At 41.4% G+C, this 901,924-nt stretch overlaps 2 protein-coding genes and 3 long non-coding RNA genes across 18 annotated transcripts; 1 reads left to right on the top strand and 4 right to left on the bottom strand.

Moving 5' to 3' along the window:
* The first annotated feature begins 24,752 nt into the window (after window positions 1–24,752).
* On the top strand, window positions 24,753–714,409 carry MID1 (midline 1). 7 transcript variants are annotated; one of them, XM_086386881.1, is made up of 13 exons: window positions 24,753–24,909; window positions 26,649–26,771; window positions 241,448–241,510; window positions 278,037–278,201; window positions 574,439–575,154; window positions 623,479–623,574; window positions 660,420–660,527; window positions 672,275–672,423; window positions 681,926–682,053; window positions 691,516–691,659; window positions 699,697–699,858; window positions 703,330–703,537; window positions 710,244–714,409. In XM_086386881.1, exons 5-13 carry the CDS (start codon window positions 574,495–574,497, stop codon window positions 710,590–710,592), a joined length of 2,004 nt encoding a protein of 667 aa, XP_086243007.1. In that variant the 5' UTR covers window positions 24,753–24,909; window positions 26,649–26,771; window positions 241,448–241,510; window positions 278,037–278,201; window positions 574,439–574,494; the 3' UTR covers window positions 710,593–714,409. The 7 variants fall into 7 exon arrangements, with proteins under 7 accessions (XP_086243007.1, XP_086243011.1, XP_086243013.1 ...); XM_086386885.1 differs by lacking the exons at window positions 24,753–24,909; window positions 26,649–26,771; window positions 241,448–241,510; window positions 278,037–278,201 and adding an exon at window positions 310,838–311,067 and having other exon boundaries at window positions 574,439–575,040; XM_086386880.1 differs by lacking the exons at window positions 24,753–24,909; window positions 26,649–26,771; window positions 241,448–241,510; window positions 278,037–278,201 and adding an exon at window positions 310,841–311,067.
* On the bottom strand, window positions 120,657–121,682 carry LOC147339748 (uncharacterized). Its single transcript, XM_086386889.1, has one exon. It carries the CDS (start codon window positions 121,380–121,382, stop codon window positions 120,792–120,794), a length of 591 nt encoding a protein of 196 aa, XP_086243015.1. The 5' UTR covers window positions 121,383–121,682; the 3' UTR covers window positions 120,657–120,791.
* Window positions 682,158–850,390, bottom strand: LOC147339746 (uncharacterized). 8 transcript variants are annotated; one of them, XR_015158553.1, is made up of 8 exons: window positions 778,541–778,683; window positions 775,677–775,798; window positions 775,006–775,102; window positions 704,152–704,262; window positions 703,835–703,974; window positions 699,676–699,837; window positions 699,282–699,387; window positions 697,958–699,185 (listed from the first exon to the last, which is right to left on the bottom strand). It is a non-coding gene; the product is annotated as an uncharacterized LOC147339746 (long non-coding RNA). The 8 variants fall into 8 exon arrangements; XR_015158551.1 differs by lacking the exon at window positions 775,677–775,798 and having other exon boundaries at window positions 778,541–778,686; XR_015158550.1 differs by lacking the exon at window positions 704,152–704,262 and having other exon boundaries at window positions 778,541–778,678.
* Window positions 850,391–891,757: 41,367 nt separating this feature from the next.
* LOC147339745 (uncharacterized) lies at window positions 891,758–892,438 on the bottom strand. Its single transcript, XR_015158546.1, has 2 exons — window positions 892,298–892,438; window positions 891,758–892,114 (listed from the first exon to the last, which is right to left on the bottom strand). It is a non-coding gene; the product is annotated as an uncharacterized LOC147339745 (long non-coding RNA).
* Window positions 892,439–895,449: 3,011 nt separating this feature from the next.
* LOC147339744 (uncharacterized) lies at window positions 895,450–896,133 on the bottom strand. The gene is made up of 2 exons (XR_015158545.1): window positions 895,993–896,133; window positions 895,450–895,806 (listed from the first exon to the last, which is right to left on the bottom strand). It is a non-coding gene; the product is annotated as an uncharacterized LOC147339744 (long non-coding RNA).
* Between the last annotated feature and the right edge of the window lie 5,791 nt (window positions 896,134–901,924).

The following is a 901,924-nucleotide window of genomic DNA, read 5'->3' as shown; positions in this document are numbered from 1 at the left end:
CTGTGTGGATTTGAAGGTCTGTATTTTCGCTTGCCTCTAACAGAAAGTATTTTTTTCCACCAGGAAGGCAGGCAACAAATCCGGGTAGTGTTAGATATATGTGGCACTGATAGCAATTACAGAGAAATGATGTTACATATGATTGTCATTTCTGTCTCAAAATACTACTATTCATCACTACTTTAAAATTAAAGTAAGTTTATCTTGTTATTTAAAATGTAAATAAAAAGCATATATCTTTCTATATCACCGTAGTGCACCTGTGAAGTCTCTTTCCAGGAATTGCCCAGTGCCTAAGAGAACTGCTTCAGGAAAAATCATATTCCCTCTGTGGGGATAGGCTGCAGTGCACCTAAGCCCAGGCCCCTTAGCCTCAAGGGGGACAACTGAGAAGGGCCATCGCAGCTTCAGAGCTGCTCCTAGGATGAGCTGAGGCTCCCACTCTGACTGCATTACAGTTCGATTTTTCCCTTTGCCTTGTCTTTCCGTCACTCTCAAAGTTGTTCATGAGGACATTTGTATGCACAAATTTTGTGGAATCTCAGCCTTTTAATAAGTGTAATTTTGCTTAGATTTGATGACAGAAAATGACTACCATTAAAAAGATTGTTTATTATACTCACAGATCCCAAGAGTCGGAGTACATATCACACCATGAGGCGCCACACATGGGGGCACTGGGCACACCACTAGGCAGGGATGGAGAGGGGAACTGTGGGTATGAGCCTTTATTATGGTTTCTGTAGGAAAGAGGGCTTCCCGGGTGGCACAGTGAGAAAGAATCCACCTGCCAGTGCAAGAAATGCAAGAGATACAGTTTCAATTTCTGGGTGGGGAAGATCCCCTGGAGGACGAAACAGCAATCAGCTCCAGTATTCTTGCCTGGGAAATCACAGGGACAGAGGAGCCAGCAAGGCAGGGCAAGCAGGCTGAAATTTAAATAATTTCAGCAGGCTCTGGAGCATAGGAGCTATCCCCAGTTGTTTGGTACCTGGCCCAGGAGTGATGAGGGCAGGTAGATAGTGGCCCAGAATATGAAAGCCCAGTAAGGGAGGTGACTGGGGGCTGTGGGCTTAGATCCTGAAGTCAGGGAACTGACCAGCCTCTAGCCACTGCCTCAAAACTGGATCAAGACAGCATTTTAAAAAACTATATTACTTTGGTGTATATTTCCTGGGCAACCTAGCCTTTAACCTACACAATCTTTTTTTTTTAACATGTTAATAACTATATTTCAATATAATAGGTTGATAACTAATAACTATATTTCAATATACAATCGACCTTTGAATAACATGGGCTTGAACTGCAGGTGTCTATTTACATGTGGGTTTTTTCTTTCCAATAAATACTAGAATCTGGGAGTGGTTGAATCATGGATATGGAAGGCTGACTATGGGACTTGAGCTTCTTTGCATTTGGGGATCTGTGGTGGGTTCTGGAACCACGCCCCCATGGATACTGAGGAGCAACTGTAATTGGCTTCTTTTGTAATTTGTTTTATGCACGTAAAAATACTATTTTGAGAAGATAACAAATTTCACCAGATTCCAAAGGGGCATGTTTCACAAAGAGGGCAAGAACCTTAGGTAATTGAAGAGACAGGCATGCAGACAAATAACCATATTTGAATCTCAGTATATGGATGTGCAGATTGTTCCTGGACTTTTGGAAGAAGTGACTATTGTGAGGTTGATGTGCAGCAAGTGGATAGAAAGGAAGGAGTAAGTAGAAGAATGCTTTATAGAGAAGGAGCTACTAATACTAATGCTGGGAGTTACAGGAAAAGCAGTAGGTGGGTGAGAAGACTGTGGCAGGACACCTTTGGCCTCAGTTTCCACTCTGAATTGTTTCTTTTTCTTTGTCCCTCCACTAACATGCTAACACAAACATGCACACACATACACATGTATCCCTCCACTCTACCAATAGTTATAAATCATTTTGGATAAATCTTGTTTAGTACTTACATTCAGTTCAGTTCAGTTGCTCAGTCGTGTCTGACTCTCTGCCCCCATGGACTGCAGCATGCCAGGCTTCCCTGTCCATCACCAACTCCCAGAGCTTGCTCAAACTCATGTCCATTGAGTCAGTGATGCCATCCAACCATCTACTCCTCTATCATACCCTTCTCCTGCCTTCAATCTTTCCAGCATCAGGGTCTTTTCCTATGAGTCAGCTCTTTGCATCAGGTGACCAAAATATTGGCGCTTCAGCTTCAGCATCAGTTCTTCCAATGAATATTCAGGACTGATTTCCCTTAGGACTTCAGTATTTACATTATTATGACTATAAAAATATTTGTAATGACTGCTGATGACAGTTTTTCTTGTACAAAATTTCCATTAGAATTTAATCCTTGTTTTTCCTTTTTCCCCTTTGTCTAGTTTTAAATGATTACCTGTCAGCATTCAAATATATCAACTACTCTGTATGTGGCTCAGACGGTAAAACGTCTGCCTACAATGCAGGAGACTGGAGTTCGATCCCTGGGTCGTGAAGATCCCCTGGAGAAGGAAATGGCAACCCACTCCAGTACTCTTGCCTGGAAAATCCCATGGATGGAGGATCCTGGTAGGCTACAGTCCATGGGGTCGCAAAGACTGAGTGACTTCACTTTCACTCTATATGTACGCTCAGTCGTGTCTGACTCATTGCCACTCCATGGACTGTAGCCAGCCAGGCTTCTCTGTCCATGGAATTTTCCAGGCAAGAATACTGAAGTGGACTGCCATTTGTTTCTCCAAGTAGCTACTGTATATGTTTTCTTTCCCCCAACCCCTTGAGTCCTCACTCTTGGATAAACACCTGACCTCTGCCACTGCCCAGTTCTAGACTGTTTGGAAATTATTTCTGCCTGTTGTCTTCCTGGACCTTGCTGTCAACCTTTTCCTGTCTTGATTTGGATCTCTGGTTCTTGGATGTTGTGTATTCTTCTTTGCATTGTTTTGGGAGCACATCAGTTTTAAGGTCTTGGAAATCTAAAATGTCTGTGTTTTACCCTTCCACTTGACTGGCAGCTTGGATATATAATTCTAGGTTTAGAAACATATCATTCCAAATTGTTAAGTAATTGCTTCATTATCTTCTAGTTTCCATTGTTGATATTGAGAAATCAGATGTCATTTCTTTTTTTCTTTTTTTTCTTTGATATTTTTAGGATCTTCTCTTCTTTATAGTGGTCTGAAAAGATATGCTGTTTGCTTTCACTGGCTTTGCACTTGATGGGCCCATTCATTCTGAATACTCATAGCCTTCATATTAGAGATCTTGTTACTGAAAGGAGTTTATGGTGGCTTTGGCTGCTCGCTGCTCAAAAGCCAATAAACAGGCCAGATTGGTGGAAAGGAAAGGTTGCTTTATTTTAGATGCTGGCAACTGAGGGGGAGGGTGGGGGACATCTGTCCAAAGGTTGATTCCCTCTCTATAAAAGTTGAGAGCTTTTATAGACAGATTTGGTGGTGGTGGGGGTTACATGCAGAGACAGCATCAGATCAGATCAGATCAGTCGCTCAGTCGTGTCCGACTCTGCGACCCCATGAATTACAGCACGCCAGGCCTCCCTATCCATCACCAATTCCTGGAGTTCACTCAGATTCATGTCCATCGAGTCAGTGATGCCATCCAGCCATCTCATCCTCTGTCGTCCCCTTCTCCTCTTGCCCCCAATCCCTCCCAGCATCAGAGTCTTTTCCAGTGAGTCAACTCTTCGCATGAGGTGGCCAAAGTACTGGAGTTTCAGCTTTAGCATCATTCCTTCCAAAGAAATCCCAGGGCTGATCTCCTTCAGAATGGACTAGTTGGGTCTTCTTGCAGTCCAAGGGACTCTCAAGAGTCTTCTCCAACAAAACAGTTCAAAAGCATTAATTCTTCGGCGCTCAGCCTTCTTCACAGTCCAACTCTCACATCCATACATGACCACAGGAAAATCCATAGCCTTGACTAGACGGACCGTTATTGGCAAAGTAATGTCTCTGCTTTTGAATATGCTATCTAGGTTGGTCATAACTTTCCTTCCAAGGAGTAAGCGTCTTTTAATTTCATGGCTGCAGTCACCATCTGTAGTGATTTTGGAGCCCCAAGAAAATAAAGTCTGACACTGTTTCCACTGTTTCCCCATCTATTTCCCATGAAGTGATGGGATCGGATGCCATGATCTTCATTTTCTGAATGCTGAGCTTTAAGCCAACTTTTTCACTCTCCACTTTCACTTTCATCAAGAGGCTTTTGAGTTCCTCTTCACTTTCTGCCATAATGGTGGTGTCATCTGCATATCTGAGGTTATTGATATTTCTCCTGGAAATCTTGATTCCAGCTTGTGTTTCTTCCAGTCCAGCGTTTCTCATGATGTACTCTGCATATAAGTTAAATAAACAGGGTGACAATATACAGCCTTGATGAACTCCTTTTCCTATTTGGAACCAGTCTGTTGTTCCATGTCCAGTTCTAACTGTTGCTTTCTGACCTGCATACAGATTTCTCAAGAGGCAGATCAGGTGGTCTGGTATTCCCATCTCTTTCAGAATTTTCCAGTTTATTGTGATCCACACAGTCAAAGGCTTTGGCATAGTCAATAAAGCAGAAATAGAGGTTTTTCTGGAACTCTCTTGCTTTTTCAATGATCCAGCTGATGTTGGCAATTTGATCTCTGGTTCCTCTGCCTTTTCTAAAACCAGCTTGAACATCTGGAAGTTCATGGTTCACGTATTGCTAAAGCCTGTCCTGGAGCATTTTGAGCATTACTTTACTAGTGTGTGAGATGAGTGCAATTGTGTGGTAGTTTGAGCATTCTTTACCATCTAAGCCACTGGCTATACTGGAAGACCAGAATCCCCACAGTGGGGAAGCTAAGCTTGAGTCTGGCACCTTAGACCACTCAGCCATCCTGATATCCTGTAACTCCCAATCTATACCACAATTCTCTGTTCTTCTCCAGAGTTCAGCATTTTCCTACAATTCTCCATCTCTTTCACAATTCTCCATGCTTTTCCACAATTCCCTTTGTCTCCTGCAATTCTTCTACTCATCCAAAGTTTTCTGTTCTTTCTAATAATTTCCTGGTTTCCTTCCAATTCTTTTCTTCTCCCCAACTTAACACTTTCTCTCATAATTTTCCATTCTTACAAAACTTCATTGTCTTTCCCAATTCTGTATCTCAGGGAATTCCCCCTTCTGTCCATAATTCTTTCTTCTTTTCTACCATTAATTATAATCTCACCTGTCATTCTCTGTTCTCTGTCAAAATTTTAGATCCCTTTCATAATTTCTTGGAAGACCTGAGGCCCATCTCCAGAGTTTCCCAGGGTCAGGCTTTTGGGAAGAGGGAACACAGAAAGTTTAGCCTATTCACGAATGGCGTGGCCAGAGTGTGGGAAGCAAGCATGGGCCAGCAATGAGGACTTGATGCAGAAGCTAGGGTCTCAGCAGGAGAGCACAGCTACCTTTGCATGGGATGTAGGTGTGGCCAAGCAGGAAACAGGGGTGTGTCAGGAGGACTGTGACCCAGATGAGGCACGTAAAGCCAGGCAGCAAGGAGGGTCATGGTCATGTGGGGGTGGGGAATGGGCATGGAAACATGCAAGGGTGTGGTGGAAGTGGTGGGAAGACTCCATCAGGGTAACAGTGGGAAAATTCATGGTTATGATGGATTGCAGGTGACCTGGGAGGTCATAGCTAGGAGGGAAGGACAGGGGGGTCAATTTCTTCTCTCATACAATACTTTATTGCAGTACATGACAAAAATATTTTGTAATTATATATTTTAAAGGATATTTATTTTACCTACCTATGGTTACCTACCTATTTTACCTACCTACCACTGGGATTCCCTGGTGGCTCAGAGGGTAAAGCGTCTGCCTGCAATGTGGGAGACCTGGGTTTGATCCCTGGGTCGGGAAGATCCCCTGGAGAAGGAAATGGCACCCCATTCCAGTACTCTTGCCTGGAAAATCCCATGGACAGAGGAGCCTGGCGGGCTGCAGTCCACGGGGTCACAAAGAGTCGGACACGAATGAGTGACTTCACTTTTCACTTTCACCTGCGGTGCACCTGTGGCTGATTCATGTCGATGTATGGCAAAAACCACCACAATATTGTAATTAGCCTCCAATTAAAATAAACAAATTGATTTTTAAAAAAAGAAATCAGAAAATATATTTTAAGGTTTCTATCCCTTATATTTAGGCCCGCCATGGAGGAAGTGCCGGTTTCCGTGGCGCTGGGTCTGTGGCGGCGGCTGAGGATTAGGAGGAGCAGGCCACGGAGGCTGTGCTGCCTCGGTACTGCTATAACCAGAGTTTGGTAGCAAAAGGATCTAATTATTGGGCCCTCTTGACATAGAAAGAGATGGGGGATTCTCGATCTGCTAACAGAACAGGACCTTTTCGGTAAGTGTTAAAATTTGAATATTGAAATGTCTATTATAACAATGTAGATACTGTATAACATTTATGGCCTACTATAAAGAGGGATATTTTCTTTGTGTAGAAATAACTTTGATTTTTTTTTCTGATTTTTAAAAATAGAAACTACTTAAAATTTTTCTAGTCATTTCTAGAGTGATCATCAGAGTGAATACCTAGCATGTCAAGTATTTTGTTTATTAGCATTTTAAAAATATTATCAAAAAATCCCCCAGTTTTTAAAAAATATTTTTTATCTTTTTTAGCAAAGTAATACGTTATATTAGTGCTACTCAAAATGTGTCACCCCAATGGGTCTAGTTTACACACTGTTATCAGTCTGTCCTGAGATGAGCTTGGACTAGAGGAAAAGTAAGGCATGGCTTCCTTCATCAGGAACCTCTTGCTATGAAAAATATATCATCTCCACTAAAATTGTGCTTAGTGACAGCAGATTTAAATTCTAGTACAAACTTCATATCTCAGCTTGGACCTGGAACTAGCAATTCCTGCCTGGCATTTGAATGGCTAGCACTGTCCTATTACTTACAGCCTAGATCCTGGTATGTAAATGAGCAGTCACTGAAGCAGCCAGTAAGCAAGCAGGGTGAAAGAGAAAATAAATCTTGAACAACATCACTCGTTCAACAGTATGTATAGAACATCTGTGATGCTTTGTGATGTACGCACATCTATGATATGCCAGGTCTTGTGTTAAGTGCTGAGAATACAAAGGTGAACACAGTGGACAAAGTCCTGACTCGTACGGAATTTACCTTCTAAGTAAACAAATAGATCAACCAGCCAATGAATGATCCAGTACATGAACAGATGATTTCAAAGCTGAGAGATACCATGAAGAAAATGAAACAGGTGGCGCTAGTGGTAAAGAATCCGCCTGCCAATACAGGAGACATAAGAGATGCAGGTTTGATCCCTGGGTCAGAAAGATCCCCTGGAGGAAGGCATGGCAACCCACTCCAGTATTCTTGCCTGGAGAATCCCATGGACAGTGGAGCCTGGCAGGCTACAGTCCATGGGGTCACAAAGAGTCAGACATGACTAAAGTGGTTTAGCACAGCACACAGTGTGACAGGAATTGAAGGGTGACGCTGCTACTCAAAGTGTTGTGGTCCATGAAGCAGAGATTTGCATCTCCTGGGAGCTTGTTAGAAATGTAGAATCACAGCTTCAATAGCATCCCCCCACCACTGAGTCCAAGTCTGCATTGTAGCAGGCTCCCCAGGAGATCAGCATGCACAGGACAGATTGAGATCCTGAATACAGCCTCAGCTATGGACATCAGGAAGACCCCTCTCTAAGTGGTTGGGGCGGGGAGGGCTATTTTACCGGAGACCTGAATGATGAGAAGGACCCAGCATATAAAGATCAGGACAAAAAGCAGTGCAGACAACGGTAACAGTAAAGGAGAGCGTCCTGTGATTGGAGTGAACAGCAGAAGGCCAGGGGGCCAGCCCGGGGTGAGTGAGGGCGGAACTAGGAGAGGACGAAGCTGCTGGAGCTCTCTGGGCGGGGGGTGTATTTTCTTCTAAGTGAGATATGAAGCTGGAGGAGGGTTTTACAAAGAATTACTCACCTGACAACAGGGAGAAGTTTGCTTTTCTCAACTTCACTCTTCACCGCTCTGCAGTAAGGTCCAGGGACCTTCCCTTGGCAGCGCTGCCCATGACCTTCACGGTCTTTGCTGGGGCCTGAATACACGAGGGCAAGTTGCTAAGACAGAGCTGGTGAGCATCCTTGTAGCTCAGGGCTGCACGGGTCTGCCTGGATTCACCGGGACTCGCCACATCTGTGCTCAGAGGGACCATGTCCACATCATGTCTGTCCCAGGGGCCAGGGCTGCCTCACACTCTCTGAGATCAGTGCCCGTTTTCATCAAAAGAATTTGTTGCCAGTAAAATTCAATTACTGGAGGTTATGATTCTGCTTAATATTTTAATACTATTGTAATAACTTCAGAGACTATATTATCGTTAATAAGTTCCAGGCCTTGTGTGTGTGTGTGTGTGTGTGTGTGTGTGTGTGTGTGTGTGTTTAGTTTTTATGAGACCAGGGTCTCTTAACATAAACCTCTAAAAAGTTAATTAATTCACTGATTATAGATAACCACCTTTTACCGTGGGTCACTCCCGACTTATCTGAATTCTACTTCCATGTGTCCATATGTACACAGGGCATCACTGTTTGAAAAAGTTTCTGTCATTTATAGCAGAACTTATTTAAGACTGAACTCTCCTTGGTACCTGCCTGGGAGGGCATTGACAGGCCTGCCATGGGACCAGTTCAAAAACCTGAAGGTTGTCCTCTGATGAATGCTGATGGGGAGATGCCCAGCCTTTTACTGTGTTTGGGACTCCATCATGTATGAGGTTTGATAGGAGGCAGGGCCTTGCTTCCATTTACAGCAGTGCTTCTCCAGTGGAGATGGGGTTTTATTGCCCTCATCCTATCCAGTTGGAAATGTCTGGAACCGTTTTTGGTTGTCACACTAGAGGTAGAGATTTGAGAGAGTCAATTCCTAGGCACATTGATAAGAAGTCTGGGGGTCCCCAAGGAGAGAGGTCTGGGGTTCTCGAGGAGCAGATAAGGGTCTGGAGTTCTCAAGGAGGAGGAAAGGACAAACTTTTTTTCCTCTACATTCCTTAGTTTTAGTCACATAAAACGTTTTTTTCTTTAAGCCTCAAACTGATGACTACATAATAAACAACTCAGTTTAAACTCTGTACTAGGGATTATATAACAATAATGTATCCTGCTTGAGGACAGTTTCTCCTTCCTGAAAACCTTCTGGCTAATCCTGATATTTTAGAATGTATATCATGGGAGTGGGTCTGGTAGGATCTTTCTATTGTTAAGTTCTAATCCTGTTATCCTAAAATGTAAATTGTGGGAGTGGGCCTGGTAAAATTTTTACAACCTTGAGACATTCTTTTGATTAATTGTAATAACCAATTAAAAAAATATGCAACTCCCTTGCTAACACCAGCAAGGGAGGTGTTCTCCAGCCCCCTTCTGATGTCCCTGTCAGAAGCGTTCTCTGTCCCTTTTCTTACCTTAATAAAACTCTGCTACACAAAAGCTCCTGAGTGATCAAGCCTGGTCCCTGGTCCTGAAGTTAAATCTTCTTGGAGATCACAAATCCAACACCATTTACTGTAAACTATCAGACTGCCATTGGCATCTAGTGGATCTAAGCCAAGGATGCTGCTAAACATCCTAAAATGTCCAGGACAGCTCTCGCAGCAAGGAATTATCCAGACCCGTGGCAATAGTGCCAAGGTTAAGAAACTTTGTTCTTGGCAAACCAAAGGCCGGAAACTTGCTGTCCTTGATACCTGGCAGCTAGAGCAGGGGCTCCTATCTCCTCAACTTGGGCAGTATACAATATAGATATACATGTACTTGTGCATGTATGTGTGTGTGCGTGTACACTCAGTACTGTAACTGCATTGGGACAATTTAACTTAATTCCTCTTCTTTCTACCCCAGTTATTCTTTTTTTAATTAAAAATGTTTTAAATTGAACTTTTTGATTAAAAATGAAGTACAGTAGATTTACGATGTTGTGTTAGTTTCAGGTGTACAGTAAAGTGATATATATATATATATATATATATAGTTTTCCAGAATCCTTTTCATTATAGGTTATTATAAGGTATTTTTTTTTTTTTTTTGGGGAATTGGAGTTGTTTTTTTTTTTCCCTAATTTTATTTTTAAACTTTACATAATTGTATTAGTTTTGCCAAATATCAAAATGAATCCGCCACAGGTATACATGTGTTCCCCATCCTGAACCCTCCTCCCTCCTCCCTCCCCATACCATCCCTCTGGGTCGTCCCAGTGCACCAGCCCCAAGCATCCAGTATCGTGCATCGAACCTGGACTGGCCACTCGTTTCTTACATGATATTTTACATGTTTTAATGCCATTCTCCCAAATCTTCCCACCCTCTCCCTCTCCCGCAGAGTCCATAAGACTGTTCTATACATCAGTGTCTCTTTTGCTGTCTCATACACCGGGTTATTGTTACCGTCTTTCTAAATTCCATATATATGCGTTAGTATACTGTATTTATGTTTTTCCTTCTGGCTTGCTTCACTCTGTATAATAGGCTCCAGTTTCATCCACCTCATTAGAACTGATTCAAATGTATTCTTTTTAATGGCTGAGTAATACTCCATTGTGTATATGTACCACAGCTTTCTTATCCATTCATCTGCTGAAGGACATCTAGGTTGCTTCCATGTCCTGGCTATTATAAACAGTGCTGCGATGAACATTGGGGTACACGTGTCTCTTTCCCTTCTGGTTTCCTCAGTGTGTATTATAAGGTATTGAGTATAGTTCCCAGTGCTATACAGTATATCCTTGTTGGTTATCTATTTTCACCCAATTATTCTGAAGCTGAAACGGTGGGAAAAGCTAGCGTTTAGTGGCAAACTTGTTATTATGATTATGTTACTGTGATGAAATTATTAAACCAGTTGCTGTCACATCACAAGTGGGCCATTACTGGTGATCAGATTTAACATGGTGGACTGGTCGTGATGGGTGAAATGCACATCGCTCTGGAGAGGAGCTTTGCAGAGCAATGTGACTTACCACCCACCTAGGCAGGAAACATCAGGATAGTCTTGCTTGGAGGAGTGGGAGATTTCATCCTTTCTTCCCTGTGGAAATAATTGGTATGGATCTAGTTTACTAATAATTGCGTGTATGTGTGTGCTCAGTCGCTCAGTCATGTCCAACTCTTTGTGACCCCATGGACTGTAGCCCTTTAGGCTCCTCTGTCCATGGGATTTTCCAAGCAAGTATACTGAAGTGGGTTGCCACTTCCTACTCCAGGTGATCTTCCTAATCTCAGAATCAAACCTGCATTTTGTGTGTCTCCTGCATTGACAGGTGGATTCTTTACCACTAGATAATAATCACCACAAAGAAAAATGGAGCAATAATCAGTTCAGTTCAGTTCACTTGCTCAGTCATGTCCAACTCTTTGCAACCCCATGGACTGCAGCACACCAGGCCTCCCTGTCCATCACCAACTCCCAGAGCTTACTCAAACTCACGTCCATTGAGTCAGTGATGCCATCCAACCATCTCATCCTCTGTCGTCCCCTTCTCTCCTGCCTTCAACTTTCCCAGCATCAGGATCTCTTCCAGTCAGTCAGTTCTTCACATCAGGTGGCTAAAGTATTGGAGCTTCATCTTCAGTATCAGTCCTTCCAATGAATATTCAGGACCAATTTCCTTTAGGATGGACTAGTTAGATCTCCTTGCAGTCCAAGGGACTCTCAAGAGTCTTCTCCAACACCACAGTTCAAAAGCATCAATTCTTTGGCACTCAGCTTTCTTTATAGTCCAACTGTCACATCCATACCTGACTACTGGAAAAACCAAAGCTTTGACTAGACAGGCTTTTGTTGGCAAAGTAATGTCTCTGCTTTTTAATATGTTGTCTAGGTTGGTCATAACTTTTCTTCCAAGGAGCAGGCATCTTTTAATTTCATGGCTGCAGTCACTATCTGCAGTGATTTTGAAGCCCCAAAAATAAAAAGTCTCTCACTGGTTCCATTGTTTCCTCATCTACTTGCCATGAAGTGATGGGTCCAGATGCCATGATCTTAGTTTTCTGAATGTTGAGTTTTAAACCAACTTTTTCACTCTCCTCTTTAACTTTCATCAGGAGGCTCTTTAGTTCTTCTTTGCTTTCTGCCATAAGGGTGGTATCATCTGCATATCTGAGGTTATTGATATTTCTCCTGGAAATCTTGGTTCCAGCTTGTGCTTCTTCCAGACGAGCATTTCTCATGGTGTACTCTGCATATAAGTTAAATAAACAGGGTGACAATATACAGCCTTGACGTATTCCTTTCCCCAGTTGGAACCAGTCTGCTGTTCCATGTCCAGTTCTAACTGTTGCTTCCTGACCTGCATATAGGTTTCTCAAGAGGCAGGTCAAGTGGTCTGGTATTCCCATCTCTTTCAGAATTTTCCACAGTTTGTTGTGATCTACACAGTCAAAGGCTTTGGCATAGTCAATAAAGCAGAAATAGATGTGTTTCTGGAACTCTCTTGCTTTTTCAATGATCCAGTGGATGTTGGCAATTTGATCTCTGGTTCCTGTGCCTTTTCTAAATCCAACTCGAACACCTAGAAGTTCACGGTTCATGTACTGTTGACGCCTGGCTTGGAGAATTTTGAGCATTACTTTGCTAGTGTGTAAGATGAGGGCAATTGTGCAGTAGTTTGAGCATTCTTTGGCATTGCCTTTCTTTTTGATTGGAATGAAAACTGACATTTTCCAGTCCTGTGGCCACTGTTGATTTTTCCAAATGTGCTGGCATATTGAGTGCAGCACTTTCACAGCATCACCATTTAGAATTTGAAATAGCTCAACTGGAGTGCCATCACCTCCACTAGCTTTGTTCATAGTGATGCTTCCTAAGGCCCACTTGACTTCACATTCCAGGAGCAATAATAGGGTTCTGTTAATGAAATTTCCTGCAGGTGTTGGATTTGCTGTCCATTTCTAAAGTATAAACTATAGCCAAGGACCATCTAACATAATTTTTCTTTTGAAGGGGAACAACAATATGGTAGGCTATGTCTGAAATTACCAATTTACTGTGTAAAGAGAAAGCTAAGCGTAAGAAGGTAAGATGAGAGGGAGTATCAGAAATGGCTGCTGATTTTGAGAAATATGTAGGTTTCAGGGCAAGATGAGTTCAGTGTTGGACACGCTGCCATTGTGATGACAATGGCTATGAGCAGTGAAATCTAAAAAGCAATTCGGAGTGTAGAACTGAAACTCAGGAAAGTAAGTGCTGGTTGCAAATAAAGAACTGTAAGTCATCTGGTGTGGTTGGCTGGTAAAACCACAAATGTGAATGGTGGTAGTCTTCAAGGCTTTTTTCTTTGCTATCATTCCATATTTACTAAAGAGCCTTCAGACTAGCTGAGCTTCCCTACTCAGAAGGGCATGCTTGGCTCAACCGCCTAGGCATATTCCTGCCTCTTCATCAGTTTTATTTGTTATTGTAAGCATTATGAATTAATAAATTGGAGAGAAGAAAAGTAAAAATGGAAGGAAAGTCAAGAAGGTAAGGTATAAGCAGCTATAGGAGAAGGACTGGGAAGGCTCTCTCAAGTGGTTTGGATTCACTGGAAAGTGGGGATAAGGAATTAAAGCCAGAGAAGACAAGTTGACAAACCAGTCTTCTACCACCACCACATCAGACACAGTTTTCCAAGAAATATGCTTCAGGGGATATTAAAATTCATGTTTTATCTCTTGAATCCTAGATACAGATGTTTGTGATATTATTTTATTGCATGGTCTCCTTATACAATAAAAACCAAAGATATGTTCATCGCAGCACTGTTTATAATAGCCAGGACATGGAAGCAACCTAGATGTCCATCAGCAGATGAATGGATAAGAAAGCAATGGTATGGGGAGGGAGGAGGGAGGAGGGTTCAGGATGGGGAACACATGTATACCTGTGGTGGATTCATTTTGATATTTGGCAAAACTAATACAATTATGTAAAGTTTAAAAATAAAATTAGGGAAAAAAAACAACTCCAATTCCCCCCAAAAAATACCTTATAATAACCTATAATGAAAAGGATTCTGGAAAACTATATATATATATATATATATATCACTTTACTGTACACCTGAAACTAACACAACATCGTAAATCTACTGTACTTCATTTTTAATCAAAAAGTTCAATTTAAAACATTTAAAGTGTTCCCTTTTGTTTTTATTTAACAGTTGTACACTCTTCCATTGTATAGATTAATATACTTTACGTAACCGGTCTCTTACTGGTGAACAACAAATTAGATTGTTTCTAATACTTTCCCATTACTAACAGTGCTGCATTGAGTAATATTGTATTTACACATTGTTTCTCACGTGTGAGCACACCTATGGAATAAACACCTAGAATCAAAATGACTGGGTCAAGAGGAAGTTGCTTTTATCTTTGATAGGTATTTCCAAATTATCACCAGTAGGTGGTTATACCAGTTGACCTGCCCCTCTTGGAATGCATGTGTTTCCCCACACCTTCATCAATACAATGTATTGCTCTCTTTGTTACTGATTTTGCAGAAATTATTTATATAGTAAAGAAATTAGCTCTTTTTCTAAAGTGTGAGTGTATTAGTCTGCTTGAGTTGCCAAACAGAATAATACAGACTGAAGGGCTTAAACAACAGAAACTTGTTTTGTTCCGGAGGTCAGAGCTTTAGATCAAGGTGCTATCAGGGTTGGTCTCTGGTTTGCTGGCTTGGAGACAGCTGCTATCTTGGCCTCTTCTCCATGCATGTGCAGAGAGGGAGCTCTCTGGTGTCTCTTCCTTTGAGGACACCAGTCCTTTTAGATTAGGGCTGTGCCCTTATGACCTAATTGACTTTGATTACCTCCCGGAAGACCCAAACACCAAATATAGTCATATTTGGGTTAGAGCTTTGACACGTGAATTTGGAGGGGAAATACACAATTCAGTTCACAATGATGAACTAGACATATTTTCTCAGTTGGTCATTTTTCTTTTGTTTTTGTTTGTGGTGAATTTTGCTTTGAGTAATTTTTGTGTACCTTAATTTCACAGCCTTTTCTTTTATGGTTTCTAGGTGTGGGGCATGGTTGGAAGTATTTTAAGTCCTAAATGAATTCTTCTGTTTTTTCAAGTTAAAAAAATTTCACCTGTTTACTTTTAAACCCTTAATACGTTTGAAATTTATTCTGGTGTAAGGAATGAAGTACAGCTCTAATCTCCCCTCTATCTTTTTCATTTACTCAATTGTCTCAGGGCTAGTTTTTCAATAAACCATCCCCCTATATCCCCCTACACACAGCGATTTGAGACATCATCGATCCCTGGGTCGGGAAGAACTGCAGGAAGAGAAAATGGCAACCTGCTTCAGTATTCTTGCCTGGGAATATCCCATGGACAGAGGAATTTGGCCAGCTATAGTCCATAGGGTTGCAAAGAGTTGGACATGACTGAGCAACAGAGCACGCATGCATGCTCATTATTAAGACACTAAATTCCCATGTGTATGTGGATCTATTTTGGGCTTTGTACTCTGAACCATTATGTCCACAAACACACCAATACTGTATTAGTTTAAGTATTGGGACCATCTGGCATCATTCTCCTCTCATTACTCTTTTTCAGAATTTTTCTTGATACTTTGCTTGTTTATATTTTTGAATGAAATTTGGAGTTGGCTGGTCAAGGTTGTTTGTTGTTGAAAATCTGGATGGTAATTTACTGGGATTATGTTAAGTTTCTATATTTAGGAAAACTAGAACTCTTTAGAAAAATGTGTCATCCTATACATGAACATACAGTACCTTTCCAAATGTTCAAGTCTTCTTTTGTGACCCTTACTACAATTTTAAAGTGTTTCTTAAAATCATTTAAAAATGTTGAGTTTATTACTTGTTATTTAAACTTTGTTTTTGTAATGACTGGGAGATCTTTTCCTCTTTTTATATCTTCAAATTTATTGTTGGTATATTTATGAAAGCTTTTGACTACATTTGCCTTATGTTTTGCAATGTTTTGAATTCACAGGTTGTTGTTAGTCTTACTTTTTGTTTATTATCTTTGATTTTCCAGATTTTCCAGGGATTCTGTCATATAATTTCAACTTATAATAATTTTACCTCCTTATTTCTAACTATAATGCCTGTAATTTTTTCTGATTATGTGGGTTAGGACTTTACAGCAAAATAAAAATATTAACTCAGGGAAGTGGCTATGGATATTCCTAATTTTGAAGGGGTGGGGGCAGTGTGTCTAGTGTTATTTATCCATTACCCATTGGGTTAACTTTTTAGATTGGCATATAGTTTTTTTTTTAAATAATGTTCATGAAATATCCAAGTAGCTGTGTTTTATTCTGAGTTTTAACGAATCAACGAAAGCTTTGGCAAATGGATTTCTGTACAAGATGATAGAAGGGTTGATTTTTTTCATCTGGGTCAATGTGAACTCAGTCAGCCCAGGTAGAAAGAGGAGTCCAGAGGCAGAGGTGACCATAGGAACATAGATCTCTGAGAAGCACCATGTAACTTAGGGAAACTTGATCTTCCCAGGACCTAGAGATTCAGGTGACTCAGATCTTGAGCCCTGGGGGGATAGGAAGGCCAGGCCTAGCTGATGAAGGCTTATACTTTGCTTAAGGGTGATACTATTAAATAAGTATCGCACAAAATATGAGTTGATAATAAAACATTCTATGGTCTTAAAGTTATATGTGTGTGTCTGTGTATCTATACAATTGCTTTTTTTTTTAATATTTTTAATTGGAGGATAATTGCTTTACAATGTTGTGTTGTGTTGGTTTCTGCCATACGTCAACATGAATCAGCCATCGGTATACACATGTCCCCTTCCTCTTGAGCCTTCCTCCCACCTCCCAAACCATCCCACCCCTCTAGGTTGTCACAGCGCACCGGTTTGAATTCCCTGAGTGATGTATAATTACCTTGGATTTTCTAGTTTAGATCAGTGCATCTCACACTTTACTGGGTGTACATATCCTTCAGAGAGGCTGTTAAAATGCAGGTGCTGATTCCATTAGTCTGGATGGGGTGTGAGAGTCTACGTTTGTATTTCTCACAAGCACCCAAGTGATGCCAGTGCTCCTGGTCCAAGGAACATACTTTGACAGTAAGACTTTCGATTCCCCTGTGTGTTGTCTTTGGAAAGAAGAACATAAATTGAAAGCCAGCATTTAGAAAAACTTGGATAGCCATTTAAGAGAATCACTTTATATCTCATGAATCTGATAACAAAGAACTTTGGGGTGCATTTTGTATGTTTGCATCTTGTTTCATCCCATTAGTACTGTTTTGGTTTTTGTTTTTAACCAAAATATTGGTTGGAAATTGATTAGAAATTAAAAAAAAAAAAACAAAAACTAGTCCTTCACTGTAGATAGTTCAAGAAGCATTACTTGAAAGTACCTCCTGGTGAGGGAAAATTGCTTAGGTCTCATCTCACATGGAAGCAGGACATTTGCCTAAAGTTTTGCATTACCCCCAATTAATTCAGCTTTATAATATATCTAGTAAGTAGATGAGATGAATATGACTATTCTACCATTTATTGATACAATCATTATATAATTAGCCCCTAGCTTTATCAAAATAAGTTCAAAAGTAATTATCTATGAAAATAATGTAGTTGATACATTTTTTTAAATTCCTTTATAATTTCTCATACTGGCCTTATACTCAATTCCATTACTTTTTGCAGGGTAGTAGCACTGAGCACTGGGCCCTCTGAGGTGAGAACAGATCAGGCGGCACTCATGTAGCTTGAGGATCCCCTCCAAGGTCTCGCCCGTCCAGATATATTTAACTCAGGTGAGTCTGCTATGGTGTTGGAAATTCTACCACCAAAAAGTGGCTACTAGAAAAAAAATGGGCTACTACTCCTCAGGAAACAGCATGAAATATATCTTTCATTGTATCACACAGATGCCAGAAATGATTGTATATTATACTGGTGGTTAAATGCTTAAGAGAAATTCCATTTCTGGGAACAGCTTTGAATTTTGTGTTGTTGTGCATTCATGTGCTTTGCTCTCTTCGAACACTTAGACAATGTAGGTAAGAATTGTGTGGTAGGAAAAGGGCTACATTGAAGAATGTTCTATCTGCTACTTTAAAGATTTCCTGAAAATTGTGTGTGTTGGGGGGGGCGTTGCATTGTTTTATTTTAACAGAGAACAGGTCAGTCTTTACCCCAAAGGACCACAAGAAAACACTGAAAAGCATCACTTTAAAGTATTAACTCTAAGAGATTACATTTGTGTAAAGTCAAATCACTGAAAAAACTTCAGAAGTTTGCTTAGGACATTCATTAAGAAAAAGTGGGTATTTAATTGGTGGGTGGTGCTTATTAGAGAGATAACTTGTTATTGTTTAGTTGCTAAGTCATATCCAACTCTTTGGCCACCCTGTGGACTGTAGCCCACCAGGCTTCTGTCCATGGGATTCTCCAAGCAAGAATACTGGAGTGGGTTGCCATTTCCTTCTCCAGAGGATCTTCCTGAACCAGGGATTGAACCCGCATCTCCTGCATTGGGAGGTGGATTCTTTACCATTGAGCCAGCAGGGGAGCCCAGAGAGATAGTAAGTCCTTGTAAAAGAATGCTTTACTCTCCCTTTCATTTCTTTCTTTATTATTTTCTCTTCTCCCTCACTCTCTCTCTTCCTTCTGTCTTTCCTCCTTCCTTCTGTCTTTCTCCCCCTGCTATTCCCCCTTCCCTTGCTTTTATTTTTATTTATTTTTTTTATTTTATTTTTTTAAATTTTATTTTATTTTTAAACTTTACATAATTGTAAGCACCTACTATGTACAGGGGGCTTCCGTGATGGCTCAGATGGTAAAGAATATGTGTGCAGGAGTGAAAGTGAAAGTTTCTCAGTCATGTCCGACTCTTTGCGACCCCATGGACTGTATAATCCATGGAATCCTCCAGGCCAGAATACTGGAGTGGGTAGCCTTTCTCTTCTCCAGGGGATCTTCCCAATCCACGGATCGAACCCTAGTCTTCCACATTGCAGATGAATTCTTTACCAGCTGAGCCACAAGGGAAGCCCAAGAATACTGGAGTGGGTAGCCGATCCCTTCACCAGCAGATCTTCCTGACCCAGGAATTGAACTGGGGTCCCCTGCATTGCAGGCGGATTCTTTACCAACTGAGCTATCAGGGAAGCCCAGTGACCTGGGTTCAATCCCTGGGTTGGGAAGATCCCCTGGAAAAGGGAATGGGAACCCACTGCAGTATTCTGGCCTGGAGAATTCCATGGACAGAGGAGCCTGGTGGGCTATAGTCCATGAGGTTGCAAAGAGTTGGACACAGCTGAGTGTAACACACACACACGTGCAAGATATTATGCTAGACATGAAAAAGGAAGAAATGATAGACTTTGGCACTAACAATGAGGCCCTTAGATCACCAGGATTCAGGATACTTGGGCAAAAGAGATTTGATGAAATTAATCCTATAAAGGTGAGGGAAGCAGGTGGCCAGAGGAGGAGAATGTTCTGGCCGGAAAGAAGTCAGGATCTGAGTAAAGGAAGCTGAAGGGCACACACTTCCACTCCGGATTTAGGAGTGGCAGGAATGCTTTATGTGTAGGGGGTCAGCACAAGGTCAGTATTATTTAAAGGACTATAAACCCGGCTTCTAATTTAAAAGCAGAGTGGGGGTGGGGTCTAGCAGGTGGTGAACCCAAAGAATTTACTGTGATTGGAAAAAATAAGCTGAAGTAATAACTCCACTGCTAGGGTAGGGAGGCAAGAACCTTCCCTTTTATGAGTTGAAAATAAGCCTCTTCAGTCTGGACTTGGTTTCTGAAATTCCACTTCCCCCTTTGCTCAAACATGAGGTGAAAAAAAACCACTTTATACCAGCCATCAAAAAGCATTGACTGTATTTGACATGAGGCTGTGAGCTTATGATGCCATAAAAATATTCTTCAGCTGTTCCATACATATACTTGCTCTCTATCTCAAAATAGTTTGTGTTTTTAGAATCCCACAGAGCCTACATTTTGTTCTTCAGAGAAAACATTCAGTGGCTATGGAGGGCAGAGTTCTCATCTCTAACCCACGCAGTCAAGGCTGACTAGGTCTCTAGGCTTCTTGATGCTACCTGCTCAAGGTCTTTTCAAAAGGTATTGGTTTGGTGCTGGTTATTTCCACCTTCTCTGAGAATGAAGCCTTAGAATAAAGACCATATTGAAAAAAATCTTGAAAGTCTCATTTGCTTTGAAAACCATGACAGCAGGTAGTACATCTTATCCATCTTCTCGCCTTGGTATGTCACAGAACACCTGGCACATACCTAATCTATAGATGGTTGGATGGAGGTAATCAGGAAAGAGAAACAAAGCCCACAGCACATGACCAAGTGGATGCAAAGTTATTCTTGCAGTGAAGAAACACTTTTTTCTCTTTTGTTTTCCACACAGTATCTTTCTAAACCTGTCTAAATGGATGAACGGGGGGATGGACTGATGGGTGGGTGGGTAAATGGATAAGGGGATGGGGTGATGGGTGGGTGGATGGGGGTAGATGGATTAAATGTGCCTACTGACCATGGAAAGACTCTTCAGGATCATTAAACTTCTCTATGCAATGACCCAGGGCAACTCTGTCACCTATTGCTGAGTTTCATCTGGTTGAGGTTTGAAATCACTAAAACTTTTTTATTCCTTTGATTCTGCTACTTCGTGTCTTAATTCATCTGCAACAGGTCTTGACAACCTGATAGTGATAATTTCTAGTTATTTGTATGGGTTTGAGGTTGGCTTTTTACAAAGTTTATGTGTATATATATATATATATATATAGTTCCAAAACCTTCATAGTTTTTGGCTTTAAATGTTTTCTCGCCTTCTCAGACAACGTTACAAAACATTTTATGGTGGAAAAGTTTACAAAGGGATAGCATGAGTTTAGAAATCATAATGACAGTGTTTTAATTGACTCAGAAAAGTGGAAACCCAAATCTGGATCCTCTCAATTAAAAAAAAACAAACTCATTTGGGTTAATCACTTTGATATTGGACTCTACAGCTGTGATAGGTAAGAATTTTTTCCTAAGGGCATCCTGATTGGTGAGATCTGTCGATTGCATGATTCTTATCAATTGCATGAATCTATGACCCTGTGAAACAGCAGCTATAAACTCGACATTACTAACACATATCCACACAAACATTTGAAAATCTGCAGTGTGAGATTTAAAAAAAAAAAAATTTGTTTTTAGATGACTTTGGAGGGAAAAGGCATAACCTAAGTTCTTTTGAGTAACTAACACAAAGATTTAAGAAATTGCCACTGGGGGGCGATGGAAGTTCAGAAACTGCCTGCTGGTCCCTGGGGCAACCCAGCACTTCAGCTGGTTTATTTATTCAAAGCTGGAATTTGGACCAGTGAACCACCAAGCTCAGGGAAATTCCTGGATGAGGAACACAGTCCTGGGAAAAACCTACCAAAGATGGAATTAGCACCTTGGCGGACTGCCTTTAACCTAAAGAGTTTTCCCTTCCTCTTGCGTTTTAAAAACTGACTTTAGTTCCTATCAGTTTGAAACAGAGGAAGCCAAGGTAAACTGCAAAGAAACAAGACAACGAAGAAGGGTACTTATTTATCATGACCTGCAAACACATGTAAGTGCCCAATATCACTGGCATTAAGGTAACTGCCAGTCACTTGGATCAGAATTTTGGCTGGTGTGGATGGGCCTCGGTCAGGAACTTTCCTGGGGGAGGAGGGAGGTTGTAGAGTTTATCTCCAGAAACGGAGTCATAGCTAACACTTCAGGCGACAGTTAAAGAATCTAGTGAGGCAGACTTTAGATGGGTTTAGAAACGTATCTTCTGGAAAACAAAGGAGAAAAACATGGGTCTTCACTGAAGGGGTAATTTTGCAGCCACTTGGTGGTGGACTGTGAGTTTTATTTCTTCTTCCTGGTTACCTCTGTGGTACGTGGGACCACTGGTAGGATTGGCATCCAATCCCAGCCCCAGACGTTAGCCTGACCACTCTGTCAAGCATTATCAATGTTGGGGGTCCAGCCACTCACCTATTTGGTCTTCTCTTCTTTCCCAAGATTGATACCATCAGTGTTACATGCTCATGGATTTTGTCCGGCTTCCACGCCAAGAAGGACCAAAGGTCAGGGAGAAATGGAATTTAAGAAAGCAAGTCCAGAATGCACTTTTGTGCATAAGAGAAGGCATACATACTGGGTTGGCTAAAAAGTTCATTCAGGTGTTATTGTTTAGTTGCTCAGTCCTGTCTGACTCTTTGTGACCCCATGGACTGCAGCACGCCAGGCTTTCCTGTCTTTCACCATCCTCCTGGAGCTTGCTCAAACTCATGTCTATCGAGTCAGTGATGCCATCCAACCATCTCATCCTCTGTTATCCCCTTCTCTTCCTGCCTTCTTCAATCTCTCCCAGCATCAGGGTCTTTTCTAATAAGTTGGCTCCTTGCATCAGGTGGCCAAATTATTGGAGCTTCAGCTTCAGCATCAGTCCTTCCAATAAATATTTAGGGTTAATTTCCTTTAGCATTGACTGGTTTGATCTCCTTGTTACAAAAACCCAAACAAACTTTTGGCCAACCCAATATACCCAAGAAACTGGGTTGCATCCCATGTCCCATAGGTTCTCCATTTCTAAAGCCCCTGAAGCTGGCAGAGGGAAGGCCTGGGAGTTCTAAGGCTGCAGCTGGGATTAGGACTCATGGATCCCAGTGCTCAGTGCCCTGCACCCTCTGAAAGTTGCAATGCATATTCCTGAGAATACTTAAAAGACTATCTGGAAGTGTGTTATATCAGTGAGGACATTTGGGGCTTTGAGTGAGAAGCCCAACTAGAATTAGTCAAACAGAAAAAAGAATTTATTGGTCTACATCCCTAGGAAGTCCAGGGCTGGGTAAGGCTTCAGGAAGGGCTGGATCTGGGGACTCTGCCTCCCTCTCTCAGCCTGGTGTCTTTCTGTGTGACAGCCTCTCTCAGAGCTTCTTTAACATCCTGGTTAATCAGCTCCTATCAGGTCACATACTTTCTTTTGGATTGATGACTATGTCGAGGGGTAGAACAGGGTAATATGATTTGCAGACAGCCTGGAGTGTTGCAATTGATTACAACCACATGCAATGGGAGACAGGATGTCCCTCAGAGCAAGTGATACTGGACAGACTAAAGCAGCAGGAATCTACATGCAAATGATCTGTCTGTATGGACAGGAAGATCAATAAGTCAAATAATAACAAGATCCATTTGCCAACAGTGTAATTAATCCCAATTGTAGTTTTGCCTCCTTAAATTCTACCATAGGCCTAATGAGAAGGCTCTGGATTCTTGAGTAAATAATTTGGGGAATGTCTCTACTAATTCAAAGAGGATCTAAGAACTGGTTTCTATTGACAAATGTCTCTATAAAAAGGAACCCGGGTTATAATCAATACAGTAAGGAAAACACCATGACTTCAATATCGGATGCTGAAAAGAAAAGGGAACATACTGTCTAATAATGAATAGGACCCACAATTGCATCTGGGACTAACAGTCCCGAGATTTTCCCTGGAAACCCCTTAAGGTCTCCGTAATTATTTGCAAGGCTCCCTTAATTCAAGTGATCTGCTTTCTATGGAAACCCTAATCATACAAAACACATGCAAAACTGAAACAAAAAATTTCAAGAAACTGAACGCCTACAATAACTCACAGCCAGCACTGATAGGGTGTGACTGGAAACAGCCGTGGCCTTTGGGGCCTGAGCAGCAAGAGTCTGCAAGGATGAGAGGGTTGTCGGAAGCCACAGTGCTGAGGGCTGATACCAACACACAGTTCCAAGGTCTAAGAGAAAAGCCCTAGGCCCTGCGGTGGGGTGGCCTGGAAGTCTTTTCCAGTCTTGTGAACCTTCTGTTCCCTTGATCGAGTTCTTCTCTTGAGCTCCGTGCCTGCAGGCTGTGACTCTGGAAGGCACTTCTGCTCCCAGTGAACTGGTGGGATTACCGATCTAAGGAGGCATTTTTCAGATGGCACCAACTATCACAGATTGGTCTAACCCAGGAGCTGGTGCACTTTTTCTTTAAAGGACAGGAAAGCTCACATTTGGGTCTTCAGGAGCCCTTAGTCTACTCAGCCAGCCTAGCGGGAAAGCAGCCCTGGGCAGATGAATGGGCATGATGGAGGTCCAATAAAAGCTTCTTGACTTAACAAAGATGACCTTTGAATTTGACCCGATGGCCAGAGTGAGCTGACCTCTAATCCAATTCGTTGTTCTTCCCGTCCTCTAAGAGTTAGCTCATCCCTGTCATCCGATGAATTCTTCTGTCCCTTGTAAGAGAGCACCCTTTTGTGGATGGAATTGAGTTTGGGGGGTACCCTTCCCTACCCGCTGGGCTTCCCTGGTGGCTCAGATGGTAAAGAATCTGCCGGCAGTGCTGGAGGACCCGTGTTTGATCCCTGGGTAAGGATGATCCCCTGGAGAAGGACGTGGCAACCCACTCCTGTATTCTTGCCTGGGAAATCCCATGGACAGAGGAGTCTGGTGGGCTACAGTCCATGGGGTCGCAAAGAGTCAGACATGACCGAGAGACTAACACACCTACACACCCGCCCCCTCCCTCCCCCACCCCAGCCAAATTCAATGGTGAAGTCCTAGGTTCAGCTGTGACTGCCTTTGGAGAAGGGTTTTTCCTTTTTTTTTTTTTGAGAAGGTAATTAAAGTTAAGTGAGGTCAGCTGAGGGAGGTGCTAATTTGCTAGTCCTGGTGTTCTTGGAAGAGGAAGAAGAAACCCAGCCCCTTCCTTCTCCACCAGAGAGGATGCAGCAAAAGTGGCCATCTGCCGCCAGGAAGAGAGTTTGTACCAGAAACCCACCCCGACGGCCCCTTGCTTTGAGACTTGCAGACTCCAGAACTGTGAGGAAACCAATTTCTGTTGTTTAAGCCCCCTAGCCCGTGATATTTTATAAGGGCAGCCCCAATAGCTTAATACAGGGACCCACAAATTAACTGTATGAATCAGCTTGTCTCCTGAAATTTCTTTCTTCCCGCCCTCCCTTCCTTCCTTCCTTCCTTTCTCTGGAAAAATTTTTACATCACTCAAATGGGGCTAAAAACATCTGCCCTGCCTATCTAACAGCTTTTTTTTTTTTTTTTCCTGAAGCTTAAATGAAATCGGAAACACAAGGTCCAGTATAGTCCAAGTGAATATATTAAAGTATTCGTTTAAGCTCTACCACCTGTATTTGCAAGTATAACGGGACCCCGAGGGTGAGGCCTTCCCCGCCCCCACCAAGCGAGGTTACTTGGTCAGTGGAGTGGTGGTATTTGCATTTATTGGCTTGTGTGCTTTTATTTTTTGAGAGGTAGAGGAGCTGCAAGGAGGCTTGGAGGAGAAAACATGGCTGAAAAGGGTTCTGCTTCTGTGAAGTGAAAGTATTAGTTGCTTAGCCATGCCAGGCTCCTCTGTCCATGGGATTTCTCAGGCAACAATACTGTAATGTGTTGCCTTTTCCTTCTCCAGGGGATCTTCTTTTCCCAGGGATCGAACCTGGGTCTCCTGCATTACAGACAGATTCTTTACCATCTGAGACACCTCTGGCTAGTCCATAGTGGTTTTCCTCTACTCTTTGATGCTGACCCTCTAGCTGGCACGTGTGTTCACAGGCAGAGGGGTACAGGAGTTGGGACTCAGAACTGGGAACATTTGAGTGAAGAAAGTAATGACAGCCTCTGAGCAATATCAGGGAGAAAAGCAGCAGGGTCCTGTGACAGGAGTTACAGGCCGGGGACTGGCTGTAGATGACAGAAGCCATCTTTATGGCTTCTGCATATTCCCTCTCATCTTCTCTCAACCCATCTCTGAGGTTTCAAGCTCCTAGTTTCTCATGAAAATGTTGGATCCAGATGCTTGTTTTTCCTTTGGTATCATCCATAATAGGGCTTCCCAGGTGGCTCAGTGGTAAAGAACCCACCTGCCAATGCAGGAAATGTGGGTTCGATTCCTGGGTGGGGAAGATCCCCTGGAGGAGGAAATGGCAACTCTCTCCAGTATTCTTGCCTGGAGAATCTCATGGACAGAGGAGCCTGGCCAGCTACCGTCCATGGGGTCACAAACAAGTCGGACACTGCTGAGCAACTAAGTGCACACACGCACACACACACACACATCATCCATCATGTATAGTTCACAATAATAGTGACTGTGGTTAACTGTGTAATTCTGACCTGTGTGCTACCATGCTAGGCATTTTTTTTTTTATAATAAACCTTTAAAATTAGAGTTGTTTTAGATCTACTGAAAAGTTGTAAAGGCATACAGAGTTCCCATAGCGGCACACTCAGTTTGTCCTATTCTTGTCTCCCATGAGTATAGTGCATTTGTCACAAGAAGTAAACCAATTTTGATACATTAATATTAACATTCACTCTTGATTTGAATTTTTTTTGTTTCCAAATAAGGCTTTCCTCTTCGTATTCCTTTTATTTATTTATTTGAATCTTTTGGCGGCACAGTGAGGCATGTGGGATCTTAGTTCCCCAACCAGGGATTGAACCCACCCCCCCGCATTGGAAGGTGAAGTCTTAACCACTGAAACTCCAGGGACATCCCAGAAGTTTGTTAGTTTTTATCTAATGTCCTTTTTCTGTTCCAGAGTGCCATCCAGGATGCCACGACAGTAGATCATCCTGTCCCCTGGAGCTTCCCTTGGCTGTGACGGTTGGTCGGGCTCTCCTTGCTTTTCAAGACCTTGACAGTTTGGAGGAGAACTGGTCAGGTATGTTGTAGAATGTCCCTCGACTGGAATATGTCTGCCCCACGCATTGTTTTTTACTCTCATGGCTAAGCTTCACTGTTGGTATGAATGACTCATTTCATCATCCCAGATGAAAACAGTCAGGCACAGAGAGGTCAAGGAACTTCACCAAAGTCACACAGCTAGCAAATGACAGAAGCAGTGATCAAACTTCAGGTTGACATGCCTTCATGCCATATACTGACTTGGCCTCCCCAGCTCCTAGCTGCTGAATTCTTGACATTGACATCATTCCCTTTAAAGCTATCAGGGTGACCTCTTTGGTGGCTGCTCTTGCATACAGGTTTACATAATTTACTGATAAATTTCATTAGGTGAGAGCTTTTCTCCAGTTGTTATTTGCTGAACTATTTGTGTCCCTTCAATGGCTGCTTTTTAGGGCAGTTGGTTAATCCAGAAAGGATGTCACTAGAAAATATTCAACAACCCATGTTTCTCAGCATGGTTCTCCAACTGCACACTTGGTGTCTACAGTGGTCACTTGGACCACTTGTTACACACGCACTACGCCGAGGTAGGATGTCCTTCTGGGCTGGTTGGCCCAGGATGTGGTGCTAGAAACCCAAATGGGACAGTCTGGGCAATCCTGGGTGGTTTGTCACCCTACCGCAGAGTTCTGGGACTCACTCAGGGCCAGAAATTCTGCTTTTAAACAAACTATGCAAGGAATTATTCTAAGTACAGAGAAGTCGGAGACCCAGTGCATTGGATATGGAAACGAATTGCTGGAATTGCCGGAGATGGATTTCTGGAGATAACTCAGAGGACCTCGATTTTCGTGTCTTTTGGTTTGTCTGATTCTGCCTGGAGTTGAGGTAGAATAATCTCATCCAGCCTCTGGCCCTGATAACACCCGTGGGGATGCTTTTGCCCTCCAGGTAAGAAATAGGCAGTACAGTTCTTCTCCAGTTCCACCTTTGAGTTGAGGAATGATGGAAGCTCTTAGAAGACATAAGGTCCTTAGGAGGTCATTATTTATCAGTTAGGATTAATGAATCTGTATTAACTTGGAGTGGTGGTTCTCAATCTTGGCAGCTCAATAGAATCACCAGCAAGCATTTAAAAATTCTAACGCCAGACCAATTTCACCAGAATCTCTGGGATTGAAACCCAGGCAGCAGTAGTTTTAGAGTTTGAGACCCGTGGATCCAAAGCAGTACTGTCCAGTAGAAATAATACCTGAGGCATTATATTCCAGTGGTCATATTTTTAAAAGTAAAAGAGAAGCACGTGAACTTTTTAACTCAACATATCTGAAATTGTATTTTAACCTCGAATCATTCTAGAAAACGTGACCCATGTTGCATACATTTTTTCATGCTAGGTCTTTGAAATCTGGTGTGTATTTTACATTTAGAGCACTTTCTCAATTCAGATACTAAGTTTTCATCAGAAATACTTGATCTGTATTTAGATTCATGTATCAGAGTTGTTCCCAACATATTTAGAAGTATTCCAGTAATGGAATAAAGTATTATATTTTAGATTTATATTTTAATAATTATAATAAGGCAGTTTCTCAGTCTCACCAATCACATGTCAGTTGAATAGACAAGTGGCTCATCACCGCTTGTACTGGGTAGCGTGGATCTAGGGCAGTCCTTCTCAGACTTGAATTTGTACATACAGACCACCAGGGAATCTGGTTAAAATCTTGGTATTGATTCACGAGATCTGGGGTGCAGTCTGAGACTCTGCATCTCTAACAAGCTCCCAGGTGGTGCTACTGATGTAGGGACCACACTTGGAGTAGGCAGGGACGAGAGTCGTCATGCAGGAGGGCTGCCTCAGCTGATTTCTTCACTTGCTTAGTGGTGGTATTCACCCATTTCAAAGGCTAGGAAATGTGTGTTGGTATGAATAAATCAGGATATGAAACAGACAGGTAGACAACACAACATAACACACATGAGTATGTATCTGAAGTGTGTGTGTGTATAAAATGTCTGATCATGTCTAGGCACATGAGTAAGCTCTGCAGATAGAACTGTTGAGTACTACGTGTGTTATTTATCTTCTTCACTTTCTTTCAAATTCAACTGGCTCTTCTTCGGTTCACTGGAAGGGAACAACAGCTGAGTGTTTAATCTTGATTTAAGTCCCTGTGTTCCCTTGTTTGCTTTTTTAAATGAGTGCAGTAGGTTTCTGCATTGTGTTTCAGTGTTTGAAGGTTTTTAAAAAGTATTTGATGACCCAGGCTCTCTGTGGTTTGTGTACAGTTCAGAGTAAATCCCAGTTCCTTTTGTTGCCCTTGTACTTCTCTGTGGAAATTGTGTGCCCCAGTACTTGTGTTTATTTTTATAGATGCTTTTTTATTCTTCTCTCGACATCACTATGGAAAGGTTATGTGTTGCTTCTGAAGTGTTGTTTCAAGACTTACAGAATTACTCAATTCAGTTGGTTCCTCTGAGCCAAAGCTGGTTTAACTCCTATGCCAAGTTCTAAAAAATGGATAAACAAACAAACAAAAAATTCGAAAAACAGAAACTAAAAATGATCTGAGTTTGCTTTTTGAGGATTTATAATTTGAAAAAGCCGTTTGTATATGAAAGGCAACCAAAATCATAGTGAAATTAGAGGAACTGGCTTTTTTTGTGTGAGCAAACACCATTATTTTCAGCAGTTACTGAATGAAATCAGACAAAAGAAGATACGGATGTAGCCATCAAAAACTTATGGGGAAAAAGCCAGAGAAAATAACCCACTAAAATTGAAGGAAATAAAATGAGGAATAATAATTGGGTATATCAAAGGAGGATGGAGAAGAAAAATTATTTTTACTTTAATCCCAACTTTAATTTTATTATCTACTATTGACCAGGTGAAGTGGGGAAATTCTTTTTCTTTGTGGAACAGATTCTTTATTCTATACACAGTTGTAGAGCCACCCAATTATAAGGGCTGGCATCATCCATGAAAATGGCTATTAGTTCAAAAGTTTAATTCACTGGGCTAGATTCTAGAGGATTCAAAAGTCCCAAGGGAGATCAAGGTGGAGCTGAATATTAAATTAATATTTTCTTTATTTTTGTTTTAACTGCATAGGTATCTCTGGGAGAAGTTAATATGCTACATTTTTTATTTCCTGTGCATCATATTGCATTTAATTACAGCTAATAGTAATAGTTAATATTCATTAACTGCTTAAAATATCAGGGCCTTATTAATTGCTTTTTTGCATTATTTTATTTAATTCTCATAACAACTTCATGACATAAGTACTATTGGTGTGTAATTTTTAAAGAGCTAAAAGCAGGAGTTTCACACAAATAGAGAATGAATGCCTGTGAAGAATTTATTCAGCTCATTAATGATGGGAACCCTAAGAGGGTTAAGATGATGCCATGGGCATTTTGAAGAATTCAATATTTATAGACAGTTTGAGGGGAAAATAGCGTGTTAGAATAATATTGCTAGGGTAGATTCAAAACTGGTTAAAATCCTACAGGGCAATAAAACCATAACCTTTGAGGTCGATGCATTAATATATGACTTCAGAGCATGTGAATTCTAATCAAATAAAAGAAAGTCAAACAGACATATGTCCCTAGATAATTAACTCTTCAGTAGGCAGGTCAGTGCTCCAGTAAGATTTTAAAAGGTCATGCCACAGCCCATTTCACCTCATTCAAAGTTGGTGATAATTTTCTTCAGAAAATTAAAACTATCCACGCTTTACTAATGGAGAAAATTGATGCTTACAGATGTTAAATAACATGATAAGGGAATCACAATAAGGGCAGAGCAAGACTGGAACTCGGATCCTTCTGACCCTTTAACCAACCCTTATACTAGTTGAAATCCATTTGACCTGTCTTCCATAATTCTTTGATTATTGTGTGTGTGCCCACGTGTGAGTGTCTATATGGGGGTACACACATGTGGGGAGGGAGGGTGGAAAGAATGAGAGAGGATTTGGAAACTGGTATTCTTAACTGGATATTGTGGGGGCTTTTATTGGCAAAGCTTATTCAGATGATATTAACCTTTTGACCTTAATTTCCTTTTTTTTTTTTTTTTTTAAGAAAAACCTCATTATCCCTTGCCCATTAAAACACCTGTCATTAAGGAGAAGATGTCTCTATCAGTTTCTTAGGGCCGGGGGTAGTGCTTGCACTGAACCATCACACACATTATCCTTGCCCTTGACCACCAGCACACATTTGAGAGCTTGCTGGCTAGGGGAGTTAGACTTTGAAGTCCTGAAATAGGCTTTTCCTTGGTACAAAGCAAAATGTGTTCATGCCGAATCTAAATCCACGAACCCCAGTCTGTAATCAACTCAGCTACCCAGCTTAGATCAAAGAGAGTTAATCCATGCCTTTTAGGGTAATTTGAATGAAGATACGCTCTCTAAAATCTAGTAGATTTCAGAGAAAGAGAGGGGAAGAAGGGAAGAGATGAAAAGAGAAAGAAAGAGATGATAGTAACTGAAGGTGAAGTTCAATTTTGTACCCATCTAGAAGACCAGAGCAGAGAAGGTGGTGGCACCCCACTCCAGTACTCCTACCTGGAAAATCCCATGGACAGAGGAGCCTGGTAGGCTGCAAGTCCATGGGGTCGCAAAGAATCGGACACGACTGAGCGACTTCACTTTCCCCTTTCATGCGTTGGAGAAGGAAATGGCAACCCACTCCAGTGTTCTTGCCTGGAAAATCCCAGGGACGGGGGAGCCTGGTGGGCTGCTATCTATGGGGTCGCAAAGAGTCGGACACGACTGAAGCGACTTAGCAGCAGCAGCAGCAGAAGACCAGAGACCAGATTTAAAGGTTAAAACATGGGGGTAGGAGGAGCATGTGGATTTAGAAACATGGCAGCCTGGATGGGCTTTGCTCCTTTCCTTGGCTCACCGAGTTCTAATCTCTTTGCCTCCCTTGAGCCAGGGAGTTGCCAAAAAGTGGGTCACTAGCGGGGGTGAGACTGTGGGCTCTGTTGGGGGGGGAGCCCAGGAGCTGGAGAAACCAAGGCTGGACTCATGCACAAGGCAAGGCAGGCACCTGATGATGGCGGGTGGGTGGCAGATTCTAGCTAAGAAGAAGAAGTGAAGTCACCCAGTCATGTCTGACTCTTTGCGACCCCATGGACTGTAACCTACCAGGCTCCTCCCTCCATGGGATTCTCCAGGCAAGAGTACTGGAGTGTGTTGCCATTTCCTTCTCCAGGGGATCTTCCCGACCCAGGGATCGAACCAGTGTCTCCCACATTCCAGGCAGACGCTTTAACCTCTGAGCCACCAGGGAAGCCCAAGATCCCAGCTGGATTTCCTTAATCTATGGTGATGCTACTTGAGTATTCTGGGTGTATGCCACTCCCTGTGAGTAATAAAAGAGACAGGTGTAAGAACTAAGAGTGGCCATGTGACCAGTTGTAGAAATGAGGGTTGTATTAAGGCATTTTTCTTCCTGTTTTGATAGGGATATATCTGTATATATCAATAAAATCCATCCTCCTTCCCACTGTTATGGAATAAGGAGTGAGTGAAACCCATATTTCAGTTTTTACATTGCCCAGTGAAGGTGTTAGTCACTCCATCATGTCTGACTCGTTGAGACCCCATGGATTGCTGCCCATCAGGCTCCTCTGTGCATGGGACTTCCCAGGCAAGAATATTGGAGTGGGTTGCCATTTCCTCCTTCAGGGGATCTGCCCAACCCAGAGATTGCACCCAGGGTCTCCTGCATTGCGGGCCAATTCTTGACCATCTGAGCCACCAGGGAAAGAGCTATTGTGATTAAACTAAAGGACAGTCATCAACTGTTTGTGGATAAAATAACAAACAGGACTTGGTGGCTCCACTTGTGGGGGATGCTTGGTGAGTTTGGGGCGGATAGGGAATCCCTGCAACAAGTAGGACAGAAGCACTGTGTTGTTTATTTCATTTGAAAGTTAAAAAGGGGTAATGGGAGACGGAGGGATGCTGCCTTGACCAAGGAGAGGAATGTGGTGGCCTAGCCATTGTCAAGTAGGTATGATTGCTGCTGCTGCTAAGTCACTTCAGTCGTGTCCGACTCTGTGTGACCCCATAGACATCAGCCCCCGCTAAAGATCGCTTCTACACTGCTGAAGAGCAGGTGGGCACAGCATCCCTTCCAATTCTCTTCCCTGTATGGTCTGGAGTTCAGATAAGTTGCTCAGTCGTGTCCGACTCTTTGCGACCCCATGAATCGCAGCATGCCAGGCCTCCCTGTCCATCACCAACTCCCGGAGTTCACTGAGACTCACGTCCATTGAGTCAGTGATGCCATCCAGCCATCTCATCCTCTGTCGTTCCCTTCTCCTCTTGCCCCCAATCCCTCCCAGTGTCAGAGTCTTTTCCAACAAGTCAACTCTTCACATGAGGTGGCCAAAGTACTGGAGTTTCTGCTTTAGCATCATTCCTTCCAAAGAAATCCCAAAGAAATCGCAAAGAAATCCTTCAGAATGGACTGGTGGGATCTCCTTGCAGTCCAAGGGACTCTCAAGAATCTTCTCCAACACCACAGTTCAAAAGCATAAATTCTTTGGCGCTCAGCCTTCTTCACAGTCCAACTCTCACATCCATACATGACCACAGGAAAAACCATAGCCTTGACTAGACGAACCTTTGTTGGCAAAGTAATGTCTCTGCTTTTGAATATGCTATCTAGGTTGGTCATAACTTTCCTTCCAAGGAGCAAGTGTCTTTTAATTTCATGGCTGCAGTCACCATCTGTAGTGATTTTGGAGCCCAGAAAAATAAAGTCTGACACTGTTTCCAGTGTTTCCCCATCTATTTCCCATGAAGTGATGGGACCGGATGCCATGATCTTCATTTTCTGAATGTTGAGCTTTAAGCCAACTTTTTCACTCTCCACTTTCACTTTCATCAAGAGGCTTTTGAGTTCCTCTTCACTTTCTGCCGTAAGGGTGGTGTCATCTGCATATCTGAGGTTATTGATATTTCTCCCGGCAATCTTGATTCCAGCTTGTGTTTCTTCCAGTCCAGCGTTTCTCATGATGTACTCTGCATATAAGTTAAATAAACATGGTGACAATATACAGTCTTGATGAACTCCTTTTCCTATTTGGAACCAGTCTGTTGTTCCATGTCCAGTTCTAACTGTTGCTTCCTGACCTGCATACAGATTTCTCAAGAGGCAGATCAGGTGGTCTGGTATTCCCATCTCCTTCAGAATTTTCCACAGTTTATTGTGATCCACACAGTCAAAGGCTTTGGCATAGTCAACAAAGCAGAAATAGATGTTTTTCTGGAACTCTCTTGCTTTTTCCATGATCCAGCTGATGTTGGCAATTTGATCTCTGGTTCCTCTGCCTTTTCTGAAAACAGCTTGAACATCAGGAAGTTCATGGTTCACATATTGCTGAAGCCTGGCTTGGAGAATTGTGAGATGAGTGCAATTGTGTGGTAGTTTGAGCATTCTTTGACATTGCCTTTTTTTGGGATTGGAATGAAAACTGACCTTTTCTAGTCCTGTGGCCACTGCTGAGTTTTCCAAACTTGCTGGCATATTGAGTGCAGCACTTTCACAGCATCATCTTTCAGGATTTGGAATAGCTCAACTGGAATTCTATCACCTCCACTAGCTTTGTTCATAGTGATGCTTTCTAAGGCCCACTTGACTTCACATTCCAGGATGTCTGGCTCTAGGTCAGTGATCGCACCATCATGATTATCTGGGTCGTGAAGATCTTTTTTGTACAGTTCTTCTGTGTATTCTTGCCATCTCTTCTTAATATCTTCTGCTTCTGTTAGGTCCGGAGTTAGAGTCTGCCAAAGAGAGTAACGTGAGCTTTGTTCAGATGAAAGAAATAGAAGTTATTATGATCAGGGGTGATTGCAGCTGCGTGTTGGGCAGGAAGATGACTCACAGTGGGTTTTTAGGGAGTGTTGGAGACCAAGATGCTTTGGTGGTGTAGACAGAGATAGTTGCTGGGGGGAGCCGGGGGTGTTCATAAATTCTTGGATATTGGAGGAGAGTTCTGTAGAGCTTTTGGTAACCACCCATATTACTGGGATGGGCTGGTGGATTCAAGTGTCTACTTTCCTGCATTTTGGTAGTGACTTTCTTTTTTTTTTTTTTCCATTTTGGTATCGGCCTGCTTGACTTCTAGATATTCCAAACCTGATATAAGCCCTAATACTTCTTTATTGCTGGGATGGTTAGAATGACTTGATTTTCTTGGTCGAATCTAAGCTTATGCAGATAATTTGAGAAGTGCATCTCTGATTTATTTAAGAAACATGCTATTGGAAGATGGTGAAGATTCACTGAAGAAACGTAGGTAGTGCTGAGCGTGGTTTAAAAGTACAGGGCATGAAAAGCAGTGTAATTTTCAATGGGACCTTAAGTTTGGCATCTTCAGTCTGTTTTGGAGAGACATCCACGTTTTATCTCAGGGGTCAGCAAACTCTGGCTTGTGAGCTAAATCCATCCTGTCATGTCACCTACCTTTGTAAAGTTTTATTGAAACACAGCTCTGCCTTTTTTTTTTTTTTTGACCATGACTGCTTTACCCATCTGGAGAAGGCAATGGCACCCCACTCCAGTACTCTTTCCTGGGAAATCCCACGGATGGAGGAGCCTGGTAGGCTGCAGTCCATGGGGTCGCTAAGAGTTGGACATGACTGAGCGACTTCACTTTCACTTTTCACTTTCATGCACTGGAGAAGGAGATGGCAACCCACTCCAGTGTTCTTTCCTGGAGAACCCCAGGGACGGGAGAGCCTGGTGGGCTGCTGTCTATGGGGTCGAACAGAGTTGGACACAACTGAAGCGACTCAGCAGCAGCTTTCCCCATCGTGATAGTTATCTGCAGCAAAGGTCCTGTGGCACACAGAACCAACAACATTTGCTCTTTGGCCCTTTACAGAAAGTTTGCTGACCCCTATATTCTTGAAATTCCAACTGTCTTCAAAAATGGAAGCTTCCTTTCTCTGTCATCAACTTGGTTCAGTTGCTGGGATTAGACTACATAAAAATACTCAATTTTATTTGACAGAGAGATGGAGAATGCCTATAAGACTCTTTCATCTGGCTCCAAGTACTCACTTACTAACACTTTGAACATGGCATTACAACGGGTTATTTTTTTAAATTAATTTTTATTTTAAACTTTTTAAAAATATTGGCATATGGTTGACAAATAATGTGATAGTTTCAGGTGACCAGCAAAGTGACTGAGTTATTTATATACACGTATCTATTCTTTTTCAAGTTCTTTTTTCATTTAGATTGCTATATAATGCTGAGTAGATTTCCCTGTGCTATACAGTAGGTCCTTGTTGATTATCCATTTTAAATGTAGCAGCATATACATGTCCATCCCAAACTCCTCCCTCTTCCCCTCATAAGTATCCTTCCTCACTTCCCCCCATTCCATTTTGTAAGTAAGTTCATTTGTATAATTTCTTTTTAGATTCACTGTATAAGGGATATTGTACAATATTTCTCTGTCTGACTTCACTTAGTATGATAATCTCTAGGTCCATCTGTGTTGCTGCAAATGGCATTATTTCATTCTTTTTTTGTGGCTGAGTAATACTCCATTGTATATATATACCTCATCTTCTATGGTTTCCCTGATAGTTCAGTTGGTAAAGAATCTGCCTGCAATGCAGGGGATGCCGGTTCGATTCCTAGGTCAGGAAGATCTGCTGGAGAAGGGATTGGCTACCCATTGCAGTATTCTTGGGCTTCTCTCGTGACTCTACTGGTAAAGAATCTGCCTGCAATGCAAGAGACCTGGATTTGATCCCTGGGTTGGGAAGATCCATAGGAGAAGGGAATGGCTACTGGCTCTAGTATTCTGGCCTGGAGAATTCCATGGACTGTATAGTCCATGGGGTCGCAAAGAGACACGACTGAGTGACTTTCACTTTCACTTCATCTCCTCTCTCCATTCCTTTGTTGATAGACTGCTTCAATGTCTTGGCTACTGTAAACAGTGCTGCAGTGAACATTGAGGTTCATGTGTCCTTTTGAACCATCAATGTGTCATTTTTAGTAAGCTGAATTCCTTAATTATTTTGGCTCCCTTTGCAGTGTGTCTCTCCCTGCATTGCTTAAGGTAGACAGATAGGCTTTTGCTGCCTTACTGGCTCCCAGAAATCTCATCAGCACAAGGAATTTTCTGAAGGATAGTTCCAGTCTCTAATTGGAATTGTGACTGTCACAAATGCAAGGAGGATTGCTCCCTTCTCTCATAATCTTCAAATAATAACAAGAAGGGTTGAGATGTAGAAGTGGAGTATTTCACATCTTAAAATTCAACATGTTAGGAGCAGTTGAAAAGGTTTGATACAGAAGGAAATGGCAACCCACTCCAGTATTCTTGCCTGGAGAATCCCATGGACAGAGGAGCCTGGCAGGCTATAGTCCATGGGGTCACAAGGAGTCAGACATGACTGAAATGACTAAGCATGCACATGATACATTATTGGAAATAGAGAGGAATAGTGATTAAAATGCTTTAAAAGCAAAACCCTCAGTGAGTCTGTTGAAATTATTCATTTTTTACTGACTGGTCTTGCTGATCCCGTCCCTTTATTAAATAACAAAATGAAGTTTCTTTTCTCTTCTTAAAAGTGTTGCTGTTAAAAAGAAACTTCTGGTTATTATAAACAGTGCTGCGATGAACATTGGGGTACACGTGTCTCTTTCCCTTCTGGTTTCCTCAGTGTGTATGCCCAGCAGTGGGATTGCTGGATCATAAGGCAGTTCTATTTCCAGTTTTTTAAGGAATCTCCACACTGTTCTCCATAGTGGCTGTACTAGTTTGCATTCCCACCAACAGTGTAAGAGAGTTCCCTTTTCTCCACACCCTCTCCAGCATTTATTGCTAGTAGACTTTTTGGATCACAGCCATTCTGACTGGCGTGAAATGGTACCTCATAGTGGTTTTGATTTGCATTTCTGTAATAATGAGTGATGTTGAGCATCTTTTCATGTGTTTATAATAGCCAGGACATGGAAGCAACCTGGATGCCCATCAGCAGATGAATGGATAAGAAAGCTGTGGTACATATACACAATGGAGTATTACTCAGCCATTAAAAAGAATACATTTGAATCAGTTCTAATGAGATGGATGAAACTGGAACCTATTATACAGAGTGAAGTAAGCCAGAAAGAAAAACACCACTACAATATACTAACGCATATATATGGAATTTAGAAAGATGGTAACAATAACCCTGTGTACGAGACAGCAAAAGAGACACTGATGTATAGATCAGTCTTATGGACTCTGTGGGAGAGGGAGAGGATGGGAAGATTTGGGAGAATGGCATTGAAACATATATATCATATATGAAACGAGTCGCCAGTCCAGGTTCGATGCACAATGCTGGATGCTTGGGGCTGGTGCACTGGGATGACCCAGAGGGAGGGTATGGGGAGGGAGGAGGGAGGAGGGCTCAGGTTGGGGAACACATGTATACCTGTGGTGGATTCATTTCGATATTTGGCAAAACTAATACAATATTGTAAAGTTTAAAAAAAATAAAAAAAAGAAACTTCTGGGGGCTTCCCTGGTGGTCCAGTGGTTAAGCATCCACCTGCCAATGCAGGGGACACGGGTTCGATCCCTGGGCTGGGAAGATTCCACATGCTGCTGGGCAACTAAGCCTGTGTACCACAGCTACTGAGCCTGAGCACCTAGAGCCTGTACTCTGCAACAAGAGAAGCCACCACAATGAGGAGTGCACACAGCAGCAAAAAGCCTATGCGCCACATGACAGACCAGCACAGCCAAAAATAAATAAATAATTGTTTTAAAAATAAAGAAACTCTGGAGAGGTATAGTTCAGTACACGTTACAGCCATGTTTTAACATTCAGAAAAGATTCTTTAACTTTTGTGATACTGCCTCTGCTGTAACCCATTGAGCCTGTAAATATGTAAGGTAATTAATCTATTGATAAATATAATCCATGTGCACATGTCTTTCATGAAGTCCAGCACATGCTCATTTAGTTCATTTAAGTGTGTGTGTGTGTGTGTGTATGTGTGTGTGTGTACTTAGTTCCTACTATAATGCAGGCTTTGCTTTAGTTCTGGGCTTGTGAGGACAGGAATCAAATAATGAGAGAAAGGAAAGTTCTGGAAACTTCTCTTGCACTCATCCTTTTATATTTTAGAGAAATAGCTCAGGGTTATACAAACCCTGTGTTTGTGGCTATGGAACTATCAGCTCTCACGTGGCTTAGTCGGGCAGCCCCCTCCACACTTACCCCTGGCATGTATCCTCTTCTCTGCCTTAGCTCTGCTCAGGGGAACTGCAAAAGCACAGAGGAAGATCACTTTGAATGGCTGTTTTTGTGAAGAGTCAACTCTAAAGTTTGTATTGGACCCAAGTTAAGATGGAGCAGCAGGAAGCCTCTTGCACTTGGCCTTCCAACTCCATAGTCTGATATTTATTCTTCTTGACAGGAAGATAGACTGCCAACTTTGTTTTTAATTATTTGAGTAAAATTACATACATCAGTCTCCCTTTTCTCACGCCTTCCTCTGAAATCCCATCTTCTGTGTAGCTGATGCTGATGAAATTGCCGGTTTTGGCTTTAGTGCTTCTGTCAGCCAAGGGAGATGAAGTGAGTTAATATCCACACCCTGACATGAAGCCAGGAACGTTTACCCCAGCTTATCCCTCGCTCCCTGCCTCCTTACCTGCCACCCTGTGGACGTACTGCATGTCGAGATCGCATCTAACCTGGCACCTGAATAAACACTTTCCAGTATGTTCTAATTCCCTACCTCCCCCCTCCCCCATTCATTCTTTTCTTTCTTTTTTTTTTTAACAAAATAGTTGAATCTTCTTTTTGTATTTTAGTGTAAACATGGAACAAATGTGTAACTCATCATAACGGACATCTGTTACATGAATAGTGGCGAGCTCGTATCTTCAAGATTAATCACTGTTTCTATTCATTTGGAGTTAGCAATCTGTGACTTCAAGTAACTCCCTGATGAAACAGAACACACATTCTTTTCGCAGATGTATAGAAAGAGGAATAAATCTGCAATTTGGCAAGTGCTCCAGGTGCAGGACACAGTGCATGCTTATAATAAGAAAATATAATAACTGTCTTAGACTAATACAGGGTAAGTCTGACAAAGAGGAATTTATATAGTCGAAACTTCTTGAAAGTGGCCTCACCTGCATAAGTGTTTTCTAAACTCTAGCCCTGGGGGCCTGGAGTTTCCTGACCAAGTTTTCTCCTGTTATTTGTCCTCCTTGGAGACTTGAAATTCCTCATCACTTAGAAGCAAGATAGAAATTTGGAGGCTCTGAGGCATAACGGAATTATCGTCTGTAGGAGCCAGGGTCTTACTGGCTACCCTTCTTTGTCAAGGGATGTTTTCAGAAAGAGTGCGTTTCTGTGTGCTAGGACTGTGTATCCAAGACATCTATCATACACGGCCCATTGAGTAATTGAGTCTGCATACGCTAATGATTCACAGTTGTATCCCCCTGCACATTGAGACAGACTCTTGCCCTGTAACCAGAATAAGGAGTCAACGGTGTCAAGTATTTGCTGAGTTCATTTATGCTATGAAATCATGCCAGCATTCATAACAAGGTCATTTATTCATTCAGTAATCATTTGTTGAGAACCTACTGTCCTGATCTTCGCACTGTTCTCATTTGGGGGATAAAGACATAACCTTTTTTCTTAAAAAAAGAATCATGTAATGCAGGAGACAGATATGTCTACACATGAGGCTGAATCTGTGGCAGATCCTTGAATGGGCATCTGTGCCATGGAATGGCACTCTCTCTCCATTGGCCTGTAGGCAGTGAGAATAAATTCAGCAGAAAACCAGAGGGTTGTTTGTCTGGGTCCTTGGTGAGCGTATTGGACATAGCATAGGGACAGAGTGGGAATGTTCTTGTCTTCCATAGGTTCCATTCTGCTTCTTTTCTGCTTCAAGAAGCAAACTTGGTGAGTAGAAGATAGAAGCTGGAAAATTATATAGCAGGGTCAAGGTTTGAGAGCAAGAGATGAGGGACAGCTTTGGCCACTTAACAGGTGTCATGATTGGATGGTAGGAGAAACATCAAATAATTCACCTCTGACTTCCTGCAGTTGACTATGTTGAGGACAAACAAGATTGTCTGAAACTGGTAGATTGAAAGTTGTCAAAAGTTGGTAGTTTCCTTAGGTTCAGTCTATTAGCTCTAACATTCATGTACCTGATACAAAAATCCCCCAAAACAAGAGAATGAAAAATATGTGTCAGTTCTGGCCTTTGCCCGTCCATTTCCCTCAGGGAAGACCACCGCTGGAATTCTTTGAGAAGGTAATCTTACATATTCAAGCGTTTCTGTAATGTTCCATGTTGTTAAAATGGGGCCCTTCCAGGGGCACTTGTGGCTGAGGAGCAATGACGAGGGACACCGCATTCCAAGAGCCCACCAGGCCCTTCATTCTGAGTAAGCCAAAGAAACCCGGAACAGAGGAGTCACTGACGTGGACGATGAGTCAGGAGGATAGAGGAGAAAGATACATTTGTGAGGGAGTGTTTTTTTTTTTGAGGAAGTAGCACCGAGAGTCCTACCGTTCCTAACCCCAAGAATGAAGGCAGGGGACTTCTCCCCCTAACCCCTGTCACAGCGAGGAGCACATGTCTGGGCCTCATGCTGAGACCCGTGAGGTCTGTTCTTGCATCCTAGGACCCCACAGGGCTGGAGCTGGTACCTGACTCAACTGCAGAAGCCCACATGGCTTATGGCGGATGGAGAGGGCTCCGTCTGGAGCAACTGTTGATCCATGTCGTCCGTAGAGCTCAGCCCCCGGGGGTACAGAGCCAGGCTCCAACTGTGGAACGTGTGCATCTTCTCTTGTCCGACTGGCTCCCGGATGGGGTCCAAAACTGTCAGCAGGCAGATGAGATTAGAAGAAAGGGGAGGAAGGAGAAGGGAGGGAGGGATGGAAGGAGGGGCACGGCCTGCCCTTCGATCACCGTGCATGTCTCTAAAATACGCCAGCCAGAGGTCACAGTACATAAGTACAACTTCTTAGTTGAGACACAGAATGGAGTGAAATTCTCAGATCTGGCGGAATCATAAAATGGATGGGAGGAGGTGAGAGTCATCAGTTCCTTGGCATTTGCTCTGGGGAGGATGTGGGTCCCCTGTATGGATCCTCCCCTCCCTCATGTCAAGGCTGCTTTTTGCCTGCTAGATCATGAGCTTGGGAACAGCTTCTCTTTCTCAGAGACTTCTGAATCTAGATGAAAGACGGTTCCAGAATTTTAACCCTGGGCCTTAATTGAAGAAATTAGTCCTGGGATATTTGAGCCTTGGGAGAAAAAGACATGCTAGTGTTGAAGTTTCTGTGGTTTATTTTGTTGCTGGAGATGAATGGTTGATTCCACTTTGAGGATGATTGCTCCTCAGTTGTGGCAAGAAAAATACCCACAGTAAACTTTTTGGTTATGCCAAAGGGAAGCTGTAACTGTGAGCCATGTGCATAATAATTCTTCATAGCAGGCTGGAGTTGAACCCTCACAGGAAGGGAACCTGAGACTGGTAATCAAGGATAAACTAGCGTTTCCTCTCTCTAAGTCCCAGGAGAGTTGGGGTATGGGGGAGACAACAGTCAAAACCCCTCCCAGGATGAGTGGGTAATGGGAGGTGGGCTCTACTCCATAACATGGTGGATACCAGGAGCTGCACTAGTTCCCATCTGATTTCCTAGTAGCCTCATGTAGTCAGTAAAATTTGATTAACTTCTAGAGCCTGGTCTTAGCCATGCTTTGTGAAATTAAAGGAGGGATAGGGTCCCTGTTGGGCTTCCCTGGTGGCTCAGCTGGTCAAGAATCCACCTGTACTGCGGGAGACCTGGGTTCAATCCCTGGATTGAGGAGATCCCCTGGAAAAGGGAAAGGCTGCCCACTCCAGTATTCTGGCCTGGAAAATTCCACGGACTGTTTAGTCCATGGGGTCACAAAGAGTCGGACATGACTGAGCGACTTTCACTTTAAAGTGAAAGTTGGGGGCAAAACTGTGAGAAGAGTTACTGTAACCTTCTGGGAAAGACTAGGAAATCGTCGGGCACTGAATTGCAGGACTGGCTGTAGGCCCCCAAGGGCACCAGGGTGAACTGAGGGATAGTTAACACACCATTAGGCATCTTGATTCATGGACCTGACATTTGAAGTTCCTATGCAATATTGTCCTTGAGAGTATCAGACTTTACTTTCACTACCAGACACATCCACAACTGGGCCTGCTTTCTGCTTTGGCTCAGCCTCTTCATTCCTTCTGGAACCATTTCTCCACTCTTCTCCAGTAGCATATTGGACACCTGCTAACCTGGGGGGTTTATCTTTCACTGTCTTTTCCTATTTTTTTCCATCTTTTTGTCTTTTCCTACTGTTCATGGGGTTCTCAAGGCAAGAATGCTGAAGTGGTTTGCCATTCCCTTCTCCAGAGATGCCTGAGCTCAAGAACATTCTGTCATGAGCGGGCATTTGAGCACTATTACAGGAAGGTGGCGCTAGTGGTAGAGAACCTGCTGCCCCTGCAGAGACATAAGAGGTGCAGGTTCCATCCCTGGGTCGGGAAGATCCCCTGGAAGAAGGCGTGGCAACCCACTCTAATATTCTTGCCTGAAGAATTCCATGGATAGAGGAGCCTGGTGGGCTACAGTCCATGGGGTCGCAGGACTTGGACATGACTGAGAGACTTAGCACAAGCATCAGATCAGTTCAGTCACTCAGTTGTGTCTGACTCTTTGTGACCCCATGAGCTGCAGCATGCCAGGCCTCCCTGTCCATCACCAATTCCCAGAGCCTACCCAAACTCATGTCCAAGCACAAGGATACGCAGGAACATTAAAGGAAATGTCACCATGAGGTACATCTGGACATCAGTATTGGAAGGACTTGAGTCATTTCTCTAATACTCCATCTTACCCAGCCACTGCTTGGGTGTCTGTAGTCATTCTTTGGTAACTGCATGGAGTTACTTAGTAGAAAATCCTTTCCCAATGAAGAGTGCGTTCAGGCTTCCTTACTTGCCTCTTTCTAGCTGTCTCTTATGTTCCTCACTTCTGCACTTGTCTCTTCAGTTAAGCATTCTTTGGTCGAGGAGCATGCTGTATGGTAGGAGCGTCACTTTGAAGTCATGAAAACTGTCAGCATCAACTTCACTTCTCATTGGCTGAATATTCTTGGACAAAGTATCTCATTTCCCCCAGCCTGTGTTTCTACAGTTAATACTTAGAAAGTGTGGATACTGAACTGTAGCCACTGTTTGCTCAGATGTTCATAGATTTGACCTAGTAGGAGCCTCTTTAAGGTGGTTCCACTGTCCCTTTGAAATGATTCTATTTGTCTTTGAAATCTTCCTTGATTTCTGGCACTACAAAAATCCTGGGTTCATCTTGTATCTTCCCTGCCACTGAACCAGATCTTGAATTGGCCATTTCTCCAAGAAACTCTGATCCATTTCAGAAGGGGGGATAAAATTAAAGGCCAGAACCTAAAGGTTTGGACATTATTTCTACTGGTCATTTTACTCATCAAAACCAGACAGTACATATTTTTTAAATGTATGACTTCATATTAATAATACATATTTCCAACTCAAATTAACAATACTAGTTTGCTGCTAAGTCACTTCAGTCATGTCCAACTCTGTGAGACCCCATAGATGGCAGCCCACTAGCCTCCCCCATCCCTGGGATTCTCCAGGCAAGAACACTGGAGTAGGTTGCCATTTCCTTCTCCAATGCATGAAAGTGAAAAGTGAAAGTGAAGTCGCTCAGTCGTGTCCGACTCTTAGCGACCCCATGGACTGTGGCCCACCAGGCTCCTCCATCCATGGGATTTTCCAGGCTAGAGTGCTGGAGTGGGGTGCCATTGCCTTCTCCAACTAGTTTGCTACTTTAATTTTATAATCATAACTGTATTCTCTTAAATGGAAAATCTTTTTGTTTTACTAATAGCATGCTACAAGAAAAATTCAAAATAACAACACAAATATTGCCACAAAAATAAAACAAACAATACAAAGAAGTACAAATATTACTACAAAAAATAAAAACAGAATGAACAGTACCCAGCACAGGAAGCTACTAATTGAAAAATACCAAAATCATGGGGTTGTGATGAGGATGTAATGATGTATGTCAGTTTCTGAGAATAACACTTTGGACAACAGTCAGTACCGGATAAATATTAGCCTTCTACCCTTGCTCTGCTAATTCCCTGTCTATTTCAAACTTTTTCTTAGGGATCTTTTTTTTCCCCAAACTTATTTATTTTTAATTGAAGGAAAATTGCTTCATAATATTGTGTTGCCCTGTGCCATACATCAACATGAGTCAGCCATAGATACACATGTCCCCTCCCTCTTTAACCTGCCCCCAACCCCCCACCCCTCTAGCTTGTTACAGAGTCCTGGGTTGAGTTCCCTGAGTCATGTAACTGTTGGATAAAGCCTAAATATAGCCTGGCATTTTGGCCTTCTGCAAACCTCCTATGTGCTTTCCCTAATGCCCAACTACTCTCTTGTATTCCTGCTGGAGTTCATTGAATTCTTTCAACATGGCATATGTACATCTGCATTTCAGTTTCCTTTCAGTGTTCCATTCCCCTTCTTCCTTCCCTTCCTTTCAAATGCATTGTATATTCTTGCCCTTTGTAATTGAAACAATCACTTGAACAGACATTACATTCTTACATGTTTATTTGAACCTCTTTGTCTTTTCTCATGTTAATGCCATACCCTTTTATGATAGTAACTTTATTACATGTTTTAAAACAATGTTTTTTAATTAATTTATTTTAATTGGAGGCTAAGTACTTTACAATATTGTAGTGGCTTTCGCCATACATTGACATGAATCAGCCACGGGTGTACATGTGTTCCCCATCCTGAAACCCCTTCTCACCTCCGTCCCCATCCCATCCCTCAGGGTCATCCCAGTACACCAGCCCTGAGCACCCTGTCTCATGCATCAAACCTGGACTGGCAATCTATTTCACATATGGTAACGTACATGTTTCAATGCTATTCTCTCACATCGTCCCACCCTCTCCTTCTCCCACAGAGTCCAAAAGACTGTTCTTTATCTCAGTGTCTCTTTGGCTGTCTCACATATAGGGTCATCATTACCATCTTTCTAAATTCCATATGTATGCATTAATATACTGTATTGGTGATTTTCTTTCTGACTTACTTCACTCTGTATAATAGGCTCTAGTTTCATCTACCTCATTAGAACTGATTCAAATGCATTCTTTTTAGTAGTTGAGTAATATTCCATTGTGTATGTACCACAGCTTTCTTATCCATTCGTCTGCTGATGGACATCTGGGTTGCTTCCATGTCCTGGCTCTTGTAAACAGTGCTGTGATGTTGAGCAAATCTATCTTCATTATTACATTTCAGAAATTTCTTGTAATTTTCATAAAACTTTATAACCATTTTCACCTGATTCTTCACCTCCATGCCAAAGAAAATAATCCCACAGTCCAAATGAAGTTCACTTGGATTCTTGGGGAAATAGCATTAAACCGATAGATTGACCTTTTTTATTCAGTCTTCCAGAAAAGGACCCTGGTATTTCCCTACCTTTTAGAAGATCTTATTTTAATAATTTTAATATAATTTTGTATATAAATATAAATAATGGAGTAATACTAATGATTTAGGAATAAGGAGATGCGGTTCTAGAACTTTTTTGAAAGCCCTTGTGACTAATATTTTGGAAAAGGTCTTTTCTCTGATATAGTTTGTTCTGTTTATTCTCTATGAACATTTCACTGCTATGTTAACATAGTCCCCTTTATGGTGGTATGGCCATCTTCTTTCAGTTGGAGATAGCATGGCAGAGTGAAAACTGCACAGGCTTTGGCGTTAGATCTGCATTTAAACGCAGCCTTAGTCAAGTTAGCCAACACCTCAGGGACTTGCTTTCTCATCTATTAAATGCAGATGAAAACATAGTCTCAAGGATAAAATTAGATACTGTGTGAAGTGACTAGTTAACTGTTTAATAAATGATAGTTATTAACATACGTATGCAGCAGTTTTACAGTTCTCAGCTTCTAAAAGAGTGAGCCAATGAAGGGATACAAGGAAATAGTTGCATAAATGAGATTTAAAAACTGCAGAAAGGAAATTCAGACTCTGGCCTTGAATTAAAATGAAATTTTAGTTTATTTTTAATGTTTATAGAAGTTTTCAAACTCGCAGCCCATTTACAGTCATTACAAAATATCGACTATATTGCCTGTGTTGTATAATACGTCTTTGTAGCGTATCTTTCACTGAGTAGTTTTTGCCTCCTACTTCTCCACCTCTCTGTTGCCCCTCCCCTTTCCCCCTGGTAACCACTCGTAATATGGATTTTTAATAAAGAATCCAACTCCTTGTAATACATTTAATTATTCAGTATTTTAAGTAAGCCCTCAAATTTATTATAGAACTGTCTAAACAATTCTTTATAACTCGTTCATACTTTGACCAAAACAGAATAGATTTTTCTCTAACAGATTCAGAGACAACTTATCCTTCTCAACATTAATTGTATTTTCTTCAATTCAATTAAATTATTTGTTACCAATTCACAGGAAATTCTGTTTGAAGAAAACACTTAAAATTTGAGGATATCGTTCATTGGAATGCCACAAAAGTAGAGCACAAATTAGAGAAACAGTTTCCAAACCAACGTCTGGGATTTTGTTTGGAATTATCCTCAAAACCCCAATCCTGGAGCTTAGCTGGTAATATCAAATGACTTGCCATGTCAATTATTCCTCCTATCCCCTCCTTGTACCTCTTTTCTGCCAAATAGCTTTTTCCCTCTATGGCATTATTCATTCAGCTAAACCTCTGTGAATGTGAAACGAACTGAAAACTCACATGGTGTCAGAAGTGGAAATAGCAGCTCATATTTTTGATTGTGTTATAATGAGATATGGACTATCCTTTGTCGGCCATTCCTGTTGCTTCCTCGGCCAGCAGTGCCTTCCCAGAGTTGGAAATGTGGCATATTTCAAGAAGCAGTTCTTTGTGCTAATATTTGGAAGGCAAGCTCCTTTGTGTGGTGTCCCACCCCACCCCATTACTGGTATGAAGCTACATATTTCAAAAATGTCTTGCTTATGAATACCAGGCAGAAAAAGCAACCATGTCAGCATTTAGAGAAGAAAGAAACATACTAAACTGGATGAAGAGCAGCATAAATGAAGTTTGGAAACCCCATTTGTTTTTCGAAAGGAGTTTCCTTTGTTCCTTTGCTCTCTTTTCCTTCCAGTCCTTATGGAGCTGTTCCAGGGCTGGGGGAGAAAAAGGAAAGAAGAGAAACGTTGGATAAAAAAATTCCATAATGTCACAGTATTCTTTTTCTATCTTTTTGTTTTTCTTTTCATGTGGAACAGAGACTAGTTTGTTATATTTTGCCTAATTTCCTTTTGAATTTGCATTTGTAGTGCTTGGCCACTGTGAAGACTTCTTTTTTATTTTTTAATATAAATTTATTTATTTTAATTGGAGGCTAATTACTTTACAATATTGTATTGGTTTTGCCATACATTGACGTGAATCTAAAAATTAATTAATTTTAATTGGAGGATAGTTACTTTACAATATTTTGATGGTTTTTGCCATACATCAATAATAAATCAGCCACAAGTATACATGTGTCCTCCCCATCCTGAACCCCCCTCTCACCTCCCTCCCCACCCTATCCCTCTAGGTTGTCCCAGAGCACCAGCTGTGGGTGTCCTGCTTCATCCTTCGAACTTGCACAGGTCATCTATTTTACCTATGGTAATGTACATGTTTCCATGTTATTCTCTCAAATCATCCCACCCTCGCCTTCTCTCACTCAGTCCAAAAGTCCGTTCTTTACATCTGTGTCTCATTTGCTGCCCTGAATGTAGGATTGTCAGTACCATCTTTCTAAATTCCATATATATACATTAATATATAGCATTTGTCTTTCTCTTTCTGACTTACTTCACTCTGTATAATAGGCTCCAGTTCATCTACCTCATTAGAACTGACTCAAATGTGTTCCTTTTTATAGCTGAGTAATATTCCATTGTGTATATGTACCACAACTTCCTTATCCATTCATCTATCAATGGACATCTAGGTTGCTTCCATGTCCTAGCTATTGTAAATAGTGCTGCAATGAACATTGGGGTACACGTGTCTCTTTCACTTCTGGTTTCCTCAGGATGTACACCCAGCAGTGGCATTTCTGGGTTGTATGGCAGTTCTCTTCCCAGTTTTTTAAGGATCTCCACACTGTTCCCCATAGTGGCTGTACCAGTTTGCATTCTCATCAGCAGTGTAAGAGGGTTCCCTTTTCTCCATGTCCTCTCCAGCGTTTATTGTTTGTAAACTTCTTGATGATGGCCATTCTGACTGATAAGATATGATACCTCATTGTAGTTTTGATTTGCATTTCTCTAATAATGAGTGGAGAAATGCAAGCTCCAGTACTTTGGCCACCTGATGCAAAGAGCCAACTCATAGGAAAATACATTGATGCTGGGAAAGACTAAAGGCAGAAGGAGAAGGGGACAACAGAGGATGAGATGGTTGGATGGCATCACTGACTGAATGGACGTGAGTTTGAGCAAACTCTGGGAGATGGTGAAGGACAGGGAGGCCTGGGGTGCTGCAGTCCATGGGGTCGCAAAGAGTTGGACACAACTGAGTGACTGAACAAATAATGACTGATGTTGAGTATCTTTTCATGTGTTTATTAGCCACCTGTATGTCTTCTCAAAATGGATTAAAGACCTAAATGTAAGACCAGAAACTACAAAATTCCTAGAGGAAAATATAGGCAGAATACTCTCTGACATAAATCACAGCCAAATCCTCTATAACCCACTCCCAGAGTAGTGGAAATAAAAACAAAAATAAACAAATGGGACCTAATTAAGCTTAAGAGCTTTTGCGCAACAAAGGAAACTATAAGCAAGGTGAAAAGAGAGCCTTCATGTGGGAGATAATAGCAAGTAAAATAACTGACAAAGAATTAATCTCCAAAATATGCAAGCAGCTCATGAAGCTCAATTGCAGAAAAACTCACAACCCAATGAAAAAGTGGGCAAAAGACCTAAACAGACATTTCTCCAAAGAAGACATACTGATGGCTAGTAAACGCAAAGATGTCTAAAGCAATGTAATCTCTTACTGATATTTGCCGATTGCAGTCTCTAGGGTCTTCCAGTTTACGCTCAATGTGCTTTCCCTTTCCTTACTCCACACAAGGAAACCTCTTCTTCCTTTCTTGCCTGTCCCAAAGACCATTGCATTTCTAAGATTTTCATCACACTTATTACTGATTTTGGAACGCTTCACAGTTTTGTTGTTCCCCTCTCCTATTGAAGTCTAAGAAATTCTACAATAAATAATACTTTTAATCTTATAGCTTGTCTCTTTGCAAACAGTTTTATTTTCTTTTTTGCTTCATTTAAAGTCATATTAAGAGCAGGATTACAGGCAAGTTAGTCAGGTTTGCCATGTGTGAGAAAGGAGGAACTGTTGGATTCAAAGTATAATTGTTCCCATGAATTTAAGGTCTAAAATTACCCATCTCGTTTTGCACATATTCCATTATTTTTTTTTAATTTTATTTTATTTTTAAACTTTACATAATTGTATTAGTTTTGCCAAATATCAAAATGAATCCACCACAGATATACATGTGTTCCCCATCCTGAACCCTCCTCCCTCCTCCCTCCCCATACCATCCCTCTGGGTCATCCCAGTGAACTAGCCCCAAGCATCCAGTATCGTGCATCGAACCTGGATTGGCAACTCGTTTCTTACATGATATTTTACATGTTTCAATGCCATTCTCCCCAATCTTTCCACCCTCTTCCTCTCCCACAAAGTCCATAGGACTGTTCTATACATCAGTGTCTCTTTTGCTGTCTCGTACACTGGGTTATTGTTACCATCTTTCTAAATTCCATATATATGCGTTAGTATACTGTATTGGTGTTTTTCCTTCTGGTTTACTTCACTCTGTATAATAGGCTCCAGTTTCATCCACCTCATTAGAACTGATTCAAATATATTCTTTTTAATGGCTGAGTAATACTCCATTGTGTATATGTACCACAGCTTTCTTATCCATTCATCTGCTGATGGACATTCAATGCAATCCCTATCAAGCTACCAACAGTATTCTTCACAGATCTAGAACAAATAATTTCACAGTTTGTATGGAAATACAAAAAACCTCAAATAGCCAAAGCGATCTTGAGAAAGAAGAATGGAACTGGAGGAATCAACCTACCTGACTTCAGGCTCTACTACAAAGCCACAGTTATCAAGACAGTATGGTACTGGCACAAAGAGAAATATAGATCAATGGAACAAAATAGAAAGCCCAGAGATAAATCCACGCACATATGGACACCTTATCTTTGACAAAGGAGGCAAGAATATACAATGGATTAAAGACAATCTCTTTAACAAGTGGTGCTGGGAAATCTGGTCAACCACTTGTAAAAGAGTGAAACTAGACCACTTTCTAACACCATACACAAAAATAAACTCAAAATGGATTAAAGATCTAAACGTAAGACCAGAAACTATAAAACTCCTAGAGGAGAACATAGGCAAAAAACTCTCAGACATACATCACAGCAGGATCCTATATTCCATTATTTTTTATCTTGCTATATTTATGTTGTCTGTTGGTAAATTTATGTGAAGACAGAAATACAAAATTACATGAAAAGATAAACACAAGGAAAGGGGTTCTCCTTCTCCTCCTCCCCTTCTTCTTTGCCACTGAGGATTTGTCAGTTTCCTTACTGAAGAGCGAAATGTGATATCAAGGCAGAATCCTTACTTGTCTTTACAAAAAAGGAGGGGTCTCCGGTTTCCTCCAGGAATGGATGGTGACTCTGAATGGAAGCACTCACTCTCCAGGTCAGAATGATTGCTTAAAATGGGAGAATTATTTTGCCTTTGGATCTTGGATCATTTCTCTTCTGCTTCGTAGTAAAAAATCATTTTTGAATGTCCACTTTCTCATTGTTTTGGACTCTTTTTTTCCTTTGTATCCTCTTCATCATGTTACCCAGTTCTCCTTAGCCCATTAACTAGAGGAGAGATGTATCTGGAAAAAATTGGGTTGGGATAGACCTTGTATCAAGCAGTGAATGGAAATTAAAAGATTGTCATGTTTATTCAAGCTATTACCAGCTCCTCAATAGCCTGCACACAAGCTCAATTAGGATAAGATTGGAATGATTGCCTGTAAACAGCAGAGTTATTTTTTTAAAGAAAGGTTTAGAACCCAAGTGGATTTGGAGATCAAACATTTTTCCTTTCTGACCATACACTGTTATGCTTGATCTAGGATTAGTTCAATTCCCAGTGACAGAAAGCCAATTCAAACAAGACAAATAAAAAAATAGAATACACTGATTTGTAAAACTAGGGAATAAAATAATTAGGTCTGACTTCGGGCATGGTGGGATCCAGAAAGTCAAACAATGTCAATGGGAGATATATGTGTCTTTCTGTCTGTATGTCTAATCTTTTTTTTTTTTTTTAATCTCAATGGTTTTCTGGTTTTTAAAATGTTTTGTGATAAAATACATATAAAATATACTGTCTTCACCATTTTAAAGTATGTTATTCAGTGGTATTACCTACCTTAACAATGTGTACAAACATCATCACTATTTGCTCCAAAAGCTTCTCCATCACCTTAAACAAGCTCTGTTATCCTGAAGCAGTAACTCCCTTTTCCCCTCACCTGTGGTAACCTCTAATATACTTTCTGTCTTCATAAAATTACCTATTGTAGATATTTCATATAAGTGAAAATATACAATATTTATCTCTTTGTATCTGGCTTATTTTACATAATGTAATGCTTTCCAGGTTCATCCATTTTATTGCAAGTATCAGTACCTTATTTCTTTTTATGGCTGAATAATATTCCATTGCATGATATACCATAGTTTGTTTATCAACTCATCTATTCATGGATAAGCATTTCCATCTTTTGGGTGTTTTGAATAATGCTAAACAAACATTGGTGTATAACTATCTGTTCCAGCCCCTGTCTTCAGTTCTTGTGGATCTATACCTAGGAGAGGAATTTCTGTCTAATCTTGATTCCTCTTTCTTCTTTGTTCATTTATCCACAGGCAGACAAAGACAGCTTATTCCTTCTCACGTTATTTAAAATCTCGAGTAAGCTTGAGATTTTCTCTCATTGCCCATGAGAAATTCTGGTTGTTTCTATTTTGGTCTCTATCTGTGATGGGTCATTCTACATAGAGAGAAGCTCCTTTGTGACTAACAACTCAGAGTGGGAGGGCAGTTCTCTGTAGAAAAGAGAGATTCTGTTTCTAGAAATAGGGGATGCTAGTGGGCAGAGGCGGAGAAGGCAATGGCACCCCACTCCAGTGTTCTTGCCTAGAGAATCCCAGGGACAGTGGAGCCTGGTGGGCTGCCGTCTATGGGGTCGCACAGAGTCGGACACGACTGAAGCGACTTAGCAGCAGCGGCAGCAGTGGGCAGAGGTAGAGGTAAATCTGTCCACTGTCATCTCATTCTAGCTGTGAGCAGGAAACTCATCTTGGCTGTTGATCAGGGATCCTTGGATGAGTGGAATAACTTAAGAATGACATAGTTGGAGTCTTGCCAAAATGAGGGAAAACAGAAACTGTCAGTGCTTCTGATCAGAATACTTATTGCGATCCCCTCTTGGGAGAGTGTTTTGATGTTATCTAGCAGGGGTGGAAGTGTGCAGACACTCTGACGTTCTGTCCTTGATGAAGTCCAATACAGCCTCTAGAAACATGAAGGAGACGCAGCATTGTTTGTAATTGTCTAAAATGGACAACACTTGAAGCTTTTATCAGCTGGCTAAATACATATTATAGTGTGTTTATAGAAGGGGAAGCTGATGCTGCCTTTAAAAATGACCTCGGTCTCTATGTATAGACAGGCTCAAAAGTATAACACTGAATGAAAAAAAAATCAAGTTTCAGTATCATATTGATAGCAGCTACACAGATATTGGGATTCCCTGGTGGCTCAGACGGTGAAGAATCTGTCTGCAATGCAGGAGACCTGGGTTTGATCCTTGGATCAGGAAGATCCCCTGGAGAAGAGAATGGCCACCCACTGCAGTATTCTTGCCTGGAGAATCCCATGGACAGAGGAGCCTGGTGGGCGATAATCCATGGGTTCATGAGTAACAGTTTCTTATAGATATTAGAAAACATATAACACTATATTCAGCATTGTTCTAGAATATATGTATATAAAATAAAAGGACAAAGCCCTGTATAGGGAAGACTCCCAACAAATTTGATAATGAGAGGTAAATAGGACAAGGGGAAAAATCAAGGGGATTTCAAGGTTTCTCTGTATTCCTTTTTTCACCCTAAAATTAGCTCTGTTAGATTGGAATTGACCCACACTGCTGTATATAAAATAGATAACTAATAAGAACTTACTGTATAGTGCATGGAACTCTACTCAGTACTCTGTAATGACCTATATGAGAAAAGAATCTAAAAAGAGTGGATATGTGTGTATGCATAACTGATTCACTGTTCTGCACAGCAGAAACTAACACAACATTGTAAACCAACTATACTCCTATTTTTATGCTTGGGGCTAGTGCACTGAGACGACCCAGAGGGATGGTATGGGGAGGGAGGATGGAGGAGGGTTCAGGATGGGGAACACATGTATACCTGTGGCGGATTCATTTTGATATTTGGCAAAACTAATACAATTATGTAAAGTTTTAAAATAAAATAAAATAAAAGAAAACTGAAAAAAAAAAAAGAATGTGAATACAGATAAAAAATAGCTCTGTTAAATTGACTAAAAGTCAGTTATTTCAGGCTGTTTGATACTGTATTTTCCCTTCAGTGTCCTATATCCATTTTTTCAGGCTTTTCACAATTAAAAAGTAGCACATAGTTAGAGTTCAAATGGAATACAAGTTTTTTCTTTCATCTTAAAATTATGGAATACATATGCAGAGAGAGAAAAGGATACTTGATTAGTTAGTAGATGAAATAGTGTATTTTTTTTTAACTTGGTGTTTTTTCAAGTAACCCTAAGAATAGGCTCTTGGCAGAATCTCCCTGCTGAGCTGTACTTCTTCACACCATTTTCTATCATTTATGCGTTAGAGAGCGTTTTGTCCTTAATCTTCCCTGTGCCGTGGTATTCCCCTAACTAGCAAAATGCCCAGTGTGTTTCCTATTAACCTCAAAATTCCTACCAGGATTTAGTCCTAGAGCCCTGAAATGCCTCCTATCATTTTAGCAAACAATCAGACTGCTCCCTGCACGTCAAAAGCTGGCAGAAATAAACTACCCAAATTGGTATTCCTGGGAGAAGAAAGTCCTGGGAGGTGAAGATAGATTGCAGAAATCCTATTCATACCAGGAGGGAAAAGTCATTAAATAATTGCGCATGAGGCAGTTGATGACAGCCTTGTCTCTTTTGCTTTTGTAAAAACACTAACAGAGATTTGCAACCTCTTGCCCGATTCTGAAGTGGTTAACATTTTATAACAGGAACCTTAACGGCCAGGAAAAGAATCTCAGAAAGAGCGTTGCTCGCTGGGCCCTGACATCACTCTATGGGAATGAGTATTGTCTTACACGATGGAATGTTCTCTATCCGTCCTCCGAGAGGGAATCTGGCTTGGTATGCAAATTAAAATATTGTTTGGAAAAATCTGTTGCCTCAAACGACAGAAAATTTTTTTTGTCTAATCCAGCTCTTTGGTCCTTTGTTGGCCACGCAGTTAACAGCAGGCTCAGCCCGGCAGTTCGTCTGGGCCACGCTCTTGCATTTTGTGACGGAGCACAGTCCTGGCTTTTTGTGATGGCAAAGAGGCAAAAAGCCCTACATTCTTGAGACCTAAAACAAAGGAAGGGATCATGGACTTGAAATACTTGTACGCCCTTAAAAGCGTTTAGAATTTGAGTGTGACTTTGTTCTCTCTGTTGGCAAGTCGGCGCGTGAGGTAGTGAGAAGCCGGCTTATTTGGATAGGTGGCCTTTCTCATCTCCCTTCAAGCTTCCTTGAAGGGGGTCTACCCCCAAATGAAGTCGTCTAGTCTCAAGTTCTGCAAGCTGGAAATAATTTGAAGTTATTCAGAAATGTCATACATTTCGCATGCTCTGCTCTCCATTGTTTGACTGGAGTTGAGCCTGAGTTCACAGGTGGGGATTCAAGGAGAGGCTAATGCTGTCGCTTGCAGGCATGACTCCTGCATCCCTCAGGCAGTGGTTCTCTGAGAGGAGTCCCGAACACCATCCTGAGCATCATTTGGGAGCTTGTTAGAACTATAGAGTCCACCTTAAACCTACTGGGAGCGAGACCCAGAGATCTGTGATGTAACACACTCAGGGCATGGCAACCCACTCCAGTACTCTTGCCTGGAGAATCCCTTGGAACAGAGGAGCCTGGCAGGCTACAGTCCATGGGGTCATGAAAAGTTGGACCTGACTGAAGCGACTTAGCAGCAGCAGCAGCCAGGTGACTCAGATACACACTCAAAGGTGAGAACCACTGCTTGAGGTAAATCTGTCTACTTGGATGGAGAGAAGCCCAACTCTGAGCCCTTTAGCTCTTCCCTTCCCCACTGTGGCTAAAATCAAACTGCCAAATTTGTCATCAGATTATTTACAGTGGAGTAATTTTAAGTTGCCATCATGTGCAAAGGACTTGAGACGTTACTGCTTTGAAATTGGCAAGAAGATGTCTTTCCTGAGAAAGTAAATGTCTCCTCCTTAGTTGTCAGAGGGAAATGGGAGTCTGGGGTTAGTGCCCTTACAAAAGGGGCCGGGGAGACCTGGCTCCCTCTTCCTTTCTGCCACATGAGGTAATAGTGTCCAGTTAGCACCCGTGTGGTGATCCCTTTGTGCATCAAGAGATAAACTTGAAATTAATATTAGGAAAGTCTTTTCTTGATGGTGTATCTCCTCTAATGACTTCTATTACTTAATTGTGTTGCTTTGTACAGGACTCTTTGAAGTGGAAGTCACTCAGTCATGTCCAACTCTTTGCAACCCATGGACTATATATTCCATGGAATTCTCCAGGCCAGAATACTGGAGTGGGTGAAAGTGAAAGTGAAATCGCTCAGTCGTGTCCGACTCTTTGTGACCCCATGGACGGTAGCCTACCAGGCTCCGCGGTCCATGGGATTTTCCAGGCAAGAATACTGGAGTGGACTGCCATTTCCTTCTCCAGGGGATCTTCCCAACCCAGGCATCGAACCCGGGTCTCCTGCATTGCAGACAGACGCTTTACCATCTGAGCCACTAGGCAGCCTTTCCCTTCTCCAGTGGATCTTCCTGACCCAGGAATTAAACCGAGGTCTCCTGCATTGCAGGCGGACAGAAACAGGCCTCTGCAGAAACCAATTTGGCATTTCAGACAGATACTGACATTTCTGGTTGCAGAATATACATATATTATGTACATAGGAATATCTAAATGCAAGGAATGGAGAACTATATGTTTTTCAGCTCCTACTTTTCCTGGTGTCTATCTTTTAAAAGGCTCAATATGGAAATAATGCCATAATTATTGATGGAAGTGATTGAGAACAAAAACTGACATTGACCAAGAACTTAGAATAAGTGAAGTGCTTACCATATGCTATCTTATTTAGTGTACCAAGCAGTTCTGAGAATAAGTCATTTGCCCCAATTTACAGATGAACAAACTGAATCTTTAGATACTTATTGTAGCAGTTCATCGGCTGTTCAGTGTGTGCGTGCATGTGTGCTCAGTCTGTCCAGGTGTTTGCAATCCCCTGGACTGTAGCCCACCAGGCCCCTCTGTCCATGGGATTATCCAGGCAAGAATACTAGAGTGTGTTGCCATTTCCTCCTCCAGGGGCTCTTCCTGACCCAGGGATGGAACCTGTGTCTCCAGCATCTCCTTCATTGGAAGGTGGATTCTTTACCAATGAGCCACCTGAGAAGCCTGGCTGTTCAGTGGTGGTTTCTTTATTATTCTTTTGTTAACAGAGGAATCCAGAATTATTGTGGGCAGCGGGTAGTTATGTGCTCAGGCACAGAGGGCTCAGTCTCAGGATATTAACTATGTTTGAACTTAAGTCAAACATTATTCTCTTCCCCAGTGATTCACTTGAAGGTAGCTATGTGACCTGGTTCTGGCCAATTAAATGTAAGGGGAAAATGTGGGAACTGCTGTGAAAACCTATCCTCCCTAATAAGGTAGAGACCTGCATATATAAAAGACCTCGTTCCTTCTTACTTGGACTGCTGTCTTATAAGGATGTGGTGTTTTGTTGGAGCTGCAGCAGCCATATTGCAACTATGAGGTAAAAGCCAGGGGAGAACTGTTAAAGTTTTCTTCCTTGGCAGTGTTCTGTTTCTGGGTTTCTGGTTGTGAGTGAACAAACCCTTGTTGTTTTAGTCACTTTTTGTTAGGCATCATGTTGCTGGCTACTTAAAGTATACATTCTAAGAACATATGTGTTTATCAGGTACCAAAATAGGGATTAAAACCCACATTTAACTGATGGTAAGCACCATCCTGGTGTGTTCTTTCTCTTACCACTTGCCTTCCTGCCTTTTAACAAAGATAAAGTTGGTCTGATACTAGCCTGCTAAATTTGAATTCCTAGGAAAATGACCAACAATGAGGGTATTTGAAAACATCCTATTAAATACAGTTTGTTCTAGACTACATTTTGACAAGTAATACTTTATCAGTATTTTTTCAGGTAGCCTGGTAAATTTTAGGTATGCATGTAATAAACACATTCTTCTGGTAAAAATTCAAATATTACACAAAGCCAAAATTGTCCACAGCTTACTCAATTCCACTTTCCTCTCTAGAAGTAATCATCCATCCCCTGTTCATAAGGTATTGTCCTGGATTATTTTCTATTTAGTTGGATTTTTACAGGCTCAGATTGAGATACTTTTTATTATGAGAGTCAAATTGCACTGTACTGCATATATTGTATCATGATTTGTTTTAACTTCACAACATGTCTTAGAGATTTTTTCCCACATTAGTTGATTAGGTGTTTTTTATTCTCATTACATGCAGCCCAGTGTTCTACAGTAGAAACATACCAAGATTTTATTTAGTCATCCCTTTGGCTAAAAATGGTACCTGACACAATAGCCACTTGATAAACATTTGTTAAGTAAACTTGTCTTTGAAATTATTTAGGGTGTTTCATAATTTTTCCTTGTTTCAAACAATTTTCTATTGAAATGTAAATTTTAGAGTCAATTTGCCTAGAAATATTCCTGTTAGGAGTATGTAATTTTATTTGTAAGAATTGATATTTCTATAATTTTTTCCATACTTTTTTTTTTTTTTGGTACCCATGTATTTCTGTCATACAGGTACCTTGGAGAGAAATTGATTCAAATGGGATATAAATTTGTAAGCTTAATAGTTACAGCCAAAATTCTTTTCAATGAAACTTCTATATTTTCTGTGCTATCACTAGTTTATGATGGTGACAGTAATGGTGATGATTATAATGATGCAGTAATAAGGGTGACGGTGGTGACTGTAGTGAGGGTGACAATGTTTGTGATTATACTATGCTGAAAATGAACCCAGGGCTTTTCTGTAATAGTTCAGTTTCACTCTGCTTATCCTCAGATATCCTATTACCTGCTATTTTATCACTCACTCTGAGTCTGGAGAGAAATCCTGATGCTTCAGCTAAAGCGATGTTAGGAAAACTAGGCTTGATTGATAATATACATTTTATAATTGCTAACAAAATATTGGGCCAGTGCTCAGTGAATGCTTGAGAATTGCAATGTTAAGTGATACAGACTTGCTTTTTAGGAATAAAGACTCCCACAACCTTGAACAAGTGTTATAATGTCCTAGGATGGCAGAGTTTTAGACTTTTAGAAGGGAAGGCAAGCAATGAAAATAAAATAGTTGACTGCTTATGTAAGTGCTTATATAGTTGTGTTGCTGAGTACCAGAAATCCTGGCTCAACTCCTCCAATCTGTTTCTTAATAAACCCCCAGATTTCTGTATTTAGGTAGATTCCTGAACCTTAGAGGCAGCACTTAACTGGATTCCTCCATTTACAATTTATTTATACATTTTTAAACTGGTTAAGCAAAATTTAGAACTCCTAAACTTTGTTCAACTATGATGGGCTCATCTTCTTTATTTATTTTTTTTAAATAATTGTGTTTGAGGTCTCCCTTTCCCAGGCTTCAAGGTTGAATTCTTTCTTCCTTTTGGTTTCTGCCCTCCTAAGGTTGGTCCAGTGGTTTGTGTAAGCTTTGTATAGGGTGAGACTTGTGCTGAGTTTTTATGTGTTTGTTTTTCCTCTGATGGGCAAGGCTGAATGAGCTGGTAATTATGTCTGCTGATGATTTGTTTTGTATTTTTGTTGTTTAGGTGAGGCATCCTGCACAGGGTGCTACTGGTAGTTGGGTGATGCCAGGTCTTGTATTCAGTTCAGTTCAGTCGCTCAGTCATGTCCGACTCTGCAACCCCATGAATCGCAGCATGCCAGGCCACCCTGTCCATCACCAACTCCCAGAGTTTACCAAAACTTATGTCTATTGAGTTGGTGATGCCATCCAACCATCTCAACCTCTGTCATCCCCTTCTCCTCCTGCTCTCAATCTTTCCCAGCATCAGGGTCTTTTCAAATTAGTCAGTTCCTTGCATCAGGTGGCCAAAGTATTGGAGTTTTTCAGCTTCAATATCATTCCTTCCAATGAACACTCAGGACTGATCTCCTTGCAGTCGAAAGGACTCTCAAGAGCCTTCTCCTACACCACAGTTCAGAAGCATCAATTCTTCAGCACTCAGCTTTCTTTATAGTCCAACTCTCACATCCATACATCACTACTGGAAAAACCAAAGTTTTGACTAAACAGACCTTTGTTGGCAAAGTAATGTCTCTGCTTTTTAATATGCTGTTTAGGTTGGTAATACCTTTTCTTTCAAGGAGTAAGCGTCTTTTAATTTCATGGCTGCAGTCACCATCTGCAGTGATTTTGGAGCCCCCCCAAAATAAAGTCTGACACTGTTTCCACTGTTTTCCCATTTGCCATGAAGTAATGGGACCAGATGCCATGATCTTCGTTTTCTGAATGTTGAGCTTTAAGCCAACTTTTCCAGTCTCCTCTTTCACTTTCATCAAGAGACTCTTTAGTTCTTCACTTTCTGCCATAAGGGTGGTGTCATCTGCATATCTGAGGTTATTGATATTTCTCCCGGCAGTCTTGATTCCAGCTCATGCTTCATCCAGCCCAGCGTTTCTCGTGATGTACTCTGCATATAAGTTAAATAAGCAGGGTGATGATATACAGCCTTGACGTACTCCTTTTCCCATTTGGAACCAGTCTGTTGTTCCATGTCCAGTTCTAACTGTTGCTTCCTGACCTGCATACAGGTTTCTCAAGAGGCAGGTCAGGTGGTCTGGTATTCCCATCTCTTTCAGAATTTTCCACAGTTTATTGTGATCCACACAGTCAAAGGCTTTGGCATAGTCAATAAAGCAGAAATAGATGTTTCACTGGAACTCTCTTGCCTTTTCAATGATCCAGTGGATGTTGGCAATTTGATCTATGGTTCCTCTACCTTTTCTAAAACCAGCTTGAACATCTGGAAGTTCATGGTTCACATATTGTTGAAGCCTGGCTTGGAGAATTTTGAGCATTACTTTACTAGCATGTGAGATGAGTGCAATTGTGTGGTAGTTTGCACATTCTTTGGCATTGCCTTTCTTTGGGATTGGAATGAAAACTGACCTTTTCCAGTCCTGTGGCCACTGCTGAGTTTTCCAAATGTGCTGGCATATTGAGTGCAGCACTTTCATAGTATCATCTTTGAGGATTTGAAATAGCTCAACTGGAATTCCATCACCTCCACTAGCTTTTTTCATAGTGATGCTTCCTAAGACCCACTTGACTTCGCATTCCAAGATGTCTGGCTCTAGGTGAGTGATCTCACCATTGTGGTTATCTGGGTCATGAAGATCTTTTTTGTACAGTTCTTCTGTGTATTTTTGCCACCTGTTATTAGTATCTTCTGCTTCTTTTAGGTCCATACCATTTCTGTCCTTTATTGAGCCCAATTTTGCATGAAATATTCCCTTGGTATCTCTAATTTTTTGAATAGATCTCTAGCCTTTCCCATTCTATTGTTTTCCTCTATTTTTTTGCACTGGCCACTGAAGAAGGCTTTCTTATCTCTCCTTGCTATTCCTGAAACACTGCATTCAAATGAGTATATCTTTCCCTTTCTCCTTTGCTTTTCACTTCTCTTCTTTTCACAGCCATTTGTAAGGCCTCCCCAGACAGCCGTTTTACTTTTTTGCATTTATTTTTCTTGGGGATGGTCTTGCTCCCTATCTCCTGTACAGTGTCACAAGACTCCATCCATAGTTCATCAGGTACTGTGTCTATCAGATTAGATTAGTCCCTTGAATCTATTTGTCACTTCCACTGTAAATTGTAAGGGATTTCATTAAGGCCATACCCGAATGTTCTAATGGTTTTCCCTACTTTCTTCAATTTAAGTCTGAATTTGGCAATAAGGAGTTCATGATCTCAGCCACAGTCAGCTCCCAGTCTTGTTTTTGCTGACTGTATAGAGCTTCTCCGTCTTTGGCTGCAAAGAATATAATCAATCTGATTTTGGCGTTGACCATCTGGTGATGTCCATGTGTAGAGTCTTGTCTTGTGTTGTTGAAGAGGGTGTTTGCTATGACCAGTGCATTCTCTTGGCAAAATTCTATTAGACTTTGCCCTGCTTCATTCCGTATTCTAAGGCCAAATTTGCCTGTTACTCCAGGTGTTTCTTGACTTCCTACTTTTGCATTCCAGTCCCCTATAATGAAAAGGATATCTTTTTTGGGTGTTAGTTCTAGAAAGTCTTGTGGGTCTTCATAGATCTGTTCAACTTCAGCTTCTTCAGCATTACTGGTCGGGGCATAGACTTGGAATCACCACTTGTATTCAAATGGTTTCTTTTGTGTGAGTTCTCACTATTTGATACTCCATAGAGTTATATGCAGAGTACATCATGAGAAACACTGGGCTGGAAGAAGCACAAGCTGGAATCAAGATTGCCGGGAGAAATATCAATAACCTTAGATATGCAGATAACACCACCCTTATGACAGAAAGTGAAGAGGAACTAAAAAGCCTCTTGATGAAAGTGAAAGAGGAGAGTGGAAAAGTTGGCTTAAAGCTCAACATTCAGAAAACGAAGATCATGGCATCTGGTCCCATCACTTTATGGGAAATAGATGGGGAAACACTGGAAAACAGTGTCAGACTTTATTTTTTTGGGCTCCAAAATCACTGCAGAATGTGATTGCAGCCATGAAATTAAAAGACGCTTACTCCTTGGAAGGAAAGTTATGACCAACCTAGATAGCATATTCAAAAGCAGAGACATTACTTTGCTAACTAAGGTCCGTCTAGTCAAGGCTATGGTTTTTCCTGTGGTCATGTATGGATGTGAGAGTTGGACTGTGAAGAAGGATGAGTGCCGAAGAATTGATGCCTTTGAACTGTGGTGTTGGAGAAGATTCTTGAGAGTCCCTTGGACTGCAAGGAGATCGAACCAGTCCATTCTAAAGGAGATCAGTCCTGGGTGTTCTTTGGAAGGACTGATGCTAAAGCTGAAACTCCAATACTTTGGCCACCTCATGTGAAGAGTTGACTCACTCGAAAAGACCCTGATGCTGGCAGGGATTAGGGGCAGGAGGAGAAGGGAATGATAGAGGATGAGATGGCTGGATGGCATCACCGACTCAATGGACATGAGTTTGGGTGAACTCCGGGAGTTGGTGATGGACAGGGAGGCCTGGCATGCTGCAATTCATGGGATCGCAGAGAGTCGGACACGACTTAGCAACTGAACTGAACTGAGAGTTAGTTCTCTGGTAGTCTAGGGTCTTGGAGTTAGTCCTCCCACTCCAAAGGCTCAGAACTTGATCTCTCTCCAAAGACCAGCCTAGGTCCAGTCTACCAAGAGGAATTTCACCCGAAGTGAAAGGGCCTTTACTTCAGTTCCAAAAGCCAGTGCACAAGAATACAATGGAGATCTCTGACTCAGCAGAAACCGCCGCACTGCCCCCAGCCTGAGCCACTAGCCCTTAGAACGTAAAGGGAAATGCTGAGAGCTTGGAGACTTGGAAGAGCTTGGAAACTAAAGCCTATTTTTTAAATTAATTAATTAATTTTAATTTCAGGATAACTACTTTACAATATTGTGATAGTTTTTGCCATACATCGACCCGAATCAGCCATGGTACACATGTGCCCCCCATCCTGAATCACCCTCCCACCTCTCTCCTCACCCCATCCCCTGGATTGTCCCAGAGCACCGGCTGTGGGTGCCCTGCTTCCTCCTTTGAACTTGCACAGGTCATCTGTTTTACATATGGTAATGTACATGTTTCAGTGTTATTTTCTCAAATCATCCCACTCTCGCCCTCTTCCACTGAGTCCAAAAGTCTGTTCTTTACATCTGTGTCTCTCTTGCTGACTTGCATATAGGATCATCGTTACTGTCTTTCTAAATTCAATGTATATGCATTAATATACAGTATGTGTGTTTCTCTTTCTGACTTCACTCTGTATAATAGGCTCCAGTTTCATCTACCTCATTAGAACTGACTCAGAGGGGTTCCTTTTTATAGCTGAGTAATGCTCCATTGTGTATATGTAGTACAACTTCCTTATCCACTTGTCTGCTGATGAATATTAGGTTGTTTCCATGTCCTAGCTACTGTAAATAGTGCTTCAGTGAACACTGGGGTACATGTGACTCTTTCACTTCTGATTTCCTCTGGATGTATGCCCAGCATTGGGATTGCTGGGTCGTATGGCAGTTCTCTTCCCAGTTTTTTAAGGAATCTCCACACTATTCTCCATAGTGGCTGTACCAGTTTGCATCCCCACCAACAGTGTAAGAGGGTTCCTTTTTTTCCATGCCCTCTCCAGCATTTATTGTTTGTAGACTTTTTGCTCATGGTCATTCTGACTTGTGTGAGATGATACCTCATTGTGGTTTTGATTTGCATTTTTCTAATAATGAGTGATATTGAGCATCTTTTCATGTGTTTATTAGCCATCTGTATGTCTTCTTTGGAGAAATGTATGTTTAGGTCTTTTTCCCACTTTTTGATTGGATTGTTCCTTTTTCTGGTATTGAACTGCATGAGCTGCTTATATATTTTGGAGATTAATTCTTTGTCAGTTGTTTCATTTGCTATTACTTTCTCCCATTCTGAAAGCTGTCTTTTCACCTTGCTTATAGTTTCCTTCGTTGTGTAAAAGCTTTTAAGTTTAATCAGGTCCCATTTGTTTGTTTTTGTTTTTGTTTCCATTACTCTGGGAGTGGGTCATAGAGGATCTGGTTGCGATTTACGTCAGAGAGTGTTCTGCCTGTTTTACTCTAAGAGTTTGATCTAGCAAAACTATGAGCAGATTGAAGACTTCTTTTGCTGTCACGTTGTGTATGTTGTTGTTCAGCCACTAAGTTGTGTCCTACTCTTTGCAAACCCATGGACTGCACCATGCCAGGCTTCCCTTTCCTTCACTATCTCCTGGAGTTTGCTCATGTCCATTGAGTCAGTGATGCCAGTTAACCATCTCATCCTCTGTGGCCCCCTTGTATGTTTTGGTTGTTTGTGGTTTATTTTTTCACAGAATATTCATGTGGTCAAGGACTAATGCCACTTATCCAATTAAACCTGATCAATTGCAATACGTCTTCTATGTCATTATGTTAAGCACTGGTTATTTTTTGTTTTGCATATAAAGTTTTCCCTAAATAATGAATCAAGTGCTTAAATGGTTGGGGACTTTATGAATATCCTGAATTATTTAGATTCAATGTCTCAAGTGTATTTTTCTTTAAAAAAGTTTCTGGAATTCTTGGGTAAAGATCACATCTTAAATATTTTTTGAATGATTCAAGAACTTGGATGCCAAATACCATGCTGTCATTATAATCTTACCATCTCTTAGAATGCTGTTGCCAAAAGGCCACTCTAGGGTAAAGTCTCTTTTCCTTTGTGTCCATCTGAGAAGCATCATTGTACCCAGCAGAGTCAATGGTGAAGGAAGCTGTTTTCCCCACTTGGTTATGGAAGCAGGCTCTGACCCATTCCAGGGAGGAACTTACTCACCTGCATCCCTATTTCTCTGTCAGTCAGGATGTATATCCTAACGGATGTGAGCTGAAGTCTTGGTGAAGCTCCTGCCTATGACCCATTGTCTGATCCTAGATGCTCCAGTACTCTTGCCTGGAAAATCCCATGGACGGAGGAGCCTGGTAGGCTGCAGTCCATGGGGTCGCTGGGAGTCGGACACGACTGAGCGACTTCACTTTCACTTTTCAGTTTCATGCATTGGAGAAGGAAATGGCAACCCACTCCAGTGTTCTTGCCTGGAAAATCCCAGGGACCGGGGAGCCTGGTGGGCTGCCATCTATGGGGTCGCACAGAGTCGGACACGACTGAAGCGACTTAGCAACAGCAGCAGATGCTTTTGGAAGGTCTGCCTACTCTGTGGAAGCTACTGATCAATGGGAGTCCTACAGATGGATGATGGGAGGACATGAGAAGAGATAGAATAATTTTGAGTTAATCTATGGAAACTAAAATGCCTTTCCAGGTTGTTTATTTTTAATTCCAAAAGCTAACCTTGGCCCACTGCTGGAACCCTAGCTTGCATGTTTAAACCTGAAGCAGTCAAAAGCTGAAGCCTGGACTGAGAATTCACACATGGAGAGAGACACCTTCCAGAAACTGAAGAGAAAGGAAAACTTTGGCCTTAAAATCAGTGTGGACTGTGGACCAGCAACACCCTAGAACCTAGGAACTTGTTAGACATTTAAAACTCTGGACTCCACTCCAGGCCTGCTCAATCAGCATCATAATTTTAACAATATTCCTTGATGTTTCCTATGTACAAACAAGTGTGGGGAGTGACATTTTAGGCAGTATTAAGACAAGCTGCTTGTTTTCTCACCTCCGTTCACCCTACTGCATAATACCACTTTCTGTCTCTCTAGGAGGAGTCATTTTGGAGCATGTCAGAGGAGCCTTACGGAAAAGTGTTTGCCTGTGTGGAGAAGTTAAGATCAGAAATGGCAATAACAAAATAAGCAGTAGAGCTCTAGCACGCCATACATTGATAAGCTCTGTGCAGTTAGAGTGGGAATCCCCAGTGTTTTAAGGGCTGACCCTGAGCAATTAAAGGCTCACACTGAGAGGTTATAGCAGTGACACATCAGCAGGTTTTGGATAACTCAGCATGAGATAACACTGGGTAGAAACAGATGAAAGGATAGAATCACTCATGAGGTGTGGGATTGTGCCCTTTTCTAGCAGGTCCCGTCATGTCTGCACCTGACTGTCAAAAGCTCTGAATAAGAGAAGTGCTGTGATTGTTTTACATTGACCTTGGGTGGCCTACAAGACCTGGCATTTAACTCTGATATTATGGACTCAGTTTGGAGCTGACTCATTCACATACTCTGAAAGAACAGTATTTAACCTTATACCTTTTAAAAGCGAGGTATAATTAAGCTCTAGTAAATTGCACAAATCTTCATTTCAACTAAATTTTGACAATGACATGTATTAACCATCCAAAGCCAAAAAAATAGAACATTTCTGTTATCCCAAAAAGCTCTCTTGTGCCCCTCACTGGCTAATTCAACTTGGGGTTTATCACCATGCATTATTTTTCTTGTTTTAGAACTTCATATAAATGGGTAGATTCATGGGTACTCTTATGCCTTGCTTTTATCACTCAGCATGTTTCTGAGAATCATCTATGTTTTTGATTGTACAGGTAAGTCAGGTTGCTGACTAGTATTGTACTGTGTGAACACACAAAACTTTACCTACATGTTGATGAACCCATAAGTAGTCTCCAATTTTGAGCTCATCAGTTACACTGCTTTGGTCATTTGTAAATAAATCTTTTTTTGGACATAAATTTTTATTCATCTTAGATTATGACCCAGGAGCAGAGTGTTGTTTCTTAGGACTGATGTGTGTTTGACTGTTAGAAATTGGGACAACCCAGAGGGATAGGGTGAGGAGAGAAGTAAGGGGGTTCAAGATGGGAGGGGGACACATGTATACCTGTGGCCGACTCATCCTGATGTATGGCAGAAACCATCGCAATTATGTAAAGTAATTATTCTCCAATTAAAATAAAGTAATTAATTTTAAAAAATGGCCAAACAGTTCTCCACAGTGGTTGTACTGTTTTAAACTCTGATGAGAAATGTACAAGAATTCTAGTTGCTCCATAACCTCACCAGTATTTGATGTCAGTCTTTTCAGTTTGGGTTTAAGGTCACATTTCCTTGGTAATTTGTAGATTCTTATTGTTCTTCTATTGCTGACTTAACAGGAATGTCATAGGTTAATTTCTCTCAACTGACAAGCCCCAGGCCTTTGGGACCTCAGAGCCCAGAGGGTCAAGGGTACACTTTAATCAGGTCTGGTTTTGGAGATGGGAGATGGCTGCCTTGCACTTGTTGTTCAGTTGCTCAGTTGTGTCTGACTCTTTGTGACCCCGTGGACTGTAGTCTGTCAGGCTCCTCTGTCCATGGGATCTCTCAGGCAAGAATACTGGAGAGGGTTGCCATTTCCTTGGGAAAGGCCCTATTCCTCCAGTGGGGAAATCCATTTTCTGTCCTGCCCCAACCTTTGGCACAATACTCCTGAGAACTTTGTGACACACCGTGGGAATGATTTGATGGCTCAGCATAGACTCACTCTGTGGCCGAACTCTTGGTGTTGTCCACGTGTCCGCCACACATGACCACTGAACTTTCACTGCAACTTGGCTCCTTTCTCCTTACGCTTTCCGTCTGAATTTCATCTCCATTTGTCATTCTGCTGTGAGTGAGAACACTTACGGCTCTCCTCTCACTTGGGACTAGCTCATTGTTTTCTAGAAATTTGTTCCTTTAGGGTTCTTTGCATCCCCTGCTCTTGAAAGGAGTTTATAAAAGTTTGATTTTTGTAGCTCATCAGGCCTATTGTGGTGGTTGGAGTAAGAATGATGCTCTGTTAGGACTTTGTACATTTTAGCCAGAATCAAAATTGTGTACTCCCCGCCCCACCCCCCACTCCATTCTTCTCTGTGATGTGCCAAAAATCTTCTCTGGATTAAAGCCTAAAGACTGACATTGCTTTAGAAATCACAAGCCAGGAGGCTCACAGTAACCCAGTGTGGAAACCCTGGAGCTAGTAGAAGAGCCAAACTATGTAACACTTTCATGTTAATATTTTAAAGATTAAAATAGCATCCATTAAACCATGATAGCTGTCACCCCCAAGCACATTACTAAACATCACTGGGTCAAATTTCCTTGTCTATAAAATGAGAATAAAAAGAGTACTTGTACCATGGTCTTGATGTAGACTTATAGAAATTATATATGTAAAGAGCTTAGAGGTGTGCTGCAAATGCCCGAGAAATGAAACCTTGGCTGTTATTAATATTAACATATTAGGACTAATGACAGTTAGTAGTTATAGCATTGGAAGTTTTGTTTTTAATCAAGGACTTGCTTCTTCTCGCCCTTTTGTATTGCAGTGTGTGCTGTGCTTAGTTGCTAAGTCATGTCCGACTCTCTGTGACCCATGGACTGTAGCCCTCCAGGCTCCTCTGTCCAGGGGATTTCCCAGGCAAGAATACTGGAGTGGGTTGCGATGTCCTCCTCCAGAGGATCTTCCTGACCCAGGGATCGAACCCAGGTCTCCTGCATTGCAGGTCTTTACCACTGAGCCACCTGGGAAGCCCTAATTAAATCTTCAAGCTTTCTCTAGGGATTACTAAGAGTTAACAGAGCCAGCCAACACTATAGTCAATATTCTAGTTCCATAAACAATGAGATCAGAAAATTCTGACTTAAAACTTTGTGCCTGTGGTAACAGTTAATATTCAGCAATATCTCTGGTTCTCCTGCCTTTGGGTGCGATTGTACCTTCGTGCCCCCTTGACATGAGGCAGGCAGGGCTGCATGACTTGCATTGACCAAAGAAATATGGCTGCAAATACATTGAGTCTTTAAGAGCTCATTTGTAACACCTCATGCTTTCTTCCTCTAGCTGTGGGGACCAGGGATGTTCCAAATGGTGGAGCTTCTGAGCAAAGGTGTTTTGGAGTAGAGTCATAGCTGGGCTATAATGAATATGTAGGATAAGCTGAACAAACCTCAACTTTAGATGCTGGAGAGTTTGGAGCTATTTGTTACACGCACATCACTAAGCCTATATTGACTGATGGATAGGGTACTTTTAGGATATGGTTCAGACTGTTTGCTTTGTTCTTATTAGGTAGGATTGCACCTGATGGAAGCACTGGCCAACAGAAAACTCCTGGATGCCAAAGTTTGGATGGAGGGGGAGCCAGAGGCACAGGTGCCAGAGAGTGAGTTGAAACCATATTAAGGCAAGGTGCCAAACATCAGGGTGTCCAAGTTTGTCCACAGATCAGGTGTGGGACTGGTGGAGAGAGGCAGGAAGTAGAACCAGAATATTTGGAGCTGAGAAGAGGCAGTGATGGAGCAGGAACTGAGAAAGAAATCCTGGAACCAGGTAAGAGGGTTTATCCATGGAGTCTCATTACCAGCAAAGGGAGAGCCAAGGCAGTCTCCTTGGGGACAGCTGTTGGGTGTGTGGTGACCTGGCTGAAGGTCACGGGGTCATGTCAGCAAGTCCTCGGGGTGCTTTCTCTTTGGATGTACCCATCTTCACACCAGCAGGATTCCTGGGTCTGAGGAACAGCAGAGAAAGTCCTGTTCTAGACACCTTTTGTGCTCATTCTTTTTCTTATGATGAGGCTCTCCAGCTCCAGATTTAAAGAGACATCTCTCTCTGATTAGCTGAAGAATCACACTCCCTTTGCCAGAGAGAACCACTTCTGGAACATCAGAACACATATCTTGGCTCCCTTTTAGGGCACCTTGTCATTTAAATCATACAGAATGTTACAAATACAGAGCTATCCATGTATGTTTCTAATTGGGTCAGCGATGTTAACGTTGCAGCAGTGTAAGCAGAGCATTTTAAAAAAAATTCCTTCAGTCCTTTTGGAATTCAGCTCATGGGCTTAACAGACATGTATTGACATAACTAACTTGTTCAACATGTCTTTCTGTAAGTTATAAGTGAGGGGAAAGTAAAGCTTTGCATTAAGCTAACAGATGAGATTTTTGTATTAGGGATAATATACTTGATACACACTAAGAGGATACATAACCCAAAGTGCAGTTTCATCATTTAAGGCAAAATGACCTCCTCCTGGGAACTGAGGATTATTTTACAGGAAATAGAAATAATAGGAAGACTTTCTGGGTACTGAGTAATAACCTAGGATGTGAAATAACTTGACATGTGCCAATGGCCATGTATAGTATCCTTTGGTAGAAGATGATCGTCAAGATTGTATGGCAAATGGGTTACCAGGGCTGGAGAATGGACAATTCCTGTTATGACACACCAGGGACCAAGCTTTTTAAAAGTGTGTTTCATTCTCTTGCTTCTTAATCAGCTAGAAAGGTAGAAAATGGTCTCATAAGTCTGTTTTTATCTGTGGCTATGAAGTGTATGCGGAGAAGGCAATGGCACCCCACTCCAGTACTCTTGCCTGGAAAATCCCATGGACGCAGGAGCCTGGTGGGCTGCAGTCCATGGGGTCACTAAGAGTCGGACACGACTGAAGTGACTTAGCAGCAGCATTAAGTGTATGACTTTTTTTAACATTATAGCTTATTATTGCTTTTATTTTGACAATTAACTTACTATGATAATAATATGCATTGACACACCAGCACATCCATCTATACAGAGTAGATGTTTAATAAATTCTTATTGAAATTCATTGTAGAAATACATTTATAAAGTCGGAAATCTCCTTTGCCAGAAAGCTGAGAACTCTTCTGTAAGAAAAAAATTCAGTGCAATAAGAAACATTTCAGTAGTTTGTAATATATGTGTGTATGATATGTATCATGTATATGCTATTCATACATATATAGGCACACACATACTTTATAGGAAACATTTCTAAAGAAATATTATCAAATGATCTTTAGGTGTTTAGAGGAAGATTTGTACAAGAAAGGTAGATTCAAAAAGAAAAGCTGCCTTAACTTACTTTATTGCTTCTTTGCTAAAGGTATTTATTCAGAACATCAGAAGTAAAGCTTTAAAGTCAAATGTCTGGAGAAATTTAAATATATGTGAATGCGTATGTTTAAATTGAAGAAGAATGTTGACAGAAATAAATCACTTTTAGAGAGAATTCCCAGGACCTGGTCCCTTTTAGGAAAGCTCTCCTGGTCCTTGTGCAAATACATGTTCCTTTAAAGTACTTGCCCACATAATTTATGGGTTTATGTCTGTATGCCTCTGTTTATTTTCGGTATAAAAATCCTTGCTTATAAAAAGGGTAGTTAAGTATGGTACTACATAACTGTGAGCCCTTTGCCTGACTTAAGAGTTTGGACTTAAGGAACATAAACTAAAGTCAGAGGTAATTCAATTAACATTCTGAACGCACAAAGGTATGCTCGCTTCTCAGCTTTAGGGCACAAAACAACCCCGTTAAATTATAGCAGTAATTACACCACACATGCACATTCTTTAAAATTTCATGAATCACAAGGCTGAGCTCTAATTTGAGATGTTTGTGTCTGTCTCTGGAGAATCAACTGAAATAGAAATCTTGAAGCCAAAGAGCTCAACTCCATGTCCAGATTCACAAAACAAAACCCATCACCTTCCAGTCTCAAGACACATTCCAGATTCTCCCAGTTTCCTTACCACTCATTCTAACTCATCACTAAACTCTGTGGATGATAGCTCTGAAATAGCTCTTGAATCTGCCTACTTCCGCCCATCTTCCTTGCCATCGTCCTGGTCCAGGATGCCATCTTCTCTCGTTCATATCCGCATCAGTGGTCTTCTGCCTGTTCTCTCTGCCCCCATTATTGTCTTCTCCAGTCTCCATTCCACTTTGCATACACCCAAACTTTTAATGAAATAAGATCACACCTGGAAGGCTGCTGCAAACCTCAGTCTACATGTCACTTCTCCAGGCCTTTTCCTGGGTTCAACTCCCTTGCACCACCCTCCTGAAACCCCTTGTAATTCCTATGTCATAACAAGTGTCACATAGGATTGTAACTCCCTGGGTACTTTTCTTTTTCAGTATATCATAAGTTCTGTGAGGGTAGGGACTCTGCTCGTCTTGTTAATCCCAGAACCCTTGGCTTCCAGCCTGGGGGTGAACTCTCAAAATTTGAAGGAATTTATCATAACTTTTTAATGTTAGGCCAGTTTAGAACCACAACATGTACCAACACTTTTTAATGTGCTGCTGCTGCTAAGTCGCATCAGTCATGTCTGACTCTGTGTGACCCCATAGACAGCAGCCCACCAGGCTCCCCCATCCCTGGGATTCTCCAGGCAAGAACACTGGAGTGGGTTGCCATTTCCTTCTCCAGTGCGTGAAAGTGAAGTTGCTCAGTCGTGTCTGACTCTTAGCGACCCCATGGATTGCAGCCTACCAGGCTCCTCCGTCCATGGGATTTTTCCAGGCAAGAGTACTGGAGTGGGGTGCCATTGCCTTCTATAATATCCTTCTAATACACTATTTTTCTCATGCTAGAACATTTATGGCTCTAAAGGAAAGTTCCCCAAGGTGTGGTGTATCCTAATAGCCCTTATTTTAATAAGAATAGTAAAATTTTATAAATTTTTTCTTGCACTAAAGTTACCAACTTAAATTCCTTCTTTTGACTTTGAGTGAAGTGCTAATCATGAGATTTTAAAGTGTTTTTATTTTAGGTATGCTTTTTGATATCTTACTGTGAAGTTATCTAGAACTATGGTATAAAATGTGATAGGGAAATCTGCCCCTGGAATGTGTGGAGTGGGGTGTGGCATTGATTTCCTTAACCGTGTTAATGTGTTAGATGACCTTTCATGTGTTTTTCTTATTTCTTCCTTTAACACCTTATTTATAGATTTTTTTTTTCCCCATGACCAAAAAAATCTGGTTTGGTTTAGGCTTAGAAGAATGTGATGCAAGAAGAAAAATTACATATGTCTTTCTGTATGTGTGTTTGTATGTATGCATATATGATGATTGATTAATGACTATTATTAGCCATAAGAAAAATGGAACATGTGGGAGTTCTTGGAAAAGTTCATTCACAGCTCTATTGTTAAGGAAAGGTCATTGTTAGTTCAAGTGCGTTCTTTTTTCCCCTAGCTTTATTGAGATATAATTGACATATAACATTGTGTAAGTTTAAGGTCAAATGAAATCTTGTCTTTATTGCAAATGTTTAAAAATGAGTACTATTGAACAGACTCAGTCTATTTTACGAAAATATTAGGAAATAAAAGCAATTCTCCTGGCAGAAGTCAAAACAAATATTTAATTACTGTTGTTATTCAGTTGCTAAGTCATCTCTGACTTTTTGCAACCCCATGGACAGCAGCACACCAGGCTCCAGTGTCCTCCACTATAGCCATTGATAAAACTGTCCTAAAATCCCACAAGAAATATAAACCTAAGCATATATGTATATACAGAAATAATTGTAAGTGGCATGGTAATAACCCAGGGTGAGGAGGAGAGGGAAAAGTAGGTAAGGGTATGGAAGAAAATAAGAAAGGTCCTGAGTTGATAGTTCTTGAAACTGAGTGATGAGTACATGGTGAGTTATTATATATTCTTCTGACTTCTGTATATGTTTGAAAGTTTCCATATACAAAGTTTTTACAGAGGAAAGAATTATGTAGAAGTAAAAACATCCTGAAGCTGATAAAGCTTAAGCCTGAGGACCACCACTGGATGGGTCCCTTCTAGAATGCTGGCAGGAGCCTCTGTCTTCAAATGGTCATATGTTTGTGTAAAATTTGTGAATGTAATATAATTTAACTAGAGTGGGCTAAAACTGCTGTCTCTTCCTATTTCAGAACCCCCTCTGTTATACTTCTCTTCATGGTGTCCAAGAGGTCATGGGCTTTGGGAGGACCTGCTAAGGGAAAGTTGAGTTGGGGATACAAATACAAAACTTTTGGTGTGTTTACTTGTGGATGAAAAATGCAGATATAAAATCCCAGCTGTGACTTTGACACCCCCATGGTTATTGGAATATATTTATTATAAGTCTCTTCTGTGTATATTACCACTAGTTGTGCTAGCGTAGGAATGGTTTCCGGGAAGACTCCAGTCTCTGTCCCTCTGATGACTCACTCTGTGTTATGACTTGAAGCATAGGACCACAGATTGTATTGGGGTATGAGTGTGCTCCACAGAATGTGGCAGAAAAGTGTGTAGATGGTGGGGAAAGAAATAAAGTTTGAAATGTATGAAGCCAGAAATCATTCTGTGGACATTTTTGCTAATCAACAGATGTGTAAAATTATACGCATTGGTTTTGGTTCTCATTGATACATAGTTAAACTGGAAATCCTCTCCAGTCAGAAATATACTCAGTGTTACAAACATAATTATAAATACATCCTATTTTTGCATTTTGATTGAAGTCAAGAGAAATATAATTTATCAAAATGTTGTGCCGATAGTGTACAGAACTCTACTACCAGAAGCATAAATTTGAGTTTCCTGAAGTTTGTTCAAGTTGAGTGTGTGTAGCTGCTTGAATATCCAGTCATTGGATCTTATCTAAAGCATTTTTCCCTGAAGAAGTGTGGGATCCTAAATTTAAAGAAACAGAAAACTGCCTCTGATGCAAGAAAATTACTTGCACGCATGCGCACACACACACACAGTGGATTGAACCAGCAATGAGTATTAGAGGTATTCAGACATTAGTAAGTGGATGAAAATGTTGCAGTATAGTGAGTACTCTTGTGAACTGAAAGATTTTTGGATGCCCCCTTCCAGAGTGACTTAAAATACATAATGCACTCCTTGAGGATAAAATTTAAAATAAAATGAAATCAGATGCGTTTCTAGGTTTGAAACCAGTTTCTTACAACTTCAAATTTGAGCCCTTTGTGAAGATGGTTTCAAAGATAACAATCTAAGTGTTTTTTTTTTTTTTTAAATAGTCCCTCCAGAGAACTGAAGCATAGCCAAATCCCTCAACATGGAAAATTCACTTAAAAGAGAAAAGCAAGTCTTCCTGTTTCACTTGGTTATTTTACCTTCCAAATATGGGATATAGGAATCTAGAAAGCAGGGTAACAGTGAGTTAATATTCATCGTGTTTTGTTTATCTTGGCTTTTAAAATACACATTTCTTATATTTCTAGCTTGTATAATTTCTAAATATACCCAAGCAGCCTTATAGCTTATCCAAGTTTTCACTTAAAAATGAAAATCTTAGTCCATTTTTCTCCAGGTTTCCTTCTCTTTTCCCAAACATTGTTCATCATTCTTTTCTAAGAGTTTGTTTACTCAGAGCATGCTGGCAGGGTAGTTTGTTTTTCAAACAAAATTTAAACACATTAACACACAATCAATGATGTGTATAATATGTATGGGTGAATGCAATTACATGATCCATTTATATCTTCCATAGCTAAATACAGAATGCCAGTTGTTTGTTGGTGTGTAAATGGTTATGCTTTTGATTAAATTACCTCCACTAGCTATGCTAATAATGGCACAGAAGTCTTTGCTTTTTCTTGAATTTTCTAGGATATTTTAATGTGTGGGGCTTCTCTGAGACAAGATTCCTCAAATATCCAGGAAACTTCTCACAAACGTATCTCTCATGACTACATTCAAATAAAGCTGGAATTAATGTGGTCAAAATTCTCCAAGCCAGGCTTCAGCAATATGTGAATCGTGAACTTCCAAATGTTCAAGCTGATTTTAGAAAAGGCAGAGGAACCAGAGATCAAATTGCCAACATCCACTGGATCATCAAAAAAGCAAGAGAGTTCCAGAAAAACATCTATTTCTGCTTTATTGACTATGCCAAAGCCTTTGACTGTGTGGATCACAATAAACTGTGGAGAATTCTGAAAGAGATGGGAATACCAGACCACCTGATCTGCCTCTTGAGAAATCTGTATTCAGGTCAGGAAGCAACAGTTAGAACTGGACATGGAACAACAGACTGGTTCCAAATAGGAAAAGGAGTATATCAAGGCTGTATATTGTCACCCTGCTTATTTAACTTATATGCAGAGTACATCATGAGAAACGCTGGGCTGGAAGAAGCACAAGCTGGAATCAGGATTGCCAGGAGAAATATCAATAACCTCAGATATGCAGATGACACCACCCTTATGGCAGAAAGTGAAGAAGAACTAAAAAGCCTCTTGATGAAAGTGAAAGTGGAGAGTGAAAAAGTTGGCTTAAAGCTCAACATTCAGAAAACGAAGATCATGGCATCCGGTCCTGTCACTTCATGGGAAATAGATGGGCAAACAGTGGAAACGGTGTCAGAATTTATTTTTGGGGGCTCCATAACCACTGCAGATGGTGATTGCAGCCATGAAATTAAAAGATGCTTACTCCTTGGAAGGAAAGTTATGACCAAACTAGACAGCAGATTAAAAAGCAGAGACATTACTTTGTCAACAAAGGTCCGTCTAGTCAAGGCTATGGTTTTTCCTGTGGTCATGTATGGATGTGATAGTTGGACTATAAAGAAAGCTGAGGGGAGGAGCCAAGATGGCGGAGGTGTAAGGATGGGGAGAACACTTTCTCCCCCACAAATTCATCAAAGGAGCATTTAAACACAGAGTAAATTCCACAAAACAACTTCTGAATGCCGGCAGAGGACATCAGGCACCCAGAAAAGCAACCCAAGTCTTCAAAAGGAGGTAGGAAAAAATATAAAAGACAAAAAAAAGAGACAAAAGAGGGAGGGACAGAGTTCCGTCCCGGGAAGGGAGTCTTAAAAAGAGAGAAGTTTCCAAACACCAGGAAACCTTCTCACTGCCGAATCTGTACCGAGCTTTGGAAGCACAAAGGGCAACATAACAGGGAGAAAAACAATTAAAACCCGCAGATTGTGAGCCCTACGGTAACTCCTCCAGCAGAGAAGCAGCGCAGACGCCTGCACACGCCATTAGCAAGCGGGGGCTGGGCAGGGAGGCGCAGCACGAGCTGCATCGCTTAGAGTAAGGACCTGGCCTGAATACCCTGAGCGCTGAGTGAAATAATTTGGGCTAGCAAACCGGACTGTGGGATATCTACCACGCGAAAAGCCAGCCCCTAACCTAAGACACTGCCAGGCCCGCACACGGAACAAAGGACTGAACAGAGATAGCCGGCTGCAGACCTTCCCCCTCTGGTGACAGGCAGCCAGAACTGGAAGGGAGCAATCGCAGCCCCAGAGAGACATTATCTATAAAACTGTAAGCAGGCTTCTTTGCTAACTAAAACTTCTTGAGGGTCTGGACGGTCAACATCTGCCTGAGAAGGTGTGCCAGTGCACACCTAGATAACCAAGCGACGGGGAGGCGATACGTCGCAGCAGTTGCGCTCGCCAAACACCTCGTCACCTGAGCTGCTTGGACCTGGGAAGGGCACAAAACGCAGGCCCAACCGAGTCTGTGCCTCTGAGGACTACCCGAGTGTCTGAACCTGAGTGGCTTGGAACTGGGAGGTGCAGGCAGCCCAGGGCCGGCCACGGATGGTTCCCAGCAGAGCAACCTAGAGCCTGAGCAGTGTGGGCAGGGAGGCTACACGCGCCGTGAGCGGGGGCAGACCCAGTGTGAATGAGGCACTTCGAGCACACGCCAGTGTCATTTGTTTGCAGCATCCGTCCCTCCCTCCCCACAGCACGACTGAACAAGTGAGCCTAAAAAAAAAAAAGTGTCCTCCACCATCCCCTTTGTGTCAGGGCAGAAACCAGACACTGAAGAGACCAGCAAACAGAAGAAGCTATAACAGAGGGAACCACCTTGGAAGCTACAGGCAATAGATTAAAACCCTGTGGTTACTACCGACTACATAGGAAGGGGTCTATAGATCTTGAGAAATATAAGTCGGACAAAGGAACTAACCAAAAATGAACTGAACCCACAATACTCACAACAAAACCAGAGAAAGTCCTAGATATATTTTTACTGTTTTTACGATCATTCGTCTTTCTTTTTTTTTTTTAATTTTTTAAAAAAATTTTAAGTCCTCTATTATTCCTTTAATTTTCACTTTTATAACCTATTACTTTGCAAAAAAAAAGACCCTATTTTTTTTTCTTCAGCAAACTTCATATATATATTTTTTATAATTTTTTGACCTTGTTTTTTTTTTTCTTCTTCTTCTTTTCTTTAACATTGTTTTGAAATTCCAAACTCTACTCTAGATTTTTAATTTTAGCTTTTTGGTATTTGTTATCAATTTTGTACCTATAGTTTTTCTTATAATTTCTGTGACTTTTTTTTTCTCTGTTTCTTTCTTTTCTTCTTTTATATAACATTGTATATCTGAAATTCCAAACTCTACTCTAGGTTTTTAATTTATGCTTTTTGGTATTTGATATCAATTTTGTACCTGTATTTTCTTTATAATTTTTGTGACTTTGTTTTTGTTTTGTTTTTTTTTCTCTCTCTCTTTCTTTTTCTTCTTCTTTTTTTTAACATTGTATTTTTGAAATTCCAAACTCTACTCTAGATTTTTAACTTTTGCTTTTTGGTATTAGTTATCAATTTTGTACCTATATTTTCTTTATAATTTTCGCGACCTTGTTTGTTTTTGTTTGTTCGTTTTTTTCTCTCTTTCTTTTCCTTTTTTTCTTTAACATCGTATTTTTGAAATTCCAACCTCTACTCTAGATTTTTAATTTTTGCTTTTATGTATTTGTTACCAATTTTGTACCTTTCGGAACCCAATCTTCAGCACCCATTTTTCACTAGGGAGTGAGATTACTGGCTTGACTGCTCTTTCTCCCTTTGGACTCTCCTTTTTCTCCACCAGGTCGCCTGTGTCTCCTCCCTAACCCCTCTCTACTCTACCCAACTGTGTGAACTTCTGTGTGTTCCAGACAGTGGAGAACACTTAGGGAACTGATTACTGGCTGGTTCTGTCTCCCTCCTTTTCATTCCCCCCTTTTATCCTTCTGGCCACCTCTGTCTCCTTCCTCCTAATTTGTATAACTCCGTGAACATCTCTGAGCAGTCCAGTTGTGGAGTGCACATAAGGAAGTGATTACTGGCTAGCCCACTCTCTCCACTATTGATTCCACCTCATCTCATTCGGGTCACCTCTAACTCCCTCCTCCCTCTTCTCTTCTCCATGTAACGCTGTGAACCTCTCTGGGTGACCCTCACGATAGAGAAACTTTTCATCTTTAACATAGATGTTTTATCAGTGGTGCTGTATAGAAGGAGAAGTTTTGAAACTACTGTAAAAATAAGACCAATAACTGGAAGTAGGAGACTTAAGTCCAAACCCTGACTCCAGGGAACTCCTGACTACAAGGAACATTAATTGACAGGAGCTCATCAAACGCCTCCATACCTACACTGAAACCAAGCACCACACAAGGGCCAACAAGTTCCAGGGCAAGACATACCAAGCAAATTCTCCAGCAACAAAGGAACACAGCACTGAGCTTCAAGATACAGGTTGCCCAAAGACACCCCAAAACCAAAGACATCTCATAACTCATTACTGGACACTTCATTGCACTCCAGAGAGAAGAAATACAGCTCCACCCACCAGAACACCGACACAAGCTTCCCTAACCAGGAAACCTTGACAAGCCACCTGTACAAACCCACACACAGCAAGGAAATGCCACAATAAAGAGAACTCCACAAACTGCCAGAATACAGAAAGGACACCCCAAAATCAGCAATTTAAACAAGATGAAGAGACAGAGGAATACCCAGCAGATAAAGAAACAGGATAAATGCCCACCAAACCAAACAAAAGAGGAAGAGATAGGGAATCTACCTGATAAAGAATTCCAAATAATTATAGTGAAATTGATCCAAAATCTTGAAATCAAAATGGAATCACAGATAAATAGCCTGGAGACAAGGATTGAGAAGATGCAAGAAAGGTTTAACAAGGACCTAGAAGAAATAAAAAAGTCAATATATAATGAATAATGCAATAAATGAAATTAGAAACAATCTGGAGGCAACAAATAGTAGAATAACAGAGGCAGAAGATAGGATTAGTGAATTAGAAGATAGAATAGTAGAAATAAATGAATCAAGATAAAAGAAAAATGAATTAAAAGAAATGAGAATCTCAGAGACCTCCAGGACAATATTAAACGCTACAACATTCGAATCATAGGGGTCCCAGAAGAAGAAAACAAAAAGAAAGACCATGAGAAAATACTCGAGGAGATAATAGTTGAAAACTTCCCTAAAATGGGGAAGGAAATAATCACCCAAGTCCAAGAAACCCAGGGAGTCCCAAACAGGATAAACCCAAGGCGGAACACCCCAAGACACATATTAATCAAATTAACAAATATCAAACACAATGAACAAATATTAAAAACAGCAAGGGAAAAACAACAAATAACACACAAAGGAATTCCCATAAGGATAACAGCTGATCTTTCAGTAGAAACTCTTCAAGCCAGGAGGGAATGGCAAGACATACTTAAAATGGTGAAAGAAAATAACCTACAGCCCAGATTATTGTACCCAGCAAGGATCTCATTCAAGTATGAAGGAGAAATCAAAAGCTTTTCAGATAAGCAAAAGCTGAGAGAATTCTGCACCACCAAACCAGCTCTCCAACAAATACTAAAGGATATTCTCTAGACAGGAAGCACAAAAACAGTGTATAAAATCAAACCCAAAACAATAAAGTAAATGGCAACGGGATCATACTTGTCAGTAATTACCTTAAACGTAAATGGGTTGAATGCCCCAGCCAAAAGACATAGACTGGCTGAATGGATACAAAAACAAGACCCCTACATACATTGTCTACAAGAGACCCACCTCAAAACAGGGGACACATACAGACTGAAAGTGAAGGGCTGGAAAAAGATTTTCCATGCAAATAGGGACCAAAAGAAAACAGGAGTAGCAATACTCATATCAGATAAAATAGACTTTAAAACAAAGGCTGTGAAAAGAGACAAAGATGGTCACTACATAATGATCAAAGGATCAATCCAAGAAGAAGATATAACAATTATAAATATATATGCACCCAACACGGGAGCACCGCAGTATGTAAGACAAATGCTAACAAGTATGAAAGGAGAAATTAACAATAACACAATAATAGTGGGAAACTTTAATACCCCACTCACACCTATGGATAGATCAACTAAACAGAAAATTAACAAGAAAACACAAACTTTAAATGATACAATAGACCAGTTAGACCTAATTGATATCTGTAGGACATTTCATCCCAAAACAATGAATTTCACCTTTTTCTCAAGCGCACATGGAACCTTCTCCAGGATAGATCACATCCTGGGCCATAAATCTAGCCTTGGTAAATTCAAAAAAATAGAAATCATTCCAAGCATCTTTTCTGATCACAATGCAGTAAGATTAGATCTCAATTACAGGAGAAAAACTATTAAAAATTCCAACATATGGAGGCTGAACAACACGCTGCTGAATAACCAACAAATCACAGAAGAAATCAAAAAAGAAATCAAAATTTGCATAGAAACGAATGAAAATGAAAACACAACAACCCAAAACCTGTGGGACACTGTAAAAGCAGTCCTAAGGGGAAAGTTCATAGTAATACAGGCATACCTCAAAAAACAAGAAAAAAGTCAAATAAATAACCTAACCCTACACCTAAAGCAACTAGAAAAGGAAGAAATGAAGAACCCCAGGGTTAGTAGAAGGAAAGAAATCTTAAAAATTAGAGCAGAAATAAATGCAAAGGAAACAAAAGAGACCATAGCAAAAATCAACAAAGCCAAAAGCTGGTTCTTTGAAAGGATAAATAAAATTGACAAACCATTAGCCAGACTCATCAAGAAACAAAGGGAGAAAAATCAAATCAATAAAATTAGAAACGAAAATGGAGAGATCACAACAGACAACACAGAAATACAAAGGATCATAAGAGACTACTATCAACAATTGATTATATGCCAATAAGATGGACAACATGGAAGAAATGGACAAATTCTTAGAGAAGTACAACTTTCCAAAACTGGACCAGGAAGAAATAGAAAATCTTAACAGACCCATCACAAGCACGGACATTGAAACTGTAATCAAAAATCTTCCAGCAAACAAAATCCCAGGTCCAGACAGCTTCACAGCTGAATTCTACCAAAAATTTAGAGAAGAGCTAACACCTATCCTGCTCAAACTCTTCCAGAAAATTGCAGAGGAAGGTAAACTTCCAAACTCATTCTATGAGGCCACCATCACCCTAATACCAAAACCTGACAAAGATCCCACAAAAAATAAAACTACAGGCCAATATCACTGATGAACATAGATGCAAAAATCTTTAACAAAATTCTAGCAATCAGAACCCAGTAATGCATTAAAAAGATCATACACCATGACCAAGTGGGCTTTATCCCAGGGATGCAAGGATTCTTCAATATCCACAAATCAATCAATGTAATACACCACATTAACAAATTGAAAAATAAAAACCATATGATTATCTCAATAGATGCAGAGAAGCCCTTTGACAAAATTCAACATCCATTTATGATAAAAACTCTCCAGAAAGCAGGAATAGAAGGAACATACCTCAACATAATAAAAGCTATCTATGACAAACCCACAGCAAACATTATCTTCAATGGTGAAAAATTGAAAGCGTTTCCTCTAAAGTCAGGAACAAGACAAGGGTGCCCACTTTCACCATTACTATTCAACATAGTTTTGGAAGTTTTGGCCACAGCAATCAGAGCAGAAAAAGAAATAAAAGGAATCCAAATTGGAAAAGAAGAAGTAAAACTCTCACTATTTGCAGATGACATGATCCTCTATATAGAAAACCCTAAAGACTCCACCAGAAAATTACTAGAACTAATCAATGACTATAGTAAAGTTGCAGGATATAAAATCAACACACAGAAATCCCTTGCATTCCTATACACTAATAATGAGAAAACAGAAAGAGAAATTAAGGAAACAATTCCATTCACCATTGCAACGGAAAGAATAAAATACTTAGGAATATATCTACCTAAAGAAACTAAAGACCTATATATAGAAAACTATAAAACACTGGTGAAAGAAATCAAAGAGGACACTAATAGATGGAGAAATATACCATGTTCATGGATTGGAAGAATCAATATAGTGAAAATGCGTATACTACCCAAAGCAATTTATAGATTCAGTGCAATCCCTATCAAGCTACCAATGGTATTCTTCACAGAGCTAGAACAAATAATTTCACAATTTGTATGGAAATACAAAAAACCTCGAATAGCCAAAGCTATCTTGAGAAAGAAGAATAGAACTGGAGGAATCAACCTACCTGACTTCAGGCTCTACTACAAAGCCACAGTTATCAAGACAGTATGGTACTGGCACAAAGACAGAAATATAGATCAATGGAATAAAATAGAAAGCCCAGAGATAAATCCATGCACATATGGACACCTTATCTTTGACAAAGGAGGCAAGAATATACAATGGATTAAGGACAATCTTTTTAACAAGTGGTGCAGGGAAATCTGGTCAACCACTTGTAAAAGAATGAAAGTAGAACACTTTCTAACACCATACACAAAAATAAACTCAAAATGGATTAAAGATCTAAACGTAAGACCAGAAACTATAAAACTCCTAGAGGAGAACATAGGCAAAACACTCTGACATACATCACAGCAGGATCCTCTATGACCCATCTCCCAGAATATTGGAAATAAAAGCAAAAATAAACAAATGGGACCTAATTAACCTTAAAAGCTTCTGCACATCAAAGGAAACTATTAGCAAGGTGAAAAGACAGCCTTCAGAATGGGAGAAAATAATAGCAAATGAAGCAACTGACAAACAACTAATCTCAAAAATATACAAGCAACTCCTACAGCTCAACTCCAGAAAAATAAATGACCCAATCAAAAAATGGGCCAAAGAACTAAATAGACATTTCTCCAAAGAAGACATACAGATGGCTAACAAACACATGAAAAGATGCTCAACATCACTCATTATCAGAGAAATGCAAATCAAAACCACTATGAGGTACCATTTCACGCCAGTCAGAATGGCTGCTATCCAAAAGTCTACAAGCAATAAATGCTGGAGAAGTGAATGTGGTAAGGTAATCAGTACTCTCTGTAGTGACAAGTAAGCCATAAATCTCTGTGGCATAACCCAAGCACAGTTGATCTGGTGCCGTGGAAGGCTGTATTACATTCACCCATTCAAGGGCCCAGGTTCCATACATTTTATGGCTCTCCTCTCCTCGGAGGCCTCAGAATTTTACAGGATTATTTTCAACCAAATGGTAGAACAAAGAGAGATTGCCTGGAGAACTGTTTTTAAGAACCTGACCTCATAGCTGATGGACATCACTTCCACCCACTCTGTGTAGGCCAGGATTCATTCATATGGCCTGGGGGCATCACAGAGGAGGCTAGGAAATCAATAACATGGAGTCTAGGTGGATAAGAAAATGGAGTCTGATGAGTTCATGGCATTGTCTCTCCCACCATTCAGGGTGACCTGCTCTGATTTCAAAGGTACCAGCAAGGTTCCCTAACTATTCTCCTGTGGGAAACTGATTCCTTGATTTAGCTTGCATCGAGGCTGAATGGAAAAAATAGATTTCTGTTAGGTGAGACTTGAAAATATTATCAGTCACTGAAGCTCCCGTGCAGAGGAGGCTTTGAAAGCAGATCTCATTTGAGGGTAGGTAGGAAAAATTCCCAGGGATATGGGGTACCATTTCGATCATGGGAATGAAATACTGCAGGGTGTGTGAGATGATTGATTCCTTTCCTGCTTACAGTGGTCTAACTGCTGACTGCCCAAGAAGGACAGTGTTAAAATCTGCTGGACCCCATCCTTTCTCATTGCCACCACTATTGTTGGTTCATTTCCTCTCCTGTAGTCTTAGTTGGGCTTTCCAGGAAATAAAGTCTGAGATGGAGATTTTCCTGCAAATAATTCATTGGTGAGTGCTGTCAAGGATAGAAGTAGGATAGAGAGAGGGAAGAGTTGAAATGGTCATGGGCTAGGAAGCTTTAGAGCTTTGAAAGTGTGTGAAAGTGTTCGTCGCCCAGTCATGTCCGACTCTTGGCGACCCCATGGACCATAGCCCGCCAGGCTTCTCTGTCCATGGAATTCTCCAGGCAAGAATACTGGAGTGGTTGCCATTCCCTTTTCCAGGGGATCTTCCCGACTCAGGGATTGAACCTGAGTCTCTTGCATTGCAGGCAGATTCTTTACCATCTGACCCACCAGGGAAGCCCTTAGAAGTTTGACAGGTCTTCAAAATTGTCCTGCCTTGAGACAAGGGGACCAGGATTTTATAATATACATCTCTCCATTTGGCAGTCATTGAATGCAAGCTGCACTCAGACAAGGAGTGTTAGCTAGGGTGAGGCCACTCTCTTTGGTAATGAATCATTCCTAGAGAGGAACTCAGCTGTGAGTCACCAGTATCCCATATGCCGGCAGTTGTGAGTCTGGGTAGCACACTACAGCATCTACTACACTAGTGAAATCTATCTCTAAGAAATAGATTTAGACCCAAAGTTCTATTTCAGAGATGATAATGCCTAGGCCTCTACCACTGCTTTTCTGTAAACCACTTCGCCCCACCAACTCAGAATACTTTATGAGAAGGAGTATGAAAAAAGAGCCCAAGAATGTGCTTTCAATGGCCATGGTTCTGATTGGCAAAGTGCTCTTGCTTTGCTCAAGCTGCCTTTCACATCCACCTCCTACTGGCGTGGGATGGCCTCCTCATGTTGACTAGCTTACAAAAGATATCCTCATTGAGGCACTCTCTACTTACCAGCATTCTAAGGGAATTCACACCCATCAGAAATCTTTTCTAGTAATTGTTATCTGACTTAGACATCTGCTACTCATTAGGTACTGTTTTACATTGCTTGCTATCCTTTCCTGTGTATATCTTTACCCCAAAAGGGAAGTAGTTGAGGGCAAAGGTTATGTTTTGTATTCCGTGAATCATTATCCATGTTTAGTAGAGTGCAAATCTCAAGTTATTTCATTAGCCTGACAAATATTTATTATGCACTTACTATGTTTAAGGCACTATGTTGGCAGCTAGGGGTAGTTAGGTAAGAATTGACACTCAAGAAGATGATTCTTGAGAGCAAGAGAGACAGACCTTTAGTTCCAATGCAAGTTGTACTGATAAAAATTTAAGGTGATATGGTGGGATCTAAACTGTCTGATGGGAAGAGTTGGTACAGGGGCTAGGGTTGAGGGCATGAATCAAGGAAGGCTTCAAAGTGATTAGCAACAATTAATGTGAGGGTATAAAGAACTCTGAAGCCAAGGTGTTTGATTCAAATGATGATTATTATGGTAGAAGGTTGAGAAGCAGGAACAGACAGAGCGTAAGACTTTATGGTAGTGGGCATTAATTTGTTGAACCATGGTTTTAGCCCAGGATTTCTCAACTGTGGTGCCATTGATATTTGGGGCTTCACAGTTCTTTGTTATGGGGGCTGTCCTGTGCTTGATAAGTTTTTAGCAGTATCCCTGGCTTCTACCCACCAGATACCCATAGTTCTCCTCAGATCTGACAATCAAAAAATTCTCCAGATACTGCCAAATTGTCTCCACTAGAAGTCCAAATCATTCCTAGCTGATTCCTAGCTGAACAACTTGGCTAGAAACTTTAGCAATAGGCAACACTTGCCATGATAGCAGCTTCTCCATGAGCAGTGGAGTGTGTGAGAGAAGTTAGGAGTGTTTAATGCTAATGGAAGTCCAGATGCTAACACTTTCCCTTGGGAATAATGCACTTGTGGTGGGTGTTGTACTATGTACTCGTGATGATCTTTCCACCTCACAAAATATCTCTAAAGTTGAAATCTGGTATATGGACCTTATTTTCCCCAAAGTTAATAGCTTGGCCTTCTCAAGTGTTTTTTATGGAATACATGGTCATGGAATAAAAAGATCAGAGTTAATAATCATTTGTTTATTATTTTTTGGAAACTTTGACCAGCAGGGAAGTATGAGGATTTTTAGAAATCACCAGGGTACAGTGAAAGTTGCCAATAAAAATGTAAAATAATACAGATGTTGTTATGAAGCAGAAACATGTTATGTTTTAAATAAATCAGTATTCTTAACTATTAGCAAGAGAACTTGAGGTTTTTTTTTTTTTTAAAGAACAATGGTATTATAATTTTATTATCTTTTTCCTACACATCTGGAATTTCGAAAAAAACTTTTTGAATAAAAAAACCCCATTAGATTATTTAAGTCACTCTTGAGTTTAATTGTACTTTTGAGAATATATGGAAAAGTTCTGCCTCCAATCTCTTCTCCTTTTACAGAATCTTCCTAGTATTTTAAAAGAATTTACCGATGAGTTACTGCCTGATATATATATAGGCAAAATTCAGGAATAGTCTACAAGTTTGCTTTTAAAGTCACACTTTTTTTTTCTTATATAACTATAAAATTTTCAAAAAGAGGCAAGTATGAAAAAGAAAACAAATATAATTTATAATATTCTTATTTAATTTTTGTAGCCTTTTTCTTGTTATATTTTAGAGGTTCCTTAATTCTAAAGTGCATAGAATCATAGTGAGAACTTGTTTAAAAAGCATGTTCTACATGTACTACAAAAGAAGGGAAAAGTGTGGGAATTATATTACACCTGGGAAACAGCATTTTACCAGGTTGATCCTGATTCAGATGGTCTATAAAAGCATTTGGAAAAACTGATATGGCATTCTTATGTTGCCATCATCTCTGTATTATACATTGACTAATTAGAGGAGGGAAGAAATTATGGATTTTTGCATTTGTTTTGTCTAAAGGAATCCTGGCCCTTGTAAACATTAATTCTGCAACAGTAAACATCTATTTAAAGACACAACATTCATTTCAGTGTTGCTGCAGCCTTTGGGTGATTTTCCCTGGATTGGTAATTGTTCAAAGTTTTTTTGCCTTTGTTATTTGTAACAGTTACATGACAAATGCATTTTAAGATTAATAATCTTTGGGTGGGAATGTAAATTTATATAGCCACTGTGGAGAGCAGTAGGGAGATTCCTTAAAAAAACTAGAAATAAAACTACCATATACCCTAACATATAACCGGAGAAGGCAATGGCACCCCACTCCAGTACTCTTGCCTGGAAAATCCCATGGACGGAGGAGCCTGGTAGGCTGCAGTCCATGAGGTTGCTAAGAGTCGGACATGACTGAGCGACTTCACTTTCACTTTTCACTTACATGCATTGGAGAAGGAAATGGCAACCCACTCCAGTGTTCTTGCCTTGAGAATCCCAGGGACGGGGGAGCCTAGTGGGCTGCCGTCTATGGGGTCACACAGAGTCAGATACAACTGAAGTGACTTAGAAGTATAATCTAACAATCCCACTGCTGGGCATATACCCTGAGGAAACCATAATTGAAAGAGACACATGTACCCCAATGTTTGTGGCAGCACTTTTTACAATAGCTAGGACATGGAAGCAACCTAGATGTCCATCGACAGATGAATGGGTATAGAAATTGTGGTACATATACACAATGGAATATTACTCAGCTATAAAAAAGAACACATTTCAGTCAGTCCTAAAGAGGTGGATGAATCTAGAGCCTATTATACAGAGTAAAGTGAGTCAGAAAGAGAAAGACAAATGTCATATATTAACACATATATATAGTATCTAGAAAGTTGGTACTGATGAACCTATTTGCCAGGCAGCAATGGAGGCTCAGACAGAGAGAACAGACTTGTGGGCATGGGGTAGTAGGGGAAGCAGAGGGTGGGACGAATGTGGAGAGTAGCATGGGAACATATAGGTTACCATGTGTAAAATATATAGCCAGCGGGAATTTGCTGTGTGACAGAGGGAGCTCAACCCAATGCTCTGTGACAACCTGCAGAGGTGGGATGGGGTGGGAAGCGGGAGGGATGTTCAAGGTGGGGGGGACATGTGTATACCTATGGCTGATTCATGTTGATGTATGGCAGAAACCAGCGCAACCTTCTAAAGCAATTATCCACCAACTAAAAATAGATAAAGAATCTTAAAAAAAGAAATTATTCAAGTTAAGCACTTTGAACAGTATTTGGCCCTCCATCATCATTATTGTCCCAGATAAAGGGAGGGAGGGTCAGGATGGAAAACACATGTACACCCGTGGCTGATTCATGTGAATGTATGGCAAAAACCACCACAATATTGTAAAGTAATTAGCCTCCAATTAAAATAAAAAATAAAAAAAAAAAGAAAAGAAAAGCTTAATAGACGTTTTCTTTCAGAAGGATTATTCATCTTCCTTTACTCTTTGACATGTGTTTATCTTCCCTTTGGCTGTTAACATTTATTCACCAATGAAAATATAGCACCTCTTACAAAAAATAGAATAATCTTTGAATAACTTGAAGACTTGTATTTCTCTTGATGTTAACTCTACTCAGGAGGTAATGGGGATGTGAAACACAGTGTCAGTGAGGAAGGGGAGGAGTGGCATAGACCTGGATGAATTTGGGAGGCAAAATCTGTAGTAGTTAACATCCGTTAAGCTTCAAGGGTGAATGAGAAAGGGATGTTCTGGGTGACCTCAAGTTCATGATCCTGGGCAGCTTGAGGAAGGCGGCAAAGAGGAGCTATGTTAAGGAATTTGGGGGTTTGGGGGCAGGGAATGTAAGAAGAGAAACATGATGCAAAGTTGCAGGGATCAGAGTCATCTGTTAGCAATGTGTACATGTTAGCGATGTGTACATGTTAGCGATGTGTACATGTTTAGTGATGTGTATAAGTAACTTAGGAATGTTGAATCATGCTTAAGAAGTTGATCAGTCTGAAAGAGAAAAATAGGAACTAAAGGACTAAATAGACTAACCGAAAGAGGGTAAATATTAAGAGGGCCAAAAACTAAGCTATGTGGTGTGTCTTTATTTAGAAACCTGAGGAGGAAAAAAGGAATAAAGACAGCTAAGGAATGGACAGAGAAGAAATAGGAACACCAGAAAAAAAAAAAAAAACCTGTTCTGGAATAAACACCTTGGGAAGAAGATGTGTCCAAAGCCAGAAGAATCAAAAGAAGGAAAAGGTTGAAACAAACCTGTTGAGCCTGGTGTCCAGAATTTCATTGGTGACCTTTGATAAAAGGTCATTCCTTAAGTAGATTTAAATGAAGTCAGGAACTTAAGACAATTTAAAATTCTTCATCATTAGGTTCCTTGTGTTTGTTGTTGATTTCTGCCTGCAGGGTACGTATTCACCTGCAGTCTTCCCTTGGTAACCCCTTCAGTGTGACCAGTTTAGTATTCTGATGCTCTTCTGTGACCCTTATTTGAAGCTCTGTGAATTAGGTGGGATGCTTTGGTGAAGTTAAATGGCTCAACTGGCAATTCACACCCAAGGCAGTTTATCTTCTCCCCAGTGACCTCTTTTTTTTTATTTTATTTTATTTTTAAACTTTACATAATTGTATTAGTTTTGCCAAATAGCAAAATGAATCCACCACAGGTATACATGTGTTCCCCATCCTGAACCCTCCTCCCTCCTCCCTCCCCATACCATCCCTCTGGGTCGTCCCAGTGCACTAGCCCCAAGCATCCAGTATCATGCATCAAACCTGGACTGGCATCTCGTTTCATACATGATATTTTACATGTTTCAATGCCATTCTCCCAAATCTTCCCACCCTCTCCCTCTCCCACAGAGTCCATAAGACTGTTCTATACATCAGTGTCTCTTTTGCTGTCTCGTACACTGGGTTATTGTTACCATCTTTCTAAATTCCATATATATGCATTAGTATACTGTATTGATGTTTTTCCTTCTGGCTTACTTCACTCTGTATAATAGGCTCCAGTTTCATCCACCTCATTAGAACTGATTCAAATGTATTCTTTTTAATGGCTGAGTAATACTCCATTGTGTATATGTACCCAGTGACCTCTTGATGTGCCAGGAAATGAGAAAATGAGAGGGGAGTTGAACTAATCATCTATAACCCTTTTATCTGAATCCATGGTGTAATACCTCTCCCTTTTGCTCACCTAACACTACCTCAAATTTCAAAACCACTCAGTTCAACCTACCGGATCCCTGAAACAGCTTTGTTGTTGTTCAGTCACTCAGTTGTGCCCGACTCTTCATGACCCCATGGACTACACACTTCCCTGTCCTTCACCGTCTCCCAGAGTTTGCTCAGACTCATGTCCATTGAGTAGGTGATGCCATCCAACCATCTTGTCCTCTGTCATTCCCTTCTGTTTCCCAACATCAGGGTCTTCTCCAATGAGTTGGCTCGTTGCATCAGGTGGCCACAGTGTTAGAGCTTCAGCTTTAGCATCAGTCCTTCCAATGAATTCCCTGGAATTCCCTGGTGGCTCAAACAGTAAAGAGCCTTCCTGCAGTTTGGGAGACCCAGGTTTGCTCCCGGGGTCGGGAAGATCCCCTGGAGAAGGAAATGATAACCCATCCCAGTATTCTTGCCTGGAAAATCCCATGGACAGGGGAGCCTGGCAGGGTACAGTCCATGGGGTCTCAAAGAGTTGGACATGACTGAGTGACTTCACTTCTTCACTTTTCTAGTGAATATTCAGGGTTGATTTCCTTTAGGATTGACTGGTTTTAAACAGCTAAACAAAATGATATAAAATGATATAATTCAGATATTTGGAAAAAGCACATGATGGGGTTGATGTGTACCTGCTTCCTTTCCTTTCAGTGAGTCCTGTCGCATTGTCTACTTCTCTACTGGCATGACTTCTAGCATGGCATAAGGCCATGAACCTTTACTTAATTTTGAAAAGCTAAGTCATTGGGAAGTTGCAAGTTGAATTTGAGCCCTGACTCCATTGCCAATAATATTTCCACCATACCATGCTACCTTGACATAATCTTTCAAGTTTTGCTTTAAGAATGGATAGTTAACATTTTCTTCCTGCTGCCTCCTATGGTACATAAATACAGTTAAGAAATAAAGCCAAGAAAATGCATATTAGCTAATTGATTATGTATGACCCAAATGCTTAGGAATGAAAAATTTAGCCTTATGCCCATTCATACAGCATATGCAGCTAAGAACAAGTCCTAGTTTCTTAATGTACCTTTTGATAAGCTAAAAAAGGACCATAATGAACTTATCTTCTATAACACATCTCTTATGTTTTAAATATTTTATATAATGTCAATTTGTGGCATTAAACTTCTACAGCCAGATTATGAGATCTGACAGATCCCTCTTTGTAAGGCGCAAGTTGAAAATGTCTAATTCAGAAGCATCATAAATTACTTATACATAAGTTAAAGTTTTTAAAGTCTCATTTTTGGATTGTCCTCATTTTCAGAGAAGGAATGAGTTTGGAGAGCAAGTTGTAAGTATAGTTTTATGAGCTATCAACTTATTTCTAGATATGGGGATGTGGAATACCCATAAAGCATGCTGGGGAGCTGTGTGTTCTTTCTGGATTGGAAGGTTGTAAGGCATGGGCTAGGGTCAGGTTGAAGACACCAAGTCTAGGGAAAAATGAGAGTTGGGTAAGGTATGGTAATGTGTCCAGGTAATGTGATCTGGCTGCTGGGTCAGAGTGGTAGTCACTGAGAGGACAAACATTCTGGTTGTAAATGAGTCCCCCAGAGAAGGCTCTCGGTTTATGGGAAATGGCACCCATCAATCACTCAAGGGACAGAGTTGGCGAGAGTTGGGAATGGGTAGGGATGGCAGGATAGTTCCAGGCCATCCCGGTGGAGAAACCAGAGGATAAAAATGATGGCTGTAATGGGAATTATGGGAATTAGGATGGCCAACAACTGGGTTACACTGTCTTCTCCTGGTGGTAGGATTTGGTACTCTGCGACTACATTGTCACAGAATCCCCACGGCATTGAGCCTACAGTGTTAACCCCAGCTACAAAAGGCTGAGAAAAAGAGAAGCTGACAACTTCAAGTCTGTTGGTCTTTGATCCTGTAGTTCCATGGCCACAAATACTTTTGTATGTGTTTGTGATTAGGTCTCCCAGAAGTCAGCAAGGCATTGTGGATATGAGCATAGACTGCCTGGGTTCAGTCGTGGGCCCTTAGACAAGTTATTTGACCTCTTTGTTGTTCAGTTTCCTCAACTTACACTTGAGGATGATAGCACCTACATCATTAGTTGTGAGGACTAAATGTGTTAATACTGGTAAAGTATTTGTAACCATGGCTGGCCTACAGTGAATTCTGTCATTATTGTGTTGTCAGAACTAAAAATAAAACTTCACCTGGGTTAGTTGGTCCATTTGTTTCAGCCTGTCTCCCAACTCATTCCTTCTCTGAAAATGAGGACAATCCAAAAATGAGACTTTAAAACTTTAAATAGGGGCATTGTTTAAAATGCAGGTTCTGGGATGTTATACCAGACTTAGTCAAATTTTTAAAGGTGATTCTAGGAATCTGTTTCTATTTCAATATATTTCTAACAAGTCTGCCAGGAAATTCTATTGATCAAAGTCAGATTTGGGAGTTAAATAGGCCATGTCTCTGGTTCACTTTATGTTTAAGGTCATTAGCAAATTATTTTTTGATTCACTTCTTAAGAAAGACCCTCAGTACATGGGACCAAAGCTTGCTTACTTAGTCCAAATCTTATTTCTTTGGTATAAGAAAGAAGATAAGCAAACTGAACTTTCTCCCTCATCCTACTCCAGGTGCAAATATATCACTTATGAATTTTAGAATCTAGTCTCAAGCAACATTTTGGCATGTCAGTTACTGAAATTAACCTGGACTTTGATTTGGAGTATAAGTGTTTTTCAGTTCAGTTCAGTCACTCAGTCATGTCCAACTCTTTGCAACCCCATGGACTGCATCACACCAGGCTTCCCTGTCCATCACCAACTCCTGGAGCTTGCTTAAATTCATGTCCATCGAGTTGGTGATACCATTCAACCATCTCATCCTCTGTTGTCCCCTTCTCCTCCAGCCTTCAGTCTTTCCCAGCATCAGGGTCTTTTCCAGTGAGTCACTTCTTTGCATCAGGTGGCCAAAGATAATATAATAATAAAGGAAATGTAGTTATTCTGTATGTTAGAAGTCTCTAAGCAGATTGCTTTTTGCAGTGTTGTGTTTTCTTTTAGGAATTAGGCAATTGCTAATTTTTCATGGGTACATTTGTGAAAAGTATAGTCATGATAGAAAATCAAATGATAGAGCCTCTACAAAGACTTGGCTAAATGTACGTGCAAGAGAGTAACATTGAATTTTTAGCAATAACATGGCATGTTCTTAGTTAAAAGAAAAACAAAAACCTGATCTGTTCTTCTATAAATGAGTTCAGTAGAGCAGTAAGATATAAGTAATTTACTTGGAAAGAAAACAGAAAATAATTTGCTTGTCCTGTTACATAAGTATTTGTAGGCCACCTTTATTTAGGCAAAGAAAAAGTCCTGATGTATCTATTTTTTTCCTGATCTTTAATAGATCATGTGCTAGTGGAAATAGAATTACACTGAGCTATTCTTTTTATTGTCTGGTTGCCCTTGTTAGCAGTATCATTTATTTTCAAGGTGACTGGCGCTGGTTAAGGGCTTATTCCATGACCTTGAAGCAAAGCAGAGTTAATTGATGTAGCGAAGGATTTGTTAGCACTTGTAGCTCAACCATGAAACCAGATGGGCAGGGTAACCTAACTGAGAAATTAACTGTATCTTTTCTTGCCTGTGGACTTTTCACACACAGACAAAGGAAGCATTTTTTCTTCTTCTTCTTTTTAATGTAGGAAGGCAGGTATGGCAAATTCTGTTTTGTCAAACTATAGTCCAAGACATGGTCCTCTAGAACCATGCCATAATCCTATCAAGAGGTATAATCAATTTCTCCTCCTCTGAGCCTGAATAGAATTTTGGATGGGTCGATAGATAGAATGTAGTGGAAGGGACACTGTGTGAGTTCTGAGGCTAGGTCATAAGTAGTGTTATGACTGTACCTGGCTCTCTCTCTTCAGGACAGTGATCCTTGAAACCCAGCCACCATGGTGTGATGATGTGTCAGCCACACGAGGACACCATGTGCTCATTCCTGACTTGGCAGCACCAGCCGGGACCTCTGCCCCCACTCTGCCCCAGCAGCCACCAGAAACGTTAGTGTCCTAGCCTCCAGATAATTCCATATCCCAGTCCTCAGCCTTTGAGCAGTCCCAAGTCGAGGGGTTCCCAGCAAAATAAGAGTTGTTATTGCTTAAGATGCAAAGTTTGGGGATAATTTGTTAATCGGGATGACAGCATTCTGGAACCTCAGGGCTTCCTCTCTGGAGGTGTGTAGGTTTTTGCTTCAGGGGACAGAGAAGAGGCCCTTGTTTTGAGAAGTCAGGGAGGACAAGATCAGGGCTCAAAGAGTTGAAGAAGTGAGGCAGCAGTCCAGCCCTGAAGGAGCAAAGTTCCCAGCTCTGTGGGCTTCCCAGGTGGTTAAGTGGTAAAGAATCTGCCTGCCAATTCAGGAAACTCAGCTTTGATCCCTGGGTCAGGAAGATCCCTTGGAGGAGGAAATGGCAGCCCACTCTAGTATTCTTGCCTGGAAAATCCCGTGGACAGAGAAGCCTGGCGGGCTACAGTCCATGGGGTTGCAAAAGAGTTGGACATGAGTGAGCAACTAAACAACAACAGTGTGGATAAGAGCTGGGAATTCTGAGAGCAGTGGATAAGGTGTCCCACTTCCAACTGGGCCTTACGGGAGTGGCAGAACCTCTGACAGAACTGGCAGTGTGGGAGCCTGTGGACCAAATACCGAGCTCAGTGATCTTGGAAGTAGTGGTAAAGGCTGTCATGATCTCTTAGGTGTGCGTGTAGGTGTAGTGGGCAGAGGGTGTCAGAAAAGCCAGCTGCCTTCAGATGTGAGAACCAGAGCAAAGAGAAATGGCAGAGATACAACCTAATACTGAAAGATGTCCTTGGAATTCTCTCTGATCCTGAGAAGTGGTAGGGACTCTCAGGATTTCTTTTTCAACATTTATTTATTTGGCTGCACCAGGTCTTAGTTGAGGCATGCAGAATATTTAGCTGCAGCATGTGGGATCTAGTTCCATGACCAGGGATCAAACCGGGACCCCCTGCATTGAGAGTGTGGAGTCTTAGCCACTGGACCATCCGGGAAGTCCATCAGAATTTATTCTGATGAAGGCTTTATACATATGTATATAAAAATTATTATTTGTTATAACGTCATTTGTCAACTGGCAAATTTGCAGGTTAATCCTTTTCTTACACTTGAAAGAATGGATTATCATATACCAAATATTTTTATGTATTTGATTTTGCTATTTTCACTCTATTAATTTATCTGTAACCACTAAAATGACTCCATTTTAGTAATTATGTACTTATATTTTTTTCCTGAAAGTCTCTTGACTCTCTCATGAGTGAATTCCTCCAGACAGGCTCTCAAATCATTTGGAGAGATTATCCTTGCAAACTCTGATTGTGATGGTCTTCTATGCAAATAGTTAAGAATGGCAGATTGAACACATACGTACTTTCATGGCTCTTCTTCCCAGAATTCCACTAAATGAGAGGAAAGGAATGTTAAAAAGAAGATATGAATAGACAAGGACAAAGAATGAGGAGACAATAGCGACAAAATCTTAGAGGCCAGTAGGAAGGTAGATGGGAGTTAAGTGACTTCCCAGACATGAGAAAGCTGAATCCTAAGCTGGAAGTTGGGAAAGGAGAGAAATGACCTAATGTCCATTGCAGAATCCTCCAAAGGAGCATTATTTGGCAGGTGGAAGAACTGGTTGAAAGACTGTTTAAGAATTTAGCCCCTCATATCTCCATTCCAAATTTCGGCAGCTGAGCAAACATCCCTCTCCTGTTCTGGCCAGAGACTTGAGGTTTATTCTGTAAAGGAGATAAACAGATGATCTTTGAATGAGGCAATATGAGGCACATGCTAAAACAGACCAAGTAGAAAGCATGGGGATTAAGATAAACCTTATATATGAGACTTGAGATCTCCAGCCTTCTCCCCTCCCATGGCTCAAGAGTTTTGGCAGCCAGACATGTACTTTCAATGCAGGAGGTCAGAAGTTTCTTCCCTGGAAATCTAAGTTGCAAAAGAAGTGAACAGAAGATACTCAAATCAGAGATCTTCCAAATATCACCAGAGAGACCAAAGCACCATTGACAACCATTGTCCCCAAGAGCTCCCAGTTGTCTTTTTAGTGCCTCATCCTTAAATATGACCAGATAGTCAAGGACTGCCAGTTACTTTAGTTACTTTTTAAAAAATAACTTGAAATACCAATAACAATGGAAAGAAAATATGCAAAATGATTTTTATTAATATCTTCAGAGAATATATAAATCTATGAAGCAAGAAGTGGATACTATAAAAAAATTTAGTGAACAGAAAATCTTAGACATTAAAAATATGGTAACACACACTGTTAGAAGACAAAATCAAGGGAACTGTCCAGAAAATAGGATAGAAAATACAGAAGAAAATAAGACAAAAATTTTAAAAAGATAGAGATCCATATAGGGCGTTCTAGAATAATTGCTGTTCTATGACTTGAGGACAGATATCAGAGAAAAAGAAATCATCAATAAAATAATTTTAAAAATTCCCCAGAATTAGAGAACTTGAATGTTCCAGTTGAAAGGGATGTCTAAATGTACAGAACAAAGGATGAAGCAGACCAAATCCAAGGCACATTATCAACAAGTTTCAGAAACCCAGGGACAGAAAATAGATTCTACAAATTCTCAGGAAGGAAAAAAATGTTTATACTAAGTATTAAGTATTTGAAGACATTAGAGTTACTACTAGCAACAGTGGAAGCAAAAAAGCAGTGTAGTAACACACAGTGAGAATTCTGAGGAAAAGCAACTTCAAACTGAAAATTCCACTGCCAGTGTCTGCAAAACAGAACTTAGCTTCCCAAGCAATCCTTTTCAGGAAGCTATTTGAGACATGCTTCTGCAAAATTAGGGAGTTAATCAAGAAAGAAGTCAAAGGCCAGGAAACAGGGACTCCAACCCAAGAGAAGGTCTAAGGAAATTCCCATGATAGTAATGGAACAGGTTCTTGGATGGCTTCCAGTTACTAGGTGTAGTAGTAGACAGAATTCTAAGACACGTCCTGTCCAGGATTTCCAGTCCCTGATAGACATGCTCTAAATAGTCCCCTCCCTTGTATCTAGGTATGACCTGTGACCCTAATGTCACTTTCATGATTAAGTTTTACGGTGAAGGTGAAGAGATTTTGCAGATGTAATTAAAGCCCCTAATCAGTTGATTTTAAGCTCCTCAAAATGGAGGTTATTTTTGGTGGGACTGACTGGATCAGGTGAGCCCATTCAGAGGGTACAGAGATCATCAAGTGAAGAAGTCAGATTTGAGGTAGCGGATTGACTCTGCTGTTGGCTTTAGAGAAGCAGACAGCCATTTTATGGAGAGGACCACATGTTAGGGATTGGTGGGTGGTCTGTAGAAACTGAGGGTCTGTTTTATAACCTTAAGGAAATGAATTCTGCCAAGAGCCACATGAGCTTGGACGAGAACTCTGCCTCAGATGAGAATGCATCCCTGACCACCTTCTTGATTTCAGCCCCCTAAGACTCTGAATAGAGAATCAGTTATGCCACGCCTGGACCCCTGACCTAGAAAAACGTTGTGGTAATGAATGAGTATTGTTTTAAGCTAGTAAACTTATGTCAGTAGATAAATAATGAGGGTAGAGTTAGAAGTGGATCCAGATTGGAGCAGCTCAGAACATTCTGGAGGGATTTATCCAGAGGCGTCAGTATGTCCTAATGTCTGGAAAGGTGTACACAGCTTGAGGATAATTAGATGTGCTGATATTAAGTACATACAGAACTAAGCAGTCAACCACAAGACCATTAATAACTTTAAGAAAAACAAAATGTTGCATGGGAAAGCAGTCATAGTATATAACATGACTCAGTTATAAATAGGATTTACAGAGACATAATAATCTAAAAAGCACATGACAGTCTAAGCAAAATCACAGGATGAATACTGTTGAGGAGGAAAAAGTTTTCCTCCATCCTCTTTGGGTTCCTGGCTGGGTCTGAAAATTGGACAAAAACAGGTTGACAGGAGAACAGCATACAAATTTATTTAGCATGAGTTTTATATGACACAAGAGCCTTCATAAGGAAATGACCCAAAGAAATGATTGAATGGTGAGTGTTTTTGTGCCAGGTTTGATGAAGAGTAGACAGTTGTGGAAAGATATGAGAGGACAAAGGGTATGAAATTGGTGTAGTGAAGTGAGGGAAACTGAACAAGACATTGATTCAGATTCCTGTCTTGGTCCCTTCGACTTTGGAGATAGGGATGCTCTTTTCAGTGGCACTAGGGGTCAAGAACCTGCCTGCCAGTGCAGGAGATGCAGGAGATCTGGATTGATCCCTGGGTCAGGAAGATCCCCTGAAGAAGGAAGCACAAACCCACTCTGGGATTCTTGCCTGGAGAATCCCATGGACAGAGGAGCCTGGCAGGCTACAGTCTATGGGGTCACAAAGAGTTGGATACGACTGAGTGACTAAGCACACTTGCACGCATGCGTTGGGAGGTTACCTCTCACAGGAGGGTTTTCTGACCTGTTCCAGGGCAAGGTCAGAAAATTCTTCGCACACGTGCCTTTCCTCAAATCCCTTCAGCTGGAAAATGCACTGTGATAAGGTGCCATGTTTGGGGGTAGCGTGTCCTGAGCCCTCTGAGTACTTTGAAGGGTTGGAGATGGGAGCTGTCTGCGGGTGGGAAGAGGTGGGCGGAGGAGAGGCAGGAACCAAAACCTTCGTCTTCCATAATAGATAATGACTAGAGTGAAAATATTCAGAAGTAGCAATACATGTGTCTATAGGAAGGAGAAAATTGGAGTTGAGAGACTTTTCAGTGAATCGGAGACCTTGTTAAAAACTTGTGGAGGTACCTGACTCTCCATGTGATTGTACAGATGGGACAAAAATGAAAGTGAATCTGAAAGAATTGAAAGTTCAGTAGATGAATTTTAAGGTACCCAAGATTGGTTCTTGAGATGACATTTTCATATAAGTGCACGTTCAAATTTGTCTCCCTTATGGGTTGTTGATAAATGAACAAGATTATAAGCAGTGAAATTCAATTAGCCTCTTCGATGTGTAAACAGATACCACAAAATAAAAGAATTTCTTTTTCTCCCAATTACATGCAGTGCCCTTGAAAAATGACCTTGAGGAAGCTAACCTGACAAAATAAACAAGAGCTGCCACTTCTCAATTTTTAGCCCATCATAGAGTGAAGGGGGTTGTATCTGTTTATCCATTTCTTCCTGAGAGTAGTTAAAATACCTGTGATATATTAACAAGCTCTGGTGAAAGATAGAACACTTCTTCAATGTCTGCCTTTTCGACAATCAGCTTCTTGTTTGAAACAGCAGTAACTCTAAATTCATTTATTTTCACTTTGTACTCTCCAATGGACATGAATTTGAGCAAACTCGGGGAGATAATGCAAGACAGGGAAGCCTGGTGTGCTGCAGTCCTTGGGGTCACAGAGTCAGACACAACTTAGCAACTGAACAACAGCAGTAACTATCCAGGAGCTGTGATTCAGCTAGATCAGGAAGGCCATGTGTTGTAGTTGTTCCTGTGTTTTCTAGTGAATAGTATTGACTAGCTGTGCATCAGCAGTGTGTACCTTTTACTGTTATACACAGTTTCTGTGCAAGTTTCTAAACTCTGTTACACAGCTATTGCTGTTTTCATCTGAAGGATATAGTGATGGCATGTAGGATTCTTGACTGGCTTAAATGAGGTAAGGGTGTGAGGACTTGTTAGCACAGTGACTCACACAAACTAAGCTTCACTGGTGGCTCAGACAGTAAAAGATTTGCTTGCAATGAGGGAGACCCGGGTTCAATCCCTGGGTTGGGAATATCCCCTAGAGAAAGGAAAGGCAACCCAATCCAGTATTCTTGCCTGGAGAATTCCATGGACAGAGGAGCTTGGCAGGCTACAGTCCATGGGTTACAAAGAGTCAGACATGAGTGACTTTCACTTTCACTTTTCACATAAAGTGAAGGTGAGAAATCAACAAGTGTTAGCTGTTGTTATCATTGTCTTTCAGGGGAACAGAATAGTTAGTAATAAGCATTTGTATTTGTGTTAAGTAAGTGGAAGAATGAAATTCTAACTCTAATCCAGTAGAGGCTGTTCAGTTCTGTAGATGGAAGTTTTGGCACCCACTCCAGGAGATAAACAGTGAATAGATCCATTTCTACCCTCTTTCTGAAACTAAATTAAACCTACAAAGCATGGTAATTCACATGTTACGGGAAAACTTTAAGCAACTTTTTGGCCAACCCAATACATTCATGAAAGATGGAACTTTGCAGACTTAGAATTTAGTAACAAATTTTGTTTAAAATCCTCATGCTCTTCAGGAAGCTGATAAGGAAATTATGTTTAGATATTGATTTCTAATTCTTAGCTGATATAAAATAATTATTTTATCTCATCTAGAAAACCACAGCACTCACTATCTGAGACCACTATTTGCATATGGAAAGCAAGAAGAAAGTGCTAAAGATTTATCCTTGTGAAAAATGTGACTCTTTAGTTATTAATTAAGGCTTTGTTCAGGAAAAGAGAGAGCAAAAATGGATATGAATGAGTTTCCAAGTTCAGCTTTTCTCATCAATTTTACCCATTTATTTCTTGCTCAAAAACAAAATTTAAAGCACAGATACAAGGGGTTTCATATTTCTGAAAAAAAAATAAAAAAAAATAAAAATTCACTTCAGAATGGTCATTTCTCAGGAAAGATTCCTAATATGAATGTAAAGAGTAAGAACCTACAAAGACATATTAATTTTTGTTCTGATTTATTCCTGTTGTTCCATTGCAATCCCATAAAGACACATGAATTAAGAACTTTTCAGTTAGGGACTGCTAAGTCGAAGATGTCTCTTGAATAGTTTCTTCCTTTAATAAGCCCATGGAGCCTAAATGCAGATATTGCTACCACAATATCTATGTGCACAGTTCAGTTTTTAGAACAGTTGTCAGGAAATTCCAAAAGTTCTCCAGCCCAATTAAGTGGGTGTTGTGGCCTGAATGTAATTTTTCTACTCCTCTCTCCCTTGTAAGCTTATACTTTCAGTGCAGTCCTGTTCATGTGGTAAAAACTGTGTCATAATTTACCCAGACTATATAATATGTCCGAATTCTCATTGTTCCTAAGATCCTTAACTAGGCATTTCCTGACTTTTGATTCTTCACCCTTTAAACACTTTTGCATTAATGCATTCCATACAGAATATCAGCTTGAGAGAATAGGAGGTAGGAGGATAAGTAGATTTATAAACGCATGGCGTCCACAAAAAACAGTTCAGTAAGACCACATTTGCTGTTAGAATAAATACGCTTTGTGGGGGCAGTCACCTGGTCCTTCTAAGCATAGTGAGAGGAAGAGAAAGACATCGTTATTTTGTATTTTGTACAAAAGCTAGACAAGACTTGCCTCATTTATCATAGAGCTACAAAATGGAAACTTTTCCTGTGTTCACTCACAACTCTAATTTTTCAAGAAAATGGTGCAGAGGTTTGAACAACTCCCACTTCTTCTGAGTGGTCAACATGAAACTCAAAGTTTTTAGAACTTAGAAAAAAATAGAAAAAATTTTCAACAAGATAAGAAAGAGTTTTATTTGGAGATTCAAACCATTAAATAATGGGGATCTTGAAGGGGATTGGCAATGAAGAGAGATCAGAGCTGTCCACAAACCACAGTTGAAATTAAGTAGTTCTGATGTGATGCAAAGATAAACTGATGTTACCATAATTAGTTAGTATCAAACATGAGTTTGAGCAGACTCCAGCAGATAGTGAAGGACAAGGAAGCCTGTTACCCAGCATGTCATGGTTAGCAGGTTCCCACTCTCTTGGGTGATCCCAGACTCCCAATTTTGTTCCATGAGACTTAGGAGACTGTCAGAAGTTCTGCTCAATTTCTCAGCTCCTCATTCCCTTCTCGTGGACTTGACAAATGTTCCAAAGGGAGAAAGAGCACCCAAAAGGCAAGATTACCTCTTTGCGACTCTCTCTCTAGTTCCTTGATTTTAAAATGGTTTTCTCCCTTGTTAGTTGCTGAATGCCATAAATCAGCTGTTTTAAATACTCTCACCACTACGATTCAACATAGTTTTGGAAGTTTTAGCCACAGCAATCAGAAAAGAAAAAGAAATAAAAGAAATCCAGATTGGAAAAGAAGTAAAACTCTCACTGTTTGCAGATGACATAATATTCTACATAGAAAACCCTAAAGACACCACCAGAAAATTACTAAAGCTAATCAATGAATATAGTAAAGTTGCAGGATATAAAATTAACACACAGAAATCCCTTGCATTCCTATACACTAAAAATGAGAAAACAGAAATTAAGGAAACAATTCCATTCACCATTGCAACAAAAAGAATAAAATACTTAGGAATAAATCTACCTAAAGAAACAAAAGACCTATATATAGAAAACTATAAAACACCAATGAAAGAAATCAAAGATGGCACAAATAGACGGGGAAATATACCATGTTCATGGCTCAGAAGAATCAATAGAGTGAAAATGAGTATACTACCTAAAGCAATCTTTAGATTCAAAACAATCCCTAACAAGCTACCAATGGTATTTTTCAGAGAACTAGAACAAATAATTTCACAGTGTGTATGGAAATATAAAAAACCTCGAATAGCCAAACCAGTCTTGAGAAAGAAGAATGGAACTGGAGGAATCAAATTGCCTGCCTTCAGACTATACTACAAAGCTACAGTTATCAAGACAGTATGGTACTGGCACAAAGACGGAAATATAAATCAATGGAACAAAATAGAAAGCACCTGTGGACACCTTATCTTTGACAAAGGAGGCAAAAATATACAAGCAGCTCATGCAGGTCAATACCAGAAACATAAACGACCCAATCAAAAAATGGGCCAAAGAACTAAACAGGCATTTCTCCACAGAAGATATACAGATGGCTAACAAACACATGAAAAGATGCTCAACATCATTCATGGTCACAGAAATGCAAATCAAAATCACAATGAGATACTATCTCACACTGGTCAGGATGCTGCTATCCAAAAATCTACAAGCAATAAATGCTGGAGAAAAGGGCACCCTCTTACACTGTTGGTGCGAATGCAAATTAGTACAGCCACTATGGAGAACAGTGTGGAGATTCCTTAAAAACTGGGACTAAAACTGCCATATAACCCAGCAATCCCACTGCTGGGCATACACACCGAGGAAACCAGAATTGAAAGAGACATGTGGACCCGAATGATCATCACTGCACTGTTTACAGTAGGCAGGACATGGAAGCAACCTAGATGTCCATCAGCAGATGAATGGACAAGAAAGCAGTGGTACATACACACTATGGAATATTACTCAGCCATTAAAAAGAATACACTTGAATCAGTTCTAATGAGGTGGATGAAACTGGAGCCGATTATACAGAGTGAAGTAAGTCAGAATGAAAAACACCGATACAGTATACTAACGCAGATATATGGCACTTAGAAAGATGGTAATGATAACCCTGTATGTGAGACCGCAAAAGAGACACAGACGTACAGAACAGTCTTTATTTTGGACTCTGTGGGAGAAGGCGAGGGTGGGATGCTCTGAGAGAATAGCGTTGAAACATGTATATTATCATATGTGAATCAGATCGCCAGTCCAGGTTCGATACATGAGACAGGGTGCTCGGGGCTGGTGCACTGGGATGACCCAGAGGAATGGGATGGGGAGGGAGGTGGAAGGAGGGGTTTAGGATGGGGAAGATGTGTACACCCGTGGCGGATTCATGTCAAGTATGGCAAAAAACCACTACAGCATTGTAAAGTAATTAGCCTCCAATGAAAATAAATAGATTTAAAAAAAAATAAACTACATTCCTTTGCTAAAAAGGGCCTAATCAATGCTGGCTTTGTGACCTCCAAAAACACCATTCTTTTCCTTCCTTTCTTCCCTCCTTCCTCCCCCCTCATTCTTTCCTTTTCTTTCTTATTAAAAAATTGTAAAAGTTTGCTTTCCATTTATACTTATTACAGAGTACTGGCTCTATTTGCCATGTTGTACAATACATCCTTGAGCTCCTCTTACACTTAACACAGTGTGCCTCCCACTCCCCCACCTCTGTATTGCCCCTCCCTCTTCCCCTCCCCGCTGGTAACCAGTAGATTGTTCTCTGTATCTGTGAGCCTCCGTTTTTGTTATATTCTCTACTTTGTGGTGTTTTTCAGATTCTATAAGTGATATCATACAGTATTTGTCTATCTCTGTCTGAGTTATTTTACTTCATAGTATACCTTCCGTGTTGCTGCAAATGTCAATATTCCATTCCTTTTATGGGGCAACTTCCTTCTATGCCTTTGTAGCAAATGGCACTGCCACCGCACACATGACACGGCTCCCCGGCTCAGTTTCCATCTCTGCACGCACGCAGAGAAACACCAAGTCCTCTTCCTCTTCTCCCATGGGAAGTATATCTTTGAAGCTGAGTCTGGAACCAGTTCTTCCCCCCCTACTTTCTGGCAAACTGGACCTTCTGGTCCCATCTCCAACCCCACAGGACCCATCTCTCTCCCTCTTCACACATTTATCCCTGCCCTGCCCTCCCTGCCCCCCACTCTCAGAGAACTCGGAGACAAACATACTTTCACATCAGGTTGATTTTATTTTCATTCTTAATGTATGGAGTTGGTATAATAGTCAACGTCTGTACTGTTGGCCAGTACTCAGCGGCAAGACCCCCAAAGATTTCTGAGGTCTCTAGCCATACCTTCAAGTCACTGGCTGCCCACCGGTCCCGCTGGAATGACAGGCGTCTCCACACTCTCTGGGACCTCCTCTGGTCCGTTCTGATTCAGCTCTTCATTCACCTTGGAACCCTGGCTACAGAGCTTTGAGCCTCCGATTTTTCTAAGGTTCCTCGTGGTGGGCGGTTTCTGAGAAGTTTTCTTGGTCAGCTTTGCCTGTAGGTGATTATTCACTCTCGCACTTGCCCTGGCCACCTGGAGAAAACAAGAGAGGGGTAGAGAATGGCATTGGTTTGGGGAAGAGGGTGAAGGTGGACAGGAACGACAGCTTCAGGAGAAGGGGTGTGGGCAGAGAAGGGTTATGTGCCAGGCAAGACCAGGGCAGGGGGTCTTATGGGATGGGGTCAGTGGGCAAGAGGAGTTTAGGTGGCTTCAGCTCACCTTGACATTTGTTTTGGGCCTCAATTGAGAGGAGGTCTTCATCCTTTTGCCCCGGGTAACAGGAGGCAGGTGTTTCCTAACTACTCTGGAGCCTTGGGGCTTCCCAGTCCGCTTAGTCATTTTGAGGCCTCCCAGTGGTCTGCTCCAGAGCCCCTGAGCACCGCTATATATACCCCTCCCCAGGGAGACACACCCTCATGCTTTATGAGGTCAGCAAGTCTCTTCCCCAGCCAATGGTGGCCCTGGGTGAGCCTTGACATCACAAAGTCCCATCCTGACACCTCTAGCGGAGGGTGGGGAGCAATTCAGATGTTTTGGTGGGAGAAATGGGGCATTTGTAATTCCCCTAAAGAGGCCTGCAAACTCCCTGCCATCCTCATCTCTTTTAGTCAACTCTGATGGGGTCACATGGCAGGGAGAGTGTGTCTCCTCCAAACCTTGTCTATTATATCTATTTATGACTGTAAAAGTGTAAGGGAATTAAAAAAAAAATCTGAAAAAGATACAGCTTAAGCAGCCCCAGTTAACATAAGTTTATTTTCTTTGTTCCATAGTCTCAAAATAACTGACAATTAAGAATGAATTTCATTTAAAACCTATTTTTCAAATTCAGCAAATACTTTGTGTTCAAATATAAGACGATTTTGTTCTTTTCAAGCTAAAAAAAGTTTGTTCCTTGCAGTGAATACTTGTTTCACTGATTTAGACATAAATAAAAGCACATCGTGCGTCTTCTGACAATTTTTGTGGTATCACCGTGTATTTAGAATCAACTGTTTGAATGTGGGGTGCCTATTAGTACATTCCCTCGGGGACTGCAGGCTGTGCAGGAAGTGATCTCAAGGTCTTGCAAACCATTAAGGATGCTCTGGGGAAGGGAGCAGTGGTAACCATGGCAGCCTGTGTTGGTGACAATTGTTGAACAGGGTCTTCTCTTAATGAACTCCCTCATAGAAGACAATGAATTGTTAAAAATAAGTGCTAAAACTGTGGCCGTGTGAATTTATATATATATATTTATATATACATACACATACACACATATGTGTATGTGTTTGGATATATATATATACCCACACACACACGCATGTGCATTTATATATATATATATATACACACACACACACGCATGTGCGTTTATATATATATATATATATATACACACACACAAACACATGTGTGTGTGCATTTGTATATATGTACACTGAAACTTTGTACCTTGGGAATAATATGTAAAATATTAAAACCTGACATATATGACAACCAACTTTTCAAACTTAAACCAACACAATTTGGTTTTGCAGAGGAAAAGTATTTAATTAGTGACATTATTTTAGAATACTGGAGTATGGAGATGATAATCAAAACAGAACCGGTGTTTACTTGGTTTTATTCTTGTAATAAAAGTCTTCGTTGGCAATGCCCCCCAGTATTGCCCGCACAGGATGTGTGCTATTCCCCCTGCCCCACCTGTGGAGCCCACAACTCCATTCTAAATTCCTTTGCTCTGAAGAAGACATACAGATAGCTAACGAACACATGAAAAGATGCTGAACGTCACTCATTATCAGAGAAATGCAAATCAAAACCACAATGAAGTACCGTCTCACGCCGGTCAGGATGGCTGCTGTCCAAACATCTACAAGCAATAAATGCAGAAGAGGGTGTGGAGAAAAGGGAACCCTCTTACACTGTTGGTGCAAATGCAAACTAGTACAGCCACTATGGAGAACAGTGTGGAGATTCCTTAAAAACTGGAACTAGAACTGCCATATGACCCAGCAATCCCACTGCTGGGCAGTGGGAAACCGGAATTGAAAGAGACATGTGTACCCGAATGATCATCCCAGCACTGTTTACAATAGGCAGGATATGGAAGCAACCTAGATGTCCATCAGCAGATGAATGGATAAGAAAGCAGTGGTACATATACACAGTGGAATATTACTCAGCCATGAAAAAGAATACACTTGAATCAGTTCTAATGAGGTGGATGAAACTGGAGCCGATTATACAGAGTGAAGTAAGTCAGAATGAAAAACACCAATACAGTATACTAACGCATATACATGGAATTTAGAAAGATGGTAATGCTAACCCTGTATGCGAGACCACAAAAGAGACACAGATGTACAGAACAGTCTTTTGGACTCTGTGGGAGAAGGCGAGGGTGGGATGATCTGAGAGAATAGCATTGAAACATGTATATTATCATATGTGAATCAGATCGCCAGTCCAGGTTTGATGCATGAGACAGGGTGCTCAGGGCTGGTGCACTGGGATGACCCAGAGGGATGGGATGGGGAGGGAGGTGGGAGCGAGGGTTCAGGATGGGGAAGACGTGTACACCCGTGGCGGATTCATGTCAAGTATGGCAAAAACCACTACAGCATTGTAAAGTAATTAGCCTCCAATGAACTCCAGAAAGCAGGAATAGAAGGAACATACCTCAACATAATAAAAGCTATATATGACAAACCCACAGCAAACATTATCCTCAATGGTGAAAAATTGAAAGCGTTTCCTCTAAAGTCAGGAACAAGACAAGGGTGCCCACTTTCACCATTACTATTCAACTTAGTTTTGGAAGTTTTGGCCACAGCAATCAGAGCAGAAAAAGAAATAAAAGGAATCCAAATTGGAAAAGAAGAAGTAAAACTCTCACTATTTGCAGATGACATGATCCTCTACATAGAAAACCCTAAAGATTCCACCAGAAAATTACTAGAAATAATCAATGACTATAGTAAAGTTGCAGGATATAAAATCAACACACAGAAATCCCTTGCATTCCTATACACTAATAATGAGAAAACAGAAAGAGAAATTAAGGAAACAATTCCATTCACCATTGCAACGGAAAGAATAAAATACTTAGGAATATATCTACCTAAAGAAACTAAAGACCTATATATAGAAAACTATAAAACACTGGTGAAAGAAATCAAAGAGGACACTAATAGATGGAGAAATATACCATGTTCATGGATTGGAAGAATCAATATAGTGAAAATGAGTATACTACCCAAAGCAATTTATAGATTCAACGCAATCCCTATCAAGCTACCAACAGTACTCTTCACAGAGCTAGAACAAATACTTTCACAATTTGTATGGAAATACAAAAAACCTCGAATAGCCAAAGCGATCTTGAGAAAGAAGAATAGAACTGGAGGAATCAACCTACCTGACTTCAGGCTCTACTACAAAGCCACAGTTATCAAGACAGTATGGTACTGGCACAAAGACAGAAATATAGATCAATGGAATAAAATAGAAAGCCCAGAGATAAATCCATGCACATATGGACACCTTATCTTTGACAAAGGAGGCAAGAATATACAATGGATTAAAGACAATCTCTTTAACAAGTGGTGCTGGGAAAACTGGTCAACCACTTGTAAAAGAATGAAAGTAGAACACTTTCTAACACCATACACAAAAATAAACTCAAAATGGATTAAAGATCTAAACGTAAGACCAGAAACTATAAAACTCCTAGAGGAGAACATAGGCAAAACACTCTGACATACATCACAGCAGGATCCTCTATGACCCACCTCCCAAAATATTGGAAATAAAATCAAAAATAAACAAATGGGACCTAATTAACCTTAAAAGCTTCTGCACATCAAAGGAAACTATTAGCAAGGTGAAAAGACAGCCTTCAGAATGGGAGAAAATAATAGCAAATGAAGCAACTGACAAACAACTAATCTCAAAAATATACAAGCAACTCCTACAGCTCAACTCCAGAAAAATAAACGACCCAATCAAAAAATGGGCCAAAGAACTAAATAGACATTTCTCCAAAGAAGACATACAGATGGCTAACAAACACATGAAAAGATGCTCAACATCACTCATTATCAGAGAAATGCAAATCAAAACCACTATGAGGTACCATTTCACACCAATCAGAATGGCTGCCATCCAAAAGTCTACAAATAATAAATGCTGGAGAGGGTGTGGAGAAAAGGGAACCCTCTTACACTGTTGGTGGGAATGCAAACTAGTACAGCCACTATGGAGAACAGTGTGGAGATTCCTTAAAAAACTGGAAATAGATCTGCCTTATGATCCAGCAATCCCACTGCTGGGCATACACACTGAGGAAACCAGAAGGGAAAGAGACACGTGTACCCCAATGTTCATCGCAGCACTGTTTATAATAGCCAGGACATGGAAGCAACCTAGATGTCCATCAGCAGATGAATGGATAAGAAAGCTGTGGTACATATACACAATGGAGTATTACTCAGCCATTAAAAAGAATACATTTGAATCCGTTCTAATGAGGTGGATGAAACTGGAGCCTATTATACAGAGTGAAGTAAGCCAGAAGGAAAAACATAAATACAGTATACTAACGCATATATATGGAATTTAGAAAGATGGTAACAATAACCCAGTGTACAAGACAGCAAAAGAGAACCTGATGTATAGAACAGTCTTATGGACTCTGTGGGAGAGGGAGAGGGTGGGAAGATTTGGGAGAATGACATTGAAACATGTAAAATATCATGTAAGAAACGAGTTGCCAGCCCAGGTTCGATGCACGATACTGGATGCTTGGGGCTAGTGCACTGGGACGACCCAGAGGGATGGTATGGGGAGGGAGGAGGGAGGAGGGTTCAGGATGGGGAACACATGTATACCTGTGGCAGATTCATTTTGATATTTGGCAAAACTAATACAATTATGTAAAGTTTAAAAATAAAATAAAATTTAAAAAAAAAAGAAAATAAATACATTAAAAAAAAATAAACTACATTCCTTTGCTAAAAAGGGCCTAATCAATGCTGGCTTTGTGACCTCCAAAAACACCATTCTTTTCCTTCCTTTCTTCCCTCCTTCCTCCCCCCTCATTCTTTCCTTTTCTTTCTTATTAAAAAATTGTAAAAGTTTGCTTTCCATTTATAGTTATTACAGAGTACTGGCTCTATTCGCCATGTTGTACAATACATCCTTGAGCTCCTCTTACACCTAACACGGTGAGCCTCCCACTCCCCCACCTCTGTATAGCCCTTCTCTCATCCCCTCCCTGCTGGTAACCAGTAGATTGTTCTCTGTATCTGTGAGCCTCCATTTTTGTTATATTCTCTACTTTGTGGTGTTTTTCAGATTCTATAAGTGATATCATACAGTATTTGTCTATCTCTGTCTAAGTTATTTTACTTCATAGTATACCTTCCGTGTTGCTGCAAATGTCAATATTCCATTCCTTTTATGGGGCAACTTCCTTCTATGCCTTTGTAGCAAATGGCACTGCCACCGCACACATGACACGGCTCCCCGGCTCAGTTTCCATCTCTGCACGCACGCAGAGAAACACCAAGTCCTCTTCCTCTTCTCCCATGGGAAGTATATCTTTGAAGCTGAGTCTGGAACCAGTTCTTCCCCCCCTACTTTCTGGCAAACTGGACCTTCTGGTCCCATCTCCAACCCCACAGGACCCATCTCTCTCCCTCTTCACACATTTATCCCTGCCCTGCCCTCCCTGCCCCCCACTCTCAGAGAACTCGGAGACAAACATACTTTCACATCAGGTTGATTTTATTTTCATTCTTAATGTATGGAGTTGGTATAATAGTCAACGTCTGTACTGTTGGCCAGTACTCAGCGGCAAGACCCCCAAAGATTTCTGAGGTCTCTAGCCATACCTTCAAGTCACTGGCTGCCCACCGGTCCCGCTGGAATGACAGGCGTCTCCACACTCTCTGGGACCTCCTCTGGTCCGTTCTGATTCAGCTCTTCATTCACCTTGGAACCCTGGCTACAGAGCTTTGAGCCTCCGATTTTTCTAAGGTTCCTCGTGGTGGGCGGTTTCTGAGAAGTTTTCTTGGTCAGCTTTGCCTGTAGGTGATTATTCACTCTCGCACTTGCCCTGGCCACCTGGAGAAAACAAGAGAGGGGTAGAGAATGGCATTGGTTTGGGGAAGAGGGTGAAGGTGGACAGGAACGACAGCTTCAGGAGAAGGGGTGTGGGCAGAGAAGGGTTATGTGCCAGGCAAGACCAGGGCAGGGGGTCTTATGGGATGGGGTCAATGGGCAAGAGGAGTTTAGGTGGCTTCAGCTCACCTTGACATTTGTTTTGGGCCTCAATTGAGAGGAGGTCTTCATCCTTTTGCCCCGGGTAACAGGAGGCAGGTGTTTCCTAACTACTCTGGAGCCTTGGGGCTTCCCAGTCCGCTTAGTCATTTTGAGGCCTCCCAGTGGTCTGCTCCAGAGCCCCTGAGCACCGCTATATATACCCCTCCCCAGGGAGACACACCCTCATGCTTTATGAGGTCAGCAAGTCTCTTCCCCAGCCAATGGTGGCCCTGGGTGAGCCTTGACATCACAAAGTCCCATCCTGACACCTCTAGCGGAGGGTGGGGAGCAATTCAGATGTTTTGGTGGGAGAAATGGGGCATTTGTAATTCCCCTAAAGAGGCCTGCAAACTCCCTGCCATCCTCATCTCTTTAAGTCAACTCTGATGGGGTCACATGGCAGGGAGAGTGTGTCTCCTCCAAACCTTGTCTATTATATCTATTTATGACTGTAAAAGTGTAAGGGAATTAAAAAAAAATCTGAAAAAGATACAGCTTAAGCAGCCCCAGTTAACATAAGTTTATTTTCTTTGTTCCATAGTCTCAAAATAACTGACAATTAAGAATGAATTTCATTTAAAACCTATTTTTCAAATTCAGCAAATACTTTGTGTTCAAATATAAGACGATTTTGTTCTTTTCAAGCTAAAAAAAGTTTGTTCCTTGCAGTGAATACTTGTTTCACTGATTTAGACGTAAATAAAAGCACATCGTGCGTCTTCTGACAATTTTTGTGGTATCACCGTGTATTTAGAATCAACTGTTTGAATGTGGGGTGCCTATTAGTACATTCCCTCGGGGACTTCAGGCTGTGCAGGAAGTGATCTCAAGGTCTTGCCAACCATTAAGAATGCTCTGGGGAAGGGAGCAGTGGTAACCATGGCAGCCTGTGTTGGTGACAGTTGTTGAACAGGGTCTTCTCTTAATGAACTCCCTCATAGAAGACAATGAATTGTTAAAAATAAGTGCTAAAACTGTGGCCATGTGAATTTATATATATATATATTTATATATACATACACATACACACATATGTGTATGTGTTTGGATATATATACACACACACACACACACACATGTGCGTTTATATATATTTATATACACAAACACATGTGTGTGTGCATTTGTATATATGTACACTGAAACTTTGTACCTTGGGAATAATATGTAAAATATTAAAACCTGACATATATGACAACCAACTTTTCAAACTTAAACCAACACAATTTGGTTTTGCAGAGGAAAAGTATTTAATTAGTGACATTATTTTAGAATACTGGAGTATGGAGATGGTAATAAAAACAGAACCAGCATTTACTTGGGTTTATTCTTGTAATAAAAGTCTTCATGGGCAATGCCCCCCAGTATTGCCTGCATGGTATGTGTGCTATTCCCCCTGCCCCATCTGTGGGAGCCCACTGCTCCATTCTAAATTCCTTTTCTGCAAAAAAAGACATACAGATGGCTAACAAACACATGAAAAGACGCTGAACATCACTCATTATCAGAGAAATGCAAATGAAAACCACAGTGATGTACCATCTCATGCCGGTCAGGATGGCTGCTATCCAAACATCTACAAGCAATAAATGTTGGAGAGGGAATGAAGAAAAGGGCACCCTCTTACAGTGTTGGTGTGAATTCAAACTAGTACAGCCACTATGGAGAACAGTGTGTAGATTCCTTAAAAAACTGGAACTAGAACTGCCATATGACCCAGCAATCCCACTGCTGGGCATACACACCAAGGAAACCAGAATTGAAAGTCACATGTACTCCATTGTTCATCACAGCACTGTTTACTGGATGAACTGTTTGGACATGGAAGCAACCTAGGTGTCTATTGGTAGATGAATGGATAAGAAAGCGGTGGTACATATACACAATGGAATATTACTCAGCCATTAGAAAGAATGCATTTGAATCAGTTCTAACGAGGTGAATGAAACTGGAGCCTATTATACAGAATCAAGTAAGTCAGAAAGTAAAACACCAATATAGTATAGTAATGCATATATATGGAATTTAGAAAGATGGTAATGATAACCCTGTATGCGAGACCACAAAAGAGACACAGATGTACAGAACAGTCTTTTGGACTCTGTGGGAGAAGGCGAGGGTGGGATGCTCTGAGCGAATAGCATTCAAACATGTATATTATCATATGTGAATCAGATCGCCAGTCCATGTTCGATGCATCAGACAGGGTGCTCGGTGCTGGTGCACTGGGATGACCTAGAGGGATGGGATCGGGAGGGAGGTGTGAGGGGGCTTCAGGATGGGGAACACATGTACACCTATGGCTGATTCTTGTCACTGTATGGCCAAAGCCACTACAATTATTGTAAAGTAACTAGCCTTCAATTAAAATAAATAAATAAAAAAATACCTTGTTGTTTTCCTTTGGTGGAGGGGTGGTTCCAGTAATCTAATCTGCTATTATTGGAATCCTTCACCTTTTAGATTCATTTATACATCATTCCTTTGTGATGTTATAAATTATCTCTGATACCCCTACCTTCTAGGCACAATTCATCGTGTCATCCCCTGTGCCAGCAAACTCCTAGGCATATATTTGTATACCCATATAATTACTTATTTAGGCATCTTTTTGTCCTAATAAACAATTCCTGGGTAAATGGCACCAATTATACCCAACCCATATTTATGTTCTCAGTGCCTAAGTTAATGTATATAGTAGGTGCATAATAAGTGTTTATTGGTGGAAATGGTTGGTATTTCATCTGAATTTCATGTCTATGTAAATTCATCTCAAAAATCACTTAATGGCTATCCTTCCACCACAGGAAAATAAAATAAGGGACAACAGAAGAAAGAGCAGAACTTATTTGTCTCTTTTAGAGTGATTCTGATATGAAAAAATTTTTCTCTTTTTGCTTTATGAAAGTATGATAACACATTTACAGGAGACTTGGAAAATACAGAACAAAGTTACATAAAGTTCCACTATGTTACAATTATTTTTTTAAGTAGATAAAGATTTTTAGTTGGAGTTTCAATATCAAACTCACAAAAATTAATAGAATGAATAGAAAAGTAGAAGGCTATAGTAGACCTGAAAAGCACCATGAAACAGTTCAACATAATTAAGATTTATACAGTTTTCACACAAGAGCAGGATACAAATTCTATTCAAGTTCCCATAGACTATAAACCAGGAGACACTGGAACATATCCAGGGACATAAAACAAGGTGCAAAATTTTCGTGGTCTAAAGATATTGAAATCATATGGAATCTGTTCTCATATCACCATGGAATTGTGTTAGAAATCAATATCAGAAGATGTTTGAAAATAACCCACCTATTTTCAAGGGTAATGTGACAGTTACCAAGAGAGATCTTTGACTTAGCTGTAGAAAGCCTCAGTAAAGTTAAAAGACTGAAAACCCATGGAGGGCAATTGCAGAGAAGAAAGCATTTGAATGAGAAATTAGTATCAAAGATGCTTTAAAAACCCCATGTATTTGGAAATTCAGTGTCCACTTTTTAAATGATGGGTGCTGATATGGACATTTTTAAAAGCAAGGGTAGTCTGCTTTTATCAAAGGAAGGATGGCGAAATAGGAAGAGAAGTATAGTAACCATCAAGGTTAAGAGAAAAATGCAGGAAGGAGTCCTGATCCACAGATTTGAGGGCTGATGTTCCAAATGCTAGCCTGTTGGCATCATTCACCCTCTTCATGTATGCCTCTGTCCCCCAGAAGAAAATCATAAGCTACCCAAATACCTGCCTCCAACAGTTTACATTTACCCAGTGTCTGGTAGAATGGAAGTTCAAAAGTTATTTGGATAATTGTCCTTGGAGGTATCCATCTCAGTGTTTAGGTTTTATACATGGATATTTGATCACTGAATTTTGTAGAAATACATAAGAGTACAGGAAAAAAGTGCCCTTTTGGCATAAAGTGTAGATGGGAATGAATTAAAGAAGTACTAATTTTTCCTCTCAGTGGGCATTCTTTGGTAAGTTAAGAAAAACTGCCTTGCTTACAATAGATTAATTATAACACATGGCATAAGCAGATGGAATTTGTGGATGGAAATTTATCACAATTTGTGTCTCAATTTATCAAATGGTGGGAGGAAGTTTATACCACAAACAGAATGTTGCCATGAAAAACCATTGCCAGATGTGATATTTTCTTTTTTCACCTATTAGACTATGAAAGCAAGTGGAAAAACATGAGTAAGGGTAAAAGAATGAGAATTTGTCTTTAAAATGAGAATTTTAAAGTTTGGAGGATTAATACCAATTGTACTGTTCTCTCTTATAAAGCATATAAAAGAAGACAGATACTTTATACCCATTTTTACCATTTCCTTCTTGTGTCCTCATTTTTTTCTCTATACCTTCCCTTATAAAGTCAAAGAAAATAGACATATGAACAGTTTCTCTGTGTGGTTTAAGGATGTCCCGTTCTTGGAACAGGAACACTATTCTACAGTGATGTTTCTAAGTTCAAATTTTATAGTAAAAGCAGCAGAAGCAAACTCTACCACCCAGATAGGATGTGTAAGGCATGAAAATCATGGTGTGACAGCCCTAAAATTGCTCTTAAAACAACAGGGGCAACAGGCTTCACTGTCACTTGTTTATTCAGCAAACTTTTTTAAAAACCCAAGGAAAGGTAATCTACAAGCATTAAACACACCAATCTGATAGTCTCTCCAGTAACCTGTGTAGTAGGTGATATTACCTTCTTGAAACTTTGAAAGACAAGGCTTCCAAGAAATGTAATGTCACACCCAAGGCAAGGAAATGAGAGAGGAGAACCAGAACACAAACTCCAGGATGTAGACTTCCAAAATCTCTGCTCTCTCCGCTTGACAACACTGTTTTGAGTCCTGAGGCAAGGCATGGGTGGGTCATGGTCGTGACATCTAGAAAGATGAATCCCTCCAACGTAATACAAAATAAAATAATGCCAAATGCTCAAATAAGTGCAGAAACTTCCCATGAAGTTTTTCATTTTCCCCAAAGGTGATATTGGGTCGGCCAAAAAGTTCATTCAGGTTCTCCCATACCATCTTACAGACAAACCCGAGTGACATTTTCAATATTGTGTTTAGTTACTATGGAAATAGCAGCAATCAAATATTTTCAAACAGCACCTCCCCACCTCTGTTTCTCCCCTCCACCTTGCTTTGGTATTGTCATAAAGTAAAGTGAAAGTGAAAGTTGCTCAGTTGTGTCCTACTCTTTGTAACCCCATGGACCATAGAGTCCATGGAATGCGGAATACTGGAGTGGGTAGCATTACCCATATGCACATGCTTTATTTTTCATTTTTGTAATGTAGTACTAAACTTCTCTTTGGGGCAGAGGTTCTCAAATAAGGTTAATGGACCATTAATCAGCCAACAGATGAATTAAGATATCAGTGAGACCCCTAATAGTGTGCAGAATGTTGTGTATATGGGCAGTTATGTTGGGTGAAGGCTAGAGCATCTCTTGTTATCCCCAAAAGATAAAGAGCCACTGCTCTAAAAAGTTGGAGATTCTGGGAATTCCTCAAAGCATGGAGAGGACACTGAACAACAAATAAAAAGATTGCTTTTTAAAAAGAAATGCTAGACATTTCACTTGTCTGCTTGGAAATTAAGAACAAGGATTATAAAATTCAGTAGCTACCAAAAGTAAAGATGATGTTTGCTAACTTATATACCCAGCAATGTTCTAAGCATATTACCTACTTTCACTTACTTCTCCCCAGTTGTTTTTTAAATGTCATATTTTTATTTAATTTTTGTCATAATATAGGTGATTTACGACATTGTGTTAGTTTCAGGTATACAGCATAGTGAATCGCACACACACATCTATTCTTTTTCAGATTCTTTTCCCATGCAGGTCATTACAGAGTATTGAGTGGAGTTCCCAGTGCTATATGGTTGTTGTTGTTGTTCCGTTACTAAGTTATCCTTCACTATTTCCTGGAGTTTGCTCAAACTTATGTCCATTCAATCAGTGATGCCATCCAACCATCTCATCCTCTGTCATCCCCTTCTCCTCCCGCCTTCAGTCTTTCCCAGCATCAGGATCTTTTCCAATGAGTTTGCTCTTTGCATCAGGTGGCCAAGTATTGGAGATTCAGCTTCAGCATCAGTCCTTCCAATGAATATTCAGCATTGATTTCCTTCAGGTAGGACTGGTTTGATCTTCTTGCAGTCCAAGGGACACTCAAGAGTCTTCTCCAGCACCACAGTTCAAAAGCATCAGTTCTTTGGCACTCAGCCTTCTTTATGGTCCAACTCTCACATCTATACATGACTACTGGAAAAACCATAGCTTTGACTATACAGACCTTTGTTGGCAGATATCTCTGCTTTTTAATATGCTGTCTAGGCTTGTCATAGCTTTTCTTCCAAGGAGTAAGTGTCTTTTAATGTTGTGGCTGCAGTCATTGCCCACAGTGATTTTGGAACCCAAGAAAATAAAACCTGTCACTGTTTCCACTTTTTCCCCATCTATTTGCCATAAAGTGATGGGACCAGATGCCATGATCATCATTTTAGGATGTTGAGTTTTAAGTCAGCTTTTTCACTCTCCTCTTTCACTTTCATCAAGAGGCTCTTTAGTTCTTCTTCACTTTTTGCCATAAGGGTGGTGTCATCTGAATATCTGAGCTTATTGATATTTCTCCCAGCAATGTTGATTCCAGCTTGTGATTCACCCAGCCTGATATTTCACATAATGTACTGTGCATATCTACTTCGGCTTTATTGACTATGCCAAAGCCTTTGACTGTGTGGATCACAACAAACTGTGGAAAATTCTTAAAGAGATGGGAATACCAGACCACCTGACTTGCCTCCTGAGATATCTGTATGCAAGTCAAGAAACAACAGTTAGAATTGGACATGGAACAACAGACTGGTTCCAAATGGGGAAAGGAGTACATCAAAGCTATATATTGTCACCCTGCTTATTTAACTCATATGCAGAGTACATCATGAGAAACGCTGGGCTGGGTGAAGCAAGAGCTGGAATCAAGATTGCCAGGAGAAATATCAATAACCTCAGAGATGCAGATGACACCACCCTTATGGCAAAAAGTGAAGAAGAACTAAAGAGCTTCTTGATGAGAGTGAAAAAGTTGGCTTAAAGCTCAACATTCAGAAAACTAAGATCATGGGATCTCGTCTCATCACTTCATGGCAAACAGATAGGGAAACAATGGAAACAGTGAGAGACTTTATTTTTGGGGTCTCCAAAATCACTGCAGATGGTGACTACAGCCATGAAATTAAAAGACGCTTACTCCTTGGAAGAAAAGTTATGACTAACCTAGACAGCATATTAAAAAGCAGAGACATTACTTGCCCACAAAGGTCTGTCTAGTCAAAGGTATGGTTTTTCCAGTAGTCATGCATGAATGTGAGAGTTGGACTATAAAGAAAGCTGAGCACTGATGAACTGATACTTTTTTTTTTTTGAAGGTTTCAAGTATACTTTATTTCTTCAAACATGCTATATTTTAATGGGTACATAGTACTTTTACTTGGAATTAATTATGAGTTGATTTTGAAACAATTCAGTATTAAATCAGCTGGGATGATTACTGTTCTCTCCATTCCTTTGGGGTGACTCTGCCAACAGGCGATGGGTTCCACTCTATTCCAATTTGTGTTGCCATATATACCCCTACAGCAACACAGAAAGTGGCTCCACTAGCTAATACAGCATTACCATATTTGTCATGGAAATCAGGTGCCCGCTTTTGATGGATCTGCTTTGCCACTGCTTGCTGAATGCTTTGAACTCTCAGATGACTTAGTGCGTTTTTGGCCAAGGGAAACATCCTGAGGTTGAACATAAAATGGCTGCAACTACAGCTGCTGGTCTCTAGCAATTTGGCGTCTAGTACCCTTGCCGAGTCCTGAAAAACAACCTGAACTGATACTTTTGAATTGTGGTGTTGGAGAAGACTTTTGAGAGTCCCTTGGACTGCAAGGAGATCCAACCAGTCAATCCTAAAGGAAATCAGTCCTGAATATTCATTGCAAGGACTGATGCTGAAGCTGAAACTCCAATACTTTGGCCACCTGATGTGAAGAACTAACTCATTGGAAAAGACCCTGATGCTAGGAAAGATTGAAGGTAAGAGGAGAAGGGGACGAAAGAGTATGAGATGGTTGGATGGCATCATTGACTCGATGGAAATGAGTTTGAGCAAGCTCCAGGAGTTGGTGATGGACAGGGAAGCCTGGCATGCTGCAGTCCATGGGGTCTCAAAGAGTCAGACATGACTGAGCAACTGAACTGATACATACACACAGACATATACACACACAGATAGAAGTATGTATATGTCAATCCCAATCTTATATTAACTTATTGTCACAGGAAACCAAATGAAGTTAGTGTTATCATCATTTCCATTTAAAGTGAAGATATTCTATAAATAAAAGTATATGATAATTCTATATTCCTATCATACATAATGGAGAAAAAGAGAGGAAGGGAAAGAGAAATAGAAGGAATAATAGAGCAAAGAAGGAATGGTGGGTGAAAAGGTGAGGAACAGGAATCTAGTAGTGAAGTATTGTAGAAAAAAAAGTCATAACTGCTAAGACCATAGTGAAAAACACAATTCTGGTATTTGCCAAAGTCATATACATTAACAGATTAATCATTTTAGAAGAAAAAAGAATATGTAAACGATTAGATTAAAAACATGTATAAACACTGTCAAATTTTATTAGAAATGTTTGAATTTCAGCGTAATATTTGGAAATACAGACATTTCTGAAATGTTGGCTTTTCTTCATTTGATGGAGAAAATCCTTATTCACACAGTGTTGAAACAGATGGAAAAAATAGTAGTTTTGTCGAACAAACATCCATCTTCCATTTGGTCTTTTGGATTTTAATTAATGGAGCCTCATAGTTCATACTGTATATTGCTGAAATTAAGCCAAGAACTATATGGAGACCCCAGATGAATGCTAGTCCATTCTTCCTTGCTAGCCAAGTCTACCATGAAATTGAACCTGACCTGTCATCATTGGAAAGTAAATTATCTCTATTGTACTGAAATGCTCTCAATAGGTTTAAAGTAGCCCTGTATACTACCTGCGATAATAAACATACTACTGTAGAAATTTTAACTGGATTCTTTCTCCTCCTTAACAAAAAATTGAGGAAAACAGTGAATGCATTTAGTGTAGGGAAGTTCACATGATTTCCCTATCAAAAAAAGTTCACTATGCAAAAGGGAGTGGATGACTTAGGCTCAGTGTCACATTTTTCATTTTATTTGTTCATCTTTAAAAATGTGGAGTGAAGAGTGGAGTTGAGTATTAAAATAGAATTTGTTGTCCTACCTTTTATTCTCGGTGATCAGGGTAGCCCTTGGATGTCTTTTTTGAGTATTTTCTAGTATATTTGCTATTCATTGAATTAAGCCTCCCCTCCCTCACTCTTATCACCTGCTTAGACTGTCTACAAGATTATGGGCCATGGTATTGTACAACTTGAGGGACTGGAGTGGGGATCTGCCATTCAGGTACTCTGTCAATCATCCCGTTTACAGAACTTACTGGTTCATAACAATTTCAGTTAAATGGCTATCAAAGATTGATGTTAAATCCCTTGAATTGGCTCCAAATGACCAGTTTCATATACATTTCAAACATAGAAAGGGGACTTGCTTGCTCATTGTTCTCTTTATGTCCACTTATAAAAATATGTACTCCCTACTTGCCTATTCATTTCATGGATGCAGGTTGTTGTCACAGTCAACACATGAAGCTGTCAGCAGGCCCATGGAGACCATTTGATGATGTCAAAGTAGAAGCAGAGTAACACTGATGCAAATCCCATGGCTATTAACAAATCTCATTTTAAATGACTTTTACAGTTGAGATCTCCTCTCTAGCCTCTTCCTCATGACCGTGTCTCCATTTGAAAGTCACATCATTTATAATATCACAGGATCCTGAATTCAAATTGCTTGTGTATTGCTAATCTTGGGAAGACTCATGCTAGTGTTCTAATTTCCCTTAGGCAGAGTAGAAAACCACAAACTATTTAAATGGTTTTTAGTGTTGGTTAGACAACTTGGTGAATTATAGTGCTATATTATTGAGTCAGAATTTAAAATCTTCCCTTGAATTGGAGGTGTTGAGCCAAAGAGAATTCAACCAATGGTATATCACTGAACTATTTGCAGATAAAGAGTATTTCAATTAAGATTTCTTCCACTTTTACTCCTATCAAGAAGAACATTTATTAAATGCTTCAGTTCAGTTCAGTCACTCAGTCGTGTCCAGCTCTTTGCGACCCCATGAATCGCAGCACGCCAGGCCTCCCTGTCCATCACCAATTCCCAGAGTTCACCCAAACTCATGTCTATCAAGTCAGTGATGCCATCCAGTCGTCTCATCCTCCTGCCCCCAATCTCTCCCAGCATCAGGGTCTTTTCCAATGAGTCAATTCTTCGCATGAGGAGGCCAAAGTATTGGAGTTTCAGCCTCAGCATCAGTCCTTCCAGTGAACACCCAGGACTGGTCTCCTTTAGGATGCACTGGTTGGATCTCCTTGCAGTCCAAGGGACTCTCAAGAGTCTTCTCCAACACCACAGTTCGAAAGCATCAATTCTTTGGCACTCAGCTTTCTTCACTGTCCAACTCTCATGTCCATACATGACCACAGGAAAAAGCATAGCCTTGACTAGACGGACCTTTTTTGGCAAAGTAATGTCTCTGCTTTTGAATATGCTGTCTAGGTTGGTTAAAACTTTCCTTCCAAGGAGTAAGCGTCTTTTAATTTCATGGCTACAATCACATTCTGCAGTGATTTTGGAGCCCCAAAAAATAAAGTCTGCCACTGTTTCCACTGTTTCCCCATCTATTTCCCATGAAGTGATGGGACCAGATGCCATGGTCTTTGTTTTCTGAATGGTGAGCTTTAAACCAACTTTTTCACTCTCCTCTTTCACTTTCATCAAGAGGCTTTTTAGTTCCTCTTCACTTTCTGCCATAAGGGTGGTGTCATTTGCATATCTGAGGTTATTGATATTTCTCCCGGCAATCTTGATTCCAGCTTGTGCTTCTTCCAGTCCAGCGTTTCTCATGATGTACTCTGCATATAAGTTAAATAAGCAGGGTGACAATACACAGTCTTGACGTACTCCTTTTCCTATTTGGAACCAGTCTATTGTTCCATGTGCAGTTCTAATTGTTGCTTCCTGACCTGCATGTAGGTTTCATGTGCCAGATATTGGTTGCGTGCTAAATAAGGAGAATAATAATGCAAAGAAGGATCAAGCACACCCATGACAATGATGGGTTTTATGGAATTTATGAGTTGAGGAAACACAAATACACAATTCCAAGACAGAGGTCACAGTATAGGTATGCTCCATGAGATTGAGAGCCCAGTGCCTGAGGGAATCTGCTGTGTCTTGGAAGGAGGATATGAATTCAGTCATCAAGAAGGAAGGATATAGTGGATGATTGTTGCCTAGAATCTTAAGAACACTCTTGTAATAATTGAGAAACTTCTGGCCTCCCAAAATGGAAGGCAAAAAACTCCTCCAGCGTCATTTGGAGCCAGACACTTGCCCATGACCTAGGTTTCTGCAGTCAAAGATGCCCATTGGAGATGCTGACATAGAAATCAGCAAACTAAACGTGTGGGATTTGCCTTCTGAAGAGAAAAGGAGAATTTTGGTGTGAGCTATGCAAGGATGGGAAAGCTGTGATGTTGGCCTCATTTGGAAGAGACTAGAGTGGTTGGGTATTGTCTTGGCTTTCATGTGAACAAACTGGTCCTTGTTTTTCTTAAAGATTCTGTACATTTCCTCATACCATTCAATATGTTGTGTGAGCTACTAATATCCCATAAGTAGAACAATTTTTTCCCCTATGAGGTATGTCTATCAGGTACCTGCATATCTTTCTTTCTCAAGTGCAGCTTTGCTCATCATGGGAATTGATCTAGGATGCAGCAGGGTGATCATCTACTGGATTCAAGATGGGCCCACAACTCCGTGGAGTTAATCCTCCCATGCAGCCTCGCATGAAAAGGAGAGTCAAGCCAGATTCCTGGAAATTTTCCCTTGGAAATTTAAATTAGGAATTGCAAAATGAAGGGTTGGATTTTTCCTTCCAGCTCTTCTATAGGAATGATCAAAAGCCTAAGGTAAAAAGTAGTGAGGTACAAGGAAGGCCATGAGCAGGACTCCCACAGTGGTGCAGTGCAGAACCTTGGCAATGAAACAGAGAGGCTGTGGTTAGGAAGATTCACAAGTCATGAGTTAGCTGAAGCTATGAGGTAATGAAAAGATAAATGAAGTAGGGGGAAAAGAATGAACTAATATTCACAGTGGCTGCAGGGAGGCCATCCACCCTGGGTTCAGATAGGAGAAGGTACATCGTATACAGATAATTTTAGGAGATGAATGCATGTGTGTATGTTCACTCACTCAGCTGTGTTCAACTCTTTGTGACCCCGTGGACTGTAGCCCAGCAGGCTTCTCTGTCCTTGGGATTTCCCAGACAAGAATACTGGACTGTGTTGCCATTTCCCTCTCTATAGGAGACTAACAAAACTGGCTAAAAGTTAGTCTTTTTTTCATTACTACCATGTACCTGTGATTGTAAATGTCAGTGATAAAATACCACTGACTCCCCTCCCTGCCACTTTGGTACACCATTGGTCAATGGTGGCAAGAGAAGGAAATAGAAATACAGAGTGAGACTCGACAAGAAAAGGACCACGTGGGTATGTTTGTGTGTGAGAAAGAGAGACAGACATAGAAGAAGAGAGAGACGGAAGTGGGCATAGTGGACAAATTGAGGGTTCCCAGGAGATCCAAAGAAATGACTGACCCTGGAATCCAAATTGGGAAGGGCACTTTATGAGTTTGTTTATTCTATTAGCTGATTACTATGTGCCTGATTCTCACCAGGTCCAGTGACTTTTCTGTCCCCAGATTTCTGCTTCGTTAAGGAAGGACTTAAGAAAGGAAGTGACAGCCTTCAAGCCTGACTCCTTGACTCTGCTTTCCTAGACTCCCTGTCACTAAAAGGCTTCCCTTGTGGCTCAGACAGTAAAGAATCTGCCTGCAATGCAGGAGACCCAGGTTTGATCCCTGGGTCAGGAAGATCCCCTGGAGAAGGAAATGGCAATCCACTTCAGTATTCTTGCCTAGAGAATTCCATGGACAGAGGAGCCTGGCAGGCTACAGTCCATGGGGTCACAAAAAGTTGTTCATGACTGAGCGACTACACTTTCACTTTCTATCAATAAAAAGGTCTGCAGTCTCTGGCCTCTGACAGTCCAGTCTCTGAAATGCATTTGATTTTCCTGAGTATTTTTCTGTCCTTTGTTACACAAAGGACATGCTGTTGTTCCCATGCCTTAGATTTGGTCTTGGCCTAGGTGAAACATTTCTTCTCAGATTCATGTTATACAAGCGTTCTGTTTGATAAAGAAGAAAAACATCAATTAAGGTTGGTTTGGGAAGGGGAGAAAATGGGGTGGATGAGAGAAGGAAAGAAGGAAGAGAAAACGGGGAATGGAAATAGGAACAAAAAGAAAAATTTTGAGAAGCTTGATACAAAAAAGTTAGGAAGTTCATTATGGCTGAAAGGCTGTGGGGAGAGGTCCTTAGGAAGTCTCTAAGATTTAAAAAATGATAATATCCAATTCTGGAGGATTGAAAAGGGTACTGTGCATTGCTGAAGGCAGTAAAAATGTGTATGGCTCTTTTGGCAAGTATCTAGAGTTTGGCAAGAGCCTTAAACATGTTGATATTGTTTGGCTCAATATTATACCTCTGTGAATGTAGTCTAAAAATATTTCTAAATTTTGAAATAAAATGTACAAATATTTATGTACAAAATTTTTTCTAAGTAGTGTTTGCATGTGTGAGTAATGAGCAAGAATCAATATGACTAACAGTAGACACATAATTAAATAGTTTTCACAATGAAGTAATTCTTGTCACTTGATTGAATTTTAGGTAGCTAATGAAAATGGTGATTTCGAAGACCATGTCACATAGAAAATACTACGTCAAACTGTTATAATAGCAAACTGCCAAAGGCTGTATGATTCCATTATGTTTATAAATGAAGAAAAAAGTATGATAAACATTCAGAACACATCTATATATTAATAGTGGTTGTGTTTGAATAGTGAGGTTGCAGGCTGTGTTTGTTTTTCCTTTTTAACAAAGCACTTTAAAAGAATTAAGGTATTATTTATACATTATAAAATTCACCCATTTTTGGTATACAGTATAATAAACTGTGATGTTCAGTCTATTATCACCATCCCAGTCAAGAAGTTCTCAGTGCCCTTTTATGGTGAATTCCCTCTACCCACCCCTAGCCCCAGACAACTGATCTTTCTGTCACTAAAATTTTGCACTTTCTTGTTTTTCATTTAAATGGGATCATATAGTATATAAGACAATAGTTTTTCTTTTTTTAATTGGAGGATAATTGCTTTACAGTATTGTGTTGGTTTCTGCCATACATCAGCATGAATCACCCACAGGTAGAAATATGTCCCCTCCCTTCTGAACCCACTTCCCATCTGCCACTGCATCCCACCCCTCTAGGTTGTCACAGCACTGGGTTGAGCTCCCTGTGTCACACAGCACATTCCCACTTGCTATCTGTTTTACATATGGTAGTGTATATGTTTGCGTACTATTCTCTGAGTTGGTCCCACCCTCTCCTTCCCCCGCTGTGTCCACAAGTCTGTTTTGTATGTCTGCGTCTCCATTGCCTCAAATAGGTTCATCAGCACCATTTTTCTAGATTCCATACACATGCATTAATATACAATATTTGTCTTTTTCTTTCTGACTTACTTCCCTCTATATAATAGGCTCTAGGTTCATCTACCTCATTAGGACTCAAATGCATTCTTTTTTTAGCTGAGTAATATTCCACTGTATATATGTACCACAATTTCTGTATCCTTTCATCTGTCAATGGACATCTAGATTGCTTCCACATCCCAGCTACTGTAAAAAGTGCTGAATGTTGGGGTACATGTGTCTCTTTCAATTATGGTTTTCTCAAGGTATATGTGTATGCCCAGTGGTGGGGTTGCTGGGTCATATCATAGTTTTAATGTTTTGATCTACTATTAGAATATTTCTTCAATGACCACATTAAAATATAATTTTTTAATCATGAAAAAATGATTTAGAAATCAGAATCTAAAACATACCGATTTCAACTTTTTCTACTAATGGCAAAGCAGGAAAGAAATGAAGAACTTTGATTACATGGGGTTGCAAAGAGTTGGACACGACTGAGCAACTTTCACTTGATTACTTAAGAGACAGTTAGAACAGACCTGCTTTATCAGGGAGCTTGTGAAATCTCTGACTTAGAAACTGTAATAGATTCATACTCACCAAGTGCTGGTGGAAAACTGACCTTCCTTCAAGGCTGACTGAGATGGAGTAGAAGATAACTTTTTTAAACCATTCTTTTTAATTGAAGTTAGTTAATTTTCAAGGCTGTTAGCTTCGGGTATACACCAAAGTGATTCACCCCAAAACTTTCCTTTTCAGGTTATTTTCCATTATAGGTTATTAAAAGATATTGAGTAGAGTTCCCTGTGTTACACAGTAGGCCCTTGTCATTTATATTATATATGATAATGTGTGAGCTCAGTGGTATCCAACTCTTTGTGGCCTCATGGACTGCAGTGTGCCAGGGTCCTCTGTCCATGGAATTCTCTAGGCAAGAATACTGGAGTGGCTTGCCATTTTCTCCTCCAGGGATCTTCAACCCAGGAATTGAACCTGTATATCTTTATTTCAAACTCCTAATTTATCTCTTTCCTGCACACCCTGCTTTCTGCTTTGGTAACTATAAGTTTGTTTTCTGTGTGAGTTTATTTCTGCTTTGTAAAGAAGTTCATTTGTATCTTTTTTTTTTTTTTTTTAGATTCTACATATAAGTAATATTGTAGGATGTTTGTCTTTGTCTGACTTACTTCACTTAATATGATAATCTCTGGGTCCATCTGTGTTGCTACAGATGGCATTATTTCATTGTTTTTTATGGCTGAATAATATTCCATTGTATGTATATACCACATCTTTCTTCAATTAAATTGAAGTATAGTTAACTTACAATGTTGCATAGGTTTCCAGTGTATAGCAAAGTTATTTAGATTGCTTCCATGTCTTTACTGTTGTAAATGGTGCTGCTACAAACATAGGGGGGAGCATGTATCTTTTTGAATTGTAGTTTTCTCTGGATATATGCCCAGAGGTGGGATTGCTGAAGCATATGGTAACTCTCTTTTTAGTTTTTTGAAGAATGTCCAAAGTGGCTGTACCATTTTACATTTCCACCAGCAGTGGAAAGAGAGTTCCTTTTTCTCCACACCCTCTCCAGCATTTATTATTTTACTTTTTTTTTTTTTTTGTCATTTTGACTGGTGTGAGAGGTGATGCCTCACTGTAGTTTAGATTGCTTTTCTCTAATAATTAGCAGTGTCGAGCATCTTTTCATATGTCTGTTGACCATCTTAATGTCTTCCTTGAAGAAATGTCTGTTTAGGTCTTCTGCCCAGTTTTTGATGGGGTTATTTCTTTGCTTGTATGTTGTATGAACTGTTTGTATATTTTGGAAGTTAGTCCTTTGTCAGTAGCATCATTTGCAAATATTTCCTCCCAGTCTGTAGGTTGTCTTTTGTTTATGGTTTCCTTCACTGTGAAAATGCTTTTGAGTTTAATTAGGTCCTATTTGTTAGTTTTGTTTTTATTTCCATTACTCTAGGAGACAGAACCAAAAAAATAGTGCTGTGATTTGTGTCAAAGAGTGTTCTGCTTATGTTTTCCTCTGGGAGTTTTACAGTATCTGATCTTGCATTTAAGTCTTTAATCTACTTAGAGTTTATTTTTCTGTATGTTGTTAGAGAATGTTACATGTAACTGTGCAGTTTTCCTGAAACCACTTATTGAAGAGACTGTCTTTTCTCTACTGTATTTTCTTGCCTCCTTTGTCATAGATTAATTGACCACAGGTGCATGGGTTTATTTCTTGGCATTTTATCCTGTTCCACTGAAATATGTGTCTGTTTTCATGCCAGATCGTACTGTTTTGATGACTGTAGCTTTGTAATATAGGCTTAAGTCAGAGAGCATGATTCCTCCAGCTCCATTCTTCTTTCTCAAGATTGTTTTTGCTATTTTGGGTCTTTTGTGTTTCCATACAAATTTTAATTTTTTCTTTCAGTTTTTTAAAAAAGTGCCATTGATAATTTGACAGGGATTACATTGAATCTATAGATTGCCTTGAGTATTTTAACAATATCGATTCTTGCAATCCAAGAACATGGTATATCTTTCCATCTGTTTGTGTCATCTTCAGTTGCGTTCATCAGCATCTTACAGTATTTAGGGTAAAGGTCTTTTGCCTCTGTAGGTAGGTTTGTTGCTAGGTATTTTATTCTTTTTGGTAATAATGATTATGATTAATTTCTGTTTCTAATATTGCATTGTTAATATATAGAAATGCAACAGATGGCTCATCAATGAATTCAGTAAAGCTGCTGAATACAAAATTAATATACAGAAGATAACATTTTACAGTTTATTTCTTTTTTTATTTTTTATTTTTCATTTTATTTTATTTTTAAACTTTACAATATTGTATTAGTTTTGCCCAACATCGAAATGAATCTGCCACAGGTATACCCGTGCTCCCCATCCTGAACTCTCCTCCCCCCTCCCTCCCCAGTTTTACAGTTTATTTCTAACCTGATAAGAGGATAATGGGAGGAAAAGAGAAAGAAGACACATCTCTCAGTAGAAAACTAAAGGAGGCACACTTTTTCATTCCTCTGTATTTTCAATGTACACTATTATAAATTGAACATTCTGGAACATTTAAAAAATGCAAAGTTTCTGTGATCACCTGCTGTGTTTCTTTCCTTTTAAGAAAATATTTCTGCACATTGGTTCTTCATATTAGGCCATATTGTTGTGAGGTGAGTGGTGCTAAGTTGAGTATCATTATGACCACCATGAACTCAAAAGTCCTTTTTAGTAAAATTGCAGTTTGATTAACTGTCATCCTGTGATTATCTACATGAGGATCTGTGCACTTTAGATCAGTATGAAGTATAGACATAAATATTCTAAATGTCCATCAACTGAAGAATGGATAAAGATGTGGTGTGGGTATATACACACACACACACAATAGAATATTACTCAGCCATTAAAAAAAAAACCCAAATAATGCCATTTACAGCAACATGAATGGATTAAGAGATTGTTATCAGTTCAGTTCAGTTCAGTTCAGTCGCTCAGTCGTGTCCAACTCTTTGCGACTCCATGAATCACAGCACGCCAGGCCTCCCTGTCCATCACCAACTCCCGGAGTTCACTCAGACTCATGTCCATTGAGTCAGTGATGCCATCCAGCCATCTCATCCTCTGTCATCCCCTTCTCCTCCTGCCCCCAATCCCTCCCAGCATCAGAGTCTTTTCCAATGAGTCAACTCTTCACATGAGGTGGCCAAAGTACTGGAGTTTCAGCTTTAGCATCATTCCCTCCAAAGAAATCCCAGGGCTGATCTCCTTCAGAATGGACTGGTTGGATCTCCTTGCAGTCCAAGGGACTCTCAAGAGTCTTCTCCAACACCACAGTTCAAAAGCATCAATTCTTCGGTGCTCAGCCTTCTTCACAGTCCAACTCTCACATCCATACATGACCACAGGAAAAACTATAGCCTTGACTAGACGGACCTTTGTTGGCAAAGTAATGTCTCTGCTTTTGAATATGCTATCTAGGTTGGTCATAACTTTCCTTCCAAGGAGTAAGCGTCTTTTAATTTCATGGCTGCAGTCACCATCTGCAGTGATTTTGGAGCCCAAAAAAATAAAGTCAGCCACTGTTTCCCCATCTATTTGTCATGAAGTGGTGGGACCGGATACCATGATCTTCATTTTCTGAATGTTGAGCTTTAAGCCAACTTTTTCACTCTCCACTTTCACTTTCATCAAGAGGCTTTTGAGTTCTTCTTCACTTTCTGCCATAAGGGTGATGTCATCTGCATATCTGAGGTTATTGATATTTCTCCCGGCAGTCTTGATTCCAGCTTGTGTTTCTTCCAGTCCAGCGTTTCTCATGATGTACTCTGCATATAAGTTAAATAAACAGGGTGACAATATACAGCCTTGACGAACTCCTTTTCGTATTTGGAACCAGTCTGTTGTTCCATGTGCAGTTCTAACTGTTGCTTCCTGACCTGCATACAGATTTCTCACTGAATGAAGTAAGTCAGATAGAGAAAGACCAATACCATGTGAGATTGTTGATATGTGGAACCTAAAGAAATGGTACAAATGAACCTAGTTACAAAACAGAAGTTGCATCACAGATATAGAAAACAAACTTTTGGTTATGGAGTGGGAGGGGAAGAGGAGGGGGGATAAATTGGGAAGTTGGGATTGACATATACACACTGATATATATATATATATATATATATATATATATATATATATATATATATAGAAGAGATAACTAATAAGAACCTACTAATAGCACAAAGAACTCTAGTCAGTATTCTATAGTGACCTATATGGGAATAATACCTTAAAAAGAGAGAGAGACTGTGTGTGTGTGTTAGTCATTCAGTGTGTCTGACTCTTTGCGACCCCATGGACTGTAGATGCCCAGGCTCCTCTGTCCGTGGGATTCTCCAGGTGAAAATACTGGAGTGGGTTGGGACATTGCCTTCTCCAGAGTATGTATATATATATATGTATAATTGAATCACTTTGTTGTACAGCAGAAACTAACACAACATTTTAAATCAGTTATACTCCAATAAAATTTAAAGTATTAAAGAAAAATGCTATATACACATATATGTTTATATGTATGTGTACATCCATATATTTGTGGCTAGAAATGTTAAAGATTTTTTACTTTTTAAGGAAAAGATAAAATTTTAAATGTTTTGTTGTTGTTCACTCTTTAATAACTTTATTTAAAACTGTTTCAATTGTAGTAAAATATACATAACAAAATATACCATTTAAATCATCTTAAATACACGGTTTTTAATACACACTGTAACTCCAATACTTTGGCCACCTGATGTGAAGAACTGACTCATTGGAAAAGACCCCTATGCTGGAAAAGATTGAAGACCGGAGAAGGGGACGACGGAGGATAAGACGGTTGGATGGCATCACTGACTCAATGGACATGAGTTTGACCAAGCTCTGGGAGTTGGCGATGGACAGGGAGGCCTGGCGTGCTGCAGTCCATGGGGTCTCAGAGAGTTGGACACGACTGAGCGACTAAACTGAACTGAAATACACTTAGTAGCATTAAATACATTCATACTGTTGTGCAACCATCACCCCATCCATCTCCAGAACTTTTTCTTTTTTGTGTAAAACTGAAATCATGTATCCATTACCCAGTAACTCTGTTTTCCCCTTTTCCTCCAGGCCCTGGCAACCACTTTGTCTCTATGACTCTGACAACTCTTAAGTACCTCTTATGAGTGATAGCATACAACATTTGTCTTTTTGTGTGTGGCTGATTTAACTAGCATAAAGTCTTCACAATTCATCCATGTTCGAGCATATGTCAGAATTTCCTTCTTTTTTAAGGCTGAGTTCCATTGTATGATTAGACTGTTTTGTGTATCCATTTATCTGTTGATAGTCACTTGATTGCTTCCACCTTTGAACTCTTGTGAATATGTTTCTTAATAATAGAACATTTCTGGTAGCATGCTTCATGGTGATACAGGCAGGGAAGCTGATCCTCTAAATAATACAAAGATGCCCAGGACTTCTTTTTCTATGTATCATGATGCTACATTGTTAGTTATTTTGTGACAATAGTACTGCATCTGGGAATCTGATTAGTTCATGGTATGCTACTTTATAGTCATATGTAATAATAAAGTGAGGGCTTCCCTGGTGGCTCAGATGGTAAAGTATCTGCTTGCAATGCAGGAGACCTGGGTTCGATCCCTGGTTTAGGAAGATCCCATGGAGAAGGGAATGGCAACCCACTGCAGACAAAGCAGCCTGGCAGACTACATACAGTCCATGGGGTCTCAAAGAGTCAGACCGGTGGAGCCCACTAACAGTTTAACTTTCTTTCATAATAATAAAGCAGAGCAATGCTCAACTTGACTTAAGGGCTCCATTGTGTTACACATTTGACAGGAATTTTCAATCTGGAGAGTTCTTAATTTCTGGGAAATTTATGTGTTATTTCTTGCATACTTTTCTACCTACAATAGTCTCTGTTCTCTCTTTCTGAAATTTCTATTAATTTGAAGTTTGGACTTAAACTTAGCTTCTAGTATTTTTACCTTTCTTTCTAGTTTCCCCAATTTTTGGTTTTACTTCTTGGGCAATGTTATCAACTTCAACTTTTAATCCTTCTCATATATTTAATGCCTATTATCAGGATTTTACTTTCTAAAGTCTATTTCTTTCTAATAATACCACCCAGTCTTTCCTTCCTGAGTGCCATACCTTTTCTTACCTCTTGGTTGATATTTTAATTTCTTAAAGTGTCCTCCCTGCCTCCCTATCTTTTCCTCAGTTCCTCTTTGGTATTGATCTCTGTTATTCATGCTAGAGGCTTTCTGGAAGGTCTATGGATAGTTGGTGTCCAGCTTGTAAAAAGGAGCTAATTGGTTGCTCTGGATTCCTGTGTGCCTTTTGGGAAAGGAGGGCCTTTTAGAGGAATGGGCTTCAATGTCGATCATTGGGAGGAGTTATTTTTTGAGGGTCCCCCACATCTCAGGGTCAGTGAGTTTTTTCTCTGAGACGAGTTTTCCCAGGGGGATGTTCCCCATCTCCTTCTTGGGAGATTTAATGCTGGTTGGAAATTTCTCACTCATCATTCAGTGGAATTCTAAGTAATGGCCCTACAGCATCCTTTCCCTGACCATCCTGAAGTCCAGACCACCTGCAACCCATCCCCTCCCAAAAATATATCTGTAATCTTTACCAAAATGAGTAGTTTCCAGATCACCTGGATTAGGGAAAAGATACATGTCTTTAAGCGCTTTTAAAAATGCAACTAATTGTACTGTTTTCTGCCTTCTCCGTAACCCAATTTTAAAGATAACTAGTGGCTCCAATTCCTGAATGATTCTGGCATCCTGTGGTATAAATTAGCTTGCTTTGAGGATTTCTCATTGCCATTGTCAATTCTATCTGTATTCCAGACTCCAAAATGTTGTGGGTATAGCCTTTCCCCCCATTTCTTTATTTTTGTGAGTTTTGGCCATTTTATAGCTCTGTAATCTTAGTGGAGTTTGGGGAGGGTGTAGAGGTAAATATGTATATCCAGGCTGATGTGTGATACTGGAATTTAGATGTGTGATTTTTTAATTCATAATGTATTTTTTTCTGTCATTTAAAGACTTATAGCTGTACCTTGATTGCATTCTTGCCCAGACCTTGTGTGGTTAATTTTGAAAGTTTTAATCATTTTAGTAGGTGTGTAATTGTATCTTGTGATTTGAATTTGTATTTCCTTAATGACTCATGATACTGAGTATCTTTTCAAGTGCGTGTGTTTTTTTTTCCTATATGTGTATCTTACTTTTTAAGTGTCTTCAAATCTGCACATTTTTATCTTGTTGGGCTGTTTGTTTTCTTATTATTGAGCTTTGAAAGTTCTTGGTGTATTCTGCATACAAGCCTTTGATCAGATAGATGACGTGCAATGATTTTCTCTAAGTCTGTGGATTGTCTTTGAGTTATGTCTCCTAAAAATAAGCACAGAACTACTTTTGTTGTATTACTCAGTTGGGGAATATCCTTTTAGAGTGGATTTGATTTGTTTGTATTTTTTGATTGTTGTGATATATAAGTTTATTTCTCTTATTTTTTCTTTTTTTTCCAATTTTTTCTCACTTTTTTGTTTGAGTTGTTTTCAATCTCTGTATATTTCTCTGCCCGTTGGAATTATTGCATTCTGTTAACTTTTTGTTAGCCTTAAAATGAAAAAAGCATATATGACTTCTGTGCCAGGTGGATTTCTTCTGGTCACCACATGTTATGCCTCTGGATTTGGAGCAAAGTCCACTCTGGCATATGGGGCTTTTTTTTTTTTTTTTTTAATATGGGACTCTTTTAAAGGGGGCTTTTATAGGGAAAACTGAAGCAAGGAACTGAAAGATGCAGTTCTCCCTTTGATCCACCATCCTGCAGAGAGCTGCCCTGGGCCCATGGTGCTGCTGAGCCTGTAGTATGTGCCTGTGCTTGGTAGTAGGAGTGTGCCTCTTCCTACAGGGCAACATGGAAGGCATCCTCAACAATCAGGGTGAGCACACAGGCTGCTTTCAGTTTTCTGTCTAGATTTTGGGTGTGTGCATGCGTGCTAAGTCACTTCAGTTGTGTCCAACTGAGTCTTTGTGACCCCATGGACTGTAGCCCGCCAGGCTCCTCTGTCCATGGGATTCTCCAGGCAAGATTACTGGAGTGGGTTGCCATGCCCTCCTCCAGGGGATCTTCCCGACTGAGATTTGGGGTGGCAGTTGATAGGAATTCTGAGGTTCCAGCTGTCCATTACTTCCTGTGGAGCCCAGTCCCAGCCTGCAGCCTGTCTGCAGCCCAGATGGGTTTCTGTGTTCTCATTCACTTGATGCTCACCACTGTGCCTCATGAGTCACTTTCTACAGTCAGCCTCTTTCCAAGCGATACAAGACCTTAGAACTCTGATTATTCTCTTCACCATATTCATGTTACTGTGATCTAGATTTTTAGTTCCAACTTATTGTTACTATACCAGTTAGTCAGAGTCATCGTAATGTTCAGAATTATCCTTTACAAGAAGAAATTGTTTACATTATCACATTTTCCTATTTGTTCCTTCTTGCCTCTCACGTGTCAATTTTCTTTCCTGAGTTACATCTGAACTTCGGCAGTCCTTTCATTAAAGGTCTGAGAATTGGAAATTCTCTCAATCTTGTTTGAGAAATACCTTTATTTTCCCACCACTTCAAATTATACTTTTTCTGTGTATAGAATTTTAGGTTGGGGGCTTCTGTGGCAGTCCAGAGGTTAAGACTTCATTCTTTCAATACAAGGCACATGGCTTCAATCCCTGGTTGGAAAACTAAGATCATATATGCCATGCAGTGTAGCAAAAGATAAAAAAAAATATAGGTTGACAGTTGTCCTCAACACATTGATGATGTTTTGCCATTATCTTTAACTTCTGTTGAGAAGTCTGCTTGAAGTCTAATTGTGTTTGTTTGGTTTTTATATGAAATCTATCTTTTCTCCCTAGCTGCTTCTAAAATTTTCTAGTAGTCTTTGGTGTTGTGTGGTTTCCTAATGATATTTCTATGAATTTATTTTTCTCCTCCTTAGGACTTACTGTGTGACTTTGAATAGATCATATAATTTCTTGGACTAGTATTCACATAACACAGGGCTCCTATAAATTCATTATCAGACCACCCCCATGCCAAAGCAGAACAGACCCCACTCTTAATAAGGCATATGCCCTCTTGTGACACTTTAGTATCACTTTACTCATTTACTTCTCTAGCTTGAAAGTCCTTCTCCCCCCCACCCAAACTTTTTTTGGAGAGGATTTCTCTCTCTTCTTTCCTTACATCTTCATTCCCTCCCTATCTTCCTTCCTTACTTTTTTCCCTTTAAAATTGGCTGTATACTAAAGTGTTTAAAATTTTATCCAGCATTTATATGCATTTATAGCATTACCATCACTTCATGACAAATAGATGGGGAAACAATGGAAACAGTGACAGACTTTATTTTCTTAGGCTCCAAAATCACTGCAGATGGTGACTGCAGCCATGGAATTAAAAGATGCTTGCTCCTTGGAAGAAAAGCTATGACCAACCTAGACAGCATATTAAAAGCAGAGACATTACTTTGCCAACAAAGGTCCATCTCATCAAGGCTGTGGTTTTTTCAGTAGTCATGTATGGATGTGAGAGTTGCACTATAAAGACAGCTGAGCACCAAAGAATTGATGCTTTTGAACTGTGGTGTTGGAGAAGATTCTTGAGGGTTCCTTGGACTGCAAGGAATCCAGTCCATCCTAAAGGAAATCCACCCTCCATATTTATTGGAAGGACTGATGCTGAAGCTGAAGCTCCAATACTTTGGCCACCTGATGATCGAGGAACTGATTCATTGGAAAAGACCCTGATGCTGGGAAAGACTGAAGGCAGGAGGAGAAGGGGGTGACAGAGGATGAGGTGGTTGGATGGCATCACTGACTCAATGGGCATTAGTTTGAGCAAGCTCTGGGAGTTGGTGATAGACAGGGAAACCTGGTGTGCTGCAGTCCATGGGGTTCAAAGAGTTGGACACGACTGAGCAACTGAACTGAAGTAATAGCAGCATCACCTCAGTGCTACTGTAGCTGGAAGTTTCCTGTATTTAAATCTTTAATTCTTCTGAAATTTACTTTGGAATATATTTAGCATTTTTCATGAGGATAAACTCTGTTTTTGTCACAGTACTGTTTAATGAATTTGCCTTCCTTTTACCACTAATCTATAATATGTAATAAATATCTAATAAATTCTTATGTATAAAATTTCAGTTCAGTTCAGTCGCTTAGTTGTGTCTGACTCTTTGTGACCCCATGGACTGCAGCACACCAGGCCTCCCTGTCCATCACCAACTCCCGGAATTTACTCAGACTCAAGTCCATTGACTCAGTGATGCCATCCAATCATCTCATCCTCTGTTGTCCCCTTCTCCCGCCCTCAATCTTTCCCAGCATCAGAGTCTTTTCCGATGAGTCAGTTCTCATCAGGTGGCCAAAGTATTGGAGTTTCAGTTTCAACATTGGTCCTTCCAATGAATGTTCAGGACTGATTTCCTTTACGATGGACTGGTTTGATCTCCTTGCAGTCCAAGGGATTCTCAAGAGTCTTCTCCAACACCACAGTTCAAAAGCATCAATTCTTCTGCGCTCAGCTTTCTTTATAGTCCAACTCTCACATCCATACATGACTACTGGAAAAACCATAGCTTTGACTAGACGGACCTTTGTTGGCAAAGTAATATCTCTGCTTTTTAATGTGCTGTCTAGGCTGGCCATAACTTTTCTTCCAAGGACTAAGCATCTTTTAATTTCATGGCTGCAATTCACCATCTGCAGTGATTTTGGAGCCCCCCAAAATAAAGTCTGACACTGTTTCCACTGTTTCCCCATCTATTTCCCATGAAGTGATGGGACCAGATTCCATGATCTTAGTTTTCTGAATGTTGAGTTTTAAGCCAAAGTTTTCTGAATGTTGAGTTTTAAGCCAACTTTTTACTCTCCTCTTTCACTTCATCAAGAGGCTCTTCAGTTCTTCACTTTCTGCCATAAGGGTGGTGTCATCTGCATATCTGAGGTTATTGATATTTCTCCTGGCAATCTTGATTCCAGCTCTTGCTTCATCCAGTCCAGCATTTTTGCATGATATACCCTGCATATAAGTTAAATAACGAAGGTGACAATACTTTGACTTACTCCTTTCCCCATTTGGAACCAGTCTGTTGTTCCGTGTCCAGTTTTAACTGTTGCTTCCTGACCTGCATACAAATTTGTCATGAGGCAGGTCAGGTTGTCTGGTATTCCCATCTCTTTAAGAATTTTCCAGAGTTTGTTGTATCAAATTTGCATACATGTATGTAATTTACTATTTGGTAGATCACACTTTCTCACACTTCAGTCTTTTTCTCTTTCAAAATTTTATTTTATGTAACACCCATTTAATCTTCTTGATATAAATTTGAATCACTTTTAAAAGACTTTTCAAATGGACTGATGAAACTGTAATTGAAATTAGATTAATATTACTGTTGGGGAAGAATTGACATCCTACTCATTAGTCTTTCCATCCAGGAAAATGGAATGCCTTTTCATGCTTTTGAATCTTACATCTTATAATAGATTTAACAATTTCTTTATGTTTCCTATTAATCCTAGATTAAATCTAGATTTTTTTTCTCATGTTATGACATTATATTATTACTGGAGGTATATAGAAAAATATTTAATATTTCTATTTTTTATTTTGAGGTACTTTATTATATTCTGATTTTTGTACCAGTACTAGCTTTGTTTTGTTCATTTTCTGCATAGGTAAGATCAGTCACAAAGTAAGAGTTTTCCCTTTCTATGGGAATAGCTGTAAACGTTCTTTTCTTTCATGTGTTAGTACACTGGCTACAACTTCTAGGACAATTTCAGGAAATGTGGTGATATTGGGCATTCTGAATTGCTCTTGATTTTCATGAGAATTCATTTGTGCTGACATTCAGTTGTGAGACAGTCTGTTTTCCTAATGGAGATGTTAATTGTTATCTTATGGAAGTACTCATATTTCTGGATTCTACAGTTTTTAAGAATTGGCAGCAAGTATTGAATTTAACAAAATATCCCTCTAATGTGTATTTGAAATAACATTTTTATCCTGTGACATATTTAAGTGATCAATCAAAATAATAAATTTCCTAATAGGAAATCTTAAATAAATCCCATGTTTTAGGTGTGTCATTCTAATAATACACAACAGTTGTTTTAATACACTGTCTTGATTTGCTTCTGTTTAATGTTGATTTTTGTTTATGAATTTAAGAATGATTTAGGCTCTAATTTTCTCTATAATCTTTTCTTGTTAGGCTTTTAATCAGCCTTTTGTTTACATATTATGGTCTGAAATTTTTCTGAGGCAGCAGTATTCTGTCTCTTGAAGATTTGATAGACCTCATCTGTAGGACTCTTTAGACATGGTAGATTTTGGGGGAGATAATTTTTGATAGCCATAAAAGACATTTTAAAATTAGTGTTACAACCAGAAGTTTTCTATTCTCATGTCAGCTTGGTGATTATACTTTGTTAGCAAATAACGCTTTATTAAGATTTTAAGCTGTTAGCATATTATATTTTAACAATATTTTTCTCCTTTTCACATTTTTGTGTTTGATACTTTTCAATATTTTTCACTAAAACTTAATTGAGAGCTTTCCCTTTATTATTTTCTTTATTTTTCAATTTCTCAGACATTTAGTTTCATAATTATGACTTCTATTTTCTAATTCATTAATTTTGCCTTTCATCTTTATAATTTCCTTTCTCTGAAGTTTACCTTGTTCTGTTCTTGATTGCATTGAGTCATGTAGTCACTCATCACATGTGGCTTCTTAAATTTTTAATTTTAATTTCAGTTAATATACCACTCTAGCTGTATTTTCCATACTCAGTAGCCACACATGACTAGTAGGTACCATGTTGGACAGCACAAGTATAGAATATTTCCATTGTCACAGAAAGTTCTATTACACAGTGTTGATCCGGACTGTTGTATTTTATAGTGAATTATACTTTTCATAAGTGCAGCATTGCTGGATTTATTATTTATTACACTCTGAGTAGTGCTTTCTAGTTTTGCTTTTAATGGCTTGGTACATATTAGCACATCCTTTTTATTTGTAAAGTTTCTACGTCATTTTGTTCTGTGTATCAAGTCTCTTGTAAATAATAGATAATTCTATTGCTTAAATATTTTTAAAACAAGTTTATGTTTATGTTAATATATTTGAGCTTCTAACATCAATTTACATGAAAAATATTTTTTCTGTTGTCCTTACCGGTTTCCATTTTTTGATGCATGTGTAGCATGTTAAGACCATCAGCTCATTTCAACATTTCAAGAATCAGTAGCTCTTAAATTCTTTGTACCTCAATGTCTTCATTTGTACAATTTGTAAAGTGGAGATAAAAACAGTACCCATTTCATAGGTACTATATTTACCCATTCGGAGGACCATATAAATAAATACCTTGAAAGTGCCTGGTATATCGTAAATATTCATAACTATAATTAGTTAATTCCTGACCTGTTTTCCTCTGGAAACACTGAATGTATTTTAATTATAATGCTATGCTATGCTGAGTCACTTCAGTCATGTCCGACTCTGTGCGACCCCATAGACGGCAGCCCACCAGGCTCCCCCGTCCCTGGGATTCTCCAGGCAAGAACACTGGAGTGTGTTGCCATTTCCTTCTCCAATGCATGAAAGTGAAAAGTGAAAGTGAAGTCGCTCAGTCGTGTCCGATCCTCAGCGACCCCATGGACTGCAGCCCTCCAGGCTCCTCCATCCATGGGATTTTCCAGGCAAGGGAGTTACCATTAAACTAAAAAATGAAGCTTGTATATCTCTAATTGTCAGTCTCACAAAGGAAATACAATTATTTGAATCCCGTGTAAGATGAGGTCATTAGCTTGCTTTTATTTTTCCTTCCCTGTGTATATGCAGTCCATGATTTTTGTTGGAGTTATCTGAGTTGTGGAGCCCTATTATTTAATATTGAAACTATTTTAACCCATACCTCTGCTTTCAAGAATGATGCATTATTTTGGATTCTCTAATATAAACATATGTATGTGACTCACCTTGGATCTAAATATTTTCACTGCTTACCAACAGACAAAAGGTCTTTCTTAAATTCTTTTTCCTTTACATATTTACAGTTGTTGGCCAAACAGTATCAACATTGTATAAATTTTGAATCTGCCTTTATTTCCTTAACAGTCTTTAAGAAGCAGAATCATCCCAAGAGTAAAAAATAAAGTTCAAATGATAGACAAAAAAAAATATGAAATATAACTGTCCAGCCTCTTCTGTTGAGTCACGTGGCTTGGATCATAGAGTTATGTATGTTTGGGTGTTTCCCATTTGGCTGTTTCAACATGGGTGTGTTACTCTTTACATGCTTTGCTTGGAAGCTGAAATTCGTCTCTTCTCTCTGCTAGGGTGAACTGGATCATCATATATGATTTCAGTTACCACGTGTACCTAGGTAACTTCTAAGTCTGCGTGTCCATTTCTGTATTCTCTTCCTTTTTCTAGTACAGTAACGCCCGGTTTTAATAGGTTATTTCCAAGGTCTCTTATCCAGAAGATGTGTATTTCTTTGCCTATAAATAATGGGATTAGATTAAATGATCTCAGAGATTTATTCCAGGAATAAAAGTCTATGATCTATAGCTGCCCTTCTTTTATTATTCTACCAACAGTGCTCTTTAACATTCTTTTAATCTCCTCCATCTGAATTTGTTCTTTTTTTCAATATTGGTCTGGAAGGCGGGCATTATTTCTCTAATAAATTTACTGGAGCATATTGCCTTTGTGAAACACTGAGCGTCTTTGATTCTCTCAAACCCACCCTGTTACAATTAGTAGCTCCAGGATCCAGATGGAACATAACTCGCAATCGTGTTCTCAGCATTCAACCTCTCACCAATTTTCTTCTTTCTTACTTATCCACAAAGGCTCTCAGTTCTCCAAGCCACCCGATAACTCACCTTTGGGTGCCACTCAGTAAGCAGAGTCGTAAGAGCTGACACCAGTGGGATGAAGGATCAGCCCAAGGCTTGGTGGCTTTCCCTCCATTTCTGTTTTCTCTGCCTTTTCAAGATTTTCAGGAGAACCCGACCACCAATCACTGGCACACTTCTTTCTTGGTTGATACTCACTATAGTCAGAGAGTTCAAACCATACCTCTCACCTCAGAAGAACTGGCACAGTTTTAGTCCAGTAGGTAAAGCGCATGTCACAGTACTGAGAACACCCAAGAGAAGGGCAAACCTCTCTAGGGGCTGGGAGGGTCACTTCAGTGCAAGGGTGATGACCACTGGGCCATGATCTCCAGAGATGATTTCTGGTTCCAGTGGACTTGTCTGGTCAGAACACCGCTTTTTCAATCTCTGCCAATCTCCCACCCCTTCTTGCCTCCCTTCCCTTCTCTCCCATTTGACAATAGTTTTTGTCTCTAATCTATACTGGAAACTTCACATTAGTAGTTTTTTAAGCTACTAATATTCCTCCCGCTACTACTGCTACCATTGCTATTAGACTGTTGCTGCTGCTGAGTCACTTCAGTCGTGTCCGACTCTGTGCAACCCCGTAGACGGCAGCCCACCAGGCTCCCCCGTCCCTGGGATTCTCCAGGCAAGAACACTGGAGTAGGTTGCCATTTCCTTCTCCAATGCATGAAAGTGAAAAGTGAAAGTGAAGTCGCTCAGTCGTGTCTGACTCTTCGAGACCCCATGAACGGCAGCCTACCAGGCTCCTCCGCCCATGGGATTTTCCAGGCAAGAGTACTGGAGTGGGGTGCCAGTACTGCTATTACTGGGCTTCCCTGGTAGCTCAGATAGTAAAGAATCCACCTGCCATTGCAAGAGACCCATGATCCAGGGGTTCGATCCCTTGGCTCAGGAAGATCCTCCAGAGAAGGAAATAACAACCCACTCCAGTATTTTTGTCTGGGAAATCCCATGGAGAGAGGAGCCTTGCGGGCTACAGTCCATGGGGTCTCAGAGATTCAAACACAGCTGAGCAACTTTCACTTTTCACTGCTGTTACTGTTAGGGTGACCATTCTTGTCATCACTACAGTTGTCATTCTTATCACTCTTACTCTATGCCATGAAATGGGTGAAACCTTGACATACATCATCTCATTTAATCTTTACAATGGCCCCTTTGGGTAATTTTCATTATTGTCTCTTCTTTCAAGTAGGATTAATCATCTTAGGGAGGTGAAGTAAGTTTCCTAGAGTGTCTGAACTTGTAAGTAGTGGAGCTGTGCCTTTGAACTGAGGTCTGGTGGATCACAGAGCCCACTCTCTTAACTGCTACCAGGCTCTGAGCTGGAAAATTCCTGCCTGGGAGCTGACACCCTCTCTTTCTGGAGAACTGTCAGATATTGCTAAGAAACTCCAACTTTTTTTTCTGCCCAGATATGATCTCAGAATCTTTCAGAAAGGGCCTATGCAGCCAGTAACGAAAATCCATCAGCTTTGGCACGTGAGCCAAATCTGAACCAATCCTGTTCGTGAACCGTGTAGTATGTGACACAAAATGGTGTCCCCCTCCTCCTCTGCTTTCCATTTCATGGTTCTCCTTTGGAACTGAGATGACAGGGAACTGAAAACAAAGCCCAGTCGCTTGGAAGACACAATGATGTAGAGCCAGCAGCAAACACTGAAGCTCTTGTCATGATGTACTCGTGTCCCTTCCCTTGAATGACATGTACTGATGACTGTTCCGCATACTTGAACAATGTAACTTTATTCATTGTGTAATAAAATAAAACAGTTTATTCTCTCTTTTTTATTATATTCTCCTTTAATATTTTTCCAGGGCAGGCAGCTCTGTGCTTCCTGCACCATTGATCACACCACCTCTCCTCACTGGAACCCATTCTCGTTATTTAGAGAATGGAATTTGCAGTACTTTGAGCTTTCTGTACCCAGAACACTTTGAAATCATGAAATATACATGTATGAGAAGCACCAGGAAGTTCAAGTTAGTTATAACTGACACAGTGAAGCAAAGTTAAACTAAAAATGCTTATCTTTATGACTGTACCCTTAGAAAAATGCCCACTTATTCTTTGTGTTGGTATAAGATATGTCAATTCAAGAAGAAGAGATGTCTTCCTGTTATGATGAAGCATTGCCAAAAAGAAAAGATCAATTATTCTCAAGACACATTTAGTAGAGCCTTCTTCCCACATACTAAATACTTATGTTTATGTGAGTTGTACATCTGTACAATGCAGCAATTGTTTCATCTTTCTCAGACTAATAGAGATGCTAGAAACATCTGGTAGTTGATAGTTAATTCATTTTTTCATTGCACCTTTTCATAGGAAGCAGGGAACGCAATTCAATATATCCCCTGAGAGAATCTTGCATTTATGACAGGTGTGTATTTCTTAACAAGTCGTTGTTTGACACCATTGCTTCTCCTTGGTCCAGCTGGAAGTACATTCATCTGGCAAAAAAAGAGAAGGGAGGAAAAGTGAAATCTGAAAGAAAGTTGGAGTTTCAGGTGGTGGTTTCATAAAGCATCCAGTTCACTCCAGTAATATTTATTCTGCTTATTTTGTGCAATTTCCTGCAACTGCCTTTTGCAAGTCTGTCACCGTGATGACTCTCTCTGTTTTGAACGTTCCTTAGGTGCATACTACTCATTTATTTGAGATGGTGAAATGAGGTTTCTTTTCAGCATGGGACTAGGAATTAATTCAACGTTAGGCTTTACCTGTGGGACAGATAGCCTCCTCCCAGCCCCGTCTGAGGCTCGGAAAGAGCAGGCGGATGTAAGATGAATCATTGTATCCTGGATTTCCTGACCCCTTCTGAGTATAACTCTTTGATCTCTAAAGACTTCTTTTTAGCTCCTTGTGACTTCACCGAAATTATCTTTGTCTTCCACAGGAGTGATGGTTAGTGAGGGTTATTTTTACTGAAAACTTCTCAGGTCTTGAAGTAGGAGGGTCAGGATGCTGCATTCTTGGTGGAGGGCCCAGTGTTTGGAATTCTTCCCTTGATCTGACTCGTGAATGTTAATTGTCCTGCCCTTGGGCCATGGCAACCGCAGCTGGCTGAGCCTGAAGAGCTGGTGCTACTTAGGGAGGGTTCAGGTCTCTCCAAGAAATGTGCATTAGTAGGCACATAGTGAATGTAGGGCCACCTTGATGACCAAAACTATGGCATCACCCCTACTGGCGTAGCTACTTCCTCAGTTGAAGGTTTGGATTGCCAGATAGCTATAGAATATTTATTATGAAAGCATCAGTGCTTAGTGCCATTTACGTCACTCTCACTTATCTCAAACTTCTCAGATTCCTAGGAACTGTTGAGAATCCAACCTTTTAGTTGGCTTAAATTACTCTTTCTTACATGTGCCTGTGTGCATGCGCACACACACATTATTTTCTCTCCTTTTCTCTCCCTCTCTGAAGAAAAGCTCTGCTGTTAAAAGAAACATTTGATTGATTTCCTTCTAATGGTCAATGTCATGCACAATAGGATGCTTACCCTCTGGCTCAGTAATTTCCCATTCAACTTCATTGAAAGAGACTTGGAATATGGACCACTTTTAATTGGTTCTTCAAGCTCAAAATATCTATGGTGCTCTGCATGTATGGCAAAAACCATCCCAATATTGTAAAGTAATTATTCTCCAATTAAAGTAAACAAATAAATTGAAAACATAAAAATACCTTGCAAATTGTAGAATGCCCAGCTCCTTTCATCCATTTCTCTCAGGAGATCCCGTAATAAGCTGACGATAATATTCCCACTGGACTTATGGGATCACTGGAGCAATGAGAGATTTAATCAGTTGACCAAGGTCAATGGTAATGAACAAAGTGGCCATGCCTCCAGGTTAAATTACCTGGCCAGTGCTGGTCCTATAATTTAACTGAGTGCAATAAATTATTTGGATTTCCTTGAAGCATCTCTTGTAAATTGGTAGAGCTAATCCAAATAAACAATCGGATTTGGACGGCAGTGGAAAGTAGGAAAGTTGCTGGAGCTGAGATGAGCTCAGTGCCCAGGCATCTGTATCCCCTCAAAGCCTTCTCCTGCTGATAAGTTCAGGAAGGCTCTTGCTCAGTCACACTCTCCCATTACCGGGCATGCCCTCCCTTATCCCTACCGCCACTTAAAGGCTATAAAGCAATGTGTTTTCGTGAGATACCCACTTAGAAACGGCTTTAATAATTGGTGTTTGTGCTGCCTCCAAGTCAGTCGTCTTTTCCCTGTCATTAGGGGTGGTCTGATGGCCTCAAGAATGCCACAAATGTGAAGAATGTACCAAAGTCTGGGGCTCTGATTTCAAGGCAATTTCACCTGAACCCCCACCCCCCGCCCACCACCTTCCTTTGTGACTGCAGTAAAGAGAACTTGAGTAATTAGGTTAATCTCTTTAGGAAAAATTTCTTTGGAGAGGTTGTGTGTCAGCAACACTGGGAAAGTCACTACAGACAGGTATTCTGATTCGTCTTGGCCATTCTGTCTTAAAAGTTTTCTTTGTCTTAGAAACCAAGGCAGTAGTTTGTGGAATGACCTAATAAGTGTTATATTTCTTCCATAGCAGGAAAGAGAGAAATTTCTTTTCCCAAGTATGGTCTTCTATTCCTCTTTTCTTTAAGTCTCAAGAGTGGTATTTAGTCTTTGAGAACATTATGCTTTGCATATGGTAAAGATTGCTAAAACCATTGGGGAAATTTACCAGGAAATTGGTGATTTTTTTTTCCTTCTTCCTTTTCTTCGTAGGACTAACAATGATCCTAACACTGTTTTCTGTGATCGAAGATTCCAGGCTTCCAGGATTCCACCAACATCTGTACAGACTGGCTTTGCTCTTCTTGGCTAGGTGATCGGCAGTGGAGCTTCATCTGAGGGAGATGTACCATAATTACCCAGAGAGCTCCTTGAGACTTAGATAGCTGTCTTCTACCCCCAGAGTTTAAGACTCACTGTGTCTTGGGTGAGTCCCAAGGATTTGTCCATCTAACAAGTTACCAAGGTGATGCTGATGTTGCTGGTCCCTGGACCAGTTTTTGAGAATCCCTGGAGAAGGAAGTAAGGGTATATAACACATGCCACAGAGCTAACATCTGGAAGCTTCTTTTCTTGTGCTAGGGTGACCTATGGACTTAGTATGTTGGAAGTGTCAGGACAACCTATGCTACTACCAGGAAGTGCTTAATTCTGTTGTCACCCTGTTTGAAAAATCGGCCAATGATATATTCATAAAATGTGCCTCTAGCTTCTAAAGAGAGATTCAAGATACCGTTATTTTTTTTAACTTTTATATTGGGGTATAGCTGATTAACAAACAATGTTGTGATAGTTTCAGGTGGACAGCAAAAGCGCCCAACCATACATACCCATGTATCCATCCTCCCCCAAACTCCCCTCCCGTCCAGGCTGCCACATATAATTGAGCAGAGTTCCCTGTACTGTACAGTTGGTCCTTCCTAAAGATATCATCATTTTGTTACTTTTTGTTCCAAATCCTGTCTCTAGAAGTGTTGTGTTGTGAGAAAAATTACTAGAAAACTCACCAGGAAAGGAGGTCTTAGTACCTTTTTCCCTGTGTCCCATGGCTTAAAAGTTTAGTTAACCAGGACAAGCCTCATTGTGTCTGGACTGAGCTCATGAGTAGCTGAATAGTTTACCTGTAAGTGCAGAGTAATCCTCATGACTATATGATATTATATGGAAAATAATCAACAGTTTTAAAAACTGACATCACCCCACCTATTGTTTTCATTTGACTTAACTGAGAGTTCCTACATGCCTTGAAAGGAAACCTGGGCTAATTAGTAGAGGTGGGACAAAGCACCTGGCCAAGAGGCCCAACTCTAATGACATTTGCAAGCCCAGCCACAGGCCTCAGGCACAGCATGCGGCGCTGGGGGAGAAAACAGTGCAGTAAGAAGCCAGTGCCCAGCAAGGATGAGAGGTTGAGCGTGCTGCCAAGGGTCATAATGACAATTTCCAGCAATGTCACAGATGCTTTGCAGAAGGAATAACCAGATGATAATAGGCCAGCTGTTGGAAGTGAAGTTAATGATAGTGTCTTCCTCTTTCAGATGGCCTCTTGGGAGAGGCTAATACGTATACATCACCCTGACAACTTAGTGATGAATCAGTAGTCTCCAAATGCACAAATGTCAAGCGTTATACAGCTTTAGGTAAAAACTAGTTTGTGGTATTTCATGGCAGGAAACAGTACAAAGCTATAACCTGGGAACAATAGGCTACCAAATTATTGATGGTGAAAATTAATTTCTTTTTTCATCTTCCAGCTCAGTGCTCTGTGTTGTTCAGTGAGATTCTTCATGTTGGGTTAAAGCACTGGAGGATGATCATAAAGCTTCTAGGCTCTGGATGCCTCCTACCATGAGGCACTTGCTATCCTCTTCTTTAGAAGACACCTAGAAAGGAAACCCTGGCCAACATTTGACCAGGGACATGAAAGATCTTTGTCTCCTGGCATTTCCAACCTCTGTTTCTCCAGGGCTGGTGTTTTCTCATTCTGTCACCCTCCCCTTGTTAACTGGAATCTCCACCCTGCTTTCTGTTCCCGTTCTGCCATGGCCCACACCAAAATCAGAGAATTGGAAGATCCCAAGTGATTCTAGTGTGACCTCTAAATGACCTCAGCTTTTTGGGTTCCCAGACTCAAGGAAATCCTGCCATTTCAGTTTTTGTTAATTGCTCAGACTAGGCTGGAGAACCCAGATGCATTCTGTAACTTACAGACACAACTTCCTCCAAGGCCCCAGGCACAAATAGAGAGCTAAAGATACTAAAAATTATATCCAACATATATCATTCACTTTGGCATTTTTCTAAGCCTTTTCTAAGTGGCAGAGTACAATTAAAATAGAAACCAATTTTCACGTCCTCAAAACATACAACTTTATAGGAGTGTATTTGAACCTGTTTAACACTTTATTTTTAGAAAGAAAAGGTCAAAATAAGAAATCAGGATTCAGGACAACTTTCTTAAGCAGGAGACTACTGAATTTGGCTTATTTTGCTAAATTTAAATGAAAAAGTATACTAGATCTAGAAAAAAATCTTTAAAAATGAGACTTGGTGATTTTCATTTTGAGATCATCTAGCAAATATTTATTGAGCTCCTACTGTATGCTTGGTGGTGAAGAAATAGCCCTGAACAAAAGAGATATTTGTCTTCCTGATGGTGTTTAAAGTCTAGTGGGAAAGACAAACACCAAAATTAAGGTAAAATCTGATGTGATTTACGTTGGTGGAAGATGGAAGGAGTATTCATTAGGGGACCTAAGCATGGTAGAAGTAAAGGTCTTCTAGAATATTTGGCATCATACTGAGATTGGAACGATTTGGAGGCTCAGCCTCAGCCTTCAAGCATTTCAAGTAGAAGCAACAGAATGTTTGAAAAATCAGAGGTGGGAAAGTGTATAGTGTACTCAAATAACTGAAAGATTGTCTAGTGCTCAATTTCATTTAGCTGATGAGGACATTCCAACCTGTGCTTAACCGCTCAGTTGTTTCCGACTCTTTGCAACCCTTTAGACTGTGGCTTACCATGGGATTTTTCAAGCAAGAATACTGGAGTGAGTTACCAATTCCTTGTCCAAGGGGTCTTCATGACCTAGGGATCTAACCCATGTCTCCTGTGTCTCTTGCACTGCAAGCAGATTCTTTACCCACTGAGCCACTGAGGAACATTCTCACCTAGAAGGGTGAAGAAGGTGTCCAAAGGAGCCAGGTATGGGATGCAGGTCACTTGACTCGAAGAGCTGGCATCTTGCCCAATACCCCATGGCCTTCTGTAGACTGAGTAGACCTTTGGGGAAGGGCTGCTGCAACTCGTATGACACCTTTGCATGAAGGATAAATAGAATTTCTTTCTAGACTTCTGTAATATAAAATTTTTGCTAGAAAAAGTCCTCTGTAAAATGGCAATAAATATTCGTATCTACAGTGTCTGCCATCTTAATGGTTCCCTCTAGATGTACAAGTGCATTATCACATTGGCCTCTAAGGATTCAGATCAATCCAACTTAAAAGGTAGTCATCTCTGAACCTTCTGTGAGGGAAGAGTCCATAACTATCTCCCTCCAGTGGCTTTTTAATGGTTTCTGATGGGCTGCCCAGAGTGGAACCACTGACCTTGACCTCCTCTTAGGCATTTGTGTTCTCTTATCTCCTGATTTATGACCCATTGCCTGCTGTGACCTTCCACATTCCTATCTGTTCTCCCACCTGCTTGCCTTCTGATTTTCTGATTTATTACTTTCTATGATCTGGTTCATTTTCTGCCTGAAATGAACATAACCATCAAATCACAGAATCAGATATTTAATTTTGAAATTTTCCTCCTTATTGGGTTTCTCTCCCTCTCCTATTTAGTCTCTCTCTCTCTATATATATATATTTTTTTTTTTATGGTTGACCATAAACCCTGTGGCTTTGTTAGGGAAGTTCACTGGAATCTCTTTTATAAAGGACAAGCTGGAGAAAAGAAGAAAAGCTGGACTCAGGTTAGAATAGATTTTCCCAATTGTGGTATGTGTTGTTGTTGTTCAGTCGCTGAGTTGTGTCTGCTCTTTGCGATCCTGTGGACTTCAGCATGCCAGGCTTCCCTGTCCTTCACTATCTCCCAGAGTTTACTCAAACTCATGTCCATTGAGATGCCATCCAACCATCTCATCCTTTGTTGCTCATGCTTGGGAAATACTAACCCTGCATCATGTTCACAGGTGTTCAACAAAGAGAGGGAAGAGTCATTAGTCAGATAATCTTGGGTAGCTGCTGGGTGGAAACAGGCAACTGTTTTTCTACACTGCAATCTTCAGAGTCATTATTATGCCAGTGTGATTATGCATATGCAAGAGTATGCAAAATTTGTAAGGTTTATTTATCTGTATAAGTAAGGAGATTCTTGTGTTCCATGGAATAGATCTTGGAGCTCTAACCAGGCCCTAGAAGGACTTGATTCAGAAGAAGGAGACCATAGTCCATTCCTTGATGTTCATAGAGGCATGGCAAAGTCAGGGCTCATTCTGGGCAGGCTGCACAATCCCAGGCAGTATTTACTGGCAAGAGACAGAGTGGCCAGGGAAGGCCAGAGGCAGTGTGCCACCCAGGGAAACAGAGATGGTCAAGTCTGATGATCACAGCTTCTCTTAGCTATTCAGAGCAGGGTTCCAGCTGCACTGAGAAACTGGAGTGCCCGGCTGGAAACAGGGGCTGGGGATTATGGACGGGGATAACTGTGGTGCTCCTAACAGCTACCTGAAGGCCTTGGCAGAATGGCCAAAAGCCCTAAATCAAGAGTCACACAGAGTTTTTTTCTGTCTCATGGAAACACTGAGATTCAGTGGCCCATGGCCATGTTGAAGCATAGACAATTATATATGTATACATATTTAAAAAAAAAAAAAACACAAATGTTAGCATATGTATATAATGTTCTAGAAGGAAATGGCAACCCTCTCCAGCATTCTTGCCTGGAAAATCCCATGGGCAGAGGAGCCTGGTGGGCTACAGTCCATGGGGTCACAAAAAGAGTCAGACAGGATGTAGTGACTGAGCACATGGTGTTCTGCACCTTCTGTTGTTGGTTTTTGTTTTTAAACTTGGCATTCTATCTGTGAAGTCATCCTATATAAAGCTGCTTCAGGTTTTAAATAGCAATACAGAATTCTATTGTATGGGTGTACTGTATTTACTTAGTCTTACATTGATGGACATGTATGTCATTTCCAATGCCAAAACGAATATTGAACATACATAATTTCACACGTGTGAGAGTCTCTCTGCAGGATAAACACTTAGGACTGGATAAACACTTAGCTGATGGAGAAAGAATTCACACTTTAATTCTAACAGGTATTTCCAAACTGCTTTCCATAGTTGTTCTGTCTCCCAGTCGTCTCCGACTCTTTGCAACCCCGTGGACTGCAGCTATGGTTTTTCCAGTGGTCATGTATGGATGTGAGAGTTGGACTATAAAGAAAGCTGAGTGCCAAAGAATTGATGCTCTTGAACTGTGGTTTTGGAGAAGACTCTTGAGAGTCCCTTGGACTGCAAGGTGATCCAACCAGTCCATCCTAAAGGAAATCAACCCTGAATATGCATTGGAAGGACTGATGCTAAAGCCGAAGCTCCAATACTTTGGCCACCTGATGCGAAGAACTGACCGACTGGAAAAAACCCTGATGCTGGGAAAGACTGAAGGCAGGAGGAGAAGAGGACAACAGAGGATGAGATGGTTGGATGGCATCACCGGCTGGATGGACATGCCTTTGAGCAAGCTCCGGGAGTTGGTGAAGGACAGGGAAGCCTGGTGTGCTGCAGTCCATGGGGTCGCAGAGTCAGACACAACTGAGTACACACACACGCCTAACACGGAAGCCATACTTTGGTGCCATTTATCATCCTGTATATGTAAAATGTGTATATAGAAGAGTTATACATTTATACATAAATATACATAGGAGAGTTAAGAGGAAAGTGAAATATTTCTTGTCTACAGTAAAGACGGAAATGGGTGTCGACTATAGATGTATTAGATAGAGAACTCCAACAGCTCTTTGCCCAGTGCCCCAGCATATAGGAAGCCCTCGATGGAAAGAGGTCTATTACTGGTTGGAGGACAGATTAATTGGGATTGGGCTAGCATGGGCTCGCCTCTGGGGGCCTTTAGTACCTACAAATGAATGGAGTTGGAGACTCTGGGGCTGACATTCAATACATGTTTATTGAATGAAATTGAAAAATCTAATTTTAAAAATGATTCTTAAAACCTGGGATCCTTTTTGCTAACCAGGCATGTATTTTAAATGGTGTAGTTTTACAATCTTGATTTAGGATTAACATCCTGTCAAAAAATAAAGACATAAAGAACAAGGAAAGGAGCTTCAGATAGAAATAGTGGAATGTAGGAGATTGAATGTGAAGGCCTTAGGTCTAATATTTTGCATTCCTCTAATATATCATAGAGAGCTAGGCTTTTATTTCCTCCTTAGCTCTGTATTTACACTGTATGTGTTCCAGGCAGTCTGATTCCAGAGGAGACTGTACCATGATTGTCTGGGCGAGGGAGGGCTCCTGGGGCTGCCTTTGTCTCCTAATGTGGTGCCAGGCAAGTCAAACCACCTTGGCTTCACTTTCCTTCCCCGTAAAGGGGAAAGCCTTGAACTTAAGAAAACATATTTTCTGAAATAGGGAAGTGAGGGTGCTGTGATCTCTAAGCATTGGTGAGACAACTGATAAGTTATAAGAAGAGTTACTCCACTTTCCTCACGCCTCATGGAGTTGGATGGGTGGGGGTCATGGGAAGTCTTCCTACAGCTTTGACTTCTTAGACCATTCCCATGTGAGCTGGAAAAATGGGTGAGTGTGGACATGGATGTCCAGCATGTTCCCAACGATGTAAAAAATACCCACAGAAAAGTACAAGACCAGAGCAACGGCACTGCAACCCTCAGGCAGGTGGTCCTCTCTGAGCAGTGGCATGAGTGACAGTCACCATGTTTCTTTTTTGTTGTTGTTAAAGATTCCAGCCTTGCTAAAAGGCGTGTTACTTTGTGATCAGAAAGTTGTTAAAGTACATGCATTTCTCTGAAAATAAGAAGGGAAGAGGGTGCCAGTGACCACCACCAGGGTTTATCTGACCACTCTGCCTCCACTGCTTGTGTGGTCCCTCCAGAGTGCTTGGGTTTCCCACGGATGGCCTCCCGTGTTCACAAGGTGACTTCCTGATGGTGTGGGAGTGCCTGCTGTCTCTCCCCTCCCCTCCTCTGGTCTCAGTGGGGAGGAATTTGCTTGCTTTTAATGACCCCAGAGGAACTACTTCCACTGCTGATATCTCTCAAGGGCGTGGCTGCTGCAGTTGCCACCAGTGGCCTCTGTCGAGAGTGTGTGTACTGGCCACCATGTCACCAGTATGGTCGTCAGAGTAAAGGAGCCCCTGCCGTCAATACCTCCTCCAACACCAGCTCCTCCTCCGCCATCACAGATTCTGTGATCCTTTGCCCTTTCATTAGCTCTCAGAAATCTTCCAGAAACAATTTTGGATTCTAGTGGATATATATTAGAGTTTCATTGGCCAGAGACTCAGGGTGACTCCACACTGAGCAAACAAGAAAGTCATTCTATTCTAGGACCTCTGGTGTGCTCAGAATGACCCTTTCTTTCAAAGCACACCCGTTGTCTTTGAAGCACACTTCTGTGGTGGACCCTTGGCTCTCTTAGGGTGAGGAATCTTCCCAAGGGCTTCTTGGGCTCTTTTGTGCCTAGAAGCCCTGGTAAGTTCACACTGCTGGATCTTCTTGAGTCACAAGGTGCAAAGAGAGATCGCTCCGGCTGCCGCCCAGGCCTTTGATTGCTGATGGAGGGAGCCCTCCATCCTCAAAAGGAGCTAGAGGAGAAAGAAAACAGAGGAGAGGGGAAACGGCACCAAGGGATGCTGGAAATGTCGGGTTGTGGAAAGAGGATCAGACCGTCCCCCTCCTCCCTCTGCCTCTGTGATTTTCATTCCGGAAATGATCCAGAGCCAGAAAAGGGGCGGGAAGTGCTCTTTGTTGAAGGCCTGTGGAAGGCCTGAGAAGTGCTTCATGGCCGACCTGTGCTTTAACCCTTGCAGATTCCTGGGCAGATGTTAGGACCCAGGAGCTGGCACTGGAGGAGGCATAAATGGCAGAGGCTACTTTATCCTGATAGCCACACTGACAGGGCGGCTACCACACACACTGAGACTGAGAAATGTGGAGTAACACACAGCTCTGAAGAGGCGGGCTCTGAATTGTGACCATGAAGTACCCACCTGGTTCTCTCCACCTGTGTCCTTGGCCATGTATTCTGGCTGCTTCTCCACCACCAAGCTGACCTTTGGGATGGGCTCTTTTTAGGTCAGGCTTTCTCAGCCTCGGCATGAAGGACATTTGAGGTCCCATAATTCTCGGCTGTTGGAAGGTCTCCTGTACATGATAAAATGTTTAGCAGCATCCCTGGCTACTACCCACCAGAAACGAACAGCATCCGTGCCACCCCCCAAGTTATGACAACCAAAAGTGCCTCTAGATGTTGTCCACGCTGTCGTGGTGGGTGCAGAACTGCCCCTGGTTGAGAACCACTCATTTTTACGGGGTTCCAACTGTAATACGTTTCTTCTTAAGTGACTCCTCTTTTCTGCTCATGTCTTTTAACACTTCTTCATTACTTGCTCTAGCCACATTTGCCATGATAATGGATGGCTCATTTCAGACAAGGGGATAGAGCCCTGTGTGCAAAGCAAATTAGGCTGAGTCAACCACCCAGGCTGCAGACAGAGCCTGGGTAAAAGCGGCGGCCCTGAGGGATGAGCCAGGTGGTGAAGGAGCAGGGGCCAGTGGGGTGGGGGTGGGGGTGGGGGCTCTGGGTAGGACAGGCTGATGCTCCACTGCTCTTCTTCTCACTTCCTTCCTCCTTGAGTGGGCAAGAAAGTGGGTAGGGCCTTGCCTATACCTCTTCCATTCCCGTCCTTAATAGATTTTGAATTTGGGCCTCCAATTGCTGGGTCTCTCCTGCCCTGTGTTTCCTGTCCCCTTCACCTTTTTACTGCCCTCTGCCCCTTCCTGGAGAGTTGGGGCATCCCAAGTAAAAGGGGGGCGATGCATCGGAATGAGCTGAGTTTTGTGTCTCAAAGGAAGCACCACATCCTTCACGTTGACTTCATTCCCTCCCAATGACACCAACTCTCTTCACTCAGCAAATTCCACAGCTGTACTTGCCAACTGTGATTAGACACATCACCGCACACATGGACACATGTGTGCTTTAACGCAAACACAGATAACGGTGCTTTTGCTCCCACTGAAATAGTATATTTTTGTTCCTCTACTCTATTGTCTTATCTAGACACCTCTTCATGTAGGACAGCTTCAAAAGTCACCTTACCTTTGATCATGTCTGCACCAAACTACAAATAGCACCCCCCTGTCTGTGTGGCTGTCTTTAAAGAACACTCGAGGAGGATGACTCAGTCCTGATGATTGGCTTTGGTGAAGGACAGATGGAAGGGCACTTGGGTACTCATGTGTGTTTAGTTGCTCAGCCATGTCCAACCCTTTGTGACCCCATGGGCTGTAGCACAGCAGGCTCCTCTGTTCATGGGATTTCCCAGACAAGAATACTGGAGTGGGTTGCCATTTCCTTCTCCAGGGGATCTTCCTGGACCAGGGATCAAACCTGGGTCTCCTGCATTGGCTGGTCCAAAGAATACGGATGCCCGGTGTTTCCACCCTGGGTCTTGGTGTCTTCTCATGTTGGATTGTGTCTGGGAGTCCCTGACATCATGGTGAGCGCTACAAGCCATTGTGTTATGGTGCTCTGTTAGGGCATCTTCATACTTCTGGTCCATAATTATTGGATGGAGAATTTTGCACACTCTGGGAGATCAAGTCCAGATCTTAATTTTCTGTTCTTGAAAAAATGCCTCTTGCTCACATCTTCTTCCCAGCATTACGGATTTTGTAGTCTCTTCTTTGTTGGCACTTGGAAGTTGACCTACATCCACGACTTGCCATTTCTTTTGACTGCACCCCTCTCTTGTCTTCCCTTTTTCCTATTGTCCTCAACTCTTCTTTGCCCGTACTTTTGTCCTCTCTGGTCAGCTTCTCCTAGTTAATAGTTTTCGCTCTGTAAAAATGTTTTGCATCTATGTTCCAGTTATAGATAACATTTGTTGCTGGTGAATTTGGACAGGATGTTGCATTAAGTATTATGAAAAGCCTAAATACAGACACGATTCTTGCCCTACCATTGAGAAAATTTGTAACTTGAATTATAATAGAAGACAAATTATAAAACTATATTTTAATCCATTAATTCCACAAAAATTGAATGAATTAAATATGTTTGAGGCATGTTGGGGGCATTGGATGCACAGTGGAAAATAAAGTAGACCCACCTTGCCTTCACACAGCTTATAATCTCAGATGTCATCAGAGATAAGATGCAACATCAATTTAATAATAGAGTTTTCAGTAGCAAAATCTGAGTTAAATGTTCATTGCAGTTGTAAGATACTCTTTGACTTTAGAAGCATTTTTATGTGAAAAATAGGTTTATATTCAGTTCGGTCTCCAGAAACTCTGAAATGAGGGTCTACATGTAAGTGATGAAGAAAATGCTTGCAGGTAATGAGTTTCTGGGGCTGGGCAAGCAGGCAGCCAGGGTAGAAGGCAAGCAGGGATATGATGTTGAGCAAAGTCTCATCCTCCTGATATGCCACAGGGTACCTCTAAGAGCAGCTACTATCTCACAGGTTGCCACCTCCTCTGGTGCCAGGAACTGAGCTGGTTTACATGCTCCTCTCTTATTGATCATGAGCTAAGCATCACCTACCAGGTGTGTCAGGATGCAGCTAAAGCTGCTCCCCTAGGCCAAGGGCTGTGCCATGGGCAGTCCCTGGAGGCCAAATTGTACCCACAGCAGGGGAGGTGGCCCAGAAGGAGTGGAAAGGACCTCAAGGGATCTGGAGGGAGCAATTTTCTACCATCATTTCCTCTCAGATCAAGGACCCATGGTGAGCAAGACCATTTGTAGGCATGTATGCCCAGAATCCACCTGCCACTGCAGGAGACTCAGGAGACATGGGTTCAATCCCTGGGTCAGGAAGATCCCATGGAGGAGGAAATGGCAACCCACTTCAGTATTCTTGCCTGGAAAATCCCATGGACAGAGGAGCCTGTGGGGGCAGCTACAGTCCATGGGGTTGCAAAGAGTTGGACATGACTGAGTGAGCAAAAAAAAAAATATATATATATATATATATTCTTTTCCAGATTTTTTTGATTATTGGTTATTACAATATATTGAGTAGAGTTCCTTGTGCTATACAGTAGATATGTATATTTTAAAAATCGATTTTATAAGTAAAATGTGAATGTTGAAAATGTAAGATAATTTGAGAAACAAACTTCCTTATACTTTTAACATCCACTTGCGAGTTGCCTTGAAGATTTAGTAATATACCACTTCAGCCTCTCTTCTTTTCAATTTGTGCCATTCAGGTTATAAGAATTGTACTTTTCAGGGGAGATTGGCCTAATATTCTTACTTATATTTATGGGCATTTCTAGTATCACTACCTATATTTATGGGCTCTATTCACCACCACCCCACCTTCTGGGCAGCTAGCTGTGTGCCATAGAAAGGGAACAGGCACATGGCATCTACTACCTCTTCCTCCAAGAAATTGCCTGGTGGCTCTACCTTTTTAAAAACAGTTTTTAACTTTGAGATAATTAGATTTCCAGGCAGCAGCAAAAATAATAGAGATTGCATGTGTCATGTACCTTCTTCCAGTGGTGATATCCTATGCAAATATACTACAGTGTCATAGTCATGAAATCGACACTGGTACAATCTGTGGGTATAGTACTGCTCTATCACATATGTAAATTTGGGTAACGATGACCACAGTGCAGATACACAAATGTTCCATGACCACAAGACTCGTTAATGCACTGCCCCTTAGAGTCACGCCCACTCCTCCTTACCATCTCTAACCTTTGGCAACCACTAAATTCTTCTCCATCTCTGTAACTTTTCTATTTTTATACCTTTATATAAATGGAATTGAAGACTACGTGGCCTTTTGAGATTAGCTTTTTCCTCACTTAGAGTAATTGTCTAAAGTGTGCCAAATTGTTGCATGTATCAAGATTTTGTTCCTTTTTGTTGCTGAGTGGTATTCCATGGTGTTGACATACCAATTAATTTGTCTGTTCATCAGTTGATGAATGTTTGGGCTGTTTCCTCTTTTTGACTATTACCAATAAAGCTGCCATGAATATTTGTGTATAGGTTTATATATAGATGGATTCCCTGGTGGCTCAGTGGTAAAGCATCTGCCTGCAAAACAGGAGACATGAGTTCAATCCCTGGGTCAGGAAGATCCCTGGAGGAGGACGTGACAACCCACTCCAGTATTCTTGCCTGGAGAATCCATGGACAGAGGAGCCTGGCGGGCTACAGTCTATGGGGTCACAAAGAGTCAGATATGCCATGTGTGCGCACACATTTCATTTTCCATGTGGACATGAATCTTCATTTCTCTGGAGTAGATGCCCAGGAGTCTGATTACTGGGTTGTGTATTAGTGTAGATAGGGATGTTTTAAAGCCAAAATGTGAGCACATTGGTTAATTTTTAGAAGATATGTTTTGTTTAGTTGAGATGTTGTGTCTGACTCTTTGCAATCCCATGGACTATATCCTGCCAGGCTCCTTTGTCCATGGGATTTGCCAGGCAAGAATAATGGAATGGGGTGCCATTCCCTTCTCCAGGAGGTCTTCCTGACTCAGGGATCAAACCCACATCTATTGCCTTGCAGGTAGATTCTTCGCCACTGAGCCACCAGGGAAGCCCCTTGAAAAGGTATGCTGCTGCTTCTGCTGCTAAGTCACTTCAGTCGTGTCTGACTCTGTGCGACACCAGAGACGGCAGCTCACCAGGCTCCCCCATCCCTGGGATTCTCCAGGCAAGAACACTGGAGTGGGTTTCCATTTCCTTCTCCAATGCATGAAAGTGAAAAGTGAAAGGGAAGTCGCTCAGTCGTGTCCGACTCCTAGCGACCCCATGGACTGCAGCCCACCAGGCTCCTCTGTCCATGGGATTTTCCAGGCAAGAGTACTGGAGTGGGTTGCCATTGCCTTCTCCCACATAGGAAAGTACAGTGTCCTTAATATCAGATCCATCATATTCCACTAAAATTTACTCTCTCTATGCAACTGATCCTTTCATTATAGCAAATCTGGGAACATGCTAAGTGTAGCCAGTATATATTATTTTCCTTTCAAGGAGTCCTATTTTAGTTTTCAATTTTCTCTCTTTCTCTCTGTTTTTTGACAAACATAATTTTCAGTACCTGTAACAACTGGTAGCCCTTCATGTTCAAAAGGCATTGCTAAGTTACAGCTATTGTCTTATATAGCTTTCACACTTTTAAATACTGTGGAAAGAAAACCTTCTGTCACATAAGCCTAAGAGTATCAGCTTCAGTGGGGCAGCCCTTACCCCCTCCCATCCAATGTTGAGAATCAGCTTGATGAAACAATTTCATGGTATTTGATTTAGTAAAGATTTCAGGCACTGTCCACTGGGCTTCTGGGATTCTCATCACAGTGGAAGTCCAGTGACTGAAGCATGAAGAAGAAAGATATTGCCGAATGTGTAGCAACCGCTGATGTAATTTGCAGTTCACTTCTTTTCAGCGAAATAACATAGAGTATTTGTGGCCAGCCTAAGTTTATTTGGAAGTCAGAATGTATTGAGAACCGAAAGAGAAAATGAAATAGAAGAGAGAACCTCATACATTAGTTGAGTGGCACTTTAGATGCAGGTATATTCAGGCTCCTAAAAGCATGTGTCGCAGCTCTGGATGTCTGCATTCTAGTGTTCAGTCCTTCCTAGACAGCTCTGTTGGCTTTGAGATGTATGATTTATGACTGGCTCTTATGAAGTATTTATAAAATTTCAATAGAGAAGATTCTGACCAGTGTCATGATTAAAGGACAAGGGTTTAAAGAAGTTGGCCAAGGTCAGAAAGGAACTTGATTCTGAAGTTGACATTAGCTATCTGGCGCTTGCTTTCATCTTTTCAGTCACAATTAGCTTGAGTGATCATGAGACTTAGTTTTCTCAGGGAAGTCCAGGTTACATGGCCCCAGTGCAAATATTAGGGTTGCCCAGGTGGCTTAGTGGTAAAGAATCTCCCTGCCAAGCAGGAGATGCAGGTTGGCAAGATTCCCTAGAGAAGGAAATGGCAACCCACTCCAGTATTCTTGCCTGGAAAATCCCATGGACAGAGGATCTTGGTGGGCTATTGTCCATGGGGTTGCAAAGAGTAGGACACAACTTAGCGACTAAACAACAATGCCAGTATTAACAGTGTCCTTTGTACTCTGAAAAATTTCCCAATTTCAAGACACATTCTGTGTCCACCCTACTGTTAGGTATGTTAAGTATGTATTTTCTTGATACATTAATTTAAAAGTTCATCTATTTTTCCTTTATGCAAGATAAATGAGTAATGAGCATTGTGTCCTTTAAGTCTTTACCCTGATTTAAAAACTTCAGTTTAATGACTGACATTTTCGTTTTGTTAATATTAGAATTTGACTTCTAGTTTTACACCCAAAGAAACCAGATGTATACATCCAGACAAGACTTTTATGCATTTTCTTTGCAGCATTATTGTAAGGGTCCCAAAATATTTTTAAACTCCACAAATATCCATTAACAAGGTCTGCGGTTTATTTCTATGATGGAATACTACATAGCAACAGCAACAACAGCAAAAAACTGACACATAAAACTATATGCATGAACTTAAGAAATATGTTATGTGGGGGAAAAGCTACAAAGAGTACATATTGTACAACTTAATTCTAAAAGAAACAGCCAATTTGCATTAACAGAAATCAGAATATTGCTTGCCTTGGGAGGTGGCATGTGGGTTTTAACTGTGTGAAGGTAAAGAAACCTGCTAGGGTAATGGAAATGTTTTATATCTTGATCTGGGAGGCAGTGACATGAATATTGTTTAGTTGCCAAGTCTTGTCCTACTCTATGCAACCCCATAGACTGCAGCACGCCAGGCCTCCCTGTCCCTCACCATCTCCCAGAGTCTGCTGAAGTTCATGTCCATTGAATCAGTGATGCCATCCAACCATCTCATCCTTTGTCACCCCCTTCTCCTTCTTCCTCCAGTGTTTGCCAGCATCAGGGTCTTTTCCAATGAATCGACTCTTTGCATCAGGTGGCCAAAGATTTGGAGCTTCAGCATCAGTCCTTCCAATGCGTATTCAGGGTTGATATCCTTTAGGATTGACCAGTTTGATTTCCTTACTGTCCAAGGGACTCTCAGGAGTCTTCTCCAGCACTACAGGTTAAAAGCATCAGCTCTTCAGCACTCAGCCTTCTTTATGGTCCAACTCTTACATCCGTATGTGGCTCCTGGAAAGACCTTAGCCTTGACTATACAGACCTTTGTTGGCACAGTGATGTCTTTGCTTTTTAATACGTGAATGTATACATATGTAAGGGCATCCCTGGTAGCTCAGCTGGTAAAGAATCCTCCTGCCATGCAGGAGACCCCGGTTCAATTCCTGGGTAGGGAAGATCTTCTGGAGAAGGGATAGGCTACCCACTCCAGTATTCATGGGCTTCCCTGGTGGCTCAGATGGTAAAGAATCTGCCTGCAATGTGGGAAACCTGTGTTTGATCCCTGGATTGAGAAGATCCCCTTGAGGAGGGCATGGCAACCCACTCCAGTATTCTGCCTGGAGAGTCCCCATGGAGAGAGGAGCCTGGCAGGCTACAGTCCATGGGGTCATAGAGAGTCGAACTGGACTGAGTGACTAAGCACAGCACAGCACATAGTGTGTAAGCATTCACAGAGCTTTACACTTCAGATTTGAGCGTTTTATTATATCACAATCTAGGAAAAGCCAGAAGAAAGGTAGAGAATAAATTAGGTAAGAATCACATCTATCAAACATTTCTATCAAATTCCTACAACATGGCTATCATCGGTATATTCAAAGAAGTAATCTAAGCTATGAATAAAATCTCCTATCTCTTTGTGATTAAACATGGGTGATTTGGCTCTTCCATCCCCTCCTTCATCATATCCCTATGCTTGAGTCCTGACCATCTCACCAACGTTCTGTGGTCTTGGGTGAACATACCGAGCAAATGAGAACCTTGTTGTGGCACAAAGTTGGGGCAGAGGCAAGGTGATGCTTGAAGTGTGGTGAGCAGGTCCAAACTACTGGCTAAGGAAGGGAGAAGAGGAGAGAGTGACTTGGAGGGTCCATGGGGTCACAAAGAGTTGGAAGTGCACCAATTGACTCTTACTGAAATTTGCTACAGAATAATATTATAATTACAAACAGGCAAGCTCTGTTTTCATGGCAACAAAAATACACTTGAAGGCAGAAGTGTGGTGGGAGTGAGGAAAGGCCTAGAGTTGATTAAAACAAGTTTCCTTTTTTTTCCCACCAAAACATTGAAAACGGCTTTGGAGCTAAAGAAGGTTCATAGTTGAAAGTACCAGTGAGTTCCTTTTTATCCCACGTTTCATCTTGGCTTTTGTGCCTCTTGTGTGTCAAGGTTTATATAGGTGCTGAGGGATTTAGACCAGTGGTTCTCAATCTGGGGTGATTTTACACCCCCAGCCCCCGTCAAGGGACATCTGGGACGTTTAAAGACATTTTTGGTTATCACAACTCATGGATAGGGTGCTACTGGCACCCAGTGGGTAGAAGCCAGGGCTGCTGGTAAGCTTCCTGTAATGCACAGGATGGCATTCAACATTAATGACTGATTCAGAGTTCACAGTGCTAGAGTTGAGAACCCCGGGTTTAGACTAAACCCTACATCTAGGGTGAAGGGTGAATGTGGAGTGTGTTAAGATCTAGAATCCCATTAAGGAACTAGTTCCTGAGGGATCTTTTCCTTTTACGATTTCTATGAGTTAAATGTAAATTGCTTTCAAAGGGCTTGGGTGGATCCCATTCTCACAGCGTTGCTCAGTGACTTTGTGGGAGCATTAAGACAAGTAAAACCTCAAGAACAAATTTGTTCATGTTATTTTGATTCAAGATACATTCCAGCAAGTTGAAATGGGGTCATAGTGGAGGAGCAAGTTAATACTAACTACACAGCAATAAAATATAATGTTCTCATGGAAAGTCCAGCAATAAATGAAAAGATCATTGAGTTTATCATCACAGAAACAGGGTACTAGTCCTGAACTGTTATGGATCCCTGAGTTTTTACTGTTGGATGGCTTGGAAAATCTTTGTAGATCTTGCTTTCCTCATCGACAAAAGGAAGAGGCCAAAGTAGATGATTTCAAAATCTCTCTTAACACCAGTATTCAATGATTTAAAAGAAATCAACGTATCTTCACTGGAAAAATTGATACCATTAGTTTTGGAATACCTCAGACAACAAAATGACTAAAGGAATATACAAATTGTTATTCAAGAAACACTTCTTTAAAAAAAGATTCCTTCATGCTTGTCACATAGACAAAGTTCCTTTGTCTCTATAACATCAAGATGTGTCTTTCAAACTTGTCATTTTACTGTTTAGCAAAATGTGTTCTAGGTATAGAAAAATAACTGTGCTGAGCTGTTTAACATTTGTTCCTAATGTTAACTGTTAAACTCTGCTTAAAAAAATAATTCTGCTCAGAAATTTGATCTGTCTGCCTTCCTTTTGTATTGCTTTTGGCTCTTCCAGAACTCAGAAATGTCAATTTGTTATTCAAGTTTGCCTTCACTAATCCTTCCAAAAGAATGTGAAAAGTCCCACAGTCTTTTATATTAGGAAATAACTATGATTAAAATGGATTAAGTCTGAGCTCCTTTCTCTTGCTCTGTACTGGTGTAAAGACTGTTATCACCACATTTATAAAAGCGATGGGGTTTTTCATACTAAACTATAATTTCATTGTATGAGCATTCAGTAGGGGCATTGATACAGTTAGGCCTGGCAACTTCTCACAAGCTCAGTGCCAAGATCCTGTGGTGTCCTTCTGAAATGTTGGACAAAGTGGTGGATGGGCACGGATTAGAGAGACAGAAGTGTGTGTCAAGTCAAAAGTCTTCAAGGGGGGCAGGCAGGGACTGGAGAGACAGACTGAGGGCTCTTGACTTGTAAACTTAGCAGGAGAGCATAGCATGGCGGGAGAATTCAGCTGCTTATGAATAGGAAGTAGACTTGTTTATGTGAATATCTTCTATGTAGCATCTACTTTTATCACCAGGGATAATAGAATGCTATCTCTTTACATGGAAGATGCTACAGGTTTTACATCAGAAGGATGGTGTTTTATTGGTGGCTCAGTGGTAAAGAATCCACCTGTTAATGCAGGAGACACACGTTCGATCCCAGAGTTGGAAAGATCCCCTGGAGAAGGGAATTGCAACCCACTCCAGTATTCTTGCCTGGGAAATTCAGTGAACAGAGGAGCCTGGTGGGCTACCATCCATGAGGTTGCAAAGAGTCAAACACGACTTAGCAACTAAACAACAGCAGAAACAGTTCCATAGAACATGCAGATCTATCCACACCCAGTTTCTGTAGACCTATTTAGGGTGAGACAGTGTGAGGTAAGGCAAAGCTAAGCAACCTACAGAGGTGGAAACACATGTGACATTGGACTTCAATTCTAGCCCCCAGGCTGGCATGTCAGTGACTTTAAAGAGACTGAATGCAGAGTGAATGCATGGTGATATTTATCAGATCTTTCTCAGCTAGATTCTATAACCCAGAGCCAAGAGAATGCTAGAACCAAATGCTCTCAAGGGTCTGGGCAAAAGTGTTCCCCTTTTATTTATTTATTTTTTAACGCCAAAACATTTTTATTGGCATATAGCTGATTAACAATGTTTTGGTAGTTCAAGGTGAACAGCAAAGGGACTAAGCCATACATATACATGTATCCATTCTCCCCCTGGAGAAGGGAATGGCAACCTACTCCAGTGTTCTTGCCTGGGGAATCCCATGAACAGAGGAGCCTGGTGGGCTTCAGTCCATGGGGTCACGAAGAGTCAGACACAGCTGAAGTGACTTAGCATGCATGCATGCATGCATTCTCCCTCAAATGCCTCTCCCATCCAAGGTGCCAAATAACATTGAGCAGAGTTCCCTGTGCTATACAATAGGTCTTTGTTGGTTATCTATTTTAAACATAGCAATATGTACATGACCTTCCCAAAGTCCCTAACTAACTGTCCCTTCCCCTAGCAACAATATGTTCATTTTCCAGGTCTGTGAGTTTGTTTTTGTTTTGTAAGTAAGGTTCATTTGTATCATTTCCTTTTGAATTCCACATATAAGGGTGTCATATGATATTTCTCCTTCCACGTCTGACTTGCTTCACTCAGTATGACACTGTCTGCTGCTACTCCTGCTAAGTCACTTCAGTCGTGTCCGACTCTGTGCGACCCCAGAGACGGCAGCTCACCAGACTCCCCCATCCCTGGGATTCTCCAGGCAAGAACACTGGAGTGGGTTGCCATTTCCTTCTCCAATGCAGGAAAGTGAAAAGTGAAAGTGAAGTCGCTCAGTCGTGTCTGACTCTTAGCGACCCCATGGACTGCAGCCCACCAGCCTCCTCCGTCCATGGGATTTTCCAGGCAAGAGGACTGGAGTGGGGTGCCATTGCCTTCTCCATGACACTCTCTAGGTCCATCTATGTTGCTGCAAATGGCATTATTTCACTCTTTTTAATGGCTGAGTAATATTCTATTGTATATATGTTCCACATCTTCTTTATCCATTCCTCTGTCAATGGACATTTAGGTTGCTTCCATGTCTTGGCTATTGTAAACAGTGCTACAGTGAAAATGTTCCCCTTTTAGAGACTGGATGAGCAGGCTTCCTCCCCAAAATCTGAAATCCATAGATGTTCCTAGTTGTGCTTTCCAAAAGGGAGTGATTCATGTCTGCTACTCAGCAGTGAACTTCCAGCTCTCAGCTGCCTTCCAAGGAGCCACAGAGATGCACCTCAAGGGCTGTGTGGGGTCACAAGAGCAGTTTCTCCATAAAGGAAGGGCTTATGAAGTCCAGAAGGATAACCAACTGTCCAGGATGAATAGCAGTTGAATATTTTTTTATGGTTTACTCAAAGAAAGAGTTATGATGTCAATCCACTTTGAATTCAAATGCGGAAATCAGACTTAAGCTTACTGTTGCAGCTGTTGTTAAGTTGCTAAGTCGTGTCCAACTCTGCGACCCCATGGACTGTAGCCTGCCAGGCTCCTCTGTCCATGGGATTTTCCAGGCAAGAATACTGGAATGGGTTGCCATTTCCTTCTCCATAAGCTCTCTATACCATTCAGAAAAAGCAGCTGAAAAATGAAAAACAAACAGAGGCCAATCAGTTTACTGATCATATGCCAGATACCAGTGTAACCAAAACCTTCTCCTTTCTGCATTTCCCTCACCCCAGTTGAATGATGGTTTACACTTAATCACCTTTTTCTTTAAGATATTTCATTAACTGGGCTTTACAACTGGGTAGAGATGAGCTTCCCTGTTAGCTCAGATGGTAAAGAATCTGCCTACAATGCAACAGACATGGGTTCAATCCCTGGGTCAGGAAGATCCCCTGGAGAAGGGAATAGCAACCCACTCCAGTATTCTTGCCTGGACAATTTCATGAACAGTAGAGCCTGGCAGGTCCAGGGGGTTGCAGAGAGTTGGACATGACTGAGCGACTAACACTTTCACTTTTTCATGAAAGGAACAAGGAGAAAAGAGTATGTTTTTGTGCTAGATTATTTCTTTTTTTTCAAGAAACAGTTTATACCTCACTTAAAAGGTCATCCATGATGAATGCCTCTTCACACATGATTGCTCCAGTTGTGAAAATTTTGTAAAATGATTTGCAGTTCTAATTATTTCAGAGGAGAATTTTTGGCACAGTAGTACTTTTGAGACAGCTTGGTGGTCATTTTATCTGTGTAACCACATTCTCCATTTTTCCTTGTCCCAAAAAGGCAAGAAAACAAACACATGAAATAAACATAAATTAAAAGGAACATCTGTTCCTGCTCCTTCAAAAATAATCTTCCTTGAAATCTTCCATAAAGTTCGTCTGTTCCCTGAATGCTTGTAGCTCATGATACACTAGTAAGAAAGTCATGAGCTTTCCTTAGTAATCTCTTGGTGCTCTTGTTTTGCAGCAGTCTGCCTAGCTTCCTTAGAACTATCTCCTTGTCTTTGTGACCCTCTGTCCTCCTGGTCTTCTCGTTGCTCTTATCACTAGATTTTTGCCCATCTTTCCCTTTCCTTAATGTGATCCTTTCCCACATCTCTTTCTTCCCTCCTACCTTCCTCCCCCTGTTCCCTTCCTCACTGCCCTTCCTCCTTTCTTCCTATATATTAAATGTTATCTATGTCTCAGGAATTGGGCTTCTCAGGTGGCTCAGTGGGTAAAGAATCCACTTGCAATGCCGGAGACACAGGTTCAAACCTTGGGCCGGGAAGATCCCCTGAAGGAAGGCGTGGCAGTCCTCTCCAGTGTTCTTGCCTGGAGAATCCCATGGACAGAGAAGCCTGGCAGCTACAGTCCATGGGGTCACAAAGAGTTGGTCATGACTGAAGATACTGAGCATGCGTGCATACACGCACGTCCCAGGAATACTGTCTGAATTCATGCCCCCAATCTGCTAGTCACTTGTCATACATGGCTTGCAATGGAGTGCATGTGATTGAGGAACTGAACTTTAAATTTTACTTTCTTTTAATGAATTTAAATTTAATAATGAAACTCAATTCAGTTATTGGGAAACTTTGAAGAAAGGAACTTCCTTCCCTTCTTTTTTTTTTCTCCCTTTTTTGATCTGCCTGTACCGACATGGCTTTCCTTGTTTTTCCTCAATGAAGAACCTCACATCTTTATTCATTACCGACCCATCCTTCAAGATTCATCTAGACCAGGATTTCTCAACATCAGCACTATTGATATTTGGAAGCCAGATAGTTCTCTGTTGTGGGGTGTCCTGTGCACTATAGGATGTTGAAGAGTACCTCTGACCTCTACCCACTATATTCCAGTAGCATCCCCACACACACAGTTGTGCCAACCAAAAAATATCTCCAAATGTGCCCCATGGAGCAGAATTGCATCTCGTTGAGAATCACTGGGATAGATATTGACCATCCATTGACCGCAGTGGATGGCAAGAAGTAGACATAGGCCTTAGAAGAGGAGAGATAGTTTTGAAAATAAGTAGGTTTTCCCTAGCAATGACATTAATTAGTAAGTTTTTCTCAACAGTGAGGTTAATTTAACTTTTCTAACAAATTAGAAAGGAAATTGATTTTTGCTTTTCCTCACATAAAGTAGTTAATTTTGGAAGGTTTTTGTTTTCATACAAAGTTTTTAGGTATAAAGAACTAAATGATAATAAAGAGAACTGGTGTCCTTGGAACTTTCATCTTAATTCTGTATCAAAGATCACTTATTTGACCATTTTTCCCCCATGTAAGAACAATGAACTCCTTTAACAAAACTCTGGAACGTACCCAATACCAAAGGGAAGAAATGTGTAGTTACAGGTTAGACAAAGTGCAGGCTTAACCTTTAGACATTTCAATTAGAGAAGGCAGACATTCTCCTTTAAGCCAGGTGTCTGTCTCTTCAGTGTCTATCAATTTAATGTTATCGGTTCTAACTAGGAATTAAATATACTGTGTTTATATGCTGGCATTTTAGTTTTTAGAGAAGACATTAGATTTAGGAGACAGAGGGCCTTGGGAGAACAAGCCTACCATTCAGGTTTTATAAGACTTGCTTCCCAGGGGATTTTTATCAAAATTGTGATTTTCAGTCTGAAATTAAGTGTGGTCACATAAAACAAAGAAGAGTACCATGAACTTTTGACTTGATAGTTATGCCCCTGGAAAGTTAACCTTATTTTCAGCTATTTTATGAAGTCTATTTGGATTTCCTTTAAATTTAAATCTTTGTCATAAGAAGATTAGCAGTATAGCATATATATGCATTAGTTTTCTATTGCTGCTGGAATGTATTACCACAAATATGGCAGCCTAAAACACCGCAAAATGTCACAGCTCTGTGAGTCAGAAGTCAAAGTTGGCATGGCTGCTGTCTTTGCTCAGGGGCTCACAAGATGGAAAGCAAGGTGTCAGCTACCTGTGCTGCCCTAAAGAGGCTTTGGGAAAGATCTGCTTTCAAGCTCACTCAGCTTGTTGGCCAGTTTGATTCCTTGTGGTTGTAGGACTGAGGTCCCTGTTCCTCGCTGGCTATTAGAGTACTGTCTGCTCCTAGCAGTTGTTTGCATTCTTTATTTTGCTTTCTCTGTGGCCCCCTCCAGAAACAGTGAGTCAAGTCTCACCTCCTTCATCATCTCTCTGACTGACTCCTCTGCCTTCCTCTCCTGCTTTTAAGGGCTTATATTATTCCTTTGTGCCCACTCAGATATTCTAGGAAAATCTCCCTACTTTAAGATCAGCTGACTCACAACCTTAATTCCATCTGAAAGGTCCTTTCACAGCAGTACCTAGATGAATGTTTGAGGAAGTAGTCAGCAGTTAGGTGGCTTGGACATTTTTGTTAATAGAATTTTGCCTACCACAGCATGCATGTGTGCAGGCAAAAGTCTTTCTCAACTTATTCCCCAGTCATAATGTTTTAACCTCTTCCCCCAAACAGGTAAGCACAATTACTAGCTTCTTGTTATCCTTCCAGAGTTTCTTTATGCATATAAGATATAAGTATATATACTCTACTATACTCCCTTTATTTATTATAATAATTATCCTTCTTTGTGTAGTGTTCTTTGGCTTGTTCTTTCAGGTATGACAGTATCATAGAGAACCTTCCATGTTGGTACGTAAAGAACTTTCTCATTCTTTAGAGTGTTGGACTGTATGGACATACCACATTTATTTAACCAGTTCAGTAGTACTGTACTTTAAAGTAGCTTCCCTTCTTTTGCTGCAACAGATGGTGTTGAAACAAATGCATCATTTCACATATGTGCTGATGTATCTATAGAATGAATTTCCAGAAAGGGAATCTGTAATTTTAATAGTTTTACCCAATTGCCCTCTATAATGAATGGGTCAGTTCATCATTGTTGCCCTAGCAATGCTTGAATGCTGCTTTCCTACAGCCTCAGCAGCTCAGAGTATTGTAAGATTTTTAGATGTTGCCCGATCCAATAGTTGAAAAATGGTGTTTCCTTTTTATATCTTCTGCAACATGGTATTTGAACTTTATGACCACAAACACTTTTGTCTCACAGTGTAATGCTTAAAAGTATAGATTTTTCTCTCGTGGAATATTATTCACCTGGGAAAAGGAACAAAGTTCAGATACATGCTACCACATGAATGAACCTTGAAAACATTATCCTAAATGAAGGAAGCCAATCACAAAAGGCCATATCTTGTATGTTTCCATTTATAAGAAAGGCACAGAAAAGATAAAAAAAAAAAAGTATGATAGTGGGCACCTAGAACTGGAGTGGGGAGGAGAGAAGTGACTACTATTGGGTTTTGGGTTTTAGAGGGATGAAAATGTTTTCAAATTAGATAGTGGTGATAGTTGCACATCTTTGCAAACATACTGCACACCCCTGAACTGTACTTTAAAAGGTTAAATTTGATGGCATATAAACTAGATTTTTTGAAAGACAGATAATTCTGGTCCTTACTGTTTGTGTGACATGGGCATATGAATTACTGAATCTATTTGAACCCCAAATGCCTCTCATCTGTAAAATGGAGGAGGGCTCCCACTAGTTTTCATAAATTGAGTTTTTAACCTATTTTTACACTGTCATTGAAATGGCTTACATATTTCATGTGTATGTAAATTCATTGATTGAAAATGTAATTTTTGAGAATGCTAATATATTTAATGTTTTTAAAATGTAAGTCTGTGGATTTTACATACACATGCAATTAATTTAAGACAAAAGTAAATAGCTGTATGAAAAAAATCTATATCTTTTCCACAAGGATTATATTTCTGCAAAAGCTTAGTTGTATATTTATTTGGCTAGAATAATGTTAGACATTTTAAAATAAGCAAGATTTCCCCCCACAAATGTTGACATCTTTAACATCTACATAAAGTCAGTTGTTTTTCTAAAATAGCTTTCTCCTTTTATGCTTCTTTCTCTTCATCCTTGGGCTTCAATTGGCAGCAAAAATTGTTTGAACTATTATGTGAGGTTTTTGAAACCTATAACAAGAATATATTAGTGTCAGCAGTAGAAGGCACATAATTTTGTTTTTAGCAAGGGCAGCCATATGATAAAGGTTATACATTGAAAATAATATTTTGTAGCCAACTTACGGAAACAGAGATGGAGAGATTCTTACCTGAAGGCAGATCCAGCTATTTGGGCTAAGGGTTCCTGTGATGATCAGCACATGGAATATTTCCATATCAATGAGCTTCTTTGACCATGTAATTCAATAAACAGTTAGTGCTTATTACATAAAACACAAAGTTCTTTAGGACTCATGGGCAGAGTGGCTCTGTTTTTCAAAACAAAATGAAGCACCATTTTATATTTATGAAGACATTGGTCTAGAATTTTTTAATCTGCATGATCTCATAGAATTCCTATTAATGTCACTATGTTTACCATTTTTCCTGTGTGTCTTTGAAAGGCTGAACAACTGAATATTACTTCCCACTTGAGAGCTTCTTTTCTTTCTTCTTTTTTCAATTTTTGGCTGTGTTGCATCTTCGTTGCTATGAGAGCTTTCTCTAGTTGTGGTAAGCAAGGGCTACTCTCTGGTTATGGTGCTTGGGATTCTCATTGCGGTGGCTTCTCTTGTTTTGGAGCATGGGCTCTAGCACATGATGGTTCAGTAGCTGCGGCTCATGGTCTTAGTTGCCCTGCAGCATGTGGGATCTTCCTTGCCCAGGGATTGAACTCATGTCCCCTTCATTGGCAGGTGGATTCTTAACCACTGGGCAACCAAGGGAGTCTGAGAACTCCTTGATTTTTAAGGCAAACAAGCAGTATCTGTTGTTTAGTCGCTAAGTCATGTCCAACTCTTTGCAACCCTGCAGACTGTAGCCTACCAGGCCCCTCTGTCCATGGGATTCTCCAGGCAAGAATACTGGAGTGGGCTGCCATTTCCTCCTCCAGGGCATCTTCCCGACCCAGGGATCAAACCTGAGTCTCCTACATTGGCAGGTGGATTTTTTTTTTTTTTTTTACTGCTGAGCTACCAGGGAAGCCCAAGCAAGTAATATAAGGGGAAGTAAAATAAGCTATGGATTTCTGGCTCTGGACATCTTTAGGGAAAAGCTAGGGAGTAATTTATCCCTGATGGCTTAGATGCTGCTTCCCTGCACACATGAGTGGAGCTAATGACTTCTCTGTATGTGTTCCAAGGACAGAAGCTAGAAAGAAGAGTGAAGTTGAGGAATATATGGGATGACATCAGATCGAGAGGGCCTGGAGAGGATGTGGATTGGAGAAGGAGAAAGGGTACTGATTTTGAGGCAGTGGGGAAGAAAAAGGAGTAGTTAGAGAAGCAAAGAAGCAAAGTTGAAAGGTTGTAGATGATCTTAACCTGAGAAACAGTAGGTTCACCTAACAGTGAAATGATAGGAAATGGGTTTTGGATCCCAGGCAGAGTAGAAATAGTTGTACCAATCCAGTGATTTATAAATGAACCCAGTTATTAACTAGTTTGAGATCTATTCCAGCATCATTTAGAAGCTGATTAGCCAAAATGAAAAGTCCATTGTTAGGATGGAAGTCAATCAAGGCCGGGTGTTTGCAAGGCACACATACAAGAAGGCCCCAAAAGAGGAATTATAGGGTAAATATAAGGGCAAAAGTGGAACTATTGATTATTGGCCTTCTCCCAACTGGGTTAAGAGGGCATTCAACTGTGTGAGTGGTGTATTAGTTTCCAGTCACTGTTGTAGCAAATCACCATACATTTAGGGAATTAAATTAAAAATTTACTCTCATAGAGTTCTGGAGGTCAGAAGTCCAAACTGAGTTTCACTGGGCTAAAACTTTGGTGTAGGGCTGGTTTCTTTGGAGGCTCCACAGGAGAGTCTGTTTCTTGCCCTTTCCAGCTTCTAGAGGGCACTGATATGACTTCACTTGTAGCCACATCACTCCAGTCTCTGATTCTATCCTCACATCACCTTGTCTGGCTTTGTTTCTCCCATCATCTTATATGGACCTTCATGGTTACATCGGGCCCTTTGGGGTTATCCAGTGTTCTCTATCTCAAGATCCTGAATTTAATTGCATCTGCAAGTTCCTTTTGCCATATAATGTAGCATATTGACAGATTCTGGATATTAGGTCATGGACACCTCCCAGGGCCTGTTTTTGACCACAGATGCTGATCCACTGGAAAAGCAGGGAGGGTCCAGAAGTTGACGTCCTGACAAGAAAGGAGCTGTGGGAGCAGTAAGGATTTGCTAGAGTTGAAAGTCTGGGAACTTGTGGCCTCTTAGAGGACTCTCACAGTTTGAGATTTTGGTAGCAATAAATTGTGAAGTGTAGTGTGATGTTTCCTTAGAGGGGAGGTGCCAAAGAAATAAGTTCTTAGTACCCTAAAGGACAAGGATCTGTGAGGTGTGGTGTCTGAAAGGGTGTCCATAGGGTTATTAAAGCCTTAAAGGATGATGAAAGAGAAAATTGGGATGGATGCTCAATGTCTTAAAGGACCTAGGAAAATGTCCCAGGATGTAAAAACATGAATGGCAAAGGGGAGATGCGTAAGCATATAGCAAAAGATGTAAAAACTAGAAATATAGCTGCACATTAAATCAGGAATCAAGAAGCTTCAGAGGAGAGCAGGGAGTGTTTCATCACCTCCTAGTCATTCTACCCCGACCCCCAAATCCTGGGAGGTGTGACAAGGGGCAGCCCATCTTCCTTTGGTCAGGAAGGGAAGTGGAACTTTAAGGTTAAGAGGCAGAAGAGGACAAGGGAAGGGGGAGAGAGATGAAAGGAAATGAAGTTGTAGAAAGATGTTACCAGTAGGCAGAGCTCCTCAGATGATAGAGTTGTGTTATCTTCTGGGGACTGGAACTAGGAGGGTCCTGAATGTTGAGAAGGAGTTTTCTGGAGATTGGAGTGGGAAGACATTTGTCCTTAGAGAGCTGAGTGCTGATACATGAGACAACTGTCAAGCTGTGGTGTTAGAGATGACTCTTGAGAATCCCTTGGATAGCAAGGAGATGAAACCAGTTAAACCTATAGGAAATCAACCCTGAATATTCATTGGGAAGACTGATGCTGAAGCTCCAATACTTCAGCCACCTGATGCGGAGAGCTGACTCATTGGAAAAGATCCTGATACTGGGAAAGATTGAAGGCAAAAGGAGAAGAGGGAGACAGAAGATGGGATAGTTGGATGGCATCACCAACTCAATGGACATGAGTTTGAGCAAACTCCAGGAAATGGTGAAGGACAGGGAAGCCTGGTGTGCTGCAGTCCATGGGGTCGCAAAGGGTCGGACATGACTGAGTGACTGAACAACCCTTTCTTCCAAGAGGAAGACACTGAAGCATTCTTTTGCCCAATATTCCTCATCACACAGATGTGTCTGAATAAAAAAAAATACCTATGTGCGGCATCTGGGCACTTAGAAAGCTTCTTCATAAATTCCCATTTCTTTGAACCCTTTACTCATGTTGTAGTTATTTATGTTGTTCTTTTACACATAGACCTAAGGGCTCAGAGGGACTCCAGGATCAGCCACAGTCCATGTGGCTAACAAATGGCAGAGTTGGGGTGGATCTCAGTTTTCCTAATCCAAGTCCAATGTCTCTTTTTCTTCTTCATCTGGAAAGGATAATGGCTTGACAAATACTGGTTCAGTTGAAGGGAGGGTGAGAAAAATAAGGTAAATTTATCAAACCACCAGATAATTTCACAATTGCTTCTCACCAAAAGAAAGAGTGGATTCAGAGAATTGTTTTAAATTTAGAAATAAATATGAAAATGATACTGCAGAATCTTAGAGGAAAAATTTATTGCCTCACAAACCACCCAGTGTTGCATTGACTTGTTGTTCATTTTGTGGTGAACTTAGAAAAAGTTGGCTTAAAAATTTTCCATGCGATGTGGACATCGTAGTTCTGGCTTCCAAAATGACTATCATTTTGGAATTTCAAACGACAGAAAAGCAAGATGAACTCCTAAGCAAAATGGAGCTGAGGACTAGGACTCACAAGTTCTTGAATGAGCAAAAGTGCAGAGTGATTGAGGTGTGTGTGTGTGTGTGTGTGTGTGTTTCTCCTGAAGGATTTAATTGGGGACTGAGAAATCACTGTTCTCCCCCATGTGTCCTGGTTATGAAGTCTTTGAGATTCTGTTGAGCCTGTTCATAGGCCATCTAAAAGAGAAATCAGATGGATAGAATGGAAATATAACACTCCTCCTTTCTAGAATTTTAACCTAGAAGCTGTGAATAATGAGTAAATGCATGATTTCTTTTAGCCAGATCTTGAGAGACTATCATTTAGCTAAGAGTTTAAACATTTTCCTAGTGTTTTTATTTCCAGTTTCTGGTGAAGATGTGAAAAAAAGGAAGGCAGGCAAAGAAGAGTTGAAAGAAGAGGGGATTTTACACACAAGTGAAATTTTTTTCCATAATTATCGTGAAAGAAAATTAAACATTGTCAGAGATTAGGGAAACAAATTCCTTCAGGTGACTTTTTTGGGGGCCTTTCAACAAAATATTTTACCTCAACTCAATTATTCTGCTGATGTTTATGTGAAGTACTCTGGAGGAATTTTAGATTTTATTTCTGCCAGTAATTTAATTATATGTCATAAGAGTTAGTTTATTTTAGCTCAACTAGTGATGAATACTTTCAGCTGAGGAATAAATCAGAGTTAAAAGATTGTGGGGTAGGGGGATTACTCATTTAGAACATTTTTAACTTTTTTCCTGTGTCAGACTTAGAAGATGTACCTCCAAAGGAGACCAAATGTAGTAAGCACCTGTAATGGATTTTAAGCATGGAGAAATATCACTCTGTGTTGTTGAAGGAAATTAGGAACCCAGTGGAAGGGTTGCAAATCATACTAATGTTGTATTTTCATGTTCCGATCGAAATTCTGCTTGACAAGCAACCAGAGATCATTACCAAACACTTTAAACCTGCAATTCTTCGTGAATGCATGAGTACTCTCTTTAATGGAAAAATGATGCATCAATTACCAAGAGACTGGCTTCCAGAAATGCATTTCCCAATTGCTAGAGGGATGAAATGGTATATATCATAGCAGACAGGTTGCTAGGAGGCAGAGACGGATATCAGGCTACACATTCCAAAAGGAATATGGAACTATCACATGGGGAATAAGTTTTCAGGCTCAGAAATAAGAGGACTACATAAAACACTGTCAGACACTCAACCCAACCTGAATGATTATGTTATTCCCCAGAAAAAGCAAAGAGCAAAAGGCTTTCTCAGTTCAGTAACTGCAATAACAGAAAGGACTGATGGAAACCAATTGGCTCTCTTTTCATTTTGTGAATACCCAAGCCAATGTCTGCCATCCTTCAGTCTTGCAGCATTGCCTCTTCCTCTTTATTCAGTCTGCCTTCCCCTCATCACCATCTGAGCTCCACAGTTACTCCGCCTTGGAGGTCCAACCTATTGACCTCCACTTCTACTTCCCCACAGCATAGTTATGGTTAGAAAAGCCCAGGTTCTCAGGGCCCCCTTTTTATGTCTTATGTGTAGCAACTTTGGCACTGTAAATATATGAAACCCTCGAGTGCCAGTTTCTTTTCTGAAAAGGAGGAAAACATTGACCTTAGAGGACTTTTGTGAGGAGAAGATGAGGTAGAGATACATAAACTGCTGATCGAGGCTGGCATGTTTGATTAATAATCTGTTAAAATTTTGAGTTCCATCAATCTTCTACCAGGAAGACTTAGCATCGTACTTCCACTCTTTTTTCACTCCCATTTATCTCTACATTCATGTTGAAGACATTCCCAACCTACTTGTCTGCCTGTTCCTCACCCTCCAGCACTTCATGGACCTCCATCTTCACCTCACCTCTGCTACCCAACTCGGCCACCTCCATCACTCACAGCTGTCCCATCTTCAAGATCTTCAACTCTGAATGACCACTTGCCTTCTTCTCCCTCTTCCCTGTGTTGCGTATACCACTGGTGTAAACTCAAGCCTCGGCATGGCACATCACAACATTGTTTCCATTGGTATTTTATAGAGAAGGCAGCTGTGGCAAAGGAAGACAGTTTGATGTGTCCAAGGTCTCATGGCCAGGAAGCAGTGGAATCAGGATCCCAAAACAGGTTCAATGTTGGCAGAAGCTGTGGTCTTCACCATTGCATTATGCTCCCTCCCAACATATTCTCCACTGTTCATTTGGAATCCCAGGCCCAGGGTTCCTTATCCAACTCCATCCCGGGTTTCCCTTTGCTCCAGTCTGCTCATGTAATAATCTTCATCAGGGTCTCATGATCCTCTTCAAAGACCTGAAAACCTCCAAGAGCATCAGTTCATCCAGGTGGTTGCTCCCTGCCTAATCTCTTGTGCCTTATTTCCCTCTCCTTCCCATCTCTCTTACCTGCCTCAGTGATACCTCTGAATTCTGTATCACTGGCCTCCAAAATTGCATTTCTGACAATCCGCTGCTCCTAAAATCCAACTGAACCCCACCACAGCCCAAGAGAAGCCATCTCTTTCCTCAGCATTGTTTATACAATGACCACACCATTTGTCCAATCACCCACTTTAAAGTCTCGGCTCTCTCTGCCCTCTGGCACTCAGTGGGTTTCCAAACAGATAGTCTATTTGTCATTGTCTCTCCCCTCAGCTTTTCCATCCCTGCTGCTTTGGCCTGAGTTCCTACAGTAATAAGCTCTCCATTTCCTCCTTGTCAGGGCCTCCCTGTTGATTCTACTCAACAGGGAGCACTGTCCCTACCCTCATCTGTTGTCTTCATTCTGCACCTCCTAGTCTTATAAAGTCCACAGTACTTAGAAAGTCAGATATTTCCAGCTTCCCCTCTTGGAAAGAGATGGAATGTGGTGTTTAGGGGACATGGAAGATGTGACAGGACCTACAATCAATTCACAGAGGTTGGTACTGAGTGTTGATCTAGGGGGCAGGTGGCCCTCGTGGCTTCAGAAAGAGCTCAGAAGTCAGAAGGGACTGTCTCAGTGAATAAGGGACAGAAAGAAAATTGAATCTCCACATACTTAGTGTTTATGTAACTGGAGACATAATTTTGGTAAATACGTATTTTGAATAGTAATTTGAAAACTGATCTTTAAAATAGATGAAAGAGGAAAACACACACATACAGTGGGGTCAGAGAAAATTATTTTGGTAGTTTTCACTCAGCAGCAAGTCAGCAGATAACCATTTCAAAGTGGCATGTGGATGTCCTTGTACTATGTATTTAACACAAAAATGTTGATTATGTATCTCTCTGGGTCAAATGCGGAGTGACTGATTTAGGAAAGCTCTAATACATGTACACAGTGAATCTACTTCATACAAAGAAATAAGTATGAAGTGAACTGGTAAATGGGAGATGCTAATATAATGGAAAATGCTAATTTATGACAAGGTAGACTATTATAATAATAGATTGGTCAAAAAGTTCATTCACATTTTCCCATGAGCTCTCATAGATGAACGAACATTTTGGCCAACCCAATACAATTGAAAAAAAAAAAAACAATAGAGAAGCAGAAAGTGAACTTGGTGATTCACTGCTCTTTGTTCTTTAGAGCTGGATTTAAGAGTCTGCTTTCCTTGAATGAGTTTTCTTATCTTGCCCAAGGCTGAATTCCTTAAGTGCTCGTCCCCTGGAGTCCTGTTTTGTAGGATGATGTGAATCTGTTTTTGTGGTACTGATCATAATACCTTTGGTTTTCTTGTCATCTTTACCATCTCAGCTTGTGCTGTACAATATGGTGGCCACTAGGTACACATGGCTATATAAAATTAATTAAAGTAAGTTTAAAATTCTGTCCCTAAGTTGCAAGAGCCACATTTCAAGTACTAATTGGCCAGAGTGGCTAATGGCCATGCAGATAGAGAACATTTTCATCATTGTAAAAGGTTCTAATGGGTAGTGCTGATAGCCTCTGATCCCCTTAAGAGATTGATACTGCCCTTTTTATTTCTGTATTCCCTAAACCTAACACCCAGTAGAAACTCAACATGCATTTGTGGAATGAGTAAGTACAGAAAGTTGAAACACTGAGCTGAGAGAATTAATAACTTATGTTATTTTGAAGACATGTATTCAAGTTTCTCTTGTTTGATTGCTCTGGTGAACGTTTGATTGTAAATTAGAAATGATGGATTAAAGACAACATTACCTCAATTGTGTGCATTCAGGTAGCCTCAGCTTCAAAAACATTGCTTTCCTCAAGTATGAATGGCTGTCATCTCTGGGTATATTACCATCCAACTGTGAAGTTCACTTGCAGAAATTTCTTAATAAAGCACATTTCTCTTCTAAACTCTGGAATGCCAGACTATTTGCTTTCCTTTTGAAGCATCAGATTACCAAATGTAGCCAGACAGCTACTTTGTGCTTTTTTGTATTTCAGGCAAAAAATGAGTTGAAAACTGATTTTAGAAGAGATGAGGGAGAAACACAACCAGGAAATAGCATCAGATAAACGGTTTCAGCAGCTTGGGTTCAGAATCAAGATACTCTCAATCAAGTTGACTTAAACCATAAGGAGAAGTATGAGGTGACAGAAAGAAATGTCCGTAAACAGAGCGGGTTCAGAGTGGTTGATTCTGTGACTTAATGATGTCCACAGGGATCCAGGTTCTGTATCTGTTTGCCAGAGTCATCTTTATGATTGGTTTAACTACACATAAGATGGCAGCTCTCCAGGTGGTGCTAGTGGTAAAGAACCCGCTTGCCAATGCAGGAGATGTAAGAGACTCGGGTTTGATTCCTGGGTCAGGAAGATCCCCTGGAGAAAGGAATGGTAACCCCCTCCAGTATTCTTGCCTGGAGAATGCCATGGACAGAGGAGCCTGGCAGGCTACAGTCGATAGGGTCACAAAGAGTCGAACATGACTAAAGTGACTTAACACGCATGCAAGACGACAGCTCAGGTGTCAGGCATTGTCTACAGACACAATAGTTTCTAGAGAAAGAGGAGAGACAGTCTGTCCTGTTGCCCTCTCAGGAGAATCAGAAAACTTTCTCAGAAGCCCCTACCTGACTTCTTAGCTCTCATTGGCCAGAGTAAAGTCACATGCCCGTTCTCTATCCACTCACTGATGAGAAGACTAATATATAACTCCTAAGTGAATCAAGTCCTTGGCTGGAGCTGAAAATAGGTTCAAACTTCCTAGCATGAAACATACCGTGGCACTTGAGTGAGGTATGTTTGAATGAAATAAGAATCCCTTAGCAAGGAAGGAAGGAAATGCATGTTGTATCTCTTAGCACAGAAGTCAACCAACAATTTCTGCTTCTAGACCATCCCAATATTTTACAATATATGTCAGAGAAATCTTCTAACCCTCAGTATACAAATAGGTAGTTTGATGGTCACCCCCAGGATATTTTGAAAAGTAAACTCACTGATGATACTGAGTATAAATCAATCTTATTTCAGCTAAATCCTGATTTCATAATTTAGCTAGTGTCTCATGTTCAGTGGAGAATAATGGGTTGTGGAGATTTAGGTTCATATTCAAGTTGCCAAGTTTAGGAGAATGGAGTGAACAAACCCCCAACCCAAATCTTCTACCTCTGAATGAAAACAAGGAATCATCACACTCTCTTTATCTCCCCTCATCTTCTGGGATGATGGGAAATTTATCAAAATTTAGGCTAGTGATTGTCAGTTGGTGATGAGATTGGCCAGGACCATGGCCATCACAACCTCTTGGGGGAGCTTCTTTGTATATCCCTTTTACCCTTCTACCCATCCCTTTTTCACATGTCCTTGTCTTTGACAGTGAGAATAAATTTTGATGAAATGTTTCTCTTTTCCTAATATTCTAGGTTTCTCAAATTTTTGTCCACACAAATTACAAAAAAACCCGAATCTGATAGTAGTCAAAGTTCTCAGGTTGTGAAATAAACATTTACTGAGCACATACTGTGTGTCACGCATGGCACTGGGTCACGCAGTACTCACCTAATCCATACAGACATTTTCCTTTGGAAATCTCATCCCTGGCTTACAATGCAGACACTCTAGCCTCAGATGGTTTGAGGGAACTGCCAGAAGTTCTCCTTCTAGTAAAGTAGAAGAGCTGGGACTCAAAATCACAGCTTTCTGCCCAAACGCAGCCTTCTTCCCAATAAATAAGTTATTCCAAGAGGGATGTTTAAGCTTGTGAAAGATGAAGCATGTTGTTGTTGTTTAGTTGCCAAGTCATGTCCAACTCTTTTGGGACCCCATGGACTGTAGCCCACCGGGCTCCTCTGTCCATGGGATTTCCCAGGTAAGAATACTGGAGTGGATTACCATTTCCTTTTTCAGGGGATCTTCCCAACCCAGGGATCGAACCCAGGTCTCCTGCATTGCAGGCGGATTCTTTACCAGCTGAGCCACAAGGAAAGCCTAAGTGTCTCCTGCATTGGCAAGAACCACCAGGGAAGCAAAATGAAGCATAGCAGGTCCAAAGTTGTAGTTTGAGAGTCCCAGAGAACTGGTAGAGGAACCACAGCAGCCAGTAAACGAAGAGCAGAGCCCAGCCTTGGGTTTGTTATTGATTCATGATTAGACCTTGGGTAGGATAGTTCACATCTCTAGGCCTCTCTTCCATAGAAAGGTTCTATTACATCAGGGGTTGGTACACCATGGCCCTTGGTCCAAATCTGGCCAATAACTTGTTTTTACAAATAAAGTTTTATTGGAACACAGCCACGCCCATTTGCTTACATATCATCTATGGCTGCTTTCACCATGCAACAGCAGGGTAGTTGTGACAGATACCATATGGCCAGCAGAGCCTCAAATATTTCCTGTCTGATCCTTTACACAAAATATTTGCTGACCTCGGTACTTAATCAGTGATCCTCAACTTTGGTGATGACTTAGAACATTTAAAAATTACAGTCATATATAGAACAGTCTTATGGACTCTGTGGGAGAGGGAGAGGGTGGGAAGATTTGGGAGAATGGCATTGAAACATGTAAAATATCATGTATGAAACGAGATGCCAGTCCAGGTTCGATGCACCATACTGGATGCTTGGGGCTAGTGCACTGGGACGACCCAGAGGGATGGTATGGGGAGGGAGGAGGGAGGAGGGTTCAGGATGTATACCTGTGGTGGATTCATTTTGATATTTGGCAAAACTAATACAATTATGTAAAGTTTAAAAATAAAATAAAATTAAAAAAAATAATAAAAATTACTCATGTGTGAATCCCACTCCCAGAAATTTTTTCTTTAATTGCTCTAGGGTGGGGCCCAGGCATTGCTCCATTGAAAAATAATCATTCCATTCAATTTAATGTATAGCCAGAAATTCTCCAAGTCTAACATTCTTTGAGTCCATGAAGATGTATACGTATGTTTAGAGTAAGTTCTTTGTTAAACTATTAAATGACCAATTCAAAATTTTTAACACTTTTAATTGAGATCTTCAAGACTGTGGCTTTCTACCACCACTTCCTAGCTAATAAGTAACTTTTCTGAGCCTCTGTCTCTTCATCTACAAAAAGTGGATAATCAATTTTTTCCCGCCTGCCTCAGTGATCCAATTGGACTGGAGTGTCTATATGTATCCGGACAACTGTGAAGTGTTAAATAAATGTAAATACTCATATTCTTGGAAATGTTTTCTGGGATCACTGGAATATACTTTAAAAATCTGGATATTGAGATTTTTTATTCTGAACTCTGGTAGGGAAATTTGGCCTAAATATGTATTTTCCGAATTTCATTCTACAATATTTCATGTTTTCAAGTCTCCAGATAGATGAACGGCATAGACCTCTTCTGTCTACAGTATTTGCAGTGTTCTTACATGAGCCCTTCCGTGTGTCCTCTGTAGTCTTCATTTATCCCCCCTTGTTACAGATCTTGGGGTCTTTTTAATCCCTCTCCATCTATTAGCTTCCTGAGCCTTCTTTCTGGCTGTGTGCCTCTGAATGCATGCCAGTGACTGTTTAAAGGTTTCCAATTTTTTGTCCATTTTTCCCCCATTTTCCCTTTAATAAAATGCCTGGACCTGTCTCTATTTTTCCAAGTGTGATCTCATCAACATCTTCTTGAAGGGGAGGGTTATCACTTCACAGTCGCAGAGTGAAGCCTGTGAGTGTAGCCTCAACCGTGATGTGGCCATTGGCACTGGTGGTACTCAGTCTTTCTTTTACTGTTCTTACCTTGGATCCACTTATTACCTGGTATCAGTATTTTTCTAGACCTACAAATTTTCACTCTAGTGTTTCTGGAAGTTTTTTGCCATTGAATTTTTCTGTTTGTCTGTTTTTTAGTTTATCTATTTTTAATTGGAGGATAATTGCTTTATAATATTGTGTTTGTTTGTGCCATACATCACCATGAATCAGTTATAGGTATACACATGTCCCCTCCCTCTGGAACCTCCCTCCCACCTTCCATCCCATCCCCATCCCACCCCTCTGGGTTGTCACAGCACACTGGGTTTGAGTTCCTGCATCATACAGCAAACTTCGCTGGCTGGCTGTTGTACATATGGTGATGTGTACATTTCATGCCACTCTCTCATTTCATCCCACCCTCCCCGTCCCCCACTGTGTCCACAAGTCTGATTATTTGGTTTTTTACTTTTAGCTAGTATTTTCCTCTTACTAATTGTGGTCTGTGTGTTCATGCTAAGTCACTTCAGTCATGTCTGACTCTTTGTGACCCTATGGACTGTAGCCTGCCAGGTTCCTCTGTCCATGTTCCCAGGTAAGAATACTGGAGTGGGTTGCCATTTCCTTCTCCAGTGGATCTTCCCAACCCATGGATCCAACCTGTCTCTTATGCTTCCTGCATTGGCAGGTGGGTTCTTTACCGCTAGGGCCACCTGGGAAGCCCCAGTTGTGATCTACAGTTAGGAAATTACAGGCCAAATCCAACAGATGCCAATTTTTGCATATAAAGTTTTGTTAAAACACAGCCATACCCGTTTGTTCACATACTGTGCGTGTTCACATACTGTGGCTTCCATACTGCCGAGTAGTTGAGGCAAAAACCATGTCCCACAAAGCCTAAAATATTTACACTCTGGCCCTTTACAGAAAAGTTGGCTGAATCCCTGCTTTAGATGAATGACTTGGACTTTTATCCCAAAGGAGGTAAAAGTTAATCACAAAGGGAAGGGAGTTAGCCATGATATATTTATGTATCTGTTCATTTTGTTCATTTTTATAATCAAGCCAGCTTACAATATATTGTCTTTTATGAGTTGATTGATTTATCACCAGCACCTGTCATGCAGGGCTCCTTACTCCAGGGAAGGAGAGGGAAGCAAGATCCTCTTCTCTTAGGGGTTCATGTGCTAGTGTGAGGACCCCAACAAACAAGCCAACCAGGACAAGCACTAAGGTCCCTGCAGATGGTGAGTGTAGGGAAGGAAGTAAGACCTCATAATCGGTTCAAAAGTCATGCACAGACTGATTCTGTAGTGGTCAGGAAAATGCTTCCTTGAGAATTGAACCTGAAAGCTGAATGAATGAAGAAGCCTCTGTATGAAAATCAGGGGAAAGAGCTTTGCAGACAGAGGGGATAGCAGGATCTTAGACCCCAAGAGTTCTTTAAGCAGAGTTGAGGGAAAGGAAGGGAGATAGAGCCAGAGGTGTCAGGGTACAGGAGTCTAGATTTTATACTAACTGCAATGGAACCCTTTGGAGGATGGCCAGCATGTGAGAGACATGCTTTGATTTACAATCCTGAGGGATCACCCTAACTTTCCTCTGAAGAATGGATTATAGGGAATCATGAGGGAAGGCAGGCATCCCAGTTATAAGCTACTAATAGTTTGTTGTTGTTGTTGCTCAGTCACATCCAACTGTTTGTGACCCCATGGACTGCAGCCTGCCAGGCTTCACTGTCCTTTGCTATTTCCCAGAGTTTGCTCAAACTCATGTCCATCAAATCAGTGATGCCATCCAACCATCTCATCCTCTATCACCCTCTTCTCTTTCTGCCCTCAATCTTTCCCAGCATCAGAGTCTTTTCCAATGAGTCAGCTCTTTGCATCAGGTGGCCAGAGTATTGGAGCTTTAGCTTCAGCATCAGGAAATTTAGTCAGATTTAATGCAGTCCAAACCTCTACTTGGGATGGGAGATCCAGTTTAACAAACTGGAAGGCAGAGGTGAATAAACTACCACCCATTCTCAATTGAGGAGTTCAGCCAAAGAGAAAACACACATACATGGTCCATTCTGCTAAAAAGAACCTAGTTACTTACTGCTCATTATTCATTTTTTGCCCTGGTCAACAGGAAGCTCAGAGTTACATCTGTTATTTACTTTCCTCAAATGTATGAGTGTACATCTTCTGTCTATATCCTTTCATGACCTCAGTTTCCTGTTTTTACTTGGAATTTATGTACTTAGGTAAGAACTGTCTCAAATCCTGCTTTGAAAGAATTCTCCAAGATCTAAAGTAATGATGGAGTCTCTAATTTCTCAGCTCGACTGGAACTTCTGAAAGCGGTTTTCCCTTTGTTCCCTTAGTTTCTCTTTGTTTTCCTTGCTGTATTCGCTTACACTGGTTGTGGAAAGAGGCCCTTTGAAGAGTTTATTATATAAGTGATGGACTGCCAATTGTAATTAACACCAAAGCACTCAAACAGTTGTTGCTAATTGTTCAAGGAGGCCATGGAACCTTCTCTTCACTTTTGAACTCAGTACACTTGGCAAAATTAACTCTTTTGTATATAACTCTCAATATAAAAAAGAAGTTCTAATTAGTTCCTTAGTGGAAAAGAAGTTTGACTGTGACAGATTTCTTCATGACCGTTAATGCTCTGAGCTACACAATGAACTAAGAGAAGAGTTCAGGGGGAAATGGCATGTTTAAACAACACTTTCTTTGATTGGTTAATGGAATGCTGGCCTCATGTAAGGGATACTTCTTTCTCAATAGAAGCACCATTCTGTTTGAAGTGCAGTCAGCTATTAGATGCTAAATGCAAGGCTGAAATGCAATATGTCTTTGTGTTGGATTTACAGTCTCAGGCTACACCAGAGAGGGGAAGAGTAAACAGCGCTCTATAAACTGGAGTCTGCCATCAGACTTGCTGGACCGGCCACAGCAACACTATTCATCAGTGTATGTGACATAACAGCGATGGCAGGTGCTTGCACAAGATTGCACTCTCAAGGCAGAATTTATTTCTTAAGATGCTCTGTTTCAGAGCTCACAATAGCACTCGGCATGGTAGCATCACTGAAGGGGTATTTGTTGAATCAGTAAAGTGAATGAGTTATTCTCTAAGGGTGGAGGGCATGTACCGAGATAACCAGGCTACAGACTAGAATCTGATGACTCCCTTACAGGAGTTGAAAGCATCAACCTAAGGTTGCACAGCAGGCTTGCAGAGTGGAGGAAGGGGTGCATGTGAACTGGGGCTTAGAGGCTGGGCAGGGTTTGGCAGGTTGAGGACCCTGGAAGGAGGCAGCCTGTGCTGGGCAGAAAGCATAGACAAGCATAGTGTATGCCCCATGATATGCTGTACGTTCCACTTGGCAAGACCCGCAAGTCCCGACAATTAGGGAGCATCCTTTCCTGGTAACACACCACTTTTCACCCACCGTTCATGTGTGTGCATGTACTCAGTTGTGTCCAACTCTTTGCCACCTCCTGGATTATAGCCCGCCAGGCTCCTCTGTCCATAGGATTTCCCAGGCAAGAATACTGGACTGGATTGCCATTTCCTCCTCCAAGGGATCTTCCCGACCCAAGAATCAAACCCACGTCTCCTGAGTCCCCTGCATTGTCAAGTAGATTCTTTACCACTGAGCCATGTGGGAAGCACCACCTGAGCTTAGGTATTAACAAAAAAAGTATCTCGCTGTTTTTTTTTTTTTTTTTTGTAGTATAAAGTAGCTGGTTTTAAGTAGAATATATTTAATTGTCATCCATAGTTGCTTCTTTATTAATGATCTATCAAGACAAACTTTCTTTTTCCACTGAATAAGGTCCTATGTAGCAGTCTTTAAAAAAATTTTTTTAATTGTGTTTGTATAACTATCTAAGGTCCATGGGGGAAAAACAAGGTCAGGGGAAGAGTGATTTGTTGACAAATAAATTATTGACTATGGGACGCTTAGCTAGTGGTTTACCGTCCACAGTGACCTCATCGGCATGCATAGGCTGTCACAAGCATCAAATAACATATTGGAAAACAGTTCAGCAGTTATAAAGGGCCATACACATGCAGTACTGGGTGGGGAGTTTGGAAATCTCTCTCTACGAGTTGGGAGCCTACTGCACAGTGTCAGCGAAAGAGAAAGAAGTCCAGAACTAAGGGTAGAAATCTGGAGAGGATCCAGTGAATGTGAGTGTCATTTCAGGAACAGCTTGATCCAATTCAATGGCTATTTAAATGAACAAAGTTCACAGAAGGAAGACGTGAAAATGGCTAAAGTCTTAAACATATGTGATTAGGCAGATGGTACTAGTACGTGCAAACACACACGTGTAAATGCACGCACATGTATACAGATATATTTGTGAGTACACACACACACATATTTTAAGGTGAGAATGGATTCCAGAGAATGTCCTTCATCTAATCATGCAGCAGGAAAAATCTTGTTCTCTGGCAGTTTTGCCGAAGTGTTTAGGGAAATACTGTGGTTGAACTTGACACCTCAGGGGAGATGGCCACCCTCCCTCAAGTGCCTTTTAGACAGTTGCATGAGATAGAAGGTGTGACTGAGGATGATTTCCTTAGCTGCGAGTGTCCAACTCTGAAGCAGAGTACTGAGCATGCCTTGAAGCCTCTTTTACTGGAGTTTTTAAATAGAGAGCTGATCTCTCACCTTAAGTGGTCACTTTTAGACTGGGGACAAACAGTTGCCTAGCGGTTGTTTCTGATGGCTGTATCTACTGATTCCCATGGTTGTCTGTGAAAGTCGGGATTGGCACTGCAGAGAGGAGGGAAGTAACATGAAAACCAAGGAGATTGCCCAAATTTGGTGATCTCTATATCACTGAGTCATTCTGCAGAGATTCACTGAGTGCACACATATGCCAGGACAACGTGGCCCCACTCTCAAGGTACTCAACCCAAAGGACAAACAGGATTGCTGCTACTTGTAATTCACAAACCCTAAATTACACAGTTGAACTTCTCTCTACTTTCTGCATTGCCCCTCATGTCTCAGCATCCCTGGAATCATTGCTGTCACCCCTAGGTGGGTGACAATGTGACTGTCACATAGGAGTACATTATCAAGGCTGAAATAGTCAAGCACTTGTGTGGTGGGTCCTGACATGTGCCAATAGAGCCACTTACTTAAAAATAGCTTCCCAGCAGCTATCTAGGAGGCCTGCCTGTCCTACTTAAGACTCCTGCCCTGGGATATAGTATTAGACCTTGAGAAGTTCCTTTTAGCTGGTGGCATTGGTTATTGTTGTTGTTTAGTTGTTAGGTCATGTCCAACTCTTTGTGACCCCATGGACTGTAGCCCACCAAGCTCCTTTGTCCATGGAATTTCCCAGGCAACAATACTGCATGGGTTGCCATTTCCTTTTCCAGGGGATCTTCCTGACCCAGGGATTGAACCCAAGTCTCCTGCATTGACAGGTGGGTTCTTTACCAATGAGCCACCAGGGAAGCCCGGTAACATTGGTAGTAGTTCTCAAAATGAGCTCTGTGGAACATTCTTCCTGGAGGACACTCAGTAGAAAAGGAAAAGTTCCACATTTAAATATACTACAAAACAACCTGTACTCCACAGACCCATCACCGTGAACATTCACAAAGAACATTAACATGGAAAGCTCTAGGCATAAAAGCTTTTCAGAAGTTTTGACTTCCCAAACTTTTGCCACAGGACCCTTCTTTTCATAGGACTCTTGTCAGCAGCCATAAGGCTCACACTTTGGGAAATGCTGGTTCCTCTGATTGGGTGGCATCTGCAAAAGTAGATATTTGAGCCTCAAGTAAATGGAACATCAGACAAGACAGTTAGAATGGAGGAGGGGGAGGAGAAGACTCTGGGCCATGCATTCTCCTGGTAGCCTTCTCCTGCAGCCTGGGCCTTGTCCACAGCGCTGGGCAGAACATTGACCTGCAGAAATGGAGCAAAGTCCCATTCAGAGCTGCAATTTTGCTCAAGGAATTTTTAAGAGACAAGGGTGAAGGATTCCAACTGCAAACATATATACATGTGGGTGTAAGAAACATAAACAGAAAAGAGCACTTACGGGTAACAAAAGTGCCAGCTGGGACTTGAGAACTGGGTGGTTTGTGTTTGCACAGTTTTTTTAGCCCAGAGTAGTTCATAGAGTACATAATCCATATGGTGTGTTTAAAATAGACCACATAGTTTGAAAATGGAGCTCCTGAGAAATTCACAGATAAAAATCTCCCGTTATTTTCATATGTAAAAGCTGGAATCATCTTGTAAAGATAATTCAGGATGAAATATTTCCATTTCCATTTGAACGCAGAATTATTTGGTTTTCATTGCAAAAAAGCTCCAGCCAGAGTCTCCTATTAAAGTCACATGCCTGACTCCAGGCATTTTTGAAGTGTCTGTTACAATGCTTCAGTATTTAGCTGGCAGGAAGAGATATAAAGGGAAGATAGGCAAAGAGAAGATCTGGAATGAAATGTTCTAATAATTAGTTCTACTGGGGAACAAGGAAAAGTGACCTGTAGTATTTTAAGTGTGGATGGTGCTTGACTACTCGGATTTATGATTAAAATCCCAAATTACTTTCAACTCTCTCTTTGCTTAACTTTATTCCTGAAAATCATTCAATGGGGGGAAAAAAAGCTTTCATAGATTAGATTAAATAGATGCTACATAAATGGAATAGGTAAGTACATAAAGAGATTTCATACATAAAATACAATATTATGAAGGTTTGTTGTCATTTTTTTGGACCCATTTTTCTTATCAGGTTTGCAATCTTTAAGGCTATAGTTGCATTATAAGCAACTTATTAAGTTGGAGCACAGAAAGGTACTTTTAGAGAAGCATTAAGTTAAGTATGATTGTGCTTAAAAATATAAAAAATGGTACTTGTAGCCCACAGCCGTCAACTTGTTGATCTCTCTTGCTTGGTGTAAGGACCAAACACAATTCTTTGCATTTATTCAGACATGGTATATCCGAAATATGTTTCATACTATTGAGTTTTCCAACTAAAAATTATGTCGAGTAAATTGGTGAGTAGGTAATTTCCTAAATTAATATATTGGCATATCATTTCTTATAGTTTATTTAGTGTGTTTTGGGGGTTAAAAAGTTGATATTCTGGGAGAAAAGGAATTGTCCATAAATTGCTATAACTCAAAAATCATTATGGCAGAAAAATTATTAATGGCATTTCTTGTGTGTGAATTATATATTACATTTATTGAACCTGTATAATTATAATTTTCAGTTCACTTTAAAGAATTGTGCTGTATGCCCAGTGGAAAGATTTTAATTTTAGATAAAACAATAAGAAATAACTTATTTAGGGACTTATATCAAGTTTATAGACTCACGGTGAACTAGATGACACAAATTGATACAGTTGTTCTAGAAAGTTTGAGTCTAAACAAGCAAATAAAAATTAGTCTATTGGGAAAATCCCAGAATACTCCAAGAGAGGACCAGAGCTTTCGTCCATGATTGGTGACTACCCAGCACTGTTAGTTAGAAGGCTTTGAAAAAGTCTTCTAAGCTCTGGAAGCTTCTCTTTCTTCATTTGTAGTAAGAGAGGTGTGGCTCCACTAGATCATTAGTCCTTCAATGATTCTGGTAACTAACAATGTTGTAGTTAGCCCCTAAAAGTAGAGAATACAATACATGTGGGATTTCCAATTTAAGATGTCCCCAGTGGTTACACAGTTATACCAAAACCTACACATATGCTTATACTTGAAATAAAGATTGATTTGAGCGTTTTGGATTAAAATGTTCCTAAATCATCATACACGACCTTCATTTATAGAAATTTGTGGATTTGAATACTATATCGGGTTGATAAATGTAGGTATCAGCAAACCATCCAGAAACTTGAACTGCAAACACATTCTGAATGCGTCAGTAAATCACTGGATACTTATTGTCAGCACCTACTATGTGCAGTGCACTTGGCTTCATTCTTTGGTATTCATCTCTGGAGTATCAGTTTGGTGCCAGATCTGTGTTTCAGGAAATTAGTTGCTACTGAACTTTGCTCTGAGAATTTCCAGAAGCTGGTTTAGTGCTACACGGGTGACTTACATAGGCATGAAATTGTCAAAGCTGTGTCTTCAATGAGATGCACCAGAAGTCTGAAAACCAAAATTCTGCTCATAAAATTTAAATCTATTTTAATTGGATATTTACTCCATAGTCCCATGGGATTATAAATGTTTTAAATGGAAATGAGAATGTTTCAAACTTGACACTCTTGGAATGTGAGGCAAGGTTATTCTTTGTTGTGAGGGTTGTCTTGTGCATTACCGGATGTTCAGAAGCATCCTTGGGCTCTCTACATTAGCTGCCAGGAGCACCCCCACACACACCTCCTCATTGAGGCCACCAAAGGTGTTTTCCACAGGTTGCCAAATGTCCTAGGGAAGGGGCGAGAACTGCCCCCAGTTGAAAACCACGGCTTTAGAGCAAGATAAGTTGACAATGGTATTACATCACAAATTTTGTTTTCTTGAAAATAGTGGCACAATTATACATTGGACAAGTACAATAGTTTGATGCTCATTGTACCTTGCTTGAAGTTTTTGATGCTCTCAGTACTTTCCTAAATTCCTCTGTTTGTGAATGGGATTCAGTGGAGTTACTTTACTGCCCTTTGAAAATCTTAGGCAACATGGAGCTAATTCATACACATGGAATAGAAGCTGGCCAGGGAATCAGGAGTTAGTTCATATATTAAAATGGATGAAGGGAGATGACTGTCAAAATTGCACAAAGAAGAACTTGTTCCTTTCCCTGGGAGTAGACTGAAGAACTTAATTTATATTGATGTTTTTTTTTTTTTTTCCCCAAAGAGTTGGAAGCAAGGAAAATAAAACCAGAATACAAGAACATTTTAAAATGAATAAATCAAGGCATTTCTTCCATTCTTATTTCAGTGGAGAATGTTCTCACCAGATGATAATAGATAGACTTATACGTCTCCTCGAAGGTCATAATGCTTTTGCCCACACAAAACGTTTTTTCTTGAGTGACTATTGTATATACAGTGCTGCTTTCACTCTTTTTTCCCCCCAACTTTTTTATAATCAGATTCAGATGAACAGTTTGTGCAAATATCAACAAAGGGAGAATCCCGAGGAGTTGATGTTTATGTATAATAAACAGAAAATATATAAAAAATACATATAAATGTATATTTATATAATATATACTGTATATAATATAGAATATTTTATATATTATGTGTGTGTGTGTGTATATATATATATATATATATATATATATATATATATATATATATATATTTGGGCTTCCCCGGTGGCTCAGATGGTAAAGAATCCACCTGCAATGTGGGAAACCTGGGTTCAATCTCTGGGTTGGGAAGATCCCCTGGAAGAGTGCATGGCAACCCACTCCAGTATTCTTGCCTGGAGAATCCCCATGGACAGAAGAGCCTGGTGGGCTACAGTCCATGGGATCCTAAAAAGTTGAACATGACTGAGTGACCAAGCACAGCACAGCAGAGCACAAATATTATATTTAAAGAATATGTATATATAAATCCAGTTTTTCCAGAAGCTGAGAGACCAGCCAGGGGACCACTGTAATAATCTAGAAGAGATTGGACCGGGTAATTTGGACCTAGGTGGTCAGGGTAGAGGTGATGAGAACAGGTGATACAATTTGCTGAAGAATCAAATGTGAGTATGGGACAGTCAAAGGTATCTCTAAGCTCTTTGGCCAAACCATAAAGATGGAGTTGTCATTAACTGATATTAAAAGACTAGGAGCAGGAATGGCAGCAAATGGCAGGTCAGGGAGAGTATTCAGAGTTCCAATTTGGATATATTACATGTCCAAACACAACAAGCTTGGAAAATGCTACTAATGAGCCCCAAATGAGGAGGACTGAGAATTGAGACTGGGCTTACTAATGTGGAAGTAACTAGTGACCTCTCAGTAGAACAACATTGGTGAGTGGTGGCTGCAAAGCTTAATCAGAAGAAATTCACAAAATGGGAATTCACGTGAGCAGGAAATTGGAAACCAGAAATAGTCATAACACTTGGAAGGACTCCTTATAAAGGGAAATCAGGAAATGGGCAGTATCTGGAGAAGGATTGAGGGATGGGAGAAATAACTACATGTTTTGAAGGTGATTTTAAAACTTTGACTTACTCCCCGTAAGTACTCAAAAGTTGCTGGCAGGGTTTACCATTGGAGGGTGAATACACTTGCAAACCAATCCATCACCCTCGTCTCCTATTATCACTTAGGGAAGAAACACGTTCAGTGAGCACAGTTGTAGAAATGCAAGATGACTGAGTAGCATTTGTATACTTCAAGTGTACATAGCACACACATGGAAACACACTCTGTTTACTGGCCCTGACTAAGAAGAGTGGAAACACAGTATTTTAATTGTATATCATGTTGCTTTCTGGGGCATTGTATCAGGTTTGGACAGACTTGTTGGTACTAGAAAATACTGCTGACTGAATATAGCTGACAATAGATTAGTATTTGCACTGCAGAATGAAGTGGTAGACAGTGTTTTCATTGTGGTTTTATTGGCTGATTGAAGGACCCACCATAGGAGAGTGTAGCTGTGAACGAAAAAGAAATTCTCCTTGAACTAATGCCTAAGCCTGATTAGAACACGGTCCTCAAATGAGAGAGTAGAGGATTGGAAAGAGCATGAGATTCAGCCTCGAAGCACAGCCTACTTGTTGTGTGTCTGGAAGGTTTTCAAATGGATAGCTTTTGCTGTGAGATAAAGAAATTGAAGTCACAAAGAATGTGTAGGAAAAGAGAAATCAGGCTCAATGTTCAGACAGTTCTTTAAAGGAGTTGTGTTATCAATGATAGGAAATAAAGAGCAGAGTAGCTGGAGGGGGATTGGAGTGCATTTTTTTTAAATAGAAGAGACAGTAGGATATTTATAAGTTCAGTTCACTTCAGTCGCTCAGTCGTGTCTGACTCTTTGCGACCCCATGAACTGCAGCACACCAGGCCTCCCTGTCCATCACCAACTCCCAAAATCTACCCAAACCCATGTCCATTGAGTCAGTGATGCCATCCAACCATCTCATCCTCTGTCATCCCCTTCTCCTCCTGCCTTCAATCTTTCCCAGCATCAGGGTCTTTGCAAGTGAGTCAGCTCTTCACATCAGGTGGCCGAAGTATTGGAGTTTCAGCTTCAGCATCAGTCCTTCCAATGAATATTCAGGAAAGATTTCCTTTCAGATGAACTGGTTGGATCTCCTTGCAGTCCAAGGGACTCTCAAGAGTGTTCTCTAACACCACAGTTCAAAAGCATCAATTCTTCAGTGCTCAGCTTTCTTTATAGTCCAACTCTTACATCCATACATGATCACTGGAAAAACCATAGCCTTGACTAGACGGACCTTTGTTGACAAAGTAATGTCTCTGCTTTTCAGTATGCTGTCTAGGTTGGTGATAACTTTCCTTCCAAGGAGTAAGCGTCTTAATTTCATGGCTGCAATCACCATCTGCAGTGATTTTGTAAAGATGAGTTTTAAAAGTAGCTTAAACTTTTATTCCTTTCCCCACTTATAATTTCTCAGAAACTACTATTAGGTGAATGAACTAGCAAAATAATATCCATCACCCTCACCCAATAGCACCATATTAGGAAGGCAACCATTGCACTCTTGTTGTTGAGTCCCTAAGTCGTGTCTGACTCTTTGCCACTCCATAGACTGTGGCCTGCCAGGCTCCTCTGTGCATGGGATCTCCCAGGCAAGAATACTGGAGTGGGCTGTCAGTTCCTCCTCCAGGGGATGTTCCACATTCAGGGACTGAACCTGTGTCTTTGGCATTGGTAGGCGGGTTCCTTACCACTGAGCCCCCTGGGAAAACCATTGCCCTTTTTACCTTCATTTGAAAGGTTAAAATCATCGACAGTTGTTTCTAAAATAAGAACACAGCTTTTCTAAACAATACACATTTCACAAATGTGAGTTTTCCCATGCTCATCCCTCAGATAAGAAGGGATACAACTGCTGTGTCCGTTTCTAGGACAGTGGCTGCGAGGAGGGCTCAACAATATGGGAGGTGACTGGAGTCATTGGATGACTGATTCATTTCAGAGGTTTGTATCACGGCCAACTGCATGGACATATTGTTGCTGAGTGCAGGGGGCTAGCTTTAGGGACATCCTCAACCCACTCCCATCTCTTTAAGAGGAAAAACACAAAGAGCAGGATGCATGGGGAGGCGACCCGCCAAACATCTGTGTTTAATTTTTCAGCAGCAGTGACCACCCAGGGGGCAGCGGCTTCTTCCCAGGGAAACTCAATTACACCAGCATGAGGTGCCTTAACTTCCTGGAGGAAAAATTATACCTTTGGTCAAGCAGAAAAATCTGTTTGGGAAAGAGCTTTCCCAAAGTGTTGTCCCTGCTTTGGTTCAAGAAGGAGTTTTAGAGGAAAACTTTCTGAACCCAGTAGTTTGCCCTCTCCTGTCATTTGAAGTTCTGGAGGAGGCAGGGGCGGTGAGAGGGGGGTTCATGACGGAACAGGTTAGCCTGTTGGGAGTTGCCAAGATGCTACGTTTTGTGCCCAGTCTGTGGAAGTCGTTATCGCTTGAGACCAGAGTATTCTAATTGGGTGTGTTTCCAGAAGAATTCAGAACTCCCTCCTTTAGGTCAGCGTTCCTCTCCATCAGCCAGAGAGATTTTGAAGACTTGCCTGCAAATGCTAATATGCTAATATGTGCTAGCCACATCCTTAAATGTTCCAAGAGAAGCCATGATGGATTGGGGTTGAGACCCAAGCCATGTTCATGGTACCTCAGGTGCCACTCACTAGCCCAGCAAGCCTGCCCTGTGCTCCGTGTCACCTTTATACCAAATTGGCTCCCCTTTCCATTGGCATCTGTGGTCTGTGGACAGTATTCCTTCTCTTTCGCGTGTGACAGTATGTTCTTCACTAGTTTTCACCCACGTATACATGATGAGATGTACCTTTATTAGGTCTAACAACACATGCGTGCTCAGTCATGTCCAACTCTTTTCAACCCCATGGACTGTAGCCTGCTAGGCTCCTCTGTTAATGGAATTTTCTAAGCAAGAGTACTGGAGTGGGTAGCTGTTTGCTACTCCACGGTTATTACATCTGATGCTGAGCCCGAATTTCTGTACATGATTTTGACTGAAGTTATTTGCTGGAGTGTGTCCTGTTTCATAGCATTTCCTCCTGTTAGACTCCAGCACCCAGAAGGCAGTGTCTTATTCTTACTCTATTTCCATCTTAACGAAATGGCAGCCTGCCCATTGCTCTGCCCTCACTGTTGCTTTAAGGGTAGAATTCAAGGGCCTTGGCCCTTTTGTCCTCAAGCCTATCATCATGCCTGGCATATACTGACAGCATTCTGGGCATATGTGTTGAATGAATAATGTAAGAATGAATGGGATGAACTGGTCAAGTCATTTAAAATTTGCCACATGGTCTCTCTCCATCAGTTCAGTTCAGTCGCTCAGTCATGTCTTACTCTTTGCGACCCCATGAACTGCAGCATGCCAGCCCTCCCTGACCATCACCAACTCCCAGAGTTTACTCAAACTCATGTCCACTGAGTCAGTGATGCCATCCAGCCATCTCGTCCTCTGTCGTCCCCTTCTCCTCCCACCTTCAATCTTTCCCAGCATCAGGGTCTTTTCCAATGAGTCAGTTCTTCGCATAAGGTGGCCAAAGTATTGGAGTTTCAGCTTCAGCATCAGTCCTTCCAATGAATATTCAGGACTGATTTCCTTTAGGATGGACTGGCTGGATCTCCTTACAGTCCAAAGGACTCTCAAGAGTCTTCTCCAACACCACAATTCAAAAGCATCAATTCTTCAGTGCTCAGCTTGCTTTATAGTCCAACTCTCACATCCATACATGACTACTGGAAAAACAGCTTTGACTAGATGGACCTTTGTTGGCAGCCTTTAGACTGTGGACTCTGACCCAACCTACCTGGGTTTAAATCATAGTTGCCTCCCTTATTGGACACTGTGACCACCCTCTGCTGTGAAAGTCACTCAGTCGTGTCTGACTCTGTGACCCCATGGAGTATACAGTCCATGGAATTCTCCAGGCCAGAATACTGGAATGGGTAGCCTTTCCCTTCTCCAGCTGCTATGAGGATTACTAGGAGTTAGTAAGCAGGAAGAACTCTGCCTGGTGTGCATTAAGACTAAGGATTCACCATTTTTATGTCTCTTTCCCCTCTGGCCCCAAATCTATGCTTGAATCAATCCACTCTCATGGCAGATGTTTGGGGGATGCCTGCCTGCCTCCTGGAACACGGTCATCCCACTTATTTACCATTTTCTACAACCTCCAGGTTTTTTCAACATATTTATTTGTTTGCTTGTTTGGCTACCGCAGGTCTTTAGTTGCAGCATGCAGGGTCTTTTTCACTTGTGGCATGTGGGATCTTCAGTTGCAGCATGTGAATTCTTGATTGCCATATGTGGGATCTAGTTCCCTGACCAGAGATCAAACCTGGGCCCCTGCATTTGGGAGCAAGGAGTCTTAGCCATTGGACAACCAGGGAAGTCCCTACAACCTCCAGTTTTAAAACTTTCACGGCATCCCCAGTCTGTGCAGGGTGCTGCAACCATGGGCTTGGGCACATACCTACCTGCCAGAACGCTTGTATTGTTTTGTGACTGGCTGTTGTCTATTCTTGCCACAAAAACATGAGCTCCTGATGGATGGGGGCATTCCTTTCCATTTGTGGATCCCTAATGGGACCTGTGGACAGACCTCCCCAAACGTCAGACTCTGAAGAGCGTCCGGACCAGAGTGACATTTCTGGGTAATGATACATCCCTGTGTTTGACTTAGTTTTTTAGGCATTAATGACTGAGCGACTTCACTTTCACTTTTCACTTTCATGCATTGGAGAAGGAAATGGCAACCCACTCCAGTGTTCTTGCCTGGAGAATCCCAGGGACGGGGGAGGCTGGTGGGCTGCCGTCTATGGGGTTGCACAGAGTTGGACACGACTGAAGCAACTTAGCAGCAGCAGCAGCAGCAACCAGATAAAATGGTAAAGCAGCTTTTCTCCAGGAGTAACTTGAAGATTCGAAGAACTGAAAGCTGAAAGATAATATGTGAATTACAAGGATGCAAAAGAATGTGAAAGCTGGCCAGGAACTTATCAAATTCCAAGTGCAGTAAATTAAATCAAACCAGAGGCTACTGAGAAAGAGACAGTTTTGAAACTGATCTGGTTTGGTGGGTGGGAAGAGGCAGCAACCCAGGCTGCACTGTGCTGGTGAATGTGTAGCAAACTTTTCAACCTTTCAAACCTCCTCCCAGGTTCAGGGTGATGGCATCATGGCCAGTTCATTATGAGAGCATCCTCAGAGCAGAAAAGAAACATGAAATATGTCCATCATTCATTGTTGTTGAGTTGCTATGTCATGTCTGACTCTGTGACTTCCATGGACTGCAGCACGCCAGGCTTCCCTGCCCTTCACCATCTCCTGGAGTTTGCTCAAACTTATGTCCATTGAATCAGTGATGCCATCCAACCGTTTCATCCTCTGTCACCCCCTTCTCCTCTTGCCTTCAATCTGTCCCAGCATCAGAGTCTTTTCCAATGAGTCGGCTCTTCACATCAGATGGCGAAAGTGTTGGAGCTTCAGCTTCAGCATCAGTCCTTTCAGTGAATATTCAGGGTTGATTTCCAGGCACAAAAGACCACATAGTGTATGACTCCATTTCTGTGAAATGTTCAAAATAGGTATTCCCATAGAGACACAAAGCAGATTAGCAGTTTCCAGGGGCTGAGGGAAGGGAGGAATGAGGAATGACTGCTACTGTATCTGGAATTTTTTGAGGGGATGAGGAAATGTTCTGGAATTTGATAGTAGTGATGGTTGTGCAACCTTGTGAATATACTAAAAAACACTGAACTGTACAGTTTAAAGGGATGAATTTTGTAGTGTGTGGTGTATCTTTAAAAAACTAGGTCCAATCCTTACCATTTTTGTGACATGGGCCTGTGAATTACTGAAACTGTTTGAACCTCAGATGTCGCTTGTCTGTCAAATGGAGGAGGGCTCCCACTAGGGATGTTGGGAGGATGGAAGTTGCTGATATTTGTGAACCCTTACTTATGGGCTGCCCTCAGTACATGGGAGGGCAGTGCCCTCTCACTCCCTGCCCAGATCCCAGAGAGGAGGACACTAAGGAACCAGTGTCCACAGGGGAGTCAGGAGCACCAAGGAAAAGGACTTCGTGAGAACTGCCCAGTCATCCCTCCAGGATTGGACTCTTCTTTTTTTTATGATCTGGTGGTGGTCTTGGTCAGCCATGTTGGATGTTATGGACTGAATGCCCCCCCAACCCCCACAAATTAATATGTCAAACCCTCACCCCTACTGTGATTGTATTTCAGATGGGAAATGATGAGCATTAGATGAGGTCTTGGGGGTGGGTCTTCATGATAGAAAAGTGCTCTTGAAAATGACCCAATCAAAAAATGGGCCAAAGATCTAAATAGACATTTCTCCAAAGAAGACATACAGATGGCTAACAAACACATGAAAAGATGCTCAACATCACTCATTATCAGAGAAATGCAAATCAAAACCATTATGAGATATCATTTCACACCAGTCAGAATGGCTGCGACCCAAAAGTCTACAAATAATAAATGCTGGAGAGGGTGTGGAGAAAGGGGAACCCTCTTACACTGTTGGTGGGAATGCAAACTAGTACAGCCACTATGGAGAACAGTGTGGAGATTCCTTAAAAAACTGGAAATAGAACTGCCTTATGATCCAGCAATCCCACTGCTGGGCATACACACTGAGGAAACCAGAAGGGAAAGAGACACGTGTACCCCAATGTTCATCGCAGCACTGTTTATAATAGCCAGGACATGGAAGCAACCTAGATGTTCATCAGCAGATGAATGGATAAGAAAGCTGTGGTACATATACACAATGGAGTATTACTCAGCCATTAAAAAGAATACATTTGAATCAGTTCTAATGAGGTGGATGAAACTGGAGCCTATTATACAGAGTGAAGTAAGCCAGAAGGAAAAACACCAATACAGTATACTAACGCATATATATGGAATTTAGAAAGATGGTAACGATAACCCTGTATATGAGACAGCAAAAGAGACACTGATGTATAGAACAGGCTTGTGGACTCTGTGGGAGAGGGAGAGGGTGGGAAGATTTGGGAGAATGGCATTGAAACATGTGAAGTATCATGTATGAAGCGAGATGCCAGTCCATGTTCAATGCACGATGCTGGATGCTTGGGGCTGGTGCACTGGGACGACCCAGAGGGATGGTGTGGGGAGGGAGGGGGGAGGAGGGTTCAGGATGGGGAACACATGTTTTAAAATTATTAAATTAAAAAAAATAATAAATAAAATAAAAAAAAAAAAAAGAAAAGTGCTCTTGAAACGAGAGACACCAGAGAGTTTGCTGTCTGCCATGTGGGGACCCAGCAAGATGAAAGCCAGGAAGAGAGGCTTCCTCAGGAATGGAATTCACAACACCTTGATGTTGCAATTGCCAGCGTCTGAAACTATGTGAAGTAGATCTCATAGTTGTTGAAACCCCACCACCCGAAGTTTATGATATTTTGTCATGGCATTCCAAGAAAACCAAGATGCTAAAATAGAATCAGGAATAGCTCTTTAGGGATATGATACACTCACTGAAGATCAAGCACATGAACCCATCTGCAGCAGTATCATAGATAAAAGGGTGTGCTTTTTTTTAAGTTATCATTTCTCTTTCCATTGTAGTTATGTGGTTGCCAAGCTTTCTAGAGGGTGAATAATTTACAAGAAAACTGTATTATATTTTTCTAAAATGGAAAGATTCACAACTGAAGCCTGTGTCCATGTGTGTACACTTAGTCATAGTCTGACTCTGTGAGCCCGTGGACTGTAGCCCGCCAGGCTCCTCTGTCCATGAGATTCTCCAGGCAAGAATACTGGAGTGGGTTGCCATTTCTTTCTCCAGGGGATCTTTCTGATTCTGGGATCGAACCCACATCTCTTATGTTTCCTGCATTGGCAGGCAAATTCTTCACCTCTAGTGCCACCTGGGAAGCCCCACTGAAGCCTGTGTGATACAATAATTTTCCTCAGTTAAATTAGGTTCACAGAGCAGTGAGATTAAAGTTCTGCTTGGCTAAGAGGGTTGAATTCTGACTGGTGAAGGCTCATTTTAGTCATCATTGTTTCTCTCCTCATTCCTGGAGGATTCCCATGTTTGCTGTCTTGGTGTTTCCATTCTTTAGGACTCAGAATGAGAAATGAGAATTCTGAGGACTTTGATAAGTCATTCTCTATTATGCTTTGTTGCTAAAATGGAACATCCAACATCCTTTATGCTCTTTAGTAATTATTATGGCTGTCAAAAATTGTTTAATAAGGAATTTTTGCTTTAGCATTATCTACAAAGAATTGTGGCATATAAGAAATATTTAAACACTGGGAAATGCTCAGAAGTGTTTTTGGGTAGTATCTGGATAAACTTATGTTCAGATGTGCTTATAAGATTAACAACGCTGTCCAGAGTTACACATGGAAATTGACAATTGAAGAACTTACTTTTGCTTCAAAAACTTTTGTTTGAATACCAATGATAGGATTTGTATAAAGTATACTATGCATAGAAAGTTATTGACATTTATCTTATCTGCAAAGAAAGTGAAAGGTGAAAGCGAAGTCACTCAGTCATGTCCTACTCTTTGCGACCACATAGACTGTAGCCTACCAGGCTCCTCTGTCCATGGGATTTTCCAGGCAATAGTACTGGAGTGGATTGCCATTTCCTTCTCCAGGGGATCTTCCCAACCCAGGGCTAGAACCCAGGTCTTCCGCATTGTAGACAGATGCTTTACTGTCTAAGCCACCAGGGAAGTCACACATGTATATCATGGCAACAGGAGCAAGCAAAGCTGACTGATAGATGGTGACCTCTTTTCTGGGCTCCTGTCCCAGTTCCAGAAACACTGACCTTGTTCTCTGACTCCATGCATCAGAGTTTCCTACTCTTTTGACTTGGTGTCAATGACTTCCATCAAACCAGTTATGTCTCTATATTGGCTATGCTAAGTTGCTTCAGTCATGTCTGGCTCTTTGCAGCCCTATAGACGATAGCCTGCAAGTCTCCTTTGTCCATGGGATTCTCCAGGCAAGAATTCTTGATTGGGTTGCCATTCCCTTCTCCAGGGGACCTCCGTGGCCCAGGAATCATTGAACCAGCATCTTTGTTCTGTCTTAATTCTTGGAGGAGAGTTATAACACCTTTTCTTATTTTCTCGATGTCTCAACTCTATTATTTTTTAATTTGGATTTGAGAAGCAAACCTGAGAAATGCCAGGAGGGAATTGACACATGAAAGTGCTACCTGTGATAAGCTGTGAGCAGGCTGGTGGAGGCTGGGTCCTGGACATTAAACAGAGTGCTGGCCAGAGTGAGGTCAGCTCCTAGGGTACAGACCTGACTTCAAGTGTTTGAACAAAGTCCAGTCTGGCAGGTGATGAAGGCTCGGAGCATGCACCTGGCTGGCCTGTGACTGTGGGGTGGATAACTGACCAAGGGCCCTAGGTTCTGCCCCCTTCTGTCCATCGTGGGACATGCACTGAAGCCCCTTCCCCAAAGACACGGTACTCCTTTGATGGGTGACTTTAGTTGAGGTGCCCTGACAGCTCTTCCTCAGGTTGAAGGGCAGACTCGGGGCTTGTGTCTTCTCCTCTTCTCTCCTTCACTGGAAGTCCCTGTACATCACAGTCTGCATGCTCTCCTGTCCTCCTCCACTTCCTCTCACGCAGTCCAGTTCAGTTCAGTCATTCAGTCGTGTCCGACTCTTTGCAACTCCATGGACTGCAGCATGCCAGGCCTCCCTGTCCATTACCAACTCCAGGAGGCTTGCCCCCTAATGAAATCCTTGGGCACTTCATCCTATCTCACAGCACTCGCTTCTCAGAGGATGTGAGCTAACACACAAGTAGATCATACTACCCAGCCATCGTCCCTACAGGAAACAGGGGTTAAGAGACCAAGTGGGGTCTCTGACAAGTAGAAGGGGCACATTGGCAGGCATTTCAGGAGCCAGAGGGGATATTCAGAAATATCAGGAGCAAGCAGGCAGGAGATTGCAGGAGGGTTCCTCCCAGAGCTGATGGGGGAGCAAGAGAATACAGTCCTCCACTGCTGTAAGGTTCCTAGAAATAATGAAGACAGTACATTCCTACGGATGCTGAAAGTGAAGTCAAAGTGTTAGTGATTCAGTCAGGTCCGACTCTTTGTGACCCTATGCACTGTAGCCCAACAGGCTTCTCTGTCCAAGTTGCAATTACTAAGATACAGACTGAGCCCCAGAGGTGAGTGGGAGGCCACAAGTGAGCCGATCATCCTGGGGACAAAACAGACATTCAGTTATAAGAACTCCAAGAGAGTATGAAGATATGTTCTGGATATTAAAAAGAGTTCCTTAAATCCTTCCAGCGAAGAGAGAGATTGGCTCTAGACACTAGCAAAGGACTGAATGTTCAGTTACGGAGGAGGATTTCTTTTAATATTTATTTGGCTGAGCCAGGTCTTAGTTGCATCATGTGGGATCTTTTAGTTGTGGCATGTAAGATCTTTATTTGCAGCATGTGAACTCTTGGTTGTGACATGTGGGATCTACGTCCCTGATTAGGAGTCAAACCTGGGCCCCCTGAATTGGGAGCATGGAGTCTTAGCCACTGGACCACCAAGGAAGTCTCTGGAGAAAGATTTCTGTAGGAATCCTGAGAGCTAAGCCCTAGGGAAGGATAGGGCTACGCAGGGTCCAGCGCAACAAGGTAAACACTCATGTGGCCTGAAGAATGGGGCCACCCATGGAGTTGACGCTGGCATAGTCACTTTACTGGCTGTTTTTGGGAGCTGGCCTGTGAGAGAACATAGACCAAAGAACAAATGCATTTTGCAATTGGAAGTATGTTGTTTGAACATTATCCAAGTCACATATTTTGGCTGATTGATATGGAGAAATATTTATAGAATTATTCATTCTTTCAAAAAAATTCGCTGGGCAGCTATGTGCAAGCAAATGTGGGAAGATGCTAGTTGTAAAGCTATTTATATGTATGCTGTAACATATCAATTATTTGCACCTAAAGAGTGTATTTGCTTAGTTCAAAAGTCCCAAGAAACCATGAAAAATTAAGTGCTGAAATAGCCCAGTGTAATCCGAGATCATTAGAATGTAATGAGGATATACAGTAAATGAGAGGCTTTTAAATGAATAACTTTATTCATTTTTATTGAGTATCCCTACAGATGAAATCAAAGATTTTAGCATATTTCTCCCAAGAAATATGGGTTATTGGCAGCATTAAATCTGAATTTGTTCTCCAAAGAAATCTGGAAGTCAATATTTCTGTAACTTTTACCACTGTCATGGATGATCAAATTTGACATAGCTATTTTGGAATCAGATCTTGTGAGAAATCAAAGTAGTCCAAAAACCAGGAGAAAATTAGAAGTAAAATCTAATTGAAATGCAAGCTGAAAATACAAGCCACGTTGTGAGAACCCACTTTTTAGATCCCTTACCTTCACTGTGATTGAACGTTGTCACTGGCAAGAGAAAGGAACGATGCAATTGAGTTCAGTCAGTGCACATATTTGCAGTCTAACATGTTTAAAAAAGTGCTAAGCTGCATGAAATGAATTAGAACTTTCTCTCACTGTTATTGCACCCTTATTAGTGAAGATCTGAAAATATTTTATAAGCTTTCAGAAAAGCTACTCCCCTAGTGTCAAGGCAAAAACTAATCTTGTTAATGGATTTCAGGCTGTCTCTATGGTCTTCTCCATACCAAGTAAAAACCACATGCCAACGTCATGTTCTGGCTTCAGTATAAAGCTACCCTTGGAACTGGGGATATATGTGGGTTATGACGATTGCCTTCAGTGTCTCAATGATATTACCAAATGTTATGCCCAAACCAATGGCCCAATGTTGTATTCTGAAAGGCGAGCCTGATTTACTGCTGTGTCTGAAACTTTTATTGGAACAGGATACTGTGTTTTCTTTCCAATGACTGCACAAGAACTATACGCTCCCTTAGAATTAGCCCAGGACACCTATAAAGCTACTTTCAAGTGTTTATAAAATTGGAATCAAAACATGAGATCATGAGGCTTTTGCTGCAAATATCATTATTTGTTTAAACGTCCTTTTCTGTCATATTACAATATCAGGAAACTGCTCTTTGTGTGTTGACTAATGGCACAGCTGAAATCAGGAATACCAGGCTCAAAGACTGCCTAGGGTAGATGTCTGTGTTGGTTTAACTTAATTGAAAGTTTGGGGAAAGGAAAAATAAAGTCCTCCAGTCCTTATCTCACATTGATTTACCATAGATTAGATTATGATTCAGTTTTTTTCTGTCAATATTTATTGGACACTTACCACATGCAGAGATAGAGTTACAGGACATTGAGAGCTAAGATATCCTTTCTCAGTGGGCTCCCACGGTTGACTGGGGAATAAAATACTCCAATTACTTTGAAACAAAGCATAAGATTAGAGACAAGTGTCACTAAGCAGGGGATAGCACAGCTGTCCGGCTGATTGCATAGAGATGACATCTTCCCCAAGCAGGTCCCATGGCTCAGCTGAGAGCCATGTACACTCAGCTCCAACAAGAAGGGCAGCAGGAAGTAGCTGATGACTCAGTGTCTCACACATCATTCTGTGCTTTTCATGCATAATATTCTTTCTGGAGAAGGCAATGGCACCCGACTCCAGTACTCTTGCCTGGAAAATCCCATGGACGGAGGAGCCTGGAGGGCTGCAGTCCATGGGGTCGCTGAGGGTCGGACACGACTGAGCGACTTCACTTTCACTTTTCACTTTCATGCATTGGAGAAGGAAATGGCAACCCACTCCAGTGTTCTTGCCTGGAGAATCCCAGGGACGGGGGAGCCTGGTGGGCTGCCATCTATGGGGTCGCACAGAGTCGGACATGACTGAAGTAACTTAGCAGCAGTAGCAGCATTCTTTCTGGAACATTCTCTCCTCAGCATCTCCTGCTTCTTTCCCAAGCCAACCGTATCTACTCACTTTGTTGTTGTTCAGTCACTCAGTCACGTCCAACACTTTGTGACCCCATGGACTGCAGCACACTAGGCTTCCCTGTCCTTCACTATCTCCTGGAGTTTGTTCAAACTCCATAAAGTCAGTGATGCCATCCAACCATCTTCACCCTCTGTCACCCCCTTTTCCTCCTGCCCTCAATCTTTCCCAGCATCAGGGTCTTTTCCAATGAGTTGGCTCTTTGCATCAGGTGGCCAAAGGATTGGAGCTTCAGCTTCAATATCAGTCCTTCCAATGAATATTCAGGGTTTATTTTCTTTAGGATTGACTGGTCTACTCACTTGACCTGTCTAATTCCGCTTCATTCCTAGTATTTTGAAATGACCATCAGTTCGTTTAGGAATCTCTCTTGGCCTCTTCCCAAAGGGACTCCATCCTCTGTGCTCCATAGCACCATGTATTATTTCTTCTTGTATCTCAGTATTTAAGCTTTAATCATTAGTGCTTGCTTAATTAGTTGACTCTCCTGATACAGGCATACCTCAGAGATATTGCAGGTTCGGTTCCAGACCACTGCAGTAAAGCACATATTGCAATAAAACAAATCATGAATTTTTTGTTTTCATGGTGCATATATGGTCTACATTATACCATAGTCTATTAAGTGTGCAATAGCATTATGTCTAAAAAAACAATGTACATACCTTCAAAAAATGCTTTATTGATGAAAAATTCTAACCATCTTCTGAGCCTTTAGTAAGTGGTAATCTTTTCACAATAATAACATCAAAGACCATTGCTACTCAAAGATCACCATAACAAATAAAATAATAATAAAAAAACTTGAAATATTACATGAATTTCTAAATGTGACACCGAGACATAAAGTGAGAAAATACTGTTGAAAAAATGGTGCCTATAGACTTGCATGATTCAGGGTTGTCACAAACCTTCAGCTTATTTATAAAAAAATAACCACTATCTGTGAAGTGCAATAAAGCAAAGTGTAATATTAATAAAATGAGATCTATCTGAGGAGACAGATTTAATCAGTTTTGCTCACCAGGACCTAGTACAAAGCCTACATATGATAAACACCCAATAAGTACTTAATTGAGTGAACAAATAACTTATGAATTCTTTAGAAAGCTTCCTGTCAAGGCTTTTATGAACAGTTGAGCAGGTTGTACACTGTACAATTCCCAGGGACACTATTCATTGCAATGACCATGAATGACTCTCCCTGGAGCTGAGCAGTGTGCAACCAGTACAGTCTTAGGTGATGGTCTTTCCATCTGCTATGTACTGCACCCCAATTTTTTCTTTGTTGAGTTAGTTGAAACATAGACTTTTAGTGTCTAATAAAAGCCAGAAATTGCATTTTTAACCTGCGTGTCCAATGAAACTCCATAAAAATTCCTTGGAACAACTGCACATGACTTACAAATCTAACATTTGCATGGCCCTTCACAGGGATTAAAGTCTTGGAATCTGGTACAACAGGAAATTGTCATTAAAGAAGGCATTCTGGTGGTGATGACAGGTTATGTTCAGACAAAGAAAGTTAAGACAGCCTTGAATGAATCAACATTCTTGCTCTTTGCCTGCTTTATCCTGTTAAGAAAGAGCAATCTGCATCATCTCCAAGGTTTAAAAAATAAAAAGGGAAGGAAGAAAGATGGGAAGGAGTAAGAAGGAAGAAAGGAAGGAAAAGAAAGAGGAAAAAAGGAATGCATTTGCAATAGTCTGGAATAGAAGAGAAACGGAACCCAGGATGAGATGGAAAAGTTAAAATTTTAATACTTATATGATTTTGGCTATGATGCTATCAAAGTCAACTACAATCTTAATGCTGATTTCTCTAGTTTTGCTCAAACACAGGGCAAGTGTACATCTCATTGGCCCAAGTCAATCAGCCAAAGGATGTTAAAGCCATTATTGCCACAGGATGAGTCAGGAGATGCTATTGATAATGTCACAAAGTTATTCCCCAACTAAGAGGCTCAGGAGTTTTTGTCATCTGATCAGCACAGCATCTTGGGGCATAATTTTTGTCAGCTGCTCTAAGCTTTAAATATTGCAGTCCCAGGAATGCTTTCCTATGATCCAAAGTTGTTGTTGCTAAGTTGCTAAGTCACTTCAGTCGTGTCCGACTCTGTGTGACTCCATAGACAGCAGCCCACCAGGCTCCCCCATCCCTGGGATTCTCCAGGCAACAACACTGGAGTGGGTTGCCATTTCCTTCTCCAACGCATGAAAGTGAAAAGTGAAAGGGAAGTCGCTCAGTTGTGTCCGACTCTTAGCGACCCAGTGGACTGCAGCCTACCAGGCTCCTCTGTCCATGGGATTTTCCAGGCAAGAGTACTGGAGTGGGGTGCCAACACCTTCTCCAATAATCCAAAGTTACTCCCTATGTAAAAAAAAGTGTGCAGTTCCCCCTAAGGATTGCTGATCCCCCTAGATTAATTAATAGCTTGTTAAGTATAATGGGACTTCCCTGGTAGCTCAGATGGTAAAGCATCTGCCTACAGTGCGGGAGACCAGGGTTCAATCCCTGGATCTGGAAGATCCCCTGGAGAAGGAAATGGCAACCCACTCCAGTATTCTTGCCTGGAAAATCAGGTGGAAGGAGGATCCTGGTAGGCTATAGTCCATGGGGTTGCAAAGAGTCTGACACCACTGAGTGTCTTCACTTTCTTTCTTTCTTTAAGTATAATACATGACTCATCTGTCCCCAAAGGATAGGACATACTGTCTTCTTGGTTGGCTTAAGATCTCTGAATACTTGTGGTGACATCAGAACCTTGTTTCCCTGTTAATTTCATTCAGATCTCACCAACTCCTGAGATCATTTTCCTCCTCAAGGATTCAAATTGTTATTTTTTGCTTTGGAAGATTCAAAAGCAAATCATGATGGGATTTTTTGACAATAATTAACTTGTTAAGATGCTGAAGTGGTTTGGTCAAAAACACAGACCTTCATGCCAAAGCAAGTTTATAAATCCTCCATCTCTTGGTCTATAGAATGCTTGTTCTCCTATACTGTCTTCTCTCTTGATATTCAAAAGCCATCTTGCATGTGTCTGCTTCCCTGAAGAAGGTATGTTCCTGACACCTTCAAGAGCCAAGTAATATTCCTCTCTTCAGATGAGACTGGAGCATCCATTTATTTTGTTTAGCAAGGCTATTATATGTTTAGCAGTGCTGGAGACCCACAGCTTAGTTTCTACTTCTCCTAATGTACCTATTTTTCTTATCTCCTAGTAGTGTCCTGGTCTTACATTTTCCATCAAGTATGACCCCGGAGAATAAGAACAACATTCTGTGCATCTTGACTCTTTAAGTGGTACCCAAGGCAGTGCCTCGCCCAAGCAGGCCTTCAAGTTCACATTTGTTGTGTTAAATTGCATCGTGTATTTGCTTGAGGGATGTGTAGACAAACAAATTGGGCTATGTTTGCCCTGAATTTCAGGGAGAATTCTAACTTATCAACAAAACAAAATTACTTGCCTCCTTGGCCATTTACCTTTGATTTTACATGTCTTCTGAATTTAGGTATCCCTAAAAGTTTAATCTTAGAGCAAGTTGTAGAGCAGCATTGTTCAATAGAATTGTCTAGCATGATAGGAGTGTTCTAATTTGCGCTGTTCGTTATGCTAGCCACATGTGGCTACCTCACAGTGGAAATGTGGCTTGTGCGCCTAAGGCACTGAATGTTAAATTTTATTTAATTTCAATTGATTTGAATTTAAATAGCTTCATGTGGCTACTGGCTTCCTTATTGGGCAAAGACGCTCTGGAATAAGTAGGTAGCCTTTGGCACTAAGGTGATGAAAGTTTTATTCTTCTTTTCTCTATTTTCTTCCTCTACATAGTGTCTGGCACATTGTTTTTGTCATTCTGTTAACATGAAGAATTTTCACTCTTTTTCCTTCCTTTCCTTTGCTCTCCTTGTTTGTTTTGGCTTTTCAATTTTTATTTTTATCCCATTTAAAGACTTATTTTCCTTCCTGTGTCTAAGGTCTGTCCCATTGCTCTTGTTGGTGGCCATCATGGATAAAACAGAATCTGATCCAAGATACAAGAATTTCCCCCTCCCTGAACTTGATAGGGTTTTAAGAATATATGACCTCCTTGGGTAAAGGAGTCAGCATATACTCACTGCAGGATCTGGATGATTTCTCTGTGGCTCTTCACTCTTCTCCTCCACCTGGAAGCTTTGATCTCACATCTTGAGGTCACGTATGGATCAGCCAAACATTTCAAGTGTCACTTCCTCTCCTCTTGGCCAAACCTGAGGCTTAACACCCTTGCTAATTCAACTCTCCCACAAAGCGAGTGGTCGCGCCAAGGTAGGTACAGATACAAGCCCATCTGATTAAAAAGCCAGCCAGGCAGTTTAAAATGTCAGACTGTTAAAATGTAGAACTAAATGAAGCAAGTAATCCAGTGATTTCCTAGCCAAGAGTGCCAGATGCACACACCTGGACCCCGTTTGTAGATGTTGACAGTGCTGCTCACTTGTAATCCTTTCCAGCTGAGTCCTCTGGTAATGGACTGTGTGGGGCGGTCTTTAGTTTAGATGGTTCACTTGAATGGCATCAAGAAGAAGGAGATCATATGGGTCTCGATTTGCAGGGATGTTTAATAGACACCATCTCCTCCTTCCAAATATGACTTAAGCGCTTTGCAGGGGAGGGGCATTTAAGGCAGTGGTTCTCAAACTTGAGTAGACCCTGGAGGGCTTGTTAAACACACATGTTGGACCCTTCCCCCAGAGTTTCTGATGAGGGGGAGGTGCCGAGCATTTGCATCTCTAACAAGTTCCCCAGGCATGCTGCTGGTCCAGGGACCACACTTTGAGAAACTCCCTCTTAAGGAATAGATAGCCACCATAAATCCTGAATTTTCCAGGGTGATTCCAATATATTGTCATTTTTCCTCTTTCCTGCTAAGCTGATTTTTTTTAACCCTTTGGCTTAATACGTGGACATTTGTCAGGTGTTTTATAAACACGCACATATAAATTAATTCATTTGACAAGCATTTACACTGTATGCCAGACAGTATCCTAGCTTTGGGGGCTGCCGATATGAACCAAACAGATTATCTCTTACAGAGATTGTGGCCGTGGGTGAGGGTAAAGTGCCCTGTAAAGTAAACAGGTAGATAGAGTAGTGATAAGATGCTGGGAGGGATGGGGCACCACAAACAAGTTCATTCAGCACCTGAAGGTGCGGATGTAAACTTGGGTGCTTGGTTGGTGGGGTGGTGGGGGTGTTCCTGGAGGAGGCAAGATTTAAGTTGGGATCTAGTGAATGATGAGTAATTAAGTGTGTATAAAAGATGAAGTGCGAGGAGGGGAAAGAGAAGGACAATATGGAAGGCTGGAGAGGAGCCACATCATGGTGCTCTGTAGGAAGGGAGAGAATGGCAGTGTGGCTGGAGCACAGAACTTGAGAAAGAGTGTATTACATGAGTAGGAGGAATAATCAGACTCAGGGTCACACAAGCCTTATCAGCAATGGTAAGGAATTTGCGTTCATATAGTCTCAAGCCAGACTTTCTGTCTGTCAGATCCCTCATCACCTTTTACATTTGGGGAAATACAGTCACCCAGAAAAGAAAGAAAAGCAAAGATGAATTTTATTTTTTGAAAATTGCATGATACATTTTGATCCAATAAGGACAACTGATGCTGCAATCAAAATGCAATTTTATTGATCTCCCATATCCACAATAGAACTTGGTTTGGAAGGGTGTGAATGTCCCCTGTTCCAGAATGAAAACTTTTCTCATCTTCCTCAGGTAACACACAACTCTTCCAATTAAAGAGAGTTGCAAACAGTCTTGTTTCACAAGTCAATGTCCAACCCAGGGTGGTAGTGAACCCCCTGAACTTGATTTCAAGGCAGCATTTCATCACTTCCCCAGGCTTGAAGCCTCCAGAGGAGAAAGGAGGCATTGGATTTCTTTTTCCTCATCTGCAAACCTCCAGCCGGTTGACCGGGATGGCTTCAAGGATCTGGCCATAGGGAGGAGTGGGAAAGGGAAGAGGAAATGAATGGAGTTGATCCCTTCTGAGCTGGCTTTGTCTTTCCCATGATTGATGGTTGTTTCAAGCAGGTTTTTTGTCAGGTGGGCCTTTTCTTTTTTAAAAAATGTTTGTATTTATTGATTTGGTTGCCCAAGGTCTTAGTTTTGTCATGCAGACTCTTTAGTTGTGGCAAGGGAGATCTAGTTCTCTGATGAGGGATCAAACCCATGCCCCTTGCATTGGGAACATAGAGTCTTATCCATGGACCACCAGGGAATCCCATGTGGGCCTTTTTGAGGGCTCCTTGGAGGATCTCTGCTTGAACCCTCTGACTTTGACTCCCTTGAGCTAGGCAGTGCTTCTCTCTTTTGCTTGGTTACCTGCATCATCTTCCACCACCCATGCTGGCAGATGCTCATGGTGTCTCACTACGTGCTCTTAGTCTAACTGATCTCCATGTACCTGAAATGAACATTCTGTGCCTTGTGCCAGCCTACAGCATCACCATTCAGTATCTCTGTTTTGGCTGCTAGGATCTCTCTGCAAAGCAGGGGGAGACCTGTTAGATCTGTAACAGCCACTGTTCTGAAATGTGAGGGAGGTGTTAATGTACCCAGGGATGATCCTGATAAGAGGGGCAGTGAGACTCAATAGACAACTAACTTTATTTCCATTTCATGTGATGTGACATTTCTGAGATCTCTTCTACTGGTTCTTTAGATGGTTTCATTGGACTTGGGTTCCAGTTTCCCACACTCTTTATTAAGTCAGTAACTCAGTCTTTTGTGGCTTTTTCTTCTTTTCTGTCATACCCTCCTTGTTCCCTCACTTCTATTGCAAATATCATCTTCCAAGTTAATTCCACTCAAGCCATCATCTCAGGCTCTGTTTTTAGGGAAACCCCAAAGTGAGATAACCTGATAATCCAGGTTATCATCTCTGTGATCCTTCTGGAGGAAGGCCAATCACATAAGACCACAAACCATACCCCTTTATTAAGTCCAAGAAAGAAACTGGTCCTAATGGATCGTGAAGATGAAGAGTACTAAGAAAAATGTGAGAAAGGAGAACACGGTATAGGGACTGAGAGATTTGATTGCACAGAAATCTGTATTGCTGTATTATTTTACAGTATTGGGAGAATTGTCATTCTTCAGTCACTTAGTCATGTCTGACTCTTGGTGATGATGACCCCCAGGACTACAGCACGCCAGGCTTCCCTGTCCTTCACTATCTCCCAGTTTGTTTAGACTCATGTCCATTGAGCCAGTGATGCCATCCAACCATCTCATCCTCTGCCACCCTCTTCTCCTCCTGCCCTTAATCTTCCCCAGCTTCAGGGCCTTTTCTAATGAGTTGGCTCTTCACATCAGGTGGCCAAAGTATTGGAGCCTCAGCTTCAGCATCAGTCCTTCCAGTGAGTATTCAGGGATGATTTCCTTTAGGATTGACTGGTTGAATTAACCACAGGTAAAAAAGACAATGAAGCAAAGAAGAATGAGACAGTTACTAGCACCAGAAAATAAAAGTTTACAAGAAAGTTAGTTTCATCATGGTAAACAATTGGCTTATATTTACCCAATAATACTGAATAACAAACATAGCAGAAAGTTATCATCTATCCTTATTTGGATGGTAAGTTGAGGTGAAGAGGATGTAAGAGAGAACTGCATAATTATATATCAAAATGGCTAATAAATGATGTCATGTTAAGTAACTGGTTCAGTTAGTAAATTAACAAAGATAATTTTGGATTTGGGAGCTCATTATTTTATATAAACTAGTTCATCCAGGTGTTTCCAAAGCATGTTTAATAGAAGTATAGATTTTTCCATCTAGATGACCCAGTACATTCCTGCTTTGGTATACAGTTTCTGCTCCCAGTACATGACACTGAGATCCCAAAGAGATTTTTTAAACAGCACATAATTAAACAGTTCTGTGGTCCAGAAATATAACAGAAGAGCAAAATGATAGGGAGAGGTGAAGCAAGAGACCATTTGGAATCTGAGTCTGATAGTAGGTTGTTGGACTTCTACAAAGTAAGAGCAACTAAAGTACTCTCGGATTCTCCATCTCCACTTGAGATGCACCAGGGTAGGCTTGTTACTGAAAGTTGGGGCTGAGATGGGACTTCCTTTTCCCTCATGAATGAAAGGAGGTTGAAACACTGGTTGCCACTCAGTGCCCAGGACCACGCTCACAGTTTGTTACCTGTGGGCCAAGCCTGTGGGAAACCTCAGGTGTAGTTGGTCAACTAAGATCTCAACCAACTCATCAAATGGCTTGGAACCCAGGTCTGTGATAACTTTATCCCACAATGCAAGGAACAGGGGCCCTAAATTGCATTTTAAACCTGGTTCTAGAATACGGGCTTCCCTGGTGACTCAGTGGTAAAGAATCTGCCTGCCAATGCAGGAGATGAAGAAGAGGCAGGTTCGATCCCTGGGTTGGCAAGATACCTTGGAGAAGAAAATGGCAACCCACTACAGTATTCTTGGCTGTAAAATTCCATGGACAGAGGAGCCTGGTGGGCTACATACAGTCTGCTGCTGCTGCTAAGTCACTTCAGTCATGTCCAACTTTGTGCGACCCCATAGACGGCAGCCCACCAGGCTCCCCCGTCCCTGGGAGTCTCCAGGCAAGAACACTGGAGTGGGTTGCTATTTCCTTCTCCAACGCATAAAAGTGAAAACTGAAAGTGAAGCCACTCAGTCATGTCCGACTCTTAGCGACCCCATGGACTGCAGCCTACCAGGCTCCTCTGTGCATGGGATTTTCCAGGCAAGAGTACTGGAATGGGGTGCCATTGCCTTCTCTTACATACAGTCTATGGGGTCACAAAAAGTCAGATGCAACTGAGCACTGGAATTGGTGTCTAGGGTCTGGAGAAAGAAACAACAATATTACTAGAAAGAGATGGATGACAATTGAAAGAGAGAGAGAAAGGGAAATAAAGCAAATCTTTCCTTTTCCAATGAGCTTAAAAACCAACATGCAAAAATAGGTGAAGAAATCTAATGCAAGGAGCATAGCCAAAAATATTGATAATTATCATTATTTATGTTCTTCCCACTTAAAATTAATTTCCAGAAGAGTTCTGACAAAGACTTTAAAATACATAGGTTTTGTTTCCAAGAAGATGCAGTAGATGTTCCCTATTTCTCCACATAGGTAGAACTAAAAACTCCAAACAAAACACATAAAACAAGCATAACAACACTTAAAAAGTTGGACAAAAGAAGGCAGACCCACTCAGGACCTTGGAACCTAAGGTTTCCTTTTTATATTATATACTCCAGACTGCTTGTGTGCATGCTGTCACTTCAGCTGTGTCCAATTCTTTGAGACCCCACAGACTGTAGCCCACCAGGCTCCTCCGGTCCATGGGATTCTCCAGGCAAGAATACTGGAGTCGGTTGCCATTTCATTCTCCAGGGGATCTTCCCGACCCAGGGATTGAACCCATGTCTCTATGTCTCCTGCATTGGCAGGCAGGTTCTTTACCACTAGCACCACCTGGGAAGCCCAGACTCCAGACTAGATACCTGGAAATGCTAAAAGGCACAGACAAAATAAAAGCTGTGAAAAGCCATCTCTCTCTAGCTAAAGGACCAGGAAAAGGAGAGACTGACAATATAAAGAACTTTTAGATACTAACTACTCTAGCCAAACATCACAGAAAATACTGGAAAGAAAAGACCACCCTCACCAGCAAAGGCCAGATGCAGACCTTAGATGTCCATCCTCTCCAGACTGTAACAGGGTACCTCAACCCTCCCTAACGATCAAAATGGTGTCAGAAGAGTGGGGAACTAAGATTAGAGGAAATGACTGGTACAATAGCTTAACTATATGTAAATTGGAGAAAGACAAGAGTCCTCAATTTGAAAGAATGCCCCCAGTACTAAGCAGGTTAAATGAAAATAAATCCACACCTAGACACATAGTAATGAAACTCCAGAACGTGGAGGGTAATATACAAAAGGCCTTAAGAGCTGCCAGAGACAGAAGACAGAGAATGGACTGTTGTCAGGTAGACTCCCAGGACATTTCTTCATAATTGGAAATAGATGCCAGAAGATAATGGAAGATTAATAGCCTCCAAGTGCTGATGGTAAATGTCAACCTAGGGTTTTATACTCAGTTAACTGTCATTCAAGAACAAAAGTAAAATAAAGACGTTTTCAGTTTCACAAAGACTTAAGTGAATTTACCCCCGTCAGAGACCCTCGCTACAGTACCTAGGAGTGAGGGGCTTCTGCATAAACAAATATAAACCCAGGAGAAAATATGGGGTACAAGAAAAACTTGGGGCATAAAAATCAATAAAATATGTAAATGGACATAACTCTGACAGCAAATAAGTTTATTTTTTGAAAGAGAAAAAAATTGTGAACAATAATAAGAGAGAGGGTGGAAGTTACTATGGAGCTTAAGGCAGTAAAGTACTTGCTTTGTCCTGATAAAAGGGTGGGACTAGCAAATAATCTTAAAGTTGTTAGAAAAATGTAGAATTGCTATGTATGCTAACATGAAGAGCCACTGAAGTAATATAAATGCAAACGGTATCTTTTTAAAAGAAGAACAGAAAAAGTTATTAATCTGACAGAAGTCAAAAAAAAGAAATATAGTAGCAGAGAATAAAGAACAAGTAAAAGATAACATACATTTTAACTTGTCAGTAAGAATAGATGCAAAAAGATTAATATATTAAACATGATAATCAGTTTGGATAAATAATAAAATGTATGTTGCTCACAAGAGAAACATAAAGTGATACAAAACATTTTAATATAAAGGGATTTAGCAAAACTATATTCAGGGAAATATCAGCTCTTTCCCATACACACATGTGCACACTAACAACAAAACAGAGATAACTAATGCATTTACAAAGTAAAATAGAATTTAAGAAAAATGTATAAATGGAGAAAAGATATTAAAAATGGAATGAGTAAGGACAAAGTAATTAATCTGATAAGGGTATTAAAGGGGTTTGCTCTTGGAGTTGATCATATCAAGAATCTCAAGGATTTCTGTACAATATAGCTACTTTATTTTTTAATTTTTTACAGGTGTACAGCATAACAATACTCCAGTTACAGTTTTTAGAAAATATTGGCAATATTCCCTGTGTTGTACAATATATCCTTGTAGCATATTTTATACATAATAGTTTATACCTCTTAATTGCCTATCCTAAATATTTTATTAACAAGTTAAAATAATTTTAAAAAGAAAAGAAACTGATATACAGACTAAGAAGCACAATATTTAAAAAGAGGTAGTACAATGAGTAATTTACAAAGAGTAAGAGCATGTTTTTTTCTATTTTACAGTTTCCTTGTTTTCAAAAGACACAATGATCAGGCTTAACAGTAAGGAAGCCGTCAGGTGTCTCAAGCTCTTATTCTCCGTTTTTATTATGTATAGAGAAATATGAACCTTTGAGAACTATTGTTTTTTTAAAAGCTCCAAATAAAATATTAGAAGATGTGAATATTAGAAACTGGAAAGATAATTGAAAGGTTGCTTACTATATAATTAATAAGGAAATAAATATTTATCTTATATAAATATTAAGGGTAAAAGTTAGTTTGGCCTGGGAGTTGAATATAGTATCAAGGATCACATTTTCAAGGATAAATTTTATTTTATTTTTTGAAACTTTTATATTGGATTATAGTATTGTTAATTGAGCGATTTACAATATTGTGATAGTTTCAGCTGAACAGCAAAGGGACTCAGCCATACGTATACATGTATCCATTCTCCCCCAAACTCCCCTCTCATCAAGGATAAATTTTAGATATGATATGGATATGGCAGGAAATTGACTCTGTGGGTATGGGTGATTATATTAATAACCCTCCTCCCCTTTTCTAAAATGAATGCTGAAACTCCAGTCATGTTTATGCTCACATCCCCAATCTATAGCTCTTTGTCTTGAAAATAACCAGAGGGAGTTGTTCTTGTTGAATTATTCGTCACAAAGTTTTTATAACTGGTCATTTTCATATCTAAACCTCACACATCTTGCATATTATTAGCCCTTACATTTTGTGCACGAATGATTGCTTTCTAAAGCTCTTGTCCCAAACACAGCATTAAAAACAGATTTTATCCATCTAAATGTCCCATAAATAGCAAGATGGTTGGGTAAATTGAGACAATGTCACCTGAATATCAAACCTAGTAATTATAAGACAGAGTTAGCAAATAGAGAACCATGTTGATAGAATAATATGGAGTGAAAGAATTTGGGACAGAATTCTCTACTCTCTGACTGTCAGTATGCAAAATGCACTGCTTATATTAAAAGAGAATAAAGAGCTACTGCATTTGGGCAGCAAGATTATAAATTATTTTCTCCTCTCCTCCAAAATTGTTCATATAACTATTACTTTTATAATTAAATTATGTTACTTTTTATAAGCCCAGGATAATTAAATTGTTACTTTTATAAGCCCAATATTGTTATATTTTAAAATAACTTAGAATGCTTTGAATAAGAGTGGGAAAAGACAAACTTTGAGAAGCTGAAAGATATATCAAAGAAAGGAGAATGGAAAGACCCTTAAAAAGGAGGTTCACAATAGCACATTCAGCAGTAAAAGGAGTGGGGGGTTTAGGCTAAGGAACAAATCAAATACCAGTGCCCAGAAGAAAAACAACACTCGAGAGTTAAGCACTTCAGATTTTTTATTAGCTCTTAGTAAATAAAGCAAGATTAAAGGAAAGCATTGGAGACAGCCAAGAGATCTTCACTCTTCAACCTCCTCTTGTCTTGGCACTAAGCACGAAGGAATTAAATAGAGACCATATGTTCTATTCTTTTACCTGGTCAGCAGCCTGGAGGGTTTTGAAGAAGAATAAAAGAAGGACAAGTTTCCAGAGCGTTCAGGTGCGCAGCTCAGCATGGGGAGCTGAACTTTGCTTTCCCTCTAAGTGGGCACTTAACGCGACCAAGGAAAGCCAGTGCTAGAACCGAAGAATGCACAGCTTGAAATCACACCAGGCGTGACACCCTGCCACGCTGGCTTGGCCTTTGTCTCTTTTCAAAGCACTTTATGCATTCCTTCCTTGGACTTAACCAAACCTCCATTTTGCTCCAGAATGTTTCTTTGAAAAAAATCAATCAAATGGATGAGCTTTTGGCCAAGCTGTTGAAGAAAAGAGAGACGCAAATTAACACTATCTGGTTAAAAGAGGAGACATCCCTAAAGATCCTCAGGACATCCAAAGGGAAATAAAGGCATCATTAGGAGCAACTTGATACTATTTAATAGCATATCTGATAACTTGAATGCTATGAAAAGGACTGTTCAAAAGTCATAAACCGAGCACTCAAACTCAACCATGAGGACATGGGTAATGTGAATAACCCTATACTAAATAATGAAATTAAATTTGTAGTGAAATATCTTCCAACAAAGGAAACTCTGGGTTCTGATAACTTCACTGGCAAATTTTAGAAACAATGAAGGAAGAAATAACACAATTTTATATAAACTCATCCTAAAAATAGAGGAAGATGAAACACATTCCTACTCAAATTATGAGTTTAGCATTACCCTGAAACCAAGACCAGGCCAAAACATTTAAAGGAGAGCAAATAACAGACAGACCAATTTCCCTCATGAGCATAAACATAGAAATCCCTAACAAAATATTAGCAAATAAAGTGCATGAAAAAGTCGGTTATGACCAAGTAAGACTTCTCTTAGGAATGCAAGATTGGTTCAGCATTCAAACATCAGTGAAATTCATCATGATCATCTCAATAGATGCAGAAAAATAATTGAACAAAATTCAGCATCTCTTCATCATGGGAAAAAAGTCCTCATTCAGTGTCACATGATATTTCTAAGTAATTGTTATGGTCACATCATTTTCATACTCAGAAAAGATTGTCTCCAAATTCTTTAGTTGACTACCAAGGTACTCTAAGTATTGGGGTGTGTGAGGTCCAGGCATTGTCCCTCTTCTGTCCCCTGGTGGCCTCCCCCAATACCAAAACTATAAATACCACGTATACACCAATGACTCTCTGAAGCAGATAGAGCAAACTGACATATTCAACACTCATCTCAAACTCCCCTAGCTTGCCTTCCAATACTAGAGAGCTTGTAAAGGTAAAATTGTATGTTTTTCTTGTAGCTAGAGAGGAAACATATGACTGAATGTCTGTGACTCAAATGCACAGAGGTGCAAGATTGGGGTGTAGTCATGCCTAGGAGAGGCAGGACCACCTTTCCTAATGGCTGAGGTGTCAGTGTCATCTGAAACAAGTCAGACAGACTTCCAGTGTCCAGTTCCTAACATCACAGTGACTTAGCAACAGTGATGTTTCCACTAGAACTTTCCCCTGATTTGGTTAGCCATTTGCCCTAGCTGCACTATTTCTGGCTGTATAACATCCAAATGTTGTTCTATCTCACCCTCAAATTCTTGGAGCTATGTAATATCCCTTTTCTGTTTAAACTGGCAAGTGTGAATTCTGTTGTCTGCAATTAAGAACTCTGTGCAGTACCACTCGCATGTTTTTATTTCTAGCCAAGCACCTAACTTTAGATTCATGATTCCAAATGGCCATTTGAAATCAATGCTTGGATATCTAACAAGTTCCTTAATGTTACCATGTCAGCAACTGAATTTTTGATATCTCCCCAAACTGGCTACTTCCCTAAGTTCCTCAACTCATTATTTTGTTCCGTGAAACCTGTTTTTTTTGTTCGTTTGTTTAAGTTACCTCTTACACCAAATTCATCTACAGTTCTGTTGGCTCAATTTTCACAATATATCTCTAATCTCACCACTTCTCATGGTCGCCATCCCTAACACCAGGATCTAATGTAATGAATTCCTAAATGATTTTCTTCCTTATTCCCTAGATCCATCATAGTCTGTTCCCTTCACAGCAGTAGAGGGATCCTGTAAGTCCTCTTTTATCCATATTGTATTGCTATACTCATCGTTGTATGCCATGTGATATCCACATAGTGAATTGTCTGACTCCCTAATCTGGTTGCTCTTAGATTACTGCTGAATTTAAGAGTAGGACATTCATAAGAACATTACTTTCAAAGGAGGAAAAATACATGAAGAATGATGACCTTAGTATATCAGAACATCCCTGGCTCATCTGAATACCATCTGTATTTAATGGAGAAATCATATTTTTAGACCCCCACACTCTGAACTTCAGAGACCTTTGGTTTCTATTTAATTTGTAATGATCACTTCATCTTTCAAAACCTTATTTATTTTTTATTTAAAATAGTTCTTTTGTTCCTTTGTTCCCCTTTTTACATTGCCGTCATTCTGCTGATGTACTTTATTGATCCATAGAAAGAATATAAAATAATTTTGTTACTGTCTCCATGGCTTCAGGGTTTTCCTTCTCCAGTCTTTCCAGCTCAGTGTCACATGATGATATTTCTTTTTTTTTTTTATTATTTTTTACTTTTTTTGTTTTAACTGGAGGTTAATTACTTTGCAATATTGTGGTGGTTCTGCCATACATTCACATGAATCAGCCATGGTTGTACATGTGTTCCCCATCCTGACCTGGCCTCCCCTCTCCCTCCCCATCCCATCTCTCAGGGTCATCCCAGTGCACCAGCCCCGAGAACCCTGCCTCATGCAACATGATGATATTTCTAAATGTGTTGGTCATATCATTTTCATACTCAAATAAGATTGTCTCCAAACTCTTTCGTTTGACTACCAAGGTACCCCACCATAATTGACCTGACCATCCATCCAGGCAACCAATTAGACATCTAAGGGAGGTGCTATATGGCTGATTCATGTGAATGTATGGCAAAAGCCACTACAATACTGTAAAGTAATTAGCCTCCAATTAAAATAAATTAACTTTTAAAAATAAAAAGAATAAAGTGATAAATTGGGTATAGTATCTGTAAACTGGGCAGTAGGAAATGAATGATACAAACCAAATGCCATGAAAGAGCTCTAAAGAGAGTAGAACCATCCTTTGGAGTGGCCACTGAGACCATACAGGTGCTATGGTTTGGGGATTTGGAGGCAAACAGGAAGGTCATGAGCCAGAACTGGATGTGAGTTCACAGAATGGGTCCTCACCTATATTGACTGTGGTTCAGGGCTCTTGCTAGGGAGATACTAGGAACAAGGTTACCCTGTGAGCTTCCTTAGCTAATCCAAAAACTCTGTGAAGCTAAGCATCATGCAAAGATCATGTCGAGTACCACCCTGTGTCTGGCACCACTTTTTATATAGTAGTTAACTGTGGAATGTGTCCATGAATGAAGAATTCAAAAGACAGAAGATAGATACTTGTCTTGGTGGTTATAAAATGGTGATTCTCAACAGGGGATGGCTTTTTGTCTCCCAAAGGACATTTTGCCGTTTCTGGAGTTATCTGTGGTTGTCATGACTCTGGCGGCGGGGTGATACCACCATCTATGAGTAGAGGCCGGGGCTACTGCCAACATCCTATGATGCACAGGACAGCCGCCACCACAAAGAATGGCCTCAAATGTTCATAGTGCCAAGGAGATTGAAAAACCCTGGTTATAAAGCATTACTACCTTTGTCTCTTTCATCTGGCAGTAAAAAAAAAAAAAAAATAGGGGAGGAGGGGACCACAATTCTAATAGGTAGAGTCAAGCAATGACTTTGCCAACATGTTTACTCTAAGGAATTTGATCAATAACATCATATTCCACTGGCTTTGGCAAATGGGTCCATTAAACTAATGAAAAACCTGGTGTTGTCCTTCCACTGGTGAAGGTCTAAAATGACATTCTAAGTTCCAAAAAGAGAACTTGGCAGAAACCAAATGTAATCATGACAAAGCACAGTGCCCTGGGGGAAACTTGCCCTGAGCAGAAACTTAGATCTTCAGGTTCTAATGGTGACTAATTGAATCCATGAGAAGCTGTGTGTGTATGAGTCTTGAGTCCCCTAGTGCTTAAAATGCTGTATCTTCTAGAGTTGCCTTGAAAACGAAACTAGACTTTTTTGAAGCTGGAAGTAATGCAATGGGCTAACTTTATGAAATTGAAAAGTGAACAAAAATGCTAATGTATACTTTTAAGCTACCATGAAAGGCAATATATGGACTGTTAACTGCACCATGTTTCAATGAAAGGGTGTATTCTCCATGAGGAAAACTTAACCTTGGTCCTCACGAAGGGGACGTTCCCCATGATGATGACAGTGTTGTTAAATATTCTGGCAATTGATGGAATACATTTCAGTGGAATACCCCTCCTTTCAGGGCTCTTTTGCATTTTCCAAGTTTTCTTTATGTCAACTTTGCTCCCAGAAAAGAAACCCTTATACCTTGGCTCAGATCACCCAACCAAGGCCAAACAAAAAAAATAAGAAACAAACCCAAACCCCCAGAACACTTTAAAAGGTTTGTTTTGGATACCAAAATCAAGAGTTACAGAGTGGATAGGAGTCTTCAAAACCTACACATTTTTCAGACACAGATTTAGAAGTCTACCTTTGTTCCTGCCACATAAAAGAAAAGCAAACCTTTGTTTAATGGTTAACAATTTTTGGCAGCTACTACCTTTTAAACTCCTCCAGGGCCAAGATGACTATCTACAGAGGTGAATTACAGATCACTTAGACAGGAGATTATGCCATGTTGACCCGCTCTGAAGTTTGATTTTAAGCAGCGATTATATTCTTATTGTGCAGGCTACATTTACTTGAGCCTTGTTATCTGAACCAAATGGTAATAGAGCTAGCAAATACATTTGTGCAAACGTTGAAAAGAGCTCAGGTGATGTAGGGAGCCATATAACACAGCATGACAGTTTGCAGTGAAGAAAAGTCTTATTCCCACCAGGAATTTAAACTGAGATATTAATTTAGAAATCAGAACATAACACACCAAGTTGCTTATCTTCAAATCTCCATATTAATATATGGATTTTTTTATGATTCGACTGTGAATTAAAGTGGAACTAATTCAAAATAAAGTCTTGTCTGTTTACTAACTGAAGTGAAAGTTGAAACTGACATGACTTAAAATGTTCTTATTTGGGTTTTATTCCAAAACAAAACCAAAATTTCATTTGCCTGAAGCCCCTGATGTAAAATATACACATCTCTTGGTAGGATTTTTAATTAATTTTCCAGTTATTTGAGGACCTACTATGACTAAGCTTGTATAGAACAATGCCAGGTGAGAGAAGCAAGTCTTCCTATCTCGTGGCCAAATAAAAAACCTTTTCCTGTGTCCCCATCACTGCATTTGTCCTTTGTCTCCTACTCTGAACTGGTAATGCCAACCCATGTATTCACTACCAACAGCATCAACTGGCTGCACTGTTTAACAGTAACAGGCATCTTTTAAATATTTTGATCTGAGATAAATGATCCACCAATTCTGTTTTCTTAATATCTGTCTCATAACCCCCAATTCCTGCTATGTAATAAAAATATAATTTGGAATACCAAACTATAACTTGGGTAAAATCTGAGCTAACTTCAAACTATTTCTGAAAATTGAGGGGAACCTCAATCATTTGGAGAAATAGGACCTCAGATTTTATTTTTTAGCTTCCTCTGAATGTTTTAATGAAATTAAATTTAAAAAAAAAATAAACTTTAAGAAGAATTCTGAGGCATTGGGAATATTTGAACATGGACTAAATATTAGAAAATGTTAAGGAATTGTTAAATTTTGTTTTGATTACACTTTGTTTTATTTGTAAAGGCATCCAAGGGATTCATATTGAGATGTTTAATAGTTACATGAAATAAAGTATGCAATTTTTTACAGAACCACAGGAAAAAACAAAAATAATTGGTTGTAGAGCTTGATGAAACAAATTGGCAAAATGTTGATAATCATTGACACTTGGGTAATCAGTTTATGCAGATTTATTATACTATTCTCTCTATATCTGTACAAGTATTTTTTTTTAAAGCTAGAGAAAAAAAACAGTAACAAGAAAACAAGTTACTTGCCAAATAAAAAACCCACCTAGGATGATTTAGAGCATCAAAACTATCAATGAGACACTACTAAACACTTATTAGAATGGTTAAAAACAAATTAAACAAAAAATCCGACAATATCAAATGTTGTCAAGGAAATGGAGCAACTAGAATTCATACTTTGCTGGTAGAAATGCAAAATGGTTGGATTTCCTTGAAAAGATTTTAGCCATTCCTTTTAAAGTTAAATATAGAATTACATGATACAGTAATCCACTCCTAGATTCTTACCCAAGAGAAATTAAGATTTATATTCACACAAAAACCTATGTTTTTGTGGTTTTATTCATAATTACCCCAAAGCTGCACTCAATATGCCAGCAAATTTGGAAAACTCAGCAGTGGCCACAGGACTAGAAAAGGTCAGTTTTCATTCCAATCCCAAAGAAAGGCAATGCCAAAGAATGCTCAAACTACCACACAATTGCTCTCATCTCACATGCTAGTAAAGTAATGCTCAAAATTCTCCAAGCCAGGCTTCAGCAATATGTGAACCGTGAACTTCCTGATGTTCAAGCAGGTTTTAGAAAAGGCAGAGGAACCAGAGATCAAATTGCCAACATCCACTGGATCATGGAAAAAGCAAGAGAGTTCCAGAAAAGCATCTATTTCTGCTTTATTGACTATGCCAAAGCCTTTGACTGTGTGGATCACAATAAACTGTGAAAAATTCTGAAAGAGATGGGAATACCAGACCACCTGATCTGCCTCTTGAGAAACCTGTATGCAGGTCAGGAAGCAACAGTTAGAAGTGGACATGGAACAACAGACTGGTTCCAAATAGAAAAAGGAGTATGTCAAGGCTGTATATTGTCACCCTGCTTATTTAACTTATATGCAGAGTACATCATGAGAAACGCTGGACTGGAAGAAACACAAGCTGGAATCAAGATTTCTGGGAGAAATATCAATAACCTCAGATATGCAGATGACACCACCCTTATGGCAGAAAGTGAAGAGGAACTCAAAAGCCTCTTGATGAAAGTGAAAGAGGAGAGTGAAAAAGTTGGCTTAAAGCTCAACATTCAGAAAACGGAGATCATGGCATCCGGTCCCATCACTTCATGGGAAATAGATGGGCAAACAGTGGAAACAGTGTCAGACTTTATTTTTCTGGGCTCCAAAATCACTGCAGATGGTGACTGCAGCCATGAAATTAAAAGACGCTTACTCCTTGGAAGGAAAGTTATGACCAACCTAGACAGCATATTCAAAAGCAGAGACAGTACTTTGCCAACAAAGGTTCGTCTGGTCAAGGCTATGGTTTTTCCTGTGGTCATGTATGGATGTGAGAGTTGGACTGTGAAGAAGGCTGAGTGCCGAAGAATTGATGCTTTTGAACTGTGGTGTTGGAGAAGACTCTTGAGAGTCCCTTGGACTGCAAGGAGATCCAACCAGTCCATTCTGAAGGAGATCAGCCCTGGGATTTCTTTGGAAGGAATGATGCTAAAGCTGAAACTCCAGTACTTTGGCCACCTCATGTGAAGAGCTGACTCATTGGAAAAGACTCTGATGCTGGGAGGGATTGGGGGCAGGAGGAGAAGGGGACGACAGAGGATGAGATGGCTGGATGGCATCACTGACTCGATGGATATGAGTCTCAGTGAACTCCAGAAGTTGGTGATGGATAGGGAGGCCTGGCGTGCTGCGATTCATGGGGTCGCAAAGTGTTGGACACGACTGAGCGACTGAACTGAACTGAGAAACAATCCAAATAACTTGCACCTGGTAAGTAAATCAATAGTGGTATCTTCATACAATGAAATACTATTCAGCAACAAAAGGAACAGACTACTGATGAATTTGCTCTCATTGGCACAGTCGTGGGTACCTTTCTGACTTGCTTTTCTTTGTTTCTAAGCTGACCATATGAAAGGAACATGGTCGCACAAAAACTTGTATCAGTGCATGAATGTTCACCACAGAATTACTCATAATCACCTGAACATAAGAACAACCCAAACGCCCATCCCATCAACTGATGAATAGATGGACAAAATGTGGTCTATCCATACCATGGGATATTCAGTTCAGTTCAGTCTCTCAGTTGTGTCTTACTCTTTGCAACCCCATGGACTACAGCACGCCAGGCCTCCCTTTCCATCACCAGCTCCCGGAGCTTACTCAAACTCATGTCCATTGAGTCGGTGATGCCATCCTACCATCTCATCCTCTGCTGTCCCCTTCCCCTCTTGCCTTCAATCTTTCCCAGCATCAGGGTCTTTTCCAGTGAGTCAGTTCTTCACATCAGGTGGCCAAAGTATTGGAGTTTCAGCTTCAGCATCTGTCCTTCCAATGAATAGTCAGGACTGATTTCCTTTCAGATGGACTGGTTGGATCTCCTTGCAGTCCAAGGGACTCTCAAGAGTCTTCTCCAACACCACAGTTCAAAAGCATCAATTCTTCAGCACTCACCATGTGATATTATTCATCTTTAAAGAGAAATGAAGTGATTCATTCTACAATGTCGATGAATCTCAAAAACATAATGCTAAGTGAAAGGAGTTAATCACAAAAGACCACAGGTTATATCATCCTGTTATATGATCCCATTTACTTGAAATCTCCAGAACCGGCAAACCCGTAGATACAGAAAGTAAGTGCATGATTGTCAGTGCTGGGAGAAGGAGGGAGGAGTGAATGACTGCTTAAAGAGTATAGAGTTTCTAATTGCAGTGATGAAAATGTTCCACGATTAGATAGTGGTGATGCATTGTTGTTTTTTTTAATATTTATTATTTATTTGGCTGCACCGGGTCTTAGTTGCAGCATGCAGGATCTTTATTTTTAATTGCTGCGTGCATAACTTTTAGTTACAACATGCAAACTCTTTGTTCTGGCATGTGGAATCTAGTTCCTTGATGAGGGATTGAACCTGAGCCCCCTGCATTGGGAGCACAGAGTCTTAGCCACTGGCCCACCAGGGAGGTTCTTCGATAGTGGTGATGACTGCACAACTCTGAATATACTAAAAACTACTGAATTGTTCACATTGAAATGATGAATTTTATGGTATGTGATTTATATCTCAATTTAAATTGAAAGACTAGAGCTTCACCAGTGTAAAAGAAGAAACACTTTCTTTTGATGCATATATTCTATAGATCAACTACCAACCAAGTTTTTGTCTTAGAGGTAACTTGTATTTGCAGCTGATCTCAGCCTTATGTGTTGATTTTATTGTTCTTCCTGTTAGAGTTCTGAGTGTAATTTGCTCTCACTTCAATGTACTGCCTTTAAGAATAGCAGTCACATACCACTTTCATAAAACAAAATTCTTGGTTATCTTTTATGAATACTAGTCAGTCTTAACGAACTTAGTATCCTGATGGATGGCATGTAGCAAGGATTTTACGTTCATTAATATTTCCTGAGGGCTTCCCTTGTGGCTCAGCTGGTAAAGAATCTGCCTGCAATGAGGGAGACCTGGGTTCGATCCCTGGTTTGGGAAGATCCCCTGGAGAAGGGAAAGGATACCCACTCCAGTATTCTGCCCTGGAGAATTCCGTGGACTCCTGAATGAATGATTCTGTTGGATGAGAACAAGCTCTGTTTAGTTTGAAGAGGTTACCAACTTCCTTTTCTCAGTTACTCAATTCTTTCAATAAAAGAATTTTACCTGAATGTTGCTCCAATTTGGACTAAGGAGCCTCCATTAGAACTGAAAACTTTTTCTTAAAACTCTGCCAGTTGCATGCAGCTCTCTGAGAATTCCTTCCAGCTACATATTCCGTCACTCTTTTGTTCATTAAAAGAAATGAATTCCAGAAACTCAGCTTTGTAAACAACTTTGCAGTAAAAAAAAAAAAAAAAAAAAAAACAAGTGTTCACATTCGATGAATGAAAACCATTTTAGACAGGAAATGGGCTTCAGGTTCTAAATTCAGTGCCTGTGTTCCAACCAGGAACGTGATTAGGGAAATATTGGAGTGGGGATTGGGAAGGGTTTTCTCTAAATAATAACTGATGACTTTTTGGTTCCTTAACAATTCAAAACACTTCCTTTTCTGTGGTTAAGGAGGGATTCCTATATCAGATATTCAAATAAAAATGAGAAGAATCCAACATTATCCTTTATTTGCTGGGATGAGGAAAGATTTTGCAATTGCTTTCGTCCACTGAATACCATTTTAGGCAGCTGATGTGGAATTATTAAAATAAGAAATTTAGGATCTGATCCTAAATATTTTTGCTTTCCTGCTATGTGATCTTGGAACTTTATAAAATGAGGATAATGTTGCCTAACTAGAAAAGTCATTGTGAAGTGTAATTGGCGATAAGTAAATACGTTGCACAGGGTCTGATAACCTCAGAGGTAATCAATTAAACTGAAATAGTTATTGAAATGCTCTGTTACGCACAGACCACATAGTAGTGCCTGAAAGACAAATGCTTAATATCCCAACCCTCACAGAGTTTACAGTCTAATGAGAAAACACTGCCAACTTCTTAGGCAATGGAAACATGACTTTTCTTTTTCTTGGTCTTCACTCATTTGTATGAATGTGCAGTGAAGTTTTGTATGGTCATTTTCAAGGCCACTAAAAGTAAACAGGAATGTTTTAAAATAAATATTGTTGGGATTGGGAAAGCAAAGAGTGAAAGTGAAGTTGCTCAGTTGTGTCCAACTCTTTGCAACCCCATGGACTGTAGCCTATCAGGCTCCTCTGTCCATGGGATTTTCCAGGCAAGAGTGCTGGAGTGGATTGCCATTTCCTTCTCTAGGGGATCTTCCCGACCCAGGAATCGAACCTGGGTCTCCCACATTGCAGGCAGACGCTTTACCGTCTGAGCCACCAGGGAAGCAAAGAATCCTGACTAACAAAACCAATAAGTGCTACTCTGAATATTCCATGGAAAGGTAAGCCAGGAACAGGAATAAATCACAGAGATTCTGTGCACTGGGTATTTCACCTAGTAGGAATGATGCCCCAGAAAATGATGCCCCAAAGGGGGAACCAACCCCCCCTCCCCGGCCTTTAGGAAAGTATATAGCAGTCCTGCCTTATCTTAGAAGTTTCCTTTGTAACTTTTGGACATGTTAATTTCATCAGCCCCCTCCTGCTTTATATAAATGTTGGATTGTAACTTACTGAGTTTCCTAAACTTAACCACAAGTTCTGAAACCATTGAAGAAGTCTGTCAGCATCTTTCATTTTTTTTTTTTTTTTCCTTTACAAAGAGAAATCTGGAAATTTACTTTCCTCTCATAGCCAGGGAATTAGAGTGGAAATTTTGATCTAGATCAAAGTATATTACTGGTCTGACTCAATTTTTATTAACCCAAACCTTGGAAGCTTAAGGTTGACATTAGGTTGTTTCTGAGTTCCTTCATCCTGATTCTCCTGCATGTCTAGGTAACCTACTCGATTCCTGTGCATTTCATGATTTTATGGAATTTCTCAATGTGTATTATAAATGATAGTGTTCAGCTCTACAGCCAAGGAAATGATTGTGGCTGTGATATTTCCTCTAAAATCTTGGAACATTCCAATAATTCTACACCTACATGAAAATATACATATTATTTTCCAAATCAAAGAATATACTGTTCAAACAATCTACTCAAATATTGAGCTGACCTTTTAAAGCAAATGATTCACATGAAGGCTTCTGATATATATACCATGAAAAGCCCCTGGGTATCTGGAAGTCAACAAAAAGAAACTGCAAAAGGGTCATTACTTGTGCTGGAAACCTTTCTCATCTCATGACTTACAGATTTGTAGAAATATTGCAATTTTAAATGCTCTATTGGTTCACATTATTGCTTACTTGAGGCAACTAAATATTTCTGTATCCCAAGACCAATATGATATAAACCCACTCCTTTTCTATTGGAAATTCCAAGTTTTTAAATCAAAACCTCAGAATGTAGTCCTAAAATTGCTTAGTGGTGAATATTTTTCAGTGAAGCCATATCTTACAACCACATCTGCTGAACCATAAGGTTTGTCAAGCTGTGGTCACCCTCCAACTGCCCTGTGGCCTAAGCTAATTTATGCCCAAAGGAATGCATGGGTTTAATGATCAGAATATTTACAGCCTTAAGACTCAGATGATTCTGTAATCTGTTTACTGTTTTGGGATGTAAAGCTTTTTTTTTTTTTTTTTTTTTTTCCACAAAGTAATAGCTAATTGCTGACAAGTTTCCTACAGTCTTCCATGATAGCTCAGTTGGTAAAGAATCCGCCCTCCATGCGGGAGACCTGGGTTCGATCCCTGTGTTGGGAAAATCCCCTGGAGAAGGGAAAGGCTACCCACTCCAGTATTCTGGCCTGGAGAACTCCATGGACTGTATAGTCCATGGGGTCGCAAAGAGTCGGACACGACTCAGCAACTTTCACTTCACTTCATTTCCTAGATGAAAAACAATTTGCTTAATATTTCAACTCCTGTGTTACAACAAAGTAGCTGAAGACATGGATCCAAATATATTTTACACCAATATTCATTATCAGATCAGATCAGATCAGATTAGTCGCTCAGTCGTGTCTGACTCTTTGCGACCCCAAATCGCAGCACGCCAGGCCTCCCTGTCCATCACCAACTCCCAGAGTTCACTCAGACTCATGTCCATCGAGTGGGTGATGCCATCCAGCCATCTCATCCTCTGTTGTCCCCTTCTCCTCCTGCCCCCAATCCCTCCCAGCATCAGAATCTTTTCCAATGAGTCAACTCTTCGCATGAGGTGGCCAAAGTACTGGAGTTTCAGCTTTAGCATCATTCCTTCCAAAGAAATCCCAGGGCTGATCTCCTTCAGAATGGACTGGTTGGATCTCCTTGCAGTCCAAGGGACTCTCAAGAGTCTTCTCCAATACCACAGTTCAAAAGCACCAATTCTTCGGCACTCAGCTTTCTTCACAGTCCAACTCTCACATCCATACATGACCACAGGAAAAACCATAGCCTTGACTAGACGGACCTTTGTTGGCAAAGTAATGTCTCTGCTTTTGAATATGCTGTCTAGGTTGGTCATAACTTTCCTTCCAAGGAGTAAGCGTCTTTTAATTTCATGGCTGCAGTCACCATCTGCAGTGATTTTGGAGCCCAGAAAAATAAAGTCTGACACTGTTTCCCCATCTATTTCCCATGAAGTGGTGGGACCAGATGCCATGATCTTCGTTTTCTGAATGTTGAGCTTTAAGCCAACTTTTTCACTCTCCACTTTCCCTTTCATCAAGAGGTTTATGAGTTCCTCTTCACTTTCTGCCATAAAAGTGGTGTCATCTGAATATCTGAGGTTATTGATATTTCTCCCAGAAATCTTGATTCCAGCTTGTGTTTCTTCCAGTCCAGCGTTTCTCATGATGTACTCTGCATATAAGTTAAATAAACAGGGTGACAATATACAGCCTTGACGTACTCCTTTTTCTATTTGGAACCAGTCTGTTGTTCCATGTCCACTTCTAACTGTTGCTTCCTGACCTGCATACAAATTTCTCAAGAGGCAGATCAGGTGTTCTGGTATTCCCATCTCTTTCAGAATTTTTCAGTTTATTGTGATCCACACAGTCAAAGGCTTTGGCATAGTCAATAAAGCAGAAATAGATCTTTTTCTGGAACTCTCTTGCTTTTTCCATGATCCAGTGGATGTTGGCAATTTGATCTCTGGTTCCTCTGCCTTTTCTAAAACCTGCTTGAACATCAGGAAGTTCACGGTTCACATATTGCTGAAGCCTGGCTTGGAGAATTTTGAGCATTACTTTACTAGCATGTGAGATGAGAGCAATTGTGTGGTAGTTTGAGCATTCTTTGGCATTGCCTTTCTTTGGGATTGGAATGAAAACTGACCTTTTCTAGTCCTGTGGCCACTGCTGAGTTTTCCAAATTTGCTGGCATATTGAGTGCAGCACTTTCACAGCATCATCTTTCAGGATTTGGAATAGCTCAACTGGAATTCCATCACCTCCACTAGCTTTGTTCGTAGTGATGCTTTCTAAGGCCCACTTGACTTCACATTCCAGGATGTCTGCCTCTAGGTCAGTGATCACACCATCGTGATTATCTGGGTCGTGAAGATCTTTTTTGTACAGTTCTTCTGTGTATTCTTGCCATCTCTTCTTAATATCTTCTGCTTCTGTTAGGTCCATACCATTTCTGTCCTTTATCGAGCCCATCTTTGCATGAAATGTTCCTTTGGTATCTCTTATTTTCTTGAAGAGATCTCTAGTCTTTCCCGTTCTGTTGTTTTCCTCTATTTCTTTGCATTGATCACTGAAGAAGGCTTTCTTATCTCTTCTTGCTATTCTTTGGAACTCTGCATTCAGATGGTTATATCTATCCTTTTCTCCTTTGCTTTTCGCTTCTCTTCTTTTCACAGCTCTTTGTAAGGCCTCTCCAGACAGCCATTTTGCTCTTTTGCATTTCTTTTCCATGGGGATGGTCTTGATCCCTGTCTCCCGTACAATGTCACAAACCTCATTCCATAGTTCATCAGGCACTCTATCTATCAGATCTAGGCCCTTAAATCTATTTTTCACTTCCACTGTATAATCATAAGGGATTTGATTTAGGTCATACCTGAATGGTCTAGTGGTTTTCCCTACTTTCTTCAATTTAAGTCTGAATTTAGCAATAAGGAGTTCATGGTCTGAGCCACAATCAGCTCCTGGTCTTGTTTTTGCTGACTGTATAGAGCTTCTCCATCTTTGGCTGCAAAGAATATAATCAATCTGATTTCAGTGTTGACCATCTGGTGATGTCCATGTATAGAGTCTTCTCTTGTGTTTTTGGAAGAGGGTGTTTGTTATGACCAGTGCATTTTCTTGGCAAAACGCTATTAGTCTTTGCCCTGCTTCATTCCGTATTCCAAGGCCAAATTTGCCTGTTACTCCAGGCGTTTCTTGACTTCCTACTTTTGCATTCCAGTCCCCTATAATGAAAAGGACAAATAAAATGTAAAATGGACAAACATCTTGATATTTTGCTAAAATTGGCTCTTTTACTTCAAATCAAATCTGCAAAGTATAATTGTTTTTGTTTATTTAGTCGCTAAGTCATGTCCAAGACTTTTGCAACCCCATGGACTATAGCCCTCTAGGCTCCTCTGTCCGTGGGATTTTTCAGGCAAGAATACTGGAGTGGGTTAAGATTTCCTTCTCCAGAGGATCTTCCCAACCCAGGGATTGAATGCACGTCTCCTACATTGCAGGCAGATTCTTTACCACTGAGCCATCAGGGAAGTGCAAAGTATGATACAGGCTCAAAGTTAAATTTCCAGAGAACTACTAAGATATTATGGAAACTGAAAATATTGGAAGGTATTTTTCTCTGTTCATCTCGCAGATGAGCAGCTTTGCATTTTTCCTGTCTTGCCTTAGGTTTGCATCCAAATAACTTTCAAAGCTGCTAAAATTATAAAGTAATATAAAATTAAGTTAGCAAAGAATTCTAAAATGTTTTTGATGCTACTTGAGAATAAATACACAGAAATATCTTCACAGGAATTCCAGTTATAGAGAAGGGATTTCAAAGATTCAAGAAAAGCCCAGAGGGTACAAGGAAAATAGAACTGACATCTCACTCCTAAAGGAGTTAGTTTAATGTTTTCTCTATATTCTAACTCTCCTAGAGCAAAATGATTTGAAGTTCTCGGGTTCATCCTCCTCTATTTAGCCACCATTATGTTCTAAAAGCTTGTATTTCAAAGGTATAATGTTTAAGGAGAACGTTAAACAAAACATCAGGCCAGAGATGAATCAAAGGCTGGAGAGAATGTTAGTGTTTCCTTTATTTCAACTTACTGAAATAATTTAAGGCAGGAACTTGGTTCAAATTACTCATATCATAAAATTTCAAGTTAAGAGGCTGTTTAATAATAATAGTGGCTTATATTCAATTTTGGTTCAAAATATCTTAAGAAACCTCAACATAAAGAAAGCACTTCTAAAATTTGACTTCCAAATAAAAGCATATTATGTATCTAATTTGGGTGGGAATGTATTATAAACATAAGTAATTTGGTTACATTTCAAGGTAATGCTCACTCCTTTATCTAGAAACAGAGCAATAACTAGAGTAACCCCAAGACCCCTTATTATCAAGAATCCCCCAAATTGCTTTGCCTTATTTGAAGTGACTGTAGTTATTTTGTTGGTTCTCTGCCACTTGAGGAGGTCTTTAAATGAAGACAAGACCAACCAAGAGGTACTTTGTATAGAGCCTAAAGGACATTTTGGCTCCAGTTATACTATTGGCTTTATTTGCTTCATAATTTGGAGAAGGCAATGGCACCCCACTCCAGTATTCCTGCCTGGAAAATCCCATGGACAGAGGAGCCTGGTAGGCTGCAGTCTATGGGGTCGCTGAGGGTTGGACACGACTGAGCGACCTTACTTTCACTTTTCACTTTCGTGCATTGGAGAAGGAAATGGCAACCCACTCCAGTGTTCTTGCCTGGAGAATCCTAGGGACGGGGGAGCCTGGTGGGCTGCTGTCTATGGGGTCGCACAGAGTCGGACACGACTGAAGCGACTTAGCAGCAGCAGCTTCATAATTGGCAAACTAAGATCCACAGGCCAAATTGACCCACTGCAGGACCAAGCCTACTGTGCCCATTTCTTTCCATGCTGTTCATAGCTGCATTCACACTGCAGCTGCAAAGCTGAGTTGTGGGACAGAGCCTTTTACAGCCTACAAACCCAGAATATTTATTCTCCTGCCCTTCACAGGGAACAATTCTGATGATACTAGGTTTTCTATTTTCCCATTCTGTCACACTTGCCTGGCTTCCTTGCTTTCACCCAGATTCCTCAGTTTCCAGTCCTAAGCCTCATGAGATCTTAGCCTCTGTTCTTTCTAGAATTTCTTCACTTGCCCTGCCACCTTTTCTCTGGACTCTCTTAGTAACAACTTGGTTTTTTACCAAGCATCCAATTGCCATGAGCTTATTTAACCTTTTCTGCATATATTCTCTGAACCCCAGAAATTCTCTTATTCCTGACTAGCATTAACACAGGCTTCCCAAGTGGCTCAGTGGTAAAGAATCTACCTGCCAATGCAAGAGGCACAGGTTCAATCCCTGGGTTGGGAAGATTCCCCTGGAGAAGGAAATTGCAACCCACTCCAGTATTCTTGCCTGGAGAATCCCATGGACAGAGGAGTCTGGCGGGCTACCATCCATGGGGTTACAAAAAAGGTCAGATATGACTTAGTGACTGAAAAACAACAAGCATTAACACTTTTTTCAGGTGGATACCTCCAGAAACACTCCTCCTCGCATCATCACCACTATGCTGCTGTCTCTACCCTAGCTCTGCATTTAGGGTTAAACTCTAGGATATTCCAGGTCTAATATGTGTGTTGCTAGTCTTTAGGGTAGAATCTCCCCAGGGAATGCAGGTGTAGCATCATGTTCTGAAGACCCAAACTGCTATGCATGCTGTCCTACTGGTCTACCTAAAATTGTGTAGCCTGTGTTTGCCCTTTAGTCTCTTGTCTTAAATGGGTGTAGGGAGGAAGGAAGCTATACTCTTCCTTATGGAAGAATTCTGGCTCAGATGGTAAAGAATCTGCCTGCAAAGCAGCAGACACAGGTTTGATCCCTGGGTTGGGAAGATCCCTTGGAGAATGGAATGGCAACCCACTCCAGTATTCTTGCCTGGAGGATTCCATGGACAGAGGAGCCTGGTGGGCTACAGTCCATGGGGTTACAAAGAGACAGACACACAACTTAACAGTATCTCTCCTAAGATATGTAGTAATCACAAAGGGAAGAATAGTTACAGTGGAGAATTCTGGCAGACACCACCTTAGCCAGGTGATCAAAGTTAACATCCCTAGTAATACCTGTGAACATCAGGCACCCCCAGATATGATACCCTGAGAAGCGCACATTGCTTCAATAGTATTCTTGCCCCAAATGCATAACCTCACAGAAGACATCACACAGACCCATACTGAGGGGCATTCTAACAAAAAGCAACCACTGTTCTTCAAAAGTGTCAAGATCTGGAAAACTTTCACATATCAGAAGAGACTAAGGACAAGTGACAGTTGAATGCAATGTAGAATCTTGGGTGGGATCCTAGAACAAAAGAAGGACATTAGTGGGAAAACTGGTGAAATCTGAATAAGTTCTACACTTTTACTAGTGTGTGTGTGCTTAGTCACTTCAGTCATGTTCAACTCTTTGCAATGCCCTGGACTGTAGGCTGCCATGGGATTCTCCAGGCAAGAATACTGGAGTGGGTTGCCACTTCGTTTTCCAAGGGATCTTCCTGACCCAGGGATCAAACCAGCGTCTCCTGCATTTGAAGGCTGATTCGTTACCACTAAGCCACCAGGGAAGCCCAGAGGGTGGGGATCCAAACAAATGGAACTATATTGGGCAACCACCTCACCAATCAGAAAACTGCATGGTGAAGTTTGAGGAGGTATTTCATGTCACAGACTAAAAGTCTAAGGAGCTATTTTACAAGACAGAAAATACTGGAAGGTAAAGTAAAGTTAGCACATGAAAATGAGCACAAGAACCTCTTCATTAAACCCTGTTGGGGCTCTTTGGACAAATTTCCCTGCTTCCACCTCTGACTATTTTCCAAAGATACTGTTTGTTTAGTTTTGGATATTACACTTGACATTCCTTCCTTCCTCATTCAGTGGATATTCAAGCTTTCCCCGTGTATAGCATGCCTCGCTGGTCAGAACCTTGTGGCCAATAGTAATGGATCCCATGGAAGAAGCCTGGGACTATATGTTGGAGGAGCTGCCTTATAATTCCATCTCTCGCTTTGTCAATGGATGAACCAGAAGTGTAGAGCCACAGTTCCCCTTAGAGAGCTGGTTCTATTTCTTAGACATTTAAAAATACAATTACCCAGCCAACCTTTGCAACTTCTGATTCAATAGGGTTTCTGTTAGGATTCTGGTGTTTTCAAAAAAATAAAGATTTGTAATGTGCAGTCAAGGTTGAGTTTCCCAGAGGTGCTTGTTCATACACCTCACCAGGGAAATATTTCAAAAACACATGAGCTGATAGAACCCAAGAATTGCTATTTATCCCAAGTTCCATGGGTGATCATTATCCTAAAGCTCAGGAAATACTGATCAAGAGAGGGAATTGGAATGTAGGCTTAAATAACTGTGAAAAGTATGATACACATGTAGACTTTTGCTATCTTTCATTGTATTCTCTGATGACATGGTTAGCATGATGCAATTCCAGAATCAGTGATGACCTTGACTGAAAATGGTACTAATATTCACTTGGATTTTCTGAGCTTATATAGGCAGGAGGCACCTTCCCAATCAGCAGATTTTATTACAATCACTTACTTGAATTTAACAAAAGGAAAAGAAATGGCTAGTCTGCCGAAAAATAATTTTTCATCCAGAGGATTAGTTCACTTAGTTCAGAAGAGAGATGAAAACCTCTGCTCATCTTGGAGCAAAAATGGGTTGAATGAGCTATAACAATGTATTTAATAAACAGTTAAACCCTGAAAACAATGATTAAATATCACCATCAACCCTGGGCTTAGATCACTGACATTTTATAACTACCGCTGCTTTCTATGCAGACTATCTGAGGAGAAAATTAACTGTGTTCTCAGGAAATTTTGACCCCACTTTTTAGGGTAAGATCCTCAGAGTTAAGGGATTCTCTCTAAAATAGCGTGTCCCAAAGTACCTATCACAGAGCATTAGTTCTGTCTAGGGATCATAGTTCTATGCAAGAGATAATGCCATAAAAAAGGAGTTGTGTAGACAAGTAATTTGGGGAAATGTGCAATTTTATATTCATCTCTTGGAGATCCATAGACACATTAGCATATTTAAGGCTCTGTTAAATCCTACATATCTGATTACCATTATTTAATCCAACATTTTAAATTAACTTTAATAGAGTCCTTTTTCTTATTTTTAATAGAGATGCCTATTTACATCTGGAGAATCTGCTCCTTGAAGAAATCTTGAGGAACATTATTCCAAGGTACTAATATTGTGTTGACATCTAGAGATTTGTTTATGGGATTTAATACTGATGACAAGAACAGACATTTTCTCTGTTGTAAGAAGATGAAATTAAAAAATAGGTACAGTGAAAAATGCATTTGTTTAATAACTGATGGAAATGACCACATAGAAAAAATGAAATGTTCTGTTTTATATGTCTGTTTATATTGTAAGACTTAGGGAATCAAATAAGTTGTGGATCATCTAAGTTCTAAATCAAATAACAGACATGTACTAAATACTACTGATTACTGTTTGTTAGTTGCTGTGGGCATGATAAAGTGATATGCGGCACAGATTATCTCTTTATAGATTTATAATAGATTTATTATATTACTAGTGAATGTCTATTGAGTCTCTAATATGTTCTGGGGTTCACTTTAGTGATTAACATATATTATTTCAGTCTCCACAATCGCCATATAAGGTAAGTACTGATATTATGCTCATGTTTCTTGAGGTCTGGATCTTTTCTCAGTCATACTGATACTTAGTAACAAGGCTGGTGTCTAACGCTTGAAGGTTTCACTCAGGAAACTCCAAGTGTGACTGGTACATGACCTCCAAACCACACCAGCCCATGTGCATCCTTGCTAGCTAGGCATCCGCAAGAAAGGATTGCTTGAGCTTGGAGGCTCATCTTAAAATTTCCCACTTGTTGTGGCCTTACTTTAAAATCTTAGCCTTGTTTGATTTAAAATACATGTTTTAAGATTTACATTTATATTTTATTTTAAGACGCAAATGACACACATGTACGTAGATAGTGTGTGTGGTTTGAGTGAATCTGCATACAGTACGTACAGTCAATATACATCCCATATGTCCCATAATATTCGCCTTAATGTTCCTAGCTCCTCAAGAAAGCTCCTATCCCTTGCTTTTGTAGGAACCAGTGTTTTGAGAAAAAGCATGACCACGTTCATTTTTGCCATCTTCTTTCAGTGACAGGCCACATGTAAAATTTCAGCCGTGTTTGGGCTCTGTGCACAGGCAGATTTCATAGTCTGTCATTATTTCCCAGTGACATGAAATCAAAGGTCTTTCCTTGTGTGTGTTGGCAGCTTTTGGTTCCCTGGTCATAATGAGGTACCGTAAGCATGAATAACCCTGCTGGGTTACCAGGAGTTTTTAGTCTAGCCTGCCAGATATTATTTCAGGTAAACCCTATCTGTTCATTTTCTCGTGGTTGAATTTGGTTTTCTCCCATCCCTTTGGGCTTCGATCTTTGGATATTTATTTATGCTTCTGTTGTTTTAGAACTTGGCTTTCTTGTTCCATGGGATCCTTTAAAAATATTAAGTCGACCATGTCGATGACAAAACACTCTCAATGAATTCTCTTCTCTCATTCGCCTTATTCCCTGCAGTTTCTCGGTGGGGGCCTAGGGCAAGGCTTGCTACTGACTGGGTGCCAAGCTGTTCACTGCATCACGTCTGTTGAATGTGCACATGGCAACAGCTCATGCACAGGGCCAGAGGTGTCCTTGGATGAGCGTCTTCCCTTCCAAATCCCTTCTAGGATGACTTTCCCATTTCCTGTCCTGCTGATTGCACCCTTGGAAGGGATTTGAAGTCTGGAGTGTCTTTGATGTTTTCTTCTGTCCATGCCAAAGCCTCCCCAGGAGATGACCGGCTCTCTGAAGCCTGTGCAAATGGGGTTTTAAGTCAGAGTGGCTGCCAAGCTGTTGTGTTTCTTTGCTGTCTCTTTGATGTCTATCTAGCATGGTGTCTTGTATGCCTCACCCAGTGCCTGGCATGTAACAAGTCCTCATTACCATTGGCTTGGTGTGGAAACTTGCATGGAAAATATTTCTGGAACTCCCCCTTACCCATCACAAGAGTATTTCCTTTTTCCCGTTCCACCTCTTTCTGTCTCCCCTCTACCACACAGACACATTTGCTAGATATGAAGAAATTTCCTTACACTGAAGTAAAAAAAAGACAAACCAAGAAGAGATAAGAACATGTTTCTTTAAATAACAGACTGCAGCATTGGGATAAATTTGTGTCATATGACTCATACACTGAGAACCAAGGCTTTCAAGGGTTCAGAGCTTCTGACAAGGCTTTGGGCACATCCAGTTATCCCAGTTTAAAAACATTCCTTTCTTGGTCTTTCTGAGGTGTGAAAAGCATATTTATGGAGGGGCTGACCCAAAAACGACATATTAAAAAAATGAGACAATCTGTTTCACTATTGACACATACATGAAAGTCTACTGACAACTTTCACTACATTCATTTTATTTTGTGCTTACTGGTTGGTTTCCAAATGAAATTTTTCATTCTGAAGAAACTACTGAAATAAAGCACAAGGGGTACATTTAAAGGATGCCATGTTACATTTCAAATTTGGATAAGACTTTGATATCATTAAAAATATATGCAAGTATATTTCTGTTCCCAGACTTTCAGTTATCAGAGTGTGCCAGTGTGACTCCCTGGAAGGGAGTGCAAAGGAGGATGTTGAGACATGGAGAGGCTAAGGGACTTGAGTCCAAGATACTCATTGAGTCATGTTTTCTTTCAAGATTTCCTTGAAGCATTCTCTTCTCTTTCCTCCTGACTGATGATTCCAGTTCTGCTCCTTCTGGAAATGTCTGACATTCGTCTTCCTTTTATATATGCATTTTAATTAGAGGGTAATTATTTTTTTACAAGATTGTGATGGTGTTTGCCATACATCAACATGAATAAGCCACAGGTATACATGTGTCTTCCTTTCCAACTTGAATTGTTCTACCTGGTTCGCATCATTCTTTTGTATTTGGTGCTTTCCCTCCAACAGTTCCAGCAGATGCTGCTCGTCTCTCCTTTCCACTTCTTTGAGTTTGATGTTGCCCCTATTGTCTATTACTTTTGTTGGCTCTTTATTAACTCTGGAATGGAGAGGAAGAGAGAAACAGGTAATCCAGATACCTAAACATGATATTGCCTGTGACTTCACAGCACTCCTTTTGCAATGAAACTTGAATGTGAGCTTTTGGACCTTCCAAACATGCAAACTTTACACACCAGAGTATTTAATCACTGAACTGAGGCATTGGGCACTTGGTCCAGGTTATGTCTCCTGAAATCTTCCCCCAAACCTAATTTTCTGAAGATGAGCTGCTTTGCATTCTCTGTTGCTTCTTGTAGCCCAAACTGTTCCAGTTGAAGATATGTGTTTTCACAGTTCAACTTGCCTTCCCAATTCAAGAGAGATTATCATTAGAAGTGTCAGCTTAGCATATCTGCCACTCTGTGCTTTCTCCTTCCAGGGAGGTTAGAGCTCAGAAAGTCCTGCCAAAATATTGTTCAGCACACAGAATGTGGTCTCTGGCAATAGCCTCTTTTCATGATTTTGCCCAATTGTGTTTTCAGAAGGAAATAATACACCGATACATAAATACGAAGATATAAAATATATAATACTTAAATTTATAAATTTTTATGTATTTTTTTAAAAAGAACATCCATGTCTCATTAGAGTGAAAGAAGAATTTGTGATAAAAATCATGGAAAACAAAGAGTTAAGGAAACCGTTGGAGTAAATGTCCAAACAACAAAAAGCATTACCCCAAATACACAATTTTTCAAATTCTTTGTAAGTATTTTCAGAAGTTTTATAGTGTGACATGCATTGTCTTGGATATTTTGGTATCTAAGAAATAAATATGAGAGATTATCTTTTGCTCACCAAAGCTTTACTGTTTCAAAATCTGAAACTGCATTGGACACCCACATAGCGTTCCCTGAAAAGTTGAATGAAAGCATATGCATGCCAACTAAGTTGGTCATAAGACATGGAGTTTTTTAAAAAGCTTCATTTTTTACTGAATGCTTAAATTTAGAAATATTTCATGAGAAATTGCTCAGAGCTTTCTTAGCAATATCTCCCAGTAAGCAAGACTTCTACTAATTTATCATCCTATCTTTGCCTAGAATATAATAATGGCAAATAGAGAGCAAGAGAAAGGAAAAAGATTAGGTAAACAGTAGGGCTATGATTCATTTTAGAAATATACTTCCATTCAACCATGGCTGAAGCTGATTACAAATACGAGATTAAGTTATAGTAGCCAGTCTTGAACCCCAAAAGGGATCATTCAGAAGATGGTCAGAATATAAACTGGAAGCCCCACCCAGCCTGCTTTACAGGTATTTGAGACCGCGGGATTAAATTGCTCCCACATCCTGAAGGCTTCTTCCTAGTATGGAATGTAACTGTAAACAATCAAGTTTCTTAGGCACAAATGTGCTAAGCTTAAACATTGTTTTCTATACCTTGCTTTTAGATTGTATTTCATTGTATGTTATAGCCCCAATGGACAGCCCCATCTACACCCACCTACATTTGCTAATTCTTCTGCTATGTTCCTTCTCCCAGGCCTCCTAAAACTCAGCTGTGTACCCAGAGTTGGAGGTCTCTTTCCATCTAGCTGTTGTGTAAACAGTCCATGGGTAGTAAGAAAAAGAACAACTTTTCCTTTGACTGGGCATGTTGAATGGCCGAGTTACATAGCCCATGACACTAACTCAAGAAATGTTGGAAAATGATGACACAGAAGACTCAATCTGAAGACAGTGATTCTGCTCTTGCACACGGTTGTCCTTGTTTTTCCTTGACGTGTAAGAATGGGGTAGAAGATGACAAGCATTGGAATTCAGGCAGTTTGCCTAATAGCCTTGTGTATATAGAATGTGAATTGTACATAATGTGTGAGCTGGAATGAGTGGATTTCAAGTGTGAGATTTAACAGAATGTAATGTATTTGGATGGCTTCCCCAGTTCTCTCTGCGGGAAGCCTGACCCTGCTGTCCTGTGTGGGTGTAAAGATACCCCATTAGCCATGGTTTCAAAAGGTAGGCTTTTCTGCTGCTTGGATAAGTCTGAAACTGAACATAGAAAGCCAGGAAGAAATTTGAGATTGCAAGTAAACCCTCAACTCGAGAAGCCCTTTGTTACAGACAGAAAGGGACATGTGCTCATTATTTTCATGTAGCTAAGAAATAGAAGTTCAGCTTAGGTTTATGTGTACTTTAACCTAAATTCCTATGACAACTCTGAACAAGTTAATTAAATTTGCCCAGGTGCTTCCATGTAGGTATATTTTTTTGTAGTTTTGTTTATCAGACTCCAGAAAAACAGCAACACTAGAAGGGGTATGTGCATTTGAGCTGATGGGTCATTAACATTTTTTGAATACTTACTATGTGCTAGACCAGTGCTTCTCAAAAAAAAATTCTAGATAAAATTGTAACAAGTCAAATCCAACAATACATAAAAAGATTAATACATCATGACCCTGTCATGTTAATCCCAGGAATGTAGGTTGGCATAAAATGTGAAAATCAGCCAATATAATTCACTATATTTATAAACTAAAAATAAAGAAAAAAAAAACTATGTGATAATATACATAGAAATAACATTTGTCAAAATCCAACATCCACTCCTGACAAAACCTCTCAACAAATAGGAACAGAAGGGAACTTCCACAATCTGATAAAGGACATCTATGAGAAAGCCATAGCTAATGTCATTCTTGTGGTGAAAGACTGAAATCCACCTCTCTAAAATAAAAAATAAGATCAGGATGTTCATTTTCCTTACCTGTATTTAACATTGTACTGGAAAGTCTAGCCAGAGAAATTAGTTAAGGAAAAGAACTAAAGAATAGACAGGGAAAAAGTTAAACTGTCTTATTTACAGATGATAGTTTATATAGAAAATATGATAGATCTATAAAAAAGCTGCTGGAGCTAGTGAGTTGGGAAAAGTTACAAGATTTAAGATCAATATACAAAAATAATTGTACTCCTCAACATTCAGAAAACGAAGATCACGGCATCTGGTCCCATCACTTCATGGGAAATAGATGGGGAAGCAGTGGAAACAGTGTCAGACTATTTTTTTGGGCTCCAAAATCACTGCAGATGGTGACTGCAGCCATGAAATTAAAAGACGCTCACTCCTTGGAAGGAAAGTTATGACCAACCTAGATAGCATATTCAAAAGCAGAGACATTACTTTGCCAACAAAGGTCCGTCTAGTCAAGGCTATGGTTTTTCCTGTGGTCATGTATGGATGTGAGAGTTGGACTGTGAAGAAGGCTGAGCACCGAAGAATTGATGCTTTTGAACTGTGGTGTTGGAGAAGACTCTTGAGAGTCCCTTGGACTGCAAGGAGATCCAACTAGTCCATTCTGAAGATCAGCCCTGGGATTTCTTTGGAAGGAATGCTGCTAAAGTTGAAACTCCAGTACTTTGGCCACCTGATGCGAAGAGTTGACTCATTGGAAAAGACTCTGATGCTGGGAGGGATTGGGGGCAGGAGGAGAAGGGGATGACAGAGGATGAGATGGCTGGATGGCATCACTGACTCGATGGACATGAGTCTGAGTGAACTCTGGGAGTTGGTGATGGACAGGGAGGCCTGGCGTGCTGCAATTCATGGGATCGCAAAGAGTTGGACACAACTGAGTGACTGAACTGAACTGATACTGGCATGGAAGGGCTTCCCTGGTGGCTCAGAGGTTAAAGTGTCTGCCTGCAATGCAGGAGACCTGGGTTCGATCCCTGGTTCAGGAAGATCCCCTGGAGAAGGAAATGGCACCCCACTCCAGTATTCTTGCCTGGAGAATCCCATGGATGGAGGAGCCTGGTGGGCTACAGTCCACGGGGTCGCAAAGAGTTGGACACGACTGAGCAACTTCACTTATACTGGCATGGAAGAGTAGGAAATTAAAGTAGAAATATCATTTACAATACCATAATAGTTTAATGCTTTAGAGATAAATTGGACAGAATATGTAAAAGACATGTACAGGTAAAACATTTTTGAGAGAAAATAAATGATTACCTACATAGTCTGTTTGTTCAAAGGCCAAAAGACTCAATATTGTTAAAATTTCACATCTCCCATAATTAATCAATAGATTTAATGCAATCCTGATCAAAATCCCAGTAGGACTTTTTTTAGCAGATATTGACAAACTGATTCTAAAATTCATATGGAAATACAAAGAAGCTAGGATACAACTAGCTTTTAAAAGTAGGAAAAAGGGATATTATTAAGCTCCTGTAATCAAGACAGTGTGGTATTGATATAAATATAGATAAGTAGAGTATTGGAATAGATTGGAGAAATTATTAATAGATGCACATATACATGCACAGCTGAATTCTAACAAGTGCAGAAACAATCCGGTAAAACAAGTGTGTGTGTGAGAGAGAGAGAGAGAGAGAGAGCGCGCACTCAGCCGTGTCCAACTGTTTGTGACTCCATGGATTCTAGCCCACCAGGCTCCTCTGTCCGTGGAATTTCCTAGGCATGAGTAATGGACAGGGTTGCCATTTCCTGCTCCAGGGGATCTTCCCCACCCATATCTCTGGTGTCTCCTGCATTGACTGGCACATGGATTCTATAACACTAGCACCACCTGGGAAGCATCATGCATTATATGCATAGTAGGGTTTGGGGAAAAAATGTCATTTTTTTTTGCCCTGGCCTGACAGTCACTTTTAGGAAGAGAGATAACAAACCGATTGAACTGTGGCAGGTGATATCCCAATAACATAGTTTGTAAAGGGGGAAGTTAACAAGCATTTAGGGGGCATAGCAAATGCTGAGTGCCACGTGGCGATCAAAGAAACAAGGCAAGACTAAGAATGTGAAAGATGTGGCAACAGATTGAAGCCTATGGAAGAAGAATTGATGGGAAATAATAAGATGGGGTGTAAGGAAAAGATTTTGAGGACAAGAATGCTAAAGATGCACTTATACATCATTTGATGTGTTACAGGGTAAATGCTGTCCTTGGCCTCCAACCTTCAGGAAAAAAACAAAAACAAAAACCTGCTAAACACAGAACCTTATGTCATTGCTACTTTGAGTGGCCTCTAGCATCAAGCAATAAGAAAAACTGTGTGTCAGTTCAGGTCATCTGAGAAGCCGCTACACAGATGGAGAAAATACCAATGAAAGATATGGGAGAGAGAGAGCAGGGATGGCTTTCCAGGTGCCTCAGTGGTAAAGAATCTGCCTGCCAAGCAGGAGACGAGGGTCTGATCCCTGGGTCAGGAAGGAAAGGCAACCCCTTCAGTACTCTTGCCTGGGAGAATCCCAGAGGAGCCTGGGGACTGTCTATGGGGTCGAAAGGAGTTGGATATGACTGAGAGATGAAACAGCAGCAGCAGAGCAGGAATAGGTAGGGAGAGCCTTTGATCCATGATGCATGTCTAATGCCTGTGAGGAGAAGGAAGGAACACTGGGACAGGAACCCTGTGGTCTATAACAGAGCTCTGAGACCATCATGCCCTAGATGCTGGGCAGTCCTTGAGCAAAGCTTTCCTATTAGAGAATCCACATCAGACAGGGGTTTGAATCTAGCCTCATTCTTTGGCCGGGAGTGGTCCCGAGGCAGTGTAGTCTTGGGAGAAATATCGCAGATCGGTAGGTACAGCCGCTGTCGGCTATCTGCTCACCATACACTTGGCCACAAATTGTCCTGAAGGGAGATCTGACTGGTGCAACCCCAACCTCAGAAGGGTCAGTGATGTGGCCCAAACACAACTAATTCGTCAGAAGAAGGAATTAGCATAAAAAACACGTAGGAGAGGTCCAAGCTCCACCTGCCCCTGTGAATCCCTGAAGAATCTCTACTACAATTGGGTTGGGGGTAGCAACAGATTTAATGAGAATCAAAAGGGAAAGCCTGGCTGGGCTGACATTACACCCTGGCTCCTCTTAGAGAATAAAAAAATCCAGCCAGGTTTCCTCCCTTGTCTGTGCATTTTGTCTAGCTCTCAACTCCAAAGTAGATGGAAAAGTTTTGAACCCAGATCTTTCCTACAAAATGGCCAATGGAGAAGGGCAGATAAAGAGAGGTGTCTAGTTGTTTGTAAAGTACTGAACATATACATGGTGACTGTAAATACCTCCCTTTCAGAAGTCTGTGCTTCACATCAGAGGCGTTTAGATATGGCCTTCGATCTTGTGCCTAGCTGAATGTGGATGTCAGTGGCAGACTCAGGTATAGCTTTTTAAAAAGTTGCCACCCAAATGTCAGCCACTGGTGGCTTTTTCCCAGAAAATGGGCATTCCATTATCTTGGTCTTGTTGTTGTTCAGTTGCTCAGTCACGTCTGCCTCTTTGTGACCCCCCTGGACTGCAGCACACCAGGCTTCCCTGTCCCTCACTGTCTCCCAGAGTTTGCTCAAACTCCTGTCCATTGAGTCGGTGGTGCCATCCAACCATCTCATCCTCTGTCGTCCCCTTCTCCTCCTGCCCTCAATCTTTCCCAGCATCAGGGTTTTTTCCAATGAGTCAGGTCTTTTCCAGTGGGTTGGCTCTTCGCATCAGGTGGCCAAAGTATTGGAGTTTCAGCTTCGTTATCAGTCCTTCCAATGAGAGAGAGTCCAGTGCTAATAACAATAAAAGAAGCTGCTTTCACAGTGGCTTTCTGAGCATAATATTGCCCTTCCACCCATACTGTAAATATCCCTCTTCCCCTCATGGCAAAACACAAAGTTGATGTACATCTTAGACTAGACATTTATCTTAGGGAAGGTAGTTTTTCTCTAATACAATTTGCTTCAGAATATAATGTGTTTATAACAATATCCTGATGACTGGAGACATTAAACTACAAAACACACTCCTTTTAAACTTATAAAACCTTTAATATTGTGGCTTTAGAATTTTTTCTTCCATTTAGACACTATGAGCATGTCCAGACATGGTGTCTGGGCACATGAAGGAGAGGTATATATTCCAATATCAAACCCAGAAGGGTACAGTTGTACCACTCAAGACAGGTTGACCAACCTGCTCTATGCTGACAAACATCAGTTTCCTAGGACTTTCCCAGGCACTGAAAGTTCTGTATTTCAGGAATCTCCCCTATTCTGGGTAAATGGTTTTAATACAATTGGTCACCTGCTTTTAACCTGAAACAAACAAAAGAGAAAGTGCTATCAGCAGAGCGGCTGTCTTTGGTTGGTAAATGACACCCCTGTTTACTTTCAAAAATGGGGAAAAACCAGGACCAGTTGGTGATGGACAGGGAAGCCTGGCGTGCTGCAGTCCATGGGGTCACAAAGAGTTGGACACGACTGAGTGACTGAACTGAACTATTGACATCTTTGATTGCTGTCACATTATTTCAAACATTTTAGAGTTACGTTGGTTTAGAGTGTCTAATGGATTTACCTATAGTTAGTGATGTATCAGAATGTATTCTTCTTAAATACTGAACACATAGAAAATAGTGCTTATTTTCCAAAAGCAGTGACGTGATGGAAGTAATTGTATTTTAGCAGTCTGCATATATATTTTTTGTTTGTCCTCTCTCTTGAGTTCACTTTTTTCCATTTTTAACTCCTTGGAGCTGCCCTAAATGAAGAAATCAAATTAGTAGTAAGCTGAACCATGCATGCAATGCTTTTCTTTTTTAACTTCACTCTCTGTGTGTGAACACACACACATATACAAGTATGTATATTTCATAGCACATCTTGCAAATCAATAAATCATAGGGCAGAAAAATGTAAAAAGTGGTTTATTCCTCAAAGCAAATTCAGTCCAACTGAATTACGATTTCAGTTCACATCATGACAAAGTCAACTGGGAATTTCCAGATGCAGAAGAGGTAAAAATGCCAACTTTATTAAAATATAAGCCAAAGCAAAATCACAGTTTAAAATTGAAACGGGATTGAGGAAAAGGCTGATTTTGTTTGGCATGTACTGTAAAATTCTAATTTCATGTAGGTTAAAGAAAACAAAACGCCCACCCTTATATACCTGTAGAAAGAAAGAAAAGCCCACACTAAGCTGATTGTTCATGGTTCTTAAATTTTTTATGTTAATAATAATTTAAATTGTTGATAACATTTTAACACTTGACTGATAATGGCATTGGGAGATTTCATGAACTACAATAAATAATTTTAGTAGAGATGATGAAAGGGGAGATACAGTTTGATCTTGGGAGACCAACTTGGACCTACCACGTATCTATGTGTATCATACAGATGAAGTCACAGAGGACCCACGTGTTTTAAAAAAGATTGGAAGTATGAAGACAACCTTCCTATAAGCCACAGAGAGTAAAATTTTTTCAGTGCTTTAAGTAGGACTTCTCTTAGAGGACCCACTTATCTGTTTATGACCTTCAGATGAAAGCAGAAGGTAGCCGCAGGTTCACAAAGATTGGAAGTATGCACACTCAAGAAAGCCAGTCTCCCCTGGAACTTCAGGTGTGATTTCCCTTAGAATAATGACCTAATATTTGAATGCAGGACATCTCACTTCAGAAAAACGTTATACTAAAACTAAAAATGTCTGACCAGTAAAAAAAAATCTCCCATTCATAAAATTGAAAGATAAATGGCAAATATGACAGATGAAGAGTTGATTTAATTAAGATACAGAATTTTTACAAGTCAATACCCAAAAGACATATATAGGTGAGTCACAGAAAAAAAAAAAAAGCTTTTAAACAACAGAAGTTGTTTTAAACTTCAGCCACAGCTAAGTGAATGTCTTTTAAAACCTCAAAAGAGTAAATATTAAAACCATGCCATGTATTAGGAGAAATGTGGAGAAACAGACACTTGTATTCCCTAGGTATGTCAGCTGGCAATCCCCTTTGGTACTGCGTAAATGAATAATAAAGAATGTGAGGAATGTTAGTCTGATATCCTGGAAATAAGATAATATGTGGGGCACCATGGCTTCAGTAAGTCTAGGTTCACTTTTCTCTCATAATTTGAAGTTTGGACTGCTGGTTTAGAGGGCTCTGGGTTGCCACTGTCTGCTGGAATTCTCTTGCCCTTCCCCTCATGGTGGCAAGCATTGGAACCATGTCTGCAATCAGGCCAGTAAAGATGAAGAGGAGGGAGGAAAGGAGGGGTGCTGGCATATCTGTCCCTTTATTAGGTAAATAAGACTGTGCCCAGGTAGGTCCCGGCAGACTTTGATTTATACCCTCCTGGCTAGGACTTTAATACATTGAAGAAGAAGGAAAGTTGGGAAAGTCTTAACTTAATGATAGTAGGAAGAAGATGGGAGGGGACAGTTGTTGGTTTGGACAATTAGCAGTGTCCGCTACACATTTGGAGAACAATATTCATCGAAATACACATGTCAACTAACAATATCGAGTGTTGGCGAGGATCTGAAGCAACTGGAACTCTCATACACCTCTATGAATATAAAACAGCACGATCACTTTGCAAAACCATTTGGCGCTTTCTTATAAAGGTAAACGTACACCTGGACCCATTCTACCTCTGGGTGTTTTTCCAACAGAAATGTGTACCTGTGCCCACAAAAGACATTTGAAAGACATTTCAAAGCAGCAGTATTCATAATAACTCCAAACTGGAAACAATGCTAATGTCTATCAGAGATGAATGAACGAACAAATTATAATATATCTATGCAATGGAATGCTGCTCAGCAAAGAAAACAAAGAACTATTACTACACAAAACAACATGAATAAATTTCAAAAATAGTATCCTGAGCAACAGAAGACAGGCACAAAAGGTTGCATGTTGTTTGATCCCATTTATATGAAGTTTTAGAACTGGCGAAACTATGGGGATAGAAAGCGGGTAAGCGCATGTCCGGAAGCAGAGGTTAAGGAAGGATTTTCTGCAAAGGGTTGTAAGGGAACTTTGGCAGTAATGGAAATTGTGTTAGCCACATTTTTAGACTCTGTAAACTTGATGCTTTAACATCTGCCTTGTATGGAGATATCAGACACACCTTGTTCTGAAAGCCCAATTTGAGTCATCTCAAGTCCAAACCAACCAATCCAGTGTTTCCAGTCCCCTCTCTAATAACCTATGAAAGCCATTGCTCCTCCCACTTACTTCCTGAGGAAACCACAGAGGAGGCTTGGGTCCACAGCATCTCTGTCTCTTCCCTGCTGACTTAGCTATGTCACCCTTGCTGATTCCCCAGCTCACCCAGGACACAGTGTGTACTCTCACTCTCAGGAACTGTGAGTGTCATAAACTATTCTTCTAATGGCAGTCATCTCTTGATCTGTTGGCCTTATCATTCCTCAATAATGGAAAAGCTTCCTGAAACAGAAAAGTTTTATACCTTAATTATCTTGGTGTAACATTTTATTTTTTTTTATTCTTTCATTCAAATTTTTTTAATTTTATTTTATTTTTAAACTTTACAAAATTGTATTAGTTTTGCCAAATATCAAAATGAATCTGCCACAGGTATACATGTGTTCCCCATCCTGAACCCTCCACCCTCCTCCCTCCCCATACCATCCCTCTGGGTCGTCCCAGTGCACTAGCCCCAAGCATCCAGTATCATGCATCGAACCTGGACTGGCAACTCATTTCATACATGATATTATACATGTTTCAATGCCATTCTCCCAAATCTTCCCACCCTCTCCCTCTCCCACAGAGTCCATAAGACTGATCTATACATCAGTGTCTCTTTTGCTGTCCCATACGCAGGGTTATTGTTACCATCTTTCTAAACTCCATATATATGCGTTAGTATACTGTATTGGTGTTTTTCTTTCTGGCTTACTTCACTCTGTATAATAGGCTCCAGTTTCATCCACCTCATTGGAACTGATTCAAATGTATTCTTTTTAATGGCTGAGTAATACTCCATTGTGTATATGTACCATACCTTTCTTATCCATTCATCTGCTGATGGACATATAGGTTGCTTCCATGTCCTGGCTATTATAAACAGTGCTGCGATGAACATTGGGGTACACGTGTCTCTTTCCCTTCTGGTTTCCTCAGTGTGTATGCCAAGCAGTGGGATTGCTGGATCATAAGGCAGATCTATTTCCAGTTTTTTAAGGAATCTCCACACTGTTCTCCATAGTGGCTGTACTAGTTTGCATTCCCACCAACAGTGTAAGAGGGTTCCCTTTTCTCCACACCCTCTCCAGCATTTATTACTTGTAGACTTTTGGATCGCAGCCATTCTGACTGCTGTGAAATGGTACCTCATAGTGGTTTTGATTTGCATTTCTCTGATAATGAGTGATGTTGAGCATCTTTTCATGTGTTTTTTAGCCATCTGTGTGTCTTTGGAGAAATGTCTATTTAGTTCTTTGGCCCATTTTTTGATTGGGTCATTTATTTTTCTAGAGTTGAGCTGTAGGAGTCCAAATTGGAAAAGAAGTAAAACTCTCATTATTTGCAGATGACATGATCCTCTACATAGAAAACCCGAAAGACTCCACCAGGTGTAACATTTTAAAAGGATGCATTTGATTGTATGTAAAGTTTGTTTAAAGCAAAAGAAAATTTACATACCCTTTATGTCAGTGACTCTGCTTCTAGGAGTGTATCCTTCATATCTACCTGCACATGTGGGCAAAGGTCAAACAAGATCTTCATGGCATTGTCTTCAATACCCTTCAGTTCAGTTCAGTTCAGTTCAGTGGCTCAGTCGTGTCCCACTCTTTGCGACCCCATGAATCGCAGCACACCAGGCCTCCCTGTCCATCACCAACTCCCGGAGTTCACTCAGACTCACGTCCATTGAGTGGGTGATGCCATCCAGCCATCTCATCCTCTCCCATCCCCTTCTCCTCCTGCCCCCAATCCCTCCCAGCATCAGAATCTTTTCCAATGAGTCAACTCTTCGCATCAGGTGGCCAAAGTACTGGAGTTTCAGCTTTAGCATCAGTCCTTCCAAAGAAATCCCAGGGCTGATCTCCTTCACAATGGACTAGTTGGATCTCCTTGCAGTCCAAGGGACTCTCAAGAGTCTTCTCCAACACCACAGTTCAAAAGCATCAATTCTTCAGCACTCAGCTTTCTTCACAGTCCAACTCTCACATCCATACATGACCACTGGAAAAACCATAGCCTTGACTAGATGGACCTTTGTTGGCAAAGTAATGTCTCTGTTTTTGAATATGCTATCTAGGTTGGTCATAACTTTCCTTCCAAGGAGTGAGTGTCTTTTAATTTCATGGCTGCAGTCACCATCTGCAGTGATTTTGGAGCCCATAAAAATAAAGTCTGACACTGTTTCCCCTGTTTCCCCATCTATTTCCCATGAAGTGATGGGACCAGATGCCATGATCTTTGTTTTCTGAATGTTGAGCTTTAGGCCAACTTTTTCACTCTCCTCTTTCACTTTCATCAAGAGGCTTTTGAGTTCCTCTTCACTTTCTGCCATAAGGGTAGTTTCATCTGCATATCTGAGGTTATTGATATTTCTCCCGGCAATCTTGATTCCAGCTTGTGCTTCTTCCAGCCCACCGTGTCTCATGATGTACTCTGCATATAAGTTAAATAAGCAGGGTGACAATATACAGCCTTGACGTACTCTTTTTCCTATTTGGAACCAGTCTGTTGTTCCATGTCCAGTTCTAACTGTTGCTTCCTGACCTGCATACAGGTTTCTCAAGAGGCAGATCAGGTGGTCTGGTATTCCCATTTCTTTCAGAATTTTCTGCAGTGTATTATGATCCACACAGTCAAAGGCTTTTGCATAGTCAATAAAGCAGAAATAGATGTTTTTCTGGAACTCTCTTGCTTTTTCCATGATCCAGTGGATGTTGGCAATTTGATCTCTGGTTCCTCTGCCTTTTCTAAAACCAGCTTGAACATCTAGAAGTTCATGGTTCACATATTGCTGAAGCCTGGCTTGGAGAATTTTGACCATTACTTTACTAGCATGTGAGATGAGTGCAATTGTGTGGTAGTTTGAGCATTCTTTGGCATTGCCTTTCTTTGGGATTGGAATGAAAACTGACCTTTTCTAGTCCTGTGGCCACTGCTGGGTTTTCCAAATTTGCTGGCATATTGAGTGCAGCACTTTCACAGCATCATCTTTCAAGATTTGAAATAGCCCAACTGGAATGCCATCACCTCCACTAGCTTTGTTCATAGTGATGTTTTCAATAGCCTTAGTCTGACATAAATGTTCCATCATCTGGGAATTGTCCACACAGCATAACCTGCACTACCAGAGCTTATATTCTACTGCATCTCAGGATTTTTAAATTAGACCTAACTACAGACCTCCTGCTTGGCCACTTGCAGCAAGTCAAGTCCTAAACGTACAATGAAAGATTTATCCATTAGAAAAAAAAATGGGTCAGTCTATGTGGATGGAAGAAAAACAGTGACCAAGATACAATTGATTAAAAAAAAAAAAAAAGCCAAGCTAAGAACAGTGTACACACTCTGCTCCCACTTTTTGTTGATAAATATGAGGAAGGCCAGGTTTTGTACATTGTTCAGTTCAGTTTAGTTCAGTCGCTCAGTCGTGTCTGACTCTTTGCAACCCCATGAACTGCAGCACACCAGGCCTCTCTGTCCATCACCAACTCCCGGAGTTTACCCAAACTCATGTCCATTGAGTTGGTGATGCCATCCAACCATCTCATCCTCTGTCGTCCCCATCTCCTCCCACCTTCAATCTTTCCCAGCATCAGGGTCTTTTCCAGTGAGTCAGTTCTTTGCATCAGATGGCCAAAGTATTGGAGCTTCAGCTTCAGCATCAGTCCTTCCAATGAACACTCAAGACTGATTTCCTTTAGGATGGACTGGTTGTACATTGTATGTATCATATATTATGTTTGTAATTCATAGAATGTGTAAGAGTAGCAAGAGTTGCTTCTAGAGAGGATGGGCTTCCCTTGTGTCTCAGCTGATAAAGAATCTGCCTGCAGTGCGGGAGACCTGGGTTCGATTCCTGGGTTGGGAAGATCCCCTAGAGAAGGGAAAGGCTGCCCACTCCAGTATTCTGGCCTGGAGAATTCCATGGACTATACAGTACATGGGATTGCAAAGAGTTGGAAATGACTGAGCAGCTTTCACTTTCACTTTCTAAAGAGGACTGGAAGCTAGGAACGTGGTCTGAAAATGAAATATAGTTGACCTTGCACATCCTTTAATAAGGCTTAATATTTCAACATTATGTAAGCATATTAATCTTTTAATGAAAAGTGGCTGGTTCTTTTATAAGCAAAATAAGAAAAAGTTAAAAATGAAAGCATTTAGAATTTAAGAAGCACATTTTTTTTAACTCCCCCCAAAGGCTGATACAAGAATGATTCTTCTTCCTATTGGATTGGCTACTATTTATAACTCAGTAAAGAATATAGCAATACCATGTGTCACTTTGGCCAAATATTTCAGTGGGGAATGGGGACCCAAACAATTTAGCATGAAACAAACGTGGGAAAATAGAAACCAGATTCCAACATGCTCCGGAGGTCCATAGTTCTCTCAACTGCTCCCTTAGAATAGAGTGCCTATTTCAATTATAGCTCACTTTATGCAAAATACACCGCATTTCCCCTAATACTGCCACCCCACACACCCACACACACTCATTCTCAAAACCACCTTGGGAAATATCACTCTTGTCCTTGCTTTAGAGAGCAGCAAGAGGAAACCCAAGACGATAGTGGTTTGCTGAAGTCATAATGAGGCATTGGAACTCTGAGTATGTTGTAGTCTCATCAGTTGATTTTAGGCAGTTGACTTCCATGTCAAGTCTATCTTTCAGAGAAAGAGCAGGAGAGAGAGAGAGATAGAATGTTAAATATAGAACAGACTGGTTTGTTATGGTTTGTGTCATAACTTCACATGTTAGTGGGAGGCTCAGAGGACAATTTTAAAAACTGTAAGTCCAATTCCTCCCTTCGTTGTCTCAAATAAGCATGAGGAAACTGATGAATATGGCATATGTGGTGAAAATGGTGCCAGGGGCCAAAGCAAAGGACTATAGGTGGGTCAAGCTTAAAATCCTGAAATGAAGTAACATACCAGTTGGGATAACACAGATTATGCTACGTTAACAACAACAACAAAAGAAAAAAAAAAGCCTCCAAAATCTTATGAAACACAGTGATGTTTATTTTGTTTTTTCAGAAATAAATTTTTTTCTTCCAGTGTTCAGTTCAGTTCAGTCAGTCACTCAGTCGTGTCCGACTCTTTGCGACCCCATGAAGTGCAGCACGCCAGGTCTCCCTGTCCATCACCAACTCCCGGAGTTCACCCAAACTCACATCCATCAAGTTGGTGATGCCATCCAGCCATCTCAGCCTCTGTCACCCCCTTCTCCTCCTGCCCCCAATCCCTCCCAGCATCAGAGTCTTTTCCAATGAGTCAACTCTTCGCATCAGGTGGCCAAAGTACTGGAGTTTCAGCTTTAGCATCATTCCTTCCAAAGAACACCCAGGACTGATCTCCTTCAGAATGGACTGGTTGGATCTCCTTGCAGTCCAAGGGACTCTCAAGAGTCTTCTCCAACACCACAGTTCAAAAGCATCAATTCTTCGGCGCTCAGCTTTCTTCACAGTCCAACTCTCACATCCATACATGACCACTGGAAAAACCATAGCCTTGACCAGACGGACCTTTGTTGGCAAAGTAATGTCTCTGCTTTTCAATATGCTATCTAGGTCGGTCATAACTTTCCTTCCAAGGAGTAAGCGTCTTTTAATTTCATGGCTGCAGTCACCATCTGCAGTGATTTTGGAGCCCAAAAAAATAAAGTCTGACACTGTTTCCCCATCTATTTCCCATGAAGTGGTGGGACCAGATGCCATGATCTTAGTTTTCTGAATGTTGAGCTTTAGGCCAACTTTTTCACTCTCCTCTTTCACTTTCATCAAGAGGCTTTTGAGTTCCTCTTCACTTTCTGCCATAAGGGTGGTGTCATCTGCATATCTGAGGTTATTGATATTTCTCCCGGCAATCTTGATTCCAGCTTGTGCTTCTTCCAGCCCAGCGTTTCTCATGATGTACTCTGCATAGAAGTTAAATAAGCAGGGGGACAATATACAGCCTTGACGGACTCTTCCAGTGTTATTAACATATCATTGCCATACAGCACTGTATAAGTTTTAAGGTATACAGCCTCATGATATGACCTGCATACATGATAAAACGATAACCACGATAAGTTTAGTGAATATCCATCTTCTCACATGGATACAAAATTAAAGAAATAGAAAAAAAATTTTCTTATGAGAACTCTTCAGATTTTCTCTCTAAATAACTTTTCTCTCTAAACATAAACACATATATAATGTATAGCAGTGTTAATTATATTTATTATGTTGTACATTACATCCCTATTGCTTATTTATCTTTTTTTCATTGATGTATATATTTTCATTATAATACTAGTTTCAGGTATATAACATATTGATTTAAAATTTTATAAGTTATATTCCATTTACAGTTATTTTAAAACATTGACCTTATTTCCCTGTATTGTACAATATATCCTTGTAGCTTACTTATTTGATACATAGTAGTCTGTGCTTCTTAGTCCCCTACCCCTATTGTTCCCCCATCCACTTCCCTCTCCCCACTCATGACACCAGTTTGATCTCTGTATATGTGAATCTATGTTTTGTTATATTCATTTTATTTGTTTTATTTTTTAGATTCTATATATAAGTGGTAACACAGTATTTGTCTTTCTCTGACTCATTTCATTGAGTTTAATCATCTCTAAGACCATCCTTGTTGCTGCAAATGGCATTATTTTCTTCTTTCTCGTGGCTGAGCAATATTCCATTGTATATATGTACCACATCTTCTTTTTCCATTCCTCTCTCGATGGGCATTTAGGTTGCTTCCATGTCCTGGCTATTGTAAACAGTGATGCAATGACCTTTAGGGGGCGTGTACCCTTTTGAATCACAGTTTTCTCCATATATATGCTCAGGAGTGGGATTGCTGGATCCTATGGTATAGCTCTTTGTTTAGTTTCTTAAGGAATCTCCATGCTGTTCTCCATAGTGGCTGTACCAATGTACATTCCCACGACCAGTGTAAGAGGGTTCTCTTTTCTCCACACGCTCTCCAGCATTTACTGTTTGTAGTCTTTTTGATGGTGGCCATTCTGACTGTGTGAAGTGACATCCCACTGTGGTTTTGATCCGCATTTCTCGTTGATCTGTGACGTTGAGCGTCTTTCTACGTGACTCTTGGCCACCTGTAGGTCTTCTTTGGAGAAATGTCTGTGTAGGTCTTCTACCCATCTTTTGTTTGGGTTGCTTTTTTTGTATTGAGCTACATGAGCTGTTTGTAAACTTTGGAGATTAATCCCTTGTCAGTCACATCTTCTGCAGATATTTTCTCCCATTCTGTGTGTTGTCTGTTCATTTTGTTTATGGTCTCCTTTGCTGCATAAAAGCTTTTAAATTTAATTAGGTCCCATTTCTTAATATGGGACCACCTAAGATGGGTGGGTCATGGTGGAGAGTTCTGACAAGACGTGGTCCACTGGAGAAAGAAATGACAAACCACTTCAGTATTCTTGCCTTGAGAACCCCATGAACAATATGAAAAGGCAAAAAGATAGTACACTGAAAGATGAACTCCCCAAGTGGGTAGGTGCCCAATATGCTACTGGAGATCAGTGGAGAAATAACTCCGAAAGAATGAAGAGACAGAGCCAAAGCAAAAACAACACCCAGTTGTGGATGTGACTGGTGATGAAAGCATGGTCGAATACTGTAAAGAGCAATACTGCATAGGAACCTAGAATGTTAGGTGTGTGAATCAAGGCAAATTGGAAGTGGTGAAACAGGAGATGGCAAGAGTGAACGTCGACATTTTAGCAATCAGCAACTAAAATGGACTGGAATGGGTGGATTTAACTCAGATGACCATTGTATCTACTACTGTGGGCAAGAATCCCTTAGAAGAAATGGAGTAGCCATCATAGTCAACAAAAGAGTCTGAAATACAGTACTTGGATGCAATCTTAAAAACAACAGAATGATCTCTGTTTGTTTCCAAGGCAAACCATTCAATATCACAGTAATCCAAGCCTATGCCCCAACCAGTAATGCTGAAGAAGGTGAAGTTGAACGGTTCTATAAAGACATACAAGACCTTCTAGAACTAACACACCAAAAAGATGTCCTTTTCTTTATAGGGGACTGGAATGCAAAAGTAGGAAGTCAAGAGATACCTGGAATAACAGGCAAATTTGGCCTTAGAGTACAAAATGAAGCAGGGCAAAGTCTAACAGAGTTTTTCCAAGAGAATGCATTGGTCATAGCAAACACCCTCTTCCAATAACACAAGACAAGACTCTACACATGGGCATGACCAGATGGTCAATACCGAAATCAGATTGATTATATTCTTTGCAGCCAAAGATGGAGAAGCTCTATACAGTCAGGAAAACCAAGACCACGAGCTGATTGTGGCTCAGATCATGAACTCATTTCAAAATTCAGACTTAAATTGAAGAAAGTAGGGAAAACAGACCATGAAGATATGACCTAAGTCAAATCCCTTGTGATTATACAGTGGAAGTGACAAATAGAGTCAAGGGATTAGATCTGATAGACAGAATGCCTGAAGAACTATGGACAGAGGTTCATGACATTGTACAGGAGGCAATGATCGAGACTGTCCCTATGAAAAAGGAAAACGGTTGTCTGAGGATGCCTTACAAATAGCTGAGAAAAGAAGAGGAAAAAAAGGCAAAGGAGAAAAGGAAAGATGTATCCATCTGAATGCAGAGTTCCAAAGAATAGCAAGGAGAGATAAGAAAGCCTTCTTCAGTGATCAATGCAAAGAAATAGAGGAAAGCAATAGAATGGGAAAGACTAGAGATCTCTTCAAGGAAATTAGAGATACCAAGGGAACATTTAGTGCAAAGATGAGCACAATAAAGGACAGAAATGGTATGGACCTAACAGAAGCAGAAGATATTAAGAAAATGTGGCAAGAATACACAGACGAACTATACAAAAAAGATCTTCATGACACAGATAATCAGGATGGTATGATCACTGACCTAGAGGCAGACATCCTGGAATGTGAAGTCAAGTGGGCCTTAGGAAGCATCACTGTGAACAAAGCTAGTGGAGGTGATGGAATTCCAGTTGAGCTATTTCAAATCCTTAAAAATTGATGCTATTAAAGTGTTGCACTCCATATGCCAGCAAATTTGGAAAACTCAGCAGTGGCCACAGGACTGGAAAAGGTCAGTTTTCATTCCAATCCCAAAGAAAGGCAATGCCAAAGAATGCTCAAACTACCACACAATCGCACTCATCTCACACACTAGCAAAGTAATACTCAAAATTCCCCAAGCCAGGCTTCAGTAATACATGAACTGTGAACTTCCAGATGTTCAAACTGCTTTTAGAAAAGGCAAAGGAACCAGAGATCAAATTGCCAACATCCATTGGATTATCAAAAAAGCAAGAGAGTTCAAAAAAAAACATCTACTTCTGCTTTATTGACTATTCCAAAGCCTTTAACTGTGTGGATCACAACAAACTGTGGGAAATTCTGAAAGAGATGGGAATACCAGACCACCTTACCTGCCTCCTAAGAAATCTGTATGTAGGTCAGGAAGCAAGAGTTAGAACTGGATGTGGAACAACAGAATGGTTCCAAATAGGAAAAGGAGTACATCAAGGCTGTATATTGTCACCCTGCTTATTTAACTTATATGCAGAGTACATCATGAGAAACTCTGGGCTGGGTGAAGCACAAGGTGGAATCAAGATTGCCAGGAGAAATATCAATAACCTTAGATATGCAGATGATACCACCCTTATGGCAGAAAGTGAAGAAGAACTAAAGAGCCTCTTGATGAAAGTGAAAGAGGAGAGTGAAAACGTTGGCTTAAAGCTCAACATTCAGAAAACAAAGATCATGGCATCTGGTCCCATCACTTCATGGCAAATAGATGGGAAAACAGTGGCAACAGTTAATGACTTTATTTTGGGGCTCCAAAATCACTGCAGATGGTGACTGCAGCCATGAAATTAAAAGATGCTTACTCCTTGGAAGAAAAGGTATGACCAATCTAGACAGTGTATTAAAAAGCAGAAACATTACTTTGCCAACAAAAGTCTGTCTAGTCAAAGCTATGGTTTTTCCAATAGTCATGTATGGATGTGAGAGTTGGACTGTGAAGAAAGCTGAGCTCTGAAGAATTGATGCTTTTGAACTGTAGTGTTGGAGAAGACTCTTGAGAGTCCCTTGGACTGCAAGAAGATCCAACCAGATAATCCTAAAGTAAATGAGTCCTGAATATTCATTGGAAGGACTGATCCTGAGACTCCAATACTTTGGCCAGTTGATGTGAAGAATTGACTCCATGGAAAAGACTCAGATGCTGGGAAAGATTGAAGGCAGGAAGAGAAAGGGACAACAGAGGATGAGGTGGTTGGATGAAATCACCGACTCAATGGACATGAGTTTGAACAAGCTCCGGAAGTTGGTGATGGTCAGGCTAGCCTGGCGTGCTGCAGTCCGTGGGGTCTCAGAGAGTTGGACACGACTGAGAGACTGAACTGAACTGATTTCTTAATATTTGTTTTTATTTCCATTACTCCAGGAGTTGGATTGAAAAGGATATTGTTATGATTTATGTCAAAGAGTGTTCTGCCTTTGTTCTCCTCTAAGAGTTTTATAGTATCCAGTCTTATATTTATATCTTTAATCCATTTCAGTTCATTTTTGTGTATGATGTTAAAGAATGTTCTAATTTCATTTTTTTTCACATGTAGATGTCCAGTTTCCCAAGCACCATGTACTGAAGAGACTGTCTTTTCTCCGTTGTATAGTCTTGCCCCCTTTGTTGTAGATGAAATGACTGTAGGTGCATGGATTTATTGTTGGGCCTTCTATCCTATTCTATTGATCTGTCTTTCTGTTTTGTGCCAAAACTATAGTCATTTGATGACTGTAGGTTCGTAGTATAATCTGAAGTCCAGAAACCTGATTACTCCAGCTCCACTTTTCTTTCTCAAGTTTGCTTTGACTATTCAGGTTCTTTTCTGTCTCTATACAAAGTAAAAAGAATTTTTTTTTGTTCTAGTTCTGTGAAACAAATGCCATTGGTAATTTTATAGGGATTGTATTGAATCTGTAGATTGCTTCAGGTAGTATAGTTATTTTGACAATATTGATTCTTCCAATCCAAGAACATGGTATGTCTTTCCGTCTGTGTCATCCCTGGTTTCTTTCATCAGCATCTTGTAGTTTTCAGAGTATAGGGCTTTTGCCTCCTTAGGTGGGTTTATTCCTAGGTATTTTAGTCTTTTTGATGTGATGATAAATAGAATTGTTTCTTTAACTTCTCTTTCTGGCCTTTCATTGTCAGTGTATAGAAATGAAACAGATTTTTGTCTATTAATTTTGTGTGCTGCAACTTTATCAAATTCATTTGTTGAGCTCTAGTAGTTTCCAGTAGAATCTTTAGGATTTTCTATGTATAGTGTCTATGTATAGTATAGTTTGAGCAAACTCTGGAAGACAGTGAAGGACAGGGAAGCCTGGCACGCTGCAGTCCTTGGGATCGCAAAGAAGCTGGCACAACTTAGTGACTAAACAACAACAATGTATAGTATCATATCATCTTGAATGTCAGTTTTACTTCTTCTTTTGCAGTTTGGATTTCCTTTCGTTTTCTTCTCTGATTGCCATGGCTAGGACTTCCAAAACTATGTTGAATAAAACTGGGAAGAGTAGACATCCTTATCTTGTCCTGATCTTAGGGGAAATGCGTTCAGCTTTTCACTACTGAGTTAGATGTTAGCTATAGGTTTGTCATATATGGCCTTTATTAGGTTCAGGTACGTTTCTCTCTATGCCCACTTTCTGGAGAGTTTTTTTTTTTTAATTTATTTTTAAATTGAAGGATAATTGCTTTACAGAATTTTGTTGTTTTCTGTCAAACTGCAACATAAATCATCCATAGGTATACACAGAGTGGAGAGGTGTTTTTTTTTTTTAATAATGAGTGAATTTTGAATTTTGTCAAAATCTTTTTCTGCATCTATTGTGATGATAGTATGGTTTTTATTCTTTGATGTGGTGTATCACACTGCTTTTCAGATATTGAAAAATCCTTGCATGCCTGAGATAAATCCCATGTGACCATGGTGGTGTGTGATCCTCTTAATGTATTGTTGGATTCAGATTGCTAATATTTTTTTGAAGATCTTTGCATCTATGTTCATCAATGATAATGGACTGTAATTTTTCTTTTTTGTGTGGTATCTAGTTCTGGTTTTGGCTTCAGGGTGATGGTGGCCTCATAGAATGAGTTTGGGGGTGTTCTTTCCTCTGCAGTTTTTTGGAATAGTTTCAGAAGGATAGGTATTAACTCTTCTCTAAATGTTTGATAGAATTCGCATGTGAAGCCATCTGGTCCTGGACTTTTGTTTGTTGGGAGCTTTTTAATCACAGTTTCAAATTTCAGTACTTGTGATTGGTCTGAGGTTTAATTTTTAATCACATATGATAAATAGCAGCTGTCTTTGAAGGGTGCTCCTCTATGTCATCTGACCTCTGGAAACCAGACTAATAGACTTACCAACATGTGGAATATCACCAGTCATGACAGCACTGGGAAGAGAATGTTGCAAGATCTCCCAATGGCAATAAAATTCCCCAGCTGGGAAATGACACAGGTCACTTCTTTCCACAGCATATTGGCTATTACTCGTCACTTGACTTTGAACAACTGGACATAGCTCCAGGGGAGAGGGGGTGCAGATACATGTGAACAAAAGGAATCTCTACCACCAGAATGAAAGCAAAGGCAGGCAAGAAGAGTGAGCTGGGATCTGAGGAAATGACAGCCCTTGTGATCACTCCACCTTCATCCTCCAGAACTTAAGAAAAAAAGTGGGTCTTGGACTAAGGTTTTGGTTAACAGAACAATCCTTATTGGTGAACTTTGAGATTCCTAGAGCATTCATACCAGACCCACAGGTTGACATTGTAGGCAAATATGTTAATTAGTATTGCATTTATACTTCATCCAACCACTGTAATAGTTTTGAAATGGTTTTTTTCCCCACTATATTAAACTTGTCACTCTTGGAAATGGCATCACCCTACATTCCCAGTACAAGTCTAGACTTCGTCAAAATTTTCTTCTCTATCTGCCCAAAGAAGTCCCTGGCTCCTAATGATCATTGATGAGATCATGGTTCTGGTATGGCATTTCTAAAATTACTGTTGTCACACACTCCTTGAACATCCTCATCTTTCAGCCTAAAGACTATAGCTATAGATATATGGGCATACATAGATATATCACTGGGTGTAGTTCTCTTACTAATATTTCTTTGCCTGGATGACTCATCTCTCTTGTGGCTTGACAGAGTATGAGAAAAGTGAATAGAACTCTATTTGGCTAATCAAGTAGAGAGTTTAGTGGTCATGAATGACAAAGAATATAGACAACACAGTCAGCTCAGGAAAGTTGCTTTAAAAAAAAGGCACAAAAACCAAAACCCAAATATAGCAACAAAAAATAACAGTAACAACATATCGTAGGAAAAGGGGAGAATCTGATTTCCAAGGTGGCTACCTTATACTACTTTAAATGTCTCATTTTCAACCAAAAACTATGAGACATGGAAATAAATAACAAAATATGGACCATCCACTAGGGAGAAAAAATAGGCGACAGGAGCTGTCCCTGTGAAAGCCGGATTTTGGCATTACTAGATGATGACTTTAAATCAGGAATTTTAAATATGCTCAAAGAACTGAAGGAAACCATATCTAAAGTGCTAAATAAGAGTATGAGAATATCTCACCAAATAGAGAATATTAACAAAGAGCTAGAATTTAGTTTTTTGGAGCTATATGGAAAATCTAGATTTGAAAAGTATAATAACTGAATGAAGAATTCACTAGAGGGGCTTAACAGCAAATTTGAACAGATAAAAGACACTAGGATGAAAATAAGAGGCACCAAATGTTCCCGTGTTCAATTCACAAATTCCCTGCAACTTAATAAGACTTGAGAGGCCCCAATAACTGCAGTCTCCTTACCGCTTCCCTCATGCTTTATAAGTAGAAGGCTGGGAATACATTGGAGAATTATCAGAAGACAGCTCTAAGTTTTAAATAAGGTGATGGAGAAGGTTCTAAAGAATCATTATTAGTGATGAAGGGATGTCATTTAATTCCAGAGTTGGCTGTTTGCCTGTGTGATGAACTTGCCAATTCCTTCTCTGGGACTTAGGAGCAGAGCAATCAATGGAGAGAGAGAGAACATGATAGAGACAAAGGAACACTTGCTCTGGGTGAAGCCAAGATATTTGGGTTTCCCATGAGTCAACAGACACAGAGAGAAGTACTTGGGCTTGAGCCATCATCTCATGCATGATGGCTGCCTGTTTAGCCAGGGGCCCCTGGCTGCAAGAGACTGCATGGCACACCATCAAATGCAGTGTTCGTAGTGAGTTCGAACTGAAGTACATGTTTCCTACATGAGAACTGTGTGGTGGGAAGATCCATCCCCAGAGGCTTCTGGAAAAATATATCCATGAGCCTCATGTCAGAGGGAGCATTTGTTTTCATGCATACACGAGGCTTCTGGGAAGAAGCAGGAAGAGTCAACAGAGAAGACTGCAGAGGCACCTCTTCTGGCAAGGACGTCTGCCCCAGGTACCACCACCCCTGTACCTTCTCCCTCGTCTCCGACACAGAACAGGAAGAAAGAACACAGAAGAGCACAGGATGAAAGAAGTGACCAAAGCTCCCTCCTGTCCTCAACACACTTCAGGCCAAGGCCTTTCTCTGGATCCCCAGCATGATAAGTTGAATATGAGACTGAAGTTTAAACTGGAATGGCCTGGGCATTTTCAAATATCAGAATGTGCAGGCAACTGAAGGGTCTGCTGGGGATATCTTTGAGGTAGGAAAAGGGAACTGGAACAGAGAATGTTTGAAAGGAATGGTTGGAACAGAAATGTTCTTCTCATGTTCTCTGAACTGGTTCCATGAAGGTATCGTGGAAATTTTTTACAGCAGGTGGATACGTAAGCCAACACAATTGTTGGTGTAATTCTTTTGGATCTTGAAAACATCCACTGTGTAACCATGACAAACTTTGAGTTTCTTCTCTTCTTTGTGCCTCAGGTCACTTATCTAGAAAGTGAACTGGTTTTACCAAATAATCTCTTAAGAAGTCCCTCTTTGCTCTCATTTTCTTTAGCACAGAAACCAATCATTGGATACCAATAAATAACCCCCATGTGGCACTTTACAAATAATCCAATTCATAGAAACACACCGCAAGTTGATAAGAGAGGTATTCTTGGTCTCTTTTAAGATGAGGAGGATCATGAGGCTTCGAGAGGCCTAATGACTTGCTTGAACTCCCCCAGCTGGTGAATGGCAGAGTGAGTACTGTGAATCCAGGCTACTAGCTGAAGAGTATATCTTCTCTCTGGTAATTCACACCATTTCATGCTTAGTCCAGTTCCTGCGTATGTCAACCACAGTGTCTTCCAAAATGCTATGTTTATCTCTTAATATCTCATGTATTTTGAGAGGATTATACTTGGGGCTTCCCAGGTGGCACTAATGGTAAAGAACCGGCCTGCCAATGCAGGAGACGTACATGGCCCAGGTTCGATCTCTGGGTTGGGAAGATCCCCTGGAGGAGAGCATGGCAACCTATTCCAGTATTCTTGCCTGAAAAACCACATGGACAGAGTAGCCTAGCAGGCTACAGTCCATGGGGTTGCAAAGAGTTAGACATGATTGAAGCAACTAAGCATACATACTTGTGAACAAGAAAGAACATTCTGCAAAAGTTGCTCAAGTACCAGAGCAGGTTACTGGTGGCAATGCAGGAGGCAATGCTCAAGTTGTCCCTCCTTGAGAGTCTGAAGACATGTATCTGGACTGGCCAGAAGAGGCAGTGGGTTATAGGGAAAGTGCATGTTTCTTTGGATTTTTAAATCCGCAAGCATCTACCATTATGTGAGACCAGCTCTTATTTATACAAAGGATCGCTTTCCAACCTTCTGTTCACTTAGAATTCTTGAAGCACTGCCTTACATTGTTTTATCATGTGGTCATGTGTTTTGGGTTACCCTCATCATAAACTGCAGCCGCAGGAAAGAACTGCATACCCAGTCTACTTGAAACTTAATAAAATCTTCCATATGGAAAGTAAATTAAACCATCCTATTGTTGCACATGTTTATTGTGATGACAAGAGAGGGGGGTGTTTGGTTTTCTGTATTTTTGGCTTAGGACATCAGGCTTTTGAAGGCCCCTGGGAAGCTGTTGTCTGTAGAGGAAATCCATTAGGACCTCAGTATTCAAAGATAGAAGAGACTGAGTAGGTCCCTATGGAGAAGACAGTCAAGGTCAAAGTGACTGAGAGGTCCTGGGCCCACTCTTTTCCTTCTCAGAGCTGATCATATCTAGGAGGTCTCCCTCTGAAGTGGCCACTTGGCCCAGATAATGGCTAGTTTGTCATTGACCCCCACAATGCTTAAAACTAGAAATAGTTTTCTTAAAATCAATCTGGAACTCACAGATTCCCTGAACCTGAAATCCAGGATCTACCTTCAGGGTAGATGTGGCAAGAAAGGGATAGAAGAGATTTTCCAAGGAACAAATAATCATGTCCAAATGTAGAATTTTCATGGATCATGCCAGCCACTTTCATAAGTTTCCAGTGCCTGGGATGAGCTCTCAAGTGGTATTTGTTTAGTAATTCAAGAGGCTTTGGCTCTATCTTCTTTCCCACAGTATGGGCGAGGGTCTTCTATGCAAGTCTGTTCCCTCACCCTCTGCCAGTGTGTGCACATACATACGTACCCACCATCACCAGCACCATCAAAGCTCAAATGCCTTGAGCATTGACCTCCTAGGAATCCTACCATGAAGTTATCTATCTCCTCAGAGACAGTGGACCCTGTGTCCAGAGCATACACACTCACACACACCATTATGTGCACAAGAAGCTTTTATGAATGGCCTTTCTGTAGTCTTACCCTTCAGAGTACAGGATGGTGGAGAAATAGATGAAAAGCAAGAATGAAATACACCATCACTGGCTCAGTCTTAGGTAACTCTACCCCGCTCATATTTCTGGGAGGAGTTCGTCAATGTTGCGGAAGTGGGTGCACGTGCATTACTGCAGAGGGACAAAGGGGATAGGAAAAGGGAATGAGAGAAAATTCCTCTGATAAGGCACTTAGTAGTTTGATACATGTGAACTGTCGGACATGGTAGGCCTGGCAGACCTTTGAATTTCTGCGGTCCTTTTTCTCCTGGGAATGCATTCTGTTGTACATGTTGAAGCCCCTGTATTCTAATCATGAAGAAATCCTTGAAGATTAATACTCGCTTTTTATCACAGGCCACCATTAGCACATTATGATTTTTATTCATGGCCAAAGAGGACTCAGTTACATGAGGTATTTAGTGCCTATACCTAAGGAAAAACAAAACTTCAGATTATTTCACCAATGCCATTAGAGAAAAATGCACACATAAATTAAAGATACATTTAATTCCTTTATTAATTGTTCGTACATCCTTAATTGCAGTTTTTATTTTCATGTTAGAATACAGGTGATTATAATGTTGTGTTAGTTTCAGGTGTACAGCAAAATGATTCATGTATACATATATCTATTCTTCTTCAGATTCTTTTCCCATGTAGGTTATTAGAGTATTGAGTAGAGTTCCCTGTGCTATACAGTAGGTCCTTGTTGATTATCTATTTTGTATATAGTAGTGTATATATGTTAATTCCAAGCTCCTATTTTATCCCTCCTCCATCTTTCCCCTTTGGTAACCAGAAGTTTATTTTTTAAGCCTGTGAGTCTATTTCTGCTTTGTAAATAAGTTCAGTTGTATCAGTTGTTTGCAGATTCCACATATAAGAAGTATAATGTGATATTTGTCTTTCTCTGTCTGACTTATTTCACTTAGTATGATAAGCCAATGGCATTATTTCATTCTTCTTATGGCTCAGCAATATTCCATTGTATATATGTACCACATCTTCTCTATCCCTTCCTCTGTTGATGGACATTTAGGTTGAATCCATGTCTTGGCTGTTGTAAATAGTGCTGCAATTAATGGGGGGGGTGCATGTATCTTTTCAAAGTATGGTTTTCTCTGGTGTCTGTAAAAATAATGAACAGAAATCTCAGTTAAATAGAGCTGGGAGGCCAGAAGGGGGCGCTCTCATGCCCTGTCACTATAGCAGAGCCCAGCAACAAGAAGAAAGACTGCTCTTCTTTCCTGGCAAGGGACTAGCGGATGAGAAGCCTGGACTCTGTTTACTCTGTCCCTCCCAACTCCTTTTCCGCTCTATAGAAGCATTCTCCTTCCTTTGCCATGTGGGAACGTGCAGGTGGCTCACCATGGTTGCAGTCCCAGAACTGCAATTCTCTGCTGATTCCAAATAAACTCATCTTTGCTAGAGAAATATCTGGCACTCTATTTGTTTTAGGTCACCATGCTTTTAGCTATATTTTGGATTTTATTGGCTTCTGACCAAAGAAAGTAACAACCTCTTTTATGAAATACTTTATCCAACGTTAAAATAAAGCAAGCATCAAAATGGGTCAAAGGTATTTAACAAAATCACAGAAAGTAGAAGGAAACCCTGGTTGGTGTCACTTTGGTACATGTGTGTGCAAAGGCACACACTCACATAAATCTTGTCACTGATCAGACCCTGTGTAGACTCATGAAACTCTATTTTTGAGGAAGAGAGTTGCGGACGAATCTTGGCCAATTTCCTTTATGAACCAAAGGCACAGGAATTAGAGCAGGGCCTCGGGGATCAGCTCAGATTCCCTGCAGCTTCTAGCTGGAACTGGAATGTTCCTTCCAAATCACTCGGGAATTGCTGCTCCACCCTGATTCTGCTGGATTATGTGATTCTTGGCACTTTGATTACACTCAAAACTTCACACCATCTTGAAAATTTGTTTCAGAGTTCAGAGCTGGGTTGTCCCATATATGGTTGCTGACAGTCGCTGACAAGGGCCATAAACTATCAAATAGTTTAGAACAATGATCAGAAAGCACATTTGACTATGCAAGTCTAGAAGTAAAAAGAAATGCACACAAAACCGAAATATATGTATATTAATTCATGTTGTATATGTGAATTAGGAATATTTTGAGGAACCACTGTGATGGTTCCATCCTATGAAGAGTCTGGGTAAGAGTTGCCTACAATGGGAGTGGTTGTCAATATATGTTTTATGTTAATTTCTTGACAATGTTAAATATTTTTGGCTGAGTTCTTTTTGGCTCTGAATAAAGAGTCATAATGTGGCTGGCAATGGCCTACTTGGAGGAGAAAAAGAGTTGTTTCTGACATTTTCTTATTATTAACTTGAAATTGCACTCATAGTTTTACTTCTCTCCATGGTTTCCTTAGAGAAAACTTTGAAAACCATTGATCCATCATGTGAGGTTTATTTTAGGTGGTGTTGTTCAGTTGCTCAGTCGTGTCCAACTCTGCGACCCTGTGAACTATAGCATGCCAAGCTTCCCTGTCTGTCACTATCTCCCAGAGTTGCTCAAACTCATGTCCATTGAGATAGTGATGTCATCCAACTATCTTATCCTCTGTCACCCCCTTCTCCTCCTCCCCTCAATGTTTCCCAGCATCAGAGTCTTTTTCCAATGAGTTGGCTCTTCACATCAGGTGGCCAGAGTTTTGGAGCTTCAGCTTCAGCATCAGTCCTTCCAATGAATATTCAGGGTTGATTTCCTTTAGGATGACTGGTTGGAACTCCTTGCTGTCCAAGGGACTCTCAACAGTCTTCTCCAGCACCACAGTTCAAAAGCATCAATTCTTCAGTGCTCGACCTTTATGGTCCAACTCTCACACCTGTATGTGGTTACTAGAAATGATTTATTCTAGTTAAAATTAGACAATAGCATTTCCAAATTCACTTAATTGGTTCTTCCAAAACACAATACTTTGAACTACTCCTGAGTGAGAGTGACTATATATCTTAGGGACCAAGTGTAGATAGGGTGCCATAGTAAAGAGTGAGCAAGGTAACCAACTGGAGTACAGGGTGGAAAGATGAAAACATCTACCCATATTTATTTTAAACCAGAAAATAAGAAAGAAATTAAAATTTGAAAATTTAATCTTTCCACCCTGTACTCCAGTTGGTTAACTTGCTCACTCTCAGTAGTATATATACCTCACTTTGGAGATGAAGAGAGGGGTCCTAGGGATCTGGACTCTTGAGAACCTACAGTGTGAATTGCTTCTCATCAAATGAGAGCTCAAATGTCCCCTCTCCAGAGATATCTTCCCTTAGAATTCCCTTCCCTCTGCCACAAACACAGCCCGACCCATCACTGTCACCATAGCTTTTACCCTTCTTAGAATTACACTGTTCCTGTGTTGGTTCACTTATCTGTTTGTATATTACTTCCCTGTCATCTTCCACTCAGATGTAGGCACCACGAAAGAAGGTGCCCTTTCTGCTTACACCACCCTTGTCCCTTAACCTGGCAATCAGTTAGCCTTTGGATCAATACAAATTTTGTCAGGTAGCCATTTACTGCACTGTTTTCCCTATAGTATGCTGCTGATACCTCCTCAGTGCTAAGGACAACCTGGCCTTCTTCACATCTGGCAATCACCTTCTCAGTTGCTCAAATGGATAATCACGTATGATGGTTGGCTTCTTCTTTGGGGCAAGAATTCCAAGCTGCTGCCACAGAAACCTAAAAATGTTTCTAGTTCCTATCTTGTAGAAAGCCAAACCCCAAACTACATATAAGTGAAAATTATATGTAGACTCAAAAATTGTGTTTCTCCTGTATTAATTTTGAAGATGAGAGGATACCAAGTATGAAATTGTTTCGTGGAGCTTTCCAATCACAAAATAACATCTGAAAGCTAAACAGTTATCATTATCACTACTGAAATCTTTATGTTTCCTAACTCAGGGAAAATGGTTTGTGATGACTGTGGAACGATTTCAAGCACTGTCTCTACAACAGTAATTTCACCTACATTATTAATTTCAAATTCAAAAATTAAAACCCTTTGAAGTGGTTGTTTTTATACTCTTTTAAGATGTAAAGACATCAGGCAACAGAATGTGTCTAGGGAATTTTTGTGGCTATAGAGAAAAACTAAAAACACTCATAAAATAGCTTTAATTTCCACTACTTTTCATTATTTATAACTGCAAAAGGAGAGGTTTCAAAATTTTTAAATAATTATTCAATAGGAGCTGTAGTAGACAGAGTAAAGGCCCCCAAGGATGTTCGCATCCTAACTTCTGGAGCCTATAGCTATGTTACCTTATGTGACAAAAGGGACTTACCAGATGTCATTTAGTTATGATCTTGAGATGGGGAGGTTATCCTGGATTATCCAGGTGAGTTCAGTATAATTAGAAGGATCCTATAAGTGAAAGAGGGAGACAGGAGAGGCAGAGAAGGAGATGTGAGAATGAGGCAGTATCACAGTGATATAATATGAGAAAGGTTTGGCCAGCCATTACTGGCTTTGAAGATGGAAAAGGGGGCCATGAGCCAAGGAATGCAGGCAGCCTCTCAAAGCTGGAAGAGACAAGGAAATGGATTCCCCCCAGAGCCTGCAGAAAGAACACAGCCCCACCGACACCTTGAATTTCATCCAGTGAGACCCATTTTGGACTTCTGATGTCCAGAACTGTAAAACAATAAGTTGGCTTTGTTTTAGGTCACTAAATTTGTGAAAATTTGTTACAGCAGCCATAGGAAAGTAGCACAGCAGTGTTTTTAGAAGACATGATTTTGTAAATTCACCAATTCCTCATGTAGCCTCTCACATTTAGTACGTGACACATTTTGATGGCTTCAACAAAATAGTTCAGTTAGAGCTTTTGAAATCTGAGCTTTGATCATATTAGAGAAACACTGTAAATGGTGAAAATGGGGTAATAATGCCAAGTCCTTGTGGGTGATTATTAATAACTCGAAGTTCACATGCAAAAAAACACTGACTTGACACAAAGTGATGGTTATATCATAAACTATTTGAATATTCAGTCCAAGCCTCCTATTTCTATGGAACTGAGCAAGTAAGGCTGTGGTCTGTAAGGAGTGTGTGCTCAACAGACACTAACAGATCAACACAAGACACACAGGTGTCTGGGAGGTGGTCTTTGGACCTACAGATCTTCCCCGGTCTTTCAGTCTGATACATGTCTGTCTGGAGCCTATTCTTATAATGGAACTTATGGTATCACATATCAGCTTTGTTTTTCAAGTGGAACTAGAAATAACTGCCTGGGGAATGTACCATTAGTTGGAACTGAAAAAAAAAATCATGATACTTGAAGAGTTTTAGCACTTGGGATGGACTATGATTTTCCATTAAGCAAGTCAAATGCTACTACCCAGTCGTCATGAGGAAAGTGCACTATAGCAAGATCCACAGGTCCAATGCTTTAAGAACATTCCATATGGAAACCATTGGCAATAACACATGCTGGCATATGGCAAATGACATGTGTACATATAAAAATAAAAACTAGAAACAGTGCAGGCTATTTTAATAATGAAATCATACTCTTCCCCACCATCACTTCTCCCACAAAATACAACCAAGAGACCCCCCCCCCCCGACCCCTCTGCCACCCGAACCCCCAGCAGGAATGTGAATTGGATGGTAATGGCTGTGCTCCATCACTGTACCAGTTATGGTCCCAATAGGATTCAGATGACACACTCAATCTTGCCAAAGCCTCCTTTTGGCCAAAGTCAAGCAAACTGCAGCTGGTTAGCAGTCCAGATGCTGCAGTCCATGGAGCTCTCTCTCTGGCAGAGAGAACTGGACAAAGAAAGGTGTGAGAATGGAATGGAGGCGAGAGAATGTCTAGCACAGATTTTTCAGTTCAGCAAATATTTTAATGAGCACTTACTGTGAGTTCTTCTCTGGGACATACATGTGGTAGAAGTGATCAAAGTAGTTTAATTTGCCTTAAAAACTCAGAGAGTGCCAGGGGACAAGCCAGTAAATGGCAATATGATGGCAATGATAACGTGATACAACAGAAACAGAGTATTATGGACACATTTATTTAAAGGAACAAGCTCGTACATATGGGATCAGAGACAGTTTCTAAAAGGAAGGCAAATCTAAGCCAAAACACGAAGAATTCATTGGTCATCACTAACTTTCAGTGAGGACTGTCCTAAGGGCTTCACGCATTGTAATACACTTAATCCTTCCAAGGACTCTCTGAGTGGGAACAGAAATTAACCATCCGTAGTAAAGAAGGATCTCTTTGGGGTGATGGAAATGTTCTAAAACTAGATGACAGGGAGAGTTGTACCACTTGGTGAACTTACTAAAAGTCATGTACACCAGAATGGGAGTGAGTTTTATAAAGTGGAAATTCTACTTCAGTAACTTTTGCAAAAGCCAGACCAAACAAGCTGGTGTGATTATGCAAGGAAGACAGGATGGCTTGAACCGAAGTAAGGGTAGTGGGGATAAAAAGTAGACAAGTGCTTGCGACTGGGAGTAGCCACTTGTGACTGGGAGAGATGATGGCAAATTTGGCACCTGACCTAGAGGTTTTGAGAAAGGAACTGTGGTTCTTTGCCTTCCTGGTGTTGGCTGTTAACTCTATTGGAAGAGAGTGATCTTCAGCTTTGGAAGGAAAGTTACCTAGCAGGCCTCGCCTTTAGATTGAGCAGTAGCTCTCTGCTGATAATAATGCATAGATTTCTTCCAGGTTTTCTGACATCAGAGGTGAGGCTTTAAGAATGAGCGCCATATTTTGGACTGAACTCTAAGGAGGCACTGAGAACAAGTGTACCAGAAGACCTTTTTAGATGACTGCCCTCATCTATGTCAATCAACTTGCCAAAACAAAGAGGAGGATATCTGGATTCTTGAGGTAATACCCCTTTCCACATGAATTATAGTGACATTTGGTATCCCTTGAGGAATTTTTGGGTTGTGAAGTCGCCTCCTGTAGCTCAAGAGCCAAGAAAATGTCAGTGATCCTTCTGCTTTCCCCTCGAGCCACAATAAAATCCAGGCTCTGATTAGTTGTTTGGGCGACACCTAGTCTTGTTTTGATGGAGTTTGGTTAAACAAGTAAGAAGATCCATTTTTCCCAGGCCCATGAAATGCATGTAGTGGTGAAAAAAAAAAATTGGGTTAGACTGTGTTTCCCCTGCCAGGACATAGAGTTCTCCGTGTAGTTCAATACTCCCTGAGGGATGGTCGAACCTTTCAGCATATGGTTAGTTAATCTCTCTTATGCTGGGTTATCAGTGGGTCAGCTGAAAGGTCAGAAGCCACGACAAGAACATGAGAAGTCTGAGCTTCAAGTTCTGAATTGTAGGATGACTTTTACAAACTTGGGATGGGGGTGAGCGATGTCTCAGTAAGGTAAGAAGAGGAATTGCTGTTCTGTTTTGGCAACTTTTCTCTGTGTTGCTGTTTCTCTTCCAAGAGATCGAAATTACCTGCATCTCTGAGAGAAAATTTGCTCAATGTATGTACATTTCTGGCAGCTGGTTGGCAGATGCAGCCAAGTCCTACCCCGCAGAATGCTCTCAGAGCAGCACTGATTTTAAGCCGAGACCTGGGACTCTTGATTTAAAGCAAAATATTTCTTCTGGTTAAAATATCTTGAGGGAGATGATCTGAACCAACAATATAAGCTAAGAACTGTGTGTGCATGTCTGCATGCTCAGTTGTATCTGATTCTTTAGAGATTCCATGGACTGTAGCCCGCCAGGCCCCTCTGTCCATGGGATTTCCCAGGCAAGAGTACTGAAGTGAGTAGCCCTTCCCCTCTCCAGGGGATCTTCTCAACCCAGGGATCAAACCCGGGTCTCCTGCATTGGCAGGCAGATTCTTTACCACTGAGCCACCTGGGAAGCCTCAAGAATTATGCACAGAGGGAGATAAATATATCCTGGCATATTCATGTCGTCTTAGTTGTGAGGCTTAACATGGGCAAGTTGGGGTGATGAGAAAGAAGCGTTTGCACCAACATTGATCAGTAATATATCCTCTTGGTATTAACACATGCTCTTCCCGTACCCTTGAGAATCATCCATGGGGCAACCAAGAAAATCCCTTATTTACAAAAGTTTTTCTTTTTAAGGTCTCCTTTGTATTGAAAACAAACTCAAGTCCTGCTTCCCTGTGAATAATAAAAACTGAGAGATCACATATTGAGGAACTAGGGCCTTGTCTTCTTTCTTCTCCTTTTAATGCCTGATACGTCTTCCAGTTGTGTTGTGTGCTTTGAGAATAACAAGACTTCTTTCAGCCTGGGTTCTTGGGAAGCTACTGAGCAAACTGAATTCTCTGCTGCCCAATGGAGTCCCGAGTAAAATGCCAAAGCTCAAATTGGATTACTGGACTATTATTAAGAGAAAAGATTGAAGGGGCTGACGGAAGAAAAGCTAGATTTCTCTTGCTGTGTTGAGGACCTTTCAACTTGGAATAACATGTCTTGGTTCTAAATAAATTTATTAGAGAATGACCAAGAGAGAATACGTATAGAATGCTATATTCTGGTTTTGAGAGGACTCTTGTCAACAACAGCACGGGCAAATCTGGACACAAAAACTTGAAAGAAATTCGAGTCACAGAGAAGAAACACTTAAGAGTGATGTGGAGAACTTTTAATATAAAGGCATAATAGTTTATATTTCTTTGTTTAAACTACACCTGCCCACTTACTTCATAATGCTTTTGTTTTGGGAAACTTGAGATTGACTTAGCTCACAGGGAACGTCCTTGAAAATATATTTTTGGTAGCAAATTCAGGAGTTAACTCCATTTGCTTCTTTGGATGAGAGAGGTTCTTCAGTTTATCTCTGGTCTGAAATAGGAAATGTTAGCATTTGTATCTGTTTCCCTTAAGCAATGAGGTATTTTTGGAAGCCCTAGTTCCCCTGAGGAAAAACAGTTCATTCTTCTAACACTGAAACTAAAATGTAAATGTTGCTACAAGTCTGATGGAGATCTTAATGAAACATTAGTAAAATCTCATCTAAGTGTCAGCAAAGGAGATTATTTGCTTTGGAGATTCTGTTTTAAAAAGAAAATACATGTAAACACTTATGCTCATTACATTTTCTTAATAGCTGTCAGTGTCAAGACAGTGAAATGTATCATCATGTTTCGTATCTGTTCTAAGTAATTTAAAAAGTAGCCGGTATAATAGTACATTCTTTTTTTTTAAGTAACTCTACTAGGTCCCAGGAGAGTTAGGTGAGAATTAAAGTTTAAACTTTAGGTATCCTGATGAGGAAAAAGAAAGTTCCATCCATATGGCCAGAATTTAAACTGGATGGATTGGAATGTAAATTGGTACAGTCACTATGGAAAACAATAAGGAGATTCCTCAAAAAATTAAAAATAGAACTACCATATGATCCAGCAACTGCACTTGTGGCTACATATCTAAAGGAAATGAAAATAGGTTATTGAAAAGATACCTCTACTCCCATGTTTATTACAATATTATTCACAATAACCAAGATACAAAAATAACCCAAGTGTCTGACAACAGATAAATGGATAAAGAAGATGTTTTTAATACACACACACACACAATGGAATGCTACTCAGCCATAAGAAAGAAGGATATTATGGCAATTTCAGCAAAATAGATGGACTTTGAAAGCATTATGCTTCGTGGGATAAGCCAGACAAAGAAAGAATAGTTGAGTCCCCCCAGGTGACATGTGATACTGAACGGAGACAATCTTGGTTCTCACAACTAGAGGAAAGGCCACTGGCATCCAGTGGGTAGAGACCAGCCATGTTGTCAAATATCCTCCAAGGCCTAGGACAGCCTCTCCTCTACCCATAAACAGTCCAGCCCCAAAGGATACTAGTGGTGAAGTTGAAAACCTCATTATACAACCATGACTGTGAGAGGCTTGTGACATGAGGTCAGTGTAATAGAATTTTAGAAATGTAACCAAATGCTGGTTAGAAAATTAAAAATTACATCAAGACTTCATTACTCCATGCTATGGAAGAATGCTCAAACTACCGCACAATTGCACTCATCTCACACGCTAGTAAAGTAATGCTCAAAATTCGCCAAGCCAGGCTTCAGCAATATGTGAACCGTGAACTTGCTGATGTTCAAGCTGGTTTTAGAAAAGGCAGAGGAACCAGAGATCAAATTGCCAACATCCACTGGATCATGGAAAAAGCAAGAGAGTTCCAGAAAAGCATCTATTTCTGCTTTACTGACTATGCCAAAGCCTTTGACTGTGTGGATCACAATAAACTGTGGAAAATTCTGAAAGAGATGGGAATACCAGACCACCTGATCTGCCTTTTGAGAAATCTGTATGCAGGTCAGGAAGCAACAGTTAGAACTGGACATGGAACAGCAGACTGGTTCCAAATAGGAAAAGGAGTACGTCAAGGCTGTATATTGTCACCCTGTTTATTTAACTTATATGCAGAGTACATCATGAGAAACACTGGACTGGAAGAAGCACAAGCTGGAATCAAGATTGCCGGGAGAAATATCAATAACCTCAGATATGCAGATGACACCACCCTTATGGCAGAAAGTGAAGAGGAACTCAAAAGCCTCTTGATGAAAGTGAAAGAGGAGAGTGAAAAAGTTGGCTTAAAGCTCAACATTCAGAAAACGAAGATCATGGCATCCGGTCCCATCACTTCATGGGAAATAGCTGGGGAAACAGTGGAAACAGTGTCAGACTTTATTTTTCTGGGCTCCAGAATCACTGTAGAGGGTGAATGCAGCCATGAAATTAGAAGGCGCTTACTCCTTGGAAGGAAAGTTATGACCAACCTAGATAGCATATTAAAAAGCAGAGACATTACTTTGCCAACAAAGGTTCGTTTAGTCAAGGCTATGGTTTTTCCTGTGGTCATGTATGGATGTGAGAGTTGGACTGTGAAGAAGGCTGAGCACCGAAGAATTGATGCTTTTGAACTGTGGTGTTGGAGAAGACTCTTGAGAGTCCCCTGGACTGCAAGGAGATCCAACCAGTGCATTCTGAAGGAGATCAGCCCTGGGATTTCTTTGGAAGGAATGCTGCTAAAGCTAAAACTCCAGTACTTTGGCCACCTCATGCGAAGAGTTGACTCATTGGAAAAGATCTGATGCTGGGAGGGATTGGGGGCAGGAGGAGAAGGGGACGACAGAGAATGAGATGGCTGGATGGCATCACTGACTCGATGGACGTGAGTCTGAGTGAACTCCGGGAGTTGGTGATGGACAGGGAGGCCTGGCGTGCTGTGATTCATGGGGTCGCAAAGAGTTGGACACGACTGAGCGACTGATCTGATCTGATGGAATGAATTAATGCATGTGTCCTCAGTTGCTCAGTCGTGTTTGATTTTTTGTAGCACACCAGGCTCCTCTGTCCGTGGGATTTCCCAGGCAAGAATACTGGAGTGGATTGCCATTCCTTTGCCAGGGGACCTTCCCAACCCAGGGAACAAACCCCTGTCTCCTGCATTGCAGGTGGATTCTTTACCATACGAGCCACTAGGGAAGCCCCATGGACTGTATTGTGTCCCCTCAAAATTCATATGTTGAAACCCTAATCCCTAATGTGATGACATTTGAAGGTGGGGCCTTTGGAAGGTAATTCGATTTAGATGAGGTCATGAGGGTGGGGCTCACTTGATTGGGTTAGTGCCCTAATAAGAAAAATCAGAGAACTTGGCTCTCTCTCCACCATATGAGCACACACTGAGAAGGCAGCCACCTGAAAACCAGGAAGAGAGGCCTCACCCAAACCCAACCATGCTGATATGCTGATCTTGGGCTTCCAGCCTCTAGAACTGTGAGGAAATAAATTTTTGTTAAGTTGCGCAGTCTATGGTACTTTGCTATGGCATCTTGTGTTTGCATAAAACACTCCTCAAATTGAAAAATATGCAACAGGGACCTAACCCATAATAGAACTGAATTCATTTCAATGAATGAATTCAATTACTCTCAGCCAAACCGCCATGTTTATCATCAGTTAACACTGTTTAAAAAAATTTTTATTGGAATACAGTCGATTTATAATGTTGTAATGTTGTATTAATTTCAGGTGTACAGCAAAGTGATTTAGTTATACATATGCGTATATCCACTCTTTGTTGAATTCTCTTCCCATATAGGTCATTACAGAGCATTGAGTAGAGTTCCCTGCGCTGGATCAGTTCAGTTCAGTTCAGTTCAGCCGCTCAGTCATGTCCGACTCTGTGACCCCATGAATCGCAGCATGCCAGGCCTCCCTGTCCATTACCAACTCCCAGACTTCACTCAGACTCACATCCATTGAGTCGGTGATGCCATTCAGCCATCTCATCCTCTGTCGTCCCCTTTTCCTCCTGACCCCAATCCCTCCCAACATCAGGGTATTTTCCAATGAGTCAACTCTTCGCATGGGGTGGCCAAAGTAATGGAGTTTCAGCTTCAGCATCATTCCTTCCAAAGAAATCCCAGGACTGATCTCCTTTAGAATGGACTGGTTGGATCTCCTTGCAGTCCAAGGGACTCTCAAGAGTCTTCTCCAACACCACAGTTCAAAAGCATCAATTCTTCGGTGCTCAGCCTTCTTCACAGTCCAACTCTCACCATCCATACATGACCACAGGAAAAACCATAGCCTTGACCAGACGGACTTTGTTGGCAAAGTAATGTCTCTGCTTTTGAATATGCTATCTAGGTTGGTCATAACTTTCCTTCCAAGGAATAAGCGTCTTTTAGTTTCATGACTGCAGTCACCATCTGCAGTAATTTTGGAGCCCAGAAAAATAAAGTCTGACACTGTTTCCACTGTTTCCCCATCTATTTCCCATGAAGTGATGGGACCGGATGCCATGATCTTCGTTTTCTGAATGTTGAGCTTTAGGCCAACTTTTTCACTCTCCTCTTTCACTTTCATCAAGAGACTTTTGAGTTCCTCTTCACTTTCTGCCATAAGGGTGGTGTCATCTGCATATCTGAGGTTATTGATATTTCTCCTGGCAGTCTTGATTCCAGCTTGTGCTTCTTCAAGCCCAGCATTTCTCATGATGTATTCTGCAGATAAGTTAAATAAGCATGGTGACAATATGCAGCCTTGACGTACTCCTTTTCCTATTTGGAACCAGTCTGCTGTTCCATGTCCAGTTCTAACTGTTGCTTCCTGACCTGCATGTAGGTTTCTCAAGAGGCAGGTCAGGTGGTCTGGTCTCTTTCAGAATTTTCCACAGTTTATTGTGATCCACACAGTCAAAGGCTTTGGCATAGTCAATAAAGCAGAAATAGATGTTTTTCTGGAACTCTCTTGCTTTTTCCATGATGCAGCAAATGTTGGCCATTTGATCTCTGGTTCCTCTGCCTTTTCTAAAACCAGCTTGAACATCAGGAAGTTCACGTGCTGAAGCCTGGCTTGGAGAATTTTGAGCATTACTTTACTAGCGTGTGAGATGAGTGCAGTTGTGTGGTAGTTTGAGCATTCTTTGGCATTGCCTTTCTTTGGGATTGGAATGAAAACGGACCTTTTCCAGTCCTGTGGCCACTGCTGAGTTTTCCAAATTTGCTGGCATATTGAGTGCAGCACTTTCACAGCATCATCTTTCAGGATTTGGAATCGCTCAACTGGAATTCTATCACCTCCACTAGCTTTGTTCATAGTGATGCTTTCTAAGGCCCACTTGACTTCACATTCCAGGATGTCTGCCTCTAGGTCAGTGATCACACCATTGTGATTATCTTGGTCGTGAAGATCTTTTTTGTTCAGTTCTTCTGTGTATTCTTGCCACCTCTTCTTAATATCTTCTGTTTCTGTTAGGTCCATACCATTTCTGTCCTTTATCGAGCCCATCCTTGCATGAAATGTTCCCTTGGTATCTCTAATTTTCTTGAAGAGATCTCTAGTCTTTCCCATTCTGTTGTTTTCCTCTAAGTCTTTGCATTGATTGCTGAGGAAGGCTTTCTTTTCTCTTCTTGCTATTCTTTGGAACTCTGCATTCAGATGCTTATATCTTTCCTTTTCTCCTTTGCTTTTTGATTCTCTTCTTTTCACAGCTCTTTGTAAGGCCTCCCCAGACAGCCATGTTGCTTTTTTGCATTTCTTTTCCATGGGGATGGTCTTGATCCCTGTGTCCTGTACAATGTCACGAACCTCCGTCCATAGTTCATCAGGCACTCTATCTATCTAGTCCCTTAAATTTATTTCTCACTTCCACTGTATAATCATAAGGGATTTGATTTAGGTCATAACTGTGCTGTATAGTAGGTGTTTATTAGTTATCTATTTTATATATAGTAGTGTGTATATGCAGGGAAGACAATGGCACCCCACTCCAGTACCCTTGCCTGGAAAATCCCGTGGTCAGAGGAGCCTGGTAGGCTGCAGTCCATGGGGTTGCGAAGAGTCAGACACGACTGAGCGACTTCACTTTCACTTTTCACTTTCATGCACTGGAGAAGGAAATGGCAACCCACTCCAGTTTCTTGCCTGGAGAATCCCAGGGATGGTGGACTTCCATCTATGGGGTCGCACAGAGTCGGACACGACTGAAGCGATTTAGCAGCAGCAGCAGCAGCAGCAGTGTGTATATGTCAGTCCCAGTCTCCCAATTTATCTCCCCCCCTGGTAACTAACTGTAAGCTTCTTTTCTACATCTGTGACTCTATTTCAGTTTTGTAAATAAGTTCATTTTTACCATTTTTTTAGATTCCACATATAATGATATCATATGATATTTGTCTTTCTCCGTCTGATTTAGTATGACAGTCTCTAGGTCCATCCATGTTGCTGCAAATGGTGTTTTGTGCTTGTTCATGTTTCAGTAATATTCTGTTGCATATATGTACCACATCGTCTTTGTCCACTCTTCTGCCAGTGGATGTTTAGGTTTCTTCCATGGTCTAGCTGTTATAAATAGTGCTGCTATGAACATTGGGTTACATGTATATTTTCAATGTAGTTTTCTCCAGACATACAATCCCAGGAGTGGGATTACTGGTTCATATGATAGTACTACTTTTAGGTTTTTAAGAATCTCCATACTGTTCTCCAAAATGGTTGTACCATTTTGCATTCCCACCAACAGGGTAGGAGGGTTCCCTTTAGTAACTTGACATTTGTCTTGTATGTGTGACAAATAGTATTGTCTGTTTTGTTTTACTCAGAAAAATCTATGACATATACTTTATAACCTTTAATTATCATTCAGGTTTAGTGTGATTCTCCTAACAGTCATTTGTTTATTTATTCATTCAGTAAATAGTAAGCAAGCATGTGTTGAATATCAACTAAGAGCATTCTTCACCTAAGCTATGAATATCTTTACCAAATAACTGTTTATAACTGATATAGGAGGTGATATTCCAAAGCTCAGGCTTCCCAGGTTGGGACTTAGCAACCAAACAACAAATTCCAAAGCTCTGTGTATGTGCAGGATAACATTAAAAACGTTATGTATTTTTAAACCCTCTATATCTTAAAAAAAAAAAAAAACTTAAGAATTGTACTTTAAAAAATTAGCATACACACTAATTCACAAATTCCGCAAGTTCTGAATTAGTTTATAAGATACCATGTGTTCAGTTTTCAATCTAGGTGTTTCAACTACAGCATTATAAAAAAATTCTAGAAATGGTTTTTAATATTCCATATTAAATATATATGTAAAATATATTTAATATGTTTTATAATCCATAGGACACTCCAGTTTTGGATGATCTCATAGCCTTTTCTATTGGCATGAGGTGGGAGATGCCTATTTCTGGCCCTTTGCAAAACACTTCAAATGCTGAAATAATTAGAAGTTACTCCTTAAGATTAACACTTGAACTTCAAGGAAGCCACCTTTTTATATAGAGGAAACTCAGGATAGACTTCCACCTCTGTCACTACCATTGGGGCATTGGCCAAATGAGCATCCCCTCCTTGGGGACTCTGTTTCATTATACACAGACACACATGCACTCACATACATAGTTTAAATTCTGTTCAATATACAGATATTCATACACATATGGTTTAAATTCTATTAAATACATATATGTATACACACATACATATAAATATGGTTTAAAGTCTATTCATTACACATATACACATAAATACATATATGATTGAAGTATTCCCTGCATATCTGTATGTGTGTATGTACATAGTCTATTCATTGTAAAATCTATTCATTATACATGCACACACAGAGTTAATAATGTCGCCTTTGAAATTAGATTTGCCTCCTCCTACATATTAGCTGTGTGGCAACTTCTCTGAAAGTCACTTTTCTTATCAGCACATGGCAATATAATACCAACACTTTATCTCAGAAGTTTAAATAAAACTGTACAAAACATGATATGCTGAGCACAAAGGCCTTATATAAATGACATTATCATAGGAGTTGCTATGATCATGATCATGATTATCACTGTCTAAAAACCTCAGTGGAAAATAAAGTATTTCCCAGTAGTTGCTTCCTCCAAGTACTGCATGATTGCAAATCAAGATCTTTGCAACTTAATGACTTCAGCGTTCTTTTTTTTAAAAAATGCAAGTCGTAGATCTTGACACAAGACAGGCTAGTACCTTAATGGCACAAGTTAGTATGTTAATGTAGAGATGACAGTGGGCCCGAGCCATCACTGAACCTTCACGTGGAAGCGAGCTTTCCACTTCATTGTGTCCAAAGTGTGTAGCCAACCTCTGCTTGGACCAGACTGGCATTATTTGCATTGTTGGTGGGACGGAAAACTGATACAGCCACCACGGAGAACAGTATGGAGATTCCTTAAAAAAAAAAAAAAAACTAGGAATAAAACTACCACATGACCCAACAATCCCACTACTGGGCATATACACAGAGGAAACTGATTGAAAAAGACGTGTGTACCCCAGTGTTCACTGCAGCACTATTTACAATAGCTAGGACAGGGAACCAACCAAGAAGCCCATCGACGAGTGAACAAGAAAGTTGTGGTACATATATACAATGGAATATTACTCAGCTATATAAAGGAATGCATTTTAGTTAGTTCTAATGAGGTGGATGAGCCTAGAGCCTATTGTACAGAGTGAAGTAAGTCAGAGAAAAACAAATATCGTGTATGAACACATATATATGGAATCTAGAAAGATGGTACTGATGAACCTATTTGCAGGGCAGCAGTGGAGGCTCAGACAGAGAGAACAGACTTGTGGACACGCTGAGGGGTGGAGAGAGTGGGACCAATTGAGAGAGGAGTATGCAAACATATACATTACCATATGTAAAATAGATAGCTAGTGGGAATTTGCTGTATGATGCATGGAGCTCATACAACCCAGTACTCTGTGACAACCAGAAATGGGGTGGGATATAGGAGGGAGGTTCATTACAGAGGGGACATTTGTATACCTATGGCTGATTCATGTTGATATATGGCAGAAACCAACACAGTATTGTCAAGCAATTATCCTCCAATTGAAAATACATAAATTTAAAAATTAATAAAAGAAGGTTGAGAAGAAATGGCCTCAGAATAAAGAACAATTCTTTATATTCAAAAAATAAACTCTGTCTGGGGAGACACAGAAGAATTCCATCTGGGAATCCAGGTTGATGGCAGGAGCTTCTAGCCATGTCATTTCAGGTTGGATGGGTGGAAGTATGTCAGCTCCAGGCAATCAGCCCCCTTAGAATCAGTGTCTGAGTCATAATTGGAGACCCCACTGTTGTCATACAGAATCCTTGAGAAAGGACTTCAAGATCCACAGATAGAGAACCAGTGTGTAGCATGATCCAGGCTAACCTGTAGTTTAGCAGGGAAGACACAGAGGGTGTGTGCCCCCATCACCACCCTTGTGACGTATTCTGTTACACATGTCCCTCTATACCCAGCATGTCACATTTGTCCTGCTACAGCTGTTTCAGTCAAGTAAGAAATTCAGCTGATGAAATGGACCAAGGACTTCCCACAACTGTTGGTTACTCACTCGCATTTGACTCCAGCACAGGTGGCCAATGACAGTAGAAAGGAAGTAGTTGTTTGAGGATCCACATTCCTTCACTCTAGTGGCTGCATCACTACTAGGGTCTCAGAGGCCTTTGCTGTGTTCTCAGCATCTGGCCAAGAGGTGAGTACAGAGAGAGGTTCAAGACCAATCAGGAGGCCTGAGGAGCCAGGCCGCTTGGCACAGGCCAGCTCCACTCCCTTGCCTCACTTCACTGCAAGAGCCTGAGAAATGTTTGGTTTTGTGCCCAGGATGGCTTGGCAAGCACGTGCCAGTGTTTCTGCCAGACTCTCATTTCCATATTTGAGGAAATGTGATGGAGCTTGAAATAGGATTAGTATTTAAAGTCAATCACATACATGGTGAAAAGGATTCTCTTATATTGTAACAGGGCAGATTTTACATTTTTTTGACAAGAAAGGGAAAATAATCAAAACTCATGAATTTCAGTGACCACCCCTACTTACCATGTTAGTTTATCCCCCTTTGTTCCTTCATCTCTCTGCCTCCCACTTAGGTGGCTACCCTGAGATATTGAGGTCAGCTCAGGGACAGCAAATAACTGAGCTGGCAGCAGAGAGAGGCCTGGGAGTATGATAATGATTGTTTCCAATGCCCAAACACTGTGCTAACCCATACCATTGGTTATGGAAAGGACACTACTGAGCCCGCAGTCTTGAATTGTTTCATGTCCACTTCCTGTCAAAGGCCCAGATGAAATCATTGTTTCCTTCTCATCTTTTATTCTCCTTGGCTAGTGTTTTTCCTCATTTGGTTGTACACATGAATCATTGGAATGCTATGGTGGAAAGACTCTAAGGAGAGGCCCCCACTACCACCCATCCACTGATCCCCTTCTGGTTTTCTCACTGTTGTGTGATCCCTTCCCTTGAGTGGATGCAGGACCTGTGACATGCTTCTAACCAATAGAATATGGGCAAGGTGATGGGCTGTCACTTCCACAATAACGTTACTAAGATTGTACCCTCTTTTGCTAGCAGACTCTCTCTTTGGCTGGCTTTGAGAAGGCAAACTGTCATGTTGGACAGGTCTATCCAAAAAGGAACTGAGGGTAGCCTCCAACCAGTGGCCAGCAAAGAATCCAGACCCTTAGTCAAACAGCTGTTAAATAACTGCATTTGGCCAACAATCTGTGTGAGCGTGGCAGCAGATCCTTCCACAGTCTAACTTTCAGATGAGGCTCTATCCCCAGCTGGTGAATCCATTACAGCCGTAGGGGACCCTGAAGTAGTGGAATCAGCTCAGGCATGACAAGAGTTCTGACCCACCAAAACTGGGAATTAATAAACTTGTGTTGTTTTAAGCTGCTAAATGCATAGTAATTTGTTGGCAAAGAAGACAACTAATATAGATACTTGTTTAAAAAAAATACAGAGTCCCAAGGCCTAGCCACAAAGTCCATTTAGCAGGACTGGAGAAAGACTTGGAAATCTGAATTTTTCATCATCGTCTCAGATTGTGATGTACCTGGTTTAATAACCACTCCAAATTCTCTAGTCTTGATTCTTATATCTAGTCAGCCTCACTAGAAAGTTATATATCTCAGCCTCATTATTTTTAATTCCAACAGAAGTGAGCAAAAAGGTATATTCTAATGATTTTTCTCTTAGTCCATTATAAAAACTATCTATATTCATTTTCTATTCCTGCTCTAACAAATTACCATAAGTTTAGTGGTTTGAAAAAAACCATAAATTTGTTATCTTATAGTTTTGTGGTTAGAAGTCTGAAAATGGATCTCACAAGCCTAAAATCAAGGTTTCAGCAGGGCTAATTCTTTCTGGAATTTTCTGAGGAGAATCTGTTCCTTTGCTTTTCCAGCTTTTAGAGGCTGCCTGCATTCTTTGGGTCCTGGATTCTTTCCAGCAATGTTGCCACTGAGACCTCTGCTGCCATCACCACATCTCCTTCTCTGACTATGCCCCTTCTACTTCTTTACTTCCCATATAAGGACTCTTGGATTACACTGGCTCCACCACAGTAATTTGAGAGAATTTCTCCATCGCAAGACCCATAACTTGATAATGTCTACAAAGTCCCTTTTGGCATGTAGGGTAACTTTCACAAGTCTAGGGATTAAATTATGAACATCTTTGGGGGGTGTTATTCTGTCTACCATAAGATCCATTGGATAAAATATCTATGTCTTGATGCTGGTGAAATGGTTGTCTCTTTCTATCACATGAACTATGTAATTTGTCTTGGTCCCCTTTCTTCCTTGGCTTCCAGGGGTTTAGAGCTAGTAATTGTGTTCAGTTGAAATAACTCTGCTGACTTGCTTTCTAATCCAGCTGCTTCCTTTTGTTCATTATTTTCTTCTGACTCTTTTATCCTTATTTTAACAGTTCTGTTTTGTCTTTGTCATTTATTATAAGTTGATTTTGAAACATTACTCAAATATACAAATCCCTGTATTTAGGCTTAACCCCTGGATCTCCTGATTGTTAATCTCTTATCCTCTAAGGCCATCAGCCACTGAAACATTTTCTCACTTGGTAGCTGGACTTTCTCTTATATTTTAGTCCACCTCGTCTTCTGTGCCCTTCCCACAGCCACCCCTGGCTCATGAAACCACTTACCAATCTAATTATCAATTTCCCCCAAGGGACTGTGGATAAATAGTTCACCTTCTACCCATTAGGTGGATTCTGCTAAGGCCTGTTAGGCTGTGATGAATGAACTAGTTCCTGAACCCTTGGTCAGTCTGCCCATGAAAGAAAGATATCCTGAACTGATCTCAAATACACTGGCCTCATTAAAGCACTTGAACAAATTGCCCTAGTAACTCCCATAATAGCCACACACCTCAGGGGGACCAATAACCTTATCCATATGTTACAAGAGGAAATATTGAGTCAAGGAAGGTGAAGCAATCTATAGATTCTACTTCTTTGGGAAAATTATCTTGGTTTGAGGGTTTTAGGTGACTTAGATGGATGAATCCCATTCCTGGTTTTCCATTTAATCAGTACACCCCAATTATTGTTAGAAGTAGTTTGACAAAATAATTTTGTTAGCCTAATTAAAATATAGATTTCAGATACCATAGTGTGGAATGGTTAGAAGAGCAGAGAATGTAGTGCAAACTTTAGAAACATGATAATTAAAAAGTCTGCTGAAATGTTTTAAAGTTAAGCATATATATTCAGCCTAACAAATTTCTATAAAATGAACACCTATATAGCCACTCTCTCCTTAAGCCCCAAATCTGTCCATGCCTCACAGACCAGATTAGACACCCTCAACAAAGACTTGCATATGCCTCTTTTTGTAATCTTTTTCTCATTGAATTTTAGAAACATATTACTAGTTGGACTCTTCTTATGACACATACATGTGTATTATGTGTGTATGTATGTGTGAATTCATATTATTCACACAGTGAATTCCTGAACCATCCTTTGATTTTCTGCAGCACTGAGTGTCACTGTTTAACTGTCGCTTGAATAGAGTTCATCAGAGAAGGAACAAGTGAATGAATGAGGGAGTGAGCGAATGAGACCATGGAGGTCATTACCTCAGGGGTTGAGTTAATGGTGGTCACCTATCCCAGAATGGAATAGTCAAATTCACCATGTTTTGGAAAGTAGACAAGGGTCAGTAAGCTGGGTCAGCCAGGGCAGCTCTGGACAAACAGTTCAGTCTTGACTTTAGGCTGAAACTGGTCTCCACTCTGTCCACCTCCTAGGATTATGTGGTCTGGGGGCCCATAAACAATGCTCAGGGTTAAAAGGGAGTCATATATTTCAAACACATCTTATTTCTTTTTAAAGAGGGATAGGATGGAAGAATTACTTTGAAGAGTAAGACATACACTGCTGCCACTTTAGTTACATTTATATTGTGTATAAATATATTTTACTCTTGTCATCAGACTTCACATGTACATTCTTGATTCAAGCACAGGAGAAATATTAATTTGGGTACTGCCTTCAAAGCTGTTGACCATGGAAACCAGTCTCCAGGGGCATTAAGCAAATGATTAGATGTTGATAATAAGGCACTTGCTCTTATTGATCTCATTTCATCCTCAGAGAAACCCTAAAAGGTGGAAATTGTTATCTTTCCCTTTGTACAGATGATGGAAACAAAGAGCCTCAAAGAGTTCTAATGGCATACCCAAGGTCATGTGTCTGCTTCCTAGTTGAATGTCTGTGTTCTACTCAGCTGTGGTGTAAAGGAGTCTGGCACATAATGGAAATGCAGAACGTGGGCTTTTGAGTCAAAGAAAATAATCCAGGTTATTCTCATTATGGTCTTGTTTATGATTAAAGTTTAGAATAAAGTGGTGATATACCAGTTGTGTATTCTTTAAAAATGTGCCGCAATTTATTTTAGATGATAATGATTGAGTACCTACTGTGTGCAGGCCACTGGGTTAGTGGTACATGGTACCCCGTAAACCTGTCTGTTCTTTTACATGGGAAACAGGATATTACTCTCTTTGCCTTCAGAAACCATATCTCTCTTTTTGTAAAATTTCTTTCCTCTGAATCACTTGGAGCTCTGGCTCTTGATATTTAAAGAAAAACTTTAAAAATAAAAAGTCCTATTTTCCCCCTCAAAAGCCTACTTTTATATGTCAAATGAGCTTTGTTCTTCAGATTATTATGATCTGCTATGAATTTACTAACTTGATTCAGCAAAACAATTGACTTCTGTGTTTTAAGCTATATCTGGATATTGTGGGCACAGAAAAAGTGTGTTGCCATCTGCTATGCAGAAGAGTAGTAGGTGGAAGGCATAGGGGATGGAATCCTTGGGGAATCCCAAAATATTATCTTGCATTTGTTACATAGTCTTCTAGTTTATTATAATAGGATTTCCCAGGTGGCGCAGTGGTAAAGAATCCACCTGCAATGCATGAGACCCAGGTTTCATCCCTGGAATAGGAAGATCTCCTGGAGAAGGAAATGACAACCCACTCCAGTATTCTTGCCTAGAGAATCCCACGGACAGAGGAGCCTGGCAGGCTTCAGTCCATGTGGTTGCAGAGTTTGACACAGTGCAAAGAAATCGAGGAAAACAACAGAATGGGAAAGACTAGAGATCTCATCAAGAAAATTAGAGATACCAAGGGAAAATGTAATGCAAAGATGGGCACAATAAAGGACAGAAATGGTATGGACCTAACAGAAGCAGAAGATATTAAGAAAATGTGGCGAGAACACACAGACGAACTATACAAAAAAGATCTTCACGACACAGATAATCAGGATGGTATGATCAGTCACCTAGAGCCAGACATCCTGGAATGTGAAGTCAAGGGGGCCTTAGGAAGCATCACTATGAACAAAGCTAGTGGAGGTGATGGAATTCCAGTTGAGCTATTTCAAATCCTGAAAGATGATGCTGTGAAAGTGCTGCACTCAATATGCCAGCAAATTTGGGAAACTGAGCAGTGGCCACAGGACTGGAAAAAGTCGGTTTTCATTCTAATCCCAAAGAAAGGCAATGCCAAAGAATGCTCAAACTACCACACAATTGCACTCATCTCACACGCTAGTAAAGTAATGCTCAAAATTCTCCAAGCCAGACTTCAGCAATACGTGAACTGTGAACTTCCAGATGTTCAAGCTGGTTTTAGAAAAGGCAGAGGAACCAGAGATCAAATTGCCAACATCCACTGGATCATGGAAAAAGCAAGAGAGTTCCAGAAAAACATCTATTTCTGCTTTATTGACTATGCAAAAGCCTTTGACTATGTGGATCACAATAAACTGTGGAAATTCTGAAAGAGATGAGAATACCAGACCACCTGACCTGCCTCTTGAGAAATCTGTATGCAGGTCAGGAAGCAACAGTTAGAACTGGACATAGAACAACAGACTGGTTCCAAATAGGAAAAGGAGTACGTCAAGGCTGTATATTGTCACCCTGCTTATTTAACTTCTATGCAGAGTACATCATGAGAAACGCTGGACTGGAAGAAGCACAAGCTGGAATCAAGATTGCCGGGAGAAATATCAATAACCTCAGATATGCAGATGACACCACCCTTATGGCAGAAAGTGAAGAGGAACTCAAAAGCCTCTTGATGAAAGTGAAAGAGGAGAGTGAAAAAGTTGGCTTAAAGCTCAACATTCAGAAAACGAAGATCATGGCATCCGGTCCCATCACTTCATGGGAAATAGATGGGGAAACAGTAGAAACAGTGTCAGACTTTATTTTGGGGGCTCCAAAATCACTGCAGATGGTGATTGCAGCCATGAAATTAAAAGATGCTTACTCCTTGGAAGGAAATTTATGACCAACCTAGATAGCATATTCAAAAGCAGAGACATTACTTTGCCAACAAAGGTCCGTCTAGTCAAGGCTATGGTTTTTCCAGTAGTCATGTATGGATGTGAGAGTTGGACTGTAAAGAAAGCTGAGTGCTGAAGAATTGATTCTTTTGAACTGTGGTGTTGGAGAAGACTCTTGAGAGTCCCTTGGACTGCAAGGAGATCCAACCAGTCCATTTTAAAGGAGATCAGTCCTGGGTGTTCATTGGAAGGACTGATGCTAAAGCTGAAACTGCAGTACTTTGGCCACCTTATGCGAAGAGTTGACTCATTGAAAAAGACTCTGATGCTGGGAGGGATTGAAGGCAGGAGGCGAAGGGGACAACAGAGGATGAGATGGCTGGATGGCATCACCAACTCAATGGACATGAGTTTGAGTGAACTCCGGGAGTTGTTGATGGACAGGGAGGTCTGGCGTGCTGCAATTCATGGGGTTGCAAAGAGTCAGACACAACTGAGCGACTGAACTGAACTGATCTGAGCACACATGCACTGTAATAGGTATATACTATGTATGATATGAGATAAATCCTACTAATCTTCCTTACCTTCTTTGTTGATCATGTCAGGTTGAAGCCTGTATGTTTTACTATAAAATTTGTTCATTCATTTCTTTTATAGGTATGTAGATACATAGAGACAGGGATACTTAGTGAGAGAGATTCTGTCCCCACCATCTGAGAATATTTGGCAATATCTGAACACATACTTGGCTGTCACAATGCATAGGACAGCCCCCTACATATACATGCACACAGAATTGTCTGATTAAAATGTCAATAGTGCTGAGAAGCTTAGTGGACTATAGTCCATGGGGTCACAAAGAGCCGGACACAACTGTGTGACTAAGCGTGTGTGCAGGCACACACCCACCTCCCCACACCCTTCTCCCCCCCCCACACACACACAGTGCTGAGAAACTTTGAGATAGATACATACAAAGATAGCTAGCTAGATAGGTGCATACGTAAGAAGAAAGCTAGATATATACTAAGTACCACGTGCTGGGCTCAGCAGAGAAAAACCAGAGCATCCCTTATTGACAGCAAATTTAATGTACAGCCATCATGTGTCTTCATCCTCAAAATCCAGCCCTGTTTTCATTATTGGGAAAAATGAAGTTTGGCCTCTCCCAGGATTTATTGCCTTTCTAATCAGCATTTTTTAGGAGTAAAACTACCAAAACATGCATTTCTAAGTGAAGTTAATTTTCTGTACAGAATACATAGTTCGTAGCACTGATAACAAATTCAGCAGACTTAATCAGATTCAGATTTGGTATGCTGTTTCAGGGGAAAAGGAAAACAAATATAAGTGGGTACTTTAGAGCTTTGGCTCTTGCTAAAAAGTTTATGTAATTTGCCGAATTAAATTTTAAATCCAAGCTTACAAGAACTTCACATTTATGATATAAAATTAATTCAAGATGAAATATGCAGTCCCCTGAGATATCTTCCCAGCTCTATCTCCCTCTTCTCCCACTTTCAGCATGGCTCCCCTTACCAAAATCTCAATCAGTTTCAAGATAGAGATTTCTTTCAAGTAGTATGTTTGTGGATTCTCCAGTCAATCTCAGTAAAAGATTTGGAGAGCTAGATGTGAGTATCCTATCCATGAAATACATATTTGGACCTGGTTTCCAGGTGGCGCAGTGGTAATGAATCTGCTTGCCAATGCAGGAATCACAAGAGATGCGAGTTCAGTCCCTGGGTTGGGAAAATTCCGTGGAGTAGGAAATGACCATGTGCTCTTGTATTCTTGCCTGGAAAATTCCATAGACAGGGGAGCCTGGCGGGCTACAGTCCATGGGGTCGCAAAGAGTTGGACAGGACTGAGTATACACACACACAGAGCACACACTAATTAAATGCTTTTGATTGGCTGTTAATAGCTCACATTTTAACCTAGTCAAGACTATCCTCACTTATAGGTGCTACTGTTTCAAGTCATTTTTAGAAAATACCATGCAAAGTGTAAGCAAGTGCACAGTGGTCTGCAGAAATTCTTATTGTGCATTAGTTCAGATGAACTGTGGGGTTAGATGGTCAGGGAAACCACTGTGAAACACTGGGGCGACTCTTCTAAAGAACCCCAAAGAGTTCATGCATGCAACTGTGAAAACATAATCTAACTTTAGGGGCTTTTTTTTACTCTCTTTTTTTCCATTTTTTTTTTTTGCTTCCACCAGGTCCATCTAGTCAAAGCTGCGGTTTTTCTAGTACTCATGTTGGGATGTAAGAGTTAGACTATATAGAAAGCTGAGCAGCAAAGAATTGATGCTTTTGAACTGTGGTGTTGGAGAAGACTCTTGAGAGTCCCTTGGACTGCAAGGAGATCCAGCCAGTGCATCCTAAAGGAAATCAGTCCTGAATATTCATTGGAAGGACAGATGTTGAAGCTGAAACTCCAATACTTTGGCCACCTGATGCAAAGAACCGACTCATTGGAAAAGACCCTGATGCTGGGAAAGATTGAAGGCAGGAAGAGAAAGGGATGGCAGAGGATGAGATAGTTGGATTGCATCACTGACATGATGGACATGAGTTTGAGTAGGCTTCAGGAGTTGGTGATGGACAGGGAGGCCTGACGTGCTGCAGTCCATGGGATCACAAAGAGTTGGACATGACTGAGTGACTGAACTGAATATATATTCTCAAATAGACCAAGAATAGATTGATTTCTAAATAGAAGTGCTTATTAGGACTAAATCAAAGGTCAATTCTAAATGTCTCTTTGGTGGCATTGGGACACTAGAGAGAGTGACATTCTCAGAGAGCAACTCTTTGGCAAATGACAGCTTTCAGTGTCAGAAATTTGGTGATCGGTGTCTCCAAGGTGAGTGAGTAAGTGAAACTTGCTCAGTTGTGTCTGACTCTTTGCAACCCCTTGGACTATACAGTCCATGGAATTCTCCAGGCCAGAATACTGGAGTGGGTAGCCTTTCCCTCCTCCAGGGGATCTTCCTGGAGGGAAGATCCCAAGGGTCTTCCCTCATAGCTCAGTTGATAAAGAATATGCCTGCAATTCAGGAGACCCAAGTTCAATTCCTGGGTCAGGAAGATACTCTGGAGAAGGAAATGGCTACCCACTCCAGTATTCTTGCCTGGAGAACCCTGTGGACAGAGAAGCCTGGTGGGCTACAATCCATGGAGTCACAAGAGTCGGACACAACTGAGCAACTAAACCACCACCACTCTTCAAGGTTCCTGAAAAACTCGGTAAACCAAAGTTATCTTGACACACCTGCAGAATCTTGAGAATCACATAGAAAAAAAGACCTAATATTTGAAAATAAAGGCAGAGAAATTTCTCCTTATGCTAACATGTTTCAAAACTGCATCAAATCTCTCAGTTCTTTAAAAGAATTATCCTTTTCTCTGTTCCCTATAGCTTAAGAGAATAGCGGGGAGCCGCATAAGAAAATAGAGCTCTTAACACATTCCTGGAGCCCACCTGTCTATTTCTTTGTCTGTTGCTCTTCACTTGTCCCCGCCCCTGGTTTCTGTCCTTCTTGGATGGATATTTTCTCCATCTTATTTTTCCTTCTCTGGTCACAGTGTAAAATGAATGTGCTCTGTTTTATTGTTCTTGTTTGGGTTTTGTTTGTTTGTTTTCTAATTTATTCATTGTATTTTTGGCTGTGCTGGGTCTTCATTGCTGTGGCAGGCTTTCTCTAGTTTCAGCGAGTGGGGGCTACTATCTAATCTTGGAGTGGGGACTCTTCATTTTCGGTGGCTTCTCTTGTTTCATCTCAAGGGTAATTGTGGCACACGGGCCTACTTGCCCCTCAGCATGTGGAATCTTTCTGGACAAGGGATCGAACCTATGTCCCTTGCATTGGCAGGCAGATTTTGAACCACTGGACCACCAGGGAAGTCCATGTTGTATTTTTTTTTTAGTAACTGAGGGAATAATTTTAGATTAACAAGTTTCAAAGTAAGTACAGAGTGATCCTCTATACCCTTTACCTGGTTTCCTCTAATGTCGATGTCTCACCTTACCATGGCACTTCTGTCAAAGTAAGAAAGCAACATCAGTACATTACAAACTACAGGCTTTATTTGGATTGTTCTAGTTTTTTCACAAGTGCCTTCTTTCTGTTCCAGGATCCCATCCAAAGCACTACATTGTATTTAGTCATCAGGTCTCTTTAGGCTCCCCTGGGCTGTGAGTTTCTTTGTCTTCGCTTTCCCCCCCCAAAATATTCCCTGTTTTGAGGAGTACTGATCAGATGTTTTACAGAATGTCACTCATTTTAGCTGCCACAGTCTGAATGTTTTTGTCTTCCTAGCATGCATATCCTAATCTCCAATGTGATGGTATAATTCTCATGATTGGAATTAGTGCCCTTATTGAAGAGGCCCCCACAGAGTTCCCCAGCCCCTTCTACCAGGTAAGGATACAAGAAGTCTCCAGCTCAGAAGAGGGTGGTCACACCCGGCCATGGTGGGAGCCTGATCTGGGACTTCTAGCCCACAGACCTGTGAAGAATAAATGTCTGTTGTTTATAAGCCACCCAGTCTGTGGTATCTTGTTAGAGCCGCCCAAATGGACTAAGACATTAGGTTTATCTCTTGTTTTTTCACGATTAGATTGGGGTGATGGGTTTGGGGAAAGATACCAAGGAGGTGAAGTGCCCTTTTCATCACATTGTAACATGTTATCAGCATCACTTATCACTGCTAATGCAGTCTAGTTGATTTCTAATGCCACAGAATGTCCATTGCTCTTAATGTAAAAACAAGAAAGTGCAATATTTTATATTTGCACTATAGCCTAACTTTTGAAACTCTTCCAACCTTTAATTAGGTTGCTGTTCTGTACCCCAGAATAGGAGTGTGTATGTGACACATAGTATGTAATCGGTATTCCTTGGTGACTGAATGAATATCTCTCTGTCTCCACCCTCATATATATAGGTCAGGGTCGCTGGGTGGGAAAAAGAGACATCTTAAGAAACCTAGATACTAACCAGTCTACAGTCCAACCACTCGTATTGATTGGGTTTTAAAGAATGAATTAAAAATAACTTTGGAAAACTGGGATACGTTTTCATCCTCCTAAAAGGATGTTGGAACTTTTCTTATGATTTATATATGTAACTGTAGTGTTGTAAGCAGTGCTAATGAAGTGGGAGGTAAGCATGTAGGAGTTCAGCGATGCAGACCTTGGGAAATGGGGAGGCACTTTAGAATTAGTATTGTCAAATTGCTTGTTTTCATTGCATTTGAGAATTTCCCTCCTTTGTGGTAAGTTGCCATCTCATTAAAAGGGAAACTCTCAACAACATCATCTCGAAACACCTGCCTCACCACATAGAAAGAGGCAGCCTTTTATGAGCACTAGCTTTCTTTTCTCTGTGGTTTTACCGAGTTTTGATGCTTTATCCAAATCAGTGGGTTTCTCGCTGCTGACAGACGCAGTTGCAGGTTGCAGAGTAAAGTGAACTGTTTAAAAGTTCAACTTGCTGAAGTTTTCAGACCACTCATTCCCTCCAAGCTAAGCTGAAAAGGCCAGAATGATCGCTCACCTTTGCTGGTGGCCCTGGGGGCACGGAGAATGTTGAACAGAGAAGCTAGGTTCTCTAGTGCCAAGACCTGTGCCTCCAGAAAAATGATCTGCCAACTGTGGGGAGGTGAGGTGGCAGGCTGATCCGAGGAACCACAAGTTTCTCGTATTTCCTAGTCTTTTCTGTATCGGCAGTTAATAATTTTAAACTGTCCTGGCATTTTGCAAGCAATTTAAAGGCTGCGAATCCTGAAGTGTGGGGTGTTTTGTGGGAGTGACGTGGGTGGGGAACTCTGTCATCCTAGTCTTCTGTTTTGAGAGTAAGCACTCTTGACTAAAGATAAAGTGCAAAACACCCTCTCTCCTTCATTGACCATGGGCCCCAAATTCAGACAATAGGTCTGTGGGGGAAGTAGTGAACAATTTTCTAGCCTTTGTTCCTCCTCGGTTTCAAAATATATTAAGAAAACCATGGGTGACACAGAGGGCTTTTATAGGGACCCAGATACCTAAAAATCACTTTCAAATTGAATTTCAAAAAATAAACTCCCCAGGACAATTCATACGCTCCAGCAAATTGGGTGTTTGGGTACTTGGACACTGAATTGCACAGGAAAGGTTTCTTAAGATAAGCATTTGTGTTTCAAATTTCCCCCACTTGGCTCTTTATGATAACAGCTTTCATAAATAGTATAGCAGTTGAAACATTTATTATTGGAACAGAAATGCAATTACATGCAGATGTTGTCCTGTGATTCATTGCTTTGTGCTCCACACATTTTCAAGCTGGAGGAAGAACAAGCAGGTCATCAAGTAAATGCTCTCGGCTGAGCTCCACTTACTTTCCTGACTTGAGTTATCTAATCTCTTTTGTGAGTGTTGCCACAATCTCGTCCTCTGTGGCCCCCTTGGCAGCGAGTTTCATTGTGCAATTACTCCAACTACCGTCAAGAATGTCTTTTCATCCAATATAAACGTTTTTTCCTTAATCCAAACCTGGTTCTTTCTCCAATATTCCTGTTCTGAGGCATATAAAAGGACCACCCCATTTATTTTTTTTTTTCAGTTTGTTATCATTTTTTCCTTTTGGCAACGTCAGAAAGTGATCCAAACTGTGAAGGTGATAACATAGGACAATTGAGATGGAACCACTGGAGGTGGGACAGGTGGAGATGTCCTTCCTGGTTGTCATTGGTCATGGATGGCCTCTTCCCGGAGGAAACCTTTGCATACATTCTGAGGGTTTAGGGGCCACTTTTCACTTTCATGCATTGGAGAAGGAAATGGCAACCCACTCCAGTGTTCTTGCCTGGAGAATCCCAGGGACAGGGGAGCCTGGTAGGCTGCCGTCTATGGGGTCGCACAGAGTTGGACACCACTGAAGTGACTTAGCAGCAGCAGCAGCAGTGAAGACACCAAGTGTATCCGTTTCCTATTATTGCAGTAACAAATTATCACCAGCCTGGGGCTTCCCTGGTGGCTCAGACAGGAAAGAATCTGCCTGCAACGTAGGAGACCCAGGTTCTATCCATGGATTGGGAAGATCTCCTGGAGAAGGGAATATCCACTCCCATATTCTTGCCTGGAGAATTCATGGACAGAGGAGCCTGGTGGGCTATAGTCCATGGGGTCACACAGCTGAGTTACTAACACACTTCAGTGGATTAAAACAACTCAAATTATTTTCATACAGTTCTTCAGGTCAGAAGTGCAACACAAGTCTCAGTAGACTAAAATCAAGGTGTCTCCAGGACTGTATTCCTTCTGGAAACTTTAGAGGAGAATCTGTTCCCAGCCTCTAGAGGCTGACCCCATTCATGGTCTCCTTCCTCCATTTTCCAAGCCACCAGTAGTTAGTCAAGTCTCTCACATGACATTATGCTTACACAGATTCTTCTGCCTCCCCCTTCCACATTTTAAAGACCTTGTGATTCCTTTGGACCCACCTGGATAATCTAGGCTGATCATCTTAAGGTCAGCGATTTAGGAACCTTCATTCCATCTGCAACCTTAACTCCTCCCCCTCATTTAACTTAATATATGTGCAGATTCGAGAGACTTGGATGTGGACATCTTTGGGAGGTCACTATTCTGCCTACCACACGAAGCAGAGCATTTCAGGCAGTGGAAGAACATGTGCAAAGGCCCTAAGGTCTGAACAAGATGGGTATGATGGGGGAAGAGAAGGAAGACCAACGTGGGTGGACATAATGCTCTGAGGTTAGTCTGGGGAAGGCTGGCAGAGGTCAGATTATGGAAAGCTCGGTGGGCCATGGTATGAAAACTAAACTGTGTTCTGGTCATAGGAGGAGACTGCTAGAGGTTTTGAGCAGGGAATGGCATGATCTGATATATATTTTTAAAAGATGGTTTGGGCTGCTCTGTGAAAATAAACTGTGGAGAGGCAAGGGCAGAAGTAGGGAGAACAATTGAGAAGCAAGTACAGGGAATTCCCTGGTGGTCCAGTGTTTAGAGCTAGGCAGTTTGACTGCTGTGGGCCTGGTTTCAATCCCCGGTCGAGGAATCAAAGGTCTCACCAATTAAAAAAAAAAAAAAGACAATTATAGTGATCTAGTTCAGAGGTTCTCAACAGGGGGCAGTTTTGTGCTGCCAGCCCCTAGAGAACATTTGGCAATGTCTGAAGAGATTTCCAGTTGTGACTTGTGGTTAAGGAGAGAGAGAGTACCACTGGGATCCAGTGGGAAGATGCCAGAGATGCTACTTAGCAGCCTACAGTGCCTAGGGCAGCCCCCAGCACAAGGAATGATCCTGACCTGTGGTGCGGAGGCTGAGAAACTGGAAGGGTTGGAGGCAACAGGAAAGACATGGTCAGAGCATGCGTGCTCAGTAGCTCAATCATGTCCAACTCTTTGCGACCCCATGGACTTTAGCCCGCCAGGCTCCTCTGTGCATAGAATTATCCTGGCAAGAATACTGGAGTGGGTTGCCATTTCCTTCTCCGGGGTTTGGACACACACTCACCCATTACTAGGCTTTAGCTTTCAGGGCTTTATCAAAGAAGGAAGAGGCTGGGGGTTGACTTCAAAGCAGACTAGATTGGAGAGGGAGGGGCTGTGTGGGGCACATGGGTGGGGGTGGGAAGGAGAGGTGATTTTCACAGTGCTGGGTTTCCCTCAGGCAGCCAAAAGGACACACTGCAGCACTTCCATTGCATCTTGTATCAGCTATCTTGTCCTAGATCCTATTATGCACTTGGTGTTTATCATAGTCTAGAATTATAAACCCAGGGAACCCAGGTCCTATTTTATTCTCCATCGTCACTAGCTTGGTGACATCAGACAACTGACTTAACCTCTCCTTGTCTCCATGTTCACCACTGGGCTTCCCAAGTGGCTCAGTGGTAAAGAATCTGCCTGCCAATACAGGAGACTCAGGTTTTATCCCTGGGTCAGGAAGATCTCCTGGAGAAGGAAATGGCAACCCACTCCAGTACTCTTGCCTGGAAAATCCCATGGACAAAGGAGCCTGGCAGGCATAATTTAGCTACTAAATAACAACTGAAAAAGACAACATCTGCTTTATCAACCTCATCTTGTTACAAAGAACTTGGGAAGAAAAATTAAAGCATGATATGTATATATTCTGAAAGTGAAAGTGGAGAGTGAGAAAGTTGGCTTAAAGCTCAACATTCAGAAAACGAACATCATGGCATCCGGTCCCATCACTTCATGGGAAATAGATGGGGAAACGTGAAACAGTGTCAGACTTTATTTTTGGGGGCTCCAAAATCACTGCAGATGGTGACTGCAGCCATGAAATTAAAAGATGCTTACTCCTTGGAAGGAAAGTTATGACCAACCTAGATACCATATTCAAAAGCAGAGACATTATTTTGCCAACAAAGGTCCGTCTAGTCAAGGCTATGGTGTTTCTAGTGGTCATGTATGGATGTGAGAGTTGGACTGTGAAGAAAGCTGAGTGCCAAAGAATTGATGCTTTTGAACTGTGGTGTTGGAGAAGACTCTTGAGAGTCCCTTGGACTGCAAGGAGATCCAACCCATCCATTCTGAAGGAGATCAGCCCTGGGATTTCTTTGGAAGGAATGCTGCTAAAGCTGAAACTCCAGTACTTTGGCCACCTCATGTGAAGAGTTGACTCATTGGAAAAGACTCTGATGCTGGGAGGGATTGGGGGCAGGAGGAGAAGGGGATGACAGAGGATGAGATGGCTGGATGGCATCACCGACTCAATAGACATGAGTTTGGGTGAACTCCGGGAGTTGGTGATGGACAGGGAGGCCTGGCGTGCTGCGATTCATGGGGTCGCAAAGAGTCGGACACGACTGAGTGACTGAACTGAACTGATGTATATATTCTGCTTTGCAAATTTTTGTTCCCTGAAATTTCATTATCATAATCCTTCTTTTCTAGGTTTCATTATATTTTTCACCATTAATATTTTTATACCTGAAAAACAATGTAACTGATAAATATTTAACACATTGAAAAGGCAAATTATATTTTAGATTTTATTTTTATGATATTTTCAAGGATCACATAGTCTAGTTCTTTCTGAATATAATAAGGAAACCAGTGGAATAACATTATTGGCTAATTTAATTTAATTTATCTCACCAATTTATTCACTAGCACCTGTGTGTAAAGGACTATTAAATGAACTAGGCCAAAATAGGGTTCCTCTTGCCTCTGGGCACATGCAGTAAATTCACTTTGCCATTCTGAGACAGTTCTCATAACGTAGAGACTAGGGGTCTGCAAAGTGTAGCCCAAGGTTGGCCACCCAGTTGTGTGAATAAAGTTTTATTGGAACACAGCCACACACATTCATTTCCATATTATGTGTGGCTGGTTTGGACCACAGTAGCTGAATAGAGTTAGCTGTAATAGAGAGGTGTACAGCTGGCAAAGTCAAAAATATTTACTATCTTGCCCTTCACAGAAAAAAAATTTGCCCACTCCTGACCTAAGGCACTTAAGTCTTTTGGAAATTTCAGCTTTTGCTTCTGAATTTGCTCTGTTTTCTTATTTCTAAAAATGTGAATCTCCAGTAAAGAAATATTTTAAGAACACCTATTTCCCTGTGTTTACATGGCTTACATCCCCATACCACAGGCTTTACAAGTAAAAGTGCTAAGCTACCAGTATATATTCAATTTATAGGCTAATAATGGCCCAATATAGTTTTTCTCCCATCCATTTTGTAGATCTTTCATTTCCATCCTTTATTTATCACTATTGAACCCAAGCTTCTTTCTTAACATTATTTTCCCCCATCTCTTCAAGGTCATTTTGAATTATAACACAGTCCTCTGAGGTGTTAGCTATCCAATTTGGCACCATCTGCAAATTAAATCAACTTGTCTTTTATTTCATCACTCAAACAACTGATGGAAATATTAAGAAGAGCCTGCCTCAGGACATCCTTTTAAAATGTCACTGTTTCCCTCAAGGTTCTGCCAGAACCATTGATAATCTGAATCCACTTTTAAGCTCCCATTCCTCTGACAATTGGATCTCGTCAGTGATGGCCAAACCTCAGATGCCAGTCATGATACCATAGTGGTCATGAGCATGGCCTACTTACTTAACGGACCCATTCCTCTAAGCGGATGGGTTTGCCATACCTGTTGTGTCTGCTCATCATGTATTCTGGTTTTCCTGTCTTGCTCTGAAATTAAGGAGGGCTGGAGGACTTGCTTTGGCCAGTGAAAGGTGAGCGGAAGTTTGCATCCTTTAGGGACTGAAGTTTTGAAAGGCAGTTCATGATTCACCAGGTCCGCGTTTCCTGTCTTGGCAACTGTGGAAGTACGTGTTGAAAGGAACCTTCATCAGGTTGGGCTCCTGAGTGACTGTGAATAGAGACCCCTCCCTAGAGATCTGCATAGATGTGCAGCACGAGTGAGAAACACACCGTTGTTGTTATAAGCAACTGAGACCTGGGGGTGGCTTGTTTCCAGAGCATAACCTCACCCATCTTGCCTGATAACAGCTCTTGAGCACCATAACATTTTTCTAGAAAGCTCCATTAAAGCTTGGGACCATTCTTTTCCTATGGATCCTTTTCTGTGTATATCCCTCGCAGAACCTTATCCACTGTGCATACCACTTAAATGTTTATTGCATAGAAGTTACTTAATAATAGATCAATAGATAACTGGCTAACATATTTAGGGAATCTTTTTTATGCTTTTGCATCCTGTTTTTATATATGTGCGTGTGCTCAGTTGTGTCTAACTCTTTACAACCCCATGAATTGTAGCCCACCAGGCTCCTCTGTCCATGGGATTTCCCAGCCAAGAGTACTGGTGTAGGTTGCCATTCCTTGCTCCAGGGGATCTCCCCGGATGAGGGATAGAACCCACAGCTCTTGCATCTCCTGCATTAGCAGGTGGATTCCTTACCACTAGCACCACCTGGGAAGCTGTATTATATATGAACTAATAATAAAAACAACTCCATGTACATCCAACTTCTTAAGCACCTTCAAGGTATTTTTCAATTGAATGCCCTGGTTCTCCTCTATTGTTTGATATAAGGATATAGTCATTATGATGGAGGTTTTACCTTCCCTAATATTTACTTTAAGTTAACTCAGCCCAGATTCACCACTTCTAATCATGGTAAGACCGGCCTCCGGCTACTGAGAGTAACCTGCACTCACTATAGTGAGAGAATGAGCTTGGGCATTTGCCTATTAATACTTCTATATTGGGGCTTCCCTAGAGGCTCAGATGGTAAAGAAACCACCTGCAGTGCAGGAGATGCAGGAGACGTGGGTTCGATTCCTGGGTTGGGAATATCCCCTGGAGGAGGGAAGGGCTACCTACCTACATCAGTATTCTTGTCTGGAGAATCCCATGGAAAGAGGAGTCTGGCAGGCTACAGTCCATGGGGTCACAGAGTCAGACACAACTGAGTGACTAACACTTTCCTTCTTTCACTTCTGTATTGATGTGGAGCTTTCAACGAAACATCCTTCTGTTAGGAGAAATTTAGGGAAACATTAGAGCTTCACATTCCATAATATTCATGTGCACAGGCTTTCTTTAAGATGTAGTTGGGACATGCCTCACTTGCTCCTGGTTGTATTCCTGGGACCTAGCAGAATGCCCAGACCATAGAAACATCAAAAAATACATGGAATGATTTGAATTTGATACTTTCCATCATCTTTGAGATAGGCAGCCCTTTTTATGTCTGTTTTGGAGGTGAGGCTCAGAAACATTACAAGTAATTTACCCAAGGTGACACCACGAAGAGATGGAACCAGAATGGGAGCATTCTGCTTCTCAGGCATTTGCTCTTTCTCAGATAGCATGGTGCACCCAGGCTTCAGTAGAAAGAGCAAATGTTCTGGAGTCTGATGGACCGAGATTTGAATTACAGCTCAGCTACTCATTAGTTATATGTCATTGGGGATTTCTCAAATCTATCCCCTGATGTTTTCTTTAAACCACAATGATATTTTCTCCCCTTCAAGTAGGTCTTGTATTTTATTTCATTTCCCATAAATGCTATTTGGGGGGCATGGTATAATGATTCAGCTGTATGTACTCTCTCATTGGGGTCCTCTATGGTTAGGTTGAATTCATGTTGCTTCCCTGACCCTGTCTTTCCCAAACCATTTCTTGAGGCATCCAAGATGGATTTAGCAGAGGGTTATATTCCCACTTTGAAATAGGCTACTTTCATATCCAAATTTCATTTTGACCTTTCAATTCAATAATTATAGCCTAAGATATTTTATGTTTAAAGCCCAAATGACTGTTTGCTTAGAATTGTAAGAACAAATTTGGAAGCCAGCTTAAGGCACTTAAAGGTTTAGCCTGCCCTGGAGAAAAAATGCATTCTTTGTCTTGCATCAACATGTTAATAAAGTCTAAAGTTCCTGCACAAACAGAACTTGCTTCAGTGGGAATTATAAGAACATAAAGGGCGCAGGATCATAAATGGACTATATTAGTGAAAGCCATTTACCTAGCATGGCACACAGAGTTTTATTTAAGATTAATGAAAACCCAATAAATAGAAAACACTAATATTCCTTCCAGTGGGGCAGTCAAGATGAGTCTTAACTTGATATCATAGAAATGTGTGTACTCTGAACAGAAAAACGTGTGCAATATTTGCAAAGTTATATTTTCATAATATTTTATAACCCAAATTTATATTCAATAAAAATGCACCTAATATCTCATTTTAGGATCATTCTGGAGTCAGGTAAAGGCAATCATTTTAGCAGTAAGTTATGACTTCATAAAAGTATTTTAATCAGTTGGTATGTTACCTTTAAATTCTCCGGACATATGATTCTTAAAAATGATATTTGAACATGGAAATCTGCCATTTGAATGTTTTTCTGTCTCTTCAAGTGGATTTTATTTTTGAAAATTCTATTGGAGGTAAATTCTAGAAGATCTGAGATTTTGGATCTGCCACAAAATGAGACTTTAGACCAGTCACTTATCACTGCATGTCAATTTTGTTATCTTGAATAGGAAATAATAACACACGCTTCTGGTAGAGATATAAAGAAAAATGGTATGGAAAAGTCTTTGCCTGGTGGAAAATGCCCCTGTGGTGTTTGTTTGTTTGTTTTGCAGTCTCCTGCTCTTAACAGAAACCCTTCATGATAGGTTTGTGTCGGTGCTGGCTTCAGTAGCCTGTAAACATTCATTCTCTCCTCTTCCCTGAGCAAAGACCAAAGACACAACACTGAGCTATTTTTGCTAAGATCCACACTACTCAAGGAGCAGTCAACCAGTGGATGAAATAGAAACAAATGATTCATTTTAAGATAAGCTTTATTTAGCAGGCAGTCTTCACCTCCAGCACTCAGATACTAAGTCTTGAGTCTGTTCTTCATAGTGAGACTTCAGTGGAATTGGTTAGACTTAAAAAGAATTATTACTTTTCTCTACAGGCCTGTGTAGAGAAGAAGAGCCAATTGTAGCCAAATGTAGAGGAGAAGAGCCAATTATTAGACAATGGATGTGTTACATACTTACATTTAAAAACTGTTTTGAGCCTAGAGTTAAACCTTCCACAGAGTACTTTTAAAGATACATTTTCTTATCTTCTTAAGTCTAAGAGGTTGTTTGTTTAAATTTTTTTCCATGTAATTATGCAAATTCACAAGTCTTAGATTTCTTTCCTGAAACCATCAAACACTTTAATATGTGGGCTCAGGAGGGTTATTTCAGGGAATAAATAGATATTATGTGTCATTTCACCCTTTAAAAAAAAGTGGCAATTACTGCACTGTAAAAGGAGTAAACTCTAAATGATCTTATTGTATTATCTACTAAAGGCCTGGAAAAGTTGAATAACTATTAGTTACTATGTTCCTATAAGGCATTAGGGGGTCTTACTTGATAGAGGTTTATTGGTATTCTCGTCCCATCATACGTTCTATTCACTTCTTTGAAAATAATTTCAAGAAAAGTTACCCTGGTTTTAAAAACATAAAAGACAACTGATAATATCCTATGCTTTGGTTTTTCTCCCTACAGTGCCTTTATATAATAGAAGGTCGGTCATAGCTCATGATATAAAACACTAGCTGTTGACTCACAGTTACACTAGAAGGGCCAATTTTACAGACTGCTGGAATAAAGATGATTTTAATTAAATTGCACAAATCCCTTTGTACTGCAACCAAAGCCTCCTCAGGCTGGCTGACGCTGAGCCACTCTGGCGTGTGTAGAGTTAACCAGGTTACCGGGCTTCCTAGTTAACTTCTTTCACCAGGAATGCAATTCGTGTTTACCTATATAAGGAAACCTGTTAGGCTGACCTGAGTTTGGCGGATTTTTGCGCTGACTGGGAGGCGTGTGAGCACACAGCCCAGAGACGGGGAGTGATTCCGAGCTGGACAGAGCAAGCTTCCTGATCGCACCAGCCATTCAGCTGATCCGAGGCAGGCTGCCTGGAGGACCTACAGGTTTGCCTCTTCCAGATCACAGTTGAGGAACAAAAACCCCGTCCTGGGAAAAATGGGGAAGCCGGTGAGTCTTACCGATCTCTCTCTCTATGCTGCTGCTCAGGGGCACGCCTCGCTGGTCTCACCCAGGAAGTGGAGGCAGAGGCGTCGCTCAGCCTCTCACCCCACAGCTCCTTCCTGAACAAACACCAGGCTTCGCGAATACCTCCAGACAACTTTTCCTGCCTGTTTTGTACCCCGAGAATCCACAGAGGCAGTGATTTTCGCACCTTAGAGTGTTTTGGTGGTTTGAGGAGGGGGTGGGGGGCGTTGGCTTTTTTTTTTAACTACACAGGAGTTTCTCTCCTACCACGATGAGCAAACTTTCTCATCTTTGTTGCACTCCGCAGAGTGGAAAGGAACCCTGGGGTGCTTCGCGAGAACGCCGAGCCCCTGAGGATGTCAATAGTAACTTTAAGTGGGGTTCCAAAAACTACAGGCGGAGTGATAGTCTGTAGAAGTGCAATTTGTCACAAAAAAGGCAGTCTGAAGGTATCATTTTTCATTCATGCGGCAGCAAAAATCCTTCCATCCTGCACATGTAATAAAGGACACCTTCTGAGACACTGAGAAAAGAAAGAAGCTGAGCTGAGCTCTTTGTTCTAGACAATGTAAAGCAGCCCACTCTTGCATTTTGACAAGTTAGCATATGTCTATTTATATATAAGGCAGGGACTGTGTAGAAAGGCTTTATGTCAAAGGCGTTGTGGTCGATTGAGTTAAAATTTGGCTCTATTCTATATGTGGACAAAAATTGAAGTCTGAATGTAATTAAACAGGGAAATGTGAAAGTGTTTAACAGACTTGCAGGGGAATTTTAGTAATACTGCAGAATGCTCAATTATAAGAGGCAACTGAGTGAGAAAGAAGAAAAAGCCGTTCCAGCTGAGTTCTGGGGCTTAGGTAAAACTTTTGAAAAGAAAGTTTATTTTAAAAAAATCTAGTATAACCATCCAAAATGATTTTGGAATGGGGTACAATTTTTTTTTTTTCTGGCAAGGTGATTTTCTTAATTCAGTGAGCTTGGATAATTGTTTTGAATGATTTGAGTTTTCATCTTGCAGAGAAATATTGTCATTTTCTGTCATGTACAGTGACTTAATCCTAAGGGTTTGGGGAGCAGGCAAGTGGCGCACAGACCCAATTTCCAATTTGTCATATAAAGAAATTAATTTCTTAAATTAATTTCAAGAAAAGTAACCAGCACAAACAAGCAGGTTTGAGCGAATGGCCACTTTTTTTAAAAATTGCAAGTCATAGTCCATTTAATAGTGAGATTTAATACAGGGATTGGCAACTGCTTATTCATAAAAACAAAAGCTATGGCCAGTTTTATTTAGAGCTCTCAACTTGCAAAAGCCTTACTATTTGCAGTAACACAGTTTAAATGAAACCTGCTCATCTCAATGAGAATGAAACCAAGAAAAACAGTGTGTGTATAAGACAGCAGATGTCTTAGTAAATAAATTTCATAACACAAGCAGCAGAACTGAGGAGCCTAATGCAAATGTTTTAAAGCTTGTTATCTCCTCACTGCTGCTCAGAAAAATAGGAGTCTTGATATTGTACTGCTTTCGATGGGAATCAGTAACCCAGGAGACACAAAACACTTTTAAAATATACAGTTAATAACAGATGTTTATACCTGGTTTTCTCACCCTGCTGAAGAGATGGCCCCCAGCCAAGTCGACTAGCACGTCCGCTGTTTTTTCTGTGAGTTGATATGTACACAGTTATTATACACTAATTACATCAACGGCCAAGGGAATATATAACTAGAAAGATAAATCTGTCTCCTGGGGTGGGGAGGGCTGGGGGTAAGCTTGGGTTTGGGGAATCTCATGTTTAGCGTTCTTCTTGCCAGTGGCTGATGAATTACTGTCAGTGACTGGGATCCCTGACTCCTGAATTTACTTACCTCTGGTTCCTGGGCAGCTCATTTGGGGGTAATAAGAGTGATTATTGTATTTAACGCTTTGGTATTCATAGCGTCCCAACAGGATTTCTTGTTGAAGATTAAAGTTATTTCAGGGTCCGAACTAATCCTCCAGTGAAAGGCAGGTAAGGTGCAGTGGTGCCGCATTAGTCGTTTTCCAGTCACTGGTGCTGTGTGTTTAGGTCTGTGAGGTGTTAGTAAGTGTCCTGGATAAGGAGACTGAAAAATCATGGGAGGGAAAAAGCAAGTAATGGAACCTTAATATCGTCCTTTGCTCATATATGTTGTGACACCCTAAAAAAGTGCAGCATATGAAGATGATTTGTTGCAAATGTACCTGATGTATCCTTTTTGGCCTGATCATCCTGAGAAACATTCTCTAAGGCAAAGCTTTGTGAAAGATGGGCCATGGAGTACTGGTAGATGATGAGCGAGTTGCAGACATGCCCAGAAGTTGATCCCCCTTGGCATCTGGGCCATCAAGCTGTGCCTGGGATGGGCATATCCCCCTGAGGGTTATCTGTGGACCACTTAGTTCCCTCAGCTTGCCCCAATGCGTTGTACAGATAGGATCAATTTCTGTGTAAAAGCTAGGAAACTGTCTTTGACAATCCAGGCCCAGAATACAGAGAGAGCCAGGGAAAGTTCAACTACTGTGTTAAAACCTGAGCCTCAAGGCTCAACACGGATGAAACATAACCTTATTCTTTTTTATCATCTTTCATGTTATCATGGGGAGGCCAAGGTCCTCTGTATGTCACTCAGTTTGCCCCCTTTGTTCTGTAACAAAGTTAAAGAAGTATTGGGGTGTGTGTTGCTGTCATTGTCATTGTTTTTCTAGTCTTAAAGATCCCCTAGAAAGCTGATGGCAAAAGGTTTCTCTTGGCTTCCTTTCTAATGTTTAATCATCATTTATTCTTTTTCTCAAACTGCTGTCACAGTTTGCTTGGCTCAAATTCTCCCGCCACCAGTGTGGCCTGGTCCAGAGGCAATGACACAAAAGAACCTGGTTTCCAAAGTTATTTATTAAATGTAAATTCTTTCCTTAGATACTATACCAAATTTGTACACATCATTCCTAACCCTGGTGAACTTTCTTTGGCTTTCTCTGCCTACCATTTGTCACCAATTACCTTTTCAAAAACATTTTGCATTATTAATTCCTGTTACATTCATTCAGCAAATATTTATTGAGTGCCTTATGAAGTCCTTTGCTAAGTACTCAAAAGGAAAAGCGGGTATATAGGACACAGATGAATTTAAACTCAGTGTTCATGCAATTGGTAGCATTTCTGCAAAGTGTAATCTCATTGCCTGAATGGTGTGCAGCATGTGAAGTACGATTTGCTGCAAACTTACTCGACCACTTACTTTTTGGCTGATCATCCTGAGGGACATTCTTGAAGTCAAAGCTTTCCAACTGGTGAGCAGAAAACAGGTTAACACACAGGTCACGATGTTCATGCTGTCAAGATGTTCACCAGATAATTTCCACGTCAGAACATGTCCAGTAGATGCCAACGAACTTGGTTACTTACAGAAGAAAGATGCCCCCTTGCTCCCCACAGAGCATCTCTAGATAACAGGGAGCTGGGTGATACCTTTTTCTGTTTTGCTAATGTATTTTTCAAGACCACATTTTCTTGGATTGTAAGGGGTTCCTAGGGCACCATGTTAAGAAGAGAGATTTTCAGAGTACTAGGTAACTTCAGAGTTTTATACTGGCTTTTACCCACTGGAAATTACTAATTGACTAGTGATGATTCTTAAGAAGCAGGCAACAGCATCTGCTGTTACTGCTAAGTTGTAGATGTAAGGCTTAGAATCAGGGATCATGAATTAATAACTGGTTTGCACCAGTAGGGGGTTTCTTTGGTGGCTCAGACGGTAAAGAATCCGTCTGCAATGCATGAGACACAGGTTCAATCCTTGGGTCGGGAATATCCCCAGGAGAAGGAAATGGCTACCCACTCCAGTATTCTTGCCTGGAAAACCCCATTGACAGAGGAGCCTGTTGGGCTACAGTTCATGGTGTCACAAAGAGTCTGACATGACTGAGCAACTAACCCACACTTTTTGCGTCAGTAGGATTTTGCAAATATCTCAGGCATTAGCAAAACCAATTTAAAATATATTTATATTTGAAGAAAGCTTGGCTGGTGAGGTAATAGACATGACTAGACTAGGACTTCTAGTTAAGTGTAAAAATACATTTCCATTTTTTAATTAATTGCTTGCAGTCACGTATAAGGAAATCTTCTGTGAGTGAATCTTTCAGAGAAATTGAGTTGCTTTATATATTAATGCTAAGGGTTCAGTTGATTTTATTTTTTATTTAAAAGGAAAATAAAAATGGATAGCAGCGCTTTGTGGAATGGAGCACTCTCCAGTGTGCGTGGTACTTACCTAATAGCTGGGTCTGCATAAAGATTGGCTCTGACTGCTCCCACTCTCTTGCAAGTTGCTCTTCACTTGTCTAAACTTGAGACGGAGATGAAATTAAGCAGAACCTCCTCAATTTGACAGTTTGAGTTTTAACACGTGACAGAATAGGAATTTTGGTCAAAGGGCCGGAGCCAGGAAATAACTGCATTATTTATAGGTATTGTTCTGCAGCAGAGGCCTTGGTTATTTAAACCCAATTTATCCACCCCCCACCCCAAGTATCTAATTGTGCAGTTATTTAGATCTGTACTGACACACTCATCATGTATTGCCTTGGGGACCGAAACTGTATATAAACTACTAGAGAACGGATAACGAGTTTACTTGAACTGATATACTTGGCTTAAAGCTAAAAAACAAAAGAATAGCAGTGTTTCCCAGGTTTATTCCAAGGTGGTGGATGGTGGGCTTGGCCAAGTCATCTTGAACTTCTCTGGGATTCAATTTCCTCATCCATCACTGGAGACATGAATACACAGTTCACTGGACAGTTATGAGTATTGACAGCACCTAGCACAGTGCTGGGCAGGAGGCCAGTCAATAAGTATTCGTTGGATGTGAAATGCATGGGAGTGGATGAGGCATTCTCAAGTAAACAATTAAGAGGTTGAAGAAGTAGAAAGCAACCATTGGTGTCCCCTGTGTACTTTTGCCCACTTGGTGATTTAAAACCTGCTTTTCAGTGAAGCGTGGTATACTTTCTAACGTCTCATACCAGGTCCTCTTTTCTTAGTGTCCCCTGTTTGTCCTTTATAGGTTTTGCATTTGAGACTCTTGTTATAACAGCTTCTTCTATAGCAATCTACGTTATCTCAAATGTAAGTCCCCCCCACCCCATTTTAAGGTGCTTTCCCCAAAGTAACACATTTTAGAAGCAAAACAAAAAATACTCATTTTGCACTCAGTAATTTGATAGCTTGCAAGCTTTCCAACAGCACTGGTAGGACGGACTGGACTAGTAAATTCATGGATAAAATTCACTCGTTTTGCGGACAGTAAGTAGAACATCTCCCTGGCTTTAGTTCATAACAGTGGTCTTCCAGGTGTCTTGATGTGTTAGGGTCTCTAAGGTATTTTGTCCCCAAGGTTATCCTCAGATCCCACCCTCTTTGTCCCACTCTCATTCATTACATCCTGCCCCAGTGGAATGTCACATTTAATCTTATATTGCTCCTATGATGTGGACAGGATGTGTCCTGTGGACTAATGTGCCCTGACAAGAGTTTGCTCCTGGCTAAGGCTAGTCGGGACCAAGTAGTGCTGTTTGATGGGGAAGCAGGGCAGCTGTATTAGTCAGCTCAGGCTGCTATGACAAAATAGCACAGACTGGGTGGTTGAATGGGCTTACCAGGTGGTGCTAGTGGTAAAGAACCTGCCTGCCAATGCAAGAGACATCAGAGACCACGTTGGATCCCTGGGTCAGGAAGATCTCCTGGAGGAGGGCATGGCAACCCACTCCAGTATTCTTGCCCGGAGAAGCCCATGACAGAGGAGCCTGGTGGGCTATAGCCCTTGGGATCGCAAGGAGTTGGACATAAGTGAAGTGACTTAGTATGCACACACAGGTGGTTAAGTATCAAGTGTTTATTTCTCAGAATTCTGGAGGTTGGGGAGTCCAAGATCGAAGTGTCGGCAAATTCAGTACCTGGTGAGAGCTCTCTATCCAGCTTGTAGATAGGTCTCTTCTCACTGTGTCCTCACTTGCCTGAGAGACAGCAATCTCTCCCTCTTTTTATAAAGGCACTAATCCCATCATGGCAGCCCCACCCTCATGACCTCATCTTACCCTAGTTACCTCCCCAAGGCCCCATCTCTGATATCATCACATTGAGAGTTAGGGTTTCAACATATGAACTTGGTGGTGGGGGCACAATTCAGTCCACAGAAATGGCTTTATCAAGACATAGATCAAGTGACTCTGTATTTCTGACTTATTTTCATTGATCTTGAGATATCATCTCTTGTAAGATACATCGTTAAGAAAGAAAAAAATCTTTTTAGATCATAAGAGTGTTTTCTTAGCATTGAAACATTTTATACTACATTTATGGAAAGAATTCTTTTAGACTCTGATGCTGGGAAAGATTGAAGGCAAACAGGAGACAGGGGTAGCAGAGGATGAGATGGTTAGATAGTATCACTGACTCAATGGACATGAATCTGAGCAAACTCCAGGAGATAGTGAAGGACAGGGGGGCCTGACCTGCTGCAATCTATGGGTCACAAAGAGTCAGACATGACTTAGGGATTGAACAATTACAAAACTGGCTTATTTCGACCAATTTTTTAAAAAGAAAATCATGTCTTCCTCCTGTGCATACATAAAATGAAAAATGTGGCAAGAAAACTGTTTAAGATTCCAGCTTTCCTAAATCACGTTTCAATCAGAATTGTCGTGCGTGCACTTTTCCACACCATGCTGTCATGCTCTGTGCCAGGAGACAGCATTTCTTTTTAGGGGGCATCTCTACTGTCTCTGACTCTCTACCAAAAGATAACAAGCAGAACTATATTTCTTCCTCTAATGATTCTACCTGGAATGCAGGTATACCCACCAAGTGACTACACTTGTGAGTGAGCTAATTCTTTAGCCCTTCTGACACACGTCCACGAGTGTGTTCAGAAGCAACACTCTTGGTGGCTTCCACTGATCTCCTGGATATCTGCCCAGACAACTTTCCTATAGTCCCACCTGAACCCAAAGAGGATCTCCCCCCGGCCTGGGGGAGCTCTTCCTCCTTTTCATTCCTTTGAGAAGCGTGTGACTTCTCTTCTCCGGATGTGGGGGGCTGATTTCACATAATGCCTAGAACTCAAAAGAAGTGAAAAAAATATGAACTTCTGTGACCAAGAAGGTTCATGGGTGGGCAATGACAGTTATATCAGGACCGCCTCCCAGGCAGCAAGAGTAAGATACCTCCCAGTGTCAGCCTGGTTAAACAGGAAAGCACTTACCCTGAGAACTCAGGAAATAGAGTGCATCTCTCCCACCCCACAGGGATGCCTAAAATCTCAGCGTTAGAGAATGATTTAATTGTCTTTTAAGGCATCAAGAGTGTTTTAGTAGAAATTAATGACTCTAGAGAGAGCAATGTGTAGTTGCTGTATTTACTGCTTTGGCATGCATTTCATTCCCATTAAGATGAAGAAAGAGCAAGAGCCTGTGAAGATGGGACAAGGAATGGGATGGGCATGAGGATACAGGAATGGAAAGAGAGCAGGAAAAGAGCAAAGAAGCAACTCAACTTTCATTCAACGAAATTTATCAAATCCTTGGTCTGAACCAGGCATCACCCTACATCCTGACACTAAAGTGCCTGCACTTAAGGACCTACCTACCCTTCTAGTGTAGGAGACAGGCATCGGCGACATATCAGGCCAACAAGTGTAAAAGTCTTACTAGAATAAAAGCTATAAAGTATAGTTATGTGTTCCCATGACATTGTACTGGAAGGATTCAGATAATCAAGGAAAGTCAAAGAAAGCTTCCCCGAGAAAAGGATGCTTCAACCGAGAGGTAGTAGGACAGGATGTGAGTCAGTATTTGGAGGGGTAGGAAATGGCCAGACTGTATCTGAGAGTTTTCAGCAGTCAGGAAGACTACATTGACAGTATCCTGGAGACTCAGTTGGGGAGCTTCAGAGTGAATGTGAGTGAGCCTAAGAAAGGGGTCCAGGGAAAGATGATGGCTCAAGGTACTAGTATCACGGAGGTGGAGAGAAAGCAAGGTGGATGGCTTTTAGTTGTATTTCAGAGGTGAAATAGATATGTATTGGTAATGAATGGGACAAGAGCAATGATGAGGGATTGGGAAGTGTCATGACAAACTCTCAGGAATCTGGTCCACAAAACTAGAGGAATAAGTGTTGTCATTAATGATGTAGAGAGCAGTGAAAGTTGACCTGATTTGAGGGTAGAGAGGAATCGTTTGTAGTCTGAAGAAGTAGAAAATAAGTCTAGCTCATCCATTTACTAGCGTTGTGATGCTAAGTTTCTCTGAACCTCAGTTCTTCCATCTTTAAAAATGAAGCCATAAACATTCACCTCACAGGGTTGCTGGGACAATCAACATAACTTCATACGTGGTTGAAGTTCCTTCCTACATAAGTTACTATGATCACTCCAGAACTGAGCAGCAGTGAAGCCTAGAGGCAGAGTGGCTATTTTCAAGAACTTTCTAGGAGGTGGGGTGGTGTGTAGGAGTTTTGACAGCTGAGATCTCAGGACTCTGTAAGTTTACCTTAGTGGAGTTTCTCCTTGTTGATAATGTACAGGGCAGCTATTAGCTTCATTTGTCTGGTGAATTCCTTCTATTTTGTTCCCACCCCCTCTCCTCCTCTCTCTCAGCCTGGATCAAGGGAACCCATAGAGGAAGAAGGTACATTGCTTTTCTCAGCTGAGATCCCTTATCGCTTGTAAGAGGACTAGAGGATTTAGGAAAATGTAACCCAAGAGTTTGCACTAACAGATGAGCACAGTCGATTAGCTTCACCCTCCCTGTAGGCTTCGGGGGAAGACTTTCCCATTCTGTTTTTCTAGCGTCAATTTAGCAAGGGCATTTTATACGACATATGTAATTCCTATGCCCTTGAGTGACCTCAGCACATTCCTTTCTGGCTTCCAAATAGCCCCTCATTAAAGGGAGCCATTAGGCAGTGAAAGCTGCAGCCGGTGGTTGAGGAACACACTGGAGTGGGCAGGTGAAGGGGCAGAGGGGGTTAAGCCCTCTGGAATCCAGGTGTTAACTTTCCTCTCTGCTGGTGTTTTGACCTTGCAGGATCCTAACTACTACCAAACATCTCCCCCTGTTGCCTGGCTCCACTTCTTTCCCTCTGTTCTTGCCACACTGTTGTCTTTTTATAACCATGTTTATCTCTCACTGAATTATCAGAGAGATTATTTCCCATCCAGACCCCATTCAGTTATTTTTCCTTGCAGGAAACACTTATTTCCATATAGAAAAATGGGTGGGAGAGGGTGGGAGGCATTTTATTTCATTGTTTCACTTGTTTGGGCTGGAAGAAGATGACACATTTGTATGAATTTCTGGATAACGAAATTAATTTACACATAGCTTTCCAGGTGGCAGTAGTGGTAAAGAATTCACCTGATAATTTAGGAGACACAAGAAACTCAGATTCGATCCCTGGGTCAGGTAAATCTCCTGGAGAAGGAACTGGCAACCCACTCCAGCATTCTTGCCTGGGAAATCCCATGGACAGAGGCACCCAATGGGCTCCAGTCCACAGGGTTGCAAAGAGTTGGACAGGACTGAGCACGCAAGGTCTTCGCACAGATAACTAAGTTGTTCTTGATTCTCCATCTGGATATTTGAGAGTTGACTGTATACACCCAGGCAGGGATTGGGATGTGCGGGAGGAATGGAGAAGGAAGTGGAGTGGAAGCTCTTATCTGAGTTAGAAGTCTTAGGCAGGTTTTTAAGAGCTTCCTCTTTCCACTACCTTCCCTGCCTTTATAATTTGTGTCTCTATGTGGTCTATTTGGATGCAAATGCACTTTAAGATATAAGAGCAATGTAAAAAGGCACTTCTAAATCCACACTGTGTCTCCCAGAGGGGCTGCCATTTCACTTCATAAAGACCCAGTTGGCTTTAGTTTTGCTGAGTTCAAGGCAGGGGCGTTCCATGGCAACTTCTAATTAGCATGTGCAGTAGTAGTGGCTCCGAGTCTGGATGTTTGAGGAGTCACAGTGCAGTAGCAGGAAGCCAGAGCTAGGCAGTGTCAGCGAGTTCACTTTGCCTGTGAATGTAGTTACCTGCCAGTAAATCATTTGCCAGTAGTTCAAAGATTAAGATGGAACCTGACAGAATGATCCAAAGAGAAGGTCGCAGTACAGAGAAAGCACATCAAACATTACAGTGAATGAAAAACAGTGAGAACTTCTGTTTCCAGGCCCCTAAATAAAATTCCTGCAAAGATAAAGATGTGAGCTTTGCACACCATCAGGCCTTCTGGTCTGTTTATCCTGCTGAGAAAGGCTGAAGTTGGGGAGGAGGAAGGTCTCCGCCAACAGATTGTAGGTCATAAATTAGTTAATAAAACCTGTCCTATGTTATCTCTGAAACAGTCTATTTTATATATCCTTGTCCATTTGATTTAGTTGTTTCCCTGCTTACTCCAGGCTGTATTTTGGTAGCATAAGTCAGTATGTGAGTTTTAGATTATCCAAAAGTTTATTTTTAAATGACCTGCCTTCTGTGGGGAAAATAACAGTAATGTGTGTGTGTGTGTGTATAATTTATTGCTATTGATTGGGAGTTTCACAGTTAACTTTAGATTTGATATGTATATACATATATATATATATGAAATATATATTTCACATATATAACACAATTTCACAATATGTAACACTAGTTATTCCAGTGAAACGTGAATATTGTTATATGCCAACATATATTTATTTTATCATAAAGTTAATTTTTATTATTGCTTTCAAGACCTATTCAGTCCTTGTATAGTTCCTGTAGAATATTTCCACATATTACCATTGGTACAGCCAGCTCTTGTTTTATGTATTATAGTCACTATGAGTGATAAAGCAACACTGTGGGTATCTATGTATGTATCTGTGTACCAGGGAAGCCCTGTATGTTTATTACACATATACAAGCTACATATATCCAAATGTATGTGTCCCTTTGAAAGTTTCTCCCTATTGAGAACAATAAATAGGCATTGTTGACTGATTTTTTTAAGTCAGATGAAATATATAAGAAAAGAAAATGTCACATTTTTTAAGACCAAGTATAATGATTTAGAAGTTACCAAAGAGGTCAGGGGTAAAAAGAAAACAAAAAATAGTAAAGAAAGCAAAGAAAAGCAGGAAATGAGAGAGGAAGGGAAGTCTCAAAGCAGCAAAAATCTACTCTCCCCTCACCAACCAAGCCTGCTCTCCATCTATAAACAAAAGCCTAGCAAACAAGCAGGTGAAGGACAAAGGGATCAGGAGAAAAAGGACTTCCCTGGTGGTCCAGTGATTAAGACTCTATGCTTCCAATACAAGGGGCATGGGTTTGATCCCTGGTCAGGGAACTAAGATCCCACATGCCGTGCAGCACAGTGGAGAAAGTGTGTTTTTTTTTTTTTTTAATCTAGTTAAAGAAAAGAGGCAAGCTAAAAATTGCTAGAAAATGCTGGGGACCAAAGAGAGAGAGAAAACAAGAAAGGGTGAGAATGAAACTTCAGGGTGAATGCTTGTAAAGCTAAAGTAAATGGGCAGAAAAAGCCAACTAAAGAAAGTAAGAAACAGGGAGGTAACATTAAAAGTCAAAAAATATGAAACGAGACAAAAATGGTCATGGTGCTTGAGCTGGTGGGGCTGAGAAGACATTGTTCTCTAGGTGTCTTGCTGGGAAAGAGGATAAGATGGCCCAGAAATGAAAGCAGGCAGGAGTGGAAGAAAGCAAGCATCAGGTGAAAGGGCCGCATGACAAGACAGTCAGCCAAGGGGTACGTCCCAGACACTGGCTGCAGAATAATGTCCTGGAGGGGTTCGTCTCCACTGCAACTGAGCCCTGGAGATGGCAGGACTTGTCTGTTGTTGTTTAGTCACTCAATCGTGTCTGACTCTTTGTGACCCCATGGACTGTGGCCCACCAGGCTCCTCTGTCCATGGGATTCTCCAGGCAAGAATACTGGAGTGGGTTGCCATGCCCTCCTCCAGGGGATCTTCCCAACCCAGGGATCAAACCCACATCTCCTGATGGACTGAGCCTGATGGGTTATAGTCCATGGGGTGTCAGACACAACTGAGTGACTAACCCTTTCACTTTCAGCAGGAATTCTGGCTTCTTAGCTGTGAGGTGCTTCAGTGGAGGCTGGCTATTTCTGATTTAGGAAATGATTATTCTAGGGCAGTGAACGATGATGGCCTAAAGAGTTAATCCTCCATGACACTCTTCTCCCTCCCATTCCCCTTCAGAAACAAAGTGTTCAATAAATATTAAGCCAGGTACTTCTGGCTCAGTAAATGACTCCTGGGAGTGTGAAAAGTGTCATATTCGAATCTATTTCCACCATCAAGCTTTACCCAAGTACCCGATGCTTGACTCTCTAACTGCCAGGCTTAGAGCCTACCCATGAAATTCCAAATCCAGTCTCTTGTGGGTTTGGACTCGCTCGTTTATTTTTACTGTGCTTCGCTCATAGTAACTTATGTTTGTAATTCAGCAACCTGAGGAATTGTTTTTATGGCACGTTTGGATCTTGCAGTCACTCACACGTTTCAAGGTCCATTGCAGGAAATGAGTTTGACACAGCATGTTAACAATGAATTATTCATTCTTACCTGCAGTGTTCAGAGCAGTCCGGGAAGGCTTCCCAGTTGTCGAGTCAAAGTTATGTAGCCGTAGTGCAAACTCCAGTGGGCAGTTGTGAGGATGGCAAACCTTACTTTGATACAATGCCACAGCACCTCCATTAGTGCCCTGGTTAAAATGCAAACATCTGGTTGCTTTTATGGCCCATGTGGTCCTTAAGATGGTCTATTTCTTGATGATGTCAGTCATTGGAATCAACTATTTTTAAAGACTGTTTTAGTGTTTCTCTGAAACGATCACTCCTTACATTTGTTTAATAGATCATGAGCCCTTCAGGTACACAAAAATTGTAGAGATCACATCTTCTACTCTCCTGACTATTTTCAAGGATGACATTGTGACTCAAGGACCCTGGGGTGCTGTGGAATGTGTTGTCTTCTGGGGTTGTGTGCACCGTAGATTTTCAATAGCATGTCATGTCAAAAGGAACCTCACGCTTCTATGTACTGAGTGTGGGGCAGCTAAGCTGCCGGTTTGTGCCCACCGACCATGGCTTTGTGGATTTGCCTAGTTAAGTTTGTTCTGTGAGTGTTTGCTATTTCCTCCCCTGCATACTTATTTTACCTGGCCATGTGCCAGGCAATCTACTTGCCCTCCATACTGTGCTCATGTCCAGTGCAGATAAGCTTCAGGCTGACAAGGACCGTTACCCAAATTCCAACGAACTACTGTATGCAGGGCCTTTTGGGGGAGGAATAATCTTATCTTTACTTTGAATGGCAAGTGAAGGTTTGAAGCCAATGGGACTGCTCAAGAAAATGAGAGTCATGAAACAAAGGCTCTACCAATGGGATAAGTAGAATCCATCACTTATGATTTCAGATTTGAAAAAAGATTGGCAAAAGGTACAACGAATAGTAAAATGGCTCTCCTTAACCCACTGATTGGAAAGGCTTGGGAGGACACATGTGAACATACTGGATCCTATAACTTGTATGTTACAGACTAGGCCAGCTAGATGAGAACTGTCAAAGCATTAAATACAATATGGCTCTTAATCATATCCTAGGATTGCATGGAGACAGGAACCGTCCATGGAATTCCCAAGAAAGAATATTAGAAGATGATAATTTAAGGATTATGAAAGTTCCTGAAATTTGCCGAAAGAATTAAGACAGGCCTAATTGGGAACTCCCAGGGACCAGACAGAGCAAATGAAATATTAGGTTGTAATGATTTCTCTCCATTTCACATCTATTTGTTTCTTATTCTCTCTGGGTTCCAAATACTGAATTTATGAAAGTGGAAGGGAAGAAATGAGTGTGCGCTAAAGGGAAGCAACTAGGGGTGGGGAAAAACAACCCCCTGCCTCATAACTGGGGAAACAGGAAGAATGAAGGAATTTGAGGCCGTTGCATGGAGTAAATGGAATAACTACAATGTAGTGTTGAAGAAAAAGAAGACAGTGTTCTATAAGTCACAAATGGAAGGACGTGAGAGGGGAAATTAATTACAATTTGAATTAATTTCATTTAATTAGTTGAAAAGACCAGATGAGTGGTCTTCAAACCTTTTCAATATTTCTGAGTATTCCTTTCCTCTCTCCCTCTCTTTCACACCCCCCACACACAGATGTGCACATGATGCAGATTATCCACAATAAATAAGCCAAAATGAAAGTAATACATATGTGTTATTTCCCATCTCAGCTAAGGAAGATACAGAAAAGAAGAACCTGCTTTGAAGAACATCACTAGCTGTTAATGCCCTGTTAGGAAGTGCACTATGGCACTGAGGTTAGGAAAACAAGCCTATGAGCCATGCAGATCTGCAGTAGAGTCTCTGTCATGCCACTTCCTAGCTGAACTGCCTACTCCCAACTCTTCATTCCTTGACCTTGGTTTCTTTTACCACCTGTTTGCCAGGGTCATTTGCCAAGAGTAAATTAGATGCATGAGCAGTGTTCTTCACAGAGTAAGTGTTCAGTCAACACTGGCTAGCATCATACCCGCTATATTCCTTGAGAGTGATGGCCTGATATTTGATAAACATGTGAACTATGGAACCGTCACTCTGAAAGACCGATCTTGCAAAACACACTGCCTCTAGGGAAGAGAATGCCCACTAACAAGCTTTTGACTTTGTTGGTTAGTACTGCTTTTACTTCAAAGCACTCAGAATTGTTTAGACTTCCTTCAGAGGTGCATGGGGTCGCAGAGAGTCAGACAGAACTTGGTGAATGAACAACAACAACGCAGAGGTTCATGGACTTAGGCAGGATCTAGAATCTCTCAGTTAATATAACTAATGAAAAGGATTAATAGTATGTTGAGACAGTGACCTGTCAGAGTTGAAGGTGAACATTTGTTTTTTCTATCACCCTATATATTCAGTTCACAATGAACAACTTTATTCCTTTAAATAATCTTTCTGAAACTAGATCAGCCTTAAGCTTTGCATGCAAAACATTACTCAATAAATTTGAATTAATGCTACTAATATATCCAGTTATTGCCAACAACTGTTGTAACATAAGTTGACTCAAAACAAGTTTTTAAGAGTTTTGCCTGGTGACCAATTTTTCTGTGAAATATTTTACCATATTAAAATCAAAATTAAAATTTGTTTGGAAGGTGTTATTTTACCCAGCCTAGTTTTGTATTCCCTCCTGGATCAGAAACAGATTAGCCCTTTAGAAATCTGTTAATATGTGTCCTGAAGACATACTTCAAGAGGGCAAAAACCTTATCCAACAACAAAATCCTATTCCTATAAATATGCAAAGATGGCAGCAATATTGAATGAAAGAAATGAATATGTGTAGCCATTTCCTTTTCCTATCATTCTCAAGGAAATGTTCTTTTGATGGGAAAGAAAACTGTGTTGAAGTGTTCCTAAGATTTTTTATAATTGTATATTTCCAAAGCACTTCACTGCTGAAGTCTACGTATCATAAACACTTAATTTCAGTTTTTCCTACTCTTAAATGACAAGGCATAGATGAATGATTTATTTGCTTGTTTTACTGAAAGGTAGATTACAAAACTTATATCCCTCTCTAGTGTTTTATAACAAAGAACACTGAGGAAAACACGTAGAATTTCCTGTCCTTCAAATGATCTGTATGAAAACTAAAGAGCTCAAATCTTCCTTGCTAAGTGATCTTAGATCCTCAAGTATAGATATTGTATTTTCCTTTACACATATCTTATCTTTCAAGAGTGCTTATGTGTCATAATACCTTTCTGTGGACATGTCAGTTGCTCTCAATCTTACAGAAAAACCGACAAAGCAGAACAACCCGAAAGCTCCACTTCAAAGAGCTTAAGACATCCCTACCTTAATGCCGGAATTTGGATCGCCTGGTAAGACTGCATTGTTTGACTTCTTAACGAGAAAAATTGGAAAAGCAAAAGCTGGGGCCTGCCTGCTTTATTGTTCCACGAGTGACCTTTCTGAAAGAAGGCACTTTTATCTCAGGGCACCTTTGTTTAAACACAAGTCACCCAAACATGCTTTCAGCTCCATTTTGTAGGTAATGATTTTTTTTAAACAGTTTTCAAGATGGCACCTATGAAATTCATTTTTCCCACATGCATGTGGAAATAATGTCCATTGTAAAATTATTTGGAGTCAATGGAGTAACACCAAAGATGTGATTTCATTGGTTGTTGATGTTTATTCTACAATTTCTTCCAATCCTTCATGTTCAGGAAAATGTGCTGGATACTTAAGGATAGTCAGAATGTTTTTAAGAATCCAGCATCTTCTACGGCCTTAAAGTGCACCCTTTAGTGGAGGATGATGCCACTATAATATAAAATACAAACCAGTCATTTGTCGAACAAACACTTATTAGGTACATATTTATTAGGCTTTGGAGACACACGTTTCCTGCCCTCAAGGAAATTACAGTTTGATAAAGAATTTTAAATAGGTGCTAAGTAGAAGCACAAAGAGAACATTTTCATTAGAAACATAACATACATATAGCATGTGTGAAGAAAGCTATGATCTGTTGAATGTCAGAAATAACAACTCAGGCTTACGCTGATGTCAATATTGACCTCATAAAGACTGTGTAATTGACAGAAAAGGACCGAAACTGTTGTGTTAGTGTTTTTTTTTAACCTATTTGCAAGCTATGGATTCCGTTTCCGTTGTCTCCTTGAAATGTAGTTTGGAAGTAGTCGTACCTGTGCTCAAGCTTTAGTGAGCTTCAGCATCTCCAGGCTAGAGCTGATGAAGAAGCACATGATTGGGCTCTTGCTGCAGCAGTTTTGGTTCTACTGGTCTTGGGTGGGACCTGGGGGTCTGCATTCCTAACAAGTGTGCAGGTGATGCTGCTGCTACTGGTCCAAAGACCCTATTTTGAATAGAACCAGTTTAAGATACAGACACACACTTGCAATGCCTCCTAGATCCTGAGAAGAGAGTGAAAAATGTAGGGAACCTGCACTTCTGTTCTTGGCCAGTGCAATGAAAATTGTCCCAACTTATATAGAAATGAAATGAATCCTTCTCTGGACCGTTCAGGACCTCAGAACCTGTCTGGTAAGACTTTGAAAATGTGAGTCGTCTGTTGTGTCTGACTCTTTGGTACCCTTTGAACTGTAGCCCACCAGGCTCCTATGTCCATGAGATTTTTCAGGCAAGAATACTGGAATGGGTTGCCATTTCATTTTCCAGGGATCGAATCTTCCCAACCCAGGGATCAAACGTGCGTCTCCTGCATTGCAGAAGGGTTCTTTACCTGCTAAGCCATCAGGGAAGCCCATAACCTCCGGGAGCCTGATGAAAAGGGTTTGTTTGCTGTGGCTACAGAGCATTCAAGTTTCCGGTTTTCACACACACACACTCAGGAGAATTATTAATCTTTCTTAGCATGTTGGCCCTTTGCTGTCCCTGATTACTTCCCCAATGCTTTGAGTCAATGTTACATTTTGAGTGGAGAGGCCATACAAGACCCCATTGAGTGAGGCTCTGGCAAGGACAGATGGTTGAATGGGAGCTCACAACATCCCCAAGAAAATCATGTCTTTTCCTTTGTAGTGAGAGATACCCATCTTTGGCCATTTCCATTTGTGATTGTACTGGTGCAGTGTGATAGGAAGAGAGCATTAAATGGTAAGATGGAAGTGATGTCTTGTCCTGGCTTAGGCTGCCCTGACCTTCTATAACTTGTGACCTTTTGGGGCCAGTTCAATTCTCTAGTCTTGAGTTCCTAGGTCTGTAAAATTAGAATGCGAGATGGCAGGGAATTTTTAAAGGACCTTTAACATGTCATCACTTATTACTGAGTATTTTTTAAATAATGTTGAAAAGCTTACTTTGAAATATGCTCAAGGGTTAGTTGTTCAGTTATGTCCGACTCTTTGTGACCCTAGGGACTGCAGCAGGCCAGGCTCCTCTGTCCATGGAATTCTCAAGGCAAGAATACTGGAGTGGGTTGCCATTTCCTTCTCCAAGGAATCTTCCTGACCCAGGGATCGAACCTGAATCTCCTGTGTCTCCTGCATTGCAGGAGGATTCTTTACCTTCTGAGCCATTGGGGAAGCCCATAATCTCTGGGAGCCTCCAGAGGATCTTCCCAACCCAGGGATTAAACCCAGATCTCCTGTATACAGACAGGTTCTTTACTGTTTGAGCCACCAGCTGTTTCTTAAACATGCTCAAAGAGAATTTTAAATAAGTAATAGCATGAAATTACCATATAGCTCAGAAATTGCACTCTTGGACATTTATCCCAGAGAAATGGAATGTTCAAATAAAAACCTATACACAAACATTCATAGAAACTTTATTCATGTTGGCCTAAACCTGTAGAGAACCCAAGTGTCCTTCAACAGGAAGAGAGTTAAAGAAACTATGGTACTTCTATACCAAGGAACACTATACAGCCATAAAAAGGAATGGATTACTGACATATTCAACAACCTGGATGAATCCCAGGGAATTATTATGAGTCAAATAAAAGCCAATCCCTAAAGGTTATATGCTGTATGATTCTATTTATATATGCTCTTTGAAGGACAAAATTTTAGAAATGAAGAGCAGATTAGTGATTGCCCAGCAGTTAGGGGTGGAAGGCAGGGAGGGAGGCAGATGTAGTTACAAAAGGGTAGCACAGGTAATCCTTGTGGCAATGGTACTATTCTGTATCTTGATCCTGGCAGCAAATATATATATCTTCACATGTGATAAAATTGTATAGAACTAAATACACACACACATATATTAATACAAGTAAAACTGGGGAAATCTGAGTAAGATCAGTAGATTATATAAATGTCAATATCCTCTTTGTAATATTATACTATTATTTTACAAACTATTACCATAAGGCAAATGGTACATGCAGTTTATTTGTGTTATTTCTTACAATTGCATGTGAATTTATATTTACATCAGTGAAAATATCAAGTAAAAAAATATTAAAAAAAATACAGTGCACTCAGTATTCTGTAATAACCTATAAGGAGAAAGAATCTAGAAAAGAGTGGGTATGTATATGTATAACTGATTCACTTTGCTACATACCTGAAACTAACACATGTAAACCAGCTATACTCCAATAAAATAAATAAATAAAATTATAAATCCCAACTTTGGATTTTTAAAAAGCCTAAAGAAATAGTTTTTTAAAAAGCCATACATAATGACATTTTTTTGTGATCCACTCTAGAAACCCAAAATTGGTGTTATTATGATGCAAAATGCCTAGTTACACTTAGTAGTTTTAACTATCTGGTTGTCAACAGATGTATTCTATTGGGTTGGTCAAAAAGTCATTCAGGTTTTCCATTAAGATACAATGGAAAAACTCAATGAACTTTTTGGCCAACCAATACTTCTGTAAACTTTCTAGAAGTAAACTATGGAAAGTACATGAAAAAATCAAGTATGATCCTCCAGCAGGTATTGGTAAATTATGGCCTGCAGGCTAAATCCAGGTCTCCACTTGTTTTTGTATGCCCCACAAGCTAAGAATGGCTTTGGCCTGTGTGCCTGCTCAGTTGCTTCAGTCATGTCCAACTCTTTGCAACCCTGTGGACTGTAGCCCACCAGGTTCCTCTGCCCATGGGATTCTCCAGGCAAGAATACTGAAGTGGGTTGCCATTTCCTTCTTCCTGACCCAGGGATCAAACCTGCACCTCTTGCATTGGCAGGCAGATTCTTTACCACAGAGCCGCCTAGGAAGCCCCCAGCCTACAATAGGACTCCACAAATGCCGCTTCCAGGATGGGAGGCCACCACTTGCTGTTTTCTGTCTGGGTTCTCCATCCATCCCCTCCTTCAGTCTAACCCCACAGTCTCCACAGAGGTCTTAGAGTCCTTATTCAAACATCACTCTGGCCCATTTTTGCAGCATTCTCCACAAGTGTCTATGGAGTGTCTTTTTTCAGAACTAGACCGTCTCCCTATTGCCCAGACCCCTCCACAAAGAGACCCAGTGTAAGCTCTAACACAATGGAATCTCAATCAAATCTATTTTTCAATTATAGGATGGAATATGTCTTCAGTGCTAAGGGAAACCTGCAGATTGATGATATCCCAGTAGGCTCAGCACTAGTCTCCAGGAATAGGCCAATTCAGATTTTTTAAAATGTTTCCAGGCCTTCAGGTTATTGAGACAACCTTCTCACTGCAATCGCACAGTCTGAAGGGAAGCATACAGGGAGACTGGCATCTCCAGTTGATCACAGGTGAGCATTCAATTTACAGTGCCCTTGCTTGTGATTAACTCTGCATTGGTTCAAGGGGACTCAGGCATACTTCCCACATGACTTCTCCTAGGGCAAATTAGGCTGGTGACTGAGAGGCCGGTATTTTTTGCCACACATACTGGAAAGGACATAAAATCCAGCCTCAGGTGTCCTCCCAACTCTGGTCCAGTCCAGTCAGAGGGGGACTGTAATGGCTTGACTTGCTAATGGAGACATGAATCCCTGATCATTCCTTTGACCTCTCATAGAGACACTCAGGGAGGAGAGTTTTTCTTTTTTTAATGTATTTATTTTAATATTTTTTGGCTGTGCTGGGTTTTCACTGCTGCACGGGCTTCTCTCTAGTTGCACTGAGTGGGGGCTACCCTCTAGTTGTGGTGCTCGGGCTTCTCATTGCGGTGGCCTCTCCTGTTGCAGAGCACGTTCAGCTACTGAGGACTTCAGGAATTGCAGCACCTGGGCTCAGGAGTTGTGGCTTGTGGGCTTAGTTGCTCCGCAGCATGTGGGATCCTCCCAGACCAGGGAGGAACTCATGTTCTCCTGCACTGGCAGGTAGATTCTTCACCACTGAGTCACCAGGGAAGCCCAGGGGGATTTTAGGATGCTGATGTTTATCTAGTTTCCAATCTAGGGGGAGATTGCCATGACTGGAAAAGAGGAGGTGATAAAAAAAGCTGAGGAATGATTTTTTTTTTTTTGAGACAAGTAATTTTGGAGTTGCCAATATTCTTGCTTCAGAGCTATAGTTGAAATTAATTTCTTTATGTCATTCCTCTTCCCCACGTGTCTTAAAGGTATGGCAACCTAACAACAAGCAAAATGCAACTACATGCATGTAATGAGCTAAAATACGTGTTTTCCATGTGGTCACTCAAGTTTAATTTCCTAACGATAAATGAGAATTATCTATCCCCACTGTAACCTGCCTCTCACCCCCCTTTTCTCTGTCAAAACTGTCTCTGCCTTTGTCTGACTTACTTCACTTAGTATGACAATCTCTAGGTCTATCCATGTTGGTGCAAGTGGCATTATTTCATTCTTTTAATGGCTCAGCAATATTCCATTATATATATATATATATATGTACCATGTCTTCTTTATACATTCCTCCACTGATGGACATTTAGGTGTCTTGGCTATTGTAAATAGTGCTGCTGTGAACATTGGGGTGCATGTATCTTTTCGAATTATGATTCTCTCTGTATATGTTCCCAGGAGTGGAATTGCAGGATCAAATGATAGCTCTATTTTTAGTTTTTTGAGGAATTTCTATACTGTTCTCTAAAGTAGCTACACCAATTTACATTCCCAGCAATAGTATAGGAGGATTCCTTTTTCTCCACACCCTTTCCAGCATTGATTATTTGTCAACTTTTGAATGATGGCCATTCTGATCAGTATGAGGTGATACCTCATTGTAGTTTTGATTTGCATTTGTCTCATTCCCTGGTGGCTCAGTTGGTAAAGAATCCACCCACAATGCAGGAGACCCAGAACCGATCCCTGTGTCAGGAAGATGCCCTGGAGAGGAACTGGCAACCCACTCCATTATCCTTGCCCAGAGAATCCCATGGACAGAGAAGCCTGCTAGGCCACAGTCCCTGGAGTTGCAAAGAGCTGAACATGACTAAGTGACTAACATTTTTGCTTTCATAATTAGTGATGTTGAGGATCTTTTCTTGTGCCTTTGGCCACCTTTATGTCTTCTTTGGAGAAATGTCTATTTAGTTTTTCTGCCCTCTTTTGATTGAGTTGTTTATTTGGTTTTATTAAGCTGTATGAGCTGTTTGTATACTTTGGAGATTAATCCCCTGTAGGTCACATCATTTGCAAATATTTTCTCCCATTCTGTGTATTGTCTTTTTGTTTTGTTTGTGGTTTCCTTTTCTGTGCAAAAGCTTTTACGTTTACCTAGGCCCCATTTGTTTATTTTTGTTTTTATTTTCATTACCTTAGGAGATGGATCCAAAAAGACATTGCCTGCTATTTATGTCAGTGTTCTGCCTATGTTTTCCTCTAAGACCTTTATAGTATCCGATTTTACATTTAGAACTGTAATCCATTTCAAGTTTATTTTTGTGTGTGGTGTTAGAGAATGTTCTAATTCCATTTGTTTAGTTTTTTTTTTTTTTTTAATTTGACTATGCCAATTACTAGTTGCAACATGTGGACTCTTTATTGCAGTATGTAGACTCTTAGTTGTAGCATGTGGGATGCATTCCCTGACCAGGGATTGAACCTGGGCCCCTTGCATTGGGAACATGGAGTCTTAACCACTGGACCACGATGGAAGTGCCTAATTTCATTCTTTCACATGTAGCTGTTCAGTTTTCCCAGCACCATTATTGAAGAGACTGTCTTTTCTCCATTGTATATTCTTGCCTCCTTTGTCAAAGATTAATTGACCATAGGTGTGTGGGTTTATTTCTGGGCTTTCTAGCCTATTCTATTGATCTGTATTTCTGTTTTTGTGCCAGTAACATACTGTTTTGATTACTGTAAACTTGTAATGTGGTTTGAAGTCAGGGAGCATGATCCCTGTAACTCCATTTTTCTTTCATGACATTGCTTTGGCTATTTGGAATCTCTTGTCTCTCCATACAAATTTAAAAACTTTTTGTTCTAATTCTGTGAAAAAAATGCCATGGGTAATTTGATACAGATTGCATTGAATGTGTAGATTGCCTTGAGTCATGTAGTCATTTTAACAATATCGATTCTTCTAATCTGAGAACATGGTATATCTTTCCAACTGTTTGTGTCATCTTTGATATCTTTCATCAGTATCTTATAGTTTTCTAAATAGGTCTTTTGCATCCTTAAATAGGTTTATTCCTGAGTATCTTATTTGTGTTTTTTTCTGAATGGCAGGAGACTAATATGAGTTTTTTACTTTAAAATTTGCCACATTACAATAACAAAAAAACCTTCTTACACACAAAATAGTAAAAAAAAAAATGGACATTTGACTATTGAAAAATATAAGGAGGCTGTAATTTTAAACAGCAGTTATTTCTGTAATAAGTTTAGCTTTATGAACAAATTTTTAAATTATCTACATTTTCTTCATTTCACTACTCTTCATATGAAACTTCATCATGGATCAGTCCTAGCCTGATCCTTCATGGTTTCAAATGTCAATAGCCCTGACAAGTGTCTTCTTTACAGTCTAACTTTGCCTACCCTCCCACCCATAATTCTCCCCACTCACATTCATGTACTCTGTGTGTCAAAATCACTGTCAATGAAAGTCTGTCTCCCTTTTTGGACTTGATTTGACTCCTTAATTAGCACAAGAATTGTACCCTTGTTTTGTAGCTTGTCAGTCTTCACACACACACAAAAAAAATGATTAACCTTTCAGCTCAATGCTGGAGAACATAGATTCTTAGCCAGACAGCCTCAGTTTGAATCCCAGCATCTCCACTTACCAGCTATATTAACTTGGACATGTTTATCAACTTCTCTGCTCTCAATTCCTCATCTGTAAAACTAGAATTAAGTGGGTTTAATGTGTTCATATTTATAAAGTGCTTACAACAGTCCTTGGCTCAGAGTAACCACTATAAAAATGATGGTTAAATAGAAGCAAAAATAGGTTAAATTATTTTCTTTACCTCATCAAAGACAGCACACCAAACTGGGCCCTGTTGTTTTTTAATGGACTGTGCCACTGGCCCTAGAAAAGGACCAATGTGGAAGGTATCTGGATGAATCAGTGAAAATGTATCTCAGATGCTAAAATAACAACTTGAAGCCATGCTGCCACAAAGGACTTCTTTTGTTAGTCAACCTGGTCAAAAGTGACCTCAGAATTCTCCTTTATGGTAACCATGGCTGCTGGCCATCTTGTCTCCACTCAGCTGCCTTTAGGAAAAGGATATCAACCCCTATAGGACAGTTTATCCCACTGATAAGGTGCCATAGGGAAGGATGCTAGAGAGAGAGGAAAAGTAAATACAGTAAATCCTAAAGATTCCATCAGAAAACTGTTTGAACTAATTCACTAAAGTTGCAGAATATCAAATTCACACACAAAATCAAGTTGTGATTCTATACACTAACAGCACACTATCTGAAAGAGAAATTAATGAAATCCCGTTTACAATAGCATCAAAAACAATAGAATACTTAGGAGTAAATTTAACCAAGTAGGTAAAAGACCTATGTGCCAAGAACTGTTAGACATGGATTAAAGGAATTGGAGAATACACGAATGGAAAGATATCTCCCATGTCCTTGGCCTGGAAGAATTAATATTGTTAAAATATTAACAGAGGGGATAGGTTGGGGAGTGGGGAGATGTTGGTCAAGGGTACAAACTTTCAGTTTCAAGATGATTAAGTTCTGAGGATCTAATGTACAATATGGTATACTTGAAATTTCCTAAGAGAGTAAGAGATCTTAAGAATTATCACCATGCACACATAGACCTGCAAAGAAGGTCGTGTGAGGTGAGGATGTGTTCATTAATGGCAGTAATCCTTTCACAATGTATACATATGGCAAATCACACTGTACACTTTAAATATATACAATTGTATTTGTCTAGTGTACCTCAGTAAAGCTGGGGGAGGGAAATCAAAGAGAAGCATAATAAATTTTAAAAAATAAAATGAAAAAAAAGGAGAATAAGGGCTGGAGGAGTGGAGAGTGAGGAGTAGTTACTTAATATACACAGAGTTTTGGTCAAGGAGGATGAAAAACTTAGGGAAATCAATAGTAGTGATGGTAATACAATGTTGTGAACATACTTAATGCCATTTTTACACTTAAAATGGTTTAAGTGGCAAAGTTTATGTTACGAATATTCTCCCACAATAATTTTTTTTTAAATATGGCTTCTCAAAGAGGGGTTTCTTAAAAATAGGCATCTTATATGCTGGCTTCATATAGATTGGCATAATGAAGAGGAATACCACCGAAGGGGCAACGTAGATGAGGGCATTGTAGATTGGCTGCATCATAGAGAGGTCCATCACAGATAAGGATATCATAAAAAGGGACATCATGGAAGGTCATTACAGAGATGGACCTCATAGGAGGGCATTTTGATGATTATCATATATAATTTCATCACAGAGAGGAACAACATAGGATCATCCTGGAGAAATCAATCAGACAGGAATACCTTAGAAGCTTTCATGTCAGCTTCTCTGGACATGAGACCAGAGATGATATTATTAATTTTTACTTTTTTTTTAACATCTGACACATACTTTGGCTTATAATAGGTACCTAATCTTGTTTGTGGGGTGCATATATGTATACCATCTCTGCCACACATAGCCTTTGAAAAATGTAGAACCTGTTCCCCAGTTCTTCTGCAGACTGAATTGGCCTAGTTCTTAGAAAAATTTCCAATGTACTGGATATTTCTGACTTTTCTCATTGTAAGAGCCCTCTGTATACCTATTTGTGATGGGCAGAATTTTTAGGATACCCCCCTCAAAAATGTCCGACCCTAGTCCCTGGAATCTGTGATGTTGTGAGATAACACTTCCATGTCTACATTATGTTATTCCCTATTAAAATAGGGAACTTATCTGTTGGGCATGATCTGGTCCCATGCGCTCTTAAAAGCAGAGAACATTTTCTGACTGGTGGCAAAGAGGAAGACAGAGATTCAAAGCATGAGAAAGGTTTGATGCACCATTTCTGTGTTTGAAGATGGAAGGACTCATGTGTAAAGATGGAAGACTAACCAATAGGAGCTGGGCAACCCTTCACTACCAGCCAACAAGGAAATGGTCCCTCAGTCCTACAACCACAAGGAACTAAATTTGGTCAACAATCTGAATGATCTTGAAAGTGAATTCTTTCCCAGAGCCTTCAGATAAGATTCCTACCTATACAACAGTTTAATTTCAGCCTTGTAAGACCCTGAGCATGGAACCCAGTAGAACCTGTCCAGATATTCAAGCCTCCAGAATTGTGAGGTAATAAAAAGTGTTGTTTTAATTCACTAAATTGATTGTAACTTGTTATGCAGCAGTAGAAAGCTAATATGTCATTTGTCACTGTCTATCTTTAAAAGTTCCTAGAATTGATTATTTTATTTTTTTTAATTTATTTATTTTAATTGGAGGCTAATTACTTTACAATATTGTAGTGGTTTCTGCCATATATTGACATGAATCAGCCATGTGTGTACATGTGTTCCCCATCCTGAACCCCCCTCCCACCTCCCTCCCCATCCCATCCCTCAGGGTCATCCCAGTACACCAGCCCTGAGCACCCTGTCTCATGCATTGAACCTGGACTGGTGATCTGATTCACATATGATAATATAGATGTTTCAATGCTATTCTCTCAAATCATCCCACCCTCTCCCTCTCTCACAGAGTCCAAAAGTCTGTTCTTTACATCTGTGTCTCTTTTGCTATCTCACATATAGGGTCATTATAACCATCTTTCTAAATTCTATCTATATGCATTAATATACTGTATTGGTGTTATTTTCTTTCTGATTTTTTGAAAATGAGAATTCTAACTAAATATTTTTCCTTCAGTTCTAAGTATGAAAAGAATCCCCTCTCCATCCCTCCCCCTGTGAGTTAAGAGAACTTTTTCTTTCCTTTTTCAGATCATTAATTACCAGTTAAATTACTTAAAAGAATATTGTCTGAATGAACTGCAGTAACATTTGTACTTACAAAAAAGGAGCAGCCATTTGCCTATTTCTTATTTGTTTCATATAAGAAGATATGGTTGATAATGTGAGAAACTTGAGTGCCGTGATAGAAACACATTTGGACAATTGGATTTCTAGATCTTTAGATTTGTAGATCTCTCTAGTTGAGAAGAGTGTAACTTGTTCATAAATTTAAAATATTTTGGCAGAAGAAACATCTGGTTTCCACTCATGCATGTAAAGAGCTGCCATCACTTCTGCCCTCTTAACAAGTAAAAGGCTGAACAAACTGGAAAATCAATGACGTCGCTCCATCAGAAAATGAAATCACAGGACAAAGTCCCATCCTCAAAACTGGAGAGAGAGACAGATATAGAAAATAAAGATCAGTTTCCCTAAAATGTAAGCCACTGGACCCAGTAGCTGGTAGTAACACATAAACTATAACTTCATTGAACTAGAACTTCAGTGAATAGTTGAGAGTATTGACTATCTTGAGAGTTAAAAACTACTGGAGACTCAATGTAACTGGGAGCCCCACACTTTTGTGTGTTTCAACTCTAGGATTCCCACTATATCTCATGGTGAAAATCAGAGAAAAATCCTATAGTGCTTGAACGGAAGAGGGGGAAAGAAACCATTTTGCAATACAACAATTTTGAAATGAACCCAGGAGAAAGGTAAGTATTTTAAAACAAAGTCAAAACATTCTTTACAACAAAAGCCTCACCAGCAAGGGAAAAAAAATTTACCAGAGCTTTAACTGACTTGAAAGATGGGAAATTACCCAATTTCAGCCCTCTTTAGCCTGCGTATCTTGCTTGAGGGTAAAACAAAAGCTAAGAAGCACTTGTTAGGGTCACATCCCATGGATACAGGTACACTGAAAAATTAAGAACTGATCATAGGATTAAAGACTGTTTCCCCCCCACCACCACCACCACACACACTGTATTAATAAAGCTCCTGGCTAATGACAGTAGATTACAAGTGAAGTAACTGATGTTCAGGCTGTAAAAAGGAGTTTTTAGGGAAACACAAAGACCACAGGAAGGGAAACAACATGAAACAAAACCAGAATACTTGAAGAAATTAAAGCCTCTGACACATACAGGTACAAAAGAGTAGAGCCTAATTCCTAGGCAGATCAACGTAAAGCCTATCTCAGTTCCTATTATTCAACACATCATGTCCAACTTTCAACAAAAAATTACAACCTAAAAGGCAAGAAAAACCACAATGTGAAGAGACAAAAGTAAGCATCAAAATCAAACTCAAGTATGGTAGAGACTTCAGAATGATCAGATCAGGAATTTAGAATAACTGTGATTGATATGCTAAAGGCTCTATTGGAAAAAAAATGGACAACATGCAAGATCATATGGGTATCATAAGCAGAGAAATGGAAACTCTAAGAAAGAATCAAAAGGAAATGATGGAAATCAAAAGTACTATAACAGAAATGAAGAATGTCTTTGATGAGCTCATAAGTAAACTGTCCATGGACAAGCAAGGAACAAGTGAACTGAAAGATATGCCAATAGAAACCTCCCAAAACTGAAATGCAAAGAGAAAAAAAGGAACGGAGTATCCAAAGACTGTGAGACAATTGTAAAAGATATAACATACACACGATGGGAATATCAGAAGAGAAGGAGAGAAAGGGGCAGAAAAAAAATAATTGACATAACAATGACTGAGAATTTTCCACAACTAATGACAGAAACTAAACCATGAATCCAAGCAGTTCATGAAACATAACTAGGATAAATACCAAAGAGTTTATACCTAGCCATATCGTATTCAAACCTCAGAAAACCAAAGACAAGGAGAAAATCTTTAAAATACAGTAACAGCTGCTTATGTGCCAAGCATAATATACACATTTTACTTATGTCATTTAATTTATATGGAAATCTCCATCTCAAAGACTTTATATTCATCCCCATTTACAGATGATAAACAGAATTAGGAGGTTAAGACTACTTGGTTAGAAAGTGAATTGACAAGAATTCAAACTCAGGCTGTGTTCTAAATACTAAGAAATAGTGCTGGTGGAGCATAAATTAGTATGATGAATACATGTTGACCTCAAAATGAAAAGTTATAAATTTCCACAAATTTTTGAATTTGAGTCTCAACTATTCATTTGTTAAAAGACAAAAGCTCCGAAAAAGATGAAAGCTTTCAATCCAAAGGACTGCTCCCTGTTGATGAAGCTCAGCCAAGCAGAGCTAGCTCAATCAGCCAGGATACCAAAATGATTCCTTAGGTGATGATTCAAGTCATCCACTAGTTTAAATCTCAGTGTAGATTGGAATTCTCTGGTGATTTCCAAAATTCCTGTCCTTCAGTATGTACTTGTTCTTTGTTCATTTATATTAATTTGTTACCTGTATGTGTTTGTTGATTTTTTTTCTCTGCCTAATGGTTGCACCCTTTCTGTTTTATACTTTTGACACAGGAGTTAAGCAAAGGTATTGGGTCCAGGAGGCAATGTGTTCACTGTATTGTTTTTAAGCCTATTTTGGGGGTATGATCTCATGGAGGAGTTCCTCTATCTGTCACTTTGAAAAGTAGCATCATTATCTTCCATGCATCTCAGACTGGTAGCTACATGTGCCAAGCCATTTGGTTTTATTTAGCCTTTCTGTGAGGCCCTTATATTAGGAATCTATTGCTCCTAGAGCAACTACCTCAGAACTTAGAGGTTTAAAATAATACACATTCTTTGTCTCACAGGTTTTGCTAGTCATGAATCCAGGCACACCTTAGTTGAGTCCTCTGCTCAGGATTTCACAAGGATGTGATCAAAGTTTCCACTGAAGCTGAAGTCTCATCTGGAGGCTCAGCTGGGGAAGAATATGCTTCCAAGCTGACTCATGTGGTTGTTGGCAGGATTCAGCTCCTTGAGGGTTATTAGACTGAGGGCTTTATTTCATTTTTGGCTGTTGCCCAGAGGCCACCTCCATTCCTTGTCATGTGGGCCTCTCCAACATGCCAGCTTGCTTCATCAAAGCCAGCTGGGGAGTCTGCCAACAAGATGGAGATCACAATCTTTTTCTGACCAATCATGGAAGTGGCTTCCCTCAATGTTGCCCTATACTATTAGATAGCAAAGAATTAAGGGAAGGTAAATACCAAGTCATGAATACCAGCAGGTCCAGACCATTGGAGACCATTTTAGACATGCTTACCATAGTACTTTGCTGGTTTGAAGGACAGTATAAGTAGGTGTCTATTGTGCCTGAGCAAAAAGACCTCTAGCTCCAGAGAAGAGTACAGATTTCAGCTCAGCTATTTCTACCAAGTCTGGACTTTAGAGTTTCTTACCTTCTTTAGATCTCAATTTCTCCTTTGGGAGATACAGAGATAAAAATACAGGATTTGCCTAACTGTTGTGAAAGTGTAGGAAAAGTGCTTGCGTCTCTCATGTGGGGTGTGTTCATGGCATGTTACTATCTCTTCACCCCCATCATGGCTCTAAATGAAACTTTAATCAGTCTGTTTTGTATTGCAACCCCACCCTAAACCTCCTGGAAGTCTATTGAATTTTCATGATTTTTGTGATTAACTCAGTAAATGAATGCTTTTTGGTAGTTATAGTTTCCAAGCATGATATTTTTATAAAATAACCCAAGAGAATTAATTGTGACCTTAAACTGTCATACGATTTTCTCTGCTGCCTTCATGTTGTGATCTACATACACAATCAACTTTATTTATGTAGTATTCATATCATTAATTTCCTTGATTTACAGCTATAAGATGGTCATTATGCATGATCACTTATTTTAGAAATTACATGAAGGTAACTTGTAAGCATTTAGACTCCTCTTAAGCTGAATCTATGATGCCAGTATGATCCCCAAGAAGCTACTGAATTAGTTGATGGGAGATCCAAAGAAAGGAAGGGTGTTTAATTGTAATTAATAAAAGCTCAAAAGGCCCCTAATCAGGAGTTAATCTGAGGGCCCAGCAATACGTGAACCGTGAACTTCCAGATGTTCAAGCTGGTTTTAGAAAAGGCAAGGGAACCAGAGATCAAATTGCCAACATCTGCTGGATCATCAAAAAAGCAAGAGAGTTCCAGAAAAACATCTATTTCTGCTTTATTGACTATGCCAAAGCCTTTGACTGTGTGGATCACAACAGACTGTGGAAAATTCTGAAAGAGATGGGAATACCAGACCACCTGACCTGCCTCTTGAGAAACCTATATGCACGTCAGGAAGCAACAGTTAGAACTGGACATGGAACAACAGACTGGTTCCAAATAGGAAAAGGAGTATGTCAAGGCTGTATATTGTTACCCTGCTTATTTAATTTATGTGCAGAGTACATCATGAAAGATGCTGGGCTGGAGGAAGCACAAGATGGAATCAAGATTGCCAGGAGAAATATCAATAACCTCAGATATGCAGATGACACCACCCTTATGGCAGAAAGTGAAGAAGAACTAAAGAGCCTCTTGATGAAAGTGAAAGAGGAGAGTGTAAAAGTTGGCTTAAGCTCAGCGTTCAGAAAACTAAGATCATGGTATCTGGTCCCATCACTTCATGGGAAATAGATGGGGAAACAGTGTCAGACTTTATGTTTTTGGGCTCCAAAATCACTGCAGATGGTGATTGCAGCCATGAAATTAAAAGACGCTTACCCCTTGGAAGGAAAGTTATGACCAACCTAGATAGCATATTCGAAAGCAGAGACATTACCTTGCCAACAAAGGTCCATCTAGTCAAGGCTATGGTTTTTCCAGTGATCATGTATGGATGTGAGAGTGGGACCGTGAAGAAAGCTGAGCGCCAAAAAATAGATGCTTTTGAACTGTGGAGTTGGAGAAGACTCTGGAAAGCCCCTTGCTTGGACTGCAAGGAGATCCAACCAGTCCATTCTAAAGGAGATCAGTCCTGGGTGTTCATTGGAAAGATGGATACTAAAGCTGAAACTCCAATACTTTGGCCATTTCACATGAAGAGTTGACTCATTGGAAAAGACCCTGATGCTGGGAGGGATTGGGGGAAGGAGGAGAAGGGAACGACAGAGGATGAGATGGCTGGATGACATCACCGACTCGATGGACATGAGTTTGAGTAAACTCCAGGAGTTGGTGATGGACAGGGAGGCCTGGCGTGCTGTGATTCATGGGGTTGCAAAGAGTCGGACATGACTGAGCTACTGGACTGAACTGAACTGAATCTGAGGGCACAGACCTTCCATACTCCCTACCCTCCATATTTGTGGAGAGCAACACTGTTCTCTGTTCTCGAGAAGAAAGCTGGGTACACACCCACCCTCTCTGATGAGCCACATTCTTTCCAGCTGATCAGCCTGGACATGGCCTAGTTTTGGTTTTGTTAATAAGAAAGGCAAGGTATTAAATAGATCACAGGATGCAAGCTATTCACAGAGGGCTTAAAGCGAAACCACAGTTAGACTGAAATGGACTATGTCAAGTATATTTCTCTTCAGTCAAATAAAAATGTAGGACTTGCACCATGAAAGTCATTAACCCATAGGAAAGCTAAGAAAAAGATTTTAAAATGATACAAATCTACTTTTCATCTCTCTGTAAACACCCTCCTAAAGAAATTATAGCATTCACACCAAATGTGCATCTGGTGCTAAATCAAAACTCATAAAATGTCATAGAAGAAAATCATGAAAGCAAAATCCATCAGGAGTGTGGCAATGCCATCGAAGTGTTACATTGGTCAGCTTCCTGTGTAACGTGAAATAAGCCGTGTATGACTGTCATCAGCTTTTAAAATGCACTTTTCCAATTAGGATAAATTATTCCTGGGCAAATAATACAGTTTATGAAAATCCCGAAGAAAAGCTTTGTCTAAATCCATGTCAGCTTTACACGAGAAGGCCCAGGAAGATTTATGGGAGATTCCGTGCTTAGTCTTCCTTCCCACCTAGTGCCTTTTAGTGAGCAAACTTACAGCCTCTTTCTTCCATGGGAAAAGCAGTGTGCAGAGGTTTGGTTGATGGCCTTTCCTGAGTAAAGGCAGATAAGAAGTTTTATGGGTAGCAAGATTTAGACTTGGAGGATTTACTCCTGGATTATAACCAAGACAAGGGAATGAGGCAGTTGGAACACATTTTCTTTAGGTTGTCTTTATAGATTGTTTGCTGATTAATGGCCTTTTCAAAATGTAAAATCTCATAAGTCTGATACCAGGGCTAGTTCTGTTCTTTCTGTTGTTAATCTAAATATATCGTCATTAAGAGAGGTTTGTTACTTTAGGAAAAGGCAGAGACAAACGACTTGTTTCTTCATTGGTTTCAAACTGAAGCCAGCTCTCTTCTTTCTCTTTAAAGAGCTCTTCGTACAAATATTATGATCTTTAAATGTCTGATTTGAAACCAGTCTGGAGATCCTTCCACCACTTGCAAATATTGCCAAATCTTAGAGGCATTCACAATCCTTGATGAAGGCAGAAAATTGTGCATTGAATTTCAGAGAGTCTTCCTCCAAGAGCAGTCATGGCCTTCTGGTATTTCAGTGAAATGCCAGGCAATGTCCATGACTCAAACACAGCAACAAATGATACAGGGGTCATGTGTGTACACATTCCAGATTGATAAGTTTAGCCCGTCCTAGATAGAAAATGTGTCAGCGTATGTTGAAAGGGGGAAATAATTAGAGAATATTTGCTGTTCTTTTTCTTCTAGTTTCTTATGTAGCGCCTCTTGAACAGTGGTTTTGCTGTCCAGGAAAGTTTTGGCAATACCCAGAGGCATCTTTGTTTTTCACAGCTGAGGGGTGAGTGCTACTGGCATTTAGTGAGTGGAGGCCAAAAGCACAGAACAGCTCTCTCTCCCACTGGCCTCTGCCCCTGAGAATTATCTGATCCAAAATGTCCATAGTGCCTAGGCTGAGAAACCTCACTCTAGAATCATGACTGAGTCCATGGAAAGTACTAATTGTGGGCAGATGGAGTGGGGGGTTATGTTTTCATTGGCTCAGTACATGTTTGAATTAAGAAAAGGTCAAAGGCTTGACATTTTTCACCTTCAAGTCTCTTAATGGATCAACTGTTATTTCAAAGATTAAAAAGGGAAAAAAGTAAGTGCTGAATGTATAATGAAGTCATGTCCCTTCTTGTTTCTTGATCTGCTTCCCAAGAGAAAAGAAAGAAATCACCCACAGACTGAAGTTTACCCTTCTTTTGTGTTTGAGTTAATTAAACAAAAGAATGAACGGCAGTCCCCATGTGGGGGAAGGTGGTATCCATGACTTCAGGCTTTCCCCCAGATGCGTAACTCTCTGGGTAGTGAGTTGGTTACTACAAGGTGTTGCTGCAAACTGTCATTTTACTCCATGATTTATAGGGTGTGTCACCTTCAGTCACTCAGTTCAAGTTCCTTAGCTGTGTGCGTGCTGACTGGCTCCTATGCAACGGGTGATCTTGCGTTGGGAGCAGCTGGTTTCCCTTAAATGCCCGTGTCTCTGTTTGCTACATTTCTATGACAATGTGTTCACACCAATATAATTATGACTGTATTAGCACTTGCCCTGTAAACCACATGATTCAGGGCTTTATGAGTATGTAATAAAAACTCTCTCCAGGCAGAAACTTGTCTCAGACATGGAACTTTGGGGTGGGGGCAGGCGTAAACGGCCGGTGTTGATTAGGCCCTTCTGAAGTCTGTGGTCATTAGAACACCCATTTATTGGTTAGCGCTCCACAGAGCCAAGACTGTGTGCTGTGAGATTTCAGTCTTTAATCATTTAGCTAAACATAGGGCCTTTGCCAGGTTTCATCTGCATCCATTAATTCTTTCAACAAGTAGTTGAGTGTCTCAAATGGGTAGGGGCAGATGATCCTTCAGTGAACAGCACCAAGTTCATGTTCTCATGGAGCTTACATTCTATGGAAGGGGAAGGAAAGGAGGAAGGAATTGAAGAACTGTCTCTCCTTGGGAACTGTAGGTGAGGACAGTGTCTGTGAGAGGTGATCTGAAGAAAGAGTCCGCCGTGGGAAGGGCATTCCTGGTGGAGGGACCAGCCAAGGCCAGCCTCTGGCTTGATGTGGAGGGCCCATAGGTTGATGCATGAAGGGCGAGAGTGGGATGCCACACAGATGCTACCCAAAGGAGCCAGGGTATATCTAGACCCTTCTAAGTCCGGGTGAAGAGCTTGAGTTCTTCAGCTAAAGTTGGAATAGGCTGGGGGGCGGGGGGCGGAAGGCAGAAGTGGGTATGAGATGACTACAGGTTAAAATAGATCCCTCTGGCAGTTATGGGCAGGAGAGGAAACAGGATGACCATTTGAGAGCCAACTGCTAAAATCCAGATGGCAGTATTGTGAACGGGTCTTCAGGGCCTCGTCTGCACCACCCTTGAGGGAAAGAGCACAGCTTAGGGCCATTCAGGAAGTGAGGTGCAGGCCAACACCTGCCTCCTGCTAGGGGCACCGTCCACTGAGATGATCTGCGAGATCAGGAGGGATGGGTGAAAAGACACGGCCTTTGACAATTGGTTTGCTCATCTATGAAATGGGATTTAGGAGGCACATCCTGCAGAACTGTGGAAAGGGTCAATAAAGGCTGACAAGCTCACAGCCAGTGCCCGTAATCAACTTATATCCTGGTAAATCTGTTGTTTGCTAATGTAAACAGATCACACAGCCATGACCACTTTCCAGGGAGGGGAGAGGGTAAAGTATTACCTTTAAATTGTTCCCAGGTTGTGGTAGAGGCCCGTTTGTGTTCGATCTGATGTATAGAGAACCATCCCAGTAACTGACATGATTAATTGATTTATTTGCTGTTTTTCCATGTCCACATACTCTTCACTCCTCTTTCCCTTTCTCTTGTGGTTTTGCATGCCTGCATGCTAAGTTGCTTCAGTCGGGTCCGACTCTGTGGCCCCATGGACTGTATCCTGCCAGGCTCCTCTGTCCATGGGATTCTCCAGGCAAGAATACTAGAGTGGGTAAACATTCCCTTCTCCAGGGGATCTTCCCAACCTAGGGATCGAACCTGGGTCTCCTGCACTGCAGACAGATTCTTTACCATCTGAGCCACCAGGAAAACTCGGCCGGGCTCTAGAGCACAGCCTCAGTAGTTGTGGCTCATGGGCGTAGTTGCTTCATGGCAAGTGGAATCTTCCTGGACCAGGGATCAAATCCATGTCTCCTGCATTGGCAGGCAGATTGTTCACCATTGAGCCACCAGGGAAGCCCCAGTTCATCCTTTTAAAGTGTCAAATTCAGTGAGTTTTGGGGTGCATTTACAGAGTTGTGCCACCCTCACAACTCTCTAGTTCAGAACATTTCCATCACCCCCAAAAGAAACCCTATGCCCACTAGCAGTCACTCCCCATTTCCTCCTCCCCAGCCCCTGGCAGCCACTAATTTGCTTTCTGTCTCTGGATTTGCCTCTTCTGGACATGTCATCTAAGTGGAATCATGCAATGCATGGCCTTTTGTGTCTGGTTTCTTTCACTGAGCATCATGTTTTCAAGGCTCATCCATGTTGCAGTTAGCTCCTATGTCTGAGCTGTATATTTATGTATATTTTTTAAAATAGAAGTTTTTTTGCACAGTGGTTATAGTTGGTAGGAAATTCTACTGATCAATTTTATTTTCTCACATGGCCAGCCAGAGTTTATTGATGTATTATCATTCCCTTAGTGCATCTTACAACTAGAACATTATCTCCTTTGTACCCCTGCAGTGTTTCCATCAGTGATTTCATCTTTGCCACTTAGTTTGGAGCTGTCTCCCTTGTTCCCAGTTCATTTTTTTTCTTTCCTTCTGTATACTCCAGTGCAGGGCTGATAAACTATTCCCCAGAGGCCAAATCTAGCTTGCCATCTCTTTTTGCTACTGATTGAAACAGAACCATGCCCGCTCATGTGCACCTTGTCAGTGGCTGTCTTCCTGTTATAGTGACCATGTTAAATTGTTGAAAGGGACCATATGGCTCACAAAACCTAAAATATTTACTAACTGACCTTTATCACAAAAGTTTGCCAACCCCAGTTATAAACATCTGATGGATGACAGAAGCTAAGTGTTTATTTGCTTCTAATCAGAATGATTTGTGACTCATGGTGGCCTCTCTGGACAGGGGCAAAGTGTTTTTCGCTCAGTCATGTCCAATTCTTTGCCACCCCGTAGTCTATAGCCCACCAGGCTCCTCTGTCCATGGAGTTCTCCAGGCAAGAACACTAGAGTGAGTTGCCATATCCTTCTCCAGAGGATCTTCCCAACCCAGGGATCAAACCCTGGTCTATTGCATTGACAGGTGGATTCTTTAGCACTGAGCCACCAGGAAAGCCCAGACAGAGCAACTCATTGACAAAAATCATGATGATGAAAAAATCATTTGTCGATGTCACTGTTTTCCTCTCAACAGGAGGGTAAAAACATATTCCTTCAATGAAAAAAGATGTTAGATTATTTCTAAATATTTCAAGGCAGAAAGAATGTTGGTGAATGTAACTGTTACCTTGGGGATTATAACTGTCATATTGTGATCACGCACACCCATATATACCACCCAGTGGTACACATATGTGTATCAAACTTGACAGCGGGTAAATTACTTAAGCCTTCCTCAACTCGGAAAATGCAGGAACTCTAGCTGAAGGCTTCTATGATTGCACCATTTGGGCTCCCATTATGATCAGAACCCACACATTTGGCGTCTTGTAAAACACAGGCAATTTTCATGTCATTGCATCTTCGCCTGCCAATGCAAACTGGACCCTTTTATCTGGGCTGAGACATTAGCCCAGAGTGACCTTTTGGCTTGGATGCAGCTTCCTTCCCTTCCTCCCTCAATTTGAGGAACAAAGAATTTATGGTCATGTTCAGTTCAGTTCAGTTCAGTTGCTCAGTCGTGTCCAACTCTTTGAGACCCCATGAATGGCAGCATGCCAGGCCTCCCTGTCCATAACCAACTCCCGGAGTTCACTCAAACTCACCTCCATTGAGTCAGTGATGCCATCCAGCCATCTCATCCTCTGTCGTCCCCTTCCCCTCCTGCAGGGAGCGAGCTCCGCCCCTGGCAAAGGTCATGAGGAAGGAGGCTTGGCATACGCAAAGGCGGGATCAAGCCTCAGGAGTCTCCCTGGAAATTCTCGAGCAATCTACCCCCAAAACCAGAGTCTGCCTACTTTCTGCTTTGTGCTTTCACCTACACCTCTGACTTTACAGGGGGCTGTCCCCCACTACCTCTCTGAAAAAAGTTAGCTTACAGCTCCAGTTAATAATTCCTGGGTGTGACAGTGTTTCAACCTACAAACTCCCTTGGAAGTCCTCTAGCCTGCCTGAATAGGTCTTTCTGGCCACATGTGATTGCTCAGAGCCTCCAAACTGTGAGAGGCATGAGATGTTCTAAACTATCTAAATACAGATTCCTTTGAGCAGTTAAAAGATTGATTAGAAATTGTATTGGTGAAGGGATTTTCACTTGTTGGGCCAATGTTTGCTGCTAAGTTTCCATATCCCTTACCTGCTGTGTCCCTGGCAGTGTATTGATTAATATAATTGGTGTAAGTAGTAGCTTTAATGTTTGTAACCTGGGACCCTTGAGTTAATTCTTTTTCTTGTTATAGCCCACCACACCTTTGCTCTGTAGGAATGCAACTTTATCTAATGCTTTTTGGAGGCTGGCGCCTGACTTTAGAATAATCACCTTTAGAGAAAAAGGCCTCCGGGCCAGAAGATGATGCAAATCACCTAAACTTTTGCATATGATAAGTTTGCAGGAAGAAAGCCTGGCTTACTGCATGACTCCACCCCTTCCCCCATTATCCTCTATGCATAACTTAAGGTATAAAAACGACTTTGGAAAATAAAGTGCGGGCCTTGTTCACCGAAACTTGGTCTCCCCATGTCGTTCTTTCTCTTACCTTCTGGCTGAATTATTCAGCCTCTTTTCTCCACTGAATTTCCTCACTGAGCTATCCTTATTTCAGCCTCTTTTCTCCACTGAATTTCCTCACTGAGCTATCCTCATTCTATTACTCTTTATATCCTTAATTAACGTTTAATTAAGCAGTTGTTTCCTGATCTTCGCCGACGCCGTCCCCGCTTCGAATGCCCTGGATCCACCGGGGCTGGACCCCGGCACCCTCAAGGAAATCCAGTTTTAACAGTTTGGAGTTAAAGTTCTTCTTCTGTATTTTCACACATATTTTATTTATTTTTTATATAACTAGAAATATATTTTTTATACTGTGGTATCTTTTTTCCAGTTATGCACATGTCTTGAAATATTTTTTGCCATTATGTTCTAATAAATAGTGGATTATTGACATTAAATATGTTATCTTGGACTACCAGCCTATTCTTCATCTAAATTCGTACCCACAATAAATAGAAAGTATTGCCTAGAAACCTGTATTCTTCCAAGCTTCTCAGAAAAGATTAAGAACATCAAATGTGTCATATGTGTATGCTTGGAGCTTGTTGAATTGTGTGCTTTTCCACCATGGCACAGTCAGACAATGTAAAAATTTTGAAAATACAACTTATAAGGGGGGTTGGCATTGATGTTAGTTGGTGAGTTTCCATAATTAAAGGCACACAGAAAACTGTCAATTGTATTTGACATTCAGGTTTTCAAATCTAATATGAATGCTGCCATTGCCCATTGTTGGAAAGTAACATACGTTTCCCATTCACTTTTGTGTGAGGGCATTGTGAAGTATAAGTTTTTTGCAGTGCTGTATTTGTGAGTCAGTGTGGGTATGCAATCCCTATAAAAATCTAATGAGGTTTATAACATTGATGGCAGAATATATTTAATTATTAACCACCTTATTGTTTGATTTGGTGTGGTTAATTTCATGTATTTTAATTTTATAGCTTTGTAAAAACAGGATCAAGTATAGAACTCTGAAATAAAGCAGAGTGAACTGTGTTTTCTCCTCACCTTTTCTATAAAAATAAAGATTACCTTTTTTTATTGGCAAAATATCGATCCATTCAGAAGTCTAATATCTTTCAGGAAACTGATAGGAAAACTGCTTTTATATCACAAAGAATATGCTTCTCCAATAGGAGTGGCTTTTTTTAAAAAAGCTAGAAGTCTGTTTTTAATCTCAAATTTAGTTAAGGAACAGTTCTGATGGAGGTAGAGGATTGCCAAGGGAAAATGCTTTCCTGCTGCTAAAGAAATGATGAAGCAGGCACTGTGTTTATTTTTATAACAATGTATTTTGATCCTGTGACAAATGTTTCACCATGACTTTAACATTTTTCCTATTCTAATCTAAATTGTATATGTTAACATTTTGATCTGTCCTGACTTCTAAGACCACTAGGATGCATTTTTGGTGTTGAAGACTTTTCTCTCTGGTTTCATGGAGGTTTAATTCAATTACATGGTTGATGAATGTCTCCCATTTGCAAACTATCTGGTCAGTGCCGTCGTGGGATAAAAGATGATGAGACCAACAGTCTTCCATCTGGGGGAGGACAAACCCATCCCTAAATAACTTGGGCACAAAGCAAGAGAGTAATAAGTTTTATAAGAGAGTCAGAGAAAGAAGAACAATGTAGAAAGAAAACAAGGAAGGAAATTAACTTAAATATGGAAGATCCTGGAGGTCTTCTTGGAAGAGGCGAAAATATTGAGAGATAGCTGAAATGTAATAGATTACTATGAGAGTGCTGGGTTTGGAAAGCAAATCTTCCTTTGTGGACTGGAAAGCTTAAAAATACAGCACAGAGGTGGCACTGTGGCTGTCCTTTTAAGGACAGAATATAGGGACTAGACCAATGCAGTCCAATATGACAACCACTGGCTACAAGTGGCTGTGTAGGTTTCAATGAAACAAAATAAAGTTAAAGATTCAGTTTCTCAATTGTACTAGCCACAGTTGAAGTGCTTTGTGGCCACCAGGAGCTACAGGGGGTTGAAGGCACAGTGGAATGATTGTTAATCAGTGTCTCTCAGACATTTGCCAGCACCTGGAGGGCTTGTTAAAACACAGGCTTCCAGGATCCACCACCAGAGAGTCGAGTTGGTAAGTCTGGGGTGGGACCCGAAATTCTGCTTTTCTAACCAGCTCCCAAGTGATGGGGACACTGCCAGTTCAGGGACCTTACTTGGTGTAACACTACTGTAAAACAGTGTTTCTCAATCAGTTTTAAATTGTCACTGTCTGGTCTATTGGTACATATGATTTTCAAGAGTAAAACTGAGCTACTCAAAAAAGAATATTAAAATACTTTTTAAATGTACAAACTTGAGAACTCGATTAGCAGATTCAACAGATACATAATTACATTTCCATGAATATAATCAGAACAAATATAGGAAAAAAGGAAAGAACATCTAGAGAGATTTCTCAGTGATTATTCTGTATTTGTCTGTGTCTCCTCAGGGTGAACCATACTGGTCCTTGTGGACCAAACTGTTACAGCTGGAATATCAGCTTGAGGATCCTATCCTTCATGCTGTTTGTAATAGCGATTCCTCCTGACTTGTAAGCAAGGAAATTATATCATCCAAATCACAGGCAGAGAACTGTGACAGTGGAGAGGTGTGGTGGGGAAAGGATGCAGACAATGCCAAGGCCTTGGCAGAATTTGGGCAGAAGGAACTATGGGCGGTGAACAGGAGGGGTCAGATGCCTAACACGTTGAGGTCATAGAATCAACGGGATTGGCCAGCTAATTGGCTGTGGGGTGTGAGGAGGAGGAGAGATGCAATGATGACTTTGTGGTTTCGATCCTGAGCAACTGGACCGGCAACAGTGGCACTCACCAAAACAGGAAACACAAAAGGCGCCACCGTCACTTTCCACCAAGAAGCCCGGTACAAACCCTTTTTGTTATCCCTCAGTTCAAATTGAAGCTTTATTCACCTCTGTGGTTTTTCTTTAGGATATTAGTGGGCTCTTGTTTCAGAGATGTACTTTATAGGTCATTATCACACGCATCAGAAAAGCATCCTGTTGGGTGAGCGACTCATAGGATGATTATCTGTGTGTGAAATGGCACAGATAATCAGTGTGCTAGGTAGATCCCCTGGAGAAGGAGATGGCAACCCACTCCAGTATTCTTGCCTGGGTAAGCCCATGGACAGAGGAGCCTATGAGCTACAATCCACCGGGTCGCAAATAGTCTGGGCACGACTGAGGAGGTTCGGCACTCTATTTCATTCGACATTATAGTGAACCTTCTCTGTGTCAAATCCAGCACCCATATAGCATTATCTTAAGCGGTCAACAAAATCCTTATTGAGAAGAAATCAGACCCAGGGTCGAGGAGGAGAAAACATGGAGTCAGAGGCCTGGGAACAAGGGACAGGAAGTTGGCTTCCTGGGAGTGGGGGCGGGGAAAGACATGAATCTCGGGGGCAGAGACTCAGCATTCATTTGCATAACCAGCATGCACTGCGCACAATATAGATTGAATTTACTATTTTAATTCATCGTAGATTTCTTTTAAATGCAATATTTCGATGAATGAACCCTCACGCACTTAAGTGAAAAGATCTGCCGCAAATTCTTGACCCAGAGTTACCCTTGATGCTGCTCACCCTAACTGACTTAAGAGTGCTCATTCCCAAGGTGGGTCTTTTGCGTTGGGCGTAGTAGACAGCTAGGTGGTAGGACATACGATTTGTGCCTTTCACAATTTTTGGAGGTTTTGTCAATTAGACAAAACCAATATGGTTGTATCCAAAAACAGACCTTACAAAATGGAAATTTTGGGGCAGGTTTTTTTGTGTTTTTTTTTCTTGGGCTTGTTATACTTGTCAGTTTTTTTTTGTGTTTGCCTATTGTGTTAGGGTTTGGGCTGTTCAGTTGATTCTCTTAGCAGTGTCTCATTATTTTCTAACTCCATGGCCTGCAGCCTTTCGGAATTCTTGGTGTTATCTAACCACCTGATTTTTCTGTAATTTTCTTTCTTCTCCAATTTTTAGTTCTTCCTAGTATCATGGTCTTTTCCTGTAAGTCAGTTTTTTTCATGTGGTGGTCAAAGTATTGGAATTTCAGTGTCAGCATCAGTTCTTCCAATGAATATTCAGAACTGCTGATTTCCTTTAGAATGGACTAGTTCGGTCTCCTTGCATTGGAGACTCTCGAGCGCCTTTTCCAAGACTACAGTCCATCAGCCTCAATTCTTTGGCTTTCAGCTCTCTTTACAGTGCAACTCTCACATCCATACATGAGTGCTGGAAAAACCATAACTTTGACTGGACAGACCTTTTTCGGCCAAGTAATATCTCTGCTTTTTAATAGGCTGTCTTGATTGGTGATAGCTTTTCTTCCAAGGAGCAAGTGTCTTTTAATTTCATGGCTGAAGTCACTGTCCTCAGTGATTTTAGAGCCCAAGAAAGTAAAGTCAGTCACTGTTTGCATCGTTTCCCCATCTATTTGCCATGAAGTGATGGGACCGGATGCCATGATCTTCCTTTTCTGAATTTTGAGTTTTAAGCCACGTTTTTCACTCTCCTCTTTCACTTTCATCAACAGGCTCTTTAGTTCTTCACTTTCTGCCATAAGGGTGGTGTCATCTGCATATCAGAGGTTATTGATGCTTCTCCCCGCAGTGTTGATGCCAGCTTGTGCTTCATCCAGCATGGTATTTCGCATGATGTACTCTGCATTCACGTTAGATAAGCAGGGTGACAATATGCAGCCTTGATGTACTCCTTTCCCGATTTGGAACCAGTCTGGGTTTCAATGTCTGGTTCTAACTGTTGCTTCATACAGCAACTCCATGTCTTGATATTCAGAAGAATGGATTGTTGTTTAATACATAAAAAATCAAATTTCCAGGAACACTGGATAACACTGAGCAAGCTTACTGGAATGTTACTAAGTATCCAAAAGTTCATCCTCAATGCCATGTACACATGGAGTTCTAGATAGAAACTATCTTAAACCCACAAAAGCAAATGGTGACATTCTCTTTGAATTTCACAAGAGTTATGAAATATTGGGGGATTTTAACAATAACAAATGAATGTCATATAATACACTAGAAAGGCTCTGGGAAATCCCCTCAGGTCACTAAAAGGAATTTGATGGTTTCCTTTCTTGTTCAATATCCATAACAAGTCTATCAGATTTAGACCTACAAATAGCAGCGTGGCCATCTTGAGAGTATTATTTTCAATGGATTTACACATCACAGGGATCCAGTTACGATATCACTGTCCTAGGTGTTTGGGCACATTTCCATGATGACAGGAAGGATATTTCATATTTATATATCGCTCTTACTCCTTACATTTGTCAGAAAGTGAAAAATGCATTGTTTATACTTTACATCACTGAAAACTCTTAGGTTTACAAACTAAAGGAGATTTGATATTTTTTAAAACCACATTTTTTTTCTGGTTCTTGCTCCTAGTGATAACCCCTTTCACCCCCTTGACATCACTGTGACCTTTCATTCCAGCTTTGCTATGAATTCCAAGAAGTCACGCCACAAGTAAAGAATTCAATAAAATCGAATTCTTCACTTTCCTGTTTGTTTCCTGTATTAGTTTTCTATTGATGCTGTACCAGATTACCACAGCTTAGTGGCTTAAAGCAATGAAAAAAGTCCAAAATGGTTCAGCTTTCCTGCCTTCCTCCTGAAGGTGCTGGGGTAGAATTTCTTTCATTGCCTTTTGTAGCTTCTAGTGGTCACCTGTATTTCTTCACTCAAGATCCCTTCCTACATCTTGAATGCCAGCAGCAAAGCATCTTCAACTTGATCAATGTCTCTCCCTTATGCTTCTATCATTGTATCTCTTTCTCTGCCTCTCCTCCTTCTCCTCTCCTCCACCCTCACTGCATACAAAGTAACATACTCATAGTTTCTAGAGAAGAGGACATGGACACCTTTGGGGACCATTAAAGTGAAGAGGAGCTAAAAAGCCTCTTGACGAAAGTGAAAGTGGAGAGTGGAAAAGTAGGCTTAAAGCTCAACATTCAGAAAACGAAGATCATGACATCCGGTCCCATCACTTCATGGGAAATAGATGGGGAAACACTGGAAACAGTGTCAGACTTTATTTTTCTGGGCTCCAAAATCACTACAGATGGTGACTGCAGCCATGAAATTAAAAGACACTCCTTGGAAGGAAAGTTATGACCAACCTAGATAGCATATTAAAAAGCAGAGACATTACTTTGCCAACAAAGGTTCGTCTAGTCAAGGCTATGGTTTTTCCTGTGGTCATGTATGGATGTGAGAGTTGGACTGTGAAGAAGGCTGAGTGCTGAAGAATTGATGCTTTTGAACTGTGGTTTTGGGGAAGACTCTTGAGAGTCCCTTGGACTGCAAGGAGATGCAACCAGTCCATTCTGAAGGAGATCAGCCCTGGGATTTCTTTGGAAGGAATGATGCTAAAGCTGAAACTCCAGTACTTTGGCCACCTCATGCGAAGAGTTGACTCATTGGAAAGGACTCTGATGCTGGGAGGGATTGGGGGCAAGAGGATAAGGGGACAACAGAGAATGAGATGGCTGGATGGCATCACTGACTCGATGGACGTGAGTCTGGGTGAACTCTGGGAGTTGGTGATGGACAGGGAGGCCTGGCAGGCTGCGATTCATGGGGTCGCAAAGAGTCGGACATGACTGAGTGACTGATCTGATCTGATCTGATCTGATTCTGCTAACCACACCCCCAACCCCATTCCTCTCTGGGTCTTGTACCTCAGTGACTGCTTCTCCAGCTGCTCAGCTAGTGATGTTAGAAACTTTCGAGGCATCTTCCACTCCTGTCTTGCATCCCTTACATGCAAAGTTTCCCAGGTCCCACATATTCTGCAGCTGAACCTCCTCATAAATATACAATCCATCCATCTTAATCATCTCTGCCTCTCTTCATGCCCTCTCTCTACTTTTTTACCCTGGATTCATGAAACACCATCCAAATTGCTTTCCTGCCTCCTGTCTTGTTCCTCTATTCAATCAAATATCAGCTCCTGTTTCCAGTCTTCCCAATCCCTGGTACCGTGCTCCTTCATGCTTCAGAGATTTTTTTCTATGTTCCCATCTGGCAGTGATGGCTTTCTCCTTTCTGCCCCTCCTAGACTTGGTCATGCTCCAAGGGCCTGCTCAGTCTTCAGCACCATGATGCTTGCTAATGCACTCAACAGGAATTGTTAGAAGGTGTGTTAGCCCAGCACTTCATAAATACGGTGGCACCTACCATGGTTTAGGGTAGTTCTCTGTTTATATGGCTTGTTCTGGCTATGTGATGTTTCATAAGGGGGAGACAAGGTGTTATGACTCTACTTTTCAGGGTGAGAGTCCAAATTCTCCCTCTTTCCCCATCCTTTCCAATCTCCTTTGTTTTTCCCCACCCCACCGCCAACTTGCCCTCCTTGCAGCTCTGTTAAGTTTAGATAATCTCCTCTCATATGCATGGTCAGTGGAAGCTTCTTGCAACCCCCAGTTAGATTTTCGGCTTCTTTCTCTGTGATTCCATTGCTTCTTATATGTGCCTCTCTTCACTTTAAACATAACCTCATTGCATGACAGTTGGCCATTACATATGTATTTCTTTCCTAGATTCTGGGGAGAAGGAATTACATACCTTTCATCTCTGTGACCCTAGTGCATGGCCACACAGTACATGGCACATTGTTATTGTTTAGTCACTAAATTGTGTCCAACTCTTTGTGGCCCCACGGACTGCAACATGCCAGAACTCTTTGCCCCCCACCATCTCCCAGTATTTGCCCAAGTTCGTGTCCATTGAATTGGTGATGCCATCCAACTAGCCATCCTCTGTCGCCCTCTTCTCCTGGCTTCAATCTTTCCCAGCACCAGGGTCTTTTCCAATGAGTTGACTCTTCACATTACATGTCCAAAGTATTGGAGCTTCAGCTTCAGTATCAGTCCTTCCAATGAGTATTCAGGGTTGAATACATGGCATGTAGTGACTGCTTAATGTAAATGTATTGAGTACATAATTAAAAATAAGTGAATGCACAGATATACCCATTGCCACCTTCTCTACCTGGAAAATAGAACTCATTTAACTGTTGGTGTCCCTGTTTAATTGTCTCCCAGGCTAAATAATATGGGGACTGCATCTAGTTTATTGTAACCTAACTTAACCATGTAGAGCATTCTAGGTGCTCAGTAATTGTGTAGGGTTGAACGGGATGCTCTTTTTTCATCCCTTTTGCAAGAACTTAATTCAGATAAAGTTAAACCAGAGTTTAATTCTGGCAAGAAGCCTGAAATTGAATATTCTGGCTGTCATGAATATTGTACTAGACATCACGCCATCTGTGCTCTGTCGGGATTCTGTAATGAACTTGTGCGGCATGGCCTGAGGTTCATCACTTCACCTTTTGAAACATCTCTGTCCTCATGTTGAAAACTTGCCTGCCTGTTCCTCACAGTATTGCCAAGATCAAACAGGATACTAGCAGGGCATCTTGAAAAAAGGCACAGACTGCTATTTGAGTGCAATTTATTGTTGGGATTCTGCTTTGGGGGAAAAAATGGTATTTTGCTTTGTCTTGATAGTTCACGCTCTTGGAAATCCTCCATCTTCATGCTGATGGAGAAGGAATAGAGGACAAGCCTTTATGCCTCTATATAACCTGGACAGTTACCGTGGGAATTGAATATCTTCCTTCTATGTGGCCCTTCGAACTCACAACTCTTCCAAAGATAGCAGGCTTCCTCCATCGTCTGCCTGTCATGAGGTGTTTGTATAGGAACTGGAGGTTTAAGAACCCTTGAAGCTGTTGCTGATTGTATGAGAAGAAATACCTCTCTTCCTGGGGGGTCACTTGTTTTTGAGCCAACCTGAATATACAGGTCTGCATGATTGGCTGCCATCCCCCACGATAAGGAATCCAGAGAATTGCCATCTTCAGGAAGGCCAAGGCCACCTTGCAGGATTCCCTGTGATATACTCCCTTGACTGGTTCAGTTCAGTTCAGTTCAGTTCAGTTCAGTCACTCAGTCGTGTATGAGTCTTTGCGACCCCATGAATTGCAGCACGCCAGACCTCCCTGTCCATCACCAACTCCCAGAGTTCACTCAAACTTATATCCATCGAGTTGGTGATGCCATCCAGCCATCTCATCCTCTGTCGTCCCCTTTTCCTCCTGCCCCCAATCCCTCCCAACATCAGAGTCCTTTCCAATGAGTCAACTTTTTGCATGAAGTGGCCAAAGTACTGGAGTTTCAGCTTCAGCATCATTCCTTCCAAGGAAATCCCAGGGCTGATCTCCTTCAGAATGGACTGGTTGGATCTCTTTGCAGTCCAAGGGACTCTCAAGAGTCTTCTCCAACACCACAGTTCAAAAGCATAAATTCTTCAGCGCTCAGCCTTCTTCGCAGTCCAACTCTCACATCCATACATGACTACTGGAAAAACTAGCCTTGACTAGATGGACCTTTGTTGGCAAAGTAATGTCTCTGCTTTTGAATATGCTATCTAGATTGGTCATAACTTTCCTTCCAAGGAGTAAGCGTCTTTTAATTTCATGGCTACATTCACCATCTGCAGTGATTTTGGAGCCCAGAAAAATAAAGTCTGACACTGTTTCCCCATGTATTTCCCATGAAGTGATGGGACCGGATGCCATGATCTTCATTTAATGAATGTTGAGCTTTAAGCCAACTTTTTCACTCTCCTCTTTCACTTTCATCAAGAGGCTCTTTAGTTCCTCTTCACTTGCTGCCATAAGGGTGGTGTCATCTGCATATCTGAGGTTATTGATATTTCTCCCGGCAATCTTGATTCCAGCTTGTGCTTCTTCCAGACCAGCATTTCTCATGATGTACTCTGCATAGAAGTTAAATAAGCAGGGTGACAATATACAGCCTTGACATACTCCTTTTCCTATTTGGAACCAGTCTGTTGTTCCATGTCCAGATCTAACTGTTGCTTCCTGACTTTCAAGAGGCAGGTAAGGTGGTCTGGTATTCCCATCTCTTGAAGAACTTTCCACAGTTTGTTGTGATCCACACAGTCAAAGGCTTTGGCATAGTCAATAAAGGAGAAATAGATGTTTATCTGGAACTTTTTTGCTTTTACAGTGATCTAATGGATATTGGCAATTTGATCTCTGGTTCCTCTGCTTTTTCTAAATCCAGTTTGAACATCTGGAAGTTCATGGTTCACGTATTGCTGAAGCCTGGCTTGGAGAATTTTGAGCATTACTTCACTAGCATGTGAGATGAGTGCAATTGTGTGGTAGTTTGAGCATTCTTGACTGGTAGAAGGACATTTATCCTGTCTCTGTCTGAGGCAGGGGCTTCCTTAGTGCTACGGTGCACGTGCTTAGTCGTGTCTGACTCTTGCAACCCCCATAGACTATAGCCCACCAGGCTCCTCTGTCCATGGGATTCTCCAGGCAAAGATACTGGAGTGGGTTGCCATTTCTTTCTCCAAGGGATCTTTCCGACCCAGGGATCAAACCTGGGTCTCCTGCATTGCGGGCAGATGCTTTATCGTCTGAGCCACCAAGGAATCCCTCTGTAATGCTGGAGTTATTCTGTTTTATACTGCTTAATGCTGTGCTTCCATCATGAGGTTGTCAGTGTTATATCTGAAAACTGATCATTCATGCATGACTCAGTGAGTCCTAGACCTGACTCCCTGACTCCTCGCCTCCCTTCCCCTTCCCTCTCCCATGCTAGACAGTGGCTCAAGCACATCTGAGTTGAGTGTTCTTTGGTGTCCAATGTAGGGGACTATCTTATGTGTGATATTTTTGACCCAAGTTCTCCCTCTTCCTCCTTTCTTTCCAATGTGCCTGGCTCTTCCCTTCCCAACTGGCCCTTCCTGCAGCTCAGTTACTTCTAGATCATCTGTTCTAATACGCATGCTCTGCAATCCCCATTGGCTGTCCTTCCTCACTCCCAGCTCCTGCGTGGTCATCTTTTCTTCTCTTTCTCTCTCCCTCCCCACCTTCCTGTCTCTGTCATCTTTTTCCTCTCTCCATCCTCATCTCCTGCCCCACTGCTCACTGTCATTCAAGACCTCTACAACAATCCCACTGCAGTTTGCTGCTTGCTAAGATTCAGAACATTCTAAAGCTGGAAGACAGTTTCAGGATCATCACAGCAGAGGAGTAGTCAGAACTATAGTGCTTTAGCAAAGAACGTAAAAGCTGTCGAGATTTGAAATGGACTTAGAAGTCATAAAGTGTCAAAGATACTGATCTCTAAAGCCATGAAAGTGCTTGGATGCCCCCTTTAGAATTTGCTGAAAACCTTTGACTGCCTCCATATTTCTCTCCTAGTCAAAGCTGCTTTTCCTGGAGTGCCAGAATTAAAGTTAAAGTCCCTTTTAAAAGTATTCCTCATGTATTTTGTGGAGATGGTGATGGCACCCCACTCCAGTACTCTTGCCTGGAAAATCCCATGGACGGAGGAGCCTGGTGGGCTGCAGTCCATGGGGTTGCGAAGAGTCGGACATGACTGAGCAACTTCACTTTGACTTTTCACTTTCATGCATTGGAGAAGGAAATGGCAACCCACTCCAGTGTTCTTGCCTGGAGAATCCCAGGGACGGGGGAGCCTGGTGGGCTGCCATCTCTGGGGTCGCACAGAGTCGGACACGACTGAAGCGACTTAGCAGCAGCAGCATGTATTTTGTCTGTTCTTTCACAATATTGTTTGGTTTATTTTCTCACAGAAAATCTATAAGGCTATTTTTGTTACCTGTATACTAGCTCTAAAAGAATTTTTATAAGAGTAAGTCAGAAATTCCTGAACAACTTTAGCTAAATTAGAATTTACATTTATGCTTCCAAGATGGCTCTTTCCAAGGACTGATACTTACTTAGACATATAGGTTCCAGTACGTGCATTATTAGTCACTGTTGGAATTCTGTGTCTTCATTATATCGGTGCTTCATGAAATATGGGTTCCCTGCTCCCAACAACCACTGTCAACACCTGCTATTGGCCTGCATGTGAGCTAGGCTTACTTACACCTTGCATCAACACTAAACTCTTCTTTTCAACTAATGTCTATAACCGTTTCTAGGAGTTTCTTTTGGTTTTTATGCCTTCACACCCTCTGTAGTCCCAAATGAGTCATTTTAAATCAGATGCTCAGATATCTGAAATAAATAAGACAAATGTTGGAGGGAAAAAAATGAGAAACCGAATAGACACATTTTCATGCTGTGAAGACTGACTTTGGAGGAAGAGTTAAGCCCCAGGGTGGCCATTTATCTGTGTCTTGTGCCTCAGTTTCTTTACCCATAAAAGTGGCTTGGGAAATATTAATAAGCAATGGATCCAGTTGTTCTTCTACAATAAGCAGAGAGAGAAAAATCATCTACCATAACTCAGTGTTAGCTTTCTTCTTCTGTGGCCTGAAAAGGTTAGTGTTAGTCTGAAAATCTAGAAGAAAAGTCCCCCAAGATATGTGTAGGATATTCTTTGATAGACTCATGCTCTCATTTCTGGATAAGCCATATTATAGTCTTTCCATGTGCTCTTATGGCTGTGTGTATGCTCAGTCATGTTCAACTCTTTGTAACCCCATGGTCTGTAACCCACCAGGGATTTTTCAGGCATGGGATTTCCCAGGCAAGAATGCTGGAGTGGGTAGCCATTTCCTTCTCCAGGGAATCTTCCCGACCCAGGGATAGAACCTGCGTCTCCTGCAATAGCAGGTAGATTCTTCCCACTGAGCCACCTGGGAAGCCCTCCTCTAATAGCTGAGATGGCCTTTCTCTTTTCTCGTTGCTGCTGACAGTGGCATTACCTTCCATCGTTGTCAGTGTGTCAGTATTGCTGTTTAGGCATCAGGGCTACTCACTTTTGTAAATTTGCTTTTCTCTCTCTCTCTCTTTTATACCATGCTAATTAACACCATATTTTTAAAGGTAACTCCCTTTAATTGTTTAGATAGAAAATTATAATACTGAATTTTATAATTTTGATTTAAAAAGCCTTAGTGATTGATAGCAGCAACTGCTAAACTATCAAAAATAATGGTTACGTTGTACATTATTGTCCTCCCTCTCACCCTGAATAAAGAAATATCTCCTAGGGCTGTACTGTGCTTTATAATGGCTATTAGCCACATGTGGCTTTTTAAATTCAAATGGATAAAAATGAAATAAAGGTAAAAATTCAGTTCTGTGGTCAGAGTGGCCACATGTCAAGTGCTCAGTAGCCATAAATAGCTTGTGGCTATCATATGGGACAGTGCAGGAAAAAAAATTCCGTCATCATAGAAAGTTCTAGACAATGATGTGCTAGGGTGTGGCTTTTGGCTTTCAGTGTAAGAGAGGTCAACAGTGACATCCTAATGGGCATTATTTCTATTCTTTAATTCTTTAAGGAAGTATGCATTCATTTTTATCTCTTTTGTTACCTCTTGAAATGTTCATATTATCTCTTTCTCATTAAAGTATAGAATCCTGTGTCCATGGATTTCCATTTACCGAGCTATCCTAATATTTCTGAAACAAATCATCCTGGATTTGGGATTATGTTTATTCTAAAGTATTACAAGATTCTATTTATTACTTTATTTTAATGTTTTATTTTGAAGTTCGTGAGTGACACACTAAAACTTTTATTAAGCCTATGAAGTTTTATAATTGAGACCATAATTATCTCCAAGAAAGAATTTGCTAAAATGCAGAATTGCTCCTCCGGAGACTTCAGAAGTATTCCCTCAGTAAGTCTATAATTTCTTAGCATTCTTTAGAATTCTGAGTTTGGGATGGGGAAGGTCACTTAAACACTAGATTTCTTCTCTTCTTAAAGAATTTACTAAGAGAAGTTGTCTCTTCCTTTTTCTTGAGGTTTTGAAGTTTTCTTCTCTTTATTGTTTGATTAGTATTAGCTTGTTTAGAGTGATGGTGAGTTCTCAGAATGCTGGATATATGCACCATTGTTGTTCTTGTTTAGTCACCCAGTCATGTCCAACCCTGCGACCCCATGGACTGCATGCAGCACACCAGGTATTTCAATATACCCAAATCCCCAGGAAAGTATAAGTAATGTAAACTTTTTTGTTATTTTAGATAGCTACCTGAAACTCAGATTTGAGTATGTAGATATCACTATCACTGATATATTTGTGATATTCATATTAATTAAGATATACTCTGTGCTTTAATTAGGCACTTCAGAAAATTAATGATTTTATCAGATTGTTTTCATCTCAGTTTTTAATTAACTTGGCATGATTTGTTCATTAATTAAGTTTTTACTAAAATGCCATCTGTAAATGCATTTTTCTTCTGTTTCAATAATTCAGCTTCAAATAAATGAGGGCAGGAGAGATGAAAATATTCATTTCAAAGTTTGGATAAATGGAATCTTGAAAGGTATTAGAGGTATTTGCTCTGGGCACAGGACAAGTATGTTCAGCAAGTCTGTGTCACTCCTCGTGCATACTAAGTTGCTTCAGTCATTCCAAGTCTTTGCGACCCCATGGACTGTAGCCCACCAGGCTTCTCTGTCCATAGGATTCTCCAGGCAAGAATACTGAAGTGGGTTGTCGTTTCCTCCGCCAGAGGATCTTCCCAACCCAGGGATCAAACCTGTGTCTCTTACGTCTCCTGTATTGCCAGGTGGGTTGTTTACCACCATGACAGATTTGTTTCATAGGCTACCTTAGACCAAAATGGGGCCATAGAAATGGGGAGAAAGAAGCAATATCATTGAGATGACGGGAGGTTTTCAATAAAACTGAGCAGACAACTAATACACAGCAAGCAATGCAACACAGCATGTAAAACAAGTTAAAATATAATCAGGGGGAAAAAATCTAGTACTTGAGTTCAAGAAAGTCCTAGTGCACAATGGTAGAATCAGGGTGATTGAAATTTATATCAGTTCTAGCAAAAAATAATTGACATTATCAGTTGACTTAAAGCTCTAATAAGAGGCAAGTATGACTTGGGAACTAAGCAGTGTACTCTGAGGCTGCATTAATAGAATCATAGCATTTAAAATGGAAAAATCATTAGAATTGCTGTTCTCTGCACTGGTCAGAACACAGTACATAAAGGAGAGGTATGAAATAGCTAGATTTAAAACATGCACACATATGCACACACACACTTGTGTAGGCACACACACAGTCCATTCACCAAAAAGCATATATATAAATGTCCTGATTTAGTACTAGGTGGCATGAGAACATTCCAAGGGGTATCTAACCAGCTTTTTCTAAAAAAATTCTAATTTATGTTTGGCTGTGCTGGGTCTTCACTGGTGTGCAGGCTTCTCATTGTGGCGGCTTCTCTTGCTGAGGAGCACCGCTCTAGGGCTCGCGAGCTTCAGTAGTTGTAGCACATAGGCTCAGTAGTCGTGGTTCCCAGGCTCTGGAGCACAGGCTCAGCAGTTGCGGTGCATGGACTTAGTTGTTCTGTGGCATGTGGGATTCTCCCGGACCAGGGATCGAACCCGTGTTTCCTGTGTTGGTGGGCAGACTCTTTACCACTGAGCCACCAGGGAAAGCCTAAACAACTTTAACATAACTATTCAACTGTAGCATCTGATGATGGGTTACATGTACATTTTCTGTACAGTCAGTAATTAATAAAGCATAATAAATGTACTCAGAAATTTATTATTTCATTAGCAATAATCAAAATATCAGAATCGGTTGCTTTTCAGTTTAAATTAAATTAATGTACTTTGGTTTTACAGTCATCTTTCAGCATGTTCAATTGTTTTAACCAGTTTATTTTTGTAATCGTTCATGTTGGATTCCGTATTTACAGTTAATGTATTTTGAAATTGAGCTACCATTCACTTAACTCTTTCCATGTTCCCTCCTGGATTACCATAAACACTTTCCACTCCTTTAATTGATTTTACCTCCCATATGAAATGTCAACTATTTAAAAAAAAAAAAAAATATATATATATATATATAGAAACTCCAGTACTTTGGCCACCTGATGCGAAGAGTTGACTCATTGGAAAAGACTCTGATGCTGGGAGGGATTGGGGGCAGGAGGAGAAGGGGACGACAGAGGATGAGATGGCTGGATGGCATCACTGACTCGATGGACGTGAGTCTGAGTGAACTCCAGGAGTTGGTGATGGACAGGGAGGCCTGGCGTGCTGCAATTCATGGGGTTGCAAAGAGTCAGACACAACTAAGCGGCTGAACTGAACTGATATATATAATCAAAGCATGTATTAGAATTGTTTTGGCAATTTATGAATATTTGCTTTTGGTCTAAATATCAGTACTTAATATGAATTAATCTTCAACTTCATTGTTAATTTTAAATACCGATCTATCTGATCTGCTTTTTAATTTGTGTTGAAAATTTTACTTATTAAAGTTTCATTTCTGTTTCATTTACAATTTAAAATTTTTTGAGTTGCTTGTTGTAATAGAAAGACTCATTAAAAATTAAGATTCATAGAAAGATTCATCAAAAATTAGATAAATTGCTTAAAATAGAAAAAATGGGGAGTGTCTTTTAAAAACATCCAGACTAAAATCAGAAGTAGCTGAAACAGTCTTTTTATATTAAAAATGCTTATTTTTGAATTAAAAATAGTTTTCCATATGGGAAGTTTACCTTATTTGTCTTTTGCCAGACTTTTTGCATTTTTAGAATTCTTATGTTACCCTTACTTAACTTAAATTTCAGATAATATGTATCAGTCACTAAAATCTAACATTCCACTTAAAACCATTAAAGTGATTAAACCTAAAATGGTTAGATTTGGTGTTTTGGGCTTCTTGGAAAATTAACTTTTGGCAAATTGACCTTGTGTGAAAGCTAAGAGAAATCCTAACTTAAGTTTATAAGATGTGAAAAGAATCTTTAAGGAAGATAGTTTTGAGCCATTTTCTACAATTTCCATTTAATGAAGATAGTTTGGAGCCATTTTCTACAATTTTCAGAGTGGATAAAAAGAAATGATTAATTATGATAAAATGAAGGCTTTAGACTAGCTGTGTAGGTTCATTTTCTCTCATAAGGAACATGAATATCAGGCACCTAATTGATCAAAGGGACATTTCTCCTGAGTTCTAAAACTAATTGGTTACCTACGTACACACCAGCCTTGGAGAAGTTTAATCAGAATCTCATTCAATTTTTTCGATCAGTGATCTTTGAATGAATAGAGGATCTTTTGCATACCTTCTTACCATGTTAAATGTACCCCCTGGTATATACGATAGACTCACCTTATGCATTACTTCCCCTGAGATTGGCCCAGTTTGGATTCCAAAGTAGACATGATCCCTGTCATTTGCCAGAACAAAGGGCTCAATAACATAGGATCCTTCTGAAAACAGCAAGCCAGCAAGTGGGCACCTCCTTTGTGCAGAGCAGGTCCTCAGAGGTGAATTACATTTAGAGAAAGAAAAGTAAAAATAGGATAGAATGTTTCACGAAGGGGGTCACTCTTAAGACCCTGCTCATAGCTCCAAACTCACTGTGTTTAGTGTGTTTGCCACGTTCATTCATTAGCCAGGGCGCTGTGTGAGGGAAGAGACAGGGTGGACCCTGACTGTTCTGTTGCCATAGTGATGACATTTGAGCTTCTTTGGAGTGGTGAATCTGATTAGTCAGGTCAGTGTTTTCCCTCATTTCACTTCTTTACATAGGGAAAGAAACTCTGAAAAAGACAGTTGCATGTGGATTTGTATTTGATTAAAGTGTAAATATTTTTCACGCCAGCTCATCTATGGATTGGTAAGACGATCCACAGCCCAGCTGTATCATATATCACTTTCCCCGGATGCCATGGTGAATGGCAATGTTAAGCCAGCAGGTAGAAACAAACAGCCTGCTTGGTGCTAGAGTAGCTAGACCTCAGTGACCTTTGCCACCTCCCAACCAGGCTTTCCTTCTGGAGCTTCAGTGAAAAAGAGTCAAAGTCTCTGTGTATTTGTGTTGATTGGGTGGCCAGCTCCTAGTTAATCTCTATTGAAAAGAACAGGAGTGGAAAAAGAAAATGAGGGCGTTAAACGTAGTCTTTGTTTGCTTAAAAATGTATGCGTTGATGGCCAAGCCAAATCCAAGGTATTCTAGGTTCTTGCATGCTTCACTGAAAGAAGGGATGAAAAGGGGTCCCAGTGCACATGGGAGTCTATCTCATAGAAGCCAGCCGAGTCATCTTTGGGTTTCAGAAGGCCTGTGACAGGGAGTCCCAGGACACCAGGAAACAGTGGGGAGGGAGCCTGCTTCTCCCTTTTTCCTATCAACTACCTTTGTTTGGTGGCCCTGATTAGATAACGCTTATTAGCAAACAGCCAGCAGACGGTGCTGTTTGGTTTAGCACTAAATTGAGAGCTTCCTGGTTTTTGTTTTCTTTTCTTAAGGCACTAAGATAAAGAGAGTTCCCCTTTTATTTTCAAGAGCCTGATCCTGTCATCAGGTCTGTCTAAATACCACTCCTTGCTGTTAGGAGGGGGTCCTCACAGGTCATCTCAATACATTTTCTAAGTTCAGAGTAAGAAAAAAGAAAATAAATTCATAGGCCTCTTTTATAGCCTTGGTATCATTTTCAAGTGATAAAAAAAGTCCAAGAAAAAGTAGATGCCAGCCTTCACTTCCCCCTCCTGCACGCAAACAGATGCCCCCCACCCATACCCATCACTGTCAGCTGTCCGAAGTGTGTTGTTGCATGGCACAACAACATTGTTTGTTTCATGGCACTTCATTGCTCAGCTGCTCACCGAGAAAAGAAACTCATTGAGGTTTATAGAAACTGATATATAAAAATTGCCAAGTATTATAAAATGAACCCTAACCAATTAACAGACGGGAAGGGTGTGTGGGTAACCCTGTTGGGAAGGTCCTCTATAGTTGGTGCCTGGAACTAGTCCTACCATGTCACCCCTGGGGGGGAGTGAGGAGGAGGGTGAGGCTCTGGATCTCTAAGGATCATTCCAGAACTAACATTTTTGAGCCACGGGCTTCCTTCATGGCTCAGTGGGTAAGGAATCTACCTGCAATGCGGGAGACACAGGTGACATGAGTTCAATCCCTGGTTGGGAAGATCCCTTGGAGAAGGAAATGGCAACCCACTCCAGTATTCTTGCCTGAAAAATCCCATGGACAGAAGAGGCTGGCAGCCTACAGTCAATGGGGCCGCAAAGAATCCAACATGACTGAATGACCAAGCATAACAGGGCTTCCCTCGTAGCTCAGGTGGTAAAGAATCTGCTTGCCATGCAGGAGACCCAGTTCGATTTCTGGGTAGGGTAGATCCCCTGGGGAAGGAATGGCAACCCACTCCAGTATTCTTGCCTGGGAAATCCCATGAACAGAGGAGCCTGGAGGGCTACAGTCCACAGGGTTGCAAGAGTCAGGCACGACCTAGGGACTAAACTACCAGCACTATTTTTATATTCTATTTAATGGTAATTGAGCTTCAAGAAAGGATTAACGTCATCACTACAGCCTTATCTGCTGCTGCTGCTAAGTCGCTTCAGTCATGTCCGACTCTGTGCAACCCCTTAGACGGCAGCCCACCACGCTCCCCCGTCCCTGGGATTCTCTAGGCAGGAACACTGGAGTGGGTTGCCATTTCCTTCTCCAATGCATGAAAGTGAAAAGTGAAAGTGAAGTCGCTCAGTCATGTCCTACTCTTAGCGACCTCATGGACTGCAGCCTACCAGGCTCCTCCGTCCATGGGATTTTCCAGGCAAGAGTACTGGAGTGGGGTGCCATTGCCTTCTCCAGAGGCCTTATCTGTCCAGGGGCTAAAAAAAATCCTTTCCAGTTTCCTGAAGGTAAACATACAGTTGGCTCCAGAAATCCTGTACTTTTGGAACCTGAAAAGTCACGAACCTTCCTGATACATCCCCTTTGCTCTAAAGGGACATTATTTCTTGATTGCTAAAAGACAAGTTGGGTTGTTATTAATGATTTTTGAAATGTCTAAGGCTGGCATTTTCTTTTTGTTTCTTTTGTTACAGGAAGGGCTGTTTCCGGTTTTGTAGGCTTTTAACTGGTAATTAGGTTGGAGGGAGGTTCAAGATGGAAGGGACATATGTATACCTGTGGCTGATTCATATTGATGTAGGGCAGAAACCAACACAACATTGTAATGCAATTAAAAAATAATTTTAAAATTAACTGATAAATTTATTAAAGTGACAAAAATCAAAATATCCCTCAAGCTCTAAGTTCATCTTGCAGATATTCTTTTTCTGCCTATAATTCAAATAACATTTTTGTATACAATAAGAGTAAATAGTTTTACGGAGGGTTTTGATTAGTGGTAAATTAATTGAACCTCAACTCAAACAATTGCTCTCATTTCTAAACTTAATTAGCTAAAATTCTTTATACATTTTAATCTACTTTTATGAGGTTAATATATTCTGTTTTCTGTTTAACCATTCAGTATCTATCTAGCCAGGCAAACTTACAACCCTAATAGGCAAAGTCTTTCTAAAAATCTCAAACCATTTTTGTAAATGTAATACATGCTATGCTATGCTATGCTAAGTCACTTCAGTCATGTCTGACTCTGTGTGACCCCATAGACGGTAGCCTACCAGGCTCCTCCGTCCCTGGGATTCTCCAGGCAAGAACACTGGAGTGGGTTGCCATTTCCTTCTCCAATGCATGAAAATGAAAAGTGAAAGTGAAGTCACTCAGTCGTGTCCAACTCTTAGCGACCCATGGACTGCAGCCTACCAGGCTTCTCTGTCCATGGGATTTTCCAGGCAAGAGTACTGGAGTGGGGTGCCATTGCCTTTTCATTCATTTATTCAATAAGCATATATATTTAAGTTCATTACCACTTGAACTTGAAATGTTTCAACTTATTACCTTTAAAATATTAAACTACTTATAATTTTATGATTTAAATGGTTCAGTGGTTGAGTTTGTTAAATTGCAGTATCCATACTTATTTAAAGAATGGAAAGTTCACCTTGAGAGTCCAATATTATTTACCAAACAATTAAATTCTGTTGTACTTTTCAATTTACAATCACAAGTCTGAGATCAATTTCACAATGAAAATTTGAATCAAAAGGCTGATACATTTAATCTCTTGACAAATATTTACTGAATAAGCAAATAGGTCCATTTTCTAAAATGCTCTTAAAAATTAAAAATGCTTTCAATCACATTCCCAGATTGTCATTACAAGTGCTAAATGTGTTCCTAAATTTAAAACAAAAGAATGAACCCTATTGTAGGGAAAGAGAAAATTAGCCAAGATGGCGTGATCAGGCTCTCCTGCCCCACAGCCTCTTGTTCTTGCCCCACGTTTTGTAAATAATGACTATGTAACAGCTGAGATCACTTATAGTACTGCGCATGTGCATCACGAGGTACTCACTTGGTCATGGGCTACTTTGTGCAATACGCCTATATGAGCTTCACCATGAAAGCCCTGGCTGCTGTTGCATTGGGGTTACATTGGAGCAACATCATGGTTATGTTACGTGAGGTTATGTTATGACTGCTGCTCCAGCTGCTGCATCATCAGGGAGAGAGGCTGTGTTATGGCTGCGTGCCAGCCATAGGCATTCCTACGGCTCCTCAAGTCTTCTTCCAACCTCTTAGCTCACATCTTGCCTACCCTGGGTTCAGCAAACAGTGTGGACAGTGTGAACAGCAAGACAATTGGTGTCATGAACAGGATCAGCAGTACACCTATAACATTCATCTATTAACTCAGTTGAGTTTCCATCATGGATTGACTGCGGTTGTTAACTTGGTGGCTTCTGGGTTAGAGGTTTGATGCAGGATGTAGGATATGAAGGCTGCAGTGATCCAGGCTGTACATCACACTGAGCCTCAACCAACATCCTTGTTTTAGAATCACCGTGTCAACCTGTGACCCTAAATCCTAAATCCATAACCCATTTCTTTTTTTATCACTCCTTTTTTAAATTGGAATATAGCTGATTTATATTGTTGTACCAGTCTCTGCTATACAGCAAAGTGACTCAGTTATACACATAAAGACATTCTTTTTTATATTCTAGTCCATCATAGTTTATCACAGGATACTGAGTATAGTTCCCTGTGCTCTATAGTAGGACCATTCGAAATGTAATAGTTTGCATCTACTAACTCCAAACTCCCAGTCAAGTGTCTCCCTATCCCCTCCCCATTCATTACCTATTTCTTTAATTTGACTTAGGTTGAAAGAAATTGGCTTTCTTTGTGTTGTCTTTCTGGCAAAAAGGCTTAAGATGTTTTAATTCTTCTGATCTGGCTCTAAAGATAATTTGAAGTTATTATTCCATCATATCCTGAGTTAGTCTTAATTCTTTCTTTGGTTCTTTTCCTGTATGGAAGGTTCCCACATGCCCACATCAGCTGGAGCCTTTGAGTTGCTGTCCCTAGAGACAGCTGATAGTCTGCAGTTGACCACAGTCCCCCAAAACACTGTCAAAGACCAGACAGGGTTTCTCAGCCTCAGCACTGCTGGCATTAAGTACCAGATCATTCTTTCTTGCGGGAGCTTCCCTGTGTCCTGTAGGATATGTACAATACAATACAATAGTACGTGTTCAGCCATGTTTGACTCTTTGTAACCCCATGGACTGTAGCCCACCAAGGCTCCTCGTGCATGGGATTTCCCAAGCAAGAATACTGGAGTGGGTTGCCATTTCCTCCTCCAGAGGATCTTCCCAACCCAGGGGTCGAACCTGCCTCTCTTGTTTCTCCTGCATTGGCAGGCAGATTCTTTACCAACTAGTTTTACCTAGGAAGCTTCCTAAATATCCTCTATCCACTAAATGCCAGTAGCATCCCCCTTCTCATTGTGACCACCAAAAATGTCTCTAGATATTACAAGATGTCCTCTTGTATGCAAAATCACTTCTCCTACACACACACACACACACACACACACATTGAGAACCACTAGCTCAGGTCAGTGGGCTATCTACCAAACACAATGGCAGAGAGATAAGACCATTTATGCCATGACTGTTGTTCTCTTGCTTATAACCTAACAGTGCCCTCAGATGGGCTCCCTGCCTGCCTCCCCTTGGGCATCTGAGTATCTATCTGCACCCTGCTTAGACTCTAAGGTAGGAAGGTCTGCTTTGGGGAATTGAGCACCATTTAGTGTGTGTGTGAGTGTGTATGTGTGAGTGTGTGTGTGTGTGTGTGTGTGTGTCTTTGTCTTTCAGACTTCATGACAGTAGATAGCAGGCTTCCTAGAGGAAAGGGTTCTGTGTCAGCTTTTAACTTTGTATTAACAATTGTTACTCAAATTCTGCTGTTGAAAACATCCATTTATTTTCATGTAGTATCAGGAAGTGAGCTTTTAGAAACGCTGAGGTTTCTACATATACTCATTGTCCAAACCAGGACTCCAGTTTCATGTGAATTTCTTGACTCTTTCTTCACATTAACAATGATGAACTGGATTTTTTTTCCCAAAGCCCACCTTGGCCACACTTTTGGTTAGGATAGTTTGAAATCCAAAATAATCAAAATCAGGACAGTCAAAGAAAATCCAAAGTCTTAAAAACTGAGAATACATACAGGCTCAAAGATGAAAGGGAATCTTTTGGCTTGATCTATCACACGGTACATGATAAATCATTTCTTTTCCAAGACCAGAGGAACCTGCATCTTGCCTCACAAAAGAGATACACCAGAGTCTAGCTTTATCTCAGAATACCACCCCTCTTTGAAATTAAAGGCAGATTAAATTACCCGATAAAATAAATGTCACACTGGGAGATTGCTGAAACCCATCTTAGTAAATTAAATGTTTTTAATGATGGAAACCTGGAAGAAATTCACCTTGAGCTAGTTTGCTGGGCAGCAAGCTTGATGTTCTCATGGAGGTCTTCATGAACCATTCACCAACATCTGCATGCCAAAGTCAGCTTGCACGTGAATATTTCCTTAGCATGTCAGGGCAGCTGTGTTCGTGTGAACTCTGTGCACTTGCATGCCTTTCTGTAATGTGTTTCTTATGGGCTGAGCGTGTTAGTTAGCCGGTTTTCACAAGGGTGAACCAGAACGTTTATTGGGTTGGTGTGAGTTGCTATCAACATGAGGAGGAGCCAAATAAACATAGTGTTGGAGTACGCCTTAATGATGAGTTTTCAGAAGCCAGGGGGAGAGTCCACATGACATGGGCAGTTGGGCAGGGGATATGTATTTCCTTTGAATGTTCCTGTTGTATGTTTGTATGTTCCTGTTGGCTCTTATTTGGGAAACAAAAAATGTATTGTCTAATACAGTGACCATTAAAACAGAACTGAGTAACATGCAAATAGATAGAAATACAGATATATTGGTGCTACAGAGATCCAGTGTTCATATGTATGAAAATAGCAGACTAGTTAGAATGAAATTAAATTAGATTTCTGGCAGAATTTAAACTCAAATTTCTGTCCTAAAAATGCTAGGGAACTTTGGACCATGTGGATACATAAATAAAGTGAAAATGAAAGTCACTCAGTCGTGTCTGACTACTCTTTATGACCCCATGGACTATATAGTCCATGGAATTCTCCAGGCCAAAATACTGGAATGGGTAGCCTTTACCTTCTCCAGGGGATCTTCCCAACCTAGGAGTTGAGCCCAGGTCTCCCTCATTGCAGGTGAATTCTTTACCAGCTGAGCCACAAGGGAAGCCCGGGAATACTGGAGTGGGTAGTCTATCCCTTCTCCAGTGGATCTTCCCCACCCAGGAATCGAACCAGGGTCTCCTGCATTGCAGGCAGATTCTTTACCCACTGAGCTATCAGGGAAGCCCAAAATAAATAAATCCCAACCTTATTATTGTCCTACACAGAACGTTTAAAAAATTCTAACATTTAAAGCAAGCCCAAGTGATATTTACATAGTGTGGATATTATATTAAAGAATATATTTGAACTTTATTGTGCCTCATTTTGCATTAATATCAGCATGACTTTTGTCTTATAATTTATTGTTTATAGTAACTGTTTGCAAACTATGGCCCAAGTGCTTTTGAATACAGGGTTTTATTAGAGCACATCCATACATATTTTTTACATATTGTCTGTGGTTGTTTTTGTGCTACAACGGGCACAGTTTAGTAGTTTCAACAGAGACCATATGGCTCACAAAGCCGAAAATATGTATTCTTTGGCCCTTTCTAGAAAAAGGTTGCTTGCTCCTCAGCAAATCATTTGACGATCCATTGCAAACTGAGATAACTTCTGTATCTATGACAGAAAGGAAGGCAAGCATTTTCTTGTTGTCATTGCTTTACACAGAGTGGGTCATGGGTTTAATTAGAAAACATATCAGTTATATCCAATACTTATTTGAAGGAGTTTATGGAAGAGAGGGGAGAGAAAAAAAGTTCGTTTTTTAAGGAGGACATTTAATGATCTGCCATACTTGATTTTCTTTCAAAGAACTTAATGTTTGAAAATTTGTCCATAACATGAAACTTGCGTCCAGAGCCATATAAATAGCTCAGTGGGACTTAGAACTTCTGATAAATCATCGTTTGGGGGCTCTGAGCAAAAAGAATGTTAGATTCTGTACTTGAATTTTTCATAAGACCTAAGGCAAGGTAAAGAGAGGAGTTTATGTAATTGAAACCAGAAGAAAATGAACAAAAAATTAAAAGAAAAAAATCACGGAATACAAATAATGACTCAAGTATAAATAGATGTTCTCTTATACATTGTACTGAATAAAAGTAACACCTAACATAAATTACATACTTTACCCATTAACTCCTACTCTTCAAGGTGTGCTGTGCTCAATCACTCAGTCGTGTCCAACTTTTTGTGATCCCATGGACTGTAGCCCACCAGGCTTCTCTGTCTATGGGATTTTCCAGGCAAGAATACTGGATTGGGGTGCCATTTCTCTACTCTGGGGGATCTTCCTGACCCAGCTATTGAACCTGCACCTCTTGCATCTCCTGCATTGGCAGGAGGATTCTTTACCAAGTGTGATAATTCTGGCTTTACAGCTGCACATAGTGAAGCTCTGAAAGACAAGGGAACTTTCCCTCTGAATAAATATCAAGCCATCTGACTCAAAAGTCAATCTGTTTCTATTAGGATTCTCTTAAGATTATACTGTGTAACATTGTATTGTTATATCACATTTAAAAATAAACTAATCAAACAGACCACTCCTGATTAATACCATAAACCAAACCTGTCTGATAGTGATTTAATGATATATCAGTCAGTTAATACCGCATAACAGAACATCCCCACATGTAGTGGGTTAGAACAGGTATGATTTATGATGTTTCTCAAGTCCACTCCAGTGTTCTTGCCTGGAGAACCCCAGGGACAAAGGAGCCTGGTAGGCTGCCGTCTATGGGGTTGCACAGAGTTGGACACGACTGAAGTGACTTAGCAGCAGCAGCAGCAAGTCTGCTGATCAGTCTTGGCTTACTCGTCTTGGCTTGGGGAGGACTCTGCTGCATTCTTCTCTTGGGACCAGCAGGCAAGCCCAGACATCTCATTTCCCTGGCAAAGGCAGAGTTGCAAGACAGTGGGTGGAAACACACAAGGCTTAGGACTGGCACTCTGTCACTTCTGCGTCCTTCCACAGGCTGAAACAAATCATATGGCTAGGTCAAGAGACAGAGAAGTATAGCCTGCCACCAGTGTGCCATGGCAGAGGGCTGGGATGCTGGGAGAAATGAAGGGTCAGGGCCAACCTTCCACTCACAAATTGATTAAAATTAAAAGGACTATTCCAAATGTTATCCATTTGAATTATCTGAAATCCAGGCCCAGAATTATGCTTGTTTTCCATTGTAATTACCCTGTAACCAAAGAGGTAGTGTTCTCTACCAAGACCTCATGACAGGAACATCTGAGGTGCACATGGAGAATTCTGGAAACAGCCTCACAGAGTTCCTTGGACCCTTTTCAACCACCCGAGTCCTATTTTATACCAAACTCTGCCCTGAGAGTAGCCAGCACTTCATTGTACTTGGTCAGAGAACACGACAGTGCTTGTTGGAGCACATTGGCCTTCCCTGGTGGCTCAGACAGTAAAGCGTCTGCCTACAATGTGGAAGACCCAGGTTCAATCCCTGGGTTGGGAAGATCTCCTGGAGAAGGAAATGGCAACCCACTCCAATATTCTAGCCTGGAAAATCCCATGGACAGAGAAGCCTGGTAGGTTACAGTCCATCGCAAAGAGTCAGACGTGACTGAGCGACTTCATGTTTACCAGTTACAGAAAGCAGCGACTTCTCCACCTATAGAAGATTTGCAAGTGCAGTGTGCGTGTGCGTGGATATGTACATGTGCACATGCGAGGGCAAAAAGGGAGCAGGCAGTGAAAGAACGGAATGCAGCTTCCATGTAGTTAGACTGTTGTGAAAATTTACTGAAAGTCCTAGGCTGCATTTGGTAAAAGGAATGACTTCCTTACTGTTAGTGGCTCTGAGTAATAGAGCTTGCTTGATGCCAGCCTTGTGATAAGATAACTTCCAGCCATTCTCAGGTACTTACACAGTCACTAATAGAAAATAAAACGATGGTGAAGCTTAGAAAATAATTTTCCAGGCAGGAAGTATTGATTGGTGGGAATATTCTATAGATTCTCCTGCCGGAAGAGCAGACAATTCTGGACTTTGCCCAATGATTACCCAAAGTTTAGAGCAACCTGGATTTTTCAAGATGAGTGCACTTTCCATTTTTGTTTTCATTTTATTTTTTGACAAGACAAAGACAACTTCATATTAACATTCTTCCCCCAACACACACACACCCAAATAATCTAGTAAAAAAAGCACATGAGATGTTTACGGGTACAGCATAAAAAGGAAATGTAAATTTTAAAATTTTCTTTGTTTTCTGAAGAAAATAAGAGGCCAAGAAAATAAGTCATTTTACAGTTTTGGAATGAAGTATGTAGTCTATAGTTAGCTTCTCTGATGGCTCAGTGGGTAAAGAATCCACCTACAATGCAGGAGACAAAGGAGACTCAAGTTTGATCCCTGGGTTGGGAAGATCCCCTAGAGGAGGGCATGGCAACCTGCTCCAGGATTCTTGCCTGGAGAATCCCATGTACAGAGGAGCCTGGTGGGCTACAGTCCAGGGAGTCACAAAGAGCTGGACACAACTGAGTGACTAAGCATGCATGTAGGTTATATTACATTCTTCTTGTATCTTTAGGGAGAGGAGCTCTTAACTAGGTAACACAGACCTAACTAGTCCTCCTCTCCCTAAAGATAGGAGAAAAGGAGAGTGAGCAGTGTTTACCATGACTATAGATGGTGCAGTCATAGATTAATGAAAAGAACTATGTGTACTTTTATTTCTCCTGAGTGGAACCCTTTACCTACCCTTGACTATCCAGGGCTCACATCACAGTCATGCCTGAGCCTTCATCTGTCATGGATGTGTTTGGTGGTTGACTTGATGCAAAGTGTTCAACTAAAAAATGGATTGGTTTGAAAAAGCAGTTCCTGGATGGCATGTAGACTGTGCCCTTGAGGCTGGGCATTCTGGAAGGGGAGACCTGTGCTAAGTGGGCACAGAAGTACTGTGAGATTACATTGGAGAGGACAGGAGTCCTCGGGGGTTGGCTGAGGGTCCAGCCAAGAGTCCCCTTAACCCTCCTCTTTTTTAAAATGGAAATATAATTGATTTACAGTATTTCAGGTATACAGCAAAGTGATTCACTTCTACATAAGCATATATTCTTTTTCAGATTCTTTTTCATTATCGGTTATTATAAAATATTGAGTAGAATTCCCCATGCTATAAGTAGGACCTTGTTGGTTATCCATTAATATTGTAGATACAACAGTGTGTATATGTTAATCCCAAAGTCCTAATTTGTTCCTTCCCACCCCCTTTCCCCTTTGGTGACCATAAATTTGTTTTCTATGTCTGCAAATCTGTTTCTGTTTTGTAAATAAGTTTCTTTGTATCATTTTTTTAAGATTCACACACAAACAATATTATATATTTGTCTGACTTCATTTAGGGTGATAATATCTGGGTCCATCCATGTTACTAAATGGCATTATTTCATCCCTTTTAATGGCTGAGTAATGTTCCATTGTATATGCACACCACATATTCTTTATCCTTTCATCTGCTGATGGACACTTAAGTTGTTTCCGTGTCTTGACTGTTGTGAATAGTCCTGCTATGAACACTGGGATGTGTGTATCTTTTCAAATTAGAGTTTTCGTCTTCTCCAGATGTATGCCCAGGAGTGGAATTGCTAGATCGTATGGTAGTTTTATGTTCAGTTTTTTGAGGAACCTCTATACTCTCCTCCATGGTGGCTGTACCAACTTACATTCCCACCAGCATTGCCATTGGGCTGCCTCTTGCCTAATATATCTGGCAGGTGAATTCACTTGCCTGGAATACTTAGTATGACTGTTTTTAAGTCACGCTTTACCAACCACCCTGGAGAAGGGAATGGTTTACCCACTCCAGTGGAGGATTCCTGGAGAATTCCATGGACAGAGGAGCCTAGTGGGCTATAGTTCATGGGGTTGCAAAGAGTCAGCAACACTGAGCAGCTAACACTTTCACTTTTACCAACCACAGGGACACTTCTTTTGCTAAAGAACCGAGTGCAGAGGTGGCCTGTGGAAGAGAGGTGGAAGAGAGGAGTTCAAAGTTGTGCACATGAAATGGGGGCAGAGAATCATGTATGTAGCAAGCAGCACGGTGATGTCAGTGACAGAAGTGACTAAGGAGAAACCAGGGATGGGGGCGGGAGAGGGGAGTGGAAGGCGAGGTGAAGGTGCTCTCTGAAGCAGGGAGACTACACAGGTTCCCCCAGGGTAATGGGTAAAGGAAGGTGGCTGCACAGATGGGCAGAAAGTGACTAAGGTGACCTTGCCCGTGGGCATCATTCACCGCAAGCTTTCCTTACCTCACATCGCGTTGGAAATCGTGTTGATGTATTTGTGTTTCCAGTCACCTCACACTGCAGGGGAAAGTTCTGAAAATCATTAATTCCAGTTGCCTCACAGCCTAAAAGCAGCACAAGCAAGTTGAGACTACCACCTCATTCTCCCTCCAGTATTCAACTAGAATGATGTACATATATGTTTCCCACGTCCCTTGAAAATGGAGTAGTTACTATCTGGGAGATTCTGTGAAGAAAACAAGCGTTTTACAGGATGAAAGATGCAAACTGGGGAACATCTGTAACCATTTGCCAGCCAGTGCAAAATTAATTAACCATGTACAGATTTTCAATAGTTCATTTCATCTGCTTGTTATGCAGATAGAATTTGTGATTTGCATTCTTTAAATTTTAGCAGCTTTTCCTAAAGCTTGAGAAAATGTTCACTCTATTTTAATTATGTGTGGAGGAGACTGACATGGTAAAAAAGTACTAGTAAAGATTGTTTTCAAGAAGACATACGGCCATTCAGAGACCTAACAAAACTCCTTGTCAGTGGCCTGCAGAATCACATGAGGGTTAATCAAGAGAATAAATAAACTAGTTTAGAACAAAGAAGCCTTGTATCTTGTCTTGATAGATAAACTGGTCTTCAATGCAAAATATAAAGTGAATTGTGAGAGAAGTTGATGTACATTAATATGGTTTAACACCATTACCAGGATTAATAAATTTTCAAGTTGCCCCCAGATCTATATTTAAATGACTATTATTTTTCTTTCTTGTACATAATAAGTTAGCCAAAACAGAAAACCTAATTTATAGATAACTACATGGTTCTGAATAGCAGGCTTGAGCATAACATTCATTTCTTTATTTGGATCGAGTTCCATTTTCTGCTGAAAAGTAAAATCCAACAATAAGCCTGTCCAGCTTAAACTCTGTAATATTTTAAAAAGGAAGAGTAATTAAAAGAACTTTAAAAAGTTCTTTTCTAGTGAGGTAGTTTCAGAAATACTTAATTTACCCCCAAAATGACATAAATATTCCCCACACTTCTTGGAACTGCATGCATCCACCTCAACAGTCATAGTAATTACTCATTTTGCTTTTATTATGGAGACAATTTTTTTAAGTCCCATGCCATCGATGTTGCATACAGAGATCATTTAAACCCATCTTTGGAAAAAAATTTTAAGGGTTGCTTGTCAACATTTTCCTCATGGCACTGCCAGTGCCAGATGCATATACCATATTTTATGTGGTCCCATAAAGGGGCATCATTTTCATCCATCAAGTCAGTAATCCGGCTTCAACCAACCTCAACTGCTATAGTGAGGGTCGTGAATCCAACTGTGACCTGTGCATCAGCAGCTTCAGCACACTGCGACACTTGTTAGACATACAGGTTCTCAGCCCCCCTGCCCCAAATAACTGAGTCAGGAATGCAGGAGGTGGAACCCCAGAAACTGCCTTGACAAGCCCACCATGCCGAGGTTTCTGGGTGCACGCCGGAGGCAGTCAAAATGTTATGAATGAGACTGAAAGGTCCAGGTATTCCAGGCAAAGAGGAGATTTTTCAGAGAGGAAGTGGTTTTTAAATGAGGTGAGGGACCTCCGGTTTCATAGGACAACACAGAGGTAGGCTGACCATGCCATGGGGGTTCCCTGGGAAGTTGCAGGCATCCTTTACAAGTGAATGGGACTCCCTTGTCATTTTCACTTCATCTCAGAGTCCCACTCTGCCATCCAGCCTTTCAGTGCACAGCAGGAAGGCTCACCATGGTTTGACGAGTTCTTTTTCTCTGTAGCGCTTGTGTTTTCTTCCTGGAGGATGCTCCATTCCCACCCCTGCATGCGGCATTGTGTTCGCATCCTTTCTTTCTCTATGCATTTGAGTGTGTGTATATCTATCTCCCCCTTCTGATCCATGCATAAATGACTGAACACGTAGCCTTGACCTGAGTTTGTGTGTGTGATTTCACATGATAGGAATGTCCGGGATCTCAGGCTCCTTGTCTGCGAAGGGAGGGAGTTGGGGGCTCCCAAAGGCCTTCACTGCAAGGCCGCAGAGCCCGGTATTTCCCTGTGTCTGTCTTTGTTCGCTATATGATTTAGCATTGTAATTAGGTACAGTCAATCTTAATACTCAGTTCACAGTATTCCTCCCAAAACTAAAAGCTCCTCGTGAAATTTCTCTGCTTTGCTTCACACATGCCATGTCTTGATTTTAAGTTTCACTACTCTTCTGTAGATGATAACATTATACTTACCATCAGATAATCTGAGAAACTTGTTTGAAAACACCTGCATAAATAAATAGCATGGATTTTTTTCCTTCCAAAGGAGATTAATTTATACAGACTACAGAAACCTTCTGTGTTGCAAATGGCTATTTGCTGTATGTTTTTAATTTTGCTTCTCCATACGAGACCGTATGTGTCCATGTGTGCATAAATATCGAAAGAGGATTATCTCCTGGGTATCTTACTCATTTCTTAAGGTGGTGTCAGGTCACCAAGAAAATTAGTGACAGATTCACATCATAGAGTGGAATTCGACTTATTACAAACTTTGGACAAAGTACACCTTCTTTGTCTGCTTCTTCATAGTAACTTTGGGTGTGCTGGCATGGGAAAGCATTTAGCAACAGAATAAAAACAAGCCATGTCCCCTTTTCACCATCTGTCCCAGCCTGATTTTTGTTCTTGAATTTCTCGACTTCAGTGGGCTATCTCTGCCATTCTGAAGTTTCTGGAACTTGGTTTCTTTGAAAACCGTGACGAGATGTACTCAAAACATGCTCCGAGGCGTCCACTGGTAAATTGCTGACATTCTTTCTTGCTGAACGCTCACTCGCTCCATATTTATTAGTTCATCTGAGATTCCACAACTGCCACCTGAGCTTTTATACAGGCAATAAGGACCCCTGGCTTGGGGGTTGGCGAGATTCTGATTTAGCCAGGGTCTCTCTCGTCTGCCTTGTACCAAATTGGAAAAGACTCTGATGCTGGGAAGGATTGGGGGCAGGAGGAGAAGGGGACGACGGAGGATGAGATGGCTGGATGGCATCACTGACTCGATAGACGTGAGTCTGAGTGAACTCCGGGAGTTGGTGATGGACAGGGAGGCCTGGCGTGCTGCAGTTCATGGGGTCGCAGAGAGTCGGATACGACTGTGTGACTGAACAGAACTGAACTGAAGAAACAGATAAATCTGTTCTTTTTCTCCTGCTCCCTATGAAATGACAAGTAACTCCCCTTGCTCCATGAAAGCATCATTTGACATTTAGTTTGTTGGTTTAAAATCTTTTTTTTCCATGTTTGTTGCCAGATTAGATACTATCTCCTATCAGCAGCTCTGGGGGGAAAGAATCTGTATACTGGACAATGGAAATGAGTCCATGTTCTTCATTTTTTTCTACTTTCCATTACTATTTCAGGGAAGGAAGGAGATTTTTGTTTTCTGCAATATTCTCTCAGTTCAGTTCAGTTCAGTTCAGTCACTCAGTCGTGTCCAACTCTTCGCGACCCCATGAACCAGAGCACAACAGGCCTCCCTGTCCAATATTCTCTAGGAATCCCTTATACTGCTCTGTAGCCTAATATCAGGCATATTTGGATTCATATTGCTTTTTGCTTATTTTTCCAAAGCATTTCTGTGTAAATCTTTAGTCTACAAACAAACATCAACCACAGTCCACTTTCTAACCAGATGGATAGGATTTACACAAGCATTTTCAGGCTTATCCCCTTATGTAAATGTCACTTTAGGATGGCTTTTTCAAACTTTTCCTACAAGTTCTCTGGCATTGCACTTTGGGTATGAGAAGCAGCCTAGTTAAAAATAAATTGTTCATCTTAGATTCAGACTTAAAAGAAAAAAAAATTAGGATAATGTAAAGCTCAACATTTTCATATGTTTGGGGCTAACTTTGTTGAATCTGGATACATAGAATACCATCAAAATAAGAGTTATGTTTGATGTATTCTACAACTGAATAATTCCAGTTTTTGAACAATGAGATTTCATTTGCGATGATACGAACTTTCCAAGGCAAATGTTCCCTAGATCTGAGACTCACTGTGGAGATTACGGGGCCTTTTGGTCCCACAGGTCAGGCTAATCTCATCTCCTCCTTCATAGAGTGCATCTCATGTGAGAAATCAGTACAAGATAGTGCAGGAAGGGTTTTATTCATCTCAGCTGCTCTCTGAGAATTATTTGTTTTCAAAGATAAAATTCCATAAAATTCAAATAGAAAAATTTCTCACTGAGAAAAGCTGGAATTTGAACTCAGTACTCTGGAAGACCTTCTGTGTATCTTATCTCTCATGATACCTTGTGTGGCAGCCTCAGGCTAGCAGTGACAACAAAATGATCTTGTCTCTTCTGTGCTAATCAGACAATTCAGTGTAAATAGATGTCAGAAAACTCACGTGACCCAGAAGTCTTGAGTTTAGTAATATCTCTCCTTAGGAATTTAGCACTCAGACAAATACTTCACTTGCCCTAAACAAAAATACCAAACTGCTCTGCTTCTTTCTTCCAAACTTTTGACAGCTTCACTGTCTCTTTCGAACATTCGCCATCTATTTACTCACTGTAAGCTAAGATTTTTCACAGATTTAAGGAGATTTGCAATAGTTCTGAAAAAGATTTGAATTTCTTACTTGGATGTTTGACAGCTCCTAAGAATATATTGTCCAGGTTATGGGGCTTCAGTAGCCTAAAGCTTCAAAGGACTTCACTTAGTCAAAATTGCCTAAATAGCCTCTCTTCATCTCTTCATAACTGTGGTTCTTAAAAGGAGATGTCTTAAAAATTATAACATTCTTTTTAGAATCCAGGTTTCTACCTACCAATAGATACACCCATATTTCCTAAATATGCGTATCTTTTGGTCACAATATAAAAATATTTTACAACTTAGAAAAAAAAATTCCCCAAAATTCATTTTCAAATTCCAAGCAGAGAAATATGTTTCAGACATGGGATTTTTTGGGAGTTTTTCAAACAAGACTATATTTTCCCAACACTTTTATCCTGTGAGATTTTAAGTGCCTTTCATTTGAAAGTTGTTTTTTTTTTTTTTTTTTTATTTAAGTATGTCCTGGATATGTCTAATGAATAGTCCTTGAAAACAGAGTCACCTTATTTATAAATTCAATTCTCTTTCCATTCATATGAGGAACTTTATCCTTCCTCAGGGCATATATTTAATAACCATTAATGAAATCTGAAATTATATATGAGCACTGAGACCCAAATTTGCTACTCATTTTTTTTTTTTCCAGTGGAAATTTCATAAGGGTTTTGGCATGGGAACACAGCAGATATTTAAGGCAGATGGAATAATACAGTTGGCCACAGTGGCTCCGATTGAATCATAACAGTTTATAATCAATAATTTGCTTACTAGGGAAGAGACTCTTTTCAGCCAAATGAACACAGAGCATACCGTTCACCCTCCTAGTTAGCAGACGACTGCCACCGTTCTGCAACCTTGTGACTCCCACTGATGTTACACAAGGAAGCTGGGGGCTCAGCGCTCATTTGTTCTGTCTTTTAAGATTTCTGTTTCCACCCGCCCCTTCCCACCACAGATCCTATTCCCATTTCCCGTTCATACCACAAAAGCCGTTGGAGCAAACAGAGGCAACACGGGCCAGATTCAACAGGCGTCTGCAAAAAAGGGCAGGACTTAGAGAGGAGAAGGGGCCATTCTAACTGTTTCTAGATTAAAAACTGCCAGATGAAAGGGCCCTTTCTGGGCAGACAGGAGCCTGGCCTTTGGAAGTAAAAATGCATGCATTTTTTGGAAGTATATATATATATATATATTTTTTTTTTTTTAATGTATTTCTTCCTTTATTTTTGGCATAGTGGGTCTTCGTAGCTGCACGCGGGCTTTCTCTAGTTTTGGCAGCAAGAACTACTCTTCATTGCAGTGCACAGGCTTCTCACTGCAGTGGCTTCTCTCGTTACAGAGCACAGGCTCTAGGGCCCATGGGCTCAGCACTTGTGGTTCCCAGGTTCTAGAGCACAGGCTCAGTAGTTGTGGCACCCGGGCTTAGTTGCTCCATGCAATGTGGGATCTTCCTGGACCAGGGATCGAAGCCATGTCTCCTGCATTGGCAGGCAGATTTCTTTGCCACTGAGCTACCAGGGAAGCCCTCAGATGAGTTTTGATTGGGCAGCTTAGAGTGAAGTCCTTGCAGAATTTCCTTTTGAAGAAAACAAAATGAAGAACTCAGTAATAGACTCTGAGAGGTGAGGCGAGCAAGAGAAAGGAAAAAAAAAAAAAACCCAAAAAAACAAAACAGGTCCTCATCTGATGGGCTATGCAACAAAACAATGTCCCCACTTGGGTGCCAGGTTCACTGCAGAGGATAGAGAAATCTGAATATGCAAGAGGCTGTGGAAGAAGAGGTCTAGGCTGTTGGCCTCCATCTGCTCTTGCAAGTTTCTGGGTGGAGGGACTGTTTGGGGAGCAGGTTGACAATGCTTTTTACTAGATACATCGCCTTGTATTTTCCCATTTAATCCTCTCCATCACCCTGTGACACATGCACGCATGCTAAGTCACTTCAGTAGTGTCCGACTCTCTGCAGCCCCATGAATTGTAGCTCACCAGGCTCCTCTGTCCATCAGGATTCTCCAGGCAAGAATACTGCAGCTGGATGCCATTTCCTTCCCCAGGGGATCTTCCTGACCCCAGGATCAAACCCACATCTCCTGCATTGGCAGACGGATTCTTTACCACTGAGCCACCAGGGAAGCTACCAGGAAAGTACTCCTTCCTTTGGCATTTTTAGGGAAGACTCTTTCCAAATCACTGCCTACGAGGCAAAGTCCTTTGTGAAAGAAGCCCCCATGTGGAAAGCTGGGTGTTTCTTCCAAAGCCTGGAGACAGGAGAGAGAGGACAAGGGCCAATTGTCAGTCAACGTCAGACCTGAAATTCTCTTATTTCAGGCGGTAAAGACCCTTGTTTGAAATGAGAAAGTTTTCTGAGAGAGATCCTGCACTGACCTTGGATCACTTTCGGCTGAAGTGGCAGCATCACCAGCAGATGTCACTGTGACACTAGTGACATAACCCTGTGCCCACTGCCCATTTGGAATCACTGGCATTTCCCCTCAACACATGTGTACTCACAAGTGGCCTTCTAAATACAGACTCCCACTTCATCAGCTGTCTTGCATAACTCTAGTCAAGCAAACAGCAAATGCAGGTCCATAATTTCAAGTCTTCGTGGTCAGTAAATCTGAAGATGGCCATGGATTTGAGAACGGTCCTGGGTTACCCAGCAACCAGATCGGACGCTGACGGCCATGAAGTTAGGACGGTGACTTAGAAGCAGTGGTCAGTAGTGTCTGGGCTTCCCTGGTGGCTCAGAGGTAAAGAACCTGCCTGCCAGTGCAGGAGATGCAAGAGGTGCAGATTTGATCCCTGGGTCAGGAAGATCTCCTGGTAACCCACTGCAGTATTCTTGCCTGGGAAATCCCATGGACAGAGGAGCCTGGCAGGTTGCAGTCCATGGGGTCACAAAGAGTCAGACACAAGTGAGTGACTAAACAACAGCAGCAACAACCAGGAGAATCACAAAGGTGCTTGCTAAAAGTGGACATTCCTAGGCACCTCCTCAGATCAGTAGAACCTGAATCTCTGATATGTGATCTGCAAATGTGTACTTGTGAATAGTCAGATGCTCAACCTGCTTCAGAAACCAAGGGGTAGAATACTGTTCTAGAAGAGTCCTTGACACAATAGCCAGTTTATTTCCAACCATCTCTTCAGTCATCTTGGTTTGACCATCCTTGTTCCAAACAGCACTGCTCTTCTTTCTTCAAGGTCAGTGTAAAGTGTCATGTTCCCTCAGATCCTCTGGTCCAAGTGTAGGCTCTGACTCAGTGGGTCTGAGGTGAGGCCCATGATTCCCTATTTCTACCAAGTTCCCAGGAGGTGCTAGCGCTGTGGGTCCAGGGACCACACTTAAACTTTTCTGATGATGATGTCTGCTCAGATGCTTTGGGCCTTCCTCTCCACAGACTGTCTGCAATTTATCAGTGTCCTGTGGAGACAGGGCTCTTCCAGGTCTAATCAAACATTGAGGAAGATCCCCTCTGATGGGAATTTCAGACAAAGTTGAAAAAGAGGATGGGGAAATGGTGAACTCTTAGTAGAGGCCTTTCTGGCAGTGAAGATACATGAAACATTCCCCATCCCATAGTGTGACTGTGCACGAGGATAGGGTCAGAACCTTCCTGAAATAGTCTGCTCTGCAGAAATGAAAAATATGCACGAGCCCAGAGATGACTGCAGAGGAGCAGTAGGAAGAAGCGACACTTGCAATTGCAGCAGCAAACACCTTCTGGCCCTTATGACAGTACCAGAGTGTTCCTCCCACCCCCCATGGGACCCACATGTCCGTCACAGATTTCTCTGGCACATTTACTTAGTGAAGGTGAACGTACCAGTGGTCATACCCCTGTTTGTCCGATAACCCACCATCTACTGCACACTGTGGATGAAACCATTTTTCTTCGGGGCGACATCGCATATGTGCAATGTGACCACCAGGGTGTGTATTGATAACCTCGAAATTGGCTTTACATCTCCCTAAACCTGGCTTTGTTTTCCATTCATTGATTTCATTATAGTGATGATAAGCTTCCACTAGCTTTGGAGGATGGATTAATTCATAGCAATAAATGACTCAAGTGAGAACAACCCATCATTATAGTCACTTCATATAAATAAAGAGTTGTCTTGCTGTAGAGGCATCAATAACCTATAAATCTGCACTCATCTATAACTCAGCCCTCCTTCTGAGTTGTTCAGGCTAGTGTATAAATCTTTGAGACTAGCCACATCGACCAGCATAATCTCAACTTGCTTGTTGTTTAATTTCAGACTTCACAGAGTGCACTGCATAAATCAAAGGTGTGTTTGCACATTTAGTTGTTTTCTGTCCCATGAGAGAGGGCTATAAATTGAACCCAGGCCTGGGACCATGCCACTCTGCCTTTGCTGGCTCTGTGTCTTGGCATCATGGCAGCTGACTCGATGGGTGGGAGCTGAAGAACAATGGGGCCGCTTGAAGGAGGGCCTTATGGACAGCACGCAGGGGAGAGGCCAGCCCAATGCGGAAAGCTGGAGCCATTTGTCAACAGAAATATATGATTCCCAGGGGCAGCAAGACTGGAAGTTCCTCATGATTTGGGCCACTAGCATCTCATGAACCATTGTCATCTCCAGCTCATTAAATGGATCCCAAAAGCTTGAAGAACTGATACATCTTAAAAAAAATTCCTCTTTTTTCCCTGAAAAATCAGGCCTAATGTCTGGAGCTTTGGGTTTTCAAAGGTATGATGGGAGGATTTTTTTCGAAGGTGTGTGCAGATCTTACATGCATAAGCATGTCTCCTCATAAAAGAAGTTTCACAAATTTGGGGCTCAAAGGAGAGACTACTTAATGGATTGCTTTGAAGTTCAGGCAAGAAGGAAGGGAATGCGAGGAAGCCTTCCATGAAGAAATGAGTTTAAAGCCTAGAGAAAAATTTTAATACATACACACACACAAATGATCCCTTTATTGTCTTACCATGCATAGCCTTTGCCTTAATTAGGAAAATTTATATAACAGGTCAGCCTTCCCCAGGTGGCAGTAGTGGTAAAGAATCTGCCTTTTCCTTTCTCAATTTTTTAAAATGTATTTATTTTATCATTTATAGTTGGCTGTGCTGAGTCTTTGCTGCAGCGAGCGAGGGCTACTCTCTAGCTGCGGCACATGGGCTGCTCATTGTGGTGGCTTCTCTTGTTGCGGAGAATAGGCTCCAGGACGTGCGGGCTTCAGTAGTTGTGGCCTGTGGGCTGAGTAGTTGTGGCTCATGGGCTTAGTTGCTCTGCAGCATGTGGGATCCTCCCAGACCAGGGATTGAACCCGTGTCTCCATCGTTGGCAGGTGGATTCTTTACCACTGAGCCATCAGGGAAGCCTCCTTTTCCGTCTTGATGAGGCTGATCAAGTCAGGCACATGGGTTGACTCCTGGAGTCCTGAGCAATGAACTCACAGGGCCCAGTTCTTTCAAAGACCTCTGGGCTACCACGTGAGCAAGTGGCAGAGTGGAAAGCAGTCTCACCCACCCGCATTACTAGTAGAAAATAGCACAAAGCTTACCTTTTCCCACAAGGCACCATCTCAGTAGGAGAGTGGCCTTAGGCTTTCATTTCCCTTTCCAGATCTTCTTACATTTTCCCTAACAAGACTGCCTTCCTTTTCATTCTCCCCACCGCACTGGCCCCTGCTGCGCTGACAGGCAGCGCTATCATGGCTGATGTTATCACAGCGCATACCCCCTCTGGCCATTATTAAGTGGCTGTCTGTGTTCAGTTGCATGTTTCTTAGCAACCACCCAACATCATGTCCCTCCTTTTATTTGCCTCTTCCTTCTCCAACCTAGGGGGCAAATGTAGTAAGAAATGAACCCCTGCGTTCTCAGATTTCTAAGCCATGGAAACCAGAAAACTGGCAATGATTGCATTTTCAGTCTCTCAGAATGATGACCAATTTCCTGGGCCGGGGGTTGGGGGACATGGGGAGGTGGGGGTACATTGGGGAGCAGAGTCCTATTCTTCCATATTGGCAATGGCCTCGCAGAGCCCACGTGATTTATAGCACATGTAAACTCATCTTAGGAAAATTTATTTAAACTGAGATTCTTCCCAAGATCGAACACATCTACTGCGTTGTTAGTCGCTAAAGTGCTAGACGTGCATTTAAGCCGAAACGTTTCAAACTGTGAAGACTGCTTTCTTACAAGTTTCTATCAGGACCAGCCAGTTCGCCTAGCCTATTCCCTTTCCTGTGGTGTGCTCTCAATATGGTTCTGTTTGAGGAGGAAGTTCCCAGGACAGATCCTTAATTTCTTGTAGCCAGCCAACTGCTTGTTCTTATTCCACAAACGTGGGAATAAATAACTCACCCCCCCTCCACCACCACCACCACCCCAGCCCTAAACACTGTTGCGAAGATCCTGGAACGTGCAACAAAGACTAGAATTTTTTCTCTCACAAAGCTTGAATCTTGGCTTTAATTTCTATTAATCTGGTTTTGTTTGCTTGCTTTTATTTTGCGCTTTTAATGTTCTGGTTCCTATTTCTCTTTGGCTTATGCCTTCTTCTTCCATCCTTTACTCTCACTGTTTTTTTTTTGTTCTCAGCTATAGTCATTCAGGTCATTTTGTCTCTACATGCATTTGGGAAACTGCAAAACAGTTTATCAGATGGTGTTCCCAGCACAGATCGTAAAAACGGTCACCCAGCCCTCAAATCAGCCTCTGAAACGCATCGTGTTCCTTCTAAGCCACAGTGGTATTCTTTTGTCTAGACGCAGTCTGTTCTCTAGAACAGATGACTGTAATTGAATATGTCAGCTTGCAGGGGAGACTTGCTTCTAATAAGCTTTTAATTCCAAGTAACAAAATTTTAGCAAAATGCAAAGACAGTTTGTTGTTGAAAGGAAGGCTTTGGGAGTGGATGTTTTTGGCTTGGCTCTGCTGAATTGTTGGGTAACCTTTCCTCTGAACATAATCTTGAAAGGACCAGAAAAGTCAAGTTCACCTCATTTGTTTGAATGCCCCCAGTAGGCTTATCTGTAGACCAAATATTCAAACACTCTTGGTTTTAGTTCATTCGATCGGCTGGAGTTAGCGCATTAGTCATAGAGACTGCCAAAGTCAACCAATTGTTCCACTGACTGGAGATTTGCAATGCCACAGGGCCACTTATGTTAGGATGGGGACTTGAAACTCTCATAGACTTGTGAAGAAAATGAGTCTAATTTTTCTACTGAGAATAATTTGTAATTATTTGAAGAAATCAAGAAGTCAGGGATAAAGTATCTTGCCCTCTGGATATTTAAACCACAAGCAATTTGTCTTTACCATTGAAAGTGTTTTTAAGGTACTCCCAAAGAAAAGTCTTAATATGGTATTGTAGAACATTCCCTTTCTTTGCTTTTTGAGAAAAGTAGATTTAGTTCAGTTGGTTGGTGGAAGGGCTAAATTTGCCCTTCCGCAGTAAGCCCACGGTGCCTTTGGCAGGTCTGTGCTCCACATGTGTAGAAGGGGTTCTTATGTTTAACATAGTGTGCTTTCATGAAGACCTTTCTGTGGGTCCTTCCCTTTCCTTCCCCCTTATTCCCTCTTCCCACTTTCTGGCCACAGCCTTGAATGACGTGTAAAATCACGTCAAATGCCAAAATTACTTTGGCATTAATCTCTGATCCCTATTAAAATGCATTTCTGGGAAAGGGGAGGTAAAATATGGTCAGCTTATATCAGTTTTGATAACTTTTAATGCCAGAGTTTAAGACTCTTATCTGAGATCAGTAATTGGTAACAAATACCGGAGGGAGGGAGAAACAAAGGCACTGGGCCACAGAGAGGTGGGGTGAGGTCTCTTAGGAGCGACAAGAACCAGAAAGGGGGAAAGGGAGCTAAGTTGTAAGACTGAGGTGTCAATATCAAATTCATCTTATTTTAAAATGTTGCCTAGCTTTGCTTATTCCTCCTGTTTTTTTTTAACCAAGAGTTTTATAGACCTATAACACACTTTTTTCTTTACCTTGAATATAGCTAGTTTTAGCCACTTCTTTCTTCAGACATTCCACCCAATTATAACCTTGAGTATCATTAATTTATAAACTAATTTCCCTAGAAAGACAAAGCATCTAAATTAAATGTTAGTCACTATTTTTCGTTTTAAATCCACTTTCTTCTTGAAATTTCATTTTACACAATCATTTCGCAAGTTGCTCATTTAGTAGAATGTCTCCCTGCCTGCAACAGTGGAATCAATCTTCCATTTGGCTTTATTCTATGGTGTTCCTACTGCAAGCTCAGCACATTAACAATTGTCTCCTTCCCCAGTGGACAAGTTTGGAACTACCTTTCTCTAGATTCTTAACAGCTGTAAAAAGAATAAAAATTATTTTCAAATACTGAAATCTTGTTTTTTTAATAAACTAAGACAAAAAGTCTTCCCTGGTGGCTCAGTGGTAATCCGCCTGCAATGCAGGAGACCTGAGTTCTATCCCTGGGGACGGAAGATCCCCTGGAGAAGGAAATGTCACCTCACTCCAGTATTCTTGCCTGGAACATCCCATGGACAGAGGAGCCTGGCAGGCTGTAGTCCTCAGGGTTGCAAAGAGTTGGACATGACTGAGCGACTAAGCAACAAGAAGACTAAAACAGAGTATTGGGAAGAAGAAAAGAAAAGAAAGCCTATCTTTGTCATTCCTACCTTGTTATCACTTGCATTGATTCAGGGTGCAGCTGAGAGCCCAAAGCTACTGTCTTGATCTGCATATCCTGTCTGCACACAGATTCCTAGCCTGTAGGTCTCTTGCCATCTCAAAACATTTCCAGAATAACTCCATACTTTAAGCCTCATAGTGTTGAAATTGGTAGTCTTATTTATTTCCTAAGTTTATCTTTTCTCTCCAAATTAAATAACAGTGTCATTGCAATCCTTTATCTTCTAACACCCTATTAGCAAAATCCTAGCTGGAAAAGTCCAAGGTTATCTTCTGGGCTTCAGAAATTTGGAGGCATTTAAGCAAAAATGATGTTGACAAGATACAGATACCCTTGGCAGGAACACAATGAACTGTTTTCTCCTTTTTTTTTGCACATTTCCTCTAAGTCAAGCTTCAGTTGCTAATAGGCTTGGTTCCACATCTCACATTTGATTTCTGATCACTGTGCACATTTCTCACCAATGATTAGAAAGCATCTCTATGGATTGCTTTGACTGAACTTTAAGATGAGTTACTTCTTGGGGAAGCTCTTAATCCGTTCTTTCAAAATGCCTAGTGCTCTTAGGGCAAGCCCACAAGCAGCATCCTAGATTGATGGGCAAGTCCACATTGAAGGAAAGAGTATAATCCACTTCTTGAGATAATAAAAATAGTAAGTACAGGTGGAGAAGTTTTTTACACTAAGACTTTACATAAATGAATGTATTTAATCCTCAAAACAGCTCAGTGAAAAGATTATTTTTAAACCTATTCTACCATTAGAGAAACTAAGGCTGTTAGAGGAAAGAAACTTGGTCTTGGACATACAACCAGTAATGACGGAACAGGGATTTGACTCCAGGACTCGGTAATTAATCACTGCTCTACAGTTCTTCTCATACTTACTCACCTTATTGATTTGTCTGTGCTGGGTCTTTTATATCTTTACTTGCATCATGTGAACTCTTAGTTGTGGCATGTGAGATTGAATTTCGAACCCAGACCCCCTGACTTGGGAGCACAGAGTCTTAGCCACTGGGCCACCCGGGAAGTCCCTGTACTACCCTTCTTTCTCGTTTCATTAACCTCCATAAATTGCCTGAGTATAAATAAAGACCATAAAGGTCAATTTGCTTCATGTCAGCCATGTGGCATTGTGAAAGACACCTCTGATTTGGTGAGAAGAGCATGGAGCTTGAACATTAAAAGCCCTGCTATTGGTCTCTGGCTGGGCCTTTACTTCCTGAATTACTGTTCCCTTATCTTGAAAATTCTGTGGATAATTCCTCCCTCATCACAAAGTAGGGAGGGCCCCATGTCCTGTGTAAAGTCTGATTTACACGTCTCTTGCATCTCCTGCATTGGCAGGTGGGTTCTTTACCACTCGACCACCTGGGAAGGAATACATGGATGTATTCCTCTGTAAAAAGTCCCTGAACTGTGCACTGAAGATCTTTGCCTTTTACTGCCTATACATTGTGTTTATTAGAAATTTCTTCTTCATGGGTAATATACATTGTTACTTCCCTGCTTTCCCCATTCATAAGAAAATTTCCAGAATATACATAGGACAGTCACGATTTTACAAAGTTAGATTGTTTTCAAAGGCTCCAGATAGAGCAATATCCTAAGATATTACAGCAATTGTTCTACCATGGTTTTACTAATGTTTCAGCAATGGCACCCTATTCCAGTACTCTTGCCTGGAAAATCCCATGGATGGAGGAGCCTGGTGGGCTGCAGTCCATGGGGTCGCTAAAGAGTCAGACACGACTGACTTCACTTTGACTTTTCACTTTCATGCATTGGAGAAGGAAATGGCAACCCACTCCAGTGTTCTTGCCTGGAGAATCCCAGGGACGGGGGAGCCTGGTGGGCTGCTGTCTATGGGGTTGCACAGAGTCGGACACAACTGAAGCGACTTAGCAGCAGCAGCAGCAGCAGATTCTATATATTTAAAAAAACAGCAGAATGCAATGATAATAATTGAATCCTCTGCTCTATGCTATTATGGGCCATAAGAGCATGGACGTATGCAGGCACAAGGTCACCTAAGGAAGAGCTAACAGCATGCCTTCTTTGCAGTTCACCTGCCCTCATTTATCTTTACCCCTCATGCCGTATGGCATCCCAGTTCTAAAAATAAGAAAGAAAAAAAAAAAGGTGATGGGTGGTGCAGTTCTAGAATGTCTTTAACTGGCATGCCAAAGACACAGAAGATTTCTTTTCAAGTGTGTAAGTGCTTGTGTAAGCATTTTCTAGATCAGCACATCTTCTTGTGTTGCGGTTCAGAGGCCTCTCTGACAAGAGGTCAGTGCCACGCATGGGCCATGAACATATTCAAAACAGATGCAACCTATTCTTCAAGGCCTAGCCTCTGGCTAATTCTTTCCTGACTTCTCTAGTACTGTGGCTGTATATGCTCAGAAAAGAGAATCTGCATTTAGGACGGGGTAGGGCAGGGCGAATATTGCTGCTGTGTATACTGAACTCCATGTTGAGATAAGTTGAATCAGGCTTCTCTTTCCCCATGGTCAGAGTCCTCTTTGCCCCAGCTATTGTTTCTCATCTTCATTCTCCATTCTCACTCTTCAGCTGCTTCACTGTCACATGCTTATCCTTCTGCTTACAACCTCAGCATTCCACTGCACCCACTGGCACTTCACCAAGACATGCTGGCACCATTCCAGAGTCTATAGCATGCCCTGATATTCTCTGAGAATATGTGATGGGAAGTCTAAAATTGTAGCTCCCTCATTTTTTGTTGTTGTTGTTGTTCCCAAGTTAGCTATGCTCATTTCATCTAAAGTCAAATAGCAGGTGTTTCACAGTACCCTGAGCCTCGATGGTACAGTTTTTCATTGGATTGAAGAGAAGTCCCTTAAGAGTACACAGGGGCCCATTTTTCTAGTCAATGCCAGAAAAGCCCTAGTTAGATGGAATCTTAGAGGTCATTTATTCTCACTTTCCACCCACCACTCCTCCAGGAAGGCAGTAATACAGCTCCTGGACAGGGAATCCATGCTACCCACACACAGGAACAGGATGTCTGCTTGTGCAACTCCATCTCCTCAGTGGCTCCTCCTCAATCGTATTTCTGTTCACTTGATCTTCACTCGACAATACATCCCTTCCTGTCACATACCAGGTGTTTGGATATTGGGAAAGCGAACATACTGCCTTTCCTCCTGACAAAATATTGCTTGAACCAAAAGAGATACTAGAATTAAAAGCAGGACAAAACACAATAAAACCCTGACACATGAGACAAAAGTTTAGGGAATGTTTTTGCATTTAGCAGAAAACTTCTGTACTGTGAGGGTGAATCCTAATGCATGCACGTGCTCTCAGTCGCTCAGTCATGTCTGACTCTTTGCGACCCCATGGACTGTAGCCCTCCAGTCTCCTCTGTTCATGGGATTTTCCAGGCAAGAATACAGGAGTGGGTTGTCATTTCCTTCTCCAGGGGCCCTTCCTGACCCAGGGCTCGAACCCTGGTCTCCCACGTTGCAGGCAGATTCTTTACCATCTGAGCCACCGTCACTTTTCAAAGTGTTATTTATAGTCTATGTGCAATTCAGATTGAACTGGGCATCTGTCTGTGTCTCAGCTAAACGTGGTAATTCCGGCTAAATGCCCACTGACTTCCCAGAGAAAGAAGGTTACAGAAAAAGTGTCCTGATACCAGAGCCTTTGTCATTTGCTTTTCAGATCTGGGTCTTCCTGGGCTGGGCTTCCTTCTGTTTACCAGCCGGAGATGGTATGACTGGTACAATCTGCCCATGACCTTGTGAAAGGCAGTAAGGACTGCTCTGGGTGATTCTACTTACAAAGACAGGTTCTGCTTCCCCCTGCAGCCCTCCTGGCTTTACTCTGTCATTTTCTGTCCTGTGTGAGCTCTTCTGAGCCGTAACCAGGGAGGGAAAAGATACTGCTTGTGTAACTCATCAGGTCAATGAGAAGGCTAAGCAATGCTCTCTCTATATTTGCACTGAGATCAGGACCACCCACTGATGACAGAGGAGACTTGACCGCAAGCTCCCTGGACTCAGCCCGCTGAGATTTTGCATTTCACAAGAGAACCAGCCCAAGGGGTGGATCACAGGGTTGTCCAACCGTGCAGCTGGGCCACCCCATACTGCTCCCAGCCACAGCCTTGTTTGGTGGCTCAGCTGCCTGCATGGTTCCCCTGTATGGTGAGGTCATTCCAAATGGCTGTTCTCTTGCTCTCTGTACATCCCCTGCTCCACCAGTCCCTGATTCACTCATATCACTACCCAGTCTTCTTAATTATGCATGCTAAACCGCTTCCATCATGTCAGACTCTGCGACCCCATGGACTGTAGCCCATCAGGATCCGCTGTCCATGGGATGCTCCAGCCAAGAACACTGGGGTGGGGTGCCATTTCCTCCTCCAGGGGAATCTTCCCAACTCGGGGATTGAATGCATGTCTCCTGCCTTGGCAAGCAGGTTCTTTACCACTAGCGCCTAATTAGTAAGTGCACACGTGCTTGCCCCCTACCCCAGCCACTGGTTTCCCTTGTAACCGATGAGCCACCCTGACATCAGTTCCCCCTACAAATGGCAGCCTCCTTCTCCCTGCTGCCCCCTCAGTAGTGAAGACTGCTGCTATGTCCTGCCCATCTACTGCACACAGACTCCAGGACCCTGCTTCACGTATTGAAGACCCCTGTCCAGTAGACCATCAACGCCTCTATTGCTGATTCTGGGCTCTTTCTTTGGTCTCAAGGCTGGCGGGTACAGGGCTTGCAGACCCTCGGGGTGCAGGTGTGGACCAACATCCCCCCTTGCACAGCCTCTCTCTGACCCTTTTCTCTCCCTGCCTGTATCTCTGTAAATCTGCATGTCTTCTCCCCTGTATCTTTCTATCTCCTTCTCCTTTAAGAGTGTCTTTGTCCATCCCTCCCTTTGTTTTAGTTTAGTCTCTCTGTAGTCTCCCTTGGCCCCTTTTCTATCCCGCCTCTCCTACATCCCTCCCCTCCGTTGTCTCCTCCAGCACTCCCCAGCCTCCCTCTCCTCCACCCCTCCCCCGCATTCCATCACTCCTGGCTCTTCCTCTTTTCATGCCCATCCTGCCCTTTTACTGCCTTTGTCCCTTTCTCCCATCTCTTCCCCCTTTCTTCCTGTCTCTTTCTTTCCCACTGTCTGGCTCATGCCTCGCATGGCCATCACGGTCACGCTACAGAGGGGTCATTCCTGAGACTGTGGGCTGGGACCTTCTGCACTATTTTTCTTCCGCTGGGAACAGCAACATCTTCTGTGAGGGGCTGGCCCAAAGGTACACACCAAACTGACTTCATTTGGGGCTGGCTGCAGGGTCCGTGCAGAGGGCAGATGTATGGAACCTAGGGAGAGGGTAGTTTCTAGCATCCACTGAACATCTCTAGCGAGGGCCTGGCCCAGTGTGTGCATTTGATGGGTTTGCTTGGTTTGGGAGAAACCAGTTTTTCGAGAATTCTGAGAAAATCTGTCAAGTTGCTCTTATCCTTCGGGCTTATGTTTGTTCTGAGCATATTTTTGATTGGATCAGAATCAGGTTTTCATAAGCTGTCTCCCACTTCTTTGTTGAGAATGAAAATCAGTATTCTTAGGCTCTTTATGCCCCAAATCTGGAAGGAAAATGCAGAGACTATTTTGAAATAAGAATGTGCTTACATATGTGTGTAAGAGGCTATATGTACGCACATATATATCCCATGTGAATATAATAACTATACATGTACTTCTTCAAAATGTATTTTACATGTATAAGCTGTATCTGAACAAAATCTGTACTGTACACATAGACCTTGTTGTTGTTCAGTTGCCAAGTCATGTCAACTCTTTGCGACCCCATGGACTGCAGCACACCAGTCTTCCCAGTCCTTCACTATCTCCCAGACTTTGCTCAAATTCATGTCCATTGAATCAGTGATGCCATCCAACCATCTCATCCTCTGTCATCCCCTTCTCCTCCTGCCTTCAATCTCTCCCAGCATCAGGGTCTTTTCAATGACTTGACTCTTTGCATCAGGTGGCCAAAGGATTGGAGCTTCAGCTTCAGCATCAGTCCTTCTAGTGAATATTCATGGTTGGTTTCCTTTAGGATTGACTGGTTTGATCTCCTTGCTGTCCAAGGTACTCTCAAGAGTCTTCTCCAGCACCACAATTTGAAAGCATCAATTCTTTGGCGCTTAGCCTGCTTTAAAGCCTGTGATTATATATAAACACCTGATTATACAAAAAGACTGTTTAGGTTGTTATCAGGAAGCATGGTTCGGAACAAAAAATGAGGAATTTGGGGGCTTCTGATTTTATTTAAAGATATTATGCCACTTCTTGGTTTAGGTTTAAATTAGGTTTAAGCACTTTTATTTAAAAAAAAAAAAGGTATCTTAAGTAGCTCTCACAAATAAGTATGAGAGGAACTGACTGAGCCTTAGCTTAAAGAATTCTTTGGTAGCGGGGGAAGAGAGACATAAAGAAAGGCAATGCCAAAGAATGCTCAAACTACCGCACAATTGTACTCATCTCACACGCTAGTAAAGTGATGCTCAAAATTCTCCAAGCCAGGCTTCAACAATACATGAACCGTGAGCTTCCAGATGTTCAAACTGAATTTCAAAAAAGCAGAGGAACCAGAAATCAAATTGCGAACATCCGTTGGATCATTGTAAAAGCCAAAAAGTTCCAGAAAAACATCTATTTCTCCTTTATTGACTATGCCAAAGCCTTTGACTGTGTGGATCACAACAAACTGTGGAAAGTTCTTCAAGAGATGGGAATACCAGACCACCTTACCTGCCTCCTGAAAGTCAGGAAGCAACAGTTAGAACTGGACATGGAACAACAGACTGGTTCCAAATAGGAAAAGGAGTACGTCAAGGCTGTATATTGTCACCCTGCTTATTTAACTTCTATGCAGAGTACATCATGAGAGATGCTGGGCTGGAGGAAGCACAAGCTGGAATCAAGATTGCTGGGAGAAATATCAATAACCTCAGATATGCAGATGACACCACCCTTATGGCAGAAAGTGAAGAAGAACTAAAGAGCCTCTTGATGAAAGTGAAAGACGAGAGTGAAAAGTTGGCTTAAAACTCAACATTCAGAAAACTAAGATCATGGTATCTGGTCCTATCACTTCATGGCAAATAGATGGGGAAACGATGGAAACAGTGTTGGACTTTATTTTTTGGGGCTCCAAAATCACTGCAGATGGTGACTGCAACCATGAAATTAAAAGACACTTACTCCTTGGAAGGAAAGTTATGACCAACCTAGATAGCATATTCAAAAGCAGAGACATTACTTTGCCAACAAAAGTCTGTCTCCTCAAGGCTATGGTTTTTCCAGTAGTCATGTATGGATGTGAGAGTTGGACTATAAAGAAAGCTGAGCGCCAAAGAATGGATGCTTTTGAACTGTGGTGTTGGAGAAGACTCTTGAGAGCCCCTTGGACTGCAAGGAGATCCAACCAGTCCATCCTAAAGGAGATCAGTACTGAATATTCATTGGAAGGACTGATGCTGAAGCTGAAACTCCAATACTTTGGCCACTTGATGCGAAGAACTGACTCATTTGAAAAGACTCTGATGCTGGGAGGGATTGGGGGCAGGAGGAGAAGGGGACGACAGAGGATGAGATGGCTGGATGGCATCACTGACTCGATGGACGTGAGTCTGAGTGAACTCCGGGAGTTGGTGATGGACAGGGAGGCCTGGTGTGCTGCAATTTATGGGGTCTCAAAGACTCGGACACGACTGAGTGACTGAACTGAACTGAACTGAACTGATATTGAATCTATAGGTCAATTAGAGGAGAATTGACATCTTAGCAATATTGAATCTTCTAAGCAATAATCATGATATATCTCTTTTTTTCTATCTTTTGAACTTTGTCTCATCTATAGTGTATAGTTTTCAACCCCCTCCATTTTATCCTGCTACAATTATACAAAATACGATTGATTCTATATTAATTTTACTTTCTATGACATTGTTCAATCTACTTATTAGCTTGAACAATTTTTTGTCAGTGCCTCAGAATTTTATTATATAAGCAATCATGCAATTTTTGAAAAAGGACAGATTTACTTCCTTTTAAAACTTTATCTTTTATTTACTATTCTCATTTTATTTCCCCAGCTATAGTAAGCCAGTGGCTTCCCAAGTGACATAATGGTAAAGAATTTGCCTACCAAGCAGAAGATGCGGGTTCGATCCCTGGGTCAGGAAGGTCTCCTGTAGAAGGAAATGGCAGTATTCTTCTATTCTTGCCTAGGAAATCCCATGGACAGAGGACCCTGGTGCGCTGCAGTCCACGGGGTCACAAGAGTCATACACGACTTAAAGACTAAAACACTACCATAGTATCCAGTGCACTGTTGAATATGAGTGCTTAAAGTAGACATTTTTGCCTTTTTCCAGATCTTGAGAGAAAGTGTTCAATCTTTTACAATAAAGTATTATGTGAACCGTAGGTTTTTCCATCGATGCTATTCATCAGGTTGACAAAATTGACTTTACTTTGTAATTTACAGAGTTTTATATCATTGAGTGGATGTTGAATTTTATAAAGCTCTTTGTCTGCCATGATTGAAATGATCACATGTTTTTTCTCCTTTCTCCTCTTAATGTGGTGAATTATGCTTGTTGATTGATTTCAAATGTTAAATTAACCTTGTGTTCCCGGTTGTCATGTGTTATGCTTTTTACATGTTGCTGGGCCTGATTTGCTAACACTTAGTTAAAGACAGTCATGTGTATCTTCAGGAAGGATGAAAGTGAAAGTGAACGTCACTCAGGCATGTCCCACTCTTTGCCACCCCATGGACTGTATGGTCCTTGGAATTCTCCAGGCCAGAACACTGGAGTGGGTAGTCTTTCCTTTCTCCAGGGGGTCTTCCCAATCCAGGAGTCGAACTGGGGTCTCCTTCAACGCAGGCAGATTCTTTACCTTCTGAGTTACCAGGGAAGACAAAATTGTTTATAATATTACCTTATTTCTTTGATGCCTGCAGAATGATACAGATGATTCCTGTTTTCTCTCTTTTTCCTTGATCAGTATTGCCAAGAGTTGTGAATTTTATTACTAAGGTAAACAACAACAATAACAATTACAAAGTTTGGCTTTGTTAAATAACTATTATTTATTAGCTATTTTATAATTAACTCTTTTTATGTTTACTTTTCATTCCTTCTGTTACTTTGTATTTAAGTTGTTGCTGTTTTGTTAACTACCTAGGGTGTAAACTTAGATCACTGATTTTACTCTCTATTTTAGGGTTTCATTTCAGATTTAGTCCTTTAAGTTTATTTTTAATTGGAGGATAATCGCTTTGCAACGTTGTGTTGGTTTCTACCTTATGACAGTGTTAATCAGCCACAAGCATACACATATCCATCCCTCTTGAGCCTCCTTCCCACCCCATCACTGATTTCAAATGTTTCTTCTTTTATAGACATTTAACTGTACAAATCGCCCTCTAAGCCATGTTTTAGCTTCATCTCACAAATTTTGATATATTGATATTTCTTTTCATTCAGTTCACATTACTTCCTAATTTTCCTTGTGATTTTTTTTTCTTTTACTTTCATAGATTATTTAGCAGTGTGATGTTTACTTTGTAAATATTTGGGACTTTTTTTTTAAGATCTGACCTTTTTCATCTCAGTTGTTTTAGCCATTACTTAAATAGAAGTATATACACTGTAGAACTATAAAACTCCTAGAGGAAAAACATAAGCAGAACATTCTTTGCCATAAGTTGCAGCAATATTTTTTTGAATCTGTCTCCTAGAATAATGGAAATACAAACAAAAATACACAAATGTAACTAATTAAACTTAAAAGCTTTTGCACAGCAAAGGGAACCATAAACAAAATGAAAAGACAACCTACGGACTAGGAGAAAATATTTGCAAACAATGCTACCAACAAAGGATTAATTTCCAAAATATACAAACAGTGCATACAGCTGAATATCAAACAGCCCAGTCACAAATGGGCAGAAGACCTATATAGACACTACTCCAAAGAAGATATACAGATGGCCAACAGACACATGACAAGTTACTCAATATTGCTAAGTATTAGAGAAATACAAATCAAAACTAGAATTTCCTCACACTGGTCAGAATGGCCATCATTAAAAACTCTACAAATACAAGTATACTCCAATTTAAAAAAAAAAAAAACTGTAGAAATAGTAAATACTGGAGAGGGTGTAGAGAGAAAGGTGCCCTTCTACACTGTTAGTGGGAGAGTAAATTGGAGCAGCCACTGAAGAGAACACTATGGAGATTCCTTACAAAGCTAACAATAGAGTTACATGTGATCCTGCAGTCCCACTCATGGGCATATATCTAGAAAAAAATCTGTCTCCAAAAGGCACATGCACCCCAATATTCAATGTAACACTAGTTACAACAGCCAAGACATAGAAGCAACCTAAACATCTATTGATAGATGGATGGATAAAGATATAAAAATAGATATATAAATAGATAAATAAATAGGTATTTAGATAGATGGTACTTAGATAAATAGATGCATGCATGTTGAGTTGTTCAGTTGTGTCTGACTCTTTGGTATGGAAAGTAGCCTGCCAGACTCCTCTGTCCACGGGATTCTCCAAGCAAGAATACTAGAGTGGGTTGCCATTCCCATTCTCCAGGGGATCTTCCTAACCCAAGGATTGAACACTTGGGTGGGTAGATGTATAACTGAATCACTTTGCTATATACCTAAAACTAACACAATGTTGTATTTAACTATATTCTTCAATTAAGTTCAGTTCAGTTCAGTTGCTCAGTCATGTCCGACTCTTTGCAACCCCATGAATCACAGCATGCCAGGCCTCCCTGTCTATCACCAACTCCCAGAGTTCACCCAAACCTATGTCCATCGAGTTGGTGATGCCATGCAATGATCTCATCCTCTGTTGTCCCCTTATCCTCCTGCCCTCAATCTTTCTGAGCATTAGGGTCTTTTTAAATGAGTCAGCTCTTCACATCAGGTGGCCAAAGTATTGGAGTTTCAGCTTCAACATCAGTCCTTCCAATGAACACCCAGGACTGATTTCCTTTAGAATGGACTGGTTGGATCTCCTTGCAGTCCAAGGGACTCTCAAGAGTCTTCTCCAACACCACAGTTCAAAAGCACCAATTCTTCGGTGCTCAGCTTTCTTTATAGTCCAACTCTCACATCCATACATGACTACTGGAAAAACCATAGCCTTGACTAGACGGACCTTTGTTGGCAAAGTAATATCTCTGCTTTTGAATATGCTATCTAGGTTGGTCATAACTTTCCTTCCAAGGAGTAAGTGTCTTTTTATTTCATGGCTGCAGTGATTTTGGAGCCCCAAAAAACAGTCAGCCACTGTTTCCACTGTTTCCCCATCTATTTGCCATGAAGTGATGGGACCAGATGCCATGATCTTAGTTTTCTGAATGTTGAGCTTTAAGCCAACTTTTTCACTCTCCTCTTTCACCTTCATGTTACATTTTGTTAAATGCAAAATGCAAGTTTTTAAAAAATTTTTAGAAACATGTAGATCCCCTAGGCTTCCCAGGTGGCACTAATAGTAAAGAATCCACCTGCCAATGCAGGAAACATGATAAGACTCGGGTTCAATCCCTGGGTTGGGAAGATCCCCTGGAGAAGGGAATGGCAACCCATTCCAGTATTCTTGCCTGCAGAATCCCACAGACAGAGGAGCCTGGGGTCTACAGTCCATGGGGTCTCAGAGTTGGACGGGACTGGAGCAACACAGCACACACACAGAGCCTCTAAAGTGCCATTTCTAGAAATAAAGGAATTCCTACTGTACAATCTATTGTGATTATTTTAAAGAATTCATGTCCAAGTTCTACAACATTTAGCATGCTTTGTGTTTTGTAGTAGATAGCTTGAACAGTTGATACAGGAAAAAATCCACTATTTTATCAATAATCCCAGATAACTTTTCACAAGCTGGATTAGGATGGCATCTGGAGGGGACTTCATTATTATAGCTCCCTTCACAACATTTTAAAGTCAAACACTTAATGATTAAGTAAAATTATCTGTTTTCCTTTTCACGAAGTCACACAGTGACATCTTTGGATGTACATAGCAGTGGCTTTAATTTTTTTTTTTTTTCAGTTTCTTTTCCTTTCATACTTATGACCCAAAGAAGAATAAACACTGGGGAGCCAAGAGTTGAAGAGTGTACCACTGACCCACCCAGGCAGTGGGTTTGGAATTTAATTTGGTCAGCCTCTAGTCTAGCCAGACAAACAGAAAGAAAGGTGATAGCCTGCCCGGTGCTTGTTGTTGTCAGAGGAAACGTGACCCCCTGCCTTTGAACGGGTCCCAGTGTGTGTGCAGGAGCCAGCCCCTGCGACACAGGAGAGCAGTCGGAGAGGACAGTGAGTGAGCATGGATGACAGAAGTGTGTGTGCCACTCATTCATTAGGGACTCACAAAGGGGCATAGAAATTCTGGGCTTTTGTGGGGATTGAGAGCTTCATATCAAATGTCTGTCGGGTAATTTAATTACATGGGCATGGTCGGAATGACACAGTGGCTACATTAATAAACTGAAGCATTAAAGAATAATAGCCCAGTTATTGCTGAATTATGGGAAACACGCTGCCTATTCATTCCTGATGATATTAGAAGGGAGAGGGAGGGGGCTTTCCACTTGGCGCTTCTAGATGTAGAAACAGTTTCTCGCCTTTCCTGACCTGGGGAAAACCTGGGACAGTGGAAGGTCCAAACTTGCAGCCCATGGCATAGATCTCGCTTTGTTTAAGAGGCTTAAAATATCATAAGTTAAGTCTGTTTTTATGGTGCTAAATAAAATGGACTTGAGCCAGACATAGGAACGAGCCAGCCCAGTGCAAACATCTCCAAATAGCCTTTCTGACACATCTCAGTCCGGATCTTTGTGGCTCGTTGTCCTGAGTCTCTTGTTAATAGAATCCATTTTATACAATCACAGGCTACCGGGTTGGCAACTTCAAAGAAGTAACCTATTATTTAATAGAAACTGAAGTAATTTTTCATCTTCCCTCATCCCTTCTGGCAGACTGTGAGAAAATGCCTTTTTCCCTCCTCTAGGAGCAGGGAAAAAAGGAACACACCTTTTATTTCATATCCTTTTTCAAAAAAAACGTTGCTCAAACGGTGCCAACACTGTTCCCAGAACTGTGATGTGAAAAGGAGATAAGAGATGAAAACGATGTGGTCCTTGCCACTGGTCACCTTCTCTCATTGCCCCCAGGAAGATTTCTCTTGTCACCTCTCACCGGCTGTATCTTGTGACCTGAGTTGCTCCCTCCCTGGGTTTAAACAAAAGAAAATGGTGACTAATTAGAAAGATCCAACTCTAAAATTCTTTGAGCCTAAAATTGTGAAAGTTTTATTTTGGAGAAAAAGTAAGCATTTTAATTGCACAGAAACCAACAACAGTATATGGAGTATGGTTCAAAAAAATTACTATTCAATCATACAAATGATGGGACGAAGGGAATGGCAGCCCACTTCAGTATTCTTGCCTGGAGAATCCCATGGACAGAGGAGCCTGGTGGGCTACAGTCCATGGGGTCGTGAAGAGTCAGACACGACTGAACAACTAACACTTTGACTTTCATACAAATGCTATATTGTGCTTTGGGGCTTTTAAGAAAATCTTGGGCAATTTGAATTTGAACAAGTCAAATGATACAAGTTGAGGCAGCAGATGGCTTCTTTTCCTCAGCTAAAGTAGAATGGTCTGCTGCCATGGCCACAGTAAAGAGTTCCCCTGGTAACACATTCGCAGGCAGCCCACTTCCCAGGGGAGGTGACACTGTTTACTGTCACAGAAGTCACCTCTGCACTGATTCCTTAGCTCAGTGGTTCTCAAGTTGCGCATGCGTAGGACTGAGATGGGGCCAGGAAGTCTCCTGCATTTCTCTGCATCTAACCCCTCTCCAGGCTGCAGCCACTGCAGGGACCACACTTTGAGAACCCCTGCTTCAGCCAGAACGATGATGTTCTTGAGTTAAAAAAAAAAAAAAGTTGCAAAATCCCCCTCTCCTCAAACAGAATGAAGACCGATTTTCATTTCATTTGGATGAATCCGTGGCTCTGATGAACTCACTCTTCGTAATTCAGAAGGCAGTGTTGAAGAAGACTAGCCCTGAAATACACCCAGTGAATCTTCACTGTGCCACGTCAACAGAGACAATACACACACGGAGGTTTGATTCTGGCCTGGTTCTTTACCTCAGCTCTTCTGAGCATTCCATGGGAATCCAGAAAGCAGTTCTGTGACATGGGCTGATTGTACCCCTTCCAAGTCCCACTGTGTCATGTTCTCTGAGCACGGGAAAGGAATCCAACCATTGCCTGCTGTTCCCACGTAGCCACAAGCTGCAGAAAGAGTTGAGTCAGCAGTTCCTGGCTCCCTGGCCCACGCTAACCACAGTTTGGCCACCAAAAATGTGGGTCAGGAGTTGCCAGAATGCCAAAGCATGGTGGTTATAAGGACCAGAATGCTCCAGTTGGAAACATGTGACACGGTTCTTAAAATGGGAAACGAGGGCAAAGGTAAACCTTGATATTCTTGGATATGCTTTGCTTCTGCCACCCATTGCTAAAAGCCAACTGCTGCTTACACGGTTTGCTTTTTCTCTCATAAATTCTGCCAGACGGTGGTTTCATTCAAGCAGGCTTGGCTGTTGAATTGGAGTCAAATGTAGCTTTAGTATTCCGCTCTTTTCTCAGAGAAAGAAACACTCAACTAAATTTGATGTTGTAAACTGAATACTTAATATCCCTGACCTTCCATCTTAACCTGAGTCATAAAACCTACCATGTTAAAAACGCCACTTTTCTGTCTCAATTTTCTCACAAAGTACAGGTAAATAATTTGATTTCAATGTTTATTGCTTCTCCTTCCTGGGGAATTAGATTGTTAGCTTCTTAAAATAATAAGAGCTCTCTCTTAATTGTATTCTACGGGGCAAGCCAAAATGATCAATTTTGTAAGAAATGACAAATGCTGTTTCATTGATAGCCAGAGAATCTCTGTTTCTGGTTCTGGTTTAAATATCTAGTGAGAAATCAAGCTTAGATAAGACAAGACTGGAAAAAAAATCTCAGAACATATAATTTATTGTATTGTACCCTTGCTTGCATAGCTTTATCCACAATCAGAGGCTTAAAAAGACATAGTGGAATTTTTTAAACTTCTACTTTGTTCCATTAGGAATTAAAGAGACTAAATTCTAGATATATAGAACAAATTAAGGGTAACTATGAAACAACAGGAAAGAAAAAAATGTTCGCAGGCTCTGCCAAGTTCACTGACTATATTATTTCTTTTGTGCAGTACATTATTTTTCTAAGGACATTGACCCAAAGCATGGCATGTGGTTATATCCATTAATGTATGAAGATTTTTAAACTTCACTTTTAATATTGAATATGGCCAAGATTTCTCAAGAGGCAGATCAGATGGTCTGGTATTCCCATCTCTTTCAGAATTTTCCACAGTTTATTGTGGTCCACACAGTCAAATTCTGAAAGAGATGGGAATACCAGACCACCTGACCTGCCTCTTGAGAAATCTGTATGCAGGTCAGGAAGCAACAGTTAGAACTGGACATGGAACAACACACTGGTTCCAAATAGGAAAGGGAGTACGTTAAGGCTGTGTATTGTCACCCTGCTTATTTAACTTATATGCAGAGTACATTATGAGAAACGCTGGGCTGGAAGAAGCACAAGCTGGAATCAAGACTGGCGGGAGAAATATCAATAACTTCAAATACACAGATGGCACCACCCTTATGGCAGAAAGTGAAGAAGAACTAAAGAGCCTCTTGATGAAAGTGAAAGAGGAGAGTGAAAAAGTTGTCTTAAAGCTCAACATTCAAAAAATGAAGATCATGGCATCTGGTCCCATCACTTCATGGCAAATAGATGAGAAAACTGGAAACAGTAGCTGACTTTATTTTTCTGGGCTCCAAAATCACTGCAGATGGTGATTGCAGCCATGAACTTAAAAGATGCTTACTCCTTGGAAGGAAAGTTATGACCAACCTAGACAGCATATTAAAAAGCAGAGACATTACTTTTCCAACAAAGGTCCATCTCGTCAAGGCTATGGTTTTTCCAGTAGTCATGTATGGATGAGAGAGTTGGACTATAAAGAAAGCTGAGAGCCAAAGAATTGATGCTTCTGAACTGTGGTGTTGGAGAAGACTCTTGAGAGTCCCTTGGACTGCAAGGAGATCCAACCAGTCCATCCTAAAGGAGATGGGTCCTGGGTGTTCATTGGAAGGACTGGTATTGAAGCTGAAACTCCAATACTTTGGGCACCTGGTGTGAAGACCTGACTCATTTGTAAAACCTGAATGCTGGGAAAGATTGAGGGCAGGAGGAGAAGGGGATGACAGAAGATGAGATGGTTGGATGGCATCACTGACTCAATGGAGATGAGTTTGAGTAAACTCGGGGAATTGGAGATGGACAGGGAGGCCTGGTGTGCTGTGGTCCATGGCGTCGCAAAAAGTCAGACACGACTGAGCAACTGAACTGAACTGATGGCCAAGATAACCTAAAAATAATTTTTTTTAATAGGTTATGTGCCGCTTTATCCCTCCATGCATAATTTTTATTGCCGATCTTAGAGAATACTCATGTATTCTTTTGTGCTGAGTTGTTTTAGTCGTGTCCAACTCTTTGTGACCCCATGGACTGTAGCCCTGGCAAGACACCTCTGTCCATGGGATTCTCCAGGCAAGAATACTGGAGTGGTTTGCCATGCCCTCCTCCAGGGGAGGCCTTCCCAACCCAGGAATTGAACTCACGTCTCCTGCATTGACAGGCAGATTCTTTACTGCTGAGCTACCAGGGAAGCCCTTGGCTTTCCTGATAACCAAATATCTTTTAAGCAGAGGGTTTGCTAGGAACACTCTTATGGCAGTTGAGAGAGATGCGATCTGGACCTCTGGGTACAACAAATTCTAGCTTTGGTGCCTCATTTTTTTTGTTGAGCTTCTCTGGGGCCCTGAAATGGACACAGTTGGCTTTCTAGATAGTAGGGAGATGATAATACTTAACCACCCTGAGGATATCTGAATTACGTACATGATACTACAGATTTTGAATTCACCTGCCATCTCCAATGAGGCTTGCTGAGAGGCACACACTTTGACCCCATCCTCCAATATTTAAAAATTCAAACTCTTTTTCTCTACTGAAGACCACACTTGATGAGTACAAAAACACCGAAATCCTATGCTTAAAACTCTAAAGTCAACTAAGGTGACTGAGAAAAAGGAACCAGTAAACCACAAAGTGGACCAGATGGTAAAAAAGGAAAAGTGCCTCTATTTATTTTGTTTTTCTATTTTCCTTCAGAGAAATAAGCACTAAAGAATCTGTTTGAAAGGCCCAACTCAAATGACACCCCATTCATGAGACATTTCAGGTTTTCCCAGCTGGAAATGATCTTGCCATCATCCTCTGAACTACAGGCCTCTTTTATTGAATTATTATATTCGGCTGCATTTTCTCATGGTCCTTGGACATGTCTCATCTCCTTTCTTAGATGGTAAGCTCATTCAACAAACAGCATGCTTTGGATATCACTGTGTTCCCCAGGAAGGCCAGCATCTTACTCTGACAGTGCTCAAAACTACAGGCCGAATAAGCTTATGTATGGGACACACTGCCCGATTTACAAAGCCCAGTGCAAAGTGAGGACATGGAGCCCTTTGTTTAAAAAGTATTAAGAATTTCCAGGTGGGGACAGTAGGGCATTCATCCAAACTGGGGCGCCTTCATAGCATGGAGCCCTATGCAGCTGCCCAGGTTGCACACTCATGAGGCCAGCCTCACAGGTGTTTAACTGAATGGATGAATCCATCCATCTCACTCACCAAAGCCATGGTTTTCAGTTGTCTAGTCATGGCTCAAGTTTTAAAGCAAACAGGAAGAAGAAGAAGAAAACAGCCAGACTAACCAGGAGATCGTGTGTTTTGATTCCTTGATGCAATTGTATTTTGTCTCTATTACTCCTTACTTCTGTTTAAGCCAGTATATGTGTGTGCTCATGCATGCTGCATACTCAGTCTCTCAGTCAGGTCCAACTCTTTGAAACCCCATGGACAATAGCCCACCAGGCTCCTCTGTCCTTGGAATTTTCCAGACAAGGATACTGGAGTTGGTTGCCATTTCCTACTCCAGGGGATCTTCCCGACCCAGGGATCGAACCCATGTCTTTTGTGTCTCCTGCATTGGCAGGCAGATTCTTTACCACTGTACCACCTGAGAAACTCATTTAAGCCAATGTTCCTCTAATATCTCAGAGGTTAGCTGCTGCTGCTGCTGCTAAGTCGCTTCAGTCGTGTCCGACTCTGTGCGACCCCATAGATGGCAGCCCACCAGGCTCCCCCGTCCCTGGGATTCTCCAGGCAAGAACACTGGAGTGGGTTGCCATTTCCTTCTCCAATGCATGAAAGTGAAAGTGAAGTCGCTCAGTCGTGTTCGACCCTCAGTGACCCCATGAACTGCAGCCTTCCAGGCTCCTCCATCCATGGGATTTTCCAGACAAGAGTACTGGAGTGGGGTGCCATTCAGAGGTTAGCAGACTTTATTAAAGATCACCAAGCAGCAGTATGCTCTTTACCAAAAGTTCAATTGGCATGAGGTTCATTTCAACAGTCTCCTTTTACTGTCCCTTATTTACTTTTGGCTATTTTAGGTTATGGGTAGTTTCAGTATTTTAACTGTGTACTCAGAACTGATAAATGAGGTAAGGAATCTACTCCTTGAATGAAACACCACTATTTTCCTTAACTTTCTCAAATGGCTTTTTAAAATCAATTTTTGGCCTTCCTCTGTATTTCTCAGAAGCCTGGGAATGCCATTGTGATGCGTGCTTTATGTAACAAGTTCTTTTGATGGTTTTTAGTAGGGGAATCATAGACGGTTGAATAAGGCTGAACCTCAGACCATCCCTTCCTTCTCTAGTGCAGCTTGTTTATGCAAGTCTGCGAGGGGAGCTCTACAAAAGCAAAATGGGAAAGCAAAGTCTGCCCTGGAAAAATTCAGCCGCTAGAAATGTGGTCTTGTCCAGATAGTGAGAAAATAATTGTCTCCAGGTTTGATGAAGGGTTTATAGCGCTAACATTTTAGGATGAAATACAGCTGGTTTCAAATTCCACTGTCAACTCAGAATCAAGCTAATTTCATGTGGTTTGGGGTTTTGCAACTACTTTTTTGCAGAGTACTTCTCAGGACTTTTTGTTCCAGAAACACTCTGGAGCCCTCCCCCACCCCCTAGCCCCCCAAAAATCACTTGAGCTCCGGTAGGAAACTTACTGGGCGGCATTACTGCATTTCTCCAGCAGAGGGCACCATTACACCTCCATCCATTCTTTATGTCCTCCACTTCAGCAACCCCCAAGCAGAGGTTCTTTAGATCCTCAATTTGGACACACAGTCTTTCTGATAAGGTTGGGGGAAGGGGTTACCATCAAGAAAAGGACAGTTATACTCTCCAGAAACAGCAGTTTCTGCATTTCTAATGGGGGCCCTCAGTGTCAGAGATTGCTGCAGGAATTTCTCCTCAGAAAAAACTCAATTCTAAGACGTGATTTAGGCTCAGTTTCTGACTGCCTAGCCTCCCTTTGTTCCTCTGCATTTTCTGAGCTGGATATCCAGTCATCTAAGGCGTTCCTTTTTTGCTTAAATAAGTAAATAAGTAATAAAAACTAGTGCATGCATGTTCAGTCGCTTCAGTCATGTCCGACTCTTTGCAACCCCATGGACTGTAGCCCGCCAGGCTCCTCTGTCCATGGGATACTCCAGGCAAGGATACTGGAGTGGGTTGCCGTGCCCTCCCCCAGGGGATCGTCCCAACCCAAGTAAATAAGTAATAAAAACTAGTATGATAAGATAAATTTCCGTTTTCCCCTGGAGGGCTGATATTCATTAACCCTGTAACTTAAATTACAGGATGTTTCTCAACCAGGGAAGGTGTTTTGCTGCTTTTGTGGTTGCTTTGGTTGGAGAGAACAATTGGCTAATTCTGTTTGTCTCAGATTTTTTCTACCCCTGTTGGAAGGCTTGTTTGTGTCCTCAGGAACTGTTTAAATATTTATCATCTCCAGTTGATTAATAATAAATCGGTGACCAGCAGAACCAAATATCTAGATCATATCATATATTCCTAAAGGAAATTTTGAGACTCCAAATTCACATTTGCTTTTATAATTTGCTATATATTTATAATAGCGGTATATACGGGATAAGCCAGTGGAGTGTATCCTTTTACATGGCAAAAGAAAATACTAGAACTGCAAAGGGCTTTTGAGAAATTTGCATCCCTTTGCTCCCAACTCTGGACAATCATCATCTATGATGTGATTTTTATGCAGCCAGGTGGCGCTAGTGGTAAAGCAACCGCCTGCCAACGCAGGGGACATAAGAGACAAGGGTTCGATCCCTGGGTGGAGAATATCCCCTGGAGGAGGGCATGGCAACCCACTCCACTTATTTTTGCCTGGAGAATCCCACGGATAGGGGAGCCTGGCGGGCTTCAGTCCATAGGGTGGCAAAGAGTTGCACAACTTAGCACACACATGCTTACCTTTAAAATTGTAACTGGCATAGGATAAAATGTTTTTCCTAACTGTACATTTACTTAGAGGTGTAAATATATGGCCAAAGAACCATGTGCATGGCAATTTGGAAATATTTCTATGCATAATCCCCAAAATAGCAAGTCTGTGTCTTACGAAAGGAAGTATTCCGATTTGAATGCAGATCTACTGATTTCACCTTAATTTTCAGAAAGATGTGCGTTTAGATTTAATCTCCTCTGTCCAAAAAAGCGATTCTTGATTTTTGCTAGCATCGTTTGCTAAAGATTTTGCCCCCACAACCGTTATATTCTAAGTTGAACTTTGGATGATGGAAAACTTGATCTTGTATTTTGGGCACAGAATGACCATGGAAATATTTGTTGATTGATTGATGTTGCTAAAACATTAGCAAAGAGGGCTGTATCTTTAGATCTGATAAGCCAGAAACTCAAAAAATATAGTTTATATGAATTCGTCTCCAAGTTTGAAACCTTTTACATCTGTTATTACTCAGGTCTGTGCATATGGCACTGGATTAATTACTCTTTATTTCACACTGTAGAAAACTGTCCTTTAGTTCTGATTATAGAGAAGTCTGTTCACATGTGGGTGTATGTGTGTGGGGGGGATATATATGTAGAGAGAGAGAGAAAGAGGGAGGGAGGGAGGGAGGGAGGGAGGGAAAATCCTATTTAACATAAGAAAACTTCAACATCTAACTTCATTTTTGAGTAAAAAGCTGACTTTCTAATGCATGGCATTTAAATTATTTTTTTAATTGCAATATGTACAGTATACAAAAGAGAATATTATATCTTGATTAGGTAAAATTAGAACAAGAAACACATTTGGAAATTGTCATATTTTCATGATAGAATTTTATTTCATGAAAGCTTGGCATTCTACATATTATTACTGATCAGTGTAGTAGCTTTTTTCCCGTTAGGTCTGACGTTGCTCCGTTATTTTCACAACTTGGCTGGCTCCTTAGATGTAAAATCTTTTCAAACCCTACCAGACATGGCTTCATTTTCATTCTCTTTTCATAATGTTTGGAGTATCATAAATGAGGCTGTTGGATGTGCTACCTGTGCCTGACTTTCATCTAGAAGCATGAGCTACAGTTCAGTCAGCAATCGCACTAAGGCAATTGGAACACAGATCGTGTTAGGCTGTTCCTGATTTGACATGCAAAGATAGATCGCTCGTGAATTATAAAGCGACTGGCGCCAGTTTGCCACAAGATCAGCAGCTCTCAAAGATGAGTCGGCGCTACTTCTTTTAGAGAGGAATTCCTCGTTTGGGCAGGAAGGCCCCATGATCTGTGTAGATTTCAGGTTTCACAGGCACCCCACTCACTTAGGGCTCCCCTGAAATTGAGGGTCTTCCATGCCTGCTCCTTCTCAGTTTTTACCTGGGCTCCACTTTGAACTGTATCCAGAAAGGCATGATTCTTCACTAGGCTGGGCTGCTGGCATGATAATGAGTGTTTCTGATTGTTTGGGTGCCCAAAGACCGGCACAAAAGAAGGCTTTCCATTCATCCTTTCATTGTATTTTTGTTTTCTTCTAAAGGTAATCTTTTGAAAATGTGAGCTGAAAGCATCTTGCTATGGAGTCTGTAAGAAGGAACTTTTGTCAGAGCATTAAGTTCTAGGTGTTTTAAGTATGGTGGTGTGCCTGGGAAGAAAGGATTAAACCAAGGCATGCTAGAATAGTAACCGGAAACTGGACATTTCCCCCTGTTTGCGTTCTGAATCCCATTGTCACAGGGCACAAAAATAGCAACATGAATGATGAGTCTTTTCAAAACTTGAAATTGAGATGAGTGCAGATGTGATAGGAAGTATTAGCTCTTCCCCTCTTTAATCATAAAAAGACTGAATGTGTCCAGGAACATCATCGGAAGTGGATCCCCCATTGCCCTCTGGCCTGAAACTTACTAAATGGCAAGACTTCACCTCTAAAGATCTTTGCCCTATCTCAGCTCGTGAGCTTTAAGTCTACATACCCATGAGATCACAGGCTGCCTTGGAAATGAGATTCTAAGTGAAAATTCCAATTCAGATTTTGTATTTTTAAATTACATTGTTGAGGTTAAGAGAATATCTTGATTTGTTCTCGAGTAGCACAAACTGAGATGGTCCTTAAAAATTGTTTCTCTTTGTTTTCTCTGTCTTGCCACCATTTTTTCCCCACTACAGTTGTTTTGAACTTGGTCATGTTATCAGCATCTCTTGGAAGATGTGGTCGATCACAGGAAGACACCATCAGTTTCAGATTCTGTAGGTCTGGCTAGGGCCTCAGAATTTTGCATCTGTAACAAGTTCTCAGGTGTTGTTGCTGTTCTGGGGAACACACTTGAAGAACCACTGAGCTATCATCTCATCCTAGTCTCTTGTTCTTTCAGGCCGTATGAAGATTTCAGGTGATCTGAAGGAATTATGTTCCATAGGAATCCTCCTTAACCTTCACCTTACAGTTAGAATGAGTTTACAAAGGAGAGCAGCCAAATCTTACGATTTTTTTCTAGAAACTAAAAATGTGTTCATTCGCTTCTTAAACAGAAAAGACACATTTCTCATTGTTCCTCTTCATAGCTTTCTTTCATGAGCATTCTTTCAGAAGAACTCAAACATTACTGAGGCACTAACTACCCCTCTGTAGAAGTTTCCTGATAGGAAAATGCAGGTTTCTATCTATAATCTTGGCTGTTGAATTTTGTTAAAATTGTATGTTGTGACAGCTGATGATGCTTGAAATAATTATTCAGATCCTTGAGTCAAACAAATTGAATGTGAAGTCCATTAAATCAGAATTTCTCAACCTTCACACTATTAACATTTAGGGCTGATAATTCTCTGGAGTGAGAGGTTTCCCTCAATTTTGCAGGATTGTTTGGCGACATCCCTGGTGTCTACCCTTTACCTGCCAATAGACCTCCATCCCAGCTATGACTCTGCAAAATGTTCCAAACATTTGCAACTGTCCCTTTCACAGTAAAATCACCCCTTGTGGAGAAGCACTAAATTAAATCATTAACAAAGTCACTGAAGTGTAGAACAAAAAATTAGCAGGTACTCTTCTAAGAACTTGTGCTAAGTCACTTTAGTTGTGTCCAACTCTTTGTGACCCCATGGACTGTAGCCCACCAGGCCCCTCTGTCCATGGGATTTTCCGGGCAAGAATACTGGAGTGGGGTGCCGTTTTCTCCTCCAGGGGATCTTCCCAACCCAGGGACTGAACTGGCGTCTCTTAGTTCTCCTGCGTTGGCAGGGGGGTTCTTTACCACTAGCTCCATCTGGGAAGCCGCCTTCTAAGAACATGCCACCATAACTCGCTGGAACTTCCCCTTCAACATTTGGCCAGTGCAAACCTTTGCACATGGCCTTTTGCATCTGGACCGTTTGCCTCATCAGTTCACTGATCCTAACATTTGTTCTTTCTTTCTCTCTCCAAGAAGGGAAATAGATGAAAAGACAAGAAAACCACAGTTTAAAAAACAGTGTAATTTTACTTTAGACCACTTGAAAGAGGCATGGTCAGAACTCCTAAACTCCTAATATTGTATTTGGGCTCGTATGGGTGGGAGTGTTTTAACCACGTCTCACGTCATGTACAGCTCGATGTGTTTCATTCATTTATGATTATTGGAGTGGTTTGTTGGCCTTTAGAAGTCATTGTAAAAGCCCAAACATCACAGGGGGTTGAAAGAAGTCCATGAATATCGGAAACTTGTCAGAACATTCTGGGCATAGAGGGAGCTCTGAAGTCCCTCTCACTGATTTAAAAGTTAATTAGGGGCTTTTTGGAGCTTCCCCAATGGCTCAGTGGTAAAGAATCCACCTGCAGTGCAGGAGACACAAGAGATGTGGGTTCAATCCCTGGGTCAGAAAGATCCCCTGGAGTAGGAAATGACAACCCACTCCAGTATTCTTGCCTGGACAATCCCATGGACAGAGGAGCCTGGAGAACTACAGTCCATGGGGTTGCAAAGAGGGACTTTTTACTTACAGCAATATAGAAAACTCTCATTAATTGACTGTCACTTTCCTTAACAAAAAGACTGTTGTTCGTCATGGCTTCTTGGAGCATCATGGGAACTAGCTCCTTAATATGAGAGAGAGTCTGGTGTAAGGGAGGAAGGGCATTGAGAGATGCCAAAGCATAAACCACATACTCTTGTCTCTCTACTGCCTTGGGCCAGGTATGGGGACTGGGGAAGTGGGAAAGAGACGCCACAGAATTGTCCCTGAGCAGGAGAAGAGGAGGAGCTACTTAAAGTGTGGCACAGTGAGCCCAGAGATGGGACATAACTGGTTTCTGTCTGCCACAGTTACGGTGACAGTATTTCCAGAGTAAAATCAAGGCACATGGTTTGACACAAGAATTTGTGCTACTTCCAGATGTGAAAAGTATCCGAGAAAGGGAGATTGGAAGTCGACGTGGTGGAATTTTCCATGATATTTATGTAGATTCCATAAGAGGGTTCCAAAAGCAGAGATCCTAGGGAACCATCACCTGTCCACACATGTTATCTAATGTGATCGGAGATTTGATGTCCAATGCCTGAAAGTTATAGGTAATGGATCAGTGTTTGTCAGAGGGAAGAACAGAAGGAAAGAGAGAAGGCAATTAGGAAATAGGCCCTGCTCTCCTCCAAAGGAGGGAATGAACTGGATGGAAACTCTTAAAACAAACTAATAACTCTCATATGGTTGGTGAGATTGCAGATAAATACAAGTTTTAAGGAAAGTGCTTCATCATCTGTATTAAAATATCCACCAAAAAATATCTTATTACCAGTCAATCCTAACTGTAGGAATTTATCCTAAGGAAAGATAAGTTGCTAACATGAATATAAAATTTGATGTTGATAACAATAATCCATATTAGAGTTGAAAGATTGTGCAGTCTAAAGGACCAATACGTGGTGAATTGGTTGAAATAATATATGGTATATACATATCCATTCATGGAATATTACATAGCAGTTATAAATGATAACATAGTATTTAAAGGGCAGATTACAGAGCGATATATATAGAATATGGAGAAGGAAATGGCACTCCACTCCAGTACTCTTGCCTGGAAAATCCCATGGACAGAGGAGCCTGGTGGGCTACAGTCCATGGGGCCGCAAAGAGTCAGACACAACTGAGCATGCACAGATCCACACACCAATATATAGAATAACCCCACCTAAAAGTATTTATATTATATTTTAAAATTTTAAAAGAAAAAAGAAGGATTCTAAGGATAATTCAGCATGCGCCCACCTCATCCATTTATACTGATCATTCAGTGGTTGACTGGTTAATATAGTGACAGCCTTTTCTCAAGAGTTCCTCAGCATTTGTCAGGTCATTTCACTATACACAGCTGTTGATTGTTGCCCAATAGTGTACTTAATAATTTATGTCACTTATTAGTTAAAATTATAAAAGATAATCTTATCACTCTAAAAAGAGAAAACTTGCCTGCTTCTTATTTTAGTGTAACTTCTGGGCAAAATTAAGACAGTGAACACAAGAAATTAGCTGTGCATTTTTTTTTTTGGTTTATTTGGCTGTGCCAGGTCTTAGTTGGGGCAAGTAGGATCTTTTGCTTTCAGCATGCGGGCTCTTAGTTGGGAGGTCCCTGGTTGTGCATTTCTATAGAGAAATTATGGATTGCCCCCAAATTCTAAAGTGCAGAGCAGAAAATCCTAGCCGCAATAGCAACCTCTACCTTTTATTGGCATACAGCTTTGGCTGTCTCTTGACCACCCCATTAAGGCATCCCACCTAAATTTCCTGCCCTAGGAATTCTCCCTTTGCCAGCAATGCGTCCCCACACCTGTAATAACAATTGACCATGAATGTTGGACCGCCAGGTAGCGTCCTTCCCCAGAGGACTCCAGACACATAATCTTTCCCCCTCGTTAGACCCATAAATTTGGGGTAGTTAAATTGAGCTGTCTCATTTAGAAGTGAAAAATCACTTTCAAAAAAGAAAAAGGGAAGAATCTGCAAGTTTGGCTTTGTTAAATAACTATTATTTATTAGCTATTTTATAATTGCTCCTCCAACCTTCTCCAGACTTGCTGACTTTTTCACTTCCTTTCCTGACGTTTGCCTTTGGAATCACAATCATCACTGCAGTTAAAGATGAGTCTCCTAAGTCAGAACAAAGTCAGAAAGTTTTACCTGGCTCTTATAACCTGTCACAAGAGGATTGCAGCTTCCCAACATGGCCTGCCATCCAAAAATATACAGAGTTCAGAAGAAAGGCCCCAGTGATAGTTAATAAATAGCACGTGAATTCTGTACCATGTAAGTGAATCCACTTGTATAAATTTGGACTCGAGTTTAAATTTCGGTGGGTGACAACTATGATGGTGGTCAGAATTTGCTAACTGCCTCTGGCCACCTTTACTCAAATCATTTTCCTCTACTTTCAGAAACTTGTCAACTCACCAAATTCTTTCTTAGACAAATGAGCCAGAAAGGGCAGAACTCGCCTAAGCCGCCTGCAGCCTGCTGTTCCATCTCTCCCAGATATTAAAAGACTCAGATCTGTGACATCAGCCATGCAGTGCATTGCACACACAGTACTTCTAACAGTGGAAAAGGAAAGATACCATCAACCAACAGCTTTTCTTCTATGACACCGATGACTGATCTATCTTTTTGGTTATTGCTCTCGCAACTTGATGCAATCTCTCAGTTGTTGGACAAGGTCGATTTTTTTTTGGCAATGTAAGTTTTTAGGTAAAAAACTTTTTGAGCACTCACGTTAAAGAGTGTTGGAGGTCAGAATATTGGACATTTTTAATTACCTCAAAATAATACCCTCTGAATTATTTTACTCCATTAAATCTTTCCCCATCCAATTTGTTTTATAGTTTTTCTTGGTGGGACACAGCTTACTTTTTATAAAAGATTTGTTCCCAGAAACCAAAATCTTAACACTGTTGGACCTTAAGAACCTGCCGGAAAAAAAAAAAAAAAAAAGAACCTGCCGTTTTGCCAGTCAGGGTGGTCAGATAGTGACCGTGTCATATTGTTCACTGTAAATATGTGAAAATCATTTTTGTTAAACAAAACATTTTTCTTGGGCCCCAGGGGGAAGCCACTAGTTAAATACGTTTTACAGTGACTGTTGGGGTAAAGGGTGTTGCTGTTGTTCAGTCACTCAGCCATGTCTGACTCTTTGTGACCCCATGGACTGCAGCATGCCAGGCTTCCCTGTCCTTCACTATCTTCCTGTTCGTTCAAACTCATGTCCATTGAGTCAATGATGCCATCCAACCATCTCATCCTCTGTCGCCCTCTTCTCCTCCTGCCCTCAATCTTTCCCAGCATCAGAGTCTTTTCCAAGGAGTCGGTTCTTCGAATCTGGTGGTCAAAGCATTGGAGCTTCAACTTCAGCATCAGTCCTTCAAATGAATATTCAAGACTGATTTCCTTTAGGATTGACTGGTTGGATCTCCTTGCAGTCCAAGGGACTCTCGAGAGTCTTCTCCAACACCACAGTTGAAAAGCATCAATTCTTTGGCACTCAGCTTTCTTTACAGTCCAATTCTCACATCTATACATGACTAGTGAGAAAAAAAAAAATAGCTTTGACTATACGGACCTTTATCAATAAAGTAATGTCTCTGCTTTTTTATATGCTGTCTAGGTTTGTCATAGTTTTTCTTCCAAGGAGCAAGCATCTTTTAATTTCATGGCTGCAGTCCCTGTCTGCAGTGATTTTGGAGCTCAAGAAAATAAAATCTGTCACTGTTTCCATATTTGCCATGAAGTGATGGGACTTGATGCCATGATCTTAGTTTTCCTTTGTAAATTGAATAATGCCAAGTGAATTTATCCCTCTGGTTCCATGTTCTCCATGCTTAAAGCACGGCATACCTGTTTTCTGGTGAACAGGTAAATGAGGAAAGGAAAAGCCAGTGTTGGTTCTCTGTTCACAGTGAGGCTTGTGGGTTCTCACTCCAAAATACCCCCAGGGTTGCTTAGGATATGTTGATCTCTTTAGTTGTACTTTCTTCTTGTTTCTGCCAGGAATTTCTATTTTCTGATAGGAATTAAGCAGCCTAAGGGCTTCCCAGGTGCCGCTACTGCTAAATAACTCGTTTGCCAATGCAGAAGATGTAAGAGAATCGGGTTCAATCCCTGGGTCAGGAAGATCCCGTGAGGAGGAAATGGCAAACCACTCCAATATTCTTGCCTGGAGAATACCATGGACACAGGAGCCTGGCGGCCAAAGACCATAGGGTTGCACAGTCAGACACAACTGAAGCGACAGCATCCATGAGGAGGAATTAACCAACGTGTGCTTTAGCTCGGAGACCTGAGACTTCTCTCTTTATCGCCCTTCTTCTCTCTGCCCTGCTAACCATCCCCCTCTGCTCCAAACTTCCATGAAGCCTGGAAGGAACTGATTTGTATCCTCATGCAGAATGCACCCTGACTACTTAAAAAGTAAGAATTATTTTGTTGTCATTTGATTAATTCTTTTTACCTTACGGGATTAAAAAAAAAAGACATGAATTATTTATTCATGTGTGAACCACCAGCCTACATTTCACTCCCCTAAAATAAAATTAGTTCCATAAACATTTTAAATAATGAATAAATGTTAATAGCTTGGTGTACAATGCCCAGACATTCATTTTTATGATTTGACTAAATCCAAGGAAAAAGAGAACCTAAGATATTCATCTGTATCAGTAAAATGACCAGATAATTTCTACTAACCATTTTCCCATTAGCTTATTTATGATTACATCTCTTTATTCAATAGTAAGCTCTTGACATTGAAAGATTCATTCACAGAGCGCTAGCAACACACTGCATTTATTTAAACCACACTTGACTAGTGGTATATAAATAATCTCCCCCAAACCATATTGATTTCCCAAAGGGAATATTAAATGCTAAATAACTTCACAGATTGGAAGCAGTCCTGTCTCTGCCTTCATTTTTGATATAATCAAAAATGATGACATTGTAGCTAGCTTTTCTTTTTAAATAATTCACACATTGAGTGCAAAAGAAAATATTGTAGCACCGCTCAGGGACTTGAACTTGTACTACATAGCACAGTCTCCTTTCTTTAATGAATGATAACAGATTGACCACATCAGGATGTCTGCCAGGGATTAAGAATGTGTCTATTCATAATGGGACTATAAATTAGCACAGTGTATTATTCTCTAGATATCAGATGCATACGAAGCACAAAGTCTTTGGGAAGAATGTAGCTTACACATCTTTTATTAGTCCTCACAGAATCTTTATAAAGTATATAATATTCTGATTTTATAAATCTGAAAATGAGACCACATATACTCTTGAACCATGAAAATGATTTTGACTATATTGGCAAAGTCTGGGTAGATGTTCATCAAACAGTTCTCCTTTCTGTCCTGGACACATAGTGGGACTCCATATCCTAGCCTCTCTTGTATTGGTATCTTGCAGTAGTTATGTACTTGAGTTCTTATGAATGGAATGTTCTAGACCAAGTCTATAAAAACCTCTGTCACCCTCCGCACACAATGGAAGACTGGGTCCCTGAGTCTCAGTGTAGAGAACCAAGTTTTCACTGTGTTGTTTTTGAATTGCAGAAGTTCACCTACCAGGGCCAATCCCACCAGTAACCTGAAAGTTCTGTGATAAACTTGGAAGTGTTAAACCTGGCAACCTTTGATTCTAGCTGCCCCCACAATTCAATTCTTTCCTTATCTGCTCAATTATAAAACTACAGTTAGCTCCAACTCTAGTAGGATTCATGTGTCTGTATATGCCTTCCCATTTTTGTTTTGTTGTTTTGTTTTTGTTTTTTTTTAATTTATTTATTTTAATTGGAGGCTAATTATTTTACAATATTGTATTTTGAAATACATTGGAAAATGCCTTCCCATTTTTGTGGGGAAATGTGAGGATTTATTTATGGTATACTCTGTTTCAGGTAAGCTGACTATGAAACATACTTCTATAGAGCAAACCCTGTGGCTTGTGGGTTTTAGTTCCCCAAACAAGGATTGAACCCAAGCCCCCGATAGTGAAAGTGTGGAGTCCTAACCATTGAACCACCGGGGAACTCCCTATAGAGCAAATCGTATTGACTTCTTTTTCCAAATTAGAAATAGTTCCACCAAGAAAACCTTCAATAGAGGAATGTGAAACTGTTTTGTGAGGTGGTTACATGGCAGACTCTACATTATGGCGGATGGCTGTTTTTTTTTTTTTCTTTTTATTGAAGTAGGGTTGATTTACATTGTGTTAGTTTCAGGTATACAGCTCAATGATTCAGGTATACAGCTCAGTGATTCATTTACATATAACTATTATTTTTTAATTTCTATTTATTCATTTTTGGCTGTACTGGGTCTTCACTGTTGCATGTAGGCTTTTCTCTAGTTTCGGAGCATGGTGTCTGGTCTCTAGTCGGAGTGCACAGGTTTCTCACTGTGGTGGCTTCTCTTGCTGTGGGGCACAGGCTCCAGGCACACAGGCTCAGTACTTATAGCGCCCAGGCTTAGTAGCTTTGTGGCATGTGGAATCTTCCCGGACCAGCAACTGAAGCTGTGTGCCCTGCATTGGCAGGTGGATTCTTAACCACTAGATGACCAGGGAAGTCCTACAGACCTATTTGCCTTCCAGTTCTTTTCCCTTATAGGTCATTTCAAAATATTGAGTATACTTCCCTGTTCTATGTAGTAGGTCCTAATTGTTTATTTTTTATATAGCAGTGTGTATTTGTTAATCCCAAACTCATGATTTATCACTCCCTCCCTTTCCCCTTTGATCACCATCTGTTTTTTATGTGTGTGGGTCTATTTCTGTTTTGTAAATAAGTTTGTTTGTATGTTTTTTTTAGAGTCTACATATAAGTGATATCATATGACAGTTGTCTTTCTCTGTCTGGCTTATTTCACTTGGTTTGATCATCTCCAGGTCCATCAATATGGCTACAAATGTTATTATTTCATTCTTTTTTATGGCTGAGTAATATTCCATTGTGTACTTATACCACATCTTCTTTATCAATTCATCTGCTGGTGGGCACTTGGGCTGCTTCCATGTCTTGGCCATTGTAAATAGTGCTGCAGTGTACATTGGGATGCATATATTTTTTCAAATTATGGTTTTCTCCAGGTATATGCCAAGGAGTTAGGATTACTAGATTATATGTTAGCTGTATTCTTAGGTTTTTTTTAAGGCACCGCCATACTGTTCTCCATAGTAGCTGCTCCTATTTACAATCCCAACACCAGTGTAGGAGGATTCCCTTTTCTCCACCTGCTCTCTGACTGGGCAGGGTGTGGGGGGAAGTTGTTTGTTTTTTAAAGAAAAACTGTGTCTTAGAAGAGCCTCTGGCTCAGTAGGAGTTTCCTAGTTCCTTAAGTACAAGACTCTTAATATTGACTTCACAGGAGCCGTGGTTCTTATTCGGGGCAATTTCCTCCCCCCAAAGAGCTATAGGAATGTATGGAAGCTTTTTTGACTGTCACAACCTGCCGTCTGATAGGTGGAGGCCAGGGGTGCTGCTCAACATCCGTTAGTGCACAGGACAGTCTCCATAGCAAAGAACTGTCCAGCCCCAAATGTCACCTAGGCTAGGTTGTGAGCTTCATGAGGGCAAGGGCCATGTCTATTTTATTCATCACTGCATCTTCAGCCATTCATAAAGTGCTTGAAACAAAGTACTTATTAAATTTGTTTGGTGACTTAATGGACTGAGCCCCTCCTGATTAGCAAAGTGGTAGTAGGTAAAGTAGAATGTAGAGTTGGAAACTTAGTCCTCCTGCTCAGTAAGTATGTGTTCTTGAGCAACTTTTTCTGCCTATTTAGGTCTCAGTTTCCTCATCTGTAAGCTGAGGATCATAATAGTACCCAGCTCATGGACCTGTTGTAAAGATTAAATGAAATGAGGCATGTACAATGCTCAGCACAGCAGCTGAGATGCCATTGATAAATATTAAATTTTATTAAGAGAAAGAAACCAGTGTTTTCTGTGTTTCTGTCATGTGCCAAGTACAGACTTAAGGATGTCCACCACCTCATTTAGGGACTTCCTCAGTGGCTAAGCAATAAAGAACCCACCTGCAAAGCAGAAGATGCAGCTTCAATCCTTGGGTCAGAAAGATCCCCTGGAGGAGGGCATGGCAACCCACTGTAGTGTTCTTGCCTGGAGAATCCCGTGGACAGAAGAGCCGGGTGGGCTGCAGTCTATAGGACATAAAGAGTTGGACACAACTGAAGCAACTGACCATGCACGCACCACCTCGTTTAATTTAATCTTGTCAACAGTATCTATGGAGTAGGACTTTTTATCTCACTGAAGAGGAAACTGGGTTTTAGGGATATCAAGCAGCCTGCCCAAGATGACAAAGCTACTCAAAGTGTGGGAATCTGAAGACCCCAAAGCCCAGGTTCATTATGTCACAATACACTGGCCTCTTTGTGAAACTCTTGACTCTAACTAACTTCTGTAAAATCGAAAGGTGTGAAAGTGATCCCTTTGGGCTTTACAACTTTCCTCTCATATGGTATTGACAATGTTTATTGAGCTCACTGACAATATCCCACCTTCTAGAGCTTTCAACTCACATATAATGAACTCTGGCCAATGCATTTAGCACGTTATAAAATCATTGATCCCATATTGTACCATTCCTTGAAAATCAAAGTTGCATATACTAGATTTACTGTAACTTTGTGCCTTCCCTGTTTTATCTCCTGGGTTCTAAGCTTCTTAAAATCATGCACTGGATTCTACTTCTTCTGTGGTAATGTGTCATCCAATGCTCCTAGCATGGACTGAGTACAGATTTCTCAGAACAAACCTACTGCCATGCTGCCAGGGAGAAATGATGTCTACTCACCTAGATATAGTTTTCACAGTTGCCTCGATTTTTAAGATGCAAAAAAGTCACCCCAGAGTGCTATAAAACTTACAATGGTTTCATGCTAACAGAGGGATTTAACAATGCCTCAAATTTCTTATTAAGGCTTATCCAGTATTCTTCTAATACTTAGCAAGATTTAGCAAGTTAACTTTAACAATGTTTTGAGAAGCAAAACAAAATCATAAAGGAAAGGAGGCTAGGTGATTATAATCTTTCTTTTTTTTCTTTCTTTCTTTCTCTCATTCTTTGAGTTTATTTATCAACTCATCTTCTTGTTCAGTAATGTGTGTCAGTACAATAGCATTTGGATTCTCTTATTACTTTTAATAATATCAATAATAATATCAATTTAATATCAAGCCATATCAGCTTGATAGAGCTTTGCTGCCCTCACAGAAGTGAATCACAATAACCTTTAGAAAGGTCTGGAGGCTCATAAAGATTACGGGCAAAGCTACTGGTAATGGGAGGGGTAGGAGGCCATTTTGAATATGGCGGTTCCCTTGAATGCCTCACCAACAGCCACCACACTCTGTAGCACTGCAGTAGTCCCTGGGCTCTCACTGAACTGTTTTTCTTTAGAAAAAATTCCTAGAAAAGCTTTGACCTGTTAAAGATATAATGTTTGTTGTTTAGTCACTAAGTCATATCCAACTCTTTGCAACCCCATGGACTGCAGCCCACCAGGCTCCTCTTCCATAGTATTTCCCAGGCAAGAGTACTGGAGTGGGTTGCCATTTCCTTCTCCAAATATAATAAGTGAAGTTTAGAGCTAAATGTCATAATTACATAGAAGAACTAAGTATAAACAGGGAAGACTTTGTAACTGCTTCAAAAATCAAGATGCCTGATAGAAAGCTTACTGTGTCTGTTGGACAAGACCCTGGAGAAGAAAGGGAATGGAATGAGTATTTGACTAGGCACTCATTTTAAAGCATTCATTTATATCTTTTCCTGTGAAACTAATACCATATGGTTTTGCTACAACAGGCAATAACTAGTCTCACAACACAAATTATATTACAAAAGCTCTCCAAAATATATTTAAGAGATGTTTTGGCAATAGATTTATTTTAGCAATTTATATTAGAATCAATCTCATTCCCATTTGACAGAACTTGGAGATGGAATAAAACTGGCATTGAGTCTTTATATATTGATCTTAAAAGAAAAATGAATGATTTTGGACCCCCCAAAGGGAAATAAAAAAATCATTCTGAACAAAATATTTTATTTTAAGCCATCCTCTTTTCTTTTCCCTCCTCTGAAGGCACCGATATTGTCTTTTACCATACTTATTTATAACACACTTAAATTTAACCATTGGTAGTGGTGAAAGCCAGCAGAATATAACTAACAAGTTGAATGCAAAATGGTGTTTTATCTTTGGGAAAAATCACTGAGAGAGTACGAACTGGGCATCAAAATCAAAATCCTATGCATTTATTCAGCAGATATTGATGAGAATGTTCTGTATGCTGGACTGCCCGTCTACATGCCAGGGATAGAGTCCTCAACACACAGAGAGAATAACATGGCTATCCTTGAAGAATTTATATCTCAAGGAGAGGAACAGTATCATTGGTGGCTAGACAATATGAAATACATATGTAAGCCCCATAAGGATTAAAAGGTGGTCAGTGCAATGAAGAAAATTACACAAGGGAGTGATGTGGGGGAGGCTGCAGTCTTAAATAAGAAGATCATGGGGGGCCTTGCAGAAAGGAGACAGTGGAGCAGAGGGAAGGAAACCTGGCAGAGGGAGTAGGCATATGGGGGCGGAGTGCTCCAAGTGTGGCTTGCTGACTTCATTAGATTGGGCAGGTTACATCTTCTTCCTGAATCTGTGTCTTCATCTTTAAAATGGGAACAAATTGTACTCAAAATTGTATTTCCTTTGCGTGGTCTAAACTGTGGAAAATTCTTGAAGGGATGGGAATACCAGACCACGTTACCTGCCTCCTGAGAAATCTCTATGCAGGTCAAGAAGCAACAGTTAGAACCAGACATGGAACAATGGACTGGTTCCAAATTGGGAAAGGAGTACGTTAAGGCTGTATATTATCACCCTGCTTATTTAACTTATATGCAGGTTACATCATGAGAAACACTGGGCTGGATGAAGCACAAGTTGGGATCAAGATTGCTGGGAGAAATATCAATAACCTCAGATATGCAGATGAAACTACCCTATGGCAGAAAGTGAAGAGAAACTAAAGAGCCTCTTGATGAAAGTGAAAGAGGAGAGTGAAAAGACTGGCTTAAAACTCAACATTCAAAAAACTAAGATCTTGGCATCTGGTCCCATCACTTCATGGCAAATAAGTAGGGACAGACTTTATTTTCTTGGGCTCCAAAATCACTGCAGATGGTGACTGCAGCCATAAAATTAAAAGACACTTGCTCCTTGGAAGAAAAGCTATGGCCAACCTAGAAAGCATATTAAAAAGCAGAGACATTACTTTGCCAACAAAGGTCCCTCTAGTCAGAGCTATGGTCTTTCCGTTAGTCATGTATGGATGTGAGAGTTGGACCATAAAGAAAGCTGAACACCGAAGAATTGATGGTTTTCAACTCTTGTGTTGGATAAGACTCTTGAGAGTCCCTTGGACTGCAAGGAGATCCAATCAGTCAATCCTAAAGGAAATCAGTCCTGAATATTCATTGGAAGGACTGATGAGGAAGCCAAAACTCCAATACTTTGGCCACCTGATGCAAACAACTGACTCATTGGAAAAGACCCTGATGCTGGGAAAGATTGAAGCGGGGAGGAGAAGGGGACGGCAGAGGATGAGATGGTTGGATGGCATCACCGACTCAAAGGACAAGTTTTAGCAAGCTGTGGGAGTTGGTGATGGACAGGAAAGCCTGGTGTGCTGCAGTCCATGGGGTTGCAGGGAGTTGGACACAACTGAGCATCTGAACTGAACTGAACTGAGTGGTCTGATGAAATAAGCAATGTAAAGCCTTTACATAATCTATAGCCCATATTATACATTCCTGTCACTGACATTATTGTGATAGTTATCAGGACCCCCACTCTACTGAGGTTGTTCCTTAGGACAGGGGTCCCCAACCCCTGGGATCTAATGCCTGACAATCTGAGGTGAAGCTGTTACAATAAAAGTAGAAATAAAGTACACAATAAATGTAATGTGCTTGAAAGTGAAAGTTGCTCAGTCGTGTCCAACTCTTTGCGACCCCATGGACAGTCCATGGAGTTCTCCAGGCCAGAATACTGGAGTGGGTAGCCTTTCCCTTCTCCAGGGGATCTTCCCAACCCAGGGATCAAATACAGGTCTTCCACATTGCAGATGGATACTTTACCAGCTGAACCACAAGGAAGTCCAAGAATACTGGAGTGGATAGCCTGTCCCGTCTCCAGCGGATCTTCTGGACCCAGGAATCGAACTGGAGTCTTCTGCATTGCAGGTGGATTCTTTACCAACTGAGCTATCAGGGAATCATCCCCAAACCATTCCCTGGTCCTCACATTAGTGGAAAAATTGTCTTCCACAAAACCGGTCCTAGGTGCCAAAAAAGTTGGAGACCACTGCCTTAGGATCTAGGGAAATTAGGCCAAACTCAGGATATAGCGCCCAAAGTTCACTTTCCCTGCTGCCCCCATACCTTCACATATCCAGACCTCTGTCTCCCAGTTACAAACCGCCAAGCCACCTAAGTTGAGGAGCTTCTAGAGTATTTTTCCAAGTCCTTGGGATCCTAGATCCCCACTGATTTGGTGGGAATCCCCAAGAGGGCCCTCTCTCCCTCAGGGTCATCAGTGTCTCCCCTTCAGTGGCATGAGAAGTGGTCCTGAGGTGCAGGATGGAGAGTGATTTGCTCATCACAGCTAGGGTAGGAAAAAGGCTTGAGCTATAGCTTGCCAGACAAATAAATACTTGGATGGAGAGAATACTGGAAGCAGTGATCGCCAGTCACGATTTGTTCCCTCACAGTCCTTCCCTTCCTTCCTCCCCTCCTTGCCTTCCTTCCCCTTCCCACCCTTTTGTGACCTCCCATGGTGTGTTAAGCTCTATCCTCAACTCTAAGCATGCATAGATGAATAAAACCATATTATCACAGCACTTTCCACAACTCCGTATGTAAGCACAGTCTAATGTGAGTGGTACCCAGAGGAGAGATGTTTCATATGTCCCAAGGAAGGAAAATGAGGTTGTGGGTGGGAAAGAGGAGCCGAAGTTCCAGAGAGGGCTGTATCAGACCTGAGTCTGAAAAGCAGGTTTCCCTAGAAACGAGGAGGAAAGTGAGTTTGGGAGGGGATGATTATAGCTTTCAAGGAAGAAGGGTCAGCCAAGGTTCAAAGGTAAAACACAGCCCGGTGTGTGTGTGTGTGTGTAGGTGTGTATGCACTGAAAGTGGCTAAGAGTTCCGTATAAGCAATTATCTCAATGCAAAGAAAGAGACATGGCATGTGTTTTCATGCTATTACTAATGGATATTTGAAAAGCCTCTGCAAATTATTCAGTCTTGGAATCTTAAAACAATATATACTTTGTTATTTGTTTTAAAATTGGTAACCTACCTATATTACACCTCATGTGAAGAGTTAACTCATTGGAAAATACCCTGATGCTGGGAGGGATTGGGGGCAAAAGAAGGGGACGACAGAGGATGAGATGGCTGGATGGCATCACCAACTCGATGGATGTGAGTCTGAGTGAACTCTGGGAGTTGGTGATGGACAGGGAGGCCTGGCGTGCTGTGATTCAAGGGGTTGCAAAGAGTCGGACACAACTGAGCGACTGAACTGAACTGAACTGAATAGAACACTCTGATCAAGATTTTAGCATGTAAAATAATATTTACTCTAATTCAGAAAAGATGTTATATGTGCTAGTTACTGAATAAAAACTCAAAGTCTGAAAAACCACCCGCTGTGTTTGTTTTCCCTTTACTCAGTTTTGGGTTGAAGAGTGGCTAGATCAAGAATGTAGGTTAATAGATAGCCAATGGAAAGTTGCTATGTGACTCAGGAACTCAAACCAGGGCTCTGTAACAACATAGAGGGATGGGATGAAGAGGGAGATAGGAGAGAGGTTCAAGAGGGAGGGGACATATGTGTACCTATGGCTGATTCATGTTAATGTCTGGCAGAAACCAACACAATACTGTAAAGCAATTAAATACTGTAAAGAAAAAGTATGTAGGTTAATAAACTAAGTCCAAATGTATCTGAAGTTTTGATGGATCTGAATGAAGATCTGAGTCTTCTGAGGTTTTGACCTGGGTTTTCATTTTGATGGGGGACCAAGGATATGTTTCTCAGCATTTCATAGCCCCTCTCTCTTCATTTTATATAAAATTGCTTATTGAAATATCATTTGCATACCATAAAATTTGCTTAGTTTAGGTGTATAATTCAATAAGTTTAGGAAATTGACAAAGTTGTGCAACCTTCGTCACAATCCAGCTTTTAGAACATTTCCATCACTTATGAAGATTCCATTTGCCCACTGCCAGTGACTCCTTGTTTCCAGCCCCTGGCAACCACTAACCTACTTTCTGTTTATATAGATTTGCCTTGTGTGGGCATTTCCAGTCAGTGGAATCATGCAATGTATTTTTTTGTTTCTGACTTCTTTCACTTTCCATAGTGTTTCAGTGTTCATCCATATTGTGATGTGTGTGTATATATATATATATCTCATAGTTTATTCCTTGTTATTACTGAATTATATTCCATTGCATAGATAGACCACATTTTATTTATCCATTCACAAGTTGGTGGACAGTTAGGTTGTTTCTACTTTTCGGTCTTATTTTTTTAAATGAGAAAATTGTATTGGAAGAGAGGATTCAAAGCACCTCTAAAATTCTTAGGCCATGTCTTGTTTTATTTTGTGAATTATCCATCACCTTTATTTTGTGTTGAAAGGTGTTAAACATCGCCTTCAGTGGCTGTAAGTCTTGACTCTCTATATAGTGAACTTATGACTATCTCCTTATGTTTTTCTGTTACTTAGTGAGACCATATATGGTGATATCTAAATATCACTTTTAATTGTGTGGATTTTGCAAACTGAACCATTTTAGTGTGAAATAGTAAAAATACTAAAAGGTTAAAAATAATTATGGTATGATTTTGGGTTAATTTTCCTTCTTAAATCCCAGCGTACTTTGTGCTTGCTCCAGGAATCCTACTGTAGTGACAAGATTCTAACTGAAATATATTTATTCTATTTAATTGTGTTGCCCATTGTATTAGTCAGTTCAGACTGCCATAACAGAATACTACAGGCTGGGTGACAGAAATGGCAGAAATTTATTTCTCGCATTTCTGGAAGTTGGGAGGTCCAAGATAATGGTGCTCACTGATGAGGTTTCTGATAAAGGCTGTCTTCCTGGCTTTCAAACTGCCACCTACTCATTATGTCCTCAGTGCGTGCACATGGAAACAGAGCAGGGTTTCTAGTGTCTCTTCTTATAAGGACACTAATCCTATTGGGTCAGGGCCCCACCCTTAGGACCTCATTAAACCTTAACAACTTCCATAAAGAGCCCATCTCCAAATAGTCATGGTAAGCATTAAAGCTTAAATATATGAATTTGGAGAACACAGACACATTCAGTTCATAACATTCATTAATTGTAGAAAAGAGTAAACTGTCCAATAGAATTTTTGATATCTATCAAAGAACATTCCTGGTGATTAAGTGAATGTCAGGAAAGAATTTGTATTGGTGCAAACCTGAGTTTGCTTTCAAAAAAAAAAGTGGTGTTTATTCAGCTTAGTCATGGATTCTGAACATGATGTGTACTTAAAGGCAAATAAGATACCTAAAATAAGTCCTATTGTACATGTGAGTTAAATTGTTCAAAAGAACTTTTCATATGGATTTTAAGTAATAAAATTATGCATCAAACTCAGTTTGAAGAAGACAGGTCTTTCTGAACAAATCCTCCCCAATTTTGAGAGACATGCTATAATAAACATTCTTTTCAGAAAAACAATTTCAACCTAGGATTTTTGACAGCTTCATTTTCAGTTTAGTCAGCTAGGATGAAAACTGAGCTGCCCAAAGAGAGTTGGCAAAATAGTTTACTTGTTATAATTAAAAAGGGGAAATTTCTAAACCACAGTTGTCTTCAGTGCTAATATGAACAACCAAATGTTATTTCCAGTAGGTTTTTTAAATTTCTTCGTGCTTGGCAAGTTGATACAGCTTTGTGCAGTTAGGAATCAGAAAGTTTTTCCTCAAGATAGGAATGTTCTTTGTGTTAAACACATCATGGTATAATTATCCTACACATTCACCGCATACATTCAACTGCTGAAACCCAAGTCCAATAATTTTCAATTTGAGCACTTAGCTTTACACTTTTAATAAAGAAAAGCCATAGCAACTGTGTATACTTCTGGCAGAATATTTCATGTAGGCAATGTTATTTATTTATACAATTGGAAAATGACTTGATTGCAACCATGTTGAAAATCTTTGCCAAGGTATGAGCTTTTCTTACATTGGATTTTTCTTTAGGGGAATAGGTAGCTTCATTTTATGATTTTATTTGGTTATGCTCAATGACACAATCTGGCTTCAGAGACATACTTGACAGATCTTGATACAGAAAAAAAAAAAAAACACAAATACAAGGATTTTGACTACAGATCCTTGCAATAAACAATCAATATCCATTGGAGCGCAATATTAAAGTTAGTGTATCACCTTGGTATTGGGCACACAAAAAAGTAAGTCATTGATAATTTCCAGATGTTTTACTTCTTTAAGCTGCTGCCGTATCTCCTCTACTTTCCCCTGGTTCTTCTTCTTTAAATGAAACAAGTTTAAATTCTGAGCTCCCCAGAGAAACTTTTCCAAATGCCCCCACATCCAATGTACCAATCATGACATGGCATCATTGTGTATTTGGGAAGAGACAATGGGGGCCACAAGGGAAGCTGGGGAGCTGGGGGAGGCCAGTGCACTATTCTGTCCACCTATGCATGCTAAAGGGGTATTCGGGCAGACTTTGGCCACTGCCTTTGTGTATATGTCAAAGTCTTACACTAAGACTAAGATGCCTTTTGAATGGTCTCACCATTTTGGCACGTCTCTGCGGGTCCTATTTACCAGTCTTCACATGCAGATGGAAGTAAAATCTGAAGTCTTTTCTGGCTAAGATGTAAGGACTAAGATGGGGATCACACTTCAGCACTAATGGGATTCACACTTTGTTAGAAAATAGCCCTGTTGCTCTAACCTTTGCTTGCATCAACAGCAGCTGCTTTAGAGTGAGTATTTGCTTTTCTTCTTGCCTGTGAGGTTATATTAATTTCTTTTTCCAGCTTGATGGTCTGCCTATTCTGGGTTTTACATTTAAAAGAAAAAAAAAAACCAGTTTCCAGCACTGCATTCTTAATGGTTTGTGTTCAGGCTTGCAAGCCACTCTGTAGTTGTCTAAAGAATGATGGTTTTTCTTTGTCTTCATAGTTTCAAAAAAGTTTTTTGTAGACAGAATTAAAAAACTGCTAAAGTCTACAAATTTAGCTTCCCCACTGATGTGGAAAAGAACATTTCCATTTCATATGTAGACTTCACATCTTCATAGAACAACAGTGACCTGGGTTTTTTTTTTTTTAATTACTTAGTAAAAAATATTGATTCTCCTTCAGTTCTGTCTATCCAAGGCGGATCTAGTTCTTTCCAGGGAATCTTCCTGACCCAGGGATCCGACCTGCATCTCTTCACGCCTCCTACGTTGGCAGGCGAGTTCTCTACCATTAGTGCCACCTGGGAAGCACTCTCCCTAAGATAGTCTTTCCCTAAGATATCTCAAAGCTGCCTCCTTCATTCTTTGCTCTACTATGTAAGATTTTGCCCCTTAATCCATTATTTGAAACCCCACTTTCCTAAATGTAAAGAACTTTTAAAAAGTTTTCTTTTGACCCCCAATTTCTATACTCATATTTCCCACAGTCCATGAGATATAAAATATATTTTAAAGGAAGAAAATTATAACAGGTGGTGTTTCAATACATCATGGGATAAATTCACCTTTCTACTACTTTACAATACAACTTGATTGAAGTATCAAGCTGGTCACTTTACCTTATCTGCATCCAAGAGTCTATCTAAAAACTGCATGCTGTTAAGTGACAAGATCTAGGCAGTTCTTTAACATACTCAAAGAGTAGATTTGTCATTGTTGTTGTTGTTTAGTTGCTGAGTTGTGTCTGACTCTTTTGCGACCCTATGGACTGTCGCCCGCCCGGCTCCTCTGTCCAGGGGATTTCCCAAGCAAGAACACTAGAGTGGGTTGCCATTCCTTCTCCAGGAGATCTTCCCGACCCAGGGATTGAACCTACGTCTCCTGCCCGCATCTCCTGCATTTTCAGGCAGATTCTTTACCGCTGCGTCACCTCGGTAGAAAGACTTAAATTAGAGATTCTGTGATGTCCAGAAATGTATTTTGCCTCACAAGAACAGGGTGTGCAGCACTAGAAAGTACAGTTCCTCAGAGGGTATGGGCAGAAGCAAGACACAGCTCTGGGAAAAGACCAGCCACACCTATCAAAGCAGGACTACAGACAGGTGATGGGTCACATGGGAGCCTCTGTGGCTGAGTCATAGGGGCAGAGATCCATGCTACAGACTCCAGATTGCAATGCAGCTGCTTCTCAAAAGGGCAACTTTTTTTTTTAGTTTTTTTTTTTTTAGAATATAATTGCTTTATAACATTGTGTTTCTGCTGTACAACAATGTGAATGAGCTATATGTATGCATTATCCCCTCCCTCTCGAGCCTCCTTCCCACCGCACTCCTAGGTTCTGACAGCAATGAGCTGAGTTCACCGTGTTGCCCAGCAGCTTCCCGCTAGCTATCTATTCATGCAGGGTAGTGTGCATATGTCAGTGCTACCCTCTCAGTTTGATCCACCCTCGCCTTCCCCGACTGTGTCCACAAGTCTATTCTCTGTCTGCATCCCTATTCCTGCTCTGCAAATAGGTTCTTCAGTACCATTTTTCTAGATTCCATATATATCTGTTAATATACAAATTTGTTTTTCTCTTTCTGACTTACTTCACTCTGTATAACAGACTCTTGGTCCATCCACATCTCTGCAAATGGCTCAGTTTCATTCCTTTTTAAAAGGGTAACTCTTTGTGGATTGTCTAGGGATTTAGTTGTTTAGTGATGATTAAAATTGGCAAGCCCAGATAGTGGAATAAAGGTGTTAGTAAAACGTGTTCTAGATAGGAGGTATCAGTCCCCCATATTTGTGGAATTGCAGTATGACCTGTCATTTTAATCTGCTCTACATCCATGCAGAAGGCCTCTTCCAGGTGCCAACATGGAGTCAGGGAGTGAAAAAACTTATTCTTCAACCCTCTTAGGTCCATTGACTGGGACCCTGCAAAATAAACTAATAATGGACAGATGAACAGGAGGAAAAAAAAGTTTATATGAGGGGCTCACAGAAACAAGGTGAAAACCCCAAAGAGTCTATCAGACCTAGATGACTTATATGCTACTTTAACAAAGTGCTATAATTTGCTAAGATGTGCTAAGACAATGGAAAAGGGTTTCAGGATTCTAGGGACAGTCATTGTGAGGAACACATGGAGGAAACTAACGGAGATGAGGATTATTTCAGTAAGATTTGTTTATGCAGATTTCACGACCATCACCTGTGATATGTTATCTCTTCTTCTTGGTACCGGGGAGTGGATGGGGTACCTCTTCCCAGAGGGAAATGTAAGCCCTGCCTTTTAGGCCAATAAGGAAGGTTAGAGAGCTTTTCCTGTATCTGCTATTTCTCAATTGCCATTGACTGAAAATAATCATTATGCCAAAGTAGTATATTTGGGGATGACATATTCAGATCCTCTTCAATGGTTATATGATTGTACAGGTGAATAACAGATGTACAGGGACATTGCAGATGTTGATACCCTCACTATAAATGGTACCCCTTACCCTTTCTAAGTCACTTTTAGTACCTCACTATTAAATGTGTGCATACTCTCTGCCAGAATTGTGTGCTTGTCAACATGTAGGTTGTGCAATTAATTGAGATCCATTTTTGAGAAATTATGATAAACCATTTTATTTCATTCAAGAGTGAACACAGATCAGTGTTATGAGACTACCTTGTGTGTCTATTTCCTTGGGATGGAGACAGGATGTCGACATGTGACCAACGTCTCCCCAGGAAATTGTCCCTCCAAACTGAGGCTAGAATTTCAACCTGTCCCACAGGGTCAGGGTTCAGTGGAAAACATGTTCTCTCCAACACTGTCCAATTTGTTAGAAAGATTTTAGAAACCCACACATCTAGGTTTGCATCACAGCACTTAGGGGTAAAAAAAAACAACAGGGAAAATGCACATTAATACTTTGAAGTCTGTTTCTCTATAAACACTGTATTTTAAGGGATTACACCAGTGCTTCTCAAAAGGAGTAGGAGGAGGAAGGTGGTTCTGACCTCCAGAGGACATCTGGCAAAGTCTGGAGACATTTTTGGTTGTTACAACCGGAATGTGGGGGATGCGACTGGTATCCGGTAAGCAGAGCCCAAGGATGCCATTCAATAGCCTATAATGCATAGGACACCCCACAACAGAGAATAATCCAGCTCCAAATGTCAGTAGTGCCATGACGGAGTAAACCTGCTTTCCGTCACCCTACAGCACAGGTCGGAACACACTCACCCCCAGCCCGTCTCCCAGCCATGGTTCCAAGAACAAACCACCACCACAGGACCCCTGCGGACACCACATCGGATATTTAGAAAGAGACCAAAGCCTTCAATCAATTCATAAGAGTCTTACATGCTTTTAAACAAACACACTGAATCATCAGTAAAGATATTTGCACTTTTTCTTTTTTATTAGACTCGAATTTCAAAGGGAATTTTTTATGGGGGGAAAAAAAAACTCATCAGTGATGGGTGATCTGGAGCAGTCCTGTATAAGGCATCTCTCTCACCCTATTTTGAAAGCTCCTGCGAACTGCGACATGGCGTCACCCCCCAATTCCCCAGCTCCAAGCTTCTGTAGGTTTCTTTCAGTGTTGCTGTGGATTTTGTCTGGGCTTGTAATTTGGGTTTAGGGAACGTCCCCTGAGGCATTCTGGGATCCAGTCCTTTGACTGTTGATCCTCGGTTGGATCATTAAAGAGCCATTAAGAGCTGGCTGTGGTGTCCCTTTGTAGAATAAAGTCAGCATTTCACCCGCTGAGAGTAGCCCCGTTAATCCATTGTTTCTATTTCTTGGAGGAAGTAGCAGATTTTTGTAACTGAAAAGCAAAACCACCTGGTAGATTTCTGAAGTGAATGGGGCCTCCAATCTCCCAATTCTTTTGAAAATGGGATAAATGGTACTGGGGAAAGAGGGCAGGGCAGGGGGCATCCCCCAGCCCTCTGCTTCTTGAAACAGGAGTTAGTAACAAATGTAAAGGTCAATGAGAATTGTTCTAGTAATGACTTCCCCCCAAAAAAGCTTCTTTGGAAAAAAACACTTGAATCAATTATGGGCAAAGGTCAGTCTCCTGTTCCAGGCCATGCAATTATTAGCCAGGCTATGGATGGTGGTGGTTTAATCACTAAGTCATGTCTGACTCTGCAACCCCATGGACTTTAGCCCAACCAGGGTGTAGTTGGGTGAAATAGCTGCTAGAGACCTTTTAGAGCTGGTGTTATTTTTCAATACATCAATTGTCCTAACAACAAATCCTAATCTGGCTTTCTAGGCCCTCCCTCGTCTAGAACAACACTGTCCAGTAGAAATAACATGCAAGTTGCCTGTGTAATTACAACTTTTCCTGCAGCAAATTTAAAAATAAAAGAAAAAACAGGTGAAATACAGTATACTACTATGTTTTATTGAATACAATAGAGCCAAGTTATTATCATTTCAACATGTTATCAGTGTTTCTAAAGTTATTAACAAGATTTTAAATAAAGACTTCATTTTTATTCAGAACAGTTTTAGGTTCACAGAAAAATTGAGAGTAAGATACAGAGATCTCATATATTCCCTGCCCCTCCAAAAATGCCCCGATTATCAACATCCCTCACCAGAGTGGTAAATTTATTATAATTGAGGAACCTATACTGATACGTCCATAGTTTACATTAGGGTTCACTGTTCTATACAAACATATAATGATAATATCATATGGAGTACTTTTGCTACCCTAAAAATCCTTTATTCACCCCTCCTCACCTCTCACCCCTGGCAACCACTGATCTTTCTACTATCTCCATCAGTTCAGTTTAGTTCAGTTGCTCAGTTGTGTCCGACTTTTTGCGACTCCATGGACTGTAGCATGCCAGGCCTCCCTGTCTATCACCAACTCCTGTAGTTTACTCAAACTCATGTCCTTTGAGTCTGTGATGCCATCCAACCATCTCATCCTCTGTCGTCCCCTTCTCCTCCCACCTTCACTCTTTCTCAGCATCAGGGTCTTTTCCAATGAGTCAGTTCTTCGCATCAGGTGGCCAAAGTATTGGAGTTTCAGCTTCAGCATCAGCCCTTCCAATGAATCAGGACTGATCTCCTTTAGGATGGACTGGTTGGATCTCCTTGCAGTCCAAGGGACTCTCAAGAGTCTTCTCCAACACCACAGTTCAGAAGCATCAATTCTTCGGTGCTCAGCTTTCTTTATAGTCCAACTCCCACATCCATACATGACCACTGGAAAAACCATAGCCTTGACTAGATGGACCTTTGTTGGCAAAGTAATGTCTCTGCTTTTTAATATGCTGTCTAGGTTGGTCATAACTTTCCTTCCAAGGAGTAAGCGTCTTTTATTTTTTTTTAATTTTTTAAAAATTAAATTAATTTATTTTAATTGGAGGTTAATTACTTTACAATATTGTATTGGTTTTGCCATACATCAACATGAATCTGCCACGGGTGTACATGTGCTCCCCATCCTGAACCCCCTCCCACCTCCATTCCCATACCATCCCTCTGGGTCATCCCAGTGCACCAGCCCCAAGCATCCTGTATCCTGCATCAAACCTGGACTGGCGATTCATTTCTTATATGATATTATACATGTTTCAATGCCATATTCTTTTTCATGCTAAGTTTTTGAACGCTGGTGTGTATTTTTACATCTTCAGCACATCTCAGTCAGACTCTACATTTCAACTGTCCAGTTAGCCACATGGAGCTGATGACTAGCATATTGGACAGCATAGTCTAGCCCCTGCCTATCTCTCAGACTCCCATCTATTTTTCCCACTTTCCCTTGTGAAATTCACATTCCAGCCTTGGTATATTTCTTTCTGTTGTCCAAGGGTTGTTCTCTCTTATTTCTTGGTTTTTGTAGCAAGTCGCTCCCTGAAACAATCTTCATCATCCCTCCTATGCTACTTTCAAATTCCTACTTACTCTTCACCAAAGTTGACTCTTTTCAGGGGGAAAGAACTATTGGGGAGGAAAAACTCTTCTTCTACTCTCTTATGGACTTCCCAGGTGGCTCTAGTGGTAAAGAACCCGCCTGCCAATGCAGGAGAAGAAAGAGATGCAGATTTGATCCCTGGGTCAGGAGGATCTCCTGGAGTAGGAAATGGCAACCCACTCCAGTATTCTTGCCTGGAAAATTCCATGGACAGAGGAGACTGGTGGGCTCCAGTCCATGAGGTCGCAAAACAGACACAACTGAGCCCTACCCTCTTAGGTTTGTGATTGGGAGGACTGAAAATTTAAACTGACAAAAGACAGCTTAGAAGGATAACAAATGGAGTGTATGTACATGTGCAGGGCACAGACACTGGAGATCTTGTTGATGAGCAATTCAAAGGAGTGCTTAAACTTGGAGTTATAGACCTAACTTAGTAGGGGAAATGGAGTAGGGAGTAAAGACATCTGTGGCAAGAACAAATAGGTCTCTTTTGGAAAGTCAAATGGGTTTTAAGGGTAACAAATGGGAAATTTTCAAAGTTTATGATAATGTTTGTTTCTGCAAGGTTGGGAAACTCCCCCAGAGAGGCGATTTATGGTAGGTTTACTCTTGGTCTGTCTCCTGGGAGTAGAAGCCACCCTGAAGAAAGAATTTATGGAAGTCTTCAATTCTCCTAAGTTTCTGTTTTTAGTCAAATAAGGGAAGTTCCAAGAAGACTTCTTTCTGTATCTGTTGAATCTCAAATGTCATCATCTTAAAATAATCTTTAGACCAACTTTGGAGTTCCAATGGGTGCTCACAGAACCATAGATGAGGTTGGGTTTTGTTACTCCATGCTCTAATGATACCTGTACCTCTCATTCCATAGTTCTCATTCACTGTATTATGTCCTCAAGTTGAGTGTTTTTCTTCCCAAATAAACCCTAATCTCCAAAAAAGCAGAAGCAACTCTGCATTTCCTATATGTTCATGTGAACTGACCCATCATCTAGGACAGTGGACTGGAATATAGTAGACACGATCAATATTTGTTGAATAAATCAACCAAGTATAAATATTCTTGGAGGAAAGGAAAATATCTTTTTCTTCTATGCTTCTAAGTTTTCCACTGGGGCCTCTAAACAGAAGACATATTGACAAGTGAAAAGCATACATATTTATTTAATAAAAGTTTGACATGACAAGCCTTCATAAAGAAATTAAAACCCAAAGAGTAGTTAAACCTGAGTGTTTTTATGCTAGGTTTAATGAAGAGCTGCAAATGCTATTTCATGATAAAAACCAATGGAGTAACGGTGTATGTTACCACATGGTTGATGCTTAAAAACAATTTCTGTAGTAAAATAAGCCATACACAGAAGACCACATATTGTATGACTTGACTTATAGGAAGTATCCAGAAAAGACAAATGCATAGTAACAGGAAGAAGTTGCCAGGGGCTATGGGGATAAACTATAAATAAGAACTGAGGTCTCTCTAGGGTGATGGAAATATTCTAAAACTGACTTTTGGTGATAGCTGCAGAACTTGATAAATTTACTTCAGACCATTTAAAATGGATGAATTTTATTATATGTAAACTGTGCTGTGCTTAAACTATACTTTAGTAAAGCTGTTAAAGATGTAAAAATAATAACATTTTTGAAAGACACGATGTAAAAGTGTATATATATCTAGTATGAACTCAACACTCGCTATCTATCATTCAACTATAAATATGTGTGGCAAATTATTAATGGTGGTTATCACTTCATCTTTTAAATTACAGATGATTTTTATTAGACTTGTTTAATATCCAAAAGTCCACATTTGAGCATTTACCACTTGAGGCAATTCACTTACAAATTGAAAACCAAAAACTCTTTAGATAATGGATGATTGACTCTGGATGAATAACGTCTTGCAAATGGGGATAAGGGTGGGAGGGGGTAGATGTGAGTGTGGTATGTGCATGCCTGCGATTCAAATGATTAATGATCTACTTCCAAAAAGGAGGATCAGAGACTCTAGCTTCCAGAGACAAGATGAACTGTGTTTATTCAGGATGTTAATGATTTTGTCGTTAAGTGTTGACAGTGGAACTCTTTTAGCTTCTAGAGAATCAGAGATGAGTTCATCCAAGCATTCTTTTAGAGGAGTGACCTATCAAGGGATGAAGTAAGAGCTGCAGCTTGGAAGTATTTGAGATTGCAGTTGGAGTCAAGTAAAGGGAAATGACCACAACTGAATGCAAATATGACAAGTCTTACTAAAAGCTAATGATTATTAAACCAGTTCATGTGTTCAGTTCAAACTATATTCTCCTTCTAGTGTCACACAAATGACTCTCCATTCTATCAGGATTGTTGGTAATCCAGCTTCATCCAACACCCCAAATTTGACACTTCCATGACACTATCATGGAAGAAAAGTTTATGACCAATCTAGAAAGCATATTAAAAAGCAGAGACATTACTTTGCCAACAAAAGTCCGTCTAGTCAAAGTTATGGTTTTTCCAGTAGTCATGTATGGATGTGAGAGTTGGACTATAAAGAAAGCTGAGTGCTGAAGAATTGATGCTTTTGAACTGTGGTGTCGGAGAAGATTCTTGAGAGTCCTATGGACTGCAAGGAGATCCAACCAGTCCATTCAAAAGGAAATCAGTCCTGAATATTTATTGGAAGGACTGATGCTGAAGCAGAAACTCCAGTATTTTGGCCATCTGATGCAAAGAACTGACTCATTGGAAAAGACCCTCACACTGGGAAAGATTGAAGGCAGGAGGAGAAGGGGATGACAGAGGATGAGATGGTTGGATGGCATCACCGACTCAATGGACATGAGTTTGAACAAGCTCTGGGAGTTGGTGATGGACAGGGAGGCCTGGTGTGCTACAGTCCATGAAGTTGTAAAGAGTCACACACGACTGAGCGATGGAACTGAACTGAGCTAATCATGGGCAGAGGAGCCTGGCGGGCTACAGTCCATAGGGGTCGGGGACATGATCAAAGTAACTTAGCACACACGCACTCATTGCTCTCTTACATTTGTTCTTGTATTGTGTGTAACATTTTAGTTAAACAGAGCTTTCAAGCTATTTGTTATATGGAAAGTTAGCAATTTTGCTTCTAAAAATAAGTTCTCTTTTCATATATTTTAAAAACATTAATGTTCATGAAAAAGGTCCTGATAGTTTATCATGGTGGCTTTCATGCACACCACAGTTTTTCTTTTTGATATCCTGGTCCCCATTGAACTGTAGCCTACTATTTCAATGATTAAAATGTGAATTTATTATTACTATTCTCCTGTGAAGTTGCTCAGTCATGTCCTACTCTTTGTGATCCCATGGACTGTAGCCTACCAGGCTCCTCCATCCATGGAATTTTCCAGGCAAGAGTACTGGAGTGGGTTGCTATTTCCTTCTCCAGGGGATCTTCCCAACCCAAGGACTGAACCCAGGTCTTCCACATTGCAGGCAGATGCTTTACCATCTGAGCCACCAGGGAAGCCTGTTACTATTCTCACCAATGACTAACTTGGAGACAAATTAGTGTAATGAGATATCTTATTTTTAACAATAATTGTATTTTATGTTCCTGGTACTTTTTTCTTATCACAAAAGAAAGTTACTATTTTTACATCCATTAAATACATTATATCAATTAAATGCTTACAGATACCCAAACAATCAGTTCTTTCAACAAGCAGAAAAAGGAAAAAGTGCTTGGCAGGGAGCATTTCTAATTAGCTTTCAATTATCTTGAAAAAAATAGGTCAACCTTTCTGACAATCAACTCAAGTTATTGTCCTCTGAGGTTCATTTTGAAATACCTTTTAATTTTTTATGAAATTCATTCAAAGACTATTATAAACTCACTGTCTTAAAAAAGTGAAGTTGTTAATCCCTTCACAGAAATATAACCAGTGTTTACATTTTGATGTAGCTTCTCTTAGAATGTTTTAATATAGAAACAAACATAAAACATAATTCATTTCTATACAACAATTTATTCAACCTATGTTTATTGAGTTTCAGCTATGTGCCAGTGTTATTTCTACTGGATGGCACCATATTGGCTATCCTAGCAACTCAACATTCACTCTCATTTGAATATCTTTCCATGTCAATAAAGTTTGATCTGCTGTATCATCTTAATCACTGAATAATTATGACAGATTATATTTTCCAAAATGATGACAGCAACCTTTCCATCACTCCCTTCACTTTCTGAACCTTGTCATGCCCCACCAAGAGGTAGAATCTCCATCCTTTATTCTGAACTTGGGTGAGGTTCTATAACTGCCTCAATCCACCAGATGTGACACCATATGATTTCCAAGAGAGATCATAAAAGAGGATATGTTTCTGCCAAACCCTCCATTGGGAAACTCACCCTTGGAATTCAGCCCACCAGGCTCCGTCCATGGGATTTCCCAGCCAAGAATATGGAATGGGTTGCCGTTTCCTTTTCCAGGGGGTCTTCCTGACCCAGGGAGCGAACCCACATCTCTTGCATCTCCTGCATTGTCAGGTGTATTCTTTACCATTGCACCACCACAAAGAGCTTAATATAAGTATTGCTTGTCTGTATATCTCTGAACATAATGGTATGTATAGCATTATTTGCTCAATATTATTTCTCAAAAATAGAGGTGCAAGTCAAATGATGTGCATATTTTGAGGGCTTTTGACACAATTTTGGGGCAGTTCACTTTTTACAGGCTCACAGATATGTATGATTTAGAAACAGTTAAAATAATTTGACAAAATCAGTTACTAGAAATTTGATAACTGAAAAGGAAAGATCATTGAGTATAGAAAAAAACCCTGATAGTTCTAACAGAAAGAAGTTCTGGCTTTTATATTAAAATAATACATTCAAATATTTAAAATAAGAAGAAAAGTGACTCTGCAAACATGAATTTGAGGGTCAGAGTCTCTTCCTCAATCTAAGTATTTGTCATATACTATCCTCAGATGGACCCCAAATAGACGTAGTATGTCATACTTCATAGTAAGATAAACTATGTTAGATGAATTTTAGCTACTAGAGCTTAAAAGATATCTCAAAGTTTAGAAGTTTCTAGAGCTCTCTGAAGACCAACTAATTCTAGTCTGAAGACCTTGTCCTGAGTAGGATTTTACCTCTGAGTCGGTATTGTCAGATGATCAGATGTAGTGACTTGACTGGTTGTAGAGAATATACAAGAGCTTAAGAGCTATCCTGTGACCATGGCTGGTAGAAGTATTAACTAGAAACGTTAAGTGGAGAAAAGTTTAAAGACGGTGTTGTCTTGTTGAGTGGTGAAAATTTTTAAATGTCCTGGCTGTTCTAATATCACTTGTCTTTACTGATTATCTGTGTATGTATCTGTGTATTACCTATCATCTTCTATTACAATTCAGGGCTATTATACCAGGGCTTCCCTGGTGGCTCAGAAGTTAAAGCGTCTGCCTCCAATGTGGGAGACCTGGGTTCGATCCCTGGGTCAGGAAGATCCCCTGGAGAAGGAAATGGTGACCCACTCCAGTATTCTTGCTGGGAGAATCCCATGGACAGAGGAGCCTGGTGGGCTCCAGTCCACGGGGTCCCAAAGAGTTGGACACGACTGAGCCACTTCACTTCACTTCTATTATAATTACATTAAAAATAAATCTTAGGTCAATATAGTAGTTTAGAGCTTACAGGGTGTCTCCATATTTGTTTCATTGTTTTATTTAATCTTCACAAAGGGGTCATCACTTTGTAGATGATGAAAATAATTCCAAGGAAGTTAAGTAACCAGAGACATCTAGGACTTGAACACAAGTATTCTGATCTCAGTTTAACATCTTTTAACGTAGAAACCAGGACATCAACCCCATCTTCCTAAGACTGTCACTTGCATTATTCTAAAAGTCATTTCATCACACAGAGTGGGGGGTCAGCAATTTTTTTCTGTAAAGGACCACATAGTAAACATTTTTGTCTTTGTGGGCAATTTTGTCCACTACTGCAAATACTCAGCTCTGCCGACATAGCAATGTAGGAAAGCAGCTGGGGACAATGTGCACTGAATGGGCATGGCTGCATTCTAGTAGCTCTTTATTTGCAAAAAGAGGAAGAGGGCCTTTGGAGTCCTTAGGCCATACAGACGGTCCCCGACTTAACAATTTTTCGACTTTATGATACTGCAGAAGTGATATAGATTCAGTAAAAACCGTACTTTGAACTTTGATCTTTTCCCCAGCAAGCAACATGTAGTCTGATCCTCTGTAGTGATGCTGGGTGGGACAGGACCCAGTCAGCCCCATGATCACAGGGGGAATGACTCTTACCCTTACAACCATTCTGGACCCAGACAACCATTCTGCTTTTTACTTTCAGAACATGCATGCATGCTCAGTTGCTCAGTCATGTCCAACTCTTTGTGACCCCATGGACTGTGGCCCGCCAGGCTCTTCTGTCCATGGGATTCTCCAGGCAAGAATACTGGAGTGGGTAGCCATTTCCTTCTCCAAGGAATCTTCCCGACCAAGGGGTTGATCCTGGGTCTCCAACATCTCCTGCGTTGGCAGGTGGAGTCTTTACCGCTGAGCCACCTGGGAAGCCCCACTTTCAGGACATTATTCAATAAATTACATGAGATATTTGATACTGTATTACAAATATAGGCTTGGGCTTCCCTCATTGCTCAGTTGGTAAAGAATCTGCCTGCATTGCAGGAGACCCTGGTTCCATTCCTGGGTCAGGAAAATTTGCTGGACAAGGGATAGGCTATCCACTTCAGTAGTCTTGGTCTTCCCTAGTGGCTTAGCTGTTAAAGAATCCACCTGTAATGCCGGAGACTTGGGTTTGTTCCCGGGGAAGGGAAAGGCTACCCACTCCAGTATTCTGGCTTGGAGAATTCCATGGGCTATATAGTCCATGGTGTCACAGTCAGACACAACTGAGCAACTTTCATTTCACTTTCACTTTCAGACTTGGTGTTAGATGATTTTGCCCAACTGTAAGCTTAATAAGAGTCCTGAGCACATTTAATGCAGCCTAGGCTAAGCTGTGATGTTTGGTAGGTTCAGTTCAGTTCAGTTCAGTTCATTCGCTCAGTCGTGTCCGACTCTTTGCAACCCCATGAATCGCAGCATGCCAGGCCTCCCTGTCCATCACCAACTCCCGGAGTTCACTCAAACTCATGTCCATCGAGTCGGTGATGCCATCCAGCCATCTCATCCTCTGTCGTCCCCTTCTCCTCCTGCCCCCAATCCCTCCCAGCATCAGAGTCTTTTCCAATGAGTCAACTCTTCGCATGAGGTGGCCAAAGTACTGGAGTTTCAGCTTTAGCATCATTCTATTAAATGCATTTTCTACTAATGATATTTTCAACTTATATTGGATTTATCAGGATGTAACCCCATCACAAGCCGAGGAGAATCTGTAGTTTGCCAACCCCAGACAGAAAAGGGTAAGTAAACACAGAAACACACAGGAAACTCATGTCCATTTCTGCCCTTTCCACCCCACTCAGTTCCTTTCCCTATGAAAATCTATTTTTACTGGATTCTGATTTATCCTTCCAGAGTTCCTTTTTTGGCAAATATAGGCACAGTTGTAGACTTTTAGTCCTCCCACTACCCCTTCCTTATTTCTTGCAGACTCAGGCCTCTCCAACACTTTGTTTTCATGATCTGGGCATTCATTGCATTAGTATCTAGAGATCTGACTTCCCTTTGGCAGTTGTTCACAGCTTTGCTATGCACATGCTCTGGAATAATCAATCTATTGCTGGACATGTGTGTGCTTTCCATTATTTTGCCTGAACGTTGTACTGGTGATTCTGTGGAATAGATGCCTAGAAGTAGTATGGCCAGATGGAAGGGTTCATGCATCCATAAATGTATTACTTATTGCCCAATCCCCTCCATGTTCGTGGTAGTATTTTGTACTTCCACCAGCAACCTTGGAGATTATCTGTTTCCCCCTGGCCTCCCCAGTGGTATGCATGTGTGCGTGCTGAGTCCCTTCAGTCGTGTCCAACTCTTTGTGACCCTATGGACTGTATGTAGCCTGCCAGGCTCCTCTGTTTATGGGATTCTCCAGGCAAGAATACTGAAGTGGGTTGCCATGCCCTCTTCCAGGGGATCTTCCTGACCCGGGGATCAAACCTGCATCTCTTACATCTCCTGAGTTGGCAGGCAGGTTCTTTACCAGTAGTGCCACCTAGAAAGTGCCCCCCCACCCCAGTGGTATACATGAGGTCAAACATTTGGATTTAGTCCAGTCTGTAGGCAAGAAGTGATGATCTTGATGTAGTTTTAATTTGCATTTCTTTTACTGCTAGTGAGAAAGAACATCTTTCCATTACATTTTAAAACCCATTATATGTCACCTCTGTTTCATAACCTTTTGGGAGGTAGGTTTTTCTCTTTTCAAAGTTTAGCCATTTGTTCAGCATAAAGGACAGAGGCCCTCTGTCCCAGTTCTTCCTGTCTTTTGACTTGTCTTATGCTTTATTTTGCCATGCAGAAGTTTTAAATTTTTTTTTAATAATTTTATTCATTTATTTGTGGCAGTGCTGGGTCTTCAGTGCTTGGTGTGGGCTTTTCCTCTAGTTGTGGTGAGTGAGGGCTGCCCTCTAGTTGCGGTGTGCAGGTTTCTCATTGCAGTGGCATCTCTTGTCTCTAGGGAGCACGTGCTTCAGTAGCTGCACCCCAGGCTCAGTAGTTGAGGCTCCCCAGCTCAAGGTCATAGGCTCAGTAGGTGTGGTGCACGGGCTTAGTTGCTCTGTGGCACGTGGGATCTTCCTGGATCAGGGATCAAACCTGTGTCTCCTGCACTGGCAGGGGTATTCTCTTTACCACTGAGCTATCAGGGAAGCCCAAGTTTTTTATCTTTATACAGAATGATCTACTGATTGTTCATAGATAGAGACATAAGCTAGAAAATGGGTATATGTAAAGATGATACAGATAAAGATATAGATGAGATAGATAAGGATATAATATAGATATCTTCTGGGTTTCTTTATTGTCCTTGATCCATACATCTGAAACTTAATTGGGTCAAAAGGATGGAGGTAATGAGAGTTGCAAAGATATTAGAACTTTTCTTCTCAAGTAAGTTTGTATTAGGTCAAATGAATTTACTGAATATTACTTTAAACGTTAAGACTAAGCATGTGTACTGGTTCAGGGAGCAACTGAAACATAGAATAGAGTGAATGGCCAAGGTTTGTTCAAAAGCATATATATCACTTGATATAGTGATATCTCACTATATATCTCAAGTGATATATCACTGATAGTCAGGAAAATCTTTTACAATCAAGAAAAATGTGACATTAAGGGTATTGCAGTTGAGTCTTCATATAGACACTTTAAATATCTTTGCAGTTGTTTACATATAATTTCATTGTAAATCTCTTAAAGCACATGTAACAGAAAGACATCAGTGTCATTGTGGAAGTGTTTAATACTGATAGGAAACATAAAACGTTACTTTTGAAGGGTTACTATTTTACTGTCAGGTAATAAACTTTTAGAAGATTAAATTCTGCACTTTGGTTTGGTTTTGTCTGAATTCTCTCCCCAGTCCCTTCATATCTCAGTCCTCCTTTCATTACCCCAACAAAGGGGAATCAGAAAATTGAAGTGAAGGACAGAGAAAGTTACAGCATTGCTTTGGAACCCGGGTTCATTTTTGCTATTGAGATGGCATTGTCACCAAGCAGAGGCAGTTTTCTATCAAGAAAGGAGAGGGGAGAGGAGAAGCTGGACGGGGGGCCTGGGGCAGGGGTTGCAGACAGACCCGTGATGTCACAGATTGCATTGTCTCCTGGGAAACTCATCCATCAAACCGTCACCTCTGATTCTGTGCAGGGTCACTACGGAAAGAGGCGGCCTGCCCCGGTTGGGGCATTCTGGAGTGTTAGTCTGTAGTAAAGCTGGTAGTGTGAAGCTGATTCATTTTGTTTCAAAGGCCCAAATGGCATGCTGCCGAGCAGAGGCACCGCACAGCGTCTCCTTAGAAATAATGACTCCTAGGCAAACAGCCCTCATTGCGAAATGTAGAACTGTGCCATCTGCTTGTCTCCTCTTTGATTTATTCGTTTCAGGCTTTTAAATGATACAGTCGAAAGGTAAGTCGTCTTTCTCAAAACTCGAGGGGAAAGGGAGGAATTCCAGATTGATTATAGCATCTCTGAAATGTCTGTAAGATATTCGTCTTCGTTTGGAAGGAGATTTGTGTTTGTAAGGTGTAAATATTGTTGTGAAGTACAAGGGTGAACCCAGTCCTTGGGAAGACGAGGTAAATTTAAGAGCTTACAAAAGATCATGCCTTACTTACTTAGCACCTGACTTTTCATTAATATTTTTGAAATATGACTTTGGGTCAACACAGTTATTTTTTGGATTTTGGCTAGCACATGTCGATCCATGTTTTCCTATTTGCTGTTCTGCCTTTTCTCGATGTTTTCAGTTGATTTTCAGTTTGGGGGCACATGAAAAGCAAACAGCTGCTGTACATCGTCAAGGGCTTTGAAAATGCTTGGGGCTTCCCTCGTGGCTCAGACAGTGAAGACTCAGCCTGCAGGTTGATCGAACACTGCAGGTTCGACCCCCAGGGAAGATCCCCTGGAGGAGGGCATGGCTACCCACTCCAGTATTCTTGCCTGGGAAATCCCATCGACAGAGGAGCCTGGTGGCCTACAGTCCACGGGGTTGAAAAGAGTCAGACGTGACTGAGCGACTGACATTTGCACTTGAAAGTGCTAGCTAGATTTGGATGGCTTCTAGCTGATTGCTACACACCTTGCTTCAAATTCTTCTGTTCTGGGAGGGAATTGAGAAGTCAGATGAAAAGTTTGGTGCTGAGCTGCCTCACCCATCCCTGAGCCTGGGGAGTGTACCAAAAGTGCAAATGCATATCCCCAACCTGGTCAGGGTTCAGTACTTGGTGTCCGGGTCCCTGGCCTCTCTGAGGATCCGCCTTGCAGGAATCCCGGGCAGCAAACACCCTCTTTCACCCCCTCCCCTCCCACTCCCCAGGAGAGGCGCTTCTGCAGAAGTCATTTGGTGTGTGTGCCGGTTTTCCTTGTGAGGGGATTAGAAACTAGCAGACTGCTTTGTGAGAAAGATCCTGGGAGGGCTGAGGAGAAACCAAACAGAGGGAAGGAAGACCTCAGCCGTCTTGGTCCCCTCAGTAAAGTGACTCTGAGAAACCCAGTTGCCTGGCCTAGAGAAGCTGGGGATGGTTTTCTTTCGTCTACCATCTACCGCAGGAGAAACTGGTAAGGTACTCTCTCTCTCTCTTTTTTTTTTTCTCCTACTGCTCCTAGGATGCTAGTCTAACTGCTTTATTAAAGTGGCTGTGTTGGAAGAAAGGGAAATTGGTTTGCGATGCTGGGGGATATCTCGCTGCATTGTGTCTGGCTAGTGTGTGAGAAAGACGCTGTTTCCTGCACAAAGGGCTGGTGGCCAGAGCATAATGCCAGTTTTCCCAAATTTGATTAGCATCAGTTTTGAGCAACTGATTTAAACAAAACACACACAGACCCTGGACTCCGTATCTTAATGTACCTATTTATAGGGTAATAATATTTTAAAGCATTGATATCAAAATTTGATTCATTTGAGGATACAACTGCATGGTGGTGGGAGAAAACTAGGCCTTCCTGGAAAATTCCAAAATTGTTAGTTTCCTATGAGGATGCCCCTTTCACCTGTTTTTCTGTAATGAGGACCGTGCAGACCCACACCACTGCTGATCAACCAGACACAGTAAGTTCTAGGCAGATAAAGGGAGAGTGGTCCCACTAAAATGAGGAAAATGGAATTTTGAGTCCGTTGTGAAGAATTTCCATTTCCAATTGTTCCTCAGCCAGTGTTCTAATCGGAAAGTGAAGAAACTGCCTCAGAATCAGAAAGAATAGGTACCAAGGCTTCGTCAGCATTTTCAAGTGATCGGCTGGCTTATGCAGCCTTATTTGGCGAACATTATTTCTTACTCCCTCATTCCATTCTGTTATTTTTAGAATTGATAAATATATTTATATATCCTTTTAGTATATCTTGGTAAACTTGAGGCTGAGTAGTTTAGAAGTAGATTACTTCAACTAGAGGCAGTTTTCCCCTCAAGCAACTACAGTCCTTCAAGTTGGTATAGGCTTGAAGAAGATATAAGTGACAGACCACTGTCACTTTCTGTGACAGACAAGTTTCTGTGACAGATTAAGTCCAGAAACCTGTTCCCCTCCCCCCCCCCCATAGCTGAGAACCAAATTCTTCCAAACCCTGCTGCCCCTCCCCCACCATTCAGTAGGGGACAGTCATCTTTGTTGTGGTTTTTTCTCCTGAGAAAGTTTGGGTGCTGCCTCATGGCAGTTTTTCTCCCATCTCATTAAAATAAAACTAAAAATTTGCAAACTAGGCAAAATTCTGCAAAATTGATGTTTAGTTTCTAAACTTCACATATACCAAATCCTAGGATGCTTCCAGTTGAATCTGTACAACATGAAAATGATACTCAAGTAAAATGATTCAACAGCAGCTAACTACCCAGTCCTGCAACTTTAACCTCAATTGAGATTGGGCCCCTAGAGTTTTTTCCCCTTAATTCTGTAGTCTTAAGATGACCTGGTTATTAGAATATTACAAAATTGAAAATGTGTGACATTTATTTCATTAACAGCAATCAGGTTTTTTTAAGTCTGTAACTATTTAAATAAAGTTTCTTCACATGAATATTAATATGAATGCCTGAAAAATACAGGCTCTTTCTTTAAAAGGAGCTAATTATTTGATTGAAATATACTTCACAAAAACAAAAAAAAACAAAACCATGAAAGTCAATTCCCTTTCAATTTCAGTTTTCATTCCTTTTCAACTGAAAATGCTAATTCAACCAAACAGTTTTGTCTTTGCCTAGGAATTATTTACGGAATGAAGGCAGTTAATTTGGGGGTCCTGGGTGTGAGATAACAGTTAATCAATTTATCTGTGGGCTGTGAGGATGCCTGGGAGGGTTTTAGGTTTGATCAATGTTATTTACTATTCTCTGCTGCATGCTCATTGCAGTTTCAAAGACTATTTAGCTTCATGATATTTGAGCCCGAGAGCATCAAGTATATTAGAATTGATTTTCTTTCCAGTTTGATCTTTTAAAATACTTTTGCTGGTCATTTTTCACTACCACCTTCTGCATTTTTCATTCATCTGGCCTATATTTATTGAGTGTCTGGTGTCACTAGTGTGACCCACATTTGCTGTGAGAGATAAAGACTGTGTTTTGCTGGGGCTCCCTGCAGAGGTGACCACGGCTAACAGGGAAGAGACTAACTTTCACTGTTCTAACAATTGTTTGCTTGTTCACATGCTTCAGTTGCAAATGTGGTTTCAGCAACCATAGAAAATTCTCCTTCTTCTGAATTATTGATACCTTAAAATATATGACTGGCTACTTAGAATCTGGGAGTTGAAGTAACCAATAGTTCTTTCACACTGAGCAAGAACCACTGTGTGTCCTTCTCATCTCTGGGTATTTGAAGAATTCAGAAGTCAAATTTCTCATGAATTAATCTGGCCTTGGTGTAGGTTGGGAAAATATGGACCAGAATATTTTTGCCAGCTTACCCTTTGCAGTTTATAAATGACTGTTCATTCTCATTTTTCATCTTGACTTACTCGCTTTTTTCCCCTCTCACATGGCTTTTGTTAAATGTTTTTGTTCAATGATGTCTCACAATAATGTACATAGTTTACAATAATATCAATAGGAAAAGGGCATCAAGGGAAAGAAAGGAAACTTTCTTGAATCTATCTTGTAGCAGACACTGCCCTGGAGACTTCACAAGCATGGTATCATTCAGTCTTCTCAACAGTGCTGCAAAATAGGTATTAGTATACCCATTTTAAATATGAAAATGCTGAGGCCTAAAAATTTAAGAATGAAATCATCTTGTGTGACTACTAACAGAGCAAACCCAGATCTGTTTCCTGCTCCACAAGGCACTTTTTAGCCACATCTATGTCACTTTCTTTTTCTGTGTTATAAAAATATATTTATTTATTTATTTGGCTGTGCCGGGTCTTAGTTGAAGCATGCAGGATCTTTAGTTGTGGCATGTAAACTCTTAGTTGTGGCATACAGAATCTAGTTTCCTGACGAGGGATCAAACTCGGGCCCCCAGCATTGGGAGCAAGGAGTCATAGCCACCACCAGGGAAGTCCCCATATTGCTTTCTTAACACCCATGTCTTTCTCCCCAAATCCTGGATCAATTGATCATTCCCTATAGCTTATCTTAATGCTTCCAGAGAATCTCCCTTGACAGTTACACCCTGTTTCCTGACCTCCTTTATGAGCTGACAACCAACCTATGTAAGTACAGATTCAACATGTGCTATATGTACTTATATGTAAAAACTGCTTTTGAAATGTCAAAGTAGAAACAACATATGAAACTGTAGAAGGCAGCATATTAGATTTTCCTTGCATAGGGGAAATGAGAAGTCAATTTGGTTTGGGTTTTGGCCATGCCTACCTTGGTTTTCACCATCTATCTAGTAGGGGCCCCAGTTTGCAAGCAAGCTGGTAAGTGTGTTCTCTGTTTGTATGAACACGTAGGTTTCCATCCCCACTGGGCCTCACTTTCAGCCTCCTGAAGAGAAGCTAAGGAAAGGACAGAGTTATAGAAACCTAGGAAATGCATTCCTTGCCCTCTTTGGAAGCAGTAAGTTGAGAGACAGGAAACAGTGGTGTGTTATGAATAAACGAAACTTCTAGATATAATGGTGCATTAATCTGGTGCATTCATAGTCTAGTCTTTGATTGACCTCAATACATTTATTTAGTCAGCACTATCTGTCCCACCGCTTTGTGTCTTGGTTTCCTATCACTGCTGGAACAAATGACCACAAATTTAGTGTCTTAAAACAACACAAATTAATATTCTTACAGTCCTGGAGGTCTGAAGCCTGCCGTGATCTAAAGCAAGGCTCCAACAGGGCTTCATTCCTTCTTAAATGATTCTTCTAGGGGATAATCTGAGTCTTGCTTTTCCTCACTTCTTGAGGTCACTGGCATTCCTTGGCTTGTGGCCTCACACCCCTCTGACCTGTATGTTTATCATCACATCTCCTTCTCTGACTTCGATTCCCTTGCCTCCTGGTTTCCCTTTTAAAAAGACCTTTGTGATTACATTGGACCCACCTGGCTCATCCAAGGCTATTTCCCATCCCAACAGCTTCAATCACATTTGCAGAGCCTCCTTGGCCATGTAACAGAATAGAGTCCCGGGTTTGGGGAATCAGAACACAGACAGCACTGGGGAGTCACTCTTCTGATTTCCCCACCCTTTTGAATATTTCTTTATAGCTACATGACGTTGACTTGTGTTCTTTCTTCAATATTTATTTTATTTATTAATTTGGCTGTGCCGAGTCTTAGTGGCAGCATGTGGGATCTTTAGCTGGGGCATGTGAACTCTTAGTTGCAGCATGTGGGATCTAGTTCCCTGACCAAGGATCAAACCTGGGCCCCTTGCTTTGGGAGGATGGAGTCTCAGCCAATGGACCATCAGGGAAGTCCCTATTCTGTGATCTTGTAGATCAGGGGGGGCCACAGAAGACTTTCATGTGGACAGGTGAGATAATCAGGTGTCCCTGTTAGGAAGCTTACGGAGAGAGTCCTGTGGAAATGGAGGCACAACTAAGATGCCACCTAGAATGCAGGAACAGAGGAGTTGAGAACATGAATTGTGGTAGAGTCTGTAGCAGAGGGGAGGGGGAAGAATTTCCGAGAGAAAAAGAGTGTTGACGGGATAGCTGAGAGGAAAGAGTCTGTGACTTGGATGACTTGGGTGGATGATGGTAAGCCACAGAGGATGGTGTTGCTGAGCAGAGGTGTGTGCACTGGGCTGGGCGCTGGGAGTACAATGATGGCTGGAAACACCTTTGCTCATGTAGCTGAAAGCCCTGTTAGGAAGATAGCAGTGGTAGTCATAACAAGAACTCATGTTTCCTGAATGCTTTATCTCATTCCAAGCATCTTACATTTACTCTCCATACCAACCCTCTTTGGTATCATTATCATCCCGTTTTTCAGATAAAGAAACTGACTCCTAGAGAGATTATTTGATCTGCCCAAGTGTGAGCAATTCGCAAGAGGAAAGAAGGAACTTGAAGCCAAATAGTCTGGCTTCAGGGCCCATGGTTTTAATTAGAACACTCCATGGCCTCACTTAACAACTAATGATGATTTTCTAGGCTGTTTACTATGAGAAGTCTCTGCAGATTTCCATGGCAGGGCCATAGGAATAGCGGTGACTGCTATGGAGGAGAACTCTGAATTTTTTGAGGTCGTTTCCTGTAGATGCCTGGCCATCAGGAGGATGTGATATGTGATCAAATAAAACATTGGTCTGGAGCGCTGAACTGGGCGTAAGGGCAAAATTAGAGAAAGATCTTGTTTCCTTGCTGTCTATGAATTGATATCCATGTGGAGAAAACCATATTGCGATCATAAAAAAACAATACATATCACAGACAAAGTGTTTCCAAAGTCCTCTAGATAAATCTGACATGAGGATATCTTCTTCTAAAAGGAAATGGGAAAGAACAAGGTGATGAGAAGGTCAATATGGTCCAGTGTAGGGGTGTTCTAAGCAGAGGTGAGTTGATGACTCCATGTGCTGTGCGCTTTCTGTCCATTCTTCCACTTAATTCTTACTACAGTCTGCCTGCCAATGCAGGGAACATAAGATAATGGGTTCGATCCCAGGGTCTGGAAGGTCCCCTGGAGGAAGGAATGGCAACCCACTCCAGTATTCTTGCCTGGGAAATCCCATGGACAGAGGAGCCTGTCGGGCTACAGTCCATGGGGTCTCACAGAATCAGATACGACTGAAACAACTTAGCACGCACGCACAGTGTTATACAATCATCTGTCTTATGGGTGGGGAAATTGAGGCAGAGGGCAGTTAAATTAAGGAACTTGCTTGAGGTCACGAAGTGATGATCAGTGGAGTAACATTTGAACCACACAGTCTCATTTCTCTCTCTGCTAGTGTGTAAAGCCTGCGGGTTCAGTATTCTTGTTGTTTAGTTGCTAAGTCATGTCCGAGTCTTTGCAACCCCATGGACTGCAGCACGCCAGGCTTCCCTGTCTCTCACTATCTCCCAGAGTTTGCTCAAATTCATGTCCACCGAGTCGGTGATGCCATCCAACCATCTCATCCTTTGTTGCCCCCTTCTCGTCTTGCCCACGATCTTTCCCAGCATCAGGGTCTTTTCTAATGAGTCAGTTCTTTGCCTCAAGTGGCCGAAGTACTGGAGCTTCAGCTTCAGCATCACTCCTTCCAGTGAATATTAGGCACATTTGGGGATCGATATTCTTATTTTTCAAAATAATCTGTAGCTTGCTTTAATGAAAGAGGATTTTGAAGCCCATTTGTTGAAAGGGTAATGCACTGCAAATGTATAATTGGCTTCAAAGTGAGAATTCTAAAGAATAGGAGATTTACCCAATAGTTTGCTAGCCAGTCACTGAGAGATTTACATTCAATGTGACATCTGTTCAGGCTTATACTCTGCTTATATGCATATTGGCAAAACACTCTCTATGAACCTTCCAAATTTTCTAACCCCGCGTTGACTTCTCCCAGCACTCCTGACAAGAAGGGGACCGAGTTAGAATGATCATCCCATAGTACCTGACCCTGCATTCAATGCTTAGAGTAGGTCACAATTAGTTTTAATAGTAAATAATACATAATTGCTGACAGGTGCCTTTGGGCTTTGGGATATAGCACTGAAAATAATGTTTCAGTGATATATTGCCTACAGGAAGATGTCATCATGCAAAGTTAATAGCACTGCTTAACAGTGAGAACTCAGTATCATATCAAAAGGGCAAGTTTGTTCAGATTTTTTTCATCCACCTTTAGGGAATCAAACATCTCCTGGTGTGTCTTATATTTTTGAGACTAATGAAAAAAGAAGCTAAAAATCCACAGTTGCAACCTAAATAAATACAGTTATCAGTATGCCAATAAGATCTGCAAAGCCTGAATTCTCATTGAAAAATTATTGTATTCAATGAATTTCCACTAAGAGTTCAGAGATCCTCAGGTTACACTAATTCTGAGATCCTCAGGTCACAGGGATTCCCTGGTGGCTCAGGTCGTAAAGAGTCTGCCTGCAATGTGGGAGATCCGGGTTCGATCCTTGGCTTGGAAAGATTCCCTGGAGAAGGAAGTGGCAACCCACTCCAGTATTCTTGCCTAGAAAATCCCATGGATGGAGGAGACTGGAAGGCTACAGTCCATGGGGTTGCAAAGAGTATGACACGACTGAGCGACTTCACTCTTCCCTGTCGTTCTGCACCTCAAAGATAAGTTAACGCTTTATTTTCACAAATTCAAATTAAAGGTGATCCACAAATGTAGATGCTTTTGAAATGTGGTGTTGGAGAAGACTCTTGAGAGTCCCTTGGACTGCAAGGAGATCCAACCAGTCCATTCTGAAGGAGATCAGCCCTGGGATTTCTTTGGAAGGAATGATGCTAAAGTTGAAACTCCAGTACTTTGGCCACCTCATGCGAAGAGTTGACTCATTGGAAAAGACTCTGATGCTGGGAGGGATTGGGGGCAGGAGAAGAAGGGGACAACAGAGGATGAGATGGCTGGATGGCATCACCGACTTGACGAACGTGAGTCTGAGTGAACTCCGGGAGTTGGTGATGGACAGGGAGGCCTGGCGTGCTGTGATTCATGGGGTAGCAAAGAGTCGGACACGACTGAGCGACTGAACTGAACTGAACAAATGTAATTTCCATATACTCATATAACTTCAAATATATAGAGGCTTAAAAAGGAACAAAATTGTGCCATTTGCAGAGACATGGATGGACCTAGAGACTGTAATACGAAATGAAGTAAGAGAAAAACAAATATCATATAATATTGTTTATTTGTGGACTCTAGTAAAATGGTACAGATGAACCTATTTGTGAAGCAGAAATAGAGACAGATGGAGAGAACAAATGTATGGACACCAAGAGAGAAAGGAGATTGGGATTGATATATATATACATGTAGTCAATATAAAACAGATAACTAAAGAGAACCTACTATATAGCACAGGGAACACTACCAAATGATCTTTGGTGACCTAAATGGGAACAAAACCCAAAAAAAGAGGGACTACATGTGTACATATAGCTGATTCACTCGGCTGTACAGAAGGAACTAATACAACATTGTAAAGCAGCTATATTTCAATAAAAATTTAAATATATATATATATATATGTAGAGGCTTGAAGCTACTGTAAACACGAGCTTCTTTATCAAATTTTATTTGATAATACCCATCCTCTTGCCACAGAACAGCAAGAACGAACATTCTAAAACTTCTTATAAGTGAAAGGAAATTATCGTCTTTGTTAATTATGTGAACTTTTCCTCATTAGTCATGCACTGTATGGACCCAAGAAAAGTGTGGGAAATAGACACATAATTGGGACATAATGGGCATTTAAGCCTTATATTTTCATAACAAAACTGTCCTAAATTAAAATAAAAATGTTATGCAAATGAGGTTTGTTTAGCTAAATGTGGGCAGAAGGGCTGTAAAGATATCAGAATGTATTAGAAGAACATGAATAATTTATTTTATGAGGTAAAGTCTAATAAAGATTTAATGATCACCCATATGCCTTTAAAATTATGGAAGAAAGAGCAATACAGTGGGCACACAGAACTCTTACAACTCTGTGTAAAATTCAGTTTATAACTGTTCCTCTGTGAGTTACTTTTTGGAAAGGATGGGCCACAGACTGATGTAATAAATAGTTGCAAAGAAGTTTCTATCCCCAGATACCCATCCAGTGAATTCTAGACCTAAGCTGTTTTTCTATAAAGCCATGAAATACACTCTCTTGCCTCAGAATTGGACTCACCATTTTCTGATTTATAAATTTAATGATTTCAATACCATAGAATAATTTCTGGGAAGAAAAACGATGTTAGGGGTTTCATTTCATTTCATTGTTGGCCTGTTGCTTTTAATTCCATCTGAATGCATGCTGCGGAGTAGTTGAGTGAAATCCATAGCGTCTTGGTTATTCTTCATGGATGAGTTCCAGTTCTTTTGGTGATAGAACTAAAAGCTCACAAGATGCTGTGTATCAGCAATGAAACAATTAGTCTTTGAGAAGCTTTGGGGAAATGACTCAAGCAGCGAATTAATCATTGTGATTCTGGTTTCCCTTCACAAATGCTAGGTCTCTGTAAGGAGTTCCCCACCCATGCTCATTCGTGGTGCTCTTATTAAAGGTGTAAAATTTCATAAACTTTGGGGAAAACATTATGAGTTCTCTGTCTGTGCAATACAACTGGTATTTTTTTTCCAGACGTGTATTTCCATAATTAAACATCCTAAAATACAAATCCCATTATTATTTGTTATGTCTAGTCAGTAATTAGACCTCAGCTGGTAGGGCAATTTCAGAACAGAGTTTGCCAATTTACATACTAATCCAGCAGAGTCTGGTGGGACATGACTAGCATAGATTCAGTCAACATCTTAATTAGCCCTAATCCCAGCATGCACTCTGAGGTGCCTAACCCCACCCCCACCCTTGTGAGTCTTGTTTGGCTCACTTGTTTCCTTCAACAAATTCCCACCCTTCAAAGATTTTTTTTCCAGTCCTCGTTTTCACAGATGAAATGGTTGTATCTCAAAGTGGTATGCCAGGGAAAGTATTTTGCTTCAAGGCTGAAAATGTGAGAAATTTGGTCAGACAAGCGATGAATATGCGATTGTACCCTAGAATGTGAGAATAGCGACCCTTCATCATCCCACCCTCAAATCCAGGTAGTAAGCCATCCCACACACAGGAGGGTCTTACCTCTTTTCTAAGACACCTGAGGATATTTGTTATTCCCATCCATAATCAGGAGCCCATTTCATTATTTGCTATTTCTCATGTCATGGAATTCCTTATACTTAACTGAGATTCTCCCACGCTGCCTGTTTAAGCCTCTTGCCTCTCTGTCCGTCCATCCATAGTGGAGATGGAGGGCAGGTGGCCACCGCCTGTGAAAAGTTCCTCCTGTGGCTGAGGACCAGAAGTCAGTTATCTCCTTAACCTTCTCTTCTCCAGAATTAATTTTTCCAGCTCCCTGACTCTTTGCTCTCAGATCCCTTTTCTTCACCGCTTTGATCTTCTTTGTGGCTTTCCTCTGAACTCTTGCCAAGTTCACCACACCCTCTTCAATGGTGGCACTCGGAACTAGACAGAGTACCTTTGAAATAGTTTGAATGGCCGCATTTTCTCAGGATGAGTAACTAATACTTCAGTGTATCTCCATGTTCACCTTACTTTGATAATCAGTGCTTGCCATTAGTTAGCTGTCTAGATTTGTTGATTCCTCTTCTGGTAAACATTTTATTGTTGTTGTTTTCTTTCTTTGTGTGTTATTCTATAACCTAGAGGGGATTTCTTCTCTGTGCTTTGTAATGTTATATTGCAGTTTATCAAAAGCACTTTGAGTTTGAATTTCAATTTGCAAAGCTATAACTCCTGTGGTGGTTTGAAGTCATTGGCAAACTCAAGTTGGGCATTATGCGTGCATACTTAGTCATGTCCAACTCTTTGCGATCCTATGGACTGTGGCCCGCCAGGCTCCTTTGTCCATGGGATTCTCCAGAGTGCTTGCTAATACCTTTGGCCCAAGGTTGCCTCCTTGGTTTTTTGCTCTCTGCTATCCTTCTCTCCTTTCTGACCTTTGTCCCAGGATGTACTCTTTCCCTATTTCACACTCCCTTTTCTCTCTTTCTTTTTACTCGTGCTTTATTCCTCTTCTCTTCCATTTTCACTCAGAACTTTGCAGTTCTCCCTCCTGGAGATGGTTCCCCAGCCAGAATGTTGGTTTGCTTGCCTATCACGTTTTGAGTGTCATGTGGGAGGTGGGGAACAGCAATGGAATGAGAGAAACATCCCACATGAGTTTCTCTTCCAGCTTTGTACTGGCTTTGCTGAAATCGAGCCACGAGGCTCACAGATAGATAGCAACACGTCAAAAGCATCAACTGATGGATCTTATAAGAATCAAGCTACAGACTTCCCTGGTGGTCCAGTGGCTAAGACTCTGTACTCCCAGTGCAGGGGCCCAGGTTCGATCCCTGGTCGAGGAACTAGATCCCACATGCTCCGACTAAGACTCAATGAAGCCAAATAAAAATAATAAATAAACATTTTTTTTAAAAAAGAGAATCAAGCTAAAGGAGAAAAAAATGGCCTGCTTCAGCCCCGTCTGCCCAGCAGTGCCAGCCAGGGGACGTCTGCATCTTCTGGGGCACACACCTTTGTGGCCACACAGAAAGAGCCAGTCAGAGCGTTGCCAGGTTTGTGCACAAAAGAACCAGTCTCCTTCACCTCCAGACTCTTACTTGATTTGTCAGGGGCCAAGCGTGTGTTTTAAATTCCAGAAGGTGTCCCAGCTTGCCTTAAAAACCAAGGTCTGTATTGATCCCTGTCTAGAAACTTAAGAATCCTTGAAATTATAAAAGTTTTATTCATGCATCTTTGGAGACTTTTTTTCATAGTTGTGTGTCTTTGTGCAGGAAGCAGGTGTGAGGGCTTTTGCCTGGATGTCTTTATAGCCAAAAATGTCTCTTGCTACTGAAAACTACAAAACCATAAAAACCATTCAGATATCTCCTAATCCTTCAGGACACGAAGGAACACATGCCTCCACATGGGGAGTTTCTGTTTGGTTGGTTGGTCTAGTTTGTTTTTATTTTTGTAGGGCTAATTGAATTGTGTGTGTGTGTGTGTGTGTGTGTGTTGTAGTCTCCAATTTTAATTGTCCCTGCCAAAATGTAATTCACACTCTAGAGGTAGAATTGATAAACACATCCTTCATTTCCTTGCTTCCCATTCTAATACCTGATCACTTTGCTGAAATCACGGTGAGACAAAGACACTCTGGCACCTTTCAACTGACCAGACTCAGTAGTGTGTGAAACCAGAAACATTGGAGTTTACTAATTATAGTGAAGACAGGAGCCCTCAGAGTGGTTGGGTCAGCTCAGGTTACAGAAAGGAATTATTGGTGGTATGAAAAATGATGCAGCCATTTTGGAGATATTCTGGCAGTTCCTCAAAAAGTTAAACATAAAGTTAACATGTGACACAGAAGTTCACTTCAAGGTATAGACCCAACAGGAATGAAAACATATGTCCACACAAAAACTTGAACATTAGGGGACGGAGGCTCAAGAGGGAGGTGATATATGTATAATCATGGCTGATTTGCATGATTGTATGGCCGAAACCACCATACCATTATAAAAGAATTTTCCTCCAGTTAAAAAAAAACCTTGTACATAAATGCTTATAACAGCATCATTCACAATAGGCAAAAGATGGAAAGAACCAAATGCCCATCAACCAGTGAAGGTATAAATACTTTATGTAGCATATCCATGGAATGGATTTTACTCAACAATCAAAAGGAATGGAGTACTGATACATGCTATACTATGCTAAGTTACACAGGATCACATATTGTATGTTTCTTTTTTTGAAATGTCCAGATTAGGTAAATCTGCATGTAAACAAGAAGTAGGTTAGTGGTTGTCAGGGGCTGGGAGTAGAGGGTGGGAGGAGTAGGGAGTGATGGCTAATGGCTACAAGGTTTCTTTCAAGGTGAGTGAGTCTGTTCTATAATTAAGTTGTTCTGATAGTTCTACAACCCTGTGGATATTCAAAATAAAACATTGACAGGTGCACATCAAATGAACTATGGTAGTTGAACTGTATATCAGTGCAGCTGTTAGGAAAAGAAAAGGAATCCAGTGTTCCCAGGTGAAGCACAAAATGCTTTTATTTGTTACAATTTATTGATAAAACGAGATATCTAACTCCTGTTATTTTTAAAATTAATTTCTTTATTTTAATTCGAGGCTAATTACTTTACAATATTGTAGTGGTTTTTGCCATACATTGACAAGAATCAGCCTATTAAATATTTTCTCCAAGTGGCACTGTTGGAGAGGTCAAACAAGACAATCTAACCATGGCTGTGGCTTTAGAGACTGTGCCTCAGAGTGAAGTACCTTGAGCAAGGATGTGGAATCTGTTTTTTTGTTGTTGTTGTTGTTAAAGTATAGTTTATTTACAATGTTGTGTTCAATTTTAGCAAGTAATTCAGTTTTATATATATGTCCTTTTTCATATTGGGCTTCCTTGGTATTTCAGCTGATAAAGAATCTGCCCGCAATGCGGGAGACCTGGGTTCAATCCCTGAGTTGGGAAGATCCTCTGGAGAAGGGAATGGCTACCTACTCCAGTATTCTGGCCTGGAGAATTCCATGGACTCTATAGTCCATGGGGTTGCAAAGAGTCGGACATGACTGAGTGACTTTCACTTTCACTTTTTTCATATTCTTTCCCTTTATGGTTTATCAAAGAATATTGAATATAGTTCCCTGTGCTGTACAGCTGGACCTCGTTGTTTGTCATTCTACATATGAAAGCTTGCATCTGCTAACCCCACACTGCCACTCCATGCCTGCCCTTCCCTCCCTCTCCCTTGGCAGCCACAAGTCTGTCCTCTACATCTGTGAGTCTGCTTCTGCTTCATAAATAGTTTTGTGTCATAGTTTAGATTTCACATATAAATGATCATCATATGATGTTTGTCTTTCTCTGTCTGACTTACTTTACTTAGTAATGATAATCCCTAGGTCCATCCATGTTGGCATTCTTTCATTCTTTTTTATGGCTGAGTATATGGAATCTGGGTTTTAATTTCTAATCTCACTTTAGCATGCCTAGTAAGAGTAAGCCAGAGGCTGGATATCTTTGGAAGTTGGCTGCCCACTTTCTCCATGAAAATAATGGTAACACCCTCTTGTAAGTTCACAGAATTATATAGGATAAAATGAGGTGTGGTACTGCCATGGTCCCTTAAAGAATGCCATGCATGTGTGCTTAGTCGTTCAGTTGTGTCTGACTCTTTCTGACCCGACCAGGCTCCTCTGTCCATGGAATTTTCCAGGCCAGAATACTGAAGTGGGTTGCCATTTCCTTCTCTAGGGGATCTTCCTGACCATGGGATCGAACCTGTGTCTTCTGCATTAGCAGGTAGAGTCTTTACCACTGAGCCATGAGGGAAGCCGTAAAGAATGCCATGGAAATGCAAAAACTTATTATATAACCAGCAGTATGCATTATATATATCAAATATATTTATGCTTAACATAGTAATATTTAGGTTGAATTAGGCAATTCCTATGATCCTCTTGATCCTGACATTGCAAGATTACACACCTTCCCAAATCTACACATACACACACACACAGAGTTATACCCAAGCAAAATACGAACAGATATTTACATTATGTACAATCTTGGTGTGTGCTGTTTCATATTCCTTTTATTAATCTCTGAACTTCCTCATGAAGTGGAGGAATGCAAAACTAGGATTTTAACTACCAAGTTTTTCAAAAGAGAACAAGAAATCTAAACAAAGTGAGACATTCAGTGACACAACTAGGTTTATGGGGATTGTAAATACTATTTTAATAACTGTTGGAAGGGCATCTGAAGCAGTAAAATTAAATAGATCTCTCATTTATATTGTTTACAGAATTCTTTTCTGAGTGAATTGAAAATGTGGAATAAATAGAATTTTTCTTGACAAAGTTAATTTATTGTCCAAAACCCCCTTGACTCCAGACGCCTACACAAGTGCTGGAAATAATATGTCAGATGGCTCTGTAGTTGTAATTATCTAAGGTCTACCGAGACAGCACGTTTTTTTACAAGTCGGAAAAATACATTTTTATTTGGCATCAAAAATAAATTTTTGCTCTAGTTTTTTTGTTTTGTCTTGTTTTTCGAAATAGTTTAAGACACAAGAGGTTGTCAAACTAGTACAGCGAATTCATATGCATCCTTCATGTGGTTTCCCCCACTGATAACATTCTTCATAAACGTGAGTAGCATTAAACCCTGGAAATAGACATTGGACAGAATACCATCAAAAATCAATTTTCATAGTGGTAAAATTTCCCTGAGAAATTGGGCTACAAATTATCACAGCTTGTCTCAAGTGTCACAGTTGAAACTGTTTTCATTGGATCAAGCTTTTATTGTTAAAGAGTGTGATTTGATTCTTCATGTAAAAAAATGTTGCCCTCAGTGTTTTTTTTTAATTACATGTTTTGAAACACCTATAATGGTGCATTTTAGCTTATATTTATATCAAAAAATACTAATAAGCTCCTTTTCAAAATATATGACTATTTTTAAACTCCATCTTGCTTTCAAACAACACTTAGATCATTAAATTAGATCTTCATTGTTTCCTCGGAGGTGGCAGGCATTATTAAAATGTATTCTGCATATTTTGTTTCTGTAATTATGTCTAATCAGTGTGAATTGATACTGTAGTAAAATACTTAATTAAAAACTCGTATTTGAGAGATACGAGGGGAACAAAAGAGAACTCTCCTACTTTGCTTCCAAGTGACAGAAATTGATAGAAAGTTGAAATATCAGACAAGATCAGCAGCCTGGAAAGTAAAATGTGTTAATAGGTAGAGAATGCAAAATTTCTATAGAAAGATCTTGGCCTTAAAATAAAAGCAAGGGCTTCATGATTGTGAATTCTTTTGCCCTTGCAGAATCAATTCTCAAAGATATGGAGATCTCATAAATGTCTCCAAAGACCAGTTTGCAGCACCCAGGGAGTGGGGCTTTTTGAAAGAAATGCCTTCCCAGGCTGTGAAAATACATGTGTCAGGGGGGAGAGACCCCTGCACAGGGGCTGCCAGGGGGCCCTTTCCTTTGTATCCTGATCATTTACATGACTTAAACACAACAATGTGCTCCACAGTCAATAAAACAGGACGCTTTGCCATAGCAACAGTTTCAGAATGTGACACAGCTTCGGTCCCGAGACAGAGAAAAGTACCCTAAAGAAACACTCCTTATGAATATGCTCAGAGATTTCTTTATCCCACCAGTACTTGTTTCAGATGCCACTGGGTGTAGGTTTTCTTTACACCGCCCATCTTTCCTCAGCTCTGGGAGAACGAGTTTTGTGTGTCGAAGTTGTGGACAAGACTGAGGGGTCAGAGGGCGGGAGTACTTACTTCGCTATGATGGAGATGGAATTCTTGAGTATCTTCACAGAAAACTTGATGCTATGGAGGAAACCACAGAAAAGTCAGGAATGTAATACACATCCCTAAGTCATTGTTGGTTTCTTTGAAGGTCTGTAATAAATGGCCCTTTTAGCCTTTGCACGTTTCTCTTTTTCTATCACGTATCAACATGTGCATATAATACTACACACTTTAGAAAATCATAAGGGAGAACTTCCCTGGGGGTCCAGTGGTTAAGAGTCCGTGCTTCCAATGCACAGGGTGGGGGTTCAATCCCTGGTCAAGGAACTAAGATCCCACATGCCGTATGGCACAGCCAAAAAAAATTTTTTTAATTTAAAAATAAACTTTGAAAAATCTTAAGGAAATAAACTCCATACTTAATGCTGTTGTCTAAAAGACATAGCACATGTGCTATCAAAGCTGTAATTAGGCTTCAAGTGTTTTCCCTTTCTTTCAAGCTCATTTTCTGGCATGATAAAATTTTCTTGTTAAGAAATTCCCTTCTCTTTTTAAAAAAAGCATTAGTACTTCCTCCAAGTTTGAGTCTAATGGAATTGTTTTGATAAAAACTTCCCTGAAGAAGGCAAATCAGAGATGAAGAACATAATTTTAATGATCTTTTTTTTTTTCAGTATGCAACATACATGGGTTTTACCTTTAGCAGAAAGACAGGTTGGTTGTTTATAAGTAGGAAATTCTTTACCTGGAGACATTTGTGCTTCTTCTAAAAGATACCCATGCCATGGCATCTGGGCCTTGTCCACATCTCTGTTTCCTTTCATTGATTTCTGAGAAGTAGCCAGCCCTGAACACTGGAGCTACTTAGAGTGAAAAATGAGGCCCTGAATCTGTGCACCTGACTCCATAGTAATCTATAAATTAGTTATGAGCTGGTAATAAAAAATCCTAAACATCTCTGCTTCTTGGGGAGCTGCAGACCCCAGGGGTCACCAGAGATTGAAAGATCAAACTGGACTCACCAGTGAAAATACAATTAATTATTTACACACATCAGCATTTGACAGTGGTATAATTTGAAGCAAGAGATCCTTTGTTTGCTACATTGCATCACTGACTGGTGCTCTGAAGACTGTAAGTTTAGGTACTCTGTTGTTCAGGCCAAAGGGAGATGAACACACAGAGAGCAAGTGATAAAGGTGAGCTATGAGGGTCAGACTTTATGCATGTATTGATGTCAAACAGAAAGTCATGTGGCTATCGCAGTGATACCTTTCAGGAGTATTGGAAATGCAAAGATTGTGTGTGGGTGCTGAGTGGAAGGGATGAGGGGTGTAAAAGCAATTATACGTCTCTTATCTCAGGCCAGTGAAGGCAAATTAATTTAACCAGAGCTGAGGAGAAGTCTCCATGGAGAGGGCCTTCCAAGGAAAATCCCACTGGAAACCCTTCAGGGACACCAGCGGGGAGTGATCCCAGTTCACGTCTCCTGGTTACTCTGCCATTCTTGAGAATGATTTCTTGAACACAGCAGGGCTGGCGAGTTTAATAGCAGAAACTTCTGGCTCAATAACATAGGCATTTTATGCGTTTAACTGTGCGTTTGAGAATAAAGCATGTCCTCAGTCAGGATTCCTCTAATATTTAGCCTCCTCCAGAGGCTGAGCAGGTTTGAGTCCTTTTGTGAACCTGGGGAAGAGGAATAATCATCTTCATTTTGCAGGTTGTCTGATTTCCGAATCTTTCTACAGTCAAGGGGCTAAAGTTTGAATGCTCTGAGTTTGGTGGGCTGCTGCTGAACAATGGGGAAATTTCATTAAGCTGAGCCGAGGCTAATTTTGAAGCGGTTCTAATACATTCTCTAAGAAGTAGAGAGATTTGATTCCCTACTCTCCCTTTCATGCTCAAAGGATCTCAGAATTCTTTTTTTTTTTTAATTTTATTTTTAAACTTTACATAATTGTAGCAGTGACAATAATACTGGCTGTGGGCAAAGGGAACCCTGTTCGGATGCTCAGCGTTGTCTCCTAAATGGCCGAAATTACTCTTTTTCTTAGCATCATTCTGAACTATCAAGAATCTTTCTGCTCTTTTAGAAGAATAGGTCAGAGATTTATATACAGGTCTTTCCTAAGTCAGTCCAGACACCTTGGTTGCTCACTGTTCCAAAAGATGAAGAGTTAACATGTTCAATATTTAATTCCTATATAGCAGTAAAGACTCATCATTTTCTGGACCACACAGAATCCTTGAACAAGTTTTGGATATAATCTCTGCTTTTGTACTAATTCCAAAATAAAAGTCAATGAAGTCTGAAGGCATTTGGCAAAAGAACTAACCAATTTAACTCTATGCTCAGAAAGTCAATGTTGCATAAATATTTGAACATAGTTATTGGAACACTCCTGGTTATCTGTTTTAAGTTGTACTTAGCTCTTAGACAAAGAAACATATCAGAGGATCATTCTCCCATAAAAATCTGCGAAGTAATGCTTGAATAGCTCCACATGAAAAGAAATTAAATTCCACCAGTTTATTGCCCTGTGGATATTGGGCAGAGTGACTAATGCCCATGTTATAGATGAAGTGGGTTATGACCCAACATTTCCCTTATATTCAGTCTTGTTTCAATTACTTGCCTATCAGGAAAATCTCCCAGACTCTTGGACATAGGGTGGATGGGACCTGTGGCAGATCTTATCCTGTTTACCATCCAAGTAGCTCATTCTGTTCATCATCACATTGTTAGCTTCTTTGCCCGCTAAATCGTTGCCATCATCTCCATAGATCCAACTCCTGTCCTTCAAGGCATCCAGTAGGTAGGTTACTGTCTTTGTTTGGGTTCTCCTGGATGTAGGTCTTGAAACAAAATTGCAAGTGCAAGTAATTTATTTGGAGGAGAGAGACAAAGAAGGAAAGGAAACCAATAAAGAATGTGTTACCAAGTCAGTTACCACTCTGAGCACCTGGAGCCTAATCATACTGGGGAACTCTAGGTTGTTTTTCAGTGGCTCAGTCGTGTCTGACTCTTTGCGACTGCATGGACTGCAGCATGCCAGGCTTCCCTGTCCTTTGCTCTCTCCCCAAGTTTACTCAAACTCATGTCCATTGAGACAGTGATGCCATCGAATCATCTCATCCTCTGTCATCCCCTTCTCCTCCTACCTTCAATCTGCCCCAGCATCAGGGTCTTTTCCAATGAGTCAGCTGTTTGCATCAGGTGGCCAAAATATTGGAGCTTCAGCTTCAGCATCAGACCTTCCAACGAATATTCAGGACTGATTTCCTTTAGGATTGACTGGTTTGATCTCCTTGCAGTCCAAGGGACTCTCAAGAGTCTTCTCTAACACCACAGTTCAAAAGCATCAATTCTTCAGTGCTCAGCCTTCTTTATGGTCCAGCTCTCACATCCATACGTGACTAATGGAAAAACCATAACTCTGACTAGACTGACATTTGTTGGAAAAGTAATGTCTCTGCTTTTTAACATGCTATCTAGGTTGGTCATAGCTTTTCTTCCAAGGAGCAAGCGTCTTTTAACTTCATGGCTGCAGTCACCATCTGTGGTGATTTTGGAGCCCAAGAAAATAAAGTTTGTCACTGTTTCCATTGTTTCTCCATCTATTTGCCATGAAGTAATGGGACTGGAGGCCGAGTGCCAAAGAATTGATGATTTTGAACTGTGGTATTGGAGAAGATTCTTGAGAGTCCCTTGGACTGCAAGGAGATCCAACCAGTCCATTCTGAAGGAGATCAGCCCTGGGTGTTCATTGGAAGGACTGATGCTGAAGCTGAAACTCCAATACTTTGGCCACCTGATGCAAAGAGTTGACTCATTGGAAAAGACCCTGATGCTGGGAGGGATTGGGAGCAGGAAGAAAAGGGGATGACAGAGGATGAGATGGCTGGATGGCATCACTGACTCGATAGACATGAGTTTGAGTAAATTCCTGGAGTTGGTGATGGACAGGGAGGCCTGGCGTGCTGTGATTCATGGGGTCGCAAAGAGTCGGACACAACTGAGCTACTGAACTGAACTGAACTGAATGGGACTGGATGCCATGATCTTTGTTTTTTAAATGTTGAGTTTTAATCTGGCTTTTGCACTCTCTTCTTCACTGTCATCAAGAGGCTTGATGACAGTTCCTCTTTGCTTTCTGCCATAAGGGCGGTGGTGGTTTAGTCACTAAGTCATGTCTGATTCTTGCGACCCCATAAGCGTGGTGTCATCTGCGTATCTGAAGTTATTGATATTTTTTCCAAGCAATCTTGATTCCAACTTGGGCTTCATCCAGCCTGGCATTTTGCATGATGTACTCTGCATATAAGTTAAATAAGCAGGGTGACAATATAGTATCAAACACACTCCTTGGAGGTATCTCATCCAGGTAAAGAGAGAGTTGGGTTATTTATATACCGACTCTGGTCACTGACTCAGTAAGGACTGCACAGGGCCAGAGGTGGTGGTGGTGGTGGTGGTTGTTCAGTTTCTCAGTCCTATCCAACTCTCTGAGACCCCATGAACTGCAATTGCCAGGCTTCCCTGTCCTTCACCATATCCTGGAGTTTACTCAAACTCATGCCCATTGAGTCAGTGATGCCATCCAAACATCTCATCCTCTGTTGTCCTCTCCTCCTGCCCTCAGTCTTTCCCAGCATCAGAATCTTTTCTAATTAGTCAACTGTTTGCATCAGGTGGCCAAAATATTGGAGCTTCAGCATCAGTCCTGGGAGACTTTAATTCTCCAGTTCCTTGGGTCTTGCCAGAGCAAGCAAAACCTCCAGAGACAGCTCTAGGAAAGAGATGTAGGGGCTGGCAGTTGTCAGGCTACCAGACACAGAAATGGGAAATGAGAAGGTGTAGGGGAATATGAGTTGAGCATTAACCTATCTGGTTCATACTGTTGGGAACCAACTTCATTGTCTCCCACCCCAAAGGCAGCATGCACACTCCACAAGCCCCTGCAACAGCCTTGCCAATATCCTTCCACAAGGAAGACAGGTCATTTCCTTACGACTTATTTTTTAAAATCACCATCTCCTTCTGCTGTTTACAATTTGTCATCTGGATATGCAAGCTCATGGATATTTGCCTAACTTCCCAGGCCCAGCTGTGTCTCAGACAGACGATAAACCGGAAGAATAAAAGCATGGGAATCTGAGCCTAATGGAACAGAACATCCAGGGAGGAAGCTGACTGTCAGTATTTGGCAGGTGGATAGCTCTCCTCTTTGCAGGAGGAAGTCTGTGCAGACAAGTGAAGAGTGGCTGCAGTAGGTCCAGTGATCAGTAATGGAGAGTCGCATCATCAAACAGTTGGCACAGAGAAGAGCCAACAGGAAGTGGCAGGTACAGACCCTTGGCAAAGGCCATAGGAAGGGGTCCAACCTGCAGAGGGCAGAGATGGTTTTTTTTGGCAGCTTTTGAGGACACAGCATAGGTGGGTAATAGCAACATAGAGGTTGGGAGGAGAAGTTGGAATTTAGGGGCAGAGTTTGAGTTACAGAATAAGCTAAATGAATGGACAGAGCACCAATTCACTGACAGGGCCGCTGGAAGCCCTTTCATTTTAGCCAGATTTCTTTTGATGGTATATGGTAAAAAAAAAAAAAAAAGAAAAAGAACAAAAGAAAAGAAAAGAAAAGGAGTTCATTTTAGGGGGAAAAAAGGAAAGTTTGTTTGTGTTGGGTGTGTGTGTGTGTGAGGAATGTATCAGTTACCCAGTGCTGCATAACAAGCTAACTGTAAACTTACTGACTTAAGACAACAATCATTAGTTCATGATTCTGTGGGCCAGCTGGGTGATTCTTCTGCTGATCTCATCTGGGGTCACTCATGTGTCTGCATTCAGCTGGGAGGTCATCTGGAGACTGGTTGGTCTAGGAAGCATCAGGTAAAATGCTTCTCCATGGTCTATATGATCTATACTGCCCATGTCTCACCTTCCAGATGGCTAGCCTGCACCATTTCATATGTCAATGGAAAATTCCCAGCAGCACAGGGGGGCAATTCCAAAAGCACAAACACTTTATAAGCCTCTACTTGCTTCATGTTCACTAGTGTCCTGTTGACCTACAAGAGGTGTATAACCCCGTCCAGATTCAAGGAGTACATAGATTCTGTTGTTGTTGTGTCTTGTTGTTTATTTGCTAAGTCATATCTTACTCTTTCTGACTCCAAGGACTATAGCCCACCAGACTCCTCTGTCCATGGGATTTCCCAAGCAAGAATACTGAAGTGGGTTGCCATTTCCTTTTTTCAGGGGATCATACCAACCCAGGGATCAAGCCCAGGTCTCCTGCGTTGGCAGGTGGGTTCTTTACCACTGAGCTACCAGGGAAGCCCTAGATTCAATTGTGCTGGCATAAAAGTTCATTTGGGTTTTTTGTACTATCTTGTTCAGTTCAGTTCAGTTCAGTTGCTTAGTCGTGTCCCACTCTTTGCAACCCCATGAACTGCAGCATGCCAGGCCTCCCTGTCCATCACCAACTTCCGGAGCTTGCTCAGACTTATGTCCATCAAGTTGGTGATGCCATCCAACCATCTCATCCTCTGTCATCCTCTTCTCCTCCTGCCTTCAATCTTTCCCAGCATCAGGGTCTTTTCCAATGAGTCAGCTCTTCGAATCAGGTGGCCAAAGTACTGGAGTTTCAGCTTCAGCATCAGTCCTTCCAATGAACATTCAAGACTGATTTCCTTTAGGATGGACTGGTTGGATCTCCTTGCAGTCCAAGGGACTCTGAAGAGTCTTCTCCAACACCACAGTTCAAAAGCATCAATTCTTCGGCACTCAGCTTTCTTTCCCACTCCAGTACTCTTGCTTGGACAATCCCATGGACGGAGGAGCCTGGTAGGCTGCAGTCCATGGGGTCGCTAAGAATCGGACACGACTGAGCGACTTCACTTTAACTTTTCACTTTCATGCATTGGAGAAGGAAATGGCAACCCACTCTAGTGTTCTTGCCTGGAGAATCCCAGGGACGGGGGAGCCTGGTGGGCTGCCGTCTATGGGGTCGCACAGAGTCGGACACAACTGAAGCGACTTAGCAGCAGCAGCAGCAGCTTTCTTTATAGTCCAACTCTGGAAAACCCCAAATAAACATTTTGGGCAACCTAATACTTTTGGATGGAATCCGTAGCTAAATTTTGCAATATACTAGAGGAAGGTAGCTGGGGACCCACAGAATTATGAATAGAACAATGAAAAAAAGAGCCTCTGGTTATTATTTTTTCTATTCGTTCTCTACCCACTTCAGTCTCTTGGGCCAGCTGTCTTGACATGACAGGAGTTCTCTGGTCACTTGTAGCTCCTGGGCTCACATCCTCACTATATCATAACCTGAGAGAAAAGTATTCTTTTCTCTTAGGCCCAGTTTAAAAAATTCTGAGAATAAAGATGATTGGCCTGGCCTGAATGTTGGGGGATGAATATGGGTAGCTCTTTCCACAGATGGAAGCCATACAGAGCTTGCTGTCTCATGGCCCATAGCACAAGGTAGTCCAGGGTCTAAAGTGATTGAGTACTTACTGTATATCAGGTGTATATTTTTAAAAAGAGGTTTGGCAAATATTGTTTCAATCTCCCCAAACATTTATGATGAAAGTGTTATTGTTCCCATTTTGTTGAGGAGGAAATTCAGGCTCAGATTGTTAAGTAACATGGGACAGATCCAAGCCAACTGGACTCTAAAGTCAAGACTTTCCACTACATGATGGTGTCACCCCACAAATGTACATTACTTAAGTTGAGGGAAGATGAGATCACAGTAGTGATGGCGTTTTAGAGGCTTGTAGGCATTGTGTGGACTTTGACTTTTACTTGGTGTGAGAATGGGAGTCCTAGAAGAGTTCTGAGCATAGGAGTTAAAAAGAATGACAGCTTTCAATAGGCTGGCGGTGAGGGTGGGGTGGGGGTGCAGGGCAAGCTCAGGGTAGAAGCAGGCACACTTTAGGGGCTACAGCAGGAATGCAATCTAAAAATGGTGGTGGCTTGGACCAGAACAGTATGACGTGGTGAGAGATCATCAGATTTGGGGTTAGTTTTGAAGGTGAGACTGATAGAATTTCCCAATGAATTTGATGTCAGATTTGAGAGAAAGAAACATACCATGGATAACTACAAATATTTTGATCTGAGCATCTGGCTGTGTTTATGGCTGGCTCTAAAAGTCTCATTTGCTTTTAGAGATGGTCATATGTTTAAAGGGCCAGAGATGGGACAGACAGGACCCAAAACATTCTGATTAGGCTAGTCACGGTATTCACATTCAACAACATGAAATGAATAGAATATTCATCCTTCCATCAGTAACGTGAACGTGAACGTGAAGTTGCTCAGTCGTGTCCCAGGCTCCTCTGTCCATGGGATTTTCCAGGCAATAGTACTGGAGTGGATTGCCATTTCCTTCTCCAATCCATCAGTAAACTAAGTGCAAAAATGAAGAGATGCAGTTTGGCAGCATGGGTAACAGCAGTTAGGGGAGTAAATTCAACACATTAACAGCACCTAATGTAATGTCAATTGCAGTAGTAAATTTACAGTATTTATTATCCTAGTGCCCGTTGTTAGTCATGTGGGGCCATGTGCCTATGTGAGGCCAATGGGTAGGATTGATGTACACTACTTCTAGGCCTGTCCTTTAAAGCCTCCTTTGAGATCTTCGACATGCTCTCTGTTCCCTGGCCTGCCTGCCAGGTACAAGAGACCCAGGGGAAAACCCCAAGGCTCTGGAAGATGGTGGGTGGAAGGGGCCTAGGTTTATGAGAGGAAACGGAACAGGAACTCCATGTTGGACTGTGATATGAACATGAAATAAATCTGAAGCGGGACAGGAACTCCATGTTGCTCTGTGGTATGAACGTGAAATTAACTCTTATTGTGTCCACATGACGAGTTGGGGATCTTTTGTTGTAACAGGGGGATTTACTTACCCTGACAATATGCATTCTAACTTACAGAGCTGCCCAACTGTGGAAGTAATTGCAAGGAAGGAGTTGAGTTTCCTGTCCCTGGGTTTGTTCAGGTACACTCATTTAGATGTGAAATTTTTGAGGCAAATATCAAGCTGACGATAAATGACTTGACTAAATAACTAGTACAGTGCTTTTGAAAATTTTCTACTCAAGTAGCCCTGTCAATAGTTAAGGTATGACCTTTTACTCCCAAGTGATTGGCGGGTTAGTTTCCAGCGACCTTTCTTCGATGTCTTTTGTTTTCATAATCTTATCTTAAACATGAATGTAGTTTCTGTATTCTTCTCAGTTTCTTTTATTGTATTCTTATTTTAATATATCTGTTTATTTTATATTTTTAAAAGTTATGAAATGCATGTCATTACTGAAGAGGACTGTTTCTTTTCAATCTTCCAGTGAAGTGGGCCCATTAGAAGTAAATCTTCAAAAATTACTATTTTCAAAATCAAGCTATATGGAAATAAATAAATTCATATTTAAGCCTTAGTTTCAAGTGAAATATAAAACCAGAGAACCAGATTTGAATGAGAATGTACATTAATTTTCATCAAGCCAAAAATTTTAAATCTCCTATGTTAATAGTATTCCACATTTCATGGTTCACATTAAAAATTTATAATGCCAACTAGGGTTCTTCTGAAAATGCTGGAGATTTCTTTATCTTCTAGGTAACACATATAGAAATTATTTTCATGGCTTTTTCTTTTTTTACTTGGATGCAAATTATAACTCTTATTGTTTCTGCTTACAAAAAGAAGTTGCTGTAAACATAATACAACTCATAAAAGGGAAAGTATGTTGCCATTAGCAGGCACACACATTTACTCGCTCATGTCTTGTGGTAAATGTGATTCAACTACAAGAAGAGGTGGATTTCTCCTTTGGCATTTTCCCACAATTCCACAACTTCCTTTAAACCAGCCCTGCCAGATGGAGTAGAAATGCAGAGTATGTGTTAAAAGCTACAGGAGAAGATAAGATGTCTAGGCTGTGTTTGAAAAAAGGAAAAAAACTATATGTGCCTAAGGACATCATTTTCTTTACAGACATTCTTTCTAGTCAATGTTTAGGTATAAATAATACCTACTTAGATGTACCTACTTAGAGGAGTAGCTGCTTGCCTTCCCTGGGAAGAATTTATCCATGATTTTGCAAGCTTTATCTGATATTTTAAAGTCATTTTTCCATATTTATTTTGATATAGATTTTGAACAAGCTTTCTTCATTATTAAATTACCTTTCATTTTTAAATGAAAAGCAAAAAACATGAGTGAAAGGAGATCATTGTAAATCTTGGTAGATATTTTAGTAAAATAAAACTAGTCAATGTCCATCTAGGGGCCAATATGAAAACTTGGTCTCATGCCTTGAAATTTGACAGTAATGTGACACTAGGAGAGTGACCAGGAGGATCACTTGAGATATTAATGAGAGCCAGACTGCAAGGTGATTGCTTCACTTTTCCCCACAACCCAGAATTGAGTCACATGATCAAAACCTATTCACGTGGGAAGCTGGGGGGAAATGGTCTTCCTGTGTGTCCAGGAAGAAACACAAAATATAACAGGATTTGGTGGTGGTATAACAATCTCTGCCATACCAGCTTTCTCATGTATAATTCAACAGTTAATAAATAATGAATTCTTACCATGCCTTTACCATCTCAGTGATGTAGATATACTTTGGATTCTATTTTACAGATGAGGAAATTGAAGATCAGATTTGTTAAGGGGCTTTTATTTCTCTGAATCTCTCATCTTATCCTCTTACTGGTCTGAAATGAATTATCTTTCTTACATTATTAAATTTGGCTTGTGATTAGTAAACATTTCAAAGTACCATAATTCAGCTTTTCAGATTGTATGTTTTTAGTTGGGCACTTTCAATGGCTTGAACAACACAGATTTTCTTTTTTCTTTTAATCTCACACATGCAAATTCAAGCACAGTTCCAGGACTGATTAATTTCTTGGCATGACAATATCAAGAATCCTCATGTGGGGGCTTCCCTGCCAGTCTAATGGTTAAGACTCCCCACTTCCACTGCAGGGGGCACAGGTTCCATCCCTGGTTGGGGAACTAAGATCCCATATATGTAAGTAAGTGTAAGTAAGTGTTGATCACTCAGTCATGTCTGACTCTTTGCAACCCTTTGGACTGCAGCCCACTAGGTTCTTCTCTGTCCATGGGATTCTCCAGGCAAGAATACTGGAGTAGGTTGACATTCCCTTCTCTAGGGGATCTTACCGAGACAGGGATCAAACCCAGGTCTCCTGCATTGCAGGTGGATTCTTTACTGCCTGAACCACCAGAGAAACTCAGGGAAACTGATGTGTCTCAGTTTCCCATTCTGCCATCCTTAGTGAGTGAGTTTATATCAGCAAATGGTGGGAAGATGGTTGCCCTAGCTCTAGGCATCACCTCCTCACTCTCTGTATCCAAAGGCAGGAAATGGAGTTATTCTTCACACATCTCCCCTTTTTATGGCTTCAACATTCCCTTTTCATCCCTTGGAGTTGAGGAGAGCACAACTCCCTGAATATATTGCTGCCCTAGACCTGGCCAAACTTCGGGGAGGTTGCTTTTAGCTAAGATAAAGGGCCAGTGGCTAGAGGGTAGTCAACCAACAGTGTCTTCCAGATACAATCTCGGCTCCAATAAGTGCTAGAAATGAGAGCTAAAATGAGAAATGCTAGAGGATGGGTTTGAATCAAAGGACTTTGGAAATCATGTAATTCAACCCTCATTTTACATATGGATAGATAACCTAAGTCTCAAACAGGTTAATTGGTTTTTCCAGCTTATAAACTAGATAAGGCTACAGATAGGACCAAAAGGGAATGTTTGGATGACCAGGTTACTATATGTATATAAATATCATTGCTTAATAGTAAATAGATGATTGATTGCAATATTATGATACATTGTACTTGCTTTGGTTGAGTTCGGTCACTCAGTCGTGTCTGACTCTTTGCGACCCCATGAACCGCAGCACGCCAGGCCTCCCTGTCCATCACCAACTCCCGGAGTTCACTCAAACTCATGTCCATCAAGTCAGTGATGCCATCCAACCATCTCATCCTCTGTTGTCCCCTTCTTTTCCTGCCCTCAATCTTTCCCAGCATCAGGGTCTTTTCCAGTGAATCAGCTCTTCGCATCAGGTGGCCAAAATATTGGAGTTTCAGCTTCAACATCAGTCCTTCCAATGAACTTGCTTACTTGGTTTTAGATTTTCACCCAATGAGGTATGAACTTGTCAAGGGAAAAGAGCCTCTTACTGAGCTTTGAATCTGCAATGGGTAGCACAACGTCCTATATTCAAGAATAGTAGGAGGGCAGGGACAGTTTGGGAGTGAAAAAGTTGGCTTAAAGCTCAACATTCAGAAAACGAAGATCATGGCATCTGGTCCCATCACTTCATGGCAAATAGATGGGGAAACAGTGGAAACAGTGTCAAACTTTATTTTTTTGGGCTCCAAAATCACTGCAGATGGTGACTGCAGCCATGAAATTAAAAGACGCTTACTCCTTGGAAGAAAAGTTATGACCAACCTAGATAGCATGTTGAAAAGCAGAGACATTACTTTGCCAACAAAGGTCCGTCTAGTCAAGGCTATGGTTTTTCCTGTGGTCATGTATGGATGTGAGAGTTGGACTGTGAAGAAAGCTGAGCCCTGAAGAATTGATGCTTTTGAACTGTGGTGTTGGAGAAGACTCTTGAGAGTCCCTTGGACTGCAAGGAGATCCAACCAGTCCATCCTGAAGGAGATCAGCCCTGGGATTTCTTTGGAAGGAATGCTGCTAAAGCTGAAACTCCAATACTTTGGCCACCTCATGCGAAGAGTTGACTCATTGGAAAAGACTCTGATGCTGGGAGGGATTGGGGGCAGGAGAAGAAGGGGACGACAGAGGATAAGATGGCTGTATGGCATCATCGACTCGATGGATGTGAGTCTGAGTGAACTCTGGGAGTTGGTGATGGACAGGGAGGCCTGGCGTGCTGCGATTCATGGGGTCACAAAGAGTTGGACACAACTGAGCAACTGAACTGAACTGAACTGAACTGAACATATATACACTATATAAAATAGATAAACAACAAGACATACTGTATAGCACAGGGAACTATAATCAATATCCTGTATTACCTATATGGGAAAAGAATCTGAAAAAGAATATAGATATAGAGAGACATCTATTTGTTGTTGTTGTTCAGTGGCTAAGTCGTGTCTGATTCTCTGCGACCCCATGGACTGCAGTACGCCAGGCTTCCCTGTCCTTCACTATCTCCCAGAGTTTACTCGAACTCATGTCCATTGAGTCAGTGATATTATCTAACCATCTCATTCTCTGACACCCTCTTCTCCTTTTGCCTTCAATCTTTCCCAGCATCAGGGTCTTTTCCAATGAGTTGGCTGTTTGCATAAGGTGGCCAAAGTGTTGGAACTTCAGCTTCAACATCAGTCCTTCCAATGAATATTCAGGGTTGATTTCCTTTGGAATTGGCTGGTTTGATCTCTTTGCAGTCCAAGGGACTCTCAAGAGTTTTTCCCAACATCACAATTTGAAAGCATCAGTTCTTCAGTGCTATCTATATCTATATCAATAGATCAGAATCACTTTGCTGTACGTGTGAAACTAACACAGTATTGTAAATCAAGTATACTTCAATTAAAAAAGAAAAAAATAGTAGACTTCATGTTTGTACCATACTTCATGATTGGTTATATTTAATTCTTACCTTAACCTTTAGAGGCAGAAGAAACTGAAGCAGAGGCTTACCTGAAGTTACAAAGTCACTGAGGCATTGTAAGGCGTAGCTACAAAAACATATGCTCAAACATACAATGGAGGGAAAACCTCAAAGAAATCTTTTTTTCTGCCGTTCATAAGTACATGTATGAAATCGGAAATGCGCATAGCAGTGGAATCTCGTATTTTTCTGCCAGAGGTTGAAAGTAAAAATAAACTCATAACTAGAATAGTTAGAACCTGTGGCTGGAGATTGTTGAGGAATTTCATTCAATCCTTTTTCATAAAGATGAGAGGCACACAGTGATGTGTGCAGGATGAGAGGACAGGTAAATTTTGACAACTGAAGGGACTCCCTAAAATAAGGAATGAGGAATGAAGCTGAGTTATTTGTGATCATTTTGCTTCTCTTACCTGCACATGAGACCATCCCGATGCTCAGTGGTTTCACGCAAGACCACACATGAATGTCACGGACTGTATTTTTCATAGTTACCTACACAGAGGGACAGGGTTGCTCTGATGAGGCTCACTATGTGCTTTGGACACATGGAATCAGATGCAGCCTTAAGCCCCCAACTACCCTCCAAATTAGAAACTGTTTGTTTTTGGTAACATGGGTAGTAAATACCTTTGATCCTTCCATTTCCAATTTATCATCTTACTTTTCAGCTTTGTCTTTTTTAAAAAATATTTGGCAAAACTAATACAATTATGTAAAGTTTAAAAATAAAATAAAATTAAAAAATATATTTATTCATATATTTACTTATTTTGCCGTGTCATATCTTAACCTGGGATCAGTAGCCTTGAAACACGTGGGATCTTAGTTCCTGGACCAGTGATCAAACCCACGTCCCATGCCCTGGAAGCTAGTTTCCCAACCACTGGAGTACCAGGAAAGTCCCCAAAATAGCACTTTTTTTACATCAACATTTCTTTAGTCTAATTCTCCATTTGAAGTTGAATTGAGACACACAATACTCTTAACAGTTTTATAGAGGTGATTTTTAACCGTTGCCAACCTCATATGGGCTTCCCTGGTGGCTCAGACAGTGTAGGATCCACCCTCAAGGCAGGAGACATGGATTCAATGCCTGGGTCGGGAAGATCCCATGGAGAAGGAAATGGTAACCCACTCCAATATTCTGACCTGGGAAATCGCCTGGACAGAGGAGTCTGGCAGGCTACAGTCCATGAGGTCACAAAGAGTCGGACACAACTGAACACACACACACATCCAGTGTAAGTATATCCAGATCATAGTAAGAGAAGCTGCAAGTATTTACCTGTTACATCCTCCAGTTAAGACATTCAAATCATGCAAAAGAAGACAGCTTTCTTTTCATTTCTTTAAGTCTATTTCATACCTTCTTGTTTTGGAAAATGATCTGTGGGAAAATTAGTAAAATGCTGCTTTCTGAGTCTCCCTCTCAAAGAACCACAATACATATTAATATTTCCAAGGTTCAAAGGAAACTTGCCTTTTATAAACAAGAGAGTGCTTAATTTATTTTCCAAACTTGACTTACCAAAAATACTCTCCCTCCCCTTGCAAAAATGATTCATGTCCTTTCGTTCTATTCTAAAGGGAGAGATGACACACTTCCCTCATTTTTTGGCAACTTGCAAAAATGTGCTTCTTCAAAAAATCTTCTGAACTTTAAAACTCCCACTTTGAGCAGAAATGCAGGTGAAAATGACCTTCCTTTAACATTGACCTTGCTTAACGTCAAGGACTGGAAAGAAAGAAGAGCCGTTTCTGGGTCTTTCTCATTAGCCTATTTCTGTATAAATTACTCTCTCTTATATTTTCTTTCCACTTATATTAGGTCACCATGTGATGCAGCCAAATGTACCCGGGGAGTATACCAGAAACTTATGCCCAGTGGCCTGTCAAAGTCAGGCAAAAAGCTGGAAGTAATTTGCAGTTACCCTGGCCACTGAGCCTCACCAGCCTGTTCTTATTACAGGAACCACTGGGCAGAACTGAAGTCTTCCAGCAAATAATTGCAGAACCATCCAAATTTAGAGCAGAAAAGGACAACGGTGTCTGATGTCGAGTAGGCTGTTGTCTTAGCCTGGATCCCACCCTGGGTGGATCCTGAATCACAGTCTCCTTGCAGGAAGTCTCTATGGGAAGGAGTCTCAGGGAGCAGCACCAAGACAGTGGGAAGGCTGGGCCAAGGGTATCATCAAGTTCCCTCCTTACATGGGCAGTTAGGAGGTTTATCCCAAGGGGTGTTTGGAAGAGCTTATTAAGTGGGTCTTAGAACTCATCTTTGGGACAAGAGGCTCACATACCCCAGCAGTCTCGGGTGTCCCCGTGAGAGGTGTCTTTCTGTACTTGTGGTTTTATATCCAGGAAAGCTGAGATGTCAGAAAAGCCCTAAGCCCTAAGCTCAAGAGCTCCTTGGTACACCCAAGGCAAACTGGTTGAAGCCCATGTAGAAATGGTCACCATGGCATTGGCTGGTGGAATAAGTGGCATTGAAAGGAATTACATGGTGCCCAAGAGGTGACCAGTACGGCAGTGCACAGTGAACCCTAGTGGTTTAGCTGGGTCAAGTCCAACCCCTCGCTGCCCCTTCTGAGGACACTGAGACCCTGAGAAGTGAACCTGCTTACCTTGGGACACACAAAGCTTGTTGGTGGCAGAAAGAATTGGAAACCATGCTCCTGACTGCCTGTTCCCTGGAACTTTCAGCCACATGGCACTGCCTTACGTTCATACTTGCTGTGGTTAAAAAGCCTGAGAGCAAAGAGTCGTACCCACAAAGTCTGGGAGGAAGTTCAAAACAGATATCCACTTTCAGAAATGTTAATAACTACAGAGAAGCTAATGCAAGCTATAATAGGATCACTAGTTAAATGAATGTTGTAGACAGTGAGTCTCAGTGGAAGTCTAAGGAGGGCAGAGAGGTCTAGAAGGAAACTGGCCTTCGGAGACCTACTTTGACGCTTGTAATCTGTGCATCTTCCCGTTTTTGAGGGTAGAAGGGAGTAATGTTTTTGTGTCAGGTTGGAAATTGTGCTGTGTGACTATCAGGGGAACTTTGGACCCTGTTCTGGAGCTAAGAATAGCTGAGATAATAATTAGGTTACTTGACAAATGCTGAAGAGGAACTCATCAAGTCCAGAGAATCCACAGTGGTGCCTCAAGGCGAGACTGAAGTTGACTCTAACTAGGGTTAACACATTGACCATATCCTTGCAAAACATATGGAAAATAATGTCATGTATTAGAGATCTCCAAGTTGAAATATGATTGTTGGTTTTTATCATCTCTAAATTCAAATATTTGCCTATTGAAATACGTGTGCATTCAATTTTTCTGATACTCAAACGTGTGAGTCATGACAAAGAAATGTCATGAAGGGAAGGAATAAAGATAGGGTTTGGAGGGGGTCTAAAACTCCAGGGAAGGAGAACATAGGGAGATAACAGAGAAGAAGGAGAAAAGAAGGTTCTCCATCTGAAATGTAAGGACCACATGTCTGGGATTTTTTTTCCTTAAGAATTGGTTCTTTTGTTAATCAGAGTAGAGTAGGCACCAGTATTCCTTTATCAGTGCACTTAAAGGGCACCATCTTAACGACATAATGTATATAGTTTAGTGCTTGGTACAAAACAAACAACAAATAATTCAGATCAGATCAGATCGGTCGCTCAGTCGTGTCCAACTCTTTGAGACCCCATGAATCGCAGCACGCCAGGCCTCCCTGTCCATCACCAACTCCCGGAGTTCACTCAGACTCATGTCCACCGAGTCAGTGATGCCATCCAGCCATCTCATCCTCTGTCGTCCCCTTCTCCTCTTGCCCCCAATCCCTCCCAGCATCAGAGTCTTTTCCAATGAGTCAACTCTTCGCATGAGGTGGCCAAAGTACTGGAGTTTCAGCTTTAGCATCATTCCTTCCAGAGAAATCCCAGGGCTGATCTCCTTCAGGATGGACTGGCTGGATCTCCTTGCAGTCCAAGGGACTCTCAAGAGTCTTCTCCAATACCACAGTTCAAAAGCATCAATTCTTCAGGGCTCAGCTTTCTTCACAGTCCAACTCTCACATCCATACATGACCACAGGAAAAACCATAGCCTTGACTAGACGGACCTTTGTTGGCAAAGTAATGTTTCTGCTTTTGAATATGCTATCTAGGTTGGTCATAACTTTCCTTCCAAGGAGTAAGCGTCTTTTAATTTCATGGCTGCAGTCACCATCTGCAGTGATTTTGGAGCCCAGAAAAATAAAGTTTGACACTGTTTCCACTGTTTGCCCATCTATTTGCCATGAAGTGATGGGACTGGATGCCATGATCTTCGTTTTCTGAATGTTGAGCTTTAAGCCCTTTTTTACTCTCCTCTTTCACTTTCATCAAGAGGCTTTTTAGTTCCTCTTCACTTTCTGCCATAAGGGTGGTGTCATCTACATATCTGAGGTTATTGATATTTTCTCCCGGCAATCTTGTTTCCAGCTTGTGTTTCTTCCAGTCCAGCGTTTCTCATGATGTACTCTGCATATAAGTTAAATAAACAGGGTGACAATATACAGCCTTGATGTACTCCTTTTCCTATTTGGAACCAGTCTGCTGTTCCATGTCCAGTTCTAACTGTTGCTTCCTGACCTGCATACAGATTTATCAAGAGGCAGATCAGGTGGTCTGGTATTCCCATCTCTTTCAGAATTTTCCACAGTTTATTGTGATCCACACAGTCAAAGGCTTTGGCATAGTCAATAAAGCAGAAATAGATGTTTTTCTGGAACTTTCTTGCTTTTTCCATGATCCAGTGGATGTTGGCAATTTGATCTCTGGTTCCTCTGCCTTTTCTAAAACCAGCTTGAACATCAGGAAGTTCATAGTTCACATATTGCTGAAGCCTGGCTTGGAGAATTTTGAGCAGTACTTTACTAGCATGTGAGATGAGTGCAATTGTGCGGTATTTTGAGCATTCTTTGGCATTGCCTTTCTTTGGGATTGGAATGAAAACGGACCTTTTCCAGTCCTGTGGCCACTGCTGAGTTTTCCAAATTTGCAACAAATGATTACCTACTAGCAATCCTTTTCTCTGTATGAGAATTTTATACATCCTTTCCCACTTCCCCTCAATGTATTCACCCACATTAATTTTTGTACTTTCTAAAAAACAAGCCTTTGATTTTAGAACATTTTTAGGTTTACAGAAAAGCTGCAGAGACAGCAAAGAGAGTTCCCACATACCCTTCACCCAGCTACCCCTTATGGTATGTTTTACATTACCATGGTACACTCATCAGGACTAAGAACTTAGCACTGGGGCTTTGCTGGTGATCCTTAAGAATCCACCTGCCAATGCAGGTGACATGGGTTTCATCCCTAGTCTGGGAGGAGTCCACATGCCACAGGGCAATTAAAGCCCACAAGCCACAAATACTGAAGCCTGTCTGCCTAGAGCCTATGCACCACCACAAGAGAAGCCACTGCAATAAGAGGCCCTTGCACTGCAGCTAGAGAGTAGCCCTCATTTGCCACAACTAGAGAAAGGCCTGTGCAGCAACAGAGACCCAGCAAGGACAAACATAAAATAAATAAATCTTAAAAAAAAGAAGTTACCACTGATACATTAATATTAATTCCTTGTACTTATAAACAGTTTAGTTCAGTCACTAAGTCATGTCCGACTCTCTGCAACCCCATGGACTGCAGCATGCCAGGCCTCCCTGTCCATCACCAACTCCCAGAGCTCGCTCAGACTCATATCCATCAAGTCGGTGATGCCATCCAACATCTCATCCTCTGTCATCCCCTTCTCCTCCTGCCTCCATTCTTTCCCAGCATCAGGGTCTTTTCCAGTGAGTCAGTTCTTTGCATTACGTGGCCAAAGTATTGGAGCTTCAGCATCAGTCCTTCCAATGAATATTCAGGACTGATTTCCTTTAAGATTGACTGCTTGGATCTCCTTGCTGTCCAAGAGACTCTCAAGAGTCTTTTCCAACACCACAGTTCAAAAGCATCAATTCTTCAGCGCTCAGCCTAATTCATGGTCCAACTCTCATATCCATACATGACTACTGGAAAAAACATAGCCTTGACTAGACGGTCCTTTGTCGGCAAAGTAATGTCTATGCTTTTTCATATGCTTTCTAGGTTGGTCATAACTTTTCTTCCAAGGAGCAAGCATCTTTTAATTTCATGGCTGCAGTGACCATCTGCAGTTATTTTGGAGCCCAAGAAAATGAAGTCTTATAACAGTTTCCATTGTTTTCCCATCTATTTGCCATGAAGTTATGGGACCAGATGCCATGATCTTAGTTTTCTGAATGTTGAGTTTTAAGCCAGCTTTTTCACTCTCCTCTTTCACTTTCATCAAGAGGCTCTTTAGTCCCTTTTTGCTTTCTGCCATATGTCATCTGCATATCTGAGCTTATTGATATTTCTCCTGGCAATCTTGATTCCTGCTAGTGCTTCATCTAGCCTGGCATTTCGCATGATGTACTCTGCATATAAGTTAAATAATCAGGGTGACAATATACAGCCTTAACGTACTCCTTTCCCAATTTGGAACCAGTCCATTGTTCCATGTCTGGTTCTAACTGTTGCTTCTTGACCTGCATACAGATTTCTCAGGAGGCAGGTAAGGTGGTCTGGTATTCCCATCTCTTTAAGAATTTTCCACAATTTGTTGTGATCCACACAGTCAAAGGCTTTAGTGTAGTCAATGAAGCAGAAGTAGACATTTTTCTGTAATTTTCTTGCTTTTTCTATGATCCAACAGATGTTGGCAATTTGATCTCTGGTTCCTCTGCCTTTTCTAAATCCAGCTTGAACATCTGGAATTTTCAGTTCATGTACTGTTGAAATCGGCTTGGAGAATTTTGAGCATTACTTTGCTAGCGTGTGAGATGACTGCAATTGTGCACTAGTTTGAACATTCTTTGGCATTGCCTTTCTTTGGGATTGGAATGAAAACTGACCTTTTCCAGTCCTGTGGCCACTGCTGAGATTTCCAGATTTGCTGGCATATTGAGTGCAGCACTTTCACAGCATCATCTTTTAGGATTTGAAATAGCTCAACTGGAATTCTATCACCTCCACTAGCTTTGTTCGTAGTAATACTTTCTAAGGCCCACTTGACTTCGAATTCCAGGATGTCTGGCTCTGGGTGAGTGATCACACCATCGTGGTTATCTGGGTCATTAAAATTTTTTTTGTATAGTTCTTCTGTGTATTCTTGCCACCTCTTCTTAATATCTTCTGCTTCTGTTAGGTACATACTATTTCTCTCCTTTATTGTGCCCATCTTTGCATGAAACGTTCCCTTGGTATCTTTAATTTTCTTGAAGAGATCTCTAGTCTTCCCCATTCTATTGTTTTCCTTTGTTTCTTTGCATTGATCACTGAGGAAAACTTTCTTATCTCTCCTTGCTCTGCTTTGGACTCTGCATTCAGATGGGTACATCTTTCATTTTCTCCTTTGCCTTTTTTTTCCTCTTTTTTTCTCAGCTATTTGTAAGGCATCCTCAGACAAACATTTTTCCTTTTTGCATTTCTTTTTCTTGGGGATGGTCTTGATCACTGCCTCCTGTACAATGTCACGAACCTCTGTCCATAGTTCTTCAGGCATTCTGTCTATCAGATCTAATCCCTTGAATCTATTTGTCATTTCCACTGTATAATCACAAGGGATTTGATTTAGGTCACACCTGAATGGTCTAGTGGTTTTCCCTACTTTCTTCAATTTAAGTCTGAATTTGGCAATAAGGAGTTCATGATCTGAACCACAGTCAGCTCCCAGTCTTGTTTTTGCTGACTGTATAGAGCTTCTCGATCTTTGGCTGCAAAGAATATAATCAGTCTGGTCAGTATTGACCATCTAGTGATGTCCATGTGTAGAGTCTTCTCTTGTGTTGTTGGAAGAGGGTGTTTGCTATGACCAGTGCATTTTCTTGGCAAAACTCTATTAGCCTTTGCCCTGCTTCATTTTGTACTCCAAGGCCAAATTTTCCTGTTACTCCAGGTATCTCTTGACTTCCTTCTTTTGCATTCCAGTCCCCTATGATGAAAAGGACATCTTTTCTTTGGAGTTAGTTCTAGAAGTTCTTATAGGTCGTCGTAGAACTGTTGAACTTCCACTTCTTCAGCATTAGTGGTTGGGGCATAGACTTGGATTACTGTGATATTGAATGGTTTGCCTTGGAAACGAGCAGAAATCATCCTGTCATTTTTGAGATTGCACCCAAGTACTGCATTTCAGACTCTTTTGTTGACTATGAGGGCTACTCCATTTCTTCTAAGGGGTTCTCGCCCACAATAGTAGATACAATGGTCATCTGAATTAAATTCACCCATTCCGTTCCATTTTAGTTCACTGATTCCTAAAATGTCGATGTTCGCTCTTGCCATCTCCTGTTTGACCACTTCCAATTTACCTTGATTCATGGCCCTAACATTCCAGGTTCCTATGCAATATTGTTCTTTACAGCATCAGACTTTACTTCCATCACCAGTCATATCCACAACTGGGCATTGTTTTCGCTTTGGCTACTATGGAGGTAGTTTGCCATTCCCTTCTCCAGTGGTACTTTTAAACAGATGCTATCTAATCTGGGGCCACTAATTAGGAGCCCAGATCATTCTTTTTCAAGGGGTGGGAGGCAAGGAATAGAGCCTTTCTTTGGAATGCCAGCACACTAAAAAAATCATGGACTTGTGTCCAAAGAACCATCTTACCTGGTTTTGGAAAGCCCAGATCATTCTACTAGTGATTTTTGATTGAAATAGGATATTTCTTTGGGACTGAGCAATGAGTGGGCTTTAGAATTTCAACCCTAGTATGCACAGAAATTACCATGAGCCTTTGATCATGTTGCAATAGTCATATGAGAATTCCATGGCTTCTAACACCCCTGGGAAACTATTGTGTGTGTGCTCAGTCACGTCCGACTCTTTGAGAGTCCATGGACTATAGCCTACCAGGCTCCTCTTGTCCATGGAATTTTTCAGGCAAAGATATTGGAACGGTTTGCCATTTTCCTTCTCTAGAGGATCTTCTCAACCCAGTGATGGAAAGTGCACCTGCATCTCTTGCATCTACTGCATTGGCAGGTCGATTATTTACCACTAGCGCTACTTGGGAAGCCTGTTGCAGCTCCTGGGAAACTGCTGGTTTATTGCCAAAAGTAACTCACTCAGTTGTTCACTTGCATCAGACTCTTTTGCCACTCCGTGGACTGTATCCCGCCAGGCTCCTCTGTCTGTGGGATTCTCTAGGCAAGAATACTAGAGTGGGTAGCTATTCCCTTCTCCAGGGGACCTTCCCAACACAGGGATTGAACCTGCATCTCCTGCATTGCAGGCAGATTTTTTACCACGTGAGCCATCAGGAAAGCCCAGCTGACCCCTATTGGAACCAATCTTAAATATGTGTTTGAATATTTACCTTAGCTGTGTTTGAAAGCTTCAGACCTTTTTTAAGAACATACAATATCTCTTTTTGAATAAAACCTTCTAATCTGTTGTGTCAATGTGATGTGCTCAGAAATAGGATGCTCCAGATGGCAGCAGTCTTTGGAACACGATGGTTGACACAGGTGACATTGTAAGAGTCAAGATTTTGAAAGGGGGCCTTTGGAAATCTCCCAGATTACATAGCTCACTGGGAACCTACCATATGGAATTTATGAGCCTCTGTCCTACACAGATGTTTTCCAGCTGGGATAGCTGTGACAAGGAAATGCACCCAAATGCTCCTAATGGACAGATATCTGCACACACACACTCACTCACTCACTCCTACAGACACAGAGCTTTTGAAGAATTGAAAATATTTGGATGGCTTAAAAACACCCATTGCTTAAAATTAAAACTTCCATCATCAGTCACCACTGGTTCATCTTTTATTTGAAATACTAAGAAAGTTGGAGATAATTTTGTATTTAATGCTATTTATTTATTTTTAAATTTTTATTGGAGTATAACTGTTTTACAATGTTGTCAATTTCAGGTGTACAGCAGAGTGATTCAGTTATATATATTCTTCTTTTTCAGTCTTTACTCATATAGGTTAGTGCAGAATACTGAATAGAGTTCCCTGTGCTATACTTACCATAGATCCTTGTTGATTACGTATTATATATATAGGTGTGTGTGTATGTTAATCCCAAGCTCCTAATTTAGTTGATGAGCAGACATAAGGAAAACTCTACTTCTTGCCAGCATCAAATCCCCCATTATCTGTGAAAGTCTTTAAGACTAATGAATTAATTTCAATTGCAACCAAGTCAGTGGGTTTCCCAGATGACTCAATGGTAAAGAATTCACCTGCCCATGCAGGAGACATGGGTTCCATCCTCAGGTCGGGAAGATTCTGTGGAAGAGGGCATGGCAACCCACTCCAGTATTCTTGCCTAGAAAATTCCATGGACAGAGGAGCCTGGTGGGCTACAGTCCATGGGGTCACAAAGAGTCAGACACAGTTGAGCTCGCACACAACTGGTCAACGTCATCCTTGAAGTTGTTTCGATAGTAGCTTCTGTTTGCACAGTATCTTAAGAATACCAGTAAGGTAGCCTCTAACTTCTGGAGCTTTCGACATTTAGCCACCAGAGGCTGCTCTGAGATCATTATCCTCCTTGCTGTCTTGGTCCAATCCCAATGGGGAGACTTGTAAAGACAGGTTTGGCTTCCATTGTTCTGAATTGTTCTCACTCAGCACAATTTCCTGGTGGCCAGCTGTTGGTGTAGGTGATTACTGACAGTAAAGAAGAGACACTAAGGAAGACAAAAACTCTGCGTTACTGTTTCATCTTTCTATTTTTAAACTCTTTTTTATATATTCAGAAAATCTTGTTCTTTTTCAAGTAAAAGAGAACTGGGCAAGGCTTTCCCACTGACTTTTGCTAATTTTTCATCATTTCCCCCCGTTACCATCTTTTCAAAGTAGGTTTCTGAAGATTTTTAAAAAAACCTTATTCCACAATACTTACTTCCATGTGGTTTCTATTCTACATTTTTACCAGCATTTTATAGTGGCTTTCATGCTGTTCCATCTGTTTTATTTTTTAAATCTTTGTCTTTCTCCTGTAAGTCATTTTCTTTATCTAACAGAACAAACCAAAAATTAAACATAGGTGTATCTGTCATTTAGTAAGATGATTAAAAATGGTTTTGGTGCCTGTAATGTATGTTGTCTGTAATCTCAGACAACTGAGCACTGATTTCAGTTGTTAATTGAAGAATGACACTAGTTTCTTCATGTAAAATTGCTTTCAGTCTTCTTGAGGAAAGGCCCAATTGTGGTAGACAACCATCAGCCCGTGGAGAGCAACTGGTTTTATGTCATCTTTACCTGTCACCCTAATTAGTATACTCCCATGAGAATACGTTACTACACAAAGATGTAAGGTTTTACAGCCAGCACAAATACCAAATTAATAGTTCTGTGGCAGGCAAAGTCATCAGTACATAGATGATCTGGACAATTTCAACACCACAGTTCTTTAATACTAGACTCTCTTGGGGGCGGGGGCACAAAATTCTATGTCTGATTGAAAAGGGTGTCATTTAAGTATGTGTCTTCTCACATTTAAGTATGTGCTTCACTTTCTATAGATTACAGAGAAGAACTTACTACACTGAAGGAAAATGAATACGTAGTTTATTAATTTCTATTTTTAGTAACAGATGAAAGTTTCAAGATTTCTTTTGCTCTGAAAAGAAATTCTTGCAATAGCAGGTGACATTCCTGAATGTTTGGTGCCATTGAATATTCATAGAAATGTTTGCTATTTCCCTTCTATGTAATCATAATGGTAGAGATCCTTACTTAATAAATTCACGACTAACAAAGGATACATCATTACTTATATTTTCAGGTAGAATAATGACAGCCACCAGATGTAAACTGGGGCCAATTTCACTAAATGTTTTGCATCTTGTCTCAACTCGGGAGAGAACCAAAAGTTTTTTGCTCACAAGTAGAGCCTTATTAAACCGTTATGATTTAATGTGGCATGTTTTTCTCTCAATTTGCATGCCTGACAGTCGACTTCCTAAATGTTACATTCAGGCTGAGCCGCGGAAGAAAAAGAGACCCAGTGAAGTAGCATTAGGTCAGCTTTGTGGGTTGCATTAGCGGCCTGTCTGAACAAAGACGAGGGACTTAGCCACAGAAAACCATCACGTGGCCCTGGGCCTTGGGCGCCTTGCAAATGCATTGCATGACTCATTATTAAACAAGCCGAGAACAGACAAATTCCAGGCAAGTGAAACATCCACTGATTCAGCGGCAGTTAGGTGGGTCGTGTGATATTTGTCTTCTTGGCTTTTCCTGTACGAACTCCCACGCCATCTTTCAATCCGTCTTGAACACCACATGTCAAAGGCACAGAGCAGCTGTATTAAGATAAAATTGTGAGCATTAAAGACAGGCACTTAAATTAGTATAACCCTAAGGCCAGGTAGACTTCACTAAATTGCACAGGCTTTAAAATACCAGCACTCAATTAGAAAAAAAAAAATGTATCCATAGCAACCTCTTTGTCAAGGGAATACTTACCTGAAAGGATACACATCTTTTCAGAGAAACAGGGAGAAATAAAACCATATCTGTTAACTGTGGATGATATTATTTGGATCTAAATTTAATTAGGGGCATGATTCAGGAGAAGGGGCTTTTAAGAAAGTTATACAAAGTAGGTGCTTATTTCTAGTAGAACGTGTTTTCATGTCTTCTTTATCACCAAAGCATTCTTACTTATGGGATTATTTAATTAAAATGCCATGAAATAATTTTAGGTTTCAGATATTTAAGAAGAAATGGCAGTGCTCCTCTTCTTCCTGGCCATAGCATGCCTACCATTTTTAGACAGACCTTTCATTGAGTATCATTGGAAAAGACTCTGATGCTGGGAGGATTGGGGGCAGGAGGAGAAGGGGACGACAGAGGATGAGATGGCTGGATGGCATCACTGACTCGATGGACGTGAGTCTCAGTGAACTCCGGGAGTTGGTGATGGACAGGGAGGCCTGGCATGCTGCGATTCATGGGGTGGCAAAGAGTTGGACATGACTGAGCAACTGATCTGATCTTCATTGAGCATCCACAGTGGATATTTGCCTGAGGTTTTGGCTACATCTGGATCTTTGGTGGTCATTTCATGGGTATTTGTAGAGAGGACACAAGATCATGTAAAAGTCTACAATCTTTCTGTTGTGAGGTGACCTGACTTAAGCCATCCTGTTTCCAAAAGGCTCTCTCTCATGAAGTAGCCTTTTACTGGGTCACGTTGTATGACATCAGTTGCGAGGAGAAGCCAATGGGCCTTTTGATCACCTCTGGTGACAAAGTGACATAAGGAAAAGGGGTGCTGTAGAAATGAGAGCCTGCTAACTTCACCTTCTCCTGTCTCCTTGGGGAAGGAGGGTCAGGAAGGAAAAACTTCCTGTATTCTCTTAGGGGCCTGTGAATTAAACTAGCAAAAGCCAGATTAACAGGATAAACCACACCCAGTGTTAACAGTATTTATGTGCACTGGAGTTCAGAGCAAATGAGTAAAACTCAAAGAGGGAGCAGACTTGAGGGCTTATGTACTCTTATCACAAGGAAAAGAGGATATGGGCTTCAAGGAACAATAAAATATAAGGAAGTGGCTGAGAGATATATATAGAGGAACTCATAGAAGATAAGGGCTGTTTTACTGCAGTCTGTTTATGCAAACTCATCTTGGTGTTGACACCCTGTTTTCCATGATAAGAGTCGCTCTTCTCTGCATCAGGATTGGAGGAGAGGGTAGAGACCTTATTCAAAGGGAACTTTATGCCCTGATGTTAGACAGATAAGACGGGGGCAGAGAACTCTGCCTACATCTGTTGGTTCTCAATTGTCTTTAACTCAAAATAATTCTGATAGTAAAGTGGTATATTTGGTGGTGGCCTATTTTGATCTGCTTCAGAAGGTAAACACATCAAGCCTGGAGCCTGCAATAGCCAGTGTCATTCAGGGCTGGTTTCGTAAGCAGCAAGACAATCATGAAAGGCCTGAGCTTGGTTTAATGATCTGTGGCTGCCTTCCAGGAAAACTTTATTTATGGACACTGAATATGGGTTTCCTATACTTTTCACCTGACAGGAAATAGAATTCTTTTTATTTTCTTTTCAACCATTTGAAAATGTAGAAAGCCATCCTCAACCATTGGACCATACAAGAATAGGTAGACTGTGGCCTGAGGGCAGGAGTTTGGAGAGGATGCTGACCTAGAGAAAGTGAAAGTCACTCAGTTGTGTCCCACTCTTTCCACGGACTAGTCCATGGAATTCTCCAGGCCAGAATAATGGAGTGGGAAGCCTTTCCCTTCATCAGAGCATCTTCCCAACCCGGGGATCGAACCCAGGTCTCCTGTATTGCAGGTAGATTCCTTACCAGCTGAGCCACAAGGGAAGCCCAAGAATACTGGAATGGTTAGCCTATCCCTTCTCCAGTGGATCTTCCTACCCCAGGAATCAAATCGGGTCTCCTGCATTGCAGGCGGATTCTTTACCAACTGAGCTATGAGGGAAGCCCTTGACCTAGAGAAGTGGTTCCCAAACCAGCAGCATCAGCAGCACATGGCAACTAGTCAGAAATGCAAATTTCCAGGCCCCACCTCAGACTTGCTGAAACTCTGAGGTGGGGCTGGGTAATTGTGCTTTATTAATAACAATCCCTCAAAGGGATTCTGATGCCTATTTGAATTTGAGAACCTCTGATCTAGACCTCTGGTTCCCGACTGCTCAGTCTAATTCCCTCAGGGAGCTTTTGAACCATCTCCCTGCCCAAGCCCAGCCCAGATCAATTAAATCAGAGTCTCTGCAAGTGAGACCCAGTCACCAATATCTTTTATTTTTTTAGTGAAGTATAGTTGATTTACAATTTTGTGTTAATTACTGCAGTATGGCAAAGTGATTCAATTATATATATATATATATATATATACACATATATATATATATATATATATGCATTCTTTGTTTATATTTTCCATTACGGTTTATCATTGTTGTTGTTGTTCAGCCACTGAGTTGTGTTTGACTCTTTGTGATGCCATGGACTATAGCACACCAGGCTTCCTCTTCCTTCACCATCTCCTGGAGTTTGCTCAAACTCACGTTTGTTGAGTCAGTAATGTCATCCAACCATCTCATCCTCTACTGTCCCCTTCTCCTCCTGCCCTCAATCTTTCCTAGCATCAGGGTCTTTTCCAATGGGTTGACTCTTTGGAGGTGGCCAAAGTATTGGAGCTTCAGCTTCAGCATCAGTTCTCCCAATAAATATTCAGGGTTGATTTCCTTTAGGATTGACTGGTTTGATCTCCTTGCTGTCCAAGGGACTCTCAAGGGTCTTCTCCAGCACCACAATTCAGTTCAGTCACTCAGTCGTGTCCGACTCATTGTGACCCCATGAATTGCAGCATGCCAGGCCTCCCTGTCCACAATTAGAAATCATTAATTCTTTGGCACTCAGCCTTCATTATGGTTTATCCTAGGATACTGAATATAGTTCCTTGTGCTATAGAGTAGGTCCTTGGTGTTTATCCATCCAATATATAAAACATCTGCTAAACCCAACCTCCCAGTCCATCCCTCTCCCAACCCCCTCCAACTTGACAAAACACTGGTCTGTTTTCTATACCTGTAATTCTGTTTCTGTTCAGTAGATAAGTTCCTTTGTGTCATATTTTAAATTCTACATATAAGAGATATCATACGGTATTTGTATGTCCATAGCAGCACTATTCACAATAGCCAAGACATGGAAACAACCTAAATGTTCATCAACAGATGAATGGATAAAAAAGAAGTGGTACATATATACAGTGGAATATTACTCAGCCATAAAAAGGAATGAAATAATGCCATTTGCAGCAACATGGATGCAAATAGAGACTATCTTACTTGTGAAGTAAGTCAGAAAGAGAAAGACAAATACAATATAACTTATATGTGAAATCTAAAATAAGGCACAGATGAATTTATTCACAAAACAGAATCACAATGTGATTTCCATGGGCAGACAAGGTGATTCATGCTTTCATTGTTGAATTAAAGACACTGAAGTTCAGAGAGTTTGACTTGCCTGAGATACACAAGAAACAGGCATGGTGTAGTCCACTTACACTTTTTTAGATATGTGAGCATTAAAATAGAATATTTGGTAATGGGATGTATTTGCCCGCAGCTTCAGGGATCCTATTGTCTTTTATTAGTTGCACTGATTAATTTAAAAACACATCTGAAGACATGCCATCAATAAAATTAAAACTGGTTCCAGAAACTATAATTGGAAGAAATAAGGTGCAGAGGCATAGGGCAGGCCCATGTGCAAGCACTTTGGGGCGGAGGCCAGACCTCCGAGATTCAGAGAGAGGGCAAGCTCTGAGCACTTCTGAAGGTCATTTGGAGCTACCTGTCACTGTTTCTGAGCCACTGTTTCCTAGTCCATATCTGGAATGCACAAGTAAGTTACAGTCTGGAATGTCATCAGTGATAGTGAGAAATCAACATTTGCACACTTGTGATGAGTTTGTTTTGTTTTGTTTTACTTTTAAGGACTCCTCTGCCTTGGATGTTTTGAAAGGCAACTTTTTATTAAACTGAAGTGTGGTTGATTTACAATGCAGTGTTAAGTTTAGGTAGACAGCAAAGTAATTCAGATGTATTTTTTTCAGAGTATTTTCCATTATAGGTTATTACAAGATACTGAATATTGTTCCCTGTGTTATATAGTAAATCCTTGTTGCTTATCTATTTTATATGTAGTAGTGTGTATCTGTTAATTCCATAGTCCTAACTTATCCTTCCCTTCTCTTTCCCCTTAGGTAACCATAAGTTTGTTTTCTATGTCTGTGACTCTCCTGTTTTGTCTAAAGGTTCATTTGTCTTTATTTTTTAGATTCCACATGTAAGTCATATGGTATACTATTTGTCTCTGTCTGGCTTAATATAATAATGTCTGGAGAAAGAAATGGCAACCCATTCCAGTATTCTTGCCTGGGAAATCCCATGGACAGAGAAGCCTGGAAGGCTACAGTCCATGGGGTCTCAAGAGTTGGACATGACTTAGCAACTAAACCACCACCAGTTTATCTATTAAAAAAAATAATAATTTCTTGGTCTATCCATGTTGCTCCATATGGCATTGTTTCAGTATTTTTTATGGCTGAGTAACATTCTATTGTATACAGGTACCACATCTTCTTCATCTATGTTGGGGGGATTAGATTGCTTCCATGTCTTAGCTGTGGTAAATAGTGCCACTATGAACACTGGGGTACAGGTATCTTTTCAAATTAGAGTTTTCATCTTTTCTGGATATATGCCCAGGGATGGGATTGCTGGATCATACTGTAGCTCTATTTTCACTTTTTTTTTTTTTTTTTAAAGAAACCTGTTTTCCATAGTGGCCACACTAATTTATATTCCCACCAACAGTGTCAGAGTGCTCTAAAGGGAATTTTCAATTGATGCATCCTTTGTTCTGATTTTCTCAGCAAAGGCTTCAGCATACCTGCACATTCCACGGAAGGAAGAACACAGGCTGTGTACCCAAATTAGGGATGGAGAAAGTGAGGCACGGTAGAAACCAAGTCATATGATGTTTACAAGAGGAGTTACACAAGTGACCATTCAGTGTTTTCATTGTTTCAATAGTCATGTCGTCATAATACAAGACATGATTTGTTGGTGTTTATTACATGCTGCATTCTCATAGTTCTCTGATTAAGAGCATGTTCTCAGGGGCTAGTCAGCCTAAGTGCATCAACAAGGATCTCTGCCTTCTTAGCTTTGTGACCTTGGCAAGACACTTCTCTTCTCTGTGCCTCAGTTTTCTCTCAGAAAGTGGGGATAGTAACATAAGTGCCTATACTCCTAGGGGCAAAGGAGAATTCAGCAGGCTTACAAGTACTTGGCATTACCATCTGAGCCACCAGGGAAGTCCACTGAGTACTTGAAGTGAAGTCGCTCAGTCGTGTCCGACTCTTTGCGACCCCATGGACTGTAGCCTACCAGGCTCCTCTGTCCATGGGATTTTCGAGGCAAGAACACTGGAGTGGGTTGCCATTTCCTTCTCCAGGGGATCTTCCCGACCCAGGGATTGAACCTGGGTCTCCCGCATTGTAGGCAGACTCTTTACCGTCTGAGCCACCAGGGAAGCCCTTGTGTGTGTGTATGTAACTGATTCTCTTTCCTGTACACCTGAAAATAACACTCAGATTGTCACACTGAGTGAAGGTGAAAGTGAAAGTTACTCAGTCGTGTCCAACTCTTTGCGACCCCATGGACTATACAGTCCATGGAATTCTCTAGGCAAGAATACTGGAGTGGGTAGCCTTTCCCTTCTCCAAGGGATCTTCCCATCTCAGGGGTCGAACCCAGGGCTCCTGCATTGCGGGTGGATTCTTTACCAGCTGAGCCACCAGGGAAGCCCTTGTGAGTACTTAGTAAAAGTTAAATAACATTAACTGTAAACAAATCACTTCATTCAAACACAAGAACTTTGAGGGAGAATAAGCAGATGGGCCATATTCAGTTATTAAGTGTCAGAGTTGATATTTGGACTGAGGCTGTTTCCAGCATCAGTGCTCCTAGCCAGTGTGCTATACTGTGTTGAATGGGATTAATAAGCCAAGTATTTATAGGCAGTGGTTTTTTCCATGTGTAGCATAAGCTTTTTGGCTTTGTTCACATATCCCTGGACCTTCTTTCTTTGTGGACAATGGATATTACACTGCCTCCAGACTTCCTCCTCCCATAGGAGACTGAGGCAGAGGGGTGGCCCCTTCTCCCCACAGCTCCCCGTGACAGCCTTCTGTCATCTCAGTCAATGGTGACTTCATTTTTCTAGTTGTATCAGCAAAGAAGTTGGAAGTCATCCTAGTCTCCTCTATCTGACACATTCACTCTGCAAATCACATTGGCTCGACCTTCACAATCACTATCAAGAGTCTAGCCAGGTCTTCCCCCCTCCACTGCCATACCCATCAAGTTCACCACCATCTCTTACCTCGTTGACCACAAGAGCATCCTCAAGGACTTTGCTTCTGCCGACAGGCTACCATCCTCTCATCAGTCACATTGAATGCTACAAAGTCAGCAGGCTGTCATCACTTCTTGGCTCCAAACCATCCAAGCCTCCCCATCTTTCTCCAAAGGAGACCCACAGCTCTTCCTATGATCTGCTGCTGCGTCGCTTCAGTCATGTCTGACTCTGTGCAACCCCATAGACGGCAGGCCACCAGGCTCCCCCGTCCCTGGGATTCTCCAGGCAAGAACACTGGAGTGGGTTGCCATTTCCTCTGCCAATACATGAAAGTGAAAACTGAAAGTGAAGTCACTTGGTTGTGTCCGACTCTGATCTACTAGACCCAAAATGACCCACAAACACTGCTCTCCCAACACACTTACACATACTCACTCAGACACATTCCTAAAGCCCTAGTTCCTACTGTAGTGGTAAGGGGGACCCCTTCCAGACTCCAAGAGTGGGCTCTTGTCTAACACTCAGAAACAGATTATCTGAGGAGACACATGTGCTGACAAAGAAAGAGACATTACTGGGAAGGGGCACCCAGGTGGAGAGCAGCAGGATAAGGGAAACCATGAGGACTGCTCTGCCACATGGCCCAAAGTCTTGGGTTTTATGGTGATAGGGTCAGTTTCTGACTGTCTCTGGACAATCATTCTGACTCAGGTTCCTTCCTGGTGGTGCGCACATTGCTCAGCCAAGATGGATGCGAGCAAAGAGGCTTCTAGGAGGTGGTAGGACACATGGCGTCTCCTTTTGACCTTTCCTGAACTCTTCCAGTTGGTGATGGCTTATTAGTACTATGTTCCTTACCAGGATCTCCTGCTGTAAAATAACTCACACAAATGGTTACTATGGAGCCTGAGCAGGCTGGACAATTTCACTCCATGTTTCCCGGAACACTACTGCTTTCCCCCTTACCCACTCCAGCCACCACAGGCTCCTTGGCTTGGCTTTGCCCTGGCCTCAGAGCTTCTGCACTCAATGTTCCCTCTGCCTGGACAACTCTGCCCCATCCATAGTCATAGCTGAAAGTATTTCTTCCTTTCACTTCCTTAGAACTCTTCTCAAATATCACCCTGTAACATATCAACTTTCCTACACCACCCAACCAGCACTCCCTATCCGCCTTTCCCCTTCACCATCAGAGCCACTTTACATTTATTTGTTGATTGATCTCTGTCTCCCTCCACTAGAAGATATGCTCATGAGGGCAGCTTTCAGCCTGTCTGCACCTTTCTGCCTGCCCGTCCACCACTTGGAACAATGTCCGACACACAGTAGGCACTCAATAAATACTTATTGAGTGGTTGTTTGGCCGTTTGAGCATAAGAAAGGTGTACCAGTGCATGTTTGTTAGCATAAGGTTGATGTGTGCCAACCTCAGCCTCTTTTTCTTATAGGAGGTCCTTGTCTTTACACTTGAGAATTCTGGATGCCCTGAGAGTAATAAAAATCAATTCATAGAGTGCTACAGATACTATATGTTGCTAATGAAATCAATGGTTAAAGCATTGATTGTTAACTTTAACATGGTTAAAGTACAGATTGACTTTGAATAAGAAAAAAAATGCTTCGTGGACTGCATTCCTAACTATGGAAATGAATCACAGGAATGCATTCCATTGAGAAAGCCATTGGGGAATTCTGAATAGAGAAGGGAAACCTCATTCACAGTTCTAAAGAAATAGCCATTAAATCTACCTACATCGTGCCCTTCATAGCACAACAGCAACATCTTTTTCCATGAGAGATCTCCCACCAGTAGACATATATATGGGTTTTCCCCTAACTTCAAATGTTCAGATGAATACTGTCTAAATTTAGAGAACCATTGACGGTAAATACAAATCATGGAAGTGCTTCCTCCGTTTGTTTTCAAATGTGATGGTAAACTCCTAGCTTATCTTGAAGGCAGTATGACAGGTGGATCTGGACCAGGGTGGCAGCATTGTGCCAGGAAGAGCACAGGTTTTGGCATCAGAGAGGTGTGTTCCAAATTCCCATATACAACTGTAAACTGACTTCATCTTCAAGAGGGTCTGATGCATCACTGGTCCATGACAGATGAGGGATCCTTTCATTTCCTCCCCTTTCCCTCAGCATAAATGCTCATGACATAGCTTGTATCCACTTTTTAATTTAAGATTTAAAGACCTCTTGAGTGTTAAATCACTTCAGTCGTGTCCAACTCTTTTCGACCCCATAGACTGTAGCCTGCGAGGCTCCTCTGTCCATGGGATTCTCCAGGCAAGAATGCTGGAGTGGATGCCATGCCCTCCTTCAGGGGATCTTCCTGACCCAGGGATCAAACCTGTGTCTCTTATGTCTTCTGAATTGGCCACTAGTGCCACCTGGGAAGGCTGTAAGACCTCTTAGTGTGTGGTCTATCAGCTGGTTTTCAGTTCAGTTCAGTTCAGTCACTCAGTTGTGTTCGACTCTTTGCAACCCCATGAATCACAGCAGGCCAGGCCTCCCTGTCCATCAACAATTCCCGGAGTTCACCCAGATTCACATCCATCGAGTTAGTGATGCCATCCAGCCATCTCATCCTCTGTCGTCCCCTTCTCCTCTTGCCCCCAATCCCTCCCAGCATCAGAGTCTTTTCCAATGAGTCAACTCTTCACATGAGGTGGCCAAAGTACTGGAGTTTTAGCTTTAGCATCATTCCTTCCAAAGAAATCCCAGGGCCGATCTCCTTCAGAATGGACTGGTTGGATCTCCTTGCAGTCCAAGGGACTGTCAAGCATCTTCTCCAACACCACAATTCAAAAGCATCAATTCTTCAGCACTCAGCCTTCACACTCCAACTCTCACATCCATACATGACCATGGGAAAAACCATAGCCTTGACTAGACGGACCTTTGTTGGCAAAGTAATGTCTCTGCTTTTCAATATGCTATCTAGATTGGTCATAACTTTCCTTCCAAAGAGTAAGCATCTTTTAATTTCATGGCTGCAGTCACCATCTGCAGTGATTTTGGAGCCCAAAAAAATAAAGTTTGACACTGTTTCCACTGTTTCCCCATCTATTTCCCATGAAGTGATGGGACCGGATGCCATGATCTTCATTTTCTGAATGTTGAGCTTTAAGCCAACTTTTTCACTCTCCACTTTCACTTTCATCAAGAGGCTCTTCAGTTCCTCTTCACTTTCTGCCATAAGGGTGGTGTCATCTGCATCAGATCATATCAGTCGCTCAGTCGTGTCCGACTCTTTGCGACCCCATGAATCGCAGCACGCCAGGCCTCGCTGTCCATCACCAACTCCCGGAGTTTACTCAGACTCACATCCATCGAGTCAGTGATGCCATCCAGCCATCTCATCCTCTGTCGTCCTCTTCTCCTCTTGCCCCCAATCCCTCCCAGCATCAGAGTCTTTTCCAATGAGTCAACTCTTCGCATGAGGTGGCCAAAGTACTGGAGTTTCAGCTTTAGCAACATTCCTTCCAAAGAAATCCCAGGGCTGATCTCCTTCAGAATGGACTGGTTGGAACTCCTTGCAGTCCAAGGGACTCTCAAGAGTCTTCTCCAACACCACAGTCATCTGCATATCTGAGGTTATTGATATTTCTCCCAGCAATCTTGATTCCAGCTTGTGCTTCCTCCAGCCCAGCGTTTCTCATGATGTACTCTGCATATAAGTTAAATAAACAGGGTGACAATATACAGCCTTGACGTACTCCTTTTTCTATTTGGAACCAGTCTGTTGTTCCATGTCCAGTTCTAACCGTTGCTTCCTGACCTGCATATAGGTTTCTCAAGAGGCAGGTCAGGTGGTCTGATATTCCCATCTCTTGAAGAATGTTCCACAGTTTATTGTGATCCACACAGTCAAAGGCTTTGGCATAGTCAATAAAGCAGAAATAGATGTTTTTCTGGAACTTTCTTGCTTTTTCCATGATCCAGCAGATGTTGGCAATTTGATCTCTGGTTCCTCTGCCTTTTCTAAAACCAGCTGGAACATCTGGAAGTTCACGGTTCACATATTGCTGAAGCCTGGCTTGGAGAATTCTGAGCATTACTTTACTAGCGTGTGAGATGAGTGCAATTGTGCGGTAGTTTGAGCATTCTTTGGCATTGCCTTTCTTTGGGATTGGAAGGAAAACGGACCTTTTCCAGTCCTGTGGCCACTGCTGAATTTTCCAAATTTGCTGGCATATTGAGTGCAGCACTTTCACAGCATCATCTTTCAGGATTTGAAAGAGCTCAACTGGAATTCCATCACCTCCACTAGCTTTGTTCTTAGTGATGCTTTCTAAGGCCCACTTGACTTCACATTCCAGGATGTCTGGCTCTAGGTGAGTGATCACACCATCGTGATTATCTGAGTTGTGAATTTTAAATTCCTTTAATTAGGTTAGATTAATTTGCCAGGTTGAAGAGAAGTGTCACCAGTAGGTTGGTTTCTAAAAGATGCCCATAACAAAATGATCTTTTCCCCTCATAGAGACAGTTCGGGAGAAATATCAGTAAGTCTTTTTGATACAACATAGATAATACTACAAACAGGAGTATAGCTATCTTGTTCATTATATTATGTTATTTAAGTCACTCCCATTAAAATGATTTCAAATAACAACACTGTTTACAAAATAGGCACTATAGGTCCTTCTTTTTGTAAATTAATAAAGGAGAAATATAATGAAGCCCCATTTGAATGCAGTTTCTTGAACATTTAGAGCTCTTTAATAAATATGGAGAAAGCTAAGGCACTGATACTCAATTTTTTTTTTCTTGCTACAGCTCAATATGTTTATCCTGCATCAGAGGATGAGTACAGGAAAGGCTATCTCAGTACGTGTGAGTTTTCATAAGTGGTTTCCAGCAGAGGAAAACCTCGTGATAAGCTGTCTAGTTATAAAGAAATAAGGGCAAATATTATTTCCTTGGCTATTAAAATAGAGTAAAAAGATACCCTGATCTGTGTCTAGCAAAGGAAAGAGATATGTAAACCATGATTTTTAAGTAGTTTTCATCTTTACCATCATCTTGAAGCCAGTGTTGATATTATATGTGAAGTGGGAGAGGGCTTTCATCAGTCAGAAAACAATACAGCAATTTTAGCCATCTTTCTGTGCATCTGAGAAGTGCCAATCTAAAGGATAATGCATTGTCTTTGTACAAGCAAGGAGCGCAAATCCTGCTCAAAGCTTCTTTTGATTAAAATTTCTATTCGCCTTCTCTCCATGTGATTATCGATGAACCAGCCTGATTTGCCTGCTTCTAACATATGCAAACTGAGATCTGATTCACAAACTTAATTTTTTTTTTAAATCTCTAAGGTTAATTTAAGAATCAGCCTCTGGCATTAAGATGTTAAAGGTTTGAGAGACTAATCCTTTTCATATATGAGACAAGTAAGAAATCATTTTCATGTATAAGAAAAATAGCAGATAAAAGAATAAGGAATAAAATGGTAATAATAGGAAGAACAGTAGGCAGATATTCCTAGCCATACTTAAGCCCACAAAAAAACCCAAAAAGGATTTAAATTGAGTGATGCCAATTAGGAATAAGAAGAAAATGGGGGTTTTAATTAGTCTAATGAATTATTTAGGCATCTGAGTTATAGAATCTTCATTCCTGGAGCTCAAGAAGAATGTTAGTTGAAAACAGTTTGGATTAGGGCTAATATATATGATTCTTGCTACACGTGGCAAATCAGTCATAAACTCTGAGCACATTAAATCTGTGGTGGGAGAAAGAGGAAATGGCAATCAGATCTTATGCGCATCATATGATGACATTGCACCTGGGGTTCAGAATTGGCCAGAGGGTGCGTAACTTCTCTAAAGCTTTACTCTGACTCTGGTCAACTACGGGCTGCTGCTGCTGCTAAGTCACTTCAGTAGTGTCCGACTCTGTGCGACCCCATAGACGGCAGCCCACCAGGCTCCACCATCCCTGGGATTCTCCAGGCAAGAACACTGGAGTGGGTTGCCGTTTCCTTCTCCAATGCATCAAAGTGAAAAGTGAAAGTGAAGACGCTCAGTCATGCCTGACTCTTAGTGACCCCATGGACCGCAGCCTACCAGGCTCCTCCGTCCATGGGATTTTCCAGGCAAGAGTACTGGAGTGGATTTCCATTGCCTTCTCCCCAACTATGGGCTAGATAATCATAAAATATTGTTAGTTTACAGGAAGTGAATTTGAGGACAAGAAATTGAGTTAATAACCAGAGTATCTTTTTGTTTATTTTTAATTAGTTTTAATTTTTATTAAAGTAAGACATATTCAAAGTATAAATATATTAAAGACTCTAAGTGAAAAACAGCCATTCCTACCCCATCCCACTCTTTTCTAGGAGTAATCACTTTCAATTTGTAAATTTCCTTGGTATGTACTTTCACATTTTCCATTATGTGCTTTTACTATTTCTTGGTTTATGAATTTTAGACATTAACATCCTACATACATCAAAAGTGAATTACCTCTCTTATACATCCCCACCCCAGTCCCTCCTAATATAATCATTTCAGGTAGGGATTTGTGTTCATCTAGTAACACAAATTCCAAAACATTGGCTCAAACAAATTCGCAGTTTATTTTTCTCACAGAATATGAAGTTCAGGGCTCATTAGGAGACTCCCAAGATGCAATCAGCAATCCAAGATCCTTCTATCTTTCCTGTTTTCCACGTTTCCCATCTATTGCATCCTCATGTTTACAGAATGGTCCCCCTATGTCAAGCATTGCAGTCCTACTCCTGGTGAGGAAATCTTGGAAGGGCAAAGGGCATACAGTGTGTGTTTCCTTTAAGGAATTTTCCCAGACGTCTTACACAGCTGCTTCTATTAAAATTCCATAGGCCCTAAAAGTTTCACATGACCACTCACACCTGCAAGGGAGGCTGGGAAATGTTCTTCAGCTGAACACATTTCTGGCCCCAAATACACTGAAGTTCTGTTGGAAAGAAACAAGAAGATGAATATTGGATTGATTACCAGTAGTCCCTGCCACATGTAATGCTGTGCTTCCTTTTTTGAGCATTCTTTCGTTTATCCTAGAGTTAATAATGGCCTCACCTTTAGCTTAGATTTATAGATACCTGTTGATCTTCAATGTGATCTATCAGTGTCATTTTCTTCCCTGGTAACCTACCTCCAAGAGTCTTCCATCCTCCTAGTACAGTTTATTTACTTATCTATTTTTAAATGTTTTCTTTGGCTCTACCAGGTCTTCCCAGATGGTTCAGTGGTAAAGAATCTGCCTTCCAGGTTTGATCCCTGGGTTGGGAACATTCCCTGGAGGGGGAAATGGCTACCCACTCCAGTATTCTTGCCTGGAGAATCCCATAAACGGAAGCTTGGAGGGCTACGGTCCATGGGGTCATAAAGATTCGGACACAACTTTTAAACTGACCACACCCCGCCCCCCCCCCACACACACACACACTCCAGTCTTAGTTGCAGCACAATTCCGAGAACATTTTCATTGACTAATTGATCGTATCCTCTGTACTAGTTGTTAGAAGGGATATACAACAGGATCTTCATCTTTGTTGCGGCATGCAGGATCTTTACTTGTGGCAAGTGAACTCTTAGTTGCAACATGTAAGATCTAATTCCTTTACTAGAAATTGAACCTGGGCCCCTGCATTGGGAATGCTGAGTCTTAGCCACGGGGCCACCAGCCACCAGGGAAGTCCCCTCCTGGTACAGTTTAGCGCTGGGCTTTTCTAAGACTGCTGCATCTATCCTCCTAGACTTTATTGTCTTTGTGTTGGTTTCTGTCTTCTGAGTCCCATTGTCTTATTTTTCTTGGCTATTTCCCTCCTTGTGTGAAAATGTATCTTGGAGTAGATTCCAATGAAAGAATACATGGGATGCAAAAATGTTGAGTCTTTCTATGAAAATAATTGCATTCTATCCTGACATTTGATGAATAGTATAACTTGGTATACAATCATCAGTTGCAAATCATTTTATTGCAGAATTTTATAGCTCTTACTTTCTACTGTTGCAGTTGATACTTGTATAAAAAATGTATTAGCAAAATTTAATTATTTAGAAAGAAGAGGGCCTTCTATATTAGTGGTTTTATTTATTTTTAAAATTAATTAATTTATTTTAATTGGAGGCTAATTATTTTAGGATATTGTAGTGGTTTTTGCCAAACATTGACATGAATCAGCCATGGGTGTACATGTGTTCCCCATCTTGGACCCCACTCCCACCTCCCTCCCCATCCCATCCCTCAGGGTCACCCCACTTCTCCGGCCCTGAGCACCCTGTCTCATGCATCAAACCTGGACTTTAAAATTATTATTATTATTACTATTATTAGCAACAATTCCAAGAACATTTTTTATTGACTAATTGATCCTATCCTCTGTACTAGTTGTTAGAAGGGATATACAACAGTCCCTTGGCTAGGCTATAGTACAGTTATTCAGTGAAACGAATCTAGGTGTTGCTATGAAGGTATTTTGTAGACTTAGGTAACATGTATAATTGGTTGATTTTAAGTAAAGGAGATTATCTTTGATAGTGTTGCTGGGCTTCATCCAATCAGTTGAAGGCCGTAAGAGCAAAACTGAGGTTTCTCCGAGGAAGAAGAAATTTTGCCTGAAAACTGTAAATTGAGCTCCTGTCCACATGTCCTATGAATATCAGACTTACCAGTACTCACAATCATGTAAGCCTAGTACTTGTAATACATTTTAATACATATGTTAAATATCCCATTGGTTCTGATTCACTGGAGAACTCAGACTGATTAAGACCTCAATGACCTCAGTAACTAGAAAAGGGGTTAATAAGACAAGTCAAAAATACTCTATTATGATAATTTTTCTCTTACAAATTTAAATGTAAGATTATAGTTTAAAAAAAAGTAGATGATTGAGAAATTGAAGAATTACTCTTGAGAAGATATTATGATGTTGACATGAGGCAGAAGGTTGAGTTGGGAGTGTAGAGAATTTTTGACAGTGGGAGGATTACACAAAAACCATTGCTACATTCATACATAAATCTTTATCAGATCACTAAGAGGAAGATAATGATGGATCAGTCTTATTTAATCACCAAAAACTAAACAGTGTCAAAATAGTTCACCTCTAACAGCATAGAATTATTAAATGGTAAGTTATACTTAAAATTTTAAGATAACATGGATTGCTTTAACTCGTTAATTTTCAAGTGATGAAATATCAAAAGCTCAATTTATTCAAAAGCTTGACTGGTGACTATCTGAAAGTCTGCCCTTTAGGATACATTCTCCTAAAAATTTCCTCATGGTGTCTTATTCTGTTCTGTATCCACAGATTTCTCCCTTTCTTTTCAGTCTGTCATCCAAATTCATGCTGTAAGCAATAGTTGCAAAAAACTTTCCCATATATGTTTTGATTTGTCTTAGTCCATTTGAACTGCTGTAAGAAAGTACCATAGAGTTGGTGGTTTATAAACAACAGAAATATATTTCTCACAGTTCTAGAGGCAAGGGGTTCCAAGTTCAACGTTCTGACAGATTCTGGTGTCAAAGAAGCCTACTTCCTGCTCCAGATGGCCACTGTCTTCTGTGTCCTCACATGGTGGAAGGGGCAAGAGAGCTCTCTGGAATCTTTTTAATAAGGGCACAAATCCCATGCATGAGGGCTTCTCTAAGGTTAGGATTTCAACATATGAATTTGTAGAGGGACATGAATATTCAGTCCATAATTTGCCCAACTGTCCTGAAAAACCCTGGGATCAAAGATGTCATTTGGTTTACCTGACACCTATCAGCCAGTTCTGTGGCCACATGCTTTGTCACTCAGTCATGTCCAACTCTTTGCAACCCCATAACTGTAGCCCACCAGGCTCCTATGCCCATGGGATTCTCCAGGCACGAATACTGGAGTGGGTTGCCATTTCCTTCTCCAGGGGATCTTCCCAATCCAGGAATCGAACCCGAGTCTCCTGCATTGCAAGCAGATTATTTACCGTTTGATCCACCAGGGAGGTCAACTCCAAGAATGGATTCCAAATTGTATTTGTAACCCATGCTTTCCTGTAAGAAAGCCTTCTTCAGCAATCAGTGCAAAGAAATAGAGGAAAACAACAGAATGGGAAAGACTAGAGATCTCTTCAAGAAAATTAGAGATACCAAGGGAACATTTCATGCAAAGATGGGCACAATAAAGCACAGAAATGGTATGGACCTAACAGAAGCAGAAGATATTCAGAAGAGGTGACAAGAATACAGAGAAGAACTGTACAAAAAAGATCTTCATGACCAAGATAATCATGATGGTGTGATCACTCACCTAGAGCCAGACATCCTGGAATGTGAAGTCAAGTGGGCCTTAGAAAGCATCACTATGAACAAAGCTAGTGGAAGTGATGGAATTCCAATGGAGATATTTCAAATCCTGAAAGATGATGCTGTGAAAGTGTTGCACTCAATATGCCAGCAAATTTGGAAAACTCAGCAGTGGCCACAGGACTGGAAAAGGTCCATTTTCATTCCAATCCCAAAGAAAGACAATGCCAAAGAATGCTCAAACAACTGCACAATTGCACTCATCTCACACGCTAGTAAAGTAATGCTCAAAATTCTCCAAGCCAGGCTTCAGCAATACGTGAACTGTGAACTTCCAGATGTTCCAGCTGGTTTTAGAAAAGGCAGAGGAACCAGAGATCAAATTGCCAACATCTGCTGGATCATGGAAAAAGCAAGAAAGTTCCAGAAAAACATCTATTTCTGCTTTATTGACTATGCCAAAGCCTTTGACTGTGTGGATCACAATAAACAGTGGAAAATTCTGAAAGAGATGGGAATACCAGACCACCTGATCTGCCTCTTGAGAAACCTATATGCAGGTCAGGAAGCAACGGTTAGAACTGGACATAGAACAACAGACTGGTTCCAAATAGGAAAAGGAGTACGTCAAGGCTGTATATTGTCACCCTGTTTATTTAACTTATATGCAGAGTACATCATGAGAAACGCTGGGCTGGAAGAAGCACAAGCTGGAATCAAGATTGCCGGGAGAAATATCAATAACCTCAGATATGCAGATGACACCACCCTTATGGCAGAAATTGAAGAGGAACTAAAAAGCCTCTTGATGAAAGTGAAAGAGCAGAGTGAAAAAGTTGGCTTAAAGCTCCACATTCAGAAAGCTAAGATCATGGCATCCGGTCCCATCACTTCATGAGAAACAGATGGGGAAACAGTGGAAACAGTGTCAGACTTTATATTTTTGGGCTCCAAAATCACTGCAGATGGTGATTGCAGTCATGAAATTAAAAGACGCTTACTCCTTGGAAGGAAAGTTATGACCAACCTAGATAGCATATTCCAAAGCAGAGACATTACTTTGCCAACAAAGGTCCATCTAGTCAAGGCTATGGTTTTTCCCATGGTCATGTATGGATGTGAGAGTTGGACTGTGAAGAAAGCTGAGTGCCGAAGAATTGATGCTTTTGAACTGTGGTGTTGGATAAGACTCTTGAGAGTCCCTTGGACTGCAAGGAGATCCAACCGGTCCATTTTAAAGGAGATCAGTCCTGGGTGTTCTTTGGAAGGAATGATGCTAAAGCTGAAACTCCAGTACTTTGGCCACCTGATGCAAAGAGTTGACTCATTGGAAAAGACTCTGATGCTGGGAGGGATTGGGGGCAGGAGGAGAAGGGGACAACAGACGATGAAATGGCTGGATGGCATCACCGACTCGATGAACTTGAGTCTGAGGGAACTCCGGGAGTTGGTGATGGACAGGGAGGCCTGGTGTGCTGCGATTCATGGGGTCGCAAAGAGTTGGACACGACTGAGCAACTGAACTGAACTGAACTGAACCCATGCCTGTGGTATGTCATGTTGCTCTGGTTAATCAAGTGACAGAAACTAACTTAATGAATGCTTGTACCCAGTGAGTAGCAACTTGTTTCTTTTTTATGACATCCTAGAAGACCTATAGGTGGGGTTTTCGTTTCTTATTTTTAATTTCTTTTTCTAAGTAGGGACTCGTGTCACTGTCCATGTAAATCACCTTCGCTAATCACCTCAACCTTTCATGGCTGCCATAAGTATACAACTGGATTTCTGGAACTTCTGAGGGAGAATAAAATCTTTCCATAGGCCCTCAGGACTGTGCCCTTGCATCAGGCATTTCCCAGGTGACTGAATTAGACACCTTCAGCTAGGTTTTCATTGACTTCTGATGTGTCCTGATACATATTTCAATAAACTAGAGGAAGTTACTAATAGTCGACCATTTTTTACATACACATATTCCCATATCCTTTGACCTAACAGAACACTGAAATAGGTGGCACCATTACCGCTAATTGTCCTCTCGGGTGTCACCCCAATGTCCATCCATGTCTAGTAGGGCCTGTCCAGGATCACTGGCCCAGGAATTCATGTTGTGTTTGCTGTAGAGGTCTGTTTATATGACCAAACCTGCACTAAACTACACAGGATTACCACCTCAGCTGCTGTCTTAAGAAAGATCTGCTAAGACTACCTCATCCCTTCAGCTGATGTTTGCAAATGCTGTTAATCACAGATCAAGAACAGAACATCTGAACCTTTAGTGAAGCGTGTTTCTTTCTTTGCTTCAATTTACTTGCTTATGCTGTTTCCAATAAGTGGATCTTATGCTCACTTAATGGATGACCCCTAAAGTGCCGTTTATTGGATTTGAAATGTTGAAGAAGTCTGTTTATTGGTAAATGAAAAAGTAGACTTCATTTATTTACATTGTTCCCTTTTCTTAAGAGTTTTAGGGATGATTTCTGGAGATAGCATATTTTATAACACAAAGCAGGGTAGGGACTTCCCTGGTGGTCCAGTGGTTAAGCTCTGCGCTTCTAATGCCTGGGGTACAGGCTTGATCCCTGGTCGGGGAACTAAGATCTCTCATGCTGTGCCATGTGGGCAAAACATAAAAAAGAAATTAAAAAAAAAAAAACTTTTTTAAAAAAGCAAAGTAATTCTCACTTCAAACACTTAAGTTTAATTCCTGTAGCAATTGGTCCTGATCAGACCTTTGGTTTTTTAACTTTGCTTCAACGATCCTGTCTGTTCTTATATTTTGGTGCAGATGAAATGGTGCATATTTGTAAAGTGCCTGGCAACATGCTTGGCTCATAGTAGATACTTACTAGGAGTGTTTGTTAAAAACACCCCTGTAGGCATTCCTGTCCTTCTGCATAATGAGAAGATGGAAGAGAGAACTAGCAACCCATCATGGTATCTCTTACTGGCGGAAGTGCCCTTTTTTTTGGTTTTTAATTGCTTTACAGTGTTGTCTTGGTTTCTGCCATGCATCACCATGAATCAGCCATCAGATCAGATCAGATCAGTCACTCAGTCGTGTCCGACTCTTTGCGACCCCATGAATCGCATCATGCCAGGCCTCCCAGTCCATCACCAACTCCCGGAGTTCACTGAGACTCACGTCCATTGAGTCAGTGATGCCATCCAGCCATCTCATCCTCCGTCGTCCCCTTCTCCTCCTGCCCCCAAATTCCTCCCAGCATCAGAGTCTTTTCCAATGAGTCAACTCTTCACATGAGGTGGCCAAAGTACTGGAGTTTCAGCTTTAACATCATTCCTCCCAAAGAAATCCCAGGGCTGATGTCCTTCAGAATCAGCCATAGGTATACATATGTCCCATCCCTCTTGAACCTCCTTCCCCCCTCCCATCCCATCCGACCCCACTAGGTTATCACAGAGCACTGGGTTGAGCTCCCTGTGTTATACAGCAACTTCCCATCAGCTGTCTGTTTCACATATGTTCATGTATATACTTCAGTGCTACTCTTGCAATTTCTCACCCCACCCTCCGCCGCTGTGTCCCTAAGTCGGTTCTCTGTGTCTGAGTCTCTGTTGAAACTGCCTTTTCATATACCTCCCAGAGATTATCGAACACATTCCTCCCAGAGACCTTGTCATCTAGAGCTGATGTTTTTTATGTAGATGCAGAACTGTGTGATGGCTTCATATAAAAATGTAGAAAATAGACTGTCTCACAAATATGTCCATGAAGCTAAGATTCTGTTTTAGGAGGCTCATCTCTTCTCTTGCACTCTGACTTTGGTTGGACGTGGGAGTATTAGAATAAAGATGGTATTATGGGGACTTCCCTGGTGGTCCAGTGGTTAGGACTCAGTGCTTTCACTGCCATGGCCGCAAGTTCAATCCCTGGAGAGGGAGCAAGGTACCGCAAGCCACATGGTATGACCAAAAAATAAATTAAAATGGTATTATGCTTATTGTTTTCATAAGTGCAGGACAGATTTTGAATTATGGTAAAAATAAAAGGTAACTGTAATAGTTTAATTTGTCAAGAGATTCTTTTCCCTTTAGTAATGTGGCAGTGGCTGCAGTCCCGTTGATGTCCATAGCTCAGGAAAGCGTTTCATTCCCTTTCCACACACGTTTTGTTTGTTGACTTCCTCCTGTGCTGTTGGTGCATGGGTACAGTGAAAGTACCTGGGGTTACAAAGATGAATAGGACATCACTCTTGCTCCTGAGAGTTTTCTAGTCTCCTAGAAGAGACAGACTGAAGAAGATGTGATTACAGTGCCACATGGAAGTAAAACAGCAGAGATGTAGCATGGTTTGCTCAAGCTGGTGCTTACCGTCTCCTGGCTCAGTGTACCTCCTCTAACCTCTGTGTTTAGGGTCCTTACTGCAGAAAAGGAGGGAATATTTACACTACAAAATTTGGCAAAGGATTCAGACAAGGTGAAAAGTGGTGCTGTCCCATAGAGTAAAAATGCAGCATAATTATAAACTCTAATTTGTGAAAATATAGGCTGCTACTGCTGCTGCTAAGTCACTTCAGTCGTGTCCGACTCTGTGCGACCCTATAGATGGCAGCCCACCAGGCTCCCCTGCTCCTGGGATTCTCCAGGCAAGAACACTGGAGTGGGCTGCCATTTCCTTCTCCAATGCATGAAAGTGAAAACTGAAGGTGAAGTTGCTCAGTTGTGTCTGACCCTCAGCAACCCCATGGACTGCAGCCTTCCAGGCTCCTCCATCCATGGGATTTTCCCCTTTCAAAGCTAAAGTTTAGATCATGACATATGTGCACCATGACTTACTTTAGGATTTTAAAGAAAAAAAATATCTGGGTGTAAGCCTGTTCCTTGGTGGCTCAGACGGTAAAGAATATGCCTGCAAGGCAGGAGACGTGGGTTCGATCCCTGGGTCGGGAAGATCCCTAGAGAAGGAAATGGCAACCCACTCCACTATTCTTGCCTGGAGTATCCCATGGACAGAGGAGCCTGGTCGGCTACAGTCCATGGGGTCGCAAAGAGCCAGACACGACTGAGTGAATAAACAACAACAATGACGACAAATCTTGGCTTCTTTTGTTTTTTTTGTTTTTTAAAGAGCTGCTTGTTAAACATTTACCAGCATACCACTGAGTGTCTATAAACTACAGAGTGAAGAGAAGGGATTACTTTGTTTTGGGACAACTGGGGAAGCCACAAAATAGTGTTGACATTCTGACCTTGTAGGATGCAGTAGGAATGGGCCAAAGGAGAGGAAAGATGGATGAAACTTTGACAGGGCACAGAGCCTGTGAGAGGAAATCCCAACTCATATTTTCCTCGGAGGTGATGACAGCAGAAGGCAAATGCAGTCGTGAGAAGCTTCTGTTGAAGGTGATAAATAGATATGCCTTGGGACTTCACTCTGGTGATATTTAGAGGCAGCAGCCCTGGGTAATTTCCTGTGTCCTGGGGCTCAGGGTATACCTAGGGTGGGAACAGGTACAGTATTTTTTTGAAGTGAATCAGAGCCCTCTGCACCAGGATAATATGCAGATTCCCAGGCTCCTCCTCAAACCTATTGATCAAATTCCCTTGGAGTCACAGGCCCAGGGACTGGCATTTTTCACAATGTCCCCAGAAGTTTCCTGGACAGTTAAGTTGGAGAACCAGTATTTTTGTTTTGTTTTGTTTTTGGAAACGAGTATTTCAAAGCCAGTCCATCAGTGATTCTCCACTGGGCATGATTTCTCCCTTGGTGTTGTCTGGAGACATTACTGATTGTCATGACTGTGGAAGGGTTCCTGTATCTGGTGGCCTGAGGCCAGAGACACTGCTCGACATCCCCCAGTGCACAGCACAGCACCCCCCAACGGAGAATGATCTGACCCCAAATGTCAATAGGGTTGAGGCTCAGAAACCCTGGTTTAGGCTCTGTAGTAAATACATGAAGAGGACTGAAGTCTGGTTGTGTCACTGGGTGGTTCCTTACCTTGCTAAGGTGGGGGGCTGGAATGGGGTTATGGACCTCCATGTCCAGATATGGGGCTGCCAAGTTTTCTTGGAACCAGGCAGAGCTGACATCTACTGAATCCATTCAGATGATAGGCTGGAAGCTGCTCATTCATTGATTTGCTAAGGGTTTTTTTTTTTTTTTTTTCTCCCCTCTGATACCAATTTTTTTTTCTTTATTGAATTATTCTCACAAAATTTTTGCCACTTCTTTGGGAAAAAGCTTTGCTCAGCTTGTGCTGGTTATTTTTCTTTTCCATCCAAAAGACAGAGTGACCTTGAGACCATATTGATTAAGAATTGAAAAGCGTTCCTGTGTATAGAAAATACAGAAAGCAAACTTTGGAAATTCTTTTTCAAAGAATTTAAGTTTAAATCACAAACTTAAAACTTCAGGGTTTAAGTGTGTAAGAAGATCTCTTACTGAGATCCTGTCCAGCTTGTCTCTGAATAAGTTCACCAGATCAACCTTGTAGGTAAGGTGAACTTGAGTGAAAGGTAGACACACGTCTTTAATTTTTTTTTCTTCTTAACCAAACCTCAGTGCCTATTTTTCTAATAACAGTTTTATTTAAAATTGTGCTTTGGGCCCTTATTGGGTAAAGATTCTCATTCATTTGCCATGTTTCAGCAGACTTGTGTGCCCTTTACCATTAAGATCTGTCTCTTAGACAGATGCACAGTTCATCTATATGGAAGCGAGGTGGATGACATCCTCCCCCCCACCCCGAGTGCTGGTTTCGGTTCAGGTGTTCTGAGTAACAATTAGCTTCCCTTCCCAGTGTTCGGTGCGAGATACCCTTTTCGAAATCCGCCTGGGTCCTGCGTGTGATACTTTTCTGCTTGCAGTCGTTTTGTCCCTCTCAAATGCTTGCGTGCTTTTAGGGAGCTCTTAAAAGGCCAGGCCTTAAGCTAGTTAAGCTTTGAGGCGAGCCGGAGCTGTGAGATAAGAATAGAACGCATCTTTTACTCCGGGAGCTGGGGAGGCTGTTTCCAGCTGCTTCCAGTCATTGAAATCCTGAAAGCTCGCTAATCCTCGCGGAGGCAGCCCCTCCGGCTCCCAGGGCCCACCCCCTTCTCCTGATTGGCGAGGCTCCTCCGGGGCCCCCGCCAGCCACCTACGACGTCTCTGAGACCCAATTTGAAATAAGAGCCAGGCGGTCCCCGCTTCCCTGCGCCCGACTTTTCATAGGCTGGGAAGCGAAGCTTGAGAAACTTGACGTTGTCTTGGGCAGAGTGCGTGTAGCAACAGATCAAAGGAAAAAGGGGAAGAAAACGTGTTCTCAGCTGCCTGGCGAACTCGCTGAGTTGCTTTTGTCTTGCGGGCTTCTGCTGGCTTTGGTGTTTCCCCTCGGAAGACCGCGGCGTGGCTTCCAGGCGGCTCGCTCCCTGCTGGATGGGTGATGGAACTCTAAACATGAGGCAGGTGAGCTCCGGGGGCTGCAGGGGCGGGTGGAGAGGGAGGGCGCAGCGTGGGACCCCTGGGATGTGACTCCGGAGGGCTGGCCGGATGAGCAGATGCCTGGCCGAATGGTTCCATTTGGCGGAAGAACGGGGCTGCCTTTTCCTAAAGTAACCCGTGAAGCAGATCTCCTGAGGTTCCCCCCACTTCTGCCTCTAATGGGGATTGGCGATGTCAGGCAGTCATTGTAAAAGGCTTAAACGCGGTTCGTAGAACATGTAAATCACTTCCAGTTTGCGGTGGCTGGAAGGTATTGTTCGGGATCTATCTGAAGCTCTGAGCCTCTTTCCTGAGCTTTGGGTGAGAATAAAGACAACGGAATATCCTGAAAAAGAATTGAAGGGGGCCTCTTATCTCGTTTGGGCTCCCCATCCTGAGCACTTACTGTGTTTATGGCTGCGAAGGTGGCACCAGCCCGAAATGAGCAGACAGTCCTTCCAGGAAAATTGTGTTTTTCTGTTCTAGCAGTTTTGAAACTGTTATTGCTTCTGGACAGGAGAGGACAGCCCTGAGAGTAGTGAGCCGAGAAAGGGCTCGGGGATTACTTCCATGAGTCTTTGAAAAGAATTCCAAACCAGCAGCTTCTTCCGTGGCTGCGGGGCATGATGATAAAATTTCTTATCAGCCTAAGTCGAGGTTTATAGCTCTGCCTGTAAGAAAAGCAAAAAGTGAGTGTGTACAAAGCCAAGAAAAGGGTGTGATTTATAACAACCAAAGTTATAGAAGAATCTTATGTCAATATTTCAGTATCAAGATCCGTACTCATATAAGGGGCAGAGAAACTGGAAAAACATGCTAGTAGGCTGGCAAGGGCAGAAAACTCCAAGAGGAGTGATTGACTTTGCCAGCTCTAAGTAAATGTGGGTGGGAAAAGTTAGCATCCATGTTACCACTAGGAAAACTCTGCACTTTTTTCTTCTAAGTGGGTTGGGCACTCACCACCCTGTGTGCTTTGGGGTAAATGAGTAGCATAAGGCGCAAACTTTCTGTTTTGGGGCTGGAGCTACCGGGTTAGAACTTTCCCTTTCCTGTAGTCTAGGGCAGTGAAGCAGAGCCCCCTCTGTACGATCAGGTTTCGATAAGACTCTCTGTCTTCTTGCCTCCTTGCCTGCTCACTAAGCAAGTGGCAGTGAGTACAGAAAAGTAGGCTTACACTCGCAAGCACTTGTGTGTTTCCAGTGAATTGCTCTTCCTCTTGCTGGAGACTGGGGCCCTTGATCAGTTTCAAGTTCTGCAAACTCACGGTTTGACCCCCCTTCTTTTTCTGTTGAGCAGTCCCGCCCGATGGGATGAGGGAAAGAAGCAAGAAGCCTAAATGGAAAGGATTTAGCCAAAGGAAAAAGGAACGCAAAACATTTTTTACAAAGGTCCTGGGCTGGAACAAAGAAGTCATTTGATCCGTTGCAGAGCCACCTGTCCTCTTGGTATCTGAGCTCACTTTTCAGAATCCCTGTTCCCACACAATTCCTCTGGAATGGAGGCACTCCCTGTGGATGCCAGAGGCATGCTGTCCGAAGCTTGGCACGGGTTTTCCCATGCTTTGCTCCTTGTGGCATTCACATAAATTGGACTTCAGCCCAGTCATGAAGTTTTAAGGGTACACATGGAGTAACTCAGTCATTTAATGAATGGGCAGCTTTTCATCCCATAACTGTATGTCCAGTAATTTTTTTTGCCTGTTTGGTACTTGAAAAGAGGGTGGATTAGGGTGGGATGACAGACAGGGAGAGAAGTGGGGTGGGGGGTGGAGTCAGGGCTCTTCGGAAGAATCTAGGCAGTTCCAGCGACTCGGGAATCTGACATTGTTCTGCAACAGGAATGTGGAGGGGAATGAGATGGTGGAGTTACTGGCTTGGATTAAGCCCAACTTGATTTGAGTTTCTCTTCGGGAGAAACTCGTCCAGGTGGGGTGACCCTCACCCACCCGCGAATTTGTCATCTCAGCCCGGCAGCTCCAGTTGGGCTTGCAGGGTTAACTATCAAAGAGATCCATGTGTCACCAGCTCAGCAATGAAATCCAATCTCTTCCCCGAGGAGTGATCCATCCCCAGGGCTGCACAGACTCTGAACAATGGCATGGCAGCCAAGAGACCCCCACCCCTGACTAGCCACAGCGGGTAGCCATAAATAGCCAGCAGAATTAGAAAGCTGCCTGACTGGCCATGAGATTCAGAGGGGTTTTGCCTTCTGCCAGGTAGGAGGAAGAAGAACTGGTGCAGAGAGATAGTGTTCTTTGAGGATTCCTAAGATCACACTGAGTTGGGCCAAAAGAAGAGGGTGAACCTGATTTGCCTCTATCGGGAAGTCATTTTAAAGCATGTGCCAACCTTTCTCTGCCCACTGATCATAAATGGGAAACTTCTGAAACTTCCTTGAGCAGGAATTTGCTGTGTTCCCAGGCAAAAAGAAAGGCACGGCCACCTGTTCAAGCAGCCCAGCCAAAAACAACAGGTTTGCCTGTGGCATTCCCACAACTGCAGATGCCCTCCTCAAATGGCACACCACCCATTGTCCCTGCAAATGAGAAGACCAAATAATTGTCTCTCGAGCTAGGGGGAAAAATCAGGTTCTTCAGACAACATTGCCTACCAGATGTATTTTGGGTTTTTAATACGTGATGATTTTAGGAAACACTCCAAGAAAAGAGGGTGCTCACTCTATTTCTGATGGACTGAAATCATTGCAGTTGCCCGTAGCATGAAGGGAAAGAATGAGGTATTAACCAGTGCTTTAAGCAGCTGCTAAATTCTTGCATGGCTGGGATAGTGCTATTACAAGGAAGTTGTGACTCAGTTTGATCAGTTTTGCATTCTTCAGATTCGAATTAAAATGCCCAAGGACATCTGGTTTAATAATGAATGTCTTTGTATTAGTCTTTCCTTTGAGGATTAGAGAGTCCTTTACAAACGCGATCTATTTATTCTCTGCCATATCCCCAGGAGAGAATGAAATGGCAATTTGATCCTCATAGAAAAAAATGGTGAGGTGAAGGCAGAGAAAGGTGAAGTAGAGAGATACAAGGCAAAGTAGGTACAAGCCTGAGATGAATGCTACCCAGCCGGAAAGACAGACAGCTTGCACAGGCTCAGAATGGCCAGTGAGTGGAGGGATTAAAGGCAACTCTCTTACAGCTTCCCTTTTCTTATTCTATAATCAGCATATATTGTCCCAAGTATGTTTTATGGTTTTCTTCATTTGAAAGTCAAGTCTATAAAAGTGTAAAAGGCATTTCTGTTCTCATTTGTCCGAACATTGACATCACCATTGTCATTTTCATGACATCACCTAGACAGATACTGAAACTAACCAGAATTTAAAGTCTGTATCTGAGACATGGTCCTTTCACCAGATACCATAGGGTTTTTAAGTTTTTGCACATGGTTTGGAGGTCCAGTATCTTCAACACACCTTAGAATTTTCATTTATTCTCTACTGTCTCTCCTTGGCAGGGAATTTTATAATCGTGGCTTGTTGTCAGATTAAAGATCTTTATTGGTCGTGTTGAAATAGTTTTTTCGAGTTGGCTTTTCCTTGCCATTCGTTAGGACCTGTGCTTGTAGTTTGCTTGACTAGGGACTTCATAGGCTGTGAGCAAATCCTTTAATTGATACTTGCATGTTATCCTCAGACATTCCAGCAAGTTTTAAGGCTAAGTGTGTATGTGGATGTCTCCTGGCTTTGATCCCTTGTGTGGTAAATAGACATTCAAGGTAGCCATGGCAACCTGGGCTGTGCCTTGGTGAAAGAGGGGGATTTGGTCACTGGACAAAGAGTAATTTGTTTGATTAGAAAAAGGTGGGACCGATCAAGGCATTTTTTAAAAACCTGCGTGATTTAGGGATCACAGTTCATCCAAACCATTTAGATTTTTCTCAATAGGCAAAAAGAATGACTGGCTAACTGTGACCAGCATATGTTGCCGACGTAATTTAAATACTTTTTTATCAAGTGGTTGCTACTTTCAAAAAGCTACTAATAGAATGAAAGGGAAGTCCAAAGTATTATATCAGTTTTCCTGTTGTACATAGTATGAATTTTCAGAGCTTGGTGGAATTTTAAAAAGAAATACCCAAAGCTGATTGGGCAGTGTGCATTTCAGTTATCCACCTGCAGAGGTCAGGCTTGAAGTGTCTATGATGGAAGGCCAGGCGGTGGACGCTGCCGCTGGGAACTGGGATCAGTCAGAGAGAATTGTTGGGCTTTTTTTGAACAGTTAGTTAGCGATTCTTTACTCTTGTGACCAAAGCCACAGGTGAAACTGAGTTCATTCAAGGAGGAGAATATCAAATACACCGTGATTAAAGAAAGGGCTCCAAAAGCCAGGTCAAATGGGAATCTAATCTCCATTAAGATACGGGACAGTTTATCAACACAGTGCTTTTTGGCTCATTATCAACTCCTTTTATTTCACATGAAACCCATCTCCGAGGTTTTGTTGTAGAAGATTGTTTGCCTCGTTTTATGAAGTGGCATAGAAATTCCTTTAAATGGAAGGACAAAATATTAGGGACTCTTCCAGATCCACATGAACTTTTTTCCCTCCAGGGAAAGATATTTCATTGACATGAGCAGGGAAGTTAATGCCTACAGAAGGTCATGTGATGTTAAAGAGGTCAGAAAATTTGAGGCACGGAAAGAAAAATAATGCTAAGGGAGGACTTGGCTGTAAAACAAAGAAAAACCACAAAACCTTAATAACTTGCGTGCTTTGTGCTATAAAAGAGAAGTTCTCAGTAAAAAGAGCAACAACAACAAAAAGGAAGAGGTGCTGTTCATTAGCAGTAGATTTTTATATATAGTCAAATATTTATGATGTTGTTTAATCGCTAAGTTGTGTTTGACTCTTTTGCAACCCCATGGACTGTAGCCCACCAGGCTCCTCTGTCCATGGGATTTCCCACACAAGAATCCTGGAGTGGGTTGCCATTTCCTTCTCCACTATCTATGACAAAATAGTACAAAAAGGAGAAATAATATACAGATTCTCCTTCATTTCTTATATTATTCAAAGACATTTACTGAATACTTACAGAATTAATATATTCATTAGTTCATTCAGTAAAACTATCCTAAATGATTCCCTGGAGACTCAGAGGTAAAGAATCCACTTGCCAATGCAGGAAACTTGGGTTCCATCTCTGGGTCGGAAAGATCCCCTGGAGGAGGGCATGGCAAACCATTCCAGTATTCTTGCCCAGACAATCCTATGGACACAGGAGCCCAGTGGGCTATAGTCCATGGGGCTGAGAAACAGTCAGATACAACTTAGTGACTAAATGACAACAATAATAAATGATTATTATATGTCAGGCCACTTTTGGGTTGCAAACATGATTTTGATACAGGCCCTGCACTCAAAGAACTTTTAATTTTATGTCTACTTTATTATACCAATAGCACAGTGTAAGTTATGCATGGGTAAAATGCCTGCTCATTAATAACTATATTTATATGATTAAGAATCCACTTAATAAATTGGTGGTAGCCAAAACTTTACTGAACTGAGAAAGCTTGAGAAAGGATTTGTAATTGTGAGATTTAATTTTTACCCACATATCCATTTGTGGGACTGTATGAAATCCTAGTTTAAATAAATGTATGCTAATTAGTAAAGTCATTTAATTCATTTTTCTCAGTAGAGAAAAATAACTCATAGGTGGTGGTCCCCCAAATCTAGGAACGCGTGATGTTCTCAGAGTTTGTTGTTTGAAACCCAGAACACTTTCCAATGAGAAATGGTACCTAATTGGGACTAAAATACTATTTTAAAAAATAACCAGTCTGATTAATGACAGATGAAGTTCTGCATTTTGAGGGCACGCCTCCACGTTGTACAGGATGGAACATAGAGAAGGTGTTGTATACTTTCAGTAATAGGCCAGTCTTAAAATACCTGAGGTAGGAAAAGTTTGCACTAGTTTTCACCTTTTTCCACGTTTCTAGTATCCTCTGGGTCGCACTGGGATATCTGTCCCAGACATATCCTAATACCCAATCAACCGAGCTGCCGTCATTGCTTCGTCTTCCCTCGCTCCCCTCCCCAACCTCCAAACCACACTCTTGTTTCCTCTAGACAATGCTCTTGACCAGATGTTGGGAGAAAAGCGATGTGAATGTGCTAAAGCTCATGACTCTTTGCCCTCTAACCCCCAGGATGAATCTTTTTTTTTTTCTGGACAAATCTTTAATTGGGGACATAGCAGGCACTAGAGCCTGGAGCTGCAGAAACCACAAATGCCCTTTCCGGGACAATGTTTGTGGGCAGGGTCATGCCTTGGGCAGACAGGACTTGCTGGTGTGTGTGCCCATGGGTCAGACCTCTTCACTAGTTCTTTTCTTAGCATCCTGCCTGAATTTCTGGACTCCCTGGGGTCTTTGTGAGTGACACCTGGGGGCCAAGTGAGGGGAGTGATGTCATTTGTGGGTTTGTTGTTTGTAAGTACAGGCTTTGTACACTGAGCACTGTCTACTTGGATCAGAGTAAATGGAAAGGATATAGCTGCAACTTCCTCTTATCCACACAAGTATTGGAAATGGTGTATTTATTTCCAATTATTCCTTTGTCTGCCTATCTTGGGACTGAGTTAGTCAAGAGCATGAGTTAAAATACCTCTTAACACATTATTGACCAGGAGATTTTTTGCAGAAGCTAATGCCTGTGGCCGGTGATGTGTTTTGTAAGTGAATGTTGAAACATCTCAAGTCAATAATGTTTGGGTAACAATAGATGTATTCATACATCTCTGGTCAGCAAGTTGTTCATTACCTTGAAATCTCAAGTCCAAGCACAGTGCCTGACTCACAATAAGAATCCGTAAATATTTTTTTGCTATTTTCAGCAACATGGATGAACCTAGGGATTGTCCTATTAAGTGAAGTCATCCGGACAGAGAAAGAAACATCATGATATTGCTTACATTCTGGAATCTTAAAAAAAAAAAAAGAAATTATATACAAAGCCAAAATAGGCCCACAGACATAGGAAACAAACTTCAGTTAGTTACAAAAGAGAAAAGGAGGGGATGAATTAGGAGTTTGGAATGACTGTATACACACTACTGTATATAAAATAGATAATCAGCAAGGCCCTACTGTATAGCACAGGGAACTATACTCAATATTTTGTAATAACCTATAAGGGAAAAGAATCTGAAAAAAAAATAGTTGTTTAGTCACTGAGGCATGTCTGACTCTTTGTGACCCTATAGACTGTAGCATACCAGGCTTCCCTGTCCTTCACCATTTCCTGGAGTTTGCTCAAACTCATGTTCATCGAGTCGGTGATGCCATCCAACCATCTCATCCTCTGTCGTCCCTTCTCCTCCTGCCTTCAACTTTCCCCGCATCAGAATCTTTTCCAGTGAGTCAGCTCTTCGCATCAGGTGCGCAAAGTAGTGGAACTTCAGTTTCAGCTGAGTCCCTTCAATGAACATTCAGGATTGATTTCCTTTAGGATTGACTAGTTGGATCTCCTTGCAGTCCAAGGGACATTCAAGAATCTTCTCCAGCACCACAATTCGAAAGCATCAATTTTCTGGAACTCAACCTTCTATGGTCCAACTCTTATATCCATACATGACTACTGGAAAAACCATAGCTTGAATTGTATGGACCTTTGTTGGCAAAGTGATATCTCTGCTTTTTAATATGATTTCTAGGTTCATTATAGCTTTTCTTCCTGGAAGCAAGTGTCTTTTAATTTCATAGCTGCAGTCACCATCTGCAGTGATTTTGGAGCCCAAGAAAATAAAATTTGTCACTGTTTCCACTGTTTCCCCATCTATTTGCCATGAAGTGATGGGACCAGATGCCATGATCTTAGTTTTTTAAATGTTGAGTGTTAAGCTGGCTTTTTCACTCTCCTCTCTCACTTGCATCAAGAAGCTCTTTAGTTCCCCTTTGCTTTCTCCTATTAGAGTGGTGTCATCTGCATATCTGAGGTTATTGATATTTCTTCAGGCAATCTTGATTTTAGCTTGTGCTTTATCCAGCCCGGCATTTCACATGATGTACTCTGCATATAAGTTAAATAAGCAGGGTGACAGTATACAGCCTTGACATACTCCTTTCCCAGTTTTGAACCAGTCCGCTGTTCCACGTCCTGTTCTAACTGTTGCTTCTTGACCTGTATACAGGTTTCTCAGGAGGCAAGTAAGGTGGTCTGGTATTCCCATCTCTTAAAGAATTTTCCACAGTTTGCTGTGATCCACACAGTCAAAGGCTTTAGTCAGTGCAGCAGATGTAGATGTTTTTCTGGAATTCCCTTGCTTTTTCTATGATCCAACGGATGTTAGCAATTTGATATCTGGTTCCTCTGCCTTTTCTAAATCCAGCTTGTACATCTGGAAGTTCTTGGTTCATGCACTGCTGAAGCCTAGCTTGAAGGATTTTGAGCATTACCTCAAAAAAAAATAGTGGTGTGTGTGTGTGTGTGTGTGTGTGTGTGTGTGTATGATTCATTTGACTGTATGGCTGATACTAACACAACATTGTAAATCAACTATACTTGAATAAAAAATAAAATTTTAAAAGTAATCAATAAATATTTTTCAGGTGCATCCTGGGTGAATTTTGACAGGAAAGAAAATGGAAAATGCTCTTTAAGATCAACAGAGTATGAGAAAGAAAGGGCATTAGACAGGTTGGGGGAACAGCATGAACTGAATAGACTGCCGCCAGAGAAAAAGGAAAGTGGTTTGCCATTGCTTAACCATCTAGTCCTCTCGGTTGTGTTCTGCGTGAGGCCACAACTCAGAGTGTGGCAGGTAGCTTGTCTTATGTACTCCATGATGGGGCTACAGAAGTGATTAAGAAAGGGGACATGTCCTCCAACAGCTCAAAGCCTAAAAACAAAGATGGAATCTGCTGCTTGCACTTATTGAGCCAAACCTGATGTTTTAGCCTTTGGTCCACGTGCAGTGGGTTTATTTTGCCAGGTGAGTGGCATGTCCAAGGTGACTCAGCAACTGAGAGCCTACTTCCGGAAGGACTCTGAAGTCCTCCACTTTATCTCATGCATATGGCAGCCACATTTTCTGCAGTGAAGCTTGAGTCATATGCTGGACACATCATTTTCACTGTTTCTGGTGTGACAGACTATCTGAGAGTTATGGTTAAAATGATGAAATAGAAATTTCTGAGAGATTGAGTGGTTTATGGAGACAACAGGACTAATACATTTTCCAAGGGTCCATATGGTAGACTGTGTTATCTGTATCTATCCAGTTGTGAAGTGTGCCTTCAGTTGTATGTATTTTAAAGTGATCTTCCCTAAACAATTAGGAGAAAAGGAGCTGTTTGACAAATGGAATTCGTTGAGTGCCCTGCTGAGTTCCCAGTAGCTAGATGAGTGGCCAGATAAGGCAAAATGTAAATCAAAGACGTCACCCAATATTAGAAGTCTACACGGGATCAAGTCTCCTGTAGGAGATATATTAGGAATTAAGACAAAAAGTGCTGATTAAAAGTTTAGCGTTTGTGGGATAAAGTGTTAGCACAGAGGAATGCATTACGTTCTATGAGGGAGCAAAGTTTACATTTAGAATGGGTGTCTCCTAGATTCCCCATCTTATTCTCTATTGACTGTACCACATGCCTTCTAATTTGGATGTTTGGAAATCACGTGCTAATTTAATGTGCTAATAAGTTCCAACAAATTGGCTAATAGGTTGATGGTTTATAATGAGTCAAGAATCAGCAAAGATTGTATCACTTTTAGGAGAAAATACTATCCAAAAAATCCAGATAGTCTTGCTCTGTGGTTTGTTTTTTTGTTTTTTTGACCATGCCACAGGGCATGCGGGGTCTTTGTTCCTAGACCAGGGATCAAACCTGTACCCCCTACACTGGAAGTGCAGAGTCTTAACCACTGGACCACCAGAGTCCCCCAAGTAGTCTTATATTTAATTTTGTGCTATTTTGTCTATATGGTCTTGGCTCTGATTTTTGATACATATGAAAATGTCAGAGAGGAACAACTGGGAGAATTATGTTTCCAAAAGAAGAAAGTTTAAGGATTGAGATGAGTCCCTGTGTGTGTGTGTGTGTGTGTTTTAACAAATGAGTCAGCTGAGCTTTGTGGAAATAGTTTAGGAAAGTGAAATGGGAACAATTAGAAGGGAGAAGAAAATGTGTGTTGTTTCAGTCAACCTATGGGGAAAGTGGAGTAGAAAAATTGTCTATTCAGTAAATGACTGGGTTTTTTTCATTGGTCATTGTTTCAAGCAGATTTCTAAAGAAATAGTGATGAGGCAGCCCTTTGCGTATGGCTGTGAGCTAAAGAAGGAAACCAAGTTGTAATAACTGATAGAAAGAAGTGTGGCTTTCTGAGTAGAGAAAAACATGATAGTAGACTATTCAGTAATGAATATTTATTGCTTAATGCTTCTTAGCCTGGAGGAGACACTTTCTGAATATTTTGAACAGTTCCCCTTTCTAACATTTAAGCTGTCAGAATTGAATAGTCCACATGTAAACTACATTGTTTTGGTTTAACTAACAAAGAGTGATAAGACGTGAATAGTTTGTGACAGCCCGAACATTGATAACAGAAGACATTAATGCCTGCAGACACAGCCTACATGGTAAGATTCTGGGAGCAAAAATGCTTATTATGTTAGGCCAACGTGCTTTGACCTAGTTTTGCTTTTCTGCTTGGAAATTATGTCAGAATTCGTTACATCATCCCTGTGGATGAGCAATTGCACGTTCTTGTTTATTTCAGCATCATTTTATTCACTTGTGTATTTAGTTCTGACCTCCAAGAAGCCAAACTAATCCTCACTGACTTGCCTTTTCCTTTTGAAATGAGTCTCCTGCATGCTAAAGAGAGAGGATTTTATGTATTAACAAAACAATCTAGGATGCAGTCTTCAAAGACATGAATTTCTCCTTGATGGGAGCCACAACTGCCCTCTTGAAGGCTCTAAGAGGCCAAGTAGTTTTCCTTTCTTTGTCTTATGGGGATGGTTCAGATTACTGTGCCAGAGTTGAATAACAAAAAAATTAAATAAGACAGGGAGGTTGATGGGGTACTTCTCAGCCCATCATCTTTAAGTTTGTCCATTGCATATTTCTGCTTTCTTCATCCAGTCAAAACTGGCCTGACATGTTTTTCCTATTTAACATTTTTATTGAATAATTTTTGAAATGAATTATTTCCTCAGTTGATTTCAAACACATTTCCCCCTTGCCATTTAATACTTTGTATCACGAGGGGAAAGAACCGTTTAATTCTTTCATACATTTATGAATTCCAATCTTCAAAGAGTGTGAGTTTTTCCACTGATCCATTGACGTTGAATTTACAAGTATAATTTGCTACCAAAAGACCTTGAACGGTTTTTGGTGCGCACATTTTGGCATTCCTTATTAACAAATGTAATCAGGCAAAAGCCCGCCAAAATATGTATTTGTGGTTCCTCTTGAAAAATCAACCATTTGCTCTTGTTTTCTAATGAAATCCCTTTGTTGTTAGCTCCTTCGCAAATCCGGTGTCTGAAGGCAGAAAACCTAAGAAGGGAGCGTCCCCTTCAAAGCATTCCCAAACCCACCGAATTTTAACCAGGTAAATTGCTGATTAGCTATGGGTCATTTAAAGAAACAGTATGAAAGTAATTGGGACAGGCACAAGCTCTAACTGTGATCCCAGGGCGCTTCAGAAGTTGATTGAAACAGTAAACGCAGAGGATTCTTTTCCTCAGCTGGTCCTTAAGCTAATTTGAATACAAGCATCTTGAAGAAAAACTTCTTCAGAAGATTTCTGGAACCCCTAATTGGTATACAAACACTGTCACTTCTAAGCTACCTAAAATGTGAAATAGACTCTGCAGCTCCTATGGTGATACTCATTTCTAGGTGTGGATGGTATACTCCCAGCATTTTGTTGTTATTATCACAGGCAGATGCAAATATTTCGCTCATCTTACAGAAACAGTGGCCTTCTGTATAGCCTTTGTGCACCCTATTTTTTTTCTGCTTTGTAATTTATCCTGGAGATGTTTTCATAATAGTGGACTTCAACAACCACATAACGTTCTATAGTGACAGCATACCATAATTTATTTCATTCTTCCCGACTGGTCATATTGGTTGTGTCCAATGTTTTTTTTAATTTATTTTTGATCAGAGTATAATTCTCAAGTGGCACTAGCAGTAAAGAACCCGCCTGCCAATGCAGGAGATGCAAGAGACATGGGTTCGATCCCTGAGGTGGGAAGATCCCTGGAGGAGGAAATGGCAACCTGCTCCAGTATTCTTGCCTGGGAAATTACATGGACCGAGGAACCTGGTGGGTTACAGTCCACAGGGTGACAAAGAGTCGGGCATGACTGGCCTCACACACATGCACACACATACTTGTTTTACAGTGTTGTGTTGGTTTCTGCTGTACAACAGTGTGAACCAGCCATAAGAAGGCATATAACCCCTCCCTCTTGAGCCTCCTTCCTACCCACCCCACCCTCCCGCCATCCCACCCCTCTAGGTTGTCACAGAGCAGCAAGCTGAGTTTCCTGTGTTATGCAGCAGCTTCCCACTAGCTAGCTATTTCACACATGGTAGTGTATATATGTCGGTGCTACTCTCTTGGTAGCACCTTCTCCTTCCGCGCTGTGTCCACAGATCCATTCTCTACATCTGCATCTCTATTCCTGTCCTGCGGATGGGTTCATCAGTACCATTTTTGTAGATTCCAGTGTGTCCAGTCTTTTGCCATGAAAACAGTATATACAGAAAAGCCTCATGCAGTGGTCAGTTTGTGTGGGACAGATGTATCTGTATTGTAAATCCCTAGAAATGGAATTTCTGGGTCAAAGGCTACATTGCAGTTTCTAATTTTGATCAGTCAGTGAAGTTGCCTACTCAGGGTATGCGCGTGCTTCCTCAGGGCCTGCTCAGGACAGTGCGTTGTCCGCCTTGGGCATCTTTGTCTGTTTGCTACTGGAAAAGAGGTCATGCTGTGTACATTTCTCTTCTGAGTGATGTTGAGCATCTTTGCAAATACTTCAGCACTATTTGCATTTCTTGTGCGATGTCTGTTCACGCCTTCCACTTCAGATTGTTTTTGATGTTCATTTGTCAGGCTACGTACCTTTGTTGTCATTCACCAAGGAGATCTAGCTTGTTGACTTTCCCCGAGTATGTTTGAAATAAGCCAAAAGGGGATCCTGTAGTCATGTAGCTAATTCTAATGATTTTCTCTGAATGGAAGTGGGGCTGGTTCACAGCAAACATTCATCCGAGAGTCTGGATTTCTAGGCCTGTTGGTCACTTCCTCTTCCACTCTGTAGCCAGCCACTGTCAAGAGGCTGAACTTTGTAAAGCAGAGATAACCTCCAACATGTGGAAAGCTTGCTACTGAGGGTCTACTTTGGGGAGGATGCGTCTGTCGTTAGTACTCAGTTTGTTGGAATTGTGACCATTTTCCAAGGAAATGAGGGCTTCCACTTGCAATACTTAAGACCTTGGAAAGTCTTTAAGGAAATAGTCTCCACTTTTCCTGTCAGATTGCTAAATGTCAAGATGCATCACTGATAAGAATGGTTTTACTATTTCTGCGCAGCGTTGTTCTGTACCCCCATTTTGAAGACTGGGGCTTTATGATTTAGACCAACGAGAGAACTTTTGCGCTGATCTGAGGTTTCAGTGTATGTTTTTTCATTTAGTACAGAAGGTTATTTAGTGCTTAGAAATATGGACAAAAAGTCTTTATCACTTTATGGAAATGATCCTACTATTCAATCATGTGTGATTGCCGTTACCGCCCCTGTAAAATGGAAATAAAATACAAGCAATAATTACAATACCTATAAGTTTGTTGTAAAGATTGAGTTGCTATTCATTTACCACTTAGAATAGCACCTGATACACAGTCAGTACTATATGTATGTGTGTAGTTTTGAAAAAAATATTTATTATTTATATGGCTATGCTGGGTCTTTGTTGTGGCATGCGGGATCTTTAGTTGCAGACGCGAACACTTAGTTGTGGCTTGTGGGGTCTAATTCCGTGACGAGGGATCAAACCTGGGCCCCTGCATCGGGAGTGTGGAGTCTTAGCCACTGGACTACCAGGGAAGTCCCACGTGTTTGTTAACTAAAGTTAAAGAATGGTGGTTGTCAAGAATCGTGAAGAGTCTGAGACGTTATCGCACTTGCCCACCAGCACCTTAGCCTGCCACCGTTTCTTGGTTTTTGGCAGAAAACTCCTGGGTCAGAGACAGTGGACTTACTACTCACAGCACAGCAAGTGGTATGAGTGTTGTGTTCATGTCCTTGCCCCCCAAGTTTCCCAGAACAGGACAGAGGACCCCAGATGGGTGTCCTGTGCACGGAAGAATTGCCTCCCAGATGGGGCTCCTGAGCGGAGGAACTCTGGATTTCTTGTGATTGATAGGAAGCACACGCCTGCCCATTGCTCTGGGAGCAGACATGACCTCTACGTCCCTGGGTCATTAGATAAAAGATGTTGAAAAGATCATCTGGAACAAAAGCCAGCAGCAGCGCCTTTGCTCCTAAGATGTGCAAAACGCAAGGGAGCCCTGGAAATTTTTTTCCCAAAAGCAGTCCAGTGAAGTATCTGGATCTTTGCTTCTCAGAGCCCTGAGAGCTCTGCAGAACTACCCAGAGCTGGAAGAGGGAAGAGGTACAAGAGCAAGAACCATCCTCTAGTTCCCTGCTTTTCCAGTAAGAAGAGCTTGGATATGTTCTTCTGCTTTTCTCCTCTCCCAGAATGTTGGGCTTCCGGTTAAGACTTCCTTGGAACACAGGGATCTTTCTTTAGCGGGGGAAACAAAAGAAAAAGAAAATGCCAGGTCCAGTACAGTGGTGTTTGACATTTTGACAGCAATAAAGTCATCGAAAGAATCACTCCAGGCAGCAGATTGGGAAGCACAGTATCAGAGATCCTTCGGGTTGCCCCTCATGTACCACTTCCTAGCTCTGTGACCTTGGGCTGATGGCTTAAGCCTCCCAAGTTTCCTTACATATAAAATGGATATGCTATTACCATCTCCTGGGGTTTATGTAATAACTAAGTGAAAAATGATATATAAAAATGAAGTATAAAGCACTTACAGTCTCTATTTGTTATATATCAGGCATTTAAGAAACATTCGGTTACTTTTTCTTTTGGTGGAAACAAAGAGGGTTTCAGAGGAGTCTTAGTTTTATGGACATTTCCACTGGCTTAGCCATGGAATGAATACATACCTAGCCACACAGAGACATGCATATGTAGACACATGTACAGGCAGTAAGGTAGTGTGTTATATGGATGTAATAATGCGCTCAAGGCATCTCTTCAGGCAAGTATCTACCTCTGTGTGTGCATACATATATAAAAATATCCCTTTAAAGTGTGAGGAAACTCATTTCTTGCTGAAAAATATTCCATTGTAGGACCAACTGTCCTAATATGCTAAAATAATACCAAATCTCATTGATGAACGTGATCAATCATCATTAGTTTTCATAGGTTAAAGAAAATTACTCTAACATTTGTTAAAACAGTAAGGAAGACTTTATTCAGGACTATTGCAATAGCTGTAGGGGAGGCAAATCGGAATTCAACTCTGAATACAGCAGAGACAACTGGGAATTCATAGCCAATGAGCAGAGCAGAGGGATCAGTGGATGGAAAGGTGACTAAGAGGGGACATCAAGGGTAGGGGGATTCCTGCTAAACCAACTTAACAGGGTTCTTATTGAAGGCAGGCCATGGTGATCTGGTCTCAAGGGTAGGGGGTTACCTCTACATGGACTTAGCACAGGATCCTTGCTAACACTTGTGATGTACAGGCCCAGCCAGGACAGAGGTCAAGGTTGAGGCTTAGTCAAGAGGAGGGCTCAGTGGAGGCTGACTAAAGTTTGGTTGAGGAAAACCTTTGTCACAAAGTATCATCTAAGAAAGCTTTTCTTCCTCATCTTTTCTATTCTTAACAGTGGCTAGATTCTTTTGTGTATTATACATCTTATATTTAAAACTATCTCAGAAATGAAATACTAACACTCCTGTTTATGTAGTTATGTTCTGAAAACAAAAGTGAAATACTGAGTGGAATAGTAAATACAAAAGGTAGAAATGGAAAAGAATATATTTTACAGGGCAGGGTGCCTAGAATTACCACAAATTAGAGCTGAGACTCAGACACTGATCAGTGAACTGTGAATGTGGTTTTTGAATGCTCTTGCTTCCCAGGGCTCTGTTGATAAGGAAGATAGTTTTAAGGTTTTTTTCTGTTTTAAAATAATTCTAGAGCCATAGGAAATTGCAAAACAATATACAAGGAAGTTCTGTGCACTCTTCCCCCACCTCATCCCCCATGTTTAACTTCTGGCAACCAATAATCTGTTCTCCATCTCTCTAATTTTGACCTTTCAAGAATATTATGTAGATATAATCGTATATAAGATTGGCTTTTTTTCACTCAGCATAATTCTCCAGAGGTTCATCCAGGTTGTTGTGTCTGTCAGTGGTTGTGCTTTAGTCGCTGAATCATGTCCAGCTCTTTGCAACCCCACGGACTGTAGTCTGCCAGTCTCCTCTGTCCATGGGCTTCTCCAGGCAAGAATACTGGAGTGGGTTGCCATTTCCTTCTTCCCGGCCCTGGGATTGAACCCAGGTCTCCTGCATTGCAGGCAGATTCTTTACCCCTTGAGCCACCAGAGAAGCCCTGTTTACTCATTTATTTATATGGCTGTGCCAGGTTTTAGTTGTGGTGCAAGATCTGGATCTAGTTCCCTGATCAGGAATCAAACTGGCTATTTTAATTTTAGCCATTCTAGTAGATATATAGTAGTATCTCACTTGTGTTTGTTTTTTAAAGGTGAAGAAATATGTCATAATCTAGTGTAGGTGTGTTCATGTCTCCCAGGTAAAATTCTCACACCCAAATGGGCCTGTTTCCCAGGTTTGGCTGTCCATCTGGGCACTGCTGCTAACTACTAATCTCTTCAAATGTATTTTTTCCACATTATGGTGGAAGATTAGTGCTTCGTGGAGAAATATAACAGCCCTTGTTTCTTAAGTAGCTTATACTCAGTGCTTTAAAATATGAATTGAACACACAAAATGAAGTCAGACTTCATTGTGTGGTTTTTCTTTTACTTTGTATTGATGTTTTATCACTTATGCTGATTATCATGATTATTTTAACAGATACACAATCGAACAGATAATAAAATATCTTTATAAAATGAGTTATATCTGTATGTGCATAGAAAATTTTACTGAGCAATTAATTTGAGTTTCTGCTTTGACTTGTTTCTCTTAATTCTCTAATAGTAGAGGTTTTAAGGCATTTAAAGAACTTTAAAGCAGGCAAGAGAAAATGAAGTTGGTTTTTAAAATCTGAATCATACTTACATGGTAAAAAACAATTTATTATTTACCATACTCCATTACAACTATGTACTTGTTTCTATTTTACTAACTTTTGGCTGTGCTGGGTCTTTGCTGCTGTGCATGGCTTTCCCTAGTTGTGGAGACTGGGTGCACTCTCCAGTTGCGGTCCCCGGGCTTCTTACTCTGGTGACTTCGCTTTCTGTGGAGCACAGGCTCTAGGGCTCATGGGCTCCGGTAGTTGTGGCACACTGGGCTTAGTCGCTTGGCATCATGTGGAATCTTCCCAGACCAGAGGTTGAACCCATGTGCCCCGCGTTGCAAGGTGGATTGTTAACCTCCAGGGAAGCCCATACTCCATTTTTTCCCCTTTAAATTATATTTATAAGGTACAAGTATGCTTTATGCTTATTATATCTTAATATATTACATAAATATATTTTTCTATTTTAGAATTAAAGGATAATAAAAATGATTATTGTATGAAATACTATGAATGGTAGATTCTTAGTATTAGAATTAAAATATATATTTTATATATACATATAAATTATAGGGTACCTGAGACTAGGATAAACTATAACCACCTGTGAAAATTAAATGTTCCTCTGTCAGTTATACCATTTCAATTCAACTTCACTCTTCACCCTTCCTTAATTTTATTGGGCTTCTCTAGTGGCTCAGATGGTAAAGAATGTGCCTGTAGGAGACTTGGGTTTGATTCCTGGATCAGAAAGATCCCCTGGAGAAGGAAATGGCAACCCACTCCAGTATTCTTGCCTGGAGAATTCCATGGACAGAGGAGTCTGGTGGGTTTCAGTCCATGGGGTCACAAAGAGTCGGACATGACTGAGTGACTTTCACTTTCATTTTATTAGTAATAGAATATAAGTTGTTACAGTGTGCTTAAGAATTTGGACCACAGTTCAGTTCAGTTCAGTCACTCAGTTGTGTCTGACTCTTTGTGACCCCATGAACCACAGCACACCAGACCTCCCTGTCCATGACCAAGTCCCAGAGTCCACCCAAACTCATGTCCATTGAGTCAGTGATGCCATCCAACCATCTCATTCTCTGTCGTCCCCTTCTCCTCCTGCCCTCAATCTTTCCCAGCATCAGGGTCTTTTCCAATGAGTCAGCTCTTCGCATCAGGTGGCCAAAGTGTTGGAGTTTCAGCTTCAACATCAGTCCTTCCAGCCCAGGACAGATCTCCTTTAGGATGGACTGGTTGGATCTCCTTGCAGTCCAAGGGACTTTCAAGAGTCTTCTCCAACACCACAGTTCAAAAGCATCAATTCTTCTGTGTTCAGCTTTCTTCATAGTCTAACTCTCACATCCATACATGACCACTGGAAAAACCATAGCCTTGACTAGATGAACCTTTGTTGGCAAAGTAATGTCTGCTTTTTAATATGCTGTCTAGGTTGGTCATAACTTTCCTTTCAAGGAGTAAGTGTCTTTTAATTTCATGGCTGCAATCACCATTTGCAGTGATTTTGGAGCCCAGAAAAATAAAGTCAGCCAGTGTTTCCACTGTTTCCCCATCTATTTGCCATGAAGTGGACCACTGCTGCTGCTGCTAAGTCGCTTCAGTCGTGTCTGACTCTGTGCGACCCCATAGACGGAAGCCCACCAGGATCCCCCGTCCCTGGGATTCTCCAGACAAGAACACTGGAGTGGGCTGCCATTTCCTTCTCTAATGCATGATAGTGAAAAGTGAAAGGGAAGTCGCTCAGTCGTGTCCAGCTCTTAGCGACCCCATGGACTACAGCCTACCAGGCTCCTCTGTCCATGGGATTTTCCAGGCAAGAGTACTGGAGTGGGGTGCCATTGCCACAGTTAACATTAATTCATAGCTACTGTGGCTGTGCCTGTAAATGATGCCACTGAGCTACATGGTAATACAAATCCCTCAGAAATGGTGCAGCCTTCCTTTCTCAGGAATAGAGATTTATAAACTGCCTGGGGATATCGCTATTTGTAGTGAAGGCTTGGCCTGAAGTGTTCTTGTTCTTTTCTGTGCTCTTGTGTTCCCCGCAGACTAAACTCAAGTGACACTTAAATACTGCAGAGGCTCTTGGGGGAGTGTATGAGTAGTTTTTAATTATTTATTTTTAATTGAAAGATAATTGCTTTACAATATTGTGTTGGTTTTTTGCCATGTATCAACATGAATCAGCCCTAGGTATATTTATGTCCCCTCCTTCAGTGTATGAGTTTTAACAAGAAAATTTACCGAGAAAATATACAAGTAAAAGCACATTGACCATTGACTCCCCAAATAATAGAATACATTTGCAAATGTATTTGTTTCATAGTATGACAAATTATATGCAAAAATACTTGAAGATGCTTTACTCTATTTAAAAACTGCTCAAAGGGCTTTGTAGATTATGTTGAGAGAAGGCTTTGGAAGAAGCAATATATCTGCATGAGCCAAGAAAGTGAACCTCCTTTGTTTATAGGATTATAGAGAGGAATTTTTACACCTAAAGAGAGAATACAAATTCTATGTAGGCCAAAATCACCCACCTTGTAGAAAGTTGTGCCAGTGTTCTTTATGTGTTATTCTTTCAGTGAGTGTCTTTAAAGTTACAACATTATAACTTCTGGTGTCCTTCGTTTAACTTTATTTAAGATCTATATTATGATAACTTCATGCACACTTCCTTTCCTATACAGTCCTTATGAATAGAGCAAGAGATTCATTTATTTTGGGAGTTACATAGCAAAGAGTTGCTGAATCCAAAATAACATCCCTATAATTTCCAATATTTCCTGGCAAGCTCTATTTTAAACATATCATGCCATGGGATAAACCGAATCATGTGACCTTGGTCCCCAGCATTCTCATGTTTGCCTTCCTTTCTTTTATGTGACTTCCCTGGTGGCTCAGATGGTAAAGAGTCTGCCTGCAATGCAGGAGACTAGGGTTCAATTCCTGGGTCAGAAAGATCCCCTGGAGAAGGAAGTGGCAACCCACTCCAGTATTCTTGCCTGGAGAATCCCATGGACAGAGGAACCTGGCGGGCTACAGTCCATGGAGTCGCAAAGAGTCAGACATGACTGAGTGATTTCACTTTAACTTCTATTATATACATGAAGTGTGTAAGGTGACCTTTTAGGGTTACATTATCTTCTTCAGTCAGTCAGTTCAGTCACTCAGTCATGTCTGACTCTTTGCGACCCCATGAATTGCAGCACACCAGGTCTCCCTGTCCATCACCAACTCCCGGAGTTCACCCAAAGTCATGTCCATCGAGTCGGTGATGCCATCCAGCCGTCTCATCGTCTGTCGTCCCCTTCTCCTCCTGCCCCCAATCCCTCCCAGCATCAGGGTCTTTTTCAATGAGTCAACTCTTCGCATGAGGTGGCCAAAGTATTGGAGTTTCAGCTTTAGCATCATTCCTTCCAAAGAACACCCAGGACTGATCTCCTTTAGTATTGACTGGTTGGATCTTCTTGCAGTCCAAGGGACTCTAAAGAGTCTTCTCCAATACCACAGTTCAAAAGCATCAATTCTTCGGTGCTCAGCTTTCTTCACAGTCCAACTCTCACATCCATACATGACCACTGGAAAAACTGTAGTCTTGACTAGACAGACCTTTGTTGGCAAAGTAATGTCTCTTCTTTTTATTATGCTATCTAGGTTGGTTATAACTTTCCTTCCAAGGAGTAAGCGTCTTTTAATTTCATGGCTGCAGTCACCATCTGCAGTGATTTTGGAGCCCAAAAAAATAAAGTCTGACACTGTTTCCACTGTTTCCCCATCTATTTCCCATGAAGTGATGGGACCGGATGCCATGATCTTCGTTTTCTGAATGTGGAGCTTTAAGCCAACTTTTTCACTCTGCTCTTTCACTTTCATCAAGAGGCTTTTGAGTTCCTTTTCACTTTCTGCCATAAGGGTGGTGTCATCTGCATATCTGAGGTTATTGATATTTCTCCCGGCAATCTTGATTCCAGCTTGTGCTTCCTCCAGCCCAGTGTTTCTCATGATGTACTCTGCATATAAGTTAAATAAACAGGGTGACAGTATACAGCCTTGACGTACTCCTTTTCCTATTTGGAACCAGTCTGTTGTTCCATGTCCAGTTTCAACTGCTGCTTCCTGACCTGCATACAGATTTCTCAAGAGGCAGGTCAGGTCGTCTGGTATTCCCATCTCTTTCAGAATTTTCCACAGTTCATTGTGATCCACACAGTCAAAGGCTTTGGCATAGTCAATAAAGCCTTTATTATTAAGTCAATAAAGTCAATAAAGAAATAGATGTTTTTCTGGAATTCTCTTGCTTTTTCCATGATCCAGCAGATGTTGGCAATTTGACTTTTGGTTCCTCTGCCTTTTCTAAAAGCAGCTTGAACATCTGGAAGTTCACAGTTCACATATTGCTGAAGCCTGGCTTGGAGAATTTTGAGCATTACTTTACTAGCGTGTGAGGTGAGTGAAATTGTGCGGTAGTTTGAGCATTCTTTGGCATTGCCTTTCTTTGGGATTGGAATGAAAACGGACCTTTTCCAGTCCTGTAGCCACTGCTGAGTTTTCCAAATTTGCTGGCATATTGAGTGCAGCACTTTCACAGCATCATCTTTCAGGATTTGAAATAGCTCTACTGGAATTCCATCACCTCCACTAGGTTTGTTCATAGTGATGCTTTCTAAGGCCCACTTGACTTCACATTCCAGGATGTCTGGCTCTAGGTGAATGATCACACCATCGTGATTGTCTTGGTCATGAAGATCTTTTTTGTACAGTTCTTGTCTGTATTCTTGCCACCTCTTCTTAATATCTTCTGCTTCTGTTAAGTCCATACCATTTCTGTCCTTTATCGAGCCCATCTTTGCATGAAATGTTCCCTTGATATCTTGAATTTTCTTGAAGAGATTTCTAGTTTTTCTCATTCTGTTATTTTCCTCTATTTCTTTGCACTGAACGCTGAGGAAGGCTTTCTTATTGCTCCTTGCTATTCTTTGGAACTCTGCATTCAGATGCTTATATCTTTCCTTTTCTCCTTTGCTTTTCGATTCTCTTCTTTTCACAGCTATTTGTAAGGCCTCCCCAGACAGCCATTTTGCTGTTTTGCATTTCTTTTCCATGGGGATGGTCTTGAACCATTATCTTCTTATAGATTGTGATTAATTTGCAGAGGTGATCACAGCAGCTGAACATTTACTCAGATCCTTAAAATGTCAGTAAAGAAAAGAAACCTTCAATTTTTGGCAATTCTTTTAAACAGCTCTTTGCATTGAGTCCTTGAAATCTGTACAGTAGAATTTTCCCCAATGTTAGCCCGAAGCTTATTTGCCTGTTGAATAGATGGATTACTGAATTAATTAATGGAAAGTAAATTGTTTAAATGTAAAGTATTGGTTATTTCAAATAAAATCTCACTTCCATGTAATGCAACATCATCTTTGAAGTTGTGGGAGTTTTCAGATACTCTTCATTTCAGTTCAGTTCAGTCATTCAGCCATGTCCGACTCTTTGCAACCCCATGGACTACAGCCCTCCAGGCTTCCCTGTCCATCACTAACTCCCAGAGCTTGCTCAAACTCATGTCCATTGTCAGCGATGCCATCCAACTATCTCACCTTTCCCCTTTGATAACCATAAGCTTGCTTTCTAAGTCTGTGGGTCTGTTTCTGTTTTGTGAATAAGTTCATTTGCATCTTTTTTTAGATTCTAAATATGATATTTGTTTAAAAAAGAGTGTAATACTAACTAGCTGGTAAAAATCTCTGACACCTACCTATAAATGTTGACTAACACTTTACTTTTCATTTTCTAACTTGTGACATAAATCGTGGGAAGATTATGTTACTGTTGACATTGAGACCTCTTCATTATCACTTTCGAAAACATACCACTCCTTGGGGTTGAACCATCATAGCTGTTTTAAACTATGTCTGTCCGAATGGGTTCCCATTCACCATCCTTGCCAGAGAGTCTACATCCTTAAGAATTAAAGGTCTGGTCTATCTCTTCAAACCTTATGCTATTGGAATTCCTGTAATGCCACCGGCACCTAAGGGCCCCAGGGATGCTTCCATTGCAGGGGTGTTCTGCCAAGGAGACCGCTTCCATTTTGGGTTGGGACAGCATTTGCAGGTATACAGTTTGTCTTCAGGTGAAATCTGTATCTGTCTCCTGATGGTTTTTACGCACATTTGGTCCCTCTACACAGCACGGAACACCTGCAGTTACTCTGTTCTCTGACAACACTTCAGCGATAAAGCTAACAAGACCATACGTGTTTGATTTAGACTGTATCCTTCAGGATCAAGCCATGTTCATAAGTACAGATGTCCAACAGGGAAAGACTGTCCATGGGAAAGACTCACTTGATTGGAGGAAAGAGATAGCATTTGGCTTCCAATACCCAATGACCTGAAGGCTGCTATTTTAAATTCTCACTGTCCAGATTATAAAGACTTTGCTTGGCTTACTTCTGGAATGGAAATTCTGAGTCTTTACTAGTGAGCGAGCAATAACATGATGGCAGACATTTAGGTACAAGAAAAAAATCATTAATGGACAAGGTTTGAATTTTTTCCCTTAGCTTGTCTGGTACTCCATGGATATTCACAATATCGTGTGGATGTGTGTTACAGAACTCAAATATGTTAATCAAATAAAGGAGTGCTGAGATGGAAGGGAAGAAAATAAGGAGAAGATAAGTAGGAAGAGTGTGAGCTAATAGCAGCTTTTTTCAGATATTTGGCAAGTTGAAGGCCAAATTTTATTTTGAGCATCTTAAGAAATTACATACTTTTTTAAATAAAAGACTAAAACTCTGAGAAATACAGTGTGTTGCCAATAAAATGTGTAGGGGTTTGACAGATCAAGCCAGTATCTAATGAAAAGTAGAGTTGTGAAGGTCTGGATCTGAAAATCCAGTGTGTTCTTCCTCATCCAGCACGGTGCTTGGCATACACCAGCTGCTCTACAAATCTTTATTGGGTAAATGGTAGGATGAGCACATGGAGGCTGGCTGATGCCTTGAATGGCATTGCTCAGACTCATAGGTGTCCCTTTGGCCTGTAAGAAAAGTCTGTGGTCATCATTTCAAAAAGCAATTGGACAGTTATTACTTAGAAGTGATTATTTTCATCAGATACTTCTAGACTAGGGGAATTTGCGAAGTTAAAAGTGAAGAGATTTTTAAAAATATTTGGCTAAATGAGAAAAGCCAGCCATAAAGAGCCACATACTGACTCATGTGTTTATATGAAATGTCAAGAATAAGCAAATTTTATAGAAATTTAAACTAGGTAGGATTTCCCTGGTGATCCAGTGGTTGAGACTCCATGCTTCCACTGAACTAAGGTCTCACATACTGTGGGGCATGGCCAACATTTTTTGTTTTAGAAGATAGATTAGTCGAGGTCAGGAGATGGGAGGAGGGGAGAATTGGGACTGATATTGGGTGGTGTGACTGACGTTGGTTGGGGTGTTTCTTTTAGGGGTGATGCTAGTGTTCTGGAGTTAATGGTGATGGCTGTACATCTCTGTGAAGACACCAAAAACCCCTGAATTGTACAGGTTAAGTGGTTGAGTTTGTGATCTGTGAATTACATTTCAGCAAAGCTGTTTTTAACAGTATAATACTGATAAGTATATAATACTGATAAGCATAGTACTCAGTATTAAAAAAAAAAAAGAGGAGGGGAAGGTAGCGGAACCACTTGCTAATTGTTTGGTAGAATTTCTCCCAGATTTTTAAAAATACTCCTATTCCTTTTATACTGTCTCTCTAGAGGGTTGTCCTTCAGTCACTAAGCTGGGTCCAACTCTGTACTCCTATGGACTGTAGCCCACCAGACTCCTCTGTCCATGGGATTGTCCAGGCAAGAATACTGGAGTGGGTTGCCATGCCCTCCTCCAGGGGATCTTCCTGACCCAGGGATTGAAGCAGAGTCTCTTAAGTCTCCTGCATTGACAGGCTGGTTGTTTACAACTAGCGCCACCTGGGAAGCCCCTGTGTATATATTATTGTTGTTCAGTCGCTCAGTCTTGTCCAACTCTTTGCGACTCCATGGACTGCAGCACACCAGGCTTCCCTGTCCTTCACTATGTCCCGGAGTTTGCTCAAACTCATGTCCATTGATGCATCTAAAGGGTATAAAGGGAATATTCCCACAACTGTAGAGAATGGAAGTCGACTCTACTGTTGGGTACTTTCTTCCTTCCTCATTCTCCCCAGATTAGGAAATGTGTGAATGTGTAAAAGTTAACAAGGGCAGTAGTGCTCAGAGCTAGGTCATGAGACTTCCAAGATCTATGGACAACCCTGGAATCCTAGGGGAGCAGAGTTCTGAAGTGTTTGCATCATCTTCATACCACCTAAATCTAGGCCAGGGATCAGCAAACTTGTTCATAAAGGCCGGATAGTAAATATTCTCGGAGAAGGCAATGGCACCCCACTCCAGTCCTCTTGCCTGGCAAATCCCATGGATGGAGGAGCCTGGTAGGCTGCAGTCCATGGGGTCGCGAAGAGTCAGACACGACTGAGCGACTTCACTTTCACTTTTCACTTTCATACATTGGAGAAGCAAATGGCAACCCACTCCAGTGTTCTTGCCTGGAGAATCCCAGGGACGGAGGAGCCTGTTGGGCTGCCATCTATGGGGTCGCACAGAGTCGGACACGACTGAAGCGATTTAGCAGCAGCAGCAGCAGCAGTAAATATTCTGGGCTTTGTGGGCCATGCGGTCTTTGTGTCAAAACTACTCAACTCAGCCATAAACAGTCGGTAAGTAATCGGAGGTGATTGTGATCCAGAAAAGCTTAATGTTGTTGACTCTGACATTTGACTTTCATATCATTTTCCTGGATCACAAAATATTAGTGTTTTTGATTTTTTTTAACCATCTCAAAATGTAAAGACCATCTGTAGCTTCTAGGATACAGAGAACTTGGCCTCTGGTGGTCCTCTGGTCATGGTATTGCAGAGTCTAGGGTAATGGGTTAGAAAGCAGTTTGTTGTGAAACATGTTAAATTCCTTAAGCCAGTGTACATCTTAGAGCAACAAATAATGCCATGTGATTGAAGGTTGAAATATTAAGAGACTTAATTGTCACAGTCAGCTTGTTAGCAAATGAAGAAAAATCAGCAAATAGGATCTTTACTGAAGTGTTTTAAGACTATACTAATGCTGTGTTGTGTGATTTTGAGATTTTTATTTTAAAGTCAGAGAAGGTATGGATATCTTGAATGCAGGCCGTTAAGAAGTCTGCCAAGGCCATGAATTTAAAGTCCTAGGAATTTTTCATTGTCCTTGGCTGCTGAATTGTAACAGCAAAGTTATTCATTAAGTTCACATTTTAAAAAATGTCAACAATGCTTCTTTATAGTTTATCTGCATTTGATACACTTCCAGAAAGATTCCTTAATTTGACTAACGAGTGCATCCATTGTTATTTTAATGACAAGTAATTTACAGAAAGAATAGCTCTTCAGCAAGTATCCTTAAATCTGGAAGTAAAAGTCCCCAGTTTTCCAGTCCAAGAAGGAGCAGTTGGTGTTAGATGGCTCCTGCAGGATGTGGCCACTGGAAATACTTCCTGAGTAATGAACCGGAAATGCAAAAGGAAGAAAACAGCTTGAAATATGTTGGACATTTTATATCATAATTTTTGAGTTTATTTTCTGATTTGAGCACAAGTCACAAGTTGCAGAGCATGGAGATTTGGGGGAGGTCTGGCCCATTTCCTGCAACCCCATACAACCCTCCTTGGTTCTGTCATAGAAGTTTTTAGATCTACTAATTTGAAGAAAATTGAAACCCATATTCACTAGGATTGTAAATAGAAAATTCAGGAAAATAATCAGTTTTTGAGCTCACCACAGTTTTCTGCAGAAATTTCACTCTTTAACTGAATTTTTTGGTGCGTAAATAAGTCCCCACTGAGACCAGAGTTCTAAGCAGACCTTATAGATATCTTAGATGAAGTGAACATGGGTCCTGTCCTCAGGGGGCTTGTGGTTCACTGAACCAACAGAAATATCCTAACAAAGATACCAACTGCAGAACTTTCTTCCTAATCCTAGAACTCTTTTGTTGTTATTGGTTGGAGTAATGAATGTGGCATCCTAAGGTCAAATGTAATGACTGCCACATCCTACCATGCTCTGTTGCATGCTCTGTTGTCAAGGCTGTTAGTCACTCAGTCATGTCTGACTCTTTGTGACCCTATGGACTGTAGCCCACCAGGCTCCCCCGTCCCTGGGATTCTCCAGGCAAGAACACTGGAGTGGGTTGCCATTTCCTTCTCCAATGCAGGAAAGTGAAAAGTGAAAGTGAAGTTGCTCAGTCGTATCCGACTCTTAGCCACCCCATGGACTGCAGCCTACCAGGCTCCTCCATCCATGGGATTTTCCAGGCAAGAGTACTGGAGTGGGGTGCCAGTGCCTTCTCCGTATAAGTAATCTAGAGATGGTTTAAAATATATCATAGGTCGTACAGTAGGTTATGTGCAAAAAATTGGTGTTCAGAGGCTTGAGCATCTGTGGATTCTAGTGTCTGCCAGAGCCCTAGAACCAGTCCCCCTCAGATACTGAGGGCTGTCTGTACTGGGAGAGCTTCAAGGTCAGACACTCATGTTGCCTAATCTCTTTCCTTCTCTTTGTACCTTACCATATGACTTAACAGTCACTGCTTCTGTTTTTCCTACAGAAGATTTAGGCAAATGAAGGCATCGACGAGTATTCTGACTTCCACTTAACTTCTTACATAATCCTTTGAGCAACCCATTATAGGAGAATGAAGTCATTGGGGACTTAGTGAGATAGATGAAACATTCTAGATGTAGGAAAAAAAGTTCTAAGCAGCTAAAAGACAATTGGAGTGAAATACATCAGATGGATGCATGAGATGGCGAAGATGCTGAGCATTTAGTTAACCAGGTAGTAGAGGGTAGGAAGACAGGTGAGCACTGAGAACTTGATACTTGATCATTATCTGGAAGGTAATGAAAATCTTCCTAAAGGACAGTTGATCAGAGCAGGGATCAAGAGCTAAGACTTGAGTCGCAGGATTGATTCTCAGAGGGTTGAGATGGTCGGCATGAGACCCAAGATTGGAAGCTGTATTTGAAATGGTTGTTATTGACCAGGGTCTGTGACCTAGGAGACAATTGTTGCAAGGATGCCATTTGTTGGTATGATTGTAGAGAAAAGTGTATTAGCTTACTATGGCTGTGTAACAAATTACCACAAATTTAAGGGTTAAAATCACACCTATTTGTTAGCTCTTGGTTTTGTAGGTCACAGGTCTGGATGGCCTGCTGTGTTCTCTGCTCAGGGTCTCATGAAGCTGAAATCAAGGTGTTGGCCATGCTAGGCTCTCATCTGGAGGCCCTGGGGAAGAATCTCCTGCCAGGGTCACTCCGGTTGTTGGTAGAATTCATTTTCTTGCAGCTGAAGAACTGAACTCTCCATTTCCTTGACAGCTGTCAGGTGGGGTCCACTCTTTCTTCCTAGGGGGCACCTATGTTCCTTCTCACATGGCCATTCATTCTCAAAGCAGCAATGGCACTGTTAATCTTTCACATACTTAGGATCTCTCTAAATTCCTCTTCCACTCTTGAGTTGAAAAATCTCTCAGCTTTTAAGGGCCCGTGTGGTCAGGTCAGGCCCATCTGGATCATCTCCTTCCCCTGATGTCAACTGTGCTTATAACACAACACAACCAGGGGAGAGATATCTCATGGCCCTAGGTTCTGGGGATTAAGGCAGACATCTTTGGCCACCATTTCCAGCATTCTGCCTCCCACAGAAAATGACGAAGGTTTTCATCTCCTACTTTACTCCTTTGTAAGCTGTGCCGAAGAATTGATGCTTTTGAACTGTGGTGTTGGAGAAGACTCTTGAGAGTCCCTTGGACTGCAAGGAGATCCGACCAGTCCATCCTAAAGGAGATCAATCCTGGGTGTTTGATTGGAAGGACTGATGCTGAAGCTGAAACTCCAGTACTTTGGCCACCTCATGTGAAGAGTTGACTCATTGGAAAAGACCCTGATGCTGGGAGGGATTGGGGGCAGGAGGAGAAGGGGACGGCAGAGGATGAGATGGCTGGATGGCATCACCAACTTGATGGATATGAGTTTGGGTAAACTCCTGGAGTTGGTGATGGACAGGGAGGCCTGGCGTGCTGCGGTTCATGGGGTTGCAAAGGGTCGGACACGACTGAGCAACTGAAATGAACTGAACTGAACTGAAGCTGTGTTGCCTCTGATAAGTCAGTCCACTCTCTCCCAGGGTTAAAGGGCAGGTGAGAAGCACTGTAACTTTTCCTTCCGCCCCGACACTTGCTTCTTCCTGTATGGAAATCTATGTCTTTGAGCGTTCTTTGTATGACTGCCTCCTGGATGTGGGTGCCATGAAACACCCAGAGGGTCCATCAGTTTGGTGCATCTCAGGGTTGTTGGGAAGAGACATATTGGAGGCCCAGATAGCACAAGAGGGCAGCACAGAGCAAGAGCTCATAAACGTTGAAATGCAGACTCCTCTGATCCTAGGCCTTTCAGGTGTGATATGTCCTGCTGCTGCTGCTGCTAAGTCGCTTCAGTCGTGTCCGACTCTGTGCGACCCCATAGACAGCAGCCCACCAGGCTCCCCTGTCCTTGGGATTCTCCAGGCAAGAATTCTGGAGTGGGTTGCCATTTCCTTCTCTGTCTGTCTTCAAAGCATCATGTCCCCCAACATGGCACATATAACATGAGCTGACCATAAGTGTACCCCAAAAATCAGCTCTCAAAAAATCTGCTTCTTGGAACCTCGTTTTCTCCAACTTAGAAATGGGCTAGATTTCATTCAAGGGTGAGACCTTTAAAATGGAAAAATTCATCTTTTGAATTCCAGCAATGTAAAGGTCCCCATTTACAAGCCTGATGGTGTGGTACAGTGTTTCACAACCTCTTTTCATTACTAATCCACCATGGAGCCTTTTCAAGCATGTTTTCCTAATTTCCCCCTCCAGGAAATTTTAACACTACAACTATACTGTATGTCTATTTACATATCTGTGATTTGTCCATAAAAAGTAGAAGATTTTTTGCTGCTAAGAACTAATTTTCTTTCCCTGGGGCAGTACCTCTCTCGCTGACAGTGCATGTTGTAATGGGAAAAAGGAAATTGCTCAGTTTTTAATATTTATTAAATCTTCAGTATTCATGGTCTATTTGAGTTGGCATTTGGCAATAATACTAAAGCATACTTAAGATTAATCCTGAGGAATCATAAGAGTCTCTAAACATGAAAAGTCACCCAATATTTTATATTTAATGTAACAACTTGCAAAATCAAATGTGAAGTATGATTCCATTTTTGTGAATAAGATGTATAGAAAACTGGCTGGGGAGATTGATCTACCAAATGCCACTTCTTAGTGGTTACATTCTCCTCCAGGCATTTTGCTTTGGGGGAATTTTATAAATGAATTCATCTCACAGTTGTGTCAAGAAAAGTATTATTAGAGAAGGGTTCACCCTTCTTTTTTTTTTTTTTTTTGCCTTCAACATTTAAAGTGAGTGGGCAGGATCATCCACATGTTAGCAGAAAGAGAAATTTTTTGCATGGTCCACATGACTCCTTTAGCTCTCAAGAGGGCCTTGTGCCTCCAAGTTGATTGTTGTATTCTTCTTATTTCTGCTTGAATGCATGTACATTATTTTCTGCAGAGAAATACCACCTACAAGGGAGTATTTCTTCTCTCCTCACCAGGTTTTGGTATCCCCAGAGTCCCCTTAGTCCTGTTTATTTTGGGTATTTCAGGCCTTACTGTAGGATTTAACTGTGGTGAGTTTTTAAGCCCTCTTTTTAAACTCATCAACTGCTCCTAATCTTAGCAAAACGTCAGGTTAAACTTTTGACAGGTTTGGGAACTTGACATTTTGTAGCCCACTTGGAGTTATAGGCTGCTTCCATTCTGAGCACCTTGTTCCAATTTACGTCAGAGGGAATTATGTGCAGGTCAGGGCTGAGAGTAGGTTATAATTAATGGGATGGACAAGTGGATTTTTCGTGTTTCATAAAATAAAATGGAAATCACATGTGCTTAGAACATTTGCGTGTTTTTAAATATTTACATTTATTCTAGTAAACATTAATTATAACTGATATATTTCTCCTGTGAACTTGCTAACTGGGAGGTCAAAGCCATTGTTCACTGCTTAGAAAGGATGGATGACAAGCTGGTTATACATTAGGAATGAGTAGTTGGGGAGATACTGGTGAGCGAGCTGGTGGAAGTAATTCAGTGTTAGGTTTTTGTCCTAATTTTCTCTCATGTTTAAAGCATCCACTTGCCAATATGATCCAGATGTCAGTCCTTCTCAGGGAGACTAGGGAGTGCTTAGCTTGTGAAATTGGTGAAGACACATGACCACTGCATAAGTGTTAGTCTTCTTTTATTATTTAAGTTCAGAAGTAGTTGAAGCACTACCCGAATTTACAGCATCCAAATTTTCTTTACATTTATACATCAGAAACTTCCAACTCCTGGTGGATGTAGCAGTAGTATGTTCCTGAGGAAGGCAGTCTTTTGAGTCAGAAAAATCCAGATTCTAAACTGGACTCTGCCCTCTGCCAGCTGTGTGGCCCCGGGCTGTGTGCTGTGTGCTTAGTCACTCAGGCATGTCCAGCTCTTTGCGACCCTGTACTCTTTAGCCCACTAGGCACCTCTGTCCGTGGGGATTCTCCAGGCAAGAATACTGGAGTGCATTCCCCTCCTCCAGGGGTGGCCTGGGGCAAGACGCCATAATTCTGAGCCTCAGTTTCCCCATCTGCAAAATGGGGGAAATGATACAGACTATTTAGGGATTAGAGACAATTTATATAAAGTATTAGTCATTCAGTTATGTCCGATTCTTTGTGACCCCATGGACTATAGCCTGCCAGGCTCCTCTGTCCATGGGATGCTCCAGGCAAAAATACTGGAGTGGGTTGCCATTCCCTTCTCCAAGAGATCTTTCCAACCCTGGGACTGAACCTAAGTCTCCTCCATTGCAGGCAGATTCTTTACTGTCTGAACTATAAAACATGCCAGTAATGTGTATGTGAGGGAATGGAAGAAAAAAGGAAGCTCAACAGAAACCCTCTGTAAATTGCATTACCTGTCAGACATTTGGGTGTTAGGTGTATTAATGCATTCTTTATTGTTGTCTTGAAGTCTCCAGCCCCCCCACATAAATGTTATTTCATTAAGTTATTTCCTTTTACAGATGTTCTTTGTACAGAGGAATCAGTACAAGGACCCTGTCCATCAGGGTTTGGTGTTGTTCAGTTGCTCAGTCACGTCCTACTCTTTACAACCCTATGGACTGCAGCACGCCAGGCTTCTCTGTCCTTCACCATGAGTTTGCTCAAACTCATGTCCATTTTATCAAGTTTGCTCAGACTCATGTCCATTGAGTTGGTGATGCCACCCCGCCATCTCATCCTTTGCTGCCCGCTTCTCCTCTTGCCCTCAATCTTTCCCAGCATCAGGGTCTTCTCCAGTGAGTCGGCTCCTTCATCAGGTTCCCAAAATATCAGGGTATAATAAAATAGCTAAGTAAGGCATCATGAGACCTTTCTGCCCTGTTCTAAGGAAGCCATTTAAGTATTTAATGAAAGAATAACTTTGCGTGTAGACACATGGTAACAGTCTACAGGACTTCCTGATGCCGCTTCCACAAATGAGCTGGAAGAGTGTTTGTCGGTTTTAAATGCAATGAGCCGAATTGCCCTCGGGTTCCTTAACACTGCTTTTGAGTATCCCAGTTTACTTTTTCTTTTTGGAGTATAATTGCTGTACAAACATCCCAGTTTAGAAAGTTTCTGCAGAGCTCTCCAAGGTTTTAGGTCTGTAGTATTCCTTGAGGGGCCCTTGGGGGACGGGAATGTTCTTAGGTTTTGGGTATTAGGACCCTTCTTCAATGCAAGCCTTGGTAAAAAGATACTGAGAGAAGACAGTATAGATAGAAAGGCAAAATGAGCAAGAAGAAAATCCCACTGATCATGGGCAAAGTCTCCACTGAGTTGCAGGTTGGGATCTAAAATACATTTACTCAGTGTACATGTCCTCAGTATATACTCAATATATTTGTGCCAAAGACATATTAGTTGGTAAAAGTAACACGTAATGAGTATATTTATGCCTTACAGTAAACTCTTTTAGGGTTTAATGACTATACCATTTTCAAAACACTGTCACTATTTTGGCATCATTGATCTACCTATAAGGATATGTTCTGTAGCTCCATGAGTGAGGTGTGGCTGATCTCTTCAGCTTCATTCAGTCCTTTATAGAAACCTTTACAAAAATCATTGTGTGATTGACATGTATATGGTACTATGTATAAAATAGATGAATAATAATAGCCTTCTGTAGAGCACAGGGAACTCTACTCAGTGATCTTTGGTGACCTAAATGGGAAGGAAGTCCAAAAAAGAGGAGATATATGTGTATGTATAGCTGATTCACTTTGCTGTACAGCAAAAACTGATACAACATTGTAAAGCAACTCTACTCCAATAAAAATTAATGGAAAAAACACCCTATGAGCCCAGTAATTAACAGAGTTTCTGACAAATAATAGGATGTCAGTATGCTTTAGGTTTTGCCTAGTGCTGCTTTGACAATAAGTGCATGATAACGCCTCTTCCTTCTCCCCAAAGGTGTGAGGTCAGAGAGAGAAAAGGAGAGGGAAGGGGAGAGGGAGGGAGGAGCATGAGCCCAGTCTTATCTTCCCACTCAGTGTAGAGCATCTGGGATTGGAAATGATCTTAGCTGACATTTTCCAATCTCCTACCCAATGCAGGAAAATTCCTTCTAAGATAATTTCAACAAAGGGCAGGAAGCCTGATGTAAGACGAGAGGTCTCTTTCTGTAGGGTGGTGATTTGGTTCAGTATGGTGGTATTATTTGTAGGTTGAGGTGGCGTGGTGTAGAGTTGTGTGGGAAATTGGGGTGAGGCCTGGACTGGTGGTGACCACATTGTGGAGGGCCGTTTGGGACCAGTTTTGAGCTGCCATTTTGTTCCATTGTGGAACCTAAATCCTAGTGCTTTCTCAGTGAGTTTAAATCTATCCATCAAAGGAATTTATGTGGTCTTTTAATATATGTTAATAAAATTGATTGAAAGCACTATATTAAAATTATTTTTTATACTTATTGAACATCAGGGAGAGAAGGAAGAATTTTTGCCAGTTTCCTTTGGCATGAAAACATGCAAAAACCTTAACTTACCCGAATTTTGCCAAAAGAATTCAACCTATTAACCACAATTTTCTATATTATACTTTTCCAAGAGATCCAAAGAAAAAAAAGCAACATTTTGGATTAATGTGAAAATTGATTGTCTTGGATACAAATATACATTCAACTTCAATCTCTTAAATCTTCTCTATTTACTATTAAAGGGGAAAAAAGATCTTTTTATAATAATAATCATAAGGAACCATGAAATTTGGGATTACCTAAGAATCTTCCAATTAGATTCAGGATACAGTTTGTAAGTTATGCAAGTAAAGTGGACTCAAGCATTTTAGGAATGTTTCGACAGGACTTTTTTCTAAAAAAGGTTTCTGTTTGGAGTTCAGTTAACCAGAAAATTAAATTAACCGGAACTCTTCTATTTCCAGAGAATTTCAATTACTTGGAGTTTGACTGTACTTTTATTGTAGTCTTGCTTCCCACGCAGATGTGAATTCCATGTTCTTTTTTTAAAACGTGTTGTATTGAAATATAGTTGATTTCCAATGTTGTGTTAATTTCTGCTGTAAAACACAGTGATTGTTGTTTGTTTATTTATACTTTCTTTTTCATATCCTTTTTCATTATAATTTATCACGGAATATTGGATATAGTTGCCTATGCTATGCAGTAGGACCTGGTTGTTTATCTCTTCTATATATGGTGGCTTGCACCTTCCATTTTCTGATTTATTTCTTGCAGAGTGCTTAAGGACAATGAGTACCTCGAATGAGCAGGATAGTGGTGGCTTTTTGGTTTGGGATTTTAATTACTACTATTAATATCTATCCATCTACATTGATATCTATAATCTGTATGTAGAGAGATAGAAGCAGAGCTCCCTGGCAGCACTGTTTATGTTTAGAGAAATATGAGTAGATAATGCTTTCACTATGACTTGACTTCGATATTTCTCTCCCAAGTATACTTTTTCCCTTTCAAACCTGCCATTTAGAATCGAGGAGTATTTTTTTCGAGACAGAACAATGTTTTCATCTCTGTTTCTTGAAGTAGTACACAGAAGGAAATGGCATCATGGTAAAAAGAATTTATAAGTGAAATTGGAATGTTTTGCTAAAGATAACCAGGAAGTAAGGAGTGAAAGCCCTCAAGTAGCACAGAGGCCAGATGGTCTTTTTTTTTAATGCAGTCACTAAGCAGGAAATTCTGCTTGATTAAGAAGACGCTGGTCTTGATTTTCATTCACTGATTTTGAGGTCCCTTTTTTTTAATGGGTATATGTGTACACACACAAAACCCACAGATTTTATTCAGCCAGTTGATTGTTGGTGTCATTGTTAGCAGGACTCTTATGATGAGAATGCGAAGTCTTAATGATAAAGAGGGAAATGGGTTCCCAAGTCTCAGCTCTGAAAGAACTTGGGATTGACACACTCTACCCCAAACACGCCATCATTACCATCTCCAGCAAATTGTTGTAGGGTCTGGTGTTTTGTTGTGTTTTCTTTTGATAACTCAGAATGAGAAAAGCTTCATACCACAGTGGCTAAGTAGGGTTTTGTGAGATACAGGGTAGACTCAGGGGAGAAAAATAGAGGTTTTGGAGTTCAACACTCCAGGGGGCTAATGTGCATAAAGGACCTGAGTTTAATCCTCAGAGCTGCCAGTCAGGATCATGATGAAGAAGCACCCATGCAAAGAATTGCCTCTGGATGCTGCTAGGCTGGGGCGGACACGGGATGCTGGGCACCTCTCTTTGGACTGTGATGTTTTAGCCGCTGATATTGAGGGGAGCTTGCCTGGCAGTGACTCGGACACAACAAAGCACCTTTCTGGAAAGTCACCCTGCCCTCGCCTTACACCTATTGCTCAGCACCCCAGGAGTGAGCGATTTCCCAATCTGTAGTCTAAGGAAGAAAATGAATAGAGTTGCGAAATGGAATACTTGCATCCATTCACCAGGGAGAGTCACTTGGTGGAATTTGTAATAGAATGAATAGATGTAGACAACAGGCAGAACTGTTTGGAGCCGTGCCCTGAATCCGGTGTCTGTTGATTTAAATAAGGAAACTACGTAACAAGCCAGCAGTCCTTACCATAAAGCTGATAAATCAGACAGCAAAAATTATTTTGTATTTATTTTCAAAAGAAATATATCACCACTTGAAGATAGCTTAGCCACCTGGAAAGGTCACTGTTCTCAAAGCTAGACGTTTTATCATAAGTGAATTTTTAAGCCCTAGGTTGCACCTCAAGTACTGACCCCTTGAAATGTCACCTTATCTTATATTCAAAAAGCCAGCTTCTTAGAAAATTTGATCTAATGAAAAGATAAAATGTGCAAGATGAAATGCACACTTATTAGCTTAAAATGGACCTTTTTTTCCCCCCTTTAAGAGTCACATAATCCTAAAGCACAAACAAACAAGACCCTAAGATCACAGCATTTGACATTATTTCCAGGGTAATATAGTGACTTCCCATTTTATAAATCACATTTATCATCTCTCTCTGAAATAGGACAAGGAAACCTATTTTGATAATGCAAGAAAAATCTCAGAGTTTCACCGGCCTTGAGAGAATTTTGGAAGAGTTGTTAGAAGCCTGATAGCATTTATAGGATTTGTTTTCATATGGATCACAAATATGTATATACTTTACATAATTTTGTGCACAACTATCAAGCTGTAAAGAGTTTAAATCTTGGCTTTTAGGCCAAAAAGTCTTTGGGGTGGGGATAACACACTGTCTGAGAATTGCTGGCTACATAACCCCCTCTCTGCCCGCCACTCTGTCCTCTCCTAAACCTTGTGTGCTTCCAGGTAGAGTGGTCTGCACCCACCACCCAGACTCCCCAGACCCTTGCCTTGGTTTCTGCTGCAGCCACAGTAGCAGCTCTTTTTTTTTCCTCATGAGAGTTCCGTCTGTAGTCATCTCCCTTCTGGCCTCTTCTTGAAGAGATGAGCTCTGATGATCATGATCTGACGGCCATTCCAATTCTCCCTAGCCAGTGAGTTTCTTTCTGTTGAGATACCTTTTGTTAATGCCGTTATTGTCAGCAAGACCCCAACAGAGCTCTCAGGCACTGGGACCATTTAGTATTAATTCTTTGATCCTTCAGTCATGAAGCCCTGGCTGTTCATTTCCCCTGTGCTGTTTGCCTACTTCTTTCCTTTCCTTTCTGAAATTTCTTCTAGAGAGACAAAAACAGGTAAGACCAGAGAAAACCAATGAGTCCTGAAACGTCTCAATTTCCTTCACACCCTTCTGTGTAACCCTAACTGCGTGTCCATGGTTTCTTTCAACTTTGAGTTAATATCCTGCCACTAAACACTCAGACATTCAGGGAATTCTAAGTACCGTAGTTCCTGTTATTGGTTTTTTTTTTTTTTTTGGTCCACTGTGTGATGGCGACTTTCCTCTCTCAAATGGCCTTGCCCAAGTAAACAAAGAGGTCATTGATTCCCATAATTTATCATTTTGTCTTTTTATGTTAGAAATAGTCAGAGTTGGACTTTAATGTCCTTGAAAAAGAGATCATTCCTTAAGGAAATCTGAAACTAAATATTTAACAGCCTGAGAGACTGAATCACAAGTCTCTGGTCAAACGCTGGAAAGTTTTATCCTGAAATCAAGATGTTCTTTGCTTGTTTACTGGCAGAGGAAAAAGACAAAATATCAGCCAAAAGCCTCCACAGATCTGAGCAGAAATAACTCCTTAGCTAAAGCTGACCTGCACTCACCCCTCTGCCTTCTAGCAAGTCATCCTTTCCGTTTCCTTTGTTTTATGTATGGTTCCTTGAAATTACCAGGTTTTCTCACCAGTTTCCCAGTTTATTTTAAGTCTACCTCATTAAAATTCAGCTTCTCCCAGGGTATACCTTTGGTGCCACATTCACTAGTGCATTCCCAGGGCCCCATCAGTGCCTAGTACACAGCAAAACCTCAGAAATACCCATTGATGAAAAAAATAATCAGAGAAATGACTTTCTCTCTGGGTGTGCTACAAAATCATTTTAAAAGAATTTTTTTAATGCTTAAAGAAAGCCAAGTGAATGTACATAAAGGATTCCTAATGTCATAAAAGTATAAAACTAGCTTACTCTTCCAATCTCTTAAAATGAGTTTAGGTTAAGAGTAGGGAAGAGTTGAAGTTCTAGACCAGATAAAGGCTGATTTGGGATGAATGAGGAAGTTATTAAGGATTAATGAAAAAGTCTGTTTGGGCTTCCCAGGTCCTGCAGTGGTAAAGAATCCACCTGCCAATGCAGAAGAGACACAAGAGACACTGGCTTCAGTCCTTGGGTTGGGAAGATCCCCTGGAGTAGGAAATGGCAACCTGCTCTAGTATTCTTGCCCGGAAAACTCCATGGACAGAGGAGCCTGACAGGCTACAGTCCATGGGTCTCAAAGAGTCAGTCACAACTGAGTATGCTCACACACACTGGGCAAAACCTATAGGTGGGGCTTACCTGCTCTCTGCCAGTTTTCCTGGTGTCAGCTGACCTTAGAGGATGGTGGGGATAAAAGACATGGAACACTGTCTTGTGAGCTCCTCTTACTTCTGGTCTTCCATGGTACAGGAGTCATTTGTGTCAAGTTAGCTGGCTAGAGAGGACAAGATGGTTGGATGACATCTCTGATTCAATGGACATGAACTTGGGCAAACTCCAGGAGTTGGTGCGGAACAGGGAAGCCTGGCGTGCTGCAGTCCATGAAATCGCAGGGTCGGACATGACTTGGTGACTGAAGAGCAGCAATCGCTGCCTCTGCCATCACTGCTAGAAGGCCCAGTGGTGATCTCAATTCTTGGGACCACTACTGACCACATCTCCAGGAGGAGATGGAAGCGTTTCTTGGGGAATAATTCTTCATGGCTTTCTTACGGTTCTGTACCCCTCGTTAGCTGAGGTGCTGACTGCCTTTGTTCCAGGCTATCTTTCTAAGGATTTTTGTACAATGAATAGCCTTCAAAGGTTGAAAGAAAACATCTCCCCCCAGGGTAGAAAGCAGGATTGTTGCCCATTGTAATAAAGAACATGACACCCTCCAGGGCAGATGCTGGGCTTGTTTGCTTGCAGTCCATTATCAAAGATGCAGGTTTCCAAAGCTTGGGCTTGCTCAGCTGAAATGTAAACCCTTGTGTGTGTCACTTATGCCTAGGCTGCCGCTCCATGGGACTTGGTGACTTGTGAACAGGAAACACACGCTGCTCCCTGGGCCCTGACTCAGAAATGTTGTTTGTCTAATTCGGGACTCTCGTGTCTTCTGCCAGTGCTTTTCAGGAGGCTAACTGACTAGCTTGCAGGTAGCTTGAAACCCTTCACTGTTCTTGATGGTCCCCCATGCCCCACCCTGTGCCAAGGTCCTTTATTTCCTGCAAAATCAAAAATTCTGGCAAGGGATCCATGTGGGACATAGAACCCTTCCCTGAGGAGCAGAGAACTGCAGCCTCAAGACCGTGGTAGGCAATCCAGTGGTGATAAATAGAGGTATGTCCAAGTCTAGGAAATCGACATTGTCTGTATGAAGATGATTACAGAGTGACTACTGTAATACTAGGAATGCTAATTTATTAGTCATAGACTCTTCCTTCATGTAAGATACTCCATGAATGTTATTCAGTGAATAAATGAATCAGTAGCCTTCCTGCTTCCAAACATGGTTTGAAGAGATTTCCAATGGAAAAAAAAAAAAAAAAGATCATTTGTGTATTGAAAGAAGAATGGGAAGAGGTGATTCAGGACAAGAAGGGGAGGAGGGTATGAAAGGTACAGTTTTGCCAGGCACTTTTAAGACTTTGTTTCACTTAATTTTCAAAGGACCCTTCAATAAGAAAGTTCTAGAAAAATATGAAATGGCTCTGTGAATGTAAGGTCCATTGGGTAGCTGGCTCCTATCCACCTCTGCTAGGAAATGGTGCATGCAGAGTTTGAACTCAGGTTTATTGGATTTTGAGGGACCCATTTCTCTGCACAACATCACACCGATGGCCTCATCTCAAACTGGGGCTTTCTGACAGCTCATCAAAGAGAAAGGTGGATGAAATGCATGGTCTAAAAGAGGAAAGCCTATTAGGTTCCTCTCTCATGGGTTTGCAAAGAGGTGAACACAACTTAGCAACTGAACAACTCATCTCACAATAGAAGGAAAGAATGGGGAAAAAGAAAAAGAAGAATACAAGGCAAATATAGAGAAGAGGAAAAAAAAAGCCTGCAATTTTAGCTACAATGTCAGATAGGGTATATTATTTACTGTTCTGAACCCCTTCAGCTTAGAAACTACAATAATAACAATAATCATTCTTATTATGTAAGTCCATTAAACTAAACACCGATGATCTTATTAAGTGTATCATTCTACTAATATCTTTAGCAGAATTTGCATTTGAAGAAAAGTATAAGATGATAAAAGCATGACTTGACAAAACCTGGCTGTTCTGTTAATGCTAGCGAGTTAGCTGCAGTGATTGTTACTCAAAGTAGAACCTTAGCTTCTCTGGGAGTTCTGGAAAGCTCTATGTAAAGGTTATCTTTAAAGTGTAAGAGCATGCTCTGAACGGAGACTTTTTTCTATTTTTTTTTTGTAAGAAAAATTTGATTTTCTTACGAATATTTGCTGTTAGCTCAGCTATCTAACACAAAAAAGAGTATTTTGTTTCAGATGGGGCAAAATATAGATCTAAAAATTTTAAGTGGATCATGGTTTGAAAGGGGAGTGATTAGTGTGATTTAAAGCAGTTTTAATTTTATACTTTAAAACTGTGTGTGTGTGTGTGTTTGTGTGTGTGTATTAATGATAACCTAATTTTACTGCCCCAGACTTAAAGATTTCTTGCTGCCTGGAAAACTAGTTCATCTATTAGTACTGAAATTGATTCAAGGTATTTGTGCTCAAATTTCTCCCAAGAAGCCTCCCGCCTTTGTTCTGTAGGGACACCCAGTTCCGACACTGTTCTTAATATCCTGTTTTCGTTTGTCAGCCCTCTTGTCCTTTTCAATGCCCTGTTCCCATGTTCCCTGTCTGTCTCATGTGGTGCTTTACAATAACAATTCAGAACAAAAGAGTCCCTCCTCTTTCTGTTGCCTTAAAAAAAAAAAAAAAAGACTTCATTCCCTGACTGTAGGGCTTGAGTGATCACGGGAAGTATTGAAAACATGTTCTTTATAAGAGTTAACCAGGAGTTGTAAAGGAGGGTTACTTTTCTTTATTTTTTAAGATCGCAAAGTGGCTTCAGGGTCACGTGAACACAAGGATTTTGTGTATGGCTGACTTTGAAGTGGAGAGTAAAAGCAATTTCCGTTGAGAAGAGAAACTATGATATTGGAGATAATTCCCGTATCTATTCTTAGAATAAGAATTAGTTACTGTGTAACGTTGTCATTACCTGAGGACACAGCTGTGCCTGTCATGTCCTCGAACCTAAGAGAAAAGTTGGGCATTGCCATACTGGCCATCATCCACACCTATCTACTCATACATTTTCCTCCTGGTGATAAGTTGCGGGAAGGGGAGAGTGTACAAGGGGCAAGGGTTTTTCTAGGTAGAATTTTCTTGCAAAAATCCAGCTCCACTGGTCTTGTCCTTCAGAGACTAGACCTCTTAAATGGTTTTGCTCATTTTGGGGTCACCTCTTTGAGATATGAGTGACAGATTTTGGGGGTCACTTTTAAAAGTTGGTGTGTTTTGATTTCTCATGTAGAAATTATTGACAGGTTTCTGTTTTTACATGTAGGAAGGAAAGTCTTTTCTCATGCAGGACAGATGCTGTGACCAAGAGGTATGTGAAGAGTACTGGCAAGTCCCAAGGAATTTTGCAAAGGTGCTTTTATACCCATATGTGTGTGGGTGTGTACATGTATATCCAAAGCTAACTGCATTGTAGGTATACATAGGATTTTATATAGACATAGAAGTAGTTGTCTGAATGTATGTGGAAGTGCCTACTGTATTCTGAATACACTTGGAAAAGCATTTAGGAAAGGCCGTATTGGAGCCCTTTTTAGCTGATTGATTTCACAGGACTCAGTGGCCTCCATTTCTGCCACCACCACACTGTTGGGCCTGCGCATCCAGAAGGTTCGATTTAGATTTCTGTCAGGAGACTAAATGTGACACATTCTCACTCCCTTCTTCCTCTTTCAAGTCTGCTCTCACGGCCTTCAGAACCAAATTCTTGCCTGACACCCAGTACAGCATAGACCTGGAAAACATCAGTCATTTTCAATTTAGTGTAAAATAGGTTCCATTTGTCTTTAAAACCGGATGCTTTCTTTCTTAACATAAACTGGAAAAACTGAAATGTCGGCGTCCCCCCAACAGTGGGAAATTTCCTGTTGAGGTGGTCAGATTGTGCACTCTAGAAGATGATAGAATTTGTTGTTGTTTATCATTTTCCTTGGCTTTTGTGGGACAGAGTAAATGTTTCCTGATGTCTCAGGCTAATTTTTCCACAACAGCGCCAAAATGTCTCAGAGAAATCTTGACAATTTTCATGTTGTTTTAACAAAAGCAGTCCTTTCAAATCTCTTAATGAACAGGTCTTTCCAGTTCTATTGGATGATGTACATGTGTCCCTTCCATGGACAGTGAGGACTCCTTTGGGAAGTCATTTGTAGGTGAAATTGAGTAACCCTTTTGTTTATTGTTAAAAGACAAACAAAATTATGGTTTGTAGAGACATAAGTCTAGAAAACGTATGTTTGCGTTTTTATGTCCAAACATGCGAGGCGTGCTTTGGTTTACCATGAGGGGTGCAGTGGCATGAAAGTAGCTGTCGCAATGTGCAGCCCAGGTGACACAGGGAAGCCGTTCTTGCCTGCTGCTTGCCCCTTATCAACTTTGTTCTCTAGGGACCTCCCTGGTGGTCAGGTAGTGAGGACTTCACCTTCCAATGCAGGGGTTGTGGGTTTGATCCCTGGTCAGGGTGCTAATACCCCACATGCCTCATGGCCAAAAAACCCAAGAACATAAAACAGAAGCAATATTGTAATGAATTCAATTAAGGTTTTAAAAATGGTTGACATCAAAAAAATAATTTAAAAAATGTTTGATGGACTTTGACATTAAAAAAATGTTCTTTAACTTTCTTGGGTTGAGTCCAAATATCTGGTTGATAAATTGAATTGTGCAGGTTTGCAACCAATGTTGGTTTTTAATTTAATTTTTTTTTTTACACTTTCCTGATGATTTACTTTCGTTGCAATTTCTTGCCTTGTGCAGTGTGATAAGCGACATCCTTGAAAGAACTGCAGTACAGGGCAGGTTTTCCTTTTTTTGCTTTTGGGAAGACGACTTCCCTTTCTTCCTTCAGACAATCAGCTTTTAAAAGATTACTTTCCATTCTTGATTCACTCTTTCTTTGCCATTCTGGAGAGTGAAATCTGGGACACTCATCGCAGATTTGCTGTGTGTGTGTGTTTATGTTTGTATTATATGTACATATGCCTGCAGTACAGCAGACCCAGGTTCAATCTCTGGCCCGGGAAGATCCCCTGGAAAAGGGAATGGCAACCCACTCCAGTATTCCTGCCTAGAAAATCCCTTGGACAAAGGAGCCTGGCGGGCCACAGTCCATGGGGTCACAAAGAGTCGGACACAACTAAGCAGCTTTAACTCCTGTATGTACATATACACGTATGATATGCCTATATGATATGCATGTAGACAATATACGTATATATAGTATCTATACATATGTGTATATATATGTAAAGCTTGCTTGTGAGTGTATGCACATATGTGTATATTTATAGGTATAGTTTCAGTTGTTTCTCAGGATGACAGATTGTGATTTAGATCTCTTTTCTCAAAGAAACAATGACTGCTTTATTGTGTCTATACAAGAGATCATGACTCCTGATATAGCATTTAAAAAAAAAGACTTCTTCTCGATAGTGTATTTTAATTCAAAAGATAGATGCAAGGTAATACATTACCTTTTTTTGTTAAAAAAATAACAAAGCAGTGTCCCGAGCATAATGTGATCACGTACTCAGAAGGAGGCTGAGAGGATCAAAATGCAAGGGAGTCCTGTGCGCGTTGGTGACCCCGGGCAGTGGGCAGGCACGACTCCCATTGGCAGCGTACAAAGCTGGCATCCGGCGCTTAGCCGTCGGACACTGACCCTCTCTTGATCCCTGTGAGCAGTGAGGGTACAGATCCTAGTCGCAAATCATGCTTTGGGGGCGGGGGGACTAGGCAGCGGGTATTGACCTGACCTGAGCTGCCTTTTCATTTGGTTCAGATGAGCACTGAGTGGGCTAGGGCCCAGGGGAGCCACGACGGGGTCCGAGGAAAGGGCAGTTTGAAAAGCCAGAGAGAGTTTTGATTCTTCAACTCAGCAAGCCTGGCGGGGTGGATGAGGTGGAGCTGGCCTTCCTGGAATTGTCGCGTCGATTTTCCTGTTGTGTTTCACTGTTGACGCTCTCACAGACATACAGGACCGCTCCGGCACTGCCTGCCACCCACCATCTGGTCTCGGTGGCCTGTGTGTCATTTCGTGGGTCCCCCTCCTCTGCCTACGGCGATGTTTCTTCAAAAAGAACTAGGGTGCAGTCCATTGGTGGGTATTCAAGGCAATCTTTTCGTAAGAATCTGTGGAGATGCTAAAAGAACTCTTTTGGACAACTGTGCTGTTTCCTGTTTTTAACCTGTTTATCCGTCTTTCAGTAGGATGAATGGCATTTCTGAGACTGTTGAGGGGGTTTCTTCACTCTTAAGACAGGGCAGAATCAAGCAGTTGTTCCTGGAGAAATCAGGATTTTTTTTTTTTTTGCATTGTCATTTGTGTCTTTTTGCTTATCTGCTTGTATAAATGAACTCCAGAAGGTGTATTTAAGCATTCTGTTAAGTAAATTTGGAAGACTGGGTTTCAATTAAAATAACCAGACAGTGTGACCTAGCTCCCATTTCTCCTTAATTTTTATCATTAAAGCCTGGATATCCCTGAAGACATCTGCCAGGCTTCCAAGTGATTCTTTTCAGGAATGTTCATTCATTATTAATCAGGTTGTGTGGGCAAGAGAGTATGTGATTATTTTAAAGAATGTCCTGGAGATCCAATTACTAAAAAATGAGCGAGTTCTAGACAGACGTGGATGGACAGAAAAGGGTTTGCGAACAGATTAATTCAATTTGCATGAATTCCACCAGGTGGGTGTTGACTGAAATTAAAAGTCTTTCCTGACTCTCAGTTCAGGTACCAGGTAAAACATTTTTTAACTCCAGTACCCCTTAGAATACAGGTGAAATGAGAACTGATTAAAACATCTCTTGTCCTCATTAGTTATTTTAAAGCTTGGGGCTAGTGCCTCAGTGCTTATCTGCATGCCACCTTTTGTTTTTCCATCAGTTCCTCTGGTCCCCTACAATGTGGTTGGCAGAAATTCTCACTTGTCTGCTGTGATGAAGTGAACGAATTTGTGTGCTGATGATTGGAGGTTAACCACAGTGATACTTCAGAGGCATTACCTTTAGAAGGTTATGGGATCACTTTTTTCACCTGTTCCTACTCGATGTATTATTTCTACTGTTGCTTTAAGAGCCTTTTTGCATTTTGACTGTTCTGTGCCGTAATTTGGGGTGGGATAAATTGTGGTATCAGTTTCTAGGCTTTCAGGTTGCCTTTACATTCAATTGAAGCTCCCTTTATCCCTCTTTCTATCCTATGGTTCTCTTTTATTGTGCATTTACTGACTCACCTGCTTCTCAAATCAGCCAGGATTCTAATGAGTAAAATAGTATTTGGGTAGTGTTTTTACTGTGTGGTATTTATAACTCAAAAATGAAAAACTAAACCAGGATAGAATATGCAGATATTGAGTGCTTGTATTACGTTTTAAAAATACTTGGTTTGTGGTGAATTCATCTGGGGTGGAGCTCTCAGTTTTTACTGAGTTTCTGTTAGATCATGTTTGGGGTTTGGAGATGCAATTTATCTGACGTGAGACCAAGTCCTTTCTGAGTTTAGTCTCTTTTGCAAATCCTGCCTCACCAACTGAGGTTCAGTTTCAGTATTTTCCAATTCCCAAGTTTTTAGTCCTCTGAAAGTCTGTATTTCTGCTGATCCAAGATGAAAACATTATTCCACAGTCCTTTAAAAAATACTCCACCTATGGCTCTGGAAAAGAGAGAATCCCGTAGCAAAAATTCAGATGGCAGTAAGTCTGCTCAGTCTTAATTACTTATGTGAAGAGAGAGAACAGGAAATTGACTTGATCCTGTTTCTGAAATTTATGACTCTTGAAGACGTAAATGTATGCATAGCATTTCCAAAGCTGTCTCTTTTTTCTGATACTTTTAGGAATTTCCTTTTCCAAACCAGTTTTAGGTGACTTGGTGTAACGTTGTGCAGTTTTGACGGTGTTTGTCCTCTCAGTTGCATTTTGGTAAAACATCAAGCTTGGTTTCCATACGCCAGAGCTATTTATGGGGAGAGATGGAGGAAGTGCCTTGCAAATCATCTGGGCAGTGGCTGAGAGTGACCTGATATTAACAATTGACCACAGGCCACCCAGTGTTGGTATCCAAGTTTCTTCCTTGGTCTGGTGACTCATTAATTTCCCTCATGGTGATGGCTTTCAGAACTGTACAAAGTGAGGTCCTAAAAGTAAAATTATAGGTGGCTAAAATGCATGTTCTTTTTCACAGTCTCCAAATGAGAAAAGTGATTACTTTTGATGGAGTATGCAGACATGACATAGAACACCTGTAGGGAAGCATTGAGAGTGGATTTGCCTTATGATTAAGACACCAATGTCTCTATTAAGAGAAATTGGGAATAAAAAAGTCAGGGATGATGTGCTGATAATTGTGTGCATGCAAAGTCGCCTCAGTCATGTCAGACTCTTTGTGACCCCATGGACTGTGGCCCACCAGGATCCTTTGTCCGTGGGATTCTCCAGGTAAGAGTGTTGGAGTGGGTTGCCATACCCTTCTCCAGGGGATCTTCCTGACCCAGGGATAGAATCCGAGCCTCTTAAGGCAGGTTCTTTACCACTGGAGTCACTTGAGAAGTTCACAATTTAATGTCTCCTTATTCTAGCGGGTGATTGAATTCATAGAATGCCCTTTGTCTGGAGATTCCTTGGTCACTTCTTGATTATATATGGGTGAAATTCCCATGGAACTTTGAACTGGAAAGGCTGTTCATCGACTTTGACTAGGGATTAAACTTTGCAGTGCATGCCATCTTCACAGGGGTCCTAGGTGTTTCTTCAAGGTGCAGGTTATGGTTGTCATAGCAGAAGTCAGGAGAGACTACAAGGACTAAAGCTGTGAAATTCTAAAATGAGCTACCGAGCAGGATGGTGGGAAGGCTTGTGACAGCAGAGGCAGGGAGTTAAATGTTTTCTCTGCGTTGACTTGTCAGATGAATAGTTTTGCATCTTACTTCAAAGCAGAAGCCAAAAAAGATGAAACCAACATATACGAACCCTCTTAACTTCTGTCTCCCTGCTTTAGCACATTCATCCCTAAGGCCAGTCCTGCTGAGTTCAGCCATCTCCCTTCTCGAGCCTAATACCATCTCTGAATTCTTTCAGTCCCAAGGGCCTTGTCTTCTATTGGGAACTTTCTCCTCCCGTCTCTTTGCTTCCGTATCCTGTACCCTGGACAAAAGAAGGCCTTTCTCCCTCCAGGAAAGTCCTCCTCCTGGAATGAGTGCTGGTTAAAGATGATGATACCTAGAGCCCAGAGGGAGCAGTGGCTTCTTCCAAGGCACCTGGGTCAGCCAGCTCACCATAAGCATCGCCTGGGTGTCCAGGTCCAGTCTCTCTGTAGTGCTCACTGCTAGCTCTCCTGCCGGCTTTCTATTGATGAAAGTGAAAGTGAAACTCACTTAATCATGTCCGACTCTTTGCGACCCCATGGACTGTAGCCCACCAGGCTTCTCTGTCCCTGGAAGTCTCTAAGCCAGAATACTGGAGTAGATTGCCATTCCCTTCTCCAGGGGATCTTCCTGACCCAGGAATCAAACCCAGGTCTCCTGCATTGTATGCAGATTCTTTACCAGCTGAGCCACCAGGCTGACTAGTGATGAATTTTCTGTTGATCTATAGATGATTTTTTCTTAACTCACAAAGGCATGAGTGTCTTATATCCAATTTCTATCATGCAGAGTTTTGAAGGGGGAGGTAATCTTCTGGCTCAGGCTATCCATTCACTACTACTACTACTAAGTCGCTTCAGTTGTGTCCAACTCTGTGCGACCCCATAGACGGCAGCTCACCACGCTCCCCTGTCCCTGGGATTCTCCAGGCAAGAACACTGGAGTGGGTTGCCATTTCCTTCTCCAATGCATGAAAGTGAAAAGTGAAAGTGAAGTCGCTCAGTCGTGTCCGACCCTCAGCGACCCCATGGACTGCAGCCCTCCAGGCTCCTCCATCCTTGGGATTTTCCAGGCAAGCGTCCTGGAGTGGGGTGCCATTGCCTTCTCCAGTCCATTCACAATTGGCCTCAAATTTCGATTATGAATGTTACCTCCATATGAAATTCATGTTTGTGCTCACACATGCCTGCCTATATCAGTCCCAGGGCTAATCTGATGACTCATTTAAATCTGCGACTCATTACTGATCACTCTGTTGGGTACTAGGAAATACTCCTTTTAAATAAATATTTTAGTTATTTTGTGAAGAGGATAGTTATTTTGTGTCTTTCAGCTAAAGCTTTACTTGGCTAATGGTAAACATGTAAGTCATGTCACGCTATTTAGAGCCATCTTTTAAAATGTTCTTCTTGTGGAATGTGAAATCCCTCCACACCATAGTGGCCAGGGCTCTTCGGACCTCTTGGAAGCTTGTCTCTCATTTTTTTAAAAAAGCAGAAAACAAAAGAAAATGGAGCATGAAACAAAAAAAAAAGTGACAAGAGAAAAAAGTGATTTGTGCTAGGAAGAAAAGCAAAGACAACTGCTAAGAGCAGAAAATGGTCCCATTTCCTGGGTCTCTGGTACAGGAGGTGAGTGATTGGGACTAAGATTAAAGAAGCAGCTTGGGAGAAAATTGGGCAAGGTTTTTAAAAGATAAGATGTCAGGACTGAGACTTTGGGCAGCAGGGAGCTGCTCAATGTTTTGTGCCTTTAAGAGAAGTCACCAGAAGAAATGATGATGCCAAAGCATGTTGCACAGGTGAAACTGAAAGACAAAAAGTGGGAGGCAATAAGTCAAATTAGGAGGTATTTTTGTTCTTGTGTAGCGTTTGTTTTTGTTCATTTGTTTTGGGCAATAGTGTGGGAATACAGTAGAGATCTGGATCAACACAGAGGCAGTAAGAACAGAGAAGTCAAAGAACTACTAAGATTTGGTATTTGCATGTCTTGGCTAATGATTTGGATTTGGGGAAAGGTAAGTGTATGGTTTCCTATTATGCTGTGACCAAGTACCACAAGCTTCATGGCATTAAAGAAGAACACTGGGAGTTGTTAAGTCTGACACTGGTCTCACTGGGCTATAATTAAGGTATATCTACAAGGCTGTATTCCTTCTGGAAGTTCTAGCTGTGATCCTCATCTTTTTTGGCACCAGGAACCAGTTTTATGGAAGATTACTCTTCTGTGGACCAGGGTTGGGGGATGGTTTCAGGATGATTCAAGGGCATTGCATTTGTGGTGCACTTTCTCTTAGTATGACATCAGCTCCATCTCAGATCGTCAAGCATTATATCCCAGAGGTTGGGGACCCCTGATCTAGAGGATAATCTGTTTCTTTATTTTCTCTATCTTCTGGAGGCTGCCCATATTCCTTGGCTTATGGCCTCCTCCCATTTTCAAAGCAGTCTTATCAGGTCTTTTTCAAGTAGCATCATCTGACACTTCTCTCTTACTTCCTATTTCCACTTTTAAGGACTCTCATGATTATATTGAGTCCCACTGGATGATATAGGCTCATCTCCTTGTTTCAAGGTCAGCTGCTTAGCAACCTTAATTTCCATCTGCAACCTGAACTCCCATTTGCTTTGTAAGATAGCTTTGGTGGGGCAGGGACATGATTCTGCCTCCCCTGAGAGGGAGGAGTAGAAAATGAGGCAAGCCTCTGAGTTGTGCTAATCAGGAGAATGGAAGCACCATGAGGAGATACCAGGAAGCTTGGAGAGCAGATGGGTTTGGGACAGAAGCTACTAAGTCCCATGGGATGCACACTGTGAGTTGAGGTGCTTATAGTAAATGAAGCAAGGTACTGTCCATGCTACGAGATGGTGCTGTGAGAGTCTCGCGAGCCTAGGAGTCAGAGAGGCAGTACATGGATGAACAAACAACCTGGACATCTTTTTGATGGAAGGTAGCCTGGCCCTTTTAAAAACACCTAGGCTTTGTGGCTCAGCTGGTAAAGGATCTGCCTGCCAATGCAGAAGACTCAAGAGACGCTGGTTCGATCCCTGGGTCAGGAAGATCCCCTGAAGTAGGAAATGGCAACCTGCTCCAATATTCTTCCCTGGAAAATTCCATGGACAGAGGAGCCTGGTGGGCTACAGCCCATGGGGTTGCAAAGAGTCAGAAGTGACTGACTGTACATGCATGCACACACAGGCTTGGCTTAGCTGGAGAAGTCAGATGTGTTTAGAGAAGAAAACCAGAAAAGCCCCATCTCAGTGCTACACAAAATGGGGAAGGGGAGGTAAAGGAGGCAGGGAGAGGTGTGGAAAATAAATATCTGTTTATTCATTTTTCATTTTAAAGAAGTGCTTTCCTCCGAAGTCTTGAGTCTGTAAGAAAGTTTTGCGAAAAGATGTCTGGCGGCCAGTGCTTCCCAGGATCCAGTGCTTAGCTGCATCCTGTGACCAAAGCCTCTACCGCTGAGGGCTGTGATTGCAGAGAATTGGAGAGAACATCTGTGGGCTACCTCAGGGACACACAGCTAGGAAAGCAGAGCTGTGGATCAGACTCCATTGTCTGGCCACCCGCCCAACTCTCTCCCCTCACTCTTCTGTGCCCTGTTATGGACCATAAATGGTGGACGAGCAGAGGTGTGAACTGTGAATTGTTTTGCATCCCTGGTTTGTTGCAAAGGTTCCCACGATGACCGACATCCTCCTCTGAATGAGAACCAATCAGCCCATTCAGAAAATTCTTGAGCTATAGCATTTCCTGACGGTGATATGCACGTCTGATTTCCTTCCATTGTAGTGAAGGCTAAGAGTCAATGTCTCTCTCTCTCTCTTAATTGGAGGCCTGGAAATTAAATTGCAGGAGTTCAAAAAAGAAAAAGATAACATTTTCACAAAATCTACTCCGACTCCCACATCTCTGTGTGTTTGATGACCCCCTCTTCATCTCTAAAACCCACCTTGTATGTTGCCTCCTTCAGGAAACTTCTACATCCTCTTCTCCCCCAGTCTTTTGTTATGTTGGATGACAATTTGTTTTTTCTCTCCCATAATAGACCATAAGATCACTGAAGGTGGAGGGGAGTGGGCAGGTGTTATCATTAGTTGTCCCAAGACCCCTTACCTAGAGGGAGTTCACTATTTGGTGAAAGAATGAATGGTATTTTCATGTCTCAAAAAAAAAAAAAAAAGATTATTTTAAAGAAAGCTAGAAAATAAGCCATGCCATTTTTTTTTAAGAGAAGGGAATGGCATCTGTGCTTAGTGGTAATATATTGTTGAGTGGTTTCACAAGAATATCGCTACCATGGGAAAATCTGGATAAAAGTAATAAAAATGAGATCTGCTGTAGACAGCAAATCAAAATCCCTTCCTTTCTGGCAGCCTACAGGCCAGAGGTTCAGAAAAATGGCCAAATCTCACTGTGCATCTCGATATTTTGTCATCACTTAATACAATTAACCAACAGCATTTATAGCGTAGATACTTGTATAAAGCGCCACGCCAAGCGCCAGGGCAATAAAAGAAAAAATGATCCATTTCTGAGCGGCTGCTATTAAATCGTTCTTAGGTAAATTGCCCCTGAGGACTTGACTCACATCGTGTCCGTGGATGGCAGGGTGGAATCCTGTCGTCTGGCATTTCCCATTAGCACTCGAAACTTGTGTGCGCTTGTTGAGGTCTTATCCTGCCGGCGTGGCTATTGTTGCCAGTGCGGCATTTTATTCATACCTCTCTGAAAGTGCTCTTCATTTCTATTTTGTTGACTCTACATGTCTCTGTCTTCTAAAATACGGGTCAGCAGAATAAGATATGTATGCCAAATCCAGCTTGCTACCTGCTTTTGTAAATATAATCCCATTGGACAGCCATGATCATTCATTTCTGTATTGCATATGACTGCTTTTGCCTGCTACAGTGGCAAAATTGAGTCATTGCAGAAGAGACTGTCTGGCCTGCAGTACCAGAAACATGTACTGCCTTGGCCTTGATAGAGAAAGTTTGCTGACCTCTGTTCTGACATATTGAGAGATTATTGAAAGCAAGGGTTATGTTTTATCGTTTCTGGGTTCAGCCCCAACGTTGGTACTTATTTTAACTCAATCAATGAATGTTCGAGTCTTAATACATGTGAGACACTGTTTTAGGTGCTGGTGGTACGTCCCTCAAAGAGCAAAGCAAAGTCTGTGCCCTCCTAGAGCCTGATACTCTAGTGGTGGGGCCATGGGGAGAGATGGAGCAGTGAAGAAACTAATAGACTATGTCGGTGAATGTTATGGAAGGAAACAAATGGATATGGGGAAGACAGGTTGCCATGATGGGTAAATGGGTGGTCGCTGTGGGAGTAGGGGAATTCATTTCATGTGGGTTCATGAAGAAGGTGACGAGCAGTCATTCCAATGACCTTGCCAAGGGGAGACAGGACGTGCGTGGTGCGTTTGAGAGATCACAAGGAGGCTATGTGCCCAGAGCAGAAGAAGGGCTGGCGTGGGAGGAAATGAGGTCATTGTCTGAGTCTGTGTTTTCTGGGGCTGGTTTTATTCTATGAACTTCTCCCTGAGTGAGATGGGAAACCCCTGGAGGCTTGAGCAGAGGCGAGGCAGACTCTGTCGTGTGTTAACAGGCTCTTCTGAGTGGAGGATAGACTATGGAGGGGTGGGGGGCAACAGTGAGAAGAAGCCAGGAGACCATTTAGAAAAATACTGTGATCATCCAGGTAGGGGAGGATGTTGGCTTGGCCCATGATCATAGAGGGAAGGAGATGAGGAGGAGGCCTGATTCCAGCTTCTCGAGCTAGCTCACTACCTAGCATTCAGTAAATGTCTCTTGAATAAAATGTCAGTGTTTCCCTTGGGGTCCACAGTGGAATCCCCTGTAGAAATTCTGACTGTGCTACTCTGGGATGAAATTCTGACACCTGCCTAAAAATGCAATCGTCAAAGCTCTCCAGACAAGCTCAGTCCTCTGGCGAGATCTATCAGTAGGTGTTCTTGTTTCAGCTGCCAACATAGTAGACCAAAGGATCTACCTTTTTCCTTTACTTGACATGCTTCTGCTGATGGTAAGTGAGAAGATATTTGACTGAGAGATTATTCTGTTTTCCCATGATTAACCAAAATGACGATTAATGGGTAAAACCTTTCAATTTATTCTAAGCCATCTGTAGGAAGGAGTTGGCCAGGACTGAGTGCGGATCATAAGTTTCTCAAAACAGCAGCCCTGGGCTTTCCATTGCAGGTCGTGCAACAATAAGCAATCTTTAATATTTCAAATCTCAGCTGCCCGTTTATCCTTTCTTCTATAGTTAATATCAGAAGATGGCTGGAGAGGTCTTTAAGATGCCAGGCTTCTATGAAGCCGGCAGCTCTTTAATTTTTCACGAGGCCGGCACATCCTTTATGCTTTTAATGATCAGCTACCGTTTGGTTGATAATGAGATGAGCACTGGTTTAACCAAAGCACACCATGGTATTTCTGAGGGATGCTGTTTCAGAGAGGGTGAGGGCATTCTAGAAACAGCGAATTTTGTAAATAAATGGAGGTGTGAATACAAAAAGGCTGATTGTCAGAATCACTAAACAGCTTTGGATGTGAAGCCTTCCCATGAATCCGGCTGAGAAAACCCCCTGGAGGGTGATTTGAACATCGCCTCTCCTGGGTGAACTGCACTATTGGGTGAACGGCACGATTCTCCCACAGTCCGCAGCGGGCTGCAGCTAACGCGCCCGTCACTGTTGCGCAGACCTCTGCTAATGGCCTTGAAAGGGAGAAGGTTCAAAGAGGCTTGGTTCCCAGGCCTGCTAATGAGCATGAGGCCTCTTCCCTCTTAATGAGCCAGGGTTTATGTGGGATTCTTTGCCCTCCCCTTTTTGAAGGGAAGGCAGGCGAGAGTTCACAAAGCAGCAAGTCTTGCCGTCAAGGGGAGCGTGCAGCTGGGCCACCCGAAGACAGCCTGGAGGGGAGCAACCAAGCTGCCAGAGGTCGTGCCCAGGCCAACGTGGCTCTGAGTGTGAGGCTGGACTCCTGCTGGCCATGCCTGTCGCTGGCTACAGTGACAAGCCCTTGATGGGAGATTTTAGGCTGGGAGGGTTGCTTATGGTCCATCGGCAGCCCTTTAAATTTCCTCTGTGGAGCGCAACTACCTTCAAGTGCTTTCTAAACTGCAATCGTCACCATTGTTATAACTTAGCAAGTGAATATTGTAGCCACTACGATCCTTGTTCTCATGAACCACATTGTTAGTACTCAGCTCACCGCAGCCGCTAAAAAGCCCCCAGATATTCTTCTCCACTTCTCTCTGCCCACCCACGTCCCACTGCTGGATTAAACAATAGAATTATTCAGAAGAGTAACAAAAACATGCCAGAAACGTTGCCTCTATCACAATCATCTTTGTGAAAGTCACTTGTTTTTTTTCTTGGGGGTGTATTTGGGAAACTGACATCCCTGGTTGCAGCGTTATGATTGCCACTGAAACCACGCAATTGATTTCATACACATTTCACTCCCGCTTCTACAATAACTGCCTTTCTCCTCTGAAGCCTGGTTCGGTATCAGAGTAGCAGCCCTTAAAGCACATATACTTAACATGTCAACTCATAAATGCAAGGTCATGAAAGACTCTGTAGTTCATTAATTACTGTTTCTACATTTTTGTTTTAAAACACAAGGAAAACTTGGCCATAACACAATAAGATTATTGTGATTAGATATGGAAATTACAGTTTCAAGAAGTTGCCGGTTTGGAGGGAGACCCTTTAAAGAACAAAATTGCAAAAAAAAAAAACAAAAACATTAAATTAAAAAAAATGCTGCTTTTGGCGACAGGAACCTTGAGGAGATGTTAGCTGATATGCTGGCTTTGGGTGTCCTTCCCCCTCCCGCCCCCGCCTTATTTCCCCAGTGAATAGAGAATTATTTGGAATGTACACACATTTACCCTCCCGTGACCTGTGTGTGGAATTATTCTGAGATGCACTCAAAGCTGACAGCCCCCCATGGCTGACCCCCTCACGCCTAATCACATCTTACGTTCTGTTTCCAGATAGCTGATCAGCTTCCTTGGATTTCACTGATGACCCAGGAGAGCTTTGCCTGAAGATGGAAACACTGGAGTCGGAGCTGACCTGCCCTATTTGTCTGGAGCTCTTCGAGGACCCTCTCCTGCTCCCCTGCGCACACAGCCTCTGCTTCAACTGTGCCCACCGCATCCTGGTGTCACACTGCGCCACCAACGAGTCCGTGGAGTCCATCACCGCCTTCCAGTGCCCCACCTGCCGACATGTCATCACGCTCAGCCAGCGAGGTCTAGACGGGCTCAAGCGCAACGTCACCCTCCAGAACATCATCGACAGGTTCCAGAAAGCTTCAGTGAGTGGGCCCAATTCCCCCAGCGAGACCCGCCGGGAGCGGGCATTCGACGCCAACAGCATGACCTCGGCCGAGAAAGTCCTCTGCCAGTTCTGTGACCAGGATCCTGCCCAGGACGCTGTGAAGACCTGTGTCACTTGCGAAGTGTCCTACTGTGACGAGTGCCTAAAAGCCACTCACCCGAACAAGAAGCCCTTCACAGGCCACCGTCTCATTGAGCCCATCCCGGACTCGCACATCCGGGGGCTGATGTGCCTGGAACACGAGGATGAGAAGGTGAATATGTACTGCGTGACCGATGACCAGTTAATCTGTGCCTTGTGTAAACTGGTCGGGCGGCACCGAGATCATCAGGTGGCAGCTTTGAGTGAGCGCTATGACAAATTGAAGGTTAGTCCGATCCGCCTTAAGCCAAACCCCTTTGTGCCAGCAAATGTCATGGAAAGAAAAAGTGTATTCACTGCTAGCTACGTGGCAGGTGAAGGTTGTCTCTTCGCCTTTTGTTATCTGATTCGTTGTAGCATGTTTTTTTGGCAGCCTGGCCATGTTACACAATAAGAGTATCTTGTAAAAGTTGACTGCTGCTTGTAATGTTAGCGTTGTCAAGGTGAGAGTGAATTCGGAAGAATCTGGATTATTTTCAGTCCTTGTAGTTGAGAGAGAGCAGGAGAGAGAGAGAGAGCAAGAAGGAATGGCAGATAAAATCTGGGTTTAGGCATTTGTGGGGGCATTTATTTTCCTCACTCATTTCACTGGCATCGTACTAGTATCTAGTTACTGCCCAAACAAAGAAGAGAGGGAAGAGGAATACCAAGAGCAAATGTGGGATTTTAGAGGACATGTGAACTTTTATTCCCGGAGTAAATGATATCCAGCTTACTGGTGGACTGGAGTGTTCCAGTTGTCTCAGATTTACAAGAGAATTTCTTGTCGTGGAAGCTTTTTAACCCAGTAAGGGTAGGGGCAAGTGTGTGTAACTTCATTTTTGCCCTGGAACTCCGAACTGAACTCTGGCTTGAGGAATGATAATTAATATGACTATCCATCTCATTTTAAAAATCACTCTCTAAACACAGAGAGAAGTCCCCAGGGGAGAAATAAGCCAGGTCTCCAGGTGTCTGTTCATCTGCGGGCAGCGGTGGGTCTAATTATTGCAAACTCAGCCGAGCGAGTTTGCTCTGATCATGAGACACTTCTGTCAATTCTGTTCACCAGCTAATTTTAGATCATAAGATGCCAATTAAAAGGAAAGGAAGTATGAATTAAGAGCTTTGGGTAAATATATATTGAAGTCCTTCCTCTCAGGACACACAACACCATGTTGTTGAGCAAACACAATGAATCACATGATCAAAAGCATTACTACTCAAAGCAGATCATCACCTCTCACTAATAGTTCCTGTCACTTTTTCTCGCCGCTGACGTGGGCTTGTGTTTATGGGGACCACGTCGTGATCTTTGCTTTCAAACGTCATTTGGGGAACAAACCTATCACCTGAGCAGCATGCCTCACTCAAAGTATTCATTGATGACTAGTACAGATCAATCTAGGAAGTTAAGCCTGAGGATGGGGGCAATACAGACAAGGGAAGACAGATGCTGACTGGATTTCTAGTGTCATGCACAAAGGTGGCCAAAAGCACACCTCCCAAGTTCTTAATAGCAAAGCAATGTGTGCGTGAATGTGCTGCTAAAATTCTTCAGAAATTGCTGTGGCTATCAGATTTTAGAAACCATGGTGATCTTTCTGCCCTTTTTTGTTGGGGGACAGAATGTGTAGGATGATTGAACGTTGGCGTTCCTTTCCCCCTTCCTTTTTTAAAAACTGAAGTATAGTTATTTACAGTGTTGTGGTGGTTTCAGATGTACAGCTAAGTGATTAAGTTTTATATATTTATATATATATATGTGTGTGTGTATATAATATATATATATATATATATATATGTTGTCTTTTTCAGATTGTTTTCCCTTATAGGTTATTACAAAATGTAGAGTAGCATTCCCTGTGCTCTATAGTAGATCCTTGCTGGTTGTCTATTTTATATATAGTAGTGAGTATATGTTACTTCCAAATTCCTTATTTATTCCTCCCCCCAACCTTTCACCTTTGGTAAGCATAAGTTTGTTTTCAAGAAGGTAAGTGTTTTTGCTTTCGAAAACGTAAAGCTGCCAGATTGGATTTTTTTCTTTATAAAAAAATGTTTCTGTAATTGGATTAACACTGCTCTTAATGACCACGTGTGAAAACACCACACTGAGGTTCGATATTCAGCAACTCCAAGACTTGATATTTAAACTTGGTATTTGAGTTCTTCTCATTCATTTTGTCCCATCACAGAGGAGTCCTTAGTTATTTACATCTCCAAATTTAAGAGGAGACACTTACATGCTCTAGCCCATTTTGTGATGAAAATGAAATTCTTCAATTATGAGCCCTGAACACTTGTCTAATCAAGCCAGTAGGCTAGTGGTCATTTATACTGTCACCAGGAGGGCCTGACAATTTATGATCCTGGTAGATTTTTTTCTTCTAATTACAGAAATATAAGCATATAAACAGCACCCAGTAGGCTGAAACACATTTATAGCTGCTCAACAAAGTATGCTTATAAGCATTTATTTACAGCCATTTCACAAAATATGCTTATCAGCATTTAAACAAGGAACATGCTAGCATAGCCTGTTTGTTCTAAAACATGCCACTTATGTTAGAACAAAAAAATCATAGAATAGATGACATTTGGGTGTCCATGGTATTTCAAGACCTAAGTACAGTCTAAACATCAGGTTTTTGAAGAAAGGAATAGCATACTGAAAGGGCCAAAACAAAAAAAAATGGTATTTTTGTTTATTACTTTGACCTGAGAAAGTAAATGTGTTCTGTTAGTATATTTTCCTGAGACTTTAGCATCACTTACAAAAATGGATTTCTGATGATATGGAAACAAAAGCATGGAGAAATTTGAGAATGCTTTCATTCATAATGTGATAGATTTGCTTTACTTACTTGAATATGTAAGGACTAAGGTGTGTGCTGTTTGAAAATTTTTTTTTTACTTCTGTTAGTATAAGTCCATTATTTGAAGAAAAGGAATTCTGCAGTGATCATGAGGAATAATTCTTTTAATAACACTCAATAACTTAGAGGGATATTTTTTCATTAGTTCTCAGTATACATGTGTTGATATAGAGGATTGGAATATACTTTTGTACATTACAACTATTTTTCTAGACACAAAAGGAATAAAAAGGAAAACTTTCAGCATGTAGAATTCATGCAAATAAAATCTTTCACATCATTTGAAATCACATCAAGTCAAGAATCTAATGATGCTTTCAGAGACTGTGCATTGGGAGATAATCATAAAATATTGAAACAAAGAGAAAATTAAACTAGCATTTCCTGAACTCTGTTTTAAGATAAAAAGAGAAAAGTCTTCCTGGCAAGTGCATCTCTAAATGGAGCCTATCATGATGTGGACCTTTTCACATCATTTTAATTGAATTTTAAGAAGCCTCTCAGTGCTCCAAACTTGATTCAAAAGTTTGATTAGTGAACCAAGTGACATATAAGAGAATTGAATAGAATGCATTCCAGAGTTTTCAAGAAATTACAATTCAGTAATTTCTTCTCCTCTGTTACACCATACAATGTTGGAGCTCTTGTTTCTTTCCTCTGGTCCCACCTATAAAAATATACAAACCCAGAAAAATTGATCTTTCCTTGAACTTCAATTTTAGCATACTCTGACTTCAAGTTAGCTGAAACTGAAGTTCCAAATCACTGTTTTGCTCTTCTGACTCTGATTGGCCTTCTTTTGGCTGCGGGAGTTAATTTGCGAAATAATCCCTTTCAGTGGGTCATCTCATTACAGTTTTATAATAGTTTGATAAAGGTTCCAGTTAGATCTCAGCCTTCCTATGTAGCCCTTCTCTTCTGGAGGTAGAGAGATGGGATTTCACTTTTGGGCTTCATTTATAGATCGTGTGGGGGGTCTATATTTTTGAAAATCTTCTACTTTATTTGCCATTGGGGAAGTTGTAAGTGGAATCTGAGCTAGACTTTTTACTTTTTCCTTAGAATTTCTATGACTTGTTTCTTCTTTGAAAATAGTCACTGGTAGAGTGCAGGTTCCAGGGAAAGAGTGGTGTGTGTGTGTATGTGTGTGTGTGTGATGCATATGTGGGTAGAGGCTGGGGATGCTGCTACATCCTACAAGGTGCAGGATGGGCCCCCACCACGTAGAGTTGTCTGGTCCCAAATCTCAGCAGTGCCCAGCTTGAGAAACCTTCATCTGTGGGAAGAATTTAGCATTTATCACTGCATTGGTTTGCCAGGGCTGCTGCAGCAAGGGCCCACAAACTAGGTGACCTACAGGAAAGGGATGTATTGTTGTACATTTCTGGAGACTGTTGTTGTTTAGTTGCTCAGTTGTGTTTGACTCTTTGTGCCCCAGTGGACTGCAGCCTGCTAGGCTCCTCTGTCCATGGGATTCTCCAAGCAAGAATACTGGAGTGGGTTGCCATGCCCTCCTCCAGGGGACCTTCCCTACCCAGGGATCGAACCTGTGTCTCCTGTATCGGCAGGCAAATTCATTACTACTGAGGCTGGAAGTCTTCAATCAAGGTGTCAGCAGAGTTGATTCCTTTTGAGGGCTGTGAGGGAAGGATGTGTTCCAGGCCTTTCTCCTTGGGTTGTTGGTGGCTGTTTTCTCCATATATCTCTTCACATGGCATTCTTCCTGTGTGTTTATCTTCGTGTTCAAATTTCCCCTTCTTGGCATAATTTTTTTTGGCTGCCCCACGTGGCATGCAGGATCTTAGTTCCCCCATGAGGGATCAAACCCATGCCACCGACATTGGGAATCCTGAGTCTTAACCACTGGATGGCCCAGGAAGCCCCAAATTGCCCCTTCTTAACAGGACACCAGTCATATTGGATTAAGGGCCCACTCTACTCCAGTATGACTTCATCATAGCCAATTATAGCTTCAGTGACCTTTAAGGTCGCATTCTGAAATATTTGGGGCTAAGACTTCAACATACGAAGTTTTAGGGGCCACAGTCTAACTCATAGCAATCACTTACTCCAGTGTATACCTGGTTATCTAGTCAATTGAGCACACAATATGTCTCCCTTGATGATTTAATCACCCTAAGTTAGGCAGAGACCTTTGGCTCCCACTGCTCCATCACCCACCTAAGACTGACTACAGGATCTTGCAGATAATGAATTCCCAATAAATATTTGTCAGCTGCTTCACTGATGATCAACTGTTAACCCTACTTGAAAGCTTAAATTCCATTTGTAATAATATTACAGATATTCATTCTGATATATGATAAAGAATTCTGTAAGATAATTTCTGGGTTTCCTTGGTGGCTCAGATGGTAAAGAATCCACCTGCAATACAGGAGACTGGGTTCAATCCCTGAGTCAGGAAGATCCCCTGGAGAAGGGAATGGCAGCCCACTCAGTATTTTTGGCTGGAGAATTCCATGGACAGAGGAGCCTGGAGGGCTACAATACATAATCACAAACAGTCGGACAGGACTGAGCGATTAACGCTTTCAACTTGAAGATAATTTATAAATAAGAGCAGAGCCAGATAGACATTATATTTTATCCACCTGGACATGACTCATTATTCTGGTCTGTATTGCACTTGATTGGTTTAAATTTAATGGTATGAATTTTGATAAACTAGATCTCAAATCAGAGAAGGCAATGGCAACCCACTCCAGTACTCTTGCCTGGAAAATCCCATGGACGGAGGGGCCTGGTAGGCTGCAGTCCATGGGGTCGCTAGGAGTCGGACACGACTGAGCGACTTCACTTGCACTTTTCACTTTCATGCATTGGAGAAGGAAATGGCAACCCACTCCAGTGTTCTTGCCTGGGGAATCCCAGGGACAGAGAGCCTGGTGGGCTGCCGTCTATGGGGTCACACAGAGTCAGACACGACTGAAGCAACTTAGCAGCAGCAGCAGATCTCAAGTACTTGTTCACCTTTGTTTTATGCTCCTATATGATGGACAGTTGACAGACCCATTATACCTACTGTTTCCTTTATCCTCCCGTATCTGAGATGTAGATTTTTTGGAGAGGTCATGCAAAAGTAACTTCGTGTATGCTTCATAAAGGCGATATGAACAGGAACAGTCCCCCTCCTCCCTGGAGCTTATAGTTTAGCAGAGAGTTCCAGTAGGTAAATACTTTCTCTGTTCGTGGGAGGAAACTCTGGGTACACTGTACCCAAAGGAGGGACACCAATGCCAGACCTGAGAGACTTTAGGGAAAGGCTTCCTGAAATAAAGGCCATTACATCTACCGTTGCCAAGCTTCTTATTAGAAGACTGACAAATTTAGTAGACATCCATAGATTCTTTGGTATCATTCTTTTTTCTATTTCCCACCTGTGACATCCCTTGTGGAGCCCTGTATCTTTTTTCAAACGGGTTCACAGTAAGTCTAGGCTAGATTTTAATCTAACATGTAGATCATGACGTTTTGTCACCTGATGCCATTGGGGATATGTGAATGTCAGACATATGTCTTCCAAAATGTTTTGGTTGTATGAGTTCTCACCTGTTCCAACTAGCCCCTTCAAATTTCTATTCTGCTTATGCTTATTTCATGGGAACAATTCTTTAGTTTCTTTAGAATCTTCCCATGTGACAAAATACAGTTTCCAAATACTTGTGAAATATGTTAAAGTTGTATTTTAATTTTCTTAGTTGGGTACAAAAACTTTTTATGATATACAGAGTAAAAGAAGACATTTCGAGGGATATGTTCTTAACAGTAAACTTAAGGCTCCATCTTTCTCCTCTCTCCTTTTCATCTCTTCCCCGTGATGAATCCCCTCTCCCTCCCTTACCTGCAGAGAGGACTGTCTTACCACCTGATGATTTATTATTGGGATAATTTCTGAGGAGTTCGGAGAATTCTGGGAAATAGACAGGTACATAAGGTACCTTCTAGTTATTTGATTGTGTAAAGAAATTTAATTCTTGAGCATGTTTCTTAGCTTTAGTTCATTTGTTGTTGTTGCTGCTTTGTTCAGTTGTGTTCAATTCTTTGCAGCCCCATGGACTGCAGTACACCAGGCTTCCCTGTCCTTTGCCATCTCCCAGACTTGGCTCAAATTCGTGTCCATTGAGTCAGTGATACCATCCCACCATCTTGTCCTCTGTCGTCCCCTTCTCCTCTTGCCTTCAATCTTTCCCAGCATCAGTCTTTTCCTATGAGTTGGCTCTTTGCATCAGGTGACCAAAGTATTGGAGCTTCAGCTTCAGCATCAGTCCTTCTAATGAATATTCAGGATTGATTTCCTTTAGGATTGACTGGTTTGATCTCCTTGCAGCCCAAGGGACTCTCAGGATCTTCTCCAACACCACAGTTGTAAAACAGGGCTAATAATGTATTTGTTGTTGTTCAGTCACTAAGTCATGTCCAACTGTTTGAGACCCCATGGACTACAGCACACCAGGCTTCCATGTCCTTCACCATCTCCCAGAGTTTGCTCAAACTCATGTCCTTTGAGTCAGTGCTGCCATCCAACCATCTCATGCTCTGCCACTCTCTTCTCCTTCTGCCTTCAATCTTACCCAGCATCAAGGTCTTTCCCAATGAGTTAGAAATAATGTACTTACTTGCATAGAAACATGGGAGAGCAAAATAAAATGTTTCACACAAACCATCAGTATTGTGCCTGGCAATGTATTAGAACATAAAAACACTGTAATAATCCAGGAGGTTAGAATGGCATGATGGTTACGATGTGGACCTTTGGGGCACACGGCCTGACAGTTGTTTTTTAACCACGGCTTGTTTTATTTGCATGTGAGATAAGGGTCCACATTGTTGCTGTCGTGGGTTTTGTAGTTCTGTGTCTCAAGCTCCTGGCGAAGGGCAGAGGCATGAGAGTGAGTAAACACTTGTTGATGGACAGATGCATGATTGATGGGTTAGAGAAGTGCTTTGGGATGTGGAGGAGGAAGAACTGACTCTGGTTTTTGAGTAGACAAGAAACCTTGCTCCAGGGTGGTGGGCTTTAAGCCGCCTTGACAGATCAGTGGATTATGCATCAAAGAAGAGTGAGGCGTTCCTCGGGAGTGGGGCCAGCAGAAACCTGTTGGCGGGAATTGGCAAGACAGCTTAGGGATTCTAGACAATGCTGGCTAAAGCCCAGGGTGCCAATGGAGGGGCCCGGGAGGGAGGCTGTTGGAAGAGTCCTACTGGGGGCAGGGTGAAGAGTTTGAGTCTTTGAATGCCAGGTTAAAGTTCGGGGCAGTTTTCTTCTCTAGAGAATAACACTGAAGGAATTTTGTTTTTGAGAGAAAGAGGCTGATGTCATGTATATTTTCTGAAGGCAAGGTCCAGTCAGGGTATCAGAAACATTTAGGGTCATTGTGTCCACAGAAGAAATACAAGGGGGAAAAGTTGTTCACATGACTTTAGATTTTTGTGGTCTCATTTTTAATAGGCAAAGTGAAGTAGTATCATAGGTCAAACCACACCCCCGACACACACACACACACAGACATACACACACTCAACAGAAACATGGAAAGCAGTGAGAGTCAATGTCTTGTCCTTGAAGACCAAGAATAGGAGTGATCATTGATGATTGGCTCTTGATTCCAGACATAAATGCAATTCTTTTCTGCCTTTCCTTCCCTGGTGGCTCAGTTGGCAAAGGATCTGCCTGCAATGCAGGAGACCTGGGTTCGATCCCTGGAAGAAGGCATGGCAACCCACTCCAGTGTTCTTGCCTGGAGAGCCCCCATGGACATTGGAGCCTGGTGGGCTACAGCCCATAGGGTCACAAAGAGTTGGACACGACCGAGTGACTAGGCACACAAACACACAGCACAGAGATACACTCGAGATCCTGTATGCTTATTTCTTCTGGCTTTCTGAGCCACTCTAAGGCAGATGTGTTCAAATCTCTAAATGCTGACCACAGACCTCAGGAATGTTTTATAGTCAGATATGACCTTGAAGTTGATGTTGTTTCATCCCGATTCTGCAGATGAGGGAATTGGAGCGGAGGGTGATAAAAGGGGTGGCCCCACATCACCTGGGCAGAGGGCTTTGACCTAAGACTAGAGCACAGTTCCCCCTGCTGCCCTCTTATTTTGGGTCTCTTTGGCTCCAGCTTTTCGAGTGACTCCATTACTTCTGAGGTTTCCTTTTGGGTTTGGAGACTCAGTTCAATTCAGTTCAGTCGCTCAGTCATATCCAACTCTTTGCATCCCCATGGACTGCAGCACACCAGGCTTCCCTGTCCATCACCAACTCCAGGAGCTTGCTCAAACTGATGTCCATCATGTTGGTGATGCCATCCAACCATCTCATCCTCTGTCGTCTCCTTCTCCTCCTGCCTCAATCTTTCCCAGGATGAGGGTCTTTTCCAATGAGTTGGTTCTTTGCATCAGGTGGCCAGAGTATTGGGGCTTCAGCTTCAGCATCAGTCCTGTATGAATATTCAGGACTAATCGAGGTGGTGTGTGGTTTTACACACAAACCTGGCCAGGCTGTAGGCCACCATCATAGACGGTGGCTGATGCCTTATGTCATTGTTGTTCAGTCACTAAGTCATGTCCAACTCCGCGACCCCATGGACTGCAGCACACCAGTCCTCCACTATCTCCCAGAGTTTGTTCAAGTTCATTAAGTCGGTGATGCCATCTAACTATCTCATAGTCTGCTGCCCTCTTCTTTTGCCTTCAATCTTTCCCAGCATTGGGGTCTTTTCCAATGAGTCAGGTGCCTCAAGGGCCATCCAGAAAGCTGCCTTAAGATATCTCCATGCCGATATTTTCTCCAGCTGAGCCAGTGTACTTAGACTGGGTTGTCTTGAAGGGCCAGACCTGAATTCACACAGATGTATCTGAGATGACCTCAGGGACACCTCAGAAGAAAAGATATGCTCATGTGGAAACCAGTGGATTGTCACAGCAGCTTCCTTGGGCTCACTGGTTTACCCCTTAGAGTAATTTTTTTTCCCCGAATGTCCCAATATATAGATAACTCACTTATTTTATTTTACAGAATAATTTATTTGTAATCTATTTTATTCTTGGCTGCACTGGGTCTCTGTTGCTGCTCGCGGGCTTTGTCTAGTTGCGGCGAGTCAGGGCTATTCTTTGTTGCAGTGCAGGCTTCTCACTGCAGTGGCTCCTCTTGTGGAGCGTGGGCCCTCGAGTGCTGGGTCAGTAGTTGTGGTGCCTGGGCTTAGTTGCTCTGCAGCGTGTGGAATCTTCCCAGACTAGGGATCAAACCTGTGTCCCCTGCACTGGCCAGTGAATTTTTATCCATTGTACCACTAAGGAAGTCCCTCCTTCATTTTATTTAAGTGTATAAAGTGAGTCCATATAAGTGAGGAGTATCTATTTGTGCATAGCATTTCAATTTAAGTTGAAAAGTTTTGAAAGAACACAATTCATCTTGATGAGGTACGAAGTTAAAGCTAGTAGGATTTGCTGAAATTACTTTTACTGAGTATTTTTTAAAGGCTGTGATATTCAGAATCCTTTCATTCTCTGACACTGGCAAATCATAAACTAGGTCATTGTTAGAAAGACTGGTAAATTTTTTGACAATGGATAGGTAAATAATAAAGAGGACACAGAGTAGCTTGAGAAAGTGAATGAAGCTAAAGACTGGATATATTCTCTGTATGTGACATAGGCATTCTGGAAAAATCTGATAAAGCTATTTACAAAGTCCACTTAAAACTTAATTCACTTTATGTTTTAGATTTTGGGCACACTACTTAAGGACTTCGCCTACCCATGAGGATAGCTTTTAGGCTGACAGAGGAGAATACATTTTGCATTTCTCATCAAAAAGGAAAATGCTTGTAAAGTGCCTAGTCTAGTGATTGGCACATAGTAAGCGTTCCATGAACATGAGGTATTATTATATCTGGGCATTTACTGTTACAATAAAGGCTTCATTGGTGTAATCCAATCGTGGGTTTCCTGACAGTATCATAAATTACTCAGTGGTTATAGGGTCGATTTGTGTTTCTGGCTGACATGGGAAATTTTGAACAACCCTCGGGGGAATTATAATTGGGTGGGAACTTTGATTTGTCCTTTTTATCCAAGCCGAATAGTAAAATGGACTCTTAAGAAGCAGTGAGTGGTGGACTCAAAAGAAATGGCTTTTAAAACAAGCACCATTTTGAAGTTCAGGGCAGCCTGGGCCAATCACAAGCTCCGTTGGCCAGCTTTCTGTTTTGTTGTAGATCGCCTTGGGTGTGTGAGTGAAGGATGGAGCTGGGTAGCCCTGGGCTCCCTGTCAGCAGCCATCACCCTTAGAATAGGAAGAAGGAGGGATTTCAGTCTTGGTTAGGGCTGGGCACAGAGGAGAGCCCTGAAGGGAAGAGCTTGCACAAGGACATAAATGCCTCCAGCCCCTCCTGTAGGGGCCCTGGGTGTTCTGTGACGTTGGGACAAAATGCATAGAGCAGCGAGGTCAGCATCTTGTATCTACTTTGCTGCCTATTGGGGAAAACAGTCAGGAAAATCATGGATTTTATTCATGTGGAGATAGACCAGGTTCTTATTCCTGAAACAATACGAAAATTCTGAAAAGCTTCTACCCTTTTCGTGTCTTTATAGATGATTTTTCCCCCATCTGCTTTATCAAATTCTGCCTTTAAAAGAAAAAGAAAAGAACCCTTATTTATTCACCCAAGGGATATTTGTGTTTGGCTAAGGAGATAAGCCCCGGGTAAACTCTGGCAATGCAGAAATGAGTCACAGAGACACGTCGTTGCTTCCATGGTCTAGACATAATTATAACATGCGATAAGAGCATAGAAAAGGGCTAGGAAAAGAAGTCCATGAAACTCAGTCCATGAGATAGTTTTTAAAATGACTCATAGTCCCAGATTGCTGACTTAGGTGTTGCTCTGTGGAAATTGTGCTGTGTTTGTGCTCCCTTGCTCAGTCATGCATGACTCTTTTGCGACCCCATGGACTGTAGCCTGCCAGGCTCCTCTGCCCATGGAATTTTCCAGGCAAGAATACTGGAGTGGGTTGCCATTTCCTCCTCCAGGGGATCTACCCACCCCAGAGATCAAACCCACATCTCCTGTGTCCCCTGCATTGGCAGGCAGGTTCTTTACCACTGTGCCACTAGGAAAGCCTACTCTGGAAATTGCCTACTTCCAAAAGCTGAAGGAAAAATACATTTCAAGGAGAAGCAGTGTTCAGAGAAGACAGCAAGGACATTTGCCTGTGCACTTTGGAGTGGCTGTCAGGGCAACATAGGAGGACTCCAGTCCATGAAAAAATCTGGGCCAGACCCTTTCTTATTAAAGGTCTGCTGATCACAGTTTGAATTGTAGCTCTTCTCACATGCTTTCCTCAGAGGTCTCCATTTCCTTCCTGAACAGGGCTCATAGGTCGAGTCCATATCCAGGGTCAGGAGCCATTTATGTCACTTCCACTGTGAAAGGACCCATCTCTAGGAAGACGGTGTGAGAGGTCACCAGAGGAAATGCCATTGTGTGGCCCGGCCAGCTGTGGGCGTGGCTAGCTTTATCTGTGAGGGAGTTTTTGCAAACTTTGGTGTTAGGATGAATATCCTGGCTTGGTAGAGAGATTTATTTCTCAATCCTTTGACCCTTTCACGTGGCTGTCCAGAGCTCAGCTGCTCTTGGTTGGTGGCATCAGATTTAAGGCTGAGAGGAGTGAAATGGGCAGGCTTTCCAACTCATGCTCAGTATGGCCTGTCGCTTCTGGAACATCAAGGAGACCCAAGGTTCCTGCTTCCCAGGTGGCTCACTGGTAAAGAACCCGCCTGCCAGTGCAGGAGACAAAGAGACGTGGGTTCAATCCCTGGGTCAGGAAGATCCCCTGGATAAGGGCATGGCAACCCACTCCAGTATTCTTGCCTGGAGAATCCCCATGGACACAGGAGCCTGGTGGGCTACAGTCTGTGGGTTGCAGAGTCGGACATAACCAAGCACGCATGCCATGCCAAGGTCCCCATACAAACTTCACCCAGGAGCGGGGTGATTTTCTTGCCCCTGGCCTGCTGAGTAAGGCTCTGGAGGGTCCCAGCCAATGAGGATCTTACCCAATTATAACGGTTCAGCTCATCAAATGAAGTGGTTCCAGTTTCTCTTTTATTCTAGAAACTCATCTGGAAACACACTTGGCAAGGCCACCATGCTGCCTTTGTACCTCTAGACTAAAGTCCTGTAGGTCAGTGCTGGGGGTGGTAAGGGAGGGTGGTAAGGTAAGGGTAACTCTCTTTCAAGATGCTGCTTAAAGTTGTTTTACAATGTGGTTCAAGCATATTTGTTTATTCAACACTGAGAACCAGCTATTACCAAGAGGAATAATGAGCATTTGCAAATCTCCAGATTGACAGGTTGCAAAGCACTTTCGAGTATTATTTGATTCTTGAAATAACCATGTATCCCCTGCAAAAATATGAGAATGTTAATACCCGCTCATTAGGGATCTTGGCAGGATTAAATGAGATAATATAGGTCCAGGTATCTAGCTCAGCATCTAGTGGGTGGGAGAAGCTGCATAAATAGGAACCTCCTTAACCACTTGGAATGTGAGGACACAGAAATTAAATAGCATTAACTGTGGTTAGAGAAATTGAAGTTTGGTGTTCCGACCCAGGGACCCTATCTTGGCCCTAACTAATCATCACCTATGATTAAGGCAGAAAGAACTATGGCCCAAACGTGCCCCACTTCAGAAAATTAATGAGAAGGAAAAAGAGCTTAAGTGATGGAGAGACAAAGTGCTTTTGCCTTAACTTCTGACACAAGGATTGCCTGGACACAAGAAATTTCCTTTAAAGTAGTAACTAAATTGAGGCTGATCTATTTTTCCATTCTGATATAAATAAAGGAATAAAAATACAAAAATTAAATATGGAAATCCTCATGGAATAATTTTTATTTACTTACAGTCATGTTGAATTATTCAGTATTCACCAGCTACTCAATATATTAGCGTTAAATGAAGGAATGAATGAGTCTCTCATGGTCTCTAAATTCATCCCATCACTTGAAATGTGATAATTCATTTGCTGTGGTTAAAAATGTAAATTTAGCATCTTGGTCTATGAGTTTGACATTTCAAATCTCCTAAGAGACCTAAATGAGTTCTTACTCATATTTAGTTATTTTTGGCAAAGCCTGTATATAAGTGAAAATGGTCGCCACTTGTTAGTCAATAACAAAGGTTTGGGGTCTATTATCCATTCCCTTTTCCAGGATTGCTTATTAGAATTGTAGGTTTACATTAGTTTCCTAGACCTAACGGCTCAAATATAAATGTACACAGGAAATACTTGCGGATCTTATTAAAATTCTCCTCCAATTAAAATAAATAAGTAAATTAAAACAGCAACAACAGAAATGCAGGTTCTCATTCAGCAGGTTTGAAATGGGTTTGAAGTCTGATTTTAACTTGTGCCTTAGCCTTGTCATTTTCAATTTGTGTGAACTTAGGTTAAGGAAAACAAACCACAACTAAGTTCTCTAAGCCTTATTTGTTCATCAGTGCAACAGAGGTATAATTGAGGGTTAAACCCTGTAATGCTTGACCCTGGGGAAGCCCAAGGTTCCTCTTTCCATTACTGTTATACCCTGAAGGCTGATCTTTCTCCCCTTTCTCCAAGCTTTAAGCCTTCCCTGTAGCTATAAAGACAATATAGGTTCTTTTAAGAAGTTAATGTAAAGTTGATGTAAATCAAAGTGAATAGTCTTCCTCTTCAAGCCTTCTATTTCTTCCTCTACTAACTCCAGTTGATTCTTAAAGGACTAACTGTAGGCTCCCCAAGGACTACTTTAGGTTAGCCTTTCATAAAATTCTCTCAGACATTCCATGTTGTCTCTACTACCCCTTCATCATTACACTGCCTTCCATATTATTATATAAAGACTTTTGGGCTAAAGGGCTTCCCCAGTGGCTCAGACAGTAAAGAATCCTGCAATGCAAGAGACCTGGGTTCGATCCTTGGGTTGGGAAGATCCCCTGGAGAAGTGAACAGCTACCCACTCCAGTATTCTGACCTGGAGAATCCTATGGACAGAGGAGACTGGCAGACTACAGTCCATGGGGTCGCAAAGAGTTAGACACGATTGAGTGACTTTCACTTTCCCTTTGGGCTAAAAGCCTTCCTGCCTCAACTGGTTGTCCATTTCTCAAGCTCAGTGACTGTGTCTCATAGTTATTTTCTATCTCATTATTCCTTTTCCAGTGACTAGCTGTTGTTCAGTCACTAAGTTGTATCTGACTCTGTGACCCCATGGACTGCAGCAAGCCAGGCTTCCCTGTCCTTCACTATCTCCCAGAATTTGCACAAACTCATGTCTATTGAGTCGGTGATGCCATCCAACCAGCTCATCCTCTGTCATCCCCTTCTCCTGCCTTCAGTCTTTCCCAGCATCAGGGTCTTTTCCAGTGAGTCAGCTGTTCACATCGGGTGGCTTTTTTAAATAAGCTACAAGGTATTTTATCAGTAGTAAATACTTATTGAAACAAATGGAACAGCCATTAATAATTTAATGAGATGATACGGTACAATTTGCCCATCAGGTAAACAAGAAAAATCATAGCCCACCCGCCATTCTTTTGAAATTTGAATACATAAGCCAGCAAAATATTGCCTTGTAGGTCTCTGCACTCATTTCTGAATCAACAAATTGCTTGCCAATGATTTCTTATGAGGAAGTATTATGAAGAGACTGTGTGATTTTTAAAGACTTTAGTTCAGACACAGGTGATGAAATATTTGTCATTCACAAGGCCAGGATAAAAGAGTATTATATACATATGTATTTTCTTGTGTGCATATTTTTTATGTATATGTTTTGTTCTCTACTGCCTCAGAACAGAGTTCTCTGTAGTTCCCCTTTGAGGTACGATGGTAAGAAATTGTGAAGACCTTAGCGGGTAAACTTAGTGGCACACATTTGCCTTATCATGACAACTTGAAGGGCTAGGGGCATCTAGTGGGTCAAGGCCAGGGATGCTGCTCAGCATCCTAAATACACTGGACAGCCCATGGCGGAGAATCGTCAAGTGGTAAATGTCTGTGGTGCTGAGGCTGGGACATCTGTGGTTAACCAAAGCATCTTTGCTGGCATGCAGAGAGGAAAGCTCAGCTTCATTCTTCACAAGGCGTTGACTTCTTTGTGTAATCTCCAAGTGTTAGTCACTCAGTTGTGTCCGACTCTTTGTGACCCCATGGACTATAGCCCACCAGGCTCCTCTGTCCATGGGGATTCTTCAGGCAAGAATACTGGAGTGGGTTGTCATTCCCTTCTCCAGGGGATCTTCCTGACCCAGGAATCGAACCCAAGTCTCCCACATTTCAGGTAGTTACTTTACTGCCTAAGCCAGCAGGGAAGCTGTGACCTCCAAAACCAAATCTATTTTGAGACAAGAAAGCCCAGTCCTTGCAGAATCCCCTCCTTCCATCTGTGGACACCCCGAGTGGCAGGCTGGCTACCGCCCCAAGGCTGTGCATAGCAGGCTTCCTCCACCCCAGGCCCCTGGCCTGTCTTGAGGTGTCTGGGCCTGCCCAGTCCACCCTTGGGGCTGTTTCAGCAATATTTCAACCTCCAGAGGTGTATTGAATATTTTTTAATCCCTTCTCCAAACATGATTTAGGTGCAACTGATATTATCTATTATCCCCAGATGTACTAGCTGTGGCAGTTCATGTTCAGGACTACACTACCTTCCTGGGGTAGCTGTCTGTATCAAACACAGCCTGGGGCTTTTTACCAAGTAGGAAGTCGGCAGAGAATAGGCCAGCAACTGAGAGTTTCACCCAAATGGCTTTTATATGATGGATAATAGTTTTCATTGTATTATAGTCAAAGTGAATAATTTCCAGAGATCAAAAGTGACTCATTAAATCCGTTAGTCAATTTTAAATCTGTCTTCCAAAGAAACTGTTTATATGTATATACCTCTGCATGTGTGTGTGTGTGTGTGTGCACGCAAAACTATGGATTCTCAGCTCCTCAAGCAGAGACTTGGAATGGCATGAATCAAATGTGAATATTCAGTGCCAAGGCAGAGGTTATGTAGGCATTGTTTTGTTTGTTCCTGCAGGCAGAGACTGTTTATTTCACAAGAGGTACACGTCATGAAAACCCCAAGCTGGAAAGGCCTTTGTCATTGTCTAGTCCAGTGGTTCTCACCCTGGTGCACAGAGGTCACCTTGAACAGGAGCCCAGCCAGATGGAACAAGATCCTCTGGGGTGTAGCTTGTGAAAGTTGCTCAGTCATGTCTGACTCTTTGCAACCCCATGGACTGCAGCATGCCAGGCTTCCCCGTCCATCACCAACTCCTGGAACTTACTCAAACTCATGTCCATCGCGTTGGTGATGCCATCCAACCATCTCATCCTCTGTTGTCCCCTTCTCCCGCCTTCAATCCTTCCCAGCATCAGGGTCTTTTCCAATGAGTCAGTTCTTCGCATCAGGTGGCCAAAGTATTGGAGTTTTAGCTTCAGCATCAGTCCTTCCAATGAATATTCAGGACTGATCTCCTTTAGGATGGACTGGTTGGACCTCCTTGCAGTCCAAGGGACTCTCAAGAGTCTTCTCCAACACCACAGTTCAAAAGCATCAATTCTTCAGCACTCAGCTTTCTTTATGGTCCAACTCTCACATCCATACATGACTACTGAAAAAACCATGGCTTTGACTAGATGGATCTTTATTGGCCAAGTAATGTCTCTGCTTTTTAATATGCTCAGTCGAGTTCAACTCTTTTGCGACCCCATGGATTGTAGCCCTCCAGGCTCCTCTGTCCATGGGATTTCCAGGCAAGAATACTGGAGCATATTGCCTTCTACTCCAGGGGATCTTCCCAACCCAGGAATCAAATCCTTGTGTCCTGTGTCTCCTGCATTGGCAGGCAGACTCTTTACCACTGAGCAACCTGGGAAGCCCAAATACCTTTATTTAAGTTGAAACAAGTGTCTTAGTGTAGATGCTTTTAGTCCAGAGCATAGAAATTTTCAATAGCTGTGTTCTTTTTTTAAAAATTACTTTGTATACTTTAATTGCAGGATAACTACAATATTGTGGTGGGTTTTGCCATACATCAACGTGAATCAGCCACGGTGGCACGTGTCCCTCCATCCTGAACCCCCTTCCCACCTCCGTCCCCACCCCATCCCTCTGGGTTGTCCCAGAGCACCAGCTTTGAGTGCTCTGCTTTATGCATCGAACTTGCACTGGTCATCTATTTTACATATTTTACATATGGTAATATCCATGTTTCAATGAATAGCTGTGTTCTTATGAGAGGTCTTCATTTTGAAGATACCTATCATATTTAAGATAAGAATAATCGCAGTGTCTCTGTTCTCTTAATAGCCACAGTAATATTTCTGTCCAGGGGATTTTTTTTTTTCAACCGGAAAGTCAGAAATAAGATAATATGATCAGGTGTAATATGATCATCAGTGCAAGAAGAAAAATAAAATACATTCTGCTAAGGACAATGAGATGTGATTTTTCCTTTCAACCAGTAAAGAAATCAGTTGTAAATTTCTAATTCTTTATCATTATTCTGATGATCTGTGAAGGGATATTTTATTCTGATTTCTTTTGAATAAATATGAGCAAATTTGAATATTACCTCTGAGAGCTAGAGACACCTCCCAGGAATCCTTGTGAGTGACCATGGAGTAAGGCCATGGGGATGGGGATGAAACCATCACAATTAATCTGTAGAGTTATGTGTTTGGCTCTTAATGACAATTTTCAAATTTTCAAATAATAATTCAAATTATTCAAATAATTATTCAAATAATTCAAATAATATTCAAATTTTCACTGTGCAGCCCTTCATCCAAAATGCAGTCATAAAACAGGCTTCGTGGAAGGTTCAAAAGCCATTGAATCTGCTCATTTTCCTTAGAAATTGATTTATCCATACTTGATAGTTACCTCCATATCTATATTTTTCAGAGAAAGTGACTCAAACTCTTCCATTTTGTGTCTAAACAATATATTCAGTAAAAGTGCTCCTGTCCTGAAAAAATATCACCATGATACTTACAAAGATAAAATGACTTTTTGACAATGATTTTTCTGAATGGATAAACACCAGAGATGGTGAAATAAAATCGAATTGGTCTCCCACAGGAAGAATCCCTCATCCATCTCTATGGTCCCCCTCTTTTTGATGCCCCCTTTGACCCCCGCACGTGTGAGGCTGGCTCTGTCTAGGTTTGCTGTCTTCACTGTACTCACTCCATTGTAGTGAAACTTCACTGCTGCCTTAATCTTTTATTCTGGAGGCTCAAGGAGAGTCATTTTCCCCCCTGCAGTTTAGAGCTATATAGCCCCGTGTGAGTTTATGAAAGAGTATTCCAAAGGACTGTTCTAGAAGGTGAGTGATAGGTATTAATACCAAGCATGTCTTCAGACAAGGAAGTGTTAGGTGCTAAGACAGTTGCCAAAGATTACTCTGATCCTTACCCGGATGAGCTCTGTGCTCGAGGTTGTCTTTGTCAGATGGACAAGAGGCATGGAAAATGTTTCAAAAAAAATTAGTTGTGTTTGTTTACACTATAATTGTGAAAAGAATTCTCAAGATGGTCATTCAGTTCAGTTCAGTCGGTCAGTCATGAGCGACTACTCTTTGCTACCGCATGGCCTGCAGCATGCCAGGCTTCTATCTGTCACCAGCTCCTGGAGCTTACTCAAACTCATGTCCATTGAGTCGGTGATGCTATCCAACCATCTTATCCTCTGTTGTCCCCTTCTCCTCCCGCCTTCAATCCTTCCCAGCATCAGGGTCTTTTCGAATGAGTCAGTTCTACACATCAGGTGGCCAAAGTATTGGAGTTTCAGCTTCAGCATCAGTCCTTCCAGTGAATATTCAGGACTGATTTCCTATAGGATGGACTGGTTGGATCTCCTTGCAGTCCAAGGGACTCTCAAGAGTCTTCTTCATCACCAAAGTTCAAAAGCATCAATTCTTTGGTGCTCAGTTTGCTTTATAGTCCAACTCTCACATCCATACATGACTACTGGAAAAACCATAGCTTTCACTAGAGGGACCTTTGTTGGCAAAGTAATGTCTCTGCTTTTTAGTATGCTGTCTAGGTTGGTTATCGCTTTTCTTCCAAGGAGCAAGCGTCTTTTAATTTCATGACTGCAGTCACCACCTGTGGTGATTTTGGAGCCCAAGAAAATGAAGTCTTGTCACTGTTTCCATTGTTTCCCCATCTATTTGCCATGAAGTGATGGGACCAGATGCCATGATCTTAGTTTTCTGAATGTTGGGTTTTAAGCCAACTTTTTCACTCTCCTCTTTCACTCTCATCAAGAGGCTCTTTAGTTCTTCTTTGCTTTCTGCCATAAGGGTGGTGTCGTCTGCATATCTGAGGTTATTGATATTTCTCCTGGCAATCTTGATTCCAGCTTGTGCTTCATCCAGCTCGGCATTTCACATGATATATTCTGCATATAAGTTAAATAAGCAGGGTGACAATATACAACCTTGATGTACTCTTTTCCTGATTTGGAGCCAGTCTGTTGTTCCATGTCTGGTTCTAACTGTTGCTTCTTGACCTGCATACAGATTTCTCAGGAGGCAGGTAAGGTGGGCTGGTATTCCCATCTCTTTAAGAATTTCCACAGGATGTTGTGATCCACACAGTCAAAGGCTTTTGGCATAGTCAATAAAGCAGACTAGAAGGTCTTTAAATAAATAAGTAGCAGGAGGTCATTAAATGAAAAAATAAATAATAGCAGAAGGTCATTAAATGAGATAAATAGCAGGTCATCAATTGCTACTAAATCCTTAATTGATAATTTATAAACTTCTGAAATTCAAATAATTTTCATGAAACAAAATGAAAACATTTCAGAATTTTTTCCCCCAAATTGAGACAAAATTGGGGCATCTTCCAGTTCAGGAAACCCAGGTTCAATCCCTGGGTCAGGAAGATCTCCTGGAGAAGGAGTGGCAATCCATTCCAGTATTCTTATCTGGGAAATCCCATGGACAGAGGACCCTGGTGAGTTACAGTCCATGGGGTCACAAAGAGTCAGACAAAACTGAGCGACTTGCACCTTTTTCTTTTTGCTGTTACTGCCTAAAGAATAATTATTACCTTAAAGTATTAAGAAACTTTTCCTAAGTCATAAATTCCATGCAATAAAAGGCAATAAGCAGAGAGTGTCATGCCAGAACATTCCAAGCGTGCCCGAAACTCCCCAGCAGGATGGATCCAGGAAGTGGCCTCATGGCATCTGGCCATTTATTTTGTAAAGTCTCGAACTACCATAGAAGTCCCTCTAGGATATGCTGTTGTTTGGGCATTCCATTTAAAAGGCATTGGCAATATTCAATATTTTTTTAAAGTTCTGGATATCTGAACTGTACGTTTGTTCAGATGTATTATTTGTTTCTTCCAACAGCCAGCGCTGGCAAGCAGAACTAAAGAAGAAAAAGATGAAGATAATAGAAACATGAGAATCATGATTATTCTAAACTGATAAAAGAGCAACAGAACAAAATGAGCCAAGCCTTGTTTGAGGGTCTTTCAAGTAGCATTATTTAAAATGGGTTTCTTTTCTCCCAGTTCCCAGCCCCCCTCCTCCATCATTCAGAAATAGTCATCTTGTCACTGCAGGGACACATCCCACTTTGAAAGTGTATACCTGGGGTCTTTTCCTCCATTTTAATATTGTGACCTGAATATTGGTGTGATTTTCATCCTTTTGGCTTCCCTGGTGGCTCAGATTTAAAGAATCTGCCTGCAATACAGGAGACCCAGGTCCAAACCCTGAGTTGGAAAGATCCCCTGGAGAAGATAATGGCAACCCACTCCAGTATTGTTACCTGGAGAATTCCATGGACAGGGAAACCTGGTCGACTACAGTCTATGGGATCACAAAAGAGTTAGACGTGACTGAGTGACTAACACTTTCCTTTCATCATTTTGGCAGGCAAAGTGAATACTAGATGTGCTGAAGGGAGACAAAGCCTTCCTATGAGTATAGATTGAGCAAAGGGTGAAGAAGAATATTTTGTTACTTCAGTCATATATGACAACAGATAGAAGCTCCCCAAATTACCCTCAGAGTTTGTCAACTGGTATCATGATAGCCTACTATGTGTCTTGGGCTCAAGATTCCACATTTCTTAACAAAGAAGAGCTGAAACATTCCATAATGTTCTCTCCCTTGGGTTTCACAAACACATTTGAAAGTGAAAGTGGGAATTTCACACTTTCACCCAGATATATATATTTTTATTTTTGGTTAAAATCCTGAAGTAAGTCATGGTGTACATATGTCATGATCTAAAATTTAGCTTTGAAAGGAGACAGTCTATATTTTCACAAATTCAAGTTTACAATTATGTTGCATTTGTACTCTATCAGACAGCACCATTTTTCACCTTGTCTGAATGCATCTATTAGGCTTTCCTTGCAAAATTGAACCCAAACTTTTCATCAGGTTAAATAGAGCTCCCTATAATTGATAGAGATCTAAATAAGAATGAACCTGTAATAAAAGTTTAGGAGAAACCTATGAGGTTAAAAGGATGATGGCAGGGAATCCTATATATATTTCTACTCCTCAGCTGGACTCCGTCCTGTTACTGTTTATGATACTCTAAAGTGGGTCAGTGACCCAGAGGTGGTTTTATTTAGAATGAATTGGATATGAAAAAGAAACTATTTCCCTTCTTCTGAAAAGTATTCTGATAAAGATTTCAGTTGATGATAGAAAAGCATGTCCCAAATTAAGGTCTTTTCATGAAGTCCTGGTCAGCAATTCTAAACAGGCCTTTTCCCAAAAGAGGGGGCCTTCTACATGGTGTAGTTATTGTTGCTGAGATTTCAAATCCTCTTGGTTCAAACCATGTCACTTAGATGAAGAATCTTGCTATTCGCTCTTCCCCACTAAGTGTAGCCTTGGAAACCCCACCTTCCCTCTGGGGCACTGGCTCTTCCTTTGGTGTCTCAATTGGTAAAACCAGTGCAACGTGTTGTAGTCATGACATGCATTTTCCTGTTGTTGTTCAGTCACTGAGTCGTGTCCAACTCTTTCCAACCTCGTGGACTGCAGAACGCTAGGCTTCCCTGTCCCTCTCTACCTCTTGGAGTTTGTTCAGACTCATGTCCATTGAGTCAGTGATGCCATCCAACCAGCTCATCCTCTCTTGCCCCCTTCTCCGTCTGCCCTCAACCTTTCCCAGCATCAGGGTCTTTTCCAAACAGTCAGTTCTTTGTATCAGGTGGCCAAAATATTAGAGCTTCAGCTTCAGCATCAACTCTTCCTGTGAATATTCAGGATTGATTTCCTTTAGGATTGACTAGTTTGATCTCCTTGCTGTTACAGGAGACAAATGTTACAAGATGTTATAAGGAAGAAAAAAAAAGAATGAAATAAGTTGACTTGTTAGAAAATGTTGTCTTAAGAATCAAGAATGAACCTACTTCAGAAGTTGGATGGTAGAGAAGGAGAACAGGCTTTGGAATCAAATGGATCTGGCTGTTTGAATTTGGGAAAGTAAGCATATCTCCATCAATAACGATCAGAGTTACAGTATTATTAAGGGGACTAGAAATCAAACACACAAAATACTTGGCACATAGTATATGTTCAGTAAATGGCAGCTGCTATTATCATGACTACTACTGTTACTACTACTTTCTTATTGCTGCTGTTATAGCTGCTACTACTACTAATCTATGACTGTTATTGTTACTGTTGCATGAGGAGGGCTGTGTGGAAAGAGGAATTACCTCCTTTGGTTCTAAACAGATGAATCATCACCTCTTCCTAGCCCGTTTTTCTACCAGGCTAGGAGAATGACCAAGTGCTTTGGAATAAAAACTCAAGAGTAACTTCTGCAGAATGATAGAACAATAGAAGCTATGAGAACTTGAGTACATCTCTAATGCTCTTTGTGTGGCTGTGAAAGTTGTTTTTTCTGAAATAGAATATTATCAGAGATGTTGAGATTTTTTAAGAGATCATTAAATTGTATTTTATTGGTTTTATCATGAAATAAAAAAATAGAGGTAATACCATGATGAGCAATGTATCTATCAACCAATTTTAGAAATAAGATATTGTCCCACCGAGTTTGTATTCCCCTCCCCACTACTGCAAGTACCTTCCACAAAGAGAAACTAACTACTTTAATGTCATTGGTTCACAGATGTTTCTTGAGCTTGACTAGATATTCTTAAATTGCTCTCTACATTTGCTAAGTTTGTTTGCTAAGTCACTTCAGTCGTGTCTGACTCTTTGTGATCCCATAGATGGCAGTCCACCAGGCTCCTCTGTCCCTGGGATTCTCCAGGCAAGAACACTGGAGTGGGTTGCCATTTCCTTCTCCAATTCATGAAAGTGAAAAGTGAAAGTGAAGTCGCTCAGTTGTGTCTGACTCTTCGAGACCCCATGGACTGCAGCCCACCAGGCTCCTCCATCCATGGGATTTTCCAGGCAAGAGTACTGGAGTGGGGTGCCATTGCCTTCTCCAGCTCTCTACATTGACCATACTCAATTTCATTTCCACCAGCAATACCAGAGAGTTTTTGTTGCCCCATAGTCTCCCTTACACTTAGTATTATCACTTGCTTTCTGCCAGTCTAATGGATATGAAGTAGTTTTAATTTGTATTTCCATGATTAGTAGTAATTAAGCATTTGAAAATATTATAATTCTTCATTTAATCCGTTTTATGTTTGCTTATTCATAATTTTTATCATTTGTTCTTTTCTGTTATATTTTTCTTACTACTTTACATGAAATTTTATACATAATATATACTACTCTGATAATTACATGCATTACAAATAAATTCTTTTCTAGGGTATTAAAGTAAAATTTAAACTTTCACATAATTTCAAACATAAAAGATAATAAAAGAGACAGAAATTCTTGTGTGCCCTATACCCATAAACCTCAAAGGTTTATATTTTACCCCAATTGCTTTACCATTCTTTCTTTCTCTCTCTGGAGTCTTTGTGAAATTGTTCTTTTTTTTTTTTTTTCAATTACTTGCGTGTTTATTCCCTAAGAATAAAGACCTTCTCTTACGTACACACAGTAGAGCTAACAAAAGTCAGGAAATGTAACTGTCAGAGGTGTTGAGATTTATCTCATGTCCCTATCTGATCCTTCAAAGCTCATCAATATATAACATACTTCAGATTGTGTTGGAAGTTTGTAGCCTTTGTTGTGTGGATATTATCGTGAGCACTTAGTAGACCAGGTGTGTCATATGGGGAAGATTTGGTACATGGTAGTCGAACTAAAACTTTGACTTAATGAACTAGAATTGAGTTGCCCTAAAAACTCCTTTTTTTAAAAAAAAAAAGTAAAGTCAAATCTAATTATGATGATGCCTCTCAATGTGATATGATTAGAGAATCTTTGAAATCTTTTGAGTTTGGAGTAGAATAGAATGGAGTACTTCAGTTACTCCCAACACCAATGTCCATTTATGTTCCATTGCAATTCAGGTATTTATTGATCCTACTCAGTTTTCAGATGGGAAAACAGTAAGATTAGCACAAAAGTACTTTGTCATTAAGGATGTTGCTATCTAGTAAACCTGGCTGCTATGTTTAATCTCTGGTTATTTAAACTTTTTTTCTTTTCATTATACACTCATAATAGTTGAAGGAAAGAATGTATTTAAAGGAGCAAGGATTCAATTCAACCCTTTTATTCTTCAGTGTTCTCTCTAAATACTATTTCTGATGTTAAGTGTTAAAATGTTAGTTGCTCAGTCGTATTTGACTCTTTGCTGTGGGCTGTAGCCTGCCAGGCTCCTCTGTCCATGGAATTCTCCAGGCAAGAATACTGGAGTGGGTAGCCATTCCCTTCTCCAGGGGATCTTCCCAAACCAGGGATCGAACCCAGGTTTCCTGCATTTCAGGCGGATTCTTTACCATCTGAGCCACCAGTTCAACCCTTTTTCTTCAGTGTTTTGTTTAGATACTATTTCTGATGTTAATCACGATGTTAAATCTTAAAGTTCCCACCCCAGAAGCCCTCATCATAGCCCTTTCATTTCTTAAAACTGGCAGACATTGGTAAATAATGAGCTACAACATTTTGTATGGTCTTGAGCATTTATTCTAAGAGCACAAAGTACCCTATGGAGACATTGTATACACTAGTAGCAAGGAGCAAATGTTTTTTTTATTTTTATAGTTGTTTTGAAAAACCATAGGATTGCCAAAGACAGCATACACATGGTCAATTTGGATTCGTCCCAACTTAAAAAAAAAACTGCAAAACACATTAATGGTTGTAATGTATATAGTTGAGATTTTCTTTTGAACCTGCCTTCCAGCTGTACATTTGTAGTGTTTAATTTAGGTGAAAATTCTATGAAGGATTTAATTGATATGATCCAGAAGTGTGTTAACCATGTCAAACGGCCGTTGATTTTGCCAAATTCCATCATATGCCGTAAGACCATTACCCATGCTAGGTTTCATTAGTGGTGAAAAAACTCCCCTGGTAGATTTGACTCTTAATGGTAAAGTGGCTGCCTAGAAATAAATGAACCAGAGTCCTAGGGAGTCTGATTAGGCCTGGAAAATCCAGTGGAAATACCTAGCTCTGGAAGTTTCCAGAAGTCTTTGAAGTAAGATTTTTTTTTCCCCTTAAAGGACCTCTCCCATTCCTCTCTCCACCCCTTCATTTACTCTGCCTGTGCTCAGAAAATTCACTCTTGTGGTTTTTATTTTGTGATTTGAACTCCTTTCTGCCATTTCCTCTTAAGTTTCTTGAATGCTTCTTGAAAGGGACATCAACCTACCATTTCAGGCCTATGTGCTAAGGAGACACTTGGCTGTAGTACAAAATGGAAATCATGTAAAATGACTTTTGTGACAACTCCTTCCTGTTTTTTGCATTTCATGCATGTCATTGGTTATCAAAAGGGATGGCAAGCACATAGTGTGCTTTAGAGTACATTGAAGACTGTTTTCTTCAGATTCAAGTTTTAAAGTTAGTGATTTTAGATACTGAGAAGTTGGAATAACCAGCTCCAAATGACTGGCGGGAAAAACCTGTTACTAGCACCTAAAAATTTTCTGTTTGTCTGCAATCTGAAAACTAGTGTCTGCTGGTTTCCATTTGCTCACTTACACCGGTCACTTTGTAGGCAAACAGGAGGAGATGGAGCCCTGAGAGTGAGACTTTTCTTTTCAGCACAAGTGCAGGAAAGATTTAAATAGAGGACTTCTCTGGTGGCTCAGACGGTAAAGCGTCTGCCTACAATGCAGGAGACCTGGGTTCAATCCCTGGGTGAGAAGGAAATGGCAACCCACTCCAGTATTCTTGCCTGGAAAATCCCATGGATGGAGGAGCCTGGTAAGCTACAGTCCATGGGGTCGCAAAGAATCAGACATGACTGAGCGACTTCACTCACTTTCACTTTGACAGAGAAGGAGACAAAGGCCTACTGCTTTTGCTATCTTCCATAGAATGTCAGAGTGGATCCTTCCAGAAAGCTCCCAGTAGAATCAGAAGTGCCCATTTGAGAGAACTGGGAAAGTTTCCAACTCCAAGGCCTCACCAGCTTAGCTCTGTAGAAGGAAAACTTTCTGAGGATTTGGGACTAACGTGAGTAATTCTTTTCCCCAACTCTGTAGGAACCCTTCTCCACCTACCCTGCCATCCATCTGCCCAGTCACCCACCCATCTGCTTATTTCTGAAGCAAATATCTGTGGAGGATCTGCTATGCAATGAGCATGGCATTAGGTGCTTTGAATCCAATAGGAGGAAAAGAAAGGAGTCCTGTCCTAATGATGCTTTCCTTCAAGAGAGTGTATGTCTTTTCCACTGGAAGTCCTCTCACTAGAAGAAGGGGCAGAGAGAAGCTCAGTATGTGTTACTAGAGGGCATTGGCGTGGATAGACTTAATGGTTACCAGATCGACTCTTTGGGTGGAATCCTCCTGACCCCTCCATATATTCAACTTCATGGTCTGTGACTCCAAAGATGACAGACTCTGTCTCAGATGATCAAGGACAAACTGACACCCTTTGAAGCAATGCATCAGACTCTATAATTGAACTCGTTTCATTCTGGGCCTCTTTCTGTGAAACCACAGAGTCTTCTGCAGACCACAGTTACAACCATCGTTGTGGAACACTGACAGCCCAAGAAACAGACCAAGGTCACAGACAAAACTCTGGATGGATTTCAGAAGTACTTGGTGCTATGAGGGATCTAGAAATTTCCCAGATTTTGGAGGCTTACACAGGCCCTCTAAAGCGGTCTAGTTCCTCAAGTCCTGCAGGCAGCATGTGGGTCTGCCTCTAGCGGAACTTCTGTTCCCATCTCATCAACCACTTGTATAGTGGTGGTGAACAGAGGCGTGATCACTCTGTTGTCTGTATATCATAAGTGTAATATACCCACTTCTGGTGTTGTGCGTCCAATAACTACTGGCCCTGTTTTCCTCTGTAAAGTCTCAGGAACTAAATGGTCGTTATGTGTTAGTTGCTCAGTCATGTCCGACTCTTTGCAACCCCCTGGACTGTAGCCCACCAGGCTTCTCCATCCATGGGATTCTCCAGGCAAGAATACTGGAGTGGATTGCCAGTCCCTTTTCCAGAGGATCTTCCCGACCCAGGGATCAAACACATTGAGTCAAAAAACAAAGGCCAAACCCGGGTTTCAAATAGCAGAACACTGCTGACAATTCTGGACAAGGACTCTTGTCATGCAAACAAACCAAGATTCCACTAGGAGCCAGCAGCCTACCTACCTGCTGTCTTTCAGCCTCCTCCTGACTCCAAGGGCTGGCTGTAATCAGAATCCAGTCTCTCTGGTACACCATCTTAGAGTGGGCTCCTAAGGGGCCCTATTTTTCTAGACCTAGGATTTTTGTTTAGTTCTAGAATACACTTGGGGACTAGAGACTAGTAACAGTAGCAGGAGTATCAAATTCTCCAGTAGTATCTTTCCATCCTGACAACACAAAATGAGCCTTTCTCATTGGTCTACCTCCAAGCTGTTCTACGCACGTGTTGTGGCACAATTGTTCCAATCCCTCCCATGACACTCTGGTTTACCTTTGTATCCTGAGCCCCAAAGATGCAGTGTTTCATTCAGGTCAGTTCAGTTCAGTCGCTCAGTCATATCCGACTCTTTGCAACCCCATGAATCGCAGCACGCCAGGCCTCCCTGTCCATCGCCAACTTCCGGAGTTCACTCAGACTCACGTCCATCGAGTCAGTGATGCCATCCAGCCATCTCATCCTCTGTCGTCCCCTTCTCCTCCTGCCCCCAATCTCTCCCAGCATCAGAGTCTTTTCCAATGAGTCAACTCTTCACATGAGGTGGCCAAAGTACTGGAGTTTCAGCTTTAGCATCATTCCTTCCAAAGAAATCCCAGGGCTGATCTCCTTCAGAATGGACTGGTTGCATCTCCTTGCAGTCCAAGGGACTCTCAAGAGTCTTCTCCAACACCACAGTTCAAAAGCATCAATTCTTCGGCGCTCAGCTTTCTTCACAGTCCAACTCTCACATCCATACATGACCACTGGAAAAACCATAACCTACGTAAAGTTCCCCTTCAGTTCAGTTCAGTCGCTCAGTTGTGTCCTACTCTTTGTAATCCCATGGACTGAAGCATGCCAGGCTTCCCTGTCCATCACCAACTCCCAGAGCTTGCTCAAACTCATGTCCATCCAGTCGGTGATGCCATCCAACCATCTCATCCTCTGTCATCCCCTTCTCCTCCTGCCCTCAATCTTTCCCAACATCAGAGTCTTTTCCAATAAGTCAGTTCTTCGCATCAGGTGGCCAAAGTACTGGAGCTTCAGTTTCAGTATCAGTCCTTCCAATGACTATTCAGGACTGATTTTCTTTAGGATTGGCTGGTTTGATCTCCTTCCAGTCCAAGTGATTCTCATCTAAGTTCTTATATAAGGAACTCTTATCTAAGTTCCCCTTAGATAATAAAAAAAATTTTTTTTCGAGTTTTGTACCAGCTTACTTTTTTGAGAGAGAGAGTTTACATTTATTTATTTAAATTTCAGTCAAACAGACTAAACATACTCCTTGGGCTCAGGGTTGGCTGGGCTGAGGCCTTGGGATCACAGGTGCTGTAGGGTACTAATAATGTTACCAAATATAAGAAAATGCCTGATTTTTGAAACAGGCTGTCCAGGGCTATCAAGACCTTGTGTGCCAGCTTACTTTTATTTTTTAAAATTTATTTTTATTGAAGTATAGTTAATCTGCAATGTTATACAATGGTGGTGAACAGAGGTGTGATCACAGTTTTAGGTGTACAGCAAAGTGATTGAGTTCTCCAACATACATATCTTTTGTTATTTCAGATTCTGTTTACTTCTAGATCATTACAAAATATTGAGTATATAGTTCTCTGTGCTGTACAGTAGGACCTTGTTGTTTATCTATTTTATGTATAATAGAGTATATCTGGAGAAGGCAATGGCACCCCACTCAAGTACTCTTGCCTGGAAAATCCCATGGATGGAGGAGCCTGGTAGGCTACAGTCCATGGGGTCACTGAGGATCGGACAGGACTGAGCGACTTCACTTTCACTTTTCACTTTCATGCATTGGAGAAGGAAATGGCAACCCACTCCAGCGTTCTTGCTTGGAGAATCCCAGGGACGGGGGAGCCTGGTGGGCTGCCATCTATGGGGTCGTGCGGAGTCAGACACAACTGAAGTGACTTAGCAGCAGTAGCAGCAGTGTATATCTATTCACCCCAAACTCCTAATTTATCCCTCCCCCGCCCTTCATTTTTTTAAACATTTAAAATGTCTGATTATTTGGTTGTCAGGGAAAGTTTAGTTGTAAACAGTGTTAATTTTCAAGAAAACTGATTAAATGTTAAAGTTCAGGAAGCCACTGTAATCCAGGTTTAATCAGGAAGAGAAAGTTAACCATGTGGCTAAGTTTCTTTAGTTATTTTGTAAAGTAGAATAATATTGCAAAGGAAAATTGACTAAAAGAGAAAAAATCACAGTGCTAACATGTGGTCAAAGAAATCTTGGCGGTCACAGGTAGTATAAATTCTCCGATTATTACCAGACAGAGATGAGCTTTATCTGACGGAGATGAAGCATTATTGAGTCATCTGTCTGATCTCCAGCCAGCAGCTCAATCTAATGATTTCATTCCTGGATTATTTTTAATACATAGAATTAGAAGTGTATGGGAACCGTTTGCTATTATTTTAATAGTGCAGTTTCCTCCTAAATTGCTCTTGTTAAGTAAAATCCTGTTGCATTGGACGAGTGTATATTTTCTTAGTAATGCTTCACAAGTCCTTGTCTTACAATTCAATAAATCATCCTATACCTGTCAGCACGTAGACTTTAAGATTTATTGCCCAATGCATTGCATAGTACATAGCTCTTTGGCTGGAGGGCAGTTTCTGAAACTAATTTAATCAAAGTGTTTTTATGATTTAGTGAACTCTGGCTTGATGTCGCAAATATGTATTGATGTCTTTGGAAAGGTATGATTTAATCCTATCCAATTTTGAAATAGAATTAAGATTTGGCTTGATGTGATTTCTGTTATAGATAGAAAATCTTTAGTTGCATGAATGTTATTCATATCCTCCTGTATCGAGTGAGCGTTTATTAGTGCCTCTGGCCCTCTGCTAGATTCTGCGATTCCATGGAGAGAATGAAAAAATTCTGGATTGGTGCAAAGATGCAGACAAGGGCTCAGAAGAATCAACTGATATGGCATTTCTTGATGAGTAAGGAATCCATTGTAACTGAAGTTGAATGTTCATTGTGTGGGGTGTTGATAGTTATAGCTGACTTCTATTGGGGAAATTCTAAACCATATAATATATATATATATATATATTTAATTTTGTACTTTATTTTGGAGTCTAGTTGATTTACAGCATTGAGTTAGTTTCAGGTGTGCAGCAAAGTGATTCAGTTATACAGATACATATATAGCCACTCTTTTTTAGATTCTTTTCCCATATAGGTCATGACAGAGCACTGAATAGAGTTCCTTGTGCTATACAGTAGGTTTTTACTAGTCATCTTTTTTATATAGTAGTGTGTATATGTCAGTCTAATGGGTTCATATTTTCTTTTACCAACATATGTGGCTAAGACAAAAATGAGCAGTTCTCAAAGTTAGCAAGTTGGCAGAAAAATAAACACTATATAAATTGGTATCAAACTTCATAGAGTCATTTGGCAATACCTACTAAAATATTATCGATATATGTACTTAAAATGTTTTATTTTTTAAAGCAATTCATTAGCGTATAGTTGATTTACAGTTTGTGCTAGTTTCAGGTGTACAACACAGTGACTCAGTCACATGGGTAAATATATTGCTTCTTCTTCAGATTCTTTTCCCATATAGGTTATTACAGAATATTGAGTACGGTTCCCTGTGCTATACAGGAATTTGGTTATCTGTTTTATATACAATAGTGTGTATCTGTCCATTGCGAGCTCTCAATTTAGCCCTCCCTGCCACATGTCCCCTTTAGTAATCATAAAGGTGTTTTTGAAGTCCGTGAGTCTGTTTCTGTTTTGTATATAAATTCATTTGTATCTTTGTTTTTCTTGTAGATTCCACATGTAAGTGATAATCATATGATATTTATCTTTGTCTCACTGACTTCACGTAGTAGGATCACCTCAAGGTCTATCCATGTCGCTGCAAATAACATTATTTCAGTCTTTTTTATGGCCGAGTACTGTTCCTCTCCCCCCATACACACACACGCGCGCGCACACACACGCACACACACACGCACACACACACCCCCCACATCTTCTTTATCCATTCCTCTGTTGATGGGGACATTTAGGTTGCTTCCATGTCCTGGCTATTTGAATAGTGCTGCAGTGAACATTGGGGTGCATTTATCTTTCAGAATTATTAAACCTACCATAGTTTTGAGGGCTTTGCATCCCAACTCAGCAGTTTGAGCTTAATTCTTGAAGAATGGACAGTTTTCTTTGGACTTCTGAGAATTAATGGTGTAGTAATACAAGTTTACTAGGATGATGACTTTGGTGGCCATGTGTGGACCTGACTGGCTGGCAAAAATTAGAGGAGTGAAAACCAGCAACCCATGGAAGAAGATGGTTAGAGTGAAAGCCTTGGGAAGAAAAAGGAAGGCTGAGGCTAAGGGGTCTTTTATTGAACAACCAAACAACCTTAGAGAGTGATTAAGAGAAGGCATGAATGTGAGGTCAGAATATCAGATGATGTCCTGGTGTCCACCTGGGGAATGGTAATCTCATTTATATACTCTGTGAATACTAAAAAATGGGGAGAAATTTCAAAGGGGTACATGATGCAGTTAAGAATGTTGAGTTTAAAATAATAAGGGATGATCAAAGCTAAAAGTCTGTCAGATTTGAGATCTGAGATTTGAAATTTGAATATTATCAGGACACTGTTTTGAATATTAGAATATTCTAATATTATTATTAGAATATTAATATTATTAATATTAGAACAGTGACTTCTAATATTCAAAATATTATAATATTATGAATAATATTAATATTCTAAGCATTCTAATAACATTAGAATATTTTGAATATTAGAAGTCACTGTTTTGTCATAATTGTTTGAAGATAGAACATGTTCTGGTGAAAAACTTGCTTGCCATGAAAAATACACAGTGTGAAAGTTTATATAGTAAATGCCTTTGATTCAGAAAAGTATTCATTAGCCATATTAAGTGATACTTCATTCAAGTAAAAGAAACACGTTACAGAAAGACAGTGGTTAGAGGAAGGCCACTATATGATTTGGGGCTCCCTGGTGGCTCAGTGGTAAAGAATCTGCCTACAATGCAGGAGACATGGGTTCTATCCCTGGTTGGGGAAGATCTCCTGGAGAAGTAAATGGCAACCCACTCTAGTGTTCTTGCCTAGGAAGTCCCATTGATGGAGGAACCTAGTGGGCTATAGTCTATGGGGTTGCAGAGTTGGACATGACTGAGCATGAGCTCTATATGATTTACTACCACCACATAATTATTTAGCAGTCTCTAATGTCCTATGACCAAGCCACAGACACTTGAAAATCAAATGCAAAAGTCACAGTAAAAAATCCTGGGAGCAAGATTAACATGAAATAAAATATAAAAGAAAAAACTCTTGAGAGCAAAGTTTAACATGTTGGCTTTCAGCTTTATACATTTTGTGTCAAGCCACATCTTCAAGAGATATGCTTACTCCAGCCAGTGGGGGTGGGGGGAATTTTATCAATATTTTCATCATAAACAGATGAGTTTGGGTTCTCTGCTGGCTGACTGCCCTCTTCCCCCTTTCAACACCACTTAAAAAAAAATTTAACAGCATTTATAAGTAATTGAGAATACACTAGGGCAACTTCTCCAAGACTTTGTTTTCTGGCACATTCTGAACATGTGAGTTCTGGGTATGTTTTTCTTAGAGAAAGCAGTTCAGAATGGCCAAGGGTAAAGGGGTAAAAAGCATGGATGGGTGAAATGCCCATCCATTCCCAAACCTTCCCTCTTCCATGACTTTGGGTTCTCTTGCCCTACTTCCCAAATTCTCCAGCCCTCCTTTGTTCCTCGGCCTCGGCTAGCACCCTCTTCCGTTATGCTTCCTGTTCCCCTGTGGAGACTGAAGGAGCCAGGGAAAGCCCAGGGACAGGGCCTGATGACAGAGACTGAGCGACAGGATCCGAAGGTATCCATGAGAAAGGGAAGATGGAAAGTGCAGCATGAGGATAACTTACCCTTAGCTTTTCTTGGCTTTAAAAATTTTAAGCAACACGCCCCCCACCCCCGCCCCCCACAAGGATGTTACAACATTTGTATAAGTGGTTCTTATTAAATCACAGGTTGCTGGGCCCCACTTTTAGAGTTTCTAATTCAGCACATCCAAGAATTTGTCTTTCTAACCAGCTCCCTGGGGAGGCTGTTGATCCATAAATTCCTGGTCTCCTTTCTAGACTCTACAGACTAGAGTCATCTTGAAGTCTCATCTACAAGATGAGACTTCGTCATTCATGATTGTTATAACTGGCAAGTCTCCTCCAATTTTCTGAATATTGGACCTTTTTCTCTCCCTGGGTTAAAAGCAACTGACTTCAGAAATATTTTTATGTGACATTTATTACCTTCTCTTTTAGCAAGGAAAAAAAGTGTAAGTGGTCAATCATGTCTGACTCTTTGTGACCCAATGGACTGTAACCCACCAGGCTCCTCTGTCCATGGGATTCTCCAGGCAAGGATACTGGAGTGGGTTGCCATTTCCTTTTCCAGAAGAACTTCCTGACCCAGAGATTGAACCCAGGTCTTCTGCATTAAAGGCAGAATTTTTACTGTCAGAGCCACCAGGGAAGCCCCCTTGTAGCAAGAACAATACACACATACACACGCACACATACATAAATTAAAGTATATGCCAGGGAAATGAAAGTTAGTTCATTTTTGAAATACAGTGAGCCTTGAATTGTCTTTAGTCATGTATATATAAACCAACTCTGGGAAAATGGCTTAATAATTTGTTGTAAAGCACTGAAAAATTAATTAATTAAATAAATTCATTTTTATTTATTAATAAAAAAAATTAAATAATTCACTCTCCAGGTTTTTTTTTTTTTTTTTTACTAGCAGACCAGTGGCCATCAATTGAAGAAAACCCGTCAACTAAAGCAAAGCAAAGATGAAGGAATTAAAAGTTATCATTGTGGTTTCCAGGATTCCCTGGTGACTCAGTGGTAAAAATCCACCTTTCAACGCAGGAGACTTGAGTTCGATCCCTGGGTTAGGAAGCTCCCCTGGAGAAGGAAATGGCAACCCCACCCAGTATTTTTGCCTAGGAAATCCCATGGACAGAGGAGCCTGGCGGGCTACAGTCTACAAAGTGACAAAAGAGTGAGACACAGCTGAGCGACTAAACAACAACTGTGGTTTCCATCATTGCAAATGTTGCATTTTACCTTTCAAACCACAGAGGAATTTCTGGTCTTCAAGACAATTGTGTTACATGAGTTGATCTTAAAAATCTGGGTAGGCAAATGAATCTATTCTTTTGTCATCAGAGTCCTTAAATCCTTTTCCTAAATCTTTAATGTACCATATAAAAAATCTTGTTGAATCATAAACATCTAAGCTACTTTTCTTATATTTCTGTGGAAAGAACAACTGTTAAAATCAACAAAGCAAATTTTTATGATACTAACACTGTTGCAAATGAAAAACTGAAATGACCATCAGGGATTATTCTTTGACATTGGGAATACTCGAATGATTCAAGAAAGTCTTCTGCTGTATTTTCAAATCAAAACAGCCTTCTCACTTTGTGGCCAGTGATAATCAGTGTCCCCTGCAGAGCACTATTTCAGTAGTTCCTGGATTTCCTACAATACATTCACCTAAATTGACAGTTTTGGTATAGTTATTTCTAGTTTTATTCCCATACTTATATACATATGTTGCATTACAAACATATTCCTTTCATTCTGAATAAATCTTGAAGTGTCAAACTAGTAAACAGACTACATGATTAATTTTTGTACACTGTGTCAGTCCAGCAACTTGGCAACCTGATTCTGAACAACAGTTTTCACAGTTGGTTGCATACTAGGATCTCCTGAGGAATTTGAAATATCGCAATCCCTGAACCTCACCCCAGTCTGAGTAATTCCTACTCTTTCTTTGGGAAGGGGGAGGAGACCAGGCCTTGTGTTTGTACAGCCCCGTAGTTGATTTGCATAGTGCAGACCATGGTGGGAACCACTCACCCAGTAGATTGTTGTCATCTCGCTTCCTTCCATAACTTTCATGTTGCTTTAATTTGGCTTCAATCAAATCACTTCGATTGGACAAAGACAGCCTTATGCTACTAAAAGCAGAGGAAATGGCTGGCTGAGTAAAAGGTGAAGTCAGGGATGAATGATGCAATGAGTTTAAGGAATTTGAGAGTCTTTAGGTCTGAAACCCAAGGGAAGTTCTGTCTTTGAAGGTTACTTGGGGCTAAGAAATGATCGCATGCTTTCAGTCTTTCTTGCATCTCTGCTGTTGCTGCTGCTGCTAAGTCGCTTCAGTCGTGTCCAACTCTTTGCGACCCCATGGACTGCAGCCTATCAGGCTCCTCCATCCATGGGATTTTCCAGGCAAGAGTATTGGAGTGGGGTGCCATTGCCTTCTCCATCTTGCTTCTCTAGGCTGTCTCAAATGGAGAATTCTCTTACATAACATTGATTCTATAAATTCTTAACAGACCAGACCAACTTTGGGTTGAATGTAATTTTAGTCTTATTTTTTTTAATCAAAGAGTGTCACTTCCCTTACTTTTAATACTTTTTGCACTATGTAGATGGGATATGAATTTTGTGAACAACATGAACCCTTCTTGGGAATGCCACAAAATCAAGAGCAAACCTGAATCATGTATTGAATGTTAATTTGTTTTTAGCAGATAATCCAGAAAAGGTATATGCCTCTAAAACCTAAAAATTTGAGGAGATAGAAGTTGCTATAGAAACAATGCAAATCATAGTTACTTGTGCAAAATTATTAGATCAAAGACTCAATTGTTCTAACTTGAAATACATTCGATATATTTGCTTCAGGCAACATGAAATATCTTTGGATATTTGGTCTTCCCACAGTATGTTAAAAATAAAAATGTAAAAAAAAGTATTTCCGTTCATCGAAGGCTAGGCATCCACCATGGGACATTCAGATCTGGTAAAAAATGTTTGATGGTATCAGTTAAAACCCTATTTAAGTAGAAAGGCCAGAACATGTTAATGAGTATCTGGCAATGTCATCATCTACTTAAGATGGAAGAAAGGGGATAAGATCAAAACTATTCAATCTCTGAGTGATGAAGGAAGTAAACCTTGAAGGGACATATACAGTGTTTGACATCCATCAATATCAGTTTTATAGACATTAATTATCCAGCGCTCTAAGCTCTCCTTTGAGGTGTATTTTATGATTAAGAGAAAAGATACTGAGAAAAAGAAAACTGATGGAAACAACAAACAGTCAGTGAGTACTTCCACACTGGAGGTGTACTCACAACCCAGTACTTTACTCTTGTTTGCAAAAACCCAATGCTTTACACTTCTTTGGAGAATGGAAAGTGAAAGTCACTCAGTCCCGTCCAACTCTTTGCGATCCCATGGACTATATAGTCCATGAAATTCTCTAGGCCAGAAAACTGAAGTGGCTAGCCATTCTCTTCTCCAGGCGATCTTTCCAACCCAGGGTTTGAACCCAGGTCTCCCGCAATGCAGGCAGATTCTTTACCAGCTGAGCCACAAGGGAAGCCCAAGAATACTGGAGTGGGTAGCCTATCCCTTCTCCAGTGGATATTCCCAACCCAGGAATTGAACTGGGGTCTCCTGCATTGCAGGTGGATTCTTTACCAGCTGAGCTACCAGGGGAGCCCAGTGGAAAGAACTGCAGAGTGGAAAGAACTACGTAATCCTTGTGCTGTGCCTTTTTTAAAATATTGAAGTATAGTCAGTTTATAATGTTGTGTTAGTTTCATTGTTACTATATAAATATTCTTTTTCATATTCTTTTCCATTATGGATTATTGAGTTCAGTTCAGTCACTCGGTTGTGTCCGACTCTTTGTGACCCCATGGACTGCAGCATGCCAGACTTCCCTGTCCATCACCCACTCCCGGAGCTTGATCAGACTCTTGAGTTATTACATGATACTGATTATAGTTCCCTGTGTTATACAGTAGGTCTTCATTGTTTATCTATTTTATAGACAGTAGTTTGCATCTGCCAATCCCAAACTCCTAATTTATCCCTCCCCTCCCCCACACTTTCCCCTTTGGTAGCCATAAGTTTGTTTACCATGTCTGTGAGCCTGTTTTGTAACTAACTTAATTTGTATCGTATTTTAGATTCTACCTATAAGTGATATCATATAATATTTGTCTTTCTCTGTCTGACTTAGTATTATAATCTCTAGGTCCATCCATGTTGCTGCAAATGGCATTTCATTCTTTTTTGTGGCTGAGTAGTATTCTGTGTGTGTGTGTGTGTGTGTGTGTGTGTGTGTGTGTGTGTGTGTACACCACATCTTCTTTATCCCATGGCTCTATGTCCGGACATTTAGGTTGCTTTCATGTGTTGACTCTTGCAAATAGTCTTGCAATGAACATTGAGGTGCATGGATCTTTTCAAATTAGAGTTTTCTCCCAATATATGGCCAGTGCCTTCTTTACTCACTCTTTACCATGTTCTTCCTATAGCAGCCTTGATCGAACTTAAGATCCTTTCTTACTTTTTCTGGGTCTGAATCTTCTACTTTTCTGAACAGAAGTTGCAGAGGAATTTATCCAGACATTATATTTTACTGGTGATTTAAAGCTATTTTTTTTCCTTTTGTGAATTAAAATTTATTTTAGTAGCCAACAAAAAGCTCTCCTTTAGAATTTTGAGTACCTGAATGATTGAAGGTTTAGCTATACTCTTATACTCTCATGTTAAGCAGATTGAGTTACATTTAAATTTTTAAATGATTTGAGCCAATAGAGAAAATACTCTGTATTAATTAATAAAAAAAAGCTGTGAATTAATTTTTTAACTTTTTTTCAAGGAGACAGCAATTTTCTGTAAAGGACCAGTACTCAACTTTTGTCATTGTAGCATAAAAGCAGAGACAAACCATCAATGAATGGGATGATCTATGTTCCTAGATAATTTTATGGATATAGAAATTTGAATGTCATATATTTCTCATGTGTCACAAAATTTTATCCTTTTCCTGGTTAAAAAAAATCATGTAAAAACCATTCTTACCTAGCAAGCCATACAAAAACAAACAGCAGGCAGGATTTGCCCTTGGGCTGTAGCTTCCCAACCCCTGGTTTAGGAGATTAAATATGTCCCCAACTTGAAAGCTTTCACTCAAGCAAAAATTAGTCTGTTTTCAAGTATTCTCATAATCTTTTCACCATCTAATTCTTGAGTAACAAACTGGTCACCTCTCTGGAGTTAACCACATGTATCTGCTATGGTAGCCCAGAGTGCTGAGTTGAGGAGGATTTGAGAACCTGACTGGAAGCAATGAGCAGAGAAGGCAGCAGGATGACCGCCATATTGGACCTTCATGGCTCTGACCCCTACACTGTCATCTCACAAGATTCTTCCTGTATTCTCCATTGACAGAAGTCCTAGTTATGTTCTCTAAAACGTTTCTCTTAGGCAATCACTTTTTCTTTTAATAATTGAGATTTTCCTTTCTTATTGAATGAAAGAGTCTTGATATTCTATAGTGTTTTACAGTTTTCAAAACTTTCACACACACAATTTCATAGAGCCCCTTAGTAACCCTTTCACCCCTCACCCCTATGTTGCCCCTCCCCTTTCCCCTCTCCCTCCGGTAACCACTAGTTTGTAGGACATCATTATTTTTAAGTTAGAGACTTTCAAAGTTTCCTAGTCATTCAGCTTCTTTCGCTCAATATTGATTCTCAAAATTGATGAATGTGTTGCTGGTCCATTGCTCATCTTTCTTACAGACAGAAATAGGGCCTGTGGATGAAGAATGAACAGGAAAGGCTACTCACATCTCTAATACCTGCAAATAAATAGTTGCCATTGGATCTGCTAACATTACAGCTAAATGAGTGTAATTATACTGAGATTTATTTATATCCATTAACATTTGAAAGCTCTTCTAGGCTGTAAATGGTATTTAAAAATTATTCTCTGTATATTATTGACTACTAGATTACAATAATAAACACTGAACTGACTGTGGAATTTATAAATATATGGTATAGATTCTGTGGTGTTAATATAGAAATATCAAATAAAACCTGACAAGGTAAATATAGTATCACATATCAAAATGGCTTAAATTGTCGTCCATGGAACACTAAACTTAAATTTGTATGCAGATTGGGTTTTATTATGTTTTTGAAGTTCCCTGGGCGACCTGTCTTGCCAGGGCATTTGGAAATGTTAACTATCATAACCAATGAAAAAAGGCATTAAAAACTCAAACCAGCATAAATCACCCGGATTTGCGGTCTGTCATGAGCTCAACCTGAAGATAGCCTCAAATTCCTGCAACGTAATTAAAACATCTTAAGAGTTTAGTTACATGTTAAGAATTTACATTTTTGTGCAGGTGGCATGTGTTAATACGGGTGTGTTTTTATATTAAGGGTTATGATTAAAGTTTGTTAGAAGAAAATATACGGATGGTGGCACTCGACGTGTTCATATCCTGATGGTGCTGGAGGGCTGGTGTTGGGTGTCAAGGCTATGAACAGAGTTCCTGAGTGTCGCTCTGAAAATTATAGAATGGAACAAGCCAGATTTGTGTTTGCCTTGAAAGGTATCCAGACTTAACACTACTTTAAAGACATTCTGAAGCATTGACTTCGGAATAAGAGCAAACATTCTTTAAGGCCTGGACAAATCCAAAAGGAGTTACTGAAATCTCCTGTTTCAGCCATACATTTTCATAGTACTGCTCAATGACAAGTCCCTCATTCCTTGCAATCTGACTCTTAGGTACAGGTCTCCAAAGGCTAAAATGAGGGGTATTTGTCTGCTTACTTTGTTATATGATTGGGTCTCAGTATGTGTAGAAGCACAAAGCTCATCTGTTAAGGTGGATTTACTATCCTCAGCCAGTGTCCGGATCCATGCCTAAAGGCTCGTATTGAGATGGTGCAAAATCAGCTATCCTGCCACGAATTGTTCAGTGATCAACTCAAATAAACCTTACTGAAAACTATGTAATATGAAAGAGGTTGAGTCTGGCTCCATCTGAATATATTATAAATGTATGTGTTAAAACAAAAATTGCTGGAAAAGTTAGTCCTCCTTTCCATACAAAGTATGCAGGGGAGCATCCTTCTTGGAGCACTTGATTTGCACCCAGTCTTCTGCTCCATGTGAAGAAAACAAAATCTGACTTGTTGCATGTCTACTTTGAGACAGACCATCTTGAATGATTTATATTCCTCTTTGGTGGGGTGATGACATGGTGGGAGGGTGTGTGTTGAATTACAACAAAGAGTCACACACTTAGAAAAGCCTCATCTTTCTCAGCAAAGACTCTTCCTTTCCCTTCATGGAGGAAGAGGAGGACTATGAAAAATACCTGGGAAAGAGGCGATGAGTTAAGGCTAGGCACAACCTGACTTTGGTTTTAGACAAAGTGTGAAATGATGTATCAGTGATAATTCCTAGACTGTCTACTCATGTAAAACTGTGTTTATTCAACAATGTAGTATTTGCTTTCCCAGAAATCTGTGATCTAATGGAGTTGTAAAGCATCCATTCAGAATGCTTCTAAAATTTTATTGGCACACAGTCCCACATGTTTACATGTGGCCACTTTCTTACTAAAACACCAGCAGAATTGAGTAGCTGCAACAGAGACCATATGGCTAACAAAGCCTAAACTATTTACTCCCTGGCCCTTTGCAGGAAAACTTGGCTGACCCTTGTTCTAGACTCTGATGCTGTGCTGTCCAGTAATGGAGCCACGGACTGATGTAGCAGCTGAGTGTTTGCAGTGTGGCTTTGTGAATTGAGATATGTTATACGTGCAACCCACTCCAGTGTTCTTGCCTGGAGAATCCCAGGGACGGGGGAGCCTGGTGGGCTGCCGTCTATGGGTTCGCATAGAGTCGGACACGACTGAAGCAACTTAGCAGCAGCAGCAGCAGCATACGTGCAAAACATGCCAAAGACTTAGTAAAAATAAAGGAAAAGAATATAAAAGATCTCATCAGTTTTAAAATATTGATTACGTGTTGAAATGATAATATTTTGAAAATTGAGTTCAGCCAAATATATTAAAATAAATGTTATCTGTTTCTTTTACACTTTCTTAAAAAATAACAACTATTAGAAAATTTTCAGTGTGACTCCCATTTGTCACTCAAATCATATTTCTAGTGACAGTGCTGGTTTAGAGCCTGGGATTTGAAGGCTATTGTGGTCTCTTGAAAAGGTTGGAAAGAGGGAAGATGCGAGGAACAGAAAACAAACTTTTGTAGTTGTAAATGTCTTTCCAAAACAATAGTCTTCTGTTACTTTGGTTTATTTCTTGGTTATGCTGGGTCTCAGTTGATGCACGCGGCATCTTTTAGTTGTGGCATGCAAAGTCTTAGCTAAGGGATCAAACCTCAATGATCAAATCTCATTGCATTGGGAGCTCAGAGTTTTAGCCACTGGACCATCAGGGAGGTCCCCAATCTTGTGTTTTTTTTGCTATTCCTCATAAGAAGGAATACTGAAAACTAAAAGATTAGGATGTCTATGGAAAAAAGTTTTAGTTGAGTTCTTCCAGAAGACCCTGAATCAGAATGCAAATTGGGAGGTGATCCAGGAAGCATCTGGAAGGGAGAGGGATGGCAGGACAGAAAGAGGGCATGGTCACGAGCAGGCGGTTGCTGTGAACACTGGGCTCCTCCCAGTGGGGCACTGTGAGATTTTCTGAAATCCAGCTCAGAGTGGTCCCACCTGGAGGTGAGGAAGTTGGGCTCTTTACCAGCTACCAGTACTTGCTGGTTGAGGACTGCTCCTTGGGGCATCAATCTGCCTTCTCCCCAGCACCCCAGCCTGCCCTGCCTGCCTCGAGCCAAAAGGAACAGGTACTTTGAGCAAAAAGCCATCAGCAGGCATGAGAAGGGTGAGTGCCTGAGACATGAGGTTGGGCTCCTGTAATATCTGGTGCTGACCCCAAACAGTGTTTCATCCTGTAATTCATGATTTCAACAAACCTTTTTATTATGGTTCCTGGTGTGTGTGCTCAATGTCTCCTCTGAACTTAACAATAGCATGTTGTTGTTGTTCAGTCACTAAGTCATGTCCGACTCTTTGTGACCCCCATGGACTGCAGTACACCAGGCTCCTCTGTCTGTGGGATTTCCCAGGCAAGAATACTGGAGTAGGTTGTCATTTCCTCCTGCAGGGGATCTCTCTGACCCAAGGATCAAATCTGTGTCTCCTGCATTGGCAGGTGGATTCTTACCTCTGAGCCACCTGGGAAGCCCCAATAGAACAAATGGGTATATTTATTGTTTCTACACATTATGGATGAGAAAACTAAGCCCTAGCGTCATGTGTCCAGGAGAACTGAGCTGAGGTCGTAACCCCAGGTTCCTTGCTCTACCTGTGTGGTCACTCATGCCTGACTTGGACTTCTCCATGGTTCACCTCCCTAAGGAAATGGAAATATATTGACGTTTTTGAGGTGAGAACAGGAAACTAAAACTTTTGAGAGGGCTATTCTGTAGAATTCCTTAGATATCCATAGGGAAGTAGATACTTATATCCACTTCAGTCACAAGACTCTGATGCCAAAAAGCATTATCTCTCTTTTGCACAAAGCACAGTCAAAATCAAGAGGTTATAGGCCCTGCTGACTGCCACACAGGATGTTAGTGATACAGTTAAATTCGAGAAAACTCCATATCAGTCCCTGTAATGGAAGTTATGGATACATGGTTCACTGAGGACTGGATTCGGTTCCCTTCCCATTCCCTGAACTCTCTTGAAAAGTGTTGTCAGTCCCTGTGGTACCTCTTGGAATCAAGTCTCTCTCTCAGCTTCATTTCCCTTTATTATATTTCTAAGTGACTTAGTAATTCTTTGCGGGCTTCAATAACACTTGTACTATTTAAATTTGAATAACCCCAAAGGATCTAGCTAGGTCAATGGGTTTAAACCACAGGCTTTAGTCTGCATATTAGTTGATTAAAAACAGATTTTATACATCATGGATCCTTAATAAAGGGAGGGGAAAGCAAGCAGATGTTTGTAAAGTCTAAATGTGTTAGATTGCATTTACTTGGAGCTCTTGCTGACTAGCTTTCAAAGTCTTACCTATGACAATTGAACTTTAAACAGTTTCATGATGCATTTCCTGAGAAATTTCCTGCTCTGAAGGGTCAGCCAAAAAGAAAAGCAAAAGGATTCCCTAAGATGAACATACAAAAATAAGTTGACAGATGTACCATAAAGTCATCATATCCACGTGAAAGACACCGAATGATTGAAGACCTCGAAATGATTCTGTAGTCTCAGACCATAAAGTAGTTGCAGTTTGCTTTAATTCAAACAGTAGAAAAACAGTTGGCTTTTGTGGTGGTGGCGGCAAAGAGCTTTGAAAGCAAGTTTTTCTTTGATACAAACATAAGATCATTAAGTTGCATGTAAATCACTCTGTCTGGTGCATTCTCTGACTTCTTGTGGTATCCCATCCTTCAGGGGAGAAACAGTTCTTCTTGTCTTAAAATATGTACACTCGAGACGCTTTGAGTGTCTCAAAGCCGACATGGAAGATTTCCTGTTGGTCTTCCCATCCAGATGAAATAATGCCCAAAACCTCTCCCTGAACTCTGAACACATGAGAATTACAGACAAAATATTTTTAATGCATTTTAAAGAATAATAACCAAGCTTAAACATAAGTGGGAAGACTCCAAGGACCAGAAATGAAAGGACGTGCAGAAATGAGAGGAGGGGGTGAGGGGCCAGCGGGGACCTGAGGGTAAACCTGGTGGAGTGTGCCCCACACGTGGCAGAAGGCTTAGACGCCCCATGCACCTGGAGTGCAGGGCTCCCCGTGTACACACCAGGCTCGGACGGCACTCCCACCTTCTCTAGAATTGGAGCCAGACAGGATTCTCATGGAAGGAAGCAGAGGCACTGAGGCAAACCAGGACTTGCGCCTCTGTGGCACATGGGTGTCTTGTGGGAATGCCTTCTCTGGGAAAGCAGCCTCAAGCCCTAATGACTGAGTAGGCACCCCAGCTGCCTGTGCAGGGGACGAAGTTCACGTCAGATGAGCTGTCAGACAGAAATGACAAGACCTAAGATGAAACCGATTTCTCTTGAAATGTTATGCAAATACAGGAAAATAGGAAATAGCCTTTTCTCAGAAGAGCTTACGTCTAAGTATATTCACTTCTCTGGAAGTTGTAGAGGAGACGGTTGCATCCAGGAACAGGAACAGAAGGTAATTCAACAAGAAAAGGGAGATGTTATAAAGAACCTACTGGAAATGAAAAATGTGGCCAGTGAAATAGAAAAAAAGTTAGACAATAGGATAAACACCGGATGCACAAGCATAACTTGTTTAAGAATGACCAAAGAGATTTCTGCTTTGAGATTATACATTTTAAGCATTCAATAAAAGTGATTCTTTTCCTGACTATACCTTTCTAAATCTCAAATGTAGGAAAGTAGAAAGAGTAAACATCCTCAGAAATAAATTTCCCAGTATAATGAACTGTTATCACCTTTATGAAATTGATTTTCAAAATCTCCCTCATAGTCTTTCCAGATCCTTTTACTCGGACGGCATTACAAAACTTAGATCTACCATCAGATTGCCTTTCTGTACCTTCACCATGTCTATGGAATTGGTTATATGTTAAAAACACACTTGCCCTAATCCTTTGCCCTCTCATGCCTCCCTGAGCTTGTTGTATGAGATTGTGCTGTTCCCCACCCATGGAAACTTCTGTGTGCTCACCTCCACCTGCATTCTCTCTTCCCAAGAAACTCCCACTCATGTTCACCACCCTCCTAGCCTCCAAGAAAGAAGCGTCATCTTGGAAACCTTCTGAGGCAGCCCGACTCTCCCCCTTCTCTTGTTTACAGCATCTCTGTCCCAGTGCTATACTCGTTTCTTTGCACATAGGGAGTAGATCTTTTAAGTTTTCTCTCTCATGATCTGGCATGTGGTAGAAGCTTCATTAATACGCATGTCGATGGGCAAAATGGTACAAATAAAGAGCATAAAGAATAAGAAGCCACGGAGAACTCTTAAGAAATCTTACCCAGGACAGAGGGTTACTGTGGTTGAAAATAAAGTTAATAGTCATTGTGGGGAATTTTAAATTTGATGTTCTACAGACTTGTGGTTGCCAAGGTTGGGGTCGGGGTGGGGGTGGATTGGGGGTTTCAAATTCAGTTTATTTCAGTCCCCCAGTCGTGTCCGACTCTTTGCGACCCCATGGACTGCAGCATGCCAGGCCTCCCTGTCCATCACCAACTCCTGGAGCTTGCTCACACTCATGTCCATCGAGTTGGTGATGCTATCCAACCATCTCATCCTCTGTTGTCCCCTTCTCTTCCTGCCTTCAATATTTCCCAGCATCAGGGTCTTTTTCAATGAATCAATTCTTTGCCTCAGGTGGCCAAAGTATTGGAGCTTCTTTTCAGTATCAGTCCTTCCAATGAATATTCAGGACTGATTTCCTTTAAGATTGACTGGTTTGATCTCCTTGCTGTCCAAGGGACTCTCAAGAGTCTTCTCCAACACCACAGTTCGAAAGCATCAGTTCTTTGGCACTCAGCTTTCTTTATAGTCCTACTCTCACTTCCATACACAACTACTGGAAAACCCATAGCTTTGAGTAGACGGACCTTTGTTGGCAAAGTAATGTCTCTGCTTTTTAACATGCTGTCTAGGTTTATTATAGCTTTTCTTCCAAGGAGCAAGTGTCTTTTAATTTCATGACTGCAGTCACCATCTGCAGATACTTTGGAGCCCAAGAAAATAAAGTCTGTCACTGTTTCTATTGTTTCCCCATCTATTTGCCATGAAGTTTGGGATTAGCAAATGCAAACTATTATATATAGGATGGATAAACAACATGGTCCTACTGTATAGCACAGGGAACTATATGTAATATCCTGTGATAAACCATAATGGAAAAGAATATGAAAAAGAATGTGTGTGTGTGTGTGTGTGTGTATCAAACTGAATCTGCTAAATTAACACATTATAAATCAATTATACTTCAATAAAATAAATTGTAAAAAATATGGATGTTCTAAGGGAATAGGGCATAATTCTAGATTCTTAAGGAGGATATGTGCTAGGTCACTTCAGTTGTGTCTGACTCTTTGCAACCCTATGGACTGTAGCTCTCCAGACATCTCTGTCCATGGAATTCTCCAGGCTTGAATATTGGAGTAGCTTCCCATGCCCTCCTCCAGGGGATCTTCCTGACCTAGAGATCAAACCCACATCTCTTAAGTCTCCTGCATTGTCAGGCAGGATCTTTACCACCAGTGCCACCTCGGAAGTCCGTAAGGCGGATAGTGATATGAAAAATGTAACATTCATGGAAGTTTGATTTGGCATTGATAGGCTGACAAGCATAGATTAGAAGCATGTACAGTGAAACATACCGTGAGTGAATAAACATGTATCATGAGCACTTCTTCTAAATGCCTATAAATGACCATAATGTCAGCAATAGCTGGATAGTTCAGACCTTTCTCCAGGGAATTGACATCAGCCTGCCCATAAGATGGTAAATTCTAAAAATCCAACAGTGGTTGATTTGATATGGGAACGTATTCCTTCTGTTACTGCCATTTCTGATTCAGATAAGGAATTAGAAATCCAATTACCTCTTCTCTCCCTGGTGCACAACCAGGAAATAACCTGTGACTAATTAGTCAGTGAAATGTGCCCGAGTTCGTGCATGAAGCAGGCACAAAAAGAGTAAGAGGTGAACATTTTAAAACAATCTTTTACATGTAATTTTTCAAAATCTAGTATAAATCTACAAGAAGTTGAAATGGCATAGATTTCATTGAGATTTCTCTTAAAATGTATCCATTTTCCTGAGTATAAGTAATTTTATGTATACTAAAGTATTAAAAGCATGCAGAATAATATTTTCCTCTCTCTCTTTTTTTGAACAGCAAAACTTGGAGAGTAACCTCACCAACCTTATTAAGAGGAACACGGAACTGGAGACGCTTTTGGCTAAACTCATTCAAACATGTCAACATGTTGAGGTGAGTTTCTCTATGTGCTGTTTTTCATATGAAAAATGCTTGATCATGGTTTTTATACCCTCCTCGCCCTTTATATTTTTCTGATGCGAATCTTAAGATTAGTTTTTGCAGAAGCCAGATATCTAAGATGGATGAAATTAGAAGGAACTAGAACCTTCGAGAATCTCTCCCCATCCACTGCTTTGCTCTGCCCCGACTCCTATCACAGCTCTCCCTAATCCAGCTTACTTTAGCATCCCTAAACTTGTAGATTTGAATCACCCCTCCAAAGAACACCCCCCCCAAAAGCACTATTGAAAAGGTGTTGTATTAGTTTCCGATGTCAGCTGTAACAAATTACTGCACACTTGGGTGGCATGAAACAGACATTGATTTTTTTCCTATTCCTAGAGGTCAGAAGTCCAACATCAAGCTGTTGGCAAGGCCTTGCTCATTCTGAAGGCTCTTGGGGAGCCTCTTTTATGCCTCTTCCCACCTCCTAGTGTTTGCAGCCCAGTCCTTGGCGTCCATTGGCTGCTAGATCCATCACTCTAATCTTGGCCTCTGTCCTTACGTGGCCTTCTCCCTGTGTGTCTCTGTGTCTGTACCCAATTCTCCTTCTTAAAAGGATGCCTGTCACTGGATTAGGCTCCACCCTACTTGAATATGCATGTGTGCTCAGTCGCATCAGATTCTTTGCAACCCCATGGACTGTAGCCCACCAGGCTCCTCTGTCCATAGGATTTCCCAGGCAAGGATACTGGAGTGGGTTGCCATTTTCTCCTCCAGGGGATCTTCCCTATCCAGGGACCGAACCAGTGTGTCTCAAGTCTCCTGCACTGGCAGGTAGATTCTTCGGCACTGCACCACCTGGGAAGCCCGCTTCAGTATGAACTCATTTTAACTTGGTTCCATCTGCAAAGACCCCATTTCCAAATAAGGTTATATTTACAGGTACCAGGGATTAGGTCTTGGACATACTTTTTTTGGGGGGTGGTGTGGAATACAATACAGTTCAACTCACTACAGGTGTAATAAATACATCTTAGTTGACAAATATGTTTCCATGAAGTTCACCATAACTGCAGCATGTTGGGATTTAGTCAAGAGCATGCAGGCAGCACTAAAAGCAAGGGCAAGTTGCAGAACACAGGTCTCTGACTGCTTCTGGCAGGGATCTTTCCAGGGAGCATGTGGAGCCTTGTTGATTAAATAGCATTGTCAATAATAGTGAACAACCATGACCTCATTATTATAGGGTGAAGTGAATATGTATTATAGAATTAGATGGATGAACAAAAAATGATCCATGTGCTGTATTTTCTTTTTATGATGTGATAGCATTTGATGTTTAGGAAGGACCAGAAGAAAGAATTATTTCTCTTCAGTTTAAAAATAAAAAAAGGAAAAAAATTACCTGTCTTTTATGGTGAAATCTTACAAATGCTTTATGGATTGAGTGATTATTTCATTCCATTTCAGATACTTTTTAAAGCATTAGTGTCTGGTTTCTATTATGGCCTTTAGCAATTTCAGAACAACTGTCTTGCTCCTAAAGCAACATTAGTGTTGCTTGAACTTACAAAACACTGTTCATCCTAACATGTAAAATTACATTCTGTAATGTTCGGTAATTTGAACCAATAGATAGATGTGTCATTCAAGAAATTTACAAGCAGAGTCTATTTTTAATTCAAAAGATTAGGTATTTAGTTGACATACAGGCTTTTAAAATGAAACTATTACTGAATTGATTGTAGCAGACTTTCAAATACACAGATAGATGCCATGAGAAATTATTCTAGACAAAGAGTAAAGAATATATTCCATTTGCTGTTGTTATTTCTGTATCAGTCGTGTGGAATGGAATGAAATCTGTGTGGGTGAATAAATTTGGTATTTAGGAAATTTCTAGATAAAAATCAGAAAAAATTAATTATAAGTAGATAAATAATGATATCAGCATTACCTGTTTTTATGCATTTCTTTATTCATAATTATTCACATTTTCAAGGCAAATGTTTTAAAAATGGAGCATCAAAATCTCACATCAGTTCAGTGCAGTCGCTCAGTCATGTCCGACTCTTGGCAACCCCATGAACTGCAGCACACCAGGCCTCCCTGTCCATGACCAACTCCCGGAGTCTACCCAAACCCAGGTCTATCGAGTCAGTGATGCCATCCAACCATTTCATCCTCTGTCGTCCCCTTCTGCTCCTGCCCTCAATCCTTCCCAGCATCAGGGTCTTTTCAAATGAGTCAGCTCTTCACATCAGGTGGCCAAAGTACTGGAGTTTCAGCTTCAACATCAGTCCTTCCAATGAACACCCAGGACTGATCTCCTTTAGGATGGACTGGTTGGATCTCCTTGCAGTCCAAGGGACTCTCCAGAGTCTTCTCCAACACCACAATTCAAAAGCATCAATTCTCCTACGCTCAGCTTTCTTTATAGTACAACTCTCACATACATACATGACTACTGGAAAAACCAAAGCCTTGACTAGACGGACCTTTGTTGACAATGTAATGTCTCTGCTTTTTAATATGCTGTCTAGGTTGGTCATAACTTTCCTTCCAAGGAGTAAGCATCTTTTAATTTCATGGCTGCAATCACCATCTGTGGTGATTCTGGAGCCCAAAAAAATAAAGTCTGACACTGTTCCCACTGTTTCCCCATCTATTTTCTATGAAGTGATGGAACCGGATGCCATGATCTTAGTTTTCTGAATGTTGAGCTGTAAGCCAACTTTTTCACTCTCCTCTTTCACTTTCATCAAGAGGCTCTTTAGTTCTTCTTCACTGCCATAAGAGTGGTGTCATCTGCATATCTGAGGTTATTGATATTTCTCCCGGCAATCTTGATTCCAGCTTGTGCTTCCTCCAGCCCAGCATTTCTCATGATGTACTCTGCATAGAAGTTAAATAAGTAGGGTGACAATATACAACCTTGACGTACTCCTTTTCCTATTTGGAACCAGTCTGTTGTTCCATGTCCAGTTCTAACTGTTGCTTCCTGACCTGCATACAGGTTTCTCAAGAGGCAGATCAGGTGTCTGGTATTCCCATCTCTTTCAGAATTGTCCACAGTTTACAGAATTGTCCACAGTTTATTGTGATCCACACAGTCAAAGGCTTTGGCATAGTCAATAAAGCAGAAATAGATGTTTTTCTGTAACTCTCTTGCATTTTCAATGATCCAACGGATGTTGGCAATTTGATCTCTGGTTCTTCTGCCTTTTCTAAAACCAGCTTGAACAACTGGAAGTTTACGGTTCACGTATTGCTGAAGCCTGGCTTGGAGAATTTTGAGCATTACTTTACTAGCGTGTGAGATGAGTGCAGTTGTGCGGTAGTTTGAGCATTCTTTAATCAAATGAATCTGCCTTGAAATGTATTTAATCTTTGATAAAGGAACAAGTGAAATGATAAAGCTGGCTTTATCAGAAACTGATTTGTACAAATTTGGAGGTTGGGGGTAGTCAGGGAAAAGAATGCTAGAATAAGACAGCTAAATTCAGTGCAGAACTGGTTAGTGACCTAAAGTGAAAATGAAGTCGCTCAGTCATGTCCGGACTCTTTGTGACCCCATGGACTGCAGCCCGCCAGGGTCCTTGGTCATGGGGATTCTCCACGCAAGAATACTGCAGTGGGTTGTCATTTCCTCCCCCAGGGGATCTTCTTGTGACCTAAGGGGCAATAAAATCATTATATTTGAGCTAAATACCTTGCATCCCATCAGTTTTCTTTAAGTTAACATTTAACTTAGCAGAGATGAAGCCCTCCTCAATAGTCAATAGAAAATCAAGCTCTTTTACATCCCAGCCCAGAGAGTCAGCTTCCTTCAGCTGGCTCAATGGAGTGGAGTCTAGTATACATCCAAAGAGTCAGTCTTCTTTTTGCCTTATTTCTAAGATGTAGATAATTCAGCTTAACCTGACTTTCTGCTCTTTGGGTTCTGGATACTGTTTGTTGATCTGTTAGCGGTATTCGCTAAACATATATTTCTGGGTAAGTGTGTCTGTCAAGTTTTGCCTGCACTCAGTTACTTGGGCTTGTTAAATGGTCACATCGCTTCATTCCATGAGTGCTTGTGAATCCTCCTCTGTGTGTGTGTTTCACTGTGCTGGGTGGGAACGACCCTGCCTACACAGAGCTCACTGTCTCAACTGAGATGAAAGAGCAATAATACACAATGGGAAAATGAGTTGCCATAAGAGAATTATGTGTGTGTGTGCTTAGTCGCTCAGCTGAGTCCAACTGTTTGCGACCCCATGGACTGTAGCCCATCAGGCTCCTCTGTCCCTGGGATTGTCCAGGCAAGAATACTGGAGTGGGTTGTCATTCCCTTCTCCAGGGGATCTTCCCGACCCAGGAATGGAACCAGGGTCTCCTGCATTACAGGCAGATTCTTTACTGCCTGAGCCACCAGGAAAGCCCATAAGAGAGTTAGGGATGATATACTTTGGAATTGCAGAGAAGAAATGTCTTCTATCTCGATCAGTTAGTACAGTTTCTGACCGTGCTTTCAAGGGTATGTAACATTCAGACCTATGGAGAGATGAGAGAGGCTGTGCTTTCAGGGCAAACTAAAGCATGGGGATGGAAAAATGAAGAGCATTATGTACACACAGTCAGTAGTTCATTCTATAGGAACGGAAAGTGTGTGAGGCTGGGTAAGTAGGAACTGACTTTGGAGAGATGAGGGGTTAGTGAGCTTTAATATTGCATCTGAGTTTGAACTTGATTTGGTTTTGAAGGTTTAGTGAGGGCTTGAGGAACACTGTGTCAATTTCACAGTTAACATCAGCATCCCTAGCTCTTTTCAGAAAACGATGTTTTGGGGTTATTGGGGAACTAGGATGGATATCTTGATGCAAAATGCCCACACATCCAAGGGGAAATGTCCCAGTACTAGTAAACTCCAAAAAAGGTGGTGGAATTGGTTAGGCACCAGCCAGCATGACAGTCTTTTTTTAAATCAGTTTAGTGGAAAAGAATTTCCTAGTTTACAACCTAGGTTCCTAGACTGTATTTCTTCCTTTTCCTCTTTCTGAAGGTGTCCTTGTGTTTGGGTCTGAGCATTCCAGGGGAAAATAATCCCTCTGCCAGCTGGAGCTAAAAACACTCAAAAGCACAGAGGCAAATCCCAATTGTTATAAATTAAATCAATGAATTCACACCAAATCTTGAGGAAATGCCACATCCTTATAAGTCCACACCTCCTTCCTGGGATTCACTTCTGCTGTTCTTTACCATGAAAAGAGTTTGAAGGTCTCCCACCCCCATCCTCATTGTTTTCACAACTTTTTTTTTTTTTTAATGAGGGCAAGCAAATGAAATGGCTTTTTGACAGTAAACACCAAATCTTTTGAAAACTAGAGGTATGAGGCCAAGGCAGTTTAGGACTCAAGAGAAGGAGGCATTGAACCATCAGGTAGACTCCCAAGAAATGTTTGTGTAATTGGGTGGAATTCCAAAAATTGGTGGGTTTTAGCTACTCAGTTTTGTTTTCTGCAGGAGAAGAATGCAGTCAAAAATTGCCTTGTGATGAGTTTGGAATTAGTTATGGGATGTATAACAAGTTCATGAAACGTGGTCAAAATTTGGGTCAGCTACAGAAATTCATAGTTATAGGTCAAATAGGGACTATTGTTCTTCATTAGCTCATCCTCCTCCCCATTGTCTTTTAAAAATCAGAGAGCTTAGTTTATTAGCTAGGCAAATGCTTAGAATCACTGATGGATATCATATTCTCCACACATTCTGAGAATCAAGTTCTTTCACAGGAAATACAATACCTGGACATGCAGTAGATATGCACTTTGGGGAATTGTAGGTAACCAGTAAACTCCAGTACTTTGGCCACCCCATGCGAAGAGTTGACTCATTGGAAAAGACTCTGATGCTGGGAGGGATTGGGGACAGGAGGAGAAGGGGACGACAGAGGATGAGATGACTGGATGGCACCGACTCAATGGACGTGAGTCTGGGTGAACTCCGGGAGTTGGTGATGGACAGGGAGGCCTGGCGTGCTGTGATTCATGGGGTTGCAAAGAGTCGGACACGACTGAGTGACTGATCTGATCTGATCTGAATGACTAAATCCACAGTAAGGTAGTAGAGAAAAGCTACGAAATGTTGACTAGTTGCTATAGTAGTTTGGAGAAGGTAAAGGCTCAGCTGACTCCACCGTCCTTGCCCAAGTTTATCCTAGCAGGCCATTCTCTAAGCCAGCATCCCATCAAAGGCCTAGCTTTAGCTCCTTTGGCTTTGCCTTGTTTATAATCACTTTTTGTGTCCTTTTGCCATTGATTTTCACTCTAAGTCTTTAAACTATTTTTTTTTTCTTTGCCCTCAGTGGAAAGTTTGCTGTCTTACTGGCTTTCCAGTAAAGATTTTTCCAATGCTAGGTGACATGTGGAGTGACAGATTTCTTGTGCATAAGTTAAGTGCCATGTATTATGTGATTTTTGCTTAGATGTTGAGCTCTGGAAATTGAGAGGGAAGAGGATAGCTTGAGGAATGGTAATAAAATGATTTGGGAAAACAGATGGGGTTCTGTAAAAGAACTTTCCAGCTAGTCACCAAGCCCTAAAAGCATTTAAATGTAAACAGTGGAAAAAAGGAAAAAATGGCTAGGTTAAAAAGAAAGATGAACCTTTATGTTTAAATTAATTTTATTGTGTAGTTTTATGTCAAAGCATTAGCTCTCTATGGAAGCCTTGGCGGTTGCTTTGCCTGGAGCCCCTGAATGAAGACCAGCATCCAGACACCAAATACGGTGTTTGTATCTTGTGGACAGGTGTCTGATTTTGGATGATGTGTATCCTGCTAGGGGCCAACTTAAATGTCCAAAGTTGTAATCCATTATCACTTGCAGATAAGGGTTTGATTCCCACTCACATGAGCCCTTGTGAGAATGTTCTCAAGGTATACTTAGAATCAGACTCTGGAACCACATCAGGCAGTCCATAGCCATTCTTGGCTGTTTGTGTAAGTAGCTCTGGAATAAGGATAACATGATAGTGCAGCTATGGTGGCATTCAGAAACTGGATTGTGACAAGCCACTAAGCTAAAGATTGATCTCTTAAGTTCAAGTCTTAGTATTCTCAGGACAAAGTAGAAAAGGAACTCTTGGACTGCACAGAACTTCATCTTCTCTGGAGAAGACTCTTTTGTTTTTTAAAGTATTGTTGATTTACAGTATTGTGTTAATCACTGCTGTATAGCAGGGTGATTCAGTTACACACATACACACACACACATACACACATTCTTTTTTTACATATTCTTTTCCATTATGGTTTATCATAGAATGCTGAATATAGTTCTCTGTGCTATACAGTAGGACCTTGTTTATCCATCCTATATATAGAAGCTCATATCTGCTAGCCCCAGCCTTCCACTGGACCCTTCTGCCCAACCCCCTCCCCCTTGGCAACGTTGCCACCAGTCTGTTCTCTATGTGCCTGATTCTGTTTCTGTTCCATAGATGGATTCACTTGTGTCATATTTTAGATATGTGATATCATATGGTATTGGTCATTCTCTGTCTGGCTTACTTCCCTTAGGACGATAGCTCTAGCTGCATTTATGCTGCTTCAAATAGCATTTCATTCTTTTTCTGGCTGAGAGGTATTCCATTGTATCTATCTATGGATCACATCTTGTTTATTCACTCATCTGTCAAAGGACATTTAGGTTGTCTTGGCTATTGCCAATACTGCTGCCATGAACATAGGGAGGGGTGCATGTATCTTTTTGAATTACAGTTTTGTCCAAGTGTATGCCCAGGAGTTGGATTGCTGAATCATATGGTAATTCTACTTTTAGGTTTCTGACGAGCCTCCATACTTACACCAATTTACATTCCTATCAAGAGCGCAAGAGGGTTCCCTTTTCTCCACATCCTCGCCATAATTGGTTATTGAAGACTTTTTAATGATGGCTATTCTGACCTGTGTGAGGTGGTTCCTTGTTGTTTTGATTTTCATTTCTCTAATAATTAAAAGTGTTGAGCATCTTTTCAGGTGCCTATTTACCATCTGTATGTCTTCTTTGGAAAAATGTTTATTTAGGTCTTCTGCCCATTTTTGGATAGGGTTGATTGGTTTTTGTTGCAGTTATATGAACTGTTTGTATATTTTGGAAAGTAAGCCATTGACCGTTATATCATTTGCAAATTTTTTCCTTCATTCTGTTGGATATCTTTTTTTTTTTTTTTATAATTTCCTTTGCTGTGCAAAAGCTTGTCAGTTTGATTATATTTTTTTTAATTTATAATGACTTAAGAAACTGACCTTAGGGAACATTGGTACAATTTATGTCAGAGAATGTTTTGCCTATGTTCTCTTCTAGGAGTTTTATGGTGTCGTGTCTTATCTTTAGGTCTTTAAGGCAGTTTGAGTTTATTTTTGTGTATGGTAAGAGGATGTGTTCTAACTTCATTAATTTACATGTCACTTTCCAACTTTCCCAACACCACTTGCTAAAGACTGTCTTTCTCCCATTGTATATTCTTGCCTCCTTTGCAGAAGATTGACTATAGGTATGTGGTTTGTTTCTGGGCCCTCTATTCTGTTGCATTGATCCATATCTCTGTTTTTGTGCCAGTGCCATGCTGTTTTGATTACATAGCTTTGTAGTATTGTCTAAAGTCTGGGAGAGTTTTGCTTCCTGCTTTGTTCTTTTTCTTCAGGATTGCTTTGGCAATTCTGGGTCTTTTATATGAATTTTAGGTTTCATATGAATTTTACGATTATTTTTTCCAGTCCTGTGAAAAATGTCATAGGTAATTTGATAGGGATCGCATTAAATCTGTAGATTGTTTTAGGTTGTATAGCCATTTTAATAATATTACTTCTTCAAATCCAAGAACATGGGTTATCTTTCCATCATGAGAAGATTCAGTTTTTGACTACTGCATGTGTTTAATGGCTGTGTATCCAGTTTACTCCACCAAACTTGCTAAAATTGACAACTCATGAAGCAAATTTAGCTTTTCTTGGTGGAGATTAAATTTAACTGTTATTAAGGTGGTGTACAACACATACTTGAACATCTCCTCTTAGATTGAGTGCTCTTGTCTTTAAAACTGATTCATAAAGGGCATTGGATCCTGTTTCCTTCTTAGGTATATTCATGAGGAATAATGAGAAGACATCAGTAGAATGGTTTCCAGTATTTAGAAATAAGAGATGAATCTTACTAACGAATGAATGAATATTAGAGTTAATTTGGTATTACTTTCAGAATAATGTTCCAAAACTTCAGCTTTGAAACTTTTTAAAAAACATGATCAAAACCTTTTATCATATATAATCTTTCCAGTTTGGATGGAATGAACTGTTGTGTCAGATTGAGAACCCTACCAGATGGCTTGGATTGGAGCATGATCACATATATGCCTCTGAAGACAGTCCCTCTTACATGTTTGAATTTAGTCATGCAGATTTCCAAGGCTTATACTTAAATATGAAATAATCAGCCTTAATTGGGAAGACTGAATGGATGAGCAGTAGGAATGAGGAATGAAGACATAGTTTTACTAATGTATCTTAACATAGTTTCTCCCCATAATACAGGAATTCTTTATCACATCTCCCCTACTCTATCCCACACATATTGTCTTGAAATATTTAGATGGTTTATTAGAGCAGCAGGGTGTTTCTGTTATAAAGAATAGTAAGAACAGGTTGTGACAAATTTTTTAAATGGTCATCATAGTTCTAACTCAGCTTTCACTTAAGATGGTGGTAGTTGAATGGATCCAGGTGAGAGAGTCAGAGCTGAGATGAATGATCCCAGAGGAGATGACTGTCAGGTAGAAAGTTTGGGTCCCACTATTGCTTCTGTGCCTACCATTCAGAGATGCATGACCCAACCCATCAAGCCATCATTTTGTTACAGAACCAACCTCTTTTGTTTCTCGGTCTTCATATCTAGTTTATAAATTAGTTCCAAGAAATTTTGTTTTAAAAGAAGAAAAAAAACAAAACAAGGCCCTACATAACAAGGTCCTATGGTGTAGCACAGGGAACTATATTTAATATCTTGTAATAAACCATAAAGAAAAAGAGTATATATGTATATAGATAACTGAATTACTTTGCCAGACCCCACAAACTAACACAACGTTGTAAATCAACTATACTTCATAAAATTTTTAACCATCTAGTTTAAATTATTTTTCTCAATATAAAATTGTTATTTGTGATAATCAAGCTGAAATTCTCTCTGTATATAAGATGATGAGAAAAAACAGGACACATCATCTTTTATCTTCATTCAATTGACTTCTATTTTTAATTGCTAAATTTTATAGGGAAAACTGAAGAGCTTTGTTCTTCTAATTTTGAAATCATTGAGTCATGCATATCAAATGTTTGTTAACAAGGGTACAATTGTAGCACTGGTTATTTTTGTTTCAAACAGAAATATGAAATTTTAAATTCAGCTATTTAAAAAGCCAGAGGCTACCCCTGAGTGTTCAAGGGCTTTCAGTGAAAAGCAACACAAATAGAGATTTTAGCAATCAAGTGAGGTAACTTCCCACCCTAGGAATTTATGATAGAGCTTTTACTATGCTTTTAAAAGCATTTTCGCTATATATAACATCAGACTTAGGTGATAAAAATTATCATCATAGCCTAAATCTCTGTGTTCGCATTAGGCTATGATGAGTTCAAGGACACCTTCCATCTATTTTGCACAAGTTGGGAAGATGATGCCTTGTCCATTCTTGCAGGTATTAGAGATGATTCCTGTATCAAATGGGTGCAGTGTCACAGCAAGGTATAGCCTGTGGTTTAGGGTGTACTTATGCAAATATATATGAAAAATAGTATGGCCACTTGACACACTCCTACTATCAATTCCTGACTTAATTATCCCTATGGTCCTTTGAGGTAAATGTATTCAGATGACCACAGAAATGTGACTTGAAGCCAGCCAGAACGAGAACCAGCCAGCAAAGAAATGGATTAAATCCAGTCGAGTAGAAAGGCAACTGGAGTGGTTATTCAATCTCAGCTATCCAATCCAGATGACAGAATTGAAAGACATGATTAAAAATTCCTAGTGTGTTGAGGGGGCAGGGAGGTGGATTTCCCTGGCAAATCAGTGGTTAAGAATCTACCTTGCAATGCAGGGGACTCGGGGTTGAGCCCTGGTCAGGGAACTAAGATCCCACATGCCAGGGAGCAACCAAGCCCACACACCACAACTAGAGACTCTGTGCGCCACAACAAAAGATTCCCACGTGATCCAACAAAGATCCTGCGTGCTGCAACTAAGACCCCACACAACCAAATAAATCAATATGTTTTTTTTAGTTCCAAGGGGGAATTTTCATTAACTAGAAATATTGCCATCTGCGGGGGAATTGGAAACCCTGTCCAATCCCCCTGGGTATTAATCAGTGATATCAGTAGAACCAGTAGGCCTTTGGGTTTTGTGAATTATTCTCAAATCTTTGATCAGAAATCCTTGACCTGAAGGATAAGAAATCCTTCAACTTCTTTGAGATGACTAGTTTACTTCCTTAAGTAAATAAAGTTATTTTTCCCTCCTCCCATAGAAGTTAATGAATGATGTAAAAAAATGAAAACCTAAATAATAGCCAGAGTCAATATTTTGTGTTACAGTGTAGGACTAAAACATATGTTTGTACTTTAAGGGTTTGTAGCATTTAAGAGAGTGACATATTACAGAAATTTGACAGGTTAACTTTGAGATTCTAATCTGAAATGTAATTTATTTTAGACATCTGATTTTAAATTGAAAGCATAAAATCTTTTGTTTCAAACCAATGTTAGAATGTTCACTCGAACTTGAGTTCCTTTACATTTGTAAGTTTATTAGATTTCTAAGACCTACGTACAGACTTGGGAAGATTTACCTAGTTAGGGTTTTATTTTTGTCCCATTAGGCATTTAAAGTGGTTATAAAATAAATTGCATATGTTACATTTATAAACACAATTTAAAATGATACAGGAATTTGGTGATAAAAATCTGAACAATGATTAACCATGGGGGTGAAAATTGACTGGAAGAGGGTCTTGAGGATACTTTCTGGGGTGATGGGGATATTTTATATCTTGATTAAGCTATTGGTCAGGTTGGTTATCAAAATCTATTGAATTGTCCCTTAGTTCAGTTCAGTCGCTCAGTCGTTTCTGACTCTTTGTGACCCCATGAACCGCAGCACACCAGGCCTCCCTGTCCATCACCAACTCCCGGAGTCTACCCAAACCCATGTCCATTGAGTCGGTGATGCCATCCAACCATCTCATCCTTTGTTGTCCCCTTCTCCTCCTGCCCTCAATCTTTCCCAGCATCAGGGTCTTTTCAAAGGAGTCAGCTCTTCGCATCAGGTGGCCAAAGTATTGGAGTTTCAGCCTCAACATCAGTCCTTCCAATGAACACCCAGGACTGATCTCCTTTAGGATGGACTGGTTGGATCTCCTTGCAGTCCACAGGACTCTCAAGAGTCTTCTCCAACACAATTCAAAAGCATCAATTCTTTGGTGCTCAGCTTTCTTTGTAGTCCAACTCTCACATCCATACATGACTACTGACTACTGGAAAAACCATAGCCTTGACTAGATGGACCTTTGTTGACAAAGTAATGTCCCTGCTTTTTAATATGCTGTCATAACTTTCCTTCCAAGGAGTAAGTGTCTTGTAATTTCATGGCTGCAATCACCATCTGCGGTGATTTTGGAGCCCCAAAATTAAAGTCAACCACTGTTTCCCCATCTATTTGCCATGAAGTGATGGGACCAAATGCCATGATCTTAGTTTTCTGAATGTTGAGCTTTAAGCCAATTTGTTCACTCTCCTCTTTCACTTTCATCAAGAGGCTCTTTAGTTTTATGCATTTTCCTGTATGGAAAGTTAAAGTTGCTCAGTCGTGCTGACTCTCTGCGATCCCATGGACTATAGTGCATGTAATTCTCTGGGCCAGAATACTGGAGTGGGTAACCTTTACAAGGGAAGGCCCTGTATATGTAAGTTTTGCCTCAGTTATTAAAATGTATATAGGAACTTAATCAACTAATTTGATTAATTGATGGAATTGACTGCTTAATGGAGTTGAGTTTGTTCAACTTCAGTTAATCAAACATTGATTCAGGGAGCCTTGAGAGTGATTATTCTTGGTTTTATAAATTTTTCAAATTTATGAATAGAATAATGAGATCCATAATTTCAACTTGAAAGCTTAAGGAAAACTGCACAGTGATTTGTTGATTTAGATACAGTCCTTGGGCAAAAATCCTCAAGGTCTTTAAGTGCCTATCTATTCCCTCTTGCTTGGACTCCTTGAGAAGCAGAAGGGTGTCTTTCTTTTCTTTAGAAAATGACCAGATAGCCACTTGGAATTCAGTGGAACGAAGTGCTTTTAAACAGTTTCAGATGTAAGATAGCTGGTCAACCTAGGTCTGAAGATGGCTTATAGGGTGACATTTTTGATATCAGATTCTGTTGATTCCCAAACACACCCACATACTTTGCAACCTCAAAATCAGCAACTGACAGACATCTGAATTCTATTTTTTTTTAGTTTTAATTGAAGGATAATTGCATTGCAATGTGGTGTTGGTTTCTGCCTTAAAACGTGAATCAGCCATAAGTAAGTGTGTGTGTGTGTGTGTGTGTGTGTGTATACGCACATACATACATACATATCTCCTCCCTCTTGAGTCTCCCTCCCACCCCAGACATCTGAATTTTATGGTCTTTTCTCTTCCCAACCAGACAAGATTTACTTTTCACTGTCCTTTTGATAGCAAAGGCCATCTTATACAGCAATCGTGCTCTATAATTTCTCTCCCAACTCCCCTCCTACTCACTTCATTACTTTTACCGCCACCACAATTTCGGAAGAAAGCCCTAGGAAAGTAAGTAAGCATGGCTAGCTTCAAAGTGAGATGGTGCAGACCCACTAGATGAAAGATACAAAGGAAGTCAATTAGAAGAACATGAGGTCTAGGAAAGACCACATGCCCACCCCCATCAAAGTTAAGCCTCCCAATTCACACCATCTGGTCAAAATTTAATGAGTACCTCATATGTAATGTTAAGTTTCCAAGAAGCCACATTTTTTTAAAAAAGTAAAAACAAATAGGTAAAATTAATTTTACTAGACAATTAATTTTATTAGACTCTTTAGAGTCCTGTGGACTGCATGGAGATCAAACCAGTCCGTCCTAAAGAAAATCAATCCTGAATATTCATTGGAAGGACTGATGCTGAAGCTGAAGCTCCAATACTTTGGCCACCTGATACAATGAGCCAACTCATTAGAAAAGACCCTCATGCTGGGAAAGATGGAAGGCAGGAGGAGAAGGGGATAACAGAGGATGAGATAATTGGATGGTATCATCGACTCAATGGATATGAGTTTGAGCAAGCTCTGGGAGATGGTGAAGGACAGGGAAGCCTGGTGTGCAGCAGTCCATGGGGTCCTAAAAAAGTTGGGTATGACTGAGCGACTGAACAACAACAAGACAATTCATTGGACCCAATATATTCAAAACATATTCATTTCAATATATGATCAATAAAAGAGAGATTAATGCCTGTGTTTTATGCTACAGCACATCTCAATTCATACTAGCAACATTTCAAGTGCTCAAAAACCACAAGTGGCTAGTGGCTGCCATATTGGACCCCAAGGGCTAGAATTTCTACAGCCCATGGTTTAACAGTTAATTGTGTATGTAGTCAGAAGATTCGCTACTTGTTTTCTAGTATAGTCATTTTCTTTAGAAGGCAAAGTTCTGTTTCTAAGTGTGGTACTTTGCACTTTGTGGGCACTCAAGTCTATAGGATAGCTTCATTTAAAGACATAACATCCTGCCCTTTCAAGGAGGGATAAGAGCATGCATATTGCTTCTCACTTTTTGTTCCTCAGCTACTGAGACTATTGCAAACATCTCTGGAGACCAGTAGCTTTTGTAATCTTAAATAGAGAGAAGTAAAACTTGGAGTTGAGAAGCAGGGATTGCATGAGTATTTGAGTTTGCTGCTGGATCAGAATAAGCACTGAATTAAGATTTGTGTGGTTCCCAGTTTTATAAATATTAATAGAGTTTGCAAGGGGAGAGTGTTGGCTTGTTTGTTTTGGGTGCAAAATGTTCCTTCTTTTAGCATATTATCTGGAAATGATGATGGCAGACATGATCTCCAAAAGGAAGGTTGTTTCTTTGGTATCTCTGACATAGGCTTGATTTAACCTTAATAAAAGAATGATTGCCTGGGTGAACAATGCCAACAAATGCCCGTAGAAAGCTAGTACATACACATGCTAACCTGGAGTCGGGTTCTGGTTACTTCAACAAAGGATTGCTTTAATTTTGCAAAAAAAAAAAAAAAATATATATATATATATATACACACACATATATATATTTTTTCCTTCTGTTTTTCATGAAATGGCCTTAAAGAATTCCTCTTATTTGTGGTCTCAAAAAAATGAGAACTATGCCCATGAGGCCTGCCTTTAAGGGTTCTATTAAACAATAAGAGGGCTTTGTTCTCGGTAATAAAATTAAAGCAAGCAGTGTTTCCATTACCTGGCAGGATGCCGCCATCCTGCCACCCCCTGATCCTGACAAACATAAACAGAGCATTCTGTTTCCCAGGTAGGAAGGTGCAAAGACAACATGTGTCAGATTTGTGTGTAGAGATAGACCTGACCTTGCAGATAGTGGAGGGAGGGTGGGAGGGAGGGAGTAGGGAAAGAGAGAAGCCCTACTTCGTGAGATCCCTAACTCAAGTGTTTAAAATTCAGTTTTACTGTAGAAAATTACATACTGAGCCTTGAAGCTGTAAAGTAAATAATTTCACAATGAGTTGACAGGATGGAAAAATGAAGGGTGTCTATATATATTTTAGTGTGTCTCATTAGATTCCCTGTGTTTTCTTTTCCAACCAACTTTGTTGCTGGAATTTAGACCCATTGCTCAGATTTAGACCCATTTATGGGCAGTTGCAAAGGGAAGTTTGGAGGTAGATTGTGGGCCCCAAGGTCAGGACCAATCAAGGATAGGATAGAAAACAGTCGGATGCACTCTGTTTAGTTCTGCAAATGAGCTGTTAAGTCATTGGAGCTATCAGACAAACTGGACGACTGCAACACCATTGTCCTCTGACCTCCATGACAGCTCTTCTTTAAGAAATGGCCAGAAAATTCCCTGGCAGTCCAGTGTTTAGGACTCCGTGCTTCCATTGCAAGGGGCATGGGTTTGTTTTGGGGGACTAAGGTCCTATAAGCTCTACAGTGAGGCCAAAAAAAAAAAAAGTCCCAGATGGCAGTCTCTTCTAAGGCTCTAGTCCTCGTGTCTCAGTGTCATGCCGGGCTACTGCACACTCACCAGTCCCATCCATGTGCCCTGGCCTCAGAGCTTCCGCTGCAAGAGGCTAACCGTCTGCCTGGGGGCTCCTTCCACCCCCGCCAGTTAATTCCAGAGGGATGTTCACACCCACCCAGCCCCAATAGCCTTCAGCCAGCCACTGATGGGAGTAAGTAGATAAATTCTCCTCTTCCTCCCCATCAGCTAGTGTGTTCTGCACTGGTTCCCAAAGTTACCCCTGGGATTCGTCACCTTCTGACTGCAGTGGTGGTCATAAAAGCACACTTGACTGGTTCCATACCTTTCCTATCTCACTTCCCCACACCCTTACTTGTATTTCCTGGCGACAACTAGTACTTCATCCTAGTCTCATGCCCCTCTCTGAGGGGAATAGAACCACAGACCTCCTCTTGAATGGAATGACAGCACCAAATCTGTTTTCCCCATCATAAGCATAGCTCAGATGTTCATTTTCTCTCGAGTGTCCCTTCTTTCACTATATTTGAAAAAATGGGAATAGTCAACACTGGGCTTCCAAGACACGTAAAAATCAACCTCCCAACTTCTGTTGGTATTCCTAAGTGACAAACAGGTAAGATCATTCATAGATGGTGCCTGTGGACACATCAGAAAAGCCAGAAAAAGCCCAGTGTTTCCAAGCTGGACTTATAAGTGCAAGTCTAATAGTGAAACGGTCATGTCTGTTTCACTCACTGTCAGGAAGACCAAAAGAAGGGATCCAGCCCTCGTTCTCCAGAACATTGCAGGAGGGCCGATGGCATCCATAGTTGAGTAAGTCAAGCCTGAATAGGAGTCCAACTTTGTAGTTTGCCAGTCCCTCCTACTCAGGAATCATGGCCCAACAACTGAAAAGAATGCCACTTAATGAGAAATGACATGTAAGACTGAAAATGAGCAATGGAAGGCCATGGGATAGAAGCTTCCTCTTTCCATTAGAAATGACTTCCCTTCCCTGAAACCCATCACCTCTATCCTCCCTGGCATTCTACTGTCTTCTCCCAGAAGCTGTGTTTTAGCCCTGCCCACAATGTCTAAGAGCTGATTTTTGCCACCTACTTTGATTGAAAGTCACTTCATCGAAAATAGCACTTTCCAGAAACTGTAGGAAAAAGACTTGATAGAGACGAGTGCCCATGACAGACTGTACTCATTTTTTTTCATTCTATGTGTGTGTGCCCAACCCAAACGGAAGGGTGTAGAGCATTTGTGTTATAAAGTGTGTAATTAATAAGAGAAAGGAAGGGAGGAGTTTATTGTTTTTGAATGAATTCTGAGCAACACCTTCCATTCTGCTTCATTTTGGAACAGCTTTGAACAGAGTTAACAGTAAACACAAAAAGAAAAGTCCGTGGTATTCATGCCAAGAATGTAAGATTGAAGTCAGTTGAGCGGAGTCTTAGAGAAACATCAGGGGAAGAGCAGCATGTGTTATAACTGGGACAGCAGTTGGCAGGACGTGGTGGGTAAAGTAAAAACCATTCTGCAAGGATGTTTTCATTTGCAGATTGCCATCCTCTGAATTCCGTCTTTGGGTCTGTTCATGCCCTAAAGGAAGAAAACTATTTTTTTCTCAAGCGCCTGTTAAGTGCCAAATAGTTTACAAACGTTTTCATTGAAAGTATTAAAATGAGAAAACATTCTCACAGAAATTTAACACATTTTTCACACCCACAACCCTTTGACTCTAAAGCCCAAAGACTTCAAACTCCAAAGACTTTTCCTCTGGGTTCGTGCTAAGTCGTGTCCAACTCTGCAATCCCATGGGCTGTAGCACACCGGGCTCCCCTGTCTTCCACTATTTCCCAGAGTTTGCTGAAATTCATGTCCATTCAGTCAATGATTCCATCCAACCATCTCATCCTCTCTCACCCCCTTCTCCTGCCCTCAACCTTTCCCAGCATCAGGGTCTTTTCCAATGAGGTGGCTCTTCGTATCAGGTGGCCAAAGTATTATAGCTTCAGCATAAGTATCTCCAATGAATATCCATGGTTGATTTCCTTTAGGATTGACTGGTTTGATCCCCTTGCTGTCCAAGGGACTCTCAAGAGTCTTCTCCAACACCACAATTCGAAACTATCAGTTCTTCAGTGCTCAGTCTTCTTTATGGCCCACCTCTTACATGGCTCAGATGGTAAAGAATTTGCCTGCAATGCAGGAGACCTGGTTTCGATCCCTGGGTTGGGAAGATCCCCTGGAGAAGGGAATGGCTACCCACTCCAGTATTCTTGCCTGAAGAATTCCATGAACAGAGGAGCCTGGCAGGCTACACTCCATGGGGTCGCAAAGAGTCAGACATTACTGTGTGACTAACACTTTTCTTGCATCCGTACATGACTACTAGAAAAAACATAGCTTTGACTGTACGGACCTTTGTTGCCAAAGTTTGTCAGCAAAGTGATGTCTCTGGTTTTTAATACGCTGTTTAGGTTGGTCATAGCTTTCCTTCCAAGGAGCAAGTGTCTTTTGATTTCATGACTGTAGTCACAATCTGCATTGATTTTGGAGCCCAAAAGAATAAAGTCTGTCATTGTTTCCATTTTTTTTTTTCCATCTTTTGCCATGAAGTGACGGGACTAGATGCCATGGTCTTCATTTTTTGAATGTTGAGTTTTAGGTCAGCTTTTTCACTCTTCTCTTTCACCTTCATCAAGAGGCTCTTTAGTTCTTCTTCGCTTTCTGCCATAAGGGTGGTGTCGTCTGCATATCTGAGGTTATTGATATTTCTCCTGGCAATCTTGATTCCAGCTTGTGCTTCATCCACCCCGGCATTTCACATGATGTACTCTGCATACAAGTTAAATAAGCAGGGTGACAATGTACAGCCTTAACATACTCCTTTCCCAATTTGGAACCAGTTTGTTGTTCTATATCTGGTTCTAACTGTTGCTTCTTGACCTGCATACAGGTTTCTCAGGAGGCAGGTCAGGTGGTCTGGTATTACCATGTCTTTTAAGAATTTTCCACAGTTTGTTGTGATCCACACAGTCAAAGGCTTTACGTAGTCAATGAAGCAGAAGTAGATATTTTTCTACTAATTCATAGGTTCTGACCACTGTCTGCCCTGGGGTTTCTACTTCAACATTAGTGACATCTGCTGCTGCTGCTAAGTCGCTTCAGTCATGTCCAACTCTGTGCGACCCCATAGACGGCAGCCCATCAGGCTCCCCCATCCCTGGGATTCTCCAGGCAAGAACATTGGAGTGGGTTGCCATTTCTTTCTCCAATGCATGAAAGTGAAAAATGAAAGTGAAGTCGCTCAGTCATGTCTGACTCTTAGGGACCCCATGGACTGCAGCCTACCAGGCTCCTCTGTCCATGGGATTTTCCAGGCAAGTGACATCTAGGGCTGGATAATTCTCTTTTCTATTGGGGGCTGTCCTGAGCATTGTAGAATGGTTAATTAGCAGCATCTCTGACCTCTACCCACTAGATGTCAGTATTACTCATATACCCTCTTCCCTGCCCCCAACTGTGACAATGGGAAATGTCTCCAGATGTTGCCGTTGTCCCCTGGGGGAACATCTGGTCAACCAGGTAAAGAGTTGATATTTTCTTTATTATGCAGATGAGGAACTTGAGAAATGGACAGTTTACACAAATGCCCAATAGCATGTAACTAGTAAGGAAGGAAGGAAGTGAAAGTGAAAGTGAAAGTCACTCAGTCGTGTCTGACTCTTCGTGACCCCATTCTCCAGGCCAGAATACTGAAGTGGGTAGCCTTTCCCTTCTCCAGGGATCTTCCTAACCCAGGAATCAAACTGTGGACTCCAGCATTGTAGGTGGATTCTTTACCAACTGAGCTATCAGGGAAGACCTGGCATTAAACCCCTGGAAGACCTCCCCTGGGCTCTGAGTTCTGCCTCTCCTGGCCCTTGCTTGTGCACTGTGAATCATTTCACCTTGTTTGATGATGTTGCTTTACTGCAGAATGGCTGATGTCAGCAGCACCTTCACTGAGCGTGTTGTGTGTGCTGCTGCTGCTGTTCGGTTGTGTCCAACTCTTCGCGCAGCACGCCAGGCTTCCCTGACCTTCACTATCTCCTGGAGTTTGCTCAAGTTCATGGCCATGGTGTTGTGTGTCCTACTCTTGGAAGAAAAAATCTTTGTAGTAATGCTTCCAATTTTAGGCGTTAGCAGTGGTGTACCTGCCGGACAGTTTTATGCTATTGTTAGTTATGTTTCACTTCGAGGAAGACTTTTATTGCTTAGCTTACCACAGTGTGTTGCTGCGTTTTATGGTATCTTGTTTCCTTCTCCAACATTCAAGCTTTATAATCTTAGAAACCTCAAGGAAAGAGGATTTATTGTGCATTTATAGTTCCTGGGAGCTATTTTTTGATCCCATAGCAGAACAGAGCAATACCCCACCTGGATAGTTAATCAATAGGTAGGATTGGTTTCCTCTGGGCCAAATCATTTTCCACCATGTCACTCTACAATGAAGGTCAGATTCCATGTAGCATCAATCTATGCCATTGTCAACAAAAGTGATCCCATTTTTTATTTTTGCAAAGGCTTTCTTGGACTTCTAAAAGTCTCAGTCAAAAGTGTTCTATATTATCATACTAAATATTAAAATAGATTACCCTGTGCTCTGATTTCTTCTCCAAAGACAAGACATGGCCATTTCTTTTCCTCTCTCATCTCTTTGAGCTCAGTCGACAAATATTTGACTTTGGTGTGAGAGAATTTCAGGATGAAGTTTATATGTAAACATATTAGATGAATTACAGTAATACCGTCTGCTCTTTCTCAGTTCGCCTTGGCTTGGTTTTATATACAAACTCAAGTATGAGAATCCCTTTCATTGTTCCTTCTGCCAGCTCTGGCTAACTTCTGCCCCAGGGTCTGAATGTTCATAACTGCCTTGGAAAAGAAAACCCAAAGCACTCTCAAATCTCCACATTTTTCTTCGCACCTGGTCAGCCGTCTGCAGCAGGGCGTAGAGCCTGTTTGCACACAAACGCCCCTGTACCATCATTTTCCTGTCCACATCATCGGCTCACCTGTTGCTCAGTGTTAGTTTAGTTGCCCTGGAGCAACACCTCTAGTGTTTCTTTTTGAGTGAGATGGGATTGGTATGGACATTTTAACATCTAACAGTGAGAAATAATAGTGTTATTAAAATGCAATAACATTAATCCCTTGAAGTTTGGATGCAGATTCAAAAGTCCCTATTTTACAAAAATTTTTATTTATGGTTGTGCTGGGTCTTTTCACTGCTGCACACAGGCTTTCCAGTTGTTGAGCCCGAGCTTGGTAGTTGTGGTGTGTGGGCTTATTTGCTCCACAACATGTGGGATCATAGTTCTCTGACCTTGGATCAAACATGCATCCCCTGCATTGTAAGGAGGATTTTCAACCACTGGTGTGCTTAAGTTGCTTCAGTCATGTCTGACTCTGCACGGCCTCATGGACTGTAGCCCACCAGGCTCCTCTGTCCATGGGATTCTCCAGGCAAGAATACTGGGGTGGGTTGCCATGCCCTCCTCCAGGGGATCTTCCCGACCCAGGGATTGAACCCACATCTTTTATGTCTCCTGTGTTGGCAGGTGGGTTCTTTGCCATAGCACCGCTTGGGAACCTTAACCACTGGACCATCAGGGAAATATTTATTATTTTGTGTTTTTTTAAATTTGATTAGAGAATAATTGCTTTGCAATGTTGCATTGATTTGTGGCATATGTCGACTTTCCATCAGATACCTATTTTATATATATGTTAATTATATTTCAGTGCTACTCTCTCAGTTCATCCCACCCTCTCCTGTCCCTGCTGTGTCCATAAGTCTGTTCTCTGTGTCTGAGTCTCTATTCCTGCCCTGTGAATAGGTTCACCTGTACCATGTTCCTAGATTGCATATATATGTGTTAATGTATGATATTGGGTTTTCTCTGTATATCAGGCTCTAGGTTCGTCCACTTCAGTAGAATGGACTCAAATGTGTTTCTTATTATGGCTGAGTAATATTCCATCATAAACATGTACCACAGCTGCTTTATCTATTCATCTGTCAACAGACATGTAGGTTGTTTCCATATCCTAGCTATTGTAAATAGTGCTGGAATGAACATTGGGGTATATCTGTCTTTTTGAATTATGGTTTCCTCAGGGCATATGCCCAATAGTGCAATGGCTGGGTCATATGGTAATGGTATTCCTAAGTTTGTAAGAAATCTCTCTACTGTTCTCCATAGTGTCTATATCGATTTACATGCCCACCAACAGTGCAAAAGGGTCCCCTTTTCTCCACATCCTCTCATTATTGTTTGTAGATATTTTCATGATGGCCATCATGACTGCTCTAAGGTGATATCTCATTGTAGTTTTGATGTGCTTTTACTAGCCATCTGTATGTCATATTTGGAGAAATGTCTGCTTAGGTCTTCTGCCCAGATGTTTCAATTTACTTATTTTTAGATGGAGGATAATTGCTTTACAATACTGTGTTGGTTTTGGCCACAGGTAAACATATGTCCCCTCCCTCTTGAACCTCCTTCCCACCCTTCTAGGTTGTCAACAGCATCAGTTTGAGCTCCATGTGTCATATAACATATTCTCAGTCACAGAACATATTCTCCTTACATATGGTAATGTTTATGTTTCCGTGATACTCTCAATTTATCCTACCCTCTCCTTTCTGTTCTGTGTGCATAAGTGTTCTCTGAGTCGGCATCTCCATTGCTGCCCTGCAACTAGGTTCATAAGTACTATCTTTCTAGATTGCAAACATATCTGTTGATATATCATATTTATGGTTCTCTTTCTGACTTGCTTCACTGTGTATAATAGGCTCTAGGTTCATCTACCTCATTAGAACTGAATCAGATGTGTTTCTCTTTATGGCTGTGTAATATAGCAATAACATCAACATAACAGAAAACAGGAGGGTTTTTTAAATAACTGATTTTATTGATATAGCTTATTTACAATGTTGTGTTAACTTTATATTATGGTTTATCACAGGATATTGAATATAGTACTTTGGAGGGAAGGAGAAAAGAAAGGAAGGAAGTATATATAACCATAGAAACTAAGATAACAATAATAACAGGAGTTGTAACAGGGGTAACAGGACATGGTGTCATTAATAGATTTGGGTCATATATTTTTAATGTGTTGGTTAATATTTGAGTTCTAAAATCCTTTAAAAATTCTAGGAACAAGTCTCCTAAAATTCTGTAACCTCACAAGTTTCTTAGGCTCCCACATATCATTTTTACCTTTCAATGTTTATTCAGCAGCCATTTTTACAGTTTATGAATGTGGCATTATGGTAGGAGGTTCATGTATATCTGATAGTGGGAAAAATAGACCCATCCACCAAGAGACAACTGTACAAGAGTATGGTAAGTGGTATGTGAGGTCATGGGAGAAGTGACATCCACTAGTTTATCTGCATACTCAATACACTTTGTTCTCATCAGTCATCCTCTACAGCTCTCTGTGATTCAGTCTTGTATGATGTATAGGAACTGAGTTACGTCTCTACCTTATCAGGGAGCCAACCTATTCTAGTAAAGTGAGGGTAATTTGGGAGAGTAAGGAAGGAAGCAGAACATGTTTCGGACTCCCAGGGGGTGTAGGGCTTTGCTTTCCAATGCATGGGTCATGGGTTTTATTCCTGGTGGAGAGCTAAGGAGACTTACTTAGTTGACTTAGTTACTCTGACACATATAGCGTTTGAAAGAAAGCTAAGGACTTGGTTACTCTGACACATATTGTGTGCTAAGGAGAGCTAAGGACACTTTTTTTGGGTGTTAGTTCTAAAAGATCTTGTAGGTGTTCATAGAACTGTTCAACTTCAGCTTCTTCACCGTTACTGGTTGGGGCATAGACTTGGATTACCGTGATACTGAATGGTTTGCCTTGGAAACGAACAGAGATCATTCTGTCGTTTTTGAGATTGCATCCAAGTACTGCATTTCGGACTCTTTTGTTGACCATGATGGCTGCTCCGTTTCTTCTGAGGGATTCCTGCCCACAGTAGTAGATATAATGGTCATCTGAGTTAAATTCACCCATTCCAGTCCATTTTAGTTCGCTGATTCCTAGAATGTTGACGTTCACTCTTGCCATCTCCTGTTTGACCACTTCCAATTTGCCTTGATTCATGGACCTAACATTCCAGGTTCCTATGCAATATTGCTCTTTAGAGCATCGGACCTTGCTTCTATCACCAGTCACATCCACAGCTGGGTGTTGTTTTTGCTTTGGCTCCATCCCTTCATTCTTTCTGGAGTTATTCTCCACTGATCTCCAGTAGCATATTGGGTACATACCGACCTGAGGAGTTCCCCTTTCAGTATCCTATCATTTTGCCTTTTCATACTGTTCATGTGGTTCTCAAGGCAAGAATACTGAAGTGGTTTGCCATTCCCTTCTCCAGTGGACCACATTCTGGCAGACCTCTCCACCATGACCTGCCCATCTTGGGTGGCCCCACACAGCTTGGATTAGTTTCATTGAGTTAGACAAGACTGTGGTCCCTGTGATTAGACTGACTAGTTTTCTGTGAGTATGGTTTCAGTGTGTCTGCCCTCTGATGCCTCTTGCAACACCTACCGTCTTGGGTTTCTCTTACCTTGCACATGGGGTAACTCTTCACGGCTGCTCCAGCAAAGCGCAGCCACTGCTCCTTACCTTGGACAAGGGGTATCTCCTCATGGCTGCCCCTCCTGATCTTGAATGTGGAGTAGCTCCTCTCAGCCCTCCTGCATCTGCGCAACCACCACTCCTTGGACATGGGGTTGCTCCTTCCTGCTGCCGCCCTTGACCTCCAGTGTGGGGTAGCTCCTCCCAGCCACCGCCCCTGACTTCAGGCTTGTGATACCTCCTCCCAGCCATCCTTTTCATTATAGGGGACTGGAATGCAAAAGTAGGAACTCAAGAAACATCTGGGGTAACAGGCAACTTTGGCCTTGGAATACAGAATGAAGCAGGGCAAAGGCTAACAGAGTTTTGTCAAGAGAATGCACTGCTCATAGCACACACTATCTTCCAACAACATAAGAGGAGACTCTACACATGGACATCACCAGGTGGTCAACACCAAAATCAGACTGATTATATTCTCTGCAGCCAAAGATGCAAAGCTCTATACAGTCAGCAAAAACAAGACTGGGAGCTGACTGTGGCTCAGATCATGAACTCCTTATTGCCAAACTCAGACTGAAATTGAAGAAAGTAGGGAAAACCACTAGACCATTCAGGTATGACCTAAATCAAATTCCTTATGATTATACAGTGGAAGTGAGAAATAGAGTTAAGGGACTAGATCTGATAGATAGAGTGCCTGATGAACTATGGATGGAGGTTTTGTGACATTATACAGGAGACAGGGATCAAGACCATCCCCATGGAAAAGCAATGCAAAACAGCAAAATAGCTGTCTGGGGAGGCCTTACAAATAGCTGTGAAAAGAAGAGAAGCGAAAAGCAAAGGAGAAAAGGAAAGATATAAGCATCTGAATGCAGAGTTCCAAAGAATAGCAAGGAGAGATAAGAAAGCCTTCCTCAGTGATCAATGCAAAGAAATAGAGGAAAACAACAGAATGGGAAAGACTAGAGATCTCTTCAAGGAAATAAGAGATACCAAAGGAACATTTCATGCAAGGATGGGCTGGATAAAGGACAGAAATGGTATGGACCTAACAGAAGCAGAAGATATTAAGAAGCGGTGGCAAGAATACACAGAAGAACTGTACAAAAAAGATCTTCACGACCAAGATATTCACGATGGTGTGATCACTCACCTAGAGCCAGACATCCTGGAATGTGAAGTCAAGTGGGCCTTAGAAAGCATCACTACGAACAAAGCTAGTGGAGGTGATGGAATTCCAGTGGAGCTATTTCAAATCCTGGAAGATGATGCTGTGAAAGTGCTGCACTCAATATGCCAGCAAATTTGGAAAACTCAGCAGTGGCCACAGGACTGGAAAGGTCCGTTTTCATTCCAATCCCAAAGAAAGGCAATGCCAAAGAACACTCAAACTACCGCACAATTGCACTCATCTCACACGCTAATAAAGTAATGCTCAGAATTCTCCAAGCCAGGCTTCAGCAATACGTGAACCTTGAACTTCCAGATGTTCCAGCTGGTTTTAGAAAAGGCAGAGGAACCAGAGATCAAATGGCCAACATCTGCTGGATCATCAAAAAAGCAAGAGAGTTCCAGAAAAACATCTATTTCTGCTTTGTTGACTATGCCAAAGCCTTTGACTGTGTGGATCACAATAAACTGTGGAAAATTCTGAAAGAGATGGGGATACCAGACCACCTGACCTGCCTCTTGAGAAACCTATATGCAGGTCAGGAAGCAACAGTTAGAACTGGACATGGCACAACAGACTGGTTCCAGATAGGAAAAGGAGTACGTCAAGGCTGTGTATTGTCACCCTGTTTATTTAACTTATATGCAGAGTACATCATGAGAAACGCTGGGCTGGAAGAAGCACAAGCTGGAAGCAAGATTGCCGGCAGAAATATCAATAACCTCAGATATGCAGATGACACCACCCTTATGGCAGAAAGTGAAGAGGAACTAAAGAGCCTCTTGATGAAAGTGAAAGAGGAGAGAGAAAATGTTGGCCTAAAGCTCAACATTCAGAAAACGAAGATCATGGCATCTGGTCCCATCACTTCATGGGAAATAGATGGGGAAACAGCATCAGACTTTATTTTGGGGGGCTCCAAAATCACTGTAGATGGTGATTGGAGCCATGAAATTAAAAGACGCTTACTCCTTGGAAGGAAAGTAATGACCAACCTAGATAGCATATTCAAAAGCAGAGACATTACTTTGCCAACAAATGTCCATCTAGTCAAAGCTATGGTTTTTCCAATGCTCATGTATAGATATGAAAGTTGGACTGTGAAGAAAGCTGAGTGCGGAAGAATTAATGCTTTTGAACTGTGGTGTTGGAAAAGACTCTTGAGAGTCCCTTGGACTGCAAGGAGATCCAACCAGTCCATTCTAAAGGAGATCAGTCCTGGGTGTTCTTTGGAAGGACTGACGCTAAAGCTGAAACTCCAATACTTTGGCCACCTCGTGCGAAGAGTTGACTCATTGGAAAAGACCCTGATGCTGGGAAGGATTGGGGGTAGGAGGAGAAGGGGACGGCAGAGGATGAGATGGCTGGATGGCATCACCAACTCGATGGACATGAGTTTGAGTGAACTCCAGGAGCTGGTGATGGACAGGGAGGCCTGGCGTGCTGCACTTCATGGGGTTGCAAAGAGTCGGACACCACTGAGCGACTGAACTGAATTGAAAGAAAGCTAAGGAGAGTTACTGAGTTTGTTACTCTGACACATACAATGTTCTAAGGAGAGCTAAGGAGACTTATTTACTCTGACACATAGTGTTCTATGGAGAAGTAAGGAGACTGACTGAGTTACTCTGACACATAGTGTTCTAAGCACAGCTAAAGAGACTGACTGAGTTACTCTGAAACATAGTGTGCTAAGGAGACTTACCTCTTTAGTTACTACTCTGACACACAGTGTACTAAGGAGAGGAAACTTACTCTGACACATACAGCTGCTAAGTAGAGCAAAGCAGACTTACTCATTTTCTCTAACACATACAGTGTTCTAATGAGAGCTAAGGAAACATACTTCCTTAACTCTGACATGTATAGTGTTCTAAGGAGACTTACTATCTTACTCTGACAAGTAATGTGCTAAGCAGAGCTAAGGAGAGATAAGGAGATTTACTTACTTCACTGCAGTTCAGTTCAGTCGCTCAGTAGAGTACAACTCTTTGCGACACCATAGTTCAAAAGCATCAATTCTTCGGCGCTCAGCTTTCTTCACAGTCCAGCTCTCACATCCATACATGACCACTGGAAAAACCATAGCCTTGACTAGATGGACATCTGTCAGCAAAGTAATGTCTCTGCTTTTGAATATGCTATCTAGGTTGGTCATTACTTTCCTTCCAAGGAGTAAGCGTCTTTTAATTTCATGGCTCCAATCACCATCTACAGTGATTTTGGAGCCCCCCAAAATAAAGTCTGACGCTGTTTCCCCATCTATTTCCCATTTAGTGATGGGACCAGATGCCATGATCTTCGTTTTCTGAACGTTGAGCTTTAAGCCAACTTTTTCACTCTCCTCTTTCACTTTCATCAAGAGGCTTTTTAGTTCCTCTTCACTTTCTGCCATAAGGGTGGTGTCATCTGCATATCTGAGGTTATTGATATTTCTCCCGGCAATCTTGATTCCAGCTTGTGCTTCTTCCAGCCCAGCGTTTCTCATGATGTACTCTGCATATAAGTTAAATAGGGTAACAATACACAGCCTTGACGTACTCCTTTTCCTATCTGGAACCAGTCTGTTGTGCCATGTCCAGTTCTAACTGTTGCTTCCTGACCTGCATATAGGTTTCTCAAGAGGCAGGTCAGGTGGTCTGGTATCCCCATCTCTTTCAGAATTTTCCACAGTTTATTGTGATCCACACAGTCAAAGGCTTTGGCATAGTCAACAAAGCAGAAATAGATGTTTTTCTGGAACTCTCTTGCTTTTTCGATGATCCAGCAGATGTTGGCCATTTGATCTCTGGTTCCTCTGCCTTTTCTAAAAGCAGCTTGAACATCTGGAAGTTCAAGGTTCACGTATTGCTGAAGCCTGGCTTGGAGAATTCTGAGCATTACTTTACTAGCGTGTGAGATGAGTGCAATTGTGCGATAGTTTGAGTGTTCTTTGGCATTGCCTTTCTTTGGGATTGGAATGAAAACGGACCTTTTCCAGTCCTGTGGCCACTGCTGAGTTTTCCAAATTTGCTGGCATATTGAGTGCAGCACTTTCACGGCATCATCTTCCAGGATTTGAAATAGCTCCACTGGAATTCCATCACCTCCACTAGCTTTGTTCGTAGTGATGCTTTCTAAGGCCCACTTGACTTCACATTCCAGGATGTCTGGCTCTAGGTGAGTGATCACACCATTGTGAATATCTTGGTCGTGAAGATCTTTTTTGTACAGTTCTTCTGTGTATTCTTGCCACCGCTTCTTAATATCTTCTGCTTCTGTTAGGTCCATATCATTTCTGTCCTTTATCGAGCTCATCTTTGCATGAAATATTCCTTTGGTATCTCTAATTTTCTTGAAGAGATCTCTAGTCTTTCCCATTCTGTTATTTTCCTCTATTTCTTTGCATTGATCACTGAGGAAGGCTTTCTTATCTCTCCTTGCTATTCTTTGGAACTCTGCATTCAGATGCTTATATCTTTCCTTTTCTCCTTTCTTTTTGCTTCTCTTCTTTTCTCAGCTATTTGTAAGGCCTCCTCAAACAGCCATTTTGCTATTTTGCATTTCTATTCCACGGGGATGGTCTTGATCCCTGTCTCCTGTACAATGTCACAAAACCTCCATCCATAGTTCATCAGGCACTCTATCTATCAGATCTAGTCCCTTAACTCTATTTCTCACTTCCACTGTATAATCATAAGGAATTTGATTTAGGTCATACCTGAATGGTCTAGTGGTTTTCCCCACTTTCTTCAATTTCAGTTTGAGTTTGGCAATAAGGAGTTCATGGTCTGAGCCACAGTCAGCTCCCAGTCTTGTTTTTGCTGACTGTATATATTCTCTGCAGCCAAAGATGGAAAAGCTCTAATCAGTCTGATTTTGGTGTTGACCACCTGGTGATGTCCATGTGTAGAGTCTTCTCTTGCGTTGTTGGAAGACAGTGTCTGCTATGACCAGTGCGTTCTCTTGGCAAAACTCTGTTAGCCTTTGCCCTGCTTCATTCTGTATTCCAAGGCCAAATTTGCCTGTCACCCCAGGTGTTTCTTAACTTCCTACTTTTTCAGTCCCCTATAATGAAAAGGACATCTTTTTTGGGTGTTAGTTCTAAAAGGTCTTATAGGTCTTCATAGAACTGTTCAACTTCGGTTTCTTCAGCATTACCGGTTGGGGCATAGGCTTGGATTACCGTGATATTGAATGGTTTGCCTTGGAAACGAACAGAGATCATTCTGTCGTTTTTGAGATTGCATCCAAGTACTTCATTTCAGACTCTTTTGTTGACCATGATGGCTGCTGCATTTCTTCTAAGGGATTCCTGCCCACAGTAGTAGATATAATCGTCATCTAAGTTAAAGTCACACCTTCCAGTCCATTTCAGTTCGCTGATTCCTAGAATGTTGACGTTCACTCTTGCCATCTCCTGTTTGACTGCTTCCAATTTGCCTTGATTCATGGACCTAACATTCCAGGTTCCTATGCAATATTGCCTTTTCAGCATCGGACCTTGCTTCTATCACCAGTCACGTCCACAGCTGGGTATTGTTTTTGCTTTGGCTCCATCCCTTCATTCCTTCTGGAGTTATTTCTCCACTGATCTCCAGTAGCATATTGGGCAACTACCAACCTGGGGAGTTCCTCTTTTAGTATCCTCTCATTTTGCTTTTTCATACTGTTTGAACCTCGCCTTCTCTAACTCCCTTACCCTACAATGTGTGTCAGAGAAACTGAGTCCTTAGCTCTTCTTAAAACACTATATGTGTCAGAGAATGTAAGTAATATGTGTCATACTGTTACTTACTTTCTCTGATGGATACTGTTGTAAGGAGGGCTCAGGAGAGCTAATCAGAGATACAGAGTCATCCTTATATATTTACTTCCTTGGACATATTATGTGCTATGAAGACTTGCCTACTTACTTAATTACTCTGACACATAGCGTTCTAAGGAAAGGTAAGGAGAGCTAAGGAGAATTACTCTGACACATATAGCATTCTATGTAGAGCCAACGTGGGCTAAGGAGACTTACTTAGGTACTCTGACACATATAGTGTCCTAAGGAGTCCTACATACTCTGACACATAATGTGCTGCTGCTGCTGCTGCTGCTAAATTGCTTCAGTCGTGTCCAACTCTGTGCGACCCCATAGACGGCAGCCCACCAGGCTCCCCCGTCCCTGGGATTCTCCAGGCAAGAACACTGGAGTGGGTTGTCATTTCCTTCTCTTAACTACTTACTTACTTACTCTGACACATAGAGTATTCTAATACAGCTAAGGAGACTTACTTACCTACACTGACACATATAGTGTGGTAAGGAGACTGACTTAGTTACTTACTTTCTCTGACACATACAGTGTTTTAAGAAGAGCTAAGGACTCACTTAGTTTCTCTGACACACATTGTAGGGTAAGGGAGTTAGAGAAGGCGAGGTTCAGAAAAATAATGAGACCAGCACTTACAGCAACAGATCACCTTTAATGAGGCGAGAAGGGGCAGCAGTCAGATTAGTGAGCAGCTACACTAACCCAAGAAAAGAGTAAGTAGATTTCCACATATATGCCTATATATACTGTCTTAAGGGGCCCTGTTCTTCTTCTCCAAGGTCTTTTGGAGTAGTTATCTCTTAAACGGCTGGGGCAAGGAATTCTGGAGATCGACCAGAGGCTGGACCGGCTGGGAGCTGGGCGTTAACTTCGGGTGACAGAGTTCTTTGTTTTGCATAGAATGGTGGGGAGGACCCAGAGGGGAGTTTTAAATCCTGGCTATTTTGAGCCATGTAACTTTCCTTCACATATTGTGTGCTAAAGGAGAGCTAAAGAGACTTATGTACTCTGAAACATAGTGTTCTAAGGAGAGCTAAGGAGGATAAAGGAGACTTAGTTACCTAGTTACTCTGACACATACAGTGCGGTAAGGAGAGCTAAGACTTACTTAGTTACTTACTTATTCTGACAGGTATAGTGTTCTAAGGAGAGCTAAGGAGAATTACCTATTTACATATTTAATTACTCTGACACATACAGTGTTCTAAGGAGAGCTAAGGCAGCTAAGGACTCTGACCTACTTACTTACTTTGACACATACAGTGTTGTAAAGCAAGCTAAGGAGAGTTACTTACTCTGACACATAGTATTCTAAGGAGAGCTAAGGAGACTTAGTTACTTACCGTGACACATATATTGTTCTAAAAAGAGGTAATGAATCAGTGCTAAGAAAGCTTAGAAGACTTACTTGGTTACTTAATATCTCTGACACATACAGTGTTCTAAAGAGAGCTAAGGAGAGTTTCCATAATCAAGTGTTCTGGTTGCCTCTCTGCAGTAGCACAAGCTGATTTCAAATACTTTTTCTTTCTCCTCCAATTTAATTCAATTGAACCCCAATTTACTAATAAGTACTTTATTTTCTTAACAGTGCTTTATTTATTCAAGAGTCTGTCCCAGTTGACATGCCTGCCAACAGTATTTTGTGTAGATTTTTTGTTGATGGCTATTCTTACCCCTTTGAGGTGGTATCTCATTGTGGTTTTGATGTGCATTTCTTTTCTTTTTTTTTTTTTTTTGGATTTGCATTTCTTTTCCTGTGATGTTGCACAGGTTTCAGAAGCAGACATAAAAGGTAAAATCATAACCGGGAGCGGCCAGCTTCCAAACCAAAACCAAGATCTAGAAACACCTGCACACACTGCAGGCAACCCATATACCCTGCTATATTTGATTTAATAGCCTATATACAAATGAAGTCCAATCAGATCTTTAGCATTTTTGAACATTTTAACACATCAAACTGCACTACTGTGGAAAACTTCTTTGTAGTGGAAAGAGTTTAGAAATATAGGATAGCATTCAACTCACTTTATTGTACCTGTTGGAATGGAAGATTGGTAGTGTTACAAAAATTTGGAAACGTCACACTTTTCCTACCATAGAGTAGCCCAAATTGCAGTGATTTTGAGAGTGACATAGATCGTAAACTGTATCATAGTCTCTTAGCGAAACTGCTTCTTGATGCAGACAGTACTACCTCACATGTGTCTATGGCTTCATAATGTAAGTTATTTCCTCATATATGATTCCTCATATATTGTGGTATTGTATTTACCACAATGATCCTACTCAGGCAATATTCACTTCATTTTACAACATACAGAAACTTAGAAACAGAGATACTCCTTGACTTTCTCAAAATCATCCCATGAGAAGAGCTTGTACTCCATACCACACTTCATGGTACCTGCTTGAGAGTGACTAGCATGGTCTCACTGCTGCTGCTGCTGCTGCTGCTAAGTCGCTTCAGTCGTGTCCGACTCTGTGCGATCCCATGGACTGCAGCCCACCAGGCTCCCCCGTCCTTGGGATTCTCCAGGCAAGAACACTGGAGTGGGTTGCCATTTCCTTCTCTGATGGTCTCACTAGGTCTAGTCAAAACTGGAAAAAAATCTTTAAGCGGAGAATATGTTAGCAGTAATGTCAAAACCTAAGGACCTCACAATATAGCAATTGATTTTTGACCAGGTGCTAAGGTACTGCAATGGAGGAAAGAATTTTCTTTTGTGCTTTAGCAACTGGATATCCATAAATAAAAGGATAAAGTTGGACCCCTCTTTCTCACCATACATAAAACTTATTTTAAAACGGCTCACAGCTATATGTGTAAGAGATAAAGCTCGCAGAGGAAAACAGAGGCATACATCTTCACAACCTTGGATTAGGCTTCTTAGCTGTGATACCAAAACACAAGTGACAATAGAACAGTGGATCACTTAGACGTCATCAAAATTAAAAACGTTTGTGCTTCTACCGTTACCATCAAGAAAATGAAAAGCAGCCTGCAGAATGGGAGAAAACATTTGCTAAGCACATAGCTAATAAGGGACTGAGTACCCAAAATATATAAAGAAATCATAGAATTTAACTATATAAGGTAAATGGCCCAATTACAAAAGGCACAAAAGATGTGAACAGTCATCTCTGAATTAGGTACACAAATGTTCCATAAGCACATGAAAAGATGCTCAACATCTTTAGCCATCAGGGAGTGCAACTCAAAACCACAATAAGATGCTACTCCACACCCACTATGATGAATAAAACAGAAAAGACAGACAGTGTCAAGTGTTGACAAGGATGTTGAGAAACTGGAAGCCTCACATACTTGTTCTTGGAATCTAAAATGATGCGGCCCCTTTGGAAACCAGTTTGGCAGTTCTTCAAAAAGTTAAACACAGAGTTGACGTGTGACCCAGCAATTCTTCTATACTCAAGAAGAATGAATACATATGTGCACACAGAAATTTATACATGAATGTTCACAGTGATACTGTTTCTAAGTAACCAAAAAATAGAAGCAACCCAAATGTCCATCTACTAGAGGACAGATAAACAAAATGTGGTGTATTACTTCTGTAATAATATTTGGCATAAAAAGGAATGAAGTACTGACACATGGTATGACACGGAGCAATCTTGAAAACATTATGCTAAGTGAAATCAGCCAGACCAAAAAGGATCATATATTGTTTGATTCCATTTATATGAAATGCAGAGAACAGGCAAATGCATAAAGAGACAGATCATAGACTAGTGGTCACCTATGCCCTCAAATAGGGTAGGTATTCAGAAGATGGAGTTACTGCAAATGGGTATGGAATTCTTTAGGGGGTGTGGAAAATTTTCTAAAATTAGATTGTGATGATGATTCTGAAACTCTGAGTACACTCAAACCCACAAACTGTACACTTTAAATGGGTGAATTTTATGATAACAAAGAATATTTCAATAAGGCCATAAGGAAAATCAATACCTTCCCCCTAAAAAGAATCATGATGACATACTTCTGTGTCTACACAGTCTTGGGAAACCAACACGTTCAATCCCCACATATTACCTACTTGCAGTATACCAGGATACCTGATTACATGTTACCTTGCCTCTTGTTGGAAGGTCATTTTCACTATCTATTCATTGAACAAATAGTTTTTGAATGTCTATTCCATGTTAAATATGGCTCCAGGTGCCTGGAATAGATGCCTCAAGTCATACAACACCCAAAGATCCCTACAAGAAGCTTGCCTCTGGTCAGATTTACCTTGATTGTATGTCCATGTTCAAATACAGCTTAGCTCTTAGGGGTCATGCCAGGAGATATTTTTCAAGTGTAAGGTGCTATTTTCCACAAATTTCACTTTCTGCATCATAATGGGTCTATGGTTTCAATAGACTGCCATCTTTTTCACAGCTCGGTTGTTGTCGGTTATTAAATTCAGTATGAAGTCAAAAGGAATGACAAGAACTCCTGACCCCACTTCCAGTTTATCTCACTCATAGAGATTGAAACTACTCTAGTTAAATAAAGTATGCCCAATCAAAAGGGCTACATGTCTGGGCCCTGTCTCCTCCCTGACCCTGAGTTATACTGGAATCATCAATTGTCTATTGGCATTCTTTATAACAGCATAGCCACTTCTCCGGTGCTGTGTTAAAATCATAAAACTCAGGCCTGTCCTATCTCCATCTCCCACAGCTGTGGTTTTTGGGTCTCTATGAGTAACATTTCAGAATCATCATGAGGTGGAAGACACAGCATGTGCACAGTATTTCCCAAGCCCAGTTGCCAAGAATGAGCTAATGTTAACCCTTTCTTGCATACAGTGAGCCTTACAAACTTCAAATGCAAGCCATTTGACAATGATCGACCTTGCCAGCAGAATGGCAGGCTTTCATGGTAGATCCCCAGATTTCCAGAGATAACATTTAAAATTATGTCATAAGATTTATAAAATATTCAACCATCCTTTTCCTTTTTGATGTTTTCATAGTGACTAAACACAAAGTTTGCATCTGTATATAAAAGACAAGTTAAATAAATGTGATGCCACCTTGCTAGCTTGCTTTTGGAAAATGTGTCCAAAAGATATTGATCATTATCTATCCTCCATAAAAGAACAGTGTTACTTTAACTTTTGTTTAGTAGCTTCAAACTGCACTTCCCTTCAAAATATAAAAACAGGAATTGCAAATATCAATTTTCAATTAATTGGTAATAGCTACATACTTGATGTGTTAAGAACGATCCTGAGATTGGGCATGGCTTAGCAAAAAGAGATGGCTAATAAATGTTTTCCAAGGATGCAAGGTAGAGAGTAGACATGTAAGTCTTATATTTGCCATCCCTGCATAATTGGAAGAAGAGTTAACATTGAAAACATCTTTTTATCACAGATTTAGAGAACAAACTAGTGGTTACCAGTGGAGAGAGGGAAGACGTAGTAGGGGATTAAGAGGTATAAACTGTGAAAGTGTGTTACTCACTCACTTGTGTCAGACTCTTTGTGACCCTGTGGACTGTAGCCCACCAGGCTCCTCTGTCCATGGGATTCTCCAGGCAACAATACTGGAGTGGGTAGCCATTTCCTTCTCCAGGGGCTCTTCCCAACCCAGGAGGTATACACTACTATGTATAAAATAGATAAGCTACAAGGATATATTGTATAACACAGGGAATATAGCCAGTATTTAATAATAACTAGACATGGAGTATAACCTTTAAAAATTGTGACTCACTATATTGTACGCCTAACTTATATACGATTGTACAGCAACTTTTCCTCAATAAATTTTTAAATAAAATATCTTTCCAGCAATTAATAGAAATTTACTAGTCTACATCTTAAAAAGGAGCATTTAATGGAAAACAAACACTAAATTAATGCTCACCATTTTATCTATCCCATAGGTCAATGCATCACGTCAAGAAGCCAAATTGATGGAGGAATGTGATCTTCTTATTGAGATCATTCAGCAAAGACGACAAATCATTGGAACCAAGATCAAAGAAGGAAAGGTACGATTTCTAGGGCAGAAGGTTTCAAATTCTCTACCTGGAGAAAATATACTCCCATGCACGCCAATAGCTTAAATACTGAATGCCTCCTTTTTCTGTATTTTCTGTGGTTGTACTCTTTAAGTCTTTAGGATGTAGGTCAAAGCCCCTTCATGGGCCAGTTTTTGCTCCACCCTTCTTTTGTGTGATGGTCTCCTGAACACACCTGCAATGCAAAGGCTGCTCCATGACCCAACTCCAGGCACAGCCTGGAGCTCTGGTATATTAGAGCCCCAATTTTCTGTCTCTCTTCTCTGGGAGAAGGTGGGTTTCATAGAGAAGAGTTCATTTTACATTTACTGCTGTATCCCAGCACTTAACACAGCACTAAATAAATGTTTAAATAAATCAGTCTTTATCTACAGAAATTATGAAGTGCTTTCTCATGCCCCTGAGGGAATTTAGACAGGTGTCATTTCATGGTGGCAAAACTCCTATCATTGCACTGTATCATAAACCCCTTTGTGGATCTATTAATAGTATTTCCTTTCTAATGTTTATATGGCTGAAATTCCCATGGTTTTACAGTGCCCTATATTCAAAAAGCAATTCACCAGTTTAAATTATATTCTTTATGGCCATCTTATTCAAAATTTATTTCAAAATGTTGATAATTCTAGAATCACTTTATTCTATTTTTAAAGTAGTCATATTTGTATTGATAGATTTTTGATCCACTTTATCCCATTTCTCTGCCACCTTCAAGACAATTTTGTAAATATTTAAAAATAAAAAAGTTTGTTCATGATCAAATCAATTCTTTAATTTCTCTTATTAGTGCTCATAACTATAAGGAAATATGTATAATTAAATCCAATTGGCAAGAATTAAGTAGTATATAGAGATTACAAAAAAAAAAGTCTATGCTCTTTGGTTTTCTACAAAATTTGAAAGGTATTTCTCATTGTATAATGTTCTAGACTGCTTTGTCTATGTAGAATGAAAAACATTTATACATGTACATTGTGATGATGATCACAAAAGTTAAAGTCAAATCAAATAAGTCTTGAAGCTGTTCCAGTGGATTATCAAATTAATATAAAATTATTCTCTGACTTGAAGAGATAGTTTGGCATGGACATGTACAGTCTGCTATATTTAAAATGGATAACCAACAAGGACCTGCTGAAAAGCACAGGGAACTCTGCCCAATGTCATGTGGCAGCCTGGATGGGAGGGGAGTTTGGGGGAGAATGGATACATGTATATGTATGGCTGAGTCCGTCCCTTTGCTGTTCATCTGAAATTATTACAACATTGTTGATCGGCTATACTCCTGTACAAAATGAAGCTTTTTTAAAAAAATTATTCCCTGGCCAAGGATGGACTGAGATGTGTTAAACAATTACTTACCCCACATAGAAATTATACTGTCAGTCTGGAATCTGTATTGGATCTGTGTCCTCTTCCATCATCAGGCACCATGTGTATATTTCTTAATACCTGACATCTTCCAGGTTCTCAGACACATGAGAGCCTGAAAACAATTGTAATTAATTATTAATATGCATATGGAAGGCAGTTTGTTTGCCCTTACATGGTCACGTGCAGGGATCAGCTCTTAATACACATTACTTCCTTACTGCTGCTCAAACAAATTACCACACTTAGTGGCTTAACACAACACAGATTTATTATCTGACCTTCTGGAGGTCAGAAGTCTAAAACCAGTCACAACTAGGCTCCTGTCAATATTTCAGCAGTGCTGTTTCTTTCTGCGGAATTTCTGCAGAATTCATTTCTTTTCTGGCCTATAGGAGCCGCCAGCATTCCTTGGCTGATGGTTTCTTTCTGCGGAATTTCTGCGGAATTCATTTCTTTTCTGGCTTATAGGAGCCGCCAGCATTCCTTGGCTGATGGTTTCTTCATCACATCACTCTGAGCATTACTTCCCGCCTCAGATCTCTTTTCTCTGGCACAGACTCTCCTGGTTCTCTCTCATCAGGACCCTTATAATTACATTGGGATCACCCAGATAATCCAGGATAATTTTCCCCCAGCTCCAGATTCTGAATCTAGTCACATCTGCCAAGACGCCTCTGTAAAGGAACATGTACGGTCACATTTTTTTAAACTCCTGGGATTAGGATGTGGGCATCTTTGGGGGCCCTTATTCAGCCTGCAATGACTCCACCACAACCTCCTGGCCAGCAGGTCCTCCTTTCCCTTACTTACCTCCCCAGCATGAGGGTTACTCTCATAAACTAGATCAAAGTAGCGAAAGGGTGTCCCCAGTTCCAGCCATGATGATACGTGGGCTTCATGCTCTGGTGTACCCACTCTGCCCTGAATGTGTCTGTGATCCAGAACGTAGTAAAAGAGAAAAGCAAAGAGACACATAGCTGGGCCCCAAACGAGATAGGCTTCTCAGCTCACTGAAAGGGACTGAGAAAAGTTTCTTGCCAGCCTCCACCTTGGGTCAGAGCTTTTGGCAAACTTCAGGCCTGGGAGTCTGGAGCAAGTCGGTTGGGTTGGAGCCTGGCTCTGCACTTACTGTTTCTGATGCCTACACAAAATGCGAGAGCCTCAGCAATGCAGAGATAATACAAGATTCCTGCAAGATTCCTGCATGAGGACCCCCAAGGATGAGGTGAGGGTGACTAAGACAGACAGGGTAGGCTAAGCCAGGTGAGTGAGGGAGGAAAAACTTACGAATGACTGCTGCCCTTTGAAAACTGAAACCCAAACCGCAATTCCAAAGCATATAAAGACATCTTGAATTTCTAAAACACCCCCAACAAAATCAACGAAGACATTTTCTCACCTCAGATGAAAGGAATTTGATGGGAAAATATTTAGATGTTCAAAGAGATCCATAGAGGAATAACTTCTATCTTAGAAGAGCAGAAAGTTGTGAAACCACAAAAAGGAAGATAGGAAATAAGAAAAAATAGATATAAAAGCAACAAATTAGAAGTTTTGGAGGGGAAAATATCTACACTGAAGTTGCAAAGAAAACTCAGGCAATTTTGGAAGCTGAGTTTCAGCCTCCACAGGGGGAGACTCTACACATAAGAATAGGTAACTTGATCTGTACTTCACACTAAATACAAAAATTAAATATACATGGGTCATATACTTAAATGTAAAAACTATGAAGACTCTAGAAGAGAAAACACAGGAGGAAATCTTAGTGACGTTGGGTTGGCCCAAGATTATATACAGTGGCAAAAACAAAAAAAAAATATTTACACACTAAAGAGATAATTATACATTTTATATTATCAAAAGTAACTTCTCAAGGCACTCTTAAGTGAATGTAAAGACAAACCACACATTAGGAAAAAATACTTATAAATGATTTATTTAACCAAGTACGTGTATCTGGAATATATAACAGATTTTCAAAACTCATGATTAAGGAAATAGATGACCCCTTCACCAAAACAGATAAAAGATTTGAATAGCTACTTTACCAAAGAAGGTATCAGGATGGCAAATAAGCACATGAAAAGATGGTCAAAATCATTAAGTCATTAAGGAAATGCAAAGTAAAACTTCAGTGAGATACAACTACTTACCTCTTAGGATGGTTGAATTAAAAAGATGGACTATCCCAAGTGCTGGTAAGAATGTGGATTAACTGTAACTCACACACGGTTCTAAGAATGGAAACTGTATTTTAGAAAACTGTTTGACAGTTTCTTCAGTAGTTAAATATACACGTACCCTTCCAGCCAGCCATTTTAGGTGTTTACCAAGAAAAATGAAAGCAGATGTTTATATAAAACTTGGACATGAATTTTCATGGTAATATTAAGGGTAATAGCTTTCCAGGTGGCACTAGTGGTGAAGAAGCCACCTGCCGATGTAGGAGATGTAGGAGATCCCTTGTTTAGGAAGATTCCCTAGGGAAGGAAATGGCAAACCACCCCAGCATTCTTGCCTGGGAAATCCCATGGACAGAGGAGCCTGGTAGGCTACAGTCCATGGCGTTGCAAGAGTCAAACGCAGCTTAATGACTAAACAACAACAATAGCCCTTGACTGCAAATGACCCAAAGGCTATCAATAGATGAATACAGAAATGATTAGTGGCATTTCCATACAACGCTATTCAGCAAGGAAGCCCATGTGACAACATGAATCATGAGTGAAAAAAGCCAGACAGAAAATAGTGTATACTGCATGAGTATATTCATACAGAATTCCAGAAACAACTCTTTCTAATTAGCTACAGTGGCAGAAAACAAATCAGTGAATGCTTAAGTATGAGTGACAGAGGGGTGGGCAGGATAAATGACAAAGGTGCAGGAAGAGAATTGGGGGTATGATACATACATACATACATACATACATATATATATATATATATTCATTACCTTGAAAATGGGGACTCTTTCATGGGTTTACACATATTTGAAAACTAATCTGATTTGTACTTGAACTATGTGCAGTTTCTTCTATATTACCTGTATCTCAGTAAAGCTGTTTTATGACAACGAACTTATAAGTGATCAATGCAAAGAAACAGAGGAAAACAACAGAATGGGAAAAACTAGAGATCTCTTCAAGAAAATTAAAGATACCAAGGGAATATTTCATGAAAATATGGGCTCGATAAAGGACAGAAAAGATATGGACCTAACAGAAGCAGAAGATATTAAGAAGAGGTGGCAAGAATACATAGAAGAACTATATAAAAAAGATCATCATGACTCAGATAAACACGATGGTGTGATCACTCACCTAGAGCCAGACATCCTGGAGTCTGAAGTCAAGTGGGCCTTAGGAAGCATCACTATGAACAAAGCTAGGGGAGGTGATGGAACTCCAGCTGAGCTATTTCAAGTCCTAAAAGATGATGCTGTAAAAGTGCTGCACTCAATATGCCAGCAAATTTGGAAAACTCAGCAGTGGTCACAGGACTGGAAAAGGTCAGTTTTCATTCTAATCCCAAAGAAAGGCAATGCCAAAGAATGTTCAAACTACCGCACAACTGCATTCACCTCACACGCTAGCAAAGTAATACTCAAAATTCTCCAAGCCAGTCTTCAACAGTATGTGAACTGAGAACTTTCAGATGTTCAAGCTGGATTTATCAATATAGTGAAAATGAGTATACTACCCAAAGCAATTTATAGATTCAACGCAATCCCTATCAAGCTACCAACAGTATTCTTCACAGAGCTAGAACAAATAATTTCACAATTTGTATGGAAATACAAAAAACCTCGAATAGCCAAAGCGATCTTGAGAAAGAAGAATGGAACTGGAGGAATCAACCTACCTGACTTCAGGCTCTACTACAAAGCCACAGTTATCAAGACAGTATGGTACTGGCACAAAGACAGAAATATAGATCAATGGAATAAAATAGAAAGCCCAGAGATAAATCCACGCACATATGGACACCTTATCTTCGACAAAGGAGGCAAGAATATACAATGGATTAAAGACAATCTCTTTAACAAGTGGTGCTGGGAAATCTGGTCAACCATTTGTAAAAGAATGAAACTGGACCACTTTCTAACACCATACACAAAAATAAACTCAAAATGGATTAAAGATCTAAACGTAAGACCAGAAACTATAAAACTCCTAGAGGAGAACATAGGCAAAACACTCTCTGACATACATCACAGCAGGATCCTCTATGACCCACCTCCCAGAATATTGGAAATAAAAGCAAAAATAAACAAATGGGACCTAATTAACCTTAAAAGCTTCTGCACATCAAAGGAAACTATTAGCAAGGTGAAAAGACAGCCTTCAGAATGGGAGAAAATAATAGCAAATGAAGCAACCGACAAACAACTAATCTCAAAAATATACAAGCAACTCCTACAGCTCAACTCCAGAAAAATAAACGACCCAATCAAAAAATGGGCCAAAGAACTAAATAGACATTTCTCCAAAAAAGACATACAGATGGCTAACAAACACATGAAAAGATGCTCAACATCACTCATTATCAGAGAAATGCAAATCAAAACCACTATGAGGTACCATTTCACACCAGTCAGAATGGCTGCGATCCAAAAGTCTACAAATAATAAATGCTGGAGAGGGTGTGGAGAAAAGGGAACCCTCTTACACTGTTGGTGGGAATGCAAACTAGTACAGCCACTATGGAGAACAGTGTGGAGATTCCTTAAAAAACTGGAAATAGAACTGCCTTATGATCCAGCAACCCCACTGCTGGGCATACACACTGAGGAAACCAGAAGGGAAAGAGACACGTGTACCCCAATGTTCATCGCAGCACTGTTTATAATAGCCAAGACATGGAAGCAACCTAGATGTCCATCAGCAGATGAATGGATAAGAAAGCTGTGGTACATATACACAATGGAGTATTACTCAGCCATTAAAAAGAATACATTTGAATCAGTTCTAATGAGGTGGATGAAACTGGAGCCTATTATACAGAGTGAAGTAAGTCAGAAGGAAAAACATAAATACAGTATACTAATGCACATATATGGAATTTAGAAAGATGGTAACAATAACCCGGTGTACGAGACAGCAAAAGAGACACTGATGTATAGAACAGTCTTATGGACTCTGTGGGAGAGGGAGAGGGTGGGAAGATTTGGGAGAATGGCAATGAAACATGTAAAATATCATGTAGGAAACGAGTTGCCAGTCCAGGTTCGATGCATGATGCTGGATGCTTGGGGCTGGTGCACTGGGACGGCCCAGAGGGATGGTATGGGGAGGGAGGAGGGAGGAGGGTTCGGGATGGGGAACACATGTATACCTGTGGCGGATTCATTTTGATATTTGGCAAAACTAATACAATTATGTAAAGTTTAAAAATAAAATAAAATTGGAAGAATAAAAAAATAAATAAAAAAAGAAAAAGAAAAGGCAGAGGAACCAGAGATCAAATTGCCAACATCCAATGGATTATAGAAAAACCAAGAGAATTCCAGAAAAGCATCTACTTCTGCTTTATTGACTATACTAAAGCCTTTGACTGTGTGGATCACAACAAACTGAAAAATTCTTACAGAGATGGGAATACCAGGTTTTTCCAGTAATCATGTATGCATGTGAAAGCTGGACCATAAAGAGGGCTGAGCACCAAAGAACAGATGCTTTTGAACTGTGGTGTTGGAGAAGACTCTTGAGAGTCCCATGGACAGCAAGGAGATCAAAGCAGTCAATCCTAAAGGAAATCAGTCCTGAATATTCATTGGAAGGACTGATGCTGAAGCTCCAGTACTTTGGCCCCCTGATACAAGAACTGACTCATTGGAAAAGACCTTGATGCTGGGAAAGATTGAGGGCAGGAGGAGAAGGGGGTGACAGAGGATGAGATGGTTGGATGGCATCACTCATGACTCGATGGACATGAGTTTGAGCAAGCTCTGGGAATTGGTGATGGACAGGGAGGCCTGGTGTGCTGCAGTCCATGGGGTTGCAAAGCGTTGGTCACAACTGAGTGACTGAACTGAACTTGTGTATTTATACCATGGAACAGTCTTCAGAAATTAAAAGCAATGAACTGGGGGTGATACATATTTACATGGACGAGTCACAGAAAGAGAAGCAAGGTTTATAATGATTCATGGAGAATAAGAAATATTATATACAGTTTGATGAACTACAAAAAATTGCATACACTATTGAGGCAAACATATATTAGCATGTTTGGGAGTCATCAGAAGTGTGTTTTCCTCTAGAGAGAGACATGAATTAGGGAGGGATGTTCAAGGGCTTCAGTGTCAATAATATTTTACTGCCTTCTGAAAAATCCTATGCTAATATGATGAAAACACTGACATTTGCTAACGCTGGTGCTATGTATGGCAACATTGGTCATATGACTTGAAAAATTGTACTTTTGAGGTATATCCCTTCTTAAAAATGCATGTTTGCCCAGGGATGTGATCTCAGAAGAAAGATGAAGGCCCAGTTAAGCTCTCCATTGAGTTACTACCTTGGCACATGACCAAGGACTAGTTCATCCCTAACCTGGGAATTCACAGTGACTAAGTCCCTGGCCAGGGAATTGGGTGTCAGAGAGACATTTCGAAGAAAAGATGAGCATGCATGCCAACTCCCTGCCCAGCATCTCCAAGTATGGGCTTGGGGCCCAGTGAGGGTGTCCAGGGTGGGAAGTCTGAAGAAATGCAATCCAGAGAAGCACTCGGACCAGCACTCAGAAGTGAGGAGCTAAAGCAGAATCATGGAGCCCACAAAGGTTAATCTGACCCACGTCTTGACTTTGCCTCTGTATTTAGTGCCAGTCATAATGCCCTAGACCCAGAGAGAACAAACTCACTGCATATCCTCCAACCATAGTGGGGGTGGGGGGGTGCTGGGAGGGGCTGGGGAAGGCTGCCAATCAGATGATGCTGTTACCCATTAGCACAGACTGGTAATTCCTTCCCTCAGACCATTGCACCTTCTTAGAAATAACAGCTCAACAGCCTTTATACTTGTACTGACGAAGAGTCTCAAGCTCTGAGACTCCCCAAGAAAGAGCTGGCTTATTTCTTCAGCAGAAGGGGATAAATTTCACATCCACACATCAATACATGAAAAGCTGACAGCAGACTCCAGGTTAAGCAAACTATTTATGTTCAGACACATATCTGAGAAAGCTGCAGCTAAAAACAAAAGGGGGTCCCTTCTCATCACTACTTTTATGTGCTCTGAGTCTCCCAAATTGCTGGTAATTACCCTGGAGTCCATGTCAGGGCTTTTGTATAGCCTTATAAAAATGCTCAGTATAGTCCTTATTGTCAGTTAAGATACTTCTGTTAATTGAGACTCAATGGTTTGAACCAAACAATTTTGGGGTGAGAACCCTATGTAGATAATAAAAGCACTTAAAATATAAAGAAAAATAAAGGGCCACTTTAAAAAGCATTTGTAAGGTAAAATAAACAGCAAGTAAATTGATATAAATAGGCCTATATCCCCAGTAAAAGGAGATTCCAACAAAGTATTTCCATGATGACTGTGGAAGTGAACTCCACAAATTACAACATTCAGTCACACTTCCCCAAGGAATAAAGAACACTGCCAACTTGGAAAAAAAAATTTAAGTAATATATTTTAAATGGTGTTTTCTAATGAAGGCATTCGTATTTTGCTAAATACTCAGTGTCTGATCCTGAAGTGTGGTACCATGTAGGACAGTGCTTCATTATAATGTGATCCAAATCATGGCCATCTGATTAGAATCATTTAGGTCAGCAAACTTTGTAAAGGGCCAGGTATAATAAATATTTTCAGTTGTGACCTGTAGGCTCTGTCATTACTGCTCACTGCTGGTATAGTGAGAAATGGTAGTGTGAAAGCAGCCATAAATGATTCATAAACACATACATGTGGCCCTGTGCCAATAAAACTTTATTTACACAAACAGGTTTTGTGCTGGATATGGTCCATAGACCATAGTTTGTGAACTAACTTAGGAAAGTGGTTTTCTTTTCTTTTTTCTTTCTTTTTTACTGAAACCCACAGTAAAAAATACATCAAACCCAGCACTGACACACGGACACATAGAGAAGTAAGTTTTACCAAACCCAACTTACCCTTTCTACAAGGAATGCACTCTGCTACTATCTTTTCTCCTCTCCTCTTTCATTTAGTTTTTTTAAATGTTAATCCCATCCATTCTGGTGATTCATCACCTGCAGATCAAAAACATTATTGCTTGTTAAAATGCAGATTCCCACAGCCCGCCAATTATAACTCCTCACCTAGGATTTCGAAATGTTGGCCCAGACATTTACAGGTTTTCTTTAAGAGATCCCCAACTGATTCTTGTGCACACCAGGCTTATAAAGCTCCGGTCTGGTCTATCAGATGGAATTCTACACAGAGTAAAATTAAAATTAAACCAGGTTGTCTTCTGTAAAACATTTGTATATTTTCTAAGGCGGCTCTCATTTTGGCTTGAATTCAACTTATGCATGATTTAGGACCTTTTTCCTTTTCTTCTTATGTCACTTTGAATTTCCAGCATCATGACAGAATTTTGTGTTTTTTTGTTTTGTTTTTAAGAAGAAAGTGCAGGTCAAGCATTTTTCCATTTGTAATCTGTGTGATCACTACAACGTATACTGAAAGGACATGAAGTTATTCAAAAGGAATACTTGGACCTTATTTGTTTTGTTGCTGTTAGAACTATACTAAATACCTTCAGTTCTACCATGTAACTTGTGATTAAGTATTCCTTCCTCTGACAATTTCTTCTGGATGTGTTCCAACATCTTGAATTGGACTCGATGCCTTTCTGAGCTTTACCTCTGGATATAATGCTGTTAGAAGCTAAATTCTATTTGGTGTACGATAAGTGTCATTTTATTCAACTAACAAACACAGTTAATCGGCAGTGATGGTCACTGTAATTATATATAATGTGGTAAATCTTTTACCGGGCTTAAGATAACATACTCTATGCCCCAGAGTTTTGACACTTCATTTCTCTAACCCTTGACTTTCAAGAATCTCACTCTTGCCTGCAATCTTGTGGCTGCCGCCTCACAGTTCAGCATTCATTTCCTTTGTCTGCTCTGGTACAACAGAGCTGAAATTGGACAGTCCTCAGAGGCCTCGAGTTCTGACATCTCCTTCCTTCCTTTACTTCGATTAGACTTGCACGGGGATGATAATGATGACTTGGAGAAAGGAGGAATTTCTTGGAGTTAGCAGGAATTCTGGAGGGAACCCAAGCCAGCCTTGTCTGCAAGACAGATGAACTGGCCTCCTCCCTACCCTTTCACCCCAGGCTGTTTTCCATTCCAGAATGATCAGAAAGCCGGCCAAGACCTGTCCCAGGCTGTGTAGACTTGAGCTGGGGGGGGCGGGGGCCCGCGCACACAGGGTGCACTGCTGTTCCAATTAGCACTCTCATTTTCCCCTGGCTTCTGGCCAGAGGGCTTCATCTCCCAGCACACTCCAAACACCAGCACAACCGGTCAAGTGGGTTACCATGGACTTATCGCAGCCTGCCCCGAGGTGATGGTCAGTTATGTTTGAGGGTCGTTTTCAAGCAAGACGGAATCAGAAGTTGGAATGGAGATTGGAACCAAATGAGCATTTTTATCCGGACTGGGAACTGCTTATCAAAATAGTTTTAGTTATCAAGCAAGCACAAAGTGCCTGGAAATGACGTTCCCGGTGAGGGGAAATGGCCCAGCTGTGCTTTTTTTGGCTTTCTCTCATCTGTGGAACAGGAAAAATATTAATCAATGGAAAAAATGCTCCCTTTCTGTTAATTTAACACAAGAGTTTGCAATAGTGTGGGAAATAGTACTATCTAATGTGTTTACATCACCATTTTATTACATGGATGGCAAAGAACTTTTGATTTGACTTAAGCCACACGTTTTGCACCTACAGCGATGTTTTATTTTCTCATTGGCTGAAAACATATGATAGAGAAAGTTCCAGGGTTCCCTGTGATCTTACAGTCATTGTGTTAGAATAGCTGAGGGAAGAGGCCCAGTGACCCTCTAACTCACACTGGGCAACACCTTTTTTCCCCATTAACAGGGAAGCAATTCGCAATTCAGGGCTTCCTCCTGAAACAAATTAGTGACACTTCTCCAAGAAGATAAAGAATAGCTCAGACAAGAGTGCCATGACTGGGGTTCACAGCTTTCTCTGCCTCCCTTTTGCACTTTTAGTGAAGGATGACTCGCACACAACCGAACTCGCACACGGCGAGAGTCCAGCACAATGCATTTTCACTAAGCAAGCCCACCCGGGTAACCAACCATCTCTGTGCCTCTTTTGTTCCAGGTGATGAGGCTTCGCAAACTGGCTCAGCAGATTGCAAACTGCAAACAGTGCATCGAGCGGTCGGCATCACTCATCTCCCAAGCAGAACACTCTCTGAAGGAGAATGATCACGCGCGTTTCCTACAGACCGCTAAGAATATCACTGAGAGGTGAGTGCAGGGGCTACTGGGAAATTCTCAGTGCCTGGGCTCCCGTGTCTGGACTGTGATTGGTTGGCCTTGCCCTGCCTTGCTTTTGTTTGCATTTTCAAGGCTGGGTACCAGAGAGAATAGAGGCTTTGAGTTGCTTTGTTCCAGCTCAAAATGCTTCCCTTTGACCTGTCAAAGCCTTTTCAGTATCAGCCGGGAGTTCAAGGCCTTAGAAACAAGAGCCTGCAAGTTAGAAAGAATAAAATCTGCCTTCTTTTACTGGGGAAGAAAGCTTAGGATGGCACAAAACTGCATTTACTGTGACTCTCAGACCTGATCTTATCATATACTTGATAACAAAGAATCAAAATGAACACCAAAACATAAAAGGGAATCTTTTCTTCCATCTCAAGGCTTATCTAGTTTTTAAAACCACCCAGGTGTTGTTCTCTGTGAGTGCTGTTTTTATTTGGTTGAGAAGCTTTGCCTCTCCTCAAAGGTCAAGACCAACTCATGTGGGAGAGAGAAGACCCAACTGTCAACTTCATACCACCTCCTTTGGAAATCTTTATTCTATGGTGGGGGACATAAACATTATGTGATTTGAAAGGACAGCTCAGCAGTGAAACTGACAGGGGTCACTGCACCTTCAGTGCACATACTTGATAGGCATAAAATTACTCGCCTTCACTGATGCAAACACCTATAGCAATTCTTGGGGAGCCCAAGAAAAGCACCTCATGCCACCTAAATGCATGACATCTCCAGCCAATGCCATTGACATTGACTTTTCATTCAGTGGAATTTTCAGAGTCAACTCACCTTTATCCAAAGCAATAATTGAAGCCTATCCCTGGAAGACCCCAGACAGCTCCTTCTTCCTGATCTTTATCCAGCAGCAGGGCTCTGCAAACTCTGCTTATAAAGGACCAGAGTAAATATGTTCAGCTATGAAGGTTATCTCGTCCCCATGACAACTACTCAACTCAGCCATGATAGGTCTCCAGCAGCCTAGTATAGATGCAAATGAACGGGCAATGGCGTGTTCCAATAAGACTACTGGCAAAAACAGGCAGCAGGTCAGATCTGGCCCTCAGCCAGGGCTTCCCAGGTGGCGCTTAGTGGTAAAGAACCCGCCTACCAATGCAGGAAATGTGGGTTTGATCGCTGGGTTGGGAAGATCCCCTGGAGGAGGGCATGGCAACCCACTCCAGTATTCTTGCCTGGAAAATCCCATGGACAGAGGAGCCTGGTGGGCTACAGTCCATGTTGCAGAGAGTTGGACACAGCTGAAGTGACTTAGCACACACACTGGACTTTGCCAGCCCTTGGCCTAGGGCAAAAAAATACTTACCATCTTCTGACCTGAATTTCTTCAGGGAAAGAGAAAGAAAACTTCAGTTTATTGAGGGTTTGCTTATATTGCACACTGTGCTGATGCTCAAAATACCACACAGAGGTCAGCAGTGGTATTTCCGCTTCCAGTATCCCTTCAATGGGAGGAGGGTATAGTCTCTTTATGGCTCTAGTCTAGTATCCAGCCGGTTTCTTTGTGTTCTTTCTTCTGTTTGAGATTTCCTCTGCGACTGGTTAGATACTTATCTCTGCCAATGAACGTGGATAACAGCTGGTTATCATCCCTTTTATATCCTTAAAATGATCTCCTCCCTCCTCCAAAGGCAGCCAGCTTCTTTCCTCAGGACTCGTCAGTTCCAAGTGTTTAATTGTCTCCACTGCTCTCATCTGGACTGCCTCCAGGTGCCTGAAATATTCAAGCTAAAGTTAAAAAACTGCAAACAGCACTAATACTCCAGTGTACCCGGGACACTCAAGTAGACAGCATTTACACTTACATCATGGTTTCCAACTGGGATCCACTAGTTCTTTTCTCCAGCTATAAATTGTGCAATGTCCAGATGAAATGGCTAGTATGAGTTGCATTTCTCAGCACTTCCTAAAAATCTGGGCCAGTCTAACATGGATAAATTCTCAGCTAGCAGGAGAGAGAACATGGCCCCATAACAGTTAAGATAGAATGTTCTGGAAGAAGATCTGCATTTGAAGTCTAACACAACAGGAGCATGGATGCCTACATGGCATCTCCCTTTGACCCAGCAGGTCCTACCTGGACCCATTCAACTCTACCTCTCACAGGCCCATCTCATCAAGCATAGAATTGTGACCCACTGCTCTTTCCACAAATGAATTTTATCATATATAGGGTTTGCCAGAAAGTTCCTGTGGCTTATTCCATAACAGCTTATGGAAACACCCAAATGACCTTATTGACCAATCCAATACACTATTCTCAAGCCTCACTACTACATAATTTTTGGTGTGATTGTATGTGCACTTTGCTAACATGATGTTAAATAAGCAAAACTCTTCACTAAATCCATAAGAAACTTGGCATACTACTTATGAAAAGTTTAAACTTCCATCAAGTTTGAATGCGTACTACCTGTAAAAATTTGCCAGGAGCCCTTGTCGCTCTCAGAGAAGGCAATGGCACCCCACTCCAGTACTCTTGCCTGGAAAATCCCATGGACGGAGGAGCCTGGTAGGCTGCAGTCCATGGGGTCGCTAAGAGTCGGACACGACTGAGCGACTTCACTTTCACTTTTCACTTTCCTGCAGTGGAGAAGGAAATGGCAACCCACTCCAGTGTTCTTGCCTGGAGAATCCCAGGGACAGGGGAGCCTGGTGGGCTGCCATCTATGGGGTCGCACAGAGTCGGACACGACTGAAGCGACTTAGCAGCAGTAGCAGCTTGTCGCTCTGTTTCTTCATCCCATCTGTCTGTCTCTATTTGTCAATCCTCTTGGTCAATTCTTGAGCCCTTTGCCTTTTCCAGCAACCAGAATGTGGTAAAAAGGCAATGACTTTGACCCTGTAATTTGGAAACCGGTGTTCAAATCCTAGCACTGTCACCTTTTAACTGTGATTCTTTGTCCAAGAGCTATTTTTGACTCAGAAAACTGGGCTCCTAATAGCTACCTCTATCCACAGTTGTGATAACATTGCTGGCCACTCCTATAAACATGTCTTCGGTGTTGCAGATACTCCATAATGTTCCTTGGATTTGTGTTTTCATATTACTTAACATTCTTCTCTAAAACATGACTTCACAGCTCTGTTCCTGTCTGTCTGCCTTGGGCTTTGGCACCTGTGTACTTGTAAACCATCTTTACTCTTCTAGTCAAGGGTGGAATGGCCACAGGAAACTTAATACTGCAGGCCTTCCTCAAGTTAGAATTGGATGCAACTTTTCTGCATCCTTACATCACTTAAAGTGCACATGTTTGCCTACAAGCTGAATCAGACTGCATAAAGATTTTTCAATTCAGAAGCATGGAAAAAAAAAACCCAAGAGGGGAGAAAGCCTCAAGTTTTACATTGTAAGAGATGCATATGCTTTAGAATCAAGCCCTTGGCTCTATGCTAATTGCTCAGGAGTAATGCCGACTCACTGAAAAAGACCCTGATGCTGGCAAAGATTGAGGGCAGGAGCAGAAGGGGGCGGTAGAGGATGAGATGGTTAGATGGTATCATCAACTCAATAGACATGAGTTTGAGTGAAGGACAGGGAACCCCAGAGTACTGCAGTCCATGGGGTTGCAATGAGTCGGACATGACTGAGCAACTGAACAACAACAGCAGTGACAGCTGGCATTTGGGGCTGCTCCCTGACGCTTACAGTTTCCTCATGTGCTCCCAATGGGCAAGACCCCCAGTCATCTTGTTTTCACCATGAAGACCCCGGGACATAGCAAGCTGCCTGATCTGAATGAATGCATGAAGACATCTATAAAACAGGGTGATTATTCATTCCTACCTAATACAGTTCCTGTGGTCATGTATGGATGTGAGAGTTGGACTGTGAAGAAGGCTGAGCGCCGAAGAATTGATGCTTTTGAACTGTGGTGTTGGAGAAGACTCTTGAGAGTCCCTTGGACTGCAAGGAGATCCAACCAGTCCATTCTGAAGGAGATCAGCCCTGGGATTTCTTTGGAGGGAATGATGCTGAAGCTGAAACTCCAGTACTTTGGCCAAATGATGTGAAGAGTTGACTCATTGGAAAAGACCCTGATGCTGGGAGGGATTGGGGGTGGGAGGAAAAGGGGACAACAGAGGATGAGATGGCTGGATGGCATCACCGACTCGATGGACGTGAGTCTGGGTGAACTCTGGGAGTTGGTGATGGACAGGGAGGCCTGGCGTGCTGCACTTCATGGGGTCGCAGAGAGTCGGACATGACTGAGCGACTGAACTGAACTGAATACAGTTCCTGTAGGGATAAAATGAAATAATTTAACAAAGATATCAACTGAGATCCTATCTCAAGGTAAATGTGCAACAAATGCTAATTTCTCTCCTTCCCACTCACTAAATGGATCCAAATGGATTGTTATAATGGACTATATACTCAAGCCTCGCTAATATATCATTCTTGGAGTGGTTTTTTGTACACTTTTCTAAAATTATGTTAAATAAGCAAAATTCTTTACTCAATCTAAGCCTAACAAAGTTGGTCTACTACTTAAAAAAAATTGCATTTGAAAGTGAAAGTGAAGTCACTCAGTCATGTCCAACTCTTAGCGACCCCATGGACTGCAGCCCACCAGGCTCCTCTGTCCATGGGATTTTCCAGGCAAGAGTACTGGAGTGGGGTGCCATTGCCTTCTCCATATTGTATATTAGAGCATTGCCTTCTCCATAAATTGTATATTAGAGACCAAAATACTCCTGTTCCACCAGCACCCAGTAAACCAGCAAGGAGCAAAAGCCCAGTAAAGCACTTCACAGGCCAATAGCCGTGATTACTCAACAGCTGACAGTATTTTTCACTATGGAATCTCTTCATCAAGGGGTATGTATCTCCCAGAAAAAGGAAAAAGAGAACTGTTGAGTTAGTTTACATTGCAATAAAAGGTCATACAATGACTTTAAAAGCTATCTTGAATAACATAATGACATAACATGAAAAAAATGAAAATACACAAAATAGGTGCCAAAATTAGGTGTGAAATAATAGGCATTTAGCAGCAAATTATCTGTATCAAGGGGCTTCCCTGGTGGCTCAGAGGTAAAAAATATGCCTGCAATGCAGGAGACACAGGCACTGTGGGTTCGATCCCTGGGTCGGGAAGATCCCCTTGAGAAGGGAATGGCAACCCACTCCATTATTCTTGCCTGGAGAATCCCATGGACAGAGGAGCCAGGCTGACTTCGGTCCCTAGGAGGGACTTAGATTCTATCAGATGAAGTCTTTGTCCCACACCGCCATAGGCAATTCAAGGATCCAACCAACTTCCCCAGAATACAATGCAGAGAATGCCAGTCATCTACCAGAAAGATGTCATTTCATCATAAGAATCAGAGTGCATCTGATGAGTGATTTTTGAAATGTGTTCTATTGGGTGTTAATTGGTGTGAAAACAAGGCTTCAGAGTCAAATGCATTTGGGAAATCCTGAGTTGACAAAAGCAAGCCACATTTTGTTACTATGAGACCTCACCAGGTTTTCCCATGGTGATGTGCATCATAGCCCACCGACCTGAGAGGGACCCATTTCAATTCCATTGTCAGAGGTCAGGAATGTGGGCAATATTAAGGGAGCAGGGTAGAGAATCTTCCCCTGGCATTGACTGGCGGAAATGTTGTAAGCACTGTAGCTCTAGACATGTATTCCTTCCACAACACTGGCCCCAAGTGGCTGCTAGCAACTGAGTGTCATGGAGATTAGGGGCATCAGAGTCAAAATACAAAGAGGAGGTAGGGACTTCCTTGATGGCCCAGTCGCTAAGACTCTGTGTTCTCAATGCAGGGGGCCCAGGTTCAATCCCTGGTCAGGGAACTAGAACCCACATGTCACAACTTAAAGATCCCACATGCTGCAACTAAGACTCAGTGCAGCCAAATGAATTAATTTAAAAAAATAGGAAGAGGAAGTAATGTGCAACCCACCCTATGAGACATCAAGGTAGGACGCAATACCCTTATTTCCTCCAGTATAGTAAGAGCTTGACACACACATACCTATAAGCATGTGCACACATATTCCCCCCTGCACCATCCCCCCGCCACACACACAGAGACATGACTAAAAGCACAGAACTGAGAAAGTAGGATAGTCTGAGGGCCCTGGGGGATTTGGGCAATTTATCTGAAAGGCCAAAAGATGGGCAACAAGGATTTGGGGAATAAACATGGCCTATAATGTTGACTTTGGCAGATCTCCACTCCCCTGTCACTCCAGATAAGAATTTGAAATTGTAGCCAAACATAAATATCTTTCCTTCCATCAAAAAATAATAATAATAATGTGTAGGTGTTAAATGCTGCAGTCATCTCCCAAGAGTCTTTTTGTCAGTCTTTGCCCCTGAAGCTTAGGAACTTTCATTCTTTTCGTTTCCACTCTACCAAGTCCCCACCATCAAGATGGCATGCGTTGGGATTCCCTGGTGGCTCAGTGGTAAAGAATCTGCCTGCCAATGAAGGAGACACAAGTTCGATCCCTGGTCTGGGAACAGGCCACAGGGCAACTAAAGCTGTGCTCCACAACTACTCAGTCTGTGCCTAGAGCCTGGGAACTGCAATTACTGAAGCCCACATGCCCTATAGCCCATGCTCCGCCCTACAGCGCATGCTCCGCCCTACAGCCTATGATCCCCAACAAGAGAAGCCACTGCAGTGAGAAGCCTGTGCACTGCAACAGAGAATAGCTGCTGCTCGCCACAGCTAGAGAAAAGCCCACATAGCAACAAAGACCCAGCACAGCCAAAAAATAAACAGAATTATTTTTTAAAAAGGATGGCAGGCATTGTCAACAACGTCCCTGACTAAAGCATGGTTTAGTTGATTGTTTCTGGACAACAGAACCAGGAGAAACTTGGCAATGAAATCTATTTTGGATGAACGTGAACAGAAGCTGGTGCCATAGGACAGGGGAAGTACCAGCTCGAGATTATCTGTTCAGAGCATTTGAGATCCTCTAACTTGGTGCGCACAAGGTCTGTGCCACATGGGAAGAGCAGAGAAGCGCAATAGGAAGTTCAGTGCTTGTTTCATAATAGCTCAGCACACTTCTCCCTGTTGGACATCATAAAACAGAAATAACTGGGGTTTCACTTTGAAATTTTTATTTGAGGAGTTCAAATGGCGCTGTAGCATTTCTTTGACTTTTTCTGCATGGATGCAAATATTTTGGGTTCTTTAGTAAATGACATAAATGGAGGGCTTACTCAATATTCATTGAATAGTTGTTGACTAATCCTAAGATCTGAGTTTGAAGGAGTTTTGTGATAATAGGTCGTAAGGAAAGCATTTCTTAAGTTCAGTTTGACCATGTGTGAAAATTGCCTAGCAACCATTCCTTTTCCATGAGTCTGAATTAGCACTTGTCATAATAATTAGTCCAGTTCTCTTGGGTACAATAATTAGCTAATAAAATCACACAACTCTGCTATTCACTGTTTCTTGGTGAAAAGCTAGAGCGGTGAATTTAGATTCTCCATCTTCGTTCAAACACTTGAAACTTTTCTTTCCAAGGTTTAGGCCTCTTCAAACTTTCATCTGTGGACCTCAGTATCATTCCAGTTATGACACTGTTGATTGTCCTCTCTACTTCCCTCCTCCTGTAGCACTGAATATGTGCCAGTACAATTATAGAAACTTTATTTCTAAGGATTCTGAGCATTTCACAGGACTGACTTTTTTTTAATCAAGGTAAATTTTGCATAACATAAAATTAACCATTTTAAAGTGAACAGTTCATTAGCATTCAGTACATTCACAACATTGTACAATTCCTGCCTCTATGAAGTTCCAAATGATTTTCCTCACCCCAAAAGAAAACCCCACACCCATTATGTAATCACTCCCCACTGTCCCCTTGCCCCCAACCCCTGGCAACCACCTGTTTACTTTCTGTCTCAACAGAGTTGTCTACTATGGACATTTCATGTAACTGCATCATACAAGATGTGGCCTTTTGTCTCTGGCTTCTTTCACTTAGCATAATACTTTTAAGGTTTTTTTCCACGTCATAGCATCTATCAGTATTTCATTCCCTTTTATGACTGAATAATATTCCATTGTACAGCCATGCCCACAGATGTAATTTTTATAAAGATATATTTCCTTATAAAATCCAAAACTTTAAAAGCCATTAAGAGATGCAAGAAGAGATCTACCTCATAGAGTAACCTGGCTGAAATTTTTCCAGATGAAATGGAAGAGTACAAACCTAGAATTTTCTTCCTGGCTGCTGCCAGCTAGCTTTATGGCCTTGTATACATGAACGTAAGTGCCCTTAATTAGAAAATAAGTAACTAGGTAAAGGTTGTTTCGTTTTGTTTAATGTCCTGAAATACCAGAATCAACAAGATTACGAGTCTAACATAGTTTGATGCGCTCAGAAGTGGTTTACATCATCCCATAATTTTCTTGTTCTTAGAAGGACCACTTGCATTCTTTAACGAGTCAAAATGGTCTGCTCTTGATAACAACTTTTCCAATCAACATGACAGTCCATTGCAGGAGATTGATACATACCAATAGCTTGCTTTATAGAGTATACATGAGAAGTCTAACTAGCAACCCTAATGAAGAAGAGAAACAGTGGATCCATCAGGGAAATGTGTGAGAAAGCACATACATATTTTCTATGGCATCTGCTGGGAATATGGTACAAGAAAATGAGGACAGGGAGAATGAAAACAAGCCAGACCAAAACTCCTTTTTTAATGTTTATTTTAGAGAGAGGCTAGTCATTGATTAAACTAATCCAATATCTGGGAACATTCTTTTTTAATCTTCACTTTGCCTTTTATGCAGCTTGAAATTTGGGAGATCCCTCTTTGAAGTGGAGAAGGGTCGGGTCTGAAAGGAACAAACAGTTTCCCAGACAGATGTGTGAAGAAATGCCTGGGGCCGTGTGCTTCTCGCTTGGGTTAGATGTGCGGGGGGCAGGCAGTTACATACACAGCAATGTGAAATATGAATATTCTTTCGCCTCCACAGGGAATTTTTTTCCGATAGTAAAAAGGAAGGGAGGAAGCCATTCCGCTGTTTTCCCACGTCCTCTGCCTTCTCTTGAAGCTTGTGCTCATTTGCATGTGTTGCTGCTTGTGCCATTCCGAGATTCTTTTTAAGGCTCACATACAAAAATAGTACTGGTTTTTGTGGGGGTTTTTGACATTAAAAAAAATTATTTTTAATTGAAGTATAGCAGGTTTACAATGTTGTATTTATTTCTGCTGTACAGCAAAGTGACTCAGTTACACACATATATATTTTTTAATATTCTCTTCCATTATGGTTTATCACACAGTATTGAATGTTCTACAATTCCCTGTGCTATACAGTAGGACCCTGTCATTTATCCATCCTATATCAATAGCTTACATCAATAACACTATTTTTTAATGATATTTCTTTTCCTTTTTTTTTTTTTTTCATTCCTGTGCAATGATGGTAAAAGCTGGCTTGACATTTCTAAAAAGTTTTCTTTCAATTACAGAGTCTCCATGGCAACAGCATCATCCCAGGTCCTCATTCCTGAAATCAACCTCAATGACACATTTGACACCTTCGCCTTAGATTTTTCCCGAGAGAAGAAATTGCTAGAATGTCTGGATTACCTTACAGGTATTGTCTTTGGTGTTTTCTTTAATACCGGGTATATTCAGTGATACAAAACTTTGCCACTAGATGAGTTTCCTAAAACCAGAGGTGTGGACTTCTGGTGAGGAATGAGTCTAATATTCCTGTAAAAAATGTGTGACATTCCTTTTTTTTTTCTAAGCAAAATAATACAGCCCAAGATTCAATTGGGGACAGAAGCAAAAAGACAATCTAGGCCACTAAAAGCACACTTAGCACCATTTTTCTCCGAGTATGGGTACCACACATGATACCTCTTGTCAGCCAGTACAGGGTTAGGGTGGCTGTTTTCCATTTCGTGTCCAAAAGGCAGATGGCTCTCACAGTACCTTGGTAGAGAAAAACGTGGCAGCTAACTCTGATGGGGTATCTACCCTGCTCCAGCTCTTGGTGCTTAACCTTCACAACATCGAATTGAGGTCAGGTATTATAATCCTCATTTTGCAAACAGTAGAGGTCATGCATCTTGCTGGAGGTCAGACAGCTAGGGAGAGGCAGAACTTGGATTTACCTCAGGTTTGTACACACTCCAAAGACCTCCATTCTTTCTACTAAAAGCCTGGATTTCATCTTGGTGAAGGTCACCATAGCAAATGTCCCCCAGATCACAGTAGGATTCCTGGTGCCATGTTTCAGTTCTGTGGTTTCTGACAGGCTTTTTCTTTGGGGTCAAGCTTAAAAAACAAAATGAGCCATAATACAAGAAAACCTCAGGCTACTCCTATTCCTAACCATGCTCCCAAATTTTTCTTTGCTGTCAACCCCTGGGCTTCCCAGGTAGCTCAGTGTAAAGATACCACCTGCCAATGCAGGAGATTCGGGTTTGATCCCTGTGTTGGGATGGTCCCCTGGAGAAGGAAATGGCAACCCGCTCCAGTATTTTTGCCTGGAGAATCCCATGGACAGAGGAGCCTGGTGGGCTACAGTCCATGGGGTCACAAAAGAGTTGGACACGACTGAGCAATTAAACAACAACTAAGGCAAGAACAGACATGATAGAATGTGGACTGAGTAGACAGCTTTATCTGTGTTGTCCAAGGCTGCGATACCTGTGACTTCAGAGAAGCTCTGTGTACAGAGCAAATCCAGATGTGCACTGAACTTAGAATCTACCACCTTCAAGAGACCACATCCTTAACTGAGCACAACATCAGCATTTCCACTCTCATCATGTATGTGTGTGTGTGTGTGTGTGTGTGAGCGAGAGAACGTGAGTGCACACACACGCAGCTGGGAAAAGGGAAGTAGGAGAGAGGGAGCATTGGGTAATGTGTATTTTTCTAGTCTGTGGTTAGAAAGCACACTTGTATATTCAAGGGTGCTATACCCAGAAGACCAGTTTTTTTCCTTACCTGGACCCAAGGTGTTATTTTTAGCCTTGTGCATTTGCAAGGGAGGCAAGTCACTCCAGAAACATCTTATTGTAGGAAGTTCTTTCAAACCATATAATTTCTAGGAAGAAAGGAAGAAATTGACTCAGAAAGCATGTCCAGTAAGGAATCAAACTGGATTTCAGCTATTCATGGATATAGCTCTGAGATTTATCTAAACTAACACTATTCCATAGAACTTTCTAAGATGGTAAGAACAGTCTCCATCCGCACTGTCCAGTCAAGTACATACTAGCCACATAGGGTTATTGAAAATTTGACATGTTCTGAGTTTTTACTGGACATGAGTTTGGGTAAACTTCAGGAGTTGGTGATGGACAGGGAGGCCTGGCGTGCTGCGGTTCATGGGGTCGCAAAGAGTCAGACACGACTGAGCGACTGAACTGAACTGAGTTTTTACTTGTAGTTTGCTTTAATTAAAATTTAATTGCAATGTCAAGACCACATGGAGCTCATGACTACTGTACCGGACCATTCAGGTCAGCCTTTCTGGCACTGACATGCTTTATATGATAGCATCCTATTAAATAAAAGTCTCCTTTATTCTTGTATCATGTGGGAACGGGTGTGTTTGCAACAAGAGAAAATCCAGTGAGCAATGACTGAACCCCTCAGAGAGGATTCTTATCACAGAAAACAGGATAGCAGAGGTGTGCCACTCATGGCTGGACAGCAGTTCTGTAATGACCTCAGACACCAGGCTCTCTTTTTCTGCTTTGCTATCCTCATCTTGCCACATGATTCCATTATGATTCCACCTCCAAGCATTATGCCCAAGTTACAGACAAAAAGAAAAGGATAAGAGGGGAAATGATGACCAAAAGCTTTGTCTACCAGGTTTGTCTTTATTTCACTTCAGTTCAGTCGCTCAGTCGTGTCTGACTCTTTGCAACCCCATGAATAGCAGCATGCCAGGCCTCCCTGTCCATCACCATCTCCCGGAGTTCACTCAAACTCGAGTCAGTGAAGCCATCCAGCCATCTCATACTCTGTCATCCCCTTTTCCTCCTACCACCAATCCCTCCCAGCATCAGAGTCTTTTCCAATGAGTCAACTCTTCACATGAGGTGGCCAAAGTACTGGACTTTCAGCTTTAGTATCATTCCTTCCAAAGAAATCCCAGGGCTGATCTCCTTCAGAATGGACTGGTTGGATCTCCTTGCAATCCAAGGGACTCTCAAGAGTCTTCTCCAACACAACAGTTCAAAAGCATCAATTCTTTGGTGCTCAGCTTTCTTCACAGTCCAACTCTCACATCCATACGTGACCACTGGAAAAACCATAGCCTTGACTAGACGGCCCTTTGTTGGCAAAGTAATGTCTCTGCTTTTCAATATGCTATCTAGGTTGGTCATAACTTTTCTTCCAAGGAGTAAGCATCTTTTAATTTCATGGCTGCAATCACCATCTGTAGTGATTTTGGAGCCCCCCAAAATAAACTCTGACACTGTTTCCACTGTTTCCCCATCTATTTCCCATGAAGTGATGGGACCAGATGCCATGATCTTCATTTTCTTTAAGACAACTTTTTCGCTCTCCTCTTTCACTTTCATCAAGAGGCATTTTAGTTCCTCTTCACTTTCTGCCATAAGGGTGGTGTCATATGCATATCTGAGGTTATTGATATTTCTCCCGGCAATCTTGATTCCAGCTTGTGCTTCATCCAGCCCAGCGTTTCTCATGATGTACTCAGCATATAAGTTAAATAAGCAGGGTGACATATACAGCCTTGACGTACTCCTTTCCCTATTTGGAACCAGTCTGTTGTGCCATGTCCAGTTCTAACTGTTGCTTCCTGACCTGCATATAGGTTTCTCAAGAGGCAGATCAGGTGGTCTGGTATTCCCATCTCTTGAAGAATTTTCCACAGTTTATCGTGATCCACACAAAGGCTTTGGCATAGTCAATAAAGCAGAAATAGATGTTTTTCTGAAATTTTCTTGCTTTTTCCATGATTCAGCGGATGTTGGCCATTTGATCTCTGTTTCCTCTGCCTTTTCTAAAAGCAGCTTGAACATCTGGAAGTTCACGGTTCACGTATTGCTGAAGCCTGGCTTGGAGAATTTTGAGCATTACTTTACTAGCGTGTGAGATGAGTGCAATTGTGCGGTAGTTTGAGCATTCTTCAGCATTGCCTTTCTTTGGGATTGGAAGGAAAACGGACCTTTTCCAGTCCTGTGGCCACTGCTGAGTTTTCCAAATTTGCTGGCATGTTGAGTGCAGCACTTTCACAGCATCATCTTCCAGGATTTGAAATAGCTCCACTGGAATTCCATCACCTCCACTAGCTTTGTTCATAGTGATGCTTTCTAAGGCCCCCTTGACTTCACATTCCAGGATGTCTGGCTCTAGGTGAGTGATCACACCATCGTGATTATCTGGGTCATGAAGATCTTTTTTGTATGGTTGTTCTGTGTATTCTTGCCACCTCTTCTTAATATCTTCTGCTTCTGTTAGGTCCATACCATTTCTGTCCTTTATCAAGCCCATCTTTGCATGAAATATTCCCTTGGTATCTCTAATTTTCTTGAAGAGGTCTCTAATCTTTCCCATTCTGTTGTTTTCCTCTATTTCTTTGCATTGATCGCTGAGGAAGGCTTTCTTATCTCTTCTTGCTATTTTCTGGAACTCTGCATTCAGATGGTTGTATCTTTCCTTTTCTCCTTTGTTTTTCACTTCTCTTCTTTTCACAGCTATTTGTAAGGCCTCCCCATACAGCCATTTTGCTGTTTTGCAATTCTTTTCCATGGGGACGGTCTTGATCCCTGTCTCCTGTACAATGTCACGTACCTCCGTCCATATTTCATCAAGCACTCTATCAGATCTAGTCCCTTAAATCTATTTCTCACTTCCACTGTATAATCATAAGGAATTTGATTTAGGTCATACCTGAATGGTCTAGTGGTTTTCCCTACTTTCTTCAATTTAAGTCTAAATTTGGCAATAAGGAGCTCATGATCTGAGCCACAGTCAGCTCCCGGTCTTGTTTTTGTTAACTGTATAGAGCTTCTCCATCTTTGGCTGCAAAGAATATAATCAATCTGATTTCGGTGTTGACCATCTGGTGATGTCCATGTGTAGAGTCTTCTCTTGTGTTGTTGGAAGAGGGTGTTTGTTATGACCAGTGCATTCTCTTGGTAAAATTCTATTACTCTTTGCCCTGCTTCATTCCATATTCCAAGGCCAAATTTGCCTGTTACTCTAGGTTTTTCTTGAGTTCCTACTTTTGCATTCCTGTCCCCTATAATGAAAAAGACATCTTTTTTGGGTGTTAGTTCTAAAAGGTCTTGTAGGTCTTCATAGAACCGTTCAACTTCAGCTTCTTCAGCGTTACTGGTTGGGGCATAGACTTGGATTAGCGTGATATTGAATGGTTTGCCTTGGAAACAAACAGAGATCATTCTGTCGTTTTTGAGACTGCATCCAAGTACTGCATTTCGGACTCTTTTTTTGACCATGATGGCTACTCCATTTCTTCTAAGGGATTCCTGCCCACAGTAGTAGATACAATGGTCTGAGTTACATTCACCCATTCCAGTCCATTTTAGTTCACTGATTCCTAGAATGTTGACGTTTACTCTTGCCATCTCCTGTTTGACCACTTCCAATTTGCCTTGATTCATGGACCTAACATTCCAGGTTCTTATGCGATATTGCTCTTGACAGCATTGGACCTTGTTTCTATCACCAGTCACATCCACAACTGGGTATTGTTTTTGCTTTGGCTCCATCCCTTCATTCTTTCTGGAGTTATTTTTCCACTGATCTCCTGTAGCATATTGAACACCTACTGACCTGGGGAGCTCCCCTTTCAGTATCCTATCATTTTGCCTTTTCATACTGTTCATGGGGTTCTCAAGGCAAGAATACTGAAGTGGTTTGCCATTCCCTTCTCCAGTGGACCACATTCTGTCAGACCTCTCCACCATGACCCGCCTGTCTTATCTTTATTTAGGAAAAGCAAAACCTTGTTCAGCAGACAGAGCAGTCCAGGGCTTCCCTGGTGGTCCAGGGGTTAAGGATTGCCTGCCAGTGCAGAGGACATGGGTTCGATCCCTGCTTCTGTAGAATCCCACATGCCACATGGCAACTAAGTCCGTGTGCCTCAACTATGGAAGCCCATGAGCCCTAGTGCCCATGTTCTGCAACAAGAGAAGCTACTGCTATGAGAAGCCTGTGCTCTGCAAATAGAGAATAGCCCCTGCTCACTGCAACTAGAGAAAGCCCATGTGCAGGAATGAAGACCCAGTAGAGCCAAAATAATACATAAATCTTTTTTAAAAAAGTAAAAAAGACCCGTCCAGGAAATTTCCACTTCTGTCTTTATGGGCCAGATCCATGTTGCAAGGTCATGCCCAAGGGCAAAGACGACTGCAAAATGTTTGGCTGGGCATGTGGCCAGTTCTGCACAAAATCAGTGTCTTATTGATAAGAGTGTGTCCTCCCCCTTTCCGAATAGTTGTTTAATAGCATTTCAGGAAACGTATGCCCATTCTCATCTGTGTGTGAATGCCAAGGTACTGACTGCAGGGGAAATTGTGACCTTAGTTTGCACTGACTTGTAATGTGTACACCATATATCATCCCAATGACTGTTTATGCCAAACGAGAGACCATATGGGGTACCTGTTATTTTGCCTTCTTAGCTGTCAACCTCCAATACAAATTTGGACCATTTCTAGACATAACATCGATCCTGGCCATAACATACAATGCTTGGCTGATATTGCCAAGTCCAAATAGTTTATTAGACATTTGTAAGCAGGAAACGAAGTGTTTGTGAAGTATTAGCCCACCATTGCTTGTGTCCTATTTATGATAGAAGCAAGAAAATAATAGTTATGGGACCAATTGCGTGAATATTGAAATTGGCAACCCGCTGCTGTTCTCATTTACAGTAAATTGGATATTGACTTTTTAGGACAAAGCCATTGGCTTTATAATCAAAACAGGGTTAGCCTGCCTGACTTTGAAAACAAGACTTTTTTTTTTTTGCCCCTGACATGCCTCTAAACGGTATGTCAAGTGAATAAGCCAGAGAGGTGACATTTCCTCTCTGATTACAGCTACAGCCATGTGTCTCCCAGCTACCTGCCTATTTCCAACACTTTTCTTTATATTTAATCATATATAGCAGCGCAGAAAAGAACCAAATCTTTCTACAGTAGTTGACAGAGAAATAATTCCAGGAACTATTTAGATGATGGGAGAATAAATACTTCTCCAGTGATGCATGCAGGGTGATCCCACACTAACAGGGACCACACAGACAGTAACAGGCATGTTTTATGATGCAGCTGGGCCTCCCCCGTGGAAGGTCATCTCATCATCCAAGTCACAGCACATGGCACTGCATCTTGCACGTGGATACTTTGGGAGACAGATATATTAAGTCATATTCCAGAAAGAACGCTTTAAAAGGGCTCTGTAGAGTCCTTTGATCTTAGTGAACAACTTTTTTTTCAAGTTATATTTTTTAAAAATTGTATTTTGTTGAAGTATAATTGATTGACAATGTTGCATTAGTTTCAGGTGTACTGCAAAGTGACCCAGTTCTACACACACGTATATCCACTCTTTTTAAAATCCTTTTCCATTATGGTTTATCACGGGATATTGAGTATATTTCCCTGTGCTCTACAGTAGGACCTTGTTGTTTATACACTCTAAAAGGAGAATGGCATTGAGACATGTATATTATCATATGTGAATCAGATCGCCAGTCCAGGTTTGATGCATGAGACAGGGTGCTCGGGGCTGGTGAACTGGGATGACCCAGAGGGATGGGATGGGGAGGGAGGTGGGAGAGGGGTTCAGGATGGGGCACACGTGTACACCCGTGGCGGATTCATGTTAAGTATGGCAAAAACCACTACAATATTGTAAAGTAATTAGCCTCCAAAGAAATTAATTAATAAATTTTTAAAATGTAGGAAAGGCTTAAAAAGATAAATAAAATAGAATTATTAAAAAAAAATAAAAGTAATAGTTTACATCTGCTAATCCCAAACTCCCACTCTGTCCCTCTCCCACCCCTTGGCAACCACAAGTCTGTTCTCTATGTCTGTGAACCTGTTTGTTTCACAAATTGTTTCATTTACGTCATATTTTAGATTCCACATATAAATGATATCATGGTATCTTTTTGTATGGCACTTACTATGATAATCTCTTAAATCTGTGGCACATGGCATTATTTCATTCTTTTTAATGGCTGTGTAGTATTTCCTACTGCACACCTTAATGCAGTGCCTGCTGCATGTAAGCGCTCCACAGTGTTCGTGGAATTCAATAACCAATGGACTAAGCTGGGTTAACTGACTTTATGCTGCAGACATAAAAGTTAGTTGACTTCAAGAAAAAAAAAAAAGTTAGTTGACTTCATATAATAGTTGTCCTGGATGTATCTTCAGGTGGCAAAGTGAAGACTTCTAAAACAATCAAAATTTAAAATTTTGCCATTTTCATAAACTTTCCCCCCTCCTCAGGTTTCTTTAGGAGTCATCCATCCTAACCAAAGTTTCAAGCAGTAAAGAATTCTCTAAACAGTGTAAGCAAACATGGCTCATCTGTTGGGTGCAGATTATTTCTTCTTTTGCAGTTAGGTTGTGGTGTACAGAAGAATGGAAACACAGGCCTGAATCGATTCTTTAAACCAGGGCTTGGCAAACTTTGACTGTAAAGGGCCAGACAGTAAATATTTTAGGCTCTACAGGACATATGGTCACAACTATTCAACTCTGCTATTGCACAAAGGCAGCCAGAGACAATACGTAAAGGAATGAGCCTGGCCGTGTTCCAATAAAACTTTATTTACAAAAACAGGCAGTGGGCCAGATTTGGCCCATAGCCATAGTTTGCCAGCCCCTGCTCTAAAATATTATTGCCCATGCAAAGCACTCAGTGCCTAGCCTTTTTCTTGCTCACAAACTCATCTCATAAAACCAGTTATTGAAATCAATCCAGTAGAAGTCAACTGAAAAATCATCATTTGGGTAGGATTTAGACTTCTCTGCTGCAGAATGTGTTCAAGACATAAAACAGCAGCCTCGCCCAATGATAAACTTAATCAAATGCCAAGGAATCCTGGTTTTCTTGGGGAAAGAGAATGTACTTCTTAAATATGACTGATTGGTAATCATCTTCTTAATTTGAAATATCACCTATAAACTGAAAAATGAGAGGAAAATAGAACCCCATTAAACAAATTTTCATAAGGCATCAACACATCTATCAAAAGAACATTTTTGAAGAATTATTTGGCTGATTTGTTAAGGGTTAACAAACATCAGCATTTTTCCAGATGAGTGGCTGCATATAAAAGTCTGTGGCATGTTGGAGCTCAGAAGTTGGCTAAGTTTGGCTCCCATGCCAAATCTGGTCTTCACCTGTTTTTGTTAATAAAGTTCTACTAGAACCTGGCCATGACTATCAGTGGACAAATGGTCTCTGGCTGCTTTCTTTACAAAGGCAGAATTGAGTAGTTGCAGCAGAGACCAGGGCAGCAGAAGATGAAATGCTTGGATAGCATCACCAGCTCAACAGACATGAATTTGGGCAAACTCCGGGAGACAGTGAGGGACAGGGAGGCCTGGCATGAGTCCATGGGGTCGCAAAGAGTCAGACACAATTTAGCAACTGAACAGCAACAGCAGAGACCATATGACCCAGAAAGCCTAAAATATTGACCATCTAGCTCTTCACTGAAAAAGTTTGCATCCTCAAAATGGGGGTGAAATGACAAAAGTTCATCTTGGTTACTTTTTGTTTAAGATGTTTTCTTCCATGAATAAGAGAGTCTTGTTTACTTATCCTTATAGACATGCTTTCATGACGCACAGAGAAAAAACACTGGCTGGCTGCAGTCACACCACCTGGGAAAAATCACAGTGATAACCAGCCAACGAAATGTTCTTTGGATTGGGATCACTGTCTCTACGATAATAGTTCTGATGGATAGATTTTAAAAGGCCTGCTATGACTATCAGGGCAACTCCTCTGAAAGGGATCCCACACATGTCTGCTTCTCTGCTGATGACCTTCTTGTTTCCCACAGCTCCCAACCCTCCCACAATTAGAGAAGAGCTCTGCACGGCTTCCTATGACACCATAACCGTTCACTGGACCTCTGATGACGAATTCAGTGTGGTTTCCTATGAGCTCCAGTACACCATCTTCACTGGACAAGCCAATGTTGTGAGTGAGTATCGCACGCCCTATTGATTTCTCTATTGGGTGACTGTTTTCGGATCGACTGCATTCCTGAATTTAAATATCAAGGGAAGAAAAAGGAGAGAGTACAGAGTATTTATTGGCTTGTCTTTCCTGACTAAGAAGATGGTAGCACTCACTTGTACAATACTAGTAAAAATAATAGGCCAAATAGCGTTGAAAATTATTGATCTCTAGCAAACCATATGGACGAATCTTACAAACATATTGTTAAAGAATCAGGAGATAAAAGTATCAATGCACTATGAGTATCTATACATGTATAAGTTAAACTATTTTGTTTAGAGATGTACACATGGTCTAAAAACTATAAAAGTTAGGATGATGGTTACCTCTGTGATGGGAGGGGAGTAGCACCATTGGGGAAAAATATATGGGAGTTTATGGGGTTAACAGCATGTTCTGGTGGAATTATATGGTTTAGTCATTATATCAAACATTTAGTATTATTTACTTTTTGAGTGTTATTTCATCATTTTTTTGTTGTTATTATCAACCTTGGGTCTATATCACTTTATTTTTTATTTTAATGTTTGTATTATAGTTGATTTACAATGTTGTGTTAATTTCAGGTGTACAGGAAAGTGATTCAGTTATATACGTACCCATATCTATCCTTAACAGTTTCTTGTCCCATATAGATTATTAGAGAATAATGAGTTTAGTTCCCTGTGTTACACAGTAGGTCTTTGTTGATTATCTATTATATATATAGTAGTGGAAATATGCTAATCCCAAACTCCTAATTTATCCCTCCCCTGACCTCTCCCCATGGGTAGCCACAAATTTGTTTTCAAAGTGTTTTTCTGTTTTATAAATAAGTTCATTTATGCTGGTTTTTTTAGATTCCATGAATAAGTGATACCATATGATACTTATCTCTGTCTGACGTACTTCACTTAGTACGATCATCTCCAGGTCCAGCCATGTTGCTGCAAATGGCATTATTTCATTTTTAATGGCTGAGTAATATTCCACCATATATCTGTACCACATCTTCACTGTGCATTTATCTGTCGATGGACATTCAGGTTGCCTCCATGTCTTCACTACTGTAAACAGTGCCATCGTGAACATTGAGATGCATGTATCTTTTCAAATTATGGTTTTCTCCAGATATGTGCCCAGGAGTGGGGATTGCTGGATCATATGATAGATCTATATTTAGTTTCTTAAGGAACCTTTATAAAGTTCTTCATAGTGGTTGTACCAATTTTCATTCCCACCAACATTGTAGGAGGGTTCCCTTTTCTCCACATCCTCTGCAGCATTTGTTATTTGTAGACTTTTTGATGATGGGCATTCTGACCAGTGTGAGGTGATACCTCACTGTAGTTTTGATTTGTATTACTCTAATAACGAGTGATGTTGAGCATAGTTTCATGTGTTTTTAGGCCATAGATTATTCTTTTCTAAACTGTTATGCATAGTTGTTATGATTGAAGGAGGCTTGGACTTGAATCCCAGCTTTGGTTCTCACCTCACTAGCACTATCATTTGGGACAAAGTATTGAACATCTTCTGAATCTATTTCTTCATCTGTAAGAAGAGGTAATGTTTTAGCTTCACATCTTTGAAATACTAAAAGTAAAGGTCTTAGCCCTGTGTTTGCCAGTGTTCAGTTCAGTTCAGTTCAGTTCGGTCACTCAGTTGTGTCCGACTCTTTGCGACTCCATGAATCGCAGCACGCCAGGCCTCCCTGTCCATCACCATCTCCCAGAGTTCATTCAAACTCACGTCCATCGAGTCAGTGATGCCATCCAGCCATCTCATCTTCTGTCGTCCCCTTTTCCTCCCACCCCCAATCCCTCCCAGCATCAGGGTCTTTTCCAATGAGTCAACTCTTCGCATCATTTGGCCAAAGTATTGGAGTTTCATCTTCAGCATCATTCCTTCCAAAAGAACACCCAGGACCGATCTCCTTTAGAATGGACTGGTTGGATCTCCCTTGCAGTCCAAGGGACTCTCAAGAGTCTTCTCCAACACTGCAGTTCAAAAGCATCAGTTCTTTGGCGCTCAGCTATCTTCACAGTCCAACTCTCACATCCATACATGACCACTAGAAAAACAATAGCCTTGACTAGACAGACCTTTGTTGGCAAAGTAATGTCTCTGCTTTTCAATATGCTATCTAGGTTGGTCATAACTTTTCTTCCAAGGAGTAAGCATCTTTTAATTTCATGGCTGCAGTCACCATCTGCAGTGATTTTGGAGCCCCAAAAAATAAAGTCTGACACTGTTTCTACCGTTTCCCCATCTATTTCCCATGAAGTGATGGGACCAGATGCCATGATCTTCGTTTTCTGAATGTTGAGCTTTAAGCCAACTTTTTCACTCTCCTCTTTCACTTTCATCAAGAGGCTCTTTAGTTCCTCTTCACTTGCTGCCATAAGGGTGGTATCATCTGCATATCTGAGGTTATTGATATTTCTCCCGGCAATCTTGATTCCAGCTTGTGCTTCTTCCAGCCTAGCATTTCTCATGATGTACTCTACATAGAAGTTAAATAAGCAGGGTGACAATATACAGCCTTGACGTACTCCTTTTCCTATTTGGAACCAGTCTGTTGTGCCATGTCCAGTTCTAACTGTTGCTTCCTGACCTGCTTATAGGTTTCTCAAGAGGCAGGTCAGGTGGTCTGGTATTCCCATCTCTTGAAGAATTTCCCACAGTTTATTGTGATCCACACAGTCAAAGGCTTTGGCACAGTCCATAAAGCAGAAATAGATGTTTTTCTGGAACTCTCTTGCTTTTTCCATGATCCAGCAGATGTTGGCAATTTGATCTCTGGTTCCTCTGCCTTTTCTAAAACCAGCTGGAACATCTGGAAGTTCACGGTTCACGTATTGCTGAAGCCTGGCTTGGAGAATTTTGAGCATTACTTTACTAGCGTGTGAGATGAGTGCAATTGTGCGGTAGTTTGAGCATTCTTCAGCATTGCCTTTCTTTGGGATTGGAAGGAAAACGGACCTTTTCTAGTCCTGTGGCCACTGCTGAGTTTTCCAAATTTGCTGGCATATTGAGTGCAGCACTTTCACAGCATCATTTTTTAAGGATTTGAAATAGCTCCACTGGAATTCCATCACCTCCACTAGCTTTGTTCGTAGTGATGCTTTCTAAGGCCCCCTTGACTTCACATTCCAGGATGTCTGGCTCTAGGTGAGTGATCACACCATCGTGAATATCTTGGTCGTGAAGATCTTTTTTGTACAGTTCTTCTGTGTATTCCTGCCACCTCTTCTTAATATCTTCTGCTTCTGTTAGGTCCATACCATTTCTGTCCTTTATCGAGCCCATCTTTGCATGAAATGTTCCCTTGGTATCTCTAATTTTCTTGAAGAGATCTCTAGTCTTTCCTATTCTGTTATTCAAGGTTACTGTTCCTACAAAAATATAGACTAGACTCACTGTCATTACATCTTTTGTCACATGGTAAAGGCCACTCATGCAATTTGCCAGGATCATCTACATCAGCAGTCCCCAACCTTTTTGGCACCAGGGACCGTTTTTGTGGAAGCCAACCTGCTCACCTCCTGCTGTGTTGCCCAGTTTCTAACAGGCCATGGACCAGTACCAGTCCATGGCCCAAGCGTTGGGGACCCCTGATCTACAAAATAGCATTTAACACAGTCTTCACATGAAAGGCCTTCACTGAATGTTGTTTGTTCGTCTCTCCTGCCAGTTGAAAAGACTATCGTTTGCAGATGTTCTACTGAATGATAAGATCTAAGAGTATAAAACTCTATGGAAAATTAGGAGAAAGAATGCTCCAAAGCTGGCTGTAGCTCCATGTACCACGAGGCAGACTTTTACTGTCCTAAGTCATGCTTCTTTCACTTGTCACAATAAATTCTAGTTAATTGCCCTCAACTGACTTTAGTGAAGCAGAATTAGATACTATCTCTGGAGCTTTTTAATCTTATAAAAAGACTATCCCTAATTAAATTCATACACTCAAATGCAAAATTAATGACAATGTTAATTTTTTATTTTTCGTTTTTATGAACAGGCTTATGACTGTAGATGTTAACGAATTGCTTGTTGAGACATAGATATGTATTTAATTTTACAATGTTTCCATGTTTTTTCCAAAACGATTTTTAATGCATCATTGAAAATCTTCAATTGGAACCTTTTCCCAGCAGCCTATTTTTATTATTGGCAAAAGTCAAAGGATCCATGTCTTCAGGCTTTCATGGCAAAGTAGTTATCTGTATTTAATTTATCTTAGTCATTTTGAAAATATTCATGAAGGTTTTTAGTCATATACCATTTGTATTCAGAAGGAGGAGGAGAGCATTCACTTCTTTCCAATCTGGTTGAAGAGACAAAGGGTGTTAGAAGCTGGTATGCAGTCTCTAAAGGGTGTCCATTGTTGCATAATGTTTTATACATAATGTTTTACTGTAAGATGACAGACAGTTGCTCTACAAGGCTCTGAAATCCCAAACGTAACTAGGATCTTGTAATGAGCACCATCATGTAGGGAGATGCTTCTGACCCATTGTGAATGAGAGAAAAAAAAGTACAAAACCACCTAACTAGACTGTTGCCATATGAACTAATTATCTTCCAAGTTCCACTGTTGTTTTACTGCTTCAGGCTGAATTGGAGAAGGTGAGTGTTGGCATCCCATCAAAGATGATTGCAAACGCCTTTAGAGAGAAGTACACGTTTTAGTTGGGATAGTTATGCGGGTGTTTCATAAAGTGATGAATAAAACCTGGTCATCAGTCCCGACACAGCGGGGTATCGAGGCAGAGAAGTCTGGTGCTTGGCGCCGTATGCAAGAAGTTAAGTGGTGCTGGCACTTGACCAACACCAGCAATGCAAGAATGGTGCGCTTGAGGCAGCCCACTTACTCCAGGCCCCACCAGAGAACGGTCGACATCGCTTTCTTGGCATTTATAATCAACTTCTCAATTATGACCTTGGCGATGGAGGTAAGCCTAAATTTTAAGAGTTAGCATTCATGAAAGCAGACTGTCCCAGGGTAAAGTTATCCAATCACATTTTACTACTCTATAAACATCTTGTTCTTTTAATATTCACAGAAAAAATTAGTGACCTCTTCAAAATAATCAGGATGGTCAGGGTCCCTTTTTAGTTTGGAAAGGGTTTCTGAAGCATTCAATCTTTTTGTTTTAGGTTAAGACTTCGGACTGTAAGCCAAGTTGCAGTTTGCCGCAATTTCAGACATCTGCTTTACAATGTTGCTGAAAGCATTCCCCCACCACATGAAACCCCGGCATCGGGGTTATACAGTGATGTAAAGTTTATTGAAACATTTTTACATTTGCTTTCTTTGACCACAATAGTCATTTTGCTGTGACATATGCAATTAAACAGGAACAGTGTAAATGCACTGACAATGATAGGATTCTCATTTGATTCTAGTGAATGCTGTTAATTGTTCGCTTGCATACCAGACTGCTATTGACAAAGGTCCAGGAATATGAGTGGGTTATCCTAGAACAGAAAAGCTCCTTCTTTCATTTTTTAATTTTTATTGAAGTATAGTTGATCTGCAGTTTGTGTTAGTTTCAGGTGAACAGCACAGTGATTCAGCTCTACATGTTTTTTTCAGATTCTTTTCCCTTACACGTTATTGTAAACTATTGAGTAGAGTTCCCTGTGCTCTATAATACGTCCTTGTTGATTACCTATTTTATATGTAGTAGTGTGTGTGTATGTCTGAGTTAATCCCAACTTCCTGATTTGTTCCTCACCATTCCCCTTTGATAACTTTAAGTTTGTTTTCTGTCTGTTGTTTTATTAGTATTGTAGTAGTATTATTAAGTATCTAAAGTGAGTTATTGGCTTTTTAGGACCCAGAGCTCAGAATCCAAAGGTGAGTTAGAGGCTTCTTAGGGCCCAGAGTTCAGAATTCAAAATGACCCTTCTTTGGTTGGATCAACATCTGCTGTTTGGTTGTGACACTTGCCTGAAGTGTTGAGATAGTTACCTCTATGTTCAGGGAAAATGAAAAAGAATCAAGAGAGATATGTAAGTGGGAGAGTCCCATGTTATTAAGCTATGTGTGGATGTGTACCTGGGCCTTATACAGGTGAGAAGTGGTATGAGAATGAGGGGGATGCTGGGGGTGAGGGGTGAATGGGGCCTTAGTTATTCTAGTACATCTCCAAACACCGACACACCACCCTCATCCTCTTGTCTGAGCCTCACATTACTTCCTTGCTTTATGGCAATTCTGTGAGATCTGGAAATGAAAAGAGTGAGAAATAATTCACAAGGTTTCTCATATATGTGAACATGTATGTTTATTTATTTAAAGACTCATTGAAGTGTGGCTGAAAATACTGTGTACCCCAGATGCATATCTTAGGGTGTGAATTTTCATAATTAACATAATTTTTCATAATTTTTAAGTTCTTCGGTGAGATTCATGAACAATGCCGAACTGAAAACTTGGAGATGGTATTTAGTAGGATTCAGAGACAGCTGTTGGGGTGTGAACATCTTGAACTGCTATGCTGATACTTGTGGGTTGGTATGGATATGCATTTGTGATTTCTTTGTACATTTCATTAGAAACTCAAAGAGGTAAGATGAAGTATGGTTAAGGTGTAAGTTGCCTCAAGATCAAAAGAACTAACCCTTTGACTTGCAAATCCCCTGAAAGGGAAGGAGGGGTGGCAAGTTGAGAAGCCCCTCAGGAAGTGGAAGGGCTCGGCCTTCTGAGAATTAGTGAAGGAAATTCACCAGAGTCAGGAAACAGCCATGACAGCCCAGTCACCAGGGGGCTGGGCAAAGGTTTGATTAGAGTGGAGATTGATGGGTGGAGAGGGGAGAGACGAGAGTCGGGCCCAGTACCAAAGAGATGTTTTCAGCATCAGCCACAGCTGCACAACAAAACAGCGTCCTTTTTCCTCATGTTCTTCCCAGCATCGTAAATCCGCAAACTGCTCCTCAAACCACATCCTGCAGCATGCAGCCAGAGCACTGGCCCTGCTCTGCTCTGGAACAAGCCATACTGGGGGATGCAGCTGGTCACAGCCCCTGGTGATGCTTTTGTCAGAGCGCCACTGGGCCCTGAGTTGCCTTTGGGTGCCACATGGCTCCAGGGTTCTTGTAGGAACACATGTCCTGAATCAATTACAACCACACTAGTACTGGGCCACAGACAAGCCCCATAATCGTTTTCTTAGCTCTCCTGTCCAAAGTTGGGCTGGTGTTGGCCAGTCTCTGCTGGTCTCAGTCCTGAACTGGCTGGGCCATTGAGCTGGTCCTTGTGTCTCTGCTCCCACTGGGATGAGCAGACTATCCAGAATGTTCTCCCCATGGTAGAGGCCCAAGAGGGCCACAGACTCTCAAGGGCTTGTGATGTCTCCTCTTGCCACTGGTGTATTGTCACTGCAGCCTTGTTCTCTTGGCCAGAGCAGGTCACATAGCCAAATCCAAAGCCACGAGGTAAAAGACAACATATCCCATCTCTTTAGAAGGAGTAGCCACAGAGTCACTTAGATACAGATCCTGGGTGGGGTGGAGAAGAAGAAGCAAAAAAATAGAACCTCCTACATCTCCATTAGTGAGGCCAATGTCTCATACCTGATCTGGGTCTGTTCTTACCCTCCGTGAGTCTCAAAATTGATGAGATCCAAGACTGAACAGTCATCATGATGCAAGTCAGGGGGAGGGATGTGTGGTCACTTGCTTTCTTTCCATCCCACAGCACCTAGTAACACATGACCAGGCACGGCACTTAAGATACTACTGCTCCCATCCACGTGGAACAGAATTTGCAAAACAGTCATCTTAGTTGGTCTTTCCACTTAGAGCACATGGTGAGAATATATAGTAATAAATATAGGTTGCTGTCCTTATTGTAGGCAGATACTGAGCACTCAAGTTGATTGGTGGGCACCTAAAGAAGTCACAAAGCTTTTCATTGCTTATCCCAATAACTGAAAATTCCACAACGTTAATATACAGATTTGCCCCATGCTTGCTCCAAAGAACTCACCACAGCTGCTTGGCTTTGCAGGTCTGTGCAACTCGGCCGATAGCTGGATGATCGTGCCCAACATCAAGCAGAACCACTACACGGTCCATGGGCTGCAGAGCGGCACCAAGTACATCTTCATTGTCAAGGCCATCAACCAGGCAGGCAGCCGCAGCAGTGAGCCTGGGAAGTTGAAGACGAACAGTACGTGCCGTGAACTCAGCAGAACTATCATCTCTAACCTGCTCTCCTTCCAGCTGCCCCTGGCCCCCTTCATTTCTCTTTTCTCTGTCCCAGGCATTGCTTACAACCTGAGACAGCAAGCAAAGAGCCAGCATAGAGTCAGGGTTCTTCCATCCAATCCTCTATACCAAGCCTGGCACAGAGCTAGGACTCTTTGTAAATTGCCAATGGTCTTCTTTTCCATATATGTGTGTGTGTGTGTGCACACTCAAGTTATGTCCGACTCTTTGTGACCCCATGAACTATAGCCTGCCAGGCTCCTCTGTCCATGGGATTTCCCAGGCAAGAATACTGGAGTGGCTTGCCATTTCTTCCTGCAGGGGATCTTCCCGCCCCAACAGCAGAATCTCAAATTACTAAGTCTTTCTTCAGGTAGCTTCTAGGTCTGTGATTCTCAGTCAGAAGTGATTGTGGTCCCCAGAAGAACACTAAGCCACATCTGGAGTCATCTCTGGTTGTTACAGCTGGGTGTTACTGGTGTCGAGTGGTTAGATGCCAGGGGTGATGGGAAACTCCCACTGTGTCCAGGATGGTCCCAACACCGAAGAGTGAACCGGGCTATGCGTACATGCATCTTATAACACTGTCATCTCCCGCTCTCTCTCTCTGCCCACATGTGTTTTATTTTATCCTCCTCTTCTTTCTCCACATCTTTTTGGTCTAGAAATATTATGCTATATAATATGGTATTTGTTTGCATAAGACCTCCCAGAAGAAAGTCGATTGGAGTATGTCAACATCACATCATGCTTTAGGGTTGCCAGCCAATCTATAGGAAATACATTTTAAGAAGAACCCTCATTTAACCCAATCTGTGATTTTAGTAGTCAAGTAACTTAATTTTACTCCACATATCTGTCCTTAAGACCCATACTCTTAAACATAAGCTAATTTCTCAAGGGTTCTGCTGGTAGAGAAGGAAATGTCTTTGGAGAATAAGGGGAAAAATGAATACATACTGGAAAAAACCTGTAACAGCGTATAGGAAACCCAAATGAACTTTTTGGCCAACCCAATACATACATTGAGGTTTATTCTGTAGAATGGATCTTTGAGGGTTCTTATTTGTACCTTATTGGTTTTACTAAAGATAATGTATTCATTTCATATGGACAGGTAATCTTGTACTTCTAGACATGCAATCATTGATCAGATGTTGTTAAATTATGTACAAGAGGTTGGTAAACTTTTTCTGTAATGTGCCAAATAGTAACTGTTCTGGGCTGTGCAGGTCAGATGATCTTGGTCACAGGTGTTCAACTCTGGTAGAAAAGCATGGCCTGGCCACGCTTCATTAAAACTTTATTGAAAGACACAGGCAGTGGGCTCAATATGGCCTGCGGGCTGTAGTTTGCCGAACTCTTAGGTATACAGATCTTACAATGCATTGAATTCTTTAGCCAAGTAAATGATTAATTTCTTCTGTGAACTAATCTATCCTCATTAAAGCAAAAGCTTTGAACCTAGACAGAGTAGGTCATAGTTTCCTTGAGAAACATATCCATGGCACAAGTAGAATTTGTTCCCTGTTGAGGCAGGGGGTTGGACCTAACACCAGATGGCAAGACCCTGCTCTGCGTATGTGTGGGTCGGGGTGGGAGCGACCCACACATGGATCCATCCATGGAACACGATGGATCTCACCATTATAAGGCCAGTCTTTTCAATGGCTGTGACCTGATCTTCCTCACTGGGAGAAGGGTAAGTATAACACAGCCTTCATCTTCAGTGATGGCTGTGCCTTTATGGAATTCCTTCCTAACCACCCATTAGGGTCCAGTTATTTTTAAGGCACATTCTATCATCACCTTTTTCTTTTTTTAAAATTTGATGGAAGTACAGATTTACAGTGTTGCATTAATTTCTGCTGTAAAGTGATTCAGTTGTACATGTAGATACATTCATTTTTCATATTTTCCATTATGGTTTATCACACCCTTTAAGCCAATCTATCTTCAGACTCTGTTTGTCTTAGCTGGTGTGATCATTCCTGAGGACTTTTTTTTTTTTTTTTTTTTACAAGCCAGGCCAAAATTTAAACTACACATAGACTTCAGTAGGTCTTACAGTCTTTGAGAATACCCCTGCCTGCTCAGCACTTGAGGATTTTCTCAGGTCCCCTTTTAGGTTTTCTTTGATATGAACAGAAATCTAAAAATGGGTCAGCAAACTACTGCCCATGGGCCAGATTCAGCTACCTGTTTTTGTGAATAAAGTTTTATTGGCACACAGCACTGCCCATCTGTTCACCTGTGTCTCTGGCTGCTGCCATGTTTCGACCACAGGGTTAAATAGCCCCAGAAGAAACCACATGGCCAGCATAGCTGAAAATAGGAAAATATCTGGCCTCTTACAGAAAAAGTATGCTGGTCCCTGATCTACAAGAAGGAATTTTAGAAGTGCCATTGTCATGTTTTTATCCAAGAGTGATACCCTTTGGCCTACCTGCATATGATGTAACACACACAACTGCTCCAGGTCTCTGGGTCAGTTTCTCAGCCAGCATCCTGTATTGCCATAGTCAGACTTAGCAGACTGTTTCTGGTGATTGTCTGAGCACTGTGCAGAAGCGGCCTTCCAATACAGCAGTGGAGTTTGAATATCATGGTATTTGCATCACATTGTAATCCGTTTCCTGCCTTTAAGTGTCTGGTACCCAATGTGGTTGAATGACAGGATGGCCCCCACACCAGTGTTGAATTTTCAGAGCAGTAACAGTTAATGAGAGGATGGATATTCAGGTGTGATTCGGCCAGAATTTTACAATGGTTCAATGTTCAAAACACAAAGACAAATAAATGAAATAGAGAGGACCTTATTATGTCTATAAAGGAACTTTTACGTCTATAAATGAACTTGGGACTCAAAAACCCAGGTAGGTAGTAACCTGCCACATTTTCCTCCTGATCTTATGGGCTGAAAAATAGCCCATTTGATCGTCATTTTAAGCTCATGAGAATACTGCTCTAATTTTGAACAATCTCAAAATAATATAAGCCATTAGAATGTTGTGAACATTAAAACCTGCAGTCTTGATGTGTTTGGTTTCTGAGGTCTATTGAGCATGAATTCATCTGAAGCCGACTGAACAGGGGAATGGTTGAAAATGAAGTCTTCGTTTTCTCCTCCCTTCCAGGATGATGTAGGCCAGCACATTAACTGTGCTGCTGGTGTGTAGCTGGGATGCCCAGCAAAGCTTGCACCACAGGCTCTGCTTGACCCTCACCCATGCTGTTGTTGAACAGTGAGGGAAGCAACCTTGCACCCACAGCTCAGAGCTGACTGACTGCGAGCTCTCGGAGGCAGGGACATGTTTGTCTGCACGATTTTACCGTCCTTTTTAAAGCTTATTCTGAAAATATGTTCTTGCTTAAGTTAAAATCCACAGTTCTTTTCATCTACCTTGTTTGTGTCTTGTAACCCTGCTTCTAGGCCAACCATTTAAACTGGACCCCAAATCTGCACATCGAAAGCTAAAGGTGTCCCATGATAACTTGACAGTAGAACGTGATGAGTCATCATCCAAAAAGAGCCACACGCCTGAGCGCTTCACCAGCCAAGGCAGCTATGGCGTAGCTGGAAACGTGTTCATTGATAGTGGCCGCCATTACTGGGAAGTGGTCATAAGCGGAAGCACATGGTAGGTACTTTGACTGAAATGTATTCTCTTTCACATTCTCCTCCACCGTAGATGATCACAAGATATTGAACATAAACCCCTGTGCTGCACAGCATGACCTTATTCCCCACCTTTTATACGCAGTACTTTGTATCTGCCAATCCCAAACTCCTAATTTAGCCCTCCTCTCTGCCCGCTTTGGTTATCACAAGTTTGTTTTTTGTGTCTGTGAGTCTGTCTGTTTTGTAAATAAGTCCGTTTGTGTCATATTTTAGATTCCACACAAAAGTGATATCATATGGTATTTGTCTGACTTACTCCGCTGAGTATGATCATCTCTGGGTCCATCCATTTTGCTGCAAGTGGCATTATTTCATTCTTTTTTATAGCTGAGTAGTATTCCATTGGGTGTATGTACCACATCTTCTTTATCCATTCAGCTGTTGATGGATATTGTCCTACAATTATTAAAAAAAAAAGCACACCTCATTCTATACTTTGTCAGACCATCAACCCAGCCCAAGGTCCATCTTGAAGAATAATATGCAAAAAAGCTTTATCAGGCAGCTGTTGTTATAGTAATGCTGCATAATAAACACCCCAAAACTCAGTAGCTTCAACCAACAATCACTTACTACTGTTCACTGACGCTCACATCTCTGGGATAGCCGATCAAGGCTAATCTCAACTGGGCCTTGCTTTAAGCTGCAGGTTGGATCTAGGTCTGTTCCATGGGTTTCTTCATCCTGTTTGGACACGTGGGCTACTCAGGTCATGTCCTTCTTGAGGAATCTGAGAGTATAAACCCAACTACACAAGCACATTTCAAACCTCTGCTTGTATCATGTCTTACTAACTTCCCATTGGCCAAAGCCAGTCACACAGCCAGGCTCAAGGCCAGTGGTACAGGGAAGTATATTCCTCCCATGGAGTTGAGAGGAGAGAGTGAATATGTACTAAGCAATCATTTAATCTACCATTTGGCCAATAAGAAAAATAATTCATTTAACTCCATCCATTTTTTATGTGCAGCAAGACTTGAGCCCCAGTCCCTGTGAAAGCTAATATGCTAATACTGCCCTGTCATGCCTTAAAGCATGGGTCAGCCGACTACAGCCAAACCTGGCCCACTGTGTGTTCTTATAAATAAACTATTTATGGGAACACAGCCAGGTCCATTCTTTTCCATATTGTCTATGGCTACCTTTGAGCCACACAGCAGAGTTGATTAGGTAAGACAAAATTCTGTGGTCCACAAGGCCAAAATATTAGCTCTCTGGCCTTTACAGAGAAAATTCACCAATTCCTACTTTAATTCCTGCTCTTCATCACTGAAGTTAATTTCTGTTGCCTTGTATGTTTTGTGACTCTAAACTGGGCCCATCAGTGCTGGGGCGGAGCAGTGATCCTCGGCCGAGACTCATTTCAAAGTGTCCCTTAGATCCAGCCCAGTGACTTGAGCCCACTGAGTTCTCTAAGCCCAAGGGGTGGAGGTCAGGGCAGTGGACATGGGAATTGGTGAACTCTGCCAAGTTCACCTTACAAAACTGACCTTGCCCGTTCCACAGCCACAAACCGTACCTCCTACCCTGCCCTTCTGTCTCATAGATGCCCACTTAAATAGCTCCCTTTATGACCAATTATAATTTTTACTAACCAGCCTTTATCTGGCACAACTTTATGCCAGGCACTGGCATGAGCATTTTACAAATGGTAGTTCATTTATTGATCCTAACAGTCCCAGAAATGTAAGTACTAATACCTCATTTTACAGATGAGCTGACTGAGGCCCAAGGTGCACAGCTCATAGGTGCAATCAGGGTACAAGCTGTTAGCCAAAGGTCCACAAATGTTGTCTGTAAAGTGCCAGAGAGCCAGTATTTCTGGTTTGCAGGCCAGATGATTTTTTCCCAACTGGTCACCTCTACTGTTGTGGGGGAAAAGCAGCCATAGACCACACATTCATGAATGGGTGCAAATAAAACTTTATAAAACCAAGCAGAGGGCCAGATTTGGTAAAATGCTACAGCCACTATGGAAACCAGTATGGAATTTCCTTAAAAAAACTAATAAAAATAGAAGCACCACATGACCAGCAATCCCACCCCTGGGCATATATCCAGAGAAAAGCATGCTTTGAAAAAATACATGTACCCCAAAGTACACAGCAGTGCTATTCACAATAGCCAAGACATGGAAGCCACCTAAATGTCCATCAACAGAATAAAGAAGATATGGTATATATACACAATGGAATATTACTCAGCTATTAAAAAAAGAGTGAAACAATGCCAGTCACAGCAGTATGAATGGACCTAGAGATGATCATAGTAACAGAAGTCAGAAAGACAAATACCACGTGATAGCACTTATATGTGGAATCTAAAGTATGATACAAGTGAACTTATCTAAGAAGCAGAAACAGACTCAGGTGGAAAACAGGCTTATGGTTGCCAGGGAAGGAGGGGATGGGATGGACTGGGAGTTTGGGACTGGCAGATGCAAACTGTTACATATAGAATAAACAATAAGGTCCTATTGTATAGCATTGGGAACTGTATTCAATATCCTGTAATAATTAGTCATAAAAAGAATGAAATAATGCCATTTGCAGCAACATGGATGGACCTAGAGATTATCATACTAAGTGAAATCAGACAGAGAAAGACAAATATATGATATCACTTATACGTGGAGTCTAAAAAGATGATACAAGTGAACTATTTACAAAACAGAAATAGAGTCACATATATAGAAAACAAATTTATGGTTATCAGGGACAAAAGAGGGGAGGGTTAAATTGGGCAATTGGGATTAACACATACACATTATTTACTATATATAAAACAGACAACTAATAAAGACCTATGGTAGAGCACAGGGAACTCTACTCAATACTCTGTAATGACCTATATGGGAAAAGAGTCTAAAAAAGAGTGGATACGTGTAGGTGCTCAGTTGCTTCAGTCATGTCCAACTCTGTGCAACGCTATGGACCAGAGCCCACCAGTCTCCTGGGTCCATGGGATTCCCCAGGCAAGAATACTGGAGTGGGTTGACATGCCCTCCTCCAGAGGATCTTCCCAAGATATGTGTATTACGTATAACTGGTTCACTTTGTTGTACACCTGAAACTAACACAACATTGTCAAATCAGCTGCTCCAAGAGATTTTTTTTAAATATATCCTGTAATAAACCATAAAGGAAAAAACACTTTAAGGCTTACTGTGGTGTACTTAATAAGTGATAGTTGAATCTTTGCTTTAAAAAAAAAAAACAAACCCTAAAACTGAAAACTGCCTAACTTGCAGATGATGAGTATGGTAACAGTATTTAGTTTTGAGATAAAGATGCTAAAACACTTATTTTACAAAAAAGAAACCTTTCACTTCAAGTCTATGCAAACAATGTAGTATGTCTAAGTCCTTTACAGTGTTGATACACATTCATAAGCTTGGGTGTTGTCTTTTTCCAAACGGTTTGCATATTAGCCAAGCAAGTAGGTTTTTTCCCCTCTTGTGACCCTCAAGGTTCTCTTTGCTCAGAACATCCCTACTTCAACATCCCTCTGAAGGACGAAGGACAGATCCTCCCCCTATATTTGGCTCTGGTCCAGGCTGGCATTTACAATGTGTAGCTGCACTGGGGCAAGATAAAAGCCCAAAGGAAAATACAGTGAATTTTTGCAGGTGCAAAAGAGCAAACATTTCTAGTTAATTAACGGGCTCTGTTAATCTGGGACAGAATCCAGTGTCTAAATAATTACAACCCCCTTAATAATTACTTATGATAAATGATACCTGATCATTATGATCTCATCCCCATTGACGAATGGTGTGGGGAATTCCACTACACCACTTCAGTTATACAAACACAGATCAGCATTACCTTGAAAACACCAGATGTCAAAACCAACCCGTGAGGCAGGGGGAAAATATTCTCACATTAATTGCCACGCTTCAGATCTTTACAAACTCGTGTCCGTTTCAGAAAATTGTCACGTAGAAAGTAGTTTAACATTTCCTGGGAGGTGTTAGCGAGGAAAGGGTGACCTTTACTATCAGATGCCTGTAATACTTTGATTTGCAACAGCTAATAATGCATGTATTTTCTTGTGAAGTATAGTGCTGACTTGAAATTTACTTGTATGTTATAATCCATGCTATGGGGCATGTTAACATTGCTCTGAGAAACATCATTTTATACTTTTTGAATTCTCTGAGTCTCACTGCATACCTTAATGGAACATTGCCTTCCGCCTGCACCTTTCAAGCTCACTGGAAATATGCACATAATTTTACAGATTAATGATAATATAATGGTATTTTCCATTGCTTAATGGACTAGACACGTAGTTATTTTCTTACTCTAATGCTGTTAATGTGCTCTTGGTATTTTAGGAAACGGTGTTAACTAAATGTGGGTTCATGCAAAGATTACAGGAACCCAACTTAAGGGGGAAGGGGCGAGATTCTAGATTTTGCTCATTTTAACCTTCTCTTGGTTTTCCCATTTGCTAAATGAAGTCAGTCATACTTGCCACAGCTACTCCATAGGGGGTTCAATTAAGGTTCAAATGGGAAAGGAATGTCAGAGTTCTTTACTAAAAAATAAAAATGGTGTACAAGCAGCAAGAAGGAAACAATACAGAAACGTGGCTATTTTGTGATGCAAATGCAAGTTTCAAATTATCTGAAAAGGGAAATGGTGTCTGCCAGGACAGATAGAACGTCTTGCAGGAAAATACTGAAAAGTGCAAAACAAAAACATTTCCAAAGTGTCTGTTAGGGTTCAGAGAAAAAGAAAAGTCTTTTTCTAGGTATACCAAGGAGAAAGAGAGCCAAGGCTTCTGGGAGCCCGCTACTCCTCTCCTGGAAGGCGGAAAGCTATTCACAGCCCAGAGGCAAGGTACACCCAGGAGTCTGCCCAGAAACTTCCACAGACCTCACGTGTGCTGTCTACTGTCTGGAAAACAGTGTTTTGCCTTCTCTTAGAACTTCTGGATCTTGTGCACGGATGTCAGTGGCAGAATCTGATCCGGACTCCATATTGGAAAGAGGATTCTGGGAAATGCAGCCCCAGGAGTGTCCCTAAAATGCTGAACAGAATTGACGAGGGTGAAGTGCAGAGGTTTGACAGCACACAGGCTGGTACCCTATGCTTGCCAGAGGATCAGTTCCATCCTCTCTTAATTCAGTCATGGTGTGTTTTCTTTTTTGAACACATCACTCTTTAAGTGATTATATTCTAAATCCAGCACATGATGTTTGAAAGAATGTCATTATGTCAAGACCAGTGCAGTTTTTCTCTCTACGGCAGGTAAGGTACCATATGTCAACATCCAGTTAGACTGGTTTCTACTATAACACGTTAAGAATTGAACTCTGAATCATTCACTATTTATTAAGAATGATGGGTTTTGCTTATCTTGTTGTTTAGTTGCTTAGTAGTGTCCAAGTCTTTTGCGGATACAGCCCACCAGGCTCCTCTGTCCATGGAGTTCTCCAGGCAAGAATACTGGGGTGGGTTGCCATTTCCTCCTTCAGGGGATCTTCCCGACCCAGGGATTGAACCCACATCTCCTGCATTAACAGGCATATTCTTTATCACTGGGAAGCCCTTGCTTATCATAATAGCTGAGAAATACTACATTATGGAGGCATGTTTCAGCAGGCTGAAAAGAGATTAAGAAGCTTAGAACACTGTAGAAAGAATTTAGAACTTTTTTTTGAGCAGTGACAGAACATTTAGATTAACTAGGATATCCATCAGCTCAGAGACATTCAGGATGTTTGTAAATACAGTAGGAAATAAAACCAAAAGGGCTCCTCTGGTGAGAAAAGGCATTAGGGAGTGTTGTTTAAGTCATGTGGCCTTTTAAATCACCCTCGGGTCAAATTCCTATTCTGGTAGTTATTAGTCATGTGTCATTGGGCAAAGATCATAAAATAACAATTACTGACTATTCTATGCCAGGTCTTAGGCCCAGGATCTTAAACACATATTCTTTTCTTAACTCCTCAAATTAACTCTGAGACACAATGACAATCATTGTCCCTGTGTTACAGATGAGAAAACTGAGGCTAGGAGATGACAAAGAACCTATCCCCATAAATGAAACTCATTTTCCATGCTTGCCTTGTGAAGTCATGGAAGATGACAGGCAAGATGTCAGTTGAAAAATTCAAAGAAGATCAGAAGATCTTTAGAAGGTCAGAAGAAGTCTAGGGCTGTGCTGTCCAAGATGGTAGCTATGGGCTACATGCAGCTCTTGAAACTAACTTGACTGTAATTAACTTAAAAGTGCAATTCCTCAGTCTCACCAGCCACAGTTCAAGTGCCCAATAGCTACATGCAGCTTGTGGCTACCATATTGAACAGAGCAGAACATGTCAGTCATTGCACAAAGTTCTACTGGATGCCACTGGTCTCATGAATCTAATGCATGGGTCTTCATGAATGTAAAAAAAAAAAAAAAGACAGCCAAATACAAAGTTCTGATTCTCTCATAACATCCGCACTATAAACAGGAATTTGAGTCAATATAATGGCCCCTTTCTGCCAACTCTTATGTCCAGAAGGGAAGAAGATGGGGAAGAGGGGTCAGGGTTCTTGCCCAAGCTTTCACTAAAGAGGGAATAGGGATGACCAAGGATCACAGAAAGGATTTCATGTATGTGTGCAATGTGGCTCATGGTTCTTGTCATTGCTCTTTTGTGTCTGCAGGTATGCCATTGGCCTTGCATACAAGTCAGCCCCAAAGCACGAGTGGATTGGCAAGAACTCTGCTTCCTGGGCGCTGTGCCGCTGCCACAATACCTGGGTGGTAAGACACAACAGCAAGGAGATCCCCATCGAGCCAGCCCCCCACCTCCGGCGTGTCGGCATTCTGCTAGACTACGATAATGGCTCCATCGCTTTCTATGATGCCTTGAACTCCATCCACCTCTACACTTTCGACATCACATTCTCGCAGCCTGTGTGCCCCACCTTCACTGTGTGGAACAAATGTCTGACCATCATAACAGGCCTTCCCATCCCTGACCATCTAGACTGTACAGAGCAGCTGCCCTGAGCACGTGGAGCTGGTTTCTGGGGGATATAAAGGGTGGTGGCCACCATTTTGGGGACTGAGAAAGCACAGGCTTCCAGAATGTGGTTAAATCTCACAAAAAGCATCCAGAAATCAGCTAAGATAGAACTCCCAATGGGTGATTCCCCCCTTTCACTGTGTTTTGTATTAAGTACAGGCTTTAATAATTTCTTCACCCTGTTTTTGTATTTACAGGAAAATTTATAGATTATTTATATAGGAACATAACCGGGGATTACAACTCTTAGGAATTCTCTGGTTTTGCACATTAGGAGGCCTGTAAGTTTTATCAGTTCTTGACAACCTTTATTCTCAGCACAAGTCTCTGAGCTTGAGAAACAAGATCTTTTGTAGTTTTGTGTTTCTCCACCTTCTCACATCCTCTTTCCTACAGATCTCATGGCAGGTCCTGTCACCCCAACACTAACAATATGCCACTATTTTCAAACTAAAAAAAATAGTTTTGAACCTAGTAGGGAAGTAAGTGGGCTTTCTGACTTGGTTTCTTGTGAAGCATTCAGCGATGTCAGAAGGATTTATGGATCAAGTAGGATGGAGAGAGCAACAGAGAAGAGGGAAAGACTTGACTTGGGAGCCGGGGATCTGCTATTGCAAAACCTGTAATTACCCTTCCATGGTTGGTAGGATGATGCTGGGAGAACACGAACAATGAGATTGCAATTGAAAAAATTCACCTTGAATCCTACTGATGATTCAAAAATTCAGGCCGATTTGTGTTTTCTCGGAAGTGGGATTCTGTGTCATGATAGAAATCTATTTCCTTCTTCCTTTTACTAGTTTCTTTAGGCCTGTGAAGTTTCTTCAGTATGTTTACTAGCTGTCCTGTGTCCCACTCCCCCTGAATAATTTTTGTCACTGGGGCTGAGGAAATAAACATTTTCTGTCACAAATGGCAGCACCACTTTGGATCGATTTTGCTCTCTAGGACATCAACATATGGCCCCAACCACCAATACCACATCCAACCATAAGTCACCAAAAAACATTTGTATTTATGAGTTGGTAATGACAAGGGACATTGCATGAAGTACTCTTCTCTAGTATACATGCTTCAAAAGTTATAATAAACAGACCTTTAAACACATCTCGAAAGATGTAGAAGTCCCTCTATATTCTAGTATAGTTAAATAGAGTTGTAAGAAAACAAACAAAAAAATCAAACTCACTATTCTCACTTTGGAACCTGCTAGTAGAACCTGCTAATGTCATGTCAGATACAATGCTCAGTGTGCTGACCTAAGACATTGGAGTGGTCCATGACATAAGGCTTTTTTGCCTTCCCTGGTGGCTCAGTGGTAAAGACTCCACCTGCGGTGTAGGAGACCCAGGTTCGATCCCTGGGTCAGGAAGATTCCCTGGAGAAGGGCATGGCAACCCATTCCAGTATTCTCGCCTAGAGAATCCCATGGACAGAGGAGCCTGGCGGGCTACAGTCCATGGGGTCACAAAGAGTCAGACATGACTAAGCAACTGACACTTTCACACTAAGCCATCCTAGGACTCAAACCAGGAATCTGGCAATGGTTCTACCTTGATGAAGGGCATGACATCTCTCAACCATTTCATTTGCTAAAATTTATCTGGGCTGCTGGGGTGGCCGTTTTGACAGACTGGGGGATTTAGACACTGTTTTATTGGTTTTGTTTTTGAGCAAATCAACGAATTGTTTCTTTGAAATTCGTTCACCGACCCACTGTTTCAGCATCGCATTATGTGATCATGAGTCTGGGTTTCAGGGGCAGCTTCCCCAGGGCTTCTGCCTCTACACTGGCAGATGCACTCCTTTTTCTTAACAGATAGATTCTATATATTTACTATATTATTTATACCCAGATGAATATTTTGATAGTGACTTAGAACAATTTCACATCTAAAAGATGGATGCCTCAATGGAAAAAAAATTACTCAGTCTCTGACAACTTAATGGAATTTTTTTCTTTTTACAATAGAAAAACAATGTGCATTAGGCTTCCCTGAATATACCAAAAGGGTTGGCTTAATAATTTTTACAAACTTTTTTGGTAGCTGAATAATGGATATTTTCATGCACTTTGTACACTAACAGGTTTTAAATAAAAGGGTCTAAAACTCAGCTTCTGAGATTTTTTAAATCATGGTCTCCAGGTACAATAAATGCTCCAGTTTGCCTTATGATGTTAATCTAAAGCATTTATGAGGACAATATTGCCACGAACTATAATGCTTTTTCAGTATAAAGTTACTACTCCAGTTTTCACTGCAAGCCATTTAGGTTATGTTTTGGCTATTTTTATAAGGACGAGGGATTATGTTAACATTTTGTTGTGGAAGTCTCACTCTTTGCTAACTTAAAAACATTGTGGATTGTAGCGATTACTATTTCCATGTTGTCATATTTACTGGAAAATATGTATATGATGAAAGGCCACAGTGTTTACTTTCATTACTGTAATGATGTAGACAAAATTTCCATGTGGATTTTTTTTTGAAAGTCTGAAAAATATATGCTATCAACATTTGTTGCAGTAGAATTCTTTAAAAGGATTGGGGGCACGGCATTTTGTTTTGAGATTCTTCCTTCACAGAAGGCATCACAATACAGGGGAAAAAGAGCTGGCAGTGCCAGTTAAATTAATACACAAAATTGATGCAACGCCAACCAAGGCTTCCAGGTCCAACGTCGTGGGTGTGTGAACACTGCTGGCACCATCTTGAAATGCTCAGTAATGCCTGGACGAGGGGTTCTTCATTTTCGTTTAGAACTGGGCCTCGCAAATTATGCAGCCAGTCCTCAAAACTGAACTCTGAAACATGGCGCCTCTCTCCTGATGGATAGAAATGAAGAACCCCGAATCCACTGTCTAATTCAAGTAGGAATCGAGATGGGTTAAGATGGAGAGTGGACTTGGGTGAAGATTTTCTTTCTGGCTTTAAAAGAAAGTGACTTCAAAAACTGCACATGTTGATGAGAGTTTCTGCTGGAGAAGAGGCGAAGGCCTGAGGACCAACAGGCATTTCATTATGGTACTGAGATCTCGAGACTTTCTGAGGAACCAAACCAGTGCCCCCCAGCGAACGTGGAAATCCATTTCAGCTCCAGGCACATGGGCAGTGCCTGCAGAAACACACACATGTCTGCTCGCATACATGTGCTTTTGGTGTTGGGAACCAGATGATCTGCTCTACCCTTATAAAATGTCTTTAAAAAAAAAGGATACAAAGATGGTAATGGGGATGGGAGAATGTTTTTAAAATAGTGCTTCTGAACATGGGGGCAATCTGGCAGTGTCTGGAGTCATTTTGGGTTGTTGCAACTTGGGAAAGGAGGTGCCCCTGGCATCTAGTGGGTAGAGACCAGAAATGCTGCTCAACATCCTATGGTGTACAGCACAGCCCCCATGACGAAGGATTATCTGGCCCAAAATATCAATAGTGCCACAAACTATTTTTTAAGCAAAACTCTCACCAATTTTTTCTTTCCACTCGTGATTGATTCAATGCCTGGTATATCAAAAAAGAAACCGGGCACCAAAACCTTCATCTTTAAAAAAATATTTACAAAATTGTTCAGAAAATCTGAAAGGCAATGCAAGCCTTTGTAAATGGGAATCCACTGACAAGTGTCACAAAGATGCGGATGTGATTTGCTTGGTCGGGAAATGAAAGTCTGTATGCTGCTCTTTTCACCCGAACAAGTTCAGTTCCTGGTACTTGAGTCATGCTGTCATACCCTCAGCCCAAGCTCTCCATTGCTGTTGCTTTCTGGTTTAAAATAAAATCATTTTTGTGGTTCCCACGCCCTCTGTCTCTGCCTGTGTCTGTTGCCTTGTCACCAAGGCGTGTTTTCACCTTCACTGTTTCTACACATATTTATTCAACTTCTGCTAACCCTTCTACCACTTTGCAACATATAATCCATCTTCTTTTATGCCTGAAACATTCCAGTGTCCACCATCCAGCCTCTCCCTAATCAAAATACAGGTAATTGACAAGATGCAAAATAGTATCCCACCCTCCCCTCCCCCCAGGAATTTGAAACACAGTAAGAGAAAACCTGTACAGGAGCAGAGATCAGAAGAATGGCTTGGTTTCTAGACTTCCAGAGCAGGTGGAGGAGAGGAGGGCACGGAGGATGTGTATGGATGGGTGAGGGTCTTGACAGCATGGTCTGGAACTATCCCAGCAGTTGGTTCATAAATATATCCCCAAACCCCTCCCCTGGCTAACAGGACTTGACTTTCATAAGAAACACAAGCCTTTTGGACCTGAGTCAGCACTCTGAAGGCTTGGTCATGGGTCCAAGGCATAAGCGGCACCTGTACACTTGTTACATGAGCCAGCCCTACCTACCCCAGAGCCACCCACCAGACAGAACCTGCGGGGCTGGGACCCAGCCCTCCAGGGGATTCTGCTACAAGCAGACATGTGTGAAGTGCCGCTGTAGGGGGCTTTCTTCAGTCTCATATCCCACAGAAACATGCACATAGAGCCTGAAACACCTTCTCGAGGTCATATGCTTTAGAGGCACCATGGTGTAACACACTGACTTTAATCTGGCTGAATATGAAAATCTTGTCCTATTGCTGCTGCTTTGCAGGTGGCACTAGTGGTAAAGAACTCGCCTGCCAATTTAGAAGACATAACAGATGTGGGTTTGATCCCTGGGTCAGGAATATTCCCTGGAAGAAGGAATGGTAACCCACTCCAGTATTCTGGCCTAGAGAATCCCATGGACAGAGAAACCTGGCAGGCTACCATCCATGGGGTTTCAAAGAATCAGACATGACTGAAGCAACTTAGCATGCATGCACACTGCTACCTTTTAGACAGGGATGTGTGTGTGTGATAGTCACTCACTCGTGTCTGACTCTTTGCAACCCCATAGACTGTAGCCCACCAAGCTCCTCTGTCCATGGAATTCTCTAGCCAAGAGTAAGTGATTGATTCAAAAACCAAATAAAAGTGAAAGTTGGTCACTCAGTCGGGACTGTAACTCACCAGGCTCCTCTGTCCATGGGATTCTCCAGGCAAGAATACTGGAGTGGGTTGCCAGTTTCTTCCTCATGGGATCTTCCCGACCCAGGGATCAAACACAGGTCTTCCACTTTGTGGGCAGACTCTTTACTGACTCAGCCACCAGGAAGCCCTTTTTTAGCTCCAGGTCTGAAGACTTCCTAGCTTATCCTATGGGCCTCAATGCCAAAAACCACAAATTGCTAATTTAATAGGTCATTTTGTATCAAAAGGTCAATTATGGAACACCTGCTGTGTGCTAAGTCACTCAGTTGTGTCTGACTCTGTGACCTCATGAACTGTAGCCCACCAGGCTCCTCTGTCCATGGAATTCTCCAGCTAAGAATACTGGAGTGGGTAGCCATTCCCTCCTCCAGGGGATCTTCCCGACCCAGGGATCGAACCCAGGTCTCCCACATTGCAAGAAGATTCTTTACCATCTGAGCCACCAGGGAAACCCACGAAACACCTAGAATTTTTCAATTAAAAGAATATATTATTTGGGTTCAGATACGACTCAGACCGTGTTAACATTTTTTTTCTATTGTGGGTTTTGACTTTTTCCCCTAGAACTTAGATTTATTTGATGTACCCAAGTCTTAAGTTTATCAATAAAGAAAAAAAAATCTCCATTTAAAAAAATGCCAGTTTCTGGATCCCATCCTGAAAGATGGGCTGACAAGGTCCTTGGTGTGGGCCAGCACCCTGCACTTTCCTCTGAAATGATTCTCAAGTGCAGCCAGGACCAGCAGCCCATGCTGTCCAGCACCACAGGGCTCAGCCCCTTTTCTGTCAAGGTCAGAAAGGGACTATTTTAGGGTTTGCAGGCCATACTGTCTCTGGCAGCTACTCAGCTCTGCAGTTAGACAGTGAAAGCAGCCAGACAGGATGTGTCAACAAGTGGGTGTGGCTGTGTTGCAATAAAACTTTATTTACAAAAACAACCATGAGACTACATGCGTCCCATGCTATGACTGGCCACAGCAGATACAGTACTGGACCAGTGGACTGAAACTCCCAGGGTACTGTCTGTCTAGCCTTCACTCATGGGGTCTCAGCTATGTCCCCCCATGGCTTGGGGCCTCTGTGAGCTCCCAAGTCCCTTCCCAAAGAATCTGCCTGCAATACAGGAGACCCCGGGTTCAATCCCTGGGTCAGGAAGATCCCCTGGAGAAGGAAATGGCTACCCACCTCAGTATTCTTGCCTGGGAAATCCCATGGACAGAGGAGCCTGGAGGGAGGGCTACAGTCCATGAGGTCACAGAGTTGGACATGACTGAGCGACTAAGCCTTCTAACACTGAATTCCATCAATTCTGAAATTACAGAACTCATAAGAATTCAGTGCAGAGTGCTTAAGACAGAACCATGAAAGAGGCTATTAAAAGATGCTTTCGTTCAACAGAGTAGCGTGTGCCAGTTCCAGTGATTAGCTTTACCCCCTTCATAATTCTGACTTAAATCAGCCCTTCTCACAAGTGATAGGTATGTAAAATAGATTTCCTTTAGTGAGAGTTTTCAAGTATGTTTCATTTCAACTTTTGAAATGGAACAGATGCTGCTGTAATTAATCATCTTTCAAAGTCAATCTGAAGGGCATGTCATCCACTCTAGAGAGTAGCCCCCAGCCCCCTCTTTTACAAACTATTATTTTGTAAAATAGAGAAGCAAAACAGGTTGAAGAAGAGAACTGCTTCTGATTATAACAGAAACATAAAGAGAGGCATATGGAACTTTCAAGATTCCTTCCCCTGGAATACCATTCTCACCGTGGGATGTACATTCAAGAACATAAAGTAAAAACAGGGTCGAGGGCATATGGAAAAACCTTTCTTGTAGTTGTCCTGTATTAACATGGGTGATTTATGGAAAGGAATTCAGGTCTCCCTTTGAATCTTCATATTCTCTAAGAGAATTATAAAAGCATGATTAAATAGGAAGTGTAGCAATTAACAAGCAAATCTGTCATGGCCAAAAACCAATTACCAATTAAGGAGAGACACAGAAAAATGATTTAATGAACATTAGTTCTTTAGCACGGTCTATTTATCCTCAAAGCTCAATTTTTGATTATAGTCATTAAATGCTGGTCAGTAAAATATTTCAGATAGTAAAGCTATCTCACCTCTTCCCCGATCTTATTCTCCCTTCAGCTTCTGCCCTCTCTGGCCTCCTCTTTTCCCTCAAACTTCTCAAAGGACTGGTCACATGTTCTGTTTCTGTTTCCTCGCCTGTAATTACAGCTCCCCTCACTCACATCAGCCATCAAGTGTCTTTACTCTACCAAATAGTGCTCAGCGATGTCAGAAATACCATCTGCATTGATATATATTTCCATGATGGCCTGACCTCATCTTGGCACATAGCAACTTTTGAGATGTTAACCCACTTCAGCTCTTTCTTAATCCCTCTAGACTCAATGCCATCCACATCCAGAGAGAATGCCATTCCCTCCTTTTCCATGCTGGGCAGATGCCCCCCAGATCTCTATCTCTAGGTCTAATTTCTCTGCTGAGCTCAGCACTATATATTGACGTGCTTGCTTGGTCATCACTTTTGGATGCTTAAGTGAATGTGATAGTCACTCAGTCATGTCTGACTCTTTGTGTCCCCATGGAGTGCAGCACGCCAGGCTTCCCTGTCCATCACCAACTCTTGGAGCTTGGTCAAACTCATATCCATTAAGTCATCGATACCATCCAACCATCTAATCCTCTGTCGTCCCCTTCTCCTGCCTTCAATCTTTCCCAGCATCAGGGTTTCCAATGAGTCAGTTCTTCACATCAAGTAGCCAAAGTATTGGAGTTTCCGCTTCAGCATCAGTCCTTCCTTTTCATAACTGGACATGGAACAACAGACTAGTTCCAAATAGGAAAAGGAGTACGTCAAGGCTATTGCTTATTTAAGTTGTATGTAAAGTGCATCAGGAGAAACACTGGGCTGGAGGAAGCACAAGCTGGATCAAGATTGCTGGGAGAAATATCAATAACCTCAGCAGAAAGTGAAGAAGAACTAGAGAGTCTCCTGATGAAAGTGAAAGAGGAGAGTGAAAACGTTCAAAAGCATCAGTTCTTCAGTGTTCAGCTTTCTTCATGGTCCAACTCTCACATCCACACCTGACTACTGGAAAAACCATAGCTTTGACTTGACGGACCTTTGTTGGCAAAGTAATGTCTCTGTTTTTTAATATGCAGTCTAGGTTGGTCATAGCTTTTCTTCCAAGGAGCAAGCATCTTTTAATATCATGGCTGCAGTCACCATCTTCAGTGATTTTGGAACCCAAGAAAATAAAGTCTATCACTGTTTCCATTGTTTCCCCATCTATTTGCCATGAAGTGATGGGACCGGAGGCCATGATCTTAGTTTTCTGAATGTTGAGTTTTACGCCAGCTTTTTCACTCTCCTCTTTCTCCTTCATCAAGAGGCTCTTTAGTTTCTCTTCACTTTCTGCCATAAGAGTGCCATCATCTGCATATCTGAGGTTACTGATATTTCTCCCAGCAATCTTGATTCCAGCTTGTAATTCACCCAGTCTGGCATTTTTGCATGATATACCCTGCATATAAGTTAAATAAGCAAGGTGACAATACTTTGATGTACTCCTTTCCCAATTTGGAACCAGTTTGTTGTTCCGTGTCCAGTTCTAACTGTTGCTTCTTGACCTGCATACATATTTCTCAGAAGGCAGGTCGGGTGGTCTGGTAGTCCCATCTCTTTAAGAATCTTCCACAGTTTGTTGTGATCCACACAGTCAAAGGCTTTAGTGTAGTCAATGAAGCAGAAGTAGATGTTTTCCTGGAATTCTCCTATTTTTTCTATGATCCAACGGATGATGGAAATTTGATCTCTGGTTCCTCTGCCTTTTCTAAATCCAGCTTGAATATCTGGAAGTTCTCAGTTCATATGCTGTTGAAGCGCAGCTTGGAGAATTTTGAGCACTACTTTGGTAGTGTGTGAGATGAGTACAATTGTGCAGTAGTTTGAGCATTCTTTGGCATTGCCTTTCTTTGGCACTGGAATGAAAACTGACCTTTTCCAGTCCTGTGGCCACTGCTGAGTTTTCCAAATTTGCTGGCATACTGAGTGCAGTACTTTCACAGCATCATCTTTTAGGATTTGAAATAGCTTAGCTGGAATTCCATCACCTCCACTAGCTTTGTTCGTAGTGATGCTTCCTAAGGCCCACTCAACTTCACACTCCAGTATGTCTGGCTCTAGGTGAGTGATCACAGCATCGTGATTATCTGGGTCATTAAGATCTTTTTTGTATAGTTCTTCTGTGTATTCTTGCCATCTCTTATTAATATCTTCTGCTTCTGTTAGGTCCATACTGTTTCTTTTGTTTATTTTGCCCATCTTTGGATGAATTGTTCCCTTAGTATCTAATTTTCTTGAGGCGATCTACTGCCAATATTTTTACGACTTCTCAACCACCACTTCCCACAGAGGCTTCCCCTCAGCTCTCTGCTGGAGCCAAACACCCCTAGTACTGACCCACAAAGCCCTTTGTGCCTTGCTTCGTAACTGCAACCTAGCTTTTCTATCTGTAAATTTTGCTTACTACTTCTGTTTCTTGGCCACCATCAGACTGTTGTATTTCTGAAGTCTGAAACCAGCAGTGGCTTGGCTTCAAGTGTACCACAGAGTATGTGCTCAAGAAATCTGTCGAGTAGAATTCCCACTTCTCATGAAGATGTTCTACTTAAACCCACCCATAGCATCCTGCTGCTGCTGCTAAGTCGCTTCAGTCATGTCCGACTCTGTGCGACCCCATAGACGGAAGCCCACCAGGCCCCACCGTCCCTGGGATTCTCCAGGCAAGAACACTGGAGTGGGTTGCCATTTCCTTCTCCAGTGCATGAAAGGGAAAAGTGAAAATGAAGTCGCTCAGTCATGTCCGACTCTTCGAGGCCCCATGGATTGCAGCCCACCAGGCTCCTCCGTCCATGGGATTTTCCAGGCAAGAGTACTGGAGTGGATTGCCATTGCCTTCTCCAATAACATCCACTATTCTCTTTAAAAGACTCATGTTAAAAATAAGTAAATGAGTGCTTCATATTGGCAGTTCACGTCGGACTCTTTGAACCTCATGGACTGTACCCCACCAGGCTCCTCTATCCATGGGATTTCCCAAGCAAGAATACTGGAGACGATTACCACTTCCTTCTCCAGGGGATCTTCCTGAGCCAGGGATCAAGCCCAAGTCTTCTGTGTTGGCAGGCGGGTTCTTTAGCGCTGAACCACCTGGGAAACCCCTAGAAAATCTAACTTTCAGCAAATTCCATTATCTCTTCATAGCAGCCTCAGGTCATCAAGCAAAAAGAAAACCTCAAAACTGGGCAAATAAATCTGCCCATTAGTTTCTTTTTTTTAATTAATTATTTTAATTGGAGGCTGATTACTTTACAATATTGCGGTGGTTTTTACCATACATTGACATGAATCAGCCACGGGTATACATGTGTTCCCCATCCTGAACCCCTCTCCCAGCTCCCTCACCATCCCATCCTTCTGGGTTGTCCCAGTGCCCTGGCTTTGAGTGCCCTGTTTCATACATCGAACTTGGACTGGTCATCTATTTCACATATGGTAATATACATGTTTCAATGGTATTCTCTCAAATCATCCACCCTCACCTTCTCCCACAGAGTCCAAAAGTCTGTTCTTTACATCTGTGTCTCTTTTGCTGTGTCTCTTGCATATAGGGTTGTTGTTACCATCTTTCTAAATTCCATATATATGCATTAGTATACTGTATTGGTGTTTTTCTTTCTGACTTGCTTCACTCTGTATAATAGGCTCCAGTTTCATCCACCTCATTAGAACTGACTCAAATGCATTCTTTTTTTATAGCCAAGTAATATTCCATTGTGTATATGTACAACAGCTTTCTTTTTTTTTAAATTTTATTTTATTTTTAAACTTTACATAATTGTATTAGTTTTGCCAAATATCAAAATGAATCCATCACAGATATACATGTGCTCCCCATCCTGAACCCTCCTCCCTCCTCCCTCCCCATACCATCCCTCTGGGTCGTCCCAGTGCACTAGCCCCAAGCATCCAGTATCATGCATTGAACCTGGACTGGCATCTCATTTCATACATGATATTTTACATGTTTCAATGCCATTCTCCCAAATCTTCCCACCCTCTCCCTCTCCCACAGAGTGCATAAGACTGTTCCATACATCAGCGTCACTTTTGCTGTCTCGTACACAGGGTTATTGTTATCATCTTTCTAAATTCCATATATATGCGTTAGTATACTGTATTGGTGTTTTTCCTTCTGGCTTGCTTCACTCTGTATAATAGGCTCCAGTTTCATCCACCTCATTAGAACTGATTCAAATGTATTCTTTTTAATGGCTGAGTAATACTCCATTGTGTATATGTACCACTGCTTTCTTATCCATTCGTCTGCTGATGGACATCTAGGTTGCTTCCATGTCCTGGCTATTATAAACAGTGCTGCGATGAACATTGGGGTACACGTGTCTCTTTCCCTTCTGGTTTCCTCAGTGTGTATGCCCAGCAGTGGGATTGCTGGATCATAAGGCAGTTCTATTTCCAGTTTTTTAAGGAATCTCCACACTGTTCTCCATAGTGGCTGTACTAGTTTGCATTCCCACCAACAGTGTAAGAGGGTTCCCTTTCCTCCACACCCTCTCCAACATTTATTATTTGTAGACTTTTGGATTGCAGCCATTCTGACTGGTGTGAAATGGTACCTCATAGTGGTCTTGATTTGCATTTCTCTGATAATGAGTGATGTTGAGCATCTTTTCATGTGTTTGTTAGCCATCTGTGTGTCTTCTTTGGAGAAATGTCTATTTAGTTCTTTGGCCCATTGGGTCATTTATTTTTCTGGAGTTGAGCTGGAGGAGTTACAACAGCTTTCTTATCCATTCGTCTGCTGATGGACATCTAGGTTGCTTCCATGTCCTGGCTATTATAAACAGTGCTGCGATGAACATTGGGGTACACGTGTCTCTTTCCCTTCTGGTTTCCTCAGTGTGTATGCCCAGCAGTGGGATTGCTGGATCATAAGGCAGTTCTATTTCCAGTTTTTTAAGGAATCTCCACACTGTTCTCCATAGTGGCTGTACTAGTTTGCATTCCCACCAACAGTGTAAGAGGGTTCCCTTTTCTCCACATCCTCTCCAGCATTTATTGTTTGTAGATTTTTGGATAGAGCCATTCTGACCAGCGTGAAGTGGTACCTCATAGTGGTTTTGATTTGCATTTCTCTGATAATGAGTGATGTTGAGCATCTTTTCCTGTATTTGTTAGCCATCTGTATGTCTTATTTGGAGAAATGTCTGTTTAGTTCTTTGGCCCATTTTTTTATTGGGTCATTTATTTTTCTGATATTGAGCTGCATGAGCTGCTTGTACATTTTGGAGATTAACCCTTTGTCAGTTGCTTCATTTGCTACTATTTTCTCCCATTCTGAAGGCTGTCTTTTCACCTTGCTTATAGTTTCCTTCGTTCTGCAAAAGCTTTTAAGTTTAATTAGGTCCATCAGTGTCTTTTATCACCTCCCACCTGGCCGCTGGCCCTAAATTCAGTCTGAAGTTGTACTTACACAATTCTTACTTATTGGCTCAGCTCATCCCACACTGTAAGACAAGTGAAAAGTGAAGTCACTCAGTCGTGTCTGACTCTTTGCGACCCCATGGACTGTAGCCTACCAGGTTCCTCCGTCTATGGGATTTTCCAGGAAAGAATACTGGAGTGGGTTGCCATTTCCTTCTCCAGGAGATCTTCCCAACCCAGAGATTGAACCCGGGACTCCCACATTGTAGGCAGATGCTTTACCGTCTGAGCCACCAGGGAAGTCCCATAAGACAATCTAAGTGCAAATAAATGAGCTCTAGGGTATCATGATCAACTTCAGTTTGAGAGAAGGTCCCCTCTGACCTTGGTGAACCACCTTTGCAAAAGGTCTACTCATTTTCTTAGAAACCAGACTCCCTATTATTTAGAAAAGTATCACAGAGTCACAGCTATCTTCCTAGTTTTGTGTTTGTTTTTTTTTTTTGGCCTGGCACACAACTTGCAGAATCGTAGTTCCCCGACCAGAGATAGAACCTGTGCCCTGTGTGGTGGAAGAGCAGAGTCCTAACCACTGGACCAAAAAGGAAGTCCCAGCCTTCTTTCTCATTTCTGAGCAGGAGCACCCAGGTAGTGATCTAAGATTAAAGTGAGCAAGCAGGCAACACAGGTATTGGGTGGCATTCCAAGTGGAGGACGTCTGCTGCCTGGGAAGTTCAGAGTCCATGCTGAAGATAAAATCAGAAGGAGTTCAAGGACAGAGAACTCAGCTACTGTTGAGCTGTGTTGCTGTTCCTCCAGTACAGATGGTAAACAATATCAAACACAAGCATTCGTCAAAAGAAAGTTGGGGTACCCGTACTAGCAGCAGACCAAGTAGACTTCCAAACAAGGAATGTTTCCTAGGAACCAATTCATTGAACAAAGAAACCATGATTCCCTCCTCTTCCCTTTTTCTCTTACCCCAGAAGAAGGAGAGAGAGTGGAAACAAGATTAGTTGAGGAATATATCAAACCAGTCAAGGAAATCAGTCCTGAATATTCATTGGAAGGAATGATGCTGAAGCTGAAACTACAATACTTTGGCCACCTGATGCAAAGAGCTGACTCATTGGAAAAGGCCCTGATGCTTGGAAAGGTTGAGGGCAGGAGGAGAAGGCGGTGACAGAGGATGAGATGGTTGGCTGGCATCACCAATTCAATGGACATGAGTTTGGGCAAACTCTGGGAGATAGTGAAGGACAGGGCAGGCTGGTGTGCTGCAGTCCATGGGGTTGCAAAGAGTCAGGCAGGACTTAATGACTGAACAACAAGAAGGGTCTGAAATTGGAATATCTCGGGCAAAACTATCCCAACGGAGTTGACCATGCATTTTGGTTGGGCACACTGCATTTTAGAGTCTGTTTTCAGCTCCCAATCAATAACTTTCTGTAGTTTATGACAGAGATGACTATACTGGGTTTAAATCTCTATGTCAGCCTTGGGGGAAGACCCTCTTGATGAGGCCAGGTTCAGAAGCAGCAAAAGACTAAAGCAAGAATAAATATCCAGTCATCATCACGGACCAGTGAGCCCAATCAAGGCCTCTGCCCTTCAACCCCTGGGGACCTGATCACACAGAGAAAGGAGGGGAGGGCGTCCATATTGCAGCAGCTGTTAATGGTTGCCTCTTGCTCTCTCTCTGCATTCCGGACCTGGCACTCAGGACATCCTGAAATGGAGAAGGTTGCTGGTAGGAGTGTTTGCAACTTTCAAATGATTGACTAGAAGGAGAAGTGCCAGGGCATGAACCCTCAACCCCAGAGTTCATGGGGCCAACCAGCCCGCAGAGCCTGAGCCCTTGATCCCACTAGACAGGCAGTTCTCATTAAGCAATGTCACTGGAACTGGTGCCAAAAACATAAGCTGCCTGCTCCCCACTGGGCTTTATTTCTAGGCTCTTATACACATGTATTTGAAAATTTCCAAGTCAGTCAGTCTGCCTGGTGCAAGTGCTTGAGCAATGCTAATATTTACTAAGCAAGAGACGAGAGTCCAGTGGTTCTCAAAGATGCCCACGAGGAGACATCCTGCCCAGAGAAATGCTGTTACAGGACTCCCACTCCTCGTGGGGACCCAGGTCAAAGAGATGCTTCTGTATCAGCACAGAAGCAGCACTCTGGGCTTCTGTCTGCATGGTTTCTGAGTGACTGCATACGCTGGGGCAGCCAGTCTTCAAAGGCAGCTCGCTCTTACTGAGGTTTTTGCCCTGAAAACCAGGAAGTCCTCAGGGACAGCTCTGACTGGAGGAAAATCAACAAAGCTCAAGACAGCATCTGAAACACAAATGTGAACAATTTCCCCTCATGCTGTCGGACACAGCCATCAAAAACATCCCCCAAGTGCCATGGCTAGACTCTATGTTGCAGAAAAATTCCACTGTGGGGAGATTGAAATCATGACACCTTCACAGCTCTGGGAGGAAATGAGATGACGGAGTGTTAAAATATCCTGGTGAATATTTACCCTCCTTTTGGGTAAAAATGAGGAAGTTGTTCATTCTTGCTAATTACAGTCTGAGTGTCAAGTTTTCATTTTCAGTTTAGGCAGCATATTAGGAACTTTGTTTGCTTACACATTGGGGGTTGAATGAGATCGCCAAGTACAATCTTCTACCCTCGTGGACACACAAGATGGGAAAATCAGTATCTTTGAATGTATTTCCAGAAATACTTTTTCTTCCTCATCTCACTTGTTTGTGGGCAGTCTTCTGATGCCTGTTTTTGACTCTGTTCAGTCCTTCCCAGGTGGCTCAGTAGTAAGGAATCTGTCAGCAATGCAGGAGATACAGAAGACATGGATTCTATCCCTGGGTCGGGAAGATCCCCTAGAAGAGGAAATGGCAACCCACTCCAGTATTCTTGCCTGGAGAATCCCATGGACAGAGGAGCCTGGTGGGCTACAGTCCATGGGGTCGCAAAGAGTCAGACACGGCTGAGCGACTAACACACACACAGTCCTTTCTCAAGTTGTCCCTTCTCTAAAGCAAGAGTTCTCGGCCAAGGTACCATGGCCCTTTAGGGTTGAAAAGTTCCTGGTTGTGGAGCTCCCCTGTGCCTTATAGGATGTGTAGGAACATCCCTGGCCTCTGACCACTAGATACCAAAAGTACTCCCTCCCAGTTATGACAATCGACCATGTCACCAGACATTGCCAAATGTCCCTCTGGGGTGGGGGAGGCACAATCACGCCTCTGAGAACCAGCAACCTAATGAACACTTCAATGGTGACACCTATCTTCTATCGTGACAACATCCCTTCTGTGCACAGAATCTTCTCATGTCACCTTCCTACCCATATTCTCTCCCTTCCTCTCTTGCCAGGCCTCTGGGTCACTTGTGGGGGGTCTGCTGATAATGCAGGCATTGTTCAGCTCACTGGCTCAATGTCCCAGGCCCGCACATGGTTAAGCTCGGAGAGAAGGAGGCACAGATGTCAGAAGAAAAAACAACTCCCTCTTCTCCCTGGAACTGGAGGCCTCAAAACATGCAAATACAGAGACTGACCAAGATGATGGAGTAGAAAGATCTAGAATTTACCTCCTCTCACAAGCACACCAAAATCACAACTCTGCACAAAAACCATTGATGGAAAAGACTGGAACCTCCCAGGAAAGATCTTCTACCAAAAAAATTAAAAAAGAAGCACAATGAGATGGCAAGGAGGGACGGACTCGCAACATAATCAAGTATGAATACACCCAGGTGGCCGCCCCACAGACTGGACAACAATTACAGTGCAGAGGTTGTCCCACAGGAGTGAGAGCTCCAAGTCCCATGTCAGGCTCCCCAACCTGCAGTCCTGCACCTGGAAGATAAGCCCCCAGATCACTTGGCTCTGAAGGCCAGCAGGGCTTCATTTCAGGAATCCCAAATGACTGTGGGTAATAGAGACTTCAGTCTTAAAGGGTGCATGCAAAATCTAAAGCTCCAGGACAGAGAGCAAAAGCATTCTTTTGATAGGAACCTGGGCCAGACGCACCAGCTAGTCTAAGAGAGTCTCCTGGAGAGGTGGAGGGGGTGGTGGGGGGTGAGGGGTAGCGGTAGGGGTGGGGGGTGATTTTTATTGTCAAATCACTGCTATTCACAATCTCCCCATCCAACACCTGGCAGGCACCAGCACTAGGACACCTCCGGGCAAGCAACTAACTAGGTAGTGCACAGCCCCGGGCGTCAGCAGACAGGCTGCCTAGAGACTTCCTTGAGCCCAAGCCACCTTCAACACAGCCCTGCCCACCAGAATGCCAGAACCTGGCTCCACCCACCAGTGGGCGGGCACCGGCTCTGCCCTCTAGGAAGCTTGCTGCTGCTGCTGCTAAGTCGCTTCAGTCGTGTCCGACTCTGTGCGACCCAGTAGACAGCAGCCCACCAGGCTCTGCCGTCCCTGGGATTCTCCAGGCAAGAACACTGGAGTGGGTTGCCATTTCCTTCTCCACTGCGTGAAAGTGAAAAGTGAAAGTGAAGTCGCTCAGTTGCGACCGACTCATGGCGACCCCATGGACTGTAGCCCACCAGGCTCCTCTATCCATGGGATTTTCTAGGCAAGAGTATTGGAGTGGCTTGCCATTGCCTTCTCCAAGGAAGCTTGCAGGAGCCTCTAGAACAGCCTCACCCACCAGGAGGCAGATACCAGATGCAGGAAAACCACAGTGCGGCAGCCTACAGACCCAGTCTGCCCACAGCAGGCCAGACCCCGCCCAGGGACCAGCTAAGACCTGTCCCAGGCCACGAGCAGACCAACATAAGCTTCAGGACACCTTGGACCCTTCCTGTACACAACTGTCTTAGAAACCGCCCCCTGCCCCACCCCACGGTGATCTGACACCAGCTCTGGGATCCCTGGGCCATGCAGCCAAACTCCAGGACCCAGCTCTTCCTGCAAGCAGCTGAGCACTAACTCCAGGACCTGGCCTCACCCACCAGTGAGACAGCATTAGCCCTCGAGTCCCCTTGGGACCGTCAGCCTCCTCAGCACCTGGCATGCATGCATGCAAAATCACTTCAGTCATTCCCAACTGTGTGTGACCCTATGGACCATAGCCCACCAGGCTCCTGTCTATGAGATTCTCCAGGCAAGATTACTCGAGTGGGTTGCCATGCCCTCCTCCAGGGGATCTTCTCAGCAGCCTCCACATTCGGCAGGGTCTGGAAACTAACTGAATTAGGGGCTAACCAAGCCTTTAAGATAATAATACAACATGCAAAATGCCTGGCTGGAAGGAGCACAAGCTGGAATCAAGCTTGCTGGGAGAAATATCAATAACCTTAGATACACAGATGACACCACTTTTATGGCAGAAAGCAAAGAACTAAAGAGTCTCTTAATGAAAGTGAAAGAGGAGAGTAAAAAAGTTGGCTTAAAACTCAACTTTGAGAAAACTAAGACCATGGCATCCAGTCCCATCACTTCATGGCAAATAGATGGGCAAACAATGGAAATAGTGACAGATTTTATTTTCTTGGGCTCCAAAATCACTGCAGATGGTGACTGCAGCCATGAAATTAAAAGACACTTGCTCCTTGGAAGAAAAGCTATGACCAACCTAGACAGCATACTAAAAAGCAGAGGCACTTCTTTGCCAACAAAGGTCCACCTAGTGAAAGCTATGGTTTTTCCAGTGGTCATGTATGGATGTGAGAGTTGGACTATAAAGAAAGCTGAGCACCAAAGAATTGATGCTTTTGAACTGTGGTGTTGGAGAAGACTCTTGAGAGTTCCTTGGACTGCAAGGAGATCGAACCAGTCCATGCTAAAGGAAATCAGTCCTGAATATTCATTGGAAGGACTGATGCTGAAGCTGAAGTTCCAATACTTTGGCCACCTGATGCAAAGAACTGACTCACTGGAAAAGACCCTGATGCTGGGAAAGATTGATGGCGGGAGGTGAAGGGGACGACAGAGGATGAGATGGTTAAATGGCATCACCAACTTGATGGACATGAGTTTGAGCAAGCTCAAGGAGTTGGTGATGGACAGGGAGGCCTGGCGTGCTGCAGTCCATGGGGTTGTAGAGAGTTGGATATGACTGAGCTACTGAACTGAACTGAACTTGGCCACCTGATGTGAAGAACTGACTCATTGGAAAAGACCCTGATGCTGGGAAAGATTGAAGGTGGGAGAATGGGACGACAGAGGATGAGATGGTTGGATGGCATCACTGACTTGATGGACATGAGTTTGAGCAAGCTCTGGGAGTTAGTGATGGACAGGGAGGCCTGGCATGCTGCAGTCCATGGGGTCACAAAGAATCAGACACGACTGAGTGACTGAACTAAACTGAGGCTTCTCCAACTCTGTCACATGCACCCTTGCTGCAAAGCTGTATTCTCAAGTAACCTTAGGCAGGTAGGAGCCATTAAGGGTTAATAAATATTCTATGCATACATACATCTGATTATAACAGACTGAATTATGGGAAAGACATGCGCAACAGAGTCTGTTGCTATCTAATTTACAACTGACAATCAGCCTTGAGCAAATGCCCATTTGCATTCCCTTTCCTGATTAGTGGCAGGTACAACCCTATTTTGCACGGGGAAGAACCAAGAGGACATTGGAAGTATAAAAAGGGGAAGCCAAGAGGAATTATGATGACTCCTTCAGGGTTGGCCTGTTCCACATCTCGGGAGTATCTTGTTTATTAAAAGTTGTGTCTGCTTGAGCTGTAACTGGCTGTAATTTGTCTATTGTTTTATACCCTTTTGTCCACCGTTCCAAATCTTTGTCACGATGAGACAAGAACTGAGGGAGAGAAATAAAACGAACTGCCAGGTGGAATGTAAATTGATACAGCCATTATGGAAACCAGTGTGGAGGTTTCTTAACAAACTAAAAATATAACTACCATATGACTGAGTATTTCTACTCCTGGGTAAATATCTGATAAAAACAAAAACACTAATTCAAACACACACCAATGTTTATAGCAGCACTATTTTAAATTGCCAAGATATGAAAGCAACCTAATTATCCATCAAGAGAGTTTTGGATAAAGAAAAGGTGGTTTGTGTATATACGTATATACACACACAGAGAAATGTGAATATATATATTCTATTGTGTGTAGAATACTACTCAACCATAAAGAGGAATGAAATTTTTCCATTTGAAGCAACACGGATGTACTTGGAAGGGATTATGCTAAATTAAATAAGACAAATATTGTACAATGTCATGTATATGTGGAATCTAAAAAATTCAACAAACTAGTGAATAAAACTGGAGAAGGCAATGGCACCCCACTCAAGTACTCTTGCCTGGAAAATCCCATGGATGGAGGAGCCTGGTGGGCTGCAGTCCATGGGGTCGCTAAGAGTCGGACACGACTGAGAGACTTCACTTTCACTTTTCACTTTCCTGCATTGGAGAAGGAAATGGCAACCCACTCCAGTGTTCTTGCCTGGAGAATCCCAGGGACGAGGGAGCCTGGTGGGCTGCCTGCCGTCTATGGGGTCGCACAGAGTCGGACACAACTGAAGCAACTTAGCAGCACCAGCCGTGAATAAAACACAAAAGAAGCAGACTCACAGATACAGAAAACAAAGTACTGCTCACCAGTAGAGAGAGGGAAAGACAGAGGGGCAATACAGACATAGGGCTTTAAGAGGTTCAAACCACTGTGTATAAAATAAGCTACAAGATATACTGTACAAGACAAGGAATAGAGCCAACATTTTATAATAAGCATAAATGGATTATAACCTTTACAAATTCTGAATCACTACTTGTATCATACATCAACTGTTCTTCAATAAAGAAGTAAAGCAAATACCTAAAGATCTGAATTCCAAATTAAAGTTAGAATTCAAGCAGAGGAAATCCTGGTATAATTACTGATAATATTTTTTATATTGTTACTGCCAAAAAAAGATAGATTACAATTTGTGTTTTTAAAAATACTACAAAGGAATTTACTTAAGCTCCCAAAATATTTCTTTACAACACTGCAAAAATGGATTCTTTCTAGACTTTCTTTCAGCACAGGAAATACTGTCACCCTCACCTTCCAAATTAGACTTCAAGGCAAGACACTGCTTTGGGTCACGGCCGTGTCTGCCACACTACTGCTCTGCCGTCAGGAAATAAGTTTCTCTTCCCAAGGCTAACTTGAGAGAATAGGTGGGTATTTTACTTGTTTTGTTTTGTTGCTAACACCCGGAGACGTATTCTGTGTAGACTAATGTGGGAGACTTCTTTTGGGAAAGATATGGCTGCTTCAAAGCATAGCTTTTGTATACTTTGGAAAAGAGGGGCAGGGATAAATTAGGAGTTTGGTATTAACATATACACACTATGATGTATAAATTAAATAAGCAACAAAGACCTACTGAATAGCACAGGAAGCTATACTCAATATTTTGTAATAATCTCTAAGGGAAAAATTCTTGAGAAAGAACAGATATGTATAACTGAATCACTTTGCTGTACACCTGAAACTAACACAACTTTGTTTTTTTTAATATAAATTTATTTATTTTAATGGAGGCTAAGTTATAACCAACCTAGATAGCATATTAAAAAGCAGAGACATTACTTTGCCAGCAAAGGTCCGTCTAGTCAAGGCTATGGTTTTTCCAGTGGTCATGTATGGATGTGAGAGTTGGACTGTGAAGAAAGCTGAGCACTGAAGAATTGATGCTTTTGAACTGTGGTGTTGGAGAAGACTCCTGAGAGTCCCTTGGACTGCAAGGAGATTCAACCAGTCCATTCTAAAGGAGATCAGTCCTGGGTGTTCATTGGAAAGACTGATGCTAAAGCTGAAACTCCAATACTTTGGCCACCTCATGCAAAGAGTTGACTCATTGGAAAAGACTCTGATGCTGGGAGGGATTGGGGGTAGGAGGAGAAGGGGACGACAGAGGATGAGATGGCTGGATGGCATCACCAACTCGATGGACATGAATTTGAGTGAACTCCAGGAGTTGGTGATGGATAGGGAGGCCTGGCATGCTGCGATTCATGGGGTCGCAAAGAATCAGATATGACTGAGTGACTGAACTGAACTGAATTACTTTACAATATTGTAGTGGTTTTGCCATACATTGACATGAATCTGCCACGGGTGTACACGTGTTCCCCATCCTGAAACCCCCTCCCACCTCCTTCCCTATCCCATCCCTCTGGGTCATCCCAGTGCACCAGCCCTGAATGCCCTGCCTCATGCACTGAACCTGGACTGGCAATCTGTTTCACACATGATAATATACATGTTTCAATACCATTCTCCCAAATCATCCCACCCTCGCCCTCTCCCACAGAGTCCAAAAGACTGTTCTATACATCTGTGTCTCTTTTGCTGTCTCGCATATAGGGTTATCGTTACCATCTTTCTAAATTCCATATATATGCGTTAGTATACTGTATTGGTGTTTTTCTTTCTGGCTTACTTCACTCTGTAGAATAGGCTCCAGTTTCATCCACTTCATTAGAATTGATTCAAATATATTCTTTTTAATGGCTGAGTAATATTCCATTGTGTATATGTACCACTGCTTTCTTATCCATTCATCTGCTGATGGACATCTAGGTTGCTTCCGTGTCCTGGCTATTATAAACAGTGCTGCGATGAACATTGGGGTACACGTGTCTCTTTCAATTCTGGTTTCCTCAGCGTGTATGCCTAGCAGTGGGATTGCTGGGCCGTATGGCAGTTCTAGTTCCAGTTTTTTAAGGAATCTCCACACTGTTCTCCATAGTGGCTGTACTAGTTTGCATTCCCACCAACAGTGTAAGAGGGTTCCCTTTTCTCCACACCCTCTCCAGCATTTATTGCTTGTAGACTTTTGGATTGCAGCCATTCTGACTGGTGTGAAATGGTACCTCATTGTGGTTTTGATTTGCATTTCTCTGATAATGAGTGATGTTGAGCATGTTTTCATGTGTTTGTTAGCCATTTGTATGTCTTCTTTGGAGAAATATCTGTTTAGTTCTTTGGCCCATTTTTTGATTGGGTCATTTATTTTTCTGGAATTGAGCTGCAGGAGTTGCTTGTATATTTTTGAGATTAATTCTTTGTCAGTTGCTTCATTTGCTATTATTCTCTCCCATTTTGAAGGCTGTCTTTTCACCTTGCTTATAGTTTCCTTTGTTGTGCAAAAGCTTTTAAGTTTAATTAGGTCCCATTTGTTTATTTTTGCTTTTATTTCCAATACTCTGGGAGGTGGGTCATAGAGGATCCTGCTGTGATTTATGTCGGAAAGTGTTTTGCCTATGTTCTCCTCTGGGAGTTTTATAGTTTCTGGTCTTATGTTTAGATCTTTAATCCATTTTGAGTTTATTTTTGTGTATGGTGTTAGAAAGTGTTCTAGTTTCATTCTTTTACAAGTGGTTGACCAGTTTTCCCAGCACCACTTGTTAAAGAGATTGTCTTCTCTCCATCTAACACAACTTTGTAAATCAACTTATTTCAATGTAAAAAAGCATAACTATCATATCTTTTCTCTTCTTTGCACAGCTCAGAAGACTACACAAAATTCTGCTCTGCCTTGAGAGATTCTTTCCTCTGTTGGAGCAGAAGCTCCCTGAAGGGAGGTGTTGAGCTTAATTATTACTTTTTAATATCTCTGGTACCTAACACAGCTTATGATATTTCAGTTCAGTTCAGTCGCTCAGTGATGTCTGACTCTTTGTGACCCCCATGGACTGCAGCATGCCAGGCTTCCCTGTCCATCACCAACTCCCAGAGCTTGCTCTAACTCAAGTCCATCAAGTTGGTGATGCCATCCAACCATCTCATCCTCTGTCATGCCCTTCTCTTCATGCCTTCAATCTTTCCCAGCATCTGGGTCTTTTCCAATGAGTCAGCTGTTCACATCAGGTGGCCAAAGTATTGGAGTTTCAGCTTCAGCATCAGTCCTTCCAATGAATATTCAGGACTGATTTCCTTCAGGTCTGATCTCCTTGCAGTCCAATACTAGGATATTTTAAAATACTAGGATATTTAGTATTTTAAAAAAGAAGGAAGGAAGGAGGAAAGAAAAGACTTCAATCTGAAGGAGGGGGTAAGGGAGAGAGAGGGAGAAAGGGAAATACATGAAGGAAAAAAGAAAAGGAGGACAATGTTAGATTAATGTAGTACACAATTCAGATTTGTTACAAGTAGTAAAGAATTTGTTCAAGTGAAGGTAGGCCTAACTCTCACTTGTCACCATATAACACAGAGAGGAGTGGTGCTTCCAGGATCCAGCATCTCAGGAAGAACAAAAAGAAAAGATGTGCTGGTTGAGGTGATACAAGAGATATGGCAGAATAAAAACTGACAGCAAGAGAAACCAACCAATGATGATGAGCCAATAGATGGTCAGTTAATTCCCATTAAGTTAATATTAGTAAAGGGAACAAATGTTTCTGCTCTGGAGACATAAAGGAGAAACAGAATAAAACAACAGGCATAAAAGTTCCCCAACCATCACCCCACCTTGAAGCAAAACCAAAACAAATTTTTTTCCTTCTTCTACAGATGTTTGAAGGAAAGTTGACTTCTTGACTTCTCTTTAGGGCACATCAAGTTGTCGACTCTCAAATTTAGTCTATTTTCTCCAGTCTAGCAATATATATTAACGAAATGTTTGAAAATAGCAAAGAACATCAAAAAAAAAAAAAAGGCAAAGCAAAATAAATGTCCACATTGTTCCGGGAATCATGTAATCAATGAAAATTTTCATTTCTGAAAAACCTCATTTCTGTTACATATTATTATATGAATCATTCTGCCTTTACATTCTGATTCAAGACCTAATTCTTCATCGGCCATTAATGAGAAGTGTTGTATATTTTTGAAGTGTGTTTAAAAGTCTTATTTTAGGACCCAGGCCAACAGGCAAGGTTCTCCAACTCATTAACCTGCTCCATAAACTTGAAACCACTGTTTCCTACGGGAGAAAAACATACCTGGGAATAGTTACTCTTGAATATTTTAATTCTTTCCTTCTATTTCAAGACCCGTTTACCCCCATTTAGTCTGAATGAAAATTACTTGAGAACGTTTCCTCCCTTGTGCAATAAGGGACTTAACAACTTAATTCTGGTTAAGAAATCCAATTGCTTCAATCGCACAAAGAACCAGAAGCTAAACAAAAATTCAGCACCAAAGGAAATCTGTCATGATGGTAGAAGGAACCCCATGGAGGGTGCTGCCAATCAGAGGGACCAGCAGATGGAACCTTCTGACCTTGTTAACTCTGAGCTCAGTTTCCTCGAGCTTCTGCCAGAAGGAGGAAGGAAGGAAGGAGTGTGGCCTTTTATACGGTTCGTCCACGACCCCATCTCCCAACTATTTCCTTTCCAATGAGGAAAGGGAATTGTTGGGTTTAGTTTGTATGAATTTCATTTGTTTTTCAACTTCAGCATTATGTTCTTTGGCTGGGAATTGGGAATTCTGTTTCTGCAAGCCCCAGCCTGAAAGTCATCACTTCTCCAACTTCTCCAGGTGGGAGCTGGCGTCCGGGCCACTCAGGAGGCTTCTCAGCTTCCAGGGGGCCCATGGCCAGGGCTTCCTCCTCCATTCAGGGCAGCATGCTCCTGGGCCTGGAAGGGGGTGGCTTTCCGGGACCCAGGGCTGGGTCTGTGCCCACATTTTAATGACAGGCTGGAGCCAAGAGTCTTTGTGATTGGGAAAGCTATATGCTTGCTTGGGGCTTTTTAGTCGTAAAAAGCCTTTGCAGGCATTGTTCCCAGGCTGTTTCCACCTTGGCCTTGGGATTCTGAGCTAAATAGTCCGTACGCTGTTATCATGGTCAACATGTTCTGCCAACCTATTGGGGCTCTCCAGTGTGGTCTGGCCTGTTGTGCAATCAGTAAAAGACATAACCTCTGTCTCAAAGACCTTGTGCCCCCAAAGCCTGGTAAGCATATGTAGATGTGAATGCCGACCATCAATCATTGACAAACATCTGAAATGTAGTAAAACCTTGTTAATCCACTGTTGCCGATTCCAAACAGCATGTAATTCAAAGCAACTGCTGTTCCTGTCCTTCACTGTTCTTTAATGAAAATAGTCAATAACTCAAAACTGGCAGTGAGATGTTTATTTTTCCAGGTCCCTGGCACTTCAAATTTTCAGGATGTTGCTCTAATTATATTTGCATTATTAAGTAATAGATTGTTTCATAGGTCCAGCCAATCAAGCTCTCAGTAAGAAGTTGCAGCTACAATGGTGTGAGCATACAGGTCAGAAAGCTAAGTTTAACCTTGCTTTTAGGTCTAACAATTAAAGAAATTGTTAACTTCAGCTAGAAATCTAAGCTTGGATTAGTAACTTCATTTTTAGAAGAATTTTTATCTGATTTTTTGAAAAATGCTGTTTCTTACAGAGTGTTGTGAAAATACAGAATAGCACAAAGGTCAACAAAAACCCTGCTCATGACTTCACAAGCAGAGAAATCACTCGTTTATTTACCTCAAGTTCAAGGTTATGAAGACGTCAATCCAGAAGAGCTGGGGGGAGGGGTGTGGGAGAGAGACACTCCTTTATTTTCTATTCTTTTCACTTGAAAAAAATTGATACTTTCTTCGTACTAATTTGGATCACGAGATCCAGAGGAGAGAATTCAGTCATTGTTGCCAACATCATAATGAACTCTATTTTCCATGAAACAGAATTCAGAATAAATTAGACACAGCTTCCACTTCAATTCCTCAAATAAAGAGAAACTCATTGGAAGATGGTCTCACACAGGAAGTGAAAATCAGGCTGAACCCCAAGGACAATTTTAAATGCTCAATGATACATTGGGGAGATTGAGTTAAACCAGTATTTCCCATTTTGGAGTGATTTTATTCTCCAGAGGACACTGGCATTGTCTGGAGCCATTTTTGTCTGTCACAACTTGGAGAGGGGGTGATACTGGCATCTAGGGAGTAGAGATCAGAAATGCTGCTCAACATCCTCCAGCACACAGAACAGTCCCCACGGCAACAAAGAATGATCCAGCCCCGGGTATCAATGCTCCTGAGGCTAAGGAACTCCCAATTAAACTCATCCCATCCTTATCCCCAGAGTCATGATCTAAGAGGCCACAGGGATGCAGAGAGAACAAGACACTGCATGGGCTGCCTTTCCAATGACTTGGTGGGTGGATGGATATTCTGACAGTGTAGCATAATGCTTAAGAGCACTGGTGTGAAATATCGCTAGCTATCAGAGAAAAGCAAATCAAAACCACAATGAGGTGTCACCTCACACCAGTCAGAATGACCATTATTAAAAAGTCTACTTACAATAAATCCTGAAGTGAACTATATTTTAATAAAAAAATAAATTTTAAAAAATATCAGCAGAATGAAAAAAAAAATTCTACAGACCCAGAGGAAGGGTATGGGGAGGGAGGAGGGAGGAGGGTTCAGGATGGGGAACACAGGTATACATGTGGCGGATTCATTTCGATACTTGGCAAAACTAATACAATATTGTAAAGTTTAAAAATAAAATAAAATTTAAAAAAAACTACTAGAAAAAATAAATTAATCAAGGTGCAAGAATATGTATCTATGTACTGGCAATCTACTGGTTAAGACTCTGCACTTCCACTGCAGGGGGCAAGGTTTGGTCCCTGTTCAGGGGACTAAGATCATGCATGCCATGGTAAATGGTCAAGAAAAAAAAAGAGAGAGAGAGAGATTATACAGTATTGGCTTCCCTGGTGGCTCAGACAGCAAAGAATTCGCCTGCAATCCAAGAGATCTAGGTTTGATCCCTGGATCGGGAAGATCCCCTGGAGAAAGGAATGGCAAGCCACTCCAGTATTCTTGCCTGGAGAATTCCATGGACAGAGGAACCTGGTGGGCTACAGTCCATGGGGTCACAAAGAGTCAGACTCGACTGAGTGACTAACACTTTCACAAGAATATATGCTTATCCTGTATGATACAAAAATTTAAAAGAATACTAAAAACAATAAATGTGAGAGAGGGTGTGGAAAAAAGTGAACCCTACTACACTGTTTATGGGAATGTAAACTGGTACAGCCACTATGGAAAACAGTATGGAGATTCCTTAAAAAACTAAAATAGAGCTACTATACAATCCAGCAACCCCACTCCTGGGCACATATCCAGAGAAAACTGTACTTTGAAAAGATACATGCACCCCAGTGTTCATTGCAGCACTATTTACAATAGCCAAGACATGGAAGCAACCTAAATGTCCACTGACAGATAAAGAAGATGTGGTACATAAATACGATGGAATATTACTCAGCCAAAAAAAAATAATAATGGAATAATGCCATTTGCAGCAACATGGATGGACCTATAGATTATCATACTAAGTGAAGTCAGCCAGATAAAGACAAACATCATGTGATAGCACTTATATGTGGAATCTAAAAAATGATACAAGTGAATTTATATACAAAGCAGAAACAGACTTATAGACTACAAAAACAAATTTATGGTTACCAATGGGGAAAGGTAGGGGAAAGGGATAAATTAGGAGTTTGGGATTAACAGAGACACACTACTATATATAAAATAATCAACAAGGACCTACTGTATACAGCACAAGGAACTATACTCAATATTTTGTAATAACCTATATGGGAAAAGAATCTGAAGAAGAATCAATTACATGTATACCTAAATCACTGCTGTACACCTGAAACTAATACAAAATTGTAAATATACTATGCCAATAAACATAAATTTTTTTTTTAATATTTTAAGCACTATTGTGAAGACAAAATGAGTGTGAAATAGTTGAATGCCTGGCACACTAAACTTCAAGTGCCTCTATAAATGGTCACCGTTATCACTGTGGGCTAAACCCAGTAACTTTTGATACTTGGCTTCCAAACTGAGACTCACAGTGAGATGTCCTCTATGAACAAGTCAATAAGGGCTCTCAAAAAATGGAATCATTTAAGAGTTCACTTGACTTCTAAACAAGAGCCATGCATCACGTACATGGAAGCCCTTTTCGGTTACCATTGCTTTGTAATCGTGGTATAATCAAATGGTCTCAGAAATCCCTCAGGCTATAGATTGCTTCCCCAATGCTAAGAACCTTCTAACGACAAATGCTAAATGAATTTGTGGTAAACGTTGTAATGATACTCTATTGAACAGTTTTCCAGCCAAGTAAATCTTTTGGCTTTAGCTTTCTAGACAGCTATCATCTGGCCGTCCTTCCCAGCATTAACTAATCACCAGTGAAAAATACAAATGTCATTCACAAATCATATCAAAGACAGGAACAGCTGGAATCAAATTCAAGAGACTGCATCATTTTATCATCTTGACATTAATCATTCTACATGGATAGCCCAGGCAATCTGGAGCAAAGAGTAATTTATGTTGCAATATAAACATTAACCATTCAGGCCTGGGAGGCTCTCTTCCTTCTCCCCACCCCGCCCCCCTCCCATTCCAGAGGGCCCCTAGAGACTCAAGTTCAAGGACTGCAGGAAAATGGGTGTTTTAACTTTTTTCTTTGACTGCCGCACAGTACGTGATATCTTAGTTCCCCATCCAGGGACCAAACCTGCACCTCCTGCACTGGAAGCACAGAGTCCTAACCACTGGACCACCAGGGAAGTTTCTGAGAATGTTTTATGGAACATTATTTATTAAGTAGCCATGAGAGCTGGAAAAAATCCCAATATATACAAGGCTGCGTGTCTGACCATTTAGGTTAGGGGTCACCAAACTACATCTGGAGAAGGAAATGGCAGCCCACTCCAGTGTTCTTACCTGGAGAATCCCAGGGACGGGGGAGCCTGGTGGGCTGCCGTCTATGGGGTCACACAGAGTCAGACACGACTGAAGCAAAGCGTTTACAAGAAAGCTTTATTGCAACACAGCCATGCCCAATACTTTGGCCACCTGATGCAAAGAGCTGACTCTTTGGAAAAGACCCCAATGCTGGGTAAGATTGAAGGCAAGAGGAGAAGGGGGCGACAGAGGATGAGATGGTTGGATGGCATCACTGACTCAACGGACCTGAGTTTGAGCAAACTCTGGGAGATGGTAAAGGACAGGGAAGCCTGGGGTGCTGCAGTCCATGGGGTTGCAAAGAGTCAGGCACCACTTAGCAACTGAATGGCAACAACACGCCCATTTGCTGACATAATGTCTGTGACTACTCTCCTGTTACCATGGCAGAGATGAGCAATTTCAGCAGAAACCATATGGTTCACGAGTCCTAAACTATTATCTAGCCTTTTATAGAAGAATGTTTCCCACTCTGATCTAGGGACTCAACACTATTTTTTTCTATGCAATAATTACAAACTTCACTAAATATCTGTTGTGTCCACCTGCTTTGCCACTACCCCCCAACAGGAGGGCACTCCAGTAACCTGACGGGCAATTACCTCTCCCCCATTGGGAGTGGTCTTAGTGGGAAAGCAATTCCCAACTCACCTAGTCAATATGTCTGCTACTTCCACAGGAATTTTCCTACATTGGCATCTATACCTCAGGGGGACCTCCTCACAATGAATTCTTCAGGTATTCATTTGTCAAATAGCCATGGAGCACTGTGTTGGCTATTCCCCAGGCACTGTGCTAGAGTCTGCCCAAGGAAAACCAAGTCCTGGCAGCTGTGGAGAGCGTACATACTAGGATAGATGATCAACAGCCAAACAAGTAAATGGACGAGTAACTTCAGATAGTGGTAAGCATTACAGAGAAAATACAAATGGACATTTGCCAAGGAGTGGGAGAGGCTGGCTAATGTCAACTAGCAGTCAGGAATGGCATCCATGAGTCATGTGCAATGTGGACTGCCCATGGACATGGACTTGGAAATGTCAAGTGGACAGTATGGAGCTCAGAGACCTTAAAGCGAAGAGATAGAAAACTGGAAGTCTTAAGTCCATAAGGAGAAATTTAAATCCCTGCTTATCATAGTGAACGAGGGAAATGTGATATCCAAGGAAACCAAAGAAGTGATGGTTTAAAACCAAGGAAAGGATTCTGATGAGGCAAATCTCAGAGACAGATCTATAAGGGACAAGGCAAGCACTAGCCTGATTCAGACTTCAGAGTCCTTCAGGCCCCAGTGCAAGTGGTTCAGAGGCACAGTGGAAAAAAGAAGTCCCCTCAATGTACAGTCAAGGAGAACATCTCATTTCCTCCTTTTCCCGGGATGGGAACACAGAAGTCCTGAATTAGTTCCAACATTGAATTAAGGGACTGCCCGGTTGGTGGCTGAGACATTAAAGACTCTTCCTGCAGTGCAGGAGACCCAAGTTCAAACCCTGGGTCGGGAAGATCTTCTGGAGAAGGGAATAGCAACCCACTCCAGTATTCTTGCCTGGAGAATCCCATGGACAGAGGAGCCTGGTGGGCCACAGTCCATGGGTTCACCAAGAGTCAGACACAACTAGCAATGAACACTTTCACTTTCACTTCACTGAATCAAGGGCAGTAGCTAAAGATCCGGTTGGCTGGTTGATGGGTGGGAGAAGCAACAATGGAAGGACTCATAATAAAGGTGGGAAGCAACAGGCCTTGCTGAAGAGTGCTAGATTATTAAACCTCTCAAGTCATATCTGACTGCTAATCTGTCTACCCCACTGGAAAGAGTTCAATTTTCCAGAAGCAGTAGGGCAGAAAATATAGCTGTCTACCAAAAATTCTTTCATGGTCTCCTTAATACAGAGTTGTCAGAAGGAAATGGCCATGCAGCGAAGGGCTGCCTCTCCCGGCCTCCCTCAAAGGAAGGAGTCATCAGGTGTCTGAGATCTGGGCAAGGGATATGAGCAGAAGCAACGTGCCCCACTCCTAGGTCCGGCTTACATCTTCTACATGGAGTTCCTCCATGGGCTCTTGCCCTTCTAGCTGGCTGGAATCATGATGACCCCCACATCTAGAGCACCCTTGGAAGTTTTAGCTTAAAAGTGGCAGAATTTCCATCACCCTGGGGGCCTGAATGACTGTGGAGGAGGGAGAGACATTCTGACAACCTTTTTTCTTACCCAGTACTGTTTCATGATCAAGAAATGGATTTCTAAGTCAGACAGAGAAAGACAAATATGATTTCACTTACATGTGGACTCTAAACAAATGATACAAAGGAAATTATTTACAAAATAGAGAAAGACTCACAGACATAGAAGACAAACTTATGGTTATCAAATGGGAAAAAGGGGTGGGTGGGATAAATTTAGAGTTTGGGATTAACAGATACATAGTTCTATATATAAAGCAGATAATCAGCAAGGACCTACTGGACAACACAAGGAACTCTATTCAATATTCTGTAATAACCTACATGGGAATAGAATTTGAAGAGATATGTGTATTATTATAATTGAACCATTCTGCTGTACACCTGAAGCTAACACACCATTATAAACCAACTATACTCCAATATAAAATAAAAATTTAATCTAAAAAACTAAAAGAAATTGACTTTTGTTATGTAAGAGCCAATATACATTTTTGTCACCTTTTGTTAACAGCAGTTAATCTATCTTAACACAAACCTGAACTCCGTATGAGGTAACATACTCTAGGGTAACCTTGTGGGTCACACAAACATCTATTGGCCACCCCTAGCTGGCTGGCAAACTGCAGGTAACAACCTCAGAGAAGGGTCTTCCCATGTTTGCCATGTTATTGGTTAGAAGCAAGTCACTAGGGAAGCCCACACTCAAGAGAAGGGGGTTACACTGGACATGAGTATAACATAGTGAGGATCACATTAGAGATAGCCTGTCACACTAAGCAACAATAAAATATAAGTCCCTCTCTCTCCCTTTATGATACAGTGATTGCCTTAAGGTAGAGGAATCAGTAGAGAGTGACCGTGAACAAGACATTGCGGGGTGGGGAGTACTTCCACAGGACAAGGTCCTAGCAGAAGGATGACACTACCACAGGACTTAGATTTGTTTGTTCAGATCATCAACAAGCTCTTCTGCTGTTGAAACTTGAGATTTGATGTGACCTTCTCAATGCTTCTCCCCTTTACTTTGCCCAAATGACCTCGTGAAACAAGCAAAATGGTGAGGCTCCAGGTGGAACCATGTCAAGGTCAACATGTGTCATTAAGTTGGGACGTCTATGTGTTTTTCACAATTAAACAATTAATTGAGGAGCAGGAGGAGAAGGGAGCGACAGGATGAGATGGTTGGATGGCATCACTGACTAGATGGACATGAGTGTGAGCAAACTCCGGGAGACAGACAAGGACAGGGAAGCCTGGTGTGCTGCAGTCCATGGGGTCACAGAGTCAGATGCGAATGAGCAACAAAGCAACTTAATAAAACAAACATTCAAATCCTAAGAATCATCTCCTTTGGAGCCAAAGGCAGGAGACCTGGAGCATCTGGCATCATTGCTTTCTTCATGATTCCAACAACTGACCTCTTTGGGTTGCTGATTTCAATTTTTGGTGTTAAAAAGGTCTAGCTAGGCTAAATCATGAGTGGGAGATGAATAACTGAAATGAGTTTTCTGTAAATTATTTAGCAAAGCACAGAAGCCATTCTCCAACACCAGTATTTTTAAGGATCAAATGAGACAAATGTGAACAGTGAAGTGCTACACTGACTTACAAAAGTTCCCCAGATGAAAACTTGCAAGGAAGTCTGATCTATAAAACAGAGAACCCAGAGACAACTGATTACAATTTAGGTGGGGCACAGAGAACTCCATCTGCCACACTCCCCTTTCCTTCCCTCCACGGGACACTGAAGATGTACCATGGGGCAGATTTGAAAACCATGGGGCTCCCCAACTGGACACCACTGTGTCTTCATCTTTAGGAGTATTTACTCTCCAAGGTAAACTTGGCCTGCTTCTTCACCCAGGAAACCCTGACAGGCAGACACTTGTCATGTAACACCTAGAAATTGTGTTTGGAGAAGTGTATTTTGCCAGAAGAGCTTCCCTGGTGGCTCAGTGGTAAAGAATCCATCTGCCAATGCAGGAGACCTGGGTTCAATCCCTGAGTCAGGAAGACCCCTGGAGAAGGGAATGGCAACCCACTCCAGTATTCTTGCCTGGGAAACTCCATGGACATAGGAGCCTGGCAGGCTACATGGGGTCACAAAAGAGTCGGACGCTACTGAGCAAGTCAACAACTTTGGAAGAGGCTGAATGTTTTGGCACTAAGAGGTTGCCCACTCTGAGCCCCAAAGAAAATGAGAGCAGGGACTTCCTTAACCTCGAAAAGGGCTGAACTCAGCTAAGGATAAGGTAAAGAAGAATAATTTTAAGGGAGGCTCTGGAAAACACCATTCAAAATCACTTCTGACCCAGCTTTAGAAGTATTTGTCTCTATTTCTCAAGAGCCACTCTCAGAATCTACAAAAAGCACATCAAATTGAAAAATTCAAGAAAGTATAGAAAGCTACTCTGTTTGGATTTCTATAATGTTGTGTCAGCAAAGCCTCCATCAATCCGAATTTTTCCCTTTCTTTGAATTCACTGTAAATTTAAATTTATGTACGTTAAAAAATCCATGAAGACTTCATATGATCATCATATCTTGAGCATATGCCCCAACTTTAGAAGAAACCATTTGGACAAAAATTTATGGAATCTTTATATACAGTCTTTGCTTATTTGTCATACATTTTTTTTGCTGCATTAATGGTAATGATTATAAATTCCTGACAATGTCAAATTAAGCATTATTCAATACAAGAACTTTTCCAAAGAAAAGAACTTTCACAGCAGAACTGAACGCAAACATTCATCTGCTCTTTTTTTTTCCAGTTAATGATATTGACATTTTACTATATTAGTTCATTAGAGCATGAAACTTCCTGTCTTGTTTTTGAAAAGCTATTTTAGTACTTCATATAAAAGAAACTGTATACCACTGGGACATAGCAAATGCAATGAAATCATCAACCACTCAGTGGGAAAGAAACCACTGCAAGCCACTAATCATTATTTTAAATGGAGCACATTTTAGACCTCTCACTTCGTAGAGGCAGTCCACACTTTTTACTACAATAGGTTCCTCACCATGTCTCTAAACATTAGGGTGGTGAAAAGTAGATCTTTTTTATTTTTATTTTTTTAGATCTTTTTTAAACTCTTGCCCAGGTCCTGCAAATTCACCATGTTACCTAAAACCTATTATTAAACTAATTGGTTTGTAAGTAGTCTCTCCTGGCTCATCAACTTTTAGAATGCGAAAGCCACCTCTTCTGTTGACTCCACATCTCTGATATCCACACACAGTGGTTAAGGCATTTGGGGAGCTTGATAGATATTTCAGGACTGAAACAACATCATGTCACTACATTGACAACCACATGGAAACCCAATGTCCCAATTACTACTGCTGCATTACAAACCATCCCAAACCTGGTGCCATAAAATGATCATTTCATTCTGTTCACAGCTCTGTGGGTCAGGACTTTGGAAGGGGCAGAGAGGGTGGCTTGTCCCTGCTCTACAATGTCTAGGGCCTCAGATGGAGGCAACCCAACAACAAGGGCTGGAATCATTTGCAGGCTCATTCATTCACATACTGGGTGGTCAATTCTGGATAGGACCAGAATACTACATATGATCTCTCTGTGGCTGCTTGTGCTTCCTCACAGCATGGTGTGTGGGTTCCAAGAGTAAAAATCCCCCAATAACCAGGCTTGGAAATCACTACAGTCACAAATTCAATGAGGTTCAAACCATGAAGGGCCTCAGGCGCATGACAGGAGCCATCTGGACATTCAAACAGCTGTCTCCTTGGCCAGCTTTCAGGCCTGAGGCTGTGCCCAGCAATGCCATCTGCCCTCAGATACAGGAGGAACATTGGGAAGAATCCATGCAGGCTTAGAAGTGGACTTGGACATTTCAGCAGAGAATTCCTAGGTCTTGTGTACAGGACGTGTGGTCCAGAGCAGGGCCGGGGTCCACATTCACTTAGCCCAACAGAACCCTGGGCTTGAGGAGTAGTATAGACAGAGGAGGACTCTTATAACATGAGGTCCAGGACTGGTGTCTAGGGAGACACATTGAGGGGTATGAAGTGGAAGCATTATTCTAACTCAACCACTTAGAAAAGGCATCATGGACAAGAGGAGATCTGTACAGCTTTTTCAAAGATGCCATTTGTCTGCAAGTATAGCTGTTGGTGGGCTTCCCTGGTGGCTGAGTGGTAACGAATCCATCTGCCAAGGAAGGAGATGTGCGATCAACCCCTGAGTCAGGCAGATCCCCTGGAGAAAGAAATGGCAACCCACTCCAGTATTCTTGCCTGGAGAATTCCAAGGACAGAGAAGCCTGGTGGGCTACAGTCCATGGGGTCACAAAGAGTCAGATAAGACTGAGTGACTGAACAACAACAACAATAGCTGATGTGGATTTTGCTATTGTTATTAATCAGGTTAAACGGTAGACAGAAAACCAATTAGTTGACTAAATATTTTCCTTTTATACAGGTTTTGGTGCAATGTAGGAATCACAACTTCAAACACAAATGGTCATCACATGGGGCCTGGATTTGAATTGTAAACCTGAGCTCTCTTCTGGGCTCCCATTACCATCTGAACGTGCAACTTTATGAAGGCAAATTAACCTCTCTGAGTCTAGAAAGAGCTTATAAGCCTTGTGCCAGATGTGCAAACCTATAAGCAAACAGACTTAAAATTCTTGAGCAGAAGGTATCATATAAATGGACTGAAAACCCACCAAATTGCTCATTGCTCAAAAGGAAATGAGCATCATAAAAGAAAGTGAAATGAAATGAAATACAGAACAAAATAAAAGCTTAGACTTTATTAACTGCCCTTAATGTTAAGGTGTGGCGTTTGCAAATGTTTTCTGTAAAGTAACAAAGATAAATATTTTTGGTTTTGCCAGCCATATAGTCTCTGTCACAACTACTCAGTGCTGTCACTGTAGTACACAAATAGCCCTAGACAATATGTAAACAGATGAGCATGGCAGTGTTCCAATAAAACTTTATTTACAGATATAAGCAGAGGGCCGGATTTTGCCTACAGGCTGTAGGATTTTGCCAACTCCTCCTCTATGTTAACAATATATGGGGACTTTCCTGGTAGTCCAGTGGCTAAGAATCTGCCTGCCAACGCAGGGGACACAGGTTCAATCCCTGGTCTAGGAAGACCCCACATGCTGAGGGGAAACTAAGCCTGTGCACCACAACTACTGAGGCCTTAAGCCGCAACTACTGAAGCTTGCACTCTCTAGACCCCAAACACCACAACTAGAGAGAGCCTGCACAGAGCAATGAAGACCCAGAGCAGCCAAAAAGGAACAAATTATTTTTAATTGTAAATAAAAATTAAAATACAAATAAATAAATAATATCTGGGGTCATTCCATTCTATTAAGCAGCATGAACACTTTCAATCATTATATTAAAAATAAAACTAAGCAATATGACTCTAATCTTGACTACAACCTCCAGAATGTGCTGGAAGTAATCAGCAATGTTAATGGACACCTTTGCCTTTTTTTGTGAGATGGTCTGCTTTTAACTGAAACACAATTACCATCACCATTAGACACAGCCCCGGCCATTGGAATTCTGTGCTCATTGAGTTCGTCATACAGGAGAAATATAAAAGAGCTATATAAAAGGGGACATTTTTCTAAAAATAAAGACTCTTTTTACTTCTAAGATTACTTTTCTTTGGACTGTTGCTTTTCCTAAAACCATTTCCATTTCAAAAGAAAGAACTATTGAAACTCTAAGGGCTTTAGATATGTTTTAAAACTAAAACTATGTAGTCACTGATCTCAAAAAGGTTGCAATCAATAAGAGAGAACATAAGAATGAGAAGTACCACGATATAAGATCGAGCGAAAAACAACCAAATGTAGAGTCATGGCTTTTCAAGGCATGAAGAGCCCTTAAAACCCATCTGGTGCAGCCCCTGCCCTTGTAGACTGCATCCCTAAAAATAGGAGTTCTTAGTTATTTGCAGGAGTACCATGCGCCAGGGACACTACTCAGGCAGGAAAATGCAATTCTTGGCAGGGAAACCAGGCATTTGCCAAGGCATACGTGTTGAGCTGCCAAGAGCTAGAACACAGGAGTCATGAGGGGTGAATGGCCCAGCCCCGACAATGCAGAAGCTGGGTCAAGGAAAGCAAAATCACTTCTGGATCACGTCACTGGTGGACTCGACACAGACACTCTCAGCCCCGGTTGGGACTGGCCCGGAAACTGCTCCAGGAAGAACACACAGTGGCAGCCCCAGGGGCTGGCCAGGGAGGGCAGGCAGGACTGACAATGAGTGACCATGACATGTCAGTACTGGGTCAGGCAGTTTGGTTGATTCTTCAGTTCCCTTGTGTGGCTGCTTGGTACAGATCAGCAGTTCATATTGAGAAAGTTCCTGTTTCAGAGCACCTAAAACCTAAAATCTGAAATCCCCCGACTATTACCAACTATGCAGAGACTAGGAAGCAATCACATCTCACACAACTTAAGGTTAAACCATGCTCTGCCAATAGCACATTCCATCCTATTCAGTCTCATTTCCATCTTGTTATTCTGACTTACTGATTTTGAGCAGGCTGTTTCTCTGTGCTGTTGTGTTTTCACCTTACAAAAATACAGGGAAAGCAATTTCTACCCACTTCCCAAGACTGTTGAGACAATGAACTCATGCCTATCAGGTGCTGTGGTGGGCAGCTGTTGTTCTGCTGCCCAAACTTCACCTACTTGTATGAATTGTGTGTTGATTTTCTGTATTCCATGGTGCTTCGCCATTTGGGGGTTGTTGATCCTGGAAAGAGGGCTTCCCAGGTGGCTCAGTGGTAAAGAACCCTCCTGCCAATGCAGGAGATGGGGGTTAAATCCCTACATTGGGAAGATCCCCTGGAGTAGAAATGGCAACCCACTCTAGTATTCTTGCCTGGGAAATTCCATGAATAGAGGTGACTGCAGGGCTCCAGTCCACAGAGTTACAAAGAGTTGGAGATAACTGAGCATGCACACATAATCCTGAAAGACTCTGTACCAAAGGTAATTCCAGCAAAGCAACCAATGTACGGCCCATACCTGCCAACTGCCTCCTAGATTGAGCCACTATCCCTGTCACGATCTGAGTGTTTATGCACTATCTCCAAATTCAAAAGTGAAATCCTAATCCCCAACCTGTTATTAGGAGGTGTGACTTTTGGGAGGTAATAAGGTCATGAGGGTGGGGCCTTTATGGATTATATTAGTGCCCTTACAAAGAGACCCCTAAGAGATCTCTAGTCCCTCCCACCACGTGGGTATGCAACCAAGAAGAGGGCCCTAACCAGAATCTGACTGTACTGGTAACTATGATTTCAGACTTACAGCTTCCAGAACAGTGAGAAATAAATTTCTGTTGTTTATAAGCCATCTGGTCTAAGGGATCCTGTTACAGCACCTAGTTGGAACTAAGACAATCCCCCCACCCTAGTATCACCCCAAGGCCAGCTACTGAGCAACTAGAGGCGGTCCTTATATCCTGAAAGTCCCTGAAATTACTTAAACTAGCCTATCCCAAGTGTGTTTATCCTGCCTTGCCCCTTCTTGCTGTGAAAACCACAACCAAGGCTTTTGTCCATGGGTTTTCGTTAGCCTTCCACATCCTAACCAGCTCTGGTCTTTCACAGTGTGGCCCTCTGTGTTATATCATGACTCACGTCTCTAAATATCTGTGACTGACATCTCTGTGTCTGTGTATCTTATTGTACTATATGATTAAAACAAACCTCAACCACATTTTCACACACTACCCTTCTCCAGCATCTGCATCCTGCATCCCTCTGGTACAGTGTATTGGCTGTCTATTGCTGCATTGAACTGAACTGCCAACAAACTTGGCAGCAGAAAACAAACATTATCATAGTTTCTTTGAGTCAAGAGTTTGAGCACAGTTTAGCTGGGTCTTCTGCTTCATGCCCTGCCCCAAGTCTCCAAGTGAGTGGCTGGCCAAGGCTGGGCATCATCTGAAGGCTTGACTGGGAAAGGATATGCTTCCAGGGTCACATGGCTGAGGGGAGGATTCAGTTCCTAGAGAGTGCTTAGACTAATGGCCTCTTTCCTTCAACCACTATTGGCTGGAGGTTGCCCTCAGTTCTTTGCCATATGGGCTCTTCCAAAATGGCAGCTTGCTTAAAAGTGTAAAAGTTCAGAAGCCAATAGAAAGAGTTTGAGAACAATAAATAAGTCACTGTCTTATGTAATAAGTAATAAGTCACAGAAATAACATACCATCACCTTTCCTTTATTCTATTGGTTAGAAGCGAGAGACCAGGCCCAACCTTGACTCAAGGGGACAGGAATACACAAAGGCATAAATATCAGAAGGCAAGGATGGCAAGGAGCCATCTCAGAAACTGCCTATTACAGGGATCATCTCTTTTTCCTTGGCCCACGAGTTCTGGGTAGGACTTCCATGATTCAGGTGTAGGGCATGTGATTAGACCTTGGCCAATCAGAATACTACATGTCCTAGGCTTTGTGATTACTGATTTATTTCAGGATAGGCACATCTCCCATTCAGCATCAACAAGATTCTGAAAAGGCACCACTCACTCTTCCTCATGGGCTTGAACCTAAAACAATGCAAAAGTCTAGATCTGTTGTCACCATCTTGCTATCACATGAAGTTTATGGTTGAACCAACACAAAGGAGATGGAGCAAAGAGACAGAAAGTTAGAAAAAAGAGGAGGCAAAGAGACTATTGGAAAGTGAAATAATTTAGTATGGCTAGAAATATTCATCTCACATTGCTGAAGCCAAAGGATGTACCTACGAATGTACACCTTGCCATCCTCAGCCCTTTTTAAAAGCTGAGCTAAGCACAAGAAGCCCCTGGTCTTGGGTGAAAAAAGCACCAAATCTCCTGTTCGACAAATAAAAAAGAATTGTGCATTCCTTGGCCAAAGTAGACACAGAATGAGGTATCTTATTTTCTAAAAATAAAGTCCCATACAATCTTCTGAGGTGTTCGCCAGTTAATATTTAGGACTGAGGATTTAAAAATAATCAACATCCATGAAAATCCATCTCTCCCCCTTTTTTCTTAATGCTTTTTTGACCGAAAGTGTTTCATAGACTGAATTATCTAATGAGGGAATATTTACATGACATACCAGAGCAGATGTGACTCTCATTTTATGAAATCCAAACCCAGATGGTCTTTTCTTTCCATTGTCTTAGGTAATTTATATGAAAGCAGAACATGAAAAAAATTCAAATGTAATTTCTTTTCCACCATTTATACTTAATGGCCCTGTAATCACTTTCATGGCCTCAGTTTCTCTGCCGAGTCTCCAGAGGGTCTGTGGATTAGTTCATGTCATAGAGGTGCTCTTTGGCAATTGGAAATGCCCAGCAAGAGTGGAAATGTCTGTTATCATAAAACATGCATTTCCAATTTACGTTATTCCACCATGTGTCCTCTGCACAGAGTCCAAAAAACTCTTCTAATTTGAATCAGCCCAGAGGGTATAAACTAAAAGAAAGACTCATGGATGGAAAAATAAAAAATAAAAAAGACTGACCCTGAACTCAACTTCTTTAAATGACTTTTCTTGGGGAACATTCTATTTCATTTGGTCATCTATGGGGAAATGGAAAAAAAGGGCTGAAGGATGAAAGGGAAGAGAACACAAAAGCACTCCGAGAGGTGTCCAGGAATTTCTTTTAGCTTGAGAATTCCTGGAATATGACGCTGATAGGGTTGAATTTTTCCACTTGGCTTAATGACAGTTTCTGCCACCTTCCCAGACATTACCTTGACAACCCTATGTTCTTGAGAATTCGTTAGCAGGCTCTGAACAGAGTAATCACACCCATTTAGTTATCCTCTATTTAAAACTGTATTTGTACATGTTGGCTTCCAACACTCTGAAGGGCATTTGGAACTCCATGGGTTGCATGAAATTGGACTGTGTAATGCAGTATATTTTCCAGCACCTCATAAATTGTACTGTATTCATATATTCACAGCATAGAGATATCTCGGATTCTCTTTGAAATTAAAAATTATTTTCCTCTCATTTCTCCTTGAATCCAACTGCCCACATTCCCAAGCATGTGAGTAATTGAGTGAGCAAGGGAGGACTGAATTCCCCCTTCCAGGGGTGATCAGATACATGGGCGGCTTTGGTGGGTGTAAGGAGCCAGGGCTTTGTGAGTCTGGACAGCTAAAGGTAGGTGCAAAGACAGAGGTGGAAACAGCCAAAAGAACAGTAGTATCAGGACCTGGACACCTGGGGTCTAGAAATTTCCATAAGCCAAAGAGGATGCTTTTCTGAGCACAAAGTTCTCCGTGCATTTACCTTAGAGCATTTAGTGCTTTGTATTTTCCTCTTTGTGCTTCTGGTTTACCAGATTTGTGTGCAGCAGCTAAGAAGTAACAAGAAAGTTCTAAAAATTGACACATCATTACATTCCAAGTCCCTCCCAACACTGGGAGGTTTTATGACAGATGCTGCAAAGACCTGCCTGCCTCAATCATGCTTGGAGGCTCAGGTCAGGGCCTCCATCATTTCACTTTAAGTTAATTTTTTCAGGAGATGGACCTTAAAATATCTCACATTTCCTGTTCACTATGTCTGTCCTTCATACAGCACCTTGATTCCCCCGAGAGCATCCTGTCAGCAAGTATCAGTCAGTGGAAGCCAGTCCACCCTGCAGTCCTACAACTCCGTCCAGCTCTGAGCTCTCCCCGCCTCAGACACCCCCATCAGACTCAACTGTGAACATGAAATTCCCAGGAACACTGATGAGAATGAAGATTATAAAGTCCAATCTGTTGAATATACCCAGCATGGGGCTGCCTTTCCCATGTGCTCACAGGGCCACAGCCCAGGTCCCAGGGGCTTTGGGTCCACGCAAAGCACATAAAGAAGCCAAGGTCAACAAGTGGATTTTTTTTTTAATTTTCTTTTATTTTTTAATTGAAAAATTGCTTTACAATTTTGTGTTGGTTCCTGCCATCCAACAATGTGAATGAGTCATAAGTACATACATATCCTGAGTGGACTCTTGTGCTGTCACCCTCAATGAATTAGAAGCCAACTCTTCCTGTCGTTGGTGCAATGTCCATCCAAGAGATCAGAAGTCTCTGCCCGACTGGGATTTAACCATGCATGACTAATACCCCGCTTTTTCTAGATAGTGAGCTGCTGTTTCCATCTAGAGGTGCTCATGTCGCCACAGTGCCTTGGCCCGCTCACCGGCCCATTGTTGGACAGAAACTTACCTCTCCTAATCGAAGAAGAAATGAGGACATTTGGCGGTTGAATGATTTATATCTCAGAGGCAGCCTCACATATTTTTAGAGTTATATCAGCGACTAAAACCACACAGTAAATACCTCCAGATTCAGAGAACTCTTAATTTAAAAAAAAAAAAACACACACACACAAACCTTCAAATCCAAAGAAACCTCTTGGTCATTTCCATAAAACACAATTGATCTGAAGAACTAAATTACCCCAAAGAGAGCCTTAATGAGGACCACCGCCTCCCCACCCCGAATGGAAATGGGTCCGAATTTTCAGATCTGATGAACAGAAAGGTATACTATTTGATGATTTTCTATGCAAATAATGTCTCATCTATCTCAGCAGCCTGCCATTTCCACAGCAAACGCATTTGGGGAGTGAAACCATATTTTCCCCATTAGAAATTTTTGTTTTAAATGAAGCCTCACTCCCTAAAAGAGAAGATAAGCATCTAATTTGAGAACCCTGGGAGTTTCAAGTTAGAATTTTGATCATGCAGCTAACTGCCGTCTCTGGCTGAAAGTGTCTGGCTGTCCATACACAAAAGCACATTGCTCTCAGCTTGTCATGTTTTTAACTTTAATCTCTGCTATAAAAAAAATGGCATTGTTGGCCCTTGAAAAGCTTCAACTGTCAGAAGGAAATATAATAACCTCTCCTGCATAGAGGCCAGGTGTCCTGCAGTAACAAGCCTGGTGACAGAGGGGTGAGCCATCTCTGATGGCTACGTATTGGGGATCTCACCGGGTCGCAGTCAGATGCTGAGAACCCTGGGCTGAGGGATGGCTGGGCCAACCACACTGTCTCACACAATGGAGCTGTGCTGGGCGGGGCGAAGGGGAGGGACTGCTGGGAGACTTGGGAAATACAATAAGCTTGATCTCTCATGTGGGAAAATCCATGGTGTTTAACAGCTTCATAAAGTGGCGTGCTTTTGTCTCTGTATATAAAGTCCCCAGTAAATTCTTACATTACCACCACTATAAAATGCAGCAACAGAAACGTTGAGCTATGCTATGTGATCCCCAGTGGCAAAGGTTAGGAGGAACCCAAATTCATAATGACTTCCAAGAAAATACTATTAGAGTGTAATTTAAGCAGGCTTTGCAGCCATAATTTTCAGCGCAATGTGGAACGTGCTTTCGTGACATACACACCCCCACCATAATGGTAATGCTTCCCGAGGAAAATTGACAAGAATACAAAAGATGAAAGGTCAGGAGGGAAATGAGGAGTGGAATCATGGCGACAACTGGCTGTGCCGCTCAAGTTCAGGAAGAGAGACCACATGTTGTTAGATGCGATTCCATGATAACGTGGAAGGGTCTTCTCTCCCTCCTGTCAAGACACTGGTTTCTGCAGAACTGTAAATCTGGTGTGTACCTCGAGCCGTGATTTAAGGCTGAGACAGGCATTTCCATTTAATCCTCAAGGCTATCGCTCACACAGTGGACACTTATCTTGATAGGGAGCCCTGCTTGTCACTCAGAGTTAGATGAACGTAGTTATCTGGATTTTTCCCCGAGACTGTCTTCAATGCATGCACGCGTGTTACCTTCGCTGTGTACTAGGGATCTTCAGTGAGGAACGGAGCACAGACTAGGGATACTTGCATGAGAAACTCAGAGAGAATCCTTTGCTACCCACTAATTTGGGTAGTGAGGTATTATGCTTATTTAACTACCCAGCTTAATATAGGATTAACCTAAGTGCATCAATTTTCTATGATGGACTTGCCTGGTGGGACAGCAGATAAGAATCAGCCTGCCTACACTGGGGACAGGGTTCAATCCCTGCTCAAGGAAGAAGCCCGTGGGACACACTACTGAGTCTGAGCACCCTAGAGCCCATGCTCTGCAACAAGAGAAGCAACTGCAATAAGAAGCTGAAGCATCACAATGAAGAGCAGCCCCTGCTTGCTGCAACTAGAGAAAGCCTGAGTGCAGCAGTGAAGGCCCAGCACAGCCAAAAATAACAATTTTAAAAAGAAACATTAAAAATAAATAGGTAAAGTTAATGGCAATAACAGTTTATTTAACCCAATATAGAAAAGTATTATAACAACGCCTGTCACAATGGCTATCATCAAAAAGAGCCCAAACAACAAGTACTGGTGAAGATTTGGAGAAAAGGAAACCGGTTCACTGCTGGTGGAGATGTAAACTGGTTTCTCAAAAAACTAAAAAAACAGAGCTACCATATGACCCAGCAATTCCACTCCTGGGTATATATCTGAAAAGGAAAAAAAGCCAATTCGGAAAGATACATGCACCCCAATGTTTATAGCAGAATTAATTACAATAACCAAGATATGGAAGCAAGCTAAGCGTCCATCAACAGATGAACAGACGAAGTATATATATACATATATGTATGATGGAATGCTACTCAAACACAAAAGAGACTGAAATTTTGCCATTTGCAGCAACGTGGATGGACTTGAAGAGTATTACACTAAGTGACATAAGTCAGAGAAAGACAAATATTGTATGATATCACTTACATGTGGAATCTAAAAAATACAACAAACTAGTGAATAACAAAAAAGAAGCAGATTCACAGATATAGAGAACAGACTACTGGTTACCAGCGGGGACAGGGAATGGGGGAGGGGCAATGTATTAAAAAGTACAAACTATTATGTAAAAAAATAAGATAACAGGATATATTGCATAACCAGGGGGATACAATCCTCCATTTATAATAATTTTAAATGGAGCATAAACTGTAAAAATCATCAATCACTATAGTATACATCTATAACTTACACAGTATTGTACAACTATACTTCAATAAAAAATTATCAAAAATATTATCACAAATGTAGTCTATACAGAAATTATTAATGAGATGGTTTACATTCTAGGTTTTATTGTCTTTGGAATCCAGTGTGTGTTTTATCAACACAGCACATTTCGATACAGACTAGTCACATGCCCAGGGCTCAGGAGCTATAAGCACTAGGGGCTCCTGTTTTGGACAGGACAAATTAAGAAGCTTTGTCAAAATTGTAACCAGGCTCCCTAATATTCAGATCTTGTCCTCGATGACTCCTGACTGATGAAATCTGAATGACTGGTATTAAGTACTGCATGGGATCCTTCCCCAGAACTAGTAGTCCGGAATTCACTGCAGAGAAAAGACACCAGGTCTCCATATCTTAAGCTCAGAGGACCACTGACTTCTGGCAGTTTTATTCTCCCCCCAGAAGATGCACTGAGAGGGGCCCCATCAGTTCAACAACCCCCATGTCAGAAGACATCAAAGAGGCCATGATGAAGGATACAGGTTTAAAAATGTGATGTGCTCTCATCCAGGAAGCGGTGGAGCTCCTGGACCTGATTCCTTCCCAAACCGGGGGACAGAGCTCCCTGAAAACCCTCTCACAACCACCTGCAGGAGAGCACCCCTTTTGGAGGTAGAATAATTTCTTAGCTACTGCACCTGCAGCCCTGCCCCAGGGCTCAGGGGTGGAAAGAGGAGCCCTGGGGAGAGTTGGAATATTCACATGAACAGAAAGAAAGGGGCAGTTCCTTCCTTTGCAAGATGAATTGCAAGAGGAATCCCACCTATGCCTGGAACAAAGGTCAAAGCTGTGGGCTGGAGGCCCTTAGAGTGGCATGTTGGAGTCAAAAAGTGCTGGGTCTTAATCCCATTCCAGGGCTTACATCCAGAGAAAAACAGAATTCAAAAGGATGTATGCACCCCAGTGTTCACTGCAGCACCATTTACAATAGCCAGGACACGGAAATGACCTAGATGTCCACTGACAGAAGAGAGGATAAAGAAGATGTGGCACATGTACATGATGGAATATTACTCAGCCATTAAAAATGAACAAAATAGTGCCATTTGTAGAGATGTGGATGGACCTACAGATGGTCATACAGTGAAATAAGTCAGAAAAAGAAAACCAAATCTCATATAATACCACTTTAATGCAGAATCTAGAAAAAAATGGCACAGATAAATTTATTTGCAAAGCAGTAATAGAGTCACAGATGTAGAGAGCAAACTTATGGTTACCAAGGCGGGTGGTAAGATGAATTGGGAGATTGCAATTGACATATATACACTACTACATATAAAATAACTAATGAGAACCTATTGTATAGCACAGGGAATTCAACTCAATGATCTGTGGTGACCTAAAGAGGAAGAAAATCTAAAAAAGAGTGGTTATATGTAAATGTGTAACTGACTCACATTATTGTATAGCAGAAATTAACACAACATTGTAAAGCAACTGTAGGCCAAAAAAAAAAAAAAAATAGTGCTAGGTCTTGCAATTACCACCTGCAGAGATTGCTAGAGCCACACTCCTCACTTTGGGTTTTAGGAAAAGGGAGCTGTGAATGGCCTTGGGTAGCAGTGCTGCCTTAAAATGCATAGGACTGTATTCTCAACATAAGACTGTTGAAGTAAGTGCCAGTGACAGAAGTCATGAAATTCGATTTAGCTGCATGCAAGAAAGCCAACTGACCAGAGGGAAGCAGGACACTTATGAGCAGTTATTACAGAGAGCAAAGTTATTTGATCTGCAGCCTATGGGTTGAAACTCCTCCAGCGTCACTGTCTCCATAAGTAGGATTTTCACTCAACGGATACAAGAAATTGGAGACGTTATAATTATCAAGGCCTAAATCATGATGGAAAAATTTTTCCATATAAATGAAAGCTGTGGCCTTACAGAAGAGACTATTTCAGATTGAATTACTGTTGAGAAAAAGAAAAAGAGCTCCTTGTCATCAAGGAGCTGGCAGTCCCTCCCAGCCAGGCCCTGGTGTTCTCCTGTTGAACATGAATGGTTTCACAGAACAGCCACATTAGTCAAGATCACCCTGTGACCACGATGGATCACGACAAAAACAAGAGTCCTCTGCAGTCATATCTGAACATCGACAAAACACCAACATTACCCAAGTCACAAACAAAAAAAATCTCCCCTTCTCTCGGCTTATGTAAGCAATTGCTGCTTCTTTATCAATTACAGCTTTGGCCTTGTTCTCATCGTCCTTCCCCCAACTAAGGTTTATCTCGACACCCACTCCCACAATGAGTGCTGCTTCCTGGATCATGCCACCCAGTGCCAAGTCCCGCTGCTTTATACTCTTTCCAAGGTCACCGACCTCCAGTTCAATTTGTGCTGTGGGTGTGCTTGTACGACAGTGCTCCAGGCTCTGTGAGTGTGCACTCAGGTCCTCACGTGCATGCTTTAGTCGTGTCCAACTCTTTGTGACCCTATGGACTGTAGCCCGCCAGGCTCCTCTGTCCACGGGATTCTCCAGGCAAAAATACTGTAGCAGGTTTCCATTTCCTCCTCCAGGGGATCTTCCCAATCCAGCAATCAAACCTGTGTCTCTTGCATTGGCAGACAGATTCTTTACTGCTGAGCCACCTGGGAAGCCCACCTTTACTAAGGTCAAAGCCCATAGTAAAGTATGTTAGGGATTCTCAGGACTACTCCCAAGTCTGGGGATACACTAAGACTCACAGGACCCAGCATGTAGTCATAGTCATGGCTGAGATTGGGTACAGTGAAAAGATACAAAATCAGCCAATGGAAAAGTGGATGAGTGAAGTCCAGGGGAAACCAAGCTCCAACTTTCAGAGTCCTCTCCCACTGGCTCACACAGCATGTGCTTAACTCCTTCAGAATCAGCTGCGCTATGTCAACACCTGTGACATGCCGTCACCAGGGAATCGCACAGTCAGTGGCCCATGGTTTTATTGGGGCTGCTTACACAGGCACTTCCTGCCTAGCATGTACTGACATTCCTGACTCCCTGAACACAGACCAGTGCTCAGCATCAACCTTACTGCTGGCACAGACAGCTGAAGCACAGTATGCCACTTTTGTCAGTGTGGGAACGGGAGTAACATTCCCAAACTGGATTCCCAGATGAAGGCCAAAGACCAGGCTGGCAAACAGGTTTCTGAAAGAATAGCAGGCTCATGCCTGCTTTGTTAACTTTCTGCACAAGGCATTTCTCTGACTCAGATGCCCCACTTGGCCCCAAGGTGTGCAGTGCCCCTCTCTGTGAGTAAGGAACCCAATTCATTCGACTCCAAAGACATCACTTTGCTGACAAAGGTGCATGTACTCAAAGCTACGGTCTTTCCAGTAGTCATGTATGGATGTGAGAGTTGGACCATAAAGAAGGCTGAGTGCCAAAGAATTGATGCTTTCCAATTGTGGTGTTGGAGAAGACTATTGAGAATCCCTTGGACTGCAAGGAAATCAAACCAGTCAATCCTAAAGGAAATCAACCCTGAATATTCATTGGAAGGGCTGAAGCTGAAGCTCCAATACTTTGGCCACCTGATACAAAGAGCTGACTCATTGGAAAAGATCCTGATGCTGAGAAAGATTGAGGGCAGGATGAGAATGGGGTGACAGAGGATGAGATGGTTGGATAGCATCACTGACTCAGTGGACATGAATTTGAGCAAGCTCTGGGAAATAGTGGAGGACAGAGCAATCTGCTGTGCTGCAGTCCATTGGGGTCACAAAGAGTTGGACATGACTTGGTGAGTGAACAACAAACTGTGTTTCTAGGGGTCTTTTCTGGAGGTTGCGAGCACTGTCCAGTGCCAGCTGGCAAGAATATTCAAGGGAAACCCTGAAATCGGTTCCAATCTGTCCAGTGTTACTGCAAGAAGGCCCTCCACGTCTGAGACTCCAAATCCAATCCAGCAGCAAGACCACAGATCACAGGGAACACAACGCTAAGGAAGTAAAGCAAGTATGCCTCCTAAGCACTCACTCCACCTACAGGCATACACTGAGCACCTACTGCAAACAGCATACCTGACCTGTTAGGAACGGGGCTGCACAGCAGGAGGTGAGTGGTGGGCGAGCAAGCAAAGATTCATCTGTATTTACAGCCGTTCCCCATTGTTTGTATTACTGCCTCAGCTCCGCCTCCTGTCAGATGGCTGGCGGCATTAGATTCTCATAGGAGCATGAATCCTACTGTGAACTGCACATGCGAGGGATCTAGGCTGTTCATTCCTTATGAGTGTGTGCTAAGTCGCTTCCGTCGTGTCTGATTCTCTGTGACCCCATGGACTATAGCCCGTCAGGCTCCTCTGTCCATGGGATTCTCCAGGCAACAATACTGGAGTGGGTTGCCATGCCCCTCTCCAGGGGATCTTCCTGACCCCGGGATCCAACCCTCATCTCTACGTCTCCTACAGTGGCAGGCGGGTTCTTTACCACTAGCACCAGAATCATTCTCAAACCACTTCCCACCCAACTCTGGTCCATGGTAAGATTGTCATCCATGAAACTGGCCCCTGGTCCCAAAAAGGCTGGGGAGTGCTGGCCTAAACAATAAGCTGTCTGCCTGAGTTGCTGTCCAGGAACTTGGGAATCAACTGTGTCCAGTTGGAGCTGAGCTGCTTAAGACTGGATAGGACCACTGACCCTCCAACTGGGCATGCGCGAGTGTCCATGACTTGACATCAGAAGACCAAAAACACCACGGCTAAGTCACACTAAGCACCTCCATGTTTGAACATGCAGAGGCCTGTGGCTTAGTCACACCTGCACAGAATGACACTCTCCACCTATTTCCAAATCACCTTCCCCCACCTTCCCCACCCCTTCAGACCGCCCTGCTGCTTTAGTCATTATCCCATAAATACCCTGAGCCCCTTGCATTCAGGGTGAACTGGCTCTTTGCTGCAAACCTCAGCGTCTCGGTGTTTTGGCTTGCTGCTCTGCAAGCCAAAATGCATGTGGTTCAATAACAGTTTCAAGCAAGGGAAACTCAACTCGGCACATCCTGAAGTGAAGGCACATTTATTTGGAAGTTGAAAATGCAACTGATCACTGAATGGGACAGCTGCAGAAATAGGCCCAGAAAACCTGGGGCTGGGCGGTTAGGGAACAAGAGTGGCCTGGTATCTGAGAGAAGTGTATTTTATACCCTGTTCGTCTGGTTTCTCATAACCCCTGTCACAGGCTCATCCTTTTGTCAGTGAACATTCCTCAGCTCAGGAAGCACAGACCAGGGTTCCCAGGGCTCCGCAGGCAGTGGAGTGCAGTCACCACCCTCGAGGGCATCACAAAGTAACAGGGGAGCAATAATCATGTAAGAACTACCATAAAAGCAGTAGTCATGTAACAGCGCCCATAAAACAGTAATGGAAGTAACAAAAAGGGAGCAAGTAGTCCCACGAGGGGGCACAGGAAAGAGCAGCGTCTCTATTGCCTGAGAAACATTCTATTTCCTCACCTTCTTGTGTCTCAATTCCCAAACCAGATTGTGAGCTATTCAAACATAGGGGAATATAATTTCTCATCATTTCACAGCAAAGAACCCCTAGCATGGTGTGGGAACTGGAGTCCGTGTCTAGGACAGTCAGCCTCAAATTAATAGCTCTCCCTTCCTGGGCAAGGGAACTTCTCAGCAACCTTCCCAATGAAGTTACAGCAATAGACTGCATTTGACACAAAACAACGGTGATTCTTCATGGCTAGCTTAGGCACATTACAGAAAAAAATAAGTTTGCTTTGAATCACTGGCCTTTCATACACTGTTAATTCCCTGATTAATACAACACAAGATATCAATAGCTCTCTTCAAGTTAACTCCTTTTATTGATGATACTGATCTCTTTCAGGAGCTCATCGGAATTTGGTGGAATTGTTGTATCTACACCCGGAAACTAGGGACTTAGGGAGGGGAGCTTGTAGGATGATTTAATTTTCCACTTTCATCACTTAAATCATAATGTCTCATTTTCGATTTTTTAAAGTTTGTATGAAAAGTTCCTTTTGGAAACCAGATACTTTATGCTGGTTCAGTGGAGTATTATTTCCACTGTTGCAAAAAGTGATACCCTAGCAATTAAGTTGGTGAGAAGTGTGCTTCTTGACAGGGGTAGTTACAGTCAGCTCTGACCAAGTAAGAGGGGAGGGAATCACGGGGTGGGGCTTTACCTGGTACATATGTCCCCAGAAAGTTCTAACCCCTCTATTCCAATGGGGTCTCTTGCCTGAGTAAATTCCTGTTGCTTTAAGGTATGGGTTGTTGTTATTTAGTCCCTCGGTCATGGCAGACTCTTTGCAACCCCATGGACTGTAACCTGCCAGGCTCCTCTGTCCATGGGATTTCCCAGGAAAGAATACTGGAGTGGGTTGCCATGTCCTTCTCCAGGCGATCTTTCCAACTCAGAGATCAAACTTTTGTCTCCTGCATTGGAGGCAGAATTTTTTTTAAACCACTGAGACACTAGGGAAGCCCTTAAGGTATGTGAATATTCCCCTAAAGAAAGGTGGGAACCCTAGGTTTAGGGACAAGGGCCAGCTTGCAGCTTAGAACCAATACTCAGGTGTGCAAACCTTGATGGTGAGCTTGCAACAAGGTCTAGTTCATGACCCTACCTGCAGCAGGATCTCTGATGGATGCTGAAAAGAAAAACTCACCTCTCCCTAACAGCACTGACATACCAGCAAAATTCTTCCATTTTCAGACAATCTCCCTGGTGTCCATCTCTTCTGTGCTGGCAACCTCATCCTGGCTCAGTCACCATAAATCCTTTCATTTCTGTTTTCTTGATGAGGATAGAGGGAGCCTCAAGCATTTCAGTAGCTTATTTACCAGCACCTTTTTGAATCAATATGCCCTCAGGGAATAAAATACAGAATGGAATATTTGCCATGCTTGTCATCTTTCATTTTATTATGATTTCCTTTGGGCACTTAATATTAATTATTCACTTTTCCAGTATTCATCGTGGATTGAGCCTTCCATAGACTCACCTTTTTTTGTAAGTATTTCATATCCACCTTGCTTCTCTCTCCAGTAAAATATAAAATCCAATACTCACAAACCACTTCTAATGGAAAATGGAATTAGGAGCCCAAATCTGGGAAATCAGAGTACATAGTAAGGACTTCAGTGAATGACCCAGCAGTTAAGTTTCCAGGCTCATTTAGTAATAGAGCCAGGATGATTTTTCTATTTAAGGTCATGTCTTCACATGGTTCTTTTTATTACAATGCTAATACTAATAAATCCCTTTTAAAATTTTTGTTTGCATTTAAGTGTTTAATCCTCATATTCTGTACAATGTAACTTACACTTTTAACTCCTTTCCCAAGTTGTAATCTTATCCTTTCTAGAATTCTCCACATGTCTTTTTGACCACTATTTGGTAATCACTTTTGGCCTGTATATGTCTATTGGGAATTATAATATCTACCTCACTGAATTGTTTCGAAGGATTCACTGAGATAAGTGAAACTTTTTGATAAATTGTCTTTTTTTGATTAGCATACACCAATAAAATAGATTTCACAAAAGTAAAACTGGGAAGAAGACATTTCTAGTTGAAGCAGAATAGTTTTTAATCTACTCATAGCTAGTCCCATATACATAATCACTTTTCTCTGTTCTTATGCATGTACCAAGCCTTAAACATGCAATGAAATATGAAACCTGGACTGTTGAAATATACTTCAATGGCATTTTTTAACAGCAAGCTCTGTATCCTTGTGGCAGGTAGACAAACTCTGAAGTCATTTTCAGTTTTAACCTTCTATGATTTTTCTTAAGAAGTAATATAAGTATTTCTACACTTTAGAATATTTTCATGAGGATGCCACAAGGCAAGTGAGGAGCAAAAGATAGAAGCCTAGAAATCAAGGGGACTTCTCAGAAGGAAAAGTGAAAAGGCCTTGTCTATGTGGACACATAGCAATGAGACCACGTATCAAAGCTTCCTTTAGCCTGGACTCTATTTGAAAATATTTTTAACCCTATGTATTAAAAACATGGAGTCAATGTAATACACCACATTGAAGAATGAAAAAAAAAATCATATGATCATCTCAACTGATGCAGAAAGAGCATTTGACAATTCACACTTATGATCAAACTGCTAAAAAAAATAACCTAGGAATAGAAGGAATAATTTTAACATAATAAAGGACATATATTCAAAACTCACAGCCAACATTATATACAATGAAAGGTGGGAACATTATATACAATGAAAGGTGGGAAATGTTTCCTCTAAAATCAGAAGAAAAGGCAAGGATGCCCATTTTTACCACTTCCATGCAATTCTATTCATAGTAATGGAACTTCTAGCACAAGCAATTAAACAAGAAAAAGGAATACAAGACATAAAAGCTGAAAAAAAAGAACATTACCTCTGTTAACAGATGGCATGGTCTTATATATGTAAAGCCCTAAATATTTCCCCCCACCCCACAGATTAAGACCATAAACAAATTCAGCAAAATTGTCCAATACAAGATCAGCATGCAAATATCAGATCATCTTCTATAAACAATCCAAAAGGAAACTGAAAAAACAGTTCCACTGATAACAGCAAAAAGAAATACTTCAGGCTAAACTTAATGAAGGAGATTAAAGACTTTTAAACTGAATACTACAGAACAATGAAGAACTTAAAGAATACACAAATAAATGGAAATATATCCTGCATTCATGGGTTGGGAAGACTTAATATTGTTAAGATGTCCCTATTATCCAAAGTGATCTGCAGATTCAGTGCAGTCCCTATCAAAATCCCAATAATTTTTTGCAGCATAGCAAAATCCATTCTAAAATTAATAAGAAATTTCAGGGGACTCCAACAGCCAAAACAATCTTCAAAACAAAGAACAAATTTGGAAGTCCCATTCCTCCTGATTTCAAAACTTACTAGAGTTACAGTCATCTAAATAGTGTGGTACCAGCATAAAGACCACCATATATACTAATGGAATAGAAGAGAGAGCTCAGAAATAAATCCTTGCATACATGGCCAAGTGAACTTCGAAAAGGAGCGCCAAGATCATTCGGTGAAAAAAGGATAGACTTTTCAACAAATGGTTTTGGAAAAATTGGACATCCATATGCAAAAAAATGAAGCTGAACCCTTATATCATACCATATACAAAAATTTAACTCAGAATAGATCAAAGACTTAAACATAAGAGAAAAAACTTTATAGGTCAGAGAAGAAAACATGGAAGAAAAGCTTCATGACTTTAGGAAATGATGTTTTGGATAGGACACCCAAAAAAGAAATTGATTAACATGAAAATACAAAACTTCTTGATAGATAACCAACAAGGACCTACTGTATAGCACAGGGAACTGCAGAGCACAGAGACCTACTGTATAGCACACAGATTCTGTGATCATCTATATGTGAAAAGAATCTAAAACAGAATGGATATATGTATAACCGAATCACTTTGCTGTACACCTGAAACACAACTTTGTTAATCAACTATACTCCAATAAAATTAAATTGAAAAAAATTTTTAATTCATAACTTTTGTGCAGAGGACACTATCAAAGTGAAAAGTCAATTCATGGCATGGGAGAAAATACTTGAAAACCATCTATCTGATAAAGGGTTAATATCCAGAATATATGAAGGACTCCTGCAACTCAACAACAACAAAAGAAACAATTTTAAAAATGGGGAAGGACATAGACATTTCCTCAAAGAAATGAATGGTCAATAAGCACATGCAAATGATACTAAACATCACTAAGCATTCAGTTCAGTTCAGTCCAGTCGCTCAGTCGTGTCCGACTCTTTGTCCGACTCTTCAGACGAGTTCCAGACCAAGATAATCATGATGGTGTGATCACTCACCTAGAGCCAGACATCCTGGAATGTGAAGTCAAGTGGGCCTTAGAAAGCATCACTATGAACAAAGCTAGTGGAGGTGATGGAATTCCAGTGGAGCTATTTCAAATCCTGAAAGATGATGCTGTGAAAGTGCTGCACTCAATATGCCAGCAAATTTGGAAAACTCAGCAGTGGCCACAGGACTGGAAAAGGTCCGTTTTCATTCCAATCCCAAAGAAAGGCAATGCCAAAGAATGCTCAAACTACTGCACAATTGCACTCATCTCACTAAGCATTAAGAAAATGCAAATCAAAACCATGATGAGTACTTCTCTGATGGTAGAGTGTCAGTGCAGGGGACACAGGCTCAATTCCTGGTCCAGGAAGATTCTACATGCCTTGGATCAAATAAAGCCTGGTGCGCCACAACTACTAAGCCTGCAAACTGCATCTGCTGAAGCCCACATGTAACTACTGAAGCCTGTGCACCTGTGTTCTCCAAGAAACGAAGTCACAATGACAAGCTCACACCACAACAAACAGTAGCCTCCACTCACCCCAACTAGAGAAAGCCTACATGCGGCAACGAAGAACCAGCAAAACCAAAAATGATAATAATGTAAGAAGAAAAAAACATGAGATACCACTTCACACTCATTCAGTTCAGTTCAGTTCAGTCACTCAGTCATGTCCAACTCTTTGTGACCCCATGAATCGCAGCACGCCAGGCCTCCCTGTCCCTCACCAACTCCCAGGGTTCACCCAGACTCACGTCCATTGAGTCAGTGATGCCATCCAGCCATCTCATCCTCTGTCATCCCCTTCTCCTCCTGCCCCCAATCCCTCCCAGCATCAGAGTCTTTTCCAATGAGTCAACTCTTCCCATGAGGTGGCCAAAGTACTGGAGTTTCAGCTCCAGCATCATTCCTTCCAAAGAACACCCAGGACTGATCTCCTTTAGAATGGACTGGTTGGATCTCCTTGCAGTCCAAGGGACTCTCAAGAGTCTTCTCCAACACCACAGTTCAAAAGCATCAATTCTTTGGCGCTCAGCTTTCTTCACATTCCAACTCTCACATCTATACATGACCACTGGAAAAACCATAGCCTTGACTAGACGGACCTTTGTTGGCAAAGTCACAGTCATTAGGATGGCTATTATCAAAAACCAGGAAGTAAGTGTTGGCAGGTATATGGAAAAACCCTTTTGGGTTTGGAGGGAATGTGAACTGGTGCAGCTACTATGGAAAGCAGTGTGGCAGTTCCTCAAGAAAATTTAAAATAGGATTACCACATGTTCCATCAAGTCCACTTCTGGATATATATTAGAAAGAATTGAAAGCAGGGGTTTGGATATTTGTACAGCCATGTTCACAACAGCATTATTCACAGCATGTAGAAGGTGGAAGCAACTGAAGTGTCTATCAACCAATGTACAGATAAACAAAATGTGCTCTATACCCTCAATGGAATATTACTCAACCTTAAAAATTAAGTTCTGACACAGGCTACAACATGGATGAACCTTGAAGGTATTATGCTAAGTGAAATAAGTCATTCGCCAGAGGACAAATACTGTATGATCCCACATGATTCCACATGTTTTCTATTTTCTACCTATATAAAGAAAATATGAAATTAAAGAATTCTACAATTTGAGATGCTTTTGAAACATTAACCAATATGTGAAACTATTAAATATAGTGTTCCTATTTCACACACATCTTGAACCAATAAAGAAATATACACATTTTCAAGAGGTTAAATTCATACTGGGCAAATACTGAGAACCATCTGATCAGGGTTTCTTAAGCTGGGGTTCAGGCAGGCCTTAAAAGTCCTGCCATGTGATACATATATTAAGTGTGCAGATGCGATTTTTTTTCCTTGAGTCCATTGTTTAATTCAGATTTTCAAAGGACCAGGACACCCTAACACTTGAGGATGCTTGAAAGCATTGTGACCTTTCAGTTCAGTTGCCCAGTCGTGTCCGACTCTTTGAGACCCCATGAATCACAGCACGCCAGGCCTCCCTGTCCATCACCAACTCCTGGAGTTCACCCAAACTCATGTCCATCGAGTTGGTGATGCCATCCAGCCATCTCATCCTCTGTCGTCCCCTTCTCCTTCTGCCCCCTTGGACTAAAGGATCATGCTGCCCTGGAGATGGGCAATTAAGTGAGGGCAGAGAAGACAAATGCAGAACCAGAGCAGGATGAGCTACCATGGCGTCTCCTGGTTCCCGTTTCACTCTGCAGCTTTGTTTTCAAAGTTCTGCTGCATATGGCGATGCAAGCACACAGTGCTGCCTTCACATCCAATTCATGTGTATGTGATTACGGTAATATTCACTGGGGAAAGACCCTGTTGTTTTCATTTTTATTTCATTTGCCTGATTATAATTAGTTTTAGCTTATTATTTAGTGGGTAGGGAGGGGATTTTTGCCATTGCTGCTGGATAAAAAGGAAGCCTAAAACTTTCATCATGAAAAGTTCTTGATATTTGTTTGGGAATCTTTAGTAATGGTTTCCCAACTATCTTCTGATAAGATTTTGAGAAGGTGTTTTAGGAGGACACATGGAGGGAAGGAGAGGCCAAGCTAGGTCTCCAGACTACCAACCCAGGTTCAAAGTAGTTTTGCTTTCTTCTAACATACACATTGGAAGGAATGATGCTGAAGCTGAAGCTCCAATACTTTGGCCACCTGATGTGAAGAGCTGACTCACTGGAAAAGACCCTGATGCAAGGAAAGATTTGAGGGCAGGAGAAGGGGATGACAGAGGATGAGATGGTTGCATGGCATCACCAACTCAATGGACATGAGTTTGAGCAAGCTCCAGGATTTGGTGATAGACAGGGAAGCCTGGTGTGCTGCAGTCCATGGGGGTGTCGCAAAGAGTCTGATACAACTTAGTGACTGAACAACAACACACACAGACACTAGAAGATATTATGAACACTTCTGAATTATATAAACTCCATCAAGTTTGTATCAGTGAGTAGAGACTAGATTATACTACAGCAACAAACAGCTCCCAAATCTTAGTGCTTTACTCAACAAAAATCTCACTCTTTCTTGTATTATATGTCCAACAACAGTTTGCACTGATTTACACTCATTGCAGTCACTTAGGTAGCCAGTTGGATGGAAATTCCATCTGGATATTCTTCCATAATAAACAAGCTAGGCAAAGGGTAAATAAGTTACATACTGACTCTTCAAGCATCTCCTCCCATTTTTTTTAAAGCAATCCAAGTCATTTGGTCACACCTACCTTCATAACTTAAGCTACAGTCAAGTGAGACATGTTTTAAAAAACAATTAATAGTGTCAAGTTCTGTTTGAGATCATCTAATCTTAGAGGGGCTTTCCTGGTGGCTCAGTGATAAAGAACCCACCTGCCAATGCAGGAGACAAGGTTCAATCCCTGGGTTGGGAAGATCCCCTGGAGAAGGAAATGGCAACTCACTCCAGTATTCATGCCTAGAGAATTCCACGGACAGAGGAGCCTGATGGGTTACAGTCCATGGGGTTGCAAGAGTCGGACACGACTTAGCCACTGAACAATAGCAATTATCTTAGAGGAGGAAAGTGTGTATCAGGAATTTTCCCACAAATTATTATTATTATTATTATTGGAATAAGGTTAACAAGTCAAACTATTATTTATGATTCATTCAGTGACTGTATTTTGGCATAAAGAGGGGCTTCCCTGGTGGCTCAGACAGTAAAAGCATCTGCCTACAATGGGGGAGGACCCAGGTTCGATCCCTGGGTCGGGAAGATCCCCTGGAGAAGGAAATGGCAACCCACTCCAGTACTCTTGCCTGGAAAACCCCATGGACCGAGGAGCCTGGTAGGCTGCAGTCCATGGGGTCGCTAAGTCAGACACGACTGAGCAACTTCACTTTCACTTTTCACTTTCATGCATTGGAGAAGGAAATGGCAACCCACTCCAGTGTTCTTGCCTGGAGAATCCCAGGGACTGGGGAGCCTGGTGGGCTGCAGTCCATGGGGTCGCACAGAGTCGGACACGACTGAAGCGACTTAGCAGCAGCAGCAGCAGCAGTAGTAACTGTGGTACCAGTTGGTATAACCCTAATTTAGGGAGACAAATTCAGTCAGCCATATACCTAGTCATAAGACTGCTATGACTGGCTGAAATTGTCTCTCTAAATTGTATAAAGCAGTTGAGCCACAGTAAATAGACTCATCCTTCCATTCCGGATGCCTCTGACTGGGTCTGAAGAGAAAGTAAACCAATGAGAGGAAAGAATTTGGAGCTCTGGAAGGGAGGGGCCTAGGAAGAACCACCCGACCTTTCCTGTAATTAACAAGAGTTGGGGGTAGGGCATGGGGAAAGGCTAGGATCACTGGAATCAAGGTGTTCCAGCCACCATGTTCATATTTCCCGAGACTCAATTCTTCTTCTCTCCTTTTCTCACACAGGACAGATAAGGACAAACTCTCATGACCCAAGCATGGAACATGAGAGGATTAATACCACAATGGTGTGAGCCACACCCTCAAGGAAACAGCAAATTGTCCTTTGAATATTATCACAGAGCCAGGGTAGGAGTCAAGTACATAGTAGGCTTCTTCCCCATGCCCACCTCCCTTTTAAGTGCTTTTTGTAACCACAGTGTAATTTGGTAGAAACATACTATTTTGGTTGGTCTTTGGAGTACTGAAATAAGTTGAATTTACATTCCTCGGGTTACTACAAAAATATGATGCACAATATCCAACATTCATTCATCTATTCATTCAACAAATATCCACTGAGTGGGCACTCAGATTTAAACACGGTGGATTGAATGCACCTATTAGCCACTGCTCCTTTCTCCAATTCTCAGAAGACAGCTCCCTACCTGTGCCCCCTTCCCCAAAATTATATATAACATTTCTACAACTTGACAATGGTTGGTTCAGCTCCCCATTAACACACATCTGCACCTCTTCCCCTTCCTCCAATCCTTTCCTTGAGTCTCATGACAGTTAAATACATTCAAAACAGGCAAAAACCCTGAACAATGAAGGAAAAGAGTTAATAGGAACAAAATTCCAGCAGCTGGTCAACAGATGGTGATGTTAGTTGATTTATTAGGCCCAAGAAAATGGGAAACTAACTCAGCAATAGGGAAAGCCAAGGGAAAACCAGTATTACTCCAATGTCCAAAGGCTTAGGAATTGACTGGCCCAGACCACACTCTACCAAAAATGTACAAATGTAGAACTAATGATAGAAGGGTTCCTAGAATGTTTATTTAAGAAACAGTTAAACTCTAAGATCCTCTCAACAACTAAGGATCTAATGTCCACTAAACCCAGAATCAAAATGAGTGTTTATTCTTAGAAAAGAGACAAACAGGGAGTCTCCAGCCTGGGAAAGTGCTTCTCAACTTGGGGCGATTTGGCCATTGGTCAAGTTGGACATTCAGCAATGTGTAGAGACATCTTTGTCCTAACTGGGGGAGTGGGTGCTATGGGTATCTAATGAGTAGGAACCAAGGATGCTGTCCAACATCCTACACCACACAGAGCAGCCTCATCATAAAGAATCATCTGGCCCCAAATGTCAATAGTGCCAGGGTTGAGAAACTCGAGGTTAGAGAAAGGATTCCACATTGGAGAGAATGGAATAAACATACATATGTTCAATACTGAGACACCAACACTGTAACTTCTGCCAGCTTCCCACATTCAGCTCCCACAGTGCTACTCAGTGTGCTTCTCCCACATAGGACTGTAGGAGTCCTCTCAGAGAAATCTTATCAATTTAAGAAAAAAAATGTCTGAAGAGACTGACATCAAAAGGTTTTAACAGGCTAGCTGCCTTAGAACTGAGCCTATAGTAAAGAGCTTCCTTGCCAGCCTTGGCGCCCCACTCTTATACATCAGCAGTGAAGGATTGCCAAACATTCTGGAGAAGTGGCATATAATACAAAAGGGAGAAATTTGGAGCTACGCAAGGGAAAGGAAAAGTCAAGGAAGTTGTCATCCTTGGAAAAGGACAGAAAACATTACATGCATGAAACAAGGACAGATGTTATGAAAAAGGAACCCTCAGAATAAAGTAATGGCTGTTAGAAATTTAGAGTATTATAGTAGAAATCAAATACTTTAAGTACTGGAAGGGAAGTGGAGAAAATGTGCCACAAAGTCACCTTAAAAGACAAAGGAAAATAGAAGAAGGAAAAATGAGGGAGAGGTGACATAAAATGTCCAGAAACACAAAATTGAAAAAAAAAAAAAAATCAGGGTTACAAAGTAGAGAACAGTGAAAACAGGAAGTTGGAAATTATCAAGTAATTTGAGAAAATTTTCCAGAAACAAGAGGCTTCATTTTGCAACTTGCAATGGTTCCCTGCAATGCATCCAGGGAAATGCTTGACAACAGACTCATACCAGGTCGTCTCATCATGAAATTTAAGACCACTAAGCACCAAGAGAAGATGGTCAAAGTGCCTACTGAGAGGAAAGAAAAAGCATTCATTGTGATGCAAAGGATCACGAATCAGAGTGGCACTGAAATTCTCAAGAGTGACACCAGATCGAAGCTGAAAGAAACTAAAGCAATGCTTTCCAATTGTTGAAGGAAAATGACATTTGGCATGGGAATTCCATAGCCAGATAAAGCTATCAGAGGAGCGTCAAGACTTTTCCAGCCATGCACTGTCTCAAATGTTATGTCCCACGCACCCATTCTTGGCAATCAATCAAGGGATACACACCACCACAGAAAGGAGCGTATGAATGCAGAGAGACATAAAACCAAGGTAAGACTTCAGAAGGCATTTGATACATGCCCAGAAAACTAAGCCAACCAGAAAAACTAAAAGACTGTTTCTACCTGTTTCTACTATTTCTACTAAAAGACTACTTCTAAGTGTTCTAACAACAGTTGGGAGGGCTCCATTGTCAATAGCACTACCTCATGCCAACTCTGAACCTTGACCTACTCAAAATTATAGAATGACTATTTCTAGGATGGGAGGAGAGGAGGTGTGCATGTGCAGGGGGGAGTGGGGGGCCAAAAAAGAGAGACAGCACTCAATCTTCAACCTCCAAAATGGGAAGTCAATGGATAATGCAGAAAAAATTAAGAAGCAGAGATATAAGCATGTGACCTACAGGCATCAAGATGAGCTTCCAGTCAGCTGAGGTTAGTGCCAGTGGGAAGCAGGGAGTCAGAAGTTACTAGAGGGGCAAACCTAGTGAACTATGGAACTTCTGCAACTCTGTGCCTGCATCACTTGCAGAGTAACAATGACTAGACTGTACAAGAAAGGCTCCTGAATGTGTATTTCGTGCCAGCCCCTGTTTCAAGCTGTTTGGGGAATCCAATGGTTAACAACACAGTCTTCAAATGTTAATATGTGTCACTATAATCATGAATTTTTTTCTTTTCCTTTATATTTCTTCTGATTTCCTTTATGTATCTTTGTTGTTAGGTGTCTAATGATTTATGATGTCTAGCTTCTTTATGAATTGTACCTTTTATCATTAAAAATATTCATCTTTGTTTCATTTAAAAATAATAAATCGCAGCACTGTTTATAATAGCCAGGACATGGAAGCAACCTAGATGCCCATCAGCAGATGAATGGATAAGAAATCTGTGGTACATATACACAATGGAGTATTACTCAGCCATTAAAAAGAATACATTTGAATCAGTTCTAATGAGGTGGATGAAACTGGAGCCTATTATACAGAGTGAAGTAAGCCAGAAAGAAAAACACCAATACAGTATACTAACACATATATATGGAATTTAGAAAGATGGTAACAATAACCCTGTGTACGAGACAGCAAAAGAGACACTGATGTATAGATCAGTCTTATGGACTCTGTGGGAGAGGGAGAGGGTGGGGAGATTTGGGAGAATGGCATTGAAACATGTATAATATCATGTATGAAATGAGTCGCCAGTCCAGGTTTGATGCACGATACTGGATGCTTGGGGCTGGTGCACTGGGATGACCCAGAGGGATGGTATGGGGAGGGAGGAGGGTTCAGGATGGGGAGCACGGGTATACCTGTGGCAGATTCATTTCGATGTTTGGCAAAACTAATACAATATTGTAAAGTTTAAAAATAAAATAAGATTAAAAAAATAAAATAAAATAAATAAATAAAAATAATAAATTTAATTTAAAAAAACAGTTCCAAACTCAAGGAGTTGACATCACAGAGGGTAAACATGCTGCAAGTAAACAGCCCCAAGTCCAAGTGTCAATACATAAAGGTGATTCACTCACTGTGCACAGAAATTAAAACACTGTAAAGCAACTATATTCCAATGAAAATTAAACCACCCCAAAAAAGAAACGCTAATAATCGCAAGTATGCATTAATTTGAGCTCTCATATATCACTATTGCATCACTGATACATAAGTGAAGTAAAGACATGCCAAAACACACACACGAAAGGAAAAAAGAACCATAAAGAACTACTTCCTCCTGAAGATGGAAGGTTGAAAGAACTATCCGTGATGATTTTGTGGAGGAGCTGGAAGGGGAAGGGTGATTTTCACCAGCTGCAATGAAGATACAGTGAAGAATAAGTGGGGAGTGGCGAGGACACACGCAGAAGAACTCTGGGAACTGGTAATGAGATGGATGTATTTGCCCCTCGATACTACATGGACCCACCCATGTCAAAGTTCTCACGACCAATTTGGATTGTCATCTAAATGCCTTCAGTATGGCAACTGGAACCGAGTTTGTGGTTTTTGGACTGAGCTCATGATTGTCAAACCAACACCAGGAAACCAAGAAATAAATCAATAAACTTCCCAGTGGAAACCTTGGCCTCTGCCAATCAAAAGTGAATTCCAGGCAGATCAGGCTCCCAGCAGCTGAGTTACATACACACAGAAGATTCCGACCCTGACACCCTGCCAGTCGCAGAAGCAATATCAACACTGTGTTCCCCCAAACATACTCAGGGATTTTTCTCCCGAAATGATTTTGTTTAATAAGTTGTTTTGCCCCAAAGTTATATTGTATCCAACTTACTGTTGTCATTTTCACGTGACAGAGACAATGGATCCCAGGGAAGAAACTTTGCCGGAATTCCAAAGGCTGGTTACTGCTCTCGTTCTCCAGGCTGATGCTGAAATCAGAACGCAAAGTTAATAGAACCCCAACTAAAAACAAAAAGCCCCACTTTCTGTATTTGGTCAAAATGTGTCTGATTATTATGAAAGTAAACTTCCAACACTAAGAAGGGCATCATCCAGATGGACACATAGGAGAGCTCCCAATCGAACCCTGGACACACACCAGTATCATAACACGTGACGCCATTCTGGGTATTTCCACACTCATGTATGTTTCTTAAACAGAACTGCAATCATTTAATGTATTCTATATAGAAACCTACGTTTTTCACATGGTTACCATTTTCCCCCTTCAACTCATCTCTGGTTTCTCAGAAAGGTTATTTGAAAGGCAGGATTTTCTTTACTCCTACTCTCCCGCACCTCTAACCCCCCACAACCAGATGGAAAGATGGTGTGATGGCAAAGGTTCTCAGCCGGAAATCAAGCAACTTGGCTTTGACCTTTGAGTTCACTCACTTCTATGTGAAATGAACGACTGGAAGGAAGTTATTTCTGAGATCAGCTTTGGGAAGGGGAGAGCCCAGGCTTGGCATGAGAGCTGTGGATCATTAGCACACCACTGACCAATGAAGGGACTCTGTGATGATCAATTAGCTTCACTGAGTACCACTGTCCTGCTCTGTGTGAAGGCACTGGAAATAACTCGCTTCAACCAGCTGTTGTGGGGGCACATCCTTGTCTGGAACCTGAAGTTGAAGACGAGGGATTCTGTAAGCCTGTTGTCCATGACGGATTTGTTAAATGGCTCCAAACAGTAAGGATGTGACCCTTACTGCCCACCATCTGCATACCAATGAGGGGAGCCCCGGCACGGAGAGAAGGAGAGGGTCAGGAGTCAGTTCTCCTGCCCTTTGGGAGACCCACCCAAATGCTCATCACCTCCTGCCAGGGTAGAAGCCAGCCTCAAGGACTCTGATCTTTCCTGTGTCCCAGCATTTGGGCCCAGGAGATTGGCACCTGACTCTGCCCTTGCAGGGCAAATTTGAGGAGGAGGGGAGAAGTCACAGGGCAAGACGGGCCCAGATCCCATGTCCAGAGCTAGGCAGTGCTGTGTCTTTTTTTTTTTAAATGAAACAAAGATGAATATTTTTAATGATAAAAGGTACAATTCACAGAAACCATTAGACACCTAACAAAGAAACAAAACTACATAAAGCAAAAATCAGAAGAAATAAAAGGGAAAAGAAAAAAACATATAATCATAGTGAGACATATTAATATTTTCTAAGAATATTTTATCAAGTGCAGAAAAAATAATAGGAGCATCTTGAATGATGTCATTATTTTAATATAATAGATTTATATTTATATTAATTTATATTAACCTTATAGCTTACACAAATATATTTAAAATTTTGTATTTCATACACTGTTATTAGATTTCCATGGGACATTTAGAAAAATTGGCAAAAAGATAAACATTACTAAGCTTCAAAAAGTAGAATTCTTTCTTGTGTGATTCAGCTATATATACACGCATATATTATTTTTGAAATTATTTTCCATTATATGTTGTCATAAGATATTGACTATCGTTCCCCAGTAAACCTTTGTTGCTTGTTTCATATCTATTTTTTTTTTAATTAGAAACCTAGCATTCTATTCACCCTAAGTCAAACAACTGGAAGCAAAATGCCATAACTTTTTTATTTAGGCAAAAATTCATAAGTTTTCTAAAATATATATTACACATATTACTCATATATATGTATACAAAAGCTTGTCTACTAAGCTCAATAAAGGCTTGAGAAAGAACATCTAAAAAAGAGATGGAGAAACTGGAAAACAGAAACTAAATGAAATGGGAGCACTGAATATGAAATAGAAAAAGTGAAACAAACTAGATAAAAGTAAAAGATCCTCATACAGTCAGTTGCTTTTAAACATCGCTGCTTATTAGAAGGGCTGTGTCTTCTTAAAGCCAAGAGGGTGATGCTGAAGGGAGCTAGGCCAGAGGGACCTGCCCCAGGACATGCCTGCCACAATGCAGTCATGAAACCATGAAGTGTCTGAGGTCCCACAGGAGCAGAAGCCCCACACCCCCACAACAGCACTGCACACGAGAAAGAGCACACTTTGGGGTGGCTGTGCAAACAGGACCCCAACACCACATGGCGAGAGCATCAGACCAGCAGAAGGCTTCGCTCTCTCACCTCCCTCCCTCTTCCTGCTGGTTGCGGTGGGGGAGAAGGGCAATGCTCAAGATGGGCGTGAGGGGCAGGGACCTTGTGCCATTTCTTTGTGAAGGTCTCGCAGCTGACCAGGTGCAAGGGGAAAGCTGAGCTCCTTTGAAATGCTTTTTCCATCAAAGTACCCATTTAGATTTGGCCCAGACCTCTTAAAAGCTATAAATGAGATGGTCCTAATGCCCAGAAGGTATCAAAAAACCTAATCTGAGATATTATATGATGTGATAGGAGTGGGGAAGATGGATGAATCCCAGTTGACTTTAGGAGGAATGAGGGAGGAAAATCGAATCATTCCTTTAATAACCCTACAACATTTGACTCATTGATGCTCACCTGAGTCTTGTTAAAAAGCAGATTCTGACTCAAGAGGTCTGGGACCCGGGTTCTCCACTGCTAAGAACCTCCCAGGTGACCCTGGTAATGCTGCCCACAGAACACGCTTTAAATAGCACCAGTCTAGACCAACCATCTGCAAATTCCAGCCCACTGCCTATTTTTGTAAATAAAGCTTTATTAGAACACAGCCTTGCTTACTCTCATGCATTGTAAATAGCTACTCACACTTCAATACAGAACTAAACAGTCACAATGGAGATTATGGCCCACAGAGCTAAAAATATTTACCATCTCGCCCTTTAGAGAAAAGGTTGACACACTCAGTTATATTATCACGTTACTCTGTGGAGCATCTGAAGTGGTAATGGCATGGAAGTGTCTTCAAATCCATAAAGAGCTCCATACATATACAGGTAAATTCTTCCATCCCAAACATGCTTTTAAAAGGATTTGATAAAAGGAAAGGTGATAAGGCCAGAGAAGGAATAGAACAACAAAGTGGTTAAATACAGATTAATCATCTGCTCAAACAGCCCCTTCACCTCTACTAGAGAAGGGTTTTTTTGGTTTTTTGTGTGTGTGTGTGTGTGCCATAAATGATAAAGTTCCTCTACAAAAACTGATCTCTTAGTAGCCAAACCAAGATGGTGACCCAACGGGGAAGTCCTCTGCCTGTTTTCTCATAAACACCCTCTTTCCCTAGTTTCCAGTCTAACTGGGCCATTGTGGGGAAAGGCTCCTTTGCTGCTGTGTGGAGATTTGGTTGGTGGTGGGCTGCACTCCACAGGCCAGCAAGCGCTGTACTTGCCCAGCCTCAAGACCAACCAAAGAGCCCAGAGTCAGCGACCGGGACATCAATGGTTTAATAGATGGTGGGGGGGTGGGGGGCGGAATCTTACAAACCTGAAGAAAGGTCCTGGAGCAGCACCCCACCATGCCCCACAGACGCCAGACACGGTAGCACTATTCACTACCCCAGGGAGGAGGAGGCTCCTCCTCCATCTGTAGGAGGAAATGATGTCAGAAAGGCTGATCCGTTACCAGGGAAACCAGCCGCTGAGGCACGCCCCTCGCGGCTGGTTTCAAGCATCCTGAGGGCAGGTGCTTTCCTTTCATAAACCACCAGGTGGAGCCGTTCTGACCTAAGGGGCAGGTTGTTGTTCAGCCGCTCAGTCCTGTCCCACTCTTTGTGACCTCATGAACGCCTCAAGCACACCAGGCTCCTCTGTCCTTCACCATCTTCCGGAGCTTGCTCAAATTCATGTCCATTGAGTCGGTGGTGCTATCCAAACATGCTCATCCTCTTCTCTTTCTGCCTTCCATCTTTCCCAGCATCAGGGTCTTTTCCAATGAGTTGGCTCTTTGCATCAGGTGGCCAAAGTATTGGAGCTTCAGCTTCAGCATCAGTCCTTCCAGTGAATATTCAGGGTTGATTTCCTTTAGGATTGACTGGTTTCATCTCCTTGTAGTCCAAGGGACTCTCCAGAGTCTTCTCCAGCACAATTCGAAAGCATCCATTCTTTGGCACCATAACCTTGTGAGTAGGTGTAGAGGAAGCAGGAGCTGGTTGAGCAGGGGATGTACCAAGAGCAGGAAAACAGCCATCTTGAGTGGCCAGACCATACAGATGGGTTCTGTTTTTTTCCACTGAACTCAGTGTCACATACATCAGATAGCTATGGCCATCAGCTCCCACACCCATGGTCACTCTGAGACTTTCTTGTGTTCTACAGGAAACAAACCCTCTATTTCTTGATTTCAGGATGCAACTCTCCACTCACAAACACCAGAACCATAACTTGGAAGTCCCCCAGTGTCCTCTCCACATGATTTCTCTGCCTTACAGTCTCCGTTCCTCCCCTCAAAGATCAGAGCAGAGACCCTAAAGAAGCTCCTGGCTTGACTTCTTGGGCCCTCTTAAGTGATTCCAAAACAATATCTTCTGAAGGTCACACACTTTTCACATCACCATCCGCCACTAAACAGCTATAACATATCTCTGACCCAGTGCTGCCTTCAGGTCACCATCCTTTCAACAAGTATTTCTGGAGTGCTGCTGTATTCTGTGCACTGTCCTAGGCACTAGGATTTCTGCTGTGAACAGGACCAAATGCCCAGCCCTGCCTTCATTGATCTGCCATCTCTAGCTCTACTTAATGGTTTCAGAGCCACCTGGGACTTTCAACGACTGCCTCCATAAGATCTTGGGATGGGAACATCTTTTATTTACTCCAACTCTACATCAGTTGATCCCTAAACTCACATATGATTTGAGGAGACCTATGACTTTCAAACATATAACAAAATTGAAAGGCACTTGCTCCTTGGAAGAAAAGCTATGACAAACCTAGGCAACATATTAAAAAGCAGAGACATCATTTGGCTGACAAAGGTCTGTATCAGTTCAGTTCATTGCATTTCAGTCGCTCACTCGTGTCTGACTCTTTGTGCCCCCATGGACTGCAGCACACCAGGCCTCCCTGTCCATCACCAACTCCTGGAGTTTACTCAAACTAATGTCCATTGAGTCAGGGATGCCATCCAACCATCTCATCCTCTGTTGTCCCCTTCATCTCCCACCTTCAATCTTTCCCAGCATCAGGGTCTTTTCCAATGAGTCAGTTCGTCGCATCAGGTGGCCAAAGTATTGGAGTTTCAGCTTCAGCATCTGTCCTTCCAATGAATATTCAGGACTGATTTCCTTTAGGATGGACTGATTGGATCTCCTTGCAGTCCAAGGGACTCTCAAGAGTCTTCTCCAACACCACAGTTCAAAAGCATCAATTCTTCGGCACTCAGCTTTCTTCACAGTCCAACTCTCACATCCATACATGACTACTGAAAAAACCATTGCCTTGACTAGATGGACCTTTGTTGGCAAAGTAATGTCTCTGCTATTTAATATGCTGTCATGCTTGGTCATAACTTTTCTTCCAAGGAGCAAGAATCTTTTAATTTCATGGCTGCAGTCACCATCTGCATTGACTTTAGAGCCCCCAAAAATAAAGTTTGTCACTGTTTCCCCATCTATTTGCCATGAAGTGATGGGACCAGATGCCATGATCTTCGTTTTCTCAATGTTGAGTTTTAAGCTAGTTTTTTCAATCTCCTCTTTCACTTTCATCTAGAGGCTCTTTAGTTCTTCTTCACTTTCTGCCATAAGGGTGGTGTCGTCTGCATATCTGATGTTATTGTTATTTCTCCTGGCAATCTTGATTCTAGTTTGAGCTTCATCCAGCCCAGCGTTTCTCATGATGTACTCTGCATACAAGTTAAATAAGCAGGGTGACAATATACAGCCTTGATGTACTCCTTTCCCTATTTGTAACCAGTTTGTTGTTCCATGTTCAGTTCTATCTGTTGCTTCCCGACCTGAACACAGATTTCTCAAGAGGCAGGTCAGGAGGTCTGGTATTCCCATCTCTTTCAGAACTTTCCAGAGTTTGTTGTGGTCCACACAGTCAAAGGCTTTGGCATAGTCAATAAAGCAGAAATAGATGTTTTTCTAGAACTTGTCACTTTTGTGATGATCCAGCAGATGTTGGCAATTTGATCTCTGGTTCCTCTGCCTTTTCTAAATCCAGCTTGAACATCTGGAAGTCAACAGTTCACATACTGGTAAAGCCTGGCTTGGAGAATTTTGAGTATTACTTTACTAGCTTGTGAGATGAGTGCAATTGTGCAGTAGTTTGAGCATTCTTTGGCATTGCCTTTCTTTGGGATTGGAATGAAAACTGACCTTTTCCAGTCCTGTGGCCACTGCTGAGTTTTCCAAATTTGCTGACATATTGAGTGCAGCACTTTCACAGCATCATCTTTTAGTATTTGAAACAGCTCAATTAGAATTCCATCATTTCCATTAGCTTTGTTCGTAGTGATGCTTCCTAAGGCCCACTTGACTTTCCATTCCAGGATATCTGGCTCTAGGTTGGTGATCACACCATCATGATTATCTCAGTCATGAAGGTCTTTTTTGTATAGTTCTTCTGTGTATTCTTGCCACCTCTTCTTAATATCTTCTGCTTCTGTTAAGTCCATACCATTTCCGTCCTTTATTGTGCCCATCTTTGCATGAAATGTTCCCTTGGTATCTCTAATTTTCTTGAAGAGATCTCTAGACTTGCCCATTCTATTGTTTTCCTCTATTTCTTTGCACTGATCACTGAGGAAGGCTTTCTTATCTCTCCTTGCTATTCTTGAAACTCTGCATTCAAATGGGTATATCTTTCCTTTTCTCCTTTGCCTTTCACTTCTCTTCTATTCACAGCTATTTGTAAGGCCTCCTCAGACAACCATTTTGCCTTTTTGCATTTCTTTTCCTTGGGGATGATCTTGATCCCTGCCTCCTGTACAATGTCACGAACCTCCATCCATAGTTTTTCAAAGCTATGTTTTTTCTAGTAGTTATATATAAATGTGAGAGTTGGTCTATGTTCTGAGGATGAGCACTGAAGAACAGATGCTTTTGAATTGTGGTGCTGGAGAAGACTTTTGAGGGTCCCTTGGACTGCAAGGAGATCAAACCAGTCAATCCTAAAGGAAATCAACCCTGAATATTTATTGGAAGGACTGATGCTGAAGCTGAAGCTCCAGTATTTTGGCCACCTCATGAGAAAGGCTGACTCATTGGGAAAAAACCCTGATGCTGGGAAAGACTGAGGGCAGGAGGAGAAGGGGTTGACAGAGGACGAGATGGTTGGATGGCATCACTGACTCAATGGACAGAAGTTTGAGCAAACTCCGGGAGATGTGAAGGACAGGGGATCCTAGCATGCTGCAGTCCATGGGGTCACAAAGAGTGAGATGTGAATAAGGGACTGAACAACAACTATGACTTTGAGAGTCTGCAACAGAATGTGCCAAATTAGGGTGAATTATGATGCTAACCAAGGTATTTAGGTCTAACCAAGAGCTAGGAGATAGGAATTCCAATATAAATTCTAGAGAAGCCAAGTATTTGTCAGCAATTGCTTTGGAATGGCAATTCTCCCCAAATAGAAGAGGTCCCTCTCAGTGAAATGTGACCAGTGCTCTGAGCAGTTGACATCCCCTCATCATTATATCCAACAGTCATGTCCTTCCCAATCGTTGTAAAATCCCCCAGTAGCTTAACTTTTTACAGGTGAATTTCAAAGACCTCTTGAAGGTGTCAACCACATTCTCCACTGATTTTAGAGGCTTGAGTTTGATCAAAACCAAATGGGTATGATTTCAATGGGAGTTTTCCAAAAGACACCCCAATGTCCATATACCTGGATATGGGATATGGACTAGATGGTATATGTATGCATATATATATCCCACACACACACACATACACACACACATCCCATATGTACCACCTGACTGTGCAGATAAGAAGGTGGTCCTTTCTAGTCTCAGAACATTCTAGCATCAATAAGTAACAGGCTGGAAGGTGGCCCTGCCTCCAGGACTTCATCCTGCTCCTTCCCCTCTCCTGATGCTAATGGTATTACCCTGCACACCTTCTGGCCATTCTCTTAAACATCCTCATTTTCAGGTCTTCAGCCCCCTCTTCTATTTTACCAGGTTTCAGGGTGCTCTGAATGTGCTCATAATCCTGTTTTATAGTGGCTGGAAATCAGAGACAGAGCTCCAGTGACTTGCTCTAAGTCAGACATCAAAGCAGATCCTCAATTAGAACGCAGGTCTCCAGGGTGTTTTGTTCAACTCTTCCCTTTATTAAATGTTACACATAATAAATTTCCAAGGCAGCTCCATTCCTGGAATGTACAGTGTACATTACCCAGGACCCAGCGGAGTTAAGTTTGCCACAGAAGCCTCAAGACTCATTTCTGTGTTTGTTTCTCTGTTGGTGGGTTTTTAGAAGAAACATTAAGCTTTCGCCTATGAGACAGAGAACACTATTTCCCAAAAATCATCTTTGAACGAGCCTGCTCCTTTTCACAGTTTACCATCTTAGAGAGGATTCTTTTCTGAAGGGTTGGTTAATTATCCAAGTACAGAGTCAATTTTTCTAAGTCAGTAAACAGGTTACTTTTGCCCCAAAGCCTATGGGTCTCCATGGGTCATTTTGTGCGTGCATGCTCAGTCATGTCTGACTCTTTTTCAACCCCATGGGCTGCAGCTGCCTGGTTCCTCTGTCCATGGGGTTTCCCTGGCAAGAATACTCGAGTGCTTGCCATTTCCTTCTCCAGGGGATCTTCCCCACCCAGGGATCAAACTCAGGTCTCCTGCACCTCCTGCACTGCAGGTGGATTCTTTACCACTTAGCCACCAGGGAAGCCAAATAGGCCATTTTAGTTAATAATAAAAACAAATGAAATTTATTTAGTATGTACCCTCTGACAAGCTGTGTGCTAGGTACATTACATGAATTTATGTGCATTTCACAACCACCATTCAAAGGTACTATTGTTATCAACATCCACATTTTACAAGTAAGAAGCTGAGGTATTGAGTGGGTAAGTAATTATCCAAGGTGATGGGGTCAGAATTTGAACCCATGAGTCAACCAAGGCAGCCTGGCTCAAAACTGTGGTGCTTAGCCAGCTCTGTATCTTATTGGGTTGGCCAAGAAGTTCAAAATGTTGTTGACCGTGTTGGGAACTAGGACTTGGCCCACTAATAAAAATTTCTAACTTCAACAGATGAATCAGCCATGCCCACCTTCTTCCAGTTGCTTGGAACTAAGTACTTAGTGACTTGATTATTTTCTCAAGAGTGCAAGAGCAGACACTCTCTTCCTGGTTTGTTGTCTTAATGTTGACTAAACACAGGTGGCAGCAGCTTATACCAAAGCCAAGCCCTCTTGGCTCGCTGGAAGAGTGGAAGCTATTAAGAAGCTGAAATGTAAGACCTGATTTTGTTCAAGTAAATTAAATCACTGTGCTGAACTTAATTCTAATTGTTGAAACAGCTGCCATTAACCAGCCGATTCTGCCACACCTAGGTTTCCCTATATAAAGCCCGTATCATCTTCTCTCCCATCTTATCTGGGGCTGATTTGAAAAAGTCATTGGTTTTTAAGAAATTGTTTTTTCAGTGTGAGTGTCAGACATTCCAACCAAGTCATCAAAATCTGTGTTTACATGATGGGAGCATGTGGTGGTGGTTTAGTCGCTAAGTCGTGTCTGACTCTTGTGACCCCATGGACTGTAACCCACCAGGCTCCTCTGTCTATGGGATTTCCCAGGCAAGAATACTGGAGTGGGTTGCCATTTCCTTCTCCAGGGGATCTTCCTGACCCAGGGATCGAACTGTGGTCTCCCGCATTGCAGTCGGATTGTTTACCGACAAGAGTATAATAATGCCTTAAATAGCCATTTCACCTAGGGGGTGGAGCCCGGAGTCACAGCCTTGGAATCGTCTATTTACAGCCTGCCTCTGTGTTTTCCCTCTGAATGTTCTTTCACCTAAACCTTCCATCACAATTTGCCTGGAACACAGTCCCGTCTTTGTCCCTTTGCACATGTGACTTTCTCCATCCAAATAATCCTTCCTGCTTCCTTGCCATCCTTCCAGGCACAATGCCAGTTTGAAATCTTCCATGAAGTCATGCTTGACAATTCCAGGCCCCACTCAATCTCTTTTTAGTTTCAACTGCTGTGACTCATCACCCATACCTGTTAAAAGACACATCTGTACCCTGCACACATTTAAATTACTGTCCAAATGAGGATGTTTTTGAAAATGAGAGTGCTATTAATAATCCCACTGGGACAACAGGCATAAACTGGGACACTATGGGACATATAGTCCTTCCTCCTAAGTGGCAAATGATACTGAGCTGATGCTGTCCAAGTGTACTTAAAATACAGAGAGACCATGGAGAATAACTGAGAAGTGCTAACTGCACTGACAAATGCTTAAATATATAAAATTAATTACAGCATTCCTGTAATTAGCTTTGTCCATTGCCAGCCACTCTTTCAATAAATATTTACTGATCTGCCTGGCTCAATAATGTACCAAGCTCTCTTCTAGGCGCTAAAAATGTAGACAGAGCCACATATATAACCCTGTAAATATATATTCAGTAAAAAAAAATAAGTATAGAAATATTGAATATCAATGAATCTAATGAATAAATGGATAAAATAAATGAAACAGAAACAGTAATGAATGCTATAAAAAATTAAACCTAGTGACTGACAAGAGATTAATCTCTAAAATATACAAACAGCTTATATAGGTGAATATAAAAAAAAAAAACAATCAAAAACTGGGCAGAATATCTAAAAAGACATTTCTCCAAAGAAAACAAACAGATGGCTAAAAGGCACATGAAAAGATGTTCAGCATTGCTAATTATTCAGTTCAGTTCAGTCGCTCAGTCATGTCCAACTCTTTGCAACCCCATGAACTGCAGCATGCCAGGCCTCCCTGTCGATCACCAACTCCCGGACTTCACCCAAACCCATGTCCATTGAGTCAATGATGCCATGCAACCATCTCATCCTCTGTTGTCCCCTTCTCCTCCTGCGCTCAATCTTTCCCAGTATCAGGGTCTTTTTAAATGAGTCAGCTCTTCACATCAGATGGCCAAAGTATTCGAGTTTCAGCTTCAACATCAGTCCTTCCAATGAATACCCAGGACTATCTCCTTTAGGATGGACTGATTGGATCTCCTTGCAATCCAAGGGACTCTCAAGAGTCTTCTCCAACACCACAGTTCAAAAGCATCAATTCTTTGGCCCTCAGCTTTCTTTATAGTCCAACTCTCACATCCATACATGACCACTGGAAAAACAATAGCCTTGACTAGATGGACCTTTGTTGGCAAAGTAATGTCTCTGTTTTTGATTATGCTATCTAGGTTGGTCATAACTTTCCTTCCAAGGAGTAAGTGTCTTTTAATTTCATGGCTGCAGTCACCATCTGCAGTGATTTTGGAGCCCCAAAAAATAAAGTCAGCCACTGTTTCCACTGCATCCCCATCTATTTGCCATGAAGTGATGGGACTGGATGCCATGATCTTCGTTTTCTGAATGTTGAACTTTAAGCCAACTTTTTCACTCTCTTCTTTCACTTTCATCAAGAGGCTCTTTAGTTCTTCTTCACTTCCTGCCATAAGGGTGGTGTCATCTGCATATATGAGGTTATTGATATTTCTCCAGCAATCTTGATTCCAGCTTGTGCTTCCTCGAGCCCAGCGTTTCTCATGATATACCCTGCATACAAGTTAAATAAGCAGGGTGACAATATACAGCCTTGATGTACTCCTTTTCCTATTTGGAACCAGTCTATTGTTCTGTGTCCAGTTCTAACTGTTCTTCATGATCTGCATACAGGTTTCTCAAGAGGCAGGTCAGGTGGTCTGGTATTCCCATCTCTTTCAGAATTTTCCACAGTTTATTGTGATCCACACAGTCAAAGGCTTTGGCATAGTCCATAAAGCAAAAATAGATCTTTTTCTGGAACTCTCTTGCTTTTTCGATGATCCAGCTGATGTTGGCAATTTGATCTCTGGTTCCTCTGCCTTTTCTAAAACCAGCTTGAACCTCAGGAAGTTCGCGGTTCATGTATTGCTGAAGCCTGGCTTGGAGAATTTTGAGCATTACTTTACTAGCATGTCAGATGAGTGTAGTTGTGTGGTAGTTTGAGCATTCTTTGGCATTGCCTTTCTTTGGGATTGGAATGAAAACTGACCTTTTCCAGTCCTGTGGCTACTGCTGAGTTTTCCAAATTTGCTGGCATATTGAGTGCATCACTTTCACAGCATCATCTTTCAGGATTTGAAATAGCTCAACGATTATTCCATCACCTCCACTAGCTTTATTAGAGAAATACAAATCAAAACTACAGTGAGATATCGCCTCACACTAGTCAGAATAGCCAACATCAAAAAGTCTACTAATAACAAATGATGGATGGAAAGGATGTAGAGAAAAGGGAATCCTCCTACACTGTTGGTGGGAATGTAACTTGGTGCAGTCACTGTGGAGAACAGTATGGAGATTTCTTAAAAGAACTGATAATAGAGCTAGCATATTATACAGCCATCCCAGTCCTGAGCATATATCCAGAGAAAATGATAATTGAAAAAGATACATGCACCCCAGTGTTCATAGCAGCACTATTCAAAACAGTCAAGACATGGAAGCAACCTCAACATCAATCAAGAGGTGAGTGGAATATTACTCAACCATAAAAAAGAATGAAATAATGCCATGTGAAGCAACATGGATGGACCTAGAGATTATCATACTAAGTAAAATAAGTCAGAAAAAGACAATACCATATGATATCACTTATATATGGAATCTAAAAAATTATACAAATGAACTTATGTACAAAACAAAAATAGACTCACAGGTATAGAAAACAAACATGGTTACTCAAAGGGGGGATACATTAGAACTTTGGGATTAACAGATACACACTACTATATATAAAATAGACAAACAACAAGGACTTATTGTATAATACAGGGAACTGTACTCAATGTCTTGTAATAATGGAAGAGAATGTAAAACAAAAAAACATATATATATATATATGAATATGTGTGAATCACTTTGCAGTACACATGAAACTAATACCACTGTGTAAATCAACTGTATTTCAATAAAAATTTTAAAACATTAAGCATAGTGGGCTTCCCTGGTGACTCAGTGGTAAAGAATTGCCTGCTAATGGAGGAGACGTGGGTTCAATCCCTGTCTGGGAAGATCCCACAAGCATTGAAGCAACTAAACCCATGCACCACAACTATTGAGCCTGTGCTCTAGAGCCCAGGAGCCTCAACCACTGAGCCCATGTGCTGCAACTACTGAAGCCCGAGCAGCCTAGAGCCCATGCTCTGCAACGAGAGAAGCCACTAGAAGGAGAAGCCTGCACACTGCAACTACCGAGTGGCCCCCCCACTTGCCGTAACTAGAGAAAAACCCACACAGCAACGAAGATCCAGCACAGCCAAAAAGTAAATAAAAATCTTTTAAAAATTAAGCATAATAAGAGGCATTTGTGTAAGTTGTACAAGGCATTGCTAATTGGTCAGGTAAAACTGGTGGTAAATTCAAGGAGGTCATATTTGAGCAGAGACCTTGTGGACAGTATCCTCAACACGGCACAATGGCATGGACAAAGGCCCTGGGGTGGGACCAGCAGGCAGGCCAGTGTGGCTAGAGGCAATGGTAGGATCTCAGCAATGCTGTCAGGGGAAGAAGCAACATGGAGCAACAGACTGGCTCCAAATTGGGAAAGGAGTACATCAAGGCTGTATATTATCACCTTGCTTATTTGACTTATATGCAGAGTACATCATGCAAAATGCCGGGCTGGATAAAGTACAAGCTGGAATCAAGATTGCCAGGAGAAATATCAATAACTTCAGATACACAGATGACACCACCATTATGACAGAAAGTGAAGAGAAACTAAAGAGCCTCTTGATGAAGGTGAAAGAGTGAAAACACTAGCACAAAACTCAACGTTCAAAAAACTAAGATCATGGCATCTGGTCCCATCACCTCATAGCAAATAGATGGGGAAACAATGGAAACAGTGACAGACTTCAATTCCTTGGGCTCCAAAATCACTGCAGATGGTGACTGCAGCCATGAAAGTAAAAGACACTTGCTCTTTGGAAGAAAAGCTATGACCAAACTAGACAGCATATTGAAAAGCAGAGACATTACTTTGCCAACAAAGGCCTGTCTAGTCAAAGCTTTGGTTTTTCCAGTAGTCATGTATGGATGTGAGAGCTGGACTATAAAGAAAGCTGAGGGCCGAAGAATTGATGCTTTTGAACTGTGGTGTTGGAGAAGATTCTTGAGAGTCCCCTGGACTGCAAGGAGATCCAACCAGTCCATCCTAAAGGAAATCAGTCCTGAATATTCACTGGAAGGACTGATGCTGAAGCTGAAGCTCCAATACTTTGGCCACCTGATGCGACGAACTGACTCATTTGAAAAGACCCTGATGTTGGAAAGCTTGAAGTGGGGAGGAGAAGGGGACGGCAGAGGATGAGGTGGTGGGATGGCATCACTGACTTGATGGACATGAGTTTGAGCAAGCTCCGGGAGTTGGTGATGGACGGGGAAGCCTGGTGTGCTGCAGTCCATAGGGTTGCAAAGAGTCGGACATGACTGAGCAATTGAAATATACTAAGAAATTACTTGTTGTTTATTGAAATTCAAGTTTAACTGGGTATCTTGTTTTTTGTTATAATTTGGGTTGGGGTTTTTTTTTTTTTTTTTTTTTTGGTGTTTTCTGATTGTTCCTTGGCTAAATCTGGCAACTCCATTTCCTATATATTCAGGGCAGTGTCAATATGAGTCTCTGAGCTCTTTTTCCTTCTGGTAGCCTCTTCCTACTTTTCCCTTCCCTTCCTTTGACTTCCCAACTCCTCCTCCTAAGATGGGTGCCAACTCTCTCCCTGAAGCACTGCAGACCATGCTCCTGAGTAACTGTGACACATTTTGAATTGCTCTTTCCACCAAAAGTGCATCAAGTTAAGGATTGGCTGTCAGGTTAGCATAAGAAACCTTCTTCTGAAAAGTCCTACATTGAAAAAATGAAATGAACTGAAACTGAAAGTAAACATACTATTTTCATCCTTTTTCTAAGTTCTGCTTTGGAAAAATATGAATAATTAAATGATTGCCTCCTTTATACAGAGAATTTCCCTTGGACATTCAAAATCTGATTTAATCTACTAATTCAGTGATAGAATTTTTTTTTTTAATATGGACACGGAATGTTGGGTAAATAAGCACAGAAGATGGGAAAAAAGAAATCTAGGAAAAGTAAAATCTTTTGCAGCAAAAAAAGAAGGCTTGAACAGTAAATGCTTCAAAGAAAGCTCAGTACTTGAAAGGGATTATTTGTAAGTAGTATAAAATGAATTTCAAAGAATCTGCAATCTTTTTTTCCCAAAGTAAGTAAATAGATCATTGTGTTCAATAAATGTTTGTTGAACTGAATTAAAGACTTAGTCTCCATCCTCAAGGAGCTCTCAAATATTGAAGAAAAAAATCCAAATGGAAAAACTAAATTATAAGTCATATGCGACCTCAGTAATCAGATAATGAAGCCCTTATAAATGAACAGTAGAAGCTAGGATATGAGCAATTATATGGATACCTTGTTTATAGTATCTAGAATTCCAGTGGCTTCTACTGTTTACCTGGTCTCTGTGCTTTGCCCAAAGGGGATAGTCTCTGATTCATAAACTCATCAAATCCCTATGATTCACACAAAGGAAAGATACGTATCAGAAATGATATCATGATGCTAATGGTTCAGAAAATAGACTTGTGAAGGCAGGGACCAGATCTGTCATACTTACCTCTTTCCCCTAGTACCCAGAACAGTGCTTAGACAAGGACAGATACTTGAATGAATGACTATGTAAGCACCATCATTATATCATGTAACCTTGCCTTACTTTACACAAGAAAGTGGATGATGACAAAGCACTTCTTGTGTAATAAACACAGTAGGTGATAACATTGAAGGACGCATGGTTGCGTCCCCACCCATTCATTACCACCAACCCCACTCCATCCTCCAGACTACCATGTTTGAAATTCTCCCATTCATGATGCCTTCTTTTCAAGGAGAGGTAATGTCTATGAGATTTTTTGAGCATCTTTCTGCTCTGGGCCATGCACTACAGTGGGCACTAGAGTATAAAGTTGCTGTTTTTAAGAAAGAGAGCCAGAGGTAAAACATTAGTTGCAACTCGTACAACTAAAGAAATTCTGTACCCTTATAGCAAATTAAGGTGCCCTAGAAGTCCACAGAAGAAAGATTCCATAGAGGGGGTGATGACTGAGCTGAATCTTGAAGATCCTATACAAGATCACTATAAGAATCACACTAGCAAACTGCTGTGACAATCAGCTCAAAATCTCAGTGGCTTAACACAAGAGAAGTGTTTGTGCAGACACAAAGCCCAAGGTGGATGCCCTCCACCACATGGTTGTCCCATGCCTTTCTCTTTCAACCAGGCTCCTTCTATCTGGGGGTTCCACCAACCCCTACAGCCTCAGAGATCACACTGCTGAATTCCAACTGGCCAATCCATCAAGGGAAGATGAAGGGGAGGATATTGCAGGCCATTCAGAAGGCCGGCCTGGACAGGACAAACGTCACCCCAGCTCCCAATCCATCATGTCAACATCATCTCATGGGTCACTCAATGCAAAGAGGAAATGGAAACAATTTTGTGAACCTTGCATTGATGCCACCACAAAGCACCAGAAATGGAGGAGTAAGCCAGGCAAAGGAAATGAGCTAGACATGATACAATGAATTTGGGGGGGGGGAACCAAGATAGAAGTTTAAAGAGGCAAATTTCAAGAGACCAAGGACTTCGATGGAAGGTGACAAAGAGTTCTGTGTGGTATAATATCAGGAGGGAAAGTAATGCCTAAAAATAAAGGCAGAGAGGAAGAAGTGTATAATGACCAGAGAGATGGGAAGGACCCATGGATATATTCCAGAAAGAATAATAGAGAAGGCTACTCTTGCCTTCCAGAGTACAGTTATGCCTGTACTTACTAAATCTTCACAAAATTATAAGAACACAGTCCTGATTTACACAAATCTAAGACTTCTTTATATTTCTGACTTTCTCCTTTCTGCAAGTTAGAACAACAAGAAGCTTTGAAAATGGCTAATAAATATACAGGAATGCAGTCCTTCTGGAAAAGCCACAGGGAAGGGACTGTGCGGACCTAATATTTATGTAAATGCTAACCACATAATGGGCAACTCAGGAAATAATGATGTGACCGCTGGGACCAGTCTCTTGAACTGCAAGAGCGTTTGGTTCACGGGGAAGGCTGGTGATTATTGCCTCTTGCAGCCCAGCTGCTCTATCAACAGTGTAGGTTTCACATTTAGATCAGTTTCGCTGGAAACTGAAACTGGCAAACCTAAATATTAACGAACTTAGTGATGTTTGGAAGAAACGTGCAATTTAAAAAATGGATGTATAGCATGAAGAATTGTTACTCACACCGAGCTCTAGAAGTCCCAATATAGTAAGAATATGTTTCTGAGACATGAAAGAAGTTGACCTTTGAGATGTCAGATTGCCATGTTTCCTTTTGCTATGGTGCCCTTTCTGTTGCATCAAAGAGTTGAAGAAATGGATATGAAAATGTAAAATTCCTCTGACTGGATAGTTCTTTGAAAAATGCAAAATTCTGTGGGACAAGAAAATGAATGCTTTAATATGTTACACGAGGCTGGAAGGGAAGCCAGTAGAGGGTTCATTTCTTTCCCTCTTTTTATTTTCTGATCACTTTCCTCCTCTCTTTCACATTTGTATTTATTTATAGTGTTTATTCTTTAGCGTATAGAGTGGTTTTGCCTCTGTTCTAATTATGCTCCTAGATTTCAATATTTAAATAGTGCCCCTATGTTTTCTCCCATTCTGTCCAGAACTAAGAATGTATTTGTATCATTATCTCATATTCCTCAATTTTATTACCACTGTCAACTCTGCAAATAGCTTGTAGATGGTAAGTTCCATTTAAAATTTAAATTCTCATAAGAACTACTTGCATATTCCAAACCCACTCCTCATTCATAATTTTCTGTTTCCTCAAAGGAGGTACTTGTATTATTTTAGAGTGTTACTGTTTAGTCACTACGTTGTGTCCGACTCTTTGCAATCCTGCCAGGCTCCTCTGTCCATGGGATTCTACAGGCAAGAATACTGGAGTGGGTTGCCATTTCCTTCTCCAGGGGATCATCTTGATGCAGGGATCAAACCCACATCTCCTGCATTGGCAGGCGTGTTCTTTACCACTGAGCCACTAGGGAAGCCCATTATTTCAGAGTAGAGACTGATAGACAGATGAGTTCTCAGCAGTGCTGGCTCCCAGTTTTGGTTTTTGCCTCTCCCTAGACAGCTTGATTCCTGCAACTGAATCTAACCAGAAATAGCAAATAGCAAAGTACTCCTTGGTGTATTAGCCTAACAATTAGTCAGTCAGTCCCATTTGGATTGCAAACAGCTATGTTTGTTTCTGCAAATAATTGTGATCTAAGAGAAAAACCTAAAGCATTTTTTAATGGTACATTTATGACCACTCCACTGCTCTCATTACAAATGCAAAAAGTCATCAAAATGTAGAAGACTTTTGTTAGATTATTCAGTTCTCAGGACAACAATGAGAACTTCATAGATGGTGAAAATTAACAACTTGATTCCTTACCAGGAAACACGTCAGTTCCTCTCTATAATTCCTCTTAAACATTGTAACTAGTCAAAATCGATTTACACTTGAAAAGGTCACACATATTCCCCTGGGAAACACTCTCCTGCTCAACTACACTCTGAGGCAGACATTACGAAGAACATTGCCTAGCTGACAGCATATCCGACTTCCCTTTCTTGACCTGGGAACTCTGAGGCACGAGCAACAATGGGAGCTGTCTTTTTTAGTCATTTAAAGCAAAGACAGTTGAATTTGGTTTCGTTTAGAGTTAATTGTACATTTTGAGTGATTCGGTTTTGGCAAAATCCAAAGCATATTTTGCAAATCGTTTTTCCCATTAAATGTTAAAATCTTTATTTTTAAAAGGAAATGTAATCCATATGCTTGGAATTTGTTTACACTAAAATTATAAAATATATATATATATACATTTTTATTCATGTTCCAGAAGCTTTCTGCACCGTTTTGTACCACTTTCAAAAATCAAGAAGTTGTGTATTGCCAAAAACTAATGAGAGCAAATCCATAAATGTTAGAAATATTGATTTTATGATTCCTTATGGTCTGACCTTAGAAAAACATGTCTTTGGTTTTCAATCACACATTGTTGAGAAAAACTTCTTTGGAGAAATTTGTATACTAAAGAGACATTTTAGGGGTTAGGGGACTGACTTCTTGTTGCATGGGAAGGTTTATTTTGCCTACACTTATCAAGCTGCTTGACCAAATAAATTTTGAAAATGATTTAATTCAGCTTTTAAAATTCCCCAGAGCACAGATTGATAATTTATTAAATGCATGCTTATTAAAAACCATATCCAAAATTGTCAAGTTCAACTCTTGGGGTTCACTTAACATAAGGAGGTTTCACACAGTCCAAAATCTCTCACCTGAAACTAAGGAAGGCTGAGAGGAGATAAAGAGCCTAGATGTTCCTTCAAAATAAGGATGAGGATGAAAGTGAATTTATCTTTGCCCAGCTGCATGAAACTCTCATTGGCTTAGAACAGGGATCAGCCGATTGTTTCTGAAAAGGGCCTGATGGTTAGTATTTTAGGCTTTGCAAATCACATTGCTTTCTGTTCACAATTACTCAAATTCTCTCACAGAAGTGCAATCACAGTCACAGGAAATAGATAAATAAATGGATGTGATTGTGTACCAATAAAACTTTATTAACAAAAAACAGATGGCAGGAAGAATTTGGCCCAAGCACCTATAGTCTGCTAAGGGCCCTAACTTACATCTTCTTAACAAAACAGACAACTCTATTTAGTATATACCTAAGATCACATGGGGTTTCCACATTTGAAAAAATTGATTTTGGACACTGAAAGACAAAAGCCAACTTTTCACCTCTTCTCCTACTTTCATTCTTGAGACTCATTTTAAGACCCAAAGAATTAACTTGTGAAGAGACCAAAACCTTCTCCCTTCACTCATCAACACTAATCAGATGCCTAAAGTTACCAACGCCAATCTAACTCTCTTGGAGTTGGTGTATTTGTAGCCTATTGTGCACTTGTGGACCTTGTATTATGGGCAGCAAATCCTTAATGAATATGAACAACACTGAAACGTTTGAGAAGAATAAGCTCTTCACTAGCATGATCCTGGTCTGGTTATCATGTCTTCAGTGTGCTTTTAATTAATTTGCTTAATTAATACATTATGTTGACCTGTGGCCAAAGGTTGCAGACCTATGCCTTCTGCATACTTTCTGAGAGCAGAGGCTGTGGAGCCTGGCCATGCGGAAACAAATACCTAACCTGCCACTTCTGAGCTGTGTGACCTAAGAACTATGTCAGGGTCAATGTTGACGCTTCTCTTCCCTCTTATGGTAATAAACTCTCAGTGTCCATGGCGGCATATAGCTCTGAAGAAACAATGGAATAAAAACCACATTTTTTGGCTTTTCCCACAGAGAGTTGTAGCTACATAATCAAGACCTGGACAACGAGAACAAAAGTGATATGATTTATTAATTCTGTTTTCAGTTTAATGTGTTTATACATGGAGTTTTTAATCCAGCTTGAGATTCAATGGGCTTCTGTGTATTGATGTCTTTCATGATTTCTCAAGGTTTCTGATCCTTCATCATTTCAAAATTGCTTCTCTCCCTATCTCTCTCTCTCCCCTCTGTTTCTGAGATGCCAATTAAAAAATATATTACGTTTTACCACTACCTTCTGTCTCTCCTTTTCTGAGTTTCACTTTTTGGCTTTCTGTGCTTCATTTTAGGACTATTTCTTGTAGCTTATTCTCAATCTGCCGTTAATGTTACTTTCAAAAGTCATCTTTCTCAGATCTAGAATTTCTATTTGGCTCTTTTACAAAATTGTTATATCACTTTTTATATTTTCCAGTTCCCTGCCAATTAAAATTTTTTCAGTGTTCTCCAACAAACTGAAGATTTAGGTGACGTTTTCTTAGTTTTATGGATCTCTGCTAGGGACCTGGGATTAGTGTTTTAGATCTGAGATTTTGCTGAGGGAAAATCATATTTTTGCAAAACTGTGTTTCAGATGAGGGAAGGGTGAGTTTACTTCCAGTTTATTTTTACTTCTAGGAGACAATCTTCTGAGGTTCAGGCTGAAGAGGATTCAGATTTTTGTCCCAGTCCCTTGGGGTCATCTAAAGGACAAGTAAGCATCCCCGAGGGCAAAGGCTTTGCTCCTTTTCTCCGAGTTCACAGCCTCCCTGGGATGTCAGACCAATAACTGCTTAGTATCGTACTAGCTTCTGAATGCTTCCAAGATTTTGAGAATAATCCATACAGTTTGTTTGGGGCTTCCCTGGTGGCTCAGAGGTAAAGAATCCGCCTGCCAATGCAGGAGACATGGGTTTGATCCCTGAGTCAGGAAGATCCCCTGAGGAATAAAATGGCAACCCACTCCAGTATTCTTGCTTGGAGAATTCCATGGACAGAGGAGACTGATAAGCTGCAGTCCATGGGGTTGCAAAGATTCGGGCACAACTGAGAGACTAACCATCACCATATACAGCTTGTTTAGTTGTGAGATTGATCCACACGACCTAGTTCAAATTACCATGGGTGGCAATCCTGAGATTTCTATTCACATTATTAAGGGGAGGGGAAGCATCCTTTTATTCCCTCCTGAGAACCATCTTTACTTCAGTTGAAGTGATGACCAGCCTCAGACCATATTCATGAGGCCACCACTTGGGGGAAAGGCAGAGAAACCAGATGAAAACATCCCAGGAACCTGGAGGCCTTGTTGGAGTCACCAAACACACAAGTCCGGGCTGCCTATCTCTGGACAAGTAACAATCCACCATTGTTTCACATCTCTATTACACACAGGCTAACTCATGTCCCTACTAAAAGAAAAGTTACTTAACCTCTGTGGTAGATGTTTGCAATGATGGTCCCAGTTCTTCCCCTGACTTCAAGATAGCAAAATACAAGCAGGTTTAAAAAGTGCTTGTGCATTTATTATTGTCCTGTTACTCGCTCATGCACCTCTGCCTCCACCATGGAAATAAGCCTGAGTTAGCATGCACAAGGGACATGAGAGACATGGAGGAGGCTCGCCACGTAGTGGGGTCAACCCAACTGAGGCCATCCTAGATCTACTGCCAGGGGACCTATGGCCAACTGTGGATGAGGGAGCGAGCCCAGCCAGGCTCAGCAGAACCACCAGCTGCCCCAGAACCTCAAGAGCCTTAATGGTTGTTATAAACCACTGAGTTCGGGGGAACACTGTTACACAGTATTACATGTGACAAGAGCTAATGATTACATGGAGATAATTATAATATTATACTTACATCATAAGTATTAGACTTAAATGAGTTATTTCAGGTATCCTATCTTAAAGACTTCCCTGGTGGTCCAGTGGTTAGGAACCCGCCTTCCACTGCAGGGAGCATGGGTTCAATCCCTGGTCAGGGAACTAAGATCCCACATGCTGTGGGGCAACTAAACCCACGCAGCACAACTACTGAGCCCACATGTCACAACTAGAGAGAAACCCTCATGCCACAACAAAGACTCCACCTGCTACAACCAAGACCCAATAGAGTCAAAAATAAAACTTAAAAAAGCAGGCCACCTTAGGGGAGTCACTGGAACCTAGTAAGCACTCAGAAAGTATTATTCTCAGCCTCTCAGTTGTGTCTGACTTTTGTGACCTCATGGACTGTAGCCCACTAGCCTCTTCTCTCCGTGGGATTCCCCAGACAAGAATACTGGAGTGAGCTGCCATTTCCTTCTCCAGGGATTTTCCCGACCCAGGGATCGCCCTCGTGTCTCCTGCATTAGCAGGCAGATTCTTTGCCACTGAGCCACCCGGAAAGCCCCACTGATATCATTACTATTACTATTACTGAGACCCACAATTCCTCTCAAGCCAGGAAATTCAGCGATTATCAGCTGCAATTGACTCCAGTGTCTAAAACACCAACATTTTCTAAGGCATCATTATTTCCTTTGTCTTTCTCCCACCACCCCTTCTTATAAAATCTCACTTCTCACATTTAGTACCTCAAAGATCATTCTGCTGACTTCTGAAGATTGCATAAATGAAGTATGTGAGCACTTGGCTGAGTTCTTTGTTGCTTATTTCTGATCTAGCATAGGACAAAAAATGTCTATGTGGCTGATTGCTGATCCAGGAGTCATGAGGCAGGGGTGTTCGCCCTGCTTTCTCCACTGACTAATTGCAGGACTCAGATAAGTCACCTCAGATCTCCAGGTGAAGTTTCTTCACACAAGGACTGAGATATCTGATGGCAGACTGAATCTTACTGCATCTCCGCGGTTGATACATTCCAGACACTTGGTGAATGTTTGTTGATTTTATTGAATGGAATTGAACCAAACTGACTGACTTGAGCTAGGGAAATTGGCTAAACCTCAGAAAGTTCCTTTTAGGCTTAGTCTTTCTATCACTTTACCACATTTTTTCCCTTTCAGTTCTCTTTTAAACGATGCCTCTTCATTACAAGTGAATGAAATAGAATCAAGCTGGTTTCTAGCAGAAATCACTTTCATCCTTCCTGCCCAAGGTATGTTGCTAGGAAAAGATGCTAATATTAGCCACTTTCTATGTATCCATAGGGGCTTCCCTGGTGGCTCAGTGGTAAAGAACCCACCTGCCAATGCAGGCGATGTGGGTTTGATCCCTGCATCAAGAAGATCCCCTGGAGAAGGAAATGGCAATCCACTCCAGTATTCTTGCCTGGAGAATCCCATGGACAGAGGAGCTTGGCAGGCTATAGTCCATGGGGTCACAAAGAGTCGGACACGATTTAGTGACTACACAACAACAACAACAGTGTATCCATAGACTTTGTTTTCCAGAGCTAATTCTCTCCCCTCATCTCAACTTTATACCAGTGACCGTGCTATGGGAACAAGATGGGCAGGAGCCCAGTATCAAGAAAAAGGATTTACTTTTTCTATCACTGTTTTAATGCAATAATAAGTTGCCATAGTTATGGAGAAATCATGAAATGTGACAGCAAGAGGGCTTTCAGTTACCCACCTTGGAACTTCACAGCACAGGGAGCAAGCCTCCAATTTGAATCTTCAACTGGCCTCCTTCAAAATCTTTCTCATCATATGTTGACTTGAGCTTTCCAGTATGTTTCCTATTCATTGTTTTCTTCAGAATTAAAAATAGAAAACAGTTCACTGGAAATGTGTCTGTATGTAAGTTACTTTGGCAAATAAAATGAAATCTTCTCTTCCTACAAAACGTAAGATATACTATCTTAAGGTTGTGAGGAAAGTGGGCACAAAGTTAAGGGGTGACTTAATGTTATAATCACTAGTAAGATGGCAGCTTTGTTTTGTGTGGGGAGGAATTCCATATAGTTCTGCTTCTGTTTGTATTTCCTGATACCAACCACTGGAAAGTGCCAGGTCTGAACTGTCAAAATGTCAAGTCTGATTTGGGGGGAGAGTTTTCAACACTAACCTGATGTGGCTTTGAAATTAATATAAGTGAGACTTCCCTGGTGGTCCAGTGCCTAATGCCACAGCTAAGACCTGGCACAGCCAAATACATATTTGAAATTAATTCAAGTCAGATGCATCAGTCAAGAAATGAGCTTGTGAGTCCAGTGCTACAGCACCGTGCCACTTACAGGAAGAGAACCAAGAAGGTGTTCTATCCACCAGAGGGAAAGTGGGAGGGAAAACAATGGACAGCTATGGTAGATAATATGCTATATCTTATTCCTGGGCGTGGAGGAAGACTACATTTCCCATCCTCCTTTTCAGTTAAATGGGGTTACATGACTAAGTTCTGGCCAACAGAATGCGGTAGGAAGTGATGGAGGCCATTTTCTTCCCTAGTCCTTGAAAATATCTCACAAAACCTTTTAGCCTTCTCTTTCTTGCTAGGAATATAAAATTTCTTGGACGTGTACCAGTCCATCTATGTTACATAATAAAACACCTCAAAATGTAGTGGCTTAAAAGCAAATCTTTTATTAGCTCATGATTCTATAGTTCAGTATTTTGAGAAGGGCTCAAGCTGGGCCACTGCTCTGTAGACCTCACATGGCTGGTGGGTTGGTCAAAGAGGCCTTTAGGTGGAGTGACTCATCTCTGCTTCACGTGGTCTCTAATCAATATGAGGAGGATGACATTTCTCTCAAGTGGGGGAAATATGTCCATTATTAATACATTTGGAATATAATCTTAGGGCTTCCTTGGTGGTCCAGTTGTTAAGAATCCACCTGCCAATTCAGGAGACATGAGTTCAATTCTGGGTTCGGGAAGATTCCACATGCCGCAGAGCAACTAAGCACGTGCACCACAACTATTGAGCCTGTGCTCTAAAGCCCACGAGCTGCAAATACTGAACCCACGTGCTGCAACTACTGAAGACTCACTGAGTGCCCTAGAGCTGTGCTCTGAAACGAGAGAAGCCACCACATGACCTTGAACGCCACAAGTAGAGGGCAGCCCCCACTCGCCGCAACTAGAGAAAAACCTACACAGCAATGAAGACCCAGCACAGCAGAAAATAAATAAATAAATAATTAAAAAGAATGTAGTCTTAATATAAAACCATAAATTTCTTCCCAAGGACCCGCAGTACTCCCTCAGTTGGTACTTACCATAGAGTTTTACCATTTATACAGTTGCTACATGTATATCAACTCATCTAACTCAAATATCAACTGAAGAAATAGTAAAGAGGATCAGATATTCTTTAGAGGCCAAAATAAGTCCAGGCTTTGTTCAATGATGCATAAAGACCACAAGGGTAGGATTTGCAGAGATGATACTGAAGTCTGGATTTTCTATCCTTTATTTCAGCAGACTTCTCACCCTTACATGGCAGAAGGAGAAGAGGGTGTCAGAGGATGAGATGGCTGGATGGTATCACCGATGCAATGGACACGAACTTGGGCAAACTCCAGGAGATGGTGAGGAACAGGGAGGCCTGGCGTGCCACAGCCCATGGGGTTGCAAAGACTCAGACACAACTGGGCAACTGAACACACACACACCACCTTTATGTAGGAAAGGCTTGGGTCATTTGATGTGCTTGGTGCAGGTCAGGAATCTACAGAGAATATTATCCTATGAACTAACATTCCTTGGAGAAGAAACAGTAGCTGAACTAGGTTCCCTCTGGGAAAAGACAAACAGGAAGTCTGTGACAGCACTGACTCCAAAGGAAATGGACATAATGAGTGTCTGTCTGCCCTCAAGGCTGATAGATTCAAAACTTAAAAGCTGGCTGGGGATGGGGCTTCCCTGGTGGCTCAGTGGTAAAGAATCTTCCTGCCAATGTGGGAGACATAGGTTTGATCCCTGACTGGGGAGGATCCCACGTGCTGTAGAACAACTAAGCCTGTGGGCCACAACTACTGAGCTTGTGCTTTAGAGTCTGGGAGCCACAACTACTGAAGCCCGCATGCCCTGGAGCCCCTGCTCTGCACTCTGCACCGAGAGATGCCACCTCAATGAGAAGGCCCCACACCCCAGATGGAGGGTAGCCCCTGCTCGCTGCAACTAGAGAGAGCCTGTGCAGCAATGAAGACCCAGCACAGGCAAAAATAGAGAAAGAATAAGTTTTTAAAAAGAAAGTGGTGGCAGGAAAAAAGTATATTAAAAAAAAAAAAAAAGCTGGCTGGGGTGTTACCAAAGAGAAAGGCCAAGTCTAACCCCAGCTAGGGAAGGTGCTCCAGGCATGAAGAGCCCATGGAGAGAAAGGAAGCTTCTTCAAGATCAATTCCAAAGCCTACAAAGCACAGTGGAAGACATCTTAGAGTACATGTGGTGTCTCCTTCCATGCTTGGAGACCCAGAACCAGGCCAGGACCCAAGAGAGTACGTGCAGCTTTAGACATAAAATAAAGAGGATTGTCCAGAGTTGGACCATGTGGCTATGATGCCTGCTCACCTAGAAGATGTGGAAGCAGGCTCCGGGCAGAGTTAGAGAGTCTATCATCTATCAAAATGGCGTCTAAATGGGGTAGAGCAGGGCCTAGCAAAATACAGCCCTTGGGTCAAATCCAGTAGGTGCCTGGTTTGGCGGGTGGTGGTGGTAACTTTAACATTTTTTGGGCTGAGTTATAATGCAAAATCCATGTGAGATAAAGATCAACCAATTTAAAGTGAACAGTCCATAGCATTTAGTATACACACACTGTGTACAACCACCATCTCCACTGCATTCCGAAACATTTTCATGACTTCAAAATAAAATCCTGTCCACATTAAGCTGTTACTTCCCATCTCCCCTTTCCTCAGCTCCTGGTAACCACCCATCTGCTTATTGTTTCTACAAATTTACCTATTCTGAATATTTCATACAGATAGAATCATACATACATGTATATGTATGGCTGAATCCCTGTGCTCTCCACCTGAAACTATCACAACATTGTTAATCAGCTATACTCCAATACAAAATAAGAAGTTTAAAAAATACAATAAAATTTTAATTTAAAACACATCATCACAACATGTGATGTTCTGTATCTGTTCCTTTCACTTAAGCATGATGATTTGGCGGTTCATCCACACCGAAGCGTGGATCAGTACTTTATTCCTTTTTATGGCTAAATACTATTTCACTGTATGAATAGACCACAATCCGCTTATGAATTCATTCATTGATGGGCCTTTGGGTTGCTTCCACTTTTTGGCTTTTGTGAATAGTGCTACCATGAGCATGTGCATACAAGGATTGGAGGACCTATTTCCAATTCTTTTGGGGATATACCCCCAAGTGGAAAAGCTTCCTGTTTGTAAAATAAATTCTATTGAAGTGTAGCCATGCCCATTCATTTATACATTTTTATGGCTTCTTTCCCACTACAATGTGAAATAGTTACAACAGAAAATACGGCCACGAAGCAAAAACTATTTCCTATTTGGCCCTTGATAGAAAAAATTTGCCAACCCCTGGGATAGAGGAAATACTACTCCCATTCTTAAGATCTTGATACAGTACATACCTTAAGCTACTTTTTTCCTAGTTGGTGGTGAAAGGAACTAGAGATTTTCTTCAATTTACGGCAGTGAAGACTTGATGGGCATTGTTGTTCAGTCACTAAGTTGTGTCTGACTCTGTGACCCCATGGACTGCAACACGCCAGGCTTCCCTGTCCTTCACTATTTCCCTGAATTTGCTCAAACTCATGTCCATCGAGTTGGTGATGCCACCCAACCATCTCATCCTGTGTCACCCCCCTCTCCTTCTTCCCTCAATCTTTTCTAGCATCAGAGTTTTTTTCCAATGAAATGGCTCTTCCCATCAGGTGGCCAAAGTATTGGAGCTTCAGCTTCAGCATCAGTCCTTCCAGTGACTATTCAAGGCTGATTTCCTTTAGGATTGACTGGCTTGATCTCCTTGCTATCAAGGGACTCTCAAGATATTTTGAAGTAAAATAAGAAATATGCATTGGTGACTGTTCCTCTCATTCTCTCTGCCTCCCCCTCCTCCTTTCCTCTTTCTTCCCCTCTGTTTGAAAAATGACACAATTTGCTCAGTAAACAAAGGAAGAAAAAACACTGTCAGGACAGGTGAGGGCATCAGTGCTCTGCTCATGGCCAAGAGCAGAGGTGGCAACAAGATTCACTTTCCTTAGAAGTCAGGAAAGGGTCTGCACAGTTGGGGCCAGGTGTGAATGGAAACCTGGTGCTATCCTCGGCCTTTTGTCCACACTTTAATGTTCAAGCAAAGCACCTGGGATCTTGTTAAAAAGTAGGTTCTAGAACTTCCCTGGTGGTCCAGTGGTTAGGAATCCACCTGCCAATGGAGGGGACACAGGTTCAGTCCATGGTCCAGGAAGATTCCACATGCCACAGGGCAACCAAGCCCATGTACCACAACTACTGAGCCTATGCACTGCAACTACAGAAGCCCATGTGCCTAGAGCCTGTGCTCCACAATAAGAGAAGCTATCGCAATGAGCCCGTGCACCACAGCGACGAGTAGCCCCCACTCTCCACAACTAGAGAAAAGCCCGTGACCCCAGTGAAGATCCAGCCCAATCATAAATAAATAAATTATGTTTTTAAGTAGATTCTGATTCAGTAGGTCTGGGCTGGAGCTTGAGACTCTGCATTTCTAATGAACGCCAAGGAGATGACAATACTGCTGGGTCAAGCACCAGTCTTTGAATAGCAAGGTAAGCACTGCTTCCCACATAAAGCTGCTCAATGCAATACCCTGGGCGATTGTTAAAAAAAAATCCTAATGCCTGACTGAGTCTTGTCCTCCAATATTCTGGTGAACTTGCTCTGGTCTATCACCTGGGCATCTGGATATACAAAGGTCCCCAGTGGCTTCTTTGTTGTTGTTCAGTCGCCAAGTCATGTCCAACTCTCTGCAACCCCATGGACTGCAGCACGCCAGGCTTCCCTGTCCTTCACCATGTCCCAGAGATTGCTCAAACTCATGTCCATCGAGTCGGTGGTGCCATCCAACCATCTCATCCTGTCGCCTCCTTCTCCTCCTGCCCTCAATCTTGCCCAGCATCAGGGTCTTTTCCAGTGAATCGGCTCTTAGCATCAGGTGGCCAAACTATTGGAGCTTCAGCTTCAGCCTCAGTCTTCCAATGAATATTCAGTAGGTTCTAATATGCAGTAAAATTTGAGAGACAGTATTCTTGAGTTCAAGAGGTGAGGATTGCTGTTGGATCAGCAATGACTGTTTTCAAAAGAGATTATTAGTAAATATGGATAAGGATAATATCAATTCAAAAATCAAATTGACTGTCTACCTATCAAGTGATGTCTATAAGCTGTCCTCTGTTATATAAATAATTTGGGAATCCATGTAATTCAAAGCTGGATGCGTTTTACAAATAAGGGATCTGATTTCATTACTCTTTTTCCCAGGAATTGTGCCTGGCCAAGCTGGGATCAGCTTCCTGCCTCTCATTGTATCAATAAATACGTCAGCATGGGGCCGCTGGGACCTCATCTATACCCAGAGCAGAATGTACAAGACGATCCAACAGCTAATGTTTTAGACTTGTCTTTTCCCATTTCCAAATTACACACTTATTGTACTCAGGCAAAATCAACATGGGGCCAAGTCTGCAGATGTTTGAAAACTTCCAGATGATTCTGTAAGTTGTTATTTTTTCATCCTCATGTAAAGATGCCTATGTTCATGGTCTTTATTGAATACTTTCTAAAGTGTTTCAACAAACCCAAGTGTTCCCATCTTAGCTTCCATGTCTCCAAACTGGGAGAAAAAACACATAAATGTTTCTTAAGAAGAGGAAAATGTGAGTTGATGTATCACCACTTCCAATCTGGCCTCTTAATGCCTAGATCTATGTGGGCTCCTCCCCATATATTATTGTCTTCAGAGCCTTGTATTCCAGTCCTTTGGAGATCAAAATCCATTTTTAAGATAAGTTCCCCCCACACCACTGGTACTACTCATATCCTCTTCCTTGAAGTCTATTTTCTCTGGGTCATGGTCCTGTTCCGAGCTTCTATCACATCCACCCAGAACTGGCTCCGTCTAAAGAACTCAACCATTTTCAATTGCGCAGCACCATTTACCAGCAGCAACAAAGGAAACCTAATACAAATGCAAATTCTTGGACCCTGACCCAGACTAGTGACTCAGGCTTTCCGGGGCTAGACCCAGGAATCTGTGTTTCACAAACCTGCCAGGTGACTCCTGTGTGAGCTTAAGTCTGAGACGCGCTGGCATAGGTGAACTGCAGTTATCTTGTAGCTGTGTGCTCTGCTATCACCAGGTACATTAATTTAGCTACGAAATATGTCCCTACCACATTTCCAGGGCACTCAGCTCCAATCAGATCTTTCTCACGGGGGGCTTGCTCCCTGCTCCCACAGGCTGGCGGCAGGGCTCAGCTTCAGAGGGCAGGTCAGATCCATATGTGCTTTTGGACTGTGTATCTTGTGGGGCTCTGGCTGGAGGAATGGCCACTATTTGGGAAACCAATTCTTATGATGGAAGTCAGAAACTCCCGGAGGGCCAGTCTTCTTAAGGCCTCACCTCAGAAGCGAGAGGGCTTCCCAGGTGGTACATTGGTAAAGAACCCGCCTGCCAATGCGGGTTTGATTCCTGGGTTGGAAGGATTCCCTGGAGGAAGCAATGGCAATCCACTTCAGTATACTTGCCTGAAGAATCCCATGGACAGAGGAACCTGGCGGGCTACAGTCCATGGGGTTGAAAAGAGTCAGACACGATTGAGAACAACACAGCAGCTCAGAACTGAGACATCACCTCTTCTGCTCTCATTTCATTGGCCCAAGCTGGTCACACAGCCAAGCCCCACTGGGGAGAGAAATATACTCCCATGCAGGTGAATGGGTGGATAGGCAAGTCGAGTATTTGCTCAACGAAAATCTAATAGACTACATTGGGAGAGTAAATAAGCCCAGGTTAGGTCTCGCTAGCTATTAAATTCAATTAAATTTTACTAGGCTAACAATGGTACTACAATGAGAACAGCAGAGTTCAAGAGAGTGGCAGTCAGCCCTTAGACAATTTTTGTCATTCTTTCATATTCATGTGATAAACCCTGGACAGCAAATTTCCATCCAGATTTCCTTTCTGCTTCTACTTCTAAAGAACATATGCAGTATGAACTTTAAAAAAAAAAAATTAAAGGAAATACCTGCTATAGCATTTTCCCCCATGGTTATTTCCACTTTGAAAAGCTGACCAAATATTTGTCTCTCCTACTGTGTTTTTAAAAGAAAACTCTCTGAAATTCCCATCAGTGATTCTCTAACCACATTCAACTGGCAGAAGCCAAAAAGAAAAATATCTTCCCTGAAGATACAGTGAAGCCTGCCACTACTAACAGAATTCATCATGTGCCAGACATGGAATCATTAAAGGATTGGGGGCAACCCCATCACACCCTGGGAGGTTGAGAAGGCAACTGAAAATCCCTTGATGACCAGACTGAGAGAGCCTTCATTTCCTGAGTTCAGTCACTGGGCCATTGGGGCCAATAAATATTTGTTGAAGGGAAAATGCATGGATTCTGCTCAAGATGCCAAATAACTGGCAGTGTCCTGTTGAAAGGGGAGCAAAAGCAAGCCAGTTCCAAAAACATCTCTGTCTAACCAGCTTCCATGAGCCAGACACTCAAAGTGAATGCATCACCAGGCAATGGGTGTGTAGAAGGAGGCAAGGGCACTCTAGCCAAGGGGGCAGTGTAGATTCCTAAACATTTTGTGTGTGAATTAGAATTAGTTGAAGAATTTCTGACAGGGTGAGAGATTTTAACACCTATAGAGGGAATTCCCAGGGCAAACTCTGTACATGATTCTGATTGATCTGGAGAAGAGCTCTGGGGAGTGCAGATTTTTAAAAAATCTATAAAAAATGAACTTCCTTGGCAGCCCAGTGGCTAAGACTCCATGCTCCCAATGCAAGGGGCCAGGGTTCCATCCCTGGTCAGGAAACTAGATCCCACATGTCACAAAGAAGATCTAAGACTCTGCAACTAAGATCTGGTACAGCCAGATAAAGAAACAATTTTTTATTTTTTTTTCTTTTTATTTTTTTTATGTTTTTTTTAAATTTTATTTAATTTTTAAACTTTACATAATTGTATTAGTTTTGCCAAATATCAAAATGAATCCACCACAGGTATACATGTGTTCCCCATTCTGAACCCTCCTCCCTCCTCCCTCCCCATACCATCCCTCTGGGTCGTCCCAGTGCACCAGCCCCAAGCGTCCAGTATTGTGCATCGAACCTGGACTGGCATCTCGTTTCATACATGATATTTTACATGTTTCAATGCCATTGTCCCAAATCTTCCCACCCTCTCCCTCTCCCACAGAGTCCATAAGACTGTTCTATACATCACTGTCTCTTAAAAATAAATAAAATATCCTTTAGCATTTGTTGGAGAGCTGGTTTGGTGGTGCTGAATTCTTTCAGCTTTTGCTTGTCTGTAAAGCTTTTGATTTCTCCTTCATATTTGAATGAGATCCTTGCTGGGTACAGTAATCTGGGCTGTAGGTTATTTTCTTTCATCACTTTAAGTATGTCTTGCCATTCCCTCCTTAAAGTAAAAAAAAAAATATATATATATATATATATATATATAAATAAAATAAAATAAGACTTTAGGGGGAAAGTAAGACACTGTGTTAAAATTCCTGGTCTTGGGTTGCAGCCCTGCTTTTCACACTGTAAGACACTATGCAAGTTACATGGACTTCCTCAGCCTCAGTTTCCTCATCTGTTGGATCAGGATAATATGCCTGGGTGGCTCTGAGGCTCAGCTGCATTTGAATGTGAAATGGTCTATTGATATGTAGAACATTTATACCAGGGATAATACTGGGGAGAACTGGATGATGGACCCTCTTCCCTCAGAGGGACTGACAGCAAAAGACATTGTCATCTGTCTAAACGATACCCTGGGGTTGCACAGTGCACAACCTCTACAACTGTATGCTGGGCTACCTCACTTCCCATGCCCTGGTTTCAGTGGCACCTAAAGGCCACAATGATGAACAGATTTTCAAGGATGGTACAAATAAACTAAGAGTCATCCCCATATTCACTGAGTTCATGACTGAAGCCAGTAGAAGAAAATTGTATGTGTCACATTTAATAATAATTTTTAAAAATTCTTCAGACACTAATAGAATGATTCACTTAATCACCGAGGTGATGAACGCTGTGGCATTAGCAGCTTATGATTTTGAAGTTTTCTTATAACTTTATAGATCTTGTCACTTTTCAGAGTTTCATTTGGGAGGCAGCACAGAAAACATCTTCCCTTTAATTCCTTTGGTGTTTGTTTGCCTCCAGCATTCATCTCAGAGAAGAGAGCAAAAGGGGGCCTATTCCAGAAGGATCAGTGTCCCTCAGTTCCTGCCACGCCTACTATGAAACAGACACTCGATGGTAAATGAGGCACCATAGGATATTAAGCAGAAGCACTCAAACAAAAACAGTAATTCAGAGTCCCATATTTTGTTCCATTTCTCACTATTTACGCTAGACACACCCTAAGGTGATCCCCAAGGAGTCATAGTTGTATTATTCCCTCCTTTTGAGTGTGAATGCAAGCTGTGATTTGTTTCCAACCAATAGGATATGTCAAAGGTGACAGGATGTCACGCTGATGGTTAAATTATAGAAGACTCTGTCCTAGCACACTAGGGAAGACACTCTCCCACCGGCCTTCAGGGAGCAACACTCATGTGAACTACCCACGAAAAGAGTCACACAGAAGAACACTGCGGGCAAGCTCTAGGACCTTGCAGGAGCCTCCAGCCAACAGCCAGGAAGACGCAGGGATGTCAGTTCTACAACCACAAGGAAACAAAGTCTACAACAACCTGAGAGAGCATGGAATCAGAACCTTCCCCGGTCAAGCCTCTGAGGAGAATACAGTCTGGTTGGTATCTTGATGGCAGCTTTGTGAAGCCTCTAAGTGTGGGAAGTTGTTACACAGAAGTTGGAAACATACATAAAATACTACATACATATAATACTATATTGCATTCCATTATTACTCTAATTAGTCATCAGTTTAATTCTCTAGTAGAGCAGAATCTGGGGTATGCCCTATTCAGAAAGAGAAATCCGCTGTGGGCTTTGAACAGTGAGAAGCTGGACTTTTCCACTGTATAGTTCTTTTCCTACAAATAACATGCATACGGCTCAGAGGTCATCTCAGCAGAGTGGATAATCCCTCCAGGGGGTCTCCTCACTTGCAGCCCATGGAAAGAAGCCCACCGATTTTCTAGATAACATAAATCCACACAGACTCCTTTATGATTATCCAATTTGATTATAACTGCACTCAAGTTACCCTCAAGCACACATTCACGTCTCAACTCTCATAGCATTCAAGGAGTTTATAGTTAGAAAATATTCTCCTTTTCCCAGGTAGGAGAGAGACTTAACAGGTAGGAATTTTTTAAAGAACTGTAGCCTTCAGCATGTCTGGTAGCTTTTGACTTGCTTTTTCAACATAGATTCCAGCTTCCTTGGTTTGGTATTTAATAGCTTACAAAAAAAAAATAGAAATGTTGCATATGGTTTTATAATTTGGTCCTTAGAATAAAGTGCACATAGTCACAAAAGATTTATAGTAGCTCTGATATAAAATGATTCTTTTACTCCTAATCTCAAGCCACATTTTTACATCATGGGTAGCAAATTCTATTGTAAATCTCATGAGCAGATCTTAGTCAAATTTTTAATCTGCTCTGGAAATTCTAAAACAGTAGCAAGGTCAATTCTTTTGACCACATTTGCGAACTGATCTGATTTATAAATATCCTCAAATACCGCATTCTCCCTCTCTGCCCTACTGTCACAGGGTCATGGATTCCTTAAATAAATGACGGCTGAGTCTCATCAAAGCACAAGAAAGTCTTCTATGAAATGCCAAGTTTACATCCTAATACAAAATAATTCATTCCAGTGCATGTTTTATCCTTAATGTGGTGTGTGACACTATGGAGGATATTTTCAACTCTGACATTCAACAAACCCAGAAAAGTTTCCAACATCTCCCAATTCCCACAGTGAAGTCTAGAAATGTTAGTTTTCTTCCTCTCCAGGATCTTACAGTCTGAACTTAAATGGTCATCTTAATCTATTACCCGTTTTAAAACTTTTTATTTTGTATTGAGGTATAGCTGATTAACAAAAAATGTGATAATTTCAGGTGAAGAGGGAAATGACTCAACCATATATATACGTGTATCCATTCTCTGAAAGTCCAATCCTTTGGCCACCTGATGCAAAGATCTGACTCATTTGAAAAGACCCTGATGCTGGGAAAGACTGAAGGCGGGAGAAGAAGGGAATGACAGAGGATGAGATGGTTGGATGGCATCACCGACTCAATGGACATGAGTTTGAGTAAACTCCGGGAGTTGGTGATGGACAGGGAAGCCTGGTGTGCTGCAGTCCATGGTGTCACAAAGAGTCGCACACGACTGAGCAACTGAACTGAACTGAACTGATCCATTCTCCCTCAAACTCCCCTCATATCCAAGCTGCCACATAATATTGAGCAGAGTTCCATGTGCTGTACAGTAGGTCCCTGTTGGTTATACATTTTAAATACAGCAGTGTGTCCATGTCCATCCCAAACTCCCTAACTATCCCTTCCCCCAATTTTTGTAATATTTACCTGTTTTCAGAAACTGTGCTATACAGTAGCAGGGATATACTATGCTATAGTATACTATATAACATATGCTATACTATACTTCCTATACAAAGAGAAATATTCAAGCCTGTGATGCAAATTCACCTTACCAGAAAGATGGTGACACCTTGATTCCCACAAGATTCTGATCTTGGGGTCAGTACCAACCATGGCATGACCCATGAAATACACCATCTACATGGCCATCCTACTCGTAGTTTGGTCTGTGGACCAGCAACATGAGCATCACTGGGAGCTTGAAAGAAATGCAGAACCTCAGACACCCAAGATCTGCTGAATCAGAATCTACATCCAAACAAGAGCCTCTCGAGTACAATAATGTTGGATAAGCCGTGGTGGCCTGTAATTCCAGGGGGATTGGATCCCCAGCCTTTACTGCCAGCTCCCCCTTTTGCCCAGGCTCTGTAAACTAGATGCTGAAATGCTGAGGTTACACTGATAATGGGCCTACCTCCAACCAACTGTATCCTTGGGTGGCTCGTGGAGTTCTACCTGTGATCTTCACACACCATCCAAGGACAGTGGTGCTAATGAGAAACAGCAAGGCCGGAACGAGGTCTACATGGAGGAAAGCCCACTAGAAGAAGAGGCTTCCACATCAAAATATATGGCAGGACTGGATGCAAAGAATAAGGGAAGACAGTGGTAAGAATCCAAATGCCCTGTGCTTGAATGAACTTATGGTTATTGGGGGGAAGGGTAGAGGGAAGGGGTACTTGCAGAGTTTGGGACGGACATGGACACACTGCTGTATTTAACGTGGATAACCAAGAAGGACCTACTGTACAGCACAGGGAACTCTGCTCAATACTCTAATAACTTTCTTGTTACCAGGGGGGAAGGGTGGGGGGAAGGGATAGTTAGGGAGTTTGGGATGGACATGGACACACTGCTACGTTTAAAGTGGATAACCAACAAGGACCTGCTGGACAGCACAGGGAACTCTGCTCAATACTCTGTAATAACCTATGGTTACCAGGGGAGAAGGATGGGGGAAGGGAGTTTGGGATGGACACGGACACACTGCTGTATTTAACATGGATAACCAACAAGGACCTGCTGCACAGCACAGGGAGCTCTGCTCAATACTCTGTAATAACTTTATGGTTCCCAGGGGGAAGGATGGGGAAAGGATATCAGGGAGTCTGGGATGGACATGGACACATTGCTGTGTTTAACATGGAGAACCAACAAGGACCTACTGCACAGCACAGGGAACTCTGTTCAGTGTTATGTGGCAGCCTGGATGGGAGGGGAGTTTGGGGGAGAATGGATACATGTATATGTATGGCTGAGTCCCTTTGGTGTTCACCTGAAACTATCCCAACAATGTTAATCGGCTATACTCCAATATAAAATAAAAGGTATACTCCAATATAAAATAAAAAGGTTTTTTTTAATGCCCTGTATTTATTTATGAGAAGATGCTCTCAGGGTACTGATAGCATGTGGTATTTCAAGGTCCAACATTTCTTTATGATTTAGGTGCCATGGAGTATAAAGAGCCATGTCCTGATCATGTAGATACTAACATGAGGGGAAGCTGGGTGAAGGTATATAGAAACTCTCTGTACTGACTTTGCAACTTTTCTATAAATAGAAAATTATTCCAAAATTAAAAGCTCATTTTAAAAAATATAACATTTGGCTTGCCATCCCTGGTGGCTCAGATGGTAAAAAATCTGCCTGCAATGCAGGAGACCCAGGTTCAATCCCTGGGTCGGGAAGATCCCCTGGAGAAGGGAATGGCAACCCACTCCAGTATTCTTGCCTGGAGAATCCCATGGACAGGGGAGCCTGGTGGGCTACAGTCCCTGGGGTCGCAGAGAGTCAGACATGACTGGGCGACCAACACATGCTTAGGAAAATGAGTCCCCCCAAAAAAACTTTTCAAATTATAATATTTAAAGTGCTAAATACATTAAACATGGGGAAAAAATTAAAGCAATGAAAAGAAACAGCCTTCTTCCATATTCACCATATTTTTTAACTCTATCTCATAACAGCATATACCTATTTCCTTAGCAAACCCAAAGAAGCACAAGAGTATGAAAAAGGAACAAAGCCAAAGAAGAATGAGTGATTCTACCTATAGTGCCAAAGAGTTGACAAATATACGTCAAGAGTATGAAATTATGGCAGAATCTCCCTTGAGCAGTTTATCTCACCTCTCCCTCCAAATATCTACCTCAAAAAAAAAAAAAGTCAAGTGGAAAAAAAGCAGTGAAAAAAAGCTCTTAAGAAAGAGCTATATCCATCATCACATATATGAAGTACTCAAATTTTATTTTATTGGTCAGGATTCTGACTAGCAAACGATGGAATCCATTCTCCAGTGAGGTGAGGTTAAGCAGGAAAAGGGCTTATTGAAAGATATTCAGTAGCTCCAGAATCATCGGGAAGGCTGAAGAAATGAATGCAAGGCGTAGCTTCCAGGAAAAATGCCAAAACCGTGCTGTGAATTAGCCTGATTTGGGGGAGATGTCACTGTTGCTTTACCATTGCCACCACCAAGCCCCAGTGCCAGGACTTCAGCTTGACTGCAAATGATGGTGCTTCTAGCCTCTGGCTCTTCTGCACCACGAACTCAATCTTGCAGCCACTGCCCCCAGTCCTGAAAGTCAGCCAGCGTTGAGTGTCAGCCCTGCCAGCAAGATGCAAGCTTGCTGCAAGTTCATTTCCTTCCAGCTCAGCTCTGAATCCAGGTCTTCAGTGGTTTTTTTAAATTCTAAGTGGCAGTCCTTGGTTACATGCCACACCTGAGCCCCAAAGAGCCTGAGAATTTGAGCTCTGATTCTACATCTAGGCAAAGAAGACCAAGGGTGACCAACTAATCCCAGCCTGGGCAGCAATTCTCTGGTTTTGCAATTCAAGCCCTACACACCAGGAAAACCCTCAGCCCCAGGCAAACCAGCACAACTAGTCACTAGGCTGAAAACTCGTAACCTGTGCCTTTCTCCAAGTATAGAAAGGTTTTGAAAAATATGTTGTGGAGCCACAAACATGATGTGTATTATCCCCTACAATAATCAATACACATTGATGAAAATATACATTGTGGTAATTCATGTGATCCAGCAATCCCACTCCTGGGCATGTACCTGGACAACACTCTAATTCAAAAAGATACATGTGCCCTTATGTTCACAGCAGCACTATTCACAATAACCAAGACATGAAAACAACTTAAGTGTCCATCAACAGATGAATGGATACAGATGTGTTTATACAATGGAATATTACTCGGCCACAAAAAAGAATGAAATAATGCCGTTTGCGGCAACATGAATAGACCTAGAGATGATCATATTAAGTGGAGCAAATAAAAAAGAGAAAGACAAACACAATATGATGTCATTTCTGTGTGGAATCTAAAACATGACACAAATGAACTAGTCAAGAAATAGACACAGACTCACAGATGCATAAAACACACTTGCAGTTGCCGAGGGGGAGGTGAGGTGGGGAGAGGTGGATTGGGAGTTTGGGGTTAGCAGATCAAACCATTACATATAGGATGGATAAATAATAAGGTCCTACTGTATAACACAGGGAAATACAGTCAATATCCTGTGATAAATTATAATGATGAATATAAAAAAGAATGTATACATGTATAACTGAATCACTGTGCTGTATAGCAGAAATTAACACAATGTTGTCAATCAACTATATAATTGAATAATTACCTTGCATCTGTAGCCCCAACTGGTCACTAGGACAACTGACCCAGAGCTGTGATGAACCGACTCATCTTCCTTTCTCATCACTCTTCCCCAACTCATGAGTCATAGTTTGTTCCTGTTCACACATAGTTATTGGTATAAAGTGCCAACAGTTTTCCTGGTCACTTTGAACTTCTTATGTAGGCTATTTGTACCTGACAATTACTAAATTGGATTTAAAGTAGATCCTACATTTTAAACAACCGTCTTACCACCATCACCCACCCACATACTGGAGTAGGGCAGGTGCCAAAACGTGTCTCTCCAACACTCACTCCATTTGACTTCCAGCATGGCTTTCTATCGTTTGGCCTTCCCTCGTAGCTCAGGCAGTAAAGAATCTGCCTGCAATGCAGGAGACCTGGGTTCAATTCCTGGGTCAGGAAAATCCCCTGGAGAAGGAAATGGCAACCCACTCCAGTATTCTTGCCTGGAGAATCCAATGGACAGAGGAGCCTGGTGGGCTACAGTCCATGGGGTCGAAAGAATAGGACATGACTTAGTGACTAAACCACCATCACGGCTTTCTATAACATTGAGGCTAGAACGCTGAAAACCTTTCCAGACTCCTTTGCAGCTCCGGTTTTGAATGAGACTCGAGGTCCTTCAAACCACTACCAGTCCTTGAACACTGCACACCCTGTTCTCTCTCTGCATCTGCTCAACCCCTCTCACCCTTGTTTGTTCTGCTCCAGCCACACCACTGTCTTGCTTTTCCTTGAATGCTCCAGAGACTCTAAAGCTTCAGATCTTTGCACTGGCTGTTTCCTCTGCCTGGAATGCTCTTTCTAAATACCCACATGGCTTACTCCCTCAATCCTTCAGGTCTCTCTCCAATGCATCTTCACACTGAAGCCATCTCTGGCCGCTTTTCCCAAAATGACAACTCACTTCTCCATACCCCAGTAACTCATTTTAGTTTTACATCTCCTCCCTAGCATCTATTAATATTTATCATACTATATATTTTACTTCATTTTTCTTATTTATTGCCTCTCTCCCCACCTAAAATGTAATGTCCTCTAAGGCATTTTTTTTCTATTTTGTTCACCATTTTATCCCTGCACCCAGAACACTGCAGGCACATAGTGGGTGCACAATAAATAACTTTTGAATAGACCACGGAAGATGTCTATGCCCTTGATTAAAACCAAAATATAAAACTGCCTCAATAGAATGGCCAGTATTTTTAATAGAGCTACAGTTGATGTCAAAAACTAAATAAGAAAAATAACCTGAAAATCTCTTGAAAAGCAAAACAGAATAATAAAGGGGGACTAGCCCCATGATATATTAAAACACATTATAAAACCATAACACCTTAAATAGGGTTTAGCCTGGAAATACAAAAAGATCACTGAGTCAGAATAGAAAGTCCAGAAAGAGACCCAAATACACCCAAGAATTTCAGTATCTGATAAAAATTACCTCTCAATCCAATGAAAAAAAAACAGATAATCAATAAATCGGCATGGTGCTAGATTAAAAATTGAGAAAAAAATACAAATACAAAAAAAATTTTAAACTCTTTGCAGCCTTTCTCTTTATGGAATTCCAATTAGATATATATTAGCCTTTCTCTCTTTATGGAATCCCAATTAGATATATATTAGCCCTTCTCTTTTTCATGTCTCTTCTAGTCCTTTATTACTCACACATTCTGGGTAATTTTTTCAGATTTTTATTCAATTTCACTATGTCTTTCTTCATCTATGTCTAGTCTGCTGTTTAAACATAATTAAACACTTATATTGTGAAATACCACACATATACAGAAAAGTGTGTGTGTCAGTCCATTTGGGTTGCTACCACAAAAATACCATAGACTGGTGGCTTATACACAACAGAAATTTATTTCCTCACAGATCTGGAAGCTGGAAGTCCAGTTCATAGATGGTTGTCTTTTTGCTGTTTCCTCATGTGGCAGAAGGGGCAAGGGGGTTCTCTGGCATCTTTTTTTTTTTAAATAAGAGCATTAATCCCATTCATGAGGGCTCTGACCTCATGACTGAATTACCTTCCCAAAGGTCATACGTCTTAATACCTTCACATTGTGCATTAGATTTCCATATACAAATTTTGAGGAAACACTAACATTCAGTCTATAGCAGTGTGTAAAGCAAAATTCATCAAATTATATAACCATAAGTCAAACATCTGTGCAACTTCCACCCAGGTCAAGAATTAAGCCATTATGAGTACTCCAGAAGTCTCCACATATGACTATTTGATCACACTGCTGCTCCTGCCTCACTACCGGAAATACTTTCCCACCCTATCCTGCAGTTGCTCTCCACTTTTACCTATAGTGTTACTACCTCTGCATGCATGTAACCGCAGTTTCTAATCACATTTTTTTTCATTTCTAAAAGTTCAATTTGGTTCTTTTGAAAATCTGCCTAGACATTTGTTCTTGCTTCCTGCTCCTTGCTTGTTGTTATTCTGCCTGTAGATATTTCATTGATATATAGATCTTTATCTGATCATCCTTCTGTCTTAGATCCTGATAGTCAACATCTTCTAGTCGCTTTTGTTGACTCACTTGTATTGGCTTGTCTCCTCGTGTATTTAGTAAGCTTTTTATGGTGAACTCATATTTATTGTTATTTCCTCTAGCAAAGACTTGTATTGGCTTCTGATGGACTCCAGGAGCTACTTCTCTGGAACTACTTTAATGTACCCACATTCAGGACTAACATAAACCTGAACATCAGAAGGTAAGTGGCATCGGTTCTGTGGTTGCAGATGAACAAAGGAGGACTCCCAGCCATCATCATCATTCTTAATATCTTTGGGACATTATTCTTCACCCAAAACCCCCTCCTAGGGTCCTGGCTCAGGGCAGGAGTTTCAGGGCCAGCACCTCCATTTTCTAGAAGCCCAAGATTTAGTACCCAATTTTCCCCCCCCATTCAACCCTATCTGCCATAATAGTGGCATTCGTGCCAAAGGCATCTCTAAACTTGTTAGTTTCCTGCCTTGTTTGATCATGCTTGTTTTTATTATTAGTATCACCATTTTTCCTTCACAATTTTCCTTCCCTTTATTGGGTAGTCAGAAAAAAAATACATTGCAATTTCTCCAGAATCTGGGTGTGTTATACCATCAGAGCTTTTTAGAGCTTCTAGCACCACAGAAGGCAAATTTCCCATGTTAAAAATGACTTTTCTGCAAGTATAAAGGTAATAAATGAAATGCAAGTTAAATGCACATTGAGGTGCCATTTCTCACATATTAAGTCAGCAAATATAAGTTTAATAAACTGTTGGTGAGAATTTGGGGAAATGAGCACTCCTGTACGTTGCTGATGAGAGTAGAAAACTGGTACTTTTAGGGAGAGCAATCTAGCCATTTCTGTTGTAATTATAAATACATATATCTCTTTATCCAGAAATTCTATTTTTAGGAATTTATTCTACATATACTAGAGCATGGGATGCATACTCACTGCACCATGACTTGTAATAAGCAAAAGTTTGAAAAAACATATGCTTATTAACAGGGAACTATTTCAATAAATTATAGTACATCCATATAATAGGACATTACATGTTATTTTTACAAATGAGAACATTTTTATATACTATGTGAGACAATATCCAAGATATATGTTCAAGAAGTGCAAAATGTAAGGGGTAGAATCATGTACATTTTATGCTTTTTTACAAAATACGCATTCACATGTTTGCTTATAGAGCCCTAAACTATTGCTGGAAGGGTACATAAAACATTCTGCTGGTGTCATCTGCCGTCAGGTTACAGACCTGGTTCCTGGAGAAGTATTAAGAGGGAGACTTTAGCATTGCAAAACCTTTTGTACTTTTTGTATTTTAAACCATGTGAATATATCATCTATTTTTAAAAGGCTTTGTCTTCTTGTGGTTGGCCTTACAGGGAAGTGCGGCAGAGGGAGTGCCCTAGACAAACCTGATTTTTTTTCTTGGTTTTGCCTAAGGCTGTTTTCAGTCCAGACAGAGAGGGAGGTTGGAAAATCTGGAAGCCAGGTTGTCCGAGAAAGACTGGGCCAGCCAGGGCTGATTCATCATCCTTGCAACCTACCTCCTGACCTCAGCAGGTAACCAGCAAAAAATCCACAGGCTCTTTGTTTTATTGCTTTACACCCAGAAATTTGGAATGTCACAGATGGTTGTGTTTTGACAGGAATTTACTGCACACTCAAATATACAAAATTTCTGAATCTGTCTTTAAAAACAGCAAGCCCCTCTCTTTTTCTTGCTCAGGGCCTGTGTTTTCTGTTTGGTGTTCCAGGCATCTCACTGCAGGAGCTCCATTTCTTGGTCCCAAAATTTGGGAAGGGAAAGGAGGTCAGTAGAGGTCTTAAATGAGCAGCATCACACAGCAGGCCCAGCTTTGGAATTCACACTTAGAACTAGAAAGTTCAAAATTGAAAGTATAAAGTTCAAAACTGAAAATAGGAAGTTCAAAAATGCCAACTGAAATTTCACTGCAGGAAAAAAGATCCAAGTTCCACCACTTGATTATACGATTTTTTTTCTGAAAAATATGGCAAAGATATGAATGCTACAAAAACCATCTTTTTCTGTTTGTTGTGACTTTGTTTTCTTAGTAGGAAATACTTCAGATATACACAAACATAGAGGGACATTCTAAAGAACATCCATACACCTACTAGAAAATTTTGTCAAACCTTCGATGTTTGCCATATTTACTTCAGATAATTCTTCTTAAAAAGCTCAATAATTTTGGATGAGATTCAAGGCTCCTGTGTTCCTCTTCCATCATCCCATCTGCTTCTTTCTCTCTAAGAAGGAGCTGCCAATAAACTGGGTGTTTATCATTCCCATGCATGCCTTATGCTTTTCCAGCATGGGTGGGTATTCATAAAAAATCTATAAAGCTGGTTTTCAAGCTTAAAACAGTATAGACATGATATTCTAGATCCATCATTTGACAGCTTCCTTTTTGCATTCAACTTTCCTATTGAAGGACATATGTGTTATTTCTTTTTTCCCCTTTACCAGAATTGCTGCAAGAAAAATTTTCTCCCCTTCCATCTTTTCACACATGAGGCTCTTTCTCTCAACTAGGAGACAAATGATGGGAAATAGGATATGATGGGAAATAGCCACCTTGGGGCTTCCCTGGTGGAGCCCTGGTAAAGAATCCACCTGCCAGTGCAGGAGACGCAAGAGACCAAGTTCCATCCCTGGGTCAGAAAGATCCCCTGCAGAATGAAATGGTGACATGCTCCAGTATTCTTGCCTAGAGAATCCCATGGACAGGGGAGCCTGGTGGGCTACAGTCTATGGAGTTGCAAAGAGTCAGACATGACCGAATGAGCACACACACAGAGTATATGCATCTCATTTCTAGACAAACTGCTCTCAAGTGTGATCATACGCTTTCATTCTTTTTGAAACAGCCCTCAAGTTTTCTCGGTATGCTTCCTAGTTTCATGGAACCACAGGAGAAAAGACATTTTGGATCCAGATATTACTTTGGCAAAGGAATCTGTAGCAGATGCTGTGGGCACCTCACGCATGTTCCCTCACTCAGCACTTCAGTGAACGCCAGCCAACTCCCCACTGCCAAGACCTGCCTTATTTTTCACCTGAGAACATTCTCTCACTGCCAGACATAATATTGTTGTTGAGGGGTAGCAATCACAGTTAGAACAAACTGGGAAATTTACATCCTTGGGAGAAGCCTCAACCAAAGGAGCTGGTGTATCAATACCTCAAGCGGGATAACTGTGACCATGCATGTGTTTTATCAAGGTTTTTGGAGTGCCCAGCTGGATCAAGCCACAGTTGCCCGCAGTGATGATCTTGCTATTGTTGTTTAGCCACTCAGTTGTGTTTGACTTTTTTGCAACCCCATGGACTGCAGCCCACCAGGCTCCTCCTCTGTCCATGGAATTCTCCAGGCAAGAACACTGCAGTGGGTTGCCATTCCCTTCTCCAGGGGATCTTCCCAACCCAGGGATTGAACCCAAGTCCCCTGCATTGGCAGATGGATTATTTGCCACTGAGCTAACACGGAGGCCCAGTGATGATCTATTTGATATCAAACTCTATATTCTGCAGTTCACAGTATTACTTCCCTTCTCTCCCTTCCCATCAGAGTGTCCTGAGACCACTTCCCAAATAAACTACTGATGCTCAAACTGTGGGCTCAGAGTCTGTTTCCAGGGGAACACAACTGTATTCCAACTAGCTCTCATCCAAATGACTTACATGCTGATAATACTTCATAGGCTTGGGAAGAAATGTCACCAGTTGTAGAGTTTGCCCCCCCCCCCAAAAAAAAAAAAGAAGAAGAAAGAGTTTGCTTATTATTCAGAGACAGGATACAATGAACGCTTTGCAGCTTAGTTCTTGGAGTAGTTCAGTTTTAAGTCATATCTGACCCTTTGCGACCCCATGGACTGCAGCACAGCAGGCTTCCCAGGCCTCCACTATCTCCCAGAGTTTGCTCTCATTCATGTCCACTGCCTCAGTTCTTGGAAAAAGAAAATTCCATAAATGAAGCGTTCATGGTTGCTACAAGAGACTTTCCTTGAAAAGCCACACCTTTCATTTCCATTCTAAATAGCTTTCAGGGCAAAAGGGTAGGGATTTGCATATAAAAAAAACACAATATTTGCCCGAGTTTGAAGAAGAGGTCTTTTTAGAGCCTAGGTTTTTTGTAGCTTTTTGTGACACTTTCCTCTTTGTTGTTCTGTTCTCCAAAATTGCACAAACAACAGCAATTCTATGCATGAACATTAGGCAGCAGTTTTATACTGTCTTCAAACACTGCACTGTGATCTTCATTTGTGGGAATATCAAAACTGATTATTTTTTTCTAAACCTTTATCTTTAGCAAATTTTAAAAAGAGTATTTGCTGCATTGGGCCCTGTGCACAGTCTTGGGTTTTTGGTTTTTTTAGCTACAACTTGTGAAGTGAGGTAAATCATGCAGTCACATGAAGGCCAAGGTTATTGCTATTGCTATACACTGAATGTTAGTGTCCTCCCAAAATTCACGTCAAAACCCTAATTCCCACTGTGATGGTATTTGGAGTCTTTGGAAGGTGTTTAAGTCATGAGGGTAGAGCCTTCATGAATGGAATTAATGCCTTTATAAAAGAGACTCCCAGGGAACTCTCTCACTCCTCAGGCCATGTGAGGTCACAGCAAAAAGACAAGCATCTATGAACTAGGAAATGGGCTATCACCAGACATTGAATCTGCCAGCACCTTGATCTTGGACTTTTCGGTCTCCAGAACTTTGAAAGATACATTTCTGGTGTTCAAACCACCAAATCTATGGTATTTTTACTATAGCAGCCCAAGTTATGACAGCTAAATTTTGCCAGCCTGGGAAGGTTGACAGGACCAAAACTTAAGACCTCTGATCCATCACTATCACGAACTGAACTGTATGCCCCACACACACTCAAAACTCTTATGTTGAAGCCTCCACTCCTGATGTGACTTTACTTGAACACAGGGCCTGTGAGAAGGTAATTAAAGTTAAATCAGGTCATAAGGATGGGGCCCTAATCCTAATAGGATTGGTGGCCTTAAAAAGACATGAAGAGATCTCTCTCTCCCCTTATGCACAAAGAATAAGTCATATGAACAAACAGCAATAAGACAGCTACCTAGAAGCAAAGAGAAGAGATCTTAGGATGAAACCTATCTGGCTGGCACCTTGCTATCAAACTTCAAGCCTCCAGAGCTGTAAGAAATAAATGTCTGTTGTTGAAGTTACCTTGTCTATAGTATTTCATTATATAGTAGTCCTTGCAGATTAAGACAACCCTGGGGCATAAACCACCCTACGCTGATTAGGAGATAACCAACCGCTCATGTCCCATTTTTCATATTCATGAAAATAGCTTTGGGCTGCAGGCAGAACTACATGTCTCCCTGCAGTGCTGGATTAGCTGACTTGTGAAGACCTGTCTGCAAATTCAAGGGCTTGTTTCTATGGTTAATGTTCTTTCACTGCATTTATTAAGACCCATGCCATATTTTGGCCACCTGATGCAAAGAACTGACTTGTTGGAAAAGACTGTGATGCTGGGAAAGATTGAAGGAGGGAGGAGAGGGGATGACAGAGGATGAGACGGTTGGATGGCATCACCAACTCAATGGACATGAGTTTGAGTAAACTCTGGGAGTTGGTGATGGACAGGGAAGCCTGGCTTGCTGCAGTCCATGGGCTCACAAAGAGTCGGACACCACTGAGCAACTGAACTGAACTGATGCCATACTGATAGATAGTTATTAGAAACTTCATACTTAAATGTTCATTTTCTAAAGTGAGTGTGAGTTGAGTATTGTGTACCTCGCTTTGTAGACCTGGCTCAGATTCCCAACTTGGCCACTTTTTTTGGTATGTGTAATAGGAAAATTACTTAACTTCTCTAAATTTAGCATCCTCATACATAAAATAGGGATAATCATAGTACCTATGTCATTGAGCTGTTGGGACAGTAAATGACGTTCCCATAGATTTCCTTACCTTATCACTCTGGAATGGGCAGGAAACTACTATAGTTTGTGAATCTTATAACCAATATCAAAGAGGTAAAGTTGAGTTCTGAAAGAATTTTTTTCTAACTCCTGTAACTCACATTGGGTTTAAAAAAAAAACAAAAACACAAAGTGACTATACAAAAATACAAAAAATAAAAAAGAAGCGTTCTCCTATCACCTAAAGGGAAGCACCAGTAATCACTTATCTATGCATATTTTATGGCCTCCAATTTTTACACAAAAATTGGGATTTATTAAGGATACCATTTTATAAGGTACCTCATTTCTAAAACTTCCACGAAAAGTGCCTCACACCATTGAATGGTCTTGAAAATGTGTTTGCTGTTTACATGTCTCGCAGCCATTACTTCTAAAGAAGGCACGTGACTTCTTTAACCAATTCAGCCAATTTTTAAAAGGCCTTTGGATTTGTCTTTTCCCAGTGTTCAGTGCTTCAGTGTCATTCTTTGATGATACACTTTTATGAATGTACATCTTTTTTTTCCCTAGGCTGAATTCCTAGACGAGCAACCACTTGTTCAAAAGAAGCAATAAAAACACTTTTACACTTTTAAAGCTGTTGATACCTGTGAAATGATCCTCCCAAAAGGTTGTTCCAATTTGCATGACGGGGTGTTTGAAGACACAAAACATTTTATTACATGACGAGAGTTACTGCAGATGCTCTGACAGAAAGGAGACCTCCAGGTCTGATCACACATCCTAGCCTTATTTTAAGTTTGGTTTAAATCTGTACTTCAGCAGCCCTGTTCACAATAGCCAAGACATGGAAGCAACCTACATGCCCATCAACAGATGAATGTATAAAGAAGATGTGATACATATATACAATGGAATATTACTCAACCATAAAAAGAATGAAATAATGTCATTTACAACAACATGAATGCACCTAGAGACTACCTTAGTAAGTGAAGCAAACCAGGCAAAGACAAATATCACATGATATCACTTACAGATGGAATCTACAAAAAAAAAAAAAAAAAAAGATACATATGAACTTCTTTACAAAACAGAAAGAGACTCACAGACATAAAAACAAACTTATGGTTACCAAAGGGGAAAGGAGGGTAGGGGTGGGATAAATTAGGAGGTTGGGATTAACATATACACACAACTATATGTAAAATGGATAACCAACAAGGACCTACTGTATAGAGCAGGGAACTCTACTCAGTATTTTGTAATAACCTGTAACTGAATTGCTGAGTTGTACACCTGAAACAAGATACTGTAAATCAACTGAATTTCAATTTTAAAATTAAAAAAAAAATCACTGCAACACAGAAATTTCAACATGCCTTGCTTCTCTGTAGGCTAATGTACAAAACAAGAAGGCTGAGTCACAAATAGCAAGCCCTCTAGACACAGGCTCCCCTGATGTGTCTCTTCCTCTTAAGGACCTGCCCAGCCTCCAAGCTGGTATGCCTTCTGTCCTGACTTCACTGAATGAAGCCCTGCCAGCATTCCCGGGTCACACTGGCTGTGAGACAGGGTCCAGGATGCTGAAATAATCCCCAACAAGATGTTCATGGATAACTAGGTGCTTTCTTTCATTCGGGACTTCATAGGCACCTATTCTGGGCCAAAGACTTCCACAAGGAACAAAGATGGAAAGTCCAGAGATCTTTCCAATGAAGGGAACTGTTACATTGAAAATGAGGACTTCCAACATGTAACTCAAAAACTGTTGTATCGAAAAGGAAGAAATACAAATGGAAAAAAAAAAGTCCAAAGGCTGAGCGTTTCTGACACTAAAAAAGCCACACTGTCTTCAGCTGTTTGAGTGGGTACATTTCACAGTATCTGACAAGATGGCCTGCCTGCAGTTGCCTGGGCAGGAGGAGCCCTTCAGCTTCCTGCAACATGAAGGAAGTCTGCTTTCCTGCTGCCAGCTTTTGCCACCCCTCCCCAGTGCCCTGGTCTCCTGCAGCTCATTCACCCTGGGGGCCTCGGCCAAGAGACTTCTAACAATCGTGTACTGCTGCCCACTGCAGTCTGGCTACCACCTCCCTGATTGTTTATTCCCACACCTTTGCCCTTCTCTGCCACCAATCCTTCAAGCTATTTCTACTTGCCCACGCTGAGCTACATTTTACTGTTCTTCTAACCCACTGAAGTACCTATAGAAAAATCCAGACAGAAGCAACGAGTCTCTGTGTTTCAGGAAGACCTCCAATAGAGATTATAATTGTTGTGTATGTAAATCTTAAAGGGGCTTCCAAAAAAAATCCCAGACATGTCATCCTACATAATGACCTGATTTTTCAGCTGGGGTGCATGTGACCTGGAGATTCTCACCATTGATTTTGAGGTCACACTTGCTCATGGCCATTTTCAGCTCCAGAAAAGTTAAAGATCATGAACCTGAGGCTTTGGCTGGGTTCTCTCCACATCCCTCCAGAAGCCACTTCTTGGAGCAACTGACTGCTTTCATTTCCATGGAGGAAGAATCATCAGTTCCCTAGTGCAATGAATTTTTTTTTTTTTTTTGTCTTCTACAAATTATAAACTGTCTCTCCACTCTGCTCCTTGCCGTATTTCTCTTCTCTCTTCCTACCAGCACATAGACTTGTATTTTCTACCAAGTAAGTTGACTGAAATCAGAGAGTTCATTTATTCACCACATAACATCAGGAAAAGAAAGTAACTGCTTCTACATTATGCTCGACCTTACCAGCATCAAAATCATGTGATCTATGCTGGGGTTTACTGGCCCTGACACTGCTGACATTCTGAGCTGGACAATTCTTTGTTGGGGGAGATTGACCTGTACCCTGAATGTTTATTAGCATTGTCCTTGGCCTCTACTATATGTCAGTACCCTCCCAAAAGTTATGACAGTAAAAAATGTCTCCAGACTCCAAATATCCCCTGGGAGAATAAAACTGTCCTAAGTTGGGAACTACTGGTCTACCCTACAAGGAACATGAATGTTCCCAAAGTGACATAAGCTGGGATAAAGCCACACTATGTTTACTCTCCGTGAGCTATCTGAATGCCAAATATCTTGACTCTAAAAATCAGTAAGGCTCATCAAGCTCAGATATCAGTATATGCTATCTTATAAGGCTATTTATAACTTTATGACTAACTTAGGACTTTGAGGTGCATCAAGAGATTATTTGAGAATGACTGACCTCACCATGAAATGCAATGACAGGACAAACTGGAAAATAGTACACACAGAGATGGAGATCAATGCCCAGCTGGGTGTGTGAACTCATAGGACCTGTGCGGCAGTCACTCAGTCGTGTCTGACTCTTTGTGACCCCATGGACTGTAGCCTGCCAGGGTCCTCTGTCCATAGGATTCTCCAGGCAAGAGTCAGTTCCATTCCCCTCTCCAGGGGATTTTCCCAACCCAGGGATTGAACCTGGGTCTCCCTCATTACAGGAAGATTCTTTCGAGTCTGACCCACAGGGAAGCCCTAGGACCTGTGTAGTCCCAGATACAAGAGAGCAGACCAATCAGTGAACTGGGCTACGATAGACTACCTAGGTTGGCCATAGTGTCAGCATGTTGGTACCAGGTAAAGACACTCAAAGGGATTAATGTTGATCTACCAGGCTTCCTCAGTGCTTCCGTGGTGGCTCAGACCCAGGTTCAATCCCTGGGTCAGGAAGATCCACTGGAGGAGGGCATGGCCACCCATGCCAGTATTTTTGCCTGGAGAATTCCATGGACAGAGGAGCCTGGGGGGGCCACAGTCCATGGGGTCACAAAGAATCAGACATGATTGAGCATGTGCATGCATGGACTTCTGTCCAAAAATGGATTGGGGGCATTTTGGTAGACATGGAGACAGCAGTTAGGGCCACCAGAGTAGTTCTGATAAGAGACGTTGGTGCCCTGGGCCAGGGTGCTCTCAGTACACGCATCTCCTATCAGGAGTAACTATAGAATCAGAACACACAGGTGAGCATGAGCTCTAGAATTCAGTTCAGTTCAGTTCAGTTGCTCAGTTGTGTCCTACTCTCTGCAATCCCATGAACTGCAGCATGCCAAGCCTCTCTGTCCATCACCAGCTCCCGGAGAAAGACACTTCCGCAGTCTAAGGCATTGGTCTGGGGCTTCCTCAGATTAACAGGCTAATGTAATACCACCTGAGGGCCCTTCCAATCCTCCTCCTTCCCCTCCTCCCTGCCTAAAATGCTATGGGTTCAAAAAATAGGCCAGTATAGGTGACTGAAGGACTATGACTGTTTCTCACATCTGCTGTCTCATAGCAGGATGAGAAGAAGCATGCATGTGAGCCACCCTCAGCGTACATTAGCAAAGTCAACCCATACTATTAGCAGGAGAAAGCAACAGAGAATGAACCTTCCTGCCTGCTTTGAACCACAAGCAGGAAGCCAGTGTTTCTGAGGCTGATGAAGCTGGGAAAGAAGCTTCTGATCATCTCTAACAGGTGAGGTAGAGCAGGTGGGCAAACATACTCCCGGCACACTGACAGCTCACAGACAGCAGACCAACTCTCTCCCTGGATTCTCAGCAAAACTCTTCAGCTTCATTTTGATAGGAGAATGTTTGAATCCATCTCTGTGGTTAGGAATTGCTCTAGTCTGATTGGCTTTGGCGGGATTTGCCTACACCAGTGACTGAGGCCAGGGGATTGAGACTGGGCTTCATCTAATCGGAATTCCACACTGACGCTTGGAGTGGACTCATCAGTGCATGCTGATAGTTCCTACCTGATGGAATGAGGGAGAACAGATACTGGGGAGCCTGCCACAATGAGCCTTATCCAGTGTACAGAAATGTCTCATACATAGAGTAAAAGAAAACACTGTCATAGGAGACAGCACAGGTCAGTTTTTAGTGTTGACCGCAAAGGTGCAGCTGAAATCTGAATCCAGGGTTCTTTGCACTGGAGGATCCCGTGGATGGAGGAGCCTGGCGGGCTACAGTCCATGGGGCCGCGCAGAGTCAGACACAGGGAGTGCACGTACATGCTCACACACACCGCTCTGATCTCTACAAGCACATGCTTCATCCCACCTCCACCGACAGCACAAACACCACCGTAGCATGAACACCAAACCCGAGAAACACCTCTGAGTATGTTTGAGGCCAAAGCTCTCAGGCAGAACCTCACTGGATTACAACTTTGTTTTTATGCTTATATGTTATCTCTTCCATGACCTGTGAATGTCTCCTACTTTATAACCTGAGGGTGCCCTTATTGTCAAATAAATCACAATGTTCCATGAAGCCAAAATCAACTTCTATATTGTCTGTCCTATCAAGAAAGGATATTCAAAACTTTTTTTTAAAGGCAATTTTCTAAAATTTCAGTTCTCTTAATTATTTAACTATTTGATGATGTAAAGGATAAGTTCAGTTCATCAGTCACTCAGTCATGTCTGACTCTTTGTGACCCCATGAACTGCAGCATGCCAGGCTTCCCTGTCCATCACCAACTCCCGGAGCTTACTCAAACTCATGTGCATTGAGTCGGTGATGCCATCCAACCATTTCATCCTCTGTCATCCCCTTCTCCCAGCCCCCCTTCAATCTTTCCTAGCATCAAGGTCTTTTCCAATGAGTTGGTTCTTCACATCAGGTAGCCAAAGTACTGGAGCTTCAGGTTCAGCATCAATCCTTCCAATGAATATTCAGGACTGATTTCCTTTAGGATTGACTGGTTTGATCTCCTTGCAGTCCAAGGGACTCTCAAAAGTCTTCTCCAACACCACAGCTCAAAAGCATCAATTCTTCGGTGCTCAGCCTTCTTCACAGTCCAACTCCCACATCCATACATGACTACTGGAAAAACAATAGCTTTGACTAGACGGACCTTTGTTGGCCAAGTAATGTCTCTGCTTTTTAATACGCTGTCTAGCTTGGTCATAGCTTTTCTTCCAAGGAGCAAGTGTCTTTTAATTTCATGGCTGCAGTCACCATCTACAGTGATTTTGGAGCCCCCCAAAATAAAGTCTCTCACTGTTTCCATTGTTTCCTCATCTATTTGCCATGAAGTGATGGGACTGGATGCCATGATCTTCGTTTTCTGAATGTTGAGCTTTAAGTCAACTTTTTCACTCTCCTCTTTCACTTTCATCAAGAGGCTCTTTAGTTCTTCTTCACTTTCTGCCATAAGGGTGGTGTCATCTGCATATCTGAGGTTATTGATATTTCTCCCAGCAATCGTGATTCCAGCTTGTGCAGCCCGGCATTTTGCATCATGTACTCTGCATACAAGTTAAATAAGCAGGGTGACAATATACAGCCTTGACATACTCCTTTCCCTATTTGGAACCAGTCTGTTGTTCCATGTCCAGTTCTAACTGTTGCTTCTTGACCTGCATACAGATTTCTCAGGAGACAGGTCAGGTGGTCCGGTATTCCCATCTCTTTAAGAATTTTCCAGTTTGTTGTGATCTACACAGTCAAAGGCTTTGACATAGCCAATAAAGCAAAAGTAGATGTAATGTAAGGATAAAACATGCACTAAATCTGTTTTTTCAGATAACAAATCCAAGAACTGATGACCATTCCCACAATGGCCCAACACAGTCTTTTCTCATGTAAGTCTGTATTTTTCCAGCCTTGCTTACTCATCATACTTGCCAGGGAACTTTTAAAAATACAGTTCCTCAGGTCCCACCCTGAAACTCTTAGATAACAACTTATTGACCAGAGATGTATTAATACATCTTTTGTTACCCGAACATTATTGTCTGGAGCATTTCATGAAGTATTACATGACAAATCACCGGCCACAGGCATTAGTTTCTGCAAAAATCCCCCAGCCAATAATGTGTTAACAGATCTGAGGTCGATCAAGAATTTACATCCCTTCAATATTCCTGTGAGAGATGGTCTTATTATTCACAAAGATGCACTGTGGCTCCCTGGGGAGAATCATACTTCTTAGAACCCATGTTATCCTGGGCCATGTGACTTCCCCAGCCAGTGAAATTTGAGCATTGGTGGCAAGAGCCAGATGGCACTTTGCCAGGCTGTCTTCTCTTTCCTCCCTGACAACGGGCAGTATTCCATCTAGAGGTATTCTGTCACCTTGGTGCCACAGGGAACACAAGAGGAAGCAGGGCCATGGGTGACACACAAGGAATACAGATCAGGACCAAAAACTAAGTCTTGGTTGTAGTAAGCCATGAGATTTGGGGACCACTTGTTAGGGCAGTAGACTCAATCCTATTAGGACTCAATCATTCTTGGAAGTGAAATTATGATACACCATGATGACTGTAAATGTACTCAAACATCACATATATATACATTTGTATGGGCAGCGTTCAGAAGACTCTGCTAGTTACATCTCTCACCAAACACCTCCAAAAAACCCATGAAAACACAATGGCTTCCTCTGAGGCTTTGTTCAGCTCTCTTTGAATATGAATTAATTCCTCATGATTTCATAAGGAATTTTAAAATGAATGGAACCAATTATTCCCTGCGTGTTCTCCATCACATCCCTGCAGAAACAGGGCTTTCTAGGCTCCAAATTCCCTGGAAGAAGGAAACAGGAGAATCCAGCCTCATTTTTACCAAAATGTTGGTTGGAGAGCCAGGCTGGAAGTTTCAAAGCTGATCTCTCTCAGTTATTTAATAGCCATATTTTCATAAATGAAGGATGCATTGAAGTCACTGAAAAACTGAACCAGCCTGGGAGAAATAAAAAATGGACTTGGATCTCTTTAGTTAAATAAAAGTATTTTACCTGCACAATAGCTTTGGATGGCGACGAGTGCATTGATTAAAACTCATCAGCCTGCTTGGGAACACATGAACTTAGATCCTACTCCTCTGCAAAAACGCAGCCTGGGTCGCCATGAGTCACACTCTCCCATCAGTGTCTGTCGTCCATCCTCCCCCCGCCCATGACTCTGATGCGCTTACTTCCCTATTTTACTCTTGTGAGAGTTCCCAGACACACTCAACCTACAATCTGGCTTTGACCAGTGATGTTGATGGATGTCCCTGGAACCATTCTGCTTCTTGACAACTGAACAGAAGGGTAGGCTGGGGCTGTGGTGTGGGGAGAAGCTGTGTGGACCAGTGGGACCAAGAGCTGATAAATTCTGGGCTGCAGAGAAGGGTCCGCAGCGGAATACTTGATTCGACCTATCCTAAAAATGGCACAAAATGATGGACCAGAGCCTCAGTGGACATGGGTTTTACAGCAAATGCAGCAGCAGAGGATTTCTACAGAAAATGAAAAAAACTTTTACCTTTTCTCATAACCCTGAATATTCACTGGAAGGACTGATGCTGAATCTGAAGCTCCAATACTTTGGCCACCTGATGTGAAGAGCCAACTCATTGGAAAAGACCCTGATGATGGGCAAGATTGAAGGCAGAAGGAGAAATAGGGGATGACAGAGGATGAGATGCTTGGATGGCATCACTGACTCAATGGACATGAGTTTGAGCAAGCTCTGGGAGATGGTGAAGGACAGGGAAGCCTGGCGTGCTGCAGTCCATGGGGTCGCAAAGAGCTGGACACGACTGATCGACTGCACAACAACATACAACTAGTACTCCCCTTAAACGTATAGATTTCCACCCTATAAGATGGAGCCAGGTACGCCTATTCTTAAAACACACACTTGAAAGTGGCCATTTGGGGCATGATACACATAAAACCGGGCTTCCCAGGTGGCTTGGTAGTAAAGAATCTGCCTGCCAATGCAAGAGAATCAGGTTTGATCCCTGGGTTGGGAAGATCCCCTGGAGGAGGGCATGGCAACCCATTCCAGTATTCTTGCCTAGAGAATCCCATGACAGAGGATTCTGGCAGGCTACAGTCCATGGGGTTGCAAAGAGTCAGACACGACTGAGCGTGCAGGCACACATGCACCCACCCACGTGCATCCGTCTCATCAATTCCAGAACCTTTTGTGCTGTGCGGTGCAAATGATATTTCATGGCAACCCATTGCACCAAATTCTGAAACTCATTCATTTTACCGAAAATATATCTGAGAATTCTTCATGGATTTTGTGTATCGTTCAGTCTGAAAACAACTCTTATTTGTTCCAATTTCAGCAATTCCCTGCCTCTCTCTCACCCTCATCTGGGTTAGATGAATCAACCCTGACATGCTTGAGATAAAATCAAACATAAATTGGCTGATTGGGCCTCTGGCTTGCACTTCACTTAACACAGCAAAAAAAAAAAAAAAAAAAAGCAAAAAAACAATTTCACCCTTGCAAAGGTCAGAGACTCCCTGACCACTTAAGCAGAGAGAGGATCATCATAAATTCATTATTTGGAGCTTTTATTGAGAAATGCATGCTTCTGGCTTCATTTAAGCCCAATTTAAATATTAAAGGGGGAAAAGGAAGTGGGAAAAGAAAAAGGCGGTTATGTATTCCTTGTGCAAAAAAAGAAAGAAAAAAAAAGCAACTTTTGGAAATTCCAAAAGAAATTCTCAAAATAGCCAAAAAAGAATTACTTTTATCTGCATTTCTACCTATTATTTCTAAAATAGAATTTGATTCTGTATCGCTTTGCTGTTCTCTTTCAGGTTAAACTGATAGTTTTAAATAAATGTGTGCTTTTATTCTTAAAATGACTTCCAAAGACTTGTGAATTGGTTGGATTTAAACATTCATGGGAAAGGAAGGGGGCCTTTCTGACTTTCCTTCTCTGGAGCAAGTCGCAAAGCAGAGAGACTCTTACAGTTGTTCCTGGACATGTCTTATTTCCAACCATGATGGCTTTCCTGGTGGCTCAGATGGTAAAGAATCTGCCTGCAATGCGGGAAACCTGGGATCAATCCTGAGGTCGAAAAGATCCCCTGGAGAAGAGAATGGCAACCCACTCCAGTATTCTCACCTGGGAAATCCCATGGACAGAGGAGCCTTGTGGGCTACAGTCCATGGGGTCACAAAAAATCGGACATGACTGAGCAACTAACACTTTCAGTTTCAGTAATGGATGCAGGAAGAAGAAAGAAAAACATCAATGTCTTAAGTTCCAAAAACTTTGCGTGAAACGAAATTTAAGCCAATATAAAAATGCAGGTTAGCAGGATTGGTATTTCTCTTTACCTTCCTTGGACTTAAATTAGATGCTAATTGGGTCAACCTTATCAGAGCTGGGGTGCCCTTCCGTCATTAAATAATAAGAAGTTGGTTTCTACTCGCAAACGTTTGTATATGAAAGTACATAGAGATTTATATAATCAAAGGCTTCACTGGGCAAGTAAGACACGTAAGGGAGGAAATATGTGCTGCAAATATTAGAGCTGCTAAACTGGAAACAAATCCGAGTTATGGATTGCCAGCTCTGGGGCAGGGATGTGAGAGATGGGGTGTCTGAGTGATTTTCCTGCACGGCGCACATGGCATTGTTTGCCATCGTTGTCACCCAGCGCCAGGGATAATGAGCAGAGTGAAAATTGAAGTGTTGGGTTTCTGCAGAGAAATTTCATCATAAGAGACATTGGATGCTAAGCACATCATCTTTCAAGCTCTCCTAATACATCAGAAAAAATACATCAATTAAAATAATGTAACAAAACACAGAGGAAACGTAGGAAAGAGAAAATTGCTTGTGGTACTTCAAAGGTACCACATGGACCCCGAATTCCCCGGAGGATTTCCTGTATGGGAAAAATGCAACGTGAGCAAACATGTTTTCCAGCTGGAGAGGCCAAATGCGGGACTGATGAAGAGGACTGGGTTCTAGCTCTTCAAATAAAACACCAGGTGTTTACCTCAAACGTTGCCTGGAAGAAGCAAGTACAACTGGATGCCCAGAAATGAGACTAAAGGAGCTTAAACAGGAAGTAGAAAGCACCCATCCAGAATTGACCTGAGGCCCCAGCAGGGAGGATGCAAATCTGACGTGGTATCCAGCTTTGATTCTCCAGCATCTGGGCATGAGGAAGGCCCTGGCAGGATGCCAACCCCAGTCCATGCCAAGGGAGAAACACCTCCTGTCTCGCCCCCTCCTGCACCTCCAAATCTGGTGGCTCTTTGGAAATACAGCTTTGCAGACTTCAGAAAAAAGGGAGCTCTCGGTCACATTGGACGGTGATGAAATTTTCTTTCACAGGAGAGGCTTTTCTCAGTGTGCTCTTCATTTAAAGGGTATCTGGCTAAGCCATTGATAAAGGCACTGCCTCCAAGGGAGGGGGTGGATGGAGAAGGGATTCACTTTTCTTGAACAGGTCTAGTAAGAAAATGATTCCTCTTTGCTTGCAAAGTTGGAGATTTGAGTCATTAAGTACACTGTTCTGCCTGCTTTTTAAGTGCATACAAGAGAATGTGGAAAAAAAAACCCCACAAATGTTGGACCTTATTAAAGTTGTGGGGATGACAAGGTTCTGGAAATAAGAACTGCAAAAACTGTGACTTTCCACACACTGGCCACAAACACTGTAGTAATTTAATCTAGCAATGAATGTGTCTGGAGATACAACAGAAATGACATAAATGGCTCCCAAGCCTGGATATGGACTCGACCTATGAGCCCTGTTCAGGAGGGAAACAGAGACCTCTGAAGAAAGCATGTGAGAAGAGCTACAATTCAACCCATGATCAGTGGACCTTTCATAAGAAAAGGTCTGGCCCAGATTTTGTCATGGACTGGAGCCCTATGTTTCCCTGACAGCCACTCCAAAGTAGTGTCTTCATATTTGGCATTTTTTTTGGTCCACTCAAGCTTGATTTTTAAGATCATTCTCATGATATCTAACAGACATTGCTTAACCTCTTACTTGTTAGTCCCTATCCTCAAGCTCCCTATGGTGCTAAGTTCAGTCGCTCAGTGGTGTCCAGCTCTTTGCGACCTCGTGTACTGCAGCACACCAGGTTTCCCCGTCCATTACCAACACCCAGAGCTTGCTCAAACTCATGTCCATCGAGTCAGTGATGCCGTCCAATCATCTCATCCTCTGTCATTCCCTTTTCCTCCTGCCTTCAATCTTTCCCAGCATCAGGGTCTTTTCCAATGAGTCAGCTCTTCGCATCAGGTGGCCAAAGTACTGGAGCTTCAGCTTCAGCATCAGTCCTTCCAATGAATATACAGGACTGATTTCCTTTAGGATTGACTGGTTTGATCTCCTTGCAGTCCAAGGGACTCTCAAGAGTCTTCTGTAACACCATTGTTCAAAAGAGTCAATTCTGGTGACTGCAGCCACGAAATTAAAAGACACTTCCTCCTTGGAAGAAAAGCTATGACCAACTTAGACAGCATATTAAAAAGCAGGGATACTACTTTGCCAACAAAGGTCCGTCTCATCAAAGCTATGGTTTTTTCAGTAGTCATGTATGGATATGAGAGTTGGACCATAAAGAAAGCTGAGAGTGAATAACTGATGCTTTTGAACTGTGGTGTTGGAAAAGACTCCTGAGAGTCCCTTGGACAACAAGGAGATGAAATCAGTTCATCCTAAAGGAAATCAGTCCTGAATATTCATTGGAAGGACTGATGCTGAAGCTTAAGCTCCAATACTTTGGCCACCTGATGCAAAGAGCCAACTCATTGGAAAAGACCCTGATTTGGGGGAAAATTGAGGGCAGGAGTAGAAGCGGGCGACAGAGGATGAGATGGTTGGACAGCATCACCAACTCAACAGACATGAGTTTGAGCAAACTCTGGGAGACAGTGAAGGACAGTGAAGCCTGTTGTACTGTGATCCATGGGGTCACAAAGAGTCAGACACGACTGAGTGACTAAACAACCTGACCCCTTACAGAGCCATGAATACAGCTTCAGCGAGGTTTTCTGTTGAAAGCAATGGTCCTCAACCAGGGGCAGTTTTGTCCCTAGGGGACATTTGACACTGTCTGGGGACATCTTTGTCATAACTGGGAGGGAGCTTCTGAAATCTAGTGGGAGGAGAACAGGGATGCTGCTACATATACTTTGGCCACCTGATGCGAAGAGGTGACTCATTGGAAAAGCCCCTGATGCTGGGAGGGATTGGGGGTAGGAGGAGAAGGGGATGACAGAGAATGAGACGGCTGGATGGCATCACCGACTCGATGGACATGAGTTTGGGTGAACTCCGGGAGTTGGTGATGGACAGGGAGGCCTGGCATGCTGAAATTCATGGGGTCGCAGAGTCGGACATGACTGAGTGAATGAACTGAACTGAACTTGGGGTTCCTGGGCCCAATTCCAGTGTGTGTGTGTGTGTGTGTGTGTGTAGGCTTTCCCTATCAACAAGAAATTCTCAGACACCAACTCCACTCTGACACTATCTATGTGGAGAGAATATCAGACTCCAGAAGTAAAGGGCTCAGTTCTACGAGACCACCTTCCACTTTAAACACCCACCACAAGCTCAGGTTGTTACCTGTGCTTCTGAACAACCAGCTCCAAGTGGAGGTTCCAATGACCTCCTCAATTCAGAATGCTAATCTCAAGTCCAGGATGTCACCTGTACTTCTACCAACTGGCTGTAAGTCAGAGGTTCCCACAACCCTCTCCTTGGGTTCAATTAATTTGGTAGAATGACTCACAGAACTCAGGAATCCTGTCTACTCACTAGATTATGGACTTATTATGAAGTATATTAAAGGATACAAATCAATGAGCAAATGAAGAGACAAAAGACACATAGGGTGAGTTCCTGAATAAAGGAGCTTCTATCCTTGTAGAGTTTAGGGCCTAGAATGATGGCAACATGGAAGTGTTCTGTTTCCCCTTACCTAGAAGCTCTCTGAACCCCCTTCTTTTGGGCTTTTAATAGAGGCTTCATTATCTTCCCTGATAGCTCAGTTGGTAAATGCTTCATTACCTTCCCTGATAGCTCAGTTGGTAAAGAATCTGCCTGCAATGCAGGAGACCCCAGTTTGATTCCTGGGTCAGGAAGATTCCCTGGAGAAGGGATAGGCTACCCACTCTAGTATTCTTGGGCTTCTCTTGTGGCTCAGCTGCTAAAGAATCCACCTGCAATGTGGGAGACTTGTGTTAGATCCCCGGGTTGGGAAGATCCCCTGGAGAAGGGAAAGGCTACCCACTTCAGTATTCTGGTCAGGAGAATTCCATGGACTGTATAGTCCATGGGGTTGCAAAGAGTTGGACACGACTGAGCGACTTTCACTTTATTTCACTTTTCATTACCTATGCCTTGTAAAATAATAGAAATAATAATAGTGAAACCAGTCAATCCTAAAGGAAATCAACCCTGAATATTCATTGGAAGGACTGATGCTGAAGCTCAAGCTCCAATACTTTGGCCACCTGATGCAAAGAGCTGACTTAAGAGAAAAGACCCTGATACTGGGCAAGGTTGAGGGCAGGAGAAGAGGGTGACAGAGGATGCGATGGTTGGAGAGCATCACCAACTCAATGGATATGAGTGTGAGCAAACTCTGGGAGATGATGAAGGACAGGGGAGCGCAGCATGCTACAGTCCATGAGGTTACAAAGAGTTGGACATAACTTAATGACTGAAAAACAATAGTAATAATAAAAACAAACGTCAAGTGAGTAGAGTTCAGACACCACAAGAGGGAGCTCTCATGCCCTGAGAACTTTTGAAATCCCCAAACTTAATTTCCTTAAAACCAAATCAGACTAAATAGTTCAAATTTCCAGAACTCAGTGGAATGCTTGTTTCAATTTTGAGGCTTTCCAGTGTTACCAGAAATCTGAAATTGCTTCTCAGCATGTATCCAGAAAAGACGAAAACTCTAATTCAAAAAGATACACGTATCCCAATGTTCATTGCAGCATTATTTACAATAGCCAAGACATGGAAGCAACCTAAATGTCCACTAACAAATGGATATGGTACATGTATACAATGGTATATTGTGTGTATGCTCAGTTGCTCAGTTGTGTCTGTCTATTTGTGACCCCATGGATTGCAGCCCACCAAGCTCCTCTGTCCATGGAATTTTCCAAGCAAGAATACTAGAGTGGGTTGCCATTTCCTACTCCAGGGGATCAAGTAGGATCATCTCTTTTGTTTCCTGCACTGGCAGGTGGATTCTTCACCACTCAGTCAACTGGGAAGCCCACACGGAATATGACTTAGCCATTAAAAAGAATGAAATAATGCCATCTGCAGCAATATGAATGGACCTAGCGATTGTCATAGCGACTGAAGTAAGTCAGACAAAGAGAAATATCATATGGCATCCCTTAAATGCAACATCTAAAAATAAATAATATAAATGAACTTATTTACAAAATAGAAACAGACTCACAGACTTAGAGAATGAATTTATGGTTACCGGGGGGAAAGGATGGGGAGAAGGAATAGTTAGGGAGTTTGGGATGGACGTGTATACACTGCTATATTTAAAATGGTTAATCAACAAGGACCTCGTGTAGAGCACAGGGAACTCTGCTCAGTGTTACATGGCAGCCCGGATGGGTAGGGAGTTTCAGAGGGAGTGGATATGTGTATATGTATGGCTGAGTCCCTTTCCTGTCCACCTGAAACTACCACAACATTGTTAATCAGCTACACTCCAATACAAAAATACTTTAAATAAATAAAAGCTATTTTGATTTCAGGATTTAAAAAAAAGATACATGTACCCCAATGTTCATAGCAGCACTAATTACAATAGTCAGGACATGGAAGCAACCTAAATGTCCATTGACAGATAAATGGATAAAGATGTGGTATTATACACACACACATGCTCTTACCTCTCAAGAAGAGCATGAGGCTTCAGGAGCCATTTTATATTTCTCTAGCCATTTGCCTCAGTTAATCTTAAAATCTTATTTTGCAGAGAGGCAATTTTGTTTTTTATTTTTTAATTGAAGCATAATTGATTTGGGGCTTCCCAGATGGCTCAGCAGTAAAGAATCTACCTACAATGCAGGACATGCGGGTTCGATCCCTGGGTTGGGAAGATCCCCTGGAGGAGGAAGTGGCAATCCACTCCAGTATTCTTGCCTGGAGAATCCCCATGAACAGAGGAGCCTGGTGGGCTACAGGCCATGGAGCCACAGGCAGACACTACTGAAGCAACTGAGCACTCACACACAAAACTGCCAATATTTACACTAATAGTAGGTGTGCTTTTGGAGTAGCTCATGATTTTGGAATGTTGTGGGAGCAATGTGGTTTCCTTACTTCTAGTAGAAATATAATTTTAAATGTCCTCCATGTTCAGGAACTCCTGTGTACAATATTTTTATTGTATTATTTTTATCTGCTGTTCAGCTATTATTAAGATTCCAGGGCATTCGAAACTTGACTCTGGAAGCCAAAGGAAAGCACCTTGCTCATATGTCTGCAAGTAATGCTGCCCTTAAAGGGATCAATGGGGCTTCCCTGGTGGCTCAGTGGTAAAGAATCTGCCGCCAATGCAGGAGACATGGGTTCGATCCCTGGTCCAGAAAGATTCCACATGCCACAGAACAACTAAGCCCACATGTAACAACTACTGAGCCCGTGATCAGCAACAAGAGAAGCCAGTGCAATGAGAAGCCCACTTGTCACAACTAGAGAAAAGCCCATGCAGCAATGGAGACCCAGCACAGCCAAAAATAAATAAATAGAAAATTAATTTTAAAAAGGGACAAATGACAGCCAAACCTCTGTCGTGGTCCAAAGGGATATATCCTCAAATGATAATTTAGAAAAACAGCCAAGAGAGGCCCAAAAACTGCCCTAAGAAAAGGAAAAACAACATTAGAAATTTAGCAATCAGTTTGATAAAATGAGAAAGCTCTGAATTGAACCAAACAACAGCCCAGTCCTACCAGAGAGTATAAAACTGCCATTTGTTACCACCATACATGAGTTAAACCATTGGCCTACTGACAAGATGGCAGCCTTCATGACTCAGCAGTAGTGGGGAAACATTAATAAGGCCACAAAAAGCATCTACCTCACTTGTCTTGTTTGTTCAAAGTACAACCCAGGGAAGCCTATTCATACCACTCCCAGACATTTGAAACTGCCTAATGGACCTTTTGAGAAATGGCAAATGGATTTCATACAATTTCCTCCACTTAATGAATTTAAATATGTTTTAGTCGTGATCTGTATGTTTTTACACTAGACTGAAGTCTACCATGTAGAAAGGCTAGTGCCTCTTCTGTGGGTAAAATCCTCTTGGAAAAGATTATCCTTACCTGGGGAACTCCTCTCAAATTTCATAGTGATCAAGGAACCGGTTTTTACTGGCCAAGTACCTCAACAAGTCTGTGCTGTGTGGCTGGTTTTACAACACTTTCACTGTTTACCATCGTCCTTCCTCTGGTTTAGTTGACCACGGTAATTGCATGCCTAAGATTCAAGCTGGCAAAATCTGCCAAGGCCCTCCAAACACTTTGGCCAAAAGCAACGCCATTGGTCCATCTAAATCTCAGATCCACTCCTTTGGGAACTCATAAACTGTCACCCTTTGCGACAGGTGCAGAATGCCCAATGAACTTGGCTCTTGCTTCTTTAGACCCACAATTGAAAAAGAGAGAGATACTCTGGTATTGAAAAGGCCTATTAAAAATAGGCCTATTTTTAAAAAATGCATCTATTAAAACTAACAATGCTTTAACATTAGTCGACAGATGAATGGATAAAGAAAATTGAGTACAAGCATATAATGGAATATTATCAGCCATAGAAAAGAATGAAGTAACACCATTTGCAGCAACATGGATGGACCTAGAGATGATCATACTAAGTGAGCCAGACAAATATCATATGATAGCGCTTACATGTGGGATCTAAAAAAAAAAGACACAAATTAACTTCTTTACAAAACAGATAGCGCTTACATGTGGGATCTAAAAAAAAAGACACAAATTAACTTCTTTACAAAACAGAAATCAACTCACACACATAGAAAACAAACTTATGGTTATCAAAGGGGAAAGGGAGGAGGGATAAATTCGGAGTTTGGGATTTACATATACACACTAATACGTATAAAATAAACAAGGACTTACTCTATAACACAGGGAACTGTACTCAGTATTTTGCAATAACATATAAGGGAAAAGAATCAGGAAGTCTATAGATACAGATATAAAACTGAATCACTTTCTTGTACACCTGAAACTAGGTGTGAAACCAGTAAAACTGACACACCGTCGTAAATCAAGCACATTTCAAAAACAGGTCAGTAACAATGCTTTGGAAGAGCAACCTTTTCACAGTGCGCTTTCGGGAGATGACCTTAAGCATCACACTTTGCAACCTGGAGATTTTGTATACTGGGAAAGACATGACCAGAAGAATTCTCTTCAATCTCACCACAAAGACCCTTATCAAGTACTGCTAACCAGCTCCTGTGCCCCCCAAACTCCAAAGAATGGACTCTTGGACTCACATGACACTCCTAAAGAAAGTGCCATGTCCCGACTGGTCTGCACATCATCTGGTGACCGGAAGTAAGGATTTCCCAGAACTGAAGCAAGTGACATCTGCTGAGGCAGCTTTCGCAAGATATCTGGACCAGGCCTGGTAGAATGCTGCCACCAAAATTCTGTCAGCGACATACTGTTCCAGATGATCTCCAGTGTCCACGATATTGATAACATATGGACTTTAGGTAAAAAGTACATGGAAGTTCTTCCTCCTACCCTTCCATGTAACTCATATGTGAACTTTATGTATTTCCAATCTGTGTACTTTCCCTCCAGTGTGAGACATTATACCCAGGAAAGGTCCTTCCTGACAACTGAGGGGAAACAAGCCACTGAATCTAGAAAAACTGACTCTTGCTCAGCAGTGCTTTCAGAGAAAGATCGTGATCAAAGGGGGGAAATCTAAAAAATTAATAAACAGAAACCTCAAGAAAGGGAGACCAGAAGGAGGAGGTCTTATGCCCTATGACTATAGCAGAGCCCAGCACAAAGCAGATGGACTCCTCTTCTTTCCTGGCAAGGACTCAGCCGATGAAAAGCCATGGATTCTTTGTTTACTAGAGCCCTCCCAAGTTCCTTTTCCTTCCTATAAAGTGTTCTCCTCCCCTTGCATTGCACACACCTTGCTATGGTTGCAGATCCCAAATTACAATTTTCTGCTGATCCTGAATAAACCCATCTTTGCTAGAGAAACTTCTGAAGTCTGTTTCTTTCAGGTCAACAGCATGACTGATTAAACTCACTGGCCACTCGTGATTGAATTATCCTCCTGCCCATCTCCCTCCCCGGAAATCAGGGGGTGGGACTGAAATTTCCAACCGTCTAATCAAGGTTGGTTCCCCTAGCTACCAGTCCCTCTCCTTAGGAGCTTTCCAAAAGTCACTTCATTATTATAAACCCAGGTGTAGTGGAAAGGGGTTCATTATGAATAAGGCAACCAATTCTCCTCTAGGGCTCTGAAGCGTTTTCTGGAACTGAGGACAAGTAACCAAGTACTGTAACAAAAGATACTCCCATTGTTCTTTTCACTCAGGAAATTCCAAGGATTTGGGGAGCTGTGAATCAGGAATTGTGGATGAAATATTTATGAAAAATATAATTTAGTAATCTGAATGACCAAATATACATGCGTTTCTTTTCTTCTTTTGGTCACACCACAGGATTTGCAGGGTCTTACTTCCCCAACCAGGGATCAAATCCAAGCCCATGGCAGCGAAAGTACAAAGTCATAACCACTTGGCCACCAGGAAGTTCCGTATTTCTTATAAATCACAATATCACAAATACACAGAACAGGTCCCACCACAAAGAACTATGTGTCCTCAAATCTCAACATTGCTAAAGTTGTGAAATCCTGGTCTAAAGAACAAGTTAAAGCTCGTGCGTGGGGAGAATTTAAATATGGTTTTAGAGTGATATGAAAAGTCAGGAAATCAATTTCTAGGCAGGTATTTGTCAGGGTTCAGGAAGAAAACGGGCAGCCAACTGAAATGCTGAAATTTGAGGAGATTTTCATTGGAGTGGTGATATCACATATCCCCTGGAACGTCTGCACCACGTTTTGTGTACCAAGCTCCCCCAGCTGTCTTTTACTCACAAGTAGCACCTACTTCTCTTGATCAAATAACTGCCCTGAGACTACGAGAACCTACTCAATCAACAGAAAGGAGAGCAGAAAGCATGAAGGGAATTCCCATCACTTTGGATTTGGATCTGCTCTTCACCAATGACTCAAGGATGCAGGAATAAAAGGCCCCAAGACCACCTGGCCTGTATCTAACTCCTCTGAGGTACAGAGGCTCCAGAGCTTTCTTCCATGGGGCTTGGCTGGGCACCACACCCTCACCACCCCCTCAGCTTGGGCCCACATCCGCTTCTGACCTATGATGGGTTTTTCCTCAAAACCACCATTACATGTGTCCTCATCTCTGGCTCTACCTCTTTGGAACCTAACCCAAGACAGAGATGATTTATAATGATGGACTGGGTCTAGAGAAGACTCAAAGGCCAGTGCCATGTCCCACTCTGCACTCTGATCACCATCCCAGCAGAGATTTTGGAAAAGATGATGAGAACTATCAGGATGTATTGGTATAGCCACCCTGGAGAACAGTATGGCATGCTTAGTTGCTGTCATGTCCAACTCTTTGTGACCCTATGAACTGTAGCCTGCCAGGCTTCTCTCTCCATGGGAATTATCCAGGCAAGAATACTGGAGTGGGTAGCCATGCCCTCCTCCAGGGCATATTCCCAACCCAGGGATCGAACCCAGGTCTCCCACATTGCAGGTGGATTCTTTACCAGCTGAGCCACACGGAAAGCCCAAGAATACTGCAGTGGGTAACCTATCCCTTCCCAAGGGGATCTTCCCAACCCAGGAATTGAACCGGTGTCTCCTGCATTGCAGGCAGATTCTTTACCAACTGAACTACCAGGGAAGCACAGACAGTATGGAGGTTCCTTAAATTAAAAATAGAGTTGCCACATGTTCCTGCAATCCCACTCTTGAGCATATCTCCAAAGAAAATCATACTCCAAAAGGATATGTATACCCCAATGTTCATAGCAGCATTAGTCACAATAGCCACGACATGGAAACAACCCAAATGTTCATAGACAGAGGGATGGATAGATAAATGTGGTTCATATACACAATGGAATATTACTTGGCCATAAAAAAGAATGGAATAATGCCATTTCAGCAACATGGATGGGCCTAGAGATTATCATACAAAGTAAGTCAGACAAAAATATCATATGATATCACTCATACATGGAATCTAATTTTTTTAAATGATACAAATGAACTTATAAAACAGAAATAGACTCACAGATTTCAAATCTAAAGTTACAGTTACCAAAGTGGAAACTTGGGAGGGAGGGATAAATTAGGAGCTTGAGATGAACATATACACACTACCATATAAAATAGATAATCAACAATGACCTACTGTATAGCACAGGGAACTCCACTCAATACTCTATAATACTTGCTTGTAGACTTTTGGATCGCAGCCATTCTGACTGGCGTGAAATGGTACCTCATAGTGGTTTTGATTTGCATTTCTCTGATAATGAGTGATATTGAGCCTACAAGCAATAAATGCTGGAAAGGGTGTGGAGAAAAGGGAACCCTCTTACACTGTTGGTGGGAATGCAAACTAGTACAGCCACTATGGAGAACAGTGTGGAGATTCCTTAAAAACTGGAAATAGAACTGCCTTATGATCCAGCAATCCCACTGCTGGGCATACACACTGAGGAAACCAGAAGGGAAAGAGACACGTGTACCCCAATGTTCATCACAGCACTGTTTATAATAGCCAGGACATGGAAGCAACCTAGATGCCCATCAGCAGATGAATGGATAAGAAAGCGGTGGTACATATACACAATGGAGTATTACTCAGCCATTAAAAAGAATACATTTGAATCAGTTCTAATGAGGTGGATGAAACTGGAACCTATTATACAGAGTGAAGTAAGCCAGAAGGAAAAAACACCAATACAGTATACTAACACATATATATGGAATTTAGAAAGATGGTAACAATAATCCTGTGTACGAGACAGCAAAAGAGACACTGATACATAGATCAGTCTTAAGGACTCTGTGGGAGAGGGAGAGGGTGGGGAGATTAGGGAGAATGGCATTGAAACATGTATAATATCATGTATGAAAAGAGTCGCCAGTCCAGGTTCGATGCACGATACTGGATGCTTGGGGCTGGATACTGGATACTGGGACGACCCAGAGGGAGGGTATGGGGAGGGAGGAGGGAGGAGGGTTCAGGATGGGGAGCACGGGTATACCTGTGGCGGATTCATTTCGATGTTTGGCAAAACTAATACAATATTGTAAAGTTTAAAAATAAAATAAAATAAAATACTCTATAATAACCTATACGAGTAAAGACTCTGAAAAAGAATGAATATATGTGTAACTGAATCACTCTGGTACATACCTGAAATACACTGTAAAACAACTACACTCCAATAAAATTCTTTTAAAAAAATAAAAGAAAGTAGCTGACTGGACTCTGGGGAGGGCTCTCTGGTTACAGGGAAGTGAGTCAGTGATAAACAGAAGCAGTTCTGCCCTGGGTGGCAAATAGAAGGAGCTGCAAGTTTTGCAGGTTGTGGGGAGACCACACTCTGAAGGTCAACGGCTTCCCAGCCAGCCCAGCAGCCTCAAGTGGAGGAAAGCACTCAGCACAGGCTCAGCCCGAGCTGCCATGTCATGGGAAGAAAAGCCAGGACGGCAGAACTGAACTGTCGGAGGGAGCTGGTACCATTGCCACCACCACTACCAGCCCCCATCAACTGCTCCCAGGGGCAGAGTACACAGCATCTCTTCTTTGTCCTATGCTCCAAGCACAGGGTCAAGCTATGGTAAATCCCCAGCAGATGTGTGTCACATGAACCAATCAACTTATCAGGGACCAATGTGGCAATAGCTGATACGGAAGCCCTCACGATACCCACTTCCCGGTGTTCCCACTTTGTGTAGTTCCCGCTGGTTGAGTGTGGGCAGGACCTGTGACTTGCATCTGACTAACAGAGAGGTGAGATTCAATGCAGGAAAAGTGACAGGAGGTAGGAGATTACATATACATGATTACATAATTGGAGGCCCGTCTTACTGATGTCTACCTCTCTCTTCTTTCCGGCTTTGAAGACACAAGCTGCCATGGTGAGAGCTACTGGTGGAAAGGGTTGATTGATTGGGTGTCCAACCCAGGGTGAAACTGGGGCTTCAGTCGGACACCCTGCCTGGAATTGAATGCTGTCAACGATTGAGGGAGCTGAGAAGGGAATCCTGAATGTCAGATAAGGCCGCCACCATGTCCAACACCCTGATTGCAGCCTTGCAGAGGACCCAGCTAAGCCGTGCCATGACATAATAAATGTGCATGGTTTTAGGTTGCTAAGTTTGCAGTAATATTGTTGTGTGGCAATAGATAACTAATATTAATGAGCAGTGATGCAGTTCAGCTACTCCTGCTTGACATGAATAATAAACACTCATGGGGGAGGTGGGGGTCGTACTATCCTGACCCAGTACAAAGTACATATGCAGTCTTGTCTTTCCCAGAGAAGTAAAAAATGGGAAAGATAACCTTATTCATTCATCATTTTCTGTATACACTGGACCTTAAATACAAAAGAGGGATGAGCTCTCCCCTTGTTTCTTCCATCTTCATCACCACTTGCCATCTCCAAGCACCAATGATCCACATTGGAATGGATCATTTGGAATCCACATTTGGAATGTGCCAAAACTCATTTCAGATGTTTCACCCACCCTGGGCTAACAGCACAATTTATAGGGGGCTAAGTATTATGGATACAATTTTTGTAATTTCATATGGACTTTAAAATATAAGAAAAGTGGGGAAAAGAATATTCTGACAGATGAAACTTCATTAGCTGTGAGAAACATGCTTGTGCTTGTGCTCAGTCACTCATTTGTGTCTGACTCTCTGTGACCCCGTGGACTGTAGCCCGCCAGGCTCCTCTATCCATGGGATTCTCCAGGCAAGAATACTGGAGTGGGTTGCTGTGCCCTCCTCCAGGGGATCTTCCCGATCCAGGGATCAAAACTACGTCTCCTGAACTGCAGGTGGATTCTTTACCATTGAGCCACCTGGGAACCCTGTTAGAATTATAGTGTTAGAAACGAAATGGTCTAAAATTCACATCTCACAAAACAGAAAACTGCATCAAGAAAGATTCGGGATCTCACAGATAGAAAATTGGTGGGAAACAAGTTTTTCACTCCACCAGGCTATCATTCCGTCACATTGCTGTCCTTCAAATTCAGGGTACAGACCTCTTCAATCTCTATCATTATATGACCCTAAAATTTTCCCAAGTATTATGCCTACATCTGAATGTGAAATCATGTGTAATCACATTTCACCTGCCTTCACTAATAAGGTTGTTTTAATTGTTGCTGGGAAAAACTGAGGGCAGGAGGAGAAGGGGGTGACCGAGGATGAGATGGTTGCATGACATCACCGACTTAGTAGACACAAGTTTGAGCAAACTGGGAGATAGTGAAGGACAGGGAAGCCTGGCATGCTGCAGTCCATGGGGTCACAAAGAGTCAAACACAACTATGCAACTGAACAACAACAACAACAACAAAAGATTTGGGAGTCTTCCAAACAGCATGTAGCCTAAACCAAGAGATGTTTGCTGAAGTTGTTTTCCAGCATCTTGGGGTCCAGTTGTGCTTTTGAGCCAAGCTAGTTAAGACTGGACAGGACCACACTGACCCTCCAACTGCGCATGCACAAGTGTCTGCTAAATGACCTTTAGACATCTGAAGGCCAAAAGCTCCACTCTCGGATGGTGCTAAGCACCTCCATCTTTGAAAGTGCAGAGGTTTGTAGTTGAGTTATGCCAGCGTGCAACTAGAATTACCCGACCTTTTTTTTGACTGCCTTTCCTCACGCCCCCTCATACCTCAAACCACCCTGTTTTTGTTTTTTTTTTTTAAATTTATTATCCTATAAATGCTCCGGGCTTCCCTGGTGACTCAGATGGTAAAGAATCTGCCTGCAATGAAGAAGACCCAGGTTTGACCCCTGGGTCAGGAAGATCCCCTGGAGAAGGGAATGGCAACCCACTCCAGTATTCTTGCCAGGGAAATCCCATGGGCAGAGGAGCCTGGCAGGCTACAGTCCATGGGGTCACAAAGAGTTGGACACGACCGAGTGACTAACACTTTCACTTTAAAGACATGCATTGGTGCAGTGGTAAAAGAATCCACCTGCCAATGCAAGAGACACAAGAGATATGGACATGACTGAGCGACTAACATACACATAAATGCTCCAAGCCCCTGAGCTTCAGAGAGCTGGATATGAGACTTGTTTTCTTGTCTCCTCTCTTGGCTGCCTTGTGAATAAACCCTCTCTCCCCTGCAAACCTCAGCATCTGAGAATTTTGCCTTGCTCTAAGTTAGGCAAAAGGAACCTGGTTCAGTAACAAAAGGAGTCCTTCCCTCTTTCTATAATCTCATACATTGAGCATTCCTGAGCTCTGCTGAAGTCCTAGGGGAGAATCATGAGATGAAGGCCATGGCTGCTGCCTCTACCAGGAAAATTTACTCAGGTTGGGGTCCCATTTTAAAATATGCTTAAAATGACAGAAGTTTAAAATGGGCTTAGTGGTGGGTGAGTTGCATCTCTGTTGGGCTGTTTTTGCCTTGACCTTTGGGCTCACAATATGTCATCCTTCTGTGCACATAGCTAGTATTGGGCAGGTTTTTTCCCCCCACAAAATGGAGGTTCTGTAAGATTGGACAGCATTTCAAATTTCTGTAATGGGGGTCATTACGCACTTTTAAGACTCGAATAGCCCCACTGCCTCCTGGTTGGCTGTTTAAAAACACAAAGGGTTGGCAGAGTTGAGGCGAATTGCTCACATTTGGGGTTTTTATGTATAATTTTTAGACAAATGAAAGACAAAATAAGGTACAAAACCCGTCTTCATAACAGGGCCCATCTGCTGCAAGGAAAAATATTGTTATCACGTGTGAAAATTCAACTACATGGTGAGGGGGAAGTCAGAGCATAATCTAAAAGTTAAAAAGATCACATGTTACCTTAAATTCCATCTCTTATTCTGTCTCCTCCAGTTCATTCCGGTATATGATACACATAGCAGGCCTTCAACTCTCTGCAACTGTGGCACCAAACACAGCATTTGTTTTTAATCATGGAAGACTTGATTTTCATTCATTTGAAGCTGAGAGTAACCACGAACTTATGTGGGAGTTCAGAGCGAGGCTAGAGATGCCCTAGACCGGCCCCCAGGAGAATCTGGTTGGTCTGGGCTTCGGACTCATGGCGAATTGCTTTCACCTGCCCTGTGTCCGATGGTTGACGCTGACTCAGGCTGCCAGCAAGTTCTGCCAGGGCGCTGAAGCCAGCTAACCCGGTGTCTGAGCTGTGAGATCTTGGAGGCCTCCACTCACTTGATGTTTCCAGGGCTACAAGGTCTCTGCTTCATGGTTGAACTTATTCTCTTGACCCTCCCTCAGAGGAGGCGGAACAATGACTTAGGGGCAGCTGGATTTGAAAAGACCAACAGTGACTTACAGATCACCAAGTTCAGAGATTTGTCAGAGTTCGCCAATGCAGTCTGTGTCTAAGGTCCACTTCAAAATGTTGATATTGTAGAGCTGTTTTCCATCTCAATAAAATGCTAAGTGGTCTAGAGCTATGTTCTGGGGAGGCTTTTACCTTAGGGGAAAAATGTAGCATTAAATGGTACCCTTGTTTATCCAGTTGTTCAAAACAGGAAGTTCACAAGTCTTCCAAGCCCAGCTGAGTTCCAAGTTCTGTTGATTCAAAATTTTTCTTTTTGACTGTGTTTCTTACTGAGTGAACACAAGAGACTATTTATGCTACATATTTTTAAAATCATTATGAAATATTTCCCCATATTTGCACCATGGCATTAATTTAAGAAAAGTGAACATTATTATTATTTCCCCTACATGCCCCAGCTAAAACCCACTCCCTTTTCCAAGGTATCTCAACCTCAGCATTTGCTGTGAGGCTGTGCTGTGTATCATAGAATGTTCATCAGCATCTCTGGCTTTTTACCTGTTAGAATGCCAAATAGCCCTTCCCCAGACAAGAAAACCACAAAGGTTTCCAGATATGGCCACGTGTCCTCTGGAACCTGAAATCACTCTGTTTGAGAACCACTGCTCTAGAGCTAAATGTCATCCTGAGTTTTGTGTTCACTGTTTGCTGCTGACCGTTTTTATCACTATATTTGTATAAGGGGGCTTCCCAGGTGGCTCAGATGGTAAAGAATCCACCTGCCAATGCAGGAGAAAAAGGATCGATCCCTGGGTCAGGAAGATCCTCTGGAGAAGGGGATGGCAATCCACTCCAGTATTCTTGCCTGGAAAATCCCATGGACAGAGGAGCCTAATGGGCTACAGTCCATGGTGTCGCAAAGAGTTGGACATGACTGAGCACACATACACACATATTTGTATAAATATTATTTAGGTTTCCATTTTTAAAAATTCTTAAAACTCTATACAAAACTTACAGTTAAGGAAAAAGGAGGCACTGAATCTACTGAGGAATTGGCAGGCAACTGGTATCTCTATAATATTGAGGTTTTGGAAAGTTTAAAATATCCACAAACTCACATTCCCGTTTAAAATATCCACAAACTCACATTCCCTTCAAAATATAGAAACTCTTTCTCCTTCCCCAGAGTGTGGGCTTGACTTAGTGACTTGTTTCAAATAAATAGAAAAAAGCAGAAGTGACATTAGACTGTCTTTTTGTTGGATCTCTCTCTCGGGGAAGCCAGCTGTTGGGTTGCCATCTGGAAAGAGCTGTGTGGTGAGGAGCTGGTGCCTCTAGCCAACAGCCAGTTAGGGACTGGTGCCTCCTGCCAACTGCCACATATAAGAGCTTGGAAGTGGCTCCTCCACCCAAGGCAAGCCCCCAGATCACTACCTTCTCCCAGCTGACATTTTGATTGCGATTCCACAAAAGACCTGAGCTGGAAACCCAGAGCTAATCTGCCCCTGAGTACCCGAACTACAGGAACTGTGAGATAATAAATATTTGGTTTTATACTCCTTATTTTTATATCACTTATACTGAGTTTGGGGTAAGTTGTTTTGCACCAAGAGGTAACTAATACATGTGTTCATTTCTATGAATATGGTACGACTCTCCATTTTTTAATCTTTTAATCTTCTTTAATGACATTCAACAACTCACTTTCCATAAAGCTCTGTGAAAAATATTCCTCAATACTTTAAAATTTTGATGCTGTTGTAATTTTTTTTTCTGTTCTGTTACTGCTGAGATTAAACAGCATTCATTTTGTGTGTTTTATATTCAGCATTTCCAAATACTTATCTGCAAATGATCTGGAGTTTTCTACATAGATAATCATATTATCTGTGAATGATAAGGGTTCGTTTTTCAATTCCTGTAGTAAATTTTACTGACCAGGATCTCTAATACAATGATGAAGATAACTGACAGCAAGAAATTTTCTCTTACATGATTTTAAAAGGAATACATTCAACATGTCATCATTATGTGTGAAATCTGCTATTAATATAATCTCTTTATAAATATTCTTTACAAAATATTAAGTTCTGTTCTATTCCTTATTTACTAAGACTTTTACCATGAATATTAAACTTTGTTAAAAGCCTTTTATGTATCTAGTGATGTGATTGTATGATTCTCCTTCATCCTCTTAATAATATTAATTGATTTTCTCTCATTAAAAAAATTTACATTCCTGAACTAGACATTAATTTCTTAACCAACTGTGTCTTGATTTGGGAAGCAGAAATGAAGGTTTAAGAATTAACTGCATCCTCTTCCCAGAGGAAAGGATTGGGAGTTTGGGATTAACAGATGCAAACTATTATATAGAGAAAAATAAACAACAAGGTCCTACTGAATAGCATACATGCATACTCAGTTGCTCAGTTGTATTCAACTCTTTGCAACCTCAGGGACTGTAGCTCATCAGGCTCCTCTGTTCATGGGATTTCCCAGACAAGAACACAGGAATGGGTTGTCATTTCTACCTCCAAGGGATCTTCCTGACCCAGGGATCAAACTCGAATCTCCTGCTTCTCCTGCATTGGCAGGAGGATTCTTTACCGCTGCACCACCTGAGAATAGGAAACTATATTCGGTATCATGTGATAAACCACAATGGAAAAAAACATGAGAAAGAATGTATGTGTATAAGTGAATCAGTTTGCTATACAGCAGAAATTAACACAACATCGTAAATCAACTATACTTCAATAAACTTTAAAAAAGAAGACTGAACCACCCCTCAAAGTGGTTACCCTATTCAATATGTTTGTAATCTTTACAAGCAGAGAAATATAAGTGATTTTTGGTTTTATATGTACCCATCAAACAATTGTATTTATTATTGTGATCCAGAGCTACTTTAAAAGGGAGTTAGCTATGGAGACAGTAAAAAGATCAGTAGTTTCCAGGGTCTAGTCGGGGGGCGGGGGGAGGGATGAACAGGCATGACATAGAGGACTTTCAGGGCAGGGAAAATAGTCTGTATGATATTATAAAGGTGGATACGTGTCATTATATATTTGTCAAAACCACTGAATGTAGCACACCAAGAGTGAATCCCTAACGTAAACTGTGGGCTGTGGATGATGATGACGTGTCAGTACAGGTCATCAACTGTAACAAATACACCACTCTGGTGGGAATGTTGATAGTCAAGGAGGCTGTATGGAAGCCAGCGGTATTTGAGAACTTTCTGTAATTTCCACTCGATTTTGCTGTGAACTTAAAACTTCTTGTAACAATAGTCTTTTCTTTTTTTTTTCAAGAGAGGGTGGATTTGGTTGTTTCATGTTGGAACTGCATATTGAAGTGATTCATGGGCCCTGGGTTTATCTCTAGAATTGACAAATACTGAAATATGAAACATGCTTTTACACTTTTTTTTTACTTTGCAAAGGATGGAAGGGGAGGTAAAGGGAGATGCAAACGATTTTGAATGTTACATTTCCAAGGTTTGAAGCTTTCGTACTGCATTAATATGGGAAAATATTCATGCTTGCAAAAGCCTTGTTTGGCTTACGTTTGCACTGCTTTGTTTTTCAAGAAAACAGAAACGACTATAAACAACAACTTACTCAATGCCACAGATGAGTTAAGGTTGCCAGATTTTGTGACACTGTGCACTTGAAAGCATTTCTTGTGATTATAATCATAAAGTAAGTCTTCTTATGATCTCATTGTAACCCACTTTTTCTCTATCCTGCTTCCTGATCTTAGTGAGATATTCCAACTCAAAATATACTGGATTCTGGTTGTTCATTTATTGAGTGCATAATATATGTAAGGCACCATGCTAAATGCTGTGTTCAGTCCTTTGAGAATGAACTAGAAGACCTCCTCAGAAGTTTAAAAACCTGCACTGCCATCTGAACAATATTTTACTCACGTGTGTGCATGCTAAGTCGCTTCAGTTGCGTCCAACTCTTTGCGATCCCATGGACTGTAGCCCACCAGGCTCCTCCACCCATGGGATTTTTCAGGCTAGAATACTGGAGTGGGTTGCCATGCCCTCCTCCAGGGGACCTTCCCAAGCCGGGGATCGAACTCTGGTCTTCTGCTTGGCAGGTGGATTCTTTACCACTAGCACCACATGGCGGAGAAGGCGATGGCACCCCACTCCAGTACTCTTGCCTGGAAAATCCCATGGATGGAGGAGCCTGGTGGGCTGCAGTCCATGGGGTCACTAAGAGTCGGACATGACTGAGTAACTTCACTTTCACTTTTCACTTTCCTGCATTGGAGAAGGAAATGGCAACCCACTCCAGTGTTCTTGCTTGGAGAATCCCAGGGACGGGGGAGCCTGGTGGGCTGCCGTCTATGGGGTCACACAGAGTCGGACACGACTGAAGGGACTTAGCAGCAGCAGCACCACCTGGGAAGCCCAATTTTACTCACAGTCTCAAGCCAAATAAACTATCTGGCAATGCTAACAACAATGCCAGATTCTGCTCTTCTTATAGATGTCACTTATGAAAACAAGAAGAAAATTTCTTGTAAGGGAACAAGTAAAAATATTTTTCTTCTAGAGGAAAACTATGAAAAGACAACTTTAAAAAACACCTTGCCTCAAAGGAGAATGAATTTGATACCCATCTTTTTAGAAACCCAGCTAGATTAAAAATAAGTAACTTCTTTCTCATTTAAGACTGGGAACATCATTTGCAATCCGACTGTGAAATTCATCATGCCTTTAGGATTCATGAAGTTTCATGAGAGTCTCAAAATAGTTGTCCCCTTTCCAGAGGAGTCAAAAAAATTTTTTATTAGAAAAAAAATAATGAAATAGAAACTCTGCTTCTCTGGTTTGAAAGTCAGTATGAATGCTTTCATGACAAAGCTGTGAAATGCAGTCCCTGTGTTGTAGAAACATCTGCATTTGGGGCCACTTTCACATCAAAGCAACCAAGCAGGAAAAGCCTAGTGGCATCACAGAGTTTTTCCAGGGAGTGTTTCATGTCTTGCTCCACTGAGGCTTCCCTTCATGCTATTAGGTAAATATTAAATTATATCTGAAGAAATACAAGTATTTATAGACAGAAACTAAGTTTGAGAGATTTAAGACTGTTTGATTCTTTTGTAGCATATTTGCTTGAGTGTGAAAAAACAAACCAAGAAACAAAGTAAGTTGCTTGGTAAATTTTCACTACAATTTTCTTAAAGAAAAAAACTATGTAAAGAATTCCTTGTCAAAGGATATTTAGAAAACTATGGAAGAAACCCTGTGTAATTTCTAGTAGACCGTCCAAGATTTGTTAAAACCCATTGGGCCTCCGTTGCATTATCCGTGTATTAGGGATAAAAAAAGACTTCTTTCAGAGTTCGGATTAAATAAAACTCCATACATGAAAACATCTAGCATAGCTGCCTTACAACAGAAGTTTTAAAAATGGTAATATTTCCAAAGAACGAAATACCCATAAGAAATACCAACTGCTATTCCCATTACCATAAGGAGGAGAGCCTGGGGAAAGTCTGGACATTCTGGGATTTCTATCTTTAACACTATTTTACCCAGTTAGTCTATGCTATCTTCCTAAGAGGAATAGGTAGTTGCCATTATTAGGGCCTTTTCCACTGCAAGAAAGAGAAACCCAACACCATCTAGGTTAAGTAAAAAGGCGATAACTGGCTGATATAACTGGCAAGCCCATGGATGAATCTGGCTTCAGGCACAGAGTCTCAAGTGTGGTCACTTCTTTGCTTCCCCATTTCTCAGCTCCAATGAATTCTGTTAGTTCATTTTAAAGAAAAAATATTCTGACACTTGTTAAAATTATAAAGAATTTATTCAACACTATGGCGATAGGCGGAGAAGGCACTGGAGACCTACTCCAGTACTCTTGCCTGGAAACTCCCATGGACAGAAGAGCCTGGTGGGCTGCAGTCCATGGGGTCACTAAGAGTCTGACATGACTGAGCAACTTCACTTTCACTTTTCACTTTCATGCATTGGAGAAGGAAATGGCAACCCACTCCAGTGTTCTTGCCTGGAGAATCCCAGGGACGGGAGCCTCGTGGGCTGCCGTCTATGGGGTCGCACAGAGTCGGACACAACTGAAGCGATGTAGCAGTAGCAGCAGCATGGCGATAGGAGAGAGAGATTGGGCTCTACTCCTAACACAATATGGGCGAGTGAGGATTTATAGCTAGAAAGCAGGGTGAGGGGATCAGTGGGTAGAAAATTACTCAGAAGACACACAAAGGGTGAAGAGATTCCTACTAAGGGCAGGCCAAGGACTTAATCATCAAAAGTGGAGGATCAGAAACTTGATTAGATATCAAAGGTGATCAGATATCAAGTGGAAGGGGGTGAGATTCTCAACCAACTAACTTAGCTGGATTCTTGTTAAGGCTGGGCTATGCAGGCCCAGTTGGAGAAGGCGAAGGCATCCCACTCCAGTACTCTTGCCTGGAAAACCCCATGGACCGAGGATCCTGGTAGGCTGCAGTCCATGGGGTCGCGAAGAGTCGGACACGACTGAGTGAATTCACTTTCACTTTTCACTTTCCTGCACTGGAGAAGGAAATGGCAACCCACTCCAGTGTTCTTGCCTGGAGAATCCCAGGGACGGGGGAGCCTGGTGGGCTGCCATCTCTGGGGTCGCACAGAGTCGGACTTGACTGAAGCGACTTAGCAGCAGCAGCAGCAGCGTGCAGGCCCAGTAAGGAAAGGATGGACATAGAAGACCAAGGTGGACGCCTAGTTGAGAAGAGGGCTCAGAGGAACCTAACTAGAGTTTGGTCCAGGAGAGAATCTTTTTCATCCTCTACATGCCAGTCAAGATTTATATCCTTCTGTTCTAGAAAACTCAAGAGCAAACACTGATCTTTCCTAAGACCTCTGGTTCAAAATGTTTCTGATTTATCTGGTATGGTCCCCATGCCTATCTATTAACCAATCACCACATCTACATTACCATGATGGGTCAAACTTGGTTTATGCTTCCTCTCCTATAAGTGACAAAGAATCCCCTTGAAACCATACAGTACAGAGGAGAAGAGTCACACAGGAACCAGAAAAAGGAAGATGGACAAAAATGCCAGGTGCTCAAAATTTGTGGTTGCCACAATACATCACATTTATAGTATATATTTTCCACAAGACTTTGAATAACAAATAGAAACAGCAACAAGAGAAAGCATTTTAGATGTGGTTCACCTATACACAACACATGATGCTTTGAACTACTTTATGTACTTTCCTTAGTTCCCAAAACAATAAAACCCCAGCTGCTCTGCTTGTTTTTCCCAGCCAGACAACTCTTCCACATGCATGCAATGGACCACTCTTAGCTCTTAATTCTATTAGAGAAAGCCCTGCTCATTGTCCAAGGCCTCATTAAATGCCATTCCCAACATGCTGTTTTTCTAATCAATATGGCACATGTCTCATTCCTCCTCATCACTCACAATCCCACCGCCCCCTTAGATTGTGAGCTTTGTCTCCTGTAATGTAGCATATACCTTGGAAAGCTTCAAAATGGTTCTGCAATTAAAGCAAGAGTTCAAATAAAATGTGTTAATATATTAATTCTCTTTTCTTAGGAATACATCCTGAATGTATAAACCCTTGCTGCTGCTGCTGCTGCTGCTAAGTCACTTCAATCGTGTCCAACTCTGTGCGACCCCAGAGACGGCAGCCCACCAGACTCCCCAGTTCCTGGGATTCTCCAGGCAAGAACACTGGAGTGGGTTGCCATTTCCTTCTCCAATGCATGAAAGTGAAAAGTGAAAGTGAAGTCACTCTGTCGTGTCCGACTCCTAGCGACCCCATGGACTGCAGCCCACCAGGCTCATGGGATTTTCCAGGCAAGAGTACTGGAGTGGGTTGCCGTTGCATTATAAACCCTTAGCTCTTGAGTTTTTCCAAAGCTTAGGCTTACCTTAAAGTGAATGATTATTTGGGAGTTCACATATCTGTAGATACACTGTGTGTGTGTGCTCAGTTGTACCTGACTCTTTGCGACCCCACGGACTGGAGCCCTCCAGGCTCCTCTGTCCATGGGATTTTCCAGGCAAGAATACTGGAGTGGGTTGTCATTTCATCCTCCAGGGGATCTTCCCAATCCAGGGATCAAACCTGCATCTCTTGCATCTCCTGCATTGGTAGAATAAGAGGCTAGTTTAACGCACTCTTTCTCAATCCTTTGGAATTCTGTCTTATCCAGTGTTCATTTCACTACTCTACAACATCAGGAAAGGACACTTTGTGTGATTTTGTACAAGATAAGAAAGAATATAAACTAGAATATTCATGACAAGACTTTGTCCTGATTGCCAGAGAATAGCAAGTAGTACTCAGATCACAGGGCCGGAGAGTCTCACAATGATTTGGAGTAAGAATTGGTCTCTGGAAGTGAGAAGGAGAGGCATGGACTCTCTTAGCCCACATTTGGTTATATTTTAAATGAAATTAGAGAGAATGGCTGATTTGCATTGCTGTATGGCATAAACCATCACTACATTGTAAAGCAATTCTCTTCCAATTTAAAAAAAAAGAAAAATTTTCAAAAAAGAAAGATATTAGAGAGTGTGCAAATGTGCAGAAGATCAAACAAAAGTGCAATTGAAGGAAGCTTCAGTCAGGAGAACACTGGTGCACAAACACACGAGCCTGTTTATGATGACCATGGAATGCTGATTTGGAACTTAAGAGCATTTCCCTTTGAATGAGCACCCCTACTTCACCTCCCCTCCCCCATCTCAAGCCTTTCTCCCGCCTCCCCAGGCAGCCTGTCTAAACAGAAGCCTGACATTTCTTTCAGAATCGCTCTCCATGGGGGCACTCCCTGAGGGATTATCAATTTTCCTGGAACTTTGAAAGTAACTCAGTAAACAGGCCTCTACTCCTTTTTCATCCTCATCATTGTTATTGATGATCCCTGGGATTTGAGCTGAATAAGATCTAAGACCACAAACTCAGTCCATGACATGAACCAGCAGAGCCCCACTCGCTACTGTTTACTATCACCCAGCTGGCGGGACCTTCAAGCTATTTCTTTCAAATCGACATGCTTAATATGGGCCAGTGGCATGATGTCCAGAGAGAGGGCTTTTCGTAGTAGGTAGAAAAAGGAAAGAAAAGGAAAGGCGAGGAGGTTCCCACCAACTGTGGGAATAACTCAGGGAATAAACTTAATAGCAAATTTATACAACAGTAATGACCAAGAAGCCATTTCAGCTACAAGAACTGGGCCAATTTGAAAATGAAATGAAATGAAAATAAAGAGGGAAGTAATGCAGATGAACTGCAGTTCAGGTATCTCATGTTCAGATGCCCTGTATTTTCAAAATTCAACTTATTAACTCTCCTTCTGATCTGCTCTTGCACACGCCTCCCAAAAAATGATGGCGGGAGGGATGGACTGGAAGTTTGGGGTTAGCAGATGTAAACCATTATAAACAAGATGGATAAAAAACAAGGTCCTAGGATGAGATGGCTGGATGGCATCACTGACTCGATGGACGTGAGTCTGAGTGAACTCCATGAGTTGGTGATGGACAGGGAGGCTTGGCGTGCTTCGATTCATGGGGTCGCAAAGAGTCGGACACGACTGAGCACTGAACTGAACTGAACTGTACAGCACGAGGGTATTCAGTGTCCTATGATAAACTATAATGGAAAAAAATATGAAAGAGAATGTATGTATAAGTATGTATAACTGAGCCACTTTGCTACACAGCAGAAATTAATACATTATAAATCAGCTATACTTGAATAAAATAAAAACGTTTAATTAAAAAAATGAGGGAACTCAGATTTCCCAAACATCAACAATATGTTGGCCAAGTCAAAGAACACAGAAACTTGTGTTTGTGTTTGCATGATGGCAATAGGGAGTTCCTTACATACACTCTTCAGAAAGAACAGAAGATGGCTCTCTCGAGATTGTAACTAACTAATGTTTTCAGCCTTGAGCAAGTTACTTCCTCTGACTCTCAGTTGCCCCATATATAAAATCAATGTAGTTATATCAGCAGCTGTAATGAAGTTTCAGTAAGTAATGAATGAGATATTTGTGGAAAACATTCAGTCCAGTTCCAAGCAGAATGAGTGATCAATTACAGAACTGTTGTATTTTTACTGCTGTTATTGAAAGTACTATATGTCAATCTCTAGATGCAGATCAATATTTACAACCAAGTCTAGTTCTGTATATCAATATTTGAGTATCTATATGCCAATACTTAGATATCTGTTGCCCACACCTACAACTGAGGACCCTGCCACCATCCTTCTATCAGGCATGTGAACTGTGAAGAATCTTCTTATTGAATAAATTGCAGGTCAAGGAATTAGGAAAACATAATATAGAGCAACTCTATTTTCTGGACTACATATCACTTGCCTTTCATCTGGAGAACTAAGGCCCGAATGACATTAAACCAGTTATAATAAATGCTAAAGAAGATATGCATTTTTGCATCAAATATATGGGGCATTAATATATACATGGTTTTAATTGATAAACATATTCATATAGCTTACATTTTAACATGCTGCTCTTACATAAGGACAGCATGTGATAGGCTGAATAATGACCCCAAAGATGCCCACATCCTAACCCCCTGAACCTATCTTACCTAACATGGTGAAAGGGACTGCAGATGTGATGAAGTTAAGGATCTTGACATGGAGACATTATTCTGGATTATTCAAATAGGTTGAATATAATCATAGGGACCCAGAGGAGACAGAAAAGAAGAGGGAGGGACAGAGAAAGACACCAAGGGTAGAAGCAGAGTTCAAAGACACAGAAAATGCCTCATGGTTGCTTTTGAAGACGGATGAAGGAATCCTGAGTCAAGGAATGTGGACGGCCTCCAGAAGCTGGAAAAGATGAAGAAATAGATTGTCCCACAGAGCCTCCAGGAGGTATGCAGGCCTGTGAACCTATGTGAGGCTTGTGATCTCCAGAACTGTAAGATACTAAATCTGCAGTGCATGAAGCCACTAAATTTGTGGTATTTTGTTACAGCAGCCAGTGGAAACTAATACAATGCAGAAATCTGATGTGACCCACACCCTTCAGTGAGAGCCTTGGAAATGTAAATCGCCAGGCCTCAGGTTTGTCTTTTGGGGCAAGGATAGGTATTTGTTGATTTGGAAACTGTGCTGATGCCCAGGCAAACTGTCTAGTAAACACTACCAAAATCCAGCTCGGTCGCTATTTTTACCACCCTATATGCAGATAAGGGTCTCTTGAAACAAAAGATTCCATGTAAACATGACCTGGGCTTTTCAATACGTATCATCATCTGCAAAGTCTCTTATCTGCAACTCAGAGGAGTTGTTTAATAGAGCAGATTGGGTCGCAATCTATAAGAAACACAGAGATAACTGAGGGCAGCCATAGCCTCCCACTCCTAGTCCCCACGGCAATACAGAAATGCAAAAATTTAACAAACACAGCTTCTTTCTTTCTCTTAATAGTATATCTATTCCCTGTAACTCCCAACCACTTGGTGTTTTCCTCTGCTTGGGCTATTCTTCAAGAATGCTCACCCACTCCCCTTTCCCCATTGGGGTCTCTTTCTCTCCTGTTTTCTCTTCATCCTGGGTGTTATTTGACAGAAGAATCTTCTGACAGATGAGGGGACTAGAAGAAATCCTGCCTGGTGCTATAGAAAACACTTGGCTGATGTCTTTGGGGGTAAATGTGATCCTAAAAGAAAATTTCCCAGGCCTTTTTTTTTTTTTTTTTGCAGGCTTTTCTGAAACATTTTCTGGCACTAAAAGTAAACTTATGGATTCCAGGCCCCTCTGTGGGATCTTTGATCTAGGGCTGCTCCAGAAAGCACATTCTCTATGCATTATGCAGTTCCTAATTTGCTGTTCCTTGGTCCGTTTCCTCAAATCTGCCATCAGTGCAGACTTTTCCTGGTCTGTGGATTCACTCTCCTGTCAGCTCCCTCCTGTCTTATCTTTCCTCCTCTCTTTCTCTTTTGTGTTCTTTTTCTGTCTTCTTCATTTTCACTTTCTCTCTCCCCTTCTACTTTGACCAAGGCCATGAAAGTGAAAGTGTTCATCACTGAGTTGTGTCCAACTCTCTGTGACCCCATGGACTATAGCCACCAGGCTCCTCTGTCCATGGAATTCCCCAGGCAAGAATACTGGAGTGGATTGCCATTTCTTTCTCCAGGGGATCTTCTCGACCCAGAGATCAAACCTGGGTCTCCTGCATTGCAGGCAGATTCTTTACCATCTGAGCCACCAGGGAAGCCTGACCCAGGCCATACAAACCAGGTTTTCCTAGCCTTTCAAGGCAGAAGGCTTATCATGATACTTTGTGGGAGCAAGTCAATTTTCTAAGGGTATCAGGTCAGTCATGAGTGTTGGTAGCTTTGCAAGGGTCATGGAGACTTTTTAACAGACTCTCTCACTTGAATCAGCCCTCAGCAGCTTAGCATCACCTGCTCACAGGGAGATGCACAGATGGTGATTTTGAGGGATTTACACCCCTATTAACTTCACAGAGCAGACTCTAGGTAAGGAAATGACTATGTGCACAAGAGGAAATGAATTACTGAGTAAGACAACATCAAATGGCTAGGCTGAATGGCAGAAGATCATGTCCTACAAACACACGGGGAAAGAAGACACTTCGTCTGGAACAACAGAACACTGGAGACGTTTTTGACTTAGGTGTGTGTTCTCGGGGCAGCTGAATTTCTGTTTTGCCACTGACAAGCCTTGTGACTTTCAGCATGTTAATTCAATTCTCTGAGCCTTAGTATCTTCGTCTACAATAAAAAATCCAGGTGTGGTTTACTTGCCTCATAGTATTGTTCTGAGAATGAGATGAGAAGGGGCATGGAAAATGCAGAACACACTGTCTGCCTCATAATGTGACCTAAGATTCATTCAGTTCAGTCTCTCAGTCATGTGACTTTTTGCGACCCCATGGACTGCAGCATGCCAGGCCTCCCTGTCCATCACCAACTCGTGAAGTTTACTCAAACTCATGTCCATTGAGTCAGTGATGCCATCCAACCATCTCATCCTCTGTTGTCCCCTTCTCCTTCTGCCTTCAATCTTTCCCAGCATCAGGGTCTTTTCCAATGAGTCAGCTCTTCGCATCAGGTGGCCAAAGTATTGGAGTTTCAGCTTCAGCATCAGTCCTTCCAAATGAATATTCAGGACTAATTTCTTTTAGGATGGACTGGTTGGATCTCCTTGCAGTTCAAGGGACTCTCAAGAGTCTTCTCCAACATCACAGTTTCACAGCATCAATTCTTTGGTGCTCAACTTTCTTTATAGTCCAACTCTCACATCCAGACATGACTACTGGAAAAACCATAGCTTTGACTAGACAGATTCATTAGGTGCTATAAATTTATCCTTAGAGAATGTCTCAGTTCGTTTGGGCTGCTGTAACAAAATACCACAGACAGGGTGGCTTACAAACAATAGAACCTGACTCCTGGTTCTGGAGACCAGAAGTCCAAGGTGAGAGTGCCAGAATGATCAGGTTGGGAAAGGCCTCTTCAGGGTTGCAGACTGCTCACTTCAGCTGTGTCTTCACGTGGTGGGAGGAGCAAGGGAGCTCTCTGGGGCCTCTTTATGGGACCATTAACCTCCATGCATGAGGGCTCCACCCCTGTGACCTCGTGACCCCCAAAGGCCCCACCTCATAATACCATAACAGTGGGGACTAGGATTTCAACATATGGCCTGGGGTGTGGCTGTGGGGAGGACACAAACATTCAGATCATAGCACGGAAGCTAAAAGAAACCATTTTGTAGCTCTTCTGTGCTTATATGATCTAATTTAATAACCATAATAACCCTACCCAGTACATAATCTGAAGTCAGAAACTTTGGGAAGGTCATGTACACACTGCTATATTTAAATGGATAACCAACAATGATGAAAAAAGAAACTCTGAAAAGTCAGAGACCTTATCCTCTTTGACTTGATGGGAGGCACGAGACTTTCTGGACTGAAGAGCAATTTATTACCCAAGGCAAAAACAACCAGAGCAGAAACCTAGCACCACTTTCCCAAGCCCTCATCCCCACGGGGGTGATGGAATGAAAGCCAGATGTTACCTGCACATGCAACAACATTGCAGCCTCTGAGAGGAACCCCCAAATTCGGAGACCCAGAGCTTATACAGTCTGCTAGCACATCTGCCCATCTCCCCTACCTCCAAAAAAGAGAAAGAAGACTCAAGAAGTAAATGGTATCCAGCCGGGGATTAGGGAGGGGGGGCCTTTAGCTTCCTTACCTCAACATAAGGCAAATGGCTCTGAGCTCAGGCTCTAAATCTCTCCAACATTAGGGAAATGCTATATCTAGCTTCTGAGGCCTTTGCTTAGAAAACCTGGACCTGGTGGAAACATGGGAACAGTTATAGAGAATTATCTCCAAACTGGTATCATCCACGTTACACGGACATAATGCTGGTTGTGCCCCTTGGGCTCAGGAGTAGGAGACACTGAGGCTGAGTCATTAAGCCAACTCTCTTTCTTTAGTTTGTCTACACAACCAATAAATAGTATCATTTATTACATTTGTAAGAGCCAAGCCTTAAAGTGCTTAATTCATCTGAGCCCTTTGGCCATGCTGGGGAAAGTAAACTTGGCTATAAAGTAATCAAGTCAGCTCATGGAGATTCTTTTGCAACATATCCCCATCTTCTAGGCTTACTATTTCCTTCTCCAACCCTAAACTGACCTTTTATCTGTTCCGTTTCTTCAGGGCATTTAAAAATAATATTGAAAATAAATGTGCATAATGTTTTTTTCCCTTTTAGTTATAGAGTCGAATTTGAAACCGTTGCATTTTAGAGCTGGCAGACACTTTAGAGAAGTGTCTCATATTTTAAATTTTTTTTAACTGAAGTATAGTTGCTGCATAACATTTTATAAGTTATAGGTTATGGTATAGTGATTCACAATTTTTAAAGGTTATACTCCATTTATAGTTACTATAAAATACTGGCTGCATTCCCTGTGCTGTACAATATATCCTTATAGTTTATTTTATACCTAAGAGTTTGCACCTCTTAATCCCCTACCCCTATCTTACCACTGCCCCTTCCCTCACCCACTGGTAACCACTAGTTTGTTCTCTAGAGTTGTGAATCTGCTTCTTTTTAGTTATAGTCACTAATTTGTTGTATTTCTTAGGTTCCATACATAAGTGATATCACACAGTATTTGTCCTTCTCTAATTTCACTTAGCATAATACCCTCAAGTCCATCCACGTTGTCACAAATGGCAAAGTTTCATTCTTTTTTTATGGCCGAGAGTAGCCTGGCTGGCTATAGTCCATGGGGGTCATAAAGAGTCAGACACGACTGAGTGACTAAGCGTGGTATTCCATCATGTATGTACTAATATACATTTCATTATATATATATATGTATATGTGTGCATTCAATACACACGCACCACCTCTTCTTTATCTATTCATCTGTTGATGGACATTTAGGTTGCTTCTGTATCTTCGCAATTGTACACAGTGGTGCTATGAACATTGGGGTGCATGTATCTTTCCAAATTAATGTTTTTTGTTTTTTGTTTTTTTTATATATATACCCAGGAGAGGAATTCCTGGGCTGTAGGTAATTCAGATAGAAAAATCCCTGAGAACTACTAATTCAATTTTATAGTTAATCAATATAATTTCAAGTGGTTAATAGAAGTAATTGCAGGTGGTTAAGAGAGACGTGGTCCTAAAATGTATATTGGAGAACCAGCTCAGTGGCTTCTCTAGCAGGCACACAAATATTCATTCCTAGTACTATCTTTGCATAAATAGTTCTCATTCTTGGTTTCCTTTCATTTAACCAGGTGTATGATTTCAATTCTGTTTATCCTCTTACAATGACAGCTAAAGGTTACATCTCAGAATGTAGAGGTCTGACTTAAGTGTGGTACTTAAATTCTAATAATAATGAAAAATAACTCATCAGTGAGAACCCTTTTGGAAAAGATCACTGAAGGAGAAAATTGTTCTTGACAGCATAAAGAGCGTGGCTCAGCTCCACCGATGGGCAATCATGAAGCATGGGAGAAAAATCAGCATTAACATCAGATAACGTTCTTCCAGGGCCATCAAAATTCTCTCTCATCTTCCACAAGTACAGTACTCTGTTCCTCACCTGTTTCATTTGAATTAGCTGCAAGAGACAGGAAAGGATGGTGTTCATTTCACTGCTCTGCAATTGCCCAGAAGTCAAGCTTTATAATGCAAAATATTTGCATTTTGTCTATTTCTTGAAGTGTAAACATCAAAGGGGATGCAAGACAAATAACAGCCCTAGGTTTTATCCCCCTTCTGCCTAAGCTGATACCCGGACAGTGCTCCTCTGCATGGCGGTGTGGGACTGGAAATGACTGTGAAAGCTGGAGTTGTGCCAAATGAATTTAACCATCAATCAGGACAATGATGATTGTACTGTCAATTACAAAGTGTGTGCCAAACTATTAACACCTCTAATTGTCTATTATAAGTATATAGGGAAATAAAACATAGCAAAGCACTTATTTATTTGGTACATGGTAATTCTAATAAAACATCAGAAACATTAAGAATCAAAGTGTGTTTTGTTTGTGAACCATTCATCATATAACTCATGATAAGTATCTTTCCTACACCTTGGAACACTGCCATACCCCTTTTTAAATGTGGATCTGCTTCTAGCATTCTATGCTTTGTCCCTTCAGTATCAGAAATGATTTCTGAGTTCCTTCAGTGTGAACCTTCCTGGCAGCATCACTTTCTCTGAACCAACTCCATCCTTTTCATCTCAACCACTTTCCTCCTTTACACTGCTATGTTCCCTTCCCTAGGTTTCTCTGGGTGCACATCTCAAGTCTCTCAAATGGTAGTAGCATCAGTATTTCTGCAGTCAGCTTTTTCTTCTGAAATTCTACTTATGCTTGATTTGCATTTTATTTCCAGCATTATCACTTCATTTCTTTGCCTCACTTTCTTTTTTGTTGGCCTATGCCCTCTTTCAAATGTCCACTCTGTAGGCTGCCATGTGGGTATATCACTGGGGGACAAAGAGGCAACACAGCTACAGGCACTGCTGTGTGTGAAGGATATGTGCACTGATCAAGAGGAGATGAAAGAAGTGACGGCCACTAGCCAAATGCTCAATATACCAAGTGATCAATTTGTCTAAATGCAACTAACTGAAGGAATAATTTGCAAAATGACTGATTTGCCAAATGACCAACTGATTAAATTCTCCAAAATTACTCACTGTCTAAAACCTTTCTTTAAAAGATGGTCTTCTTGAATATATTTAATGAAATTTTTTTTTAGGATCATGTTATCCTTAACTATAGTAAATACAAATAATGAATAACTGCTTTGGAATATAATCAATAATGTATTCAACGTATTTATCAGTCAGTTCAGTTCAGTCATTCAGTCATGTCCTACTCTTTGCAACCCCATGGACTGCAGCACACCAGGTTTCCCTGTCCATCACCAACTCCCAGGGCTTGCTCAAACTCATATCCATTGAGTCAGTGATGCCATCCAACCATCTCATCCTCTATTGTCCCCTTCTCCTCCTGCCTTCAATCTATACCAGTATCAGTGTCTTTTCCAATGAGTCAGTTCTTCCCATCAGGTGGCCAAAGTATTGGAGTTTCAGCTTTAGCATGAGTACTTCCAATGAATATTCAAGGCTAATCTCCTTTAGGATGGACTGGTTGGATCTCCTTGCAGTCCAAGGGACTCTCAAGGGTCTTCTCCAACACCACAGTTCAAAAGCATCCATCCTTCAGCGCTCAGCTTTCTTTATGGTCCAACTCTCACATCCACACATGACTACTAGAAAAACCATAGATTTGACTAGACGGACCTTTGTTGGCAAAGTAATATCTCTGATTTTTAATATGCTGTCTAGGTTGATCATAGCTTTTCTTCCAAGGAGCAAGCATCTTTTAATTTCATAGCTGCAGTCACCATCTGCAGTGATTTTGGACTCCCCAAAAATAAAGTCTCTCACTGTTTCCATTGTTTCCCCATCTATTTGCCATGAAGTGATGGGACTAGATGCCATGATCTTAGTTTTTCGAATGTTGAATTTTAAGCCAGCTTTTTCACTCTCCTCTTTCACTCTCATCAAGTGGCTCTTTAGATCTTCCCTTTCTGCCATAAGGGTGGTATCATCTGTGTATCTGAGGTTATTGATATTTCTCCTGGTAATCTTGATTCCAGCTTGTGTTTAATCTGGCCCAGCATTTCACATGATGTACTCTGCATGTAAGTTAAATAAGCAGGGTGACAATATACAGCTTGTGCTTCAACCAACCTGGCATTTCACATGAAGTCCTTTGCATATAAGTTAAATAAAAAGGGTGATGAAGGGGGGCGGTCCTAAGATGGCAGAGGAATAGGACGGGGAGACCACTTTCTCCCCCACAAAGTCATTGAAAGATCATTTGAACACTGAGCAAATTCCCAAACACAACTTCTGAATGGTGGCTGAGGCCACCAGGCACCCAGAAAGGCAGCCCATTCTCTTTGAAAGGAGGTACGACAAAATATAAAAGATAAAAAGAGAGACAAAAGAGTTAGGGATGGAGACCAGTACTGGGGGAGGGAGTCGTGAAAGAGGAGAAGTTTCCAAACACCAGGAAACCCTACAACTGGCAGGTTTGTGGGAGTTTTGGAATCTCAGAGGGCAACATAACCAGGAGGAAAAAATAAATAAATAAAACCCACAGATTACGTGCCTAACTGCAACTCCCAGCGGAGAAGTAGCCCAGACGCTTGCCTCTGCCACCAGCAAGTGGGGGCTGAACAGGGAGGTGTGGGCTGCATTGCTTAGGGTAAGGACCAGGTCTGAATGCCCTGAGGACAATCTGAGGGAGCTAACATGAGATAGTAACCCAAACTGTGGGATAGACAGAGAGAAAAAAAAGAAAGAGAGAGAGAGAGAGAACTTTCCTACAAGAAGCTCTAACCTAAGGCACTGCTGGGCCTTCAGATCCAAAAGTCTACAAACAATAAATGCTGGAGAGGATGCGGAGAAAAGGGAACCCTCTTATACTCTTGGTGGGAACGCAAACTAGTACAGCCACTAGTACAGCCACTAGCAATCCCACTGCTGGGTATACACATCGAGGAAACCAGAATTGAAAGGGACACGTGTACTCCAATGTTCATCTCAGCACTGTTTCCAATAGTTAGGACATGGAAGCAACCTAAATGTCCATCAGCAGATGAATGGATAAGAAAGCTGTGGTACAGATACACAATGGAATATTACTCAGCTATTAAAAAGAATGTATTTGAATCAGTTCTAATGAAGTGGGTGAAACTGGAGCCTGTTTTACAGAGTGAGGTAAGTCAGAAAGAAAAACACCAATACAGTTTAGAAAGATGGTAACAATGACCCTATATGCAAGACAGCAAAAGAGATACAGATGTACAAAACAGACTTTTAGACTCTGTGGGAGAAGGTGAGAGTGGGAAGATTTGAGAGAATAGCCTTGAAACATGTATATTACCATATGTGAAATAGATCACCAGTCCAGATTCAATGCATGAGACAGGGTGCTCAGGGCTGGTGCACTGTGGTGACCCTGAGGGACTGGACGGGGAGGAAGGTTGGACGGGGATTCAGGATGGGGAACACATGTATACCCATGGCTGATTCATGTCGATGTTTGGCAAAAACCACTACAATATTGTAAAGTTATTAGCCTCCAATTAAAATAAACAAATTAATTTTTTTAAAGAATTTTCCACAGTTTGTTGTGATCCACACAAGGCTTTGGAGTAGTCAATAAAGCAAAGTAGATGTTTTTCTGGAACTCACTTGCTTTTTTGATGATCCAATGGATGTTGGCAATTTGATCTCTGGTTCCTTTGCCTTTTTTAAATCCAGCTTGAACATCTGGTAGTTCATGGTTCACATACTGTTGAAACCCCACTTGGAGAATTTTGAGCATTGCTTTGCTAGCTTGTGAGATGAGTGCAATCGTGCAGTAGTCTGAACATTCTCTGGCATTTCTTTGGGATTGGAATGAAAACTGATGTTTTCCAGTCCTGTGGCCACTGCTGAGTTTTCCAAATTTGTTGGCATATTCAGTGCAGCACTTTCACAGCATCATCTTTTAGGATTTGAAATAGCTTAACTGGAATTCCATCACCTCCCTTAGCTTTGTTCGTAGTGATGCTTCCTAAGGCCCACTTGACTCTGCATTCCAGGATGTCTGGCTCTAGGTGAGTGATATCACCATCGTGGCTATCTGGGTCATGAACATCTTTTTTGTATAGTTCTTCTGTGTATTCTTGCCACCTCTTCTTAATATCTTCTGCTTCTGTTAGGTCCATACCATTTCTGCCCTTTATTGTGCCCATCTTTGCATGAAATGTTCCCTTGATATCTCTGATTTTATTGAAGAGATCTCTAGTCTTTCCCATTCTATTGTTTTCCTCTATTTCTTTGCATTGATCACCAAGGAAGGCTTTCTTATCTCTCCTTGCTATTCTTTGGAACTCTGCGTTCAAATGGGTATACCTTTCCTTTTCTCCTTTGCCTTTAGCTTCTCTTCTTTTCTCAGCTATTCTCAGCTGAAAACATATTTATAATATAAAGTAATTCAACATATTTATAATATAATGTAATTCATGAAAAAGCAGAAGTTGCTCTGTTATGTTCAATTCTTTGTGACCCCATGGACTATACAGTCCATGGTATTCTCCAGGCCAAATTACTGAAGTGCATAGCTGTTCCTTTCTCCAAGGGATCTTCCCAACCCAGGGATCGAACCCAGGTCTCCCACATTGCAGACAGATTCTTTACCAGCTGAGCCGCCAGTGAAGCCTTTAAAATAATTCATAATCATTAATATATTTAATAATAACTTCACTAGCATAGTTTTCCATAAATAGGAACATTAATGGAAAATACATTAATGAAGTCAAAAGCACCCTAAAACCTAGAACTTTCAACAAGTTACTGTGTCTAGAGAAAATACATTAATTGACTAAGCGTCAAGAAGAATATTTTTAAAGTATATTGTGAGCTTTTAAACTCCGATGAATCTGCCACTAGACATTAGGTGGCTTGCCCATTGGGCAATCAGCTCTCAGGAAGATGGTCCTTGGCCAACTGGTTTTTAGCACTGGTGCTTGAGGCCACCTCTCTGTCCCCTTCACCCATCCTCACATTTGGTTTTGGTGTCCCAGTTGCATGCCCCCTGGTGTCCTGTTTCCTCTCTCAGGATAATTCTTGTGCTGTCTCTGTGTGTGCTAAGTTGCTTCAGTTGTGTCAGACTCTTTTGCGACCCCATGGATTGTAACCTGTCAGGCTCCTCTGTTCATGGGATTTCCCAGGCAAGAATACTGAAGTGGGTTGCCGTTTCCCCCTCCAGGGGATCTTCCCAACCCAGGGATTGAACCCACATTTCTTATGTCACCTGAATTGGCAGGCAAGTTCTTTACCACTAGCACCACCTGGGCCACCAGGGCTGTCTTGAACCTCGCTTAAATGTCTGCCTTTCCATAACAAGCTCCCTCAGGTCAGAGCCCAAGTTGGTTGTGTTTTATTTCTGTGTCCTAGCACCGAGCACAGAATTAATTCCATTTCCATGGGTACATTACTGACCTCTTCCTCCAAGCCAGGCACCTCACTGCTGCTTAATAGGCATCATTGCACTTGTCCTTCATGCAGTCCCTCGAGGTGGGTGAAATTATTGTTATCACTTTGCAAAGAAGGAAACTGAGGCTGAAGCCACATAGCAAATCCCTCATAAAAGAGATTTCAGAACCTGCTTAGCAACTTCTCTGCATTAGGAATTCCATAAACATGTATTGACTTAATGAAATACTCCTTCTGCCCCCAATCCCTCCCAGCATCAGAGTCTTTTCCAATGAGTCAACTCTTCGCATGAGGTGGCCAAAGTACTGGAGTTTCAGCTTTAGCATCATTCCTTCCAAAGAAATCCCAGGGCTGATCTCCTTCAGAATGGACTGGTTGGATCTCCTTGCAGTCCAAGGGACTCTCAAGAGTCTTCTCTAACACCACAGTTCAAAAGCATCAATTCTTCAGTGCTCAGCCTTCTTCACAGTCCAACTCTCACATCCATACATGACCACAGGAAAAACCATAGCCTTGACTAGACGAACCTTTGTTGGCAAAGTAATGTCTCTGCTTTTGAATATGCTATCTAGGTTGGTCATAACTTTCCTTCCAAGGAGTAAGCGTCCTTTCTTAATCAGGAAAGTGGAGACAAGGAAGCAACTTCTGGAACTGCTAGCTCTGTTCTCATCCCTATTTTACCGTTATGGAAGCCAAGACATGGGTAAGTAACACATCCAAAGTCACACAGGCAATTTCCCTCTGAGTCTGATCTTCAGGGGGCTTCCCAGGTGGCTTAGTGGTAAAAAAATCCACCCGCCAATGCAGGAGATATGGGTTCAATCCCTGAGTCAGGAAGATCTCCTGGAGGAGGAAATGGCAACTCACACTAATATTTATTTTTTCCCCACTTATTTAGATATTCTTTAATTTCTTTCAACAATGATTTGTGCTTTTCAGGGTACAGGTTTTACACCTTTTTGTTAAATTTAGTCCTAGATATTTTATTATTTTTGATACTATTGTAAGTGGAATTGTTTTCTTAATTTTTTTCTTGGATTATAAATTGTAAATGTATGGAATCACAATAAACTTTTTGTGTGTTGAGAGTCTTTTCTGCCTCTTTTCAACCTTTTGGACTTACTAGTTGTAATAATTATTAAACAGTTCCCTAGACTTTTCTATACACAAGGTCATGCCATCAGCCAATAGCATGTTGTTTCTTCCTTTCCAATACGGATATCATTCACTTCACTTTCTTGCCTAATTGACTTCACTAGAACCTTCAATATAATGTGGAATAGAAGTAATGAAAGTGGACATCCTTGTCTTGATCCTGATCTTAGAGAGAAAGCATTCAGTGTTTACCATTGAGTATGAGTATTAGCTGGAATATATTCAACCTGATTGTGGTATTTAATCCTCTTTATGTATTGCTGGATTAGGTTTGCTCGTTATTTTGTGAGTAGTTTTGTACTTTCATATTCTTGTCTGGGAAATCCCATGGACAGAGGAGTCTGGCAAGCCATAGTCCATGGGGTTGCAGAGTTGGACACAACTGAGCACACAGATACACACTGATCTTCAGACTTAATCACTTCTCTTTATTTCATCACTCAGTCTTTTTTCAACAAACATATATGGAGCACCTTCTAAGGCGAGGCCCCATGCTAGGAGCTGAGGGGACAAAGCTAAGACCCAGATGCTGGTTTTCCAATGAGTGCCCTCCAGTTGGGGTCTCCAACATATCAGTAAGCCTTCTGGCTCTGGGTCTCCACTCTTGACTATCGTGACTCCTGCCACTAGCGATAACTCACTTGTTTTCATTTATTTGGGTACTTCAAAGTTGTACTTTTCCATAGCAATGAGTAATAGTTCAAGTTTATTTCTGAAACCTGTTAGTTTTTCTTCCCCTGCTGGGAAATGGTTTCCCAGGAAGATTCCAAGAGTTTCAAAGGCATAATTTATACAGAATGTTTAAGAGTTCACATCAGCTGGTGGCTCCTGGTTCCCTTTGCTTTTTGCTATTCAAACAGTGGAAGGGGGCCAAGTAGGCATTACAAAATAGCTCAAGTTCAGGGAAATGGAAATTGATTCAAATTAAGACAAATATTTACTAGGGTGATTTTTAACTTCCAAATGTTGAATATCAGAGAAGGAAAATGAACTGTGGTGACAATATATATCTCCTAATAGATCTTGGTTGCATGTGGCAAAAACCAAGGTGGTTTAAGCAGAAGAAAGATTTGTTTAAGGATACGGGTGTCTTATAGAACCAAAAGAAGGAATAAAGTTGGGCCTCAGGGAGGGACTATAAACAAGAACCAGAAAGGAAGCCAAAAAAAAAAAAAAAAAAAAAAGGCTGAGGGGCATGTGTACGGACCATATACATTCATGCATATCTGTGTTGTTTGGCTTTTTCTGCTTCTTCATCCTGTGGACAATTCTCCATTCTGTGTGGCAGAATATGGCTAACCTGACAACTGACAAGACTAAACATGACTACTCCAAGAATGGGCTTCCCTGGTGGCTCAAACAATAAAGAATCTGCCTGAAATGTGGGAGACCTGGGTTCCATCCTGGGTCAGGAAGATCCCCTGGAGAAGAGAATGGCAACCCACCCCAGTATTATTGCCTGGAGAATCCCATGGACAGAAGAGCCTGGAGGGCTACAGTCCATGGGGTCACAAAGAGACATGACTGAGTGACTTTTCTTTCTTTTTCTTACTCCAAGAACACTCAGTTCAACTGTCTTTTAGTACCAGTTTAAGTTCCCAGGAGAAAAATCTCATTGGCCTATTGGGTCAGGTGTACAATCCTGATCCAAACAATTTCAGCCAGAGTGGGCCGGATCACTCACCATAACCAAGGTTCCCAGAGAGTCATCCCTATATTCAATGTTCCAACAAATATGTATTGAGTGCCTATTAGACCAGATACTGGAAAAAAGCAGTGCTCACAAAGGTATCTGAAAGGATACCATGAAAGCCTAAACCTCTGGTAGACATTAGAGGTTTTGGAATGTCTGGAGTCTTGAGTTTCATTTTACTGACATACCATGTTCTAACCTTACTCAAAAATGCCCTCTAACCTCTATCAGCCCTCTCACCTTCTGGTGGCTCAACGCTGAGAGCATGCCTGGTGCTCTTTATCCCTCTCTGCTGTGATGAAGATATCAAGCACTCAGTGCTTCAGACTATGATCTTGGGTTGGGCCCACTGAAGAGTTAAACCATTCACAGCGCTCTAAAAGTGTAGCATGCACCCACCTGCCCTCGAGCAATAGTATCTGACACCACCCCGCCTCAAGGGCTCCCTGGTGGCTCAGACAGTAAACAATCTGCCTGCAATGCAGGAGACACAGGTTCAATCCCTTCGTCGGGAAGATCCCCTGGAGAAGGGAATGGAAACCCACTCTAGTACGCTTGTCTAGGAAATCCCATGGACAGAGGAGCCTGGCAGACTACAGTCCATGGATCCCAAAGAGTCAGATGTGACTGAGCAAGTGACACAACTCCACCCCTCAAAATGCCTTAGCAGTTCCTAAAATGCCTTTTAAAATTAACCAACCATATTTAATTATCCATAAACATGACTTTCTTCTTCAATAGAAACATGTAAGTTTTCAGCCACACCACCTTCACATTGTGAATCACAGATTCTTCCGAGTCACTCTGGGTTCAGAGTTGTGAGGTTTTATGATGTCATTTTATCATGTTCTGTTTTGATGCATCATTTTAAAAATTGATATTATTTTGTTACTTGGAGTATTTTCTTTCTACCAAGCTCTCATTCTGCAAGTGGGGTACAGATACTGCAATAAGGCACAAGAAGGAAAAAAACTCTGATTACTACAGGTTTAATACTCTTTCCTTAGAGAATGGGTTCTCACACCTCACTATGCATCAAAAACCCTTGGACGGTTTGTTAAAGCACAGATTGCTGGGCTCCAACTCCAGAAAGTCTGGGATGAACTTCTATTAATAACAAGTTTCCAGGCAGTACCAATGCTGTGGCTGGGGAGCACACTTTGAGAACCACTTGCCTTAGACCTTCTCTAAATGGTTTCTTGAAACATCAAGGGCTTGAAGTTGACTAGTTGTACTTTCAGGAGTAACAACTATGACAAAGCACATTCTGCTACATGTATTTTCAGCTGATTAGATGAATTAACCGTCCCTGGAACCCATTAAAAATGTATGGCTAGCTGTGTTAACTAGAGATGTCGTGTATGAATATTCAAGAAAATTTTATCAGCCTTGTGTCAGCACAAAAATCCCACTTTCACCTTTCATGCAAGTATAATTATATCTTTGAGAAAGAGATTATATACATCATTCTGTAACTTGTGTTTTATAATGATACAAAGTCCAGCAAGTTATTTTGTGGATACTAGCAAATTAATTCTAAAGTTTATATGAGGAGGCCAAAGACCCAGAATAGCAAACATGAAATTGAAGGAGAAGAACATTACAGGACTGACAGAATCTGACTTCAAGGCTTAGTATAAAATGACAGTCATCAGACAGGGCGATATTGGCAAGAGAATAGACACATAGAGCAATGGACCAGAATAGACAGCCCAGAAATGGACGGACACCAATATAGTCAACGGATCTCTGACCAAGGAGCAGAGGCCAGACAATGGAGCAAAGCCAGCCTTTTCAACAAATGGTACTAGAATAAGTAAATACCCACATGTGAACGAAAATGAATCTAGACACAAAACTTACACGGTTTATAAAAGTTAACTCAAAATGAATCATACACCTAAATGAAAAACGCAAAGCTGTAAAACTCCTAGAAAGATAACACAGGAGAAAACCTAGATGACCTTGGGTATGACTTTCAGGTTCAACACCAAAGGCACATTTCATGAAAGAAATAATTGATATAGTTGACTTCATTAACATTAAATATTTCTCCTCTTCACAAGGCAATGTCAAGAGAATGCTATGACAAGACAAAGACTAGGAGAAAATATTTGCAAAAGATTCATCTGGTAAAAAAAAAAAACAAACTACTGTCCAAAATATACAGAAAACTCTTAAAACTGCACAATAATAAACCACTTGAGTAAACCAATTTTAACACAGGCCAAAGACACCTCACCAAAAAGTATACAAAGATGGCACATGAACATATAAAAAGAAGCTCTTCATCATGTGTCATCAAGGAAATGGACGTTAGAATGGCCCAAGTCCAGAACACTGACAACACCAAATGCTGATGATGAGGAGAAGCAACAGGAACTTTCAGTCACTGCTAGGGAAATGCAAAATGGTACAGCCACTTTGTAAGATAGTTTGCTGGTTTCTTACAAAATTTAACATACATACTCTTGACATACCATTCAGCAATACCATCCAGCATTTATCCAAATGAGTCAAAAACTTACATCCCCACACAAACCTACATAAGAATGTTTACAGTAGCTTTATTTACAATTGTCCAAACTTGGAAGCAATCAAGATGTCCTTCAGTAGGTGAACGGATAATTAAACTGTGGTACATCTGGACAGTGGAATATTTTTTTAGCACTAAAAAGAAATGATCCATCAATCCAGGAGAAGACACATGAGAACCTTAAATGGATATTACTAAGTGAAAGAAACCAATCAGAAAAGACAATATACTGTATGATTCTAACTATATGACATTCTGGAAAAGGCAAAACTATGAAGACAGTGAAAAGATTCGTGGCTGCCATGGGCTGGAGGGAGGGAAAGGATGAATAGGTGGAGCACAGATGTTTTTAGGGCATCCAAAATACTCCAGGTGATATTATAATCATGGATACATACCATTGTACATTTGTCTAAACCCCTGGTGGTTCACTGGTAAAGAAATCCCCTGCTAATGCAGGAGATACATGTTCCATCCCTGGATTGGGAAGATCCCCAGGAGAAGGGAATGGCAACCCACTCCAGTGTTCTTGCCTGGAGAATCCCATGGACAAGAGGAGCCGGGTGGGCTACAGTCCATGGGGAGTCAGACAGGACTTAGAGACTAAAACAACAACAACCTAGATGTACAACCCCAAAAGTGAACCTTAATGCAAATTCTGGACTCGGGCAATAATGATGTTTCAACAGGTCGATCAGTTGTAACAAATGTAACACTTTGGTGGGACTGTTGATAATGGGGGAAGTTGTACATGCTGATGGGGAGGAGGCAGATGGGAAATCTCTATCCATTCCTCTCAGGTTTGCTGTGAACCTAAAACTGCTCTAAAAAACAAAATCTTAGAAAAACACTTTTTATTTATACATAATATATATGCATGATACAAGGTGACAGGAGCAGTAATAAATAGCATGAAAACAATGGACTTCATTTCAAAACTGGTGCTTTAAACTCACTATCTTTAACAGCTTTTGGATGGGCAGTATAATTTTTTAAAATTATTTTAAATTGTGATAAAACACACATAAGATAAAATTTATCATCTTCATCATCTGAAGCCCACAGTTCAGCGACACTAAGGATGTTCACATTGTTCTGCAACCATCACCACTATCAATTTCCCGAACTCTTCATCTTGCAAGACTGAATGAGACTCTGGGACCATTAAACAATCCATTTTCCCTCCCTTCACCCTAGAAACCTCCATTCTACTTTGTGTCTCTATGAACTTGCTAAAATTTCCTCCAGTGCAGAAGTGGATAAATAACAATCAACTGAGACTTTAAAATAGCATAAAGCTATATACTGATAAACCACTTGCAGGGGAAGAGAAAAGATAAAGACAGTATGGATATCATACTAGTATCAACCCTAGTAATGCATGCTGGTACCAATTTCCAAGTAAAAGATGTTTTCTCTAAGTAACCTGCCCTAACACCCTCTCGCCTTCATCCCACACTGCCCATCTCACTTCTCACCAGATCCTAAATGGACTTGGTGCCCTTTATCTCCTTAGACTTCAGAATTCTTATTGGATAAAAGCAGTGGAATATCAAAACACTGTGAAACCCAATTTGCTTTTCTTTTTTTTTCCTCTTCATCTTTGAAACCCTGATGTTACTGAAGAATCTGAGCAGAATCATGTCCTGAGCATTATGTGCAGAAAAAACCCTGCCATGACCCAAGCTGGGTGATGACGTGGACCAGGTTTGCAAGATCGTGGAACAGGGGTGAGTCAGTACTCCCCCAAATGCCTGGAAGAAGAGTTCAAAGGAAACAGCTAGCAAATTCGAACTGGAGTCAATCCCCAGGCCAAAGGTAGGCTTTTCAGTAAATTAATAATCCCTGAGTGACAACCGATGAGTTCTTTTTAAGACATTTCCCTTCACCCTGCCTCGACCCCTGACTCACATTTCATTCCTTATGAAATGAATGGAACTTCTCGTAGAGACTTCTCTATGAAGACTTGGCCTTACCCTCTTGTTCTGCAGAAACCTTGAGAACACCAGATCATCAATTTACACTCAAGCCTTTCTGCAGCAGCTAGATGTTTTGGTGCCTTTCAGTCTTATATTATTGATTTTAGAGAAGTTTGCTTTAACAGAAAATAAGCAAAGTTTCTGGCAAGAAGCAAAATACTATTTCATGAACACATTGTGTGTTTACCCACATAAGCAGCTCCAAAATCATATTTTTAATGCTGTATTTTCTTTCTCTAATAATACATGAATAATTTTGTAAAACTCAAAAGTGAAAATTTTCAGTTAATTAAAGGTAAATGCAGACCTGACAGCTTGGTTCAGGGGTTAAGTTGTTTGTTACATCGTAATCAAAGGGGAAATACTAAGCTGGCATTATGGGAAAGAGAACTGACAGTTGCTGAGTCCCTGTCACGTGCCAGGGACTCTGCTAGATCTTGTGCCTGACCTCCTTCATTACCACTCTGACAGCTGTGGCTCCTGCTGTTCAGTCGCTCAGTCATGTCTGACTCTTTGCAACCCCATGGACTGTAGCCCTCCAGGCTCCTCTGTCCATGGGATTCTCCAGGCAAGAGTACTGGAGTTGATTGCCATATCCTCCTCCAGAGGATCTTTCCAACCCAGTGATCGAACCCACGACTTCAGCATTGGCAGCCAGATCTTTACCACCCAGCCACCTGGGAAGTCCACTGTGACAGCTACTACCTCCAATTTTGCAGTTGAATACAAGGTCACTTAGTCGATAAGTGGCCAAATCAGAATTCAAATCATGTTCTTTTTATTCATTTATTCAAATGAGTTATTGGACATCCAGGAAGGGCCAAGTGTGAAGGGTCCCATGATTACTCATCATGAAAGCCCTAATGTATGCAAAGCCAGTGCCAGGTACAAGAGGAAGCCTGATTATAGCTGATCTCCCCAAAGGGGGAGGGGAAAGAACCAGACCTGAAAGAAGCTGTGGAGGGAGTTATAGCAAGTACTGGTATTTACACGTGGCAAGAGGTGAGCAGGGCTCAGTCCAGAGCACATGTGAAAATGAGCCAATGTTTAGCCAAGACATGGAAGCAACCAAAGTGTCCACTGATACTGAGGAATAGATAAAGATGTGGTACATATATACAATGGAGTATTACTCAGCCATAAAAAAGAATGAAATAATGCCATTTAGAGAAGATGGATGGACCTAGAGATTATCACACTAAGTGAAGTAAGTCAAAGATAAATACCATATTATATCACTTATATGTGGAATCTGAAATATGACACAAATGACCTTATTCACAAAACAGAAATAAACTCATAGACATAGAATACAAGCTTATTGTTACAAAATGAGAAAGGTGAGGGGGATAAATAAGGAGTTTGAAATTAGCAGTTATATACTACTATAAATAAGATAGATAACAAACAAGGTCCTACTGTACAGCAAAAGGAACTATATTCAGTATCCTGTAATAAACCATAGTGGAAATACCAAAAAGAGAGAGAGTCCTTTTTTGCCACAACCTGGCATTCAAATCCTAGTTCTTCGACTTTCCCACCATTTTGGGAAAAAAGTGTTTTCTTTCCACATCGGTAGTTCACCCCCAGAGTCCTGAGAACATGGCCAGTTTCTGAGACACCACTACACACGTTTCCCCATGAATGACTGTTGTGATGAGCAGGAGGACCTAGAGTCACATGCAGAAATATCCTGGTGACAGTCTGGTCATCAGTCTAATCTAACAAAGTGGTCACAGATTTTTTTTCATGTTGTGCATCATTTGTGCACTGTCAGAGAGCAAATAAGACAACAACACAAGGATTTCCCTGGTGGTCCAGTGTCTAAGACTCTATGCTCCCAATGCAGGGGGTCTGGGTTCGATCCCCTAGTCAGGGAACTAGATCCTACATGCCCCAGCCAAGAGTTCACATGCCCCAACTAGAGATGCTGCACGCCACAACAAAGACCCGGCACAGCCAAAGAAAATGAAATCAATGAATATGAAAGTGTACAATTCAGTGGTTTTTTTAAAAAGTACTCAGTTAAAAAAAAAAAAAAGACAGCAACATATACTGTGCAATTTGCATGGCCAGCTTCACATGTTGTGACTGTTCAGCCTACTTTTAAGGGCAAAATGCTTTCACCTTTGTGGGGCTGGGCGCAAGTAAGAACCCTTGAATCATGTTGAGGAAACTATCAAGTCACCTCCCTCCCTTTTTCCTTCTTGCCAGTTTAGCCCAGTCTTTCTTACTGAGCAAATGATTCTCAAGCAGCCTCAACCATAAGCAAACAAGAGTTGAAAATTGGCCATATCTTGAACTGTCTTTGTAAGAAATTATTTGCTTTTTCTGAAACGTGCAGATTTCAAAAAGAAAAACTAGTTTAAAATATTGCTTGTCTTAACATATTCAAATTGAGCAGATGTAAAGGAATACATTAAATCTGTTTTTAAAGGATATGCCCATCACGGACACATTCAGACGTGATTGAGCACTTACATTCTTTATCATCAATGCAAGCCTTCCTTAAATACTGCTGATTATCACCTCCAGTGGCCTGTCAGCTTCATCAGAGCCAAATACAGCTCCGGATTTCTCCTTCCTTTTTGCTGGAGCATCCTGAACCGGGAAACATGCAGCCATCTGGTTCCCCTTTGGAATTGCCGTGTATTATAATATACAATCACATGTGATAAAAGAAAATGCAAGAAACATGACATGAGGGCCCAAAGGCATTTGCATGATTGCACCAAGGGCCACTTTTAGCGGGCTTTATACATGGCCAGAAGAAAAAAATTTTTTTTGCCAAGTCATTTGCAACAGTGTATTTGTTTGCCCAGCGTGATCGCCTGCTTAATCCTTTCTTTTGATGTTAAATCACCAAGTGACAGTGGAGTGAACTGAACATAAATCAACAGGCTACCACTGGGTCGCTCTGGCATTCTTCCCCACTCAGGATGTCATGTCCACCAGCATACATTGAGGCAGTTCTATAAATTAGGTTATCTCGAGAAGGAGAGAAGTGAGCAAGAAGAAAAAGGCTGGGGAAAAAGAGCAGAGCAAGCTCAGAGAAGCTCTAAATTCCTGATAAGATCAAGATGGCTGGGCTTGGTGATTTACGACAGTCACAGTTCCGGCTATTTCGCAGACAGCGTGGCTCCAGATTTTTCAGGCTACATGTTTTTAGTTCAGCGGCACCCAATAACAGCCTGGAAGGACTGACTGACCTTGATTGCAGGAGACAAGAAGATACCTTACTTGCTTTTCAAAGCAGAATCTTCACTGGTTCTCTCAACCTAAGACCCCTAAACATTGCCTTTTTAAAAAATTTATTTAACGATGACTTTGTTGTTGTTTAGTTACTAAGTCGTGTCCAACTCTTTTGTGACCACATGGACCATAGCCCACCAGGCTGCTCTGTCCATGGGAATCTCTAGCCAAGAATACTGGAGTGGGTTGCCATTCCCTCCTCCAGGAGATGTTACTGACCCAGAGATTGAACTCATGTCTCCTGCTTGGTAGGTGGATTCTTTATCACTAAGTCACCTGGGAAGCCCCAACAATGACTTACACAGTGCTTATTACAGGCCAGGCACTATTCCAAGGGCTCAGTAATCTATTATGCCTTCTATTGTAAACAGTATAGCACTCCGGAACAACCCCAGGACATAGGCATGATTCTTCTTCTCATTTGCAGCTGAGAAAACGGAAGTGTAGAAGTAACTTTCCCAAGGACACAAACACAGTAGGTGGCAGGGCTGGGATTCAGATCCACCGCTGGAATCGTGTTGTTAGGAATCAAGAAGAAAGACACACTTGGTGGTTGTTGATTGGCATGGCTGAGAGAATCTTAGTTTCCTGACCACAGATTGAACTTGGGCCCTTGGCACTGAAAGTGCAGAGTCCTAACCACTGGACCAGCAGGGTATTCCCCTAAGTATTTTCATTAACTATTTTTAACACCTGCACACATACAGATTTGTGTTTTCATCAATCAATGGTTGATACATGGGAAAGAATGATTAAATTTTTTGATGCTAGTCAGGCTGAAAAACACAGTTAGGTTTAGATTCATGTGATTACATACATAAAGTCCCTCCAGAGAATTATAGGCAGGACTTCCCTGGTGGTCCAGGGGCCAAGACCCCAAGCTCCTAATACAGAGGGTCTGGATTTGATCCGTGGTCAGTGAACTAGAGCCCACGTGCCACAGCTAAAGAGTCCACATGCCACAACTAAGACTCAGCACAGCCAAGTAACTAAATATTTTCTTTAAATTTTGAAAAGAAAAGAATGATAACCTCTCAAAGTGAGCTAACAGCTTGAGGAAGCAGAAGAGTCAGTGAGCGGTGCACACGAGAATGCAGCCAGCCTCCTCATGGGTCCTGGGTTGGTCCCCAGAGAATGTGGAGGTCAGGGTATGACACTGCTGCAGGGGCGCTGGCCATCAAATGTAAGAGTTCACACCAGGCCAGGCTGCCTTGGACATACCCCCTCGTCCCCAGCCCCTCTGACCCTGTGCTGTGGGGGCGACCTGCTCCCAGGCACGCTGCTGGCTCTCACCTCACCACCAGGCTGGGTCAGTCCACAGGGTTTTGTGAGGTTTTCTCAGCAGAGCCAGGAGCCCACTCAATCCCCCATGCAGGGACCATTTTGAAATGCAGGGTGTTAATGTGGTCAGAATAACCTTCCACTAAGGAAAGATTGGGGGCTTCCCAAGTGGCACAAGTGGTAAAGGATCCACATGCAATGCAGGAGATATATAATACGAGACTTGGGTTTGATCCCCGGGATGGGAGAGCCCCTGGAGGAGGGCATGGCAACCCACTCCAGTATTCTTGCCTGGGGATTCCCATGGACAGAGGAGCCTGGCAGGCTACAGTCCATGAGGTAACAGAGTTGGACAGAACTGAAGCGATTTAGCATGCATGCATGCAAGGAGAGATGGAATTAATGGGTAAATGCCTCCCCATCCCACCTGCAGAGTGGCAATTCTAAGGCACATTCTTCAGGGTTCCGTAGGATCCCCCGGTAGGACTGAGCCCCGGGCATCCGCAGATGTGACCCACTCATCAACACACTGTTTGTTGGTTTTTCCACCCTCCTTTCCTCCCTTCTCCCTACTCCCTCACTCCTGCTTCCTGCCATCACCTCTCCAATAGAAAAACCTGCGTCTAAATCCTTATCACAGATGCTCATCTCTGGGGCTAAGACCAAGAGACGGCTGGAAATGAGGGAAAGACAAGACGAGGTGTGCAAGGAAGATTCCACACTTCGGGTGAAAGGCAAGAGGCTGATTGAAGCCAGAAATGTCTTTACAAAGACAGACCTCCTAGATCCCAGGCTGCCCCACAGCTGACCTTGAAGAGGGGCCCCAGTTCAGGACAGGCTGAGGAACTGAGCAACACTTGGCTGAAATCTGAAGCCTCTGATTAGGCACTGTTCAAGGAGCTCTCATTTTAATAAAGGATGCAAAAAATGACAACCTCTTGACATAGCCAACCTGCATGGAGCTTTAGGGTAGGCTGAGTGAGAAAGCCAGTCTCAAAGGGTTACATGTGGCATGACTCCATTTATATAACCAGGCTGAAGGGATTAAAATCACAGTGAGAGAGAACAGACTCAAAGTCACCAGGAGTTAGGGTTGGGGGAAGGGAGTAATGTAACATGAGGGTGTTTCTTCATGGTGATGGAACAATTCTGCATCCTGATTGTGATGGTTCTTTGAATCTATGCATTTCACAGATTTCACAGAAACACACAGATGTACACAAACACATGTACACAGACACAAATGCTTTAATAGTATTGTACCAATGCTAACTCCCTAGTCTTGACAATGTACTACTTTTATGTAAGACATTATTATTGGAGGAAACAATAGTCCAGGAACTCTCTGTACTATTTTTCCAACTAATAAGTTTTAAACTGTTTCAAAATAAAGAGATAAATATTTTTTAAAAATTGGATGCCAAAAGAAAGAGAGAGAGAAATACAGCCAACTTTCCCTTTCGTCTCCTTCAAATGGCTGCTGTAAGGCTGCATCCAAGGCTGAACTGTTGAGATAATCCATATCAAGGGCCCACCCCAGTATGTTCAGAATAGACATTATCAGTCTTTACGATGACTGTTGTTGTTGCTGCTGTTTACTCATTCAGTTGTGTCCAACTCTTTCGCAACCCTATGGATTGTAGCCCATCAGGCTCCCCTGTCCATGGAATTCTCCAGGTAAGACCACTGGAGCAGTTTGCCATGTCCTCCTCCAGGAGATCTTGCCAACCCAGGGACTGAACCAGCATCTCTTGAAGCTCCTGCATTGGCAGGCGGATTCTTTACCTCTTCACCATGTGGGAAGCCCTATGACCATGATAAGCAACAAATACAATATAGATTTTACTTTGGCCACCTAATCAACCAACAGTCTAAGATCTGAGCAAAGGCATTTACTCTACTGCTTAAGATAAGGAATCAGAGAATTTTCTGAATGTTTTATTTATACTGAATCACTCCTTGGGCCCGATGGCTAGAGAGAATTTCAACTTAGCTGAACGTGATTTAAACTGAAGTTGCTGGAGACGCTCCAGTGACGTCACGCCGGGGCCGGCGCCGAGGCGGCCCTCTCGGCCCGCGCCCTCCCCATCCCGCCCCGCCGCGCGCTCGCGGACAGTCGGCGCGCGGGCCGACCCTGGCCGGCGCCCCGTATTAAAAAAAAAAAAGAAAAAGAAAAACTGAAGTTGCAAAATGAAGGAGCTAATACCAGAGACCAGGAAAGCAGGTTTGGATTGGGGTACCATCCCACAAATTTGGTGCAACAACTGTGCTGAACCTGATCCAGATGAAAAGGAGATCTGCCTGCCATGCACATGGCTTCCAAACAGAAGGCTGTGGTCTGCACGTAGGTGCACACATGCGTGTCGGAGAGTGCCAGGGCATAAGCAACTATTTGATTCAAGGCCATCTGTTGGGACAGAGCGCTGGGATGAGGTGGTGAGGAAAAGTCTAGCAGCTATATGATGGGAGAATCAGCCACTGAGAGCAGATGTTAGAAACCAAAAGTAGGTTATTGGAAGGAAGGCAGAGCTGGCAGAGAGCCTGCAGAGCTTAAATTTTTTCACACGAGCAATTAAGCAGATCATCAATGGCAAATGTTCAGCAGTATTTTACAAATTTTTTTCATGTCCTAAATGTTAGAGAAACATAAAAGCTTTAAGGATTTAAATTTAATATCTACATTCCATGCACCACCCCAACTTGGGCGATTTCTCTTTCAATAGATTAAGGCCTGAAATTTCAGCAGAAGTCATGAGAATGGGGCCAAGAGAGAATCCACAGTGGAAACATCAACAGAGGGTAGACAGTGTTTTACCCAGTTTCAAAATGGAAACCCTGAACCCAAGTGAAAGAGCAGCTCACTGAAAGCAAACAGAGAGTGTGGAGAGACAGAAAACCAAGGCCGTGCCAAGAGAGGTCTAGCCACAGCTTCCCCCCAAAAAAAGACAGAACTGAGAACAGTGTTTTCCCAACCCCAATAAAGTTCTAAATCTGCCTTGGTACTTTCAACTCTCTATGCTGAGTCCACCACAATTGCTACGGAAAAGATAAAGAGAAGAAAATGGGTAGGTATGAAGTAGCAAAAAAAGAAAGTGCCTTGCTGGTCCAGGAGCCAGGGGTTAGAACAAACTAACTGTGAGGATAAATAGTGACTTGTGAAGAGATGTGAGAAGGGGATTCCGTTTTCAGAGCTTGGGCTGCAGGAGAGCTGAGAATCATGTTACAAGTAGAAGGGCCTAAGAGAGGACAAGCCCAACTTTTGACACAGTCAATGACTATTTGGAGAAAAGATGGATGGACGGATGGAAGAGCACAGGTATGAAAGGTAGGAACACTGATAGTACTAACTCTGATAGTACTAGCAATGACAGGAGAGATACTTAGTTTTGTTTTTGTTTTTGTTTTTTTTTTACCAGAAAATATTCTTTGTTTTATTAGAATAAGAAAAGTGAAATCACTTCTTCCAGAAATACACAAGAAAGGACAAGGAAGCCCATGTTCTACAATGGAGCTGAAAGTCAGCTACCATCAAACTGTCTTCTTCAATGGTCATTCCTGAGCCACGTTCAACAGTTGAGCATTATTGCTGGTTAATAATGCTAAAAGATTAAGCAACTTATGAATTTGGAGCCATTCTGCATTACAGGATACAAAGACACAGATTCCAACATGTTACCTAACCCGGCTTTAGGGCCAAGCCCACAGAAGTCATTTTCCAAACAATAAAATGTCATTTTAGCCTCCAAATAGGATTCCACAAGTGCCTTCAGTATTTGATCACTGTCAAGACTTCTCTCGTCCATTCCTGAGCCACCGGCATATTTCCTGGAGAGGAAAACTCATCTTCACCATCCTCATTCACCAACCATTCATATAAATCAAGATCGCAAGTATGTTTTCTCTTCTCCAGGATCCACAAATCCTAGTCTTTGGCCAGGCACACAAATCTTAGAATTCCTTTCCAAGTTGTTATTAGCCATCTTTTCACTCTTTATAAGTTCTCTTTATTTGTCATAAGACAGTCCAAGGGATTTTAATAAAAGTTAATCAATGCATTCATCCCTGTAACAGAGTTGATGCAGCTTACATAAATTTAATTTCAGTTTCAGTGTCTAGAAAAAATTAAAACAGACATTTGTCAAGCTTAGAATTGCTGGATCTTACATGACACAAACTCAGTTGAAACTTGTGTACAGAAAAGAAATGTGAGGTTTATTGATTCACATAATCTAACTTAAAGCACGCTGATCTGGAATTCAAACACCATTGCCACCTCACTCGACTTTTCCTCCACCTCCAGGTCTGCGTCTGCCCATTTATGGTACTGTGTCCCACGGTGGGGGTGGGGTGGGCGGGCTCCTCCAAGCTATTACTGGATTCCAACATTATTGCCAGTGACCCAAGGAAAAGGACACAGATTCCCTCTCCAGTTGCCCATGTATCCATTAAGGGAAAGGCTCAGGACTTCCCTGGTGGTCCAGTGGTTAAGAATCCACCGGCCAGGGCTTCTCTGCTGGCTCAGTGGTGAAGAATTCACATGCCAATGCAGGAGACACAGGTTCGATCCCTGAGCCAGAAAGATCTAACATGCCGTGCTGCAGCTCAGCCCCTGCACCACCACTACTGAGCCCACACTCTAGAGCCCAGGCTCCACAACAAGAGAAGCCACCACAATGAGAGACTCATGCGTTGCCATGAAGACCCAGTGCAGCCCAAAATGCAAAGACAAAAAAAAAGAAGGGAGAGACTCCACATTTGCTGATTTGCCCTCCACTCAGAGCAACCAGTGTGACCAGATGATGAGGGGAATCTAACTGACCAGCCTGACTTGCGTTGCTTATACGTGCAGACAGAGAGGAAGGACGGACAGCCCGCCCACGTGAAGTGACCTAGAGGGACGTGACCCCAAAAGAAAGGCCAGGTGCTGTTACCTAGGATGGCCAAACAGTCCACCCTTGTCAGGGGCCAGGTGAGAGATAAGAGTAAAATGCAGCAATGAGTTGGCCAGGAAGCCCATCACATGGGAAATAGTATGAGGCATTCATTCTTCATCCACTGAACATTTCTAGGCATCTCTTAGGCATCAGGCATCATCTGAACACTAACTGTCAGAGAAGAGTCAGTATGCACGCCACTGTTTAAAATGAACAAACACACAGTTCCCTGGTTGCAGCCTAGGATGGGGAGTGCCAGAGGAGTGACAGTCCTAAGGTGATGTGGAGATCACAAGTAAGATGCCTAAACTAGCCTGGAGAAATCAGGGAAAGCTTCCAGGAAGAGGCAATGATTGACTCAAACTTAAAAGATGAAATGGAGCAGGAAGCAGTATTAAGGTAGAAAAAGAGAGAACAAGATGGCAGAGGAGTAGCTTGCCTGGAATAAACAGTGTGTTCCACACAATAGAGAAGAGTAACTTTTAATAACCACTCAATAATACAACTTTCTAGTTACATTCATAAATTAAAGGAAAGAGTAATGTGCAGAAAATAAAAACTGTATAAAATCTATTAATCATGTTATATCTAGTTACGACTGTAGAAGTGTAAGGGAATTTTAAAAAATAGCAAAAGATACACATTAAGCACCCAAACGTAACATAAGTTTATTTTCTTTGTTCCATACTCTCAAAATAACTGACAATTAAGAATGAATTTCATTTAAAACCTGTTTTTCAAATTCAGCAAGATATTTTATGTTCAAATATAAGACAAATTTGTTCTTTTCAAGCTAAAAAAATTTTGTACCTTACAATGAATACTTTGTTTGACTGATTTGGACATAAATAAAAGTACACTGTGTGTCTTTACCTTGACAATTTTTGTGGTATCACTGTGTATTTAGAATCAACTGTTTGAATGTGGGGTGTGTATTAGTACCTTCCCTCGGGGACTGCAGGCTGTGCAGGAAGTGATCTCAAGGCCTTGCAAACCATTAAGGATGCTCTGGGGAAGGGAGCAGTGGTAACCATGGCAGCTGTGTTGGTGACAATTGATGAACAGGGTCTCTTCTCTTAAGGAACTCCCTCATAGAAGACAATGAATTTTTAAAGATAAGTACTAAGACTGTGGCCGTATGAATTTATATATATAGATATAGATATAGGCATATCTGTATGTGCATTTATATATATACACACACATATGTGCATGTGTTTGTATAAATGTAACTGAAACTTTGTACCTTGTGAATAATATGTAAAATATTAAAACCTGACATATATGACAACAAACTTTTCAAACTTAAACCAACACAATTTGGTTTGGCAGAAGAAAAGTATTTAATTCCTGACATTATTTTAGAATACTGGAGTATGGAGATGGTAATCAAAACAAAACCAGCGTTTCCTTGGTTTTCTTCTTGTAATAAAAGTCTTCGTGGGCAATGCTCCCCAGTATTGCCTGCACGGGATGTGTGCTACTCCCCCTGCCCCACCTGTGGGAGCCCACTGCTGCATTCTAAATTCCTTTGCTCCGAAGAAGACATACAGATGGCTAACAAACACATGAAAAGATGCTCAACATCACTCATTATCAGACAAATGCAAATCAAAACCACAATGAGGTACCATCTCACGCCAGTCAGGATGGCTGCTATCCAAACATCTACAAGCAATAAATGCAGAAGAGGGTGTGGAGAAAAGGGCACCCTCTTACACTGCTGGTGTGAATGCAAACTAGTACAGCCACTATGGAGCACAGTGTGGAGATTCCTTAAAAAACTGGCACTAGAACTGCCATAGGACCCAGCAATCCCACTGCTGGGCATACACACCGAGGAAACCAGAATTGAAAGGGACATGCGGACCCAAATGTTCATCACAGCACTGTTTACAATAGCCAGGACATGGAAGCAACCTAGATGTCCATCAGCAGACGAATGGATAAGAAAGCAGTGGGACATATACACAATGGAATATTACTCAGCCATGAAAAAGAATACACTTGAATCGGTTCTAATGAGGTGGATGAAACTGGATCCTATTACACAGAGTGAAATAAGTCAGAACGAAAAACACCAATATACTATACTAAGGCATATATATGGAATTTAGAAAGATGGTAATGACAACCCTGTATGCGAGACCGCAAAAGAGACACAGATGTACACAACAGTCTTTTGGACTCTGTGGGAGAAGGCGAGGGTGGGATGCTCTGAGAGAATAGCGTTGAAACATGTATATTATCATATGTGAATCAGATCGCCAGTCCAGGTTCGATGCATGAGACAGGGTGCTCGGGGCTGGTGCACTGGGATGGCCCAGAGGGATGGGACGGGGAGGGAGGTGGGAGGGGGATTCAGGATGGGGAACACATGTACACCCATGGTGGATTCATGTCAAGTATGGCCAAAACCATTGCAGCACTGTAAAGTAATTAGCCTCCGATTAAAATAAATAAATTAAAAAAAATAAACTAAATTCCTTTGCTAAAAAGGGCCTGATCAATGTTGGCTTTGTGACTTCCAAAAACACCATTATTTTCCTTCCTTTCTTCCCTCCTTCCTCCCCCTTCTTTCTTTCCTTTTCTTTCTTACTATACAACTGTGAAAGTTTGCTTTCCATTTATAGTTATTAGAGTACTGGCTCTGTTTGCCCTGTTGTATAATACATCCTTGAGCTCCTCTTACACCTAACACGGTGAGCCTCCCACTCCCCCACCTCTGTATTGCCCCTCCCTCTTCCCCTCCCCGCTGGTAACCAGTAGATTGTTCTCTGTATTTGTGAGCCTCCATTTTTGTTATATTCTCTACTTGGTGGTGTTTTTAGATTCTATAAGTGATATCACACAGTATTTGTCTATCTCTGTCTGAGTTATTTTACTTCATAGTATACCTTCCATGTTGCTGCAAATGTCAATATTCCATTCCTTTTATGGGGCAACTTCCTTCTATGCCTTTTAAGCAAATGGCACTGCCACCGCACACATGACACGGCTCCCCGGCTCAGTTTCCATCTCTGCACGCACGCAGAGAAACACCAAGTCCTCTTCCTCTTCTCCCATGGGAAGTATATCTTTGAAGCTGAGTCTGGAACCAGTTCTTCCCCCCCTGCCCCCACTTTCTGGCAAACTGGACCTTCTGGTCCCATCTCCAACCCCACAGGACCCATCTCCCTCCCTCTTCACACATTTATCCCTGCCTTGCCCTCTCTGCCCCCACTCTTAGAGAACTCAGAGACAAACATAATTTCACATCAGGTTGATTTTATTTTCATTCTTAATGTATGCAGTTGGTATAATAGTCAATGTCTGTACTGTTTGCCAGTACTCAGTGGCAAGACCCCCAAAGAATTCTGAGGTCTCTAGCCATGCCTTCAAGTCACTGGCTGCCCACCGGTCCCGCTGGAATGACAGGGGTCTCCACACTCTCTGGGACCTCCTCTGGTCCGTTCTGATTCAGCTCTTCATTCACCTTGGAACATTGGCTACAGAGCTTTGAGCCTCCGATTTTTCTAAGGTTCCTTGTGGTGGGTGGTTTCTGAGAAGTTTTCTTGGTCAGCTTTGCCTGAAGGTGATTATTCACTCTCGCACTTGCCCTGGCCACCTGGAGAAAACAAGAGAAGGGTAGAGAATGGCATTGGTTTGGGGAAGAGGGTGAAGGTAGCCGGGAACGACAGCTTCAGGAGAAGGGGTGTGGGCAGAGAAGGGTTATGTGCCAGGCAGACAGGGGAGGGGGTCTTATGGGGTGGGGTCAATGGGAAGAGGAGTTTAGGTGGCCTCAGCTCACCTTGACATTTGTTTTGGGCCTCGATTGAGAGGAGGTCTTCATCCTTTTGTCCCGGGTAACAGGAGGCAGGTGTTTCCTAACTACTCTGGAGCCTTGGGGCTTCCCAGTCCGCTTAGTCATTTTGAGGCCTCCCAGTGGTCTGCTCCAGAGCCCCTGAGCACCGCTATATATACCCCTCCCCAGGGAGACACACCCTCATGCTTTATGAGGTCAGCAAGTCTCTTCCCCAGCCAATGGTGGCCCTGGGTGAGCCTTGACATCACAAAGCCCCATCCTGACACCTCTAGCGGAGGGTGGGGAGCAATTCAGATGTTTTGGTGGGAGAAATGAGGCATTTGTAATTCCCCTAAAGAGGCCTCCAAACTCCCTGCCAACCTCATCTCTCTAAGTCAACTCCGATGGGTCACATGGCACGGAGTGTGTGTCTCCTCCAAACCTTGTCTATTATATCTATTTATGACTGTAAAAGTGTAAGGGAATTAAAAAAAAATCTGAAAAAGATACAGCTTAAGCAGCCCCAGGTAACATAAGTTTATTTTCTTTGTTCCATAGTGTCAAAATAACTGAAAATTAAGAATGAATTTCAAATAAAACCTGTTTTTCAAATTCAGCAAGATCCTTTGTGTTCAAATATAAGACGATTTTGTTCTTTTCAAGCTAAAAAATGTTTGTACCTTGCAGTGAATACTTTGTTTCACTGATTTAGATGTAAATAAAAGCACATCGTGTGTCTTTACCTTGACAATTTTTGTGGTATCACCGTGTATTTAGAATCAACTGTCTGAATGTGGGGTCTGTATTAGTACATTCCCTCGGGGACTGCAGGCTGTGCAGGAAGTGATCTCAAGGCCTTGCAAACCATTAAGGATGCTCTGGGGAAGGGAGCAGTGGTAACCATGGCAGCTGTGTTGGTGACAATTGTTGAACAGGGTCTTCTCTTAATGAACTCCCACATAGGAGACAATGAATTGTTAAAGATAAGTACTAAGACTGTGGCCGTATGAATTTATATATATATTTATATATGTATACACATACACACATATGTGTATGTGTTTGGATATATATATACACACACACGTGTGTGTGTGCGCATTTGTATATATGTACACTGAAACTTAGTACCTTGGGAATAATATGTAAAATATTAAAACCTGACATATATGACAACAAACTTTTCAAACTTAAACCAACACAATTTGGTTTGGCAAAAGAAAAGTATTTAATTCCTGACATTATTTTAGAATACTGGAGTATGGAGATGGTAATCAAAACAAAACCAGCGTTTCCTTGGTTTTCTTCTTGTAATAAAAGTCTTCGTGGGCAATGCTCCCCAGTATTGCCTGCACGGGATGTGTGCTACTCCCCCTGCCCCACCTGTGGGAGCCCACTGCTGCATTCTAAATTCCTTTGCTCCGAAGAAGACATACAGATGGCTAACAAACACATGAAAAGATGCTCAACATCACTCATTATCAGACAAATGCAAATCAAAACCACAATGAGGTACCATCTCATGCCAGTCAGGATGGCTGCTATCCAAACATCTACAAGCAATAAATGCAGAAGAGGGTGTGGAGAAAAGGGCACCCTCTTACACTGCTGGTGTGAATGCAAACTAGTACAGCCACTATGGAGCACAGTGTGGAGATTCCTTAAAAAACTGGCACTAGAACTGCCATAGGACCCAGCAATCCCACTGCTGGGCATACACACCGAGGAAACCAGAATTGAAAGGGACATGTGGACCCAAATGCTCATCACAGCACTGTTTACAATAGCCAGGACATGGAAGCAACCTAGATGTCCATCAGCAGACGAATGGATAAGAAAGCAGTGGGACATATACACAATGGAATATTACTCAGCCATGAAAAAGAATACACTTGAATCGGTTCTAATGAGGTGGATGAAACTGGATCCTATTACACAGAGTGAAATAAGTCAGAACGAAAAACACCAATATACTATACTAAGGCATATATATGGAATTTAGAAAGATGGTAATGACAACCCTGTATGCGAGACCGCAAAAGAGACACAGATGTACACAACAGTCTTTTGGACTCTGTGGGAGAAGGCGAGGGTGGGATGCTCTGAGAGAATAGCGTTGAAACATGTATATTATCATATGTGAATCAGATCGCCAGTCCAGGTTCGATGCATGAGACAGGGTGCTCGGGGCTGGTGCACTGGGATGGCCCAGAGGGATGGGACGGGGAGGGAGGTGGGAGGGGGATTCAGGATGGGGAACACATGTACACCCATGGTGGATTCATGTCAAGTATGGCCAAAACCATTGCAGCACTGTAAAGTAATTAGCCTCCGATTAAAATAAATAAATTAAAAAAAATAAACTAAATTCCTTTGCTAAAAAGGGCCTGATCAATGTTGGCTTTGTGACTTCCAAAAACACCATTATTTTCCTTCCTTTCTTCCCTCCTTCCTCCCCCTTCTTTCTTTCCTTTTTTTTTCCTTTTTTTTTTCCTTTTCTTTCTTACTATACAACTGTGAAAGTTTGCTTTCCATTTATAGTTATTAGAGTACTGGCTCTGTTTTCCATGTTGTATAATACATCCTTGAGCTCCTCTTACACCTAACACGGTGAGCCTCCCACTCCCCCACCTCTGTATTGTCCCTCCCTCTTCCCCTCCCCGCTGGTAACCAGCAGATTGATCTCTGTATCTGTGAGCCTCCATTTTTGTTACATTCTCTATTTTGTGGTGTTCTCAGATTCTATAAGTGATATCATACAGTATTTGTCTATCTCTGTCTGAGTTATTTTACTTCATAGTATACCTTCCATGTTGCTGCAAATGTCAATATTCCATTCCTTTTATGGGGCAACTTCCTTCTATGCCTTTTAAGCAAATGGCACTGCCACCGCACACATGACACGGCTCCCCGGCTCAGTTCCCATCTCTGCACGCACGCAGAGAAACACCAAGTCCTCTTCCTCTTCTCCCATGGGAAGTGTATCTTTGAAGCTGAGTCTGGAACCAGTTCTTCCCCCCCTGCCCCCACTTTCTGGCAAACTGGACCTTCTGGTCCCATCTCCAACCCCACAGGACCCATCTCCCTCCCTCTTCACACATTTATCCCTGCCTTGCCCTCTCTGCCCCCACTCTCAGATAACTCAGAGACAAACATAATTTCACATCAGGTTGATTTTATTTTCATTCTTAATGTATGCAGTTGGTATAATAGTCAATGTCTGTACTGTTTGCCAGTACTCAGTGGCAAGACCCCCAAAGAATTCTGAGGTCTCTAGCCATGCCTTCAAGTCACTGGCTGCCCACCGGTCCCGCTGGAATGACAGGGGTCTCCACACTCTCTGGGACCTCCTCTGGTCCGTTCTGATTCAGCTCTTCATTCACCTTGGAACATTGGCTACAGAGCTTTGAGCCTCCGATTTTTCTAAGGTTCCTCGTGGTGGGTGGTTTCTGAGAAGTTTTCTTGGTCAGCTTTGCCTGTAGGTGATTATTCACTCTCGCACTTGCCCTGGCCACCTGGAGAAAACAAGAGAAGGGTAGAGAATGGCATTGGTTTGGGGAAGAGGGTGAAGGTAGCCGGGAACGACAGCTTCAGGAGAAGGGGTGTGGGCAGAGAAGGGTTATGTGCCAGGCAAGGCCAGGGCAGGGGGTCTTATGGGGTGGGGTCAATGGGCAAGAGGAGTTTGGGTGGCCTCAGCTCACCTTGACATTTGTTTTGGGCCTCAATTGAGAGGAGGTCTTCATCCTTTTGTCCCGGGTAACAGGAGGCAGGTGTTTCCTAACTACTCTGGAGCCTTGGGGCTTCCCAGTCCGCTTAGTCATTTTGAGGCCTCCCAGTGGTCTGCTCCAGAGCCCCTGAGCACCGCTATATATACCCCTCCCCAGGGAGACACACCCTCATGCTTTATGAGGTCAGCAAGTCTCTTCCCCAGCCAATGGTGGCCCTGGGTGAGCCTTGACATCACAAAGCCCCATCCTGACACCTCTAGCGGAGGGTGGGGAGCAATTCAGATGTTTTGGTGGGAGAAATGAGGCATTTGTAATTCCCCTAAAGAGGCCTCCAAACTCACCTGCCATCCTCATCTCTCTAAGTCAGCTCCGATGGGTCACATGGCAAGGAGAGTGTGTCTTCTCCAAACCTTGTCTCACAGCTACAGTATTCAGGGTTTCATTCTGTTCTCTCTCCCCTTTCACCATTATCTCATTTTTCTATCTTGCCTAAAATCCCTCCCTGACAGGCTGTATTGAATTGTCTGTGTAAATTAGAATCATTCCACTTTCCTCCTACAATGTGATCTTAATGCATCTTGAAGACTATTTAATTCTTGGGCAGCCAACAGAAACCTTTTCCATCCCACCTCCTTTTCTGTGTTCATGTAGGTCTCCTCAGTTTTCTAGTTTCCATTGTGAAACCCCTGTCTTCAGGCTGTGAGACTGCACTGAATACACTTGCCCTTGCTCCACGTGGAGCTGTCTTGTTTCAAGTCTAGGACTCACGGTCACCTCACTAGGAGTACTACCCAGGCTTGGGTTTTAACAGGGTGATAGGGATGAGGCAGCGAAATGCATGTTTCAGGTTGTGCTGGGTGATCCCATGCGGGAAATGACCACCAGTGACTGATTAGTATTCCCAGGAAGGGGTGGAGCTTGCCCAGATGTGTGTGAGCCTCGTGTGCAAAGGTCTTCTCAACATGTGCCCTCACAAATCTCTTTTCTCATCTTGTTTTCTTTCTGGCACCTCCCTTGGAGCTTACCTCACAGTCAAAACCATGGTGGAATTCATTTCCATGAATAGCTGCCACAAGCTTCCAACTTCTTGGACGAAACACTGAATAATCATGTCCTGTGCATCTAGTTCCCAAGGTTTCTCATTAGGTGGTTGGCTCTGGAGGAAAGGGGGATGAATTGTGTGCTCCACCTCAGTCCTTGTTTTTCTAATTGACTAGTAGGGTCAACCAGCCTGAGGCGCAACCCTGGGGACAGTTTGTTGACTTAGTGGGCCTTCCTGGGTTTCCTGCCAAGTGTTCACATCCTGGTGTCCACTTGTTGCTTATTCACCCACGGTCCATCACACTGCTTAAAATTTTAAGAGATAGAACAAAGCACACCATAAACAAACCCAAAAGATGATCCTTACAATTTTTAGAAGATCTTAAAACCTGATAAAAAAATGTGAAAAAGACACAAGCCAACAGTTTATATGAAACATGTATCACTGGCCTTTAACTTTATTAAGACATGTTTAAAAGACATGAGCAGCCAATTCACAAGAAAAGTATGTAACTAGCCCCTAACCATATAAAAAATATATTTAATCTCACTAAGGAAGATGATGCTGTGACACTGCTGCACTCAGTATGCCAGCAAATTTGGAAAACTCAGCAGTGGCCACAGGACTGGAAAAGGTCAGTTTTCATTCCTATTCCAAAGAAAAGCAATGCCAAAGAATGATCAAACTACTGCACAATTTCACTCATCTCACATGCTAGCAAAGTAATGCTCAAAATTCTCCAAGCCAGGCTTCAGGAATATGTGAACTGTGAACTTCCAGATGTTCAAGCTGGTTTTAGAAAAGGGAGAGGAACCAAAGATCAAATTGCCAACATCCGCTGTATCATGGAAAAAGCAAGAGAGTTCCAGAAAAGCATCTATTTCTGCTTTATTGACTATGCCAAAGCCTTTGACTGTGTGGATCACCATAAACTGTGGAAAATTCTTCAAGAGATGGGAATACCAGACCACCTGACCTGCCTCTTGAGAAACCTATACGCGGGTCAGGAAGGAACAGTTAGAACTGGACATGGAACAACAGACTGGTTCCAAATAGGAAAAGGAGTTCGTCAAGGCTGTATATTGTCACCCTGCTTATTTAACTTATATGCAGAGTACATCATGAGAAACGCTGGGCTGGAAGAACACAAGCTGGAATCAAGATTGCTGGGAGAAATATCAATAACTTCAGATATGCAGATGACACCACCCTTATGGCAGAAAGTGAAGAGGAACTAAAAAGTCTCTTGATGAAAGTGAAAGTAGAGAGTGAAAAAGTTGGCTTAAAGCTTAACATTCAGAAAACAAAGATCATGGCATCTGGTCCCATCATTTCATGGCAAATAGATGGGGAAACAGTGGAAACAGTGGCAGACTTTATTTTTCTGGGCTCCAAAATCACTGCAGATGGTGATTGCAGCCATGAAATTAAAAGATGCTTACTCCTTGGAAGGAAAGTTATGACCAACCTAGATACCATTTTCAAAAGCAGAGACATTACTTTGCCAACAAAGGTCCATCTAGTCAAGGCTATGGTTTTTCCAGTGGTCATATATGGATGTGAGAGTTGGACTGTGAAGAAAGCTGAGTGCCGAAGAATTGATGCTTTTGAACTGTGCTGTTGGAGAAGACTCTTGAGAGTCCCTTGGACTGCAAGGAGATCCAACCAGTCCTTTCTAAAGGAGATCAGTCCTGGGTGTTCTTTGGAAGGACTGATGCTGAAGCTGAAACTCCAGTACTTTGGCCACCTCATGTGAAGAGTTGACTCATTGGGAAAGACTCTGATGCTGGGAGGGATTGGGGGCAGGAGCAGAAGGGGACGACAGAGGATGAGATGGTTGGATGGTATCACCGACTCGACGGACATGAGTTTGGGTGAACTCTGGAGGTTGGTGATGGACAGGGAGGCCTGGTGTGCTGCAACTCATGGGGTCGCAAAGAGTCAGACATGACTAAGCGACTGAACTGAACTGAACTGAAGGTAAGAAAAATCATACTAAAATTCCCTTGAGAACTGAAACTGAGGCAGAAGTGGCATAGATTTTAGAAATTGCAGAGACATTAAAATACTTGGAATAACTGTGGTTTGTGTGTTCTAAAATTAAGTAGAGCCATGGAAATCCTAAAATAGACCCAACTTGATCTTACAGATATGAAAACTACAGAGTCAGATGACAAACTCAGTGGATAGAAGACATGACAGATTAGCCAGGGCAGCAGAAGAAAATTGTGCACTTGAAAAGGTAGCAATAGAAAGTGTCCAGAATGAAGAACAGACTACACCAATATATACAAAGTATGACACAGTATTATGTATTGAGTTTTGTCCCCTTAAGAATCAGGATTGGTTAAACATCTGAAAATCAATCATTGTAATTCAATTTACTAAAGAACTAAAAATGAAACACATTAGGGTCATCTCGATAAATGCTGAAAAATAATTTGGAAAAAACCTAATATATTTTCCTGGGTTGGAAAGATCCCCTCTAGAAGGGATAGGCTACCCACTGAAGTATTTTTGGGCTTCCCTGGTGGCTCAGCTGGTAAAGAATCTGCCTGCATTTGGGAGACCTGTGTTCCGTCTCTGGGTTGGGAATATCCCCTGGAGGTGGGCATGGCAACCCACTCCATTATTCTTGCCTGGAGAATCCCGGTGGACAGAGGAGCCTGGTGGGCTTACAGTCCATGGGGTCGCAAACAGCTGGACAACTGAACAACTGAGAACATTCTGTATAAAAAACTCTTAGCAAACTAGAAATAGAAAACTTCCTCAACCTTATGAAGGTAATAAACTGTATAATTAACATCACACTTTATTGTAGAAGACTAAGTGCTTTACTTCTAAGATCAGGATCTACAAAAAGATGTCCACTCTCACTATACTGAATTCTCTTCATGAAGTCATATTAGAAAATTATTGAGAAGTTATCCAGTTTAGAAAAGAAGAATTAAACTGTTTTTATTTGTAGGCAACATTTATGTAGAATAGCTAATAAAATCTACAGCAAAAACAAAATAAAACTAAAACTAAGAAGTAATTTAAGCAATGTTGCAAGATAGACAGTTGATATATAAAATTCAATTAAATGATTTTCTCTATGGTAACATAGACAATTGAAAAACAAAATAAAAAATAATAACAATAACATTGAAGTTTTAAAAACTTAAGAATCTGACAAAATATATGAAAGGTACAATGCAAAAAAAAATTGGACAAAATATTTGAACAGGAAATTCACTAAATAAGGATATACAGATGGCAACTAAGCACCCACAGCACAAGAAAATGATGGCTGTAATGAGAGAACAGACATGAACATGTGTGATGAGGATGTGAAAAAATTTGAACTTTCATGCACTGCTTATGAGAATACTAAATGGTACACCCTGGTGGAAAACACTTTGGAAGTTGCTTTAAAAATTAAATATTGGGTTACCATATGACCCAGTGATCCCACTTCTAGGTTTATACCAACAAGAATGAACAAAATAAATGTTTACCCAAAGACGTGCACATGAATGTTCATAGCAGTCTTATTTCTAATAGGCAAAAAGCTGAGATGAACAACATGGCAGAGGAGTAGGTGGACGTGGAGTACATCTCTCTCCACGGATACGTGAGGAATACACATTCAGACACAGAAGTGCTTGCAGAACAGCAGCTGAGAGCAGACGGGAGTACCTGACGAGAGGAAAAGAATATATGGAGCCACTCAAAACTTGGTAGGATGAAGGAACTAGGGGGGAAAACAGGAGTGTTAGTAGGACTGGACCTGCCCTCGGTGGGTGGGAGAACTGAAGTAGGTGTCCGATCCCCACATGGGAGCAACTGTCTGGATCAGAGGAGAAACATTTAAGGCTGAGAGTGAGACAGCTGATCTGTAGCAGCCTAAACGCAATGAGAATCAGTCCTTGCCACAGCCATACACACCCCAGAGAGGGATGCAGGTCCCCTAGAAGGCGCAGCAGCTGTGAGCTGGGAACATAGGGATTATGGAGCAATCCCAGGGCGAGGGCTGCTGTTGACTGTAGAAAGGCGGACCGAGGGAACGTGAGGGAAGAGATTGTCGTGGGATATGGCTGTGGAGGTAAGCCAGGCAGCCATGGAAGCAAGGCGATACTGCTGAGTCACTGGAGGAGGGTGGAGCCATCACCATAGCCTCTCTCACCCCACAGGCCAGCATCAGCAGCCGAACAATAGAGAGGCTGGTCCATCAAGTGCCTGACTCACTGAACTACAGAGCAGGACCCCACCCATTGTGCTCCTTTAAGTGACTGATGAGCCAATCTACAGAGTAGGAGCCTATCCAGGGGGGCCCCCTCTATGTGCCTGATGTGCCAAACAACAGAGAAGGACCCCAGGCAAGGGAGTCCTCAAAGTGACTGAAAGGGAAGAGCTATGGAGAAAGACTGGCCAAAGAGGCCTCCTGATCACCAGCTACAAGAGGTTGGAAAAAGATTCTGATAGGGCCACAACTCCTGCGGCACAGGCAGTCCGTGTCCGTGCACACTTGGTGCTGCCAGGGTCCCCACAAGTCAAGAAAGTGCACCACCTTCATGCTCAACTCCCACTGGGACAGAACTGCCACAGGCAAAAAAAGCCTTGCCTCTATGCGCGCAGGGTCACCTTGGTAGTGTCTGACTGTTTGCGACCCTCTAGACTGTGGCCTGCCAGGCTTCTCTGTCAGGGAAGGGGGTTCTCCAGGCAAGAATACTGGAGCATATTGGCCAATACTGGTTGCCATACCCTTCTAGAGCACTATATTTCCTGCTGCCCTAGCTGCCAGCTCCCCTGAGTACCTGGTGCTGCCAGAACCCCTGTGATCCAAGCAGCTGCACCACCTCAACACCTGGCCCTCACAGG

Source organism: Bos grunniens, chromosome X, assembly GCF_055505025.1.
Source record: "Bos grunniens cultivar Pamir isolate PY7600 chromosome X, Bosgru_T2T1.0, whole genome shotgun sequence".
Lineage (NCBI taxonomy): Eukaryota > Metazoa > Chordata > Mammalia > Artiodactyla > Bovidae > Bos > Bos grunniens.
This window is presented reverse-complemented; position numbering and strand designations above follow the sequence as displayed.

Excerpts from the sequence above, each read along its gene's own strand:
- LOC147339748 (XM_086386889.1), bottom strand. The coding sequence starts at position 121,382 with ATGATGCCATCCAACCATCTCATACTCTTTCGTCCCCTTCTCCTCTTA.
- MID1 (XM_086386881.1), top strand. The coding sequence starts at position 574,495 with ATGGAAACACTGGAGTCGGAGCTGACCTGCCCTATTTGTCTGGAGCTC. Across the intron at positions 623,575-660,419 it reads AAACATGTCAACATGTTGAG|GTCAATGCATCACGTCAAGA; the intron begins GTGAGTTTCTCT and ends TCTATCCCATAG. Across the intron at positions 691,660-699,696 it reads TGGACAAGCCAATGTTGTGA|GTCTGTGCAACTCGGCCGAT; the intron begins GTGAGTATCGCA and ends TTGGCTTTGCAG.